This window comes from Pipistrellus kuhlii, unplaced genomic scaffold, assembly GCF_014108245.1.
Source record: "Pipistrellus kuhlii isolate mPipKuh1 unplaced genomic scaffold, mPipKuh1.p scaffold_m20_p_3, whole genome shotgun sequence".
NCBI classification, from domain to species: Eukaryota; Metazoa; Chordata; class Mammalia; order Chiroptera; family Vespertilionidae; genus Pipistrellus; species Pipistrellus kuhlii.
Genome location: NW_023425529.1, coordinates 71,593,896 through 72,747,328, shown reverse-complemented (window position 1 = coordinate 72,747,328; position 1,153,433 = coordinate 71,593,896). Strand labels below are relative to the sequence as shown.

Sequence of the window (1,153,433 nt, the reverse complement as noted above, 5' to 3'; positions counted from 1 at the left end):
TCTGATCTATTTTTTAGGTAGAGAAATAAAAATATTTCATATAATTTTATTTTTTTAAGTACCTCATGTATATGATGTTGAAATTGTTCAATATCTTGACTGTATTGGTGGATAAACATGTGATAAAATTGTATAGAACTTAAACATACACTCAGATACACCAAAATGACAAATAGAATAAATCTAAATAAGATCAGAGTATGGCTTCAATATTAATATCTTGGTTTTGACATTACACTATAGTTTTATAAAATGTTACCATTGGGGAAAATTGAATAAAGTATACAAAGGATATATTTGTATTATTTCTTAAAACTCTATGCATATCTAAAATTACCCAAACAAAATTTCCAATTAAGAAAGGTTTCTATTACTCAATTGTGTTCTTGTTGAATATAACTAAGGAAACATTTTGACATTACATGCATATTCATTCTGCATCACTTTGAAGTTCACTCCAAAGAATTTTGTTTAAATGTATTCAGTTTGCAGAGACTCCAGGCAAATGAATTATTATAAGATATTTATATTTAATATTTGATTATTTAAAACAAGAGGCCCAGTGCATGAATTCATGAATGAGTGGGTCTGGCTGGCTCATCCTGATCCCCATGGGGCCGGGCTGGTGGGGGAGGGGGAACTACTGGTGGTTGGCTGGCTGGCCCCACCCCCAATAGGGATGTCGGGGGGCCATTCGGGGGCAGAGCCGGTTGGCTGCCACAGTGTGCATCATTGCCACCAGTCATTCTGGTCATTCTGGTCGTTCCACTGGCCCTGTCGCTGAGCTTTTATAAATATATAGATAGGGCATGACTGCTATTTATTCTATTTTAGGGAAAAAAGTGAAATGTTCATTTGTCTTTAGCAACCAAGGAATTTATTATATTGCTAATTTGCTTTTTTTTGGGGGGGGGGGAAGAAAAGATAGATATTTTCTTTCATGCATTTTACTTTCAAATCTCTTGCTCTCTTTTCTTTAGTTTACTTCCCAACTTCTATACCTCCATTCCAACCCATTCTCCACAGTAGAGCTAGAGCAGTCTTTTTAAAAAAAAAAAAATTGCAAACTCTTTCACTCTGACTCCATGCAAGTTTATTATCAAGTCTTGTGGCCAGAAGTAGATTTTTCACAAAGCTTAAGCTTCAGGGTATCTCAAATACTTAGTCTCTTCACAAGGCCTTACAGTTATTTTTGGGTTTGCAATTTTCTGTTCTTATCTTAAACAGGGCAAAATATTATACTTGGAGAACTGTGAAGCTGGAAGCCAATGCTGTCTGTGATTTTAATTTTCAGGTGGTTTCTCCCATCTTTGTGTCTCTTTCCATTGCTTGTGGTACGCTCCCATCCCCTTATCCTTTTTTTTTTCTTCCTATATTATGCTAATAGTCAAATGATCCTACCTTCCTAGTTCACATAGGTCAAATCTCATCAAATTTCTAATCCTAACCCTATTATTACCTTATTTGCACCCACAACCATTTCTAATTCCCCTTTCTTAAAATTGGAGAAGCCCCTTTCTGTCCAAAGGGAATGACTTGGATTTTCCCACTTCCTCTCTGCCTTCAACCAACTCAGTTTTTTTTTTCCTCACAAGTGTTAAACTTCTCCTCTAATTTTGACTTTTTTTACATGCATATACTTATCCAGGCTTGTTTTCCTCAAGCACTGCAGCAGCAACACACATGTGAAGGACAAATCAAAGTCCTTGGAATTTCTATTCCTATTCAGCAACTGCTATTTATGTTACAGAGTTTTTCAAGCTAAGCAATGATTAATTTATGTTTCTTGGTTCTCACCTCTTCCATTAATTCTCTGAAACTTACTTCCAATACTATTAATAATCTTTCTGCTGAATCCAGTTTCTCTTAATTAATCCCAGCTTACAGTGGCTTGTGTCATGACTGCTCCCTTTGTTGAACACTCCTGCTGTGGATTCTGGCACTCACCAGGATTCTGGTCTCTTCCAGCTGACCTGGGTTCCTATTGCTAATTCCTGAAATGTGCTCACATTACATTTATTTTTCTTAATTTTCTTTATCTTTAAAGCAGTTTTAGATTTACAACATATTCAAAAGGAAAACACAGAGATTTCTCATATATTCCCTTTCCCTATACAGACATAGCTCTCCCACCCCCATCATCAACATACTTGAAGTATGGCTCAGTTGGTTGGGCGTTATCCCCTGTATGTAAGGATTGCTGGTTCAGTTTCCAGTCAGGACACATGTATGGGTTGTGGGCTCAATCCTCAGTAAGGGGTGTGCAGGAGACATAATATCAATGCTTCACTCACACATTTTATGTCTCTTTCTTCTCTCCCCTTCTCCTTTCCTCTCTAAAAAATAAAAATAAAAAAATTAAGAATTTAAGCTAACAAAAAAAGTAGAGTACATTTTTTACAATTAATGGATGTATGGCAGTTATTACATCTCTATTACCCAATCTTAATTTATTACATTACAGGTTATTCTTGCTGTTATATTTTCTATGAGGTTGAACAGATTTAGAATGACCTATATCCACTATTATATTATTATAATGAATATTTTCACTGCCCTACAGAAATTCTCTGTACTCTGCCTAATCATTGGCCATCACTAATCTTTTTTAGTATCTTCAAAGTTTTGTCTTTTACTAAATGTCATATAGTTAGAATCATACCGTATGTAGTCTTTCAAGAATGGCTTCTCTCGATAATAACGTTTTTTTCATGTTTTAGCAGCTTATTTCTTTTTAGCATTTAAAAATGTTCCATTATCTGGATATATAAGTTTATTTATCCATTCACCAACTGGAAAACATCTGGGTTGCTTATAGGTTTTGAAAATTATGAGTGAAGATGCCATAAACATTTGTGTGCAAGATTTGTGTGGACATATTTTAACTCCTTTAATTACCAAGGAGCATGATTGCTGGATCATATGGTAAGAGTATATTTAATTTTGGAAGAAACCACCAAACTGTCTTTCAATGTTGCCGTAGCATTTTGCATTCTCACCAGCAATTAGTGAGAGTTCCTGTTCCTCTACATTCTCATTAGCATTTGATGTTGTCAGTGTTCTGGATTTTGGCCATTCTAATAAATGTGCTTTCATTTGTATTACTCTGCTGACATATGATATAGAGCACCTATGCTTATTGCGATCTGTATATCTTCTTTGGTGATGTGCCTTTTAAAGTCTTTGGTCCACTTTTTAAATGTGTTTGTTTGTGTTCTTATTGTTGAGTTTTAGGAGTTCTTTGTATAGTCTGGAAAATAGTCCTTTGCCAGCTATGTCTTTTGCAAATATTTTCTGCCAGCCTGTGGAGTATCTTCTCATTTGCTTCACATTATCTTTTGCAGAGCAGAAGTTTTTATTTTATTTTATTTTATATTTTATTTTATTTTATTTTATTTTATTTTATTTTAATTAAGTCCAACTTATGAATTCATTCTTTTATAAATGGTGCATTTGTTATTGTATCACAAAAATCATGACTGAATACAGGTCATTTAGGTTTTCTCTAATGTTATTATCTAGAAGTTTTATAGTTTTACATTTGATATTTAGGTCATGCATGTGGTGTTAATTTTTTGAAAGGTATAAGGTCTATATCTAGATTTATCTATTTTTGTGTGTGGATGTCCATTTGTTCCAGTACCATTTTCTAAAAAGAATATATTTGCTCCATTGCTGGGGAAGATCAGCAGACCCTGAGAGACAGATGAATAGATTAGTCTCATACATGTTTCTGTGAAAGAGAAGCTAAGGGACTACTTGGCTGTCACCATTGGGTAACCACATTCATCTGCCTCCTTACAACAGCATGCACTAAAATTAATCTCTAGATACAATCAGCAGGGTAAGCATCCTTGAGAAAACACCTGCATCTATAGTGTCTTTGAACAAGGACGTTTTGAAGTCTAAACATAAAGATTCTAATAAAACACCAGGGGGTCAGACTTGTTTGGAAAAATCAAGGCAGAGGCTGTGGCCTTTGAAAAGGTCCCCCAGCGGCCTCCGACCTTTCAGCGATTCCTTCTTACAGGCCTTCCAACCAAGTCCCATGCTTTCCCACACTCCATTATATTGCTTTTGCCTTTTTCCCTAAACATCTGTTGACTATATTTGTGTTGGCCATTTGTGAGCTCTTTATTCCTTCCTATTGATCTATTTATTTATTCTCTCACTAGTAGCACACCATCTTGATTTCTGTAGCTTATTATTCTTATTTTACAAGAACTACTTAGTCATTTACCATTAATATATCAAATAGCTTACTTACTTGTTCAGCTATTGTATGTTAAATACTCATTCTATGAAAGGCACTGTGTTTAGTTAGTACTAAGGATAAAATTTTAACAAAAGTAATATGCTTATTAACCTTAATCAAATCACCATACAAGCCCTGGTTGGGTGGCTCAGTTTGTAGGAGCATCAATCAATACACTGGAAGGTCGTGGGTTTGATTGCCTGTCAGCATACATACCTAGGTCATGGGTTCAATCTCTAGTAGGTGTGTATTGGAGACAACCAATTGTCTCTCTCTCACCTCTCCCTCTCTCCCTCTCTACCTCTCTCTCCCTCTCTCACCTCTCTCTCTCTCTCTCTCTCTCTCTCTCTCTCTCTCTCTCTCTCTCTCCCCCTTCTTCTGTTTCTCTAAAAAATAAAATAAAATAACCATACAAGTAAATTGCTAAATACAATGTGTGATCACTGTTATTTAGGAAAAAGGATACTTTCTTCAATGAATGTATAAAAATTACAACTTGTATGTAAAGAGTTTTTTTGAGAACATATATTTGAACTAAGATCAGAAGCAGAAGAAGGAATTAAGTTATTAAAAGGAAGAGAGAATATTGTAGGTAGTGGTGGCAGCAGAATAAGGTCCTAGTAGTTTATAGTTTTCAAAAACATATTGGCCTTTTATCATAAATTTCAAACTCTTTTGTAATAGCACTTCAATTTACTTTTGGAAGATTATCTTTCCTCCACCGTAATGTTTTATGAGTGTTGATCAAGTTTTTCTGTCTTCCCCTTGTCAGGGAATGAATACGTTATACAAATTATGCCAGTCATATGGTCTATCCTTAAAACATATATTTTAAACAAACTTAAAAAAAATAAAAAATAAAATTGGCGCTCATTCATTTCTGTAAAAACACTGGCTAGTCCCTAGATTCCAGAAAAACCCTTTATATTTGTTTGTTCTGTGCCTATTTCTCTGGCCTTTCAGTAAATTCTATGAGCTTTGTTATATAATTCTTAATAATCTCACTTTCTGTTCAAATTAGCCCAATTTAACTTCAGGTTTTTAAGTAGAAAGATTCCTAGTGATATATGTGAATAAGAGCAGAAATTTTTTGAATGTGGTTATTGTAGGTGAAATAAAATAAAGGAAAAATGAAACAACATAAAATAGGAAAAATAGAACATACCTATTTCCAGTCTATTTTAAGGATTATGTCTTTATATTAAATTCACAGAGAATTGTTATTACAAAATGTATATTTATAAAAGTGACCATTGCAACCAAATGGATGACCAAACAGGCTGCATGGGTCAACCAGGCCGGCGGGGGGTGAGGGGGCAATTGGGGGCAACTAGGCTGGCAGGGGGCATAGTGAGGGGCAACCAGGCCAGCAGAGGGGGCGGTGAAGGGTGACCAGGCTGGCAGGGGAGCAGTAAGGGGCAGTTGGAGTGACCAAGCCAGTGGGAGAGAGGGGTAGTTAGGGGCGACCAGGCTGGAGGGAGGCAATTGAAGGTGACTAGTTTGGAAGGATAGCAATGAGAGTGACCAGGCCAGCAGGGGTGGGGGATGCCAGTTACAGGAAATCAGGCAGGCAGACAGGTGAGCAGTTGGGAGCCCATGGTCCCAGAGTGTGAGAGGGATGTCTAACTGCTGGTTTAGGCCTGATCCCCCTGAAGGGTACTGGATTGGAGAGGGTGCAAGCTGGGCTGAGGGGACCAATGAATTTCATGCACTGGGCCTCTAGTTTTTAATAAAAAGAGATTATATAGTCAGATTTATATTCTAACAATATAGCTCTGGATTTAATTAGGAAAATATAATGCAAGCAGAAAGAGTAAATGTAAGACAATTTAAGAAACTACTACATGAGGGAAATAAAAGTTGTGAATAAAAAAGCAGGTGGATTTTAGAAGCATTTAGATAGTAAAACTGACAGAATGATCTCTCATATTAGCATAAAGAAAAGGAGTGTTTGTAGGAGACCTTTGGATTTCTTGAAATCCTAAATGTTAAAAATGTTAGGAAAGTGTTTAAGTCACTTATAGAACTGGGTGCTTAGAAACAATGTTTATAATTTAAACTAGAGGCCCAGTGGACAAATGTTTTGTCTCTCAGCTCAGCCTTCATCCTCTCCAATCTGGGACCCCATTAGGGGAAGTCCAACTGCTGGTTTAGGATGCCCTGTGGAACTGGGTCTAAACCAGCAGTCGGACCTGCCACTCACAATCCAGGACTGCTGGCCCCTAACCACTCACCTGCCTAACAGTCTTATTGCCCCTAACCACTCTGCCAGCCAACCTGATAGCCCCTTAACTGCTCCCCTTCTGGCCTAATTGAAACCTAACTGCTCCCCTGCCAGGATGATTGTCCCAACTGCTTTTCCCTGTTCGGATGAGAGGAATGAGGGTCTCTGGCTGGATGAGGTGGGGCTGAGTTGACTGGGTGCTGATATCTTGTGGCTGTGAGCACTGCTATCTTGTGAGGGTATGGCAGTCAATTAATATATCCCCTTTATTAGATAAGATAAGGAATAACATACAATAATTAGACTTAGGTAAGGGCATATTTCCAGTTAGCAATTGAATTAAATAAACTTACAAGAAAATATTTCCAGTAGAAACTATTTGTGCCTGTTGCCTGGGAAATTTATTTGGGGAGTAAGCCATGTTTAGCTCTGACTTCCTATTTTGCATTTCCAATTGGAGGCCTCCAATGCAAGTCAAACTCTTCGTGTTTAAAAAACTGAACTCTGTCTATACTCCCTTCAAATATACACATTGCTCCTCTTCCATTCATCTGTGAAAAGTTCATTACTATTCACCTATCTGCCATAGCTAATAATCTAGAGTTTGTAATTATTTTTTCTTTCTTCTATAGCCCCCATTTTATTTTTTAATCTTTATTGTTGAAAGTATTACAGATGTTCCCTTTATTTGCCTGTTTGTTTGTTTTTTCCCCATTGACCCCCTCTCTCCTGCACCCACCCTGCCCCGGCTTTTACCACACTATTGTCTATGTCCATGGGCTCTGCAATATGTATATTTCCTGGTTAATCACTGCCCACCTGCCCACCTATCCCTGCATTCCCTCTGGAATCTGTCAGTCTGTTTTATGCTTCTATGTCTCTGGATCTATTTTTTTCATCAGTTTATTTTATTCCTCATTTATCAGTTCATTAGATTCCACATATGAGTGAGATCATGTGATGCATATCTTTCTCCGACTGGCTTATTTCACTTAGCATAATACACTCCAGGTCAATTCATGCTGTTGAAAACGGTAAGAGTTCTTTCTTTTTTATAGCAGTGAAATATTCCATTGTGCAAATGTTCCCCAGCTTTTAAAAAAAATATTTTTATTGATTTCAGAGAAAAAGAGAGAGGGAGAGAGAGAGAGAAATATCAATGGTAAGAAAGAATCAGGGAGAAACCAAGATGGCGGCATAGGGTAGACACCCGAATGCAGCCTACCACAACAAATTTGAATTTAGAACTGAAAAACAGGGGAGGCATTGCCCTGAAGCACCAGACGGCTGGCTGAGAGGAGGCTCTGCCATCTGGGAAGGAGAGAGAAGGCACGTTGAACCTCAGGAACTGTGAAGGTACGGAGAACTGTGTGTGCGAAAAGGCTCTGGCTTAATCCCGTTGCAGAGAGGAAGGGCCGGACCGAGATTGCTGCTGGTTTACTCCCTGCACGCAGAGAGGGTGGGCAAGGCTGAGTTCGCTACTGGCTTACTCCTGGCGCAGAGAGGGCGAACAGCTAACGCGGCTGACTTTCTTGTCCGAGAGGAAAACAGAATCAGCCTATTGCTCTGATAAACGGCCCCAGACAGGGAGAGGCCAGACTGTCAGGCAGTGGGCAGAGACCTCTTGGAGGTGTGTGAAGCCAGAGGCCATTACTGCGGGACTTGGGGAGGAGCCGAAGGGAAAACAAAGTTTGTCTGCACCAACCTGAGACTCCGCCCTACCTGTGGCTGAGCACAGAAGCTCTCCCAGAGGCTGGCTTTCTCTAAGGAGGGACTTGCAGGAATCCAAAGCTTGTCTGCGCCTTTACCAAAGAGGTGCGCGCGCGCTTGCAACCAATCTTCCAAAACTCTCCACGAACAGGACTTTTCTAAGGCGAGACTGACAGGGAACCAAAGATTGTCTGTGCCACCCCGAGACCCTGTCCTATTCAAGCAGAGTACGGAAACCCTCCTAGCTGAGACACTGCTGATCCTCACAGCCAATTGGCTTGGAGATCAACGCTTCCCAGTGATACCAACAATAAGCAAGGCTTAACAACAAGACTGCACACACAGCCCACAAAGGGCTACACCAAGACTGTCCACTACAGGTAACTGGGAAGGCTGTGCTACTGGGCTCTACCAGAACACCTAGCACACAAAGCTATTCCATCAAATCAGGGAAACAACTAAAATGCAGACAAGAAGAAGGACACAAAGGAAGGAGATGGAGGAAAAGAAAAGATTGGACATTGAGTTCAAAACTACAGTTATAAGGTTATTCAACAATATCCTAAAAAAGGCCGATAAAATAAATGAGACCTATGACGATATGAAAAGGGAGCAACTAGAAATAATAAGGGATCAACAAGAAATGAAGAAAACATTGTCTGAAATAAAAGATATTATACAAAGTCCTAAAAACAGACTGGAAGATCGCAAGAATCAAGACAAAGATTTAGAACACAAAGAGCCAGAGGACACTCCTCTGCAGAAGGGAGAAGATAAGAGAATCCAGAAAGTTGAAGATAGTGTAAGAAACCTCTGGGACAATTTCAAGCGAACCAACATCAGAATTATGGGGATTCCAGAAGAGAGAGAGCAAGATACTGAAAGAGTACTAGAAGAAATAGTGACAGAAAACTTCCCCCACCTGGGGAAAGAAATAGACTTACAAGTCCAGGAAGCCAGCAGAACCCCAAACAAAAGGAATCCAAGGAGGACCACACCAAGACATATCATAATTAAAATTCCAAGAGCAAAAGACAAAGAGAGAATATTAAAAACAGCAAGAGAAAAGCAGGTAGTGACCTATAAAGGAGCACCCATAAGATTGTCAGCTAATTTCTCAACAGAAACCATGCAGGCCAGATGGGAATGGCAAGAAATATTCAAGGTGATGAATATCAAGAACCTACAGCCAAAAATAATCTACCCAGCAAAGCTATTACTCAGAATCAAAGGACAGATAAAGAGCTTCACAAATAAAAAAAAGCTAAAAGAGTTCATCACCACCAAACCAGAATTATATGAATTGCTGAAGGAGGTTATTTAGGAAGAGGAAGAAGATATAGATAAAAATTATGTTCAACAAATACGTAGCTATCAACAAGTGAATCTAAAAACCAAGGGAATTTAAAAATCTGATGAACAATATTAACTGGTGAATATAATAGAATCAGAGGTATGAAAGGGGAGTGGACTGACGATTCTCAGGGAAAAGGGGAGTGTGGGTGCGGGAAGAGACTGAACAAAAACTGTGCACCTATGGATGAGGACAATGGGGGATGGGGAAAGGACAGAGGGTGGGGTGGGAACCTGGTGAAGGGGAGCAATTGAGGGGGGGAAGATGATCACATTTGTAATAATCTGAACAATAAAGATTTATTAAAAAAAAAAAAAAAAAGAAAGAATCATTGATTGGCTGCTTCCTGCACACCCCCTATTGGGGACTGAGCCTCCCATATGCCCTGCATATGCCCTGACCAGGAATAGAACCATGACCTACTGGCTTACAGGTCAATGCTCAGCCATTGAGCCACACTAGGTTGTACCACAGTGATGTGCACTTAGGCTGTTTCCAAATCTTAGCTATTGTAATTGTGCTGCTATGAACATAGGGGTGCATATATTCTTTCTAACTGGTATTTCTGGTTTATTAGAATATATTTCCAGAAGTGGGATCACTGAGTCAAAGGGGAGTTCCATGTTTAATTTTTTGAGAAAACTCCATACTATTTTCTACAGTGTCTGTATCAGTCTGTATTCCTGCCAGCAGTGTACTAAGGTTCCCTTTTCTCCACATCCTTGCTTATACAGGAGAGTTTTACCAAATATTCACAGAAGAACTAACACCCATCCTCCTCAAACTACTCCAAAATATTACTTAGTTATTATTAGCAAAGTAAAATGTTTCACCCTAGTTTCCACTTAGTATTTTAAATTTTAAACACTTCCACACTCATTTTATGAGGCCAGTAGTATCCTACTTGTAAAACCAGATAAAAAGAAATACACTAAAAAGAAAGAATTATAGGCCAACATCCCTAATGAGCATAGATGCTAAAATCCTTAAGAAAATATTAATAAATTGGATCCAGCAATACATTAAAAAGATTATATACCATAACCAAGTGGGATTCATTATGGGGAAGCAAGACTGGTAAAATATTTGCAAGTCAATAAATGTGATACATCACAGAAATAGATTGGAGGACCAAAAATCACATGATCACATCTATTGATGCAGAGAAAGCAGTAGAAAAAAATCCAAAACCTCTTTTTGATATAATTACCATTTTGAAAACAATCAACCAGATCTTTTTGCATTTGAATTTGCTCTAAAATTAAGTTTGATTTTTATATACTTATGTCATATCATAATTCTTGCACTTATGCAATTATGAAAATTAAGCATTAGGTTTTATCTAGAAGTTGAATATGGTCTGAAGAGTAATATATGTGTTCTTTTTTATGCCAGTCATTGCTCTTTCTGGTTTGAGTATTGTTATTAGGTTGCTATATTTAAATTTAATGAAGCATTTATTCTCAATCAAGAAGACCATTGAGATGATACAATTCTATGTCTGTCATGTGAAAGCAGAGTAATAAACTTTATTTGGTGTGAGATGAGAAATGATTGAATATGCTTTCTATTCATTAGCTTTATTTTATTTTATTCTTCCTCTATGATATTCATAAATGAAGTAAATAACAAAAAAGGTTATTTTCCAAATCTTTTTTTGTGAACTTAAGAGCTAAAGTGTTGAAGACAAAACTTCCTGGACAAAGACAACTTGTTCCATTTTATAATGCCTAGGATGCAGCAATATAAAGCAGAATTTACTCCTGATATTCCATAGCAGAATCAATCTTCATCACAAGATCTACTTTTCCTAAATATCTGTTTCTTTAAAGAATATTGTAAGAAAGAAATGAGAAATTACCAAATGTTGATTAATAAAGCCTAGATTTTGAATTATTTCAAATGTCAACTTAGAAAAATCATAAATTTTGTAGCCAAATAAGGTAAATTAGTGTGTGATTTATAACATATATATGTAACCAAGATGATATTTGTTCTTTTGGTACTAGATCAACAAAAAGACAAAAACAATAAAAAAAACAAAACAAACAAACAAACAAAACAAAAGCAACTCACTTATCTGTTTTTCAATTTTCTTTAAGCAAACAAAATTGATTCACGTTTTGAAAATTACTCATCCACTGACCTAAACATTTCAAAATATTAACTCAGCATGCATATTGCATGTTTAAACTTCCTTTCACGTATTATATATTTCTTAGATTAAATCCATGGGGCATTAACAAAATACTAACAAAAATAAACCAGTTTTTTGAATCCTGCTTCAAACATATTACAACATAATTTATGCATATGAAGTTTAAGAATGCATTTAAATAGCAATTTTAGTTATACTGCTAGTCTTTAAATTCAGAACTGGTGCTTTGAAGATTCAAAGAATAAAAAAGATTTTTGCTTTGATCATTCAGAAAGTAATTTACCGGTAGATAGCAAGCAACAAGCAAGAAAGGAGATATAAATTTTACATTGCTAAGAAGCAAAAATGATTATGGTAAAAGCATTGCTTTGGATTTGAAATTTAGTGGCCTTTCAAATGAATGGGAGTTTCATGGTGAATGTGATCTTTTCTAAGAGAGAGAGAAAGGCTAATAGAACAAATGCTATTGTCAAATTTTAGGATTCTAGTCCATTTTTTCTTTTGCCTTCCCAATAAGTAGCCTAACAATTTTCATTGCCATAACACAATATTGTAAAAAAGTATTTATTATTATGAAAGATTCTTTTACTTTCAACCTTTTTTTTTATTCTTTTGCATGTATAACTATAGTGTATATTTAAATAGATAAATTTAGAAGGATACATTTATCTCTTGACATGCTGTAGTAAATTTTAACCAACAAAATATTTAAGAAACATCATACAGCATTTTTGTGTCCTCATATGTAGGTAAATCCCCTAGTATATGTTATATCATTCGAATTAAAAATTAAATTGAGAAATAGATAAGAATCTGGTGAGCCTATTTCTTCATTCTGAGAAAAATATAGCTAATTACCTTTCTATAAAATATACTGAAGTATCTACTGGTTTCTGTCTAATTTTGGTAATTATAAATCACTAGAGACCTGGTGAACAAATTCTGCACCAGTGGGGTCCCTCAAGTTGGCCTGTGAGGTAGAGCCAAAGCTGGCTCTCTAATATCCCGCAAAGCGTCCTGGATTTTGAGAGGGTACAGGCAAGGCCAATGACCCCGCCAGTACTCAATTGGAGCCAGGGAGGGATGTGGGAGGTTGGCTAGCTGAGGAGGGACCGCAGGAGGACTCCAAGGCATGTCTGGCCCCTCTCACTCAGTCCTGATTGTTTGGACCCCGGCAGCAAGCTAACCTACCAGTTGGAGCATCTATCCCCTGGTGTCAGTGCACATCATAGCAAGTGGTTGTGAAACCTTTGCATATCATTAGCACAGTGGTCGGCAAACTGTGGCTGGTGAGCCACACGCTGCTTGTGAGCCACAGTTTGTCACTCTGTTGACTAATGAGTTTGCTGACCACTGCGTAAGGCATTACCCTTACCCAGGAATTTTGACTTCAGGTTAAAGACATTAGTACATTATTAAAATGTTTCTTAAGTGTTTTTCCCTAAGGCAGTGGTCAGCAAACTCATCAGTCAACAGAGCGGCAAACTGCGCTTCAAGAGCTGCTTGTGGCTCACCAGCCTCAGTTTGCCAACCAATGCATTAGCATATTTCACTTTGATTGGTTGAATGGATGACCGGACAATTAGCATATTTGGTTCTTATTATATAAGATTTTTTTAAAGTAGTATTTAAGTAGTGTTTCCTTATTAGTACATGACTGTCACTCGTATTATAGATCAAGTATTAGAAAACTATGACCAAAGGGCCCTATCCATTTTGCTGGCTGATTTGTAAATCAGTTTATAAATTTTATTAGAAAGCAGACACATCCATTTGCTTATGTATTGCCTATGGCTGGTTTTTTGATACAACTCTAGTACTGAATAGTTGTCACAAAGACAGTATATTATACAAGCTTTAAAATATTTACTTTTCTTTTTAAAAAAATATATGAATAGTTGTCACAAAGACAGTATATTATACAAGCTTTAAAATATTTACTTTTCTTTTTAAAAAAATATATTTTGTTGATTTTTTTACAGAGAGGAAGAGAGAGGAATAAAGAGTTAGAAACATTGATGAGAGAGAATCATCAATCAGCTTCCTCTTGCACACCCGCCACTGGGGATGTGCCGCAACCAAGGTACATGCCTTTGACCAGAATCGAACCTGGGACCTTTCAGTCTGCAGGCTGATGCTCTATCCACTGAACCAAACCGGTTTTAGCTACTTCTTTATACATACATATATATATATATATATATATATATATATATATACACACACACACACACACACACACACATATATATATATATATATATATATATATATATATATATATATAAAGAAGTATATATATTCCACTTCCACCTCTCTCCTCACTCTGACATAGTTACATATATATTTTTTCTTATTTTAATTTCTTTATTGATTAAGGTATTACATATTTGTTCATATATATATATATATATATATATATATATAAAATTGCCAATGTCTGTGGATTATAGCTAGTGTATTGGACCACTGGAATGAAGTAATTTTTATTTCTTCCCATTATGGCAAGTTTATATTCGGTAATAACTGTGAATTAAACTGAAAATAATGGCTAGGAAACAAATGTAGGCAATTACAATTTTCTTTTATTCTACCTCATTTTTATATTCATCCTAGTTGAAAAATGATTAAGTAAAAATTATCATAATACAAAAAAGGAGAATACTGCTTTACTTCTTTTACATTTAACTAATTTATTTTTAAATAGACAAACATGAACCTATATTCATCACAGTCATCAAACCTGCAATCTAGATTTGTGTCCTGACCCACAACCTTTCTGGTATATGGGATATTTTCCCAACCAACTGAGCAATCTGGCCAGGGCTCATAAATAAAACTGAATGTCTGTGAAACATATATTTTAGACAAATAGCAAAATGTGTTAATGATGCAATGTTTCCTTTCCTTAGTTTTAAAAAACACAATTAAAAAATTACTTAGTTATCTTTAGCAAAGTAAGATTTTGTACCATAGTTTCCACTCAGTACTTTAAATTTTAAACACAAGCAAAAACTCCAAATTGAGTCAGAATAAAAATGAAGCAATGCCAATATTTTTGCTTTGTTGTTATAATCATTATATAATCATTGCTTATTTCTGCTCTACTATTAAAGCACAGGAATATGAAGGACCATAGAAGCAGGCAATACAAACCAATATAAACTGTACCTGATGCAAGACTGAATGGAGTTGAACTATTGTGAATTTATTATTGAATAAGCGTACATATGTTTTTTTGATAAAATACAATGTTTATGAAGCATAAGTAATAAAAATGTGCTATATTTTAAGATAACATATATTTATTTTATTGAATTTATTGATATGACACTGGTTAACAAAATTATTCAGGTTTCAGTTGCACAATTCTACAGGACATCATTTGCACACTGTATTCTATATTCACCACCCCAAGTCAAGCTTCCATCCATTACCATGTATCCCTCTATATCTTCTTCCACTTCTACCTTTCTCCTCACTCTGACATGGTTACATATATATTTTTTCTTATTTTAATTTCTTTATTGATTAAGGTATTACATATTTGTTCTCATCCCCTCTTTCCCATCCCAAGCCTCTCCCCATGCATGCTCCCACCCCCCTGTTGTCTATGACCACTTGTTAGGCTCATATGCATGCACGCAAGACTTTCGATTGATCTCTCCCCCTAAACCTTCACCCTCCCCTACCTTCCCTCTGAGGTTTGACAGTCTGATCAATGCTTCCCTGCCTCCAGGTCTGTTTTTGTTCATCAGTTTATGTTGTTCATTATTTCCCCATAGATGCGTGAGATCATGTGATAGTAGAAATACACTTATAAGAACTCCAAGACCATGTGGATTCCTGCAAAAGAGAGGAATTGACAGGACTGCTCCAGCCATGAAGACAGAAGAGAAATAGTCCAGAGATGGAAGACGCTGACAATGCCTTGCCATACTAGCAGTCAGCAGCTATGCATCGCTTCAGGTTGCCCAGGACCAAACCAGAGAAGGTTGGACCTGCATTACCATTTGCCCACCATCCAGAACTGAAATATCATTGCTGACATGTACACATAAGGAACTGTTTCACATTGAAATTGGATCTCAAAAGAACTATTGGCCCAGAAAGAAACTCACTAAAGACTGATTCATTTGCCTCTTAGCATAACCTTTATTGCTTGTCTCATTTTTGATTATATATATTTTGAAAATGTAACTTCAGAAATTATGTAATAATTATTTTTTAAATTCTTACTCAATGTATCTCCTTATTACTGTACTAGAGGCCTGGCATATGAAAGTTGTGCGGGTTGGGGGGTCCCCTTAGCCCCACCTGCACCTTTTCCAATCCTGGACCCCTCAGGGGATGTCCGACAGCCTGCCTGATTGTCCCTAATTGCCCCCACCCCCCTCCTGCTTGCTTAGTCACCCCCAACCGCCCCTCTGCTGGCCTAGTTGCCCCTAACTGCCCCCCAAGCCAGCCTGGTTGCCCCTAACCTCCCCCCCGCCCCCGACACCAGCCTGGTCACCCATGATTGCCCCTATCTGCTGGCCTGGTCGCCCCACACAGCCAGCTGCTTGGTTGTTTGGTTGCCCCTCACTGATCCCTCACCGGCCTAGTTGCCCCATATAGCCTTTTCAGTCATCCATTCGATTGTGATGGTTGCTTTGGCATATATATATATATATATATATATATATATATATATAATCTCCTATATATAGTTTATATATATATGATGTGAACATCTATTATCCTGTCCTTGTTATACACTGTTTATTGAATCTTTTCAATAATCTCTATTTCTTTACAATTAACCTTGTTAACTAATATTTCTTATTTCTTATTTACCTACAAAATAATTGTATTCATAAATCTTAGTTGTCTTTTCTTTCACTTATAAAATAAATATAGCTTTTTAAACTGGAACCCCCAGTATGTGTCTTTTTATTTATTGGTTTCTTAGAAACTTTTACAAGAAGAACTAGCTTCTCCAACACTTCATTTATACTCTAAACATACTACGGTACATGTCCTGTTAATACTCTCTCTCTCTCTCTCTCTCTCTCTCTCTCTCTCTCTCTCTCTCTCTCTCTCTCTCTCTCTCTTCTTTTCTTTTTTTTACCTTTTTCTCTCTTCCTTTTTTCTCCCCACCTTCGAGGATGAATAATGTGCTATGATCATATGATCTTCACCAAAGCCAATGTAGTACTCAGACCAAAAAAATAGGAAGTAATTTTTTGAGATAAATGAAACCAGCCTGTGAAAGGCTTACAAGTGGATCTTATGGTGGCAATTATATCTTTGTAATTAGCAGTATTGAATCTTTAATGCTATAGCAGTAAAAGTTGCTACATATTTGAAATGATAATGTGCTTATTCAATTCTGTTTCAAGAGTAAAAAAAATGCACACATGCTAAAAAACAAATAAAAGGAGTTTTCTAACTTCTTATTCTAATTCAATACCTTCCATTTTTCTTTCTTTCTTTTTTTTTTTTTTTCTTCACTAGCTGGAGAACTTGTGTAAAGGCTTTTGCCATGGACATTTGTCTTTTGGATTTAGTCTGTTCATTATAGGCTATAATAATAATAATAAAAATAACTATTGTTATTTTTTTCAATATGATATTATTTTTATTTTGTATATATGTGGCTTCATTCATTAAAAATAATTTTACTGAAATAACTTTACATAAATCCTACTTAAGCATTTTATGAGCAAATGGAAATAAATTAATTATTTGGCTACAAAACATTATATAACATTAAAATAGTACAGGTTTGTTACGTCTTAATAGAAACATGGAATAAAATGAAAGCTGATTATGAAAAAATAAAGGAGAAATTCCAGTTATGTATTATCTTAGTAACTTATAATTTACATTATTTTTTTCCGAGACGTAACATTTTGTCAAATTCTCTTTTCTTTTTTTCTTGGTTTTCCGTTATTATCTTTTGAGAACAAAGTGAGATTTTTTTTTTATTTATTTTTTTTTTTTTTTTTTTTTTTTTTTGCTTATATAGTAAATAAGGAAAAAATTAGTGAAATCTCAAGCCCTGGTCTAATTGTGAAAAACATTTTATAATAATGGCTTATGGTTTGGCCTATAATTAATTTTTCTCTTTCTTTAATGTACATCTGTCCTCATCTGAACATCTGAATAATGTCAAAATTAAATAAAAAAGAAACACTGAAAGCAACAAATGAATAAATAAAAAAAAACAAAACAAAACCAAACCAAAAAAAAAAAAAAAACCCTCATGGACACTGACAATAGTATTGTGGTTACTAGAGGGAAATAGGTTGGGAGGTAGTAAAGGGTAAAGGGATTTAAATATGTGGTAACAGAAGAAGATTTGACTTTGGGTTTTGGGCACACAATGAAAAATACAGATGATGTATCATAGAATTGTAAACTTGAAAATCATATAATCTCATTAACCAATGTCACCCCAACAAATTTAATTTAACAAAAACATCTGTCTTTGGATTATGTTAGAATATTAAGGGATTACAAGACTTTGGTGCTCAAAAAATTATATCCTTAAATGGCACCTTGGCATATAGCCTGTATTGAGGAAATTCTGCTTTCCTATTTTCACTTTCAGAACATGGTGGATGATCCAGCAGGCAGAAAATCAGTAAGGACATAGCTGAACTCAACAACACCATCAATTAACTAGATATACATAATTGACATCTACAGACTACTTCATCCATTAACAACATAATACACATTCTCCTCAAGCTCACATAGAAAATCACTATGATAAATCACATTCTAGGACATAAAACACACCTTTACAAACTAAAAACAAAACAAAAAACAAAAAAAAACAAAAAACCATACAATGTTTGCTTGTAGATATTCCCTCAGAGGGAATACTTCTTAAATTCTATGAGGCCAACATTAGCCTAATGTCAAAACCAGACAAAGATATTATAATAAAATAACCTGTAATAATAAAAGCATAATGTGCTAATTAGACTTGATGTCCTTCAGGACGACCTTCTGGATGAAGCCACAGTGGCAGGGGCCAGGGCAGAGGCAGCCATCATGAAGGGTAGAAGCTGAGGCAGAGGCAGCCACCGTGGCAGTGGGGACTGAGCCCCTTGCACAAATTCCATGCATTCTGCCTTTAGTATAAACATTAAGATATCTCATGAACATGAATGTGAGAAGTCCTCAAAAATATTAGCAAATTAAATCCAACAATGTACTACTATAAAGAGAGTTATATACAGTGACCGAGTGTGTTTTATCCCAGATATGTAAGTCTACTTCAAAACTGAAAATAAATTAATGTAATCCACATCAACAGAGTGAAAAATCACACAATAACATAAAAGGATATAGAGAAAGCATGTGATAAAATTATGCATGATAAAAAAATCCCAATAAGGTGGGAATACAAGAAAATTTCCTCAACATGATATGAAATATGTAGAAGATGAACAAACAAACAAGCAGGCAGAAGTATACAACTAACCTTGAAGCTTTTCCTCTAAGATCACATAAAGATGTTCCCTCTCACCACACCTCCCATCATGCTGGAAATTCTTGGTCATGCAATAAGACAAAAAATAAATAAAATAAAATGGATACAGGTGGGGAAAGAAGAAATAAAACTGTCTTTGTCAGAAAATAAAATAATTTTCTATGTGGAAAATTGAGAATGATAAAAAAAAAACCTCCTGAAATTAATAAGCAATTATAGCAAGGTTGCATGATACAAAGTTAATACAAAAGTCAATTTTTTTTTCTGTACATCATCAATGAACAAGTGGAATTTCAAATTAAAAACAGTACCATTTACATTGACACCCCACCAAAATTAAATACTTAGGTATAAATCTAAAAAAAAAAATCTATAAGATCTGTATAAGAAAAACTTCAAAACCCCAATAAATAAATTTAATTTGTAGTAAGATATTTCATATTCATTGGTAGAAAGACTCAATATTGTCAAGATATTAGTTTTTCCCAACTTGATCTAAGATTCAATCCAATCACTGTCAAAATACTGGTGAGTTATTTTGTAGATACCAAGAAGCTGATTCTAAGGTTTATGTAGAGGCAAAAGACTTAGAATAACCAATGAAATATTGAAGGAAAAAACAAACGTTGGAATGCTGACTACCTGATTTTAAGACTTACTATAAAGCAAAAGTAATCAAGACACTGTGGTTCTGACAAAATAATAGACAGTAGATCAATGGAACTAAATAATGAGTCCAAAAACAGACTGACACAAATATAGTCAACTGATCTTTGACAAAGGAACAAAGGAAATTCATAAGGGAAAGGATAGTCTCTTCAATGAATGGAACTAGAATAACTGAATATCCATGTACAAATCTGGACAAAGATCTTAGACCCTCCACAGCAATTAATAATAAATCATAAACCTAAAAGTAAGTTGCAAAACTATGAAGCTCCTGAGATATAACACAAGAGAAAATGTAGAAGATCTTGGAAATAGTGATAGATTTTTTTTACACATCAAAGACATGGTCCATAAAAAAAAAAAAAAAAATTAACTGGACTACATTAAAATTTAAAATAACTTCTGTTCTGCAAAATACAATGTTGAAAGAATGAAGAGACAAGCCATGGACTGGAAGAAAACATTTGCAAAGATAAATCTCATAAAGGACTAAATTATACAAAGAAATTGAAACACAATACATAAGCAAACAATCCCATTAAAATCTGGGTCAAAGACATCAATAGACACCTCACCAAAGAAGATACACAGATGACAAAAAAGCATATAAAATGATGCTCCACATCATATGTCATCATATAAATACAAGTTAAAATAATGAGATATCATCATGCAGCAATTAGAATGGCCCAAATCTGGAACACTGAGGACATGGAGTGGTGAAAGTATGTGGAGCAACAGGAACTCTCACACATTGCTAATAGGAACACAAAATGGTACATTGACTTTGGAAGAGAGTTTTGTGGTTTCTAAACAAATTAAAATTAAAAATATATTCTCACCACACAATCAAGCAATTGTGCTCTTTGTTGTTAATCTAAAGTAGTTGAAAACCCACAGTCTTAATTTCTGTTGCAGTGTTTTTGATTCTTAGCATTTCTTTTTTTTTTTTTTTTTTTTTCCTTTAGGATTTCCATCCCTTGGCTTACACTGGTGGTCAGTGTTTACATGTAATTTTTCCTAGCATATACATTGTTGTTTTAAAATATCATTTCAATAATTTCAATATTCCACCCAGGTCTGGTTTGGATGTTTGCCATGTCTCTTCAGATTGTGGGTTATTGTTGTTGTTGTTTTTTTCCTTCTTAGTACGCCTTCAAGTTTTTTCCTTAATGGTCTGGCATGATGTGCTGTTAAAATTTTCACCTGTTTTTAAGATCGAATAGTGGCTCCTAAACTCCTTACATGTGGAACTGAAAAATGCAAGTCTAATTCCCATTACTTAAGATGTTTGTATTATAATTTAGGAAAAGGAAATTTAGCTGCAATGTATATCAGTTGAAAAGTAATACTATTGTATTTGTTTATTGTTTCTAATAGTATTACTGTGTTTATTTATTGTTTCTAATAATTTTGCCAGAGTCTTTATGGTTCTGTATATAAAGAACAATGTGGGTGGACAATGAAAATATTATTATACTAAATGAAATAAGTCAGTACAAATCGGCTAAGAACCATCTAATTTCACTCATATGTGGGATATAGAACTGAAAATCATGAACACAAACAGCAGTGTGGTGGTTGCCAGAGAGTGTGGGATCCCTTAACACGACCGGCGTGGTTCAGAATCTGGTTTCTGGAGAAGGCCTCACACTAAAATGAAGAGACTGGAAAAGAGTTAATTTTGGAAAATGGGGGCCAGGTGAGAAGTCCATCTCTAGTGGGAAGACTAACTTCTCTCTGGCCTTTTACCATTCCTTTTATTGAGATTCTGCAACAAAGACCTCTCTTAGGCAGGAAGTTCCAACAACAGAAAATCAACAAGAATTTACATATGATTAACAAATTAAAGTTGTCTCAACCACCACTATCTCATCTAGACAATGAGTTAATAGCTCCGATCATTCAAGGTTGGCCAGCTCTTTTTACATTTTATTACCAGTGACAATGTTATATTTCGGTTTCCAGCAAGAGGGAAGGTGGTAGAGGGTGAAGGAGATCATAATGTATGGTGATGGGAGAAGATTTCACTTCTGGGGTGGGCATACAGTGCAATAACAAATCTTGTAACATAGAAACCCACCTATATGATCTGAAACCTATATAATCACATCACCCTTATAAATTTAATTTAAAAATATAAAAAGAATAATTTCATCTGCAAAAGTGACTCATTTACTTCTGCATTTCCAATTTGGATGCCATTACAGTAAAGTGGCAGTATACAAAATCAATGTACAGAAATATACTGCATTGCTACACACTAGCAATGAAATTTCAGGGGGGAAAAACCCCCCAGCACAATCCTTTTATAATTTCAATAAAAAGAATAAAATACCTAGGAATACACTTAAAATGGATATGAAGGACCTATATTCTGAAACTACAAAGCATTATTAAAATAAATTGAAAATTTACACAATGGAATACTATTTGGCCAAAAAAAGGAAACCTTACCCTTTTTGATAGCATGGACAAACATGGAGAGCATTTTGTTAAATGAAATAAGCCAGTCACAGAAAGACAAATACCACATGATTTCATGCATATGTGGAGTCAAATGAACAAAATGAACCAACAAACAAAATAGAGAACTCATAGATAGAGAACAGGTTAACAGCTGTCATTGAGTAAGGCTGGGTGAGGAGGTGTAGAGAAAAAAAAAATTAAAAAATCATGGACATGGACAATAGTATAGGGATGGCTGGGAGAAGGGGGAGGAGGGTATACTATAGAGGGTATAAATGGTAAAGGATGGAGACTTGACTTGGGGTTATGAACAAATAATACACTGTACAGATGATATATTATAGAATTGTGCATCTGTAATCTGTAAAATTTTGTTAAGCAGTGCCACCTCAATATATTAAAAAAGAAATATCTTGAAAAAGACATAATGAAATGGAAAGATCTGTGATTTATAGACTGAAAGAACCAACATAGTTAAAATGTCCATATTACCAAAAGCCATATAAAATGTAATGCAATCCCCATAAAAATTCCAATGAAATTTAAGAAAATTATATTTATTGTTGAAAGTATTCCAGATCCCCCCCACTGAACCCCTTCACCCACTGATTTCCTCCACCCACCCACACATCACCATCCCCCCAGACCTTCACCATACTATTGTCTGTGTCCATGGGTTATGCATGTATGCATATATGTAAGTTCTTTGGTTAATCTCTTCACACCCTATCCCTCCTCTCATACTTTCCCCCCTCATCTCTAACATTCATAAGTCTGTTCCATGCTTCCATGTCTCTGGATCTATTTTATTCATTAGTTTCCACATATAAGTGAGATCATGTGATACTATCTTACTTGTCTTTCTCTGACTGGCTTATTTCACTTAGCATAATACTCTCCAGGTCCATCCATACTGTTGCAAAGGGTAAGAGATCCTTCTTTTTATAGCTGCATAGTATTCCATTGTGTAAATGTACCACATCATGGACACAGACAACGGTATGGTGGTTATGAGAGAAAAAGGGGTTGGAGGAGTAGTACAGTGTAACATGGGTCAACTATATGGACATAGAAATGCACACTGGAAACCTATATAATTTCATTAATGAATGTCACTGCAATAAATTTATTTATTTATTATATTTTTTATTGATTTCAGGGAAGGAAGAAGAGAAAGAGAAAGATAGAAACATCAATGATGAGAAAGAATCATTGATTGGTTACCTCTTGCATGCCCTCTACTAAAGACTGAGCCCACAACCTGGGCATATGCCCTTGACTGGAATTGAACCCAGGATCCTTCAGTCCACAGGCCAATGAGGTATACACTGAGCCAAACTGCCTAAGGCCCTTCAATACTATATAATAAAGAGGTAATGTGCAAATTGACCATCACTCCAACACACAAGATGGCCAATGGGGGAGGGCAGTTGTGGGTGATCAGGCCAGCAGGGGAGGGCAGTTGAGGGGGGACCAGGCCTGTAGGGAGGGCAGTTGGGGGGAATCAGGCCTACAGGGGAGAACAGTTAGGGATGTTCATGCCAGCAGGGGAGGGCAGTTGGGGGTGGCCAGCCTGGCAGGGGAGAGCAGTTAGGGACAATCAGGCCAGCAGGGAAGCAGTTAGGCATTGATCAGGCTGGCAGGGGAGTAGTTGGTGAGTGATCAGGCTGGCAGGCAGAAGTGGTAAGGGGCAATAAGGGAGGCAGGTAGGCAAGCAGTTGAGAGCCAGCAGTCCTGGATTGTGAGAACTATCCCAGATTGAAGAGAGTGCTGACTGGGCTGAGAGCCCTCCCCCCACCTTGCACAAATTTTGTACCCTGGGCCTTTAGTAAATTTAATAAGATATAATCAGAAATAATAACAGCAGTCATTACTTTGTGACACCTATGTTAAACCAGGTACTTTGGTTACTTTGGTAAGTGCTTTAATGGGATTTCCTATCAATAGAAACATTGATATACCAGTTCTGAGATTTCATATGTTTGAGGTAAAAGATACAAACTTAACTTTTAATACATATTTGCAGTATAGTAATATGAAATCATAAAATCCTAATTTTTGGTTCACCCATAAGGGACGAACATTCTCCCTGAGAAAACTGCACATAGTTTTTCTGAAAGTGTAAAACTTGACCCAGATAATTTCATTTAAGGGGTTCAACATGAAAATCTTGATAATTAACTCATGGCAATGCATTTATCTCACCATGTTTTTATTAAAAATATTTTATTAAAAAGACAAATAGTTTATTAAAAAGTCACTTAGATAATATATATCAAAAACAATATTTGCCCTAAATACTTATCACAGTGGGGGGAAGAAAAAAAAGTGAACAGCAAGAAAAAATATCTCCTAGAACAGTGGTGGGCAAACTGTGACTCCCGAGCCACAAGTGTCTCATTGGCCATGGTTTGCCATTCTGATGACTAATGAGTTTGCCAACCACTGTGAACGGTATTACCTTTACCCAGAAGTTTTTACTTCAGGTAAAAACATTAGTACATTATTAAAATGTTTTTAAGTGGTTTTTCCTAAGGCAGTGGTTAGCAAACTCATTAGTCAACAGAGCCACTGTTTGCCGACCACTGTCCTAGAACACTGGTTTTGATCGGGTTTGGTTAAATCCTGTTTAACAACAGTTGTAAACAGTACATGCTGTGGTCAATATATAATGGACATTTCTAAATGAAAATGTTTCATTTCAGTGTCAAACTTAAAATTATATATGTAACTCAAATCACATGCATTCTGTTGATAAAAATGACTACATCTATAGAAGTTGAAAATCATGGGTGAAGGAAATTCACAGTATTTCTATACTTGACTTTTTAAAAAAAAATATTTTTATTGATTTTTAACAGAGAGAAAGGGAGAGAGATAGAGAGCTAGAAATGTCGATGAGAGAGAAACATCAACCAGCTGCCTCTTGCACACCCCCTATCGGGGATGTGCCCGCAACCAAGGTACATGTCCTTGACAGGAATCGAACCTGGGACCTTTCACTCTGCAGACCGATGCTCTACCACTGAGCCAAACCGGCTTTGGCATCTATACTTGACTTCTTTATACAATGATATTTAAGTACATTATGGAGCTTATATACATGGTTTAAATAGGGATATATTATAAAGTTTACAATGTACCTTAGTGGTAATGTGCTATGAAAATAATCTTCTGAAGTCTAAAATGACATTGTTCATAGATGTCCAAAGACAAATGTTTCTTCGTCTTCTACACCTTATTTCATGAGGTATGTTTAATATAATATAACTTTTAAATGTAGTAATATTTTTAATTTAAAAACATTATCTTGCTCTGTGCCATGATGTTATTGCCTCTAGCCACTCAACATTAATGAGGAACACTGCTCAAAATATGTTGGAAAGGAAAATATAAGCATAAATAAAACAGCAATTAACCATTGCTCACCCATCCTCAAAAAACAAAAAAATAAAAACTAGCAATCATCAAAATAAATAAAAATTATGTGTCTTGTTTCTTTACAATTTATTCTTATTAAAGCAACTGGCTAGATTATGAGCTTTTCAGAAGGATCCACAGCGGTACACCTGCAGAACAGGTCTCTCTGTCACCATGACACACATTTACGCACTGATTCTTGTTCGCTTACAGTCTTCTGATATTTTGAAAAATAAATATCTTAGGATTAAATGTTAACACACACACAGACATATATACAACTTTTATTATTCCAAATTTTAATATGACAGATATTTTGACAAAACTATTAATAAAGGACATTTATTTGAAGTAAGTAGTCAATTTAAAAAAAAACAACAACACTGTGCACATTTACATACATAAGCATTTATTTGCACTTTTTGTCCATGTTCATATATGTTATAATTTTTCAGGCCTCGAGTCCCTCTTCCACAATTGAATTTGCAAAAGGGGCGTTCACCTCTCTGTGCCTGGATGCTTTATGCTGATGTCTAGTTTAATGTCTTTTTCATTTCTCACCCTAATCACAATCAAATTCTTTTCTTGTTTCCATGATTGGCTTGAGAACAGTTTGGACTGAAAGCAGATGAACAACACAGATGGTATCTAATATTGCATCTCCATTTTTGGCTTGTCTCTGTGAGCTGCTTACTCAGTGGTGGAGGAGAAGGGGAGAACTGCTGACAGATGACACCATTAGGACCATCACAGCCAAGAGAGACTGGCAGCATTAGAGAGTTCAACAGCCTGCTTCCTATCTTCATGTTTCGAACTACCTGTTATTAGGCAAAGATGTCCTTCACATGTAACGTAACACCTGACACAGAGGCCACATTTGACTCCATAAATGGCTTATTAGGCAGAATGATTTTTAAGTATATCTATTTTGAATGACAGTCTGTATATCATACAGAAAATAATATTAACTTCTATTCATGTATTTACAATATAGTGTACATTTTACTTTACATGTTTGAAGGCAAAAACTCTGCGTTATATTCTATTGTATTCCAAGCAAGTTAAGGGTGTCATATAACATTAACTTAATCATTGACTATTGATTTTTAATAGTTGTGGATTTTGATTAATCATGAATAACATTTTGAGAAAATTATAGGCTTTCCAAATGGGTAATTATTCTTTTCAAGTGATTTATAAGTAGGGTGTATATCTTTTCTGATTATAGGATGAATGTATATTCAATGCAGAGGTTTTTATTTTTAATCAAAAACACAAAGAAAATGCAAATCAAATGTTTTGATCACAGAAATGATTGTTCTGTTTCTTTGCTTATTTCTCAACTAGAGGCCTGGTGTATGAAATTAATGAACTCATGGGGTGGGGGTCCCTCAGCCCAGCCTGTGCCCTCTTGCAGTCTAGGAACCCTCAGGGGGATGTCTGACTGACATCTTTATCGCTGCCCTGTAGGCAGAAGAAGCTCCTGCCACTGCCATAGGGCTTGCCAGCTATGAGCCAACTTCTGGCTGAGTGGTGCTTCCCCTGTGGGAACACACTGACCACCAGGGGCATCTCCTACATTGAGCATCTGCCCCCTGGTGGTCAGTGTGTGTCATGTGACTGGTCGTTCTGCCTTTCAGTTGATTTGCATATTAGCCTTTTATTATATAGGATATTTATGACATATTATGTGTGGTACTTATTTAGAAGTATTATCTATATTTTTATTTGTGAGGTAATTTGGAAGGTGAGAGAAATTGGCTGTGGCGCCCGGCTGGTGTGGCTCAGTGGATGAGAGTTGACACATGAAACAGGAGGTTAAGGTTTCATTCCAGTTAGGGCACATGCCCAGATTGCAGGCTTAACTGTCAATAGGGAGCATTCAGGAGGCAGCATATCAATGAGTCTCTCTCATCATTAATGTTTCTCTCCCTCCCTCTCCCTTTCTCTCTCTGAAATCAATTAAAACAAACATATAAAATATTAAAAAATAAATTGGTTGTGGAAATATAGCAATTTATACATAATATAATTACAACCAGAGTTAAAAGGGCCTAGAAATAAAAGTGTAAAAAGTCAACAGTTGTGTTCATCATTTACTAAACATTTTCTCCATCATATTTGATGTTAATAGGCATCCCTCTGAGATAAGCACCTTATTTTTCATTTTTTTTTATTTCAGAAAAATGTTTTCTAAGAACATAGAGAATTTATCCAAGCTGATGTAACCTGTGATAAATGAAGTCAGAACATGATGCTGGTTTTTCAAATCCAAATACTGTGTTCTTTATATCTTCAGCCAAAGAGAAAGTGAATAAAGCCATGTGAATTCTGAAGAATATATCAGCAAAATGAGCTAATGGGTTAAATGCTGTAGGGAGCGCATTAAAGGGAAAAAAATGTGTCTCTAATTTTGAGTCTGTACAGTTCATTGGAATAACTGAAGGTAATGAGCTTCTTTCTTTTTTTCTGGACACAGCCCAGATTTGATTACATTCTAAGCCACAGAAATTATTCTACAAATTTTCCTACTGCTAAATTTTTATAATAATTTGTAATATTTTCCTGTCTCAGTCAATGAACTATCAGTATAAGTAACTTTAATGACCCATTTTCAAAATGGAAATGATGAAAACTTAGATTGACCAGTTTGCCACAGAAAATTTAGTCTGCTTAAATACTGAGTTTGAATATTTTCTATTAGAAATAGAAATTACATGAAGATTTAATAATATCTCATGTTTTTGATTCAATATATTATGAAGCTTAAAGTTTGATTTTGCTTCCTCATTAACATTTTAATATTATTTTATAGAAATATTTCAAATTAAGTCTTCAGTGACACATGAAATAAAACTCTGTTCTCACACAGAAGTTAATACAAAAATATTAGTCTTTTTAAATAGTGTTTGCATTTACTTATTTCATTTACACTATTTTCACATAATTATAAATTGAATAATGAAACAATTGCGCTTAATAAATAAAATTCCCTTTTTTTCTGAGAACTGTATATATTTTATTTTAAAAAGTAGAATTAGGGAAGTATTTTTTATTAAAGCTATTATCAAAATTTAAATATAATGTTTTATTCTCATTTTTCCCCAGGAAGCCAAAGGAAATAATACATTTTTTAAAACTAAAAAGTAATAAAGAGAAACTCTGGCAAGTTATTTTGTGGATGTTGTCAGAAGTGAAATGCTTATCATTATGCTCATTAGGTAACTGCAAGTTAAAACATCAAAGAGAGACTGTCCAAAGTACATTTTTGCCGTGGTAAAAAATTCTCGCTTGCTTTTCTACAATAAAAATAAATAAATAATCAAAGAGATATGACTACACACCTATTAGAATGTCTAAAATCCAAAACACTAACAGCACCAAACTTTGGTGAAGTTGTGGAGCAATGGGAACTTGCATTCATTTCTGGTGGAAATGCAAAATGGTGTAGCCACTCTGGAAACTGTCTGGCAGTTTCTTATAAGACTAATCCTGCTCTTACCATAAGATTCAGCTGCAGCCTTGCTCTTTGAACAAAAACCTGCACATGGATGTTTATAGTATGCTTAATCATAAGTTCCAAAACCTGGAAGCAATCAAGATGACCTTTAATGGATGAATGGAGAAATAAATGAGGTACATCTATGCAATAGATTATTCAGTGATAAAAAGAAATATGCTATGAAGCCACACACACACACACACACATACGCACACACACACACACACCAAATAAACCATGGAAGAACTTTAAACTTGAAGTAAAAAGCAATTGATCTGAGCCTGGCTGGTATGGTTCACTGGTTGACTGTTGACCTATGACCCAGAGGACATGGTTTGAGTCTCTGTTAGGGCATACATCCAGATTGTGTGCTCAATCCTCAGTAGGAGGAGTGCAGGAGGTAGCCAATCAATGATTCTCATCATTGATGTTTCTTTCTCTTCCTCTCCCTCTCTGAAACAAATAAAAAAATATTTTTAAAAATTGATATAATAAGTTTACATACTGTATGGTTCCAACTCTATGGTATTCTGGGAAAGGCATAAAACCCCTTGGGGGCAGTTTCAAATCAGTGGTTGTGCAGGGCACATGGAAGGGACCGAGGAATAAACAGGTGGAGTACAGGGGATTTTTTAATGCATAAAACTTTCCTATATGATATTATAATTGTAACAAATTATAACAAATATCTATCTAATCCAAGATGTTAATAATATGGGAAAATGTGTGTAGGATTGTGGGTGGGAGAATTATGGAAATCTCTTGTATTTTCTGCTCAATATTTCTATAAACCCCAAATTACAATAAATTCTATAATAAAAGAGAAACATAATTTTAGTTTAGAGCCTGATTATAAATTCTGTGATCTACACATGTTACAAAGTTTCTCTTCACCCTTTATGTCATGTTTTAACTATCATTGAATGTCCCTGCTTTTCTTAATAGGAAAACGCTTAGAGAAAGTTACCAATATTCATAGCTCTATTTTTTAATCTTTTCCCCTTTAATCCATTTTATTTTTAAAACTCAATCAAAGCTATTCTTAATAAAATCTGTGCTAACCTATAATATAGCAAAAACATTGATTAATTTTCAGATCTCATCCAAAATATTTGACAGAGATCATCTCTTCCAATTACTTGAAACATTTTCTTTGCTTGGCTTCCACAACATTCTGCTTTCTTTCCTTCCTTCCTCATTAGGGTGATTTTCTCAGTCCCACTTGCTGGTGCTTCCTCATTTTGTTATTATTTATTATTTATTTATTTATTTATTTATTACCTCTGCACATTAAGAATTTCTTGAAATTCTGCCTTTGGACTGCTTTCCTTCTCTGTCCACATTCATACATTCATTCTATGAGCTTTACATTCCATTATAAGCTAGGGAGTCACAAAGTATAATACTCAGCCCAGATCTCACACCTGAAATATAGATTATTAGTTCAAATGTTTGGTCAACATTTTCAGCTTTACCATACCTCAAATGGAATCATTCTTACACCAAACCCACTTTTCTTCATGTACTACTCATCTCAATAGTTAACTGATATTTTATCAGTTGACTGTACTCAAATTGTAGATACATAAACCCATCCTTTCTTTTTTTATTACCCACCTTCAATGTATAAGCAAATATCAATTCTACATTTAAAATATATGCAAAATATGCTATCTCCATTGTTACCTTCATTCTTATTCCAAGTCCTCATTGCCTTTCAGCCCAGATTAAAGAAGCATCCCCCAAACTGGTCTTGAGCTTCTGAAACTGTGTCATTACAGACTGCTCTCAGTAGGAACCTATCTCATTCAGAGTAGAAGCCACAGTCGTCATAGTCCTGAGCAGTCTGATGGAAATATGTCAACCATATACATTCTAGTAGGTTCAATAAAAAAAAAAGCAAAAGAGAAAAAGATAAAATTAATAAATTTTATTTAACCCATTACATATGAATATTATTTTGAATATAATTGGTATAAAAGCTGCAGAAATATTGACACTTTTTTTTCATTCAAAGTTTTCAAAACTGGTGTCTATTTGACATTAACATAACATCTCTTATAAGACCAGCTGCATTCTAAGAGCTCAATAGTATGTATTGTATTGGCCAGCAGGACCTTCTAAGTTGGTCATGGTACCCATCATACGAAGTCATTACCTCTCTACTCTCAATCTATAATAATAAAAGTATAATATGCAAATAGACCAAATGGCCAAACAGCAGAATGATTATTCAGACGCCTCTGGAAAGGAGATAATTATTTCAGGCTTTGAAGGTCATACGGTCTCTATTGCAAGAAATTGACTCTCTGAGTGTAGTGTGAAAGCACTGTAGACACATGAATGAGGCTGTGTTCCAATAAAAATTAATTTACAAAAATAGGGGCCAATCTACAGGTACTAGTTTTCCAAGCCTTAAAACAACAATCATTAATATCCTTCATGAACCTGTGGGTCAGGTGGGTGACTCTCCTGATGTAGATCAAGCTTGGCTGATATCTGTTAGGTTTTTTTTATGTGTCTGAGGTCAGCTGGCAGGTCAGCTGAGCTATCTAATCTGGCTCCACTCAGATGCCTGGTATTTGACTGCCTGTTGTCTGATGCAGTGTGAGTAACTGGGCCAATAGTCTCTCACTTTCCAACAGGCTAGGCTGTGCAGGTTTGGCTGTGATCCAGCGAAGACTGGAAGCAAGTAAGGCTCTTTGATACTATGTTCTATTGGCCAAAAAAAGTCTAAAAGCAATTAGACTTATTCTCACTGAAGAGTCAAAATTAAAAGAGTTATGGACACTGAGAGGGAAAAAAAAATCATTAATTTTTGCAAGCAATCTACCATTATATAAATTTCATATATTAAGCCAAATAAAATATTCCTGTGAAATTGTTATTTATTAGAAATACTCTGTTAGTGTCAAGTAAATAGCTTTCTCTACTTTAAATGGTTACCATTATCCTATTTAGAGCATTGTTTGAATTTGGTGATGAATTGTTGCCAATACCTGTCTACATCCATATACTGCTTTAATCATACTTGCCCCGATCTGAATGTTGTTTGACTCATCAGAGCCATCTAGACCTGTGCTGACTTTCAATTTGTAATTTTAGATAGAGTCTTAATATTTTTAATTATTTATATTATAACTAGAGGCCTGGTGCTTGACATTCATGTATGGAGGGAGGGGGGGAGGTCCCTCAGCATGGCCTGTACCTTCTCCAATCTGGTACCTCTCTCACAATCTGGAACCACTGGCTCCTAACTGCTCCCCTTCCGGCCTGACCCCTCTAACTGCCTACCTGCTCTCCCCTCCTGGCCTGATCCCACTAACTGTCTAACTGCCATATTCCCCCTTCTGCCTTCTCCCACAGTGCCAGCCTTCCCACTTTCTCTCTTCTGCCTTCTCCCACAATGCCTGCCTTTTCCAGTGGTGCCGGCCTTCTCACTTTCTCCCTTCTTGCAGGCTTTTGGCCTTCTCCCTTCTCCTGAGCCTTCTTTTGCCTTCTCCTGCACCTTCTGATCAGTCGGTCGTTACTGTAATGGCATCATAAATAATTTGCACATTACCCTATTATAAGTATAGATGTATGAAACACATCTTAATCAAGTTCTGAGTTATCTTATTTTGCTTGAGTATACTGAAACTTCAACTCCTGAAAATAAACAATTCTAGATTTTAACCTCTACTATTAAGTATCGCCAGGATGCCTTTTATTATGGTTGTAACCTAAAAGTCATAATTCAGTCAAATGTTTTATTACCTGATTATCTCTCTTTGCTTCACCAGGCTATTTAAAAAATGAAAGCAGATGGAGCTGGCCAGAATGTAGTTTATAAAGACTGTTACTTGCTCATTAAAGTTTGTAACAGATCTAAACAGGCAGTGCAGAATGAACTTGTTTTTATGGTAGCAATTGATTTTTTTTATACACTGCCTTATCTACATAAGAAAAAGAATACTCCCTAAAATGATTTTCAGAGTAATATATTCTTCAGAAATATGTGTAGGACTTTGGCCATGGAAGTCAGAATCCACTAAGGAATATGTAGCAACTCACCTACAGAAAAACAAAATAAGCCGGGACCCCTTTGGCTCAATGGATAGAGCGTTGGCTTGGGGACTGAAAGGTCCCGGGTTTGATTCCCGCGAAGGGCATGTACCTTGGCTGCGGGCATATCCCTGGTAGGGGGTGTGCGAGAGGCAGCTGATCGATGATTCTCTGTCATCTATGTTTCTGACTCTCTATCTCTCTCCCTCTCTGTACAAAATCAATAAAATATATATATATATTTTTTTTAAAAAAAAAAAAGAAAAAGAAAACAAAACAACAGCTTTTGAAATTGATAAAACTGAAATAGGTGTTTTTCTAACAAAGGCTAAGCACAAAGCCATTGTGAATTCCTCTTGTTGTGATTAGAAAGGAAGCACTTTCTATCTATACTCACTCTGTTATTAAAATAGTGTTTTGGACATCTTTCTCCTCTCCTACAATTCAAACCTCTCAAGGTACAGGCAACTGCACACTAAAGCCTTGCATTAGCACCTACGGAGTTCAATTATAAGAAAGCCTCCTCAGAACTGTAGATGCTTGTTTATAAACCAGATACCTATATGTCCTTCTGTGTCTTTCTACAGTATGTATTTTGCTTTTCTAATCTAAAACATGCCAATTTATATATTTTAAATTAATTAATTGATCGATTGATTTTACTGATTTACTAGAGGCCCAGTGCACAAAATTCATGCACAGAAGGGGGTGTCAACTCAGCCCAGCCTGTACCCTTTCCATTCTGGGACCCTTTGGGGGATGTTGGACTAATGTTTTAGGCCCAATCAGGTCTAAACTATCAGTCAGACAACCCTCTCACAATCTTGGACTGCTGGCTCCTAATCGCTCATCTGTCTGCCTGCCTGGTTTCCCCCCCTCCCTGTCCCCCTCCCCCGCCATATTGTGAGGGCATAAGAGTCAATTTGCATATCACATATTTATTATATAGGATTCTGGTGACAGTGGTTCACAAAATCACACAGGTTTCAAGCATATAACTCAACATAACAGCATCTGCACACTGTATCCTGCACCCACTGTCTCAAGCAAAGTCTCTTTCCTTGAAATGTAAAAACATAGTGCTGTATGTTAATAGCAAAATGATTTTTATTCTTTATTTTCTCTGCCTTTTGGAGAGATATCTGTCCTGGATATTTTCATGGGAAATTTAGATTATTCACTATCTGTGTTCTCCAATATTGAATATCACCAGGGAGTATCAATCCTTAGGTTAGCACATTTTGGTAGAGGTTTAGAGGTCACCAATTGCATTGCCCTGTAAAAGTTATATAACCCTGAAATCAATCAAAATGATATTCTATGAAGAGTCTTTGCTTTTTGATACAATTACGGTAAGCTGGCTTTATTATTTTCTAGCAACTTCCCTTAACATCGCACCTTTGTTTGCATATATTCGGTGGAGATGAGGTTATCACTATTATTACCCTTGATTTATCAAAGTTTAATGGAATTCTACAATACTAGGTAATATTAACATATTGATTTTGAAAAGAGACAAAATTAAAATATGCTCTTCATTCTTATAAGCTGATGTCTATTAAGAGATACAAAAAAGCAACTAAGCTATCATATATTAATAAGTAAATGTCATCATGGAAAAAAGAAATATGTATAAAAATAATAAGATATAGGATATATTATAATAAAATTAAATAAATATATAATAATAAATTAAACATAGAAAAATATAAATTATTATTTTTACTTAAAAAAAATTTATTTTATTGATTTTTTACTGAGAGAAAGGGAGACGGACAGAGAACTAGAAACATCAATGAGAGAGGGACATCGACCAGCTGCCTCCTGCACACCCCCTACTGGGGATATGCCCACAACCAAGATACATGCCCTTGACCAGAATAGAACCCGGGACCTTTTCAGTCCACAGGCCGACACTCTATCCACTAAGCCAAACCAGTTTTGGCAAAAATATTAATTATTGTTTTTAAGTGAAAGATACTAAACTAATGAATAGAAAGTTATCTATCCTACATTTATTCAACCCACCTAATGTATTTGAAGAAATTAAATTAAGCTGAAATACAATTAGAAATTAATTATATAAATAATTCAAATTTATCAAGTCATTTTTCTCAATTACCTAAATATTTGAGTGATTTATCTTGAAAATTGTCATATTTCTCCTTTTGATTTTGAGTTAAATCTATATATATTCTTTGCATTGTGAATTGGTACAAATATTGAGGTATACTTTGGTATATAGTCTGAGCATCTTTAACTTGAATGATGAATGATGAATGTTACAGCTATTTGTGGAAATGTTAATTTATTCAGCAAATATTTCTGGTTAAGGAAGCCATTGTAGAGATAGACATATTGATTAGAACTGAATGTGCCAGAAAAATAATTACACAACAGAAATATTTTATGCAAATAAAAAGTTTGTGAATTTTATTCTGAAAGTATATATGGCTTAGAGTATTCTTCAAAATTTACTTTATATGAGGTGCATTAGTAGTAAAAGGAGAAACTTTATATTAGAAAATTTTCTCTAAGAATAAATGGTTAAAAACTTTTGAGAACATAAATTTCCCAATTATTCTTTACTCCGGAATAGTGGCTTCAGCTTCAAAGACTTCAAGCACTTGTAAGGACTCTCTCTTTCTCTCTCACTCTCTCTCACACACACACATTATATCCTCACACACAGACAATAAAACTTGGCTTATATCATACTGATAATTTACTTTCACAGTTTTGAATTTATAATAATAGTGTTCATAAGGTTGCAATTTCAATTCTGGTATTTCTATTTTCTCACCCTATGTAAAATGAAAATATCCTATATAATAAAGAGGCAATATGCAAATTGACCTTCACTCCAACACATAAGATGGCTGCTCCCACGTGGACACAAGATGACCACCACAAGATGGCCTGTAGGGGAGGACAATTGGAGATGACTAGGCTGGCAGAAGAGGGCAGTTAGGGGTTATCAGACTGGCAAGGGAGGGCAGTTAGGGGTGACTGGGCCCACAGGGGAGGGCAGTTAGGGGCAATTGGGCCAGCAGGGGAGCAGTGAGGCATCAATCAGGCTGGCAGGGAAGTGGTTAGGGGGTGATTAGGCTAGCAGGCAGGTGAGTGGTTGGGAGCCAGCAGTCCTGGATTGTGAGAGGGATGTCCTGTATTGGAGAGGGTGCAGGCTGGGCTGAAGGATACCCCCATCCCTGTCCATGAATTTTGTGCACTGGGCCTCTAGTGTCTTTATGAAAATAATTTATTGGTATAAGTTGATGCACAATATTATTGTAAGATGAAAAATATATAATAATAAAATGCTATTTTTAACAATGTTTACTTTCAAGTTTTTTAATTTATTTTATGTAGATTAAAATAAAAAAATAACTTTAATATCTCTCTGTTTATTATTATTTAGTTATTTTATAATTTTACTAGGGCCCAGTGTACAAATTCATGCACAGGTGGGGTCTGGTTGGCTTGCATGAATAGGGGTCAATCAGGGCCAGGCTGGCAGGTGGTGGGAGAAGAGGATGAGAGTTCTTGGCAGCTGGCCCTATCCCAGATTAAGGTGTTGGGGGTGGATCAGGGACTGGGCCAGCTGAGGTGGAGGGGCTAATCAGGGCTTGGAACATGTTGGTTGGCTGCACAGGCACGTCATAGCCACTGGTCATTCTGGTCATTCTGTCATTCTGGTTACTGGACTTTAGATAGATAGATAGATAGATAGATAGATAGATAGATAGATAGATACATACATACATAGATAGATAGATAGATAGATAGATAAATTATGTAGAATTTTATATTATCAAAATTCCTCTTGACTTTGGATAGATGAACTTCACTTAAAACTTTTTACCTTATTTAGCTACTCCCTGACTTAGCAAAACCAAACCAAACCAAACCAAACCAAACCAAACCAAACCAAGCACAACTTAAAAGAAAGAAACAAACAGAAAGAGAAACTTTCCATTCAGGATCTCATTTGTTGCCCCACTGCATCCTTGTAGCAGTGAACCAGATGGGAAGCTTGTGGCTACATATTACTTTTGTTTACCTGTTAGGGTATCTAGGACAATATTTTCCACAAAAGTTCTACATTTTGCTTAATTAAGCAAAAAACCTCCAATTCTGATTGATATTTCTCTATTTTCCCCCCCACTCTGTGTTAACCTTTATTGTTGAAGTATAAAACTGTACAGGTTTTCAGGAACCCCTAGATTATGACCTCTATAAATGATTTGCTTAAAGTGTTCATAACTTTCAATAAAATAGAATTTACTATTAAAAAGTGAAACAAAACTACTAAATAAAGTGGAATAAAATAATCACTCCACATTTAATCAGCCTTTGTATGTTATAAAAATATGGATGCACGATTACACAACTTATAGTATAAGGTGGTTTGAACATTCAGAAACAAATTTTTTTAAAATATCACCATTCTTTTCTCACCATGATTTGTAATAGTTTGCATATCTTTTAAAGCCTATAATCTTAAAAGTTAAGCCCTAACCGGTTTGGCTCAGTGGACAGAGTGTCGGCCTGCAGACTGAAGGGTCCCAGGGGCATATATCTTGGTTTTGGGCAGTTGAACACACACCAGTAGGGGGTATGCAAGAGACAACTGATGAATGTTTCTCTCTCATCGATGTTTCTAACTCTATCCCTCTCCCTTCCTCTCTGTAAAAAATCAATAAAATATATTTTAAAAATCCCCAAAACTTAAAAGTCTATTGCTGTACATGGATGTAGTGTTCAAACATTTGTTTCAGGATATAAGAAAAAAATATTTCTACTTAAGTTATAGGCAAAGTTAGTTATAGAAGAGACAGAGACACCATCAAAGTGAGCAGGAGAAAGCCTTACAGACAAGGATCACAGCAGAAATCTTCTCTTTCATTACTGTATTTCTGAAGTAACCTGCAATAGCAGACACCCTATTGCCATTTATTTATAATTTGCACAGCAGGAAATCATGATGCTTGGAAGGTATTCAGTAAATGCTGAAAGACTGGTGTGCCCTGGATTAGTTATATCCTCCAGGTAAGAAAAGAATAAACACAAAAAAGTACAGAATATGAGGGAGAAAGATGATGTGAATATTAATGTATGTTGCTATATATAATCGTTGACCTTGTTATTTTAAATACATGAGTTATTTTATATACATACATTTTCTATAAATTGGTGATGTGTATGTATCAGGTTATTTTGTTACATGTTATCAAGCCATTTTATTGAATTATAAAGGGTATTTAGAACGAGGATAGTCCATTTGAGAAGATAAGCAATACCATTTTCAGGTTATGATACTATAAAATGTAATCATTATTCTTTTCAGTAAGATATCATTAACCTGACAAAATAGAGCCTGAGGAAATATTTAGCAAAAGAGGAAGGCAGTAGAATAAAAGAAGAAATGAAGAGTGCAGCAGGATTAATTATCTTAAATGGAGATGGAGACAAATAACTATTCTTTGAGCATCATCTTACCTACATAAAAGAAAGAAAAACTAATCAAGACTACCTGTAGTAAACAGACAAATACAGAAAAATAGGGCCAAAAATACCAGGAAAGTCAAGCTTTTCCCTTCACAAAGTGACTGCAACAATTATATAGCTGTCCCTTCCTCCCCCCCTCCCTCCCTCCCTCCCTCCCTCCCTCCCTCCCTCCTTTCCTTCCTTCCTTCCTTCCTTCCTTCCTTCCTTCCTTCCTTCCTTCCTTCCTTCCTTCCTTCCTTCTTTCCTCTTTCTTTCTTTTCTTTCCTTCATGAAGTTTTTAAAAAGAGGTATAATTGTCATATAACATATTGGTTTCAGATATATAACATAATGATTTGATTAATTGTATATATTATTTGGTGATCATCATGATAAATCTAGTTAACACCCATTATCATAGTTATAAAAGCTTATTTTTCTTGTGATAAGGACTTTAAAAATCTACTCTCTTGCCAATTTCAAATATGCAATATAGTTCTTATTAATTATAATCACTGTGATATACATTATATCCCCATGACGTATTTATTTTATAGTTGGAAGATTGTGCCTTTTGCTATCCCTCACCTATCTTGCCCACACACCTCCCCCTAACTCCACCAATCCATTCTCTGTAGCTATGAACACGTTTTTCCTCTTAATTTTACATATAAATGAGACCATACAAAGTTTGTCTTTCTCTGTCTGACTTTATTCAGTAAGCACAATACCTTCAAGGACCATCTATGTTATTGTAAAAGGCAAGATTTCATTATTTTTATGGTGAAATACTATTTTATTATATATATATTTTATATATGGCATATTATATATTTATATATTTGTATTGAATTTCTTTATCCACTCATCATCAGTGGACACTTAAGTTACTTCTATATCTTGGCTATCTATACTAATAAAAGGGTAATATGCTAATTAGACTGAGTTGACCAGACATCTTCCTGTCATCCTGCCTTCCTTCCAGACAAAGCCACAGAGGCAGAGCCCAAGGCAGAAGCCAGTTAAGAGTGATCAGGTCAGCAGGGGAGGGCAGTTAGGGGCAATCAGGCCTGCAGGGGAGGGCAGTTAGGGGTGATCAAGCAGCCAGGCAGAGGGGTTAGGGGCAATCAGGCAGACAGACAGGTGAGCGGTTAGGAGCCAGTGGTCCCAGGTTGCCAGCAGTTGGACATCCCAGATTAGAAAAGGTGCAGGCCAGGGTGAGGGACCCTCCTCCTACCCCATGCATGAATTTTGTGCACTGGGCCTCTAGTTGTATAAATAATACTGCAGTTAACATAGAGGTGTATATATCTTTTCAAATTAGTGTTTTCATATTCTTTGGATAAATGCCCAGAAGTAGTATTGCTGGATTACATGGTGGTTTTATTTATTTATTTATTTATTTATTTATTTATTTATTTTTTAGGTAACTCCATACCAATTTATATTTCCACCCACAGTACAAAAGATTTCCCTTTTCTCCATATTCTCATCAGTACTTGTTTGTTTTTTGTTTTTGTTTTTTTGGTGTGTCTTTTTTTATAATAGTCATTCAGACACAAGTGAACTAATAATTGTTGTAGTTTTGATTTGCATTTTCTGATGATTAGTGATTTCGATCATCTTTTCATACACTTTTTGGCCACCTAAGTATCTTCTTTGAAAGTGAAATATGATGGCAATCATACTTGTGTAAAAACTGCTGTTTAAATTTTAACCCTACTATTCTGACTTTGACTTTCACTTATTTTGTTCATCGCACCATGGGCTTAGAGAGGATGAGTTCAAGTTCTGGGCATGGTTATAGGCAGAACTTTCTTTTTCATTAAAGAGCCAGCCCTATGTACACTTAGTGGTTATCTCGATGCTGGCCTCGAAAACAATGCTGTTCTATCCAATTAAAAAAAAAGTGCACCTGGCATGGTATTGAGATTGTGGGCATATCTGGTCTCTGGCCTGCAAGGTCAGACAGCTAAGTTTATCTTCATCATTCTTCAAACGGGCTAAAGCAAACTAGAAAGGAACATTTTATCTAGGAAGAACAGCAAAAAATTCCAAACAACAGTTTGTTGCAGAATGGGGGTTTTCCTTCTCAGAACTTTTAAAAATAATTACCTGCCCCTAAAGCGGCGTAGTCGTGTAGGGTCCGTCTGCGTGTGGTACTCTTGTGGCTGCCCTGGCCAGATATTTCAATAAATTCTTGCCTGCATTTTTTAAAATAAATCATCACCCTCCGCTGGTCTTATTTTAAACTCAAGGTTCGACTACCACAACAAAAAGAAAGTCTATTTAGATACTCTGCACATTTTTAAACTGGATTGTTTATTATTTTGCTATGGAGTTTTATGGAATTGAGTTCTTTATATATTTTGAATTAACCACTTATTCAACATGCAAATATTTTCTCCCACTCCTCAGGTTACTTTTTTTATTTTTATTTTGGTGATGGTTTCCTTTGCTGAGAAAAAGATTTTTAGTTTGATGGAACCTCACTTGTTTATTTTTGCTTTGGTTGCTTTTTTTTTTTTTTTTTACTTTTAAAAAAATTAAATTCTATTGGGGTGACATTAGTCATCATGGGCATATAGGTTTCATGAATGGCTTACTAATTTACAAAAACTAACATAGGACCATGTGCCCACCACCCAAAGTCAAATATTCTCTTGTCACCTCATATTAAGATCCCATTCTCCCATTTGCCCCCACCCCAACAACCACCACACTGCTGTTTGTGTTCTTTCTTTTTCTTTTCCTGTTCAACTCAATATCTTTCTTTTATTCTCTGTCCTTTTTATTTTTTTAAATATATTTTATTGTTTGTTTTTTTTTTACAGAGAAGAAGGGAGAGAGCTAGAGAGCTAGAAACATTGATGAGAGAGAAATATCGACCAGCTGCCTCTTGCACACCCCCTACCGGGGATGTGCCAGCAACCAATATACATAGCCTTTGTCCGGAATCGAACCTGGGACCTTTCAGTCCGCAGACCGACGCTCTACCACTGAGCCAAACCGGTTTTGGCTCTCTGGACTTTTTAAATCATCTGTGGAGAGCTTCTCTTTTTACTGCCACCATTGAAAAAAATATATAGAATTTACCTTTTTTTCCATCCCCACCTTTAAAGGTGATGAGAATTATTTTAGTGATATAACAGATCCTATTGGGTGAAGGATATAATCTAAATCTAGAGTCTAGATAAATGGCATACCTTATAAAACATTGTCATATCAAGAAACTTGAAAATTTAACATGGTATTGAACTACAGTTTATTTTTTAATTTTTTATAGGTGTTATGCTTCAGTTTTACAACATCTACAAGCATATATATCTATGTTTTCTATTTTTCTGTTGTATATATCTTCAGTCAGATTTTTTATCATTAATTTGTAAAAGCTGTATTACAAAAGTGAGAATCTGAATTTATTTTTTCAACATTATTACAATGATATAAATTTTAGTATTAAAATAATAGAAGTTACTTTTAAAATTCATACAAGTGCTTAATTTATTAAATAAGGAATAAGAAAATATTACTACAATAATTATCATTTTACTATGCCTGCTTAGAACTCTAAAACTCATAAATCATTTCAAATGTGAAATTTTCTACAGTTTTTCTTCCAAAAAAGAAGCTATCCAATTTAATTTTGTTCATAAATCAGCATCTTGTTGATTTTTCTCAACAATAAGAAAACCAGAAGTTGTCCATAGTTGCTTCATATTTAAAGAATTAATGTGATTTCTATTGACGAATCTTTATCATTACTTATTGAGTAAATTGGTGTCATTTATCTTTTTCTAGTTAGTTTGAACACTGATAGCCAAGGAAATAAATTTGTGTGGATTTTGAAGTCAAATGTATAAAGTGACTTCATGAATGTTTAATTAAAACTATATAATGCCTCAGAAGTAAGATTATATTGTGATATGCATATTTTGAAATCTTGCCATTCATTGAAGCAATTCGGTTGAAATAAAATATCTAATTGATAATGACTATTATATTATGATAAATTTAAAATAATGCTAAGAATATTTGTGTTTATTTTATTGTGTCAATATCTTTGTAATTTACTTTCCAAATTCAAAGTCTGGAGCATAAAATGGAAACTCAGCCACTTGTAATTCAGGAAAATTCTGATTATACCAATGAGAATTAAAAGACTACTTTAGATTTAGGTTGCACCCTTTACTTTTCCTTTAATTTTTAATAAAATAGTTTTTAATTGATTTCAGAGAGAGAAAGAGAAAGAGAGAGAGAGATGACTAAATTACACCTAATATTAATGATATTTAAATGTAAACTATAAGAAGATAATAAAACCAATTACTTGGGTCTTAAAATATGCCACACACTAGCCAAACCTGATGTCTTTTTGTTTTTCTTAATCTTTTTTTTCTTTCCTAGGTAAGTTTATCCCCCGAAGCCCACTTAATTGCCAGCATTTGTATTCATCTTTCTGGATTTTCTTCCCTGGAATTAATTGCTTTGTTTTTCTGTTTCTATAAAACCTTGTGCTTAAGCTCTATTTAACAAATTTCACATGGTTTTATAAATATGTTTTTAGGATTTTTGCCTCTCCATAAGACTTTATCTATCTTGAATAGAGTTCTAATACTAACAGATTTGTATCCCTAGAGCAAAACACAGAGCCGGACACACCTCATAACCTAATAGGTATTTGGTGACTGAGTGAATACACAATCAGCTAAGAGAATCTATCAGTCCCAGATTTAAGGCCAGAATGAATGATCCTGCTGTGACCTAGAAAGGTTGTTACGCAAGAACCTGTCAAACCACATGGGACTGTTCTACTGGATGGTTTTTAAAGGGCTGGCCGTGGATGTTGTCTGTGTGAACCAATTGGCCTGTACTGCATATAGAGTTACCACTCTTTGCCCTGGCTTTCTTCTATGAATCACTCTTTTGTGCTGACTAATAAGCATTCAGAAATATCAGGTTTGACACTTTCTCTGAGTTAATGAAGAAGACTCAATGTATAAATAAGATTATGCATTTTATGGTTTTAAATTCACTGATTTAAAATTCAAAATAAGATGTTAGTTAAAACTGCACTTAAATAACATACAGCCATGTGGGTGAGACCATTGGGATAAACTTATCAGAGGAGACTTAGGTAGAAGTTACTTTCTGAGTGTAAGTCTTTCCCTAAGGTGTTTTAACTTACGTTGGGCTCCAGAACAACTCTGATAAAATTAATATTATAGTGATATTAGTGTGTTTGCTATATTCTGACATTCCACCTCTGTTCCCAGCATATCTAAGTTCAAAATATTTCTCTCCTGAAGGCTTCACATGATCTGGATACCACTGTAATTAGTCAAGGACATACCTGAAAAGCCACTTGGATTTAAAATCCCTAGGGTTTATGTTTCTAGCAGTTACTGGGTCCTCATGTAGCGCCAGGTCAGTCATATAACTTCTCTACACCCAGATGAACCTATGTGGGGTGTGTAGTAGAGTATAAAAATGTCTTTGGAGTCACAAATTAAAAGTTTTTACAGAGGAAAACCCTCTTAGGTTATTTACCGGCGAGAGAATTTTAGATCTGACAAGGTCACTGAGGTCAGCTCTTTGTGCTTACCAGCACCCCAAGCCTGCCCTTTGCAGGCGGCCCCTGGCCTGCTTTATGTGTTCTCTTTCAGTTCATGACTTCTACTTCTGTCTCTGATATGACCATGCAACCGATACACAATATAGATTTCCTGGATAAAATAATTAATTCATCACTGATCCACTTATCCAAAAGATATTTATCAAATGGCAAACAGCAGCCCATTGATGTGAGTCCTACATTCTATTAATTCTGAGGTTTACTTTTCTTCCTGTGTCTTAAGAAGTAAATTAGTCATTGGTTTTTCAGCAAATTTTGACAAATACCACACAGGAAAAAACAATGATTTCTCAATAGATAAGCAAATTAATAATAATAAAATAATAACTATGTATGTGTTGATCATTTATTATATATACAATCCCATGGTGAATTACTTAGATGTATAGATAATATTTCTGCACAACATGACTCTTTGAGATATTCACAGATAAAGAAACAGAATAAGAAGAATTAAATAATGAATTAAGTTCATACAATATGTGATGGTGTTAGGATTGGTAAACAGGTAGCCTAAATATAGTTTGTAAGATGCTAATAATCACATTTGGGAGAATATTTCTATTCCTCAAAATTTTGCTAATATTCATTTGTGTATATAGATCACAGCTACTCTCTCCAACTGCTGTTATTTTGTGAGATAATTAGAATATAGTTCAACCTGAGTGGTTATTAGAACAGAACTCTTGGATTAGCCAACCTCTTCAAAGTTTGCCCTTTAGAAAAAAAGACTGCAACTGTAATTAATTGGAGGTAAAAAAAAATTTAAGGTTGGAAAAGGACTTAATAAAGCATTACCAGGTTAAAGTTGAGTAAAGAAATGAGACATTCTAAAAGGTCAGATTAACTACATAGTTTTTTTAGGGACTAGATAAGAATATTTTAATTTCTTAGTAAAATTTTAAATTGAACTTTTCTAAATTCATATCAGATAAAACAGAGAAACTGTGCTTTTCTTCCAGTTGATTAATATAAAGACAGAGTTAAAAACAGCCGGCATGACTGCTGTAGTCCTATAATGAAGGATATCAGTCAGAATAGGCAGTTCATGATACGTTAGTATAATTTCCTCAGGTCCTACAGTTTATAACAATTATGATAGCACAGATTTGTTTCTGGCTCATGCTGTGTCCACTGATGGCCAGCCAGGGACCCTGTTCCCCGCTACCCTAACTGAGGGATGCAGGCGGAGTTAAGCTCTAGCTCTGTGTTTCCATGATTGTGGAGCAGGAGCCAGAGAATGAACCTGCCACACAATTTGGCTTTTAGAGCCTCTTCTGGAGAAGACTGTGTATCATTTCCAATCACATTCTATTGGCCAGAGGAAGATATATTGCTGTTGAAAAATTTTAAAGAATCTGTAATAATAAAAGGGTAATATGCTAATTAGAATGGATGTCTTTGGATGTCCTTTATGATGAAGCCAGGGCCCTAGGGAAGCCAGCCCTGGTCCCGGTGCCTGCGGGCGGCCAGAGGAGGGAAGCCTGGGTTGCAGGGGCCGGAAGGAAGCCGGTGCCAGTAGCCAGGAGAAGGAAGGCCTACTCTTGCAAGGATTTTTGTGCATCGGGCCTGTAGTGTATATAAGAAAAATTTCACTATATTCTTAAAAGACAGAAAGCTGGGGATGTTTGGGGAACAACACACAAGACTACCTCATGGTGCCAGCTCCAAAGAGCCCAAGGGAACAAAGAAATCAAGCAAAAGGAGTTTTTAAAGGTCAACTGAGGAGAAAAGTTCCTTCAGCCAAGACATCTTGGCTGCCAACTGCATTTTATAATTCTTAGAGGATTTGGGATGTTAATTTCTGAAACTTCCCACTCAGAAGTAAAATTTGTGATATAAAACTATTATACTTTCATTTCACAAAATTATCAAAATAGCCATCTGTCACTTTTCACTTTGTTTCAAAATTGTTTCCAAGACCACCCCCACCCCACCTCAGGAGCACACTCCTTCACAAACATGCAAGGTCCATAAAAGAGAAGCAGATGACCTAAGGTGACTTTCAAATTATATACAATTTTTAGGCACTGGTTATCATTTTCATTTGTATTTCACAACTGAGGGTTATACATCGGCTTTTTAAATTGAGATGTAATTGTCATATAACATTACATAGTACATTACTTTCAGGTGTAGAACACAATTATTCAATGTATTGCAAAGTCATTACCTTAATAAATCTAGGTAACGTCTTTCACTGCATATGGTTATATATTTTTTTATTTTTTTTAATATATTTTATTGATTTTTTTTTACAGAGAGGAAAGGAGAGGGATAGAGAGTGAGAAACATCGATGAGAGAGAAACATTTATTAGCTGCCTCCTGCACACCTCCTACTGGGGATGTGCCCACAACAAAGGAACATGCCCTTGACTGGAATAGAATCCGGACCTTTCCAGTCTGCAGGCTGATGCTCTATCCACTGAACCAAACTGATCAGGGCACAATTTTTTTATTTTTGAAATTATTACAGATCTTCTCTCTTTGCTGCTCCCCTTTCTGCCCCTTTCCACCGAGACTCTGCTCTCCCTCCCTCTGACCCTCAGCACATTGTGGTGTTCATGGGCTATGCAATGCATTTCTGTTCCTTGGCTATTTGCTTCCCTTTCTTTCAAACTGTCTGTCCTATCCATGTCCCCTCTGAAGTCTGTCAGTCTGTACCATGAATTCATGTCTCTGTTTCAATTTTGTTTATCGGTTTATTTTGTTAATTAGATATACTTTTTAATAAAAACATTTAATGGTTCTAAACGATTTTTAAATATACAACACAGTGTTATTAACTAGTCATGCTGTACAGTGCATTCCATGATGTAGTTATGTTATCACTGGAAGTTTGTACCTTTTGTTATAACTGGAAGTTTACTTATGTTTACTTCCAGTTTTGTACTTATGATATAACTGGAAGTTTGTACCTTTTGTTATAACTGGAAGTTTACTTATGTTTACTTCCAGTTTTGTACTTACGTTATAACTGGAAGTTTACCTCTTAACTTCTTCCCCCATATTTCCACAGTCACCTCTGGCAACCTCCAATCTGTTCTATGTATCTGTGAGCTCTTTCTTTTAATATCCCATAAAAGTGATATATTTGTCTTTCTTTATCTGACTTATTTTACTTATCATAATGATCTTAAGGTCCATCCATATTGTCACATTGCTGCAAATAGAATGATTTACATATTTTTATGACTGAATACTAGTTCAGTGTTTGTATATATCATATTTTCTTTTTCCAGTCACCCATGATGGATACTTTGGTTGCTTCTATCTTGGCTATTATGAATAGTGCTTTAATGAACATGGGGTTGCAGGTATCTTTTTGAGTTAGTGTTTTTGTTTTCTTTGGATAAATATCCAGAGTAGATTTGCTGAATTTTCAGGAACCTTCATACTGTTTTCCACAGTGGTTGTACCAATTTACATTCTCATCAACAGCGCACAAGAGTACCTTTTTCTCCACATCCTTGCCAGCACTTGTTATTTTTTGTCTTTTTTTATATTGCTGCACTAAGAAGTTTGAAGTGACATCTCATTGTGGTTTTGATTTGCAATCTCCTGATGATTGTACCTGTTGGCTCTCTACTTGTCCTCTTTGGTAAAATGTCTATTCAGTTTCTGTCTATTTTTAAATCAGATTGACTTTCTTTGTGTGAGTTCTTCATGCATTCTATATAGATATCAAACCCTTATGAGATATATGGCTTATAAATATGTCCTCTCATTAAATAAGTTACCTTTTTATTTTGCTGATGGTTCCTTTTGCTGTGCAGAAGCTTTTCCTTTGATGTAGTCCCATTTGTTTATTTATGCTTTGCTGCATTTCATAGATGATGGATGCAAATTGGTGTTTTCTTGCCTAAGAACTGATGCTCCATGAAGATCTCATATACACAACTTTTTTTATTTTGAAAGTAACATTATAAATAAAATTATTTACTGAATTATTTAATCAATATTAAGTTTTTAAAGTTCATGTTTCTGCTATCTAACTATAAGTATGTACTAAAATGGACTTTTGCTTATAAGTTCTTAGTAAATTATGTAAAAACAATTCCACATGAATCTATTCATTTTTATACATTATACATTTTTATCCTTACTTGAGGATATGCCTTTATTGATTTCAGAGAGAGAGAGAGGAAGGAAAAAAAAAAAAGAGAAAAATATTGATGTGAGAAACATCTATCCCATACACACCCTGACAAGGATTTAACCTGAAACCTAGGTATGTGTTCTGACCACGAATCACACTCACAAACTTTTGGTGTATGGGACAACACTCCAACCATTTGACCCATCTGGCCAGGCTAGACATTTTTTATAAAGCAATTTTAGTTTTACAGAAAAATTGAGTGGAAAGTTTTCAGACTCCCTCTGCCATTGCCAAATCTCCCACTATATATATATATATAGTTTCCCTACTATTTGAAGTCTTGCATTGATGTGGCATAATACTGTGTCAACAAACCAACTTTGGTCCATTATTATTATTACCAAAATACCAGTTAACACTACAGTTCATTTGTACAGGTCTGCAGGTTTTGGTATAATTCCATGTACCCATCATTATCATGCTGATATGGATTGGAAGTTTAGGTTCCCTCAAAATTCAGATCTTGAAAACCAGAACCTGTCCTATGTCTTTCAGCTGGCTGCTTATTTGCACCCTTTAAAATATCTTTTGTATCTTGGGTTCTGTGACCCCCTCTGTCATGTTGGGAACCTTGGAACCCTCCAATTTGTAGCCACATTGAGCAGAAGTTGTGGGTAATCTGTGGGTCCACTTCTTGTGATTAGCATCTGAAATAGAGGCTGATCTTATGGAGCTGAGATCTTAACCTGTGAGTTCTATGCTAACTCTAGCATCTGCATTAAATTGTAGAACACCTAGCTGCTGTCAAGAACTAGTTGGCATGGGAAAACATTCCATACATCTGGTCACAGAAGTAGAGGAGAAACATGATATTTTTTTCTCTACAACATGAATAAAAAAACACTAGAGGCTTTGAGTAAGCCAGATCTGCATTAGAATCAAATATTAGCTATAAAACATTATGCACATAAATGAATATCCCTAAATTTCAATCTTTTTAAAATTAGAGTGCATTATGTTGAGAAATATGACTATTATTTCTGGCATATAATAAACATGCAGTAATGAATGCTATCATAATTTTTCACACTCTGTGATATTGAATTTTCACACTCTGATGACACTGAAATAAATTGTCAAGTTATAACAGAAAATCATTGTTAAAACTTTCTTTTTAAGTTACAAAATTTGTAATGGTTTTAGCATATGTCTTCATAAATTATTCTTAGAAATCTATAATATGTGCTTTAAAATATTACTTATTTATGGAGATAGTATACTATTTTTCCTCCCAAGACTGAAGTCAATGACTATATTTAATTGTGTTTAAGTAATTCAGAAAATCTTCAAAGGTTTTATTTCTGCCTAGCATTGTTTTCCTCCACATTAGACAAGTTTCTGTTTTTTTCCTGCAATGTAACAATGAAGTCACAGACCAATTTACAGTGATTTCAGGTTGCATAGTTCACTTCAGTGAATACTCACATGGGTTTTCTGCCCAAACTGCATGGGTACAAATCAGCGAGCATGTCCATATGAACATGGGAATCATGGAGTTTGTGGCTTAATTATAAAAAATATATATATATATATATAGAATTTGAGTCATTCTCTAATTTCTTCTAAAGAAAAGTAACTATAATGGGATTTCAATGAACTGTGTACCAAACGCATGGCGTTAAAAGCAAAAATTGCCCATTCTTTTCTTTCCTCTACAAAAGCAAGGGCATTGATCAGGCCCGAGATTAAATGCACTGTGAAGAATATCTTCTATAAGCATAAGCCTTCATTATATTTCCCTTTGTTTACGCAGAAATCATGTACAATACCAGTATTTTGTGCTAAGTGCTGACATAAAATAAATGTAAATGTGGTCAGCAAATCTGTGTAGGTGAAATGATAAATGTGAAGAGTGTGTGTGTATATTTAAGCCATTTTCATACATGGTTTGATGTCTATTTTGTCTATATCAAGTGAGCAATCTATACTGGATAGAGAATTGAGAAACACTGAGTCATTCATTATTTCATTTACTCAATTATTAGGACCATAGTCTCTCACTTAGAGATGCAGATATAACATGAGATTTGTACACAGGTCCATATTTTTGAAGCTGAATCTTATGGGGGAGGGGGGAGAAGATGGACACCATCAAAGGATCACACACTCAGGGTTGTTTTACAACTGTGGTAAGTGCTTTTAAAAAAGAAAAACATGGGATTGCAGGAAGCTACTAGGATTTGATACAGTGGCAGAAAGTAGGAAATGATTTTCTGAAAACATAACCCTTCAGCTAAAGAAAAAGAGCAGTTCATCAAGTAGGAAGACACGTGTCTACATTTTGGTGATTCCATTGTACTACTTCCCAAGAAAACCACCATTTCAGAGAAGGACAACCACGAGAAAGGGGATTGTTCTTCTACATGGGGTGGTCTTCCTTAAAGTGTCCCTCATTGTCATTTTTCCACCTTTTCTTTCTTCATGCAAGTTTTTGGACAGGTGATTCACTTAAAAGAATATGGGAATAAACTTGTGGAACTCTTAGGAGATGACTGTAATTTAAATCCCCAGGTAACAGTGTGATACTTTGAAATGCTATCCTCAGATGCTTTAGCTTCACCTTGGGCCTCCAAACTCCTGGCCAGGTAGGGATATAAAAAAACCATACATAAAAGATCAATCTTTGTAAAAAATAAATTAAAATAATATTCTCTAACAGAAGACTATAATTAACTAAAAGTCCAGATAAAAAAATCTTCCCTTAAAATTTTCTCAACTGACTTTTGCATAAAATTTGTGAATTCTAGAAATTTAAGAAAATAATTTAAATGAATCTTATGAGCTTCTCTCGCTACTTATATTTCTTCCTAAATGTTGGATTCATACAAAGATAATTCAGATTTATAATTATGCCAAATAACATCTATGAAAGCACAACAATGTCTTTATAATCCTCATAAATTTAGAATTGCCAATTGGGAGAACATTAGGAATAATTAGTACTTATTATATCCTTTCATTAAAAAATACATTGCATGTTCCCATGCATCTCACTCTATGACTACTTTGAATTGATAGGTTCAAAATCATGTCACTATTTTGTAGCTTTCTGTGAATTTGTGTTTACATTAAATATTTTCAAAGATAAACATAATTTTGGAAAGATCTTATAAAGTTAACTGCCTCATTCTTTTAAATTCTAGAGCCCTATGTAAATTTACAATGTGGTCTTCTATTTTATTTAAATTTAATGTGTAACATTTTCTATTTTAGTCTACATAACCCATGTTTTCCTAATCTTACCAGTCCAAATTTTTCTGAATTTATAGAAAAATAGATTGATTTGGTCATTTAACAGTATTCTAAGCATGTCTGGTACTTTACTGAAGGCTGCTCATTTATGACCATGAATAAGCTTATTACTGTTGATTTTTAGTATTTGCCGATGTGAGATATCTGAAGCCACAGGCAGTTTAAGTGCAAAGACATCCTTTCTTTGTTGTATTAGAGATTATCCAAACTGTACTGCTAGTTTCTCATAATTTACAGGGTTGTTAATGAAATAACTTACAAATAATCCTTTAAGGAATATTTGCCAAATATGGACTAGTATGTAATACACAAATGAGTGATAATCAATCTTACAATCAAAATCATCTGTTTTTCTTGGGTTAAGATTTCCTCATTGATTCCTGCTTCCCTGTTGAAATGTCCTTCAAGGAGGCTCTTGGATCCTGCAAGTATTATAAATACACTTCTGGTGAGGTCATCCCCTCAGTTCACTAGATATACCCAACATGTTTGAATTCCAGTCTGATATTTTCACTAAATGCCTACTGCGTCTTAGATATACCATCTGACCTTGAGAATTCAGAAATATGGGAGATAGCTCTTAATCTAAAAGTAGATAAAAATCCAGCTGAAGGTATAGTCACATACATTTTAATATAATGTGAAAGTCAATTACTGTGAGCTATGGGGGCACAGAGAAGCTGATGACTAACTTTTCCATTATTATCTTATTTTCAGGTTTCATTTCTGTTCTTGCTATTGTTTTGTCTAACGTGATTTGCTTCATCTAGAAGCCCACACAATTTTTCAATAATATTTAAGTACTAATTTCTTTGGAGAAAGATAGAAATAAACTGATTTATGCAACAGTAACAAATGTGTGTGAGAATAAAATTATTATCTACCATGTAGAATAATGCCCCTCAAAATCGGTATTCATCCTGATCCTCAGAATGTGATGTTATTTGGAAATGGGGTCTTTATAGTATCAAATAGAACCAGAACACTGTGTAGTAACTAAAGAAGCAAAAACAGCCTTTATGTAGTAACTATTGTAATGGGAAGAAAGAGACTTTAGTCAGAGCTAATTCTGAATATGACAAGGACAAGTGAAGACATTCACTGAGTGGCTAGATTATTATGATCTCTGAACGCATAATAATCTGGCCACTCAGGATATATATTTGAGGCCTGGTGCATAAATTTGTGCATTGGTAGGGTCCGGCCAGCCTGGCCAGGGGGAGGGGACATAGGAGGTTGATCAACCTGCCTGCTAGTCAAACTCCTGGTCGAGGGGACAATTTGTATATTAAATTTGTATTTTAGCCTTTTATTATAAAGGATATACATTGAGTGGTCAGATTTTTATGTGTTCAGAGATCATAATAATCTGGCCACTCAGTGTATAGCCAAGGTAAGGGTGTCAGTGAATGGAAATTGCTGCAAACAGACATCAAAGACAAAGGATTTCTTACTAATCCTTTGTCTTTGATGTCTGTTTGCAGCAATTTCCTAATAATTTCTTAATAATTCTGTTTTACACAGAATTATTGTTCAAAGGAGGCCAAGGTGATCTGATATCAAGGATGGAGATGAGGATATAATGGTAATCACATACCAAGAGTGGGAGTATGACTGGCTAGAACTCTTTGCTAATCCCAGACTGGGTAGGCCAAAGACAGAAGTGGGGCCAAGGTTGCAGCCTCCTCGGAAGAGCTCTCAGAGAAACCTGACTGAAGTTTAGTGGATAGCACATTGTTAGGGGTGAGTGCCTTTGCTTACATCTTTATAACTGCCTGGAACAGATCCTGATGTATCATGAATACATGGAACTGATGAGCATCTTTACTTTTTACTTCTTTTAAAATCTTGTTATTTTGGGTTCTGTATTTGAAGTGACTGCTCATGGGAACTGCACAAATCTGACAATGCACATAGGAAAGGGAAACTTCCAATTTTCACTGTTTCATGTCTGCAACTCCCATCCGGTATCTCATCACCGTGATTAAAAGAAGACAATAAAATACTGGTTCATTTCAACAAGTCTTCTTCATCTTCCCTGCTAATGCACTTTGATTGATACTGCATTGCTTTAAATATTCAATTAAATAGATATGTCCATAAAATTATTTCTAGAATAATTAGACGCTTACGTTATAAAGTAGACATATATGGTTAAGAAAACAGAGCACTGACTAGAAGTCAAGAGCCTATACTGAGAGTTTTCTCTTTGTCAATCTCAATAGTCACATTTTTAATTGGATATCTTATTCAGCACATACTTATCTGGGTTATTATGAAGAGATATAAAATAAATATTTGAACATTTAGCCTTAGAGGAAAAAAAATATACAACTGCATGCTCCATGCAGGCAGGGATTGTTATCTATTTTGTCTAGTGCTGGATCTTAGGCATTTTGAACAATGATTTTGTACATAGGCAATTCAATAAACAGTTGTTGATAAATAAATGAGCGGATATAATAATGGTTGATTTATCTTCCACTAATAATTCCTATTTTTGCCTTTTGCCAAGAGTGTTAGGGCATTTACACAAAAGACATTAACCCAGATTTTCAAACACAGATGGAGTTCTGCACAGTAGCATTCAGGAAAGATCATATTTTCAGAAAATCGAGTTACAGGCTATGATTTACTTGTTATTGTTTATACATGTTTGTTTTTTTATTTAACCCATTAATTTATCTGCCTAGGTGAAATAGGGACAAATTATTATAGTTTGCAAATTTACAATTACCCTTCTTAGTTATTAAGGATGTGCTATTCTATAGAGGCATAATAGCACTGACATAATCTTTCAGTGTCCAGAAGACTATAAAGGCAATCATATTTCTTATTTTCTATTATACATTGTTGCTCTTACAGCTTGGTTATATTTAATACAAACTAATAGGAATGCTGACATATTTAGTAGACCCATGATGCTTTGAAAAGCATTTTTTAAAATTCATAGATGACTATAAATCCTTGTAAAAAAAACTCTCATTTTAAAACATTGTTACTCATATATACAAATATGTATTGAATATGTATATGTATATGTAGATGTAGGTATATTTAGTGAGGTCTCACTGATCACTGGCTGTTAAAAAGAAAGTGAATGTGATATAGTTCATATAATTCTAGATTTTATAACTAGTTAGACACTCTTTTACTAATAGAAAAATTAGAAATATACTAGTAGTTATAGACATTTGGGGGCCACACTTTTAGTCACAATGTCACATTAGAAAATAAATTTCATCTTTACCATCAGCAACATATGCAACATAAATATTATAAAGTCTGGAATGATTTCTGCCATTGCAGAAAAGAAACATTCAAAGGTGACTAGATAACTTTCATTCCAATGGTTTCTGGTTAGAGCTATAATGACAAGTTCATGGGAGATCAAATATTAAAAACAAACAAAAGTACAAGATGCTCATCCTGGATTTTCAAGGAGGATAAATATTCATGAATTACCTGCTGTACCCCCGCATATAGAAGCCTCAACTCAAAGATAACTGTATTGTTTTTGAACTCTTTCCTTTTGACTGGGTAGAAAACTGGCTTATGCACATCATGTGGTAGAGGAGTGTTGCCACATTCTAAGGATGAGAGCCACTTGTTGCTCTTGTCAGTTAACAGTTACTGAATCTAATGTGGTACAGAACACACAATGAGGCATGGTTGCAGACCAGCGTGTTAACAATCTATTTTAAAGGAAAATGTGTAGGCACTAAAACAATTTATTTTCATCTTTGCTAACCTCAAGTAATATTAAATTAGGCTCCCTATGAGAAATACATCTTGTGGAAAGGTTTTAAAGTGACCAGAATTAGATTTCATAGAAGGACCTTAGTCTCCACTATTAAATATCGCTAAAACTAAATTATTACAGTCCCTGAATTAAACTTGTTTGTATGGAAAATAGTACAATAATTGATAAATAATAACACAAGAATAAACTCTGTGTTTTATATACTCACAACTATAAGCTTATTTTTACCTCACTCTGTATATAAATATGTGTACATAAATATTATTTATAAATAAATATACATTTGTTTAAATATATTTATAGATTAATATTTTATGTTAACATATTTCATAATAGTTATTATATATGTATAAATTATATATGTATTTCTGGGAAGAAATATATACATAGAGGTTTAGCTATCATCTATCCATCTATCTGCTTGTTTTCTAGAATAAGCTTCAGTTCATCATACCTTTATAGCTTGTCCATAGGAGGCTAAATGGCCAATACACCTACAAGCTATTGCAGGCAATACCTGGAATTAAATATGATATTAAAACTTGTGCATCATGCAATAATTTGTTTTCTTGGAGTTAGCCTCACATACTCCCTTTGCACTGCCAATAAATCTTAAAAATATATCTAACTTCTTTCCTTTGTGGTCCTAGCTTAAAATTTTACCTCACACATTTTACATTACTTAATACAGAATATGATGTATTAATGCTAGGTATTAGGTTAATTATTTTTAAATTTAGAAATAGAGTAATATAAATAATTTAGTCAATTAAATGGAAGCATGTTTTGTATGCTTCAATAATAATATTTTTTTCTTTCCTATAATTAGTCTTCATTTGGTTCTTCTATTAAATCAAAATTCACTTAAAGATTCTTAATGAGAATTGATATATTTTACTAAGTTCAATTTTGACAAATCCAAATAATTATTTGTAATTGAATACAGTTTTAAGTTTAGCTGTTAATAACATCTATATTTATTTTAAGATTAGTGGTTGAAAATACATGTATAAGATCCATATCAGGAAGAAATAACTATTGTTCAAAAAAGGTCTAAAAAATGAGTGAAGCAATTCAACAGCAGTCATTTCAAGAAAGTGTATTCTTGCAAAATTTAAATAAACATACATAAACACAAAAAAACAAAATCACTTTACTCCAAAGGGTGAAAGTCATTCATTTTAACAAAACATTTCTCACACACCAATATGGGAGGAGGTGAGAAAATCTAAGGTAATAACAGAATATGTTGAAGACCAGATTAAAAGTGACATATAACTTCTCTCCACCATTATACTGTATTTCTCACTTTTAGAATTTAATAAGAAAACTGATGTTCATTGAGAACTTATTTCTTGTCACATGGTGTGCTATATAGTTTCCTTGGGACTCACTAAGATGATTCTCTTTTTTTTTTTTTTAAAGGTGCAGATATACCTGGTAGATATAATACATTTAAGTACTTAATAGATCTCTTTTTCCCTAGACCACATGTGTCAAACACAAGGCCCGCAGGCCAAATCCGTCCCGCCAGGCCTTGCAATGTGGCCCGCACCGCGCTGTCATCACTGCACTCCGCTGCATTTCCATCACAATGACAGTTTATGACTGTTCAGTAAACCATTCGGCCCGCGATTTAGGCTGGATTTTAGATTTTGGCCCCTTCTCTGATTGAGTTCGACACCCCTACCCTAGACAGAAGACTGGGTGAAAGGTAGGATTTCCTGAGGAGAAAACAGGGAACTAAATAAAAAATAAATAAAAGGCATATTCAGACAAATATTGAGCTTGAATGTTACAGATTAAGTGGGTAAGTTACTATTCTCTGTCAAGAAAGATTTCATATGAATATGTATATTATTTTCAGTGGTTTTACTAAAAGGCTAGGTAAGCTTGTAACACTGTTAATTTCTTATTGCATGACAAATATTTCACTCATCATTTTCTTGTATCATTCTTTAAATTATGCACAATTTGTATTTTTACTATCTTGAAACACGTTAAAATATACAAGAATGTTGTGCTGAAATCTTTTCCATAATGTGAGACCTTGCAGATAGAAATATGGAATAAGCAAACTGCAGAATATAGCCTACTTGTGTCAATGGATGCAGAGGGCAGAATAAAGGGTAAAAGTGGTTTCAAAAATTTAAGAAACACCCCAATGGTCTAATTCACATAGGCTATTTTTAGATGTTAAAACAATGAAAGCAAATCAATATAGACTAGCATTGACTGATGGGCAAAGTAAATACTGAGTAACAAATAGGTGTGTTTGAGGTTTCCCTTTTACACAATGGCATTAATTTGTCTTATCCCCTGTACTGTTGAAAGTGGAGTCAAAAGAAGTGTTAATTTGGTGATTCCTTTAAGTCTAAAAATGTGTGTGTATGTTCATATTTTTGTTCTCATACATAATAGATATGTGACCTTGGGCTAATTTTTCAGGCTTTTAAAAAATGAGATTATGCTATATAATAAAATCTAATATGCTAAGTGTTCAGTTGTCTGGTCAGCCATTAAGCCAATCAAAGGGCAATATGCTAATGAAATGCTAAGCTCACTCAACCACTCTCTATGACGTGCACTAACACCAGGGGGCAGACACTCTGACCAATAGCTTAGCTTGCTGCTGGAGTCTGGCCAATTAGGACTGAGTGAAAGATGGACACACCCTCGAGCCCTCCCTTGGTACCTCCCCAGCTAGCAAACATCCCACATCCCTCCCCAGCTCTTATCATGCACCAGTGGGATCCCTTGACTTGGCCTGTGACCTCTCACAATCTAGAACCCCTCAGGAAATGTTGGAGAGCTGGTTTCAGCCTGATCCCACAGACCAGGCCAAATATCCCATTGGGGCCTTTAGTTAATCTATAAAATAGGACATACCACTTAGTGTTTCTATAACAATTATATAAATGCTTATAAAGAATTTAGCATAGTGCATGGATCCTAGGAAAAAAAACATTACATATTACTCATTATTATTAAGTTATATACAGATTGCTTCATTCCCTATAACTTATTTCTATAATTTGACTTAATTTGTAAAACAAAATTTTATTCCAGATCCCTTAATTTCAGGAACATTAAGATCTATGTTAGCTTCATGAGCAGTTTAATTATAACTTGCTCAGTCTCCAAATAACAAGTTTGATTTTTCTTCCTCTTAAAAAAAAAAAAGTCAGTTATTTAAATATTTATGTTAGCAGTAATGGATTTAAAGAGAAGAATGACAACAATAATCAGAAATGTCATTAAATAACCCTTGTCAAACATAACTCCTTAACATTTTATTTTACCTAGTATGAGCAGTTATGCATGTTTCTTCCCTAAAATGAGCCCAAAGATCATTTGGATTATAGTTCAATTTTAGCAAAAACTTTAAAAAATGACACTGTAGAGCTTGGATTATATGGAGCTGTCAGTCTACAGATGCTTTTTCAAAACATTCCTAAGTTTTTATGAGGCACTATCCTCAAAAATTTTTTTGCATTAATATATCATTTGCTAACTAACAACTGACAAGTCATAATATTCAAAACCACTCTTGAGAGAGAAAAACTGAGAGGGAAAGACAATTTATCTGATTCATTCCAGCAAATTGATCAATAAAAAGATCTAATCTCTATGCAAAGACTGGTGGTTAGCCAGGAAACAAAGGAAACATTCTAGCTAGTTATTATGGAAACTGCTTGAAAACTGCAAATCCCCTAAATTTATAGCTTCTGCTGTTTTCTATAGCACTTTACAGTTCCGTGCTCAAGAGAAAATGCTGTTGCTTAATGACAGAGACAGTTTGTTTGGGTTGCATTTTCCTTTGTAAAGCAAAATTAGCATGCTAGGAAATATGAAATTATGTTTGTCTCAAACCGGTAGCTTCAAAAAAGTAGAAAAATATACCAAATTAAGGTACAAAAGAAAGATAACCTGAGAAAAATTACAGAGCTGTAAATAAATAAACCCTCAAAACTGTAAGATTCTACTTAAAAAAAGAAAATATGTTGTTATACCTACAACAATAGGCCTCTTTAACTAACTGTTTTATCACCTCAAGATACTGAGAGCCAAAACTATCAATGCCTTTTAAAGACAAATTTTATTTTCTGAAATACTCATTTCTGCACGCTCATTTTAGTATTCATTTAACCAGTGTGATATTTGTTTATTCTCTGACATCTAAGTAGAAATTTCATTAGCAATGTTATATGTACTTTTCCTCAATGGTCTGTTTTCTTTTTGTCTGTCAACTAGGGGCCCAGTGCACCAATTCATGCACCCTGAAAGGAACCATGGGCCACAAGGCTACTGTAGGCACAGGGGCATCCTCTTGACCCATCCTCTGTGCCCCTGTCCCTCTCACTGCAGCTCCTGGTTCTTTGTCTGCTGGCAGCCCTGCTCCTGCCTCTGCCACTCCCACACACTAATGGCACTGGTCCCACTCGCACCTACTAAAGGTGTGGAGAGATTGGGGCCAGTGCTGTCAATGGTGCAAGCAGCAGCTGCTGCCCTGATTGCCCCTCAGGAGCAGGGGAGGTGGAAAAGCCCTCAGGAACAATTGGGCCAGTAGCAGCTCCTCACACCCACTGATGGCACCAAGTGATCAGGACCAGCGCTGGGCACCAGCAGTGCTGCGGTCAGGACCAGCACTGTGGGTGTGAGAGCCGGCTGCCAGCCCCGATTTTTCCTTAGGAGCAGGGGGAGGTAGAAAAGTACAGAGGGGTGATTGGAGCCAGCAGCCAACACTTGCACCCGCTGATGGCACCGAGAGATTGGGGCTGGGGATGGGCACCCACAACGAGTGAGAGCACTGGGTGGGACCATGACACGTGGGAGCAAATAATTTTCAGTTAACCACCAGGGACTTGACCCGATGACAGAGACCAGTGCCCCCCCTTGGTCTGGCGCTCCCACTCACTTGCTCCACCATCCCACCTCGGCCAATGATCGCCATGTTCCGTACATTCCCCCTGATGGTCAGTGAATATGATAGTGCATGGTTGTTCAGTTGTTCCACCATTCAGTCTATTTGCATATTAGACTTTCATTATATAGGATTTTGAATGAAACTTTTTTCTAAGAGAAATTTAGGTTCGTTTTTTATTGCAGGAAACTTAAAAAAAATGAAGAAAATTAAAATGATAATCAAATTACCACAATATTTACTGTTTTGTTCCTTACATTTCAGAAAATATCAATAGTTTACAGCAGAGGTTGGCAAACATTTTTCTGTAAATAGAAGGTAGTAATATTTTATAATTTGTGCTTCATATGGCTTGTCTTACTACTTAACTTTGCTACAATAGTAGCCATAGATAATATCTGAATAATGGGTGTGACTGTATTAAAAGAGCATTTATAATAATAAAACCTTAATATAATAATCAGAGTGGACATCCTTCTGGACAAACTTCTGGACAACCTTACTGACGAAGCCAGGGTTGTAAGGGAAGCCTGGGTCCAAGATGCCAGAGGGAAGCCAGTGCTGGCAGCCAGGGGAAGGAAGGCTTACTCTTGCATGAATTTAATGCATCAGGCCTCTAGTTTATTTATAAAAACAGACATAATTTTGTCTGATCTATAAAATAAAATATATAGGTATCAAAACCTGTTCCATTATTACATGGGCTATCTACCTCAAATCACTTTTTATGAATAGAAGTAAGTAGGTATACTACAATAGTATATACACCGAGTGGCCAAATTATTATGATCTCTGAATGCATAATAATCTGGCCACTAAGTATATATCCTATATAAAAAAAAGGCTAATATGCAAATTGTCCCCTTGATCAGGAGTTCGACCAGCAGACAGGCTGGCCAATCACCCATGTACCCTACCCATGGCCAGGGTGGCCGGACTGAGTGGCCAGATTATTATGCGTTCAGAGATCATAATAATATGGCCACTCAGTGTATACTGGATAAATGTCATTTATTTTTGTTGCCTGCATCTGAACTCTCTTCCTATTTTCATTATCTTCCACTTCATGAGTATTGGTGGGGGTAACTCTCTACTATAGGAAAGTAAGATCCTCACTTTCTCAGACTTCCTTATAACTAAGACACTAGTGCACACATGTCAAACACAAGGCCCGCGGGCCAAATCCGGCCCGCCAGGCCTTGCAATGTGGCCCGCACTGCGCTGTCATCACTGCACTCCGCTGCGTTCCATCACAATGACGCGCGGTGACATAGGAGGCTTGTGATCTCGCCTGCCGCCTTGGTGGCCGCCGTACTTGCTATCTATTACGCATGTGCATAGATAACAAGTCACGGAGATTCAGGAGGCGTGACCTATAGTCCGGCATCCGATGTGGTTGTGCAGGTGGCAGAGCAGAGGAGAGAGTGAGTGTGCGGGCATAAAAAATACACAGCAGAAGCTGCCAGTTCCTGGCATAAAGTGCAGGCATAAAAATCGCAACAGAATCTGCTATCTGTACCCAGCCAGGCATTTATTGACTGACTTTTTTTTTCTCCACTCCATCTGCCAAATCAAGCTATCCCTGTGCAGTTTTCAACTTTTTCCTTCTAACGCAGATTTCCAATAAACTACATCTTTTACTGCCAATATTGATCCCAAAATGTCCAGGAAAAGAAAAGTTGACGGTGAAGGCAGACAATTTAATGACAAATGGGAAAATGAATACATGTTTGTGCTTAGAGAGGCCAAACCAGTGTGTATATTGTGTTATGAGACAGTGTCAGTGATGAAAGAGTACAATATATGTCGTCATTTTGACACCAAACATAATGTTAAGTATGGCAAATATACTTTGGAAGAAAAGCATAAAATTGTTAAAGAACTAAAAGGCAAACTACAATCACAGCAGCAAATGTTTACAAAGGCTACAGCGAAAAATGATGCTGCAGTAAAAGCAAGCTTTATAGTGGCTGAAGAAATTGCCCGTACTTCAAGGTGTTTTTCAGAGGGTGCCTTTTTGAAGCAATGCATGCTAAAAGTGTGTGAGCAAGTATGCCCAGACCAGATACAGAGTTTTCAAAATGTCAGTTTGTCAAGAAACACCATTGCAGATAGAGTTCAAGAACTCTCAGGAAATCTATCATCACAGCTGGCCGAACAGGCATGCAGTTATCTAGCTTTTTCACTTGCTATCGATGAAAGCACAGACAACACTGATACAGCGCAGCTGTCCATCTTTATACGTGCTACGAAGACCAACCTCTGTCACTGAGGAACTTTTGGATGTAGCTGCCATGCATGGGACGACGACTGGTAGAGATATATTTGAGGCTGTGGAGAAATCTATAAATAATTTTAAATTACCCTGGGAAAAGTTGGTGGGGCTAACTACCGATGGCGCACCTTCAATGTGCGTAGAAAAGAAAGGCTTGGTTGGACTAATGAAGGAAAGAATGCAAAAAAGTCACTGCCACACACCCTTGATTACTTATCATTGCATTATCCACCAAGAGGCTATGTGTGGAAAAGTTCTGGACATGAATGACATAATGACCACAGTCATTAAAACTATTAACTTTATACGGGCACGTGGCCTGAATCATCGCCAGTTCCAGCAGTTTTTACAGGAGGTGGGTGCAGAGCATGGAGGCGTGCCATACCACACAGAAGTAAGATGGCTGAGCAAGAGCGCAGTCCTCAAAAGATTTTTTGAGCTCAGAGAACAAATTGCTCTTTTCATGGAAAGTAAAGGAAAGCCCTTGCCTGAACTGTCGGATCCCGCCTGGCTATGTGATTTTGCTATGATGTGTGACATATGCGAGCATCTCGCCCAACTGAATCTGAAGCTGCAGGGACGCAAACAAGTCATCACGAAGATGTCTGACACGATCACAGCATTCCAGCGTAAACTTCAACTATGGAAGTCCCAACTGGAACAGGACAATCTTGCCCACTTTCCCGTTTGTTTGAGTATCTCAACCACTATTTCTGGTACTTTTCCTTGCAGTCGGCTGGCTACCAAAGTTAGCCGTTTACTACTTGAATTTGAGCGGCACTTCTCTGACTTTAGAACACAGCACTCAGGCTTTGACATCTTTGCCAATCCTTTTACAGTTGATGTCAACAATGTGCCCCATCACATTCAGATGGAGATAATCGAGCTTCAGTCTGACAGTGGCCTGAAATCAAGGTTTCAGGATGTTGAAATTGAGGACTTCTACCCTCTACTGCCCCCTGACTCAATGCCAGAGCTCCGACTTCATGCTGCCCGTATTCTATCCATGTTCGGGAGCACCTATCTTTGTGAACAGATGTTTTCAATAATGAATCTGAACAAAAACAAGCACAGATCACGCATTACCGATGACAACCTCCATGCTGTTTTGCGGGTTGCTACAGCCCAAGAAATAAAACCGAACATTGACACATTGATCCGGGGAAAACGGTGTCAGACATCTAGCCAGAAAACAAAACAATGAGCATTTTAGGTACATTCCAATATTACTGTTTTGCTTGATACCAATATTACTGTTTTGCTTGATAGCATGTGAGTTGGTTAACAGCACTGTTAAGGAAAAGGTTGTTCCACTCATTTTAAATTCACATTTCTGGTTAACATTGTCAGTTTATGACTGTTCAGTAAACCATTCGGCCCGCGATTTAGGCTGGATTTTAGATTTTGGCCCCTTCTCTGATTGAGTTCGACGCCCCTGCACTAGTGTTTAAAATTAGGTATACATGCCTCAAAATGGAATAAAAAGTTAGCAACAAAGAATTAACGTTCAAAAAGAAACCATTCTAGCTAAGGGTTGTAGCAGATACCACAGATACAGTGTTGAGTCTCTAGGTGCATAAATTATTGCAGGATAACAGTTACTTGCAGAAACCAGGGCTGTTATACTCAATGATATAATCTGAAATGTGCATTGTTAACTACTGGAACTATTAATGTATTCATCAGACTGGTTTTTATGCTGAATTGTTGCTTGTTTCTGCTTGTTTTTCAAGTCTCATGTTGTCAGTTTTTCTATCAATAGCCTTTCAGTCTACTACTACTTGTGATAATTATTTGATGGGAGTTCTTGATGCTTGAAACTACCAACTCTTGTGTATACATAAAATTGTACTAGGAAAGGCTGTAGTGACTTGGGAAAAAGTTGGATTAATTAATGAGTTGAAACCCTAAGGTAGTAAAAAAATCATGCTAATAAATTCAGAAATTGTTCACTGGAATCCTAGGAATTTCAAAAATTACTAGTATAATATTAAAATGTTACTTATTTTGACATAAATGAAATGATCAACAAAGAGAAAGTTTATTAAGAACTTGTGACTGCTACTGAAAAAAAAATGAATGTAAGAATAACTTGCATCTGTGTGATGGGGTGGTTATTACTAATAACATTGCACAAACTGAAAAAAGAGAATGACAACTTTGTCTAATATCAAAATTTTATCCCATGGCACAAACTTTCTCTTATATTAAGTAATCTCTATAAATAAAGCAAGATCACCACAGTAACCAAAGAATGAAAGGCTGATTTGGTAGGCTTTCAAATGATAATATTAATAAAACTCACAGCCTCATAAAATATCCAATATGAAATTGGGCCATTAATGGAGAAAGGGTGGGGCTTAGAAAATAAAAATGCAAACTCAGATTTAAATGCATTGAGATCTTGCCAAATGGTAAGTTGTCACATCTCTGTCTATTATGGCAGTTCCTCCTTTCTTAAAACACTGAATGTCATTGTCTAAGGAATTTGTCTTACATGAGGAAGCCAGTGTGCCTATATACACATTGTTGTAGTCTAACTTCTATCTAGAATCAGTTCAGAGCAAGTTCTTGGGGGCATCCAGTTAAAATGTCAAATCTGCAATCCAGCCCTTATGCCAGATTTGGCATTTATTTATGTATTAATTTAATTTATTATTTATTTATTTTTATATGTATGTATGTATGTATATTTTTGGCTTAAAACAACAGAAATGTATTCTTTCACAGTTCTGGAGGCTAGAAGCCTGAAATCAAGGTGTTGGCAAGGTTGATTCCCACTAAACACACTAATCTGTTCCATTGGCATTCTATTTTTGAACATAGTATTTAAAAAATATATATTTATTTCTCATTGAGATAATCACAGATTCTAGACATGTCTCCTCACCTTATTATTGGGCTTGACATTTGACTTGTTTTGGTCAATGGAAAATGGGCAAACCTGTTATACTATATATAAATAAAAGCACTTAATGTGATTGCATGAGTCAACTTTGCGCTTGGCTATCTTCCTCTGCCATAAGAACAGAAGGTCCCAGATAATGACTCCTCCTTCAGCCTGGCCCTGTAGTGAGATTATACATAGAGGAGAGATACAGCTGACCCATAGTCCATAAATGACATGGATACAATTTTTGAATCTGAAGAATAAACAAATGCTTTCGTTGTAAATCACTGACATTTGAGGATTTTTTAATTGAATTTCTTGGGAGGACACAGGCTAATAAAATTATATAGGTTTCAGGTATACAATTCTATAATGCACCATCTGTGAACTGTATGGTGTGTTCACCACCTTAAGTCAAGTCTCCTTCCATTACCTTTTATATCTCCCCTCACCCTCTTTCCTCTTGTAATCCTGGTGCTGTTATCTATGAGAGTTTGTTTGTTTTTTGCTTAATTCCTTCACCTATTCCACCTATCCCCCAAAACTCCCTCCCCTTTGACAGCTGTTATTCTGTTCTCTATAGATGAGTCTGTTTCTACTTTATTGATTAGTTTATATTATTCATTAGATTCCACATATGAGGGAAATCATATGGTACTCACCTTCTCTGACTGGCTTATTTCATTTAGCATAATGCTCTCCAGGTCACAAAAGTAAGACTTACTGGTTTTGTTTTATTTTTGTTTCTTACTGCTGAGCAGTATTCTATTTTATATACCAGAACTTTTTTTATCTACTCATCTACTGATGGGCACTTGAACAGATGTGGGGATTTTTTGTTACTGCAGCAGAATTGATAAAAATATGAGGAAGAGATTTTGGCAACAGTCTAAGGCTATTTCTAAATACAAAGTATATAGTGTTAATTTGGATTGAAATTAAAAATACATGAATTTTTTCTACTTATTCTAGATACAGTATTTTCTAGAAGACCAAGTAATTTGAATTATTAATCTGGTAAACCCATTTAGCTTCTCTTGTCAACTGAATATGTTGTCACACGGTTCCTTCTTTCTTAAAATACTGAATATCCTTGTCTAAGGAATTTGTCTTACATGAGGAAACCAGTGGGCCTAATGCATCCACCTAATCTTAAGTTAATAATATAAGTATTAGCATTTTACTTTAAGAACAACTAGAAAAAGTAGTTAGGCTACTTTAGTCAAGATTGCATTCACCCTATTTTGTATTAATAAGATTATATAGGCTTCAGATATTCAATCCTATAATACATGAATTATATTTATATTTCAGCATATGTTCTTTTCCACTTCAGAGACTGAGGCAGATAGTCTTTTCCAAAGATATGTATGACAATACTCACATACACACATATACATACACCTACATGCATACATTTATAGTATACCAATACATACATAATAGAAACATATATACTCCATCCACCTGTTGTTATAATTTCATATTGAATTCCCTGAAATGAGTAGAATTTGTAACTGCTTTGACCAATATATAGGGTGTCTAAATGAGCTATTAGCTGTTAAAGTGTGTACACATTTTGGGGACACTCTCTATAATGATGAAAGTGAGGCTATGTACTTCTGAGACATTTGTCTGTCTCTGTCTTGGATGTGTTTGAGGAGCCCCAAAATCTGGTTACGTTGAAATTACTACTAGTATACTGAAGAGAGCACGCAAAGAGACTACAGAATGGGAATGAGAGAGCTGTCTGAGAAAATCCAGGTGTTTATATATATAAATATATAAATCTTTTTGTGGTTAAATTTTTAAATATGCATTCTTTTTAAAGAAATATTATTTGGTTTCAATCTCAGAAACAAATTATTTGCTATATGGTTTTGAGTGGTTGAATGATATAAACACTACAGTATAATATTTCTTTTATGCTTAAAATAATGATCTATGTTTTTAACATTTGATATATAGAATATGTACTGGTATACATGTATGCATCTATATTTCTATATTTATTGAGTATTTAAAAGATAAATAATAATGCTTTTCAACTTTTGTACAATATTAGTTTATCACTAAATTAAATAGTGATATAAATCTGATAAGTAGATACTTATTATAAATAGAATTTAAATACTTATTTTAAGCAGAGAATTTTGTGAGCAGTGAAAAAAATCACAGGAATTAAGTATTTTGCTAAATTTACACAGGTGATGAATGCAAAATCCAGTATTTGAACAGTGCTTTAGTATAATACTTATTCATTCACTTATTCAATATATACTTATTGTGATCCTGAATAATACATTTTAAAACATGTAATGAAAACAAGTTAGTATTAAAGCTATATCAAGAAATTGCATAAATTACTAACAAAAGTATAAAGAGTCTAAGAAAAGTAAATGGCATAAATTGATATCTCAACAACAAAACAAAACAAAAAACAAAAAAAGAAAGAAAAGAAAAAAGATAAGGATATAGATATGGCCAATAATTTATAAAGAGATGTTCAACCTCATAGCGTTAAAAAAAAATCATAGCCACAATGGGATTATATTGTATATCCACTTTACTTGAAAAAAAAAAAAATACCACAGTGAAAAATAAATCTGATAATAACTAAATGTTGAGAAGAATATAAATCCACTAGGATCCATTATAGTGGGAGTGAAAATGATAGATCTACTTTGTTAAAGTTTGGTGTTACATTTGAGCATAATTTCATAATTATGAACTTACACATTTTCTTCTCTCTAGCAATGTAATTGAAAATTATCAGCTCCAGGGAAATGACTTTCCAAGTGCAATATTAGAAATGTACAAAGATGTTCATAAGCAAACAGTACTCTCAAAAGCAAACTCCTAGGGAAAAAAAATCAAGAATTGATAAACAAGAAAATAATTAATAACAATAAAAAACAGCTTTATATTCACATAATTATTAAGAATCATTTAAAATGAACAAATATATAGATCTCTAAGCAAGTAAAATGTGATTCTCTAACACACACATATAAATTCTATTTTTTGTGACATTTTTATACTTTCAAAATTTTTAATTAGTCATAATGTCTTTTGGCTGAATCCTGAAATATATTCAAGATATAATTGTAGGAAATGGAGAGTGCATGTATGTGCAGATGTATATGTCAAAACCCTGGCAATATAGCAAAAGAAATTACTACTCATGTTGGCCATTCTATTATTTTAAACAGCCTATCTAATAAAAGAGTAATATGCAAATTAACCATCACTCCGTGACAAAATGGCAGCAAATATAGACAGAAGATGGCAGCACCCAGTCTTCTCAGGCCCAGGGAGGACTGCCGCTGAGAGCAGACAGCATGAGGATCCCACTGTTGGCATGGGAGGCACCTTCGCACCCCTGGCTCTATCTGCTCCCAGCCTTGACCTGGGCAGTGGCCTGGGAGGCAGACAGCACTTTTGGTGCGATCAGCTCCCAGTGGCCACGCACTTCAGGCATGATCAGCTCTCAGCTGAGACCTGGGCAGTAGCCTGGGAAGTGGCCAGGCACCTCAGGCATGATCAGCTCCTAGCCAGGAACCAGGCAGTGGCCTGGGAGGTGGTGCACCCTCCCCACCTCCACTTCCTGTGAAATCAGCCGTGCACTCCTGGCGTGATCAGTATCCAGCTGCAACCTGGGCCATAGGCCTAGGAGGCAGCTGTGCCCCCCCCCCATCCTTTCCATCCTCCTACATCCCACCCTCATGTTCAATCTGCTCCTAGCCTTGGCCTGGGCTGTGGACCTGGAAGGCCCCTACAATCACTATTCCCACCCTCCAACAATTATCTCCCATCCACAGCCAGGAGGAGTAGGCCTGTGAGGCAGCCATGCCCCCAAGATCTATACCTTCCCTTGGGCAGCCTGGGGTGTCAGCCTCCAAAGGACCTGTGCCCCCATGGAGTGATCTCCCCACACACATACCTATAGCCTTGGCATTTCCCTTGCCCCCAGCAGAGTGATTAGAGACAGAAAAGGAATAAGAGGAGAAAAGAAAGGACAAAAGGTGAAACATCAAGAAATGGAAAGAGAATGAAAAAAGGAAGAAACAACCACATGATATCACCTTTCCAAGGTCTCATGAAATTCTTGTTTAACGAGTTTATTTTATGACACTTTTAGTTTGGGTTTACATTTTTACTGGTTTGTTAAGACAATGGCAGGTACACTGTCCAATATGTCTTAAAAAACCCTATTTAATAAAGAGGGAATATGCAGGGGAGGGTATTTGGGGATAACTGGGCTGTCAGGGGAGGGCAGTTGGATACTATTGGGCTAGCAGGGAAATAGATAGGCATCAATCAAGCTGGCAGGGGAGTGGTTAGGGGTTATCAGGCTGGCATGCAGAAGTGGTTAGGGGCATCAGGCAGTTAGGTGAGCAGTTGGGAGCCAGCAGTCCTGGATTGTGAAAGGGTTGTCTGACTGCCAGATTGGAGAGGGTGCAGGTTGGGCTGAGGGACAAGCCCCCCCAGTGTACGAATTTTGTGCACCTGACCTCTAGTATTAAAAAAAAAAAAAAAAATTACTCCTATCCTAAAGAAAATAAATGGATCCATGTAAAAGTAACAACTTTAAAGCATTTTTCCCAATTATTTTTCTTTTTTTTATTCTTTAAGATGGTGGATTTTTATGGAGAAATAGTAGGGGGAAAAATTTAGTTACAAGACATTTCACTTCTACATAATTCACACATGTATTTTGAATACCTTAAATAATCATAGTGCATTTTAATAATGTATAAAACTTGTAATTTATAAGTTAATATCTAGAATATTTTCAAATTTCTCACTAGTATCAAAATGTTTTACCTTCATTTCTTTTACAAATCTGAATCCAAATCAATTTTGCATATTGCATTTGGAATTTATGTCATTTAAGAGTCATTTAATCTAGAAAATGTCCCCTTTATTTTTATGCTTAAGTATAGATAGGACATAATAGAAGTCATAGGATCATTTCAATTGAAACAGAACAATTTATGTCATTTAGTTCAACAGAACTTTATAATGTAAGTTATTAGCACACCAACAATAGGAGAAAAATTCCTCAAAGTGATAAGGTACCTCTGAAAAACCTACTGCTAACATCAGAATTAACCTAGGGCTCAAAAATCATGAAGGTGAAAAACACACAAGAAATTATTTTATTAGAAAACTGAGGCCCGGTGCATGAAAATTCATGCACTGGTAGGGGAGAAGGGTTCCTCAACTTCGCCTGCCCCTTTTCACAGTCTGGGAACCCTCAGGGGCAGAAGATGACCTGGCAATCAGGGGAAGGCAATGCCCCCATCACAACTCTGCTGCTGCCACTGTTGGCAGCACAAGTCCCCACCATCCCTGGTTATCTGAGCCTTGAGAGGTCCTGGGCAGCTGGGCTGCAGTCATCTGAAATTTGCCTATGCCAAGAGCCAGCCCTGGGTGGCTGGGAAGCTGCCTTTCAAAGCATGCCTACATCTCAGGCATCAGCTGGGCCGTCACCATCCCAGGCTTTCCTGCACTTTGGGCTGGCCCTGGGTGGCTGGGGCATTGAGGGGACTAGGTGCTGCCATCTTGTGGCTGTGGGCACCCCTATCTTTGAGGGTGGGGCAATCAATTAGCGTATCCCTTCTTTACTGGTTGTGGGCATCACCCATCTTTAAGGGTGTGACAGTCAATTAGCATATTCTCTCCTATTTGCTGTGGGCTCTTGCCATCTTTGGGATGGCATGAGAGTCAATTAGTATATTCCCTCTTTATTAGGTAGGATAAATATATACAATTATAAAATGGATCAATGATGAAATTACACTTTTTTCCAATGTTGGTTACTAATCTTATTTTGTGTACTCAAAGTGTTAAACCAATTCTTTAAAATGAAAAAAAAACCTGCATATATGTGTATATAGGGCCAGTACTGATCTAGATTTTGGGGATAGAGAGCAGAAAAAAACAAATGTTTATGTCTCTAATGCAACTTAAATTTTGATGGGACAGAGATAGACAATTAGCAAATGGTTCAATGAAATATTATGTATCTATTTATACTGAAAAATTGAGAAAAATTACAGTTGGGTATGAAAGCTAGAATGATATATTTGATGGCTTGAGAGTTATTAGACTATTTTCTAAGTTGGTCAGGCTCTTCAATAAATAAAATTTTAGCAGAGATTTGTATGGAATCAAGAATTACTATGTAAAAATCTTAGGGCATGAGGCAGAAAGAAGTTTGATATTTTAAAAGCACAGCAAGAAATGTAAGATTTGTAGATCATAGTGAGTGATTAGGAGAGAGGTTGGAGAGAAAGTTAATCGGATTAGGCTGCTTTATAAATACATACAGATCATGTAAGTCCCTGTATTCTATTGGATTCAATCTTAAACATAAATATTTGCATTTTATTATGAGGTACAGATAAATCACTAACAAGAACAGTGATAGGTCTGATTTTTATTTTTAAAATATAATTTGGGTTACTTTTTAGACTCATAACAATAGGATTGAAATCAGAGGAATGTTTAGGGAATCACTGAATTAATCTAAGTATAAGTTGTGAGCTAGAAGGTGTTAGCAGGAGAGGTAGTGATTAAAGGTTGTATTGATAAGTCTTTTTAAGGTAGCATCCCTATATCTTACTGATTAAATATGGTAAAAAAAAAGAAAAAAAAAAAGAAAAGAAAAAAGAATAAATGTAGCCCAGCAGGCGTGGCTCAGTGATTAAGTCTTGACTTCAACCAGGGAATCCTGGTTTGATTCCTGGTTAGGGCACATGTCTGATTGCAGCCTCGGATCCCCAGTGTGGAGCATGCAGGAAGCAGCCAGTCAATGATTCTCTCTCATCATTGATGTTTCTATCTCTCTCTCTCTCTCCTTTCCCTCTGAAATCAATAAAAAATATATTTTAAAATGATAAATGGATAAAACAATGACTGTACAGTTTTAGGCTTGAGCAAATGAGTTATTGGGAATGCCATATTGATCTAAGAAAGATAAGGCAGGAAAAAGTTAAAGGGATAGGTAGAAATTACAAGTTTAGCTTGGAATGTGTTAAATTTGAACTGTTTATTAAGCATCTAATAACTTTTATATCAACTAGGTAGCTGGATATATATAACACATTTTATGGGCTGGGCCATTGATGGAAATGTTTATTTAAAATAAATTGGTCCTGGAAATAGCCTAGGAAGCAAGAAAAGAAGAGAGGTCTGAAAAATGGGTTCTTAGACACTCCAACATTTAGAAGTTAGGAAGAGGAGTCAGGGATGGAGAAGGAGAGGGAACAGCAATGAAGAAAAGTAGGGAAAATTTTTGTCCCTGTGACAAACAGAATAAAAGCACAGCAACTCTTTGCAAATTCATATTCTCTAGAATTTGCAGTTGTATACTTAACAAACTGTATTTACACACATTCCACAGCTGTTCTCTCCCTTATTTTTGTTTGTTTCTTGTTGTCCGTGGACGATAATTTTCTCCTCTGCTTTTGTTATCATTTAATTAGATGATTATAATAACAATTTAGCTGGACATAGTGCTATGGAATAGCCAGAAAATTATCTTTTTCTTTTTTGAATTGGGGATGTGAAATGTTGTTGTTTGTATGCATGGCTGAATTCCAAAGTACATTTGAATGTGGAGACTGCAGTGAAAGAAGCATTATGTGATGATATCATTTGAAATAATGCCATTCACACAAAGGCATCCCATAGGAGCTCAGCTTCGGGTGAACATACAAATTGGGTGGTGGCAGGGAGTGGGGAGTCCAATCATTTGGAATGGGCAATATATTCATCTTTATTTAGTCTTTCTTTGTAAAAAAACAACAACAAAAAACATTCAGATATGGCCTGAACTACTTAGAAAAGGGTTAGTTATCATTGTAAATAAAGGGTTTATTTCTATTAATATAACTTTATTTGGTACTTAACTAATGCTTCACATTGAATTAATCATTAGAAAAGCAAACTTTGTAACCTAAATGAGAGACACTATATGCAGAGGAGCAGTGAATTACTGTAGAACTCAGATTAAATTATTTTCTATGATTATCTGGCACAAAACAGAATGTCTGGTTCAGACCTTAGACTGATAGCTAAGAGGATGAAAGAAACACAACATAATAACATTTAGCTTCAATAATGACACTAATTGAATCAATAGACCATTTTTGGTGTTTAGGATATTGAAGCAACTAAGAATTACTTTTATTACGTTATTACTTTCAGTTCTCAAATTCAGCACATTGGGAGTTTCATTTAACCTCAGAAAATAGATTCACAATTATATGCTTCACACTTTATATTTTAATATATAGTATATGTCATATATTATATATATAACACATACAGTATATAACATTTTAAATTATATATTTGATTAGATAATCTATAATATTACATACACATATTTTAATCAAATATTTTACAGATAGCAGAGAAGAATAAAAGAGGTGAGGTTGTGGACTAAATAATAGAATCCAACTTAAAATGCCATTTGGTGTTTGGTTTCTATGGTATAATTAGCCCCATTTTTCTCCTATGAAATAGTATTTGTAATTTATTTTAATTTTAACCAATCTACAAGAGATATTATTGGATGACATAAAATACATACTAATCTACAAAAACAGAGTTCCTGGTGTAGAGTGATTTAAACAGGTATACTCAGATTTGCCTTTCATGGGACAGGACAGGGGATGTAAATGAATTCTCTTCCAAAATGTCTACAGAATTTCTGACCTCACTCACTTATGGAATATAATGGACAACATAAACTGATGAACAAAAACAGATCCAGAGACAGTGAAACATTGGTCAGACCATCAAACTTCAGAGGGAAGGTAGGGGAGGGTGGGAGTACGGGGGAGAGATCAACCAAAGGACTTGTATGCATGCATATAAGCCTAACCAATGGACACAGCGGGGTGAGGGCATGAGTGGGGGGAATGGTGGGGGTTATGGAGGGATAAGGACACATATTTAATAACTTAATCAATAAAGAAATTAAAAACATAATTTCTCAAGGTGGATTTTACCAATATTATACTCGTACTAGCAATTTTAAAGTTCTAGTGGATTTGTTTTTTTCTTGTATCACAGCAAATGAGATGTTAATGTCAATCATCGCATTAACAATATAGCAGAATCAAATTTAAAAATGTAAAATGGGGGCATCCAAGATGGCGATAGGATAGAGGCACCTTATACTCACCTCCTCCCAGGACCAAACTGGAGTTACAGCTAAAATATAGAACAATTAACCTGAATAACCAACTGAAGAGGAGCTGGGCAGAAGCCTTGTAAGGGCTTACTGATGAGCCCACATGGAGACTGGACGGAAAAGCAGAGCCACCTGAAGGGCTGGTCTGGCTCCTACAAGTGGCAGCTGAGATAACTGAGAGATCTCTTAGCTGACAATGTAGCTCCCTGAGGAATGTGGGGTCTCAAACACAAACCAGGCTTCAGAGAGCCAGAACCAGGAAGAAACACTCATACAGTACCTGGCTGTGAAAATCAGCAGGGATTCTGGTCTCCAAGGAAATTCAGGAGCCTTAGAGAGACAGACACAGGCTGACAAGCAAAACCTTGTTCACCACCACTTACCCTGGGCTCCCGCAGAGGGAGGGTGGAGCAGGCTAGAGCTGTGTGAGAACTGACTAGGGCTTGTGACTCTGGAGAGAAAGCTGAAGGTACATACAGCCTCTGCCACACTACAGATGACCACAATCTATATCTACTTTAATCTACAGAGCTTTTTATTACCTGCAAGGCCTATACTTAGCTATCTTTAATTCTTTATCTCTTACTTAACCCTAAAGTAAAACCCACCTAAGTCTATACCTTCATTCATTGTACTGCTCCAATATAGGACTTTCCTTGTGGATCAGTATTCCTGGTCATTTCATAGGAAGTTGACATGCATACTTGTCAGTATTTTATCCTCTCCAAATCAAAACAGGTCCTTACTACCATTTAAAACTGTCCAAACCACAGAACTATACTTGAGTCTTATAAATTTTATTCTTTGGATTGCTCACACCTAACAATAATGAAATTTTAAAAAATGAATCAGTGATATGTAAGGAACAAAGGGAGTTGCGAAACATCTAGTATGTTAAAATATACAGGAAAGTTAAAACATGAACAAAGTAGACATGGAGAAATCAGTAATAAAAGTAAGAATTCAGCAATGTTAGCTATATATTAGATGAGAATTCAGGCCAATTCTCATTAAATTTTAAAGGGCAAAGTGAATTGAACAAGCTCAGGCATCTGGGGAGCATGGAAGGAGCTGACAGCAAAGCTCTGTGATGGCTCCCAGGGATGTTTAATTAATTGTGTGCATGTTAAAATTTTCTGTGTATCGTGTATTTTCAGGTCTTACAGATGATTGCAAACCTCTTTAAATTGGGAAGAAAATAAAACAAATTCTATGATGCAGATACTATTTTGTATGTTTTAGGCATTGGATAAAGGGGTTTACGTATGTTTTGTTGTATGATCATCACAGCAATTCAGCAATTACTCAATTTTCATAATGAGAAAAATGAGTCATATATGGGACATAGAAACAGAGGATAGTCTATCAGAATCGGGGGGAGCTGAAATGTGAATCTCTTTACTACTGAGAGAATTCTGAAGTCAGCAGGTATTTTAAACTACTTTAACTTGTGTTTTTCTCCTTTGTGTGTGTCTGTTTTCTGTTTGCCTAATCCTGGTGACCAGCAGAATGAATCCATTCTGCATACATAAGCTCTTTCTTTTGTTAATATACTAGAGGTCCTGTGCACAAATTCTGCACCAGTGTGGGGTCCCTTGGCCTGGCCTGTGGGATTTGACTGAAACCAGCTCTCCAACATATCCCACCCAAGGGGTCCCAGATTGAGAGAGGGTACAGGCCAACCTGAGGGACACCACCGGTGCATGATCGGGGCCGGAAGAGCCGTGGCAGGTTGGCTAGTCAGACTGGGATCACAGGAGGGCTCTAGGGTATGTCTGGCCCATCTTGCTCAGTCCTGATTGGCCAGACCCCAGCAGCAAGCTAAGCTATTGGTTGGAGCTTCTGCTCCCTGGTGGTCAGTGCACATCATAGCGAGCGGTTGGGCTTATTATTAACATATTACTCTTTGATTGGTTGAATGGATGACTAGACAACTGGACATTTAGCATATTAAGCTTTTATTATATAGGATAATAAGATAAACTAAGTTAATGTAGGTGTATAACACTGAAAATTCATAAATTAAACAGTGTATGTCACATATAGATCATGAAACAAAACATTTCCAGCAATATAGAAATTCCTCCCATGTTCTCTTTGTAGGCACAATCCCCTCAAGGATAGCCACTCTTCTGATTTATAATGCTCTAGCGTTCTAGATATAAATGAGTGAAGGTAGCATCATTTCTTCCTTCCTGTATTCCTGCATTTGATAATATATTTGTGAGATTTGGCCATCTTCTCTGCTAAATTATAGATTGTTCTTTCTTGCTTTATACTGTTCTGTGTGTGAATACTATTTACATAATTTATCTATTCTGAGGTTGGATTGACATGCACTGTTTAGTTTGTGTTTAGTGCCAATTAAAAAATAGTGCTGTTTGAAAAATCTATGTTTTGGGGTGAACACATGCATGATTTTCTGAGAAATAGAATTGCTGGGTTACAGGGTTTGTTTATATTTAGCTTAAGTCAACACTGTTACAGGATTTTTGAAGTGATTTTGACAATATCACAAACCTAATTTATGAGAGTTCTAAATGCTCTGCATCTTCACCAACATTTGCTATTTTTTAAAAAAAAACTTCTTATAAGCCATTTTCAGGGACTTTAATGACTTCAATATCTTTAAGGCTCATAACATGGCTTAACTATTGACAGCTTTCTCTAAATTTCTGCAAAACACATTCAGGTAAGCAGAGCTATTGGCTGGCTTAATATTTGCTATTTTTCTTCCATTTTAATCATTCTGGTGGGTATACTAGTATATTAGTATCTCATGTTTATTTATCTATCAGATGTCCCCTTGTGTGAAATATCCTGTTCTAGTCTTTGACATTCATTCTATTGTGTTATTTATTTGTTTGTTTATAGAAGCTACTTATGGGTACTAGTGACTTTCAGATCCATGTAGTGTGATCTATATTACTGAATTTCACTTCTATTTTCTTAAGGATTCTTGTGTCTATATCACTGGAGTATATTCTCTAATTTCATGTTCTTGTAAGATTCTTTGCTAGTTTTGATATCAAGGTTATATTTATAAAGAGAAAATAGTTTTTTCTATTTTTAAAAACTATGAGTAGTTTTAAAAATGCAATTTTGGTGTTATTTCTCCCATAGATATGTGAAATAATTAATTGGTGAAGCTGAGTATGGAGATTTCTCTGTGGCAAATATTTTAAATAATGACTTCAATTTATCTAATAGACATATGACCAGTAAAATTCTCTACTGTTTTGTCACTTGTATTTTTTCTGAAACCTTGTCCATTTGATCTGAATTGTCACATCCATTGGCATAAGGTTGTTTTTAATATCCTCTTATCTTACTGATGTCTGTAGGATTTATAGTGGGTTCTCCATTACAATCCTGTTACAAATAATTTGTATATTTTAAAATTTATTTTGCTAAATCTTGCTAGGATATTTGATTTTTTATTTTTTATTTTCTCAATTAAAAAGTGTCTTGTTGCCGAAGCCAGTTTGGCTCAGTGGTAGAGCGTCGGTCTTCGGACTGAAAGGTCCCAGGTTCGAATCTGGTCAAAGGCATGTACATTGGTTGTGGGCACATCCCAGGTAGGGGGTGTGCAAGAGGCAGCTGGTCGATGTTTCTCTCTCATCGATGTTTCTAGCTCTCTATCTCTCTCCCTTCCTCTCTGTAAAAAAATCAATAAAATATATTTAAAAAATAAAATAAAAAGTGTCTTGTTAAAATATGTACACAGATAATAATTTAATAAAAAATAAAAAGTGTCTTCTATTTTATTTATTTTTGCTGTATTATTATTAATTTTGTCTACATTTATTAGGCTTAAATTTCTATCTCAGTTCCTGTGTGACAGGAGTCTGGGGAGCATTCTTGTTGCATTTTTAGAATTGCATTGCTGGCTTATACACTATGTGAATTTTCAGCTTTACAAAATAATGCCAAATTAATTTTTAAAGAGGATGTTTTAATTTACATGAACTTTCAAGTAATATACGAGATTTATCTCTCTACAGTCTTTCTAGCACCTAACATTGTCAAACTTTATAATATAAATGTTTTACAATTTAAAATGTTTTAAAATGATATTTAAAATGATAGTTTGCTATGGCCTTTATTGGAGATAATGGAAGTAATTATAATATATTTTTTAACTTAACCAGTGTATTTCCTCCTTTTCTCATCAAGTATTTATAAGTATATATCATGAAACCAGTTTCAGACAAGATCACATTAGTGTTCTTTATATTAAAATGCATTATCAAAGTTCTCTTCCTTGAGCTGGGTTTGAAGTTTCACATTGACTATTTCATGAGTCAAGTGGACAGCATAGAGTACATGACATTACTAAAATGTATACAGATCATGTTAGTTGCTACCCTTACTACATTTCCCACACTTTGTCCAAGAGCAACAAGGAGGGAACTTAATTGATCACAGTATTTTAATAACTTGTCTAAGGTCACAAAATTAGTTTGTAGCAGAAAGATTTGTTCTCAGTAATGGCTAACATCCTGTTTCCTTGGTATTTGACAATAAAATTTTTGTCCTGATCTTTTTAATGATCCTATACAGATTCAAATTTCTTTAAGTATTGTTTTTGTTATTGTTTTTGCTGTTTGTGAAACTGCTTTTTTTCATTTGCCAAAGTGGTACCATGAATGGTCAGGATTGCAGGGCTATTTGGTTTAACTGGAGCAGATAGTCAAAAGTCCAGTAATGACCAATATCAGGAAACCACTTATTAAGTAGAAATTCATTTTGTATTATAAAATAAAATTTAAAAAATTAGGAAAACTTTTGGTAAATGTTAGATTAAAACTTTAAGTCATTAAATAAAAGAATTAAACACTTCAAAATATTAGAGGAGGAAAGATTTTACAAATATTCTTTTTCTGTATATTTTTCTTCATAGAGTGATTAGGTCTAGCTTGAAAGAAATGTGATCTTTGTTCCATGTAAGTCTGCATTAGTATACTGGCTTGAGAGTTTAAGTTCCCTCCCGACACCCCCCCACAACCCTCTTCTTTTCTTGTAATAGATCAATAATTTCTTAGACATGTTGCAAAACGTATTGTCTTATAAAAAGCACATTAATTTGCTTCCCATATTTTATTTCTTATAGTCTTAGGTTAAATAATTATAAATGGAGTGAATTTGATTATTTTAACATTGAGGTCTGTTATAATAGGAATCATTAGAGGACATGAAGTCTTGTTCAAATATGCAATAAAATTCTTGTAGAGACCATTAAAATGGAAACAAAGTATAAAATTGGTTTAACAAAGTTAATTATAGAAATGATATGTCATTTTCATTCAAAATGAAACTGTTTAAATTTTTTTAAGGCATGGGTCATTACACATTTTGTGTGTTTGTCATTTAGAATTCTTTTTCTTCTACATTGAAAATGCAAGAGTTGACATGATGCTGAGTCATTATATTTCATATGTGAATTTTGTTTTAATGTAATCAAGTCCTTTTGTTCAAGATCAAAACTGTAGAACTCATAGCTATTCAATGCAGTTTTTATTGTCACAATGATAAAAATTTTGTCAATCTAATGTACATTATGTCCCCTGAAATGTAGTATATAGGCTGTGACAATTTTATTTCTCTAAAGTACTTAACCAAATAACATTATGAGGGATCTGATTCTTCTGGAAAACCTTTTAGAATATTATATACTGTAAGTAATAGGCAATATAAAATAATAAAATAATTTTGAAATGCTAAATTGCATTGTTATTTAGTATGCCAATGATCTGGAATTTGAGTTTTATATTTAAACTAGATGCCCAGTGAATTAAATCATGCATGGGGTTGGGGCCCTCAGCTTGGCCTGCACCCTTTCGCAGGGATGGGACCTTAACTGGAACTTGAACATCCTTCTCACAACCTAGGACTATTGGCTCCTAACTGCTCACCTGCCAGCCTGCTTGCCTTATCTCCACTAACCACTCTGACTGCCTGCCGCATTGCCCCTAACTGCCTCTGCCTCGGCCCCCACTGCTGTGATTTTGTCCAGAATGATGTCCAGAAGGTCATTTGGCTGTCCATACTAATTAACATATTATGCTTTTATTATTATAGATTCTATCTGCTTTTTGTATTTTCTGTATAGGATATATATTATCAGTTTTGTTTTATGTGGTTTCACCTATCTCCCATCCTTAAGTTTCTTTTGACATTTTTGTATTATATTAAAAAGATATGCTTGCTGTTTATACTGTTGAAGGTGTTAGTCACATGTTTATTCTGACAGCAAAGGTATTTATGAAAAGGGATATGGAAAAATATGATAGTTGAAGTACATATTTTCCAATTTAATATTTGTGTTTTAAAAAATAAACTTTTGACCCTGGTCAGATAGCTCAGTTGTTTAGAATGTTGTCCTGATATCACAAAGTTGTAGGTTCAATCCCCATCAGGGCAGAAACAAGAAATAACCAATGATGGATAATAAGTGTGACAACAAATCAATCTCTTTTTTCCCAAAATCAATCAATAAAATAAAATAAACTTTTTTTATTTTAGAATAGTTTTATATACACAGAAAAAAAATCAAACATAGTACAAAGGTTTATTATTAACATTTATGTGTATGGTACATTTGTTAAAATTAATGAGCCAATAATCACACATTATTACTAACTAAAGTCCATACTCCTTTCAGATTTTTTAGTTTTGATGTAATGTCCTTTATCTGTTTAAAGATTGTATCCAGTATATCCACATATACTAGTCATGTCTCCTTAGACCTCTCTTGGCTGTGACATTTTCTAACTTTCTTTGTTTTAGATGACCTTGCAAATGTTGAGGAGCATTTACCAGGTCTTTTATAGCATGTCCCCAACTGGACTTTGTTTTATACTTTCATCATGATTAGACTGGAGTTAAAGTGTCATTTTCATCTCAAAATGACTTATCAATATTGACCTTAATCACCTGGCTAAGGTAGTTCTTGTCAGTGTCTCTACTGTAGAGTCACTCTTCCTAAACCCATTTCATATCATCATCTTTGTATGGAAGCCACTATGCACAGCACATACTTACAGAGCGAGGAGTGATGTTCCTCTTCTTTGAGGGCATATCGTCTGCACAAATTCTTTGGAATTCTGCACAGAAGAGTTGTCTCTTCTCCATTTTTTATTTTTACTACTTTCTTTATATCTGTATAAACTTGCAGATGTTAATTTTATACTTTAGGTTATAATCCAATAGTATGCTATTCATTTATACTCAAATTGTTGGCCATTGGGAGCTCTTCCATTGACCCTTGACTCCTGTGTCTCTGACATATTCCCATTATTCTGTTACTATTTTTTCCCTTTACTTTTCTTTAGCATTTCTTACATTGGCATTTCAAGATGTTCTAGGCACATCGTCTATACAATCGACCCTAACCATAGAATTAACCAATTTTCCATGGAACCTTGATTTTTTTATTTGAGAACTAGAGGCTTGGTGCACCAAATTCATGCATGGGTAGGGTCCCTAGGTCTGGCCAGTGATCAGGGCTGATCAGGACCTTCTGGCTGCTGGGTGGAACCTTCCTTGTAGCTGCTGGCCAAGGCATGCCTTTCCCTGCTGCCAGCTGCTGGCCAGGGCCTTCCTTCCTGGCTGCCAGCTGCCAGTCTGGGCCTTTCTTTGTTCCACACCACCCCCTGTTAGCCAGCACATGTCATAGTGAGAGATCGATCTCTTGGTCAAACTCCTGTGCCACTGAGGCTTCCTTGTTTCTTAGGCCCTCTCAGCTCTCAGAGAAAGGAAATATGTATGTATATACCAACCACGGTATATATGCATATCTATATATATTTCTATAGTACCTGTATTAAGCTAGATATAATTTAATAGTGATGTTTCTATCTTTAAGCCATTATAGCATGAATCATTTTAGCCTCTTTCTGCAGGAGATCCTTTCTATTATAGGATTGGGACAAGAATTTGAATATCTTATCAGATATCTTTTGGGCTAGAGAGATAAACTGAGTAGTCTAGAATCAGGTATTAATGATCAATAGGCTTCTATTTACTCTTTGCTATAACCTTATTTTGAAGTGTTAAGTTTAAATAGAAACAGTGAAATTTTTTCTTTGATTTCTATATTTGATTTTGTCTATTATTTTGACAGGCTTTCTAATTTTCTATTTGTTTTAGAATCTCTTTTTTATACATTTTTGTACATGAATTTTGAGGATACTTTAAATACATGAATGAGGAAATAAAATACTCTTATAGTTCACTTATAACATAAGAGTTTTGAAAAGATCATGAGCACAAACTGATGAGAACAAAGTGTTGGAATGGTGTGAAATGAACTGCTATCAAATGAAATTGGTATAGGGAGGAAGGAGAGCCACCCTGAGTCCTGGAAGGGAAGCGAAGCATGATGGAGGTTGACGGAAGGTAATGGAGAAAAGAAGGGCATTAGCCAAACATTACCAAGGTGCTTACCACACTCAGGTGCAAGATCACTCAGTGGAAAAATTTTCCCCATCTATTTCAATTTTCCATGTAATTGATCATCAGGCAGCTACAGTATAGTTCCCAAATTCCTTACCAAAGTTGACTTTCTGAATGATTTCCAAAGCCTATTAGTAAGGGTCAAGGAATCAGAAATTAAAATTGGTCCACTCTTAAGCTGTAGATGTTGGCCAAACATGCATAATCTGAATTTAAAAAATATTTTTTGAGTTGTCTTTTTGCTCATTTTAGCTTCTATGTGCATCAGTGGGATTATATCTGACGTCCTCTGTCTAAATATTATAGTTTTGGATAAAGTCCTGAAATTTACAGGTAAAACAGAAGTATTTATGGGTATTCTCAATTTTGTAAAAATCAAGGAGAGAAATTGGGAAAGCTGCTTTAAAGCAAGAGCAATTGATAAATTGTTTTTGCAGAAGAGGAGCTGACTTTACCTTTCACATAATATCTTTGATGAAGTGTGAAGTTATATAGGGAGCTTTGTATACTAAAGCCATAGACAATAACTATGCCTCATTACCTCCAGAACAGGCCACATGCAATGAGTAATTACTTAGTCTATAAATATTGTCACCCACTACTTTGTACATTGCTACATCAAATGATATTTCAAAAGAATGATTTCAGACTAATATTGATAAACACCAATCATTATATTCTATAAGATTTTGGCCAAAATACTTGCATTTAAACTTGAATTTCTATAGTATTTGAATATATTTCTTTATATAGAAATAAAACTCAATGGGAGTATAGGGAGAGACTCAATGTAAATTAATTTTTAAAAGCTTCAAAGTGAGTGTTAAATTTTAGTCACAGAAGTGATAAAGGTTGTGTTCCCTCCTCGGTCTTCTGAAAACTGTATGGACTGTAGCATATAATGTCAGCATTTAAATATGGAGAATTTTGATGTGGTTGTAACATTATAGATATTATCTCATCTTTCTAATTACCCAGGATCCTTCCCAAACTAAATTTTATACACTAGGGAGCAAATGCTCTCTTCTCAAAAGAAAAGAATGTGTTTTTGTTTTAATATTTTAAAATACTTATTGATTTTATACAGAATGAGAGAGAAAAATTGATTTGTTGTCCCAATTTCTTATGCATTTATTGGTTGTGTCTTGTATATAACCTGACCAGGGATCAATTAATTTGACATAAAACTATTAAGTTTAAATCTTCATTAAAAAATGAATGAAATTAATTTGACATAAAACTATTAAGTTTAATAAATCTTATCTAAAAAACCTCCTTTAAGGTTATATACATAGGATGTCACACACACATACAAAGTATATATACAATTTGAATAATGTAAAGGCAGTGTTTATTAAAATACATTTCATTTTCAAAATTGAGCTATCAGCTGTTAAAATCTGTATACATTTTGCAGAACCTTGGCATATCTGGACTATGATCTAACCAGCCGAACAATGGACAGCTGTCTTCTTCTATTTAACCACTCAGATTAATCTTTTAAGAGTTGCTTGATAACAGTATAAAATTCTGTGCATGTGTAGAGACATGCTTTTCATCACTTAAAGAGCAAATTGGGGCTTGGGGTACTAGAATGATTATTAACTATAAATAAATAGTTATGTTTCCTTCTCTAGAAATTTGTTTTATATATAGGGTGTCCCCGCAAAAATGTATACATATTTTAACAGCTGATAGCTCAATTTTGAAAATGAAATGTATTTTAATAAACACTGCCTTTACATTATTCAAATTGTATATATATTTTGTATGTGTGTGTGACAGCATATGTATATAATCTTAAGGAGGTTTTTTAGATAAGATTTAAACTTAATAGTTTTATGTCAAATTAATTTCATTCATTTTTAATGAAGATTTAAACTTACTAATAGTTTTATGTCAAATTAATTTCATTAATTTTTTAATGAATTTAATGAATTTTAATGAATTTTTTTTGTCAAAATGAACTATTTGTTCCTAACACCAAATTGATTATGGGAAAAATGTGAATGCGTGCATAATAATAATCACTATTGTTAAGACCTCGGTGAGAGCCAAGCCCTGGATTTAATATTTTGAATTTATTTTAAAACTTGCAACAATCTTGCATTTTTAGGCACTATTTTATTATTGTATTTTTATAAAAGTAGGAATATAGACATAGGAAGGTTAAGTCATTTCAAGACACATGTTATTTAATGGTAAAAATGAGATCTTAAATTACTCAGTCTAAATTTTATCCATGTAACAACTGATAATTTTTTTTATCTTTCTTAGAAATATGAGAATAGTATATTTGTCATGAATAAAGTAACTGGAAAAAAAAACATCCTGATAGCCAGTTTTCTACTATTGAGTTACTTCCGCCATCATATATTCCATAAAATGGTACAATTATGTATTACAATAATAATCGTGAAGGGATTTCAAATGGTGTAAATTCTAAGCCCATTTCCCTCAACCAACCTAAATTTTTTTCTTATCCTTCTGGATTCCTTTTACAACTCATGGTAATCATATCTACCTAATTAACCCAGAAACAGAGCACTCAATATTATTTCTGGGAGGAAATTTTATACTTCTAAATATTTATTGGTAATTAAAGATGTGCATTAATTCTTTGATATCTTCCCACTGAGAATGTGACTTGAGGGCATCCTCTCTATTTTCTTCAGCCAAAGAGATACAATGTAATGCCAATATCTGGCTTGGACCAGCAGCTTTTTCTTCCTGTTTCTTGCAACACTTGCTCTTGGAGCCTTCTGTCTCTATGTAAAAAAAACTCAACTACATTTCTGCTGAAGTGCCATGACTCCTGGAGACCACATGGAGACAGAGAGCCTCAGGAAAGCACGGCCTTGAAATCACAAGCAAGGAACTAGGAAGATGAGTGAACTCATGCTGGACTTCCAGAACATGCAATGCATTAAGTGAATACCACTGAGTGGTATCATTGAATGCCACACAAAGCAAAATATATATATATATATATATATATATATATATATATATATATATATATATATTCAAGTAAGAATTTCTATAATTCTTAACCTAGGAGTCATGAGCTATAATAAAATAATTATCTTAAACATTAAGTAAGCATGACTTAATTGTTCTGAAGCCAGGCTGCATGTGCTCAACGCTAGTTATGCTTTTAGCTAATTTTTATATGTTATGCCTCTGCTTCCTCATCTTCCAATCACACCTCACACCCAATACATCAATGAATCCTGCACTTAGTAATTCAACTTTCCTTGTTATTTTTATTATTATTTATGTGTTCTAAACCACCACATTTTTTTGGTTTAGGTTATACTAGTGACCTTCCAATTCTTCTACCTGATTCTTTTTTATAAACCTGTGTTATTTAGAGTATTACACGTGTGACTTAAACTCCACTACACATTGAACAGTAAATATGTACTAAATTGTATGTTGGTTAAAATTGTTTTGTTCAGAAACTTTCACTTGTTCCTTGTCTTACTCAGAATGTCATTGAAATTTCTTAGCATAGCTCAGCATCATAGAAAACTGGCCCTTTGCTATTTTCACATCTGATTTTCTTTTGTCCTTTCATTCACTTTCCAGCTATACTGACTTGCTTGGCTCTTCCTTCATTATTCCTGTTTTTTTTTTTGTTTGTTTTTTTACCTTTCAGCTTTTGTCACTTACTCCACCTGGGATAGTTCAATGTGTTGTGTGGCCCACTTACTTGTTTTTAAAAGTATCTGCTCAAAAATTAACAGAGATAACTACTATGTCTTCCTGCCAAGAGATATCAATTGCACACTAGAAATTCTCTATCCACTTACGTTATTTTTTTTCAAGACTCTGTATTACGTATCTTATTTATTTGTTTATTTTTTTCCTCATTTTCACCCAGATGTAAGCTCTATAATATAAAGCACAATATCTATTTTGTTCATTGTCTATAAAGTAAATATTATCTTATGAACAAATGGAGTAAAAACAATAAAGATGCATAAAACATATCTAGATTGACAAAACCACATAACAATTATCTTGTGAAGGAACAAAAGTAATATTATGATATAATATTAAAAGAATTATGAATAACGTTGCCCAAAAGTAATCATATATTAACTAGTAGCCCTGCACTGAAATCCATACACAGTAGCTCTCTGACACCCTCCTGTAGCTCTCTGTGCTCCCTCCCTGTCCCTCCTAATAGCTTGCTGCCCTGTCCCCTTCTGTAGCGTTTCATTGCCTGCTGGTCGCTAGCTGCTCCACCCTCCTGCAGATCCCTGATCTGGTCCTTATGCGGTTGGTCATTATGCCTCAGGATGTAATGGATAATTAGCATATTCTTTTCTTATAATATAGGATGACACTGACCTTATGTACTTTTTATTAGTTTTTCTCACTGACCATAGTGAATTCATAATATTCAGAATTGCACATTTGGAATGTAAACTTGCATAAACCATACTATAAAATAGTTAATACTATAGTTAGAGATGCCAAGTCCTTACAAAATAATGTCAGAGCATTTTGGGAAAATGCCCATTATATTCATATGAAGACATTTTAATACATTTCACAGGTGAATGACATTTTGCAATGTTTTAAAGCACGCATATTAAAAATGGTATTTAAGTGGTGCACAGTATAAATGAAAGCTTTACTCCTTTTGCTATTTTTTAAAATTGATTATGGTCTCACATAATTGTCCTTATTTTCCCATTCCCATCCCAAACCCCTCCCTAGATATGCCCCCCCCCAACCCCCGTTGTCCATGGCCTCTGGCTAGGCCCATATGTATGCACACAAGTCCTTTGGTTGATCTCTTCCCCTTACCCCATCCTCCCTTACTTTCCCTCTGAGGTTTGAGAGTCTGATTGCTGGTTCTCTTTCTCTGGGTCTATTTATGTTGTTCATTATTTCCTCTAGATGTGTGAGATGTGATCCAAGAAATACCCTTGTAAGAACCTACACTGCAACAAGCCATAATGGTTATGCTGAGAGGCAAATGAATCAGTCTGTAGTGAGTTCCTTTCTGGGCCAACAGTTCTTTTGAGTCCCAATTTCAATGCCAGATAGTTCCTTATGTGTACATGTCAGCCATGGTATTTCAGATCTGGTTGGTGGACAAATGGTGGTAAAGCAGATTCGCCTGTCTCTGGTTTGGTCCTGGGTATCCTTCAGCAACCCGCAGCTGCTGTCTGCTGGTATGCTGAGGCGTTGTCAGCATCTTCCATCTCTGAATTGTGTCTCTTCTGTCTTTATGGCTGGAGCACTTCTGTCTATTCCTCTCTGTTACAGGATTCCTGATGGTCTCAGAGTTGTTTTCTGAAAATATACAAACATATTCTTGACCAAAATTTAATAAAAGGATATTTTCTTTAAATTTGATTTGGGATTCTTTTCCATCCTTCCCCCCTCCCCCAATGATTTTCCCATGGCTTGTTTTGTCACCATGTGTGTATTTTCATGGGTATCTTGCTATTAGTGTTTCAAATGAAAGTTAATTTTCTAAAGCACAAATGCTATTTTTAGTGGCGTTAATATTTATTAGTTAGCCTGGCTGGCATGGCTCAGTGTTTGAACATTGACCTATGAACCAGTAAGTTGTGGTTCAATTCCTAGTCAGGGCACATGCCCAGATTGCGGACTCGATCTCCAGTGTGGGGTGTGCAAGAAGTAGCCAATCAATGATTCTCTCTCATCATTGATGTTTCTATCTTTCGTTCTCTCTCTCCTTCCTCTCTGAAATCAATAAAAATATATTTAAACATATTTATTAGTTAATGTAGCCTACATTTTATAGTCTCAAGTGATATATATGAAAAGGCTTTACTTTTTTATTTTTATTTTTTGAAATTTGGAAGTAAAGGACTATAATTGAAAAGTAAAGAAGGCTGGTTAAGGACATTTCACAGATTTGATTAAAACCTTCATTATTGTCAAAACCAGTTTGGCTCAGTGGATAGAGCGTCGGCCTGTGGACTGAAAGGTCCCAGGTTCAATTCCGGTCAAAGGCATGTACTTTGGTTGTGGGCACATCTCCAGTGGGTGGTGTGCAGGAGGCAGCTAATAGATATTTCTCTCTCATCGATGTTTCTAACCCTCTGTCCTTCTCCTTTACTCTCTGTAAAAAAATCAATAAAATATATTTAAAAAAACCTTCAGTATTAATCTGTTTTCCCCATCTTTATAAAATATGCATTAAAAAAGGGCTGCCTTTCTTAGGGTATAACTTTATAAAGATTTTTAGAATTTTATTTGCTGTTCAAATATTGGCACTGTGGAGCAGGGGGAAAATGTTATTGCATAATATAATTAATAGTCTGTCCAGAGATCATGGATCAGAAGGCATGCTAATATTTCAATCATAAATACTGTCTATGAAATATATAGACAGAATTTATAGCCTAAAAAATAAAAATTGTTTATTTTTTTATATCTTTTTTATAAGAAGTTTATGATGTTTCCTTATTAACTTATCAGGTAGTATAAGACCTTATCATGTAAAATATCTGGCAGTACTTTATTTTAAATATACAACTATGGCTCTACAACACATTGTGTCTAGAGAACGAGGGATGGGAATTACATTCATATGCTCAATAGCCTTGTGCAAGAGAAAGTAATTCCTTTTGTTGTATATTTGACCTTTTAATATTTGACTCTCCAGTAAATGAAATCATATAAATGTTGGATGAAACTATAATAGCTGGTATAATAATGCCTTTTTAATCTCAAATTATACAACTTCTAGTGTTCTGCAGGTCAAATTATTGAATTTTTTTCTAAAGGATTAAAATCAATTGGATACTTCATAATGTATCTTCCAAAGCAATTGATTTGACATTATTATAATTGTGAAATTATAATATAAAATTATTGAAAACTCTTAGTTTGTACAATCAACCAAAATATTGTGTCATAAGGCTTTCTTCATTTTGTAAAATCACTATCCTCTGTTAAAAGGGCAGTGGCATTGACCTTTTAAAAGTAGATTTTATAGTTTCTTTTTTTAATTTTCTTAAAATATGGACTAATTTTCACTGATTATTTATAATTTTTGGAATAACAGATCTGGATCTGCTCTCAAATATAACTTTTCTTCACCTCCACTATACCACTCTTCTTAACCCAAAGTGCCCTATCAATCAGATGGCATTTTGTCCAATGTTGCTATATTCCATCTTGCCTTAGGATTTATGTCCTGGCACCAATACTAGTGTGATTTATGATTTTTAAAAGTTAAAACAAACATTTTGGTGAACAAAATTTGAAAGGATGATGGGAAATGCATAGCCTACAACGAGTATTAGACTTGGGAGAATGAAAATAAGGTAAATTTAAAACACATGTTGTAATGAAAGTTGCTAAATGTGCAAAGCAACTTACAGAATTATATGTTATCTTTTGTTTACAGGATAAAAATCCTGTTAACTTATAGTGGAATGTGTTATAACTGACTGTTTTCCTTATATTCCCTTAGTATAACTTCAATTTTTATTTTTTAGGCTATTTATTATTATTTTTTTAATATAGTTTTAAAAATATATTTTATTGATTTTTCACAGAGAGGAAGAGAGAGGGATAGAGAGTTAGAAACATCGATGAGAGAGAATCATCAACCAGCTGCCTCTTGCACACCCCCTACTGGGGATGTGCCCGCAACCAAGGTACATGCCCTTGCCGGAATCCAACCTGGGACCCTTCAGTCTGCAGGCCGACGCTCTATCCACTTGAGCCAAACTGGTCCCGGCTAGGCTATTTATTTTTAATATTTATTTGTTTGGAATGGATGCTTACTGTATATATAATTTTTCTAATGAATCCAGTATTTTTTCATCACCATTTATTCCCCTATGCCCTCTTTTACCTCCACCCATCTTCATGCCCCCACAACGTCACCACACTGCTGTCCATGTCCATGAGTTCTCGCTCTCCCTCTCTTTTTTTTTTCTCTCAACTCCCCCCAACACTTTCTTTTCCATCACCATTTGTACTTCTTTCACCTCCTCCCAAACTTTTATTAATTAGGCTGGAGTTACATAACAAGTAAGTAGTAAAAGTAAAATTATCAAGTGCTATCTATAATAATAAAAGGGTAATATATTAATTAGACTGAATGTCCTTCTGGGCATCATTCTGGATGTCCTTCTGGACTAAGCCAGGTCAGGAGCGAAGTCGCCTGGGTCTCAGGTGCCTGGTGGCTGCAGCCAGAGGGAAGCAGCCCACTGGCTACAGTGAAGCCCAGGTCCTGAGTGCTGGAGGGAAGCTAGTGCTGGCAGCCTGGGGAAGGAGGCCTACTCTTGCACGAATTCTCATGCATCGGGCCTCTAGGTTACACATGAAATAATCAAAGCAAAGGGAAGAAATGTTAGAGCCCCCAAACCTGCTGAAAAGAGTGTTTTTATGGATTTTTGAGAAAAGAAAAGTTACTTGAAACCTGAATAGTCCAATGATAGCACACCAGTGTGAAAAAGCAAAATAGAGACAGACTCATAGATAGAGAGCAGACAGATAGTTCTGATGGGACGGATTGTGGGGAGTTGGGAGGGGTTGAGCAAAAAAGGAAAAAAAAAAGAGAGAACTCATGGACATAGACAATACTGTAGTGATTGTGGGCAGGGAGGCAGGTGGAAGTGGAAGAAGGTAAATAGGGATAAAAGGTGATTGGGAAAAAAAAAAAAGTAGTTAGTAAAACTGTGTGGAATGAAACCAAAACAGATTCCTATATGTTGCATATTGTATTGGATAAGAAGAAATAACTCTTATTTACATTTATGTACTCATGCCACATTCATTTTTCCATGATGAGTTTTTAGCATTCTAAGAGAAATTGCCTCAGTTTAAAAGATTATGTGAAATTGCCCTCCATCAGGTCATTTGCTTAAAATTCCCTTCTATGTCCCCACTTTTCTTCTGTTCTCTATTCTTTCTTCCTGAATACTACATTTTTAGAAGTGTCTTTTATTAAGGCACTTGGCAATAAACTCATTCACTCTTTTTTTAGCATAAAAATATCTGAGTTCCATTTTTGAATGTTGTATTGCATATCAAATTCTAGTGACACATTTATTTGCACTTAGAACTTTGTTATTACATTGTGTTTTGGCTTATGCTTTATGAAAAAATTCATTTATATCTATTTGTCATTGCTTTGTATGCAATTTGACTTGTTCTCTCATTGTTTCAAATCTATTTTTGTAATTAACATTTTGCAATTAAGCCATGGTGGTATTATTCTCAAAAAATACTAAGAAGTGCAATATTTACTCTTACTTTACTAATTTGATTCAGTGGTTTCCACTTAGAATTTTCTAACAACATTGTCTTTATTCTGTGTGCCTAACAATCAGCTGGCCACTCCAAGTGGGCAGTAAATGGCTAAGTAAGACTGTTTTTAACTATGTATTAAGGAACTAAGGGGAAATGAGTGTGTTTTCATAAACTATCCAGTTCTACTGTAAAATGAATTCAGCTCATAACTCTATCCCATCATTTGATCTTATTCTTAATTTTTAAAAATTCTCAGCCAAGGAAATGTTTATTTATTTGAGAGAGAGAGAGGAAGGGAAGGAGAGGGAAGGAAAGAGAGAGAGAGAGAGAGAGAGAGAGAGAGAGAGAGAGAGAGAAGTGAATCATGATCTTTTGCCTCCTTTTGGCACCCCAACTGGGGATCAAACCCAAAATCTAGTTATGTTTCTTGACCAAGAATCTAATCCTAAACCTTTTTGGTGTATGGGACAATTCTCCCAATAACTGAGCCACCTGACTGGGCTTTCTTTCTTTTTCTTTTTGCATTTATGAACTTCCTAAATTTCCTGTCTGCCAGTAGATCACCTAAGGAACGTAATATATGTATAGCCTATGACTTGTGCTTATATTCATAATGTCCTCCATAATATCCCAATGCAAAAGCCAGTTTGTCTCTTAAAGTGCTAAGGTGAAGGTGATTAGTTAAATAATTTGTTTCAAATTTAAAGCTACATGCCTTGAACTACCAGTGTCCCATTGTCTAATGGCAACATATTCGTTATGCCTTCTAATCTAACTCAATTAAGTAAATGATCTCAGATTTATCTTTCTTGAAGAATATAAATACATACAATCTATCTCTCCTCTCTTTCCCCTTTCCTTCCTCTCCTTTTTCTCGCTTCCTTTTTCCTTCCCTCTGCCTCTTTATCTTTCCCTATTTCTTTCTATCTATTATTAAAATATAAACTGAAGCACATTAACATTTTTAAGAATATTTTTAAATTCCCTGGCTGGGTGGCTCAGTTGGTTAGAGCATTGTCCCATACCACAAAGGTTGTGTGTTCAATTCCTGTAAACATAGCTTCAGTGAGAATTTAAAAAAAACACACCAAAAAACAAAAAACTCAAAAAACAAAAAACAAACAAACAAACAAAAAGAATATCCTTTGAATATCTCATCATGTTTCAGCAAGCACAAACAGTAAATATCCCTGGAAGTACTGAACAATCCCAAATTAGACAAATAAGAAGGCAATAGCTGTCCCTGGGAAAGAAACCAATCGTATCCAAAAGCAAATTCACAAGTCACAGCCCAAAAATTTCATTCTACAAATGTTTATTTGCCTGCCAATCTGAAAGAAAGGGAGGGTGTGAGATTTATTATTACTCTCTACCCAGGCAGCACAGCGAGAGGCCTGCAAGAGGTGACAGGGATAACAATTTTTACCCTTTGCTTATTGCCACCAGTTTTCCCAGGATCCAGTTTGCAGGCTCTGGGGCGTGTCAGGTGTCCCAGTGGGTTTCATCCTAGTCACCAGAAACTGTGGAGGAGGAATAATAATATTCCCTGTACCCTTTATAGTGAGTGCTTTGCTGAGACCCCCTTTTCTCTAGGCACCTCATAAATGGATAAGCTTATCCAGGTTTAAAGTTTTCCACTGTAAATCAAGATTATCTTTGGTAAGATTAGCCTGACAGTTTATCTTTAAAACAAAAATGAATGCATCTGATGTCTCACATTGGACCCAGTACTGCTTAAGTCAGACCCAGTCCTACCCTAGAATTAGCCTGGATTCTAAGGACCCAATTTGATTCTGGAACCAGTCTGCTTTCTAATTCAAACGTAGTCCAGACATAGATGTGGTCCCGTTTTTAAGTTGGACCCAATAGGACTCAAGCTGGTTTCCAGACCCCTTCCAGAAAAAGAAGAGGAAATAGAGTATAGAAGCACCTAATGCAAACGCTGTAGTGCTGGGATCCAAGTGGAACTTACAACCTGCTGAGGCAGCGAGGAAACAGCAGCTCAGGGGCTCAACAGATACAACCTCTGGCTGGTCCTTGCTCTTGAGGGTCCTCTTCCATTCTTGATTCTTGCTTTGACACTACTTTCCTTAAAAAAGAAAAGGCCAGGGTCTAGTAGGCAGATGATCTAACTGGTGTTGATCCTGGTGATTCCTGATTGACTGGTTTAAGATTCCACTTCTGAGTCAAAACTATAATTAAATTAAGTCTCTACTTGATGACACAGGGTTTAGCATAAGCCACTCCATTTTGGGTTTGTTGTCATATTTTTAACACTATCCACATATATTCAAGCATTTTTAAGTAGTTATAGCTATAGGTCTTTTATATTATTTTGGTCTAGAATCTATAACAAAAAATGTTTAATTTCCTTTCAGAGCAATTATTAAAAATGCATAAAATAATATCGCTATTTGAGGTAATGATTATGCATAGAGTTCCAATTAATTCTACCTTATCAGTCAATGTCTAATCTAGATCCATCATCTGACTCTAAGACCTGGTCTCAGGGCTCCTTTTTTTTTTATCTGCAGCTGCAATAATGGTAACAAGGTTATGAACTATCTCCAGATGTAAGTATATTCTAAGTGATTACATAATGAAAGTAAAATCCACCACTGTTTTTTATATCCTTCATTTCTTCTTTCATAAACATACTTTGTGCCAGTTTGCTTGATTCTATGTAATCCTAATATTTAAAAACCCAGGGTCCGTAACAACCAAATGGATGACCGGTCTATCCCTCACCCCTCAGGCTCCGTTGATCAGGGGATGGCTAACGAGTTCCCCCGGGAACTCCCTCAGACTCCAATGAATCTGTGGCAGCAGCAACTGGTGAGTGGGTGGAAGGCAGATGGCTTGGTCCCTCCCCCGTCCCACAGGCTCCCATTGATCAGAGGATGGTTAACAGGGAACCGGAGTGAATGGCACGGGCACTGGCGAGCAACTGGAAGGCAGGCCTCTTGGTCCCACCTCCTGGCACTCAGAATCCAATCAATAGGTGGTGGAGGCCAGGCACCAATAGACCAGCACCTCCAGCACAATCCTGACAGAGCTGCTGGCCTCCTGGAACTAGGCCTCAGGCACTGAGGCCACTTCCCCTCCTTAGACTGGCTCCCTTGGTAGTCCTGCAGGTTGCATCTGAAGAGGATAGGTCAGACACTAATGGACCACTGCTGCCGGCATGATGCTGACAGCACTGCTGGCCTCCTAGAACTCAGCGTCGGGCACTGCAGCTGCTTCCCCTTTTTAGACACTCCACAAGGAGAAAAGGATACAGCCAGCAGCACCAGGTGACCAGCGGTGACTGACTGCTTTCCCGGTGCCTCCTCCAGGTCACTTTAGCCGGCCCCCACACACCCCGCTCCAGATGAAGTGTGATCATTGCAAATGGAAGGAATGTAGTAAAAAAAAACAAATACTGATGACCAAGAGAATGCTTCAGTCAACATCTGGAGCCTAGCTCAAGAGAATGGAGAGCAGGGAGAATTCCATAATTTGGCTGATGCCAAGATATTTCTGAGTGACTGCCTGGCATGTGACAGCTGTGTGACCGCAGAGGAGGGAGTCCAAGTTTCTCAGCAGAACACCAATTATTTCTTCCATATTCTGAACCTTAATAAGAAATATGATACCGCACAGCACAAGGTGCTGGCAGTGTTCGTGTGTCCTCAGTCTTTGCCTTATATTTTGCTGCTAAATTCAGCCTCAGTGTCACTGATGCATCCAGAAGGCTCCACGAGGTTGCCAGCTCCAACGGGTACCTGGCACACATCTTCAGGCACATGCTCAAGGAGTTGTTCAATGTGGATGTGGGGGTGCTCACCTATCACACTCCGAGGAACAAAGACTTCCAGGAGGTCACCCTTGGAAGGGACGGAGAGGCTCTGCTATGCTTTGAGGCTGCTTACAGCTTTCGGAACATCCAAAAGTGGTCCTGAAGCTGTAGAGGGGCAAGTTCCCCTGCTTCGTGGAGGTCCTGGCCTGTGCTGGGCATGCCTAAGCGGCAGGGGCCAGGCCAGGTGGACAACGGGCATGCAGACAGGGCACTGCTGCGGCAGATGGAAGTCATCTACGCTGCCATCCCTGTGTGCCCCCCAGAGGCCAGTGCCCATGTAGGAGCTGTACCAGGAGTGGCTGGGAAAGGGGGTTGACTCCCCTTGGGCCCAGGCAGCCCTGCACACTGCCTACCAGGGCCCAGGGCAGGCTGCCAGGACATCAGATGCCTTGCCTGCAGGCCGCCTGAGGAGGGGTGTCAGGCATGTAAAGGAAAGACTTAGCATTTCTGTCATCACTTTGGTTTTCAGAATTCCCTGCTCCCCATCTGTCAGCTCCCTTTCTCTGAGGGGCGCTCTCATTGTCACATGGATGCAAGTGGAATATTGTATCTCCAGAGGATTGCTCCAATGTACGTATCCTTTTATCCAATGATGAAAAAACCCCAAAGAACAAGAATAGAGACAGACTACTGTCCTTTAAGCTTACAAAAACCCTGGAAGTGTCCTGTGAAGAGTTGAGACTTGGTTCTGTCCATGCGCCTCAGAGAGACTGGATGAGGAAATGGCCAGGTTTTGCCCTGACTTTACCCACATATGTTACCCTTGAAGGTGTCTTTGCCACAATGTGAATAAACTGCCATCTTTTGGAATAGGGGCTCATATGAAAGTCTGCATTCCCAACTTTTCTTGAAACAGATCTATGTTCTGCAGCTGTGGCCATCGTCCTGAGATCAGGTCCTGTCACTGGGAAGTTACATGAGGAGAATCTTAAAATAAAATTGCATTATAGCAAGTACAGTTGCAGTGTACTATTTCAAGAAAACCTGTGATATGGAATACAGTAGCTGGCAGATCCAGGTGACAACTACAGGTCCCTCTGGATCTACTACCAAGTTCTTACCAAAGTCACATTCCCTTTGGCTATTTTAGACACTATGCTCAGCATAATTATCTACCATTGGCCCTTCCTGCCAGATTGGATTTCCTGCAATGAGTAAACTTTGCTTATGGACTTCACATTGGTCAGGCTGAGACATCCTTAGAGCTTTTTAAAAACTTCATAAAAAGTTATAGTGTAAATAATTTTCTGGACAATTTTTCATTTGCCTTTTTTTTTTCTTTCTGAAGTATCATATTTATTTTGTGGTTTGAAGATTCTCCATGCTACTCAATTTTCTCTGAATGCATTCTTTATAGGGATTTCCATAAAAAAATGTCTAGCCTATTTATTCCTGTCATGGGTGTCAGCTTGTAGACAACCTAAAATGACACACCTGGTTCTGAAAATGTTTTGAGAAAAGAGATTTTAAGAATCCCTGGTTTATGACCCTGGTGGCCCTGTCCCAAGTGTATGGGCAATGTGATTAATCAGTGCCTCAAGGTGGTGACCCAAATGGCTAACATTTTCATCATTGGGAGTTGAGAGACATCCTGGTGGAATACACTTTGCCAAAGTGATTATTCCAGCATTCTAAGCTTGTGGAGGACTATGATCCCAGAAAAAATGAATTCCTAACAGAGGGATAATGAAATAACTGAGGTAGATTAACAAAAACTTAAAGTGTACATATGCAAAGTTTTTTTTAATGTATCTTTCTAGTTGAAAGTATTATAAATGTCCCCATTCCCCTGTCCCATTAACCCCTCTAGCCCAAACCTGTCCCCTGCCCAAGGCCTTCACCACATTATTGTCTGTGTGCATGGGTTATGCATATATGCATATACATTATTTGGTTACTCTCTTCCCACCCACTCCTGAGATCTCAGAGGCAAATTTTTCAACTTCTATGATAATGACATATTTTTTAATGTTAGCTAAGTTATCAATTGTCTTCTATATAACAAACTGATCAAAATTTACTGAATCACTAATTGTCATTGGACATTTTGGACTCAGCTTAAGTGGAGATTATTTTCCAGCTTGTTTGATGATTGGGTTGGGTTGCCTGTTACAACATTTAAGACTAGTGCCTCTCTACACAAGGTCTGTCATCCTCCAGCTGACTAGTCTGGGCTTTTTCACATGGATGTCACAGAGTCCCAAGTGGACACTTGCAAGGCTTCTTGATATCCAGGCTCAGAACTGACACAGCTATTTACAACAAATTCTATTAAGTTATAAGACTCAGATTCAAGGAATACAACTGACAAAATTTCCTTCTTTCTTGTGGCAATTAATATTATATTCCATGTATATACCGTATTTTCTTTCTAGTTAACACTTCAAATGTTGCCATTACCTTTGGATATATAACCAAAAGGGGGATTGCTGAAACATATGATAGTTCTATTTCTAATTTTAAAAAAAAAACTTCCATATTGTTGTCCATAGTAATTGTTCCAATTTACATTCCTCCTAATAGTGCACAGAGTTTTCTTTTCTCCAAATCCTATTAACCCTATCTTTTTTTTCTAACCATTTTTCCCCCAGATACTATTTCAGAGGAGGTGAGAGAGAGGAAGAGAGAGATAGAAACATCAAATATGAGACAGAATTATTGATTGGTTGCCTCCTGCACTCCCCGCATTGGGATTTGAGCCTGCAACCAAGGCATGTGCCTGATTAGGAATCGAACCATGACCTCCCGGCCCATAGATGGATGTTCAACCAATGAGCCATGCCTGCTGGCCCCATTCCTTTTTCTAAGAATTTTTCCCCTTAGCCATTCTAATAGGTGTGAGATATGTCATCATTTGGATATGCGGTTCCATGGTAATTAGGGATATTAACTCCCTTTTCATGCACCCAATGGCGATGTCTTCTTTGAAAAGGAAGTTTATTTCATTCCTCTGACCATTTCTCAGTTAACTGGTTTTATTTGCTATTTATTTCTATGAGATTTTAATATATCTTGTGTATTATCCCCTTATCAAATATATGATTTGCAAATATTTTCTACCATTTTGTAAGTTGCCTTTTTATTTTGTTGATTGTTTTAAAATAGAAGATGGTGTGAAAATATGTCAAAATGAGTCAGGAATAACATTGTTGAGTGGTTGACACCCAAAGTGGGACTTTAAGGAGTAGATGATGCCACTAGGAAATGGCCAAATAACAAATATTAACACATAACCTTGAGGAGACCTTATTTTTCTTTTCAAATAAGGAACTATATAAGTTTTTCACATTTGTCTTCTATCCAAGGTTTAGCCAATATATAGTCATCATATTTTTTCTATATTTTCTTATGTAAACTAAATCTGATAAAGTAATTATAAAGTTTATTTTGAATATGCAACCTGAGGTAGACAGAAATAAAAAATAAACAGAGAAAAGTTTATATAGCATATGCATGGTTATGGCATTGCTTTGAGATCTCTTAGGATAAAAAAACAGAATGGAACAAAGATAAAGAAAAAAATAAACTGTTTCAACTTTATCTGTAAATTATTGTAGGGGTATTATGGACTTGAGATGAGGGAAGAGTGGTAAAAGTGAGGTTTTGTGTAAGATTAACAGCCTATTAATATGCTATAATTGAGGATCAAGTTGGCACTCAATAAGACAAAAAAAAAAAATAGTTGATATACCAAACTACAGAAATCACTGTCTAGGAGTCAGAGAACCTATATTTTAATTTATACTATACCACCATACCTGTGAGAATTAGATAAATTGTTTAATTTATAAGCTTTGCCTATTAGAGTAAAATATCTTTAAGGCAATAAAAACTGATTGAATATTTGAGGAATTTAATGTATTGTTTTCAAAAATATGATGCACCAAAATCCTCTATCATGTTAATGGGGCCTTATCAGAACTAGTGATTTTTATGCACACATGTTTGATAATGCCTGGTTTGGTGAATTCTGCATTTCACTTCAGTGAGTGTTTGGGAAAATATTCCCAACAGTGGATATGTGTATATTTGCTAACAGATTATTCTCTTTAAGATTAATTTAGAAGAATTTTTTAGTTGTCAAGATGAGTATGTGATGACTGTAAATACTTATCAATGTATTTTGATGGAGTTAAAATAGCATTTAATAATTTTCTTGGCTAGAGTTGGCTGCACATAGTGACTTTAATTTAAAAGATAGCATATGCAAAGTGAAAATATGAGTAATTTTTCAGAGGAGAAATCTAATAAATACTACCTCAGTCAACTGTGAATACAAACAGTGGTAAGTTATATTGACAACATGTGCCCTTATATAAAGATATAAAAATGGTACTTTACTCCTCAGTGTTTTCCTATCCCCTCCAACAACAAAGGAGAGAACACAAACCATGACCCACTAATGGTGCAAAATGTATCAAAGAAATCCTAATTCAGGAACATTCTAGAGATTAGGAGTCTCCAAAATTGTTTAGGTTATTAACACAAATTCTGAAATACTTTCACAGCCTAAAGATACTAAAAAAGACTTATTAATATTAAATAATTATATCCTGTGCATGATTTGGACATGGAAAAAATATTAAATAAAAACCAAGACATATAAATGCATTATGGCCTGTAGTTAATAAGTTGATCAATATTAATATTAGTTTATTAACTATAACAAATGTACCATATTGATGTAAGATGTTATTAATAGGAGAAATGGTGTGGATATATAGGTGGTCTCTGTTCTATTTTTACAACTTTTCTGCAGTTGATCATAACAAAAAGCTGAGAAGAGATCTTAGCAACTTTTCTGCAAATGTAAAACTATTCTTTAAAAATGTTTATTTAAAAAAACATTATGTACTAAATTAATTAAATATATTTCTCTCAAGCTATAGTATAATTAGAACAATGAACTAGCTAGGATATAATAAAGGCATTGTAATCGATTTATGTTAATTTTAAATGAAGTGTAGTTATAAAACTGTATAATGCAAATTCCTTTACATTCAGCAAATTTTCCTAATGAGTCAGAACATGTCTCATATCACAGATAGAAATTATTAAAGGCTGCCTTTATAAACTTCATGTTTATAACTTGTTCATATGCATCTGATATGCCAGAATTTAAACAATAAGATAAAATATTTATGTATAAAGTTTATACTAATTATATTTTCAAACAAGATGTGTATTAGTGATAAAAACATATTTAGCCTTTGGAAAAAAACATTAAATTTTATAAAATAAATTTCAGTTTATTATATCTATTTTTTAAAATTATAATAGCGTCAGGAAACTGTAGCAATATTTAGTCTTCAACTTTTCTAAGATATTACCAGAAGATTAATCACTTGAGTTTTAGTGAGAAAAAAAAATAGGGAAACCATATTAGAAAATAGAAATTACTGAAATATTCAGTTTTTACTTTTGGTGTGTGAACTATTTACAATGGCAGATGTATCCATACTCCAATTGGAAACTCCAAAGATGAGAACTTGTACCTACACATTTCCTCTGAAATAAAGCATATTTTGGAGACATTTAAATATTTCTTTAAGGGTAGTTTATTGAACATGTTTATTACTAAAAATAAATAATAGGTTATCATATTTAGCTTACATTCAACTTGTTTCTTGCTGGCATTTCTGCTACCAAGCAGAGCAAATGATCCATGTCCTCTAGTATGTAATCAACACATAGTTCAATGTTAATAAAGTGAGGGGAAAACATCCTTTCATGTCATTTTAATAAATTATCATTTTATTAAGAGACTGACAATATCTGCTTACCACTGACTTTGAAAGCTTTTTAAAATGATGACTATTACATATATGATCAACACTTAAAAAAATTTATAAGATTATTTTCTTATCAATTATAGTATATTTTGATCTATGTAGATTATTTGTAATAAGTAGTTCAGGTTTGATATGATTTATGACAAAATGACAAAAACATTCATTAGAGGATAATTTAATTAACTAAAACAAACTATGACTGTCAAAATTTTTAAGTATGAGTGACAGGTAAGCAATTTTCTATGCATGACAAGTGATTATTGTTATTAATCAGTGATATAAATACCCTTCATGCTACATAACCTTATTTTTAGCATAACAAAAATCGATTTAGTACTTGTATCAGTCAAGATTGTCCCACTTGTGCTATAATAGCACAAAACTATAAAATTTTAGTGGCTAAAAAATTTCAGAAGTTCATTTCTTACAATGTTAATTTAATCTAATGTCAGCTGGGTCCTTTGCTCCGTTTCATTCTCAGCCTTAGCCTTATAGAATCTCCACTCTTTGGGATGCTGTTACTTACAGCTCAAAGGGAAAGAGACAATGGAGGATCTCACACCAACGCGCTAGCGCTAACACTACAGCCCAGAATGACACAACATAATGTCCAGTGCTAGTTCCGTGGCCCAGTCCAAATGCAAGGGAGAGTGTGTTGGGTTCCCTAAGATTGCTCCCTGCCTTGGGGATTCCTTAGAAGGGTGCACAGAGCTCCATATATAGTTGTGCTCATGACTAAATTTTATTATAGTGAAAGGGTACAAAGCAAAGTCAGCAAAGAGAAAAGCTGCGTGGGATGAAATCCAGGGGAAATCAGGCACACGCTTCTGAGTGCTTTCCCAGTGAATTACACAAGCCATACTCACTTCTTCTAAGCTGTGACAATGCACATGAAGTGCCTGCCAGAGAAATTAACTAGCGCCATGGTCAGCAAACTGCAGCTCGAGAGCTACGTGTGGCTCTTTGGCCCACTGAGTGTGGCCCTTCCACAAAATATCACAGCCTGGGCTAGTCTATTTTGAAGAAGTGGTGTTAGAAGAAGTTTAAGTTAAAAAAAAAAATTGACTCTCAAAAGAAATTTTAATCATTGTACTGTTTTTATTTGATTCTGTTGACTAATGAGTTTGCCGACCACTGAACTAGAGATTTCAGAGTGCAGAAATTTTATTGGGGGTGGTTGGTCACATGAATATCCTCTGCCTAGAAGATAACAAAATTTTAGACTCAAAAAAGTTGGTGTTCAGCATAAATTATACTTTTTTTTTTTTTAAGTCTAAGCACTCATAAACCACCCTTACCATTTTACTATTGATTAGGAACACCCTGAGAGCTAAGCTCCCAGATGCTAACCAAAGTCACACATTGCAAACAAGCCTTTCTAAGCATGGTAGTTCCAGGCCTGCTCTGTTAATTCTTTCCTATACAGGTGCTGAGAGAGTTTAACCTGCACTGCACCCAGAAGAACAAGAGAACAGAATTCAGATAAACATTAAAAACTATCTTCTTCTGTTACTAAGTGTGATACTAGAAAGAAGTCAAGTCTAACTATATAAAGTTACAGTGTTTGGAGTTCTTCCAATATTATCAAGAAAATGTTAAAAATATTTGGCAGCAAAGTATTTTAAAGCATAAAAATTAGCTATTAGTGAAAGTATAAGTTTACAAAGGTAATTTACTTGAATATATCATGCTGTACAAGTAAAAAAAGGGGGAAAAGAATATCAGAAATATGCTCATGTTAAAAAAATCTGTATCAATATTTCTATTTGCAATGCATATACATTTGAATATCTATATCTATATATATATATAAAACCCTAAGTGATCAAATGACCAGATGACCAGCCGGCTGGCTGGCAGCTATGACATGCACTGACCACGAGGGCAGCAGATACTCAATGCAGGAGCTGGTCGTGTGGCGGTCAGTGCACTACCACAGCAGGAGCATTGCTCAGCTGACAAACGGGTACCAGACAGCAGCTTACGGCTGGTGAGCGCAGCTATGATGGTGCAAGCCTCTCCAATGAATACTCCCCTTGCGTGCCTCTCCCCCCTCCCCTGACAAACTGGTGGGTAAGGCCAGCCTGTTGTGGCACAGAGGTTCACTGATCCCCGCAGGCCAGACCAAGGGACCCCATCAGTGCACAAATATGTGCAATAGGCCTTTGGTGTATAGATAATATTTTAGAAAGGATTCATAAGAAGGTGAAAACATTTAATCTTTCAAAAAGAAAGAAAATCAAGGATCTGTAATGACAGAGAAATTACTTGTAAGTATAAGGGGTTGGTAAAAGTAAGCTTACAGCTGTGAGTATGCAAAAAATCATTGCCCTCTCAAACAGATTTATTGGGCTGGGGATCTAGATCCATATTAGAGAAAGGCATGTATTTTCTTACCACCATTTTTCTTACGCCTCCGTCTTCCCTAAGAAGAACCCCCTGAACATGCATGTTTCCCTGCATGTCCAGTTATTTCATTGGATTTCTATGACCAAATGAAAACCTCAGGAGTGAAAATAACACATTTAAAGTGGGTAATCCATTTTAAAATATCATACTTCCACCATTTAAAATAAGCAGAAGTTTTTGAAAATGATACTTTTCAACACTGCCAACCTGCAGTGCAACAGAAGAACCCAGCACATAATCAGGAGGGATAAAATTTGCTAATATTTGTACAAATTAGATTGACAGTCAACACCCAAGAATGTGCATCTCAGGATTCCTAATAAAGAATAACAAACTAAGATTAATTAACAACAGTATTGATTTTTAAATACTTGTTAGGGCATGTTTAGTAAACAATCAAAATAACAAAAAAATTGGAGTATGAGTAAATCAATTATGATATTTAACTTAATTGATGTATATTATATGTGGTAATTAAAATTGTGTTTTCCAGGCTCCTTAATGCAAAAATGATCAAATACAACTTAATTTAAAAAACCAAATGCAAATATTTATACATTCTGATCCCACTTAATTGCAAAACATAAGTATACTAACATTTGTATAATTGGAAATATTGGAGAATAATAGTTATCTGATAGTGATTTCCTTGTTGCTTGGTGATTATGAATGCTTTTTTCTCATTTGTATCTTTTTATATTTTTAAAACTATTTACAATAATGATATATTACTTTCAAAATTGCAAAAGAGAAAAATGATATTTTAAGAAGTATAGAAAAGTCAATAAAGTAGTTAAAGACAAAAGATAAATTATTGTAGCTCAAAATGATAGCTTTTAGAATCTTAAGGAATAAACTTGTTTAGGATAATGATATTTAGAGAAAATACTTCAGAAAATTTGTCCTTCATTGACATTCATAATTTCTATCTACAACAGTGTCTGTACATGATATTTTTATATAAAGTCCTTCTAGTTTTTTTTAATGTTAACTCATTTAGACCCATCTAGTGATTTTCAAAATATAAATTAAAAATGACATTTTTAATTTGTAATTATGACACTGGCTTTCATATAATTAAGGAACTAAATTTTTTAAATGATTTTGCAGAAAATACCCATGTTTGAATATCCCACATACCAAACTCTAATCCCATGAAAATGAAGGCAGTTGAATTATAGCAGCACACCCACCATTTGCAAAGCCTGGAAATACTTAGAAAATTCTTAAAGGACTAAATGTTGTTTGGATTCTACTTCATAATCATTATAAGAAGAATGGATGCAAACATGAAACGTTTTTCCTCATTTATTAAATATTACAAACTTTTAATTTTCTTTGAGAGTCAAATTTTTTTTTTCTTTCTTATAAAGTTTATGGTCATCCCTAAATCTCAGCACATATTAGTCAACTAGAGGCCTGGTGCATGAAATTCGTGCATGGAGGGGGGTAGTCCCTCAGCTCTGCTTGCACCCTCTCCAATCTGGGACCCCTCAAGGGATGTTCGATTGTTCATTTAGGCCTGATCCAGGTAGGATGGGGACTAAATAGGCAGTTGGACATCCCTCTCATAATCCAAGACTGCTGGTTCCCAACTGCTTGCCTGTTTGCCTTCCTGATGGCCCCTAACTGCTTCTGCCTGCCAGCCTGATCACCTCCTAACCACTCCCCTGACAGCATGATTGATGCCTAACTGCTCACCTGCCAGCCTGATTGTCCTAACTGCTTTCCCCTGCAGGCCTAGTCACCCCTAATTGACCTCCACTGAAGGCCTGGTCCCCCTCAACTGCTCTTCCCTGCAGGCACAGTCACCCCAAACTTTCTTCTTCTGCCAGCCTGGTAACCCCTAACTGCCCTCCCTTGAAGGCCTGGTCCTTCCCAACTGCCCTCTCCTGCTGGCCATCTTGTGGTGGCCATCTGTGTCCACATGGGGACAAGATCTTTGAGCACATGGGGGCAACCATCTTGTGTGTTGAAGTGATGACCAGTCTGCACATTACTTTTTTATTAGATAGGATAGAGGCCTGGTGCATGGGTGGAGGCCCTCTGGTTTGCCCTGAAGGATGTCCCTGATCAGGGGGTGGGGGGGTTCCCTTGGGGTGTGGTGCAGTCTGGGTGAGGGGCCTATGGTGGTTTGTAGGCTGGCCATGGTCCCTGGCGACCCAAGCTAAGGCCTTGGTATCTGGGGTTTATTTATCTTCTATAATTGAAAAGATTTAGCCTTGAGCAGAGTCAAGCCTCCTACTCACTCCATGGCTGCAGCCATTTTTGTTGGGATTTATTTATCTTCTGTAATTGAAACTTTGTAGAATTGAGTGGAGTCCATGGCTGGCCAGGGCAGCAGGGAAGCTTGGCTTCCTCCATTGCCTGGGAAACTCAAACATCCTACTTGGTGCAGCTCCATGGCTACAGCCATCTTGGTTGGGTTAATTTGAATACTTGCTCCTGATTGGTTGATGGGCCTGGCTTGTGGGTATAGCAGAAGTATGGTCAATTTGCATATTACTATTTTATTAGATAGGATGGTGAATACAAAGTGACTACAGTAAGGTAAATTAAATTCAACATAACATACCTTATTCTAACTAAATAAAATGTCCTACTTAAAAATTACTTAAAAATTCTCATCTGCTCTTTTTCTCTTCCCCACCCCTAACACCTAAACTCTTTTGTGTGTATTTTAAAACATATATTGAGGGGGAATGTGTGTGTGTGTTTGTGTGTGTGTGTGTGTGTGTGAGAGAGAGAGAGAGAGAGAGAGAGAGAGAGAGAGAGAGAGAGAGAATCTCTGTAATTTCTCAATATTTAAAATAACCTGGTGGCAAACATCAACTATAAGCAATGAAGAGAGGAATAAAAATAAGTTTTATTGTGTTTCATAGCAGGATATTCAGTTTGGCAGAAAGGTTAGTAACCACAGTGTTTAGGCTACTCCATTAAGAAGAGAAAATGATGACACTGAACTCTGAACCTGGACCTGAAATCTTCATAATTGATTTACAGTAATGTCTGTGGAGGAGAAGTTCACCGAGCTGAATGAACAGGTGATGTGGCTCAGAGAGAAGGGCATTGTGTGTACTGTAAGTTCTCATTATTTCAGGAGCATAGACGATTGGACACAAAAACTTGATGTTTTCAGAGAATTATTGCAGTGCTAAAGAGTTCAACATGTTTATTCTTGATACCTAGAAAATAAAGTGCCTCTTGCTCTGAAGTTTCCAAACAGGATTGTGTTTTACTAAAGTTTAATCAGCATTCAGTCAAAACTACTTATGTGGATGCTGAAGGTAGATAACTGAATTTTAAAAGATTACCCTCTTTAGGCCTTTTGTAACAAAGGGAAATGAAAGTAGACTGTTAGAACCAGAAAAACTTAAGTGGTTTCTTCCAAAAATGTTTCTTTCAAGGTGGCAAATATAAATAGCATTCATTGTCCTTTCTAATACCTTCATTATATCAGCAATAGACTGCTAACTTCTCAGACTACTATCAGTCTAGAGGTCTGCACACACACACACACACACACACACACACACACACACACACACACTACATCACACTAAAATTCAAACTAGGGTTTCCTTCCTGAACATGAATAGTCACTTGCAGTTGCAGCTTTCAGTATAAAAATTAAAAGGTAATGAAGAGGCAAATATAATAAAGCAAAAGGAAATATAGAAATGATGGAAAGAGCCCTAGCTGGTTTGGCTAAGTGGATAAAGCGTTGGCCTGCTGACCGAAAAGTCCCAGACTGGATTTCTGGTCCGGGCACATGCCTGGGTTGTGGGCTCAATCCCCAGTGTGGAGCATGCAAGAGGTAGCCAATCAATGAATCTCTCTCATTATTGATGTTTCTGTCTCTCTCTTCTTTCCCTTTCTCTCTGAAATCAATAAAAATATATTAAAAATAAATGATGGAGTTTGCTTTTTTTCCTTTTTATGTTTGTCTTGATATATCTTTCAAAACCATGGGATAATTAATAACACTTTTTTTTCTGTCTTCTTCTTAATACGTTTTTCCTGAGTTAAATTTTATGATTTCTGATTGGCAATAGTCCACAATATCCCTCAACTATTAGATATACATTTTTCTCTCATATAGCAATACATTTTCTTGGTTATATACTGGGTTGTACATATCAACACACATCATTGTTTATTCAATTTGTCATTGGGCCCACTTGCAAATGTATTTGTAAGAAAATTTGCTAGAAGTGTAAAACAGATTAAATGGGTGTAAATGTAGATATTTAAAAGCTTTATACATGTTGTCAAATTGTATTTCATGTTGTAGCAATTATATTTACCTTGTGTATGGGAGATATCTATTATGATTTAATATTAACTTTAAATAATATTTCATTTGCCATTTTTACCATTCAGTTATTTTAAATCACTTACTATTTTATTACTTTATTAAAAATAAACTGCATAGTTTTCATATATGTTTAATTTTTATTTCTATATGTTAATTTATTTATTCATTTTAATTTTAATCATAGATTGTGTAAAACTTATTTTGGTATAAAGTGTCTAAAATCCAGTTCTATTTTTTAAAACATGTTTTTATTGATTTCAGAGAGAGGAAAGGAAAAGGAGAGAGAGCTAGAAACATTAATTATGAGAGAGAATCACCAATTGGTTGTCTCTTGCAAACTCTCTACTGGGGATCCAGCCTACAACACAGACATGTGTCCTGACTGGAATTGAACCATGACCTCCCTGGTTCATAGATCAATGCTCAACCACTGAGCAATACAGGCCAGGCCAATTTTATTTTTTTATATCATATTGTCTCAGAATTATTGATAGATACTATATATTTTTCTCCAAAATTTGAAATGCTGTTCTTATTATATACTATTGTTACTGTCTTGACTTTTGACATCAGGCTTGCCCCAAAGTTCACATGACAGATATGTCATTTTCAAGCACTCACAAAGTCCAATGTCAAGAGAAAAGAATGTTTCTCCTTTGTATTTAGAGTAAAGAAAAATTTTTCAAGAGATCTCATTTTTTTTTCAAGATTCTGCAAGTGGACTAATAAAAATTTGCCTTTTAAAATGGGGAAGTTCTCAGCTTTCACTAAATTTTTCACCAGGCAGCTGAATACCTAAAGGAAATGGGGTTTTTGTTTGTGTTTTTTGTTTTGGAACTTTAGTTTTTTGAGCACTTTTAGGTTCACAGTAAATTGAGAAGAAGGTAGAGATTTCCTATATGCCCCTACATATGCCATAGCCTTCCCCATTATAAGCATTGCCCACCACAGTGGAACATTTGTTATCATTGATGACACATGATAATCATTCAAAGTCCAACTGTTAGTGTTTTACATTCTATAGATTTGGACAAATGTCCAATAACATGTATTATACAGAGTGTTTTCATTGCTCTAAAACCCTTCATGCTCCACATATTCACCCTTGCCTCCTTCATAACCCTGCCAACAACTAATCTGTTTTACTCTCACCTCAGTTTTGACTTTGCTGAGGGCTAATTGCAGCAGGTCATAAATGCAATAAGTTCATCAAAAGGTTGGAGAACCCTGAGGTTTCAGCAGGGCTAAAGATACATATTATTGCCAGCTGCCAGACAGCTGAGGGCATTTCCCCAAACCTGAAAATCTACATGTTATTACCTGCTACTGGCCAAACAGTTGAACAGACAAAGGCAATTTCCCCAACCTAACCAAACCTTACCTTTCACATGTATATCTGCTTTGATATAGAGCAAAATATGGGAATAAAAGGCCCTGGATGCGGGAATTCAGAGAACTTACAATAGTTACTAAAGCTAAGTGTCATCTGGCTTTCCCAAATGCTTTCCAAATTTATATTTCGTGTCTAGTCTCTTTATTAATTTACTTGCAGTCCCTTTTCCAGACTCCTGAACCCTTCTAGATACAGGATAACACCCCACCAGGCTTTTCAATAATATCATGTAGTTGGAATTATATAGAACAGGCACTTTCAGATTGACTGCTTCCATTTAGTAATATGCATTTTGTGAGGTTCTCCCTCCTCCCAACTGGTGGGCGGAGTTATGATATTATTACTGGCATCTATCACAGAGACATCCCCAAATATTGAACCACCAATCAGCACGTGCCAAAGTGCCCTGGAGCCCACCCCTTCCTGTTGCACCCTGGGTCCAACCCTCTCCTGTTCCTCCCCTTAAAAAGACCCCCAGACCAGCCCACATGCTGCTTGTCCTCCATGTTCAGGAGGCAGCCCAGCTGGGTCCCTCTCCCCTCTCCACTCCTTCAATTCTGATTTCTCTACCTTCGTAATGAGTGCCACTCATTACTGGGGAATAAACTTTACTTTAAAATGTTTTGGTGGTCAGTTTCCTGCACCTCAAACCTTACACATTTAATAATTCTACATTCTTTTCATGACTTGATAGTTCATTTCATTTTAGCAGTGCATATCCATTACATTGTATGGACATACCACTATTTATTTATCCATCCAACTACTGTAGAACATCTTGATTGCTTCCAAGTTTTGGTAATTATGAATAAAATTACTAGAATATCTGCACTGGTTTTTGCATGGAAATAAGTTTACAACTCATTGGGGTAAATAACCAGGTGCAGAATGGTTGGATTTTGTGGTAAGAGTATATTTAGTTTTCTAAGAAACTGCCAAATCATCTTCCAAAATGTTTGTACCATTTTCCAATCTGACCAGCAATGAATAAGAGTTTTCATTGTTCCACATCAATGCTAGTATTTTGTGTTATCATTGTTCTGGATTTTTAGCCATTTAATAGAGGTGTATTAATATTTTATTGTTGATTAAATTTGGATTTCCCCATTATAGTTGACTAGTAGCCCATTGCATGATATCGCATGCAGTAGGCTGCCCATCACTCTGCGGGAACCAGTGGGAACTGCAGCGCACTGCCCGGAGCCACACTGCTTCTAAAGAAACTGGGAGGGACCCACACTGCTTCTGTGGGAGGCAGGCCAGCCATCTCCTCTTTGGGCATGTGCTAGGCCTCAGAGGCTGCAGGCCACTCTCACCCCCCATTACTCTGGCGGGGCTGAGAGGATTGGGCACTGCGATCTTGTGGCTATGGGTGCTGCCATATTTGTGACGGAGTGATGGTTAATTTGCATATTACCATTTTATTAGCTAGGATGTGATTCATCAAGTGTTTTTCATATGCTTATTTGGTTTCTATTTTCAAGAAAGAAAAAATAGGTAGGTTAAAGTGAATTATTGGGTCATTCTATCCAAAAATCAACTACCATTTTACTTACTTAAGCCATTCTTATGTAGCCTATTAAGGTTTCTTTGCTTTCTTTGTATAGAGGTTGCACAGTTGTTACCTTTTTCTTCCTAGAAATTAAATATTTTAAGTTATTTTCAATGATGTTTTTCTTCCTATATAGCAAGACACATTTAAAAAAAATAACTCCCCTCTCTAGATATATAGAGATTATATATCAATACTAATAAAAGGGTAATATGCTAATTAGACTGGGTCAATTAGCCATCTTGCAGACGTCCAACTTGCTTCTGGACAAAGCCATGGTGGTGGGGGCTGAGACAGAGGCAATTAGGGGTGATATCAGGCTGGCAGAGGGTTAGAAGAAATCAGGGTGGCAGGGTAGGGAAGTTGGGGGTGACCAGGACTGCAGGGAAGGGTAGTTAGGGGGGACCAGGCCTGCAGGGGAGGGCAGCTTGGTGGGATCAAGCCAGCAGGGGCAGAGAAAGTTGGAGGCATTAGGCAGGCAAGCAGGTGGTTAGGAGATAGTGATTCTAGATTGTGAGAGGGATGTCTGACTGCTGGGCTCAGGGACACCCCTCTCATGCACAAATTTCATGCACTGGGCCTCTAATATATATAATTGGTACACATGTATGTATATATGTGTCTACTAATATGCATTTATATATATATAATGTATATTATATACATTTTAGTGTATCAACTAAATGATTAAGAACACTTTAATTGTCTGTAACACTTTCCATTAATTAAACATGAGTATAGTATCATCTTTGGCACTCTCTACCAACACATTTGATAAAGAGAAACTGATTTTAGAGTTAATCTCTTCTTGCTTTGAATTCTAGCTTCTTAATGCACTAAGCACATGGCATTAGTCAGGCTATTGAGATTCTGTAACTCAGTTTCCTCATGAATAAGATGGGGTGACAATTGTATCAATATCTACCTTATGGAAGATTTGTTAGAAGATGGGATATTTGTTAGGATTAATTCTCACAAGGCTATTTTACAATAATTGTCAAGTAATTTTAATTTTTCTTATTCATTATAATACTAATCCTTTGTCTCACTTTCCTAATAGATTTATATTTTCTCAGTTTTGAGGAACTGTTTTACATAACTAGAATGACTGAGAAAATTTTTAAGTGATATACTCCATATTAGTATAATTTAATGTAACAATTGCTAAAATTGAATATTAGGCAAGTGCTATAGGAGTCCAAAGAAAAATTAGTTTGCTTTTTGGATAGTTCAGGAAATACTAGACTTGTGATATTTTAGCTATTACTTAAAAATAGATTTAAATAAAAACAGTTAAGTTGAAATTTTTTATTTTTTCAATTTCTTTAGCTTAAAGCTACAGTGCAATTTTCTTGTGAAAGATCTGACAGCTGCGACCTGCATGGCTAGGGTTTAGGACTTGGAAAAGAGCCCTGCACAAATGAAGAGACTAGACAAGAAATATGTATTTGGAAATTACAGGGGCAGGCAGAGGGTCTTTCTCAAGAGGAAAGGCTTCACTTGTGCCCATGCCTTGCTAACTTTTTATTCAATTTTAGATACACATCTTGCCCTTAGGCAGGCAATTCTGGTAGCAGACAGACTATCTTAAAGGTCAGTAAATATTAGTAAAGATTCACTTTGAGACTATGAGGTCAGTAAATTGCTTAAGCCACCATTGTCTTGACAGAGTAATTGGTGCATAGCTTTAGCCCTTGCCAAAGCTCCAGGTCCATCAGCCTTCTGGGTTCCTTGTTTGCACTTTTCTGATAGTATAGACAATGGATAGCTACCAGCATTTTCTGAAAAATCTGAACATAAAAAATAAGAAGAAACAATCCACGCTCTCAACTTGTAAATGGATATAAAACTCTTAAAGTTATTATATTTATTTACCTTAAAATATACAATATATATGTTGGAGATTTGATTGCTAAAATTTTAATTTTGAAATGCTTTACAAGCTGAGAGGTATTCATGGTGAAACTGTGCTGAAAAGACCACATTTTCTGCTATCCCTAATGATTGAGTAAAAAGTAAAATAAAATAAACTCATGCTGCATCACAATTTCCTTCTGCTCAGAGCAATTCCTATCTGTCCTTTAGAGCCAGCCTGGCCAGAAGCACTACAGTTGATGCTGGGCTTATGCCCAAAAATTATGGGATATCTTAAAAAGCTTTATTTGTTAGTTTAATAATCTCTAGGCTATATTCCAAGAACACTAACCCTCTAGATAAGTGTCAGTTAGACTATGAGAAATCCTTCCACTTTGTGGAAAATGTTATTTCAAAAGTCCCTGTAAAGAAGGGCAATAGAAACAAAGTACAAAAGCAACATGGGAGGGGGAAAAAAAAAAGAAAGAAAGGATACTGGAAAACCTCTTATTCTTTTTTAAAGAATATCAATTGAAATAGAAACAAAAGGTAGTATCATGACTGTATTTCTCACATTTATAAAATGTTGCTCTTTTTCATGTCTGTGATGCGTGCCAATAATATAAAACAAAAGCCAGAAAAAGATAAGTATCACATGATCCCACTCTTACGTGGAATCTAATGAACAAAATAAACTGATGAACAACATAGTTCCAGAGACATAGAAGCATGGAACAGACTGAGGAACCTCAGAAGGAAGACGGAGGAGGATGGGAAGAGATTAACCAAAGAATTTGTAAGCATATATGCATAACCCATGGACCCAGACAATAGGGAGCTGAAGAGCTGCGGTGTGGTGGGGGCGAGTTAGAAGGGGTCCATGCAGGAAAACAGGGACCTGTGTAATACTTTCAACAATAAAGGTTTAAAAACAAAACAAAACAAAAGGCAAAATAAAAACTTGGGCCTTTTGGAATCCTGAAAAGTTAAAAGATAGAATAAAAACCTGGAAAGAGTCTGAAGGGAAAGTTTTATTAAAAGGCTATAAGTAGGTATCACACAACTTTCACAATTTCTCATGCTATTATATTTCACCAATTTTATCAAATTTTGCAGAAAATATTTAATGTCAACAAATGTATTCATGAGCAGAATCCACTGTTGGATGTGGTACCACCTAATACAAAAGTGCTGAAACAGTGACTCCATGAAAAAAAAAAAAAGATTTTCTAGCAAACAGATGGGAAGAGCTGGGTGTTTTGTAATTCTACTGCTACCAACCAAATGATTTTAGGATGAGTCAACACAAGCCTGAGGGTGCTATTATTTCAGTAAACATGGCCATGCTCTGATCACCAGGGGGTAGATGCTCAATGCAGGAGCTTCCCCCAGTGGTCAGTGCGCTCCCACAGCAGTAGTGCTGCTCAGCCCGAAGGGGCAACAAGCCACGTGGTAAGGAACAAGCTGGTGGGAAGTAAGGAGCAGGCAGGAGGGCGGTTAGAAGTGAGGAGTCCTAGTTGCAAGAGGGCACAGGCTAGGCTGAGGGACACCTCCCAAGCACAAATTTCATGCATTGGGCCTCTAGTATATATATAATGTTCTTATCTCTATTATATATACACATATATTCAGTCATTCTAGACAATCCCTTTAATACCTTCATGAAGCCATTATTTTAAAACTTCTCAATGCTTATTTTTGAATAAAATTACTAGAAAGGGGTCTCTTTTATTAGTTTCTATTTTAACCAAGTTTCTTCTGCTCAGTTGGGTTAGACCCACATGCAGCTTGTGAGCCACATGCAGCTTTTTGGCCCCTTGAGTGTGGTTCTTCCACAAAATGCCAAGGCCTGGGTGAGTCTATTTTGAAGAAGTAGCATTAGAAGAAGTTTAAGAAATATGGCTCTCAAAAGAAATTTCAATCGTTGTACTGTTGATATTTGGCTCTGTTGACTAATGAGTTTGCCAACCACTGAGTTAGACATTAGCATATATGTCATAGTCATTCATCTTTGTGAAATTTTTCTTACTGTAGTATAAACACCTCTTTTTAAGTGACCTTATTTTTCATGTTATCTTCAAGTTTTCCAACAATAATATTAAGATTTTTTGAATTTTTGATAGATTTTTATTATATTTTATTTTGATTACTGGCGCACAAAATTCATGCATGGGAGTGTGCCCCTCAGCCCAGTCTGCACCCTCTCCAATCTGGGACCCCTGGAGGGATGTCTGGCTGCCTGTTTAGTTTTGATCCTGGTAGCTGGACATCCCTCTCACAATCCAGGATTGCTTATCTCCCAACTGCTCACCTGCCTGCCTACCTAATTGTCCCTAACTGTTACCCTGCCAGCCTGATTGCCTTTAACTGCCCTTCCCTGCAGTCCTGGTCACCCCTAACTGCCCTTCCTTGTAGGTCTGATCACCCCCAACTGCTCTCCCCTACAGGCCTGGGTCTCCCCCAACTTCCCTCCTCTGCCAGCCTTATCACCCCCATCTGCCCTCCTTTGTAGACCTGGTCCTTCCCAACTGCCCTTCCTTGTAGGCCTGGTCCCTCTCAACTGCCCTCCCCTGCTAGCCATCTTGTGGTAGCCATCTTGTGTCCACATGGGGCAGCCATTTTGTGTATTGAATTGATGATCAATTTGCATTGATATTATTCTATCTAGATAGGATAGAGGCCTGGTGCACAGGTGGGGGCCAGCTGGTTTGCCCTGAAGTGTGTCCTGAATCAGGGTGGGGGTTCCCTTGGGGCATGGGGGTCTGCCTGGGCAAGGTCCCGTGGTGGTTTGCAGGCCGCGCCCTCCCCTCCCCCGCCCCCCACCGTGACCCAAGCAGAGGCTCTGGGATCTGGGATTTATTTATCTTCTATAATTGAAACTTTGTAGCCTTGATCAGAGGCCTAGGATGGCCAGGGTGTACAGGAAGCTTGGCTTCCTCCATTGCCAGGGATACCCAAGCCTCCTGTTCTCTCCATGGCCACAGCCATTTTGGTTGGGTTAATTTGCATACTCACTTCTGATTGACTGGTGGCTGTGGCTTATGGGGGTAGCAGATGTATGGTAAATTTGCATATTACTCTTTTATTAGATAGGATGGCATAAGTACTAGTCTGGGAAAGGTAAATGTATGGAATAAAGGTAGATCCTAAAATAAATGAAAATGCTATAGTATCATTCGTACCTGACAGAGTTAGTTGATCATCTACAAGAATACCACACATTTCTATAGGGAAAAATAGTCAATAATATTGCAATAACTATGTATGTTTCTGAGTGGGTACATAAAATATAGGAGGCATTCACTTTGTAAAGTATATGATTGTCTAATCACTATTCTGTATATCTAAAACTAATATAAAATAATGTTGAATGTTAACTGTAATTGAAAAAATAGCATTAAAAATATATATTATAACAATAAAGACAAAATAATACCACTCATTTATTTTCTGAAGGAAGTTTGAAGTAATGAACCATTATTATAAGTATTGTAAAGTGTAAAGTTACATTATTCTTCTCAGAAATAAACTGAGGATGGGGGAGTAGAGATTTGGAATCATTATTGTCTCTCAGATACTATGCAAATTTAGGCAAGCACTTTGATATCTTAGGATGTAAAAGAGTTGTAGTTTAAAAGTTGATCTCTGGATAGCTGGACATTACATTTAACCTGTCCTTAAATTTTTGATTACATTGTTTTATAAATCTGAAAGTTTGGCTTTTGTCATTTCACTCTTATCAATTTCCTTTCTAAAATGTTAAATGTATTGTTTTTGACGGATTTGACATTATTTATCTTCACATAATCTTACTTTTTTTCCCCCTCTAAAAAATAGTAGGAAACATGGAAAGGAAAGTATAAGTGTATACTACAAATTATCAAGTTTGTAAATTATATATTGGGTCGGCAGCTAAGTAATTGCGGATTTTTTAAAGAAAATCAAAGACAATTTTTTCATGGAACTAAATAACTTTATTTTGTAATGTATTGCCCATTTTGATCAATGACCTCTTGCCATTTTTCAGGCAGCATCATAATCCCACGTTCAAAAAACTTCTGGTTTTTATTAGCAAAAAACTGAATCAGGTACGATTTGACATCATCATCATTATTGAAATTTTTACCATTCAAGGAGTTTTGTAAAGATCGAAACAAAAAGTAATCAGATGGTGCAAGGTCAGGACTATATGGTGGATGTGGCAAAACATCCCAACCAAGCTCCATTAATTTTTGCCGAGTGGCCAAAGATGTGTGTGGCCTTGCATTGTCATGATGGAATACAACACCTTTTTGATTTGTCAATTCGGGCCGCTTTTCTTCAACTGCATTGTTTAATTTCGTTAGTTGTTCAATGTAGACATCAGAATTGATCGTTCGGTTGGGTGGTAAGAGTTCAAAGTAGACAATTCCTTTGTAATCCCACCAAACTGATAACAAAACCTTCTTTTGATGAATATCAGCTTTTGATGTTGTTTGAGTTGGTTCATCTGGCCTGCTCCACGATCTTTTCTGCTTGATATTGTTGTAAACAACCCATTTTTCATCGCCAGTTATCAGTCGTTTTAAAAATGGACCATTTTCATTACGTTTCTTTAGCAAATCGCAGCTGCTAACGCGTTGCATTAACTCTGATTCTTTCAGTTCGCGAGGAACCCATGTATCGAGTTTTTTAACATAGCCAAGTTGTTTTAAGTGATTTTCAATGCATGTATGTGATACATGAAGCTTCTCTGCAATCTCACGTGTTGTACTGTGACAGTCCGAATTGATTATTGCTTTGATTAGGGCTTCATCAACTTCAACTGGACGACCAGAGCGTTTTTCATCTTTGAGTGAAAAATCACCAGAACGAAATTTGGCAAACCAATTTTGACACTGCCGTTATTTTAAGGCTTCGTCACCATAAACAGCACATAACTTTTTATGAGCTTGCGATGCGTTTTTCCCTTTGTGGAAATAAAAAAGCAAAATATGACGAAAATGTTCCTTTTGATTTTCCATTTTTCAACGAACGCCAAACGAAAACTACAAAACAGATCAAAAAACTTTTTTTACTGATTAACAGCTGAATAGCCAACTATCAAATAACAAAATGTGTTTTACATTTGTACTACGTCTACAAACCTAAAAATTCAACTGAAGCCATATATGTGTGAAACCAGCAATTACTTAGTTGCCGACCCAATATAATATATTTTATATACTAGTACATACTAGAGGTGCATGAAATTAGTGCATGGGGGGTTTCCCTCAGCCTGGCCTGTGCCCTCTCACAATCCAAGACCCCGCTGGGGATGTCTGACTGCCAGTTTTGGCCTGATCCCACAAAGATACCTGTGGGATCGAGCCTAAACCAGCAGATGGACATTCCTCTCGCAATCCAGGACGGCTGGCTCCTAACTGCTCACGTGCCTGCCTTCCTGATCACCTTTAACCACTCACTTACCTGCCTGATCATGCCTAACCCCTCTGCCTGCCTGCCTGATTGCCCATAACTACTCACCTACCTACCTGATCACCCCTAATCATTCTGTCTTCCTGCCTGATCACCCCTAACTGCTCGCCTGCCTGCCTGATTACCCTAACCGCCTCTGCCTCAGCCCCTACTGCCACAGCTTCATCTGGAAGGATATCCGGAATTATGTCCAAAAGGTCATTTGGTTGTCCAGTCTAATTAGCATATTACTCTTTTATTATTATAGATATATTACATGCCTGAAAATAAACACAAACTAGATTCTTTAAAAATGTCAAGTTTCATCTATACCATTTTGAATCAGTAAATGATAATCTCATCTTTCTCTTTTTTTCTGTAATAATTGTTTAAAATATAGCCTAATGATAGTAAATGTATAACTTAATAAGATTTTTAAAAGTATGACTCAAAAATATCAGTTATGAATGTAAATATAATAATATATTCTATAGTTATGAAGCTGACCATAATAATTATAATTTTCCCACTCTACATCATAAAATGTTTTAATTTTGGACAATTCATCACTATTCCCAATATATGTGAAGGATAATCAGAACTGAGATATTTATCAAATTCCACATTTTGAGACTTGACTCTATGCATTCATATCACCAACATCATCATCATCAGACCAAATGTGGTTATGTAATACATAGTACTCATCATATATACTGTATGTATACATTGATAAAGTATGCCGGAATGCTTCCTACTTATTTTATATATTGCTTTCTTTATTCTTCATAACAAGCCTTTGTGTAGATAACGTTTATATCCTCTTCTTAGAGATGAGAACACTGAAGTTCCAAAAGGTTAAATATTTGCTCAAAATGATGCAGCTGTTAAATGGCAGCTATTTATCTTAAGTCTTTACAATTATCACATTTTATCATCATTATTATCATAGAGTTGAAAGCAATGTCACTTAATCTCTATATTCCTACTGGTAAGTCACAAGCCTGCATAGATGTCAGTTTTCTAACCTGAAAATTAGAATTTGGTTCTATATTGTAAAAATTCCTTTTAGCTACTGTAAGTCAACAATTTTAGTGTTTGTTAATGATTTTAAATTCTAGTTAATAATACCTACTTATTAAATCTTGGTTTATTTATCTTTCTCTTTTCTAAGACTAGAATACTCAGTCATTTATCATTCATACACTCACTCATATTTTTATTCACTTATTTATTTAACCTTCACTTCTTTATTAGGTGTTAGGTCCAGGGTCTGCTATTCATTGGAGTATATTGACATAGCATTATCTACTTTGAATTACAATATATGGGAGAGGCAACAATAATGAAATAATCATATCAGTAACTTCACATCTATCAATTACAATATGTGCTATGAAGACATATCGTGCAGAACGCCAAGAGAGCATATAAAGACAGGGGTGCTACTAATGGCTCTGCAAGCCTGGGGCTATGTGATGGGCTGTGCAGTTCCCGTTATGCGAAGAAGCAATACAACATGGAGATGCACTATATAAAAATGTACACATCCTACATATAGAAGCAATTTCTTTCTCTTGTAACCACTTTATTTTGGTATCAAATGCTTAGTAAGTAAGTGTTTAAGACTATCATCAGGCAAGTAGGGCTAGGTTATGCTGTGGTAACAAACAACTCAAATCTTATTGATATATAAGATGACCTTTTATTATTCCTTCACATTAAATGTCCATCAAGGAGTGGGTTGTTGATCTGCATATCCGTGCCATTCAAGGACCCAGGTTCACAGTCTTCTTTTCAATATGTCCATGATTATCATAAGAGGTGAAAGAGAATATGCTTAACAATGCATTAGCTCTCTGAGCATTTGCCTAGATAAAATGCATGCTATTTCCACTCTTGCTTCATTGATTAAAGAACGTTACATGTTCAAATCTATGATCAAATATGGCAAGAAAATGTGATCCTATCCAGAAAGGAAACTTTTATGAATTTCTTAAAAACTATCACAAAGCACAGCCCTGTGAAAAGCTTTGAGGAGGGTGAAGTAAATCAAATGAGGGTTTGAATCACCTGCTAGTGACATTACTGGCATGGACTCTGTTAAGAAGGGTGGTTAAATTAAATAAATGGAACTTAGATGTTTTAAAAAAAATCTCTATATTTTAACATCTAAGTTCCATTTATTTAATAGATACTTTTTATCCACCTGATAAATATTTTATTCATTTTCACTCCCAAAACATGTATCATTTTCTCTGCAAAGTTTCCTCTGACTCCACCAAGTAGTAATCACTTGTTCCTCATGTAACCTCTGTGTTTTTTTGTTTTTTTTGTGTGTGTGTTTATCCTCACCCAAAGCTATTTTTTATTAGAGAGAGAGAGAGAGAGAGAGAGAGAGAGAGAGAGAGAGAGAGAGAGAGAGAGAGAGAGAGAGAGAGAGAGAGAGAGAGAGAGAGAGAGAGAGAGGGGAAAGAGAGAGAAAGAGAGAGAGGGAGAGAGAGAGAGAAAAAGAGAGAGAGATCTTGGATTGCTTCCCATACGGGCCCTAAGTGGGGGTCAAACCTGCAAGGTAGGTATGTGTCCTGACCTGGAATGGAGCCTGAACCTTTTGGTGTACAGGGTAATGCCCCAATCAACTTGGCTACCCTCTTTGTATTTATCATACTTAACTGTTCTTTGTTTATTTATGTATCTACACATGAGTTCCAAACATTTTCCCTTTTTCACTCTGAGCCATAACCATGTGCCACAGTACATAAAACAAAACAAAAAATCCAATTTGGGTTGAACTATATTAATTATATCTTTCAAGCTATGTGTTTAAGAACAAACATTCAATTGGTTGATGAGAAAATATAATTAATGACTGAACAAAGCTTGTGAGTCAGAACAGGATCAAAGCTTGTTCAGGAACTTTCTACAGATGAATTTCAAATGATACTAATGCATTGGTATCAAAAGCATAATAATTAAAAAAAGCAAAATAATTTTTATTGGTGAAGGTATATTGTGTTGGAGGGGAGTATCTAGATTAATATTTAGAAAGCTAACTTTATTTTGTTGTGTTAAGATTGGAAATATTCACTTACTAAAGTAATTTTTCAAAATAGACTGTATATAATAGCATAAAAATAGCATAACTATTATTTTCATCACCTGAACAACACAACTACTTCTAATAAGAATATATATATATATATATATATATATATATATATATATATATATATACTTGAATATATTACAGTGTAAGGTTTCTGAGCTCATCACTTAGATGAATTTTTCATGTCTCTTAATTAATGTTACTTTAAAATTTAAAAAACAATGAGTTTAGTTAACCACAATCACTGATTGTAATATGTAAGTATGAGTTTTAACACATTCAGTGCTATATGTATTGAGCTGAGAATAAAAATAATGAAGCAACTTACTATAATTACTCAGTTGCATCAACAATCTTATTGAAAAGCAAGTTAATTCAATTTTATGTTATATGCCTCTACATTAAAGTAAAAATGGGAAGAAATATAGTTTGTCTGCTTTAAGTTACCGGTAATATAGTGCATACATAAATGTTCTATCACAAATAGTATACAATTTACTTTTTTTTTTTTTTTAAATAAAAACTCTCCTCCTCACCCTGTTTGGGTGGCTCAGTTGGTTGATGCATCATCCTGTGTGCCAAAAAGTTTGTGGGTTCGATTCCCAGTCAGGGTACATATCTGGGTTGCAACTCAATCCCCATTCAGGAAGCATGTGGGAGGCAACTGAGCAGTGTTTCTCTCTCACATTGTTGTTTTTCTCTCTCTTCCTACTTTTCTCTCTAACATTAATAAAAGCATATTCTCAGGATTTAAAAAAAAACAAAAACCTACCTCTTCTTCTTCACTGTAAAGAGCATGCCTTTGGCTCTATTTAAAAAACAACACTTCAGTGTAACATTAAAACAGGTGTAATAAAACTTTATTTTCAAAACACAATAAAAACTAATGGGTTTATTTAGAGCACAATTAAAATGATGTAATTAGGATGTAGACTAGTCTGAAAGAAAGTTATCTAGTCTGGGCTTAGTTATACCACTGAAGTGGTTATAGCTTTAAAATACTGTTTAGAAAATTCTGATAGTAAAATGTAGTCAGGGTAAAATTTATGTTTAAATTCTTTATTCTAGTGTCTTGATAGAGAGAGCTGAAATTCATTTAAATAAAATGAAGTAAAAGCTTTAAAAAAAGCCCACTCTCACTAGATGAAAAATTCTTGAACATTAACTATGCCAAAATAACTCTACCTCTCTGTGATAAGCTTGAGTGAAACTGTTTAGGAGAAAAAGCTAGTGTTTTTTTTCATTAACTTTCATAAAAAAACAGAAACAAATTATGGGTTAGAAATTAAATTACACTTGAACATAGATAAAATGATTTTGTTCAGCCATGTCTGGAAGCAAAAGAATGATGGTTAGAGTGTGAAATAAAACTCATCTGCTTCCTCAGGAACTCTGTTAGGTCCCTGTGGAAGACAGATGCACCAACACAGCACTAAACAAATGCATTAACTTTATCACAAGCTACACTTTGTCCTCAAGCTTCCTTGAAGTTGCCTGAAATGGTGAAGCACAGATACTAATAGGGGTCTCCAATCTATGAGTGAAACCAGAATAAGGTTGAGTGACTTTATTAACCCATTTCTTGTAGGCCCTCACCCTAATTTGACTGTCACAATCTTACAGTTTTGTAAACAAAGGGATGTGGATAAAAAAGACTTCCCAAGGGAAAAGGGAAAAATGTTATCCATGGGGCTTAGGACAGAAGTTATAATAGTTTAAGGAATACTAACTAGGTAGACATATACTATAGTCAGTCTTCTGCATGAGATAAAATAGTCCTTGGATTAAGGTAGGCTCCTATAAAATCCGTATCATGTCAATCATTCCCATTTAATTATTACCAAATTGATTTTTGGTATAAATGTCTTATACATCACTAGAGACCCTATGCATGAAATTTGTGCAAGGGGCTCGACCCTCGCAGCCCCGACTTCATCGGAAGCTTGTCCAGATGATCTTTCTGCAGTTTGTTCTAATTAGCACATTAGTTCTTTATTATATAGCATTGGGGGATATAAGAACAACCTTGTGCTTATTCTAAGCAAATGATTAAAAATATTTCTTAAAATATATTTCTTAAAAGTCAAATAATACTTGTCTCTGCATGGATTATCTCATTTTTTTCTAAAACACACAGCATGTTATAACACATTTAGGTTTAGAATTAATTTTTGTATACCATGGGAGAAAAAGATCTAGCTCTTCTCTGTTTCAGGTAAGGCACAGAGCACACTCTTTTATCTGGGTCAGTTTTGGCCACTGCTGAGTACCTTCTGACTGCAATATCCAAATCCTGTGTATTAAGACACTTTTTTCTTATGGCTTGTCACTATGGAAAAACCTACTCATGACCCTTTGGGAAACTCCTTGACTATTCTTATGCTCTCATTCCCCCGTGTCTTAATAGTAATTAAGTATTATCTCCATATATTTTGCTGTTTTTTACTCTGCTGTAGATGCAAAGTTGACCTTGTAAAGATCTCCAGAGCTATATCTCCTTGAAATTCTCTCATCTCTGGTACTGTGTCCTGCACACTCTAGCTGCCTTGACCTCTCAGGAATCCCAATTCATTCTTGCTCTATATCATAAAGATTGTCTATGAGTATTATATTAGTCGATATTACAGGGCTCAGATAATTTGTTTTTCCTCTGTCAGAGATCACTGACTTTTGTCTAATGACTAAAAACTGTCTTTCATTTATTTTGTATAGGTTTTAATTGTTAAAGAGGTAATGTAAATCTAATACATACTAGTATTACTAAATCCAGGCCAAAAGCTCAAGTTTTGTGTCTTGTTTTTATCTCCATTTTTTCCTGTTTACATTTTAATTTGCATAATTTCAATAAATTTATTTTCAAGTTCCCTATGGTGTGTAATGTTATGATAAACTTTCAAAATGAATTCTTATTTCTAACTTGTCTTTTCACTTGTAGCATTTCCTCTATACTCTTATTTTTTTAGGTTTAATATTTTCTAAATTTACCATATTTTCAGGCACCTTCTCTACATTTTCCACTAGATTCTTTAAAAGGTTATATATGGTATTTTAATCTCTGATTGATATTTCCATCATCTATGTCATTCTAGATTCTGTTTCTATTAACTCTTTATTCTTTGGGTTGTTTCTTTTTCTCCCTGCCTTCTTTTCCAGCACTGCTTTTATGTTGCATACTGATTATGGGGAGAAAACAAAATTTTAGACAGTGATGTAAGTAGAATTTATGCCAATAAATTAGTATGGTTCTTGTTTTCTTCAAAGAAATAATGACAAATGTTTTATCAATAGAGCTCATAGATAAACTACTATAGGACTTATTATTGGCATAGTTATCTATATTGGCATGCATACTTTTAAATCCTTTGGTAGGGGTTGGGGTGCTCCTGCTACCTTGTTCTTTTTTTATATATATAATACTAGAGGCCCAGTGCACAAATTCATGCACCAATGGGGTCCCTGGACCTGGCCTGCACGATCAAGCCAAAACTGGCTCTCCAACATTCCCCAAGGTGTCCTGGATTTTGAAAGGGTGCAGGCCAGTCAGAGGGACCCTACAGGTGCACGATTGGAGCTAGGGAGAAACCAAGTGGCTGGTCAGTCTGAGAGGGACTGCAGGAGGGCTCCATGGTGTGTCTAGCCCATCTTGCTCATTCCCCAGCAGCCAGACCCCAGCAGCAAGATAACCTATGGTCAGAGTATCTGCTCCCTGGTGGTCAGTGCACACCATAGTGAGCAGTTGAGTGGCCTTAACATATCGTTGTTATCATGTTACACTTTGGTTGAAGGGCCGACCTGTTGACCAGACACTTACCATATTAGGCTTTTATTGTATAGGATATTGTTATTGACTTCAGAGAGGAAGGGAGAGAGAGAGAGAGAGAAATACCAATGATGAGAAAGAATTATTGGTCGACTGCCTGGATTGGCCATTCTTCAGGGGTTCCAGATTGGAGAGGGTGCAGTCTGGGCTTAGGGACACAACCTCCCTGTGCACAATTTCATGCACCAGGCCTCTAGTAAACTATAAGAGCATATAATTCAAACATATACAATAGTCATTTGTTAGAAATAGTCATAAAAAACTGTGGTGATAGAATTTATAAAGAGTATTGAAGAATATAATAATTTATGGAATCAATTTATGTCTACTAAGCTTTTTGATTTTTGAATTATCAATGCCCTGTTTACTGATAACTCATAAAAGTTTATTACAACTAATTAAAAGTGTTTTTTAAAAAGTAACTGACTAATAAAATATAATCATATTATAGTACATAACTTAATCCAGATTATTTTAAGTAGGCTTCCTGCAACAATATTACATAAAAATAAAAATAAAAGATTGTATTTTTAAAAGAAAGAACATTATGAGAAATGCAAATATTATCAAAATCTAGAAACAAATAATATAACTGTTTTTTCTAAAAATAGAGAAATTATTATTAACATTTGAACAGTTTATTATCATTTACTATGTGCAAGTCAGAGTCCAGTAAGCATTTAAAGGTTATGAACACAAAGAAAGTTACCCTTTTTATTTTATAGTGATGAGTAGCTGATTTTTATTTTAATATCTTATTAAATTATTGTATCTATTTGCAATGTTTGATTGAAAGTTTAAAACTAATTATTTTGTTTCTCATTTTTTCCCCCTCTAAGAGACAAACAATATATTTAGAAACATAATAATCTCTATTTTTGTAATTAAATATATTTTTGTTTTGTGGTCAACTTAAGGGAAGAAATTTATTTGATCTATTATTAAGTTGGTACCATGTTCTTCAAGATAAAAAGAACATTTTATATCTAGTGAGTCATTTTATATTCACACTAGAGGTCTGGTGAATGAAATTCCCTTAGCCCAGTCTGTACCCACTCCAATCTGGAACTCCTTGGGGGAGGTCCAATTGCCAATTTAGGCCCGATTCCTGTGGGATCATGCCTAAACTGGTGATTGGACCTCCCTTTCACAAGCTGGAACTGCTGGCTCCCAACCGCTTGCCTGCTTGCCTACCTGATCAACCCTAACCATACCTCTGCCAGCCTGATCAAAGCCTAACTGCTCCCCTGCTGGCCCAATTGCCCCTAACTGCCCTCTCCTGCTCCTGGTCATCCCTAACTGCTTTCCCCTACAGGCTTGATTGCCCCCAACTGCCTAAACATTGCATGCCTGGTCCCTTCCAACTACTCTCCCCTGCTGGCCATCTTGTGTCCACATGGGGGTGGCCATCTTTGAGCACATGGGGTGGCCATCTTGTATATTTCAGTGATGGTCAATGTGCATATTACCTCTTTATTATATAGGATGCTCTTTTTAAACATTTAATGCATATCTGAGATTAAAATAAACTAAGGATACCTTAATTAGTGCTGATATTTGTGATGAGTTGTTTATCTGTGATTATATAACAGTGTAGAATTCGAAAACTATTGTTGATGTTTATGATACGTTTATTAAATAACTGTTTGATATCTTAAGCACAAAATTGGGGATCATCTGATAATTTTCTCAAGATAAAACAAGATGTATTTAATGCTTGTTGAAACTGCCTTGAAATTTTTGCAAATGCATAGTAGATGGTTAAAATATAAGCCACCACATCTTCCAAAGATTTTAAGCTTTAAGTAAGAAAGTTATAGTATAAATACCATGATACATTTAGACCATTTCTATCTAATAATATCTATCCAAAGTAAAGTTCTTGAGAAAAATTTTTAAATGAAAATATTATTAATTACATTTTGTTTTATATTATTTGAACATAAATGAACAGATTTTCTTCTGTAAATAAGATATTTTATTTTTTACTAAAGAAATGTACATTTTATTGTTATAAATTCAATAATTTAAATATAAAAATTCTTACATATATGTAAACAAGAATGAGAAAAGAATTATAACAATTAGGAAAAAGGCTGTGTGATAGGATGTCATTGGAGAATGTAAATAAATGCTGTCTAAATCGAAAAATATAATTTTAAAACTACTTCTTTCATTAATGTTTTATATCTTTCATAAAATTATACAAATTACTTAAATGTTAATGTTTATTACAAATAAAACATTCATCCTAAATTCAGCTGTTTGAAATTTCACAGGGTTTTCTCCATAAATTTTACATAAAATTTTATTTAATAATTATATATAGTCCATTTGTAAAGGAAAGCAAAAGCAGGAATAGAGAGAGATTTTTTATGGAATTTGGTAATTTTAATAAGCTCTCCCTCTCCTTGGTATAGGGCTATTTTTTAAATTTATTTTTTATTCCATCTTGCTTTATTTTTAAAGAAATGAACATATCAATTTTTTTTAAAAAAACCTCCAAAAGATTATTATTTTTTAAAGTTTAATTTATTAAGAATTAAGTGATACTCCAAAAATGCAATATGAAAAAATTAATGACAGAAGTCATATATTTTATAATAATTGCATGTAAAAAAAATTAAAAAGTGATATTTTGGATACATATGTCAGGAAAAGAACATTGGGGATTTTGAAAGAAAGAATATGTAACTTTGTCTCACTGGGAGAAATATTTTTTACACAAATAAGAAATTCATTACATGTCTAATTACTCCCTGTGTATCAGCCATATGCAAGGTCCCAAAGATTCAATAGAAAATTAATCCAAAGCAATTGTAATTTAATAGAGCAGACTTCTTCTATTATAGATAAGAGTGAGTAATTTATGGAGAATACAGCTCCTATGAAGAACAACTAGAACAGCCAGCAACAACAACTGTTTGAAGTTATCAGAGGGCTGCTGAATCAACAAGAAGAAAAAGCACCCAAATTCTATGGAGGATAAAGTTACAGAGAAAAACTTCTGCCTTAGATATTTGTCCCTTTGAGGCATAGATCAAAATTGTTTTATACACACACACACACACACACACACACACACACACACACACATATATATATATATATATATATATATATATATATATATTTTTTTTTTTTTCCCCCCTAGAAAAGAAACCTTGCAGGAAGACAAAGAAAGCCATGAGATAAATGAAGATACAAAATTGAAAAATTGAGAAGTGATGGCACAGAATTTTTTTATTTTTTATAAAATATATATTTTTTATTATTGATAGTATTACAGGTATTTCCCATCCCTCCTTTCCCCTCCTGCTTTCAGCCCCTTCCACCACCCCCAGGTCTTCTTTACCCTATTGTTCCTGTCCAGGGGGTATGCATACTAGTATACTATTGGGTCGGCAACTAAGTACTTGCGGATTTTTTAAAGAAAATCAAAGACAATTTTTTCATGGAACTAAATAACTTTATTCTGTAATGTATTGCCCATTTTGATCAATGACCTTTTGCCATCTTTCAGGCAGCATCATAATCCCACGTTCAAAAAACTTCTGGTTTTTATTAGCAAAAAACTGAATCAGGTACGATTTGACATCATCATCATTATTGAAATTTTTACCATTCAAGGAGTTTTGTAAAGATCGAAACAAAAAGTAATCAGATGGTGCAAGGTCAGGACTATATGGTGGATGTGGCAAAACATCCCAACCAAGCTCCATTAATTTTTGCCGAGTGACCAAAGATGTGTGTGGCCTTGCATTGTCATGATGGAATACAACACCTTTTCGATTTGTCAATTCGGGCCGCTTTTCTTCAACTGCATTGTTTAATTTTGTTAGTTGTTCAATGTAGACATCAGAATTGATCGTTCGGTTGGGTGGTAAGAGTTCAAAGTAGACAATTCCTTTGTAATCCCACCAAACTGATAACAAAACCTTCTTTTGATGAATATCAGCTTTTGATGTTGTTTGAGTTGGTTCACCTGGCCTGCTCCACGATCTTTTCCGCTTGATATTGTTGTAAACAACCCATTTTTCATCGCCAGTTATCAGTCGTTTTAAAAATGGATCATTTTCATTACGTTTCTTTAGCAAATCGCAGCTGCTAATGCGTTGCATTAACTGTGATTCTTTCAGTTCGTGAGGAACCCATGTATCGAGTTTTTGAACATAGCCAAGTTGTTTTAAGTGATTTTCAATGCATGTATGTGATACCTGAAGCTTCTCTGCAATCTCACGTGTTGTACTGTGACAGTCCGAATTGATTATTGCTTTGATTAGGGCGTCATCAACTTCAACTGGACGACCAGAGCGTTTTTCATCTTTGAGTGAAAAATCACCAGAACGAAATTTGGCAAACCAATTTTGACACTGCCGTTCTTTTAAGGCTTCGTCGCCATAAACAGCACATAACTTTTTATGAGCTTGCAATGCGTTTTTCCCTTGTGGAAATAAAAAAGCAAAATATGACGAAAATGTTCCTTTTGATTTTCCATTTTTCAACGTACGCCAAACAAAAACTACAAAACAGATCAAAAAACTTTTTTCACTGATTAACAGCTGAATAGCCAACTACCAAATAACAAAATGTGTTTTACATTTGTACTACGTCTGCAAACCTAAAAATTCAACTGAAGCCATATGTGTGTGAACCCGCAATTACTTAGCTGCCGACCCAATAGTAAGTATATAAGTTCTTTGGTTTAGTTCTTCTTGTCCCTCTAGAGTCTAGCCCCACATGGAGGTATGTCCGTCTGTTCCAAGACAAACTGAGAAAGACAAATATCACAAGATCTCACTTATTTGTGGACTCTAATGAACAAGATGAACTGACCAACAAAATAATATCCAAAGCAGGGAGGCATGGAACTTTTTTCTTCTTTGACAACTAATAATCAATTTATAATATACAACCAATTCTTCCCTCAAGACCTATGAATTGTGTAGTTGCCAAGGATATGAGTCTAAAAAGATGAACTTAAACCATGGAAAAGCAAGTAAGGTTTTTTGACACGAGGTTTTGCTAAGGCAAAAGGTTGGGAGTTTAAAGAAAAATCTTTCAGTTGTAAGTTCCGGAGGGTTATATCGGAAGAGCTGGGTAACTCAAGATAGACAGAACCTTAGCAAAATCATGATCCACCACATGCTCAGATAGGTGCTTGGTGGGATTAAAGTTACTAGCCAGACATCATCCTATCTGCCAAGCAGGGCGAAATGATAAGAAATGATAAGCCTTCTTAAATAAAAATAGCTTCAGGTCCAGTGATTTTCAACCAGTGTGCTGCAGCAGGCTCACTGATGTGCCGCAATAATTTTTAAAACATGCAGTACCTGACTAGTTAGTTAGGGACACTGACCTCTTTCCCTTTAGATTGTTAAATAGAAATTGACAACAGCCAGCACAACAATAACCTCCTAGTGTGAATGAATCAAAGCCATACATTATTTTTGTCAGATCAGCAAAGTATAATATATTTCCTGATATATTGCAGAATTTTAGTAATTCATTTATGTATGCCATGAGATGAAAAAGGTTGTGAGTAACTGCTCACTGCATTTTGTAGATAATGTTTGTCATTCAATTAAAAAAGAATTAGTAGGGATACAGAACCATATGCAATGGCTTTGGGAGAATAGAAGAGTATTGAGCATTGAGTTTACTAGTTTCCACATGTAAATATTCCACCCTGAGTGGTTTCACACTATCCATGTAAAGTTATTCAATGCAGGGTTAGGAAGAGATGCTCACTGTCTACCCTCCCAAAGAGGTATGAGCCTGCTCTGGAACATCACTAAATGTGACACATGCTTATACAATCAGACCACAGAAATAGACTGCAGAGTATCCAGACATTGACTCTTCCTGACAAGATATTTAAAATAAAATAGTTAGATGGAACCGGTTTGGCTCAGTGGATAGAGCGTCGGCCTGTGGACTGAAGGGTCCTGGGTTTGATTCCTGTCAAGGGCATGTACCTTGGTTGTGAGCAAATCCCCAGTGGGGGGTGTGCATGAGGCAGCTGATTGATGATTCTCTTTTATTGATGTTTCTAACTCTCTATCCCTCTCCCTTCCTCTCTGTGGAAAATCAATAAAATATATTTAAAATAAAATAAAATAAAATAAAATAAAATAAAATAAAATAAAATAAAATAAAATAGTTAATTGTTTAAAAGAAATAGGAAAATGGGTAAAATGAATAAGATTAAAAGTTTACTAAAACTATTTTAAAAAAGAAGCAAATGACTATTCTAGATCTAAAAAAACCCAAACATAATAAAGTTAAAAAAAATTTGGATTTAGCTGGAAAAAAAATTCCAGGATAAGATTAGAAATATTAAAATCATTTAATAGAAATTATCTGAATTGAAGCACAGATAGAGAAAAAGAAAAACATACAGGGAAAAAAATGTAAGTGAAAAGATCTATCCTTTGTTTATTAAAGTCCCATAAAATTGTGGCAGTAGCAATATTTAAAAAGCTACTAACTATTTATAAAATAATTATAACCAATAGATTCAAAGAGGATTATGACCTCTTGCAAGGTAAAGAAATACAAAGAACAGCACACAATAGCACTTTACAGTAAAACTGTGAGGAAAAACAGAAACAATTCTAAAAGTAGCAAGAGGGAGCAAGGGAGAAATTTTAATCTTCAAAAAATAACAGATAATGACAAATCGTTTTTCAACAAAAACAACAAAATCCATTCATGGGCTATTATTTGCTAATATATATTTAATTTTTCCTTCTATGTTCATCTATGCCCATGTTCTTACTGTCATCTAAACCCTGATGGAAAATGTCTTCTCAGCTAAGATCACATGCTGGGTATCAATATTGCAGTATCCTCTTGGTTGTACCTACAAGCAATTCAATCTTGTTTCCTCTGATCCTAAACTATTGTAGGTTGCCCATTCTCCCAATTTCATTATATATATCCTAGAAACTCAGCCCAGCAATGGGCTGGCAGGGTTGAAGTTGAATTTTGAATGACTTTCTGGTGTCTCTGAAGCTTGGATTTTTAACTTCTAGATAAGTTTGTTATGCTTCAGTTTCCATCATTGCATCTGCTAATCAGATCCTCTTCTTTTCTATCACAACCTTGTTAGCCATATGCGGCACCAAAACATACATAACTCTCCACCACTAGAATGTAAGTCGGTATGTAAACTTGAGGTCTATTGCTCTTGGATTAACATGATATCCCTAGAACTTAGCACAGTACCTGTTGCATTAGTGGTTCTCAGTAAATCTTTAAGGAATGCTTTAATAAATCTTTGCTTCTACATGTATTCTTACAATAAGCTATGGCCAGTAAATGCATACAATTAATCTGGACCTGAGGCTTTCTAACCATGTATTAGTTATCTTCATTTCCCTCCGAATATCATTCTTTCTTTCACACCCAAACCTTTGTCCCTACTCCGATATCTCCTTGAAATGTCTTCTATATCCATTTTCATTTGGCTTAGACTTGTTCATTCTCTTAACCTATTTCGGTGATACTTCTGTTCTTCAAGTCCCAGGTAAGCCGTTCTCTTTTCAATCTGATAAACAGCTCAATGACGACAAGTACCAGCCAATCTCTTCTCCGTCATGAACCATTGCCTATAGGATTGTAAGTATGTTATGGGAGAAACCATTTTAATTATGTGTAGGGTATAAAATTCACATCCAATTAATATTTATTGAATAAAGAAGGTGAATAACAAATCCTGGTTTTGAGTTTAAAAGTTCTTTTTCACTGAACAAAAAATGTTGTTTCAAAGATCAAATGTCCCCATCAATGTTATCTTTTAAAATTTATGTTACTCCTTCAATCATTTATTGAACAGATTAATTAACTCATCTATTCAACATCATATTATTGACTATTTAATATGTGTTATACACCAAGCTCTAGAATCTAAAAGACATTATATAGGTCCTAAGGAAAGAAAAACGGAGAAAGTAATGCCTACTTATCGTATCAGAGGCTGACCTGTAAATAAATATAAGAAGGTATAGTAACAGAAGTATGCATCTGCTACAAGCTAACACTGATTAGGGAATATTCCATTTCACTGGGAGAAAGAGTTAAACAGAGGCTTTTGGGGAGAAGCAAATTAGTTATTTTCTAAATAAGGAAGTGGAGGAAATTATATGCATAGGGATTATATGCTAAAATAGTGAAAGAAAGAAAAAGACTACTGAATTTAGAAAATGTATGTCAATATCATTTCAGTACTGCATATAACGGGGAGAAATTGCTGAGTGAATATGCAGCTAAGCTAAGCAGAGGCTACATCTCCATGTCATGTGTTTTGCGAGGTTAAGAGTTTTGACTTTTGTGTGCAGATAATAAGAAGCCTTTGCTATGTTTAAGTTAGCGATAGCACTGAGGCAGAAAGAACACTCTGTGAACAGTTTATACACTTTGGAGAGCAGAGACTAAATGGAAAGACCAATTTAGAAGTACTTCTGAGGATAATGGAAGAAAGCACTGATGCAAGTGCAGTGAGTATGGAAAGAATGACTTGGATTTGAGAGGAGAAAATAGATAACAGAAGTAAGCAAGATATAGTTGGCTATTACATACAGGCAGCAGAAACACATAAGTGTGGATAACAATGAACTGATTTCTGACTTAGACAGCTAACATCATAATAGTACCATTAATAATAATAGAGGTATAAGGAAGAAATGAAATATGCAAATCTTATTTTTATATAAAGAAATTATCAGTTAGTATTAATGAGTGACCAATTATCAAAATTTCATAATATAGCTTAATGTTGCTTGTTGTAGGTGGTTAGGCTCCTGTGACTAACAAATAAACAAACAAACAAAAACACAAAAACTGCCAAGACCAGTTTGGCTCAGTGAATAGAGCCTTGGCCTGCGGACTGAAAGGTCCCAGGTTCGATTCCGGTCAAGGGCATGTACCTTGGTTGCGGGCACATCACCAGTGGGGGGTGTGCAAGAGACAGCTGATCGATGATTCTCTCTCATTGATGTTTCTAACTCTCTATCCCTCTCTCTTCCTCTCTGTAAAAAATCAATAAAATATATTTTTAAAAAAATACCTTAAAGAGAAAATAAGAATGAAATGACCCATTACTCAATTCTAACAATGCCACTGCTGTTCTTTTTGGGATGCAAGTGGAAATATATAGCTTGGCAGAGGTATCCTGGCAAATGAGTAAGGGTGCTAAAGGGCCAATATTCACACCCTTGTGGTTGTAGATATCTGTTTTTGACTTCCCATTTGAATTTTTCTGTATGAAATTCACTGAAGAGATAGTTCACAAGAATATAGTTGTTTTGCCATAAAATGGCCTCCAAAATAGAGGGGAAGATAGTACTTTCACATTCATTGTGACAGTTTTTTTTTCTCCCTTAAAGAATAATAAAATGGTTGTTTTCATCTTTCTTCTATTATCCCTTCCTTCCTTCCTTCCTTCCTTCCTTCCTTCCTTCCTTCCTTCCTTCCTTCCTTCCTTCCTTTCTTTCTTCTTTCCTTCTTTCCTTCTTTCTTTTTCCCTCCCTCCCTTCCTCTCTTCCCCTTTCTCTCACCGTCTCTTTCCATTTTCTTTTTCAAAGGTTTTATATGTTTTTCTCTTTCTGTGCTTTTATATAAAAGTTAATAAATAAACTGATAACTACAAGTGAAATTAGAAAGCTAACCAAGTTAATATTGTTAATGAATGTTGAAGAGTAATAATACCAAACACTGTTGAAGAATTTAATATCATTATCCTAATCCTTATTCTTTAAGCAATGATGCAAATTTTCTCTTGCATGTAGGTTGCTAAGCAACAGCCTGAAAATGTTTTTGTTGACCATAAATACAGTTATCTGTAGTCCCAAAAGATTAGATATTGTTCTAATCTTTTCTGAGTTATCAGATCATATTATCAAGACATTTACTTAAAATTACATTTATCTGCATAAATAGAAATACTAAGTATAATATGCAAATGATTCATATATTATTCAATTTTTTTCTACTCAATTATATTATGGCAGAATAATTATAGGTAAATATAGAACTGTATTTGGATAACATTAGTAAAAAGCTTATTTTTAATATATGTAGAAAACAATCAGAAATAAATGTTAAAACTACATTTGCACCACAGAGTAATGTGAGAATTACAGTAGTCTTTAATTTGTTAACAAATTAGATGATACAGCATACTATTCGTGTTTATGCTGAAATATTTTGTTTTATTATTTATTGTGTTTAATACATTATAATCTACATCATAATACCAATATGTGAATTACACAAGTAATTCAAAGATGCACACATTCTTTCAAGAGAGATGGAAAAAGAAAATTAAAGTTGTTTATTACATGACAAGATACAAGATCACCAGATCAAAAGTTCAGGGTTACACATGCAGCAGTGGAATCTGGGGAGATCATATAAAAGATAAATTCACAGTTCTATAGATGAACTGTACTTGAGACTCTTGTACTTTCTCAGGGGTAAGAAAAGTGAATCACATATTTTCTATCCTATAATTTGACATCTTGATAACAGGAGTCTAGCCTATGGAAAAATAAGAAATAAAGAAAGAAATTTGTCCTTATTTCACCCACCCTTTCTGGAGTTCAAGTCATGAAATTTGGCTTAAGGATTTAGTCTTATATGTTTTTTCACCAAGGTAGATATTTCTTCTCAGTCCACATTTTGAATATATTATATTACTATTATTATGACATGTTTCTTAAAATCACAAGTTCATGTTTGTTTAAGATTTACTGTAAATAACAGTTTAAAGATTTTTCCGATCCCTAGTAATATGTTTTATGAGTATGATTTATCACTTGTTTAGGGAAATAATACAGCAGTTATATAATACTTAACTGAGGTGAAATATCTAATAGTATATAGATTCTAAGAGGTAATAGTAATAGGATATTTTTAATAAAGTGTAGCCATTCAGCTTTATTTTATATAAATTTTTTCATTGCAAATATGATAGTTTTTTATTTGTTTTTAGTTTTTATAAGAAATGTGGATTATATGATGTGCTTTCAAGCTTCTCTGTCTCTGCCTATATATTCTCTGATGGTGCGCCATCAATAACTGGAGCTCTAGGGTGAGATTTGCATGTGAATTTTTAATTTCCAATTTCTGTGCACTTTCTCTAGTTTTCTGTGTCTTTTTCCCCTTATCTGGATAGTAGGTATAATTATATATTTTATAATATTATGGTGATAATTACAGGACATAAAACCTATGCAAAGGGGCATTAAATCATAATAAATGTTAGCCATTATTTAAAATATTACCTATAATAGTAGACATAGCTAATTATGCTTACTTATTCGGGATCCAAATTTTCAAACAGTAAAAGAAGCTGTGTCAATAAAAATGAGTGCACAGTACTGGAACAAAGCCTTAAACAACAGAGACATTTCATTATTTCACCTAACAAGGAATCTAGATGATAAGTATTTTCAATTTTGATGCAATAACTCGTGGTTAATAATAAAACTCTTACTGGCATTTTAATAAACTGTGTTAACTTTTGGTTTTCAGATTTGTCCCTCATGGCCTAAAGATAGCTGCCAAATCTCTATTGCATCTTCAAAAAACCACATTTAAAAAGAAGAGAAAAAGTATTTCCTTTCTCCCTCTCTTAATTTGAAAATGAGATTTCTCAAAATTCTAATCATAAGACTTCTTACAATTCATGAATCAGAATTAGGTGACACTCTCACTCCTAACCAGTATCTAATAGATGATATAGAATGATTATGCTTCATTTAGACCAATAATAACTAATACCTGGAATTAGTGAATAGGCTTCTATTCATTTAGCATAGTATGGCTCAAACAGTATTTGGGTTTAATGAAGTGAAGAGGACAAATTGTTAGCAGCCAATGAATAGTGTCTGACACCAACAATGCATAATTCTCTACAGTGATTTAACTGGCACTTGTTGGACAGAGAGTAGTAGAGGAACAGTTATTGTTTTCCAATGAGCAAATTCAATAAGAAAATTGAATGCTAATTATTTGGTCATTGTAATATCAACAATATTTTTGTGTAACTTTTATTTGTAGATTGTCAGGTTGAACACATTTATGTCTAATTAAATTTAATATTACATTAACTGTAATCAATGTAGAAAGATAACTTCTAATAACTAATTGGCATTTTAGGTAAATGAAGAGCTAGAACTTTTACAATAAAATAGTGACTTAAAAATCCATAAAATTAAAAAGATTTTTCTCTGGCCAGTGTGGCTCACTTGGTTGGAGAATCATCCTGTACATCAAAAGTTGGCAGGTTTGATTCCTGGTCAGGGCACATACTGGGGTTGTGGTTTCAATCTCTGCTTGTGGTGTGAGGGAGACAACTATACATGCTTCTCTCTTCCTACCTCTATAAAAATTTATTTTAAAAATATACTCCCTCTAAAAAAATATGTTTAAGGTACTGTATACATTTGACATGGAGAAAAAGATTAATCATTTAGAATTGGTTATGCAAATTTCCAAGAAAACAATGTTAATGATGCTAATTCTATGTATGTTATTAGATTAAAGCTTTTAGAGTTTTTGCTGATAGGTGGTAAAAGTATGCCCAAACTCTACCGGTAGCATAAATGCATGTGATCATGTTTAAAACATCCGAAGATGTTGAATACATTAAATATATTAATATGTAATAGGGTAGAGGCACAGAGATGAATGCCTAAGTGCAAGCTAATGGGTTCCTTTTGCTTAGATAAATAGAATTCTTAATGCAGTAGAACCACAATGATTGCAAGAGTAAATTTTACATTTCTGCCTAGATATTAAAAAGTTTTCATAAAATGAAGTTTCTTTCCTGGTTCATATCAATTTGTAAAGGTAGGCAATTTAGTTTGCTACACAAAATATATCCTTATGAAGCATAACAAAATCCAATTTACTAGTAAAATCAATTTAAATTAAAATCAAAGACTAAGCTTCATCTCACCCTTTACTAGTACCATAATGATGAAAAATGAACAGATACCTACAGTGAACACTTATCCTGATTATTGTCTGTTTTATTTTATAGAAATTATCTTCTACAGGGAAAAAGAAGCATGTAGAAAGGTCATAATACTTACTTCTTGTACTTATTAAAGCTATACTAGGAAATAAAAGGCTATTCATATTTTTTTAAAGACATAGAGAATGGAACTGCATAAATAAATATTCTTTAAAATTCAGTCTGGAAAATATAAAAAAAAACATTCCCATTCCAACAAATTTATCCTAAACAACTGTTGAAAGTCACTAAAAGTGACTGAAGATTACATAAAAACTTGATATATAATGGCTATTGATTACATAGTTATAGAATTTGATGATTTTGACCAGAGAAATTATCTAAAATCATGTACAGGGCTGAGACAGGTCCTGGGACACCAGATGGGAGGATTTGGAATAATTTAAAAAGACAGTGGTTTCTTGCCTTGTAACATAAGTGGAGCTGCTAAAAAAAAAAAAAAAAAAAAAAAAAAAAAAAAAAAAAAAAAAAAAAAAAAAAAAAAAAAAAAAATGGTGTTCTGATTGCATTTGAAATTACAAGCAATCAAATTTGCAAATGCATTGAATGTGCAATATAATAAAAGTGAGAAGTAATGGATGTCTCCAAGTATTTTAGCCAAAGCAAAAAGAAGCATGGGAGAAAGAACATTTGAGGCTGCTGACATAGCTCAGAGTTGTCTAGTAGTGTAAAACAAGTTTGTCAACCAGAGTATAATGCTTGGTTACTACATGGGCTGTTGTTTTTGTTGTTGTTGTTGCTTTTTGCATTTTGTTATTTGTAAAATAATTAAATAAAATCCACTTCTTTGAAAGTTATGAGGGTCAGTGAAGATGATTCAGATATTTATAATATAGTTGTAGTATTTTTTTTCCCCTCTGCATTCTTTATCCCATCCTGGGATACCTCAGATATATACATTATCTTGGATTCATTGACACTACTATTTGTACTAAAACTCATGTAGGTTTTGAAAAGTGCCTAGTGCCATGTACCTAGGATTGCATATTCTATTATACATAATAGTTATACCAAGTGGTATTATTCTGGTTATATTTTGTAGCTACAAGCAATGACATTTGTAGCCATGTTGACTGTGCAATATAATAAAAGTAAGAAATAAAGGATGGCTCTAAGTGCTTAGCCTAAGGAGCAGGAAGCATGAGTTTGAGGAATGAGCCCCTGGGTTTGAGGAATCAGACCAGAGGTGTACAATAGTGGAGAGAGGGTACATCATCTGTACATCACCTACTCACCATCCTCCCCTCCACTACCCACAGACTTGGCAGGTACCAATTTTCATGTCTATAGTTTTGCCTCTGCTAGATGTAATACGACTGAAATCATACAGTATTTAGTCTTTTCTAATATGCATTCTTCACTTCACAATGTACATTAATATTTAAAATAATGTCATTTTGTGGATTGATAGCTTATTTCTTTTTACTGCTGAATAATATTCTATTTTATCAGAGTACCACAGTTTATTCACCTATTGAAATGCATGTTGGTTGCTTCCTTTGTTTTGGGGAAATTATGAGTAAAGTTGTCATAAACATTCCTGTGCAGTTTTTTTTTTGTTTGTTTGTTTTGTTTTTGGTTACAATTAAGTTTTCCAAAATAAGTACGTAAATACTTAGAAGTGCAATTGCTAGGTTGTATGGCGGTATTATGTTAACCTTTGCAAGCTATCAAACTATTGTCCAAAGTGCCTGTATCTTTTGGCACTTCAACTAGCAATAAATGATAATTCCTGTTGTTTTAAATTTTTACTAGCAACTGATATTATCAGGTGTGTGTTTTTCCCTGGATTTTAGCCTTTGAATTAGGAATGTAATGGTACTTAAGTGTTGTTTTAATTTGAAATATTTAATTAAAATTATGTATTTCATAAGCTTATTTGACATCTGTATATTTCTTTTAGTGAAATATCCATTTTAATATTTTTTCTCATTTCCAAAAGGGGTTGTTTGTCATCTTTTTATATGTCTGATGGCCATTTGTATGTCTTCTTGGCAGAAGGGTCTGTTCAGGTTCTTTGCCCATTTATTAAATTGGATTGTTTGTTTTGTGTTGAGTTATATGAGTTCTTTATATATTTTGGATATTAGCCCTTGTTGAAGCTGTTGCTTGCAAATAGCTTTTCCCATTCTGTTGGTTGTCTTTCTGCTTTGTTGGTGGTTTCTTTTGCTATACCAAAGCTTTTTAGTTCATACAGTATAGTCCTATTCATTTATTTTTACCTTTGCTTATTTTGCCTTTGGGGTCAATTCATGAAACTTTCTCTAAGATCAATGTCCATAAGTTTAGTATCTATGTTTTCTTCTATGTAATTTATTTCAGGTATATACAGATGATCTATGATGAAATTGTACACTTGAAAACGATATACTTTTATTAACCAAGTAGAGGCGCAATGCAAGAATTTGTGCACCAGTGGGATCCCTCAGTCTCGCCTGCTGATTGAGCTGAAACCAGCTCTCCAACATCCCCCGAGGGGCCCCGGTTTCAGAGAGGGCACAGGCCAGATGGAGGGACCCCATCGGTGCATGTTCAGGGCCAGGGAGGGACATAGGAGATTGGCCAGCAGGGGAGGGACAGTGGGAGGGCTCCAGAGTATGTCTGCCCATCTTGCTCAATCCCGATCTGCAGGACCCAGCAGCAAGCTAACCTACCAGTTGGAGTGTTTGCCCCATGGAGGTCAGTGCACATCATAGTGAGCGGTTGAGCAGCCTTAGCATTAGCATTAGCATATTTTGCTTTGATTGGTTCACTGGATGACCAGACACTTAGCATATTAGGATTTTATTATATAGGATGTCATATCAATAAATTTAATTAATAAGAAAAAAAATACTTAAAAGTACAAGGGAATCACCAGGGCAGGTCAAACAGGGCTAGCCAAATTGATGAATATTCAGTGTGTTGTATGCCTAATGCCTCTGTGTGGGGAGGACTCAGAAAAGGAACAAGGGCTTTTGCCAGCACCTCTCTCTGGGAGAAAGCTGCCCTTCCAGCTCTCACCCGATGTCAGACAATTTATCCTCCAGGTATGTTCCTGGTGCTTTTGAGCTGCTGACCTAGCACTGGAACTGAGTGAGTGCACCCACGTATTATAAGTCTGTGTGTGGGCCCTTTTAGAGGAATGCCTGGAATCCCAGGGGCCTCAGTGTTACTCAGCCACAATCCCTGTTGGTTTTCACAACCGAAATTATAGGGACTTCTCTGGCCAGCACTGGAAACCTGCTGAGGGCCTGATGCAGGACCTGACCCCTAGATCTTCATGGAGGACCTACAATAGTGAGGATATCCCTCCTGATTTTTATCCACCACCCATGGGTGTAAGGACCTGCCTGTTCTGAGTCTCCACCCTTCTTACCAGTCTTGAATGACTTATTCTTTATATTCTTAGTTGTAGGTGTTCTCTTCAGCTAGACTTCAGACAGTTTGGTTGGGGTCACTGTTTAATTAACTATACTAACCAATATAACATTTTTTCCTGACTGAAGAACTTTTGTAAACATTTTTTTGCAAGGCATGCCCAATGAAAGTTTGCAGGGTCTATGAATATAACTATTTAATCTGTGTTTTACAATTAAAATGTTCTAAAACTAGTCAGATGTATAGAAAATAACATTAAAACCATAAAAATTTGAGAGAAATATACCAAATATTAAAACATGAAATATTATACTGAGAGTATATTTAGAAAATTATGGTCTAATGTGACTTATACAATATTGATAGTGTTTGTTAAAAGAACAAACTCCTGAAACATAAAAGTAAAATAAATTGCAGCTTATATAATTTTCAATTCCACACATGCATCATGCCTAGATAATCCCCCACATTCCATAAAGTAATTACTTTTACATTTTTGTTATAGAGCAAAGTTAATTTTGTTATAAAACAAAGTTAATAAGTTATAAAAAATTTAAGAGAAGTATATATAGACTAGAGCACATGTGTCAAACACAAGGCCCGCGGGCCAAATCCGTCCCGCCAGGCCTTGCAATGTGGCCAGCACCACGCTGTCATCACTGCACTCCGCTGCGTTTCCATCACAATGACAGTTTATGACTGTTCAGTAAACCATTTGGCTCGCGATTTAGGCTGGATTTTAGATTTTGGCCCCTTCTCTGATTGAGTTCGACACCCCTAGACTAGAGGCCCAGTGCATGAAATTCATGCATGGGGGGGTGTCCCTAAGTCCGGGCTGCACCCTCTCCAATTTGTGACCCTTTGAGGATCAGGCCTAAACTGGCAGCCGGACATCCCTCTCACAATCCAGGACTGCTGGCTCCTAAACACTCTCCTGCCTGCCTGCCTGATTGCCCCCCTAACTGCTCTCCTGTGGGCCCAATCACCCCCAGCTGCCCTCCCCTGCAGGCCTGGTCAGCCCCAGCTGCCCTCCCTGCTGGCCTGATCACCTATAACTGCCCTCGCCTACAGGCTAACTTGTTACCATTTTGTGGTGGCCATCTTGTGGCAGCCATCTTGTGACCATACAAGGGTGGCCATCTTGTGGTGGCTATCTTGTGATGATGTGGGGGCAGTCATTTTGTGATGACATTGTGTGACTCCACCTAGCCTTTTATTATCTAGGATGATAATAATTTACTTTCTGAAATAATTTTAAGGATGTGACATCTATTATACAGAGCCATATTAAAAAATTTAAACTTCCTACAATAACCTACTATAACAAAAATAAAGGTATGTGCTCATTTCAAATTGTGTGTCTGATAAGGAAATAAAAGAATTAAAATATATTAATTTCCTCAATTTTTATTATAAACTTTATATTCTCTATCATTAAATCTTTACTTTAAAAAATTTTAATATTGTAGGTTAAAAGGCAAATCCTATAAAATAAAAGGCTTATATATAAATTGACCAAATTGCAGAATGACCAGTCGCTATGATGTGTACTGACCACCAAGGGTCAGATGTTGAATGCAGGAGCTGCCTCCTGGTGGTCAGTGCATTCCTACAGTGGGAACACTGTTCAGCTAGAAGCTGGGCTCACTGCTGCCAAGTACAGGGGCAGTGGCAGCCTCTGTGGCAGTTGGACAACCCCTGAGGGCTCTCAGACTGCTAAAGGGCACAGGCTGGGCTGAGAGACTCCTCCCATGTGCACAAATTTTATGCACCCAGCCTCTAGAAATATTTATAAAAAAGATGAATTCTCTGAGCTCTTTTTCCTAACCATGGTTTAAAGCTAATTTTCTAAAATAACTCAAGAGGGAGAAAATTTTTTTCCAAAGTGTTCTGGGGAAACACACTTTGATTAACATGTTAGATCTTATCAAAATGAATAAAAATTTCCTCCTTTATCTATATTGGTTAAGGTCAAGAAAGTTCTTTCTCTGAGGATAGTATTTGCTCCATTACAAAATATATGGTTTATAAATGTATCAGTATACTACTGTCACAAAATGCTGCCTAAAATTCACCCCAAAATTCAGAGACAACATCATTAGGTATGGTTCTTATTTTCATGTTTCAGAATGAAGCGCTAGGTTGGCACATTTAGGCTGGACTCAGCTGTGATGCTCTTCCTCAGGCTGCAGGTCTGTAGAGCTTGTCTTCTTCCCATAAGGTCAGCTAAGGTCTACTTCATGTGTGTTAGTATTACCTGAAGGAGAACCAGTAGGACAAAAAAGAAACCTATTCATGTGAGCATATTTCAACCCCTTACTCCCTATTAGGCAAATCCAATTAGCCAAAGCAAGTCACCTGGTGTTAGATGTTGTTATAGGGAAGAGTTAAGAGTGGCAAAAATAATTAAGTCTATCACAGTTCATTCCCTTGGTCGCTGTTATTTCGGATGCATCCGCACACAAAGTTCACTCATCTGCTACACCCTAGTTACTAGTTGTTGCTTAGGATCTCCTGATCTACATCAGGCATGGTATCTCTTATTTTTACATGGAGACCTATTAAAAAGACAAGTTATTCTCCATCCATATTCCAAACAAATGACTGTGGAATAGGGACAGGATAAGTTCAATAAACACTTTCATTTGAAGCGAGAAGAAATAAGAAACACATTGGAGCCACCAATCCTTCAGAATTCTGAGTTCTTGCCAGGCAGACATTGTCTTGTATTCCTAAACCTGGGATAGGAACATTTTTTACCTGATGTTGGTTCCACTTCCTGGTGCATTTTCTATTTATTCTCTACCTATAGTAAGTGGAGGACCAGAAGTGTGTTTTTTGTTGTTGTTGTTTGCCATTTTGAATAGACACAACATTCTTGCCAATATAGATCTCTCAAAAATGTGTTTATTTTAATATTTTAAATTCCAGTCAACTCTATGTGCCAACAGCCCTACCAAGTTTTTAAAGGGATTATTCTTGTTTTGTGGGACCATGTGCTTTACCTTATTTTGTAGATGATAGGGGTTTAATAGGTGCCAGCATATTCATTTCAGAAGACTTAAACAATGGTAAGGTTGATAAGACTTTGGTTTATTTATTTATATCTATAGGAAGTATTTTCAGGACATAGATTTTTGAGTTCCACCTTAATGCTGTATTTTAACTTCTGAATTATTACTGGTTGAAGAGACTAAAGATTAAAAAAAAGTTTTATTTTCAAATCTGACATTTCAAAGTTTCTACAGTCTTCATTAATTCTTTGTTTTTTAAACTGGCCTGTTCTCTTTTCTCCAAGCCCCTATAAACCTAATATATAAAAAGCCAGAGGCCATCATGACCGAAACAGCTGGATGGATGATGAAACAGCAGGCTGTGTGGGGCAACAAGGCCAGCAGGGAGGTTAGTGAAGGGCGACCAAATGATTGAACAGCAGGTGCGTGGGGTAACCCGGTCGGCTGGTGGGGGGGGCAATTGGGGGCAACCAGGCTGGCAGGGGAAGGCAGTTAGGGGTGACTAGGCTGGCATGGGGGCAGTAAGAGGTGACCAGGCCTGCGGGGGGGGGGGCAGTGAGGGGCAACCAGGTCAGTGGGGAGGGGCAGTTAGAGTGACCAGGTATGCTGAAGGGACAGTTGGGGTGACCAGCCTGGCAGGGGGGGTAGTTAGGGGCAATCAGGCAGGCAGGCAGGCAGGCGAGTGGTTAGGAGCTAGCAGTCCTGGATTGTGAGAGGGATGTATGACTGCCAGTTTAGACATCCTGGCATTTGGACATCCCCAAGGAGTCCCAGATTGGAGAGGGTGCAGGTTGGGCTGAGGGGACATCTCCCGCTTGCCTCCCATGCAAGAATTTTGTGCACTGGGCATGTACTAGTTTTTGTAACTTTTGTTCTCTAGTCACAAAGTCCATGGGCATACCACATGTTTTAGATTAGGGGTGTCGAACTCAATCAGAGAAGGGGCCAAAATCTAAAATCCAGCCTAAATCGCGGGCCGAATGGTTTACTGAACAGTCATAAACTGTCATTGTGATGGAAACGCAGCGGAGTGCAGTGATGACAGCGAGGTGCGGGCCACATTGCAAGGCCTGGCGGGACGGATTTGGCCCGCGGGCCTTGTGTTTGACACATGTGTTTTAGATTATTGGCATAGCAGCACTCCACTACTAGATGGCAATATCTTGATCTGTCAGCTATTGACTCAATAATGCATATTAACAATCTACTCAAAGCTCGGTTACATATAATAGCAATAAGATATAGTCCCATAATCACAGGTCTCCAATTCTCTTGTGAATCAGCTAATCAAGGGTAGAGTTGGTGGACTGGCTTTTTTTCCACACTGTAGGTATGAATGGGCTTAGCTTCTCATTAGGGTTGGGCTCTGCTAGGCCCCTCATGTTTTTATTCTGAGGCTGAGGCTAAAAGGGCTCTTAGATACTTGAGAGAAGTCTTCTCATGGCAATATCAGAAATGCTAGGGCCCCAACCCATTTGCTCAGACAACTAAAAGCTCCTCTTACATTGCATCTATAAATAATTCATACAGTATGCATAATTGAGGACCATATTTTATCCACCACCAAATCATTAAATTTATGGTAAATGTGTGCTTTCATTGCCATAAGTCTGTTTTAATTGCTTTCACTAAAAAATTATGAACTGCCTTGGAAATAATAACATGTAATTTTAAAAATTGTAAATGAGGCCTCAAACACACAGACCTGTTATAATGTAAAGCATCACAAATAAATTGCTTAACAACTTACCAGAAGATATATTATGTTCTCATTTATGTAAACTCTTTAGCCTTTGAACAGTAATTTTAACTCAGTTTGTTTCTAATACATATGCACCAATAGAAGAATCTCTAGTTCAGTGCTGCTTGCAAGGAGACAGACAAAGCACTGATTTTAAAACAATTTACTCAGTTTTAAATCTTAGCTTGGACCCAGTTTCCCCCATGGGCACCTTTTTGAGGAAGGTCAGTAAAGACCTATATTGCCTTATTTCTGCTAACATTCTCTGTTCCATTCACCTTTTTTATATGTATTCTCTCTCTCTCTCTCTATATATATATATATATATATATTTTTTTTTAATTGATTTTTTTACAGAGAGGAGGAGAGAGGGATAGAGAGCTAGAAACGTCGATGAGAGAGAAACATCAACCAGCTGCCTCTTGCACACCCCTTACTGGGGATGTGCCTGCAACCAATGTACATGCCCTTGACCGGAATCAAACCCGGGACCTTTCAGTCCGCAGACCGACGCTCTACCACTGAGCCAAACCAGTTTCGGCTATATGTATTCTCTTACCCTTGTTCAATTGTCTCTTTATCTTGTACCACTTAACTACAAAGTATTTTTTGACTGTTTTTTTTTTTTTTACAGCTCTTTGTATGTGTCATGCAATTGTCTAAGACCTTTATATATATGTTTTTAATTCATATTTGTTTCACGTGTACTGTGTAATGGTAAAACAACTGTATTATTTATAAAGTGATCTCCCTGATAATTCTAGTATCCATGTGACATGATATATAAATAGTTATTATAATATTATTGACTATATTTCCTTACTGTACTTTATATCCTGTGACTATTTTGTAACTTCTTATTCCCTTCACCTTTCAACCTAACCTCCAACACTTTACCCAACACCTATCAATAAATGATTGCATAAAAAGATGTAGTATATAAATACAATACTAGACTATACAAAAAGAATGAAACACTTTCAAAGAGTCATAGCTAATTTTTATTATCTTTACCTACTGCTTTCTCTAACTGTTCAGTGAAGGACTGGTGCTTACAACTGGAAAACAATATAGATAATGTGAAAGAGATATGACCTCGGGCTTCTACATTATTATTTGGTTATACCCTCTTGCTTTTCCAGGGACAAATGGCAGGGCTATTATGGGAGTAGTCATGAAAGTTTACTATCTGTTTCTATCTTCCAGTTTCCACAGAAATATAATGCTCAGTTATCTTCCCAGAAGTTAGAGAAAAATAGAACATTTTCTCTCCATATAGCTGTGTGCACCACACCACCACCATCCACAGATTGGCATAGCACTCATTCTGTTTAATGACCTCTGGTCTTGCTTTTTCTCTTCCACTGCCATAACCAGCTGACAGCTCTGCAGTGGTATTCCATTAAACCTGGTTATCTGAATGGTTTGACCAGCACAGATCTTAGTTTTAACTGGAGTTACAAGTTGATTATGAGTTTTCTGGGAACAAAATAGATTGACCATAAACTAAGTCCTTTCTTGAAATATAGAAATGAATAGCCATCATCATCAACAACAACAAAACAATAAGAATGACATATCTAATGTGATCAACAAATACTGAACTGAGTGACCTATGGTTATAATCCCTGACTAATTCCTAGATTTAGGTCAGTTCAGAGAGCTAGAGCCTCTTCCTTGAGGATATGGCTGACACATAATAGGAAGACCTATTATAACATGTGAATTACATATTTTCCTCTTTATCTCCCATAAGAGAGCTCATGGAGTAATATTAGAATAGGGGAAGTGAAATGCCTGGCCATTTATCGTATTATGGAACTCTGGACCTGAATTATGACAAGCTTCTTTTGAATCAAAGTGCCAAAGGGGAAAACAGTGCTTTACAGGATTAAGTTGATAAGTGGAATTTGACTCAAGTTCACTTCATTGTAAGACTGGATATTTGCTAATTCTCAGCACAGGTTGCAGATCAGGCGTAGCCCAAGCAGAGAGCCTCTGCTGGGGAAAGAGAAGCCAGGAAGGTTTACTCAGTTGACATGCAGTGCTGAAATAACAAAGCAGAAAATTGAGGATGCTGAAACCTTGACCAATTCTTTCCATAGGATATTTTCTAAGTTCTGGGACTATGTGGGAGTCTGAGAGTTAAGAGAAAAAAATTTTGAAAGATAGATTGAAATGTTCTGGAATGTACAATGCTTAAGAAATTAAATCCTGCTGGGGAAGCAGCTGGACTCAGACCCATGGCTGGAATCTCTTAAAGATATTTGGCAGATTTTGTGAGGGAGAATATGAAGTATGACTAGGAAATTCTGAAGACAGAGCTTGAAGTATTATTTTAAAAAACATGTTATCCATTCTTCTCATTGGAAAATATATTAATACTAGAGGCCTGGTGCAAAAAATTTGGGCACTAAGTGGAGGGTGTCCCTCAGCCCAGCCTGCACCTTCTCCAATCTGGGACCCCTAGGGGGCCTAAATAGGCAGCCAGACTTTCACAATCCGGGACTGCTGTCTCCTAACTACTTGCCTACCTGGCTGCCTGATTGCCCCTAACCACTCTGCCTGCCAGCCTGATTGACACATAACCACTCCCCTGCTGGCCCAATCACCTCCAACTGCCCTCCCCTGCCAGACTGATCCCTCGAACTCCCCCCCACCTAACTGCTAGCCATCTTGTGATAATGTGGGAGTGGTCATCATTGGTGATGTGAGGGCATGAGGGTCAATTTGCATATTACCTCTTTATTATATAGGATTTTTAATGTTAATAAAAATAGACTATGAACATTTTTCAAATATTCCCAAATAATTCTGAGACTGTTTTGCACAGAGAAATGGTTTGCTGGAGTATTCATTTTGCATCTGTCTTGGAGGCCACCAGTAAGGCAAATTAGCCACAAAGAGACATAACTATCTGCTTTATGTGAGCAAGACTTAGCTTCCCATTAGGTTCTCAACACCTGCTATTCCCTTAGCCTGGAGTGCTCTGGTCTCTACTTTGATATGCCTTACTCATACTCATTCTTAAAATTTCAGTTTGCTATCATCTTCTCAAAGAAGCTGTTACTTATGAGAGTATCAAAGGCAAATGACCCCTTATTTTCTGCTTATAAATGATTTATTTCCTTGTAATTTCCTAGAACAAATTATCAGTAATATGTATTTTCTAAATTCTAGATTAGTTTTCACTCTCTCTCTACAAAATTTGCTTCATGAAACATAATTTTTGTGTTTTTATCCTTTGCATGTGTCCACAGCCCCTAGCACATATCACCTACATGAAAGTCACTGGATAAATATTAGTTGAATTAAATGGGGGTAAATCAATGAAGTATGTTGTAAAATATATGCTGTGACAGCCATTATACTAATTCCCACTTTATTTTTTTCATACATATCTTAGATGATTCTTGAACCTGTCCAGGTAATAAGTTTTATTACTCTACCCATGGAAGAAGACACCTATTCACAAGCACTATATATTATACAACTTTTAATATTAAACTGTGTTAAATGATGATTCTAGAAATGAGGGGGTCATATCTTGAATACAAGTGGTTATTGAACATAATAACTGTATTGTGGTCTTATTAAATAAGTAAACATTTTTGTTATATGCCATTTAAAATTATTTTTGTTAAGATTAAAAACTTGTATGCCTTAGCCAGTTTTTCTTAGTGGATAGAGCATTAGCCTGTGGACCAAAGGGACACAACCAATCAATGTGTTTCTCTCACATTGATATTTCTCTCTCTTTCCCTTTCTCTTCTACTTGCCCTAAAAACAAATGGAAAAATATCCTCAGGTGAGGATTAAAATAACAAACAACTACAACAACAACAACAAACAAAGACAAAAATAAAACAACCTATATAAGTATTTACTTAATTTCCAATTTTCCATGCTAAGTGGGAGATATTAGTGCATGGAATTTCATTAGTATTATTTATAATTGTTACTTTATAGCTATCTATCTATCTATCTATCTATCTATCTATCTATCTATATAAAAGCCTAATATGCAAATTGTCCCTACGGGAGTTCCACTGGGAGACTAATCGATCACTATGATGTTTGCTGACCACCAAGGGGTGGCGTGAAATGAAAGAAGGCCCTGGCTAGCAGCCAGCAGCCAGAGAAGGGAGGCCCTGTCTGGTAGCCAGAAGTCCCCCATCAGCCCTGATTCCTGATTGCTGGCCAGGCCTAGGATCCTCCCCATGCACAAATTTTGTGCACTGGGCCTCTAGCTCTTTTGATAAAACAGGTCAGTGTTAAGCTTCACTAGGCTAAAAATTTAACATGATTAGTTCTCATTAATGTCAAAGTTAGCTTTTTTTTTTAATAATAGCCACTCTAGCAAAGTTCTTGCAGGACCCAAATATCTGTCATACAGTGATTGTCCTTTCTTGCATCATTAATTTCAGGTCAACTAACAGAATATTAAAGGTAACAAATAAAAAAGCTTAAAATTAAGTATACAAATTTTAAACAAATTTTATGAAATATATATGTATACAAATATGATAATTCATCTATTATATGTATTTAATGATGCATTTTAAAAAGCATCATTTTATTTTTGTTGATAGTAGAAATATTTAATTTAAATTTCACATTTAAAAAAATGTGAAATATGTAAAGGAATAAATGCTAAATTAGTCATCAACAAACCAAAAACCCAGCAAAAATAAACATCACCATGCTTTGTTTTGTTTTGTTTTACCCTTACTCCTGCCATGCCTGAGGATGACCAAGCCTAAATTACAACACTGAGATTCTCATAAGCCTTTGTAGACAGAAAGCCTCCAGGAAGAAGAATATAAAAATGGAAATTTGACATGTTGATCAATTAGCAGCATGAAAAGTCTTAATTTTATAATTATGATGTGAAAGTACTTTATATTTTAATGATGGGAAAACTTTTATAGAATTCTTATCAGCATCAGGTGCCATTTTTATGCTACCTATAATAATAAAAGCATAATATGCTAATTAGACTGTACGTCCTTCCTTTGGGACACCCTTCCTTCTGGACAAAGCCACAGTCGGGGCAGGGGGGGGGGGGGGACTGAGGCAGAGGTGGCAGAGACCACAGGCCACGGTGATGGTGGGCTGGGCCTTGCATGAATTTTGTGAATTGGGCCTCTAGTAACTTAATATGTGAGCACTTGAATTACATTAAATTTGGTAATGTTGATTTTAATTTGTGTTAAATATTTCTCAAATATGCATTACTTTTTGATCATATTTATTCACTTTTTAATTTATGTAGCAACTTTCTCTTTTTTTTCAGTTACAGTTTGCATTCAATAGTATTCTGTATTAGTTTCAGGTTATAGCACAATGGTTAGACAATCATATACTTTACAAAGTGGTCTCCCCCATATTTCAAGTACCTAATTGGCCCCATAAATAGTAATTACAATATTGATGACAGTATTCACTATCCTATAATTTACATCCATGTTATTGACTATTCTGTAACTACCAATTTGTATTTCTTAATTCTTTAACCTTTTTTTATTCAGTTCCTCTGTCAACTGTTAGTCTGTTCTCTTAATCTATTAGTCTGTTCTATTTTTGTTTTGTTTTGTTTTGTTTTTTCTTTGTGTTCCACATATAAGTTAAATCATATGGTTGGTATTTGTCTTTATCTGATATTTCAGTTTGCATAATGCTCTCTAGATACATCCATGCCATTGTAAAACATAATATTTTATTCTTTTCTATAGCCAAGTAATGTTCATATTCATATATATACCACATCTTTTTTTAAAAAATATATATTTTATTGATTTTACACAGAGAGGAATTGAGAGGGACAGAGAGTTAGAAACGTCGATGAGAGAGAAACACCGACCAGCTGCCTCTTGCACACCCCCAACTGGGGATGTGCCCGCAACCAAGGTACATGCCCTTGACCGGAATCGAACCCAGGACCTTTCAGTCGGCAGGCCGAACCGGTCCCGGCATATACCACATCTTTTTTTATCTTCTCATTTGTTGGATGGACACTTGGGTTGCTTTGAAGTGCTATTATAAATAATGTTGCATGAACATGGAACTGCAAATATTCTTTTAGAATTAGTGTTTTGGTTTCCTTGAATACTAGAGGCCTGGTACATAAATCCATGCACAGGTATGGTTCCTAGGCCTGGTCAGTAATCAAAGTACAAGCATTTGGTTTGGAAGGGCAGGTCCCAGCTGACATCTGGGCCCTGGGTAGCACCTGGGTCACTGGGCCCCTCCATCTGAGTCATGATGCCCAAGTCCCCACATGGAGATGCAGTGAGTGTGGCCAGATGTTGTAGGCTGGGGTGCAGCGTGGTCCTCTGGGCTGCTCAGAGGCACTGCACAGAAGCTGGGTGGGCAGTGCACTCTCCCCAGCTTGTCTTAAAGACCAGTTCCTGTGAGAACCCATGGGGATCCTGATCAACTCCTGCAGTTCCAGCAGTTGTGACCCAGCTCACCTGGAAGAGGCCACGTGGGTGTGGGGTGGGCTCTTCACAGGCACCTGGCACCTGATTGTGGGGTCCCCAAGTGCATAAACTCTGGCAACCCGGGGGGGGGGGGGCGGCGAGGAGAGTAGCAGGGAGAGTGAGAGCAAGCTCGGTGGACACCCTGCATTCTCACTGCATCTCCATCTCCATTACCCCCACACCCAGGTAGCAGGCAAGAGGTTGCAGCACATCACTGATGTCTGCCATGTTCTATACCAACCCCTGCTGGTCAGCGCATGTCATAGCGAGTGGTCAAATGACCACCGGAGGGGACAGTTTGCATAGTAGGCTTTTGTTATAGGATATATCCAGAAATTGAATCACTGGGCCATAAGGCAATTCCAGTTTTTAACTTTTGGGAAACCTCTACACTACTTTCCATAGTAGTTATACCAATCTTATTGCAACTTCCTATTGGGGTACAACAACTTTAGCTCCAGAGACTGGGCTTCTTTGCTTCTAAATTGAACTATATTACCTTTTGATTTATAACAGATCATAAAATAACATGCAAAAGATATTCTATAAGTCAAGTAATGGGCATCTCTCTATGAAACAGACATAAAATGAAGTGAGGAATAGAAATGCTAAATAGGAGAAACACAACACCATCTTTCTCTCTCTCTCTTTCCTCTGTCCTTCTCCCCCTTCTTCCCTCCTTTTTGCTCTCTCTGAAAATCAATGGTAAGCATATCCTTGGATGAGGATTTTAAAAAAATGTCAGCTGGTTGGTTCCTTTTGAGGGCCCTGAAGAAGAATATGTCCCCTGCTACTCTCCTAGCTTCAGAGGGTTTGCTGGCAATCTCTTTTGGTCCTTGGGCTGTAGAAGTACAGCTTGATCTCTGCCTTCCACTTCACATGGCATTTTCCCTGGGTGCATGTCTCTATGTCAAAATTTCCCCATCTTATAGGTTTATCAGTCATATTGCATCTGGGCCTTCTGACATCATCTTAAGGAAATACACCTGCAAAAGCCTATTTCAAAATAGGTCATGTTCTAAGTTACTGATAGTTAGAACTTTAACTTAAGGATTTGGGGGCACACAATTCAATCCATGGGGGGAAAATAATGTTATAAGAATGTTATTTGTTATAAACATTTCTAAAATTTTCCATACTAATTTCATAGTTACTATGGTTAAAAATACATGGGTTGGTTCCAGGGCACAAATCACATTTAGTATAGCACTGATTTAAAAAAAAATTTTTTAAAGAGTCTACATTTTAGATGGCGAGGAAGAATAAATTTCACTATATATATAAAATTATATATGTTTCATTTGATATATTCTGAATAGTTCTTTTATTATGGCATATCCCCCCCCCCCCCAGACTGTTGCCTCTAATTTCTGTCAAAAGCAAACGTTGTACCCTGGTGCTCTGAGGATTCCTTCTTCCTACTGAAACCCTGCCTCCAGACTTTCACTTTTCATGCTCAACTAGCCCTAGAGAATTCCTTGCTCCATTACTTTCCGACTTATTTCACTGTTGACTCCAGATGGAAGTCACATATCAGGAAAACATTTCTGTAGTTTTGCTTTTCTGCTTCTAATCTGTCTTCATGTCCCTCTATGAAAAGAGCTGTTCACAGAGGTTTTCTGGATTTATGTGATTTTTCAGTTCTACTTTTTCAAAATCAGCAATATGAGTCACCCTGAAATGCCTTTGAGTCTGGTATGATCTTCACTGTAGCAAAACTTCCTTTAAGTTTATGAAATTTGCATGATGCTTTCTTTTGAAATTTGTTTTCCTGTTAACATTTGAGATATTTTCTTTACTATGAAAATCAGAAAACATGTAAATTAATATCTATACTCATAAGACTTACAAAGGAGTTAATCTCTCAGGATTCAATTTCTACTTTAAAAACACCTTCACATGTAAAATTAATCTATTTTGTGTTTTAGAGCAATATATTTCATATAACTATGGCCTTTCTAAGATGTGATTCAAAATTATTACTTTAAATCTTGGAAGTTCTATTGCAAAAATTATAGTAATAATATTTTCATAATCAGGAGTAAAATGTCATATATAATGTAATGCTTTAATATCAAGAATGTAAAGTACCCTGTAATATCCATATTAAAATGAGAAAATGACTAAAAGAGAATAGTTTCAATTATATCATGAAGTTATATAAGTAGTTACAATGAGTTCTTAATTATAGAGATTTTACAAATACTGTTTTATAATAAAGGCTTAAAATATATTAAAATAGCTACTCTATCATTAGCAAAACCACTGGGACCATAAAATAAAAATCTTGTTATTTTTGTAAAAATTAATAAAACACGTAGTGTTAAATAAATTATTAAGAGAATACAAGTGAGTAAAGTTTCCATAAAATGTCCAACTGTGCATTATACTGTCCTTTTGGCATTGTGTTTGCAGTTTTAAAAATTACTATTGAATTATGTGATGGCATGATAAAAATAATTCAACCATATATTGTTTGTAAATATTTTAAGAAATAATTCTTTTTTTAAAGCAACTATGTTGGAACCTATTATAGACTCCACTAAGGGCATAAAATCTGGAGCCAGATTACCTGGGTTCTGATCCTGACTTCCAATGACTTTGCTTACAGTCTTGGGAAAATTACTTATTGTCTCTGTGTCTCAGCTTACTCAATAACAAATAGGATTATTATAAGAATTAATTAGTTAATATTTGTATTGCTTGCATGCTGACTATCTAAAAGTATGTGATTAACATCTTTATTTTGTGAAGTCAATTCCCCACTATTTATCTCTTTTGAAAACTAGATTTTAATATTCTAATTTATGTGACTTTTTTACTAAGTCATATTGCTTCAGCTGTTGGTTTAAAAATAATGTGATCCAAAACATAAATTATATCTCAATGCATCTGTAATTTCCTGTTCCAACCAAAGTGCCAGCTAGATAATAAACAACTCTTATTTTTGATTTAAATTGAGAGGCTTCTTTAGCATAGAATGGTAGGGCTGTGGGCTGGGAGCAAACACACAAATGATGGGACATCCACTGCTTTGACTTGCCAGTATTCTTTTCCTTCCTTCTACCCATAATTAAGGCAGCATCTTCTTTATATGATACAATCAACCATCTTTCATTCAACAGCTGATATTTGACTATACTCCAATATGAATATAATATATTAGTAGAAAAATTGAAATCATGGTAAGATCATGATTTCCAATGAAAAGATAGTTTATTACTCACAGTTCCCAAGACAAAAGGCATGCCATGCCATGTGGTGAGGGGCAGGGTGCACAGAGCAAAGCACCAGGCTTTTGTCACAAGGCAGATAGAAAGGGAAAACTACGGGAGAATCCAAGATGGCTGCTCAGGTAGACACCTAGCCGCAGCCGCACACAACAATTTCAATAAAATACAACTAAAATATAAAATGGACATTACCCAGAACTACAGGAAAGTCGACTGACTGGAAATTCTACAACGAGAAGCAAGGAGAAAACCAGCAGGAAGCGCGGAGGAGCTGTAAAAGCCTAAGGTACAGAGACACGCTGTGCACGCGGACAGGATGGAGCCAGAGAGGAGGGTGGCTGAGTGCCTGGCTGGCGTTCCCTAGCAGGAAGGAGATAAATGCTCCGACTGTGCTGAACCCCAGATCTGACAGCGCTGAGCCCCAGTTCTAGGCGAGACCCCGGGGACTCAGGCTCACACAGAGGGAGCTGGGCTGCGAGGGGGAACCCCGGGGGGAGCAGCAAAAGGAGGTCCGGGAGGCGCGCACATTGTGCGCAGAGAAGGGTCAGTTGGCTGTGCCGCGGGATTGCCCTGGCGGGAAGGAGACAAAAACTCCGGACTGTTCTGAACGCCACCTCCAACTCCACTTCCAACTGAACTGAACCCCAATACCGGGCTCATTGGGGGAAAGCCTAGACTGTTTGGTAGCAGGCGAAAATTGAGGGCACCTTTCTCTCAGAGGCACTTGCAACGAGTACTGAAGGACCCTGAGACACAGGAGCCTCATAGGGCAGGGCTGACAGAAGCCAAGGCTGTAGGCTCCACCCTGAAACCCCGTCCCATCTGTAGCTGCGAAATGCGACAACAAAATAGATCACAAAAGAAAGAAATGGAGGACAAAAAGTGACTGGATATAGAGTTCAAATCTACGCTTATAAAGTTTTTCAAGAATTTCCTAGAAAAGATCTATAAGACCTATGAGGATATGAAAAGAGATCAACTAGAATTAATAAGGAATCAACAAGAAATGATAAGGGATCAACAAGAAATGATAAGGGATCAACAAGAAATAAAGAATACATTGTCTGAAATAAAAAATATTATACAGAGTCCTAAAGACAGAATGGAAATCGCAAGAATCAAGTCAAAGATTTGGAACATAAATAGCCAGAAGACACTCCTCCACAGAAGCTAGAAGGCAAGAGAATTCAGAAAATTGAAGATAATGTAAGAAACTTCTGGGACAACTTCAAGAGAACCAACATCAGAATTATAGGGATCCCAGAAGATGAGAGAGAGCAAGATATCGAAAACATACTGAAATAGTGACAGAAAACTTACCCCACCTGGTGAAAGAATTAGACTTACAAGTCCAGAAAGCGCACAGAACTTCAAACAAAAGGAATCCAAAGAGGACCACACCAAGAAAAATCATAATTAAAATTCCAAGAGCAAAAGACAAAGAGAGAATATTAAAAGCAGCAAGAGCAAAGAAGGTAGTTACCTATAAAGGAGCACCTATACGATTGTCAGCTGATTTCTCAACAGAAACCATGCAGGCCAGATGGGAATGGCAAGAAATATTCAAGGTGATGAATAGTAAGAACCTATAGCCAAAGATAATCTATCCAGTGCTAATTCAATTATAGCCAATTGGTAGGTCAGTCCCATGTAAAGCATTGTGAATTAGGCAAAGTATATGCAGAAGTACCCCCCTTATCCATGGTTTCAACTTCCATATTTTCAATGACCTATAGTCAAACATGGTCGGAAAATATTAAATGGAAAATTGGACAAATAAGCAATTTATATGATTTAAATTGTGCATTGTTCTGAGTAGCAGGATAGAGTCTCCCACCTTCCTGCTTTGTCATGCCTATTAAGTGAATCATCCATTTGTTCAGCATATCATGCTGTATATACTACCTTCCCATTAGCCAGTTAGCAGCTGTCTCAGTTACCAACCCATTCTCAGAGGAAGAATCAGCGACCACCCTCACATAACTTTTAGTACAGTATATTGTTATAATTGTTTTATTTTATTAGTAGTAACTGTTAATCTCTTACTGTACCTATTTTATAGATTAAACTGTATCATAGGTATGCATGTGTAGGATGAAAGGCATACACAGGATTCAGTGCTATCCACAGTTTTAGACATCCACTTGGTGCCTTGGAAGTATCCCCTGTGGATGAAGGGTTACTATAAATAAGTTAAGACAATGAAATTAAGGAGCAGGAAAAATATAAAATATATTTTCCCCCAAGTTTTGATTCAGGAGTTATTCCCAACATATAGACACATAAAAAACAAACAAACAGTGAATGGCTTTGTGGGTCATAGGCTCACTGTCACAACTATTCAGTTCCACAATTATACAGGCATACCTCAGAGACATTGCCAGTTAAATTCTAGACAGCACAATAATTAAAGTGAGTATATATATATATATATATATATATATATATATACATATATATATATATATATATATAAATGATGACTTGTCTTTATTAATTATTTATAATAATTAAAGTGAGTTTATATATATCAAGACAAGTCATCATTTTTTGTTGGTAGAGGCTTTGCCTTCAATTTGTAAAAAAATAAAAATAAAAATGCGACATCTGTGAAGTGCAATAGTGCAAAGCACAATAAACAAGGCATTCAGGTAGAATTAAAACAGCAATAAATGAATAAGTAGAGGGGGTCTTTCAAATACACTCTATTTTGAAAACAAGTGGTGATTTGGACTCATTAACCTCTGATATAGCTAACTATGTGGCCTTGGACAGGCTCCCAATCTTAATTCACTTCAACTTGAAGCCATGTAAAATATGGAAATGATACCTTTCTGTTACAGTGTCACTGTTCTCAGTTATTGGGTCATGCATCAGAAACCCTGTAACAGATTCCAAAGCTCCCCTGGGCTTACTGGATCAGGAGTTTCAGGGTGGCGCCTGTAGTTCTGTGTTTCTGAAAACCTTCATCCTAGCAGAGTTCTGATGCCGCCATTCCAATCTCAGGCTAACAGCTGACTGAAATGATTCTAAGATATTTTTATGGAACCTGGTAGAGTATGAACACTCAAAGTTTAACACAGCAAGCCTGCTTAAGCTATGAAAAATAGACTAAAGGTTTCCAAGAATAGCTCTGAAGATCAAGTTCAAAAAATGGCCATATTAGGGGGCCAGGGAGACAGAAGGCAAGAATGATGGTTGTTTCTAATTTAGTCAAGCCTTGAAAGTTAAAAGGGCCAATTTAATAAGGGTGCCCCAAGGCACCCTTTAATAGAATTGTTTTCCTTCTCTAACTTTCTCTCTTGAGTGATGCCTCTGTCCTAGAAGCTTGGTGCATAATTCAGACATAAAGACTTCAAATTTTAAAAGTATATTCCTTTTTTTTTTTTTCATTATATCTATGCACAGGGTGCTATCTCTCAAAATTTTCTTTATTCCAATCACACACATTGATTTAGAAAACTTCTGCATACGATTCATGATGTGGTTGAATATTATCCTTGATAGTGATCTTCTGCCATGTGGCCAATCATTTATTGTGGCAATTATCACACTGTGAAAATTATTAGTTTACATGTGCATACTTTGAAAAACCTGTTATGAGATCAGGTACTATATTTCATGTACTGTAATATCCCAAGAATTTCACTCACTAATTGGCACATACTGGATTCTATTTCTCTTTCAAAATATGTTTGAAGAGTGAATGAAAAGTCAATTTTACTATAGAATAGGAACAGGTTATTATAGAGATAAATTCATTATATATATAAAATTTAAGATAGAGAACTATAAAGTGAAGATGAGAAATTAATAAATATAACCATAGCATTGTTAGAGCACAGACTATGGACATGTACACATTTACATGCAGATTTTATATTACATAGGGGACGCAGAGAGAAAAGAGGTGTTCTTCAGCCCTTTAAAATCATGATAATATAAGAAACCACAATGGTCTCCTGCCTCATCCTCTCACTACAATAAGACTATCATAAATACTATAATGACTGCCAGTAATCAATAACACCTATAGGTTCAGTGTTTTTTGTGACCATATTTAAGCTGTACTATTCCTCTGATACTGAAGATAAATTTGCTCATATATTTGATTATCTCCTGCTTTGAGTGTCTACCCTAGGGCTAAGATTTGTAAAGCAACAAGAGTCAGGAGAGAAGTATTGATACTGACTACAACAGGAATTAACCCACAAAATATTATGCTAATTTAAATAATCATTCATAGAAAGCCCACAGGATATAGTTTATAGAGCAGAAAGTATAGTAGTGTCTGCTGAAGAAAGAGAGAGATAAAAAAATGTTCCAAAATTAAATAGAGGTTATGATTGCATACTGAAAATGTTTTTTTACAAAATCCCCTGAATTGTTCATTTTAAAAGAATGAATTCAAATATATATACAATCCGATGTTCATTGCAACATGATTCAGGGTGGCCAAGACATGAAAATAATCAAAGTGTCTTGTGATAAAGAACTGGGTAAGTAAGATATAATACATCCTATAGAATAAAGAGGTGATATGCAAATTGACCATCATACACTCACACATGATGGCCAATACAAGATAGCTGGCAAGGGAGGGTAGTTGGGGGTGGACCACGCTTGCAGGGGAGGTCAGTTAGGGGCAATCAGGCCAACAGGGGAGGACAGTTGAGGGTAACTGGGCTGGCAGGGGAGGGCTGTGGGGGTTATCAGGCCAGCAGAGAAGGGCAGTTGGGGACATTAGGGCTGGCAGGAGAGCAGTTAGGCATCAACCAGGTTGGCAGGGGAATGATTAGGGGGTGATCAGGCTGGTAGGTAGAAGTGATTTCAGGCAATCAGGCAGGTAGGCAGGCAAGTGGTTGGGAACCAGCAGTCCAGGATTGTGAGAGGAATGTTCGACTTTTGATTTAGGCCCAATCCTACCAAGATCGGGCCTAAATCAGCAGTTGGACATTCGTGAAGGGTCCCATATTAGAGAGAGAACAGCTGGACTGAGGGACACCCACCCCCCTCCCATTGCACGGATTATTGTGCACAGGCCTCTAGTACATACATAAAAAGGGTGAAATAGTGCCATTTGCAACAATATGGGTGAACCTTGAGAACATTATGCTAAGTGAAATAAGTCAGAAACAGCTAGGAACTATATGATTTCACTCATAAGTGGGATATAAAACTAAAACTAATGAACACAAACAGCTGTGAGGTGGTTCCCAGAAGGAAAAGGGTGGGGGAGAAGGGTGTTCTAGTATATGGTGACAGCAGAATATTTGACTTTGGGTTGTGGGTACAAGGTAGATCTTGTAACATAGAAACACACACCTGAAACCTATATGTTCATGTTGACCAATGTCACATCAATAAATTTAACAAAAAGTAAAAATAAGAGATAAAATTAAGAATAAATTGTATTATATCTCAAATGAACTCCATCTCAAACCTCTTATAAAAATTAGGGAAATAATTTGATATGCAATCAGACAATAGTACAACACATTAAAATTCATACTTCTTTGAAAAATACATGGCATGTAGCATCCAAAGTTCTTTATGTCTTCTCAGCAGTTTATGGTATCATCTATACTTTAAAGAATTTTTAAAAAGCCAGACTAAAAGACAACATTTCACAGAATAATATGTCAAAAGCTCCATGCTCCTATTATGTTTTAATACATAAAATAAATAAAATATTGTACATAAATGTAAATGCCTTTTTAATCAAAAGTCTGGGTTTGTATTCTTATTTTGCTAGAAATAAAAACTTTAAAAATTATTTTAAGTGATATGCTTAAGTTACTTGATTCTTTCACCTATATTTTTCTGATATTGAGATGGACAGTACAAATGCAAATCAGTCAACAAATATTAATATTAATATTTTGAAATTGCCAGTTAAGAGGCATGCATCACAAATATAAAAATAAAAATTCTGAAGATTAAAACAATACTATTAATCTATATCAGGAAAGGCAATGACAGCTCTAAAAAAACTATTTTGTCACAACAAATAGTTTAGAAAACTGTTGAAATTCTTCAGTAATGTGGCTAATGAGAAATTTGACAATATAAGTGGAAAGATGACAAATATTTAATTTTTCTTTCATTCTATTTCTGTTCTCTTAAAGTGTTATTTTAGAGTGAAAAGGAAAAACCTATAGGGGAAAAAATAGAAGGGTGAATGAACTGAATAACATAAACTAAAATAAATGTTTTATTTTGTTTTGATAGAACAATAGGTTTGAAACAGAAGAGCAAAAACTACAACTTAGTTTCTTAAAACTCAAAATAGCCAATTTTAAACTCATATCTTTTCTGGCTTTTGAGAAACATAATCAATAATTTGGAAATATTTTCTACTGTCTTCAAAGGCTAGAGTCAATCAGAGCATTAGAATTTTAGTAGCTCAGAATAAGCCACTTTATACGGGCTATAGGGGTCTTCATGTACAAACTATATTTTATAAAATAAAAATTAATATCTATTTTGAATATTCACTCTATTACATAACTTTAGGTTCTCAGAGTTCCACAGACAGGCTGGTGTAAAACTTCAAAGGGACAGTTTATGGAAATAAGACACAGGCAATGGTCATTTTATTGTGGAGCATATTATTTAAAACATCATCACTGTCAACATGAATGCTCAGATCTAGCACCTGCCTGAGGCCTCTGTTTCCAGTGGCCACACGGGGACTTTCACAAGACTACTTGTGGTTCTGTCTGGTTTTATAACATGTGGCCTGTCTCTTTAAACCCTTCGGACTCACTGACATTGTGAAACTCCGTCTTCTCCAGGTGACTGCAGGGTATTGTTGCATTTACTTAGCATTCTGAGAAGCATGGTTCAGTTTCTCTTGCTCTCTTGCTCTCTTTTACCCTAAATTCCTGCTTGCTCCCTGGCTTTCTTGTTATACCCAAACCTAGATTGGGTAACCTTCTTCCAACTCAAGGTTGATCCTATGCTTGTTGTTCAAGCTTATGGTGATAGATAAACATCAGATGGTCATAGATGATAGATAATGATAGATGATAGATAGATTATAGATAGATAGATGATTGATAGATAGATATAGATGCATATAAGATATTATTTCTTACTTAGGTACCTCTTCCAAGACACAACTTCTGGCTTTTAGATTAAAAAAAAAAAAGCCAGGAAGAGTAATACATTATTTCTGCTTTCTATCTTTTCACTTACATTTTTGAATTGGAAAAAGAAAAATGCTAATATAATATATTGTTATATGGTATGATATAGATAGGAATAAATAATAAATCAATGTCTCAAAATGTTGTTCACACTAGGCTATATGAATAAAAATAATTCTAACATGTAATAGGCTGTTTTCGATTTTTATAAATAATAATTTCCCAAGAATATTTAAGAAAGTGAATGCATAAGCAAGAGACTTACATGATTAATGAAGGATTTCGGTCTCTAAAGAATGAAAACTCTCTTAATATCCATGATCAGGCTTTAACATTCAGAATTTTTAAATTCACATTGTATGTAATACATGTATAATGTACAAAATATTAACATGTAAGCAATTCAATACAATAAAAATACTTTGATAACCATTTACATTTTTATCATTTTTGGTTAGCTTTAATTTTAAGTTAGATTTAAAAGCCTACTTCAGCAGAAACCGGTTTGGCTCAGTGGATGAGCGTCGGCCTTCGGACTGAAAGGTCCCAGGTTCGATTCTGGTCAAGGGCATGTACCTTGGTTGTGGGCACATCCCCAGTAGGGGTTGTGCAGAAGGCAGCTGGTCGATGTTTCTCTCTCATTGATGTTTCTCTCTATCCCTCTCTCTTCCTCTCTGTAAAAAAAACAATAAAATATATTTAAAAAATAAAATAAAAGCCTACTTCAATGATAGGGCAAATCTTATTTTGACAATTTTGTAAAGATTAATATAAAGTTTTTGATGAGTTCTTAATATATTTCTTTAAATAAAATGTCAAAAAAAAAAAAAATCCAGACTTCTTTCCCTTAAAAAAGTCTGACTTCTTTCCCTTTAAAAAGTCTGGTTTTAGTTAAGAGATATAGAGAGCTAGAGTCACTCTTATCTATACAACACTAAAAAAAAACTATACAAACTTACACTATAATTACTCCCTTGAACCCATCACAGAGCTGAGACTGCATTGAAATTAAGTCACCTGATACCTTGGGAAAGAAAGCCAAGTGCAGCAAGAAACAGGACTGTCTCACTAGAATAGTGGAGTAGACAGTAAGCACAGATTAAATGATTTTAACAACTTGTGAAAGATGGACTGGACGACTGTGGGAAGCCCATTGGGGCTGCAGACATGAGGATTTCACAAACGACCAGGACATGATAGAAAACAATCAGGGAGAATCCAAGAAGTCTCTTCCTCTGATAATGCCTGCGGAAGTAGAAAAGCATGAACTGAAACTTTGCCCAGACCCACCTCCTCCATCTTCCAATTAAAATAAATATTTAATCTGCAGAGATAAAACAATAAAAAAGCACTGGTAAAAACTCATTGCAGCTGATGGGAGGGCAAAAATGATACCAATTCTTAACAATATCTTCCAGAGCTAGAAGAGGAGTAAATAATTCCTACTCACAATTTATAAACCCAAATTTCCTTGAGTCCCAAATCAGAGAGAACCTTCAGAGCAAAAGGAAACTAACTACAGACCCATATGTCTTAGGAAAACAGATAATAAAAATTCTCACCAAAATTTGAGCATTCTGACTCAGCAATATATACAAAGGATAATACATCACCACCAAGAAGAATATATCCCAAGAATACAAAACTGGATTGACATTCAACAATTATTGCAATTTCCATATTAACAGACTAAAGAATAATTGCTATTTGATCAGCTCATTTAAAGCAAAAGAGCATTTGAAAAATTTCATCATTCATTCATGAAAAATATCATTAGCAAACAATGCATAGAATGGAATTACCTTAGCATAATAAAGGGCATTCTTTTATTCCAAAGTTCAGGAACAAGGCAAGAATGTTTTCTCTTACCACTGTTATTTAACATCATATATGCTACAAGTTCAACCCAATGCAATGAGGCAAAAATAATAATAAAACAAATAGATTGTAAAGAAAAACACTGAAATGAATTTATACACAGACTTAGGTTGGAACCACAAATGTATAATAAATCAGTCTAGAGCTGTGCTATCCAAAACAGTAATCAGTATCCACATGTCTATTTAAATTTAAATTAATTAAAATAAAATAATAATTCAGTTTCTTAGATGCATTAGTCAAATTTCTAGTACTCAACAGAGACTCATGTATATTCTATTGGACAAAACAGATATAGGAAATTTCCATCATTGCAAAAATTTCTACTGAGCAGTCTAGGGGGGCATTTGTTAGCAACAATGTGCAGCAACCAAGGAGCAACAGCTAAGAGTGCATAGATTTAAAGGGATATAGAACTGGCATTATGCTTACCTGAGTGGGACCCGAGATTGATGCTAAATACAGAGTGTTTTGCAAAGTCTAATCTATAATAATAAAAGTGTAATATGCTAATTAGACTGGAAGTCCTCCCAATGACCTTCCAGATGAAGCCAGGGCTGTGAGGGAAGCCCGGGTCCCAGCTGATGGAGGGAAGCTGGTGCTGGCAGCCAGAGGAAGGAAGGCCTACTCTTGCACAAATTTCATGCATCAGGCCTCTAGTCTGAATATAAAAAGACAAGAAAAATAGGAAAAAGTTGATACAAAAGCTACACTTGAAGGTAGCTGGGATGGTGATATTAGATGAGGCTAACACAAGAATTAAAATAACTAGAAAGTGATCAGTGAGATAACTTTAAGATTTCACAGGTGGAATCATTCCTAGTGAGGACAAAATGTGGTGGACATGGAATAGATTTTTAGAGTCAAAGAAATATTCTAATGCAGAGATAAACTAATTTGGATGTTGAAATCATATAACAAGATTATAAGTTTGTAAGGTATAACAAAACCTTTTGATAAATGGCAGAAATCAATAATAATAGGAATGATGTAGCCAAGTCACAAGAGATCCCTAAAGAAATAGGAATAAAGAAACATGGGTTTGGAATTTAACTTTAGGTTTATGAACCAACCATATTGGTTATATTTTAGTTTATCACTGTCATATTACTTTTATTTTTCGTACATATGAATGAGAAGATAGCAAAGAAAACCTGGAAAATTGTGTAGGGTCAAGTTAGGTAAATCTGGGCTTTAAATTCCAGAGCTGTACCATTTACCTGGCATTTCATTTGTGGTAACATTATACAACTTTACTAAATTTACATTTGAATTTGAAGTGGGAGTTATAATAATTATCTCCAAGAGAAATTATGTGGATTCAACAAAATGATACAAAGGCTCGCCTTCTACTTACCTCTCTCCTTTCTCCCACTGTGTTCCAGCCACATGCCTGAATTCAGTTCATTGAACACAACAGATTCATTTTTTAACTTAAAGTTGTTGTATTCCTGTATCAGCTAAGGTTCCGTCAGAGAAACAGAATTAGTAGGATATACATAGACATATATCTATACATACAATTTATTGCAAAAATTTTGATATATACTGTGAAGGTTGGCAAACAAATCCCATATCTACAGGGCAGGCCATCAGGAACAGCTGGCTGGGAACTCCTGTGCATGGGCTGCAGCTTTAGTCCACATGTGGAATTTCTTCTTCCTAACAGGAAGAAACCTCAGTTCTGCCTTTTGAACTGCTTGGATTAGTCTTGCCCAGATAATAGATATTTTCCTTTTTCTTAAAGTCAGCCGATTATAGGGATTAAACACGTCTACAAAATAAGTTAACAGCAAGGCCTAGGTTACTGACTGATCAATAACTGATGTTTGATTGAATAGCTTTACTGACACATAAAACTGACCATGGCAACCTGAAATCAATGCCTGAAACACTTTCCCTTGATCTTCATGTTTCTGCACATTGCAGACATAGGTAGATCTTTCCTGACTGCCATATATTATATACCTTGCCCATTTATTATATACTAGTGGCCCAGTGCACTAAATTCGTGCTAAAGAGGGTCCCTAGGCTTGGCCAGCAATCAGGGCTGATCTGTGGGGTGACTGGCAGGGCTATTGGGGGGCCCCACTGGCACCTGCCTTGGCCATCCTGGGGCCTGTGGGCTGGAGGAAGCTCCTGCATTGAATGTCTGCCCCAAAGTGGTCATGTGAATCATAGTGACTGGTCATTCCAGTGGTCATTCCACCATTGGGTCTATTTGCATATTAGGCTTTTATTATATTTCAGAGGCCCAGTGCACAAAATTCATGCCTAGTGTGTGTGTGTGTGGGGTGTCCCTCAGCCCAGCCTGCACCCTCTCCAATCTGGGACCCCTTGAGGTCAGTCAGACATCCATCTCACAATCCAGGACTGCTGGCTCCCAACTGTTTGCCTGCCTGTCTGCCTGCCTGATTGCCCCTAACTGCTTCTGCCTGCCAGCCTGACTACTCCCCTGCCAGCTTAATTGATGCTTAACTGCTCCCCTGCCAGTCTTATTGCCCCTAACTGCCCTTCCCTACTGACCTGGGTCTCCCACAACTGTCCTTCCCTGAAGGCCTGGGTTCCTCACAACTTCCCTCCCCAGCAGGCCTGGTAACCCCTAACTGCACTCCTCTGCCAGCCTGGTCACCCCTAACTGCTCTCTCCTACTGGTCTGGTTCCCCCCAACTGCCCTCCCCTGCAGGCCTGGTCACCCCTAATTGCCCTTCCCTGATGGTCTGGTTGCCCCCAACTGCCCTCTCCCCCTGGGCTGGTCTCCCACAACTGCTCTTCCTGGCTGTCCATCTTGTGGTGGCCATCTTGTGTCAACATGGAAGCAGCCATCTTGTGTGTTGGAGTGATGGTCAATTTGCATATTACTCTTTTATTAGATAGGTCTAGTGGCCTGGTGCACGAAATTCATGCACAAGTGGCGGGGGGGCGGGGAGGGGAGATGTCCCTCAGCCCAGCCTGCACCTTCTCTAATCTGGGTCCCCTCAGGGGATGTTCAATTGTCAGTTTTGGCCCCATCCTACACAACTGCCAGTTGGACAACCCTCTCTCAATCTGAGACACCACCACTCTCATCCCCAACCCCCAAACCACCCACCCATGCATGAATTTCATGCTCCGGGCCTCCAGTGCAGTTTATAATATACAGTGTACATTGTTCATTTTCTATTTTTGCTTATCTTTCCTTTTAGTCTCTTTGCTTTTTCTCTATGAATATTATCACTCTGTCAACTCCTGTTCACTTCTGGAATGTGTTTTTAACATTTCTATTCATGTTTGTACACTTATAATGAAACATATATGGAATCATATTTATAGTGCTTAGTGCTATTTTCTTACTCAATAGACCTTGTATAATAAAATGAATTGACTGTTGAAGTTCTAATTTAATTTTCTTACTTAGCCACATGGAAATATGTGGTACAGTTTTGTCATCGATATTTGAGCATTTTCTATATTTATAGGCATGTCCTGTACTGCCATATTTTAGCCCTACAATCAATTCTTTATACACATCTTAGAAACTTTCACTTGTTTCTATTTTGATGTGACATAACTAGGAGAATGAGTGACAGTCACCAGGTATTGGTTCAAACAAGCTATATCAATTCACATTTTATGAACAATTATCTATGGGAAATTAACTTTAAATTATTGCACAGATAGGTCTTTATGCTCTTTTAATTCTTGTAAGTCTGAAGTAAATTGACCATTTATTTTATTTTGAACATTTGGATATATTTAGCAGTTCTCTTCATATAATATTTCATTATCCAATTAAAAACACAGGAATTCTAACTGTTTTTCACTGAAAAGATGCTTTGAAAACCATATTTTTTAATTTATCTTTAAGAATTATTCATATCTTTTTTTTGAGGGTATGTCTCAGAAATGACTATGATGCTTGAATTTGTCAGGTCCCTGAAAGAGTACCCTGAACCCAAGTTTAACATATGTGTTATATGTGATAAAAAGCTGAATTGTGTCATTTGTTTTTTACCAATATGTCAGCATTAATTTTTATTTATTCCTTTATTTGTTTATTGTTTAAAGTATTGCATATGTCTCTTTTTTCCCCCTCATTGACCTTCCCTGGCGCCTCTCACCCCCAGAACAAGTCCCTACCACCCGCGTGTCCATGTCCATTGGTTATATTAATATGCATGTATACAAGTCCTGTGGTTGATCTCTTATCCCTCACCCCCTTATCCTGCCCTGCCTTGCCTCTGATTCCATGCTTCTATGATTCTGCTTCTATTTTTATTGATCAGTTTATGTTGTTCATTATATTCCACAAATGAGTGAGATCATGTGATATTCATCTTTTTCTGACTGGCTTATTTTGTGTAGCATAATGCTCTCCAGGTCCATCCATGATGTTGTAAATGGTAAGAATTCCTTCTTTTTTACAGCAGCATGGTATCTCATTGTGTAGATGTACCACAGTTTTCTAATCCACTCATCTGCTCATGGTCACTTAGGCTGTTTCAAAATCTTAGCTTTTGTAAACTATGCTGCTATGAACATAGGGGTGCATATGTCCTTTCTGATTGGTGTTTCTGATTTCTTTGTATATATATTCTTAGAAGTGGGATCACTGGGTCAAATGGGAGATCCATTTTTAATTTTTTGAGGAATCTCCATACTGTTCTCCACTAGCCTGCATTCCCACAGCAGTGCAGAGGGTTTTTTTTCTCCACATCCTTGCCACCACTCGTTATTTGTTGATTTGCTAATGATTGCCATTCTGACAGAATTGTCATTTTGATTTGCATCTCTTAGATGATTGCTGACTTTGAGCATATTTTATATATCTCTTGGCCTTCTGTATATCCACTTTGACAAAGAAGGCAAGAGCATAAAATGAAGTAAAGACAGTCTCTTCAATAAATGCTCTTAGAAAAATTGGACAGATACATCCAAAAATAAAAATAAAAGAAATCAAACCACCAACTGACAGCATATTAAAAAAATAAAACTCAAAATGTATAAAGGGTTTAAATGTATTGAATAAGATGGGAAACCATAAAAATCTTAGAAGAATCCACAGGCAGCAAAATCTCAGACATATGTCATAGCAGCATCTTTACCAATACAGCTCCTAGGACAATGGAAGCTAAGGAGAAAATAAACACATGGGAATATATCAAAATAAATAGCTTCTGCACAGAAAAAAAAAATCATCAAGAAAACAATAAGAAAGCCCATTACATGGGAAGAACATATTTGCCAATGCTATATCCAATAAGGGCCTAATCTCCATAATGTATGGGAAACGCATACATCTTAACAAAAGGAAGGAAAAAAAATGAGCAACAGACCTATATAGACACTTTTCAAAAGGCATATTTTTTTTTAAACAAAGAAAATACACAAACAAAGGTCTGACCATTTTCCTCAGTTCTGAATAAAACATTAAGCATCCATTTTATTCGGAAATATTATACTTATAGCTATTCTTGAGTATTAATTCATTCCCTGCACTAAATGATTTTATCTTTGACTACAATTTCAGAAATTATAACTAGTACACCTATAAATATTGAAAAATTATATTTATGGACACTTTTTTTTTACTTAAAATATAAGATCATGCAAAATGTAAATAGTCTTATAATGCTTCTTATTCATAGCATGCACTTTTAAACAATTTTTTAAAAAAATATACTGCACCTAGAATGAAGTAAACTTTTGCTGAATTTTGTACAATGTCTCATTTCACTTACAAATTTCACAATTATTTTATCCACTTTTCTCTTATCGACAATAGCTGCAGTTGGTTTCTAATTGTGTTTAGAAAATATCTCGAGATAATCACACAACAGGTCTGGGCATTTATATTTTACCTGTCTCCAAACGCAGGGCTTACTAATCCTTGTGCAAATTTGCCATAGTTTTTTATCAACTGCAATTAGCCATTAGGGCATGAAAGGTAATGGAGTGGTGGTGGCAATGGATGTGAGATTACGGTGTAGATATAAGGGTGACACAAAGAGAAAGATTATTTAGTTTGGGAGTTTGGGTCTTTTCTGCCTTGAATTCTCAGAACTGAGAACTGTAATGTGACATGATGACTAAACTATAATAAGGGCCACATAATAATACTAGGAAGAATTATATTGCTGAAAGTAATCTTTTGTGTCAAAAATAATTTGCTCACACTATTCTAGACTAATGACTATGGGATAATCATGTCGTCTTGAGACACATTAAATACAAACTACTAATGTTAGAGAATTATATATATATATTTTTTCAGTAGAATAAATTTGGTATAATTATTATCTTGCTGGTTTTAAGGATATAAGTTATACAAAATTATCAGGTATGAACCCTAATTTCAATGAAAAGTAGAATTTGATAAAGACTATATAAAAGATAAACAAGAAAATGCAAAAGGAAAATAAGAAGTAAGGTAACAAAAAAGTCAATGAAAACCTTTTAGTATTTCACTCTTAAAAGCAAAATGTAAAATCAGTTTTTAATAATATACAAAATATATTTAATTATATTTTCTATAAATCTAAAATAAAAATTTATCTGTTTTTTTTCTCTCTATTGAGTGTTATCCTTAGCAAATACCTGTACCATTTGTTATGTGTGGAGCCTTACATGAATATTTATGACATTTGCCCATATTCTGTCTCTTTCAAGATTCTTTTTTTTTGCCATTAAATTATTCTTTTTATAAATGTCACTGCCTTAATGTTTATATTCTCAAACTTGTTAATGTGAGAAATCAATACCCCTCAGTGTGTGTACATTAATAAAATACTTCAGATATAATCTTTCACTGAGAGAGCTCTTCAAAATAAAATCTTATCCAAAGGTGAGAGAAAGGTCTATAATAGAAGACTATCTTTCAGATAGGTGTCTTTCAACCCTTTTCATATCACATTTTGCTCTTCTGGCAAGTTTTAGACATAAAATATTTGACATATAGCCATATAGGCATACATTTACTGCCATGTACATTGATAAGATTGTCTAAAAATGTCTGTGTTAGTTTACCCAGTTCACAATTCCCATATTATATATTCAATGTAGTAATTCGTATTGACCAGGTACACTGTGTTTCCTGTGAGGGTGAAAAAAAAGACATGTAATAAAGCATTTTTGGTGCTAAAATGCTATATCAGGTACCTTAATTTGCCACAAATAAAACTAAATTAGAGTTTAAAATGAGAACATTGCTACCTTGTTCTTCTGATAGCAATGCAGCATCCTAACAGCATGTAAGTCATCACAGGATTTAGAGCTCAACTCAATCAGTGGCAACAAAATTAGAAATAAATGGAGAAGGATCAATACAAAGTGTTGTCTAGAATAATAAAACAGTCCTTGGCTGGAAAAATCTATTTTATTTTTCTTCTTTAGCTAGGTGTTCTGGAAGTTTCTGACCTACCTCAATAAAAACTAAGTCTACTTTGTTTATAAAGACAAAGAAGAGTCAATGGTAAATATGATGCAATATTTATAAATCTAAACACATACAATATGCATATATATGTATATATATATGCATATATATATTTGTGATAAAATTGATCTATCAGCTATAAAAGTGTGTATACATTTAGTATCACCCAAAATGTATACACACTTTTATAGCTGATAGATCAATTTTGAAAATGAAATTTATTTTAGTAAAAACTGCCCTTATAATCATTCCAAGTGTGTGTATATATTGCTTTGGGATGACTGGCAGAAAATAGGATATTTTTATAGTAATAGTTTTTTATTAAAATTATATTTCATTCAAATTCCTAAAATAGTTTTAAATCCATCATTTGACATGTCATTAATCGTACTCACTTTTTCTTAAATGTATTCCTTCAAGTTTGAGTTTATGATATTATTTTTGCAAAGCTACTTACATGAAGAGCTTCTAATGCATTTTTATGCCAGGGTATGTGATATATCTTGGAAAAGGAAAAATAATAACCAAGATGGCTCCTTGCATTCTACAATTCTTGAAGTGCTGGATGCAGCTTAGAAACTAAGGAGCTTTAAGCTGCCTGAAGAAGGAAGTACCGGTTCCTCTGGTCATGTGATCAGGGACCAGGATACACCAGCAATATGACTTCTCAGTCTTTGTCCAGCTTCCCCCTGTTAGGTCAGCATCGGGCTCTTAGGAGAAGAACCAGTCCTTTTATGAAATTATCAGGAGACAGAGTTTAATTCTATGGTTGCAACTATGGAGTGGAGCCATCAAGTGGCTGACTTTACCATATTAGACTTCTTATTTGGAGAAGAAACAAACCATCACACTGATAACTGGTAGGATTGAAGTCTTAGTGTCTAAACCTTGCAATTGACCAGACTGAGTTGAATCATTAGCCTAAGCCAGTTTTCATAACTTTTGAGGTAAGAAAACACCTTTTCTATTAGGCCAGTCAGAAGATGATCAGTCCTAAGAAATTAATTCTTTCCTTTCAATATCTTTGTTATAAATGACTTATAACACACCTGGCTCTTAAATATCAATTAAAATTGGAATTACTTGAATTATTATCTATAATTTAAAGGATATTAAATGGATAGATGAGACTATTCCCTTAAAAATACCCTTTGAAAGCTTATAGTTATAGTATATATACCATGTCCAAGCATAACTTTTAAATTTTATTGGAAATAAAAAGCTTTTAAGTGAAATTTAAAAAAGAGATAAAGTATTTTCAAATAAAGAGTAGTATCACTAATTAATATATATGTCCCCCAGCTTTTTAAGGAACATAAATACCAAATTTCTTTTTCAAGAGTTTATTTTCTTGCAGTTATCAATCCTTTAAAATTATTAGGTATTTTAATCTTATGTTTTTATTTCAATTCGTATATATGTATTAATCATTTTTATTAACCACCCAAAATAGGTTGTCTTTTAAAGTGTAATACACAAGACAAACCAAAACACCCCCCAAAATACATCCTCGTTTCAAAATATTTAAGTGTAAAATATTATCATATTTATAGGGGTGTTTAGAACTCTTTTCAAATGCTTTATTTAAAACTTTGATATTATACTCTTTTTTTAAAAAATATATATTTTATTGATTTTGTACAGAGAGGAAGGGAGAGAGATATAGTTAGAAACATCGATGAGAGAGTCATCAATCAGCTGCCTCTTGCACACCCCCTACTGGGGATATGCCCTCAACCAAGGTACATGCCCTTGACCAGAATCGAACCCGGGGCCCTTCAGTCCCCAAGCCGACGCTCTATCCATTGAGACAAACCGGTTTCAGCTGATATTATACTCTTTTCGATAGATACATAAAAGTGACTGAGTTATGGAAATATAATTTCTTAATTGTTAATATGCTTTATAAACTATGTTATAATATTTTATCTATTTTTCATTACTTTCTTACTGGACTTACATTTAAAAAGTAAAGCTTCAGACACCTTTATTTAATTATTATTGTGTCAAGAGAAATTTTACTAGATTGGCAATTCTTTTAATGCCAATTCATTTTAAGTTGGCATTTATTTATAGTATATAATTTTTTAAAAAAGAGACTCGTAGAAAAAAATTACTGTATTATATTTTCAAGGCTACAGTCTCATTTCTCAATGGTTCTAATATATGCATACAAATCTAAATGAGCATTTAATCTGCCAAACTCAGATGTATGTCATTTCAGAAAATGAACACTGCCACTTTAATAGCTATAAGCAATATAGTCAACAAGCTTGAGTCAATCTTCTCTATACATAGTGGTGTCTATAATAAAGGAAAAAGAATGAACCATCTAATTATGGCTTTAGACTTTGAATAGTGTGGAACCTAACTGCTGGATTCAAAAGTGGGTGATAATGGAAAACAACTGCTTTCCTGTTCTGTACTTTGGGAATTATATCTGTGACATCACCTTTTTGTCAGCTATTCAGACACCACTGCAGTGAAATCACTTTGGCTATTTCATGCAAGAAATTCATTATAAGAACAAAACAGCATTATCCAAAGTTTTTTTAAAGTATGTTTTTATTGGTTTCAAAGAGAGGAAGGGATACAACTTTAATCACATTTTTTTCAAAAACTAAAACAAACTATAATAAAATCAAATAAATAAGCAAATTCATACTTGGATACATATATGTTAAATAGATAACTTTTTAAGGTATGAGATTAAGATATCCACAGTCAACTCATGTATTTGTAGAAAGTAATGGTGAAATAGTCACCCTTTCATTCATCAACAAATTTAATGGAGTAACTACATTTTTTAATAATGATTCCATATGTTTGAATACATATATATCCATGAAGACAACAGAAAAATGTTCCAACTTGCCCTTTATCATCAGTTATTTTAAATCTAAGTGCCAGTTTCTAAATAAGAATTCAAGTGGCAGGGTAAAATAAATATATTTTAAAATTTAAGGAATTTATCAAAGACTAAGAGGGAAAAAATATCATGATATATCAGATAAATAAAAATGTAAACATACACAAAACAAACAAACAAACAAACAAACAAACAAAAAACTGAGAGAAAGGGTAAGTAAAGAGACAATCTTCTCAAGTCAACATGTAATCTTATATATTTATTTCTTATGAATAAAAAGGAATTAGATACCTGTTACTATTGGGCAAAGCAAATTCATTTATTCATATATATGTAAAAGCCTTAAATAAAATATTATAAAACAAAAACCTACAATACTTTAAACGTATTTTGAAATGGTGTTTATTTCAGGATTCATAAAATCTATTAATACATCTATATAGTATGTTAATTTATATTTATGTACAAAAAGTTATCACAAGTTTAGGATCTTCAAACAAAGTACAATTATTATCTCACAGTTTTTATGGCTTAGAAGTTCAAGCACAGACTAACTCTGTCTAGGGTCTCTCGAGGCTACAATCAAAATGTCTCATCTGAGGCCCGGGGTTCTCTCCCAAAATCACATTGTCGTTGGTGTTATTCACTTCCTTGCAGTTGTAGAACTGAGGGTCACAGTTGCAAGAGGCCACCTCTGTCAATTGGTAGTTCATAGCAAGTCTGTTAGCTTCTTCATGGCTAGAAATAAAGCATCTCTCCTGCTTCTGGGCAGAGACTTCTTTCTCTGACCTCTGGACCTTTTTTTAAAAAATGTCTAACCCAGCCATTTTCAACCACGGTGCTATTAGAGGCCCTCTGGTGTGCTGCAAGAATTTTTAAAACATGCAATACCTAACTATTTAGTTAGAAGCATGATATAATTTTCCTTGAATTGTCAAATAAAAAAATGACAACAGTCAAAACAACAATAATTGTCTAGTGTGAATGAATCAAAATTACACCTATATTTTTTTTGTCAGATTGGCAAAAAAGTATATAATATTTGTTGTGTGTGTGTACTGCAGAATTTTACTAATTAGTTTGTGTGCCCTAAGATGAAAAAGTGTGAAAATTGCTGGTCTATACTGATGAGCTCAGACCCACCCAGAATAATTTCCTTTTTAATTAACTTAAAGTAAATTAACCAGGTTTGCTAAAGTAATTGTGGTGATAGAAATGTATTAGTCTCAGAAGCTACTGAGGTGGTTCATTCTATTCTAGTACAGTGTAAAAAATATAAATAAATAAATAAATAAATAAATAAATAAATAAGTAAATTGATTAGTGGCTTTTATTTTATCTGCAAATCCCCTTTTTAAATTTTCATTTAATGTAATTCAATCACTACAGTAATATTCCATCACCTTTTCCATATTTTACATGTTAGAATGAAGTTACAAATCTTGCATACACTTACGTTGGGGAGGACTAAACAAGGATTGAGTCATTGTGGATCATTTTAGAACTTTTCCTTTTGCTGAAGGATTGGGTGGGTGGAATTCCTCCACCACTATGGGACTGGAGTTTTTGCATGATCTTCAGAAAAGGACTTTTCTAAGACTCACATGGGAGAACGAATGGTTTTTAATTTGGTACATCTCTTGGCTTGCAAAGTCCCGTTATCTTTAAACTAGTCCTAGAAAATGCACAGGTGGGAGTTTAGTAGGACTAAATGCAGGGCCAGTTTCCAGAGTTTCCTTTTCCTGGTGATGCTGAGTCCAATGTAGCATTAGGCTAATCGCAGCTCATTAGTCCATTGTCTGGGTCCCGCCTGGCTGAATGCAGGGGAGCATGCCCCCTGCTGCAACAGTCCCAGGAGAGCAAGAAATCTACGAGCCAAGAGAGTTTTATTCTGGAGTTCAGTGTTTCAGACTTTGAACCATTGCAGTGGCCATGCGTATTCTGGCCACTGACTAGCTCCCAGGTGTGACAGGACGAAAAGCATCTTTTCACATTTTCCAGATCTTACTGGGCATACATCCATTGTCCAGTCCCTTTCCACAGTGATTTTTAAGGAATAGACAGAGAGTTAACTGTAGCTCTCTGGCAAAGCTGTATATATAGCATGCCTATGTTATCTAGTCTCACCTCTACTCCTTTCCTGTTAATAATAACCAGGTAATTAATGGTATCATTCCTACAATATATAATAATGGAAATATATTTTAAAAATCCATTTCTAGTTCCATTGAGCCATTAATTTATACATTATTATGGATTGAAAGAAATGAATAAAAATAACATGATTATTTCTGAAGATTCTTAAAAGCCATTTGATAAAATATTACCTCCATTCTTGTTAAGTAGACAATAAGTTATTTGGGATCAATTAATATGCATAATATATTAGAAATTATATATTTCTAAGCTGAAGCTAGTCACTTACTTAATGAAGAAATTCTAAAATCTTTTATACTTTCTCAAAAATAAAAAAAGGATATTATTTATCTTGACCACTACTTAACTTTATGCTGGGGGGAAATTCTCCATGATCTTTCTGTTGGCTGTAGAAATTGTGTTCTTCCACAGGATCTCGAGGAAAACACCCCAAGGAAACATGCACGGGAGAGTGTGGTCAAGCAATAATTATTTGGAAAGGCTGCCCCTGGGTTTTCACTGTCTCATTTCCCTCTGCCCCTCCATAGAGAATATCCTGTCTTACCTTCCTTATCCCCCCGGGGTCATGACCAGAAGCTCTCTCAAAATAACCAATCACTCTCCCATTCTCTCATGTGGGCTTCTGATGGGTCTACCCTCTAGCGGCTAGAGGCGTCTTCAAACTACGGCCCGCGGGCCACATGCGGCCCGCAGAGGAGTCTGATCCGGCCCGCCAGGTTTTTTGGGCAGTGAGCGCAGCCGAGGTGTTACAGTAGGAATTAGTAGTTCATATAGTCCGGCCCTCCAGCTCTCTGAGGGACCATGATCTGGCCCCCACTTTAAAAAGTTTGAGGACCCCTGCCGGTAGCCAATGATCCTGTCCCCAGCGTACAACGACAGGCCTTTATGGTCAAGCATCTCTTCCCGCACCATTTTGACCTCCCTTGCTCTCTGCACAATTGGGTACTGGAGGAGAGAAGGAAGGTGTATTAATCCTTAGAAGGGCAATGCTAGGATCCCCTGGAGTGAATGAAGCAGTAGCTAGCTTCCCAGTGAAGCAAACAGGTTCCGTGTCTGTTTCAGCTCCACAGCCCAATTGGCTCAATTATGTCCAATTCCCTTTGCTTCCTTTAATATCTCACTACCTACAGGAACATTTCTTCAGCTCTTGTAGTAACTTTTATTTCTGAATGGAAAACAGTCAGTTGTGTTTGTATATTATCCAGCCATTGGAATATACACGGACATAGTATCTCCCCAAAGAACAGAGGGAAGATTTGCTTACTAACCAGGAATAGTAAAGATAATGTATGGGACAAAGTTTGAGCAGATTTGCTTGTTTTCCCTTATACGGTGGCAGAGAGGTTTCCTAAATTCCTCAGTTGTGCCAGAAACTCACTGCCTTCACAGCTACTTAGGCTACTCCCCATCTCTCCTGTGGAACTTGGAAACAAAGGGGAACCAAGAGAAAAATGAAACTTATGTTGCCTGTTTTGTTGAAAGTAATAAAATCCTTTGTGTGTGACCCAAGAGTCTCATGTTTTCTGTCAACCTGCCTGGAAATATGCAGTCTATGTGTTTGCAAGTAGAGTAAAATATCAGACCTTTGACAGTTTGTGATGAGTAATTTCAAAGACATTAGCTATTGATATAAGGTAAGAATAAACATTGAATGTGATTAGAATTAGAAAGAAAAACATAATATGTCTAGTGGGATATATCTGAATATACATCTGGGGCTATCCCTCAAAATCAATTATACAATGCAAACAAATATTAAAATGATACTGTAAAATGTATGGTTTTATAATCAACCTACTGAAAACACAAAAATCTTCATTGATTAAAATTAAATACAAAGAAACTTAATAAAAGGGAAACACTGAAAAAGATACTTTGATAGCAAAATAAAATATACTTGTGCATATACTTGATATTGAGGAACCTATACAAATAACTCTAAACTCATTTTTAAAGACAAATTAGAATTAAAAATGAAAAAGAAATATTTTGGCTGGAATGGGTCAGTAGTGGAATCTTGACCTATGAACCAGGAGGTCACAGTTCTATTCCCAGTTAGGGCACATGCCTGGGTTGTGGGTTTGATCCCCAGTGTGGGGCATGTAGGAGGCAGCTGATCAATGATTCTCTTTCATTATTGTTTCTATCTCTCTCTCCTTCTCCATTCCTCTCTGAAATCAATACAAATGTAATTTTTAATGAAAAAATATTATTTATGTGACTAGGAAGACACAAAACCAAAAGTTTAGTTTTTCCTCAATTAATTTATGAATCCTTTAAAATTTCAATTAAGACAGTGTAAAATTTTTGGAGCCAACTCTGAGCCACAAAAGTTGGTTAGAAAGTTTACTTAGAAGAGAAAATAAGTGAGATTATACAGGAAACCCAGGAAAAGAAGAATAAGGAGAAGAGCACACAAACAGAGAGACTAGTAGAAATAGTTCACCATAAATACAATCTCATAAATTAGCAGAAAAAGAGTGCCATTTTAATGTGATGTTGGAAAAAAATAACATTGAATTAATTTCCCCATTATATACCAAGGTTATTTCCAAATTTGTTTTCTTTGAACCAAATGTGTAAATATACTGAATATAGTATAGAACTATGAGGGAAAATGTGGAATTTCTCTTTAAGGAGTAGAGAATTTTCTCCAATCATGACTTGAAATCCAGCATGATTAGAAAAAATATGAATTGAATTTCAATTAAAAAATACTTGGCAAAAAACAACAATAAGAAAAAGTTTAATTTCAAGAATTTCAAGTAAAATGGAAACATTATTTTAAGTGTCTAATAAAATGAAAACACCTGAACAAACTGAAGCTATTAAAGGAGTGTATTTCTCCAGAGTCAAGGTTTAGTGACCTCCCAATTTGTTTACTTTCAATATTAAACAGTATCTTTGTTTTTCACAACTTCCTCTTGATTTTACCTCTCATTTAATTGCATTTAATTGCACTATATTTACCTTTCTTGATTAACAGTCTACATATTCAACATTCACACAATTTATTCATCTTTTAATATTTATTTCTTTTGTTATTTTTGAAATGTTTTATTAATCTTCTGATTCAAGAAAAATGTTCTATAGACAGTATTTCACTTTTCTTTTTTCTCTTTCTTTTTTTTAAACTATATATTTATTGATTTCAGAGAGGAAGGGAAAGGGATAGAGAGATAGAAACATTGATGAGCGAGAAACACTGACCAGTTGCCTCCTGCATGTCTCCATAGGGGATCGAGCCCACAACATGGGCATATGCCTTGACCAGGAATTGAACCATAACCTCCTAGTTTATTGGTCAATGCTCAACCACTGAGCAGCATTCTCTTTCTTTTGTCTGACCTTGAAATTATAGATTAACCTTCTAACTTTTTAAAAATAGATAATAATCAAGTAGCATGTGTTGAATAACTTACCCATAAAATAGTATTACAGCTCTTTAGGGCCAAGTCCTGTATCATTATTCAAATATATACCAGTACAACTACTGTTGGAAAAATAACATTTTTATCTTCCATTAAATTGACATTTTTATACACTTACGTATGTATTTCTCTAAGTAAATGCATAGCATACTGTCATGAATAGGTATATGTAGTCCTATGTTCTATATTAACTGTTCATTTTTATAATGACGGAAGTATAATAATAGAGGTACCATGCCAAACTCCTGGGACAATGACCCAGTATACTGCATGTTGCACTATACAGTGACAACTGGAAAGCTATTTTCTGTTATACCTGCATTCGTACACACACACAAACACACACACACACTTTTTGGGGAGAATTAATATTTAATGGCATGTGTACTTGTTTTTATTTTATTCCTTTTATAACTACTTTTAAAGGTCATGGCCATGCCTCAGAGATTTTTCTTGAATTCTATTTTTTTCTTCACTTTAGTGAAACATTTCTTACATGTTTGTCTTCCTGATATTTTTATTGTTACTTTTCCATTCTTTATGGTCTCCAAGTTGTTCTGTGGAATTCTTTCATTATTTTTTTTACTAGTTTACTTATTTTAAAATGACAGTGCCATAGACCCTTGCTATTATTTTCACCAAGAACATGGTGAAAGCAATGTCAGTATAATAATTTTTACAGTAAGAAAGGTAGTATTCAGTCCTTTTTATTTTATTTTCAAATTGAACATATGTTTATCTTCTGAAATGTCTGGATTATAGTAGGAGATTAAAGAACATAAAACATGCTATTTAATGAAATCGGTTTAAATTTTTTAGACACTTCATTGAAATAAAACAACATTTTTTTATAAAAGGAATTTAATTTTAAGTACATTTTCATCCTGTTAATTCTCTTATTCTATGTCTTTTAACAATACTTAAATACCTTCTCGGGGAAAGTAAAAATTTTTTAACATCATAAATGAAAATAAGTTGGACTTACCCATCATTAAGTCAACATTTTTGAGTGACTAGAATATGCCAGACACTGTCAACAACTGAGGCTAAGGTAGGGATAAAAGTGCCTTTGATCAGTTTGAGTTCAGATAGAAAAAAAAAATTCTGCTTGGTTTATAACAAAAAATAGCATCAGAAACAATACATTTAGTATTCTGGGTGTCAAAATATACCTGATGCTGTGAGTTACTAAGAGGTAGGGACGTGTTTTTTCAGTAGCTGCCAAAGGCAGATTTTACCTGGCAGCAGTAGCATTCCCTTTCTCGTCTTCTGCCCTCTATTTTTGTTTTCCCTGCTTTTGTCCTCTGACAATGGTTTGATGAAGTCGCTTTTGTTTATTCAGAGGGCCTTTGGTTCCCCTTGCCTTCTGTACTCTCTTACCCATGTATCATGCTGTTCAAAAACAATTCTGTCTTATGTTAATCTTTGATGCTCTTATATATCCTTTTCTTAGTTTGTGTATTGTTTAATAACACTATCTTAATCTCTGATTAATAACACTATCTCACTATCTAAACCTCTGACCTCTTTTATTTAAAAATAACTTAGGTTATTTGGACATAAAATTGCAATGCTTAGATTGACTTTTATGGTGCTAGTTTATAACTGCATCTCTACTGACTAATTGCGATACCAACTTTCCTCCTGGTTTCATTGTAATGTTCAGAGTAATTTGGAAATTGGAGATAAGATATGATTTAATTACTCCTTATCTTCTTATAAATGTAGTTTATTTATTTATTCACTATGTGTATTTTCAGCAACTTTGCAATGTTATAGAACTGGATACTTCTGGTAGAAATAACCATTGAACATAATAAAATGATAATCCTTATAAGGTTAAGCTCTCCTTTGTGAGGAAGAGCAAAATTAATGAATTAAACCATAAATGGTATATTACTAAGTATACAATAGTGGTAAGTTAAATATCTTATATAATAAAGAGCTAATATGCTAATTAGACTGAACAGCAAAATGATCTTCTGGATGACCTTCAGAATAAAGCCATGGCTGCAAGGACTGAGCCCTCTGCAAGGATTTCTTGCGTCGGGCTCTAGTTAAATGTATAAGGCAGGATAAAAGGACAGAAAGCAGTGGAAATGAGAACTAGCTAATCTTTCATAATGAATAGTCATGTGATTCCTCTCTAGAGAAGAGCTTGCCCTAAATGGTCAGAGTAAATGTTTTGCAAAGAACTGTATCCAATCAAGTTGAAAAGCATTTCAGCAGAAGGAATAATAAGAAATAAAGACCTGGAGTAGGCATGAGGGCACTTGTTTGTTGTATAAAAAAGAGACTTATGGAATTGAATATATAGTGGTAAGATGAAGCAAAAAAGGACATAGAGTAAGACAGATATTACTACTATTTCCCCCCATTTTAGAGATGTGAATTTTATGTCTTTTCAAACATTGGACAAATGCTATATATTGTAATAGTTGTCATTGATTTTCCTTGGAGAAGCATGGGATAATTTAAGCATAGCAGTTAACATATATTATTCTCTTATGTAGTCATCAAAGTATCTCTGTGATACACTTTAAAAAAAATCTTTATTGTTGAAAGTAATATACATGTCTCCTTTTACCCCATTGACCTCTTCTAACCTGCCCCTGCCCACTGCCCCCTACCTTCACCGTAGCACTGTGATATTAAGAATAAATGTCAGCACATTTTCCAGATGAGAACATAAAGAAGTTATGATTTATCTAACATAAATGAATAAGTGATACATTTGAATTTGTTGGAGACTCTTTGAATAGCCAATTAGCTCTCTTTATCACTGGTTCTACTATTTAGAAATAATGTTCACAGAATCAAATTGTTATCATGATTTAGCTTCATTAATGGTGACTTAGTAACTGAAAAATCCTTACTCCTCATTAAATGTAAGATGTAGAACACAAATTCAAGCTGGGATAAATGAGATTTTCATACTAGAGCCCCAAAATCGATGAATGAAGTTGTGTGTGGGAAAATTTCCTTCTTTATAGTCTTAGAGTTCATCTGACAATATAACCTCATGTGGCATTTCAGTTTTGGCTTGCTAATTCAGTTACCTTCCAAAAAGAGTACTTGAGAAATAATGGCACATTTATACCAAGAGGGTAAATTTTGAGGCCTGAGACTGTCCCAAAAGTGCTGACCACCTGATGGCAAAGAGCAGAAAAGTACTTCCTTCTAACTTCATCTACCCATCCATCCCATAGCAGAAACCATAGAGTTAATGGTCAGAGCCAGGTTCTCATTGCAGTATAATGGCACTGGAAATAATGTAATCCAATGATATTTGACCTTCCCCAATTATATCAACAACTTTTCCACTTCAGAGGAGAAAAGTCACAATGAAAAAGAGATTCAGAGTTATCCTTTTGATAATTCTTCCTTTCAACTGTAAGGGGACAGGAGATTAGAAGTAATGATAATTCCTCTTAACATTACAGATAACACAAATTCTTATTGATACCATCTACTATCGAGATATCTACCCTTTGATAATTGTATCATGTATGTGTAATAAAATTTGACATCCAAATAAAACAATAATTGAAGAAAGTCAGATGTCTGAATGACATAGAAATTAGAGCTACAATCTATAGTAATAATAGAGGAATATGCAAATTATCAAGATTTCATCACATTACCATTGCTCAGCAGGCAGCATGCAAAGCAGGAGCAGGTGGGCGGGGACTGCTATCACCAGGAGGGCCTCCATGCAGCCCCGGCCCTGCACAGCCTAGCCCAAAGGCCATCCTGGTGGAGGCATGCACTGTTCCACTGTGCAACCCAGCCTGGAAGTGGCCCCTAGCTGAGGTGCATGGAGGCCTGCCAAGGCTAATGTGACCCTGCCTCCGTGTATCTCCACCCAGCGCTGACATAATGCTGCCTGCATGAATCCCTAGCCTGGGATATGGCACTGCCTGCATGTGTCCCAGGCCTGGGATGTGACACTGCCTGTGTGCGTCCCCACCCAGTGCTGACCCGATGCTGTAAAGGTGCGGGGCTTGACAGATGTACAGCTGGCCAGGTCTGGGTCTTGTCCAGTGGGAGTGGGCCAGCCAAGTCTGGGTCTCAAGTGATTTCTTGATATTCACAGGCGGGTGGGGACTTGACTCTGGCTTCCTCAGCATGCCCCAGACTCTGACAGGAGGGAGATTTTCATATGCATTTTACTAATTTTCTTTCATCTTTGACACTTCTCTTGTAGAGAAAGGGCAAATAGCAATATTAAAATATTTCCTCTAATTAATTCCCTTTTAATGTGCACACATTTTGTGCACCAGGCCACTAGTATAATGATAATTTAGATTCAGAAGATCAGTTGTATTAGCTATCTATCTCTGCATACCAAATTAACCCAAAACTAGTGTCATAAAACAGCAAGATATATTATCCTAGTTTCTGTTTTTGTAGGAATCTGGGCATGGCTCAGCCAGGTCCTGTGGCTTAGGGTCTCTCATAGACTTCAATCAAAGTGCTAGCTGGGGTGACAGTCATTTTGAATCTTGGCTGGAGGAGAAGCTGCTTCCAAGCTCAGTTACCTGGTTGTTGGCAGGATATATTTCACATGCTGTCACAATAGGCCCCAATTATTTGCTGCCTATTGGCCAGAGATTGCCTTTCGTTTTGTGCCAAGTGGGCCTCTGCACAGGTAGCTCTCAGTATGGTGGCTTGCTTTATCAGGACAAGTCACTAACAAAAGAGAGAGAAAGGAGAATATTTTACCACTTTTCATCTTCCAAAGAACAAAGCTGTTTTAACATGGTATAAGCATGTCAGGGTATACATGTGCAAGCATGTTAAAAGCACAAGATGTTGTGCAAACAGAAATCAGCATTTATGTTGTTGCTGTTAGCAGTAGTATATTTGAAATAATAATCTATTAGTGACATTATTAAAGTAACATTTATGGTATGATATTTGAATAAGACCCTACAAAGCCATATTTTAGAGTAGCAGAAACTAAAGATAAAAACCATAATTTTTTAAAAGAAGTAGGTTTTTAAAAAATATATATATTTTATTGATTTTTTAGAGAGAGGAAGGAAGAGGGATAGAGAGTTAGAAACATTGATCAGCTGCTTCCTGCACACCCCCCACTGGAGATACACCCACAACCAAGGTACATGTCTTTGACTGGAATCAAACCTGGGACCCTTTAGTCTGCAGGCCGATGTTCTATCCATTGAGTCAAACCAGTTAAGGCAATAAGTAGGTTTTTAAGTAAACTATTCAATAGAGTGAAGGAAACATTTCAATTCATAGCTACTTTTGAGCACCTTTGCAGTGCTAATCAAACAAAATGTAGCTCAGTTGTAGATCTAAAGTGAGTTTAATTTTCCTTATGTGTTAGGAATGCATTTGGGGGAAATTAAGTATCCAAAGAGTATTAGAATTAACCTAATGCAGACTTCATGTGTTATAAATGTGGAGAGACGCAGAGTTAAAAGTTTACCTAGATCTTATACAAATGAGCATCAGATTCATCTCTAGACTACTGGACTCTCATATGTAAGCCAATATTTTTTTCAAGAAAGGTACTTGTTTTTACTCCTAGATTTTTTCTCCATTCAATATTTTATTTCTAATAGCAAAAAAAAAAAAAAAAAAAAAAAATTAAATAATTGTACAAGAGCAATACATGAAATGGAATGAACTTTTTATTCTAACACCAAAGACTCAGAAGCTCAGAGGTTTTTTGGGAGGTGTGTGTGTGTGTGTGTGTGTTTATATCTTCTAAAAATGTTTTTATCATCCTATCTAATAAAGAGGGTGTATGCTAATTGACCCTCACACCATCACAAAGATGGTGGTGCCCACAGCCAATAAGGAGGGAATATGCTAACTGACTGCCATGTCCTCAAAGATGGCAGTGCCCACAGCCACAAGATGGCAGTGCCCAGTACCCTTAGCCCCCTAGCCACCCAGGGCCAGCCTAAGGCACAGGCAATTTTAGGATGGTGGCTGCCTAGCTTCCCAGGGCCACGCAAGGCTCTGGTAACCAGGGCCAGCCAAGGCTTGCATTGCCAGCAGTGGCAGCAGCAGAGGTGTGATGGGGCATCATCTTCCCCTGATTGCCAGGTTGCCTCTCGCCCATGGGGGCTCCTGGACTGTGAGAGGAGGCAGGCCGGGCTGAAGGATCCCCCGCAAGGGCATGAATTTTCAGGCAATGGGCCTCTAGTACATAAATAAAACATTGTACTGAAAAGTATTGAAACCTTTGGCATTAAAGCAAAGCATTGTTTGTTATAGATATCACAAGGGAATAATTACATACAATATTTTTCTACTTGCAAAAAAATTTTTCATGATAGCCAAGAACAAAAATATTTATTATTTATAATTGATTTGATAGCATGCATGAATGATTTCCAGGATTATAGTATATATCAGTGTCGGTACTTGAATGTTGGCTTGAAACTGGTTTTCATCATTGTCTTCTTGGTAGAATTCACATAAGGAGCTGTAAATGATTGTGATAATTTGACCTGATACGTGACCAAATAAATTGGAATATCTGGGTTGCATTCAAGGTATCGAGATTTTAAAAACTGTTTAATATTCACCTGAGCTAATTTTTGCCATTGATTTCTAGAGAAACTTGAAGGGAGGGAGGAATAGGAGAGAGAGAGAGAGAGAGAGAGAGAGAGAGAGAGAGAGAGAGACTTCGATGAGTGAGACACATTAGTTGGTTGCCTCCCACAACCAAAGTATGTGTCCTTTCCTGGGAATCAAACCCAAAACCCTTTAGTCTGTAAGCCAATGCTCTAACTATTGAGCTCCTGCCAGGGCTTAACATGTGGTTTTTTTGTTTTGTTTTGTTTTTTTAGGTGATTAGCATAAGGCTAGGGTTAATGATTCTGAAGTTATAATAAAGAAGAAGACATTAATGTGAATTTCAGATTTGGGTGCATACACTGAAATTGCCAAGTTCAAATACTTTAAAAACAAGATGACATCTTTAGTTTTAAGTACTGATATTTACAGTTACTTTCTCTTATAGAGTTATTTTGGATTAATGCTCTTAAAGGTTTTAAGAGTTGCAGCATCAAGTTATCAAATTAATGATGTGTCAACACCTGCTAACATGAAATAGGTGTTATTTTTCTAACAGCTAATGCTAGATTAATGTCATTTTAATCACAAGAAGTTCAAAATCCATTTCAATGTTAATCAGCAATTGAAAGAATAGATTACTAATGCAGTGAATGCCATTACCCTTTCAAGCATTTCTTTTATGTGATGCTCCCTGCTGATGTGAATAAGGTTGTGAGGCTATGATACAATAAAGCAAGGGTATTGGATTAAACAAAAGAAAGAAAACAGATCTTGAAGAAGGAAAAGTTAAAACAGACTAATATATTTATTTTGGCCTCTAATAAATGATCACTTTGCCCTGGCAGAGTAGCTCAGTTTGTTAGAGCATCATCCCATCCTCCCCATATGCCAAGGTTGTGATGCCGTCCCAGGTCAGAATGCATATAAGAAGCAAACAATGAATGCATAAATGGGTGGTACTACAAACTGAGGTTTCTTTCTTTCTCTCTCTCTCTCTCTCTCTCTCTCTCTCTCTCTCTCTCTCAAATCAACCAATTATATATATTATATATATATACATATATATGTATATATGTATGTATGTACATATATATGTATATATTTAAAAGAAAAAAGATCCTGAAGAAGAAAAGTTAAAACAGACTAAATGATTTTTTTTTTTTGCCTATTATACAATAAATTATCACTTCAGCAATAGAATGAATGTTACTTTTTAAATTAAAAATGTGCTTCACACCGAAACCGGTTTGGCTCAGTGGATAGAGCATCAGCCTGCTGACTGAAAGGTTCCAGGTTTGATTCTGGTCAAGGGCATGTACCTTGGTTGCGGGCACATCCCCTTTGGGGGGTGTGCAAGAGGCAGCTGCTCAATGATTCTCTCTCATGGATGTTTCTAATTCTCTATCCCTCTCTCTTCCTTTCTGTAAAAATCAATAAAATATATTAAAAACAAAGAAAAAATGTGCTTCACATTAAAAAATAGACATTGACTTTATGACATTTGAAGATTTTATGCTAAATAATTTTAATTTTAATGTCAATTTCTTAAACTCAAAATTATTTTAACCACTATGACTTGATATACTTTTAGACTAGTATTGCTGTATTAGTATAGTAATCCCATCAATGAAAAAAAGACAGTATCATAATAATATTCCTAAAAAATATGGTCTTTTCCTCTGATTCAAAGGTAATATATAAAGAACTCAAATCATGTTTCCTTTTACTACAGATGTCTTATTCATTTCCTGAGTATGTTTGAAACTGATGTATTCTGTAATTATAGTTATTTTGTTCATGCAAAACACATTTTCTATAGAGAGAAAGTCAGATAAATATGATATTGTTAGTTGAAGAAAGTTATTTAAAAACTTGATTGAGAATAGAATATTTTTTGCATATTTCTCTACTGTAAGAATGTTTAGCAAAAAAATATAAAAATATTTTATTTTAATGTGTTTAATTCACTTAGCATTCTAGCACAAAAGCCATGTATTTTATATATTAATTTTAAGTATAGATTAGAAATTGAATTGCTATCATAAATGATTTGTGTTTCTTAAAGTAAACAAAATACAGGATGTCCCCCAAAAAAACTGTATGCACAGTTTAACAGCTGATAGGTCAATTTTGAAAATGAAATGTTTTTAATAAATACTGCCTTTATAATTACTTAAAGTGAGTGTATACATTTTTGGGACACCCAAAATATCCTCAAAACACTGTACTGTATATTGAGGATATTAGCTGTGTAGATATACAAGTAGATGAAAAGAGCATAGTCCCTCGTTTCAGCAATATATCCTTACTTATTTTAAATCAGAGTTTATTTTATTACTAGTGTTGGGGTCTTGATTAATTTACTTTAATGTGAGAAGGCTAAAAGGCTAATTCCAATGTAGCCCTGATGTTTGAGGGATTAGCAATCTGAATCCTTGCCAGCAAGCCCAGTGTACATTCTTGATAACCTATAATTAAGTCATTGTCCCTTTCCCAGTAAATGATCTTGCAAGACCTGTTAACCTAAATGCTCTCCTTTTACCATAAACCATGACACAGCACCTGGAGGGGGGTTATCAGCACTGGTGCCCGGACAGGCCCTTAGGTATGGGCTCAAGACCCCCAAAACCTGGGGCTTTTTACAAAGCCCCCGAAAGTCCTGCAGCATAATCCATGTTTGGGGGACAAAGACATCAAAAGGAGATAAAAGAGGGGCTTCCACCATATTGGTTCGCTCAGAGTTTGGAGGTGACTCCACTGAGATTGCCAGTATACTAAAGCTGTGTAAATCCATTTCTCCAAGGATCGCTGGGTTTCTTTGGTCTTCTACAACAAATGTGTATCTCTTTTGAACAATGTTTTCTTACTGCTCTTGCTGTGCAAGAGATAAGAGTAAATGAAAATATGATTAACAGGAATTGTCACACATATTTTTAATGCATTCCCAGCTTTATTTATTTATTATTGTTTTTCCTTTTTATTGAACTTATTGGGGATGACATTGGTTAATAAAATTACACCAGTCTCAGGTGCACAATTCGACTATACAATATCTGTACACTGTATTGTGTGTTCATCCTCCCAAGTCAAATCTCTGCCCGTCACACATCATGTGATATCCATGACCTTGTTTTAACCTCTGTAAAAATAAGCTACATTTTATGTCCTGGCCTTTTTTATTAAAAATAAATTCTCATTTTTGTCATTTAATTGTTGGTCAAGTTTCAATTGCCTTTTCCATCCTAGTGCCTGAATATATTGACTTCTTGTATTTGCTTTCATTTTTGGTTGCAAAATGGCAATTTTTTTGCTTCTTTACAAGTTTCTTATATGCCTTGTCAAACACAGCTAACAGCAAAAAAAGAAAAAAAAAAAGCAACTAAAAAACGAATTTTAACCTTTTATCACCTACAACCCTCGATAAATTATAAATGTTCTAAGTCTTCCAGTTTCTTGCTGGTGTATTTGGTACTGAATATTTTTTACCACTAATATGGATGCTGTCCCAATTTGATTTCCTCACTGCCCACTGCATGAGTCCTAAAATAATGCCACATATATTTCATTTCAATTTTTGAGGCAGCATATAAAGTAACCACTCATAGTTAACTAATTTCCATTTCAGACAGGATGAAATAAATAAAGTATGCTGTTTGGGGGGAAAATCACACCATAAAATCTCTATTTTTTATTATTGACTTTACTTTTAGAGAAATTTTAGATTTATAGAAATTTGAACAGAAAATACAGAAAGTTGGAGTTTCTCATTAATATATTCTATTAGTGTTGTACATTCCTTATGAATGATGAACAAATATTAATGTTATTATTAATTAAAATCTATAGTTTTCATTAGGATTTGATTTTTGTTTTGTACAGTTCTGTGGGTTTTGACAAATATATCATGCCATAAATCTGCCATTATAATATCAGACAGAATAGTTTTACTGCCCTAAAAACCCTCTGTGCTCTACTTATTTTTTCTTTCTGTCATTTGTTCAAGCCCCTGGCAATCACTGATCTTTATATATTGTCTCTAAAATTTTGTCTTTTCAAAAGATTATATACTTAGAATCCTATAGTATGCAGCCTTTTCAAATTGGTTTCTTTCATTAGCAAATATGCATTTAAATTTCTTCATGTCTTGTCACAATTTGATAGTTTATTTTCTTGTTGAATATTGTTAAATAATGGTGGTAGCTATATATAGTATTAGAATGCATCTTGCAAGTTTTAGTTTCAGTTTCAGTTTCAAGATTTTATAAAATTAAAGCAGTAAATAAAGCAATGGCAAAAATATTGTCAAACTCTTAAATACGCTGGTGGTTATTACACAAATAACCATATTTCAAGACCCAATTACTCTGAGCCAAGAATATTATATGTCACCAGAGACAATTATGGCAAATTAATTACATAGTAGAATATAATTTTATAATGAAGAATAATTATTGTTTTATTCTTGTGGTCTCTGACTCATCATTAGCTCATGAAGTGGGACTCAAAGTGCAAAAATGATCTTTTGGTTTCTTTAATAATAAAAATCTAGTTTAGAGTAATATCTTATGTATTTTAAACAAGATATATGAAAATGTTTAACACTATTCTGTAACAATAATTGCTTACAGGCATGTTGGTAGGAAATTAATTTTTCATTTAAATGTTTCTTTTGTCCATAGTAAAAGAACAGTATATATGCAATTTAAAAAGATAATTAGTTATTGAAGAATCTCCAAATGAATTTAATAAAAGAAAAAAAACACTATTCTGCTATGAATTACTTTGTACTGTTAATAAATATTTAACACAATTTTGAAATGTAGAAGAGGAAGCTCTCTGAGAAGCTAATTTTTATTTCCTGAAGAAAGAAAAATCTAAGTGATTATCAATTACATTATTCTTATTGTTCTTGCCAAAATATTAAGTATTTATAACAGCACTGCTGGTGAGAAAATCCCAGAAATATGTAGATACACACTTTATTCAAATGATATTCAGCATCCTGCTTCTTTTGTTTAGTGTTTATAAGAGAACTAGAGGCCTGGTGCATGAAATTCATGCACAGGGGCCAGGGTGGTGTCCCTCAGCCCAGCATGCAGCCTCTCCAATCTGGAACCCCTCAAGGGATGTCCGACTGCCTACGTAGGCAGTCGGACATCCCTCTCACAATCCAGGACTGCTGGCTCCCAACTGCTCACCTGCCTGCCTGATTGCCCCTAACCGCTTCTGCCTGCCAGCCCTATCACCCCATAACCACTCCCATGTCAGCCTGATTGATGTCTAACGGCTCCCCTGCAAGCCCATTTGCCCCCAACTTCCCTCCTCTGCTGGCCTGGTCACCCCTAACTGCCCTCCCCTGCAGAATTGATCACCTTCAACTACCCTCCCTTGCAGGCCTGGTCCCTCTCAACTGCCCTCCCCTGTTGGCCATCTTATGGTGGCCATTTTCTGTCCACATGGGGGCAGGGTCTTTCACCACATGGAAGCAGCCATCTTGTGTGTTGGAATGATGGTCAATCTGCATATTACTCTTTTATTGGATAGGATAGAGGACTGGTGCATGGATAAGGCCAGCTGGTTTGCCCTGAAGGATGTCCCAGATCAGGGTGGGGTTCCCTGGGGTCATGGGATGGCCTGTTCTAGGGGCCTGTGGTGGTTTGCAGGCCGGCCACGCCTCTGGTGATCCAAGCAGAGGCCTTGGTATTTGGAATTTACCTTCTACAATTGAAACTTTGTAGCCTGGAACAGAGCCAAGCCTCCTCTCAGTTTGGATTTGTTTACCTTTTTTAGAATTTAAACTTTGTATCTTTGAGTGGAGGCCTGGGTTAGTCAGGGCGTGTGGAAAGCTTGGCTTCCTCCATTGCTGGGGAAACCCAAACCTCCCTCCTGGTAGCCATCTTGGTTGAGCTTGTTTGCATACTTGCTATGATTGGCTAGTGGGCGTGGCTTGTGGGTATAGTGGAGTGATGGTTAATTTGAATATTACTCTTTTATTAGGTAGGATGTTAACTCCAAAGATATTTTGTTTTCCACCAGGGTACACTGAACATTATATATTCTAGCATTTATCCTTTCTTCTCATGGTGTTAGGTGGTGTTATATGTATTAAATGTATTTTACATAATAGAAGGAAAGAGCTTTTATATACCACATTGAAATTTCGGTTGTAATCTCTTCCTCTCACAATCCTCCCCTTTTTATCTTTATGTCTCTGCTGATATTTTGTGGGACATGTGTTCAGATTAGCTTCACAGATGAACAAGCTGACAAGGTATGACTTCCTAATGACAATATTAGATTTTGTAATATTTAGTTACAATAATATTGAAAGGTGAGTAATAAATTTTCAGTGTTAATTCACTGAGCATTTGAATAATTTTATACAACACCTAGCATTATGTACTCAAACCTTATATAACCTCATGTAATGTATGTATTATTGTATATACAGTATAATAGGATATAACTGAGTCAGTTGTTTAAGAGATATAATTGAAATTGAATTTTAATATTATGATATTTTAAGGAAAGTGTAACAAGTGCAAAAAATCTAGTTTTGATAATGTAATGCATTTTTATTTAATACTATAATAAAAATGCATGTTACTTTATAACTAATGTATTACCTATTTTTGTTATAACAGACCTTGAACTCTGATAAAAATTTTCAATATGTGTAACTCACAAATAAACACAGATTGAATTTGCTGGTCTGCTTATATTTTAAATAAAGGACAGATCATTTTAAAATTATATAAAATATTCCCAGCCAGTGTGCCTCAGTTGGTTGGGTGTAGTCCCTTCTACTGAAGGGTTGCTGATTTGATTCCAAGTCAGGGCACATGCCCATCATTGAGGGTTTGTTCCTTAGTAGGAGGCATGCAGGAGGCAGCTGATTGATGTTTCTTTTTCATATAGATGTTTCTCTTTCTGACTTTCTCTCTTCCTGTCTCTTTAAAAATCAATTAAATTTTGTTTAAAAAAATAATTATATAAAATAAACAGTAAATAAAAAAACTTTATCTTATTCCTATAGTTTTAATAAATTAAATAATTATATGCAATTTTAGAAACACTTTTGGTGATATATTTTCAATTTAACACCTCCAATAATGTAGAATTAGCCTGGCTGGTGGAATTCAGTGGTCAAGCATCTTTCCAGGAAACAAGAGGTCGCAAGTTTGTCTCACAATCAGGGCACTTACTCTGGTTGAGGCTCAATCCCCAGTAGGAGGCCTGCAAAAGGTAGCTGATCCATGATCCTTGATATTTTTCTCTCACTAATGTTTCTATCTCTCTAGCCCTCTTCCTTCCTTTCTCTCTAAAAATCAATAAAAACATATTAAAATAATAATGAGGAATTAGAATGTTTGTGTACTTGAATGTTATTTGTATGTAAATATTTACTTACCATAGGTAAGTTTTATTAGCAAATCAAATGTAATTTATACATAGAATACTATTTCTAGAGCCTGAATTTAAGACATTATTTATTTTATGATTTATGGATTTTTATATAATGTGGGTGTTTGCTGTGAGAAATAATAAAGTTCCCATGCATTGTATGTGTAGAAATGAATCAGAGATAGGTGAAAACAATGTTTTTAATGGCAGCAAAAACTCTAGACATTTCATTCATTTGTGTGTGTTTTTCAGTTGACTTTGTAAATGTGATTTTTAGTCACTATACTTCTGCATGTTCCTATCAGTGGAAAAAGTTATACTTTTAATTTTATGATATTACTTTATTTGTAGGAAAAATACCAACAGAGATGTGCATCTACTCCAAGCCAAAATGCTATGATTGTTCAATGAATATTCATTAATGCAGTGTAATCTCTTCAGCTGCATGTAATGTGCCATATGTATAATACTAGAGGCGGGGTGCCCAAAACACTGCATGAGTAGGGTCCCTAGGCCTGGCCACAATCAGGGCTGATCTGTGGGGCAACTGGCTGGGGGATCGGGGACCCCTGCTCACACCCAACTTGGCTGACCTGGTGCTGCCTGCTTGTCGGTCTCGCCTGTCACTGCTGCTGCTGGTAGCCTCCCTCTGTGGGGTGGCGAGTGGGCGATCAGTGTCCCCCCCGTGATACCCACCTTGGCTGGCCTGGGGCCTGCAGGCTAGGGGCAGCTCTTGCATTGCGTGTCTGCCCCCTGATTGGCAGTGCATGTCACAGCAACTGATTGTTCCTCTGGTCCTTCCTCAGTTTGGTTGATTTGGATATTAGACTTTTATTATATATATAGTATTGCTCAATACATGTTATCAATTATAAATGCTATGCATACAATCTTGTTTTTAAAGCTTATGAAAATTAATTAATTATTTCTACTGTCAATTTTGTTGTGAGCAGGCCAAATCATATTTGTGAATTAATTAGGTGGGGAAAGAGACGGAATGTGCTCTAACTTTAAAATAACACTCTCCATGGGGGGGTGGGGGTGAAGGATCAATTATCAGACAATTAGACACGTTACTATCACTAGATGACTCTAAAACTTGATCTCAGGGATTGGTAAAATAAACATTCTTCAAGATTAAATATCAGCCAAAATTATATTTTGTAGAGAAACCATGATGGTGCTGTAAATAAACACTTGTATTCACTGCCTTCCACAACCACATCAAAATTACAACTAAAATACAGAACAATTCAGAGATGTATATAAAAGCTTTTCTTTCACACTTTACTATGGCTATGAAGCCTAATTAGAATATTGTCTCTTTTTCTATTTGAATGTGTCAGTTTTCATATTATGACTTTCACACCTGTACTGGCTAAGATTAAACAGCCATGTCATCTGAGACCACCCGGAAACTAAACTGTGAAAATTAATTTCAATTTCACCTAAGCTCAACCCCATGCTGTTTCCCTTCCCTATTACTCCATGCCAGGATACCTGTGAATTTCACCTACCAATGGCTTATTTATTATTATAGATAATACTCTAAAGAATTGTAGTGACAAATCCTATTTCATATTTCCATACAGCTTTAATAAATACATTTTTTTGATGGAAGGATATTATGACATTATTAATTTTTATTTCTTATTGACAAATATCTAACTGAAAACCTCCTAATGTTAAATATTAAATTCTTAAAAGCATTTATGCCAGCTGGCAATATGCTTGGTAATATCATATAATAAACATGTTAATGACTTATTTATTTGGTATTTTTTTAAAAGTGTTAACATAAAGCAAAATTTGATAAAATTGGAAAAAATAGAAAAATCTACAATCACAGAGATTTAATAATTATATTTTTATTATTGACAGGGAAAAAAAAAAACCCAGACAATGGCATTACAAGGTAACTTTAGCCCAATATAATTACATATATAATCCTCTATATAGTGAATAACAAGTAATTCAGTTATGAATATTTTAAACAAACACTTGACAGAAGTAGATATACTAATAGCCAATATGTACGTGAAAAGAAACTCAATATCACTAGTCATGAGCTTAATTCAAATTAAAACTACAATTAAATAGCACTCTACTCCCACTAGAATACCAAAAATTGAAAAAATGAGGAATATCAAGTGTTGATGAGCATGGGAAGAAACTGGAATCCTTTGGAAAATAGTTGAGAAGTTTCTTTTAACATTAACTATATACTTACCATACAATCTGCTAATCCTACTCCTAGATATTTATTCAGAAGAAAGGAAAACATATGCCCATGAAAATGAGTACATACTAAATAACTCCATTGATACAATAGTCTTAAACTACCAAAACTAATCTGTAGTGATAGAAATGGTATCATTGGTGTCTTGGGCCTAGGGATTTGTAGAGATGGTGTTGAGAAGGGGAGTAGGGTGACTTAGTATGGACCAGAGAGAATTAATTATTCTGTTAATGGAATTATTTTATGTTGGTTTTGGTGCTGGTTACTTGGGTATGTGCATCTGTTGCAATCAAATGTAAATATACCTAATATGGGCTCATTTGGCTCATATAATGTGATATAATATGTATGAAATGCCAAAATAAATCCATATCTCAATGGAAACAGTTTCATAAACCTTAATAAGCAAATTTTCTTATACCAGAAGGGAATGAAAAGACTAAAAGAATGACAAGTAACAGAGAATTTTGTTTGGCAGGTTATTTAAAGAAAATTGTTCTCGTGCTGTAAAACCCCTCCCTACTACCACATCTAAAGAGAGAATGAGTGTGAGGGTTCCTGTCTTTAAACATAAGTGAGATGGACTACTTGGAGAGCTTCATTAGATGTTGTTATGGACTGAATTGTATCATCCAGAAAGATAGGTTGAAGTCCTACTCCTGGGCACTGATAGATGTCACCTTATTTAAAATGAGGTCTTTGCAAATGAGGCCATTAAGATGGATTCTAATTTAATGACTGATGTTCTTATGAGAATGGACATATAGTCCCAGGAGGGGAGAGTGTGATGTGATGACAGAGGCAGAGTTTGTGTTGTGGTTGTAACCCTAGGGACACCAAGAATTGCTGGCAGGCCCCCTGAAGCTAGGAAGAGGCAAGAAAGGATTCTCCCTAATGGTTTCAGAAGGAGCAGAGCCCTGCCAACACCTTGATTTCACAATTTTAGCTTCCAGAGCAGTGAGACGATAATATTGTTCTAAGCTACCCAGTCAAGGTAACTTTCTTAACATCTGCATTCATTTCCTATGGCTGATTTTTCATTAATCAAGATGATGACTAAGAGGAAGCAGAATACATCACCCTAAAATGTGCCACTTGGGCATACCCTGTTTCCCTGAAAATAAGACAGTATCTTATATTAATTTTTGCTCCCAAAGATGCGCTAGGTCTTATTTTCATGGGATGTTTTATTTTTCCATGAAGAAGAATATGGCACACATTTATTGTTAAATGAAAAGAAAGGAAATTTATTACCTGTATACAGTACAGTAGTAAGGTAGTTGTCAACACAAACCAGACAAATGGTGAATCCTACAGTATCAAGGATTTATTCAATGACAATCATGTCATCATCTTCTGGAACATCATCATAACAATCCAATTCCTGAATTTCCTGGTGAATTTCTTGTGACTCTATTTCTTTCAGAGTCAGTGGACCAAATCTCTCATGCTTAGCCTGGGGGGGGGGCTTATTTTCAGGGGGATGCCTTATATTTCACTCAGAAGGAAATCTATAAGTAGATCTTATTTTCGGAGGATATCTTATTTTTGGGGAAACACGGTATTAATTTTGTTAACCTAAAAAGTGATTGAGACCCAGCATATACAGGAAAAGCTTTTAATCTCTCTCTTACCTGCCTAAAAGAATTTAGATAAGAGGCATGTACTAGGAAGAAAAGTATTACCAGAAGTGACTTTTCATATCAGAAAGACTTATTTACATGGCATGGTAAACATTAGTTTGCCAAACATTAGCTCTTCTTATCTTCTTGTGAATTGTTTTCCTTCACCTTTGAAACCCAAAGCCCCAGTCCTTCTTCTTAGCTCTAGATGTTATATAAGCCTCAATTGTCTGACTGCCTTTAAGGTTTCCTGTCCTTGTGAATTTCCCTTACCTATGTGATTAAATGTATTTCTTTTTTTAATAATCTTTTATGCCAATTTGATTATTGGATCAGCAAATGAATCTAAAGGAAAGCTAAAAACATTTTTAACCCTCATACTAGTACAGAGGAAATTGAAAAGGATGACATGTTTGATTAGTTGGCCCAAAGATTAACATAAGGGACAAGTTGATTCTATTTTGTATTTACCTCTACTCATATTTATTCAGGCCAATGATTGTGTTAATGTTTCATGGAGACCACATGTAGTTTATTTGGGTGAAATCCAGGATGGAGGTAACTCCCAACCAAGCCAAGAGAATTGTCTTCAGGGAACACATACAAAATGCATGCAGTGGATTGTTGGAAAGCCAGGATTTGGAAATTAATTGTCAACTGAAGGAACATACAGATGTACCTTCTAATAATGAAGATATTATTATGTAATCAAAGAAAAGACTATAATTTAAAGAGAAACATCAAAAGTGCTTTATTCAAAGCAATGTCCATCCCTAGCTACACATTTCCCCCATCTTTCAGGTAATTTGTGGATACCATCCCAAAAGAACTTTTCTTGTTTTGAGGCAAACCATTCAGAGACCCAATTTTCCACTTCTTCGTATATTTTGAAGTGCTGCTCAGAAATTGCATGTGCCATTGATCAGAACAAGTGGTATTCTGAAGGAGCAAAGTCTGGTGAATACAGCAGATGGGTTAATACTTCCCAGGCAAGATTTTTTAACGTATTTTTAACTGGTTTTGAAGTATGTGGTGGTGTGTCATCATGAAGCAAAATTACTTTGCCACGTCTTCTGGAACTTTATGGTCATTTCATGATCAAAACATGGTTCAAATTGATTATTTGTTGTCGGTAATGATCAGTATTAACAGTTTCACCTGGTTTTAGAAGCTTATACACCACACCTTCCTGATCCCACCAAACACAGAGCATTGTCTTCTTTCTGAAGCTATTTGGCCTTGCAGTCAATGTTGATGGTTGGCTTGGATCAAACCACGGTTTTGTGCACTTGGGATTCTCAAAATAAATCCACTTTTCATCACAAGTCACTATTTGATGCAAAAAAGTACTTTCTATTGTGCTGTCGAAATAACATTTTACTGATGACTTTTCAGTTATTTTATTTGTCTTTCATTTAGTTGATATGGCACCCATTTTCTGGCCTTTAAAATATTTTCCATTGCTTGTAAATGATCAGATATTGTTTGCTGAGCAATGTTTAATCTTTCTGCAAGTTGTTTTGAGTTTGACGTGCATCTTTATCCAATAATGCTTATAATTGATGGTCTTCAAACTTTTTCAGTTGATCTGGACATTCTTTGTCTTTCACATCATCACTTTTGAAGTGTTTAAACCAATGTTCACAAGTATCTTGAGATGGAGCATGTTCACCATAAGCGTCCCGAAGTATACAATAATGGTCAGTAGCACTTTTTTTCAAAATAAAGTAATGAATTAAAGCTTCTCTCAAATGCTCTTTTTTTTTTGGCATGAAATTTGCCATTTTTAAGTGTAAAAATATCTATGATGTTAACACCTTCAGGAAATTTGACATATGAAGTTTTGAAGCTTGCTGTCAATACTACAAAATAGCATACATATCAAATCACATATATATCAACATATGTATAACTTCATCTATTGAAAAAAAAATCCACATTAATAACTGGTAAACCTGGTAAAGGTTAACATCAAATCAATGGAGTTTTATTTTATTTTATTTTTTTAAAATATATTTTATTGATTTTTTACAGAGAGGAAAAGAGAGGGATAGAGAGTTAGAAACATCAATGAGAGAGAATCATTGATCAGCTGCCTCTTGCACACCCCTTACTGGGGATATGCCCGCAACTAAGGTACATGCCCTTGACTGGAATCGAACCCGGGACCTTTCAGTCCGCAGGCCGACGCTCTAACCACTGAGCCAAACCAGTTTTGGCTGGAGTTTTAGTTAATTGACCCAGAATGGGTAGATGAGAGAAGGAGTACACTTTAAATATTTTCCAAGTAAATAATCCATTATTTTATGAGAAAAAATACTAAAGTAGAAATTTTTCTATATCCTCTACCTTTTGAATTTCCCCCCTCTGATTTTATAGAGATCAAAAACAGCAGCTAGTGAGTGGAGAATAAAGACAGCACAAAAAGTCTACAATTATTTGCTCTTCTTAAATGTCTGAGGACCTCCCTCTAACCTGCATGAACTAGTCAAAGGAAGAAAAACAAAAATCTTCCATTTAGATTGAAGTGTTGAATAATAATTGGCATTCATATGAGAATATTTCTAAATCAAGGCTGTGTTTTCTGACATAAGTAATTTAGGATTTTCTATCATTTAAGAGCATCCTGGAAAATCATGAGATTTTCCCATGTTTTGTGCAGGGACAAAGGAGGTACCTACAGAATAATTTTAATGAATATACTAGAATAAAAAGTATAGTTTCTGCTATGGTTACCTCTCATGGGCCTTAATTGTTTAAATACAAGTCTTAGAGACAGAGATCAAAAGTTGAATGAAATTAGACCTTTCTTGCCTGATCATTATATCATAAAATATATTGTGAAAATGACATACTAGATGATGACTTTCAACTCCATCAGATACTTTCTCTGGAGAAATTTAAGCCAGAGGCAAAGCAGGAAACTCAGTGGTATGCTGCCATTGAAGAAATATGTAGAAAAGGCAGTGCAGAAGTCAAAAAAGTAATTGCAGTTCTTAGTAAGCAGAATCTGTGCAGTAAAGAGAGGAGAGTTGGAAATAGTATTTAACATATGTGGAAAGTCTGGAATGGCTCTGTGTCTAAATAGAACAAGTAGCAACACATTTCTTTAAAGTTCTGAATACCTGAATTCCTTTTGGGACAAAGAAATTGTCATTATATTTTAAATAACAATGAACAATAAACACTGTCAGGAGACCCAGGGTGTGTTACGAAGGATACATTTTTGTATTTCTTAACCCTGATATGTTGATATGTTTTCTTAATATCAGCTTTCATTTCTAGGGATAATCTCAAGAGATGGCCTACTTTTTCCTATATTTTGAATACAGAATTTAACCACTTACTGATGACAAATATATAACCAACATGTTTATATTGGTTATCAAAATAATTTGTTCAACTATCTCACTCTGCGCACACACATATGAGTAATATATGTATGTGTACTATATATAGTATTTCTAAACACACATATCTTTATCAATGATAATGGCTGCATAATATCAAAATTTCAATGCACCAGAATTTAATTAACTAGTATTTACATTTTGATTAATATTTAAAATGTTCCCAATTCATGTCATTGTCAACAATTGTTCATACATACTTATGTGTAAATTTTTATGCTTTCACTTTTTAAAATGATGTATTATATATATAGAAATTGTATTACCTCACAAAGATTCTCACAAAAATATTGGATTAATTTTTGCCCACATTAGTAGATTCTTAATCTCTAAGGACTTTTGTGTTTGGACATGACCTGGGTTAGTATTCTCTACTGTGTACTAAAATATATTTGACATGCTCAGTACAGCAATACTTTCATTAGTGTTGGTCCCACAGAAAATATTTTATAGAGAAAACAATAATTTTTCAAATATAAAATGCATAAAAATGGCTTTCAGAGTATCATATATATCCTCCAAGTCTAAAAAGTTACAAAGATAAGTAAACCAGGCAATTATCAAGTATTTGATACTAAAATTCACATAATGTATTATAATTATGTATTTATATATTTACAAACTCACATAAAGTCATGCCACTTAAAATTTCAGACTATTGGAATGAAGTGCTTACAACTAAAAAAATCTAAATGTAATACATTTCTAATAAAAATATAATTTAAAATTTTTTTTAAAGTAAATCAATTATAGCTACAGTAGAAAATTATAACAATACTAGAAGCCTGGTGCATGAAATTCATGCTGGTGGGGGGGTGTCCCTCAGCCCCGCCTGCATCCTCTTACAATCTGGAAACCCTTGGGGGATGTCAGACTGCCAATTTAAGACAGGTCCCACAGGGATCCCTGTGAGACCAGGTGAAACCAGCAGTTGGACAGCCCTTTCACAGTCTGGGACTGCTGGCTCCTAACTGCTCACCTGCCTGCCTGCCTGATTGCCCCTAACCATCTCTGCCTGTTTACCGGATTGCTCAAAGTCTGCTTGCCTGCCTGATTGCCCCTACCCACTCACTTGCCTGCTGCATTGCCCTAACCACCTCTGTCTGCTTACCTGATTGCCCCTAACTGATTGCCTGCCTGCCTACCTGATCACCCCTAACCACCTCTGCCTGTCATCCATAACCACTTCTACTTGCATGTCTGATAACCCCTAATCACTTGCATGCCTGCCTGATCACCCCTAACCTCTTGCCTGCCTGTCTGATAGCCTCTAACCACTCACCTGCCTGCCTGATTGCTCCTAACTGCCTCAGCCACCACTGCCATGGCTTTGTCCAGGAAGACATCCAAAATGATGTCCAGAAGGTCATTAGGCTGTCTGGTTTAATTAGCATATTATGCTTTTATTCTTATAGAATATACAATCAATGTAAGGATAATTCTTGGCCTGAAAATTTCAACTCAGCAATATTTTTAGAAAATAATCTATTTTGTGTACAATTCTAGGTTAATTTTCATATCTCTAATAATAAAAGAGTAATATGCTAATTAGACAGGCCATCCCTCTGGCTGACTTTCCAGACTAAGCCAGGGCTGTGAGTGAAGCCTGGGTCCCAGGTCCCAGAGGGAAGCCAATGCAGGCAGCCTGGGGAAGAAATGGCTACTCTTGCACAAATTTCTCATATCAGGACTCTAGTTTCATAATAACATTTTAAAATATTTAAGTGATTAACTAACTTTTAACACTTGCTTGACAGAAATTACTTAAAAGCAATTATATAGAGTCAGAAATTTATACTCCTGGATAATTTGGATGAAACTTCTTTTAGCTTTCAGGTAGAGAAACTAAACATTAGAAACTCCTGATAATGTATTTTTTGAAAAAAAATATCCTTAAAAGTGTGGCGAGTTAAATGGGTGCCACATATATACACATAAACTATGCAAGACATAGTTGATTAACTCTCTAAAAGTGAACTTTAAAGACTTTATTAGCCCCACTCTCAAACCAAGTTAATCACTTTCTTCTCTATGCTTCATTGCACTTTTATATTCATTTTATTACATTTTAAAATATCTATGATAACCTTTATAAATATGAAATTAACTGAACTGAATTGAATCTATTTGAACAGGGAGTTATTTGCAACTAATGCTAATACATAGAGTTAATTGATGCCATTAAATAGTGGGAGCCCATGTAACCTACAGGAAAGATGTCATATTGAACGCAGCCTTGTTTCTTAAGCTTTGTATAAAATTTGGCCTTTTTTAGTCCATTAAGTGTAGATAGTGATATTTTCATTTGCAAGGTGCTAGTATATGATTCTTCAAAAAGGATACTGTTACTACTATTAAGTCTAAAATGTCTTACCTAAAGACATTTGCATTTTAAATTGGATTTTCAATGGCTTAGCTTAAAAGAATTATCAAATCAAGCATTATGGTTGATTTGGTAACATTTTTTGTCAGAAAAATTTCCTCCCCATCCCTAATCTTAAAATTTCAGTATTCATAATTTTCTTAGGAAAGAGACAATGCTTTATATTATATGGATAGTAAATAAATGACAACTAAGCTTATTGTCAACTTATAAGGAGTTGGTGACTGTGCAGTAAAGTTTTAAAATGAAATATTGCTTGCTCTAGTCTAAAAATACAAGAATAATTTAATTCAGGGAGTTTAAATTTTTTAAACTATTTAGTCTCTGCTAGCCTATACACACCTACCTACTCCTTGGGGAGAGGTGGTGGAGAGCAGTAATAAAAATATAATATCTGTAAGTTTAAATTAGATTTGGGAAAGCTTCATGATTCTCAAGTGTTTATATGATACAATTATTACAGAAACAAAATTGATTGTACCTAATAACATAAAGATTTCTTTGTATAATGTTTCTGCCATTGAAGATATATCACTCTAAAAATTGTTTTTAAACTCATCCAAATAAATTATGTTAGAGAAGATTTAGTAGTTGTTTAATAACTTATAAAATAACCATAAATAAATATCAGCTTACTTACTGAGGATAAAATGCCCTCAACCAAAAATAACATTTAATGGATTATACAGTGTAACCCCATAAAAAATGTAGTGTAATTACATTTAGTGACATGCTAAAATTTAATTTGGGTTAATTAAATTGAACTATTGGCAATATTTGCTCATGTGCCTATTTTTAAAACACACACACTATGATTTAAAGCTTAATTGCAAGATTTATAAGATGATAAAACTGCTTTTCCATCAACTTTTTAAAATATAAATACAGATGGATAATCTTACCACTCTGTAAATAGAATTTGTGGATTTATTATTTAATACCAGGCAGTGGAACATAACTAAAGAGCATGAATAACTTAAAAAAACTATAAATATAACATTTTATTTTCAACTAATGTTTGCTATGTTGGTGTTTCCTTTTATTCAAAGGGATGGTTCTTCTTAAAGCCCAGAAGAGTGATCTCCATCTATGGAGCCTTCCTTCGGAGGTGTTTTATTGGTATCATTCATCATTTGATAGCATTTTATTTGTGCCTATTTTTATTCAGCTTCAGTTAGCTCTTCAGTTCATCAATTTGTTTTATAATTATTTACCTCACTTTCTGAGATCTCAACCAAAATTCTCTAACTTCATTAAGTTCTTTGGATACTATCTTAATTGCTTTATAATTTTCTATGTCTTTAGTGGGAGTGCTTACTCATCACATATTCCTTATTCCACTGCTTGCTTTTCATTACCTCTGAGAAGCATAACCTACCCCCCTTTGTATATCATCAATTTTTCCAAACTTCACTAGTATTCCATTCCAACTAGTAGTATAGCTTAAGAATGGACATTGTAGCCTGGCCCAGGATGCCTGCATTTGAATTGTAGCTCTATTATTTACCAGCTCTATTACATTGGTCAATATATTTAACAACTCTAACCCTTAGCTTCTTCAACTGTAATATGAGAGTAATAGTAATAATATTAAAAAATTCAATAGGATAATGCAACTAGACCACGCTTTCACTCAGGTTAGCGAATATTTGTATTACTGGCTTTGCTCTTTTATAGTTAGTTTCTCAGCCAATTCTGCACACTCATTATTATCATCATCGTCAATATATCAGTTCTATATGCAGAAACACAGGTCAATAACTGAGAACTACCATAATGAATTGGCACCTGAGATTCTGCTCTAGGTAAATGTGTTTTGTGTAGAAGGAGAAAATGTATCTTTGGCCTGAAAGGCATGTCAGATTTTTAAAAAATTATTTTCAGGTATACAGATGCATTTGCTTCTTTGCTTGCTCTATACCCTCCCTCCTACTTGGTGGCAACTTGATCCGAGGAAGCTCCAACTCATTCACCAGAGTGAATGAGACAAGTACACAAGATCAGAGTAGGATTGGAAATCAGGGAGATTGGCTGTCAGCACACTGAATATTAAAGCAATGCTTCTCTTCAACAAAGCCACAGTGAAAGGAAGTAATCCTGTTTGGAGAGACTCAGAAAATCATTGTAATATGAGCTATCTCTGGCCAGACTGGAGATTGAGTATCTTCCAAAAGTGTGGTTTAAAATGAAATAGCCCAGGATTCTGGTAATGTAGAACCTATGCCTTAATTATAATTACTTTTCTTTTATTCATTTTAATATAAATCATATATTCTAGATATTCATTATTTTCTGTCTGTAAGAACAGTAAATATCTTATATAATAAAAGGCTAATATGCAAATTGTCCCCTCGACCTGGAGTTCAACCAAGAGTTCAATCCAGAGTTTGACCAGGGGGTGGGGCCTTCTAGACACCCCTAACACACACACACACACACACATCTGGCCCAGTCCAATCTGCTTTATCAGTGCCTGCCAGACCACACCCAAGCAGGATTTCATGCACTGGGCCTCTAGTATTATAATATATAATCCAACCTCATGTTTTTATTTTTAGCCTATTATCATGTGGCTCTGAATAGGAAACAAATATAGAACTAAATGTTACAGTCCATTTTTCAATAATGATAAAATAAAATCTCATATTTCTTATCCTGGGATTTTGTCTTATGGTCTTTATAAATTAGAGTGTTTTGGTAATATATCAGAAAGACTTGCACTGTGAAAAGATAGTCATTTCATTTTGTATCATCTTTTAATGATGTACTTAAATGTCTAGCATTATGATATGATCTGTCCTAATTCATTTCAATCACTTCTCTTTTACTGTATACTTTACAGATATGAAAACACTACTGAAATAATGATAAACATGGTAATGATACTAAAATGATTCCTTTTACAATGACTTTGATTAGAACTTGTTAAGCTTCTTAAAAACATACCCTTCTTATGTAACTTTAAAATATTCTGAAATAAATTTTATCTGTTTAATAATGTCACTAGTACTAATTGTGCTTTTTTTCTGTGCTATTTTATTAGGAGAGGTGAATAAATTAAAAATTAAAAAAACAAATAATTGATACTGCTTAAAATAAAATGTTCCTCTTCTTAAAAATCCATTTCTCATTTGGGAAAGGACATTATGGTTTAGAATTTTCTCAGTGGCTTATGTGCCTAAATAATTATCCTAATAAAATAATAGTTTAAAATGGAAATTTTTATAAAGTATTTAGATATTTTGGTACAGTTCCCATTTTTAAAATAGCATGAAGTGATTAATATTCACCAAAAGGAAGTGGAAGAGAGGCATCATTTTATTTTCAATTAATAGGAAACACGGCATTGTCTATTTTTAGTCACCTCGCTATTTATCCATTCCCTCTGGAAGGGAACGGCTGCCACACTCCTTGTCTGCTTTCTTGCTGAACGTGCTGCCTGTGCTGCCACGCTCACCACGCAGCTCTCTCTGGCGTTGAAGCACTATCTTCTTAGCCATGCAAGTCTGTGTTTTGTGATAAAGTACAGTTATGGGCAGCCTTGCTGACTTTACTCTGCTGCGGAAAGAACTCTCTCTTATTACAGTATTCCATTTGAAAACTCTCTTCTGATGCTTGACTTTCTTCTGAAATTGTACTTGCAGTCCCAATGGTTTTCTTATTAATATTTTAGCTTATTTTACTTGTTAATATGAACTAGATATCTAATTCTAATATGGACAGCCAGAAAGTTTCTGACTGCTGCAGGAAGTAAGTTTTATAAAGGACAAAGCTCAGTTTATATATTCAATTTAACCCAGCATATATTTTATCAATATGGGAATTCATAGTTTATAAGCTCCAATGGAGGTGATCTGATTTGTGATAGGCTGGTGAAATCATTTCAAAACATACAAGACCTACAGTGATTATTTCAGTGTATGTGATGGCATAGCACTTTATCACTGCAAGTCCTTTCAGCATAGAAATGAATATATTGGTTGTACTATTAACCATAGACATCACATTGGAACATTCATTTCTAGTGTTGTTGCTTGTTTTTCTTTTTTAAAATATTTTTCAGAGAGGAAGGGATAGGGAGAGAGATCTAGAAACATCAATAATGAGAGAGAATCATTGATTGGCTGCCTCCCGCATGCCCCCTTCTGGTGATCAAGCCAGAACCCAGGCATGTGTCCTTGACCAGAATCTAACTCAAGACCATTTAGTCTACAGGCTAATGCTCTACCCACTGAGTCAAACTGGCAAGGGCCATTTCTAATGTTTTTTTTTTAAACATGTGGATACAGCAGTCCTGGTTCAACTGGAGATCAGAATATAAAAATAGAATGTTAACGAACATCTTAAACTCAGAGTAAAGCATCAGAAACAGGAACCAAAAATAAACAATAACTTTTTAGTAAAGTATTAAGCAGTGAAATTCTTATTACGTGAAAAAAGAAAGAACATTATCAAATGAAACAATTCTGTAGAAGTTCCAGAAGAACTGGGAATATATGTGTTGAGGGATGGATGAGAGTAGGATTTGAACTGTATTACATGGGTAAACATATAAAAGGTCATTGACGAAGAGCTCATTATGATATATGAAAAGATGTGAACTTGGTTAATTATCAGGGAAATGCAAATAAACCAAAATAAGATACCACTACTCACCTAAAAATTATATGGAATCATAAAGACTATCAATGGCAAGTATTGGTGAGGTTGTGTAAGTCCATATCTAGACACAAGATATAATAAAGAAGAATAAATTCATTCTTGAATATTATAAAACCTTCAGTAAGGAAGAAAAACCATTAATTTGATAGCAGATTTATTTTTTTATTTTTTTTAAATATATAATATTTTATTGATTTTTCACAGAGAGGAAGAGAGAGGGATAGAGAGTTAGAAACATCGATGAGAGAGAATCATCAACCAGCTGTCTCTTGCACACCCCCTACTGGGGATGCGCCCGCAACCAAGGCACATGCCCCTAACCAGAATTGAACCCGGGACCTTTCAGTCTGCAGGCCAACGCTCTATCCACTGAGCCAAACCGGTCCCGGCTGATAACAGATTTCTTAACAGGAGGAAAGAGAATATAATATATTTTAAAGGATTAAGAGAAAAGTCAGCCTAAAATGTATTCCTACTTAAACTTACTCAGAACTAAAATAAGTACAATCCCAAACAACAATTAACTGCTGAAATTAAAATAGTAGAGTAATAGTAATAATAATAAGTATATTTCAAACAGAAGATAATTAAAACAAATAGTGAAATATTTATTTATATATATATATATATATACATATATATATATATATATATATATGAAAAAGTGCATATGTGTAAGCAGAGGTTGAAAGCGTAAAATAAAAACAGTAAGTAAATTGTAATCTATTGAAACAAGGTACGAGACTTAAGAGATCAAAACTTGCAGACTGAAGAGGTCCTTTAGAGTTATAGAATTCTAAGTTCTTTGTACTTTCCATGATATAACTCTAAATCTTGATTGTTTTAGACATTCTGTTTAACATTAATTAAAAAATGTTAATTATAATGATGAAATAAGGGAGTATAACCAAATCACTATTGTATAACAAATAAACAGGAAAAAAAATAAAGGGACCCAGAACCCTCAATCAAGCCAAAATAAGGGGGAAAAAATAGGAAAATTATATAAAAAACAGGACAAGTTAAAAACAAAATAAATTAATATAAACAAATACATCAGTCATTAATAAATGTAAAACACTAATGGTTTTAATTAAAAGAGAATGTCTAAAGATTTGAATTCCATTTTCAGACTGATAAAACGATTTTGAGGCACAGCATTATCAGGGATAAAGACTACCAATACTTTACTGATAAAAAGTGTCTGAAAGACTTTGCAAAGACATTATACACACTGAATAAACATGTGTATCTATTTTATATTCAAATATTTCAATGCAAAATAAAATGTATAAAATTCTGTGTATAAACATTTTTTTAAATTTACTTATTTTTTTAATTTAATATTTATGGGAAATTATAAGAATCTTGTGTTTTAAATTTGTTGCTTAGGTTATTAATTTATAAATATCTTGTCCTATGAATTTTTAAGTTTGACTTACAAAATTTGTTTTATTATTTTTATATGTAGCATCGACATTTCTAGCTCTCTATCTCTCTTCCTTCTTCTCTGTAAAAAAATCAATAAAATATATTAAAAAAAAGAATTTTCATAAATACAAACTCATCCATTGGTAAATCAAATTTCTTAATAATCTAATACTGTTAACAGAAAAAAACAAATAATCTGAGACATTTTTGCTAAAACTAAAATATCAAATTACCACATTCCCCTAAATAACACAAGCACTTTTATTAAAAATAAAAGAGGTTGATTGTTCTAAACCTAATAAAGGAGTATTGGTGATTTAAAATTGGCTTCCTTCATTATATCTTAATTATCAGTTAACTTACTAATGGGCATGCTGAGGTTGCTTAGTGGAAAATTAAAAAAGCACTGCACTATTTGCTTTAGTAGGTTTGCTGTAATTATTGGTATATTTGTTTATTGTTTATAAATTTGAAATCACTTTAAAATAACTGGTTACATGTCCTGGGTTCCTCTTAGGGCATTGATTAGACTGATAATATCATTTTTTTACTAATAAGTAGGAAATTTAGTGCAGTCCCATTTGTATATATTTTTCTTTTGTTTCCCTTTCCTGAGGAAGTTATATAAGAAAAATATATTGCTATGCAAAATTTCTAAGATTTTATTGCCTATATTTTCTTGTAGGATTTTTATGGTTTTGAATATAACATTTGCATGAATCCATCTTGAGTTTATTCTTGTGTATGGTGAAAAAAGAATGTTTATTTTCATTGTTTTGCACATATATTTTCAATTGTCCAAACATAATTTGACTATCTTTGCTCCATTATATGTTTTTGTCTCCTTTGTCAAATATTAATTGAATATAAAGATGTGGGTTTATTTCTGGTTCTCTCTATTCCGTTCTAGTTATCTATATGTTTGTTTAAATGACAGTACTACAATGTTTTGAATACTATGGCCATGTAGTCTAGTTTGATGTCAGGAAGCATGATTCCTCCCACTTTGTTCTTCTTTTAAAAATTGCTTTGGTAGGCCAGTCAGCATGGCTCAGTGGTTGAGAATCCACCTATGAATCAGGAGATCATAGTTCAATTCCTGGCCAGGGCACACGCCTTGATTTCAGGCTTGATTATCAATAGGGGATGTGCAGGAAACAGTTGATCAATAATTCTCTCTCATCATTGGTATTTCTCTCTCTCTCCCTTACTCTCTGAAATCAATAAAAATATGTATAAAAATATTTCTATGGTTGTGTAGGGTCATTTGTGGTTCCACATAAATTTTTGGAATATTTGTTCTAATTTTGTGAAATATGCCATTGGTATTTTGATAGTAATTGCATTGAATCTTTAATTGCTTTGGGTAGTATGGACATTTTTATGATGTTAATTATCCTTACCCATGAATACAGTAAATGTTTTCATTTATATGGTGATTGTCAAAGAGAAGGGAGTAGAGGTGAGGTAGAAGAAGGTATAGGGGATATGAATGGTTATGGAAGGAGAGTTGACTATGGTGGTAAATACACAATACAATATACAGATGACATATTGTAGAATTGTATGCCTGAAACTTGTATTTTTATTTATTATCATTTTTTTAATTCTCACCCAAGAATATGTGGAGTGTGTGTGTGTATGTGTGTCTGTGTGTCTGTGTGTGTGCTAATTTTAGAAATAGATAAAGGGAGAGAGAGAAACAGACAGAAACATCAATGTGAGGTACATTGACCCATTGCCTCTCTATATCCCATAATCTAGGTATGGGCCCCAACTGGGAATTGAACACATAACCTTTTGGTGCATAAGGTGAGGCTCCAACCAATTGACCAATCTATTCAGGGCTGATACCTATATACTTTTTTTTATATAAAATATATTTTATTGATTTTTTACAGAGAGGAAGAGAGAGGGATAGAGAATTAGAAAATGAGAGAGAATCATCGATCAGCTGCCTCTTGCACACCCCCTACTGGGGATGTGCCCACAACCAAGGTACATGCCCTTGACCAGAATCAAACCTGGGACCGTTCAGTCCGCAGACTGATGCTCTATCCATTGAGCCAAACTGGTTTCAGCTATATACTTTTATTACCAATGTCACTCCAATAAATTCAACTTAGGAAGGAAGGAAGGAAGGAAGGAAGGAAGGAAGGAAGGAAGGAAGGAAGGAAGGAAGGAAGGAAGGAAGGAAGGAAGGGAAGGAAGGGAAGGAAAGGAAAATTATGAATGGCAGAATAGTAGTATTTGTTCCTTTTCTGATTTATTATAGATTGTGTTTCCTTCCTCCCCAATTCAGTGTATTTATTAAATTGGCTTTCAATTCCTCCTCTCATTGGATAACAACAAGTTCAACATGTTACTTATATAGGAAAGGCTAAAGCTAGGCCAGGAGTAGGGAACCTTTTTTCCTGTCCAGGGCCTTTTGGGTATTTATAACACCATTCACTTAATAAATTAATTCAATATAACTTTATGCTGCTATGAAAAAAGCTCATTGAATTTTGAATCCTGCCTGCAGTTGCCTTGGCAGGGCAAGACCCAATGATACAGCCTGCCGGCTGACCGTTTCCTACCCCTGCTTTAGGCCAAAATCAGTGCTCAATTTTAACTGAAATCCTGATGTTATAATAGCCTTGTGGAAAGAATTTGCTTTTTATTATTATATCTAGAGGCTAATCTGAATTTTTTTAGTCACCAACTGTATGAGTTTGAACAAGTTACATAATTTTTAATATCTTTATAGTTTTAATAATTTTATATTTGGGTTAACTAAACATTTCATATGAATTTATTGTGAAAATAAAATCAGTTCACATCTCTAAAGTACATTTTAAAGTGCCTAACCCATAGACAATGGTTATTAAATTGTAGTTAAAATTAATTTATCAAAATAATCTCATACATGATAGAGTAGAGTGATTTATTAATGATATTAAATATAGCTTCTATGATAGAGTTCACTTTTAAGCTCACTAGTGCAAAGAATTTAATTTTAAATCTGCCATCTTTCATATTGATGTCAAGATCTATGAAGGTCTGAGATTTTACCCTACAAGTAAGCTAAAAATACTCTGCCAAAAATTCATGTCTGCCTGCAAAGACTCAAGACTGTTGCATAAGAGATAAAGGGCATTTTATGACTCACAGCAATAAGAGTGGTCAACATTACATCACTTGTACTAGTTTCCCAAGCCATCATAATTCCCACATATCAAGCTCCATGTGATGCCTGCACACACAGTGGGTGGTGTTAGAGGGAAACCCAATCCTCTATAATAAATGCTTAATATGCTAAGTGTCCAGTGGACCGGTCAGCTGTTCAACCAATCAAAGTGTTATATGCTAATGAAATACTCAACCACTCATTATGATTCATGCTAATCACTAGGAGGCAGATGCTCTGACCAGTAGGTTAGCTTGCTTGCTGGGTTCTGGCCAATCAGTACTGATTGAAATGGGTTGGACACACCCTGGAGCCCTCTTGTGGTCCCTTCCCGGACAGTCAACCTCCCGCATCCTTCCCTAGCCCGAATTGTGCACTGGTGGGGTCTCTCAGCCTAGTCTGCACCTTCTCACAATTCAGGACCCCTTGAGAGATGTTGGAGAGCGGGTTTCAGTACAATCTCGCAGGCCACACCCAGGGATCCCACTGGTGCACAAATTAGTGCACCAAAGCTCCAGTGTTTTAAAAAAGCCTGCTAGAAACCTAGATAACAACGTTTACCCTGGAGAGAGACATTGTATCATTTTTAATGTGAACAGCAAACCCGTCTTCTGTTCTGGAAGACACTCTCTAACTTTCAAAACTATTTGCTTTATAGGCAATCTTGAAAGGTAATAATGGAGGAAAAATTGTTAATGCCTCTGCTCAGGAGACAGAGTCAAGAAACTCATAGAGAATTGTCTCCCAACAACAGGTATAATGACAACTTTGGCTTTTTTAGTATAAAAATTAGGAAAATGTTTCATAAACACAATATTAATTTACAGTTGTTTAAAGTGTTCAAATTGCTGAATTCTATCAAAACTATGTGTTTACAGGCATGGTAAGGGATTTCAATTACGTGTAGATGTCTTAATATTGTTTCAGAGAGGGAACAGAATTATGAGGTTTTGAGGATATAGTTTAAGTATATAATTCAATGTGAGGGCTTGATTAAAATTGTTTCATGATATAATAGTTAAGAATTCGTGAACAGGACAAAGCTAAAATTTTAAGTAAAAGTTCCATAAGTAAGTGGTATTTATTAAAAGCTAACAGTTTGATGCTTATTTTGCTGTTGTTGCTGTTAATTCTTTCCTGAGAATATTTTGCCCCATTGATTTTTAGGGAGAGTGGGAAGGAGGGGGAGAGAGAGAAACATCAATATTAGAGAGACACACTGATTGGCTGCCCCCTGCATGCATCCCAACAAGGGCCTAGGATGAGCCTGCAACCGAAGTACCTGGCCTTTATAGGAGTCAAACCCACAATCCTTCATTCCGCAGGTTGATAATCTAACCATTGAATAAAATCTGCTGGGGCCAGTCTGATGTTTATCTTAAAGAGATTTTCAAAAGTCTTGAATGAACAAAATTGTTACTTGCATCTTTTATCTTTCCAGGTATAATTTTCTGGAACAGCAAGAGTAAGTGTAAGATTAGATTAAACATGAAGATTAACCTGTGTGTGTACAAGTGATTTAAGTTCTCCAAATCCAAATGACCTTCAATCAAAACTGGCCATAATTATATATGAGACTGAATTGGTGGTGGTGGTGGTGTGTGTGTGTGTGTGTCTGTTCATTTTTTTTAATAGATTCATTTTATATCTTGAAGAAAATAGTGAGGAAAAGGGGCAAAACACATAATTTACCAAATTAAAAATTGACCACAATCTCAGGAAATAATCAATTTAAGATAAATAAATATATGTAGAGAGAAATAAATTGGGTAGAAATGTTAAATATAGAAATAAAAATGCTAACTGACTAGTAGAATTTGCTAAAAGGATGATCTTAGGATAGAGTCATCTTAATATAAGAAGGAATTCTTTCATTCAGTGCAATAAAGAAAAACAATTCCAATCATAATACTTGATCTTTTAAGTAGATATACATATATAATCTTACTTAGAAAATACTTGAGTAGTGTTTTTTAGAAGATGAATACAAATATTTACAATTTACAGCCAGCTGAGAGTTAATTCATGTCTGTCTAGGTGTTCAATGTTTCTTTTTCTACTTTATCTTTTTGTATAGACCTGATTTTTTTTCAAAGTCAAAAGTTGCATCAACCACTATAAACAAGGGTTGATTAAGAAGCAAAGAGAGTCCTCAAGATTACGATGGAGTATAAGAGAATCAATGAGAGAAAAAGCACTTGAGAAAACAAAAGTAACTTTATGTTCCCATAAGAATTCTCCAAGCTTAATATTCTCAAAAGAGGCTGTCTAGAAGATAAAATATTTTCTTTAAAATAAACTTTCACGTTTAGCTGATTTGCCTCAGTGGATAGAGCCGTGATCTGCAGACTAAAGGGTCCCAGGTTTCATGCCTGCATTGAAGGCTCAATTTCCAGTAGGGGGCAAACAGCAGGCAGCCAATTAATAATTCTCTCTCATCATTGATGTTTCTATCTCTTTCTCCCTCTCCTTTCCTCTCTGAAATCAATAAAAATATATATATAAAAAAATAAAATAACCTTTCAGATTTCAACAATACCTTTGTTGCATAGAACAAAATTAGGGTCCTATAATCAATGTGTTACAGACACCATTTGATCACCAGAGTCAGAGTGTGAGGGATGACCCCAACCTCAATGCCTGTCTTTTCATATCAATGAATTTATAGGAGAGACCTTGCTTGCATTTTGACTAAGCCAATTTTATTAAAGCAATTAAAGCATGTACCTTTATTAAAGAAGCAAGGCAAGCAAATCTATACATCTGGCTTATGAAGCACAGGCAGGCTCTCAACTAATCTGAATTTAGTAGAGATTAATTCTCAAGATCTCTTTTCATTTGCCATGGCCTTCCCAGAACTCATGAGAAGCATCTGGCAGCTTTACCTTGCCAAGCCAGGAGACTGCTGGCTTCTCTGCTTAAGTAGTAAAACTGTTTTTGTTTTTGTTTTTCCCTTTTCCCTCCCCTCCTCCCCTACTTTCCTGCATTCTCTTCTTAGGGAGGCTTTTAACCACTTGCTCTCATACCCTTGGCTGGGGATGATAATGGCTTGTGATTTACAAGCTGGCTGCAAATTGTTCACCTTATTTTAACTTTCTTTATCTCAACTTCCCTATTCCCCCCTGTCCTGGAATCCTGTAGCAAATGGCCTTACACTTTCTAGGGATAGTATTAAAATGTGAGAAAGGGCAGCAATAATAGGTGTAAATTTAAAATGTTCACTTTACTTTAATTCAAACAGAGATGGGCAGCTTTTTAAATAGTTTGGCGGGCTTCTTTTTCTTTCATCCTGGTTTTTATCTCAGTTTTTTTATTGAAGATATGCACTGGCTGTATTACTAGGAAACACATTAATAAAACACACTAAAGCTGCAACCTCTAAAATCACCTATAGTTGTAATAAATATTAACTTAATCTGACTCTTTTACTTACATATTTCTAAATTTGGATATGGTATAAAAATGCAATAGCATCTAACAGAGAATACGTAGATGAAAGAACACACTAGAATGACTATTCCAGAGAAAGAGGAGATCTATTGAAATGTGAGATGGGACCTCTAAAAGCAGCAGATTGAGAGTCAGTGTGACACCAGCAATTGAGGACCAACTATTAGCATATTGTAATAGCTGAATTGAGTTGTCACAGAAGATCTAGACAGGCTTTAGAGTGGATGACTGCACAGATCAATATAAAAACTTTAAAATTATATGTTTCAAAATGAACTCTTATTATTATTATTTAATATAACTTTATTGTTGAAAGTATTATAGATGTCTTCTTCCCTTACCCCCATTTACCTCCTGCATTTCCCCGACTCCTACACCCTCCCCAGGACTTCCTTCTTCTTCCCTCATGAAAAAAAAATGATGATAAATTAATGCAATTTAACTTCAATGGAAAGACACAGCCAAGATGACACATTTAATGTTCCTTAGCTTTAGGTCCACTCTGATAACAGAATCAGAGTCGAGGCTTGTCTGAGGTGAATTTTCTATTTTATTTTATTTTTAAAAATATATTTTTATTTACTTCAGAGAGGAAGGGAGAGGGAGAGAGAGATAGAAACATCGATAATGAGAGAGAATCATTGATCGACTGCCTCCTGCACCTCCCATACTAAGGATCTAGTTCGTAACCTGGGCATGTGCCCTGACCAGGAATTGAACAACCCTGAAGGGAGAGGGAGACAGAGATAGGAATAACAATGAAGCATGACCTTCTGCTACATAGGTCGATGCTCAATCACTGAATCATGCTGGCTGGGCAAGGCTAGTTTATTTTAGGATGTGATCTCTGGTAGAAAGTAGAATTCAGGGTAGGGAGAGTGAAATAGGAAAGGAGGAAAAGCCAATATAAGAATGCATTTTTGAGTTGGAAGCTTTTTGAGCAAGTGTAACCTTTCCCACTAGTACCTTCTGAGAAGCCTTATAAAATGGACCACAGAATTGCCCACCCTAACACATAACAGGAAAATCTTTGTTCAACACTCTTTGTCCTCACTGCTCCAGGGTGGCCCTGTTGACATTAATTCCTTATACTTTCAGGTCACCAAGTCAGCAGGGCTAGCTAATATCCATGTGGATCTCCAGGACAGGAATCACATAATAAAAATCCTCAATTTAATGCAAGGCTCTGTGAGATTGCATATGTAAAAGCTTTTTAGGCTTGCATGGATCTGCTTGCTGCAACCAGATGATTTTTCAAATAGTGTACAATGTATACCCAATAGAAAAGATAGCTATTTAGAACAATGATACTGTATTGAAATCTAGGTTGAGGTTAGCTGTGGTCATATGAAAAGCAATGTGGGAGGGTAATAATTTTAATGATTCAAAAAGCAGCAGCATACTAGTGTATTTGACTCCCAGAATCAATATATTTTTTACTCCTTTTCTTTATATGATGAAATTATTTTTAGGTATAATAATGAAATTAAATAAGAAATAACCATCAGCAAAACAAGAAAGCACATAGTGAATTAAGTAATTCCAAAGTTTTTGTTCCATGGTGGAGTTGGGCTTGGCGCATCTTCAGGCTATTTCCAGCCCATCAGTCCATTATGTGGTGTCCACATGACTCTGAACCCCCTGCAATAAGAGAGCCCCTGCAATAAGAGAGCCAGGAGCCCAGCACACAAAGAAGCAGGACTTCTTTATTTAGGAGCTTAAATATCTCAGATATTGAGCCATTACAGCGGCCATATCTATCTTAGCCAATGACCTGCAGGAGGCAGTCGATCAATGATTCTCTCTCATTATCGATGTTTCTATCTCTCTCTCCCTCTCCCTTCCCAGGAGTGAGTGGCAGCCAAGTATCTTCCCTATGTCATTCACACTTTATTGGGCATGGGCTTATATGTCTTTCCCTTTGCTCCTTTCCAGTTTGTTAATAGCCAGGTTATTACAATGGTATTACTTATGATAATACAAGTACAATTTTTATTTTTTATTTTTATTTTTTTAAATATATTCTATTGATTTTGTCCAGAGAGGAAGGGAGATAGAAAGTTAGAAATATCGATGAGAGAGAGTCATCGATCAGCTGCCTCTTGCACACCCCCTACTGGGGATATGCCCGCAACCAAGGTACATGCCCTTGACCGGAATCGAACCCGGGACCCTTCAGTCCCCAAGCCGACGCTCTATCCATTGAGCCAAACCGGTTTCGGCTACAAGTACAATTTTTAAATATCACAGTAAAAAACAAGGAAAATATAGGTGATGATTAAAACACTTATAAAAAAACACACATTTATTTCTATATATAAAAGGCTAATATGCAAAATGCCTCCTCAGGAGTTCCATCAGGAGACTGAGAGTTCGACCTCTTTTTATGATGTATGCTGACCACCAAGGGTGGTGCCAAACAAAGGAAGGCCCTGGCAAGCAGCTTAAAGTCCTCGATCTGCCCTGATTACCAGTCAGGCCTGGGAACCTTACCTATGCACAAATTTCTTGCACCCAGCCTCTGGTGTGTGTATACATACACACACACACACACACACACACACACACACACACACACTAAAGGAGGCCTGGTGCATGAAATTTGTGCACGGAGGGTGTGTGTGTCCCTCAGCCCAGCCTGCACCCTCTCCAATCTGGGACCACTCAAGGGATGTTCGACTGCCTGTTTAGGCCCAATTCTGGTGGTATCGGGCCTAAACGTGCAGTCAGCCATCATTCTCACATAGAGGACTGCTGGCTCCCAACCACTCCCCTGCCTGCCTGCCTGATTGCCCCTAACTGCTTCTGCCTGCCAGCTTGATAACCCCGTAACCACTCCCCTGCTAGCCTGATTGATGCCTAACAGTTCCCATGCCAACCTGATTGCCCCTACCTGCACTCCCCTGCTGTCCTGGTCACCCCTATCTGTCCTCCCCTCCCTACCTGGTTGCCCCCCCAACTTCCCACCCCTACAGACCTAGTTGGCTTAAACTGCCCTCCCCTTCAGGCCTGGTCCCCCTCAACTGCCTAACCATGTAGGCTTGGTCCTTCCTCCATCTGCCTTCCTCTGCAGGCCTGATACCACCCAAACTACCCTCATTTGCAGCCCTGGTACCCCTAAAACTACCCTCGCTTTCAGGGCTGGTTGCCCCCAACTGCCCTCCCTTGCAGGCCTGGTCCCCCCCACTGCCATACCCTGCTGATCTGGTACCCCCTCAACTGCCCTCCTCTGCCTGCCATCTTGTTGCAGTCATCTTGTGTCCACATGGGGGCAGCCATCTTTGACCTCGTGGGGGTGGCTATCTTGTGTGTTAGAGTGATGATCAATTTGCATATTACTCTTTTATTAGATAGAAATAATACTGTTCTATACTGGTAATAAATGATAGCATTACATTTTAGGGTTGAGCCTTAAGTTCTATAAAGTTCAATGAATTTGTTAAAATCTAGATTTTTCATATATTAATATTTCATAAATAGTATAATCATATTATTCAATTTTTCATTCATAATTGATAAAAATCATTTTATAATTTTTTATTTTCAAAAAGTTTAACTTGATGTGACAATTATTCAAAGGAAAATTTATTAAATATAATAACTAGTTTGGCAGAGATGAATAAGTTAGAAATTTCAAATAAAATCTACATTTCCATAGTTTATTTGTATCTTTATTTCTTCCAGGTTGATTTTAGAATATTTCTAGTATTTCTGTAGTACAAAAAAATCTTCACCAGATAATTCACCATAAATTTCTATTACATTTAATAAAATTACCTTTGACGTTTAATTTTTCAGAGAAAAATCACTAAATGTTAGTGTACATTGATTTCATTTGATCCTGTGTTTTAGAAAAATGTTTTAGTTGTTAGCAACAATTGAGTCATTCAGACAATCTATATGATAATTTCTGATGATGTACCATCCTTATACTTTATCCTTGTGGGCATAATTTTTCTTTTAAATTTAACTTTTTTTTCCTACACTCACGTTCAGTGTTTTTACATGTTAGAGTGAAGTTGATAGTCTTCATTTTCTTCTTTGAGCCAGTCTTCAAAGATTGGTATTTCCCTGTAGATATTTCAAGTTTGATTGTGGCTATTTGTAATATTTGTAACATTTTAATATTCATATCTCAAAGTTTGCCTTCCAATTAAAGACAATATAGGATATATATATATATATATGGCAGAAAATAATATTTGAGCTGATCCTCCTGTGCCCACATTTCCTGTGGATCACCCAGTATCTCATAGGTTAAATTAACTTTAAGATTTTTTAAAATTCCTGTACATCCAGCTTCAAATTAGCACTCCACCTTTTAAGAAAGTCTTTGGTAATTATATCTATATTTTATAACATTTTCCATTGTGATGAGACTGGAAAGGATGGATTTATTTCTTAAATATCCCCCCCAAAAAAATATATCGCTGAGGAAATCTTGCTATAAGAGTGAATTAACTCAAGCTGTAGAGAATATTGTGTTCAAGGAACAAATGAAAATGTAGGATTAATTAAACATTTTGCTTCAATGCTATCATGCATATTAACCAGAATTCTATTGTTGCCATATCTTTGAACATTGTGTAGTTTTTTCAGGCCATTTTTCTGGGAAATAGAGCAAAAGATCAAAATTTATTTCATCTTGACCATCTTCAACATTGATATGTCTAACCAAATTATATAAATAATCAGAGTGCAAAGCTTTGGGAATGCTGTTAAGAATTTCAAGTGACTTTGCATTTTTATTATTTGTAACTATATGTTCTGTGATGTAATTTCCCAGAAGATGAATTCAATTATTTGGATCAGTCTCTCTACAGAAGAAAATAACATAATGATGCTTACAAAATGTTCTTTCAACTTGGGTCATAATTTGAGAGTGATTACTTTGACTTCAACATCATGCCCTTTATTTGCTGATGACATAGTTTTTATGATCAGAGGATAAAAATTTTTGTTTGGATGAAAAAATACTTAAATCTAAATGTAATCTGAATAGTCTCTTTTTTTTTAAATCTATTTATATATAATCACTAGAGGCCTGGTGCACAAAATTCGTGCACAGGGGTACCTCAGTCCAACCTGCATCCTCTCCAATCCAGTAGCTTTCAGGGGATGTCCTACTGATGGCTTAGGCCCACTTCCTGTGGTTCTCTGCACTCTGCAGGGCCTGGGGGCTTTGCTGCAGCCATGGAGACAAAGCCCCCATGCCCTGCTATTTGCTCTCTGTCTGCTGGGCCTGGGAGGCTTTGCCACTGTTGCACAAACGAAGCCCCCAGGCCCTGTTGTCTGGGCTCTGCCTGCCAGGCCTGGGGGCTTCCCCACCACCACATCACTAAGAAAGCCCTCATTTCCTGCTGCCAGGCCATTGCCCTCCCACTCCCTGTAGGGCTGACAGGACTGGAAACTCCCACAGAGCTGAGGGGATTGGGCACCATGACCTTGTGGCTGTGGTTGCCACCATCTTTGTTGGGTTAATATGCATACTCAGCCTGATTGGTTGGTGGGCATCGTGGAGGTATGGCCAATTTGTATATTTCTCTTTAATTGGTGTGGATAGACTAGTTTTTAGATATGTTGCCAAAATCTCTTATTTTTTAAGAAGATAGATATTGTTCAAGATATCTCAACATCAGGGATTTGGGGTATGCTTTTCATCAGACTTAAAGTGATTTATTATGCTGGACAATTCAGATTTTGTCTCATTATCTACAAACAAATAAAATAAACATTTTTTTTTTCATTTCAAACAACTTACATAGACTCTTAACATTTTTCTACCTTATGGATAGTGTATAAAGACTATAAAAATCATAAAGTGGATAAGAGTTGATTTCCTCCTTTGTACTTTTCTCATTCTTACTCAATTGCATAACAAATTTCTTATTATGTGGTTCAATTAACTCCCAATCCCCTGGAACCATTACTGACCAAGTAGTAACATCACAATGCATTAACATTTTATTTATCACACCCCTTCATCAAAGTCTTAGTCTTGATCTTTGCAAGAATATATTATTATTAGGTTGACATTTGATAGTACTTTTTTTCTCTTCAATATTATTAAAGTTTAAAAATTATTCATTTTTATATTTTATCTGTATCATTTAAAATTGTTTAATATATATATATATTTACTGATTTCAGAGAGGAAGGGAGAGAGAGAGGGAGAGAGATAGAAATATCAATGATGAGAGAGGATCATTGGTTGGTTGCTTCCTACATGCCCTCTATTAGGGATTGAATCAACAGCTCGGGCATGTGCCTTTGACCTAAATCAAACCCACGACTCTTCAGCCTGCAAGGTAATGCTCTATTCACTGATCCAAACCTGCTAGAGTTGGATAATTTAAATTTTACCTTCGTTATTTTGTGGGTACTTTGGATATGCAAGCCTAAATTTTCAAGCAAATTTTAAGAACTATATGCAATATTTAATGTATTATACTTCTCAAAGTCTTAATTACTTTCCATATTGCTTTTTTGCTGCTACTGTATTCTAAAATTACATTGTTTTATGTTGATAAGAGTTCCCCACTTCAAAATTTTCTTTAAAACTTAGAGTAATTATGAACAAGCTTTTGGTTTCACAATAATATAGCAAATGAATTCAGGTTCTTCCAAATTCCTGCAGGAAAAATAAATAAATAAATAAAGGCATAACCCTGTAGTCAACAGTTTACTTTCAAGTAAATACCATAAACTGATCCTTAGATTAAAGTCTGATATAATAATTTATTTAAATGATCATACATTAATAAATATATTTTATTATAAGAAAAACAAAAAATGTTTAATTTAAGTAAGTCCTGAATTGCTCCACTGGTGTGACATTTTATTTTTATGATTTGTGTTCTGTTTTAAACAAAACATTAACAAGTAGAATAATAAAACCAAATTTAAATATAATATTAAAATCAGTAAAATATATACATGAACTAATTTGAATTTATCAAACAAAAAATGTACTCTTCTGAGTTCACACATTACTTCATTCTATTGAGTTCTAAGATAAAATCCAAAACTTCCAGGAGATATACAGAATGACAGAGTTAAAATAATTTAATTTCTTCATCTATATATTGTATTTATTGTCCTACTACTGTTCATTTGTGTCACCTTTGCAAATAGTAACATATGATACTTCATTTGTTGGTGACACATACTATATCCAAAGGAAATTCAAATTATTACAAATCATTAGAAACTTAATTTGGAGAAGAATGACTATATCTGAGTTCAGTTGAGTTGAGATTCTACCCTATAACTATAAATTCTCTGAATTAAGTTTATGTATATATATTTGCCTAAGAAACCGATATGACTGAACAACTGGAACCACTGGTCAACCGGTCACTCATATGACACGGTCCTTTCCTCTGGTTGGCTGGCCTACTTCCTGTGGCCACTACCCCTGTTTTGCCAACCTCCTGCAGCCCCTCCCCTTGGTCAGCTGCCTCCCCCCCATTAGCCCCAACTAGGGGACTGTCTGCCAACCTGTCATGATCCCTTCCCCCAGCCATAGGGCCCCCTGACCAGCCTGTCAACCTTCTGGGGTCCCTCTCCCAGGCTGGCCAGCCCCCCAATAGGCCTCAATCACCTGCCAGGCCTAGGGACCCAACCCATGCATAATTCTTGCACAGTATTTAATAAAAGACACATAATATAATATGTCAATTTATATATATATATATATATATATATAGACATATATATAGATATATATTAATATATTTTTAATATATTTTTAATTAATTTTACAGAAAGAAAAAGGGAGAAGGAGAAGGAGAGAAATATAGATTAGCTGATTTCTGCATGGCCCCTACTGGGGATTAAGCCCACAACACAGATGTGTGCCCCCACCAGAAACTGGCCAGAGAAACATATATATGTTTTTTAAATTAGACTACACCCACAAAAACTTTTTAACTTAAACTGACAAAAGATTTCTCAGGGAAAAGTATTTTATTACTCACATTGTTCAAAATTGCTGGACCATGGTGGTAATAAAAACATGGACATCTTTTATTTTGACATTATTTTGTTCTTTTATATTGAAGTTATATAAACTTGCACTCCTTTACTGTCTGCTTTAAGGCAGAATGCTACCTCTGCATTGCCCATCATCTTTATATACAAAACCCTGATATACAAGTAGACTGAAAGGTGGAAAAACTGAACAACTGGTCGCTATGGCGTGCGCTGACCACCAGTGGGCATGAGCAGGACATGGCGGGTGTCAGTAGCAGGCAGCAGAACACAGAACATGGTGGACTTCGGCCATTGCATAATGCTGGAGCAGGTGAGCTAGGGTGCCACATCAGGGCAGAGTGCCAAGTCACTGTCATTGGGGTGAGCCTCTGGTGGTTACTGAAAATTCTATACTCCCACACACTGCAGTCCCACTGGGCACTTTCACCTGCTGCCAGGGCCAGTCCTGTTTGCACCCACTGCTGGCACCATAGCTGCCTCTCACATTTGCTGTTGGCCCCAATCACCCCTCAGGGCCTCTCTACCTCACCTGCTCCTGAGGGGCAATCAGGGTTGGCAGCCACCTCTCGCACCTGCAGCCGGCACTGGAGTCACCACTGGCACCTGCTGTTGGTGCCTTGTGCTGGTCCAAATTGCTTGGTGTCATCAGTGGGTATTCTTGGCAGCTGCCAGCTCAATCATCTCTGAGGGCTCTCCACTTCCCCCTGCTCCTGAAAGACAATCTAGGTAGCAGCCACCATGCACACCTTGTAACTGGAAATTCTCTGGCCCCACTCGCACCAGTTGCTGGCACTGGAACCAATCGCTCCACACTGTCAGCATCAGCAGATATGAGTGGACTGGCACCATCAGTGCATGGGAGTTGCAGTGGCAGGAGCAGGGCTGCCGACAGACAAGGTACCAGCGTCAGTGGTGGGAGGGGCCAAGCTGCAGCATGGAGGATGAGCTAAGACCTGCCCCTTGTGTCCACCACAGCTTCAGGGCCCACAGTTCCTTTTAAGGTGCATGAATATGTGCACTTGGCCCCTAGTACAATATAACTAGAGGCCTAGTGCATGGATTTGTGCACTGGTGGGGTCCCTTAGCCTGGCCTGCATCCTCTTGCAATCTGGGACCCCTAGGGTATGTCAGACTGCTTGTTTCAGCCTGATCCCTGCAGGGCCTGGGTCCTGGCAGTCCAACATCTCCTAAGAGATGTAGTAGTGCTCAAAGCAGTGGTGGACAGGGAGGAGCCCGAGCCCAGTCTAGGTGCCATGCAGCTCCCACTATCCCAGCCCTGCTGTGCCTGCCATCACCAGCCAGGAGCATTGTTACTGAGGCAGGAGAGGCTCACACCACAGCAGTTGCAATCACCAGCTGTGAGCAGGCATCTAGCTCCTAGCTGAGCGGTGCTCCTACTGTGGGAGCTGACCATCATGGGGCAGCTCCTGCATTGAGCATCTGTCAGTGCATGTCAGAGCGACCGGTCAAATGGTTAACTGGTAGAATGGTCAAATGGTCGCTTAGGGTTTTATATATCTATCTATCTATATCTATCTATCTATCTATCTATCTATCTATCTATCTAGATAGATAGATAGATAGATATAGATAGATAGATATAGATAGATAGATATAGATATAGATAGATATAGATATAGATATAGATATAGATATAGATATAGATATAGTTATAGATATAGATATAGATTATTAAAGAGTGCAGTTTTCATTAATAATCAATGCTTTGGCAAACCTAGTACTGATTGACTTATTATCTCTTACTATAAGAAGTCTACAAAACTGACTTCAGGGAAAGTTAGAAAAAACAAGTTTCTGGGTCAGAAAACAATGAGAAAGAGAAAGGACAGCTAGTATTCAGGTCCAGTTGACATTAATAATTTAAGAAGACCAATTTAGGAAGCACTTTTAAGTGTTGTGACATGAGTCATTCTCAAAAGATTAGGAGGTGGTAAAAAAAAAAAAAAAAAAAAAAAAAAAAAAAAAAAAAAAAAAAACCTTTGAAGATTTTTTTTTTATTATTATAGTAAAAAGATATAGAATACCTGAAACCAGTTTGGCTCAGTGGATAGAGCACTGGCCTGTGGACTGAAAGGTCCCAGGTTCAATTCCAGTCAGGAGCACGTACCTTGGTTGCAGGCATATCCCCAGTAGGGGGTGTGCAAGAGGCAGCGGATCTATGTTTCTCTCTCATCGATGTTTCTAGCTCTCTATCCCTCTCTCTTCCACTCTGTAAAAACCCAATAAAATATATAGAATAATATATATGCTATTTTCCTAGAAATTTCAAAATCAATGGAAAATCAATACTTTGAGGTTATATGGCAGAGTTACTGGTAACAAGTATAGTTTCAGGTAAAAATTATCTAGTCTAGTAAACAGAAGTTGGCTTCTGAGCCTATGTGGTTCCATGGTAAGATGTAATGGTGGTAGTCCCCATTTACCTACTTTTAAATGGGCAATTTTGTTATTTTTTTTGAAACTAAGTACATCAAGTGACAATTACCAATTAGAATGCTGACGCTTGATAGATGTTCTAAAATGGTAGCCATTAATGATATTACTATTACTATTATTATTGATTTTCAACAGAATTTTACACTATAACAAAACAGTTAGCTGATTTAATAAGCTTAAGCTCTGGTGCCATATAGATTATAGTCCCTTTTTATTAACTATTGATTCTTTAATGGTATTTCTCATTTTCAAATGTATTGATGCATTGAGCAGAAGTATCTGATCCAATCTTTCTGTCTTTCCCCTTTCTCATTTATCTAGTCCAGTCTACTGGAATGCAATGAGGAACATACTTGATATATTTCTGAATGGAGCCAGCATATTTTTGACACTGTTCACTGAGCTTAAACAGCTCTTCTTGAAATTGAGTTGCGTTTTTTTTATTATTGCCTCTGTTATTAACTACTATACTGCTTCAAAGCCTTCTTACAATTTATGTGTCACTGCCATAAAAAAATAAAAGTTAGGCTATGAATTTGGAGTTTGCCACACTTGCTTATGAGAAAAAGAGAAACAATTCAAAGAGCCATTGCTGGGAAAGAATACTATGAAATGATATAGATTCAGAACCTGGTACAAGATTATAGCTTCCAAATACATATTTAAAGAACACAATGTTCAGAGCATAAATGAATGACTATTTTAAAAATATTGGCAACAATATTGTATTAATAAGCCAAGTAATTCTTCCATTTGTCATGTGTGCCTTTTTCTTTATTCTTCAATTCTTAGGAATTATCTTTGAATCTTAAGAAAATGAAAACATAAAACTGTCCATGATAAACTTATTTAGTTGTAGTATAAGAAAGCATACTTCTGAACTGAATGAATACAAGAATATTTTAATGTCTCTAGCAGTCTGGGCATACAAGGGAAAAAGTTAGCCCTGGGCAGTGTGGCTCACTTGGTTGGGCATGATCCTGTGTGAGGAAAGATTGGCAATTCAGTAAAGTCAGGGCACATATTGGGCTTGATCCCCAGTGGAGGGCATGCAGTAAGTAAGCAGCTGGCTGATATTTATTTTTCTCTCCCTTCCTTTCTCTATAAAAATCAATTCAAATACATTTTTTTAATTTAGATATATTTTTATTGATTTCAGAGAGGAAGAAAGAGCTAGAAACAATAAGGATGAGAGAGAATAATTGAATACCCCATACTGGGGCTGGAGACTGCAACCCAGGCATATTTTTGACACTGGAATTGAACAGTTACCTCCTGTTTCATAGATTGACACTCAACTAGTGAGCCATGCCAAGCAAGCTTTAAAAAAAGTTTAAATAAGCTCAGAGTTAAAGATCCCTACATTGTAGACTTCATGGAGCTTATATTGTCCAATTCACGGACTTGCCCTTTTTTCACTTAGAGTTTTGCATTTGTCATCACCTCAGAGCTATAGTCACTTCTTCCTCACTGTTAGTTTTAAAGTACATTAGAAATTACTTCTTCCTGAAAGTTTTCCAGAGCTGTTAGATTACTGCCTCCTATTTCTTTTTGTTCTTCTATATTACTTTGTACTTTTCTCTATTTGTTCAAATGTGTGTTGTTGTTTTGTCTATTTCACTATTGAGAACTTATAAGTATTATGAAGCCTGGAAACTTGCCTCTTTAAACTGCACTATTTTCCCCACTGATAAGAATAGCATATGATAATAATCTAATAAAAGGGTAATATGCAAATTGACCATCACTCCAACACACAAGATGGCCACCCTGATGTAGTCAAAGATGGCCATCCCTATGTCAACAAAAGATGGCCACCATAAAATGGCTGTCACAAAATGGCCAGCAGGGACTGGCAGTTGGGGGGCACCAGGCCTGCAGGGGAGGGCAGTTAGGGGCAATCAGGCCAGCAGGGGAGCAGTTAGCAATTGATCAGGCTGGCAGGGGAGTGGTTAGGGGGTGATCAGGCTGGCAGGCAGAAGCAGTTAGGGGCAATCTGGCAGGCAGGCAGGCAGGCAGGCGAGTAGTTGGGAGCCAGCAGTCCTGGATTGTGAGAGAGATGCCCAACTGCCCTTGAAGGGGCCCAGATTGGAAATGGTGCAGGCTAGGTTGAGGGACACGGCCCCTATGCACAAATTTTGTACACCAGGCCTTTAGTCCTATCTAATATAAGAGTAATATGCAAATTAACCATCACTACATGACAAAATGGTGGTTCCTTTAGCCACAAGATGGTGGTGCACAGTCCTCTAAGCCTCACTGGAGTCTCAGCAGAATAAACAGTCTGGCAGAATGCTGCCCACAGGCCCTCCTGAACCTTTATAAAAACAAAAACAAATTAACTCCCCACAGAGCAATCCTGTCTCAGCCCCAACCTGGGGTCTCACCCTGGCAGGGTGCTCGGCCCCATGGAGTGATCCTGTTCCAACCCCAGCCTGGAGTCTCAGCCACTAAGTCACACCAGCCAGGCAGATATGGAGGAATCTATCTTAAATGCATATATATATATATATATATATATATATATATATACACACATGTATATATATATATATATATAATATAGAAGAATGGAAAGGGATAGAAAGCTAGAAACACCTATGAGAGAGAAATATTGATCATCTGCCTTCTGTATACTACCAACTGGGTATGTGCCCCTAACCAAGGTACATGGCCTTGACTGGAATTGAACCTGGGACCCTTGAGTCTGCAGGCCATCACTCCATCCACTGAACCAAATCAGTTAGGGCTGTTCAATATGTTGAAGAAAAAACCCTATCTAATAAAGAGGAAATATGCAGGGGACGACATTTGGGGTTGACTGTGCTGTCTGGGGTGGGCAGTTGGGGAGGATCAGGCTGACAGAGGAGCTATTAGGTGTTGATCCAAGCTGACAGGGGGATGGTTAGGGGGTGGTCATACAGGCAGGCCAAAGTGGTTAGGAGCAATCAGGAAGGCAGGCGAGCAGTTGGGGGCCCACAGTCCCAGATTGTGAGAGGGATATCTGGCTGCCTGTTTAGACCCGACAGTTGGACATACTGCAAAGTGTCCCAGATTGGAGAGGATACAGGTTGGGCTGAGGGACACACACCCCCGAGGACAAATTTCATGCACCAGGCCTCTAGTGAGCTATTCCCTGGTGGTTAGTGCACACCCACAGACAACCTCCTGCAGCCCCTCTCTGCAACCAGCCAACCTCCCATGGCCACCCTACCCCAGCCAGCCAGCCAAACTCCCAGGGCCCCTCTCCCAGGCCAGCTGCCCACCCCTTCCCCCCGCAATATGCCTTGATCACCAGCCAGGCCCACCTATGCATGAATTTGTACACTGGGCCTCTAGTGCTTCTATATTTGTTGAATAAGTATTTAAATGAATAAATAAAAAGGGAGTGACCATGTTGAGTATGATGAGAAGGGTAGTAGCATCATGGAGTGCAGAATACAGAGAAAATAAAACTCATAGAACTGATAGTGGCTGTGAGCAAAGCCATGATAAAAAAACAAGTTTTCTTATTTGTAGTCCACAGTACACTTGCCTTAATTAATCATAGCCCTATGGTTATGTAAGTTACGGTAAACTAAAAGTAAAGTAACAAGTGTTTTAATAAACTGTTTCTTTAAAATTCACTTTGGGTTAATATCTACATTCATCTTTATGACTTTTTAAATTCAGGTACATAAAAGTTTCTCCAGAACTGTAACTCATTTGTTCTACTTTACATCTCTAAAGAGCAAGATTTCTACAAATGAATAAGGAATCACAACAACTGGACTTTTACAGCTGAGATATATATAGTCCTATAAATAAATCAATATTTTTATTTGTGTTCTATAGTCAAAGCATTTTTTTCTTTCATAAATTAAGCATTAATGATTTTGTAAGTGATGCTGGACTTCAATGAAAAGTTTATCAGAAAACTAAAAAAGTATTCCTTTGTGGGATATTAAAATAGATAAATAGCAGTGCTACATGGCCTGCATTGAGCAAGATAAGTACCTAGATTTTAAAGACCCAATTTGATCTCACTCTAAGATTATACTTTCAGAAGATTTCAGAGAAGAGTAGAATAACTCATTTTTGTTGTAGATAGACAGTGTGGGTATAAAAGAACAGAGAAATAACATAGCAGCCTTCCAAACAGAAAAAATTAATAACACTTATTCAAGCTAATAAGTATTCCTTTAAATCTCCACCTTCTTTCTTAAAGAGGAAATGAAAAATAATATATATCAAGAGAAAGAGGTCAGAGAGGATATTTTGTATCTTTCCTGCATTCTTCCTTACAAAGACAATCCTATCTAATAAAAAAGTAATATACAAATTACCATCACTCCAACACACAAGATGGCTGCTCCCATGTGGACACAAGATGGCTGCCACAAGATGGCTGGCAGGGGAGGGCAGTTGTGGGTGATTAGGCCATCAAGGAAGGGTAGTTGGGAAGGACCAGGCTTGCAGGGGGCAGTTGGTGGGAACCAGGCCTACAGGGGAGGGAAATTATGGGCTACCTGGCTGGCAGGGGAGGGCAGTTAGGGGTGACCAGGCCAGTAGGGACAATCTGGCTGAGAGGGGAGCAATTAGGCATCAATCAGGCTGACAGGGGAGTGGTTATGGGGTTATAAGGCTGACAAGCAGAAGGGTTTAAGGGCAATCAGGCAGGCAAGTGGTTGGGAGCCAGCAGTCAAAGATTGTGAGGCATGGTTGTTTCTATCTCTCCTCCTTCTCCCTTCCTCTCTGAAATCAATGAAAATCTATTTTAAAAAATAAGAGAATAAGATTGCTTTGCTATAATGCCAAGTAAGTTGTGTCATTCATTGTCCCTGATGAAGCCTGAGCAGCTCAGTTGCTAAGTGACTTTGCTGGGTTCTTATCAAATAAAATCCATGGAGAAGCAACTATGCCCACCATGCATTTAGGCTATAAAGACCAAAAGTTGGGGAGGACAGAGTGCTTCTAGGGTAGGACCCAGTGAGTGTCAGCACTGAGAGGCAGGGAAGATGGGGGAATGCCCATTGCCTGGAAGCACCAGAAGGTCTGGGAGATGCAAATCTGCTGGGGGCCTGGTCAGGCCCCGTGCTTCAAGAGGTCAGGTCCAGAGGGAGGGCAGGCGTGCAGTTCTGGGGATCCCCTTCCTAAAAGTCTCCTCCTCCTCCCCTTAGCCCCCTAACCTGTCCATTTGGATGAAGGGGGTGGGAAGCAGGTACGCAATGCCTGGGCAGGACACCCCTCAATCCCAGATCTCTCCAGGGCAGGGGAGGGGTGTTTGTATTGGTTTATTTGATTCTTCTTACACATTGAAGCGGGTGGCAGGGGAGTGTCTTCCAGACATGATTTCCTTCAGCTTGCTCACTAGAGCTGCCCCATGTGATGCCTTTTCCCTTCCTTCCTGCTGCCCCGAGCTAAAGTGCATGAGATCGCAGGCACAAAACTGGGCCCCCTGTTGTATTGCGTGGAGATTGCTCCACGGTAAACTGCCTAATCCAGGCAGGATTGGGGTCATTCACTGTGGGAAAGGCTTGATTTAAACAAAACTGCCACTTAGATAGGTGTAGGCTGAGCCATTTGTGGAGGGTTTATCATCCCTTCTGGCTGTTTCCTTGGAAACCACAAACTCTAGATAGCACAGCTGGAGGCCACCCCAGTGGCTGGGCGCCTTTGGGCCGAGCTGTGTGGGGGCCACCTCCACCAGGGGGCCACCCTAGTCCAGGTCGTGCGGAGGCCCTCCTGGTAATGGCAGTCCCCACCCAGCCGCTCCTGTTGTGCGTGCCTCCTGCTGAACATTCGTGACGTTATGGCATCCATGCTAATTTGCATATTTCTCTATTATTATATAGGAAGTAATATCAAAATAAATATAACTTTGGATTTTAAATTGTTTGAATCCTGGTTTCCTCTTATCATATGAAACTTTTAATACCCTGTGATAATACCCTCTTATTACTAAAGACAGACACATAACTGATGCTATAGTTTCTGAGTTTAATATACAAAAAAAAAAATTACTCATATAACATGTGTTGAAACGTGACCAAAATAGCCTCAGAAGGCTTTTCCAAATATGACCAATTAAAACTGTTGTGAGTTAAATTCCTGGATACAGTAAAAAATATATATATATATCCAATAGTTCCACAGGGGGTTTGTCCTACCAGATAGAGTGTCAGTCTGAGGACCGAAGAGTCCTGGTTTGATTCCAGAAAAGGGCACATACCTTGGTTTCAGGCCCTGGTTGGGTGTATGCAGGAGGCAATCAACTGATGTGTTTCTCTCATACTGATGTTTCTCTCTGTCTTTGCTTATCTCTTCCACTCTCCCTAAAAATCAATGGGAAAATGTCCTTGGGTGAGAATTAATGACAACAAAAATGTTCAGTAGTTTATAAATTTTATCTGTGTTTTAAAAAGAAGTTTTATATTTGATAATTTTTGATTACCTTGATAATTGTATACACTTTCTTTAATATAATGGAATAATTTTATTCTAATTGCATACATACACACATAGCACACATGCATACCCCTTCCATAAATGTGCTCTCAGTTGAGATATGTTTCCCATTATGTTTGATTATTATTTTTAAAATATACATTTTATTGATTTCAGAGAGGAAGGGAGAGGGAAAGAGAGATAGAAACATCAATGATGAAAGAGAATCATTGATGGGCTGCCTCCTACATACCTCCCACTAGGGATAGAGCCTGCAACCTGGGCATTTGCCTTGACTGGAATCTAACCATGACCTCCTGATTGATAGGTTGATGGTCAACCACTGAGCTATGCTGGCTGGAAATGTTTGATTATTTACAAAGCTATAGTTAGAATCACTAATTTCAATTTTATTATTTGTTTCTTTATCATCATCATCATCATCATCATCATCAACGTCATCATAACATCACTATGCTCCAAGCCAATGTTTTGAATTATTTTACATTATGCCTTCTTAGTCTCTTTTTTATTTAAATATTTCTCAAGTTACTTTTATTATACTATTAATTGCACATTACATTCTATAATATCCCCACCCCCCCCCCCCCCCTTTTTCTTTTTACTTGGTGGCTTAAACCTTTCTAGACTGAAATCAACCATGATGGAGACTATGACATAAAGAATACTGTTGCAAATTTACGCACATGCAGTACTCAGTGTGGTGGGTGGAAAATTATGGGATTCATGATAATATATCTTTTTTTTATTCTGAAATTCTTACTTATTAGCTTTACTACTTCAGAGAAGCCAGTTTATTGATTTCCACAATATTGTGGTAAAGAAAATGTGATAATTGAAATTATAGTGAAACATAAAGTATTTCATAATTCAAGGCTATAAAAATGGAACAGTGATTTCTTTGTGAAACACCTACAAGATCCTCAGAAAGTATTTTCTTCTGATCTGGGAATTGGAATGCAGTGGATGGCTATGTTTGGTAAAAGTCACTTACATTCCTATAATGATGGCCCTTATTAATTGGAAGTTGCCCTGACCTCCAAAAAGTCACATTTTTTTTTTTGAACATTTAGGATATAGTATGCATAGGCTTCTACTTCAAAAGCAGAGAATTGGTTCAGATCTCATCTATCTCATATGCTAATGTGCAAATTGACTGAACAGTGGAACGACTGGTTGCTGTGATGCGCACTGACCATCAGGGGACAGATGCTCAATGCAGGAGCTGCCCCCTCCGTGGTCACTGTGCCGGCTCCCACGGGGGAAGAGGATACCACTCAGCCAGAAGCTGGGCTCAGGTCTGGCAGGCACATCAGCGGTGGTGGGATCCTCTCCCGCCTCAGCAGCAGCACTGAGGATGTGTGACTGCCATATTAGTCGAACATCCGCCAAGGGCTCGTGGAGGGCACAGACAAGGCTGAGGAACTCCCCCTTAGTTCACAAATTTCATCTACTGGACCTCTACTCTATAATAATAAAAGAGTAATATGTTAATCAACCAAACGGCTAAACAGCAGAACAACTGTCCAGATGACCTTCCAGACAACGCCGGGCTGCTGGCCTACTCTTATAGCAATTTCATGCATTGGGCCTCTGGTAGAATATCATGGCAAATGTTTAAGAGTCCAGAATCAGTCTGTCTGATTTTAAATGCTGGTTTTCAATATCAAGCTTTGGAACCTTGGCCAAGTTACTGCATGACTCAGATTATAATACATGATAGCAGGATGTGACATGTTTAGCAATATGTTTAGAGTTTAAACAATATCATAAGAACAGTCAATTAATTTTAGTGTTTGTTTTGTTGTTTCTGTTATTATTATTAAAGGTTTTAAAGACAAAAACAAAACAAAACTGTAGACTTGAAAATGACCTTCTTTAGAACCTTAGGAAGACATATATCTTAGTTCTATAACTTATTAATGAATCAATCAAATTTAATTAATTAAATCCTTTCAAATATAACTGCTTATCTCACTGAATTTCAAAGAGTAGCTTATAACTTGGTACTATATTACTAAATGTGAAACATTTTCCAAATTGCAAGTGGATAATAGAGAAAGACAAGATATTAAGACTGTTTTATAGATCCTTTGGGATTTTATTTGAAGAAATAATTAATTCAATATTCACTTAAATATGTTCAGAACTTAAAATACTTTGATCATTCTTGGTTGTAATGACGGCTTACTTGACTGTATTGCATTCAACTATACTATGAAGTAGAATATCTTTAAATTTCTAATTAGACAATTGTGCAGATAATTACCCCTTAAAAGCTTATATGAATACAGAATATGAATATTTGATCCTATTTTCTAAATATTCAAGTCAAACTTTATTATAGGAAGACTAGTCATTTACAAATAAATTAGACATGGCTCTTTATTTAAATGTTATGTCTTTTTCAGTTGATGATTATTGTGTTTGACACTGCTGTCCTGAAATGAGAATATGTAACTTCATAGCCAAAAGAATATTTTTAGGATGCCATCTTGTTCTTTGTGGAAAGTGCTTTAGTTCTATTTTCATATTAGCAAAGATAATGTTAGCTAAAGGGGATTGAAAATGTTAATCTCATATATAAGTTGAAGTTTAGAATCTTTAATTAACCTTTTATATTTCTTTATTTAAAAATAAGGAGGAAATATGATTTTTATATTATAATCATTCTAGAAAAAAACTTTTCTCCTGGAAACATTTTGCTTTATACTAACTTTGTAAAAATGATCTTAATAGTTTCATATTTGTTAGTGAGAAGTTACTGAGTTTGTACTATGAACAGCCTGCTAAATGAAGAATAAGAGAATGAGATTAAATATCATACCAACTATGTTATACTATCAAGGTCCCTGCATACAGGGCCTACTGAGATTTAAGTTCAAACAGGAGAATTGAGATTTCCTGTCTGTCAGCAATAGCTATCAAATACTGGGGAGGGATCCCCTCCATATAGGGGCTGCTGAAAACAGAGCAGAAATACTGAAAACATTTTTAGGAACCCAGTGCTAACATAAAGCACACAAAAATTCAAGCAATTGTTGAAGGAATTTTAAGCCTCAGGAGTACTGAAGAGCCTAAACTAACACCAAATCCAATTCAATTATTTCCTCAATACCCATAAGAATGTATATAAACAGAAGAGGAAGTATACTGACTTTAGGCATAAATTCTATTTACCTTATATTATACAATATTATAGTAATATGTGGTGAAAAGAAATAAATAAGAATGTGTAAAACCTTTATGGATAAAATTTTAAGACTTCATAATATATTAAAAATATCTTAAATGTAGATATATACTATTTAATTAGATTTAAAAAGCTTAATATTAAAGTAGATTTTAATATTGATATTTAGATTCAATAAAATATTAGAATCATGAATGTATTTTGTAGTATTTGATATGGCAAGTCTAAAATTTTAATATAAATTCAATTGTTTACAGATGGCCAACTGACAGTCAAATAGTGGCTTTATGTGAACTTGATAAGACAGAGATAAAATTGGCAGATTTAGAAAGTCTCATCCTTTTGTTGTGGTTGTTGATGCAAGTATCTGATCAAAAAAGGAATTGAATTCTTACCTCAAAAAATATACAGTTAAAAATTCAAAGAAAATATGTAAATATGTAGTACACTAATGTTCAAAATATAGTATAGGTTCAAAATGTCCTATAATCATTATAAATATTTTTCTTATGCTGTATGAGAAAATGAAACAGAAGCACCCTGGCTGGATGGCTCAGTTGGTTGAGCATCATCCCATGCACCAAAAGGTTGATAGTTCCATTCCCCAGGTCAGGGCACATGCCCATGCTGCAGGCTCAGTTCCCAGTAGAGGGCTGCAGGAGGCAACTGATTTCACATTGCTGTCTCTCTCTCCCTCTCCTTCCTCTCTCCCTAAAGATTAATAAAATAAAATATTTAAAATATTTTATGAAATATTAATAAACTAGAGGCCTGGTATATAAAATTCTTGCACTTGGCAGGGGGTTGTTGTCCCATAGCCCAGCCTGCTCCCTCTCATAGAACAGGAGCCTCCAGGGGGTATCTGTCTAATGGCTTAGGCCAGTGGTCGGCAAACTGTGGCTCCTAAGCCACCTGTGGTTTGCAAGCCATGGTCTGCCTCTCTATTGACTAATGAGTTTGTAGACCACTTCATATGGTATTACCCCTACTCAGAAGTTTTGACTTCAGGTTATAGACATTAGAACATTATTAAAAATTTTTAAGTGTTTTTTCCTAAGGCAAAGGTCAGCAAACTCATTAGTCAACAGAGCGGAAAACCACAGCTTGCAAGCCACAGTTTTTTGTTTTTTTTTTTATTTTAATTTTTTTATTTTTTAATATATTTTATTGATTTTTTTGCCCCCCCCCTCCCTCCCATACATACCCTCCTTCCCCAGAGTTTTATGTCCATTGGTTGTACTTATATGCATGTACACAAGTCCTTCGGTTGATCTATTATAATATCTCCCCCAGATCTTCCTCCCCTCCCCACTGTAATTTGACAGTCTGCCTGTTGGCAAGCCACAGTTTGAGACCACTGGCTTAGACCCACTCCCCAAGCTGGCTCCTGCCACCACTGCTGTGCTCACCAGCTGTTAGCTTGGAGCAGGGTTTCTGGCTGAGTTGTGCTCCCTCTGTGGGAGCACACTCACCATCAGGGGGCAGTTCCTGCTTTGAATGTCTGGCCCCTTGTGGTCAGTGCGCATCACAGCAACTGGTCATTCTACCATTTGGTAGATTTGCATATTAGCCTTTTATTATGTAGTATTATGTAGGCTTATCTAACATTAACAAGTTAAACTTATTAAAAGTCTATAAGGAAGTGGAAAGAAACACTACAAATTCCTGGAATGAATTTAACTGTTGAAAGATTTGTTATCTAATATAAAAATAATATTTAGAAATCAACATGAAAAGAACAAACTAAGAAAAATATTTTCAAAGAAGAGAAAGTAGAAATTGCCTATCATTTTGATAGATAAGTAGAAATAGGTAGGTAGATAAGTAGCTAGATGTGACACAATAGATATATAGGTAATCAGGGTAAAATAGAGTGACACCTAAGCTAAAGGTAGTAACTATCAGTATTTTCTACACATGAAATGAACATCTTTTAGAAAACAAATGTTGGTAATGGCTAGATATGGAGTAGCAAGCATTGCAGGTGGAATATTAATTGGCAAAATTGCTTTAAATAATTGAGCACACCTTAAAACCTGAGTATTCCACTTCTAGGTATCTGACACAGAGAACTTTTATACTTCTGAACCATATACACATCTGAATGTAAATGTCAGCACATATATGTTTGATATAGCTCTCAACTTGTAAGCTCTCTCTTAACCTGGATGGCATTATAAGGCTATTTTCATAAGGCTTTATTTTATTACAGTACATTTCTTTTAAAGCACATTTCTTTTAACAGTACATATGTGTTTCATATATTCTTTATATGTTTGCTACATACTTAAAAATTTTAAATTATATTTTATGGGGGAAAAGGGAGACTTAAGTACTACTATTTGTAATACTTCAAATAATAAAAAAATTACAATTAAATATAATTACATATAAACAAACAAACTAAATTAATAAATAAATAAATTATATTTGGTAATTATTGCATATATAGGATGTCCTGAAAAAATGTACACACTCATTTAAAATAATTATAAAGACAATGTTTATTAAAATATATTTCATTTTCAAAATTGAGCTATCAGTTTTTATATTTATATACATTTTTGGGGACTCCCTATATATTCTTCCTTATATATATATTATTACAAAATATATACATTTATGTTAGCTAAATAAATCATTTATCCTATATAATAAAAGCCTAGGTGGCATTGCCTGACTTTGTCACAAGATGGTTGCCAAAAGATGGCCGGTAGGGAAGGGCAGTTGTGTTCAATCAGGCTAGCAGGGAGGGCAGTTAGGGGTAAACAGGGCAGCAGGGGAGGGCAGTTGGGGACAACCAGGCCAGCAGAGGGAGCAGGTGGGGGCAACCGAGCTGGCAGAAGAGCAGTTGGTGTCAGTGGGGCATTTAGGAGGTGATCAGGCTGGCAGACAGAAGCAGTTAGGGGTGATCAGGCAGGCAGGAAGGCAAGCAGTTAGGAGCTAGCAGTTACAGATTGTGAAAGTGATGCCCAACTGCCAGTTTAGGCCTGATCCCTGCAGGGTCCTAAATTGGAGAGTGTGCAGGCCAGGGTGATGGACAACTCCCTCTCCCATGCATGAATTTTGTCTCTTCTACATATAAATACTAATACTTTAGTTATAAATTCATATATCAATGTTTTAATGAATGTTCAAATATATATTTAGTATGAAATAGTACTTAGTATAAACTATTTATATACAAATAAACTTAATATAAATATGATTTAATATAAAATATTATTTTATATTTAATTTATAGCTATTGAGTGTGCACTAATTTCAGGAGTGTTAGTATATATTTGCATATAGAGACATGGAGTTAAGTGTATAATGCAATTGCAAATACAAAAAATTTTGCCTCAAACTGTAAAAATTAAAATTATTAAGTATATTTAATTAATAGCATCTGAGCAAAGGTACTTTTAACACAAGTTATATTGTAATCATATTAATAATAAAGAGATCCATAATCCATTATTTCTTTAACACATAAAATTATGCCTTTTTATTTTAAGAATTCTTAGAATTTTAATTATATACCGTTATTCATTATATTTTTGGAAATGTGTGATTATTGTTATTCATGTGTTAGTTATAGATAGTGGTATAAAATCCTCTAACATTTATTTTCTTGAGTGCAATAATCTGAAAGATTTAGGTTTAGCTAAAGATGCTCTATAAAAAAATGAATAGGTGAGGGAATAGAAATATGTATTGCAAACACATTACAAGAAATGGACAAAGGATAAATCAGACTTACCCATTGTTTGAGGAAAGGATTATGTGAACTTCCACAAAATCATGTTATGCTGACTTGTATGAAAGAAGTAATCTGGACTTTGTGGGTGAAAGTTGTGAGGTCAGTAGCAAACCAATTTTCAAATTATTATGTTTAATGAATAAAATTATTCCACAAATGCTCATAAATTTTTCCAGATATGATGATGTCACTTTATTATAAAAATTATTGAGCATGAGAATGAATATATACACATACACAGTCCTTCAGTGTTATTTCTTAAGACTGATGCATGGATAATTGTTAGAAAACATATATGCCAAATGTCTGCTGTGCTGTGTGCCATTTCCCTAGCAGAGAAAATAAGACTCTCAACTTCTCCTGGAACTCTTCTGTGTGACTAATTCCTCACACAGCAGTAGCTGGATTGTGCTTACGATATGCATGCATAGTACAGTAATAAGACTTGGGATATTAATTTAGGATTTTGGTATCATTTTCCAGTACTTTATGGTTGTGAACATTTTCCAAATTGCAATAACCAATCTTACCTAATAATAGAGAAACATGTAAAATTGACCGTACCTCTGCTATACCCACAGTCAATCACAGTGAGTAAGCAAATTAACCCAACAAAGATGGTGGTTAATTTGCATACATACCTGGGTTCCGGGAACCTCCTCAGCACCCAGGTCACTCCAGCCAGGCATCAGGCAGAGGTTTTAGGCTTGGGAAAGGGCTAAGCCTGTGATGGGAGGGATGGGAGAGCCCCTTCCAAAGCCTAAAGCCTAGAGTGGAAGCTTTAGGCTTGAGCAGGGCAGAGTCTGGGATTGAAGGGAAGGGGAAACAATCAGCAGAAACATATCCTCGTGAGGATAAAAAAATAAAAAGAAAGAAATGTCTTATCCTATGAAAGACACATTTTGAAAATGTTTAAAGAAAGTTGTCATTTTTTCATGGTGAAGGAACTGGAGTCCATGTTGATGAAAATACCTTGGTGGCTGTGGTGGCTGGCAGTGGCTGCAGCAGCAGGGTGATGGGTCTGGCACCTTCCCCTGATCAGCCCGGTCACCTTCTGCAAAGGAAGGCCAGACTGCGGCTTAGGCCAGCTCCATCAGTAGGACATCCCTTGAGGGCTCCCAGTATGTGAGAGGGGTAGGTTGGGCTGAAGGACCTCTCCCCACTGCACAAATTTTGTGCACCTAGCTCCGAATTCTATATAATAAAAGCATAATATGCAAATCAATCAAATAGCCGAACAGCTATTCGTTGGGAGCCCAGACATTGCCCCATGATTGCCCAGGCATCGCCCCAGGCCACCCACCAGTGGGCAGTAGTGGTGGGCAGACCTTCCTCTATGAGGGAAGCGTGAGTCCCAGGTACCTGCCAGCAGCCAGAGGGAAGTCCAGGTTCCAAGTGCCAGAGGGAAGCTGTTGCCATCATTCAGGGGAAAGAAGGCCTATTCTTTCACAGATTTTATGCATCAAGCCTCTAGTACTATATAATAAAGAGATAATATGCAAAATGACCATCGCTACAACCCATAAGATAGCCATCGCAAGATGACCAGGAGGGGAGGGCAGTTGTGGGCGATCAGGTCAGCAGGGAGGGAAGTTAGGAATGACCAGGCCTGCAGGGAAGGGCATTTGGGAGGGACAGACCTATAGGGGAAGGCAGTTAGGGGCAACCAGGCCTGCAGGGGAGGGCATTTAGGGGCAACTAGGCAGGCAGGGGAGTGAAGTTAGGGGTGACCAGGCTGCCAGGAAAGGGAATTTAGGGGCAAACAGGCTGGCAGGGGAGCAGTTAGGCTTTGATCAGGCTTGCAGGGGAGTGGTTAGGGGTGATCAGGCTGGCAGGCAGAAGCAGTTAGGGGCAACCAGGCAGGTAGGTAGGCAAGCAGTTGGGAATCAGCAGTCCTGGATTGTGTGAGGGATGTCCAAGTGCCTCTTTAGGCCCAATCCCACTGGGGCAGTTGGACATCCCTCGAGGGGTCCCAGATTAGAGAGGGTGCAGGCTGGGGTGAGGGACACCCCCCCATGCATGGATTTCATGCACAGGCCTCTAGTATTTAATAAGGGAATATTTTCAAGAGATGGTACAATTTATTTAAAGAAGCTATTTAACATAACATATCTCTGCTACTCTGTGAATTCTATTTTGTAGCATCCTGCTTTCTACCTCATATGTTTTTCTAAGTTTTTAGAAACTCTGCTAGGAAAAGCAACTCTGTCTGTATAGGTCAAGAGAGCAAAGACAATCTAGCCTTTTCAAATAATTAGGAGGGAGAGAAATGTCTCCGAAAGACAAAAACAAACATAATCACAATGTTTATGAGGGTCCTTCCTACAGCAGGCACTTTAAAAATGGTCGTCAAGTAATTCAAAGGAAGAAAACTTCATAATTTAGAAAGTGTGACAACATGGGATGTAAATACTTGCACCTGAATATATCCTTAAAAATCAATGGACCAAGTCATAAAAGAAACAATATTTATTTTTTAGCAATAGAGGCATACTTGGCAAAATGCACAACAAGCACACAATAGTAAAAATTAATTTGAAATGAAATTTCAATGATTTAAAATATAAGTTAACATACCACCAAAAATTAATATTATATCTATTGAAAAGTTTCTCTCCTAACCTTGCTCTTTAAGTGATAAAAATAATTTTGGTATTAATTTGATGTATATGAGATGTTTTTCACTCACTTAAGTAAATACATTATCTTTAGAATTAAAAAAAATAATCTGGGGATAAGCAATGAACTTTAGGCTAATTCAATAATCAGATCTAAGATCTATCTATCTATCTATCATCTATCTATCTATCTATCTATCTATCTATCTATCTATCTATCTATTATCTATCTATCCCTCTATCTATTATTTATCTATCTATACTAGAGGCCTGATGCACAAAATTCTTGCAAGAGGCTTGTCCCTCACAGCCCCTGCTGCCTAGGCACTCACAGCCCAGGCTTCTTTCAAAAAGTCATCTAGATGGTCATTCTGCTATTCAGTCTAATTAGCATATTAGCTTTTTAATATATAGGATATTAATAAACATATCTATCTATATACACAGATTCCAAAAACAACTGGTAGTTCAACTTTGAAATAAAATTTATTTTAATAAACATTGCCTTTATAATTATTCAAGATGTATGTATACATTTTTGGGATACCATATATATGTGTGTATACACACACACACACATACACACACACACACATATATTTCATATGTACATAAAAATGCACCTCCTGCATGGGCATATATATTATTGATACTCTCTTTTATGCAAGTGACACAAAAGTTTATGTAACAGGAGCTCTTTCTCTGTAAAATCTGCTTACTAGAAATATAGTTTTTTTGGAATGTGACCTTAAAATCTGAAAGAAGTTTCATAATCTGTGGTCTTTGAGATTTTCTTTATATATTTAAAATTATTATCATGTACAAGCAAGCTTGAAACATTCTTATATGTTTTATTAGAGGCCCAGTGCACAAAATCTGTGCTCCAGCCACTGCTGATGCACTCACCAGCTGTGAGCCCAGCTTTTGGCTGAGCAGTGCTCCCACTGTGGGATCAGGCCAAAACCGGCTCTCTGACACCCCCCAAGGGGTTCCAGATTGTGAGAGGGTGCAGGTTATGCTAAGGGACCCCACTGGTGCACACTTGAAGCTTGGGAAAGATGCAGGAGGTTGGCTAGCTGGGGTGGGACCACAGGAGGTCTCCAGGATGTGTGCAAAAGGACTTTCTTAATCCCGATCAGCTGTACCCTAGCAGCAAGCTAACCTACTGGTCAGAGTATATGCCCCCTGGTGGTTAGTGCAAGTCATAGTGACTGGTTGACTGTCTGCCCCATGGTGGTCAGTGCATGTCATAGCATGTGGGTGAGTGACCTTAGCATATCATTAACATATTACACTTTGATTGGTTAAAAGTCTGACTGGTTGACTGGACACTTAGCATATTAGGCTTTTATTATATAGGATTTTAAAACATGTGAAATACATTGATTCTTTTAATAAAAAAACAAATCCTTTTGAGCAGCACATCAAATTTTGAATGAGGATTCTGGAAAAATTATGAAAAAAACCTAATATGCTTTTAAAAATAAATGATATTTTTATGTAAATGTTGCACATTATGCTTAGTGGATTGTCATTAAAACTAGGGCATTCAAAGATGTGATTTGAAAAGTGTTATGAGATCTGAGATGAAAAAACTCTAATATTCAGCCATGAGTGTTGTGCTAATTAAAATGCATAATCAAGTAATGTCAAGAATTTAAAGATTATTATGCAGCTGCTTCAGAATAAGTGTGTAAAATGAGTGGGGATTAGTTACTGTTTATCCTTTTTAACTCCTTTAAAACTTGCATACATTCAAACTGGAGGTGGCATGCAGGAAAATAAGAAATTACTACAGACAAGCCTTTTTTTTCTCCCCACTTGGAAACTCCTCTTTCCAACTCAATCCAGGCTTTTCTGTTGGGTCCTTGTGAATTTTTATTTAGTGTAAATCTATTATTTTATTAATTTGGTTATTGGCAATTACTCCTTAGTTTCAAACTTTTAAAATATGGCTAATTTAATACCCTAGGGCCTAAGCTCTGCACCCCACTTAAGCCCCAGAAGGCCACCAGTAGACTCGCAGTACAAAACTTTTTTGCATATGTACAAAAGCCAGATGTGTGGGATACCATCCAAATATATCACATTCCACTTGCTTTAAATATGACAGTATTTTTTTTTTAAATCATGGTAAATTTCGGTTATATTAACTGATAAATGGTGATGTGAGATAGGAATTTTATTTTAATGATGATGTTTTATTTACTGAGAATATTTTGCCATTATTCTTATTTGTGATTATGGTACAAAATAGCATTAGTATCTTAGAGTATTTTAACAATTATTATGCCCTATGTGGAATATGCTCTGCTATTGCTTGTTGTTGTTGACTGATATTGACTATGCCTTTGTGTAGACTTTAATTTGAAGAGAAGTGTGTAAAATCTGTATGTCTGATAATCCCATCTTCATTTCCTTAAAATGGCCAGATTTTGCATTGTATTTGTTTAGCAATTATGTATAGTATATATGCTGATTACACATGATAGAGAACTAGAATGCACTAGAGAACTAAAAGCATTTTTAAAATTTCCACATCCCATATGTGTTTTGTATAGCCATTTTATTTCTTTCCTTTATTAAGGTATTACATATGTTTCCTTACCCCCCTATTGCCACCCCCCCTCTTGCACCCTCCCTGCTCATTCCCTCACCTGCCTAGTGTCTGTGTCCATTGGTTATGCTTTTATCTGTGCATACATTTCCTTTGGTTGATCTCTCCCACTTAACTCCACCCTCCCCTGCCTTCCCTCTGAGGTTTGATGGCCTGATTAATGCTTCTCTGTCTCTGGATCTTTTTTTGCTCATCAGTTTATGCTGTTCATTAGATTCTACAAATGAGTGAGATCATGTGATATTTCTCTTTCCTGACTCACTTATTTTGCTGAGCATAATGCTCTCCAGGTCCATCCATTTGTTGCAAATGGTAGGCTTTCCTTCCTTTTTTATGGCACCATAGTATTCCATTTTGTAAATGTACCACATTTTTCTAATCCACTCATCTGCTGATGGGCACTTAGGCTGTTAGCTATTGTAAATTGTGATGCTATGAACATAGGGGTGCATATATCCTTTCTGATTGGTGTTTCTATTATTTGGGATATATTCCTAGAAGTGGGATCACTGGGTCAAATGGGAGTTCCATTTTTAGTGTTTTGAGGAGACTCCATAGTGTTATCAACAGTAGCTGCACCAGTCTGCATTCCCACCAGCAGTGAGGAGGGTTCCTTTTTCTCTGCATCCTCTTCAGCACTTGTCATTTATTGATTTGTTGGTGATAACCATTCTGACAATTGTGAGATGGTACCTCATTGTCATTTTGATTTGCATCTCTCAGATGATTAGTGAGTTTTTCCTATGTCTCTTGGCCTTCTGTATGTCCTCTTTCTAAAAGTATTTATTTAGTACTGTTGCCCATTTTTTTATTGGATTGTTTATCTTCCTTTTGTTAAGTTGTATGAGTTCCCTGTAAATGTTGGCCTGATACCGGCACAAGAACAGACATATAGACCAAAGGAAAAGGATAGAAAACCCTGAAATAGACCCAAACTGCAATGCTCAATTAATATTTGACAAAGGAGGCAAGAGCATACAATGGAGTCAAGACAATCTCTTCAATAAAATGGTGTTGGGAAAATTGGACAGATAAATGCACAAAAAAAAAAAATAATGAAACTAGACCACCAACTTACACCATGCACAAAAATAAACTCAAAATGAATAAAGGACTTAAACTTAAGTTGGGAAACCATAAACATCTTAGAGGAACCCACAGGCAGCAAAATCTCAGACATATGCCGAAGCAATTTATTTACTGATACAGCTCCTAGGGCAATGGAAACTAAAGAGAAATAAACAAATAAACAATGGGACTACTTCAAAGTAAAAAGCTTCTGCACAGCAAAAGAAACCACCAACAAAACAAGAAAGCCCACTGCTTATATATTTGAGAACATATTTGCCAATGTTATCTCTGATAAGGGTTTAATCTCCAACATTTACAGGCAACTCATACAATTTGCATGGCTGTGTTTTAAAGAGATTGAATTTGACATTTCCTGGTATACAATATGTCTTCACTCCAGTAGTGCTGAAGAATAGGCCTAACCTTGCTCTTCTAAGTAAGGTAGAGCCAGCTATTATTTGAAGTAATTTTATTTTCTTATAAAATTTGCATCTCCAGAATAGATTTACTGACTACCAAATCCTTGCTTTGAATTCTTAATTGCACTTTGTTTATAACTCTCTTATGTTATATCATGTTTTATATGTGTATATTTTTTCTCTCTCCTTTGATTGATTTTAGCTTTCTTGCTCAATTGCTTTTAAGACTTTGTAGGGATAGTTAGTATTTTTCTTTATTAGTTTAGCACCTGGATTGCCTCGCATTGATTTAATATAATTATTAAAATTTTCATGTAGCTGGTCAGTACTACAATATATAAAGATATTGGTATTTTTAGGCTTTTTCCTACATGAAGGTATAGTATGGTATGTTTCAATCAATATTAAACTAAAACTATTGTTTCTAGATCTGCTATCACTGACTTTGGGGAAGGCAACAAATGAAAAAGTAAAGAAGATTCAAGTACATGATCTCAAAATTCCTTTTATAAATTTAAATATATTCATTTATATATTTTCCATATGAAAAACTGTAAACCTACTTTTGTCCCACTTGGTATTTGTTGTAATTGTGAATTAAGAATTTAAAAGATTATTTACTTTAATATCTTTCACAACTCACTTAAATGTTTACATTTAGTATAAGCCTTATTGATATGTAAACTATTTAAACTACTTTATTTGTACCTAGAAATGTATTAAATATCATAATTACATACATAGCAAATAGCAATTCTGAAATCTGGGGGTAACTCAGAACTGTATTGGAAATTTGGGTTGAAAATTTATTGCCATAATATTCTACATATATTTTTATTGTAATTGAGGATGTATTTATTTTTTATGTGTACTTGCAAGAGGAGTATTATTTCAGCAATGGAGTTTAAGTTATCCCTTAGGTTGTGTTTATCTAGCTTATAAACTTCTTACTTTAATTATCTTTAAGTAATTTAAATATTTAAAAAATAAAACTTTCAAGTAAAATTTATTATTTATAATAACATCAATTATATTAAATCAGATATGTCACTTCTAATAGGATTAGCGATATTTTTTTTTCTTAAGCCATTTATAAATACAACTTTATTTTTATGGAAATCAGTAATAGATAACTGGGCTGGAGCTCTTATGTTTAGGATATTAATATAAGGAATAAGTAAGAAACATTTATTTGGAAGAGCAAAATATAGTTTGCTGATTTTTATGAATTTTTCTTCCAAGTTAAAGGTGTTTAAAAAAACTTTACAGTATTTGATGTATTTATATTTCAATTTTTTAAATACATAAAGTATTTGTATTTGTGCTTTTTAGTTCAATTTACGATGTAGTCCAAGTTTTAAATGTATCACAGAAAATGTTGCATTTTTTTAATATAATTATCAAGACTATTTTACTTTGAGTAAAACCAACCAAAAACAAAAAAAGTAACTATTTTCTAACTTGGTAAAATTATTTTTAATTTATAAATAAACAAAAATAGGAGAAACCAAGATGGCGGCATAGGGTAGACACCCGAATGCAGCCTACCACAACAAATTTGAATTTAGAACTGAAAAACAGGGGAGGCATTGCCCTGAAGCGCCAGATGGCTGGCTGAGAGGAGGCTCTGCCATCTGGGAAGGAGAGAGAAGGCACGCTGAACCTCAGGAACTGTGAAGGTACGGAGAACTGTATGCACGAAAAGGCGCTGGCTTAATCCCGGTGCGGAGAGGAAGGGCTGGACCGAGATTGCTGCTGGCTTACTCCCTGCACGCAGAGAGGGCAGGCCGGGCTGAGTTCGCTACTGTCTTACTCCTGGCGCGGAGAGGGCAAACAGCTAACACGGCTGGCTTTCTTGTCTGAGAGGAAAACAGAATCACCCTATTGCTCTGATAAACGGCCCCAGACAGGGAGAGGCCAGACTGTCAGGCAGTAGGCAGAGATCTCTTGGAGGTGTGTGAAGCCAGAGGCCATTACTGCGGGACTTGGGGAGGAGCCGAAGGGAAAACAAAGTTTGTCTGCACCAACCCGAGACTCCGCCCTACCTGTGGCTGAGCACAGAAGCTCTCCCAGAGGCTGGCTTTCTCTAAGGAGGGACTTGCAGGAATCCAAAGCTTGTCTGCGCCTTTACCAAAGAGGTGCGCGTGAGCCTGCAACCAATCTTCCAAAACTCTCCACGAACAGGACTTTTCTAAGGCGAGACTGACAGGGAACCAAAGATTGTCTGCGCCACCCAGAGATCACGCCCTATTCAAGCAGAGTACAGAATCCCTCCTAGCTGAGACACTGCTGATCCTCACAGCCAATTGGCTTGGAGATCAACGCTTCCCAGTGATACCAACAATAAGCAAGGCTTAACAACAAGACTGCACACACAGCCCACAAAGGGCTACACCAAGACTGTCCACTGCAGGTAACTGAGAAGGCTGTGCTACTGGGCTCTACCAGAACACCTAGCAAACAAAGCTATTCCATCAAATCAGGGAAACAACTAAAATGCAGACAAGAAGAAGGACACAAAGGAAGGAGATAGAGGAAAAGAAAAGATTGGACATTGAGTTCAAAACTACAGTTATAAGGTTATTCAACAATATCCTAAAAAAGGCCGATAAAATAAATGAGACCTATGAGGATATGAAAAGGGAGCAACTAGAAATAATAAGGGATCAACAAGAAATGAAGAAAACATTGTCTGAAATAAAAAATATTATATAGAGTCCTAAAAACAGACTGGAAGATCGCAAGAATCAAGACAAAGATTTAGAACACAAAGAGCCAGAGGACACTCCTCTGCAGAAGGGAGAAGATAAAAGAATCCAGAAAGTTGAAGATAGTGTAAGAAGCCTCTGGGACAATTTCAAGCGAACCAACATCAGAATTATGGGGATTCCAGAAGAGAGAGAGCAAGATACCAAAAGAGTACTAGAAGAAATAGTGACAGAAAACTTCCCCCACCTGGGGAAAGAAATAGACTTACAAGTCCAGGCAGCCCGCAGAACCCCAAACAAAAGGAATCCAAGGAGGACCATACCAAGACATATCATAATTAAAATTCCAAGAGCAAAAGACAAAGAGAGAATATTAAAAGCAGCAAGAGAAAAGCAGGTAGTGACTTATAAAGGAGCACCCATAAGATTGTCAGCTGATTTCTCAACAGAAACCATGCAGGCCAGATGGGAATGGCAAGAAATATTCAAGGTGATGAATAACAAGAACCTACAGCCAAAAATAATCTATCCAGCAAAGCTATCACTCAGAATCAAAGGACAGATAAAGAGCTTTACAAATAAAAAAAAGCTAAAAGAGTTCATCACCACCAAACCAGAATTATATGAATTGCTGAAGGAGGTTATTTAGGAAGAGGAAGAAGATAAAGATAAAAATTATGATCAACAAATACGTAGCTATCAACAAATGAATCTAAAAACCAAGGGAATTTAAAAATCTGATGAACAATATTAACTGGTGAATATAATAGAATCAGAGGTATGGAAGGGGAGTGGACTGACGATTCTCAGGGAAAAGGGGAGTGGGGGTGAGGGAAGAGACTGAATAAAAACTGTGCACCTATGGATGAGGACAATGGGGGATGGGGAAAGGACAGAGGGTGGGGTGGGAACCTGGTGAAGGGGAGCAACTGAGGGGGGGAAGAGGATCACATTTGTAATAATCTGAACAATAAAGATTTATTAAAAAAAACAAAACAAAAAAAATAGTTACTTTTAGGAAATAACTATATAAAATTTCTTTCAAAAATATTTTATTTGTAATATTAATATTAATATCAAGACACATTTGACTTATTTCTGAATATATTGTCATATTTTTTGCAATGATTTTTGAAACATCTTCTACTGAAGTCATCTTATAAATACATTCATTCTCTTTTCCCATCCTTTATTTCAGTTTCCCTTTGCACTTGTTATCTTGATTTATTCCTGCTATAGATCAGCCCTTCCACAGAGTTGGGATGATCTGGTGGGAGGGAGGATCTTAGTGCAGGGCTTCCTGACCTCATTCCTCTCATGCTCACCACCAGAGAAGGCATAAACTGTATTGTTAAAATCCCAGATAAGGACATGATTGGCCTATCTGCAATCAGGTCCTCACCCTTATTAAAATCAACAATAAGAACCAAGACTCAGAGTTGCATCCTTGCCAACACTTTATATTTTCTTTTTCCCAGAGGTAACAAATCTAATGAGATGCTATCTCATTGTGATTTTGCTTTGCATTTCTCTAATAATTAAGAATAGAGAACATCTTCTCTAGAGAAAAGTTTTTCCAAATTGTTTTTTAATTGGATTGTTTTCTTTTTAAATTGGATTGTTTTCTTTTCGGTTGCTGAGTTGTAGGAGTTCTTACCTACTTATCAGATATACTAGAGGCCCAGTGCATGAAATTAATTAATGGATATGGTCCCTAGGCCTGGCTGGCAATCAGGGCAGATCAGGGCCTTCGGCTGCCAACCAGGTCCAACTTCTGGCTGGGGCCTCCCTTCCCTGGCTGCTAGCTGCTGGCCAGGGCCTCCCTTCATTCTGAGTTGTCCCTAGAGACCTGATACACAAAATTCATGCATGGCCCGGGGGGGGGGGGGGGGGGGGGGCAAGGAGGTTTCCTCAACCTAGTCTGAAACGCCTCAAATTCAGGACCCCTCAGGGGATGTCTGACTGTTTTAGGCCGGAACCTGCAGGGCAACCCCTCTCACAATCCAGGACTGCTGGCCCTTAACTGCTCACCTACCTGCCTGCCTGATCTGTCTGCCTGCCTGATCACCCCTAACCACCTCTGCCTGCCTGTCTGATGCCCCTAACTGCTCCCCTGCTGGCCTGATCCTCCCTAACCACTCTCACCTGCCAGCCTGATCACCTAAAACCACCCTTGCCACTGTGGCTTTTTCTAGAAGGATTCCCAGAAGGACGTATGGAAGAAGTCCAGTCTATTCAGTCTAATTAGCATATTACCTTTTTATTAGTATAGATAGATGATTTGATTTTTTTTTTTTATCATTTTGTGAGTTGACTTTTTATTCTGTTAATTTTGTCATTTGATGCACAGAGGTGTTAAATTTTGGTGTAGTCCAATTATGTATATTTTATTTTATTGCAGATGCTTTTGGTATCATATCCAAGAAATTATTGCCTAATCCAATGTCATAAAGCTTTTATTTGTTTCCTTCTAAAAGTTTTACCATTGTAGCTCTTACATCGTATCTTTGATCCATTTTGATTTAATTTTTATATATGGTATAAGTATTCAGTTTCATTCTTTGCATGAGAGCATCTACTTGTGCCAACACTATTGGTTGAAAATACTGTTCTTTTTCTATTTAATGATCTTAGTGTCCTTAACAAAAATCATTTGACCATACATGTAAAGGTTTATTTCTGTAATCTCTCTGTTATTCTATTATTCTATATATTTATCTGTCTTTATGCCAGTAGCACACTCTTTAATAACTGTGGCTCTGTATTTAGTTTTAAAATTAGAAAAAATGAGGCTTCAAATTTTGATTTTTATATTCAAGATTATTTTGCTTATTTTAGATCTTTTGAGTCTCAATTTGAGTTTTAGGATGGACTTTTCTTGTTCTGCAAAAACACCTTTTTTTTTTATAGGGATTATATTGGATCTACAGATTGTTTTGAGTAGGTTGACATTTTAGCAATATTAAGTATTTTAATCCATGTTCATGAGATGTCTTCCCATTAAGTTGTGTTAACTTCTTCAGTAATATTTGTAATTTCAGTGAACAGGTCTTTTATCTCATTGGTTAAGTTTATTTTTAATATAAATATTTATTATATATTTTAAATGTAACTCATTTCTCATTACACAGCACTATCAGCTTAGAAAGATGTGCTGTATAAACTACTTTTTATTGAACCTCTAATAAATACTTTCAATCTACTACACTTACTCCTCTTGTTTATAAGCAGGATGCTGTCTATATTTTATTATTTCTTAATTTTATTTTGTTGCAACCATCTCTCATGCTGCAAGTGACACAGAATGGTAATTTTGTCCACCAGCTCTAGCAGAGCCAAATAATAGATGGAGAAAATTGCAGAGGAATAATATTTACTATTTTATTATAAACTGCAGCATCTGGGGGAAGAGAAAGCCAATGGTCAAAAACTCAGATTCCTTGATAGAAGGTTGTAGGTTACAGATTATATGGGACAAAATCACAAGGCATTGTGGGTCTTGAAGGGAGCTAATTGGGAGGAAGGTGAGAAAAGGATGATGAGTCTTTTCTTTAGGTCTTGAGGACAACTCTAAAATTATTTCCATTGTCCTTCTGTTTGGTTTCATGAGAAAGTAGCCAGGGAGCCATTTCACCTTTTGGCTCAAGAACTGAAACATAACTTAGGTCTAGATGTTGTCATTAGCCTGCCAGAGAATGGGGCCCTGTGACCATTAGGTCTATGTTACTGTCTTTTCCTGCCTTGGGGATTGCTGATTATGGAGGGGAAAGGCAAGGTCTATACATACACACACATAGAGAGAAACGATTTCTAGAACTTAATCAAAGTCATAAGAACTCTGAGTTTCATAAGGTTAGTCACCTTAATAATAACTTTTTAAAATAAATAAGTTATTAAAATAAAAACAGCTTAAATGTTGAGTTTATTTTGTTATAAAATAAGACATGATTTTGAACTGCTAGAGCTATTATAAAATCAAACTCAAAGAAAATGAATTATTAAAAAAATATGGTGGCCAAAAAATAAAAATCCTTTTTTATTATTGCTATTAAAATACACTTTAAATAAGATTAATTTTGTTGTACATTAACTTCTTTAATATTTAAATTAAAATTATAAGTCAGAGAAAATAAAGTCTACAAAAAAAACACACGAATTGAACAAAAAATATTAAAAAAACAATGTCTGTGTAGACCTATATTGGAACTATGCAATGCAAATCAAATACAATTCTTTCCCACACATTTTCATCATGTTAATTGAAGAGAACATGAAAAGTTAATAACAAAGTTTTAAGTTTATTTTTTTTTCTTTTTAAGATAGCAAGGGACTAGAAAGCAGAAGGTTAGAGCAAAACTGAAGAACAAAAAGAAAAAGGATAAATAAATTAAAAAAACAGAAAAATAAATGATGAAAAGAAAAAAATAGATATATAAAGAAATAGAGATATATAAAGTAAAAGAGGAAAATGGAAGGGTATAAATGAAGCTATTAGAAACACACACACACACACACACACACACACCACACATATGACAAGAGGAGAACTAAGCCATACAATATCCACAATAAACTCAAAGACATTGATATGCAGATATATGGAAAAATAAAAAGCTAAATTATTAAGGGAGAGAATAAAACTTAACATGAGGACCTAAGAGAAGAATGCAAAGGAAGGGAGGGAAGGGGATATTCCAAAAGGTAATATATATCTTACTTGAGAATTGACTTCATTGACTTGGTCATGAAACATCACATAAGAGATGAATATTAGTGCAGGGACAAAACTGGCTCTATGTGAGGGAATCAGGATGGTTTCAAAGAGAAAACAATATTTGAAAGGAATATCTCATGATATAAAGGAATGATCTAGTCACATAGTTCTGGTGAAAGACTATAGGTGGAAGAAGGTTTGGAAGTGCAGAGGTTTTAGAACTCAAATCCAATAATGTGATTGATTCCTCTTGTTTTCCTGACAGTGCAGTCTGGTCAGGGTAGTGTCAGTTGAGAAGGCTATGCCGTCACATCTTGCTGTTGGAGGAGGTCAGAGAGGACATAACAGTTGAACTGAGCACTGGACCCAGGCAATCAGAGGCTCTTCACATCCTCCTTGGTCCTTGGAATGTATGTTCTGCCCTCCATTCCCTCAGCCAGTAATTTTCAAGGACAGGCCAGTGAGAATGATATGCTGAGACAGTGCACAAGACTGCACCCCATAAATGCTTCTATCTAAACTTTTCAGTTTCTGGCAGGAGGTGCTCCAGAGACAATCCTAGTGTGTAAGTTCCCTTGCTTATTAACACTGCCACCTACAATAGGGAGTGGCCTGCCCCTTTCTTTAGTTTCTCTTTGCTCTTTGTGTGTAGGGAATAGTTTCAGATTTCACCCCGAAGCTCCCGAGTTTAAAAAAAACAAACAAAAACAACAATTACAGATCATTTTAAAGATTCCATACATTATTCTCAGGTAATGATGAGTAAGTAATTTTTTTCCAAGCAGGAGGGTGATAGGATTATGCATACTTAGAAAGAGAACTGGCAGCTGTGTAATAGGTATTGATGGGGGAAATTACTTGAAACAGGGAGCTTAAATAAAAGATTCTTTCCATGATATTGGCAAGAGATGATGAGGCTGGAAATAAGGCCATGAAAGCTAGAAATAACAAAACATATTTAAATAAGGTAGAATCAATAGATAAGGTGGCTATTACAAGTAAAGGGACAATTCCTAAATAGTATGACTACTAAGTGTCTGCTTCGCTAACAGGGTATGTGGTGATAGGTTTTACCTGACCAGCATGACATGAAGAGTGATCTTTCTAAAATGCAAATTTTAGATGATTCTCCATTTAGGTAACGGTAAAGTTCAAATTCCTTTATGTAGCACAACTAACTATTTCTTTACACCATCTCTTTCCATGCCCTCGATACCTCATTCTTTACTCCAGCCACACTGAACTACTTTTCCTTATCTCAATGTAATATGCATATTTCCCTTGGGGCTTTTTCTTACTGCCTGGAAATATTCATTATCCATTTAACCAAGGCTTACTTGTCTTTTTCTTATATGTTACATCCTACAAGAAACAGTTCCTAAATATTACAAGAATAGTTTAGGTATCACTCATATGTAATTGCATAGGCCCCTGAATTTATCATTGCAGACTAGTGTTAGTAAAATTGGCAGTTTCTAAAACATCTGGGATTTTTAAAGAAAGTATGTATCTTTTCACTACTGAAAGTACCTGTTGAATTAACTGGGATGCTCTGTGCAGATTTGTGCAATGCAGTTGGATATTCAATCAACTGTCAGCTATTATATATGTTAACTTTTATCCCTTTACATTTGCTGTATGTATCTTCAGCACTTAACATCATAGGTATTTTAAATATGGCAATTGAGAACAATAAGTAGTCTCTTCCCTCCCCCCTTTTCCTTTCTTCCTCTTCCTCTCCAGGTCTTTGAAATTGTGCTAGGTCTTTGAAAAGTACCAGGCAAACTATAGTTCCCAACTGGGATGCTGAAGTTACTTTTCTCTGATTCCATTGTGTTTCTTCTCCATCGATACCTACAGTGTTTCCACTTCCCAAAGAGGGAGATGGGCTGGAGGCAGTTGCTGTGATGTTTCATTTTTGTCTCTCCTTTTTCTTCTCCCATCATCTCTCCCGGTAAAGTGATCAGCTCCAGCTACAGGGTGGATGGAGGAAAAACAGAAAATTTGATTTACTTTTTCTCATGGTTCCCAGGTGAGTCTGTTGTCTTTGCTTCCCTCACAACGTGTGCAGGCCAGTTTTGTCATGGTAACAACAGTTTGCACATCAAACCATCAGACATAGAGCAGAATGTCATGTGGAAAGTTATGCAAGGAAAAGCTTGTTTTATTTTTGTAGCCAGTATATATATTTTCCTCCCCCTCAATTATGATGCTTTTAAGTATCCTTCCTGTATAATGTAAAAATTGTTTTATGTAGAAAATCCAAGTGAGGTAGGGCTGAGGGGGCAGGTGTGAGGTGGAAGAGGTTAATAGCGGGGAAGGAAAGGGGACACCTGTAATGTTTTCAACGATAAAGACAAATTTTAAAAAAGAAATGCAAGTGAAATTTTTGATAACCCTTCTATGTTTTGTGTTGCCAGTAACCAAGCAGAGTGCATTCTAAAAGAATTTTCCAATTTAGGGATAAGAACTCATATCACAGTGTATCACTCAATTGAAATAAACAGAATTCAAAAAATGGCATATTGTCATTTAGAAAGGGAATAATTTATGAAGCTTGATTTTATTTGGAACATCATATTTTCTTAAGAGGATATTCAGAATCAATATTTACTTCTTTGGTCATATATTAGGATTCCACATTCCCCCTATTTATTTTTATATATAACTTCTGAATTTTAATTGACATTTAAAAATGGTGCACCTCCATTTGGAACTTCATTACAACAAGTGATTGTTAATAAAATATTGTTACAATATTGGTACTGCAATAAAAATTTTTTTCTAAATATTGGAAAGTGCAATAAAATGGCTTTAAGACCTAAAGTGGAAGTTTTCTATATGTAAACAGTTGTTAAAACTGCAAGAAAGGTTATGATTTAATATGTTAGCTGAAAACTTGAATTGTTTCTCCCAGATAATATATATATATATATATATATATATATATATATAATGATAGTATGGATTCTAGACTGTGGTTTGAAAGAAACCAATAGGGAAAATAAATTTCATGCCACTAGCCACTTTAAAAACTAGATTTAGCAGCCGTCACATTAGCTTAGATAATGGGAGAATTTTTCTTCATTGAAAATGCTCTCTGTCGCTTAGGAAGAACTTACTGAGGCAGTCTGCCATCTAGCTTTTTCACAGAAAAACAGGCTTACAGACTGCAGATGAGAGAGTCTGGAGCAGAGACAATTTTAACTTAGCCATTCCTAATTTATCTCAAGCATTTTCAATTCATCTTCACTGCTCTGTGCACACAGGAACACCAGATTGCCATCCCTGGGGAACAGAATGCAGCCGGGGATCTAGAGAGCTGTCACATTCCAAGAAATATTTAAATTGTGCTGATTTTCTTCTGGTGAACTGAGCCCAGGGAATGAAACTCTTCAAGTCATAGCTTTGCGGGCAATAGATCAGAGGATATTGCCAGTTTTCTAATGGATTACTGTTATCGGGCAGGTTTTCTCTGAAGGTACGTAGTTATTTTCTCAATTCATTACCCTCTCCTATTTATCAGGTAATGATCTAATGAGCTGGGGATCCAAACCAGTAAAACAGAGAAAGATGTTAAGTCCTCCGTATTGCCTAAAGAATGGCATTTTATTGCTGCATGTTTATAGGTGAATAATTTGATCCCTTTTCTAAAGATTAGTAGGGTAGAGTTTCAATTGCCTTGTCAGCAAAATCAGACAAAACCAAAACAAAACCGTGCTGCAGGCTGCATTATCATAAGTTTGTATTAATTCTCTTGAGGGTTTTCTTTTGTAGCTGCAATGTATAGAGAAGAGAAATGCATACTTCTGAAACTCACTTTATTCTATATCTTTTTTTAAAATCTTTTTATTAACCATGATATTTTCTCCAGATATTTTCAAATACAAACTGTGTTTCAAAGGCTGTTATTAATTTTAGTGTCACTGATAGTAATTATATATATATATATACATGTATGAATGATAAATGTATTTAATTTAATGAAACTCCAGTAGGAGTCTTGTTGAGAATATTATGGCACTGTACTTTATTGGCTTTATAGATTTTTATTTTTGAGTTCAGAAGAATCTTATTAACATTAAAGATTTAGTTAAATATACATATTATGATAGTTTATTATTCAACTTTGTTCTGTGAAGCAAGTACCTCAGAATATCCATAGTAGTACAAAAAAAAAAACCCAAAAACTGTTTAGCAAAGTAAAATGTGACAAACTTCTGAATATTATCTAAACTAATAAAAATTGAGAAAGCCTTAGCCTAAAGCGAAAGTTAACTTATTGTACCTAGGATATACTACAACAAGGGGTGGATTCTGTGCCTGCTCTCTGCAAGTTAAATGTGTGTGTGCAGAGGAGTGATCTGTGTCACAGTGAGTGAGTGTAGCACAGAAAACAAACATATTGTAATCAGCATGAGTGTATGAAAACTAAAGAAATATTTTTAAATGAATTAGGGTGCTCGAGGCTGTTAAGTGTTTTATTGTATAAATGGGTTCAGGGAAACTAACCATGGTGTTGATATATTTTCCATGTAAAAATGGTGACTAGAATGGGTAGAATAAGAGGTATGTTTGACCTGGAGAACGGTGTGACTGCTGTCGTGTTTCGACTGGAACATAGAGTTTGTAGAACCATCAGTGGGTTAATCACAGGATTGGGAGTGGAAATGGTAGCTGAGCTCTAGGTGAGCACTTGTTAAATGTGTTCTTTCTTGGGAGCATTTGAGAGACCATTAGCAGAATACAGGGGAGGAAGAAGAAGATCAAGACGCCCAAATAGTAACTTTAAGTGCATTCTCTCGTATCCTCAGAGGGATTGTAAAAAAAAAAAAAAAAAAAAAAAAAAAAAAAAAAAAAGGAAGGATAATAGAGTTTTCTAAAAGTACTTAGAAGCACTTCTTTTTTCATGAATCTTACATGAATTGAGGAACAAAAGCTTAAATTTAGGTTTCCCTATGGATTCATCCATTTGGCAAGCTTTTCTGTCCTTTATGAAACATTTTCCTTCACCACTTAAGAAAAGAAGCCGTGTGCTTGCTCGCAGCCTGGTTTCTCCCCAGTAACTTGCAGCTCTAATTTAAACCTACAGAAGTATGCTCTTGGCGACTGCATGCACTCCCGAGTGTCTCAGAGTTTGACAATTCAATGACTTCTGCATGCCAACATCCATCTATTATTATTATTATTATAATTAGCTCTTTTGAAAATCTCAGACTATGCAAAAGTGGGAGAAAAAAGATGGTAACCTCAGGGAGCATATTTTATATTCTTTCAAAATAAGATGATACCAATAGATAATGAAATACAGGAACTTTATATTTGGACATGGAGACTATATGACAGCTGCTTGCTAATATATATTTTAATGAGAATTTTGAATATTGGAGACATGGAACAAATATCTAAAGTGGGAGGGACAGTGTCAGTTGCCAAATTGCAATAAAAAATGTGTTACTCTGACCCCCTGTTAAACCTTTCGACCACAATCACTCTGCCTCCCTATAGGGTTAATTCACTTATCCAGATTTCTAACTCTGCTCAACTTCCAGGTCTAGTACTAAAACTTGTTTTACTTCTTGTGTTGAGTTCATTGTAAAATATATTACAATAATTTCATTTTATTAGTTGCTGTTAAATATTTAATATTTATTGAGTGCCCATGATATGTTTGGTGCTTCAAAGCAATATGCAGGGAGAAAACATGTAATAGTATTTTTATTAAATTAGCCAGTCTATTAATATTTCAGGACTTCTAATTGGTGCCCACAGAGGAAGGCAATTAAGGCAGCCTCTTTAGTGGCTATTTATGTGCACATGAGGTATGAAATGTCCTATATTTAGCCAATGATTTGCATTTAACTTTACTGAGCTTCCCAGACTGATCATCCAGTGGTTTTTCAAATTGTTCCCTAACTGTGTTCTATATGTCAACGTGTAATAGTAAACATTGGATTAGGAAAAGACAAACCAGGTTTAAATCTGCTAAGAAAGTTTGTGTACATTAACTGATCTGTATATCTCTATCCCATCTGATGTATAATGGTGATAATGGTACCTGTATTTTAAATTTTTGTGAGTAGTAGAGATCATGCACAAAAGTAACAAACACGTAGTTTGTGCACAAAATATGCTCATTAAACAGTGCCTATTTTCATGCATTGTAACATAGTTTCATATACAGAATGTTTCTATTGAAACTACCTTGCTCCTACATTTCTTTAATGATGATGTGTGTGTGAACATGTGTATTATCATATGCTTATTTACTTGTTTGACAGCTTTAGTAATATGAATAATGTATTTATTGTTTGGCACTAAGATAATCTATAGAAATACTAAATCATTACCTATGCACTAATAAAATTGGAAATTTAGATTAGGTTGAGAAGTTAGTTGGCATATTCTCCATGGCTTTCTAATAGCTAAGTTACCCATGGAACTTACCAAGGAAAGCAGATAGAACTATATCTCATTTCCTCACTTTTCCCTCTCTCAAAAGATATGGAAATAGGAGATGAGACCATAAATCCTCTTGCTCATTATACTGTGCCCTTTGCCCCTTTCATTTGCATTTTATTTTGCTACAGTGGCTTGTCTAGTGAGATGTCCTCCAATTTCAATTGCGCATCATAGTTCAGGCATATAAATCCACCCCTAAAGGAAAAAGGGAATATATGTAAACATTTATTAAAATAAAAGACAGCTTTTGCCTTGTAAAAAAATTCTAAACATTTTGTAATGAAAGTGAATCTGTCAAATGTGAATGTTAAATCCAGCCAGATGTTGACCTTAACTGTGAGTTTGAATCTTTAGAGAAATAGTATGCAAATCCAAGCTAGAAGCTGCTGTCTTTAGGTTGCATGACTGCTGAGAAATACTAAGTCTGAATTTCTCAGCTACATCTCATATAGTTAAGCATATACAGAAAAAAATACATTGATATTCTGAGTTATGTGGGGAGGTAAACCATAACAATTCTGTTTTATTTATCTTTGTATTAGAACTTGGAAGTAGATGTATGAAAGCACTCTTTATAAAAAGGCACCATCAAATAATTATTTTGAAAGTGTGTTAGGAAAGTATTTAGTACATAATATTTAGCACATTCTAATTCAACCAAAATGTGGACACATAATGAAGTATCTGCTGAAAAGCCGTTTTTGTCATTCCTTCCCTCCCTCCCTCCCTCCCTCCCTTCTTTCTTTTCTTTTCATTTTTAACTCAGTGTCTCTTGTCAGTGTTGGTCCTATCTAAACTACATACTCACCAATAAGAAAGATTAAGGCATTTGACTTCATTTCTAAAATATCCTTGGAGTTCTTATTCTATTGCTTTTTCCATTTCCAGCTTTGAATTTTGACCCATTTCTTAATGGGGATTGGAATTTATGTTCTAATTGTAACTCAGTTTTCTATCATGACATTGCCATCTCCTGACCTAGCCCTGATATTGGATTTTCTGTTATTCTGTTTGGTTATCAGATCTCCTTTTGGGAGTCCCAGATTTGTGCTCACCTACATTTTTCTTTTGCCTGTGACTTCCTACAGATTCATTTATTAACCCCTACTTCTTTTGGCCAAACCTTAAAAAAGCTTGAAAAACCTTAAAAAACACCACCGATAGATTGGGGTATTTTTCCTTCAGTAAATTCTTAATAGGAAAGGAGATATCTCTAACCTTAGTGCTTCTCTCCTTTATGTCTCAATTTGTGTGTGCTAACAAACAAATAGTAAAGGAGACACAAAGAAAATGCTGGTTCACTTGTCAGCTATAACCTCCACAGGCTTCTAGAAAAGAGGTTGTAACTTTCTGTGAATGTCTTTGTCTCATATTCTTTCTCCTTCTTCTCTCCTCCTTATACACCTTTTAAATATGTAAAACAAAAACAAGCAAACATACAACAACAACTAAAACCCACAAAAACAACAAAAAACAAATGTTCTTAGGGGTCATATCTAACCATGAGTATAATTTAACAATTCTTTTTCGAGAACATAAAAGATCTTGCAAGCCTTCCACCATAGTTTAGGCAAAAGATAGGCCGAGGCCTAACTGTTTTTTTTCAGCAGATAGAACATAAGCCTGCACATTAAAGATTCCTGGGTTCAATTCGGTCAAGGACATATGCCTGGGTTGCTGGCTGGATCCCCACTGTAGGGGTGTGCAGGAGACAGCCAGTCAATATTTCTCACTCATAATTGACATTTCTATCTCTCTCTCTTCTTTTCTCTTCCTCTTTGAAATCAGTAAAAGTATATATATTTTTAAAAAGTCCTAAACTTCCATCTTCTTGATTAAGATAGTCTACAATGCAAATGACACTAGTAGTTTTTAGCTTAAAACTATAGCTTAACCCTTTTCTTCTGAGAAAAATCCTTCCAAATAGCTCAATCTGATGTGGATATCCATTATTTTATATTTACCCTTACTGAACACTTTAAAGTTCTAATATTAATATGGCATCTGAAATAAAATATAGTAATAATAGTAGATTGTATTTTTTGAGTACAGTGGGTGGGCTGAAAACTATACTAAACCCTTAATATTTATTTTCTTACATTAATCCTCTCAACAATTTTGTAAGGTAGCAGCTATTATAATTATTTTATTGATAGGAAAGTCTAGGTATAGAGAGGAAGCAATAACCCATGCTTATTAAGCATAAGTAGCTTAGGTGACTACCCAAGGTTAGATATGGAATCTTTGGCTCAGAGTCTGGCATTTAACCATTATGTTATTGCTCTCAAATCATAGTGGAACTTTAAGTCCACTGTATGAACAGCTGGTAAAATGGTAAAAAAAAAAAATACATACTAATAGCAAATCAGGTGGAAGAGAGGGAAAATGACATAATGCTTATTTAATCCCACATTTTTATGGGAATGTATGATAGTTTTTCAGTTAATTATGTAACTTCTGCTTATCTTTTCTTATAGAGGATGCAATTTAACTTTTTAGAACTTCTTGTTTCTTCAAAATATCATATAGTACTTGAGTTTGGATAAAGAAGTTAGAATTACCCTAAAAAACCTAAAGAACAAACTGGTATAATTTTGAAACTCACAGGAATCTCATATTTAATTTTGCATGTAAATAAGTTAAGGCTTAATTTAATAATTCATCTTATATAGGGGAAATAATAAATAACCAAATTGGCAACTGAGTACAAATATGTTATCATTTCTAGTTGTTTTAACAGTATCAACAAGATTTGAATGTGTTTGTAGAAGGACCTGTTTCAATGAAAACTTTGCCAGGTGGCAATTCTGCTTTAATTCTAAAGAGCATATGTTGTGTGTTGTGTGAATTCCTGGGTTGTCCTGTTTAATTTTATCAATACATCTGATATGCCTTCAGTATTTTTGTAAAGCTGAATCATATTTTCTAGACAGATTTGAATTTAGTATAACATCTTTGAAAAGAAATATAGGCCAGCATTCCCATGTGATGTAAGAACAGTTTACCTACTTCATAAATTATTCTTTTGTCACCTCATTTGCACAATTAAATCCTTGTGATGTTGTCAGATGTCCATATGTAAGTATTATAATAATCATGAAGTGAAAGGTTGTCAATCATCTGCCAAAACTGATCAATGTAAATAAGCAGTCCTAATAGTCCCAGCTCTTAATTATGATATCTTATAAGGAAAATATATGTTTGTGTATACCTAGAACCTTAAGAAAGTACTATTATTGTTTGGGAAGTTATTGTAATGTGCCTTGTTGTGGCTATTTCTATAGGAACAGTCTCTCTAAAAGAGAGTTTTCACTTATCTTTAAGAAGTATGTGAATAGGTTTGAATATTAAACCTTGAAATATATAGGAATTAGAGCATTAAATCCCACGCTGGGTTATCTTGGACCTCGTCCACTCTTTTTTTTTTTTTTTTTTTTTTTTTTTTACTTAGTGTTACTCCTCATGAAGTAATTCAAGCTTTAGAAAATGTTCTGTCAGGGATATTTTTCTCCTCTGAATTATCATTATGGGGTCAAAATTGGGAATATTCTAAGAATAGAAAAATCTCTATGAGATTTGGTAGAATTTACATTAAAGAGTGGAGATAAGCATTGCAAAGGTAATTATTTCTAGGTTGCCAATAGGATATAAGTAGGCTGGATCTTTCAAATAATGTTGGGAACTGAAATATGCCCATCAAAAGTTTCTCTAAAGTGTATGAGTTATTATATATTCTCCTTTGACTCTGAGAACAGTTATATTTGACATAGTTCAAAGTCTTGTTTTTATTTTGTACCCTCATTCTTTCTATCTTCAAACTTTTGGTCAGCATCCACATAGACTATGAGGGTAGAGTATAGACTAAATCCACACTAAAAGAAAAATCTCAATCTGCACATATGTGCACACAGACAGATAGAATCATGGCTGGACAAAGGCATGCCTACAAACCAATACATACCGCCTTATATACTAGTATATGCAATCAGGGAAGGTTGAGAGACAAGCACATGTGGAGTCAGGTTGACAGATAGGAACTGACAATGGGACAGGGGTGTCAGTCCAATGTACAGGGAAAGGCATACTGACAGCCAGAAACATACCACAGAGAGCTATGGAAGAACACACAGACAAATAAGTACAGACAAGCAGGTACAGAGATATTGAGGAATAAACAAGGAGAGACACTGAGGCTCAGACCCAGGTTCTACCAAGGACAGTCAGGTCTGGCCACCAAACAGCAGAACAGCATAGATATAAACATAGACCTATGTCTGTGTACATGCATTATACACTAGACTTAAGCAAAATTCAGTAGTAAACCATTTTTATTGCCTATTAAAGAATCACTTGTAACGTATAGCTATGTATTTTTTCACTATATCATTGCAGTAAAAAGAATCAAGGATATATATTTAAACATGCTTTGTCATTTCCTTTAATTTTATCTAGTGTTTCTGCCTTTGAGTAAGAGAAGCAAATAAAATAGTCAAGTTATTGTGAGGATAGTGTAGAAATTTACCTTAAAGTCTTTTCAGGCTCTGTAAAGTAAGAGACAAGTCAGAATTCAGACAAGAAAACTCTTTTTTTTTTCTTTTCTTGGAGAAACAACAGCAATTATAAAACAAACAAAAGGACCAAACACTTATGCCTGGAAAACATCATTAATGTCAAAACAATTATTGCAGTCCTTAGTTTTGTGCTGTAGGTCACTGAAATAATTTCTAAGTTATAAATGAACTTGATTTTTCTACAATAAAATGAGAAAAGAAGATGAAATATACTGTTTCTGTGGCTAAATTAAAGTTTCACAGCTTAGATGAACATACACTAAACTTTTAAAATTTGATAGAAAGTTTTGATTATTACATATTAAACTGTTGATTTATTTGAAGTAGTTACCAGACATTCAAAATATTTTAAAATGGTAAAAATGTTTAAAGGATGGTAAAGTCTAGTAGTTATTTATGAAGTTGATTTTTAGAGCTTTGGAACAATATATAGACTATATAACTAAATGCTTGTTTTAAATTACTACATACAAATACTTTGTATGTAGTATCTTGCTGATACTTATAACTAACATATATATATATATATATATATATATATATATATGTATATATATATATATATATATGCAAATTAGCTGGGATGTTGTAACATCACAACAGCTCAGGAGGAGGCTGCTTGCGCAGGTAGGCAGGAGTGGACTGCATGTGCAGTGAGGCAAGCCACAGATGGTGCGGGCCTGGAGAACACAGTGCCTGCCAGCCGCCACGGTGGCAAGCAGGTCCGCAGAGAACAGGACCTGCCAGCTTCCACAGCAGCAGGGCAGCAGTCCCACCTCTACTTGTGAGCTGCAGAGGAAACACCTTTTCTGACTGCTCATTGGCTAAGCTCTCCATAGGCCACTCTCAGTGTTCTTGGTAACTTGGGTAATAAGAATCCAAGAAGGTGATCTAGGGTTTTTCAACCTCACTCCTAGAGGAAAAAAATGAATGTCCGCTGCTGGAGGGACTAAGAAATGTCATATCCTGCCCTAGCCAGTTTGGCTCAGTGGATAGAGCTCTGGTCTGCTGACCGCATGGGTTCGATTCTGATCAAGGCCATGTACCTAGGTTTCAGGCTCTTCCCTGGCTGGGGCCCAGGTCAGGGCTCATGCAGGAGGCAACCAATTGAAGTGTCCCTCTCACACTGATGTTTCTCTCTGTCTTTCCCTCTCTCTTCCACACTCTCTAAAAATCAATGTAAAAATAACCTCAGGTGAGGGTAAAAAAAAAAAAGAAAGAAAGAAAGAAATGTCATAGACTATGCAAGATGCATCTTGAAAATGCCTAAAGAAAGCTGTCATTTTTTTGTGGTGAGGGACTGGAGTCTGTGTGGATGAAAACACTTTGGCGGCTGCGGTGTTTTAAAACAAAAATGAAGTAAAGGTAGTAACTAAAGCAAAGGAGAGTTTGTACATGGAAGTGTTAAGGTGATGGATAATCACATATTCTAGCCTGATAAGCTTAGGTTACTTGGTTTAAATATAAGTAAGCTTATTTACTTGCTTTACATGTAAACCATATCTAAAAATAGAAATATTAATGAAAACTATACAGACTAATTAAATCCACTATTATTTTGATTGTTGGATTCCTGATTAAGATTTTTTTTTTAAAGTGCTTGTAAAAGATTTGATATTTTCTGATTGAATACACTATTATCCATATAATAAAAGCCTAAATGGACTCTTACAGTGGAATGACCAGTCATTATGATGCACACTGACCACCAGGGGGCAGATGCCCAATGCAGGTTTCTGAATGATAGAGGGCACAGGCCAGGCTGAGAGACCCCACCCACCAGTGCACAAATTTTGTGCACTGGGCCTCTAGTATAAATATAAAATCTACAGATAATTAGCTTTATTGAAGTTCTTCTTTAGTAAAAGATTTTCTACCAAACATGCATTTTTTCTACATCTAGAAATTTTCTATGCTACTACTATAAAATTACTATGTGGGAGTTTTAATCTTCAGAACTTGCTAACCTAATGAAAACAATATAGGTAGCAATTTTAAATCATATAGTAGAAGACTGAGGATGCCTGTTAGCCTGTTTATTTCTATGGTTCCTATTCTTTTCTAAATTTATGGATATACCAGGTAGCTTGCAAACCTTTTTACAAGGTTTATACTTCACGATCTTTTGCTATTTATTTATGATTAATTGACAGGAGACTCTGACTTCATTCATATTTTTTATTTTAAAATAGGTAACTTGTATATGAAGCAAAATTTAGTTGACTGCAAATGGATTTTTTCTGCCACAAGCAGTGTATTAGAAAATCAAACATGATTTACTGCAATGCTATCTTTCTATTATAAGTATGAGAAATGCACATCTTTCCACTCCTTTTTGTTTTTCTCTTAAGTATAAATTCATTTATATTCTATTATTGTTTTCCTTATTTTCTACTTTTGACCTATATTTGCTCAGTCTGGGTGGTTTAATCTATTGCTACATCTTCACCTTCATCTAATTTACTATAGGTATGACTTATTTCCTTTGATTCTGACCTAGTAGTTAAGTTCAATATCCAGTAGAAACTTTTGTTTGATAAGAAAAACAAAACAAAAACAAAAAGACTACAAAGCATGTATTCAAAATTATACAAGAAAAACAGTGATTGCATTTTTAAGAGAATACAAATATTTTCCCATTTTAGAATTTTTTTATTCATGAACATCATGGATCAGAAACAGGGATCTTTGGATCTAATTGAATGTTGTCTTTCATTATTATTTTCACAGATGCCATAAAACCAACCTAGTCTCTTTCTGTTGCTAACATTGTCTAATTTTTACTTGGTTCAATAGAAATTATTTTGGGAAGGGGTTTCATATGGAAACATTTTTCCAATAAACAGAAAATAAATATAATTTTTAAAAATTTATTACAGTGAAATAGTTTTGTTTTAATTCCATAAATATTATTCAATTTCACCATATTCTATAACTTTAAATGCTTTTCTAAGCCCAGCCTGTGTGGCTCAGTGGTTGAGCATCAACCCATGAACTAAGAGGTCACGGTTCAATTACTGATTAGGGAGTATATATGCCCAGGTTGCCCACTCAATCCCCAGTAGGAGGTGTGCAAGAGGCAGCCAAATGATGATGATTCTCTCTGTCTCTCTTCCTTCCTCTGTCTCTCTAAAAAAAAAAAATCAGTAGAATTATTAAGTACCATATTCTTTCACTGTCTTAGAAATATCATGAATTAGTAACAGAGATGGCTAAAGAATTAATTTAGTTTAGGATTTTCTTCTTTTTGAACTGAAATAGTAATTTTATTAGTCTTAATATTTTAGAAAAAATAAACATCAGCTAAAATTATAAAACTAAAAAGTTAAAATTTTACTATAAATTCGACACAAAACCCCCCACCCCCTTGTTTCAGACTCAGTGGCTGATTCCCAGAAGCAGTCTGGAAGTGCTTATATTACATCAGCCTAAGGAGACACATACATTTTCTCACATGAACTATACCATTCCACCATGTTCCCACCATTCACGCACACTGTTTCTGTGAGAATCTTTTTATAATGATTTTACATATCCATGCATAATAAATGCAATAAATTGGTTTGGGGTAAAATACATTTTTTTTTAGCTTTTCCTAATCAGATATTATTTAAATAAAAAGATTGTGATGGCATCATTAAAGGCATGGACATATTAAGAAAATTTTGAATATAATTTTTCACTGAACTTGAGTAAATAAAATTTCATTGATGCAAAATGGGATTCATAGCTGCAGTAGATTTTGGGGGTTCCTTGATTGCAGCTAATTTTTTTTTAAACCTGATCCTGCCCTGCATCCCATCATATTAGTATGGCACCACTATTGTTTCATGACCTCCACTACAACAATTAGATTCTCTTTCCCTCGAATCTAGAGAACAGATATAAAAACTCTAATTAGTCTTAAATTAAAAGGGGAAGTGGGGTACAGTAGGAATTTGGCAGCCATTACTTGGCTATGTGAAATGGGACAAAGAAAGGAAGTAAGGTATAATGAAGCTCAGGGAAGGAGGGATGAGACACCTGTAGTTACAGAGTAGGGAGACAGATCTATCTACATAAACAGGTAATATGCAAATTAGCCTCCCATGATGACTGGCTCAGGAGAAGCTGTGTGTTTAGAAGGACTGGAGGGGACTGCATGCCACTCCCAGCCCCAGCGGACACAGCTGGCATGGAGGCTGCTCCAAATGGCTGAGGTGCGGCTCCGAGCATGCCCCCAGTGGGTGGCTGCAGAGGCTGGAGCAAAGCGGCCTGTGTCCCAGACGCCTGACAGCAGCTGAAGCATAGCAGCCCAGGTCCTGGTGGGTGGTGGTGGCAGCAGGAGCGAAGCAGCCTGGGTCCTGATGGGTGGTATTGACAGCCAGAACAAAGCAGCCCCATTCCCCCATGCCTGGCAGCAGCTGGAGCGAAGCAGCTCAGATCCTGGGTGCCGGAAGGAAGCTGGTGACGGCAGCCAGGGAGAGAAGGCCTATTCATGCACGAATCTTCATGCATCAGGCCTCTAGTATAGTGATTAACTGAGTAGATTTTTTGAGTCCTTAGCTGCACTCACTGTCTGCTCTGGGATTCTCGGGACTAAACAGTACCATTGGGTCATTTCAATGGACCTGAAGTAGGCTCCTAGTACTTTTTTTTTTTTTTTAATCATACTAACCCTTCATACTACAGTCTATTGCTCTCTCAGAAAATTATTCCAATACTTCATTTTCTTAAGCCATCAACAGCCCTCATTTCACTTGTTTTATGTTTTAATAAGAAGAGAGATTTCCATCTCCTCTACAAATATATAAATACTAGAAGCCTGGTGCATGACATTCATGCACAGGCGGTGTGTGTGTGTCCCTCAGCCCAGACTGCACCCTCTCCAATATAAATAAATTTTCATGGATGCAAAATGGGATTCATAGCTACAGTAGATTTTTGGGGTTTCTTGATTGCATCCATTCCAGTAGGATTAGGCTTAAATGGGCAGTCAGACACCCCTCTCACAATCAAGGTCTGCTGGTTCCCAACTGTTCTCCTGCCTGCCTTCCTGATTGCCCCTAACCACTTCTGCCTGCCAGCCTGATCACCCCCTGCCAGCCTGATTTATACCTAACTGCTCCCCTGCCAGCCTGTTTTGCTCCTAACTGCCCTTCCCAGCAAGCCTAATCACCCCTAACTTCCCTCCTGTGCAGGCCTGGTTCCCCTCCCCACCTATTGCTCTTTTCTGGAGGCCCGGTCACCCCCAACTTTCCTCCTCTGCTGGCCTGGTCACCTCCAAATGTCCTCCCTTGCAGGCCTAGTCCCTCCCAACTCTCCTCCCCTGCAGGCCATCTTGTAGTGGCCATCTTGTGTTCACATGGGAGCAGGATTTTTGTCCACATAGGGGCAGCCATATTGTGTGTTGGAATGATGGTCAATTTGCATATTACTCTTTCATTAGATAGGATAGAGACCTGGTGCATGGGTGAGGGCGAGCTACTTTGCACTGAAGGGTGTCCTGGATCAGGGTGAGCGTTCCCTTGGGGGGTGGGGCCTGTGGTGGTTTGCAGGCTGGCCACACAGCCCCGGTGACCCAAGCAGAGGCCCTGGGATCTGAGCTTTATTTATCTTCTATAATTGAGTCTTTGCAGCCTTGAGCTGAGCCAAGCCTCCCACTTGCTTTGTGGCTGCAGACATTTTTGTTGGGATTCATTTATCTTTGACAACAGAAACTTTGTAGCCAAGGAGGCCAGAGCAATTGGAAAGCGTGGTTTCCTCCATCGCTGGGGAAACCCAAGCTTCCTGCTTGCTCCATGGCTGCAGCCATCTTGTTTGGGTTAATTTGCTTACTCTCTCCTGATTGGTTGGTGGCCTAGTGATGTTAATTTGTGGGTGTAGCCTAGTGATGTTAATTTGCATATTTCTCTTTTATTAGATAGGATGTATTCACCTGCCTCAGCTAATAGACATCTGTTATAACCGTAAAGAGGTCTGTCTATGGAGTTAGTGATGATGAGTATCAAACCCTACTCTATCATTTCCTAGTACTTTATATTTCTTTAAGTATTCTGTTCCTTGATATGTTGTGTTCAGAGATGAAATTAGATATCCTCTACTAATGCGCTTCTTTTACTCCTTGTGTTTCCCATAGACTCGCTTATACCTACTTGACAGGTAGATGTTTATATCTATTTTTTGCATTGTTATTTGTATTGTTTAAGGTTATAAAGAGTCCTGATTTGCTGTTGTTAATTTGATCAGAATTCAACCATTTGTTATTAATATAGGGAACTTTGCTTCTTTGTATTTGAATTAACTATAGCTCTGCACACTTAAAATCAATATCAATCACTTTGCTTTAGGTTTATCTCTTATATACAGTAGAGTTAGTGTACTTTGATATCCATTGTGAAAAACTATCTGTTTAAAAAATGTATTGATTTGAGAAGTGTTTATACTTTCTATCTTTTTTTAATGTTAGCTATTATTAGAAAGGTGAAAATGCACATACTTCCTGCTTTTTGAACTCTTTTCCCTCCAACTTTGGTGTTTATATAATTTCTTCATTAAAACATATACCACATACCTTCCATTTATTTATCCAAAGCTTCACATTTATTTTAATCTCATATACTACCATGTTTCCCCGAAAATAAGACATTCTCTGAAAATAAGACCTAGCGCAACTTTGGGAGAAAAAATTAATATAAGACACTGTCTTATTTTCGGGGAAACAGGGTAGTATACAGGTAAATGTATAAAATGCTTATACAATCTCCCTCTCCCCCAAAATTTTTCTAATAGTTTTTTGTTTGGCTGGTAATAATTTGTTTTCCTGCCTGATTGCAAATATTAGTGATTTTCAACCAGTATGCTGTAAGAATCTTTAAAACGTACATTACCTGATTATTTAGTCAAAGGCATTGACCTTTTTCCCCTTATATTGTCAAATAAAAAATGACAACAGCCAACACAACAATAGCCATCCAGTGTGAAGGAATCACAATTATACCATTTTTTTTTGTCTAATGGGCAAAAAATATATACTTTGGTATGACAAAGTATTTTAGTGATTACTTTATGCATATCATGAGATGAAAAATGTTGAAAATCACTGGCCTAACCAAGTATAGTTTCACAGAATTTTCTGTTAACAACTAGCGGCCTAGTGCATGAAATTTGCACATGGCAGGGTAGGGGGAGTGTGTGTCCCTCAAACCAGCTTTCACCTTCTCCAATCTGGGACCCCTCAGGGGAATCTCTGTGGGATTGGGCTTAAATGAGCAGTCTTACATCCCTCTCACAATCCAGAACTATTGGCTCCCAACTGCTTGCCTGCCTGCCTGCCTGATTGCCCCTAACCACTTCTGCATGCCAGCCTGATCAACACCTAATTGCTCCTCTGCCCACTCTATTGTCCCCAACTGCCCTCCCCTGCTGGCCTGGTCACCCCCAACTGCCCTCCTGTGCCAGCCTGGTCACCCCTAACTGCCCTCTCCTGCAAGGCCTGATTGCCCCAACTGCCCTCCCTTGCAGGTCTTGTCCCTCCCAACTTCCCTCCCCTGCTGGCTTGACTGCCCACAACTGCAGTCCCCTGCTGGCCATCTTGTGGTGGTTATCTTTTGTCCACATGGGGAGGGCCATCTTTGACCACATGGGGAGACCATCCTGTATGCTGGAGTGATAATCAATTTGCATATTACTTCTTTACTATATAGGATGAGTAAATTTACTATAGTACACCAGAGTTGACAATTTGGGATAATTTTTTCCTGGGATATGACACCTCTTTTCAATAAAAATGCTTAATCCCTGTTTTTCATTATAAAATATTAGCTTTATTTCATTATATCAATTTTGTTTAATGGAAATCCACTTAGACAAATATTGGATGTTTATCTGTGTTTTATGTTTACTGTTTTTTTTTCTTTTTTAAAATATATTTTATTGATTTTACACAGAGAGGAATTGAGAGGGATAGAGGGTTAGAAACGTTGATGAGAGAGAAACATCGACCAGCTGCCTCTTGCACACCCCCCACTGGGGATGTGCCTGCAACGAAGGTACGTGCCGTGCCCTGGACCGGAATCGAACCCAGGACCTTTCAGTCCACAGGCTGAGGCTCTATCTACTGAGCCAAACCGGTTTCGGCTTCTACTGTTTTCTTTACAGTCTTTGTTTAGCCTTCAAATAATTTACGCTTCTTTTGCCTATTTTCTATTTTCCTTCTATTTTCTCTTTGTCATTTATTTCTATCATGCTTTCATAATTCTTTTTAACTCCCTTTTTAAGATTTTAAAATTTATTTTGGCCATTTTTTCTCTTGTATATCTCTTTTGATAGGTTGAGCATTTCATTCTACAACTTTTCTAAGCTTTGTATGATAACATTACACCTCCTTCCATTTCTTCCTCAAGATGTTAGCATTCTGATTTCTGTATATACTTCATAGATATCTGTTAATCTTTATAATTCATAGAAAATGTTTATTTACCTATTCTGATGCAGTAATTTTATAGTGGCTTATTTATCTTTTTTTGTTTTGTTTTTCTGAGTCTTTCTTTATTTCCCTTCCTTTTAACCATGTCCCAATTTGTACTTAATCCCTTCACCTTTTTCACCCATCCTTCTACCTCCTCCCATCTGGTAAACACCAATCTGTTCTCCTCTATGAGTCTGTTTCTATATTATTTGTTCATTTTCTATGTTTTTTAAATTTGCCTTTCCCTGTCTGAGTTATTTCATCTAGCATAATGGTATTAACTTATTAACTTTTAAACTGTTGGTTAAATTCTATGGGGTTGTTTTACAGACAAAGAAATTAGGGACAGATAAGTTAGATACTATATGTGGCCGATATAAAATTATTTAATTCAGTATTGTGGCTTTTAAACAGTTGATATATGTCTATCTCTGTCTATGTACATACAACTTATCAATTTAAACAGCCTTCTCTTTTTAGCATTTCCTTTTTGGATTCACTTAGAATAGTGCTTTCTTTTTCTGGGTCTGATTATTTTGTTTTGTTTTATCACATCTCTGTAAAGATCCTACTATCTTTCAAAATGGAAGTCACTGCTATCTCTCTATAAATCATTCCAGATTCATCTCTGTCACATTTGGGGGGTGGTAGGGAGCAGTATTGCTTTCATTCATTTATTTATAGCATGGTATTGCAAAACTGTAACAGTATATCGTGTTCTTATCATACTTCTCTGGACCTAAGATTTCATTATTCCTCCACAATAATGGCATTTCAACTGCATGTTGTCTTTTAAATTTATCCCACATTTCCCCAATTAAGTCATTTTGTCTATGGGTACTCATCATATTTTAGAATGCTTTTTTATCCATCTTACTAAAATGATTCTTGTCAAGTATGTCAGTTTCCATAAAATTTATAGTGTTTCTTTATAACATGAAACTTCACTAAGTTTAATATTTTCCTCCTTTAAAATAGCATCACACTTTTTCTTCATTCTCCCATCCCCCTTCCCCCTGAATCACCATGAATCTTTTTTCCCCCCTCTTTGCTTCATCCTTCTCATCCAGCACCCTACCAACTCCCCTATGACAGTTGTCAGTATGTTCTCTGTATTCATGAGTCTGTTTCCACTTGTTTGTTAATTTATTCTGTTCACTGGATTCCATATATAAGTAAAATAAAAAAGTTCTTATCTTTCTTTGGCTTATTTTGTTTAGCATAATCTCTTCAGGCTCATCCATGTTGTCACAAAGGATAAAATGTCCTTCTTTTCTTGTGGTTGAGTGTATTCCATTGTGTGAATGTACCATAGCTGTTTCACCACTCATCTACTGATATACACTTGGGCTACTTCAAAATGTTGGTCATTGTAGGTAATGCTGCAATGAACATAGGGGTACATATATTCTTTCAAGTCAGTGTTTAGGGTTTCTTGGGTATCTTCCAAGAAGTGGAATTGCTAGGTCACAAGGCAGTTCCATAGGAGAATAAATGGTAATGAAATGGGGTAGTAAACACACAATATGAAAAGCAGATGATGTGTTGTAAAATGTATATCTGAAATCTATATAATTTTATTAACCAATGTCACACCAATGAATTCAATTAAAAAAAGAAAAAAATTAGGATCACATTTTTGTGCCTTTCCTTTGTTAAATATGTCATTTAATTTTTTAAAATATATTTTTATTGATTTCAGAGACAAAGGGAGAGATAGAAACATCAATGATGAGAATCATTGATTGGCTGACTCCTGCATGCCCCCTACTGGGGCCGGAGTTCACAACCCCGGGTTTGTGTCCTTGATCAGAATTGAACGTAGGGCTTTTGGTCTACAGGCCAGCGCCCTATCCACTGAGCCAAACCAGCTCAGGCTGTCATTTAATTTTTTTAAATACTATTTATCTTATCTTCCTTCATCATAAATTTAAATACTATTTATCTTATCTTCCTTCATCATAAGTCCTTTAATTTCTCAAATTATATTACAACCAATCTGTCACAGTGCATTTTCTTCATCAACCCTTTTACAATTTATAATTATGGGTTGTTTTTGTAATTTAGTCTAACTTCCTATTAAATTACTAGGTCTAATTGGCTGGGAAGTATATTTTGCAGAGGAATTTATGCATGCTAAACAATAAACATTTTTATAAAGGTAAATGAAGGAAATTAGCTAACTATATTTAAATATATTTTAGAAGTATGTTTTACCAATATTTATTTATAACTTCTATAGTATCTGGCATACATTAGTTCTCTATATACATTTATGGAATTAAAATTTAAATTAAAATGACAAAAAATAAAATATTATCTACCTTCTCCTGAAATAGAAATTCCATATCCTGCATTCCTACTCTTCTTTGTAATTATTAAACAGGCATCTAAACACATTGTATCAGTTTAACTACTTAGACCAGTGAAAAGGTTTGTCTTTAAAAAAAAAAAAATATATATATATATATATATATATATATATATATATATATATATATATTTAATTTCAGACAGGAAAAGGAGAGAGAGACAGAAACATCAATAATGAGAGAGAATTGTTGATTGGCTGCCTTCTTGAAACTGAGGCATATGCATGACTGGGAATCAAAATATAACTTCCTGATTCATAGATCAATGTGCAACCACTGAACCACACAAGCTGGGAAAAAAGGTTTATCTTACTCCTCTGTTTTCCTTAGTAAGCATGGGATTTCATAACAAAATACCATAAACCAAGAGACTTAAACAAAAAAAAACTTAATTCTCTCAGTTTGGAGCTGGAAGTCTAAGATCAGGATGACAGCATGGTTTAGTTCTGGTGAAAGCTTTTTTACTGTCTTGCAGATGGCTGCCTTCTTAGTGCAGACTTACATGGGGGAGAAAGTCAACAATTTATTTTTATAAAGGGACAAATCACACGATAAGGACACCACCCTCATGACTCAGCTAAACTGAATGTTCTCTGAAGCCCCATCTTCCAATGATATCACACTCAGCTTCAACATATAGATGCTTGCGGGAACAATTCAGTCCACAGAACCTAACTGGCCCCGTTATACAAGATTTAAGAAAGTTAATCAAGGAATCAAAAGGTCTTATGAGTGTATCAGAAGACATTCAATGGCATCTATGTTTCTGTAAGTAGGTTAGAATTCCATTTTAGAAATTAAAAAGAGAAATTATGCCTGTAATGATCTACTAATATTCATAGTAACTACTTATGTACTTACTTATTTCATGTCCGGACATAGAGCAGTTAAAATCTCCCTGGGATAGGGTAGCTTCATCTCTGGTATATCCTGGAGAATCATTAGAGCCTTGCACTATCTCACAGCTATTCCAAGATCCAAGCATATCTGTAATGATTCCACAAAAATTGTTGCTAAAAGAATATAAAAAAAAAATGATTCAAATAAACACAGTTATTAAATACTAAGTTTTGGAAGACTTATAATAGGGCACAGTCCTGTCCTTCTGGAAGTCTATGAGGAGTCAGATACTTCACATAGGAGTGCAGACATATAAATAAGAACATTGGCACAATAGGATCATGGGATAGGAACAAATAAATCAGCCTGTGATGGAGTTAATCAGGGAAGTTTCCTTATGTAAATGATGGCTGAGTTCAGGTGACCTTTCTTTGAAATATCAACTCTACTTCTAAAATTTATCCTAAGGAGATACACACATATGAAAAAAAAATACATGTCCAAGTAGTTTCATTGCTATCTTTAAACAAAATATTTTGGAATCAACCAAAATGTTCATTAGCATAATGGAATTTAAGTAATAAGCCATCATTAAAAGTGATAATATAAGCTTATATTAATTAAAAAACAATAATTTCTAGGATATGGTTGGGGAAAAGCAGATCACAGGACAAATGTGAGCTGCTGTTTATATGAAATTGAATAATAATAAAATGCCTATCTATGATTGCTTTTTACTTCTCTTTTATATTTTCATGGTTTAGATTTTATTCATTTTCTCAAATCCAAAAGAGCTATTTGAAATGTGTAAGAATAGCTTATCTCTTAGAAAATACACTGATAGTATTGTCTAACTCATTTCTGGTAGCTAGAAGTAGTACTTTAAAGACTTTTTAAATCATTGCTAATTATTGCAGGTAAATTCAATGGAAAAAACCTTTCTACAAATATTTTAATATCTCTTAATTTATGTGTAAAAATTCTGTACACACAGAATTTTATTGCCAACTTAAAATAGGAATAGGAATTAACCTTGCCAAAATGAGCTATTACATTAGATATTTAAATAATTAAAAAATCAAATTCTAATATTTTGACTATGAGTAAATGCGTAATTTTACTTTCTCATATTTAAAAATTTACTTAATTCATTTTAAAAATATGAATATCATTCATATCTATTTTAATCTTCCACATAATTTTTTATTTTCCATATCATTAAAAAGTTAATAGTTAATAGATCATAGTATCTTATAGTTTAATACTACTTTAGAAATCACTCCATTAGTGTTAAAATAACTAATATTAAAATGTCCTGAAATTTACCCTGGCCAAGTGCTCAGTTGGTTAAAGCATAATCCTATGCACCATAAGGTTGCAGGTTCAATCCCTGGTCAGAGCACATATGTAAGTTTTGGATCCCAGGTTTGGGCTACTATGAGAGGCAACCAATCAATGCTTCTGAAATCTCTCTCTCTCTCTCTCTCTCTCTCTCTCTCTCTCTCTCTCTCTCTCTCTCTTTCTCTCTCTCTCTATCTCTTTCTCTCTATTCCTCTCTCTTTCTTCTCTCTGTTTCTCACACTCTTTCTCTGCCTATAAAAATCAATAAACTTATCCTTTGGTGAGGATAAAAACCAATGCCTTGCAATTCACTTTGTGATAAATTTTATCAAAGAACATTTAAGGCAAATATAAAGTTAAAATGTAGCTATACTTAAAAGCATTACAAGTTTTATCAATTAAGACATGTAATTTAAAACTTACATATAATTTAGTTAAAGTTGAAATAGGATATTCCTTTTACACTAAGAAATATCAACATAATTCTTAATCTTCTTATTAGTTTTACACCAACTGTATAATCCTCATTTTACGAATAGGAAACAAGTTGTAAAGAGATGGTTGTCTAGTTCTTTGATTTATGTATAAAATAAATTTGTTCCTATTCTGCTAGATTTGGGGTTGTGGTATAAAAAAATGAACAAAATTAGATGATAATCTTGCCACTACTATACAGTAGGACAAAGAAGTGATGTATTTTTTTTATATTAAACTAGAGTCAGACCTTGAAGAATTCAGTTTCTACCTATGATTTTGATGTACTCTTAAAATTTCGTTAGAAGAAGCTCTGATTTAGTCTCTTTATATTTTCTTCTAATTGACTTGGTCAGTGTTGAGTGCCAAAACAGGAACCAAAAGGCCCCTGGTTTGATTCCCACTCAAGGCAAATGCCTGGGTTGCTAGATTGATCTCCAGTAGGTGGTGTGCAGGTGGCACGCTCTATTATTATCCCTTACTCTCTCTCTAAAAAACCAATAAAAACGTATTTAAAAATACTTTCTACTAATTTCTTTTCTAATAGGTGAGCAAAATATGAGAAGGCAAAGAAAAAATATTTCCTCAGGTGACTCTATAGCACATTCCAAATTATCTCAGTATATTCTAATCTTCACAACAAAAAGAGGATCTCAAACAGTGCTTTGTACCTGTGCATGAGTGTGTGTTTTAAATAAATCTTCAAAGAAAATTTTACTTGATTATTATGTTTGTTAAACACTCATTGCTATTAAACATTATTCTCCATATTATAGAACTAAAAAATAATTTACTTATAAATAACTTATTAAATTCCAAGCTTTAAGAGTGAGATTTTTATTGATTTTTATTATGGTTAAATTTTACAGCAAAATACATGAGGTATAGTATTCTAAGTTAGCTCTGAGCAGCCCTGCAAGGTGGTTCACACAAAATGTACTTTTTTATGGTAAAATACAAATTATTATTGCTACCTACTATACGTTGTTTAAAAAAGTACATTAATTGGTACAAGAAAAGTTTTCAAAATTTGTAATAAAGAAATATATTTTGCCCTTCCAGCATAGTTCAGTGGTTGAGTGTTGACCTATGATCCAGGATGTCAGGGTTCAATTCCCGATCAGGGCATATGCCCAGGTTTCAAGTTCCATTCCCAGTGTGGTGCATGTAGGAGGCAGCCAATCAATGATTCTCTCTCATCATTGATGTTTCTCTCTCTCTCTCTCCCTCTCCCTCACTCTCTGAAATCAAGATATATATATATATATATATATATATATATATATATATTTTATGCTGTTTATCTATCTTGGATTTTCCCCAAATATATTTGATCACAATACCATCTATTGATAGCCCAGGACACTAGTATTTTCCATTGGAAATTTTGGGGAAATCTAATATTATGAGTTTAAGAGAAAGAAGAAATTATGTATAATTTGTAGTGTAGTGGTTTTCATGTATTTGGGTTCTTTGAAGCCTAAAAACTATTAAAAATTTGATTGATTATAGCAATGTTTACTACACCTCAGTTTAGAGAAAAACTGCAGTTCATATTATGTCTGCACCACTTATCCAGTTCCAAGGACCTAGACAAGTTGTTTTAGCTGTATTTTTTATTTCCTTTTTTTATTAATAGGAGTTCCTGGTAGTAGTGATAGACTAATATACCGAGATAATAAATATTTGAGGGGTTTTTTTTTGGTGTAAATCCCCTATCTCACTGTTTTGTGAGGCTGAAATACAAATTATCTATTTCCCTCATCTATTAAAAAAGGAAATAATTATTTCAACCTTAGTTTGCTGTTTTCCAAAGCATTTGTACCTTTTTTCATTTGCTCAACAATGTGTGACGTTTTAACTTTGAGTATTCTAGTAGGTTTGTATTTGATTCCAATTGTGGCGTTAATTTGCATTTCCTCCATAAGCATTTATTTATATCATCATTGCTCATTTATATAATTATTTTAGAGAAGTACCTGTTTAAATATTTTCTCTATTTTTAAGAGTGATATTTGAATTTATATTATTATTATTATTATTATTATTATTATTATACTGTAAATGTTAACCATATATTCTAATTTCAAGTCTTTTATCAGTATGTGTTTTGCTAGTATTTTTTTTTCTGTCATATTTTGCCTTTTCCTTCAATGATCACTTAGGTTTTAACTTTTAGATTGTGTCTGAGCTTAATTGAACTCCTTAAGATAATTATTTCACCTGATTCGAGTTTTTGTTCTAGCAATTGCTATAACTTCTGGAAATCCACTTGTTGCTTTTCTTTTGGATATAGTATTTTGTTTTTCTCTTCAGAAGTTTTAAGAATTTTTTTTTTTTATTTGTCAGAGTTTTGTTTTTTTCCTACACACATCCAAATGTATATTTATTTTATGCAGATACATTGTGTTTCTTGAATTTGAGCAATTCTTACATATCCATAATCATCACCTACATTCCAATGGCCTCATACCATCATCTCTTAAACATATTTTGTTAGGACTTCTCATTTTCCATCCCATTATGCTTTTTCACAATTATTTAGTTCACTAATTATCTTTTCAAGCTATGCTAAACTGTGGCTTTACCTGCTTATTAACTTTTTAAATCAGCCTTTTTATTTCCATATAATAAACAGTTGCTTGTTTTGATTTGCTATTTTATAACTTTGTCTATTCATAAAACATATTTTCTATGGTTTTGATGATTATGGTTATTAGCCTTAGGAATTCTATTTCTCTTCTTTCAGGATTTTGAATGTAATTCATGGTAGAAATGTTTTTTTTTTTTTTTTTTTTTTTTTTTTTTTTTTTTTTTGCCTTGTGCAATTTTCTCTAAAAAGTATATTTTCAGTGGCACATTTATCTTCTGTGCAAATTTCATTCAGTCTCAGTTTGGATAATATACCTTCAAAGCATCTGACAGCTGAGTAGTTACAAACTATGGAATGTATGCATCATAGAATACCACTTTGAATAAAAGGGAATGAACTATCCATACATGAAACAACCTGCATGACTCTCTAAGGAACTATACTCTACAAAAAAATCCAACTCTAAAAGACAGTGATCTGTAGGGTTGTATTTAAAGGTTTTGAAATTACAAAATTTGAGAAATGGAGAAGATATTAGTACTTGCCAGTTACTAGATTTGGAAGTGGAATGGAGTGATAAGGTGATTGAAGAATGGCAGGAGGTAAATGGGTATCTATATTAATAAAAGCCTAGGTGGTCCTTGAACCCTCGCAAAACGCCCTCACATCATCACAAGGTGGCCGTCACAAGATGGTCACCACAAGATGGCTGCCACAAGATGGCCATCACAAGATGGCAGGCAGGAGAGGGCAGTTGGAGGTGATCAGGTTGGCAGGGGAGCAGTTAGGCATTAATCAGGCTGGCAGGGGAACAATTAGGTGGCAATCAGACAGGCAGGCAGGCGAGTGGTTAGGAGCCAGCAGTTCCAGATTGTAAGAGGGATGTCCAACTGATGGTTTAGGCTCTATCCCCCAGACATCCCCCAAGGACATCCTGTTTGGAGAGTGTGCAGGCCAGGCTGAGGGACTTCTTCCCATCCCTACCCCCAGTACACAAATTTTGTGCAGAAGGCCTCTATTCTGTATAATAAAAGCCTAAGCAACTATTACAGTGGAACAACCAGAATGACCAGTTGCTATAATGGGCATTGACCACTAGGGGGCAGATGCTCAATGCAGGAGCTGGTCCCTGGTGGCTGACCAGCCAGAAGGCAGGCTCACAGTGGTGGTGGATGGAGTTTCTCCAGCCTTGGCTAAGGAGCTGGAGCCTAGAGATAAGGAGCAGCAAGCAGGCAGGGGGTAAGGAGAGAAGGATCCTGGACATCCCTCAAGGAGTCCTGGACATAGTTTGGGCTGAGGAACCCCCACCCCCCCCAGTGCATGAATTTTGTGTACAAGGCCTCTAGTGTTATTATATAAGACAATAGGAAAGGTTTTCTTGTGATGTCATTGCTCAATATTTTGACAGTGGTAATGGATACAAAAATTTACACATGTGAGAAAATTATATGAAGCTTTAAATACAAACACAAAAGTATATGTAAAATTACAAAATACTAAATAAGACCTGTGGATTATATCAATGTCAATATCTTGGTTGTCTTATACTACAGTTGTACAAAATATTACCATTGTAAGATATTGGGTAAAGTATATATATATATATATATATATATATATATATATGTAGACTTCTCTGTATTTTCTCTTATAATTTAGTGTAAAACTGCAACTATCTTAATAAAAATTTCAATTAGATACAGACTATATAAGGAAAAAAATGTTATCCACAGTCTAGGAAATGATATTTGCAACCCATATAATTAACAAGGAATTGGTGTAGAGAATATAACAAAACCTCTATAAGGTGATAAGAAAAAGGACAAAAATCTAATAGGAAAAAATTCAAGTGTAATAAATTTTACAAAAATGAATTTCATGTACCAGGCCTCTAGTATAAGAATGAGAGCCTAGGGTCAGGAAGGCTTCCTTATCAAGAGAAAATAAGTCCTAATTGTCTGTGCTGAGCTTACCACCTCCCCCTATAGTCCCTCTGGTGGCCAACATATGCACCCTTTCCCGCCAAAAAATGAAACACCTGAACCTTCCTCCCGAGGACAGATATAGTAGTGAGGTGGGCCATGTAATATGTTACATATATGCTTATGTAAAACAAAGAAAAACACATTGAACAGGAAAAGATATCACCACACATGTTCACTGAGTAAGTAAATGGTTCACTTTCTCTTTCTACTCTGGCTTTTGGTATTGACTGTTTTCATTCTCCCTCTTTGTATGTCACAGAAAGAATAGTAATGATCTGCATATAATTATTGCATGATGAAGTTACTTGAATCAAAATTTGAATATAATATAAATAACTGTTTGGGGAATGTCTGTTATGTGTGGTATAGTCTTTCAAAAATATTCATTTATTGACTCTCCTCCATATGAGGAGAATGAAAAGCATCATGCTGATAATTTAAATATAGTAATCTAAGAGAAAAAACAAACTGTGAAATTGAACCCTTATGGGACATATTTACTTCCAATGTAATGTTAAACCATACACCAAAAGTAAATGAAGTATAACAAAATTCAATAAGCAAATCAGGAAATATACTGACACTCTGATTTCCCCAGGTTCTCATTTTGAAAATGACTTTAAACAATAATAATAAAAAAAACTTTAGATATAAATAGTGTTTGCAAACCTCAGTATTGAAAGAATATTCTTTGAAATGCATTTCCCATGTGAATATTGCAGAGGTTTTGCCTAAAAATTTTTGTCATCCCAAACCTGTTCTGTAAACTATTATTCTGTCAGTATTCTTTTAAAGTATTGTTCATTGTGTAGATTCAGCTTTTATAATTTCAAGGAGAACATCTTAAATGAGATAGCAAAACAAAGCTACATAAGAGAGAAACATGTTTCATATTTTGTACTAAGTGATCTTTCCTATGGCTCTTCATGTTTGCTCTTAATGTGGATACATGCACGTGTTAAGGAAGGACCTAATAAAAAATACAATATTTTAAATTTAGTTACTAGCATGACTCTTTTGCTTTACATTATTTCATATTGTGGAGACTCAATAAAACAATCTTTTAAAAACTTTCTATCAAACAACATAAAATACATTTTCCAAATTATTACTAATATTGTAGCATGGGGCAGAGGGACGCAACTTCCCTATAGCCCAAGGATGCTATTGCTTACAAGCTGGGGCAATTAGTTATCTTTCCCCCCCTAGAGCAATGTTTCTTAACACTGACTGATCATTAAAAAATACCCCATAACTGCTTAAAAACTGTGGGTGTCCTGCCCCATTACCAGCAATTGAATAAGTCTGTAGTAGGGTCTTTGAATTGACAAAATATTGGGCTTACCATTATCTTTTTTCCTTTGGAATAGGCTTCCCCACATCATACGCAACTTCTTTCTTTCTGTCACTATTACTAGTGTCAGAACTATCCTTTCAAAATTATAAGACAAAAATGTACGTTTAGTCTATAAATCTTGGTATGTGAATGCAAGCTAAAGGAACATAAAACTCCACATTTTTTTTAAAAAAAGTTGTGTATTTCCTTAGTATATATTTAAAAAAGAAACAAAACCAACGTAAAACAACCTATCTAAACTTAAATCTACTCAACAGCTGTTTTGCTCCAGGCAGCACTGGCTCTCCCTCTTCACCCTGGTGAGAGACTATGTTAGGTCTTAGACTACCTGGGACCTTGATTAATGGGAGAAATGAAAATTCATCAAGGAAATACACTCCAAATGTAATTCTGGTTATTATGTCTGTCTATGATAACATTCATGACATGAATTCACATTTTATTGTTCTTCCATCAGCCAGACCTAGTTTGAATTCTGGCTCAATCCTTCCCTGGTTAATTACTTCAGAGTATCTGGCTAATTTCTTTGTGCCTCAGTTTCCTTATCTTCTGCAAAATAGCACCTCCTATTTTCTGTTATAAACACTTTCTGCACATGTGGTTTGCAGGCAGAGTTCCTATTTTCTGCTCAAAGAATAAATGGCAGTGTAGTATAAAGGTTTTTTGTACACCTCAGAGCCAAACAACTTCTGGCCAAACCCCAGTACTTCCATTTAACATCTGTATGAACATTGTCAAGTAAATTAACTTCTCTTGCAATTCAACTTTCTTATTAACATAATGTGGACAGTAATAGTACATTATGTGTTATTATTTCTTTTGAGGATATGAAAGTTTATTTATTGCAAATTTTAAAAATTCTGTAAGTATCTACTACAAGTGCTCACTGCTATTACTATGACTAGAATACTTCTTATTACTATGCATACAATTTTTTTGTTACAACTGGAGCAATTTAATCAACACATATCATTCTAATACTGTCAGAAATGAGTACTATTCAGTGAAAATCAAGCCAAAACTTAGTATGTTGAAGGATAAGAAATTTCTCATTCCTCAGAATTTCAAGATGGTAGAGTGTCCAGTAGGACTTATGTAGCCATTCTGTGATCACCAGGATGTTAAAGACTGACAACTCATGAAAGAGAAAAGATTCAAAAAAGCTAAAACTACAAATCTTTTTTATAGCATGAAGCCCATTAAACTGCATTTTAAGAAGGTTCTCTTCCAGAACATTGTATGTATTTAAGTCACTAAAGAGCATATTTGCTTAAGCAAATGTGCAGTGGGTTTTCTGTGTGGTGAAAGAGCCCTAAGAATTCCATAGACTGTCCTAAGTGAGATAATCTACATAGTGTTTAGGAGAGACCCTGCCACTTATTCTATATACTTTTCAGCTGTTATTGTAGCAAAATTTGCTATTATTTAACATCAGCAAGAGGTTGGAATACCTGACATATAAATCATGAAAATTAATTTAAATGATAAAAATTAATTTCTTGCTTTATGATGCTTTTATCCTGAGTCTGTCCTACTTGTAGTTCACTCTTAAATTTTAGTTTTTTTGACACATTCATTTCTTGACAGTCACATTTTCAAGGAATTGAAAATATCTTCTTCAAGATCTCTAAGGATCATCTAATTCTGTTTTCTCAATATAAATAGTTGAGTTTGTAGTGGACTCACTACAAAAGCCTGGAAAACTATGTTTTTCAAGAATCCTTTATAACTCAGTTATTTTGTACATTGATTTATGATTTCCTTCAAAAAGAAGTACAGCATTTTATATAAATGATGTCTTCTAATAACATCTGTACTACAATAACTCTTTCACTGGAAAGATCTTTGGAGTTTTATTTGAAAACCGAATGTGTGAAACAAAATACTGTATTCTGACTTTTACCATCCATGTGAAATGTCACCTAATGTAATTCTGTTGGTTTCTGAATAAAGGTACTTCAGTTTTAAGCACCAGAAATCCAGTGTAGCTTACTTAAGAGAAACAAAAGAAATTCATTGAAAGAATTCATGGTAATCCATAGATCAAAGGAAAAGCAAAACAACCACATCTTGCAAAGTACAGGATACAGGGACATTTGCAGGAATAAGAGAGGCATCTGTCTGTGACATTGCAATTGGTGTGTGTCAGCTCCTCCCATGGTCTCTCCTTGTGGCAATGCCTGAGATTCAAATTCCTGACAGAGAGGATCTGGACTGTCCTTAGTGAAAAATCAGTATTTTCAAAAGATAATTCTGGATGTTTTTATACAAAATAAATAAACAAGAACTAAGGTCAATAAAAGCAGTTAAGAGATATAAGATGAACAAAAAGAAGAGATCCTCACTCTAGTACCTAACCTAAACTCTTTACATGGATATGCAAATCTCTCTTCTGTAAAACCCTAATTTATTTCTTTTAAGTCTCCTCTTATTTAATTCATCTGTCCATGACCTATTCTCTAGTCAAACTGCAGAATTTCTTATAAACATATTCCTCACATTTCTAACTTCAGTAGCTGCTACAGGAGTTTCCTCTTCCTTGAATGACCCACATGATCTATTGAATTTTTTCCATCAAGTTTTAGCATAATTCTTTCTTCAGAGTTATTCCCCCATCCTTTCTTAAACATAAATTCCTTAAAGGCAGGATTCATATTTATATAAAAAAGCAAAGTAATGTTGTGACTTGAACAAATGTAATATTGAATTAATATGTGGTCAGTGTTTGAAGAAACAATTGCCACATTCTGGCAAGACCTTCTTTACAATATCTCATATTTTTGTCTTTTATCATTTTCCAGTCCTATGCTATCAGTTCATGTTCTATTATTATTTCTCAATTATTTCCTATTAGTCTCCATGCTCATACATTTTTTTCCACACTAGCCTTTACAAAACATATTAATACCCTTCTCATAATTTTATCTTCCTCTTGCTTATTGATTGAAAATTTATTTTAATCATACAACTTTCTGGAATCCCCTTGCAGCCTGTATTTCTACATCTACTTACTCAGTTGACTAATTCAACAAAGTAGTCATTCATTCATTATTTTCACTCATTTCTTATCCATTTTCTTTAATTAAGCCTACATTTCAGCATAGCAGGGCTGCTTTCTCTCAGCTATTATACATGATTTCCCACATTTTAAAACATACGTTGTCTGGAATAGCTTAGAAATCAGCTTGTTCACATCATACCCATGCGTTTCAAAGCCTTTCTTGAAATTATAATTTATTTGCTTTTTAAGCCAAAATTTAAATATCACTTCAAACTAACACTTAGGAATGCAAAGATGAATAACCTGCAGGCTGTTTCCCAAGTTCAAGAGAGGCAAGAAAGTAGGGAGGCAATTTCAATATGGGATCTTACCCTGATAGAGGTATGTTATTAAAAATTATATATTATCATTGATGAATGATATTTGATGGATATTAGGGGATAAAGAAGGTTTTCAGAAAGAAACCTATATATATTTATAAACTCCTAGGAAAATGTTATATTGTTAGAAGCCAGGATAGTGAAGGCTAAGACAGAAACATGTGCCCAGATGTGGGACATGAGAGAGAAGATCTTTTTGAAAAGCTCATTTCTTAGTAAGCCAGAAGTTTCGATTTGAGGAGAATAATTCTAAGGTGAGTTTATCGTATATATAAAGAGCCAGAGTCCATAATGACCAAGGCTCTACAGCCAGTGCTGGTGCAGTGACTATTTTAGTATCAGAGCAAGGGACTATTGTTATTCATTATCTTGAAATCAATATATTAATTTTATTTTTCCAGCGAATAAAGACAGATATTCATGATAGCTTAGTTTATCATATTTGAATGGTAAATAGTACATGAAATAGCTCTATCATTTAGCTACTGTATTTATAAAATTATTCCTGGCAGCTAATGCTATAATCCATGTAAATAAGAAGGGTATTAAGAACAAATATTTTACCAGTTAATAAACATCCATTCTTCTAATTTTATATCATGCATTGAGGAAATGGCCAGATATGTCTAATTACAAGCATTTAATAACTGTTTTCTCATATCCATCCAAGGCTCCCTATAATCATTTCCATTCCTTTAACAATGTTGAATGAATTATCTTTTTAAAAAATAAATTCTCTAACACTTTAACATATGGGCACAGACACTGAACTTTTCCCTAGGGTTAAAATTAGCAAGTTCCTGTCTCTACTTCCTCTTGCAACCACTCTCTACTGCAGCTAGACTAGCCTTCTTTCAGTCTCTTTTACCCACTGTGACATTCATTCATTCCTTCAATGAAATTTTTTGCCTCTGCCATGGTTGCAATTTCACTGGTATTTGAAAGTACATGAACATTTGTTTTTCTTCCTAGACTGTGAACTTCAAGAAATTGTGCACAGTATCTCTTTTGCTTACCAGTTGTGTGTTCTCTGTGCTGAGCACAATTAAAAGATATATTTTTAAGAATAATGAATGGATGAATAAATACTTTGGGTTCCATGTGCTCTGTGTGATCTCACTCCTAACTGCCCTCTCCTGCAGGCCTGATCTTACCCCCAACTTCCTTCTTCTGCCAGCCAATTTGGCTCTGATTGGTCAGTTTCTATGCCATTGGCTCCTCATAGTTCACCTAGTTTTGGTTCTGATTAGTTGGTTTTTATGCCAATCAGTACCTTTGGGCCTATCAACAGGACTTGATCAGAAAGGTGGGGCTGATCAGCAGCCCTGGTGTACGCTTGGAGAGAAATGGAGGTGTGGCCACTGGCCAGACTGGGAAAGAAAGAGAGAGGCAAGTCCTGATCCAACATTGCCACAAAGTCAATAATCAGTCTCTGCTTCTCTTTGGCCCTGATTTGCAGCCTCCTCAGCAGTCAATTTGGGGCCACTGTCCCTGTAGCTGAAACAGTCAATGCTGGGTTGCCATGGCAGCCCAGTACTGACTGTAGGATTGACTTATGGTTGGTCAAGCCTTGGTTTCTATCAGACATTACGACCCAGGGTTTTTATATATTAGGATTAGAAAGCAGAATAATGTAGTGGGGAAAGCCTCAGTTTTAGAATTAAGCATAAAACTACCTTGAATGTATGATAGCTATGCTGCTCACTTGATGTGTGTTCTCTTAAAACATATATTTTTCTTTATTTTCCCCTTCATACAAAAAGTAACACTTAAAAATTATACACACATATATGTATATATAGAATATATATATATATATATATATATATATATATATATATATATATATATATATATATATATTCAGGCATAATTGTCTTATTACTTATTATTTGTTTAATTTTGTTAGTATTGGTTATGGCTTGTTTTATATTGAGTTGGTTATTTAAACATTTGTTTTTATTTTATTAAAATCAATTTAGGGATTCTTGTTAGAAAAACTAGAATTATTAGTATATCTACCTCTAAGTCATATTATTATAGTTTCATAACGTGCAGAATAATTTAAAAGGTTTTGAAAACATAAAGATAAAATTACATGTTAGGTAGGAAAGACACCTTCTAGAGATCCTGTCCTCAACATTGGTAAATATGTAATTTAAACACAGGGTTAATTCAAATTACACAAGTCTATGCCCTTTTTCTTGTTATTTGTCACTAACTACAATAGCTTAGCAGCAGTGAATATGTTAGTGGCATATATATAAAAATAGGTCATCTTTGCTAATTTTGAATATAGCAAGCACTTCTTTTCTTAAGAATGTGGTTATCAAATTGACCCTGGGGATAATTGTAGGTCTGCCAAGTTTGTTAAATAATGTATTTATAGATGTTTGGCTTTATTTTAATGCCTACATTTTTAGTACTAGAATAGAACAAGCTATTTTCTTAAATTCTTTCAAGTCTCTCTTCCATCAGCTTCCATTCTTCAAGTCAATTTCAAAAAAGAGAAATTCCTCAAGGAGCAAAGTACCTTCATTCTTTAGTGTCTTTTGTAAAATACATGTAACTGAATTTTTTTCTCTGTCCTTATATTCTTTTATTAACTATCTCAGTCTCTCTCTACCCCCACCTCTCTCTCAACACACACACACACACACACACACACACGCACACACCACTTGAGTTAGTGAAGATGGAAAATTAGAAGTACTCTGTGACAATTAAAACATTTGCTATTGATGTTTTACATACAATTTTATTTTCCTTCAACTCTGTTCTGAAAATGGTATTATCCTCAATTTAATATGATAGAAAGGTCATTTGAGGGAGAAGGGGGTTTTGATTATTAAGCTACAGAGCTGGGATTTGAATCTGAGTTCATCTGGATCCACAGACTATACTCATCTTACCTCCATCCTTTAGAAGGAAAAAAAAATAAGAAAAAATATATGTAGATAATTTTATTTAAATATAGTTTTATTGATTTCAGAGAAGAAGGGAGAGGGAAAGATAAAAAACATCAGTTATGAGAGAGAAGCATTGGCTGCCTCCACATGCCCTTCACTGGGGCTACAGCCTACAATCTGAACATGTTCCTTGACCAGAAATTGTACCATGAACTCCTGGCTCATAGATCAATGCTCACTCACTGAGCCATGTCAGTTGGGTATAAAGAAATAATTGCTATAGAGGTTACGTGATAAGTATTATTCAGAATTTAGAGTTCCATGTAGAGAATTAATTTAAAAAATATATAGGAGACTAACATTGCACATGCAACTGTTTTCCTAATTTTATCAGTGGTTCTTTTAGGACTTAAGGTAGTCTTCCTATTCAAATATGCAGAACACATTTGAAAATATACATGTTTTTAAATCTCTGTAAGAGATCAGCAGTATGGAGTCAACTCAAATTTTTGTATTTCCTCCTAGACTGAAAGGCATAGCTTCCTTTACTATATATTTTACTTCTGAAGTTTCTCCATCCCAGATACCTAGCTTTCCAAAACTAACACCCTTTAATATGAGGAAACCTGTGCCAAAGACAACTTGGAACTTTCCCCTCAAGATTCACAGGCTCTGGCTGTCTCTAATTCATTATCTCTTACTTATTCATCAGTGACTTAAGCCAAACACTGACCAGGCCAAAATACTTTTTTAAACATTAAATATATTGGGGTGACATTGGTTAATAAGATCACATAGGTTTTAAGTGTACATTCACATGATCTGTATATTGCATTGTGTGCCCACTACTCAAAGTCAAATAATCTTCTGTTACCATATATTTGGCCTCTTTACCCCTTACTACCACTCTACCCATTTCCTTCTGGTAACTATCATATCGTCTGTGTCTATGAGTTTTAGTTTTGCATACCACATATGAGTGAAATCATATGATTCTTAACTTTCATTGACTGACTTATTTTGCTTAGCATAATATTTTTAAGGTCCATCCATGTTGCTAATGGCAGTATTTTACCTTTTCTTATATTCAGTCCTCTATCACAGGACACTTTGGTTCTCTCCGTGTCTCGGCCACTATGACTAATGCTGCAACGAACATAGGGGTGCATATATATTTGCAAATAAATGTTTTCAGGTTCTTCAGGTATATATCAGAAGTGGGTTATATGTTAGCTCTATTCTTAATATTTTGAGGAACCACCATACTATTTTCCATAGTGGATGTACCAGTCTACATTCCCACCAGCAGTGAATGAGGATTCCTTTTTCTTCACAACCTCTCCAACATTTGTTATTGCTTGTCTTGTTATTAATAGCCATTCTATCAAGGTGGGTTCTCATTGTAGTTTTAATTTGCATTCCCCTAATCACTAGTGAATTTGAGGATCTTTTCATAAATCTATTGGCAATTTGTATGTCTTTTTGGGAGAAGTGTCTGTTCATATCTTTTGACTTATTTTTAATTGGATTATCTGTTTGGCATTGAATTGTATGAATTACTTATATATTTTAGATATTAAGCCCTTGTCGTAGTGATTGTCTACAAATATAATCTCCCATTGGTTCATTTCATTTTTGTTTTATTGTCAGTTCTTTTGCTGTGTAGAAGCTTTTTATTTTGATACAGTACTATTCATTCATTTTTGCCTTTACTTCCCTTGACTTTGGAGTCAAATTCATAAAATGTTCTCTATGACCAAGGTCTATACATTTAATACATATTATTTTTTAATGTAATTTATTATTTCAGGTCTTATATTTAGGTTTTTGATCCATTTTTAATTACTTTTTTCTTTTTTTACATGGGACAAACTGTAATCTGGTTACATTCTTTTGCATGTGGCTTTCCAATTTTCCCAGCATCATTTACTGAAGAAGCTTTCCTTTCTCCATTGGGTGTTTTTGGCTCCTTTGTCAAAAATCATTTGCCCACATACATGTGCTTTTATGCCAAAGCAAGTTGTGAAAGAGGTAATCCAGCCTAATTCTGATAAATTATCTGTGAATAAATTAGATATTCTTTTAGCAAAAAATCATCAATACTGCAACAAAGCAGTGACAGAATTCACAAGCTGTTTAATTATTGGAATGTACCAGAAAGATCGTTTTTATAACCATGGTAAACATACTAAATCAAATTTTCCAGCATTATAAAGCTTATATTTGGATTTAATAAGAATGGCTGGGACACATCACTAAACATTATAGAGCATGTGACTTGGCAATTTGCCATAAACTAATCTTTCTGAAGTAGGCAAGTTAGTCCTCTTAAATTATTTATAAAGGCCTAAACAGGTCATAGGTAAAATTTTAGTTAGCTATGAATTTTAGTTAAGAAGAAATTGTTTTAAATATAATTTCGTGTTATGTAGATAATGGACAGTCAAAATAAATGGAATCTTTTCATAATTGATATTCTTGGATGCCTATTAATTATTATCATTTTAAAATGTGTAACTTGATTTAGGCACATAAGAGGAATAGAAAAGAAATAATCTAATATGTAAAATACTATACTAAGCAAGTTCCACATATTTTAGCTAATTAGTTCTTAAAACAATTATTAAAAATAATATTTATATTGTATAGATAGTAAAACTGAAGCTTATAAATATACATGGTTACCAGTTCACAAGCGAATATTATTCTTTAGTACTTTTAATTTTCTACAAGCTGATATTAGGCTCTGATAAAGATACCAATTTAAATGCTATTTAGAAAAGGCATTTAGTTATTTTGAACAAGTTTACTTTCCCTGTTAAGCTATAATCCACTTGAGTGGTTAGATAACATCTTACATATAACCTGCACAAAGTGAATAAAGGACCTCATACCTGAAAATACTTATCTAAATTTAGTCTCAAAATAAAATAATTTATTATGGGTACACTTATACAACCATAACTTTTAGTAATATTTAATTAATATAATTTTTGTAAATATCCACTTAAATGTAATTGATCCAAAACTGATTTTCAAAAAGTCTCTATTTCTGCCCTGAGAAATCTCCAAAATCTGTCTTATATCCACACTTTCACCTTAACTCAAGTGTTTATTTACACACAATTATTTTTTTAGTGCAACGTTCTAAATTTTTAAGAGTCATAGATAATGATGTATTCAGTCAAATTCTTATGGATTGTTCCTTGAATTGTTTTATATACAACAATCTATTGTGCAATATAATGAGGGTAGAGGAACTCACGCTTGATAAATCTCAGGTAATTGCACTTATACATAGATTTTTAAATATACTCAAAACTTTATGAAGTTGGAAAATAAGAATAAGTGATAAATTACATGATCTAGCAAAGGATAAAAACATATTGTGATTGTGTAACTCAGACATCAGCCTACCATTTTCCTTTCAAAGTTTATTATCTACACATTAAATATTAGTGACTCTATGAGATGTTTTCTAAACTTCTTCAAAAAGGTTAGATTTACCTTCCTATACTACTTTTATAGACCTCTGAAATAGAACCTTTCCTATTTCAGTTTATTTATTTGTTTATATGTCTGACGTCCCAATGAGGCTTTCACATCATAAGGAACTGGGATAATACCTTTAAACATATGATTTTGTAGTAGACACTCAATAAAAATTTTGTGTTAAGTTGATAAATAATTATATTAATTTATGAATACATTTGTATTTAATTTTATTATAGCATTATATATTGCTATATGTAATAGCAATTGCATATATAATACTTATATTTTTATTTGTATTATTTATATACATGAATAAAATAAATGAACATACTTACCTTTATCTACATAGCTTTATGTTTAGCTATAGAATTTTATACTATGTTCAGTAGAATGGTAAGTTTATTCTAATATTTCCTCCTTAAAAAAACAGAGAGGTGACAGAATAGTTTTCTAATCCATAGGAGGAGAATTTGTAGACATGCAAAGACTTTTAGAGTCATTTGCAATGCATTTCATGACTTATTTTCACTAAATAGAAGCATCCATTTACTAAAGGTCTGTTGCCTTTCATAATAAAATGTATAGATTATTAAAAGATAAGGCTTTGACATATTTATAAAAATTAACCACTAAACAATTATTTCTGTATAAGTTTACTCGACATATAGACAATCTATTATATTGACTCTCTTTTTGTGTGTGTGTGTGTGTGTGTGTGTGTGTGAGTGAATAATTCTCTCTTATCTCCCAGTATTGGTTGTCTGTGGGGTGTTACCTTATCACATAATAAAACGCTCAGGAACCCTCATTATAGATCTGACCCTATTTTTAATCATTAAGCAGGGGAGGGCATTTGGGAAGCACCAGGCCTGCAAGGGAGGGCAGTTGGAGGTGACTAGGCTGGCAGAGGAAGGAAATTGGGAGCAAACTGGCTGGCAGGGGAGTAGTTAGGCATCAACCAGGCTGGCATGGGAGTGGATAGGGGGCGATCAGGTTTTCAGGCAAAAGAGGTTAGGGGCAATCAAGAAGGCAGGCAGGTGAGCAGCTGGGAGCCAGCAGTCCTGGATTGGAGAGGGTGCAGGCTGGGCTGAAAGACACCCCCCCCCTCTCCCCCCACCCCCCGCAAAGCCCCATGCACGAATTTTGTGCACCAGGCCTCTAGTCCTGTATAATTTCAGAAGTTTAGGCATCCTCTCTTGATTTTGTCCTGTCTCTACATGACTTAATCTAAATTGGCAGTGTTTTGTCTGGTATATAATTCTCAACCTCTTAGCCTCCTATGCAATTCATAAAGGTCCAAGCCATTAAACAATATAATCTTCTGCAGATCTTTTCTAAAAAAAAAAAACAAAACACATGTTTTTCTGTTTGCATTGTGCTTTTTTATTCAAGGCAAATGCTGAAAGGTGTAAAAATCATGACACAATTTTTTTCTGGTAACTTAATTGATTTTATTTTTTGTTATGTCACCATAAACCTTTGTGTTCTTATTAAATTTCTTGGAGTGATATTGTTTAATAAAATTATATTGGTTTCAAGTGTACAATCCTTTAAAACAACATATTTATATTAGATTGTATACTCACCACCCAAAGTCAAATCTCTGTCACCATATATTTGACCCCCTCTATCTTTTACTACCCTCCCACCCCCTTCCCTCTATAACCACCATACTGTTGTCTATGCTTTTTGTTTGTTTGTTCATTTGTTGCTTTCAGTTATATCTCACATATACATGAAATCATATGGTTCCTAACATTTTCTGTCTGACATTTCATTTTCCCCCCTGGTTTCTGCTGAAATGGTTGAATGCATCCATAAATCTCATGTGCACTATTTTTAGCAAATGGTTACTGAGGCATACACTTTATATTCTCTCCAGAATATGCTTTCTTATTTTTTACAATATGAATTGGCAAATACTTCCAAAATCTTCAAATCCTGGTTCATTTTTGTTTGTTTCTTCTTCAGCTTATCTATCTCCTCTCACATTAAAAAAATATTTATTGTTTAAAGTATTATATGAGTCTCCTTTTCCCCCCATTGACCTCTATCCAGCTGCTCCCATCCCCCAGCACATGCCCTCACCCCCCACACCCTTCTCTCTGTGCCTATTGGTTATGCTCATATACAAGTTCTTTGGTTTATCTCTGATATCTCTTCCCACCCCTCCACTTTCACTCATAGGTTGGACAACAATTTTATGCTTCTGTATCTTTAGCTCTATTTTTGTTCATCAGTTTATGTTGTTCATTATATTCCACAAATGAGTAAGATCAATGGAAACTAAGGAGAAAATAAACAAATGGGACTACATAAAAATAAAAAGCCTCTACACAGTAAAAGAAACCAAGAACAAAACAACAAGAAAGCCCACTGCATGGGAGAACATATTTGCCAATGTTATCTCTGATGAGTATTTAATCTCTAAAATTATAGGGAATTCATACAACTTAACAAAAGGAAAATAAGCAATTCAATTAAAAAAATGGGCAAAGGACCTAAATAGACATTTTTTAAAGAGGACATATAGAAGGCCAAGAGACATATGAAAACATGCTTGAAGTCCTCTCACATTTTATTTTAAGCAGCTAATAGAAACCAGGCTACCCCTTCAACATCATTCAAAGAATTTCCTCTGCTAATACACAAGTTCATTGATTACAAGTTCAACTTTCTAGAAAACAATAGAATACATTTCAGCCAATTTCTCTGCCACCTTTTAACAAGAATCACCTATTCTCCAGCTTCCAATAATGTGGCCCTCATTTTTGTCTGATACTTTAACATTAATTTTTCTATAATATCATTTTCATAATGATATATGTAATCTTAGATAATAGTTTTATCCAAAGCTCTAATCTTTTCTCCCTGAAGCATCACCAAAATTGCCTGTTTTCTAACTCTTCTTTTATTGTTAATACTATTACAGCACCCCCTCTCCCCCCACTTTATCCACTTTATCCTCTTCCACCCAACTTTCCCCTCTTTCTTCTGGCCATCATCTTACTGTGTCTGTGTCTGTGGGTTATATAAATATGTTCTTTGTCTAATCCCTTCACCTTATTTCATCCAACCTCACCTCTACCCTCTGACAGCTGTCAGTCTGTTTCATGTATTCATGCATTTGTTTTTCTTTTGGTCATTAGATTCCACGTATAAGTGAAATCATATAATATTTGTCTTTCTCTGACTGGCTTATTTCACTTAGAATAATAAACTCCTGATCCATAAGAATCCCCCTAAAAACAATCAGAAAGAATAATGCATTGCTACATTCATAGCAGCATTATTTACAATAGCCAAGATCTGAAAGCAGTCCATGTGCCCATTAGCAGATGAGTGGATAAAAAATATGTGGTGCATTTATACAATGGAATACTATTCAGCTGTGAAATAGAAAGCTCTCTTACCAAAATTGCCTTTAATATCCATATTTCCACCAGCATTCTTTTCAAGGCAATCTAAATTTTTCTAGCACATGTCTAAATTCTCTTCCAGCCTCTATTCATTACCCAATTTCAAGCGATGTCGATATTTTTAAACATTTAATACTAATAACCCAGTGCATGAAATTTGTGCACATTAAAGGGGGATTGATTAGAAGAAATAATTTAATATTGCTATTTGCCCTTTCTCTATATAGAAGTGTCAGAGATGAAAGAAAATTAGTAAAATGTATATCTAAACCTTTCTCCTGTCAGAGTCTCAGGCTCACCACAGGACCAGAGTTAAGTCCCTGCATACCCACATGCACCTGAAGATTGTGTGAGGCCCAGACACAGCCAGCACCCACCCCCCAATTGGGGTAGATCCAGACCCAGCCAGTCCCACCCTTGTCAAGCTCTGCCTGGCAGGAGGCCTAGCCTCAGGTCCCCTGGCCTGGTACCAGGATAGGGAGCGTGGCATGAGGTCCTCCAGTCCAGGGCTCAGGGTGTGGCTTGAGGTCTTCCATCAAGCCCTGCCAGGTGGGGGATGTGGCCTGAGATTTCCTGTCAAGCTCCCATGAGGCAGGGGGCGGGCACAGCCTCAGGCTTCCCAGCCCAGCACTGGAGGGGGGCATAGCCTCAGATCCCTCATCAAGCCCCGCTGGGCAGGGGCCCAGCCCAAGCAGTTCTCCTTACCCTGCACCGGGGGTGCACCTTGAGGTCCCCTGTCAGGCCCTGATGGGTGGTGGGGGGGGGGGGGCATGGTCTGAGGTCCCCTGTCAAGCTCAGCCATGCAGGGGGCCACAGTCTCAGGTCCCCTGACCTGGTGTTGGGGAGGGGTCATGGCCCAAGGTCCCCAGTCAAGCCCCACCGGGTGGGGTGTGTGGTTTGAGATCTCCTGGCCTGGTGCCTGGGTGGGGAGCTTGGCCTGAAGTCTCCTATCAAGCTCCACCTGGTGGGATACAACTTGATGTCCCCCGGCCTGGCGCTGGGGTGCGGGGAGCAGCCTGAGGTCCCCTAGCCCAGTACCAGGACAGGAAGTGCACCTCGAGGTCCCCCATCAAGCCCCACCAGATTGGGGAGAGGGACAGCGCAGCTGAGGTCCCCTGTCAAGCCCCACAGGGCCAGGGGAGGGCATAGCCTCAGGTTGCTTATTAAGGCTTCTTATGGGAACTTGGCCTCAGCTGTGGGTGCAGCCATCTTTGTGATGGAATGATGGTCAATGTTCATATTCCCTCTTTATTATACAGGATAGCAACAACCCACTTCTCAATTTTAATTCTGAATTAGTTTGCTATTCTGTTATAACAAGTCACTGCAGACTGTTACGACTTAAATAACACGTTTATTATCTCACAGTTTTAGAGGATAGAAGTCTAAGATGAAGGTGTCAGTGGGGTTGGTTTTTCTGAGTGCTGGAAAGAAGGGATTTGTTCTAGGAACCTCTCCTTGGCTTGCAGATATTTGTCTTCTCCCTATGTCTTTACATTGTCTATTTCTTTAAAAAGTTGAATAGTCAACAAAATTATAAAATAACATTAATTAGTTATGGGTATGTAATAGGTACTCTTTTCCAGAATTATACTAATATTGAGAAATTAAATGTATTATTATAATTATTGTAAATCATACATAATTTCTCAGAAATGTTATATTGATAGAAAGTTGATGTAACAGGTGCATTAATGCAGTTGTTGCTCACTGTCCACACTATTGTTATGACCATAAAACGTATATAATGAAACTTTGCTTTTTTTCTTATTTGCTTATGGAAGACCAATGAGAATTCTATGCAAAATTTCCTTTTTTTTCTTGAATGAGGCTAAATAGATCTCATTAGATCATAAATGTTAACACCAAACTGTAAGTCACACACTGTCTAATAGTATAACAACAATAATGCCATTACTCTTGACTGTGTTCTAAGTATATAAATCTTAAATAAGTCCTCAGTGTGATTATAGTTACCAGTTACACAGCAACTCCTATGGATCTGGCATCTTACAGATTAACCATATACAACACACACACTTCATACACACATTTTATTGAGTACAAGTTGTCATGCCTGTCCCTTTATCAATTACAATTTATGCTTAGATTACAAAATGCTTAAAACTGTGCCAAATAATGTAAATTACATTATTGAAATTCTACAGAATTCGTATAAATTATTTTTATTATTATTGAAATAAGATACGGACACTAGTAAAAACTATGAAACGATTTCTGCCCTTTAGTTTGTAATTTACTTTGGCATGTAATAAAGGTACAAAATATTAATAAACTCCACTAGAACATATTAATTGGATGTCAAATAAGCTCTATATTTAATCACTATAAATTTAGAAATGGTGGTGGTAAAATAAAAAAATACAATTCTGAAAGGAGCAGACTATCGAGTTATTACCATCTCTAGCTTCCAATAAAAACTTGTAAAGGCACAAGTTAATTAAGAATAGTAGAATAGATTAATAATTCTGTTTAAAAGCCAGAGAGATAGATCTTATCTTTGTCTTGTTTCTTCCTTGTCGTTTAAATACAGATCTATGTTTTGAATCACATTTAATATTTTTCTCTTTATAATTTATCTTTGTGGTTTCAGTAAAATCAAACATGAACAAGAGGATGTACTTCATTATACTCTTTAGAACAATAACCAAGCCCTTGATATGCTTATTTTGTTATTCTTTGTTCCCTTCTTCTCAAAATATCAGAAAATTCAATACTTACATTTTGTAATAAAGTGTCTTGAAGAAGCATATATTCCACAGGAAGCAGAAATACATGTTGTAACTCAGTATCTTATTTATGTTTAATACCTGCAGACTAGAATTTTTTTGTTTTGTTTTGTTTGCTTTTCATTTGAAAATGGCAGAAAAGAGCACTCAGCATCATTAATGTGACTTTTTTCATTTGTCTGCTTTGAATCCACTACTGCTTTGTGGCGACCTTTTTCTATTTTGGAAATATGTCCAGTGTTTATTTGTTAACAAGTGCTTGGTGAAGCCTTCAAAAAGGGATAAAATATATTTTAGTATTAAAAGTATTGTATGAAAGGCTTCTGCTTTGTCTTAAAATGTATCATAAAAATACTCAACAGGTTTTACCTACCTTATTTGGGAAAAATGCTGACTAACACAGATGTAAAACACTGACCATTATAATAACAGAAATTTTCTCTTGCTGGTTTTAAAAAGTGAGCTGCATAATACAGATGCACAGTATGTGACTAGATACTGAGGAAGTCCTCTGGCAGATAGAGACTCTAGTAGTTGGCAGCTGGTAAGTAATTCTGCAATCTCAATTTTGCTAACCACTTGAATGAAGTTGGAAGAGAATCTCCATGACTGCAGTATTCTGAGGCCCTAGCACAGGACTTAGCTAATCCATTGTAGTAGACTGAATAACAATTTCCCCCAAATATCCACATCATAATCTTTAGAACCTATGAATATCAACTTAAATGGCAGAGAATTTGCAGATATGATTCAGTTAAGGATCTTAAGAGGCCAGGTTAGCCTGAATTATCTGGGTAGTCACTAGATGCAATCACAAAAGAGAAAGACAAGCAAATCAGGAGAATAGAAGGCAATGTGAAAGTGGAAGCAGAGATTTGGAGTGATACACTCGGAAGGTGGAAGAAGGAGCCACAAGCCAAGGAATGTAGGTGGCCACTTGGAGCTGGAAAAGAACTACATACAATATCTTCCCTGAGAGCATCCAGAAGGAATGATGGGTGCCAACATCTGATACCTCAGTTTTAGTTTAGTAAATTTGATTTCAGATTTCTAACAACCAGAAATACAACAATAAAAATTGTTGTTTCAAGCAACTAAGTGTGTGGTAATTAGAGCAATAATAGGAAACTAATCCACTCATGCCCATGGAAACCACTTTGATCCATGGCAACAGTGAAATAATACATTTGCATTGTTTTTGACAACTAGATTTATGGTAATTGTTATACAACAATAGAAAGCAAGTGTAATGTCTTTATAGATAATTAAAATTGTCCCACAACAATATTTAACCCCAAACTACCTCCATACTTTCTCCTCATCGACCAAAATTAACTAATCATTAAGTCAGAGTAATGAGTTATAGACATCTGAAGACAATATATGACCACTCTACTTGTATCATTCATCAAGTCAAGCATAGCCTTTCATCTTATTTCCTTTTATTAAATACTATCATACAATGAGGATTGCCTTAACAGTTCATAATGCTATAACAAATTACCATAAACTGAGAGGATTAAACAACAAGCATTCACTTCTCACAGTTCTATAGACTGAAGGCCTAAGATTAAGGTTGCCAACATGGTCTCATTTGGGCCAAAGCCCTCTTCCTGGTTTATACGTGGACTTGTGATGGTATCCCCACGTGGAGGAGAGGAACATTGGACTGGCTCTATTCCTCTTCTTATAAGAATGCCAACTCCATCATGGAACTTCATCCTGATAACCCAATTGTCCCCCAAAACCCCACCTTCTAATACCAAATTTATTAGGGGTTAGGTTTTCAAAATAAGAACTTTGAGGGACACAAACATGATGTCTATAATAAACTCCAATCCTAAAACCCAACTTTCCTAAAATGTTATGCCCAAATTAGAATTTTTTATATTGGGATACAATTAAATATAATAAATTACACACACAGTAGTATCCCCTTGTCTTCCCAGTGGATGCCTGAAACACGGATGATACTGAACCCTATAGCATACTACATTAATTGATATACACTGAGTGACCAGATTATTATGATCTCTGAACACATAATAATCTGGCCACTCAGTGTGTGTGTGTGTGTGTGTGTGTGTGTGTGTGTGTGTGTGTAGGCCTGGTGCATGAATTCGTGCATGTGTAGGATCCTGCCAGCCTGGCCAGGGGGAGGGGACTTGTGCTGTTGGCCAGCCTGCTTGCTAGTTGAACTCCTGGTGTAGGGGACAATTTGCACATTAGCAAAATGTTCTCAATTCAGAGAATCTTTGGTGCTCTATCAGGATCCCCTTTTCTTTGCTATGGCATGGACATAATCTAGGTAAGCTAGGGCAGGGTGGGGCTCAGAATTTGTTTCTTGTTTTCAGTGTGCAACTCAGCTTTCTACTTCTTATTTCTCAGAGACCAGTGTCCTTCCTTGCTTGATCCAGTGTCATGAAAACTATGTATCATGTATTATATGTACATTTTTCTTTTCTTTTGGTTGTTTCAGGCCAAAGCCAAAAAGAGTTCTTGTTATTCCATCATGAATATAGATGAAATCCCCAAACTGCTCTGATTCTCATAGAATGTATTACTTGAATTACTTCCTGTACATTTGCCCTTTGCTATTTTGAAAAGAGGCTCACCTTCCAACCAACAAGCCAATAAATGTAAATATGTTTTTATATGTCATTTTAAATCTATCACCAGTACAGTGTTCAGGAAAATTTGGACTGTGGTATGAGAAACATACAGGCAGGGCAAAGGAAGTGAGCTCTTGAGGAAGTTTATGATGCAATCCTTAGACTTAGCAATTTGTTTAAGAAAACATCTACCATTTATAAATTTAAATGATTCATAATTTTTTAAAAAATCTTTTGTACTTGATAATTGCATTCATTTGAATTTGAAAATGTTAATGGTATGTGATATGATTACATGCAGAAATCTTCGAAACCACAGTGCTATTTGAAACTTGATTTTGAATGAATTTTTGAAATGTACTATTCATTATTATTTAACTTATTTTCATAATATATATGTTTTGTTATACAATGGGAAATATTTTACACAGAAATAGTGATATTTTAATAAGGGCATTTTTGTTATGATGTGAACATATAGCCTAAAATTAAGCATGTATTTACATACAAATATAATCTCTCTTTGTGCCTCAGTTTCCTTATCTATAAAGGGGAAAGAAGGTTAATGAATTGTGCTTACCTCACAAAGTTGTCCAACAATTTTATGAGTTAATAAAAAACTAAACAGCCTGGTGGGCATGGCTCAGTGATCGAGCACTGACCTATAAACCAGGAGGTTATGGTTCAATTCCTAGTCAAATCACATGCTAGGGTTTTGGGCTTAATCCCCAGTAGATGGACTCAGAGGCAGCTGATCATTGATTCTCTCTCATCACTAATGTTTCTATCTATATCTCTCTCTCCCTTCCTCTCTGAAATTAATAAAAAATATATATTAAAAATAAATAAATAAAATAAAATAAAAAAGTAAACCATGTACCTAAGAATTGTGCTAAGTAAAAGTTATTTTTTTAAAAAAGCACTTAGAAATTTAAGAAGTATGCTAGCTTTATTTTCTAAGGTTTTGTGGCTTATTAAAATTCCTTTGATTCATATTTATTGAAGTATGTATTTCTATGAAAAGCTGCCAACTTGATCTAGCAAAACCTTTAGTGGCATATGATTGCAAAGTTTTCTAGCAATTTATTTTGTGACACTGATGTAAAGACCAACAGAACCTTGGTTAATTGAAATGCAGTTTGTTGAATTTCAGTGGAAGCTCATGATGTAAGATCTCAATCAAGAGCTCTACCACCTACTATAAGAAAAATGTAAAGTGTCTCATAAACTGTCCTCACTATAAAATGTTCTTTGGACAATTTTGAAAAGAAGCTGTTAGAGCAAGGCATTTTCTGACTTACTTTTTAGCTCACCCTGGGGAGACTGTGTGTGATATCCATTGATTTCATAGTAACTGAATTTAAGAGGTTTTAAAAATGACTGGAAATGACCCATAGAGGACATAAGAATTTCAGCTGTTAAAACTGAGGTGAGGCTACAGTTTTAGATGAATTGGAAAACTGAATCACTACTTACTGTTAGACAGAATAGGTATTTTTAGTGCCTCGAGGTTAAAGTCAGTGGGAAGCAAGAATCTTGGGCTGTAGTATATTATAGGGAGCTGCCTCTTTTGTAGCAGGTATATAGTTCCATTTATGACTATCCCTTACATCTTTAAACAAAAATAGCTATTATAAGAAGATCAATAACACATATATTAAAAACATTATATCTTAGTCAGGTATCATTTAAAAGTGTCATTTTGAAATCATTCTAGCATAAAGAAGCAAAGGGTTCCAATAGCCCGCCTCAGGGAGAAGGGGAAGGAATAGATCAAACTCAGATGCCCTCAGTCACACAGACACACACGTGCGCATGGACACACACACACACACACACACACACACTCATACTACACACATTCACACACAAACTTCCACTCACACTCTCACACACACTCACACCACTTAAATTACACCCACTTTTTCACTTTGATCTACTAGATCTCATTGCAAATATTTATTTAAAAATAATGTTCATATTTAAATTTAGTGTCAGTCTCTGCTTTACATCATTTTCCACCTTAGATGGAAAAAGTATATATATTAGTAGAGTGCAAGGTCCATTTTAAGCTATTTTGTATATACTTCATACAGTGTTTTTGAGAAAAATTCTGATAATAACTTTTAGGTAAACCAACAACATCAATTTTAAAAGCCACTATAGTAAGAAACAAAATAATTTAATTAGATTTTGCAAAGTTGTATTCATAATATATTTTAAATATATATTATGAATACATCCTTCTAAAATTGAAGTGAAGCTAACACATTGGTTCACTGGAATCCTATTTATTACTTAGTTCTTAGAGTATTAACCTTTTGATATTTTGAGGATAAGTCAGTACCAATGCAGGAATAATGGAGTTTTTATGATAGCTGTCCCTATATTCTGTATTTCATACCATTATACAGGTATGAGCAAAAGAAGGTTTAGTTGCAATACAGGTAAATAATGCAATGATTAATAAATGATAATATAAGAATAAACTATTTTGTGTATTCACAATTATAATCCAACTTTTGCCCCACCCTGTTTAATGCTTTTATGGATTTCAATATATTTTGAAATAGTTTGGTGTACAAAATAAGAATCATACGATAAAGTAGAATAAATAGTACTTGTTTCTATAATGACAGTGTTTGAGACTGCAAGTCATTTAGCTTTTTCAGTTTTAGTTTACTAACTTTCTTCCCATGAAAAATAATGATATCCTACTTATTTAGTTTCTTAATATAGTGGCTTTTAAAATCAAATGAATAATATATATGATAATATTTGAAGGAATATAGAATTCCAAAGTCAATAAGTGATTGTGCTTTTATATTTTTTATGAACTTAACTAGTGGCCCTGTGCACAGATTCATGCACATTGAAATAAAGTTAATTAGAAGTTGGGCAGCAGAGCAGAACTGGGTAAGAAGGGCCAGACATGCTTTGGAGCCAACCTCCCATGGTTTCTCCCCGGCATCCATGGAGTGAGTTGGGTCCCTCCGGCAGGTGGGGTCCCTTGGCCTGGCCTGTGGGGATTGGGCTGAAACCAGCTCTCCAACATCCCCCAAGGGGTCCCTGAATTGTTGTCATATAGGATGTGGAATGCAAACGCAAGTGTGCAGTAAACCAGATACTGGCCAACAATGCCTCAGCAACAACATAACCCATGGTCAAAGGTGGAATGACAAGGCCCCGAAAGGAATTGTCTCCCTCTTCTCTGGTTTTGGGGTGTGTCACCTGAGAACCACTGCTGCCAAGTCACTGCTGCTCAGCAGCTTCTGAGTGGAGCATCTGCCCCATGGTGGTCAGTGCATATCATAGCGACCAGTCAGATAGAGGAGGGACACTTAGCATATTAGACTTTTATATATAGACTAGAGGCCCATTGCATGAAGAGATTTGTGCAAGAGGCCTTCCTTCCCTTGGCTTCCAGCACCAGTTTTCCTCTAGTACCTGGGACCCAGGCCTTTGCTCCAGCTGGAGTCTGCTGCCTTTGCTGTAGACTCCAGCAAGAGTCTGCCTTTTTCACCTTTGCTGCAGGCTCCAGCTGGAGTCTACCATCTTTGTTGCAAACTCTAGCTGGAGTCTGCCATCTTTGTCTTTGCTGCAGACTCCAGAGTTTGCAGTCTTTGTCTTCACTGTGGCCAGATTGCTGTTCCTGTAGATCCCTTTGCCCCCTGCCCTCCCTCTCATAGCAGGCATCCTGCCCCACCCATCCACTCCACACCTGGAGCAGCTGGGTGGCTGCCCTCTTTGTCCTTCTAATTTGCATATTTCCTCCTGAATGGCTGGTAGGTGTAGCAGAGTAATGGTTAATTTACGTATTTCTCATTTATTAGTGTAGATTATGTCCTTTCCAAAATTTATATGTTAACGCTCAAAACACTAATATGATGTTATTTAGAGATGGGGCATTAAGGGATAATTCTGTTTAGATGAGGTCTTCTAAGGACATCACCGTTATGATGCTGCCCTTAAAAGAACAGACACCGGAGAGCTTGGCTTTGTTTTGTCTCTGGGTACACATGTTGAAGATAGGCCATTTGAGCATGGATGTATGATGGCATTCCGCAAGCCAAGAAGAGAGTTCTTACCAGGGTCCTAATCAGCTGGCACCTTCATCATGGACTAACTAGCTTTCAGAACTATGAAAAATAATTTTAATAATAACACACCCAATCTAAGATAAGTTATGGCAGCCTGAAAAAAATACATATATTTTGAGATTAGATAAAAATTAGAAAAAACTTATAAAAGAATAAATCTATCTTTAAATATTAGTTATTACCATGAAAAATCTTAAAAGTAATTCATAAAATATTAAAATATATGTTATAAGCATTGGGGCAAAAATAATAGTTCCAAAAATCCTTGATATCAAGAATCTTTCTCATTATAGTAAGATGGTCTAGGTGAAAGGGAGTTTCTGCAAAAAAGCACTAATTTTTAAATACTCTTTATGAAAGTCTACCCTAAAATCTAAATGGATACATCAGGTACATATGACTTAATTCTATTAAATAGTGAAAAATATTGTCCATCTCTTCTTGTTTGCAGTTCTCACCCACCAATGAATACAGTCATGCTCTGCACAATGTCTTTTCAGTCAACAAAGGACCACAAGTATGATGGTGGTCCCATAAGATTGCAATGGAACTGAATTTCCTGTAAGAAATGAAAGGATATGTTGTGGTTCAGGAGTCATTTCTGTTGTTTTGTTGTTATTTTCGCTGATGAGAGCAATATTTGTGAGGCTTGGCAATAGATTATCTCTGACAACACCTGAATTTTGATTGCACTGATTATATCCCAATCTCCTAGACATTGATCCTTTTCAGCACAGAGGATTCTGTTCCCCAGCACTGCACTGTCAGAGGGTGCTCTAGTCCTGCCCTCCCAGATCTAGTCTGATGGTCTTCAAAATCCATATGACATCGTTGTAAAGTCCTTGTTGAAGACCTAATCCTGTATAAAGAAACAAGTCTAGAGGAGTATCTTAACAAATACTAAGTGACAATGTCACTTTAATACTTTAATAACAGCTTTCTGTGGTACTATGAAGGGAGCCTGTTCTTATACATTAGGAATGTTTTCAGGTTGTAATGATGTAAAGCATAGGTAAGTTTTATTTCTTCCATCAAATTAATGACAGAGAGATCCCATAGTGACATAGTTCAATGAAACCAAAAATAAATTTCCAAAGTCAAAATATTGAGTCCTCAGTTCTACACTCTCACCATGTTAAATGTCCTCTTTTTGTATGAATGTCACAGAGTTCCTTCATCTGATCACTGCTCCAATAGGCAATAGCCCAAACCACTTTGCCATGATAATCTCCCATGTGCCTTTATCTCTCCATCTTGATTTTTTATTCCTACTGATTCTTAGGCCACCTTTTACTCACTCCTGGAAGTCACTATTATGGTGATGTATGCTTTACCTAGCCAGTTACTCTCAACATTTTCAATCAATCCAATCCATATCCCTGTTCATGGAGCAGCATTAACAACTTCCATGTTCTATCTCTGAGCCTATTGAATTGAGGCAGGCTTGTGGAATAGTGTTTATGAAGTTCAAAGTAGTATAATGTCCTATGCTTTCATGTTCACTCAACATTCATTCACTGCTCACACAGAGCAACTTTCAGACCTACAACCTCCATTCATGGTAAGTACCCCAAACAGGTGTACCATTTTTATTTTTATACCAATTTTACTGTAATTTAGATGTGTTTAGATACACAAATACCATTGTGTTACAGTTGCCTGCAATATTCAGTATAGTAACATACAGTATCTATATATATAAAAGTCTAAGTGACCATTACAACTGGTGGACTGCTTGACCAGTCAACCATTCACTATGATGATGCACTGACTACCAGGGGGCAAAGGCTCAATGCAGGAGCTGCCCCCTGGTGGTCATTGTGCCCCCACAGCCAACCTCCTGCAGTCCCTCCCCCTGGCATGCTGGCCCCATTTGGCTCTGATCACCAGTCAGGCCAAAGGACTTATCCACACACAAATTCATGCACCAGACCTCTAGTAGTAACAACATATTATACAGGCTGTACCATATAGCCTAAGTGTGTAGTAGTCTATACCATTTAGAATTGTGTAAATACTCTCTGTGATGTTCGCACAATGACAAAAATATCCTAATGACATATTTCTCAGAATGTTTCCTTATCAGTAAGTTACACATGATTGTATAATAATTTGGCTTTGTAAGTAGATTGCTTAAAGGAGAAAATACTTTATTTTTAGGCTCCAATCCATGAGATATTTTTTAATGTACTTTACAAAATTGCCATTCTGATTGTGTATTCATTTTTAAAAACTTTTATTGAAGTATAATTGACATAAAATAAACTACATTTTTAAAGTCTATAATTTGATAGGTTTTGACATATGCATATGCACATAAAATTAACATCACAGTCAAAATAATGAACTAGTATTTCACCCCAGTGGTTTCCTTATGCCCCTCTATAAGCTGCTCCTCCCAGCTCGTGTACCCTGGCAATAACTGATCTGCTGTCTAAAAATGGGTTTGTCTTTTCTAGAGTTTTATCTATTATAAATTACATTATGCAATCTTTATGCATCTAATTTATATTTTTAAGTTCCGTATAATTATTTTTGAGATCCATCTATGTTATTGAATATAACAAGAATCCATTTCAACGTTTTGTTCAGTCATAATTGCATTTTAACAAAATACTGTAACTTTTTATCCATTCTCTAATTGATGGTCATTTCCTGCCTGGCAATATTCAAAATAAAGCTCGGTTAAACATTTATATGCAAGTTTTATATGTAAATAGACTTTTATTTCTCTGAAATAACTTTTTAGAAGTAAAATGACTGGATGATACAGTAGGTTTTTATTTTAGTTATTAAAAATGGTTAAATTAGTTCAAAGCTGCTGTGCCATTTTACACCTTTACCAACAATATATGATAGCTCCAGTTGTTCCCCACTCTCAGCAACAATTGTTTCTTAATCCATTTACAGTACTATAACAGAATACCAAGACTGAGTGGCTTATAAATCAAAGACATTTATATCTCACAGTTCTGGAGGCTGGAAAGTCCGAGATGAAGACACTAGAATATTTGGTGTCTGGTGAGGATCCATTTTCTGGTTCACAGATGGCTGTCTTCTCATTATGTCCTTACTTGACAAAAGGTGAAAATAGTTCTCAAGTGCAGTAATATCATTAATGAGGGCTCTGGTGTCACCCCCCCCCCCCTTTCCTCTGCTTTAATTTACTCATTGACATGACATATTTTTCCCAAAATCATCAATAAACTAAGAAATGTGCATTCAATCTCCCAAGACATCATAATTTATAATCTGTATTTCTGTTAAGAAGCTCAGGAAAAATAATAGTTATCCTAAAGAATGACATAAATAAACACCCAGAAAATAAAAATAAGGCATTTGGAATTGAAAACTATTCTGCTTTCAGATGCTTAAAACCACTCTAGTCTGGCTGGTGTGGCTCAGTAGTTGAGGGTTGCCCTATGAATCACCAAATTGAAAGTTTCTATATATTTTATGTTAAGTAATACAATAAAAAATAAAATTAACATGATAAAAGATCAATAATTTGTTAAAATACTCAAGAAGTTGTATGATATATCGCCTTAAGTTATTTCTATGTAACATTAAGAATTAATAAAGAGCCAATGTATTATTTAGGAACATAGAGGATAAGGAGAGAATATCTAAATATTGAGAAAAGCTGCCATTACAGGATATCTGACTGCTCTTAAAATTACTCTTAATATGTTTGAAGCTGCTTTTACTTGCTAGGTCATCTAAATTGAGAGAAGAATTGGACATGTTTGTTTTTTATGTATAAACCAGATTGCATGAGTACCAGAATGAATTGGAAGAAAGAAAATAAAACAATAATTATTGGTTAGTTAAAAAAATAAATTAATTTAATCAAAGAAGAAAAAGTTGAAGAAAATTAAATAATCAATAATTTTAATTATTAATAAACCAATCTGAACAACTTATACCTTTGTGGCTAAATTGTCTACTGATATCACTGAAAGATATAATCTTCTTAATTTCTTGATTATTCTGGAAGATACAATTTCATAAATGTTTAAAAAATATTCTGACCCCAGTAACACATTAAAATTCACATCTCACACTCCTAGAAGTTTCTATAGATACTCAGTGGTTGATTGTTATTTCCTTTGATATTCTTCTTCTGTTTACATGAAATTATATAATATCATTCTGACCTTAATGATTCCTTCTTCTATTTTGACTTCCAAAAATAGACATTCCCTCTAGTTCTATTCTCAGGCTTCCTCTTTCTGCTTTGTATACTTATTTCTTCATACTTTCATTCGGTCATAGCCTCATCAAGTATTTTCACTCAAATAATTCCCAAATGTTAAAGCCAATTATGCTTAAAGAGATGAGCATGTTAGAAACATGAACCAAAATCTCCAATGACTCGGCCTTCATTGAAAAATATACCATAAATAAAATGGAAATTGAATGTTAAATTCCTAGCTCTTTGTCATCCTTTCAGTTTCTATCATAATAAATTACTGATATTACCTATAGGCCATAAGCCATGTCTAAAGAAATTCCACAGTTAGAATTGTTTGTACATTTCTAACTGCCTATATTATCTGAAAATGAGCTGAATACAATGTCTAGATGAGTGTATCTGCCAATCATTCACTTAGTATTACTGCTTAGCATATTAATAGAATAAAGTTTAACACTCTCTTATAAGCTACAAGAACACATGGTCAAAGTAATTTTCTATATAGTTAACCAAATGCCAATTGTTAAATTGATTAATGAAATAGTAGTGAGTAAAACAGGGCTTGGGTCCTGATTGTTCTTAAATCTGCACAAAACGTAATGCTAATCATATTTTAAAATTGGCCTTAATCATAATAGTTAACTTATATGCTGCAGAGCTTATTATTAAAGATTTCAGAATCTCCCACTTGTGTGGATAGCAGTTTTCCTTAGTCATTTATTACAATGTTTTGTTGCCTTCTTTCTTCCTGTGAGTGACCCAGGACTGTGATCTTTTAAATTGAACATATCAGCCATTTATTTCCAGCTCTATTTTAATTTACTTTACAGCTACCACTGAAAGTAAAAGATTGCTGATGGTTTTTAATTTTACTTTAGACAGCAAATGACACAGCTTTATGATTAAAATGCCAGATATCTCTATTAATGTTATCAATTACATTAATTAAGAGAAAATTGTAGCAAAATTTTCTCTGAGGGAGAAAAATAAATATATTGCCATAAAATTTTTATTAACACACTGGGGGCTAGTGCATGAATTCATGCACTTTGAAAGAAACTGTGGGCCTTGAGGCTGCGGTAGATGCAGGGGTGGGGCCCCTGGTCCCCTGTCTGCTGGCAGCCCTGTTCTAACCACCACTCCCAAGTGTTGATGGTGCTGACCCCACTTGCACCCGCTGATGGCACAGAGTGATCGATTGGGACTGGCACTGGACACTGGCAGTGGGTGAGAGCAGGGCCAATGCCAGCAGCAGGTGTGAGCACCAGGCTGTACTACAGTGCATGGGAGCAAAACATTTTCAGAAAGCACCAGAGAATCACCCCAATCACAATGACTGGCACCCCTACTCACCTGCTCCACCATCCCACCACGGTCAATGCCCATCATGTTCTGCACACACCCCTTGAAGGTCAGTGCAGGTCAAAGCAACTGGTTGTTTGGTTTTCAGTTGTTATGCTGTTCAGTCTATTTGCATATTAGCCTTGTATTATATAGGAGAGCTGTTCCATTTCTTCTAGTTTAGCATATTTTGCCCAATTTTAAAACAAAAAATTTAGAGGACTTGGAAAACATTCATTTTAAGGAGAAATAGTGGTCAATTTGGTACCTGTAAAATCATGGTGAAACTGGTAACATCATGAGTTGCTCCTTTTATGTGAATTAACCTGAACACAAATATAGGCTGATTAAATAGTTGAACTGACTAATTGTTTTTAATATACTGTATGGCTAGTTGGACAGCCATTTAAATTCTCTAACAAGCTCCATAGTCCAGAAACTTTTTAATCCAATTAGGAAAATGAACCTTATGGCTCAATAACATTTCTACTAACATTTAGAAAATTACAGTTGGAATTTAAAATGATTATAGATGAAAATCAGCATTTAAACTCATTTTATGACATTATCTCACTTAATTCTTACTGAAGTCTTGCAGTTTAAAGAGTATCAGTGGATGCTGTGAATGGATAGCCTTTTTCCCATGATCCCACAATGATAATGACATACAGATTCAAAATCAGGTCATCTAGTTTTAAGGTTAGTGCCACCCTCATTAAGTACACAGCATATGCCAATACCTGGTAAATACATCATAGATTGGGAGCAGACACATCATTCTAAAATAAATAGATCAATATTTTTTTTACTTTTTACCTTAGCTTTGAATACAGCAAGTAAGACAAATAATTAGGCTATGTGCTTTTTTTTTTTTTTGTATAAGGTGTCTTGATAAAATTTAGGAAGGAGAAGTAATTCATATTTTGAAGTGGCACAAAAATATCTAAAGTGATATTTGTTGGCCCTATAATTAGTGAGAAACATGGAGATGGTTTTCTTTGAAAAATGAAGATCATGTGAACATAACTGTGAGAAAATATTGTTTATTAAGTGAACTGTGACCAATTGACTCTGATTGAAGTATTTCAGTGAGAAAAGAGATCTCCAATCCTCCCATGGGCATTTAAAGATCTCTGGAGAAGTTTTGTTTTTTTGTTTTTGTTATCGGTTTTAATGTCAAATGAGGAGCAATATTACCAAGATCTAGTGGGTATGAGAAAAGATTTCCTTTCAGGGCTGTCTAGTACAATGGACATTTTTCTCATCCTAATATTTTAATTGCAGTTCCCCAAAAGACACAGATAACAAATTATTGACAGCCTTGTGTAGTATACTGAGACACTGGGCTCTCTCCTGAGTCACTGTTCTAGGCCACTAAAGAGTTTGAAGCAAAGAGTAGACATGGTAAGGTAGTGCTTTAAAAAGGTTCATTGGTTGCTTTGTGGAATGTGAGTTAGAAGGCACGCTGGTGGAAACTAACACTGCCAGTGCACAGGCAAGTGTAAGAAAGCAAGAGAATGTTGGCTAGCTCTGGGATAATTTTACTGCATTGACCCTTCCCACTACAAAATGAGCAGAGTGAAGTGAGCTAGGAAAACAACCCCCAGTAATAGTCTGTGTAGGAGGCTAGCAGGAAAGCCAATCCAAAGAACAGCATGCTCTCTTGCCCAGGAATAGACAGACTAATCTACGATTCTGCTCATTAAAAAGAAGTAAAAGATACTTCACATCTTTGTTGTGTTCAAAAGAAGTCAAATGTGTGTTTCTGCAACTGAAAGGTATTCTGATTGATTTAACTGGGGGTATTCAGTCATAGCTTATCTTGATTCAGACACATTACCGGAGACAGTTTATATTGTATTTTAGTGATTTAGTGAACTTTCATGAAGCCAGATTTATTAATAATTTATTCATTAATTCATCCATGCATGTGGAACCCACCCATTTATTCATCATTATTTGAAAAAAAAATGTATTGCAAACAATCATTAAGCACTGGATAGAAAAAAAAAAAAGTCCATTCTATAATTAAGCATTTAGGCAGATATTTTGGAATTCACATATTTTTCTCCATATTTCCAAGGATGATTGTAGTATTTTGTTATTCATACTTCCTTCGTACTCATTCACACTGTAAAAATTCATACCTATTATATTGTATAGTTTGGACTCTAAAATCAAGCATAGAAATGCAAAGCTTAAATGACATTTATAGAAGCACATGAATATCATATAATTGGTACTTTATTTTTTACCAAATATCTCAATTTTTTCAAATACTTTGATTATACAGAACTAGAAATTTTTTTAATACTCCAGATGCAAACTGCTTCATTTACATTACTTTTTGAATTAGAATATGTATGCCTTCCTATAATTTAGTTATTCAAAGCCTTCTGGGCCGTTTTAAAAGATGGGGTGTCTTCAGTAGGTGGTGAACAGCCTCTTTAAAACATTTTTATTTTACACAGGTGTAACACAGGTGGTACACCCTTTCCTCTCTGCCCCATAGGGCGTGGCTCTAACTGCCCTCTAGGGAAGAGAAGGTTGGGTGAACAGCCTTACTATTTCTCCAACTCAGTAATCACCTGCAAATACATTCTCTTCACTTCCCAGGAGTTGTTAAGGAAAGTGCAGGCTGATGCAAGCAGAACGGGTTGGTATTATGCTTCTTCTGAGTGACTTTACCCCCTCGCTCAAATCTTAGACACACTTGAAACTGATTAACTCCACTTTTTATTGAACTCTAGTCTCTGTCATAAAATGGTGCCTATTCCTATGGAAAGGTCTCGATGTGGTGCCCTGCCATGGCTACTTTGTTCTTAGTGTCACATGTGGAGGGTATTTTACACATAGAATCTCATGTGTAAAATGAGATTCATGTAAAAGCACACCTTCATCTATACTTACAGATTAATAATACTCTGTTTTTGTTATGCTCAGGTTGCCCTGGGTTGAATAATATAACTATTCAAAATAGTAAAAAACTGCCCTAGCCAGTTTGGCTCAGTGGATAGAGCGTTGGCTTGCAAACTAATGGGCCCCAGGTTCCATTCCAGTCAAGGGCACATGCTCAGGTTGCGGGTTCCATCCCTAGTAGGGGGCATGCAGGAGGCAGCTGATCAATGATTCTCTCTCATCATTGATGCTTCTATCTCTCTCTCCCTCTCCCTTTCTTTCTGAAATCAATAAGAATTACACAAGATATAAAAAATAAATAAAATATAAAAATCACATTTTATTTTTCACCTAATTTTTAAGAAATTCTGAGAATTAGCGGGTTATTCACCATCAGTTATTGTTTTAGTCCACTGCACTATTCCATAGAAAGGCAGAATTTAATTTGTATTTTAGATGAACCAAAATGTCCTTTTAATATAGAAAGGATAAAGGAGAGATTTAGAAAGATTCTCTTATTTCTGTCCTTAAACATTGAATATGTGTGTTAGATGCACTCTGCTTATCCCTTCAGGTTTATTTTCATCCTCCACACCCTACTCTGGCACCAGAAGTCCAACTTTAATAAATTTATCAATGGATATCTTATTTTCTCCAGTTTTCTGTTGGATCTGGTTAACTGAAGCCATCAGAAAATAAAAAGGGTATGGTAGAAAGGATGAAGTTCATGTATTTATTCATTTTTATTTTTTCTCTTTATTGATTAAGGTATTGCATATGTGTCCTTATCCCCACATTGCCTCCCCCAACAGTATCTGTGTCCATTGGTTAGGCTTATGCATGCATACAAGTCCTTTGTTTGATCTCTCCTCCTTACCCCCATGCTCCCCTACCTTCCCTCTGAGGTTTGACGGTCTGATCGATGCTTCTCTGTCTCTGGATCTGTTTTTGTTCATCAGTTTATGTTGTTCATTATATTCCACAAATGAGTGAGACATGGGATATTTATCTTTTCTGACTGGCTTATTTCATTTAGCATAATGCTCTCCAGTTCCATCCATGCTGTTGCAAATGGTAAGAATTCCTTCTTTTTTTTTAAAAGCAGAGTAGTATTCCATTGTGTAGATGTACTACAGGTTTTTTTGTTTTTATTTTTTTAATCTACTCATCTGCTGCTGAGCTCTTAGGCTGCTTCCAAATTTTAGCTATGGAACATTGAGAAGTTGATGTATTTAGTTCTGTGGTAGCTTCCTGCTTAGGTATGGATTGTCCCTTTCTGAATTAATCTTCCAAAGTCCACTCTCTTATAGTTGTAGCTATAGAACAGCTTCAGCTCTATATGTTTCATATATTTTCCTCCCCCTTCCTCTTTAAGCTATGTGATGTTGGTAACACCATGTTGTTATTTTGTGTGTGTGTGTGTGTGTGTGTGTGTGTGTGTGTTAACAGTGTACTTCAGCAGACCTTTTTAGATTCCTTTGAGCCTGCTCTCATATATATTTTCATATATATTAACTGTACATGCATTATGCTGACATTCCTACTACTTAATACCAAACAGCTCCTTTATAGAGTAAAAGAAGAGGACTGAATTTAGCTTGGGAAAATACAGGTGAATTCAATCTTAAGCCTGTCAAATTTCTGACTAGTAGTTCTCCAGGAAGAAATTATACATAGGAATCTAGGGTGAATATTTGATTTGGAGATCTAATGAATCATACAAACTTGAAAATATCTGGACTTCATTAAACAATCTGTAAAATTAAAATTAAGGAAACATATTGGTATTTTATCTCTGCCTCCATCCTCGTGAATCTTATTTTACACTATAGAACTAATTAAAAAAGCAGGAACTTAAGGGACCCAGAAATCTATCATAGCCTGAAAACTATGTTAAAGGTGGACTGTCTAATTTTGTGCCAGTGCTTCCCAATCATTAACTTCAAATGTAAAATAATCTCTTCAAGTAAAAGCTCATCTTCCCCTGAGACATATTAACTCTCTAAACATAGACTGCATACACACCATTGATTGTTAAATCATTGAAATATGTACTATGTTAGGCAATGGAGTCATAGGTTTGATTTGTATATAACACATCTCTAATATTAAAATTTAAAAAGTTACACAGCATGGCTATTTTCCTGTTACTTAGTGAAGAATTGCTGATATTAACTTTATAGTACTCATAGCATCTGAATGGAATCTAGAAAGTGATCTAAGAATGACACAAATAAATTTTTAATATATACACATTTTTATCTTTCAGTCAGATAATCTTAAAATATTTTTAATGTTTTATAGTCATAATTTTTGGAATAACTTATCACCTGTGGCTTCTAGTAAGTAAAGATGGAAGACTTTAAGAAATGTTGTTTTTACCATACCTTCTAAAGTGGTATCTGTCTCTCCATATTTACAGTTGTACTAATGCCTCTCTGTGTTGGAGAGTATTAATTTTCTGCTAGAATAATACCGCATAACAAACAACACCTCCTGCCCACAAACATCCATAGCATAAAACAACAATTATTTTATTTAACCTTCAGCAGTTTACAGGCTAGCTAATCTCAACCAGGGATCTCTGAACCAAACTAGAACATCTGATTTTGGTCCATGTGTTTTCATTCTTGTACTCTGGCTAAATAAACCATTCCTTGTGGCATGGCATTCATGCCATATTTCTTTGGAGAGTCAACTCAGAAATGGCACTCTGTCACATTGTCATTGGTTAAATCAAGTCACAGGGGCATGTCTATACTTATAGAAGTATACTCAACAAATATTGAAATTTTTCAGACACTCAGAGGAAAGGAAGAATGTACTGGCAAATAATGCAGCCTGCTATATAGTGCTTGCAAAAAGACATATGGCCGAAACCAGTTTGGCTCAATGGATAGAGCATCGCACTGTGGACTGAAAGGTCAAATAAGGGCATGTACCTTGGTTGCAGGCACATCCCCAGTGGGGGGTGTGCAGGAGGCAGCTGATCAATGATTCTCTCTCATTGATGTTTCTAACTCTCTATCCATCTCTCTTCCTCTCTGTAAGAAATCAATAAAATATATTTTAAAAAAAAGACATGTGATCTCAGTTAATTGAATCAACCAGTATTTATTATGATTTTACAATTCAGAAAACTTATACAAACAAGTGTACAGTTTGAGGTATGTGAATCCTTAGTAATCTTAAGCCTAGAAGCAGACCCAAGTACACAACACAGATAAGAGTAAATTAGAGTAAGTACATGAAATGACTGAGAATCATAGATTAATTGCACTTTATTAGTTATCATGTCTAAATAAATAGATAAAATTACAAAAAATACATATTCAAATATTTAAATATCATTTTTTTAAATAAATGGAATATAAGGGAACTTTTTGGAAAAACCTTATACTGGTTAAATTTTAAATATGTATTTGATGAAAAACTATAAAAATTAAGTCATATCTTATTGTTCATGATTAATTTTCTATTATAGTCAGTAATCTAAAAAGACATTCTACTGAAAAGTAGAATCACAGAGGTAGAAAAACACTAAACTGACATGTGAATCCCAAGCAATTATGTAGGAATTAAAGAGAAATGAAGCATTGTGCACAAGAAAAGCCCTTATTGTGAGAATTAAGTTTCTAAAATCTTTAAGGATACTTTCTTTGCTTGGGTTCAGGTACTGTACCTGGGTAATCATTATGTATTCTGAGTTAAAAGTGAATTTAATTTTCCCCCTTGCCAATGTTATAACACAATGTTCAAGCATTGCTTACTCTTTGGATCTTTTATAATAAATGGAACCAAGTAAAACACATTGCTTTTTCTAGGTGTTAATGTTTCTGAGACATTGTTTAAGATTAAGATAGAAATTTGACAGTTACATTCTTGGGAAACTCACTGCAAAATAATTTTTAAAAATCTATTTAACATTTGTTTTCTTATGTTACTTTTGTAAAAAAAAGTAAGCAAATTATTGAATTAAATGTGTTATTTTTTTCATAAAAAAGGGAATATGTTTTAAAACTTAAAAAAACACAAAATAAGGTCATACAATATTTTCATTCTATCTGTATGTAGAGTAATTAAGGAAAACCTAAAATAAAATAAAATGTTAAATATATTATTTAGCAAATATCACATATTTGATTTTGGAAGCCATTATCTGTGCTCAAGTATGTTGTGAATCCAAATTACATATTCCATGCATGATGTGCCAAAATTACTTGTTCTGAATTAATGTAGTTAAGAATAAAACCAGATTGATATTCCTTTTAAAAGGAAATTGCTCTTTTGAAGGCCATCAAACCTTTAAGAATTTTCTGAAAACTTCTGAATGCTGAGAAGCCAAATTTAGAAATGTTAATAAAACATGTACGGACATTCCATATTACAGACAAATATACTCTGTAAATATACTTTACCCACATAAACTAGGAAATTAGGTGGAAAGAATTAAAATTTCAAAATGTAAAAGTTTTTTATATTTTTTGTTTCTTTCAATTTAATACTATTATAATAAATGGACTTTCTTCCTGGTTAATGAAAGCTTATATGTGGTCCATGTTTCTCAGTGGTTAGAGCAGACCAGGCGCCAAAGGATCTCGGGTTTGATTCCCAGGCAAGTCCACATACCTGGGTTGCATGTTCGATGCCCACCTGGCCGGAACTCATGTGGAAGGCAACCTATCTATGTATCTCTCTTACATCGATGTTTCTATTTCTCTCTCTTTCTTTCCCTCCGTCTTTCTCTCTCTCCCTTTTTCCCTCCCTCCCACTCTTTCTAAAAGGCAATGGGGAAATTATCTTAAGATGAATTGTCTTATTCATCTTAAGGAGAGTAATAAGAAAATAACAAATGAAAGATGAATAACTATAAATGATAGTGACTACCCTAATGATAAGTCTCATTTATTAAATTATTTCTAGACACCAGGTATCTCCCTTAAGTTAGATAATGGATGTGTTAATTAATGTTTGTTTTAGAGCCATCTCATAATGTATTTGCATATAAAATCACCAAATTGTACATTTTAATTGTATTATAATTTTATTTTTAAGTATGCCTCTGTAAAACTGAAAATTTAGAAGAAATAGGAAATTATTTCTATTATAAAAAATCTACCATAGAAATAAAAAAACAACATTAAAATACATAATGAACCCTATACTCATAGTTATGATTATTTTATAGCTTTTGAGTACCAAGAAAGTAGTATTTATTTTCTCAAAGGAAAAATAGATTAAAATTTCCACATGTTCTTATAATAATCTGAAATATAATGAACTTTAATGTCCTCATAAAATAACATAGTTTTCAAATTTTTCTGAAAGAATTTGAAAGGGATTAAAATAATAAAGGGCTCTTACCTAAAATAAAAATAAACATTTTGCTCCAAATATCTTTGTAATTATTGTGACTCAGAAATATTTTGGATTTGGGGATAAAAATGGTGATTCCTGGTTTCCTTAGAAAAGTATTTTAGCTCTGGATATTCCAAAAGGAATATTACATTATAAATACATTGTAAATTTTGAAAATATATAATTATCATAGCAGAATTAAAAATATAAACTTAAAGCATAACTTTAGAAAGTTTCATATATGAAAATATAATTTTAATTGCAAGTGGAATAAGAATATATATTTGAACTTATAAATGTACTCTTTAACCAGAGATAAGATATTTATTTGTAGTTTTACTGCCATAGTCTGAAAAATAGTACAACATACAGGTGTTTGCTTTGTACTTATGTTTATACCATTTATAGGGTTTTTTGTTTGTTTGTTTTCCAAAATATTTTGTTCTCAATAATAACACAGGCTTTATTTTCTTTCTCCACAGAGAGCATAACTAAATTAAAAATCATTCTTATTCATCTTAAGGAGAGTAATAAGAAAATAATAAATTAAAGATGAATAACTATAAATGATAGTGACTACCCTAATTATAAGTCACAATTTATTAAATTATTTCTAGATACCAGGTATCTCCCTTAAGGCAGTAACATTATTGGAAAATTCCTTGTAGGAGTTTAATTAATGCAAACTAAATGTTATACTAAAAATTGATTATAAAATGAAACAAGTGGCATTATTAATTAATTTATTGTACAAATATTTATTAAGCATTTTCTAAGTTTATTGGCTGTGACCCATTAATAAACAAAACAGTCAAAAATCACTGCCTTCATGAAGATAAGAAACATATAAAACATGCCTAATATTAAAGTGGTAAGTGCTAAGAAAGAAATAAAAGAAAGAAAAGGGTATATTACATGAAGGGGATGTGATAAAAATTCTGGTTAGGGTAGGCTAGCATGTTTCACTGAAAATCTATTTTAAAATAAAGTTTTGAAGAAAATGTGGAAGTGTGTGGGGAGAACATTCCAGGAAAAGAACATGAATGGTTTTATAGATCAAACTGAAGATTCTAACATTCACTTTGAGAGGGAAACTGGTGACCAGTTGAGGACTTTTCTGTAAAGGAGTATTGTTATCTTACCTAAATTGCCCCCAGGTCATTCAGGCTTCTCATTTAAAATAGACTTAAAGGAACAAGAAAGAGAAAAGAAGAAGCTGGAAAATAGGTAAAATGTATTGCCAAAATCTAGGCAAGATATGGTGATAGTTTGAACTAGATAAAAGAAAAATTGCTGTAGATTAGATGATGATAGATAGATGATAGATAAATAGATAGATAGATAGATGATAGATAGATGACAGATAGATACTTAAATACTTAGACACTTAGATATATAAACTTTAGATAGAACCCAAATATTTATTTATACATTTGGAGGACAAAGTATTATATGTACACACACAGCAAGGTGTGGCAGGGCTGAAATTGGAGTTTACAGTTCCCCCACAAGTACAGGTATACCATTTCCGTTCCACTGGAGACAATGGCTCTGCTCCTATCTCTCAGATACATTTACAAGACCAGGTGGCAGGTCCTTCTCACTGGATGGCAAGTGAGGGAAGAGGAAAATAAGAGAAAAGATAGAAAACTTAAAATAAAACAATGTGGCCAGATCTCCCATTAGCTCCTAAAGAGTTACTAGCATAAAATTTCTATAGACAATTTTTCCTTTTGTAAAAAGCAAAAACTTTATGCCCAATAACTAACAATTCATATTTTGGAAGAAGTGTGATAAGATTGCTGATGATTGTTGAGGAAAACATTGGGGTGTGTGTGTGTGTGTGTGTGTGTGTGTGTGTGTGTGTTGTGTTTTTAAGTAGGCAAGTGGAAGTATTTGTTTATGTTGGTGAACATAGAGGAGGGGCAGATTTAAGAGAAGATTTAAGGGCTTAGTGTTTGAAAGTTTATTTGCCTAGGTTGAGCAGTTGAATAAATAAATCTGAAGTTTAGAATGAGTTATAAGCTGGAGATAAAAACTTTTAAAAGATATCAAAATTGATAGAGGATTTAGGTCTTTGAAACTGGGTGAAATTGATTAGGAATCAATATAGAGATATGGTTCAAAGACCAAATTTTAGGGCACCTTACTCTTTAGCTGCTTCTTAGATATATATATATATATATGTTTTTAAAAAAACATAGGTTGAGGAATAATAACCAGCAAAGTATAAAGAAAACTAGACCTGTGTGTTATTAGGAAAGAGACCAACTGAAGAAAATATTGTAACTTATAGATAATTATCAATAGTGTCAATTGCTTCTGATAGATCAAAAAAGGGTGAAGACTAAGAATTAACAATCGGACTTTGGAACATATATGTTAATAGTGCAACAAAATCATCAGTTTTGGTGAAGTTGTGTTAAAAATTTGCTGATTGTGTGCTTGAGAGAAAATGTGAAGAAAAATATTCCAATAATGAAGCCTAGGTAGCTATTTCCAGAAATTTTACTTTATAGTTAGAAGAAAAATCTGGTGATAGCTGAAAAGCGAAGTGGGTCAAAATATTTTATGTTTATGAGATAAGCAACATAACTGTATGTTATTTTGATGTTAATGGGTATGATCCAATTAATGAGAAATATTTGATAATTAAAGAAAAAAAAGAAAATTGCTAGAATAATGTCCTTGAGAAAGAAAAGGAAGTGGAATCCAGTGCACTGTGGAAAGACTGTATTTACTTGAAGTGCAGTCTATTTTGGTAACAGAATAGAAGTTAGAAGAGTCAAGCACAAAAATGCAGGATGATAGATGGAAAAGGGCAGATGGTAGAAGAGATTTATCTTTTTATTGCTTTATACTTTTTACTAAAATAGGAAGAATAGTTATAAGATGAGGGTGGAAGAAGAGAATAATTTTGAGATAAAATGACAAAGTATTAAAATAGTCCTATTGTACAGTAAAAAGTGAATGGACTAGGAATGTTAGTGCTCATGAATTTTAATTTAGGGCAGTACAGGTGGTTTAGCGTTTCCTCCTGGCTGGTCCAGGGGAACAGTTGCAGGTGTGCAATAGGTGGAAAATTAAATTTAACCATTGCTGCCTTTTACTAAGAGATGAAACAAATATGACAAGAAGGAAAGGAGTTGAGTGAGAGATTTTATAAGGATTAACAATAAAATTTAACATTGATCATAACAGAAGTGTGGGTATTGGTTGAGGGGTGAGAGAGAAGGAAAAATGGGAAGGGTTTCAATAGCTTCAAACTATTGTTGGGATCAAACAGAGAGAGTGGGTTGAAAAGATAGAAAACTGCAATAAGACATATTCAAAATTGATGTTTGCAGACAGAAGTAGTGACTAGTAACCACAAAGCTGGATATGATCATAGAAGTGAGTTATAGCATTAGGGTGGGAAGCATGACAATTGAAAAAAATGGTCAAGCACGGTACTGGACTTGGGATCTAATACCACAGAAGTAGTAATGGAGATAGGTGCAATGATCCAAGAGCTAACATGATCAAAGAACCAAAGGAAGTGACACCAAAGAACAAACTCAAGAACTAATAGTTCCAAAGAACAAATGGAGGGGGTGGATCTTAGATGACAGCAACAAGGGATGTGTTTTATAGAGGAATAAAATATCAGTACCTGGAATAGGAATGATAGTACAGAGAAAACATACCCATACTTTGAAATCCAGACTTATTGAGTCTCTAGAAGAAGCATCATCTTTAGGAAAGAGGAGATTTAAATTAGAATAAGACAGTAGGGGAGACATTCAAGGGAGACATTGAAGATCCAGTTAATTTTGCCAAATACTGAAATTGAGAGAAAAAGAAAATGTGGATAGTGGATGAATCAACATTCACATTTAGAAGAGATCTTAGAGTAAGAAAAGACTTCAGGGATGGTATAAACTCATTGTTTATATCTGGAAACCTCTTTTCAATATACACCACAACTAATATCATCCAATATTTATTTTTTGTTGTTGTTGTTGTTTTAAATATATTTTATTGATTTTGTACAGAGAGGAAGGGAGAGAGATAGAGAGTCAGAAACATTGATGAGAGAGAGTCATCGATCAGTTGCCTCTTGCACACCCCCTACTGGGAATAAGCCCGCAACCAAGATACATGCCCTTGACCAGAATCAAACCCGGGTCCCTTCAGTCCCCAAGCCAATGCTCTATCCATTGAGCCAAACCGGTTTCGGCTTTATTTGAATATTTTCTGTGACTGGCTCCTTACATGGTAGACATTGCCAAAATGAGGCATTTTCTATGTTCAAAAATAATCCCATTTGCCAGAAATCAAATAAAAAACGTATAGCACCGGTTTCTTATAAGTAGGACTCCCTTGCTTCCTGTTGAGGCTTTCAGATTTTGATCTCCTCTTCCTCTTTTGATCATCAGTAACTTCAATGAGGGGAGTGCCCAATTCATTGATCCCCATTGTCTCACTACCGAACAGCTTTCTTCTACATTCACATTCTTCTTCCACATCCAGCTTCTATTTCTGCGTATGCTGTTTACTATTACTCTTTTTCCCCATCATCAGTTATCCCCTCTATGCCTTCTTCCACATCCACCCACCCCGTGCCCTCATAATCACCACATTGTTGAACATGTTCTTGAGTTCTCTCTCTCTCTCTCTCTCTCTCTCTCTTTTACTCTCTTTTTTGCTCATTAATAAATATTCTAGATATCTTAAGCTCATATACATATGTCAATGCTGAAACTATAGACAAACCCCTCTCTATATCTGTTCCCCAAGAGCTAAACATCAGACCATACACTAGAGGCACTGCACATTCATTTTCACCAAACTCAAGTTGTCTTTCCACAATGCAATAAAGAAACAGTGTTTTTCCAAAAACTTTATCTTTTTTTTCCACAATGAAGTCACATATCATCGACTTTACTTGTATTTTTCTACCACTCCTTTTTCTCTCTACTAATCTCAGTGCATGACTTGAGTTATTATCAGACAGAATACACCAGACCATAGCTACTTGACCATTTTGCTACCATATCTAAAAACCTGCTACCTCCCCTTTCCGTTGCAATGAGAAAAACACTACTGCAATCCAAGTCCAATCCCTTCACATCTGCTCTTCTGCTCCATTGCACTTCTACCCCCTTTGTCTGCTGCATTTTCAACATCTTAGATTCTAGCACACACTCCCTTTGATCAGGAAAACATGTTCTTTGAGGTCACCTCCCTTGATTCTTTGATGATGTTAGCTCCTGGATCACTGTAACTATAATATCTCCAGTACTACTCCTGTGGTGTTAGATTCCAAGTCCAGTACCTAGCTTATTAAATAAAGAAAATAAGCTTTGCTTTGAACTCATACATTCCATAGCAATTATTTTTATGTATTTTTTAAAATTATTTTCCTTTATAACTACCTTTTCAGGACAGTGTGTGCTTTTCAGGAGGCAGGGGGTTCCTAGCTTGTTTGTGTTCTTGCATGCAGGGATACTTTGACATTCTCACCTTTTACTTGATTTCTCATCTTTCATTTTTTAATTTAATTTTATTGTTTAAGGTATTACAAATAGTAGTACATATGTCTCTTCCTCCCCCCCCCCCCCACTGACCTCCCCTGACCTTCCCTACCCTCGGCACTGTGTCTGTTCCTTGTGCTTATTTGCATGGATACAAGCCCTTCCCTTAATCTCTTACCCCTCTCCCCCAAACTCCCCTTCCATTTTTATTTCCACCATTGCCATTCCAGAGCTCTGCTTGCAGGGTCCCCTATTAGTAACTTGTTGCTATAGTCATCATGCTCTTGTCCTACTTTAGTTGTCAGCAGTATTTTACACACATGGCCACAACTTTCCTCCCAAAAGATCTATTCTCTATCTTCACAAAAGATTCAGAATACTTGTTGTATGGATATACCATTGTAATTAGCTAGGTATTGATAATAGAAAAGAAGCGAAAGGGGAGTATTATAAGCATGGCCATTTGGGTATGCTGGGACCGGTTTGGCTCAATGGATAGAGCATCGGCTTGGGGACTGAAGGGTCCCGGATTCGATACCGGTCAAGGGCATGTACCTTGGTTGCGGGCATATCCCCAGTAGGGGGTGTGCAAGAGGCAGCTGATCGATGACTCTCTCTCATCGATGTTTCTAACTCTATCTCTCTCCCTCCCTTCCTCTCTGTACAAAATCAATAAAATAAAAAATAAATAAAAAAATAAAAAGCATGGCCATTTGGGTAGTTTCACCAGGAAACTGAAACTTCATAGTGCCCAGAAAACCACTACCCAAATTGGGGGCTTGGGCTGGACTGAGAGGATTGATGCATACACAAGCAGTCAGGGTGACACAGGGAAAGTGCCTGCCAGTCAAGCCTGGAGAACCATGGAATGGCTAGAGTAGTTAGGGCCATTGTAAGCCTGTAAAAATTTGAGAATACATAATCCTTCCAACAAAGGAAGGAGTTCTTTCTCTTGACTCTTGATTCTCTTGCATAGGCCATGTGGCTCACAGCCATGTGGAGCCAACATGCAATAGACTGATGGGCTGCAACAGGGGGCATAGACTAAGCTAGCCTGATGCTGGACTGGACCCTGCTCCAATAAGGAGGGGATATTCTGACACTGGCTTTGATTTCAACCCTATTGAAACCACATATACACTTCTTCCTTAGTCTGAAAAAGGGAAATAGGATCTGGGAAATTCAAGGGTTTGATTCCACAAGTTTTCTACAATTTTCCATCCTCCCATTTGAGTCTCAGAAAATTCCTTTTCTCAGGATATCACAAGAAGACTACTGCTACTAGAATAGACAACTATTCTCAAGCTTTAAAATTTAAGTGATGGCAAAATGTAATTATTTTTACTTTATATTTTTTGCATAACCAGGGATAGCTTCTAACTGAGTTTCCATTCTGCTTGGTAGCAAAGAAATAAAACGAAATAAACCTAACAATTTTAAATAAAATTAGTTGCTTCAAAGTATTCTCAGAGTCAGATTTTTATTCACTTAGATTAGAATTACCTTCCCCTTTCTTCTTTCTTTCTTTATGGATTAGTTTAATTTCTGAAAAGTTAATATAATATAATAATATAATATAATCCTATCTAATGAAAGAGTAATGTGCAGTCGAAACCAATTTGGCTCAGTAGATAGAGCATCAGCCTGCAGACTCAAGGGTCCCAGGTTCGATTACGGTCAAGGACATATACCTTGGTTGCAGGCACATCCCCAGTACAGGGTGTGCAGGAGGTAGCTGATCGATGATTCTCTCTCATTGATGTTTCTAACTCTCTATCCCTCTCTCTTCCTCTCTGTAAAAAATCAATAAAAAATATATTAAATAAATTTAAAAAAAGAGTAATACGCAGATTGACCCTCACTCCAAACACAAGATGGCTGCCCCCCTGTGGTCAAAGATCCTGCCTCCATGTGGACACCAGATAGCCACCACAAGATGGCCAGAGGGGAGGGCAGTTGGGAGGGACCATGCATGCAAGGGAAGGCAATTGGGGGCAATCAAGCTTACAGGGGAGAAAGTTAGGGCTGACCAAACTGGCAGAGGAGGGAAGTTGGGAGTGACCAGGCCTGCAAGGAAGACAGTTAGGAGGGACCCAGGCCTGCAGGAGAGAGAAATTGGGGGGAGGGGGGTGGTCAGGCCTGTAAGGGGTGGGCAGTTAGGGGCAAACAGCCTGACAGGGAAGCAGTTAGGCATCAATCAGGATGACAAGGGAGTGGTTAGGCAGTGATCAGACTAGCAGACATAAATGGTTAGGGGCAATCAGGAAGGCAGGCAGGCGGGCAGTGGAGCCAGCAGTCCTGGATTGTGAGAGGGATGTCCAACTGCCCGACATTCTTCAAAGGGTCCCAGATTGGAGAGGGTGCAGGCTGGGCTGAGGGACACACCGACCCCCGTGCATGAATTTTGTACACGAGGCCTCTATTAATGTAATAATGTCAGGTGGTGAGGAATCTGGGCGTCAGCCTTTTTTTTGTCCTAGACTGACGTCTGTTCCAATGTACAATCATGTCCCATATACCCACCACATTGGCTTCTGTTGAGGTTTCTATATTTCCACGTGGTTTGTTTACATACATCCTGCACTTCTCTTTGTTATAATTTTTTCTCATTATGACCTCAGAGCCCTCCCCTATATGCCTGCTTTCTCTCTTTCAACCAACTGTCCTGTTTCTAGAGGCAAAAGGAAATGCTTTTTCTTTCTCTAGTAACATAGGTACCACAGGATACTTGTTATGGCTGCCTGTGTCTTCTTCCACATGGGCAGCAAAAAAGACATCTCAAGGTTTTTGCTTCAATTTCTTTGGGTTACTAGGGAATTCTACAGAGATAGCCTATATAATAAAAGCCTAATATGCAGGTTGTCCCCTCAGGCGGCTGTTCGACCAGGAGAGGGGGAACTCTACCACTCGCTATGATGTGGGGCTGCAACCTCTCCCCGGCTACCTGGGAGGTGCAGTGAGAAAGTGGGGTGTCTGTCAAGCTTGTTCTCACTCTCCCTGCTACTCTCCCTCAGGACACCAAGGATTGTGTGCTTGGGAAGCCCCCGTGCTCAGGTGCCAGGCACCTACTTGTAAGGAACCCACTATGCACCCATGTGGTGTCTTCCAGGTGAGCTGAGCCACAGCCACTGGGACCACAGGTGCTGGTCCAGCTCTCTGTGGGTTCACATAGGAGCAGGTCTGTGAGGCTGGCCAGGAGACAGCATGCTACTGGGTGGCCCAGAGGCCCACGCTGTGCAGTGGCCTGTGGTGTTTGGCTGTGCTCTCTGCATCTCCAGGTGCAGGCTTGGATGCCATGACTCAGGCGAAGTGGAGTATGCAGGGGTCCGGGGCACAGGTGCTGCCCAGGGCCTAGAGGTCAGCCAGGACCTGCCCTTCCACACTAAATCCTCATGCTTCGCTATCTGGCCAGACTTAGGGACCACACTCATGCAGGAATTTCATGCACCGGGACTCTTGTTTCTTCATATAATTTAAGATTGGATTGAGGGAAAATTCATCCTTTATATTTGGACCCCCAAACTGTTCTATAGTTCTTTTCAATATCCCTTTTACTTTTCACTATTATATTGTAATTTAACAGTAGAAAGTGAAGGCATAGGACCTCTTTTGAGGTCCCAACAGGGTCTAAATGATTCTATTCAACACATTGCTGAACTTTTCTCTGTACCAGAGGGAGTAATTATTCTTTTTATTCTGAGGGAGGCATGATTTATTTTCTCATTCTTCAAGCTTTTTATTCGTTTTATCAGTAACATAGATTTTATGAGTATAAACACCAAAGATTTAGCATCTCTGCCCGTAGGTCTCTATTTTCACTTCATCCCAGCTGACTGAGTCGGGGATAAAAAAGGACCACATGTTAAAGGTGAATATATATAGTGAAGATTAGAAAAGAGACTTAGATTTCTGCAATATGGTAGCATGAGTAATTTGTCCATCTCTTTGACTGGGAAAAAATTAAAAATGCTGAATAAATTAACATTTAAATGCATTGAAGAGCTAAAAAGAACAAATACTTTGCAGGGGAAAATGGTAAATGGAATGCTGATACTGGCTGCCACCTTGGAAGCAATTAGATTTTCAGTGAATAGAGAACAAGGATGTAAGTTCAATAGTTGCTTAAGTTAGAAAGGCTAAAATACTATAATTTCATCATAAAGCTGAATCCACCAAATTGGCAAGTTCCTCTATGAAAGTGTAAAGTGGATATAACTGTGCACTCACTTAAATTTTACAAGAAGGTGTTCCTATCTGGAAACCTAGTGCTGAACAATGGGGGAAAATAATCCTTCTAGCTAAAATGTAACCCCCATTTTGGGTTGTAGCCTGAATTTATCTTTTTTGTATGAAAAATGTCAATGAAATACTACCATTCACAGTGGTGCTACGTTGGTATAGCTCCCAGTTACTGGAAGTAATAACTGCAAATTTCTCTAGAAAAACCTACCTTCGGCCAAAGTCACAAATAATTCCTGCAAGTAAAATGTCAAGAAATATAAGTTTATTATAAAATTGCCAAAGCATCTAAAAGAAAAAAAAAAAGGCACCAAAAGCTAGAGTCTCCAAAATGAGACAGAATATAAAAACTGAATAAAGTACATATATTTTATAGGTTGCAAAAATAAGTGAAAATGCTGATAAAAATAAAACACCAAGGAAATATTAAAGGGACTAAGAATATTTGACAAAACATTTAAAAAATGATTTGATATTGAAAATATGGTTTTAGGTGAAGTTCCCTAGAATAGATTCTGAGATGTCCAGTTACATGCAGGGAGTTAATTTAGGTGTGTTCTTGGGAAAACAAACAAACAGACAAATCAACATCACCACTAGAGAAGTCAGAAAAACCAGAGTGGGCAGAAGGCAGTTGCAACAGGAGCCTCAGGTTGAACTTATTATGAAATCTGGACTTAATCACTCCTAAAGTTACTAAATCCCAGACATATTTTAGTGTGTTTATTATACAGAACATTAACCATCCTACAAACTGAATGTAATGGGTATATGTAATGGTAAAATGGTAAAATGAGATCATAGGCATAAATGTTCTTTAAGAACTCTAAACATTCTACATAAATGGGTAATTTTTGACTACCCAGAAAATAAAGGTAGAGCAACTGGTGGCATATAATCTCTGTTAGCTTCTGAGTGACAGTGGCTAATGGATCAAAAGGAGATTATTAAGACTCTCCATGCTTCAGTTTTTCATTTATAGAGTAAAATTAATAAGAAAAACCTACTTTGTGAGGGATTGCTGTGGAAGATTGAACAAAATGAACATATCTGAAAAATAAGAATAGTGCTCTCCCGGTTCGGCTCAGTGGATAGAGCTTCGCCCTGCAGACTCAAGAGTCCCAGGTTTGGTTCCAGTCAGGAGCATGTACCTTGGTTGCAGGCATATCCCCAGTGGTGGGTGTGTAGGAGGCAGCTGATCAATATTTCTCTCTCATCGATGTTTCTGGCTTTCTATCTCTCTCCTTTCTTTTCTGTGAAAAATCAATAAAATATATATTTTTAAAAATAAAAGCATAGTACCTAATATAGAACAACAGTATAATAAATATTAACTATTACAGTGAAATTATTTATACAAAGGGAGAGAAGCATCATTATTGCAAACCTAACTTAGCATCTGCCTCACTTTTCCTGTATTTATTTTGATATGATCTACAACCAACTGTCCCTAATGTAGTTTCTGAACATGATACATGCAGAGCCTAATTACCACTCCCAAAGCAAAATACTATTTTACTGATATTTACTTTTACTGGAATATATATATATTTTGCAATAGCAGGAGGTCCTTGATTCTTTCTGTAACTCTTTATATACAGTTTATAGGAGAATAAAATAACCCATTGTACCTTTTTTTTATGCCTGTAATTACATATTTGCATGGTGATGCTATTCCTTGGGCTAAGCATTATAGGATATCTGTAGTTTGATCCCTTTTGTCTTAGTACTATATTAACAAGTATCCTATATAATAAAAGGTTAATATGCAAATTGACCAAACTGCAGAATGACCAGTTACTGTTACATACACTGACCATCAGGGGGCAGATGCTCAATGCAGGATCTTCCCTCTCGTGGCCAGTGAGCTCCCACAGAAGCTGGCGAGTGCAGTGGTGGTGGTGGGAGCCTCTCCCACCTTTGCAGCAGTGCTACAGATGTCTGAATGCTGGCTTAAGGGGAGCAGGCCTAAGCAGGCAGTCGGACATCCCCTGAGGGCTCCTGGACTGTGAGAGGGTGCAGGTTGGGCTGAGGAACCCCACGAGTGCACAAATCTTGTGCACCAGGCCTCTAGTGAATTATAATATTGAGATTTTTATTGGCAGAAAAATTCACTGTTAACCAAATAACATTAAAAATATTTTCATCTATGCCCTAAAGTGACTATATGTAATTTTGTGTGCTGTCTGTTTTCTATCCTTAGAACAAGCCAAGTGAGGTTGTCCCATAAAGAAAATTCCTTTATTCTGACATTTTGAAAGGAACAACATTACTGCTAATTTTTATGGGTCAAAATTTTACTCTACCCAGAAGTTGGAATAAATCTCATGTGAAATCTGATTCCCCAACTTTGTTCCTTTAGAACAATAAGCAAGTGCTTTGTTTTAGTCTTTATGTTTGACCCGGTTTATCCTGTTCTTTAAAGAAAATCTAGGGCAATTTGGCTCCTACAGTAAGCTGTCAAGATGAAAAATCCACACTGTAATGTCAATTTGCAGTGCTTGTGGTCCAAAGGATATTTACGGCAAATGTGGTTTATTTTCAATAACCTAAGATTTAACAAAGAAACTATACTATGATCACTCAAAAAAATTGTGGTAATTTATTTTTACAAATATTGGTTGAATTACAAAAGTATGTCAGTTCTAAAGGTACCATAGGAACAACAATAACACAACAGTTATGAAAGTGTGTATAGAGTGACTATTTTCAAACTTAAAAAAGGCAACACTGGAGGATAAACTAATACAGGTACTCTACTGCCATTTGGGGGAATGGTTTTATGTGTGTGGGAAGATGGAAGTGATGTACAACATCTTGTGAGCACTTTTATTATGAGATTAAGGTTCTATTTTTTTAAATGCTTGTCATTCTTTTGAGTCCTTGTAACATGCGATATGGATTTTGTTTATCTCAATAAAAATCTTGCCAAAAATAAATTAGTTAAAATGAAAATTCAACAATATTGGATTAGCTTCTATGTTTTAAATGCTCTGACTCTTGATTTTGGCAAATGACTTTGAAGTTCTTAGCATCAACTTAGGAAAATCTATTTTAGAATTAATCTGTTAATACCCACTTTTCAGCTGTGCTATATTCAGAACAAAACTTGTTAGACCTGTGTTCTGCTAAGTAAATCCTTGGCTTTTTTACTTACACAATTTTATTTTCTATCATTACAAATTGCACCTGACATAAATTCTCCTAAGGTATTTTGCTTTGTTTTCCTGGAAACTTATTTAGGCTTGTTTTAACTATTAAAACTAACTTAAATGTTAAGTGCAGAATTACTTTATTACCAAAAATTACATGTAAGTTAATCATTCTCATTTTTTTATTATAGGTATATAATCATTAAATAATTGGATGATATGAACTGATATTGAAAGATACTTAAGACAGAGTGTTATGACAAAAAAGTGAGTTAGAAAATACTGTTTTTATAACACGTAGCCATATATATATATATATATAATTAATGTGTAAATACATAAGATAATATAAAAAGTGCAGATACATACACGGAAAAATACTAACATAATATGCAGAAAACTCAATCTCAATCTCAAACTCATTTTTTGAGATTAGAGTCAACATTCATCCCTTATATACATCATATATATATATATATACATATATATGTATATATATAAGGTTAATATATATATAAGGTTAATATATATATAAGGTTAATATATATATATATATATATATATATATATATATATATATATATATATATATATATATATATATGGTTAATATGAAAAGTGTTCCCTCGGGAGTTTGACCAGGAAAATGGGAGTGATCACTCACTATGATGTGTTCTGACCACCAGAGGGCAGCACAGATCATGTTGGGTGATGAGCAGCATCAGTGAGGGGCACTGAGGGAGTGAGGGAAGGAAGAGGCCTGGAGGCAGGGAGGAGGGATTGGAACCATGCTGGTGGCAAGGGAAGGAGAAGGTGGGGAGGTAGGGAGATGGGGAACCAGCCAGGCCTAGGGACCCTATCAGAGCATGAATTTTGTGCATCGTTCCTCTAGTAGCCTATATAATAAATGGCTAATATGCAAATTGACTGATCGGTGGGAAGGACTGGTCACTATGATGTGCACTGAACACCAGGGGAAGGCACTCAACGCATGAGCTGTCCCCTAGTGGTCAGTGTGCTCTCACAGAGGGAGCACTGCTCAGCCAGAAGCCAGGCTCCCAACTCCGTGGCAGTGCTAAAAATGTCTGACAGCCAGCTTAGGCCTACTCCCTATGGGCAGTGGGCCTAAACTGTCAGTTGGACATCCCAGAGGGCTCCTGGACTGTGAAAGGGCACAGGCTGGGCCAAGGGTCCCCTTCTGAGTGCACAGATTTTGTGCACCAGGCCTTAGTATATTATATTCAAAAATATTTTATTTTGTTCCACTTTGACTTGATTTTTGTAATAAAATAAGGAAAAGAACACAAACAAGTAGATCCACATAGTAACAATGATTAACTCCAAGAGATATAATTATAGAGGAAATCTTAATTTTCTCACTCAGCTATATTTACAATATGTGTCAATGAGTAAGAATTAGCAATTTAGGCCATGCAATGTATAATTGCATTAATAGACTGAAATTAAAAACTCCCTCACCACAGCATGCATAAAAATCGTCTCACTTACCATAGGCTTTTATTTTGGAAATTTGATTTTATAAGTATGTTTAACTTTATTTTAATTATATTTATTTATCAATAAACTACCTTGTTTCAGCATTAATTCACCAAACCCAATGTAATAATTCATATGGCTTCACTTTCTCAAAATATTTTCAGCTTCTGAACAGCAAAAGAAACCATCAACAAAATGAAAAGGGAGCCCAGTCCACTGGTATGGCTCAGTGGTTGAGTGTCAACTCATGAACCAGGAGGTTATGGTTCAATTCCCGGTGTGGACACATGCCCATATTGTGGGCTAGATCCACAGTAAGGGGCAAGCAGGAAGCGGCCAATAAATGATTCTCTCTCATCATTGATGTGTCTACCCTCCCTTCCTCCTTGAAATCAATAAAAAATATTTTAAAAAAAGGTTGCCCATCGAATGGCAGAACATATTTGCCAGTGATAAATTTGATAAGGGATTAATATTCAAAATATGTAAGGAACTCATGCAACTTAAAAGGAAAATGAATGATCAATAAAAATTTGGCAAAGAACCTAAATAAATACTTCTTCAAAGGGGACATCTGGATGGCTAAGAAACATGTGAAAAAATTTTCAAAGGTACTGATCATCATAAAGATGCAAATTAAAACAACAATGAAGTATCACATCATACTTGTCAGAATAGTTACCATCAACAAATGACAAGTGTTGATGAGGATGTGGAGAAAAGGGAACCCTAGTACACTGCTGGTGGGTATGCAGATTGGTGCAGCCATTATGGAAAACAGTGTGTACTTTGCTCAAAAAATTAAATATGGAACTGCCATTTGATCCAGTGATCCCACTTCTAGGAATATATTCTAAGAAACCCAAAACAACAATCAGAAAGAATGTATGTGCCCCTATGTTCATAGGAGCACAATTTACAATAGCTAGGAATTGGAAACAGTCCAAGCGCTTTATAAAAATGGATAAAATAGATGTGGGATGTGGTACATTTACACAATGGAATATGATGCAGCAGTTAAAAAGAAGGATCTCTTACCCTTTGAGACAGCATGGGGGGACCTGGAGAGTATTATCCTAAGGAAAATAAGTCAGTCAGAGAAATACAAGAACCACATAATCTCACTCATTTGTGGAATCTAATGAGCAACTGATAAAATAGATCCAGAGATATAAAAGCATGGAACAGACTATAGAATCTTAGAGGAAAGGTGAGGGTAGGTGGGTCAGAAGAGATTAACCAAAGATCTTGTGTGCGTATGTACATAACCCATGGATACAGACAATAGTGTGGTGAAGGCCTGGGGTGGAGGTCAGAGGTGGGCCAGAGGGGTTAATGGGGAAAAGAAGGGATCATATGTAATAATTTCAACAATAAGTTTAAAAAATATATTTCCAGTTGATTACAAGAAATTGGCAATTGAGTAGTGTTTTGGTTTTGGTTTATGTTATGTTTCTTGTGCTTCTTTTATTTTTTTCTGGTGTTTTGCATTTTTATATAGGATCACAGATAATGACAATATATTTCCTTTCATATATAACAGGGAAATACATTTGGAAGATTAGTTTCTATTTATAAGAAACATTAAAACAATAACAATTGAAAAATAACATTCAGTGTGCCCTTGTGTTAGTTTTTTTCCCTTATGGTTTAATGCACTAAATCACTCTTTTCTATGAACCATGTGGACATTTAGATTTCATTAATTTGTTTTAAAATTTTTATATCCTTAAGTGTACATGTTTTATTCCTAATTATCCTCTCAATTTTTCTTACTACTATTGTCAGTATTTGACTTCTGGCTTCCCTTTGCCTCTTCAATCATCTCCAGCAATATTTAAGATCTTCAATAGCTAATGGTAATATCAGAGGACACTTTCTGAATCCATGCCAATCATAATGTCTTTAGGTAATGTTTATATATACCAAGCTTGCCAATTACTTACCAGTGCATAACAGAAGATAAATGTACACCACTCTACCACCAGGGCTTAAGGAAGCCAAGCCATCTGAATGCTAGTGAACTAATTTTCACATAGATGCTTATAATTCTCATCATCATGTTATAGAAATATGATTTATTAATCCTCCTGGCATTTTTCTTCTTGACAGCTTCTCAGCTGCTGTTACAACCTTCTTGAATGGGTAAGTGCTATATACTATCAATAAACTGCTAGTCGATTTAATATGTTGAGACTTTGTTTTAGGCACTTAATCTACTAACATGGAAGAACCTGAATTTACTAGTAACACTATCAAGATAGTCTAAGGTTCAAGATAAGTGAAAATATAAAAATGAATGTAAAGATGTAATTGTAATGAATTAAACTTTTCAATCTTTTAAAATCAGAGAGGGTTAAAATATAACTCACATTGCAGATTTTATAGGCAGGCCATAGCATTTTACTCCAAATGGAAAATATACTTTTAGACCTCTGCAGTCTCATGAATACTCAAGTTTTTCATTAAAGAATATTTGTGCTATATGATTTAGAATTATATGCCCTTTAAACTAGGCTTTTACATTCTTAGAGTTAAATTTTAATAATTCACTGTTTGTTAAAACCACCAACTTAAAGTGGTATTTGTTTCTCCATGTATGTATCTATTATATTTATTTAATTACTTTCAAATTAGATTTAATGTTGCTTACCTATTTTATATATTAAGCACAAACAATAATAACAGAGCAAAACTATTAGACATGCTGTTATATTTGTTTCTTTGTGTATAAAAACACATAGAAAAAAGATGCGAAGCATGCAGATCTACATATTAGCAATGACTAACTCCAGAAGATAAAATTATAGGCAATCTTAACTGTATAACTTCATATATAGGGAGTCTCAAAATTATAAACACTTTGGATAATTATAAAGCCAGTATTTATTAAAATGTTTTCATTTTCAAAATTGAGCTATCAGCTATTAAGGTGTGTATACATTTTTGGGGGGACACCTTATATATATTAAGTAAAAATATTATTATACTTGTGAAAACTCATGCACTGGGGGGAGAGGGGGAAAAGGGGAGTCCCTCAGCCCAGCCTGTCCTCTTACAGTCTGGGAGCCTTCAGGGGATGTCCTACTGATGACTTAGGCCCGCTCTCCAAATGAAACAGGCCTAAGCAGCGGTCTGGCCGCCCTCTGTAAAGACTACCAGCTGATCAGGGGAAGGTGATGCCCCCATCATACCTCTGCTGCTGCCTCTGCTGGCCACAGCAACTGCCTGAGCCTCCACCCTCACAGCCACTGCAGCTTGCCTGAGCCTTGGCCTGGTCCTCTGTGCCTGAGCCTTGGGCCCTCTCAGTGGAGCCACCATCCACAGCCTGCCTGAACCTGAGGCAGCTGCTGCAGCATATCTGGAAGGATGTCCAAAAGGACACCCAGAAGACATCTGCCCTAATTAGCATATAACTCTTTTATTAGTATAGATATACATACTTTGGATAGATATCAAAATTAATAATTTACTACAGCTAACCCCTAAACAAGGTTGTGTTGCTGGAATCTATAGCAAAATAAATCTGAATTCTGTAGTTCTCTGTGTCTAGTAAAAAACAAAAATTAGATAATTTTACTTAGTATGGACACACATAATTCTTCATTAGAGTGAAACCAAAAGCTATTCAAGTGTATAAAATATACTAGGTAAAATCATGTTGTCAATCATAAATTTACAAAGAAATTTTATTCAGATCCTTAATTTATATTTTTTATTTCTATCTTATCTGTTGCCTGAATATTGATGGTCTATCTTTATAGTTTTATGTCTAAAATTAGGGAAATTTTGTGATAGGAAATAAAGATAATTCCAGTTCATATTACTTCCTTCAAAGATCTAATTTGATACATTTCATTGATAATTTTAATAGGAAGGTTTATTGATATCCCAAGTGATATCACTCAAATTTCAGATTTTTCAAACTGTCTTTTGTCAAGTTATAAATAATGTTTTGCCATGATTATGTGAAATTTTGAGATTGAACATCTAAAGGACCACATTCTTTAAAGTTGATTATTAGAAAAGGGTCTATTATCTTTAGACCTTCTTCTGTGAGAGTTTTTGGAGTGTGTTTGTATAGTATTCAGAGGTTTTCTATAATATTTTTTTATAAAAGTAAAACAAAGGGTTCATTTATAAACATGTAAGGCAAATGCAAGCATAATGCAACATAAGATTTATTTCAACCTTGGAAAGCAGCATGTTTGAGATACCAGAATTCTTTTCCATCTTATTAGAAAGTCATAATACTTAACTAAAGTACTTAAACACAGGTGTGGCAATTACACAGTGGTACACAGAATAAGAGAGTGTTGGCGATTTTAATCTCTGTGTCTATCCAAAGTCTTTTATATGATCTAGTATAACTAACATCATTGTTATTTATACCCAACTTGTTTAAGTTCCCTGAGATTCAGAAAACTAAAAAATGGCCATAGGAGAACCAATTAGTTATAATTAATTTTTACATAGCTTTTCATTAATTAAGAAATGCAGAAAATTGGAAAAGTCAGGTATTTTCTAGAGTTTAAGTAGATTATTTAATTTTAATATATAATTTTATAATATGTAATAATCCTAATATATAAAAAGGCAGAGGCCATCATGACCTAAATGACCAAATGGAGCAAACAGGTTGGCAGAGGTGGCAATGAGGGATGACTGAACAGCTGGCCCTGTACCCCAGCCAGGATGCAGCAGCAGAGGGGAGCTCTGGGCTCTGGCAGAACTCTGGGTCACCCGTGATCAGGGATGTGGCCAGCCTTCAAACCGAGGGCCCGGAGCTCCCTGTCACCACCAAGCCACAGCCAGGGCTCAGAGCTCCCTTCCGCTGCCACATCCCATCAGAGGAGGCAGTTAGGGGCGACCAGGTCAGCAGGGAGGACAGTGAGGGGTGACCCGGCTGGCTGGGAGAGAGCAGTTGGGGGCAATCAGGTTGGCAGCAGTGGCAGTTTGGGGTGACCAGGCCAATAGAGGGGGGAAGTTAAGGGTGACCTGGCCAACTGGGAGGGCAGTAAGGGACAACCAGGCTGGTGGTGGGGAGTTAGGAGTAACCAGGCTGGCAGGGGACAGTTGAGGGTGACCAGGCTGGCAGATGGGGCAGTGAGGGGTGACCAGACTGACAGTGGGGTGCAGAGCGGGCTTCCAGGCCAGAAGGGGAACAGTAAGAGGCAACCAGTCTGGAGGGGGTGGCATTGAGGGTGACCAGGCTGGCAGGCAGGTGAGCGGTTAGGAGCTAGTGGTCCAGGATTGTGAGAGATATAGCTGAGGGGTCCCAGATTGGAGAAGGTGCAGGCTGGGCTGAGGGGACCTCCCCATGCATGAACTTCATGCACCCAGCCTTTAGTCTCTCTCTCTCTCTCTCTCTCTCTCTCTCTCTCTCTCTCTCTATATATATATATATATATATATATATATATATATATATATATATATGTTATATACTATATATATATATATATATTATATACTATATATATATATATATATATATATATATATGTAATCCCAGCGACTAGAACAGTGGAACAACCAGAAGGACTGAAATGACCAGAACGACCAGTCGCTATGACGGATTGACCAGTCCCAAGTTATTTCAGAGAGAGAAAGGGAGAAGGAGAGAGAGTGAGAAATATTAATGATGAGAGAGAATCATGGATTGGCTGCCTCCTCCATGCCCACTATAGGGATCAAACCAGCAATCTGGGCATGTGCCCTGATAAAGGATCTAACTATGACATCCTGGTTCATAAATCAATGCTCAACCTCTAGGCAACACTGGACAGGGGTTTGTGAATAAACCAAGTTAGGTATCTGCTCCTGTCCCTATTTTTTCTTCTGAGGTAAGAAAGTAAACCAAAACTGATATATAAATAAAATTAGAGGCCCTATGTCATAGTTTGAGACCCAGAATCTTTTCAGTAATACCTGTCAATATAGTTACTTTTATAAAAGGCATTACTATTTTGAGATTTATTCTTAATAAAGCTATTAAAATATTGACTTGGTGAGATATAATATTTTGGGACTTCTAGGTCATTCTCTGAGGTGGTTTTGAGAGTGCTTGTAAGCTAATCCCAATGTTGTTGTGTGAGCAAGATTTAGACTGTACACAAAATCTGTTAATGCAAATGAAAATGAGGCATTTAGATGCATGTTTTTGCAGTGTGTGTGTGTGTGCGCGCATGAATGTTTAATTTTTAGGAGATAAGATAATTACTAAGATGAGACCCTATAACAAAATTATAAGTTTACATCTTTTGTTGTCATCTATAGAATGCACCTAAGTTTCAGACACTGAACTTTTCTAAGTCACTGGCTCTGTTTTTCACTGTCTTGGGATCCTTGGAGAGGCTGCATGCAGAGTCGTACATGACCTGCAGTGATGCTCAATTTCCCTCTCAGTTCACACCCTGCAGGTATCCTAGTATGCATAGCTAACAGTGCCCTCCGAACACCATCATCCTCATTTCCCTGCTTCTTGAGGTCGCTGATGAGAGAAGAAAACCATTACTAAACTGTGACCACAAAGTTCTAAAGTGCTCACCTAGCCATAAGACGTTTCTACTCACTGTCCTTGATATTTAGACTGATATTTGCTTAATATAGGATGTACACTTTTAACATATATGGTGGTTTAGAAAGACCATGGAAATAACTATTATCCACAGTTCTTTCTTTAATTGAATTACACAAGATTCATAATGGTTGCCAGGTGGGAGAGGAACTGGAGAGAAGGGTGGGAAAGGTGAAGGGATTAAGAGGTGCAAATTGCTAGTTACAGAGTAGTCCTGGGGGTGTAAAGTAAAGCATAGAGAATATAGTCAATAGTATTATATTAATTACATATGGTGTCAGATGAGCACTAGATTTATCTGAATGATGACTTAGTAAACTTAGTAAGTTAATGTCTAATCACTGGGTTGTACACCTGAAACTAATATAATATTGAATGCCTACTGTAATTAAAAACATAAGAAATTATTTTTAAAATGAAGGCATACTGTGACTTCAGATAAAAAACTGTATATGTTCAAGTCTTTCTTGAAATATCTGCTCTGGAAGACCAATTAGCCACCACGTAAAAAGAAACAACAAATAGCAGTGCCGACTGTCCTAGCTCATTGAGTCTCTCCAGGCCAGGTACCAGTTATGCAAGTGATGAAGTCCTCAAGGTAAGCCCTTTCTTGTCACCAGACACTGAGTAAGGACCAAACCAGGTGGAACTGAGTAGCTGAGCCAACTCAAGTGCTGAATTCTTGAACTAAATTAAGGCTATTATTGTTTCAGACTATTATTTTCAGATGTTAAACATCAATAAATAATTAAACCAAGAACTATAAAATATTTAGAGCCTTTTGCCTTAGAAAATACATAAGAAGTGAACCAGTTACAGACTTTATTTGACCATTGTTTAGGTCAGAGTTCCTCAAAGCAGCATTATTGACTTTTGAGGCCAGATAATTTTGTTGTGGGGGCAGGGGGGCTTTCTCTGGGTATTACTGAATGTTTAGCAGCATCCCTGCCCTGTTTCCGTTAAATGCCAATGACACATAATCCCACTAGCTGTCACTACCAGAAATGTATCTAGACATTTCTGGAATATTGTCTGGGGCAAGATCACTTCTGGTTGAGAATTGCTGGTATTACTAAATCTAAGGAAAGAATGCTAGGAGAAAAAAAAATCCTGAAAATGGAAAGAGTAGTTTATAACCTAGAATTTAAATCAAGCCACCTAATAATAAACTATGAAGTGGAGTAACTACTGAAACAAGCATATTTTACAGTCAGATTTTCTCTTTGTGAAACCACCAAAATGTCCATGCAGCCTGTACTTTTGTAGATATATACACCTAAAGGTCTGTTATGTTATGAGGTTATTAAGGTCTACCTTGAGAAATTATTTTTTTGGTTTCTGGGACTTTTGTTTCTTTCATTTCATGCTGAAGCTGCTTTTTGGTTATTTTTTATTATTTCAATAGAAGCACGTTTATAAATTAATAGCTTTTCAAGTGATGAATTTTGTCCTTCAGATAACCTTATAATTTAGCATTTTTGGTTTTTTTGAAAATACTTATCAAGAAATAGTTACTGAAAAAAACCCACAGTTACTAATTGAGACTAATGGAGTATTTTGTGCCTTTCTGACAGCATAATCTACCTCTTCAAGTTGTGATGCTAATAATTGCATGGCAACTTGCAATTCAGAAAGAAAACACTATCAGAAGTTTTAGTTATGAAAAAGGAACAAAGGGGCTATGATTTGACATGCAGAGACATTAAATTTTAATAAGAATCTTGCTTTTCCCCCTGCAGTATGAATATTTTAAACTATTGACATCTGGTTTTTCATTTTTGTTATATAAGCCATTTAAGTAGTTTGTTGTAATTCATTAGATTTGCTTCAAAATTTTCTTTCTGAACTAAGATTATTATGATAACTATAATTACTAGTTTTCTTTTTGCTTTTAAAAATTGTTTAATGCTCCAGAGGGGGTTGGTTGGCCAAGAAGAGAGTGAATAAATTGATTTTTTTTCTCTTCCTAGGGCCAATGAATTTCCTAACAATTCTGTTTAAAATGTTGGTTGTCATTTTAAATGACAGATTAGTGCAAATTCATCTTCACTGTTGTATAGTACAACACTATCACCAGAACAATGAAAATACCGGAGTGTAGTATATATGTCTAGGAGGTAAAAGCATTAACTCACGCTTAATGGCAAGAGGGCCCCCCTTTCTCTCAATACCCATCATAATGTTTGTACTAGTCTGGGTAAGCTAAAGCTTCATAATTTTCTGGACTTAACATTCAAATATACAAGACATTATCTTTTTCTTGGTAATTGGTGTGTCACTATTACAAGGCATGTATTTCTCATCAATTGACAGCTACCACTTATCAGATGAATAAGATATCCATTGCACAAGTATTCAAAAAGATTAAATCCATTTTTCTCCTTTGTATAAACTATACGGAGTGCAATGACATATAAATTGATTTGTAAACTCTTCATAGCTTCTAGATGGTTTACCTCTTTCATTTTTCAGGAAGAAAAGGAATAGTAAAACTGGATAGAACTGACATGCCAGTAAATTTTCCCTTTAGAACTGATTTTTATTTTAATGTTATTTTCTTTTTTGCAAGGGCAAGATGGTAAACGACATCATTTATATTTTGTCACATTTGTTTTCAAAGATTAATGTACTCCAATAAGAGGTATAAAAAAGATATTAGGTATAGCCAACTGATGGAGCAAAGTTGGTAATTTAGTATCTAAAGGCAAAGTTAGATTGTGTGTTGTTTATCAAAATGTTTTAAACTTAATTTTCATGTTTATCTAACTTAATTTGGTGAATATTGTCTTATTTACACTCTCAACTTAATTCCTCTAACAGATTAATAATGGTTTATATGTGTTTTTGGCAATTAGGATGCAGTTTACTTCATATCTTTTAGAAAACCAATAAAGCATTTTTCATAATGGCAACCAACAAAATATATTATACTGACACATTATGTTGTTATCTGCCAAAAATCAATGTCTTAGATTTTAAATGAATAAATTAACTTCAGGTGGATAAGTTGAAACAAAGAACTAAAAACCCAATACTTAGTTCTATTCACCTTTTCTCTACCAAAAGCACATATACTAAACCTACTTGATTTAAAAGCATGTTTTTATTTAAAAAACAGCATTTTCTATTTTAAAATTTTGGTGTCATTACTAGTAAACTGAAAGCATTCATATACCAGAATAATAACCTCAAACTGATGAATTAAAACATCAAATAATTCTAAAAAATATATACTATAGTTCCAAGGCAAAGGAATAAATTTATTGGATTTGTGAACAATAAACATAAATTAGGAAAAAAAATTAACAAGTAATAAAACCTAAAAAACTAAGTGTTGAAATATGGAAGATTTAAGAACAGATCTGCACTTTTATAGTTTTACTAAAGGTATGGTACATGAAATTCATGCTTGGGTAGAGTCCCTAGGCTTGGCTGGTGATCAGGACTGATCAGGGCCTTCCAGCTGCCTGCTGGGACCTCCCTTCCCTGGCTGCAGGCTGTGGGCCAGGGCCTTCCTTCATTCCGCACTGTCCCTGGTCGTCAGCATACATCATATCAAGTGATTGAACTCCAGGTTGGTTAAACTCCTGAGTGGACACTTTGCATATTAAGCTTTTATATAGATAGGTTTGTTGACTAGGATAGGAAACCCCTATGACAGCTAACAAAGTACAATGTTTCTACAGTAATAATTATGATGATGATGTTGAAAATTGCAAGTGCCTACTTTGTGACAGCCAGAGTTACTATAAATGTTGTATAAATAGCAACTCCTTTTAGTGGATAGTATTACTAAACACTGGGCACTTGGCTTCCTTTCCCTAACCCACCCAACTCTGGTGACACTAATGGGAGGTAGACCATGTCTATAAAGAGATAATTTACTTTGATGATGGTGGATAAAGGTCTTGAACCATGAGCTACCCTCATCATAGAATGGTAATGGTAACCCAACACAAAAGGTACCTTTATTTACCTACTATATTTTGCCATCTTAATGGACAATGATTTGTTTTCACTTAGATGAAGAAGTTGAAAGGCAGGCTAGGCAGCCATCTTAGTCTTATCCTCTTCCCTCACCCTCCATCACCACCCCCAAACTCATATAATAACAGAGGACATTTTTTCCCCCAGATTTAAGTCTTTTCTGTTTTTGCTTATAAGATGATCACTTTTTCTCTTCCCTTCAGAATATTGCCATTTTATTCAACACATCCCCCAAGCCTCCTCTCAGCTCAAATCTTGTCCTGGAGCAGATTTAAAGCTGCCTAAGGCCAGGGCACATGGCCAGTAAGAGGTGATGGCTTAAGAAAGGGGTTCCTCTAAATCAGCTGCCAAGAGTGTGAAGGCAGTCCCACTGCCTTTCTCCTCCGCTGGGAGCACCCAGAGCCCCAGGCCTTGGAAAGTTACATTTCCAAAACTACACACTCCCATTCCACCACAACAAGCTTCCTTAGATCTCACAACACAGCACCCCCTTCCCCAATCCTTAGGAAAACAGCACTAGGAGGCCAGCGGCTCCTTCCCAATCGTGCCTCCTGCAACCCCTGGCCAGGATGCCTCAGACCCCCTGGTCCCTTCTGGGCCCCTGAGCACTCTGGTTTGAAAGTGGGAGAATCAGGCAATGGGATGCTGAACCCAGGATAATTTTCAAAAGCCTAGGAGAGTCCAGACTGCTGAACCTCACCCACTCACCACCTAAGTCCTGTAACGCCATAGCCAGGCCGGCCACTGGAAGGGGCTGCAAGTTTCAGTGCTCCCTGCATGAGTCCGTGTTCCCTGCATCAGGATAGCTGGGAACAAAAGGCAACCCCCAGGTCTCTGGCAGCTGTCCCTCCTGAGTTAGGCATACACACCCTGAGATTTCTGTTTCCTGTGCAGAGACAGGGAGAGATGGAAGATGGGAGAGGAGGATCATCAGGGAACAGGGTGTGGTTATTTGTGGAGGAAACGGGTAAGGAGTGGTTAAAGTCACCTCTCTGCAGGGACAGAGCCAGATTTAGGGGCAGAAGGCCTGCCCATTGCTTTGTTGTCAGCATCCTGGTCTCTGGAGTACTTGCTGCATACAAACGCGCCCCCTGACATCATTAAAACCAGCCAAGAGGCCCCTAACAACCCCAAACCCTTGGCAGAAGGAAGAAACTTGTCCACAGGCACTCCGGCACCAGCTGCTGCGGTTTGCCTCTGAAGACCATTTCAAAAGCCATAATAATGATGATCATTAAATAAAAGAATTAACAGTATTTTGTTTTCTTTCAAGTCTTTGGGAAAATGAAATTCAGGTTTTTGACTGATCCACTAACATTTATAGTTGCTTGTGGCAAAGCAGGGTGTGTGGGGGGGTTCGGGGGAGATTGGTCTTCAAGGTGGAGTGCAAGAGGAAGGTACAGAGGCACCTGGGTCCCCAACGCCATTTGCGGGTCTGTGGCACCTACCCACCTGCCTTACCTGTGGATGCAGTTTCCATGGTAACAGGCAGCTGCCAGGCAGGGTTCAAGCTGTTCCCAGAGTGCCATTTCCCTAGCCCCTGTGTCTAGCCCCTGGCCAGACTCCCCCCTTTGGCATCACTGCCTTGTCCTCCCCTTCCTCCTGGTCCCCAAACCACTGAGAACTGGGGCTGACCAGCGTTAGCAGCTCTTCTTAGGTATTGGGTGGCATGGTCATGGCTGGTGATCCCTGTGCTTGGTGACAGCAGCTGGAAGGATGGAGGTGCAGTGGCTGAACCGACCAGGGCTCCCTGCTGCTGCCCTCACCAGGACTCAGGGCTTGGGAGTGTACTTACCACTGCCCCTGCAACTCCAGCAGAGCCCCCAGCTTCAGGTCCTTTTGGGGCCCCATTGGGGGTTGGGCAGGCGGAGGTGGGGGTGCCAATGGGGACCCGGATCAGGCTGGTTGGCTGCCATAGTGCACGTCATAGCCACTGGCTGTTCTGGTCATTCCACTGTAAAGATCATTGGGCATATATATATATATATATATATATATATATATATATATATAGCGGTTCATTTACTTCTCCAATGACTTCATGTTTATACAATACATAGCCCAAAAGAAACAAGTTCAGCTCTTTAAAAGTTTTTATGTTTTGGTTAACTTCTCTGAGTCAATTAAAACTTTGTTATTAATGTTATTATACTTATTTAAAATAGAGAAAGTATTTAGATATTTTTATACCTTTTTTCATATTTTTACATACATGGTTTAACTAATACAATTAGATAAATTTTCATGTGATCTATGGTGGAATTCTTACAAATTCACATTAATTCTTCAAATATGTCCAAGAGTACTAAGCAATCTTTTTTTAATATATTTTTATTGATTTCAGAGAGGAAGAGAGGGAGAGACAGAAAAAGATAGAAACAACAATGATGAGAGAGAATTATTGATCTGCTGCCTCTTGCAGGCCCCACACTGGGAATTGAGCCCTGACTAGGAATCACACCATGATCTCCAGGTTCATAGTTTGATGCTCAACCACTGAGCCAAGCTAGCCAGGCAACTACTAGTATCTTAATACTAATGGCTTTTAAATTTATTTTTACTTGCAGCAATCTTAATATTATTCATATCATATCTGCATTATAACAGATTGCCAAATTATGTATTTATCTCCTTCCTTCGTTTCATCCGTACTTTCAGTCCCATTTCCTTACTTTCTCCTTTTCAATTATTTACTAAGGACTTAACGTATGTAAATATAGAGGTAGATACTGCCAACATAACACCAAGAACTTGGAACATTGGTTTACAAAGCATAATCCTTCCCAACAGAAGCAGAAAACTCATGATAAACAAGAACAATTAAATACTAACGCAGGCTATGGCAAATAAATAAATCACAAAGGAGCAAGCCAAGATTTGTGTTTTCTTTCTGTCTTACTTTATTTCCTACCTTTTCCATAACTAGAATAGATTATATTGTTTCTTTCAATGGATAGCTATCAGGTTTATTTTTCAAATAGAAATTAGTTCCATTACTCAATATTTGAAATGCTTATGATGACCTACATAATACAGTGGTGCCTCACACAACGAACTTAATTCGTTCCAGGAGCAAGTTTGTTATGTGAAAAGTTCGTTATGTGAAACGTGTTTTCCCATAACAATACATGTTAAAAAAAATAATTCGTTCTGTAGCATAAAATATGCTAAGATGACATAAAAAAAGATAATTTTTTGTTATTATTTTTATTTAGATACATCTAAAAACATAATTTTTTTTTTTAAAAAAAACACACATTTTTTTAATTTTAAGACAGACTAAGTAGAGTCTACCGAATCTTGCACATCTTCATCCATTTTCTGCTTTTTGGCCGATGGTTTCATGAAAAACCTGTCCAAAGTCGTTTGTTTTTCTCTTTTCTCCAACATCTGCCGGAAATAACGGACAAGAGTATCGGAGTAAAGATCGTTGATCCTGTTTGCTTCAGCTGAATCCGGATAGTGGGCATTGGTAAACTCCTGAACTGCTTTCCATTTGACCAGGATGTTCTTGATGTCAGCAGTTGGGATTGGTTGATTGTTTGATTGTTGCTCCTCGTTATCAGATGACGCTTCCCTTTGAGCATTGTCCTGTTTTTTAGAAGCCATGATATAAAAAAAAATATTGAGTTTAACTTAAAAGGATGACTGCCGTGATACGTGCGTGATTTAATTCGTAATGAAGAACGATTGCCGCGATACGTGCTTAAGTTAAGCACAGTGACTAACGACTGCCTGCAGTGCCCGCGCGGAAGGATGCAATACATCGGCAGTGATCATGGAAGCTCGGGCGAAGCGGTCGTGGAAGCTCGGGCGACTTCGTTGTGTGAAACGAAGTTCGTTGTATGAATCATGAAATGAAGTTCGTTGTGTGCAGCGTTCTCTGTGCGAGGCGTTCTTTATGCGAGGCACCACTTCAGTGTATACTCACTATGTGTATTTTCCATAATTTGCTTTTCCTATAACTGTCCAAGGTTATTTTGTTTGGCAAAAAAAAAAAAAATCTTTTTGGTTTATATTATTGGGTCGGCAACAAAATCAAAGACAATTTTTTCATGGAACTAAATAACTTTATTCTGTAATGTATTACCCATTTTGATCAATGACCTTTTGCCATCTTTCAGGCAGCATCATAATCCCACGTTCAAAAAACTTCTGGTTTTTATTAGCAAAAAACTGAATCAGGTACGATTTGACATCATCATCATTATTGAAATTTTTACCATTCAAGGAGTTTTGTAAAGATCGAAACAAAAAGTAATCAGATGGTGCAAGGTCAGGACTATATGGTGGATGTGGCAAAACATCCCAACCAAGCTCCATTAATTTTTGCCGAGTGACCAAAGATGTGTGTGGCCTTGCATTGTCATGATGGAATACAACACCTTTTCGATTTGTCAATTCGGGCCGCTTTTCTTCAACTGCATTGTTTAATTTCATTAGTTGTTCAATGTAGACATCAGAATTGATTGTTCGGTTGGGTGGTAAGAGTTCAAAGTAGACAATTCCTTTGTAATCCCACCAAACTGATAACAAAACCTTCTTTTGATGAATATCAGCTTTTGATGTTGTTTGAGTTGGTTCACCTGGCCTGCTCCACGATCTTTTCTGCTTGATATTGTTGTAAACAACCCATTTTTCATCGCCAGTTATCAGTCGTTTTAAAAATGGATCATTTTCATTACGTTTCTTTAGCAAATCGCAGTTGCTAATGCGTTGCGTTAACTGTGATTCTTTCAGTTCGTGAGTTTGTGAACATAGCCAAGTTGTTTTAAGTGATTTTCAATGCACGTATGTGATACATGAAGCTTCTCTGCAATCTCACATGTTGTACTGTGACAGTCCGAATTGATTATTGCTTTGATTAGGGCGTCATCAACTTCAACTGGACGACCAGAGCGTTTTTCATCTTTGAGTGAAAAATCACCAGAATGAAATTTGGCAAACCAATTTTGACACTGCCGTTCTTTTAAGGCTTCGTTACCATAAACAGCACATAACTTTTTATGAGCTTGCGATGCGTTTTTCCCTTTGCGGAAATAAAAAAGCAAAATATGACGAAAATGTTCCTTTTGATTTTCCATTTTCCAACGAACGCCAAACAAAAACTACAAAACAGATCAAAAAACTTTTTTTACTGATTAACAGCTGAATAGCCAACTATCAAATAACAAAATGTGTTTTACATTTGTACTACGTCTGCAAACCTAAAAATTCGACTGAAGCCATATATGTGTGAAACCCGCAATTACTTAGCTGCCGACCCTATTCCCACCTATTTTAGAGATCACAGTTCATCACAATACCTTTAAAAAAGTAGTGCTCACCTGGCTGGAGTGGCTCAGTGGTTGAATATTGACCTATGAACCAGGAGGTCATGGTTCCATTGCTGGTTTGGGGACATGCCTGAGTTGCAGGCTAATCCCCAGTAGGGGCATGCAGGAGGCAGCCAAGCAATAGTTCTCTCTCATCATTGATGTTTCTACCTCTCCTTCCTCTCTTGAAATCAATACAAATATTTTTAAAAGTAGTGCCCAATACCTTAATAAATAATAAAATGAATGAGTAAACATGATTATTAATTGAATGATTGACTGGCTGAATGAATATCATAAGACACATTTTTCCTGGTGTTGTGTTTAACTACAATGTCTTTCTCCTCTTTCTTTATCCATATATATATATCAGGTGTTACTTTCCTGCTATTTCATCCTCTTTTTATCAATTTACTTGGTATCATTTTCCTAATAAGTTTTTGTTCATGTTAAACATCCTGTTGTGAAATTTTAATACATCTCGTGACAGTATTTTCTTGTATTATTTCAATTCCCTCCTAAATCACTAATATATAGATAAAAGTTATAAAAATGTGTGTGTTTTTAAAAATCCTCACTTGAGGATATCTTTTTATTAATTTTTTTTAGAAAGAGGAAGGGAGAAAGAGTAAAAGAAACATCAATGTAAGAGAGAAATATCAATCACTTGCCTCCTGTATGCACTTCAACTGTGATCAAATCCACAACTTAGGCATATGCCTTAACCAGGAATCAAACCCACAACCTTTTCATATATAGGGAGATGCTCCAATCAACTGAGCCACCAGCAAATTTCAAAGAGGAAGGGAGAGGGAGAGAGATAGAAACATCAATGATGAGAGAGTATTATTGATAGGCTGCCTCCTGCATGCCCCATACTGGGGATCAAGTCCACACTCCAGGCATGTGCCCTTAACTGAAATTGAACCCAGGATCCTTCAGTCCGCAGGCTGAGGCTCTATCCACTGAGCCAAACCAGGTAGAGCACAATGTGTAATTTTTAAGTCGGATTCACATAATGAATTCAGAGATATTTTAGTATTAAAAATTATGTTCATTTATTTCAATATACTCATTGATTAAATAATAAAAATGAAATAAATCACTTCAGTAAATGTCAAAAGTATTTGATGAAATTCAATACACATTTTCAAACAAAATTATTGTACTAAATTAGTTTGAGAAATGTATTTCTTAACCTAGTAAAGAGACTCTACCAAAAATAAATGTTACACTTATTGTGAATATACAGTTAGTGTTTTATATATGTAAAAAAGTAAACTAAATTTATATGAACAGACTAAAATATGTTCATGATATATTATGTGAAAAATAAAGTTAAATACTGTAATGTGTATATGTTTTTATGTAATATTTTGCTTTTCACAATTATCTATTTCATATCTTCATATACCTTTTTAGGATATTTTTATAAAACAACCCTTTACTAAAGCCCATAGACATTAATATATTTAGTAGATGTGACTCCCTATAAGCCATTGATCCTAGCAAATGCATTTATTATGATGTGATAATCCAAGAGGATGAATTAAAAGTTTTAGAGAAGAATGATACATTCTCACATGTATTAATTAGGTAGGGTAGGGCCAACCAAATACTTGTTGGTTGAAATGTTGGACAGCTGTTTGAACATATTGTCATTTGGGATGGGAAAAAGAACCAATTCATCAAAATCAACAGTACTCACAGAGGGGGTTGTAACTCTCTTAGCTGCCTTTATATCAAATCTATTAAAAAAGAACACATCATTTAGAACATCTGTTGTACATAAGAAGACATTAGTTAATGACAACACTGTTATGTTAAACAGAAACCAAACTACTAAATGTAATCCATACTGGGCACTGTGTGTGTATGTAAGTGTGTGTGTGTGTGTGTGTGTGTGTGTGTTATATTAGAGTGGAACAATTTTATAGTAATTAAATAAAATTTTGGTCTGTGGGTATTCTTAGAATATTTAGGATGTACAGATTGATTAAACTGTTATATTGCTAACTTTTAACAAAATCTCCTTCCATGAAACAATTTTATCAATGCTCATTATTATCCTTATGTTGGGAGGTACCCTTTCATATTCTGACTTAATGGTTGCAGATAAATTGGGATTGGGTGGCAAAAAATACAGAATTTGTTAAGGAAGGTAATCAAAATAGGAAACTTTTGTCTATTGTTGGCAGCTATATTTCTTTTCAAAATTTAATATGGGCAAGATATTTTATAAATTCGTTATATTCTTTTTCTTTTTAAGGATAATTTATTCATTTTTTAAAAATATATTTTTTTATTGATTTCAGAAAGGAAGGGAGAGAGAGAGAGTTAGAAATATCCATGAGGAGAGAATTATTGATTGGCTGCCTCCTACATAACCTCCACAGGGGATCATGCCCACAACCCAGGCATGTGCTCTGACTGGAAATTGAACACATGACCTCGTGGTTCATAGGTTCAGTGCTCAACCACTGAGCAAAGACAGCTGGGAAGGGATAGTTTATTTTTAAATTAGAATTTACTTTCATTATTATTTTTATTAGAGGCCTGGTGCATGAAATTTCTGCATGGGGAGGGGGTACCTCACAGAAGTGAAACAATTGGTTCACTGTGTGGTAGAGGTCAGTCTGGTGCCAAACACTTATGTCCATCAATTACTTTTTTCCCCTACTACATTGTGTCTCTCTTATAGCTCACCAATTTTTTAAAGTAACTTTCTATTTTTTAAACATCAATCTTAAATTTTTCCAAGAGCTTCTCAGATTTGGTGCATAACACCTATGAAGGTTAATCCTATTTTATATCCTAGTCTGATCATCCCACATTTTTTTCAGATGTATCTTCTTAACTTATTGATGGGTTCTAAATATTCTACATTTGTGTCTTTAATATTAGTTCTCTTAGTTGGAATTACTTTGCCTCTCAATTGATCCTAGACCTTACTCATATTTTGCATAGGTTTCCAATTCTCTTATGAATGCTCCCCTCTCACTCTCTTGTGCTATATGGCAGTTCTTAATAAGATATCTAGCATATAAAGTTTAGCACTTAATTATGTACCGCCATTTGACTAATCCAAATTATTAGTGACAAATCAAATGAAACAATCATTTCTGGATAGTTTATATATATGGACAGAAAGGGGAGTGAGAGAGAGATTAGGTAATTTGCAAAGTCTTGGCAGACTGAAACATCAGTGTTTAAGGTGTATGCTGGTTGTACAATACTTCAAAAACACTGAGATGGAATTAGAAAAGGCAACACTTTTTTTGTATGAGCCCCCAACAAATCCCAGAATCAAACTGAACTCAGAATATAATGTGTTTGCATCTGATTGGTAGGTCTGAAAGACATGCCTGAACTTTTCAGTGAGAAAGGTTTTATATATAACTTTATTTATAATTTGATAAGGTAGGCCAAAACCACAGAAAGTTATCTAAAACATGAGACTGCTTAATGTGAATGAAGGAATACAAAATATGTAAAAATATTCACCCCAGTGATATGGTTTTTATAACATGCATTCTGTTATTTCTAAAAGCATTTTAGTTGTAGAAGTAATAAATTGTGTACCATGCTTCTTCATACAGACCTGGAGTCCTAATTCCTAGAATTAAAAAGTGGTTCCATTAGTATGAGTTTGGGCAAGAAAATTAATTTTACTCTCGCTAGTGAAATTTACTCATCAAATATTTGATAATAAAATTCAATCTCATATAATTATTGTTAGAATTAAAGGAAATAGCTTAAGTGCCTAGTAAAAATATAGTAAAATATTTTCAATATATGTGAACTTGGGCAACCCAAATTGATATATAAATTATATATAAATTTTGGGTAAAAATCTAATTCAAAATAGTGTAAACAGATGAAAAAATATATTTTTTTCTTGAAAGGCATGGCAATAATATAATACTCTTTTGGTGCACTGTACACAATCTAAGTTCTTATAATATTGCACTGTATTGACTTTTTTTAATGTAAGATTCATCATAATTGAAAAGTATCCTATTTAATTTGTAGTAGTGTTGCCCAAAGTATATTATTTAGAATTATGTATTAAATGAATTGAAATAAGCCCCTTGGATTAATTTATCTCCCTCATTTCAATTAAACTGTCCTTCTGTATGGTAATGAGAAGATATAGAATTCCTACTTAATGATGAAGAATGATTAGAATTTTAACATTTCTTTTGGAAAATAAATTAATCCTCTCGTTAGTAAAAATGGAGAAGAATGTGCCTTGTTGCTCTAAAGCACTTAACAGAGAATGCTATGTTGGCCATTAACTATGAGCTTACTGCCTCTTTTTCCTTGCATGTTTTCTAATCAAGGACATCCTTTCTCCCCCGAGGCACGTGGGAGTTTAGCAATTACTTGCAGCTCTAACACTAGGCAATTCTTCTGGGACTGCAATCTGTTAGAGTTCAATTTTCTCAACCACAGACAAAATGATGAGAATGAATTCATTCCTTCAGAATGAAACCAAGTGAATAAACTTAATGTGATTGAAATGAACTTAGGTGTCACTCATACATAAATCAACAGACTGCCCCGCACGTACCCCAAACTCTACATACTGACGGCATGTGTTTCATATTCCAGCAACTTTTAAAAGTATTCGCTGTTCTTTTTATTTTTAATCTTATAAAGAATCTTTATAAAATTCTCATTAAAATTTAATATATAGGTTAAGTTATATGTATAGATAGAGCCATATCACCCTGCAAAGAATTTGTATTACTTTATATGCTCTTCAACAGTATAAGAGTGACACTGTAACCACACAAGTTCACCAAAATTTGGTGCTAACAAACACTGTAAGAAGGAAAGGCAAAATAAAACAAAACCTGAAATAATTTACAGGTATATTAGGACTAGTGGCCCAGTACACAGATTCCTGCACATTGAAAAGAAATTAATTAGAAGAAAGATTTGTGTGGTAATTACATTACCAAAAAAAAATTGCATGTCACAGTAATATATATAATATAATATTATAAAACTCCCGTGAGATTGGCGCCAGTGAGAGCTTTATATGTATCAAGCATGCACAAATCAACATTTATTTTTAAATTGCCAGAGTGTATCATATGTACAGGCCAGTCAAACAGTCAAACGGTCAGGTGGACAGTTGGTCACATAGCCATATATATATATTTATATTTATATTGGTGTCCCTCAGCCCAGCCTGCACCCTCTCCAATCTGGGAGAGGCTTCTGCTTGCCAGCCTGATCACCCCTAATCACTCCCATGCCAGCCTGATTGATGTCTAACTGCTCCCTTGCCAGCCTGTTTGCCCCCAACTTCCTTCCTCTGCCGGCCTGGCCACCCATAACTGCCCTCCCCTGCAAGGTTGATGAAAAGAACAGAAAAACCTTTTGAAAGTTTCTGGAATATGAAACACATGCCATCAATATGTAGAGTTAGGATACGTGCCTGGCAGTCTGTTGATTTATTATATGTATGAGTGACGCCTAAGTTCATTTCAATCACATTTAGTTTATTCACTTCGTTTAGGCCCAGTGGGATTGGGCCTAAGCTGGCAGTTGGATATCCCTCTCACAATCCAGGACTGCTGGCTCCCAACTGTCACCTGCCTGTCTTCCTGATTGTCCCTAACTGCTTCTGCCTACCAGTCTGATCACCTCCTAACCACTCCCATGCCAGCCTGATTGATATTGATCACCTCCAACTGCCCTTCCTTTCAGACCTGGTGCCTCCCAATTGCCTTCCCCTGCTGGCCATCTTGTGATAGCCATCTTGTGTCTTCATGGAAGCAGGATCTTTGATCACATGGGGGCAGCCATATTGTGTGTTGGAGTGATGGTCAATCTGCATATTACTTTTTTATTAGATAGGATAGAGGCCTGGTGCATGGATGGGGGCCAACTGGTTTGCCCTAAAAGGTGTCCTGGGTTAGGGTGGGGGTTCCGTTGGGGTGTGGGGCAGCCTGAGTGAGGGGTCTGTGGTGGTTTGCAAACCAACCATGCCACCTGACAACCCAAGTGGAAGCCCTGGTATCTGGGATATATTTATCTTCTACAATTGAAACTTTGTAGCCTTGAGTGGAGGCCTAGGCCAACAAGGGCAGGCAGAAAGCTTGGCTTCCATTGCCTGGGAAACCCAAGCCTCCCTCCTGCTCTCTGTTGCCATCTTGGTTGGGTTTATTTGCATACTTGCTCTGATTTGCTGGTGGGCGTGGCTGGTGGGTATAACAGAGTGATGATTAATTTTCATATTACTCTTTTATTATGTAGGATAGATGAGTGAAGTTAAATAAGTTTAATGTTTTATGGTTATATTTGTAATTGTTTGGCAATGTATTCATTCCTGTTTTACATTTTTCAAATGAATTGTTTTCCTTTTTTATTTGTAAAATATCATTCCTATTTAAAGAATTGAATATTTTGCACATGTGGTGCAGATTTCCCCCCTAAATTATCTATGGCACAGACATATAATTTGTAGAAAATTATCCAATAAATATAGTGGAAATATTAATAAAGCTATATTTATTGTTGCATTATTGGCAGAAACTAAGGCTAGACTTCACATAAATATGATGAGTAGAGGACCTATGGTATAAATTATGATACATCCTTGCAATACTGAAAAGTGATTTTATATGACAAGTAGAATTTAGGGGCAGGACTGAGAGTTTTATATCTTACTATTCAACCTTTAGTATTAGTTTATCTCCATGAACTTTAATTATATTTATCATCATAATCTTTGTAGTTACCATTGTCATCATAATTATTCAAGAACAGAATTATTATTTTTGCTTTCCAGTTACTCATTTTTATTTGAATATATTGATACTATATCATATGAATTTCCTTTTCCTTAGATTTTGGTTTGGTTTGGTTGGTTTTACAGAGGAGAATATCTGCAATAGCAATTATTTTTAAAGGTAAAGATGAGTGGGATCCACTTTGGATGGTGATGTCTACTTTGGAGGATAAAGACTCTTGGAGGATAAAGACTCATTTTGATTTTTCTATGTGTGACTTTGTCTCTCACTGTGCAAAGCAGGAAATCTAATTTTTACTCCAAAAGTTCCCAATCATACTGTAGCTACAAAATGAGAAGCTTGGACTCTGTAAACTTTAGTTTCCATTTTCTCCAGCTATCTGTGATTCTATGACTTTTTTATTTTAATAACATTATATAGTCAAAGATTGTAGAAACTCAGCATATAGGGATAACAGAGGTAAATTGCACCAAGAGTTTCTGATGAATAAAATAAGCTGATTAACAAAATAGATCCAGAGACATAGATGCATGGGACAGACAGATGAATCTCAGAGGGAAGATGGGGGTGGGGGAGTGGGTGGGTGGAGATTAACATGGAATTTATCTGAATATATGCATAACCCATGGACAGGGATAATAGGATGGTGAAGGCCTGAGCGGGGCTGTAAGAGATTAACAGGGGGAAAAGGAGGACCTACCGTGTTTCCCCAAAAATAAGACATCCTCCGGAAATAAGACCTAGAGTATGGAAAGATAAGACATCCCCTGAAAATAAGACCTAGTGCAACTTTGGGAGAAAAAATTAATATAAGATATTGTCTTATTTTCGGGGAAACAGGGTATGTTATCCTTTCAACAATAAAGATTTCTAAAATAGAAGAGATGGTCATATAAATGGCGCTGGGATGAATATAGTCCTTATGCTGAAGCTTTTGTATCCACTGCCTCCAGGACTGTGTTTTTCAAAGGCCTTTGCCTAGAGCTTATTTAAAAAAAGCACTTGAGAAGATTGTTCTGGATTTTACTTAATCATTCTATATCTAGTATTTTGTTTAACTAGTTTCACTATTTTGATTAACAACATTTTTGGTGCACAAAAGTACACTTAAGAGTTTACATTCTACTAGAATTGGAACATTACAACAACTCTGAAAAATAATTCTGACTTTAAATATAGATTTAAAAGAATTACCTCATTTGATTGATCATCAATCAATGGAAAATTATCAAACCATTTAAACACTGAATGTATAATTTCTACAGGTGTTACAAAAGTAAAATTCATTTACCATTTTCTAATAACTCATTCTAAATATTTTTGTAACTGTAATTACCTCATGTCAAAACAAGCATACTCATTTGAAAATTCTAAACACAAGTTGCGTTAAGGCACCTATAGCTCTAATGGCCTTCATGATGATAGCCTTCCATGTTGTGTCATTAAACATATATGAAATCTACTTTAAATATATATATGAAAAACCATTTATAATTATTACAATAGGAGCAGAAAAAAATTCCTAGCTTGCAAAAAGCAATTCAAGTAGAACTGGTACCTAAGATTATGGCAAAGTAGATTAGAAGATCTGATTTAATATTCACTGAACAAGAGGTGAAAAGTTGGCATATTTTGGGATGCTATGTTCTCTCCCTAAGGAGGATGCAGTGTGTATAAACAGGATTACTGCACTTCTAAAAGAGACCTCAGACAGCTCTCTTCACTTTATAAACAAGGAAGCAGGTTCTTATCAGATGCCGAGTCTACCAGAGCCTCGATCTTGGACTTGCAGCTTAAAGAAGTGTGAGAAATAAATGCCTGCTGTTTATAAGCAACCAAGTCTATGGCAATTTGTTATAGAAGTACAAACTGAGTGATATATCTATTCATTATCTGAGGTTTAATTATGATTTAAACAAATATACTTCCTTAAACTGCATTGAAGACATTTCAAAAGCTCCCTAAAATACAGAGGTGGGCAAAAGTAGGTTAATAATTAATAAAATTAATACATAAATAATAACAAAAGAATAAGCATAGTGTTTTACATACCCACAACTGTAAACCAACTTTTGCCCACTTCCTCTTTAAGGGCTTGAATCTGAGAAAATATCAGACAGATGTTTTGTCCTATTGTGACGATGTTCAGCCTTCATCCTTTCTCTTATTTCTACTTGAGATTCATAGAAGTCTTTTAAGAACTTTGACCTTAGAAAGATATCATTGTGGTAAGTTATCTCTGAAAAATATTTATATTCAAGGTAGTCCACTAGGAACAGGAAATATAAAGAAAAGTAAGAAGTAAGCATTCTCTCACTGAATTAATTATATCTTAGATTCTTTCTTAAGCAAGCTATGTCTACTGTAAACTGCCACCGAGATATTGTTAAGGTTCAATGAAATATTGTATTTCAAATAAAAATAATGTTTCATACCATTTAATAAATGCTTGTTCCTATTGATTGCCAGTTTTTATACATATTTAAATTTAAAATTAACACTTAAATCCACCTATATTATTTGTTCATATCATAAAGGTTTTTGGTGAAGAACTAACAATACATTAGAACTACATTTGCAACTCTTAATATTTTTCATTCTAAGTACACAAGTATAATCCTACATTCTGACTTACCTTGTAAAGTCTTAAATCTGTTTAAAATGGACTAAAGATTATTTTGGGGTGCTCTAATGGATATTTGTGCATGCTCCCCTTACATACATGCTGATTTCCTCTAAAAGAGAAAGAGGTAGAGTAACAGCATTAGTAGGGATTAATCTAAATTTTAAATTATCTTGCTTCAGTAAATTTCTACTTTCCAGGTTCTAGAACTAAGTTGTAAAAACTCAAAGCTTGTTTTTTTACTCCATTCTAAGAGGGAACCATTCTTTCATTGCTTGAGCTTATATTAGTCTCACGATTTTTTTTATATATCAGAGTTTAATATATTAATCTATAATAAAACTATATTTCTTATATGTACCAGAATATTCCTGGGTTCTCAGTAGTTACTAGGTGGATAAAAAAAAAAAACCCTCATTTGATTAATTATTGATTTCTTCATTCTACTATGCTACAGATTTCATTACTATTCATCTTTTTATTCCTAGCAACTAGCATAGTACTCTATAAGCATACACGTGTTTGATAAGTGAGTGAGTGAACTTAAATGATATTATTTTAAACCACTACTCACTTTTAAAAGAAAACCTAACTAATTAAATTGTCAGGGTACAAAATATGTAAGAGTTCCACATAAACATATTGTGCAGAAAAGAAAATCTCATATTCCAACAAGAGTGAAAATGTCATAGCCTGTAAAGTAATTGTCATTAATAATCTGCCTCTATTAAATCAAACTCTATAGTCTGCACCTTTTCTGATATATAGTGTATATATTTGTAATGACATCATTGGAGATCTAGTTAGTCTTGACATGGCTATTACATATAGAAGTTATTACTGCTGAATTCACAATAGGATATAAATTTTAAAAGATATGATGATGGAATATTGCATGGATAATAATTCATACAGTAATCATATATAGAAAAAAACATATGTATCGAATGCTTTCTAATAAAGTATATTTTTAGTAATAAGAAATAGGTATTTTCTCATATTTTATTTAAATAAGTATGCTAAGGAGGCTTTGAAATAAATTACAGACACCCTGGAAACAGAGTGCACAAATATTCTCATGAGCATGATGTATCACACACCAGAAAAAAACAATGCTTACAAATGCATAACAAATAAAGTTGCTCTCTTTTCTCATTTCTTCCTGAAGTCTTGGATTCAAACAACTCTCAATTCACAGCCATAGAAAAGGAAAAATGAAAAGAAACACAAAATAGAATCTTCAAATTCATAAATTACACAGAATGTCTTCCTACCACATTCAGCAATATCAATCTCATTGCAGTTCCAGCGCATGGTTATTAACTTCCCTTCAGCACACCCTTGCAATAAATGCACTTTTATTTTTTTCTATACCAGGATAATTAGATAAGCTAATTGCTATTTTGTCTCTAAGTTATTGTTTATGTAGAGGATAGGTTGTTTGAAAAACTTTCCTTTTTAATATGCAGTGTTGTCTGGGAAACTATGTAACCATATGGCTAGGAATTGCACTTTATATTTCTTTTATACTGCACTGAACACAACGCAGTTAGTCCTGAAGCTTAGCCAGATAGAAGGCACTATAGCGTTAAGAAGACCATCAGAACTGGGCCTCCTCCCTGAACCCAACAACTGACCAGCTGTGGGTCCTACAGAAAGTTTCTGAACTCTCTGAGCCCCATCCTCCACATTTGTGAAGTGAGGATACTTATTGATATATCGATTTGCATTATGATGATCATATTGAATGATAGCCTGTGAAAGTACTTTGCAAAATGCAAGGCATTATACAATTTCCATTTAAAATACATTATACAATTTCCATTTTTAAATAATTACAGTTCAGCCACCTAGGTGCTATTAAAAGTAAGCCACGCGTCACTTAACAACAGGAAGCTCTGAGAAACGTGTTGCGTGATTTTGTCTGTGTGACTATCACAGAGTGCACTGACACCAATCCAGATGATTCAGCTTGCTACACTCAAATCTATGTGGTACAGCCTATTGCCCCTCGGCTACACGTCTGCATTGCATGTTACTGTATTGAATATTGTAGGCAATTGTAACACTATAGTAAGTCTTTATATGGTTAAACATATATGAACAGAAAAGGTACAATACAAATACAGTAAAGAAATTTAAAAAAATGGTGCAGCTGTCTAGGGTACTTACCGTAAATGAAGCTTGCAGGACTGGAAGTTGCTCTGGGTGAGTTAGTGAGTAAGTGGCGAGTGGATGTGAAAGCCTAAGACATTACTGTATACTCCTGTAGACTTTACACACACTATAAATGTAGAGTATGTTGAAGTTATTAAAATTTCTGATTTTCAATAATAAATTAACCTTAGCTTACTGTAAATTTCTTCTTTCTAAACATTATTCTGTGGTGTTTTGTTTTTTTTAAAATTTTCCAACTCAGGTAATAACAGCTTCAAATACAAATGCATTGTATAGTTGTACAAAAAATGTTTTTTCTTTATATTTGTATCCTATAAGCATTTTTATATTTTTAAAATATTTATGTTTTTAACTTTAAAAATATTGTTAAAACCTAAAACCCAAACATAGTACACATTTGCCCAGGCCTACCCAGGGTTAGGATCATCATTATCAGTGTCTCCCACCTCCACGTCTTGTCCCATTTAAAGGTGTAAAGGGAAAATGACATGCATGGAGCTTTCATCTCCTACAATAACAGCATCTTCTTCTGGAACACTTCTTTAAGGACCTTCCTGAAGCTCTTCTGAGAATATGTCACTCTTTTTTTTCTCTCTCTCATTCATGAGGATGAGGTAATGTTAAATTAATCATAGGTAGTCTCTTTGATGCCTCCCCCTCCCCTGCCATTGATGCAGGAGATGTCACTCTTTTCTGAAATATGTTCATGGTGGTTTTCTTCTTTTTTTCATCATAAAGTTGCTGGTAAACAGATAACTCACAGTAAATAATCCTTCCTATTAATGAAAGCCTTCAGTGTTGGGGGTCAATGTTTTTAAACATTTTGAAGAGCTTGTTGATGTCTGCAGAAACTTCTGCTAAACCCTTCACTGTGAGATTTTGGAAACCTTTTTCTTGTCTTATAGTTTCTTCTCTTGCCTCTTCTTAAGCTAGTCATTTATTTTTTTTATATGTTAAAGAAGACTTATTGAAAGTTAACATGGATAAATTAACACCTGCATTGGTATTGTATCTATTCAGTTTAGCATTTTTGCTTTTGACTGACTTATGCATCAGCTATTTAATCACAAGAAAATTAAATTTAGGTAAAACCCATTTACTTTTTATACCATCTATCCTATATAATAAGAAAGGAATATGCTAATTATCCATTACACCCTGAGGCGTAATGAATGACTGCATAATGATTGGATCACAGATTTGGAGGAGGGTGGAGCAGTGAACTACAAGCAGGTGGCAGAGAGCTACAGGAGGGGGCAGGGCAGCAAGCTATGAGGAGGGAGGAGGGCAGGCAGAGAGCTACAGGAGTGTGGGATCGACCTACTGGCGCACAGATTTATACACAGGGCTACTAATATACATATATATATATATATATATATATATATATATATATATATATATATATATATATATATATATGTATATATATGTATATATATGTATATGTATATATATTATAAATCTAAGCGACAGTCTGGCTGTTCGACCATCTGACCAGTAGTTATGACATGTAATGACCACCAGAGAGCAAACACTAAATGCAGGAGTTGGTGAATAACAGTAACTTTGCAGAGTGCCCTCTCGCACTTCAGGACCCCTCGGGGGATGTTGAACTGCTGGTTTGGGGCCATCCCTGCAGGCCAGGCTGAGGGATCCCACCTGCCAGAGGGACCCTGCTCACTCTGCAGATGCCCTTTGAGCCCTAGCGCCACCTCAAGTGCTGCTGTTGGCCAGGGATGGACAACAGGAGGTTGGCTCCAGGGCATGTCCTGTCTTGCTCAGCAGGCCACCTTCTAATTAATTTCCTTTCAATATGCATGAATTCCTGCTTCAAGCCTCTAGTAGTATATATTTTAATAATGTTTATTATTTTTAAATATATTTTATTGATTTTTTTACAGAGAGGAAGGGAGAAAGATAGAGAGCTAGAAACACTGATGAGAGAGAAACATCAACCAGCTGCCTCCTGCACACCCCCTACTGAGGATGTGCCGGCAACCAATGTACATGCCCTTGACTGGAATCGAACCTGGGACCTTTCAGTCAGCAGATCATAGCTCTATCCACTGAGCCAAACCGGTTTCGGCATAATGTTTATTCTTTAATTCTTTTGAATACTGAGAAAATGTATGAAATTTTCAACATTTCTTAATTCTTTGATTACAAAATATATTCATACCTGTAATAAGTTGTGTACATCCAAAGGCTTATATGAACAATTCTTTTTAAAACAGTCCAAAGGGCATTAAATTAGTAGGATTTGACTTCACTTCTGATTCCTTTACTAAACAGAAGAGTAAATCTCACAAGTATGTTGTTGAACAGCCAATGTGTACAAGGTTTTATAGCTATTGATTGGTATTTTACTCTCCAAAAAAAGAAGAATAAGAAATATGCAGTAAGTACTAACTTCCAACTTGGAAATTTGTAATCCAGTGGCCAGTAAGATATTGGTACTGTCATAACAATGGGCATAATTTGAATTTCTATGGCTGGAAATATATGGGTTATTAACATGAAAGATTGATTGAAGTAGGAGTTAACTATTTAATATAACTCATGAAGGTCATTATGAGTGACCACATAGTTTCTCCAATAAAAAAATTATGTAATTAGTGTTGGTTAAAAAACTTTTAACTAGGTACATGTAGAATTTTTTTTAAAGAAAAACATATTCCCATATGCTGTTTATTCCTCAACTCTGTAACCTGGATGCTAACCTCTATCATGTATCTGTGAAAAGCCCCTTCATTACTCTGACATTTGACATTTGTGACTATACACAACCCGAAACAATTTGTCATGTTGTTTTTTCTCTTTAGGTTTCTAGCTATTTTTTCTCCATATTTTTACAGGTACCTATTCCTCCACCTGCCTATTAAAATTTATATTCATGAGAGTTATTTTCTTTAGTCTCGATCTCTAAGTTCACTTTGGAAAACTGTAGATTCACTTGCCCTGTAGACTTGTTACTTCATGTTTATATGTTCTGTCTTGTTCTCTCTCGGGTCCAAGTCCTTTACTTGTACATATAACATATGTTTGGTTGACTGTCTCATGATCAACATGACAAATCAAAATAGAAGTCACCTTTTTTATTCTTCTAATTTATTCTTCTATATTCCATGCCTCAGCAGTTATAAATGTCAAACCCGTCTGCATAGATTCTCTAACAAGATAACTGATTATTGACTATTCTTTATTATGACTTCTAACCTATCAATCTCTAATCAGGATATGTCACTGTTGTTTTCTTAAAAATTATAAATGGCGCTATTGCTAAAGGATAATAATCTTCTAATGTCTCAGTCATGACTGTGGATTATGGATTACTTATGTGTTGGTTTGCATATTGATATTCTTCAGTGTCTTCCTATTGTCTTTATATTAAAAATGTAACATTTTTGGCAGGGTATTTAAGTTCCTCAATAAACTTTCACCAAGCTGATTATTTAAAACTTGACCCTCTAGGCTTTCCTACATTTTTTTTTTCTATCCAGAGTTTAATATTGGACTGCATGCATTAAACCCCCCAAGACATCTAGTTACATCATTTTAACTTTGCAAATATTTTCTTCCTAGTGGAGTGTGTCTTTCCTCTGATCCTTTTCTTTTTCACCTAGATTAACTTTTCAACACTAAACTCTCTTTACTTCCTCCAGGAATCCTTATCTAACTTCCTCCACCAGGTTGGTTTAATTGCACTCAATCTTCATTGTCACAGGAATCTACAATATCTCTATCACATTCATTGCAACTGTCTGTGCACTTGTTAGTTTTTCATATTATCTTTGAATTCCATTAGAATAGAAGTTTTTTTTTTTCATCTCTGCAAATATCAACTACATAACAATAGAAATGAAAAGTTGCAGAAGGAAGGAATAACCTGTTGCAATATTAATGATATAAAATTACATATATGAGGACACTATATATACAATTGCTATATTTATTATTTAGATTTTTGCAACCTAACCTAAAAATTTAGTTAGAGAAACATAGAAGGAAATTGAGAAAAATTAGAGAGAAAATAGTAAGTAGGTTTGATGCTAAGCAGGAAGCCTTTGCAGAGCTATTCAGACCTGCGCACCAGCTTCAAATGATGAAGGGCAAACTATATACATTTGAAGGGTGTAGGGCACATGTGTCAAACACAAGGCCCGCGGGCCAAATCCGTCCCGCCAGGCCTTGCAATGTGGCCCGCACTGCGCTGTCATCACTGCACTCCGCTGCGTTTCCATCACAATGACAGTTTATGACTGTTCAGTAAACCATTCGGCCTGCGATTTAGGCTGGATTTTAGATTTTGGCCCCTTCTCTGATTGAGTTCGACACCCCTAGAGGGTATAGATCATCACTTAGAAACTAATACTTTTAATTGTGAAAATAATATATTTCAGATTTAAAGATGCTTTAGTGATCATCTAATACTATCTTGAACAAATCTTGCTGGAAAATAAAACACTTTGGGATTGTCTTAATAACACCACAGTGATGCTCCATTTTACACCAATAATTATATCAAAATCTCCTAGAGTAGAACCTAGGCACCAATTTTGTTTTAAAAATAAAAATATCCCAAAGGCATTCAAATATGCAATCAGTATTGAGAATCACTGGTCTTGTATAGCAAACTCATTTTACAGTTGAGAAAACTGAGAATCTTTACATGTAATCTTTAAAAGCCTTGGTCATCTGGTTCTCCGACCCAGACTCATTGAGAGGAATTCGAGCATAAGGCTGTTAGACACAGGCAGGTTGATGGCAGATGATGACTGCTGACAGCTTGACAGGCCAGTCAATACCACAGGGCTTGGTAATGGATGCTCAGGACGGAGGCTGTGGAATATCAAAATAAGAGTCAATTCCCCTCAGTGGCCTCTTTTTGAAAAGACAGGAAGAGTTATTAGTTCTCCAGAAGATTTATATCAAGAGGTGATTAAGATAAACATTTCCTTGGGACCCAAAAGGCAATTTTCACTTTGGAATGTTCAATAGGTGAATTCTCCAATGGTGCCAGAAAAAATGGCATCATCAGATTATGATGTAGTGTAATTTAGTACAGGCCATCTTTTGTGTCGTGGGAATAGGCTTGAACTAGAATTTAAAACCTTCATTCAAATTCTAACTCTTCTTGTATTTTCAGCACAATTTTAAAGACATAGCATACACTTCCTTTAAGATGTTTTAAGTCTTTCAAGTTCTCTCACTTAAGGACAGAAAAAAAGCAACAAATATCTAATATTTTATGTTGAAGATATAATAAGTTTTGTATAAATATTTTTATCTGTTCCTATCCTAGAAATGATGTAGGGGAGCTAGAAAAAAATGTGGATTTTAACTATATATCTAGACATATATATATATATATATATATATATATATATATATATATATATATGCATTCTATAGATAATCTACTTGGATTTTTTACTGCACTGAGTTTCTGTGGTTGTTTCAATGTTTGCATGTCAAAATTTGGGTTTTGTATGATGTTAAGCTTGTAAGCATTCATTTTAGAATTTATTTTTATAAGATCATAAAGACAAGGTGATTGAAGGTTTTATACATTAATGGTTATGCTGTCAATTATCACATATACATATTTTACTTTAGTCCCAGCCATTGTGGCTCAGTTGGGTGGAGCATCACCTTGTACACCGAAGGGTCCTGGCTTTAATTCCTGGTTAGGACACAAACCTAGGTTGGGGGTTCAATACCCCATTAAGGCCTGTGTGGTGGCAGCCAATTGATAATTCTCTCTCACATTGACGTTTCACTCCCTATCCTCTCCCTTCTTCTGGCTCTCTCTCTCTAATGAATAGAAGAAAAAAAAAATATCCTCAGGAGGATTAAAACCAACAAACAGAAAATAAAACTTACAACCAGATTGTTGAAATACCTTCCTATAAGAATAGTTCATAAGTATAGAAGTTGGGGAGCAGTTCTTTCTCTTCTTTATGTCTCTCATTGAATTTTCATGTAGAGGGAATAAGAACACTGTGCTAAAATTAGAAATGCACATACAATGTTTAGTTAGAGATTCAAAGTCAGTAAAATAGGGAAAGAATAACCTGTTAATAAAATAATACAACCTCATTTGTAAGCAAACTTTTCAGTATAATTAAATGTAGCTGTTTGATATGAAATCTATTTAATTTAAATGATCATTTAACTATTAATTTAGTGTAAGATATAAGTATTTTTTCTTCTAAACCTTAATGATGAAATATGCAGGTATATTTAAAATATGGTTATTTTTATATTGAACCTACTGTAATATTGAAAGTTGATTCAGGCATGTTAAAGTTCACTTAAAGAAAGTTTCTCTGGATGACCAAATTTATCATGTAAACCAAAAAATATGTGAAGGTGTATGTGTTTGTGTGTTATTTCGCTTACTCATAGGAAGTTTATGAGAATGAGGAAATGATAAAGGAGAAGGTGTTTTCTGATAATAACAAACCAAATGAAAGTAAATGCTTATTCTAAGCATTTTATGTAGGTCAACTCAAAACACCTATATGGAATACCTCCATTTTGTAGATGAATAAACTGAGTCACAGAGTTAAGGTAACTGTCCAAAGTCATACAGATAGAAGTGACAGAACTCTGATCTGTGTCCCAGCAGTCTGTTTCTGCAGTCCATTCCCTTTACCACCGCACACTACCTTGATATGTAAATGTTCTCTTTAAAAACAGATAAGCTAGTTATTATTCTGGCACTAATATTGAAAATTTAAATAACTATCATGTGATAAAGCATACATGTTGCTATATATTTAGGCACTCATTAGATCTCTATTTCATAGGAAAAATACAGCTAATTATTTTTAAATAGTATCCTTCAAGTTTCTAGTTGAGCTTCACAATAGCAGCTGAAGCAAGATGAAAAGAAATAAAAATAATGTTAGGCAAAATCTACCAAATCTATTTAGCTCACTTATTTGTCACTAAAATAAAGTCATAGGCTCCATGTCAGAAAAACCGAATTAGAATACTACAATTGCTGATGCTATTGGTTCTTGGACATGAATCTCAGACTAGAAAATTCAAAACAAAACCCCCAGATTTCTCAGATTCTCAGTGACAGAGAAACCTGCTCCCTTATATGTTTAATTGTCCAGACCAGTATTTCCCAAACTTCTCTCATAATGAGAATCACCTGGTGGAGTTATTGAAATACAGATTCCTGAACCCCAACTAAGAAGTGCTAAACTCCAAGCTTAGAGCACTAGTTAAGAATATAACTTTACCTATATGTTCCCCAAAATTCTAGTTTAGCCCTTCTTAGTTGGGATTCAAGAATCTGTATTTTAATAACTCCACCAGGTGATTCTCATCATGAGAGAAGTTTGGGAAACACTGGTCTAGAGACCATGAGACAGCAAACTATTACCAACAGGTCAAAGCTGGCCTTGTGCCTGTTTTTGTCAAATATGCAAACTATGAAAGAGTTTATATGGTTTTAAATGGCTGAATATATATATTTGTATTGTCTTGGCCAGGTCAATTGTCCTGATGCTTCAAGATTGTGGGTTCTATCCCTGGTCAGGGCACACACACAAACTTACAACCAATGAATACATAAATTAGTGGTACAACAAATTGATGTTTCTCTATCTGTGTGTTTCTCTCTCTCTACTCTCATTTTTCCTCTAAAAAAAACAATAAATACAAATTTAAAAATATCAAATGAAAATTCAATTTTAATGTCTTTAAATAAAATTTTATTGGAACACAGCTATATTCATTTGATTACATATTGCCTATGATTGCATTCCCACTGCAAAGACAGATTTGAGTAATAGTAGCAGAAATTGAATGACCCACAAAACCAAAAATATTTACTATCTGAACTTTTATGGAAAACATTTGCTGACACCTACTTTAAACATTTAAATCTTCTTTTATTAGGTTAAGCTATGATCTGATTTGCTTGTTTATTCAGAAGAGTATGCATTCTTGTGATTTGCAGGATTTGTCAATCTAGGTCTTTGTATTTCTGACAATTTGTTCTACTGGATCAAAATTAAAACCCAAAGATTTACACATTGGCCTGGATTTACTTTGTCTGCTGTGTTGAATCTGCCAAATCCAGCATGTCTGCTCTGTGACAGACACATTCCAGTCTCCAACTCCTACTATAAGCCTTACCTGTGGGTTCAGGTAATTCTGTTCTTAGTTCTTACACCTGATTTTTCTCTTAGTTCATGCACTTTCTTTCCTCTTAATATTTCATTTACATCTTACAACAAAATTCCTATTGTTTGTATTTTATAGGCTATAACCTAAATAACTTGATTTCTTTTGTACTATGGAACCTAATGAAATATAAGAAATAGACATCAGTCAGTGGAATAGATTTCCACATGTCCCATCATCAAAATGCTTTCCAAATGTATACTAGGGGTGGCATATCCCTTTACTATGAAATAACCAATCATTCAGCACAAGCTACTGCTGATTCTGATGACACCTGTGTCTGGTAGGGGAAGTATTGTAGGGCTTTAGCTCTGTGAAATTTTTAGCTCTGAATTTAAATGGAAGTAACATGTTTTTAAGAATTGTTTTAATTTTGTTTTTTACTAATATGATCTGATTAATGTTTATTAGATTGATAAATACTCATCAAATGTCAATTTGCAGCAAAAGCTGCTGCTGCATTGGTTAGGGACATCTAATTCAAAGTGTGTCAGAAAGACTGGTTGGTGTGCTAAACTCATGAAAGCTCAGAGAAAATACTTGAAACCACTTCCTCAGGGGTATTCTTGGGTCACAAAGCTGGCTCTGTGTTCCTAATTGCCAAGACACTTGTAAAGAAGCAAAGATGTTCCTTGTTATGTTTCTTTTAAAAAAAAAATGATATTGTTTGTGAGTGAAGTCAGTGAAGATGAAAACCTATGGAAAATGAAGATAAATAAAGTGATAATTCTCAGTAAACATAGATCCCATTCTTCTGCAATTTTTGTTTAAAAAAAATAAAAAAGCAAGGAATAAAATGCCAGATCTTTAAGGGAAATATTGCAGAAAAATAAAATGCTTTTGTAAGTGTGGCATGACACATGAAAAGCATTTTTAAGGCTGAGTGGATTGCCAACTTGCTTTAGAAGAGGGTTTATATGGTTGCAGATTTAAGGATTTAACAAAGGTCCATTATCAGTTATGAGGCTTTTTGAGAATGAATGTTATTATATTATATTAAGTGTGTTATTTTAATTTAAATGACAATGCTGATCTTAGAGCTGTAAAAAGAATTAGGCTAATGGTGTCAGAGTGCAGGTCTTCAGTAGAATAGCTAAAAATTGGAAGCTGTGATCTGAGGTCTGCTCTAGAGGCCTTCTTTGGTGTACAGTACATTTCTGACACTGTCAGCAAGACCAGAAACACAACGTACAAAATCTGATTGTTTATTTAATTATTTTAATATTTCAATTAAAGTTGTCATCCAATATTATATTAGTTTCAGGTGTAAACCCTAGTGATTAGACATTATATAACTTACTAAGTGATGATCCTGATACATCTCATACTCATCTATCGATACAAAGTCTATAGTTATGATATTATTGACTATTTTCCCTATCTACACTTTCCATCCTATGTCTATTCTGTAGCTACCAATTTGTGCTTACTAATCCCTTCACCATTTTCAGCTGTACCCCCAACCCTCTCCCATCTGGCAACTGTTAAAATGCTCTCTATGATCTGTTTCTGCTTGTTCACTTATTTTGTTTCTTTATATTCAATTGTCCATAAATATGTATTTATTTCCATTTTATTGTTCATATTTTTAATCCTTTCCCCCCCTATTTCTTGTTAAAGAAGTTCTTTTAATATCTAATGTAATACTGGTTTGGTGATGGTGAACTCCTTTAAGCTTTACTTGTCTGGAAAACTCTTTATATGTCCCTCATTTCTAAACAATCGCTCTGCTGGATAGAGTAATCTTGGTTGTAGGTCTAATGATTGCTCCAAAATGGCCTCAGGCTTGTCTAAGAGATGATGGTCATTTTTCAAATTTAACTCATCAAGTAAAAAGAAGTCAACTTTGCATAACATTTTTTTTAATGTTGTTTCCTTGAGTTGGAAGACTGCAAAAGACTAAAGGAAATAACCAGAAATATAAATTATTGTTCTGTTATTTTATTTGCCTTTTGGAACAGCTTCTAATAGTTTGCTTTTTAAAAAATATATATATTTTACTAAAGGCCCGGCACACGTAATTTGTGCATGGTGCTGGGAGGAGTGTCCCTCAGCCCAGCCTGCACCCTCTCCAATCTGGGACCCCTCAGTGAGATTGGGTCTAAACAGGCAGTCATACATCCTTATCACAATCCAGAACTACTTGCCTGCCTGCTTTCTTGATTGCCCCTAACTGCTTCTGCCTGCCAGCCTGATCACCCCCTAACCACTTCCATGTCAGTCTGATTGATGTTTAACTGTTCCCCTGCCAGCCTGTTTGCCCCCAACTTCCCTCCTCTGCCAGCCTGATCACCCCTAACTGCCCTTCCCTGCAGGACTGATCGCCTCCAACTGCCCTTTCTTGCCAGCAACCATTTCTGTTTGGATTTGTTTACCTTTTACAATTGAAACTTTGTAGCCTAGAATGGAGCCAAGCCTCCTGCTCCTTCCATGGCTGCAGCCATTTCTGTTGGAATTTGTTTACCTTCTATAGTTGAAACTTTGTGGACTTGAGTGGAGGCCTAGGCCAATAAGGGCAGGCAGAAAGCTTGGCTTCTTCCATTGCCTGGGTAACCCAAGCCTCCCTCCTGCTCTCTGTGACTGTAGCCATCTTGGTTGAGTTTATTTGTGTACTTGCTCTGATTGGCTGATGAGCATGACTGGTGGGTGTGGCGAAGTGATGGTTAATTTGCATATTACCCTTTTATTAGGTAAGATTGGTTTTTTATAGAGAGGAAGGGAGAGGGATAGAGAGTTAGAAACATAGATGAGAGAGAAACATCAATTCAGCTGCCTCCTGCAGACCCCATACGGAGGATGTGCTCACAACCAAGGTGCATGTCCTTTCCTGGATTGGAACCCAGAACCCTTGAGTCCACAGGCTGATGCTCTATTCACTGAGCCAAACTGGTTAGGGCCTAATAGTTTGCTTTTAAATAAAATGCAAGCACAAATAACTTCAACCTTAGACAATATAATTAATAATCTTCAATTTTGCCTTGGCAAAATGATCAGTTTTTTGAACATCACTCTTTTTGACACTCTCCACTCCCCACCATAATTCCAAATAGAAAATTCAAGCTTGTATAAAATTTCTAACATAATCACTTCTCTATTTGGATGTCAAGTTGTCTAACCATTTTTGCAGTTAGTCAGAAGGAAATTACAGAGTAACAGGGAACTGCTTTTCAAGTCTATTCAAGTTTCATCATCTCACCTGAGGCTGGCATCCCACTGGCTACTGCATTTCAGAGCTCAATTATTATATAGGGTGCTGATCCCCTTGGCTAAATTTACTATTTGACTCTTAATTAAAATAAACAAATTCTTTATGCGAACTTCTTGAAGAAAGTTTATCTAATTTTAAAAAAGTTTAAAGTGAATGCACATCAAGTAGAGCAAAGAGGCTAGATTACTGATAATCATGTTTTGTGGGACTGCAGGCAACTTACATGGCCTTAATGGACATCAAACATAAAATAAGGAATGCCAATATACAATAAGGATGTAATAAATCTGATAAAATATTAGAATATTTGAAATGGTCAGCAATATATGAATAATTAATGTCTGATTTTATTAAAATTAGTTTGTACAAATGTATTTTTTAGTTAGCTAAAATATCAAAAAAGAAACTTGGGATGTTTTAAAAATAGGAATATAGCCAAAACCAGTTTGGCTCAGTGGATAGAGCATCGGTCTGCAGATTGAAAGGTCCCAGGTTCGATTCCAGTCAAGGGCATGTACATGGTTGCGGGCACATCTATAATGGCTACAGCCACAGAGAGCAGATCTATAAGGGTTATAAAATAGAACCTTCTAGTACAGCTGTGAAACACTAAGCCTAATTAAAAGAAACACAGAAACTCAAATAACCAACCCCTCCAAATAATTTTAACTTTATTTTTCCAGATACCCAGGAATTCTTTACCCAAAATCATGTGATTTGAAACAGCAAATAAAGTGGCTTATTTTTAAACTCACTACATGGTTTCACTCAAAACACTAAAGAACCTCTTTTCCTATTTTAGCACTTTAAAATATTACTTATATGTGTAGTGGAAAATAAAAACCCTTTTAGATAGTATTTCTTAAAGCCTCATTTTACCCTTTTCCACATGTGACCATCCCATTTCTGTTCTTGTTTTCCCATTGGTTGTCAATGTAGACAAGAATAGTGTACTAAAAGCCATGGTTAAGGGTCTTGAAAGAAAAATCAATAAGACACAATTTCCAAGTAAAAATCAATAATACTTAAAACAACTTTTCTTACTTTAGAGTCAAATTCTATTGTGGTAAATAACTAAGTTCCATATATGCTATGACCCTGTCTTATCTGATTTCCCAGGTCTCATTTTTATACACATGGTCATCTGACCAATTAATTCTGATCACACTAGTTACTGAATATGAATATATTTATAAGTCCTAACCAGTTTGGCTCAGTGGATAGAGCATTGGCCTGTGGACTGAAAGGTCCCAGGTTCAATCCAGTCTAGGGCATGTACCTTGGTTGTGGACACATCCCCAGAAGGAGGTGTGAGAAGGCAGCTGATCGATGTTTCTCTCTCATTAATGTTTCTAACTCTCTATCCCCCCTTTCCCTTCCTCTCTGTTAACAAAATTCATATATATATATAATTTATCCTGTGTCTTTGGAGCTTTAAAAATAAAATAATACATTTATAAGATACTTGGGTAAACAAATTAGTCAACACAGAAATTAGCTTCAAATATCAGATGTGTATTTTATTGTACATGACTACAACATAATCTGAAGGACAAGTCACTAAAATTTTTAAAAGAGTAGCAGCATTCCATTTTGTCACGCATTAATGAAATTCGTTTGCTGTGGCCTTTTAAAACCTTGCTAGTGATCATGTTAGTTTATGATTGAAAATGAAAGCTTATTCAGAGCAGTGCTTTGTATCTGTAAGAATAACAACAAACATGAGTTGTACTCCCTACTCTCTGCCCTACACTGTGCCAGGTGCTTTGGGTGCACTGCTTTTAATCTTCAAATAGTCCTACGAGTTGCAATCTATCCTCATTTACATATTAAAAGCCTATGGGATCTAAGATATTAGGGGAAACTCTCACAAACTGTAAGAAGCAGAATTAAGATTCAAACCCACAATGCTATAACATCAAAACTCTTTGTTTCAGTCCACATTATAAGTATTCCTCTGATTTATTAAGTCATGGCAAAAGGCTGAGGTAAGAATTGAAATTACACATAGTTCATTCTCTGCTTATAATTTCCATAGGGAAATTATTCTACAAGCTATTCTGAAATAAATATATAATATACAAATAGGAATTTTCCACCATAAGCTATGTTAAGACTACTTGCTAAGTATTTTTTTTAATTCCGTATGTTTTTATTTTTATCTCCCACAAATATAATTCTGTGATTATGCTTTCTGTACACCAGTGATTTATGGTATGAATGAGTAAATCTGTTTATCTAATTCTCTGAATTATTTATTGTCTGGGAGTCTGGTCACTTGCGGAGTGGTCTTCATGTCTCTTTGTCTTACAGGCTAGAGTAAAAGAAAGATCAAATGCTTGCAAGTTAAATTTTTTTAGGATGATGAGTCATATTAGTCCAATGTGGTAAACTGTATACCAGATATCAAGTACAGAATATATTAGTAAGAATTCAAGTCTCTGCCCCTCTTATGTTTTCTTCCTTCATTGCTACCCTGTCAACCTCACTCTGGGAGAGCTAGTTAATGTTACCCAGGGCTGTATATCACCATGCAGATGTCACTCTTGATTTATTAGAATGATGCTTCTTTCTGATAGCTCACATCACTCAGTCATTGAATGAGAAATTATTTGAAAAATCTATTGTCTACAATGTGGATAACTATTAAAGTTTAGGTGCATGAGTCACACATATTATTGTCTATCATAATTCAGAAAAAAGAATGCACATGGAATGTGTCAACTGTTTATAAGCCTCCATGTGCTTCTTAAGGCTTGGCCTCGGAAAATAATAATTGGCACTAAACCTCCTGACAAGAAGCCAAGGGAACAAAGGGAACCTTTAAATACTAATATTCACTAGAATACTTGTCTTGGGCAGCCATCTTTTTTCACTCCTGGCTGATATAATCTAATTCCTATTATTTTACCTAAAAACTTTCTACTGATATTTTTATCAAATATTTGATAATTATTTTTTATAGAAGGTATAAAATCTTTATCCTAGTTTGTATCTCTCTCCTGCACTCCAGAACTTCATATTCAGCTAGAGGCCTGGTGTATGAAAATTCATGCACTGGAGGTGCAGTCCCTCAGCCCGATCTGCCCCCTCTCACAGTCTGGGATCCCTCAGGGGCAGGAGGCAACCTGGCAATCAGGGGAAGGTGACACCCCCCCTCACACCTCTGCTGCTGCCACTGCTGGCAGTGTAAGCCTCAGCTGGCCCTAGTTACATGAGTGAAATCATATGGCATTTCTCTTTCTATGATTAGCTTATTTTACTTAGCATAATACTAGAGAGTATTTGCAAAGGTGAGGTTTCCTTGTTTCACAGTTGATTTTTAAAAATTTTACTAGCTGATTTCCCATTACCCCATTCTTCTGTTATAGTCAATACTTGTGTATACTAAATGTTCCCTGTTCAAACTGCTGTGCAGTTTTTCTCTCCTAATTATGTTCAGGCTTTGTGGATAACTACAAAACATAGGCCTCCAACTTCCCATTATTTTCACTTTGGTTGATTTTCTCCCTACAGCTGAAAATACTAAATTAAGTGATACAATTCAGCAGCCATATTTCTCCTCTGTCTTTTAGGAACGTGTTACTTTAGCTTGAAATGCCCTTCCTCCTTCCATGCTCTTCCATCTGGCTATAATTATCAATGTCCCTAAACTGGGCATTGAGCATTCAGCAATGAAAGAATAAAGTCTCTGCCCTCATGGATCTCATACTCATACCAGAGACTTGGTGCATGAAATTTGTGCACTTGGAGGGGGGTGTCCCTCCACCCAGCATCTTCTCCAATCTGAGATCCCTCAGGGGATGTTGAACTGCCTTCACCTGTAGGACTGGTAGCCCCTAACTTTCCTCCCCTGTCATCCTGGTTGCCCCAAACTGCCCTCCCGTGCTGGCCTGGTCACTCCAACTGCCCTACCCTGCCAGCCCTGTTGCCCACAACTGCCCTTCCCTGACAGCCTAAGTACCCTCTTCTGCTGGCTATCTTGTGGTGGCCATCTTTGACTATATAGGGGTGGCCATCTTGTGCGAGGGCATGAGGGTTATTTTGCATATTACCATTTTATTATATAGGACTAGAGGCCAGGTTAATGAAACTTGTGCACTAGGGGTGTGTCCTTCAGGCCAGTCAGCACTCTCTCTAATCTGTGACCCCTAGAGGGATGTCCAATCAGGCCTAAATGGGCAGTCAGACATCTCTCTCACAATCCAGGACTGCTGGCATCCAACTGTTTACCTGCCTGCCTTCCTGATTGCTTCTAACTGCTTCTTCCTGCCAGCCTGATCATCCCCTAACCACTGTCCTGCCAGTCTGATTGATACCTAACTGCTCTCCTGCTAACCTGATTCCCCTAATTCCCCTCCCTTGCAGGCCTGGTTCCTCCCAACTTCCCTCCTCTGGTGGCCATCTTTTGGTGGCCATCTTGTGTCCACATGGGGGAAGCCATTTTTGACCACCTAGGGGAAGCCATCTTGTGTTTTGGAGTGACAGTCAATTTGTATATTACTTTTTTTTATTAGATAGGGTAGAGGTCTGGTGCATGGATGGGGGTCAGCTGGTTTGCCCTAAAGGGAATCCTGGATCAGGTTGGGGGTTCTCTTGGTGCATGGGGCGGCCTGGGCAAGGGGCCTGTGGTGGTTTAAAGGGCAACCCAAGCAGAGGCACCGGTATCTGGAATTTATTTATCTTCTATTATTGAAACTTTGTAGCCTTGAGCACAGGCCAAGGCAGGCCAAGGAGCTTGGCTTCCTCCATTGCTGGGGAAACCCAAGCCTTCTCCTCTCTCCAGCTCCATGACTGCCACCATTTTTGTTGGGATTTATTTATCTTCTATAATTGAAACTTTGTAGCCTTGAGTGAAGTTTAGGGCCTGTGATGGTTTGAGGGCCAGCCATCCCTCCCAGCAACTCAATCACAAGCCCTGGTATCTGGGATTTATTCATCTTCTATAATTGAAACTTTGTAGCCTTGAGCTGAGTCATGGGCCGGTCAGAGCAGGCAGGAAGCTTGGCTTCCTCCATTGCTGGGTAAATCCAAGCCTACTGCTCACTCCATGGCCTCAGCCATCTTAGTTGGGTGAATTTGCATACTTGTTCCTGATTGGCTGGTGGGCATGGCTTTGGGGCATAGAAGAGTTATGCTCAATTTGCTTGTTTCACTTTTATTAGTGTTGACTCTAAGTCTGATGCATGAAATTCATGTATGAGTAGACTTTCCTTCCCCTGGCTGCTGGCACTGACTTTTCTCTGGCACCCAGGACCCGGGCTTTCCTGGCAGCCCTGGCTTTGTCCTGTAGGTCCTTTGGTATAATTAACATATTATGCTCCTATTATTATAGATTATTACAGAAGATAAAAACAGACCGTAAGCAAATATAGATGTATATGATTATGGGCAAAGTACTTTTTATGAAAAGACAAACAAACAAACAAACAAAAAAACCCTGTTTTGAGTAGATGCACTTGTGGCTTAATGAGATAATTTATACCTGAGACTAGGCTGTGTTATACTGTGATAATGATCGAACCCCAAGTCCTAGAGGTTTGCTACAATACAAGTTTTTATGGCTGATATTACATGTCATTCACAGGTTTAGCATGGCTCTTTTCCATGTGGTCTTTCCTCTGGGGCCAAGGTTGTCAGAGCCTTTTTATGCAGATCATTACAAGCATGCAAATGCGGTGAAATGAAACATGAGCATCAGAATGTGAAGGCACTGGAAGCTCCTGCCTGGAAGAACACATGATCCTTATCTTTTGTATTATTGGACAAGGCTAGTCATATGGCCAAACATAAAGTGAACTCCGCAAGAATGTATATCCTGCCAGGAGAGTGAATCACATTCTAACATAGATGACAAAGAAAACCTTTTATGAGAAAGTGGTACTAAATCAGCCAGAAGTGGAAGAAGTAACAGAGAGGCTGTGAGGCTACCCAGGGGCAGATCATTCCATAATTGGCACATAATGACTACTTTTAATCTTTTTGTTTTAAGTGAAAACACTGTAAGTGCAAAGAAAATTATTCTTTTAGTAGTAATTCTCTTGACAGTAATTGCTGTGATATGTCATGCCAGGTATAGTTAGCATGTGGGAAAAATGAATCAGGCACATTGCCTAATAATGAATATTTTAGCGAATGATGATTCAAATGGACAAGAGGATAGAAGCAACCCTTACTGCTTATCGCTCTTGAAATTTAATGAAAGTTTTGTTTTAAACAAGAAAATCCTAAAAAGTATGTTCTGTGAAACACTTTATAAGATCTATTTGATTTGGCTACCAAGAAAATTTTATTCAAATCCTGATTATTCATTTTATTCTTCTGAAAAATAAATTTTATCTGATTATGTAGAAACACAATTTATTAGTCAATATAAATGGAATTTGATTTAACAACTTATACAAACATTAAATGTAGTATAATACTTAATAAAAATTATTAAACCCCTAACCATAATCTTAACCCTAACCCTAACCCTAACCCTAATCCTAAAATGTATTAAACATATAATATACATCTGAAAAATCTTATGTTTGATATTTTAATTCTGATTTAATTATTTGCATAAATGTAATATCTCATTAATCCATATGATAAATTCCAGGCTTTTAAAAATTATTTTTTATGTTTTTATCTAATGTTTAAAGTAGGCTATATTCTTTATAAAATACTTTATAAAATATTACCTAGACAGTGTTTCCCAAACTTTTGACATATGCACACCCCTTCTATAATTTTTGTAACGCTGAGTACCCCTTGTACTCATGAGAACATAGAATTAGGCTCAGCTAAGCATGGTGCAGTGCATATCCCCACCAAACTCTGGTGCAATGCGTACCCCCACCAAACTCTTCCTGTACCCCCTGGCGGTATGCGTGCCACACTTTGGGAAAAACTGACTTACAGTAATAATGATCTACAAATATGGGGAACCCTATTTATTATGTACTCTTATTTTCTTAAAAATATTGAACATAATATTCTTTTAGTACTGATATTTCACTATACTTCTTTGTTTTGTTTAAGTATTAGAATCCTCCCAAGATTAATGCTTTTGATCTACATATTTCTGGAAATTTATTAGCATTGTTATTCTATCATTCTCATATGTTTAATTGCTCCTATTTAGTTATAACTACTTTTTCCAAAATTCCATAAATTTGTTTTCTCTCTTGTTTAGAATTGTTAGAAGCTTTATCAATTTAATAAATTTTGAAGATAAAAATATTGATTTAGTCATTTTATACCTCTCCAGTTTTCTTAACATCTAATCTCTGCTTTTAAATTTCTTTTTGTTTTCCATTTTCTCTATTCATTTATGTTTTATATCCTCAGATTAAATTCTTGCTACTAAAGGCTCTCAATGCCTGTTTGTTACCTTTCAATTTTCTTTGATACTTTTTTTCTTTTTATATATCTATTGAGGAGATAGCATTTTTCCTATGGTCATGGGGGCATTCCTTTTTATTATCAAGCACTTTAATTTAATAGATATGGCCTTATTGATATATTGCTTCAATTCAGAATTTTATCTTTTTTATTAACTCAGATTTCCTTTTGACTTTTCCAGCTTATTGATTAAATGCTTAGATTCCATCTTCACTTAATCCCTCTCCTCAACCATTTTTGTTTATGAATTCTCAAAATGAGAATAGAGTAGATTAAGTGTTCTAGCTTTCCACTCCTCACTTTTCATGGTTCAAAAATTGGTAGATGGAATTTTTTGAAGTCAGTTTATACACACACACATATTGTGTGTGTGTGTGTGTGTGTGTGTAATTTAAGAATACTAAGATCCATAGAGATTTCTAGTATTATGTGGTTTTAAATTATGTAAAATATAAATTACTGGACATATTTTCAGGTACTGAAATTTAAAAAATTAAAAACAACCATAATTTCAAGAAAATTATATGGAGTTTTCTCAAAAAATTAAAAGTGGAACTTATGCTTGACTCAGAGATCCCACTTCTGGGATATATCCTAAAAACCTAAAACACAAATCAGAAAGAATATATGCACCCCTATGTTCATAGAAGCATTACTTATTACAATAGCTAAGATTTGGAAACAAGTTACCATCAGTAGATGAGTGGGTTAAAAAACAGTGGGACATTTACACTATGGAATACTATACAGCTGTTAAAAAGGGATCTCTTACTCTTTGGGACAGCATGGACCTAGAAAATATTATGCTAAATGAAATAAGACAAATGAAAAAGACAAATACCACATGATTTCACTTATTTGTGATATCTAATAAACAAGGTGAATTGACCAACAAAATAAGTCCTGAAGCAGAGAGGCATGGAACAGCTGACATATCTCAGTGTGAGAATGGGGGGAATGAGAAGAGATAAACCAAAGAGCTTATACACTTATTAGAGGACAGGTGCAATAAATTCATGCATTGGTGGGATGGTGTCCTTCAGCCCAGCCTGCAGCCTCTCCAATCTGAGACCCCTCAGGGGATATCCAACTGTCACTTTAGGCCTAAGCCCTGTGAGATCGGGCCAAAACTGGGAGTTGGACATCCCTTTCACAATCTAAGACTGCTCGCTCCCAGCCACTCACCTGCCTACCTGCCTGATTACCCATACCACTTCTGCCTGCCATCCTGATCACCCCTATCCACTCTCCTGCCAGCCCAATTGTCCTCAACTGCCCTCCCCTGATGACCCAGTTAACCCCCCATCTGCCTCCCCGCTGCCAGCTCAGTCACCCCCAAATGCCCTTCCATATAGGCCTAGTCATCACCAACCGCCCTCCCATGCCAGCCATCTTGTGGCAGCAATTTTGTGACCACATGGGGAAGCCATCTTGTGTGAGGGCAAGACAGTCAATTTGCATATTACCTCTTTATTATATAGGATATGCATAGCCCATGGATATAAGCAATAGGTAATAAAGACCTGGGGGATAAGCATGGGCTGGTAAGAAAGAGGGAGAGAAGGGATGGGCGATATCTATAATACTATCAATAATAAAAATTCATTAAAATAAATAAATCTTGCTTATACAATTTAAAAAATATATAAAAGGCAATATATGATGTTACCCTAAAATGTTTTCTGAAATATTTTTTGCTTAGCTCTGTGCTTGGGCCATGATAGGAATACAAAAATATTTGTTAAATGAATGTTGCATTTCTTTTTAACTAAATGTTGCTTAAAAGCATTTTATATCTCCTTCCTTCCTAATTTTCAGTACATACTGAAGACAGTAGTAATAACCATTTATTTAATGATGTCAGTAAGTATATGTGTGTATAATCAACAATCCTTACAAGTTTGCTAGATTTATATTTCCCCAAATTTTTATACCAAAAAACTATCAGTGATAAGTGAGGTTTTCTGTACCATCCTATATAATAAAAGAGTAATATGCAAATTGACTATTGCTCCAACACATAAGATGGCCACCCCTATGTGGACATAAGATGGCTGCCCCCATGTGGACACAAGATGGCCACCACAAGATGGCCAGCAAGGGAGGGCAGTTGAGGGCAATCAGGCCTGCAGAGGAGGGAAGTTGGGGGCAATTGGGCTGGCAGGGAAGCAATTAGGCCTTGATCAGGCTGACAGGGGAGTGGTTAGAGGGTGTTCAGACTGGCAAGCTGAAATGGTTAGAGGAAATCTGGCAGACAGGCAGGCAAACAGTTGGGAGCCAGCAGTCCTGGATTTTGAGATGAATTCCAGATTGGAGAGGGTGATGCTGGGCTGAGGGACACACTCCCCCCCCCCCCTTCCTTGCACAAATTTTGTGCACTGGGCCTCTAGTACAACTAATAAGAATTAGAGAAAGCATTAAAACTTCACTATATTTGTTGAGTGTTTTCACAGTTCTCTCCTTCTAAAACTTTTCAACTCAAGTACCAGCAATAGTAGAGGACATACTAGGTGTATCGGTTAATAATGTGGATTTTGTAATCAAAGAAAACATGATAATTTCAAGAGAAACATCAAAAGTGCTTTATTTAAAGTAATGTCGATCTCTAGCTACACATTTCCCCCAACTTCAGGTTATTTGTGGATACCGTCCCAATAGAACTTTTCTTGTTTTGGGGCAATCCATTCAGAGACTCAATTTTTCACTTATTTGTATGTTTTTAAATACTGCTCAGAAAGTGCATGTGCCATCGATTGGAACAAGTGGTAATCTGAAGGAGCAAGACTTTCTTTCTTGCCATTGAAGCAACATTTTACTGATGACTTTTCAGTTTTCCATTTTTCTTTTGTTCAGTTGAATGTGGCACTCATTTTCCTTCCTTTAAAATCTTTCCCATTTCTTGTAAATAATCAGAAATTGTTTGCTGAGCAGAGTTTAATTTTTCTGCAAGTTGTTTTTAAATTTGACATGCATCTTCATCGAATAATGCTTATAATTGCTGATCTTCAAACTTTTTCAGTTGACCTGGATGTTGTTTTTCACATCAAAATCATCACTTTTAAAGCATTTAAACTAGCATTCACAGTATCTTGAAACGGAGAATGTTCACCATAAGCTTTCTGAAGTACTCAGCAGCACTTTTCTTCAAAATAAAGTAATGAATTAAAACTTCCCACAAATAGCCCTAACTAGTTTGGCTCAGTGGGTAGAGCATCGGCCTGTGGACTCAAGGGTTAAGGGCATGTACCTTGGTTGCTGGCACGTCCCCTGTGGGAGGTGTGCAGGAGGCGGCTGATCAATGTTTCTCTCTCATCGATGTTTCTAGCTCTCTATCCCTCTCCCTTCCTCTCTGTAAAAAATCAATAAAATATATATTTTTAAAAAAACTTGCATTCCTTATTCAAACAGAAAATTATAGTGTTACATTTTCTTAAGGCCTGCATAATAAGATGGATTAGTATTTAAAATTAATGAAACTTTTTTCATATTTTATTATATTAAACTATATTTCTAAATAATTTTAGGCCTACTAATACTTCTATCTTACCTAGACTCTTTAAACAAGTAAACATTTTCAATTGAGAACTGATAAAATTTCTGGTTTGATTGCTCCTTCCAACATATGATGTCTAAGTATTTTTGTTACACAGGAAAGATAAGTGCAAAGAGATTACAATTGAATATTATTCCTTGGCAGAGATTCTAATTTCTCATCAATTGTTATCTTTCTTCTTTTAATTTTAGCAGGTCCTATGGTTAAAGCTAAAAAACTTACTATGCAATTAGGTATGACCATGTGATGAAACCCCTGCTGTAGGAATGTGAACAGAAGTGGTGTGTGCAACTTCCCTGTGCTTCCCATGAGCATAATCTGCTTGTCATTCATTTCATCCTTCATTCTCTTCTGCTGATTGTCACCTGGAGACCCCAGTAACTGCTACTTTAGACCCAGGATGGGAAACTATATTTTTGGAGGAGAGTAGAAACTACTGTCAAGTTGACTCCCTGGATAAAGACATGAAGTAGAACTGTAATTGATTACTTGTCTACCTGAAAATTGCCTGAAAGATAGTCAAAGTTCTATATCCCTCAAGCCGTGTACCAAAAGGTCCTTGGGTTACATCAGAGATCTGTTCCTGCCCCTTGAGGTAACACGATTTTCACCGTGAGTCATAACCCACCTTCATAAGCACCTATGTCACTCACATGGAGCACATACACAGCAGTGATGAAGTGAAACAGTAAAACAAATTTAAAAGAAAAATAACAATTCCTGGCCTTTACTTGTGGCAAATAAATAATAATAAAAAAAAAACATAAAGCACAGATGTACATATGTTGAAATCACAGAACTTTTTTTTTTATAAATAAATTGGAGATGAAGACGTAACCACAAAACGATGTACAAAGAGTTTGACTTAACTCGAGGACTGCCTGTACATTGAAAACATTATTTCTTTCTAATAAATAGGACTATATTATAAATTACAGTTAAGTGTTATAATACTTTCAGTCTCTAAAATTTTTAGTCTCTAAAGACTAGAGAATTAGTTTTCTTTACACAAGCAAATACTAATGAGCTTCATTTTTTTAAATGTCAAAAGTAAAAGTCTATGTAATCTTTATCTAGAAAAGAATAATTGATTATTAGTACTCAAACATGATATAAACTTAGGTACTATTTTTGTAATGTAGGAATGTAATCATAGATACTTTTACTATAAAATATTTGATACTCATTAAGATAAGTATTAGAAATGTATGAATGTATTAAAACATCAAAATATATTAAGGAATTCACAGTATAGGTGTAAGTTTGCAGTCTCTCCATCTCATTGTGAGGCTATAAATATTTTTATCTCATCTCTTTATATACATTTTGTTCAATTATCCTTTCTGAAAATTTTCTTTATAGACAGTGTTTTATTTTTGTTTTCCAAAATTTTTACTTGAACATTTATTGCGTTAGCCATCATTACCACCAAGAGTGCTAATAATATAAATGCTCTTAACACTAATCTAGACATCTAACTAATTCACTCTCTCTATCAACACTCCAAATTCTAAAAAGAGAAAACAATTGATTTGCTCAGAATGGAATAGGTATTCATTCCTAGTTTTTCAGTTTTCCTCTCCTATTGTCTAAAGATGTATTAGAGGTTGGGAGACAGCAACTGGGACCTCCAGCAACAAACTTAAACAAACAAAAATATGTGGGATATAAACAATTAATTTTAGTTAACTTTTAGATGGTTTGAGGCATAAAATGTGTCTATGAATCTAAGGAGTACACACATGCATACCCAGTCATTATTTAAAATCAGGATTAATTTTCTGTTTCTCCTATATGCATTAACATTGTACTAATTATGATAAATGAAGCTTGAAATAGAATATTTGGAAGAAGTGGTAGTGGCTACTATAAAGTTGAGCATTGAAAATCATTAGCAAGAAAAGTATTAATATTAACTAAGGATATCCAACTATTTGAAATTATTTTAGTAGCAATCATGTGTGTCTTGAAACAGATTGGCCTGCCTTGACCTCTCTGATGAATACGTCCTCAACTATTTTCACTCAATCAGTGAGTCATAATCTCAAAAAATAATATTTTTTAGATCTTTGCTTGATTTACTGTATTGATTTTGTTATAAAACAAAAATAGCCCTAACTAGTTCCATAGTTCTTCTATAAATCTAAGTTACTCAGCTATTATAATATTGTTTCATGCTCTGGCCAGGTGGCTTATTTGGTTGCATCATCATCCTTTATGCCAAAAGGTTGCAGGTTCCATTTCTGGTCAGAGCACACACCTAGGTTTGGGGTTCCATCCCTGGTGTGGGTAAATGTGGGAGAGAGCAACTAGTCAATGTTTTTCTCTCTCTCTCTCTCTCTCTCTCTCTCTCTCTCTCTCTCTCTCTCTCTCTCTCTCTGTGTGTATGTGTGTGTGTGTGTGTGTGTGTGTGTGTGTGTGAGTGTGTGTATGTCTCAAATCAATTTTAAAAACGATGTCCTTGGGCAAGGATTGGGAAAAAAAAACATTTAAATAGCTTTAACACATTTTTATAGTTTCTTTAGCTTTTCTATAAATCTAAATTACTCAGCTGTTATAATATTCTGTCCCATAATTAAATATTCATCTACTCAATGATTGAGATGCTAATCTAAATGAAATCAGTGACTTCATTTACTTCAACTGTCTATTTACCATTTAAGAAAAAGTGAGATTATTAAAAACATAAAGTTGCTAGTTGTTGGGCTGGAAAGGTATATTAATGGGACTGTATTTTACAATATTAGACATCTTGTGGAGAGGAAAGAAATCAAGTAATTTAAGTGTGGGTGGTTTCTTTTTTATTATTCATAGTCATTGTACCTACTTGTAAGTAATAAACAAGTTCATACTTGTCAAAATATTGTAAGTTATTATCTGAATATTTAGCATTAAACAATTCCATGAGGACATTAAGGACTAAACTGTTATAGATGAACTTAAATGGTTGGATTTTTTTGTTTATTTGACTTGCTTTATGTGGGGTTACACATGATGGTTAGCTTTTTGTTGCTACTACATCTACCAGTGATTTTTTTTTTAATAAGCAAGTGTGTAATTACATGGATTCTGAATTCAATTATTCTAACATTTCATTTGGTAAATATATCACGAAGAAGAACTTTGCTTCTCCAGTAGATCATAGTAATGTGGGCGGTCTGAAACTTTTTCCTAAGGTAGGAAGCATACACAATATATTGCCTCTTGACACATCTTAATATTACATATAATTAAAATGGTAAATGCCACCAACTATACTTTATAAATTACAGCCAATGTACCTTTCACCAAAGCATTGCTCACCTGCAGAGGAACCATCATATTTAAGCCTGTTTCCAAGTGTTATGTTCTCAGGGATAAGACAGGCTAAAGTAATGGCACCATTGAAACTGCACATAATCAGCTCCTATAAAAACATCTAGCCCTGCTTCCAATTATGTTAATTCATTGCCGCAGGACTGTAGACTTCAATCACCAAAAGGTTCAGTGCCTTTAGGAAACCCCTTGGCAGCACACAGACAGTCCCCATGAAAGTATTAGGCAAATCCTTTTGTGATACATGAGAGGCTTAACGCAGTAATAAACCAATCTCTTTACATTGATAAATTTCTCCTAAGTCAATGAGGGCTTTTCTATGACTGAAGACTGAGGATTTTTCTTCTCCAGTTCAGTCCAGGGAAGGATCTCTGGTAATGTGTAATAATGCAGACATTCATTTTCAATGTCTGGAGCCACTAAATGACCAGGGGATCATAATTTAAATCTAAGCCACCCTATATCAGTCCCTTAGAAATGCTAGTGGTACTTTTTCTGCAGCATTTTGTATCTGAATGTGTCACTGCTTCATTTTTATTCACTTAATAGAGCACCGAAGATACATTTGTTGTGGTATAAAAAATGGATGTATTGCAATCCTCCCATAATAAAGAGGTTGATTTTTTTTTATATCAGAGTCTTTAGAAAAGAATTCCACTCAAGCAGAAGCACAATTACATGTGGAGACTCAGAAAGAATATATAGAACTATAAGCTTAGTATGAATTTTTAATCCCCTGTCTGATGTAATTCTCTGTTGTGAAGTAAGTGAAGAATATACTTAGAATTTTTTTCTAAACCTGAAACCATTTATTAGTCACTAATATACCCCATGTTGTCAGAGACCTATATTCTGAATGGAGCATCTATTGTAAGATATAGAATGCTGTGAAAAAAAGTGCATTAAAGTTCATAACTCCAGAAGTATGACTTAATTAAGAGTGGTGGTCTGCAGCAGTTACTTAGCAAACCTTGACTTTTTTTAATTTTCTAGATTGCTGGTGCAATGCAGTAGGGAAAGTCTGGCCAGGGTTGTCCTACTGACTTTGAAATTGTTTTATCATTTTAAATGTCTTAAAATGTTTAACATGTTCCAGTAAAAAGTTTATATAGGGCTTTGAAATACATGATCCAAGTATATTAGGCAGAAATTTTGATCTGTATAAATTAACACCACCTCACACAAGTATTATTAATATATTGCTATATTATAAGATCTTTTGCTCAATGTTTTAAAGTAATCTATGAAATAATGGCTGTTAAACTTAAATGAAACCAGGTCTTTCATTAAGTATTACTTCTTCCTTTCATTGTTTACTAGCCTACTATAAGTTTAAAGATATCCAACCTAATGATATATATGCTATATATGTTGTTAGGTAGGTTCAACCAGCATCTACATTCTTGCTCTTCCCTTCTGAAAAGTGATATATAGCATATATCATGTAATTACATATGCTATATACTAGTATCTATGCACACATACATGCTACTGAGTTTTTAAATTCTGTCTTATATTACACAAATACACTGGTTGAGTTCAAAATATTTTTTTACAAATGCACAACACATAAAAGATTTTCTGTTGCAGGAAATGAAATTCTCTATGTTATTCTGCCTCCTTTATCTATCAAGTGGCTTAGACCTATTGAGTCAACAGAATCTATAAATAGATCATTTCAATAGAATATAAAACTCTTGTAATAAAAGTATTCCTGAGGTTTATAGACTCAGAGATGAAGGACACTCAAGCAGTCTGAAGTACAGAAGTGTTCTGGAGAAAGTAACACTTGTTGGCTCTCAAAAAATGCTTAAGCACGAATATTAGGTATGTGAGGAGCATGTAGTTTTTTAGAAAAGGCTATGCAATAGATATTTACTATTGTTATTACAACCATTAAAATTACATGTTTAATTTTATGTATTACTGTAGCGGGTCTTACCATACAAAACCTCAAATCAAATTATAATGGATTAGAATTTTTTAAATCATGCATTGTTCACACACACAAAAAAAATCATTCATTGAAACCAAGGATGTAAAATTTCAGGGTAAGCACAGGAGAAAAATATATATTGGGGCAGAATTTTAAAACAGAAGAATTTGTAACATTTTATTATATGAAAACTTTGTGTGACATTAATTACTAACAAATTTAATTTAAAAGGTATGCAAATGATTTATTTTAGACACCATAATATGATTCATGATTAGTTTAAAATAATAATTAAAAAAGTAACAAGCATATGTATTTTGGGTTTAATATCTTCAGTTCACATTAAGGTGCCTAACAGTGAGTACTTAGTATATATCAAATAAATAATGAGTCATTTATATGGCAAGGTATCTATCTCACAGGTCCTATTGTTATTTTTAAAATAAATTTTATTGATTTTTTTTTACAGAGAGGAAGGTAGAGGGATAGAGAGTTAGAAACATTGATGATAGAGAAATATTGATCAGCTGCCTCCTGCATACCCCCTCCTGGGGATGTGTCCCCAACCAAGGTACATGCCCTTGACCAGAATCGTACCTGGTACCCTTCAGTCTGCAGGCCAACGCTCTATCCACTGAGCCAAACCGGTTAGGGTGGTCCATATGTTATTGATAAACACTCAATTTTCTCTTCCTCTTGCTACCCATACATTTGTATCTAAAGAAAATGATATATTCTTCTCTTTCCTTTAGATGAAAAGGTAAATTTAGATTATTTTTACAATATTCTCAAGATTCCATCTACATTCAATTTCAATATAAATATCAAACCAAATAGATTTTAGAATAAAGAATATATATGTAGATAGACTTTCATCTGAAAGATTTAGAAACTGTAACTGTCATACACACATGGTATTATTTTAAAGAAGTAAAACCTGATAGAAATAAAGAGAATTTGATAAATCTACTCTCAGAGTAGAAAACTTAAATTTATGCTGATAATAAGAAGCTAACATAGGTAAAAATATTAAGAAAGATAAGGAATGTTCACATAGCACAACTAATATGCAATATTACAGAATACTTTTGGAGACTATATCTTTTTATTTTTTAATCCTCGCCTGAGGATACATTGTTATTGATTGTATAGAGAGAAAAACAACAATGTGAGAGAGAAACATTGATCAGTTGCCTCCCTTATGCACCCCCACCAAGGATCAAACCTACAACCGAAGTATGTGTACCGACAGGGAATCAAACCTGCAACCCTCTGTGCACATAATGATGTTCCAACCAATTGAACCACAGCAGCCAGGGTGAGACTATACTTTTTTCACTACCCACGGAACAAAGTGTCCACAAATTTCAAAGAATTAGTATCATGATAGCCACATTCTCTGACCAGAATATTATGTGAAACAACAGTGTTAAAAATACTAACATTGTCAACTGAAATTGATATGAGTCTTGAGTAGTCAAATAACTATCAAAACACAGTATTGAAATGGAAGCAATATTTTCCCCACAAAAACATATAACTTTTATATTTTAGACTAAATCCACATCTCTGTATACAATAAAAAAATATTTGCGAGAAGAACCCTAAAATATAAACTTAATTTGAGCATCCTGTGTTAATTTCACATCTCATGAATCTGAAATTTGGAAATAATTAAATTTACTTTCATAACAAATATATACTTGCCAATGACATTGCTACTATATCCTGAAGTCACAGTATGAACAAGAAATATATGGCCTTTGTCCTTGTGGAACTTATTTTCAATAGAATAAAATAGAAATCAACCAAGTTCATTAAAAAAAAGCAGTTAAATTATTACAGGACCAAACAAATAACTTGGGGACCCAATTTATCATGGTAGATTAAGAAAGACTTCTGAAGAAAAAAAATGACACAAACCCAAACATCCATATATTTTATCATGATGCAGATAAAATTCATTAGATTCAGCTAAATTTTCATTAGTGAATATCTGGTGTTATTGCCATCTAGAATTTATTTAACCTGGATTTAATAAACTATATTTGATTATTCTAGATCACCAAATATAATAGGTGGGGACTGAAACTCAGCTGAAGATTGTAATCCATGACCTAGTCTGATAATAAACAGTGTATTCCATAGTTAATTAGATCCAAGTAGAATTTTCTAGGAGACCTTAATGAAAATTCAATACATATGACAGAATGCAAAACTGAGAAGCGAGAACACAAAGTCTCATTGATGGGTATTTTTTGAAACCTTTTAACATTTAAAATGAACAAATCATAATTGTCTCTAGATTTATGAATTACGTGAAGCAAAAAAAAATCCCTGCTTCATTGAGTAAATTTGATTTGGGTCTGCCTTATTTGAATGGGGGGAAAAAGTCTTACTTGATGATATATGCAGCATTAGAGTGGTCACATCAACTGGTTTTTGCTATACAAAACATTCTAAAATTTTGTGGGTTGAAATAAGAACAATTTTGTTATTACTCATGATTCTTTGTTTAGCTTGACAGTTCTCTGTTCTCACCTGGGCTTACTTATGTCACCTGGTCTTCAGCAAGGGACTTAACTCCAATTGAATAGTTGAGATACTTGGGCCAGTTAGGCTTGTCTTTCCACAGGTCTCTCATATTTCATGAGACTAGTTCATGTTTCATCATATCATACCCAGGGTTCTTAACAAAAAGAGGGGCAATCCTCAATGAGTAAGTGCTTTTAAAGCTTTTGTTCATGTCGAATTCCCTACATCCAAACCAATTTATATAGTCAAGTCCAAATTTGAGAAGTAGAGATATAAACTTCACCTCTTTTGTATTGCAGATGTTGTAAAGTCATGTGGTGAAGAATGAACATAAGGGTATTGAAGAAATGTGTAATCATTTTTGCAATTTACAACAGTGGTTTTTAGAATAATAACATAAACGACAAAGAGAAAATACTTATACACTGTAAAACAGAGTGTGAAATTACAAAAGCAGCACAAAATATGTTATTTGCTAGACTCCTAATTAAATGAAATAAGATGCTTTTATTGACATTTTAGATTTTATTTTCTCAATATCATTTGAAGTCCACTTATACTACCTCAGATTACCTACTAGTCTTCATATCTAATTACAATATAAGACTTTCTAGATTTCTGACATGTTATTAAAAATTACACAATGGTATACTACTCAGCAATAAAAATAAGGAAATCTTACCCTTTGTAACTGAAATTGATGGACATGGAGAGTATTATGCTAAGTGATATAAGCTAGTAAGATACAGACAAGTATCATACGGTTTCTTTGATATGTGGAATCTAATGAACAAAGTAAAGTAACAAACAAAAAGCAATAGACTGATATATACAAAGAACAGAATGACAGGTGTCAAAAGGGAGAAGGCTGGGTGAAAAAGTTGAATGGATTAAGAAAAAAAAAATCCCTCATGAACCACATTATGATGATTACCAGAGGGAAAAGGGGTGGGGAGGTAGGAGAAGGAAAAGGGAGAATAAATGGTGATGGAATGAGACTTGATTTGGATTGGTGAAAACAAAGTGCAATTTACAGATGATGTAATGTAGAATTGTACACCTGAAACCCATATAATTTTATTAACCAATGTCATACCAATAAATTCAATAAAAATCAGTATACTATACTAGAGGCCCAGTGCATAATTCGTGCTTGGGTGGGGTCTGGCGGGCACACCCCCATTGGGCTGTGCCAGTCAGGGGGAGGGCACATGGGAGGTTAGCCCACTGACCTCACCCCCTAGTGTATCTCCTGGTTGAATTCCCAGTCCAGCGGACAATTAGCATATTATCCTTTTATTATATAGGATAATAAAGAGCTAATATATAAAAGTTTGTCACCCCTTGTGCCCTCATATCAAGGCCAGGGGACCTCAGGCCTCACCCCTTGTCTGAAGAAGCTTAATGGGGAACCTCAAGGCATGACCCCGCCCTGGCCCAGGCCAGAATACCTCAGGCTGCACCCAACCCCTTGTTCAGAGGGGCTTGATGGGAGTGGGGCAAGCCAGGACTGTATCTCACCCAATGTGGGTGGGGCCGTCTGGGTCTGGGTCTCACAGGATTTCCAGGGACTTGACTCTGGGTCCCATGGTGTGCCCCAGACTCTGACAGGAGGAAGATTTTCTTATACATTTTACTAATTTTCTTTCACCTCTGACACTTCTATTATAGAAAAAGGGCAAATAGCAATATTAAAATACTTCCTGTAATTAATTTCCTTTAAATGTGCACAAATTTTGTGCACTGGGCCTCTAGTAATATAATAAAAGCAGACACCATTACCCACCCTTTTTCCCGTAACTCTTTATTAATTATCTGGAATATAATACATGTTAATTAATATTTATTGAATAAACTTGGTGAATCTATAAACACTAAGATTTAATCTATTCAGAGGAAAGTCCACTATTCCTGATGTCCAACAACAACCATATCTCATTTTTCTTGTCCATTCTGCTTGGCTTAGAGATTTTGGTTGAATATCGCCTGTCACTTATTTTTTCAAGTAGTAATAGTCTTAATGGCTTTGATGGAATCTCTCCTATTATCCCAATTATGTTTCATGGACTGGATATAACTAACTGTATTAAAAAAAAACAGGGATGTCTTTTTTGGAGGGAATGTTTGTTAATTGCAGAATAGTGACAAGGAACATGTTAAGCATAGGCATTACCTATTTAAGTAGAAAAAACTAACAAGAACCCTACGAAAATGCTGTTTTGAATTTCAAATGTGGCTAGATTTTAATTTTGAAAATAAATATAAAAGGTCACTGCTGTCAAGAAGAATGAAATGTAGAAACTATCTGCCATATAGATTTGACATAGAAGCATAAAATATTGAGTTGTAAAATTTTAAAACATATTTATGAGAGAATTCTTCCATGTAATTCTACTGCCATAAATAGCATAAAAACCTGAGATTTTAAAGTTTCCAAATATAAGAGGGTATAAAGGTAGGAATAGAAATTATTACCAAAAAATTCACTTTATTGCCTGCTGATATTATCCACTGTTTTAAATTGCTTTGAAACAGGTGACTGAATTTTTTTACCATAGAGCATTTTCTCAATGGTGGTGTCTTGCAATTTATACTGAAATGATTTAAACCTTTTAATTCTGAAAACATTAATGAGAAAAGGAATGTGCTTAAAGTTGCTTATATTTTCACATTTTAAAATTATATGAGTAATACATGGCAAAAATATCCTCCGGTGATAATTAACAAAAAAAAACAAACAAACAAAAAGGAAAGGATAAATAGAAAATCCCGATTTTAATATTTACTATTTCAGGAGTAAATAGTGAGATTCCCTTTTTGTATTCTCCATTCTAAGCCAATAGTCAAAAGTAACAATTTTTTCATCCATATAGATATTTCCAAGCTGGGACTAGGGGTCTCAGATTGGAGAAGGTGTATCCTGGGCTGAGGAACACACACAGCCATGCATGAATTTCATGCATCAGACCTCTAGAATGTATACTATATGCATTAACTTATATATTATATATATTAAATAAAATGTAAGAAATCGTGTATCCAACAGGATTATTATTACTTATTCCAGTGACAGCACAGGAAGCCTGTTAGAGGACAAAAGTAAGCAACTAATTTTTATTGTCTGGATGCTGCTAAATTTTGTATTTTAGCATTAGGTAATTTTGAGTTATTTTTTCCAGTCAAAACTAAATTACATATTATTAATTATTAACAGCTATTGGATACCTATTATAAAATATTGTTTAATTTATTTGCCCCAGACATATTGAAAACTTTTATATAAACACTAGAGGCCCAGTGAATGAGACTTGTGCAGGGGTACCCTCAGCCTAGCCTAAGCGTGCCTAAGTCTTTAGTCGGACATCTTTAGTGCTGTTGCGGAGGCAGGAGAGGATCCCCCCTCTGCCACTGTGCTTGCCAGCCGTGAGCCTCCCTTCTGGCTCAGTGGTGCTCCCCCTTGGGGAGCATCTGTCCCTTTGTAGTCAGTGTGCATCATAGTGACTGGTCATTCCACCATTTGGTCAATTTGCATATTACAATTTGCTAAGTGTCCAGTCAGCCATTTGGCTCTTCAACCAAAGAGTAATATGCTAATTATATGCTAAGACTGCTCAAATGCTTGCTATGATGTGCACTGACCACCAGGGGGCAGACGCTCTGACCAGTGAGTTAGCTTGCTGCTGGGGTAATTGGGACTGAGCAAGATGGGCCAGACATGCTCTGAAGCCCTCCGGTGGTCCCTCCCCAGCTGGCCAACCTCCCATGTTCCTTTCTAGCCCCAATTGTGCAACAGTGGGGTCCCTGGGCCTGGCTTGTACCCTCTTGCAATCCAGGACTCCTCGGGGGATGTTAGAGAGCGAGTTTTGGCCCAATGGCAGAATTACATGTCACTATGATCTGCACTGACCACAAGGGGGCAGATCATAAACACAGGAACACTGCTCAACCAGAAGCCAGACTCACAACTGGCAAGTGCAGCAGTGGTGGTGTGAGCCTCTCCCACCTCAGCAGCAGTGCTAAGGATGTCTGATATCCCCCATGGGCTCCTGGATTGTGAGAGGGCACAGGCCAGGCTGAGGAACCCTCTCTGAGTGCATGAATTTTGTGCACTGGGCCTCTACTATCTTACCTAATAATAGAAAAGCATGTAAAATAGTGTACCTCTGTTATGCCAGCCAATCAGGAGTGATGTGCAAATTAACCCAACAAAGATGGAAGTTAATTTGCATACACAGGCACCAAGGGATGGGGGTGGGATGCTTGTATCGCCATGGTGATGAAGCAGGTGTTTTGCCCACTTTGGTCTCTCAGGGCCTCTGGGAAGCATGGGAAGGCAGGGCTGGAGCAGAAAGAGGCGGCTCCTGGAGTTGAAAGAGGTGGCTCTGGGGCCTGAACAGAAAGGGGCTGGGCTAGAGTGGAAAGGCAGTGCTGGCAGCCAGGGAAAGGAAAGCCCATTCTAGCATGAATCTTCATGTATCAGGCTTCTAGTAGGATATAATTTGCAAACATACATTATGAGCAACCTTTATACCAAATGATAATAAAATAATTTCACATAAAAGTCTTAGTCTGTTTGTCTGCTATTTTAAAAACACCATAGCAGAAACCTGTTTGGCTCAGTGGATAGAGCGTCGGCCTGAGGACTGAAAGGTCCTAGGTTCAATTACGGTCAAGGGCATGTACCTTGGTTGCAGGCACATCCCAGTAGGCAGTGTGCAGAAAGCAGCTGATTGATGTTTCTCATCAATGTTTCTAACTCTCTGTCCCTCTCTCTCTCTTCCTCTCTGTAAAAAAAATCAATAAAATATGTTTTTTAAAAATAAAATAAAAAATACCATAGACTGCATGGCTTAAAAAACAAATATGTATGTCTCACAGTTCTGGAGGCTGGGAAGTCTAAAATCTGCTGGTAGGTCAGGTGTCTGTTTGAAAGCCTGTTTCCTGGTCTTCAGATAACCTTTCTTCTGTGCCCTCACATGGAAGTGGGAGAGCACCAGAGATCTTTTATAAGGCCCAAATCTCATTCCTGAGCACTCCACTCTCATGCTCTTAACCTTCCAAATGCCCAGTGTTCTAAGTCATCATGTTAAGGTTTCAACAAATGAATTTTTTTGAGGGACAAATATCTAGGAAAGGATCATTTTTGAGATTCAAAAATGTAGATACTTTTTAAGTTATTTCATTTCATCAAATCAATGTATTATTGATATGGTTCTGTCTACCTCTAGTTGAATTTTTCTAAATCTTTGATCGATTCACTGTATTTTCTTACTTTTTGTTTCATCTAAATTGTCATAATCCACGCAAAATATTTGCTTGCTTTATCCATTAACAATGGCTCCAAAACAATAACAGAAAACATTTCTACAAAATATAGTTATTGATAGATATTTTCAAATTCATCTGCTTTTGTTTTTAATTTTTAAACATTATTTTTATTGATGACACTGTTACGGATGTCACCATCTGCCCCTTGACCCCCACCTCTTTGCCCACCTACACTCAGCTCCTAGCCCCCTTCCTTCTAGCTATCACTACACTGCTGTCTGTGCCTATGAGGTACGCATATACATTCTTTGGCTTTAGATAATCAATTGAGAATCTTGTGATAAATAACATCAGTATTAAAATAAAGAATGAATTACTTGATGGTAAATGTATATTGATACACAGAAACAATAAAATAAGTCTATGTTAATTATATTGAAATGTCTTATATCAGATAAATGTTTATAAGAAATCCAAGTATCATTATATAATATACTGAGTAAATCAAAATAATTTTGGTGGATGATATTGTGCAATAGAGAGCAGAAAAAAGGTTAAAGGAACTAGAATGCAATCGGAGACAAAAAGGCCAAAGTAATTATTGGGGGATTTTTAGGGATCTCAAAGGATTTATCATGAAGATTTGGAAAAAGAAAATCGATAATTGAATCCCACATGATGAGTGTTATAATAGAGGTATGGCTGTAGCATAGAAATAAAGTGGAATATGGGCTTCAGGCCTTAGAGGAAAACACAATTTCATAAAACAAAATATGTCCAAGGAAAAGGTACACTGGTATTAGGGTCTATTATTATTCATGTTCATTTTTAGTTTCTATAGTCAGATTTCTTGGGTGTTAATCAGGACTCACTTATAGAGCTATTACCTAATGTGAATAACTAAACTCTCCATTAATTACCTCATCTGTAAAATGGGAAAAATTTGTTACCTAACTTATAGAATTGTGTATTGCTTTTATTGTCATACTAGAGGCTGAGTGCAAGAAATGTGTGCAGGGGGGGATTGTCCCACAGCCCACCCTGCACCCTCTGCAATCTGGGACCCCTTGAGGAATGTCCGACTGCCTGATGGGATCGGGCATAAATGAGCAGTCGGATGTCCCTCTCACAATCCAGTACTACTGGCTCCCAACTGCTCACCTGCCTGCCTTCCTGATTGCCCTTAACTGCTTCTGTCTACCTACTTGATAACCCCTGAACCACTCCCCTGCCATCCTGATTGACGTCTAACTGCTCCTCTGCCATCCTGTTTGCCCCCCTTTCAGGCAACTTATATCCTGTGCCAGCCTGGCCACCCCTAACTGCCCTCCCCTGCTGGCCATCTTGTGGTGGCCATCTTGTGTCTACATGGGGGCAGGATCTTTGATCACATGGCAGCAGGGATCTTATGTGTTGGGGTGATGGTCAACCTGCATATTACTCTTTTATTAGATAGACTAGAGGCCTGATACACAGTTGGGGGCCAGCTGGTTTGCCCTGAAAGATGTCCCGGATCAGGGTGGGAGTTCCCTAGGGGCATAGGGCGGCCTGGGTGAGGGGCCTGTGGTGGTTTGCAGGCTGGCCACACACCCCAGCGACCCAAGTGGAGGCCCTGGTATTTGGGATTTATTTATCTCCTACAATTGAAACTTTGTAGCCTGGAGGGGAGTAAAGCCTTCTGTGGCAGCCATTTTTGTTGGAATTTATTTATCTTTTATAATTGAAACTTTGTAGCCTTAAGCAGAGGCCAAAGCAGGCCAGGGCTGCAGAGGTTGGCTTCCTCCATCACCAGAGGCAACCCTAGCATCCTGCTCTCTCCAGCTCTGTGGCTGCCACCATTTTTGTTGGGATTTATCTTCTATAATTGAAACTTTGTAACCTTATGTGGAGGCCTGGGCTGGCCAGGGTGTGTAGAAAGCTTGGCTTCCTCCATTGTTGGGGAAACCCAAGCCTCCCTCCTACTCTCTCCATGGCTGCAGTCATCTTGGTTGGGTTAATCTGCATACTTGCTTCTGATTGGCTAGTGGGCGTGGATTGTGGGTGTAGCAGAGGAATGGTTAATTTGCATATTACTAATTTATTAGATAGGGTAAGAAACATTTAGAATAGCTTGGTATCTATGAGCATTTAGTTTATGTTTGATGTTTGTTCTATTTAGCATGGAGCCCCAGTTCCTAAAATGGTGCTTTGCACAAAGCAGTTGTTCAATTAACATCTCTGGACAACACAATAAAATGAATAAATGGCCTGAAATAAAATTTTAAGGTAGAGTATGTTTAATACCTACTTGCCTCTAATTTTAAAAAATCACCCATATTGGTATCATTTTTTTTTTTTTTTTACTTCTAGCACTTCTTAACCACATGCCTCAAATACTCAGAAATTACTGTAACCCCATGATCAAACACTTCATCTATGTGCTTTACCTATCCTAACTAGCTCTAATATAATATCTACCAAAATTTAATTAAAATTTAAAGGATATAAGATTTTGATAGGTTTGTTCAAGTTTTTATTTTCATATTTGTAGATATTCCCTTTTGCAATGAATGTTCTAGAACATGAAAAGCGAATATAACTAAACCCTGAGCTAAGTCACAAAGGAGATGGAACACAGAAATCTAAGTAGTCCTACTGAAGTAAATATATAGGTGTTATCTTAAGTTACAAGAATTAAAGATAACCCTAACTGATACCCAGAAGAATATTAGAGTGATAAAACCCTTTTAGTAGTAAGAAAATGATTAAAATAAGCTCTTCCTTTAAACTGGTAGGCTCAAAGTGAATGCATTCTGTTAATCATAAAAGGAAAGATTAAAACTGTTCCTTGTTTTTTGGGAATGAAAAGGTAATCTTTTAACACCTTTAATAGGAAAGTGGAGGCATATGTGATCTGGTCATTTGGAGAACACAATAAACTTAATATTCAAATTATAATGATGCTGTGGTAGACAGAAGTTTAAAGATGTTCCCTGAGATTCATATCCCCTAGTTTTTCAGTTATCTGAACTGAATCTAGATTGTGATTTGAAGGTATTTATGCAGTGGTGTTTAGGTTATTGACCAGCCTCTTTTAAAATAGGGAGAGTATCCTGGATTACCTAAATAGTCCTCATGTAATCACATGAGCCCTTAAAAGCAGAGGAAGAAAGCAAAAGCAGTCAGACACAGTATAGCAGAAGAGGAAAACAGAGAAGAACAGACAGAAAAGGACAGACATTCAAAGCTTAGGACAAGATCTACCTGCAAGTGTTTACTTTGAAGAGGAAGGTAATGATACTAGAGCCAAGGAATATGGAAAGCCACTAAAGCTAAGAGCATTCCTTGGTTGAAGGCAAGCAAGAAACATAAAATTCATTCCTATGATTGCATAAAATGAAATTCTACCAATAAGCTCAAATATCTAGCATGCCCAGTCTTTCCCAGAACTTCCAGAGAGAAATTCTGCCCTGACAACACCATGATTTTAATCTGGTGAGATTCATATTATTTCGCATACTGTGAGATGATACATGTTTGCTGTTTTACACTGCAAAACTTGTGGTAATCTATTATAGTATTGATGGAGAATTAACACAATAGTACCAATATCAAACTGAAAAACTTGTGGTGAGTCTGAGCAATTATAGAGATAATTTTTTTGCAATGGAGAAGTCTACCTCCTTTTATTGGTGAATAGGATATACCACACATGTGAAACTGGCACTCTCATCCTGCCAAGAGGAGATATTTGAATTTCAGTTTCAAAGAAAAAGTGAGTCTGGAGCAATAACTTCTGTTTTTTATATCATTATTGGTAACTCTCAGTAGGGAATTTTAGTTATACTAAAACTACTGTGGAAAATATAAATAATGCAGAGATCATGGCAATGATCTAAATTCATGCTATAATGGAAGAGCTTATGTAAACCAGTGATTTAAATGGCATCATTGTTATGTCGTTGATTTTTATTTTGTTTTGTTTTTTGGTTTGTTTAATGTGTTTTGGGGGCAACACTCATCTTTGACTTATCCAGAAATAATATGAATCTGGGTTCTCTGCCTCAGCAGTACTGATACTGTAAATTGACTACTTATCTGTTGTGGAGACTATAGAGGGCACTGTATGATGTAAACATCTTGGGCCTCTAACCACTGAATACCAACATACTAAACAATAAAATAAATTTTTAAAAAATGAAAATAAACAAGCTACCTAGAAAAAAATAAAAATAAAGAACAAACAAACAAAAAAACAAATTTATCTAAATAATTGAACTGGTATTTTCAGGAAAATGCTGGAGGAATAAAACAAGAGGTTACTACATGCCCGAAAGCACAGTCCCATTTCCTTCTGTGAGGTATTTTGTGCTATAGTACATGCAGAAATTGCCAGCATTTCATTTTTTTGGTCAGATTTAAATCAAAAGGTAAATGGTTTATACATTAAACTAATCAAATGGTTTTTAAAAAGTGACAGCAAAAATGTTGAACAAAGAGAAGGTAAGTCTGCTTACATGCTCAGACTACATGCTGTCTATCTGCTTATGATTGCTGTGTTCTCTGAGAATAATGTACTAATGGTACACCATTTAGTCATTTAGTCAGAAGAAAAACACACAGAACTAAACACAGTAAGAAGAGATTATCTAAAGTCCTATTATAATGGTACAGACAAGATAGTCTTGTCAGTCCAAGGTTTATGTAGACAATATGGATAAAATATCTCAGTTCCTAAAGAAACAAGTTCCTGCCAGCCAGTGTGGTTCAGTGCTTGAGAGTTGACCCATGAACCAGGAGATCATAGTTTGATTCCTGGTCCAGACACATGCCTGGGTTGTGGGCTCAATCTCCAGTGGGGGGCATGCAAGAGGCAGCTGATCAATGATTCTCTCTTACCTTTGAGATTTCTCTCTCTTTCTCTCCTTTCCTCTCTCTGAAATAAATAAAAGCATACTTTAAAAATAAAAAAAGAAACAAGTGCTAGTGATAGAAATACTTTGGGAAAGTTCTGAGATATTATGATTTATGAGAAGAACATTTATTAAGATTGAAAAATCAATGAACAGGTAATCACAGGAAGTAATATCCTTTGTCATTTTAATTGGATTGGTGACTCTCATCAAGTAATATCTAACACTAGAGGCCTGATGCATGAAATTTATGCAAGGGGCTGGGCCCTTGCAGCCCCTGCTTCATTTGGAAGGTTGTCCAGAAGGATGTCTGGAAGGTCACTTGTCTGTCTGATCTAATTAGCATGTTATGATTTTATTATTATGGATACTTGAATATAAGTATAGAGACTCTGGAAGTTTTAATTTCAGGAATTGTGTTGCTGACTAGACTTGTATGTTAAGTAGAAACATTATAAATTTGTACTAATTATAACATTAAATTTTTGGACCCCTGTACTAGAACTCAAACATTAAAATAGCCTTGGTTATTAGATGAGATATTTTTCTTTTTTAAAAGAAATGAAATCAGAATTGTTTAACCTGGAATCCTAGAATACAATCTAAAAAAAGTATGTAAAAAGTACAAAATTCAGAGGAATTGAAAATATAAAAAAAAATGTAGCCTACATTACAGCTTCTTAGTTTTAGTAACCTAAATAATTTTTTATGCTAAATATACAATTAGGAAAAATGATCTAGATTGTAGATCAGAGGCTAATGCCCATGAGCAATCAAAGGTCTGCAATTAAAGAAAGCTACTTCGCAACTCATTTCTGTACAGAACTCTACTTTTATAATCAATGAGTGGTTGTGACCCCAGAAATATTTTGATATATAATTACTGATATTATATCCAGTATAAACATCAAAAAGAGGACATTTTTGAAGAAGAGATATCCTTAAAAATGACCAATCCTTGATGTATACAAATTACTTAGATGTTAATTATACTGATTATTGTGATTATAGGTATCTATATAATATAATAAAAGGCCAATGGCTATAACGACCAAAATGACCAAGCAGATGGGACACCTCTTGGTCCCTGTCCCACAGCCCACAGGCTCCTATCACAGAAAGGCTGGTGGCTTGTGGGCAGGCAGGGTATCGGGCAGGTGGGTGGGGTGAGGTGGACATGGTGAGAGAGGCAGGGCCAGATCAGCAACTGCAGTGAAGGCTACAGATCAGGCCCAGAGAGAGAGACAGTTGTCAGTGGGGCCATTCTGGATTTCTCAGAAGAGCTAATGGCTGCCTAGGAGGCAGAGCTTTGAATGCTGACTGGCATAGAAACCGAACAATTAGAACCAAATCTGGGTGAACTGCAAAGATAGAACCTAAGATGGGGGGCTAAGGAGGGGTTTTAAGGACAACAGCTATTTGGTGTAAGGTGTAAGAAAGTGGTTCAATTTTTTTTTAATAACCAGTGTCACAATATAGTGCATATGGCTGGATATCAGTCCAGATATAGGGGTTATGTATTTTTGTCTGCCAACAGCTTCTCCTCCTACTGAAAAAGCCCCTCCCCCCCATTTAAGCAATCCTATCCTATATAATCTATCTATACTAATAAAAGGGTAATATGCTAATTAGACCAGGTCAACCGGCCATCTTTTGGATGTCTGACTTCCTTCTAGGCAAAGCCCTAGTGGTAGGAGCTGAGGCAGTGGCTGTTAGGAGCAAGATCAGGCTGGCAAGGGGTTAGGGGTGATCAGGCCAGCAGGGGAAGACAATTGAGGGCATTAGGCAGTGGTTAGGAGCCAGTGGTCCTGGATTGTGAGAGGGATGTCTAACTTCCAGGTTAGGACCAATCCCAGAGGCAGTCAGATATCCCCTGAGGGTTCCCAGATTGAAGATAGTCTAGGAAAGGCTGCCAGACAACACCCACATGCACAAATTTCATATGCTGGGCCTCTAGTAGTATTACAAGACACAATGCATGTGGAATGATTATTCTGATAATATTGACAGAGTAACTGATTTTTGGTATCTTAAAATGATAAACCCTAGTGCTCTCTAAAATACAGAAAAAAATATCCAAGTTACACATAATTAAAGATTTTACACAAATCAGCAGGTAAATTTACTTGTAAAGCAATACTCATTATTCCAAAAAGGTGAGGAAGAGATTATTCAAACAATATGAAACTCTATAAAGAGTGTGAAAAATATAGTTTATTTTCCTGATATTGTTTTGCCCAATTTAATTACTCCATTGAATATTTCATGTAGGTACTGACATTGTAATAAAAAACAGAGTTCTGGATATTAACAGAGTTATAATAATCACTGTGCAATACAAAGAAGAAAAAGAAGATGATGTAATAGGGTGACATTAAGAATTGCTGACCAATATTGGATTTGAGTGACTTAGGAGACTTAATCCAAATTATGAAGGAATCTCAGGGGAAACCATTGAGACTGTCACCTATAGTCCAACCTAGACTAAAATATCTGCTCCAAATGATGCTAGTACTTGTATAGACAAGTTTCTATGCTGATCAGTGTTGGATGTGAATATTCCCAGAGAAAGATGTGTTCCTATTACACATTATAATTGATGTATGTCTGCAATTGCTCTATGCCCTCACTTTGAAAGTGGCCACACAATTTAACCCTCTCTTTCCAATCCACCAGTTAATGAATCTAACTGTTTTTTTGCCTTATGAACATGTAAAATAAACATATAATTCCCAAGTGATGCAAAAATCAGAGAATGACATCACCAGCAGGGAGTGTACAATTTTGTCCTCTGTGCTGTATGGTATCCATCTTTATACAGTTTAGAAAGATAAATCATGGTACCTTTTATCCTATTCAAGACATGTCTTCATTTTTTTTTAAGACTTCTTTAATTTATTTCCCAGTTGGCATCTTTTCATCAGTTGTTCCCCATATAAAAACAGTTTATATGCATAAAGAAGGCCTCAGAGACCTAGAAAAAGAGCAATTCTTTGAGAAAAGAGTATAAGAAAACTTTTAAGGCAGCTGAACATTGAAAGCAACTAAATTAATAAAGCAGAGGCATAGAACAGAACATAGAAAACATTACTAGGTAACAGTATCTGTAGTAACTAAGAACTTGCTTTTGCCAGACAGAATTATAAACCTTTTATCTCTATTAGTTAATTTAATCCACAGGTAGTAGACACATGCTAAGGTGACCACTTCCCAAAGTCTCCTTCCCTTTAAATGGGCAGGACCCCTGACTTCTGCTAACCGGTGGAAATAGCAAAGGATAGTTACTCCTGTGATTATTTTAGCCTAGATGAGATTGTCTTCAGTAGGGTGACAGCAAGAAAAAAAGATCTCAGGCTCACAAACAGATACTGAATTCAGCTAACATTACATGAGCTTTGAAAAGGACATCATACTCCGGAAAGGAATACATTCTGGCCAAAATTTTGGTTGCAACTTTAGGAAATCCTAAATAGAGGGAAGCCTGATGTGCAGACTGCTGACTCTCAGAAACTATAAGCTAATAAACATATATTACTTTAATATACTAAATTTGTGGTAATGTGTTATAAAGCAATAGATCATTGGTACACTCTAAAACAATGCATGGATTTATCACTATTATTTTTATTTCACATCTGAATACTGAAGTATAGATTTATGAAATATTTTCATGAAGTTTACGCAGCTAATAAATGATGGAACTAGGATTTCAACACGGGTAACACCTAATACAAAAATAAGATAAAAATGGCTGTCTATTATCTTAACTTCACATATATACAAATAGAAAATGTACAATTACATACTAGAATTACAGTTAGGCTTATAATCTATTTTGACCTCTAAATGACTATGAATTATTTTCTCAAAAATTCTAATTAGAATGTTTCCTTCATTTATACATACATATTCTTGCAATTAGATTAACCAGACATTGTTTACGTCTGGCCCTCATCCCACTCCATTTCCTAATTCAATGAGTTAGGAACCTCTATGGGCAGATAATTTATGTTTTGCCTGTTGTCCACTAATACAGTAAAAAACACCTTGGGTAAAGTAAAGAAATCCACACATTATCACAAATGGAATTATGGAGGGGAGCAATTTAGTGATTTAAGAATTTTATTTCAACCCTGAACTTTGAATGTAAACTTCTATTATATTAAATAATACAATATTTAATTTTAAAATCTAATATACTGCCGAAACTGGTTTGGTTCAGTAGATAGATCGTCAGCCTGCGGACTGAAAGGTCCCAGGTTTGATTCTGGTCAAGGGCATGTTCCTTGGTTGCGGGCACATCTCTAGTAGGGGGTGTGCAAAAGGCAGCTTATCAATGATTATCTCTCATCAATGTTTCTAACTCTCTATCCCTCTCTCTTCCTCTCTGTAGAAAATCAATAAAATATATTTAAAAAATAAAGTCTAATATACTCATTAGGTTTTAGATAAGGCTAACATATTAAGATGAACAGCATAGGAATGAAATAATATTATTTAAAGTTTAGAGACACTCTTAAAACTTTTTTTAATACAACTAACCCAAACATTATTTTTTAACCACAAAGCTAAAATATTGACAGAGATTTGCACTAATTTGCTGCATCTAGTTACAATTGATATTACTGACATTTTTATTGCAACCTAACAGAGGAAAGTCAAATTAAATTGCATTTGTTCTTAATACTTATTATTTAAAAGCATTATTGTTATAGTAACTTGTTACTTATTCAAAAACTTACCACCAACTTTGAGATTGAGTAGATGTTGAGAGAATAACATTTAAGCATTTATAAAAGTCTAAAAAGAAAAGGCAGTTCTATGGTTAATTTTTAAATCATCTATGTGTGTTAAAATGACTAGAAACAGAGCAAATATAACCTTATTAACTAATATTAGAGTTAGAATATTTTATGGTCATTCATAAGAAGATTTTAAAATAATAACATGGGTGAGAAGAGAAATAATTATTTGGTTCATCACCAAAATTTCATTATGTCTCCAGACCTTTTAGCTGAAAACCTGAAATCATAGATTCTTTTTGAAGCTACTTATTACCTTCTTTTATAGTTATGCATGATAACACATTAGATAATTGCCATCATTAAACATGATCTTTAGTGCCCTATTTCTTCTAGGTTATTAATGAATGTTGAGTATCTATATACATAAAACCCTAATATGCAAATAAACTGAACAGTGAGATAACCAAACAACTAGTAGCTATGATGTGTGCTGACCACCAGGGGGCATTCACAGAACATAGCTGATGTTGGCAGCAAGTTTCAGAGCATAGAACATGGTGGGTGTCAGCCGCAGCGGGATGGTGGAGCAGGTAAGGGGGGGTCATCGGGATGAGACTCTGGTGGTTACTGAAAATTCTTTGCTCCTGTGCGCCATGGTCCCACCCAGTGCTCGTATCTGCTGCCGGTGCCTGGTGCCAGCCCTGATTGCTTGGTGTCATCAGTGGGTGCAAGTGGTGGCTGCCAGCCCTGATCACCCCTCAGGGCTTCTCCACCTGCCCTTGCCCCTGCTCCAATCAGCAGCTACCACTCACACCTACTGCCAGTGACAGCCCCACTCATACCTATTGCCAGTGCCAGAGCCACCACTCGCACCCACTGCTGGCCCTCTCTCGCACCTGCAGCTGGCACCACAGATGCCGTTCGCACCCTCTGTTGGCATTCCACTCCAGTCCTGATCTCTTGACGCTTTCAGTGTGTGTGAACGGCAGCTACCAGCCCCTATTGCCCTTGAGGGTGGTCAGGGCAACAGCTGAGGCTCACCCCTGCTGACAGCACCGGCCCCACTTGCACCTGCTGAGGGCATGTAGCACTTGGACTCAGAGCCAAAATCTGTTGGGAGCAGGGCCAGCACCATCAGTGCATGGGAGCAGTGACAGTGGGTGAGGGGTTGCCAACAGACACAGGACCAGAAGCTGCAGTGGGAGGGACCAGGCTGGGGAGCAAAGGATGGGCCCAGACCCTCCCCTGTACCCATTGCAGTTTTGGGGCCCATAGTTCCTTTTAAGGTGCATGAATTTGTGCATCGGACCCCAATATATGTATAAAATAGGAAAATAAGTTTCCAGCATGCAATCCTATATAATAAAAGCCTAGGTAGTGTCTCATGATGTCATCACAAGATGGCCACCACAAGTTGGCTGCCCCCACATCAATACAAAATGGCCACCACAAGATGGCCAGCAGGGTGGGCAGTAGTGGGTGATCAGGCCTGCAGGGGAGGGCAGTTGGGGGCAATTGGGCCAGAAGGGGAGTAGTTAGGTGTCAATCAGGCTGGCAGGGAAGTGGTTAGGGGGCAATCAGGTAGGCAGTCAAGTGAGTGGTTAGGAGCTAGCAGTCCCATGTTGACCCCAAGGGGTCCCAGATTAGAGAGGGTGCAGACTTGGCTGGGGAACACCTCCCCTCCTCGTACACAAATGTTGTGTACCAGGCCTCTAGTACAGTAATAAACTCCTTTTGTGTGTAAGTACCAGACCACAGACACTAAATCCCCATAGTTATTTTTCTCACATAATTTTCTGTTTTATGACATAAAACTGTTTACTATTCATTTAGTACTATTTCACAAATGCTTTGCTAATTAGTTACTAACTATAATCCTAACAATAATACTGGCACATATCAGAAAGGCTGAATTAAAAACAAGTCCCTGAAGTGTACATTACATATAGAAAGACATAAGAAGACATACCTGTAGAGAGGAAAGATATATTGATTATCACTCTTTGGTATTGGGACTGCCTTTGTGAACAGTGAAACCATGACAAGAGTGATACAGTTAGAAGTGAACTTTGGAGCAAGTACTTTCCCCTATTTACATTGTATGGAATATGCCTATAATAGTAAGCGCAATTGAGAAATAATTAAATTAAGACTTCTTAAACACGCCACTCTGTGCAATGGCATTATCAATAGACCAGGGGCCCAGTGCACAAATCCGTGCACCTTGAAAGGAACTGTGGGCTGCGAGACTGCAGTAGGCCCAGGGGCAGGTCTTGGTCCATCCTCCATACACCCACCCAGCACCTCCCATCCCTGATCCCCTGTCTGCCAGGAGCCATGTTCCTGCCACCTCTCCCACACTCTGGCCCCACTCACACCCTCTGACAGTGTGAAACGAATGGGGCTGGCACCAGCAGCAGGTGCAAGTGGGTCAGGTGCTGTCAGCAAGTGTGAGTGGTGGCTGCTGCCCAATCTCCTCTCAGGAGCAGGGGGAGGTGGAGAAGCCATCAGGGGCCATAGGGTGTGGCAACTGCTGCTTGCACCTGCTGACAGTGCCTAGTGATTGCGACTTATGCTGGGTGCTGGCAGTAGGTGCGAGTGGCTGCTCTGGCGCCAGCTGTGGAATGGACAGCGGCTCTGGAGCCTGCAGCAGGTGCAGTAACCACCAGATGTTTGCCCGATGACAGCACCTGTGCCCACCTTGGTCTGGTGCCCCTGCTCACTGCTCCACCATCCTGCCATGGCCAATGCATGTCATAGTGACCAGTTTGTTCAGCTCTTCTGTTGTCGGTTCTATTTGCATATTAGCCTTTTGTTATATAGGATGATAGAAGTCAGGAGGTAAAAAATAGGTTAAAGGTAAAAAAATCAGTAACGTTACAGGGAAAACAAGATATGAAGATAGAGAGATAATATGTAGCTACTGAGAAGATAGTTAGATTATCTTACACAATTACATAATTGTGTAAGTATAAAGTCCTAAACAGTCTTCAGTTCTATCAGATAACTGACCAAGATTGATGCAGATAAAGGGGAAAAATAAGTAATAATAATTGCCCTCAGAGTTTGCTTGGACCTTGGATTTATTACCAGGTGTTTAGCTAACTAAGCCAATTTATTTCACTGCACAAGGACCCACAGGTGCCTTAAGTAGATTATTAAATACTTTTAATGTGGGCCATTGGTATAGTTATTTAATTAATTAATTTTGTTTGGTTAATTGCTAAAATTATTTCTTCCTGGATTCTGTTTTCTCCAGTAACATGTCACCATTAGTTGAACACAACTATTTATATACTTTTGAGAAGTAAGATTTGTGCAAGTGATCTAGAAGTAAAAGGCTAAAGTCCCTCTAAACATTGATGCCCCTGCCTGAATGGTTTGTAATATCAAATGATGGATAGTGTGTGTATACTCGTGTCTACTTTTCTCTCCCTAGGCTTTGCATGTTCAAAGGTTGTGACAAACATTTCGAGAGAAAACTGTTTTTATTGAACTTGGGTGAAAAAAAGAAGCCCTGTCAAGTTTAATAAAAGTCAGTTCACAAAAACGGCATACAGCATACAAAAATAAATGAGTTTCATGTTCTGTGTAGATCTCATTTTTGTAAAGGGATTGTTTTTGTTTTTAGCATTCCAACAAGATCAAAATTGAAATGCTACATTTTATGGCTATCAAACAGTGACTTTTATCTGCAATAAATTTTGGAAATTTCCACACTATTGTCAAAATCTGTACTTTTCATTCTCCTTGCTCTCACTACAAAGTTTTTAATTCAATGGTTACTTATTTTATCTATTCTTAATTATGTTTATGCTGTTTTAGCTTTTAACAAAAGTTTCAGTATACAAAATGTTCTAATGAATTATGGACTTTTAAAATTGAGAGCACTCTTCTTGCAAAGGACAGAAATATTTTCAGTAATCCCAATTGTAAAGGAAAATGATTAATTTGTTTCAAATATAGCAATGCTCTTAAGACTATTTCTTAAGATTAGGTCTAGAAATTGTAAATCAGGCACCTAAGTCTCCCATGCTGGCAGTGACACACACTGATTCCATACACTAATTGATATCAAATAGTTAACTCTAGTTCCCTGTGAATACAACTTTCAGGTCTAAATCAGCATCTAACATTTTCTGTGCATACATGAAGTGAATAAGGACTATGAGCACAAATAACAGAACTAATCAGTATTTTCTAGACATTTTATAACTTTCTTGCTGAATGCTGGTTTAAAAAGCAAGCTAAATAATGTATTCCAGAGTTATTTTATACTTCTGAAATTGTGCAAAAACCTTTCATTTGTGGGTTTCTTCATTAACTACTTTTTATTACATACTAGAGACTCAGTGTACGAAATTTGTGCGCTGGAGGAGTATCCCTCAGTCCAGTCTACACCCTCTCCAATCTGGGAACCCTCGGGAAATGTCTGACTGCTGGTTTACAATGCCCTGTTGGATTAGGCCTAAACCAGCAGTCATACATCCCTCTCACAATCCGGCACTGCTGGCTCTTAACCACTTGCCTGCCTGCATTCCTGATTGCCCCTAACCGCTTCTGCCTGCCAGCCTAATATCTCCCTAACTGCTCCCCAGCTAGCCTGGTTGATTCCTAACTCTTCCCCTGCCAGCCTGATCACCCCCAATTGCCCTCCTCTGCTGGTCTGATCACCCCCAACTGTCCTCTCCTGCTGGCCTGGTCACTCCACTCTGCCCTGTCATCATGTGGTGGCCATTTTGTGATGACATGGGGGCATGAGGGCCACCTATGCTTTTATTAGTATAGATTGTTTTTAGGTTCATAGGTTGGTGGTTGGACAATTATATACTTTATGTACTATTCCCCTCAATATGTCCAGTACTCCAATTGGCACCATACATATTATTGCAATATTATTAACTAGAATTCCTATGCTGTACTTACTTCCCTTGACTAGTTTGAAACTATCAGTTTGTGCTTCTTTGACTCTTCACCTCTTTCACCCACTGCCCCAGCCTCGCTCTCCTCTGGCAACCACTAGTTCTCTCTCTGTATCTATGAGTCTGTTTTAATTTTATTTTAATTTTGTTCTTTATATTCCACATATTTGTTAACTCATATGTTGTTTGTCTTTCTCTAACTGACTTATTTTACTGCATTTTTCACTCTAGTTTAATCCTTGGTGTCACAAATGAATTTATTTTTATGGCAAAGTATTATTCCATTGTATATACGTGCTACTGCCTTTTTATCCACTTATCTATTGATGGACACTAGGGCTGCTTCCATATGTAGGGTTGCTGCACTAAACATAGAGGTGCATCTATACTTTTGGATTAATGTTCTGGGTTTCTTTGGATAAATTCCCAGAGCTGGATCTTAAGGCAGATCCATTTTTAAGCTTTTGAAGAAACTCTATAATGTTTTCCATAGTTGCTGCACCAGTCTGCATTTCTACCAAAGTGCACTAAGGTTTTCTTTTTCCACATCTTTGCCAACACATCATTTGTGGATTTATTGATGAGAGACATTCTGACATGTTTCAGGTGATATCACATTGTAGTTTTAATTTTCATTTCCCTTATAAATAGTGACGGTGAGTATCTCTTCATATGTCCTGAATTTCCTCATTGGAAAAGTATCTATTCAAGTCCACTGTCCATTTTTTTTTTTAAATTGGATGGTTTGGTGTTTGTTTGTTTTATTAATTTAATTTTTTAAAATTCTTGCATCAAATTAAAATGTTTTACATAGCAAAGGCAACCATAAAAAAAAAAAATGTCTGTCTGTGGACTGAAGGGTCCCAGGTTCAATTCTGGTCAAAGTCATGTGCCTTGCTACAGGCACATCCCCAGTGAGGGGTGTGCAGGAAGCAGCTGATTGACGTTTCTCTCTTATCGATGTTTCTAACTCTCTATAAAAAAAAATAGAGAGAAACATCTTCCTCTCTATAAAAAAATCAATAAAATATATCTTTAAACATAAATAAATAAATAAACCAAAGTGACAAACTACTAAGTAGGAGAAAATATTTACCAATGATACATCTAATAAGGTGCTAATATAAGTCGTGTATTAAGTCTATTAAAGCATTAGCATTCATTCAATTGCACTTAGGCCAATGATGTTTTATTTCTGTTTAAAACAGAGTCAACTTTATTTTTCCCAATTCATTGTGTTAGTTTGTTAAACATTTCTCCAACACTCAAAAACATCAAGCTAGTTTCTTCTTAATAAAATACAAATAGTGGTTTCTCAGGGTAACATGGCAGAAAATGAACAATTGAGTTTGAGTACTATTTTTCCATTGTTAGTTCTTTTTATCACCTCAAGGAAATAATGCAAGATGAAATTAAAGTTTTCAATCTCTATTGAGCATTAGATTTAGTGAAAAGGAATTGGTTATAGGCAATGCCGCATTAGTTCATTATAAACACCTTGCATTAATATTTTGAAAACACTACACCTTTATATATTATGCCGCATTAGTTCATTATAAACACCTTGCATTAATATTTTGAAAACACTACACCTTTATATATTATTACTAAATGTTAATATTTTTTCTACAAAAAACAAACAAACAACAACATAAAAACTTAAGGTGGCAAAACAAGGATGAATTTAAGCTATCTTCTTTTTGTCCTTTTTATTTTCTTTGTATTTTTTTTTTTTTCTTAGAGTCTGCTTACTTAAACAGCTTTACTTTAGGCATGAAAGATGTTGATCCACTCATTGCACAGTGGCCTGTTATAATAACCCACTGAAATTATTGTTGTCAGAATTTAAAATGGGGAAATAGAGCCTGTGATCCAATAATCTTATATATATATCTAACATCACAGACATGATAAATCTTTTACCTAATTATACCTCTTTACATTGTTTATTAGGAAGTTTGAAGCTTAACTTGCAGTTCATTTTTAACAATTGTAGCGCATGTCATGGAATACATTTTGTGTACTAAATTAGCTTGATTGCTAGACAATATTATAGTAATATATTGCTTTGCCCGAATATCTTCATGTTTCACATTATGTAGTATCCATATGTGTTTTACTTTATGTCTAAGCTAAGGGTAAGGTTATAAAAGAAAGTTAAAAAATTATGTTTTAAATTTATTTCTAATTTTGAATATCCTTAGGTTTGTCATTGTTTGACTAAATATCTATAATATTTTAAACTTACCTAATAATGCTCTGTTTTATACACACAGAGAGACACACATACATTAAACTATATGATACCCATGGATTTTAGAATATATCGAATAGAACTTTTTTATTCTATAGAAAATAATGTAAAACATTTTATTGGCTAATATTCTATCAAGCTGCTCTGGTTAAAATATTCCTAGTGTCTCTGAAATATTCTTAGTTAAAATGTGGAGAAAGTTTTTAAGGATGTACTTTAAAAAGTCATATTTCAAGACTATGCTCTTTGACAGCTGTGAAATAACAATGTAATTGCATCATAACTGTGAAATATGACTTCTTCTTGCTTGTAGAAAGTGGATATCCTGCCAATTTTGACATGTATACAAGAGCTTCTGGGCTTCCCTTATTTCCTGACTAATTAAGTCCCACTGCCTTGTCAGATTCATTGCCACCTTATCAAAAAATTCTGAAAAAAAAGATTAAATATATAAAATGCAAGTAGATGGTTTGAAAATTAAAACTTTAATTTATTTTGTAATTGCATGTTAGGAGATACTATATATAGAAAAAATGTATGTGAGGTTATTTTATAATAAGCCATTTTGATAATGAACTACTTTTTTTCTTTTTTCTTTAACAATTGTAGACAGCAGAAATTTCATATGAATTAAAAAAACTTTATTCCCAAATGACTCTTTAAAAAAAATACATTTTTATTGATTTCAGATAAGAAGAGGAAGAGAGAAATAAAAACATCAATAATGAGAGAGAATCATTGACTGGCTGCCTTATGCATGCCTTTTCCTGGGGATTGAACCCTCAATCTGAGCATGTGCCCTTGACAGGAATCAAACCCAGGACATTTCAGTCTGCAGGGCCTATGCTCTATCCACTGAGCTAAATGAACTAGGGCCCCAAATGACTCTTTTAATGTAGATATATAACTATAGAAATTTAAATTATTAACTTGTACATCATTTATAGGGAAGAGATTTATATAATTAATCCTTTTAGAGAAAATGAAATTTAGTGAAAATGAAATTATGCAGTAATAAATTTGGTCATGTTATCATGAATGAAATGCAAATAAATTGATTCATATTTATATGGGAAAGAATATTAGTTGCAATGATATTTGTAGTTACATAAGACATTTTTATAATTTTATAATACAACTAGAGGCCCAGTACACAAAATTCGTGCATGGGGGGGAGGTCTCTCAGTTCGGCCTGTGTCCTCTTGCAATCTGGGACCCCCCAGGAGATGTCAGGCCTAAATACGGCAGTTGGACATCCCTCTCAGAATCTGGGACACTGCATGCACCAGTGACCATACTTTTCATACAGGTGAAAGGCATATTGCTGTTGTATGGACAACTACATTTTTTTGCCCTGATTATAAAAAGTAGTATATAAAATGATCCTTCTGAGGCAGAAGTACCATTTTCCTATCTTATGGGTGGGAAAACTGAAGCAGAGAGAAGTTAAGTAATTGGCTATGTCACACAGTTACAAGTGTCAGAATCAGGGCTCAACACAAAATGTGCAAGCCAGAGTCCATGCATGTCATTTGCTGCATCATCTTGTTTTTTCATGTTAAAGAAGCCTTGCCAGGTTTTAATTTTTTAATCTAAGAGACAGTCCCCAATATATAGGAATGCATGTTCCTCCCCATGTAGAATAAACAGGATGTGCATAGTTTGGAGATTCTCCTGATGAATTAGGATTAAGCAGCCAAAGATCTCTTTTTCAAATATTGCAGAAGCCACCTTCCTTTAACTGTGTGTGAGATGTAGCAGTTTATAGGTTTTGACACAGTCAATCACAATCTGGGACTCCTCGGGGATGTCAGGGTCCAGAGTTGGGAGGTCGATCAGGGGGTGGGGCCAGCTGAGAGGAGAAGAGGAGGTTGGGGGGTGTAGATAGCTGCAGGTGAGCATGGGGAGGGGCGGAGGGAGGTTCGGGAGGAGTTGTGAGCAGAAGACCATGAGAGTGCACTTACGGACTTCATGGCTAGCCACTCATGTTGGTGGCCCACTTTCTGGCTGCTGCTGGTTTTGTGGTCAGGGACACAGGCCAATAGGCGAAGGGAGGTAAGGAGGTTACACAGCCCCGGCAGTGGTTCCTCGGCCAGCCCGTCAGCAGGTCACAGTTCCTGGTACCGATGGGGTCTACTGGCGGCCTAGGGATGCACATGATGCCGGCACTCAAATCCCTGCAACCAGTGGAAAGGGCACTTGCTCCCTACTGCCCCAATCTTACAAATGCTGGGGTTGAACCAGAATATAAAAGTAGAAAGGCCAGTGCAGCTGAGTTGAATAAACTGCAGATTTGTAGCTTCAGTATTTTAATCTCTCCAGCTAATTGTAGTAATAGGGTTAAAGTTTATGGTCCTGCTAATTGGAGGACATACCCTCCTATGGATATTCCCCCATCCTAACATCAGATTGGGCAGCCTCACCCCCGGATCACCTGCCATTGGTCGCCTCCCTCTGGGGGTGGGGCCAGACATTTAATACAGGAGTGGCCCTGAAGTGCATTGAGCATCTGTCCCCTGTTGGTCAGTGCAGTAGTCGTTCTGCCGTTTGGTCAGTTTGCATATTGGGGTTTTATTATATAGGATAGAGATAATGATTTCTGTGAGCAGAATTTGTTTTAAAGTAAAGCTTTTTCTTCTTGATAAAAAGCTTAATTTCTTAATATAAAACATATGCCTTTGATGTATACTTTGTCTTCTTCAGAAAATAAAAATAAATCCTCAAAATTGAGATATAATGCCTTGGTATTACTAGAGGATAAAGTGTGAGATGTGAAATGGTGAAACATGAGGTTGTATGGAGGTCCTAGGAAGAGATGTTCATGGGTTTAAAATGTGCCGAAGTGTTATCATGGTGCCAAAAGTTCCTAAAATTTCAGTCTCCAAGTTGCCAAAGACCTTCAAAAAATACTGAGGTTGTAGAAAAAAGGGAACTCTCACTCACTGCTGTGGAATGTAGACTGGTACAACCACTATGGAAGCAGTCTGGAAATTCCTTAAAAATTAAAAATAGAGCTAACATATGACCCAGAAACATTTCTCCTGGGTATATACCTGAAAAACTAAAAAACATGTATTTCAAAGATATATCTACCCCCATGTTCGTTGTAGCATTGTTAATAGTGGCCAACACATGGAAATAACCAAAATGTCCTGTGATGGAGGGCTAGATAAAGAAGATGTGGTACATATACACCATGGAATACTACTCAGCCATAAGAAAGGATGAAATACTGCCATTTGTGACAACATGGATGGATATTGAGAACATTATGCTAAGTGAAATAAGTCAGTCAGAAACAGCAAAAAGCCATATGATTTCACTGATGTTACGAGATATAAATTTCATGAGCACAAATAGCAGTGAGATGGTTGCCAAAGGGAAAGGGGAGGGAGGTGACAGAAGAAGACTTGACTGTGGGTGGTGGGCACACAGTGCAGTATACAGATCTTGTAGCATAGAAACCCACACCTGAAATCTACATGATCATATTGACCAATGTCACCCCAATAAATTTAATTTAGAAAGAAAAAAAGATACATTTTTCCTCCCAACAACTTTTCACAAAAATTAAAAACATGAAATTAAATTCTTAAAATACATTTAAAATATCCACATATGTATTAGATTATAATGAGACAAAGTACTTAAAATATTGCTTCTGGTCACTGTATAATTAATATGGTGGTTAGCAAACAGTTGGATTCTAAATGGTACAATTTACACATTGAATGCTATAACATAAAATATACCTTTAAAAAAAACTTCATAATTAAAATATAACGATGAATTGTTATGACAGAATTCTGAAAAATGTAATGAAAAGCAATTTCCTGTTTTGAACCATAATTAAATGAGATGAATAGTGGTGACAGTGGAGATGGGAAGAAAAAAGGAAGGTTGAGCCAATCTGTGCATGCATTACTGAAGGTGACATATAGAGAAGTCAGGTGACAAGGGAAAGCTTCAGGCAACTATCAGACCCTGAGGAACTGACACAGTTTCCCTATCATTCTGTTACTGCTACAGAGACTCCAAAACAGAGAGCTTTAAGAAGGCCCATAATGCTTTGGGATGAAAATTACTACAAAATGAAATTTGTTTTTCCACTCAGTTTATATCTGTAACTAGAGGTCCAGTGCATGAATTATGCACTAGTGTAGTCCCTTGGCCTGACCTGTGGATATCAGGCTGAAACCAACTCTCCAACATCCCTGAGGGATCCTGGATGTGAGAGGGCACAGGCCAGGCCAAGGCCAAGGGACTCCATGGGTGCATGAATCCATGCACCAGGCCTGTAGTATGCATATAAGATCTTTGGTCAATCTCTTTCCACCTTCCCTACCCCCTTCCCTCTGAGATTCATCAATATGTTCCATGTTTTCATGCCTGTGGTTTCCACTCCTGCATTGAGTGTCTGCCCCCTGGTGGTCAGTGAATGTCATCGCTACCGGTTGGATGGTCAAACAGTTGGCCAGTTGCTTAAGCTTTTATATAGAGAGATTGTTTTTGTATAGTTTTCTATGTATGAGAGCTATGGAAATGTGCCTTTCAGATCTCTCAACAGAGAATTTATTTCAAAGATAATTTAGCTTACAGCATCCAGAACCTATACCTCAGGATCTACTACCATGTTCACACTTAGAACACACATTTCTAGGGTGTTTCTAGACCAGAGTGAGCACAGCATTGGTACTCCCAGCATCAGCTACATCTGACCCATGTATGGTGCCTCCCATGGGAAATCTTTGAGCCTCTTCATCAGCTACAAGCCTTTCTCAGAGTCGGAGGCTCTTTCCACCCAATCTTCCACCCTTCTCTTCCTCTTCTTCTTCATAGATTTAGACCTGCATTGTGGTCTGAATGTGATGCCCATCTACTCCTGCACCCTCTCGCCTTTATTTTCACAGGGATTCTCTCAACAAATCTGTTGTGCTTTTAATTCTGCCTTGATGTCTGCTTCTGAGAGAATCTGAACTATCACAGTAAGAACATCAGAGAATTTATAAAAGAGCACTTTTCATCATTTGGCTGACATATTGAGGGTAATGTTTAGCATAATATTTGTATGGCCCATACAGTTCTTCAAAGTAAACAGCACCTGCAGTTTGACTGTAAACCTCTTAGAGTTTTAATCAGGTCCATCTTATTCAGTCAGGGTTATATATACACTACTGAATAAGTATGGTTATTACTTGCTCTGTATGCAATTTCAAGAGTTCTTTAGCAACTTTTTAATCAACTTTTTAAATGTTAACACCCCTTTTCAAGAAAAATCTTTTATCCTTAACCACCTTTACAAAATCTTTCAAATGGTTTCTTATTCTATCTCCCTTGAAATACATTATATATATTATGTTTGGGAAATTCTAGAGCTTATTTTTTGAAGTGAATTTTTTTTTTTTAAATCTAAAACTTCTTGTTTGACATCTTCACCTGAGACCATGCTTTGCACAACTAATTGAGAATCATATCCTGATGATTTCAATACCCCCATGGACTACAAATTCATGGGTTGGTTAAAAATGAAATGTTGTATTTGGGGAAAAGACAATCAGATGGATTTTAGGGTTATATTTTAAATCCCTGGCTGAATAATAAGGGGTAAAAATGTTTAGGGCTTGCTTTACAAGATTTTTCTTTATTTTTTATTAAGGGAGCAAGATAAGATTGTGCATAATTAATTTTCAAAAATTCTCCTTTGTCAAACAGGCTTAGAGAATATCAAGACAACTTACACTTTTCCTTTGGCCATTCCTTTGAGTAAATGTATTTTTCAGAATACATGATAAATGAGTGTGGTTTATCATAATATTGTTGGCATAATGACCTGGACAGTATATCCAGGCAGCTCTAGGACATATCGTAACCATACACTTTCTCTTCCTGGCGGATAAACTTACTGGGCAGTACTGCTTCTAAAGTAGTCCTGTCTCAGCTATAATAATAACTAACTAAAATAAATAAATAAATGAATGAATAAATAAATAAATAAATAAATAAGTCTTTAGCAAGTATACCCCTTTTTTATTTCTTTTAATAGGACAGGAAAAAATAGAAGTTTCTTCTCAGAGACTTAATGCAGCTTCCACTATTAGATCAATAATGTGAGCTGTTTTATTCTGCTCAAGCTTCTGTGACACAATACATAGACTGGGTGACTTCAACAATAGCAATATCTTTCTCATGTTTCTGGAAGCTGGGAATCTAAGATCAAGGCGCCAGCGGATTTGGTTCTTACTGATGGTTCTCTTTCTGGCTTGCAGATGGCTGAAATCTCTCTATGTCCACATGACTCCTGTTTGTGTGAGTGGGGAGTGAGCAGGAGGATACCAACAAGAGTGAGAGCATGCTCACTTCACTTTCTGATCTCACTTTTTAAAATTAAGATACTACCCCCTTCACGAAGGTGCCACTCTCAGGTCCTCATGTAAACCTAATGACCTCCCAAAGGCCCTGTCTCCCAAACTGTCACCTTGGGGTTAATATTTTAACATTTGCAGTTTGGGGACATTCCATCCACAACACAAGCATAGTTTGAATCTTGAGTCTCTTGAACTTCTCAGGCTTGCTTTGAAAGACAATTTCTTTACCAATGCATTGCCTTCACCTTTAATTTATCACCTATGCATCAGGTGCCATGGTGCTTACTCTACTTTACTAAGCTTTCATGTCAGGCTGACTTTATAGATTGAGAAGGAGTATCTAAAGATAAGTAAGAATGATAGGTTATGTTAGACAAAACTAACCCCATCTAACTTAAGTTGATTCTCAAAGACTAGACCTATCTCCTTTCATCCTTATATTTTCCCCTGTAAATGGATCATTTACATAAAGAGTACAGATGTTAATAACTTTCATTTAGCATTGCTCAAGGCACCACTATTCACATCGTTTTCTTTGAACATGAAATAATGTTTTGCAAGGAAAAAGCTTTGTGTGGTTAAGAAAAAATGTCTCATGCTAGTGTAAATTCTGTTTCTACATGACATAAAGAGATACAAATACCAAAGTGACTTAAGTGAGATTTATTCTGTACTTTTTAATAAGCCTAAATTTAATTCAATATGTCATATATAGTTTAAAAGGAAATTTTTAAATGACGAGAGACAATACAAATTCAAATATTTACCAGTATTTTGTAACATGTTCCTAGGGCCAAAGATTAGTTAGAAAATAATGATAAATTGTGGTTTAAAAAATATTAGCTGCTAGGAGGTTGGCTAGATAGAGCACAGCGTAGTAAAAATATACCTGCACGATAGTATGAAAATAAGTACATTTTGTTATACATTTGTCCATACTCATAAAATAGACAGCACCACGGGTGAACCTTAATGTAAAGCATAAACTTTGGGTGGTTATGTTGTGTTAGTGTAGGTTTATCACTGGTAAAAACATAAATAAATAAAATGCACCATTTAAGAAAGTGATAGTGATAATGAGGGAGGCTATCCCTGTGGGGGAACAGGATATATGAGAAGCCTCTGTACCTTTCCATTTTGATGTAAACTATTTTATCTTCTCTAAAAATAATAACAGGAAACATGCATAACTTTAGAAGAAAATATAGAAGAATATTATTATAAACTAGTGGTGTAGAAGTTATTCTGAACCAAGCATATCAAGAACATCAATGAAAAGACGAACAGACTTGCCTACATAAAAATTGCAAACTTCAGTTATGGCAGAAATCCATAATGACAAAAAAAACAACAACACTAAATTAAATACTATTGCACAGGTCAAAGGTATAAATAACTTAAAATATGTTCTAAAAGCTAAATATAAATAGTAATATTAAAATAGACCCCTCTATATTCACAATTCAGTTTATTGAAAAGTCTGAATACTTTTAAGGTCCCTCTGTCTCACCCAAACCTATCTACATTACGCCTCTTTAGAGTTACTATTATCCTTTAGCTCTGTATTTCTTGTTATAAAAATGTTAGCAAAATGAATTTTCCTTGAAATATTTTGTTTAATTTATTATTTAAAACAGTTGGATAAAAATCATATGAAAATGTCATTTAAAAAAATAAAATCATATATATATATATATATATATATATATATATATATATATATATATATATATATATATATATTGTGAATGGTAGGGGTTTCAATTTTAGCGCTTGTTAGCTAGCAGTGTGCTGATTGGGGGCAGGAGTGGATGTGAAAGAGAGTATAGGAGGAATAAATGATGATGGGGAAAAGATGAAAAGAAAAGGGAGAAGAAAAAAAGGGAAAAAAAGGGATAACTGGGCCCTGGCTGGCTGGTGCAGTTGGTTGGAGAATCAGTCCTTAGGTATGTGCCCTGACTGGGAATCAATCCGCAACCTTGGATTGATTCCAAGGTTGCGGATTGATTCCCAGTCAGGGCACATACCTAGGCTGTGAGTTTGATCCCAACTGGGGGCAACCATGGAAGCAACAGATCGATATTTCTCTCTCATGTTGAGGTTTCTCTCCTCTCTTCCTTCCTCTCTCTAAATATATCGTCAGGTGAAGGTTAAAAATAAATAAAAGAAACATATTTAAAATAAATATATTAATGAAAGCTAATTGGTATATATTTCTAATAAAAAGAGATAAAAACATGATAATTTTCCTTTTTCTCAATTACTACTTACTCTTTCGAAATTACTTATCTAAATAGACTCAGCATCATTTTAGTTGTAATGCATCATACGCTGCCAATACACAGATGACGAATCTCATTACCTAGGAAAAGTGTCCAAAAATTGAGTGTATTTAATGTTGAAACATGGTATGAATCATTTCAGTATCAGAATGTGAATGGGTAGATTTTAAAATTAAGCTATATCCAAAATCTAGTATGTACACACCCTGTCATTTTATATAGAGGGAATCTGAATAGAAACCATGTTGCAGAATGGTGTTTCTAAGTGTGTAGGGATTCACTGCCAAACGTAATGTGATCTTTTTCCGTTCGAAAATTTGGTAGTTGTTTGCTTTCATCATGTGACACCGAATTCCAATGAGGACTGTTAAAGATGCATCCGTTTGAGATGGGCATTCAGAGGTAGCGTGCACAGCTGTGTTTTCTGAGTGAGTGGACAGGTTGGGAGCTCTGAAATTCTCACTCAGCAGGGAAAGCGGCTTCTGATCTGCTCCTTGTGAAGGGAGCCGCACAAGCCAAAAGCGGCCCCGCATGTCTGGTGCTTTATGTAGTCATTGCTAATTACAGAGGAGTGGTAGAAGGGTATGGGAATCTATGTTTTTTGTTATTTTGGTTTGTATGCCATATGGCATTTAAGATAACATGAAATTAAAATAATGACAACATTACAAATGGAAATATATTTTCTCTATGCCCATATTGCACTGAGTAATGCAAAAGTACAGGAGATAAGTGACATCATACTTTTCAGAGATCATTTTTCTCTAGTGTCTATATTTAGTATACAATTGTGAATGACTGATCTCGGGATTTTATGTAGCCAAAGTGAAAAAAAATCACATGATCCAGGTTGACAATGATTCTTCCTGTTATGCAAGCACTTATTGGAGGAGAAATGGTTCTGAGTTGCACTCAAAAAGGAATTCCTCAAGTGGTCAGAACTTCCAGGTATACTTATCATTGTCCATTTTTTTTTTTTTTTTTTTTTTTTTTTTTTTTTTTTTTTTTTATATAAATGGATAGCCCTACAGTGAGGTTTATATGATGCTCAGAGTGGCACTTTTAACGATAATGAGATGATCCAAACAGAAAATTGAGAGCCAGCTTTGGAACTGGACTTTTCAGATAAACCCAAAGACTAGCGATATTTTTGATTGATCACCAGAAGATTACCATTACTATCAACAATGTTATGAATAGGATACCCTATTCAGTAAATGCCGGGGATCATGTATGCTTATAAAAAATAAATGGGTGAAAAATATTTTCATATTTTTAGAGATGAAAAAAAAAAAGGTTTGGCATATATAGAGAAATCTCATTCCTAAAACTGTCCATGGGTCTGTGTATTAGAGAGAGAGAGAGAGAGAGAGAGAGAGAGAGAGAGAGAGAGAGAGAGAGAGAGAGAGAGAGAGAGAAAGAGAGAGAGAGAGAAAGAAACCAAACCAACTACACCAATATTCAGCATTCTTACTAAGCACATTTACTTCTAATCCTCACCTAAGGATATGTTTTTATTGAATTTACCTCATTGTTTTTTCAATTTGCATCTCTCAGATGATTAGTGATTTTGAGTATGTTTTCATTTGTCTCTAGGCCTTCTGGATGTCTTCTTTCGAAAAGTGTCTATTTAGGTCCTTTGCACATTTTTTAATTGGATTGTTTATCTTCCTTTTGTAAAGTTATATGAGTTCTCCATAAATTTTGGAGATTAAACCCTTATTTGAAATAGCATTGGCAAATATCATCACTCTTAATAGTCTATAAACTTCATTTCCTGTACTATGACTACATATTAATTAGTGGTCTTAGAAAATAATTCTCAAGGGAAGAATACTTCCATTCCAGTCAGCTAGAATAATAGCTGAATAAAGGAGTTGAGAAGGAGAGTAATATATGCTCCCCAAGCTCTTGTGACACTGCAAATACAACCACTGGATTTTTTGTTCTTGTTGTTGAATGGAATAATTTTTCCATTTTGAATAAAGAATATTTTAATGCATTCTCTCTTTTTTACTGTACAATATAGGGAAGGTTTAAATTTTCATTTACAGTTATGCTTAAAGATTTTTAATATTGAGATAGAATTTGAGGACATTTAGTTTTTCTAGTGATTTCCTTTGGGAAAGAAGAGTGCCTGTATAGTAAGATTGGATTGTATTAGGGTGTTGCATTTGTAATAGAGAAAATTAACACAACTTGTTCTTATGTGTGTGTCTATGAGTGTATGTGCATGAGAACAACATCCATATGGCAAAATGTTTGGTGACGCCAAAAGAGTTGAACTGATGTATGGGAATTCCCTATTCCTTGGAAAGGAGCCTAATTTAAAGGCCTAGACCCTCTTTGGTGTCTCATATCTGCAGCCCTAGCTCATTGATCCCATGGAAGACCAAACTTGGACCTTCAGTAGATGTCTCCTCAGAATATTGCACTTAAAATGAAGAGATCTAAAAATGGAGATCATCAGAGTTGAGCTTTGGCAAAGGCACCACTGAAGAGAGACAGTCACCGAATGCCAGCTCCTATAGCTCCTTCAGCTGGCATCATCTCCGCCTTCCAGCCAGAAGGACTTCTTTAGCTGTTCCTGAGATTCCAGGAAGAGCCAACCTATCTTTCCTATAAACTCCCTTTCTCTTAACGTTAGAATCAGTCTCTGTTGCTATGATTACAGCAGTTTTAACTAAATCAACTCATTATAAATGGTAAAATAATACCAAAGAAACATTGATTTTGATTTAGAACTTAAAAGGGGGTTTTTGGAACTAAAAATTTCATTTGGCTGCCTGCAAATATTAGTAGGACATTTGAAAGGGAGACCTGTATTTAGAAGTTCAGAAGATATAAATAATTCCAACAGAATTTGAATAATCTGTGGAGCTGAAAGGTGCCTTAAAGATGTTTAAAAACAAAATATTTACTGGCTTATTAATGATTGCCTAATGTCTGACTGACGCTTTCTCCAAGCCAGGTTTCTGTCCCTAAGCATAAACTGAGGATGTAAAGATGGCAGTGTGTACTTGTATATGATATCCAGTGCTTGGAAGCACATCTCAAAACACTTTGGCCATATTTCTTGTGTGTGTGCTCTAGCACTTTAGGATATCAATTTTCATTCTTGAACAAGAGGCACTACTTTATGGTGAAAATGCTTCCTGTGAAGGATCATAACAGTTACTGATTAAGAATGTGGCTCCAGATGCGGCTGTTGGGGATAAATAGCCCAGTGCCAGACCTTACTAGTTTTGTGACCTTTACCCATTACTTCATATTCTCCCTCAGTATTCGCTTCTGCAAAATGTCTATAATAGCAATGAGGTTTGAGGAGAAATATCTTAGGGAATATTTTAAAAGTGTGAACTTGGTATATAGTGCATCATAAATATTAGTTGTTATTCTTCATTTTACTTATCTATATTACTTATGCCTAGGCTGACAACCCCAGTCTATTTCTAATTGTCCTCAATAATTACTAGAAATCTCTTATCACTCTCAAAAATGTGATTGTTTGGATGATAAATTAAACACTGCCTTTGCTATTTCAATTTAAGTCCTATTCATGCCATGAATCTGTTCTTTTCTATTTGCCCTAATCAATATATAGCATTATCCTCAAATTTTAAAAAATGATAGTCATCGTTTATTTACTCTCTCTTTTCATGCCATATTTAAAGTGTCAATTTTTCCTTCAAATAATAATAATAATAATAATAATTGTTATTATTACTATTTTACCTCTTGTTCTTCATTGTATTTCACCAGTCCCATCCCCAATCTGGGCCAGATAAGAATCTGACACCCAAATAGCTACAAAAACCTCCAAATTGATTTCTCTGCTGACATTATTTCACAACTCAGATAGGTTATCTTGAAAATAATCTTTTATAATGTAAATGAGATCATGTCTTTGCCCTATTTAAAACCTTTAACTAGTCTCCACCAAACTGAAAATAAAATCTAATTTTTTTTTTTTTTTACTTGATCTATCTGCAACACCTCCTACCTACTCACTCAGGCTCCTCCTAGGCCCCTTTCTCTTCATACATGGTGTTCTGATCATGCAAACAGGCTTTCCATTTTTCAAAAGTAGCCCATGTGCATGCCACACAGAGCACTTGTCATAGCTGTGTGTCTTTGTCTGAAATATTCTCCCTGCATGTCTGTCTCTGGCTTCTTCATACCTTAGCTTACAGGTAGCATTTCCTGATCGTCCTCCTTAGATTAAGTCCCACCCACCTCAAATGCATTTTATTTTAATTTTCCTGGCACCTGTTTGCTGCTATCATTGCAATTATAACAGGTGGGATCAATTTATTTTTTTGCTTTATGTTCAATCTCCTGCACTACTCTAAGCTCAGAGAGGAAAGAAAAGCTGTCTGCATTATTCACAGAGGCAGAGGGAGCCAAGTCCACAGAATAGTGTCCAGAGTTTTAAAAGTATTGTATTTTGAATGACAAAATATATTTAGTAGACACTATATGATACTATACATTTTTCTTTATTTCTCTTAAAAATTACCTCCTGATATTTTAATTCTATTTTATAAGACTGTTTAATAATCCTATAGAATAGAAGGCTAAGTGGTGTCACACCCTGGTGCAATGCCCTTTCACAATGTCACCACAAGATGGCCATGCACACAGTGGAGGCAGGGCCCAGTGGTCTCCATGGGCGGTGAGGCCTGGGGGTCCTGTAGCTCCGTGCAGCACGGAGGAGGCAGGACCTGGCGAAGGAGGCAGGTCTTGGTGGAGGAGGCAGGTTGTAGCAACGGAGGGCGGTTGGGAGCAATTAGGCAGATAGGGGAACAGTTAGGAATCAATCAAGCCAGCAGGGGAGCAGTTAGGCTGGCAGGCAGAGGTAGTTATGGGCAATCAGGCAGGCAAGCAGGCGAGCAGTTAGGAGCCAGCAGTCCTGGATTGTGAGAGGGATGTTCGACTGCCCGTTTAGGCCGGATCCCCCAGGGTTAGGGCCTACACTGGTAGGTAGACTTCCCCTGAGGGGTTCCAGATTAGAGAGGGTGCAGGCCAGGTTCAGGAACAACCCCCCCTCCATATATAAATTTTGTGCACTGGGCCTCTAGTGTTCCATAATGGAAAGAACCACTTTCTATGTCTGTGAACTTAGAAATTATTTGTTTTTCCTTTGCCCCAATTTCCTTAGATTTAAAAGGGAAAAATATGCATACCATCAACTCTGCCTTGAACTGAGATATATGACACTAATCTGCACACTTTAAATCATTCTAACAATGTAAGGGCTCACTAATTGACAAATAGCAACAATTAGCAATCATATTTATTTTCCATTTAGCATTATTAATTTGTTTTCTGGCTGACTCAGATTAAGTACAACATCCATGTAATTTAAAGTGTTTCAAAACTTTGATTTAATTTGGATTGGTTTATTATATACGTGTAGACAGATATTTATTTTTGCAAATGTTTGATGTTTCTATTTTAAGTCTAGAATTTAAATTAAGTGTTCACAGGTAGCAAAATGAAAATAGTTGCCATTTTTGAGTACTCATAATGTGCCAAGCACTATGTGAATAAATTTACATACCTTACCTCTTTTAATTTAATCAAACATATTGAGAAATGTATACTTTATGATTTGTATGTAACAGGTGAGGAAATAGGTTTACAGGATCTATGGTTTTTTCACAAGTTTCTAAGGCTGTTATATGTGAGAAATGAATTTCAAAAATAGATACATGGATGGAAATTGATATAACACTTACCCTTTGCTAGTTTTAGTAATTTATTTTTATTTTGTTATTTTATTTCCATTAGGTATTTCTGGTAATTTTGGAGAGAGTTTAACAAAATAAATTTCTTTGACAAGCTTGCATGATAATAATAGCAACATATACATAATTAATTACAATGCAACCTGTTTAGGCTTTATGATACAAAGGAACTTTTGGCTTTTTTTTTTTTTTTGCCTTACTATTACAAAGAATACCTTTTTAAAAAAAAAGTTTTAAAGGCTACATGTGTAAATTTAAAGCACTATAACAATGTAAGGACCCACTATTTGACAAATAGCAACAATTAGCAATCATTTTTGAAAACCTTATAAAATCACAATTTATGGCTAATTCATTAAAGAATACACTTTGTATTTATACTTTTTTTAACATTAGAATAAGTGTAACTATATATTTAATGTGAACACATAGTACATATATGGAAAAGTATTACATGCTTTTAGCCTCCCACCCCCAATATATAAATTACACACTTTAACCATTATTGAAGTACCTATAGAAACCCTGGCCAGTGTGCATGGGCTTCTACACCTGGAGGCAGCCAATTATGTATAAGTTATTTCCATCTCACTAATGACTTCTGGCTGTTTTTAGTTTTTTTTTTTTTTCTTTCTGCTGCTGTTTTCCTTTTTTATTTCTTGATTTTTCATAATTGTATACTTTGATTTTTTTCTCTTTATATTTTGTGTTTCTACAATAGATTTTTTTTTAATTTTCATTACCATGAGGATTAGATGTAATATTTTATAGTTATATTTTAAGCTGATAAAACTTAACTTTAACCACCTATAAAACTTCACCTTGTTACACACCCTTTTTGTGTCTTTGATGTCATTATTTATAGCTTTTCACTGTGTATCCATTAAGAAATGATTATACCTGTAGTTATTTTTATTACAATTGTCTTTCAATGTTTATATTAGAGTGACGTGCTTTATATACTACCATACCATTACAGTGATAGAATATTCTGAATTTGACCATATATGTACCTTTGCCAGTGTGTTTTATACCTTTAGATGTTTTCATGTTACTAATTAACATCACTTAATTTCTGCTTGAATAAAAGATAGATCTAGTGGTAGTATATTCTCTCAGTTTTGTTTGTCTGAGAGAGTTTCTTCTTCATTTTTTATAAAAGCTTTGCAAAGTAAAGATTCCTTGGTTGTCATTTTTTTTTCTTTTAGCCGTTAGAATATATTATTCTGCTTTTTCCAGGCCTGCAAAGGTTTTCTGGAGTAATCTGAAAGCCTTGGGGTATTTTATTGTATAGAATGACTTTTTCCCCCTCTTACTAAATCACAAGAAAAAAGTATGTTTTTCAACAGTTTTAGGCATCTCAGTGAAGTCCACCTTTGGTCAAATTTGTGCGGAGTCCTATGTTTTCATGAACTTGGACATCTATTTCTCCTTCAGCTTTGAGGAGTAGTCAGGTCATTATATCTTTAAATAATTTATCTCCCATTTTAACTGTTTTCTACTCTGGACTCCCATTGTTTCTTGTGAAGTTGTCCTGTAATTCACTTAAGATCTTCTCTCTTTTATTTTTTCTTCTTTTTACTCTCCTTTTCTTTCAGTGGATAAGTTTAAATGTTATTTTTTTCAAGTCCACTGATTCTCTTTACTCCTTAAGATTGTTGTTAATTCTCTATACTGTATATATATATATATTTTTTCATTTCAAAAGTTGTATTCTCCAGGTCCAGAATTTTTTCTATAATTTCAGTCTATTATTATCTGTAAAAGTGAAAAACCATTAATAAGGGAATCTAAAATTATGTGAGAACTCTGATTGTGTGGTATTTTAACCAAGTCCTTTGTCACACTATTTCTTCCAGGCTAATGATATATAGACTTTACTCCAGTCTGTTACAACCAAAAATCACCTCTCCCTCCACCTTACAGTTGGGCTTTCTCCTATGAAAACAGGACATAATAATTTCTCAGGTTTCCCCTGGCTACCTGCTGTTGAGAATAAATTCTGGCTGAGTACAGCTATGAGGTGGGTGCTCCCTATTTCTGACCACTTCATTCTCCTGGGAAAATAGTAGCTCTACCGTGGATGTGGCACTTCTGAGTAAACTGGGCTCCAGTCATCCTTGCCCCAGCTTTTATGGTGGAGGTTTAATGACAAGAGATGCAAACCAAGGAGACCTGTAGCTATTGCTTCTCTCTGTACCAAGATCTCAGATCCAAAGTAAAGGTGTCACTTAGAGAGGCAGACCATTGTCTACACCTCCACCACCCTCAACGTCAGAGGCATGGTTTAGAGATTTTTGTCCCAGGGACATAAACAGGAAGTAGAAAAGAGAATTCAACTTCATACTCAGTAAATCTAAAAACCCTCCATCAAATATGAGCAGAATATACATTCTTTTCAAGAGCACAAGGAATTTTCAATGAGAAAGACCATATTATAGGTCAAAGAAGCACACCTCAATTCTACTTAAAAACAAATTATAAAAAGTCTGTTGTCTGACAACATTGGAATGAAATTACATATCAATTAAAATGGAACCTCTGTTCTCAAACTTAATTCATTTCAGAAACCTGTTCAAGAAGCAATTTGTTAAAAAAAATAATAATAATTTTTCACATGTAAATTGAATTAATTTTTCCAGATTCCCAAATTATTGTTTTAACCTTTCTTCCACACAGTACATATTTAATTTACTGTTTTAACCTATAAATAAACACTTCTTTTCGTAAATGTATTGAAACATCTCCTACTAGCCTTGAACAAATCACCTTCGGCACCTCTTCCAAGGGTGTCTTTCAGGAACTCAGTATGCATCATCTTCACTTTTTCATGTATCATTGCCTTAGAAATGCTGTCAACTGACTGCTTTTCCCTTTATCTAAATCAACAACACTTTTTCTACCTCTTCAGTTGCCTGGTATCATTATTTCGTTCACACCCTTAACAACATTAGCACTTTTGATGGCCTCTTTATGTTTTAAAATTTTGCTAATTGTTAATTTTGCCAGCAACAGAAGCAAAAAACCAAAAATATTCACAGCACAATTTCCTGAGATATTAGCAACAGGAGGTTTAGTGGTAAACTGATGGGAATTCTTTCCTTTGTTTGTGGCCTCAGGTACACTTTTTATTATGCTGATGTAGAGAACCAAAGTCTTGTACAATAATGGAGACATTCTTCTGTAAATGAATTGGTCCAGAACCAAATTGTTTGAGATGAGAGATATTTGAAAATTAAGGTTTGACTGTATTAGAAATAAATTTGCAAAACTTGTCAGAACCAGTTTGGCTCAGAGGATAGAGCATCGGCCTGAAGACTGAAAGGTCCCAGGTTTGATTCAGGTCAAGGGCATGTACCTTGGTTGTGGGCACATCCCCAGTAGGGGGTGTGCAAGAGGTGGCTGTTCCATGATTCTCTCTCATTGATGTTTCTAACTCTCTGTTCCCTCTCTCTTCCTCTCTGTAAAAATTCAACAAAATATATTTTTAAAAAAACCAAAACACAAAACTTACAAGTATGTGGAAATTAAATGATATACTCCCAAATAACAGATGTGTCAAAGAAGAAATCCTAGGGATATTAGAAAATTATTTGAGATGGATGAAAATGAAAACATAACAAGTTTCCATTGATAACGTATGAGAGGCAACTAATGATAAAGCAGTATTTAGAAAGAAATTTGTAGCTCTACATGTCTATGTTAGAAAAGAGGGAGATAATATATCAAAAACCTAGACTTTACTCTATTACACTAGAAAAAAATATATACTAATCTAAAGCTAGTATAAAAAAGGAGAGAATAAAGATTAGAGTGTACTTTTTGAAATAAAAAATAAGTAAATAAAAATTAGTGAAATAAAAAGCTGGTTTTTTGGAGGGGAGATTGGGGGCAGGAAGGAGAATTGACAAACCTATAGTTAGGTTGGCCAAGAAACCAAGGGAGCTACTTAAATCTCTAGAATCAAAAATAGACTCTGAATTTGCTAAAAAGGGGATTATAAAGAATGGCATAGCCTTGACCAGTGCAGCTCAGTGGGGTCATCCGGAACACAAAATGGTACTGGGTTCAATTTATTTCTCCTTCTTTCCTCTCTCCAAAATCTATAAAAAAGAGAATACTACATAAAATTATATGTCAATAAATTACACAACTTCAATGAAATGAAGAAAAAAAATTCCTAGATAATCAAGGTAACCACACATACATACAAACACACACAACACACACACACACACACACACACACACACAAATAGATATTGCAAATTAAAAAAAAAAGATAAGGAAGAAGTTAACTTTACAGTGGAAAGCTTATAGAGTGTCAAAAGTTAATTAAATTATTATATAATTAAAATAATTTAGGTATTATTGATTACTTTGCATTCACAAATTATTTGCTATGCATTTCCTTAGTCACCAATATGTGATATACACAAAAGAATAAGTGTTGATATATCATTCATGGCTTGGCCAAGAGTAGAGAAGCTATTCAACATATTTTAGGTGGAAAGTATTTAGCATTAGAAAAACAACACAAAGTATACAGTCTTTGGAATAATTTGGCGGGTGAAAATTGTGAGATGTCAGAGAAATTTGGGGGAGATAAGAGCAAAGACAGCCTGAAAATTTAAGGCCAGCAGTTCCTGAGAGCCTGTGAATTTCAATTCTGCTCACACATCTGGCTTAATTACTTCTGACTACAGATATAAGGGCACCTTATCTACCTTCCAAATCTGAGGCATGTGCCTTTCACTGACAAATCTCACCAGGAATCTGTAGAAACTAGATTCTGAAAAAAAATAAAATAAAAATAAAAATTTATGAGAGACTTTAGAATGCGTTACTAGTGATGCCTCTTTCCACACTTGATCTTAGCCAAAAGGCCAAGAAGCGATATCCAAAGGAAGACAAAATGATGTAATAGCATTTTTATCTAATGGAACACTTTGGAAAGCATATAATACAATATATTGGGAGGTAAATATAATCTTTATTTCTTAGCTAATAATACTGAGTCTCAATGATTCTAAATGACATGTTCAAAATAATATAGTGAGTAAGCTGAAAAAAAAGTTCAAGTCCTCTAATGAAAGGATGTGAATTATGTTCTATTATATCTCTTTCTATTGTGCTACTGGAATTCCCTATGTTCTATTGTACTTCTTCTAAGGGTGGGACCTGTAGTTAATTTAAGGTTTTCTCCCATCAACATTACTGGTAAAATGAATGTTAGACCTATACTACAAAATTATTTTTGTATTAGTTTTCTTTCCCTAACATATGCTTCCTTCTCTATACAGTGGAATTTCTGCTGTGTCTTTTCCATACTGCTATAAAAAACTATAAAAATAATTTATTTTTTAAAAAATAAGTAAATTTATATATTGAAAGGCTGTTTGATTTAGTCCAGAAGTAAGGTGCTACTAATTTGTTAATGACATTTTCTCTTTCTTATTTTTAACAATAAAGTGGTAAGCACTTAAAAAGGTAAAACTGTAATATATTCATTTTTCATTTAAGAAACAAAGATAAATAAATAATTTGGATTACCAAGAAAATTGAGAAAAGTGAATAGCTAGGTAGCATCCCATGAAAAGTGAAATGAAAATACTGGAGGGTAGAAGTGACACCAAATACCATGCCACAAAAATGTTACCACAAAATGCCATTTGGCCACAAAAAATACTATTCATGTGCCTCATTTAACTTCCAGGGGCTGGATTCATGCTGATCAATTCTCATTTGATCTAACAAAGGTTGTAGTAGGCATAAGCTTCAAACTGCTAAATATATTCTTTGTTTTTAGAATATAGCATACTTTAAATTATTTTGCTAAACTTATAAAACAGGAGTTAAATATTAATAAGAATGATTTGGGAGAATTAAATCACCTCTCTGTCCCTATTTGAAATGATTATGTGCTTTATAAAACTACCAGCACCTTTATCTATATAATATTATATACATAGGAGAAAGGGGTACAAGAGAGAAAATGTGCAACATATTTTACTGGATTGGCTATAAACTCTCTGATGAATTTCCAGGTGCTGAAAAGAGGCTGTCTTGATGCATTTTCAGAATAAATCCTTTGGATCTGATTAAAATGCAGATGAGCATCATAAACTATTGTAATTTGAAAGGACTGAACTCGTGATGCAATCTGCCTCCATCTGCTTTCAGGTGTAAAGCAGGAGGGAGTTTTGCTGAAACTATCACTGAATCCAATTTAGGTAAAAATTCAGGGCATTAAATATGCTAGTCTGATCTCCCCAATTTTTCTGTGTGTCTTCATTTATGTCATTTTGTTGTGTGCCTGTGTAGCTTTAGGCCATCTGCATAATTATATTGCTGTTAATTATGATAAAATATGTTTTAAAAACTTTTCCCCACAAAGATGGTACCATATCCATATGGGGACACACACACACACACACACACACACACACACACACACACAAAATTCAGCTAAAATTGTTGGCAGGGTTTTGAAAGAGCTTTGGAATGAAATTGAGTGCCATAGGCTCATTTCTTCAATAAGTTGTTTGCCTCTTCTAACATTTTTCAGCAAATATGAGAGCAGTGAAATGTAGCCATATGTAGTGAGCAGGAACCAGTTAAATAGCAGAGGCACAGCGGAAAGTTATTGCTCCAGGGGTGAGAGCAGAAAGACAGGAGTTTTGAAAAGATGCACTTAAGTATCAAACCTAAGTCTCTTGCCTAATAATTGTTTGGTTCCGGGGAATTCTTAAATTCCCCTGCGCTTTAGTCTCATCTTAGGTAAGTGTCATGATTAATGTGCTTCCATAGGGTTTATATTATAAGAGGATTATGGCTAGAGAGCACCTAGTGGAGTGTCTGCATATTGCTGGTGTGAAATGTACGCTGTCTGTTTTTGCTTTGGTTTTTATTCACACAGCTATACTGTAGACCTTCGTTAAAGAGAAAGAAGTCCACACAACAATATTCTACAAAATGTTCCCTGGGCTTATTCCTGTGCTGCTAGAAGTTCTCGACAATACTTTTTGCATTTTTATTTTAATTCTAGGGGCACAGTGAGCAAATTCATTCAGCTAAAACAAACTGGGCTGTGAGGCTTGAGTGGGCACAGGCTCTAGTCTTGGCCCACCCTCTGGGCCCCGGGCCTGGCCCCTCCCACCACAGCCCAAGTCCCCTGTCTGCTGGCAGCCTTGCTCCCACTGCTGCCGCTCCCACATGCTGATGGCCCTGGACCCGCTCACATCTGCTGAGGGGAGGGCATGAGGCTATTGGGGCCAATGCCAGCAGCAGGTGTGAGTGCCAGTCAGGATCACAGTATGTGAGAGCAAATAATTTTCAGTAACCACTAGAGGCTTATCCTGATGACAGCGATGGGCGCCTCAGCTCACCTACTCCTCCATTCCACTGTGGCCAATGCCAGCCCTGTTCCAAACTCTGCAGCCTACTGCCTTCTGTATATGCCCCCTGGTGTTCAGCACACAAGCAACCAGTTGTTCCGTTGTTTGGTTGTTCTGCCGTTTGCATATTAGCCTTTTATTATATAGGATACATTATGAAATACAGAACAATATTCTGAATTATTGAATGATGATTCTGGCCAATGTGGCTCAGTTGGTTGGGCATTGTGCGAGTGTGTCACCTGAAAACTGTCCTCTTGCAATCTGGGACCCCTTCAGGGGGTGTTGGAGAGCTGGTTATGGCCCGATCCTGCAGGTCAGACCAAGAGACCTCACCTGCCTAAGGGACACTGCTTACTCCATAGACTCCCTTCAAGCCATGGCACCACCCCACATACGGCTGGCTGGGGAGGGACCATGGGAGGTTGGCTCCAGGGTGTGTCTGACCTGTCTCACTCAGTCCCACCTTGCCTGCCTCCTTCTAATTAGTTTCCTTTCAATGTGCTTGAATCCGTGCACCAGGGCACTAGTCTCAAAATAATACCCATTGAATTTGCAGTCCTATTTCATTTATAAAGTAAAGGAAATATTATATAAAATCTAGCTGCCATATAATTTTAAATGATTTAATATCATTAGGAAATTTAGCAACTTTTTAAAAACTATAATAATATATTAAAATATTTTTTCCATATTGGAGAGCAGTGAACAGTTGTATGCAAATTTAATTTTATTTTCATTCTTGAGATTTTGATCTACATATTCATGAGAGATTATTGAACTCATATTATGTACAGTATATATTTTCACAGAAAGGCTGCTTAAATAAGCTAAAACTGCTTTCAGAGTGAAATAAAAGATTGGTTAAACTTTTTAGTACTGTTTAAGTACAATATTAAACTTGAAAATGATGACAGTTTTTTATTAGCAGATATATTGACCCTGATAAATAGAGTTCCATTATTTGATGACAGATATCACCACTGAAATGAAGAGTCAGGAAAAAGAATGTGCGTGGCTTGAAAGGAGTTTTGATTTTAAATGGGTTACTGTTGCCAATGGTTTTCTTTATTACTTTTGTTATTGAGGGAAAAGTCATTGCATATTTCATACGCTTACTTTTCAGTAGATTTTTTGATAGCCATAATGTCCCTTTATGGGAAACTCATTTCCTCAAAAAATATTTTAAAGTAAATCTAAGGGATTTGAAGTCTCCAGGGGTCTTTTACTTGGTTCTCTAGTTTCTTAGTATTTTCTATAAAATATGTAGTCCTAAAGGCATAGTGCTATTTAAAGCACAAACTTTCTGAAAACTTCTCAGAAAGGAAATATTCTGATTTGATTTTCTTTATGAAAGAGGTCATTGCATCTTTGAAATAGTTTGTGTAAGCCAGAGGCAATATAATAAAAATTTAATGTCCTTTCCCCCCTCTTTTATATTCTTGCCTAGTTTTTGCCATTTTCTTATCTATGGTTACATGCGAAGAGAAGTAGTGTGTTATTATTTATATAACCTTTAACTGCAAAAAAAAAAAGTTCTAAGCTTGAAAATAGATGTGTTTGGTTAATGTAAAAGTGTTTTCTGGTGGGAGGGTAACAAACATTCATTAGTTCTCCTCTTATCAGGTACAATCAGAGAAACATGTGCTCTACATAAGCCCCAGTGTCCTTGGGGATTCATGTCTCCATTCATAAGTTAAGCATAAGTGAATCAGCCCTTTAGGTATCAGGAGGATACTTAAATGATCAGACTGTTCAAGTATCAGATGGTTGCTCTCTCTGTGTATTAAATATACAGATATCAGCAGTTACCTTCTGGAGTAAAACACCTGAGAGAAGTTAATTCACTATACTTTTTATTGCTGTTCATTTTACCAACAAGAAACGTGAAAACAAAATTAAAATGCTCTAAATTCTACATTTCTATCAAATCAAATACAGTAACATTTCTGTTCTCTTCCAACTGCTGTCTATTTGCATTCATGAATTTTACATATTTGTAATCATAGTGTAGGCACAATTGGATTTCACTCAGTCTTGAAGCAAACGCATTGCCCCTAAACAGCTTTGTTCTAACTCTGGAGTCTTAACATAGGCCATAACAAGTTCTCATTGACTCAGCTTTACCTAAGGCTAAAAGAGCTTACTGAAATATTGAATTATTAAAAAGCTCCTCATTTCACATTCAGAGTTACAAAATTCACAAAATGTAGAGTTTCATGAAGACTCCAATGTTTCTATCAGCAAATGTAATATTTATCTCAAATATGAAAATCTGAAAATATTGTATATGACCTTTGTATGTATATTTTAACCTTACAACATGATTCACAATAAGGCCCCCGGGTATCTTTTGGACAAACAAACTTTAATACATATATTGGCTTATGAGAACACCTTAACTAATGTATTATAAATGTCAGAATACAAGCAAAATTTGTTATCATAAATACTGTGGGGAAGAAAATATAACCATGTAGGTTATTTGGCTTACCTAATAGTTAAAATGACATAAGACAGATTAACAGAAGAAAAACATATTTAACTATGTGCATATAGGAGCCACACAAAACATATTTAATTATGAACATACAGGGGCCCCATAAAAATGTGAGACCCAGAGGCAGTTAGGCAATTAAGGCTTCTATGCCATGCTGAACTAGAATGAAATAGGAGCCTGGGGCCTCCAAGGAGAGCAGGGTAATTCACAAAATGGTAAGAACAGATGCTTGTACTGCCATACAGATAGGCCATTAAGATGCAAATTTATCTTGGGTAATAGCTCTTTCTGGGCCAGGCCTCCTATCTAAAACTCTCTAGGAAGTTAAGGGGGAGGTCCTAGTTTCTCTTGAGTCTGCTGTGTCTTGATCGCCTTGAGCTTCAAATAACGCACATGCCAATGTTGTACGTTTTGGGGATTCTTCTCTGAACCCATGCAGTGCTATCCCAGAAAATTTATTAGGGCGCTGAATATATATTTTCCTATTCATAAATGTGGAAGACAGCAGATCTCAGCTTTACTTAACTAGTAATTAAAGATGATTCCTGTGGACATACAATGCTAATTGAGCAGGTGAGCATAGTTTTATGTAGCACAGCACATCCCCATTACGTATTAAACACTTGATTTAATTTGTAGTTGCGTATTTTCAACATCAGAAAAACTCTTTAAGACTGGATAAGAATGTTAGTGACCTTGTGTGGCTTTTCCGTGTAATTTAACAGGCAGCGTTATTTTTCCCCAAAAATATTTATTCGCAGCAGATGTATTTGAAGGAAAATCTCCCGAGGAGCAACCGATCCAAGTGATAGTTCCTTTGGACCCATGCCTGAAGCGAAGACACATTTCTGTAGTCATTATTGTCCTATTGAAGCGGATCAGGACCACTTACAGAAGAGTGTGTTAGCCGTAAGTGGGGAAGTAGCCCTGGGAACCGGGAGGCCCTGTGGTATGTTTGTTAACCTTCAGTTGCAGGAAGCAGAAAGCTGCCCAGGCAATTATTATACTAACAGAAAGAGATTTTATGTGAGAACTTAAATGCCTACCCATCACATAAAGGGCTCCTAGGCCTAACACCCAGAACCACTTCCTGCAGAACTAGCTTGTCAGGACGATGCTCTCTCTGTATGACTATAAGGGAGTACCATGGGGAGGGTGGGGGTGGGGGTGAGATTCAGGCACCAGGAAGCCACACACTTAGTGAGGAGTAGACACAGGCATCTGTTTCTGAGAATCTCTTCTCTGTGCTTCTCTGTAGTAACAGCCAAAACACTCTACTTTCTGCCTTCCAGCTTTCACACTCTGCATGTAACTGGCAAAATGTAATGCATACAGAGAAACTTGTGAAAGGGAGTATTGGGACTCGTTTTTAGCTTTCCAGCTTCTAGAAAAGTTCAAATTATGCAAAGGGCCTACTCATGGTGTCCAGCACACTTGTATACTTTTAATTTTTTTTTAATATCTGAATTTATGTGTGCCTAATAGGTAGGTAAATCATGATATTTGGCTTAAAGGATTAGTTTCATATTCCCTTTAATGCATGTGTATCTATTGTACAATACCGGTATAGGCAGAAAGAAGTAAATGTCACTAACTGGACATGTCTTTTTATTCAACCCTCAACATAAGGCTGTGAAGGAATTTTTAGCATTTTTACCTTAGAGTTATAGGTTTGAATAACATACTAAGTAGCCCTCCATGGTCACATGCTAATAAGAGATAGAATAGGGATGAATTTAAATTTAAGCCTCTAACTTTCAAGGACATGATTCTTGGTTAATTATGCAGCTCTTAACTATAATCAGTTCTGTGCAGATAACTATTGTTTCTGTCAAATATATTATGGACTTGAAGCATTCTATTTTTACACATTATTTATTTATTCTTCAATTCATTCCATGAATATTATTAAGTACTTATTCTGAGCCAAACATTGATCTGTATGTGAAGGATATATTGTTAGGCCAAACAATAATAAAATTGGTACCCATATCAAGCCTAAAACCTAGAGAGAGGGCATATGAAAGAAAAAAAAAGACTAGGTCAAGGGATAAAGAATGATATAAAATGAAATGTGACATGTAGGCATGATAGGGAAAGGTGAGCATGAACAAGTGGAGAGCTATTAAAACTTGGACAGTCAATGATAAAATAAAGTTTCATTTAATACAGTTAATAGGTCAAGTTATCATGCAGATACCTATGTAAGAGCATTTAAGGATCAGAAAAAAAGTAAACTATGGGGCAAAGATGAGTTTAGAGTATGGAGGATAACATGGAGTCCAGTTTAGGTGCCATGAACATAAGTAGGAGGAGAGGAAATAAGACTGTGTGTGTGTGTGTGTGTGTGTGTGTGTGTGTGTGTGTGTGAGACTGAGGGTTGAGAGGAAAATAGCATAACAGCCCTGTGTACCCTAAGTCTTTGGCTTTGAAGTAATATAGGAAATCAGCTTATCAATTTGGTATATTTCACCCAACTATATAAATAGTTATTTTATCATATTGTTAAAAGCATATTATTCAAAGATGAGCTTTAGGAAAAAAACTGGATATTATGCAGGTTAGCTAAATTATTTAATCCCCAAACCCCTCATCAATAACAAAATAACAGAGTAAAAATGTTGTCGCCGAAATCGGTTGGCTTAGTGGATAGTCGGCCTGTGGACTGAAAGGTCCCAGGTTCGATTCCGGTCAAGGGCATCATCAGTCATCATCAATGTTTCTAATTATCTATCCCTTTCTCTTCCTCTCTGTAAAAAAAATCAATAAAATATATATATTTAAAAATGTGTGGCAAATATTCAACTCAGTTACAAACACACTTCACTGGAACATACTAATTGCTCAATCAATGCAAGTCGTTTTTAATAACTTAGAGGAGAAACGATTTTAACCAGGTAAACATCATATATGGTTAATTGCATTCACTCTGCTGTTTATGAATCAAATAAGAAAATTATTAAATCTTATGTGAGATTTAATCATGCATCCATATGTGTACACTTAAACATTTTAACATGAATAATAGAGGAATTCACAGGTTCCAATTATAATGGCCGAAGATATTACTGTATAAGTGATAAGAATAAAGTTTATTCCTAGAATTTGTAATATTCTTCTAGGTAGAAATTGAATAATTTGATTTATAAATTTCATTTTGATCTAAGTATATATACAAATAGTACATAAACTATTTTTAAATGTCTCCCTAACTTTAGTTTAGTGTTATACTTTGTTCAAGTGGTGGAAGCTAATGTAACAATATCCTTCAAGTTAAGAAAGTCTTTTTTATCTATATAGTTTGTGTGAGAAACATGGAAAACTGTCCATTCTTTGCTTATGAATATTTATATTGAATAAAAGGTAAGTTTTGGTTTAAATGGTGTCATAAAATGTCACAAATGATCACTATAAGTTTTTAAAGGAGCATAATTTTAATATTAAAAGTAAAAAAATTCTAAAGATAAAATAAAATTTAAAGTGAGTTACTTCAAACAGGATGAATAGCAAGCATTTAATGTGAACTCTCTTTTAAAAGAACCTTCTGAAAATTCAGATAGAAATATAAGTTCCTAAACTATTTATCATCTCTTTGACCTTAAACTTACATAAGAACATTTAACATTTTGGCAGCAGTGTGGGGATTATCTTTGAGTTTCTTATTCAAATGAAATGAAAGTATTTTATAGTTAACTATTACCTGTGCTTATATAGAATTAAAGCAGATAATACAAATAATACATGTGTGCACATACACATACCATGCATGATGTGTGCTTGCAGGTGCCAAGCATGCGCGAGTGCACACACACACACACACACATATACACACACACACACACACACACACACACACACTGTTACTGTATTCATGAAGAATTTATCACACATTCCTAATCTATTAGGGGTATCTTCAGAGAGTAGAAAAGCAATACTACTGTATCAGTTTCATTACTTTGAAATTCAGTTTTGGCACCTATTCATATACATGTTTTAGGCCTGGTGGATGTGGCTAAACATAGTGCCATGCACCAAAATTACAGGTTTGATTCTTGCTAGAGTATGTGCCTGAGTTGTTGGCTTGATCCCCAGTAGAGGACATTCAGGAGGCAGCTGATGTGTTTCTCTATTACATAGATGATTCTTTCTTTCTTTCTTTCTTTCTTTCTTTCTTTCTTTCTTTCTTTCTTTCTTTCATTCTTTCTTTCTTTTTTCTTTCTTTTTTCTTTCTTTCTTATTTTCCTCTGTCTTCCTCTCTCTCTCAAATCAATAAAACCATATTTAAACATTTTTAAATGCATGTTTTATTACACACATCTTTCTTCCTACTGACAAAATACCTGTATGCCATATATCTCTAATTTTACCTCTGTGGGTAGTACATTTAATTAATTTTCCACCAAAACTAGTTTCCTAAATATACCACAGTAGAAAATATTTTAAAAATAAAATATTTAATTTTAAACCATTGCAAAAATATAACTAGCATATCATACTCCTGAATTGATAAAAACTATTAAAATTAAGCTATAAAAGAGTGATTTAAGTTAAGTAAAATATTAAGTTAGTCACATTGGAGAATTATAAGGATATGGCTCAAACTTAATGAGTTATATGTGGACAACTTTAATAAAACTTGAATTTGAATAAACATTATTAGAAATAAAAATATGCTTTGAGATTTAAAAATATGAAACTATTTTCATCTTCCTGATAAAGCATGTCTATAGTGTGTGAAATGTATATTCTGTGAGTACTCACTTGAAGAGAAATGTATTTTATTTTTTGATCAATAGAAAGTCAGGAGATAAAACTATTATTTATTTATTTTGTCTGGAGAAAATAATGTTTACAACATGGCACCCTAACTCTAAAATCTTTAACATAAAATAATTTTCTGAGAAATACCTAATTAACAGAAGTGACATTTTAGTATTTTGTTAGGATGTTTGTAAATTACTCTAAGAAAAACCATGATTTGAAAAAAATGGCTTAAATAGTTAATGGAATTTTTTTCATATTTAGTCTCTTAAGTTACTGTCTCTACCTTTTCTTCTTCTTTCCCTCTTCTTTTATTTCCATAAGTCTTCCACTAGCTTTCTCTTTGTCTCTCCCTAAAGTTGTTTTCCTTTTAGGAGAATACTTACTATAATAAAACTAATTAAAGATTTGGAAATATGAAGATCTTATTAATGCAACTTACAAATATGTTCTTGAGTAGTTGAACTTTATTATTTTCCTGAAGTTATACACTTTTTTATTCACTGAAATATGTCTATGTATCGATACTTGCACTATGAATAGTTAAGAATTTGTCCATAAAGAGACTTAAAAAAATGGGTTTACTTAAAATTCAAAACTCATGGTAAGCTGAAAAATTATATTCATAAGATATATTAAAGAAAAATGTTAGCCATGATCAATGTGTACTTTATGAGTGTTTATTTTGAAACTTTATGTTATTTGTGTTGGCTAGTAAAATAATTAATAAAAATGCATGTTTGAATGCTATTGAAATACTTAAGCATTCTTTACTACGAAGCTTTGGAAACAATAACTCTCTATGTCTTTAGTCAGATGTATTTTGCTGCCCTGTTTGTAAAGCAAGAATGTACAAGATCAGAAAACAATTTAATATATTTTAGTGAAAAGAGTATGAAATAAGTTCTAGGTCACTGTGTTTGAAATATTTTTTAAAGAAAGACTATAAGTGATATAAATGACTGTTTAGCTTGAAACAATTCTCAAATTCATTTTTGTAATATTATTATTCTATGCTTCCTTTCTTCCTTCATAAAAATTACAATGCATTCTTTGTATTTAACCTCCATCTTTGACTAAGTAATTTGTTTTTAAAACTAGAAATTTAACAATAATAAACCCAGGCTCTTTAAGTGTACAGAAGAGTGAGCCTGATATTTAAAAAAATACCCATACTATAGTTTGAAATGTAATATCTATGATTATTAGATATATCAAGAAAATAACTAAGTGTGAAATATCATTTTTATATATTATTTTCATACGCATTATGTATGTGATAATGGAAGTATATTTTTCAGTAGTTTAAGCACCCCATTTAGATTTATTTATCAAATGTCACATTTATACTTCTATCCAGATTGAAATTATAATCTTTATAATTAATATATTACTTATAAATTAAAATATATATTTTAATAAATACCAAAATAAAATATGGTAAAAAGCAACAATCTTTCTGAAAAATTGTAATTAATGGTAACAAGTTTGTCTACTTGACAGAACTTTATACTAAAAGGAAGACCAGCATCAAATTCAATTACCACAGATAGCATGAGTCAAGTAGATACCAAAACCATTAGAGAGTTAGGTTATGGTTAGCATTTACACTTTGGTCTCAAATCTCTACTTTTTCATCCTAGCCCAGTTGCTCAGTTTATTAGAACATTGTTCTGATACTCCAAAGTTTAGGGTTCAATCCCCAGTCAGGGTACATATGAAAACCAACCAATGAATGCATAAATAAATGGAACATGAAATTGATGTTTCTCTCTTTCTCTCTCTCTTTCTCTCTCTCTCTCTCTCTCTCTCTCTCTCTCTCTCTCTCTCTCTCAAATTAATAAATAAATAAAACATCTTTTTAAAGCCTCCATGCTTTCCAGAGAAATGCACATGGTAAATAAAACCTCTAAAGCACAATAACGCTAATGGGGGCAAAACCTGTGAAATATCACATTCAATTTCATATTTCAAATAATAGGATGAAAAATGGACCATTAATATTCTATTAAAACAAAGGACTTATATGCATGCATATAAGCCTAACCAATGGACATAGACAACAGGGGGGTGAGGGCATGAGTGGGGAGGTTGGAAGGGAAATGAGGGGGATAAGGAGACATATGAAATACCTTAATCAATAAAGAAAAAAATCTACTATGAGCCAGTGAATCAAAGGAAGACCTGAAGAGTTGATAGGCTGAAAACTGGGGCCAAGAAAGACTTAGAAAGAGCAATAGCTGAGTGAAATCTTGAGGATAATTCCAAAATAGAAATAAAACAGTGTAGTGAAGACAGGAACAATGCTTAGAAGACTATTGCTATAATCCAGGTGAGGGAAACAAACAGAACAGCCTGAAGTATCCATAGAGGAAGTTCTATGCTGAAATAGAAAAATTCTATTCTAAGCTGGTTCAATGGTAAGGGGGATAAGAAAGGGAGTAAAGAGTTAGATTGATGGCGTCTAGTAAGCATTGGCTGTAGAGTGTAAGAGAGAAGCAGGGTTGAGATTTACTCCTGGGTTCCCAATTTGGGACAGGATAGAAGTTGGTTCATTGCACCAAGTTATGGAAAAGGAGAAAAGGAAAAGGGGGGAAAAAGGTTTAGGGTAGTGATTTTTGTACCAGATTTTTGACGATATCTGGAGCTACTTTTGGTTATTGTTAACAGAGGCATAATGCTGCTGACATCATAAATGGGGGACAAACGTACTGGTGTTGTTAAACGTCCTACAATGCAGAATACAGTCTTTTTCCTCCAGCCTCACAGTAGAGAGCTATCAGCCCCAAATGTCATTAGGCCTATGAGAAACATTGGTGTATGATTTTTTTTTAAGGATTAAATTTGTGTGTGATGGTGGCAGGTAGAATAATGGTCTCATAAATGTGTATATCCTTATCCCTGGAACTGTGAAAATGTTAGCTTTCATGGCAAAAGGGTCTTTGCAGATGTGATTAAATTAAGAATCCTGAGAATAGGGCAGTTATCTAGCATTATCTATGTTGATCCAATATAATCACAAGGGTTGCTGGAAATAGAGTGTGTGTGTGTGTGTGTGTGTGTGTGTGTGTGTGTGTGTGTGTGTTTATGGACAATCACTTTTAAGGATAACTTTGGGCCATGTTAACAGTCAAAAGAGAAAGCGGTTGAAAAATACGAAAAAGAAATGGATGAGATGAATAATAGGTCCCTGAGGTATGAGTTACATTAAAGGAAAGAGGAAGTTCTATGCTGAAATAGAAAGATTCTACTCTCAGAATCACTTTGGTAAAAATATGCAATCATTTGTTCCAAAGAGCTACTAATAACTGGAGGATATAATTTTGAAGATATAGAGTAAAATAGGATACATTCCTAGTGGAGTCTAAGCTGGTTCAATGGGCATAAAAATAAATGATAGACTACTTATAAACAGAAACTGCTTTACTTATTCAGTGAAATGCTTTACAAGTCTATGTGAAAACTCCTATTATAAAATTTTATCCATAAGGATACTTTTTTTATTACTTAGATACTAGGGTATGTGTAATTTTTAAATATTTAAAATTGAAATGTCTCATATACCTTTTATTGGTCACATGGCCACCCGTTAAAGAAATGGCCCAAGGTCAGTTAGAGGACATTGAATCACATTTCATTAAGCCTGCAACAATTAGAATTAATAGAATTTTCTGAATGGAATAAAGGTTATAACAAGGTTTTGCTGACTGAGCTGCAACTTTATTGCCATGGATTGGATATAAAAATGACCTTAAGTAATCTTCCTGATAACTATGTGCGGGTACACAAGCTTTCAAATGACTTTACAGGAATACTTACCAAGATAATGTGATGATATCTGAAAAAGGAAATGTTTATTATTACAGTGTTCTTTATCACTAAAAAAATATTATGGCTAATATCAAACTAGAGTATGCATTATACTTTTATATACTTTTTATCAACAAATTGCAAAAGAAGCATGTATTCAATTTACTATACAATAGGTACTAAGCAACCCTTGCACAATCAATAGCTTATTTTACAAAACTTTAATTTATAACTCCCTTCATGTCTTTTTATTTTCTTTATACCTCACCCTATTTTAGTTTGAAATCGTCATTCATCATTTAAAGGTCTAACTAGAAGCAATACTAAAGTTTGACAAGATGAGAAACAAGTTTTTTTCAGTAGGGAAATAAAGCATCATTAAACTAAAACTATTACAAATGTACTGTAAATTAGCATATTTTAATTAAAAGGAAAGTCACATTATACTTCTGACCATAAGCCAACAGGTATAACTGATAATTGAAGTAGTCAGATTACTTAATAATTAAATGTATTTTACAGAACTCTAGTAGCATTCATTGATGAGTAACTTTGTATGATTCTTTCTAATGAAACAATGGCAGCCACATAAACTTTTTCATGTTCAAAAAACACCAAAAGGTTTTTTATTTATTTAGAAAAAAAATATTTTATAAATAATATATGATAAGGGCACATAAAGGTAAAAAAAAGTTATTAATAATTTTACCACGCTACTCTTAAAATGTTGCAATATGTTTTAGATACCTTTATAGAATACTCATCAACATCATCATCATTATTTTAAAAAAAAATCATCTGTTTAGAATGTTACTGTGGCCCTGACTGGTTTGGCTCAGTGGATAGAGCGTCGGTCTGTGGACTGAAGGGTTTCAGGTTTGATTCTGGTCAAGGGCATGTACCTTGGTTGTGGGAACATACCCAGTGGGGAGTGTGCAGGAGACAGAGGAGGCAACTGATTGATGTTTCTCTCTCATTGATGTTTCTAACTCTCTGTCCCTCTCCCTTCCTCTCTGTAAAAAATCAATTTCATATATATATATATATATGAAATTGATTTTTTACAATAGATATGTATATATGTATAAAATTGATTTTTTACTATATATATATATATAATTGATTTTTTACAATATATATATATGTATTATATATATATAGATAGATAGATAGATAGATAGATATAGATAGATAGATAGATAGATAGATAGATAGATATACTGTTACTATATACTTGGCCCTCTTTTAAGCACGTTTCATATTGTAACTTATGAAATCCTTACAAGGTAGTATAACTCTAATGCCATTTTCATAAATGAGCTAATTAAGATACAGAGGAGCTAAATAACTTGGAAATGTTACATATGATAGAGCCTCTAATTCTTTTTTATAAGTCTCCTTCTTATCTATACTAATAAAAGGGTAATATGCTAATTAGACTGGATGTCTTCCAGATGTCCTTCCAGATAGAGCCACAGTGGCAGGGGCCGAGGCAGAGGCGATTAGGGACAATCAGGCTGGTAGGGGAGGATAATTAGGGGGTGATCCGGCAGGCAAGCAGGCTAGCAGTGAGGTGATCCCTGTGGGATTGGGCCTAAACTGGCAGTCAGACATTCCCCAAGGAGTCCTAGATTGGAGAGGGTGCAGGCCTATCTGAAGGATCCCCTTCATGCATGAATTTTGTGCACTGGGCCTCTAGTGGTATATATTTTAAAATAGTAAGTAATACACACACACACACACACACACACACACACACACACACATATATATATATATATATTACTTACTTATATATATATATATATATTATTTATAATGTGCTTCACATTATTCTAAATTATTATATTGTTATTCAATTTTCACAAAATATATTAATAGTGTCTATAGTATTTTACAAATAAGAAGATTATGGCTCAACTAGTGTTCAAGTTAAATTGTTCAAAATCTCACACCTAATGATGGAATGAGCTATATTTTGAATTTAACTCAATGTGCATAACTTGTGCTATTAACTAGTAATCTAAACCTTATCTTAAAACTTGGCTGAGATGTTCAGCCAGGTGTCCTTTGTGTTATATTCTCCATATCAGACCATTAAGGCAGGCCACAGTTCATTCCTTGGGCCAGAATCTGCATAATTATTTGGGAGTTTGATAAAGTATTAGTGAATTAGGGGCTACCTAAAATAAATTTTGAAAAAGAATAACTTTAAATCAGCAATCTGTTAGGCTTTCACCTAAGAGAAATAAATTAAAGAAATAGACCCCTTGAGAGATGATCCTGTTGTGGATATCTTGATTCAAGTCTATAAATGTTAATTGAGCACTTTCAACATCCCTGGCATAAAAAATTCCCCGAAGTTCAATAAAAGACAACTTTGCTAGTGTGGAGCTTAAATCTTAGCAGACAAAGAAATCTCTAATTTCTTATTTTTATTTTATTTTACCATCAATTGCATAGATCTTGAGGATACAATTAAAATAGACAGAAGATGATCCTGAACTCAGCCCTTCTAACATGAGATATAGACAACTATAAACTAAACACAGACATGAATGCAGGCATGCATATATGAATATGTGCACATGCCTATATACTAGTCTGAAGATACCAAGAATTAGAAAATAACAGGGAAATAAGGAAACTCACTTAGATGAGATAATGGGAACACACTTATCTCAAAAGTGAAATTTGAAATGATACTTGAAATACAGGAATAAGCTAACTGAAATGTTGGGTAGAAAATTTTTCCAGCAGAGAAACCACTCAGAAACTTTGAAATATATTAGTGTATTCTGAAACATTTAGAAGTACCTCATTTCCTCCACAAACAAGGACCATCATGTAGTGTGTGTGTGTGTGTGTGTGTGTGTGTGTGTGTGTGTGTGTGCACGCGCGCGCGCGCTTAAATTGACTTACTCAAAGAAGACTCGGCAAAACTCAGGATATTTTGACCTCATTGATTGGATTACACCATTTTAATATGGCATTTTGACAGTCATGTATACAGATCATTTAATTGTTCTGAAACAGGAATAAAAGAAAACCAAAAAATAAAAATAAAAACAGGAACAATTAAAAAAGTGTTTTATGATAAGATTATCTAGAATATGTATTCTTTTATTTTATATCTTATGGGAAAATTAATTACACATGAAATTAATCAATATTGAATTGATGGTGACTAAATGCCTTTTATTTATTGAAACACGTTCACATCACCCTTGAACTTAAAAATGAAGAAATAATGCCATGGAAGAATGTACCCAGTTTTCCTCATACCTTTTTTCTAGCATTTATCTTCTTACCATAGAACTTTGATTAGAATTAGACATTGGCTTTGAGGAAGCCATCTTAGTTATTAATAGTTATTATTAGTCTCCATACATTATTTTGGAAGGTTTCCATAACATTTTAGCTTCCAAATATGTATGTATATATATATATATATATATATATATATATAGTCTTCAGGTAAATGTACCTATATGTTTATCCATGTATTTAAGCTTAGAAAAATTAAGTTTTCAAGTATATATACTTTCCACAAAAGGTTAAAAATAAGTATCTAAATTGTTTTTATTGAATTTCTTTTAATTTGCCTCTACTTAAGTTTTAACCTTTAAGTCAAACCCTAGTTTAACTTTAAGCATACTTAGTAAACAAAACATTTTGTAAATTAAAAAATGGTTGGGGAAATATGGTTTCATTTTTCACACCTTGGGAACCAACAGGAAAATTTTATCTTACTAAGTTTCAGAAGTGCTCACTGCCATAGGAAACCTAAAATTTGTTTTCCCCCTATATCCCATATCTATGAGTACTAGATATATGAAATGATATATGCATATTTAATAATGTATACTTTTCCACTAAGGATACAATAATAGAGTAATACAACTATTTAAAAATTTTAGGAAAGTAAAAGGTAAAGAGTTCTTTTAAAGTCAGTGAGGAAGTTGTTTGTTGATTACAGCATAGGGAATATAGTCAATAATATTATAACAACTATGTTATGGGGTTAGGTGGGTACTTGAAACATCAGTGGGACCACTGTATAAAGTACATGATTTTCTTACCTCTATTCTGTACCCCTGAAATTAAGATTTATATATATATATATAGCCAGTGACCAGAATGCTGTAACAATCTAAATGACCAGTTGCTATGTGATCAAGGGCGAGGCAGCCAGCCAACCCCTCTGTGGCCCCTACCCCCAGCCATCCCCTTACCTCAATAGGGGGCAGGGCCAGCCAGCCAACCTCCTGCAGCCCCTCCCCCCCGATGGTTCTGTCCCCAATTGTCCCAACCATCCACAGCCTCTCCCCCTAAATGGCCCCACCCCTAATCAGCCTCCACCATCTTGATCAACCCACAGCCTCTCTCCGCAGTCAGCTCTACCTCTGATCAGCCCCTCCCACTCTGATCAGAGGCAAGGCTGGTGGCTATTGACCATGGCCACTCCCCCTGGCTAACCCCATTCCTGCTCGGCCCTGTCCACACCAATCATAGATGGGGCCAGTCAGCCCACTGCCCACAGCCCCTCTCATGGCCAGCTCCACCCCCAATTGGCCCCCTCACCCCAGTCAGTGATGGGGCCTGCTGGCCAATCACCTATGGCTCCTCCCCCTGGCTGGCCAGGTCCTGAATGGGCCCTAATTGGGGTGGGCCAGCTGACCAACCTTCAACCATCTCCTCCTCTGGACAGACCCAGCCTCAATCCATCCTGATTGGGGCCAGGCCAGCTGGACCCATCTGTGCATGAATTTGTGCACTGGGCCTCTAGTATAGAATAATGTTTATTGTAAACTGCAATTAAAAAATTTAAAGTATACATAATAAAAAATAAAATGCAAGGTCAGCACTAATCGTAAACAAATTTTGAAAGTTAGATACAACAATATAGAATAAGAGAGCAAAATATATAAATAAGTGTCAAATTGACATTCCATTATACATATTTATACTGTTCTGAAATTTTGTACTTCAGGTGTGATCAAAATAAGAATATAACTCTGAATCAAAGAGGTCAGTGCCATGAGCACTGAGATTTATTTTTAAAGTTAATTTCATTGTAGAAAGCATGACACATAACTTAGAGAAGGTCTTTTGACAAGTTTACATTAGGCTTTGAGGGGGGAAAATGAGTGATTTGAAAACTATTGTTTCAAAGGAAGAACTTTAAAGCTTTCAATATTGCTGTAATACACTGACACTTTGATAAAAGTAGCAGAAATTTGCTTTTGCAAAATTCCCACTACCATTATTTTACTTTTCTTGTCAATTGTTAGCTTGAATGGCTATTTGAGTTCATTGCATTGCTGGCTAGTGTTTTGTAGGTCAAAATACTATAACTTATCAAATTGAGATTTAAACATAATTTTACCTCTACTTTCCAGTACTTATGCTTTCAAACAACACCAAAATAAAGGGTTATTTTATTTTATTACATGCAGTAAAAAGCCACACTGTTTCTAAAATCCTAAATAAATATTTGGAAACATCAGACTCTCAAACCTCAGAGAGAAAGTAAGGGGGGATGGGGGTAAGGGGAAGAGATCAACCAAAGGAGTTGTGTGCATACATATGGGCCTAGCCAGTGGCCATGAACAACAAGAGTTGGGGGGGGGGGGCATATCTAGGGAGGGGTTTGAGATGGGAATGGGGGAATAAGGACAATTATGTGAGACCAAAATTAATAATAATTAAAAAAAAGAAATATATGGTAATTGAAAGTCATAATCTGGCATGATAATAACAGCCTGTTTATACAAGAGGATTTTGTGATTTGAATATTACTTGTCATCTAATCTGGCAAGAAGATATAATACCAAATATGCCCTTTATTTAGAAGAGACACAGCCTGTGGTTATGTAAAATTATTAAACCTCTATTGAACTATAGACTAAGTTCGAGTTGAAAGAAATGTTTTGTTATATTGCATCTGCTTGAGGTTATTGGTTACCACTTCATATTAAACATTTTAGAAAAAAATATTACAATATAATTACCAAATTGTTACTGCAACTATTTTAGAAAAATTGATTAATATTTAATGAGTTTTATAAGGCAGTTTTCATGTCAATAAGTTCTATTACTCTCTGAGCAAGTGTATAAATCACCATTTATAAATCAATTCATATTTTAATATGCGAGAAGGAGGCTACTGAAAGAAATACTGTGACAAATTGATTTGTAAATTAAATGATCGCTACCTAATTTATGCCTTTGGATCCAGATAAAGAAATGTTTGTTAATCTTTCTGAGTTCAAAGTATTCTCTAAACCTAGACTTTTTGGAGATTCACTTAAAAGAATTAGAATACTTAAAATTAGATTAAACAAGTAAACAGTGATTATAAAGCAATCACCATTGCATTTTTTAAATTATGCTTATATGGTGAATATAAAAGTAGAAACAGATAATGCAGCTCTGTGAATATAACAGTTACCTGACCACATGATACTATTCACTATGTGCCAATATTCTAGAATACTAGTATACAAGTTATAGGAGATAAGCATTTGTTTTACCTCTTTTTACTGCTATGCTAAGCCTTTTATTTCTTGTGTATAATATGCTGTGCCCTAGCCAGCTTGACTCAGTGGTTGGAGCATCAGTCCAAGAATTGAAAGGTTGGAGTTTTGATTCTGGTCAAGGGCATGTACCTCAGTTGCAGGCTCCAACCCCAGCCCCAGTTAGGATGCTTGTGCTAGGCAACCAATTGATGTGTCTCACTCGCATTGATGTTTCTCTCTCTGTCTCTCCTCCTCTTTTCCACTCTCTAAAACACAATGGAAAAATATCCTCAGATAAGGATTAACAAATCAAAACAAAACAAAAAAGATGTGTGCTGCCCTGGCTGGTGTTGCTTAGCTGGTTGGGCATCGTTCTGTAAAGGAAAGATTGCTGGTTGACTTCTGGTCAGGGCCCATGCCCAGGTTGCTGCTCAATCTCTGGTAGGAAGTGTGCAGGAGGCAGCCCATCATTGCTGTACTCTCATACCAATGTTTCCATCTCTCTTTCCTTTCCTCTCTCTCTCAAAATCAATAAAAATCTTTTTTTAAAAGTCTGTGTCCTGTTCCAAAGAACATTGATTTGACTGGCCAACAAATGCTCTGTTTAATATTCAAACTGCATGCATGTTGTACTTAATTGTAGCAAAAATACATTGTGCACACTGAAGACAAAGTACTAAATGGTTTTCAGTTATACTATTTGCTCAAGTATACTGATTGACCGCTAACAAAGTCTTTATATAGGGAAAGTATTTTAATCAACAGACACCTCTGACTAAAGAATGGCCTCTACTTCTTAATCACTATTTAACTAAAACAAACTTTCAGAAACTTAAGACAGTCTTTATAGAAATAAACTACACAATGTTATAGAAAAATAAATTAAGGGTAAAAATAATTCTACCAGCAACACATATCAACATAATACATTTTATAAATGTTTATTAAAATATGAATGAATAGGTTAAACATTTATATGTCTTATTTATGTCTTAAAACAAATAATGATCAAAACTTTGGGTATCTGTCATGTGAATATTAGATGTCTTCTCCATTATACATACAGAACTATGATTGCATCTTGATTATAGTTCCAGTCAAGCCACCAGGTAATGATAAAGATCACCCACACCAGCCTGGACCTAAAAAATAAGCAACCCATAGAACTGTGGAGAATAGATATTAGTTTTCTTAAGCCATAAGATTTGGGGTAATTTGTTACACTAGAGATAAATAATAGGTTATTATAAACAGGCCCAAGTATAAGTCATATTAAAAATGTCATCTTAGAGAAGTTACTAACATTTTCTGATGGTTCGTTTTCCATTCTATCAAATAAAGAGGCTAAAAATGAACTTAGAAATTTTGTATATAAATTAATGTGATCATGTGGGAAAAATGCTACTACTCCAGGAAGATAGAACATATATTATAATTCCATTAATTTGCTGTAAAAATACAATAAATTGAAAAATCAATAACATGTGTTTTAACATAAAACACCAAATAAAAGAAAAATAAAATTTTATGATCATTTCTATTTTAGCTCTGTTAGAAATGCTTCAAAGCTTAGAAAAGAACAAAAATGTGAAAATGCCAGTGTGTCCCTGTTATAAAAATTATATAAATTAAACATATGTATTAATTATACAATTAATATAATTATTGCACTATTAATACAGCATGTGTATAAAATTTAATTCCATGAAATTTTTCTTTATCATTATATTTCTTTTGCATTGTTCTGGATGTATGTGTGTGGAAAATTTACTCATCAGTTCTTAATTATATAAATATAATCCACTCAGTTGTTTTAATCTAATTGACTAATCCAAAATTTAAGTTAATTTGACTAATCACAGAGTAAAATGTCAGTGGTGACAAGTAGGATTGACAAAAGAAAACATAAATATAATTTATTAATAAAATTAAGAAAAAAATCAATGTGAGGTTATTTTAAGTTCTGGATCACCAAAGACATATTTGAATGTAAATATAAAATTAAATATCTGACAGTTTATTATTTTTTTTATTTAAAAGCAATGTTCAGGCTATAAAAAAGAAAAATTAATTAATTGACCAAAGATTTGTTATATGCTTACTATGTATCTGTTATAATAATGATTCAGAAAAATCCAGTGAAAAGTGAGACAGCCATGATAGAACTTATAGCCAAGCCTTCCTTCACTTTATGTATTTACTAGAGGAGTGGTGCATGAAATTCATGCACTGGGGTGCTCCTCTCAGCCCAGCCTTCACTGATTACTATGCTAACAGGCCTAAACTGGCAGTCAGACATCCCTCTCACAATCCAGGACTGCTGGATTCTAATGCTTGCCTGTCTGCCTACGTGATCGCCCCTAACTGGTCCCCCTGCCAACATGATCACCCCTAACCACCTCTGCCTGCCAAACTGATCACCCCTAATTGCCTCCCTGCTGTTCTGGCTGCCCCCAAATGCCCCCTACTAACCTGGTCACCCCAACTGGCCCCCTGCTGGCCTGGTCACCCCTCACTGCCCCTCTCTGCCAGCCTGATTGCTTCTCACTGTCTCCCCTTTCCCCCCCTCTGTTGGCCTGGTGGGCCCACACAGCCTGCTGCTCAGTCATTTGTTAGTCCCTCACTAACCTCCCTGCTGGCCTGGTCGCCCCCTGCAATCTGTTTAGTCATTCATTCAGTTGTTTCACATGTGATGGCCCCTCGCAATTATGTCTACAACATGTCAGTCACTAATATAGTTTCTGGACATTCAACAGGAGAAAAAAGCAAAAACAAAAACATGTAAATTGCTCTCAAAAATATGAGAGGAACAGTGTATATTAAATAATAAAACACATAAAAAATGAATGTCACATGTATTAAGTATTGTGAAAGAGAACACAGATAATAAAATGGCCAAAACAACAAAAATGTGGTAAGGAAAGGCAGCTTTATGAGGACCCAAGGAAAGAGCATTGAACATATTTTGGAGTGTGAGGGGGAAAATTTATGTTCAAAAAAGGGTAACTACTAGGAGTAGAAATTGAGGCATCTTATGAAATATGCCTACAGGAAAAATCAGCTTAATGTTAAAAAACTAAAATTTAATTAATATTAAATCATTTCATTGTACACAGAGAGCTTAGTCATTACTTTAAGAAATATTTTTTCACAGTGTTGAAGCTGTTGAATAGATTAGATTTACCTTTAGTCTTACTACCACATTCTTGCACTGTGAGAAAGTTACAGTATTAATTCAGCATTAGCTGTTCCTGCTCCCAAATCAACACAAACAAAAACTCCCATCACCAGGGTCTGTTACGCCCAGAATTATTGGCATCACTTTCCAGCCTGGAATGCATGGCTATAGCACACTGTGTGCTGGCAATTCCCACTCTGAATGCTTAGAGCAGTAAGAAAGGTAATTTTAGGAGAGCTCTGAGGATATTATTTGGCTGACTCATAAGGCAGTATCTACTTTGTAGAAGAGTGAATACCTCCTTTGTTTTTTGTTTGATTTCAGTTAAAGTAACAGATTCTATATTTCTGAATTAAGAGGTAGTGGAGCTGAGCCTGAACCCCTTCCCACGTATTCCTGAAAGCAATATGTCACTTTTCTCAACAAGCAGTGTCATTTTGATTGTATTTGTCAGTACAACTTTATCTAGATTCTGATTGGTTTTCAAAATTTAGCATGCCTCCCCTCACATGAAAAGCTTATTAAAAGAAAGATTACCCAGCCCCACACACAGAGTTTTAGGTTCTCTATATCTCAGGGAAGGCCCAACAGTTTACATTTGTAACTGGTTCCCAAGTAATGCTGGTGCAGTTTGTCCTCATCTACATCATTGGAACTTATTCAGTATGAATTTGGATAGTCTATAAAGTATTATTACCAGACACACACTTGAACCAGAAGTGAGCATAGAAATAACATTTGAGAGAAAGGCCCATACTGATTTGTCTATTTAGAGCTAAAGATGGCATATAGTTGGAGTGAAAATCTGTTTGGGGAATAAATCAAACTTGAGAACATTGTTGAAATATATTTTACCTCTAGTAGTATTATATAAAAACTAGAGGCTTGATGCATAAAATTTGTGCAAGAGTAACCCTTCCTTCCCTGGCTGCCAGCATTGGCTTCCCTCCAGCCTCTGGCAGGCACCCGGATCCCAGGCTTCCCTGGCAGCCCCAGCTTCATAGGCAAGGTCACCAGTTTAATTAGCATATTATGTTTTTATTATTATAGAAAACTTTAAAAGACAATCATTAAGTTACTACCACTTATAATATCTGTATATAAATGACATATAGCTTAAGATACAATTTGACTTCTAAAATTATGTAAATGTAAACTTTCATTGGGTTTATAATAACTCTCTTGTTAGTAAAACCAAGACTTCTTAAGCAACCAATCAAAGAAATTTTTTTGAGCTGCTTATTTTAAAAGTTCCAAATACAGCAGTGTTTACATACACACTACTTCAGATTAAATCAATAGCAATAAGGTCAATGCCTTTCTTTGGGAAATTATTCTTAACTTTTTAATCAATTTTGAACTCTTATATAATCTCCCACCTAGTGTTTACCAATCATAAATAGGTCCAATGGATTGCAGTACACAAATCACGTAATCCTCTGAATTGTAGTTGACATTTAGTCTGGTTTTATATGAACTAATTTTAAAATTCAAAGCATATTTACGCCAGCTAAAATGCAGTGTATATGTTTCAATTGGAAACATATTTGGAAGCATTTTTCCATTTGCTATATTGATTTTCTCCATATTAAAAATAAAATGAAGGATCTAAAATGTTTAGTATCTTTATCTTATTTTCAATATCTCTGTCAATCTTTTCTTATATTTTGGCTTCTTTAACTTATATCTTTTGTGGTATTATAGATAGTTTCAATGCTAGCCTTTCTGTTTCAATCTGGAAAGTGTGATGAATATAAATATGATAAATAAAATATGATCATTTAAATACTTTATATTTATAAAATCCTACATATGCATTTTATGCCAAGTGTAAATTATGATTAATGCTGTTTTATAATGGATTTATTGGTTTCACTATCATTTTGGGCATTGTGTTGAAAACAGATTGTATTGAATAATATTATCTTTTGCTATCTAATTACCTAAAAACTAAGTCTCTTTAAAGAATAACAAATATTTTTCATTTCAGTTTCTTGGGGTCACAAATGCAAGGATAGTTTATCTAAGTAATTCTAAATCAGAATTTCTTGTGAAGGTTTAGTCAAGTTGTTGGCCATGGTTGCAGTCATATGAAGACTTACATTGGGCTGGTGTATCTGTTTCCAACATGGCTCATTTACTTGTCTGGCAAGGTAGTGCTGCTTGTTGGCAGGAAACCTCAGATCCTTTCCTTAGGACAGCTGGCTTACTTCAGAGTGGATCATCCAACACAAGCAACAGAGAAATAAGCAATGGCTTTTGAAGACCTAGATTCAGAAGTCAGACTCTGTTATTTCTAGAATACCCTATTTGTGACACAGATCAGTTCTATTCATGTAGGGGAGTACTACACAAGGAAATTAATATCAGGAGGCAAAAAGGACCATGAACCTCTTGGGAACCACATATTACAAACAAAACCCAAGGTAGTTCTCCTATTCCAATTTTGTGAGCAAAGGCTAAGGTATTATAAAATCATAGAATCTCATGGGCTTTACTTAATTCTGTTTAGAATGGAGATAGCTTTTTATTTTTATTATTTATTTATTTTAAATATATTTTATTGATTTTCCACAGAGAGGAAGAGAGAGCGACAGAGAGCCAGAAACATCGATGAGAGAGAATCACCGATCAGCTGCCTCCTGCACATCCCCTACTGGGGATGTGCCTCCAACCAAGGTACATGCCCCTGACCAGAATAGAAACTGGGACCCTGCAGTCTACAGGCCAGGCTGACCAGAATAGAAACTGGGACCCTGCAGTCTACAGGCCAGGCTGACACTCCATCCACTGAACCAAACTGACTGCGGTGGAGATAGATTTTTAAATTTATGCTTACCTTTTGCTCTTCCCTAAATAGCTTATCCTATGATTAGTATGTACATCTAAATTTTACTTATTTCATGTTTTTCTCCTTTCAAGACTATGTTTTATGTTAAATAATATTTTATTAGGCAAAATATTAATTTGTGGTCATAGGTTTATAAATTTTAATACAAACACAAGCATTTTGGGGCAAATAATTTTCAGTGTGAATATTTCAGTGTATGAAAGATGGAGAAGGGAGACATCTGGTACCAACAGAGATTCAATGATCCATAAATATCATCACCTCAGTAATAATTTGACTTAACTCAATTGGGTGGATTTATATGGGCTACCAAATCCATGGGGGACTTCAAGATTCCATATTTTCCCTTTAAAAGTTCCTTCTTCTTAAGACTAATAATTATATTTTTTTCTCCTAAATAAATTTAATCCACTACAAGGGGTTGAACTATCTTCTGAATGCACTATTGACTCATGATTTATATTTCTTGGCCAGAACTGTCTCTTGAGCTTCCAACCCTATTTTCAACTGCCATTTGGACAGCATGAGGTACTGAAAATAGAATGCAGTTTGGAGTCAGACAGACATGCATCTAAATACTGACTCCATAACTATTAGCTTTGTGGCACTAGGCACATTACCTCATAATTCTGAATCATTTGTATAATGACAATAATATTATCTTCCTAGCAAATCTAAGAATTAAAGATGACAATGTAGTTATGACAGTGGTTATCAACAGGGGATAATATTTCATCTAGGGGACAATTAGAAAACATTTTTTTTTGTTTTGTTTTGTTACCACAACTAAGATAGAGCAGTGCTACTGGTATCTAGTGCTGAGAGGCTAAGGATATTTTTAAACATCCTCCAGTGCACAAAACAATATGATGATTAATATACATGAACTTGACTGAGCAAATGGGTGCTCAAGTATTTGGTAAAAGGTATTTGTTGAGGTGTTTCTTTGAGGGAGCTTTAGGATAACATTAATATTTAAATTGGTAAACTAAGTGAAATAGATTGCCTTTCCAAAAGTGGGTGGGCTTATAGAATCAGTTTAAGGCCTGAATAGAACAAAAACGGCTGACTCCTTTAAATAAGAGAGAATTTCTTTGAGATGACTGCTTTCAAACTGGGACACCTTTTTTCTGCCTTTGGACTCAAGCAAATAATTGGCTTTTTCTGGATCTCATTCTGGTGACCTTTGGGCTGAAACTACACAATTACCTCTCCCGGGTCTCATCTTGCTGACTCATCCTGCAGACTTTGTTAAAACCTATCTATATCTATATTTATAATCCAAGAGAGGATACATTTATTGTAATGAATTGGCTCATGCAATTATAATGACTAATCCCAAGATATATGTATATATACACATACATCCTGTTGGTTCTGTTTCTCTGGAGAATTCTGGCTAATACACACAACGAAGACTTATCTAGACCCAAATTTCTATAGTATCCAATAAACTTACATATGCATCTAGTACATTACCTTATAAATGGAAGACAATAGCCGAAACCGGTTTGGCTCAGTGGTAGAGCATCGGTCTGTGGACAGAAGGGTGCCAGGTTCGATTCCGGTCAGAGGCATGTACCTGGGTTGCGGCACATCCCCAGTGGGGGGTGTGCAAGAGGCAGCTGGTCAATGTTTTTCTCTCATCGATGTTTTTAACTCTCTATCCCTCTCCCTTCCTCTCTGTAAAAAATCAATAAAATATATTAAAATAAATGGAAGATAATAAATGTTCCATGAATAAAAGTAACTGTAGTCTTCTGAACTATTAAATTAATTGCATAAATAAAAGCAGTATTATTTCACAAGGGGTCATTCACTCAAGTGTTTATTAAATGTTGACTATGTACCAAACATTGTGCTTGGACAGTGGAAATCCAGTTTGATATGACCCAAGACAATTTTTGAAATACTAAATATAAATTAAGTACCATTATTACTGCCCATTTAGTTTTTTTTAATTTATATTTTATTGAGTTTTTTTTGCCCCCTTCCCTTCCTCCCATACATACCCTCCCTCCCCAGAGTTTTATGTCCATTGGTTGTACTTATATGCATGTACACAAGTCCTTCAGTTGATCTATTATCTCCCCCAGATCTTCCTCCCCTCCCCACTGTAATTTGACAGTCTGTCTGTTGCTTTACTGTCTCTATATCTGTCTCTTGGTTCATCAATTTATAATGTTCTTTATCATCCACAAATGAGTGAGGTCATGTGGTGTTTCTCTTTAATTGATTGGCTTATTTCACTCAGCATGATGTTCTCCAATTCCATCTAATTGAGAAAATATATGGTTGCTAATCTTCCAATAATTATTATAAATACTAGAAGCCTGGTGCACAAAATGTATGCACGGGGGAGGGGGTGTCCCTCAGCCCAACCTGCACCTTCTCCAATCTGGGACCCCTCAAAGGATGTCTGACTGCCCATTTAGGATTGGGCCTAAATGGGCCATCAGACAGCCCTCTCACAATCTAGGACTTCTAGCTCCCGACTGCTTGCCTGCATGCCGTCCTGATTGCCTCTAATCGCTTCTGCCTGCCAGCCTGATTAATGCCTGTTTCCCTGCCAGTGTGATTGCCTCTAACTGTTCTCCCTTGCCAACCTGGTCGACCCCAATTGCTCTCCCCTGCAGGCCTGGTTACCCCCAACTCCTCTCTCCTACCGAACTGGTCACCCCTAACTGCCCTCCCCTGCCAGCCTCATTGCCCCTAACTGCTCTCCTCTGCTGGTCTAGTCCACCCCCCTCCTAACTGCCCTCCCTTACAGGCCTGTGTTCCACCCAAACTGCCCTCCCCTGCTGATCTGGTCCCCCCAACTGCCCTCCCCTACAGGCCTGAGTCCCTCCCAACTGCCCTTCCCTGCAGGCCTGGTTTCCCCACTGTCCTTCCTTGCAGGCCTGGTCCCTCCCAACTACCCTCCCCTGCTGGCCATCTTGTGGTAGCCATCTTGTGTCCACATGGGGGCAGCCATTTTGTGTTGGAGTAATGGTCAATTTGCATATTATTATTTTATTAGATAGGATAGAGGCCTGATGCATGGGTGGGGACAGGTTGGTTTGCCCTGAAGGGTGTCCCAGATCAGGGTGGAGGTTCCCATGAAACAGCATGGGCAAGGAGCCTGTGGTGGTTTGTAGGCCAGCCACGCTCCCTGGCGACCCAAACATAGGCTGGAAGCAGATATCTGGGATTTATTTATCTTCTATAATTGAAACTTTATAGCCTTGATCTTAGGCCAGGGAAGGCCAGGGCAGCAGGAAGCTTGGCTTCCTCCATCACCGGAGCAACGCAACCCTCCTTCTTGCTTTAGATTATTAGCTGCTGATATCTTGGTTGGGTTAATTTGCATATTCTCTACTGATTGGCTGGTAGGTGTGGTTTATGGGCAGAGCAGAGGTAAGGTCCATTTCCATGTTTCTCTTTTATTAGATAAGATAATATGTATCATTTAATATTAAAAACATTTATTTTTATGACTATGTTAGAAAAATATTAAGAAAGCCTTAACTATTGATTCTCTTCTGTCCTGCATTCATTATCTTTGAGTTTTTTATTTATATTTTATGCTAAAAAATATGGGAATATTGATTGATGCCATATTTCCTATAAATTTGACTGTGACTAGCAACCTTGCTGGGTAGAAAATTATGTTTTGCTTGAAACTCTGGGGATTGTCCCGTTATTCTCAACTAGATTTTTTGTTTCTCTATTGATAACCTGTGTTTCACTGCTTCAATGTTTAAAAGTTTTATTGATTTATTTATAATCTTCAGTATGCATAGCTCATCACTTAATTTTGTTAATATACAATGACAATATTTAAATAAAGACTCACTTCTGGTTGAATAATTTTTAATGTTATAGTACTTATAGAAGATTATTTTATGTTTTTCTTTTGAAATATGCATTAAGAACCTATGAGCAGGTCACTATGCTTGCACTAATGTTCCAAGTTTTAATAGAAGGATATGATTCTTGTACCTCCAAATGTTAGATCCAAGTCCTTTATGAATGTAGAAATTCATATTATGAATATAATGAATATTGATGTATGTTGTAATATCCAGAAATGTATGTTTACTTTTTCTTTGCCTAACAATTTCTTCAATGAAAGGCACCATTGAGAGTATAGAAAGATTATTCTTAACATGGTGAATAAATCATAGGACCGAAAAAAGTAGATATGGTCATTTTCATCAGATTATGTATAATTAATCTGGTCTTTGAATGTAACCACAGAATTTTTTCACATTAAGAACATTGTACTCATTATTGTGTTTTAGTGTTCGAATATTTATTTGTAGCTAAACATAAAAAAATTCCTTTTTTTATTAAGAATATGACCTTTGCTGAAACCGATTTGGCTCATGGATAGAGCTTTGGCCTATCTGAAAGGTCGGTGGTTTGATTCCAGTCAAGGGCATGTACCTAGGTTGCAGGGGGCGGGGCTGTGCAGGAGGCAGCTGGTCAATGTTTCTCTCTCATCAATGTTTCTAGCTCTCTATCTATCTCCCTTCCTCTCCATAAAAAATTATTAAAATATATTTTTTAAAAAAGAATATGTCTTCATAGGTATTTACAAAAGGAAAAGCCCAAGAAGATTAAGAAAGCACTAAAAACAAACAAAATAAATAAACAAAACACTTAATGGAAATATCTAAAGTAACTGTGTATCTATTTTTAACATATTTAATATGATTTTATTTTACACACCATTTTTTAATCTAATTTTTTCTTAAATAAAGACTTAAGGGAAGGCAGTTAATTACTAATGTAGCTAAGTGTTCTTACTGATAAGAAAAAAATGTGGTAACACAAAATTTGAATTCACAAAGGAATAATTTATGCATTATTTGCTTTTCCTGGTGCTTTAATAAAGATTTTAATAGAATTATTCAAAAAAGATTAATTTCTCGAGTTTGCACATGTTCTTTATTTATCATCATTAAAAGGCTTGTTGAAGGAAGATTTTTATGGTGTATCATACTCAAATTCCCTTTTTGGCAAGCTGACAAAATCTTAATGTTATGCTGTCTAATTACATGACTTGAATCTAACAATTACTTCCAATTTATTGGGGTAGCAATATGAGGATGGAGAAGCTTAGTGAATTAGCTGTTACATTTTATTGCATGAAATCTAGAAGTATAAGTAGTGAACAAAGGATTTTTAAATTGTATAATATGTTGATGCTTGTGCTGAAAATCAGACATGAATTGCATTACCATTTTCTGAAGGAAGAATTTGAAAAGGAAATTATGAACATATACAATCCCTTTAGCTAAACTAAGTTTTAGTTAAGAATTACAAAATAGCTGAAACCACATTGGCTCAGTGGTAGAGTGTGGGTCTGTGGACTGAAAGGTCCCAGGTTCCATTCCGGTCAAGGGCATGTACATTGGTTGTGGGAACATCCCTGGTAGGGAGTGTGCAAGAGGCAGCTGGTCAATGTTTCTCTCTCATCGATGTTTCTAGCTCTCTATCCCTTTCTCCTCCTCTCTGTAAAAAACAATAAAATATATATAAAAAAGAATTACAAAATAACAATTGAAATTAATATTTCTTAAACTTTTACAATGTTGTATGTTGCTTTTACTGAAGTCAAATTGGTCATTCATTTTCTTCATAAAATACACAGATGATTGCAAATGATTAATTTGACATTTGACTGGGACATGAGGTTTAATAAGCATTTAAAAATGTTTACGAAGTAATTTAATTACTATGATTACTAATTACACTGAAAATATTTCCCCTCTAAATTATGTGTTCAAAATATTTCTTTATTTGCTATTAGCTTTGTTTTTATAAATGTCCTTCTAAGTTCACTATAAATCTATCATATTTGGAATTTATTCTGCATAAACCTTTCCCTAATTATTCCCTCAATATGACTTTTATTTCTAAAGTTAAGAAAAGGAAGGAAATCAATTAACTGAAGAAATTATTTGAATGGTAATATTGCAATCTAGGATTCAGGGAGACTTATTTGCAAACACAAAGCTGAATAGAAAGCCATATGGATAGAGCAAGGAAAATATTTGAGTTTCTAAAATTAGGACTAAGTCATGCACAGAATAAGCAGAAGTGGAAAATAAAGGACACTTATAATTACACCTATTATGAATAGACATTCGGTAAATTGTAAACTTGTAAGCATGATCTCTGGGGCAAATGGAATTGGTATCAGTAAGTATTTTCTGACCTCTCCCACATATTTGTCCTGTAACCATTAGGAAATCATTCAACTTCTCTTAGCTTTCTTAAATTAAATTATAAAATCTACCTCCCTCAATTAGGGTTAGGCTTAAAGGCAATATACACTGAGTGGCCAGATTATTACAATCTCTGAACACATAATAATCTGGCCACTCAGTGCATGTGTGTGTGTGTGTGGGGGGGGGGGGGGTGCGGCCTTGTAAATGATTTTGTGCACGGGTGGAGTCCAGCCAGCTTGACCAGGGGGAGGGGACATTGGCAGTTGCCTGGCCTGCCTGCTGGTCGAACACCTGTTCAAGTGGACAATTTGCACATTAGCCTTTTATTATATAGGATATACACTGAGTGGCCAGATTATTATGTGTTCAGAGATCCTAATAATCTGGCAATTCAGTGTATATTTTAAAAATGTGTATCTACTTTATTATATGCATTCAATGAATGTTAGGAGAACTTACTGCTAGGAAACTTCTTTAGGGTCAGGTACAGGTTGACCAAAAAGTACATTATGATAAATAACTTTCAAATAGTGCAAACAACTATTATTTTTTTGTTTTTGTTTTTTGTTTTTCATAGAATGGGCTGCAATTTAGCTAGTGAAGCCTTCATTAGAAAGTTGTTTGCAACAGAGTTTGGTGAAATTGTGTTGATATTACAGAGAAGGTTAATTTGACATTTGACTGGGACATGTTCAAGTTCTTCTCTAATTCTAAAATTGAGTCATTTGAGAAAATATTAGACTACTTTGCAGATAATCATTTATCCTAACAGAAATAAGTATTAGAAAGCAATGTTTAAAAGCTGGTGCTCTGGAATCCAAACTGATGTGTTTATACTCTGACATAGTTCCTTCATGATTATATACACTTGGAAAAATTATATGAACCTCTTACTTTCAATTTAAAAAAAAAAATGTATTTTTTTTATTAATTTCAGAGAGGAAGATAGAGGGAGAAAGAGACAGAAACATCAATGATGAGAAATAATAATTGATTGACTGCCTCTTGCATGTCCCACAACTGGGGATCTAATTCACAACCTGGGCATGGGCTCTGACTGGGAATCGAACCAGTGACCTCCAGATTTATAGGATAATGCTCAACCACTGAGCCATGCTGGCCAAGCTGACTTTAAATCTTCTAATCTAATACATGGTGATAATTTCTATTTCAAATGGTTGATATTTTATCTAATAAAAGAGTAATATGAAAATTGACTGTCTCTCCAACATACAAGATAGATGCCCCCATGTGGACACAAGATGGATGCCATAAGATGGCCGGCAGAGGAGGGCAGTTGGGAGGGACCAGATCTACAAGGGAGGGTAGTTGTGGGCTATCACACCAGCAGGGGAGGGCAGTTGAGGGTGACTAGGCTTGCAGGGGAAGGAAGTTAGGGGTGACCAGGCTGGCAGAGGAGGAAAATTAGGGGCAACTAGGCCTGCAGAGAAGGGCAGTTGGGGAAGACCCAGATCTGCAGGGGAGGGCAGTTAGGGGCAATGAGGCTGGCAGGGGAGGGCAGTTAGGGACAATCAGGAAGGCAGGCAGGCGAGCAGTTGGGAGCCAGCAGTCTTGGATTGTGAGAGGGACGTCCGACTTTCCATTTAGGCCTAATCCCAGGAGTTCAGGCCCAGTGCACTCTAATTAATAATAAAATATTAACTTAAATATTTAATTTCAAAAGCAATTAGAACAAAAGATTGAATGTGAATATAATAAAGAGCATTTTCTATTTTGATATGTGAAGGGAGAAACCTGTTAAAAAAAAATTTAAAAAAGCTTCTATCCTGATTTCTCTAAGTTCATAACTGAGTTGCTAAAAGTCTAAGAGAAAGGTGTGTTCAATGTAAAATTCTCGAACTTGAGAAGATTGAAATTTAAAACTGCAATTGGTTGTCCTCATTGTCTTGACTGTGAAGGAAGAAAAGGGCAATCAGTAAACAGTGAAGCCCTTTACCAAATATGGCACTAATGGCCACAGGTGATACCTAGCCTCACACTGGGAAGTAAATTGGTAGTCAGTGGAGACTGCAGTGCATTGGTGTGATATTCCCTGAGGCTAAAACCAATCAACCACCAGGCTATTCTCTACCCCAGGAAGCCTGAAAGTGGTTTCCAAGGGTAACCTCTTTGAGAGAGCATTTGAATAATCTAATTTGGAGCTTTAAAAGGGGGGAAAATGAGGGACACATCACAAGCTAACTGGCACCATTCCTTAAAATTGCAATAGAAGGACATAGTTTATGATGCACATTTAAACAAACCAATGTCGCATAAGCTATTTAATATAGTGCCAATATAAAATTCAATTTCAATGCTCAGCTCTTTTATCTAAATATGAGTTTAGTTCTTGAAAGGTCACTCTTTCTTTCTGAAAATAATGGAGGGCTCTATTAGTGTCCTTAATGGCATCAGACTTTAAAAGGTTGAACATTTATAAATCCTTGTGTGTTAATTATATATAGAAGCTGGCTATTTTTATTTGTGTAAGAAATATTTATAGAACACATAATAGGTGATACATATTATGATTACTAGACATGGTCTTATCCCTCAAAGAGTGCATATTACTTTCTTTTAGAGTATTGTAGGTGGCAGGAAAAGGCACCAGGTATCTGACTGATGGGGACATACTGGACCCTGGTTTAGTAACTTTGGTACTTGGGTTCTGACTAGAAAAGAATTCAGAGCCAAGATCCAAATTATCAGAAAACATTTATTTGGTATATCACAGATGTAGAAGTGCTAACCATGAGGAGGTGAAGAGACCCCGGTTCTTATATTCTTGAGGGAAATATTTTTTTAATATATTTTATTGATTTTTTACAGAGAGGAAGAGAGAGGGATAGAGAGTTGGAAACAACAGTGAGAGAGAAACATTAATCAGCTGCCTCTTGCACACCTCCACTGGGGATGTGCCTGCAACAAAGGTACATGCCCTTGACTGGAATCAAACTTGGGCCCTTTCAGTCCGCAGGCCAGCACTCTATCCACTGAGCCAAACTGGTTTTGGCTTGAGGGAAATATTTAAATGTAGAAAAACAAGCAAGAATTTATTGACCAAAGGAAAAGTATACGTAGGAGGGTGAAACAGAAGAGATTAGGTTGGGCTGCCCTGGCTCACTGGAAAGAGAGAACAAAGGAAAAATAAGGGCTCATCATTAATTGTATAAGAACTTGGTCAATGGCATATCTGATGTGTTAAAATAGGGGAGAGGGCGTTATCTCCCCAGTTGCTAGCGGGAGTAGAAGACTTTGGATATCCCAAGAAAAGGGATTTTCAGAAACTCCCATGGGAGGATGTGGTACGGTAGAATGCTTTATTTCCATGGAATTACACTTCTGGATTTCCACATCCCATTTCCCTTAGTTCAATCAGAAGTGTAGCTGGGCTTCAGTAGAGCTAAAATCAGAGCCACTGTCCAGAGTTTTTTATTCATAGAAAAGCAATGTTCAGTCTAGCACCAGGCTAGCTTAGCTTGTGTTTCCCACTGAAGTCTACTGGCCCATTGTATGTGGAGGCTGCAGGGCTACATGGTTTAGAAGAAGCATGGGAAGGAGCAAAACCAAAGAGTCCCACAGCCAAGAATCAAGTGCCATAAGAGACAGAATTTCTTCATTTAGGGGATTATGTATTCCCTAACTTTTGTGTGCCAATTCTGGCCAATGGTAGCTGTTCTTAGGTGTGATTAGCAAAAAAAAAAAAGTATCTTCTTTATATCACTTAAACTTTACTGGGGCAAGCATATATCTTCTCTTTGTTGAATCCCTTCCCCTAGTGTTTTACAGGGAATATATGGTGGTTTACTGGGGAATGCAAAGTTGCATCTTCCAGGTGAATCTGTCCAACTTACATACCTATCTATGTCTGACTTGCCCCTTTGCTCCTTTCCTATCTATACTAATAAAAGCCTAGATGGTTCTCATGCCCTCACAGTATTACAAGATGGGCACCCCCACATCATCACAAGGTGGCATCCACAACATGGTCACCATAAGTTGACCACCAAAAGATGGCTGGCAGGGGAGGGCAGATGGAGCAACTAGGCTGGCCAGGGAAGGTAGTCGGGGGCAAGATCAGGCCAGCATGAGAGGGTATTTGGTGGTAATTGGCCCAGTATGGGAGGAAAGTTGGGGGCAACCATGCCTGCAGGGGAGGACAGTTGGACATGACCGGACTGGCAGGGGAGGGTAGTTGAGGGCAATCAGGCTGGCAGGGGAGCAGTTAGGTGTCAATCAGGCTGAAAAGGAATTGGTTAGGGGTGATCAGGGTGATAGGCAGAAGCGGTTCAGGGCAATCATGAAGGCAGGCAGGCAAGTGGTTAGGAGCCAGCAGTCCCAGATTGTGAGAGAGATGTCTGACTGCCAGTTTAGGCCTTATGTGATTGGGCCTAAACTGGCAGTTAGACATCCCCCAAAGGGTAGCAGATTGGAAAGAGTGCAGGCTGGGCTGAGGGACACCCCTCCAGTGCATGAATTTTGTGCACTGGGCCTCTAGTCCTATCTAATAAAAGAGTAATATGTAAATTAGCCATCACTCTGCTACACCCACAAGCCATGCCCATCAGCCATACCCACCAACCAATCAGAGCGACCATGCAAATTAATCCTGAATAAGATGGCTGTGGCCACTGAGCAAGCAGGAGGGAGGCTTGGGTTTCCCTGGTGATGGAGGAAGTCAAGGTTTCCACACACCCTGGCAGGCCCAGGCCTCCACTCAAGGGTATAAAGTTTCAATTATAGAAGGTAAATAAATTCCAACAGAAATGGTGGCAGCCATGGAGTGAGCAGGAGTCTTAGCTCCACTCTAGACTACAAAGTTTCAATTGTTGAAGATGAATAAACCCCAGATACCAGGGTCTCTATTTGGGTCCCCAAGGACATGGCCAGCCTTCAAACCACGACAGGCCCCTTGCCCAGGCTGTCCCAAGCCCCAAGAGAACCCCTACCCTGATCCAGGATATCCTTTAGGGCAAACCAGCTGGCCCCCACCCATGCACCAGGCCTCTATTCTATCTAATAAAAGAATAATTTGTAGATTGACCCTCACTCCAAGGCACAAGCTGGCTGCCCCCATGTGGTCAAAAATCCTGCCCCCATGTGGACACAAGATACCTACCACAAGATGGCCAGCAGAGGAGGGCAGTTGAGAGGGACCAGTTCTGCAAGGGAGGGCAGTTGGTGGTGATCAGGCTAATAGGGGAGGGCAGTTGGGGGTGATCAAGCCTGCAGGAAAGGGCAGTTAGGGGTGACCAGGCTGGCACAGGAGACAAATTGGAGGTGACTAGGCCTGCAGGGAGGGGAAGTTGGGGGTGAGGGGGAACCAGACCTGCAGGGGAGAGCACTTGGGGGGACCTGGCCTATAGGGGAGGGCAGTTAGGGGCAAACAGGCTGGCTTGGGAGCAGTTAGGCATTAATCAGGCTGGCAGGGAAGTGGTTTGGGGGTGATCAGGTTGGCAGGCAGAAGTGGTTAGGGGCAATCAGGAAGGCAGGCAGGCAAGCAGTTGGGAGCCAACAGTCCTGGATTGTGAAAGGGATGTCTGACTAAATGGGCAGTTGGACATTCCCCCTAGGCATCCCAGATTGGAGAGGGTGCAGGCTGGGCTGATGGACACCTGCCTCCCCCTGTGCACAAATTTCATGCACAGGGCCTTTAGTTATTAATAGCTAGCTAATTATAATGGTGTGAGTGGAACAGAAATAAAAGGCAAAGCAGATCCAAAGACTTGTGAGAGGCTATCTTCGTAGGGTAGGCTGAAATATTTATTCAGATTAACTTTTGAATTAAAATGGAGAAAAATAGAATTCTACAGAGAAATCTAAATTATTAGATAAAAGTGAGAATTGACAGTGGTGCCTCACACAACGAACTTAATTCGTTTCAGGAGCAAGTTTGTTATGCGAAAAGTTCGTTATGTGAAACATGTTTTCCCATAACAATACATGTTAAAAAAAATAATTCGTTCTGTAGCATAAAATATGCTAAGATGACATAAAAAAGATAAATTTTTTATTATTTTTATTTAGATACATCATGATATAAAAAAAATATTGAGTTTAACTTAAAAGGACAACTGCCGTGATACATGCGTGATTTAATTCGTAATGAAGAACGATTGCCGAGATACGTGCTTAAGTTAAGCGCAGTGACTAACGACTGCCTATTAGATAAAAGTGAGAATTGACTGCTAATACCAAGGATTAAAAGGCCTTAGGTTTAAGGACAGGTCTCGGGTTATGAGAAATAATGGAAATAGCACAGCAATGACCAGTTCTAAAGGAAAGGGTGAATTTCAATGGCAACTTTATAATTGAATGTTCCAAAAACAATGCTGGACATCATATACAAAGAGGAAAAGCTAACACAATTATCTATTTGGAAGTCTCTACCTTGGAAAGATACAAAACAAAAAAAAAAGACCAAGTTACTAGACCTAGGAGGTAAGGTGTTGGAATGATCACAGACAACAATACAAATAATTGGAATTAAGACTGAAGTGTCATTTAAGTTAAGGTTTAACAGTACAGCTGATTTGATACTGAGGTGATAAATAATTGGCCCAAAGTCCTTAATTCTTCTCATAAAGGATTAAGAAATTGGAGCAAGTCTGAGTATCTGGAAATATGCAATAGATAGGCAAGGAACTAATTGCCAAAGAGTGCAAGATTACATAAAATGTTCCTGGAGGGAAAGAAGAATGCTGCTCAAACTGGTGCTCACTTGTTTCTCTAATAAATGTATGGTCTTCACGTGTAGCAGATTGTTTTCTATGTAGAAATAACAATGACATTTATTCCCAAATTAGGCTTTATTCAACTGCACACAAACTGCATGAGTGAGGACATTTCTCAGCAGGCACACATCTAGAACTGAATAAGGTATTTTATGGAGCTAAGTGCAAGTTGGTATATTTAATACACTGTCTCTTTGGATCACTATCAAGGGTGGCCTACTAAAGGAAGAGGGTGAGGGAAACAATTTGTTTGCTACCCTAACACCCCATCTGCTTGTCCCTATTAAACTGGTGGGAAGTTTTACCACATTGCTTTGATGTGATAGCTTCCATTATCAACTGTCAATGTTATCAGGATCACAAGCCAGTAAAGAGTTAAAGAGTAGTGAAAGGAAAATAAATAGATGAATAAAAGAGCTGAAGAAGTACCAAAATTTTAAACCACTGATAATATCTTAGAGATCAGGAGTGGATGATTTAATATTCTATTTTCCTAAGAATGACAAACTTAATTCCCACAGTAATACTTGTATTTTAATTTTTGTATGAGTTTAAATTATTGATGAAATTTAATTTCTACCACTCATTAGCAAAATGAAAAACAATTTAATAACAACAGGATGCACTACAAACTAATTATATTTGCAACAAACTTTCCAAGCTAAAGAGAAATTACATTTTAATATTGTGTATTCTTATTTGGTATAATTACCTAGAAAGAAACAGAAGATAAATGTTTAAATTTGTATATTGAGCATTTATATTTCCTAGAAAGGCAAATGTTACATATAATAGGATTATCAAATACTTAAATATATAAAATTTCCTATTTTTGAATATCTATTTTAAAATGTCAGTACAATGAAGCCACCTTTGTTTCAAATTAGTGACCATTTTGTTAGTCATGCAATCTTCAGGCTGACACTATAACCTCATTCTATATAATAACCTTGTTTTACTTTTTATTTTATAAAAAAATATATAAATTATTCTGAGAATTGAGCCTGCAATCTGAGCATGTGCCATGACCAAGAATCAAACTGTGACCTCCTGGTTCATAGGTCAATGCTCAACCACTGAGCCATGTCGTTCTGGCACATACAAACTTTTTAAATAAATATTTTATTAAGTTTTAACCAATTCAAATACCTGGGCAATTACCACAATGTAGTTATCCACCTATTTGCAGTTATTCCTTATTGTTTTTCTTTTCTAAAATGTGGTATAAACTAGAATCACTCATTATGTACTCTATTATGACTGATTTATTATGAGCAGTATAATATTTTTTTTATTCATACATTTTGTTGTGTGCATCAATAGTTTTATTTTTATTGCTGAGTAGTATTCCATTGCAGTTTTCAGTATATGTCTCTTGCTAATTTATGTAATTAATGTATGTATACAATCATTAGTTTTTTTATATTATTTTTTTGATATTATTTAGATGAAGTTATTTTTCTAATTTTACTTTTTGGATTGTTTTGTTTGTGTTTTGTTAGTGTATATAAATACAATTAATTTCTACAAACTTATATGTTGCTAGCTTGCTGAACTTGCTTGTGAGTTCTTATAATTTTTTTGTGCATTCCATGGGATATTTTATAATCTTCACCCAAGGGTATGTCTATTGATTGTGTGTGTGTGTGTGTGTGTGTGTGTGTGTGTGTGTGTGTGAGAGAGAGAGAGAAAGAGAGAGAGAGAGAGAGGAGAAACATTGATCGGTTGACTTCCGTATGTGCCCCAACCAGGGTCAGATCCCATCACCCAGGTATGTATCCTCAGTAGGAATAGAACCTGAGATCTTTCAATGTATGGGATGATGCTCCAACCATCTGATCTACACGGGTTAGGACTCCGTAAGATTTTATATTTACAAGATCATATTTTCTAGAAATAGATATAATTTTATTTCTTTCTTCCATTCTTGTTGCATTTTTTTTCTAGCTTAATGGCTCTAGCTAGAATTTTTAGTACAATGTTCAATAAATGGTGTAATTTATGACATCTCAGTCTTGTTTATTTTCTTGGATGGAAAGATTTCAGTAATGTAATATTAAATATGATATAATCTATGGATTTTTTTTGTAATCAGCCTTTATGATGCTGAAGAAGTTTCTTTCTGTGGGAGGCAGAAAAATTGCCTCCTAAGATGTCTACACTCTAATCCCCAATCCTGTGAATATGTGAATGTGCTTTATCTTGTTTCATTTCTTCCAGAAAGGACTCCTTTACACATTTTGTAGTGCAGGTCTGCTAGCATTGTATTCTGTTTTTATTTAACTTTTAAATGTTTAATTTTTCTGTCACATTTGAAAGATAGTTTTGCAGAAGTAGAATTCTTGGACCACTGCAGTATCTTTCAGTGCTGTGAATATATTATTTTACTGCTTTTGGGTTGCTTTCAGTTTATGATGAAATGTAAGATTTTAATCTTATAAAATGTGATAGGCAGAATAGTGAGCATTAAAGATGCTCACTTCCTAATATAGGAATCCATGAAGATGGATTATATGGGAAATGGTTATCTATAAAATTATACAGGGAAGGAATTATAAGGAAATGGAATGTGGCTTTATAAAAAGGGGGGGGTCAGATATGCAGATGGAATTAAGCTTGATATCAGCTGATCTTGAGATGGTAGATTGTCCATCTTTATTAGGATGGGTCCAATGTACTTATAAAGATCTTCAACGTAGGAGAAGAAGGCAGGAGACAGATGCAGAGAAGCATGGGAAGGATTTGTACGGAGTTTCTGGCTTTGAAGATGGAGTCCTGGTGTCAGGAACCAAGGAATGCAGGTGGCCTCTTAAGAGCTAAAAACAGCAAGGATACATATTCCCCACTAGAACCACTGGGAGAGACTCAGGCCTGTTGACAGACTGATTTTAGAAAGTGCAATAAATTTAAGATTTATGATTTCTATAAATATAAGTCAATATATTTGTGTTATTTGAAGTCACTGAGGTTAACAGTTTTTGTATATAACAGCAATAGGAAAAGAATACATTGTGGGTCCCTTTATGCAATGAGTTCCCTCTCTTTCTTTAAAAACTTTAAATACAATGAGTTTAGTTATAGGTTTTCTTGAGTTTATCTGACAGAAGTTTGGTGGTTATTTAATTGTGTAGATTAATTTTTTTAAATAATATTTGGGAAGATTTCAGCCATCATATCTTCAATTTTCCTTTTGACCCTTTCTCTAGTCTTCTGGGACTTCCACGATGCATACATTGATAGATTGTATAGCATACCTCAAGTTGCCCAAATTCTTTATTTTTATTATTTGGTCTATTTCCCAGTTGGATAATCTCAACTAATTTACCTTCCAGTTCACTGATGCTTTTTTTCTTCTGACACTTTAAATATGTGCTTGAGCTCTTCTAAAATTATTTTTTAAAATTCTTGTTATACTTTTAAAAGCCACACTTCTTACTGAGCCTTTTTAATATTGTATCTCTATATTGGTGTGTGTGTGTGTGTGTGTGTGTGTGTGTGTGTGTGTGTTTTAATTTGGTGAGATTTAAAAAAAAAATCTTTGTTGAAAGTATTACAATTTGTTGAGGTATTATCCCCATACTTTCTTTTAGGACTTTATACATTATTTCCTTTAGTTATTTGAACTAATTTAAAATAGCTCTTACAGTATGTCTAACATCTGTTTTCCTCAAGAATAGTTTCTATTGACTTGTTTTTTCATGTGTATGTGCCATACTTTCTTTTTTCTTTGCATATCTCATAAGATTTTATTAAAAACTAGACTTTTAAAATAATATAATGTGGAAATTAAATTTCTTCTCCCAAGGTTTTGTTATCATTGATATTTTTGCTGTTGCTGCTGTTTATAGTGACTTAGTTGAACTGTTTGTTAAGTCTATATTTTTTGATCATGTATGTCTATACAATTATCTGTTCAGTTAGCAGAGTGGTCATATAATAATTAGAGAAGTTCCTTTAAATGCCTTAAACTATTAGTTCCTTCAGCCTTTACAATATGGTGCATGCCTTCAACACTCAATCAGGCAGTTGACAACTCTGGCTTAGGCTTTACTTCTTGATTGCACTTTCTGCTAATGCTAGTTCTTTAAGTGTTTGGTTTTTTGGAAACATTAAACCCTTTATGCTCCTCCAGTGACTGCCAGCCTGCTTGTTTGCACAGCTGCTCTGAATGTAATGCTCGTTTTTGATGCTACTTTGGAGCTGGAAAGACAGATGAAAATATAAAATATTAAAATGTCATGGAGCTCCTCTTTCTTACCAATATTCTGCTATTTTTCTTGAGTAAACACCCCAAGAATCTGGTTTGTGTTTAAATTTCTAAAAATATATATTTTTTCAGTATTATTGTTTTTATGAAGGAGAAGCTATTTGGTGATCTTTACCATCTGTTCCAATACCACTCTAAATTCATTTGTTTTCTCCATATATTTATTCAGTTGTCCTGGTACAATTAAAAAAAAACAAAAAAACATAACGACAAACCAGCAGTTTTTTATTTTATTTTTTTTAATTGATTATGGTCTCACATAATTGTCCTTATTCCCCCATTCCCATCCCAAACCCCTCCCTAGATATGCCCTCCCAAACCCCCATTGTCCATGGCCACTGGCTAGGCCCATATGCATGCACACAAGTCCTTTGGTTGATCTCTTCCCCTTACCCCATCCTCCCTTACTTTCCCTCTGAGGTTTGAGAGTTTGATCGCTGGTTCTCTTCCTCTGGGACTGTTTGTGTTGTTCATTATTTCCTCTAGATGTGTGAGATCATGTGATCCAAGAAATGCCCTTGTAAGAACCTAAACTGCAACAAGCCATAATGGTTATGCTGAGAGGCAAATGAACTGACGATGCCTCAGCATACCAGCAGATAGCAGCCGCCGGTTGCTGAAGGATGCCTAGGACCAAACCAGAGATAGGCCGACCTGCATTTCCACCATTTGTCCACCAACCAGATTTGAAATATCATGGCTGGCATGTACACATAAGGAACTATCTGGCATTGAAATTGGGACTCAAAAGAACTGTTGGCCCGGAAGGGAACTCACTACAGACTAATTCATTTGCCAGCAGTTTTTATTATTACTCAGCCCATTGAATGAAAATATATTTATTTTATATGAGTACCTTTATATCTGGATTCTATTCTGTTCTATGAATCTACACTGAGTGGCCAGATTATTATGATCTCTGAACGCCTAATAATCTGGCCACTCAGTGTATATCCTATATAATAAAAAGGGTAAAATGCAAATTGTCCCCTCAACCCGGAGTTTGAGCAGCAGGCAGGCCTGCCAACCACCCATGTGCCCTCTCCCTGGCCAGGCTGGCCCGACCCCACCCATGCATGAATTTATGCACCAGCCCTCTAATATACAATGAGTAGCCAGATTATTATGGTCTCTGAATGCATAATAATCTGGCCATTCAGTGTATATCTTAATGGCAACAGCACATGGAACCAGTTGTCCTATGTTTTCTGCCAACATAAATGAAACAGACATTCTAACTTGATTGTTAACAAGTACAGAAAAAGAGCAGTCTATTCTTATTTCTTGGCATGAAGTAGTTATTCTGAGCAGATCCTCTGTGTGTCTTTCTTGAAAAAGACCTACTATTTCCTTTATATTTAGCCCAAATTTATATCATATAATATTAAAACAGTGGTAACTACTTGCTGCTACTTGCCATCTTTGAAATCTAGATGCATTCAAATGTAAATAGTTGCTATTTTATGTCTTGGTTTTATAAGTTTTATTTTATAAGTATTATAGTCTTAAGGAATTATTGAAGATTGGGTGACATGGATATTCATTATATCACTTTAATTGGCCTCTACAAGTTAATATTTTGTTAAGAATAAACAAGAATCACTAGCACAGAGAGCACTATATGAGAAATATATACAAAGTTCAGCATTCCCAGACAGGTAACCCAATTTTCAAGAAGTATTGTTTTAGTTGTTTTTTCCCAATAAGAATCAATCATTTATTGTCAAAATAATACTGCAAATCCCCTGACCTAAACATTTCATGACTCTCAAACGTAAACATTTATTTTTGCTCATTCACTTGTGAGTTTGGATCTGGCTTACCCAGCCTGGACCTGGCTGGTTGGCACTAAACAATGGACACAGGTCTGCTTTCTCTGCCTCTGATCTTCTTTGGACAAGTGACAAACAATAAATACTCTTTTAATTGTAAATGATAAAAAACAATAGAACAAGACTAACTACTCATCTCATTCCAAGACTAAGGTCACTTCTCATCCACTAGATACCCATTGGGCAAAGCAAGGCAATTGTCCAAGCTTCAATACAAGAGCACAGCAAAGTATACTTTAGCAATCATAGAGTAATAAATAAATAAATAAATAAATAAATAAATAAATAAAAATTCATATGACAAAGCTCCATGTTTATGGTCTGGAAAACCCTCTTTCCATGGACTTGTATGTGTGTGTGGCATGGTGTCGGGAAGTAGATATTAGCTAAACAATAATATGCTAACCCTAATCTAAGTAGCAGAATTTTAACTGTGCTTATCAGAGGAGGTTTACTGGAGGCTTTTTTCTGTCAAAACCTACCAAGATTATCTTAAATTTTAGTCCTTCATAAAAACAAAAACATTTCATTGTAAATGAGTTCCTTTAGTTCACTATAAGAGTAACTTTAGAAGTATATTTGTAATGTGACAATGTATATCAGCCACCTGGCATCCAGACTCACTTTCCTTTGTCTTCCTCTGATATCCAGTCTCTCGATTTTCTTTTTTGCTAGGGTGTATATATTGTTCTGACCAATGAAAATTTAACTGACCCACTTAAAAACAATAACTTAAAATACAAATAAGGAAACTTTGCCCTTTTTTCTTAGCTATGCCCTTCTTTCTGCTTTTACCTAACTCAAATGTCATGCTTGAGAAATCAAGAATCATCTTTCATTCAACCAGGAAGTTCAAAGCTGCAGGCCAGAGATAATTGAGCTAAAATAAAAGAAGTCTGAATATTAATGACATTTTAGTGTTATTAGACTACCTAATTCTGGACTTCTTGATATACAAGAATCACATAAATCTATGTGGTTAAGCCACTGAATGTTGGACTGTTACCTGCATCCTAATAAAGTTATATGTAATAAACTTCAGATGAAATTTAGAATTTCATGATAAATGTCTACTGATCTTCAATAAGTAATTGGTGTGAGGGTGTTTGTAGTAATATCTACTTTCTTTGCCAATATATTTTTGTAAAATGCTCTAATTTTTAAAATTAATTTCCAATGATCCTGGTCTGAGTTTCACAATACATTATTTACTTCAGTCAGATTACCTTCAAGACATTCTCAATATCTGCCAATAATTGCTTGTTGTTGTTTTTTAAAATACCAATATTTATGTACACTTTAAAAAATAGCAAAACAACTTACCTATTTTCCTGTATGGTCATCTTTCTATCTTTATCTAGTATCTAGTACCCTCATCTTCACAGGAAGACTGACTCCATTTGAAGTCTGATTTAAAAAATTGACTCACTGTATTACACCCCTAGGCAGGTAACCTAGTTTTCAAAGAGTATTGTTTTAGTTGTTTTTCCTAACAAGAATCAATTATTGTAAATTGGTTAGTATGCTAGGATTGGAGTAAATAACAGATGCTATTATTCTGCACAATCTATTTGTCTTTTTTCTTCTAACATAATAATTTTCTGATCTTTTGCTATATATGTGGCTATCAAGATTTCAGATTATATTTACCAAGTTTCTTCAAAGTTAGGTATCACTACATGACTAACTTCTAAACAGTGTCCAGAGGCACATGATGGATCAAGCATCCTGGATAAGTCATTGGCAGGAAGTGATAGGATTATATGACATTTTATTTTTCATTTTTCTGCCTTCCTTTGCTTGGAATCTGGATTCATGCTCCAAACCCCACCTTAAATTATTTATACAAGGCTTTCTCCCAGGGATAATAAAAGAGAAAATTGGAAGGAGCCTGAGTCTGAAAAGACTTAAACTGATTTAGCCTAAATCATGTCTATGCATTTTTTTTTCTTTAGTTAATCCTCACTTGAGGACATTTTTCTATTCATTGTTAGGGAGAGTAAAGAGAGAGGGAAAGACAGAGACACATCAGTGTGAGAGAAACACATCTATTGGTTGCCTCCTGCAGGAGCCCTGACCAGGGTGGGGGCCTTGGAGGAGCCTGCAACCAAGGTGTGTGCCCTTGACCGGAATAGAATCTGGGACTCTTGCTCTGCAGGCTGACTCTCTATCTACTGACCAAACCAGCTAAGGCTATGTAAAAAAAATTTTAAAAATATATTTTATTTATTTTTTTACAGAGAGGAAGGGAGAGAGATAGAGAGTTAGAAACTTCCATCAGAGAGAGTCATCGGCCAGCTGCCTCCTGCACACCCCCTACTGTGGATGTGCCCGAAACCAAGGTACATGCCCTTGACCGGAATGGAACCCGGGACCCTTCAGTCCGCAGGCTGACGCTCTATCCACTGAGCCAAACCAGTTTTGGCAGGGCTATGTAAAATTTAACATGATAAATAAATAAAATTTTCTTGCATAATCCAATTATATCTCTAATACATTTATAGAAACCTATATTATAGTTAAGACAAAGACCTTCACCCACCTTTCTTAAAATTATGAAATGTATTAACTTCAATATCTACACAATTTATGAGGTATTCTTAATAACTTAATATCCTTTAGTTTATGATTTTAGATCACTTTATAGACCTTTACTGGGGAGAAATAAATTATTTAAGAAAAGAGTAGTGGTGATCCAGAAAACATGGCATTTGTTCTGGCTCTGGTTTATATAAAAATAAAATGTCAGGTTTGCCTGAGAATACTTCTTACTTAAATTGGCATATGCTAATCACATTTGAAAATGGGACATTGGATTCAGACTGGTCTATGGAGTGTTAGAGCTTTGACATCTAGATTGACAAAAGTACTAGTAATGGGTGTGAGAAAAGCTATAGTGCCTACAAAGTATTTTACATAATTTTTATGACCTTTATCTATTTGCATCAGGAGAAGGCAAACATCTGACAAGATTTCTTTTTTCTTCAAGCAATTGACAATAGCCATAAAGGCATAAATATTCTTTGAGAAGAACCCATATTTAATTTTTCTAATGATTTGACATAATCCCTATTCCAATCAAGCATTATCAGTAGCAGATAATGAAAATGTTGAGGCTGAGGGAGCCATGTATTATATTGGGTGGGAGTGTGCATTCCACTCTTCTGTGGCACCATGTATGTACAGATAAGACATTGTATCCTTGAACTAATTAATGAAAATCAGATTATTTCTCTATGTAGTTACTGTTCTATGAATTTACACTCCTTACCATAGGATGAAGCAATGCATCCTGATGATTAATGAATACTGGCTTCCCCACTTAATAGCCTAGTGAAAGGAGTTCACCATTCTTATACTTCAGTATTCTTACAACAAAACAGGGACAAATTTTCACCACTTTTAGGATTGTTGTGAAGATTAAGTTAGTTTATAAAATTTAATAAAATAATCATTACAGCAAGCACTGCATGTATTGCCCATATAATTAGTATTTTCAACATCATTATTTCATTTCCTTTTTATCATTATTTTATCACTTGTTATTTCATTTCCTTTTTATCATGATTTTATCACTTATTTATACTAAGTCATAGTTTGGAAGTGACAGTAAACCCAACTTAAGTTGACTTGATTGATTAATTAACTCATTTATTTATTTAGTTTATATTTATTGAAGGCCAAATATACACTTCTCACTCTTTAGGAAGCTGGGGTATAGCAGTGAACAAAGTGATATAAAATATACCAAGAAGTAGTAAGAATTATGAACAAATTAAACAAATAAGAAGACATACATTTAGAGTGGGAGACTTTTAAATTGAATTGTTCTGAAAGTCCACTATGAGTTGGCAACATGTAAATAGAAGCTTAAAATAAACAAGGAAGAACATTCAAAAGAAGGAACATTAGCCGAAACCAGTTTGGCTCAGTGGATAGAGCGTCGGCCTGCAGACTGAAAGGTCCCGGGTTCGATTCCAGTCAAGGGCATGTACATTGGTTGCGGGCACATCCCCAGTAAGGGGGTGTGCAGGAGGCAGTTGGTCAATGTATCTCTCTCATCGATGTTTCTAGCTCTCTATCCCTCTTCCTTCCTCTCTGTGAAAAATCAATAATATATATATATATATATATATATATATATATATATATATATATATATTTTTTTTTTTTTAAAGGAGGAACATTAAATACTAGTACTAGGGCTCTGAGACAGGAGTGTGCTGAGTTACAAAAATAGCAATTGAAGCACTGGTGGCTGGAATAGATTGTGCAAAAGGATAAAGGAGAGGAATCCTGAAGCTGCGGAGCCTTGTAAGGAATTGAAATGAATTGATATTTTATTGGAAACTTTTGAGCAAAAGAACAATCTGATCTTAATTTGTTCTGTTTCACACAATATAAATTTTATTAAGTTTATATACATTCAGTAAATAGCTTATTTACTCTTCATTAGTGCATAAAATATACCATCATGTGATTATACTCAATTTTATGTATGCATTCTATTGTAGATGGACATTTAAGTTGATTCCAGTTTTAAACTATTAAAAATAGTGTTGATATATGTATTCTTGCAGATTTCTTTTGGTACACATTTGTACCCAATCCTTTTGGTTATATATGCAGGTATGTAAATTCTGGATAATAGGGTAATGGTATTCAATTTCAGCAGATAATGACAGTGTTCAAACATACCAACAAGTATGAGAGTGACAGTTACTCTATATCTTACTAGGAATTTTCAGGTTTTTAATTTTAGCTATTCTGACAACTCTTTGTGAATTAAATTTGATTGACTTAATAGATAATGAATTCTAATATCTTCTTCATATATTTTGGCCATTTGAAGTACCATTTCACACTTCCTTATTTTGAACTGCATTGTTTATACTTCTCTTATTAATTTGTAGGAGTGTTTATAATACTAATTCTTTGTTAGATATGTACATTCCCAATAATTTTCATTCTGAGGATTTTTTTAAATAATAAACTTTATTTTTTAGAGCAGATTTAGTTTTACATAAAAGTTAAGCACAACCTACAGAGAGTTCCCATTATCCTCCATCCTGCACCAAACAGAGTTTTTCCTGTGAACCAACTAATATCTTGCATCACTTGTTCCAATTGATGAGCCAATATTGATGCACATATACTATTAACTGCAATAATATATGTGTACCAATATATTAAATCATACTCTACATTGAGTTACACTCTTTGTGTTTTATATGTGTCTGTCAGTACAGTACAATCTCACTGCTCTAAATGTCCCATGTTCTAACTATTGATCCTTCCTTTTCTCCACAAAGTTTCTATCAATCACTAATATTTTCACTCTGCAATTTGTCTTTTTCCACATGTCCACAGAGAAACATACAGTATATAGCCTTTTAAAAGTGTGACTTACTTCACTTAGCAATAGATTCAATTGTATTTCCTGTGTTAGTGAAGCCAGCATGTTTGTATGTGATAAGATTATATAATATGTTATATATTATATGTTATAACATATACCAGAGGCCTGGTGCACAAAATTTGTGCACTGGGGGTCAGGGGTCCCTCAGCCTGGTCTGCACCCTCTTGCAGTCTAGAACCCCTCAAGGGACATCCCTTTCGCAGTCCAGTACCCCTTGCTCCTTACTGTCTACCTGCTCACTGCTCCTTACCTCTCAGCTCACTGCTCCTTAGCAACGCCATGGAGGAGGGAGAGGCTCTCCTCCAAGGCTCACCAGCCATGAGCTGGGCTTCTGGGTAAGCGGTGCTCCCCTGTGGGAGTGCACTAATCACCAGGAGGCAGCTCCTGAATTAAGCATCTGCCCCCTGATGGTCAGTGCGCATCACAGTGATTGGTTGTTCTGGTCATTCCACCACAATGGTTGCTATGTTTTTATTATATAGATATCACTATAATTATATATATATAGTTACCTCACAATTTCACACACACACAGAGATATCCATGTTTAGATTGGTTGTCTATCCTAAGGCAATCATTATAACCACAGACTATTTTTTTAAGTCTTAACCAAAACACACACAAAAAGAAAAAGAGAAAATACATCCTCCCAAGAAAATTATGATGGCATTATACTAAGAAAAAGGAAATCATGCAACAAAACAGACAACTACAAACTACTAGTATAACGATAAATATTATGTTCATAAGCAAAGGTTGGAGAAAAGATTATTCAAACTCAGAAAATAATTTGATATTTATATCCTTGGAATTTTATGGAAAATAAATAAACATGGTTAGGTGAGAGGGTCAGTTTTCTGAGGTAGAGAATTCATACAGGAGGACTACAGGGGTTGGAAGTGAAAAATGAACACCCTCATGCTAATTAGGAATAGTAGCACACATTCATAAACCTTCATAAACCTTTGTAAAAAGGCTTTTGTAGAAAGGACAAGCACTTTCACAGAAAAAACATTATAACCTGAATAATATGTAACCTGGAAGCTCAATACTGATAAGTTATCTGACATTCTGAGAATGGCCCCAGCTTCCACTAGGTGTATCCTGAAACTTTGATATGCCATATAGCTTCTAATTTAACTGACTAGAGATAAAGGTGTTCAAAATGGTTAAGAGTACAGGATCAGAATTCATTCCTAGTCAATAGGGATTTGATTAGGTCTCTCAATGCTAGCATTAAATATTACAAATTTATGTACCAATGAGAATAAACATTACCATTTACTTCTTTTTAACATTATTATTCAGTTCTATGGTGTAAAACATTGATAAAGGCATATTTTACATGCAATTTCTCTTCTCCTGGTCAAAGCATTAAAGATGCTGCATTAATTTTAAAATTACATGGTTCATAGGTATATAGTCCTAAGAGGCTAATTAATCAATGCTTAATTTTTTGACTATTTTTTTAGTGGCAACTTGGTTTTATTAATGACAAAAATAATGCTGGAAGGAATCAAGTAATTTGAAATCAATTATAAGAAAGTGCACATTTTGAATTCAAAATACTGGTAATTAACTGAATCCTCAGCTATTATAGCCATCTAAATTTTATCAGAAACACTTAAATTTTTATAATATCCAATATTTAAAAAGCTGTGTGATGTGTTTAAAATGTGAATGCCTTTTACCTTTAATTAGAGACTAAGTAGAGGAGATAACATTTAATTATCTTTTTCTTCTGAGAATAAAAATACTGATACCTACCATTAAATTAGATCTGTTTGCTAGGGTTATTTTAAAAGCTTCATCAATATAACTTTATGAGAGACCCACACAGTAGTAGGTACTTTTTTAGCATGAACTTCAGTGTCTACAAAAATTCTCAGAGCAATTACATAATTCATGAAATGTTTAAAAGCATTCAATGATGAATATTTTCAAATGGCTAAATGGTGACCTCTATTATACTGAGCCAAGTACCTAAAGAAATATTTTTCCATAAAACCTTTTTTTTTTCATTTTTACCTTTTTTAAAATTTTTATTAAGGTATTATATGTGTACATATCTTACCACTGACCTCCCACTACCCCACTCCCATATATTCCCTCACCCCACAGTTTTGAGTCCATTGGTTATGCTTATAGTGTTTATCTTTAAATAAAACCTCAGCCCTAACTGGTTTGGCTCAGTGGATAGAGCATTGGTCTGAGGACTGAAGGGTTCCAGATTCAATTCCGGTCAAGAGCATGTACCTTGGTTGCAAGCACATCCCCAATAAGGGTGTGCAGGAGGCAGCTGATCAATGTTTCTCTCTCACCAATGATTCTAACTCTCTATTCCTCTCCCTTCCTCTCTGTGAAAAATCAATAAAGTATATTAAAAAATAAATAGAACTTCATGTACATGTAAATATTTATTGTATGATTTTCAATGCAATCAGGTCTGTTAACATTTTTTAAATCTGTAGCTTCCATTTCTTGAAAACAATATATTTTATTGAATAAAAAACAAAAACACATTTATTTTATTTTCATATATATTTAAAAGCCCATAAAAATGTTATTAAGCCGAAACCGGTTTGGCTCAGTGGCAGAGCGTCAGTCTTCGGACTGAAGGGTCCTGGGTTCGATTCAGGTCAGGGGCATGTACGTTGGTTGGGGGCACATCTCTGGTAGGGGGTGTGCAAGGGGCAGCTGGTCGATGTTTCTCTCTCATCGACGTTTCTAGCTCTCTAGCTCTCTCCCTTCCTCTTTGTAAAAAATCAATAAAATATATTTTTTTTAAATGTTATTAAGTCACCACATAATTTTAGCTATTGCCATTCATGTTTCTGTATTTTGTACTTTATTCCTAAAAAAAAATTGAGAAAGTGAATCTCAATATTTTATGCAACCATTATTTTTTTCTTTTAGTTATAGTGCTAGCAATCAATCTTATTATACTTATTATAAATATCAATTTATTGAGTGGTTTCAGTGAGATAATTATGAGACAAGTTCTATTAAGTATGACAAATTGCATTAAAAAAAATGGGCTTGGATATCTGAGAGATCAAGCCATCAAAATTATCATCTTGTTCATAAGGTGCTTAACAAAAGAGTACGTATTTTTTTCACTATTATCTTTTATGATTTGTGCTTTTTTGTACATGATTTATAGAATACCTTTTTATCCTGATTCCAAAATTTTCTAAAATATTTTGCTAACAGTCTAATTTTTAAAATTATAATTGTTATTTTGATTTAATATTGTGTAATAATTCAGTTTAGTAAAACTAGATATTTTGTGATGGCAGGTAAAGGAAGAAATAGAACTGAAAAACTATAATAGAAACAAATCAACACCTAAAACAATATTAATTTTTATAATAAATATTTGAATTTTATCTTGGATTTCAATTATGTGGGTAAAAAATTGCTGGAGGGTGATATTGGGACAGACAAAAACTTTTATTTGTTTTACTTTTAAATAAGTAAATAAGTAAATATTTATTTATTTTTAAATATCTTTTTATTGATTTCAGAAAGGAAGGGAGAAGGAGAGAGAGATAGAAACATCAATGATGAGAAGCAATCATTGATCAGCTGCCTCCTGCATGCCCTGACTGGTGATCTAACCCACCACCCAAACATGTACCCCTGACCAGATTGGAGCTTGGGCCCCTTCAGTCCACAGGCCAATGCTCTATCCACTGAGCCAAACCAGGTAGGGCTTACATTTATTTTTACTGTTGAGATTATTACAGATGTCCCCCACTGTCTCCTCTTTGCCCCACCCCTGTTTGGTTCTTGCCTCACCCCAGGCCTTCACTTCACTGTGTCCATGGGCAATGCATATATGCATATAACTTATTTGGTTAATCTCTTTCCATCCCAACTCCCGACTTCACTCTGAGATGTCAGTCTGTTGCAGACTTCCATGTCTCTGGACATATTTTCTCCATCAATTTATTTTGTTCATTAGATTCAACATATAAGTGATATATATGATATTTGTCTTTCTCTGTCTGGCTCATTTCATTTGGCATAATACTCTCCAGGTCCCTACAGGCTATCTTAAAGGGTAAAAGATCCTTCTTTTGTGTGTTCCATGACACAAACAACACAGCTTACTAAACAAAAATGCATAAACTGTACTTCATAAAAAAATAACTTTTTTATCTTTAGAAGATAGTTAATAAAAAAAATGTGAGTCTTTGACAGAAAATATGCCCGACTGAGACAAAGGCACTTATTAGATGAATGAAATGTTTTAGATCTTTATTATGGTAGCAGTTGCATGGCTGTATAAAATACCCAAATGGGTCAATTGTACATTTACCATGAGTAAATTTTATTGTATACCAACATAACTCAATAAAGTAGAATCAAAACAAACAAACATTGTTTGTAGCCAAAACAAAGTTATTTCCATATGTATAGATGCTGCTGTATTCCAAATATATATTTATAGTATTCTGTTGTTAAAATATGAATTTTTTAGAGGTTTAATATCTTTAAAATATTAAAATCATTTAATACATTTAATGCAATACAATTATTTTATTAATTTGGAATAGTTTATGAAGAGTATTTTAAAGTATCACTAATTTACTCTACTATTTACAACAGCTAGTATAACTACATTACTGTGGTGTGGTGGACATTGATATCTCTTAATGTTAAAAAGGTCTCTCAAATTTGCAAGAAATGTGGAAGTAATGCTGTTGTTGAGAATATTATTTAAATGAGAAATGCTATGGTTCCTCAAGGATTTTAGAACTGTGATTCCAATTAGGAGAAAAACCAAAGGTCTGGAGACTAAACTATGCAAGCCATGCCATTGAAAATGAAATGTTTAAAAGTTGGGATATGTAAAATTTGTTTACCTATTGGATAATTCAAGAGAGAAAAAGGAATCTAGGATTTTGTAGGAGTCTTCGTTAGGTGAATTGCTCAATGATGTTTATATATATAGTTTTAAATTTACCAATAATTTTATATAGTTAATTTAACCTTTCTTAATGTGTAGTTTATGAGTTATAGTTAGAGTAGGCATTATAATAGTTTCAATTCAGAGTTTATTCCTGATTTCACTAGCATTCAAATAACTTTAACATTCAAAATATATTTGTTTATTTTGCTATAAAGCTCATGATTTTAGACAAGTTTTTTATGCTTATGTAAACAGACTAATATATGTACACATATATACATATATCATAAACATATGAAGACTTAAAAATATATTAATAGAAAAGTAGAGAAGTTTGCCTTAGTTAAAGAATCTTAAATGGCACTTTTCATCTAGAGTAATATTTAAAATAATACAGAAAACTTAATTTCTTTTATTTGTAATTTCAAATGCCCTAATAATTATATTTCCTTAAAATATAACATTTTAGATGTTTATTAAAACTTAACCCGTGGTAGTTATAAATTAGAAAAACTTCACTCACTTTTTATCCATATATTAACTTACTCAGCTTTAGAACTCTTAGAGGAGTGTGATTATAAACATCAAAATTCAGAAATAAATTGTTTGGTAAATTTGGTAAGTTTGTGACAGCAAAAGTAAATCCCCACTCCAAAAATTAAGGTAAGAAATACAGATCACCGTTCTATATTCACACCATCTACAGGATTAAGTTAGGTGTCCCAAGTCACCTTTTTTGGGGGAGATGAATAAGGCTTACATAGATACATTCAAAAGAAGAATACATGTATCAGAATGGAGAGCTGGGAAAAAAACAGGAATTGTGTGTCATACTGAATGATTCACTATGTAGGAACAAAACTGTTCTAGGCCCTAGATAAGAGCTTTCTTTCACAGAGAAGACTGAAACCTTTATACACTGGAACCAACCACATGACATCATTGCTTTTCCAGAAATCGTCATCTTATTATTCTTTAGGGAGAATGAGGCTTGGGCGTGACACAGGCATTCCAATCTGTCTGTCATACTTCTCTTTATAAATGAAAATATGATTTGGAAGTTCAGTTTAAACACAAGACTCGTGTGAGCATTTAATGTCTATCAGTTCTCCCTCTGAGAGATGTGCCTGTTTTAAACATTAAGGCAAAACTGTTTCGCTGAGTCCACAAATTTAAAAATTGATTAATTCATCAGCATTCAAATTTCTTGACAAGAATTCCCAGTGTTTACCTGCTGGGCTCAACTAAAAGCATAACTGACATTATTTTACATTTATAAATAAAGGCCTAGTGCACAAAATTCATGCATGGGGGGTGGTCCCCCTCAGCTCAGCCTGCACCATCTCCAATCTAGGACCCCTTGGGGGATATATGCCTGCTAGTCGTACATCTCTCACATTCTGGGGGAGTCACATTCTGGGACTGCTGGCTCCTAACCACTAGCCTGTCTGCCTGATTGCTCCTAACTGCCCACCCCCCTACCAGCCTGGTCACTCCTAACTGCCTCTGCCTGCCTAGATGATCGCCCCCAAAACCTCCTGCATGCCTGGTCACCCCTAACTGCCCCCCCTGCCAACCTGGTTGCCCCATGGAACCTGCCCATTAGTCGTTTGGTCATCCCTCACTAACACCCTCCTGGCCTTTGTGCCCCTCACAGCCTGGCAGCCTTTTGTTCAGGTGTTACTATTACAGTGTTGGCATCCCTGACAATTTGTATATTCTTCTATTATTAGTATAGATATTAGAGGTCATGACCTCAGTTTCTGGATAGTTTATTAGATTTCCAAATTTGAATAATATCATAGGGTACAGAATAAGGATTTACTCTAAGTAATGTTTATTATTTTTTTAAATCAGGCAGACAGTTAATGATTGACAGAATACCTGTGAGTTTTCATTATTCCCATTATAAATGAGCAAATTGAAGTATCTGCTTATTCTCTGACTTTCATTCTTATATCTGGCATAGGTCTTCTGACTCCAATGTACATTAATTTTTTGTCACCAAGTTTCTTTGTTATTGTGGATTTTTTTTTATATATATTTTATTGATTTTTTACAGAGAGGAAGGGAGAGATATAGAGAGCCAGAAACGTCGATGAGAGAGAAACATCAACCAGCTGCCTCTTGCACACCCCCCACAGGGGACGTGCCCGCAACCAATGTACATGCCCTGACCGGAATTGAACCTGGGACCTTTCAGTCAGCAGACCGATGCTCTACTACTGAGCCAAACCGGTTTCGGCTGTTATTGTGGATTTTTATCTTGGAGCCCACAAACCTATGCTAACTTGTATACAGTTGTGCTTTAGATATATATTCTTTTAATTTTGATCTCTGTGAAGTCCAAATTTTAAAAAAGAGGGCAATAGTATGATGATTATTACAATTAATAATCTACATTATCAAATAAATACAGTATTTTAAATTGATAACTATTATTTCAGTTAAAATTTAAAACAATAGTTGACAATGTGCAGTTCTATTATGAATTAAAAATATTTTAGTGCTTTAAATCTGTTAAAAACTTACCAAATTTTGATATGATTGTGTTATACCAGAGATCTTGTTGCTAATATATGGACCTAGTTAAGGGAATCTTATTTTCCGAATCAGAATAGAAAGGAATATTCTCAATTATGGACTCTTGGACACTACTTAAGAGCTTCAAATAATAACTCTTGTATTTAATGTTTAAATAAATAATGTTTTTAAATATAATTTATTGTTTTGTGTGTTTTTGTTGTTTTTTTTACAGAGAGGAAGGGAAAGGGATAGAGAGCTAGAAACATTGATGAGAGAGAAACATCAGTCTCTGCCTCCTGCACACCTCTGACTGAAGACGTGCCTGCAACCCAGGTACATGCCCTTGACTGAATCAAACCTGGGACTCTTCAGTCTGCAGGCTAATGCTCTATCCACTGAGCCAAACCAGTTAGGGCTAAAGAAATAATGTTTTAAGAAAATTCCAAACAATGGGTCTTCGATTACTATGTTAATAATTCACCTTTTCTTCAGATATTATATTATAAACTATCAGACATGTACATTTACAGGTATGTAAAATATCTACTAAATTTTAAGTTGCCAGTAGGTAGCACATTGTCTGCCACATCCAAGGTCCCTATTGTAAGTATTTGCTGAATGAATGAATGAGTAAATGAGTAAGTGAATTTAATATGCATAAATTTCAGAGTAACATGACAGATTTAAACTAGGTCATTTGTTCTTTAATATATTTTGGTCATTCATGGTTCTATCCTTGTCTTTGCTGAATAAAAGGAGAAATTTGCTCCTGTACAATAAATAGTGCCATTTAAACTGTTCTGTATAATGTTGGAGGTATTTTGAAAAGGTCTGGCTAGATAGAATGCTTGTATAAGGAAATAAAGTTAATGAAAAAGAGTGAAGACAATGTTCTAGGCAGATGACTTTATAAGCTAAGGTTCCATGAAAGAAGAAAATATGGGTAAAGAAACAAAACCTGTCAGCATGGCTAATATTTTGTAAGTAACCCCTCTGTCTCGTTAATTCCATATCTAATGCTATCACAAAAAACTTCCCATAATTACATAAATTTCATCATTTGTCCCTTTATTCATTTATCCACCATTTATTTAGACTCTACTATCTAGAAACAGTATAAATTACTGGAAAGTGCAATGCCAGTCAAGACAAAAATCTTCAGTCTTATCTGGAAAACAGAGAAGTAAATGTCCCATTAAAATGTTAAAGTTTGCCTTTGAAGAAAGTATTGTGATAATATGAGTAAATGAATTGTAATTGTTCTTGAACAAGAAAAAAAGTTTAGAAAAAATTTTTTTTAGAAGAAATAGAATTTTAGCCAAATCTTGAAAGAAGAATGAATAGAGCAGGAAAATGAATTGGAAAGGAAAAGTGTCTAACTGTTGCAAACAGCTCTTTTAAAGAATATTTATTGATATATGATGTGCTTATGAAACCATGGTAACTGGTTTGTTTATAAGCAAAGAGCACAGAGCAGTGAGAGATGAGCTGAGAACAGATGGACCACACACAGTTGATTTTCTTCTGAATACAGGAAAAGGCTATTTTGAATTTTACACAAAGAAATGAATGGACTAGATTTACATTTTATCAAGATCACTCTGATGATACCATGGAGAATGGCTGGAAAAGCATGGATGAGCAAGACAAATAAATACACGTAGAAAAATTATAGTCTCTGCCATAGGTTAAATTTCTTAAAATAAGGAATTTCCATAGGAGAATGGAGAAGTGGATTAATTCAGAAAATAATAGAAAGAATCATTCTCTAAACTGTGAATGAGTGCCTTTGTCTAATGAATAAAGTGGTGTTTGTCTTTACCCTTACAGTCAAAACCCTATATCTTCTCAGTATATCTTTTAAGAAAAACTGTACTTTTAACAATATTTGGGCCTCATAATATCATTACATTTTCCACTCAAAAATCTTGATTTACTATAGAATATGAACAACACTTGTTAATCAAATGATATTTTAGCAGTTAATATTTTTTAGAATAAAATCCACTTTATGAAATGATAGCATCTATGAAAAGGCCATATTCTATTTTTCTACTTACTCATAATAAACAGAACACCTTAAACTTTTATGTATCAATATATGTGTGAATATTGGGATTTGAACCAGTTTCTTTTGAAATTTCTAAATCAGTATAATTAAGAGTCAAAAAAGGCATTAAAATGTACATGCTTTAGTAAATAATCATTTATGACTACAATTTCTACATTAATCCCTGTCATACTTTGCAATTTTATTAGTAAAAATATATTGACTTTAAGAAGTGAAGGAAATTAGTTCTGAAAATCTGGTTCCTTTTATATAAGAGAATACTCTGAAAATTCTCTATTGTAAAAAAGACATATTTTTTGTCATTGCTTTGTTAAGAATTAAAAAGTTCTAAATTCTTTTGAACAAATATATAAATCAAGAAGGCAGGAAATGAAAATTACTAATATAGTCATGTAAACCCAAAGACTTTGATTATTTCATCATTTCTTATGAGATTATGTTTATCCCAGGAGTTTATTTGTAATTAAAATGAAGATGCATCTACTTTGTCAAGTCGAATATTATAGAAAATGTTACAACTCTTACTATCTGCTGAGAGTTAAATACTGAATGGATAGACGATTTTAGATTGTCTTTTCAAAGGGTTCTTTGATTAAAATCTAATACCACCTCTACACTTTCTTATTCAAGTACAGTTATAGACTGCTATTTTTATGTAGCTGGTTAAATTTTTAAATAAAGTCAAAATAGCATTGTCTACTGCTTACATGCAGGAGTAGAAATATGTTTACCCAATCTGGTAATTCCTTAGGAATACTTACAGAGCAAAACTGCAACTTATATTGATTTATTTTGTTTCCTAAAAGAGAAGGGCATATGTTATTGTTCCTCTGTATGTGTGCAGGAGCAGTCAATCAATGTTCCATTTTCACATAGATGTTTCCCTTTTTCTCTCCCTTTCTCTTCCTCTAAAAATTAATAAATATTTTTTTAAAGTTAGTGTGACATATTATATATATGTATATATGTATACATATATAATAAAATACTATTCAGACTTTTTAAAAAAGAAAATTCTACAGTATGTAACAATATGAATGTACCTTCACCATACTGTACTAAGTGAAATAATCCAGTTACAAAAAAGACAAATATTGCATGATTCCACATATATGAATGAGTTACCTAAAATAGTAACATTTATAGAAACAAAATGTGGAAGAGTAGTTATAAGGAACTGAGGAGAGAGAGAAATAGGGATAAAGTTTCAGTCAAGCAAGTTGAATTAGTTCTAGAGACCTATACAGCATTTCTCCTAAAATGAACAGTATTGTATTAAACTCTTAAAACTGTGCTGAGAGTAGATCTCATGTTGTGTTCTTGCCACAATTAAAAAAAAAAAAGTTTAAAAATACAATTGTTTTCCTTGAAACTATATATTCTTTAGGAAATAAGATGAAGATACAGCTTATATAATCTTGAACTTGATGTATTGTGAAGAGGCAGTTCTATTTATCTACTTTCTCAAAATAAAGTTAATCAAGAGCATTACTTACAATAGATAGTAAGCCACCTGAATCAAGAGCACATTTCTTCACCTGGAATACACACTATTCTCCTATCTTTGAGAAATGTAGGACCCTTGACAACTATATATACATACATACATACAAAATGAAAACTGGACTGCATTTTTAATGATTAAAGACCCTACATGTTTTAAACCTAGGGGAATAGTGTGCATTTTAGAGGAAAATACACACAGAAACAAAATAAATAGATATTTCTTTAAATTGCAAAGGTATGATTTCCCAACCTTGGGACTATATTCTAAAAGCTAGATATATTTCCCTTGTTTGTTTGTTTGTTTTCTCTCAAAGCATCAAATTTGATTTGTAAAATTACTTATACATTAAGGAGAATTTAAATGATCTCAAATGACAAGAATTGCTTTATAATGCAATGTTTTCTTAGTGCTTTTTTCAGAATCTTCTTTCATCTAAAATAAAAATCAAATATGATTGTGAGTCTCTTCTGAATTATGTCTATAAATTAGATAAGCATTGATTTTAATTTTATTATAAATCTAACTGCTTAGTTCCATAAGCAAGACATTCATCTAGTGTATTATGTATCAATCTAAAATTGACCAACTGGTAAATTAACTTAAATTCTATTTCCAAAGTTAATGATATAATAAATAAGTGTTAAAAGCATTGTGATGTTCATACAGGATAGTCTCTAATGTATGACCACTTTTCTATTCTTTCTTTTTCTGCAACTTGCATTTCTAGGATACTTTCTTACAGTCCATTTCACTTTGATGAGATTTAATCATACCTTCTATTGCAGGTAGACACAGGTAAATTTTGAAGCAGAGAGTCACAAATGCTATCTCATGAAGTCATTTCTCTTACCCAGGGTACCATAAATTGCGTGAGAATTACTGATGACAAGTGCCATAGATATTCTGTATCACTGTAATCATTCACTAATATTTTCTTTTATCGTTTAAATAAATATTTGTGATTGCCCAAGATATTTTAAGTATAGAAAAAATAACTAATATAGCATGTGACCTTGTAGAAGATAATCATATTTATGTGAATCTACTTAGAATTTTGATGCTATAACTTATCTAAATTGCAACATGAAGTTATACACATCCAGACATAACACCACATACACCACCAGCCATGGTCTTTCTGATAGAATATTCTGATTATATTTTAAAGCATAAGAATACTTTAAAATTATGTTAAAATTCTTTACTTGCTCTACTCTTTCTTTGTGACATTTATTAATTTCTCATACACTATAAACTATACTTATTTATGTTTACTTTTTTAAATTTTATTCTTTTTTTAAAATATATTTATTGATTTTTTTTTTACAGAGAGGAAGAGAGAGGGATAGAGAGTTAGAAACATCGATGAGAAAGAATCTTTGATCGGCTGCCTCCTGCATACCCTCACTGGGGATGTGCCCACAACAAAGATACGTGCCCTTGACCAGAATCTCTATTCACTGAGCCAAACCAGCTTCAGCCAATTCAATTATTTTTAAGTGATCATTCTGCATTCAATTAGTAATGATTTAGGAAGTGCATACCGTACTATTTCTTGAGACTTATGATAAGCACTTCTGTTTAATTTATTTTATTTAATCAGTTAAACAAAACTTTGTTAGTAAATATTTTATTTCCATTTTTCAAATGAGGAAGCTAAGTTTTAACATATTTAAGAATTTATTAGCCCTAGCCAGTTTGGCTCAGTGGCTAATGCATTGGCCTGCAGACTGAAGGGTCCTGGGTTCAATTCTGATCAAGGGCACACATCTTGGTTGCAGGCTTGATCTCAGGCACTGATCAGGGTACATGAGAAAGGCAACCAAATTAATACATCTCTCTGACATCAATATTTCTCTCTCTCTCCCTTTTTTCCACTCAAAAATCAATGGGAAAAGAACATTGGGTGAAGATTAACAAAATAAATACACAATAAATAAATAAATAATAAATAAAGTATTATTTTTAAAATAGTTTATTAAAGGTTACCCAGAAACCAGGTAGGATTATAGGTATTTAAAATAAAACAAACATTCTGACTTTCAGTTTATGTTTTTCATTTCCATTACACTATCCCTGTTATACAGTTTATTATTTTAAAATACAATTAGAAGCTGGATTTCTAACTGAATATATATATATATATATATATATATATATATATATATATTCTTTTAGGATTTTTGATCAGTTATCATGTGTTTGTACATATAATTTTCATGCATACATTCTAATTATTAACTTTTTAGAAAATAAAGACCCTCAATTTATTTTACTTTCCACAGTATGTGTGTGTGTATATATATATTGTGTATGTATATATATATATATATATATATATATATATATATATATCTGAATAGCCAGAGTATGAATTTTCTTCATAAAACAAAGAGCTTCTGTCATTTATGCAGTTTACAAAACCAGCTTAACCTCTGTAGACATGTCTGTGTATTTATAATTTATATACTTAATTACTTCAAGTCAAGAGGGAGGCTTAAACATTTCTATCCCTGATTTCTGTTTGCTAAAGAAAGAAATCTCATTATTATAATCTATCCTGGAGAGACTTGCAAGAGGATCAGAAGGGGTTATGGAATTGTATAGCAGCAAAGGGATAAAAAAAACAAGCAAACAAAAACTATGATACAATCTTGCTTTTCAATTTACCCATTGATAGAAATTTATGGTTTCTCTTGCACAGTAGAGGTTACTATGCAAATTCCCCATAGTCTTAAACAGATTTGGTGACCCCTTATGCTTCAAGTATATTTGGTCTGGAAAGAACCATTATCATATCTAAAATGTCTAGCATTTCCTTTCATTTGTACATTTGTAATTACTTGTTAAAGGCACACTTTATTTATTAAACCAGAAAGGATTGAGTATGACTCTATCTTATGGAAACAAATTTAGAAAGTCTTAATCATAATTTTAATAATAGAATGTAGTGAGCAGAATTTCTAATCTTTAAAAAATATTAAGCACTACCCTGTTATTTTAATAAATCATCCTAACACTGCTTCACACAATTTCTAAGTGCTCTTAAAACCAGTAGATGGAAGATTCTTAAACTTCTTATTACAAATTTTGTCTCATGTAATAGGTTTGAGATTTTTTTTCTTGTTTGTAACATTGTTTCTCCATCATTCTCCAAGCATTTCAATATAGCTATTAGGGAATAAGTACCAGTAATACATGTTCTAATACAGGTATACATGATTAGAAGATCTATATCTGAAATTGTAATAGTTTTTTTCTGTTTTTACAGATTATTTTTATTTTTGAGTAAATATAATTTTCCCATTGCTCCCCCCTACACACACACACACACAAGGATATAAAACAAAAACGCTGAACCTACATCTGCCATTTTGCACTCCCAGAATTCTTTCTGTAAAAACATATCAGAAGGAAAACTTCATGTGTAAGAAACGTCTACAGTATTCTGGAAAACTTTTAAAATAGAGGCAAGAGGATTTTATGACAGACTGGAAGTTCAGTATGAGGGAAAGGAAGATCAAAGAATCTAAATATTTCAGCCTCTTGGACAATATAATGATAAGAATAGAGTGTTGATTAGCAGTCATAGGCAAAGCTATGCTTGTAGCAGGTTTTATGGGTGGGTGTAGGAATTCAGGAGTTTAGTTTGGGATGTGTTTAGTATTAGGTGCCAAGATGACAGTAGAGTATATGTATTTTGAGAGAAGAAAATTAATTTTGGCTGGGTGTACACTTTTGAGATGTGCCACTATAAAGACAGAAAATAGAAGTAAGTACAGCTTGGGACTAGAAGAGGCACAAGAGCAGAATACAGATCATTTCAACATTACAAATGATGTAGAGAAAGGTATTAGCTAATTTATATTAATGACAAACTAAGATATTTTTTACTTAACTCAAATTAATGTGATCTTTTCCAATCTACTATTAAAATGATTTTGGCTTAAGGGCTATGATACATTTGGATTTCTCTGAATTAATAAAGTCTATTTTCCTTTTTCTCAAATGCTACAAAGAAGCTTGGAAACATTATTTAAGCTGGTAGTAGAAAAGATATTTCTCAATTGAACATAGAGCTATTTTCAGTATCACTCACTCATTAAGTGATCTATCTAATAATTGGCATCATTTTTTACAAAACATATTTAAATTATATATAAATTATACATTAAAATTATAATATATTAAAATAAACTTCTGATTACCTCTATTTGTTATTATGTGTGTGTAGCATTTAAAATACAGACTCTGAATGCAATTGCAAATACCCAAATATAACGTTGACATGAAAGAGACAAGTTTATTTCACTATCATATCACAGTGTGAATGTGCACAGTGTAAAAGTCTTCCCAAAGATGAATGTGATGCTACTCTAGCGTGTCCTGGTCTTAGGCTCTTTAAATGTGTCACTTTGCTATCCTCAACACAGAAGGTCTTTCTCTGGTCTAAGTTAAATGTTCTGACTCCAGCAAACACGTGCTCACTAAACCTTTGGGGAGGAGAAAGATAGAAAAAGTGTTTTTGTTTTTTTATTTTAAGGACATAAGTGGAAAGTTGAACATATTGCTTCCATTTGCCTTTCACTGGCCCTAAGATAGGTACTGGTATTTGTCATGTGGGGCTTCAGGGAATGATGGGAAATATAGTCTGTGGCTTCCTAAGGGGAATCACCAGTTCTTTGTATCAGTTTATAAGGCATTAGTCATAGCAAAGCCATGTTTTCTTCATAAGTAAATAAATTATGCTAAAATATTGATTCTTTGTTTTAAATATAGCAAGTTCACATAAATATCTGCAGATTATTGGAAATTATGCATCTTGGAAATTTATAGATATTATGTAAGTTTAAAAATATTTGGCATCATAGAGAAATAAAAATACTTTTCAGTCAAAACTGTAGAGGCCACTGATACAGAAGACCCAGAGTTTGGTCCTTGAGCTCTTTTATTAGGTATTTGACATATGGTAAATCCTAATTGCTGTGTATCTCAGTTTTGTTACCTGCAATGTAGAGTTGATAGTAATTCTACTACCTATCCCCCTGTTGCTAGATGATCTAACAAAATATTGTAGATACCAAGCATTTAATATAATAAATCGTATCATGTGCATAAAATGAATTATTCATATCTGAGTAGTAAGCTGATTCTTATATCAAAGTCATAAATTTGTTTGCTAAAAGTAAATGAAATAATATAAGTATTGAGTAAATAATTCATTTTCTTTAAATAAAAGAGAATACTATATGAGAATGTTGGTTCAGTATGGATATTTTTATAAATATTTTCTCTTTGCAGAGAATTGGGTTGAATAAATAAATAAGTAATTACTTGGAAAAACTGAATATATTTAAATACGCTTATTTTACTCATACATTTTGAAGGATCACATCTTGGGGAGCTTAGTTTTATAAAAATGTCTCTAAGAACATCTGCAGATATTTGAATATACAATCATCAAAGTAAACTTTAGTGCAGATGAATTAGGTATAGTTGAGAACTTATATAGTTATTTGCAAGACTGATGGGAGAATCAAATATAAGCAGGTGCACGTTTGAATGATCATGACTTCCATATTCAATGATTTCAATATGAAATCATTTTAGAAGTGCAGTTGCAATTTTCTCTATTCCCACCTCTTATTTTTTCTTACTTAAACACAGTAAAATGATTCTTTAATGTTTTCGGTAAACATTTCGCCTCTAACTTCAGCAAGTGTCATTAGAGAAGCAGAAGACTGAGCAGCAGCCCGAAGTGATATTCCATGTGGTTAAACTGTCCATATTCTCCAAATCACTTAGTAAACTTTGCTTGACATCATCAGTGAGGCTTCCAGGAAAAAGTAATGTAAAATTACTTTCCAAGTCATATTGTCTTACAGTTGGCAACACCTGGGAAGAAACTAGATGATGAATCAAACATAAAAAGTGTCCAGAGACAAGGCTGGCTAAATTAAAAACTCATTAACTCTATGGTACTGCTTTCTTAAGTAACAATAGTATTTCTAAAATAGCATGACGAAATGGATCTAACTATCTATCACAAGAAATATTATTGTATTATAATGTGTTGATTTAGATAAAGAATTTAAATGTTAGGTTTTGCATATATTTCTACCTATTAATGCCTGTAGACCATATCCTCACTAGATACAGATACAATAAAGGGAGTATTTTTCTTAACAGAAGAGGGAAAGTATGTAATGGATTTTTAAAATATATTCATTCATCATCTAATTATTATGTTTGAAGAAATGAAAACAAACTAAAGAGAATAGTCTTAAAAGAAAATTAAAAGTTCAAAATTAAGATATTCTCAGTGAATCTAAACTTATGAATAGGTCAGGGAAGATAAGCCTGAAAAATTGGTAAGTCAAATCCTGATGGATAAATAGGAGCTTGCAAAGAGAAAATCCAAAAAGGATATTAGAGATGGAGTGTGTTCGGCAAGGCCAATAGCACACAGAAAAGCTTAGTAGCGAAGGAAATTCCAGATGCATGCTAGGGATTGTAGAGAACTTAAAATAACTTGCTAATAGCATAAAATTCTTCAGGGATATGGGATGAATCATCTACTTTTGGGCAAGATAAGATACCAAGCAAAATACTAAGATTAATATACAGTTTCATTTATATGAAAAGGTTTTCTTAAATGTCAAATATATGGTGACAGATTTGACTTAGGATGGTAAACATACAATGTAACATACAGATGATGTATTTAATTAATTTATAATAAATTTAATTAAAAATAAAAATGGCTCATTGTATTTTTTAAAAAGTATATTATTTTGTAATTATTTTTATGAAAAATATATAATAAATGTTTGGATATTTTTAATATATTTTTATTGATTTCAGAGAGAAAGAGAGAGATAGAACATCAGTGATGAGAGAGAATCATTGATCAGCTGCCTCTTGTGTGCCCCGAACTGGGGATCGTGCCCACAACCAGGGCATGTGCCCTGACTGGAATCAAACCTGGGACCTTTCAGTCTGTAAGTCAACACTCTATTCACTGAGCCAAACTGGCTAGGTCAATAAATATATGAATATCAAGTTAACTCCTTGTTAGTTGTCCATGCCTACAAAAAAGAGCGGAGTATCTCAGTTGGGCTCCAGACCTAACAGTGTTGGCTCTATTGCCATCTTGCTGTAACTATCAGAAGCTGAAGTCTGCTTCCCTAAGGGTATGAAAATACCATAGAACCAGTCATTGAAGATAGAGGTTCTCCAAGTGATCCATATTTTGTCAGTGTTTTTTAATCTCCACCTTCTTCACCACATCTGAACCTACTTTGAAGGCAGGGATCATGTCTTATTTATCATATAAGCAGCTCAATACTAAATGTGGTGCCTGAAAAAAACAGGTGCTTGGTAAATATTTGCTAAATGAAATGCTATATATATTTTTTTTAATTTCCATGAGTAAATTCCACAGTTGTAGTTCCTTGTGCAGGAGTACAATTGCTAAAGACACAGTAGGTTTAATATAATCCAGAAAAGTCACAAGCTCATTTTATAGTGAACTAAACTTCTGTTAAATCAAGAATTGCATGAAAAATCAGTTATTTTAAAGCCTACATTAGCTTAAACTGAGTCTTTCACCATCTGTTTCAACTCTTAACCAGGAATGCAAAAAATACACATTTCCCTATTACCTTTGTAAAATGTAATATATAAATTATTTAAATATATTTACGCGCTCATAAAGTCATGCTGCATGCAGCTGGTGTGGGGCTCACTTCTGCTACAAGCAGAAATAAGGAAAGAGAAAGCCTGCTTATTCCTGACACAGAGTTTCATGCTGTATAAATGTTTGTAATGGCACTGGAAGGTCAAGTCTTTACCACAGCACAAAATTCATTTTTCTCAGCAATGAATTTCATTTAAAAACTATAATTTATCCTATCTATGTCCTATTAAACTGTCTACTCATTGAGCTCATTTTAATTTCTCTAAGAAATGCCCAAAATTCTGTGAAGTCTCTCAAAAATGGACATTTGTGTCCCTATTGGAATTCAGAGTGCTCTTTGTGAGTCTCTGTTCATTTTACCTTGGATTGTTTGCATTGAGGCATAAAATATAACCAAAAGTATTGTTTACTGAGGTTGATTAAAGTACGATCATTGTCAAAAAGATATTTTTAATGTTACAAACATGCTTTATTTGACCTACTTACAGTGGGAACTTACTACAAAAATAATCAACAAGAAAAATAAATGAGCACTTTAGTGCTTTTGTCATATCTATATCCAGTCACCATAATAAACCTGCAAATAACTCTGAGAACTATAATTTTCCAAAGAACTATATTCATGGAAAGTAAATGAAGCATAATAAATATTTATGTTTTATATTTTAAGAAGTATAAAAATAAGAATTGGCAAGAAAATGTGCCAACATTTTAAAACTTGTTGCATTGTGTTAGCATAACATGTTTTCCCTCACCCCCTGAATAGAATGACATATAATTGTCATTGAAAATTTATGCTATTTTTGCCATGACCTAGTTTACAACTGACATTTAGTGATAATATTTTTTTAGATGGCAAGGGAAATAAGTTAACAGTTTAATTTCTATAAATTGGATTAATGGCTCTTAAACTATCTATTTAAAAAATACAGTCCTCAGGGAAGACAAACATAACAAGTTATTTTTTTATTAAGTTAGCTCCTAAGTTAGCTTTAGCTTTATAGAGTATCTTTAAATATAAGACCAGAAGAAATAGTTCAGGAGAGGTGAATATGGTGGCCAGAGGACAGCAGTGAGGAAAAGAGGGTGAGAGAGTGAGGGATCAAAAGGAGAATGTGTGGACATGGGTGGTATGTGTGCGTGCGTGTGTGTGTGTGTGTGTGTGTGTGTGTGTGTGTGTGTGTGAAAGAGAGAGAGAGAGAGAGAGAGAGAGAGAGAGAGAGAGAGAGAGGGAGAGAGAGAAAGAGAGAGGTGAGAGTGAGGGACAGTTGTATAATGCAAGACTTTCAGGGGCAGGCAGACAAGGCTCTTTTAGACAGGGAGCCTCCACTACTTCTGCAAGCACTATTGGGCTGCCAGTGCTGGCACAGAAACCATTCCACCTTGAAGGACCGAGATATTGTGACTCGGATCCCAGCCTGACTGACCTCACCACCAGACTGACCTCAGATAAAAACAGAGACCCTACAGCCACTCTGGACAATGACCTGCTACCACAGCTGCATACTCATGGACACTGACTCCAGCTATCCTGGCTACAGGCTCCTGTGAATCTGGAGTGGGTTCCCTTCCAGCCTACCTGCCCTGCGGCACAGATCCCACTCATCCCAAGCTGCCCTTGACTGTCAGAGTGGGTGGCAGTTGCTTCTCCTAGTCATTCAACTCAGTCCCTGACTGCCAATGCACATGTGGCTCTAGCTGGCCATGTCTTCTAGGCACTCAACCTAGCCCCTGACTGTTAGCATGTGGGGCTCTAGCTGGCCATGTATCCTGGGCACCCCACCCAGCCTCTGATTCTCAGCATACAAGGCCACCCCTGGCCATACATCCTAGGCACCCAAGCTGGCCATTGACTGTCAGTGCAAAGCCTGCTGGTACAGCTCAGCACCTGGACTCTTCAGTGACAGCAAAAAATTGGGAGATGACAAAGCAACCCCCAAAGGAAAGCTCCCAGCACCCCACCCCCCAAAAAACTAAATGAAACAGAGGCATGCAATATGTCAGAATAAATAATGTCATACAGTTAAAAAACTATATTGATGATAAAATCAACAACCTATGTTAGAATCTAGAAGAAATAAAAAAAATATATACATACAATAAAGCATTCTATGGAAGGTTTCAAAAGTAATCTAATAGAAGTGGAGGACCAAATTAGTGAGCTAGAAGATAGGTCAGAGAAACAAGCCCAATCTGAACAGCAACTGGGGAAATATTTAGAAAGCAGGAGGAGAGCATAAGAGAACTTTGGGACAACATAAATGAGTAACATATGGATAATAGGGGTGCCAGAAGGTCAAGAAGAACAGCAAGGATTAGAGAACCTATTTAAAGAAATAACGACAGAAAACTTTTCTGATATGAGGAAGAAAAAAATCACATAAGCACAGGGTCCCAAACAAGAGAAACACAAAAGACTCACCTCAAGACACATCAAATCACAATGGAAAATGTTAACAATAAAGAAAGAATCTAAAGGCTGCAAGAGAGAGTCAGAGAGTTACCTACAAAGGATCTTCCTTTAGATTATCAAATGTTTTCACAACAGAAACACATCAGACCAGAAGGGAATGGAATGAAGTATATAAACTAATGCAAAGCAAGAGACTGGATTCAAGAATACTCTAACCAGCAAGGCAATCATTCAAAATTGAAGGGGAAATCAGACTGTTACAAAAATTCAAGAGGAATGCACACTTCCAAGCACTTTTTATGAAGCTAGCCTTACCCCAATCCCAAAACCAGATAAAGACACTACAAAGAAAGAGAATTACAGGCCAATATCCCTGATGAACATAGATGCAAAAATCCCCAACAAAATTATAGGAAATCAGATCCAGCATTACATTAGAAAGATCATACACCATGACCACCTGGTTTTTATTCCAAAGATTCAAGGCTGGCACAATATCCATCATATAAATGGAATGAATCCATTTATTCCAGGGATTCATGGCTGGCACAATTATACATCATATAAATTGAGAGACGAAAATCACATAAGCGTATCAACTGATGCAGAAAATTCATTGAACAAAATCCAACACCCTTCCCTGATAAAAACTTTCAGCAAAGTGGGTATAGTGGGTATATCTCAACATAATAAAAGCTTTATATGACAAACATATAGCCAACATCATACTCAATGGGCAAAAACTAAAACAATTTCCCCTAAAAACAGGAGTAAGACAGGGATGCTCACTTTAACACTCCTTTTTGATATACTACTCTGTTTCCCTGAAAATAAGACAGTGTCTTATATTAATTTTTGCTCCCAAAGATGCACTAGGTCTTATTTTCAGAGGATGTCTTATTTTTCCATGAAGAAGAATATGGTACACATTTATTGTTAAATGAAAATAAAGGAAATTTATTACCTGTATACAGTACGGTAGTATGGTAGTAGTCAACACAAACCAGACAAACTGTGAATCCTACAGTAACAAGAATTTACTCATTTATTCAATGACAATTGTGTCATCATCTTCTGGAACATCATCATAACAATTCAATTCCTGAATTACACTGGTGAATTTCTTGTGACTCCATTTCTTTCAGAATCAGTGGACCAAATCTCTCATGTTTAGCAATAGCATTCTGAGACAGAGCCTGGGGATGGGGGTGCTTATTTTTGGGGGAATGCCTTATATTTCACTCATAAGGAAACCAGTAAGTAGGTCTTATTTTCTGAGGATGTCTTATTTTCAGGGAAACACGGTAGTAATACTTACTGGACGTGCTAGCTCTAACAATCAGACAAAAAGAAGAAATAAAGGCATCCAGCCGAAACCAGTTTGGCTCAATGGATAGAGCTTTGGCTTGGGGACTGAAAGGTGCCGGGTTCAGTTCTGGTCAAGGGCATGTACCTTGGTTGCAGGCATATCCCCAGTAGGGGATGTGCAAGAGGCAGCTGATTGATGACTCTCTCTCATCGATGTTTCTAACTCTCTATCTCTCTCCCAAAATCAATAAAATATATTATAAAAAAAAAGAAAGAAAGACATCTAAATCAGAAAAGAAGTAAAATTGTCATTATTTCAGATGACATATTGTACATTGAAAACCCTAAAGACTCCATAAAAAAATTGTTAGAATCAATAAATTTGTTCAGCAATGTAGCAGAATACAAAATGAATTCCCACAAATCTATAGCATTTTTATATACCAACTAGAGGCCCGGTGTATGAATTTATGCACCAGTGAGGTCCCTGGGCCTGGCCTGAGGGGTTGGATCAAAAATGCCTCTCCATCATCCCCAGAGAGACCCTGGATTGAGAGAGCACACAGGATACATCAAGAGACTTCACTGATGCATGATCAGGGTCAGGGAGAGATGTAGGAGGTTGGCTAACCTTGGAAGGGACTGTAGGAGTGATCCAGGGTGTCTCTGATCTGTCTCCCTCAGTCCCAATTGGCCAGACCCCAGCAGTAAGCTACCCTACAAGTTGGAGCCTCTACCCCCTGGTGGTCAGTGCACATCACAAAGAGCACTTGAGCAGTCTTAGAATATCATCAGCATATTACGCTCTGATTGGTTGAATGGACGACCAGATGACTGGATACTTAGTATATTAGGTTTTATTTTAGAGGATAATGAACTCACAGAAAGAGAATCTAAAGAAAACAATCCCATTTACCATGGCAATAACAACAACAAAAATTAGACACCTAAAAATAAATTTAACCAAGAATGTAAAGGAACTGTACTCAGAAATTACAGAATGCTGAAAAAAGAGATAGAGGAAGACATGAACAAATGGAAGAATATATCATGTTCATGGATTGGTAGAATCAACATCATTAAAATGTCCATACTACCCAAAGCAATCTATAGATTTAATGCCTTCCCCAATAAAATACCAAAGGCATACTTCAAAGACCTAGAACAAATTCTCCAAAATTAATCTGGAATAAAAAAGACTGAATAGCTGCAGCCATCTTGAGAGAGAAGAGCAAGTTGGAGGGATCACAATACCAGATACTAAGCTATACTACAAAGCCACTGTTCTCAAAATTGCCTGGTACTGGCGCAAGAACAGGCATATAGACCAACGGAACAGAACAGAGAATACAGAAATCAACCCCACCCAAATTAAAATTTGACAAAAGAGGCCAGAACGTACAATGGAGTCAAGAAGTCGCTTTAATAAATGGTTTTGATAAAATTTGACAAATACATGCAAAAAACTGAAACTAGATCACCAATACACAAAAGTTCAAAAGGGATAAAGGACTTAAATATAAGATGGGAAACCATAAAAATCTTAGAAGAGGCCATATGCAGCAAAATAACAGACATCTGTCTTAGTATCATCCTTACCAATATAGCACCTATGGCAATGGAAACTAGAGAGAAAATAAACAAATGGGACTACTTCAAAATAAAAAGCTTCTGCACAGCAAAAGAAACCATCAATAAAACAACAAGAAATTGCACTGCATGAGAGAAGGTATTTGCCAATGTTATCTCTGATAAGGGTTTAATCTCCAAAATTTATAGGGAACTCATACAACTTAACAAAAGGAAAATAAACATCCAATCAAAAAATGGGCAAAGCACCTAAATAGACACTTTTAGAAAGAGGACATACAGAAGGCCAAGAGACATATGAAAACATGCTCAAAGTCACTAATCATCTGAGAGATGCAAATCAAAACAACAATGAGGTACCATCTCACCCCTGTCAAAATGACTATCCTCAACAAACCAATAAGTGATAAGTGCTGGCAAGGATTCGGAGAAAAAGGAACCCTCATGAACTGCTGGTGGGAATGAAAACTGGTGTAGCCACTGTGAAGAACAGTATGGCCTTCCTCAAAACATTAAATTGAGCTTCCATTTGATCCAGTAACCCCACTTCTAGGAATATATCCCAAGAAATCAGAAACACCAAAAAGAAAATATATATGCACCCCTATTTTCATAGCAGCACAATTTACCATAGCAAAGATTTGGAAACAGCATAAGCACCCATCAGCAGATGAGTGGATTAGAAAACTATGGTACATCTACACGAGGAATATTATACTGCTGTAACAAAGAAGGAACTCATACCATTTGCAACAGATGGAACTGGATAGCATTATGCTAAGCAAAATAAGCCAGTCAGAGAAAAAGAAATATTACATGATGTCACTATTTTGTTGAATATTGAACAACATAATCTGATGAACAAAAATAGAACAGAATCATAGAAGCATTGAAAAGATTGTCAAACCTATGAGGTAAGGTGGAGGGTGAGAGGGTAAGAGATCAACCAAAGGACTTGTATGCATGCATAGGAGCATAACCAATGGACTCTGATGGCGGTGGGGGGTGTGAGGGCATGTGCTGGGAGGTGGAAGCAGTTGGAAAGAGGTCAATGGGGGATAAAAGGAGACTTATGTAATACTTTAAGCAATAAAGAATACAAAAAAAGAATATGGAGCTGAATTACATACAACCTTATTAACTAATTAAAATCTTTTTGTGGTCAAAATGAAAAAAAAAATAGTTCAGAATAAGGCCATAGAAATTTTATCAGAACTGCTAATTATTAAGTGTAAATGTTGTATTTGTAAGGTATATTCTTTAGTTATAAACATAACAATTTCACTACCTACTACACTGTTGGTATATTTTTGCTTTTTTTCATTTTCCACAATCATAACCTAAATGTCATTAATTGAGTTAGTTAACATAGACTCAAAATAAAATGGGACAGATTTTTTTTTCTAGTCATCTGCTGTGACTCTTATCCAATAGTTTCAATTATTTAGAGACCAGGTGTATTTCATAAAAACCCAGGTGCTTTATCACTCAAGATGTTTCTAGGATTGAAGAACTTGAAGTGCAGGTCTTTAAAATCAGCATAATGCCAATATCTCACTAAATAAATATATCTTAAAACCTTAAATATAAGGAATAAACATTTTAAAATAGAAATAATAGACTCTTTATAATAATACAATATTTGATGTTATGTGTTTCTTTTTTAGATAAATTATTAATCTCTCTAAATCTTAGTTTTATTTCTATCCTTGGAAGATAGTTGAGGGGAAGAACAAAGAAAGAAGTTTCATTTCTATGGGTAACGTATTGGATGCTTCTCTTTAACTCAAACTAGATTTACTCAGATGCAAGAACCATATGATATGGATGATAGGTAGGTAGGTAAGTAGATAGATAGATGATAGATAGATGATAGATAGATGAATCTATGCTCAGCTGTTGCCAGACTGACATAATGGTATCAAGGTGTGATTCTGATCTAGGGGTGGGGGGCTGATCTTTTTAGAACATAACTGATGATTGGCATATTTTATTCCCTTAAGACTCTATAAATGAGGTCCTCCCCTTCTTGCCAGCTATTGGCCAGAGAATGTTCTAAAAAATGAGAAGTTCCCTGATGCTCCTTCCATAGGCAGTTTATAACATGGTTATTTGCTTTCTCCAGATAACCAGGAGGGAGTCTCTACACTACACATTAAAGGATCATCTGATTAAACCAGGCCAACCAGGATAAGCTCCCTTTTGGTTAACTCAAAGTCATCTGATTTATAACATAATCATGGGAAACAATTTCCACCATAGTCACAGAATTGCACACATTCTATGGAAGGGGATAGTTTAGCATGTCACATCAGATTCAAGAATATTGGGGGCCATTTTAAAAACCTGCCTGTCACACTAATAATAGTATAAAGCCATCAAAGTGTCCTTCTCACATTAGTGTTTCTCTCTATCTCTTCCTCCCTCTTCCACAATCTCTAAAAATCAATGGAAACAGATCCTCAGGTGAGGATAAAAAAAAATAAAAGAAAGAAATGTCATAATCTATGAAAGACACATCTTGAAAATGTCTAAAGAACATTGTCATTTTTTTTGTGGTGAAGGGACTGGAATCCATGTTGATGAAAACACCTTGGCGGCTGAAACAGCCAACAGAGGCAGCAGCAGGAGGGTGATGGGGGCAGCACCTTCCCCTAATCATCTTGGTTGCCTCCTGCAGACAGAAGCCAGACTGTGGCTTAAGACATCCCCTGAGGGTTCTCAAATTGGCAGAGGATGAAAACTGGACTAAGGGACTCACCCCCCATGCACTAATTTCATGCAGCAGACCTCTAGTCTTATCTAATAATAGACAAACATGTAAATTGATAGTATATCCATTACACCCACAGCCAATCAGCAGTTAGTATGCAAATGAACCCAACAAAGATGGAATGTTAATTTGCATATGTAGGTGTGGAGCTACTGGCTGGGGCAGGATGCCTGCCAGGAGAGGGAGGAAGGGAAGGGGAGGGAGCTACAGGAGCGAGAACTTGGCAGCTCCCAGGTGGCCTAAGAGTGGGGACTTGGCAGCTCCTGTGAGGCCAGAAGCAAAGCCAGGGGAAAGGAAGGCCTATTCTTGCATGAATATTGTGCAACATTCTCTAATACATACATATATATATATATATATATATATATATATATATATAGAGAGAGAGAGAGAGAGAGAGAGAGAGAGAGAAAGACACACGGTCAAACAAGTCATCTTGTTATTAGTGCATAATATATTTTTGTATGTTCAAGTGCAATGCTTTCATTTACAATGTGTAAATGTCTATTCTAGGCACTTCACATTACCTTAATGTCTCCTCACAATCAATCACGGAGTTGAATATTAACATCTCCATTTCATATATGAGGCAAAAGAGGCATAGCAACAATATTCAAGTTGCATATATTTACATGAATTTAACTGTTTCTGTATCACTATGATATCCACATTTTCTGTCACTACTGATCATATATATGTTATACATGTTAGAATAACGTGTTATCTGATTAATGCTAAATCCTGATGGCAGTTTATTTGAATCATATATGAATAGTAGATGATATAGAAAACTGTACTTAGAATTCATAATAGTAATGTGACTGTAAAAGCAATAAGAAAATATTAATAATAATATATTACTTTATTATTTTTCTTTTAAGACATGTTTTCATAAATTTGCATGCAAAAAAAAAAAAGGCAAGTTGATTTTTCTAAGTCAGAATCTCCAGAATGAATACAAATAACATCTGGCTATAATGGCATAGTTTTTTGAGAAAACAAAAGCGTTATTTACCTTGAAAATGTCATCTGGACAAACCTTCCTGTATAAGTAATTATTATATTCAAAAGCTCCTTTGCTGCTGGAGCATTTTACCTTTATCTGTGTGATTTGTTTTCATTAACAAGACAGATGAACTATTGTCTTAGCCATACATTGTCACAAACATTTTAAATTCTGCCCTAAAGAATATATATCACAATGATATCATTATTTTTGTACTTTTAGGTAAAAAGTTTGATTGAGGCATATATATTCAGAAAAGTGCAAATTCATAAGTTAATAACTCAGTGACTTTTTAGAGTAAGCATATTTCTTTAATTAAGTTAATTTAATTAATAGAAAAATATTATCTATTTTCAAAAAATTATTTTGTACCTCTCTCTAGTCAGAAAATTTACATTGATTGCTGTAAATTAGTTTTGATCATTTTTGAAGCCAACATAAATTGAATCATATAGGATATACTCTTTATGTGTTACATCTTTTTCAACACTCTCCTTAAGACATTAACCCATGTCATTGTGTATGACTATATATCAATTTTCACTGATGTACTGTATTATGTAAATATTTCAAAACATATTTATTCATTTTACTGCTTAGACATTTAGATAACTTTTAGTTTGGGCTATTGCAAAGAGAACTCATGTAAATAATCTAACACCCACTTTTTGATGGCATATGCATGTACTTTTTTAATACAAAATAAGGAGTGTAGTTGTTGGGTCATAGAGTAAGTACATTTTCAAATTTAGTAGGTAATGTCAGTTCTTCAAAGTGCATGTGCCAATTTGCCAACCTTTAAGCAGTATATGCATTCCACTTGCTATACATTCTCCCAAAATCTGGGAAAAAAATGTTTTATACATTTTACTCAATATAATGAGCATATATTTTTCTGATGAGAAATAAGAGTGAGCACTCATGTGGTATTGTCTACTTGAATATCCTCCTTTGTGAAGTGCCTGTACAAATATTTTTGCCATTATATATTAGATTGTTATTATCTTATTAATTTTAACAGTAAATTTAATTTTTATTATAAATGTTACTACAGCATATTTTATATAAATTGAATTATGCATATTTAAAGTGTGCAGCTTTATTATATTTGACATATGTATACACTCGTAAAGCCATCAAGACAATCAAGATAATGAACTTACCTTTTATTCACAAAAGTTTTCTTATGACCCTTGATATTCCAATCCCAGTTCTACTACCTCTCTTTTCTAGTCTTCAGGTGGCAACTGATCTATTTTCTGTCACTACAAATTAGTTTGCATTTTTAGAATTTTGTTTGAATGAAATCATACAGTACATACTCATTTGTTTAGCATAATTCCATAGAGATTCATCTATATCAATGAACACATCAACAGTTCACTGTTATAAGGGAGTTATATAGCTGGTATAGATTTTCAGTTTTGCAAGATGAATATATTCTGGAGATAATTGCACAATAATGTGAATATACTTACACTAAATAACTGTACAATTAGAAATGGTTGACATGATAAATTTTGTTATGCATTTTAACACAAAACTAAAAAAATAAATTAAAATTGTGTGTTTGTGTGTGTGTGTGTTTGTGTGTGTTTAGCTCAGACAATTGATGAATTTTACTAAAAAAAAAAAAAATAGCAGACTGAATAAAGGTGAGATTTGTGAGGACCTGGCAGAATCAATTGTTCTCTTTTGGTCATGTTTGCATTTTAAAATACCTTTTGGAGAGTCAAGAATTGAGATCAGTAAACAGACAGAGACACACCAGAGGTCAGGTTGCAGATGTTCATTTGGTAGTCAAAAAGGTATCAATAATGTACAAAACCATGGACCTAATTGAGAATAGCTAAAGGGAAAGTGTCCATTGATAAGAGAAAGGACTTGAGGACATGTCAAGGAATATTTCAAACATATTATTCAGGCACAGGAGGAGGGGCCAGCAAATGAACCCCAGACTGAAAGGCTTACAAGTTATGGGAAACATCATAAGAATGTGACAACATTAACGCCAAGAGAAAATGTTACAGAAAGAAATTACTCATTTGAGTTCAGACGCTACTGGGAGATAAGGGAAGATGAGATATATTTTAATGGCTTGATGGGTATGGAGGCTCTGTAAGTGCTAATTGAGAAGGAATTGGAAGGTGAGAAAGTAAAACTTTTGATACTTTCCAATGAAGAAATATGGTGACAATAGGAAAAATGAGGTGATGGGAAATTTTATTGTTTTAAATAGGGACTTATTAAAGCAAAAATTTTAACTGATGAGAATGATTCAGTGCAGGAGTAACTGACTGAATGAGGGGAATCAGCATGAGATCAGAGGGGTGGGGGTCCCCTTCCCAAGCCTAAAACCTGGAATGCAGGCTTTAGACTTGGGAAGGGGCTGAGCCTGTGATTGGCTCTGCGGGTGGGGAACTCCTTCCCAAGCCTAAAACCTGGGGCGGAGGCTTTTGGCCTGGGAAGGGGCTGAACTTGGGATTGGAGGAAAGGGGAAAATATCAATGGAAACGTATTCTCAGGTGACGATAAAAAGGAAAATAAAGAAAGAAATGTCATATCTGCCCTAATGGTTTGGCTCATAGAATAGAGCATCGGCCTGCGGACTCAAGGGTCCCAGGTTCGATTCTGGTCAAGGGCATGTACCTTGGTTACCAGCACATCCCCAGTAGAGAGTGTGCAGGAGGCAGCTAATCAATGTTTCTATCTCATTGATGTTTCTAACTCCCTATTCCTCTCCCTTCTTCTGTAAAAAATCAATTATATATATATATATATATATATATATATATATATATATATATATATATTTCTTTTCTTTTTTTTAAGAAATGTCATATCCTATAAAAGACACATCTTGAAAATGTTTAAAGAAAGTTGTCATTTTTTCATGGTAAAGGGACTGGAGTCCATGTTGATGAAAATACCTTGAAGGCTGTGGTGACTGGCAGTGGCTACAGCAGTGGAGTGATTGGGCTGATATTTTTTCCTGATCAGCCTGGTCACCTCAAGCAAAGGGAGGCCAGACTCCAGCTTAGGTCCACCCTGAATGGGGAATGGGCTTAAGCCATCCATAGGACATCCCGTGAGGGCTCCCAGTATGTGAGAGGGGGCAGGCTGGACTGAGAGACCTCTCCCTAGTGCACGAATTCGGGGCCCCTAATATATATATATATATATATATATATATATATATATATATATATATATATATATATATATATATATATATATCCATAGTATTCTCAAATACAATCAAAATCTTTAAATGGGACTGAGATCCACAAATAAACTTGGCATGTTCAGTATTCAAGGCTTTAGGTTGTTTTTTAAAAAAACATTTGCATTGATTCCTGAGAAGAAAGGAGAGGGAGGGATAGAAACATCAATAATGAAAGAGAATCATTGATTGGCTGCCTCCTGCACATCCCACACTGGGGATCTAGGCCACTTCCAGGACATGTGCCCTTACAAGAATCAAACCCTGACTTTCTGGTTCATAGGTTGATACTCAACCACTAAGCTATGCCAGCCAGGTGGTTCTAGGTTATTTTAATGTAATTAAAATATTTTTTAAAGGGTTCAGTAGTATAGAGAAGTTTTATACTTTGTTGAATATTTAAATTCGTACTTCTTCCAGGAGATATATCTCATAAGTTTTCATGATTTGCAATATTCAAGATTTATAGACCCATAATTTATATAGTCATAAATTATTTTATTATACTTTTAACTTGTATAATGAAAAAATAAATATCATTAAAAATGAAACACACACACACACACACACACACACACACACACACACACACACATATATACACACACACACAAACGTCCATGCATTTAATATTTCCAAACAGTATCACTGCTTATAGCTACTCATCAGGCTTTATACACATGGGGAACAGGCAAAGATTACACATAGTTCTAAGATCGATGTACTGCTCAGATCATTATAAGAAGTTATACAATTTGAGACTCTTTTTCACTGAGGCTTATTTTTTGATCTAGTGTTCTTGGTAACAGGAATATGCCACTCATAGTTAAAATCAGTTACTGCTCCCATAAAAATTGAATGTTTAAAAATAAGAAAAAAGCCCAGCCTATGTGACCCTTTCATTGCTCCCATAAAAATTAAAAGATGTGATTGTGTTTGAACCCTTTTGAAGGTTTGGGCAAGGGAACAGTGGAATATTTAACGAGACTAAGAAATCCGGCACAGTTGGTCTCAGACTCTAGGGTATGTGTAGGCATTATTGATGTGGCTTCTGCACAGATATGTGCAATGTTCACTTGACTTTTATCAAATAGTGAATAAAAGAGACCTAATCGAGATAATTATTAGCCTATAAGTAATGGAATTAATGTTGTTAAATTTTAAAATAAAGATATACAGGTGTCAAGTAAATGTATTTATCAATGTTGTCTTGACTTAAAATGCTTTTGTTGTTGTTTTTTGTTGTTTTTCTTGAATCACACATTCAGAACCCAAGAACTAAACATAGGAGTAGAGCTGGAACTCACAAATATTTTTTAACAATATTAATTTCAGCATTAAATAGAAAAACCAAGCAAACAGTAAGCAATGAAAGTAGAAATGTAAAACTGGTCTGTTTGGAAAAGTGTACTAGGGTAACAGTGACTAGATTAAACATGCAAGGGCCATCATGATGAATGTTTACAACACTTTTTTGAGAGCCAATTATACTGTGTTTTTTTGTGTGCAGGGACTGGAGATCAGCCAGATCAGTTGTATGCACAAAGCTGCTTTGGTTTTCCCTTTTTAAACAAGAACTGCAGAAAACATTAGAACAAGGTTGAAGCTTTATTCCTCTCTGGTAAGCAAAGCTTTCTTTTTCTTTGCAATGGTGAGAGTTTGATTTTAAAAAATCCTTTTAAACCATAATGTGGTCAGAGACCAGAGAAGCTGTTCTATGTTACAAGTTATAAACTGTTTTCTTTTCTTTTGAACTATTTTTTAAACAATTCTTTTGGGTGTGTGTTATATAGAAAAATAAAAGTGAAGCAGTAAGTCATATTGCACATATTAAATCTGTATGGGAGGTAGGGGAGTTTGAAACTACACTTCTGTTGAATGAAATGTGGTGTTATTTTATATTTTACACTTAGAATTCCTGGTCAGGACACAAGGAAAAAGTCAGTACTCTGATCTATGGCTGAGAGTGAGTCCATATGTTTAAGTTTTCCCCTGACCAATGCCCAGTAGCTTATCTCTATAAAGCTTCAAGAACCCCACCTATTTTTGCCATTGGGTTTACTTGTAGACATTTTTGACTACTCTAAACTCTTTTTTATTCTAAACATTGGTAAAGAGACAATCTGGAAATAATAATTCTGTGTGTTTGTCTGCATATGGCTTTTGTCACTTTAGCTTTATGTAATGTAACAGGACATACATATTCAAAATATGAGATTTTGTTTTTTGCATAAATTTCTTCAACCTGTAATGTGCTTCAATATTCAATATTACCACAAAAATATCTACCTGTTATACAAGCTACCTAAATTTATGCATGTCTAAAATAGCAAGAAAATATTTATACACATGTATGAATATATACAAATATTTGACTGTATAAAATTAATTTTAAGTAATGGCAGAATTACATATTACTGTACTGCAATTCTTATAGAAACATCATTTTTAGTTTGCATTTATGTAACTTCATTTTCTTCATAAGCATTTGTTCAGAAATCAGTGATGTAAATATCAAAATACTTTGCAACTAATCAGCTTCACTTAAAGCTAAAGCTATTTTTTAAAGCAAACTTGTCATTAGATTTCTTTTTTCAGTAGCTCAGTCACCTGGGTGATTAAATATTTATGTTCACTCTCTATCTATCTCTATCTCTATCTCTATCTCTATCTCTATCTATCATCTCTATCTCTATCTCTATCTCTATCTCTATCTCTATTTCTATCTCTATCTATCTCTATCTCTATCTATCTCTCTTTATCTTTATCATTCTCTCCATGAGACTTGAACATAAATATGTTTAGGGAATTACTCCAGAAAAGTACTCCCAGCTTCAAAGATATAAGCAACTTGCAATGACAGTTTGATAAGTCATTAATGATTTGATAGGTCACTAATGATTTGACAGGTTACTAATGATTCATATCCATTTCAGTAATGTTTACTGACTATCGACCTTGCTAATTATTTTCAAGAAGAGGAAGTATGTCACTAACAAAAGAGATAAACTGTATGATATCTGTACAGATTTAATGATGGTTTAACAAATACTTTTGAAAATAAATAATTTATATTGAGATTTTTGGCTAAGGACATATAGATAAGAGTATTTTACAGGGTCAGGAAGTCAGAACAAAAATAAATGTAATAAGAATATTTTGTTAGATTTTAAAATCACTCTACCTTGTTATTCATGAGGCTGAAAAATTGTAAAATGGAATATTTTTCCTTTAACCCTTCTTTAAATTATATGTGCATTAATACAACACATTTTAAAGTTTCAACTATGAACAGCGCACTGAAATAACCATAAAGACAGCCCAACGCTAAAAAAGATTCTGGTCTAAAGGTGAGGTAAGAAAAAATGTTTTTAAAAGTTGATATTATGTAGTTTCTGCTCTCTTAAAAAGTGTGTGTTGCCCTTAGGCACATACAGCAGGCAACAATAGCAAAATGCTCCAATTTCCTTAGGTTCTAACTTTCAAAATTTTGAAGTGAATCTCAGATGAATAAAACATATGCACACACACACACACACATGTGCTCAGGCACACAAGGTGAGGCTAAAGTAGATTTACAGTTATTCATATGGAAAATGATACAATAATTAATAATACAAGAATAAACTGTGTGATGCATAATCACAATTGTAAATCCACTTTTGCTCCATCCTGTATATATATTCATTTTTACCTTGTAAAAACTATGAGTGTTTCCACACATACAGTTATACACAAGCGTGCGCACACAAACACACACACACACACACACACACACACACACAATTTGAGAAGGTAGAAAAAAAGAGCAAATAGGACATCTCCTACCCACAGTGAATGTGACACAGTGGGATATCTCACACGTTTTTACTTTCAAGCCTTTTTTTATTTATTTGTTTTTTCCTATCTGTGCTAAGAACACTGCTTTTCCTATTGTCTCGTGTCCAGGTTCTAGCTGTTCTGTATGGCTCAGAGTAAAGGCCCCTTTATATTGAGATATCTTCCCAGAAACCTCATGCTCACCCAGGACAAAATGTTTATATTACACCATGGAGCAATCTTCTCACTTTATTTATACCATAAAAGGCCTGAGGTCCTGAAGCCATAATGGTGTCACGACCAAACAACCGGTCACCCGTAACCAGGAGGTGCGGGGAGCACCTCTCTTGGGCCCGGACTTGTGGCTGGTTCAGTGAGGCGGGCTCACACAGGGTTTGCGGGGCTGGCGCGGCAGGGGTTGGGCTCATGGCTTGCAAGGTGAAGACACGGCATGGACGGCATAGTAACCAAACCATCAGGAGGTGCATGGGGCACCTGTTGTGGGCTGGGACTCGTGGCTCGCATGGTGAGGAGGGGCTCACTCAGGACTGGTGGAGGGGGCTGCATGGCTAAGAGGGCGTGGGGAATGGGCACCCAGCAGGCAGGGGTGGGGAGCATGGTGCAGGTCCCCAAGTGGCAAACAGAGGTGCTCCCACTGAGGAGGGAGGGGCGAGGGTGCACAGGGGAAGGGCACGAGCTAGGAGCCTCACAGGGTGCCAGCAGTATCCATGGAGCATGCGAGGCATCACAGGGCGATGGATATGACCTTGATGGCAGGGTAGGCCCAGGGAACCCTACACAAGCACGATTTAATTGTGCGCTAGGCCTCTAGTTTTTGTATGAAAGGACTAAAATGTAAAATGATATATCTTTGGCAAAAGTTTTTCCTTCCAGAGAATAGTGTGGTGAATAGTGTGGTGAAGCCCCTATGTTGGAGAATAGTGTGGTGAAGCCCCTATGTTGGGGCTGGGTAGATGAGGACAAAAGGGAGAAGGAGTAAGGTGTATCTGTAATACCATCAAAAATAAAAAAAATGGCTATAATAAACCAAAGTCCTTAGGTGAAAAAAATCAGAGGTCAATATGAATATGTTGGCCAGAATGAAATTAATTTTTCATTCCTGTAATAATCACATGTGCAGTGAAAAAACTGTTTATACACATATGCTATAAATATTTTCCAGGGTTTCCTTTACATCTAAAGTGCTTTTGAAGTACAAAGTATAAGAAAATTAAAAATTTTATTTTATAAGAATTACATATGTAGTTATATCAATCTAATTCAATATATGTTTTGTTTTATTTGGAGAAGTATTTTTTGATCTGGTAAATAGGACTTTCCTAACTTTGGTCAACAACTCTGGATTGATAGTGTCATTTTGTGATTTTTCTTTTAACAAGCCATTTTGAATTTATGTTGGTAAACTTTTGAGGTAAAAAACAATATATTTCCAAAGATTTATTATTTTCTCATAAACACATATCTCTGTATATGGAATATATTTTTCCTCCTAGATGTTAATTAGAGAATAAAAATTAATTGAGAAACTACCCTTTAGAAAAGTTAATACAGTTTTAAATGACAGAATAATTTGTAAGATAGCCCATGCATGCAAAGAGTTGAATACTTGATTTTATATAATTTTTAACAGAATTAATCTAAGCCTTTTTCTTTCCCCGCCCCCAGCAAAGTGATATTTATCTTTATTTATAAAAGCCTAATTTGCAAATTGTCCCCTTGGGAGTTTGACCAGAAGACCAGGAGTTTGACCCCTCACTATGACATGCACTGACCATCAGGGGGTGGTATAGAATGAAGAAAGGCCCTGGCCAGCAGCTGGCAACAGGGGAAGGGAGACCCAGGTGGGCAGCTGGAGGAAGGCCCCAGCTAGCAGTTGGAAGACCCCGATCGACTCTGATCGCTGGCCAGACCTAGGGACCATACCCGTGCACAAATTCTGTGCACCGGGCTTCTAGTTCTAATATATCGATATAACCAATTTATTTATGTTTCTTAAACATAAAGGTTTTCATACTGTGATTTTTGTCTTCTTATTTACCTTCTTTTTACTTATTTTGCTTAAATTTAGATTAAGAGTTCTAGTTTATATTATTATACATTATAGAGGGTAGAGGAAATAAGCTATTTTAAATATTAACTTTTATCTCTACGTAACCAATTTATTGATTACAAAATAAAACTCATCAAATATACACACTCACTGACATTTCATTGGAGAATATATAAAGTACAGATTTGTCAAGATTTGCTTTCAAGTTGTCTAAATTCCAAAATTATCATCTAAATATATTCTGCTTAAACAAAGACATTATTATATATTTATACATTGGTGCTAAGTTAAAATGCAAAGCTTTAAGCAAATAGCTTTGGAAAATATGTTCAAAGTGTTTTTGGATAGAAACAAGGAAGGCTTTTATATTTATAAAAGACCTTGAGGGAGTTTTGTATCAGAGAATGGAAATGCTAGCTATGAGATAAAGAGAATCTGCTATAGAATAAAAATGAATGGTGTCAGAGCCTCTATAAAAATCGGACAGTGACACCCTGAAGTCTATAAGATGAAATGAAGTGGCACTGGTGTATGGGATATTATTTTTACAATGCATGCAGTTTGAAGTTGCCTGGGTGAAAGCAACTTTAGAAAAGAGGCATTCCTCTGTTGTGCATGTATATGTGTGTGTGTGTGAGTGTGTGTGTGTTTCTCCCCAAATACCTAAATAGTATTGGCATAAATAATTTTGGATTTCTTAATTGGTTGTTTTGGATGAGAACATTTTATAAATATTTGACACTTAGGATGAAATGCATATTCATAAATGTTTAGGGGTGATGATCACATTAAAAAAAACAGATTTTTGTAAATGTGATTGTAGTAGAATCCAAGTAGAATCCTAAACTCCATGGAATACAGTTTGAAACCCATGTAACACTGGTATGCAAGAGAGATGAAGTGTTTCCATGACAAAATAAATGTAGGAAAGAAGCATTCAAAAGGACAACTGGAGGTCAGGCTGTAGGCAGCACTCTGTAAAAGCTGAAACTGGAGGTCCTGCTGAGAGTCACTTTGGACACTGAAGTAAATAAAGACAGAAAGGATGCTGCCTGAGTCAGAGGATCTTAGGGATAGAGATGGGAAGCCCGCTTTTATACTAGGTCACGTCTTTCACTCTGACTGTTCTTGTAATTTTGATAAAGATATTAAAACTTACTGGATCTCCACTTATTAAAATGAAAAAAATATGAAGAATAATTATTTCCTCACAAATTATGCCAAATATTGATACTGTACAAGGTCTTATAGTATCACAAAGACTTTGTATAGTGGTTCAAATGTTAATAGAATCTCAAGTGAAACTATATGGAAAGACAAAGAGATTATGTTTGTACATATTTGGAATTTATTAGCAAAGGAATTAAGACTTTTTCTTTCAAGTTGATAGTTAAGTCTTGAATTCTGTTGAATACTAAGTTCATCAGGCAATTTCTTCAAACAAGTATGACCTGAAAACCACACATAAAGGTAAGAGTTAGGGTTGGAGATAACCAACAAAAGTTAGTACAAAATGAATTACATCTTAAAAAAGCTAGATAGTTGCATATAGGTTTTTAATTTCTATGTACTATTTAGTTTTCTATAATAGATTTTTTTTTTAAAATACTAAACTTAGCCTGGTCATGAGTTAAATCATCTGTTCTATTGATTATATGAGAAAAATATTGTATGTCAAATATGTTTTTTTTTTAATTTACTTTATTGTTGTCTGCTACTTTTAAAAAATATATATTTTATTGATTTTTTACAGAGAGGAAGGGAGAGAGATAGAGAGCTAGAAATGTCGATGAGAGAGAAACATCGACCAGCTGCCTCATGCACACCCCCTACCGGGGACGTGCCTGCAACCAATGTACATGCCTCTGACCGGGATCGAACCCAGGACCCTTCAGTCCGCAGACCGACGCTCTACCACTGAGCCAAACCGGTTTCGGCTGTCTGCTACTTTTTAACTTTTGAAATAAAATGTACCAATTATTTAGTGGCATATCTTTCTATAAATAGATTTATACATAGATTATAGATAGATAATAGATAATCTCAGATTAGATATACCTTAATTATATATATTATAATTAAGGGTGAGGGAGAGAGCTATAGAAACATCAATGATGAAAAAGAATCCTGCATGCCACACACTACGGATTAAGCCTACAACCAGGGCATTTAGCTTGACCAGGAATTGAACCCTGACCTCTTGGTTCATAGGTTGACTTTCAACCACTGAGCTATTAGATATACTTTAGATAAAAAGTCACTGATTTCATACCCTGAAATATGGATGACTAAATAAACATTACTGTTGCTCAGATTAGATTAAATGGTAAATAAAAATATTCCAAAGAAAAAATTAGTATACATTTTGATGCTTTTTCCCCCCACTATATTATACTAACAGGATTTTCCAGCACACTTTTGTGAATGAGCCAGAGATGGAATTCAAACCTGCTCTTCAGAGAATATTTTTTAATGCTCCCAGCCCTGCACTCTGTAATTCATAGTTAAAAATAAGTACATTAAAATCAGACAGTCTTAGTTCAAATCCTAATTTCATTATTCACCAGTTATAGAATTTAAGAATTAACCTAAACTTTGTATAACTGCATTTCTTTATCTCTAACATAGAAATAGTAACTTCCATTTTATAGGATTAAATAAGATTATATAAATTAAAAATTATGTCATTCATTACATATAATGCACACTTTTCTATTTCTATCATCTGATATAAAATAATTGAGATAGCCATTTTATATTATATTAGAGACTCAGTGCACAAAATTTGTGCACTCGGTGGGTGGCGGGGTAGGTTCCTCAGCCTGGCCTTTGCTCTTTCACAGTGCAGGAGCCCTATGATGGATCACCCCAAAGAGGTAGGCCCTGCCCATCAGGCTGGGGCTCTGCAATGGATTGCCCCAAAGAGTGAGTCCCCACCCACATGCTGCAACTTGCCAGTTGTTGGCCTGGGCCTCCCTCTGAAGGGCAATCATAGGGCAATGGCCAGGCCCTTGACCAATTGCATTGTACCCATTTAGACGGGTGTGGCACCAGTGGGTGTCATAGCATTGTCATCCTAATGGTTGTTCCATTGTTTGAACATTCAGTTGATTTGCATAATATGCTTTTATTATGATTATGTTTTAAATATTCTATGTAAGTGAAAAGGTAAATTTTTGTGATATTTTAGAAAGTATGGCTATCATATATTTTACATTCACTCATGTAAGTGGGACATAATTTTTTATTATTGAACAATAAAAATATGACTACTAAGGTTTTAAAAGTTTTATTTTTAGAATTTGTGGAAAGGTCTGCACATGTGCAAGTGTGTGTGTGTTTGTGTGTGTATATGAGAGAGAGAGAAAGAGAGAGAGAGAGAGAGAGAACTGAGAGACGAAAAATTAAATAATATTATCAAAAAGAATGCCTCCATTGGCCAAGTACAGGTTCTATAATATTAGAAACTTTTCCCTTTGAAGGGATAGAAAGTGCAAAACAGAAAATATGTCATAATGCGATAAAATATCTATAACTATAATAATATACACAGAGTAGCCAGAATATTATAATCTCTGAAAGCATAATAATCTGACTACTCAGTGTATATCTTATGTAATATGCAAATTGTCCCCTAGACCAGGAGTTCAACCAGCAGGCAGGCCGGCCAACTGCCCATGTCCCCTCCCTCTGGCCAGGCTGACTGGACCCCACACATGCACAAATTCATGTGCCAGGCCTCAAATATATATACATATATATTTAGTGGCCAGATTATTATACATTCAGAGATCATAATAATCTGGCCACTCAGTGTATATATCACTCCCTGTCTCCAGCAAGTGAGTTGTCACAGTCATGACTATAAGTAGGAAGTACATGACCATCTGTGGTCCAAATATTTCCATGAAGAAATGTAGAATGTGAGCATCAGAAGTTGGTCCCTCCTTAAGAAACAACCCTTTTCTTTAATAGAAATACATAGAGCAATACTTCGAGTATGTACAAAAGCTGTGATTGCCTTTTTCCCCCAATGCCTTCTGCCCCTTCCAGCTGACATTGATAAGGAATGGGCCCATTACATATGTGAAGTGTTTGCATATCAATTGTACCTCAATAATGCTGTTCAAAAAAAATAAGGCATGGGTACTTGAATAGGACAATGATGTAAGATAGTGAAGCATACTTAGGTGAGTTTCTCTTTGTAACTTACAACTGTACATGTGTGTCCTTTAGCAATATAGGAAATATGAATTAAGGAGAGAGGCTTAGTTCCAGAACCATTTTGGCCATACGCTAGCTGAATAATCCTGAACAAGTTGCCTGACAAGCAATTTTGTGTCCTTATCTGTAGATGGTCAATAATACTTATTAACCCTAAAAATGATTTTCATACCTAATACTAAAAGCCTGATGCATGAAATTCATGCAAGGGCCTTGGCCCTCCGCCGCTGCTGTAGCTGCCTCTGCTTTGCCTCCCAACTTCTGTGGCTTTGTCCAAAAGGAAGAATGTCCAATCTAATTAGCATATTATGCTTTTATTATTGTAGATGTGAAAATTAACTAAGATTACGTATTTTTTAAAATGGTGCCTGGTTCCTTAGAAATGATGAATAAATTGTAATTACTACAATTTTACAATTATGATATATTATGATATTTCCTCTTCTACTCTTCTCAATAACAAATACTAAGACAGCAGACTTTCATCTAAATGGTGAGGAAAAGGCAATATAAGATTCTCTATTTTCTTGAGATAAAAACATACAGTAATTTTCCAAGGACATTGGTATAGAAAATTAAGTAACTGTCTATGATGGACCACATGCATTGCTTATGTGAATGAGTAGCATACATGGTGTCCCTCTAATACAGAGCATATAGGTTTAAAATAAAACTATTAGTTATTTAAATATGTGTTTTGCATTTATATATATTGCTTCTACTAAGGAAAGACTAAAAGGTTTTAAGATATTTAAAATTTATTGATATAAAAAATTATGATTACACCATGGGATAGAGTATATTGCTGTGATATAGGTGTAGATTATTACTATTACTAATTTTATTTACACATTTTAAATTATTCAGAGACAGAAAGTCATTTGTAAATTCCCCCTGTAATCAGAAGGAAACTTTGAATACAGATGCAGTTTAATACTCATCCAATCACTTTGAAAAACCCTTAGGTATTAGTAAAGTTAAATGTATCAATACTTCAATATTCCTATTGGGAAAGGCCTCATCTCTTTGATGGTTGGTGCCAGACAGTCTAGATCATTGGTTCTCAACCTTTCTAATGTCATGATCCTTTAATACAGTTCCTCATGTTGTGGTGAACCCCAACTTTAAAATTATTTTCATTGCTACTTCATAACTATAATTTTGCTATTGTTACGAATGGTAATGTAAATATCTGTGTTTTCTGATGGTCTTAGGCTCTACAGCAGCGATTCTCAACCTGTGGGTCACTAGCAGGGTCGCCTAAGACCATCAGAAAACACATATATTTACATTACCATTCATAACAGTAGCAAAATTATAGTTATGAAATAGCAAAAAAAATAATTTTATGGTTGGGGGTCACCACAACATGAGGAACTGTATTAAAAGGTTGCAGCATTAGAAAGGTTGAGAACCACTGGTCTAGATATTGGAGCAGAAGGTTTCAAAGAATGGATTCAGTGCTATCTACAATTTGCCTTTGTCAGGATCCACATCATCAAATCAGGTTATAATATGTACAACAGCTTTAAAAATATTCCACCAGTGTATTTCTCATTTTTCCTAAATCATGAAAGTTTGCATAGTGTAATATATAGACAGAGAGATCTGGAGCCACTGCATTGCTGTCTGAGCTTGAATTCAAGTTCTATCATTTAATGGTTGTGTGGCAATGAGTAAGCTATCTTACCTGTGTGTGCCTCAGACTCATCATGTATAAAATGGATAAAATAATGTTATCTATTTCATTGAGTTGTTGAAATAATTAAGATATTCAATACATATGTTCTTAGAATAGTACCTGGCATAAGTAGTTAAGCTCTATATAAGTTTTGTAATGATGATAATGATGATCTTGCTCAGTCATACTAACTCTGAATCAATAGTTTTCCATGTTGTAAAAGACTGAGCAGACATTGCCTAGAACCCACACTCATTTCTCAGTCTGACTGTCAAATTTGGTAAGTCAATTGGAGAAAAAATAAGCTTGAACACTAATCATTGAGTATAACAACAAAACTATAGCCCCAAAATCTACATATCAAAACAAAAGTGCTGAGTTTTACACAAGCTAAAAAGAGAACACTGCCAGACCCCAGAAGCAAGCTAACCTACTAGTCACAGAGTCTGCCACCTGGTGGTCAGTGCTACTGGTCGATTGGTCAACTGTCTGTCCCATCATAGTGCACCTCTTAGTGAGCAGTTGAGTGGCCTTAGCATATCATTAATATATTATTGCTTTGGCTGGTTGAACAGACGACCAGACACTTAGCATATTAGGCTTTTATTATCTAGAACTAGAAGCCTGGTGGATAAAATTCATGCAAATTGGGGGAGAACCTCAGCTCAGCCTGCATCCTCTCAGAATCTGGGACCCCTCAGTTATCTCTCTTGCAATCTGGGACCACTGGCTCCTAACTGCTTGCCTGCATGCCTGATCACCCCTAACCACTCTGTCTGCCTGCCTAATTGCCCCTAACTTCTCGCCTGCCTGCCTGATCTCCCCTAACTGCCTCTGCCTCAGCCCCTACCATGGCAGCTTTATCCGGAAGGACGTCTGGAATGATGTCCAGAAAGTTGTTTGGCTGTCTGGTCTAATTATCATATTATGCTTTTATTATTATAGATTGTTATAGATATGCATAGACCATGGACAAAGATAAGCTTATGGTGAAGGCCTGGGAGGGGTGGGTATGAGGTGGAGAGGGTCGAGGGGGAAAGATGGGGGCATCTGTAATACTTTCAACAATAAAGATAAATTTGAAAAAGAGAGAGAGAGAATATGATATACAACAAAAGAGAAGTTGTAATGATCTGGAAAAATCATAGTATACTTCCAGTGGTTGCTGGAGAAAAAGGTGAATGAGGATCTTAAGAGAATGGTTAAACTTCCTAACAATCATAAAAAGTATAATAATAATAGTCCCCTGTCTTAGATAACAAATAAGGGGTTAATTATGTTAATACATAGAAGACATGGTTCTGGAACAGAGATTATTCTGACTTGAACCCACTGTTCCTAAGACTTATTTTTTTCTTTTATATGTTTTGTTTTACTACATATCAATTAACCAAGAATTCTAAGTTCTCAAAAAAACAAAACAAAAAAACTCATTTTAATATTTTATTTCTGACATGCAAACATAAATATTCAAGTAAATTTTCATGATTTGATCATCTAAATAACTTTAATTTCCATATAATTTTAGTAAAAGTATAATAGAAAATCTATATTCAAAAAACTTAGATTCCTTTATTTTTATATTTATTTTACCTACATCTTTGACTCTTTTTTTTCTACATATCTACCTTGTATGGTTTATGAGCCTAAATAGACACATATTTACAATGGGAAGATTCTCACTTGGAATTTCCTTTTATCAAGAGTGAAAAGAATAATGCTAATAATTTTCAATATAATAGGGATGCATATTTAAACACACCACAATTTGTATTTTTCTGGTTTTCACATTCTCTTCTATTGGAAGGCACTTGCAGAGTTATTGAACTTGTATTTACATTAAAATGTAATTTCATTATAACATACTCCTATACATACAGACATGCACAGATTTATGAATATATATATATGCCTATATCAATTCACATGTATTCAACAGAGAAAGATATACTAGTGAATAGCTAAATTCTTGGTTATTACATTATATAAAATACTATTTTTGTTGGTAGAAATAAAACAAATACAGTTGCCATATGTTTTCTTAAACTTCCCAAAGACAATTTCTTCTTTAACTAGAATATTTATAGACTAAAATAATATTAACATTCTGCTTAAACTCTTTTATTTCAGGTTAAGTGGTAGTTATAATAATATTACTTTAAAGCTTTCAGAAGATTTTATATTTAATATTATTTTATTCACTTCACCCTGACTATATAGCACAGGAAAAACATATAACATTTTGACACATATAGAAAACATTTTTGCAGTCTTAAAACATTCATAAACTAGTGCAATGAAGTTATGAATAATTTGCATTCAAGTAAGCAGTACAGCAAAGAGAGGTTGCAAAAGAAGGCTCATAAAACACAGATGATTTTCTAATTATTCTTGTAACTGTGCTCAAAGAGCTCATTTTATTCAAGCTTACTTTCGGCCCACTGTCCACCTTTCTCCCTACACTGCACAACAAAATGAATAGGAGATAGCTCTCAGCATTTGACACTTGTATGAAAGATTAGCAGCAGTGTTGACTTTGACAAATCAGATATATTAAACCTTTGCTGGAGGGTTTCACTGCAGAATAGTTGGTTTGTTATTGTAACCAGAAGACTTTCTAATTTTTTTTTCATAACATGAAAAAAAAAAGTAAACAAAACACTTTTCAGAATAGTGTACTGAAATGGAACCTAATTGCCTGCATATATTTTATTTGCTGAATCCTTGTTGAATTTTGTGGCTCTAGTCAAAATACTGACCCATATCATTTTATAAAGAGAAAATACAGATTTTTATGTTTCATTTTAAAATGGAAGTTATGATGGGCATAAAATTGATTTTAAAATACTACCTTTTGACACAGAAGTTGCTTGTTGGCTAGAAGATTTAGGCTCCATTGCGCCCTTACAACCAGAATATTGGCATGCTTGTATTTTTACATGTTATAGCAATTTTTATGATTGTCAAAAGTTGAAAAATGATATTTTTCCAAATGCATGACTCTCTCAGAGATATCAATGTTCTTTTAGTTGATCTGTGAGTAAGTTTTGAAAAGAAATTGGTTTCTCTTAAATTCTATTTTTAATGGTTAAGGCAGATTCCTGGGGCTTCACAGTTCCAAGGCTATGAGCATTCACTACATACTGGCAGGTAGAAGTTTGTACTTCAGCTAACTGTGTTTAAGCCAGCATAGAAGTGGGAGAAAGGATGGAGAGAGATGGTGCAAAAGGAGATTTTGAGCAGAAGAGTGTTTGGTAGGTAGAATATTTATTATCAAATATCTTAATTTATCATAGGGTCTTGGACTGCTGTACTGTCATTTTGTATCATCCCATCTCTGAGAGAAACACAAATTATAAACCTTGATCCAAGAAAAATTATATTTTGTACAAAGACTTAGTAAGTTAGTTTTTCATTATTCTAATGTTGTCTATTTGCTAAATTCATTGACTCATGAAGGAGTTACAGATTAAAGCTCATGACTTCTGCTCATGCTTCATATTTATGTATTTCCTTGACTCTATATATGTAACATTAGGGATGTTGTATAGGATTGATGTTTTTCTCTTTAAATTTTAGATTTGAGCCTGGTGTCCTTTAAAGAAAATAAGGCTTCTTGACAAATTGTGAAATACAAGTTTTTGGTATAATATCATTCTGTAAGGCTATTCAGGGTATATATTCTGAATAGATAGATAGATAGATAGATTGATAGATGATGATAGATAGATAGATAGATAGATAGACAGATATAGATATATATAAAAAGCCAGGGTCATAACATCAAAAACAACTGAAGGCTCAACTAAACACCAGGCTGCATGAGCAGCAGGTGAGTGTGGTTGAACTGCTGACCTCTCAGAGCCAAAGAAAGAGGTGGGGCTGATCAGCAGTGGCAGCAGCTGCTGACGAAGCCGGACAGAGAAGCAGGGTGATCAGACTCTGCTTATCTCTCTGGGCCTTGCCAGCAACCAAGCCTCTTTCTCTCACCCAGAAGTCAGCAGTTCAGCCTGCTCTCCAGCAGCCTAGGGTGGCTGCTGATCAGCCCCACCTTTGTGATCTGGCCTGGAGGTAGGCCCAGAGATGCTGACTGGCATAGAAACCAACCAATCAGAACCAAATCTGGGTGAAGTGCAAGGAGCCAATGGCTGCCTAGGAGGTGGAGCTTTTGATACTGACTGGCATAGAAATTAACCAATGAGAACCTAAGCTGGGTGAACTGTGAAGGCAGAACCTAAGGTGGAGGCTGAGGAGGGATTTTAAGGGCAAGAACTACAGTGTAAGGTGTAAGAAAGTGGTCCAATTCTTTTTTTTTTTTTTTTTTAATGACCTTCAATATAGTGTATATGACTGGCTATCAGTCCAGATATAGGGATTATGTATTTTTGTCGGCTAAGAGCATCTCCTCCAGATGAAAAAGGCTTCCCCCCACCATTTAAGCAACCTTATCCTATATAATCTATCCATTCCAATAAAAGGGTAGTATGCTAATTAGACATGGAGACCTTTCAGGAGATCTTCTTCTGGACAAAGCCATGGTGGCAGGGCCAAGGTAGAGGAGGTTAGAGGCCTAGAGGGGAGGGCAGTTGGGGGTGATCAGGCTGGTGTGGGGGCCATTGTGGGTGATTGGGCCAGTGGGGGGGGGGTAGTTGGGAGTGAGAAGACCAGCAGGGGTCAGTTGGAGGAGAGCAGGCCATCAGTGGGGGTCAGTTGGGATTGGTCAGCAAAGCAGGGGTGTAGTTTGCAGTGAGCAGGCCAGCAGGGGGCAGTTGGAGGCAAGCAGGTCAATGGGGAGGGGAGGTGGGAGCGAGCAGGCCAGGAGGGGGAATAGTTGGGGGCGAGTACACTGGCAGGGGGTGGGGGTAATCAGGCTATCAAGGGCAGGGAAGAAGAGGTAGGGGCCATTAGGGGTGATCAGGCCAGCAAGAGAGGGCAGTTGGGGGCAAGATCAGGGCAGGGAAGTTAGGAGTGATCAGGGCAGGGAAGTTAGGAGTGATCAGACAGGCAGGCAGAAGAGTTAGGGGCAATCAGGCAGGCAGGCAGGTGGGCAGTTAGAAGCCATCAGTCCCAGATTATAAGAGGGATGTCTGATCCTGTTTAGAGATTGGGCCTAAAGTGGTGGTCCAAGGGTTCCCCAATTAGAGAGGGTGCAGGCTGGATTGAAGGAATTTCATGCACCAGGCCCCTGGTATATACATACAGCTATTCAGAGTATATAGAGCAGGTACATCTTGAAAGACAAATATTTTATCATTTAAAAAAAATTCTTTATTATTTAAATATTACATAAGTCTCCTTCCCCCCACTGACTTCTTAAGAGTAATAAGTCTTGGTTGAATTCAACATTTAAAGCCTAATAATAGATTTGATAACTGTATTAAGGGCCCAATTTCTAGAAATCTAAATGTTACAGTCACTGTTTCATGAAGGATAATAGCAATATTAGATATAGATATATACTAAATGTTTTTTAGTATAATTGAGGATATGGTCATTAATAGAATTACATAAAAATAGTTTGTCTTATTTCTTCCAAACAAATAAATACACATTTGATTGAAATACACTATTTTGTAGGTGAAATATTTTTAAATTTTTTTTTTTTTTTTTTTTTTTACTGTTCTCTACTATAAGCCTTTTTGAAATAACCATAATAACTTCCAAAACTAGAGAAAGTTTTGAAAATTGTTTTTTGGGAAAAAACACAGGATTTCTCTAGAAACTCATTTCAGCAGAATATTTTACCTCAACCTTTCACCAGTATTATTTCACAAAGTCATGAATGACTTCACAAGAATACCCAATCAACTCTTTTCAGTTTTCTTTCTTTCCCAAGTTATATTTGCAATCTTTGTATTACTTTCTTCTTCTTTATCTTGCCTAAGAAGTTACTTTTTTAATTTTCTTTCTTCTTACTAGCTCTTTTTTTTAGTTATTTTTATTTCAGTTATTTCCAGTATTATTAAAACATTAACTCATTCATTTTTTTTCAAAAAAATGAATAACTATTCATTTAATATTTTGTGTTAAATACACAATTCATAACCCACTCTGGCATAACCCAGACTTATGTCTATATGTTTGACTCACAAGTTATAATCTATGTCCATTCACTTTATTCCAACTATAGAAATGAGAATATTAAGATTTGTATACTTTATGTAATTTAAAACCCTTGAAATGGCTTTGGTTTTTTAGAAAAATACACGAAAAAGTTATGGCAATGGATTTCTATTCTTTTGAATACATAATTGTGAAATTTACTCAAGCAGTAGAGTGATTAATAATAAAATTTGGGAATGTGAATGGATTATATCACTGTTTCCACCACTTCTTAATTATATAATCTTGGGCAAAACTCTTAAGCATAATTTTTTGGTTACATTTTGTAAAGCCAGCAAAATAATTGCAGGTATTTCATAGTTTTGTTTGCTTAATTTTTTGTGTGAGAAATAAATATGAAAGTTCCTGTAAAGTCTGTGATATAGTAAATATTACTTAAAGTTGAGGCCTGAACTATCATCATTATTGTCATCCTTATTAGACATACAAAAATAAACTATATATCTTTCTCCATACACTAAACATATTTCAAAGTGGCAATAAAATTCTCAATTGAAAATACTGCCTATAAATGTCCCATGCAAATAATATGTAGGTACAAATAATTAATAGTTTTTCAGAATCAAACTTGAACTAGTTAAAAAGTATGTATAGGTACTCACATTTCAAGTCAGAATGAATGTTCAATTGCAATATATTTTTTAATTTATACAAATTTTAATTTAATTGAATAGTGGTGTTTTTTTAATATATTTTATTGATTTTACACAGAGAGGAAGAGAGAGGGATAGAGAGTTAGAAACATGGACGAGAGAGAGTCATCAATCAGCTGCCTCTTGCACAGCCCCCACTGGGGATGTGCCCGCAACCAAGGTACATGCCCTTGACCGGAATCGAACCCGGGACCTTTCAGTCCTCAGGCCGACATTCTATCCACTGAGCCAAACCGGTTTTGGCTAATTGAATAGTGTTATGTGAAAGCAGGTAAATAGAATTCCTAGTTATATGGTCTTTGGTGGGGTAGAAAATGGAAATAAATCATATCCATCAATAGATTTTGCAATATTTAATTCTATAATATGCATACATTTATATTTTACTTTATTTTACAAAATATACATTAGCCTAAATAATTCATTGAAAAGTTAGGCTCTTTATTTTTTATACATTTTCTTCTGATTTTTTAAAAATTAAATTTATTCAGTAAGGTTAAATAGGTTTCAAAAGTGCATTTTTATGATTTATCATCTGTATTTTACATTGTAAAGTTGTGACCCAAAGTGAAATTTTCTATCATCACCACATATTAGACCCCTTTTCCTTTTACCCTCTTCTACCCCACCACACTTTTTCCTTCTAGTAACCACCATACTGTTGCCTGTCTCTGAGTTTTTGTTTGGTTTCTTATGTCTGAGTAATATATATATATATATATATATATATATATATACACACACATCAGTGTTTCCATGTCTTGGCCACTGTAAGTAATGATGTAATAAATATGGAGGTACATATCTCTTTGCAAATCAATGTTTTCAAAAATTTTTGGATAGGTACCCAGAAAAGGAATTGCTGGATCATATGGTAACTAACTTTTTGAGGATACTCTATACTGTTTTCCATAGTCCCTGTACCAGTTTACATTACCACCAGCAGTGAGTGTGGGTTCCTTTTTCTCCACAACCTCTCCAACACTTACTATTTCTTGTTTTATTGATAATAGCCATTCTAGCAGGTGTAAGATGTCATCTTAGTATTGTTTGGATTTGCATTTCCATTGTAGTTGTAAAGTTGTACATTTTAGAATTTTTCAAGTATTCATAATATTTCCATTGTTTAAACTTCAGTTAAAGCAAACAAAATGACTGAGTTATCTTCTGTAATTCAGATTTGCTGATGTAGCAATGTAATTTTCTTCTGTATGAAGAATAAACAAGTCATTTGCTATCCAGGTGTCACCGTTCTTCTCACCCATTCCTTTCTCTCCCCAACATTTTCTGATTGTTTACAAGTCTGTTAGAGCTCTGGGATCACAGTGCAAAGTAAAGAAAGGAAAAATTTCTACATCAGCATTTGAAAGTCAAGATTTATCTTGCCATAGATTATGGTTATAGATTCTTATGTGATGCAGTACAAATTAGGGCTCAATTACATTATTGGTTAGATTTGCTTTGCAGGAAGAAAGAACATTTGGTCTATAAAAAAAACAATCATTTATATCATGGATTGCAGCAGATTCAAATAGTCACTTCTTTTACTAATGAAATTAGGGTAAAAAAGTCAGTTTAGGAAAGGTGCTTGAATTAATAAGTATTTTCCCCATTTCCTTTAAATTAACAAGTAGAATTATAGCATCTAATCTCCTATAGAGCAATCAACCATTAAGGTGCATAGTTAGAAAAATCAGAAAAGACATAAAGATTAAGATTATAGATCTTCAACATAAACTAAATTTATGTTGGCTCACCAAAATGTAACTAATAATTGTTTTAAAACATATACAATTAAGAACATCTTGTTATAGCTCTAAAAAATGTGATTTTTCTGACAACTCATATATTGTCTAAATCAATAAAATGTAGCTAATGTGTGTCTAGCATTTTATAAAGGAGGCTCTTGGGTTTGAAATTATTCTTATGAGAATAGAATTAAATTGCTTCATTTTGCTGAACAAGTATAATATTGTAAACACTGTATTCATAATGGAAATAATGAAAAAATAAGAATCTATTTTTCTGTACAGATATTGATTGCTGCATATGATTTCATTGCCTGAGAATTTATTTAACACTAATTAAACTACATTCTTAAAATCTTCAGGTATATTTCCCACCATCCTCAATTTAGTTCAAGGTCTTAAAGTTAATTTAGAAAAATGGAAAATGTCAAATTATTCATTCTACCTATTTCTATGTTTCTTCTCAATATTTTGTTTAAATTGTTTCTTACAAACTTTCAAAGACCACTAAAGAACAAATAAACAAACAAAAATCTCTGAGTTTACTTGAGCATATTCTTTGAAAAGCTTTTTCCTTGAAATGCCTTTTTGGTCTAGATCACATGTGTCAAACACAAGGCCCACGGGCCAAATCCGTCCTGCCAGGCCTTGCAATGTGGCCCGCACCGCTCTGTCATCACTGCACTCCACTGCGTTTCCATCACAATGACAGTTTATGACTGTTCAGTAAACCATTCGGCCGGCGATTTAGGCTGGATTTTAGATTTTGGCCCCTTCTCTGATTGAGTTCGACACCCCTAGTCTAGATAGTCAGAATCTACTATTAACTATCTACACTAATAAAAGAGAAAGATGTTAATTGACCTTACCTCCACTACACCCACCAGCCAATCAAGAGTGATATGCAAATTAACCCAGCAAAGATGGTGGGCAAATTTGTATATGCAGGTGGGGTAGGTAGTGCCAGATCCCGCCCAAGGGTACTGGGACCCAATTGGGGATCCAGCAGGCGAGGCAGACAGTGCCAAAGATCTACCTTCTTTGCCTTGGGCAGCATGCTTTGGGCTTGGACAGTGTGCACAAGTGCAGAGCAGTGGGTGGGCAGCACGCTTTAGGCCAATGGGCAGTGTGCACAGGCATCCCATCCTGCCCACCCAGGCTCCTCCAGGCCTGTAGCCAGCACACATGTGGAGAGCCTCTGGGTGGGGGAGTCCGGCTGGAGGAGGGCAGTCTGTACTCCCCACATAGTGGAGGAGGCAGCTGTGAGTGCGCCAAGTGGAGCCTGTGGGCCCAGCTGAATTAGCGCCTGCCATCAGCGATGAGGAGTGGCTGCACAAGTCCCACCTCCTGGCCCAGAAGGTGCACAATCACAGGGACAGTCACCTTGGTGGGCCAGATTGACATCCTCCTGGCAGGGCCACAGGGGCTTGTGGATCTGTGCAGCTGCAGGCCTCCCTTGTGAGCATCCTTTCCTCCCTGCCTGGCATGCAAATGTCCCCCAGTGCTCTGTCATCCACACACACCTGCAACAGTCCTGGACTATGGTGTGGGTAAGTTCCCCCTCGCCCTGGCCCCTCCACTGCAATCCCATGCCTACATCTCCCACAGGACATGTGCATGGCCCCTCCTGTATGCTTACATCTTTTGGAGAGTGTCTGGGTGTTCTGCGTGCTGAGGATGGGCACCTGTGAGATGACAGTGAGAGGGCAGAGTGGTGAAGCCCTGTTCCATGAGAGGCCAGTGTAGCAAGGAGATCACCTCCGTGGGGCTAATGCAGGTGCAGACACACCTGGTAAGTGTGGGCGGCCCTCACTGAGGTGCCTTCAGTCAACGTTCAAGATCGGGACCCAGAGGAGGCAAGGAGTTCTGTCCTTTCAGTGAAATGGTGGGATAGTCGGGGCCACTGCAGAGGAGGAATGTGCACTTTGGGTGCCAGCACCCATGAGCGAAGGCTGCCCTGACCGAGCCTCACTTGCTTGGAGCCTAGCGCACTCCTGCAGGGAAGCTTGGTGAGAGGTTGTGCTTTTCCGAGTTAATAAGAGAAAACATTGATTCTCTGGCTGCCCATGAAGGTGGAAAGTGCAGTGGGGAAACATTCAGGAGTGAGCAAGGTTCCCTATCTAGGGTTCCAAATCTGCTGTTGGCTCCTTTCACCACTGACTAAAGATATAGAGGTGTCCCCTCAAAAAATGTATACACGTTTTGAATACCTACTAATTCCAGTGGGTTTAAGCATGAAAAGAAAGGAACAACAATGGTGCTGTCATCTGTTAAAAGTGCAGGCACAAATCAGCAGACAGACATTCCCTGAAGTGTCCCAGATTAGAGAGGGTGCAGACCCCTCTGAGGGATACTCCTCCCCACCCCCTAACCCCCCCCCCCGCGCACAAATTTTGTGCACCAGGCCTCTAGTCTTACCTAACAATAGACAAACATGTAACTTGACAGTTCCTCTGCTATGCCCACAGCCAATCAGAGTGATTATGCAAATTAGAAGGCCAAAGATGGCGGCTGTCCAGCTGCTCCAGGTGTAGAGTGGCCAGGTGGGGCAGGATGCATGCTATGAGAGGGAGGGCTGGAGGCAAAGGGATCTACAGGACTGGAGTGCTGCAGGGAAGACAAGACATCTGCAGACAAGACTGCAGATTTTGGAGTCTACAGCAAAGACAAAGATGGCAGACTCTAGTATATTATAAGCAGCCAATTCTGGTTAGTAACAAGTTACTAAATTGTCTTCTCTTCCTCCTTCTCTACCTTCTCTCCTTCCCTTGGCCCTCTTCCTCTTCCATGCCTCCCTTCTTCATGTTTATACCTGCAATGCTGAAGGTGGCAGAAGAAAACTATATGCCATTACTGGCTGGTTTCTTGGTCAGTTCGTGAGCACTAATTTAAGTGAGCCTCGTGGTGCAACATCACAGTCCTCCTGCACTTCTCTTGAACAGTTATCTTTGTGAAACTTTTATAACATCTCTGCTCTATTCACATTTCCCCTGTCTCCTCACTTTTAGCTGCCTCTTCTTTTTCTACATCACTGATAAATTCTCAGAAGATAATTTTCACATCATCTAGAACTACCATCCATACCTCTGCAGCAATAGATCTAATTTTTTTCCCCACAGACTTAAAACATAATCCCACTAATTTGTCACTTACAAACTTACATTTCTGCCTATGTATACTTTTCTGCATATCAAATTTTTGTGTTCAATTTAATAGGCATCTTTTCTTCAGGCTCAACATTTCATTTCATTAACTTTCCTCTGAACAATCTTCTTTGCCTCTTATTATTACCTTTTTGACTTAATGTTTTAACCACAACCTAAAAGAGTAAAGTTATCCTTTGCTCTTTACTCTTCCTCAACAATACCTTCCACATAATTTTAGTTCTATTTATGAAATGTCTACAGTTAATTCACAATCTCTCTACTCTCATTACAATTACTTTTTAAAAATTATATTTTATAGATTTTTTACAGAGAGGAAGGGAGAGGGATGGAGAGTTCGAATCATCAATGAGAGAGATACATTGATCAGCTGCCTCCTGCCCACCTCCACCTGGGGATGTACCCACAAGCAAGGACATGCCCTTGATCAGAATGGAACCTGGGACCCTTTATTCCAGAGGTAGTCCCTTTTATCCACTGAGCCAAACCGGTTAGGGTTAAAAGTACTTTTTAAAATATTCAAACTTATCTTACATTTATTTAAATAGCTCCATGGCTGATGTTCTTACCTCTATTCTAGATTTTGCACATCATTATAGATAGTTATCAATCTAGAGACAAATAAAAACAGGCAAATTTAATGATTATGCCAATGCATTTTTAATTTATTGCCTAATAGGATGTAATCTGAAGTAAAGTATCTTAAACTTAAATAACAGCTTTGCCACCCTAAAATTTTGCTTAAAATTTAAAAACTGTGCTACCCAGTTTTCTTGTCTATAAATTAGAAATAATAATAGCAACTTAAAAAAAGATTGTTTTAATGATAAAATAATATGATGTATATAAAATCTTAAGTGCTCATCCAGAACACAATATGATTCTAGAAATGCAAATTTGCAGTATCATAATTATCCTCTTGACTTTGGATTCTTTAGGTAATTCTATCATGGCATGTGATGGTTATTGTTCTAGCTGCTATAATTATAAATATTTCTAGTACCTAACCTAATGCTTAGAACATAGTATTTCTCAGATAAAAATCGGTTTGCTCAACAATAAACTTATAGTTACTTTTCATTAATGTTTAAATTAATTTATTTCCAGCTATAAAGTAACCTGATGAAATGAATACTCTGAGATTTAAAGTTTATTACAGAGCAGTAAAGAAATGGAATATTTTGCTCTTTCTAAACCCACTTGCTTCCTTATATGTTTACTGTATCTGTTCATTAGCTTAGTCTTGCATCCCCTGTTATACCGCTACAACCTAACCAGCAAACACAACTGAGGTCATAAAAGGAAAACACATCAAAATGGAAATGTCTGGAATATTTTTCTAGTCCTTGCAAATGTCATTGAACAATTGAATCTAGATAACCACAAACTATTCTGGGGAAAGTTAAACTAGGTTCTATTTAGAAGACAGAAAAATGATCAAGGAAATAGATGGACATTTGATTCTAAAAAAGATGGGGATAAAAGTTATGTCATTTTTAATAACAAAGTAAATAGTGAGATCATCACTGTTTATTTAAACAGGTAAAAAAATAGAGAAAATAATTGAGTAAGTTTGGTTTGTTGAAGGACAAATATTATAAAATATATTTTTGATATGTTCTGTTTACCAAAAATTTTATAATTCGTCTTCCAATAATACCCTATATACCCTATGTGAACTTCAAAGAGGCAATCTAATTATTATAAACCAATTATGAAAGCAAAAATATATACACATAAAATTAAATAAGTTAAAAAATTAAATCTCCAGTATACAAGAACCGTGGTCGGCAAACTGAGGCTCTTGAGCCACATGAGATTGTTTGGCCCCTTGAGTGTGGCTCTTCCACAAAATATCACAGCCTGGGTGAGTTTATTTTGAAGAACTGGCATTAGAAGAAGTTTAAGTTTAAAAAAGTTGGCTCTTAAAAGAAATTTCAATCATTGTACTGTTGATATTTGTCTATGTTGACTAATGAGTTTGCCGACCACTGTACAAGAAGATATGTATATAATAATGCATAGTTCTATTTAGGTTATTCCAGTGATATGACTAAGAATATGTTTTTCTAGTTAGCATTTGCTTGGAAAAAAAAAAAAACCTTCTCAAACAATGGTATAAATCCCTTAAAAACACTTAATCCATTGCATAAAATAAATGGCTTTCTTCATATGTATTGTGAGTAACTGAAAGTCTGTGATAGGTCATATTTTTATTAAAGATTTACACCAAGAAGCATGCATTTTACAAAACAGAATTTCCTGTTGATGTCACCCATTTGTGCTTTCAAATACATTTTATGGTGACACTATTTTTTAAAACACAAGATCTTTGGTCATTCCTTCAAATATAGGTGTGTTCTGATGGCATCAAATTACTGGAAACATTTGTAATCTCTCTTGGGAGGTTGCCTGGCAACAACATTAGAGTAAGCTGTTTTGTATGGTGCAATACATGCATGTTTATATAGCTATTTATCTTTATTATAACTAAGTAATTTAAGTTGTCAACTCTCTTGTGACTATTGGATATCTGTTAACTATATATTTAATGCTCGACTAGACAGTGCTTGCACAAAGAAAAAAAAGCAGCTATAAGTTTCTGTGTTGGATTTAAACCTTATGGCACACATAAGGCTACAATATGTCTTCATTTTATTGGCAAAACATTGTCTTTCTACCAAGTGTGTACTAAATGGACCTTACAGAGTAGTGAGCGGTGTGATATATCCGCAAATTTATACAAGATAAACAGTTTTATGGCACTGAATCAAATTGCACCCAAGGGGATTGTTGAACCAAATGGCAAACTAATTAAACTTTAAAAAAAATGTAATATCCAACTCTTGTTACTTACAGTTTAAAGTGACACTAATTCTTACTGAACCACAACAGCGTATACATTTTTAAGCAAATAAAAATTCACCCAAACTTTTTTCTCTTCCTTACAAATATTGAAATCTGCATACTCAATATTATCTCTCTCTTTTTTTTAGAATAAATAAAAGTGATCAAATGTGTAATAATTATTTTCTCTCTATACCTTTTTGTTACATTATAACCTCATGGATGATGTTAAGTGGCATCTTTCATTATAAATTTTGGTATAAAAATTATAATAGTGAGAAAAGATGCTCTATTATATACCTTATAAAATATTTTAATAAATAAATATATTAACTACCATATATTTGAAAGCACAAACTAAAGTTCTTCATTTATAAGTAACATATTTTAGAGATAACATAATTATTAGAACATATAAGAATAATCTACACTAATAAAAGAGTAAGATGCTAATTGACTGTACATTGGTGACACCTACCAGCCAATCAGGAGTGAGTATGCAAATTAAACCAACAGAGATGGTAGGTTAATTTGCGTACACAGACAATGAGCAGCTGGGGTCAGACAGGACCCTTGTGTCATTGCCATGGTGACGTATACATTCCACACCACCCCACCTGCTCTGGGCAGGATGGGGATGTGGAAAGGTAGCTCTGGCCCAGAGCAGTAAGGTAGCTCTGAGCAGAGTGCAAAGGCATCCCTGGGCTGGAGCAAAGGCAGTGCTGGCAGCCAGGGGAAGGATCTTTGTGGTTTGGGCCTCTACTCTAGATAATAAAATTGAAGTCCTGCTTTTAACAATGCTATGGGAGCAGTTGTTTGCAAATATCTTCTCTTGTTTAGTTAATTGTTTTGTTTCAATTGATGGTTTTATTTACTGTGATGAAACGTTTTAGCTTAATGTATTCCTATTAACTTGTATGATTTTTTTATTTTCTTTTTGCTTTTACTTTCCTTGCCTTTGTGTTCAAGTTGATAAAAATTTCTCTGGTACCAAGCCACTATGGAAAAACAATATGGAGATTCTTCAAAAAGTTAAGGATTGATCTACCATATTACCCAGCAAATCTCTCCTGGGTACCTACCCAAAACATGAAAATGTTCATTCTTAAAGATATATGTACCCCTCAGAGATTTCTTTTTAACTCTGACAACTAATATGTTCTCATTTCCATAATTTTGTCATTTCAATAATTTTATATCAATACAAATGAAATAGAATTACTTTTAACTTAGCTTTTTTTAAATTAAGTCTTGAACAGTTTGGAGAGTCAATGAGACTGTTTCATGCATCAATAATTCATTCCTTTTTAAAATCTCCTTATCTTCTGTTCCTTTTTGAAAATTCTTTATTGTTTAACATATTATATATATTTCCTTTATTCCCCATTGATCTCTCCCTGGTGATTCCCACATCCCACCCCCAGCACATGCCTTCATCCCCCTACTGTCTGTGTCATGGTCATACTTATATGCATGCATATAAGTCCTTTGGTTGATCTCTCACTCCCCCACTCACCCCACCTTTTCTCTGAGGTTGGATGGTCTGTTCAATGCTTCTATGACTCTGGATCTATTTTACTTCATCAGTTTATGTTGTTCATAATTGTTTGATAAAACTCCGTACTGTCTTCAACAGTGGCTGCACCAGTCTGCATTCCCACCAGCAATGCACCAGGGTTCCTTTTTCTCCACATCCTTGCCAGCATTTGTCTTTTGTTGATTTGTTGATAGGCATTCTGACAGGTATGAGATAGTATTTTATTGCCATTTTGACTTGCATCTTAGATGATTAGTGACTTTGAGCATGTTTATATATGTCTCTTGGCCTTCCTTATGTCCTCTTTCTAAAAGTGTCTATTTAGGCCTTTTGCTCATTTTTTGATTGGGTTGTTTATATACCTTTTGTTAAGTTGTATGAGTTTCCTATAAATTTTGGAGATTAAGCCCTTATCAGATATAACATTGGCAAATGTTCTCTCACATAGTGGGCTCTCTTGTTGTTTTATTGAAGGTTTGTGGAAAATACTTTATGTTCCTAACAGGTCAGAAAGAACTGAGCTGAATTGTTAAGATTAGGTTATATATTTCAAAACTATATTTAAGAAAAACTCTTTCAGTAAATTTGTGTGTTTTTATACCTAGACAACCAAAGTATTTGTTTGTTTGTTTGTGTGTTTTTTTGTAGCACTGAGCTTTTGTGCAGTGGACTATTGGATTTACAATCCAGGGCACAGTGACTATAATATCAGACTGAGTTTTTGGCTTTTCTTTTTCTCTTGAGGTGTACATCTGCTTTGTGCATGTGCTTATCGGTAATGATATATTATATCACTTGTGAAGCATTTCTAACTTATTTTTCTGGAATTAAGCATTTCTTATCTATCTTTACTTTTAAAAGCAATCCAGGCGATTCTCATATACTACAAATTGAGGATCTATGACCAAAAATCTATTCATTTATATAATAAATGCTTGGAAAATAACAGGTTCCACACATCTTGAAAGACTGCTTTCCCAGCATGCCAGTTGCATTTGACCACTAGCAGGAAATTAACTCTAATCGCAATTATCTGGAAGGCCATCCACCATCTGGAAACTTATATTTCTACCAGAAAAAAAAAATATGTTTCGAGCATCTTCTCTTTATTTATATATATATATAAAAGTAAGGTGTGTGTTTAGGAGGGGAAGTGGAGTAGAATGTAAAAAAAAAGGTGATGGTAGATGGGCACAGGAAGACAAAGATAAAGTTGATGTGATACATATTTTACTTTTATATGTTTAAATTATTCTTTAAAATAAATGAAACTAGAATTTTCAGCATTCATGACAAAATTAAAGTGTATCTACTAGTATAAAGATTTATACCAGCCTAATGTCATAATAAAAATGGCTCTGTAACAACCTATTTCATGGTTTTACAATAATATTTTTGCCTGTTAATTTTGTGTAATTTCTGAATAGTTTTCTCATTTTTTAAAAACAAAGATGTTTTTTAACTGATGATTGTTAACCACTTCTAGAGAAACATTTTACAAAGCCCAGTTTGAAGATCTCTTGTAACAAAACTACCGAAATCTACACATTTCACAGCCGCATATAGACATAGTAAGAATCCTCAAGAACTGATGGCTGTATTTATTATTATTATATTGATTATTATACTCCATTTCTATTATTTTTAACTTTATTGTTCAATTACTTGTAATACACTATTTGTCTTAACCATATCCAAGGTCTCACTATTATTTCTCTTTTACTCAGTATAGCACTTGACATAATCTATTGGAATTTCAAAATACAGAGGAATTATTTTTCTCTATTAAAATCTCTATGATACTTGGCACATTGTATATATTAACATATATGTGGAATAAAGGAATGATATAATAAAACACTCATCATCATCCCTATTTATACTCAAAAGATAACTTAGTGTCTTTGCCTCCAAAATCCTGCTTAAAACTATCTTGTTCTTCACTGCTTTCCCCAGCTTAATATGCTTTTGTTTAAATCCACATCTCTCTTGGTTTTTCCCCTGGAATGATAAGTTACTGATTACAGGCTCAAAAACATCCTTTTTAAAATTTCTGTTGTAAATCATATCTATCAGCAAAAATAAGTAAATGAATAAATAAATACAAATAAATAAATTAAAGCAGTCCCTATTTGCATACAGTGTGATTATCTGTGTAGATAAAAATATTTAAATCTAGCCGAAATCGGTTTGGCTTAGTGGATAGAGCGTTGACCTGCGGACTGAAGGGTCCTGGGTTCGATTCTGGTCAAGGGCATGTACCTTGGTTGTGGGCACATCCCCAGTAAGGGGTGTGCAAGAGGCAGCTGATCAATGATTCTCTCTCATTGATGTTTCTAACTCTCTATTCCTCTCTCTTCCTCTCTGTAAAAAATCAATAAAATATATTTTAAAATATATATTTAAATCTACAAAATAATTTTAGAACTAAAAGTTAATCCACAGTATCAATATAATACAAGATAAACGTACAGAAATCAATTGGATTTCTACATACTAGCAATGAACATATGGATGCTAAGATGAAAATGCAGAACCACTGATAATAGGGGAGGCTAGGCATATGGGTGCGGTAGGTATATGATAAATCTTTGTACCTTTCATCCAACTTTTTTATGAATATTAAAATTGTCTAAAAAATAATTAAATACAAAAAACATCACCACTTGTAAGTGATCAAAAATATTTATATTTAATTGTAAGTATAACAAGGCATGCACAGAATTTGTATGATAATAACCAAATACTTATTGAAAAAAATACATAAAGTGAGGAGACTTGTGCTTATAGCTTGATTGACTCAGCATAGAAAGATGAAAATTATCCCACATGGTATACAGGTTTAATGTAATTTTTATTAAAATGTCTAAACTTAAAATGGAAAGGCAAAAGATCCAGAATGCCTAAAACAATTTTGAAAAATAATGCTTATTTAGGCAAAACCAGTCTACTAAGTTCAAGTTTTAATATCTATCTACAGTAATCAAGCTGTAGTACTGGCAGAGGGAGAGAATACTGAGCCCAGAAATTATGCTCACAGATACATTCATCTGATTTTTGACAAAGTTGCAAGAACAATTCAATAGAGGAAATATTTATTTTCCAAATAGTGCTGGAACAATTGGACATACATAGACAATAAAATTTTAACTTTAAATCTCACATCTTAAACACAATTAACTCTAAAGGGATTATGGACTTAAATGCAAAATATAAAACTATAAAAACTTAACAAAATCTAAATGTAAAGTGAAATAAAATACTTAAACCCATATATCTAACACAGGGTTAGTATCTAAAATACATAAAATCTCCCATGTAAAAATAAAAAAGCAAGCGATCCAATTAGAACATGAGCCAAAGACATAAAGAGCCATGTCACTGGAGATTATATACAAATTGCAAATGAGCACTTGAAAATACGCTTAACATCATTAGCAATTAGATAAATGCAAATTAAATTACTACATATCTATCAGAATGACTGAAATAAAAATAAAAAATAGTGACAGAACTGTCACTGCTGAGAATAGAGTAAAAGTAGTATTTATACATTATTGGTGAAAATATAAAATGGTAAAGACACTCCAAATATCAATTTGATAGTTTCTTTGAAAAGTACATGTTCAACTGCAATACAACCCAGTGATTGAACTTTTAGGCATTTACTCAAATAAATAACACCTCTTTTTGCCAAAATTTTGTGGAAGTGTTTATATCAACTTTGATCATAATAGTTTAGCCTGATGTCAATAAATGAATGAATACTTAAACTGTGGAATACTGCTAAGCAATAAAAAAAGGAATGACTTCCGTTTTTAATATTTTCCCATTTAACCCAGTAATTTCACTTCTGGGAATATATCCTAAGAAATCAGAAACACCAATTAGAAAGGATACATGCACCCCTATGTTCACAGCAGCACAATTCACCATAGCTAAGATTTGCAAACAGCCTAAGTGCCCATAGCAGATGAGTGGATTAAAAAACAAACAAACAAATAAACAGAAAAAGGGGTACATCTACGCAATGGAATACTACACTGCTACAAAAAAAGAAGGAATTCCTACCATTTGCAACATCATGGATGGACTGGAGAACATTATGCTAAGGGGAAAGATAAATATCATATGATCTCACTCATTTGTGGAATCTAATGAACATCATAAACTGATAAACAAAAATAGATCCAGGAACAGAAGCATCAAATAGACCCTCCAACTTCAGAGGGAAGACAGGGGGTGGGGGAGTGGCAAGAGATCAACTAAAGGACGTGTATGCATGCATTTAAGCATAACCCATGGATACAGACACTAGGGGTGTAGGGCATGTGCTGGGAGGTGGGAATGGCGGGAAGAGGTCAATGAGGGGAAAAGGAGACAAATTTAATACTTTAAACAATAAAGATTTAAAAATAAAAATAAAATCATGATTTTAAGATATGCATTGGTTTCACTGTTAAAACATGTTCCCTTATGAATATTTAAGCAGATTAGAAGGATAAGTAAACCATGAGCAGTATTAGAGTAATAAAAAAATCTTATTTAAAAAAAAGCTCAGCCTGTGTATAATACAAAGGATGATCTCTTCTTTTCTTGTTCCAAAATTTAGCTACATTTTCCCAATACATGGGAAACTGGTTAAACTCAAATTATAAATCTTTATTTTCTAAATTAGTTGAATTGCCTCTATTTTGGAAGTTGTTGATTATGTTGCAGTTCTTTTTTAATCTTACATGAAATTATTTAAGGTATCTATCATTCAAAGACCAGTTTTTTAAGGTCTTAGATATATATTTTCTTGGTAAGAGAACATTACTAAAAGTAAAGAGAGTACCTATGAATGTACTCTGGAATTTCCAATGACCAAACTTACCTAAGATATGTTTTATTGATTTTTTACAGAGAGGAAGAGAGAGGGAATAGAGAGTTAGAAACATCGATGAGAGAGAATCATCAATCAGCTGCCTCTTGCACAACCAAAGTACATGCCCTTGATCGGAATTGAACCTGGGACCTTTCAGTCTGCAGACTGATGCTCTATCCACTGAGCCAAACAGATTTTGGCAATATCTATTTTTTTTTTTTTTTTTTTTAGTTAGCCTACCTTAAAGAGCAAATGACAGAGACCCTGATGGACAGTATTTAACCTAGGTGGCTATGTATTGTTTGTTAATTGAGAAAATATAGTGGTATGCATTCCCTGAGTTGACTCAGTGACTTTTCATTCCTTGTCTGCCATCCTTTGCTTTCTTGATCATGTTAGTGACCTCCACATCTTATAGAGGTTGCTGGTTTTAACTACCATATTCTGTGAGGACAATGCACACAGCAATAAGGAAGACTACAAGAGCAAAGATGAGCTCATTTCATAAGACCTCCTCTTTATACCAGGGATAAAAAAAATGCTAAAGTCTACAACATAATTTATTTTATGTATCATTTGGCCCAAAATGGGTAACATGCCCATCCGTGCACTCTTATTCCTAGAACCGTGGGGAAAGATTACATGATTAGTTGAGCTAGTATTTCCAATTGGCAACATTGGCATTTTGCAGTTATTTATAGTGTAGAACCATCTCATGATTCCTAAGCACTAAATGCCTGTGGCTAATCAAAATGATGACCAACATCACTTCATACTGCCTGGAGGAGCCATATTGCCATCTGTAATTAGGACATCCATGAAATATCCCAGGCTGGATATGTTGCCAAGAGAATACATTCATTTTTTATTTAACATGGGAAAGGGAGTGATCAACTGTGTCTGCCATACCTCTGGAAGGCAAGTAAATAGTTTCATTTTGCTTACTCATCAATTTCCTTTGTTACAGACAAGGTGTTGTGTTTGTTTGTTTTTTGTCCCAACTGCTGTTTGCTAATTGTGTTTTATCAGCAAATTATTTTAACTCTTCAAACTTCAATTTTCTTATTTCTGAAATTATAGTTTTATACTGCATGATCTTTTGCATTTATCACAATATTAAAGATCCTCAGATATATATTTCAGGTATTGTGGATTGAATATACTATAATTGCGAAGTGATGCATGTAATAATTTAGAATTTTTTAAAATTATTGACACCCTACAGCTTTCCATAAAAGGATACTTGGAAAAGCAATCTCTGAAGAGATGTTTATTTATCCATTTATACCAAACAACTTTGGTAAACAACATGTAATTGTAAGCTTAAGAAAAGTAAGGTTAAACATGTAATTGTTAGCATAAGAAAAGTAAGCTTAAATATGTGTTTTATGTTTTCTTTATTTTTATTGTTGATACTATTGCAGATGTCCCCATTCCCACTCCTTTGCCTGTCTACACCCAGCACCCCCCTTCACTCTGGTCATCACCACACTGTTGTCCTCTGTGTCTATGCGGTATGCATATATGTTCTTTGGTTAATCCCTTCACCTTCTTTCATCCAGTTGCCCCTCCCCCACTTTCTTCTAGGTATTCATCCCTATTCATCAGTTTATTTTATTCATTAGATTCTACCTATAAGTGAGATCATATGGTGTTTATCTTTCTCTGACTAAAGAGTGTCCTCCCTATATTCCAAGGTTACAAGTTCTGGTCAGAGCACATACAAAAGTCAACTAAATTATTATAGGAAAATGGGACATCAGATAAAAATAATAGACAGTTCAAAAAATATATGTGCTTTAGCATCAATCCCTGTAGTGGGCATGCAAGAGCAGCTGGTTAATAATTTTTTTTGTCTTTTATCTCTCTCTCTCTCTCTCTCTCTCTCTCTCTCTCTCTATATATATATATATATATATATATATATATATATATATATATATATATATATATGTGTGTGTGTGTGTGTGTGTGTGTGTGTGTGTGTGTAATATGTAATTGAGCTATTTTATTTTAGTAGCTTTTTGAAATATACAGCAATGTTGTTTTTCAATTAAGCATACCTTCTGTTTAGAGCATTATGGTTATTGAGAAGATCAAAATATGTTTTTACTGGAATATTGGCATATTATTTTTTCAGCTAATGAGTGAGGAACCTGATGCTATTAATTTTTGGAGGAGCTTCCTACCTTTTTCCGTAGTGCCTGTACCAGTTTACATTCCCACCAGCAGTGAATGAGGTTTCCTTTTCCTCCACAACTTTTCCAATACTTGTTACTATAAGCATTGTTCCTTGTCTTATTGGAATACATCTTTTTAAAAACCAATATCCTAAAAATCTGAAAAGACAATAATACTTTGACTGGGAAAATTGATCTTCCAAGCTATGTTAAATTCATGTATTTGTGTGTATGTGAATATACTTGAACCTTTTTGAAATAAGCAAGTATTTTTCAAATAAGCAAATTAATTACATATTGAATTCTTCACAACAGGGAACAGTTTAAATATTTAATTTATTTTTCAAATTCTGGTAATAAGATTATTAATGATATGATTGTTTACTAGTATATTATACAAATTGTATTCCCCAAAAGGATAATTTGCTTCCAACAATTATTATAAGAAAAAGAAATTTTGTCGGCAGGTAAAACATCCCTGCAATTATTCGCTCACATATTTATCAAACATTTACTGAATACTTAATGCATATGGCAAAGCCTGAACAATTTAGTTTCCCAATATCCACTGTTTTGTACGTCTAACTCCTATACATCCATCAACATTCAGGTAAAATATCACTTGCTTTAAAAGCTTTCCTTCACCGTCTTGTCTTGATGAAATATCCTCTTTTGTGGTTTTCATTGCATTCTATGCTTTTCAGGGCACATAACCACTACTGCAGTTACCTGATTACTTGCTCTTCCTCCACAGTCCATACCTTCAATCTTGGTGTCTCCAGTCTTGAGCACTGTTCCTTAATCACGGTAAAAGTTTCCCAGTAATTCTAAAAATAAAATTACATTGTAGAGATATTAATTATCACCACATTCCTAGATGACAGGCTATTATTGTCCTCATTTTATTGGTAAGAAAACCAGGATACGAAGGGGATATAATGACTTACAATATCCTGCTAATAAGTAGCAGAACTTAGAGTAGAAACAAATCAACTTGGCTCCTCGGAAATTTTATAAATGACACCTTTTTTATTGAACAATTTAAGCTGCCAACTTGCTCAGTGAATATTACCACTGGACCTTATCAGTCATCACACAATTTCCTTTCATCCAGAAAGCAATATTATTTTTCCTCTCTACAGAGGCTAGTATATTTATACATGCGTTTGTCCTTTATTACTATATGTATTCACTACCATTTTACATTCTAATTAGTCTCTTACTGTGAAAGCAGCAAAACACCCTTGGCATAATTGTTGTCCTGAGTTCCATGCTCAGTGCCAATAAGATAAGCAGCAATAGTTTATTCTAAGAATCAAAGTTTACTAGAGGTTTCTCTTACATTGAAATGATTTCTTCAGAGGGAGGTATTTTCAGACTCTAGTTATTTCACGCTCTTCAGTTGTCTTTCTGTTAACCAGAAATGCTTGTTAATAAAGTTTCTGAAAACTCAAGACCATCTATCCTGATAGGAGCCCAATTGTAAAGTATGATATAAAGAAAAAGTAATTTGAGTATCCTTTCACAAGAAATGAAAGAGAAAAAAAAACATTGTTAAGTCGTTCAGTAAACCCACATTCTGTAACATTTGAAATTATTTCTGAAAAAATAAGTGTGTTTACTTATTGAAAAATAGTTCCATAACCATGTTAAACTTGCCACCGGTGGGCTGTAAGCCTGCCCCGCCTAGAGTTTGACATGCTGGGTGGGGTCAAGGAATCAGAAGCATCAGGTTCAATTCTTGGTTCTACCATGTGAAAATTCTGTTTCTTTGGGTCTGATGTCAACTTTCCTGAGCTTCAATTTCTCATATGAAGTTCTAATCCCTTTTTGTAGAACTATTTTTTGTTACTACTAAAATTGTAAAGGTGCAAAAACACATATAAGATAATGTTGTGAACTTTGTTAGGTACTGAGTCAAATTTGGGATTAGAAACTGACATTCCAAAATGTTTGCTATTTCTGTATAGATGTGATTTTTTAAAAAATATATTTTATTAATTTTTCACAGAGAGGAAGAGAGAGGGAGTTAGAAACATCGATGAGAGAGAATCATCGATCAGCTGCCTCTTGCACACCCCCTACTGGGGATGTGCCTGCAACCAAGGTACATGCCCTTGCCCGGAATCGAACCCGGGGCCTTTCAGTCCTCAGGCCAACGCTCTATTCACTGAGCCAAACGGGTCCTGGCTAGATGTGATCTTAAGTGTGTTTTCAAATGCATTACCTTTTATAGACTGAATTGATGAGATAAATGTAAGGTATGTTATCTTATTTAGAAGTGTTAAATTTTATACACTATACTATGTACTTTTGCTACTATTAGTTATTTCTCATAAATATGTGTCCATAGTATACTATAATTACTAACTCACTACCCAACATAAAATATAAAATATTAGACCTTAAACATATGAATTTAATCTAGTTTTAAAATAAATTTGCTTCTTAACTATATAGCACTTAGGAAAAGATAATAGTTTTTTAGCAATGATACTCCAGAAGAACATATGTGTATATGTGATACAATAACGCTACAAGAGATTTTATAAAGAAAAATAATTTTAATATGTTTTCCCATAATATGAGAAAGAAGAAAAAATGGTAAGTGATTCAGTAACCCCACATTCTGTAACCTTAGAAATTCTTTCTGGAAAATAAGAGTGTTTATTTATTTAAAAAATAGTTCCAGGTGGTTAATGCAAATAAGCATTTTCAACTCTGGTTTACAACAAAACTCAAAAACGATGAGACAACTGTGGAATTCTTCTGGAATCAGTTTATTTACTACATTTCAGGCTGTGATTCAACTGAAAATGGTCCCAGGATCTCAGTTCTATCCAGGTCTGCTTCATGAGTTTCATATCTAGAGCCAGGCTGAATGAAGGCTATGTTTTCTCACAGAAGATTCCAGGAAGACATAAGCCAAATTAAACTGTTCACTCACATTTAACACTTCTATAGCATCATATTCTTTCATGGGCCAAAACAAGTCATTTGGGCGTACCCAGAGTTGTTATTATGGGAAAGTGTACTATACCTTAAGAAAGATAAGAGAAAAAGTAAACATTAGCAAAACAGTCTATTTATCACATACAACATTCATATGGAAATAATAGAAACGTTTGACAGCCATATTTAAGAGCAAAAACCCCTCAGCATTACATATAACAACTTATGAAAGAGTAATTTGATATTTAGACTCAGTAGTTTCAGTAAAGTTCATCTTATAACTTAAAAGTTCTTCCCATATACAATAAGAAAAACATTTAAATATTAAATGTTAGGAAGAAGGTCAAGGAGTTTATTAATCATTACATTTAAAATGCTATTGAATTTATTAGGGTGGTATTGGCTAATAAAATTATATAGGTTTCAGGTGTACAATTCTATAATACGTTATCTGTATATTGTATTGTGTGTTCGCTGCCCCAAATCTAGTCTCCTTCTATCTCCACTTATACCCTCTTTACCCTGCTCCTGTACCTCCTGCCAACCCCTTTCCTTCTGGTAGTCAGCATACTATTGTCTGGGTCTATGAGGTTTTTGTTTTTGTTTTGCTGAGTCCAGTCACCTTTTATTAGTCATTACATTGATAGGTAGTGTATTCAATAGAATCTCTATTAACTATTAGCCAGTTTTTAATTAATTGCTATTATCTTCTTCTTTGATAAATCTAGGTGGCCCATGTTAAAAGCAAGCTTCATGATTTGATATCTAAGGGCTGCTTTAAAAATTATGTTCTTGCTTTAAAATATTCTTCATTGCCATCCTATATTATGTTATGTTTCATATGAAAAAGAAAGCAGTCCTAATGACCTAACTTATCATACCAAATCTTTATATATATATATATATATATATATATATATATATATACAAAATGAAGTTATTGTTCTCATATCAGAAATTATAGTGCATTTCCTTTTCTAGAAGAATGACAAAATTCAAAATTATACAGTAGGTATTGGTTTCTTTATCACATTTATATTTTCTCTTCAAAATATATATTCAAATCTAATTAAGTACAAACTCATAAATAACATTGTGAATGCTTTTGACTTTTTCATGTCTTCCTAATAGATTGAGAACCCTAATATTTTAATAATATATTATCATTACAGTGTTCCTACTATAAAAATGCTTTGCAGGAATCATTTAAGGTAGATGGCTTGAATATTTATATCACTGAAGGAAAAAGAAATTTCAGCAGCCATGTCTGAATTATAAGCATCTATTCTGTCTTTCATGTGGCGTCTGAGCATTAATATCTTGGAACTACACTCTTACTGAATTTCATAATACTAGTTCATGTTCCTGCTTTGTGAAACAATAGGGTATTTTGTCATAATGCCATTATGATATAAGCATTCATCAAATTATGATTAGCTAAGGTCAAGCTTGCAGCTACAAATACATCTACAGTATTTGATAAATAATGCAATAAAATATCATTAACTGCTCACTGTAATGGATGATCCACTTTTCCCCTCTTCTGTTGCTCAGCTGTAATCTTTAGGGCTGCAGAAGTCACACTACAGCTCAAGTAATAATGGGTTTGTTATTGAATCCATTAACTTCATATTTTTTCCATTTTATTGCACATTGTAGATAAAATAACCAATTGACAACATTAATAAATAATGTAATTGAACATTCATTAAATAAGTTTTATTATTATGATTTCTCCCTCAGTTTTTCTTTATGTGGAGTTCATGGGTTTATTCATAAATATAAGTAATTATAAATGTACAATATAAATACATAAATTAAATAATCTTAACAAATATTTACACAGTTCCTTGAATTGAAAAGTCAACATGATGTGTTTATAAATATTATATATTCATTTCTAGGTAGATAATTATAGTATAGTTATTATACATATATGGACTATATATGTAGAAATAGTCACATAGAGATTGCAATAATAGTATGAAGAAGGTGGATGCCCTGAACATTAACTTATGTAAATTTTGAAATCAGAAGTGAAAAATCATTATCTTTGGGGATATTAATCCTAGGAAGTAAATAGGTAGTAAAAATTTCTATGCTATGGTCTCACAACCATTTGGAAATTTATCAAAATATAAAATAATTATTTTTTTATAATATTTACATTTTATATTTGAAGAGTCTGTTAGAAAGAGAAAAACTTATTATAATACCTGAAGTATTGACATTAGAGATGTAATATTAATACAATTGTATCAATACTTAAGCCAATTTATATAAAATGAGGAATAACTGTGACAAATTATATCCTTGAAACTTGATGAAAATTCTATTCATTTGGTAGCTTAGACTTCTGAGAGGAAAATTGTTTAAAGTAATATGTCCCATTTGTCCGTATTCAAACACAATGGCTAAATTGAGCATTGTATGAATATACTTGTACTATGTATAATAGTTAATGAACCAATTAGAAAGAGGGGCAATTCTTATCAACACTTTAGATATACAATGATAAATTTAATTTTAGTAATATTTTACTAAAGTCTACTGAGATCTCTTAATCATTATTAACTTTATTCCCTATAACTATTTTTCCATTGAAAATGATAGTCCAAAATATCAAGTTGCTTGAATTTAAGCATTTTCTTTTAATTTCTTGCCTTTCATCAGCACATGGAGCAAACTTTGAAATAAACAGATACAATGTAATTGCAAAAGAGACAAGTTAAGTTATGCGTGTATAATTGTTTCACAATGTGCACCCAAAGTATTCTTTCTAAATAACTTGTTTTCCTGTGATGATGAAGCCCTAAGAGTGAACAGAGACCTTCCCACATGGGACCAGAGAAGCTGATGCATCAGTGAGTACTATTATGTGCTAGTGACTGAGAACATAGGGATCAAAGACAGGGGTCCCATTTCTTCAGGAGTTTACTCACTGCATAATGGAAGGAAGTAGGTGAATGCAGTACTGTGCCAGCTAGACTCTGTGTTCTGTGAAGACAGGCACTGTGACCATCTGTTTTGTTTACCACTATACCCCTTTCTTTCCCTGGAACTAGCACAGTGCCTAATACATAGTTGATTCTCCAAAATAAGTATCCTAATTAATAAAGAGTGAATATGCTAATTGATGATCAAACCCTCACAAAGATGATCAAACCCTCTCAAATAAGGAGGGGGTATGCTAATTGACTGCCACACTCTTAAAGATGGTGGCACACAAAGCCACAAGATGGTAGCACCCAGTTACCTCATCCCCCAGCCACCAAGGCCGGCCCAAGGTGCAGGCAAGCCTTGGATGTCAGCTGCCCAGCCTGAGGGATGACTAAACAACTGAACAGCAGACTGCATGGGGTGACCATGTCGGCAGGGCAGCTGGAGGGGGGGGGGGGGGCGCGGTTGGGAGCAAGAAGACTGGTGGAGGGCAGTTGAGGGTGACCAGGCCAGCAGGGGGGGCAGTTAGAGGGGTGCAGGTTGGCAGGCAAAGACAGTTAGGGGTGATCAGGCTGGCAGGCAGAGGCAGTTAGGAGTCAGCGGATCCAGATTATGATCCCAAGGATCAGGCCTAAGCAGGCAGTCAGACATCCCATGAGGGGTCCTGGATTGGAGAGGGTACAATAAGATGACCAGACGTCCCGCTTTTAGCGAGACAGTTCCGATTTTTAACAATTTTTGCGACTTTTTTATAAAACGCCTTGGGATGCAGGACAAATTGTTAAAAATCGGTACTGTCCCTCCAAAAGCGGGATGTCTGGTCACCTTACGGTACAGGCTGGGCTGAGGAGACTTCATCCCCCGCATGCAAGAATTTTGTGCACTGGGCCTCTAGTATTTATAATAATAGGAACTACTTTATTTTGTTCTCATAAGACTTAAATGAGATAATGCTTTTATTATTGGCTTAGCGCAGTGACTGTTTCAATTCTTAGATTTAATCTCATCATTATTTTATCTATTTAATATTTTAGGTGCTAAGAGACAGCCTGATTAAAACAAACAAAAAAAATGTTTTCATAAAGTTTACCTTCCACTAAATGAAATAATCAGAATTATTACCTCATTTTAGCATTAGTAATGTTTATCATCTCTGACATCCTGGCAATATTTAATGTATACAGAATGATTGCTTAGGCAATAATGCTTAAAAACAGAAAAATTCTATTCTTTCTTTTGAGAATTGTTGAAAGCAAGTTGTTTTTATTTTTAACTTAGAGAAAGGAAAACTAGACATAAGAGCATTTCAGATAATTAGTGAATTTCTTCCATTTTTTCAAAATGTTAGCCAACATCAGTGAAAACCTTCTGTATTGGCTCTATTTCTTAACATTTTCTGCTTTATAGAAATAATGTGCATTTTTATGTGGATCAATAATTATTAACTAAAATAAACTTAAACATATTCCAGAGGTATAGTACATTAGCCCACAGTATCACTAAAAAAGGAAGGAAAATGAATCATGTAAGAAATAATTGTACTAGAGCTACCCGCTTCTAGTTTTTGGCCCATTCAATAATATCTGAGACACCATCACAATCAGAAGTCATTGCATGAAAGGTTAGAGTAATACTTGATTGTACTAGACCTTCTTACACCATGCCCACAAATATTCTATGGAATGAATCACTCATTTTTTTATGAATTTGCTTTGGGATGTTAAAGTAGTATGTTTAATAAGAACCCCTCATGCAAATTTAAGGAGATAAATGGAGTTCTGAATTAGAGAATGGCAGAAAGGGAAAAAAGATACAATAACAGGAATGAGATTATAGAAAATTATAATAGGAAGAAGCAAAATTTAAATCATGATGGTTCAAAGTATAGTGTTAACTAATTTTTACCTATTTTAAACTAAGAGGAGCCCATTATTTCTATTGAGAGCTCCTAGAAACTGCCAACCTCTATCTCTATATTCATGTGTATATATGGTATTCCAAAATGTACATAGACTTTGTTTTTTGTTTTATTTTTTAAATAATTATTTATTGTTGAAATTATTACAAATGTTCACTTTTTCCCTGCTTTGATTCCCTCCTGCTCACTCCTCCCCAAACCTTCAGCATTCCACTGTGTCCATTGGTTATGCACATTTGCATACAAGGTCTTTGGTTGATTACCTCCCACCCACTCACCCTCCCCTGCCTTACCTCTGAGATTCCACACACTGTTCCATGCCTCCATGTTTCTGGATCCATTCTGTTCATCAGTTTAATTTGTTATTTAGCTTCAACATATGAGTAAGATTGTGTAATACTTGTCTTTCTCTGACTGACTTACTTCATTTGGTATGATACGCTCCAGATCCCTACATGGTGTCTCAAAGGGTAAGGCAGTCTTATTTTTTATTGCTGCCTAGTATTCCATGGCATAAATGTAGCACAGCTTTTTTATCCACTCATCTGTGTCCAGATCTTAGCCATTGTGAATTGTGCTGCTATGAACATAGGGGTGCATAAATTCTTTCTGATTGGCGTTTCTGCTTTCTTAGGATATATTCCTAGAAGTGGGATCACTGGGTCAAATGGCAGTTCCATATTTAATTTTCTGAGGAAACTCCATTCTGTCTTCCATAATGGCTGCATCATCTGCTTTCTCACCAGCAATGTACTAAGGTTTCCTTTTATCCACAATCTCGCCAGCACATGCCATTTGTTTACTTCTTGATGGTAGCCATCTGACAAGGTATGAGGTGATACCTCATTGCCACTTATTTATTTTTATTTTTATTTTTTATTATTTTTTTCTTTATTGATTAAGGTATTACATATGTTTTTTTTCCCCCTCATTGCCCTCCCATGCCTCTACTCATGCCCTCAACCCCCTGATGTCTGTACTCATTGGTTAGGCTTATATGAATGCAGGCAAATTCTTTGGAAGATCTCTCCCCTTTATCCTTTCCCTTCCCCTACCTTCCCTCTAAGGTTTGACAGTAGGATCAATGCTTCTCTGTCTCTTGATCTGTTTTTGTTCATCAGTTTACGTTGTTCATTATATTTCATAAAAAGTGAGATCATATGATAGTTATCTTTCTTTGACTGGCTTATTTTGCTGCACATAATGCTCTCCAGTTCCATTCATGCTGTTACAAATGGTAAGAATTTCTTCTTTTGTTCAGCAGCATAGTATTCCATTGTGTAGATGTACCACTGTTTTTTAATCTACTCATCTGCTGATGGGCACTTAGGCTGTTTCCAAATCTTAGCTATTGGGGTGCATATATCCGTTCTGATTGGTGTTTCTAGTTTCTTGGGATATACTGTATTCCTAGAAGTAGGATCACTGGGTCAAATGGGAGTTCCATTTTTAGTTTTGTGTGTGTGTGTGTGTGTGTGTGTGTGTGTGTGTTTTGTTTTTTGTTTTTGAGGAAACTTCATACCATTTTCCACAGTGGCTGCACAGTCTGCATTCCCACCAGCAGTGCCCAAGGGTTCCTTTTTCTCTGCATCCTTGCCAGCACTTGTTTGTTGATTTGTTGATGATAGCCGTTTTGACAGGTGTGAGATGGAACCGCAATGTCATTTTAATGTGCATCTCTTGGGTGATTAGTTACTTCAGGATGTTTTCATGTCTCTTGGCTTTATTAATGTCTTCTTTGGAGAAGTGTCTAGTGGGGTCCTTTGCCAATTTTTTATTGGATTGTTTGTCTTCCTTTTGTTAAATTGTATTGATATGAGTCCCTTATATATTTTAGATATTAACCCTTTACAGATATATGATTGCCAAATATGTTCTCGTATACAGTGGGTTCTCTTTTCATTTTGTTGATGGTTGCTTTTGTTGTTTAGAGCTTTTTATTATGATGCAGTCCCATTTATTTACTTTCTCCTTAGTTTCCTTTGCCTTAGATGTATCTGTAAATATATTGCTATGAGAGATGTCTGAAATTTTGCTTCCTAGATTTTCTGAAATAGTTTGAGAAGTATAGATGTTAGTTCTTTGAATGTTTGGCATAGCTCCCTTGTGAAGCCATTCAAGCCACGGCTTTTGTTTGCTGGCAATTATTATTGTTATTATTATTATTATTATTATTATTATTATTGCTGTTTTATTTCATCAGTTAATATTGTCCTATTCAGTTTTTTCTAATTCTTTCTGATTCAGTTTGCTATTTCTTCTAAGATTTTTATGATTTCACAACTTCCATTTAAGTTTTTTGTCCATTTTTAGTTTATTCTTGTATTATATATGCTATAATTTGTAGGTCTAGTTTATTTTCTTGCATGTATCTGTCCAATTTTCCCAATACCATTTGTTGAAGAGATTCTTTTGACTCCATTATATGTTCTTGCCTTCTTTGTGAAATATTAATTGAGCATAAAACCAGCTCTTCGTTTCATTGATATTTTGTTTTGTTGCTTGTTTTTTTGTTTGTTTGTTTTTTAGTTTCTATGTTATTTATTTCTGATCTAATCTTTATTATCTCCTTCCTTCTACTTATTCTGGACTTTTCTTTTCTCTTTCTAGTTCATTAAGTTGTAAGGCTAAATAGTTTATTGTTGATTTTTTTTTGTTTTTTTGAGGTATGCCTATAGTGCTATAAACTTCCTGCTTAGGACTGCCTTTGCTGTGTCCCAGATAATTTGGGTTGTTTTGTGTTTATTTTCATTTGTTTCCAGAAAGTTTTGATTTTTTTTCTTTATCTCATTGGTAAGCTATTCATTGTTTAATGACATGCTAGTTAGTCTCCATGTGTTTGAATCTTTAGGGATGTTTTTACAGGAGTTGATTTCTAATCTCATTTCTCTGTGATCTGAGAAGATGCTTCATATGATTTCAATCTTCTTAAACGTGTGGAGACTTGTTTTGTTTCCTAACATGTAGTCTATCTTTGTGAATAACCATGAAAACTGGAGAAGAATGCATATATAATGCTACTTTGAGATGAAAAGTTCTATAAATGTCAATTAAATCCATCTGATCCAGTATGTCTTTTAGAGTCACTGTTTCTTTGTTGAGTTTTTGACTCTTATAATGGCCTTCATTTTGAAGTATATTTTGTCAGATATGTGTATTGCTATGTCAGCTTTTTTTTTTCTTTTCCATTTGCATGGAAATTTTTTTCCATCCCTTCACTTTCATCCTTTGTGTGTCTTTTGTTCTGAGGTGGTCTTTTGTAGACAGCATATTGTTGGATCAATTAAAATCACCAAAGGCAGAACAGAGTGGAAGACCAACATAGGAATAAAGTCAAGAATAAAAAATAGAAAAAAGTAATAAATATGGTAATATTAATTTAACAATATCAATAATCACTTTAATCTGTGACCTAAATGCACTAATTAAAATATAAAAATTGCCAGAGTGGATCAAATAATAATACCTAATTATATAATATATTATCAATAAGAAATCTACTTTAAATATAAAGATATATAGATTAAAAGTAAATGCAGCTGAAAACAGTTTGGCTCAAAGGATAGAGCGCTGGCTTGGGGACTGAAGGGTCCTGGGTTCGATTCTGGTCAAGGGCATGTACCTTGGTTGCTGGCATATCCCCAGTGGAGGATGTGCAAGAAACAGCTGATCGATGACTCTCTCTCATCGATGTTTCTAACTCTCTGTCTCTCTCCCTTCCTTTCTGTACAAAATCAATTAAAAAAAAAGTAAATGCATAAATGAAAGTATACCTTCCTAACATAGTCAAAGGAAAGGAGAGATAGCTGTATTAATTTCAAACAGAACAGACTTTAAAGATAAGCAAGATATAAGGGGTAAAGAGGAAATTACATAGCAATAAAGGGATCAATTCTCCAAGAACACATAGATTAAGAACACATAGATTACCCTTAATCTATGTGTTCTTGGAGAATTGACCTCTTTATTCTTAATCTATGTGGGCCTAACAACAAGGCATCTAACCATGTGAGGATAAGCCTATACAATTGGAAAGAGAAATAGACAAATAGACACATCATGCCAGCAGAAAAGCAATGAAGACATTGTTAAATCCAACAACAAGATGTCCTTCAGTAGATGAATGAATAAATAAACTGTGATATATTCAGACAGTGGAATATTATTCAACACTAAAAAGAAATGAAATATCAAACCACAGGAAGTCTTTATTACATGTTACTAAGAAGAATAACAAATATATATTACTAAGTAGAATAAACAAATCTGAAAAGACTATATACTGTACTAAGCCTTCAATAGTACACCATTAGATAGAAAACTTCTCCACAATATCTGAAGGTATGATTTTTGTCTTTTTTTTTTACAGACAGATGCATAATAAAAAGAAGCTGTAGAGCCAGAAATTCCTCATTTCTAATCTCTGCTTGGCAATTTTCCTAACTGAAGTCAATACCCTTATTTATAAAAATATATTTAATAGCATTTTGCTTGATAATAGTAAATATTTAATAAATTATAACATCTGTTGTTGCTGTTATTACTTAAATTCATCAAGAAATATAACCCCCTGTAAGTGATTGTAAAATCTCTTCTTTTTTATATCACTGTGACTAGCACCTATTGCATATTATTCTTACCACAGTATCACTTTCTGTACGCTATTTTTGGAGATCAAGATTTTGCAAATATCAGCTGTAGATTAAATTCAAATTTTTTGCATGAAATATAAACACCCTGTAACCTGGTTTCCACAAACTGCTAATTGCCACCTTACCTGCTGAAACCTACAGTATGGCCAAATGATTCTCTCCTTTTTTCACATATATTTTGTGCTGTAACCTTTCTACCTTTTCCACAGAAAAACAATTAGATATGCAGGGAAAAAAATCTTGAAATAGGACCTCAATACAAAGATTCTTGAGTTTTTATTTTTTTATGCCATAAAAAAGCTCACACAATTTTTGAAATCTATTAAACAATAAAACTACAATTGTTGAATAAAAGTTACAATTATATATTAATATACCAGTAGTAAAACTTCAGTGAAAAAATTAATAACAAGGTGTTTAAAAACAAGTCAGTGGGAGTGGGGCAGAAGGGAAGCAGAAAAAAGAACTTTAACAGCTTTGATCTTCAATCCTTGTTAACCCACTAAATAAGCTCATTTCCTGTCTTATCGATATTATAAAAACTCCCACACGATGAGTTTCTCAAATCCACTCTTTGTTGTTGTTGTTGTTGTTGTTCCTTTTTTGTATTTTTTTAGTTGATTAAGGTATTACATAAATGTCCTTATGCCTCCATTACTCCCTCCCTCCCCCGAAATACCTCACCTCCCTTGTGTCTGTGTCCACTTGGCTATGATTATATGCATACATACAAGTCCTTTGGTTGATCTCCCCCACTTACCCCCACTCTTCCCTACCTTCCGTCTGAGATTTGACAGTCTGATCCATGCTTCTCTGTCTCTGTTCAATCCACTATTTTACATTTAATTAAACACACAACAGATAGCTATTACTTTAAAAATACTATTTTCTTTTGTGATGATAGTGTTTTTTTACAGCCCATATTTAGTCTAAAGGCACACAGAAATACAATATTACACATTTCTCCTTTGATCTGCTCTAACATACAATTTATCTACATATTCTAAGTTTAAACAATTTATATATATATATATATATATATATATATATATATATATATATATAATCTTACTATCTTATATATATATGAAAATGAAGAGCTCTGAAATTCAATATGAGGTGGACAATAATAAGAATGGTATGGATGGAGCCTGCTCTGCTACATTCGCAAGGTCTATAGCACCATGCATCCCATGGGGTCAGCCCCAGACTGATGTTTGAATCATTAAAGCTGGAACAGTTTTATTAAAGTTTAAAGGGATGAACACATTTAGTTTAGAAATGTTACAGGGAAAATAAAAATGGGTTTGAAATCACACACATTGCAGATTTCTTTCCCCTTCAATCTTAGTACTACCAGTTACTAACATGAACAATGTTTTTAATATTATTTGGCCTCAGACTTCTCATCATTTGTAAGGGTTTGAACTTAGTTTTACTGTGAAAAGTAAACAACATATGAAAAAACTCTTAAGATTAGATGTTATGTAAATATTTTTGCTTTTTCTTGCCTTTCATTATACTTTTATGATGATTAGTCATTAATATTATATATGTGTGTGTTGTGTATGTATTTACTTTATTTTATAAGTAAATTTCTTTCAAAGTTAAATTTCATTGTTGAGCATCAAAATATGTAAATTAATATATTGGGTGTGATAAATCTAGTGACAAAGGAAAATCTCAGAACTAAACACAGGACAGAGAGAAAATATATAATAAGAAATTATAGTCGATGAAAGCTATTGTAATTTGACAGAACATTGTCTGAAATATGTGGCAAGTAACAATTTATTCAATATATTTAATTATATGTCACGCTCTGTTATCTAATTCTTTTGTTTCATATTGCCACTATGTAAAGAAACACCAGACCTAAATATATTATACTTCACAAAGACTTGGACAGTCTATAGCCAAGCATAAAAGCTTTTAAAGCAGAAATACTACTGATTCTTTCAGAAGATGAACTGCATAATGTATTTCTCTAACAATGACCTAACAAGAACCTGCCATTCTTTTCCATTTGTTCCCTGAATGAAATATGAAAAAGTAGAATGATGTGATTTTAAAGTATTAGTTTTGTTTGAGATTAATTGCTTTTTTCCCCTTTAAATAAGAAGTAGAAGACATATTATAGGATTAGGTACTCCAGGGTGTGTTTTATTGATCCACTAATACATGATTTGGGTGGTTAAAACACTTAGTCTTTAGGTTTGTAGTTCATAATGTACCTTAGGCATGAATAAATGGAATAATAAAATGTACCCTGGAGTGTCTTTGATGTCATATTAAAAATAATAAAATACATGAATAGGTATATTCTGAATTCAAATAAAGAAAAGGTTAGCTATGCAAACATTAAGTACTTTGAATTCAATTAAATTGACACTTTGTAAAAGTATAATGATATGTTCTATACATAAAACTTTATTCTGCTCTGTATATTTTGTTAATTCCAAAAAAAATCATTAAATTACTTTAAAAATCCTTAATTAGCTTTGAAGGGCTAAAATGCAAATGTTGAATACTAAAATACAGAAGTATTCTTAACATCTACTTTTCAAAGGAATGTTTCTATCATGATTTATTATATTATTTATCTTCTAGGTCTTGTTCTCAACTCTGGGGTAATTTATTATTATTTAATTCACTTTACAATGTGTAGCATACTTTCAACATGACAAGGACAGTGCCAGTAACTGTGCCAAGTATGAGGATTCCAAGATTAATAAAAATACATTTCCCACATTTAATTATTAAGTCTAGAAAAGAAAACAACATATAAGCAATGTCATATAAGGGGAAAAGCAATATAATTCAGATTCCTCTCTGTTTCTGCCTTGGAGACAGAGAGGGGCTGTACAAACAAAGACACATTTTAAAGAAAATAAAAGAGTTTGTGAATCAGGAAAAAGGCAGCAGGAAAGCTGATGAGGTGATCACTTCTCATAGTGAGGGTGTTCTATGACATGCTGAGCGGTGGACTTCTCCCTGAAGGCACTAGGAGACTACCAAATGCCTTTGTTGTTGTTTTATTATTTTTTTAAGCAAGAGGATCATAAGAGCAAATTTATCTTTTGGAAAGATCCCTCTAGCAGCAGTATGGAAGATTGATTGTCCTCGAGTGAGGTAATTACCAAAGTTTAAGTGAGAGTTGGTGAGAGACTAGAGACACTGGGAAGGAAATGAAGAGCAGAATTTAAGGGGAAATGGCTGAGTTAAAGCTTTCCCCCTTCACAAGGCACACTTGAGGACAGCAATTCTTAGTCACTGAAAAGATGGAGGGTGTTTGGCGGAAGGGCAGGAAGAAAAGGAAGAGGACTTTTGGAATATTTAGTTTTCTAGCTGGAGCAATAACTAATACTAGCTCAAGGTCAATAAGCACCTCTTGTGACTTTATTAATCTTGCAAGTCCCAGTGTAAACTTTATTTCCAACTGTAAATATTTCTTAAATCATATATGTATGGACTTAGAGAAGATAGTGAACTTAGAGAAGGCAGAAATGTTGTCTTATTTGTCACAGATATTTCTGAGGCTGAACACAATGTGAGACATAATACCTAGTCAATACTACTGAAGTAAAATGTACCTGGGGAATTGTGCATGCATATTGACTCAGAAAACTTCGGAAAATGAACAGACAAAAAAAAAAGTCAAGCAGAAAGACAAGAACTTAGAAGCAATAGAGCTACTTAACTGAAGGATGAGTATCCTTCAGAGACATTTTCCTCAGTATTCTATACTGTTCCTCTATTGTAAGATTTCCCTGCCACTCTTGTCTGAGTGAAATGTGCTGTCTTTTGCTCACATAATGTATCTTTAGTCTAATATCTAGTTTACTAACTATATGATTAACCCCTCATTTTTATAAATTAAATTAGTTATTATTTAAAGTATTGCATATGTCTCATCCTCCCCTCCCCCCATTGGCCTCTCTCAGGCTGCTCCCACCTCCTAGCACATAGTCTCACCCCCTTACTATCTGTATCTATTGGTTATGCTTATATGCATGCAAACAAGTCTTTTGGTTGATCTCTTACCACTCACCGCCGTGCCTTCCCTCTAAGGTTGGACAGTCTATACTAGGGGTGTAGAACTCAATCAGAGAAGGGGCCAAAATCTAAAATCCAGCCTAAATCGCGGGCCGAATGGTTTACTGAACAGTCATAAACTGTCATTGTGATGGAAACTCAGCAGAGTGCAGTGATGACAGCACGGTGCAGGCCACATTGCAAGGCCTGGCGGGACGGATTTGGCCCGCGGGCCTTGTGTTTGACACATGTGGTCTATACTATGCTTCTATGTCTCTGGATCTATTTTAATACACCAGTTTATATTGTTCATTATATTTGACAAATATTTATCTTTCTCTGACAGGCTTATTCACTAAGCAGAATGCTTTCCAGGTCCATCTATGTTGTTGCAAATAGCAAGAGTTCCTTCTTTTTTAAAGCAGTGTAGTATTCCATTGCGTAGATGCACCACTCTTTCTTAATCTACTCATCTGCCGATGGGCACTTAGGTTGTTTTCAAATCTTAGCTATTGTAAATTGTGCTGCTATGAACATAAGGGTGCATATATCCTTTCTGATTGGTGTTTCTTGTTTCTTGGGATATAGTCCTAGAAGTGGGATTACTGGGTCAAATGGAAGTTCCATTTTAACTTTTTGAGGATACTTCATACTGTCTTCCACAGTGACTTCACAGTCTGAATACCCACCAGCAGTATATGAGGGTTTCCTTTCCTCCACATCCTTGCCAGCACTTGTCTTTTGTTGATTTGTTGATGATAGCCATTCTGACAGGTGTGAGATGGTATTTCATTATCATTTTTGTTTGCATCTCTTGGATGATTAGTGACTTTCAGCATATTTTCATATATCTCTTGGCCATCTGTATGTTCTTTTTGGAGAAGTGTCTATTTAGGTCCTTTGCCCAATTTTTTATTGGGTTGTTTATCTTCCTTTTGTTAAGTTGTATGACTTCCTTATACATTTTCAATATTAAACCCTTCTCAGAGATAAGTCTTGTTGTTTTATTTTCTACCTAAAACATAAATAATACCTTGGCCCAGTGTATCCATGCTGTGTTTGCTACCACCTATTATAAATTGTCAAAACAAACAGAGCTTGTAGTCAAGTAACCCTTATTTTCCTTAATGATGGCCCAAAGCCTAGTAATGTTGACAAGTTGGGTATGCCAAAAAGTAGCCAGAGTGGTTTCTTTAAGTGAAAAGGTGAGTACAGTACAAGGTATCTTGAGAGACTACATTTTATTACAGTATCTATGATAATAAAAGCTTAACATGCTAATTAGACTGGTTGTCCTTTTGAACAATCTTCTGGATGAAGCTGGGACTGCAAGGGAAGCCCAGGTCCCGGGTGCCAGAGGAAAGGAAGGCCTATTCTTGCATCATTGGGCCACTATTATTATTATAATTGTTCTATTTCATTATTAGTTATGGTTTTTAATTTCATTGTGCTTAACTTGTACATTAAATTATCATGGGTGTATATGAACAGGAAAAATATGTAAAGAATATTTTAAAATAGTAGAGGTTGGTACTATGTGCAGTTTCAGCCATCAACTAGGGTCTTATAATGTATATCCTGTGGATAAAGTGGGGACTACCATAAACCATAAATCTGATAAGGGATGAATATAAAAATATGTAAAGAACTCATATACTCAATAGCAATAAACAAATGACCCAAGTTAAAACAAGCAAAGGACCTTAATTTTAATTTTTCCAAAGAAGATATACTAACATCCAACAGATATATGAAAAGATGTTTACCATCCCTAATCTTTAGGGAAATACAAATTAAATCACAGTGAGATATAACATCACATTTGTTAGGATGACTGTTATAAAAATATTGAAAGATAAAAACTGTTGGCAAGAAATTAGAAATAAAGCTACCATATGATCCAGAAATTCTACTTCTGGGTATACATCCAAAAAACACAAAATCATTATTTTGAAAAGATACCTGTACTCCCATATTTATTGCAGCATTACTCAAAGTGTCCAATATATGCAAACAAGGTATGTGTCCATCGAGGAATGGATAGCTAAAGGAAATACGATATGATATATACATACACATATAATATAATGAGAAATGTTATACAAGCAAATATTATTTAGCCAAATAAAAAAAAAGAGGAGGATCTGTCACTTGTGACAATGTAGATAAACCTGGAGGACATTTTGCTGAGTTAAATAGGCTATACACAGAAAGACAAATAGGGCATGATCTCACTTATATGGGAAACCTAAAAAAAAACCATCATTGAAAGTAGAAAATAAAATGGTGGTTGCCAGGTGGGTGGAGGAAATAGTGAGAAAGTAAGAAAATGGTATAGGTTTTCTGTTATAGAGCATAAGTTCTAGAGAGCTAGTGTATGGAATGGTGGGCACAGGTAATAAATGCTGTATTATACATCTAAAATTTGCTAAGAGAGCAGATCTTAACTGTCTCACCACAAAAATATAATGTAATTATGTGAATGTGCTAAATAATTTAATTGTGATAATCAGTTCACAATGTATATATCAAAACATAACATAGTAGGAATTAAATATATAGTTTATATTTAACAACTAGAGGCCTGGTGCACAAAATTCATGCACTGGGGAGGGTGTCCCTCAGCCTAGCCTGTACCTTCTTCATTCTTGGACCACTGGTCACTAACTGCTCACCTGCCTGTCTGATTTCCCCCTAACTGCTCCTCTGCCGGCCTTATTGCCCCCAACTATTCTCCCCTGCTGGCCTGATCACCCCATAGATATGACCTTTCACAGAAAATTTTACTAGTCCTGCTTTACAATAAGGGATTGACAATTGAATCATTGGGACCAGGCACCAAGATTTCCTTTCTTTGAAAAGTGGAGGGAATAATTATCTTGTCTTTATGTTGTCCAGAAATTACAAGGAGATAATGACTTAAAAAAGTATGAAAGCACCATATAAAGACAACTGTCTTTTTCATGTACTGAAAAGACAAGACATTAAAGTGATAAAATGAAAAACTATTTTTTATTCTCCCCCTTCCTTCCTTTACAAATTTATTTAAACTTTGAAATTTATAAAAATTTCACTCCAATTTTCACTTCTTTGCATTCAATATTATTTTGTATCGGCTTCAGATTTTATATTAGTTACAGAATAGTGGTTAAACAATCATATACTTTACAAAGTATTCCCCAATATTTGCAGTACCCACCTAGCATCATACCATCATTACAACACATTGACTATATTCCCTATGTAAGTGACAATGGGTTTATAGGTTCCTTCTAGTCTTTCTTTTGTGTTGTTCGCCTTTCCACTTCTTTCTCACTTCTTTCCTCATTTTCCTTATATAAGTATCTCAATTGGCCAATCAAAGCTCAGTGAAGGCACTGGGACACCCTTCATCCATTTTACAGACCAGGACACTGAGGCCAATTCCAGTTGGCCTATGGGACTTGACTCAGTGCACAGGGAGCCCTCAGAGCCATGCTCTCTGCCCTTCCTAAGGGGCAGCCACCGGGCAAACAGAACAAACCTTCCTGTCAGGCTTCCGAGCCTCTTTCTCAAGCACCTCTTCATCGCAGATGCTCCACGTTCTTTCCTCTCCCGCTCCCCTGCCCCCATTCTTTACTGCCCACCCACTTCTCCGGAGCAGGTGGAAGGCTTTGTACTCACTGCCAAGGCATGCTCTGCTGTGGGGCAGGGCGGCATGAGCTCGCTTTGGGGTCAAGGTGGGAGCAGGAGTTGCTGCCTCTGAAGTGTGAAGGCCGCCTGGGGGCAAGGCCAGTTAGCACTGGGAGCTTCTCTGAATCAAGTCAGTCAGTCCAGTACCCTGAAGTGCAACACCCCTCCACTGAGGTGGCACCACCCCTCAACCCCTGCCTCAGAGCTTTGGGTCTTTGCCCCTCCCCTCGGGCTTTCTTCCATGCCTTTGATGTTCCCAGGGCCCAGAGGCATCTCCCTGGCAGTGATGTTCCCTGAGCCCCAAGGGAGTGCCTACGTGGCTGGCAGCAACTTCCCAGTGCATTGTTGTTTCAGGGGCCTCACCCAAGAGGCTAGGCTAGCTGGAGATGCCTCCCCGGGGCCCCAAGGGAGTGGCTAGGCCTGCCAGCCATGCCTCCCCAGGACTGTGATGTTCGCAGAGCCCATGAGAGTGATTAATCAGGTCCAGCTGCTCCTCCCTGAGGCTGTGATGTTCCCAGGGCCCCGCAGGCATGGCTAGGCAGGCTGCTGCCCCTCCCAGAGCCTGTGATGAACCCAGACCTTTCAGGTGGTATCTGGTGCTGCCCACTCCCCATCCCCATCCCCAGCCTGATGGACTGGTATCTTATGGGCAGTGCCTGGCACCGGCCTTCCTCACCCAGATGGACTGGAACCCCCAGGAGTTGGCCATGGTGATTCCCACCCCACTGTATGCAAATTAACCTCCATCTTTGTTGGATTAATTTGCATACTCACTCTGATTGGCTGTGGGCATAGTGAAGGTATGGTCAATTTACATGTTTCTCTATTATTAGGCAAGATGATACCTCAATAAAGCTGTCGGGGAGTGGGGGGAGCTATGTGAACATATTCAACAGAAAAAATGAACCTAAGGTTATGCTGCTTAAGTATTGGAATATTTCTTCAATGATTTTTATCAGCATTCTCCTGAGGACTTTTTATAGAACATTTGCTAGCTAAAAAAAATGTATGCAGCCCTGGCTAGTATGATTCAGTGGCTGGAGCACCTTCCTGTTCACTGAAGGGTCTCAGATTCAATTCCTGGTCTGGGCCTGTACCCATGCTCCAGTTTTATCCCTGATCAGGTGCAGGCACGAGGTAACTGATATTTCTCTCTCCCTCTCTCTCTCCCTTCCTCTTTCTCTAGATTCTAGACAACATACAATAGATAAACGTGGAGAACATTTTACTGAGTGAGAATTAATGAGTCTAGAATCAATGAATAGCATGTCCTGGTGTTAGGATTTTTTATAAAGTGTATTCATTGTAAATAGTTGTCCCAAATAGTCACAAACTAAAATAGAAGCAAACTGTTATTTGATATCCAATGATGTCACATAATTAATCCCTAGGACAGCAGTCTCTTCTTGGCAAATCTTATTTTTGATCCTAACAGATGTCATCCTGCTATCCCTCCTTATAGAGATACCCACAAACTATATAGAGAGAACTGTGTACTGTTAGGTACTTAACACTTAAAAAGAAGTGACCTTCTGTGCTGGCCAGTTTTCTCAGTGGATAGAACACTGGCCTGCAGACTGAAGGGTCCCAGATTCCATTCCAATTGGGGCATACACACACCCTGTGGGCTGGATCCTCAGTGTGGGGCTGCAGCAGGCAGCCAATCAATAATTCCCTCTCCCTCTCCCTTTCAGAAATCAATAAAAATATATTTAACAACAACAAAAAAGGAAGTGACCTTTTTCTCAAAGTGTTTTCTACTTACATGACAGATACTTGAGGATGTGAAAGAAAAAGTGCACCAGATGAAGTTAAACGTACATGGGTAACTTTATTCAAGGCTATTTCAAAGCGGGGAGACATTAAATTGAATTCTGTTGAAATACAAGGTGGAATATTTTTAAGAGTAAAATGAGTTTGTGTAAAAATACTAGTGGATATTAGGTAAGAGGTTGATTAATGTGATTAGGTAATCTGTGTTTGTTAGCAAGGCTTATTTTTTTAAAGTTAATTTTTTGTAATTTATGTATTTATATTTTAGAGATATTTAAATATATTAAATATATATAAAGCATAATTATTTGGACACTATCTGATACTTCTAAAGCATAAATCTTCAATAGTAGAGAAAGGTAATTTAATTATATTTAACTGTAGTTCTTAACCATATATGGCAAAAAATTTTAAAGTATAATTTTTCAATATCCCCCCCCCCCCACAAGTAAGCTTTCTCCTTGAAATACATAATAGCAATGCAATAAAGAAATAGTCTATTTTGTTCTTCAGGGCCTTGCCTAATCGATTGAAAACAAATTCTCTTTTGAGAGAAGAGTCCCTAAAATAAGTTTAAATGTAAGGACACAAATATCATTTCATTTTACATTACATTTAATGCTGATATGTTGGACAGAACATCTTTGTCTCAAGTTTATTAAGAATATCTGTATCCTGCTTAGGCAGTTGTTTCCTTGGCATTTCCATTCCATCTATTTGATTTTTATAAAGAGATTGCCTTTGAAATTCAAATATCAGGCTATCTTCTGGGAGAGACGGGATATAGGATAAACTTAAGAGTGCAATTCTCATTTCATTCTGGTAGATAATTCTGTTTCCAGCTTAGAATAAGGAATAGGAAATTTTAGCGAAGAGGCAGATTGACAAAAATAGGAAAGAAAAGAAAATGGTAGGGCTGCCAAACTTCTCCCAATTCAGGTCATCCCTATATGGATTCATTGTGTGGTATGAAAAGAACAGGCAAAGCCGCAAGCATTCACTCATCGTAAGCGCACAGACACATACAAAACACATTCACAAAGCAAGGAAAAACTGCCTTCCTGCTGCTGTGGCTTACCTTCAGTAGTTCGTAATACTAATAATTAGCTAAAGGAAGCTTCCTAAGAATTTGAATTGAAAAGAGGATAGCCAGGGATTGGACACAGATAAAATATTGAAGTCTCATTACGCTGCTGCTGGGGATATTGTTGAAATAGAGAGTAGTCTTGCAGCTACGTGTGCACATCTGGAATGCACTTGGTGTTTGTCTTTGTGTTGCCATTATATGTTTTACAGTTCTTGCTATTTTCAACCATGAGTCCAGTTTGAATCCTGAGCTCCTTTTATTTAGTATTTTGTGGCAGGAAGTTTAAAGGAAAGTATGTAATAGAAATTATTTTGCCAAGACTTGTTGCCTAATGTTTAGTGAAAATGAAGACACAGTTTTATGATGCAAAATGCTCAAAAAAGTTAAAATGGGTATTTTTCATAAAAGTAAAAATGTTCCTATTTCTCCCATTTTGCCTATTAATAGATTACTATATTGTTTAAGGTGGCAAAAGAATTATCTAAATAATCTAAATAGGCATGTTTCAACTTCAGTTTTGAAGGTTGTTTCCAATAACATGTAAGCTGTCGCTATAGCCCAGTGTCTATGAGAGCCTTTTAAAGAGCCTAGTACACCAGCATACGTGTCTTTTTGCCCTTCTTATTTTCTGCTTCCTGAAACTTAGAAAGGCTGTAACTAAAGTAACAACCCATATATTGTAATAAAAGGCTAATATGTAAATTGTCCCTGCAGTAGTTTGACTGACCGTGAGTTCAACCTCTCACTATGAAGTGTGCTGACCACCAGGGGGTAGCGCGGAATGAACAAATGCCCTGGCCAGCAGCTGGCAACAGGGGAAGGAAGGCCCAGCTGGTAGCCCACAGCTAGAAGGCTTTGATCAGCCTTGATTGCCAGTCAGGTCTAGGGACCCTAGGATGGATGAATTTCATGCACCAGGCCTCTAGTATTCCATGAACTGTCAAGGTGGAAGCCATGGACTAAGCATGGAAAATTAAAAAAGATCTTGGGTCTTTGATGACTACAAAGCTACCAAAAAAGCCCTGGATTTATATATCAATCTCACATGAGTCGTTGTATCAATCTATATCTATGTATCTCTCTATCCACATACTTATTTATTTATTTATCTATCATCCATCTATTCACTTCATTTTACTTATTATTATTTTGTGTTATTTACATTTGAACCTCATTTAACTTTTGGAAACAGTCATGATGATAAGAATAACATAAAACATAGCACACTGTCTTTGTAACAACCTTTCTTTAGTAATTTTGATACAAATTTTTTAAATGCCTGTCCCTATGAATTAACTACTCCCAGTGCATGGTGTCCTGCCAAGTCACACAACATTTATTCATCAAATAATTACCGAGTCTGACATTGTTTTACATGCTGAGAATAATAGCAGAGGAATATGATAAAATAAATATTAGCTCTTTCTCTTATGATTACTGTCATATTATATATACTGGAGATGACAGCCATACAACTGATTTTCTTGATTCAACAAAACTCCTCTTATAAAACATATTAATTTTAGTGCCCACAGGATATCTACTATATTGTATATTATTTAAACAAGAATGCTTTAATACATGGAAATCTAGGCTATTAAAAATTACAATCATGAAACGGTAAACAGGGTTTCTTTCCCTCTTATTAGGCCATGCTGTATAAACCCATTGCATCTACACACATTGACTGCAGATATTTACTCAATTTTAGCTACCACTACCTGTTCTCTGGCTTAGATTATAGATTCAACTCTTAACTTTCAAAATCTCCTAATTTTATTCAGCATGCTATTTCAAAATGTGAACTTGGTAATATTTTTTCATTTTAAAAATGCTTCAAAAGTTTCTCTTTTCATCAAACTCTTCATCATGACTCTCATGACCTAGAGTATAGAGTATGTACATCATCATCAAAAATTGCTTTCTATTTCCTCTTCATCTTCCTCCTCTTCCTCTTCCTCTTCTTCTTTTTATTCCTCCTCCTCCTCTTCCTCTTCTTCTTCTTCCTCCTCCTCCTCCTGGATCTCCTCATTCTCCCCCTCCTTCTCCTCCTTCTCCACCTTCTTCTCCTCCTCTTCCTCTTCCTCTTCTTCCTTCTTCTTCTTCTCCTTCAATTATTTTTTATATTCCAAGATTTATGATGAATATTATATGTGGAATTTCCTCTCCATTATCACCAAACCTCATTAGGTTATTTTCATTTACCCATGTATGCAATTGGGAGGTTAAGAGGGGTTAGACTACTTGATAATATCATACAATTGTAAGATATAGGGTTAGATTTTAAAGCCTGATAGTGTGATTACCAGAGCTCTTGGCATTGAATCTTGTTATATTGCCTCCATTAAAAAAGTGATTAAAGGCAAAAGGAATAACTACATGACTGAATAAGCACCTTTTATTATCTTGCTCCTGTTACATTTCACTCTATTTTTTTTTGGTCACTCACATACATCACGGTATAGAATCCAACCATTGTTGTCTGACTTTTCTTTGCACTGGAATGCTGATTTTACCTTTAGACTTTCACAAATGCCAGACCATCTTCCTGGAGCATTCTCACTGTTCAAATTTACCTGCATGATATATTATGATCTATTAAGTGACAGATTCAATGACACTTAATCTACTACTAAAGATCCAATGCACGAAATTCATGCAAGAGTAGGCCTTCCTTCCCCCAGCTGCCAGCATCGGCTTCCCTCTGGCACCTGGGTCCCAGGCTTCACTCTGGCTGCCAGAAGGCACCATGGACATGTGCTTTCCTCACAGCCCCAGCTTCATCCCAAAGGATGGAAGGCCATCTGGTCTAATTAGTATGTTATGCTTTTATTATTATAGATATTTTTCATCATCTAGTCTACTTTTATTAAGTGTGCCATTCTGTTCTTGCAATCAGGGCATTGATCACATTCTATTTTAAATGTTGATTTACAGGTCTTAGTATCCCACTAGATTGCAAGTACTCTACAGGCAACTACAGTGAAAGCCACTACCTTCTCTACCAGTGAATTACTAGTGTTCTGACACTTGATAGACACTTGAGAATATGAAAGAAAAAGTGCACCAGATGGAGTTACACAGACACGGGAAATTTTATTCAAGGCTTTTGCAAAAGGGGAGATATATAATATTTTATTTAATTCTGCTGAAATACAAGGTGGAAAATTTTTAAGAAAAAGAGGAGTTTATGTAAAAATAGTAGCAAAGCCTGCCCACAAAATTCAAATACTAGAGGATATTAGGAGAGCTATTGATTAATATGGTTAGGTCATCTGTTTGTTAATAATGCTTATTGTTTTTGTGTGATTTTTTTATTGGAGCAACATTGGTTAGTAAAATTAAATAGGTATCAGGGATATAACTTTATAATACATAATATATATTTTGTATTATGTGTTCACCGCCCCACATCAAGTTTCTTTCCATCATTGTTTATTACCCCTTTATCCTCTCTTATCCTACCCCCCGACCCCCATTTCTCTTTGCCTCTGATAGTCACCTTAATGTTATCTATGAGGTGTTTTTAATCCCTTCACCATTTTTACTCTGCCCTCTTCCTCCCATCCCTCTGACAGCTGTTAATCTGTTCTCTGCATTTAAGAGTAATATTGTTTATTGTTAACATAGAGAGGGGAATCTAGAGGCACCATCTTTCTTGATTATACTTCAAAGGAATCACTCCCAGATTCTGGAGAAAGACATTCTTGGTTGTAAAACTGGCACGCAGTTTGGAGAAGATTTACATCTTAAAGAGAAAGAAAAAATATATAGTTTCAAGTTTAAAGTAAATGCTTAAAAAAAAAAAAAAAAAAAAAAAAAGAGGCCAGGAAGTAAAGTCCAGAAGAAATCTGTCTTAAGTTTGTTTAATCAAGCTGAAGGGACTTTAAGGCCATCCTAGTCAAGATCTATTTGTTGAATCAGTGAATAACTAATAAGAAAATTTGAACACTTTATTGTACAGTAAACAAATCATGACATATAGTGATTAAGTATTATTCCATGACTCTATATTTATATGGTTTATATAAAGTGTTGAATACACATATGATATTTGACATTTTAAATTTTAAAACTAATTGTTCTGATTGTATGTTGTAGTTTGTAATGCCTAGAAAATAAATTAGCCTTAATATTGTGATACACAAGTAAAGGTAAATATTTTATTGAACATTTTAATTCTTTATTTACTAAAACTTCAAAGAAATTACTGATGATGTTAAAGTGCATTGTATCTTAATAAACAAAAAATATATACAGCAGAAATAACAATTTTAATACCTGCTAACTGAAGTTCTTGCACATTTTAAAAGATGTTTAATAATTCTTAAATGATTGTGGCTGTAAAGGACATCTAGCCAATCTAATTACTAATTACTAATAAATTTGTGCAATTTCAAAGAAGTTAAATTTAGTAGCTATATTTATATTCCCCAAATTATCATTGAAGATAGTATTGGTAATATTTTCAAAGTAGTTTGTTTACATTTATTTACACATTTAGAATACTATGAATAACCTCATATATAGCACAGCAGTTAATGTAGCTAAATCTATCATATTGTACATTCTCAAAATTGTTTTTTCTTTTCCTTCCCAGCATCACCCTTACCTCTTCCAATTCTAGATGTCCAACAGTTAACTCATGTTTATGGAAGCTAATCCCAAACCTACATTTCATTAACTGACCATAGTCATAGTTGAGTTTTTTCAGTAATTAGTTGATTGAGCAGGAATTTTGCAAGCATATGGGAATAGGAGAAGGACCAAATTCACAAATCAGTACTCTTTATGCATTTTTTTTTTGTCTCCTTGACTAACTGGGAGTTTTTTTGCATGCATTCTTAGAGACAATGTCAAGAAAAACTAAGATTCTTGTCATTTTGGTTTAAAACAGAATCACCAAGAAAGCACAGACCTGATTTTGGAGGAGAGAGACTATTAACTGACCCTAAAACGTGAGTCCTGTTCTTTTGTGCTATTGAATTCTATTGTAACTGACCTAGAGGTATGCCTTGCCCTCTATTAAGGTATATAATGAAAGCCTTGGTGAAGTGTAATTGTACACTATAAGAAATGCAGAAAGTGAGAACTGATATGTCTGTTTTGTCCAGTTTAAAATGATTCTAGTAATTTATAGAAACTTAATGTTGAAGAAGATAATATATACATTTGTGCTATTCATTGATAGTTCAAAAACATATAATTGTATATAGTTTTGGTATTCTAATGTATTTATGATTGACAGTATACATAAATAAGATCCCTTACAAGTAAACATTTCCCTGTTATCTTGTACATAATTCATGGTTAATCTTATTTATAACCAATATTCCATATATTTAGTGTTTCAATTTTTTCATTGTTTGTTTTTTTCAAGTGGGATGAGGTGTCTATTAAGGATAAAAGCTTAGTGCACCTTAATTCCTTGGTCTGTCACAGATCTGCTTTTCAGTTACTTACTAATTGTTGGCACTCTTCTCCCTGTTTGGCCTCTGCTAAATTATCTTCCATAACCTGCTGTTTTGTTCTTGAACTTTGCCATGGCTGCAGCCCTGGTGTATCACAACTGTCAATTTTAAAAGTAAGAGATCAAGAGGCGTGGAGCTTATGAAAGTTAGAGAAGACATAAGGCTTGGTATGAACTGATGAATTTTCCACTGACAGATAATTTGTACTTTATCCTATTTCCTGTCACAATGCCTGAAATAATAAGGGTTTTCTTTCCCCCCAATGATGGATGGTGGGGGTTGTTTCCTGTGTGAGAATCTGCCAAGGCAACATGCCATGTGGCTTTATCTTTGAAAGCGAGGGTGAAACAAGCATGCCTGGCTGCAGATAAGCGACTTAGAAGGAATTCTATTCAGATGTACCTGTCAGGAGTCTATCTGGAGGTTTTGTGATTCATACCTACTGTTCTGTGTGCAGTGAAGCATTAAATGGTTTTCCTCTGGGAGAAGGTCATATTCAGGGATCCCCAGATCTATGCTGTGGGATGGCATCTTCTTGAGTCATATAGCCTCCTGCTACTAAATTTATATTAAAAGAGTGGTAACGTGAACATGTGTTAGATGATCTCTGGGAACGTTTTAACAACAAAGGAAAAGACAAAAATGTAACTATTAATATATAAGTGTTTGTAACAAAAATTAATCAACCTTTCTGCTGTTAGCACAGTCATTTATTCTAATAATTAAATAGTCATAGGTATGTATTCCAATAATGGCCTAGCGCTTGATGAATCTTGATGAAGGCATTTTTGTAGCTTTTTAACTTATTAAAACAAAATATACTCACTTAGATGCTGAAAATATGCAGAGCTTATTTTTCTAAAGTAAAAGCTTTAGGATATAAAATTTTCCCATTTGTAATATAGTTTTCTGCTGTAGAAATTTCACTTTATTACTGTAAATAACATAAAAAAATGGAGTACCTTGGACAATGAGACATATTTGTTCAAATTTTAAAAGATCATTGAAAAGATGAGATGCTTATTTTTGTCTAAAAATGTGCGGAGAGGCTTTAGTATAGATCTTTAGATTCCTTTTTTTGGTTTTAGATATTTAGTAAATGCAAAAATACCTTCTTCATTAATTATATTCATGATGGGGTATATAAACTCTCACCTAATATCTTCCCTTGGTTTTTAAGTGTGCTCTATTTTGTGTTAAAATTAGCCAATATATGCAAAGAGGTAGTTAAATAAAAATAATCAGTGAAATATTTCTAAAGCTGTTTTAACATAAATGACAGCAGTCTTAACTCTGAATAAATTAGTAATAAAACTGATATGTTTCCCTAGCTGTTTTGGCTCAGTGGATAGAGCATCGGCCTGCTGACTGAAGGGTCCCAGGTTTGATTATTTTATTTTGTACATCAGTAAGTTCCCACCTTTCAGAATCCACCTAATTAGCTAAAATATCACTTCTTCAAAAAGGCTTTTCTAGCTGTCTAATCTAGCCATTATCTCCACAGATATTTTTTGCTTCATTGTATTTACCATAATTTTAAGCATTTTATCTACTTTTTTATATATATATATATATATATATATATATATGCATATATAGAGAGAGAATTAGTTACCTATTTATTTTGTGTCACTTCTACAAAGCTTAAGCATGACAAAGTGCCTGAAAAAAATGTGTCGAGTGAATGAAATCAGATCATGAAAACAAAGTAATTCCTTAACTGATCATAAGAAACATATTATATATTTAAATAATTAGTACCAAACATTACAAAATCACCAATTTATTTAATGAAATAATTACTAATACACATTGTATGTGTATATAGAGAAGTCATCAAGTTTCAAGCATCAGTAGTTTCTTCACACTGAAAATCTAATGAAATTTATTAGATATTTAACTCCATGAAACATATAACTAGTATTTCCTCAATAATTAATTTTTTTCCTGTCGATATCTTTTCAATAAAGAAAAAAATATACAATTATTAGAAATATCTGTTTATTTTATAACCATTTATTGAGGATCGATTATGTGTAAAACGGTGTGCAAAATTCCATAAGGGATTTACTATTTTAAATTGTTTTAATTCTCACTTGATTAAATCAATATAGTAAGGAAATTTAATATCCACTTTAAAAATACAGTAGAGTTTTACCTATAAAGCAGAAGTTGAAAATGTTAATGTTATTCAGAAGAACACAAATTCATTTCCAATGTGAGAAATAGCAATAGGACATGCTGAAAGTAATTTGACACTAAGTCCTTTTTTATTTTACTTTTTTATTGTAGCTTTTCTTTTTTTGTTTAAATTATTACAAATAATAGTACATATGCCTCCTTTTCCCCCCACTGACTTCCCCCCAGCTTCCCTCGCCCTCCTCCACATGCACTCAATTCCCTAATGCCTGTGTCCATTGTTTGTGCTTATATGCATGCATATAAGTCCTTTGGATGATCACTTACCCCCAACCTTCCCCTGCCTTCCCGCTGAAGTTTGACATCTACACAATGGAATACTATGCTGCTTTGAAAAAGAAGACATTTTTATTATTTGCAGCAGCATGGATGGAACTGGAAAGCATTAATCTAAACGAAATAAGCCAGTCAGAGAAAGATAAATATCACATGATTTCACTCATTTGTGGAATATAATGAACATCATAAAATGAACAAAAATAGATACAGAGACAAAGAAGCATCAGACAGATTGACACTAAGCTTTGAAGGAAGCTGAAGGAATTTTTAGCACAGAGAATGGCATAAGAAAAGGCATGCAGAAGTTGTTTAGTAAGAATTAGTAGCTTATTTCAACAGGTGAATTAACTAAGTGTAGGAATATATAGTATGTAGGCAGCTGCTTCAGATAGAAGTTTTATTTTATAGAACATAGGATAATACTGTGCAAGATTTAACCCTTGTTAAAGAATTGATATTCTGTTGGCATGTAGCATAGCCCCTGTATGTTTACAATCTTCTTCTTTTAGGAGCATAAAAAATAAGAATGTTATTATTTTAAATAATAATCCAGAAAAATCTGGTATATAGTACTATTGAATTTTCCTTTTGTATGTGCTATATATGTGCATATATACTTATATTGTACATACATGCACTCCAAAAACACATATGTGCATAAGTGTATGAGTATCACTTAATCTGGCATTATTTTATAATACAAAATAACTTAGAGAAGAATCAATGTGAATTTTTATAGAAACCATTAATTTTCCACCATTATTTTTGCAGCTGTAAAATTTGTAATGATTCATAATAAAACATATAACATAGTGTTTCCTTCTATTTTGGGCAAAAAAAAGAAAAATGTTTCCATTTTGAGTCCACTACCATTGATAAAATATTCTCCAGAGTGTATATGAGAGCCTTGCCAGTGTTGTTCAGTGGTTGAGCATCGACCTGTGAACCCAGAAGTTACGGTTCGGTTCCAGGTCAAGGCACATTCCCCAGATTGCAGTCTTGATCCACAATAGGGTGTGTGCAGGAGGCAACCGATCAATGATTCCCATCATTGATATTTCTAACTCTTTCTCTCCCTCTTCCTTCTGCTCTGAAATAAATTATATATATATTTAAAAAGAAGTATATGAGAAAGTGTTTACTAATATATAATAGAAAGGTTAGAAGTACCACCCTGTTTCCCCAAAAATAAGACAGCGTCTTATATTAATTTTTGCTCCCAAAGATGTGCTAGGTCTTATTTTCAGGGGATGTCTTATTTTTCCATGAAGAAGAATACAGTACATATTTATTGTTAAATGAAAAGAAAGGAAATTTATTACCTGTATAGGGTACTGTAGTAAGGTAGTTGTCAACACAAGCCAGACAAACTGTGAATCCTACATTATCAAGAATTTACTCATTTATTCAATGACAATCATGTCATCATCTTCTGGAACATCATCATAACAATCCAATTCCTGAGTTTCCTGGTGAATTTCTTGTGACTCCATTTCTTTCAGAATCAGTGGACCAAATCTCTCATGTTTAGCCTACGGGGGCCTTATTTTCTGGGGATGCCTTATATTTCACTCAGAAGGAAACCTGTAAGTAGGTCTTATTTTCGGAGGATGTCTTATTTTCGGGGAAACACAGTAGTAAATAGCCTGAGTAAATACTATGCATAGTAAAATAAATACCAATTTTGTGGAAACAATAGACAACTGTTTAGCTCACATACCTATGTTAGTATGTGTACTCCAAATGTGATTATACTTACCTTGAATAACTTTGAATATGACTCCTGTACCCTTTAATTATTTTAAAAGTACATGTCAATATATTCATCATATTAATTGTTTTAATGGAACTAGCTAAGGGTTAATTAATTGTGAATACATAGACAAAGAAATGCCAGGGACAGTTTCTTGGTGAAAAGTCATTAATCTGAAATGTCATTTTTAACAGTGCATTAGAATGTGACAGTTAAGCCCTTTAAAAATATGAGCTCTTAGTAATTTTGTTTTCTAACAAAAAGACAAAGCACTTAGTACCCAAATATAAATATGTTTTTAACATTCTGAAAACCAAGACATTTAAAAAAAATTACATGTGTTGCTAATTCCTTTTGTTGACTGTATTTTCCATGATGACATATTTAAATCACTGAGAGATGCTCACTGGAATGAAAGGTCATATCAGTTTGTTAAAAGCTTTGTCAAGACTAACCTTAGTGTCTTAATGGAATGTCAAGAATCAGTTTGTGATTTCAGTGTTTCTAACACAGTTATGTATCTTAAGGTCAGTAAAAGAGAGATTCTTCTTTTGACATTTGTTTGTCATGTATCCATCATGAATTGAGTACTTTCATGCTTCTATCATCTAGAGTGCATTGATTACAAATATTATTCTTTACCTAAATAAACCTAAAAGTCAACATACTATTTGGCAGGTAAAGTAGTAAACTCATGCCTTTATATCTAGTTTACATATCTATTGTGAATATGTAGTGTTCTTATTTACAGAAGTCATGGTGAACTCAATAATGTTAAGAATCAGTGACTTTTCCTTTTGAGGAACCATCATGACAATTATTCTGCCTCACTTCTTTCATTCTGAGCTCTAAATATTGTGAAAAAAGGAGGCTTGAGTTGGAGTGGTAAATACACAATACCATACACAGATGATATATTGTATAATTGTATACATGAAACCTATGCAATTTTATTAAACAGTATTACCCCAATAAATTCAATACAAAATAAAAAACAAGTAATAAATAAATAAATAAATAATAAATAATAAAAAGCTGGATGGACTATTTCAGGATTCTCTCATCACCATGCTATCTTGTCCTTCCATATTTACGCATGCATTGTTATTATAATATATTTACCTGGAGCCATCCTTCTCCATTCCCTGTTATTGTTGTATTACTTAGTTTTAATTTTTTAATGACTCTACTTACAAGTTCTATTTTCTTGGAGACTTTTCCCTGAACTACTGAGTCATGGCTAAACTTCCTCCTGGTTGTACCCACAGCACCTTGAGATGTTTTTTCTACTAGAACACATTTCAGACTTTGCACAATGCCCAGTTACATGTCTCTTCCTAAAAGATTACATGTTCAATTGAGAGTATTGCAACTGGTATGTAGTAGATGCTTATAGCCCTCTATTAAAGATAAGCATATTTTACACATCTTGAATCTCATTGCAGAAATTTTGACTCTTGTCCTTCTTTTTTGTGCTGATAAATATGATAGTATTGTGTAAATACCGTGGACATCTAAAAGGTCACATTTCAGGTAAAGATGGCAAACAGAACACTTACCTCTGCCTTCCACCACTGTCAAACACTACAAAACTGACACTGAAGAGGTTTTTTGTTTGTTTTTAAACACACACCTTCAAATTAGGGGAGAATGAGAGTTGAGAACAAAGCAACAATATTTTGCAAACTGAGAGGTCTCTGAACTACATAAAGATAAAACACATGAGAAAATTAACTCTAAGCCATCAGTGGAGAAAGATAAGTAATAATATAAGTGACATCATGCTGCAGAATTCCCTAAATTTATTTGCAGCACAAGATACCTCTAGTCTTGGGATAAATGATGGGATAGCATGGATGCAAAAAATAGACATTGGTTAAAATTGAAGACTATTAGTTCTCTGGATATTTTGTGTTTTAAAAATAGCATCCAGTTTTTGGTGGCAATATCTTTACATATACCTAAGCATATTATGTTAGTGGTGTGTGTTTTTTTTTGTTTGTTTGTTTTTTAATTTTTACTTCTTTTTTATTCCATTTTATTTAATTTGTTTTCATATTTTTAAAATCAACCAAACTCAAGAGGCTTCACTCAGTATTAAATTTAGTTAGATTTAAGAAAATATACATATCAGAGAACATTAAGCACAGTTAGAACTAAGGTGAAACAATTGAGGCACTCCAATTAATTCAGCAATATAAGTAAATTGCATTTGAATACAATATTGTTTTAAATATATTTTTATTGATTTCAGAGAGGAAGTAGAGAGGGAGAAAGATGAAATGTCAATGATGAGAGTGAATCATTGATTGGCTGCCTCCTGCACACCCCACTGGATATCGAGCCCACAGGGCATGTGCCCTGACCTGGAAGTAAAATGTGACTTCCTGGTTCATAACCAGGAAGTTCAGAACCAGGTTCATAACCTGGTTCATAACCTGGATCATAACTCAACCACTGAGCCCCACCTGTCAGGACAGTGCAATATTTTAAAAATAAAAATCAATGCATATATAAAATGAATAAAGCAATAATTGTTAAAATAAAGACAACATTATTTTGTCTCAGCTCCAATATAGTTTAGCATAGAACTGGAATATAATTTTGAAATGTAAATGAGAAAAATTCCCAAGAAGGAGAGCAAAAATATAAAGAGATTAAAAAAAAAAAAAAAAGAGTAAAGAAAAGAAAATTGATAGATTCATCAGGAGTTTCACTATTTGAATTATGGAATTTCAAAAACTAGATTTAAAATGTATGGGGAAATCATTAGTAAAATAATTCAATAGTTTTTAATTGCAAAAAATATATTGCAGATTGCAACATCCACTAAGTACTCATTACAATAAATGGAAAACCAAAATGAAGCTTGTCACTGTAAATTTTCAGAAATATTGATGCTTCTGCAAGCTTTCATGGATAAGAGCACTTGTTTTCTACCAAATTCACAGGCCACAATTTTTAAAGGCAAATATATTTATATAAATTTTTATGGTAAATATTAAAGGAAAGAACTGAACAAAATGATAAGTAAGATCTAAGAAAGGCCGAGATCATTAAAAATCAATATGTTATATGATTCCAAAGGTTAATATGTGTTGGGTTAAATATTTTAACAAAGCATGATTACTCAAAAACTTTTGAGAGGAAATTACTTCCACTCTAGACTTCTACATATAGAGACAGTTCTTTAAAAAGTGTCAATCAAATGTAGGCATAGATTAAATACCACTGTGAATATTCAAGGCATTAGAGCATTAATTTCCAGTATTCTTTCTTAAGGAACACACTAAAGTATCTTATCCACCAAAACAAGGATAAACAGAAAAAATATGAACACATACACAAATAAAATGAGAAGCTTCAATGAGAGGCAGCAGACATCCACAGGATAACAGCTGTGTGCCAGAAAGAGAGAGGACCGACTGTGAGCAGCAGAAAACTCTGTTAGAACTTTCTTCTGAAAAAGGAAATTGATAAAATACCCACTGTGTCTGATCAGTTTTCGAAAAAATTGAGGCAGCTAGTAAGAACTTAAGATGGCTAAATAATAACAACAACAAAATAACAGCAGGACAAGCTCAAGCAAAGTGACTACCAAACACACACACACACACACACACACACACACAAAAAAAAAAAAAAAAAAAAAACAACAACAAGGGTTACTTAAATAAGAAAATGAATTACCATTGACTATATAAGTGTGATGTAAATGTCATTGGCATGGTCAAAATTTGTATTTAGATTTCATTTATACCACAATAAAGATAGGAGGAAAGAGTTGTAGGAAGGTTGTGTGTGTATAATTAGGGAGGAGGAAGAAAATGCTTCTAGTGAAGAGTTTAATTGGGACAATCAATAGATGCTGCCTAAAATTGAAAATAAAATAAAGCAAGAAGTAGCAATTGTACAGAAAGCAGTTGTACAAGTTGAAAGTGTTTCCAGAACTAGGGTGAAGAAAATGAGGAAAGAGAGGTGACCGCTGTTTTTATAAGTAGAAGAAATGGACAAACTCTTTCAAAGTCAATGCACAAGAAATGATTCTTATTACTGCTGTAATTCCCTTTAATTGGAACAATTTTAATACCTTATTTAGATATACCTTACAAAGTCACACACATAAATAGAAAGCATACACAAATTCTTACACAGTTGTAGATATAATTAAGTTTAATTACAAAGTTGACCGAGTATTATATAACCAGTGATATTTATTTTAGCTAAATATATATATATATACATATACATATACATGTATTCATGTGTGGAGATAGAAATAGAGATATTGATCTGGAAATAGTGGTAAGAATGAAGAATAATATACAGAGAAATACAATTATATAATGTGTATTAAAAGCAACAATTAAACATTGTATTGTTATATTATATATTGAGGCACCATTTGTTGATGATGATAATAATAATAGTCAGTATTCATGTGCCAAAGTTCTCTTATATGGATTATCTCATTTAATCCTCACAATAACTCTTGAGTGTGCATGATTATTTTTCCTTATTTAAAAAAGAAACATAATTACTCTCATCTGTTATATTATGTCTGCCCAGACATAAGCTTTTTAAATAAATATTATCTGCTTAGTCCCCATCTCATCTTACACAGTTTCTGTCAACAGCATGAAAGATATGAAATCTGTCTTAGAAAAAAAAAGTGAAACTAAGCAAGTGGCCTGCATGTCATAAGAAAGGCTTTCAAATAAATGGATCTTTTCAAATGTGTAATTAATTGTGTGTGATGTGTTGTTACATAACTGTCTTTCAAGTCACTGGTATAGAATAATTAGCTTTGTCATCTGAGGATATATTTAAAAGTGCATCATTACGATATTGAAATATGCAGGTATGACTGCTCATTTAAAATATATGTAAATGTCTGCCGAAACCAGTTTGGCTCATTGAATAGAGCATAGGCCTGCAGACTCAAGGGTCCTGGGTTCCATTCTGGTCAAGGGCATGTACCTGGGTTGTGGGCACATCCCAAGTAGGAGGTGTGCAAGAGGCAGCTGGTCGAGGTTACTCTCTCATCGATGTTTCTAACTTTCTATTCCTCTTCTTTCCTCGCTGTAAAAAATCAATAAAATATATATTTAAAAAAAATAATAATATATATATATATATATGTATATATATATATATATATATATATATGTATGTATGTATGTAAATGTGCATTCACCCACATTTTCTCCCAAGTTGCAGAGAAATATTAGAAACACTGTTATATCATAAAATTGTACCTAGAAATTTCTCAGTAAATCTTCAGAAATATCTTCAGAGAAAGTCAAGACCTTTTAGTACTTCCCTAATGAATAAGGCTTCAACTCCAACTTGGGACCCTTAGTTCTACAGTCTGATGCTCTAACCACTGAGCCAAACCAGCTAGGGGTCCTTCCATAATCTTTTACACCCCATTTATTATCTCTTCTCCAGCTTCTTTCAACCCCCCTTTGCCTCTGGTAATCACTATACTATTGTTTCTCCATGAGGTTTTTGTTTTGTTTTTTCACTTAATACCTTCAACTTTTGCAGCTGAAACCGGTTTGGCTCAATGAATAGAGCATCGGCCTGCGGACTGAAGGGTCCCAGGTTCCATTCTAGTCTAGGGCATGTACCTGGGTTGCGGGCACATCCCCAATAGTGGGAGTGCATGAGGCTGCTGATTGATGATTCTCTCTCATCGATATTTCCAACTCTCTATCCCTCTCTCTTCCTCTCTGTAAAAAATCAATAAAATGTATTTTTTTAAAAGTACCTTCAACTTTTGCAACGACAGCCCTCATTCCCCCTCTCCTCTGATAGCTCTCAGTCTGTTCTCTATATCTATGAGTCTCTTCTTATTTTTTTTTATCAGTTTACTTTGTTCATTAGATTCCACATATAAGTGAAATCACATGGTATTTTGCCTTCTCTGACTGACATCACTCTCCTTGCCTACCCTTCTACCTTATTGGTGTTGCTCTTGTTTAAGGAGGAGTGAAGTAAGGACTTTTAGAGTGACTTTTTTTCAGTTAAAATATTTTTGCTTTAATTGTTAACAGCTTTTACTACTATAATAATTGTTCATATTCTGTTGAATATTTTTGTTTGGACAAGAAAAGCTGGTACAATATTAGCACACTACCAGAGATGAGGAAGTGCAAGTGTTTTTGTTTGTTTAGTTTTCTTTTGTGTGTGTGTGGTTTTGTTTTTTTGTTTGTTGTAAATGACTAGATGTGTTGTTGGTTCTACAAACATAATTTTGTTTCAATGACATACAATATTATACATGTGTATTTACAAATTAAAAGTTTCTTACCCTTTAGTATTCCATATACATTTTCCATTATACAAATTTTATCAAGTTTTTACCAAAAACCTAATAGACTTAAGGCTTTATGATACTTATTTTCATCTTAGTGGCTGGATAGGAAATAAAATTAATATTTATTGGTGACTTACTACAAAGAGGATTAGGTTTAGTCATATAAAAACATATGAAAAGAAAACATGGTTAGTGGTTTTTATTTTATTTTATTGATTTCACAGAGAGAAAAACATTGATTTGTTTTTTCACTTATTTATGTATGCATTGGTTGATTCTTCTATGTGTCTGATAAGGGATTGAACCCCCAACTTGGGGGCAATGCTCTAACCAACTGAGTTATCTGACCAGAGCTGATGTTCATATTTATAAATAATAAGCAGATTCATATAATTAGCGTAATTTACTCAAAACACAGCCAGTTACCAGAGTCAAGATGCTCTTTCTAACTTCAGAGATCATGTAATGCTTATCCCAACATTCTGACATTAAGAATGCAATTCTGCCCTTAAGCAGTTTAGCTCAGTGACTAGAGTGTTGGCTGGAGGACTGAGAGATGCTAGGTTCCATTCTAGTCAAGGGAATGTATCTTGGTTGCAGGTTCAATCCCTGGCCCCTGGGAGGCAAACAATCCAATGTGTCTCTCTCACATTAATGTTTCTTTCTCTTGCTCTTTCTCTCTCTCCAAATCTTCTACTCTCTCTAAAATCCATAGAAAAAATATCCTTAGGTGATATTTTTATATCAACAAACAAACAAAACAAAAAAGGTTTCTTTCTTGATGGTAATGAAATTAAAAGGACCACATAGAGAGGCCTAAGTCAGGAACTAATTGTATTGTTTTTAGTAAAATACCTCCTTTAGATCCTTTTATTTTGCTCATTTTACAGGTAAATAAACTGAGCTATAGAGAGTTTAGATTTGTCTCAATCCAGTCAACATAGTAAAGTCAAGACTGAACCACAGTCTTTCTAATTGTACCATTAGAACTGAAACCCTTTGCCAGTAGTATATTGTGTATTTATTTGTGAATTTAGTTAAGAGTTTTCTTACACCCTAAATCACAAAGCTATAAGTTCTAAATAAATAATAATTGATTTGTATGTTCCAAGTATGTAATGATTAACAAGAACTGCTTATGGAAAGACATGAAAGAGGTTTAATTCATGACTAAATGGAAGGAAAAACAACCTTTTATAATCCTCAGTATCGGCAATTACTGTGAACTAAATTGTGTTAGAAATAACGAAATCTACACCCACAAAATAAATGTCTGCGTTTGAATGTCTACCTACTGCAAATAAACGGGCATGATATTGATCTGGCAGCTTCCAATGTTATCCGTGCTGTGTAAAGCATCAGTGAACTAGGCAACATTTATATTAAAATAACTGATTTACTTCCATATACCTACTATGGGTCAGAATATTGGACATTTATTTTATAATAGTTATTACAATAGCTGAAATAATTTTAAAACTCTCATTTAAAACTGAACATGTCATTTTAATACTGCATGGTTGATTAAAAATCATTAGAGAGCAGTTCTTTGGGAAAAACAATTGTCATTAGATTACTAAGATTTCTATCCAACTGCTTTAATAAGCCATATCTCTTGAGAATAGTACAAACCAAGTAAACATTCAGACATAAATCTGGGGCAGAGAGCAAATGTTTCTCGAAAAGATATATTGACTGTTTTCCTAATTTGCTTTACACAAGTAGGAAAACAAAAACAAATTTAAAAAATCCTTGTTTCTTTATAGATGTGTTACCAAACTACTTATATTCATACTACTTTGCCTTCTAATACAGAATTAAAATATTTGAAATGGTACAATACTTATGTTTTTTAAAATATAATTTTCCCTTTAGAATTCACACTTAATGAAGTGTCACATTTGAAATGTGTTATAATTAATTTTGAGTTAAAATCACATGTTTACCAGTAATATCTATAGCTGAAAGTCATCCAAACAAAAAGGAAATAAATATATACAAATCAAATATAATAAATGCAAAAATTTTTCATCAATAAGTAACTAGAACTTAAAAAAAAGGATAAAAGAAATGTAAAGCTATGGAAATATGTATTAGAAACAACATCATATCTGGCCAGTGTGTCTCAGTGGCTGAGTGTTGGCCCAATGAATCAGGAGATGAGGGTTCGATTCCTGGTCTGGGCACAAACACAGTGTAGGAGACAGCCCATCAATGATTCTCTCTCATCATGGATGTTTCTATCTCTCTATCCCTTTCCCTTCTTCTCTGAAATCAATATATATTATATATGTATAAACAATATTATTATGGAACTAAGCACACTTATGGTTCTTAATACAATATGAGTTTTCTTCATATGCAGACATATCACATGAAAAATCAACCACTCCTTAGCTTCCCAGGGGGACCTGCAGAAATTTGTGAGATAGGTAACTAAAATAAAGGAGCCATGTGAAACCAATCTTAAAAGAGAAAACTGTATTTTGTTTTTAACAATAGAAGTTTAACTTACTAGTTAAGAGAAGATCATTGAGTTTCTGACTTAGTATACATTACTACATTAAGTTAAAAGAAATTATGCTTCCACTGATAAATTAACTAGAGAATAAAACTAGTTGAAGATTTATTTCCAGTTTATTTTGTTTACACAACATATTTAGTCTCATCTGCATCCAAATATAATATTGTGTCTTGTGCTGATTTCTACGTTTTATAACCTTGAATGATTCTTGGGAATAAAATTATGTTGATTTATTAGGCTAGTATGTAAGATTTAGTAGCTTTTTGTGATCTTTGATTTCAATTATCAACTTGGTATGAAAGGGATTGTGGAAAGCATTAAAATTTTATTGGAAAATTACTTAGTTAGAAAGCATGAAGCATGAATATGTATTGTTAGATGATTTTAATACATAATATAGAAGAAGAAAATAGTGTGAATTAGGTTTTTTTTAATACTAATTTAGTTATGCTGTTTTCATTGCTGTGAAATTCCTTTAAGTAATGACTTACCATAACATTTATAAAGAAAATATGATACTTTTGTAAAAGTATATTAACTATATTATCATTATTTTACACATTTAATCTTTTATTTGCTTATTGCATATTAAAAACTGCCTTAATAATTTTGTGAGCTTAAAATACTATTGGTTCTTTTCATATTGTAATTTATTTAATCTTATTTTGGAAAATAAACATGGAATATATTAAAAATGTACCAAATTAACCAATAAACCACTAATAGATGAACAAATATCAAGTATAGAATATGAAAATGTACTCTAAATTCATATAACTTCAGAGTGAAAGGCAAGTTGTGCTATCTTATATGTTACTAGAGGCCCAGTGCACAGATTCATGCACATTGAAAGGAAATTAGAAGGTGGCGGGAAGGGCAGGACTGGGAGAGACGAAGCTGGACACACCCTGGAGCCAACCTCCCAATGTCCCTCTCTGGTCAGACCCAGCTGGGGTGGTGCTTGAGCATCTGCCCCATGTTGGTCAGTGTGTGCAATAGCTACAGGCCAGTTACTTAGCCATATATATATATATATATATATATATATATATATATATATATATATATATATATATATATATATATATATATAGATATATAGATATATATATATATATATAACTAGTGGCATGGTGCATGAAACTCTGCACATTTAAAAGGAATTAGAGGAAATATTTTAATATTGCTATTTTCCCTTTCTCTATAATAGAAGTGTCAGAGATGAAAGAAAATTAGTAAAATGTATATGAAAGTCTTCCTCCTGTCAGAGTCTGGGGTGCACCACAGGACCTAGAGTCAAGTCCCCACCTACCCTTGTGCACCTCAAATTCATGCAAGATCCAGACCCGGCCATCCCCACCCCCATCAAGCCCCATCAGTGGGGGCACAGCCTCAGGTCCCCCATCAATCCATGCCGTGTGAGGGGTGCAGCCTCAGATCCCTTGGCATACACTGGGCAGGGGACACAGCCTCAGGTACCACAGCATACCCTCAGGTTCCCCAGGCAAGCCCTGCTGGGCAGGGAGCACAGCCTCTGGTTCTCTGCCCCTGCATGGCACCAGGCAGCCTTAGATCCCTGGTGACCATTCATTACAGCTTGTTACAGGAACCCCGTCACTGCTGTGGGCACAGGCAACTTGTGTTATAAAACCCCTCCTTTGCTGTGGGGGCAGCCATCTTGTGAAGGCGTGAGGGTCACTTTGCAATATTACCTCTTTATTATACAGGGCTAGAGACCCAGTGAACAAATCCCTGCATGGGGTGAGGGGTCCCAGCCTGCCAAGCCCCATTCTGCAGATATGTGCGGGCCTGTTGAGAGTAGGAGATGGCAGGAGGTTGGCCGGTGGGCCCACCCCAATTGGGGCCCAAAAAGGGTCAGATTGGCTGGGAAGAGGGGCTGCAGGAGGTTGGCCAGCTGACCCTACCACCTGATCAGGCCAGTTTTCTGGACGCAGTGGGTCATAGCAAATGGTCATTCCTGATCACAGAGGACCCCGATTGATCACCCCACCAACCAGTGGCCTGGGCCTCCCTCTGTGGGGCTAAGGTAGGCTGATGGTGGGGCTCCCACGACCAATCACATCACACCCACCTTGGCTGGCCTTGCACCACTGCGTGTCATGGTGTGGTCATCCAATGGCTGATTTCGAGTTTGGCTATTTGATAGATTTGTATATTATGGTTTTATTATTATAGACTAGAGGGCCATCACGCAACATTGCATGAGACCCAGACCTATCACACTGGCAGGACCCCAGATCCACTGTGCTCTCACCTTGAGCCCCTCCACACCCCATGAGCCACGAGATCTGCTAGCCCCACAATGCCACATGAGTCCCATGGCACTGTGTGATCAGCGAGCCCCACCTCACTGCTACAAGCAGCTCGCAGGCTGGCAGGAGGTACTGAGAGGTGATCCATGCAACTCCTGTTGACCCATCATTTGTTCATTCCGGCCTTACAGCACTATGGCCACTGGCCTTTTATAATATAAACTAGAGGCCTGGTGCACAAAATTCATGCAGAGGCAGGTCCACTCAGCCCAGCCTCCACCTTCCCTAATCCAGGACCCCTCAGGGGATGTCCGACTCTCACACAGCCTGCTGCTCAGTCGTTTGGTCACCCCTTACTAACCCCCTGCCACCCAGACCACCCTACGAAGCCTGCTGCTCGGTCATTTGGTTGCTCCTCAATAAGATACATTTTCTTATTGTTATTTTATATAGTTGCTAGGGATGTTTTCAAATTGATGAAACATCTGGTATTTTAAAATGTATTTCAGAGCTCAACCAGAATGGCTCAATAGGTTGGGCATCAACCTGTGCACCAAAAGTTTGAAGGTTTCATTCTTGATTGAGGATTGTACAGAGAGGGCAGATGATCAATGTTTCTTTTTCTCATCATCACCATCATGATCATCATCATCTCTCTCTCTTTTCCTCTCTTTATGCATGTTTTCTGGTGAGGATTAAAAATTAGATATATATTTCAGAGAAGTTGAAATAACAATGTACTATTTTGTAAATGAACTAGTATTCTCAACTATTATATTCACAAATCATATCTAAAAGTATGGTAGCTCAGTTGGCTAGAGCTTTGTCCTAATACCCAAGGTTGTGGTTCTATCCACAGACAGGGCACATACAAAAGTCAATTAATGAATGCACTGTCATGGAGGTGGGAGAGGCTCCTGCCACCTCTGCAGCACTCTCCAGCCATGAACCTGGCTCCTATTATACATTGATCATCTGCCCCCTAGTGGTCAGTGCATCTCATAGCAACCAGTTGTTCTACCTTCAGTCAATTTGCATATTAACCTTTTATTATATAGGATAATTATGAATTTTTAGCACATAGTTGTGGTTTAATTAATATTTTTGTAACATGTGCGTAGAGATTAAATTTAGGCTCCACATAAACTTTCTCTCTCTCTCTCTCTCTCTCTCTCTCTCTCTCTCTCTCTCTGTGTGTGTGTATATATATATATATATATATATATATACTCTCTCTATATATATGTATATGTATATATATACATACAATATATACTCTCTCTCTCTCTCTCTCTCTCTCTCTATATATATATATATATATATATATATGTGTGTGTGTGTGTGTGTGTGTGTGTGTGCCCGTGTTGTATTAAACTAAATTTGTTCTAATTTTATAGCAGCTAAAGAAACTAATATATATTCTATATACAGGTTTCCATCTGTCTTAATTTAAAAAAATATTTTCTATTACTCTTTATATTCAATATTATTTTGTATTTTTTCAGATATACAATATGTTGTTTACACAAGCATATACTTTGTGAAGTGTTCCTTTGATATTTCAAATACCCAAGTGGCACCAAATGTACTTATTACAGTATTCTGACTATATTTCCTATGCTGTATTTTATATGCTAGCATGTGCATAAAATAAATACAGAAATTTTTCAAAATTAGACTGAATTTTTTACCTAGAAATCTTGGTATAAAGATTATGTTAAATCTATTACTTAAGACCATGAAATAATTTATTTTCCATTCTCACCATTGCTTGATTTTGATAATCATTTTTAGTTAGCATTCCTGGTATCCATGGTTATCACAGTAGGTTGAATAATGATCCTCAAAGATATGCAAGTTATACCCCTGAATTCTGGTTAGTTTATACAACAGATTGGATTAAGTAGATGAGATTAGATTAAGCATCTTGAAATGGATGAGTATCCTGGATTATTTGAATAGGCCTAAAATTTAATCCCAAGAGTCCTTATAAAAGGAAAATTGATAGAAGGTAATGTGAAGACTGAAGTAAAAAGTAGACTTAGAAGGTGTCATCAAGCCAAGGAATGCAAGGACTGTGGCTCTAGAAGCTGGAAAAGGCAATGAAACAGATTTTCCCCTAGAAGTACCAGAAGGAACACCACCCTGCTGACCATTGATTTCAACCTAGTGAATATATGTTAGATTTTTAGCATTTGAATCTTGATTGTAATATGTCTGTGTTATATTCAACTAAATTTGTTCTAATTTTAATTTTACAGCAGCTATAGAAACCAATAGATATTCCATACATAGGTTTCCATCTATCTTTATTTTAAATGATATTTAATTTTTGTAAGTTTATATTCAGTATTATTATAATGTTTCTTTATCGCCCCATTGTCCCCCCCCCCCCCCCACTCCACTCATGCTCTCACCCCCCTGGTGTCTGTGTCCCTTGGTTACGCTTGTATGCATGCATACAATTCCTTTGGTTGCTCTCTCCCCCTTACCCCCACCTTTCCCTACCTTCCCTCTGAGGTTTGATGGTCTGATCGATGCTTCTCTGTCTCTAGATCTGTTTTTGTTCATTGGTTTATGTTGTTTATTATATTCCACAAATGAGTGAGATCATGTGATATTTACCTTTCTCTGAGTGGCTTATTTCGCTTAGCATAAATATCATGAGTTTTCCATTGATCACAAAGAAAGGACGATGCAGTGTTTCAAAAATGTTAGTAAGGGTTTTATACATAAGTTTGTTGAAGGAAAAGATATAGCTCAATTATAAAACTATTGTTTTTTGGGGAGGCTATAGAATGTTAAGGTTTTTGAATAATACATATTAAAATTTGAGTCCCAGCCCCACCACCAAACAACAGTGAGAAGTTAAGCATGCTCTCTACCTTCTTTTAAAGCCCATTTTTCTATCTGTAAATCTGGGATAAAAGTTATTTCCTGTAGTTCTGCTGTACAGGCAAAATAAGATATGTTGGGAAAGCAGTTTTGTGCATGCAAAGTTCCAAATAAATTTTGTTTATTATTTTTATTATTATTATTGCCATGAAAACATTAACTATTAATAAGTTAATGGTATTAAAAGGAAACATCTCTTAGTAAAATTTTTGGCTAATCTAGGTCAACTTTATGCAAATAATCTTTCTATGTGGTATAATCAGAGGAGATGAAAGGTAACATCTCTCCTTACTAGGAACTTTTTTACCAAAATTTTGAGTAATATACTCATTTCTTTGGGTTAATGGTTGTTTTATAAAAATAGAAACCTCTGAAAAAGATGAACTAAGGCATTAATCAACATTTTTGTTCAAATAAAACTATCAGATTAGTTTCTCTAGCAAGCATCAGGCGAGGGAAAGAGGGCCCTGCACATGTGAGGAGATTAAGAAGAAGTTGTGATTAAAGAGATCTAGCAGTGGCAGGAGAGTGGGCTGGGTCAGAGGTTCCCAGCACAGAGCTGCAAGGTTAGAGTGTTCTATGGTCAAAAGAGAATAACACAGACTATGCAGCAGATTTTCCAAAAGCTAACTTCACTCATATTGTGATTTTAATATTCTTGCTCCTTTCTAGAAATTGAAATGTTATTTTTTAAATTAGATAGTTTTGTTTGAAATTTATTACTCACTGATTATAGAATATTGAGCATTTTAAGAGACGTGACCACTGAGTCTCTTCTCATTTTCTGGTACTTGATGCAAATCAAATGTGTACAAGATGTTGACACAATAGTGAGCTTCCTAGGAAACTAATAAAACATTCATTCACTTACTAAATAAACATTTATTCATTCACTCACTTAAACACACACACGCACACACACACACACACACACAGTTCATTAGGTGTTAGTAATAGAGCAGAAAGCAAGAAAAAAAAATCCCTATCATTAAATACATTTTATAATGGAAGAAGTTAAAATAGCAAAAAGCCTTACGATTGCAATTGCAACTGTGCTAAGAGATTAAATGAATAGCTAAGGGACATGAGCTATGGGAAAAGCCATTTTATAGAGGAGTCAATAAACACTTCTCTAAAGAAATAACGTTTGAGCTTAGATCTAAATAAGACGAAAGAATCATCATCCACTGTCTCTCTGATAGACTAAGTGGAAAATGTTGGCAGGTTAATGTGTGAATATGAGAGTTTAGAATTATTTGCAATATTAAGAAATTCAATAGTGATGGAAGGAGACTTGACTTGGGTTGTAAACACAGAATATAGTGTACAGATGATGAGTTGTAAAACTTTTCACCAGAAACCTGCATAATTTTGTTAACTAGTATCACCCCTATAAATTCAATTAAAAGGGAAAAAATTAATTTACTAACAGCTAAATATCAGGCTGATGACTATAGGAAATAAATCAATAATAGCATCATACCCCATGCTAAATGGGCTAAATCTTTTTATTTTATATTAAAAGCAATGGGAAGACATTATGAAGCAGAAATGTGTAATCCAAATGTGGTGAGTGATTTGGTATTTGGATGAGATGGAAGGCCATACAGGGGTCTATTGTAATAAGTTCTTCCTTGCTAATATCTGTGTGAGCTTCAGTGGGAACACAAACAGTAGTAAGTTTATGTCTGTGGTGGATAAATAATGCTTTCTTATAGAAAACATTTAACCTGAGTTTCATAAAAATAGTAGGATTTGTTACATCATGAAAAATGGGTCAGGTGATAGAAGTTGAAATCTCAGGCAAAATGGGAAAAGTATATAGAGAATATGTCTTTATCACTAACTAACTCTTTATGACTAAGGTGTAAGACCACAGGGGTAAATGTCAGAGGTAAAACTGGCAGTCTCATTTCTTGAGAGAGATAAACAACAGCATAAGTACCATTTATAACAGGAACCTGGAGTGATTCTAAATAATGAATGTAAAGTGGCAGTTTTCAGCACTTATGAGGATGTGCTATCAGGATGTTTGTGGGTGCTAAGGGGATTTGTATGGTTTTATATCCTAAAATATAAAAGCCAGGGGCCATCACAACCTAAATGACTGAATGGACAACAAACAGGAGGCTGCATGGGGTGACCAGGCTGGCACGGGGCGGGGGGGGGGGGGGGGGGGGGAGTGAGGGATGATCAAATAACTGGGCCCTGGGCCCCGGCCAGTGCTTGGCAGTGGAAGGGAGCTCTGGGCCCCAGCCCAGGTGTGATGGAACTCTGGGTTTCCCACAATTGGGGTCATGGCCAGCCTTCAAACCCAGGACACAGCTCCCTGTCACTGCTGTGCCCCAGCTGGGGCTCAAAGCTCCCTTTAGCTGCTGTGACCCAGTGGAGGGGGGGGGGGGGATAGTTAGGGGTGACCAGGTTGTCAGGGGGGCAGTTGGAAATGACCAGGCCAGAAGCGGGGTGGGCAGTAAGGAGCAAACAGGCCAGCAGAAGTGCAATGAGGGGAGACCAAGATGGCAGGGTGGGGCAGGGAGGGGTGATCAGGCCAGCAGATAGGAGAGTAGTTAGGAGCCAGTGATCCAGGATTGTGAGAGGGATGTCTAACTGCTGGGTTAGGCCCGGGATCAGACCTAAACCAACAGTCAGACATCCCTCAGGGGGTCCTAGATTGGAAAGGGTGCAAGTTGAGCTGAGGAGACCCCCTCATACACAAATTTTATACACTGGGCCTCTAGTATAATACAATAGTCAGTGATTTTTTTGTTGGTGGTGGTGATGGTATTAAATCTAGAAATTATTTCCTAATCCAAGTATATAGTAAATACCATAAATGTGAAAAGGAATTTATACACATAATTCACATACTGGACTCAATATGAAGAAGCATGTTTCCACAATTATAGTGGTGAAGAATAAAATGGGTTGGCACCACCCCTTCCAGAGAGCCACCATGCATTCCAGATGTTGTTAGACATCAGAGGAAGTCATGGGTCACCCAGCTGTACTATGCCTGCTCCCTCAAGCCTAGGCAGTGCTGTTTAGTACTATTATTCCACTTCTGTAAAAAGTGTTGGGGGGAAATTTTAGGCTAACCAGAAAGAATCAACTGTATCTATTTCTCTGAGGTATAAATTTGAACTGAGTATGAATGACAAGAAAATCCTCATAAAATACATTATGTATCTTATGTTATCCAGAAAAAACTAAACTAAATAAATCTATTCTCACAGAACCAATTTCTCCTTCCTAACTTGTTTATTTATGTCTAGCTTCTTTTTCCTTTGATTTCTTGGATTTTTCAGCTACACTATCTACAGAGAAATTCAATATAAGGCTTTATTTTGCCTTAAGTTAGATTTGTTTTATTTCAAAAAGCTGAAGTGATTTTAACATAATATGTACATGGAGAAGGAAGAAAAGAATTGTAAGATCTCTCATGACAAAATGAACTTAAACATTATTATTTTAAAATAATTTAGCCTTGCAAAGACCGGTTTGGCTCAGTGGATAGAGCGTCAGCCTTCGGAATGAAAGGTCCCAAGTTCAATTCCGGTCAGGGGCATGTATTTTGGTTGAGGGCACATCCCCAGTAGCGGGGGTGCAAGAGGTAGCTGATCGATGATTCCCTCTCATTGATGTTTCTAACTCTCTATCCCTCTCTGTTCCTCTCTGTAAAAAATCAATAAAAAACATTAAAAAATAAATAAATAAAATAAAATAATTTAGTCTTGGCATCTAATAACAATTATTTGAAAATCTTTCTGGTGAAAGCATATTAAACCAGAGAATTTCAAACTTGGCAAAGCATTATTTTTTATTCTTCTTCCTTTCTATGAAATGATAGATGGCTGGATGTTATCCCATAGGTCAATGTATATTGTTTTATTTTAACTATTTTTTTCAACTGGGATCATTTCAATTTTTAGGTATTTTTGTGCACTTATTTTCTCATATCCAGTATCAAATTGTATTTGAAAGCCATCTGGTTAATACAATTTATAGAATGTTATATGTCTTATTCTTGTCATTTTGCGCTCTGGCTCTAATAACGGATTATTTTTTTCTGTTTTGAATCATATTTTCCTGATTCTTTAAATTACATGCTTGCTTGATATACATTGTGAATCTCTGCCTTTTGTTTTCCTTTTAAAAGTTGTTGAAATTTGTTTTGTCAGACAGTTATTTCTAAATCATAATTAAGGCTTATTTTTAATAATTGCTAGTTATACTATAGCCTTTATTTTAAAACTAGTGTGTTCCTTTTTTTAAGGTTTAATCTTTCTGATATCTGTATTGAATGTTCTCATAATCAGGAAATCTTTCTCTCAGGGTTGTTTACAGGCCATGCCTCTCCCAGTCCTGTGTCAAGAGAGGTATCCCGTTTATTGCCCTAGTTGTAACTCTTTCTGCAATAGTCATACTTTACCTCTTCTTGTGACGTCATACCCTGAGCTTCTGCCACTCTGTACTTATGCAGACTCAACTGCACATTTCTTCCTTGCACTCTTTAACTGTATTGATCTTTTTTATATGATTATCTATCTTTAGCTTTTCTGAATTCTAATTTCCATTTGCTCAGATTAGCATGGCTCTTATACTTCACTTTTGACCTCTTTTCCTTATGTTCAATCTTTGCTTGATGTCCAGGCAGAAATCCTCAACATGCATTGGAGTCAGCTAATTTGTTTCTCATTCTCGAGGGATCACAGTCATGAATGTCTTTTGTCGAACAGCTCATTCCTTATTGCTTAGTAATATTTGATTGCATGGGCATAGTGCATTTTGATCATCTATTCTCCTCTTGGTGGAGACTGGGGTTATTTGAAGTTATTGGCTATCCTATCTAATTAAAGTCTAATATGCAAATTGACCATCATTCCAACACAAGATGGTTGCCCCCATGTGGTCAAAGATGGCTGACCCCACGTGGACACAAGATGGCCACCACAAGATGGCCTGCAAGGGAGGGCAGTTGGGGGAGACCAGGCTAGCAAGGAGGGCAGTTGTGAGGCACCAGGCTGGCAGGAGAGGGAAGTTAGGGGTGACTGGGCCAACAAGAGAGGGCAGTTGGGGATGATCATGGCTGTAGGGGAGCATCCAGGAATTGATCAAACTGGTATGGGAGTGGTTAGGGGGTGATCATGCTGGCAGACAGAAGTGGTTAAGGGCAATCAGGTAGGCAGGCAGGCAAGCAGTTGGGAGCCAGCAGTCCTGGATTATGAGAGAGATGTCTGACTGCCCGTTTAGGCCCAATCCCAGTAGGACTGGGCCTAAGCTGGCAATTGAACATCCCTTGAGGGGTCCCAGAATGGAGAGGGTGCAGGCTGGGCTGAGGGACACCCCCCCATGTACAATTTGTGCACTGGGCCTCTAGTTTTAAATAAAGATATATACATTGATGTACCTCTATTTGTACAGATATATAATTTAATTTCTCTTACATAAATTTCTAGGAATTGAATGGCTGGATTAAAAAACAGGTATAGTTTTAAATTTTTAAGAAACTTCAGAGTAGTTGTACAAACTGTTTAGCTCTTACACTTTCTCCACATCCTCGTCAGAAACCTGGGATGGTCTTCCTTTACTTTTCGTTTCCATTTTTATTTCTGTGTGATTAAAAAACACATATGATGACATGGACCCCTGTAACAGATTTTTAAGTTAATGATACAGTATTGTAAACTATAAGCACAATGTCATACAGCAGTCTTTCAATATGGTCTTTCTTTTTCAAATTTAGATGTTTGAATAACTATGAAATTGCTGTGTTCCTTCAAAATTCATATGTTGAAAGCCTAACCTCCAATGTGTGTTATTTGGAAAATAATTAGTATTAGATGAACTTCCTGTTGGCATTTTACCAGAGAGCTTTACTCATTTTTTTTTTTTTTTTTTTTCCCTTCACTGTGAGAACACAGAAAAGAGGTAGCCTTCTACAAGCTAGAATTCCCACATGGAGACAACCATACTAGCACCTTGATATTGAACTTCTTGTCTCCATAAAGGTGAAAAAATAAATTTATATTGGTTAAACCACCTATTCCAAGGTATTTTGTTATGAAAGTCCAAGCTGACTAATATAGAAATGGTACCTTATTGTGGTTTTAATTTGCATTTCTTTAACTTTTATATCATATTTTCATGTTCAGTGAAATGATTGTAGTGGAAACCCCTTTCATGTCCCATATGGTTCAGGGTTCCAGTCCATGGTTCAGGTTCTGAAGAAGGCCACACACAAATGAAAAGAGAATAGAAAAGTATTAATTTGGGAAGATTGGGGGCCAGGTGGGAGCCCACCTCTAGTCAGAGAACTACTATACTGCTCTGGCCTAGCTATTCCTTTTGTTGAGACTATGGGGTACATTCTTAGCCTTTGGGCATGAAACTCCAAAAACAGAAATTTACATAAGACAACAGAGGTGGAGACTGCTTCAGCTAAAATGTTTCAACTAAGCATTGAGCGAACTACCTCTGACCTTTCAGAGCAATAGAGGTTGTTGACAATGATCAGTTTCTGGCAATTGTATTTGATTGGAATTGCATTGACTCTATAAATCCAATTCAGATGAATAGACATCTTTGTAAATTGTCTTTCTAATCATGTGAAAATGGGATTTTAAAATCTGTACTTAGATATTTTATAATTCTTTTCAGTAATATTTAATAATCATCTGCACACAAGTTTTACCTCTCTTTGTTAATTCATGAAAACTTTATAACTTTATTGTTGCTATTGCAAATGGAGTATGATAAATGGTGTCATAATTTTTAAATTTTATTTTATTTATTTTGAGAGAGAGTGAGAGAGGAAAGGAAAGTGAAATATTGACTTGTTGTTCCACTTATTTATGCATTAACTGCTTGCTTTTTGTATGTGCTATAACCTGAGGTGGAACCTTCAACCTTGGTGTGTCAGGATGACTCTCTGAGTTACCCAGCCAGGTTAAACTTTTTAAAATATATATTTTAATGCCAACGCAAAAATGTTTATGAGTTTCTAGTCCTCATTTATTGCTTTTTAAGAAGTTCTGTCAATAACTGTCATGCTTAGCCCCAGTTTGTTTGGCTCAGTGGATTGAGGGTGCACCTGCGGACTCACGGGTCCTAGGCTCTGTTCTGGTCTAGAGCTCATGTGCAGGTTTGATCCCCAGTGGTGTGCAGGAGGCAGCTAGGTAATGATTCTCCCGCATCACTGAGGTTTCTGTATCCCTCTCCCTTTCTATCTGAAATTAATAAAAAATATATTTAAAAAATAATTATCATGCTTACATTTTTTATTGGGATGTTTAAAATTGCCTTCTTAAATATGATTTTTAAGCTGCCTCTTTTTAACTAGAATGGATTCTAGAAGACACACTTTATCTTTTCAAACATCTCAAAGTAAATCTCATCATACCTCTGTTGAATATTTACTTTATAATTCCCAAAGATATCACACATCATTATCGGATAACACATGTTACAGATGGGAGAAAAGAGAGCAAAGAAAGAAAAAAAAAACTTTTTGTTAAGGATTTGATTAATCATCTCTACCAAAGCCCTGAACAGGAAGTAAAATAACTATGCTTTTTCTTATTTTTTGAATCAAACAGATCTTAGAAGATTTTGTGAATTCAAACACAATGGGCTTCACATAATAGAGATCAAATAATTTTTAGATTCAATATTTTTCATTGATTCCACCTGTAATTTTCAATGGTATTTCTTACTCTATTTCTTATCTCCCTCTCTCTATCTTCCTATTTTTACCTGCTCCATTCTATGCTGGTAAAACATCCTACAAACTTTATTCTATAGTGCTAAGCTTTTAATGAGCTATATAAGATGGTGTAGAGTGAATGGGACCAAAAGATAGAAAATATGTAAGAAAGCTGAGGGTGAGTTTATTGCTGAAATAATAATGGAAATATTTGCCATTTCCATTGAACAGAGAATAAAAGAATATAGGTCTAAATTAGAGCAAATGTGGTTCGGTTTAATTCATTGAAGCAGAAGCGATTCATTTAGTTATTTCAACCTGAATTAATTCCAACTACTACTTTGGTGCCTACAATTTAAACAACGATTTAAACTTGTTTCACATTTGTGCATTTCATTTCACGGTGTTAACTCTCTTTCCATAGATACTGTAGATCATTTGGAAAATGTTTTTATAAATTTATAAACTTTTACCATTTATTTCTAGTTTTTCACCAACCAAATAATTATTTCTAATAATTTTGATAATCAAAACCTAGTTATCTTTATCATATTAATTTCGTTGCTAAAATGTAATTTAGTAAATGTAGTCATAGGCAAATACTGACTATATTAAAGCCATTTTGACCATCTTTTCAAATTAAGCTCTGATCTCTATTTATTGCATAGTTTTTCAGAAGTTTATGAGAAACTAATTAAAAGTTTTCTCTTGGCTTTTCTTGTTTATAAGACTGTGATTTGTTCTGCTTTTAGTTAGCTACTTTAGAGGTCTTTTGGTGTCTATACTTTGTCTATAATTTCAATGGGTGAATAGACTGCATTGCACTTATCAACTGACTTACAAGGTATCTCTTAGTAAATAGAATAGGTGTTATTTAATTCTAAGATGCTGATTTCATGATCTTAAAAGAAGTATCACAGAATTTTATACAAGTACAATTAGTCTCTGCACAAATCGATTTTTTTACAACTCTGACCTAAGTTGTAAATTTCTATTATTATAATGCCAAACAAATTAGTTGCTGCATCTATCAATACCCTCCATAATTTTTCATAGTCAATGTAAAGGAACATAATAAGCAATAAATTCCAACCTTATTTGGAATTTTATTTTATTCTATTTTAAACTGTGTAATTTCTCAAATATTTTAACACATATTAGAAGTGAAAAAAATATCCAGTTTCATATTTTTGCTAATTGTGCATCGTAACAGATATTAGTCACTACTCATACTATTAAAGAGCCACACCCTCCTCTATCAAAGCAATTAAGAATATTTTTTCAATATCTAAGAAAAAAATACTTGGCATATGAAAGACTGGACACTTTGCTTGGGGCACAAGGGTTCCAAAGCCATTGAATTAACTTTAAAATTGCCAATCAAAAGCATCATTGCGATATATATATAGTAAGAGTTGGTAGGTACATCCAGAATCAGTGGACACAGCCTTAGAAACACTGTTTAATGACTTCTGGTTATTTCAACTATAATTATGGATTCTTTGTATTTTCTATTTGTTGATATTAGAGAGAGAGAAAAGAAGACAAAGAGAAAGAGAGACAAAAACATTGATTTATTGTGCCAGTTATTTATGCATCCATTGGTGGATTCTTGCATGTGTCCTGACAAGGAATCAAACCCACAACCTTGATATATTGGGATGATGCTCTAACCAACTGAGCTAACTAGCCAGGGCTTAGTTTGTGTGTTTTTTTCTTGTGTTTTTTTTTGTTTGTTTGTTTGTTTTTGTTTTTTGTGGGGTTTTTTATGCAAAATGAGTTTGCCCTGTATGCATTGAAATATTAAAATTATAAAGTATTTTAAATTGTAGATGTATGTTTTTATGAGTGTGTCTCTATGGTAAGCATTATATTATGTATTTGTTTCATGTTACACCATTTAACCTGAACGACTCTGCAGGTCCCTTGTTACAATTGTTTTATAGAAGAGGGAAATTGGCTGAGAAGCCTTACGTAACTTGCCTAAGGCCCCCTTTTAGCAAGTGGCAGAAATGGAATTTGAATGAGGTTTTTCTGAGTACTTCACCACTCTACCTTAGACACACTGTTTATGTGAATTCACTAAAGTGAGTTAGCAGATGTGGTTATAAACAAATGTGAAAGCTATTATGCAAGCATTTGCTTTTCACACTTTCAGAACTGGAGCACAGAGTAACACCAGCTTCTCAAAGAAAATCCTCCCATCTCTCTTAATTGACCTTTGGAAACTCACAGCTCTCCCTGGACTTTTAGTTTGATATTGAGGACTTTGGGCAGAGGAGAAGAGGAGTGTGGGTGCAAGGGACAGTGTGGCTCAGCAGAAATAAAGGTGCTCTGGAAGAAGCTTTTAGCCTAGTATAAAAAAAAAAAACAAAAAACACTGGGATTTGATGTTCAAACGGTACAAGAAAAAGCTCTATTTTTCTTCTTCTGTGGTCTCTGCTTAATTGTCATGGTGCTTTTCATTTTTATTTCATGTTATGCTCCGCGAGCATAGGAGTACCATCAGGTTGAGCACAGTGAGTGTGTCAGTGTGTCACAAGTGCCTGGGCCGGCCCCGGACTACGCCCCTGTGGTCCACACACCTCATCCTGTGCCTGTGCCTGTGCCTGTGCCTGTGCCTGTGTGTGTGCCTGTGCCTGTGCCAGGATGGGGCATGCCAGCCAGGGGCCCCATGTGGCGAGTGTGGGGATGCTGGGAGACGGCCAGCAGGATGGTATGTATGCAAGGGCCCTAAGTCCCCTGCTCAGGATCAATTGATCTCTCAAACTTCACTTACAAAGCACATGTTCAAATATAAAACTATTAATGATTGTAAGACAGCAGCCACAGGAAGTCAGCTAAACGCCAGGACTCCGGAGTGCGGGGCCCTCTCACCTCTGGTGAACCCAGAGCTGTGAAGCCAGCCCTTCAGGCAGGGCATTGCCTTGGAAACCGGCTATCGTTGTCTGGCTCCCTAGGTTCACATGTGTGGTCCTAGATAATAGATGACAAGTGAGCTAGAGTTGGACACTGTGAAGCTCCCATTAAAAAATGACCGTAGACCAAATAAAAATAATAAACACTTTTAAAAGGAATTGATAGAAGCAGAAAACAGGTGAGAACAGAGGTGCCTTCTAGATCACGCATAGAAAGTACGCACTAAACTCACAGATAGGAAAGTCATCAAGCAAAGAACGCGGCCAGCATCGGGATCCACTGGGCCTTTAGAATAGGTAAGTGTAAAGGTAGGAACACTATTTCTCTTCCCCTTCATCTTTTAATTGTAACCTATAATCAGGTGCCCCCTGGGCCAAAGCCACAGCCTGCAGCTATGGCAGCGACAAGGGGTGATGAGAGTAGTCACGGAGGTTTAATTATTTTTAAATAAATTGTCAATATTTCATATTTATTATAAAATTTGAATTTCAGCTTTTGTTTAAAAATCAGGTGTTTTGTTTTCAACATTGGCCAGAGCTGAATAGTGCCTGAGTCTCCTCCTCTTCCAGTGCCAGCATGAGGACAGGTTGGCCACATCATTCCCTGAGCTAAAGTTGAACTTGATCTGCTTCTATTTATTAAGAGAAATGTTTACCTTCATTTATCTATTGAATATGGCAGAAAGAAGTTATAAAAAGAAAATGATGTTCTTTTTTATTGTGTTCTTTTTGTGTTGTGTGTGTGTGTGTGTGTGTGTGTGTGTGTATTTACTGCACTCCCATTTACATATGTACATTACAGAAAATTAAATTTGAGACACTGGCTTGGTACCGTGTTTCCCCGAAAATATAATAAGACATCCTCCAAAAATAAAACTTACTTACAGGTTTTCTTCTGAGTGAAATATAAGGCATCCCCCCCCGAAAATAAGGCCCCCCTAGGCTAAACATGAGAGATTTTGTCCACTGATTCTGAAAGAAATGGAGTCACAAGAAATTCACCAGGAAACTCAGGAATTGGATTGTTATGATGATGTTCCAGAAGACGATGACATGATTGTCATTGAATAAATGAGTAAATTCTTGATAATGTAGGATTCACAGTTTGTCTGGTTTGTGTTTACAACTACCGTACTACCGTACCGTATACAGGTAATAAATTTCCTTTATTTTCATTTAACAATAAATGTGTACCATATTCTTCTTCATGGAAAAATAAGACATCCCCTGAAAATAAGACCTAGCGCATCTTTGGGAGCAAACATTAATATAAGACACTGTCTTATTTTCGGGGAAACAGGGTACTATACTCACTTCATTTGATCCTTAGCTCATTGGTTTCTCTATTTTATATTGCCCTTTCTTTCTTTCTTGGTTTCTTTCTTTCTTTTTTTCTGTCTTTCTTTCTTTCTTCTTTCTTTTTTCCTGCTCTTTTCCCATTATATTTACTTTTTTCTCATTGAGCTTTCTGCTTCCTCTTTCTGCCCATTTATCTTTCTCCCATTTTCCTTCTGGTTTCCCCAACTCCTCTTCCCTGAGGATCTTATATTTCTATATATGTATTGTAGATGTAAGCCATGTGAGAAAAAGCATGAGAAAGGGTAAAATTATTTTAAAATTTGAATCGGGTCAATTTAATGAAGATCAATAAAATCATCAAAAAGAAAAGAACACCATTATTTCTTACTATTTTTGCCCCTAGGTTTTATTGTTTTAGAGGAAGTTTCAAATACCAGAGCCACCAATTTAGAAAATGCCGCTGTTCTTTCACTAACTTGCATGTAGAGGTTGAGTTGCTGAAAGGAGTGAACAGTATGAGAGTTCTTGGCTGGGTCCAAGGTGTTGTCTAGTTCTGTACCCATTATGAGACCCAGGCCATGTAGAGATTTATAAGTAAATCAAAATTCTTAATTAGCTTTGATGTTGTATTAGCAGACAATTTAAAGATTTCAGGATTGAGATAGTGTGGTAGATGTCTAGATATTGTGCTAGCAGCTGACTAAATGGTAACTCATTGATAGAGCCAGGTAAAATAATAATATGGGAGCACAATTGGTTTTAGTAAAGCATAGCTGTTGTTTTTTTATTATTAAAACATATACCAACAGCAAACAGTCCCTGAAATGAATAGAATAGTCTTGTTAGGGATGATCAGTTCAAAATTGTACTCAGATTTTAGTTATGTTCTTTCCCCTTGAAGGTCTCTATAAATGATATTTTTTTTAATACAACAATCTAATATTATAAACTTATTATCAAATAAGGTATTTACTATAACAAAAAACTTGGTGCATCTATAGTATCAGGTGCATACTAAACATTAAAATAAAATAAAAAAGTCACTATTTATCAAGGGGTTCCATATTTGAATGAGGCAGGAAACACTTTTTTCTGTGTTTATCTCTCAGATTTTTATTTTTATTTTACCATTCTTCTTCTTTATTCCTAATGGTCTATTTACAGAAATCACTACCATCATTTTGGCTTTTTTATGACCAAGCAAGCAATTTTAATCTTCTCTTAAAACAATATATATTTGCTAAGTTCTTATGTTATTTCTTTTTGCCAAGCAATGTTTTTTCTCTCCAGAATTCTTTTAAGTGAAAGTAAATTTGATGTTGGTCTCTTAGCTTTTAGAGATATATATAAATTCAAAGTTTTCAGTAATTACATTTGGAGAAATTAGATATGAAAACTCTACACACACTACGATTGATATTTTATTTATATATTTTTCTTTAATATGTTGGGACTGGTTCAAAATAGGCATATCGAAATTTTTTAAATTATTCACATAGACATAACAAAAGGTATCATTAAAAAAAAGATATTATTCTAGTAAGATATATATTTCCAAGGCCTGAATATGCATTGTGTGTGTGTGTGTGTGTGTGTGTGTGTACATTCACATATTTTATTTTTAAATACCTTTATAAGTATCACACGTTTTTAAAAAGATCAAAAACATTTAAACAATTAGCTAAAAATATGGCCTTTAAAATATCTCAAAACAAGTGTAGGCAAGATTATCCTGCACAAAAAAGAAAACTATGCTTTCTTTATATACTGTATATGTTTTTCTGAAAAGCATCTGACCAGCTATAGGCATCATTCTCCATCCCTATTTGCATCTGGGTAGAAAATGTTTAACTAGTTCTAGCTGACATCTAGATAGCAATCATTGTTATTATCATTTTTAATAGAATGCATTTATTCAATCTCTTCTTATTCAAATATTTATTAAAAATCCACTATATACATATATCTTTGCAAATAAATGTTTTCAAATTTTTCAGGTACATACTCAAGAGGGATGGCTGGATCGTATGCTAACTCTATTCTTAATATTTTGAGGAACCCCATTTTGTTTTCTAGAGTGGCTGTACTAGATTACATTCCAATCAGGCATGTTTGAGGATTCCTCTTCTGCACAACACTTAAAAACTTGTAATTCCTCGTCTTGTTAATAATAACCATTCCAACAAGTATGAGGTGGTATCTCACTGTGGTTTAGATTTGCACTTTCCCAATAACTAGTGGAGTTTAGTATCTTTTCATATATCCATTGGCTAATTGTATGTCTTCTTGGGAAAAATGTCTGTTCCGGTCATCTGCCAGTTTTTAATTGGATTATTTGTGTGTTTTTGTTGTTGTTGTTGTTGACTTGTATGAGTTATTTATATATTTTGCATATTAACCTCTTCTCAGAGCTGTTGTTTGCAAATATCTTCTCCCATTCAGTACATTGCTTTGTTGTTATTGTTGACAGTTTCTTTTGCATTTTAGTTGGATTTACTCCCATTCATTTATTTTTGCATCTTACCTCCCTTGCCTTTAAAGTAAAATTCACAAAATCCTCTGTAAGACCAAGGTAAAAAACTCTGTAAGACCAAGGTACCTATGTTTTTTTGTTTGTTTTTTTCCCCCCAAATCTTATACCATATTTTCCGGCGTATAAGACGACCCGCTAATTTTACAGTTAAAACATAGGTTTAGGCCTATATTCGCTGTATAAGACTACCCCCCACTTCCGAGGCAACACCAGTTCTTTTTTTAATAGACTGCCTCTCTGACTCTGGCCAATCTGAGCAGGCTTTTTACTAGAACACAGTGTAGCTTCGGGTACAGAACATGTACATTGTGTTCTAGTAAAAAGCCTGCTCAGATTGGCAGAGTCAGAGAGGCGGTCTATTTAAAAAAACTGGTGTTGCCTCGGAAGTGGGGGGTAGTCTTATACAGCGAATATAGGCCTAAACCTATGTTTTAGCTGTAAAATTAGGGGTCATCTTATACGCAGGAAAATACGGTATATTTAGGTCTTTTATCATTTTTTAGTTAATTTTTGTATATGGGGACAAACAGCAGTCTAGTTTCTTTCTTTTGCATGTTCCAATTTTCCCAGCACCATTTGTTGCAGAATTATTCATGGTGACATGGAAACAACCGAAGTGTCCCTCAATAGATAACTAGATACATATATGAAATGAAATACTACTCAGCCATAAAAAAGATGAGACACTACCTTTTTTGATAATATGGATGAATCTTCAGAATATCTTGCTAAATGATGTCAGTCAGACATAAAAAGTAGAAACCATGTGATTTCACTCAGATGTGAATTATAAAACTAAAATTAACAAATGAAGGAATAGAACAAGCAAACAAACAAAAATTCATAAACACAGACAACAGTATGGTGGTTATCAGATTAGAAAGCTGGAGGCGGGTGGTAGTAAATGATAAAAGGGCTCAAAAACATGGTGATGAAAGGAGATTTGACTTTAGGTGATAAACACACAATGCAACATACAGATTACATATTATAGAAATGTATACTTGAAACCTATATGACATTATTAACAATTATCACCCCAATAAGTTTAATTACAAAAAAAAATTAAGGAAAAAAATTAAAGTGGGAGGTGGGGGGGCAGTGGTCTGTTCACTGGAAAAATACCACTAAATACTTTAATGTTTGTATTTTTGAAGCAATATTTTGTAAGGACAAAATAAGTCACATTATCTCTCAGACCCATTTTCAACCACCTAATTTTGCTTTATAAACATCTATATTAAAATATAATCCAAATAAAAAACACACTATATAACTAGTATAGTAAATACAATTATGGTGTTACCAAGGTGGGATCCCTCAGGGGAATCAGGCCCAAATCACAGTCCCAAGTCACCTGCCACTCCTGCCTGCTGCTTTCTCTTATCCCAGCCCTGCTGCACCTGCCAAGGGCTTGCGCCCAGTCTTAATCTGGAGAGGCTCATGCTGCAGCAATGGTGTTTGCCAGCTGTGAGACCTGTATCTGTTGCCCCATCCTGAGGAAATTGGAGAGGCTGGGAGGTGATCAGCCCTCCAGGCAGGTGGTGGGACACCCTTGCCAGCCCAGAATCTGAATCCATCTTGCTGACGTTTGTTCTGGTGGCTGCTTTGATGTTATTTCCTCCTTGGGGAGCATCTAGGGAAAAGAAGCAGCCAAGGTGCCTGAAGCCTACTTCCAGGAGGCTTGTGGTACTGTTGGGATGGTGCCAGTGGTTCCTCGACGCGTCTCCAGAGATCAGACCTAACGGACTATTGAGGGAGTGAGTGACTGCCACCCAGCTGGTGGGCTGCCATGATGGGTCGGTTAGCAGAGCAGCACTCCCACTGTGGGAGCACACTGACCACCAGGAGGCAATTCCTGCATTGATCATCTGCCCCCTGGTAGTCAGTACCTGTCATAGTGACTGGCTGACTGGTCGTTTGGTTCTTGAGTCTCTTAGGCATATGTATACTAGAGGGCCAGTGCACAAAATTCGTGCACGGGGGAGGGTGTTCCTCAGCCCAGCCTGCACCCTCTCCAATTTGGGACCCCTTAGGGCACATGTGTCAAACACAAGGCCCGAGGGCCAAATCTGTCCCACCAGGCCTTGCAATGTGGCCCGCACCGCGCTGTCATCACTGCACTCCGCTGCGTTTCCATCACAATGACAGTTTATGACTGTTCAGTAAACCATTCGGCCCATGATTTAGGCTGGATTTTAGATTTTGGCCCCTTCTCTGATTGAGTTCGACACCCCTACCTTAGGGGATGTCTAACTGCCAGTTTAGACCCAATCCCACAGGGGATCACCTAAACCAACAGTCAGACAACCCTCTCACAATCTGGGACTACTGGTTCTGATCAGCTCCCCTGTCTGCCTGCCTGATTGCCCCTAACCACTCCCCTGCAAGACTGATCACTCACAACTGCCCTCCGCTGCTGCGACCCAACTCTTCCACAGGGATCCACCTCCTCCAAACAAGGCAGCAGAGACATTGGGACTGGCCTCCTTTGCGCTGTGCAGAGTCACGGCACCCCGAGGCCTCACTGCAGAGGGCCACTGGGTCCTGCCTTCACTGTGTGTGTGTGGGGGGGGGGGGCAATCTTGTGGTGACCATCTTGTGTTGGCCATCTTATGAGAATGTCACAGGATCACCTGGACTTTAATTAGTATACATAGATTAGCCTATTGTAAAATTGTTTTCATTATATGTTGTTTTACTTAAAGTTGAAGTTTCCAAGAATCTAGCCATAATGATGAGTGAGGACTGACTCTTCTTAAATTCCATGAGGAAATAGAACTATTACCTTGTGTCATTTGAAGACATTTACCTATCAGTAACCCACATTTTATTTGCAATACCTACTCTCTATTTTTGTAGGTACCAGTAGAAGAAACATGACTGAGAGAGAGATGTAGAAAGTAAGAGTGAGGTATCTTTCACTCATATAGCAAAGTAAAACACTGCAAAATTCTCAAATTTAATCCTTTGAAAATTAATACAAAAATAAAAGGATATAGTAATTAAGCTAAAATCTTAGATAGCATTATAAATCTAAGACTGTATTTGTATGTTCTATAGAAAGAAGGTAATAATGTAATAACTTCTGTTACAATATGCAGAAATTGAGGGGTGCAGTTATCCAAGGCTACATAGCTATATGAGGTTAGAGAACAGAATTGTATTCATTTCTTAAAACTCTGGCATTTAGTAATTTTATTTATCTTTTAAAAATATCTTAATTTAACAATTCTATGGGGTTTAATCTATAAAGCTTTGTTTTAAGTTCCTGCTGTTTAAGAGACTGATTCAAAGTAGAAAGAAATATTAGAAACATCTTCAAATGCTTTCATAGGTTGCTGGTTTATCTATTCCCTATGGGCACAGTGTAGGCAATGGTCTCACTTCAAGATAAGTGTTGCATAAGTAATTCTGTTAGGTCCTAAATCTTGTATTTTAATTAGAAAATTCAAAGAAGCTAGCATAGTTTGGAGGCTGAAAAGGCAGAATATAGACATAATAAATAGAAAACAGTTTAAAAGATTCACCTAAAAGTAATAGGTATGTAAGGTAAATCAAATTACAAATTTACCTGCTTTCATTATTTATTAAGACAATATAACTGAAATTAGCTCTACAAAAGAAAGGGATTAAAATGTTAGGAGTTACAATGAGAGTGCTAGAAAAAGATGTGAGAAAGAAATGAAAGTAAAATTAATATTAGAAAAAGGAAAATTAATATTTGAAGCTCTGCTCTATGACCTGATGGTAAAACCTTGCATTTCCACAAATTGTGAAGAGAGAGTTGAATCCTTAGTTCCTTTTCTCAGGATAAAACTTGTCACTACTTCTTCAAATCTTGGTCCATTAGCTTTCATTTCTCATCATTCAAGGTAGCAAAAGTGTGTCAACTTTTGAAATCCCTGGCTGGCTTGTAGTCCCAGTTTTTTTATCTTCTTAAGTGAAGAAAATGGACCAGTTTAGAGAAATAAATAAAAAGCTAAAAACACAAATAAAAGAGACTGCAGCTGTTGATTTATCTCATTGTCAATTTCCTACAGAATATAGATCCTTATACACCAGAGGCAATTAAATTCTCCTAAGGTTTATTTACAACTTGACCTTTTCTGTTCTTCCCCTTTTCAACTGTTCATTCAATCAAAATTCAAAGCTTAAATTTATTTGAAAGATTTCAGAAAATATTCATATATACAGTTATTTCTATTACTGGAAGTTTGAATCTGTGTGTGTTTACACATTGGGACATGACATTGATTTAGTAAAGAATAAATTCAATAACTGAATATTAATGCTACATTGTGATTGAGACAGAAATATCTTATTTAGTTGTGGATTTATTCTAATGCTTCATAAATGACAAAAATAGATTAATAAAATATTATAATAATACAGAGCACAAATCATTTTCTCTTTAGGAGGTGATAGGAGTTGGTATTTATTTCTAACCTAACAATAAATAGGTAACTATTATGTTTTTATGATATATCTTATCAATTCTGAGAGTCAATCAATCAGGAGGTATATGATAATCTTCTGAAAAAGAATAAACACCGATTCACTTTAAAATGGCATCTTAGCTGCCATCCAGAGAACCTGACCTGCACTTCTTATACCTCAAACCTTTAAAACTGGACAGAATAGCTCTGGTCCTGGCCTAACGCAGCATTTTGTTCAAAACAACTGTTTACAAAGATAAGGAAACAGCAAACATTATGACTACTAGACTTAAAATTAAAAATATTCTTTAGAATTACCATCACTATATTAGCTTACTGAGTCTATAGAAATTTACTTCCTAGCTTATAAACATCTGTAGAAATTCCTTTCTTCTATTCCTGTAATCATTCCCCTTCTTTTTCTCATAATACTCATTGTATTTACCTCCTACTGGGAAGGCTATCTGGGTTTTTGTTTGAATCAGTTCTTCACTTATAATCATTCTTTTGTATCTCAAATAAACACTGTGGCTTCTCACTTTAGCCATTTTTTTAAAAAAATTTAACCTTGATTGTCCTTTTTATGTGGAAATTTGCATCAAATTGGTATAGTCACAATAAAAAACAGTAAGGAAGTTCCTCAAAAATTTAAGAATAGAACTACTATATTACCTCAATCCCTCTTCTGGGTATCTACCCCAAATTTTTATTTATTTATTTATTTTTTACCCCAAATTTTTAAAAACACTTATTTATAGAGATTTGTGTACCTCTATGTTTATTGCTGCAATATTCACAGTAGCCAAATATGAAAACAAGCTAAATGCCTTTTGATGGATGATTGGATAAAGAAGATGTGGTACACATATACAATTAGAATACTACTGAGATATTAGAAAATATAAAATACTGACATTTGCAACAACATGGATGGATCTTGAGATTATCATACTAAGTGAAATATTTACATAATATGGGGAAAAAAAGAACAATATAATTTCACTCATACTAGTATATGGGATATAAAGCAGAAAGCAACAAACAAAACAAGCAAATAGCAAAACAAACAAAAACAACAACAAAGGCACAGACAATAGTATGATGATTACCAAGGAGGAAAGGAGACTGAAGGAGTAGAAGAAAATAAAAGGGGACAAATATATGGTGATGGAAGGAGATTTGACTCTGGGTGGTGAACACACAATGTACTATAGAATTGTTCATTGAAATTTACATAATTTTATAGCAAATGTCACCCAAATAAATTTAATAAAATAAAAACAAATAGAGTCAATGTCTCTCAATATACCTCGTGCTTCACCAAATTAGATTTAGTGTCTCTCCTCTAAGTGCTGATATCACACAGCAAATATTTATTTAGAGCAATTGGCACACTGTTTTGAATTGATTGTTCTTAGATCTCATTCCTTAGGCTGTAATATATAATGTTAAGATCATATCTAACATACTATTTATTTAAAAAAAATAGTAACTGTCTAGAATATTGTAGGTGTTAAAATGTGTTGAAATGACTTAAATGTTATTTTGAATTCTTTAAGACAGGATGCATACTTAAGGTGAATTTTGGGTGATTTTGGCAAAAAATAAAGAAAAGTGACTTTCACTTGTAGTTAATAATCATACTAGTTAATACTGACATTAAAAAATAAAATTTTGGAAAAATTAATAAAGAATAATAGTATTTTTAAATGTCATTTTTTATATATTTGAAAGAGAACATCAACTTTCTATCATTAAAACCATATATATGTTTGAAAGGACTACAAAATTTGTGTCAACTAAATTGATGTCTTTCTCACATGGAAACAGATAATAGCGCTATTTCATCCTGCACATGAAGAGAAGTGATTTCCTCTGCATCCTGTAAATAGATCCCCCTGGCTAAAATTTCCAGCATTTGCCTAGAGGGACCTCAGATATCATTTGTTTCAAGGTTTTACTGAGACCTCAATGCTATGGATGGAGACACAGAATCTCCCACTTGACTTGATTTTATGGTGTTACGCAGGGCAACTTTATTTCCTACTCAGTCCATGAAATGCAAGTGAAACTGAGTTTTCACAGACATTCAGAGAGAGAGAGAGGGCTGTTACTACATCGCAGCTTATACTCAATAAAACTGTAAAAATCAAGCTAATGCTTTTCAATGACAGAATGTTGACAAGCTGATTCCGTGTGGAATTTGGAGTTGCTCAGTAGTGCTATTACTTCTGGGATAAAACAATCACTTCAAATCTGTTCTTGTCAGAAGAGAACCATTCTTCTCTGTCTCTCTCACTCCATTTCCAAATACATTCTCTATACATATGCAGGCTTCTGGTTAACAGGTTTGAATAGCTATGTTCAATTTTATTATTTTAATTTAAGAGATGATGGAATTTCTGAAATAAGTATAGAATCTCAGGACCATGACTTGATGGTCTGGAGCAGACAACTAGTTTCTGCTATAATTTACTTTTTAATAGAAAAAGGATGTTTTATTTCTGTGATAGGTATTCTTGATGACTTGCATCAGTGTGAAGCTCCTGTGTGAATTCCTAACTCACAACAAAGGAACAGAATAGAAAAAAAAAAAAATGCACAGGGAATAAAATGCCATTTCACACTGGGTGCTTTATAAATGTAAGCCAACTCACACAAATCCTTTAGGCATCAGTAGAAATGGAGCTGAGCCATAGGAGAAGAAAACATGTCCAAACAGAGAAAGTTTGCTCAGCAAATTGAAATTCAAGCCTGAAATTGAAAAGTTCGAGTGAAATCTACTGCAAAGGGCACATTTAATCCTTTTAGAAAAAAATCTAAAAATGCAGTTTATTAAATATTGATTTTTATTGCAGATTATTTGCATATTTCCAGTCTCTCCTTCAACTTAATCTCTTGACATAGTAATTATCACTCAGTAAATGAGAATAAAAACTCAATGTTAAACAATTTCTTCTGTTTGCTCACAGAAGAAGTAAAATATACTCTATTATGTCATTATAACTCAATAGGAAAAATATAATTGACATTATTGTCTCAAAGCAAATACCTTTTATGTTATTGTATAATATGTTTAATAAGATATAATTGAGCTATAAATTGGAATTGTTTCTTTTTCAGTTAAATGTTTTAGGGCACATGTGTCAAACACAAGGCCTGCGGGCCAAATCCGTCCTGCCAGGCCTTGCAATGTGGCCCGCACCGCGCTGTCGTCACTGCACTCCGCTGCGTTTCCATCACAGTGACAGTTTATGACTGTTCAGTAAACCATTCGGCCCGCGATTTAGGCTGGATTTTAGATTTTGGCCCCTTCTCTGATTGAGTTCGACACCCCTATTTTAGGGTGACAGTGTTTAATAAGGCTATATGAAGTTTCAACTGTACAAGTCTTTGATACATCATTTATATATTGCCTTCTATATTGTGTGCCCACCACCCAAGGCCAAAGCTTCTTCCAAAAATGTCAAATTAGCCGGGGCCATTTTGATTCAGTGAGTAGAGCATCAGCCTGTGGACTGAAGGTCCCAGGTTTGATTCTGGTGAAAGGCATATACCTTGGTTGCTGGCATGTACGCAGTGTGGGGTGTAGAGGAGGTAGCTGATCGATGTTTCTCCCTCATCGATTTTCTAACTATCCCTCTCCCTTCCTCTCTTTAAAAAATCAATAAAATATTTTTTTAAATGTTGAATTAAATATGATGTAAAATCTTCATTTGAGCTGAGTATCAACCTTATGATTGTAAAAGTATCTTGTAATTTAAAATAAAATTTAATATAGGAGGGATAAAATTTAATTGACAAAATCAAAAGAAAAACTAAAGTTAATAATATATAAACCTTACAAAACGTTCCAACAGACATATATTTTTAAACTATTTATGTTATGACTATAAGAACAATATACACCCATTTTATAAATTACAAAAAAGTTTAAGAAAATCAAATAAATTAGTTAAATTAAAGTTTATTCTCTTAACAACTATTTATTGAGTGCCTAGTATGTAATAAGTACTGGACTTAGAGATAAGCATTCAGAGGTAAATAAAGTATAGTATTTTCATGTCTTGCCAGCAAAGATACTATATATTGACTACTATATATATATAACTAGAGGCCCATTGCATGAAGAGATTCATCCAATAGATCTTCCCTTCCTTGGATTCCAGCACCAGTTTTCCTATGGCGCCTGGGACCCAGGCCTTCAGTCCAGCCAGAGTCTTTCCACCTTCATCTTCACTGTAGACTCAGGCCAGAGTCTGCCATCTTTGTCTTGGCTGCGGCCTGAGTGCTGCTCCTGTAGATCCCTTCACACACATCCCCCTCCCCCCCATCCCCTACCATCCCTCTCATAGCAGACATCCTGCCCCACCCAGCCGCTCTACACCTGGAGAAGCTGGGGTGGCCGCCATCTTTGGCCTTCTAATTTTCATATTCCCTCCTTATTGGCTGGTGTGCATGGTTTGGTGTAATAAAGTGATGGTTCATTTGCATGTTTCTCTTTTATTGGTGTAGATATTTATTTATTTTATTTCTTTTTAATGCAGTAGAATTTCCTATTATGCTTTTTTTCCCATACTAATATAAGAATTATTGTAATTCATTTACATTTCTCCACTACATAATTTTTTTATGGCTGCATTTGATACAGAAAAGCAGGTCTAATTAAGCAAGTTTATTCTATATCTATTAAAGGCTAGGTTGACTCAGACATGGCACCAATCACATGTGTGTTTTGATCTGTCATTGTTGACTGTGAATTTGGTTGACACTTCTATTATAGAGAAAGGGTGAATAATGATATCAAAATATTTCTTCTAATTAATTTCCTTTCAATGTGCATGAATCCATGCACCAGGACACTAGTTATATATATCACAATGCATTGTGTGTATATAGATATACTATTGAAAAGAAGAGGAGCAGATGAAAAGGTGTAACTCCTATTCCTAGGGCTAGAAAGATTAGATGAAATTTCCCAGTTCAATCATGAGCCAAGAAAACATGGGTCAAGTTAGTTCTTTTTCATTCTTTTGATCTCCTCAGGCCCTCAAATTATTTAATTCTGCATATATTGGGGAGGAGCATCTCTTTTACAGAATCATTAATTAAAATGCTTATCTTATCTGGAAATACTCTCAGAGACCCACCCAATGACAATCTTTAATGTGGACCACTCTGGCAAGTCAAAATGACACATAAGGTTAACTATCACACTTATAAACATTTAAAAACTTTTGATGTAGTGCACAATGCCAAATTGATTTTCAGAAAGATTCCAGCAAATATATATGACTTCTAATGTTATATGCAAGTTTTCATTCATCAAAAGTCTCCAAATATATAACACTAGAGGCTCAATGCATGAAACTCTTGCATGGGGTGTAGGGGAGTCAGGGGGAAGAGTCACTCAGCCCAGCTTGCATCCTCTCCAATCTTGGACCCTTCTCACAATACAGGACTGCTGGCTCCCAACCACACCCCTGCCTGCCTGCTTGATTGCCCCTAATCACTTCTGCCTGCCAACCTGATTACCACCTAACCACTCCCCTGCCAGCATGATTGACGCCTAAATGCTCCTCCCTCTGCTGGACTAATTGCCCCTAACTGCTCTCCCCTGCTGGCCAGATCACCCCTCACTGCCCTCTAGTCACCCCTAATTACCCTCCCCTGATGGCCTGGGCCCCCCAACTCCCCTTCCCTGCAGGCCTGCCCCCATCCCCCAAATTGTCCTCCTCTGCTGGCCTGGTCACCCCTGACTTCCCTGCTCTGCAGACCTGATCACCTCCCTCACAGGCCTGGTCCCTCCCAACTCCTGACCTGATCCCCTACAACTGCCCTCCCCTGCTGGCCATGTTGTGGTAGTCACCTTGTGTCCACATGGGGGCGGTCATAGTGTTTGTTGGAGTGATGCTCAATTTGCATATTACCTCTTCATTATATAGGATTATCCTATATATATAATAATAAAAGCAAAATATGCTAATGATGTCCTTCCAGATGAAGCAGCAGTGGCAGGGGCTGAGGCAGAGGTGGTTTGGTGCAATTGGGCAGGCAGCAAGCAGTTAGGGTTGATCAGGCAGGCAGGTAGAATGGTTAGGGGCAATCAGGCAAGTAGGCAAGTGAGTTGTTAGGAGCCAGTGGTCCCGGATTGTGAGAGAAATGTCTGACTGCCAGTTTAGGATGCTCCCACAGGATTGAACCTAACAGGCCATTTGACATCTCCTGAGGAGTCCCAGATTGTAAGAGGGTGCATAATAGGCTTAGGGACCCCAACCTCCATGCACAAATTTCATGCGCCAGGCCTCTAGTTTTATAATATTTGATGCTATAATAGACTTATTATTTTTGACTAAATAGAATATTTTATTGTTATTAACCTTATTGTTTAGACTTCTAGTACTGTGACTTCTACTCCTGTCTATGACTGAAAATAAGACATATCATACTGATTTTAGACAGCATTTTGAAACCAAATCTAGAATGCAAGAGGATTTTCGTTTTTTCAGATCCTCACAATTTTTTTATTCTATTAAACTTTTAAACTATTTTTTTAATAATTAGCAGTGAGTTTGCCCTCTAAGTTATTTCTGTGTTTTTATTTGATAGCCTTTGTCTACTTATTGGTTTTGCCTTCTCCACTGAATTATTTGAGATAGTCTAATATTCTAAATATTAGATGGCTGCCAGTCTTTTTGTTGCAAATATCTTTTTATATATTTTTGTCTCTCTTTGAATAGAAATTATTGTCTTAATTTAGTTAAGCCTACTTAATTGTTTGCTTGTTTCTAACTTATTGGAATAATACTGGTCAATAGCATCATATTGGTTTCAAGTGTTTTGTTTTTTTTCTTTAATTTTTTTTTTTTTATTCTTTTGGGCTTTATAAAGTCTTTTTCTAAACCAGGACCTTGAATATATTGCTTCATATTCTCTTCCACAAGTTGTATTTATGCATGTATTTATTTACTATATAGCACTTACATCATTTTTTAAATCTGCATAAACTCCTGCTTTTTCTTTTTTACAAGGATATCTCTCCAGGACATAGTCATCATCTTTGTTACATATTCACAAGCTAATGTCATCATTCATGCATATTGATAATTCAGAGCTTTTGTGAAGTATTTAAAAGCCCAGGTCACCTTGTAAAATGGTGAAAATACAGTATTACTTTATCTCCCTGTGGATGACTTTCTTATTCATTTCATTTGGGTTAAATTTTCTAAAATGTTTTTCACTATAGGAGTAAGATTTCTTTTGTTTACTTGAGAAATGTTTTCTTTCACAAAGAAAATGGAAATCTACAATTTTATTTTGTCTCTTCATCTGGTTCCTTTAAAATAAAATATTTTTATCCCTGATTGTTACTCTTATGAAATGGTGCAAAATAAAAGTTATCAAAAATGTTTTAATGATTTTAGAAATTTAGTTTTTAAGAATAGTAAAATTAAAATAAATATCCATATATAGTAGTGAAATTTATATATAATAAATTATTTATTCATCTATTATAAATAATATAAATAGATATAGATATAGATATAGGTATAGGTATATGTATAGATATAGATATAGATATAGATATAGATATAGATATAGATATAGATATAGATATAGATATAGATTTAAATAAATAATTTATTTTTCAGGGAACTATAATATGTTTCAGGGAACCTTAATAGGGTTAGATCTTTGAAATCAAAGACTAGAGTGACAAGTAGATAAAAGCATGCATAGGAAATAAAGGATTTTAAGCAAAGTTATAAAATCATACTTTGTTTTTTACGGGGCCTTGTTCTTAAAACATGGTGATTTGGTTGGAAGTGAACAAGAAAAATTGAGAACTTTTGAAATGCCTGAAGAAATGTGACAAGTATTGCAATGATTGTAAGAGTGACCGGTAGGTGAAGATATCTAGAAAGATTATTGATAGCACTTATAGTTGATGTGCTGGGAGGGATGAATAAGACAAAGTCGGAGTAACGAACTAATGTTTGTGGCTTAGGCAGAAAAGTGCTTTGAGAGCTATGATCTAAGTCAGGGAAGAGGAAAAGCTGCAGTTTTAGGGGGTAAGACGGTGCACTCAGTTTCCAACTGTTGGCGTTCATCTAAATAATACCCAAATGAGACAGCCACAAAGCAGCTGTAAATACTGTGTTTCACTGAAAATAAGACATCCTCTGAAAATAAGACCTAGCGCATGGAAAGATAAGACATTCCCTGAAAATAACACCTAGTGCAACTTTGGGAGAAAAAAATTAATATAAGACACTGTCTTATTTTCGGGGAAACAGGGTAGGAGCGAGGAAGTATGTCTAGCAAAAGCTAGAATAGTTGGAAGTAAAATCACCATTATTTCTCTTGTTTTTTACCTAGAAATTAGAATTCTAAAAAAAAAACAACAACAACAAAAACCTTCCCAATGATCTAATCCTTGTCTAGACCTCTGACATCATTTCATACTTTTCTTACTTTTTGGCTTACTAATACTCCAGAGTTTTCTCCATCTTAGAATAAACCAAACTTTTATCTTGGTGTTTTTGCCCTAGCTGCTCCTTCAATATTGATTATCCTTAGAGAATATAATTTTGCTTCCCTTCCTATGCATTTAATTACCTATATTTACAATAGTTTGTTCATTCTATATCACTGGTTATTAAAACAGCACCAAGACTCAATAGCTATTTGTTGAATGAAAAAAAAATCTATGTCTGGATATAAGAAAGAACAAGATAATCAGGGAGTGCTGAGAGAGGAAAGAAAAGGGCCTGTGATAACACTGTCTCTAGGTGGGTAAGCAGAAAGAAAATCTATAAAGATTGAAAAAAGAACCGTAAATGTAGGAGAAAACCCATGAATAAGAAAGGGAAAATCCATTTGAGAGAATGGAAGTGAGGAAATGGTGACATTGAGTATATATTTATCTTGCACTAATTTATCATATGAGAGTGGGTAAAAGATGAAAATGTGATATCTGAGGAGAAGTTTTTGTTTTTATTACTTATTTTTGTTTCTAATACAGTACAGGATAAGTTTATTAAAATCCTGCCAAGAATGAACTGGAAGACTAGGAGAGGATAAAACACATCTCTAAGTATAGATATAACATTTTGCCTTAGTCATCCTATACAATAAAGGGGTAATATGCAAATTCACCCTCATAACCTCATGGCCATCCCTATGCTATCACAAGATAGCTGTACCCACTTTGTCACAAGATGGCCACCCCACATCATCACAAGATGGCTGCCCTCATGTCGTTCAAGATGGCCACACCTATGTTAACACCAGATGGCCGGCAAAGGAGCAGTTGGGGGGGGGACCAGGCCTGCAGGGGAGGGCAGTTGAGGTGCCAGGCCTACAGGTGAGGGTAGTTGGGGCAATCAGGCTGACAGCAGAGCAGTTAGGTGTCAATCAGGCTGGCAGGCAAGTAGTTAGGATCCAGTAGTCCCAGATTTTGAGAGGGATGTCCCAAAGGAATTGGGCCTAAATCTCCAGTCAGACATCCCCCGAGGAGTCCCAGATTGGAGAGGATGTAGGCTGGGCTGAGGGACCACCCACCCCGCTCAGTGCACGAATTTCATTCACCAGGCCTCTAGTGAGGAAATAATTTTATATGTTCCATCCTATCTAATAAAGAGGGAATATGCTAATTGACCATCACATCCTCACAAAGATGGAAGCGCCCACAGCCCCAAGATGGCAGTGCCCAGTCCCTGTGGCCCCACTGAGGCAGCAGGCATGCAGCACAGCTGGACCCACCCCTCAGTAGATCTGAACACTACGTGTATCTGCCTCCAGAGTCCCCCAGTTCTCTCAGTCCCCCAGCTGCCCAGGGCCACCCAAGCCTCAGGTAACATGACCGGCTGAGGCTTGAGCTGCCGGCAGTGGCAGCAGCAGAGGTGTGATAAGGGCGTTGACTTCCCCTGATTGCAGAAACACCTCCTGCCCCTGGGGGCTCCCAGACTGTGAAAGGGGGCAGGCCTCGCTGAGGGGCCCCACCCCCCTGGGCCTCTATTTGTAATATAAAAGGCAGATAAAAGAATGAGATTAGATGCAGGTGAATTTGCAATTTTTGATGTGATAAGTTACAAGACTTCTTGTAAATACATATTGTTTGTCTGTAAAATGGAAATTAAAATGATTGTTTATACTGAGTCAAGAGGTGAAAGAGTTGTAGGACTGAGAAAAGTGGGAAAAGAAAGTATTGGCCATTTATTTTATATGGTTAGCTATAACCCAGAGATAAAATTTCCCTAAAGATTTCCCTTTGTTTTACAAAGAATAATAGATCAGATTTCACATTGTCCTTCTGAAGTCATTTTTTGTACAAAAAGCTACTTATATCAATTTTCAGAGATTGGGACTGTCTTCAGGTTTTGCTTTCAGCCTGAAATAGGACCTATTTCTCAGTTATCCCTAATCAAACAGAAATATTTCAAGTAGAAATTTGAGAATTTATAATCTTGTCCAATACAGTAAAGAAATGAATGAGTTAAAACACTTCTGAGTCTGGGAAACAATTAACATAATGGTGTAAATAAGTGTGAGGGGAATACTATATCTATGTTTTAGAAATGTGTCATCTAAAGAAAGGAAAGTTCGCTTAGAAATTAGGAACATGGATCTGGAGTTCCAATGAGAGAACAGGAATAATGATAAATGTTTACAGTATAGCTAATTGGAATCAGAGTAATCAGAATAATTGGTGAACTCTTGAGAGCAAGAATATAAATGACAAGTGTAATAACAAAAGACCAAAACAGTGCTTTTTGAGATCAAAGTGAAATGGAGGAAAGAAGAGGACCTTGAAAAAAAAAAAAAAAGTTAAGAGAATGGTAATGAATTGAATTGTCAACATAAAAATGTCCAAACCTGTAGAGAATTTTTATATATATAAAAAAAAAAAACTAGGGTCCCAGTACACAAATTTATGCACCTTGAAAGGAACTGTGGGCTGTGGGGCTGCAGTGGGCACAGGGATAGGTCTTGGTTCATCTTCCATGCCTCTACTTGGTCCCTCCTGCCACAGTTCCTGGTCCCCTGTATGCTGGCAGCCATACTTCCACCACTGCTCCCATGTGCTGATGGTGCTGGCTCCACTCGCAAACACTGATGGTGCATAGTGATCGGGACCTATGCCAGGCGCCAGCAGTGGGTGCAAGAGGCAGCTCCAGCACTGTAAGAGGGGCAAGCAGGGCTGTTGCTGACAATAGGTGTGAACAATGGCTGCTGGCACCGATCGCCCCTCAGGAGTAGGGGGAGGTAGAGAATCCCTAGGGGCAATTGAGGCTGGCAGCCACCACTCACACTGGCTGACAGCGCCAAGCGATAGGGGTTCTAGATGCCAGTGAGCAGGTGTGAGTGGAGGCTTCAGAGCCAGCAGTAGTTGCAAGCTGGAACAGTGCCACCAGTAGGTGTGAGCTCCAGGCAGGACCATGATACACAGAAGCAAAGAAATTTCAGTAACCACCAGAGGCTTGCCCAAATGACAGCGACCAGTGTCCTGCCTCAGTCTGGCACTTCCATATACCTGCTCCACCATACCACTGTGGCTGATGCCCACCTTGTTCTGTGCTCTGCTGCCTGCTGTGGATTCCCACTATGTTCCGAGTGCATCCCCTGGTTGGCAGTGCATGTCATAGCAACCAATTGTTCAGTTGTTCCACTGTTTGGTCTATTTGCATATTAGGGATATATATATATATATATATATATATATATATATACACACACACACACACACACACACACACACACACACACACATACACACACACACTAGAGACCAAGTCCACACGAAATCATGCTCGGTTATGGTCCCTAGGCCTAGCCTGTCCTCCATTGCTGGCCTCTGCCACCCTGTGACACTATGTGAAGTTCCCCACCCTGGGATGCTCTGTGGCCCCTCGACTGCTCTATGAAGCTTCCTCTGCCTCTTGACTGCTCACCACCCCCCTCCCCGCTCCATGACTGCTCTGCAAAACTTGCTGCCACCCAATGACTGCTCCACTAAGCTCGCTGTCACCCTGTGAAGCAGCCCACCACTGCTGCCACAACTGCTCAACAGCCCCCAGTCCCATTCACCCACAACCACCCCTCAGGTCAAGCAGCTCAGAGGTAGAGGGCTAGGGGAGGGACAGATTGTCATTTGGTCACAATGGTACCTACCTCTTTTATATTTTAGGATAGATTATTTGAGCCAAACAGAGGATACGCCTGGAAAAAGATATCTCAAAAGATTGGGAAAAAAATGCTTTGGGGAACAACAATTTGTATTTCTTTTATGCATTTGAAATTAAGGAGGAAATGTAATGAAGATTATGTGAAGGGGAAAGAAAGTAAGAAGGGGGGTTGAAAGGTAGTTGATGATTAGAAGGAGAGGTCTGAAATGGGGCAATTTAAGGTGTGCTAACCAAGATGCATAGACATTATGGAAAGGTTTTCTTTTTTAAGATAAAGATAAACCTTTATTAAAGAAGTTATAATCCAAGGCCATGACTACCCACCATACCCTTCCAGGTAGGAATTTATGATAAGATCACTCTATGAGATTACTTTCTATAGGATTTTTCCCCCCACAGGATAGAGTGGATTTCAATAAGTAGGTGAGGATTAAGAAAACAGCAAATAGAATAGTAGGAGCTCTTAAAAATAATACAGAAATGAAAAAGAACATACAAATAGGCAATAGACCTATGAAAAGATACTCAACATCACTAATCATCAGATAAATTTAAATTAAAACCACAATCAAATATTAGCCCACACTGTCAGAATGGCTATCATTAATGAGTCAACAAACAGCAAGTATTAGAGAGGATGTGGAGAAAGGGGAATCCTAATTCACTGTTGGTGGAAATGCAGACTGGTGTAGCCACTGTGGAAAGCGGTATGGAGTTACCTCACAAAATTCAAAATGGAACTGCTTTATGACCCAGTGATTTCAAATAATATATCCAAAGAAACTGGAAACACTCTTTTGAATGAATATATTGTTGTTACCCTTGTTTATTGCAGCACTATTTACAATAGCCAATATTTTGGAGCAGCCCAAGTGTCCATCAATATATGAGCGAATAAAAAAAGCTGTGAGATAGCATAGATGGATTTGGAGATTATTATGCTAAAAGAATTAACCCAGTCAGAGAAAAACAAATACCATATAATTTCAAGTATAATTGGAAACTAATGAATGAAATTAACCAACAAACAAAATAGAAATAGACTCATAGTTATAGAGAACAGACTGATAGCTGTCAAAGTTGAGAGGTTTGAGGGACTGGGTTAAAAAGGTGAAGGGGTTAAGGGAAAAAAAAATGTGGGGGTTCTTGTCCTAGCATTAAGAAGGGTTCAGCAATCAGGAAAAAGGCTGTGTGTAGATTCAATAAGGAGTCCAAAGACTAAAGATAATTTTGAAAGGAATTGGTGGCTAGAAGAGCTTTAGCTAAAGGAGCTAAAGACTCCTCCTAGTCTCTGGATCCTTGCTTCTTATTAACACAATTAGCCCTAAGCAAGGTGGAGATAATACACTTCAAAGGGTAAGATTTACAGAAGCACTATCAGATTGGGGAATAGCCTACAGTTGTTCAGGTATTTGGCCAATAGGAGACAATAACATGTAGATTTATATGCCCTGAGCCTGTGGTCCGCAAACTGCAGCTCAGGGGCCATAAGCAGCTCTTTGGCCCCTTGAGTGTGGCTCTTTCACAAAATACCACCGCCTGGGTGAGTTTATTTTGAAGAACCAACTTTAGAAGAAGTTTAAAAATTTGGAGCTCAAAAAAAAATTTCAGTCATTGTACTGTTGATATTTGGCTCTGTTGACTAATGAGTTTGCCAAACACTGCCCTGAGCTGTCTAGCAGCAGACAATAGTCCTATTCAAGTTTGGGGGAAGTGCCCTTTAGCCACTCCAACAGGTAATTATATATGCATCTCAGCACTTGTTGAGCTCCCAAGTTTCATCAAATATTTGATAAAACTCTTGTAATTATGGCATGCTGGAAATAGCCAGTGGCAAACACAAATCTCATAGGCATAGAAAACAGTATGCTGATTACCAGAGGGAAAGGGATGTGAGGGGGGTAGAAGAGGGTAAATGAGAGATAAATGGTGATGGAAGGAGACTTGACTTGGAATATTGTATTGTATTGAACATACAATACAATATACAGATGATGTTTTATAGAATTGAACACCTGAAACATATATAATTTTATTAACCAATGTCACTCCAATAAATTCAATTTACAAAAATAGTAAATGACAATGAAATTTTATAATTAGGAAATCACTGGACACTGAGAGGGCAATTTCATTTGTGTGATTGGCTTTGTAGTCAGTTTATATAAATTTATATGGTTAAGAAAGTGGTAGACTTAACATGAGTATGGTATGGTTGTGAATTAGTCATTGTAAAGGTTTTGCAGCAATGCACAAAGGAGAAAAACAGATTGGAACTAAATATGATAGAGTTAAGTGCTTTTAGTTCCTTTTTTGTTTGCTTTTAATTTTCACTGACTTCAGAAAGAAAGAGAGAGAGACAGAAACACAATGATGAGAAAGAACCATCCATCAGCTGCCCCCTGTATGCCACTCACTGAGACTGAGCCCACTATCCAGGCATATGCCCTGACCAGGAATTGAACCTCAATCTACCAGTACATATGTTAATGCTAAATAACCAGCCTGACTTGTTTTGTTTTTCAGAGTAGTCAAGCTCTTTGTTTATTTGCAGGCCTGTAGAACGAATGCAATTGAAGAGGCAAGTGGTGCTAGACAGGAAGAAAATAAATTTGGTAGCAAAGTTCTGGAATGAGAATGTGATAAAAAGGATTTGGTAAGAACAAGCAGCTTTAAGGAGTGTGAATAACACATTTCCCCAGTATGTTAAAGAAAAAGATAGGAGAGTAGAGATAAAGCTAAGTAGACTTGAATTAGAGGTAAACCAAATGAGGGGTAAATGTTTGAATTAGAGGTAAGCCAAATGAGAGGTAATGATTTGACTTGCTGATAGTTAGCTAAGTACAAGAGCTTCCAGAAAAGTCTCAGATACAGTTAGACAGCTTATTTTTTATTATTTTAACTACAAAGTGTCAAAAGCCCAAGCACCGTCCTTGGTCCTACAGTGTCTGTCATGGTCTCAGTCTGTTTGGGGGGAGTTAACTCTATGATAACTGGAACCATGAGCCTAGGTGTTTTCCCAGGGTCATGTCTCTCAATACAGAAGAATGAGCTCCATGGACCAGAAGATTTAAGCAAAAGTGTGAGAAATTCATTATAAGCAGATTTAAACTTCCCTCATGGGGTAGAGGACCCAACAATGGGCTGCCCCTCCCAAACCTTGTAGACCAGGGGTATATATTTGGTACAAGCCTGCTTCTATATCTATCAGTGCCATCTGATAGTGTTACCTTGATTGTTCTTGCCCAGCAAAGGACCTGAACTTCCATTTCTGTGTTCTTTCTCTGTTCCCATGCTGAACTTTCTGTTTCTATGCATTCGTACAGCTTGTTGCTATAGGCCCTCCCTTGTTTTTCCATGCCTCTCGCTCTGAGTCTTTTATTATTTCTCCTTGGTTGGTTCTTATGGTCAGGCTGGGTCAAATTGGCCAAGTCTGCCCCTACTTATGTTCCATCTGTCTTTGTTTCCACTGGACCCCTGCTCTATCTACCTGCATTTCAAGTTAACCCTCTCTACTGCATGATGGGAAATGTAGTTTCCTGGAATTAGAACAGAAGAATTAAAGAAAAATTAGACCATATTGGAGGTATGAATTACTAAATCTTTTATGCACCAAACTACAAATAAATCACAAACAAAAGAACGTAATGGTTAAATATTTTGTTTAGAGAGTAAGACTGTTTCTCAATTAAAAATAAACAAAGAATAGAAAATGCTACCCCAGAACCGAAAATTCAGAATTTATCAGAGATGATAAACAGTCTTTGATCACCAAAGAAAATTAAAATCTTGAGTCCCTAGAATTTTTATAATTGAAATAAATGTTTTCTTATTATTATTGAAGAAAGAGGGAAAAGGATCATACCAAACAATGGTTTTGAAGGTGAGAGGCACAATGTGCTTTTTTTTTTTTGAGGGGGGGGGGGAAGTGGAGGGGGGGTGAAATAACAGCTTATATCTCATAATAACTAAACAATATTAAATTAGAAATATCTATCCATTTTCTTTCCAGCATCCAACCCCACATACTCCATACATTGAACAACCCATTCAAATTAGTGAGAATGGAAGTAGTCACATTTATAACCAAGATCATTTTCAGTCATAAAAATCTTGTTTATTAGGTTTTGCACTAATATTTAATGCATTTTCAAACACACACTTCTTTTTTAATTATTGTGTATATCTCTAACCTGTATCCAACTAATTTTCTCATTTTTTCCTTCATGTTAAATTATACATCATCTAGCTTTCATTAATTGTTTACAGGTTAGCACAAACACTTTAAAACTATTAATAAATTGGCATTTGTGATCTAGAAATCTCAAAGTCTCAAGTTAAAATAACAAGCAGTCACTTTTTTTTAGCTTTCTGTCTTCCCTCTAATAATAGATAACTCACAGCAGCTATTTTATTTTCCTGTGTCAGGAAAGCTGTTCCTACATGATTAAAATGGAACTCCAAGCTCTGTTATCAATTATACCAATTAAGGTCAAATAGAATGGAACAGCAGTCTTTGTGGAAAACAATCTGTGCAATATAAATTGTTATTAACTTGAAGTCATCATATGTACCTATGACAGCTTCTTCAGAAGTTATTAATTATTTCTAGACAATCCCTACATGACAAAAAGTCATCTTATTGTGGGAAGAATCAGCCCCTCTTGCCAAATAAAATAGCACTCCTGATATCTTCTCTGAGAAGGTAGTAATAGGAGTTGTTCAAGTTCCTATTAAATAATAGATTTTGAAAAATGGTGAATGTTAATGTTTTAGCAAAAACAAAGTTATCAAGGTTCAACTTCTTCATAATAATAGTTATGTTAACATAAGGACATTCAAACCTGTAAAGAATTTTTGTGAGTTCATTTCAGCCAAACTGTCTACAATGTTGAGGAAGCAGAATCTCAACTGCTTGGGATAATTCTCAAGAATGGCAGTTTTTCACCTTGTTTTATGCATTATAATTAAAGGAGGAGACTTAAGTGGGTTACCTGAAATCCATTGTTGATTGATAGATTAGGGAGGCAGGAGAAAGCAAAGTGGAGAAACATCTGGGATTGGATAAAAAGTAAAATGATAGACACATACTTCCTTTATTTACCGTGTTTCCCTGAAAATAATCCGAAAATAAGACCTAGCACAACTTTGGGAGAAAAAATTAATATAAGACACTGTCTTATTTTCAGGGAAACAGGGTAGGTAGGTACAGCAGAGTTAACAGTCAAAAATTAACATGATAACAGCAACAATGAAGGATTTTATGGTCTCTGCCCTGGTGCCCAGGTGCATTTGGTTGTGCCCTGAGGGGTCTGGAAAAAGGGAAGTCACAAGTTACCCTGGCATTTCATAGGATGCTTATTATCTTAGATGCAAAAAGATAATAGGCTTAGTTAAGGTAAAGAGTTACCTTTATTAGGGAAGATATTGGCCTAGGACATGACTATACTATAAACTGTTTTCAGTTAAAGTGTTAATTTCAGACCATCCTTTATGGTTACTTTAGGTTTTTGAATTTGCAAAATTTCCATGTAGGCCTTCCTGAGCTAGTCAGGTTAGCATGTGGCTTATTTTTTTTTTTTTTTAAATTTTGTCCATAGTTAAAATGCTTAAATTTATATATCTAAAACATATATTTGTGTATCTAAAATATACTATGTATCTTTCTTTAAAATAATACTTATAAGCAGCTCCATGTTTAATTTTTTTAGGAAACTCCATATTGGTTTTCATAATGGCTGCACCAGTCTGCATTCCCACCAGCAGAGTACTAGGGTTCGCTTTTCTCCACATCCTCACTAGTACTTTCCATTTGTTGATTTATTGATGATAGCTATTCTGATAGGTGTGAGGTTATGATCAGTGACTGGGCATATTTTCATGTGTCTCTTGGCCATCTGTATGACCACTTTGGAGAAGTGTCTATTTAGGTCTTTTGCCCATTTTTTAATTGGATTGTCTTTCTTTTGTTAAGTTGTATGAGTTTCATATATATTTTTTGGATAGTAACCCTTCATCAGATGTATCATTAGCAAATATGTTCTCCAATACAGTGGATTCCCTTTTTATTTTGCTGATGGTTTCTTTGCTGTGCAGAACTTTTTATTTTGATGTAGTTCCATTTGTTTATTTTCTCCTTAATTTCCCTTATCCTAGGAGACATATCAACAAACATATTGCTATGTCAGATATCTATGATTTTGCTGTCTATGCTTTCTCCTATGATTTTTATGGTTTCAAGACTTACATTTAAGTTCTTTATCTATTTTGAGTTTATTTTTGTGTATGGTATAAGTTGGTGGTCTAGTTTCATTTTTTTGCATGTATCTGTCCAATTTTTTCAACACTATTATTAATCCTTATCCAAGGACATTTGTCCCCCCTTGATTTTCAGAGCATTGAATGGAAAGGCAGAGACAAACTAATCCATGTGAGAGAGACACAACAATTGGTTGGCTCCTACATGTGCTCCAACCAAGCAGGAATTGAGCCTGCAACTGAGGTACATATCCTTGACTGGAATCGCATCCAGGACCCTTCAGTCATCAGGCTGAGGCTCTATCCACTCAGCCTAACTGGCTAGAACCACAAAACCATTTATAAAAGAGACTGTCCTTACTCTATTGTATGTTCTTGCCCCCCTTTGTCAAATATTAATTGAACATAATAGCTTGGGTGAATTTCTGGGTTCTCCATTCTGATCAACTGATCTCTATGCCTACTAGAGGCCTGGTGCATGAAATTCATGCACAGGTAGGTTCCTTTGGCCTGGCGGGCGATCAGAGCCAATCTGTAGAGTGACCGATGGGGTGACTGGGGCACCTGCTTGGCAGGCTTTTGTTCCCCACTTACTGGCCTTGCCCCCCACTACTGCTGCCAGTCACTTCCCTCTGTGGGGCAACCGACAGGGTAATCAGGGGGTCCCCTGATTGCACCCACCTTGGAGGTGACCAGCAGGATGATTGGGGGGCCCTTGCTGGCACTCGCCTTGGCTGGCCTGAGGCATACAGGCTGTTGGCAGCTCCTGAGCATCTACCCCCTGGTGGTCAGTGGACATCATAGCAATTGGTCATTCCACTGGTCATTCCACTCTTCAGTCGATTTGCATGTTAGGCTTTAATTATATAGGATTATTGTGCTAGTACCAGTTTTGTTTTGATTACAGTGGTTTTGTTAGTTTACTAGTAACTTGATATATCTTATTGTGATCCATCCGACTTTGTTTTTCTTTCTCAAGATTGCTGTAGCTATTTGTAGTCTTTTTTTTTGGTTCCATATAGATTTTTGAAGTATTTGTTTTAGATATCAGAAATATGCTATTGGTATTTTAATAGGGATTTCATTGAATTTATAGACTGCTTTGGGTAGTACAGACATTTTAATGATGTTAATTCTACCAATCTATGAACATGGTATAATCTTCCACTTGTTTATATCTTTATCTCCTTTTTCAACTTCCTTTAGTTTTCTAAATACAAGTCTTTTACTTCCTTGGTTAAATTTATTCCTAGCCATTTGACCCAGTAATTCCCTTCTAGGATTACATCCTAAGAAACCTGGAATACCAATCAGAAAGAATATATGCAACCTTATGTTCATAGCAGGTCCATTACAGTAGTTAAGGTCTGAAATCAGCCCAATTGCCCATCAGTAGATAAGTAAAATGAGAAGCTGTGGTACATAATGGATTACTATGCAGCAGCAAAAAAGAAGGATCACTTACCATTTGAGACAGGCAGGCGTCTTCAAACTATAGCCCGCAGGCCACACGCGGCCCGCAGAGGAGTCTGATCCGGCCCGCCAGGTGTTTTGGGCAGTGAGCACAGCCGAGGTGTTACAGTAGGAATTAGTAGTTCATATAGTCCGGCCTTCCAGCTCTCTGAGGGACCGTGATCTGGCCCCCACTTTAAAAAGTTTGAGGACCCCTGAGGGATCTGAAGAGTATTATGCTAAGCAAAGTAAGCCAATCAGAGAAAGACAAGTATCACATGACTCACTCATATGTGAAATCTAAAAAACAAAATAAACTGATGAACAAAATATATCCAGTGACATAGAAGCTTGAGACATACTATCAAGACTCAGAGGGAAAGCAGGCATGGGTGGGTGGGTGGGTGGGAAGGGGTAAACCAAAGAACTTGTATGCATATATACATAACCAAAGGACACAGACAATAGTGTGGTTAAAACCCAGGGAGTTGGGCAGGTGCAGGCTAGAAGGGGTCAATGGTAGGGAGTGGGGGGGGGGGGTTTGAGGACTGATAATACAGAAAGTATTATCTGTAATATTTTTAATAATAAGGATAAAAAATATAGTCTGGGTTAATGCTAATTCCTACAGCAGCAACAACAGAAATCTCCATACCTTACCTTAAATACAATTAAATGTTTGCTGTCGCTCATCCCTTTCTTTGTAGTTTGCCACTAAGCAATTCTCAGGCTTGTACCATCCTCTAATGCCTCCAGAGAAGAATCAGGCAGGAGACCTTATAGATAAAAATTAGTTATACTTTCTTTTAAAGTAATTTAAATGGGGCTGAAAAGTACAGTATTAGCTATGCATCCAGGAGGAAATGTAAATGGTTTGATAATTATACGATAGTATCGTTTTTACAGTCTACCTTTCTGGTCATCAAATAGTCCTTTCACATAGACTGCCATATTCTCAACTTCTTAGAATGAACAGCTTAAAATTCCATCCAGTCATAGCATCTGGTTTCTGTTCTTGGATCTTTGGTCAATGACAATTGTCTTCATCAGGTACTGGTAGGGAACTATATTCATAAATCTGAAAACTAAAAATCATTTTTTCTGTCCCTTGATCCTCTATATATACATACTAACTGACCGACACAGAATAATATCAACAGCAAGTCTTCTTTGGAAAATGGGAAAATAGAAGGCATACAGAAGTCTTGGCATTTATAGAATAAGACACTTATAGAATACAGCTAGGCAGATATTATAAAGCCTTATTTTCTAAAGAAAAAAAAAGAAAGATATTCAATTAGGCTTTATTATTTTCCTTGGATACATTTTCTTTGTTAAGAAAATCAAATTCACAGAAGTGGTTCTTACCCTCGATGGTCACATCTAAAGTACTTATTGAAGGGCATGTCTTTCTTGGCTACCCAACCTACAAAACCTGTCTTATGCTCATGAAAATATGGGTATCCAAAAGTTGTTTTAAAAATAGAAAAGTCAAATGCTTTGTAATGGACATGTGGCTTTATTTCAGTATAATTATTTTAAAAACTTAGCAAACTATTTGCTTGCCCTCAGTTCTAGCACAAGTAGCCACAAATACCAGACTTTGTTCTCAAATGTGTTTCAGTTATTTGCTACCTTGCTGTCAAGCCTCTCTCTATCTCTGCTTACAGTCAGATAATTTTGAGGCTGTCAAGCGTGAGTTGGCAGTATGTTCTTCTTTTGATCTATGGCACAAATCTAAGTTACCCTGTGCAGCTGAGAAATCTCACTGGTTCTTGTTCAAAGTCTTCCAAATACCCTCTCCAGTTTTTTATTTTTAAAAACTTATCTGATCCTTTTCAATTTTACTTTAACTTGGCAATTATTTGTTGAGCTTATCTTTTTCTTATAAGACTTTGCTAAAATCATCAATTAAAATACCTATGACTAATAATTATTCTCCAAGCCTTTCTAGAGCTATAAACTTGGTCATCTCTGGACTGCCTCCCAAGCTACCACAGGTGACAGATTGTAAGTGTCTTTTCATGGCAATGACCAACTGACCAACATGCTTTATCCGTGTTTTTACCATCTGTTGCCCTACTACTAAAATAATGTCACATATTGTATTTCTTGTTATGTCAGCATCTCACTTCAAGGTACTGGTTTTGTATTAATCAGTGTCATTAGGCTAGATCTGGTAATAAAGAATCCCAAAGCCTTTGTGCTTTTCTCACTCATGAACAGTCCAGTGTAGCTGTTTCTCATTGCACAGCTTTCCTGAGAAGTTCTTAAACAAAACAAAACAAACAAACAAAAAAATGATTAAGAGATTCTACATTCTTGCATCTCATAATCTTATCATCTTTAAATATAACCTATAATGATTCTATGGAGAAAAGCAAGAATGAAGGAATTGCTACAAAGTATTTATAAGTGAGCCATGGAAACCTGCATTTCATTTCCCCATCATATGTTCTCAATGTAAATACAAAGGAGACTATAAAAAACAGGTTAGCTATTAACCAAGGAGAAGAAGTGCCTTAACAGTAAATAACTCAAATAAAAAAACACACATAATAATGCAAAGTGAAACTTTAATAACCCAGTGGAAATGTGTGTTTTTTTATTTTATTTTATTATAATTTTACTTTCTTTGAAAAAATTCATTTTCCACTTGGAAACTATTGTCAAACTATCATGAATAGTCAATTTGTAAAGTTGTTCATGCCTAATAAATATTTAGTTTATTGCCACATTTTAAAATGTAAATGCTTGTCAGAGTAAAGAATATTAGCCCATCCATTAGTTGAATTATTTTCTACATCCCAGTTCCTATTTCCCAAATCTGTACAAATACGTGCCAATTTTGAAACACATTTTCGTGGAAAACTTAATGTGGAAATATTGCACAGCCACTTACTTCTAGAGATGGAGGTTTAATTAGGGCATCTCTAATGTTCTTTTTGCTGCTAACATTTTATCAAATGTGACACCCTCGAATTTAAGCAAAAGTCATGCTAGGCTAGCACTTTAATGTGTACAAAACTTCATACCCTTTCTCCAACTCACTAAGTATCATAATCAAGATTAGTTTTCTCATGATATTTTGAAAGAACAAAAAATTGATATAAAAATTAAAATTAAAAAGGCTTTCAGGTAATTTCTGTCCTGATTTGTAAATAAGATGCTCATTTTAGAAGAAATGAGAATTAAAAGAACAAAAAAAGGGAAAAAATTCTCCAAAGGCCATATCACTTCAAAATAGATAATCTGTTTTCTATTTTGTTATTTCTTTGTGTATATGAATGCTTTATAATTAATGTGATTTTTCAAATATACAGTTTTCCATGTCTATTGTTTTCATGTTATTAGTCTAGGAATATGTTATTTAAATGCCTGCATAATATTTAATCATACAGATGTCACAATATTTACTTCATCAATCTACTAGATATTTTGACAATTTGGAATTTTTTACTGACATGAATATATTTGTAAAAAATATCTTGATATATAAGTGTGTGTGTGTGTGTGTGTGTGTCTGAAGAATGTTTTTGAGGCTTTTGAAGCACAAACTATAAAATTGTGTCCTGAGTCAACGAATCAATTTACACGTTTCCAACAATGTACAAGTGTGCTTATTCCGTCATTTTGTTTCAATACTTATTATTTTATAAATATTATCAATTTTATTTTGGATACGTCTTAAAATGGTTATCTGATTATCTATGATGATGGATATTTTTCTAAGCTAACTTCATTCTTTCTGTGTGTCTGTGTTATAAATGGCTTGAACATGGCTTTTCTTCATTAAGCATAGTTAATTTTCTTCTAGTTACAATGCACAGTGCTACACACTGGAGATGCAGTGGCAAACAAAAACAGGGAAGATCCCTGCCCCTATAAAGCTTACAATTAACAGGATAAGTTACATTGAGTCTGCGTCATAGAAACTCCCTTAACATACCTCCACATAAACGAATCTCCAACTTAATCAAGGACCCTGGGTGGTGAGGGGAACCGGGTTGCTGGTGGGGGCAGCGGAGCAGAACTAGGGACTGGCAGGCAGGCGGAAAAATGGGACTGAATGCCGGCTAGGCCTAGGGACCCTACCCATGAATAACTATGTGTGCTGGGCCTCTAGTATATATATAAAGAGTTAGGTGGCCTCACGACCAAATGGGCGAGCAGCCACAATGAAGTGGAGCACCTCCTGGCCCTCCCTCTCCCTCAGCCCCAGAGCTGCTCACCACGAGGGGGGGCTGGCAGTGGGGTGGGACTCAGTAATGTTGAGCTGTGGTGGCAGGCTGCTATGTGGGGTGACCATGAGCTTAGTGGTGCAGTCACCCAGGTGGCAGCAAGTTTCATGAAGCAGTCAGGGGACGGGGGGATTTTGCAGAGCAGTTGCAGGGTTGGGGAGCCTCCTGGAGCAGTGCAGGGCGGGGAGATTTTTGCAGAGCAACCAGCAGCAAGCTTCACTGGGCAGCAGCAAGCTTCATGGAGCATTGGAGGGGTCGGGCCTCTTGGAGCAGTTGAGGGGCCGTGAGTATCATGGAGCTTCCAAGGGTGGGGAGCTTCATGTAGCATTGCAGGGCGGCAGAGGCCAGGCTAGGCCTAGGGACCCTAACCACACAAGATTTCATGCACGCTGGGCCTCTAGTAGATATATAAGTCTATTACACATATGATCAAACATCTACATGATTCAAAATATGAAAACTAAACTAATTGGCATATTCATTTTTTAACTATTATTATTTAAGTGTTCCTCTTTAATCTATATTTGAAGAATCTATACTGATAAAAGAATAATATGCAAATTGGATGAGGAGACCTTACGAAAGAGACCTTCTGGACATTCTTTCAGACACAGCCATGGTGGTGGGGCCAAGGCAGAGGTGGTTAGGGGCGATCAGGTCAGGAGGGGAGGGCAATTGGGGGGATCAGGCCAGTGGGAGGGAGAAGTTGGGGGTGAGCAAGCCAGTGAGGGTGATCAGGCCAGCAAGGGGAGGCAGTTGGGTGTGAGAAGGCCAGCATGGGGGGCAGATGGGGGAAAGCAGGCTGGCAGGGGAAAGCAGTTGGGGGTGAACAGGTCAGCTTGGTGGGGGCAGTTGGGGGCAATCAGGCCAGCAGAGGGGCAGTTAGGGTTGATCAGGCTGTTGGGGATGTCTGTTAGGGGTGAGAAGGCTGGTGGGGTGCAGTTGGGGCCAATCAGGCCAGCAGGCAGAATGGTTAAGGGCTATAGGCAAACAGGCAGGTGGGGAGTTAGGAGCCAGGGGTCCCTGATTGGGAGAGGATGTCCCAGATTGGCGAGGGTGCAGGAAGTGCTGAGGGACACCCCCCCCCATGCACAAATTTTGTGCACTGGGACACTAGTTGTTTTATAAAGAGCAATCTATTACATAATTAATTATTGATTCATTTCCCAACCCTGGATAATGTATGTGTGTAAATATGTTATATTTTTCTTTATTCACATAAACATATTTTTAACTTTTTAATCATGCATTTTGCTTAGATAATACTACACTTATGTTGAGCCCACTTAAGTCTTCTGAAAACTTTGCATTTACCTTTCATTCAGCCATACAGTTTATGCAATATGAAATGTTGAGTATAGAAAATTCAACAGGTGCAGAAATCAAATTATAAACATTTTGAAGTAGCATTTCCTTAGCACAGTGATTTTTAATTAGTGTGTTGCAGCAAGCACACTGGTCTGATGGAAGAATTTTTAAAACATGCAATACCTGAATATTTAGTGAAGGGCACTGTCTGCTTTTCCCATTGATTTATTTTTAAAAAAAATGACAACAGCCAATACAACAATAGCCCTTCAGTGTAAATTAATCAAAATTATACTTATTTTTGTCAGGTTGGCAAAAATATATTTTTGGGTGCCAACAGAAATTTAGTAATTAATTTATGTGTGCCATGAGATAAAAAGGTTGAATATCACTGCCTTAGCACAAAGTGTTGAACATGCTTTGGATTCTGTATAGTGATATACTGTATCTCTATAGAACTGTCAAAGTGAAGAAAAGGAGTGTTGCAACAGTTGTAAACATATCACATACAGACATTTATTCAGACAAATAGAGATGTAGCTAGGTGTCACTTTAAAGCTTAATTATTTATGCTCTTGGCATATAGTTGAAAACACCATGCATTTGTAACTCAGAATATCAAAACTGTAAAAACAATAATCAAACAGTACATTGCCAATGGCCAGTATATCAGGATTAGCACAAGCATGTGAAATACTAATAGTTACTATTCTTTAATTTCACATTAATAATCATTAATAAAAGAAAAAATCAATAAAAAGAAATTAAGCTTATTCCAAGGTTTTAAAATATTTTTGTTCTCCCATTTCCTGTTTTATTCTTATGGAAAATATAATCATTGTTTCAGGTGCTGTAAAATTCATACAATATTTCAGAGAAGAAAGATAAATCTCTAAAAAAGATAATGTTTTCTTTTATGGACAGAAATATAGATATTTCTGTCCATAAAAGAAAAGCTATTGGATAGCTCTCCCACTGTGAGAGCAGCTAAAACAAATGAAGCAACAGTGTTCAGAATTTGAAAAAAGACAGCTTAAGACCCTGAAAAATATAAGATATGAACCTCAAAATTGCATCTGTTTTCTGCCTACAAGTACTTTCCTGATTATGGCAGAGGACAGAGAGAGGAAGTTCAAGTGAAGCATGGTGGTTTCACGATGCTGCAGAAGCAGAAACAAGAGCTTGATGATGATGAAGGGGTTGAAACTGGCCGTGCAGGGCACAGAAGGGAAAACCTCCAGAGCTTCCAGCAGTGGTCCTTTCATGTCTTTTGCTAAACAAAAGAGCTGCACATGCTCTGGGTGGCATTCCGCAAGGTGTTGCCTAGGAAAATCACTGAGCAGCTAGAAGTCACACCAGGTATAACAAACTAGATTTCATTTGAACACCCTAGTCATTTTATTGTGTAATTTCAGAAAAGACACACAATTCAGAAAAGCCTCTGTAGAAAGGCTTCTAAAGTCCTAGAATAAAGATTACTCTACAACCACAATGAAAAAAAAAAGCTGAAGACAAGACTGGAGATAACCAAGATGATGTGTGTATAGGTGAATTGCTTGCTAGAAAAAAAGACAAACAAATAAAACAACTCAGTACTTTAAAGGAACAGAAAAATTCAGACAATTAATAATATAATATCTACAATGTATCATATACAATAAATACTAACATCTGGAGAAATAGAAAAATATGATTTTTAAACAAAAGAAGAAAAATCATTAGAAACAACATGGAGATAACATCTCAGAATTACCTGCTTCAATATCTTCATTTGCTATTATGAATGAGAATGTGGTGAAAATTTTACATGTAATGCATCAATAGAAGGGAAATCTCAGTAGAGAAATGCTAACTATAAAGATACTAAATAAAAATTCTAGAACTGAAAACTTCCATAAATCCAAAGTGAAAAATAAATAAATAATTAAAGGACGGTATGGGCTTAACAGAAAACAAGACATTGTAAAATATATTATCAGTCATCTTAAATATAGGAAAATGGAAATCATTGAAATCAATGCACACAGAAAACAAGTAAAAGAAAATTAAAAGACACCCAAGGTTCAGGGATCTGTGGAATAAAACCAAGCAGTCTAATACATATGCATCTTTGGAACCCCAGAAGGGAAAGAAAATGTATGGGCAAATAGATAAATAGTGCTGAGCCTGTTTTTTAAGTTGTGAAAAAATATCAACCTGTAGATTAAAGAAGCACATCAAACCCAATCAAGATAAAGTAAAAAATAAATAAATAAAAAAGTCACATGTAAGCACAACATAAGCAAACTGCTGAAAGCCAAATATAAAGAACATTTTAAGAGCAGAAAGTCAGGCATAACATATCATCTGCATGAGACACAATGATAACTATGTTCTCATGCTCTTCACACATAGAGCCCACAAATAATGAAGTAGATTCATTAAAGACTAAAGGAAAAAAATAATAAAATAGAATTTAAAGACCATAAATAAGGAGCTTACAAGTATCATTCAAAACAAGAAAAATATTTTCTTACGAACAAAAGCTCAGAGAATCTATTACCAGTAGTAGTGCACTATATGATTGTTGAAGCAGGTTAGCAGGGCTAACTGGTAAAATAATGGGTGGGAGGTAGAATCTATAAAAAATGAAGACGGTTGAATATGGTAAATATGTGTTTATAAAATAAAACCTTGATGCATCTGTTTGACAGATCTGGAACAGTTGCTGTCTGTGGCTAATGTTTCGGTGCAGATGCAACAAAAAGGTGTCCTCATATTTTAGGTGTGTCTGATTGTGGCGGCCAAGATTGAATGGGGGAACACAAGAAATAAATCATAATTTGAATTTATTCCAAAGACAATGTATTGTATTAAATAATGTATTCTTAGAGAGAGAGAAAAATACGTGTGTGTGTAGGGGGATGGTGGTGGTGGAGAATTATATGACAACAGTTGCATAAAGAACTAGAAGGAAAATGGAAATAAACCAATGTAAGTTCCTTAATTTTTGCATGGAATAGTCCTGAAGACTGACTACTGTGATAAAGAGAGATGCGTATTCATGCAATTTCTTATAGAAATCACTAAAAACAAGGAAGGACATAATAAAAACAACAACATAAATGGAATAATAAAGTGTTTCAAACCAAAAAGAAGAAAAAAAATAAGTAGTAACTGAATATACAACTATGTCAATAAGTACCAATAATAATAAAAGTGTAATATGCTAATTAGACTGGAAAGCCAATTAACTAACTACCTTCTGGGTGAAGCTGGGGATGTGAGAGCCTAAGCAAGCCACTGTGGCTTCGAGGGCCAAGCCCCTTTGCACTGATTTCGTGCATCAGGCCTCTAGTGTTAAATATAAATAGACTATATGTAGTCTAATTAAAAGACAAATATTCCCAATGGTTAAACAAAGAATGACCTAACCATATGCTGTCCACACTAACTGTAACAGAATAGAAAGACTAAAAGTAGTAAGATGGAAAAAGACATTTTTTAAATCACAAACTATAACAAAACTGAAGTGGCCCTAATAATGTAGACAAGGTCTACTCAAGTATGAGAGTATTAACAAAGATTTTACAATATAATTTCACAATGATAAAGGATCAATTTATCAAAAAGCTTCAGAAATCCCAAATGTTTAAACCAGTAACGAAGATTTAAAATATAAGTAGCAATGATAACAAAATAAGAGCGAGAGAAAACAACAAAATTCAAAAGCCATAGATTAGGGGGGGAAAAAAAAGGTCTAAATATTCACATGGGAATATCTTTTGAAAGGATACACAAAAATCTGTTAGCAAAATTATTGCTGGAATAGCAGGCTATGGGTCCTGAATGGAAAGGAGAATTTAACTTTTACTGCATTTTAAAATATTTTACCATGTACAGGTCTCATTTCATAATATAAAGATAGTTAAAAGTAAAAATAATTTATTCCCCTAAAAAATAGATCCCTCATCTTATGTAGCACTGACCATGTTGTTTGTTCATCTTTTTTTTTTCAACAAAATATCAACTAACATTTATTATGGAATTATTGTGTGCTAGTATATTACGTCCTATTGTTGTTATATCGAATTACCACAAACTTAGTGACTGAAATCAAGACAAATCTGTTTGTCAGAAGCTGAGATGGGTCAGTTCAGCTGTGTTCCTTCTGGAGATTCTCTGCGAGAATCCTCGCTTTTCCAGATTCTAGAGGCTGCCTGCAGGGCCTGGCCTCTGAGTCTGTCTTGGCTCTTCTTTCCTGATCCCGACCCTTCTGCATCCCTCTTCTCAGCACCTTGTCATTCCACTGGGCCCACCAAAATAACCCAGAATACGTAATCTCTTCATTTCAAGTGCATTCATTTGGCCACATTTGTAAAATTGTTTTTGCCAAGTAAGATAACAGTCACAGGTTCCAGAGATTAGAGTATATATATTTTTGGGTGCCATTATCTGAATATGTATTGTGCCAGTTGCTTTTCATTCAGTATTCTATTTAATCGTCATAAAATTTTAATGAGCTGGGCTCTATTCAATAGAGGAAACACGTTTAGAGAGATGAGAACTTTCATGGCTTTGCACAGAGATTGAGTTGTGAAACTAGGAAAGTTTAACTGAATGACTATAGAATCTTTACTTTTAATTACTATACTGCATGCTCTCATTAGTATTAATACATACCTTTCAGGCATAGATAAATTTGTGATATTACATATTTGACTGTTATTTCAATTCTTTAAAAATGTTTTTAATGATATCTTTATTGTTTATTGAAAGTATTACATATGGCCCTCTTTACCCCCCATCCCCATTAACCACTTCTAGCCTGCCCCTGTCCCTGACCCCAGGTCTTCACCACCCTATTGTCTGTGACTATGAGTTATGCATATCTGCATACACGTTCTTTGGTTGATCTGTCCCCACACACCCACCCACCCACCCACTTCTGCCTTTTAAAGTGAAACATTTGCTTGTTCTGAATAGTACATAGGCATCATATTAAATTAAATCAATATGGATGAACTATTGACTATAGGTTAGCATTGTTTTTCTTGAACAACCTTATCAACTCCTTGAAACAGCTTCAGTTATCCAAGATTCAAATGGCCATATCAAAATGTCTATGCATCGCCTACCACCTTAGGATACACTTTAGCCAATCTTTGCTATTTGATGACCTGAGGGTTTTGTGTGTGTATGTGTGTGTGTGTGTGTATGTGTATGTATGTGTGTGTGTGTGTATGTGTATGTGTGTGTGTGTGTGTGTGTGTGTGTGTGTGTATAATTCTGTAACTGTTCACTATTTTCACATTCTCCTTTTCACAGAATGATCCTAACTCAGGCAAAAATTGATTTTCAAGCTCACTCATATTCTGCCCTGGCAAGTTTGGAGGCAATCAACTTACCCCAATGCCACAAGTAGATTGTATTCCTCAGTGAGACTAGCAGTAGAAAAACAGTACAACAGCCCTACTTAGTGTGGATCAGTTGGTTGGAGCATCATTCTGTGCATTGGAAGCTCATGGGTTTGAGACCCAGTAGGAGCACATGCTAAGTTGTAGGTTTGATCCCTGTTGGGGTGAGTACAGGAGGCAATGAATCAATGTATTTTCCTCACATTGATGTCTCTGTCTCTCTCTCTCTCATCTCCTTCTCTAAATTCAATACAAAACAATGCAACACATTTTTAGTCATGTGTCTATTTTTAGCATCTTCTTAATGGATTCTGAACTCAGAATGGTAGAGAGATGGAAACACCTTTATTCTAACCTACAGGCAGCTCTGGTATTTTATTTGTCAGAGCCAAAAGCAGATGGACTAGGAGCAGGAAATATTTCTTGCAAAAAATAAAACATAAATAAATAAAACACAAAAAATTTTGTTATCTCCTATATTTTTGCATTGTCCACTTAGTGATTTTTTAAAAAAAAATGATTTAACCTGGAAAGAACTAGTATCTTTTCCAGGTTTATAATTTCAAAGGTGGACTGATAGAAATTATAGATAAATATGGCAGTTACATCAGTGGCTTATGTCACACCTACTTGTCATTTATCTTGATGAGACACAATGTTCCTATATTGTTTATACCTTTAGTGAGTTCATGGATCAAATTGAATAAGCTCCTAGCTCTAACTGGTTTTGCTCAGTGGATAGAGCATCAGCCTGCAGACTAAAAGGCCACAGGTTTGATTCTGGTCAAGGGCATGTATCTTGATTCAGGGACATCCCCAGTAGGAGGTGTGCAGGAGGCAGCTGATCAATGTTTCTCTCTCATCGATGTTTCTAACTCTTTATCCCTCTCTCTTCCTCATGTAAAAAATCAATAAAATATATTTTTAAAAATAGTAATAAGCTCCTACACAACGATTAACCGATATCTGGTCAAAAGTCATTAATTCATATTGCCTCTTTGGAGTGTCCGAAGCAACAGCTGTAATTTAAGCAAAAAAAAAAAAAAAAAAAAAAGACTAGAAAGAAAACCAAGCATTTACTTTGATAGTTACATGATAGTAGGCATACATTATTACTGAAAGATGCAGTTGCTAATATCAGATAATAGTAAAAATGTACATGAATTCAAAAGAGGTTATTAAAGTGTGACAAAACAAGTTTAAAGAAAGTTATTCTACTCCTACATTGCTGAAGACAAGGAAGCCATGGAAAAAGGCTGAAATAATGTCATACTCAAGTGAGTGATGGCATTTCAAAGGGAAGTGAAGAGGGGTGGGAGGGAAGAGACTGACAAAAGAACTTATATGCATACCAGAGGCCTGATGCACAAAATTAATGCAAGGGGTTTGGCTCTCGGAGCCCCAAGGTCATCTGGAAGGATGTCCAGAAAAATATTTTAGCTGTTCGGTTTCATTAGTGTATTATGCTTTTATTATTATAGACGAGGGGCCCAGTGCCCACATTAGTGCACCTTGAAAGGAACTTTGGGCCGCGAGGCTGCAGTGGGCACAGGGGTGGGTCTCGCCCATCCTTTGCATCCCACCTGGCTCCTCCTGCCGCAGCCCCCAGTCCCCTGTCTGCAGGCAGCCCTGCTCCCACTCCCACCACCATCACTCCCATGCACTGACAGCACCAGCTCCCCTTGCACCCACTGACAACAGTGATTGGGGCTGGCATTGTCAGCAGGTACAAGCAGTGTCTGCTTTCCAGATAGCCCAAGAGCAGGGAGAAGTGGAGAAGCCCTCATTGGCAATCAGGGCTGGCAGCAGCTGCTCGCACCCCCTGATGGCACAGAGTGATTGGGACAAGCGCTGGGTGCTGGCAGTGGGTGAGAGCTGGGGTGGTGCCTGCAGCCAGTACAAGTGCCAGACAGGATCATGGCATTTGAGAGAAAGAATTTTCAGTCACCACCAAAGGCTCACCCCAATGACAGAGACCAGGGCCCCGCCTTTGTCTGGTGCTGCCACTCACCTGCTCCACCATCCCACCGCAGCCTACGCCTGCCATATTCCACATTCTGCCTCCTGCTGCCAAGGCCTGCCATGTTCCATATACATACCCTGGTGGTCAGTGTATGTCATAGTGACTGGTTGTTCAGTTGTTTGGTTGTTCTGCCATTTGGTCTATTTGCATATCAGAGTTTTATATATATAGATATGTATAACCCATGGACACAGACACTAGTGTGGTCAAGGCCTGGGGTGGGGGGTATGGGAATAGGTCAAAAGGACATCTGTAATACTTTCAACAATAAAGATAAATTTAAAAAAAAAGAAAGAAAAACAATGGCTTCTGATAGGTCATCATGGAATAAAGATAAGGCACACAATGTTAAAATATGTATATTGTAATAACTTCAAGAGAAAGGAAAAAGAAACTGATTATATATGTTACAGGTGTAGTACTAAAGTAGACTTTTAAATCAATTAGAATTGTTTAGCATATCTCTAAGTAGTTTCCTACTAATTGTAAAAAATTATTTAAAACTTTTTTATTGTACTTATATAATTATTAACACAGAGATAAATGAATGCAGATTATTATAGTAATGATAACAAAGGATTGTATTCTCACTTATATCTTCACAAAAGCATTGTAACCCAGCTTCATCACAAATGATGATTAATGATTAATTCTGAAGATATGAGTTCTGCTATACATTTGAGCAAGTACAATTAAAATAATTGGTATCTCAGGCAAAAAATTTGGTTTATGTATATAATTATATGAAGTCATAGTGATCTATACAAAATTAGTCTATTATTTCTGCCTTAGGGTTGTTTTTTTATAGCATATATAACCAACTGAATACAGACTCTGGGTCCTTTCTATCATACACAGCTACCATCCACTTAGTAGCTTTCTCTGAGTTGGGGGGCTTGTTTGCATCCTGGATCTTTGAAACAGAGTATAGATATAGGGCCTTTCGGGTGAGGTTCTGTATTGCCTTGTGACAAGAAGGGGATTTGCTTTTGCCAGAGTATGTGCAGCAGAAATCTTTTATCACAAGTGGCCCTATATATAGGTGCTGTCTTAGCAGATCAAAATATTCAAGAGCTTGCTGGGACCGGTTTGGCTCAATGGATAGAGCGTCGGCTTGGGGACTGAAGGGTCCCTGGTTCGAATCTGGTCAAGGGCATGAACCTTGGTTGCGGGCATATCCCCAGTAGGGGGTGTGCAAGAGGCAGCTGATTGATGACTCTCTCTCATCGATATTTCTATCTCTCTCCCTTCCTCTCTGTACAAAATCAATAAAATATATTTTAAAAAAATATTCAAGAGCTAGCACCCAATGTGGCTGGCAATCTCTAATTACTGAAGGCTGCTCTTCACATGGTTCCCCTAGTTTTACTCTCTGTCTTCCTCAGCCCCCACGGGTCATGCTCCATCACACTTTCATTCTTAGACTTATCAGGCAGGTGATGTTCATCATTTTTCCTTGGTGATGCCAAGTAATCTGCATTTTCCTTTGTTCATCTTCTACTTTCTCTTTCAAAATAAAGGTAGATGTATGTAACAGAGGAAATAGGATAAGAAACAGCAGCCAGGAGCAAACAGTTTCCAAAGTAGTGTTTGACATACAAAGTATGTTCTGCTTTGTTGACAGACTTCAGATTTTTTTGTTGAACACTTTTTACTTGTTTCAGTGAAATTGATGATGTTCATTAAAACCTTTATCTCACATATCCAAAGGTTTTGGCAGTGACTTGTAAGCCTGGCTACACAATCACTTTGGGAGGAATGTGCCACCAGGTTCCCCCTCACCTCCTCTCTCCACCCCATATTCAGAGATGCTCATGCAAGTAGTTTGATTGATGTCTATCTGAGTTTGTTTGGGCTGCTATAACAAAAACACCATAAACTAATAAACAACAGAATTTTTTATCATAGTTCTGGAGGCTAGAAAGTCCAAGATCAAGACACCCACTAATTTAGTGTCTACTGACAAGAGCAAACTTCCTGTTTCACAGACAACTATGTTTTCATTGTAACCTCACCTGGTGGAAGAGGCTTGGTAGTTCTCTGGGGGTCTCTCTCATTATAAGGACACTAAGAGTAATCCCAAAGGGCCTACCTCCTAATATCAACTCATTGGTCATTAGCATATGAATCAGAGAGGGATGGCACAAAAAGATTTATTCTATAGCAGGAATCTATATGCTAGCATTTCCCCATAGAGATAAAAATAAGTAGCTATAATTTAAAATCACTAGCTTATAGTGTAAATGTAAGAGCCCTTTTGAAAGTCTTAACATTGACCTATCTTGGAGGCCTGTTGAAAAAAAAAAAAAAAAAAAGAAAAAAGAAAAGAAAAGAAAAGAAAGAGAAAAAAAAAAATAGCCTGGTTGGCATGGTTCAATTATTGAGTATTGGTCTATGAACCAGAATGTCACAGTTTGATTCCTGGTCAGGACACATGTCCAGTTTGTCAGCTTAATTCCCTGTGTGAGGTATGCAGGAGGCAGCCAATCAGTGATTCTCTCTCATCATTGATGCTTCTATTTCTTTCTCTCTCTCCTTTTTCCTTCCCTTCTCTAAAATAAAAAAATATATATACATTGATTATCTAAATTAATTAATTAATTTAGATAATCAATGTAAAATGTTTAGTCCGAGGCCTAAAACAAAATAAACCCTCAGACCAGTGAGGTGATAATGATATATTTTTCATTTACTATTATAATAATCCTAATTCTCCTTGTGATAATATGGATTTTTCTGAATGATTTGAAGAGTCTTCAGCTACAAAGTTATAGCACCATGGTAAGTACTATGTAATGACTAATAATCTGTTTATCTATTTTTCATATGTAAATACCATATGTGTAAAGCAGTATTTTGAGTATAATAGGTTTTACATAAATGACATCTTTATCTTGTCAAATATACAGTGGTTGTGTTCAAATGTTTCTCAACAGAACTAAATTCAATTCTAAGTTTCTATGAAATTAATGTTGTTCCATATTTGTCAAGATAGAGATGGTAGCCCTTGATTTGATCTAATTAGTATCGACATGTCACAAAAGGCAAAGAAATTGAGGTGAAAATTAATAAGTCAGGCCCTACCCAGTTTGGCTGAGTGGATAGAGCATTGGCCTACGGACTGAAAAGTCCCGGGTTCAATTCTGGTCAAGAACACATACCCAGGTTGCGAGCTCCATCCCCAGTAGCGGGTGTGCAGGAGGCAGCCAATTAGTGATTCTCATCATTGATGTTTCTCTCTCTCTCACCCTCTGCATTCCTCTCTGAAATCAATAAAAGAATAAAATAAAATAAGTCACCAGTGAAGTAAAACTTTATATCAGGCACAAATCAAAATATTTGTATGAAAAAGCAAGTGAAGTACCCTTAATTTAGGATTTAGTTTAAAAATAGAAAATATAGCTGTTCAGAGAACATGGTGAAAAACAAATTAATTTGTCCACTGACTTTTAGGTCTCTTATAGAAATTAATCATGATGTTCAAAGGGAACCTTTTAGAGTATATATTAAATTAAGATATTGTCCATAATAAACTAATGTTTTTCCATGTGCAGTTAAAAACAGCATGCTGAATCCCTAAAATGTCATGAGGTTTTCTTTTTTTGTTTGTTTATTTGTTTTTACTTTCATGTCTGAGAACTTATACTTCTTTAACATACAATAGGAGAGACATTTAATCACCCTATTTAATCATTTTATTCTTTCTCTAGAATAAAAATTACTGACACTTAAACCTAGTTTGGTTATTCCTGGAATTTAGTGGATGGAAAATATAACTCTCAGCTATCTCTTAGTCACAATTATTTTGAACGCTGTTTGTATTTAAAAAAAAAAAAAAGCAATATAAAAGTCTTTATGAAACAAAATAAAACAATTTCTTATAAATAAATGAACCTTTATGCTAGGTTGAGGATGAAGCTTTTGAACACTGTGTTGAGATGATTTTAAGATTATTTAAATAATTTCTGCTTTTCAACAGGATTTAATAAATACACTTAACCACTTAATCTTCTTAATCAGCAAAGGTACCCAATGTGAGCATTCACACATGTAAGTTTCTTATATACTATATATATCATATCTATTTAAATAATACTAGAAGGATAAAATAGTGTATAAGAGTTAGTGGCCACATAAACAGAGCTGCCATCTTGTGGATAGCTCAACAATGGACCAGCTATTGATGCTGTAAGTATAGCAAAATGCTATATTCTACTATTCTAACTCCCTATATTTAAGTAATAATATTCAGAGTTTAAAACCTGTTTAAATTCCTAAATCCTGTCTATTAAGTTACTACCTGAAATGCATGTTCATTTCCTCTGAAGTTAATAAATAAATATAGCATTTAATTCATACCATAACTTAACGTATTGGTGTGTACTTTTGGAAACATTCGAGGCCATTTTCACTAGTTTATTTAGCTTTAGTGCTGATTCATTTTGACGATATTAATAGTTTAACCAAAAATTTATGGAATAGAATAATTGTCCAGTTCTGAAAACAATGGCAGCCAAATAGGGTAAATGTGTCCTGCGCCTTGTCCTAGAACAGATGGAAGGAGCACCCAAATCACATAACATCCACCCAGAACTGGAGAATTAGATACAGCTGGTGAGGCAATGCACAGCTGGGAAGGGCACAGGATGCCTAGAGAATGATAGGATCAGGGACCTGGGCTGGAGAGAGATACGCAGCCACTGGGCTGAGAGGGTCAGGAGAAAGTGGCACTGCACCAAGTCTGTGTCCCTTGGGCATGGGCATAACATGTGATTGTGGAAAGGAAGTCCACAGGGCTGCTGCAGGCTGGGAAATCTAGATTTAAGTCCACGGCCATGAGAGGCTGCTCCCAGAAAAGCATTCTGAAGAGTTGCCTGAGACTGGCCATCCTGGCGGAAGAGAAACTCACAGTCATGTGGTTGTTTTGCCTGTTTTGTCTTTGCTTTTATTCGCTAAACCCAGTTCATAGGACCTTTTCAATTACAAACACCCACTTGAGGCTATGGTGGAGATAGAGGCGAAGATTTGTGAAGTGTAGGAAGATGCTGTGGAGGGGGGCAGACTGGGGAGAGGTGGCCAGAAACCCAGCACTGAGACATTCCTACCCTCCAAACCTAAACAGCCATTTTTTCCTGAAGAGCCAATTTCTCCCAGTAGCCCCAAGGCAGCTAATACAGCCAAACCCAGTCTACACCTAGAGCTTTTCAAAGGAAACAGACTGTATAGCCCCAACGAGCCCACAGGGACTGGATTGAAGAGGAGCAGTTCAGTCCCAACAAGTGATACAGCACCACCCTCACCTAAAGCCTTGTCAGAAACAGACTATTGAGTGATTGGGATTGACAGCAGGCAGACAGGCAAAGCAGGCAGATTGATCCTGCCTGCTTGCAGCCAAAGCTGTGGAGACAGACACAAACAGAGGAGTGGGGGATCACTTGGTACTTCAACACAATCCTGACTACCTAACAGAAAACTGAGACCTGACAGACAGAACAGAAGAGTGAGGTCTTAAATCAGCCCCATGAGACATTAAAACTCAGTTGAAGCGGAGGACACTTGTCTTTTAATTTTTTAATCTTTTTTTTTTCAGTTTTTCTTTTTTTCCACCCTTTTCTTCCTCACTTCTCTTTTTAATCCTGTTTTCTCTTCTTCTAACTCTGCTTTAGTTTTTCTCTTTTCTTTCCTACTACCCCTTGTTAATTATTGATCTTCTTTTCTGCTTTATTAACATGTTATTATTATTGTCATCTCTGTTGGCTTACTTATATATTCCTCTTTCCTGCTGTAAGTCCATGAACCCTCCTCCTTCTTTGCTAGTCAATTTTTTTATGCTTTTGTTTTTCATCTCTCCTGCTCTCTTCTCCTCCTGTTTAATTAGTTTCACGCACTAAACTCAAGCCTATCTGCTCTCTCTGCTGTTCTTCTTTATAAAAAACAATGAATAAAAGAATAGATACATTTAAGATTTTTTGTTTTATCTTTTTACCTAATATTTATTGTTTTTCTTTTTTTCTTATGCACTAATTATCTTTCTACATCCTCTATACTATTCATTCAATTCTTTAACTTTACTTTCTGTATAAAAGTTCTGCCTCTACAGATTCTGTCTAACACCCCTTTTTTTTTTCTGGGTGTCTATTGTTTGCATTTTTTTGTTTGTTTATTTGTTTGTTTGGTGGTGTTTTATCCCCATTTGTATTTTTTCTTCTTTTTCTTTTCTCTCTTACCTTTTTTTTTTATATTATTTTTGCTCTCTTTCTCCTAATTCTCCATTCTCTGGTGGTCACTTATATTGGGTTTATTGGTGCCATGATGGCATAACAGTTTGATCTAATATAATCACAAAGGACCACAGATATGAGGAGACAAAGAAACAACCTCCAAATGAAATAAAAGGAGGAGTGACCAGAAAAGAATATAAACAAAATAGAGCAATCAATTTGTCAAAGAAAGAATTCAAAGCAAAGGTTATAAGGACAATAGAAAGGATTAAAAACAAATTCAACAAGAAGTGTAAGAATCAAGAGAAAATGAAGAAGAATCAAGAGGGAATGAAGAATGACATAGCTTTAATAAAAATACAATAGAAAGTTTTAACAGTGGACTAGAAGAAGCTGAGAACCACATCAGCATGTTAGAAGACAAGGTAGAAAAAAACCCAAGCAGAGCAGCCACTGGAGAAGAAGAAAAAAAAAAGCAGGAGAAGAGCTTAAGGGAACCTTGGGAAAACAGGAAATGAAAAAAAAAATACACTTAATAGGGGTACCAGTACAGTAGAAAGCTGAGCAAGGAATAGAAAACCTGTTTTAAAATAATGACAGAAAACTTATCTGATTTTGGGAAAAAAGCCACGCAATTCCAAGAAGCACACAGAGTCCCAAACAAGATGAAACCACAAAGACTGACACCAAGACACATAATTAAATTGGCAGCCATCAATGACAAAGTAAGAAACTTAAAGGCTTCCAGAGAGACACGGAAAGTTACCTATAAGGGATCTCCTATTATACTATCAATTGATTTCTCAACAGAAATATATCAGGACAGAAGGGAAGAGAATGAAGTATACAAAGTGATGCAAAACAAGGGACTGAATCCAAAAATACTATACCCAGCAAGGCTACCATTCAAAGTTGAAGGTAAAATCAGGAACTTAACATGCCCTAGCTGGTTTGGCTCAGTGGATATAATGTTGGTCGGCCTGTGGACTCAAGGGTCCTGGATTAGATTTTGGTCAAGGGGTGGTGGGCTTGATCCCCAGTAAGGGGATATGCAGTAGACAGCCAATCAATGATTCTTTCTCATCATTGATGTTTCTATCTTTCTCTCCTCCTCTCTAAAATCAATAAAAATACCGTATTTTCTGGTGTATAAGACGACCCCCTAATTTTACAGTTAAAACATAGGTTTAGGCCTATATTCGCTGTATAAGACTATCCCCCACTTCCGAGGCAACACCAGTTCTTTTTTTAATAGACCACCTCTCTGACTCTGGCCAATCTGAGCAGGCTTTTTACTAGAACACAGTGTACATGTTCTGTACCCGAAGCTACACTGTTTTCTAGTAAAATTGCTGTGTACTTGGATTGAACTACAAAATAACTTTTCCTTGATTAGTCAAAAATATTTTTATAGAATCAATATTCTTCATATCGGAATACTTGCACTAATATAAATTTTCTCAGAATAAAGTCTAAATTAACTCATGTAGGTGTTTTTTTTTTCTCTCCCTCTCTTATTGTGGCTGTTAGAGTTAACATATTTGTCGGTTTCTGGAACTCACAAGTGTTTTCTGGCCATTTTAGCTGAAAGAAAGTAAAAAATAATGAGACAATGTTGACAAAATAATGATGTTCCTGACCTTTAATATAGCTTTTCCTTAAAAAAAAGAAAAAAAGAAAAAAAACTACCAAAAATATCATTGGTTTCAGATTATTACTGCCCATATAAGGAAATACAACATTTCTGTGGTTATGTGCAAAGTAATAGAGTAATCACATTGTTACTTTGTATATTATATGCTACTAGAGGCCTGTTGCACATTATTTGTGCAAGAATAGACCTTCCTTTCCCTGGCTTTGCTCCTGGCCATCTAGGAGTTGCTAAGTCCTTGGTCCCTTGTAGTTCCCTCTGCACCCATCTCTTTCCCCCTCATAGCAGGTGTTCCGCTCCAGCCGGTAACTCCTGGCCTGAATATGCAAATTAACCCACCATCTTTGTTGGGTTAATTTGTATACTCACTCCTAATTGGCTATGGGTGTAGACGAGGTATGATCAATTTACAAGTTTGTCTATTATTAGATAAGATATTTATCAGACACTTTCTTGAGTGTATAGGTTTAAAAATATTTAAAACTAAAACATAAATTCTGTAAATACAACTTATATATATACAAATTATTTCTAATACATTATAATAAAATTAAAAATTGACAATGTCTGGGGTAAAGATTCATTTATCATTATAAGCCAGAATTATTTAGATGTTTTTCTACTATATTTCCTTTTTCCCCTATTCATTTTCCAAAAATTAAATCATATTTTATTAACTTGCCTATTTTGTACGCAATTCAAACATTTGTTTTCATATTTTGTAAGAAAACTCTTAAAAATTTTACTGCTGCCTTTATTAGAATTGACTTTTACACTATTTAAGCATTAAAACATGTCTTCTTAAAAACTCTTATTTACGTAGTATTAATAACCCAGAACTGGGATCCTTTGTCAAGGTATTCACTTTTAATGGATTCTGTGAAGGGTGTGGACATTTGCTCTAGTCTGCCTGCAGAGCACTAGGATATTTATATTTTCCAATTTTCATCACGTGTTATGTCTATGTGACTGGGTACTAGCCAAATACAAAACAAGATAATGAATTTTAAAATCTGTTTATATTAAAAATTAACTGAATGGGGACATGGCCAAGGTAGTTCAGTTGGTTAGTGTCCTCCCTATGCACCAAATTTTGAGTTTGATCCCCAGTCAGGGTATATACAAAAATTTAAAAATCAACTAAGAATGCAAAAATAAGAGAAACAACAATTTGTTCTCTCTTTCTTTCTCTCTTCTCCCATATCTTCCTTATCCTCTCTCTCTAAAATCAATAAAAACAATTAACTAAATGGCATATACATCAGCATGCATTCTATATGCAACAAGATAAAATGTAATTTTTCTAGTTATCTGTCTCTGCCATTAAATATTTATACCATTAAATTTTTATATACTGTATGACATAAAGGTGCATATTTTACATTATAAATAATTATTTTCTCATGACTTATCTTTTTAGCAATTACAATATCTTAGCTTTAAAATTTGTCTATCAGGCATACAGTTGACATTCTCATTGTCCAAATTAATCTTTTCTGATCTGTAATTCAATTTTATGTCATTTTGCAAGGCAATGAATCTTTTTTAATATACATTTCATCTAAATCCCCATGTTTTTAGACAGAAATAAATGAACAGTGTCTTTTACATTGGCCCAAAGTACATTTTGACAAATAGTCCTTTTGAATCTAGATTTTTGCACTTGACTAATATGATTAAGTCACAAATAATACTGGGAGGGACAACTACTTCAAAAAAAAGACCACTAAATTAGTCAATTTTATAAGTTAATTTGCAGCATCATTTTGTATTGAAATTTTAAGACTTTAGGATACTATTTTGTTCTTTAACATTTTGAAGACACTGGATTGACTCTTCCTTTTAGATTATTCAAATGCTTTAAAAATGAACTCATTTGATCTTTTGCAAAACAATAATATTAACCATCTTATATATTTATAATACTTTTTATTTCGCATATGTGATACATTATCTCATCACATTTAATCCCTATATCAACTTTTTTTCTGTAGGTAGCATTCTCATTCTATATATGAAAATTAATTTTCCAAAGTTTTTACAGATAGTAGGTGGTACAGTGAAAATTAGAAATCGGATGTTTTGAATGCAAATCTAGAAATCTTGCTACTAAGAGTAATCAAATAATCAAATCCATGTTCATGAAAGTCAAACCTTGGAAGGAAATTTTGAACATACGGAATATGAAAGTATATTTTTCATATATTTTCAAATTTTAGAACTCTGAGCAGTGCAATAATAATAATTTTCTGTCACTGGAAATGTGGAGGTATTATAACAACTATTTGCCCTGAATCCATTATTCAGAAGGATACACAAGGGCACTGTTGGTGACCTCCTTCCCTAAAGGTGGGATGGATGAAGCGAATTTCTCTCCCTCTCTCCAGGTGGTTATGCTGTTCGCACGCTGAGCTGCTCAGCTTTGAAAAGGCTTGCCCTGGGATATGACTGGGCTGGATTTAGAAGAGGCTGGTCATTGAATAGCTCTGCTAATTTTTGCACCTCACAGTTATGCAGCTGACAGCTCCTTTTGGTGGGGAAAACTTGGATATATTTCAAGGTGATAGCAGTTTTGTCCCTCTGGCAGCAAGCTGCTGCAACCAGCTTAGTCCATTATCTTCCTCTCCCACTGGATTTAATCCTGAGCAGAAGTCTTAGGCTTTTGTCAGAATAGAGGGTAAGGGATGAATAATTATTTCTCATTTGTGCTCAAAGAAAACAGAACTATACTGCATAGTAGTCTTCAATTACTGAACTGGGATTGTCTATAGTTCCAGTGACTTATAAATTACTCTTTGTAAAAAACACTGTTTAACATTATCATTTTAGTAATTTTATTCTTTTAATATATCATACTTTAAGCTTTATGATACAAAATGTGGGCCATACTATTTAATAATCAGAGAGTAAAATGCAATTTTATATTTAAAAAATTGTATTAAAAGATTTAAAAATATAGCTGGCTGCTCTGACCAAAGTGATTGAAGCACCACTGTACAACTGTGTACACGATAATTTTTCTCAACTTGACTTTCTTAATCTCATGGGGTGGTTCTGTAAAATCAATGAAAAGTAATTAGAAATTTAACATTCTGGATGTTGTAATTACATTAATCTTTACTATTTGCTCTGTGGAATAGCTCTTATAAACACTGGTACTTAATAAGCATATTTGAGAAATAAAATTCCCACAGACCTTAATTAATTAATTATGCAAAATTGTCTTAGCATATTTGGGAGCAGCATTTCCAGCTTGCTTTCCTCCAGGAGCTCAACATCACTTTCACTTCCTTCCCAGCCCAAAAATGCTAGTCAGAGATGAGCATTTCAGTTTGCAGCTGCCAGTTTAGGGTTAAGATGTGATTCCAGGTAACAGAAGCCAATGAGAGTACACCCAGTGATGTTTGTGACATCATCCTCCAGCCGGAGTACACAGAACAGCTGAGGTAGCGTTCAGTTTCAGCTCCAGTGCCATGATGATGGATGTTTACATCTCTTCACTGAGAGCCAATTATCTCGCTTTTGTGTGAGGCCCAAGGATCACTCATGCTGCCAGGCTGCACAGAGCACTGTTGGATCTAGCTGAATGAATTGTTTTCCCTGCCTCTGGTAAGAGCCTCTTCTGTTTTACCTTCTCTTTAAAATTAAAGGTAGATGTATGTAACAGAGGAAACAGGATGAGAAACTGCTGTCAGGGGTAAACAAGATTACTATCCACTCAGATTTGAATCAGAGAAATGTGTAGCGTTATTAAAAGGAAGTAGGGATTTAGCAGAATGAATTGAAGAAGAGCATGCTATCGTGTAACCTGGCAAACTAATTTGCAGTAGAAAATGAATGGCAGGCAAAATAGCTTTTCTTGAGAGAAAGGAAAGTAACTGCTGTTACAGGATTGCTTTTTGAAGGTGTTTGCAAAATTCTATATGGCTGTGTAAACCAGCTCATTAATTTCTTTTTGTTTTGCTGTTAGTAGCAAAGGGTAGCAGTAGAAATGGTCAGCAGAGTAGTTATTGCTATAAATTTAAAATGAGTCAAACTTTGTAATTGTTAAGGGATAGTTCTTTGGGACAGTTTTCCAAAGTTACATCTACACAGGAAAACAAAATTTACCAAGTGAGCAAAGGCTTGAGCTTCTGAAGTAAAGTTGTAGTACTTTGTGTTTGTATTTCTTATTTTTAAATGATATTAGTAAATAGGTTTAAGGAAGGGTGTGGAAGTTTTTCCCCCCTACAATGAAGAGATGTTAGAATCATGTATTGCACTGAATGCTTTTAAATACTTAACAAAATACTGTGTTTTATGTATCTGCTGATTATGTAAACCCCGAAAAAAGAGCTTTCAATTATCTAATCATTTATAAGAAATAATATTTACATCTGAGGATCCTTACAGTATTGTAGCCAAACAAATATATTTACAGTTGTTGAATTGCTATGACTATAGGTGACTGAACTTGTCAGGGATCCTGAAAAATCAAATACAATAAAAGCTTTTACTTGGCAGGAGTTTTACATGCTCCCAGATGAAGAACTCAAAAACACTTTTAACTCCTCAGCTATTGTTTATCATCACAACAAATTAGCAGACAGTTGTCACTTTAAAGTTGCATGCAATGGTGTATTAGATGAAGACACAGAGCATTGTCAGTAGCTGTTATTTAATGTAACATGTTCTCTTACTAGCATCTCCATCTTTTATGGGGTAATAAAACTTTTGAATAATGATGACTTGTCTATCAGGCTTCAGTATGCTCATGCTTTTCAGATTTATTTTTACTCTACTTTACCATTCGGTATCGCTGCCTGTGCAAACCAGTAATTTGGATAGTTAGAAATCAGGGCTTGGGGAGGTGCTGAAGTTGAACTTGCAGACAACAGGCGTTTCTCAGCGGTGCCACACTGCTCCACAGCCTGCTAGCCCAGTCCTGTTGGGCAGCGCTTGACAGAACTGTGGTTCGATTTGTTTCCTCAGTCAATTCAGATCTGCACAAAACTGAGTGTATAGAAAGTGTCAGGTATGTATTAATGAAATCTAAAGAATGGAGCTTTGTTGTCTCAGGCAAGACAGCACACAATCCACTAAATCTCCAAAGCTTACAAATGTGTATCTGGAGTTAATTTTTTTTTTTTTTTTAATGTGGGTTGTTCTGTGAATTTCAAAAATCTGAACGTGAGAATTCAAAAGTTTGATAATGTGAACTTGAAAGAATGAGTCACTGCTTTGAAATGATTTTTCCCCCTTAAGTACTTTAAAGTGGAGTTGAATAATCCAAAGGTATTGACTCTTGTCCTTTTCACAGGTGATCAATCTTGACCAAGGGAAAGCATTTGTTTTCTAACAATTAATTCTTTAAAGACCTATTTCTATCATTCTGTCAGCAAGGAAAAAAATTATTCTCAGGCAATGAACATCTAGGCATTTGAAGTTGCATGTTCTGCAGTGTATGAATGCTTCTCTCAGTATTAGTCTCTAATCATACACATACACTGCTCTGAGAGTGATTGCAGCGGCAGAATTGCTTATCTCCTTGTTTTCCTTTGAGAAAGTTTGTACAACAGGATTTGCATGATATGATCTACCTGGATGGGAGGCTTCATTGACACAAAGTTTTTACTTTTTATTTCATATTTTTGAAGGGACCACATCCATGGGATCACAGCAATTTCTCATGCTGCCCACTCCCAGGGAATGATTTGTAGGCAGGAAGCCATAGGTAAAAGACCCCTGGTGCTACATGTATTTTTGTGTTTCATGCCTCCTTTCTACCACATAGTCCTTTGTCTGAATTATGTGATCATCATTTTCTTCTTTTGCATTTTTCTCCTCTGCATTGCTGAGTTCTCTGTATGTGGTACACCAAGCTAAATGTTACCAAGTGACAGGTTTTATAGGTCTTAAGAAGAGGTGGTGAAAGTGCACAGTGATAAAAATATATATATTAACCCTTTTAAAGTCCTCTTCATTTTCCAGAGGCTGAAGATAATATATTATTTTATTTTGAAAATTGTTTCTCAAATTATATCATCACTTATTCCAAAATAACATTTTTCCCCTTTAGTATGCCTTAATCCTCTCCTAGCACTTTATTTAGCTAAGCACCTTCATTAGCTTCTTTTAATTATTAAATTCATAATACCATTTAGTTTTGTACTTTCTCTTTTGAAGTATTTGGTTGTATCTTTAATTCTATGCTTGTCTTAACAGTGTGAAATTCTGGACTTCCGTGGCCAACATTTTAGTTAAGTCAAGAATATAGTAGCTATGATGTCATCTTAGCAATTTTATGTGAATGCATAAATATTTATTTAGATGCCTAGCTTATGTGCATTAAACATAATATTTATATTTACTTTAAAATTTAAAAGGTGATCACAGACATAATACCTGTTATTCTAACTAACTGGTCTGTGATAAAGTAATTGATATTATGTAGCTAATGAAGCAAAGACTAATAGTTATTAACTTGTTGCCAATGATGGCCTGATCAGTAAATCAGTAAATGAGGAAGTCAGAATTCAGACACAGCCTTTCAAATTTCAATGCCCCCAGTTAATCAATGAATCAATCAATCATGCACTCTCTCTTCTTTCTCTTCTTCCTCCCATCTTCCTTCATATATGTGGCTATTTAACTAGTTATTAATATTTTTTTATTATCCACTCTATGCCAAGCACTCATCTCGGTGCTTGAATTTATTTGTAACTGAACAATATAAAAGATCCTTACTTTTTTTTTTCTCTATCTGTCATGCTCTTATTTTTAAATTATGAACAAAATAGAATGTATTTCAAGGTGTAATTTAATAAAACAATAAACTTGCTAGGAAATGGGAAACAGGTTCAAAAATGGGCTTACTTGTATTTCTTGTGTTTATATGTATCAAGTTTATGTATGTTCTAACCTAAAATAGATTTGTAAGTACTTTACACTTAAGTATTGTGAAAAATATCTATCAATTAATTATAACTCATATTTTGTTCAGAATGTAATCACTGTAAGTTTATAAAAATAAAGTGCTTAAATTACAATGTATTCCAAAAAACAGTTTTGGACAAAACAATTTTGTATTTGTAGGGTACATTCAAACAATCTTGGCATATAATTTATTCTACTTTATAAAAAAGTCATTGATAGTCATGAAACAATTTTACAGTTGTTTGGCTTTAGATGGGGTTTGGGTAGTATAAATGGGAGATTAAGAAATAGATGAATTTTATGTTTTCTTTTCAAATAATTAAAAATATCTTCCAAATGATAGTTTGTATTTGAAAGAAGCAAGCAAATAATCTAAAGTTTAACATTCCCCTCCCCAGTAGTTTGACATATATTTATAGTAGTGCTAGGAGAGTTGAACTGAATATGATATTTACTACCCATTGAATTTATTTACAGATGTACAGTGATTTTTTAAAAAGAGCCTGAAATCTAACCTCCTCAGAGAAAAATCAATCTGTACATAGAACCTATCGGTTGAAGATAAACCATTTTAGATGGTATCATTTAATTAGCTACTAACGAATCAATCTAGTGACCTACATATAAATTATAAAACAATTCAAAGTTGCCTGCACATAGTTAATTTAGCACAAATTTTCTCTTATAATAGTATATAAAATTATATCCCTGGCATTGAAAAATAATATTATATTCCTGAATTTATACCTTTTACTAATATGCATTTGAAATGTGCAGAATTGAGGACTGGAATTAGAATACAATAATAAAATGTCTGAATTAGCTAAATTCAAGGAATATAAAGCCATGGTTGTTTAGAAAAAGAAAAAAAAAAAGGTTTACAAGACACTAGGCCTTGAATTTAGCTACTTTTACATTATTCCAGAATTATTTTTGGTAATATTTGTGATTAATAAAATATAAACTGACATCACATGTTATTTTCAAGTACAAAATTTGCTCAAAGCAGAGAATTAGTTGTTCGGCAATTCTGATTTTAAGTGCAAGGAACTGAGCACAGTATAAAGACTATCATGGTCACAGTTTTCATTCCGAAGTGATTCTACCATTTTGCCATCTCACACTATAAAACTCTCAGGGTGAACCATAGCTTTTGAATCAATGTGAAAATTTTACTTTTTCTAAACCAGAGTGTACATATTGGTATTGCAGACAGTCCGATGAGATATTGAGCTGGATGAGATTTATAATGTGGGGCAGAGCATGATAAAATCTGTTGGATTGATAGGTATAGTGCAAAGTTAAGTCCCAGTAACTTTTCTCAGTTTTAATTTAAGTACATCCAGATGATGATTGGATGAACAAACAGTCCTGTTCAGCAGAGCAATAAATAGCAGATGCTCTCAAAGATGTTTTTTGCTCGTTTCTCTGCATGAACTGTGGTAAAAATATTGTTTCTGGGAACAGACTACCTAAATGTGATTTCCGGCCACACCCCATTCCAATCTTATTTATTCATATGAAAACTGGGGGGAATGAAAGTGGTACCTACCTCACAGGGTTGTTGGGAAGTTCTGTGAGCTCACCTTATCAGCACTGAGAGCAGTGCCTGACATACACTATGAGCTTAACCAGTGCTGCCTCCTTCGAATGTTTTCACCATACTGACTTAGTACCCTGTGCAAGTTTTAGTTAATTTAGGTGTTTCATTAAAAATCAATATTTGCAAACACAAAACCTCTGGTATACAGCAAACACAAAACAGTTGGGCAATTAATTATACAATTATTAAAGCTTGCTATTGATTTCTGGAGTTTTTAGTACTATTCATAGACCTATCAGTTGCTACAAATAAAATTTTTGATATATCTTAGATTTCACATTTTAAATATGAAAAATTGATTAAGTAAAAAATGGATTTAATAACTTTTAGGAGCATTTCCCAGATTTTAAATCATATAAATGTCAATAATATAAATGGAAAATCCTATAGTTTTCTCCTTTATTTTTTATTTTTTCTATTTTACACTATTTGCCTTTATCTTTTACTAGAGTAGGGGTGTCGAACTCAATCAGAGAAGGGGCCAAAATCTAAAATCCAGCCTAAATCGCGGGCCGAATGGTTTACTGAACAGTCATAAACTGTCATTGTGATGGAAACGCAGCGGAGTGCAGTGATGACAGCGCGGTGCAGGCCACATTGCAAGGCCTGGCGGGACGGATTTGGCCCGCGGGCCTTGTGTTTGACACATGTGTACTAGAGGCTCAGTGCATTCTTGCACTGGGGGAGGTGGGTGGGGGGAGGGGGCAGTCCCTCAGCCTGGCTTGCACATTCTCACAGTCTGGACCCTTCCAGGATGCCCACCCCATCCCAAGCCAGAAGTCAGACATCCCTCTCACAGTTTGGGGCTCTTGCAGTCTGAGACCCCTCACTCCTTACCACGTGCCTACAGCAGAGGTGGGAGAGGCTTCCCCCACCACTGCTGCACTTACCAGCCCTGAGCCCGGTTTCTGGCTGAGCAGTGCTCCCCCTGTGGTAAGGCACTGTCCACCAGGGAGCAGCTTCTGTGTTGGGCTTCTGCCCCGTGGTGGTCAGGACATGTCATAGCTACCAGTTGTTCTGCTGCTTGGTCGTTTTGCATATTAGGGTTTAATTAGGATACCATTATTTTTTTATCAGTTGATGAGAGCTTGAAATGTGTAGCTATAAAAGGTTTTACAGAAACCAACACTCCTGCTTTCCAACAACAACTCATTGTCTCTCATAGGTGATGAAATGGTGATAGAATTAGGCTAGAAGCCTTTCTCTAACTCATACTGTTCTGTATCCCTAACATACTCTGAAAGGCAAAGTAAGAGTGTTTTGATTTTTAAAATCTGTTTTTTCTTATTTCAGTGAAGTGCCTAACATGTCCTTAATATTAACATCAAGAGAGATGCAAAAGAAAAGTAGAAAAAAACCACCAAAAAACAAAAACCCTCTAACCAACAGTTTATAATCTTGTAAAATCAAGGTGTTAATTTACATGTAAATCATAAAATAAAAAGCTTATAATTTCACTAACTTATTTTGTCTTCACTTCTAAACTTTCTAAGTCATTCCATAAATTATTTAAACTGCAGGCACACAATTATTGAGCACCTATGACATGACCACAATGAACAAGTCACCACTGCTGCCCTCAAAGGCCCATGACCTAGAGGCCAACACAAAGTCAAACATAAATAATCATAATGTGTTGTGATAAGTTTCATATTACAGACATGGACAGAATTCTGAGGGGCTTATTCTTACCTATAAAACAAAACAAAACAAAAAACAAAACAAAAAACATCCCTCCCCCCCCCAAATAATCTGTCATTTAGTAGAGTTTTTAAAATAAATAGATATTTCAAGACAGGACCAGAAATGGATATTTCAGGCACTGGGGCCTTCCTTACCATCCAAGTCCAAATGGGAGGAAAAAAAACAGTGCCTTCAGGTAAGTGCTCTGCCTGGAGGCAGGGATGAAGGGGGACTAAAAATTAGCCCCAAAGTATCAGAAAAGATGCTGGCTGTAAAAAACCAGTAGGTACAACCTGATCATAACTATAAGTCTTGGCTGGAAGGTTCAATTGAGTTCTTCTAAATTAAAATACTTTGGAAAGTGTGTGGTGAGACAGCTTTGTGGAGTTGAGTAAATATGGAATGCTTCCTAAACGAAACAAAAGAAGATGAACCAAGACGATGTAAAGCAGTCTGACACATTAGAGGATTAAACGGCCCAGAGAACCTACTTCATCAGATTTCAAAAGGCATCACTAGATTCCCCATTCTGCTAATTTATTTTAAATAATGAGTAATATTCAATGGAATAACTCATTTAGTAAGAATACAGAGAAGGGAAACACATGACAGAATTGAGAATATTAGAGTTTGCGAAAGAGTCCTTGAGTCGACTGTTTTTTACTCTTGATCATGATCAGACATTAGCCAAGGAGAGAAAATGTCTGATCTTGAATGACCCAACATTTCAATATAGGGCTAATCTCAGGTGGAAGGTCCAGGGGAATGAATTCCCTTCTTATCACACAGCTCAGTTCATTGTAGCTATTCTTAAAATTAATTGAATAGCATAATCTAAAATATATTTATTAAAAATGTATCTTAAGGGAAAAAATAAGTATCATCCTACACTTTTATTATGATTTAGGTGGCATGTGACTTATGGTAAACACAAGTTACTATTGAGGGAAAAGAGAAAGAAGTCCTAAGCATTAGTGAATAGCATAAACTAATTATTTTCACAGTTATTTCTGAAGTCTGTCCCCAAGACGGTTACTATAATGTATTCCTTTATACACTAATGAGTCTCCAATATGAAGAGAAAGATGGCATCGAATGAGGACATAATTAATTAGGCTTATCTGCAGGCTCCCATATCTACAATGCTATGGGCACTCTGCCAGGTGGTGGAGATACAGAGATAAGTGGGGTGTTGATGCTACATCAAAAATAAGGGTGTCATGGCAAGGCAGCAGAGACAATAGGACAGGTCATCCCAAGAGAGAAAACACAGTTGCCTGCCTGGTTCTAGTAGAACAAATTCCTGCTTGTCTTGGTTTGTAGTATTAACTCTCAGAGCACTGTCACAGGTGGGATGCTAGTGAATCCTTCAGGGAAGATAAATGATCTTGATGGTAAGAAGTAGGAACTGTGAGGAATTAAAGATGTGGATATTACCATCAGGAAAGTAAACATTTTAGGGAAAGGGAAAAAAAACATATAATCAAAAACGTATTAGAACACAGGATTGTGCTAGTTAAGCATAGGGAATATGATAACTAATTATAGAGAACTAGAGGCCTGGTGCATAAAATTCATGCACTGGGGTTGGGGGTAGTCCCTCTGCCCAGCCTGCCCCCTCTCACAATCTGGGAGCCCTCAAAGGATGTCCTACTTACAGCTTAGGCCCGCTCTCTTAGTCTGGCCTCCCTCTGCGGGAGGTGACCTAGCTGATCAGGAGAAGACGCCACCCCCACCACCCCACTACCGCTGTCACTGCCGGCCACCACAGCTGCCAAGGTGTTTTCATCAACATGGACTCCAGTCCTTTCACCATGAAAAAAATGACAGCTTTCTTTAGGCATTTTCAAGATGTGTCTTTCATAGGACCTTTTCTTCCTTCCTTCCTTCCTTCCTTCCTTCCTTCCTTCCTTCCTTCCTTCCTTTCTTTCTTTCTTTCTTTCTTTCTTTCTTTCTTTCTTTCTTTCTTCTTTCTTTCTTTTTTCTTTATTATCACTTGAGGATATTTTTCCATTGATTTTTAGAGTGTGGAAGAGAGAGGGAAAGACAGAAAGAAACATCAGTGTGAGAGGAACACTTCCATTGGTTGCCTCCTGCATGAGCCCTGGGAGGAGCTTGCAACCTAGGTACATGCCCTTGATCAAGAATCAAACCCATACCCTGGGATCAGCAGGCCAAGGCTCTATCCACTGAGCAAAACCAGCTAGAGCAGGATATGACATTTCTTAGCTCCTCCAGCAGAGGATCATTTTTTCCCCTCCAGGAGTGAGGTGGAAAAACTCTAGATCACCTTCTTGGATTCTTATTACCCAAGTTACCAAGAACAGAGAGTGGCGAACAGGAAGCTTAGCCAATGAGCAGTCAGAAAAGGTGTTTCCTCTGCAGCTCACATGCAGAGACCCCGCTTTGGGTGTCCGCTGGAGGCTTGCTCCCCAAGCCGCACTGCAGCCACTGGGAGCAGGTCTCCACCGCTGTGTATGTCTGCTGGAATGGAGGCGTGTTCTGAACTGAGCTGGTCCTGATTATTAAGGCTTGGAGCTGGTTGCGACTGTTAAAGTGCCTGGAGAAAATTGCATATTACCTCTTTATACATAGAGATATTTTATTCCCTTAAAGTCCAGGACTCTGCTTAATTTTTATTTGAAAAGCCATTGCCTGGAAAAGGACTCAGCAGATGTTTGTTAAATGAATGCTTGGCTGCCTAAGGAAGAAAGGATAAAAACACTTTCTTTCCCTTGCAAAGTTGACTCAGCAGATAGAACATTGACCTGTGAACTGAAGGGTCACATGTTCTATTCCACTCAAGGACACGTAATTCAGGAACAGGCTGCATGTGGGAGGCAATCAATTGATGTTTCTTTTTCTGTGTTCGTCCTCCTCCCTTCCACTCTCTCTAAAAATCAAAGTATCCTCGGGTGAGAATTAAAAAACAAACAATCAAAAACTGGTTTTCTTTATTTGTATATATATATATACATTGGATATGCTAGTTGAGATGCCCATTAAAGACCAAAGGAGATATACTTTGTAGCTATTGGATATACAATACTGGAGTTGAGGCACTTAATAACCAACTTCATATGATTGACTGAAAAAACAATCTCACTGAAGAATATCAACTAGAGAAAAAGCTATAGGGAGTTCCATTATTTAAAGGTTATGAAGAGGAGCTCCAACAAGCAAAGGATACTAAGAATGTGAGGCCTTTGATTCAGGAGGAGAACTAAAAAGAAATCCTATCTTTAGATCAAGGAGTACAAGGCATTGTGGAGGGGAGGAAATCCATTCGAACTTTACATGCTGGAAAAGCAAACCTGAACATGGCATTTCTTTTCCTCTTTCTCATAGCCTCTTTGCATACTCTTGTCATTAAAACTCTTCAATAGTTTTCTATTCCTTACAGGACAATGACAAAACTATTATGGTTTGCAAGGTGCAAAATAGTGTGTGAATTCTAGCAACATTTGCATCTTTCTTCCAATGTCTTCTCTGTCCCACCACTGAACTCAACTCATGCTATTCCACTAGCAGGGTAGCAGGTTTCTCTCAATATTCTTCACAGTATATACTAGTAACTCCTACTCATCATTCAAATCGCAGTAAAAAAAGTGCATCCTTAAGGAAGTCCTCCATGACCTCCTTGACCAGATCAAATCTTCCAATTACAGTTTCTCAAAATAATAGTTTACACTTGCAAGAGTTGCAGCTTGATTAAATTTCAATTTCAATCTTCACCACTTGCCTTTAAACTTATTTAAAATAATGGCAGAGTCTGGTTTGAGTTAACCATTGAATCCCCAGCAACTAACAAAACACAGAGAGTAAAAATAGTAGCTAAATAAATGGTATAGGCACACAGAAACTGGCAAAAAAAAAAAAAAGTATTTGCACCAGAAAAAAACAAAAGCATTTTTAATTATAGAAAAAAAAATTGAATGAACTTTTCTAGAGTATTAAATGCTTCTTCATCTCAATAGCCACCTTGTCACTAATATGTGTATGACACCATTACTAATTATAGTTCATAGAGGCCCAGTGCACAAAATTCATGCAGGGGTGGAGGGGATGGTGGTATCCCTCAGCCCAGCCTGCACCCTTTCAAATCTGGGACATCCCTCTAACAATCCAGGACTGCTGGCTCCCAATTGCTCACCTGCCTGCCTTTCTGATTGCCCCTAACCGCTTCTGCCTGCCAGCCTGATCACCCCCTAACTACTTCCATGCTGGCCTGATTGATGTCTAACTGCTCCCCTGCCAGCCTATTTGCCCCCAACTTCCCTCCTCTGCCAGCCTAGTCACCCCTAACTGCCCTCCCCTGCAGGGTTGATCATCCCAAACTGTCCTCTCTTACAGGCCTGGTCCCTCCCAACTGCCCTCCCCTGCTGGCCATCTTGTGGTGGCTATCTTGTGTCCACATGGGGGCAGGATCTTTGACCACATGGGGACAGCTATCTTGATGTGTTGGAGTGATGTTCAATCTGCATATTACTCTTTTATTAGGTAGGATTAGTATATCAAATAACATTATAGTTTGTGCATGTTAAGTTACATGCCAAACAACAAAAAAATACTGTCAATATCTATAGTTAACTTTTTATATAAATATAACAAGGGCCTTTTGGAACATAAGAATAGTTGATAAATATGGAGAGGTATAGACCCAGCAAGGGGAATAGCAACTGAGTAAATCTATTTAATAAAAGCCTAAGTGACCATTATAAGAGAACCAGAATAACCTGTCACTATGATGCACACTGACCACCAGGGGGAGACACTCAATGCAGGAGCTGCCCCTTGGTGGTCAGTGCACTCCCACATGGAGAGCACTGCTCAGCCAGAAGCCAAGTTCATGGCTGGTGAGCACAGTGGCTATAGCAGGAGTCTTTCTCACCTCCATGGCAATGCTAAGGAGCAGCGAGCAGGTGGGCGATAAGGAGAGAGCGGGGTCCCAGACTACAAGAGGGCACAGACTGACTAAGGGAAACCCCCCTCCCCCCAGTGCACAAATTTTGCACCTGGCCTCTAGTATAATCTATAACTTGGAGGAGGCAGCATAGATGTTTCTGAACTAAGAAGAGTGTAATTGAGAATGTGGTGGCCAAACATATGAAAAACAACAGAAAGGCTCAAAGTACAGGAACAAATAAAACTATACTTTCAATTGAAGGTAAGGTCATTGGTTGCTTAAAGAAAGGAGTTTGAGATGCTAGGCTGCAAGTACACTGGCAGGAAATTGATTGCTAAGAATTGAAGTCATGTCCAAGCAATTCAGAACTGAGAAAAAATAAAGACCTACTGGAAAGAACTGTCAAATGTTGACTCCTTCATAAATGGGAAAACTTTACTTGATGGATAGATGTGTTAAATATTAGGTATTATTTATCCTTTCAATTGATCTTCATAACTTGTACCAACTGCACTTATAATAAATAACTAGATGTTAAGTATATAGTTATTATATGTAAAATAGCAACATGGTGAAATGAAAAGAACAGCAATATATGAAAAATGCAGAAAATTGTGGGGATTATTTATTCACCAGTTAATTTATTCTCATAAAAAAAAAAGATTCAGTTTCAATTTTTCACGTATAAGTATCTTTATAGACAACTAGAGGCCCAGTGCACAAAATTCCTGCATGGGTACAGTCTTTAGGCTTGGTCTAAGATCAGGGCCATCTTCTCAGGCTGCCCACAGCTGGCCCCGCCCCCTGCAGCCATACATCCCTGGTTCCCCTTTCACCATTGAGAGATCAGTGCCTGACAGCCAGGGGAAGGGACTGAGAGGTTGGCTGTTCCCGTCCACTCACTGTCCCTGCCTCTGCCTCTGGTCACCCTTTTTGTGTGGGGCCACTGGTGGGCAGGAGCCTTGGCCTGGTGCCACCTGCACCCCCCACCATCCACTCCTGATTCCCCATTCACTATCAGGCGATCAGAGCCAGCCAGCAAGGGTAAGGGACCAAGAGGTGCTCAGTGTGTCTCATAGTGACTGGTCCAGCAGTCTTTCTGGTCATTCAACCTTTAGGGTCAATTTGCATATTACTCTTTTATTATATAGGAATAGAGTCCTGGTGCACAAGTAGGGACCTGCTGGCCTGCCCTGATGGGGGCCCTGAATTTGGGTAGGAGCTCCCCACTGGAGGACATGGCCAGCTGGGGCGAGGGACTGGGGACAGTTTGCAGGCTAGCCACGCCACCTGGGGTTTGAAGGCTGGCCACACCCTTGATCAGGATATCTGCTAGGGGCTGGGCTGGCCTGGATGAGGGGCCATGGTGTTCTGGTCTCTGGTTGTTCTGGACCTGAAAGTGTAATGGTCACTAGTTTTATTTATATATATATATATATATATATATATATATATATATATATATATATATGATGTTTATGTATTACAAAGATAGGATGTTTATTTATGTATATAGGATATATATATATATATATATATATATATATGATGTTTATGTATTACAAAGATAGGATGTTTATTTATGTATATAGGAGATATATATATATATATATATATATATATATATATGCAATGCTTGCTTTGTAATAAATAAATAAACATCCTATCTTTGTAACTAGGATCCTTCAAAAGAACACACACTATTCTAAGGAAGCAATGCTGTGGCCAGCTGCTAAATAGAAGAGTTCCCATACATTAAGGGGTTGGTGGAATTAAGTGAAATCCAGAGAGAAAGGTATGCATCAGGTACAGGCTAAAAATCAGTATGATTGGAGAACATACTACACTATCATATTCAAATATAAAAGCAGAATAAATCTATATACATATAAAATAGATGGATATTTGCATATATAAAAGTATACATGTAGTGGTAGAAAATTTTGTTTTCAAAATTGTCTGCAAAGAGCTATTTATTTTGGTAACTACAATGATTATAGAATTATTCTTAAGAATAGATTTATCATTTGCCGATGAAAAACACTAATTGCTTTATTTGTTCTTGTGGGCAAGAAGGGCAAGACATCTTTAAGTAGCCCAGTGAAGAGGGAAATTACACCCCTCTCTTTTCAAAATAGTCTGAAAAACAAGGCAACAGAGTTTGATCACTAATTGTAGCAACTGACCCAGAAGGAGGATTGTGATGCACTATGGATTCAGAGAACAGTGAGATCAAAGAGAGCTTTGATAATTGGAAAAGTTGTCCCACAGTACTCTGTCTTAGGAAAATTATGGCCATCTCCATGAGACTTTGTTTGATTTTCTCTCAGCAATGGTTTGTAGTCAGGCCATTCTAGACCCCAGAGAAAGACAGAGGCACAGGGTACCCAAAACTATCTAAGGATGCTCATGGAGCCAAGATAGGAAGAAGGCCTAAACAGAAAGCAAAGCATGATGGCTGAGGTCTGAGATGAAGGATCTAGGCAAGGGGACTGGATGCAGAAGGAAGATTCTAGCTTCCAGGAACTCTAGTCAGGCAATGTCTCATTGTAAAAACCTGGTCTTACTGGGCCCCAGTTATTAGCAAGAACTCAGGAATTGGACAGAAATTCTGAGAGCAAACACTTTTCAGAATCTAGAGTGGACTAGACCTTTGGGTCAAGTTGTTGACTCTATTGGTGAAGGGTAGAGTCCTGACTCAAAGTTGCACTATGTGGTTTAGTCTGACGTAGACAAGGGGGTCTCTGGCTGGAGATAATCTCTGGACAGAGACAGTACCTTACACCCCAGTTCTTTTCTTGCTTTTAGGAATAAATTCAAACACGAGACAGCAAACAGTAACAAAAGAAGGTGAGGGTTTATTTATAGGAAGCAATGTGCTCAGAGAGGACCTGAGTGGGCAACTCTTGGCTGAGACCGAACTAAGTGCTCCAATATTTGGGAGTTTAGAGACTTTATACCTCCAGGCTGGAATGCCCCTTGACAAAGAGCAAGTCACCCCTCCCTCATATCTCAAAAACAACAACAACAAAATACAAAACAAACAAACAAACAAAAAAACATATATCTTTAAGCTACAAGTATCCTTAATCCAGGTGTTATGCTGTCAGTTAGACCCCATTCTAGAGGGGCTCTGAATCTTTCCTGCTCAATGGATAGGGACCACCATTGTCTATTTTCAGTTTGTCATTTCTCACACTTACTTTCTCCAAGCCTCAGCTGCCTCTCCCAGTTCATACTTTTCTATGTGCCTACTCTAAGAGTGTATTCATTGCGTTATGGAGTGTGGCATGGAAGGAGATGTTGAGAGAGTGGGCCCTGGAGCCAGTCAATTGGACATTAATTCCTGGCATCAGCACTTACCAGTGGTAAGTCACTTAATCTCTCTGTGTCTCAGTTGCCTCACCTGAAGGATGCTTTGAAGATCAAATTAGATGATACATACCATCTTCTTTGCACAGCACTGCCACCCAGTACATGCTGGATACTTGCTGAAGCTTGTTATGACTAACCTACAAACTCTATGCTTACACACTGCTTCTCAAACTCACCTCTGGGTGCCAGTACCTGTTCCCTCAGTGTTATCAATCCCTTTTCCTCTTTCACATGTCAGTTCAGATGCATTACTGTTGGGGTCTGGGGCTTTCATCCTAAGGGTAAAGTGTTCAGAAAGCACCTGCACTTTTCTTATCCTGCATTTTAATTGTCCTTTCCCTCTCTGCATCTCCCATTAGACTCAAAGCTCTCTGTGTTTGGATTTCATATCCACTGCTGCATCAGCAATGCTTGCAAGGACTAGACGCTCTTTAAATGTTGATTTAATGAGTATATGGCGAGAGACCTCAAAAGTAGATCCCTTTGGAGAGCCATAATCTGAAAGGATTTCTCTGTTACAGTTTAATTTGGGTCTGGTAATTGGACAGCCAGAACTAGAAAATCTGACGTCTCGTTCAGAAGGCGGCAATGGAATTCACTCCTGTGTTAATTCCTGTCTACCTCCTGGTAGAACATCTTTCACGTGGAGGGTCTGCTGTACCGCTGCTATGGCATTACCGTCTTCTGCAGTCTAGCTGGAGTGAACATGGCTGGAGAATGCTCAGTGAATATCAGTAGGCACACCATTCTAGGAAGGACCGTGTGCGCATTTGTGTGTATGCATGTGAGCATGGCTATGCAAGACACTGTTTCTGAGTATTCAGAAGCTCTTCTCTTACTTTTCATTTGTTTACATTTTTGTCTTTGTGAGAAAAAACAATGTATAAACTCTAACCACTATCTCCTGGAATCCAGTTGGGCCCTTTAAGACTGCAGGGACCTGGAAAGTTGGACTTGAAAGTCACAGGGGCTAGGCTAGAACGTGGCCCCTCTTTTTCCTTCAGGCCCATCTCACTGCTTGGAGAATGTGGAAGTCTGCTCCAAGCATGTGCTGTGAAAATTTACCACAAACTTAGATACCTAAAGCAATAGACATTATCTCCCAGTTTCAAAGGGTCAGTGATACAGGAATAGCTTACATAGATTTTTTTTTGCTCAGGTTCTCAAGAGGCTGCAATAAAGGTGTTTTTTTTTTTTTTTTGTTTGGTTTTTTTTTTTTTTTTTTTTTTGGCTTTGTTTCTTTCTGGAGTCCAGGTTCTCTGGCAGGCCCAGGTGGTTATGGACAGAATTCTGTTTCTTGTGGATGTAGGACTGAGATCCCTGCTTTCTTGCTGGCTGTCAATTGGATGCTGTTCTCAGCTCCTACTTCTGTCTTGGTTTCTTTCCAGGAGGCTCCCTCTCTCCCAGGTCTTTTCTCAACATGACAGCTTACTTCTTCAAAGCCACCAGGAGGCTCTTGGCTTGAATCTGATAACATGGAGCCTTATATAGCATAACAATCATGGGAGTGGCATCCCATCACTTTTGCCATATTCTGTTTGTTGTAAGTCACAAGTTCTGCCCATACTGGAGGGGAGGAAATCATATAAGAATCTGACTCACTTTCCGTGTGTCTACCCCAGGGAACAATCATAGAATATTCTGAAACCTCTAATACCACTGCTTAACCACTTGTGGAACTTTCTACAAATTTTTTCAAGCTTACAAGTGGCAGAGATCATTTTGAATGAGAAAAATGAATCAGTAACCAAGAGAAAGTGGTTATTGGAGTCAGAAAAATGGCCAGCTATCTTTCCCTAACCTCTCAACCAGAAACAAATAAGCAAATAACAGAAACTGGAGCCATATGTGCTTATTGTGGGCTTGGAGAGCTGGAGCAAGGTTTGGTGGTGATTGACCCTCCTTAGACATTTGGGTTAGGAACCCCTATTTTCAAGTCACAGTCAAGAGGAGTGCTATTGACAGTCACTTTGCTGATATTATACTTGGATCACCATTGCTATTAGTCTGTTCAACAAGGAAAAATATCCAAAAGACCTCAGCTAGATCCAGTTCCTGTTCCCCTGATTTCTCGGTATTGTGAGGGGCTAGCAGAGACAGTAAGGACCTGGAACATGTGTGTATGTGTGGAGGTGACAAGTGGGGGTTAATGCCTTTTATGGCCCATTGCTGAGGGGCTGTGAAAAGATGGGTTTGGGTAACATGGCTAGTCTTTCAGCAGCCCCCTTCCCAGCCTTTCTCCTTTTATCCTATTACTTCAAAAGACCCTCATGTTTTATTGTAAAGTGATTTCCCAGAAAACCAAACCAAATTAGTAAAAGTTATTGAAACTTTTAGAGCAAAATTCAAGTGTTCTGATATAAGAAATGAGAAAAGAGGTCAGTACATGTGGAATAGTTAGTGGGAGAAATAGCAAAAAAGAGAGTTGTGTGAGGTCCATGCCCAATCACATGGGGACAAAGCATTACCACTTGGGAATCTGAGAGGACTATCTGTGCACCACTCAGTCATTGAAATACCAGAAATGATGCAATTTCAAGTGAAAAATTGAATCTGTGGCAGCATCAGGGTTTGGCAAATCAGCTTTCTGGCCAGTGGCTGTATCTCTTTGCATTCATCTCGCAGGATCCTACAACTGAAGAGTTCTTGCCACATATCCTTTTGAGTTGGACTGAATAGCACATCACTCTGACCAATTTGGGCTTGTTCACAGCATAAAGTGGAGCTTGGTGTATTTGATGCTGAGGCCCTGCCTGGGAAAACTCAAATGTTATTAAGTGGCCCTTCAATGTTCTTCCCTGTGTCTCAGGAAAACTGTGTAAAAGGTGCAGACCAAGAAAGACACTTGACTGTTTGTTTAAAAATTCTTTTAAATTCACTATTATTGTGCAATAGTTTCATATATTTATGGCACAGTGGTTAGTTAGCAAAGTGTTCTCCCCGAGATTCCCAGTACCCAGCAGGAACCATACATACTTATTACAATATTATTGGCTACATTTCTTATGCTGTACTTTATATCCCCATGATATATTTTGTAACTCCCAATCCTATACTTTTCAATCCCTTCACATTTGTCATCCAGGGTGGTTTGACGGGATTAGTAAAAAAGGGTAGACCGTGGAGTGGGCATAACTTCTGAGACATAGGGATGCTACAGTAGGTAAGACAAATGATATCTCCCTGAATCATGGGTGCTGTTGAGGGTTGGACTAGTCAAGCAGGTTCAGTTGAGGCTCAGGAAGAGTGGTTTAGTGGAATGAAGCCAGACATTAGACTGAAGTAAAAGGCTTGTCAGCGTTGCTGACCAGACTGTTTTGAAATGCCTTTCCTACCTGCAGTTAGTGGCCTTTGAGTGTCACTCTTTGAAGTTTTCACATATATAGCAGTCAAATAGGTCTAGGATCTGGGACAGCCCAGGATCAGCTATCACTGAAGCCCTCATTGCTGAATGTGGCTGCCTTTCCCTCTTGGGCAGGGCAGCTCTGACCTGAGCTTGACCCAATCTGGGAAAATGTGAGGACCAAAAGAATTAAGCACAGGAATGAATTATAAGCTATTGAACAAAATAAAAAAGTTAAATGAGCTAATAAATAAAGGTAGGAAATTTATGCTTCTTTTTTTTATATGAGAATGTAGAAGAAAAATAAAGAGATATAAACCTTCATAAATGAACTTCTGAAGACTTTCACTGGCTCTCTGGAATTTTTATGTCATTTGGCATTTTACAGAAAATGTATTATGTTCCTTTCTTCACAAGCTTTCATGAAAGCAAATTTTCATGTTATCCAAGCCAGATTTATTGAGACGTGCAATGTGTGATGACTTGGGACAATTACCTTGCAGTTAGTTACTCCACTGAGATTGAATGAAAATTTGCCATGGTTTCAGAAAACTGTTTTGGAACATGTCCAGTTTTAATAATGCAGTTGCCAAGGAACATTTACTAAAGGGAAAAGAAGACAGGAACATCAGCAGAATGCAACTATTTAATAAAAAGTTAAAAGATCATGTGTAGAAAGGATGCTAAGGGTCAACCTTTAAGATCACAAAAGCAGTAATTCCAAGTTGGAAGTTGAAACCTGGGTCTTAGAGTTTCCCAGGTACCATATATTTCTGTTTGTATTGAAAAATGTTTAATGTTATTCTGCTAATCCCAATTCTGCTGGCATTGAACATTTTAGATTCTTACTATTAATGCTCTGTTTGCATAATACTTCATCTTTTTTTCAGAGGCTTTCACATTTATGATCTCATTTGAGGGCTTCTGTGGCTTGTTCAATGGCCTTTTCATTAAATCACATCACCTCTCCACTAACTTTTTCATTCCTCTTGTGCCTGAAAAGTATACCTCAATTGTTACCATAAATAATTCTAAGTTTTATTATTGTGCTGGATGGAATATTGATTATTGAGTAAAAAGGCTTAACCATTTGAAGATGGCATACAATACAAACTTAGCTCTACTTTCTACAAATTTATGTCTGTGTGGTCCAGGGTTTTTTTTTTGTTTGTTTGTTTGTTTTTTGTTTTTTGTGTTTTGTTTTGTTTTTTGTTTTTTTTTTTTAGCATATTAGAGTTGTCCCTTCGGCAATTGCTTTATGCTTGCTGACCCTGAAACCATGTAAGCTTAATTCAAATAAACTCTATAACAGTTTATTTGAATTAACAGAGCTCACATTTACACTTCTTTTTTATGTTTTGATAAACATGAAGACTGTAATAAAAAAAACATCAAATGTTGTAACATAATAAATAAGAACACTATGAAAATGTATAAAATAGAACAAGGTAACATGCAAGAGAACTAAATTTGAGAACCATTTTTTCAATATATCAATAGATCATTCTTTGCAGACAGCTCAAAGAATAGTGTATGTGTTCAGACTTTTGTATTTTTTGACTATGCAATGTATTGGCAGAAGATGAGCTCTGCTAATCCTAATATTTAGGACATGCAGATCCCTTAATTGGGAATGTAATTGGGGAGGAAAAGCCACTAATGCATTTTAATAATAATGTTCTAATTTTATCATGGGTTTACATAGCTTTCTAAAAAAGTAAAAAGAAATGACTAAACTGCATGTCAGTCATATATTATTATTGTCTAAGTATTGTTTTTATAATAAACTAGTGGCCCAGTGCATGGAATTTGTGCACATTAAAAGGGAATTAATTAGAGAGGAAATATTTTAATATTCCTATTTGCCTTTTCTCTATAATAGAAGTGTCAGAGATGTAAGAAAATAATATAATATAATATAATATAATATAATATAATATAATTAATATAAATGTGTGTGTGTGTGTATATATTGTATATATATATGAAAATCTTCCTCCTGCCAGAGTCTGGGGCATGAAGTGGGACCCAGAGTTAAGTCCCCACCCACCTATGTGTGCTTTGAAATTGTGCAAGATCCAAGATCCATTGGGCAAGATACAGACCCGGCTGGCCCACCCCTATCAAGCTCCACTGGGTGGGGGGTGCATCCTCAGGTCCCCCATCAAGACCCTCCAGGTTTTGGGGTACAGCCTCAGGACCCCTGTCAAGCCCCACCCAGCAGGAGGGCACAGCCTCAAGTTCCCTGGTGTATGCCAGGCAGGGAGTGTGGCTTGAGGTTCTCCATCTAGCCCTGCAGGGAGGGTGTGGGGAGCAGCCTCAGGTCCCTGCTGATTGCTCATTATGGTTCATTGAGGGAACCCTGCCTCTGTTGTGGGCGCAGCTGTCTTGTGTTATGGGAACCAGCCTCCTCTGTGCGTGCCACCATCTTGTGATGATGTTATGGTGTGAGGGTCAATGTGCATATTACCTCTTTATTATATAGGATGCTACCCAAGAAAAACCTCAATTTTGCAAAATAATTCTGTATATTTCAAATTGAAACCAAAATGTGGGTTTTGAGTCCCAGTTTGTTGGCTCACAAAATTGAAGAATGAAGTCATGAACAAAAACAGCAGAACCAAGTTTATTAAGAGAAGCCAGTCCTGGAAAAGGTGCAGCTGGGTTCCTGGAGCAGGCCAGTGTCCAAAGCTTAAAGTCTACTAGTCCATGTGTAAAATCCCATGTGGCTTATGCATAGCTCCTGTGCAAAGGGGAGTGGGGGGGAGGGAGGAAGCGCATGTGTTTTTTTTGTATATTCTAGTATGCTTGTTAGTTCCTGATTAGTCTTTTCAAATAATTTTGCCTAAACTACATGTTTGGGTTTGGTTTATATGCCTTACTACCCTGTGATTGGTCATCTGCAAGCTGCCTGCCTATGGAATATCTATACATTGTAAAGTTCTTGGCCCATGTCTCTTCAAAATGTCTCTACAACCCCCAAATTTTAAACTCTCTTATACAAGATGCCAAGCCAACAGAACACAGAGGAAGAAAACGGTAGGCTATGGAGCAAACTTTCCTTTAGAGGAAATGAAAAGTTACAGAAGTGTCAATTTTGGTCATAAGATAAAACATTGATGTTGTAGCAACTTAATGTTGTAAAGTAGGTTGGCCTTATAAAATATGAAAATACAAATGCCTTGACTCAGGACAGCAGCATCAACTTATTTATGGATTAACTGTTACAGTTGTTAAAAAACAAAATTCAACTAAGTAAATTTGAAAACCTAATTGGCTTTATGAAGCAATTAATGAATTGGGCAGCATCCCATCTCCATTGCAGAAAGATGCTCAGATGAGTTGTACAAAATAGGTTACTATAGGAAGCAGGGTAAGGAGCTATTAGCAAATGAAAAGAAAGGGTTATTTTTAGATGAGGACTTCTTTGGGGGGAAGAGAATAACCAGGGTATTGTTGTTGTTTTATCATGCAAATTATTTCTTTTGATGGGATATAGACAGGGCCCTTTGGCAGATGGCCTCTTTGGTTTTGAACAGAAAATCCCAAACTGGTTGATTAAGATTTTATCTCTGGGAGAGATTGAAACAGCAATTAGATCAGGTATTAAATACAGGTTTTGTATCATGGGTTTTATCCCAAGTGGTTCCATTTGGGGATTATAGTTTTCTCTTTACCATTTAATTTTGTGATGTCACTCTCCAATGTGATCTTATAGTTTTCTTGTTTTCTATATTTCCTAATATTGTATCCCCTGATTTATATTTTTATGAAACTTTATTATAAATGGATCATGAACCTCAGAAAACGTAAATCAAAATTAATTTTTCTCCTTATGTATGTATAGCTTCCTGCATGATGTTATGTCTTTAATTTAATTTCCACAGAGATATAACTAAGGGGAAGAAAATGAACCTACAGTAACAGTGGTTTTGATTTACATATAAAGACTGAATTAAAATAAAAGTGTTAATCAATAAATAGTTTAATGAAAAAGAAACATTATTATGCATTTTACTCAGGCTTAATATTTTAAATAATGTTTACAATATTTACAATATTGTTATTTAAAATTATATTCAATATTATTATTTATAATACTACTTTAATAAATTCTTAAGTTTGTTACTTCTATAGCTAATATTTATGGCATTTATAATGTGCTAAGCATTATGTTAAGCACTTACAGGTATTTTTACCTTAAACTAGCAACAGTCCTAAGAATTGCAAATGATTTATTACCACAATTTTATTGATAGGAGTACCTAGAATTAGTTAGGAAGGTCACATAGCTAGTGAGTGATAAAACTGGGAAACAAAGTAAAAGTTGGTCATCCATCTCCAGAACTTTTACCACACTGTTTTATTAAATGATAAGTTGTCATTTTGTCCCTACATGTGTATATGTGTGTGTATGGTGTGTGTATTTTCTATATCATTATCATGTTTATATTAAACTACCTATTCACAAAATTCGTACTCTCTTTTTCTCAACTTACATAATTTAAAAACAAAACAAAAAAACAATAGGCTAATGGGACATGTAGCATCTTATTTAAGATATAGCCTATCCCAGATATACAAATTCAGCCAAAATTCAGCCACAATAATCACAATGAATGAATGCTTTTCAGAATATTTTTCCTCATATTAAAGTGTCCAATTCTGTAATCTCTTTTTTCAAGTTGATCTTGAAATGAATCTCAAATCATTTAGCCAGTGTCTCTGGTTAAAATTATAATATTTTAACCGACCCTGTATGAGCTCTCAGCCCTATTTCCATTTATGATGCTTATATATTTGTGTAGTAAAGAGCCATCCTACATATGGCATTGATGTTAGAAGTGAAACAGTGGTAACTTTGTTGACCTTTGGTTTTGTATTGGTCATGGTGGTTGATTCCTTGAAATTTTTTTCTACTTCCCCATTATTGTATCTTTGTAACCCCTTTCTATGTTGCCAGGGATTTAGAAACACAGACTCGGGACCTAATCTTTGCCTACAAGGTGTGAGTGGAAGTCTGCTGGGATGAGAGTAGAGTTGTTGAGATTTCTTCTATTCCTAAAATGGACGCAGAGATTATGAAATCCCTTTTGTGGAACTGCGGCAGATGTCTTGCCAAATTTACATAACCAAAGAGCCACATCAATTAGCACTGGAGGCTCAAGAGCAGGGAAGAATTCAGGGCTTTGAATCAGGTCTTCTAAACAATCCTGAAAACTCCCTACATTTAGACTATTAGGTGAGACTGGCCCCATTATTTTTTTTTTGCATTTTCTTGTGTTTCTTGCATTTCATTATTCCCTGCATTGTACATAAGCATTGAAAGCATATGATTCTGTGATGTCAGTAACACATCTGCACTCTGCACTCACATCTTGAATGGCCATAAATTAGAGCTTTCAGACTGCTGCAAAGATAAGATCAATTTCTATCTAGAACTCTGACATCATACTAGATTAGCCCAAGATTATATTTTAATATATGATGATTTTTTTTTGGTGGCATAATGTGGACTCGGGTTTTTGTAGTAGTTGTTAATGGTGGTTGTTTTTAACTTGCACTGCAAATATATATTTAACAGCAATCTTATTCAAGGCCCTCTAAGGAAAAAGACAATAAATATGACCCAACACCATCCTTCAGTCACACTTTAGGGAAGGAAGCAAGTACTTACTTAGGAGTAAGTATAAGACACTGTGAGATTCATAATAAGGTGATTAATCTAGCCTATAACATCAGGGGGAAGATTGCCAAAAGGAGTGTCTTCTAAACATAGATTGAATGAAAAACAAACACTGAGCAGAACATAGCCAAGTAAAATGACATGGTGTTTCAAATTGCATACACAAACACTCATTGATCAAACCATATTGATCAATATACAAAAAAGTCAGTATGACAAAAGTATACTAGTACAGTTTGTTGAGTGACAGAAGCTGGAAACAAGATGGCAAGGGGGAAGATAAGACTAGAGAAGTTGGTAAGAGGAGAGGAAATATTACAAAAGGAACTTGTAAAGCTGTAGTATGAAGTTCCTATTGTTACCTATGAAGGAGGAAGTCAGTGGAGAATTTTATTCAAGAAGTGACATGCATATATCTCTGTGTTGTTTTTTTGTGTGTGTGTTTTGAGGGTGGGAGACAAAACCAAAAAACCCTTTTGCTTTTCTGTGGATGGAATGGGAATAGACAACTTATTTTTTTATTGTTGACATATTACAGATTCCTATTCATCCCTTTTCCCCTTTACTGATCTGGTGTAGACAACTTTAGAACAGAGGTGTCAGTCAAGTGTTCAGAGTTATTAGGAAAGAAATGATGTAACCTGAACAGAGATTGTGGCATGGGGAAGAAGAAAAGTAGATGAATTTGAGCAGGATAAAAAATATATATAATTATTATGCAACTAAACTGGAGTTCATTAGAATTAGTTGCCTGATGAATCATAAAAATATAAATTAACCTATGGGAATGGATGAAATATCTCAGCACTGTAATATATATATATATATATATATATATATATATATATATATTAATACACACACACACATATATATATATATTTAATAGAAAAGAACTAAGGGCATGTCTTTGAAAAATATCAACATTTAGAAAGGGCAGAAGTAAATAAAGACAGCATAAATAAGCAAACAAAAAAACAAGAGAAAAGTAGTGAGCTTAGAGAAAACAATATTTCATGAAAGTGGGAGGAGGCAAGAGTGTGAAATGCAGTACTAGCTAATAGAGGGGATGGGGCAAAACTGGGAAGTGTTCAATGGTTTTGGCAAAAATGAGGTCATTGGTGACCCTGGGGAATAGTAGTTTCAGTGGAGTAGTGTGGGAAGAATATGGATTAGTGTAGGGTCTAGGAATGAATTAGAGGTAAATAAAGAAAGACAAAACTCAAGCTATAATGTGAAGAGGAAAATAGAAGGCATTAGGTAGAAGGGATATCTAGTGTCGACCTAACAAGAGCTCTCTCTGCACTGATGTATGAGTCATCAAGAATTCTGACTATGTACCCAAGAACTGTCACTGTGAACTGGGACTTATGCTTACATATACTGCTTACCAGACACAGATTGGTACCTATTTTGCATTTAGAATGATACTTAAACCACAACAGCATGCTGACTCAGCAGACTGATTCATACTTGATGGAGAGTTTCTCTCAAGTATGCATGGAAAGTGCAGTGTTAGGCTTACAGCCACTCTTCAGTAAACATCCACATGATGTGGTTAAAGGACTGGGTCCATCAATCTTCGGTTGCTTATCATTTTGTGAAAATCAATTCAAATCTTTATTTTTCTTTGCTTATAATCCCCTCTCCCCCTAATACTGGTCCTATATTAGTGTAAGATGAGGTTATATCACTTTTGATTAGAAATAATTATCTTTGAATGTTCTCTAGACTATATTATTAGAGAAATACATATATATTTTTATGACAATCCAAATCAGATGGCTTTTGAAACTATATTGAATGTATTAGTAAGAAATTTTCAACTTAGCACAATTTCATGCCTTTGATTATTATTTCTATTGCCACCATGTTAATATTGATTATTTTAATATAGAAAATAAATATTATCAAGTATCAAGTGAGAGTAGAATGTCCAGTTTCAAATAAAAGCACTTATTCAATTACAAAATACATATTTCATAAACATATATAGTATAAAATAAATTTTAAAAATATTGAAACCATAATGAAATAAAAAACACATAATTGAGTTGTTCTCTAACTGATTTTAATAGTAAGAAAAGTTAGAAATGTAATGTATTCATATACTTACTAAGTTTTATTTTATAGGGAAAACATATTATGATGTTTTTTAATGAACATATTATTCAAAAACATACATAGCTCAAAGGGAATAATTCTTTTAATACACAAAATTTATGAATCTCATTGGATGCCAACACTATATATATATTTAGGAACAAAATTTCTAATCATAATAAAAAATAAACTATGAAATTGAATGTTTCTGCTTTGTTGTTATTAAGGACACTTAACTCACCCTTCTGTTCAGTCTTAGAAAGAAAACGTCCTGGAATTCACCAATAAATTATTAAGACCCTGGTGCAACTTAACAATTCAGAAGGAGATTAAAACTTCCACTCACTGAAACACAGCAAGCCTGTCACCTATCAAAGGTTGCATCTTCGGAGTCTTCCTAATAAAGGTCTTCGGACTAATCTAATGTGTCATTAACATCAAAGTGTCTGCAGCCTACAATATTGCTTTTGCTTTAAACATGTTGAGTAGCAACCAGCTGGCTTGCTTCCAGATTCTTAGTTGCTTGTGAGATAAGCACTGAAACTATTATAGTTCTTTGAAAACAGACTTACATATAAGTGGCTTGTAGAGAAAATTGTTTCTTGCAAAATATTACCTTTTTGTTTTTTTTCTAAAACGTATTTTATTCATTTTGAACAGCAAGGGCATTGGTTGTGAAAAATTCCTAAAGTTATGTTATCTGTGGAAGTGGGATATTCCTTTCCCCACTGAGTCCTTATAATATCTCAAGACTAAGAATTTTCTGAAACTCACATGGGAGGATGAGTAAGTTTCCCTTGTGTGAAGTTACACCTCTGTGTTTCCAAAGTCCCGTTTCTTTAATCCAGTCCTGAAAGAAGTTCAGTTAGGAATTCAGTAGAGCTAAAGCAAAGCCAGTGTGCAGAGTTTCCTTTCCGTGGTGGATTCAGAACAGCATCAAGCTAGCTGCAGTCCATTAGTCCATTGTGTGGGGTCCACATGGTCATGAACCACGTGGTTGAATTCAGGAACATGACAGTCAGGAGTCAACCAAGAGGAACCAAGAGTGCAAGAGCACAAGAGAGAGAGCACCTTTGTTTAGGGGATTACATATTCCAAGTCTTCCCATGCTTGCAGGGACTATTCTGGCCAATGACCTATTCTCAGTTGTGACTGACAAGCAAGTATCTTCCCTATTTCATCCAGACTTTGCTGGGCTTGTGTCTATCCTCCCCCTGTCCAGTCCCTTCCCCTAAGTGATAATGTGGGGAATAGACCTGGGGAGTGTTAAACTGCAGCTTCTTGGCAAAGCTGCACAAATTGCATGCCTACTATATGTGGCCTTCCCTATATTTCTTTCTAGTTATTCATATCTAGGTTAATTACAATGGTATCAGTTACACCACATAATACAAGGAAGTAAATCTAAATTTAAAAATCTGGAATAGAATACCCTAGGTTTCTCAGTCACTACCTGCATTACTTAGTCCCTTACTTTATTGCTGATAATTGAAGTTGTGATTTTTTCCCCCTACAACCCTACAGTTTGTTATATCTTTTTTATTTAACATGTAGGTAATAGCATGCATTTATTTCTGTATAGGATCAGAGAGAGGTTCTCCATATAACATCAAATTACATTCCACATGGGCCAATGGTAGATGTTCTATATTAGTGAATTGTGTCATTACCCTCCAAAATTCTCACCTCTCACTTGGGAGCCTCATTTTTTCCTATTATCTAGTCTATCCAATTATTTCTTTTGCTTTCCTCTTTGGTATGAATAAAAACGTATATACTTATTCACTGTCTCAATACCAAATGGGCAGGGGAGCACTCTTTATTCTGCATATCAAATAGGTAGGCACTCTTCTAAAGTCTGTGCATATTTTACTTCATTCATCCACACAAGTCTTCTTATGTGGGTGTACTTTTTTCCCCACCTAAACATATAAAAGCCTGAGTGACCATTATGACGGGATGATCAGATGACCAGATGACTGGATGACCAGCCAGTAGCTATGATGCACACTGACCACCAGGGGACAGACACTCAATGCAGAAGTTGCTCTCTGGTTGTCAGTGTGCTCCCACAGCCAACCTCCCACTTCTGGCCATCCTCCTGTGGTCCCTTGCCCCAGCCAGCTGGCCCCAATCAGCTCTGATCTCCAACTGGGACTGGGCAAGATAGCCCTGATAGGCCCTAATTGCTGAGGGACCCCACACATGCATGAATTCGTACACAGGGCCTCTAGTGTTCATATATTTTTTTAAAACCCTGAAGAATAAAAAGAAAAATATCCAAGAACAAAATTATAGGGTGGGACAAAACTTAATTTATTCTTGTGTTTTTGTTTATTAATTATTATATTGTTTTCCATATGAACAGCTGTAAATCTACTTTTGCTCCATGATATATATGCTCAGTAGCCTATTTAGGGTTGAAATTAAGACATACTGGACTCATATATTTTGCACTAAAATACTCTGCTTTACCACTTCCCCTTCCAAATCTGACCACACTTGGAATACTTGGTGATATGATTTATGTTAATTTATTTGAGAAGAAATTCCTGTTGAGACATTTTGTGAGTTTTTAATGAATCAACAACAACAAAGTCCAATGTATTGAATTGAAATTATATTGATTTGTTAAATAAATGTGGAATTTTAAAATTGGTTCCACAAATAATCAGAGAAGTGGGATATATTATGGAACCAGCAAACTTTAGCAAGTTACTTAAATGCTTTGAGCTTTGACTTGAATTTGAACACTTTTAACATCTAATATTTGCCTTTGTTAGATAGAATAAATACAATTATTGTCAACTATAAACTTCTATAGAAATGCAAAAGAGTGTTATTGTAAATGTTACCAAAATGAAAATTAGAATTTTGCAGTCTCTATGAATAGGGTAACTCTAATAGAACTTCAAATAAGAAATATGTACAAAAACCATTTAAATTACTTATCACACGTTCATAAGAAGTCAAATATATAGATTCTGAGGTTTTTAGATTTACTTAGTAGCACAAAACATTATTTATTAGCACTTAGATTAAAATGATTATTGTACATATCTGGTTTCTAGAACTATATTATTCTTTGCTTAATTAAACATTCTGCTTCACAATAACCCAGTTTCCTTTTATTTTTATTTTATTTTTAAAAAATATATATTTTATTGATTTTTTACAGAGAGGAAGTGAGAGAGATAGAGAGTTAGAAACATCGATGACAAAGAAACATCAGCTAGCTGCCTCTTGCACACTCCCCACCAGAGATGTGCCCCCAATCAACGGTACATGCCCTTGACCGAAATTGAACCCAGGACCTTTCAGTCCGCAGACCAATGCTCTACCACTGAGCCAAACCGGTTTCGGCCCAGTTTCCTTTTAAATGTTACATGGGTAATTAGACAGGCAGAAGATGAGAAAGGCAGAACATAACCCACAAATTAGGTACACATATATAATAAAGCAGGAGTTTTGCATATACCCTAAGTGTATGAGAATTTATACACAAAAAAAGGAAACAAAAATATGTTTGAAGTGTCTTGCCTAAGGATAAATCATCGCTTTTAGCATAGAAATTGGTGCCAGAAACAGTCTCTTTTTAACTACATGGCAAATGTCATCTGGGCTACTTAGCAAATAATTTGCTAAAAGGAGAATTTTAGAAAGACTATATTAGGGGAAACATCTGATTTATACTTTTTATAGATTTCTAACACATTATATCTGATTACTAGACCCATCAATGAGACTAAAACTTCAGACATATGTTTGTAGTAGGCTTTTATTTCAATTTGACCAGACTCTTCTAAACTGCAGTAGGCACCCATTATGGCTCATGATTGTTGACCCTGAAAAAAATGCAGTATGGGAGGGGATGACCAGTTCATAATGTAATGGAAATTCCTTTTCTCATTTGGCACATAAATTAGGAGAAAAGGAAAAAATTGGGGGGAGGCAGTGTTTGAAGTATACAGTTATCTGTTAAAGGTCAAATTTCCAGAGACATCTTTACTACAAATCTGAGGAAATAAATATTCAAAATCCTTTCCTGCATTTTGCATAGGCACAAGTGATACTCCTGTGTCTCTCAGGATTTTTTCCTTTAGGAATGTTCCCACATAAGCACATGAAAGTACAACGCATTGTTGTATTTTCAGTTCCTTTTCCTGATCAAAATAACAATATGTTGGCATCTTCAGCTTCTTTATAACAAATTCTGATTTTCTACTACATAATTAAATAACATACACAGGACACATTTTGTTTTCTCCCGAAGATAACCGGTAGTTGAACTGAAGTTCATTTACACAAGAGTTATAGTTTAACTTCTAATAACATCTTTGAGTTAAAGGATGAATGAAATTGAAAAGGTCAAAACCTATTTGACTTCCTTTAAATTTCTGATAACTTGTTTACTTGAATTTATTCTATTCAAAATGCCAAGATATTTGCCCTTTTCATGTAGATTGTAGGGCTGTTCATTAATATTTTTTCTGACATCCATTCATTCCAAAGCAGTACAGTTATGCGTTTATAAAAGTCAAATAATAGATAGGTCCTACCTTCAATTAGCACACAGTCTGGAGCAACTTAAAAACACGTAATAGGCCTTTTCATTCATTCAATGCACATTTATTTATAAGGCACTTTTATTCTATACTAAGCATGTTCTTGGCACTCATCAGTACATAAAACTTCTAAACTCCCTGCCCACTATCCAAAGTGAAATGTATACAATGCAATATACAGATGATATATTACAAGGTTTACACTTAAAAACTATATAATTTTATTAATCAATGTCACCCAATAAAATTAACATTGGGGGAAAAAACTTCCCATTATGGGGAACTTTCATGCTAATGAAAAATAATTATAATGTTTTAGATTTTAATCAATACTATTACATATTTTCTCCCCATAGGATTTTACCATGACATAGGTGGGTGGTGATGGAGGTTAGGAAATATGGTCTCCTATCTACAATAAGGACAATATTTTGTGATATTAATATTAAAAAGACTTTCATGTAATCACATTATGCTTTTAATACTGTTTTTGCTATAAATTATATATATATGGTAATATATAGTATTTCCTACTGTATAAACCAAATTATTTTTCACCACTTTCATCATAAATCTTTTCCCTGTCTCTGACAGAGGCTATTCACTCTATCCTTAAAAACTCGTAAACTTTTAAATAAACTCTCTTGTAAGATGCTCATTTTGTTTCTATTAATAATTATATACTTCCTTATACAATTACTATATTTCAAGCTACTTATAGGTAGAAACTATATAGTAGTCATGATTCCATTAACTCTGGACTTAACATAGTTCATGGCTCATACCAAATAAATATTTACTGTATTAAGTATAAATCTAATCAATCTAATTTAAACATTAGAATAAAGCATACACACACACACACACACACACACACACACACACACTATTCTTTATTCATTGTCTCTAACCCCCAATTTGAATTTCAGTGTAATTTGAAATGCCATGCATCTGTATCAACATAAATATCTAAATATTCCTCATAACTCTCCAATATATTAGACACAAAACTATAGTTTCTGATTTCTAAAACTGAACTATTTTTCAAAAAGGGAAGGGAAAAATCAAATTAAACTATGTTTATTGTATTGATGTAAATATGTTTTAAACATCATTCTTACAATTTGTTTTAAAAATATGCATTTCTAAAGTCATCTATATTTATGAATATATGCTACCCTGTTTCCCTGAAAATAAGACAATGTCTTATACTTATTTTTGCTTCCAAAGACACACTAGGTCTTATTTTCAGGGGATGTCTTATTTTTCCGTGAAGAAGAATTTGGTACATATTAATTGTTAAATGGAAATAAAGGAAATTTATTATCTGTATACGGTACAGTAGTACGGTAGTTGTCAACACAAACCAAACTGAATCCTACAGTATCAAGAATTTACTCATTCATTCAATGACTATCATGTCATCATCTTCTGGAACATCATCATAACAATCCAATTCCTGAATTTCCTGGTGAATTTCTTGTGACTCCATTTCTTTCAGAAGTAGTGGACCAAATCTCTCATGTTTAGCAATAGCACTGTCTTTAAATAAGTACTTCTTGTCAAGGTAGCCTGCTCGCAGTGCATTTGCAATGCAACTGTCAGTGATTTTCTCCCATGAATTCTTCACCCAAGTCACAACTTCTTGCAGTTTAGGTTTCACAAAGTTTCCATGCTGATTTCTCTCCATTCTATTTTCAATGTAGTCAATAATTTCCATGCACAAATTGTCTTTGAATGGCTTGTTTATTGCAATATCAAGAGTCTGGAGATAGGCCTTATTTTCGGGGAGATGCCTTATATTTCACTCAGAAGGAAACCTGTAAGTAGGTCTTATTTTCGGAGGATGTCTTATTTTCGGGGAAACACGGTAGTATACCAAAATTATTGTATAGGAAAATACAACTCTCGTATATTTAATTATTATTTATGATTTCATCATTCATTTGCTTTCCAATATATTTAAACTTATATAGATTTTGATATTCAGGTTGTTCATTAATACACAGGTAATACCAGTTATTGTATGTGAAGCAAAATTAGAAAAAGCATCAAGCTAATTATTTTTCTCTTTTCAATCTAGATACATTTCATAATTCCATTAGACATAAGCAGCCCTAAATTTACATTTTCTGAACAATGGCTTTGTTAATCCCGAAGAACATTCCCCAGCTAGTGTATATTATTTCCCTGAGGCAATCAGTTGACAGGCTCTGTCTGTTTAGTTTGACTTTGCTAATTGTAATAAGAATTAATTCTCCTAGCTGTGTGGTGAATATATAAGTATTGTAATGGCATACATCTAATTGTTCCTTGCTGTCTAAATGTTTTGTTGTTGTTTTAAACAAGAGTCTTACATACATAAAAAGAAACCCTTAGAATTTATTGGCATAAGAAATCTGTTTCAAAAATGCAAATCTTTATTCCTTCTGTTTCAATGAAAAAAATGGAGAATAATAGAGTGTTCGGTCTATTAGTGTGCAAGCCCTGTGAATGTAATATTAAATTTGTTTTTTTTTTCTCTTCCCCAAAATTGATTGTAAATGCCCCCCCCCCCAGTTAGTTGACAGCTCTAGAAACTCTTTTAGTGTTTAATGCTCTATTAATTTAAGCCAAAGATATTTATTGCATTGGTTTATAGAAATATTTTTACAAAATCATTTATTGCATGCATTTTAGAATTGACATACAAATAAGTGTAAAAAGGCATCTTAAGTGAAAATTATCTATAAAAAGATGTAAAGGCAGGACACTCAGGTACAATTTTAGACTATTGATCAATTTTAGACTATTTGATCTTCCCGTTTCTGTTCACATGAGTTTCCCTGAGGAAAATTTAATTGATTCCCTTTGGTTTCATCTTCCTTTTCTATTAGATTTATTTTTTCTTGTCTGAAAAATAGTCAGTAGATGGAAGTGATGGATGTGAATGTGCAGTTTTCAGAGGAAACTGGAGCCATGTGGCTCAGATAAGGGTCCATGCGTTATTCATCCTTTGTACTCCTAACATCCAACACAGTGGTTGACGCGTAGTGTAGTTCAATAAATATTTGTTGAACTGAACAAGCTCTAGAAGGAGGTCATAGGCAAGATCTGCTGAAACAACATGTTATTGTACTTGAAGAGAGAGGCACATGAGGAATATTAGATTCTTAGAGTCATGAGTGAGAAACTTGGACGTGAGTCTAATAGTAAGATGGGTAGTGCTTCTGGCTCCTGTCCTTGATATACTTCTACATCATTTAATTTCATTGCAAAACAACAAAGTCCAAATTTTTATTATATTGCCCCTTGCTCTCACCATACAAGCAAAATAATGTTTTCAAATCAGGAGAGAGAATTCTTTGGATCAGACCTTTAATTTGGCACTGAATCCTTTCAAATAGATATACTGAGCTTTTAAAATTATAAACATTATATTCAGATGCAGACCTTGAAAAATGCTAATTATGTAATGTTAAGTAAAAGCAATCAGGATAATATAGTGTGATCATAACTATATTTAGTAAATTGTTCACTTTGAAAGTCTTTTCCATACACATGTTAAAATATTAGAATCTGATTCTTGATAATATAACCTGCCATACTGGACCTATCAAAAATCCATTTACATGAGGGACTAAGTCATTTTTAATGTCAATTACTCTATTTTGAAGAAACTGTGCCTCCAAGATTCTATACAGGAGTATCTTTCAAATCTTCTGATAAGACCTCGGGAACACATGCTAATGTTTAGGAGAGTGTGGCAGCAGTGATGACGACCAGGACATTACATATCCATAGAGAGTTGCTATTGTGCAAATGGATTATTCCTTGGAGAGGTGTATTTAGAAGACATCTTAGCAGCATCTCAGCTCTACTAGTGCCTGAGGCAGGCTTCAGATGACATGTAAATAAAAAATTAATAAATAAATATATAAATAAAACATGGCATGGCAGTCTCAGATGGTATCAAAACTATGAGCCAATAGTAGTAAGAAAGAAAATATAGACACCAAATGGAAGCAAGACTGTTTCATAAATCCAATTGAGACATTTCTTGGATGAAAAAAAGAAAAAGAAAACCAAGATGGAAAGTGATTGGAGGGGACTTGAGGTCCTAACACAAGTAGGCAAGGGTGATCCAGAGAAAAGCATTTAGATATCTTATTCTGACATTTGCATGATAATAGGAAACATAAGTTATATGTTTCTATTACTTTGTTTTTTATTGAATCTATTGGGGTAACATTGGTTCAGAAAACCCTATAGGTGTTAAGTATACAACTCAGTAAAATGACATCTGCAGACTGCATCATGTGCTCTATTTTACCTTTCTATGCTGAATATATACACAAACACTGTTACAATTGCCTATAGTCTTCAGTAAGATAACTAGCTGTACAGGTTTGTTACTCAGGAGCAATAGGCTATATCATCTAAGCTAGTAAAAGTGCACTCTATGATATTTACAGAATATGAAATTGCCCAATGATTAATTTCTCAGAACATATCCCAATTTTGCACATGACTGTATGCCTTTGATTGCAGTAAGAACATAATTTCCTTCTTTGAACTTTTGCTCCTTGCATATTAGTGGTAACCCTGTTTGGGTCCATGGTAGTGGATATAGTTTTTAATATTTATATTGAGTTTTCTCTCTCCTTTTTAAATTTTTAAATGTAAAGTCTTAAATAATTTGACTTGTTTTAAAATCCCTGAAGGTAAGCAACTGACTCTTTCTAGTAAGACAAAGGAAGCAAAGCATGTCCGGTGAAAGCAAGGATGCAGGAGATTTAATAAGAGTGCTTAAACCTTGTCATCAAATGATTCAGAATATTTTCAGACATTTACATTGTGTGTACATTTATAGTGAGGGTTGGGATTGTGTGTGCACATGGGGAGAAGGATGAGGATTTAAGGAAGTAGGTATTGAAGAAGTTATGTTTTATGCCTGAAACACTTTACCATCAGTAATATGTTTATTTCAGAAATTGAAAGGTCTCATTGGCTATTCCTGCTGAAGTTGAAGGGAAACTCATACTAACAAATGAAAATAGGCAAATCTAACATAGTCACTAAGAAATATCTATACAATTTTGAATACGTGATTAGAATTCCAACACACTAAAGTCAACAGTGTGCAATATTGTCTCAGTCTCAGTTTTATTGTCCTTTATTCTTACCTCTTTTGAAGAACCAAATCACTTTTTTCTCCCCTCCATTCCATTTTGTGAGACTTTGATGATAACTTAGTAAGAGTTTTTCAGTAGCAACTCTCTTCTAGTCAGAGAGAGTTCTAACCTCTGGAGATATGGCAGAAAACACAACAAAATCTGCTCTTGTGATGCTTTGCATTCTAGTGAACATAGGTAAAAAATAACAAACAAATAATTACATTAGATTATGACATGTGTTGGAAAGAAAATAAAGCAGGGTAAGGGGAGAGAATGCCTATTTTAGGAAATATGTTATATCAAGATCTCTCCGATATGGTGACTTTTGTTCAGAGAAGTGAAAGAAGTGATATCCAAATACCTAGGTGAGAAGTCTAAAGAGAGCAAATTCCTAGAGGTAGACAATCCTGAAACAGAAGAAGACCATAAAGGGTGTAGTGAAAAGAGCAAGTGAAAGTAAATAGATCAGGTAGTATGGACTAAAATTGTAAAAATGGAGGGTTGTTTAGCACTTGAATTCTGGAATGTTGTGTAGATACAGATTCTAGTTGAAGATTCATACTGGCTACTCCATTATTTGGAGCTTGGACATTAAGGAAGAAGTTGAAAAGAAAATTAAGGACAAGTATTCATTGAGAGAGGAAGAGAGAGAAGAAAAAAAAGCTGAGATATTTAATACTGAATAAGGAAAATAAGGAGACAGTGGTTAAATGTATTCAATTTCAATTAAAGTTATCAGAAATTTAGAAAAATATGTTTTTATAATTATAAAGTAGAGATCATAAAAATACCACTTTATTTTCAGATCTTTAAAATCTTAAGCATTTTTTCCTGCTTAATGGATTTTACACACAGCAGTAGTATCTTAGCAATTGTTTCTGAATGCAACTCCAATTATGATATATTAAATTTTCTCAATTGAATTTTCTTCAGAGTGCTGTTACTATGAAAGCACTGAACTACAGAGCAATTAAAAATACGTACCAACTAAAATAAAAGTTGGGTCTATCAAAACTGGAAAAGTAAAAACAAACAACCTCCCAAAACATTGGATTTGATGACATTCAGGCAAGCAGTAGCTTTGACAGGAGTATATTCATGGTGTAAGGGGAACAAAGCTTATTTAGAGGAAGTTTAAAAACAGTGGGAAAAGACAAAGTTAAATAATGAATATATTCCACTCTTTGCATGTGTGTTGTGTGTGGTGTGGTGTGGTGTGTGTGTGTGTGTGTGTGTGTGTGTGTGTGTTTCTATAAATGGAAGAAGAGAAATAGAGCACTAGTTGGAGTGAATTGTGAAGTCAACAGAGGTTCTTTGTTGAAGGGGAGACATTACATAATATCTATGCTTTGATGTGATCATTGCAGAAGAGAGGAAAAAGAATCACCAATAAATACTAAAGAGAGAGGGAAACCAGTGGCAAAATATATGCCAAAGACTATGTGTAAGGGGATAAAACCCAGAACATAAAGCAGAAGAGTTGATCTTAGACACATTATCACTTCACTTTAACAGGAAGAAGGCAAGTATGTTGTTGAGCATATAGGTAACTTGTTAAGTTAGACGATTTGAGTAGAGATGGGGTGCAGTGATATAAAAGTTCCCATGTTTTATATTTTTCAGTGAAATAACAAACAAGGAAATAAAGATTGAGAAAGTAAGACATATAAGAAGCTTAAGGAGATAAAGATATAACTTTAACCAGAATTTAGTTATTTCCAGATATTAGGAAAGAGGAAAATAAGCAAAAGGAGTTTCTCACCAGTAAATACAAATTCCCAGGAACCCCTCTTCATAAACTGCATTCCAGCCATTTTTTTTTCTTACTTTTCAAATATATTTTATAACTGAGGTATTTGAAATTGTTGTTTTTATATTAGAACGTTTTTCAGTCCTTCTAAAATGTAGCTTTATTGTTGAAAATAGTACAGATGTTCCTCCATTCACCACCCCATTGACACCCTCCACCCCATTCCTGCCCCCTCCCCTGGCATTCACCTCACTATTGTCTATGTCCATGAGCCATGCAAATATGCATATAAATTCTTTGGTTAATCTCTTCCCATCTTCCCTTTCCCTCTGTTGTATGCTTCAGTATCTTTGGGTATATTTTGTTTATAGAACTATATAACTTTTAATAATTTTCTGAAAGTCAATTTAAACTCCAGGAAGGCTTTTTTTGTACAAACCCTAAATTTGCTACTAACATAGTACTTATTATTCTATCTAATGAAATTGTAATATAAAAATTGACTGAACCTCCACTACACCCACAAAACATGCCCACAAGCCAATCAGGAGCAAGTATGCAAATTAACCAAACCAAGATGGCTGCTGCCACAGAGAGAATTGGAGGCTTGGGATTCCTCAGCAATGGACTGGCCCTGGACTTAAGGTTACAAACTTTCATATATATATATATATATATATATATATATATATATATATATATATATAATTGATTTTTTACAGAGAGGAAGGGAAAGGGATAGAAAGCTAGAAACATCAATGAGATGAGAGATAAACATCGATCAGCTGCCTCCTGCACACCCCCTACTGGGAATATGCCCACAACCAAGGTACATGCCCTTGACTGGAATTGAACCTGGATCTTTTCAGTCTGCAAGCAGATGCTCTATCCACTGAACCAAACTGGTTTTGGCTACAAAGTTACAATTGTAAAAGATAAATAAATCCCAACAAAAAGCAGCAGGAACCATGGAGCTGGAGAGAGCAAAAGACTTGTGTTGCCCCCAGTGATGGAGGAAGCCAAGCTTCCCGCCTGCCCTGGCAGGCCCTGGCCTCTGTTCAAGGCTACAAAATTTAAATTATAGGAGATAAATAAATTCCAGATACCAAGGCCTCTGCGTGGGTTGCCAGACAGCGTGGCCAGCCTGAAAACCATCACAGGCCCTTCGCCTAGGCCTCCCCACACCCCAAAGGAACCCCCACCCTGATTTGGGACACCCTTCAGGGCAAACCAGCTGGCTCCCACCCATGCACCAGGCCTCTGTCCTATCTAATAAAAGAGTAATATGCAAATTGACCATCACTCTAACAAGATGGCTATCCCCATGTGGTCAAAGATGGTTGCCACCATGTGGACATAAGATGGCTGCCACTAGATGGCTAGCAGAAGAGGGAAGTTGGGGGTGACCAGGCCTTCAGGAAAGGGCAGTTAGGGATGACCAGGCATTCAGGGGAGGGGAATTAGGGACAATCAAGTTAGCAGGGGAGTGGTTAGGGTGTGATTAGGCTGGCAGGCATAAGTGGTTAGGCGCAATCAGGAAGGCAGGCAGGTGAACAGTTGGGAGCCAGGAATCCTGGATTGTGAGATGAATGTCCTAAACGGGCAGTTGGACATCCCTTGAGTGGTCCCAGATTGGAGAGGGTGCAGGCTGCCTGAAGGACACAGAACCCTGTGCACAAATTTAGTGCACCGGGCCTCTAGTATTGTATATAATTTTTTTTCATTTCTGCCAACAGACTATGTATTCCTGACATAATACTGATATATCTATATTAGCTGTGGGTAAACTATTGTATATTATAAAATAACACAGATCCATTGTTATATGCTGGTGATTCTGTTTTGTTTTATTTTCTCTCTCCAACCAAAATTTAATTCAATGAATATTTAATTAGTAAATGACAACACATTTGCATAGTAAATTTGTTCTTAAAATTGTATATTGTATTTTGAATTAGAAATAATTACAAGTACTTTTATTTAATTTTCCTTTTAACATCTGCACAAAGGATAGTGCAAGTTCAAAATGTAAGTCTCCACTGTCTTATGTATGTATTTTAGGATGAACAAAACAAAATGAAACAAAATCTAGAAACTAACAAAGGAATAATAATGATAATAAAATTCCAGAATCTTAAAAGTTTATTTAGAAATTATTTCTGATGAGATTAAAATTAAGCACAATTCATCTTGCAGAAGTGTGTGTGTTTTTTTAAATGGTGTTTCATAATTAACTCAGATATACTATTCTAACTTTGACTTCCATTCAAATAGGAAGGTATAATTTAGATGGATAGAAACAGGCTTTGCAATAAAACAATGTGACAATAGAGACTTTTTTTTATCTTATTCCATTCAATGACAGGAAAATGGAAAAATCTGTCACTTTTGATGGAGAACAGAATATAATAAAATTTAGTCTTACTTGAGTCCTTTGTTTCAATTTGATTTTCAGTTAACCAAGGATCATTGTTTAGTTTAAAAGCTAATAAATTTGGTTTTCTTACTGCACAAAGGGATGCACTTAAAGTACCACACCTGATTTTTAAATATACTTTTGGTTCTATATAACCTACAATATAGGCTTTATTAAATTACAACTGATGCTCTTTTACAGAGGAGACATGTATTTTGATGTTTTTCTTATCTCAGGAGCATTTTGTTTTGTCTTGTTTTATGCTGTGGATTATGCCAGTGTGATATATACTAGAAGAGAGTTTCTGTGAGAATTCCTATTCCTAACATATATAATTAATAAAAAATGTATATAGAACAACATCTTTTGAACTATCTTTATTATGGATACTATTCCTAGGTATACGAATATATATGTATGTATATACTGTTTAGGATGGTGAATTATGCAAATATCTCAGTTTTTATTGAAGGAACTTGTATTTTTTTTATTAGAATCAGATAATTGGGTCCAATGAAATAAACTTACATTTATCATTCAGCAAATATTCATTTTGCATTTACTGTGTTTCAAGAATTATTCTAGACAAAAGAAATAAAGCAACGAATAAGACAGAAAGATTTCTACTTTGATAAAACTTTCAAGAGTTGGTATAGATAGACTATACATAAAAATCAGAAAGTGACAGATATTCTGAAGAAAATAAAACAGGATGAAGCAATCTGAATTGATTAGTATTGGTGACGTAATGAAGGCTTCTGGGGAAGGTATCTCTGTTGATTTGACCTGTTGAGAGAATGACAAACATAGTCCAGAAGGAAAAGGAGCTATGCAGAGGGTATAAAACAAACAAAGACACAGAAACCAGAGTAAGTTTAGAGAGTTATAGAAACAGATAAATTCAGTATATTTGGATTATAGCAAGCAGTTTTAATAGTGGTCAGAAAAGCGATCAAAGAGCTGATACCAAAAAAAATGTTATAGAGCTTAGAGCCCATAGAAAAGGTGGTAATCCATGGAATACAATGGAAACTCAAAGAAGTGTGCAACATAACCTTAACTCATTTTTACAAAGATCACGCAGATCCTCAGGTGGAGAATGGATTACATAGGCAGCTAATGGAAGCAGGAAGACCACTTCCAATAGACTGGTAGAGGGTGATGGGGACTTGAATGCACCCAGAAACAGAGATAAATTTAAAATTTGATCTAAAATTTATCTTTCTCTATCTCCACATAACTTTATTTTTTCTCATTTTCAAACTGCATAAATGGGTCTTGTTTACTTTTAACTTTGACTTGAATGTGCAAAAGCCCTTTTGGGGCATGTAACCTATGATCCTCCAACATGAATATGAAATATACACTGAGTGGCCAGATTATTATGATTTCTGAACGCATAATAAACTGACCACTCAGTGTATATCCTATATAATAAAAGGCTAATATGCAAATTGTCCCCTCTACCAGGATTTAGTTTGACCAGAAGGCAGGCTGGCCAACCACCCATATCACCTCTCCCTGGCCAGGCTGGTCGGACCCTGCACTGGGGCCTCTCCAATATGTGTGTGTGTGTGTGTGTGTGTGTGTGTGTGTGTGTGTGTGAATATATATATTTTCACACACACACACACACACACACACACACACTGACTGGCCAGATTATTATGCATTCAGAGATCATATAATCTGGCCATTCAGTGTATGATATTGTTATATATAACTTGAATTAATAATGCCTAGTGTCTCAATGCATTTTGTATTTTCAAATTGATTCTGTAGGTGTTTTTTTTTTAATTAATTTGTGCTACAGATCCATTACCTATAAACTCTTATGATAGTTGTCCTTTAAAGTTTGTCCTGTAAGTAATGGCATAACTAATACTTATAACAGTGAAATAACAGAGTGTGATATCTATCACTCACTATTCTTTTCACTGTGTGGTTAGAACTATTTTATTAATTGCTGAAGAGGTATCTTTTTACTTGACTTGCCATATGGTACCACCATGACTTTATAACTGTGCAGTCATTTTGCCCCATATGTGTGAATCAATCAATATACTGCAGTGTGGTCCCCAGGCAGGGGAGGAATGGATGGAGAGGGACTTGAATAGGACTAACAACAGTGGTTTTAAGGAATAAGCTATTAGGTCTCAAACTCACTTTTGGAAAGAACTGACAAGTGCATGTTTCTGTCCCCAATTGATCTGTTAATTTAGATCACTGATGCCAAAAACCAGAAAGGCAAGTTATCAGGAAATCTCAAGTAAATTAAAAAGATTTCCTCCAGCCACAAATTCTCTCATCCTTCAGCACACAAAGCTAATGTTCCAGTAGTTTAGCTATTTAGCTGGTAAAGGAGATGTCACATCCTGAAGTCCTTGGGGAACCATGTCAAACTGAATCAACAGAACACTGTTTCATCCTTATTTTTAAAGGCACAGTCCATGAAAGGAACTTTTGCTGCAACTTATAAAACAGTAATCTCACTAATAACCAATGAGTCTTTCTTTACCTTTCTTTTTTATAACTATTTAAAATTTTATATAAGTATATGTAATATAAATTCATATTAAAATATCAATTAGGTGGTGAAAGTAAAATTCAATAAATGAATACAGTTTTTCAAGTGTCTTCTTTGTCCATTAATTTAACTTCGCTTCTGGCATAATAATGTCACAGTGATTTATTTTTATACTATCAGAGCATGGTTGTATTTCACTGATTCTATTTTGTTCAAACACATATAATCAATAACCAAAAACTATAATAATAAAATAAGTACTTTATAAAAAAATTAATATAACTAAATTAGGATGTTAGATTTTTTCATTGATAGTTTTTTGAAGTTCTATTTAGTAAGAGGAAAATCTATACTTGCTTTAAAAAGGATAGTTTCACCCTAAATGGTTTTGCTCATGTGTAGAGCATTGGCCTGCAGACTGAAGGATCCTGGGATCAATTCCAGTCAGGGGTACATGCCTGGGTTGTGGGATCTATCCCACAGTAGGAGGTATGCAGCAGGCATTGGATCAATGATTCTCTCTCATCATTGATGCTCTCTCTCTCTCTCTCTCTCTCTCTCTCTCTCTCTCTCTCTCTCTCTTTCTCTCTGAAATAAATTTAAACATATTTTTTAAAAGGATAGTTTAGTGAATATGCAAATTATTTTTTCTTTTATTTTCTCACCTACAATATCCATAAAGGAATAAGAATTCTGGGCCTATAAGCTTTGCATTTAGAAAGACAATGAGTCTCTTTCTTTGATGAAAATGATGGGAAATAACATCAGATTTTTTTTTCTCTTTTAAGATGGCCAAAGCTCTGGAAATATACAGGACAATTATTAACGCCTAAATTTTGACACCGCAGTTTAAAATTTCAGAGACTAAACATAGATCTGGGTATAGTTTCTGAAAGGACTCTATTAACAAAGAAAATGGCTGAGATCACATCAACTGGACTCACTTTTCAACAGGAACAAAAAAAAAAGGGTAAAGTTAAGGAGGAAGAGAAGAAACACTTGTCTGGGTTGGCTCTTCTGTAGGTAGGGTATGATCAGCAAAAGAAACTAGTAAAGGAATGGGAAAAACTTTGGAGAAGCAAGCAATTAAAGACAAGAAAAACATGTTGAAAATGAAAAAAAGAACTACAGGTATTTTTCTCAAAAAAGACAAATAGAAGTAAAGAAGAATATTGCCAATCTCTGCTCATTCTGAGATAGCTCTCTGTTCTCTATGTTCTAGTAGAATTATACTAGAATTTTGTTGACATACTTATCACTTTGTGGCATAGTTGTTGGCTTATCCCTTTTTTCCAATCAAATTAGGAACAGACTGAAAGCAACATGAAGTCTGCTATTTCTTTAGCCCCAGTGTCCATTACAAGATCTGGAATATATCAAATGTTCTTCAACTTTCTGTCAATTGAACGAGTCAGATTTAACAGTACATTACCCCAAGAGGAACAAAATAATGAAATAAACATCTAAAACCAAAATAAGTATTAATCTAGAATAGTATTGAAGATAAAATGGAAATATATATAATTGATATAATTCTAATAAACTGCAAAGACAGTTGACACTATTTTGCCTATAGGTAAATTATACTTTAAGGATAAGTGATAGTTGTGCATTAGGTATTTTGCAATATTGAAAATAGTTTATTAATGCTTCTAGGTAACTTAATTGATTTCTAGTGGGCTAGAATTTAATAAATTCATGAGGATTGTGTCTGGAGTATTCCTGAACCTGGACTAAAGCTGCACTTCTGGGTGAATGTAAGATGATGCCAGCCTCTGCAAAGAAAGCTGCCAACGAGGGAAATAAGAGGCTGACATCTCACATCACAGTTCTTTATAGTCAACTGATTTATTTCTCACAGTTCAGTTTAATACAGCTCTTCACATTGTTGTCAGAGAGTTGCTGAACATCGCACCTTCAAGTCAGTTTATGCCCCAAAATAAATCCAGACATTTAACAGGGATTCATATTGAAGATAAAGATTAATATTACAACTTGATTAGGATATATTTATTTAATAAAAACAGAGACTCCTATACTATACCAATTATCTACTATACTTACTAGTATCTTGAGTGTATTTACCTGCATATAAAATCCTTGATTCAAATAGAATATTCTGAAATTGATAGGACAATAGGGGATTAATGGGCTAGAATCAGGCGTCTTCAAACTACGGCCTGTGGGCCACATGCGGCCCGCAGAGGAGTCTGATCCGGCCCGCCAGGTTTTTTGGTCAGTGAGTGCAGCCGAGGTGTTACAGTAGGAATTAGTAGTTCATATAGTCCGGCCCTCCAGCTCTCTGAGGGACCGTGATCTGGCCCCCACTTTAAAAAGTTTGAGGACGCCTGGATAGATAATGTGGGGAGCACAAGGGTTTCAAGGAAAAGAAAAGTGAAAGTTGAGCCTAAATTTCCAGGCTTTGTCTTTGAGAAAATCACAGTCACTACCTGTATAATTATTAAGAGACAAGCTGGGAGACAGATAAGTGAAAGTATTTTGAACTTCTTTCTGAAACACAGAAGTGATATTCCAAAACTCTTACCCGAGAGGATGTATTTGTTGTTGTTTATAGAGTAATAAAAACCTTTATCATATTCATCTTTGGTGACGGTGAAATAGAGGGCTGAGATCTTGTGGGAATTGTGGACTGTAAAGAAGAACAGTCACCACATTTGTGCCCAGCAAGATTCCTTATTCTCATGCTGCTCTTTTTTGCTAATGCCCGGCCATACTTTTGAATCCCTGTCTACAGGTAGATGGAAAATCCTACTAAAGGTCATTTTTTTGTTACAATCAAGTTGAGAAATAAAGATTGATTTGTTTATGATTATTTAAATTAGTTAAACATGGGATTGGGAAACATTTCATGTGTCTTAAAACTGATGCTAAACATTAACAATGTTGAAATTTGCCTAAATTATTTCAATTTAGAAGTAAATATAAGACTCATATGAAAAATAACTGTCAAAAGTTGTGATGTTCTTGGCTTTGTCAGTGTAGCTCAGTTGGGTAAGCACCATCCCAGCACCTAAAGATAGCCTATTTGATTCCCAGTAAGGGCATCTACCAAGGTTGTGGCCTCACTCCCAAGACACAGTCAGACACAATCCTTGCTTCTCTCCTCTCTTTCTCTTCACTTTCTCTCTCCCTCTCCCTTCCTTTTCAATAAAGTTGTGATATTCTTCTGTTCCTATTTTACTTAGAAGAAAATAAAATTTCTTCTAAAATATATATTTATTGAATATTTTTTATTTTAATGTATTTCTTAAAATACAGGGGGTCCCAAAAATGTGTGTGTGTGTGTGTGTGTGTGTATACACAAAATTGTTAATTCCAATAAGTTAAATCTGAAAAGAAATATCAATTGAGCCATCAGCTGTTAAAGTGTGTATACGTTTTTTGGGGGCACACCCTATGTATTTAAAAAAAAATACATTTTATTGATTTTTCACAGAGAGGAAGGGAGAGGGATAGAGAGCTAGAAACATAAACCAGCTGCCTTTTGCACACCCCCTACTGGATGTGCCTGCAATCAAGGAACATGCCCTTGACTGGAATCAAACCTGGGACCCTCCAGTCCACAGGCTGACACTCTATCCACTGAGCCAAACCGGTTTCAGCCACCCTGTCTATTTTTGTTGAGAAAAATGCTATCATGCCTTAATCCTTTAAATTAAATGTTTTCTTTGTCTTTATGATTTTAAGGTCTTTGCTAGTCTAAAGCAACTATAATACATTAAGAAACTGATTTATATGTATTAATTTTTCAGTGGTCAGTATCCTTGAAAAGAAGGAAAATATAAAAGCAAGAGCTCTATTTAACCTGGCATTTGCCTGGGGACATTTTATTCATTTATATAGAGAGCAATTTTGAGGCAGAAATCAGGGTTTTGAGATGTTGAAGCAACTAGAATTTCATCAGAGTGAAAGAAGGGTATGGGTATCATCTGCGAAAAAAGGGCTCTAGAATTCTTCCTAGAAGCTTTTGAGGTTCTTCACCTGAGAGCTGGGTTTCAAGTATTTACAGTGACTCTCTGCTAGATGTATGAGATATTAGCTTCTACTTTCTTAGATCTGAATGGAAATACCAGATGTCATTCAGCATTGCATTTACTGAAGTCCCAGTCTAGCCTTGGAAATGCATTTGAGAACCCATATAGTTCTTATTGTAATGAGAATATCACTTTTTAATTAGCACATCACCCTTGAATTAAGGAAACAACTGAAATTGACCCAGAGTAATTAAGAATAAAGTTAAGCATAACATTATGGATATATTTATGGCATAAACTGTGGTGGTGGCTTTATGTATGCATGTGTGTTTATCTCTAAGTTCATCAAGTTCAAATATGTACAGGTTTTAGTGTGTTAATCATAACATCAAGAGGATCTGTCAGAAATTGTACTGCCTTTCTGAGCAAAAATCAGAGCCATTTGAAGAGAAAAACTACAATCTCCACTCAAAGTAAAATTGATAATATACAGCATCTTTAAAAAAATGTCCTAGCTATTCGGGAACACAGGAACATGTTTGCATAATTAATAGTAAAAGGAGTCAGTAAAATAGGTTGCTAGATGAGATAGTTTGAATTAGCAAAATTTATTGTAATATAGCTATTAGCATATGTTTAAAAAGTTAAAAATATATATGGACATATTAGGGAATGGCTGGTGAAATGGCAAAGAAATGGAAATTATAAAAATCAAATGGAAATACTAAAAAAAAGTTAAATATGTAGAAAAATTATTAGATGAGCTAAAAAGAATTTTAGACACTGGAAAAATACTACAATTAATGACAGATTAATGAAAATTATTTAAATTTAAGATTCAGGTGAAAAAAATAATGTTAAGTGGAGATTCAATAATTTGGGAAAATATCAAGTAACATAACTGAGTATTGGTGGATCCAGGCAGGACAGGAAAAAAAATAATAAGACAGAGGAATAATCAAGGATATAATGACTCAAAATTTGCTTTGTTTTACAAAATACATCAACCTGTGTGTCTAGAAATGTATTGAAGTACAAGTAAAAGTAAAAAAAATATCCTGAACAAAATGTTAGCATTGTGAATCCAGAAATAAATAACTATAATTCATCATGACCAATTGGATCTTATCCATGGAATACAGGGCTCGTATAAAATTTAAAAAGCTATTAATCTAAATTACACCACTAAAAAGAAATATATGACTACATCCTTCAATGATCTCTAACACACAGTCATGTTGATAACTCACAATAAAGTGAAAATAGATTAAAGATTCCTTAATCATATGAAGCCTATTTCTGGAAAACCAACAACTAACATCATAGATACTGACAAAATAAATATTGATGCATTCCCTTTATGATTAGGAACAAGAATGTGAGCTTTAATTATTTTATGTAACATGACACTCAAGGTTGTGCCAGTGTGATTAGGTAAGAAAATGAGGGGAAGATTTAATATAATGAATGAAAGAAAAAGGATAAGACATTCTTTATTCACACATGACATAATCTGATCTATAAAAAGTCCTGAGAAATGTGTGAAAATATAATAAGTGTTCAATTATCAAAATTCATAATATACACAGCTAATATGTAAGAATGAATATAATGGCAAAAAGCAATTGAAATATTAAATTAAAATACAATACAATTATAATAGCATCCTTTATAATAAAAGAAAGATATGCAAATTGACCATACTTCCACTATACCCACAACTACACCCACTAGCCAATCATGAGCGAATATGCAAATAGATACAACCAAAATGGCTTTGGCTACAGAGAGCAGGAGGGAGGCTTGGGTTTCCCTGGCAATGGAGGAAGCCAAGCTTTCCAATTGCCCTTGCTGGCCTAGGCCTCCACTCAAGACTACAAAGTTTCAATTATAGAAGGTAAACAAATCCAAACAGAAATGGCAGCAGCTATGGAGCTGGAAAGAGCAAGAGAATATGGTTTCTCCCAGTGATGGAGGAAGCCAAGCTTCTGTATCCCTGGCCTGCCTTGGCCTCTGCTCCAGGGTACAAAGTTTCAATTGTAGCAGATACATAAATTCCAACAGAAATGGCTGCCACCATGGAGCAAGCAGGAGGCTTGGCTCCACTCCAGGCTACAAAGTTTCAATTGTAGAAGATAAATAAATCCCAGATCCCAAGGCCTCCACTTGGGTCGCCAGGGGGCATGGTCAGCCTTCAAACCACCACAGGCTCCTTGCCCAGGCTGCCCCATGCCCCAAGTGAACCTCCACCCTGATCTGGGACACCCTTCAGTGCAAATCAGCTGGCCCACACCCATGCACCAGGCCTCTATCCTATCTAATAAAAGAGTAATATGCAAATTGACCATCACTCTAACACACAAGATGGCTGTCCCCAGGTGGTCAAAGATCCTGCCCTCATGTGGACACAAGTTGGCCACCACAAGATTGCCAGCAGGAAAGAGTAGTTGGGGGTACCCAGGCCAGCAGTGAAGAACAGTTGGGGGGACCAGGTTTGCAGGGGAGGGAAGTTAGGGGTGACCAGGCCTGCAGTGGACAGCAGTTAGGGGCAATCAGGCTGGCAGGAGAGCACTTAGGCATCAATCAGGCTGGCAGAAGAGTAGTTAGGGAGTGATCAGGCTGGCAGGCAGAAACAGAAAAAATCAGGAAGGCATGTAGGTGAGCAGTTGGGAACCAGCAGTACTGGATTGCGAAAGGGATTCCAGATTGGAAAGGGTGCAGGCTAGGCTGAGGGATAGCTCCCTCACCTCTGTGCACGAATTTATATAATAATATTTTATAAATAAACTAATTGTAAAACATGCAATATGTTTTAAGAACTGAAAACAAAAACATTTTTTGTATACATTTTTATTTATTTCAGAGAGGAAGGGAGAGGAAAAGAGAGAAATAGAAACATCAATGATGAGAGAGAATCATTGATCAGCTGCCTCCCGCACACCCCCCACCAAGGACCAGCCTGTCACAGGGCCATGTGCCCTGACCTGAAATCTAACCATGACCTCCTGGTTTTGAGGTTGATGGTCAACCCCTGAGCCATCCTGGCTGGCCCAAAAACATTTCTAAGGAAAATTAATAGCAAAATAAATTATGTTTGTGTCTTGGAAGGTTCAGTATCATTAAAATGTTTTCTTACGTTATTCAAAAATTTCAAAGCACCCATACAAAAATCATTAATGAATTCTCAAATTACTTCAGAGTTGGGAAGGACCTAGCATAGTCAGAACAATAGTAAAACCAAGCATGAATTTAGAGGACATTTGCAGTATAATTTCAAGAATCATTTTATACCTTCATTAATCAAAATATTGTGTTATTGATATAGGAATAGATAAAAAACAATGGAATAAAGTCTATACATAGTAGGCTATAGTTAATATACACATATACAATAGATAACTAGTAAGATATCGATAGGTGTCAAGATAGTTCAATGGAAAACATAAAATAGGATATTTATCAAAGTTATTTTCAGATTAATTATATATAAATGTAAACCTTTTATAATCATAAAATTTCTATGAGAAAACAGAGGAAAATAACTTAATATTCTTGAAAACACAAACCACAGCCTGAGAGAAAATATTAGTTATGCATCTCTTTGACAAAGAAAATATTAGTTATGCATCTCTTTGATTGTATTTAAAATGCATAATGAAATATCAAAGGTGGGGGGGATGGGTAGTAAAGTCTACATGAATGTCTAATAATATGGAAATGTATTAAATAATATTAGTCACCAGGAAATTACAAATTTAAACTGCAATGAATTATAGTCTAAAATTAAAATGAAAAGTCAAAATTATCAACATAAACTCCCTCATACTACACCCGCCTATAAAATTTTCAACCATTTTGGAAAAATATCTGATAGTATTTAATAAAGTGAATCATATACCCACACCATGCTGTAGCTAGATATTTAGTAAAGAAAAATGAAAAAATGTCCATAAAATTAATTGCATAGAATTTTTAGAGAACTTGTAATTAATAACGTAAAATTGTAAACTATCAAATGTCCATTAACAGGAAAATGGATAAATTATAATAGATTTGTTAAATTTAATACTGTAGTACATTCATCAATGAATTATAGATAATTCAACATAGATGAATCTGAATAATATCCCAGTGAACGTAAGAAGCCTGATACAAAGGAGTACGTACCATATGATGCCAATTTTATGAGGTTTAGGAAAAGGGCAGATTTTTCTATGAGATAGAAATAAAATCATAGATTGCTTATGCAGAATAGAGTTTGTTAGAAAGCAGTCATAAAGTCCCTGGTGACTATGGAACTTTTCTATCTCTTGATTTGGTTATTAGTTGCATAGTATATATCAGTGATTTTCAACCTTTTTTATCTTCTTGCACACAAAAACTAATTACTAAATTTATGTAGCACAACATAAAAATATTTTTTGATGATCTGACCAAAACAAGGAATACTTTTGATTGGTTTACCAATGAAAATAAGATACTTGTTGTACTTATCTACTCTTTTTGCTTCAGAGTGACTGTTAATAAAAGCTGGTGCTTATACTTGTATACAGTATAAAGATTTATGGTATCATGAATTAACCAATCAGACACAACCTTATTATGCTAGGTAACCAATAAGATACAATTCTATTATATGACCAATAAATTTATGGCTCCAAACAGGGCATTCACACCTGATGGTTACTGTGTTGGCTGTTTGTCATTATTTAATTTGAAATTCTAAGGGAAAAGAGGCCAGGTATTGCATGTTTCAAAATGTATTGCAGAATACCAGTTGAAAATCACTGGTATATACATGCACCAAAACTCATCATAATAAACTCTTAAGAGCTGTAATTTTTACTGTATGTAATTTTTAACCTCAATTTACAAACATTTTTTGAAATACAAAATGGTAAATTTTAGCAGGTGGTTTTCTATTTGAGTTTTTCATTTTCTGATATAGCACCAATGCTATGCATTCTCCAAAAGTAATGTTACATTTATTTAGAGATTGATATTTACATATTTTGCAACTTGTATATTTTGCATGCAGGATAACAGTGCTTATGACAACTGTAAGCTATTTCATAAAATACCAATTTTATAACTGGGAATGCAAACTTTATGAAGGAAGGCATTTTAAAACATATTTTATTTATACAATATATCTCCAATGACCTACAACAGATACAGATATACGATAAATACATTAAACTGATAATGAATGACAGGATGATGAAATTAAATGTGACTTGGAAAAAAATTTTAATACAAAATTATGTAGCATCATTGCTAAATTCAGAACACACAGCTTGTTTAGGAAAAAAAGTATCTTCCTTTCCTAAATTATGCCTTAAAATTTATCATCTCTATTACAATCCTGCAATCTTCTGGCTCCTCCTCTTTTTCTTTCTGCTTCAACCTTCTGCTGCCTCTCTCTGCTTCAACTCCCTTCTGCCATCAAGTCCTAAGCCTTTAAGGTCCAGCTGCTTTTCATTGCTCCCCTATTGCTAAAGTTCTCACAAGCATTTTTCCTCCTCTGTTAATATATTTCCTATTGGCATATCAAAAGTAATAGCCACATGAAGAAGAAAAATCTGGAGACACAGTAGCAGCAGTCTATCAGGAAGTTTTAATCCTGAATAACTTTTGAAAGAGATCAGTTTGGTATGATAAAGATATAAGCATTATGAGCAAGGCTATTAAATTTTCAATAATGTATTTCACACGGATGGCATTTGTTCTTTGAAAATCTCAGTGAAGTAAAATGAGCAGATTCTGGCACAGAATGAGCATTTTCTGCACATCTTTGTCTATTGTTGAGCCATGTGTGATACCCAAACTTACAAAAGTCCAATATTCATGGTGGCATGCTATGTACTGTATCTTTGGTGCCTTAGAAACAGGAAATTTCAACCTGAGACTGAACTGAACATGTGCTGGTGTGCTGAACATGTATTACGAGGAAACAAGTGGGTGATGTTAAAGCTAACACTCAGAGGAGATACTCTTAAATCATGACTGTGTCATAAAAACAGCCCATTCTGAACCACCATTCCTAATCAAAGTATAAGTTCTACCCACTAGAAAGTCTCAACTGATAAAAGTTTATAAACTATTACTCAAGCTGACTCAACAATACCCCAGTAAAATGAATAGAACTGATGGAATAGAGATAAATTTCCATGTAAATGAACAATTAAAACATGAGAATGATATATCACTCAAATCCATCAAAATAAGTTTCCTAATACACTCATATAAAAAGAAATAAGGCTTAATAACTATAAATAATGCTATTTTTTTTTAAAGAAAAAGACAAACCAGAAACTCAAATCCCATGGTCATGGAAAACAGAAAAAAAGATTAGAATGATATTTATTTGATGTTTTGTAATAAAGTTGATATTATTTAAAAAGAAAGTGACTCAATGGCATTTACATATTACTAATAAATAGAAGCAATTTTCTTTGCAAGATTTTGTGATGTATTATGTATTTATACATCAACTTAGACTGTACAATCTAGTTAAATGCTTATTGGTTGGCTACTAATGTATAATATTACAGTGACAACATATTAAATACTTTATGTTTTAAAATATTTTATTAAACATAAATGCATTAGCCAGTGTTCTGAATATCCCTTACTTAAAATGAAATTTCTCATAAAATCCTAATCTTATTTAAATGAAACATATGAAGCTTCACAGTTTCCATTTACTGAGTTGTTTTATTCTAACAACTAGATGTCTGGTGCACAGATTCTAAAAACTAGAGACACCAGTGGGGTGCCTCAATCCGGCCTGCACCTTCTCCCAATCTAGGACCCCTTAAGGGTCATAGTAGTGCATGAATTGGCAGGCAGTCGGGGAGGAGCCTGAGCTTGGGCAGGTGCTGTGCCACTCCTGCTCACTACCTGCCACTGCTGCTGCTGGTAGTGTGCTGCTGCAGAAGCAGGAGATGCTTGTGCTGCCAGCTGCAGCTGTGCTAACCAGCTGTGAGCCCAGCGTCTGGAATTTGTCAGTCAGCTGAGCTGTGCTCCCTCTGTGGGATTGCACTGACCACCAAGGGACAGCTCCTGCATTGAGCGTCTGCCCCCTGGTGGTCAATGCACATCATAGCGACTGGTCATTTGGTCTCTTAGGCTTATAGATGATATATATAGATATATAGATATATAGATATATAGATAGATATAGATATAGATATAGATATAGATATAGATATAGATATAGATATATATTGTAGATATTTTAATTTACCTATTTTTGTTTTTTTCTATTTAATTGTCAATCAATAAAATATATATTTCTCAAACAATGTAACATTTTAATGTTTATCAGATTTCACTCTTATCCTTATACATTTCAATTGATACTGCAAGGTGTGTTGCCTATGCTTAATGGTAATTCAATTAAGAATTCACCATCTACTTTTTCAGTTAAAATAGACTATAGTACTCCCACCTAAAAATAGTATCACTTATCTATATGATCATCTCTACTTAAAAATAGGGAAGAACTATACCCTTCAAAATATATTTCATAATTATATAAGACTTATGAAAACATACAAATTACATATACTTGATAAAGAAAACTTTTGCAAGATTAAGAGTTGTAAATTAAATAACACATACTGTATAACTTTACTTATGTAATATAAACATACTTGTGCAAATAAAAATATAGATTTTTATTTAATGTGTGCGTGTGCTTAATATATGGAAAATATATATTTTAGAATCATTTAGCTGATGTCATATAAAATTTTATTATCAGTAAAGATTATTGTGTGAATGTTGGTGAAAAACATAAATTACAACCTTAAAACATAGAAAAAAAAAGTTCTCTTAAACGTAAGTGTCACTATCTTTGGTTCTAGATTATACTGACAATAGAATTAAGCACATTGATTTTCTCCTTCCTAGATTTTTATTATCAGTTCATAATTGTTTGAATGATAACTGCTTGCTTAACTGACAATTTCCTTAATTTGAGCAAAATTGATTAAAACTACTTTATTGTGTTTTGATTAGATAATTTAATCAAATCATTTTACTATTTTGCTTAATGATAATCATTTATATGGACCAAGTGCTAAAGTTTGGACATCTTGAGTCATTATATTAAAAATCAAGTGAAATGTTTAATGAACTGAATTAATTAGAAACAATTAATAGAACAAATAATTCATTAGAAACAGTTCATAATCTGTCAGACAACTTGTTTAATAAAATAATTAATAGACTTTATCACAGTATTTTTTATTGAGTTATTTGTCACTTAATCAATATTTCACCTTCAGATTTTTTCCAATTCCTGTGTTAGACAAAATCATGATCAATAAACACATATGATCAGATATGCATGCCAAACTCACACATGAAAACTCTTGAAACTATATTGGGATCTTTCTTCTTTAAAGCCTACATATCTGAAAATATTATATAGTTCCAAATATTTTCTCATAATCTTCTTTTATCTTTTGCCCTATGCATATGGAATGTTTTAGTTCACAGTACAGCTAACAATGGAATCAGTTATGCAGTATAAAATGAAGCTGCTTGGTGATACATGTAAAATAAATGTACAACCGAAAAACATGAAGTACAGGCACTGAAAAAAAATTTCCTCACATTAAGTAGGTAATCTGGAATCAAGAGAATGAAAATAAATAGGTGATATTAATTTGAGGAATCCTTATAAAATGCTTCTTTTTTTTAACATTGTTGCAAGCAACTGCTTCTTCTTTATCCTTTTTATGATTTTTGTTGGTTGGCATATATGTGTGTATTTGTGTGTGTAGCTGATATACACACATACATATGCTATTGATATATATGTGCATTTTGTGTATGTGCACATGTACTTAGACATATATATAGAAAAAGAGAACTGTAGGAGACAGGTTGAAAAGCAAAAATATTTGATACTATCTATTGTAATGCACAGTTCAATCTAATGCATGGTTTCAGATATTTGCTTTCTGTTATAATTGTCAGTTCTCATATATTGATAACTATAGTTAGCTATATTTGTGTATGATAAATTAGATGTCTTTCAGAAGACATAACCAGTAAATCTTAAATATTTTAATATTTTCACTATCAAAAATACCTGTTATAAAAATCTGAAGTTATTATTGTGCTAAGACCTTAAAGATATTAACTCAGAAAATTAATTTAAATTTTTTTATATTTTTAGAATGCCCAGATGCATTAAATATTTTATTTTATTAATATCCTAATGCAATTATTATAATCTAATAAAAATTAACAGGAGAACAAACAGATCATGAAAGCAAATATAAAACCTGTTTTTATTTAAATACCTTTTACATTTTTGGAGAACTACTCTGATAGCCAGCAGTTTAAGAACCAAGATCCCAAAGAGAAGGGAACTGTGCTGAGCAGAGACCACGTTCTGTGCCAAGTTTCCCTTACTGAGTTGTGCAGAGAGGGAAGTACTAAGAACTTGGTAGAGCTTTGGCATTCTCTTGGGACTAGAAAAGTGAAAATCAGGATTGACATCTACCAGGGCAGCCACAACTTGAGGTGCCAAGAGCTATAAAGAAAGAGGAATGCAGAACAGGGAGTCTAATAATACTTGGCAAGTTCCTAAGCATTCGCTGATTTTTAAACTTCAGCCAAAATGCTAAAAAGCTGAAGGGAGCTTTTGCCAATTTCATGGGCAGGGGAGACAAACATTTAGTTCAGGACCTGCCAAAGAAGATGCTCTGGTAACTTCTGTAGGCTTCAACTGGAGTAGAGCAAACCCAAATAATCCTCTTACACAGGCAAAAAAAAGCAGCTCTAATCAGTTCTACCCCAGCCTGATTAAATGAATCTGCCCCTAATCTAAGGCCTGCCAGACATTAAGAAACAAAAACAAACAAACAAAAAAGCCTTTCTGGTTGAAAACAATGGCATTCAAAAAACTTGAAATTATCTTTAAAATTTTTCACACAGTGTGTTCAACATTCTATCAAAAATTAGCTGATTTATAGAAAATGGGACTAAATTATTTTTTAAAGAGATTAAAACACAATCCTTATTTGAATTATCATATGTGGATTTTTAAATATCAGTGATTTCCCCCCTGGTGTCTGTAATCATTTGTTGGAGGAGGGATGGAGGGAGGACAATGAGGAAATAAGGTCACATATGTAATGCCATAATCAATAAAGAAAAAAAGGAAAACATAATAAAATAAATAAATAAATATCAATAATTAATATGCACAAGCACATGTAAAATAATGTCAGCAGAAAATCAAAATATGTAAAAGTTTTAGAATATATAATATCATGTCATAATAGTAAGAGCATAACTTAAGTTTTAGCTAGAGTAAGGGTTAGTAAATAAAAAGAAAGGTCATTAGAAAGTAGAATGAGCCACAGAAAGAAGAATATACAGAAAGCACAAGAGCATTTTAGAATCACATGTGATGAGAGATGCTAGTATATCTTCTAGATAGCAGAATGAAAGGACAGAGAGGAATCAAAAGAGAGAAGGGAAGAAAGGTGATTTCAGGTGACATGAGGCAATCTGAGGGAACAAAAGAAACAAAACAGAAGCAGTAAGTAACAACCACGGCTGTGGACTTTCCCAAATGACAGGATGACAAGAAGTATGTACAAATGAAACATCAAATTTCTAAAAGCAAAGACAGAAAGAGTATCTCAGTTTTTAAGAGATGCTCTTTTTCAAAGAACCAATAATGTCACTTACAGTGGACTTTATAGCAAACAGGAGAAGCTAGAAGACAATAGTGTTACTAAACAGCAGAAAAGATTACTGCCAACATAGAATTGTCTAACCACTAAAATTTTTCTTTAAGAATTGACGATATTATACATATATACATATATGCAGTATCCCAAAAATGTGTACATGCACTTTGCATAGTTATAAAGTCAGTGTTTAGTAAAATGCATTTCATTTTCAACATTGAATTATCAGCTATTAAAGTGTGTATTAATTTTGGGGGGACAATCTGTATAGAAGACATGTTTATTGATTTGTTTTGTTTGTTTTTAGGGAGAGGGGAAGGGAGGGTGAGAGAAAGAGAGAGAGAGAGAGAGAGAGAGAGAGAGAGAGAGAGAGAGAGAGAGAGAGAGAGAGAGACATCACTAGAGAAAGAAGAGAATCATTGATCAGTTGACTCCCACCATACACACACTGACTGTGATCAAACTTGAAACCTAGGTGTGTGCACTGACTGGGAATCGAACCTGTGACCTTTTGGTGCATGGAATGGTGCCCCACAACTGAGCCACACTGGCCAGGGCTGTAATAAAAATATGTATTTTTTTTAATGAGAAGAAAATTTATTATTAGCTATTTCAAATAAAGCGAGTTTTTCTTATAATTTGAAATAATTATAGCTAGAAGCACAAATAAAGGAATGAACATTGATGAGAAGGGTACATATAGAGAGAATTAAAATGCATTACAATATATCACTGAAGCTATGAAGGTAGAAGGAAATGGAAAGGGTGAGTAGTATGGGTCAGTAGAGATAGGGGTTCTAAGGTGCTTATGTTATTCAAGATGGTAAAATCACCAATTTTTATTAAATATGTTAAGTCAAGAAAGTATGTTCTATTTTCTAGGCTAGGAGTGAATGCCCTTAAACCACAGAAAAATAATGAAGACTTAAAATGGTGGAAAGATGTGCCTTTCCTTTCAATAATCTCTGAGATAACAACAATGTGAATATTAATCTTATAGGATTTTTAGAATTTTTTTAAAAAAATATATTTTATTGATTTTACACAGAGAGGAATTGAGAGGGATAGAGAGTTAGAAACATCGATGAGAGAGAAACACCGACCAGCTGCCTCTTGCACACACCCCACTGGGGATGTGCCCGCAACCAAGGTACATGCCCTTAACCGGAATCGAACCCGGGACCTTTCAGTCCGCAGGCCGACGCTCTATCCACTGAGCCAAACCGGTCCTGGCAGATTTTTAGAATTTTTGTTCCTATTTCTGCATTTCTCCCCAAATAGAATGAAAACTAAATAGAATTAACCAACTGATAAACTGCAATTTGGACATGAACAGTAAAGGTGCCATTAAATGTCCTTCAGAATCAGAGTTACGACCAAATGAAATCCTATGAGAATCAAGCATTTAGTTTTTCTTTTTAATTTCTTAAAATCTATCTTTACTATGGAAAGTATTACTGAAATGTGTTAAGCATGTAAAAGATCATGGATTGCATAGATGCAAGTTATGGAGAAGAAGAAGCTGAAATTCTTTTGAAGATCACTGCATGGCACTGTCAGAAGGAGCACAGGTTGGCTGCCCGAATGCACTATCTTTCCCTGAACACAAAGAATGGCTTTGGGGAAAATACAAAAGGACTTAGAAAGCAAGCTACAAATGCTTTCCCACAGCTAACTACTCTATTTGGTTCTTCATTTTCAAAGAAAAGAATTGGATGTATTATTTCAAATGTGGGATTTGCATAGGAAGGTGTTTTCAAGTGTTATATTTTTTAAGAAAAAAATATTCAGTGGACTTTCATTTTCTACTTACTCTAAGAATGTTAAGGCGGTTAAGGCAATCCTTAAATTAGAAAATATATTGCAAGATGTTTTAGTGTCTTTTGATTATTTACTTTTCCAAGTATTCCTTGTTCTCACTCTCACAACACTAATTTTCCTTTGTGTGTTTTTACAGCTTATTACATTTTTTCAGGTGGCAGGCTACTGTCATTTGTTATTGCACAGGAAGGACTACAGTTTGGAAATAAATATATCACACCCTTAGGAATTTCAGTGACTTTAATACATTATTTATATTTAAAATCATTTTTGATATTTCAATATTGACAAAATATGAAAAAATAATTTTATAAGAAACCGAAACAATTTTGTCATACCAAATTGCTCTGCAATGGGTTGAGAAATTGAAGTTGAGTGACGATGTGGGAAGTCTGGCCTTCTTTATGGAGCATTATTCCCAAATATAAAAGACAGCTAAAATCACCCCTACCTATAGACATAGAGAAGCATTAGTCTTAATTGAAAAAGGAAAATACTGAAATCATTATCAGACTCAAGTTTTGTTTCCACATAAAACCTACTAGGTCCTATTCAGTCACCCAAACCTAACTTTTAAAAACATTATATTCTTTACAATTTATTTAAAAGTCATTTACTTATAAACGTACATGTATAATTTATACTTTAATGATTGTTTTAATATTCGTTAAATAATTTCATTATAAGGAAGTTTTAGTGACTTTTTTCCTTTCAGTATCTGTAAGTGGATGAAAAATCTTGTGTCCTTTGCTCTTTTATCTGGCAGTGGGATTTTAAAATTATTTTAGTTAATGAATAACCTATAGAGCAATGTATTGAAATGCACAAATCATGTTTCAAATGTCCCAAATGTTGTATCTGAAACAGAGTATAGAAAAAAAAAAATGATTTTTCTTCTTAGTAGAATTGGAGGTTATACAATTTATTTCTTGGAACGTTCAGATTCCCCGGGGGTATTCCTATAATACATGCTTATGCATTCTAAGTCGATCTCCAGCTTGTGGAGAATGGAAGTAGTGCCTGACAGTCTATAGACCAAATCAGCACCACAGAGACCGACGGGGCCTGACCCTCCTGTGGGGCCCTTTCCCCTCTTCTGTGTGTGTGTTCCATGGCTGCGCCCCGCTTGCCCACCGGCAAGGGAGATAGAATGTTTATACTCCTGAGGGAATTTTAAGTGCTGTTACAAAAATATATATATTTTGTATTCACCAAATATCACAAGGTACACAACTTCCAGACTTATTTACCCCAGTAGAACATCTTCTGTATGTCTGAGTGGACAACTTAAATTCCATTCTCAGAAAATCACTGACATTTCCAATAATTGTTATTTTGTTTAGTTGTTTCATACACCTTTTTGGGAAACAAACAAACAACAAACAAACAAAAAACCGCTTATCCATTGTAACTTGAACAGAAAAGAGAAATCCAATCTTTTGCTTATCCATAGAAATGAACTTCAATATGGGGAGGTCCAAGAGATTCTTATCTCAGCAGGCTGTATGTCTCATCTTCCATCACAGGATCCTTGGCGGTGGAATGCTTTGATTACCTCATTTTGGGACCATCAGAAAAAATTTATTTTGATATGGCAAATATGTTTCCTCCTAATTTAATAATATGCTTTAGATTTCTGGAGGTCTTTCTTAAGTTGTATGAAATATTCTTAAGGGCGTGCAACTTAGACAAATAACATCCTTTTAATATTTTCAAACCTAGAATCCTAAAAAAAAAAAAATGACACTTAATTTGCAGGAAAATACAATGTCTAGGGTCAAAGTTGCAATACTCTGTCTCAATACAACAATTTTTTGGTGCCCATAATAGGTTATCTTAAGAAAAAAAGGTATTATATAGCATTCTAGAAAAGACAAATCTATAGGAATGATAATCATATCAGTGGTTCTCAGGACATAGAGGGTATTAGAAAAGGACTAAAATAGGTAATAAAACATCCTTTTGAACAATGGAACTATTCTTTATTTTGATTGTGGAGGTTGTTATACCACTGAAAATATTTGTCAAATTCACTGAATTATATATCTAAAAAGGATAGATTTTTGCTATATATAAATATTACCTCATTGCCCTGGCTTGGTGGCGTAGTTGGTTGGAATAGCATGCCACACACCAAAAGGCTGGAGAAGGACCGCAGAGGGGCTCCAGGGCATGTTCGGCTCATCTCGCTCTGTCCCAAGCGTCCAGACCCCAACAGCATGCTCACCTACTGGTTGAAGTGTATGCCCCCTGGTGGTCAGTGTGAGTCATGGAGACTGGTCAAATGGTCAAACAGTCTAACATTTAGCATTGGCTTTTATTATATAAAAACACATCTATATCTATATCTATATCATCTATATTTATATCTATATCTATATCTAATCATCTATATCTATATATCTATGTATCTGGATATATACTTTATGAAGTTAAAATAGTACCATATTAGGGAAATATTCAGGCTAAGTTTAATTATATGAATTAGGCTGGCATATGGATTAAAATTTTTCAACATGAAATTCCTTGTGGTACAGTTAATTATGAAGAGTGTCATTCCCACTTTTAATGATATTCAAACAGTGGTTGTTAAACTCTAAAAGTGTATGATCTAAGCTAGTGATACATAAGATCATTGATATTAGAGAATATAGGAATATAATTAGAATGTTGAAAATGGTTTAAAATGTCTCTTTCAATGGAAAAATAATTCATAACACATCAGAATTAATTAAACATATTAAATGCTGAAAAAAGATACATTGCTTTTATTTGATACACATAAAAAAGTAGAGCAAATTTTAAAAACAGCTTTGTTACTAAGATTTCTGCCACAATCTATTGTTCAGTTTGTCATAGTTTAGCTAATTATAGCGTTCATGATAAAAGTGATATTAGTCATGATATAATTTTTATTAATTTTAAATTTGGATGATATTGGTTAATAAAATTGCCCTGGCTGGTGTTGGCTCAGGTGGTTGGAATGTCATCCCATGCAACAAAAGGTCGCAGGTTCAATCCCAAGTCAGGGCACATACTTAGGTTGTAGGTTTGATCCTTGGTCAGGGCAGCTAGAGTAAGCAACCAACCCAGGTTTCTCTCTCTCAAAATAATAACAATAACAATAATCATAATAATACTGGTTTCTGATGTACAATTCTACAATATACCAACTGTACATTATATGGTATGTAAAGTACCCCAGGTCAAGTCTCCTTCTTAGCAATCAGATGTAGAATTGTTTAGATCAATTGTTAAAATTTGCATTACATAGGTGAATATATGTAGGACTCAGAAAGCATGCATTATCTAATAAAGTCCATGAAAAATTTGTACATATTAACTAATATGATTATTTATCTATGATATAGTTTAATGTGTTAATTGACTTTTTTCCTGTTGAATTTTGTTCAAGTGTTGCCATTTTCTTATCTCAAAGTTAGTACCATAACTCCAGTCTCCTCCAAACCTTATATTGATATCTGTATCAAGCCAGAATTGGGTAGCTATTTCTGGTGAGGCAAGGTAGGTTTTCAGTTACTGTCAAAACAGCCTTCAACCTAGAAAAATATATTCTGGGGATGTGAAAGGTACAGTATTTGAAAAATAAGGAAACAGTTTGGGTTTAAGGATCCAGAAGAAAACCAGAGCAGTATGATGGCAGAGGTGGGATCATAAAGGCCAGAGCAGATTAAGGGTTTGGTCAAGAAGACAGGACCCTATGAGTTTGTTAAGCTAGGCACTGTTGAGAGTCATTCTGGCTCACAAAAATGAAACAGTTTGGAACATCAATAGCAACGTAATGACAAGCTAGTCTTAATGTTAATTCAAGCATCTTAATATGAATTTAATGGTTTTACAACAAGAGTTTTACATGTTTTTCTCTCTGGGCCCAAATCTAATGACAGGCCACCATCTGCTTAAGTAATCCCCACCAGGGGAGTGGAGCAGGCATTTCTGATGAAGGGAGAGCAGTCTGAGAGGGGAATTTCTGCTAAAGTCGCTTAGCTATAAATGAAAACAGTAACATTAAAAAATGTGATGAATAAACAAAATGTGGTAGAGCAAGAAATGTTAGTTTAATCTTCTGAGGATAGTAAAAGCAAGAAGGAGGGAAAAGTCAACATTCTGCTCTTAATCAAATTCTCAGCATAACTGTGAATACATATGCCCTCAACCAAGGACTGCAGAGATTGCAAATGTTCTCCCTAGCCAACATGCTCTATGCAAATTGTCAATTTAATCTTCTTCCCCCTAATGTATTTACTGTGCTTACACTTTATTTTCATATTCTCAAATCAATTTAAGTAGATATGAAATTCTTAATCAATGATAAATATAAGCAAAGTTCCTTCTACATTATTAGTAGCAAATGAATATATTTTTAAAAATGGTTTCTCTTAATAGGCTTGAATTATTGTTTAATATTAAATAATAAATCTCAGTCTAGTGTGATTATTATAAGAATGTGTCCTTATAGGCATGAGAATTAAAGGCAAAAATATAGATATAAATGGTTATTAGAAAGAGACATATCCCAAACTATATTATAATAGGGACAGAAATAATATGCTTTTGCAAATCTTTTTGCATCGTTTTAATTATTTAAAGACTATATTTTTCCAAATAAATATTTTTTCATGTTATCTATAATAATAAAAAGCTAATATACAAATGATTAGCACACCCTCACACCGTAATGACTGATCAGCAGAAGGCTGCATCCCAGCCTGGGACCAGCCATAAATGTGACTGATGCTGTCCCGGTGAGGTGATTGAGGCTGTGTTCCCACCTGACACCATCCAGGGACATGATGCACTGCTGGTGGGGCTTGATGGGGATGGTGCTGGCCAGGTCTGGGTTTTGCCCAATGGGGGTGGGGCCAGCCAGGCCTGGGTCTTGTGTGATTTTGAGGCATGCAACAGATGGGTAGACACTTGACTCTGGGTCCCATGGCAAGCTCCAGACTCAGGAGGGAGGAGGAAGCAGGATACACACATCCAGGATCCTCACAGCAGAGTGGTGGCAATTAGGGACAATCAGGCCAGCAGGGGAGAGCAGTTAGGGGCAATCAGGCTATCAGGGGAGCAGTTAGAGGCATTAGGCCTTCAGGCAGAAGCAGTTAAGGGTTATCAGGCAGGCAGACAGGCGAGCAATAAGGAGCCAGCAATCCTAGATTGCAAGAAGATTATCCAACTGCTGGTTTAGGCCCAATCCCACAGGGGTCCCAAATTGGAGAGGATGCAGGCTGGGCTGAGGAACTGCCCCCTACCCCCAAAGCACAAATTTGATGCACAAGGCCTCTAGTAATAAATATTAGGATGCTACCGACATAATGAAGAAATATTTTACTTTTATGAATTCTAAATGCCTAAAGAGTTTATGTCCAATCACTATTTTGGTGGTTTGAGGGAAACCTAATATTCATTAGATTAAGTCTGTTCCAATTTGTAGGTGTACTTGAATTTCTCTGCATGCATAAAATAGTTCCTTTTCAACATGTTTTTTAATGTACACATTGGTTTGTCTTTTATTATTTTGTTAAAGGTATATGTTTCTATTTCCAATAAAAAAAATAAAGTATCATGGGTTAGCCCCGGCCACTGTGGCTCAGTTGGTTAAGTGTTATCTCATGCCCAAAAAGGTCATCAATTGCAGTCTTGGTCAAGGCACATGCCCAGTTTACAGGTTCAATGGGAAGCAGCTAATCAATGTATCTCTCTCACATGGATGTTTCTCTCACTCCCTCTACCTTTCCTTCTATAATCAATAAAAATATATTTTAAAAGATCATGGACTACTTATACAGTATTTTTAAATTTCTAAAAATGTTTTTATTGATTTCATAAAATAGCACGGTTTGTTCTTACAGGGTTTTTTAAGTTTTAAAGTTTTTTTTTGGTTTTAGAGAGAAAGGGAGAGGGAGAAAGAGATAAACACAACTATCGGCCCTAGATGATGTTGCTCAGGTGGTTGAGCATCATCCTGTGCACCAAGCGGTTGACAATTATTTCCCGGTCAGGGCACATGCCCAGGTTGTGGGCTTAATCCCCAGTGAGGAGCATGCAGGAGGCAGTTGATCAAGGTTTCTCTCTCCCCTTCCCCTCTCTCTTTAAAAATCAGACAAACAAAAAACCCTCCATCTACATGCCCCCCAGTGGGATTGATCCTGAAACCCTGGCATGAGTCCCGACCGAAATTGGACAAGTGGCCTCTTGGTCCATGGGATGATGCTCAGCCAGCTGAACCACAACTAGAACACTTGTACACTGTTTCTGAGAACATAAATTTAGTAAAGCCATTATAGAAAATGGTATGGATTTCCTCAAAAAATTCAAAATAGAACTACCATATGATTCAGCAATACCACTTTTGGATATACAGTATATATGAAAGAAATAAAATCTGAATATCATAGTGATATTTGTGCATCCATGTTCATGCAGCATTATTCACAATATCCAAAACATGGAAACCATGTAAGTGTATATCACTGGATGAATGGATAAAGCAAGTGTTATTGTACACAAGCATAAAGGTTACTATGTGAGGTGATGTATGTGTTAAATAGCTTAATTGTGGCAATCACTTCACAATGTCTACATATATCAAATCATCATATATTACATCTTAAGTATATACAAATTTTATCTGGCAATTATACCTCAATAAAACTAGGGAAAATATATAATGGGACTATCCAGTGGAATTAATCTCATTGTGATATCTACCACCATACTGAATATTATGGTTGCTATTTCTAATTAGGCTGCCCAATTATGTCTCCTATCTTCCACCAACTTTTTCCATTCTGTTGGTGAGAATTCTTCAATACAGGCATCTTCTTGCTGGAACCTATACTTGACAAAGGTATCTTAGAAGAGCTGTAGGTTGTTTTTATTGAATGGTAAACTGGTATGCTTACCCAAATTTAACCAACCACACTACATGGGATGGAGCAGAAATTATGGAATAGTAAATGGATCAGACATACTATATGCTGTAATAAGAAATGGATCAGACATACTATGTGCTGCATCTGTGCTTGTAAAATCACAGCAAGGCTTGTGTCACATTTTAAGTTCTCAATGCATATCCCTTAATTTAATGTAATAATGAACAGTTAATATAAACATTATTTCTCTTACTACTTCAGTACACACTAAGAAAAATAAAAAGAGCAAAAATATTTTACCGCAAAAAAAGGATTATATAGGATCTAATATATAATTTAACAAGTACTTAGTCATTGTTAAAATTCAGACACACAAGAATGCATCCTTATTTATAAAAAATAAGAATAGCTTTAAAAGAGAAAACTACCAAGAATACTATTAATGAATAGACATACTTTCACTTACTTTTTAATATTATTTTTCAATGACTGGCATATTCATTTTCTTACTTTATGGTAAATATTTGTAGAGCTGAAATGTCAGACACATTTCTGAATATACAAAGAAATAATGTGAGGAACTCATAAGAATAGTATGAAAATCAGAAAAAAAAAATGCTAGTTACAGTTTGGTAGGTATAATAAAAAGTCAGGCACAGGTACTGTCTAACCTATAAATTAAAAAAAATAGTTTGGGAATGCTTTCAAACTAAAACTATGTTTGAATTAACACTGGAATATGAGCATTAGTAAGCCAGTAGACAAGGTTGCAGAACAATAGAGTAGTAAAATAAAGAATGTTTCAGAAAACATGGATATATGACAGTTTATGCAAATACAGAAGAGATTACAGTATTTAAGCCTTCATAGAAATAGATAAATTTAAAAATATGAGGGATCAGTTTTGAAAAAGAAGTACATGAAGTCATAGACAACATTTTAGGTCACATTAAAGCAGTAGTTCTCAAAGTATGGTGCCAAGATCAGTATCACCTGGAAATTTGGTAGAAAGACCAATTGTCAAGGCCCACTTAAAAATGCTGATTAGAAACTCTGAGATAGGGTCCTGGGAAGCTTTTAATTTATTTTAATTTTATTTTTAAACAGGCTCTTTAGATCCTAATGGCACATTAAAGTTTGAGAACTTATCAGACATTATGGTATTTATCAGACATTAAGAAGCCAGGCATCTACAAAGCTCAGAGAAAAGCCTGAATAGTCTTTTAAAATAATTTACTGGCAGATTCTTTGGAAAGAGACATGAATAAAAACAAGAAGATGGATTTAATAACATGCTAGAGAAACCTGATGAGGTTCTCAACATACTAAATATGGTGATATAAAGTGTGGTTCAAATTTAAGAGACATTTGGTGTGTAAAATTGAGATATGAACAAAAGGATATTGAAGCATAAAGATAAAAGGCTGAATCTTGATTGATTTTGAGTTTTCTAGCTTTGTGTACTAAGTAAAGCAATCATATTCGACAAAGTACTTAATATGCTGCCAAGTGCTATTTGTATGTATTATTATTTTATTTGACTTATTTATGAGGTCTTTATTTTAAAATATAATTATACTAAATTTTGCATATTCTTTATTTGGTTTAAGCCAAATATATCTACAATAATTAAAGTGAAAACTGGGTTTCCTATTTATAATTAGGGAATTACAATATGTAGAGTAAATCGTACTTACCAGGTGATATATCTTGGAATCATTTTTTGAAATATTAAATTTATTGCTTATATACAACTAATTTAAATTACCAAGTAGTTAAGTTGTTAATATTCTTTTTAAGTTAGTGTAATAACATGAATTCCAAGCTTATTACAGAAAATAAGAATGAGAATCAGACAATGCATTTTCTTTTTCTTTTATATCTTATTTCTAAAATAGCAAATTCATTCTCATTTTTCTATGTTTTAATATCAATGATAGCATTTTTATTCTAAGATAGAGTTATATAAAGCTTGTTTCAATACCTTTCATCAGGAATGTTCAGGTTAGTTTACAAGAATTACTAACACTTGCACAGTATGTAAAGCCACATTCTTGAGCCATAGAACTAGAAGAAATGAAGAGCAGAAACGTGTGTGTGTGTGTGTGGGCGTGTGTGCAGGCACGTGAGCATGTTTGAGTTTTTAAATTTATCTTTATTGCTAAAAGTATTAGAGATGTCCTCCTTTTTCCCCATTGACCTTTTCTAGCCCACCCCTTCTCTCCTCCCCAGGCCTTTGCCATACTATTGTCTGTGTGCACAGGTTGCATATATGCATTCAAGTTCTTCAGTTAATCTCTTCAAACTCAGCCGCCCATTTCCACCTTTCCATCCCATTCAGCAGACAAGCATCACATGATCTTACTCACATGTGGACTCTAAAGAACAAAATAAATTGATAAACAAAATAGACCCAGAATCATAGAAGGAACAAAATCTTAAGGACAGTTTGGTTTTAACAATGGGGGGAGAAGCACAAGTCAAAGGTGATATATATCTAGTGACATCTCACTAATCACTGTAAGAATGCCATACATTATCTTATTTAAACTTACAATTAAGTATGCATTAGGAGGCAGTAATTATTGTTTAGATTTTTAGATGACAAAAATTTAAGATTTAAGTAACTTATTCAGTTCACTGAATTAGTAAGATAAAATAGCACCAGAACTGATATCCAGAAGTGTCTCTTTCTGGGTTCTGAACTTTTCTTTTTTTAAAAATATATGTATTTATAGATTTCAGAGAGGAAAGGAGAAAGATAGAAACATCATTCTGCAAACCCCGTACTGGGAATACAACCAGCAACCCTGGCATATGCCCTGACTGGAAATCCTGGTTCATAGGACAACACTCAACCACTGAGGAACACTGCCTGGGCTTTTTTTTTCTTCTTTTTTTTCCTGTTTATTTATTTAATTTTTTTAATATTTACTAATTTGTAAAGAAAAATAAGACGAAAAAGAAATGGCAAATATATAAAGAATAAGGCAAATCCAGTAATAATGAAACAAAAGATACAGAAATATCCAAAATGAAAATGAACTTACTAAGTTAGTTTGTTTGTTTGTTTGTTTGTTTGTTTTTGTTTGTTTTTTGTTGTTTGTTTTTTTTTTGTGTGTGTGTGTGTGTGTGTTGATGAGAATAGCAAACTTTGATTTTTATTATTAAAAAAGGTCATGGCATTTGGGGTGTCCATTAAATATTATACAACTGGCTATTTTCTTTTTTGTATATGAATGTGACAATGTAGCTCTAGCTAGAAACACACTTAAGTAATTGTTTATTGGAGACAAAAAGTTATACCACAGTACAAGCAAACAAAATCACAAAGAAGGGAAAAGACCAATTTAATATCAAAGATTATACATATAGTGCAAAAATAAAATGTAGAGAAGTCATAAATAGAAAAACAGCACAGATAAGAAATATTAATGAAACCCCCCCTTGTATATGTTTTCAATTTCCCAGGGTATCTGTGAGAAATATTTATCCAATTATATACATCATTCCATATTTATATAAAATAATACAAAACATATATTAACATATTCCTTTCAAATTACTAGTAAAATATTCTACCATATAGAAGTAGCACTGTGAAACGTCAAACAAAATATTGGATTGCTATGTTGTGCAAAAATGTACTGTTAGAAGTGAAATGAGATATACTTATAATTGTGTAAAATATTGTAGCTCACTGTGAACAATTTCTATTTCTTTTTCATGTTACTTTTTAAAGTAACAACATTTTTTAATAAAAATAAGTAGCTAATTGGAATAGTTTTAGATAATTATTCTATTTTGGGCATTACTGCTTGAGGTATATATGATAATAATCATAAAACTTACATCAGCATTCCTAAAAATATATTCTGCTAATGTAGTAAATTGATGAGAAAGTCAATCATTTCGTTTTAGTGATATTCAGAATACATAAAAGTTCACATATAATAAATTTCGTTACCCAATATAAAAGTTGCTGATACAGAGTTACACTAAGTGTTCATAGTAATAAAAATCACTATTAGGCAAGGAGTAACAGTAAGCTCTTCTAGGAAATATATGAATTCCTGTTTAGGTTATTCATTCCCTTATATTAAGGAATTTACTACCATGATCGCAATTTATCCTAACCTAAACCGGAAATATCTTGCAGAACATTAATGTAGATTTTGTAGCCACCATTTTTCTCTGTGACAGTTTCATGTTCAAAATTGTATGCATGATCCTCTCTGCATATCATTTTATGATTATATTTTAAAATTTAATGACTCCATAATTTTGTACCTGAAAAAGTCATCAAAATAAAGCTCTAATTATTTTAATAAACTGAATCATTAGTATTAATTATTGAAAAGCTATTTAGATTACATTGAACCAGAACACCTGGGTTTGGGACTATGAACATCATTGCAGGTGATCTCATTTTTATTTGCTTTATCACCACTAAGATAAGAGAAAATCAAATATTTCCAAAAATCAAATAATTCCTAATCATTAAAAAAAAATGTGATCTATAGTATATATGGGGGAGGTCTTTTTGCTCTAAGCTTTATAGCTTTGCAGGATGGTTATTTCTATTTATAAAACAATTTGGTTCCTATGTGAATCTACTCTCATTGCTGGATGTGGAGTACATCAAGAACTAGGGTTGAGAAATACTCTAGAAATTCAGATTCATTCATTAGCAAACATTTATGAAATTTCAACAATATTAGACTGAGATATGCAGATCAAAATGATTACTGAAATTCATCTTCCTAAGAGAAATTTCTATATTATGATTATTGCCCATTGTGAGTGTTTGAAGCAGCACAATAAAGACTAGTCTGCAAGAAAAAGGGTCCTGGATTCTAACCCCTAGCTACAATATCAATAATTGGACAGGCATTTAGTTTATCTTTACCTCAGATTCATTTTTTTTTTTAGTTAAGTTTATTGGAGTAACATTGGTTAATAAGATTAGATAGGTTTCAAGTGTAAAATTTTATGATGCCCATCTTATAATGTTTTGTGTGCCCATTACTCAAAATCAAATCTTTCATCACCAAATATTTGATACCTTTTACCCTTTACTATCTATACCCCCCACCAATTCCTTCTGCTATGTTTTTATTTATTTATTATTTTTTTTTTTAAAGAGAGAAAGAGACAGAAACAATGATGTGAAAGCGAATCATCTATTCATATGCTACCTCCTGCATACCCCATGCCAGGGATCAATCCTGTAATCTGGGCATGTGCCCTGCTTGAACCAGAAAAAAAAAAAAAAAAACCCTCTAAATTCACTGGTGCACAGGACAATGCCCAACCAACTGAGCCACCACGGCTGTTTGATTTTTTATTTGTTTGCTGCTTTCAGTTTTATATTCCATGTATGAGTGAAATCATATGGTTCTTAACTTATTCTGTCTGATTTATTTCACTTAGCATTTTAGTATGAAGATTAATTCCTGTTGTTGCAAATGACAGTCTTTTCCTATGTTTGAGTAGATATGCAACAAATTGTATATATGCAACAAATCTTCCTTATTCAATCATCTCATGAAGGTCACTCACTCATTTCCATGCCTTAGCCACCATGAATAATGCAGCAATGATCAGATTTTGATCTTTTAAATAGATTATAAATTTCTGTTATGCTTGCTTTAATGAGCTATGAAGATAGTTAAAATGATGGGCTGTATACAGCAGGTGTTCTGCAAACTTTTAGTAATGTCTTAACTATTGATTTACATTTAACTCCCATGATAATAAACTTAAAAACAGTGTTTTATATATTTTGAAAAGTCTCGCAATATCCAGAAAAATGCCTTGTACTTTAATGATTTTCCACAAATGATCAACAAAAGCAAGCTCTAACATAGGTAAACATTCTGCTTAAATCATTCAATAACTGCCAGCCTGGGCATATGGCTTATTTTTTTAAAATTTTATATTGTTCAGCTAAAAATAATAAGATCAGTGATTACTTCATCGTTTTTTTTTTATTTGATAAATTAAGGCTTTTATTTGTAAGAGTTTGTCCTCTAATTTTTTTATACACATTTCTAAAAAGCAAATGAATAGCAGTCCCTTTCCTAGAATTGGATTTAATTTAACTTTAATAGCTAATTTTGTAATCTCTTCTTAAGTAATGTTTTGGCTTTGGAAAACACTTTAGAAATGAGATATTGAGACATTGAAATGTTTGCAAACCAGTATCACATAATAAGTGCATTATAGTTGTTATACATAGTGAAAAGATATTCATTAAGCATTAATTTATTAACATACTAGAGGCCCAGTGCATCACATTTGTGCACGGGAAAGAGTGTGTCCCTCAGTCCCGCCTTTACCCTCTCCAATCTGGGACTTGGTGGAATAGGACCTAAACAGGCAGTTAGACATCCTCTCGCAATCCAGGACTGCTGGCTCTCAACCACTAGCCTGCCTGCCTGCCTGATTGCCCCTAACACTTCTGCCTGCCAGCCTAATCACCCCCTAACCACTCCCCTGCTAGCCTGATCAATGCCTAACTGCTCCCCTGCTGACCTGATTGCCCTTAACTGCCCTCCCCTGCAGGCCTGGTCACCCCTAGCTGCCCTTTCCTGCTGGCCTGGTTGCCCTTAATTGTCCTTCCATGCAGGCCTGGTTGCCACAAACTGCCTTCCCTTGCTGGTCCAGTCACCCCTAACTTCCCTTTCTTGCCAGCCTGGTTGCCCCCAGCTGCCATCTCCTGCAGGCCTGGTCACCTCTAACTGTCCTCCCTTGCTAGCCTGGTCTCCCCTAACTGCCCTCCCCTGCTGGCCTGGTCACTCCTAACTATCCCCTCTTGCTGGCCTGGTTTTCCTCAACTGCCCTTCCATGCAGGGCTAGTTAGTTTCCCCCAACTGCCCTCCCCTGCAAGGCTGGTTTCCCTAGACGCTCTCCCTTGCAGGCCTGGTCCCTCTCAACTGCCCAATCCTGCTGGCCAGATAGACCAGATGTCATTCTGGACAAAGCCATGGTGGCAGGGGGTGAGGCAGAAGTTGTTAGGGGCTATCAGGCGGGCAGGTAGGTGAGAGGTTAGGAGCCATCAGTATTAAATTGTGAAAGGGATCTCCCCAGGGGGTACTGGATTTTGAGAGGGTGCAGGCCAGGCTGAAGACCCCTCCCCATGCATAAATTTCATGCCCCAGGCCTCTAGTTGGTGAATAAACTGATATAGATTTCACATTATAATTCACCATACATTTGACCACCTTTACCTTTTACTACACCCACCTCCCTTCTCCCTGATAACCACCACACTATTGTCTGTTTTTTGTTTTCATTTGTTTTTCTTTTTTTTAAAGTTATCTTTATTATTGAAAGTATTACAGATGTCTCCTTTGTTGCTATTTTTCCTCCATTAACCCTCTCTACCTCACAACCATCCTTCCCAGGACTTCACCAAAATATGGTCTGTGCCCATGTATGCCACCCATTTATTTATTTAATGGTTCATTTAGCATCCATTATGTGCCTGGCTCTTTATTAGGTGTAGGTATAGAAATAAAACAATAAAATTATCTGACCAATGAGAATACCAATAGGTAAACAAAGAAAGATAGAATAAATTGTTAAGCTACAGTCAGGTTGTAGAGGAAAATGAATAAGAAAGGATTTACTTGGAGTAAAGCTTGAGCTTGAGTGAGAAAATGAATGCTGTTTAATCAGAAGAGGTTTGTGGAGTACAAATTCTCATCCCTAGTCAGAGAAAATCATGTAGGCAAAATATAATATTTCCAGTGTGTTCAGGGAAATGCAAGTGGTTCAGAACAACAGAGATTCAGATAAGGGGAATGTTAATGCCCAATCAGAAGTCAGGCTAGAAATTAGTCATGGGCAAGACTATGAATACCCAAGACATTGAAAACTTTACTTTTCCCCCTGTTTTTAGCTTCACTGTGCTTATCTGCTTATGGTCTTCAAGTTTAACATTTTGAAAAGAAATAACAGAAGAAAGTGATGCATTCTGTTTTCTATCACCACTAAAAATCAGTGAGGATGAGACTCAGGTAGTAGAAAATAGTAAAAATTGCTGGTGATTGAATTTATCCTTTGAATAACATATGAGTATTTCCAAAATATGACCTGCATTATAAAATTCATTTAAAAACAAAATAATACAAAATAAACAACAAAAAGTTCTGCCAAACACCCTACAATGGGAGGTTCCTGATGCTACTTAGATCCTACAAGCAAGATTGCACACAGTAAAGAATGATAGAATAGAGAAGGAAGCCAGAGTGATAGAGAGTCTGGAGGCATCAAAAATAAAAAGCTTACAAAAAGAGGATATTACATTAAACAATGCAATTCAGGATATCTATACTTACCACCTCCACACATGATGTCATCTCTTTTGTGATCCAAGCGGAAGAAATAGTAGAAAGCACTTAATCGCATTACAACTTTAAATATCAGGAAATTAAGACTTTTACAACATTGTTATCTAATCTCCAGACTTTATTAATACCTTCCATTGTCTCAATAATGTTCATTATTGCAAAATAAATTCCAGAATCATGTCCTGCATTCATTTGTTATATTTATAATCTGGTACACTTTCTATGCCTATTTATTTGTCTTTTTCTTAGGAAGGGGTGGATTCACATAGTTAAATTTTTGGAGAGTTCAGAGTTATTTTGTAAAATATCACTCAATTAGGCTTTACATCACAATTAATTTTTTTGACAGAAATACTACATAAGGATTTTGTATGTTATATAGGAAGGTACATCTATTTATTTATTTCATTACTGGTGATAATTGCTAAAAAAGAATTCATTAAATCAGCAAAATAATTTACATTATAAATGTATGACTGGGAAGCTTAAACTTTAGAGTTAATAAGGATAAATTTGGGTTAATTTTTGTTGTTTTGTATACACAATGAAAAGAAGAGCAACTTATAGGGATTTGTACTTCAACAAAAATGCATTTAGAACCATGAAGCAGCAGTAGAATTATGTTGAATGTTTCTTTAATAAATTTGAAATTCATTGCTATAAATGCTATTTGATAAAGTGTCCACTGAGTTTTGACTATTTAAATCCAGTTACAGTTTTATTATAAATATAAATAGCAATCTTAGTTTTGATAAAAATTCTTGTGTAATTTTTATCAAAATACTTAGCATATTTATAATAGATTGCAAGCTCATAAAGGGCAAGCAATATACTTTACTTTTGATCAACGTCTACCTCACAGATATCCTATATAATAAAAGGCTAACTTGCAAATTGTCCCTTCGACCAGGTGTTCAGCCTGAAGTTTGACCAGGAGTTCCACCATGGGGCAGGGCCAGATGACCAATCTCCCATGTCCCCTTCTCCCAGCCACACCCCCTCCCTTGGTCCCATCAGGGTGGACTGGCTTGATCCCACCCATGCACAAATTCATGCACGGGGCCTCTAGTTTCTAAATAAATGCTTTAGTAGAATTTAGTTATAGTTTAAAAAGATAATCTTGCATTCCAAATGCTCACTACTTCAGATTAAGCATTATTCCATTAGTTTTGAGTACTGAGTTTTCATTGTTTTGACTAACTCACTAAATAGTTATTAACCACCATCTACATCAGTGCTTCTTGAAATACTCATGATAAACACTATGGACATGATCTCTGACCTCAAATAATGTACAGTTTTGTATGGATTTAATCCTCATGATTATTGTATCATTTTATTGGTGAACATAATTTATAATTCTAATTTTAATATCCCTTAATGGAAATGTGCTTTTCAACACCATACTTGCCATTGAATATTTATTTAAAGTATGGGTTTTGATGTTAGAATAAAATGTCTAGTTAGTTTGTGGATCTATGACTTTTTAGAAATGTTACTCTAAACACTTCATATGAACACATAAAATTTGATTCCTTAATAGACATTATTGTTATGAAGACTAATGTAAATGAGATAAGATACCAAATGTAAGGTATACAATTTTAATTCAAAATGGGCAAATGAAGTGAAATTTGTATTTGCCAAAAATGTGTTTAGTATTTCAAGTTAACTGGCTTTTATTTTGTATTTTTAATTAATATGAGCATTGTTTTTCTTTTCCTCAGTTATTCTCTTAAATGTTTATTTCAATTTTATTTCTTGGAGTATTTTTAGTGTATTTCATATAATATACTGCTGCTATAATATAGAAGGGTGGAAAGTAGGGGTTATCTACATTCCCAAATATTCATACACTGTTTATTAAGAACCTAACAGTAGTTTACCACTACTTAGATAAATTTTATTTTAAATACTGAGAGGGATTCTTTTTTTCCTTCAAAACTATAATTCATCCTAGAAAATGCCATATCGTGTTTGAAACCAGTAATAGCTTAGGATTTAAGTTGCATTTTATTACTCTAATAATTTTCTAAATGGTTTGCAGCCTGTCAAAAGATATACTTATCTTCAGATGAGCACCTAATCCATTATAGTTGACTGTAATTCTGTGTCTATGTGCCCTTGCTTCTCAACCTCTAATACATTTAGACAATTTTGGCTGTGGTACAAAGGTAATAAAAATAAAGAAGTTGAAGATAGCAAAGCAGCATATAGATCCTGTAAGCATATTATTTTTTCTTGCATGCATAATGAACCTGAAATTTTAAGTGCATGATTTAAATACTACTTTATTTTTAAATTTGCTAATTTTGATATATACAATTATCTGTAAACATTTAACTGAATAGTTTCAAACCCTGATATTGATGAGGTCAGGAACAACTCCATTAAAGCCAATAAATTTCCATTTATACTATAGTATCAGATACTTTAAAAATAGATAAAGCAGCTATCTATTATATTAATTAAATAATGGATGATTTGTTTTTCATTTTATTTTGTAATTATAGCACTTTTATAACAAATTTAGTTAAAAATATATTAAAATGATTAAATATATCTGGTTTGTATTATAAGCTTAATTTGATTCCAATTAAAATCCTACAGGAGGCTTTAGTATTTGGTAATGTAATTATAAAATGGTAAAAGTGATTCAAATAATGCACCAGCTTAAGAAAACAAAATATTTTGAGACAGAGGAATAATGAAATTCCACTAATACATACTTCAAAACATTGTTAAGCTTCAATTAAACAGTTCACTTTGTGAGTTAAGGCACACCTGGAAATACTTTTGAAGGAGAAAAATGTTTGGTTCTTTGGTATATACTGCCTTTGGTATTCAGTCAATTTGGTATTCATTTGCTGTTTAATAATATGTTAACAAAGATATGTGGAAAGTATGGAATGTTATAAAGTTACTAGAGGCCTAGTGCACAAAATTAGTGCACAGGGGAGGGGGTGTCCCTCAGCCCAACCTGCACCCTCTCCAATCTGGGACCCCTCTCACAATCCAGGACTTCTGGCTCCCAACTACTCACCTGCCTGCCTTCCTAATTGCTCCTAACCACTTCTGCCTGCCAGCCTGATATCTCCCTAACCACTCCATGCCAGCCTGATTGATATCTTACTGCTCCCCTGCCAGCATGTTTCCCCCAACTTCTCTCCTCTGCTGAGCTGGCCACCCTTAACTGCCCTCCTCTACAGGGTTGATTGCCTCCAACTGCACTCCCTTGTACACCTGGTCCCTCTCAACTGCCCTTCTCTGTTGGCCATCTTGTGGTGGCCATCTTGTATCCACATGGGGGCAGGATCTTTGACCACAAGGGGGTATTCATCTTGTGTGTTGGAGTGATGGTCAATCTGCATATTACTCTTTTATTAGATAAGATTCTTACATGTAATATAAAAAGCAAACAAAAAACAAACAAAAAATAAAACAAAACAGAAAAATTCCAGACACCACAATTCTCTTCAAGACTGGTACCATGAAAATGTCCTAAGCAGCTTACTTATCTTAGCTCCCTCTCCAGATAGATGGCTTGTCTAAAACTCTTCCTCTCAGCTAGACTAGAAATATTTGAAATTCCCAGATGTGTTCCTGGCATTTTAGGAGCACTGTGCATGTTCTTTCTTCTGCCTATAATGCCCTCTTCCCAAGCCCATACTCTCACTTCAGCTTAAAGTCACTTATTCAGCAAAAACATCCCTGCAAACCTAATATGTGTTCATAGAACACCATTTCATTTCCCACAGACATCATCATAGTTTCAGGTTTATAGTTTTTGTAGCTATTTGATTCTTGCATTGGAATTTAAGCTTTGTTGTGTGTGTGTTTTTGCCCAGCATTGTATTCTTATTACTCAGCAGAGTATATCGCGTGGGATAGGTGCTCATTGATTAGATATATGATGAAACAGCAAGAGGCATGCATTGTGATATTCCAAAGTATTATTTTATTTTCTGTTTTAAAGACATTGGAGAGAAAGGTGAGGAGGGACACTGGTGCCCTTGGGTTTGTGGAGCTGGTCATCAGAATGTCCTTTCCCAGGGCGCATCTGAAATAACCCAGTGTCCCTTCTCGTTCTGCACATCTCCAGGTGCTATGGTGTGAGAACTTCGGAAGTATTGAGAGGCCCAGTATCCTTTCAGAAATCACAACACTTCAAAAAACAAAACAAAAAATAAACTCAACCAAATCTTACTGTTGACAAAGATACCACCTTGCCTGCTTCAGCAAGAGAAATTGACTTTGGGATTAAAGGAGAAATCTCATAAGAATGATAAAGTTTTGATGGTGTTGGAAAAGGAGATTCAGGTCCTTGTGCGGGCATGTGGTGCTCAAAACAAAAGCCTCCGGGATCTGGAAGATGGGCTGGAGAAGATGGAAGCAGAGCTCAGTGTTGCGGTCGGGGTGGGGGATAGGGGGCAACTCTGCCTGTAATGCTACACTGCAAAAGCAGCTTACTGACTCCACAAGGACTAACAGGCTACTACAGGCTATGTTTTCTCAAGCTGGTAACTAGATGAATTCTAAGCCTTGAGTTAATGAAACTTAGAGGAAAAAAAATGAGAAACTAAAATGAGAAGTATGATGGCTAAATAACAAGGCATGGAGATTAAACTGCAGGTCGCCCAGAAGAATCTCAGAAAGTCTCAGGGGAAGTAGCACAGCTTGTGGGGAAACTTGTTTCCATAGAGAAATAATAGATTGACAAAAAATCTGACGCAGATAGACTCTTGGAATACATTGAAGAAATAAGTTGTAGCTCAGATCAAAGTAGAAAAATCCAGTCTAGACATTGCCCAGTTAGAAGAAAATTTAAAAGAGAAGAATCATGAAGTTTTAAGCCTTAAGCAGTCTCTTAGGAAAATCATTGATACATTGTCTACGCAAGTAAAAGATCTGATGGCTGAAGGTCAGCCGCCAAAAAGAAAAAGAAGAGCTCATCAACAGGGACAGAGAAGTGGATGAAAGTCTACATTCTGTTATGCAAACCTCAAAAAAAGAAGTTTATTCTTGAAAACCAAGAATCCTAAAAGCTACAATAAAAAAAATTACAAATTGATTTACTTCTGAAACAAAAGAAGGAATTATCTTCTGTTCTTCAGCAGAAGCTATGTTCTTTCAAGAGGAAATGATAAAAGGAATCTCTTTGAGGAAGAACTAAACAAGCTCTGGATGAGCTAAAATCAGTGGTCAGCAAACTCATTCGTCATCAGAGCCAAATATCAGCAGTACAACAATTAAAATTTCTTTTGAGAGCCAAATTTTTTAAACTTAATCTTCTTCTAACACCACTTCTTCAAAATAGACTCGCCCAGGCCATGGTATTTTGTGGAAGAGCCACACTCAAGGGGCCAAAGAGCCTCATGTGGCTTGCGAGCAGCAGTTTGCAGACCATGGAGCTAGATAAAACACAGAGAAAGGAGGGACAAGCTGAAAAGCATGCCAAACAATTGGGAGAAGAAAGAAAACTTAGGGCTGAAGAACTGAAACTTCTAGAAGAAAATATGAAGGTGAAAGAACCTGAACACTAGAAAATTAATGCTGCTCACACTTGGGCCACCTGCTATGCAGAAAAAGGTTTAACAGTAAGGTGCAAAACCTTGGAAATGTCACTGCTCCATTTGAAAGCTATAAAGCATTAACAGCTAGAGAGAGACAATATCTTAATCTGGATAACTTATCACTTAGGGAAAAAGTGACCTAGCCAAGAAAAGAGCAGAGCATGTTTAGCATCAAATATTGGAAACTGAGAGGTCAATTCAAGAACTATGCAAAAGTGCTTCTAGATCTGCAGGCCAGATTATCTCTTAAAAAAGCATGAATTAAACAAATCACAGCTTCTGGTCTCCAAAAAATAACTTGATTTGGAGAACCAACTCAAGCAGCAAGGTGAAGACTTTAAGAAGGAACTGGAAGAGAAAAAAAGCAAGAAAAGCTGAAGAAAATGCAATGGCAGAATTAACTGAGGAAATGAATAAGGGTTCTTTATGAAGAACTATATAATAAAGCCTTTTTAGCTACACCTGGATCCATTTGGACCAAAAAAAAAAAAAAAAAAAAAATCTTTGTTGAATAAACATGGTGAAAATCAGGTATAGCTAAATAACCTAATAGATTCATATGATGAATTATTGGGTCATCAGAATATAAAACAAAAAATCAAGCATGTTGTGAAATTAAAAGAAGAAAATAGCCAACTCAAATTGGAGGTGCCAAAACCTCGCTCTACGCTTGCTATAAAAAAAAAAAAAAAAAAAAAAAATAGCAAAAGAAAACTTCAGGAGATATTGAATAAAGTTCTGGGTATCAAACACTTTGAACTTTCAAAGGCTTTTCTTTATGAAAGTAAAGAAAGTTTTGTTCTCAAACCTCATTAAAAGAAGGCAATACAAACTGCTGTTGGGCTCCTGTGGTGTTTCAAGAATCATATGTGTAAACATCTGAAAAACCACCTGAAGATTATTTTATTATTCTTTTTATTATTGTTGTTGCTGTTATTATTATTATGTTTATATTATGTTTGTAATGAATAGTTTTAAATTTATTTAATATTAACTTCCTATTTTTAGGTATCTGAAAGCAAGTTCAAAATTTTTACCAATATGTCTTGTGACATTCTATTTTCCACTAGAGGCCTGGTACATGAAATTCGTGTACTGGGGAGGGGGCTGTCTCTCAGCCCAGCCTGCAACCTCTCCAATCTGGGACCCCTTGAGGGATGTCCAACTGCCCATTTAGGCCTGATCCTGGCGGGCCTAAATAGGCAGTCAGACATCCCTCTCACAATCCAAGACTGCTGGCTCCCAACCGCTCACCTGGTTGCTTGCCTGATTTCCCCTAACCGCTTCTGCCTGTGAGCCTGATCACCCCCTAACTACTCCTCTACCAGCCTGATCAATGCCAAAGTGCTACCCTGCTTGCCCGATTGCCCCTAACTGTCCTCCCCTATTGGCCTGCCCCCCCAATTGCCCTCCCCTGCAGGCCTGATTGCCCCCAACTGCCCTTCCCTGATGGCCTGATCTGCCACAGCTGCCCTCCCCTGCCAGCCATCTTGTAGCAGTCATCTTGTGTCCACATGGTGGTGGCCATCTTGTGTGTTGGAGTGATGGCTAATTTGCATATTATGACATAGGATTATATAGGATTGTCAGTACCTCCTCCCTGGTGCTCATTTCATCACTTCATTCTAAACCTTGTTTTTGGCTTTTCTGCTTTACAAATTGGCCCATCATTCAGCATTCTTTTAAAAATCACTCATATTATTATTCTCCCATTCTAAAACCTTAGATGGTTTTAAGATTCTAATCCAAAGTTTTTAGCTTGATTCTAGAAGGCTTTTCTAATCTGAACCTCTTAAACAAAACACCTTGGTTTGTTCTTGCCTCTATTTTGATTTTCCTAAGAATGTCCAGTCTGTTTTACTCATCATCCATTTATGCCATTCAAGGAAGAAGTAAGAGCATGCTAAATGCTATAGTAACTAGTAATCTCTATCTCATACCAGAGATAATTTGCTGGTCAACAATTTGCATATTTCTAGACTATCCCAATCCAACTAAATTTAAATCTGAGTTTTGGCCTGAAAATATGCATTTTAAACAAACACTGCAGTTAATTATTAGATAAATCAAAAATGTGAGAAACAGTGCCCTTAACTAAATCTAGAGAATTTTACTTATACTGCTTGGCATTGTCCTGACTACTGGGAATTTGATTTGTACTTCTGTAATGTGAAATAAAAATTCCACATTAAGTCATTAACCCAATTATTCAACTTGTATTATATGAAATTACCTTAATGTTTCTACTTAAGGTTTATTTATTATCTGTACCTTCCCATCTTCTCCAGAATGACAAATGATAGTATACTATTTAGGGAATGGTAATTCTCCATCTAAAATTTCTGATTTACATAGTTAGTGTGTTTTAAGCCACTTTTAAAAATAATACTTCTCTATTGATGAGAAATCATTAGGTAACAGAGATTATTACAATCAGAATAGTTTTTTTTCATAAAAATATTTTATTAAATCTTAAAAAGATAAAATAAGCTCTGCTGGCATGGCTTAGTGGTTGAGCATGGACCTATGAGCAGGAGGTCATGGTTGGATTCTGGTCAGAGTACATGACCCAGTTGCAGGCTCAGGTTATGGGCTGGATTCCCAGGAGGGGGTGTTCAGGATGCACTCTACCAATGAATCTTTCTCATCAATGATGTTTTTATCTCTCTCCCTCCCCCTTTGTCTTTGAAATTAATAAAAATATACTAGTATATTTTTAAAAAGATAAAAAATGAAGATATTGGTATCTCCTAATTCATACTACTTTGCTATCCAGATATCTTTTTAAAAATATATATTTTATTGACTTTTTTACAGAGAGAAAGAGAGAGGGATAGAGAGTTAGAAACATTGATGAGAGAGAATCATTGATCAGCTGCCTCTTGCACAGCCCCAACTGGGGATGTGCCCACAACCAAGGTACATGCCCTTGACCAGAATTGAACCCGGGACCTTTCAGTCCACAGGCCGATGCTCTATCCACTGAGCCAGACCGGTTTGGGCTATCCAGATATCTTTACTAGAATCATCAAGTTAACCCAGAGCTACAGGATAAAGTTCAAATCTTTTATCTTGGTAAACATAGTCTTTTAAAACACAGCTACCCTTCAAAACTTATTTCATATGCATTATTCTGTATAAACCTTCTGCTCCTGCCAAATTGATTTACTCTTTATTTCCCAAAGGCATCCCATATTCTTCTATTTCAACAAGTATATAGCCCCCCCCCCTTTTTTTTTTTCATGTATTTGCTTACTTAATTCTTAACTATGCTTTAAAATCTACTCAGCTCTTTTCAGCTCTAGAAAGCTTTACTCGATGGGCATGCTAATTGTCTTCTTATGTATATACAGCATATAATTAAGAATTTGCTGCTTACAGTCACTCATAATTTTATATGTTTATGTATGTATATGTCTTTATAATTAGATTTTAAAGTAACATTTGAGCAAAAGTCATATTTTATATAAAGTAATATGACTAATAAGAATTTCCAAAAGAAACCTCAAATATTATTAATTGATTGAGGCAGGAAAGTTAACAAAAGAACTTACATACATATACGCTTAATACATAGGCACAGAAAATAGTGTGGTGAAGGCCTGAAGAGGTTGAGGAGGGGTAGGGACACACTGGTCAAGGAAGAATAAAGGGGGTCATCCTATGCAATAAAAGGTTAATATGCAAATTAACCATCACTCAGCTATACCCACCAGCCATGCCCACCAATCACATCTACCAGCCAATCAGAGCAAGTATGCAAATAAACTCAACCAAGATGGCTATGGCCACAAAGAACAGGAGTGTGACTTGAGTTTCCCAGGCAACAGAAGTAACCACGCTTTCTGCCTGCCCTAGCTGGCCTAAGCCTCCACTCAAGGCTATAAAGTTTCAATTATAGAAGGTAAACAAATTCTAACAGGAATGGCGGTAGCCACTGAGCAAGCATGGAGCTTGGCTCTGCTCCAGGCTACAAAATTTCAATTGTAGAAGGTAAATAAATTCCAGATACCAGGGCCTCTGCCTGTGTCACCAGAGGGCTTGGCTGGCCTGCAAACCACCACAGATCCCTTGCCCAGGCCTCCCCACACTCAAAGGAACCCCACCCTGATCTGGGACACCTTTCAGGACAAACCAGCTGGCTCCCACCTGTGCACCAGGCCTCTATCCTATCTAAAAAAATAATACTATGCAGATTGACCATCACTCCTACTCACAAGATCAAGATAGCTGCTTTCATGTGGTCAAAGATCCTTCCCCTATGCAGACACAAGATGACCACCACAATTTGTCCAGCAGGGGAGGGCAGTTGGGAGGCACCAGGCCTTCAAGGGAGGGCAGTTGGGGTGATCAACCCTGCAGGGGAGAGCAGTTAGGGGTAATCAGGCTGGCAGAGGAGGGAAGTTGGGGGCAAACAGGCTGACAGGGGAGCAGTTAGACATCAATCAGGCTGGCATGGGAGTGGTTAGGGGGTGATCAGGCTGGCAGGCAGAAGCAGTTAGGGACAATCAGGAAGGCAGGCAGGCGAGCAGTTGGGAGGCAGCAGTCCTGGATTGTGAGAGGGGTCCTAGATTGGAAAGGGTCCAAGCTGGGCTAAGGACACTACCTTTCCCTCCCCCACCCTTCCGTGCATGAATTTCATTCACTGGGCCAATAGTCTGTAATACTTCCAACTGTAAAGATAAAACAAAGAAAGGAACACAAAAACAAAACAAAAAACAACCATTATTAATATATTGAAGTTAAGGAGCTAAGAATTGATTTTAAGAAATTAAGAAATATTTTCTTGGTACCAATGTGAGTTCTGTGGCTTTATATGATGTCTTAATCTAGCTAATAAAAAATAATATTTCACAATTTTGTTACAATTTTTGAAAGTGTTAATTTTTCTGATTGGTAGCCATTAAACATACTTATGCAGAGAGTGTTCTGATTAAAAATGACTTTCCAGGATTAAAATCCAATGATAACATGGATTTATTTAATAACCCAATAATTAAATTTGTTATGTTTCAGACAAAGATTCAATAGTGAGGATTTAGAAGCTTGTGAGAGTGACAAGTTCTCTAAGAATGGATAGTCTTAAAGGTAATTAATTACTTTTTAGAATGTCCTGGGGAAAGGCTGTATGCAGAAATTCTGATAAAAGTTGATAATTATTACACTAAAATAAAATTATATGATTTAAACTATGGGATGGAGATGAAAAAGTATTACAAAGGAAGATTGGCAGGATTTAAGCACTAATTGCAGAGATTTTATTCACAGAGGGTTTCACACCATATCTGATTCAAATTTTCATGAACTGCTTATTGAAATGTAGATTTCTAGGGCCTATCTTGGGTTTTACTGAACCAGAATTTCTATGGGCAGAGAGCAGACATGAATCAATTTAAGATAGCTGTAACATTTTAAACTGAGGATTAGGAACATAGTATTTAAAGATAAGAATTTTGGTTTCCACATTTGTGGGGAATCTGAGTAAAAGATCTCACAGATTATTGGAAATGTAGGATAATTATTTTTAGTGTGACAAGTTATTTAAACAAATAATTCATTTAGGCTATTTGTAATTTCAATTTATTTTTTACAAATAATTACTTTCTTGGTTCATAGCATTTACATGATTGACTGTCCAATAATATTCATTGAGGTAGCATCATATTTAAAGGTTTTATTATCTTCACTTACATTTTTGTAGATGATTGTAATAAATGTCAAATATTTAATATTCTTTAATTATATAGTTACACATTGCATTCATTGTTTTCCTAAAATTTTCTAATTTAGATTATTTATAATTTATTTAATTGTTTACAGTTCTCTTAAATGTGTGTAAAGGATTATAGAGCCTCAGAATACGTTTTAATGTTGCTGATTATTTTAAAATAAAATATTTGCTCTCAGATAAAGTTACCTAATTATCCAATATTACTATTTATTGTGAACATTTACTTTTATTAAAAAATATATTTTTATTGATTTTCCACAGAGAGGAAGGGAGAAGGCTCGAGAGCTAGAAACGTCGATGAAAGAGAAACATTGACCAGCTGCCTCCTGCACACTTCCTTCCGGGGATGTGCCTGCAACCAATGTACATCCCTTTGACCAGAATCGAATCTGGGAACTTTCAGTCCGCAGACTGACCCTCTATCCACTGAGCCAAACCGGTTTCGACTGAACATTTACTTTTTAAAATATTTTCAATAATTACATTTCAATATTTTATTCCTAGTTTAGAACAAATTCCAACATTAACTTGCCTTATTTTTCTGATAAAGATTGTTTCAAAAATCAATTAGTGGGTATCTCTAGCAGTTAAAAATGGTCAAAGTTCTAATTTTATACTATTATGAGTTTTATATTTTTAGGGTTCCAATAAGGCTTAGAAGAAGGGGTCATGATATAAGAGACATACACATTAAATTAATGCATTAATATATATGTATTAGGGCTCACCATGTGTTCTGGAAATGTAGTCAAAATGTTTAAGATCCCTGATTTCAAGCAGTTATAGTTTATTAGGAGATGTGTATGCAAGGTCAGTGATCTAGCATCTATCTTAAGTGTATCTTTAGCAATGAAACATGTACATTTTAAACTCTTATTTGGACAATATAATGTCTTCATTATTTTTTTTCCAATCACCTTTAACTATTGCTTGCCCTTCAAGAAAATAGGGAATTATATACTTGATTTTTATTCATGAGATTGAGTTCACATTCAATATTTAAATTACAAAATCAATCATTTTTATGTTTTTGAAGTAATTTAGATATCACAGATTTTGCTCAAAACATATTGCGATCATCTCAATGTGGGTCATTATCCTATATTTTTCTAGTTAATATTCTTTTTGTGGTTGTTGTTAATCCTCACCCAAGAATATTTTTTTCCCCATTGGTTGTTAAACAGAGTGGAAAGGAAGGGTAGAAGCAGAGAGAGAGAAACATCGATGTGAGAGACACATTTTTGGTTGCCTTCCGCATGTGCCTGGACCAGGGCTAGGAAACCAGTCTGCAACCAAAGTACCTGCCCTTGACCATAATCAAATATGGTACTTTTCAGTCTGTAGGCTGACATTCCAACCACTGAGTCAAACTGGCTAGGGCTCTAGTTAATATTTTTTGTCACTGAATTATAGAAATCATATAAGTGGACTCATCATTTTTCTAATATTTTTAGTCTATTTTGTCTACCTGCATAACAAAAATATGCATATTAAAGAGTGGGATAACTAAGAAAGCAATAATGACATCTATTTAATTTGAATTACATTATATGCTTTATACTTCACCTTTAATCTCATTGTGATTTTCTTTTTCATTTGAAGAAGTAATACTTTAAAATTACCATATTTTAAATTCTATATGGATATGATTATAATTTTAAGCTTAGGATTAAACAATGATCAGTATACATATTATTATAATTAGTAAAGGCCAAGTGCACAAATTTCTTACACTCATGGGGGGAGGTCCCTCAGCCCTGGCTGCAACTCTTGCAGTGGGCCTAAGCCAGCAGTCAGACATCCTTAGCACTGCCACAGAGGCAGGAGAGGCTCCCACCACCACCAATGTGCTCACCAGCCATGAGCCCAGCTTCTGGCTGAGTGGCACTCCACCTGCATTGAGCACCTGCCTCCTGGTGGTCAGTGCATGTCATAGTGACTGGTCGTTCTGCAGTTGGGCAAAAACTGGCTCTCCAACATCCCTCAAGGGGTCCCAAGTTGCAAAAGGGTGCAGACCAGGCCGAAGGACTCCACAGGTGCATGATCGGGGCCCAGGAAGGACATAGGAGATTGGCCAGCTGTGGGGGGGGGGAGCTGTGGGAGAACTCCAGGGTATATATATATATGCTCACACACAATATATTTTTGTTTTACCAAGTTGATATTTCCAGTTGGTTTCCTAGTAGTGTTATCAGAAACAAACATGTGCACTTAATCTGTTCATTTTTGGTTTTCCATATTAGCAAATAAATCTATTGTCTCATCATATGTTCAAACCTCAAATCTGGGTGTTGTCAATCCTTTGATTATTCCATTTCCCATATACCCACATACTGCCACCATTATGTCTATGCTTAAAGACTCTTTCACTGCTGCTTCTCCACAGTACCATCATCTCTCACCTAACTGTTCACCATTGCTTCCAACCTTAAGTTCTTACCAGTATCATTCATTTTCCACACGTACCAGTAAACCATCCAATGACTACTAATTACACTTAGATACACAAGCATTACTCTACCTACAGGTTCTATGAATATGGCTCTGGACAAATTTGTCAAGTTTATCTCATACAACTTTCAGCTGTGCACAAAACATATTTCAGCCACTTTGATCTTTCTGTTTCTGAATTATCCAAGTTCTTCTCCTTCTTGACCATATTTTACCCTTTTGCATAATGCTCATTTCAGGATCATCTTCTTATATTTTTGCTTACCTATCACCCGTTACTAGAAGCACTCATTGACTATTCCATTTTAATTAGCACTCTCCCATTATTCTTTATTTTGTCATCTTTTATTTTCTTCAAAACACAACATTTATAGCTTTTTTTTTGTTTTTTTACTAGCTGGTCTTATTTCTACTGAAACATAATGTCCATGAGAACAGTTTTGTTATTTGTGTGATTCAGCACAGTGCCCTCATTCAGAAAAGATGCAGGTGCATGGTAAGTACTCAACATAGATTTGTAGAAAGAATGAATGAGTGACACACATGAAGTGCTAAATAAGTTAACCTCTCATCTCAGTAAAAGTGAGTTTCTAGCAGAAAATGGATCACATTTTCAATTACCATTTGTATTAACAGAATTTGGAATTTACTCAAGAGATGTTCAACATGAAATAAGTACTGCTTCATGGTACTCAATATCAAGAATTTTGTATAAATATGGATCCCTTTAACTTTCATTTTTCCTTTTCAACATGCTTTAATTGATAATTATTCTATACAATCATATCATAGCCATTCTGACAGGTGTAAGGTGATATATCCTATTGTCATTTTAATTTGCATCTCTGTGATGATCAGTGACTTTGAGCATTTATTCATGTCTCTTGGCCATCTATAGTCTATATTCTATTTGGAGAAGTGTCTATTTAGTCCTTTGTTTTTTTAATTGGATTTTTTATCTTCCCTTTGTTAGGTTGTATTAGTACCTTATATATTTTGGATATTACCCCTTCATCAGATGTATCAGAGCCAAGTATGTTCTCCCATACAGTGGGCTCCCTTTTCTTATGTTGATGGTTTCTTTTGCAGTGCAGAAGCTTTTTATTTTGATGTAATCCCACTTGTGTTTTTCTCCTGTGCCCTAGTAGATATATCTGTAAACGTATTGCTGTGAGAGATGTCTGAGATTGTACTGTCTATGGTTTCTTCTAAGATTTTTATGGTTTCACAACTTACACTTAAGTATTTTATCCATTTTGACTATATTCTGTGTATGGTGTAAATTGGTGGTCTAATTTCTTTCCTTCTTTTTTTTTTTTTCATGAATCTGTCCATGTAGTGTTTAGGATTTTACTTCCATGATTTACCTCATAGACAAGCTATTAAATGTTTTATTTTGTTATATTTGCTGCGTGTGTGTTGATATTAATGTGAGGATAGGTATTTTTCTCTAGTAGCCTGAATAACCATGAGTTCAGAAGATTCATTCCAGGAGCAGAAGAACTGAAGGTCATGTACTTGTTGGATTTACAGCTGTTTGTATTGCGCGAAGGCAGGCCCTTTTTTATTCTTTGTTTTTAATGTGAGAGAGGCTATGACCCTATGGCATTCTCCACCACATTTTAGGGCATGGGGAGGTGAAAAGTATTAGTTTTACAATCAGTGGTGAAGATGAGAATCTGTCGAGTGGAAAATATAACAGTTTGTACTTTCAGGATCAGTGTGTAATATACTTAGTGGGATTGAAAAGTGATCGGAGCAGGATTGAACACATTAACAAAGCACTAAAAGACCCAGGGGAAACTATAAAGGGAAAGAAGAATGATAAGAAGGGCCTACATTGAAAGTCAGCGCTACATTCTGATCTTACTTTTGCTTATTAAGGAAAAGTCTGGGACTTTATATATGTGTATATGTTAATAAAAATGCATATATCGACATGGACACTCAATTGCTTGAGCTACATGTCCCCATATTTCTTGGCACTAGAACACTGCCTAGTATTTATTAATCACTCGCTAAATCCCTAAATACTTATTGAATGCATGTTATATAAGAGATACATTTCTCTCTGAACACAGTAGCCCTGTGAGAGCTACCATGTGAGAAGAATCCTTATAAAGATTGGAAAACATAGTTTACTCACCATTGTAAGGAAAACGCTTCAGAGAGAAGTTTAGGGAATTGAAAAAAGCCTTTTTTCATGGCAGGAGATCAAAGTATGGAAGTTAAAGTGGCAGTTTAGAAAGGCAGACTCAGGGAGTCCTCAAGCAGTGCATCAGTATGCTGGCAGGATCGCTGACCTTGATGGCAGGATCGCTGACCTTGATAGGTAAAACATCATGGTAGGTGTGAACCTAATCATGCAGGCTGGTCCATGTTAGTCAGGACCCAGAGCCAGGAACTCTGGCCAGGGCTCTAGAATTTTAAAGCCAGAAAGTGGGGAAAACAAGGTTGTGGCAGGATGTAGGTGAGGCTCCATTTAAGGAGTCAGTCATGAAGGTGTAAACCAGGGCATTACCTACCAAATCAGTCATGCCTAGCATAGCGTGAGGCACCTGATTAGAAAATTGCTCAGTTAATCAGAAAAGCAGCTTAAAACACGATGTTACTTTTAAAAGTTATAGTTATTTAGCAAGATTTTTTAAAAATAAAAATAATTAGATATATTCATTCACCAGTATTTTCATATTCTCTGAGTGCTGGTCAACTGATTTGAATTCCATTTTATATTTCAGGGCAAGAAAGAATAAACTCAGCAGGTTTGGTTTGCTCAAACCCTGAATATTACAAAGAATGCTTTATCTTCAGTATTGGCCTTAGGATGGCTCTTGGGAAATAACTGTGAGCTCTTGAAATAGTATACTTAATACCAGTATTTTTACATGCCCTGGGCCTTAGGCCGCTCTGTATTTAAAGTGAAGGCCTGTGCCAGCTTGACCAGATAAGTGTAAGCCAGCAGTGTGATTTACGGTGAATGTCTGCTCTTGCTCTGACGGAGGCTGGAATCTGAGTAGTAGGTGCAGTCCTGTACTCAGTGCAAGCCTGTGTTACTGAACTCCAAGAGAGCCTATGAGTGCCAGTGTTCAGGTGATTTTCCATGGTTGGTAGGTAGCACTTTGCACATGTTGTCATATATTATTGATGATAGAATTAGTGTTTCCATGTGCCTGTACTGGGAGGGGACACCTGGAGGTACCATCTGATTTCTCCTGGGATTTGTCCTTTTCACTTTATTATTTTTAATTTGTATTTTTTCTCAGTAATAAATATAACTATGAGTGTGACAACTTTTTAGTCCCATGAGCTATTCTAATGAAGTCTTGAGCCTGAGGGTTGTCTTGGGATCCTCTGACAATTTCCTATATGACATATCCATACAATATTTTCTGAAGTGTTTGTTTTCCTTTTTCCTTTTTAAGAAACTGGCGGAATTTAGAGTCTGATTGTAGATTTATTCTAAATTTTATAATTTTTGAATTAAAAAGTTCAGCTTACAAATCATCTATGAGAATTAATGCATTGAATTTTAGTGGGAATATAAGAAAACTACAAGGAGTTGACATTCAGGGATACTTATTCATGAATAATTAACAGTTATGGACCATATATTATTTGCCAGGCCTGGTTATATGTGTTTTTGTTTGTTAGTTTTTATTGAACTCAATTCATCTTTAATTATATCACTCATGAGGTATTTAAATTAGTGCAGTGAAATGATACCTGTTAGTAAACTAATGTGACTTAAGGAAGAAAGCTTGAGTTATCAACTCAGCATATTATCTAAATATTTTTATCAAATGCTCTGTAATTTATGGAAGGTTTAAATCTCTATTTTACTGGTAGCTATGATAGTTCTTCATAATTTTATTTTTGGAGACAAAATTTGACACTGACATTCCAAATAATTACAAGTCATGGATGGAGGCAATGTAATGTAACCTGAGATAATGTTCAAAAACTATGGTCTAGGATATCTTTCCACAAGGAGTTCCTAATTTAGATAGTTACTTTGTAGTTTTCTTTCCCAGTACAAGTTTGAAAAAGAAATTGAAATTTTGTGCACTATAATCTTTTATAGATGGCAATGTAAAACGTGACAGACATTGTATGAAAAGTTCAGGGAAGAACTTTTAGATCATTGCAATCTGTTTTAAGTAAAACCTTTGACAACTAACTCACTTCAAAAGGCATATAAGAAAATGACTTTGTAATTTAAATATTGAATGTAAATTCAATCATATAAGTAAAAATGAAGTGTATAATTTTCCTATTTTTTATGATCTTAAAAGGACACATGCATAACACATTCATCTTCTTTATTATTATGATTTTAAAAGGAGAATTTGAGAAAACATCAAGTTTTCAGAAGAAAATGCAATTAAATATATGAATAGCAATTATTTTAATATGAAATACTAAAATATTATTTTGGAGTGCTTAATACATTTAAACATTTTTATTAACTTAAATCTTTAAGATTTTTCTCATAATTTATTTAACATCAAGAATCTATAGAGAGAGAGAGAGAGATGAGACCCGTCCACTCATATACCATATCACAGTTAATTTTTTATTTTCCTTTCTATAATTGTTCATAAAATGAAAAGGGAAGGGGAGCTCAGCAGTGCTTGAGGAGAGATATAAAAATCAAACATTAATTTTATTCAGATGAGATGATTTGTATGCATGCTGATCAGGCGACAAGCTTATCTCATTACAAGCTCAAGGCTGTGAGTGTTTCATCATTTCTCAGATGCCATTAAGTTTAATAATATGACTGCCTGCATTGTGCATTAAAAATGTGTGTCTGTTCTGTGATCTTGTATAATGATGAAGTGTTTGTGAATATTTATCACTTCAGTCTTTAGTGCTCTCAACTTTCCACTAAATAGCAAAGTTAATTGCCTATACTGCTCTAATTGCATTGTTTAGAGAATTCTCTCTTCTCTTCCTTGTCAGTTGAAGCAGTAATATGCAGTAATATGCAGATTTTTTGAAGTGCAATAATTGGCATGTGAAAACTTGCACAGACATATAATTGCACCCCAAATTGAAACGCAGTGGGCATACTTAGTCTCTGGCAGGGTCAATTAACTCCATGCCATTCTCTCTGGGAATGTAAGTGGTCAGTCCTGCTGCTTTAAACAGTAACAGAGGCACTGACTTGCATATATAATTTGTTTCAAAAAATTTTGATAAGAGCATAATTTTTAAATATGAAAAAATATACACAATAAGTCTTTAAAAACTTACTTTTAATTTGTAATTTATTTTATTTTTCTTTTTAGAATTGGTAGTTCCATATGAAATACTTCAAACTAAATTTTGTTGACATTGTTTATATTCTTTTGGTTCTTCAAATATTTATTTATTTTGTTTTGCTCTCACTGGAACCCTGTGAATAATATGTTGGATATAAAGCTCTGAAATCCAGAGGCTTGAGATTTAATCATAGTTTTATCTCTCAAATATTGTCATAGAGAGACCACTTTATTTTTCTGTGAGCTCCTAAATGGTCCAACTTAAGGACATTCCTAAATACATTCCTGTATACATATATTACAATCCACAGATCTTTCTTCATAGTCACTCATTTTAGTGCAATAAAAAATTATTTGCACTAGTGGTTTAAGTCCTGATGTATGAAAAATTTCACTCAATATGATCTGTATTGTTTTCCCTTCTCTAATGATTTACCATGATTTAGTAATTTCTCTCGCTTTGAAAGAGGAGACCCAAATTCTTTTCTGTAAACATCTTTGATTCCCCACTCAAATGAGGCTTACCCTTGATCCAGGCATTTGCTATTGAGAAGGAAAGACTATGCTAAATAATAATTGTATTAAGTAAAAATTTTATTATTATTATATATTTTTTTGCTTTCTTCTTTTCTTTACCCCCACCTCATCCAGTCTCAGACACTTCAATAATTAGATTGACTTTTCTCTGGATCCAAGGCATATATGCACTTCAGGTTAAAAACAAATAAGCAAAACATTATACACAGACACACAAACTAAATAATTTCCAACAGAACAAATATTTTACTTGGTATTATAAAGACAAGATTTTTAGATGGGCCAATGGTTTGGTCTGTCTGCTGACTGATGTGTGGTAAGGAAGGACTTTATAATTTTTTAAATGTAGATCAAGTTTAAGATAATTAGTATATTTACAAGTATTGGAATAACAGGACAAAGGCAAATGATTATAAAACTGCATGATATAATCTAAAAAAAATGAGACTAGTATGTAAAAAGGAAGTATCAAGAAAGGTAGGTGTTGTCAAATTTAAAGGGTCTAAATCTTAATGACGTTGACATTTAATTTATGCTGATAACCTTTGAAAAACTATCAAATTTTTAACCAATTAATAAAATCGTGTGTGGAATGGATGGAAAGAGAAGCTTTTGAGAAATAGGAAATGTTTCCAATCTAGGATGAGTATTCAGGAGGGACCAGTAGGATGCATAACTTACAAGTTATTTGAGAGATTTAAATACGATAAAAGAGCACAGAACAGATTTCAAAAAATAATATGCTGCTTAATATGCTTATAAAATTAGCTTAAATAAATAAACACACACATAGATAACTTCTAATTGTCAACCCAGAAGCATGAATGTGAGGTATAGAGATCAGGAGGGCTAATGTAAAAAAAGGTATATTATTTTCTTAGAAAAAAAAGTGCATATCCCTAGCTAATTGAACAAATTAATATACATTGAAATGACAACTAGGACAGGACAGGTAGATTTCTCCGAGCAAACATGGGTGTTCATTTTACCTGTGGTCTTCTGCACAGAACAACCTGTCAGTCACAGTACTAGTTAGAATATGGGCCTATAAGAATAGATGGATAGCCGAAACTGGTTTGGCTTAGTGGGTAGAGTGTCAGCCTGTGGACTGAAGGTTCCCAGGTTCGATTCTGGTCGAGGGCATGTACTTTGGTTGCGGGCACATCCCCAATGGGGGGGGGGGTGGGAGTGCAAGAGGCAGCTGATAGATGTTTCTCTCTCATCAATGTTTCTAGCTCTTTATCCCTCTCTCTTCCTCTCTATAAAAACTCAATAAAATAGAGAAAACAAAAACCAAAAACAATAGATGGATAGTATTATGACTGGCTGGTAGTAGAACTTACAGACACAACCTCAGGTTCTCAGGCCATAGGAAATAGAGTGAGGAAGTATTTATGCAGATATTGCTAAGTTATTAAAATTTCAAGAATATTATTTATGTTTCTAATTAAAAAAAAAAGATATGCACATTTCCTATGTCCCGAAGGGTTGGTTGTCATTGTTTTGTTATTAATAGATAGAGGCCCAATGCATGAAATTCATGCAAAAGTAGGCCTTCCCTTTCCTGGGTGTCAACACTGACTTCCCTCCTTCACCCAAGATCAGGGCTTCCCTTCACAGCCCTGTCTTCATCTGTAAGGTCATCCAGAAGGACGTCTGGAAGGATATTCGGTCTAATTAGCATATTATCCTTTTATTATTATAGATTATAATGAAATACTTAATGTGCTAAAATATTTTTTATATAAATATTTTCCATGTTCCACCTGATAGTACAAACCTATTATCAAGGCGGTGGCTAGCACTGTGCTATAGCAATGATCCTCTGGGATCCAATATTGGACAGAAGTCCTGTATTATGGTAGAAGACACTTAGTGAAGCTGTATTTTTGTCCTGAGCATCTCTCTCTGTTCTTAAAATAGTTTCCATATTGTTGTATATCAGTGCTTTAAAAAGTGATCAAATAATATGTGTAAAGTACAATAGATAAATTACTACCAAGTTAGTATACATTTTACCACACTAATTTTTCTATGCTTATTAGGTTATCCCCAAATATGAACATATTTAATATACTAGCATGATATAATCCAGTATGAAACACAACTTCTATAATCTCAGGAAAATGGATGTTTTCACAACATTAAGACATAACTAGGTCTAGCGTTGGCCAAATTCAGGAGGATTTGAGAATCTGCTATCTCATAATTAATGTCTAATTGCTTATAATTATGTTGTTTAGTTTTGTGCACAATCCAATTTACTTTTCTTTGCCCCAGGGCACATGCCAATTATACTCTGGCTACAACTGTCAAGGCTATCAACAAATCAAACACTGGTTGCCAGGGATGCATGATAATGGACTTCTACCAATTTGTATAGACTAACTAGGCTCTTAAGCTGGATAAAGCAAGTTTGTAGAATGTTGAATCTCTACTATCACTTCTAATTATCCATTAATTGGTAGCCAGGCCAGAATTTAACTCAAAAGACAAAGGTGAATGACCTATAAGTTATAGACATCTATTTATTATCATGTTTAAAGTATTTAGACACTGCCCTAGCTGGTTTGGCTCAAGGGATAGATCATCGGCCTGTGGACCAAAGGGGCCCTCCTTGGATTCTAGTCAGGGGCACATCCTCAGGTTGCAGTCTCAGTCCCCATTGGGGGGCGTGCAGAAGGCAATCGATCAATGAGGAATCTCTCTCATCATTGATGTTACTCTCTCTCTCTCTCTCTCTCTCTCTCTCTCTCTCTCTCTCTCTCTCTCTCTCTCTCTCTCTCTATCTCTGTGAAATCAATAAAAATATATTAAAAATAAAATAAAACATTTAAATGTTGTATGGTCTGACAGAAAACTTAGCAAGATTTCTGCTTTTAAACAGCTTTCTCTCTCTGCAGTTACTTAAGGTTTATTCTAGTGAAGCAAATTTGAGCCTTTAATATTTTTCTTCCTTTATTTCGTTTTCCTATAAAACAACCACTTGGCATGGCACAAGCTGAAACAATGTAAAATGAAGAGCACACACGGAAAGTTTTTACTGTCTTATTGATGAAATAGTTTTTCTCATAAAAGGAACTCTTAAAATTGAAAATAATTTAAAATCCCTAAGGAATGGTTTTACAACATAACTTATGGGCATTTTTAAAATTCTTATTACAGAAACAACTTCTATAACTTTGAACATAGGAATTAAAACACAAAATCTCTCTTAAAATCTTCCTATCATGATAATCTACTTTAGCCTATAGTATATCATTAAAATATGTCGCTGAAAATATGTTCACATTACAGTGATTATGTATAATACTGAGATCCCTGATAAAATGAATCCTTAGAGTGAAGGTATTTGGGGTTATAATTCATGGAAACAATAGCTTTTAGTGCTCCACAGTACATCACAAGAGTGACAACTCAGTGATGAAATGCAATGCATAAGCCCCTCAGTCACACACACCAATCTTTTATAACCTGAAGAATATTTTGTCTCCATTTTAGTAATAGTGCCATGATTCTTAGCATCATAGAATAAGTAGATATAAGACCTGCACTTGAGGGTATAACCAGCAGAGTAGTTTCAATTAGAGGAAGTTATCAGCATTTTCACTGCATATAGCTTTCCTGGTAATAGAAATATTTCACTTGCTGAAGTAGAAGAACATTTATTAACATGACCTACAGTGATTATATATTAAAGCTGAAATGAAAAATATGAATTCTAAGGCATAATATTGACCAGGACATCCAGTATTAAGCACAAAGACTAAAATACATGTAAGATTTCTCCTCTATCTATATTTTCTCTAATAGTCTCACCTGGATGCCCAGTGCACCTTGGGGATTCCTTCTTCAACAAACCTCAAATTTGGATATTATCAGACCTGTTATTTTTGTCATTGGAATTTATTGAACACATATTATGTGCAAGGCACTATCTTAGGGGCTGAAATCACAAAAGAGAAGTCAAATTGGTTCCCATCCTGTGGAAGGGAAATCATGGGAGCCAGTCACATAAATCATTTGCTATAGCAATGAGGTCTTAGTGTATGATCTTTTTATGTCTCTACTCTTCTTTCCTTAGTTCCTGCTGCCTCCATGTGCTGGGCTCAGTAATACCTACAATATAATATACTACCATGTTTCCCCAAAAATAAGACATCCTCTGAAAATAAGACCTACTTACAGGTTTCCTTCTGAGTAAAATATAAGGCATCCCCCAAAAATAAGGCCTCCCTAGGCTAAACATGAGAGATTTGGTCCACTGATTCTGAAAGAAATGGAGTCACAAAAAATTCACCAGGAAATTCAGGAATTGGATTGTTATGATGATGTTTCAGAAGATGATGACATGATTGTCATTGAATAAATGAGTAAATTCTTTATACTGTAGGATTCACAGTTTGTCTGGTTTGTGTTGACAACTACCTTACTACCATACTCTCTACAGGTAATAAATTTCCTTTATTTTCACTTAACAATAAATGTGTACCATATTCTTCTTCATGGAAAAATAAGACATCCCCTGAAAATAAGACCTAGCACATCTTTGGGAGCAAAAATTAATATAAGACACTGTCTTATTTTCTGGGAAACAAGGTAGTATGTTTAGTAAATAAAATTTCCGATAAAGACACTTTTTTAAAGGTTTTTAAATTGATTTTTTAGAGAGTGGAAAGGAGAGGGAGGGAGAAAGAGAGAAACATCAATGTGAGAGTCAAACATCAATTGGCTGCCTTCTGCATGCTTCTTACTGGGGAACTGAGCCTGCAACCTGGGCAGGTGCCCATCAGTACATAGGATGACACTCAACCAATTGAGCACACTGTCCCGGGCAAAAAGACACTTTTTAAATTTTCTATTTTCTTCTACCCACATTATCAGAAATACACTTTTCATTGGATTACATTTATTTATTCTTTAATTCATCTCTCATGCAAATTATTGGTGATACTTTTTTTTAAAATCTCACAAAATAGCAAATAATTTAAATGCCTACAACTTATACTTTTCAGGCAAGAAATATTAAGTTTTTCCCAAATGAAAAACACTGTTAAGTATAAAATATCCATTTATTTCTAATTACTTATTTTTTTTTCTCCTATTGAAAGTTATCTATACCTCTATTGGAGTGCTCATTACATTGTTATGGTTTGTTGTTTATGAGTTACCTTCTCTTTCTGCATGGCAATACCCTCCAGGTTGGAAAGTCAAACATGATTCTGGTTAGTAATATATTAAATGAAAATTGATTTTGTCCTAAGAATAATGTGTTCTTCAGAATGCCATGGAAGCAGAGTGCATTTTATGAATGATATATATCCCAGAGGAGATGTTCCATTAACTATAGCAACTCAAAAGTTGCTCTGTTATTCAGGTTCAATATAAATTTGGGGACTATTGGGTATAAATAGCCCCCTTCATGCATGGGAATTGTTAAGTTTTTGTAGTCATCAGTTTGGGCTGCCATAACAATGTACCATAGAGTGAGGAGTTTTAAAAAAAGATAATATTCTCACAATTCTGAAAGTTGGAAAGTCTATGATCAAAGGAACAGGAATTTGGATTCTGTTGAAAGAGCTTTCTTCCTGGCTTACAGATGCCACCTTCTTTTTTCTGTCCTCACATGGCCTTCCATGAGTGGGTGAGTGGAGAGAGAGAGAGAGAGAGAGAGAGAGAGAGAGAGAGAGAGAGAGAGAGAGAGAGAGAGAGATCACTGCTTGGTGTCTCTTTTTGTAAAAACACTAATTCTATTGAATTATTACCCTGCCCTTGACCTCCTAATAGCTCCTGTCTCCATGACTACCTTCTGCTAGGCCCACTCTCTATACTCACATTGGGGGTTAGGATTTTAACATTTGATTTTGGGAAGGAACACTTTATCTTTTGGTTATAAAACAAAGAGAATAATAAACAGACAAATAGCAGAAAATAAACACAGTCTCAACAACCCCTTGCCTCTACAAAAATATGGAGTGCACTGCAGTGCCTCTCTCAATCTCTACCAACATAGTTATAGCCAGCAATATATATGTACAACTTTCTACATACATTCGCCTAAAAAGGTTAGATTTTGCACATAGAACTTCAGCTTAGAGAAAAGAGAAAGAAGAACAGGAATATCCACTGGAATCTCCTAGCATCCAGTTGTTGAGATTACAGATATTTGAGTTTGATATGAACTATCTCATTTGATTACAGCTAAATATGACAGGCAAACTGGTGAATCAGTATGTGTCTTTTCTACTTTTCATCACATGAAAATAAATACGTGTGCATAAGCATCTTGTCATAGGACAGAAACAAACTAAAAATAAATCATTTGTACCCAGACAGAAAGCTCCATCTTCCATCTCTGCATGCCTGCTATATTGGCTTGATTTTCTTTTCTGTGCATGACCTCTCTTTCCATCTTCAGCATCTGCATGGCTGTGGGAAGTGCTCAGTGGTATGCCACCTGACTTCTAAGAATATAAGGTAAATCTAATTATTGAACCTGAATTCCAACTCTCATTTTTCAGAGGGAGAATCACCCTGACTTCAGTCAGATGTTGCAGATGTTGGTCTCTAGTAGGGTTGACTATAGGCAAGGAAAGTTTGATGAGGTTCTTCAGAATCTCTGCTTCTGCATGTAAATAATGTGTAAAACCCAGCACAAGACCATCACCAATGACTCTCTTTAAAAAGGAGAAAAATTCTGGCATCAGCCTTATATGGTGATGAAATTGACAGTCTACTTTTTTCTAGTTTCACCCTATGAGTTTAGAGATACTACCAGATTATGGAAGCTACTTTAATTGGGAATAGACTTACCAGATTTGTTTTTCATTTCAGTTTTTGCTATATGCATAACTTAAACTATATGCTTTTAGTTATTGTATATTCACTACCTCTGAAACTTAATTGGCTTTTTTTACCCTCTATGACTAAAAATCTAAACTTGAACATTAAGTACAGCAAGTAATTGGTTAAAAGTATTTTATGTCCCAGCTTTGAAAAGTATGGGCCATTACAAAAAATAAAAAGACCATCAAGCCCTTTCTGTGCAGCTAATGGAAAATGTTCAGTTTAAAGCTGGCCCTTAAAATGTTATGAAAATTGTCAGTTATAGTTCATAATGGCCAAAAGTCCTTATTGTTTTATGCTCAGACACATTAAAGAATTTATGTGGTAAAAGAATAATAATCACAGTTTAATATAAAATACTACTCAACTCAAATTTCTCAATATTTACATTTTATTCTCATCTAAGTTATTTTGAAGAACATGGTTGTGAGCAGCTACTTATATTGAAACTTACTATAGGTACATTTTATTGTATTGATAGTTAATTGAGTTGTGTTCCTTCAAGAACTGCATCTCTTTTGAATATTCACCGACTATGCTTATAATTACCCACCAAATCTCACTGGCTTATGAAAAGAAGCATTTATATCTCAATTTCTGAATCAGATGATGTTTACCTGATCTTCACTAACCCCTGTTTGGCCTCCTGTGACTGCCTCCCTTATTTTTCAGGCACCAGCAAACCAACTAAAACATATTCTTCTTGTGGTGATGGAGGAAAGCAAGATGTTATGCCTAAAAGGACAAGCAAATTCCAAATTTCAGTTTTCATCTTTTCTCCTACTATCTTTGACAAAAGCTAACATCAATAACATCAATATCAATGGCACAGAAAATATACCCCTCACTTTGATGTTGGGGGAATTGGGAGTATAGCGACGATATGAATATTTACTAAATCGTAATCCACCAGTTCTGAAATAGAAATGAATATAAAGTATCATATGTGCATGTGTGTGTGTGGGGGGGGGGATTTGTCATTCCCATTCAACATATATAATGAGCATTTACTATTAGTTAAGCAGTTACCAGTTACTCAAAATATTGAGTAACTGGCAATACAGCCCAGAAACTATAATTGACCTCATTTGTATATAAAGTTTATTAGTAAGCACATTGAAAAATGCATACAACATTTCTTAATTTGTGTGATAAATGCTGTATTTAGAAAACACAATGTACTATTATGACAGCTAATAAGGGAGTCTAATAAATTCCAAGAAGTAAAAGAAAAAAAAACTTATTTGAGGTAGTGGCATTTAACTTATGATTAAAGTAGCAAATTTACTCAGGAAAAGAGGTAGAAAAAGAATTCCAGGAAAAAAAGTTTATAGTGTACAAAGGTCTTGGGCAGAAAAGAGAAACCAAAGGCCAATGTGAAGATAGCAGGCAAGGAACGTGTTATAAAATATTAAATGAAGGAAAGATCATAATCTTTTGGCAATGCTAAAATTTTGGAATTCTAGGATCAGTGAGAAATTGTTAAAAGATTTTAAGTAGGGTTTAGGTGACTTAATCAGATTTGCATTTGTAAAAGGTCATGGTAGCTGCTGAATGAGCAATGGATTAAACCAGACTATCAAGTCTTGAAGGAACGGTATAGCAGCTGAATTGCTCATACACTGTTGAATGAATATACATTTGCTGTAAATGCTTTAAAATTTATTTGAAATTGTCTATCTAGTAAGTCTGAAGACTATGTTCTTAAAAATATACTGTTTCTACTTTTATTTTATTTTTTTCCTAGTAGACTTTTTGTTTATTTCTTCTATTACCATTTATCCTCCTATACCTTCTTTCACTTCTACCCTCCCTCTGTGTGCCCACAATACTATCCCACAAGTTATGTGTCCACAAGTTCTGTGTCCACAAGTTCCTTCTCTCTCTCTCTTTTTTTTTTTAATCAATCTCTTCACCTCTCCACTCACTTTAAACACAGGAAAAATATGCAATATATTGTAGAGAAACACATTAATTAAGTTCTAAAGACAGTAAGAAAATAGTGTTAAAACTAAAAGTGAGCATAATGGTTATATCTGAGTGAAGACAAAATCAAATAGAATCAGGGAAAGCATACAAGGGATTTCTTAAACTACCTAATGGATATTTTGTAATTACAAAATATTTAGCAAATTATTGTAAAATAGGTCATAGCAAGCTCAATGTGTATGAAGACCATTTTAAGAGTTATTAGAATAATTCAGAGAAACCTGAATTGCTGGAAGGTGAGTCCAAAATGAGGAGTAGTCATCAGACATATGAGGAGGATGTTGTGAGTGACTCTGAAGGACTAAGAATTTTCCACTGTATTCTGTGCATATACTTTCAACTCTTCCCACCCATGTCCTCTTACACATAATGTTATCATTTATTAAGTTTCTCTATACTCTTGATACAAACTAGATGCTCCAATGCTTGCTAATCCAAGTAAAATTTTTGAAGGACTTTTATGAAAGTGAATTGTATGTTTTTGTTGCTAATCCTCACCTGAGTATATTTTTTTCCATTGAGTTTTAGAGAGAGGGGAAAGAAAAGAGGCTGGGGGAGAGTGAGAGAAAGAGAAACATTGAGGTGAGGATGTAACATTCAACCTGGGACTTTGCCCTTGACTGGGAATCGAAGCTGAGGCCATTTGTGGGAGGGCCAATGTTCAAAGAAATGCTTGCCTAGACTGAAACCTATTATTTTAAAACAGATTTTTCTGCTAACAATTTTGTGGTTGATTTTATACTACAATGTGATCACCTGGTATATGAATTGGAAATTGAGATAGATTAAGATTTCATTCTAGATGTTTTGAGTTGGAGTTATCTGTGAGAAATCAAGTGGTAATATTGAGGAGAGTGTTAGACTTTTTTGAAGACTAGAGAAAAGTGGGGGGAAATTGATTATAACATTAGCCATAGGAATAAATGAGTTTGCCTGGTGAAAGGGTATATATAGAGTACAATGAGAAAAGTGTCTGAGATTGACTGCTGAGGAACTCAAGCATTTATATGTAGGATGGAGAAGGAGAAGTTGGCGATAGAGAGCAATGAAGAGGAACCAGAATGTATGAGGGAAAATAGGTCATGTCTTCAGAAGTAGACCCTGAGATAATGATTTATGCTCTTGTGATTTTTTTTAAAAGAAGTGTTCCTAGAGAAACTGATGAGGGAGCAGGGAGGAAACTAAAGAAAGGATGTGATTTCAGGCAAAGTCTAAGCTGTAGTCTGAGACATCTAAAGGATAAATTTCTCTTCAAAAAGTTTCCCCACTCAATGCAAATGAGCTGAACTTTTATACTCCAGCTCAGAAATGCTAAAAAGTGTCAGAGGGAATTTTGCTTGGAACATAAAAAATGACTCAATTCTTTTTAAATACAGGGATGCAGTTAATAAAGCATTGACATATGCAATAGGCTTACGGGTGATTACTTTATGGACTATATTTTTTGCCATTTTAAACAATACTGTTTGCAGAATCAAATTCCCTTTTTATGTTAAAAAATTATTTTAAACACTAAGCCAAAATTGATTCTCCAATCATGATACAAATTCTTGAATTCCTCTAAAGAAGCCAGAATGACAATTTTAGTCTCAAAAAACAAAATGGATTTTTTATAGTCTTTCCATAAAGTTAGACTTTATTTCTAAGCAAAGTAAGTCACAATAAGAATTTGCTTGGTAATTATTTTTTTGTCCAGATTCAACAATATTCTTAATTTAATAATGATGCATTTGGGATTAGTGTATTGATATAGCATCTCATTCTGAAATGCATATACTATGTTCAGGTAAATTAGTATATTTCTACATGATATCAGGCACTAAAAACATTATATAACAGCCAAATTCTAATCAGTCTGACTATGAGGTATATAGCTGAGAGCACTATGTAAATACTACTCTGTACTTTCATAATTATTTCATACAAACAAAAATAGATCTGAAGGATGTTCAGTGCCCATGTATAGTTCATAACTTTATTTTTATCTAAGCAGTATTACTATTAAAGTAATAGTATCTCAATTTTTCCTTGGGTAATTACACCTATCAGCCTGTGCATGCAACCTTATAATAAGGTCATGTGGCTATTTCTCTCCAAAACTTAAATTTTGAACTGAAAAAATAAGTGCAAAAAAATGTTGTAAGCTAATTCTTACTAATAGTGATATACCGTCCATTAGTTCCTCTTACCATGATTCCAGAAACTTCTTTGTATCCTATTCTCCCTGATCTTTAGTGTTCTCAGGCATTTGGGGAGCTACTCCATATCCTTAGAATAAGCTCATGTTAGTGTTTTATTGACCTAGAGCTCTTTTCCTTTACTTATAGTCAAAGAACAGCAACAAATGAAGAAGCCCTACTTATTATTATTTTTTTCTGTCCACAATTTGAGAAATGTGTGTATGTATATATATATATATATATATATATATATATATATATAAAATCTGGTAAGAGATTAGAAATAAAATAGTGTAGCTTCATGACATTACTTAAGATCCTATACCTCTATCAAGAACTTGAGATTGATAATATGCTTTAAAAATATGCAATTACCCCAACATGTCCAACAGAATTGTCCTTGGTGATTTGAGATACCATGAATGATAACATTACATGTAATAAAAGATTTTTTTAAATACTGCTGAAATATCTCTTTGTAGGCAAGCCTGCTATTAGAGCTTTATATTTGACAAACGGCTTTCTCTTAGCCACTCTTTCCCTCCTCACTGTCCATCATCTCAGCCTTGGAGATCAGCACTCTTCTCTTTTGAATGCATTAGTCATTCAGGAGTAATGACATAAAAGCTTAGCAATGTTCTGTAAAGGGAGCCTTTTATTATACTTTTCTAACAACCATTAATATCTATAACACTCAGTGGTTTTCTAATTTTCTCTTATAAAAGGATGAACTATAACTACATGACAAAATGGCATGGGGTCCAAAATTATTACCATTTCATTTGTGAGGGTAAGAAAGGGAAAATGTAGAAAAATAAGCTGTACTACTATCAGACACAAGAAACCTTTTATTAAAAAAATATAAAACTTTGTTGTGGGGCAGGGGAGTCACCGAATTTATTATAAACCTTAATTACAACAAAAAACAAAATAACAAAAATGATTTATTCTTCCTTCCAAGTGAAAGAGAATCATAATTAAACCCCCAAATGGTCAAAATAATGTATTATATAGAGTTATATATAATATAACTAGGGTTATTTTATCTAATAGCTGTTGCTTTCTCTTCTTGAATTTAAGCAAATAAAATATTCAAACACAGCATTTAAACTTCTTTTGGTTTCCTTAAGTATTTAATAAAATCTACATTTAGACGCTAAATTGCATATCACTAAATTCTTCACAGAATATGATATTTTACTTTGTTTTTCTTTTTTCCTGATTGGATATATGTACATAACTTCCAAAATAGTTGTGTCAACACCATCAATAAACCTAGTTCTGATGTTTTCTACTTAGAAAGATTTCATCCTTTTTGCTTACTTGAATGTTTATTAAAGAAGATGTATTAAAACCAATGCTGTTGTTTTTTTTCTTTTTTTTTTTTTTTTTTTTTTGGTTACTAGCTTTTTTTTTTGGTTCTTTACATAAAAGGATTTTAAATTCATTTTCAAGGGGAGAAGGTAATATAGGTAGTTACAGGCTAACCTGCAATATAATATGCAAAGTAAATCAGTGTAATAAACACTAAGTAATTCTATTTATGGCTATTGGAGCAGCCCTATATTTAGAGGAGGTAAGGGCATATAAGGAAAAGAAGTTTTCCATCTGAACTGTTGCACTTTTCCAATTACGAGAAGAACTTTCCATGCTCTATTACATAAAATAATTTGTTTGCAAATGTTTCCAAAAGTTTAAATATAATAAAGCCTTCATTTACAAATAAGTGGGCTAGAAGTTTAAGAAGCAACTTCATTTTGATGAATGACAGACATCTATAATGTTTACATAACCACAATCTCTGTTCTAAACTCTTTCAGATTCAAATGAAGAGCAATCTAATCAGATAAAAATGAGAAAATCAATGTACACTTCTAAGTACCTATTTTATTATATGCTATTTTTTAAATATATGATACTGTAAAAGAAATGAACTTTAGAGTGTGTTTGTATCAGAATCTATTGGAGGTGTGGTTTATTACTGGCAGCATGATATGGAGATGCAAAACCGAAGATTCTGCTACTTTCCATAGGAAAACAAAGAATAGAGCACACACAGTGTCTAGAGGTTAACTAGTAGGTTAACTGATTGAAATATGTGCATTCCTTTATACGTGTGTAATAATTACCATAATACCCATATGCTTACGTAAGATTTTAATTTTTATGCCAAATTATCCTATAGCCCCATGGTCTGCAAAGTGCAGCTCTTTGGACCCTTGAGTGTGGCTCTTCCACAAAATACCACCATTTGGGCGATTCTATTTTGAAGAAGTGGCATTAGAAGAAGTTTAAGTTTAAAAAATGTGGCTCTCAAAAGAAATTTCAAGCGTTGTACTATTGATATTTAGCTCTGTTGACTAATGAGTTTGCCAATCACTACATAGCCCAAGAGTTAAAATGAAATTTCTATGCTAATATTTTAAAAAAGCAGTAATCATTATGAACTTCATGGTTAACAATTATTTTCTGAGAAATTAAAAACAAAAAACAAAAACAGTCACTCAGTTGAATACTTTCAAGTTCTGCTGGCTTTTTGGTAGCCATTAAAGAGGACATGATGATGATAACAAAAGTAGAGTGTATAGTTTTTGCAGGAGATGATTTGTCTGTCCTGCCCTCAACTTCTCCGTCCCTTGCTTGTGTGCTATTCTCATCTCCAGAGCACACACAGTTATTCCTTTCCCAAACATTCTGGAGGTTCTAATAACCATCACAGCACTTTGAATTCTCAAAACCTTATATTAATAAAGTATCTGCTCCTGGGATTTCATCAAAGTGCATTATTTTCAGTTGCTTTATGTATTTTCTTTTTCTCAGAGACGAGTTGCATTAAGCAGTGTACAGCCCTCTATGATCTATATATGCAAGACTTCATTACTGTCATACATGCACTGTCCTCTTGGGCCTTACCCCAATTTTCTCTTGCACTTCTCATTAATAAGAATCCACCTAAAGTAGTTGGCATATATGTTGGATTTTTAGGAATCTTGCATATATTTTCCTTAGCAAAGATCAATAGTATTATGTTATAATCTCATTTTCTTTTTTATTCCATATTTTACCAGCCTTACTGAGGTATAATTTACAAACTATAGAATCCACCTTTTTTCATTGTGCAGTCCAATAAATTGTAGCATATTTACACAGCTGTACAACCATTACTACAATATAATTTTAGAACGCTGTCAGCCCTAAAGGAAATTAGGTGCCCATTGATAGTCTCTATTTTCACTTCCAGCCCAAGGCAACCACTAATATAATATCTGTCTCTCAATATTTGTATTTTGGGGGAATTTTATGTAAACAAATCTGCAACATGTTTTTCTGGAACAATTTTGCTATATAGCATGCATCCATATACAACATTTACCAGTTCCCTTTTCTATGGGCACATTAGGCTACCTCTCTCCCAGTGCCTTGCTACCAAAAGCAATGCTGTATCCACATCTCTTCAGGAGCCTAAGCTCAAGCATCTTTGAAGAAGATAGAGCAGGTTTCTTAGTCATGGGGTTTATGTATACATAATTTAAGGATGACCAAATTTTCTATAAGAAAATTATATTAATACACATATGTGCAATAGTTTATAAAGCTAATAGTTCTAAACACCACCACATTTTTCTAATATTGGGTTTTTTAAAATTTTTAGTACTTTGAATATTATAACTCCATTATCATTTTAATACTCAGTTTCATTATTATTGAGCTGAATATATCTTGTATTCTGATTAATAATTCAGGTGCATCCTTTAGTGGATTTTCTATTAACACTCCTACTTAGCTATTGCATTTCCTCTTCATAAATTTTATTGTATTTGTTTTATTTTGCAAGAGTAACTTATATATTCTTAGTATTGATTCATGTTGTGTCAAATAGTTTCTACCAAGTTATCACTATTAATATTTTCCACCATAACTTTGATTGAACAGAAATCAACTCATATTTATATCTTTCTCTACATCTTTTAATCAAAATAGTATAAACATAGCTATGGAGCAACAAAGATATTATTAACAAAGATACTTCTTTCACATGCCTAGAAAATAATTGAATCTCAAATAGTCAGCAAATGATTTCCCAGCAAATAATTGAGAATAGGTCTCACTGTGTTCCAGACTAAAAAAGTATGAAGACTCCACCAAGAAACTGAGTCTATCAAGATTATTTAAAAAAGTGAACAGTGCCACATTTAGAGGTAAATATTTATTTTGACTAAATTTCACATATCAATTTGTAATCCTTTGAAAGAAGAAATAGTAACATTTAGCACTGTCAATTTTCATTTGTGTTTTAGTTATAAATAAGTTTAAACAAATATTGTGATATTTAAAACATATTTCATTAGATAGTAGAAGAACTTTGGCATAACTGTCTTGCTTTACAGTAAATCATCATTAAAGTATTAGAGTATTCACACACACACACACACACACACACACACACACACACACAGTATTAGGAGTCTGGGAAGATAAACATCAAAATCTGACTAGTGACATAAAGCCAGTAAAAGTTCACTAAACTCTTTCAGAGCTTTTTTCTGGAGAATATTAAAAGTGATTTCTGTTGAATTAATTTATGTATAACAAAAGAATGAGTGGTAAATTGATTATAATTTTGAATTTTGCAAAATGTTTACTTTTAATGGATATATATATCACATTAGCTATTTTTCAGACTCTTCACTTCTAAAAATATATAATTAACCCAAATAAAGCCTAAATGTGGGTATATAAAATTATGAAAAACATGGAAAACTCACCACATCAAAAACATCTTGAAACATGGATAGAAAGATAAGGTTCAACTGCCTGGGGAACAAAAAAAAATTTGTATTTATTGATTTGCAAGCATCTTACATACATGTAAATTGACCATACCTCCGTTATGCCCATAGCCAATCAGGAGTGAGTATTTAAATTAACCCTACAAAGATGGAGGTGGTACACATGCTTTTAGGGAATGGAGGGAACTACAGGAGCAGTACTCTGGTTGGGAGCAAGGACTTGATGGCTCCTGGGTGGTCAGACATCCCTCAAGGGGTCCCAGATTAGAGAGGGTGCAGGCTGGGCTGAGGGACACTTCACCCCCAGTGCACAAATTTCATGCACCAGGTCTCTAGTATACAGATATTAAGATACATTTTAATATTAAATAATCCATGCATTTTTATAAACTCAGTATCTATTTAAAATAAAAATAAAGAACATTACTTCTAATTTAATGATTTCCTTATATTTACCCTTTTTTATGAATTCCTATCAGTGTTATTAGTAAAGGCTAAGGCCATGCTAGAGAATTTTCTTATTTGGATACCAACTATTTATATAAAGAGCCAGGGTCCTACCAAACAAATGGGCAGGGACTGGCATGTGGGCTGAAATCCGTGAGGTTCCTGGTGGCCAAGGGTGCAGAGCGGGAGTGAGGGCGTATGGGTGTGTGCATGACCTAAGCAACACACACTTACATGTCACACCCACACAGGGTCCTCGGCAGCACCACCTGCACCTCCCTGGACTTCACCCTCCAGCCCGGATCCTCCAGGTCCCGAGCTCTGGGGTCGCTCAAGGTCAGCAAGAGTTTACAATTTGCCCAAGGTGCATTGAACAGTTTTCTCTTAACCCATTTGTGGGAGTGTAATCTGATTTAAAACCAATGGACTAAACAAACAGAAGCACTTTCCAGAAAGTTGATTTAGAAATGTGAATCAAAATCCAAGTGAATTAGCTTTGGGCCAGGAGTTCCATGTCTGTGAATGTGTCCTAAGTAAACAGTCAAATAAGCAATTAAGTTTACTATCGTTGTTGATGCCAGGGGAAACCGGAAACAACCTGCCCCACAATAAAGGGTTAGCGAAGTAAACCATAACAATGTCTAACAGTCAGGGATAACAGGTAGCCATTAAAAATTATGTCTGCACATCCAGTTCCTTGACATGAAAAGAAGGCCGTAGCCACATATTAAGTGGAGGCCTGGGGAAGGTCAGAAGGGGGCATGTATATTTATATGTATGTATATTTTATATGTCAGGGAAATAATAGTTTTAAAACAGTGATTCTTCATGAGCTCTGCAATTGTGAGTGTTAGCAAATTGTGTTTCTGGTGTGACAGGTGGCCGCTGGTGTCCCACACACACAGACACCCTTGCCTGTGGGACATTGCCACACCTGCGCCTCTCTGCTGTGGCAACAGTCAAGTCAGACATTCCCTTTTATTGGGCTGGTTTCCTTTTCTTCTTTGCCCATATCATGCCTTTCCAACAAAAGAATATTAACCAAGCAATCCTAACAAGTATTGTTGCCAACTGCAACTTATGCCCTTTTATGCAAATGTTGTTGCTTTCAAGCCTACCAGGTTGTATTTCAAAACTTGTATTTTTCTGCAAATTGCCATTTATTTATTTGCTTAAAATATTCTGGAGTATTTTAAATACATATAGAAAAGTAGAGAATAATAGGAAAAATACTTATCTATACTAATAAAAGGGTAATATGGCTAATTAGACCAGACACCTTCTGGACATCCTTCCAAACATCCTTCCAAAAAAAGCCATGGTGATGGGGGCCAAGTCAGAGGCATCTGGGGGCCAGCAGGCCAGCAGGAGCAGGAAATTGAGGGCAACCAGGCAGGCAGATAGGTGAATGGTTAGGAGCCAACAGACCCAGATTATGAGAGGGCTGTCTGACTGCTGGTGTAGGCCCGACCTCAACCAGCAGTCGGACATCCCCTAAGGAGTCCCAGAATGAAGAGGGTGCAGGCTGAGCTGAGGGACCCCTCCCCCGTGCACAAATTTCATGCACCAGGCCTCTAGTGTTCAAATAAGCCATTTGTATTGAATGATTGAGTGAGGAATGCATTGACATATATTTCCCATTTTTAAAAATATATTTTTATTGCCAGAACCGGTTTGACTCTGTATGGAGCGTTGGCCTGTGGACTGAAAGATCCCAGGTTTGATTCCTATCAAGGACATGTACCTTGGTTGCAGGCACATCCCCAGTAGGGGGTGTGCAAGAGGCAGCTGATTGATGATTCTCCCTTATCAATGTTTTTAACTCTCTATCCCTCTCTCTTCCTCTCTCCATATATAATATATTTTATTGATTTTTTTTTTTACAGAGAGGAAGAGAGAACCAGTTTCGGCATGTATTTCCCATTTTTATAACATAGATGTATTATTTTTCTGTGATATAATTATTCCAATAAGTACAGATTTCCAAATATTTGGATATAAGTAGTGTTTTATTCTTGTAAAATTTTATTTAAGCCATTTTAGTATATTTCACCTAAAATGATCATTATCACATACTTTATATTTCATATCACCATAGATTTCTGTAAGGGTTTGTTGTTGTTATAACAATCTGTAACATTTACTGCCCAGAACTAAAAAACATTTTCAAGAAAAGTTATATGGAAGATAAATGCTGTGTTTGATGATAAGTGTTCATTAAGTAAACGTCCAAGCTGGGAAGTCAGCCATCCCCTGGGCTATAGGAAATATGTGCAGTGGTCTTTCTGCTTTTGTCATTATGGCAATTGATTGAAGTTACTAAGTGACTTTAACAAATATAACATGCATTACCAACTTTTATAACCCTTCAGTATAAATATCTCTTTTCTAAGAGTACTCAATTCCAGAGTGCTCGAACACTTCAATATAGCACCTGTGCTTTCATTTTTACTAGTGGACTCTAGCATTCTTGCACCAATCAATGCCTCCTATTCTACTGATGGAAGCAACCCTCTCATAACCCACTGCATGACAAGGCAGAAATACTTGTAGGAAACTCCTGGAACCTAACTGGAGGAACACTTTCTCTCTCCAGAGGATGTGAAGTGTAGTCGTGAGGTATGAAATTGCTGTGGCCATTTAACTGGAATTGCAGATGTCTTCAATGATGCGACAGGCACTATAAATGGAGTGATGGTGACAAAATGCTGATCAGCAGAAAAGATGAAGAAAAAAACCCCAGTAGAAATATGTCAGTTTTCTTTCCAAAATATCTAACATATTTTAGTTAATTATTTTGAATTTCCTAGTTTAACAAACATATCATATTCCAATAGTAATTGTGGCTTCTTGCATGTTTCTTAAACCACATTGCTTTTGTCATAACTTTCATACAAATGTTAAATTTAGTGTTATATGGAACATTTGATCTAGTCCCTGGAATTAAAGTGGATGCTTTTATTTCAGTATTTTTTTTAATTCCTTAATATATTAGTTTTTCAGATTCGTGTTCTTTATCACACTAAGAAAGAATTATGATGTCCTAGCTTATTGAGTTTTTATTGGTAATATTGAATTTAATTTCATCTGTCTTTGCAGTTTTTAAACTTTTTTTATATGAAGAAAAATGTATAAGAGAAATATTAGGAAGTGCTATTTTATACAGAGTGACAAGAAATATGAGTATATGGAACAAGAACATTCAAGACATAAAAATGTCTAAAAAAAACAAGGACCATGCTTGTTCTAATAGTGAAACAAAAATGAGAGCAGAGTTATTGTAGCCTATGGAGCAAAAGACAGACAGGAGGAGAGGATGGGAGATGGAGAGGAACAATGATACAGACCTCAGAGGTCCTTGTGAGCTACCAGGGGCTTTTATTTGAGATGAGAACAGTTAAAACTGATGACTGACAACCTAATGTGTATTTAAAAGATTATTGTGAAAATTGTACAGGATTTGGAAACAAGGCATGAAGAATGAGAGCCAGTTAATACAGAATAATCCAGGTGAAATATGGAAGTATATTGGAGCAGAGTGAAACTAAAGGGTTGTGAGAAATAATCAGAATTCATATGTATATATTGGAAGTAGACATTACATTTGATAGATGTAAGATGTGAGAGAACTAGAGGAGTCAAAGATGACTACTGTCATTTTTGCTTGAGCAGTGGATGAAATGATTAACCTGCGAATAAAGGAAAAACTTTAAGAAGGAGCAGATATTGGGAGAAAAATAACAGTTTAGTTAAGAGTATCATTAGTTTAAGATGCCATTTAGAATTCTAAGATAAGTTCATAATTAAGCATTTACATGTATGAAACAAAAATATCCCTGAAATAAATTTCACTTGCTCATTGCATATGATTATTTTACTTAGTTCCTTATTCAGTGTAGTAGTATTTAATTTAGAATTTCAAATTTTGTATTTCTAAATACATATTATTTTTCTGTATTTTGTTAGCCCATATATTGTTTCTTCTTTGCTCATTATTTAGAGTATGCCAAATACCTGTAACAAATCTAAATCCAAATATGTATTAGCCAAACATCAGAAGAGGGTTTTGAAGGTTAACTGGGTATTGAAGTCAATAATTGGGTGACTGTTCTATGTTCACTCAGTGTCCCAAGCTCCTTCTATCTTGTGTTTGCACAGGTGATTATTTGGTCCTCATCAAACTTTGCATTCAGATGAGGAAAGGAAAAACAAAGGGAAGAGACCCACAAATAGTTTAATGGGCCATCCTATAGTTAGCACATATAACTTCTGTTTCCATTACAATAGGCAGAACTTAATCCCATGGCCACTAACACCAAGATAGCATGATAATAATATTTTATATTTTTAATGTTCAGAAGTAAAAAAAAAAAAAAAATCTTAGCTCATTCTTGTGGTTTCATAACTAATAAAAAAATCTTTGTAAACTAGTAGACTTCTGACCAACTTGCTTTCGATTAGTTAAATATGTAATGACCTCATTCAGCCTTCTTTGCATTATTTTCTTATGTGTTCTGTATATATTCTGTTTTAATCTTTCAAGGACTCATCCGTTGTGAACTAGAGTTCATTATAATTGCTTTGGTTTATTTTTTTAAGTATTATAAAAATGTTGTGCCTTATTGTTTTATCAGTTGTTATAGTTTCCATGTAAAATTTCTTTATTGAAAATGTAAAATGTTTTACTTTATTTACTTTTTGCTTACTAATTTGTTTTCTATATTAAATATTAATACTGTGTTAGATAAGGGATTTAATTTTTTAAAATATATTTTTATTAAATCAAAGAGGAATGGAGAAGGATCAAGAGATAGAAATATGAGTGTTGAGAGAGAACCACTGGTCTACTGTCTCTTTCACTCCCCACACTGGGGAACTAGCCCGAAACCTGAGCATGTGCCCTGACTGGAAATCCAAACAGTGACCTCCTGGTTCTTAGGTCAGTACTGAACCACTGACCCACACTGGATGGGCAGATATGGGATTTTTAGTAGGATTTGTTTAACTTTAATTTGTAAACATATTTAATTTTGTCTCCAATAAGTATCTCTAGTTAAATTTAGTTTTGCGATCCAATCCAGAATTCTTCATCTTTTGTCAGATTCTTGAATAGCCATAATTAATAGACCCAATCTTCAGTCTTATTTAATACTTTCTATGTTCAGCTTTTTTTCTTATTCTTTCCCCCCAATAATTATATATATATTTATATCTTTAATGAACTATCGATAACTAATATATGAACAATATTTTTTTCTGATTTTTAGTAGAAAATTTCAGGCTCATATTAACATTTTTTAACCTGTAGTTTTCTTTTTAAAAACATATTAAAGCAGTTTAGCCAATTTTATTTTTATGTAAGAATTTTTTAAATTTATTTTATTTTTATCATTATTATTATTATTTTGTTGTTAATCTTCACCAAGAATATTTTCCATTGATTTTTAGGGTTAGTGGAAAAGAGAGGAAAAGACAGAGAAACATCCGTCTGAGAAAAGCACAACAATTGGTTGCCTCCTGTAGGAGCCCTGATCAGGGCCCAGGCTGGGGAGGAGCCTGCAACCAAGGTAAGTGCCCTTGAACAAAATCAAAACCAGGACCCTTTGGTCTGCAGGCCAATGCTCTATCCACTGAGCAAACAAGCTCGGGCTATTTTAAGATTCTAGCTTATCAAACATAATTTGCTATAAGTTTCTTAGTATACTGTCCTCTCCAGTGATATTTTCAAAGTTAGTTGTTTTAGAAAATGCCTTTCTTGTAAAATAAAAGTGCATTTGTGTTGAAACAAGTTATGCAACATTTGATGCTGTCTGAATACTACCTTCTGCTAATGTTGCCTGTTCCTTGCAATAATTCTATTTTATAATATATATATATATATATATATATATATATATATTTTTTTTTTTTTTCTCCTTCCACAGATTTGTCCCTTTGTTTTTCAATACACAGTAAGTGTGCCCTGTTTGCTTGTCTTTCTCTGTTCCTTATTCTTTTCCATGTCTGCTCAGTAATCAAATGTATTAGCATGTTCTGCAATATGCTATATGGGTAGACAAAGGAAAAGTGAGAATGGTTATTTTACTTGGTTGAACCTCATCAATTCAGAAATGCAGCAACATGAGAATGAGTGAGATCCAAAGGCACCACAAACAGGGAGTTTTTACTTTTTGCTACAAAAATCATTCCCTGGGTAACATGTGGCACCTAGAACTACCCCAGGCAAAAATGATTTTTGTCTTTTGACAGGTGCATTTGTCTGTGTCTACTGTACATATGCATAATCCTGCTTGGCATAATTTCCAATAGCTGATATGTTTTCCAGAGATGCTCATGAGGTTCAAATTTGCCATCCAACACCTTGCACTTTTGCCATCCAAACCCACTCATATACACTAAGAACACTGTTTACCCAACTTTCATTCTTCCAAGTAAGGTTGCTTAGTTTAGTTATAATTTGGCTCACTTTACCAATAAGAACGATTTTTATATACAAAAAGGGAATTGTGGTATAAGTCCATTTGTCATTCTAATAGGTACATTCTCTTTTGTAAAAATTTCTTCAAGTCTATAAATTATAGATATAATCTTTTCCCAGTTTTTAGAGCTAATACAATTTTTACACAACTAAAAGATAATAAAAATGGTCCCAGAGGATGCCCTCAATCCCAAAGAGAATTTTGTTTCACCATGTCTTCTCCGAGTCTAGTAAAGACATTGCACTAGGAATGACACACCAGACTTGCTATATGACCCTGTCTCTATGCCAGCTGGGAACTGCAAGTCTTTCGAAATTCCATTTTAGTGCTTAAAGTAACCTCTTCCAGCTTTCTGTTTTCAAAAGGTAATGAGCAAAGTGATGCACAGCCCAAATTTTATGAGCCACATCTGTTACCCTTATTGTTAGGCTCCCCCTGCAAATTAGGATTCTATGTGAGCATTGCCAGAATAGGATTTATTTCTTAGTGATGCTGTTGCTTCATGAGATGGGAAATTATTTTTAAGTAGAGGCCTGTTGCACAAAAATTTCTTCCCTCCGAGGCAGGGGCGTTCTTCAGCCCAGCCTGTGCCCTCTCACTGTCCGGGACCCCTGAGGGATGTCCAACTGCCAACTTAGGTCCAACCCCACCCTTAGGGGATGTTCAACTAAGTGATTAGTCAGATGTCCTTAGAGCTGCTGCAGAGACAGGACAGGCTCCCATCTCCACTGCTGCACTGGACAGGCATGACCCGGCTTCTGGCTGAGTGACGCTCCCCCTGTGGAAACGCATTGATCACCAGGGAGCAGCTCCTGCACTGAGTATCTGCCCCCTGTTGGTCAGTGCGCATCACAGCTGTCGTTTCCAGTTGTTCCACAGTTAGGGTCAATTTACATATTACCCTTTTATTATACAAGATACCTTATATACTAAGGAATCTTATATAATAAATTGTTACATTATTTTTTCTTCTATTAAAGTTACAATTTCTAGAATACGATATATACCTTTCATTAATTTACAATACTCTTATGGCTTTTACATTATTCTTTATTTTGTTGACTTTTTCTGCACTTAGCACAGCACTTGACATTTATTAAGTAGTAAAAATACTAATAAATAATGGTTATAAATGTTTTTACATTTATGACTAAAGTGTGCATCATAGGCTAATGTGATATTAAGAATACAAATCTGTATTTAAGAACAGCAGATGCTTATGGCACTGTAGGAAGTACAATAAGATTAAAGACAATCCAGAGGTTATATTTTTAAATTTTACGACTTCAATGTGTGTGTAGTCAAATTATACTTGAACATTTTTTAAATCACCCTCAGACCTCTAGAACATGAAGAAAGGCTTACGTTCAATTGCTTTTGGTTAATTTTACTGTGGCTCTGACCTTTCTAACTATGGGGTTATAGAAAACAGGTTTTGGGAGTGATTCAAAATAGAAACAGAGGCATGGATACATGGAGCAGACTGATAGCATCAGAGGGAGAAAGTTTGGGGAGCTGGATGTCAAAGATGAAGGGATTAAGAAAAATATATATACATATACACTCAGATAGACACAGACAACAGTGTGATATGCAGGAGTACAGAAGGAAAGAGGGGTGATGGGCAAGTGGAGGCTGGCAAAGGGGGGGGGGAATAAGAACGCAGAGATTTTGCTTGGGGTGATGGGTGCACAATGCAGTGTGCTAATTTTGTTGAGTTGGACCCTTGAAACCTATATAGTTTTGTGAACCAATGTCAATTCAATAAAATCAAAACCAATTAAATAAAAAATAGTAGACATACAAGAAAAAAATTTAAACAAAGTAGAATTTAAAGCTACTACTGGGACTTTAATTTTATCTCAGTTTATTGGATTGAATAAGCAAACTGCACACATAAAAGGACTTCCTAGTAACTTTGTAATATATGACTATACTTTCCTGCATTTTTTCAAACTGATTGAGGCATATCAAAGATTTAACAAGATAACAAAGATAAGATAATTTAACAAATAATTAATGTGGGAGTACATACTTTGCCTTTGTTCAGTATTTACTAGTATAATGGCTAGTATAGAGCTGAAGTTGTCATTAAATGTTTGTAGGAGGAACTGCCCAATCATGCTGTAATACTGACTTCCCAAGATATAATAATCAACAGCAGTGAGATCTTACTGGACAGCTTTCCAAAAAATATATTTTAATGCAGCTATGAAGTCATTATGAATTTCACTTTCTTTTTGCAATTAGTTCTAAATGTATAAAGTAAAAATTAATTTGTGTTGACACAAATTATGAAACTTTTGATGTATCTGAATACTACCTTCTGCTGGTTTGGTCTGTAAGTCTCACAAATACCATGTTTTGTTTCAACCTTGACAGAGTGATAACATAAAATAAACAAGGGTCTAGTTGAAGCCATTGTTTCATTTCTCTTTCCACATTTCAAGGTCATGCCAGAGTACTTTGCTATCACTTTAGATACTTTGAGATATCACTGTTAAAAATCAGTCTTTTCTCATTATTAAATATCACTAAAATTTATTGACACAGAGCGACTGATAGAGGGTGCTAAGGATAATATACCCTTGGGTATGCATTGTCATGTGAGATTTACTAAGTTAAAGATAGACATTTTTTTTTCAGTGTTGATTTGCCTATGTCCTGCTCAAGATTGACATACTAAGTGACTTATATTTTATTTATTATTGTCATTTTTAATCCTCACCCAAGGATATGTTAATTGATTTTTAGAGAGAGAATGGGAGAGACAGAGAGAGGGAGAGACAGAAACATTGACGCCGGAGAGAAACCTGTGAGTTGCCTCTTCTATTATATGTGCTCCACTGGCAGATGGAACCTGCAACCTAGGTATGTGCCTGTCTGGGAATCAAATCCACAACCCATTTGGCGTACAGGAGGACATTCCAGCCACTGAACCACCCGACTGGGGCAAAGACCAACTTTTTTAGTAATTAAACACATTTAACTGTTTTACTGCTTTAGTTACGATTAAATATTTTCAAATGAAAGTACTATTATTTTGTGGATATTTACACACACAAAGGCACAAATGCACACACACACACAAAGAACTTTCAGCTATTTGTCTTTATTCCTGTTTATGGATTTGTTATTCCTCTTTTACACACGTATAGTATTTTCTAGCAGATTAATTGGAAACGTATTGGAATTTCTTCCATCTGACTAGATCATCATTCTGTGTTTACATTTCTGTGGTATAATGTTTACTTTCTAAATTTTTATAATTAACTTGGGTTAATGCTTGCACATCACTTCAGAGATGTTATGGATTAATTACTTATTTAATTAGTTATAACTCACATAAGATGAAATGTGCCATATAAATGTAAACATTTCAGTTAAAACTGCTTGCATAGCTGTAATTGTAAAAAAAAAAAAAATGGTATAAGAAAATTATGATGTGGCCAAAACTGGTTTGGCTCAGTGGATAGAGCATTGGTCTGTGGACTGAAGGGTCTCAGGATCAATTCCAGTCAAGGGGATGTTCACTTCGGTAGGGAGTGTGCAGGAGGCAGCTGGTTGATGTTTCTCTCTCATCTATGTTTCTAGCTCTCTATCCCTCTTCTTTCCTCTCTGTAAAAAAAAATCAATAAAATATATATTTTTTAAATTATGTTCTCACAAAAATATTATGAAAAATAGAAAAAATAATAACAATAACATAAATTTCATATCTCAAAATGTTGAAAGAAAAAAATAGCAACTACAGTTACTATATTTCTATACAACCTGATTAAGTTCCTGTTTGTATATTTACATGAAAAATCAGTAATATGTATTTTTGCTTAAAAAAGGCATTTATTTTAAAAAAGAAATGCATTTAGTTAAGTCTTCATGATTCATAACTTATAAGATTGAGTTTCCAAATTATTACAATTCTATTGTCTTTAGGAGACATAATATTGATTTTCCAGTGACATGATTCCTCAACATCTTATAATAGCAACTATATTTTAAAGATATAGCTATTTTGTTCATATTTTAATTATTTTAAGCAATTTAAATAAAATTAGCCAACACAGAGCTGAAAAATAATACATGTATATTAGTCCTTGTGCCTCAATGCATTATTATTTGCTTTTAAACAGGATGTTTATAATCACAAGTGTGAAATATTATTGAAATTAATAATTTGTATGCCCTTGGGGGAAAGTTCTGTTCCAAAGTTATAGAAGGCTTCATTAAGTGAGATTAATTGTTTGTATGCACAAAGGAGATTTAAATGTGACCCACTTTTCAAAAATACTTTTTTTCTTACAAATATGTAGTCTATTATTTTTAACTACTTTTTAATGTAAAAATAACATAATTAACTGTGTATCCTTTGAAATAGAGCTTGTATTGATTATTTGCATGAGGGCTCCAGACTGCCAAAGGTGCAGGCTGGACTTAGGGACCTCCCCCCAAGTGCATGAATTTTCATGCATCAGGCCTCTAGTGTATATGTAAAATGACCCCAAAAAAGTTCCAAAAGATCTAAATAATTTGTTTGTTTCAATGCACAGCTACATTAGGAAATGGCACTAGGTCCCTTTGTGAGATGATTGGGAAAATACTGATCACATATACTGGTGATAGTATTTCAGCCTTTTCTTCAATTAATAGGTTCTACATATCTGAACTTATTAGATCTAGACACTGGTGAAGAATTGCAACTTTCTATTTTGGTGGCTGAAGTTTGCCTTTAGCTTGGCAGTCTGTGATATTTTCTAGTTAAACAAGTCAAAATCACTATAGACAGCGATTCATCTCTCTCACAACTAGCAATATTATGACCAATTAGCCATCACCACAGACTTGTAGTTCAAGGATGTTAATTGCCATTCAGACCCTGATGCCCATTATGGTGATTTAGTGCACCTGATCTCTGATAGGTGGCATCACATGATCACGGTCACTCTGATATTCTATAAAACCTATTGATACCAGCTAAAGATATTTTTAGCCCAAGTTTCTAAAATACAGACATTCTGAGCTTCTCAAGGATGCCAACATTCTCATCACTAGTACATTCCTTATTGTTATGCTGAAAGGAGTTTTCTATACCCCCTTTAGGACATACTCAGTGATAATTCTCCAATCCTATATACAATAATAAAGAGCTAATGTGCTACTAGACCAGACAGCGAAATGACCTTATATACAGACCTTCTAGAATTATCAGTGGGCAGGGTGGTGGGGCCATGGGGCAGTGGGGAAGCCAGGGCTGCAAGGACCAAGCCTCTTGCACGAATTTTATGCATCAGGCCTCTAGTTTCCTACAACGAATAACAAGCTAATGTCCCTACATTAGTATGTCACACTACATCTACATTCTTTCTCTATCTATCCTTAGAATTTTCTTAGAAACCATGATGCCATTGTTGAAGGAATTAATACAACCTCACTTATTATCAGCAATGGGGTCCATATTAGTGCCTGGACACTGAGTAATTCAGCTCCAGAATCCATTCTGAGGCTTAGTTTTCTATGCCACATCCAGTACAAATATATCTCAACCTGTGTTTCTTTTCTCTCTATCCACCACCACTGAAAAGCAAGTGTCGTGGACCACTAATGTATATAAAAATTGACCCAAGGGAACATGAGGGAACTATAATGAACAAAATAGAGGAGGAAAAGCCAATATAAGGGAACACCATTAAGTTGGATGCCACACTAGGTAAGGGGTTGGTAAAACAGGGACCTTCTGATGAGGTGAATAGAATGCAATCATAAAAGGCAGTCAAAATTGGCATTTTAGTTTCTACTTTTATGCCTCAGAGAAAAATTAATTGTTCAAAATACTGCCTGTTGTTATATATAGGATACCCTATTTTTCTATTGTGTGTGATAAAGAGACTTCACTGTGGTCATAATACATGGTTTTATTATCATTGCTCTAAGCAGTGCCATCCACACTTAAATCTCAAGTACCAATAAAACTATAGGAGAAGCAAAGATGGCTGCAGTGTAACAAGAGACTGAGGGCCCTTGCTCCCAGTCATAGATGGGACTTACAGCTGTGCAGTCATTTTGAAAAAAATAAGAGAAGTATCACTGATTGGACATATTTTGTCTAAGGAACACTAAAGAAACAATGTAGAGACTGGTAGGAGAAGGGAGTCAGGAAAGAGGGAGTCCCCTAGAACCAGTGCTCAGCTGAAAGACCTGAGGGATAGTTGTTTCAGAGCTCCCTCCCCTTAGGAGCGTGGCCTGGCATCCAAAGGCAGGCCTCTCAAACCCTGAGCAGTGGATAGGGGAAGGAGAGCCTGTGTGGGGTGGAGGGATTCAAGGGAATAGTCTGCCTGGGAGGTGGAAGAGGGGTCCATACCTTCCCAGTGAAAAGAACACAATATCAGCAGCCCTGGCAGGAGAGATTCACTCCAGACTCCGACTGCTGGGAAGGCTGTGCCTTGGTGTGTGGCCCAGAACAGCAAAAGGCCTGGGCCTTCACCCAACAGTCACCTAAAGGGACCTTTTGCTTTCCAGAAAGGCATACTACAGAGCCCCAGAAAGCATCTAAACTGTGGACTGTCCCACCTCAGAGAGAGAGTGAAGTTGCCTTCAAAGTAGGTTTTGTGCTTGTTTCTTCATATGTTTTGGATTTTTGGACGCCACCCAATGGCATGCACTGGGAAGGCTTACATGAGGGAGACAGGTCAGCGTGAGCTGGGCTTTGTGTCTGTGTTGTGGAGAAGCTGACCAGCAGGCCCTGTGAGTTGAGCCAACCAGTACTGGGAAAGGAAGGGTGGAGTACAACTATCTCTCCTGCAATCTAGGAGCAACTTCCCCAACAGAAAAGAGGCTGTATCAGATCTTTAAAGCCCCAGATACTTATGTTTAAAAAAAAAATACAATCCCATTTACCAGTGCAACAAAAAATTACAATAATTTAGAAATAAATTTAACAAAGGAGGTAAGAGACCTGTACTCAGAAAACTACAGGACTATGCAAAAAGAGATAGAAGGAAATATAAATAAGTGGAAGAATATACTGTGTTCATGGATTGGCAGAATTAACATTATTAAAATGTTCATACTATACAAAGCAATCTGTAGATTTAATGCAATCCCTGTTAAAATACCAACATCATATTTCACAGCCGTAGAACAAACTCTCCAAAAATTCATATGGAAACAAAAGAAGACCCTAAATAGCCCCACAGCAATCCTGAGAAAGAAGTACAAAGTTGGAGGGATCACAATACCAGGTAGCAAGCTATATTACAAAGCCACTATACTCAAAACAGTGTGGTACTGGCAACAAGAACAGGCATATACAATAGATCAATTAAACTGAATAAAGAGCCCAGAAACCAACCCAAGCCATTATGCTCAATTAATATTTGACAAAAGAAGCAAGAGTATGCAATGGAGTAAAGACAGTTATTCAATTATCTGTGTTGGGAAACTTAGACAGGTACATGCAAAAAAATAAAGCTACACCACCAACTTACATCACACACAAGAATAAACTAAAAATGAATAAAGGACTTCAATGTAACAGTGACATCATTAAAATTCTAGAAAAAAATGTAGGCAGCAAAATATCAGACATCAGAATATTCATTAATACAATTCCCAGGGCAAGACAAACATAGGAAAAAGACAAACAAACAGGACTACATCAAACCAAACATTTTGTACAGCAAAATAAACCAGCATCAAAATGAAAAGATAATCCACTGTATGGGAGAACATATTTGCAATGATACATCTGATAAAAGGTTAATTTCTAAAATATATAATGTGCTCATATAACTAAACAACTCAATTTAAAAAATGAGCATAGCATCTAAATAGACACTTCTTCAAAGAGGCCATACAAATGGCCAAGAGACATATATGAAAAAATGTTCAGTGTCACTATCAGAGAAATGCAAATAAAAAATGACAATGAGGTACCATCTCACACCTGTCAGAATGGCTATTATCAATAAGAAAAAAGAAAACAGAAAAAAAAAGAAAACAAGTGCTGGTGAGGATTTGAAGAAAATGAAACCCTAGTACACTGCTGGTGGGAGTGCATACTGGTATAAAAGCTATGGAAAACAGTATGGAGTTTCCTCAAAATATTAGAAATGGAACTGCCATTTGACCCAGTGATCCTACTTCTAGGAATATATCATAAGAAACCCGAAACACCAATCAGAAAGAATGGATACACCCCTATGTTCATAGAAGTGCAATTTACAGTAGCTAAAGTCTGTAAACAGCCAAAGTGCCCATCAGTAGATGGGTGTATTAAAAATGGCAGTATACTTACACGATGGAATACTATGCAGCTGTAAAAAAGAAAGATATCTTCTCCTTCTAGAATTCATGGAGAAACCTAGAGAGTATTACCCTAAGCAAAATAAGTTAATCAGAGAAAGATGAGTATCACATTGCCTCACTTATATGTGGAATCTAATAAAAAAGTTAAACTGATGAACAAATTAGATCCAGAGACATTGCAATATGAAACAGAGGGATATATTTCAGCAAGGAGTTGGGATGGATGGGAAGAGATTAACCAAAAAAAATTATATGCATATATGCATAGCCCATGGACAAACACTAGATCAGGGGAGGCAGAAGAGGGGTTGGGAATAGGTGGAGGTGGTCATCTGTGGGAAAAGATAGTTCAACTGTAATACTTTCAATAGTAAAGACAAACTTTTTTTAAAAGAAAGAAAAAAAAAAAGAAAAAGAAAAGATACCACTGGACCATGGAGAAATCAGAAAATTCCAGTTCTTATTTTTCAACTTCTCTAGACATTGACAAATGGATGATATTGACAACCAATGTCTTGGGAATCTTTGTTTATTTGAAGAGCTTTTATTCTATCTGCCAAGTTGGACAAATTGTTACCTTATGTCTGTTGTTGAAAGACTAGTTGTTTTATTTGCATTTTGTGACTTTATTGCCTGTTTTATTTTTAAAAGAAAAAAAAATGAAGCAAAGCAAAGATCAACATTTCAGGGTCTCTGAGACTCTCTAAACATAGCATAATCAGTGTGTCTTACATATTCTAAGTGTGTGTGATCAGATCCTACTAATAAAAGAGTAATATGCAAATTGACCATTATCTGCTATACCACCAGCCATGCCCACCAGCCATGTCCACCAGCCAATCAGAGCTAGTATGCAAATTAACCCCAACCAAGATAGCCACAGAGAGCAAGAGAGAGGCTTGGTTTTCCTGGCAATAGAGGAAGCCAAGCTTCTGCAGCCCTGACCAGCATAGGCCTCTACTCAAGGCTACAAAGTTTCAATTATAGAAGGTAAACCAATATTAAAGGTATGCAAAAGGTCCACCCTTCCATCATTACCTAACCAAAAGTGCATTTACTGTTATGTCTTCCTTTTATTAAATCCGTTAAAAAAAAAAAAGTGACTGATCAGAAAAAGAGGGAAGGAGAGAGAGTAAGGGAAGGAGGGAGAGAGAGAGAGAGAGAGAGAGAGAGAGAGAGAGAGAGAGAGAGAGAGAGAGAGAGAGAGAGAGAGAGAGAGAGGAGAGAGAGAGATAGAGAGAGAGAGAGAGAGAGTGAGCACACTTATGGACATTGAAAACAATGTGGTGATTACAGGGTGGGGAGCGGTGTGGATGAAAGTGGAAGAGGGCATACATAGAGGGAATAAATGGTAATGGGAAAAAGTAAAATGAAAAAAAAAAGGTAACATTCTACCCTCGAGCCACAATTAATCTTGGTTCTTTAATTAATAGTACCAGATGAAAGTTTTAATAGTAATTAAAGTGAGATCATGACCTCTAGAGCTCAGATTTCTCAACAAGTAATTTGCCATCAATATTTTGAGAAACAAAGCAACTTCCCTTATACTTAAATGAAATGCACATTTACATACTCAATAATGGTTTAATTAAATCTGTTTCCACAATATATTTTAGAAATTAAAAATTTGATCTGAAATCCAATTGCATTGATGATACTTATCCATTAGAATTTGTTCCCCAAAGCACTAATATCAATAGTTTGCGATGGTTAAATCATAATAAATGTTTATAGTTATAAGCCTGTAAGTCCTTGCTGTTATTATCCATAGAATGATTTATTTCAATCATACAGCCCTAAAATGGAAAAGGATTACACGTCATCTAATATCCCACCTTGCTCAACTTGCCCAATTCAGATGACAGATCCCAATTTCCCCATAAAACAACCTATTGTCATTTCAAAAATTCTAGTTGAAATAAATTTCCTAAACTGACATTAAATCTACTTTTGTACAATTTGTAAACACTTATATCCTTATTAAGTTTTCTGTATTAACCCAGCTTGACATTTCTGTCTCCAATTTGAAAGCTGAGGCAAAACTGAATGACTATTTTTATTTTTAATTCTTTCTTTTTCTTCTCACATAACATTTATTCTATTTTATGCCTCATTGACTATACCTCCAAAAAAAAAAAATTCAAGTGTGAAATCTGACCAGTGCTAACCAAGTTTACAGCTGCCTAGTTCAACATAGCAGTTTCTTTTATCTGGACTAATTACTGAAGCAACTTCTAAAAGAGCTTGCTCTTTCTGTTATTCTATGCTTTATTGTTCACAGAAAAGCCAAAGGGCCCATTATTGCTCAATTCAGATTACATTCTGCTTCTATTCCTACATTTGCTTTCTATTGTAAAGTGAAATGAAAACTTTTTGCCATACCTTCTAAGGCCGTATGTGATTCAGCTCTTGATGACCAATTCAATCTCATTACCTGCCATAATTTCTGCTATGCTCCCATAATAGCAGTCTTCTGTGTTAAGCAAATTATAAGCACTGTTCTTAGTTGAAGAAATAATGTTATCCCATTCCTTATATGGCTACCATTATGGGCTTATATGTGCATACCCAAAATTCACATGTTAAAGTCTAGCACCTCAAAATGTGACTGTATGAATATAGGACCTTTAAAGAAGTATTTAAGTATAAATGAGTATACAGTTAGACATAAGCCAATATTACTGATTCTCTTATAAAAAGAGGAGATAAGACACAGACACACACACAGAGAAAATCATGTGAAGACACATAGAGAACGCAGCCATATATGAGCCAAGGAGGGAGGTAACAGAAAAAATTAACTCTGCTAAAACTTTAATCTTGGACTTCTATCTTCCAGACCTGTGAAGAAATAGAATTTTATTGTTTAAGTGACCGAGACTTTGGTGCTTTGTTATAGCAACCCAAGAAAACTATTCAGTTGTCATTATTAAAACTGCCTTGTTATTTTATTTGCTTATTTTTTCAGATATGCCTCAACTTTTAATAAGATGCCCTAAACACACATTTGTTACTAAAAACTGAAATAGCACAACCTTTTTTTTTTTTGCATGTATCTGTCCAATTCTTTCAACCCTATTTATTGAATAGATTGTCTTTACCCATTGTATGTCCTTGTTTTCTTTGTCAAAGATTAATTGAACATATAGGAATGGTTTATCTCTGTGTTCTATATATTTTTATGCCCACAACAAGGTGTTTTGATAACTATAGTCTTATAGTATAGTTTGATATCATGTATCGTAACACTGCAAATTTTGTTCTTTCTCAGTTTCCTATAGATATTTGGGGTCTTTTGTGATTTAATATAATTTTTTTGTATTATTTGTTCTAGTTTTGTAAAATAAATGCCATTGTTGTTTTTTTTTAATATGAATTGGATTGAATCTTTAGATTGCTATGGGCATTGTGGACATTGTAATGATGTCCCCTGAGCACAGTATATGGTTTTATTTATTTGTGTCTTCTTCAGTATCTTTCTGCTGAGTCTTATAGTTTTCTGACTGCAGGTCTTTTACTTCCTTGGTTAAATGTATTCCTAGGTATTTGATTTTATCTTTTATTCGTTTTTTTTTTTTCTTTAACTACTTTTTCTTTAACTATCTTTGAAATTTGACAGATGCTCTGCTTTTCTTTATCTACTGGTATCCAAAAAAAAAATGTCATCAATCCCCCAAATCTTTAAGATAATTGCCATGTAGATTTCTCCTATTTTTTTCTGGTTTTATTATTTTACCCATAAAATAGTCATGTTAGCAAACAGTATAATGGATAAACTCTATGAAGTATTCACTGGAGTGTGCCCAAAGATGATTAATAACATCTGGTTATTCTCAAGGACCTTCATAAATCTCAGTAACTTTCTTGTCACCAAAATCACCATATTTCCTTAGAGTAAATAATATACTCCATGACATCTACTAGTGTCTTACACCCTTGATAAGGAAGGGGAGGATGGAAGAGTGGTGGGATTCTGAGACAAGTAGAAGAGTAGGCGTTTAGAGTCAGAAAAATGGGGCTTCAAATCTCAGTTCTGTGTAATGACAGCTCTTTTGTCTTGACCAGCTCAGAAAACCACTCTAAAATTTATCTGTTTCTCTATTTCAAACATAGCATAAATAAAACAAACTGGAAAATATAGTCAATATGCTTGAATTTTTAAACATTGAAAGCTGATAAATGTCTAATACATGGTAATTGTTATGTTTTTACTTAGAATAAAATCAAGTGGTTCTATATTGGACAGATCAGATAATATTTTTGCCTGCTATAACTGCAGTTTTCCCATAAGGCTCATGTTTCATGCCAATGATCACAAATCTCTGTTGAAGAGTTTGCACATTTTGGTTTTCATGCTCTGGAGGACACAGCCTCTCCAAGCTGGCCAAAATAAGAAGAATTGACACTCATAAGCTGACCCATTGATCTGTGAGATCTACTACAATCCCACAATGGTACTTTATAGTGAATCATGATGACTACCCAAACCAGTCAGCTCTTTTTTAGAGTCTTTATAGTACAGAATACCAAAAGAATCAGAGGATGTATTAAAGGACAGAGAAGGGGGAGGCACAGAAGGAGATATTAGCAAAATATAAATCATAAATTGATTCAATAATGAGAGTAGTAGATATAATTAAGCAGTTTCTAGTTCTCCAATTAGAAAAAAACATTTGGAGAGTTTAGTTGCTAATCAGAAGCAAAGGAAAAAATAGGTAGACCCAGATGCAGACAGGGAGACTCTAAGTCACAAGCTTAGCAACCCACTATGTTTGATTGTCAGCAGAATGCTTTAGATTACTGAAAGGCCTGTTGTATTTTGAGTGATGCGGTGATGTTTCACTTTTTCATGAGACTCAGTTATGTGTCTGCTGAGATTTTCATGTCTCTGTTACTTCCCTGAACATTTATTTCCAATTTATTATCCAAACCAACATGGATGCATTTCTATGTCTTGTAGATGATAAGTCTTTATGAAAACAGGATAATTAGAAATCAATTAATAATAGTATATGTAATTTATACATTCTTTAAAAATTAAATACTATTGTATTTTTAAAATCAACTACTTTAGGCTTCTTAGTTTTCTGAAGGGTAGTTGCTTTTACCCCTGCTCGCCCAGCTAGACCGTACACAGACACTGATAGACCTGATATCTGTTCTAGGTCAGGGCTTTCTCTGCCTATCTTCATGCCTCCTTCTTACCTTCAGGATGCAAAGAGTTTCCAAACTTAAGTAAAAATTTTACTGCTCTCTTGACTTCTATTTTCTGCTTCTTATTTTACATTTTGCCTTTGATGTATTAGTATTTTTTATTCTGTAATATTTCTTTCACCTTATTTAAGGACTTCCATTCTCAAATGTAAATTTTAGCATACAAATCTCCTCTATCCAAAAGAACAATTTGCTCTTGTGACTAATAATCACAATCCTTATACTTATGACTAGCAATCAACTCAGGCAGCAAATCAAACAGTGCACTGCAACTAGAGTCTGTACCCTGTACATCACTTAGAAAAATTGAAAATTTTAAGGTATTTTTTAAAAAAATGTCTCCTATAATCTCATGGATTTATTTTTCTCATCTGCATCTGAATCTAAATAAAGTTTTTAAAACTCATTTATCTTGCTTAGGAATACCTACAGAGCATTTCTTAGCAGCCAATCAGGAATATGTATTTCCCATACTTTAGCAATTACTATGAATTCTAACCGAGGCCAGGATTTCATTGTATCATATCCAGATAGTACTGATTTTTTTGTTTTTGTTTCCAACCTTACCCTATCCAATCATATTTTCTTTTATACTTATAGATGAAATTATTAAATGATGTAATGTGTTTCCATTGACACCTGATTTTCTCTCAAATTCCTCTCTTTTTCAAGTCCTGTCATAATCATTCCTATTCTTATCTGTCTCCATATTTCCCACCCTATGATGCTCCCCAACATATGCTTTGTTTCAAAAAGGCTGATGACCATTCCTTTCTTAAACCACTATTCGGTTTTCTCCTATTTGAGGAGAACTACCTAATTCACAAATTATATATATATATATTTTTAAATATATATATATATATATATATATATATATATTAATAATTTGTAATTATTTGTAAATAATAGAAGAATATGCAAATTAGCCAGGATCCCGCATGGCGCCTGGCCAGGGCAAGGGACCTCAGACCATGCCTCCCGCCCCATGGGGCTTGACCTGGAACCTCAGGCTATGCTCCCTGCCCCAGTGCTGGGCTGGGAGATCTCAGGCCATGTCCCCCACCCTGGTGCCATGCCAGAGGACCTCAGGTTACGCCCCTTGCCTGGTGGGGATTGACAGGGGACCTCAGGCCACACTCCCTTTCCCAGTGCAAGGCTGGGAGACCCGTGTCTGCACCCCCTATCTGGCACCAGGCTGAGCTACCTGAGGCTGTACCCTCCCCCCCACCCAGAAGGCTTGACAGGGGTGGGGATGATTGGGTCTGGTTTCAATTATAGAAGATAAATAAATCACAGATACCTGCTTGCAGCTTGAGCAGAAGGCACTTGGGCGGGGGCACTGAAGAAAAAAAGGAGTGGCTTAGAGCCAGGGAGCATGGCCAGCCTGAAAACAGCTATTAGCCCATCACCCAAGCTTGCCAGGCACCCCAGTAGGGATCCCCACCCTGAAGGGGGTATGGAGAGATTAAAAACAGCCCTCAGACCCTCACCCAGGCTGGCCACACACCCATGGAGTGAGGGTCTCCACTGGGGGGCTTGACCAGCCTGAAAACAGCTCTCAGCCCCTCACTCAGACTGCCCCATTCCCCAAGGGCACCCCCATCCTGATCCATGACACCTTTCAGGGTAAACCACCTCCCAGTCCCCACCCATGCATCAGGCCTCTATCTACACTTATAGGGGTAATATGCTAATTAAACTGGGAGACCTTCCAGGAGACCTTCCACACATTCTTCTGGATAAAGCCATGGTGGAGGGGCCAGGCAGAGGCAGTTAGAGGCCAAGAGGGGAGGGCAGTTTTGGGTGATCAGGCCAGGATGGGACAGCAGTAGTGAGTGGTCAGGCTGGTGGGGGCAAGGCCATTGGGGGTAAGCAGACAAGTAAGAGGGCTAGTTTGGGGCATGAAGGATGTCAGTTGGGGTCAGTTGGAGGTGATCATTATAGTGAGAGGGAGAAGGTGATCAGGATAGCAGGGGTCAGTTTGGAGTGAGCAGCCAGCAGGGGGGCAGTTGAGGGCAAGCAGGCCAGTGGGGAGGGAAGGTGGAGGCGAGCAGGCCAGCAGGGGGGAAAGTTGTGGGTGATCAGGCCAGAATGGGATGGCAGTTGTGAGTGGTCAGGCTGGTGGGGGAGCGGGGCCATTGGGGATAAGCAGACCAGCAGTGGACCCAATTGGGGGCAAGCAGGACATTAGTGGGGGTCAGTTGAATGTGATCAGGTTAGCGGGTGGGAAGAGAGGGGAGCAGTTTGGAGTGAGCAGGCCAGCAGGAACTAGTTAGGGGCGAGCAGGCAAGTGGGAAGGGAAGATGAGGGTGAGCTGGCCAGCAAGGAGGGCAGTTTGGGGTGAGCACACTAGCACAGGGGGTAGTTGGGGGTGATCAGGCTGGTGAGGGGGGGCATTTGGGAGTGAGCAGGCCTGTGGCGGGGGCAGTAGGGGGCAAGCAGGCTCACAGGCCGAGTGGTTAGGGGCAATCAGGCAAGTGAGTGGTTAGGAGCCAGCAGTCCCAGATTGTGAGAGGGATGCCTGACTACTGATTGAGGCCTGATCCCCAGTAAACTGGCAGTCAGACTTCCTTTGAGGAGGAGTCCCAGATTGGAGAGGGTGCAGGCTGAGCTGAGGGACACCCCTTTTCATGCACAATTGCAACTTGACATGTGCCCTGACTAGGAAGCAAGTCATGACCTCCTGGTTCATAGGTTGAGTTTCAACACCAGAGCCACACTAGCAGGGCCACAAATTATTTAACTACTAAATATCACATTCATCTCCCTAATTGTCAAACACTTGTTGTCTTTATCATTTTTATGACCTAGCTAAATCCTTTCTTAGTCTTTATTTCATGTATATTCATTTGCAACAAACTAATAGTATATGGCAGAAACTACGTAATATAAGCTATTTTTTGTATTGCCTTCAGTGGTCAGAACAATTGAAGGCATTAATAGACATTTAATAAATTGTTTCAGGCTAACTAATTGATTTCAAACTTCCTTGCAAATGTGAATAAGGAAGGTGGTAACACTCTATCATTCTTGATCTTTTACAAGATGCCCATGGTATTTTTCACCTTTCTCTATGGGAAAAGATGAGTTCCACAAGGACATTAAATACATCTACAGCTTTAAATATAACAAAAAAAATCTGGGAGTTAGGAAGAAAGGTGAAAGAAGAAAAATTTCATAGCACCACTTAGGGAATATCAAAATGTCATCTTCCCTTTCAAGGTGATAGAGATTTTAGCTAGAGAACTAAATTTGCCATAAACTTGAAGGTCACTGCTCTATTACCCTTGATTATTAGGTTTTCCAAGCATGAATGATATGTAAATAATTATCAGTTATTCTAAGTGAATCAAGCAACAATGATGTTGCTTGAAAGAGATAAGGAGTTTTTATCTCTTCCCTTATATTTACACAATATTAATGTGTCCTTGAAAGTTTGGATTATACTTATATGTTTATATATATAATTATATTGTATGTGTATAGTTGGTATTTTGTGTCAATGGCATTTTTCAGTAGTAATGTGTGTTTTTTTTTAAATAATCGCATTACTAAAATGACTGGTAATACATTTTCAGCCCCAGGTGGGTCTCTTTCCCATTCAGAAGTGATTACAGAAAGATTGAAAACATACTTTGCATCCCATTTGTGGTTGGCTTTTATTGGACTTGGTTAGTGTGACATGCTTCTGTGATTTTAGGTTTTTGGAGTCAGTGTGGTCCCCTCGGAAGTGTTTGCAGGTAAGTGTGAGTGAAAAGCATGTAGCCACTCACGTTAAGCTTTCATAAAGTGCTTTGAGAAAATGTTTGAAATTGAAGCTTAGTTTATAGTCTTACTTTAATGTGCATACATAACTCCCAATAGTCTTAAAGGGAGTTATGTATGCACATTAAAATATGCCAATATATAGAGGGAAGAGTAATTCTTTTGTTTCAAAGATTTTTTAAAAACCCTTTTTTCTAAATAAATACTACACTCTTAAAAGTTGTTTTCATCTTTCTGAAAAATCTAGAAATTAAATTTGACTTTATAAAACTTCAAATGTAAAGAAACAAATTTTGTTTCACAGTTCTATATTACATATACAGATGAACAATGATATTATTTTGCAAATGCATTAAAAGTAATATTTAACTTTATTTGCAAAGCCACAAATAGCAACCTTTTTTACATGATTGCAGAATTCTGACAACTTTGATAACTATAAAAATTTCTGTCCTCATTTTCTTTAGTCCTAATACCATTCACCTTTAGATTAATTTACTTTTATATTTATGTGCCTTTTCATACCTGTTCAATAAAACTTCTTATATAAACATTACTGCTTTTCATATATAATTAGAAAATTAATCTTCTTAAAATGCCAGAAACTTTCTACAATTTAAAAATAACAGTTACTTGCACCTTGGCCAGTTGGCTCAGTTAGGTGGTTGGACATTGTCTGGTACACTGAAAGGTTGATGATTTGATTCCTGATCAAGGCATGTGCCCAGGTTGTAGGTTTGATCCCCAGTAGATGGTGTGCAGGAGGCAGCCAATAGATGTTTTACTCACATATCAGTATTTCTCTATCTCCCTCTTGCTTCCTCTTTCTGTAAAAAAAATATATATTTAAAAATCTCAAAAAAAATTACTTTGACATTCTATCAAATGTATAGAATGAATTTGTATTTCTTAAAACAAAGTGCTGTACTGCCTGTATATTTTAAAAAATATTTTACTCATTTCAGAGGGGGAGGAGGAGAAACATCAATTATGAGAGTGAATCAATGATTGGCCACCTCCTGCATGCCTCCTCCTGGGGATCGAGTCTGCAACCCTGAACCCTTTAGTCACTCTTCCCACTGAACCAAACCAGCTAGGCTACTGCTTATATTTTCAAGGTAAATGAAATAATGCACTTCAAATATATGAAAAATAAGTATCTTAAGCATCTTTCAGTTTTAAAGAGGATGTGAACTAAGAAAAAGAACAATAACCCTTACTCCTTCTACATTTCTGAAATACATAGTAGGCCAGTGTAATAATGATTCTTAGCCCTCAGCTGAGTCCTGTAATTCTATTAAGAAAGGTTTGATTTCAAGGTGACTAGATTTTTTAAATCTTCTATAACTATACTTTTTCTTAAAAATATATGGTTATGTAATATGTACTTTTTTTATAAATGTTTTATTACAACTAAGAAAATAGACTATAAAGTTTAGGAATTATGTTGTAGAAAGTGTTTGTTTAATGTCCTAAAAATTGTTTAAAAATTACTTAATATGTGTTTAGAAGGCTGAGTTTTTGCATTCAAATATAGATATAATATAAGAGTTAAGGTGTCATAATATATTATGCTTTAGTTTTCTCTTTTAAAAAAAGATTTCTCAAAATTTTATTTTCAGAGTCTTTGCCAATTACATTTTAACTCCTTGACAATATAGAGGTTGTGCTTATTTTTAAAAATATATATTTTAAATGATTTTTAGAGAGAGAGGAAGGGAGAAGGAAATAGAAAGAGAAACATCTATGTGAGAGTAGAGCATCAATTCGTTGTCTCCATATCCCCAACAAGGATGTAGCCCACAACACAGGCGTATGCCCCGACCAGGAATCAGACCGGCAACCTTTTGGTACATGTGATGACACCCAACCAACTGAGCCACACTCGCCATGGCTCTGATTACTTTTTATATAGGTGCATCCATAATGGCACTGTGGTCATCTGACCTTTCTGGTCTCAATTTTTTTTTTAATTATTACTGTTATTGGGCCTTTTCACATGATTTTTCTTCTATCTTGAACACTCTTGTTTCATACTTCTTCATCTGGCAGACTTCTATTCATTCCACAGTTTAGCACTCCTCCTACAAAAGCCTTGGCAATATTCTAGGCTTAGTTAGTTCATCCTGATCACCACTTAGAGTACCCTATAACTACCCCTAGTATTATTCAATAATTTTGTAATTAATTAACTCTTTGTAACCATATTTTTTCTCATATGCATCTTCCAGTAGCCTAAAATCTCCATATCATAAAACATATATACAGAGACATTTTGCTCACTGTTTCTATTCATTTTTTGCAATGACGGGGCACACATTAGACATGTAATAAATACTTTTGGAACTAAAAGGATAAATGAATATAATATACATTCTGCTTTGTTCTAGTTAAAATTATACTATGATTTCATGATTTTTTTCATATTTAGAAACAATATTCTTCACTTTATTATGGATGAAAACAATAATAACAATAATAATGCCAGAAGCGGTTTGGCTCAGTGGATAGAGCATCGGCCTGTGGACTGAAAGGTTCCAGGTTCAATTCAGGTCAAAAGCATATACCTTGGTTGCAGGCACATCTCCAGTAGGAAGTGTGCAAGAGGCAGCTGATCGATGTTTCTATCCCATCAATGTTTCTGACTCAATATTCCTCTCACTTCTTCTCTGTAAAAAATTAATAAAATATATTAAAAAAAACAATACTAATACTGATGTATCATTATTTTCTAAGTCAATCTGCTATCTATATATATAAAAGCCTAAGCAACTGTCTGACCATTCGACCATCTGACCAATAGCTGTAACATGCAATGACCACCAGGGGGAAGACACTCAATACATGAACTGCTGAGCTGTGGTGACTTGTCAGCTATGGCTCTTGGGCGATGCACTCAGAACCAAAGAGGAGGGATCCTGATTCCAGGGTGTATAACTCAAGATCTATCCTTTTGCAATGAGACCCCTCAGAGGATGTTAAAGAACTTGTTTTGGTCCTATCTCTACAGGCCACACTAAGGGATCCCACTGGTGCATGACTCCATGCACTGGGCCTCTAGTATAATAAATAATTCAAGTTAATGAAATATTTCAATTTATAGATAACACTAATATGAATATCTTTATGTATATAGCTGTTTTGTTCTGTTTAAATGTTTAAGAAGAGTTTTCAGAAATAATAGCTAGTATAAGAAATTACATTTTTATGTCACAAATTATTTGGTGAAATGATTGCATTAATTTACAATATCATATGCCAAGTTCCCTAGTAATAAGCTCACCACAAATGGATTAAACTTTTTATTGCTAAAATTTTGTTTTGGAAGACAAGATAGAAGAAGATACTAACAAAAAAAATTTGATGTGTCTAATGACTAGTGTTTTCTTTAAGAATATTTGATAGGAAACATATATGCTTTAAGGCCATTTATCAGCAGTGGTGCCTGAAGCGCTTGTAGATTTGTGGGCCCTGCAGGCTCTCTGCTCTTCTTCGGGAATCACACAACTCTGCCCAGTCACGTGCGGTTCCATGCTCTTCATCTGAGATGCATAAGTTGCCCAGTAGTCAAACTTTTAAAATTTGCACACCGAGTAATCAGCTGATTACTCTTTAGTTTTACCAAACTTTATATTTGGCTTGCCCTAGAATACATTTATTGAATAGAGTTCAATCGTCATAGTGTTTCCTTAATTATATCTAAGAAAATTCAAAAATGCAAAGAAGGGGTATTGTACAATTTTAATAATGCATAACATTTTAATCAGGTAAAATAAGTGTTTCTCAATTAATCCATTTATTGAAAATTTCCTAGCATTCAACTTGCATTAATGACTTCATCAAGAAATCTGTCATCAATTGGTTTTGCCAAGAATAAGAAATGATCATTCATTTTTCAAGAGCAATAGCAGGAAAATTTCAGGTAATTTATCAAAATCAGTAACAATAATAACTAACAAACCAGAAATACATGATATATAATTCAATACTTTGTTTTCCAAGCAGAGGAGTTACTGGTTACCAAGCCTTTAAAAGAAACATTTTTACATTATCATCTTTTGTATCATCTGTTCTAAAAATGTAACTATTAAAGTATAAATATTATATTTTGTTCTATCATATTTGGTTTTCACAAAATAACAAAGTTGATTTCTATTTGTTCTATAATGCTCATTCTTTAAAACTAAAATAAATAAATAAATAAATAAATAAATAAATAAATAAAATGACAGAATATGTTCAGAGATTCTACTGCAGAAAAAAATCCTTTATATGAATTTTAAAATTTCCCCCCATTTAGCAATGCTTATGACTAAAATTTTTGAAATGCAAGGCTTTTTATTGATAATTACAACATTTAATTTGCAATATGTGAATATGTGAACAAAATTACCAAGTCCTGTAAAATTCTCAATTTTGAACCACACTTACTGAAGTAAAATCTTGAAGAATAAGAACATTTCTAAAAGCATTTTTTAACCAAAGCAAAGCATGCATGCTTCAGGTTAAATGTCCACAAAAGGCAGTTGTTATGGCTCAGTGGTCCTGACAGAAAGTGTTCATCTATGTGGTGACTCAGCCTCCCAGCTGGAGGAGTTAAGAGCTGTGTCCCTTTCTAAAACTCTCTGGAGTGTTGATTTTCATTGCATTTTCACCGTGGAAAACAGTGATTATTCCAGATCTACTTCAAAAGCAAAATCAGGCATGATTTTACTCAGGAGAAGTTTTGTCACTTCTTCACAATCAGTGGAAGAAATTGGACTCAACATCAGACATGGAAATGACAGTAAATCGTCCTGAGATACCATCACACCCATTGAAAGAAATAAACATATCTAAACATACTGGAGAAAGAATTAGCATAAGATTTTAAATCACTCAGAGAAAAGCATGATCTACCATTAACACAATCAAAGAAAAAGAATGCTGCTTCAAAACAGAGAAATCAATGCTTAAAAGTGAAATGAAATATTAAACAATATCAATTTAAAAAGATGAAAACTAAAACTATAATTAACATCATCCAGTTTGCTAAATCTGAGAAAAATATATATCACCAATGGAATTTAAAACAATTTGGAAAGCATGCTGAACATGATATACAATAGCATTATGCACAAAATAAGTTCATTATGTGAACAGGAATTTGTGGGGTTTTGTAATAAAACTAGAGATACATTTTCTAAAAATGATATTAGAGATTGTGGCTACCATTTACCATTAGGTTTAATACTGTACGAAAGAGGTTTATTTAGGTTTATCATTCCCCAAGTTCACTACATTATATGCACTCAATAAATAATCATAAAGTTAATTACAAAAATATTTATAAACTTAAGTGCACAAAATCATAGTAGTGTACTGTTTCAGGTAGGATTCCATTGAAAGAATGTGCTACCATATTTTACTTTTCTGCCAACCCTGCTCCTAGCACATACTAGTGTGTTACTTTATATAGTAAATATTTAATAAAACTCAATTACTTAATAATAAGTAAATAATCACAATTATGGAAGATGTTTCCCTTTCTTTTCTTTGTATTAATAGGAGATATAGTTAGGAATATGTTTGTTTTCTAATATATCTCTTGCTTGTATTTCTCACAATTCTCTTCTTTTATCCTTCCTTTATAGCAAATACCAGATATGTGTATCCTAGTATGTGTAATTAATTACTGTATGTTACTTAAAATAGAAAACATTGCTCATACGATTTAATGTTTTGATAATATCTATACACTTCCAATAATGAAATCTACATGGGAAGTTGAAAATCATACATACAATTCTCTTTCCTATAATATTATGTACTGAACATAATGTTGGAAGCTTCTTGTTGTTTTTGTTTTGTTGTTAGGGTTGCTTTATTTTTTAAAACATTCTCTGCTAGTAAATCAGATAATGCCAGAGTTTATGAAGATAACTATTACTGGAAGAAGGAAAATTATTCCCTAATCCAAAATATGATTCATCAAATCTATAAAACAATCTGCTCTATATCAATAATGGAAAGCTTGTAAAAATATAGATCTTAGAAATAAAATTATCCAGTCAGTATAAACTTCCCATCTTTCTTTTTTTTTTTAAATAAATTTTTATTGTTCATATTATTACAAATGTTCCTTTTTCCCCCCCATCATTGCTCTCCTGACCAGGTTCCCACCCCACCCTCTGCCCTTTCCCCACTCCCCATTGTCCTCATCCATAGGTGCACAGTTTATGTTCAGTCTCTTCCCACATCCCCCTCTCCCCTTTTCCCCAAGAATCGTCAGTTCACTCCCCTTTCATACCTCTGATTCTATTATATTCAACAGTTAATATTGTTCATCAGATTTTTTTTTTAATTTCCTTGGTTTTTAGATTCACTTGTTGATAGTTACCTATTTGTTGTTCATAATTTTTATCTTTATTTACTTTCTCTTCTGAAAGAACCCCCTTCAGCAATTCATATAATTCTGGTTTGGTGGTGATGAACTCCTTTAGCTTTTTTTTATTAGTGAAGCTCTTTATCTGACCTTCGATTCTGAGTGATAGCTTTGCTGGATAGATTATCTTTGGCTGTAGGTTCTTACTATTCATCACCTTGAATATTTCTTGCCATTCCCGTCTGGCCTGCATGGTTTCTGTTGAGAAGTCAGCTGACAATCGTGTAGGTGCTCCTTTATAGGTAACTACCTTCTTTGCTCTTGCTGCTTTTAATATTCTCTCTTTGTCTTTTGCTTTTGGAATTTTAATTATGATGTGTCTTGGTGTGATCCTCTTTGGATTTCTTTTGTTTGGAGTTCTGGGAACTTCCTGGACTTGTAAGTCTAATTCTTTCACCAGGTGGGGGAAGTTTTCTGTCACTATTTCTTTCAGTATGTTTTGATATCTTGCTCTCTCTCATCTTCTGGGACCCCCATAATTCTGATGTTGGTTCGCTTGAAGTTGTCCCAGAGGTTTCTTACATTATCTTCAATTTTCTGGATTCTCTTGCCTTCTAGCTTCTGTGGAGGAGTGTCTTCTGGCTTTGGAACATTCAAAGATATTCCAAATCTTTGACTTGATTCTTGCGATCTTCCATTCTGTTTTTAGGACGCTGTATAATATTTTTTATTTCAGACAATGTATTCTTTATTTCTTGTTGATCCCTTATCATTTCTTGTTGATTCCTTATTAATTCTAGTTGATCTCTTTTCATATCCTCATAGGTCTTATCGATCTTTTCTAGGAAATTCTTGAAAAACCTTATAAGGGTAGATTTGAACTCTATGTCCAGTCGCTTTTTGTCCTCCATTTCTTTCGTTTGTGATCTATTTTGTTGTCGCATTTCGCAGCTACAGATGGGACGGGGTTTTAGGGTGGAGCCTACAGCCTTGGCTTCCGTCAGCCCCGCCCTATGCGGTTCCTGGGTCTCAGGGTCCTTCAGTATTCATTGCAAGTGCCTCTGAGAGAAAGGTGCCCTCGATTTTCACCTGCTGCCAAACAGTCTATGCTCTCCCCCAATGAGCCTGTATTGGGGTTCAGTTCAGTTGGAAGTAGGGTTGGAGGTGGCGTTCAGAGCAGTCTGGAGCCCCTGTCTCCTTCCCACCAGGGCAATTCCGTGGCACAGCCAACCTTCCCTTCTCTGCGTGCAATGTATGCGCCACCGGGACCTCCTTTTGCTGCTTCCCCGGGATTCCACCTTACAGCCCAGCTCCCTATGGCTGAGCCTGGGTCCTAGGGGTCTGGCCTAGAACTGGGGTTCAGAGCAGTCAGAAGTGGGGCCCAACACAGTTGGAGTGTTTATCTCCTTCCCGCTAGGGAACGCCAGCCAGGCACTCAGCCGCCCCTCCTCTCCGGCTCCGTCTTCTCCATGCGCACCGTGTGTCTCTGTACCTTAGGCTTTTACAGCTCCTCCGCGCTTCCTTCTGGTTTTCTCCTTGCTTCTCGTAGAATTTCCAGTCAGTTGACTTTCCTGTAGTTCTGGGTAATGTCCATTTTATATTTTAGTTGTATTTTATTGTTGTGTGAGGCTGCGGCTAGGTGTTTACCTGGGCACAGCCATCTTGGATTCCCCAACTTACCATCTTTCAAGTTTGGTGTGATTTATCATTTTCTTAAATATAACTTATTCAGGAGAGCACATTTTATTTGGACTTACATAGAATTTTTTTTATTATAAGAAAATGTGAATTAAAATAACATAATGAGACCTTTGTAATCAAATACATCTTGATAACGAAATTATTATTTCATCTCTCAATAGTAAATTAAGAGGCAGTATGGATCAGGTGAAGAGATATATCACTGTCTAACTCTTAATCTTGTTAGAGCTAATTAAGTGTAGATCTGTAAGAAATCTCAGGTAGTCCATGTAATTTTTAATTTAACACATTATCTGTATGTTTTAGTAACCAATGTCCATATTTATAAAACAAAAATATCTGCATATTATTTTAATTCAGAAAACATACTTCATTTTCATATGACTTCTCATTCACCCAACTGTTACTCTTTTCAATTTTTGATAAAATGCAATTTAATATTTCAAAGATGTAAGCATATGTAAGTTTGAGAGGATTGAAAAACTAAACACTAGAGGTTCCAAGGTTGATAACAAATGTCAACTTTGTCTTTAGCTTGATATTTTTTTTACTTCTTTTATGTACTGCTCTCTGTCATTTTATGATTAGTTAAGCAGCTTGACAACACATAGTTTGAGTTACAAACATTCTTTTCAAAAGTATTGTTTGATTTAAGAAATTGAGTAAGAGGTTTTCCATTTGGGGACTTAAGAGGCTGATTCCTTTAAATTTAGTGCAGAAGACAAACTTAAAGGGTCCCTGAAGCCTTTGAAGCTGCGTGAACACACATTCTCATTAAGTTAGTCATTTGGTAGAGTGGCAGGAGTCCCTTTGATTTGCCCTAGAATTTAGACTAAATCACATCTCTGTCACACCCCTCTCTCACCAGCAACACCCCAAAATACCGTATTTTCCTGCTATAAGACGACACTGTGTTCTAGTAAAAAGTCTGCTCAGATTGGCCAGAGTCAGAGGTGGTCATTAAAAAAAGAACTGGTGTTGCCTCAGAAGTGGGGGGTAGTCTTATACAGCGAATATAGGACCAAACCTATGTTTTAACTGTAAAATTAGGGGGTCGTCTTATACGCCGGAAAATATGGTAAATACAGCTTTTATTATACTGCATTTTTTTCTACCTAAATAGATGGTTTTAAAGTACACACTGTGATTTATCTTGACTAGAGCACTCCAAGTTGACTCGATATATCTCAAAGGAGAACTATGCAGAGTTTGCTATACCTAGATTTAGAATGATATCACTTTAAAAAAATAATTTTATAAGGGAAATTATGAAAATGTCTGTCTCTGAGCTATTTTCTATCTCTTTACATTCGCTATGTCAACTCATCCACATAGAAAGACATTCTGTCCTCCAGTGTCTTATTTCAAGTACAGCCTAGATTTGCTTCCAACACTCTTATCTATAATAATAAAATTGTAATATGCAAATTACACCAGACATCCTTTCCAGTGTCCTTCCTTCCAGACAAAACTGCAGTGGGCAGTGGCCGAGGCAGAGGAAGAGGCAGCAGAGGCCCCTGGTGGCAGCCGCGGAAGGCAGGGGCCAGGGCCAAGGGCCCTGCACAAATTCAATGCATAGGGCCTCCAGTTCTCTGTTAGGGGGATGGACTTGCCCTCTTTGGAGGAATAGTCTACACAGAGGAAGACTATCCCACTAATAGTCTTCCTCTGTGTAGCTAACAGTGTGACAGTAAGTTATCTATGTTCATATGTGTTTTTTATTAGTGTTCTTAACTATTCTTAAGCCCTTGTTTATTAATTTTTCATAGCCTTATTATCATCTCACTAACTAAAGACTAAGCATATTGAAGGTAGCAACCATGTCTTGCAAAGTAATGCTAAATGTAGCAGATACTCATTATAATGAATCGCTGAAGGAAGAAAAAATGTATCTTAGTAAAGAAAAAAATTAATATACAATATCTTTCTACTTTACACTTGACAGGTGAATGAAAAAAATAACACACTTCCATTTCAGTAGTTATCATTATTTTAACAACAAAAAATTTTCATCCAGTAGTTTTCAGTTTAATACAAAATTTTAGGTACTATGTTATAATTCTACTAGTAGCCCTGAGCACGAATCTGTGTGCCAGTAACTCGCCAGAAGCTCACTGCCACCCTCCAGTAGCTCTCCACCTTCTGCCTCACCCTCCCGCTGCTCCCCCTGAACCCTCCTCATAGCTTGCTACCCTGCCCCCTTCTGTAGCTCGCCACCGCCTGCTTGTAGCTCACTGCCCCACTCTCCTGCTGACACGTGATGCGGACATTAAGCTTCAGGGCATAAAGACCATTTGCATATTGCATCTTTGCTGTATAGGATAAGCCAAAAATATTTAAAAGTATGTAGTCTCTATTCCCCACTCCCTCTTCACCACTAAGTATTGTGCTGGGCCTGTTTATTAATACTTAAATCAGAAAAAAAGAAAATGAAAAAAAGCAAATTTTATTTGACAGAGTTTGCCTGGAGGTGATAGATTTATTTCTTACTTTACTTAGAATTGGTGCCTTGAGATTAAAAAAAAAAAAAAAGAATCTAATTATAAAAAAATCACATTTGAGTTTATTGATTATGAATAATACACATTCCACAAAGGAATAGGGGAGAGGAGCAGTAAAAGTAGTGAATCCCTGGTTTATGTTAAAGCAATTTTGGTGACATTATATTGTAAAAATTAATAAAACTTACAGGTGATTGCAACATGGGAATGACTGGCAGGCATTAGGGAGCAATAGGGAGCAGGCATTGGGGACTTTCTGTATTCTGTGGAAACTATCCATATACAGAATAATGTGGACTGTTCATGAAAAATCTATCTAAAATTTAATAAGTTTAAGTGCATCTACTCAATGGAATACTACTCTGCTGTAAAAAAGAAGGAACTCTTACCATTGGCAACAGCATGGATGGACCTGGAGAGCATTATGATAAGCAAAGTAAGCCAGTCAGAGATAAATAAGTATCACATGATCTCACTCATTTGTGAAATATAGTGAATCATATAAACTGATGAACAAAAATAGAGCCAGAGACAGAGAAGCATCGAACAGACTGTCCAGGGAAGGTTGGGGAGAGAGGGAAGGTCATGTATTTGTACATATAAGCATAACAATGGACACAGACACTAGGGGAGTGGGGGCATGTGCTGGGGGATGGGGGTGGCCAATGGGGGAAAAAGGAGACATATGTAATACTTTAAACAATAAATAATTAAAATAATAATAATTTAATGGCAACTTTCAGAAAAATAAAAAATATGTATTTATATAAATTCTAAATTACTCAAGTTAAAGTAAATGGTGCTTCAAAACTCCCAATCAATGCAATAAAATTAGAAAATAAAAAAATAAATAACAGAAAGCAAGATTACATTGCTAAATCCAGTATCTCTTTACCAGCAGTTTCTTATATTATACCTTTTATTACATGAGATTTTATTATATTTTTATTATAGTTTTCATTCCCTTTACTTTTCTTCTATAGGTCACTTTATAGCATTTATTTTTTCAGAAACCGTGAAAACCAGAATTTATCTATATTCAAATTTATTACTACATAAGGTTAAAAACAGCAAAAAGTTAGAGTACTGTGCATATTATACACATATGTGTGCATTGCATAAATGCATATATAATTTTTATTTATAGTATCTATATTGCCATATATTCAAACACATTTAGGAAAAGTACTAGGAGGATTAGCTATAGAGAGATTATTGATCAGGCAGAGGAAGTGAAGGAGAATTGAGTAATTCATATGTCACCTAAAACTGTGCTAGAAACAGTGGGAGTACAAAAAGCATCTCATATATAATTTCTGCCTTCCGGCCATTCTCTCAGTATGATGGCAAGGCAAGCCTAGATGAAACAACGCACAAAATGGAGACAATATATGGCAGTGCCAGAACCCGTCCCATTGGTACTCAATCACACACTCCTCAACAGTTCCAGCTTAATGGGAACTTCCAGCTAGTCGCATCAAAGCTTTTCTCATGGCATGGACCCAAATCATTTGGGACAGTTTCACAACTGATAGCAAGGAAGGAACAAAGTAATAAGTTACTTTGAAAATGCAACATTATGGGATTCATGTCCCAGTATTAAAATTTAGAAAAGGAGAGAAATGATGAAGGACCATAAGAAGGGGGACTGGAAGACAAATAAGTGACAAAATAATTTTAACTTTTTATTATAGTATAATTGTTCTTTGTAAATATTTTCATCTCTTAATAGCCATTATACATTACAGTTTATGTATCACATACACTGTTACTTAAGTACAAAAAATGCACCATATAGACTTCAAGGGATATTTAGGCTCACCTTAAAGTTTCCTCTGGTGTGGCTCTAAAATCTATGATTTTCTAAACACAGTCATTTTTAAGAGTCTCATGCTCTACCGACTGAGCTAGCTGGGCACTTCCAAAACACAGTCATTTTTAAAAGTGTAGAAAAAGAGCCTATTAACTGACACTAAATGAAATTTGGGCAGGTGTTTTTTCCATTAACATGTGTCAAGTGGCAGGTTGCTGCCCTCTATTTTACTAAAATTCTAATTAGAATTATCTTGGAAATGAAACATTAATTGGTTGAAAAGCAAAAAGGTCTTTTCAGGGAAGATGCAGTAATAGCATATAATGTAAGCTATTTGAGGTAGAGAATAATTCTTTAGTAATAGAATAATACCTGAAGTTTTCCATTATTATAGAAACTAGTTTGAATAAAAATCCTCATGAAATTACCATTAATAATGAAAATAATAGGTTAATTGTGTTCATTTATTTATAAACTAGAGCTCCTATGCACGAAAATTCATGCAAGAATAGGCCTACCCTTTGGTACCAGCTTCCCTCTGGCACCTGAGACCACAACTGGCTTCCCTCTGGCCCTGGTTTGTCAGAAAGGACATCAGAAATGATGTCCAGTCTAATTAGCATATTACCTATGTATTATTATAGATTATAATAGATAGGTTTATTTTTCCAATTACAGTTGACATACCATATTTTATTCGTTTCAGGTGTACAACGTAATGACTACACATTTGTATAGCTTATGAAATGATCATCCTCTGACACCATAGTTATTACAGTGTTATTGATTATTGACTATATTCTCTGTGCTGTACTTTACAGACCTGTGGCAATTTTTATAACTGACAATTAATACTTCTTAATTCCTTTCATCATTGTCACCCCTTCCCCAATTAGATGGCCATCAATTTGTTCTCTGTGTCTTTGAGTTTGTTTATTCATTTATTTTACTTTTTAAATTCTACATATGAGTGAAATTATATGATACTTGTCTTTCTCTGTCTGACTTATTTCCTCTAGCATAATGACTTCGGGTCCATCTATGTTGTCACAAATGGCAGGATTTCATTATTTTTTATGCTAGGTGAAATGCCCATTTCTTAATTAAATTATTATTATTATTATTATTATTATTATTATGGTGTTGAGTACTATAAATTCCTAATGAATTTTGAAAATTAAGTCCTTTTCAGGCATAGAAGAAAATATGTTTTCCTATTCAGTGGGTTGTCTTTTCGTTTTGTTGATGGTTTTATTTGCAGTGTGAAAACTTTTTAGTTTCATATAGTCCCATTTGTAATTTTTTAAATTTTGTTTCACTTGCCAGATGTGCTACATTAGAAACAAAACATTGCTATAGAAAATGTCCAAGATATTACTGCCTATGTTTTCTTCTAGGATTTTTATATTTTTTGAGTAAAACATTTAAGTTTTTAGTCCATTTTGAGTTTATGCTTGTGTGTGGTGTAAAAAGATAGTCACATATCTGTCCATTTCTGCAACACCATTGATTGAAAAGACTGTCATTACCTCACTGTAAGATTTTTTTTCTTCTTTGTCAAACATTAATTGACTATAAAGACTTGGGTAATAATCCATTCAGAGAAGACAAGTGACATAGGATTTAACTTTTGTATGGAATCTAGTGAACAAAATAAATGAACAGACAGAGTGGAGACAGACTTGTGGATACAGAGAAAAAGCTGACAGCTCTCAGAGGGGAGAGAATTGGGGACTGGCTGAGAAAGGTGAAGGGATTAAGCAAAGAAAAAAAATAATTTAAAAATAAGTTAAATATTCAGATAAAAAAGCTACAACACTTTTTATAGTAAGGAACTATTTGAATCAGGATTTACTTGGTGGCAAAACCATTTAAATTATGAAATTGTAAGATTAACATGTCAACTGGAGATAATGAAATATTTGATGTGCTAGTATTACAAGGACTGGTACATGGATATATAATTTGAATAGCATAAGATTAGAAAAGTAAAGACAAGCCAAAGATTGCTTAAACCACAAATGAAGATCCTAGGAAGGCAGAGAATGCTTCAGAGACATGATTCTGGGTGCTGGCATTTGTTAGAAGCGTCCACTCTATAAAGGAACGGGGGTCTTTCAATTCTATCTTAGTCAAGTCCCTTATAAGGCTTTAGAAGCCACCGCCCTCCTGCCCAAAGAAGTAATTAAAAGTAAATTTGTCATAAAAAAACATCAGTATAGTATATAGATACCACCTGGACAAAATAAGACCATTCCTAAATAATGTAATTACTTTTACATAAAATTATAAAAATAGGTGTCAATGAAATAAAATAGATTTGAAGGATTAAAATAACATATAAGATTTTAAAACCAGGTAAATGTTGTACATTATTGTTTTAAAAAGCATTCTGTCGAAATCAAAAGTAGAATGCAAAAATTAACTTAAATGTATATTTAGAGCCACACCAGAGGAAACTTTAAGGTGAGTCTAAATATCCCTTGGAATCCATCACAAAGAGCTAGTGTTTCCCTCAAACTCTTTAAAGTAGACACTTGTTCTCTTGTTCTAAAGATTTCTGCTGGAACTCAAGCAGAAATTTTATTTTATTAATAAAAGAGCATGTGCTAGCAATTAAATCTCTTTTCAAACTTTTCCTAAAACTGCACCCAACAACTTGCATTTATATCTCCTTTGTCAGAACTTTGACATGTGTCATTTCTATTAGTATGGTATGCAAATCCAGAAAATAATTGTTCTTACACCTGAGCAGATTTTCATTTGCTTCCCAAATTGGAGTTCTAAGGTTTAGGAAAAGGGGTAGAATGAATACTGGGGGTGTTTCTGATATCATTTTCCACCACAATTTTTGTTGAGTAAGTGCTGTGAGCAGAGGACATGGGCTTCTCTGGCCTCTGTGAAGAGAAAGGGCTGGTTTTCTAATTCTTAATCTACAGCTTAATAAGCAAAAAAATGCAAAGGGATTCAGAGGCACTGAGCTGTCTGAATCTATAAGAACAAAATCCTGTCATTCTTCACAGGAACAAAGTGAATAATATTTTAACAAATAAATTACAACAAATTTCAAAGTTCCTTACTCAAAAAATAAATAAATATAAAATAAAGAAAGGAGAAAGACAGATCATTATAAATAATCACAGTTAAGAAAATGTTATTGTAAAATTCAGCAAAGCAGGTAGCTTTGTAACAATCGCATTTAAAAAAAATAAATAAATGGAATGAAAAGGATTGGAATACCTACCAACGCATTAAGTGATTTGCTTAGTTTAAAAATAATATATTTTCTTACTTTTAAAAATAGCATTTGAAATTTTAGCAATATATAACATATATATATGTGTGTGTGTGTGTGTATGAATACATATTCACATTTACCTATACTGTCACATATATTATACTTGGTATGTAAAGAGATACAGCACAGTCATAGTCAAGTTTATTTAGTTTTGACTAAAAAAAAAATTATCCTGCATACTAATTTTCCTTCCATCCAATTTATAGCATTTAAAAGTAATTTATGTAGTGATATTTGTCAATTTCTTGGATCACAAAACACTATACTGATATAGTTCATTTTGTTGGCTAATATTTAATATTCTCTCACCAGTCTAATTTTATAATTTTATTTCTTCTTTATTATTTTCCCATATTATATTGACCAGTTTAATTTGTTCACTCACACATTATTTTGTGTGTGACCTTTCACCAATACCAACAAATTACCTTTTTCCCTTTCTCATTTTTTCATTGAAAATTTTCACACAACTTTTTAAAAGTATGTACCTTATTCACACTGCAATTTGAAATTATGTTTTTGGAAAGCAAATAAAACTTCACTATGAGTTAAACATAAAAGTAAAATGATAATTTTAGTGTATCCAAGAAATGTGAAATTCACAGAATACTAAAGAATGAGAAAAATATAAACATCTTCTAAGGAATTCAAGAGAATTATATTTAAGATGGTGACATAGTGTTCAGAAAGCACGAGTAGATATTACTTAGATAAATAAGATGGATTGACAAGGGCATTTCATGGAAAGAGAAGCTGAAACATAAATTTAGAAACTTATGTAAAGGCATGGTGGTTTTGGAGAAGCCTGGTAATGGGCCATCACAAGCAATGAAACTAGAAGGGAATACTAGGGCCAAATTTAGAAGGGCTTTAAGTGCTAGTTTGGACTTACATTGATATGTAAGCAACAGAGTAGAATCAGAAATGTTTAAGAAGACTAGCAAGAGAGAGAGAGAGTGAATTGATCAATTGGAAATTTACTATAAAATAATTTTAAAACCACTCTGCAATAATAGTTTGTTACTTAGATTATCAGAGATCAAAAGTGTGCTCTCTTGCTGTATCCATGAGAATGTGAAGAAATAGTTATTTTCAATCATTGCTGTTGTGATTTTGGAATGGAAAAATCTCTAGGTAGGACATATTGATGTTTTTTTACTCAGATTTCACCTGCAAATATTCTTTGATCCAATTCTACTATAAGAATTTACCTGATAGAGATCCAAGATGGCTGCGCCCAGGTAAACACCTAGCCGCAGCCGCGCACAACAATTTGAATAAAATACAACTAAAATATAAAATGGACATTACCCAGAACTACAGGAAAGTCGACTGACTGGAAATTCTACAATGAGAAGCAAGGAGAAAACCAGAAGGAAGCGCAGAGGAGCTGTAAAAGCCCAAGGTACGGAGACACGCGGCTCGCGGAGAGGATGGAGCCAGAGAGGAGGGAGACTGAGTGCCTGGCTGGCGTTCCCTAGAGGGAAGGAGATAAAACTCCGACTGTGTTGGGCCCCAGTTGTGACTGCTCTGAACCCCAGTTCTAGGCCAGACCCCAGGGACCCAGGCTCATCCATAGGGAGCTGGGTTGTAAGGCGGAACCCCGGGGGAGCAGCGAAAGGAGGTCCCGGCAGCACGCACATTGCGTGCAGAGAAGGGATGGTAGGCTGTGCCCTGGCCGGAAGGAGACTGGGGCTCCAGTCTGCTCTGAACGCCACCTCCAAATTCACTTCCAACTGAACTAAACCCCAATACTGGGCTCATTGGGGGAGAGCATAGACTGTTTGGCAGCAGGTGAAAATCGAGGGCACCTTTCTCTCAGAGGCGCTTGCAACGAGTACTAAAGGACCCTGAGACTCAGGAGCCGCATAGGGCGGGGCTGATGGAAGCCAAAGCTGTAGGCTCCATCCTGAAACCCCGCCCCATCAGGGAAGCTGCGAAAATGCCAAGACAAAATAGATCACAAATGAAAGAAATGGAGGACAAAAAGCTACTGGATATAGAGTTCAAATCTACGCTTATAAAGTTTTTCAAGAATTTCCTAGAAAAGATCGATAAGACCTATAAGGATATGAAAAGGGATCAACTATAATTAATAAGGAGTTATCAAGAAATGATAAGGGATCAACAAGAAATAAAGAATACATTGTCTGAAATAAATAATATTATACAGAGTCCTAAAAACAGAATGGAAGATCGCAAGAATCAAGTCAAAGATTTGGAATATCTTAGAACCAGAAGACACTCCTCCACAGAAGCTAGAAGGCAAGAGAATCCAGAAAATTGAAGATAATGTAAGAAACCTCTGGGACAACTTCAAGCGAACCAACATCAGAATTATGGGGGTCCCAGAAAATGAGAGAGAGCAAGATATCGAAAACATACTGAAAGAAATAGTGACAGAAAACTTCCCCCACCTGGTGAAAGAATTAGACATACAAGTCCAGGAAGCACACAGAACTCCAAACAAAAGGAATCCAAAGAGGACCACACCAAGACATATCATAATTAAAATTCCTAGAGCAAAAGACAAAGAAAGAATATTAAAAGCAGCAAGAGCAAAGAAGGTAGTTACCTATAAAGAAGCACCTATATGATTGTCAGCTGACTTCTCAACAGAAACCATGCAGGCCAGAAGGGAATGGCAAGAAATATTCAAGGTGATGAATAGCAAGAATCTACAGCCAAAGATAATCTATCCAGCAAAGCTATCACTCAGAATCGAAGGTCAGATAAAGAGCTTCACTAATAAAAAAAAGCTAAAGGAGTTCATCACCACCAAACCAGAATTATATGAAGTGCTGAAGGGGGTTCTTTCAGAAGAGAAAGTAAATAAAGATAAAAATTATGAACAACAAATACATAACTATCAACAAGAGAATCTAAACCAAGGAAATTTAAAAAATCTGATGAACAATATTAACTGTTGAATATAATAGAATCAGAGGTATGGAAGGGGAGTGAACTGACGATTCTTAGGGAAAAGGGGAGAGGGGGATGTGGGAAGAGACTAAACATAAACTGTGCACCTATGGATGAGGACAATGGGGAGTGGGGAAAGGGCAGAGGGTGGGGTGGGAACCTGGTGGAGGAGAGCAATGGGGGGGCGGGGGCGCGGGAAGGAACTTTTGTAATAATATGAACAATAAAAACTTATTAAAAAAAAAATTTACCTGATAATATATTTACAGAATTAATGTGTAAGATTATTTGTCACAACATTATAATAATAATAAAACCTCACCTAAGGGTTTATCAGCAGCTTAATAGTTAAATAAAATGTGGTGCATTCATATAACCCTATATTATAAAGTGCTAATATGTTAATTAGATCTAACAGCTGAATGACCATCTAGACAAACTTCCGGACAACCATTCTATGAGCTTTTGGACAAAGCCAGGACTGCAAGGGCCTAAGCAGCTAGGGCTGTGAAGGCCGAGGTAGCTGGAGCTGTGAGGGCCGAGCCCTTTGAGCCCCTTGCACAAATTTTGTGCATAGGGCCTCTATTGAAATTATATGCATTTAAAAAAAATGAAGAAATTCCTTTGTGGATTGATAAGACAAACTCCAGGATGCACTTAGTGAAAGAAAAATGGAATAAGAATGTATATAGCATACTACTTATTTTTTACAATAAAAGCTAAGAAAAAATAATGAGTACTTATTTGCTACTATAATAAGTATTGTATAAAACAATTTTAGAAATAAGAGTGCTTGCATTTTAGAAAGAAATTGGGTAGCTAGGAGAAAATAATGAAAGGAATTTTTTTCCAATATGCCTTTTGAATTTTGAATCATGTGAATGGATAACCTATCAGCATATATATATATATATATATATATATATATATATATATATATATTTTTTTTTTTTTTTTTTCTTTTTAAATAGAAATGTCACATTTTTTCAGGTGATAAATATGGGAGCCTGAATACGGGAAGTTAATAGTAATAAGCCTGGAACAACATGTCACATTTGTGATTTTTATGCAGGATCAGGTCCACTTTGGGATATAACGTATTATAGGATATCTTAATAGAGTTGCAAAAATCTTATGTGAGATCATGCTAGAGATATGGATACTGGACATCGTGATATAGAAACCATTGATATTTAGTTGCTATTTCATGCAGCATATAGATGGTATCACTGCAGAAGCAGATCAGAAAATAAGCTCTAGAAGCTTTCACACGCCAAAATGTAAAGCGGTGAGGATAGAGAGAACCTAGTGAAATCAACTAGAATAGGGTAATAATATTGGAGTATCAAGAAAAGAGTATCATTCTGAATTTTTAGAGAAATAAATTAAGGAAGTAAAGGTGCTCAGTTTCATCCAATGTTACCAGTAATGTGTGCTCAATAAAATAAGTGCCTTAAACCAAGAATCATTTACACTACAATATGCACAATGCCACTTCTTGGATATTCCCCACAGACTGTAATTCTCTTGCTTTTATAAGTTGTGTATCATTCGAAGTATATAGCAAAGCGATTTTATAAATTCTAAATAAACAATGAATGAGTAATGAGAATTTTAAATAGATCTTAGTGTTCTCTATGCAGTCATCTCTAACAAATGCATTAAAGAGATACAAAGAATGGGTACTGAGAAAGCATTGTTTTTAGTCTGGAGCCAGTCACTGAGGAAAGAGGATGGTGGCAACATGTTGTCAAAGGATTAAATGGAGTGCTGGGTGAAGAGAGAAAGTGCTACTTATGAAGATTCAAAAAAGTCAAAGGAAAACTTATGAACATGAGAAATGTAGTTATGCTATGCTGTAAAGAGCAAGGATAAAGAGACATACTGACAAGAAATTAAAGACATTTACTAGTAGAAAAAGTGAAGTTTTGAAGGAAAGCCCAAGAATGCTTAGGGTTAGCTTTCAAAGAAAGATGTCTATTTTTTTTTCTGACATTATACAGTATAGTGCACTAGAGGCCCAGTCCACTGTTTAGGGCACATGTGTCAAACACAAGGCCCGCGGGCCAAATCCGTCCCGCCAGGCCTTGCAATATGGCCTGCACCGCGCTGTCATCACTGCACTCCGCTGCGTTTCCATCACAATGACAGTTTATGACTGTTCAGTAAACCATTCGGCCCGCGATTTAGGCTGGATTTTAGATTTTGGCCCCTTCTCTGATTGAGTTCAACACCCCTAGTTTAGGGTCTCTAGTGGCTACCAGCTGCCAGCCAGGTACTCCCTCCCTTCCTCCCAGCTGGCCCTGCCCCCTGGGTAAACTCTCAGACAACTCCTGGTTTAGAGGACAATTTGGATACTATGATTTATTATATAGGACTAGTGGCCCAGTGCATGAAATTTGTGCATGGGGGGAGGGGGTTCCCCTCAGCCCAGTCTGCACCCTCTCCAATTGGGGACCCCTTGGAGGATGTCTGACTGCCAGTTTAGACCCCATCTCCCAATCCCAGATAATCAGACATCCCTCTGAGCCTAAACCAACATTTAGACATCCCTCTCACAATCTGGTTCCGCTGGCTCCTAACCACTCACCTGCTTCCCTGCCTGACCACCCCTAACCTCTCTGCCTGCCTGCCTGATCACCCCTAACTGCCCTTCCCTGCCAGCCTGATCTCCCCAGGTCTCTGTTTCTGTTTTTCTCAGCAGTCCTCCAGGCCTTCCTGCCTCCCTGTGTCCCTCTTCCTCTTTCCAGGCTGGGAGGGGGCAGGGCCAATGGGGGCCGCTCTACCCTCCGCCAGCTCACCCTTCCATCCAGGCCTCTTCAGGCCCAGTCTGTTTTGTTTCCTCATTCTGACAGAGGCTCTGAGAGCGAGCTCGGAGGGAGGGAAAGAAAGGAGAAAGGGCTGTGAGCTGGTGGGTGCTGTGTGTGTCTGTGCATGTGTGCAATTTTAAATGTGAGTGCCAGCCCCACTTTCCCCCATCCCTGTTTCTGCTGCCATAAATCCCCACCCACCAGAGCCTGCTGTGCTGCAGCCTGGACAAATGGTCCAGTCTCTGGTTGTTACAGATGTGACAGACCAAGGGTTTTTAAATATAAGTATGAGAGCATAGATGGACACAAAATTGTGATGGAGTTGAGAGAGATAGGAGGGGATAGTATATATGTTAAGGAGCAATCATATGTTCTTAGATGGTATTTTTAATACAGTTTTTTTTTAATATCTATATACTATAGGCACTTAAGATTCAGTTAAATTAAATATAATGGTAAAGAGAAGATGGGTCTAGAAACTTGAAGAAAATGGTAGTAGGGAAGTACACTAGGAATTCAAAAATAAATGAAAAACTTAGTTAACTGAGAACTTATTTAAACTGAATCTATATGAATTAGTGCTAATATTTTTTCTAGGTTGCACATATTCTACACATACAAATCCCCAATTTTAATAACATATATATTTTAAGTATTTTTATCACTAATTATGACAGTGGTCTTATAAATTTAAATCACATAAACTCTCTGGGCCTTAGGTTTTTTTTAAAATATACTTGTATTGATTGCAAGGAGAGAGAGAGAGAGAGAGAGAGAGAGAGAGAGAGAGAGAGAGAGAGAGAGAGAGAGAGAGAGAAACATCAGTGATGAGAATCATTGATCAGCTTCCTCCTGCATGATCCTTACTGAGGATTGAGCCCTCATGTGCCTTAACTGCAAATAGAACAGTGACTTCCTGGTTCATAAGTTAAAGCTCAACCACTGAGTTATACCAGTCAAGCTGCCTCAGTTTTAATATAATAACAGAATAAGGTAATGATAACTTATGTCCATTCATCTTTCAGCTCTTCTATTTCTAAGCTATTTGAGTATTATTAGATGTTGATAATGGAGTGTGCAGTAGCATGATATTTGCACATCAAAAGGTATTTTTAAATCATTTTTGTAGCCTATGATCATTTTTTATTTTTTTATGTGAACATGAGGTGATCACATAGTTATTTGAGAGAATTATGATCTTCAATGAAAATAAAACACACAAAGGTCCCCTTTAATTTGTGTTTTCCCATCATATCATGTCTCAGATGAGATAAATGGTCAAGTGTTTTTGTAGGGCAACAAGAATAACTATAGTTATTTTTTGCTGTAGAAAATGGAGTTAAAAAGGAAACAAAAGATAATATTTAGTTTATCCTGTGATGCTGGTGAGCACCACTGTGGGATTCTCTCTAGGGTGCTGTTATTAGATAAGGGGAAGGATAGCTTCCCTCTTGTAATGTCTTTGTGTGTCTGGTGAATGCCAGCGGTAGGAATTTGCAGGTTTTGTGAGACTTCTGTGGTAGCAAAAAGATAATACACACTTCACGGGCTCTCCACCGGGTTATGAGGTACACAGAAACATGCCTTTGTGTCAAGAAATTATTTTCTGTATTTCTATATTTGTTACTTTACAGTGGAATCACATAAAATCTGAGGAATTGTTAAACGATTAGTTTCAAGCTCTCTTTACTTCTCTGAGTTTAGTATTTATTATTTGCTTAAGACTTTCAGCCATTTCAAGACAAGGTCTACTAGGCTCTATATACTGTCATTTACACTTAAATTTCTCCTGCCTGATTAGCCATTTTATACCCTGCTTTCTTTTGCATTTGGCTAGTGATATCAAAGTGCATTAATGCTTCATATAAAACAAAATATCCTGTGGAATCTCATAGTAGTGTTAATATTTGGAACCAGTCGATGAAAATGGTTAACTGCCCATCACTGTATTCATTTTAAGAAATTCCAACAATTATACATCAAGGTTTTGTGTTTCTGCCTCAATTCATTAGAAGTAGCTTTTATTTAAAGCTATTGCTTTTGTTCTTTTCTTCAGACTTAATATTTTTTAAAAACTCTACAGCAACATTTTCTTTCTTTTTCTAATAAAATGTTCTTATTTACAAACAAAAGAATGATAATCTTTTAAAAATATTTTATTGTTTGTTGAGCTTGGTACTTTATGTCATGTTTTAAGGGAAAAAGAAAAGGGGGAGGATACATTTTTAATTTTTTAGATAGGTCATTGCAATAACTAAACTGAATTATTCTCCTAGAAATTTTTGTTCTCCATTGGTAAGTTAAATAGTAATTTGTGGCTACTGGAATCAGAAAAATGTAATTTAGAAAGGATCTAGGAAGGCAGCCCAAGCACATGCTAATTATTTCTTCTTTTGTCCCCCTGGACCTGGAAGAAGAATCAAAACACATTTGTGACTTTGGGGTTTAGGAAAGACATTACATTGTGTTGTTTAAAGATTTCTAAGAGCATTAAGAACTTAGCCTTGAAATACACAATATCTTCTGGGGAGATAAGGGAATCTGCTATAGAATTCTCATACAAATATTGAAATCTAACAAAAAGTAACGAATATTTGCAGACATTTGACAAGAATACACTATAAAATTATGTTTGTGATCCATGAGTCCGCACAACATGACATTCAAGAAATCAAAGGACATCACTCAGGAGACTTCTCTGTGGCAACTACTTGAAGATCTGTTCTCCTCAAGTAAAAAATTAAACAAGGATATTGTGTGTGAGATATAATAATGATTAGTGAATATATTAGTGAATATATTTAAAAATGTATTGAAAATACAGATTTGCTAGAGCAGTGATTGGTAAATTGCAGCTCACAAGCCACATGTGGCTCTTTGGCCCCTTGAGAGTGACTCTTCCACAAAATATCGCAGTCTGGGCAAGTCTATTTTGAAGAAGTGGCCTTAGAAGAAGTTTAAGTTAAAAAAAAAATAATGACTCTCAAAAGAAACTTCAATCATTCTACTGTTGATATTTGGCTCTGTTGACTAATGAGTTTGCCAACATCTGTGCTAGAGTATACTTTTTTAAATGAAAATGCAATAAAATAAGAAATACATTTCATGAATTTTTTCACAGTTCCTCAGACTCAAAAGAAAAGACATGAGCTGAAACCGGTTTGGTTCAGTGGATAGAGTCAACCTACGGACTGAAGAGTCCCAGGTTTGATTCCAGTCAAGGGCATGTACCTTGGTTATGGGCACGTCCATGGTAGGGGATGTGCAGGAGGCAGCTGGTCGATGTTTCTCTCTCATCGATGTTTCTAACTCTCTATCCCTCTCTCTTCCTCTCTGTAAAAAACCAATAATATATATATATTTTTTTAAAAAAAAAAGACATGAGTTTAAATATATTTTGTATCATTTAAAATAGTTTGCTACTTATGTGAGGCTTTCTGTTTGAGAATTGTGTACTGAAACATAATTTACAACTTTTAGGGTGTTTTCCCCCTTTTTTTCTCTGAAGTGAATATGCCTAAACTGTGGTTCATATATTTTAGTACTGAATTTCTAACATAATCAAGAGATTTCATTAGAAATCATCAGAAAACATTAATTGGCAAACATCTGAAGTGTTCCTCGATAAAACTAAAAATAAGACAAAGATACTCACAATAGCTACAAATGCCATCCACAAAGGGCTACAACCTCACGACCCAATCATTTTCCAAAATCCCCGTCTTCCAATATCATTGTGTTAGGCTTTAGGTTTTATCATATAAATTTTTAGGGGATACAAACTTCAGTCTATGTTAAATTAGACTGAAAAAAAAAGTAGGAGAGTAAAATCAATAAGGCATTTGGAATTATTTTGCTGTTGGAATTAACTTGGGGTTTATGAATAACTTCCTTTTTCCAGTTAGTCAAAAGAATCATCTGATTTTAGAAGACAATATTTTAAAGTTAGTTTAGTCCAAAGTCCTAATTTTGCAGAAGAGGAAATTGAGGCCAACCTAAGATTAGATTAATGGTTTAATGGCATTTGCATAAGCACACATGTGTTTTTCAGGTTCTTAGTCAAGTGCTCTTCTGTGATCCACTTCATGACACCTCTAAAAGAGGGTTCTCATTAAACATGTATGCATGATTCAGAGCATTTTAAGTATTTTAAGAAATACTTAACCTACAGAAAAATTTCTGACAAGTATTCTGGTACTAAGAGTTCCCACTGGGCAATGAGTCCCTAGACAGTACCCTGTACCAACTGTAATGAGCTATATAATGTCTCCAATCTCTAATGACATGTAGGCTTCACAATGTAGACTTTTTAAAAGTAAAAAAATGTAAACAAGGGTTTCATTTCTCTACCCTTCTATACCATGTCCCATGAAACAGAGCCTAGAGCCTGTCACATTCAGCAATGCTGTTTTAGGACAATTGGGGAGATATGTTTCAAAATAGTTGGCCCATTGTTTTTCTTTTACTGTTAGAGATAGGCATGATCTCTCTCTGGCCCTTCCTATAACTGAGCAATTGAGCAAGGTCTCAATGTAAAAGTTGCAATTACAGAAATAGTGAAAATGTCACTGAGATGTCACTCCTAGAGTTCATTCAATTCCTATGACAAATATTCTCCATTCTGCATTGCTGACATTGTCTGCTTGTCTTACCAGTTATGCTAGATGAACACTACCTTTTAAATATTACAAAAAGCTGGATTTATAATGCACTTGTAACTTTGTATGAAGAAAAAATTAGCTACCAAAATAAATGTCAAACCATAATAAGTAGCATGTATAGAAAATTAAAATGAGGTCCCTCATTTCTGTACAGTGAACACACATCACTCATTTTGATGACAGACTCTCAGATTTAAATCACTGATTGTGCTGGCTCCTCATTTCAAACAGTCGCCATGGCAACAAATCAATGAAATTGAAAAACAATTTATTATTGTTTTTTTTTTTAATTTCTATAAGTTTCTAGGATGTGTTTTTGGAATATAATTCATCATCTAGGGAATTTTCAAATGTTCTTATATATATATTTTACTATTATTGCTTTCTTAGTCACAATAACCACATATATTTTCTCTGATATAGAGTACCAAAACTATATTACATACATCACATACTTTCTGTCCATATTCTCTTGAATAACAGAGGAACAATGGTGATTTTTTTTTATCACTTACACTTCACTTCTTTAAAATTTTTAAGATGAATACCTAGAAAACAGCAAATGCACTGTTTATAGCCTTGATTTAATAAAATTTTTATTGTTTAAAGTATTACATATATCTCCTTTTTTCCCAATTGACCCAGCCACTTCCACCCGAAAGGACAAGCCCCCAACACCCCAATGTCTGTGTCCATTGATGATGCTAATGTGCATGCATACAAGTCCTTTGGTTGATCTTTACCACACCCTCCCTCCCGTGCCTTCTCACTGAACTTATCTGTTCAGTGCTACCATGTCTCTGGATCCATTTTTTTCATCAGTTTATGTTGATCATTATATCCCACATAAGAGTGAAATAATGTGATATCTCTCTCTTACTGGCTTATTTCCCTTAGCATAATGCTCTCCAGTTCCATCCATGCTGTTGCAAATGGTCAAAGTTCCTTCTTTTTTAGAGCAGCACTAGAGTCCGGAAAATTTGTGCAAGAGTAGCCTTCCTTTTCGTGGCTACTGGCACTGGCTTCCCTCTGGTACCTGGAACCGGGCTTCTTTACTCCTCTGGCCACCAGCAGGAACCCAGGCCCCGGCTGCTTCCCTCCAGCCCTGGTTTCATCAAGAAGGACGTATGGAATGTCATCCAGATGATGTCCAGTCTAATTAGCATATTACCCTTTTATTATTATAGATAGTATTCCATTGTATATACATGTACCACAGTTTTTTACTCCATTCATCTGCTGATGGGAACTTAGGCTCTTTCCAAATCTTAGCTATTTTAAATTAAGCTGCTATGAACATAGGGGTGTATATATCCTTTCTGACTGGTGTTTCTGGTTTCTTGGGATATAGTCCTAGAAGTAGGATTACTGGGTCAAAAGGCAGTTCCATTTTTAAATTTTTGAGGCAACTCTATACTGTTTTCCACAGTGGCTGCACCAGTCTGCATTCCCAGCAGGAGTGCACAAGGATTCCTTTTTCAGCACGTCCTCACCAGCACCTGTTTGTTGATTTATTGATGATAGCCATTCCAATAGGTGGGGGATGGTACCACACTGTTGTTTTACTTTGCATCTCATGGATGATTACTGACTTTGAGCATGTTTTCATATGTTTCTTGGCTTTCTGTATGTCCTCTTTCAAAAAGTGTCTATTTAGATCATTTGCCCATTTTTTGATTGGATTGTTTATCTTCCTTTTGTTAAGTCATATGAGTTACCTCTAAATTTTGGAGATTAAACCCTTATCTGAGATAGCACTGAAAAATATATTCTCCCATGCAGTGGACTTTCTTGTTGTTTTGTTGGTGGTTTCTTTTGCTGTGCAGAAGCTTCTTATTTTGATGCAATCCCATTTGTTTATTTTCTCCTTAGTTTCCATTGACCTAAGAGCTATATTGGTAAAGGTACTGCTATGACATATGTCTGATATTTTGCTGCTTATGGAGTCTTCTAACATTTTTATGGTTTCCTATAAAAAGGACTTACATTTCATCATTTAACCATTTTGAGCTTGTTTTTGTGTATGCTGTAAGTTGATTATTTTGTTTCATTTTTTTGCATGTATCCGGCCAAATTTCCCAGCACAAGTTATTAAAGAGACTGTCTTGACGTCATTGTATGCTCTTGCCTCCTTTGTCAAATATTAATTGACTATCATGGCGTAGGTGTTTTCAGAGTTCTCTATTCTTGTGCCAATACAAGGCAGTTTTGAGAAGTGTGAATTTTTAATATAGTTTAATATCTGGTATTGTGATTCCGCCAACTTTGTTCTTCTTTCTCAGGATTGCTGCAGCTATTTGGGATCTTATTTTCTTCCAGATGAATTTTTGGAGAGTTTGTTCTAAGTCTGTGAAATATGCCCTTGGTATTTTAATGGGGTTTGACTTGAGTTTATAAATTATTTTGGATAGTGTGGATATTTTAATGATGTTGATTCTACCAATCCATGTGCATGATATGTTTATGTCTTACTCTATTTCTTTTTTCAATGTCTTCCTGTAGTTTCTGAGTATAGGCCTTTTACCTCCTTAATTAAGTTAATTCTTAGATATCTTAATTTTTGTGATGCAATGGTAAATGGGATTTTTTTTTTTTTTTTTTAGTTTCTCTTTCTGTGAGTTCATTATTGGTTTATAAAAAAGCCATAGACTTCTGGGTGTTAATTTGGTATCCTGCTACATTGCTGAATTCATTTATTAAGTCTAGTAGTTTTGTGATGGAGTGTTTGAGGTTTTCTATTTACAGTATCATGTCATGTGTAAATAAGGACAGTTTTACTTATTTTCCAATTTGGATGCCTTTTATTTCTTCTTCTTGTCTCATAGCTATGTCTAGTATTCAAGTACCATGTTGAACAGTACTATGGGGTGAGAGTGAGCATACCAATCTGGTTTTTGTTCTTAGGGGAAATAGATTTAGTTTTTGCCCATTGAATATTATGTTTACTGTAGATTTTTATTTTTCTAAGAATATGTCCATTTTATTATGTTGGGGTATGATGTATTCCCCACTTTACTGAGAGCTTTTATCAAGAAAGGGTATTGGATTTTGTCAAATGCTTTTACTGCATCGATTGATATGATTTTGTGATTTTTGTCTCTCAATTTGTTTATGTGTTGTTATCACATTTATTTATTTATTTGCAGATATTGCACTATCCTTGTATCACTGGAATAATTCCCACGTGGTCATGGTGTATGATCTTTCTAATGTAATGCTGACCCGATTTGCTCAAATTTGTTGAGGATTTTAGCATCTGTGTTCATCAAGGTTATTGCCCTGTAGTTCTCTTTCTTTGTGGTGTCTTTATCTAGTTTTGGAATTATAGTGATGCTGGCTTCATAGAAAGAGCTAGGAAGTCTGCCTTCCTCTTGAATATTTTTAAATAGTCTGAGGAGGATAGATTTTAGTTCTTTGAATGCTTGGTAGAACGTCTCTATAAAGCCATCCAGACCAGGGCTTTTGATTGCTGGAAGATTTTTTATTACTGCTTCAATTTATTTGATAGTTATCAGCTTATTCAGGTTTTTTTTTTTATTCTTCCTGATTGAGTGTTAAAAGCTTTTATTTTTTTAATAATATGTTCATTTTGTCTAAGTTGTCCAGTTTGTTGGAATAGAGTTGTTCATAGTATTTTTTCATAATCCTTTGTATTTCTGTGGGGTCAGTTGTTACTTCAGCTCTTTCATTTCTGATTTTGTTTATTTGGGTCCTCTTTCTTTGCTTCTTGGTGATCCTGGCTAGAGGTTCATTAATTTTGTTTATGCTTTCAAAGATAAGGTTTTATTGAATTTCTATAGTTTTGTGGGGGTGTTTTTGTCACTATGTCATTTATTTTTGCTCTGATCTTTATTATTTCTTTCATTCTACTTACTCTGGACTTTTCTTATTGCTCTCTTTATAATTCTTTGAGTTGTTGAGTTAGATAATTTATTACCATTTTTTTTCCTAGGCCTGTAGAGCTATGAACTTCCCTTTCAAGTCTGCTTTCATTGTGTTCCATAGATTTTGTATTATTTTGTTTTCATTGTCACTTGTTAGCAGGATGCCTTTTATTTCTTATTTGATCTCTTTGATAACTCAATAGTTATTTAATGGCATGCTATTTAGCCTCCAAGTATTTGATAATTTTATTACTTTTATTGTAGTGATTTCTAATTTTATGTGATTGTGATCTAAAAAGATGCTTGATATGATTTCTATCTTTTTGAGTCTGAAGAGACATTGCCTGTGTCCTAATATGTATTCTATATTTGAAACTGTCCCATGTGCACTTGAGAAGAATGTATATTATGTTCTTTGGGGTGAAATGTTTTGAAGGTGACAATTTAGTCAATCTGACTTAGTGAGTCATTTAGGATTGATGTTTCTTTGCTGATTTTTTACTTAGAGGATGTATCCAGTGGTGTCAATGGGTTGTTAAAGTCCCCTACTATGACTGTATTGCTGCCTGTCACTCCCTTGATATCTTCCATAAGTTTGTGTTTGTTTTTTTTTAATATATATATATATATTTGGGTGCTCCTGAATTGAGGGCATATATGTTTACCAGAGTTATATATGCTCTTATTGAATTGCTCCTTTTAATATTATGAAGTGATCTTCTTTATGTCTTGTTATGGCCTTCAATTTGAGGTCTAATTTGTGAGATATATGTATTTCTATCCCAGTTTTTTTTTTTGTTTTTAATTTATATTTGCCTGAAATTTGTTTCTAAGACTTCATTATCAGTCTGTATGGGTTCTTTGTTTTGAAGTGTGTCTCTTGTAGAGAGCATATATATGGGTCATGTTTTCTTATTCATTCAGGCACTCAATTTATTTTGATTGGAGCATTTAATCAATTTATATGGGTTGGGAATTATGATGGCCCTGCCCAGAGAGTAGAGGTACCTGACGGGCAGGGACAGGAACCACAGGCCTCCAGGAACCAAGAGTCGGCAAGGAGAGGAGAGGGCCTACGTAGGGAGAGGAGGTGAAGCTAGCAGACATCAGCCCAGATTCCAGCCCTTTCCCTCCAGAGGCAGCAAGACCTAACCCCAGAACCCCAGCCTGAATCAGAAGAGCCCTAGGGAGGCTTCAGGAAGCTCTAAGCAGAGCTGCACATTGAGAACAAGAGACTTTGTGAGCCTCTGACTGAGACCACACTGCCACTGGCACAACTGGAGATGGAGCACACAGAGGCAGGAGTGCTTTGCAGAGAGGCCGATCCTCCTGGGGCTGGAGAGATTTGAGCAGGGCGCTGGATCACAAGGCCGCTGAGCTGGAAGAGGAGCTGAAGGGCCTATTCAACCTCCAGGATGACATCCACGCCTCAAGTACAAGAATGAGCCCCTGATCTGCCTCATCAGCAACCTGTCTAAGTGACCCCAGAGGACTTGCCCCTTCACCCGTATTCATACAGCTGCTTCTGCCACACACACCCCTTCCCCTGAATGAACGCGAGTCTCTGCCAGGGAGTCTCTGAGAAGCCATAACCTCCCCTCGGGACCTCCAAGCAGGACCAGGAAAGAACTGAGGAATAGGAAGTGCCTGGACCAGTAGCCTGGACCAGAGTGGCCACCCAGAAGTCCCTTTTCACATGTGCGGCCACCGGTCACCCTTCCCACCTCTGAGCAGGGATCTGAGAATGTACCAAGCATCCCACCAGCCTGGTGGTGGGTGGGCCTGTATATAGGGTCCATGTGCAATAGGGAGGGACATGTTCTATTTGTTGTTGACCTCTCCCCGACGCTGTCTGGGGCAGGAGGAGAAGGTAGTTTTGAGACATAGCACAGGCACCACAAATAAAAGTTGTGAAGTTGCCTCCCCCCCCCCCCCCCCCGAAAAACAAAGAATGGGCCGACTGGCCAATGCCCCTCCTTTTCCTACCCCATCAGCCTCACCCTCTATCAGCCTGCCCCACCACAAAAGGCATGCAGCTCCTCCCCAAGGCTGGCTGCCTGACCCTGATGGCACCCTTCCCACCCCAATAAGGGGGGTGGGGCAAGCCAGAGAATCTCCCGCAGTCCCTCCCCCTGCCCGGCCCCACCTCAGATTGCCCCCCCACCCCATTTGGGGATGTGGCCAGCCAACCCACTGACCATAGCCCCTCCCAATGACCAGCCTCACCTCCAATTGGCCCCCTACCCTCAATCAGGCCAGCAGGGGCAGCATTTGGGGGTGATCAGGCAGTCATGCAAAGTGGTTAGGAACAATCAGGCAGGCAGGCAGGCAGGTGAGCAGTTAGGATCCAGTGGTCCCAAATTGTGAGAGGCATGTCTGACTGCGGGATTAGGCCTAAACTGGCAGCCTGACATCCCCCGAGGGGTCCTGGATTGGAGAGGGTGCAGAACAGGCTGAGGAACCACCCCCTCATGCATGAATTTTGTGTACTGGGCCTCTAGTGTGTGTATATATATAATTTTCCTCTTTTTTTAATCTATCTCTCTATATATTCATCTATTTTTGGTAAAGGAGAATAGAGTAGAGAGCAGATAGGCCTGAGTTTGGTGAGTGAAATTGATTAAGCTATTAGTAGAAGAAGAGAACAAGCAAGGAAAGGAAAAGCAAAATCATAAAATAAAAAATAAAAACTAAACAAAGAACAAGAAAAAAATTGACTAGCAAAGAAAGAGAAATGAGAAGTGTGCATAGATTTGGAGCTGGGGAGGGGAAATTAGGTACATGAGTAAGTCAACAGAGACTAATATAATAGTAATGCATCAATAAAGCAGATAAAGATCAATTTTTAGCAAGGAGTAAAAAGAAAGGAGAGAGAAAAACTAAAGCAGGAACAGGAGAAGAGAAAGATGAAAAAGGGAGAACTGAGGAAGAAAAGGTTGGCATAAAAGAAAAAAAAAATAGAGTAAAATAATGATAAAAAATAAAAACAGAATGTAGAACACTAATCCAAAAAATAATTTTTAAAAATTATAATTAAAAAAGAAAGGTTAAAAATAATACTAGTAGTAGTAGTAAAAAATGAAAATAATAAAAAATAAAATAAAGAATGTCATTATTTTCATCTGTTTCTTCTATCTGCTCCATGAGAAGTCACCTATTCAGCGACCATTTTGTCTGCCCGTGGACAAACTTTTGAGAAGCCTGAGGCTGGGCAGGCTAAAATCTCGGTGTTCATGGGTTTACAGCCAAGGCAGCTGGTCCATGGCTGGTGTGGCTGTAGGGTCCCAGGTGGTGTCTGAGTTGGAGGTGAGGCTGTGCTCCCAGACACAGACGCTTTCCCCTTCAATATGGCAGTCTCTGCAGCAGAGCCGGCCACCCCAGGAGAGACTGCAGCAGGAATAGAGGCTTCCCAGCTAGGGGATCCTGGTCCGCCAGTCCCCAGCAGGCCTGTGGTATATAACTGTCCTCACACACATACACACACACACCCCACATGTCCATGCAGTCCACTTTCACACTCACTCACTCACACTCTCTTCCTCACAGCTGTTCTGTTGGACACCATCTCGGATCCTAATAACTTCTTTTAAAAAGAAATAGTTTCATGCTGAAAGCATATATCTATTCTCAAAATTAAATAAATTAATTGTGTTAGCCAAAAAAAAAATTACAATAATGAAGTCATAATTATGTTTTTAATCAGACTCACAATAGGAGTTAGAAAATAATTTAATTTTAATATGTCTTCCCTCCAGGTGATAAACCTATTTCTTTTTACCCACACCTATTAATTTGGAGTAGAACATATCCTAGTAACTTTAATCAGCTATCATTGTTACAGCAGTAGACATGAAACTCTAGTGGTAAGTCTTAGTTTCAACTGAATTCATGGTACATTTGAAGTGTGTATACTAGCAAATTTTAATAACCAGATTAAAAAATCAGATGGGTGTAGTAGTCTTTTAATTTTTTTCCTGCTGATTCTTTAATAACACTTCATATATTTCTGATGGCATTTAAGTATTATATTTTATAATAAAGAACATAAATATATGTTGACTCTTTTTCATAGCAATCAAAATGAAAGTAAAAAGTAAGTAATTTAAGGAAAATTCAAAAAATAAGTGTGTGATAAAAGCTTGACTCAACTACTAGAGAGTAAATTAGTTATAATAGTGATTAAAACTTCTTTCCCAGAAAAATATACATATATATGTATATATATTGGATTGGGCAAGACAGAGCAGTAACTTTATTTTTTTTAATTTTTTTAATGTTTTAATTAAATTATTATCTTTGTACATATACCATTGTGCCACCCCCCTCCCATATATGCCCTTCCTCCCAAGAGTTTTGTGTCCATTGGTTGTACTTATATGCATGTATATAAGTCCTTAGGTTGATCTCTTATCTCCCCCAGATCTCCCTAACCTCCCTGCTGTAATTTGACAGTCTGCTTGTTGCTTTACTGTCTCTATATCTATCTTTTGGTTCTTCAGTTTATAATGTTCTTTATCATCCATAAATAAGTGAGGTCATGTGGTGTTTCTCTTTCATTGACTGGCTTGTTTCACTCAGCATGATGTTCTCCAATTCCATCCAAGTTGCTGCAAATGATGAGAATTTCTTCTTTTTTATAGCAGCATAATATTCCATTGTGTAGATGTTCCATATTTTTTTTTATCCAGTCATCAGCTGATGGTCACCTAGGCTGTTTTCAAATCCTAGCTATTGTAAATTGTGCTGCTATGAACATAGGGGTGCATATATCCTTTCTGATTGATGTTTCTAGCTTCTTGGGATATATTCCTAGGAGTGGATTACTGGGTCAAATGGGAGTTCCATTTTCAGTTTTTTGAGGAAGCTCCATACTATTCTCCACAGTGGTTGCACCAGTCTGCATTCCCACCAGCAGTGCACGAGGGTTCCTTTTTCTCTGCAACCTTGCCAACACTTGTCATTTGTTGATTTGTTAATGTTGGCCATTCTGACAGGTGTGAGATGGTAGCACATTGTTGTTTTGATTTGCATCTCTTGGACAATAAGTGACTTTGAGCATGTTTTCATGTGCCTCTTGGCCTTCCTTCTGTCTTCTTTTGAGAAGATTCTATTTAGATCCATTGCCCATTTTTTAATTGGGTCATTTATCTTCCTTTTATTAAGTTGTATAAGCTGTCTGTAGATGTTGGAGATTAAACCTTTATCAGTGATAATATTTGCAAATATGTTGTCCCATACAGTGGGCTTTCTTGTTGTTTTGTTGATGGTTTCTTTTGCTGTAAAAAAAGCTTTTTATTTTGATGTATTCCCATTTGTTTATTTTCTCTTTGGCTTCCATTGCTCTAGGGGCAGTATCAGTGAAGAAGTTCTTTTGGCATATGTCTGAGATTTTGCTGCCTGTGGATGCCTCTAGTATTTTTATGGTTTCCCGCCTTATGTTTAAGTCCTGTATCCATTTTGAGTTTATTTTTGTGTATGGTGTAAGTTGGTGGTCTAGTTTCATTCTTTCGCATGTATCTGTCCAATTTTCCCAACACCATTTAAGAGACTGTCTTGACCCCATTGTATGTTCATGCCTTCTTTGTCAAATATTGACTGAGCATAGTGATTTGGGTTGATATCTGGGTTCTCAATTCTATTCCATTGATCTATATGTCTGTTCTTGTGTCAGTACCAGGCTGTTTTGAGAACAGTGGCTCTGTAATACAGCTTGAAATATGGTATTGAGATCCCTCCTACTTTACTCTTCTTTCTCAGGATTGCTGTGGTTATTTGGGGTCTTTGGTTGTTCCAAATGAACTTTTAAAGAGTTTTTTCTAGATCAGGGAAATATGCCGTTGGTATTTTAATGGGGAATGCATTGAACCTATAGATTGCTTTAGGAAGTATGGACATTTTGATTATGTTGATTCTACCAATCCATGAACATGGTATGTTCTTCCATCTGTTTACATCTTCCTCTATCTCTTTTTTCAGTGTTGTGTAGTTTTCCGCGTATAGGTCTTTTACCTCCTTAGTTAAGTTTATTTCAAGGTATCTTAATATTTTTGGTGCGATTGTAAATGGGATTGCCTTTTTAGTCCCTGTTTCTGAAAGTTCACTATTGGTGTATAGAAATGCCATAGATTTCTTGGCATTAATTTTGTATCCTGCTATATAGCCAAATTCATTTATTAAGTCAATTAGTGTTTTGATGGAGTCTTTGGGTTTTTTATGTATAATATCATATCATCTGCAAATAAGGATAACTTTACTTCTTCTTTTCCAATTTGAATGCCTTTTATTTCCTCTTCTTATCTAATTGCAATGGCTAGTACTTTCAGTACTATGTCAAACAGGAGTGGTGAGAGTGGGCATCCCTGTCTTGTTCCTGTTCTTAGAGGGAATGGTTTCAGTTTTTGCCCATTGAGTATGATGTTCAGAGCAGCAACTTTAGCTAAAGCCAGAATATATTTTGATATAACAGGTAGCAAAAAGGCCATTTTTTTTTTTTTCCAGACAGGAAGATTAGAGAATAGAGAACTAAAAATATAGTTCACAATTTGGTCAGGAAAACAGCATCTGCCAAAACAGGAGTCAAAAAGTAGCATGATAGTGTGGCAACAAACATGTGAATCACTCCTGATAAACAAGCAACTATCAAGTAGGTTACAAGAGTAGTCTTAGCCAAAGCCCCAGGCATGGAAGGTCTTAGCTATGGCCACTCAGTATAACAGAACTAATAACATGACAGGAAGAGTTTTGAAGCATATTTATTTATTTATTTATTTATTTATTTAAAAATATATTTTATTGATTTTCCACAGAGAGGAAGGGCAAGGGATAGAGTTAGAAATGTCATGAGAGAGAAACATCGACCAGCTGCCTCTTGCACACCCCCTACTGGGAATGTGCCTGCAACCAAGGTACATGCCCTTGACCGGAATCAAACCTGGGACCTTACAGTCCACAGGCCGACGCTCTATCCACTGAGCCAAACCAGTTTCAGCTCATGTCTTTTCTTTTGAGTCTGAGTAACTGTGAAATGTCATTATTTTCATATTACACCTCTTCTATACTCTTCTATATTGTGGAATCTTCATTCTGAGACTGATCTTCCATAGGACTAATATAAAAAAGGAGCAGTTTATTTAAAATATTAATAAAATGAGTTAGCATTGTATATTAAAACCACCTTCTATACTTAAAAGTAGAAATAAACTAAAGATAATATGCATATCAGTAATATTTAATAAGATATAGTTCTCCACTGATTTCCACTTAGGAATATGAGTTGGAAGTTTGAAGTGAGTAGATTTATACATTATTTTCAGAAAGTGCAATAATCAATATACCTCTTCTCTTCATGGTTTTAGAGAGGATGTGTAAGAGGAATAGAGCTCTGGATTATCTATTTAAATTTTAATTTGAGCAATTATTTTATTCTAATAACCAGAGTCCCAGTACACAGATTCGTACACTGGTGGGGTCCCTCAGCCTGGCCTGTGTCCTTTTGCAATCCAGAACCCTTCTGGGATGTAATAATGTGCCAAGTGGCAGATGGCCAGGGAGGATCCTGAGCCTGGGCCCCGGGCTGGTCGTAGCTCTTACTCATCCCAGCTCAACTGTGTCTGCCACTGCCACTGCAGCAGTGCTTGCCAGCTGTGAGCCTGGCATCTGGCGCCCATCCATCAGCTGAGTGGCATTTCCAAAAGGCAGATCATACAGTAAGCATCTTCCCCCAGTGGTTAGTGCATGTCATAGTGACCAGTTGATGGGTTGGTTCACTCATTAAGTGGCTTAGGCTTTTATATATATAGATAGAATGCACACTTCTCAAAGCATTAAGTAATTGTCTAAAAATATATTTCTTAATCTACTAGGATCACTCTCATAATATCTCAAGAACTTTGTTTGCAAAAATATGTATTAAAATTACTTATTTTCCATTTCCATTACTGAATAGCATGCCATAATTAATAAACACTTGGAGCTTGTATTTTGTGGGCTAATCTACACTTTTTATATAAGAAGCCAGCAATGCAGTTGAGTATGAAAACTCTGTGGTTTTCTTAAGATTCTTCTGACTCCTTAAAAACTGAATTACTGAATAATTTTTAAATATTTTTATATAGACTTCTTTTGAAGTATGCATTACAAAAACGAATGAAAATGTAACTCCTACTCATCTCTGACAGTCCAATACCATAATATTATTAATGCTAAGAATCTTCAAATAAAGGTCAAGAAGTCTTAGATACATTTTTTTTTCTCTAAAAAAGAAAAGTACCTGAGTAAACCTAATAAGCTATATCATTCTCCTAAATCCATTATGTTGAGAAAAGAAGGTGGTGAGTATATGGGCATAGAAAGTGAACTTTCATTTTCAAATCAATTTTAATTCACTTCATTTTCTATATTTCTTGTATTCAGTTTGCTAATATATGTAACTCCCTCTCTTCTTATGTATGTATTTCTTGCTCTCTCCCTTTCAACCTATCTACCTATCTACTATTGTATTTTTACCCATCTATTCAATCCATCTCTCTATCCATCTATCCAAACAGCCTTCCATGCGTCCTTGCTTTATGTGAGGTGAGAAATATAAGGTGAAATGAGAAAAGAATGCCTGGATACAAATGTGTGTGGCATCTATTTATCACTCATAGATATAGATATTATAGTCACATTTTATACACTCACATTTTTAGGTATTTTGTTATTATTTTCAATTATATCATTTTTTCCTAACAAAAGCATTGATCTGACCAGGGATTTTTAAAAATATGGTAGAGAAAAAAGATAATAAGAGGAATTCAGGAATTTCTAAAAATCTGTATTTGCTTCAGGAACTCTTTTATGAATATTAATTTACTGAACATGAGTGTTCTTTGGTTGTTGCAATAGAACTAAGAGCGTGTGGCCAAGTATTTAAGTGTGGGGAAAATGCCATTTACCACCTCTATAACTTTGGGCAAATCACTTAATCCTCTTGTCCTCAGTTCTATCATCTGTAGAAAAGGGATAATTGAGCGTGTTAAGTTTATAAAGAGCTTTAAACAGTGGTTAACACACAATAAACACCCTATGCATTAGCTCTTATTGTCTAAAAAGACTTACAGAAATGAAAGCGCATGAGAGCAAGACATATGCTTTTATGTTAATTACTGATGCCTAGCACTGAGAATAGTGCCCAAAACTATTCAATGACAAGGTATTCAATGTCATATTTGGAAGAGGCAGTATAATATCCTAGTTAAAAACAATAATCATGAAGACAGACTCCCTGCATTAAAATCCAAGTTTCACTACATTAGCTATTTAACTTATGCAAGTTAGTTAACTCTGTTCTTTAGTCCTCACATAATGTAAAATGGGGATTAGTGAATTGTACTAGTATGTGTCAGCTTGACAGGATCACAGAGTGCCCAGGCATTTGGCTAAATTTTACTCCAGGTAATGTTGTGAAGGTGTTTTCAGATTAAATTAGTATTTAAATTGGTAGGATACGTAAAGCAGATTGCCCTCACCAATAAGGGTGGGTCTCATCTAAGTCATTGAGGTTCAGAATGCGACCAAAAGTTGGAGAAAGGTAGAATGGGTTAGAACCATAGGAGTTAAATACAAATAAGAAATCATAGTAGCTTGAACTAAGGTGACAGCTGTAGTTTTAGTGAGGCATGGTTATACTATGAATATATATTGAATGGGGCCACCAGGATTTTCTGATGAATTATATATGGACCATACATACACTTTAATTATTTTTTTAATTTGGAAGGCTGCTATTGACCTATTCAGTTATTCTGATGGATTAAGTATTTGAGACGTATATCTATATTATCTCAACTTTGATTTGAATTAATATATTTGATAGTAGGGTTGCCCTAATCAAGAGAAAGAGAAGAGTTTTGTGGGAAGAACCTATTAAAAGGATATTTGAGAATAAGTCAGATAAGCTACAAAGTCATATTTTTAAGTCCTCAGAGAAGTAGACACAAAATTAAATGACCAGATTCCAGAAAAGGATGAACTTTCCCTGAATAAAAGATCTCATAACTCTTTTTATTCCTAAGGGCACTGCAATGAAAAAGACTTACTGCTTTAGACAGTAACAAGGAGAAACCAGCATAATTTTGTTGGAGTGGCAAATTAGAATTCCAAAGAGTCTCCACCACAAAGCCATTCTGTAACATTAACCAATTATTTAACAGAGGGGCTTTACCACATTACAAGGCCATGGCCCTGGAGGAAGGGAGGAGAGCTAAGAGAGTTCACCCCTAGGCCTATAGGCTGTTATCTATTGCACTGCTACAGCTATCTGGGACAGGGCAGAGGAGTGCAAAGAAACCCTCAGAAGCATGGAAAGCTGGGTTAGTAAGCAGATATTTCACAAAACCCAGACAAATAGCTTAACTACAGATTAGATTGGCTCATGCTATCACATAGCCAAACTGACAGAGTAAGGAGCATATATTTACTATATATATATATATATATATATATATATATATATATATATATATAGTAAATATGTATATGTCTATAATAGTAAATATATCCTATCTAATAAAAGAGTAATATGCAAATTGACTATAACTCCAACACACAAGGTGGCTGCTCACATGTGGTCAAATATTGCTTCCCCATTTGGACACAAGATGGCCAGTAGGGGAGGGACCAGGCCTGCAAGGGAGGAGAGTTGTGGGTGATCAGGCCAGAGGGGAAGGACAATTGGGAGGGACTAGACTGGCAGAGGAGGGAAGTTGGGGCAACTGGGCCTGCAGGGAAGAACTGTTGGAGGGGACCAAGCTTGCAGGAGAGGTCAGTTTGGGGGGACCCAGGCCTGCAGGGGAGGGCAGTTGTGGGGGACCAGACCAGCAAGGGAGAGCAGTTAGGTATTATGAGGCTGGCAGGAGAGGGCAGTTCAGGGCAATAAGTCTGGCAAGGGAGCATTAAGCATTAAACAGTATGGCAGGGGAGTGGTTACGGGGTGCTTAGGCTGGCAGGCAGAAGCGGTTAGGGGCAATCAAGAAAGCAGGCAGGTGAGCAGTTGAGAGCCATCAGTCCTGGATTGTGAGAGGGATGTTAAATTGCCCATTCAGGCCGGATCCCAGCAGGATCGGGGCTAAATGGGTAGTCAGCCATCCCTTGGGGGTCCCAGATTGGACAGGGTGCAGGCTGGGCTGAGGGAAACCCCCCTTCCCCCCGCCCCCGCACTGAATGGCAGATTATTATGACCTCTGAACACATAATAATCTGGCCAATCAATATATATATATATATCTTTGGAATTAAAAAGTGCATATTGAAAATTAGGATAAAAAGCAAAAGCTTCATTAGAAACTTAAATTAATGCTTAAACTATATCAATAAGTAAAAAACAAACTAATTAATTAATGCAAACAAGCAAAATTGCTCCTCTAGGAAACTAACTGTAAAGAGAAGGGATATTTAGAGAGAGGAATTATGATATTTAAAAACAGATGGAGTCATGAGCCATACCCTAAGAGTAGAATACCTCCAAAAAAAATAAAATCATTTTTTTCAATAAAGAAAAAGCAAAGAATAACTTGTTCAAAAAGCTACACTCTTTCTCCTAGTAAGGAAATATATGAAATGCCATCAGTAGCATAGTCTGGTCTGAGAAACTTCAAAGTCTTAAGGGGGGGGGGGGGGGGGGAATCAGAGGAAATTTAATGAAGTGGATTGCCACAGTCTTTCTGCAGCTAGGGTGCAGGAATCTGGAGAAGGGCTATGACACAAATGAATTGAGAGACTAGACAAGAAATATAAATTTGGGAGGCATGGGGGAAACAGCTTCATTTTCTAGTGAAGTGGGCTCCCAAATGTCCAGATCCAGGGCTTTTTATTCCTTTTTTTTTTTTTTTTTCCCCCTTTTGCAAAGCAGATATACATATCAAAGGTTTGGTAAACAATAAAGGATTATCAGGTTATGGGAATTGCCTTTGGCTGTTCCAGCAGCAGGTAATAATATGCAGATTTTCAGCCCTGCTGAATACCTCCATTCAATCTTTTGGGGACTTCTCCCATCTATTATGACTTGCTAAACTTAGCCTCCAGCAGTGGATGTTAAATTTGAAGTTTTAGAGGCAAACTGAATTTGATATTTGATAGATGCCCAAAAGGTCCAAGGAATCCTGAATAATTAGTAAGTACATGTGCAGCTGAGTGGATTTGTGTACTCAAGATCTACATCCAATGTTAACCAGCAAGCACTTTCATTTCTGCTTCTGCTTTTGCCTGAATAGCAACAAAATTCACTCCTGTTTTTGCTTCTGATTTTCAAGCTGAACCAGCAGGACTCATAATCTATTACATGCCTTCTTTCAATGTAACAAAAGGCCCAGAACATATGTTTAAAAATAGAGTCCAGGTTTTATATCCCACATATGAGTGAAATCATAGGGTTCTTGGCTTTTTCTGTCTGATATTTTGCAGAAACATTTAGCATAAAATTAAACTTAGTAAATGAACAAACAAAACAAACAAACAAAACTTACAGATACAGACAATGGTATGGTAGTTATCATAGGAAAGGGGGGTAGTGGTAGTAAAGGGCAAAATATATGGTAACAAAAAAATTTGACTGTGGATGGTGGGCACACTATGCAATATACAGATGATATATCAGATAATTATACACTTTAAACATATAATATATTATTAACCAACTAGACACCCGGTGCATGAAGATTTGTGAAGAATGGGCCTTCTTACCCTGGCTGCTGGCAAAGCCTTTGCTCTGGCCCAGAACCACCTTCCCTTCTTCCCACGATGCCCAGGGCCCCAGAGTGCTGGGACAGTGTGAAACACCTGCATCATAACCATAGCAATGACAAAACATACTTCCCTGGGTGCCTGTGTATGCAAATTAACCCACCATCTTTGTGGTGTCAATTTGCATACTCATGATCAGCTGGTGGGCATCATGAAGGTGTGGTCAATTTTCATCTTTCTATTTTATTAGTGTAAATATCACCACAATAGATTTAATGTTTTAAAATATGGAGTCTAGGGGGACAAATATTATTAGGATAGAGTTTCAATTTTAAAGCTAACAAAATAAGTAAAATTATTTGAATAAATTATTTTCAATTTATTGTAGTCCTTAGGTTGGTGAGTATTGTATTATGATCTGATTAATTAGCCAACTATGACATCCTATATAATAAAGAAGTAATATGCAAATTGACCATCACTCCATCACAAGATTGGCTGCCTATGACCAGGCCAGCAGAAAGCCTAGTGAGGAAAAACCAAATGACTGAACAAGCAGGCTGCATAGGCAAATCAGGCTGTCAGGGGGGTTACTGAGGGATGACCAAACGACTGAACAAGCAGGCTGTGTGGGGTGACCAGGCCAGAGGGGGGTGGGCAGTTGGAGGTGACCAGGCTGGCAGGGGGGGGCAGTTTGGGGTGATCAGGCCAGCAGAGGGGAGAAGTAAGAGGCAATCAGGCCAATCGGGGAGGGGGGGTAGTTAGGGGTGATTAGGTTGGCAGGAGGGCAGTGAGGGCAACTAGGCTGGTGGAGGCTTCAGTTGGGGATGATCAGGCTGGTACATGGAGGCAGTGAGGAGTTATAAGGCTGGCAGGGGAGAGCAGTTAGGGGCAACCAAGGCTGGCAGACAGGTGAGCGATTAGGAGCCAGCAGTCCAGGATTGTGAGAGGGATGTCCGACTGCCGGTTTAGGCCCAATCCTCCCAGGATTGGGCCTAAACCGGCAGTCGGACATTCCCTAAGGGGTTCTGATTGCAGAGGGTGCAGGCTGGGCTGAGGGAAACAAATTTCATGCACCAGGCCTCAGTAAACTATAATATACATTTTACATGACTAATTAAATGTTTTAAACTTTATAGGCTATTTCTTCCCTAAATCTTTATTAGACAATTGTAAAAGTTTCCTGAACTTTACCTAGAACATTTTTATTGATTAACAAAAAAAAAAAAAAAAAAAAAAAAAAAAAAAAAAAAAAAAAAAAAAAAAGGCATGGAGCCTCTGGGAAAATGCTGTAAGGGAAAAAAATTATTCTTTGGGTAAAATAACCATATATAAGAGGTTAGTTAATTTGTCTAGAGGCTTCCCTCTGGGTACCAAAAATCTGATTAGAGACATTGAGCTGCAAATAGGTCTGCCATAGCCAGAGATTTCTACTTATTTTGGAAAAAACTAGATCTGTATGCCTCATTTTAGAGGCATTTAATAATAAAATTATTAAATTAGCCATATTTTTATGTTTTCCTCTTCACTTCCAAGAAATTGGGAACAAAGAAACCTTCAAAGACAGTGTTTTGTGTTCATTCTCTTGCTTCCTGATCTCTATTTGTTCCATACCTCTGTCTCCCATTTTTCTGATCATTTTCAGTGTGCTGATTTGCATCTTAAGGTAGATACTGTGTGGTGATAACTTACTCTACAAGGGTTAGTCCTGTTTAGGGCTGCTGCTCTGATGCCCTTAAAAAGAGAGATGGTCAGGTGAGAGGAGCAAGAACCAAAGAGACAGACCCTTCTCATTTTAGTTCACTGTAATCAGTGCAAATTGAATGTCTGCATAGTGGTTTTATATCAAAAAAAGTAAACACATATGCTACCACCACCTAGGTAGAGTAGATTTTATCAGCTCTACAGTTCTCATCATCCGGGAGGGAGGGGTGAAGGAGGATTGGACTAGTGCATCTCACAGAGAACAGAGGAGACAAATGTTTCCAACCAGATGAATGGAAACTGGAAACATTGGTCTCAGCACAGCTACACAAAATAATTATGATTCCTTTAGAGGGAAAGCTAAAGCAACAAAGTGATGAAGAAATACAAAGAAAAGTGATGAATAGACCATGAAAAAGAACCAATGAGAACATTAAGAAAAGATGCTCAGTCTTCCAGGAAAATTGGATTGCTTTGGCATATGAAAATATAAAATGAATAAAATTGTTAGCATAATATGTTACATTATTCAAATCCAATGATATTTCTAGAAAATTGTATATATATATATATATATATATATATATATATATATATATATCTTTGTAAATGTTTTGTATAAACTTGACTATCCATTGATGAAATTGAAATTGGAAAGAATCTGAGGGGAAAATTTGAAAGTAGGATGATTTTTATATATAAAAGTAATTAAAATATTAAATTAGATGTCTAAGCATGTTTTGTGAGCGCCAAAGGAAATCTTACATTTTTATTAAAATCATGGAGAGACTATGTAATATAAGTCAGATAGATATTTCTCTATGTGATATATACTGAATTAATTTTAATTCAAATCACGAAAATACATTTTATATTTGCCTTAGGAAAATTTTTAAATCTCTTGTGGGCCGAAATTGGTTTGGCTCAGTGGATAGAACATAGACCTGCAGACTGAAAGGTCCCAGGTTCGATTCCGGTCAAGGGCATGTACCTTAGTTTCAGGCACATCCCCAGTAGGGAGTGTGCAGGAGGCAGCTGATCAATTATTCTCTCTCACTGATGTTTTCTGACTCTCTATCCCTCTCTCTTCCTCTCTGTAAAAAAATCAATAAAATATATCTTTAAAAAAAATCTCTTGTGGCCTCACTTTTCTAATATGAAAGTTATGATAATATCAAAGTCCTCAAGCTTGCTTCATAGGATTGTTTTAAGAATCTCAGACAATAATATATTATAGATTTAACTGCTAAATCTATAATAATCTATTATTTAAAACACTGTAAATTTTAAAGGACAATTAAATTATCTTATTAATTATTATGTAAACTACAGGGGAACATATTTCTCACTATTAGTAAACTATTGAGTTTAGTTTTCTGGCTGAAAGATATCATTAAAATAGTTTAAACATTTTACTTAACATGACATAAATATTTTTATAATTTTGAGGGGATTTTTACTATTTACACAAACTAATCAAATGAATAGTCAGAAAGAGAGCCGTGACTTTTCTGATGGGGCTTTTTAGTTTGTACTATTTTTCCAGCATATTTATTATATGTGGTTGTTATTGTAAAGGAAGAATATAATTTTCTGGATAATTTAGGCCCCAACTTTCTATTATTATCTAAAATATATAGATATAAAAATGCATAGTTGTTTAAATGTAGATTTTTATTATAGCCTTTTTATTGTCATAAAAATACCTAGCAAAAGTTTAATTAATAACTAAGCAGATAAGTGAAATAAAGTAAGTTAAAATCTAGATTTGAAAAGCCCTTATACTTAAGTAAATCTATAATAATCTATTATTTAAGAGATCCAGAAATAACTGCTAAATCAAAAATACTTTCTCAAATTGCAATTCATAGTATTCAAATTCTGTCTTCTAGTGACATCTTTTTGCATTAATGAATTTCCCCCAGAAAGCTCTAATTCATGAGAAAGTGTCATAATAACTCATTTAACAATTATTTAATATCTATTGTATTTCAAACACAAAGGTGACATGAAATGGTTTCTGCCCTTGAATTTATGGCACTGGGAAGATATAGATTTTCACAGAAAGATTTCAATTAAGAAGTGTGATAGTTAGCCCTCTAATTATAATCCCAAGAAGAGTTTGGCCAAATTGCTGCCGGGGTTACACATCTTCTAACAGAGGTGACACTTGACCAGGGTTTTGTCTAAGAAAATGGAATATCCCTTCAAAAGCACTGAAGCTTGAAAGTTCACATGAACTGTGTTTGAATGATGGCAGGTAGTTCAGTGTGTGAAAGATTATTTCAGGAAGTAAAATATATGGCTAACAGCCCTGGCTGGTTTGCTCAGTGGGTAGAACTTAGGCCTGCTGACTGAATGGTCGCAAGTCCTATTCCTGTCAAGGGCATGTACCTTGGGATTTGCATGTGGCAAATCCCCAGTGGGGTGTGCAGGAGGCAGCTGCTCAGTGTTTCTCTCTCATATCTCATAAATGTTTCTATCATGTTTCCCCCGAAAATAAGACATCCTCCGAAAATAAGACCTAGCACAACTTTGGGAGAAAAAATTAATATAAGACACTGTCTTATTTTCGGGGAAACAGGATAACTCTATTCCTCTTTCTTCCTCTCTGAAAAAAATAAATATATTTAAAAAATATATAAGGCAAATAAATGTATTTAACCAAACAGACAATGAGAAACCAATAGAAGGATCAGAATCAAGGACATTATTTTGTCAGCAGAGTTACCTGATTCACTTATTTGTTGGCTGGGAGGGACCATAGGCATTGTTTAGTTAGGGATGTGCTGAAATGTCAAAAGGGTAGCTGCTGTGTGAAAAGAACCATTTAAAGCTTGAGTAATTTGGAAAAGAGAGCTCTCAAAAGTTATGAGTTGGGTTGTTTTCCTGAGTAGAATGGAAGGGTGATTTCTTTCACAGATTCTTGTCCTGATGGATTTGAAGAATGAAGCCATGGGCAAAAAGTGGAAGATGAAAAGGGTGGGCATTTATTGGAAGCAAATACAAACACCCACATAGGGAGGGGGTCCCAGGGAGTAACCCACTAAGCCTGTTTTTCTAAGGTTTATAAAGGCTGCAGCCGAAACCGGTTTGTTCAGTGGATAGAGAGCCAGCCTGGAACCCAACTTAAGGGTTCCAGGTTCGATTCTGGTCAAGGGCATGTACCTGGGTTGTGGGCACATCCCCAGTAGGAGGTGTGCAGGAGGCAGCTGATTGATCTTTCTCTCTCATCGATGTCTCTAACTTTCTATCTCTCTCCCTTCCTCTGCAAAAAATCAATAATATATATATATATATATATACATACATATATATATATATATATAAAAGGCTGCAATTCTGTGTTTCTTTATACTCCCTTTTTATTGGTAACTTTTTTGTAGAATATCAGGTTCAAAGTCCAAACCCCACCTGGTGGCCCCTTCTCCTCCCTCCCTCCATTCAGTGGTGGGATTCTCTATCTCCTGTGAAAATGTGGTTTTCTTTTTCTCCCATTTGTTGGCATTTCTCTATCCTCTGTGAAAGTTTGTTTCCTTTTCTCCCCATTCCCTGTGGCTTTTCCCTCTCTTCTGTGAGTGGATGCCCTCTTCTCCCTTCTCCTGAGTCACCTCTTTTTTCTTGTCTGTGGATGCATGCCTTTTGGTAGCTCCAAGCCCTCCCCCATGCCTTCCTCCCCCATGGGCCCTCTTTGTTCCTAAAACTCCCTAAACCTGCCTGTTTTATCCTTAAAACTCCTTTCTGCTATATGCATAGCTCATGGACACAAACAATAGGGTAGTGAAGACCTGGGGGGGGGGGGGGCAAACAGAAGATCATAAAGAGGGGAAAATGGGAGACATCTGTAATAATGTCAACAATACAAAAATTAAGAGACATAGAAGGTAAAAAAAAAAAAGTCATTGTGAGAAATATCTTCCTTAATTCTTATCCTTTCCACAATGTGACTAAAGAGTAGCTAGACAATGGAATACTATGCTGCCATAAAAAAGAAGGAATTCTCATCATTTGCAGCAACCTGGATGGAATTGGAGAACATCATGCTGAGTGAAAAAAGCCAGTCAATGAAAGAGAAACACCACATGACCTCACTCATTTATGGATAATAAAGAACATTATAAACTGATGAACCAAAAGATAGATATAGAGACAGTAAAGCAACAAGCAGACTGTCAAATTACAGCAGGGAGGGTAGGGAGATCTGGGGGAGATAACAGATCAACCGAAGGACTTGTATACATGCATATAAGTACAACCAATGGACACAAAACTCTGGGGAGGGAGGGTATGTATGGGAGGAGGGGGGGCAATGTTAAAATTTATACACAAATAGTAATTTAATAAAAAAATGTGAAAAGAAAAAAAAAAGAGTAGCTACAGGTGTTACTATCCCTTACTCCAGCCCAGATTCACCGGTGAATTCCTTACCTCATTCCTGGGCATGACTCTAGGATTCCTCTCTTCAATTTGTGATTTTAACATTCCCAATTTTTCAGTAGAAATTGAATGATTGTGAAAGTAATTTTTACACAAATTTTAAAGGCTTTTGCCTGATAGACAAAAAAAAAAAAAGTCATAAGTGTTGTATACCTAGCCAAACCCGTTTTCATACTTCAATTTAACTTTTAAAAAAATTCCTTTGGTTTTTGAAAAACATGTAATTATTAAGTGCATTAAAAAATTTTTAAATGAGGCCAAAACCGGTTTGGCTCAGTCGATAGAGCGTCAGACTGGGGACTGAAGGGTTCCGGGTTTGATTTCGGTCAGGGGCATGTACCTTGGTTGCGGGCACATCCCCAGTGTGTGTGTGTGTGTGTGTGGGGGGGGGGGGGGGTGTGTGCAAGAGGCAGCTGGTCCATGTTTCTCTCTCATCAATGTTTCTAACTCTGTATCCCTTTCAATTCCTCTTGTGTAAAATCGATAAAGTATATTTTTTAAAAAATTAATGAATAAATAAGAACAGATTTAATAAAAATAGTAATAAACATTTTAAATAATTTTAAAATTTGCATAAATGTAATTTTAAACATCAATAAATAATTCATATGAATAGTGTCTATGCAAAAAATTCAAGAAAAATGAATTAATAAGCACAGAAACAAATAGTAATGAAAACTATTCTGTTATTTAGTAAATTATAACTCTAAAAAATGCATTATTGCAAGTGATAGAGATGATAAAGGAGAAAAAGAGAATAGGTTCAAACACTAAATACAGATCATTGATGTTTTAAACAAAAGAAGATAAGATTGTGGGGATTACAAATGGGTTATATCTATATAAAGACCATCAAATAATCTTCATGAAAATAACAAAAAAAAAAGTGAAATAGTTCACATAGTTTCAGAGACATATTACTATGCAATCATCAAATTCAGAGATTTGCATAATCTAGATAATATAAAGGACATTCTATTTTTAAATAAAATGATACAAATTTAGTTAGTTTTATATTAGATTTAAGAAAAACTTTTTTTTTTTTTAAGTGAAAGACATTGGTACATTTTTCTCAATTAGCATGTTGTATTAACTTATTGAACTTCTCATGTTTATGTTATTGCTTTAAATAGATTATTTAACACACTGCACACATTTTTGGTTAAAATAATACCATTTTCACTAATTGACATCAAATTTAACTAAGAATACATATAACCTAATAGAGCTAAAGAATTACTAACAAACTGTAAGGTTTGAGGCTCAGGAAATTGACCACCAAGATATATTAAAGTAAACTTTATTTTCCAGTAATGAGTGGGACTCATTACAGAGGTAGAGAAATCAGAATTGAAGGAGTGGGGAGAGGAGAAAGGACCCAGCTGGGCTGCCTCCAGATGGACATGGAGAAAAGCAACACATGGCAGGTCTGGGGGACTTGATAAGGGGAGGAACAGGAAAGGGTTGGACCCAGGGAAGAACAGGAAGGGGTGGGCTCCAGGGCACTTTGGCACACGCTGATTGGTGGTTCAATGTCTTAGGGATGTCTCTGTGGCAGATGCCAGTAATGTTATAACTCCACCCAATCTCACACAAACAAAGACTTAAATGATTTTTAAAGAAGAAGAAGAAAAAAAAAACTTATTTGTTGAAACAAGTGTCCTAGCAAGTCCATGATTGGTAACAACTCGCTACCATGTAAGTTAGCTAGAGAGTACCTACTAATGGCTGCATTGTTGTAAACATGACTACCTGTTCCACTCCCCTCTGTATTGTCTGGATGAGGATACTGAGGGGTTGGACAAACAAATTGGGCAATGGGGAAATATAAAAACGACTAAAGTTTAGAGAAGAGATAGTAATGACATAAAAAATACTTACAGCCGAAACCGGTTTCTCTCAATGGATCGAGCATCGGCTTGGGTTCTGAAAGGTCCCAGGTTCGATTCCGGTCAAGGGCATATACTTTGGTTGTGGGCATATCCCCAGTAGGGGGTGTGAAAGAGGCAGCTGGTCTATGTTTCTCTCTCATGGGTGTTTCTCCTAGCTCTCTATCCCTCTCCCTTCCTCTCTGTATAAAATCAATAAAATATATTTAAAAAAAATACTTACATTGCCGAAACTGGTTTGGCTCAGTGGATAGAGCGTCGGCCTGTGGACTGAAGGGTCCCTGGTTCAATTCTGGTCAAGGGCATGTACCTTTGTTGGGGGCACATCCCCGGGAGGGGGTGTGCAGGAGGCAGCTGGTCTATGTTTCTCTCTCATGGGTGTTTCTCCTAGCTCTCTAGCCCTCTCCCTTCCTCTCTATAAAAAATCAATAAAATATATTTAAAAAAAAATACATCACTAGTAAAGACCAAATGAAACAAAGATATTATTATCCCTCCACCCACACACATGTTAAGTTGTCAAAGATTTAAGTTTTAAGTCACTCAGCTACCAGCTAGTGTGTGAGAAAAGGTACATTCTCATAAGGTTCTGGTAATATTATATTAGCATGGGTATCAAATGTTGACCCTTTGTAATAAAAATCTTAAATAGACAAATTAGTAAAAAATTATATAGACAAATTATTGAGTGAGCAAGGTTCTGATGATTCCTATAGTATAGACATTGCTGGTATTATCCTTCCAGTCACTCTAAGCTGTATCATTCTTAATATCACTAATATTTGTGATTTATATTCTTTTGATTCCAATGTATTTACTCAGGTACCTTTATCAGAATGTCCTTTCATTTGAGTGTCTAACACCTATGTACAATTACAACTAATATTTTCTTTTGTCACTTAATATTTCTTTTTGTATAACTTTTACACATATACTTATTCCCTAAACTTAATGCTTAACTCTTTGAGGCCCAGAAACCAGTCTTAGACATTGTAGTATCATCCCCTTTATAACAGTGCTTTATGTAAATGTATGATCAGTAGCTCTAGCTTGAATAAATCATCACTCTTACTACAAACATTATCATGTGAAACATTCTGTTAGACGGAAATCTTTAAACATGCAAACCTTTTTAAATTAAATCTTTATTATTAAAAGTACCACATATTTTCCCTTTTTGCCTCCATTTACCCTATCTAGCCCTCTTCCCCCACACACACACCTGACCTTCACCACCCTATTGTCTGTATCCATGGGATATGCACATATGCATCCACTCTTCTGCTGATGGGCACTTGGGGTGTTTCCAGTCTTAGCTATTGCAAATTGTGTTGCTATGAACATAGGGGTGCGTGCATTCTTTCTGATTGATTCTTTGAATATATTAAGATATATTCCTATAAGTGGGATCACTGGATCAAATGATAATTCCAGTTTTGTTTTTTTGAGGAAACTCTATAGTATTTTCCATAATGGCTGCACCAGTCTGCATTCCCACCAGCAGTGTACTAGGATTCCCTTTTCTCCACATCCTCGCCAGCACTTGTCATTTGCTGAGTTGTTGATGGTAGCCATTCTGACAGGTGTGAGGTGATACCTCAATGTCATTTAAAAAAAAATATGCAAACCTTTTAACAAAAAATATTGAACAAGCTACTGCTTACCAACAGTGTACAAGACTGTGGATACAATTGTGTACCAAAATGAACAGGGCCCAGTTTATGATGAGAGAGATGTTAATTATACTAGTCAATATACAATCAAAGTTAAAATAAGAGCTCTGAAGAAAAGAAACAATTGTTTTATATAGTTTTGAATTCTATATTCTCTAGCAAAGACAAATACTTGCTTAAATCCAGGATGATTTTTCTGATGATACACAAATACATTTCTCCCAAAATTATATTTTCAATCTGCGGTCTTAGGTAGAGCTAAGAAATAGATGTGCAATGTCTTTTTTTACTGTGTAAAAAGGGTCTCTTGGACCTTCTTTTTCTGTTTCACTTTTCTGTGAGGAAATACTGCCCTGGGAATACTCAGCTCCAGCGTCAGAGGTGAGAGCCTACGTGACATCCTTAGTTCAGTTAAAGGAAGCCACACTCAACCAAGGGCAAGTCATCCAGCCTCTTCACTTTGAAGTGTTCAACGATCAGTCATTTGCCTTTTTGTCAATCTCATCTATAGTGAAGAAACGTTTCAAGGGTGAGCTAATGACTTTCCAATTTTGTAGGCAGCAAACGGCCTTGTAAATGTTTAAGTTTAAAAAGGTCAGGGCCGCTAATCATCTCATTCTGAAGTCAGATTCACAAGTGTAGACCAAAGCGTATTGGCAAAGAACTGACACTCCTCCTCGTTCCCCAAAGATCTCTCACTTAGCCGGCTGACTCAGCACCTCCCGGAAAGTGCACGGAGGCTCCAGTAAAGGAAATAAAGCGAACGCTTTGCCTCTTCTTCCCTTTGCTGCCCTTTGCATTTTGCCACTCATCTTGCTGAGTTGAAATCTATTCCTTGGCAGGCAGGGCTTGCACAAATGAAAGATACATTTTTTTCTCCTAGATAGGACAGATCAGTGAGACTCATCAAATATTAATGATGAAAGCTTGGGGAATTAGATATACCCCATCATAGGTTTCTCTTGACAGTGATGCAGAGTCAGTTTAACCTGTTTTTTTTTCCCTGTAAGATTTTCATTAAGAATGATATGAAGAAGGGGAAAAAATGCATGATTTAAGATTCAGATGGGCATAAGATTGTTTTTGGGAAAGGTAATTTCTCTATCTTTCATTTTCTGTCATGCTTTATGTTCCTTTTTTATTTTAATTACATTTATTTTAATTACATTTATTGTGACATTGATTAATAATAATATAGATTTCAAGTGTGCATTTCTATGATGCATAATCTGCATATTTCATTGTATACCAACCACTCAAAGTCAAATCTTCTTCTGTCACCATATATTTGCCCACTTTATACTTGGCTACTCCCATCCCACTTTCTTCTGGGAACCACCATATGGTTGTCTGTGTTTATGAGTTTCAGTTTTATATCTCACATATAAGTGAAATTATATGGTACTTAGCTTTTTCTGTCTGACTTATTTCCTTTTGTGTCTTTATTTCCTTTTATTGAACTTAGCATAATATTGTCAAGGTCCATTCATGTTGTCGCAAATGATAGTATTTCATTTTTTCTTGTGGCTGAATAGTATTCCATGATATATATGTACCACAACTTCTTTATCCATATATCAACCATAAAGACACTGAGTAATGTATATTGTAGATTTGTTTCTTGAATCTCTTCGTATGCTCATAAAGGAAATTGCTTGGAAAAAATACAGAGTATACATTTCTTATTACATAGGGTAAGGGGGTGGAGGACATACATTCACAGAGAATAAAGAAAACTCACAGGACACTGGGAAGATGGAAACATTTTCACAGGGGATAGAGGAATGAGAGAAAGAGGGGAGCAACACGTGGTCTTTGGACTTTGATACTATGTAGCAGAATGACCAATGAGGAAAGGTGGGGATGCGGGGGTCCTAAATTAATGAAGGTCAAATTAGAAAGGGTCGTGCTCAGACAAAGAGTTATATTGTAGCATATACAAACTGGAGACAAAGGGACATGAGACAGATTTTTTAGATTGATTTTTTTCTTCAGAGAAAGAGAGAGAAAATAGACTTTTTCCTTTTAATGGATCCCTCCTCAGCGGGTCCCATTTGGGAACACCTCTACCCAGAGTTTGTATAGGCTTCCAATAAACTTCCACATTTTATCAAATACGTTTTTTAGTCCATGAGTTTATTCTTCAAACTTCATACGTCAAGGTCTCACAGAAGAAAAGTCTGCACCTCAAACCTCACATTTCATTTCATTTAACATACAATAGAATAATAGTTCACATTTCTGTCATGGAAACACTTCATTTACCTAAAATGAAGGGATATATTGAATGTGTATCCAAACATCATTCACAAAGAAGTATGTATTCTTCCTAAAGTCAATGTAGTTATTTTTTACTTGCTAGGATTTTGTTATCTTGAATGTCCTTCCACACTATTAAAAACTTATAATTACATTTAGGTTTACCTTCTCTTTATAGAATTCTTAGTCAATTACCATTGCCCTAAGATTTTTTCCTAACATATGTTTTTATTTTATATAGAAACAAAATTTATAAGGTTTAAAGATGATAGAAATTTATCACTTATTATAACTTGAGTAATTATATATTTATTTATAAGTATTTGTATATTATATTAAAAATATATAACATTAAATATCTAAATACTGAAGTTTGAATATTAGAAATTTGTTCAAAATTATAAAATGATTCAATTACACTTTAATTTTTAAAAAAATTTATACTAACAATTATTTGTAGTATAATATAAAATATTTTTATCATGCTAAAGGACAAAAGTATATAAAATTAACCATTGTTCATAAAAATACTTCAGAAAGATGATCACCCAAAATTAAAGTAAATATAACTAAATATTATCTATTAGAATTTGTCACATTGAAAGTGCCACCTAATATGCTGTGTTAATAATCAAAAAAGTTAAAATCCTTTTTTATTTATACTCTTTATTTTTTTATTTTATGTCCTAACAAGACAAAAATCATATAATAATAATTTTATTTTATATCAAAATAATATTTATAAAAATAAATTTTATGACAATACAGATATGTTTATCTTTGCATAATTGTTCTTTACATAATTGAATATCTTGATTCCTATATCTTTTCTTAGGAACACCCTATGATTTTTTTCCTCAGTATACATGCGCAATTATGAAGCAAATATAATCTGGCAAGCCACTAATGGATTCCAAAAAACTTGTGATTACAGTGTGTGATTAGGTTTCCAGTTGGTGATATGCATACATGGTTAAATCAGCAAATTTCATTTTGTTAATCAGTCTTTCAGGAATTCATCTACACTATGGTAAAAAATCAGATGTGTTGTTAAGATATAGCTTAAAGTGCATTTAAATTCACAACACTAGTAAGTGGAAAGACTCAGAAGACACCTGGTCTTAAAGGATGTTATAACATTTTCAAAGTTATAACATTTTCTTTCATGATTGCCTAATCATCTTATTACCTTCTCTAATTTCTCAACTCCCTTCATTAATGTGTTTGTCCATCAGTTTGAAGACTTAGGCTGCACAGGCCATGCCCTGCTGTGGTCAAATATCAAGCTTTCCTAGAATTTGTCACATTGCTGCTGCAGCCTTCTGTATGCAATTTTTTTTTTTTTAATTTATAGTTAAGCCTACAGAAGTTCTACCTCCTTTCTGCTCAACCCCAATGATTAGCTCTGGTTGTAGGCCCTGGCCCCTCTGTGTTGAATATAACAAAATTAGTGATGCTGAAACTGTTTGGCTCAGTGGATAGAGTGTTAGCCTGAGGACTGAAAGGTCCCAGGTTTGATTCCAGTCAGGGGCATGTACCTTGGTTGTGGGCACATCCCTGGTGGGGGGTGTGCAGGAAGCAAGTGGTCAATGTTACTCTCTCATTGATGTTTCTGGCTCTCTATCCCTCTCCTTTCCTCTGTAAAAAATCAATAAAATATATATATTTTTAAATTAGTTGTAATGATACTAGCTCCATATTGAGAGATTCATTTATTCACAATGAGGGTTCCAAATGACCACTGCCATTTTAAAATATCAATCTCCAATTTCAGCTATTATTTATTTTCATTTTATTGAACTTGTCAGGGTGGCACTGGTTAATAAGATTACATGGGTTCCAGGTGCACATGTTCATAACTCATCTGAACACTGTATTGTTTATTCACCATCCCAATTCAAGTCTCTGTCCATCACCATTATCTATCCTTTACCATCCTCCATCAATCACCACACTTTTTTTCATGTCCATGAGTTATTTCTTTTTTCCTTTTTTGCTCAGTTCCTCCCCTTGTGCACTGTTGGTGGGAATGAAGATTGTTGCAGCCACTGTGGAAAGCAATATGGAGTTGCCTCCAAAAATGAAAAATGGAACTGCCTTATAACCCAGCAAGTCCACATCTGGGAATTTATCCAAAGAAATCAGAAACACTAATTTGAAAGAATCTATGCAGTCCTATGTTCATTGTAGCGTTATTTGCAATAGCCAAGAGTTGGAAGCAGCCCAAGTGCACATCAGTACATAAAAAATAGGCGGTACATTTACACTATCAAATACTAGTAGGCTGTAGAAAAGTAGAAAATCTTATCCTTTGCAACATAATGGATAGATCTGGAGAGTATTATGCTAAGTGAAATAAGCCAGAGAAGGCCAAGTACCATATGATTTCACTCAGATGTGGAATCTAATGCACAAAATTCACTAACAAGCAAAATAGAGACAGACTCAATTTCAACTATATTTTCTGTATGCAGAAGCTACAGAAGAAAATAGAAGGAACATATGACATCTCTGTGAAGATGCTGTTGATCACAAAAGTTGTTGACAGTCCATAATAGGATGAAAAATGGTGATGAAAATGTCAGGAGCGCAAAGACACATGTGCCTCAAGAACATATGGATTTTCACAATTAGCCATTGTCTAAAGAATAAATGTTTACATAACATCAAACTTCAGAAAACAGAGCTGCTAGTTCTTAAGAGGTAACTAAATAGCCCAGAGTAACACTGAAATTCTAAAAATATAACTAGGACTTTTAAGTATCATGGCGAAAATAATGCAAAATGAAAACATATTTATTCCTCAAACTCCTTTTCTTTAATGGATACACACATGATTCTAAAGACATTATCTTCAGCGACTTTTCTTCAGGTATCCATTGTGTTACAACTGCATATAAAGGTTTCTTTTTAACACCTTTGTTAACACAGCCTGGCAGATATTCAATAGCAAATTGTGTTCCAGGCAGTGAATTTTAATACTGTAGCAGAAACAATCTCTTGAATGTTGTAAGCCTATATATATATATATATATATATGTGTGTGTGTGTGTGTGTGTGTGTGTGTGTGTGTGTATAAAAATTAATAACATGGATAAACATGTAGCAAAGCTAGGTAATGTGGGCAGAAGTAACTCCCTAAGGGCAAAAATCTATAAGTGAAATATGATAAAGTTCATCAAATATATTTACTAGCACAAATAAGTGACAATGTTGAAAGAAAATAATAAATATATATTTATATTACATAACATATACCTCAAAATTCAGAGAGACCAATTTTATAAATAGACTATTTTTAAGAATAATTTAACTTAATACAAATGTATATTCTATGATATAACTATATAAAATAAATTATATTAAAATATTTATTCTGTATTTTTAGTTGACTTAGGAAAACTCTAATAAATATCTGCATAATGCAATTGCATTAAAATAACTATTTTTTATTTCAGTTTTATTTTACTTTTTATTTCACTTTTATCAGTAATAGAGCAGAGAATTGATTAGTAACAATAGATTTTCTTTTTTCAACATTTTCTGTACAAGACAGATTATGACAGCTTCTTTCTTAAGATGATATTGGATGTCATTCACAGTAGAATTCTTAGGGGCTCTAATTATTTTTATGTATTATCAAAGATATTCCATAAGTCAAATGATCTTAGGATAGGTGTACATGCCTAAATTGCGGGCATTTGCTCATTAGTTTTACAGACACAAATTCTTTTATTCTACAGTACTCCTTTCACAGTAAACTCTAGAGGATGTTTATTGCAAATTTCTGAGTTTATCAACGCATGTAATTTGATATTTTTATTAAAACTTGGATATGTACTGATTCTAGAAGACATAACAAGTCATAGAACAAAAATAAAATATACCAATACAACTAATATAATTAAAATATCTCTCAGAATAAATGTACACACACACACACACACACACACACACACACACACACACACGTTATCTTTAATTTTCCCCTAAAATATAAGTATATTAGATTTTTAAAATTCTCATAAGCCATCCAGACTTTTGTGTTAATATTGTGGGTATAGTTGCTCTATTATTCTAAGATTTAGAAATTATTACTGTTGCTCAATTTTCATATTACCTCTTTATTATATAGGCTATTTTATTTCATTGATTCACATATTTACAAATGTTTTGCCATTCCTTCTTATCAGAATGCCCACCTTACCTACATGATTAATGTATATTCTCTAGACTTTCCCTTAGTGAAGACTTCTTAGTTTTTCTTTGTCTGAAAGTATTTTTATTTTGCTCTTGTTCTTAAAAATTATTTCCCTGGAATGTGAGTCTAGATATCAGTTATTTTTCTGACACCATTAAAAATTTATTCTGTTGTTTCCTGCATTTCATTTATTAAGGAAAAACCAATGGTCTGTAATAGTGGCTATAGCTGTGCTGTAATTTGTTATTTCTCTTTGGCTGCTTTGAAAATCTTTTCTTGATCCTCAGTGTTCTGAAGTTGCTTACCATGTGTCTCTATATTGTCTTTGTGTATTGTACTTTGTTGATCTTTCTGAATCCGAAGACAGATATATTTCAGCAATTCTGGAATTTCTTATTCATCATTCATCTTCTTTAATGTGACTTCCTACATTTTTATCTGTTACGTTTCTTTTTCTTTTTTTCCTATTAATTTCTTAGTTTCTTTTTGTTGTTGTTAATCTTCACCAAATGCTATTTTCCCATTAATTTTTAGAGTGTGGAAGGGTAGGGGAGAGACAGCGAAAGAGAGAGAGAGAGAGAGAGAGAGAGAGAGAGAGAGAGAGAGAGAGAGAGATCAAATGATTGCCTCCTGCACTCACCAAGGTAGAGCCTGCAAAAGAGGTATGTGCCCCTGAGAGGAATTGAACCCGAGACCCTTTAGTCCTCAGACCACTGCTCTATCCACTGAGCCAAACCTGGTAGGGCCATTTCATAGTTTCTTAAAGCCTCATTCTTTGAATCTACAACAAGTTGACTGATTTGGTTTGCATTTGGGACTTACTTTAAATAAATCTCTTTTTATTATTTTAATTTTTATATTAAGAAATTCCATTTATGTATTTTATAAATTTAATAATCTCTTCTTTGTTGTTCTTATATTCAATCTCAACCTCTATTTTCATTTTGTGGTTATGATTGTACTCTTTATTGTTTCTCCTTATTTTCACTCATTAAATCATTTTCCTTGTGTGGTTTTGTTTTTTACTATGACATCACATATCTGGAATGTTATTGGTTATATTTTTGACAAAACAAACAGCATCAATTCAATTTTCAGATCTGTGATAAGGACCAAGTTGTTTTATGATCTTTTTTTCTTCAGCAAGCATTAAGAACAAGACTATACATATATTTAGTCTGCCAGCTATCAAACATAGGGATTTGAGAGGTAAAAGAGGTGGAACTAGATGAAAGAAGGTGATGAGATTAACCAAAGGACATATATGCGTAAAATCTACACATAGACAACAGTTAGGTGATGGCCAGAGGGAAGTGGGTGAGAGCTGGATAGAGACGGGCAAAGGAGGGGAAAATGGGAACAACTGTAATAGTGTCAACAATGAAAGTAAAGTTTAACAAAAGTAAAAAAAGTGAATGAAAGATTATATATAAATTTTTAAACCCCTTGTCCCTATGCACTCTATTTCTCACTTTACGGGAGAGGTGTTCTTTTATACTTTTACTCTGTTCCTCATGAGACAGTCAGTCAATAGGAAAGCTTAAGGCTTCCAAGGATCACTAGAAATCTTAGTGCTGAAAGCTGACTTTGGTGATTCCATACCTCTTATGTTCCCATTTTTCTTTGATCTTAGGCTTTGCAGAGGTTTTTTTTTTTTATGTCATGTGTGTATATACATAATTTTATTTATTCATTTAAAAATGTTTTAATTTATTACTAGTGATTTTTTTAAAGAGAGAGAGGAAGGGAGGAGAAAGAAACATTGATGTGAGAGTATAACATGGATCAGCTGCCTCTTACTGGCCCCCTAGTGGTGATTGAACCCAAAACTCAGGCATGTGTACTGACCGGGAATAGATCCAGCAACCTCTTGGTGGAAGATCTATGCCCAAACAATTGAGCCACACCAGTCATGTTGGCATTTTCTGGCATAGATATATCAAAGATATCTGGTTACTACCTTTGGAGTATGGAATTTTCACATTAGTTTAAATTATCAAGATTTATTTGTATAAATTAGTATTTATATTGTTCATTGCTCTGTTTTGTTTTCATATATTTTTCTTTAAATTCAGTGCATGCTATATTCTTGTTTTGTTTAAAAAAAATAATGTGGAAATGCCATTATGAAAACATTTAAATAATAAAAGCCTAAGAGACTGCTATGGCAGAACGACCAGAATGACTGGTCACTATGATGTTCACTGACCACCAGGGCACCAGGGGGCGGATTCTCAATGCAGGAGCTGCCCTCTGATGGTCAGTGCGCTCCCACAGGGGAAGTACCACTCAGCCAGAAGCCGAGCTCATGGCTGGCAGTGCAATGATGGTGGCAGTAGCCTCTCCCATCTCTGAAGCAGTGCTAAGGAGCAGTGAGCTGAGCAGTAAGGAGCAGCGAGCAGGAGGGTGGAAAGGATCAAGAGGTCTCAAACTGTGAGAGGGATGTCTGACTGCAGTCTTAGGCCCACATGAAACAGGGCCCAGACTGTGAGAGGGTGCAGGCTGGGCTGATGCACACCCCCTGCTGTGCACAAATTTTGTGCATTGGACTTCTAGTTTAATTTATAAAAAGGCTGTGTCTTACCCTCTGCCCTTTCCTCACCTCCCATTGTCCTCATTCATAGATGGGGTGGGAACCTGGTTGAGGGGAGCAAAAGAGGGGGGTGTGGAATGAGGAACATTTGTAGTAATTTGAACAATAAAGATTTATTAAAAAAAAAAAAGGCTATGTCTTAAAGGAGAAAGAAGGGGATTTTCAAAATGAAATTTTAATCCATCAGTACTGAGCTAATTTTTGTAAGCTGTTTTATTTTTTTTTAAATTTTATTTTTCAGTAGTGTTTAGTAACAATTAGAATTCACAGTAATTTATTCTTTTTAAATATATTTTATTGATTTTTTACAGAGAGGAAGGGAGAGGGATAAAGAGTTAAAAACATCTATGAGAGAAACATCAACCAGCTGCCTCCTGCACACCCCCTACCGGGGATGTGCCTGCAACCAAGGTACAGGCCCTTGACTGGAATCGAACCTGGGACCTTGCAGTCCTCAGACCAACACTCTATCCACTGAGCCAAACTGGTTTCAGCCACAGTAATTTCTGTTTGTCCAAATATTATAGTTCATGTGATTTATTTCTTTTAATCCATTGAGGGGTAGCATTCTTTAATTATATTGTGTTCTTTCTTGCATTTCTACTCTTGCAGCTATCAAATGTTAAGCCAAAGAGTTAATACCAAAGTACTAACCACAGAAAATAATTTTATTTAAATATAGTTGAACTTGTCAACTTTGTGGAGATATTTTAGTGGGCAATTGTGCATTGTAGTATTCAATGTTAGCCCACAGAAAAACGTAACTCTTCATAACCCTTTTATCACAATAGACATGTGATCCCATATTATCTGTCTGCTATTTTTTATAAATATGGACTCTTTAGGTACTGAGTTGTCAATTTTTCACTTTTTGTCTCATAGAATTAAAGTAGTAGGCATTTTAAGTTCAACATGTCAGTTTTGATCTTAATATAATAAGATTTATGAGCAATTAACTTCCCCAAAGCATCATTATCTCAATTATAGTGGGATTGTTCAACCTTTAACCTCAAACAAAATTTGGCAAAACCTTGAATGGATGCTTTTTTAATTAAAATAATCAGCTTCTATGTTTCTGTTACATGAAAATTATTGCTTGTATAAAACTGGCAAATAAATATTGGCTTACAAATTAGATAAATCAATATTGATAAATAATAAAAATTTCTGCATGTTTTAGAAAAAGAATGTCTTATTTATTAAGTATAAAATAATAAGGCAGAGAGTGACTCAATATTACTCATGAAAGGAAAGTATATACACTGTCTATAAATTTTAAGTCTTTGTATTTCATAGTATGTATTAGAGGAACTGTGACATGTAGCAAGCACAAAGTATAGTGACTTTTACTTGAACCGCTGCTATTATCATAATGAAGAAATGCTGCAGAAATAAAATAAAACAGTGTAGTGGTTCTCAGACTTTTTGTTATCCTTTCCTTTCTTAAAAATTATTGAGGACTCCAAAAAGTTTTCATTATGTGCATTTCATATCAATATTTACTGTATTAGAAACTAAAATATAAATTTTAAATGATTTATTATTTCCTTTGACATTAACAGAAAATAATTACTTATAAATAATACTTTTATAATAAAAATAACTGGATTTTCTAAACAAGAAAATTTTAGTGAAAAGGGTAGCATCATTTTACATTTTTCCAAATATCTTTCATGCACGGCACAATGGGAAGACTGCTGGATTCTCATGTCTGTTTCTGTATTCACCATTTTAATATCAAACATTATTTAGCCTTTGGAAAACTCCACTGCATACCCTTGACAGAATGAAAGTAAAAGACAAAATAATATCAATATAATTATGAGAGTAGTTTTGATATTGCAGTTCTTCAGATAAAGGTGACCCCAGACACCCTTTGAAAACTGGTGACTTAGTGGTTTAAAAGGAGAATCTTTTTCCCTGGATCTACAGGTCCCCTGGGCTATTCTACCAACCTGAATTTAGGTTGACTAAGCTCACTTGGCTTACGCCAGTATTTGCAGTCATTACTGGGTTGTCTGGAAGTTGGCTGCTCTGGGCTGGCCTTGGCTGAGAGGATGAGCCCTTCTCCACCTGGCCTCTGTGCCCACAGCAAGCCTGCCTGGTCTCATTCCATGGCAGCGAGATGTCAGGAGGGCAAGTGAAGCATGAAATGCCTCTTGAGTTCCAGGCTTAGCAATGCACACCATTGGTTCTATAGCATTCTTTTGGCCAAAATATATTAAAGAGATAACTTACATTCAATCATGGGAAACAGACTGCTCCTCTTGATAGGAGTTATAGCAAAGTGGTATTGGCACATTCAAAAGGGGTATATAAATAAAAGATGAGGATTTTGAACATTTTATGTCAGTTAACCATAGAATCCTAGATTTCCAACAAAAATAGAAATTTAAACAAATTCTTTGCATCATTTTCAATTGATTTAACTCCATTGTATACATTGTAAAAATCTATAAGAGTAAATTTAGAAGTAATAGTATCATCTAAAATGTATTAGTTTTGTCCCTACACTGTATATGCTCAGATATAACCAGGGCCTTAGATATAATCAGGTTAGGAGAGATGTACTCATGTTAAATAAAAATACATTGACATGGGTAATAACTTTGCTAATTGCTTAGTTTATAATAACTGTAAATAGTATTCAAGATGAAAATATGTGTATTTGTATAATTAGCAAATCTCTCACTGTAGCCAAGTAATATTAGGCAAACTATGAAACTGCTATTGAATATTCATTTTAACAGAGACCGGAAAAAGTAAAAATACATAATTTAAGCAATTTAATTTTTTAGAAAATAAATATAGAAATCAGGATGTTTTTCTTTTATTATCAAAATATTCATAGGAGGTCAGATGAGCAAAGATCTAATTACACCTAGCTAAGAGAACCACATGTAATTATAAGTTTGCTTTGTTTTTTTTTCCTTTCTAACAGGATGGAAAATTCTTTAAATATGTACACTGCATCTCTTTCCACTCCAAGGATAACCACACCAGTAAGGGACAAAATACCCAAATTACCCTTTCTAGACCAAAAGTTATACACTCAATTATGTGTCTAGAATCACATAAATATCTAAATTTATTTTGAAAATTTTACTACTGAACTGCTTCACTCATCTTTAATAAAGCAGTTCAGTAGTAAAATATAAGGAAATTAGATGGCGGGAAGATTTGTAGGAAACTAGAGAGAAACTTCCCCATCTACATAGAACTAGGTTCACACACTTATTGCAATATAAGAATGAAAGCCCATTAGTACTTTGCACTCTAATTTCAAAAGAAATTTAGATATTTATCTGAAATTCTTTTTTTATACATTGCACAGATCAAGCCAATCTTGTTAGAATCTAGATTATCCCTTAGGTGGCTACTGTGAAACAGACATTATTTGAACATTGCCGATGTTGTTATAAATGTCCCACTTTTTAGACCTTGCTTCAGTTGACATATTGTCTTGTTATTAATGTTCATATATTTTTATATTGATGTATTAATATTTATATATTTATAATTTAATCTTTTTTCTCAAAATTATGCAAACTTGTGCTCTCATCGTTAAAGTGTAGGAACATCTTAAGCAAACTTAATTCAAATGAATAAAACTTTAAAAGGTCACACAAAAAATAATGCAGAGAAAAAGAGAACGGGAGAAAAACAGAAATAATATATATAAATTTGCAAGCCCCTCTCCCCTCCATTTAACTTATATACCCAGTGTGAACCTGAGAATGGAATGGGAGATGTACGTGTGTTCTTCCCTCAGATATTATCCATTCCTATGTGTGAACATCTTATTCACCAAACATGATTCCAGTGCTTAAGGTGCATGCATTTCACACACAGTGCCTAAATCCAATTAGATGACATTTGGCACTCAGTAGAAAAAGCACACTCATTTAATATGTGGGGGAAACCGCTATCGGTGAATTCTATTTTAGGTAGAATATCAGTCTTATGCTTGGCATAAAAGTTCTATTTCTCTCATTTTTGATTATAGGTGTTTTATGCTTTAGTTGTTTAATTCATAAAACAATGAATTAAGTGGCTACATGACACACTATGATGTTAGACTGTAAAGACGATATTGAATCCTTTCAAATGTACTACATTGACTGTCAGAAACCTCAGGCTTGGCTTTGTCCTTTCAATAACAAGTTAAACCAGTCTGTCGGACTCTCTAACATTGATTTTCTCCCCTCCCCCATAAAGTTGCGGTTGTACTAATGAACTTCCCATTTCTTTGTAGCTTGAATATTATATGATTATCTGTTTGACTTTCAGGTGGTTTATTTAGTAATTTAATGAAAAATGAAAAGTGCTTTGAACTGCTGAGTAAATGATAAACAATTCCTCCAGATAACAATGTAAGTGAAATTCTATTAGAAAGCAACATATAAATACTATTTGCATCTAATTAATTTTTAGTCTTGCCTTTTCAGCATTCTTTTAAAAAGAAACAATGCAATGCTTTGTGCATGGTCGATTTCTCAACAAGTGTTTTTTTTTTTTTCATGTTTCATGTGTTTTATCCCACATAGTGCCATGTACTAGTATACAGGTAGTCACACTCACTAATATTATGACCTATTATAGGTTTCATCTCTTACATGCATAGCCAAGTGAACATCTGCAGTGTAGGCTATTATCCTTTTATTCCACAATCATACCAATTTCAACTCAAATATCAATGTGTAGACACAACGTCTTAGCGTGTCTGGACAGCTAACAAAATACCACAGGCTGAATAGCTTATAAACAACAGACAAGTGCCAACATGAGCAGGTAAGGATCCTTTTGTGGTTGCAAACTTCTGGTCATACCCTTACATGGCAGAAAGGACAGGTAAGCTTTCTGAGACCTCTCTTCCATTACTCTATCCCACACAGGAAGCCTCTGCTCTCATGGCCTAATCAGCTCTCCAAGTCCCTCCGCTTACCACCATCACCACTTTGGGTATTAGGTTTTCAACATCTGAATTTTTAGTGTGGACAAAGAATGAGACCATAGCGTACAAATCAACTGCTCACAGGCAGGTTTTTCACCAGTTAGATGGGATTTTAAATGGACAAACTAATTATGAATTTTTATTCTGTAATTTAATAGCTATCAATATTTGAATACGGGCAAGCTAATTCTATCTCATAGCCTCCTTTGTTTTTCCTGTAAAAGGGCACATGACTTAAACTTATTGTTATCTCTTTCCCTCGCTCCTTTACAAATGGTATGATGAAAAATATTTCTAACATAAGAAAAAAATAAACTCAGATAACCAAAGTGTTCTTTTTAATAGGATTGTAGGCTCACACAGAAAATTTCCCCAAATAACTGCTACTTGTCCCTCCTAAAAGTCTCAACATGGCTTCTTGTTTATAGCCTTGCTTTTAGGAGTCTTCTTCAGCTGGATTTCAGGTGTTCGGAATGATGTTTCTTCTGAAGTTTCTTTGTAATTTTGATGTGATTGAGGGAGAATGCAGGTACCAGTCTTACCTATGCCTTCATCTTGACTGGAAGCCTGATAGACTTTTTGAGTGTGTGCCAAGTTCTAGTTGCTTTGTTATCTCATTAAATCAAATAACTCTGCAAGTCAGGTATTGATGTGCCAACCTTAAAATGAAGAACCTGAACTATGTTGAATATCTGAAACTAATATATTGTATGCAGACTATACTTAAACCAAGTAAATAAATAAATGAATAAATAAATTAAGTAAATTAAATCAAATTAAGAACCTGAGAATTAAGACTGCTTAAAATCATGCTTTATGCCCCTAGCCAGTTTGTTCAGTGGTTAGAGCATCAGCCTGTAGACTGAAGGGGCACATGCAGGAGGCAACCAATCAATGTGTCTCTCTCACATCCATGTTTCTCTCTGTGTGTCTCTCTCCCTCATTTCCAATCTCTTTAAAAAAACAATGGAAAAAATATCCCTGGGTAAGGATTAACAACAATAAAACAAACAAACAAACAAACAAAAATACATCCAGTAAATAGAAAATGCTAATTAATATTTATCTATCTTCTACATTATTTTAATAAAGCATATGTAGAATGAGATTTGGAGTTGAGTTTTAAAGATGAATTAGAGCTAATTAAACAGCCAAAGAATAAGTAATTCTAGGCACAGGAATCAATAGCAACAAAGGTACATCTGATGAAGGGAATGACTTAACTTGGAAAGTGAGTAGTCCCTCAAAGCTATAATATTGATCTTTCAAATGAAATACCTGACTGGAAATGTAGGTTGTAGCCAAGATGTAATATGCCTAACATGGAGCTAATAACAATATGCAAGATGAACTTTAGTAATAAATGGTTTATGGCAGGGAAAATAAGTAAAACCCTATAGCTATGAACATGGGCTACTGAGTTTAAACACCTTATCATACCAATCAATTCTAGAGTAATTTTCAACACTATATACAATTTTTTTTATAATTTGCATACCCTGGCAAATAACTACTCTCCAAAAATGTTAATTGTTATTTTGGAAAAAGAAATCAATTTGTTCATTTAATAAACACTTGTTGAGGACTTGGATACTACAGTGAACAAAACAGATAAATTTCATGCTCTCAAGGGGATTAAATTCTAGAAAAGCAGGGAAATCAGATAGAAAAAAAAAAAGATTAGCAAAAACGATTAGGAGGAAAATGTCACAGATCTGTTTGATATATAACTGATAGAACTAAATTACATTCTATATGCGGGATGGTGTTTGCCATAAGTTGGGGGATCACAGAAAGAGGTAGAAATGAAGCTGAGATTTCTGGTGACTTCTATAATAGCATCAGCACAAGGCATTGCGTTATTATTAGCCAAAATACGGAAAGAGACCCAAGAACACATGTGGGCAGAGCTGAGGAGAGGAGCAGAAAGTGAATCTGATTTAGAAGGTGTCAAATTACAAGTGTTGTACATCCCAGTAGAGATAGTGGGATCTGGAAATTGGTTACTGTAGATGGTAGGCTATGGTAGGACAGAAAAAAAAATATTTTCTTGGTTACACATCTGTCTCCAACCTCCAGCAGAATGGTGGAGCACACTGAACATGTGCTTCACAAGTTTGTTGTCGAATCTAATGAATTTATATTTTGTAGAAAATACTGTCTAACTTTGTGACTGACTTGCAATGAGATTCTGTTAAAGAAACTCCCTTCTGCTTTCCATCTTTGCTGTTATCACCTCTCAGATAGATGCAAGAAGCAAAACTTAGTCATTTGGCTAACTGGCTGGGTTTATAGGTCCCCTTTCTAATTATGTTCTGCTAAACAGAGGTACTTATCAAGCAAAGTGTAAGCTGTTATTTAATTATAATTTAAAGACTCTCCATTAAGAGACTCAAAGTGTGGCAGAGGGATCTGAAAGAAGCAATATATTCTTTAGAGACAGCAGTGGATGAAAGAGTTTTAACAGCATGTGTCTGATATTTTCTGGACTAAGATATCCTTAACTTTCAAAGGATGAAAAATTAAATACCTTGGATCAATAGAGAATGTAAAAAACTCAAACCTATTGATCATAAGTCATTGACAATAATATATATTTTATATTGCTGAATTATTACTGTACCTATAACATATTACCGTATAGTCCTGCACAAATGTACACTATAGTCTAACCTGTTATTTTACTGGTAAAGATGAGCTTAGCAAACTAATGTGAACTTTAGAATTAGTCAAATCTCTGAAAAATGATGGCAAAAGCTATAGTGATTCTGAACATTTTTATAAACCATGACATATTGTGTTTAACATATTTTCAGTGTTAAATGTATTCCCATAAATTCCAAAACTTTCATTAAGAGTAGAAATGGATTCCATTAACCAGAATGTTTTACTACTAGGCAAAAATTTTTAACTGCATAGAAAATTGTTAAAATGTGCAGATTATAATATTCTATATTCTCAATTAATGTTTTTATCACATAAATTTTATGAAAATGATGTAAGTTGCAAAATTCTGCTTAAGAAATATATTTTATACTATTAATATGACATTTTATCTGCATAATTAAATATTAAATATTGTATTAGCCAATGAAACACACATGAGAAACCAATAATTTTGAAATAATACATATCAAAATAAAAATTGATAAAAAAGAAAATCATTGAAAAATGTAAAAAAACATATAAATTGACCATATCTCTGCTATGCCCACAGCCAATCAGGAGTGAGTATGCAAATTAACTAAACAAATATGGTGGGTTAATTTGCAAACTCAGGCTCAGAGAGGCTGGGCAGTGTGGGACACTTGCTATTTTTTGGGGGGAGAGGGGGCGCACTGGTACAACGGGAGCTACAGAAGCTGTGCTCTAGCCAGGAGCAGAAACTTGCCAGCTCCCGGGCAGCTGGGAGTGACGCCAAGGGAAGGAAGGCCTATTCTTGAAGGAATATTGTGCAACGGGCTTCTAGTCATTAAATAATACTTGATAAGCTATTTCACCTAGTTACTGGCATTTTGATTTTTGTTTTTTTAATATATTTTTATTGATTTTGGAAAGGAAGGGAGAGGGAGAGAGAGACGGAAACATCAATGATGAGAGAGAATCATTGATTGGCTACTTTCTGTACAACCTCACTGGGGATCAAGCCCGCAACCCTGGTATGTGCCCTTGACTGGAATAGTACCTGGGACCCTTGAGTCTGCAGGTAGATGCTGTATCCACTGAGCTAAACCAGCTAGGGCAACTGACCGTTGTTTTTGAGGATACATAAAGGATAGGGAAATTCCTCCTCTAATGCTTCATTTAAAATATGCATCAGAAAAACATCCATGGGTTCCCTTGCAGCCCCTTTCACCTCGTTATCTACTATATTTAATTTGTTTAGAAGATGAGATGTAGCGTTAAAGTTAAAAAATGTTCTGTTTCTTGATTGTTTCCTAATAATGGTTAATTATAGCTTTGTCTTATTACTATTTTTCTTTTAAGAATGTGGACACATTTATTAAAAATATACCAAGAACTAGCCAAAACCGTTTTAGCTCAGTGGATAGAGAGTCAGCCTGCAGAGTGAAAGGACCTGGGTTCAGTTCTGGTCAAGGGCATGTACCTTGGTTGTGGGCCCATCCCCAGTAGGGGGTGTGCAAGAGGCAGCTGATCAATGAGTCTCTTTTATCAATATTTCTATCTCTCTATTCCTCTCTCTTCCTCTCTGTAAAAAATCAATAAAAATATGTTTTTTTTTTAAAAGAAAATATACCAAGAATTTGCTAATAATGATTTTAGAAACCAAATCCAATGCAAACCAAAACGTGCACATTTCTGTTGAGATTAGCTCCTATTTATCGATAGTAAGAGGTGCTATATAAAATGCATTGCTATTGCTACTTTAATTAGAAAGGGCCCGTTTCCACAATGACTCTGGCTCTGGAGGAATTATAAACACACGAGTTGGAAGCACTAAGAAAGCTTATTCTACTAAACTGTCAACAGTAATCTCTCAGATCTGTTTAAATTTATTTGAGAGGCCGAAAGATCTCATTGAAATTCTGACAATAAACACAGAACAAGTGCTAATAGTGCTACATTCAATACACAGAAATATATTAAGGATGTAGGGAGTTGGCAGTAGCTATCATAAATGTGCCTACTCTTTAACCCAGCAAATTCATTTATGGGATTATATCCAAAAATTATGCACCAAGATATATTGTAAGAATTTTCACTGTGTGTTTGTTTTGTTTTTTAATAGATAATATTTGAAAACAACCTACAATATATATATATATATATATATATATATATATATATATATATATATATATATATATATATATATATTTGTAAGAATAGGGTCAAATAAATGTTTCAGCTAGAAAATTCAGGAATTTATTTATTTATTGAGTCCTCACCCAAGGATATTTTCCCAATGATTTTTCGAGTGTGGAAAAGAAGGGGATAAGAGAAGATAGAAGAGGGAGAGAGAGAGAGAGAGGGAGAGGGAGAGGGAGAGGGAGAGGGAGAGGGAGAGGGAGAGGGAGAGGGAGAGGGAGAGGGAGAGGGAGAGGGAGAGGGAGAGGGAGAGGGAGAGGGAGAGGGAGAGGGAGAGGGAGAGGGAGGGGAGAGGGGGGAGGGGAGAGGGGAGAGGGGAGAGGGGAGAGGGAGAGGAGAGGGGAGAGGGAGAGGGAGAGGGAGAGGGGAGAGGGGAGAGGGGAGAGGGGAGAGGGGAGAGGGGAGAGGGAGAGGGAGGGAGGTAAGAGAGACACAACAATTGGTTGCCACCTGCATGCGCACAACCAAGGTCCATACTTGGATACTTGGGAAGAGTCTGCAACCAAGTTACATCTGCAACCAAGTTACATGCCCTTGACCAGAATCCCACCCTGGACCCTTTACTCCTCAGGCCAATGCTCTACCCACTGAGTAAAACTGGCTAAGGCAAGAGAATTCAGCTGTTTAAAAGAATAAAGTGCTCTATTTGTACTGACACAAAGTTATATATACATAATTTATCTTTTTTGTTAAAAATATTACAGATGTCTTCTTTCCCCTCCTATTAAGCTCTTCTAGCCTTTCCCCATGCATATAATGCAGTGAAGTCAATGTTGATTTTTAGCAGGTGTGTGTGTTGTGTGTGGTGTGTGTGTGTGTGTGTAGAATAGGTCCTGGAAAATTAAATTGTGGGGGAAACTAGTTATCTCTAGTATGATTTTAGGAATGGGGCATATGAATATATGTACTGCTTCTATTTTTTCCATATTCGTATTTTACTTGTATAATTAATAGCTGAAGTAATACAATTTCTCTGTCCTTCCTCACTTCTTATGAATATAATTTGCATATGCCTTTGTGTATTACAGCATTTTTAATTTTTTAAATATATAGTTTTATTGATTTTTTACAGAAAGGAGGGGAGAAAGATAGAGAGTTAGAAACATCAATGAGAGAAAAAAAATCGATCAGGGATCTCCTGCACACCTCCTAATGGGGATGTGCCCGCAACCAAGGTACATGCTCTTGACAGGAATTGAACCTGGGACCTTTCAGTCCACAGGCTGATGCTCTATCCACTGAGCCAAACCAGTTAGGGTCATTTTTATTTTTAAACTTCACAAAAATATGAGTTTTCAGAACTGGTGGGTGACATCATAACTGGATAATATACCTATGGTAATATAAGCAGTATTCCTCCTAATTTACTGTGCATTTACCAGTATGGGGCAGTTGGACAGGCTCATACTAAATACAATTTATATATATATATAAATTGTATTTACATGTGTATATATAAAAGAAGACTAAGTAGTAGAACTTAGTTGGTTATTAATTTGTTTTAGTATATAAAAAGAGACAAAAAAGTATAATGTTTAACAGAATAGTATGCAAAGTTGGGTAGATCTTTGTTTGGAATATCAATACTATAAGACCTTGGACAAGATTGTTAAATGTTCCAGAAAGCCTCATTTTTTCTTAATTAAAAAATACATAATAACTACTTATTGGAATTCTGGGAGGATTAAAATAGATCATGCAAATGAAAAGCCTTGTAGCACAGTGCTTACCATGTAATAAGTTCCCTAACACTTAGAATGCATTGTGCTTTTTCATAGTTTATATTAACATTTTGTTTTCCTCAATAAATTTTATAATTTCTGAAACAACATATGGAAATATTATTCTATTAATTTTAACCACTGAATATATTTGCAAAACTGTATAATTTTCCAATAACATATTTAGCTTTTGCAATAGAAATATAGCAATTTTAGTATGAGTGAGCTGGAAGTTAGCCTAAGAAAAACGTATTTTGTGTAATTCTCTCATTTTAATTGATTATCTGCACAGTGCCATAAATCAGTGATGTTTGGAGTATACATGGGAAATAATGGAAAATAAATTATAAAAATGAACATAGGAAAATTGGTTTTCACTGTTAAAATTATTCATTTCTTTCTGAAATGAGTCTTTCTTTAGAGATTTTCATTGTGCACTTAGACCATAGCTTCCTGATCAATAAAGTAATTCATACTATGGGAGATTAAAAAAGAAAATAGACTGAAAGTTTGATATAAAAATTATGTTTAAGGAAATGGTAATGAATCTTGGTTAGCATGTCTATTTTAAAATCCATTTGTTTCTGTTTTAAAACCACTTGACAATCTATTGTATTTTAAGAAATCAACTGGGCTGAAATCGGTTTGGCTCAGTGGTAGAGCACTGGTCTGTGGACTGAAAGGTCCCAGGTTTGATTCCGGTCAAGAGCATGTACCTGAGTTGTGGGCACATCCCCAGTAGGGGGTGTGCAAGAGGCATCTGGTAAATGGTTCTCTCTCATCAACATTTCTAGCTCTCTATATCTCTCTTTTCCTCTCTGTAAAAAATCAATAAAATATATTAAAAAAAGAAAGAAATCAACTGGGGTGTGAGGGGAGTGGTGAAAAGACAAAGAAAAGGCCTGTGAACTAAAATTGTCACACAGCTGTGAATATTACTAGCTAAATATTAAACTTAAGTCTGGGAATTGAAAAAAAAAAATTAAACTGATATATTAGAAAAAATTTAAGATTTCTGATAATAAGATGAATAAAGAAAATGAAAACTTTAAAATTCATTTTTAAAATGTCAATTATGACATTGCTGTGAGTATTCTTAATATATAGATGTTTATAGGCTTCCCATAGGAACATTTAACTATGGAAAGGACTGGCTTACTTTTATCAATGGAGGTCCTAGAATATTTGTGTTTTTATATCTGAACTAGAGGCCCAGTGCATAAGATTTGTGCAAAGGGGCAGGGAGGGTTGTCCCTTAGCCCAGGCTGAACCCTCTCCAATCGGGATCCCTCTCACAATCCAGGACTGCTGGCTCCCAACTGCTCACCTGCCTGCCTTCCCGATTGCCCCTAACCACTTCTGCCTGCCAGCCTGATCACCCCCTAACCACTCCCATGCCAGCCTGATTGATGTCTAACTGCTCCCTTGCCAGCCTGTTTGCCCCCAACTTCCCTCCTCTGCTGGCCTAGTGCCTTCCAACTGTTCTTCCCTGCTGGCCATATTGTGGTGCCATCTTGTCTCCACATGGGGGCAGGATCTTTGACCACATGGGGCAGCCATATTGTGTTGGAGTGATGGTCAATCTGCATATTACTCTTTTATTAGATAGGATAGAGGCCTGGTGCATGGGTGGTGGCCAGCTGGTTTGCCCTGAAGGCTGTCCTGGATCAGGGTGGGAGTTTCCTTGGGGCATGGGGTCAGCCTGAGTGAGGGGCCTGTGGTGGCTTTCAAGTCGGCCACGCACCTCAGTGACCCAAGTGGAGGCCCTGCTATCTGGGATATGTTTACTTTCTAAAATTGAAACTTTGTAGCCTGGAGCAGAGCTAAGCATCCTGCTTGCTCCGTGGTGGCAGCCATTTCTGTTTGGATTTGTTCACCTTCTATAATTGAAACTTTGTAGCCTTGAGTGGAGGGTTAGGCCATCCAGGGCAGGTGGAAAGCTTGGCTCCGTTGCCAGGGAAACACCTTCTTCTTGCTCTCTGTGGCTGTAGCCATCTTGGTTGGGTTTATTTGCATACTTGCTCTGATTGGCTGGTGTGTGTGTGTGTGTGTGTGTGTGTGTGTGTGTGTGTGTGGCTGGTGGGCGTGGCTTGTAGAATGGAGTGATGGTTAATTTGCATATCACTCTTTTATTAGGTAGGATTGGCACCTCTAGTCAACCTGAAATTATTTATCAATCAAAACCTAGAATGTACATTTTATGGCCTAAGTTGTCCAGTTAGATATTGGAGTACATTCAGTTATAAAAGTGTTTTTAGAAATAAAAAATTATGTTTCACAGAAAATTAATATATGAGTGAAATTTTATATTAAAATATTAAAAGAAAAAAAAAGAATTGTAACAGGCTCAAAATAAATTTTATACCCTGATAACAAATCCCTGATAGTGCTTTGCTTCACCCATTTTGCATAATTTTGAAAATATATGTCTAATTTTAGGTCTTTGTTGACAAATATGTAGTTTCAAATATGTTATATTACTACCGAAGAAAACAAGAAAATAGATAATTATATCAAGAAAAGTAGCCATTCATACTTGTATTAAACACATACAACCAATATTAATGTCATTGTCGTTTTTAACCTTTTCTCTATGCATTTTTACATAGTTAAACTTTTGTGTATATTTAGAAGTAGTAAATATATAAGAACATTTACAGCCTTATACGCAAGATAATATCCAGAGATAATTTAATAGCAAATGCTATTGAGTATTTTCATTTAGGAAGAGTTTTAATGATATAGAAAAAAATATATTCTCAAGTTTTTTTGACCTGTAAATTACCCAACTCAGCTCTACCTTTTAATGGGAATAAACAAAAAAACAACATCTGTTGACAATTATCCTTGTAAACTTCAAACTATATAAATGTTATAGCATTGTAAGCAATTTCTGAATAGAAGAAATCCAGTTATGCTTCAAGTGGTTATAAATAATGGATAATATATTCTATTTGATATACTTTTATTATCATGCTAGTGACTGGATGCACAAAAATTCCTGCAATCTTCCTTTCCCTGGATGCTGGCACCGGCTTCCCTCAAGCACTGGGGACCTGGGCTTCTTCCTCTAGCTGCTGGCAGGCACCCAGGACCCAGGCTGCTTCGCTCCTTCAGCCTCCTACAGTCACCAGGGACCCGGGTTGTCTTCCCTCCAGCCCTGGCTTCATTAGGAAAGACATCTGGAATGACATCGAAAAGACATCTGGTCTAATTAGCATATTACCTTTTTATTATTAAAGATTTCTTGATTACCAAAAATTTGAAGCTACAAAAGGAGAACTGAACTTTGTAGTATATAATACAAAGTCCAGCTTCACTATTCAGATTAAAATCTACATGAGAATGATTAAGTCTTATTGGTTTCTTGAATTTGGAATCAAAAGTAAATGAAAGAACTGCAGTCCTTTACACCAAATTTCTCCATTCTTGGTTCTTAATTCATCTCTAAAATGACTTAGTGGAACATCTTAAAGTATTTTTTTGGGGGAGGGGGATTGTTTGTTTCCTAAGACTTTATATATCAGAATAACATGTTATTTTTGCCCCTGTCCTAGCCAGTTTGGCTCAGTGGATAGAGCATTGGTCCACAGACTGAAGGATACCAGATTTGATTCCTTTGGTCAAGGGCATGTATCTGAATTGCAGGCTCCATCCTTGGTTCTGCATCAGGACCCTGCTGAAGGCAACCAATCAATGTATCTCTCTCACATAGATGCTTCTCTCTCTTTATCTTTCCCCCTTCCTTCCCCTCTCTCTAAAAATCAATGGGGAGATATCCTCTGATTATATTTGCCCCTGAAAAATAAAGATAACTTCTGTGAATTGCAGTTATGGAACAATAACTTTTCCCTTCAAAAGTCTCAAGAAATTTTGTCATTACTTCCCTTTTAAAAGTATCATGAAGTAGAAGTCTGAAACAAGTCAGTTCATTTTGTTTGTCAAGATCCTTGAAGTATATTAATTTGAACTCTTTCTGGTTAGTTGAAATATTTACAAGAAAACACAAGTTCCTAGAGCAGAGATGTTACATTATACCCTCCATCTGGAATCTCACCACCTTTACCCACTTCCTGTCTGCCATCCCCTCCTTTATGGAATATTTCCTGAAGACATCTACTCCAGGGTGGATGGGATAGATCCTTCTTTCTCTGTTTTGTGTTCTGTTGTAATATGTGCACATTCTAAAGCCATACCAGTCACACTTTAGGATCTAGGTTTGGCACATTTACCTTCTATTTACCTTGCACTAAAGGATAGGGCAAGAACATGTATTTATTAACCTTTCATTTCTACCACAATGTCATCTGTATAGTTAAGTTTCAATAAATGCTAAAAGAACAAATCAATATTTAATATCTAGGGCAACACAGATCAAACAATCAATGATGTTTCTAAAAATTATTAATAGTAGCTATCAGGAAAGTATTTCTAACCACAGCATATGTTTTCATTGTACTTGCTTTGTTAGTTTTTTTTTTCTGTTCTAGTTAAGATGAATATGACATTTTAGTCATTGTGCCTAGCACAAATACATGGTAATGTATCTTATACAATAAAAGCATATTATGCAAATTGTCCCCTCAACTGGTAGTCCTTCTGGGAGTTTGACCAGGGGGAAGGGCCAGCTAGTGAAAGGGAGGGACAGCCAGTAGCTGCTATGGACCCTACTAGTGCATGAATTTCATGCACTGTGCCTCTAGTTATCTATAACAGATTTATATATTCTGACTTTAAAATTTAATAACAAGCTCAAGTAAAAATACTTAAAGAGGTAAACAATTGCTATTCTGACTGAGTATATTGCATGAATGATGAGATATATTTACACATATACCATATTTGTCAATATATTGCTGTACACCAATATATTGCTGTACAAAAATGTGTGGCAATTTTATTGAGACAATCTATTATCTCTTCATATTAATGATATACATATTATTACTAATGTGTTTCAATATTATTGTTGTAATCAAGTAAAATTTTATTTGGAGCCACCTAATTTTTATACCTCTTTGATAAACTGAGTAGACAGGAATGCATAAAAAGTTGGATTTATTTAATGACCTGTCATTTATCATAACTTTATAGCATACTAATAGTATGAACTTTGCCTGGTCACTTAATGTAACATTAATCTATCCAATCTTTAGTTTCCTTATTGGTAATTTGACAATAACCAAATGTATATACTGTATGAGTTTCATGGAAGATTTAGCAAAATGTACTATACAGTCCTCTGAATGAGGTAGTTATCATCAGCATCATTATTCCTTTCTCACCCACCACATCTCAAAACAGCTTCAGGACTATAACTTTCCTTAGCATTAACTCCTGTCTTCTTACTAACGTAATTTAATATCTGCTATTATTGGTTCCACTCCAGTCTGGCCTGTTCCAGATCACTGAAAAGAAACTAAAAATCTGTAAGAGAATATAAAGCACATCTCTTGCTTCAGTTTCAAAAACATTGCAGTTTCTTCCAATTCTCACTTCCAGTTTTACTATTTTTACGGTCACTGGCAGGAAACCTCTAGCCTGTCAACACTACACATGTCCTATCTGTGTTGAATCTCAGCGTGAACCAGAAAATAAATCTTGCTGGTCATCACTGTGAACACTACTGAGCAGTCTAGCCTCTATAACTTTCCACTTGGTTATTACTGATAGCTGCAAATGGAAAGTACAACTTAGGGCTGCAAACATATATATATTAAATGGGAAAAAAATTGCATCTGCTCCTATCAATACCTGAGCCTTTTGTACAAAATGTAATGATAACCAAGTTTTATAAAACCCTTTTCAATTCTGTGGCTTCCTGAAGCTTTTGCTATGTCAGCAACATTCTTTCTGTTCATCAGAAAGTATTGCAGACTGCCCTGAGGGCATGTGCAGTCCTCTGCTAAGCAAAGTAGAAAAACAAATTGAGCAAGAATTTTAAAAAGCAAGCTAAGCAAGTCAGGTGCACATATTGATAGAAGTCAGACAGATGAACAGTTGACTGCGAGACTTCTCTCATGTTTTCACTGATGTGAGATTAAGTGTTGAATACAAGCCCCTAAGTTTGGAAGAATATAATTTCCTTTTGCATTATAACTATCGATTTAAAAATAGACTTTTAAATAAAATATGTTATAATTTAGTGCCTTTGGGGAAATTAATGCAGCCACATTCATTCTGCTAAATAGGTATATGTTTTGTGCTTTTTTTTCTTTCTATTTTTCCATCCACTTATGTGGCATGGTATACTTAGCATTGGGAAACTGTGATTTTTACCCTAAAAAGCTGGAGGGAGAAAACTAAACTCATTACATTTGGTGGTTTGTTGCAAATAATCTAAGTAACATTACATAAACATGATGAATTTGTGAATATGCTAAGGCATATGCACTTTAAGCAAGCAGCTCTGCAGAGTAATAATTCACTTGTCACTTTATATCAGCATCAATTCTTTAACACATGAGAATTTTCCTTGAGTTGATGAAGACTAGTACATAAATTTTCAGTGTCTTCCCAAGAAGAAATGTAAGAGTATTTGTACATCTAATACTTTATCTGCCTCCATAAGCAACACTTTGAAATAAAAATGCATGTTCACAGTTTTACAATGATAGAACCATTATCTCTACACATATGCATGCAAATATATGAGGCAGTAAAGATAAGTAAATGGCCCAATAGATCCAAAGAATATCTGTCTGCAAATCTTGTGCCTGTGAATATCTTGCCCCATATTTGAATTCTGATATTTGACAGATAGATTATATCTGTCTGAGACTTCCCCGGCATAAATTAATTCCTCTATTTTGCTACTGGTCTTTTAAGTGTGCATAGTGTCAACTGTAATTTTTTGTGCTGCATTTTTAAACATCCTAAGATATTTCCAGATATATCAGTTATGAGCTATTTCAATCCCTCAAAATTCAAAATAAAAAAGTTGAATTATCCTTACTTCTCACTAAATAAAATCATATTATTTTTTTAAAAAGGTTTTATAGTGGATTAATAAGGGATACAGTTAAGTTTGATATGCTCATATTCATGCTTTCAGCCAAAGAGCCTAGGATTACATTGTTTGTTTGGGTCATGACTTTAAAGCTCTTAGGAAAGATTCAAGAGTGCAACAAGAAAGAAATACAAACATTTCGGGTAGTTTTCTCACAGCTCCAAGTTCAAGATTTCAAAGTTTCTGCACTGTGAAAATCCCCACCCCCCTCTCTCTCTCTCCTCTACACACACACACACACACACACACACACACGACCAGGGAATAGTTGTTTATTTTCTTCTTTAAAAACAATTCACTAAGTACTCAAGTGATATAAGTTTTTTAAAAAACTATTCTACATATAAGAAGTTCAGAATCCAAAGGGAAATAAGACAAATACATTTAATATCAAAAAGTAGAAAGTATTAAGTTAAGAAATTATAGATAAAATGATATTAAAAAGTAAAAAACAATTTTTGACTGAAAATAAATTCAGAAAAATCTTCAGCAAGAAGATAGAATTTCTGTGACATAAAAATTCTAATCCAAAATTCCAGAATTGGTAATAAAACAGAGGAAATTCATGGAAATCAAATGTCAGTCAACTGTTGACAACTTTGATTACAGTACTTATCTTTAAAAAAAAACGTTTTTCTTTATTGATTAAGATATTACATATGTGTCCTTATCAACCCATGTTAAACTTAGCACAAGGACAGAAGGAATTATGTATGAAAGCATGCCCAAGCATAAAATAATCTATAGTTAGGCCTTTGAGAAATAAAATAAATGGTGTTGCACCAAATGACATCTTTTTTTTTTTTTCTTTAGGTGCTTCTAAATAGTTCAATTACTAAATTTCTCTAATCCAGGGTAGGGATTACAGAACTATTATATATGCAGATTAGTTGTGACTTCCATGTTACTCAGTTTTACAACTAATACAGGCCAGCTTCTGAGTCCAAAGGAGGGTCCAGCAGAGCTTTCATGGAAAGCTTCTGCCTTTCTCCAGGAGCTGTCTCCACATCTAGGGATGCTGCTGTTGGTGTCTGGAAATGGCATAGTTCCCTGGAGCTATCCCATTTGCATACAGTGTTAGTTACCATTGGACCTGCCCTCAACCAGAGGTTTTGCCAAATAAATCCAAGTCCTGCCAATACCAGGCCATCTTTTCATGATTTAAGAATATTTAAAAAAAAAATCTTCATGGTTTTGAAATAGGTGATGTCAACTTTGTAACACAACTTGGTGATGCAGGAGCACCTGCATATAGCTAGGATAGAGAATTCCAATGAACTATATGACTTTTGTTTATAAAATTAGGAACATTTTTAAAGGTTTATGACAAGTGATCCCCTTATCCATGGTTTTCCTTACCTTGGTCAACCACATTCTGAAAATATAAAATGAAATATTCCAAAAATAAAGAGTTTATATGTTGTAATAAAAAAGTAATGAATTTAAAGAAATAAAAAAAGGCATTTTCCAACTTGACTGGCTATTCTGCAATCAATTGTTTGTGGGTGGCAACCAGCTCATCAAAGATTTGGACCCAATTGCAGAAAATATTATTTTTAAGTTTTTCTTGATCCTTTCTATTCACCTCTTTATCCTCCAACCAAGCCTAATTCTTTAGCTACTTTTTCTGGATTCTCTGAAAAATTGTAAACCATTCCACTGACACTCAATGTGGAAATAATTGCAATAATTTAAGGGCTGCATGTCTGAGCAAGGAATGTAGCCCATTTCTGTGGAGTTGTGTCCCTACAACCACTCACACTTTTATGTGTTCAAAACACAGAGATGGTCAATCTCGCCAAATGTCCAAGCAACAAAGTTAGTGAAGCAATGATCTTTGGATTTTAAAATATGTGGAATTGTATACAAGTAAAACGTTAGGAGACAGCACTTTAAGGACAACAAAGGTCTGAGGGAGATTTGGAGAGAGCGGCTCACATCTACCACGTTCCCATTCGGAAAGTTTCTGAATGAAGCTGCTAAGAGTTCATCTTCCTTCCTTCACTTAACTGCAGCTGTTACCAAAGTTCCTCCCGCAAGCAATATAAGCTTTATTGTGGCAACTTTGCCAAGTTTTTCTCAGTTAGGTGACTTTGGGCAAAGACACACCTGTTTCAGAGTTCTCAAACAGAAGATGCCAGGCCTCTGCCTTCCATCCGCCAGGAAAGGTGATGCTGGCCTCGGACGGATTCTCTGCTGTGCCTGTGGCTCCTCTTCGAAGCCCAGCGGGTCATCTTGGCTGAGGAGCTTGTAGGGAGACAGCAGAGGGACAGAGTGCCGGAAGCAATGGGGCTCCCATTGCAGGGAGCTCTGCTTTTTGAGTGTTTATTTGCTTGTTTTTACACGGTAGCGAGTTTTTTGGTTGTTGTTTTGGTTTAATTAAGGTGACCAGACATCCTGCTTTTGGCGGGACAGTCCCGATTTTTCACAATTTGTCCCGCGTCCCTCGGCGTTTTTAAAAAAGTTCCGATTTAAACTTTTCAAAAATCGGATCTTTTTTAAAACGCCGAGGGACGCGGGACAAATTGTTAAAAATCGGGACTGTCCCGCCAGAAGCGGGATGTGGGGTCACCTTAGTTTAATGTAATATAAAACTGTACCCATTGTGACAGAACAAGCTTCGGTTGGTTTACCTCAGCAGTTTGAAGCAGAAGTCGGACACAGGATGAAGAGATTGTAGTTTTGCCTGGCCGACATGTTCAATTCCTACTCAGGGCATATGCCCCTGGTTGCAGGCTCAGTCCCCAGTGGGGGGCGTGCAGGAGGCAGCCCATCAATGATTCTCCCTCATCATTGATGTTTCTATCTCTCACTCCCTCTCCCTTCCTCTCTGAAATCAATAAAAATATACTTTTAAAATACTGTAGTTTTGATTCAGACTTGTTCAGGAGTTCTGGGGCCTCTACCTGCCCACATACTGCTCAGTTCTCATCCAAGTATCACTTTGTCATGAATTGCATAATACAAATAAATTCACAGCTAATTCCAGAACTTGAAAAACAAATAAAATACTTTTGAAGAGGCCCTTCCTTCATTTCCCCCCAGTTTTGTAAAGAGCAAGACTGAAACAGACCAAACGGATTTGGCTTCTGTACAGTATTCACTGCATGCATCTCAGGGTCTGGATAGTGTAGTGGTGGGGGGGGCGGGAAATCTGGGTCTGCATGGACCTGCTCCCCAGCTCTGCAGGGCGCGCTCTGGTTCCTGCCCTGTGGTTTACTGTGGCGCATTGTTTACATGTGATGACAGATCGCTTGCAGGAAGCGTTCTTCCTTTCTGTCCTGCGCATAGCAAGGCTTTGTTCCTCTTTCCCTGCTAACCTCTGCAGCCAGGCGCCTTCTGGTCCTTCCTGGGCTGGAACACAGCGTGACCACAGCATGACCTAGTCTGGGTCTTCCCACTTCTGGTTTAGGAAGCAAATTTCCAAAGCAGATTCCCCCTTCTGGTTTAGGAGACGATGCTTCACACACACACACACACACACACACACACACACACACACACACTCACACACGATAAACAGTGAACAGGTAGGAAAAAGCCATCAGTAATCCATCGCTATTGTCATGTAGGACCTGGACTCTGATGATGGCCAGGGGAGACTGTGGCCAATGAGAGACTGAGGGAGGACTGAGCCATCTTGTGGTGGCCGTCTTGTGTCCACATGGGGGCAGCCATCTTGTGTGTTGGAGTGATGGTCAATCTGCATATTACTCTTTTATTAGATAGGATACCTTTGAAGTTTGGTAATAGTTTCATGTATATATATGAACATTCAGCTTCTGAGTCTTCCAGAGATAATGTGATCCTGCCTTAAAAAACAAAACAAAACAAAACAAAACAAAAAAAACACAACTGGTTAAGTCTTATTGAACCAGATGGGCCAACTCTGCATATATTTGGGGCAGAGGAATAGAGTTATTATGTATCCTTGTCACATAACTGTATTCACAAGTGTGCTGTATTTTCAACTTGTGACAGAAATTGTATTTGAAAATGCACTAAAACTACTAAACAAAGCATGTTCAGTATTTTCCATTACACTTGGAAGAGATAAAGTGTATTGTAGCATGTTGTTAGCAAATGAATCTCTAGTGACATTTAAGGTGTACAAAGATGATAAATCAACCTGAGAAAATAATTCACTCAAACCATGAAAATATGACTTACCATTTTTTTCTAAATGAACCAAATCTGTAACAATCAACCCATGACCATTGAAAAATACATTTTACACTTTCTAAAATTATTCCAGACACAGTGGGAAATTTCTAACAAATAAGACATTACTGAATGTGGAACCACAATTCTGCTCAAGTAATTTGCCCTCATTTCTGTGACTGATATTTCCAAGCAAGAGCATGCTTTATGGAAATTTTAGTAGAATGTGCCCTTCCGTTTAAACATTTGAAACCACATTTTTACTTGCTTTTAATACTTCCAGTTTGTACAGGGTGATGAGCTTGTGTTTGCCATGTTTAATTTAGTGGTTTTCAATAAATAATCAGTTTTATTAGTTACCTTTTTAACATGTTTTCTTTTTACACAGGGGCCCTGAGAGATTAATGTTTTTACAGAGTATCTATGTACTAAAAATCTAAGTATATATGGCTCCTGGTAACTCTTATCTTGATACCTAGGAGTTACTTTGCTTTTAAATCTCTCTACTTCTCTCCAACCCTTTTCTAGCATTTTCTACCATACTATTCTATGCCATTAGCATCTCTTTCCTGGTATGTGGTTCTCTCCCTTTCTATTGGATTATTTTGAATCACATTGGTTTATAGTCACAAAGCAAACATTTCTCAAAATCCCTTGCTATCATAAATACTTTGTTAATAAAACACATAAAATATTAAGAAGTAACTTGGGATTATTTAGACTCCCTGCCTTACTTTTTTTTTTTTTTTTTTTTTTTTTTTTACTATTTGAACTATCAAACTCTGAGAGGAGAATATTATATTAATATCCTTCACTCTGTTGGTGGACCCATAAGTGTGTGCTGATGCTTTCAAGAGTATTTGATTTATATATTTTTATGCTATAATATTTGATAATTTTGGACACTTGATATGACTTGGACTGTGAGTATTACTGATGCCAAGCATTAAGTGTTTTGACTTCATGAATTTCTGTTGGTTCTGAATTAGGGGATTGTTTACTGTGTTATTTAGCCATAGATATTTGGTTGAGAATCATAGCATTTAGCATTATAAAGTGGACTTAGTTATATATTTTTATCTTTTCATAGCCTACATTTATCCACATTTTATATTAAGATTGTGAATTATGATATTTTATTGTTTGTACTTGCCTAAAACACTTTGCCCATTCTTTTACTATTATTCTTTATGGATCCCTTTTTTAATTTTATATTTCATTTATACAGTTTAAAGTTAAGGTTCATATGTGCATTTTCATGTGAACACATGCACATACACCAAATAGAGAATCTTTTTCTTTTAAAAAATTATTTAAGACATTTGCATTTATTGATACTGCCAAGGTGTTTGGTCTCTAGTGTTGTAAGGTATTATGAAATATTTAATATATCTCTCTGTGATTAATTTTGCAGATATATTTCTATATTTTCTTTTCATATTTAAGAATTTTTGTATTTCTGTTTTGAGTAGTCACCTTTCACTAGTATCTTTAATTATGCCTTTAGTCCCATTTCCTTACTTTTGTTTCTGATATTTTTGTTGTCAAATTTAAATCATAGTCTTTGACACACACATATTATCTACACTGCATAGATATAAATAAAATTATTATATTTCCCTCTTTCTCTCTATCATAACATTTTTATCTCATAAATACCGGTCTTAGAAATCATTATTTTTTACTAGAGGCCCAGTGCATGAAATTTATTCAGGGGAGATGGTGTGTGTCCCTCAGCCCAGCCTGCACCCTCTCCAATCTGGGACCATTTGGGGGATGTGTGATTGCCAGTTTAGGCCTCATCCCTGCAGACATCCCTCTCACAGGTACATCATACAGATATGCAAAAATATATTTTTTGTATACTTATTCTATAAGCTTTTTTGTATTACTTTTTAAACTCCTTTTGTAAAAAACTAAAACACAATACACCTTAGCTTAGGCCTTCACAGGTTCTGGATCATCAATATCAATATCATCTACTTTCATATCTTATCCAGTGGAAGTTATCAGGGGCAATGTTGGATTAATAACCAAAATATATAAAGTACTCATAAAACTCTGCAATCTGATTATCCAGGATTTCAAAAAATCCCTTTGCTGCTTCCACATCAGCACCATCAATCTCACCACTCACTTTCACATTCTTGAATTTTTACAGAACCCAAAGCTATCAGTAAATTCAAAGACATAGTAAGTGCCAGCCTTTTTTCAACATGACAAAAAACTTTTTCTTTAGTCATGACCTTCATACTGTTGAGTGGGATACACTTCTGTGTCTGGTTTTTCATCCAGGTCATTGGAAGTTTCTCTATGTCTGATATAGGTCCTTGATTTTTTGGTAGTCTTGTTGCCTTCAGTGAATAAGATACTTTAACAGTTACCATTTAGTTCTTGTTCTTGAAGATTATAGCAATAGCGGGATGGGATGTCCCTGACTAGTGAACAATAACCATCACTGATTTTTCACCTTCATCATATTTAATCACTTTTAATTTCATTTCCAAGTCAATCACTCAATGTGGCCTTCTACTGACAACATTAGCAGTGGGGCCATGATCATCAAAAATCATGAAATTAAATCAAAAACAAGATAAAATGGTGCAATCAAGAGATGCAATAAACAAAGATGTGTGAGGCTATTTCCAACATAACCCTGCACACTAGTTTACAGAAGATCAGAAGATAGGTTTTATATATATATATATATATGTAAATACAATAGATTGTAAAATAATGATAAATATTATGGTATAGTAGAATCATAAAAAAGTAACAGCTTTTCATTATTATTAACAAGTATTATGGACTGTATATAATTGTACCAGTTACACTTTTATGTAATTTAGCACAGTAGGTTTATTTACACAATCATCACCACAAACACAAGAATAATGCATTGCCCTACGCAATCACAATAGCCATAACTTCACTAGGCAATAGGAATTTTCAGTTCCATTGTAATTTAATGGGACCACCCGCATATATGTAGCTCTTCATTGACTGAAATTTTAAGCTACTCATGACCTGACCGTACATCAAACTTAAAAGCTTTTGCATAAGCATGCAAATAAAATAATCAAGAAAATAAAATGGTAATCTACAAACTAGGAATAAATATTTGCAAACTATATTTTAGATAAGGGATTAATAACCAAAATATAAAAACTACTTATAAAACTATTATTTTATTTTGTAAAACAAACAATCCAATTGAAATAGAAGGGGACATTTGTAATACTTTCAACAGTAAATATTTAATTAAAAAATAAAATATAACAAAATGGGCATAGAAACTAAATAGACACTTTTCCAAAGAAGGCATATACATGGGCAACAGGTACATGCAAAGATGCTCAAATCACTAATCATCAGGGAACAACAGAGAAAGGCAAATCAACACACAATAAGATATTACTTCACACTTGTTAGAATGACTATCATCAAGAAGAAAAGAGAGAGCAAGTAGTGAGAGAATGTAGAGAAAAGTGTATTCCTGAACAATAATGATAGGAATGAAAATTGATACAATTACTATGAAAAACAATAAGGACGCTCTCCCAAGTTAAGACAAACAAACAAATAAAAAAGTCACTGTTAATGTTTGATATATTATCAAGGTTCTTTGAAACCAATTAAGTTTTTTTTAATTTTTTATTTTAAAGCAATTTTAACTATTTTAGGGTTTTATTTTGATATTCATATTTTTGTAGAAATCTAGAAAGTAAAGAGAATAATACTTTATTATTATTTGAGTGGCATAAAGTTCATTATAATTTACATTTATCATATGAGCTATTGGATCTTTTTATAAATCATAAGATATACTAACAGCTTTATCTTTACTATATTTTGAAATATTTTGCTATTCCACTTTCTTAGGGAGTATTTAATAATTACACATAATTTGTCCCAACCATTCAAAAATATATTAAAATACTTAGAAAATGTGAAAAAATGGTGACTTCACCTAGTAGTTTTACTGTGGTCAGTTTAAAAACTGACATATTTTTATATTTTTTTCTGATCTTTTGTTTACTCTGATTTGGCCTCCTTAGCCAATTCTGTTTGTCCTGGGCTTGGTTATTTCACTTACATGTAAACTTAAGCTTGCGCTATTATCTTTCTCCTGTTTGTTCTAAGGATATACACAATGAAAAGCTATTGTTTTCTGATTGATCTGAATGCGTTTTGGAGAATTATATCATGAAGGTTAGATATTAGAATTTGGGTGGGCACCATAATGCTCTAAGGACTTCTGCATTTCTTTCTTTGTCAACTTTTGAAATTACCTCCTGGGATTTTGTTCTATTCTGAGTTATGCTGAGTGTACTGCAATATGCCTCTAAAGCACTATTTTTACACCTCTCCTAATATTTGAAATACCATATATCACCTGCCTCCTCATGTTATATATTTATGTGTATATTAGGTTAAGTAGATTTAATAAAAAATGTTTTCTCCAAAAATAATTTATATCTAACATGTAATTTCTATTGTATTCAGCAGTTTAGTGCCACAAATTACTATACCACATAGGTTGGATAGTGTATTGACAATAATATATTTAAAATATAAAATCTAATTAAATGGTTTATAAATAGTGGCCTAATTGAGCAGACTCTGTTCTAAGACTCAATTAGAACTTCATGAGTTCATGTCAAAACTGGTTTGGCTCAGTGGATAGAGCATCGGCCTGTGGACTGAAAGGTCCCAGGTTCGATTCTGGTCAAGGGCATGTAACTTGGTTGTGGGCACATCCCCAGTTGGGGGTGTGCAGGAGACAGCTGATCAATGTTTCTCTCTCAATGATGTTTCTAGCTCTCTGTTCCTCTCCCTTCCTCTTTGTAAAAACTCAATAAAATATATTTTTTTAAAAAGAACTTAGTGAGTTTTAAGATTTAAAAGCAACTGGAATTATCCCTCATAGAGATATCACAAGAAAGCCTTATTTTCTTTCCATTTGTAAAATTTATCTCGCATTACTATTGAAGTCTTTTTTGAAGATCCAAGCTATCTATGCAAAGTGTATATTTTCCAACACTTGAAAGGTATTAAATAGAAGTTAATAATTATCCTTATTATCTTCATGTACAATTGAACTATGCAGATGTATTTGACCATTTATATTTTCTCTATCTCAAAGGAATAGAATTAGAATGTACTTCATGACATAAAATTTACATTGAACTTATATCATTTAACTTTCAGAGCATCTACAGACATACCATGAAGCATTGTGTATTTTTAATATTATTTTCTTGAAAATTTTGCTATGCTTATGCTTTTGTGTCCACAAAATAAAAGGCAATTTTCTTTCCTAACAAATGAAAAAGTATTTTAAATATTCAAAGTAACTTTTTAAATACTACTGAAGTAATGTTTTTTTAAATATAGAAAGTTTAAAAAGTACAAATAATAAAGTTTTCTTATAATTCTATTACACTGAAATAACAACTCCTAATATCATACATTGTTTCCAATTTATTTTATAAACATCAGTGTCTTATAGCAACATTGAATCATCCATCTTATATAAAAACTGCTGTTTGAAATTTTAACCCTGCTATTTGGCTTCTGTAAATGCTTGCTTGCTTAGATAATAAGGAAAATAAGACCAGTCCCACTTTTTTGTGTACATAAATACTTTATTCTAGAGATGAATCCAGAGAAACCCAGCACACAACTCAAAGTGGCACAATTTCTAGAATATGTTTAGTTTTAGACCAAATGATACAACTAGTGTTTTTTTTAAATCTTTTTATCATGTTTAGACTTTTTAAAAAATGATCATTAATCTAAATGCATCTGTGGTTAGAAGGTAGAAGAGTGAAATAGAAGACATACAAGAGTGAAATGAAAAAAAATATTAGGTCTCTACTAATTTTGTTAACTTTAATTTTGTCTTTTTGGAGCTTATAAATTATTATAAACAGTGAAACTTCTAGTTAAAATTAGATCAAGTGTGGCAATGCAAATGTAATACTCTAGGATCTACTCTGATTTAACAAAAAATTATTGGAAAAGTAAAAAAAAAAAAATGTAACTCAGAAGTTCTCAAATATATGTTTGGACTTGTGCCCGAAACTTAACCTCCATTGTCACTTCTCTTTTCTTTCTCCAGATTTACACCCAATTGCTCTTTTCAGTGCATCATCAATGCATCTGAGATGAGAATTAGGCTCATAATTTTCTGGTTTCTTTAATTTTTATTACATTATATTGGAGGGAGAGGGATATTACTTTAATGTTATACTCACTAATGAAAGTTGACATGTCTGTTTTCCTCTTTTGTGTTCTACTTCTCATTAAAAACTTGTTTTTTTCTTAAAATATTGTTACCAACATTCATTTGTTCAGAAATAACTGAGATTTTATTTTCATTTTTATTTGCTCCATATTGACATAAACCTGTTTATTGACTTTATGCAATGTAATAAGAATATGCCAATCTTATGTATAAAAGGGTGATATTTTATAAAGGTCTGGCTCTTGATATATATGGTAAAGAAATATTTTCAAACAAATTAACGGTTAGTAATTATGTACCTCTTTTCTATAGGAGAGAATGTTTAAATTTCATCAAGTGAAACATATTTTTGAAATACTGGATAAAATGAGATGCCTGAGAAAACGTTCTACAGTGTCATTCTTGGGAGTTCTTGTAATTTTTCTTCTATTTATGAATTTGTACATTGAAGATAGCTATGTTCTGGTAAGTTTTAGAGGTTGTTTGTTTGTTTGTTTAAAACAATGCCTAGCCGGGACCGGTTTGGCTCAATGGATAGAGCGTCGGCTTGGGGACTGAAGGATCCCGGGTTTGATTCTGGTCAAGGGCATGTACCTTGGTTGCGGACACATCCCCAGTAGGGGGTGTGCAAGAGGCAGCTGATCGATGACTCTCTCTCATCGATGTTTCTAACTCTCTATCTCTCTCCCTTCCTCTCTGTATAAAATCAATAAAATATGTTAAAAAAAAACAAACAAAAAAAAACAAAAAACAATGCCTAAATCAACTAGACTTAGTTCATTAGTAAACTAACTTCAATTCCAAACTGTTAGAATAGCCTTATAACATCTATTATGTACTTGTTTATATTTTGTATTAACTTTATATTATCAACTTTATAATTATTTTATGTTGCAGTGCTTTCTTTAGTGCTATATATATAGTGATTCAAAAATGTATATATAATTACAAATTAGTTAGCTATTATCACTGTGCTGAATTAATTTTATGTAAAACCATCTCTGTATTGGCACTTTAATTTGAAATATATACAACAAACAAAATTTGATTAATGACATTACACCTTATTCCACTTTTTCTGTATTGTTCAAATTAAAAAATCTCTTTTAACGATATTAATTATACTATGTTGCTAAGAAGTAATATTAGATTATAATACTAGAGGCCCAATGCATGAAATTCATGCACAGGCGTCCCTCAGCCCAACCTGCACCCTCTACAATCCAGGAGCTCTCAGGGGATGTCCTACTGATGGTTTAGGCCCACTTTCCGTGGTTTTCTGCTCTCTGCAGGGCCTAGGGGTTTCGCTGCAGCCATGGAGATGGGAGATGAAGCCCCCATGCCCTGCTGTCCCCTCTCTGCCTGCCACCGCCATGCGCCATGTGAAGGAAGCCCCAATGCCCTGCAGTGTGCTCTGTCTGCCAGGCCTAGGTGCTTCACCAACACTGACACACTAAGGAAGCCCCCATGCCCTGCTGTCCTGGCTGTGTCTGTGGGCCTGGGGGTGTTCCCACCACCACCTTGCTAAGGAAGCCTCCAAGCCCTGCTGTCTGGGCTCTGTCTGCTGGTCTTGAGGCTTCCCTGCTGCAGCAGCACTAAGGAAGCCCCCTAACCCTGCTGCCCATGCTCTGTCTGCCTTGTTTGGGGGTGGATCCAGCCCAGCCGTTTGGTCCCCACAAACCCCCTTGGGGTTGATGGGCCCAGATGCTCAGGACCAGTGGAGTGGGAAGGCAGAATCCACCCCCTCCAGAAAACAGGCCTGGACATTCTAGCAGCAGGGCTAAGAGGACTGGGTGCTGCCATCTTGTGGCTATGGGGGCTGCCATTTTGTCACAGAGTGATTGCTAATTTGCATATCATTCTTTTATTAGGATGTGACACCTCATTTAGATTTTATAAAAAGTTAGTGTTCTATATATATTTATATACACTAAAGAGTAATATAGAACCTCAAAAACTAAAAGTAGGCCGGGACCGGTTTGGCTCAGTGGATAGAGCGTCGGCCTGCGGACTGAAAGGTCCCGGGTTCGATTCCGGGCAAGGGCATGTACCTTGGTTGCGGGCACATCCCCGGTGGAGGGTGTGCAAGAGGCAGCTGATCGATGATTCTCTCTCATCGATGTTTCTAACTCTCTATCTCTCTCTCTTCCTCTCTGTGAAAAATCAATAAAATATATTTATTAAAAAAAACACAAAAAACAAAACTAAAAGTATTGATGTTAAGATATTCAGTAGTTTATAAAAGATAAATTAATACATAATATATAAATTAATTTTAAGTGTATTATGGAAATATTGAAAATGATTGCTTCTGCCTAATAGTGAGAATTTAAATTGTTACTATAATTATCACATCACATCATGTGTGATGAGAATAACATGGACATTATTGCTGATTCACATTTTCTTTCTGAGTTAAGATATCTAGAAAAATCTTAATTTTTATGTTATTATTCCTATTCACAAATTTCAGAGAATAAGGGAGAGAGAGAGAGGGAGAGAGAGGGAGAGAGAGGGAGAGAGAGAGAGAGAGAGAGAGAGAGAGAGAGAGAGAGAGAGAGAGAGATCAATAATGATAGAAAATCATTCATTGGTTACTTCCCGCATGCCCCCTACTGAGGATCAAGCCCACAACCTGAGCATGTGCCTTCACTGGAATTAAACCTGGGACCACAGACCAGCGCTCTATTCCCTGAGCCAAACCATCTAGGTGTTTACATATTTTAGAAAATCAAAACCTTTGGACGTACAGAGGACTGAAAGTACATTGAAAAGTACCTCATGCAAGCACACTGAAAGATTGAATTAATCCTTAGCAAGAGATAATCTGAAAATATCCACAAAGAGTGTGTCCCAATAAAATGTTTTATTTCATCAAATAAACATGATTTATTAATTATCTACTATATACTATTCAATATCCTATGAATCAACCGTATGACCTTGGTATCGGATCTTCTGTAAAGTATTTTTGCTTCAATGTTTTATTTCATCAAATAAACATGATTTATTAACTATCTACTATCTACTATTCAATATCCTATGAGTCAACCATATGACCTTGGTATCGGATCTTCTGTAAAGTATTTTTGCTTCATTTTTGCCTTTAATGGCGAAATTCTGCCAGATTTCAATTTCTTGGCTCTACTAGGCCTTTTTCCTTGAAGTATAGGTCTTGATCTCTTGGACCCTTCATCCTATCATTCACAGTCAGTTCACAATGGCTAAAATCACCACACACTAATACTAAAACTAAGCCTGATTTAGGTAAACTGAACACTGGAGAAACTTCTAATGGTTATTATTTTGGATTTTTTTAAAAACCTGATTATTAGGTTTATGAGATTTAAGGACAATAGAACAAGATTCATGTGATCCAGCATTTTTAACTAAAATTAAAGATTATAAATTAACCAGAGGAGCCCTTGATGAATTATTTAATTCTGTAATAAAAAGTTATTTATTGAATCTTTGTCTACAGGTAGAAGGGAATCACATCTTGTAAATCAAACACATGGTATTGGCAGGAGGCTTGTAGCCAATGATTTGCTGCATTTATGAGACACATTCAAGTGCAGTTTTAATGTTTCACTTTAAAAAGACAAAAGGTCATTGTGTACATTTTTATAACATCTTTATATCTTTTTGGAATAAAACTTCTATAAATTCATAAAATTTAAATGCATAAGGAGTAATAGACTATATATCCATAAGAAGATCAAATACTCAACCCTGTTTTGTAAATGTTCATATCTAAACATAGGTCCTAGCCACCTAAGGTAAAGGTCTGATTTTAGGATGTAGCTCTTGAAGATCACTTTCTCAATGGATTTTTCTCTAGCTATATTAAGCCTAAAGCTATATAGTCAAGTTAGCAAATTAGCCAACATAGAGAAGAAATTACTTTTTATCTTTAAAACCTGAAATTATTCTTAACTATTAACTTGGAAAGGAAATTAAAATGATTTTTAAGTACAAAATCCCCCAAATATTGAAAGTTCAATGAAAGCATTTTTATTAGTTTCATTTTTCACTATTTACTAGGTGATATTCTCTTCCTAATTTATATTTTGAGCTACACTTTATCTCAGTTCTTAACATGTATACATATTTTAAACACTTTCAAATCATTAATGTGAAATTATGTTAAAATTATTCTTCCAAAGATAATATCCTTAGAAAACTAGTCCTCTACTATAATATAATGCAGCTGTTTTTGTATGTGTTTTTTCACAGTTCTCCCTTTTGAACCTTTTATATGTGCTTATTTCATTTTCATAAAATTATCCGACTTGATTTTCTTGACTCCAAAATGCCACAATGTGTGTGATTTTCTAAGCTTAGGCATGAGTTAGTCTTCCTGCCTTTCTTATTTCAGGGAAAATAATAGTTATAATTAGGAGAAATTAGACAATTAGAAGTAGTAAGGTCTCTGGAGTTACTTAGCAACTTATACTCAGCTCTTTTTGCTGGAAAATGCATTGGTGGCCTGAAATGCTGGGCATATAACAGTTTGGTGTTTCACTCACATATTAGGGCTATAAGTGCCTTTCAGCAGGAAAGGAAGCCACGCTCAGTATATGAGAGCCAAACAGTATAACAAGGCAAACTAAGTAGAAGAGACACAACATGCCCAATCAACCCCGCTTCTGGGCTGTGATCATCTTCAAAGCAGCCAATAGGATACATACGAGTATTTAGCCTGTAGCTAGTCCACTGAATTCCATTCCCATCCAGAAAATTATTGTCATAAAGTTTTGTCTTATTCCTGAGAAATACACTATAGCTCAGTAGCTACAGAAAGAAGGTATCTAGGGAGATTCTTGCTGTTCAGGTATATGCCTCTAGAAAGGAGGCAACAAGGCTGACTCAGGTGAAAGTTGCATTATTTATTTATGCTGAAAAGTGCAAAGCTTAGTCTTAAGAATTTAATAAAGTTATTTTATATACATTCCATTTTTATTTCATGTTATGTCCTTCCACCAGGATGAATGTATTTTATCTTATCACAGAAAAAAAAACCTGAATTTTTACATATTGAAGATAGAATTCTTAAAGAGATATTCAGTATCCTGCTCTTCCTTTAGAATGTGGCATCACCTAAGAGCAGACTGGTACAATGAATTTAGTATTGTCACTACTGTAAGTTTCATAGCTATATCTTCTAGATCTTATTGACTATGGATACCATTACATTACTATTAAAGAAGTTGATGCTAAATTGAGTTCCAGTTTCTTTTTGGCAATTCAAATTTTTTTTTTTTTTTTTTTAATTTTAATGATGTTCTATAACAGGAGTGGGGAACTTTTTTTTTCTGCCAAGGTCCATATGGGTGCTTATAACTTCGTTCGTGGGCCATACAAAATTATCAACTTAAACATCAACCTGCTGTATTTGGTCAAATATTTAATTAACTCACACTTGATGCCTTGGCAGGGCCAGACCAAATAATTTTTGAGCTGCATACGACCCATGGATCATAGGTTCTCACATCTATTTTATATGTTTTATAAGACAAAGATGGAAATATTTAAATGTAAAGAATTTTAAATCAAATTCAATGGAATTTTAATTAGTATATTTATAAGAAATTTATTATCAAGCTTTAATTTTATATATTTTTAAAGTATAACTTTATAATGGCAAACACATTATAAATTTTGTAATAGACTGAAGTATTTTTCTTTGTCAAAATTGTCAAGGCAATATAAAATATAGAAAGATAGTGTTAAACACCAAATATCAATTCATAAACAGAACTGAATATACAGAAAATATCATCTGAATGAATCTTGGTTTAGCAAGAATCAAATTGAAAGCTCTTTCCTTGTCATTGTATAAGATTCTCAACTTTAATTTAAAAAAAAATTCCAATCTGGCCATAGATTTAAAAGTTTGGTGGGTCACCTTTGCTATTGACACTTGATTTTTATACAAAATAGTAAATGATCTAATAAAGGTAAAATTTGTATTTTAACTCTTACTAATCTTTTAAAACAAAGTTTTAATGAATGTTTTTTTTTTTTTACCACAGCCAAATAATAGGAAAATTAAATTTATTTAATGCCTTCACTTTCTTTTTTATGACTTGCACATACCTGACGTTTTTTCTAATTAGGTTGCCCCCAAACATATTCCATGTGCTGTAAACTACATAGAAAAGCCAAGCAAGCTGTGATTTTGCTAATAATGTACTAGTATAGCCAATAGTCTTGATCAAGTGATGATTACATAAAGTGAAATATATAATTGAACTTAAAGAAAAGAGAAAAAAGGAAGCTATCAATGGTAACAGGGTGTGTATTTTAGCCAAATAGGAATATATTTTCTTACTTTAGATTGTTTGGCTCAGAATATAGAAGGTTAATATGATTCAAATGGGGAATTTAGTGGCAAGTTGTTTTGCATGAAACTGTAAAATTTATTAAACTCAAATTTTAAGATCCTGAAATCATTGTAAAGAATTTGAATTTTAACATGAAGGAAGTGAGAGTTTTCATGTAGGTATTTTTATCAAGATAGGGCCATTATTAATGCATGTTATAGAAAAGAAAAATGTAACTATAGTATAACTAGTAGAATAGGGTAGAGAGAGCCTGGAGCAGAGACTCTAGGTAGGAATTCAGGTGAGAAATCATAAGCTACAGAGGTGCCAGTAATTGAGATTTATATGGTATGCATATTATGCATCGGGAGAAACCTTTTTAACCCATGACCATCTATTATTCATTTATCTCCTCTGCCTCTTTCTTGGCATTCAGGAAGGAGACAAACAGCTTATAAGGGAAACATCCACACATCAACTGAATTCAGAACGCTATGTGCATACTTTCAAAGATTTATCCAATTTCTCAGGGGCCATCAATGTCACCTATCGCTACTTAGCTTCGACTCCTTTGCAAAGAAAGCGTAAGTATCCATACACTTTTAAATCAAGAATACATAAAATATTTTGTTTAAAAAAATGATGATTTGCTTCATTTGTATGGTGATGCAAGTCTATAGAATTTACTAACATAATACATTTTGGGGAAATTGTTCAAATTTTTTCTTAGAAATTACAATTACTCACTGATCCAATTCTATTACTTTAAAAAAAAAATAGCGCCTTACTGTAGAACCATGTAGAGAGACAAGGAAAAATCAAGCTATTTTATTTTACTTACTTACTTATTTATTTATTTATTTTACACCTTTTAATTTTTATTGTTAGTTTTCTGTTGAATTTATTGGGGTGGCATTGGTTCACAAAATCATACAGAATTCAAGGGTACAACTCAACAAAACACTGCACACTGCATCATGTGCCCAACACCCCAAGCAAAGTCTTTATATTAAATTTTAAACACTGTTTTCAAGAAATAACTTTTTCCATATTGATATTCCCATATGTTAAATTTAATGGTTTGATTTTGGTAACTTGCCACTAGTTTTGAATTAGTGAAAATCATTGTATCTGTTTCCTAAGGAACTATCTAATAAATTACTACAAAGTCAATGATTTAAATAAAACAACAAAAATTTATTATCTCACAATTCTGGAGGCTTATGGTAGCATAAACCCAATCCCTGCATTTACCTTCTGCTGGCCTTTTGACTCTCTACAGCCTCTGCTCTCCTTATAAGAACACTAGTCATTGAATTTAGAGACCACTCTAAATCTAATTTAAGTTCATCACAAGATCCTTAACTAATTACATTTGCAAAGATTCTACTTCCAAATATGGTCACACTCTGAGTTTTCATGTGGACATGAATTTTTGGAGGAAACTATTCAACTTACTAATGGCAACTTGAATCCATGAAGTAATGTACTACATTTCACTGATTTCAAGATATCATGGATTACAGAAAGTATCATGGTCTAATCACTGTATCACTAAGAAAATATAAGTTTCTGTTTTAATTGAAAGATGCTGCCCAGCAAGTGTGGCTCAGTGCTTGAGCATCGACCTATGAACCAGAAAATCATAGTTCAAGTCCAGGCAGGATACAGGCCTAGGTTGCAGAGGGGATCCTCAGGGTGGGGCATGCAGGAGCCAGCCAATCAATGACTTTCCCTCACCATTGATATTTCTTTTTTATTTTCTTCTTCTTCTTTTTTTTTAATCTTTATTTTTCAGATTATTACAGTTGTTCCTCTTTTTCCCCCCATAGCTCCCCTCCACCTGGTTCCCAACCCACCCCATGCCCTTACCCTCTCCACCCCTCATCCTGTCCTCATCCATAAGTATATGATTTTTGTCCAGTTGCTTCCCACACCCCCCACACGCCTTTCCCCCCCAAAATTGATAGATCACTCCCTTTCTATACCCCTGATTCTATTATATTCACCAGATTATTCTGTTCATCAGATTTTTTATTCACTTGATTTTTAGATTCACTTGTTGATAGATATGTATTTGTTGTTCATACTTTTTATCTTTATCTTTTCTTCTTCCTCTTCTTAGAGAATACCTATCAGCATTTCATATAATACTTGTTTGGCAGAAATGAACTCCTTTACCTTTTTCTTATCTATGAAGCTCTTGTCTGACCTTCAATTCAGATTGATAACTTTGCTGGGAAGAGTAATCTTGATTGTAGGTTCTTGCTATTCATCACTTTGAATATTTATTGCCACTCCCTTCTGGCCTGCATAGTTTCTGTTGAGAAATCAGCTGACAGTTGTATGGGTGCTCCCTTATAGATAACTGTTTTTTCTTGCTGCTTTTAATATTCTCTCTTTGTCTTTTCCTCTTGGCATTTTAATTATGTATCTTGGTGTGGTCCTCTTTGGATTCCTTTTGTTTGGGGTTCTCGGTGCTTCCTGGACTTATAAGTCTATTTCTTTCAAAGAACCAGCCATTCATATGCAAAAGCCTCTGGATACAGTGTGGATGGGGTGGAGTCTCAGGGCAGAGCAAACAGCAGTGGTTTCCTGTCAGCCTTGCCCAAAGAGGTCCTTGGGTCTCAGTGTCCCTCGGTAATCACTTCAAGCATCCGTGAGAGAAAGCTGCCCTCAAATTCTGCCCGATGCCAGATAGTCCAGTTTCTCCTTGTTTGAGTCTGGGTCCCCAGTCTCACCCGGAACTGGAGTTCAGAGCAGTTGGGATCTTGTGTCCTCCTGCAGCTTAAAAAAGCCAGCTGTGTACTCAGTTGCCAGCCTTCTCAACGTGTGCTTGCGCCTCTGTACCTCTGCAGCTCCTCTGAGTCTCAGTGTGCTTTTCTCTTCCCTTTTAGTTGTAGAATTTCCACTCAGCTAGCCTTCTAGTGGTTCTGGATGATGTCCCTTTTGTCTTTTAGTTGTAGTTTTAAAGTGGTTGTGTGAGGTGGCAAGTTCAGGTGTTTATGCCGCCATCTTGGTTTCTCACCATTGATGTTTCTATTTCATTATCCCTCTCCCTTTTCTCTTAAATCAATAAAAATATATTTTAAAAAATAATAAAAGAATTGTAAGATGTCATCAATCATAACATGAAACCAGATTTTAAAGTATTTTTGTATGAAAAATGTGAATTTTAGATTAAATGAAATACAGTGATATCATGAACTTCTTAATAAGTTGTGTGGAGACCACAAAAATGTAGTCCCCTGTTCAGAAGTCTTTATACAAGTGAATTTGTGATCACTGGGTGATGAAATTGTAACTAAGATTTCTTTAGGTCTTTTGTTCATTCTACTATTTCAAATATCTACTGATCTTACGTTTCTGTCTAATTGCATAAGACTTCCACTATTTGTGACCCACTATTTGTGACCTAATATTTGTTCAAATATTACTCATTTCCTTTTATCCATGCTAATTTTACTAATGTATGTTGATACACATGTCAAATGCCTTATACTAAGGAGGCAATATAAAACAGAGAAATAAGGGCAAAACAGTTTGAATCAGTCCACTTACTAGGCATTCCACTCTACAAAGTTATCTAATCTTACTGTGATTTAGTTTTTTCATCTATAAAGCAGGAATGATATACACAAAGCTATCCCAAAAGACTGTTAGGAATATTAAGATGCATATTTCTAGTAAAATACATAGACTTCTGTCTTTTATGTACATGTTTTATAAGTATTGTCAATATTGAGCATTACTAAAGGCTGGTAGTTTTAATTTAATTGTACAGTTAACATTGGATTTTCAGAAGTCAGGGTTATAAGTCAGGTATTTAAACAAAATGTATAAATCTCTCCCTCTCTGACAAATGAGCAAGAAAGATTTTTCTGAGAAGGGCTTTTTTCAATATTGTGTAAATTGCATTATGTAGGTGTCTGCATTAAAACAGTGATCTTGGTGAATGTAAACATTTTCTTATTTTCCAAGGGGCAATTCTGAAATTCTATTCAGTTCTCAATCATGGTGAAAATGAAAACTTCAAAAATAAAAATATTTCAATAGAAAGATAGATACCACTTCTCAGAGGCAAAACGCCACTTCACCAGGTTTTGTTTTATTCCTTAAAAATATCCAATTACTAATTTTAGATTTAATTATCTGGATAAAAATTTTTCCAGATAAAGTTAACATAAAATGTGTTTCAAAACAGTAATATTCATGTCTTAGAACAATGTGCCTTACATTTGAACTATAATGCAATTTTTCAAAATTAGCTTATACTATTGTCTGCATTTTAATTAACTCACTAGATAAATTGCAAATGAAAGTTTTGAAGTCCAATTATGAATTCTTCTGATGTAAGATAATTCTGTGATCAAAGAAAAATGAAAATGTGTCCCATGAAAAATTTAAGACAAAAGAATGAGTTACTCTTAATTTTCTTTTTTCATAATTTGAGATTAGTTTGTCACACTTAACTATGAGTTTCCTTCTTTTGTGTTTGTGCTATTTTTTAATAGTATAGGATATTACCTAAATATCTATATTCTCTTAGGGGTATAATGAAAACATTAAGCTACAAAACACTTTAAACCATATTTTTCATTTCATAAACAAATGTTTACAGCAATAGGACTCATCATTGTGCTTAAGATGCAATTTTCCATAGAAAATATCAATTGTGTGTAAACTACTATAGTTTTTTGTGTTTAGCATAATATTTTAATTAAAAAAATGTTCTATACATAATCATTTACTAGGTTTACTTAATATAGGAGCAGGCCTAACAGGGAAATAACATTTTGTTTCTTTTTATATGTTACTCAAAACCTATTTTACATTTAATTTGTCATCCTTCTGCATTCTTTGCTTAGGGTTTCTTACAATTGGACTTTCATCAGTGAAACGAAAGAAAGGAAACTATTTACTTGAAACAATCAAGTCAATTTTCGAGCAGTCCAGCTATGAAGAGCTGAAGGAAATCTCAGTGGTGGTTCATCTGGCAGACTTTAATTCATCCTGGCGTGAGGTCATGGTCCAGGATATTACACAAAAATTTGCCCACCATATTATTGCAGGGAGATTAATAGTGATACATGCTCCAGAGGAATATTACCCGATCCTGGATGGCCTTAAAAGAAATTATAATGATCCGGAAGATAGAGTCAGATTTCGTTCCAAGCAAAATGTAGATTATGCTTTTCTGCTTAATTTTTGTGCCAATACATCAGACTACTATGTAATGCTTGAAGATGACGTCCGATGTTCAAAAAATTTCTTAACTGCCATCAAGAAAGTAATTACATCCCTAGAAGGAACCTACTGGGTAACTCTTGAGTTTTCGAAGCTTGGTTACATTGGAAAACTTTATCATTCTCACGACCTCCCACGTTTGGCACATTTTTTATTAATGTTTTATCAAGAAATGCCTTGTGATTGGCTATTGACTCATTTTCGGGGTTTGCTGGCTCAGAAAAACGTGATCCGTTTCAAGCCATCTCTCTTTCAGCACATGGGTTATTATTCATCCTACAAAGGGACTGAGAACAAGCTGAAGGACGACGATTTTGAAGAGGACTCATTTGACATCCCCGATAACCCTCCTGCGAGTCTGTACACCAATATGAATGTTTTCGAAAATTATGACGCCAGCAAGGCCTATAGCAGTGTCGATGAGTACTTTTGGGGGAAACCACCTTCCACAGGAGACACATTTGTGATTGTTTTTGAAAATCCAATTGTAATTAAAAAAATTAAAGTGAATACTGGAACAGAAGATCGGCAGAATGACATCTTACATCACGGAGCCCTAGATGTTGGGGAGAATGTCATACTTCTCAAGCAAAGTAGACAATGTGATACTTACATAAGACTAGGGGAATTCAAAAATGGAAACTTTGAAATGTCAGATGTGAATAAAAAAATCCCATTTGATATAAAGTGTATAAGGATATATATTACCAAAACACAGAAAGAATGGCTGATTATTAGGAGTATTAGCATTTGGACTTCTTAGTCAATTAAGTCAACATGTCCAGTAACTGAAACAGGTCTTCCTGTTTCCTTTTCTTGTTACCTTCCTCTTTTGCTACCTTTGCTACATGGAGGGAAAGCAACAGATGGGATATTTTAAAAGAAAGGTCAGTCATCTTGGCAGTTGTGATTTACATATCATCATCATCATCATTTTACTTAAATATCCACTTGTATTTATTTCAACTTCTGAAGTTGAAATGCTTTCACTTACATTTTTAATGTTATTATGTTAATTTCAAAATTTCAACTGAATGTCAAAAAAGGTGGCATGAAGGGTATAAAAAGAGAAAATGTGGTTTACTGGATGATAAGTCTTGGAAAATAGTTGCGAACTGTGTACATTTCCTCAAAATTTTATAATTTATTATATCTATCAGATAGCTTTTATTAAGAATCTCTGTGAATATGCAGTTGGTTAGAATGATAATCTGTCCTTTTTTCTTGTATATTTGCTTTCATAGACTCTTGTGCATCTATGATGAATACCTCCTCATAAAAAATGATGTCTTTACAGAGAATTTTGTGTGTAAATGGGGCAATAGAAAGAAAAAAGAAAACTACAAATTTATCTCCTGATTATACAAAAGGGAACATTGGTCATTGTATAAAAACACTTATAGAGCACCTATTATCAGTAAATTTTCTAGTTTCCCTTTTGAAAAAAATAAATAAATACTTATGCCCAATATTTTCAAGTTACATTGGGTTTCTGCACTTAGTAGAAGAAATTTTAGAAGGCCTATAGTTAGTTCATTCCTATAAACGTTTTCAGTATATACAGAAAATTTTCAAAATTGATTTTATATGTTTTATATTAAAAGTTGTACAATTGGAATCATATGCTTTTGGGGTGTTTAAATAAACATCTTATAAAGAAGAAAAGTAAGAAACATAGAAATCAGTTGCCTTTTCTACACTCAGAGTGAGTTCATAGCAAAGCCAGAGTGAGAGATTAGATATTCTGACATCCAGACAATGTCCTTCCCCTCATGTGGAGATTGGTCCTAACACAATGTATGCTTTCTGTTCTCTGGTATACGTATATGTTATGCTATCTGGAAAAGTTGGTATTATTTTTCCATAAGTCCTATTACCGTTCTGTGGAGTAATCGTAAAGTGTCCTAAATGATACCATGTACCCAAATGGTAAGCAAACGACTGAATTTTGTTATAAGGATAATTGTGAGTACACCATTTGTCCATTAAAGCAATTCAGGACACCTTAGTGCATCTTAAAACATTGTTGTTGTTGTTTTTATAATATACTGAACTTGTCTCCTCCTTTCTATTTTTGACAAACAGCAATTGATAAAAATAAATGAAGAGTACTTTGTGTGTGGATATGTGTTTATGTGTGTGTGTGTATGTCTGTATGTGTGTGTGTATGTGCGATTAGACTTGTGATACTGAGAATGAAAGAGAAATTCTCCTTCTTCCTTTCATTCTGAAACAAATTCCTTAGGACTCACTGGCATGCTAACAGTAAAATAATTAGGAATTATTTAGTCTATCTAAATTTAGTCTATCTAAATTGATTAAATGAGAAACTCAGATAAATTATTGGAAAATATTTTTCTTTAGTTGATAAAATAGATGTTTATATTTTGCACCAATTTGCTATAGTGTTAAAAAAAATGAGCCTGTAAATATTAATGTCTTATAACATATCTAAGTCATAAAATCATAGAAAAGAAGAACACGGCCATAAGCTATTCAATATTATCTTTATATTGATTTGGAGAATACTTGCCACATAAAAGTACTCTGTTTTCTTGGCTTGTCTTACCTGCTTTTATTAGCTTGTCTTACCTGCTTGTCTTGGATAGTTGTATAGTATTCTACAAATATATCAGAAATTATAAGAAGAACTGTGTACTGCACTTTCAGTGATAAAAGGTATATGACCAAGGCAGGTAATACCAAGATGCAGGCAGACTCCATGAAGTGAGTTGCAAACATTTAAATTTCCTTCTGAGAGTGATTTAAAAGACCAGTCATCTATACCACCTTTAGAAAGTGCTTCAACAAAGATTGCTGAGGGTAACAGTGAAATTGGATTTTTGCTAGAGAATTATAAATGCAAATGTAATCCAAAGAGGTTGCGTTTAATCTTAAGTTTGATCCTTTTATTACTGAATCAGGTTTGAATTATCTGGTCAATCGCTAAAGATTGTCTCTATGTTTCTTTATAGGTCAACTGTAGGTCAGCGTTCTAAGGGAAAGCCTGACAAAGAAAGTTTCTCCATTAAAAATCAGGGGGGGCAAATAACCTTTCTCTTTCAAAGAGAAAATCTGAGCCAACATTTTTTACATAATTTAATATTTTATTTTCTATGTTTAAAAATTCTGAATGTGTCTCAGGCATAGAGCAACAAGACAGTTATTAGGTTTAATTATATTCAACACGCTTTTAAGTAAGCATTACGTGATCTCTCTCTTTGAAATAAGATTTTAAAAAATACATTATTTTCTCTTTTATAAATATCCAATGAAAAGGACTAGAAACTGACATGAATAGTTATTTAATTGCTATGAAAATAAGATACAGGTTTCAGGAACAAATATAGTATATAATTCACATAATTTCTCAATTTGTACATTTAAAACTGACTAAAAGGCTTACTTACATTTAAAACTCTTCTCTTTAAGGGAAACATTTCAGCATTTATGGTCATCAAAGAAAAGCATCTAATAAAAGCATAATTAAAAAAATGGACATATATATTTTTGGAAAATACTCATTTTATCAGCAAGAACAGGTATGGATATAAAAAGCGTTAATGCAAGCACTCCTGCATTCTCATTAAAAAAAAAGCCATCACTGTGCAATTTATAAATTAGATATTTTCCAGGTATAAAAATATAATTTGAAAATCTATGTGTCATTTAGAATCATCTCTGCATTACAGCCACACTTGTAAGACTAGGACATTTCACTTCTTACTGAGCCAGTATTCTCTGGGAATTTTTATAAAGCTCTCATGGGAAAATTATGCCATACAATAATGGTATATATAAAAAACAAACATGTCACTCAACATTTGTCAGTTTGTCAACATGTGTTTAGAGCATGGCACCCACGATTAAAATTGAAAACATTATTCTTGCCGAAACCGATTTGGCTCAGTGGTAGAGCATCTGTCTGCAGACTGAAAGGTCAAGGGCATGTACCTGGGTTGCGGGCACATCCCCAGTAGGGGGTGTGCAAGAGGCAGCTGGTCGATGTTTCTCTCTCATCGATGTTTCTAGCTCTCTATCTCTCTCCCTTCCTCTCTGTAAACAAATCAATAAAATATATTTTAAAAAAAGAAAACATTATTCTCAATGTCTTCTACCAATTAAAAATAAAAGTCTAATTATCTTCTTTTATCTTATCTATATATTAACTTAATGAAGTCTAAAATTACATTTATTTTAATCACCATACTACTAATAAAACCCATGCCAAACATTATGATATTAGTTAGTTATATGATCTATGTATACATGTTTGATTTTCGAAGGTTTCCTTTAATACTTACCATTAATTTTAAGAGAATTTCATCTTGTTTCTCCTGACTCACGATCCCCATTTTTCAGCTCTTGATTCTGTCATTCACTATTTTAACATAGCTCCCCAGTTTCATGTGACCACAGCTTTGGTATCGTATACCTTTGTCTTCATAGGAGATACAATGGAAGGAATAGTTAGACCGGAGTTTGAAGCACAGGTCCTCAATTACTAGCCTCCAGATATAACAAAGGTTATTTAGCCACTTGGAAACTCAATTCCCTCATCTGTGAAACTGGAATAATTTTACCTGTGTAGGCTTTTAGGGCTAGACATGAGGTATGCTCTACATCAATGCTATGTTATGTATACATAAAAAGATATTGCTTTTAAAATACAATCAGAGACCTCTATCCTGATAGAAAAAGTCATAAACTTTACTACCCATTGGAAATGTAATCCAGCCAATGTCTCCTCTTTTGTTCAAAAGAATGTCATGTAGCCTAGCCAGGAACTTAGGCTGATGCTCAGTAGATGTGAGAGAAACACATCTCTTGTTTGCCTCCTGCAGGAGCCCCGACCAGTCTGATTCATGGATCAGAGAACATGCCCTGGTTGTGGGCTTGATCCTCATTGTGAGGTGGGAAAGAGGCAGCCAATCAATGATTCTCACTCAACATTGATATTTTTATCTCCCTTCCTCTCAAAAATCAATAAAAATATATTGTTAAAAAGAATGTAATGTAGAATTATGGAAATGCCTTTCTAAATTAGAATATATTTTATTATTTGCATTTTATTACTCCAGAAATATTACCATTATAAATATGAATGATATATATATATACATTATTGAATATATGAGAGAAAACCTTATCATTACTATTTTAATATATATATATATATATATATATATATATATATATATATATTATTGATTTTTTACAGAGAGAAAGGGAGAGGGAGAGGGAGTTAGAAACATCGATCAGCTGCCTCCTGCATGCCCCCTACTGGAGGTGTGCCCACAACCAAGTTACATGCCCTTGACCTTAATCGAACCTGGGACCCTTCAGTCTGCAGGTCGACACTCTATCCACTGAGCCTAACCGGTTTCAGCAGCATTACTATTTTATCTTCTACACTTCAACTTATTCTTGCCTTTAGCTTTCTGGTTGTGTTCCTCTCTTGGTTACACGTACTTGCTCAAATAGGTGACATCCTCTGAAAATCGTATTTCATTAGGAAATCATATCTCTATTAAGTTCTTTAAATCCCTTAAAAGCTTACATGTGAGATAAAGGATCTCCTCTCTGAAAAGAGGATTTCCCATTTTAGAATTTTAGGTTTATATTTATTTTATTTGAATCCTTAACATTTTGGTTAAAACATGAGTTGCACAGCATTTTTAGCCCTAAAGATATTAAGATAACAAAGTCACTCTTCCCAAAATTCTAGTCCCTTCAACTTCATCATTCTGTTGATGTTTACACTGATTTAAATACAGAGCAGAACTCACTTTATTTACCCCTAAACTAGGCTGTTTTAATGTTCTATTTTGAACATTGAAATTGAAATGCAGGCTTGAGGCCCTAGCTGGTTTGGCTCAGTGGATAGAGCTTCGGCCTGTGGACAAAGGGGCCTGAGTTCCATTCTGGTCAAGAGCATTTATCTTAGTTGCAGGCTCCTTCCTGGCCCAGGCCCTGGTCAGGGCTCCTACAGGAGGCAACCAGGAGATGTGTTTCTCTCACACTGATGTTTCTCTTTGACTCTCCTCCAAGCTCTCTAAAAAATCAATGGGAAGATATTCTAAGGTGAGGATTCACAAAACAAAAAAAAGAAGGGAAGAAAGAAAGAAATGCAGATTTGAGGCCATTTTAAAAATAATTATATCTGAACATTATTCTGAAAAAATACATATGTGAGACCAGAGTAGTATTTTTTATTTTTTAAAATGCTTCAGATTCTGATTTTACTCTGTCTAAATAGTCTTTGTAAAGATTTACCCAAAAGTTAAATTCATTATGAGAGAGAATATGTAAATTGTATATGCTCATAGAAATATAATCACATTAAGAATATAACATGTTCAAATTTTATGTCTTAAAAGAGGAAAAACAATATCTTAGCTATCTCTTCAAAATAGATGAATTAAAGACACAGTAATACGATTCTTAATATTTCTGTCAGAAATCGATATTTCTATGAGGCATATACTCATTAAATTTAATATGCAGTATAGTATCACCTTATTTAATGGTTGTTTAAGGGTGAACAATGACAGTGAATAAACTAAATTCAGAAACTTAGTCTATACTTTCAATATAGCTTAAATTACAAAAGCCAATATAACCTATAATCATTCTGCTTAGTTCCAGATAAATACAATTTTATACAACATATGAAAGTCATCAAAAATCAATATATAATCAAAACAATGGAGGCTGTTAGCACTTAAAATGGAAACCTATTTTTTAAAGATTTAAAATATTTAATTTATGGTCAAAGGTCTGGAAGAGATGCAGGGAATTTTTCTCTCCTATCTTCTTTCTCATTTCATTGGTCCAATAAAATACCTGCACTTCTTCTCAGAAATATATAATAATCCCATTTTTAATCTCCCAGGTTTTAAACTCTATTGCTAGCCAGACATTTAAAAATACTTTATTATAATTCATCTGAGGCAATTTTCTTATTGAATAATCTATTTGTTTTTTCTATGGTATGTCTCATGTCGCAACTATTTGAAAAAAAGCTCTTGATATACAAAGCTCTTGATATATATTACATGTATCTACTTCCTCATGAGACAGTTCACCTTTGTTTAACTATTTAACATGTGTTATTTTCTCATTATTATAGTTTTAAATATATTTTTTACACTTAAAAACATTATTTCACATTGTTTACTCTATCAGTAAGAGAGACTATATTTTCATCTAAAAAGTTAAAATAATGATCTTGATTTCTTTACCATTATCTTTTAAAGTAATCTGTTTTTTACTCTAGGTTAATTTATAATCAAACAATTGAGTGCTATTGGTCATTATAAGACAAATGAGATGGTAATAACTGTGGGTAGAAGTTATTAACTACTATAAACTTCAGCTCACACTTTAACAATTAGTGCTTTTGAAAGGTATTGAGGGTTTACACCTTTCTGACTATTTATATCACAGCGGGTCTAATTTTTAATTATAATTACTTATCTAAATAATTATTCTAAGTAAAGGGAAAAAGTATAAGAATAGTTTCCTAGAAAGTCATGTCCTTGATATGTAAATTAGCCTAAGAGTTATTTTAAAGAAAGCAAACTGATCTCAGCTAGTAAAATAAACAATATTTTCTCCCTAAGTAAACATGTTTACAACCTTAACCTTATATAAAATTAAAATAAAGAAGTATTCTCATTTGAAGTAAATATTGAAATTTAAAAAAAAAGAATTCTATTAATACAGTTTTAACTTATATTTGCAACATTTCTGAAGTTCTCAATTATATGTAACTGGGCACAAAATGTTTTTTGTGTATGTGTGATATTTCCATCCACCATAAATTGGTCATCAATCACGACCTTCTTAATATTCTTAAAAATTAATTTGAAGAACCAATTACATTGAGAAAATATTTGAAAAATATTTTACTAATAATCCAGATTTTTGAAACTTAAGTGTGTATTTTAAATATTTATAATTTAATGGTTGGCGATATACTTAGTTAAATCCATAAACCAAAGTATTTATACTCTTTAACTTCCTGCTAATTTACAGAGTAAGCAAGAAATACTCAGAAAATCCCTTTTAACATCAAAATATCTGTCAAATGAATGATAATAACAACTTACTATTAATTTAATATGAACTACTGATGAGGTACTTCTTTTAAATATTGTAGTAGGAGAGTTGGTTGAGCATTTAGGGAGTGCAAGAATCACAACAGGATAAATGGTACATACATGAGCTGCTAGATTTCAAAAGACAAGCTTATTTCAAACTTTGCCTAATACAAGTTGTTATCCTCCATTTCAGCATTACACATTAATATGGATCAACTTGTTTGTCTATAATACTCCTCAAAATTTTTTTCTAATCAAAAATTTATTCTTGTGTCAAAAGACAATTTAGGTGAGGATCTAGAGCTTCTACTTACTTGCCCAAGTAGATTAATCTTATTCTTAAGGGAATCAGAATTCCTGATAAGTCCTGAAGCTCTATTTTGCTATGTCATTTTATTAAATGGATAAACTATTTTCTGCCATGGTGAGCTACAAGATGTCTGAAATAATTTGGGAAATGATGAATCTGTGTTATCCATAGCCTATAAAACCAATAAAAATGTAAGTGCCCTTCTAGGTAAAGTAACCTAAACCTATTATCTTTGAAAGGTAAAAATATCATTTTAAAATATTTTTTACATATTTCTCAATTTGGCAATTCAATTTAATGGAGATAATTTTATATATTATTCATCAGCATATTACCAAATAAGAAGGTGCTTAATAAGTTGTGATCTGATACACCTCTAAAATAGCTGTCAAAATACTATTCATAGTGTCACTCTAATATTCAGTGTTTCATTTTATAAGAAGAAAGTTATGTTTTAAAATTATTTTGATAATACATATTTTATTATTATAGAAACTTTTATATTACTATTAATATAAATAATTTAATATATTATAAATATATATTTTTCACCATTTTTCTGATTTTCATAAGTGAATTAAAAAATCATTGCAATGAAATTTACATATTGCTTTCACAATATAAGATTTTACAAGGTACAATTTTACTTAAAACAAACAATTCCCGAGCCACTGCTTTCTTTTGTTTTAATTGCATAATTTATGTGATTGATTTAATTTTTTTTAATATATTTTATTGATTTTTTACAGAGAGGAAGGGAGAGGGATAGATAGTTAGAAACATCGATGAGAGAGAATCATCGATCAGCTGCCTCTTGCACACCCCCTACTGGGGATATGCCCTCAACCAAGGTACATGCCCTTGACTGGAATCGAACCCGGGACCTTTCAGTCTGCAGGCCGACACTCTATCCACTGAGCCAAACCGGTCCCGGCAAGATTGATTTAATTTTTAGTCACTAATGTTTTAGGAGTCATAGAGATAGACCTTGTATTTAACATTTTTACTAAGTTAACAAACCAGTTCAATATGCTATGTCAACATTCTTGATTAATTGATTTATTGATCTGACCATATAAAATACAATGTAAAATATATATACTTTAAAATATATTTTTATTGATTTCAGAAAGGAAGGGAGAAGGGAGAGAGAGATAGCAACATCAATGATGAGAAAGAATCATTGACCTGCTGCCTTCTGCATGCTTCCTACTGTAGATTGAGCCCATAACCCTGGGCATGTACCCTTCACAGGCTGATGCTCTTTCCACAAAGCCAAACTGACTATTGCACAATGTAAAATATTCATCCATCTTATTTCAAAACAATATAATAGCTGGATAACAAAAATACTAAGAATTTGGAATAGTCTAAGCACATTACATTTAATTAATTACATTACTGTTTTTTCATAATAGTGTATTTAGGACAAAAAATTATTCAAATGAATGTGCATAAGGAAGTCAGTTATATCCAGGTCGACTTTAAAATAAAAAGAAATATAATGTGGTGGAATAGCTAGATTATGCTGACTAATAGTTCACAGATTTTAAAGTAGTCTAGCCAAAACCGGTTTGGCTCAGTGGATAGAGCATCAGCCTGCTGACTGAAGGGTCCCAAGTTCGATTGTGATCAAGAGTAGGTACCTTGGTTGTGGGCACATCCCCAATAGAAAGTGTGCAGGAGGCAGCAGGTAGATGTTCCTCTCTCATCGATGTTTCTAGCACTCTATTCCTCTCCCTTCCTCTCTGTAAAAAAATCAATAAAATGTATTTTTTAAAAATAAAATAAAGTAGTCTAGAAGGATTTTTAATTAATGTGTCTATGTTAATGATCATTTTAATGTCTTCCACTGACTTATACTTCCAAGAAATTATAAAAGAAATCTAATTTTGTCGAGTTTCTTTTTTATACAGTTGATTATGTTAGTGAGTCTACCAGGTGTTTCAAAACTTACCTTGATTTAATCCTTAATGAAATTGATTATCAACCTATTGAGGAGAAATAAAAATCAGACATTGGTCATTATACAAGCAAAGCCCCTAGAGGGATTATTGAACTTTATCTCATTTAATGATTTATTAGCATGAGTGATCTAGGAAAAAATATTCAGTTCCATCTATTGACACAATTAATGTTAATGAATTAATGATATTCCCTTAGAAATTATTTAAATAATATTAATAATTCATACTTAAAGGAGGATAAGAGAGGAGACCACAGAATGAGACTAAGTTATCTGGTTCCAAAGAAAAGGCATCTGAGCTGATAAGAAATGGAAACAAAACTAGCAAGCCTTCACAAACTTACAGATCTGTTAGTTAGGCCTGGCATCCAGAACAGGGCTTAAGTGTAAATAGCATCTTCTGAGCAACTATGAAACGCAATGCCAAGACTTAGTGTTTATTTTATTATCTTATTTAATAAGTGAAGCAATATTATGAAATAAGAATATGATTAAACCTAACAGCATATGAGAAAATTTGGATTTAGTAACTCACCTAAGGTCATATCTATACTAATAAAAGTGTATTATGCTAATTAGACCAGACATCCGTCCTTCTGGACATCCTTTCAGATGAAGCCGCAGTGGCAGGGGCCAAATCAGAGCCCCTTGCATGAAATTAGCGCATTGGGCCTCTACTAAACTAATTAGCTATTCAGAGTGGTTTCTGTCTCAGGTCCGTGTAATTCAAAAGTCCATAACCCTAACCACTATTGCATATCACTTCCCAATTATAATAAGTTCCCTGACAATGCATTTGTCTATAAATTATTTATCTAAATGATGTAACGATATTTTCTGGATAAATAAGATATTATTATATCAAAAATAATGTTAAAAGTCTAAAATAATTCATATAACCAGAAGTTCCCTCATGTAAATACTTTTTAAAAAATTAGTAAATATAAACATCTAAGACACTCAATCTTACCATTCATTTCACTAAACTAATTACAACCTGAAAGTCTAAGGTATATTTTCCTAATTTTTAGATATTTAAGAAATAAAACTCCTAGATTCTGGGTACATTAAATAGGATTCCAAAAGTTATAAATTTGAATTAATGCATTATATTACAACTCCAGCCTCAAATCTGCCAAATTGGTAGTTTGGCAATATGTGCAAAATATGTATTTTGGTTGATTATTTGAATTTTTACAAATTTTCAGCTAATGCAGTGGTAAAATAACAACAAACTTTAAAGTTACATTTATCAGTTTATAGATTACATATACTGAGTGCTTAGTATGTACTAGGTATTCTCCTAAAAGCTACTTCCAGTACCCATAAAAATAGTGGTTAACACATTCAAAATGTAAAAGCATCATGTGGATAATTTACTGAATTCAGATTACTGGATTCTTTTTTCTGTTATTATGTTAATCCTCACCTGAGGATAGTTTTTCATTGATTTTTAGGGAGAGTGAGAGAGGGAAAGACAGAGATAAATATCAATGTGAGAGAAAAACATAGATTGCTTGCCTCCTGGGCTGGGGAGGAGCCTACAACCAAGGAACTTGTCCTTGGTCCCTTGAATGGAAAGGAACCTGGGGCCCTTTGGTCTGCAGACTGATACTCCCTCCACTGAGCCAAACCGGTTAGAGCAAGACTACTGGATTCTTACCAATAGTTTGGGGATGGGTCTAGAAATTGGAATTGTTTATGTATTCCAGTTGACATTCATGCAGGTGGTTCATGAACTCCTTCTTAAAACACTAAATTCTTACAACTCTCAAGTAGTCATGACTATTTTTCTTCACAGATGAGATATCTCAGGGTTAAAGTTAAATAGTTTGCTCAAGGTCACACAGTAGAGATGGGTCAAAACTCTAACTTTGTTAATGAAATTCTAAGTTCCTCTGAACATTATCATTCTTTACTCAAATATACTTAAATTAGTAGTTTTTTTTATTTTTTATTTTTTTAACTCTGCTTATTAACATCACCAGAGAAGCATTTACCATTCCTGAGCTCCATTCTCAGAGTCTAGCATAAGTGCTCTGGAATTTCCAGGAATCAGTATTTAATTTTTTCCCCCGTGATTCCAGTGTGCAACAGACTGGGAAATACTGTGCATTTGAGAATTATTGTACAACAGTGAAATTCCACTTCTGATTTATCCAAGTTGCAAAGGCCACAGATTAGGAGACAAGATGGAGGATGTAGAGTTTTCTTTGCTGTTCCTTGTACTTTGTATATATTATATATATAATATATATAATAGTATTTCAATACTATTAATCATTTTTGTTTGTTAAAAATACAAGAATGTAAATAGCAATAGTTTTCAACCCACTGCTGCCATGAGCTGAATTACCCTATTTGCTCTATAAAGTTAAGAAAACTTATTTAAGATAAAGTAAGAAAAATTAAACTTTGTTTCAACTTTTCCATAATAGGTTTTTTTAAAAAAAAATTATCTAAATGTCAATATATATGTATTTCATCATGCAGTTATAGTCCAAATTATTTAAATCTCTAGTGTTCTTGCTTTAGTTTTTTTGCTCCAGAAACTGGATACTTTAAAGTGTATTTGTCAAGTTTTCAAAATTTGGTTAACAGACAGAGAACACACTGAGTTGCTCTGAGTGCTTAGAGAGTTTGAAGTTAAACGATGTACAGAAATTGCAGTGTTTATTTGCATAACTATAAAGTGTCAGAAATCTTAGTGATGAGTATTTGAGTCAAAAAGAGCAAAGGCAATAAACACAATAAATTATGTTCATCTACATGCAGACATATGCTAGCATATAAATTCACACATTGTTCTAAAGAGTCCCCTCCATCAAGTCCAACTAAGAAAAACATGTTTACCTAATTTAATTCATTAAAAGATAAAATAAAAACTGATCATGCTGTAGTTGGGTGACTAAGATGGTTGAAGCATCTTCCCGTAAAAGAGCACATACCTAGGATATGGGTCCAATCATCTGTTGGGGAATTTATCTATCTATCTATCTATCTATCTATCTATCTATCTATCTATCTTTCTGTCATCTATCATCATATCTCCTCCCTTTCCTCACTCTCTAAAAATTGAACTGGTTACTTAATTTTTATGAGATCTATTCACAAATTGATCTTTTGTCTTATTCCAATATGTAATTTCTTCTGTACAGAGTCTCTAGCTAAAATTAAGTATTTTTTCTTTACATATGCAATGACATCATAAATAATATTTTTAGGTCAATTTTTATGTTGGACTCACATGATTTTTAGATTTGATATACATAAAAGTTTTAGGAATACTAATTTATATTATTTGCAACTTGCAAACATTACTGAAAATGTATGATATTAAGCTTGAATTTATAAATTTTATATATTTCTCATAGTTATTTGATTTCTTGTAGATTTCCTATAGTTATTTATTAGTCTCAACATAGCCAATTTTATTTCTAAATGTTTTATTGGTTAATATAAAAGCAATTACATTTTCTTCTAAGATGAAATAAAACTTGTTATTTTCAAACAAAATTTAAATCAAAGGATGTAGCCCTAGCCAGTTTGGCTCAGTGGATGAGTGTCAGCCTGCAGACTGAAGGGTCCCAGGTTCAATTCTGGTCAAGGGACCATGCCGGGGCTGTGGACTTGATCCACAGTGGGGGATGAGTCCCCTCTCCCTTCCTCCCTGAAATTAATACAAATATATTTTTAAAAGACAATAAAAATAAATCAAAGGATTTATTGTTGAATACCTCAGTTCAATGGATTATGAACCTGAAATGCCAGAAGGTTTAATCAATGTTTTCAAAATTTTGTTACTAGTTAATATTAAAGAAAAAAAACACATAAATCAATGTTTCTTTAGGATCTATTGCTCTACATTCATTAAGTTTGCAAATTCAAGAATATTATTCATTTAAAGAAGTAAAATTAGAAATGACTATGTTTGGTTATGTGGTTAAGGTGCACAGTAGAATTAAAAAGTTGGGTTTAATGGTTTCAGTAACAAATAATAAAAATAGTATTTTTATTAAGTAGTCTTTTGTACTTATGCAATCCCAGAAGTTTCAAACTAGGTATATGTTAAGTGATAGTTAATGATAGATGATGATGAAGGTAAGTAATAGACAAGATAATAGATAGATAGATAGATGATAGATAGATAGATAGGTAGGTAGGTAGATAGATAGATGAAAGTCAGTTTGAAAAAGAAAACTGCAGTTCCATCTGCAAACTTAGAAAAAAAACAAAACAAACAAACAAAAAAAACAGAAAATGAGAGAATGTGACCAAATTATAGAGGAGAAAAATAAGAGTGGATGGATATTTAGAAATAGTTTTCAAATTAACAATTAAATTTTAAGATATATTTTTTATTCTACCATGATATTATAGTTGTTTCAATTTTTTGATAATATAAAAATAAATGTCTTATAATTTTGGATGAAATCATCTACACTAATAAAAGAGAAAGATGCAAATTGATTATACCTCCGCTCTGGGCCTATAGGAGTCGGAGAAGTTGGGTGCCAGCGCCTGAGACTGGCTGTGGCCAGGGAGACCAAGAAGCCACCCATGACGCAGTCCCAGGCACCAGTTCCTGCAGCTGGCTGTGGCCCGGGAAACAGAAAAGCCGCCCACCCCGAGGTCCCAGGTGCCAGCACTTGCAGCTACAGCCCAGGTGAAGCCACCTACCCACCACCCCCTGCAGCTGCAGCCGGCCCAGGTGACAATGGCTGACCAGAGGGAGGGAAACCCAGATCCCGGGTGCCTGTGGTCAACTGAAGGAGGGAATCCTGGGTTCCGGGTGTGGGGCCGAGGCACCGGTGGTTAGGGGCAATCAAGCCAGAAGGGGAGCAGTTAGAGACAATCAAGCTGCCAGGCAGAAGCAGTTAGGGGAAATCAGGGAGGCAGGCAAGCAGTTAGGAGCCAGCAGATCTGGATTGTGAGAGGGATATCTGACTTCCCATTATCCCCAGAGGGGTCCCAGATTGGAGAGGGTACAGGCCAGGCTGAGGGACACCCTTTTTCACTCCCTATGCATACATTTTGTGCACCGGGCCACTAGTAGATAATAAAAGCATAACACACAAATTTTTGATAATAGGGAAATTGTGCACTGATATTTTCAATTGTTCTATACAATTAAATGTTATTAATTTGCCACTGTTTAGTGAATGCCCTCTGTGTTTTAGGCATGTCCCTTTCTTACCATAGCCTTATAAGTAAGTTTTATCCACCTTTATGAAATATAGATATTATATTTAAAAATCTGTCTATTTTAAAAGGCAGGAAAAATTCAGATAATTTAAAAGGTGATTAATTTAATACTCTTAAATCTGTATATTTTCCATTAATCATAGGTCAAACTACCAGACAAAATTTGTCAATTTTAAGTGAATTTAAGTTAAGACATAGCTGAACATTTTAATTGTTCAGAATATAGGACAAGCACTGTTTCAAATGTAAGCTTTCACTTCATGAAAGTCACATTTGTTCACAATTCCTTCTCTGGATTTCAGTATGGTTCTAGTCCACCTATTCAGTCTCCTCTTCCCAAGTTTGTGATTCTTATAATAGTAAAAAGGGAAAAACGAATTTAAAAGCAATATGATTAATTTGGCAAAGTTGAACGAAGAGGAAGGCAGGGGGAAATGTAGGTAGACAAAATGGTCTCCTGCAATAATGTCAACGTTAGAAGAAGTTAATAAAGCCCTATCAGGTTTTGCTCAGCGGATAGAGTGTCAGCCTGTGGACCTAACAGTCCCAAGTTCGATTCTGGGCAAGGGCATGCACCTCAGTTTCAGGCTCCTCCCTGGTCCACCAATCAATGTGTTTCTCTCACATCAATGTTTCTCTCTCTGTCTTTTCCTCTTTCTTCCACTCTAAAAATCAATGAAAAAATGTCCTCTTGTAAGGATTAACAAAAAAATAAAAATAAAATAAAAAGTTAATAAAGAAATAATTAACTTTGAAATATAAATAAAAACAATATAAAAATCATTTCTCAACATTCATCAACTTTTTAAAAAAATCTATTTTTTATTGATTTCATAGAAGAAGGGAGAGGAAGAGGAAGATAGAAACATCAATGATGAGAGAGAATCATTGGTCACCTGCCTCCTGCATTCCTCCCTCCTGAGGATCAAGCCCACAACCTGGGCCTGTGCCCTGGACAGAAATGGAACCTGGGGACCTTCAGTCCGCAGGCCAACGCTCTATTCACTGAGCCAAACCAGCTGGGGAAACGTCTCTTTTTATTGAAAGAAAATATGTCTACAAGGTTAATGCACATTTCATGAGCTTTCTCCCTAAATACCAGGAAGGATTCATAACCTGCACATTTGACAGAGAATAAAAGTGCAAGCTCTACATAATAATTCAAATATGATCAGTAATAATTTATTTTCATTTCTCAAGGGCTGTCTGTAGTTTCACTCTCTTACCCAAAAAAGCAAATATAATAATAGGCATTTCAGGCATCAACCCTAAGATGGGTTATCAATTGGAGGATGGATGACTTTTCAAAACATACATTACCTACATGGCAACTAATTCTCCTTATTCACCTAACTGATCTGTAGGTGGGAAAAATTATTGCTTCTGATAATTGTTCTCATTTACCATAGAAGTGTCAGAGGAAACAGCAGGAGAAAGCTTAAAACTGAGCTATGATATGGGGGGGAAATTGTAGTTTTAGAAGAACTGCGGTTTTTCTGTTCCCGTTTTTCAGATAAGAATATATTACCTTTCATAAATAGTTAAAGTTTTTATCAGTAAATATATTTTCCCTAATCTAGTCAGTTGCCTTCACCTAGATTCCTTTGTGGTTAAAGTATAATTTATTCATTTATTCAGGATAACTGTCTAGTCTTTATTTATTTATTTTGTTCATTTTACTATTTGTATGATTTAACACATTTTTATTTCATATTTTCCTCCCAGTACCCACTTACATATAAAAGCAAAGTTTTCCCTGTCATTTTAACGACATGATCTGAATTGCATTATCTATAACATTAAACAACTTTAGACCTTGGTAATAGACTTATTATATATATATATTGTATATATATGATAGCTATTATATATATAGTGTAATACGCTAATTAGACCAGATGTCCTTCTGGACAACCTTCCAGATGAAGCTGAGGCTGTGAGGGAAGGCAGGGTCCCAGGTGCCAGAGGGAACCCTGGGTCCTAGGTGCCAGCAGGAAGCTGGTGCCAGCAGCCTGAGGAAGAAAGGTCTACTCCTCCAGAATTTTAAGCATCAGGCCTATATATATTTGATTTCAGAGAGGACGGAAGTGGGAGAAAGAGATAGAAACATCAATGATAAGAGAGAATCATTGATCAGCTGCCTCCTGCATTCCCCACAATGGAGATCAAGCCCACAACCCAAGCATGTTCCTGACTGGGGATCAAACCATGACCTCCTGTTTTATAGATAAACTAGAGGCCTGGTGCATAGATTCTTGCACTAGGGGGTGTCCCTCAGGCTGGTCTGAGGGGATTGGGCTGAAACCAGCTCTCTAATATCCCTTGAGGGTGGTCTCAGGTTGTGAGAGGTTGCAGGCCAGGCCAAGGGACCTCACCAGTGCACAATTGGGGCCAGGGAGTGACTGCAGAAGGGCTCCAGAGAGTGTCTGGCTTATCTCACCCAGTCTTGATCGGCAGGACTCCAGTAGCAAGCTAACCTTCTGTTGGAGTGTCTGCCCTCTGGTGTTCAGTGCACATCATACCTACTGATCCAATGGTTGCTTAGGCTTTTATATATATAGATAGATGCTCAATCACTGAGTCACAAAGGCCAAGCAATTCAAATTTTTTTGATGGACATTGTTTTATTGCTAAATAGATTCTGAAAGCATATCAGCAAGCAAGTATTTGTTCAGAATCAAATTTTTGAGGTCTTTGACTTGATGCTATGATTCAAGATAAAGCCAAGCATAGTCTTATATGGATCTTTAAAGTTCTTAAACTTATAACAAACTTCATGTGTGCATGTGTGTGGGCATGTGTGGTGTGTGTGTGTGTGTGTGTGTGTGTGTGTGTGCTTATGTTTTTCTGAATAGAATGTCTGTGCTTTCATCACATTATCAGAAGTTTCAGGACTCCAAAATGGTTAAGAACCACAAGTATACATGAGTCATGCTACAAGAATATTTTCTTACACAAACATGTATTTATTCCATATACAAAAACCATGGAACAATCTGTAATTTTCAAACAACTATGAGAAATCAAAAATCTAATCTTACAATTCTTCCACTTTAAAATTTTAGAATTTAATTTTGGAACAACCTCCAAAAACTGTTTGAAAGCACATAAATAATTACATTAATAAAAGTTGTCCATACCCAAGAAAGCAAAACTATTTCTAGTGGCAATACAAAATAAAAATTATGTTAATTTCTTTTTCTTTCTTTCTTCCTTCCTTCCTTCCTTCCTTCCTTCCTTCCTTCCTTCCTTCCTTCCTTCCTTTCTTTCTTTCTTTCTTTCTTTCTTTCTTTCTTTCTTTCTTTCTTTCTTTCTTATCTTTACCAAAGAATATTTTTCTATTAATTTTTAAAGAGTGATAGGGAGAGGGGGAGACAGAGAAACATTAACATCAGTCTGAGAGAGACACATCCATTGGTTGCTTCCCCCACTCGCCGTGACCCGCGACTAGGATGGAGCCTGTAACCAAGGTACATGCCCTTGATCAGAAATGAACCTGGGACCCTTCATTCCAAGAACAAACATTCTACCCACTTAGCTAAACTGGCTAGGGCAATACCTGGCTTTTATGCAAGGTTTCTGTGAACAAATAAGTTAAAAAATAAAAAGCTTACTTAACAAATACCCTACAATGTTAGCATAGCAGCTAAATATTTTGATTTAATTATTTGGATAATTGCAGGTAATATATTTTTAGTCAATTGAGGGAAAATAAAGGTTTTTTATAATGGATTAAATTATTTCATTTTTATAAAGAAATAAAATATGTTGCAATTAATATATTAATCAAATTTTACCCTATGTAAAATACAGTTGATGGCTCAGGCATATGAATGAGTCACAAGTGCAACTTATAACTTATCACAATCTAATATCTTTCACTACACTTCTGCTTTTTTTTTTTAATGTTTTTATTAATTTCAGAGAGGAAGTAAAAGGGGGAGAGAGACAGAAACATCAATGATGAGAGAGAAGCATTGGTAGGCTGCCTCCTGCACGCTCCCACTGGGAATAGAGCCTGCAACCTGAGCCAGAATCTAGCCTAGGACTCTTCAGTTTGCAGGTCTCTGTTCTGTCCTCTGAGCCAAACCGGCCAGGGCAATACTTCTTTTATTTAATCACTTAATCTGGTCATTATTTATTTGACAAACGTAATTTGTAAAATAGGTTTAATAGTACACAATGTTGAATTTTTGTAAGCTTAAGAAAAGAAATAGTCAATATTTAATTATTGTGATTAAATCATTACCTAAACAATAACATAATGCAATTTTACTTCATTGAACTTTGAAAATTGTTTAGATTATTTAAACCATTGGTTTAAAAATGACACATTTTAATTAAAATAGTCAAAGCTGTGCTATCTTAAGTTCAGATGCTGATTTTGTTCTGCAGATCTCAAAAACAAAAGTTATGGTGGGTATATAGACCAGGAAATGTATGATGCTACTACAGGTAGGAAAGTATTTGACACTTGTCTTTGAACAGGCTACATTACTATACTAACTACAAAACATCTTCAACATTCTCTTTGATACACACCAGCTGGGCCATATCAAGCTCATTGATTTTAAAACTTAATCTTTCCCAAATAACTCTATTTTTGGAGGACTTTTATAAATTATAGTTTTAAAAGTTTCTAAGGGAACTGTAAATATATCCAACTGTTGTGTTTTCCATATATCTCATTCAAGTATACAAAAAGAGTGAATAAAAGGAGACATAGCTCGCAGTCTTACTACTCTGTTTTGGTGATGGGAATGCTTTTGACAGGAGGTAATCAATTCTTAGCTCATGAGCTCTATCATTTCAAAATAATTTTAAGATCCTAATGAACTCATGGGACTTCAAATTATATTTAATAATTCTAATCCAAGCCTCCCAATTGCATTAAACTACTTTTTTAGAGTCAATGGAAAGTATATATCAATTTGTCAATATTTAATATGAAGTGGAAATTCTCACATAAGCAAGTCAGGCAAAAAACAAAAAACAAAAACAAAAAAAAGGAAATAGGAAAACATGTTTTGTTGTTTTCTTTAATTGTTCATATTTTAATCTGGCATAGAAATTTCCTTAGGATAAAGTTTGTATGGAGACAAGCATATAAAATATTCTTGAGATATTAAGATATAAAATAAAATAACATGGAAGAAATTGTTTATTATAAAATATAAAATAAAATAAAAATATATAGCTATAGGTTTGGCTCAGTGGCTAGAGCATCGGCCTGCAGACTCAAAGGTCCCAGGTTCATCTCCAATCAAGGGCATGTACCTTGCACATCCCCAGTACTGAGTGTGCAGGAGGCAGCTGATTGATGTTCCTCTCTCGTAGATGTTTCTAACTCTCTATCCCTTTCCTTTCCTCTCCGTAAAAAATCAGTAAAGTATATTTTTAAAATATATTTTTTCACCTGATATATAATTGAAGTCATACAGTTCGATAATTCCATTGTTCACTAGTACTACCCCTAGACCCCATTGTTTCTTAACTTTCCTCACTTTCTGAGGTGGAACTAACAAAAAATGATGTCCAAATATTCATGATAGACATTATTTTCTGAGCTCATAAATGTTTTCTTTATCATTGAATTGTCTCTTCTCTGTAATAAAACAGTAAAAATATCAGTGTTTTGAGCCTGATAAACAATGCCCATACAAATTGATAGTCTCAAGAACTATCATAAAACAGAGTTAGATGATATAGGTCACACTTTGTAAATCTGACTGCAAAACTAGAATACTAATGAAAGTTAACAACCATTTTCTTACCTGCTGTCCATTTGTAATTGTTGCCCTGGTGGCTCATATATTACAGAATAAATCTTGTTTTCTAATTCATAATCAGGAAGTCACTAAGAGTGACTGTGTGTCGCCAGACAGCAACATCAAATAACTGAAGCTGAATCTTCTAACATTAGACTCCAATCAATGTAGTAAATGCAGTGATTTTCATGGATACTGTGTCATTGTTCTTAAAGCAATTTTGCACTTAACATCACAATAAAACTATAAGATAAAGAGAGAAGGATATTATTTTTATAATTTTACAGAGTAGTGAAATATTGTCCCTGAAAAAGAAGGGTTCAGAGGTGAATTTTACTCCTGTAATAAGCATAAGACATAATAAAATTAATAAACCAATAGTGATACTTAAAAGTAATTTCTTGAAATCACAAAGCTAAAATTGTTTCCGTTAACCTTAAAGAGAGTTAACCAAGAAGACAATAAATATTGATTTCAAAATCACCAATTAAAAAACATAAAAGTCAAGAAACTATGAAAAAATAATTAAGACTAGTGAGGGACAGGCAGAGGATGCTCTATGAAACTACAGCACAACTTAAAGTATTTACACAAATGTCAATGTCAGGTTTAAAAATGTTTTCAATGAAACATTTCAACAGTTTTCTCTATTTCTTTAAAATAGTAAAAATAATTTCAGAATAAAGCTGCTGATGTATTTTTCTCTTCAAGATGTGGAATTATAGAGCTCATGAGAATAAATGACAAAAAATAAATAGGGAAAGAGAAGGGAGAATGAAATTGTGATAAAGGGACAGGGAGACAAAGATAGTCAGAAAGGACAGAGTGAGAGACAGACAGGAGAGAAATCTGTAAATTATGGCCTGAAAAACAAAGATCTTAAAACCATAAATTCCATAGCTCTTCTATTATTATCATAGCTAAAGAAATTAAGATAATTTCTTGAATGTGTAAATCTCCTAGGTCTTATGATATTTTCTAGCTTTTCTGACTATAGATATTTTTAGTTGCTTAAGAATTACCATTGCTTGGCTATGTATCATGTGATTTTAATTAAGTTATAGAGAAGTTTCTCTTTATTATACCAAATCATCAGGAAGAACTTGAAGAATAACAATATAGTTTGGATATGAGTCTACATATATTGTATTAAATGGTTAGTAGAGATTTAATGACATTGCAAAAGTAACTGAACCTTCTCCTAGGTCCAATTCACTTACACTTTTTTTCCAAAATGTTAGAATGATAGATGTATACTGAAACATAGATTTTGTAAGATTTTTCAATTTGACAATCTGAAACTGAGTTAGCTAAATTGAATATTCATGCCACTGCTACTTGTTTTGAACCTCAAAAATATAGTTACTCTTTGAAGGAGGCTCAATTTAGTAATAAGTCAAGATAAAATTGCTAATTCTAAATAATTTTTTCAAAGACTAATTAGTACTGGCCAACACTCACTGGACAAGAAAATAGAATTATCCTTATTTATTAAATAAACTAGAGGTCCTGTGCACAAAATTCATGCACAGGTAGGGTCCCTGGGCCTGGTCAGCAATCAGGGCTGATTTAGGACCTTCCCACTGCCAGCCAGGACCTTCTTGCCCTGGCTGCCAGCTGCAGGCCAGGGACACTTTGCATATTAGTCTTTTATATAGATAGATAGATAACATGGTGTTTTCCAGTTAGTTTTAAAAAGCAAGTAATTACCGTATTTTTCAGACCATAAGACGCACTTTTTTCCCCCCAGAAGTGGGGGGAAAAAGTCCCTGCATCTTATGGTCCAAATATAGCCTAAACATATACTTTAAAAAAAAAGTTTTTTTACTTGCCTGGCTCTGTGTGGTCTCTGTGTGCTTGCCCGGCTCTAAAATGGTTCTAAATGCTGCTGTTTACTTTACAGGGTTGATTACATGTGTTTATGACTGTGATGTTGGGTTTTAATGCACATAAAATATTTTAGGACACTATTTGTTTCAGAATCTTTTTTTCTTCATTTCCCTTCTCTAAAAACTGATGCGTCTTATGGTCCGGAGCGTCTTATGGTCCGAAAAATACGTTATTCCTCACATATTATTTTGTTCTTCAAAAAATATAGTCAGCCTTGCTGGTTTGGCTCACTGGTTGAGTTTCAACCAGGAGGTCACAGTTTGATTCCCAGTCAGGGCAAATTCCCAGGTTGTGGGCTTAGTCCCCAGTGGGGGACATGCAGGAAGCAGCTTACCTTCAATCTTTCTCTCTCTCCCTTTGTCTCTGAAATCAATATATATATTTTATCAATATGTATATATGAATTTTTATGCACTGGACCTCTACTATAGAAAATTCATACACTAGAGGTGATGTCCCTCAGCCCAGCCTGCACCACCCCCCCCCCGCCCCAGTCCGGGAGTCCTCAGGGGTGGGAGGCAACTCGGCGATCAGGAGAAGGCAATGCCCCCATCACACCTCTGCTGCTGCCACTGCCGGCAGCACAAGCCATGGCTGGCACTGGTTACCTGAGCCTCATGCAGCACTGGGCAGCTAGGTAGCCACCATTTGAGGACAACTGGGGGCTGAGGGGACTAGGAGACTCCAGAGGCAGATGCATGGAGCAGCTGGGCCCGCCTGGGTACAGGCCCAACCATGCCGAATGCCTGCCACCCCAGCAGGGCTGAGGGGACAGGGTGCCACCATCTTTGAAGGTGTGGCAGTCAATTAGCATATTACCTTCTTATTGGCTGTGGATGCTGACACTTTGTGACCGTGTGAGGGTTAATTAGCATATTCCCTCTTTATTAGATAGGATATATAATATATTGTCAGCTATAGAAACTCAGTATGTGGTATTATGATAATTTTTTATCTCTGAGGAAATTATAAAATTCATCCATAGAGAAGGTAAATAAATTTGAGACATGAGTATATTTGATATTATCTCATATGATATAAAACATCCCTAAATTGAACACTTATTCAGTCTCATATTTGGAAGAAGGGAGAATGGTGGATTTTGCTGTATGTTAATGGCAGGTCCCTGACTTGACTAAACATAATCAAATAAAATAATTGGGGAGTAGTAAGTTCCAAATTTATATAGGAAAAGAAAGCAACAGAAGCCAATAAACAACAGTGGTTCCCACAACCCATGGCATATTTTATTTATTTTAAATATGTTTTTAGCCCAGCTGGTGTGGCTCGGTGTTTGACCATAGATCTATGAACCAGAAGTTCATGGTTTGATTCCTGGTCAGAGTACATGCCTGGGTTTTGGGCTCAGTCAGTTCTCTGTGAGGAGCATGCAGGAGACAGCAGATCCATGATTTTTTTCTCACCGATACCTCAATCTCTTGCTCCCTCTCCCTTCCTCTCTCTGAAATCAAACTGCTGATCTCCTGGTGCATGCGAGGACATTCAGCCAACTGAGCTACCCCCACTGGAGATCCAGGGCATACTTTAGCATCTTAAACTATCTTGAAAGACCTTGTACATCATCTGAACTCCCCTGAACTGATTAAATATTTAGCTTAAAGATTCCAGTTTCTATCTTTACCATGTGATCTATGTGGATTCACTCTTTTCATGACTGATATGCTTTTTGCTTTCTCGTTCAGCTTTGCAATAAAAGGGAAATTTATGGTTATCTTTGACACAACTGAGCTATCTTCAGCTATATTTAGAGGAAGGATACTAGGATAAAAGTCAATTTTCTTCTGTCTCTGTAGCTAACTGATATTTTGGGGATACTTCAAAGTATCTCTTAGTGCTGTTGATCAACCTCCAAAACTCTTATTTTTCTTCTAACTGCTACTGTAATTCATGTGTGTGGTGAGAAGAAATCTGGAAGAACAATTCTGCGCATATACCTCTGGCTCATGCCTTTAAAAAGACCTATGTATAATACATTTCTAGAATTTTTGCAATAAATAAAGTAGCATGCCCTCATTACAGAAAGATCTGCAAAATCCTAGACCTTGCCCTTGACATATAAGAATAATTCAATTATAAATGAAATGAACAAACAAACAAAAAGAATCATCATAAACATGACTCAGAAAAAATAAAAATAAAAGCATAAACATAGCTCACGTCCCTGCCTCAAAGCAGGTAGGATGTTATTACTATCTCTTTGATGAATGAATTCTGAATAATAGTCTTTAAGTGATCTGTTATGAAAAAATACACATGGCAACAAAATAATAGCTTATGTGTTTTCAGCTTTGACAATGGCAAAGGGCTTTCACCTACATTTTCATCATTTTTCTTGACTGGCCCATGATTCCGCATGTGCTTGAAAGACATGTAACCAGGAAATCAGCTTTCATGATAGGAAAGCCTATTTAAAATTCATAGAACCCATGAGACTCAAGGAGAAGTATTAAACAATAGTTAAACCTTTCCTCTTAGTCAGCTATTCTTTTAAAATTTCCGTGTCTGAAAATTCCCTAGTCATCCAGATCTAAAAATGTCAAGCCAGCATTGACTCAGCTGAGCAACTTGTAACTTATTTCAAAATTGACTTTAGTTTTTTGTTATGGGTATATATACTTTTTGTGTCAAGTCATCAAAGCTTCATAACCAAGATTATTCAAAACACAGATGCTTGGTGAATGAAATTCATGGGTCCCTAGGCCTGGCTGGTGAACAGGGTCAATTGGGAACTTCCAGCTGCTGGTTGGAGCCTTCCTTTGTTCTGTGCCACCCCCTGGTGGTCAGTGCCTGTCATAGCAAGCGATCAAACTCCTAGTCTCCTGGTTGAACTCCTGAGGGGACACTTTGCATATTAGCCTTTTATACAATTATATAGATAAGTTGGGCAATGATAAAAGAAATATAAAATCTTGTTACTTCGTATTCTTTTTCGATCTTATGTTTGAAACATAAATTATATGTTTCTCTATGACAATTTCATATTTGCATGAATAGCATTGGCTGATGATAGAACTAGGCCTCATGCTTCATTCTCGAATCATGCAAATTTACCCCCTGTGGTTTGAATTAAATCTTACCCAATAAACTGAAAACTGAAAAGTTGAATTACACTTTTGTTTCTCTACATTTTATCAAGTATTGCTATTTGATAAAATTGTATCTTTTCTAAAGACAAATGTAATCCAAAGAGTGTTATGTGAATTTTCTCTAATCTTTAAATTATATTTTAGAAAGTTTATTGCTATTTCCACTGTTCTTCTCTAAAAACTTGAAGATTATATTCAAGTAGGAAAAAATTTAAATTCATTGGAATTGACTACTATTTAAATCTATCATTTATCATTTGGAGATTTTAGTTGTGGTTTGATTTTCTTTTTCGTGAACCTGGTTTTGTGAAAATCAGACTTCTATTAAGCTGGTTGAAAATATTTACTTTTCACTATATGTGTTCATGTATTTAATCTCATAGAAAATAGTAATATGCATTGTGCCCCAAAGAGTTTCATTGAACTGATCTCATTGTCAGCTGATAGAAATGTATACATATATAAAACATGTAAAAACTAACAATCTAGATTTTTTTTTTTTGGATAGCTCAAATAGTTATTGTAACTCTTGGTTCTGTAACTTTTAAAGTCTGTAACATAGTGAAATGGTATGCTTGATCTTTTTAAGCCTGTGCTTTTAATTTATAATTCATTTGAAGGATCAAATTGAGATTTGTTCAAAACTGTGAAGACAAAACAGCATAACAGCATTGTGTATATATATTTTTTATAAATACTTGTTTTTGAAACTTGTATTTGCCCCCAAATGAAAAATAAAAATAAAAAAATAAAAGTAACAACTCTCATTTGTCTAAAGCATAACTTTAAAGTGAACAATAAGAATTGAAATGAGGAGATTATATCTGTTCTTTCAATTATTTTATTTAATATCATGTAAGCATATAAATCCAAACATTTTTATATGAGAGTAAAATGGATGAAAAATATAACCAGAAATGGTTAATATACTGAATTAAATGTTTTATAAAATAAAAAGGAAAAGTTGACTCAAAATAATAAAATGACTGAACTTTCAAAAACTATGGGATTATTTTGTGAGGACTCTTACTTGGATTAGTTGCACCATCTAGTGGTGCACACATTCCAAATAGGTGCATCAAAGGCCCTTACACTGGTGTTCTAATTTGAATATATATTTAGTTTATCATTTCAGAAGTTCTGAATTTCTAAAAGTCTCTGAAACATATTTAAACCCTACAACTACATATCTGTTTAAAAATGAAAAGCATAAATGTTTAATCTAACAATTGCATCAAATAACAAAGATTTTGTTCTGTTCCTTCCCTATTTTTACTATTTTAGTATTAATAATTAAAAAAAAACACAGAAAGATAAAGAAGAGTACAACCTGAAAATAATATCACAATAAGTACAACAGTTTTTCTTTAAATGAAAATATTAAAATTTGATATCATCACAACTATTTATTCAACTTCATAAAAAGTAAATGTATTTATTGGAATAAGCTGACCCATAAAGAATTTTTCTCTAGATAATAATAATATTAAGTAATCTTACTTAAAATACATAATTACACTTATTTTAAATCATGGACCAAGTGACTCAACAAACCATTTATCAATCATTTGTGAAGCTATGAATGTTTTTGTTGGAATTGAAATAGCCCTGAGTAATTATAGGGGCACACAAAATTGAATCTGAAATTTTAACAGTACTTTAAAATTTTAACTTGGTGGTTAAAATACATCAATAATATTCCAAAATAAGTAACTATCCATATGGTTTTTAACTAAGAAATTTCCATTAAGAAATTCCAATCATTTATTCTTATATGAAGTGTTTAGAGAATGATCAACTTAACTCTCTCTTAAATGATTTTTCCCCCACTTTGTTTCTTAGCATGCTCCAAAAAGAAATGGCCCAATGATTCAGATCCTACTAACTTAAATATTAGGCATATCTAGTCCTATTCTTCCCACAGTGTCTTCAGTCTACAACTCATTAATTAGGGCTCAGAGTGATATTTTCCTCCAGCGAAAGAAGCCAATCAGAAAAAATAGGAAAGGATTTAGGGCCCCTTGCACTTCTTAAACATCTGAGGCTACCAACAGCTGCAGTTGCTTCAGGAAGATAGCAAACTGGTTGTGAGAAAGACAAAAGGAAGCAAACCCCTCTCCTTCTCTCTGAGATATATTATAAAAGCTTATATTTTAGACCATCTCTCTCTACCTTGTTCCCTGGAATCAACATTTCTTCCCTCCCTTACCTTGAGATTCTATCTTGTCTTCTTTTTATTACAGCTCACAAGTGACATTTAACTATAGTAGTTTCAACAATAAGTAAACAACAACAATGAAACATACTACCTTAAAAAAGTAATATGCAAATTAACCATCACTCCACTCAAGCCACACCACCACCCAATAAGAGTGAGTATGTAAATTAACCAAGATGGCTGCAGCCACAGAGAGCAGTTGAGAGAGGCTAGGATTTCCCCAGCAATGGAAGCCAAGCTTTCCACACACCCTGGCTGGTCTAGGACTCCACTCAAGGCTCCAAACTTTCAATTATAGAAGATACATAAAACCAAATAGAAATGGTGGCAGCTAGAGTGAGCAGGGGGCTTGGCTCTGCTCCAGGCTACAAAGTTTCAGTTATAGAAGATAAATAAATCCCAGATACCAGGGCCTTGGCTTGGGTTGCCGGGGGGGCGTGACCAGCCTTAAAACCACCATAGACTCCTCTCTCAGGCTGCCCCATGCCCCAAGGGAACACCCACTTTGATCTAGGACACCTTTCAGGGAAAACCAGCTGGCCCCACCTATGTACCAGGCATCTATCCTATCTAATAAAAGAGTATTATGCAGATTGACCATCACTTCAACACACAAGATTGCTGCCTCCATGTGGTCAAAGATCCTGCCCCCATGTGGACACAAGATGGCCAGCAGGGGAGGGCAGTTGGGAGGTACCAGGCCTGCAAGGGAGGTCAGTTGGAGGTGATCAACCCTGAAGGGGAGGGCAGTTAGGGGTGGCCAGGCCAGCAGAGGGGGAAAGTTGGGGGCAAACAGGCTGGCAGGGGAGCAGTAGTTAGGGATTGATCAGGCTGGCAGGCAGAAGCAGTTAGGGGCAATCAGGAAGGCAGGCAGGCGAGCAGTTGGGAGCCAGCAGTCCTGGATTGTGAGAGGGATGCCCGATCCACCAGAATTGGGTCTAAAGGGGCAATTTAACATCTCTCGAAGTGTCCTAGATTGGAGAGGGTGCAGGCTGGGCTGAGGGACACCCCTCTATCTCATGTACAAATTTCATGCACTGAGCCTCTAGTCAATATATAACAGCCTAAGTGACCTAACGACCATTCAAACATTCAACCATTTGACCAGTAGATATGACGTGCACTGACCACCAGGGGTCATACGTTCAATGCACAGGCATGGAAAGATGGAACAGACTTACAAATCTCAGAGGGAAGGGGGGATGGAGAAGGCAGGAAGAGATTAACCAAAGGTTTTATATGCACACTAGAGGCCTGGTGCATGGATTCGTACAGTGGTGGGGTCCCTCAGCCTGGCCTGTGAGAACCAGGCTGAAACTGCCCCAGTGCAGGAATTGAGAAACTGGCAGTCTGGCATTCCCAAGAGGTCCTGGATTGCAAGAAGTGCAGGCCAGGCCGAGTGACCCCACTGGTGCATGAATGGATTCATACACCAGGCCTCTAGTAAAAATATAAATATTCATGATTTCAAAGACCATACATGATATTCAACTATATATGTCTCATTAGTGATGGTCTAAATGTACTGGTAGATGCTAAAATATAAGCGTTTATATTTCAGAATAAAATTGTCTACTCAACAATTTTGCAGGATTAAAAAGGATTACTAGTGGTTGAGCAAGTGACTTAATGAACTATCAACAAAGTCAAAAATACATTTAGACTAGGGGAAATTACACTACTGTGCAGAAACTATAAATCTTACTGTTTAGTTCAATGTAACACTAGATAATAGTTAACACAGTTTAAAAAAAGTAATTTGCATATGAGCTCAAATGTATTCAGGAAGATGTCATTGGGAAGCCATTGCTAGGATAAATATACATATGGTTTTCCCAGAATAGTACTGAATTTCTCAGTTTAAGATCTGAACCAGCCTTCCTTCCTCCCTCTCTTAGTCTTTATATTTTTTTCATAAATAAGAAATGATAAAGTAAAGCTACCACTGGTAATGAAAGAAAATATTAATCAAATTTAAACTTTCATATCTCAATCCAACTAGGCTTAAAAGCACATTTGTATTTCCCTTCAGATATTTGTGGTATGCTTTTATTGTATGCTTTTTGGTTGGTGCACATCCAACCAAAATATGACAAATAAACAAGCTCAGCTATGTGTGCATTCTCACATACTTAATATAAAAAAATTCTTTTTAGAAATAAGGTTATTATTAATCCCAAAGATAAATTTAATGTTAAGGTAAGTAAAACAATATTTTTAACATTAAGATGGCCATATTTTCTCACAATTTTCTCTAGAAAAATCATTCAAAGTTTAGCTCTAATAAGAATGTACCTTATTAACAATGCCAACAAGATTTGTGTTATTATGCAACTGTACAATAATTTAGGGAAGTCCAATGCAAATAGTCCAATGGGTTGCTTTTTTTTTTTTTTTTTTTTTTTTGTCATTGTTGTTTGCCAGAAATAAGGCTTTCCCGGAGTTAAACTACAAAGCACTGAAACATCACCATGTTTAAAAGTTCTATTCAGTCTCTGCAGGCCAGCCTGCATCTGGCCATGTTTCCAAGCAATGGAAGCCAATTCTGAATAAACACTAAGCACTGAGCACAAATACAGAACCAGTAAATATGAAATACTTGATTGACTGAATGGGATCCTAGCTTGTAGCTCTTTGTATTTAGCCTAAGGGTTTCTTCCTCTTTCCAGTCTTTGAATGATTTTTAGATTCTAGGCTTAAAATAAAATTATGAATTATATTCCTATCTCTTATAGAAAATTATATCTCTGGTTATGTACTGGCTCTCTGATACCAAGTTGCTACTATAATATACTTTTGTTTTTAATACCTGTTTAACCACTAGATGGCAATGTAATGAAAATTATAAACAAGGGAAAAAGTGAAGGGACTAGTTTTACTTGAATTGTTTCTCTAGCATTCATTTCCTCAAATGAATATATGTATAGACACACAAATATAGATTATAGATGATGATAGATAGATAGATAGATAAAATTTTATGTGTTTGACTCGTAAATGAAATCTGTTATTTATATTCATCATCTTTACGTAAAGCCTATAGGTTATTACGTTACAAAAATTGTCTTGTATACATACAAGTACTTCTTTTCTAGTTACTTTACCACATCAGGAATCTACTAATTATAATTTTTAATTTCAATATCAAATGCTGTAATCCAAAGAATAATTGAAATGTGTATTGTCTAATCATAAATACATACGTAATACTCTTTTCTATAATAAGAAAGCTAATTTTGATTGTATTACTATTTGCAGTGTATTTTTCAAAGAATTAAAAGACAATTATGTTGTTGATTTTTTCATCTTTCTGGTTTATGAACTGTATGACCCTTATTCTGAATATCTTTTTCTTAGAGCCTACTAAATTGGATTTCATTTTTGCTAATTCAAAGGTACTTGTTATGATACAGCACTCTGAGAATGTTGGGTTTGGATCTCAGGATGGACAATGAGTCAGGCTGCAGCCTAAGAAGAGAGTTTTTATATTCCTATCTCTTATAGAAAATTATATCTTTGGTTATGTACTGGCTCTCTGATACCAAGTTGCTACTATAATATACTTTTGTTTGTCATTGTTGTTTGCCAGAAATAAGGCTTTCACGGAGTTAAACTATTAATACAAAGCTCCGTGAAGATGCTCGTTCCATCAATCCCACTGCCACCCATCCCAGACATCAATGTTTGGACAATCTTCCTGGTTTCCCCATGCATTTGTAAAAGTACTAGTATATCTATGCTATTTACTTTCCTCTTCAAAAGATCCCTGAATGTTTATTTTAACCTTATTTCACTGATTGAAGAGTATTCAAAAAAATGAAGGGACACATCCAGGGTAAATTACCAGTAGCTGCACACATTTCAATGGTCCTTCTCAAGTCATGCTAGTAAACATAACTGATTTTAGACAACAGAACCAGAGAAAGCAAAAGCAGAGATTCACATTTGAAAGGGTAAGTGATGCATTCCTATTTACTGTGTCCTATATATCTTTGTAATTCTGTTCCAATTCTTGACTTTAAATTAATAGCTTATTCATTCCTACTTGGCAAGAATGTTTTGTGACTAGCATCTACAATGTTCACATAATATTTTCTAACATTTAAACAAATGATATATTATTTTTGCAAATGGCTTTAAGTTGTTTATCCATAAGTAAATAATAACAATGTACATAGTCATAAGTAAATATGTTTCTGATATGCCTTTTCCAACAACCCTGTGATCCACAGCCTTCCCTGACTTCTAACCTTTTCCCCAACCCCAAAGCATCACTCCTGTGGACTTTATGCACCCTGGGTCCTGTCCTGCTCTCTGTGTCTGCACTCTGACTTGACCTCCCCAAGTGAACCCACAAGCTATGCCAGGTTCTTCCTCCAGAACCTGTGAAAAATAAACTCTATCTGTGTCAGTGAGCTCTATTTGTGGCGCCCTGTGCTTCACATAACAAGTGCTAATTTGACAAATCTTAACACCTTCTAATCACAACCTCACCCTTTCCCTAGAAGTTTTCATTTGCTGGCTGAAAGGTTGTTTGAAGTTATGTACTCTGCAAATGTAAATTCTAAGATTTCTAAATTTTTTAATTTAGGACTTACTACTGATTAATGTTTGTATGATATCTATAAGTCCCATGCATTGGTACTGATTTAAGGACACCTAAATGCCATTACCAAAGGTCTGTTAATTCATACCTACTGAAATTAACACAAGTTGAAAAAATTTTACTAGCCGTGACTTATTATCATTGATAGCACATTTTAGCAACTTATCAAAGATGATTTTGAGGTAATTCGATTTATTTGTAAAATTTAAGTATGCTTGATAAGCAATATACTAGTTAGTAGTTTCAGGTATCCAATATAGTGATTTGACATTTTTAAGCCTTACAATGTGACACCAAGCAAGTGAAACAAAAGCAAAAATAAACAAAGAGGACTTCATCAAACCAATAAGCTCATGCACAGCAAAGGAAACCATCAACAAAACTATGGAGAATATATTTGGAAATGGCGTATCTGGTAATGGATTAATATTGAAAATATTTAAGGGACTTGTTCAACTTAATAACAATAAAAAATACAATATGATAAAAAATGGACAGAGGATACAAAAAGACATCTCTCCAAAGAAGATATACAAATGGCCAATGGACATATGAAAAGATGCTCAATGTCAGTAATCAGGGAAACACAATTCAAAACCACAATGAGATACCACCTCACTGCTGTCAGTATAGTTATTAGAAAAAAGTCAACAAATAACACTTGTTGGTAAGGATGTGGAGAAAAGGAAACCCCTGTGCACTATCGGGAGTGCAAATTGTTGTTGTCATTATGGAAAACAGAATGGAGGATCCTCAAAAAAACTAAACATAAATATCTCAAATATAATTTTTAATATCTTTTTAACAGATTATGGCTGAGTTTCTTAGTGTCATTTATTATTTTCTTGAACATATACAGCACATATATTTTAAACTCTCTGTGATGGCTTCCACATCAGAATTTGTGGTGGATCTGTTCTTAGAGTCTCTGATTTTCTTAGTTATTATTTGGGTCTCTCCTTTTTTTTATGAATTTGAGTTTGTAAAACATAACTTAATTACTTAGTAGAAAAAAAAATACCTGAAACTGTATTTGTACAAGGACTTACTTCTGGTAAAGATGATAACACGATGGCCCAGGAAAATGCAACTCTGGCAGAAACTGGTTTGGCTCAGTGGATAGAGCTTAGGCCTGTGGACTCAGGATCCCAGGTTCAATTCTGCTGGTCAATGATTCTCTCTCATTGATGTTTCTGACTCTCTATCCCTCTCTCTTCCTCTCTGTAAAAAATCAATAAAATATATTTTTAAAAAATGCAACTCTACTGACATGACTGTCAAAATTTAATATTTGGATATTTACATATATAGAAATGCTTTAGTTATGTTCTAACAGTAACACAAAGCTCTATTGTAAACTGAGTGCTCTATTGTAAAGCTGTAAAAACATTGGAGAAAGGTACTGTATGTTTTACTATCTGATTTCAAAATTATCTACTTTGTACAACAACATTGGTCTTATTTAATATTGCAAAGTTTTAACAACATTAATACTATTCCATGTTAATTTTTCTGAATTGATACTTATATTTTCAAAGTAGAGAGACTGGATAACTATCCTTTGTTACAATAACCTCATGATACATCAAAAGAGAAACTTAATTTTTTTAAAAAAATAAGGAAATATGACCAATTAACTGTTCTATTCCTGCATTTTAAAACCATGTTTGCATAGTATAAAATATTTACATGTGATACTGAAACTTAATGGCAAGCTATTTATGTCAGAAACCACAGACTGACTAATTTATTTTTTAATATATTTTTTATTGATTTCAGAGAGGAAGTGAGAGGGAAAGAGAGATAGAAACATCAATGATGAAAGAGAATTATTGATCAGTTGCTTCCTGCACACCCCCTATTGGGGATTGAGCCCGAAACCTAGGCATGTGCCCTTGACTGGAATTGAACTCAGAACCCTTCAGTCTGCAGGCCAATGTTCTATCCACTGAGCCAGACCAGCTAAGGCCAGACTAACTAACTTAAATAGTATATTAAAAATTAGGACAAAAATGCCAGGCTGGTGTGGCTTCGTTGATTGAGCATTGTCCCTTGCACAAAGAGGTCACTGTTCAATTCCTATTCAGGATACATGCCCTCATGAGGGGCGTGCAGGAAGCAGCCTGTTGATGATTCTCTTTCATCAATGTTTCTCTCTCTCCTTCTACCTTCCTTTAGCTGAAATCAATAAAAAAAAATATTTTTAAAATATGCCTAATTAATAAAATCACTAAGCTTACACACACACACTATAAATAAATAAATGTAAATACATACATACATCAGCCATTCAACCAATCAAAGCATAATACGCTAATGATATGCTAAGGAGGCTCAACTGCTTGCTATGACACACACTGACCACCAGGGGACAGACAGTTGACTCGTCGACCAGCGCTATGACATGCACTGACCACCAGGGGAGAGATGCTCCAAGTGGTAGGTTAGCTTGCTGCTGGGGTCCAGCTGATTGGGATTAAGCAAGACAGGCCAGTCACACCTTGGAGACCTCCCATAGTCCCTCTCTGGTTAGCCAACCTCCCACATCCCTCCCTGGCCCCAAATGTGCACCAGTGGTGTCCTTCAGCTTGGCTTGCACCCTCTTACAATCTGGGACCCCTCAGGGGATGTCAAAGAGCCAGTTTTGGCCTGATGGTGGAACTACCAATCACTATGATGCATACTGACCACCAGGGGGCAGACGCTTAACATAGGAGCTGTCCCCTGGTGGTCAGTATGTTCTCATGGGGGGACCGGGGTGGGGGTGGGGGGGGCGCGCACCACTCAAGCAGAAGCCAGGCTCATGGTTGGTGAGTGCTAGGCTGAGGGACCCCCCTGAGTGCACAAATTACATGCATCTGGCCTCTACTAAATACAAAAATAAATAAACTTCCAAAATAAATGAGAGGTTCAGAGATCTTTTAGTACATTTTTAAAAAAAAAATCAGGAATATCAATTACTGGGCAAAAACATTTATACTTTTCTAACTGTTACTTAATGTAGATTCCTCATATCTGCTTATTTCTCATTCATTTTATTTCTTCCTTTAAAATTCTTACTTTATTTAGAATTTTCAATTTTCAATAAATTAGAGGATAATTATTCTAAGCCCAAAAGAACTTCAAAAGAAATTGCAGAAATATATGAAAATATATATATTAAAAAAAAACAATAACTTAGGTAAATTAACTTTGATGAAATGAAAAAAAGAGTAAGAATTGAACAAAATATACTAAATGTAAATGCTCACAATCTATTAGTTGCAGTTTTGAAATTTGATTAAAAGATTGATGTTAATAACTATCAATGTTATTACCTCTACGATCATTTAATTTGCTAACTGACAAAAAACAAACAAACAAACCAAAAAATTGCTCTCTAAATAAATATGCATGGCTCTCTACTTCAGCCACATGGACTGTGGTAGACTGAATAATGGCTCTCAAATATACCCGCATGCTATTCCCCAGAACCTGTGAAAGTTGCATAGCAAAAGGGACACAACATATGGGAATAAGTTAAAGACTGTGTGATAGATTATCCTGCCTTATTCGTCTGGACCCAACATAATAACAACAATCCTCATAAGGAGGCTGGAGGAGTAAGAGGCAGAGGGGCAGGTGATGTGATGACTGGTGCAGTAATGCGAGTGATGAGCTTTGGAGTTAGCAAAAAGGGCTACCAGGCTGCATGCAAGGAGCATAGACAATCACTGGAAACTGAAAAGACAAAGAAATAGATTCCCTCTGCAGAGCCAGAAGGAACCGACCTGCCGACAGACACCTTGGCTTAGCTTACCAAAACTGATTTAATTCTTTTGGCCCTCAGAAAAGTGAAAGATAGATTTGTATTATTTTAAGCTACTAAATTTGTGGTAATTTGCTGCAGCAGCAGTAGATAGCAAATGCTTTGCTACATATCATGAGCTCACAATTTGTAGAGCAACACTGTTTTCATGACAGGCAAAGTAACCCTGCAGTTTCAGTGAAGTCTTTGTTCTGAATTGACTTTGCAACTTTAGCATAATAAGCAAAGGTTATTTAATAAGAGACATACTCTTATTATATACTAGAGTATATAGTATTTGTAAAGAAACTAATATTCATGATTGTGGTGTAAGCTTGTCTTTAGTTAAATAATAAGAGTAGAAAATGAGCCACATATACTACCAGTGAGCAGGTCCTGAATCATTTCCCTCCTTACCTTCTAGGGGCCTAGTGTTCACCTCTGTAAGCAAATGGGGAGGAAGGGGGAAGCAAACATTAAAATATATGCAAGAAGCAAGAAGGATCATGAGATGGAGTTTTAATTATCTTCTGAAGAGTGATGGCATGCTCGAAAGGCTAATGGTGAGGTTAAAGAAAGATTTGTGAGGGATACTTGGGATGAGTTTTGGAAAAGAAAGAAAATAAAAAGAACAAGGGAATATTCAGATACATGGTCCCTTTCTGAAAGCTTAATCAGTAACAAACCTAATCTCTCCTATCCTCTACTATACAGGCGTATGGAGCAGAAGAATATATGTTGTCTAAATAAGAGGACAACTTCTATGCAGTTTTTTAGTGCTCACATTAATCCTTTTTTAAAGGATGTATGTCTCTAGCAGAGTTCAGGGTGTAGGACAGACTCAGGGCTCCCTTGCCTGGGAAACCTAAAACCCCATTCTCTGAGGGCAATGAGGAAAGATGTATCTGAAAACTTTGGTTAAGGCCAATTCTAGTTAAAAATACCAAGCTCAATAACATGTAAATGACAAGATATTATTTTAAATGCTAGGTCCGAAGGAGGTTAAAAGTAAAAGAGAGAGAGAGAGAGAGAGAGAGAGAGAGAGAGAGAGAGAGAGAGAGAGCGAGAGAGAGACAGTTAACCACAATGATTAATCAAGCTTTAATTCTAATGATAAGCTCTCTAACAAGAAAGCTTAAGTTTATCTGACAATCTATTTTATTCTTTCCAAAACAAGAAAGATTTCACAGCAATTCGTGATCTTTCAGCAAATTGAGTTTTTAGAAGAATTATGAAAGTTTAAAGCTTAGATGTGGTATCACCATGCATGCGAGCTCCTCTGATCCCTTTCTCCAGCCCCTTCCTGGGGCTAGGATTCTGAGGATACAGTTTTATAACACGAAATTAAGAGTTGAGTACATAATAACATATTCATAAATATGTGTGAGGCCTAAAATGGAGTCTTTTCCAACCAATCTCCAAATATATAACATATCTTAATATGTCCAAAAAGAATATGGACATTATATTTATATCTTGACTTTTCATTATTTATTGACTGTGGTGAAACTTCCTGACATCAAAATGTAAAAATTTTGCTTTTCATTTCACTGGTAACCATTAGGTGGCAGTATAATGCCAACAATAAAAAGTAGTTTAAAAAGAAATTTCTAGATTTGCTTTCCTCACAAATAGTCCTATGCCTGTTTAAAATTTAAAGTCAAGAATTAAATCCTATAATCTATGCACCCATTTTTTTTATTTTTTCTCCTACCAAGTTCTTAAAATTATGAATTGTGTAAGAGAAACCATCTGCCTTAAACACCTGACTAGGAAATTACTCCTAGATACAGTCACAGCAGAAAGTTATAATAATGATGACTTTAAAATAAAACACATGAAAATGTAAAAAAAAAAAAAATACTAGAACATTGAAACATATATAGAGTCTGTATTCCAGAAAGACAAAGAAATAACATTTGTTTTTTGTTTTGTTTTTAAAAGTGTAAACACATAACACTCTTTTCCAAAATAATTAAGAGCTCTAAATACAGTCTCTTCCTTAACTCATATTTAATTATTTTAAAGGAGTATCTTGAAGACCCACCAGAATACTCATGAATTGGGCCCCAAAAGTCATAAAAACTTAAAGCAGCAGTCAACTGAGGAGCATAGATAAACTCCAAGGTCAGGAAGTCCAAACTTCAGGCTGACTGACATTAAGCCTCTAACCTAGAAGGTAAATAACCAATAGTTTAGATAACCTATTACACTTCTACCAACATTCCTCAAACTGTCTTTAATTATTATATCTTTAAATTTTTCCAGGAATATTAATTTTAACCCATTTTCACTACTATAACAATATTGGAGAAGATGAAGATACATTCAGGGTAAATTGTTTTGATTCCACAATATTATTGCAGATGATATGACCTTATATATACAAACCTTAATGATTGCTCATTGAGAAAACTTTTAGGACTAATCAACAAGTTTAGCAAAAAGGCAGGATACAAAATCAACACACAAAAATCAGTGTGTCTATTAACTAACAATAAATAATCCAAAAATGAAATTAAAAAAATAATTATATTTACAATAACATGAAGAAATACTTAAGAATGAATCAAGGAGGTGAAAGTTGATAATAAAACAACAAAATATTGCAGAAATAAGTTAAATAAGACATAAATAAGTGGAAAATATTCATGTACTGAAAGACTTAATACTATTAAATGACAATATCTGACAACAATCTACAAATTTAATCTAATCTCTACCAAAATCTCAAAAAAGATTTCGGCAGAAATAGAAAAATGCTTCCTAAAATTCATGTGGAATTTCAAGGGGGCCTGAATAGACAAAACAATTCTGATAAAGAACAAAGTTGGAGGACCAGACACTTCATTTCTAAATTGACTTTAACATTGCAATAATCAAAATGGGGTGATACTGGCATAAAGACAGACAGATTGACCAATGGAATAGGAGATGAGTTGCTTATCAGGTTGCTACCAAGTTAAAGAAATAATGACAGTGTGACATTGCTTCAAGAAGATAAAATTGATCTGTGGAACTAAATAGAGATTCTAGACTATAACCCAAGAATAAAGGAAACTCATCCTCTCTCCACATTTATTCAAAAATCACTTACCAGTGAATTTGGATCTCAACAGGAAAGGTAAAATATAAGAAAATTACAAAATAATTCACAAGAAAGTAAATGAGTTCTTAAACACAAGAATTAATTATTTACAAATATGACTATAATAGAGTTATAAATTATTATTACTTAAGAAACACCATTATGAGAATGCAAGACACCACAGATTACATTAACCTTGGTCAGTGTAGCTAAGTTGGTTGGAGCATAGTCCTGTACCTGGAATGGTTGCTGTTTCCATCAGGTTGGTGTGCACAGGAAGTCAGGGAAGACAATTAATTGATGTTTCTCTCTCACATCAATGTCTCTCTCAGTCTCTCTCTCTCTCTCCAAAATCAATAAGCATGTCCTCAGGTGAAGATTTAAAAAAATATATTTACAATACCGTGCAATAGACTACATTACATATCTTATTATGTTTTAAAAACATTTTATCTTATTCTTCATTTCTAAGTAATAAATGTTAAAATGAAGATATTTAAATGGCCAGAAAAGATATGAAAGAGCTTTCAACTTCATTGGTCATCAGGGAAGTGTAAATTAAAAACGAAACTCAATACCACTGTATATGAGAAAGGCTAAGGTTAAAAATACTGATAATAAAAAGTGTTGGTGAGAATGTAGAAGACTTTTCATACATTGCTTGTGGGCTTAGAAATTCGTATAACTTGTTTGGAAACCAGTTTGATTTTCAATAGAAAATTGAAGAAATGCATAATCTGAGAGCCCGTAATTTCACTCATAGGTATATGCTCTGGTCTAGGTGACTATAATTGTGTGCACCAAAAAATACATGCCAAAATGTTCATAGCAGCATTACTTGTAGTAACAAAAATAAATAAATAAAATAAAACAACCCACCCAGGCCTGGATGGCTCAGTTGGTTGGGCATTGTCCCCTGCACTGAAAGGCTGCTGATTCAATTTCCAGTTAGGGCACATGCCTAGGATGCAGGAACCCTGGCAGCTCATTGATATTCTGCTCATTGATATTTCTCTCTTTTTCCCTGTCCCTTCCTTCCTCTCTAAAAATCAATAAAGATATTTTCAACAGGTCATGGGGCAGGAGGTGGTATCAATTGGGGAAAAATGAGACATATGTAAAACTTTAAACAATAAAAAAAAAGAAAACCTAACTTCAGATGAAATGCAAAAAAAATCTTTAAGTAATAAAACACATATCCATTAATATTTAGAATATAACACTAACATAATAAATATTCCAAATGTCCATGAAGGAATAGCTGACATATATATATATATATATATGTGTGTGTGTGTGTGTGTGTGTGTGTGTGTATATATATAACATTATGTAGTGAATTCTATTTAGCAATGCAAATAAATGGACTAGAGTCATGTACAACAACATGAATGACTCTCACAAATAAACATCAAGAAAAAGTAGCCAAACACACTGTATATAATTACATGTATAGGCAGGTAGAACTAAGATATAGCTGGGATTTAGCAAAACATATTTTGGTGGCAAAAAGCATAACAAAAAGATGACAATGATTACCAGACAAGTAAAGGCAGTTAATATCCTTAGCAAAATACCTTAGCTAGGGATTGGAGGTTGTGCCAATATTCTCTTTTTTTTTCAGTGAGGAGGTGATTATACAAGTTCTGCTTTATAATTCATATAGCTATTATTTTATATCTTACACATGCTTATGTGTCATATTTCACAGTAAGTATTTTTGTTTGTTGGTTTATTAGATCGATCCAACACAGAACCTTTTTTGTTTATTTGTTTTTTTCTTTCATTATTTTACTTCCTATTATGATAGATAGATAGTCAATATTATTTTATTTTACATTACTTTCAGGTATACAAGCATCATTTTATTTTATTTTCCCATATTTTTAAATTAAAGTTTACTTTCAATATTATTTGTCATGTTTTTAGGTGTACAGCATAGAAGTTAGACAATCATATACTTTAAAAGTGTTTCCCCTGGTATTTGTAGCACCCATCTGGCACCATACATCTTTAAACTGGCACGTAAATGCCCATGCTCCTTTAATAAAATTGCAGAGACTGTTTTCCTTTACATATTTATGGCAACCTTTCTGACCCATGGGCCAGCGCATTCGGGAAATGCATAGTTCTCTCCCTTTCCATCAGGTAACGAGTGTGCCCTTGTTGCAGATGCAGAATGCCCTTCGGAGTTGTTTCTCTAGCTTTTAGCACAGATAATGGAGACAACCGGAGGTTTTTGCATCATTACTGAAAGGCACTCTACATTAAGGCAGCATGCTGCTTGCTTTAATAGGAGCTACAGTGAATAGTCCTCAGAAATCACCTATTGCCAAGCAAGCAAATGGATGACCTAGGTGGAAGGATAGCCCACCACAAAAAGATGAAGGGATTTCTGTCAAAGGTGTAGTCAGTTATGTACTATACCTGGTACTTTTCATCTTTGCCCCTTGTGGAAGGATCCAAATAGAGCTGTGCACTTATTTCAAAGACTGGGTTCCTGGGCAGAGGGCAAAATAAGATTCACTATACACTCTTTGATTCAATCATAAATTGTTTGAAGTTGTCATGCTTCTTTGTAGATCATATAAATGTCCAAAATACATGTTGATACTTTGTCTATAAATACATAGAGATTCTGACTCTGGTCTTGGCATGTTTATTTATTTCATTATTCCTCAAAGTGGGATTGAAAAACTGAACAAAAATTGGAAAGGTCAGCAGAAGCTGGTAGAAAACAAAATTAGTTTGGAATATCTCTAGCAATTCACCAAACTAAAGTTTCTTGTTAAATTTCCATTCAGAATACCTTCGTTTCAAATCTTCACTTCTATAACTCTAACCCCATCTCACATAAATGAGTACAAAATGTAGGAAATAAAATTTTAAATTGATTGTTATGAAATGAGAGAGAAAATGACAATATAATTGGTGAAGTTCAGCATATCTTAACGTTCTATTTTGTTTTGAAAGATAATGTGTTTTCTTTAATTAACGATTTTCATGTTTCTGTCTTCAGACAGTACTTTCTACATATTTTTACGGATAGTTAAATAATTATATTATGAAAGAATGTGATTCTAGTTATATTTCTTTAATAATGGTCAGTGTGCTGTTTAGTCCTCCTTTTTCATTATTTTTTAATTAACATCAGCATTGCATATGCAATCAATTACTATCTATAAATTATGATTCTTAATTTTATAATGTTTTGTCTCCAGCTTGATCTTGCCTTTAAGCTCTGTCTCCTATATTTGACCACTTACCTGACAATTTACATTTGAAAATATCAAAGAGTTTCTCAAACATATATAGAACCCAACAGGAGCTCATGTCAGCTCTAAACTGTGACTTTCCTATTTGTGTCCCTGCAATGATCATACCTAATCGGAGTGAGGTATTTTTCCTATTGCGTCTCATAATGTCACAGTGTAAAAAGTACTACCAATAATATGTGGGCAGAGTGCTTGTGAGAATCCAGAGAAAGTGCACCTCATTTAGCACTGTGATGACAATGAAGGACTCTGGGGATGGTGGAATCTCACCTGAATTATTAAGAGTAACATGTAAGTGTCAGATGAGGGAAAAGGGCATGTGATACAGGACACCTTTAATAGAATTAGAGGCATAGTGAATCTGATCCATAAATGTAATTGCATTAAGTATTATGAAAATATTAGGATCAGATAATATATATGAAAGGGCTAATTTGCGATTTGCTAAGTATTTTTTAGCTTTACTTCTTTACATTAATTAAGCAATATTTAAAAAATTTGAACATAGAATTGGCTTTTAGGGATATCTCAATTCAAAAATACAAAGAAACAATTAGATGGAAGTGTCACCAAAAACAAGGCAAACAGAAGTTGCTTAGCAGTGACAAATTAAAAGGGAATAACAAAAATACAGTGACAGTAGGATGGAGAAGAGAGAAAAAAAAAAGCAAGAAAAGTTATGTGAGAAAAGGTACAGGATTTACAAAGATGGTGATGTAAATAACCCAGTACTCACCTCCTTCCACCCCACATCAAAATTACAATTAAACTACAATTATAAAAACCATAATTTAGAACTACCTAAAATCTTATTGGATGGAAGTCTTACAACTACGAAATTAAAGAATTAGCCATCAAGACTGGGAGGAGGGGTGAAGACTCCGAGCAGAGTCATAGAACAGGGTGGACCCAGACCCACGTGTGGCAATTTAACATGAGGAGGGATATCTTGGCTGTGGAGGATTCCGATGCCAGGAATAGAAGTTCCTATATCTTCTGGCTGTAAAAACCAGTAGGGATTGTGGTTGAGTGAAATAGAGGCTGCTTGAATCCCAGGTAGTTCCTCTTAAAGGGTCCACACACTGACTTCTCAGACTTATAACAGCAGCTTGAAAGGCACCAGGGTTATTCGGGGAGAAACTAACTTGTCTGGAATCAGGGCAGGAACTGGAGGGGCATCTTTCTCCCAGACATAAATGCTGGCAGAGAGCGTTGTTCCATTGCTGAGATTCCACTGAGCCAACAGGTAGGCATCGTATCTGAATTTTCCATCAACCTGTCTCACACCTCTCCCCCGCCACCCTGGTCCTGGTGATTCCCTTAGACCCCACCACTCCCTACTTGGAGGCTCATCCAAGCCTTTTCCAATGGCTTTTCCATACAACTGGCCTCTCTTGTCTCATGATTTCAACTTTCTTCAAATCTCTCAAACAAGCAGCAGCTGCAATCAGTGTGCCCCTACCTCTGAATAAGTGGCCCCAGGCCGGGCACTAGTGGCAGCCAGCCTTGGCTCACAGCTTGGCCTCTCCAGGGCACCTCCGAATCCAACAGAAGTAGCAGCCATCTACAGAAAAGTAGCTTGTGCCAGGTGGCCCCAGGCAGGGCACAGGCAGTGGCTGACTTTGCACCTCCTGGAAGCCCCCAGAGCCAGTGCACCAGGCCAGATCAAAACCTGCCACTTTCACGAATGCCACATTCAAGGGGCCCAACCAGTGAGCAACCAAGTCCCACTGAAGCAAGTCCTGTTTTGCAGGCTCGCTCCTGCACAGCAGCTCTTCCACTGTATTCACAGCTGGTCCTCACAGCCAGTTGGCCTGAGGGTAAATCCCTCCCAGTAAAGCCATCATTAAAGCCCAAAACAGTATCTGTGTTCCAGGAGGCAGGTTGGAGGAAAGATCAAACATAAGGTAAAAAGAATTTGCTTCAGTTGTCTGTACAAGGACATATTAGGAAATTGCCCTGTTAACACTTTTTCTCTTAATGCAGCGGCCAAACTTCAGTCACATAGACAGCAAGTGGTTTGGAAAGATATTTGTACTCAGTAAGGTATGTCTTTAACTTGGTCTCCCCAGGAGTAGGCGCAGTGCCTCAAAGAGTATGTACTCAAGAAATAACTGTTATTTAAAAGGCTTAATTAGTTTAGAAAGCGAAACTGCATTCTACCTTGATAAAATACAAATCAGAGTTTTTTAAAAAAACATTTCTGATAATGAAACAAAATTCTAAGACTTTAAACCCCAAAGAATGATGTTCTCAGAAAGCTAATGTGGCATTTGTACAAACTTTGTGACTGTTTCCCAGAGATTTCATAAAAATATTTTGGCAACTCTCAGTCCGTGTCATTTTGGCACATTTTAGATAACGGGAAGAAATAAATTTCACATTCCTAAACTGCCTTGTCTGTGGGCAGCTTTGTCTTGATTAAAAATTGGTTAAGAACAGCAAGTGAGTCAGATTGCTTCTCGAATACTATTAAGCAGCGGGCTTCTATCTGCTAGAGGAGTGGTAAATTCTTAAGTGAGCAGGGATTAGTTTTACAAGCACTACACTGAGGTCATTTTTACAGCTATTTAATTTAAAGCCAGGAACATGAAACCTTTTCTTGTAAATATCAGCTGCCTTGGCTTTCATTACGCTGTGCTATGGTAAATGCAGCCTCCTATTATATTACTTCACACCTCCTTTTAAAATGTACCAATAATAAGATTGTAAAAAAAAAAATGGCTTACTTTCTTTTCTTTTATTTTTCCCAGGACCTCACTGAGTACACTCACAAACTCTTATTTAGGTTTATTTGCACAGATTTCCAACTGACAATATCTCAGTATTTATTGGAATGCTTCTCCTAAAGTGAAAATCCATATAGTCAATGCCCGAAAGTGTCTGAAGTAATTCAAATCGGAATGAGATGAAAATCAGGTGCCATCATTGGCAACATGCCTGGAAGCTCTGAAAGGTTTTCTGTCACAGGACACCTAACTGCATTTAGGCTGTTGTTCTTCATCAGAGAAAAACTGGTTTGTGTTTGTCAGTCTTGGTCGACAATGCCCAGTGGAGGCAATTCTCAGGCAGCATGGCCATAGAGTGCCCCCCAAATGGAGTGCCATCAGCATCTTAATGAGCCGGTGGCTCCAGAGGTTATCCAGCTCAGTGTGTGATCAGGAGCACATACACAGCAAAGTCCTTCTCAGAGAGATTAGCCCTGGCTGTGAGATACCTACCCAGGAAGCATGCAAAGTGTAATGTCTTTTTATAAAGCCCAGCAGCATGCTTGGAAGCCCTGGAAGATTTTCTGTCACAGGAAGCCTGGCTGCATTTAGGCTGTTCTTCATCAGAGAAAAACTGGTTAGTGTTATCCTTGGTCCACAATGCGCAGTGGAGGGAATTGGTTTGCTGACCAGGGTAGCTGGGCTCTATAAAAAGACATTAAGCTTTAGATGCTTCTTGGGTAGATATCACACAACTGAGAATGACTTTGGTGTGTGTGCTCCTGATCACACACTGAGCTAGCTAACTAAATCCCTGGAGCCACTGGCTAGCTCATTAAGATGCTGATGGCACTCATTTGCAGGGAGCTCCTTGGCCATTCTGCAATAGGATGTGAGGGTTGCCAGAGGTAGAATCCCTGTATATGGGGGTCTTAGAGTTGGATCTTCAAAGGCATGGATCTGGCTCTTTCTAGAGGGCTACTTTCTACCGGGTTATCCACAAAGGATCAGGGTGAGAGTGAGAGGCTGCAACCATTGTCTGCCGGAGCTAAGCAGTCATCTATTCATTAAGCAAACACTTTCATGAGTGTGTACTATGTGCCCAGAACTGTGAAGGGATGCAGAGATGAACAAGGCATAATAACCAGCTGAAAGGATTTTGAAATATTTTCAGAAATTATATAACTTAAATGTGTACCACGTGATGAATGTGCTAGCAGGGACATATGAAATGTATCACAGCAGTGCAAAGAAAAGAAACGGGGAGACCTAATGGAACTTTGGATGCCAAGCTGGTAGGTTAGAAAATGCTTCCAAAAAGTGGCATTTGTGTTAGTTTCAAAAAGACTGGGACACAATCAATTGGATGAAGATAGAAGTGATTTTTGAAGTAAAAGAAATGACATGACAAAAGTTGTGGAACAGAAAGCACAAGAAAACCATCAGTGTAAGTGCACAGGGAAAGGAAGGCAAGGTGCAGGCAGAGCGGCAGTCCACACCCAGGTGTGTGTGTGTTCCATGCTAGAGGCTGTGGGGCCTGCTCAGCTATTTTATATTTAAAAGAATTGAGGCAAGTTCAGACTCATTTTTACTAGTTTTAAAAGGTAAGGAAGAGTATAAAATTTTAAAAAACCTTTTTAATATATTTTAAATTAAGTGAAAGATTAAAACATGCTTACAGTATAAGGCTAATTGTTGTATTTCACAAATAATTAAACGATTGGTAAAAAGGTCAGTTTAATTTCTATATTACTTTTAGCATAATTAAAAGTGCTTACATTTGGAAGAAATAGATGACTTTTCAAGATCCTTGTTTTTTGGCAATAAATAAAAAGCTGAATTATGTTTTCATATGTAATTAAGTGAGAATGGATAATAACTAACCTTTTCATTTGTTTTAAAGATAAAAAGTATCCGTACTTGTTATAGTACTAGTAAAAATATTAAATATAATTTTGCTGACATTTTATTGTGGCCATTTAATGATAATATTTTGCACACAAAAAATTCAGAAACTTATTCAGGAGAAAACAGAAATAGATATATTTATGAATAATTTAACAAACATATTTGTAAAGGAAATATTCTAAATAGTCTTCAAACAATTCTTCATTCAACTAATATATATATATATATATATATATATATATATATATATATTATGACATATATATGACATCTATATAACTTTGGAGTTAAACACTTGAGTTTGAATCCTGATTCTGTCACTTACTTTCACTTCAACATTGGGCAAGTCATTTAATCTCCCCTAAAACTCAGTTTCCTCATCTGTAAAACAGGATTAATAATGTCTAACTTTAAATAATATTTCTCTTCATATAATGTTGTACTCTTTGTATATTTTAAATATATACTTACAATAATAGAACATATAAATAAAATCCCAGAAACATAATTGAATTTCTCTTTTTAAAAATTATATTGTAAATATTATTATTGCTTCTAAGGTGGGTATTTGAAACGGAAATTTCCATACAATATAGCCATTTTCAATATAATTTGCATCAAAGTCTTCACTTGATTAGCATTCAGACTCCGAAGGGATGAGGACTGGAAGCATAAGGACTGAATTTACATTTTTTTCAGCTTTGATGATATAAAATGGACAAAATTCAAGATAATATACACAATAATATATATAAAGTGTCAGTTCATGTTAGTTCTCCCTCTTTGTTTTACAAATCCATTTCCCCCCATTTCACGTAGGCATTTGTTTAAAAAATAATTTTATTGTTGATAGTATTACAGATCTCACCCATTTCCCTACCCCTTACCTCCTCCCAGCCTCTACCCACCTTCCCAGGTTTTCAGTACCCTATTGCTCATGTCCATGGGCTATGCATATCCTATCTAATAAAGAGGAAATATGCCAATTGACCCACATGCTGTCGCAAAGATGGTGATACTCACAACCAATAAGGAGGGAATATACTAATTGACTGTCATGCCCTCAAAAATGGTGGCACCCAGAGCCACAAGATTGGGGTATCCATTCTCCTCAGCCCTCCTGGGGAAGCAGGCATGCAGCAAGGCCAGGCCCACCCCCAGGCCGGACCGGCTGCTCCATGAACCTGCCTCCATACACTCAGGGCAAACTAGAAGCTCAGGCAAGCCTCAGATGGCAGCTACCCAGCTGCCCAGGGCTGCCTGAAGCTCAGGTAACCAGGGCTGGCCAATGCTTGTGCTGTTGGCAGTGGCAGCAGCAGAGGTGTGATGGGGCATTGCTTTTCCCCAATCGCTGGGTCACCTCCTGCCCATGAGGGCTCCTGGACTGTGAGAGGGGGCAGACCAGGCTGAGGAAACCCCACTCCAGTGCATGAATTTTTATACACTGGGCCTCTAGTAAGTATATAAATTCCTTGATTTACCTCTTCTCTTCTCCTCAACCTCACATCGAGTTATGTCAGTCTGTTCCATGCCTCTATGCTTTGGGTCTTATTTTGTTGGTCAATTCATTTTGTTCATTAGACTCCACAAATGAGATCATGTAATATTTGTCTTTCTCGGTTTGGCTTATTTCACTTAGCATAGTATTTTCCAGGTCTAATTCTGCTGCATAGTATTCCATAGTGTAAATGTCCCACAGCTTTTTTTATCCATTCATCTACTGATGGGACTTGGGCTGTTTCCAAATCTTAGCTATTGTAATAATGCTTCTATGAACATTGGGGTGCATATACTCTTTCTGATTGGTGTTTTGGGATTTTTAGAAGTGGGATTGCTGGGTCATACAGAAATTAGAAATTCCATTTTTTGATTTTTGAGGAAACTCCATACTGTTTTCCATAGTGGTGCACCAACCTGTGTTCCCACCAGCAGCAAACCACATCCTCATCAGCACTTGTTTGTAAATTTTTTTTTTTATGATAGTCATTCTGACAGGTATGAGGTGATGCCTCATTATGGTTTTAATTTGCATTTCTCTGATGATTAGTGACTTTGAGCATTTTTTCTACAATATGTCTTTTGGCCATTTATATGTCCTCTTTGGAGAAGTGTCTATTCAGGTCCTCTGCCCACTTCTTAATTGGATTGTTTCTTTTCCTTTTGTTGAGTGAAATATGGTAGCAACCATACTTGGGTAAAAACTGCTGTTTGAATTTTAACCCTGCTATTCTGGCTTCTGCACTTGCTTAAACATAGGGTAGTTACCTCAGCTTCCAGGTGGAGACCTGGAGGCTAAGGCAATTTTCCTGTGCCTGGGACCAGAGATACAGGAGATTGATTCCCACTGACTCAGTAGCTTGAGGAGTAGAAACTGTAGATAACCTTTAGAGATTGACCACTGAGCTCTGCTTTTGTACTATCTGCTATGGCAAAATAGGGCCACATTCCAATGTCCAGCAGGATGTGACTGGGAACGACCCTGCTGGATGTTCCCAGCCTTATTTAGAATTTAGAAAAAGGAAAATTCCTGTGGTTTGGACCTTTTAAAGGACTGCTTACACCTGAAACAGTGCGGTCCTGAGTGTGGCCACCTGCATGTGGTGTTCTTGAGGCCTTCCTGGCCAGTTCAATAAATCCTTGCCTGCTTTTTTAAATCAATCATCAGCCTCCGGTGGTCTTATTTTGCATCCAGGGTTCAACCCCACAACATTAAGTTGTATGAATACTTCCTATGTCACTTAGGCACTTTTTTTTGTTTTCATCTCATAGAGGTTCTAAGGAACAAAAAATGAAGGATAATCTCCAGGCTGCCAGTGGGAGGTGAATTTCAACATATCAGATTCTGTGTGGATTCACATAGGACCAGGGACTTCTTCTAGACATATGAGCTCATACCGAAACATGGGAAATGTAATCTCTGAGTTGGGGCTTAAAGATCTGTAGAAAGTATGTCTAGTACATTTTATTATAAGAGAATGAGTCCTCTGCTGCTAATTTATTTATTCATGAAACAAATCCTTTTGACACTTAACCAGGTCTTCTGCTAAACCATGGGAATACAGTGATGAATAAGAAAGACAAAATTCCTGTCCTCACAAAATGTGCACATTCTATTGGGGAGTGACAGACTATACACATGCAAATAATCAATGATGACACCATTTCAAGAGAGCCATGCCAATGCCCACCAGGGACACATTCACACAAAGTGGGATTTACTGGTACTGGATATACTTTGTGGGGAATTGTGGGGTTGGCCTCTCAATAATAGGAGGCAAGTAGAGGTTTCATAGAGATCCAGGCTTGTGTTCAATGACTTGGAGATTATTCCAGAAGTGTGGCTTTGCTCTAGCTTGGATGCATTACTGATACATGAGGTGGAAAAATAAAGCAGAAGTAAAGTGGTGGCAAAGAAGCAGCAGTCACTTACATTATGTGGGAAAGGGGACATGGGATCATTTCTATGGTTTGCAGTGTTCTTGTTCTTGTTTTTGCTCAGACATGATTGCAAAGTGGTTTTGTTTATTGTTTTTTGCCATCCTCCATAGAGTGACCTGTCTGAAGTTTAAGTTCTATAAAACTGTTTACATTTAACAGGAGAACACCACAACCTCATTGTTCCTGCCAGGGCACTATCAGATGAAGGCTTGTCAGTGGTTGCTTTAAAAAAATGAAGAAAAACAAAGCAAATTAAATGGAGATATTGACTCAGGGATAAATATATATTTTTTAAAGACAGAGTGTTAAGAAAAGGCTTCATTATGCATGCACGCATACATGTGCAGAAATCTAAATGATATGAAGAAATAAGCCATGAAAAGGCCTGAAAAACATCATAACAATTAAAATAATGGTTGATATGTTGTATTAATGAGACTGAAAATTGAAGTGTCTTAAATTAGACATTCATTTCTCTTTCAACAGTCTGGTTGGTCCAGCATGGTGAGACAGCTTTGTAGCACAAAGTAGGCAAAGGCCTTGGGCTCTATTGATCAGAGTCATCCTCAAGAGAATGGTATCCATTTGTGTGGTTAAAATAAATTCACATTTAGGAAAAAAACAATTAGGAAAAAGCAAAATTCAGGGGATGAGGGTTCTCTTTAAGTTATAAAAGAGCCACATGTTGTACACATTTTTTCCCACTGAATATTTGATTGGCTCCAGCAGTCATTCCTAGTGATGAGTGGGGGTGGGGACTGGGAATGCATCTCTAAGTGGATGTCCTATGTGGTCAGCAAAGAGGGCTTTTCTGACAGAGAGCTTTCCAGGGAAGAGGTGTCAGCAGCTGCGAAGGTTAAAACACGGAGAAACGAGCTGGATGTGTTAGAGGAATAACAAGAAGCCAGTGTGACTGGAGGAGAATGAGTGGAGTTGGATAGAGAAGCAGGCAAATGCCAGATCATTTAAGGCCTTCTAGGACAGACTTTGGGTTTTATTCAAAATGTAATGGAAAAACATTGTGGGATACTGAGGAGCAGTGTGTGGCATTATCTAATTGTGAACATTTATTCAGCCATATGAATGTAGATGGATAACAATAATAAAATGTAGAGAAGCTAGGAAGAAATTGCCATAGTCCCACGGTGAGAACTCATGGCTAGGGCAGTAGTGGTGCATGTGGCAAGAAGTAGGTGGCCTTAAGATGTATTTTGAATGAAAACCCAACAAAAGTCCTAAAGGGAGAAATGGTAAGTGTGTGTTAAAGGGAAGAGTTAAGAATGACTACTAGGTTTTCAGCCTGAGCAGGGTGTGGGACAATTTACGGAAATGAGGGTGCTAAGGAGTGAACCTCAGAAGAGAATATAGACTAATTCTCTATTGAAATGAATGGTTCCTCCATTGAAATGGGAGAGTGAGGGTAAATGCAGAGTGGTGTTACATTTGGTGGTAAGGAAAATATGCAATTTTCTTTTTATTGCTTTTAATCTTTAGTGAACTAATTAGAACATCATCTGATGTGAGGAGACTAATGAATGTTGCGATTGGAAATAGGAAAAAAGGTATAAAACAAACTTCAGTGATAATTATAGGCAAAATTCATTAGGCAGATGTAGTAGGAGTTCAAGGTAACAGTAAAAACTTGAGATTTGTGATCAGAAAATTTAAGTGTAATTTTTCAACAGCACTGAGTGTTTTTTTTGTTTGTTTGTTTTTTGTGTGTGTGTGTGTTTTGCTTTTTCCAGCTGTGTTCAGCTTCTCAGGTGAGGCCAGAATTGGGGGAGATTTCAGTTTAATAGCATTTTCACAAGCTTATCTAATGCAGCACAGACAGTTGAGGGACGTAGGGGAATGATTTTAATGTGGACTATAGAATCTGGATCAAGTAACTAGCAAAGTGTGGGCATAAGTAGAAAGTGACCAGTGAAAAAAAGTGGAGACAATGGGTTAAATGGGATCATAAATGTTGGAGTGAGTGTCAAGTTATATGAACTGGAGACAAAATAAGATATTTACAGAGTAGAGTGCTTAAAATTGAAACTTTAGGGAGGCCGAATTTATTGATAGTGAAAAGTTCTGTGATATAACCGTGGAAGTGATTGGGTGAGATGAAATGGATAAAGTGTTTATTATCAGAAGAGGAGATGTAAGAGACTGGGGAGGAAAATTATTGAATAGATCTTCTACAAGTATGTGGAGGTCCTCAAGAATAATGAATGAAACAAATAATTAATTAGGAGATAAGCAGGTTTGGTGTTTTTTTAAACATAGAAGGTTAATATGTAAAATTATATTATGCTCTATAGTTTTGTGAGGGAAAAGAAAAAAAAATGGCATGAACGTGGCCAGAAAAACTGTTACATTTAGCTATTAATATGCCCTGGGCAACTTTTTCAGCATTTTACATATATTGGACTACTTTGTATCATTCTCCACTACTCATTTACTTTCCACATTTTGCAGCTGAATTAACAAGTTATGTAAATTGCCCGAGGTTACTAGTGAATGGTGAAGCTGGATCTGGGCATTCTGACTTCAGAGTATACAGTCTAGTCACTACAAAACACTTTCCCTCCTTAGGATCAATGTTTCGGCACTTTTCAATGTTGAAGTTTATGAGATGGTTAAGATGGTGGGGTGGTGTTTGTGAGAAGGCATGATTTTAACAGGAAAGCCCTGAGATGGGTGGGCTGTTCTTAAGTAATAGTGAGTGGGGTTTAGGCTGGGGAAGGAACAATCTCATCAAAGGTCATGGAGTCCTCAGTGTATCTTAATTCCAGAACAATTTACTCCCTGGTACCTTTCACAGATGGACCAGGCTGCAGGCCTCTGAGGAGTGTTCTTCCTAGGCCCTGTAAGACTGAGAGTCTAGGATGTCCCTACTAATGGTGAAAGGTAAGGACCATGATGGTTTATGAGACTCACCATAAATGTGGTCTCAAACAAAACTTATGAGGATTCATTTCCAGTATTCCTTTTGCCTCAAAAATTCCCTCCCAATTAGGAAAAATAATAATAATAATAATAACCCACGCATATTTATTGATGATGTTAAACATGTAGTTATTATTTACTAAATCATAGTGGGGGGAGCCTATAAATTATAATCCTTCTAATAGAAGTTAATCTTCAGCCTGCACGATGTGGCGAGGTGGTTGAGCATTGACCCACGAATCAAGAGGTCACTGATGGATTCCTGGACAGGGCACATGCCCAGGTTTCGAGCTTGATCCCCAGTAGAGGGCATGCAGGAGGCAGCCAATTGATGTTTCTATCTCCCTCTAAATTCAATAAAAAACATATTTATAAAAAATGTATCAGAAAAACGTGTGTTACCTATGGCTTATTTTCTCTTTATTTGCTAATTAGTTCATTTAACAGGAAAACAAATTCAGTTGCAAATCATTTATTAAGATAGGCATAATGGTCAATAGTTCATGGATTATTCTTTTAAGATGATCCTATTTTATCACTATTACCTCCCATAACTGAACGATTCAGGCATTGAATATTGGGGGGGAAATGTATATCTCTCAAAAACATTCAGTCAAATAATAAAAGCAGTACTGTTACTTTTGGGGAGTTAATGATACTTAGGATAGACTTTTCTGTAGGACACTATTATAATCTCTCACAATTTGGTTTAAAATGTCAAACATTTTGACTACCCATTAAGTGCTTTTCCAAATTAGAAAATATTATATATATGACTTAATTAATATCTACTTCAGCTATACACAACATATCATGCTCAAGATGTAGATTTATTTGAACACATTTAGTCCAATTTCTATTAATCAGAAAAGTCACATCTAATAAACCACAACTGTAGAAGAAACATTTGCACACAGATGTAATTTGATATTTAATTAAGGAATGATAAGTCATGTTCACATGGAAGTAATATATCTAACTTCTCAATAGTAGTAAGAATCTCTTTTGAGGATGTAGGGTCTTCTGGGTTTATTCTTATATAATTGCCGTTTTAGAATGTAAGGAATTTTTCTCTTTATAACTTCTTCCTTTTCATTTTTGTCATTTCCATTATCAAGAGCATCTTCCTGAATCACCTGCAAGATAGACAGAAATGAATGAAACTTACATGCATGAAATATTCCATCTCAGAGTGTTTTTTTAATATCTTCTCTAATTTATGATTCAGACAGTAAGACATATGTGAATGAGGTTAAAAACAATATGTTTTGTCCAAGAAGAGGTGGCTATCAGGTGGCTGAGAAAGAGTGAGAACACAACATTTCAGTATTCTTTCTAGTTCATCAAGATCACACAGTAATAGATGTGCTCCAGTTGAAGGAGCACATCTAATAGAACTTTGAGTATTTTTCAGGCCTCAATTTAGACTAAAATGTTATTGAAATATATCATAAATCATAACGAATAGTTTTTAGTCTAGTAAAATAAGTTTGGCTTGAAAGATCTACATGATTTTATGTTCAATTAAGTTATGTACTGGCTTGACTAGCAAACCATTCCAAATATTAATTTCTCAATCATAGAGAGAATACAAACTAACATACTTAGTCACAGAAGCTAACATATATGGAAGTTCTGTTTAAATGGTAATGATCTCTTTAGATTGTGATGCTTAATAATGATTTAGCTGCTAAGGATGCCTAAAATCCACACATTCAATTGAAATAGGTATATATATATACCTATCACTCTGGTCTTATTTGCCTAATCTATTCAAATGCTAATGAAACTTTTTGTGTTTTGTGTTTGTTTATAGATAAACACACATGACTTAGATCTTCTAAGAAAACATTTTGAGTTGCCTAAATTAGTTAGGCAGTGCTACCACAACCACTACCAAAACTTGCCTAAACCTGCCATCCATTTGTTTAGACTAAATCTGCCTTAATATATACCCTCCTTTTAGGATTAAAGGAAAAATGTTTTTCTCAACTCCAAATATTGGAAGGATCTGGGGGAATGTTAATTTCAACACATGATTTATTCTTTTTTTTTTTAAAGATTTTTATTGATTTCAGAGAGTAAGGGAGAGGAAGGGGTGGGTAGAAACATCAATTATGAAAGAGAACCATTGATTGGCTACCTCCTGCATGCCCCCTACTGGGGTTGAGCCAGTAATCCGGGCATGTACCCTTGACTGGAATCAAACCAGGTCCCTTCAGTCTGCAGGCCGGTGCTCAATCTACTGAGCCAAACCAGTTAGGATGATTTATTCTGTTTTTTATATTAACGTCTTCCTGTTATGATAATGATCAGCATTTTTTTAAATTGCTACAAATGAGAGATAACTTAATTATATCCCATGTAATAAATGGCTAATATACAAATTGGCCGAATGGTGGAACAACCAGTTGCTGTGATGCGCACTGACCACCAGTGGACAACACTCAACACAGGAACTGTCTACAGAAGGAGCAGCCACTCAGTGAGAAGCCGGGCTCACGCTGGTGAGCAAAGTGGCAGCAACTTCTCCTGCCTCTGCAGCAGCACTAAGGATATCCAACTGCTGTGCTCCCCATGGGGAGTGGGCCCAAGCTGGCAATCCAATATGCCCCAAGGGCTCCCAGACTGCAAGAGGGCGCAGGCCAAGCTGAGGGGATCTCCCCCCACCCACCAAGTGCACGAATTTTGTGCATCAGGCCTCTAAGTACATATATATTGTGTTTTGTTTTACCTCCCAGTGTTGAAAGGCCCTGCTGTGACAGATATTTCGGATCTGGTATATTGTCAGCATTGCTTCCAAGCTAAAGTCATCTACGGCAATGGGAAATTTCCTTCTTGTAACAAGGTCCTCTCCATGAAACTCTCCTGTTTCCTCAGCTTGTCCATCCAAGTTATTTATAAGGCTGCAAAGACTGAGCAGAGTCATTTTCCAAGAGGGAATACTTGCCCTACTGACCTGAAATATAAAAGATAGATATTGCATTTAAAACTTATATGAATAAGAAATAAATTTGTAGTGTGTTAAGTTACTACATTTTAGAGTCTAAATGTTACTTTAGTCTAATAAATACACTGTCATTAATTTTATCACTTCATATCACAAAGTTGAATAGGGCCGATATTCTCTATTCTCATACTCTCTATTTTAAAAATTGCAATAAGTAATACACACACATGCACACATACATGAGCAATGAAAGAAAGAATAAAAGAAATGACAGTAAGTAGAAATATATAAATATATATGTATATCATATCACAGGTGAAGACATTAAATATACCATTTCTTCTTAATTACACTTCAGTTTAGAGTCTAATGGAACAGGAACTAAGGTGTTATTATTAGATTTGGAAAATTAGAGAGGTGAGAGACCACTAATCTATTTCACACACTGAGATGTCATAGGCAACATCACAGCTCACCAATTTATTAGAAAATTATAATATTCTCTATATCTTGTCTTTTAACATTATGACCGTAATCAACCACTATCCCGTGTGCCAACTATAATCAATGATAAAACATAAGGACAAAGTAGAACCTAAATGTGACATAATAGTAAAAATTAAGAAATATTTCAAACAGCATAGATGAAAGAAAGCACAATTTTTTTTTTTCCTAAATGACATAAAAATGGAATGACTACTAAGCTGTGATGGAAAGACTCAATAAAAATAGTTTCGGGTGTCAATTCTCTCTGAATTATTCTCCAACTGTAATCCAACTGAAAATCAAAGTTCCAATATGAAAAATATGGGGAGGCTGGAAATTAGAGAGGCTATTTGTCAAAATAATTATAAAGTTAATTGGGAAGTATGAATGTGTGAGTATAACTACAAGGATTTAGAAAAATAGAAAGGTAATGAGGAGGAACTTACTTTATCAGATATTGAAAACTATTTTTAAAACTTCAGGACTTAAAGGAGTGAGTTAATAGAGCACGAATAAAAATAAAACTCAACAGAAGAGAATATAATGTTCAATAATAGATCAAAATATATATGAGGGTGTAGCATAGAGCACAGTTTTCATTCGAAATCCTTGGGACAGTTTGGCTATGAGGAAATTTGATTTAGAGCTAATAATATTTTTTCTTGACATATTATAATCTAAATATACAGATGGATTAGATATAAATAAAATAATGTTTAAACATATACAATTCATTTTACAAACTTGGAAAGGTTTTATTAAACAAATATCCAAACCAAAATCCATAAACAAGAAGATAATTTAAATAGATAAATGTGTAAGTTATCTTTCTGGAAAATTAACATCCTGAGCTAAATAAAGAACAAGCTATCATGTAAAAGTTGACACAATGTGTTAATATTCTTAACAAAAGTATAGCTTTTCAAAAAGAAAATGCTGAATATCACAATTTTAAAAAGTAAATTTTAACATTGAATAAGTAATGTGAGCAAACAAGTCACAGAATCACACATGAAATAAATGTGTGGAATGAAGTTCATCTTGGCTACCATTAGGTCAGACTTTAAAAAGCACAAGTATGCTCAATAGTGTACTATGGAGACCTTTCTTAATAAAAGTATGCCAAACTAGCAAACATAATTGTATGTACACAGTAAGGATCATTGTAGCTAAAACGTGCTCATCCATTTAGAGAAGAGAAACTTGAGGTGACAAGACCTAAATTGGAGCTTTGCTTCAGAAATTAGACAGGAGCTTTCTTATCATCACGTCCCAGTGTTATAACAGTGACTGATCAGGTGAGGCTTCCCCTCAGCATTTGATTTTCTTTAAAAACATCTTTTGGAGGGAGCCCTGTTCTCTGACTCTACAGGCAGATGCCTACTGGGTATATCCACACAGTGTGGTAGCACATAAACAGGTCTATTCTAATTGAGTTTTATTCCTGGGCACAGGTTACCAATAGGAACCTTGTTTTCAAGACCCAAGGAGAGGAATAATAGGGTTCAGTATACAAAGTTTTACTTAATTCAATAAAAACAATGAGCGGGTACAGATAACACTTCTGTTATAGGAAGAACTTAAATCCAGGCATGAATTTAATGTTAATGTCTAGGAGGTCATAGCTCCAACCACAGCATTTAAAAATAAAAGATAAATGAAAGCAACCAGTGGTAACTACCCACTTCCTTAGGAGCAAATAGTTCATAAGTCATAGTTGCAGTATTAAATCTCAAGGCTTCTGTTTGCCACTCTGTTGCTCTTTACACTCTACCACATGCCTTTCATGGATTGTCATGAGCTTTCATTTTTAATTTAGGAACTCCATTTTACTTTCCCTGATATAATAAAAAAAGGCAAAATGTCACTGAGTTCTCATTTATACATTTAACTTGAGGCCAATATACCTTTCACCACATAAAATTTGGTAGGAATGGAAACAGTATTCCTTTAAACACATGTACCCATCCACATAAATAATATGTGACTATTTAATTAAAGTTACAATATACTGATTGATAGCCACTATTATTTCTTTCCCTGTCACATCAACACCCTTAACTCCTTTGAACTCAAGGAAAAGTTTCCCGAAAAAGGAAATGCCTCCCAATGAACATTTCAGCCTTTACGGGAAGTTATTACTATGGGAAAGGGACACCAGTTTATAATGAGAGTCCCTATGTTTCCCAATCCATAGTTAAAAAAAAAAAAGCTTACCCTTGATGTGTGCACATTGGTCAATAAATCTGCTTCGAATGCTTTCATTTCCTCTTCAGAGTCTGAGTGAAATCAAAACCACATGTTTACTATATAATCACATATCATATAATTATATTGTAACCTGCAGATTTTAGATTTATTTTTTAAAAATTACTCTTAGATGCAAGCTCTTTCCTATGTATGCATTCTGCTTAAAATAGTAATCACAAATATTTTGTAGGGTTTTTTTTTTTTAGGCTAAGAGGCAGTCGGAGTAATAGAAGCACTTGTAAGAAAATGAGCTCATGATTATATGGCAAAGGGGCTATTGATGATTTGGAGTTATTTAGTCTCTAAATATCAAAGTTAAAAAAAATCAACTGATTATATCGTATAATAGAAATGTCATCATATATGATGGTCCATTTTCACCAGCAATAGTTTACATATACAGAATATATGCACACTGATATTTCTAAAAGCAGCATCATGAAAAGGTGTATGCAGACTTTTAAGACAAAAACAAACAGAAGAGAATTGCTTACTGATAATTTTAGAATAAATAAGACATTCAGATTTACTTAAGATGCTGCTTTATAAAACACACTTAGAAACATGTGTTTGTCTACTTAAAAAAAATCCAAGCATATGTACTTATCAACTTTATAACAGTCCATTAAGAAAATTGCTTAAATAAAATGCATGTCCATAAAAACATGTATGATAGCATTAAAAATGGATTTCTGATTTTTTAAAAGACTATCATTTTCAGTTTCCACTAATGAATATTCTACACACACATAAGACTGTAAGGTAATAAAAAAAAAGTTAAAGAACACTACAATAAAATGACTGAATCAAACACACTGACATGCATCTCATAAAGCAAAGCAGAAATTAAAGAGGCTCTATCTTCTTTGCACCACCCACTCTCACTAAGAAGAAGTGTGGCCCTGGGAGAAACCACTTGCTAAATTGTATCTACAACTAAATTATACCAGAGATCATTTTCTCCTATTATTTTAGGGGCACAATCTATTTTTCAAAAGAAATAAAAATCACTTTAGGCATTCATGAAAATTTTTTCCTGGAATCACCATAAAGTTTAGCTTATCGCAGAAAGAACTTCAAATGTTTATGGATGAAATATTTAATCAATAATCAAGTTTTACTCACATGCTCTAAGTGTACCCCTCACCTCTTGCAATTATTAGGTAAAAACAGAACTTTAGAAAATGTGGTATTTATCTCATTTAAAAATTTGCAAAGTTACGAGTTCAAGGTATTTTAAAGATAAAAAAATAAAATTTTTGATAAGATTTATATCTTCTGCTAGTATAAATTTCATAATTTAAGTGAAATCACAGAAGTTTAAATTAAACATTTCAATGTCATTTCTATCAGGTAAAAAGTATAAAACAGGTTAAATTATTTTTCCAGCATTTAGTCTCTGTTTTCTTTTTCATTTTGATGTGATCATTTAATTATTTTAAAAATTAATTTAAGTATATTGCAGTCAGTATAGTTTTGATACTCTTCTAGATTTAAATCTCGTTTTTAAGATGAATTATTGATAATTACTCAGAAATATATGGCTTCTCCTTAATTATCACATTCAAAACTAGGTAAATACTTTTAATTAATATAAGACTGTCAATTTTCCAAGTATATTTGTATCAATTTAATCGGCATGCAATAAAAGGTTGACTATTATTTGTCACATAAAAATACTATGTGAAGTATATTCTCAAAAAGGAATATTTTTGTATTTTTCTAGAAATAATTATTTACAAATAATGCTTCATTTATTTATTAATTAATCATCAATTGCCACATTGTTTCTTGGCATATACACACACAGATCAATCATTTGGAGAGGGAGAAGCCCCTGCCTTCTAAGAGAATGACTGGGATTGAGACAAAGCAGTTGAATGGCATGGGTTTTCAGGAAGGCTTCCCACTTTGACAGGCACTGCATCTGTACTTCTCATTAGATAGTGACCAGCCTAGATTAAGTTTCAGATGTCATTTTATTTTCTCTAGTAATTACGTTCCAAAGAAGGGCCTGAAGTGTTTCATTAAAATCCCTCTTATTGCAGGGCAGATTTAAAAACAGCAATCTGTTCGTTCTTATAATCATGAAGACAGAGAAAGAAAATATCCAGCTTCTATCACTAAAAAGCAATTCCAGAATAAGGGAGAAACTATCCTCCCTGGATACATTAATGTAAGCAGCAACACGCTACAAAATGGGAGAAAGAAATCACTTCAGGCAGCTATGAGATGCAGCTGAGCTTACCTGAGCACAGACTCCAGGAGGTGAAAGACAGGAGCATCATGCAGACCAGCTGGATTTTCATTCCTGCCATCCTCTCCTTGAGATTCCTAGGAAGCCAAGTTCATAAACGTCAGACAGGCTGAAGGGGAGTCTCTGGTGCTTCCTCTTGCCTTCAGCTGATTCTGAGAGTGACTGAAGTATGAGGGTTGCTTTGACCATTACCTATATATATACGTGCATGCAGGAGGATGATGTCATGAGAGCATACAGGGATTATCCTTTCAGGATGTGCCCTCCCTTCATCTCCATTCCTCCCCCACTTCCTCCTCTTCTTTTTCTCCTTGGCCCCCCTCCTCTGAAAGTGACATCTTCCCTAATTGCAGCTGCTACTCCAGATTTCCGACACTCAGAAGGAGTCATTCCAAAGCAATTCCAAAGAGAACATGCTAGCAAAGAACTTTCAGTACAATTGCTTCCCCATTTCCTCTCATTCCTTGACTCAAAGAAGTTGTCATTTTCATTTTGTGAAGCAGGAGATCTGTCATTTCTAATACCAGGAACATCCTGAGGATGAATGTCTGACATGAGTGATTCTTTAGCTTTGAAGTTCTTAAAGAGTTAGGGTTCTTTTCTGATAACTCATTCTGATAAAACTTTTCAATGTTCTGTGGTTTCAAAACTAATATAGGTCTTAGATAACACCTGCTAAAACAAGGAAAATGGTAAAAGATCAGCAGAGAATAAGTTGTAATATTGCGGCTAAGCAAAGTAATTTAGATAAAGGAAATAATCAGTTAAAAATACTAGTAACCCTAAGGAATGGGATATCATTTCCTAACAAATTGAAACGTTTGTTTATAATAAGTAACTGGGAGAATAACTTAGTTACAGTATGTATGCTGACTTTTGATTATTTTTCTTAGGAAAACTATTTCATGGTTTTAAAATCCAACTATAAATTATGTGTTAACAGGTGGGAAAATGCATTATTGTTTCACTGATTGCTGTTTTGTGATATTTTCCTCCTTTTCTGTCATCTTTGATTCTATATCCTATTCGTTGTGTAATGTCCTTCTCACTGGTTTTCACCATTACATTATATTTCTTTCCCTTAAGTCATAAAAATGAGACTGAACTTCAGGAAATGAGACAATCCTAAATAGCCACTGTTCACCAAAGGCACATTTCTAAGAGAGTGCCTTCATGTGCTTCATTGTTACAAAAAAATTGCTCCAAAGGCCTTTTGGAGTGAAGCAGTCCTCTTGCATTAAGTATTTCAGGAACATGGAGTCATCTGCTGTCCGGAATGTGAATATTTGAAGGTAAAGGTGTCAGGCTTGTTCACTCTTTAAATATATCAATCATATGGTAACAAGCAAGAAAAAAATCTGAATTTATTTCAACAAAGATTTTATATATGTGGCATATGTCTGTGAGATTAGCTTCTCCGTTTTGCCTTAAACTTAAGGAAAGGAATTAATTTGAATAATTTAATAATTTATTCTTATAATGTAATGTTTAGAAATTTAACAATAGCTGATGCTTTTGCTACTTTTATTTTTCTTTACAAACTTGCATACAACACAATATTGAACATGACTCACTTGAGCAAAGTTTTATATAAAAGCTATTAATAATTAACTGGCAAACTAAAATATATACATCTGCAATTTTATCTATTGCCACTAGGGGGAGAAATAGAAGTTTAAAAGGCTTTATTTTTAAGTAACTGATCACAGAATTATGAGTATTTTGCTTAATTTCTTCTCACTATCTGAGCATTTTCTTGATAGAAATCTTTTAAAGCTACTTTTAAAGAAGTTATATATTCTTCTCATGGCATGTAAATGTGCTGTTTTGTCTTCTTTGGAATTGCAAATACAAAGAATAATGTTTTAGGATGTATGCAAGAGGCCTAGTAGTAAAAAGGAAATGTGATTCCTATTTTCAAGTGATTTCTCTAATATGAAGCTAAGGAAAATGTTGACAAATTTTATTCCTAATTAATTAGAAAAAAAGGGACAGAATGAATAAGAAAATTAATTTTGTTTTAAATATATCACTTCAATATTACTTGTCAATGTGAGAATTATTTTAAATAAAGAACATATTTGGGGGAAAATGGGGAAATGTCAAATGACTCAAAATCAAATAGATGCTATGTACTGTTTTTCTTTTGGGGGGAAAAAATATGTGTAACTTTTTGTGGCCTCTAATTGGTATTTTTAAAAAATCTGTTATTCTTTTCCTTTTCAACATCAATGCCTTTGAGCTATAGAAAAAAATTAAATAATTTGTTTTAGAAGGTTAGGTTACCTGTAGATATTTGCCTTTCAAAAAGTATTCTAGGGCCCCACCGTGTGACTAGTGGTTAATTGTGGTTGACCCATGCTCTAGGTCCTAGAGTCTAGGAAGTCACTGGTTGAATTCCTGGTCAGCGCACATTCAGGCTTAATCCCCAATAGGGGGCATGCAGGAGGCAGAGGTTGATGATGTTTCTCTCTCATCCATGTTCCTATCACTCTCCCTTTCTCTAAAAATCAATAAAAACACACACAAAAGTATTCTAGGAAGCACCCAAATTACTATGTCATTAATGCAGGATTTTAGGAACCTATCTATGGAGATGAGTAAACTACTTTTATTTTAAAGACTTTGCCTAAAATCCTTCTATCTTTTATTTAATTCTTTAAATAACTCATAAAGAGCTTGAACATTACCCTTGGATAATCTTCATGTATTGGCCTTCAGTCAGAGGTCACTTATGGGGCGGCTAATTCTAGGTTTTATTTGTATTTAGGTAAATAGGTTTAACTGGATGCATATACAATAGATTGCAGCATCTCTACCATATGTAGATATGAGAGCTTCTACTGTGACTTAATTAGGCATGTATTAGCTAGTGACTTAAAATGATCAGCAGAGGTACCTAAAGTATTGACAATTGAAAAGAGTGACCTGTAAATTTCTTTAATTTGGGGAAGGAAAAGTCCAACAATTACTTGATAAATAGTGGTTCTTTGGTTCCCGGTGATTCCTTCCTATTCCTTTGGAGCAGTAATTCTCAACCTTTCTAATGCCACAACGACCCTTTAATACAGTTCCTCATGTTGTGGTGACCCCCAACCATAAAATTATTGTTGTTGCTACTTCATAACTGTAATTTTGCTACTGTTATGAACAGTAATGTAAATATCTGTGTTTTTCGATAGTCTTAGGTGACCCTGACCCACAAGTTGAGAACTGCTGCTGTAGAGCTGAAGACCAGATGAAAACACAGATATTTACATTACGGTTCATAACAGTAGCAAAATTACAGTTATGAAGTAGCAACAACAATAATTTTATGGTTGGGGGTCACCACAACATGAGGAACTGTATTAAAGGGTCGTTGTGGCATTAGAAAGGTTGAGAACCAATGCTTTAGAGGCTTCATCACCCCATTAACAGATTTCAGTCTCTCCAGCCTCTTTATAGCCTAACTAGAGGCTCTGTGCATGAAATTTGTGCACAGGGTGGAGGGGGTGTCCCTCAACCCAGCCTGTACCCTCTCCAATCTGGGACCCCTCGAGGGATGTTAAACTGCCCGTTTAGACCCGATTCCACCGGACATCCCTCTCACAATCCAGGACTGTTGGCTCCCAACTGCTCACCTGCCTGCCTTCCTGATTGCCCCTAACCACTTCTGCCTGTCATCCTGATCACCCCTAACCACTCCCCCGCCAGCCTGATTGATGTCTAACTGCTCCCCTGCCAGCCTGTTTGCCCCCAACTTCTCTCCTCTGCCGGCCTGGTCACTCTTAACTGTCCTCCCCTGTACTGTTGATTGCCTCAAACTGCCCTTCCTTGCAGGCCTGGTCCCTCTCAACTGCCCTCCCTTACAGGCCTGGTGCCTCCCGTCTGCCCTCCCTGCTGGCCATTTTGTGGTGGCCACCTTATGTTCACATGGGGGCAGGATCTTTGACCACATGGGGGTAGCCAGCTTGTGTATTGGAGTAATGGTCAATCTGCATATTACTCTTTTATTAGATAGGACAGAGGCCTGGTGGATGGGTGGGGGCCAGTTGGTTTGCCCTGACGGGTGTCCCGGATCAGGGTAGGGGTTCCCTTGGGGCAAGGGGCGGCCTGGACTAGGGGCCTGTGTTGGTTTGCAGGCCAGCCACGCCCCCAGTGACCCAAGCGGAGGCCCTGATATCTGGAATTTATTTACCTTCAACAATTGAAACTTTGTAGCCTGGAGTGGAGACCTAGGCCAGCCAGGGCAGGTAGAAAGCTTGGCTTCCTCTGTTGCCAGGGGCTCTCTCCAGCTCTGTGGCTGCCACCATTTTTCTTGGGATTTATCTTCTTGAGCAGAGTGATCGTTAATTTGCATATTACTCTTTTATTAGATAGGATACCTGAAATGGAAGCGATCAGTGGGGTTTTACCATTTGAAATCGGCCCTCCATCATCCCCTTGACTTCCTTGCCTCTTGCTTCCTGACCTTCTCTCACATTTCCATTTTATGGCCTAACCTAAGTATACTTTTCTAAGTTTGAATCCTGAGAATCATCTCATCTACTTCTTCTATTCCCAGTGTCTGCTATATGCTCATTCATTTCTGGTAAATTGTGAAAATAAACAGAACCTGCCACCCCAAAATATGCCTCTTGGGCATATTGAATATCTTGGGTTAGTTACTTTTAAGAAACAGCAAACACAAAAGTCTGAAAACATATAAGGAATGTTTACATTAATTAAGCATTTCTAACTTTGTAAGGGTGTCTTCCTCTCTGTACTTAAAAGAAAAGGATGACTACATATCTGGAGACTCTTATCAGGGGAGAAGGCAAATCTGAATTATAACCTCAATCTTGTTTCGTGTGCTTTTCTTGGTAACCTCCCATAACTGGCTTTCTCCCACCCCTCAACATTTTCTTTTGTCCTTAGCTGGAGATGGTATTGAAGGGAGTGGTTTAGGCTATTTGGGGGAGTTACTCAGTTTTTCTGGGTACCCCTCAGTACAGGAGGCATACTTTCTATTTGTTTTTTTCTCTTGTTAATCTGTCTTTTTATGACAGAGGGGTCTCAAACAAGAACCTAGAAAGGTAGAAAGAAAGTTATTTTTCCTCCCCTACAACTGTAAACTTCTGGAAGAGAATGACTGTCACTCATCAGTGTATATCTTCTTCTACCAAGACTTACAATCCTTAAATGCCCAATATGTATTTACTAAATTGAATCAAAATACTGATTATTTTAAATTTCTAACATATTTTCCCATGTTTCTATTTGCAACATTTTTTTAGCCACACCTCTAATTTCAGTGATTTAAAACTCTTTCTTTTATCATTAATCTTAATATTTGATGTGAGCCTTTAACTGTCAGTTTTCTCTGCCCTTTCTCCAGTCATTCTTCTCCCCCCTGACTGGGAAAGTCAAGCTTGTTAAGAACAGAGCCCAGGGATTATGTGCATTCATCTGCTGAGTGCTTAGGATAAACTGTGGGTTTACACCATTCCTCTAAATGCATCTCTGGTTTGGAACCATAACCCTGATTCATCTGAACAAACAATGATCTTAATCTCTTTGTAAACTCAATTGGCTTTTCTGTTCAATTAAAGTCCATTTTCTAGACATACAGATAGTTTTATGCATGCACACATCACACCCATATATATTCTCTCCCACACAAAATATGACCCAGACCTTGGAGATTTAGGTAAATATAAACCAAATATCCAATTTCCCAATCTATATGTAATCGTGCTTTGCCCATAATCTCTATAAATAACACGATCATTTCCCTTTGGCTCTTCCTGTCTCTGCTTTTGCATCTTTATAGGCAATTAACTTGGAAAAATTGATAATAGATTTCTGTAGTTAAAACATTTTGCTACTTAAACTCCAATTATAATAAAAGCTTTGGCTGGGATTCACATGGCAACAAGTTGCCATTATTTAAGGAAAAATGTTCCATGTTGTAGTTACTGCTGATCTCACTTATAATCTTGTTTCTCTCTAAAAAAAAAAAAACAAAAAAGAACACACAAAACAAAACAAAAAACATTATGTCCAATAAATTACTACCCACTATGTGTAATGCTCAAGTAATTTTCCATGTAAATCTCATTTTTATAAGACTGAAATAAAAGCATCATGAAAACAAAACAAAACAAAATAAAAACCCACGTTCCTAACAGTTTTCTCTTCTTTTCTCAGTTTTACAAATTAAAATGCAATAATACAATAAGGTGAATTTTTATTGAAAGAACCCCCCCCTTTATTTATGTTACAATATCTACGAAAATATCTCTAGCATCTTTACTACTCAAATCAAATAGATGCACTTTAGCTAGTGGGAGCAGATTCAGAGAAACACCCTCCTTTATCTTAAGAAGATATTAAATATTAAATTCAAATCACAGTAATTTATATTATTTGTATTTTGTGGTTTTATCATGTGTGTTTTTTCCTCGACTTAGATTATTTCCCTGTTGATCCTGATAAGTCCCGTGACTTTGAATTTTATCTATTCCCTGGTCACCTCACAATTTGTATCTCTGACTTCCCAATCACATGCTTAGCTGCTGGACTTGAAGGATCATTAGGCAAACTTATTGCCTAAAATAAATCTTTGATTCCTCCAACACCTTTCTAAAAATACCTCTAATCTAGTGTTCTTCATCTCAGCAATTAAAACCATTATTTACTGAGTGGCACAAATCCAAAAACTAGAAGCCATTTACTTATTTTTTTTTTCCCCTTACCCACCACTTCTAAGTTTGAAAACCCTCAGATGTTCAGGTCTGCCACTAACATATATTCCAAATCTAAGAATTTTCTCATTACATTAACATCACCCGGTACAAGCCATCATTGTTCCCTGAGCTACAGCAAGAGCCACTTGGACATGTCCCTACCAATAGTCTTGATCCATTTTGATGCAGTCACCATGAGAAGGCTAACCCCTATTTGGTAAAACTACTGTTTGGAATTCTCTGCTGTTTTTCTTAGATGGTCTCTTATTCTAAAATAAATAAATAAATAAATAAATAAATAAATAAATAAATAAATAAATAAATAAATAACTTTGCTTTCTAGCCTGCTTTAGCCTGCTTGACTAATGAGGAAAATAAACCTAGCTGTCTGACCTTGTAGGTCAGAGTCTGGATATGCCCATACTCTCAATGCCATGCTAGGTACATTTTTTTTTTAACTGGATAAAACTGTGTTGTTTTGAAGGCCAGCAGCGAGATAACCACTAAGTGCACATAGGGCTGGCTCTTTAGTGAAAAAGGGAAGTTCTGCTGGTAGCTTGGCTTAGAATTTGAATTCATTTTCTCTAAGCCCATGGTGGTGAATAAAGTGTGACTCCAAACTCTCTGAGCATTGCTTGATCTATTCCAGTTCTCTGTAACAACCACACAATAGAAAGAAGTATTTTTTTTTAAATGTAAATCTATGCTTAATACTCTCTGCTTAAAATCCTCTAAAAAGGTTTCCTATTATATTTAGAGCAAATTCCTGACTGTGGCCTATATTATCCTGAGTGGATCTTGGCTCCCTCTGTGCAGTCATATCCCACCATTCTCTCTTTTCTGTATATTTCAAATACACTGGGCTTCAGGCTTTTTTCTAAAACATGTCATCCCTTGTTCTCAGAGGTCTTCAGTAAAGACTTAGTTACTAGTAGATTACTGTGCAGCAAACACTCATTCCCTGCCTCCTCCAGAGTGGGTGAAATACACTTTTCCACATTTTGACCATGACTTTGGTCGTGAGGCTTGCTTTAGCCAATATGATGTTAGCAAACATATGGGAAACAAAGACTTGCAAGGTGTTTGCTGCATGAGACTTGCCTTTTTTCTCTTCTTCCACTGCCCAAGACCTTTTCCTGGATGGTCTCCAAATGAGGTAAAACATGAATCAGAGCCAAACTAGCTATCTTGCAAAACTGCAGGTAAAACAGGGTCACCCTGGCTAACTCACAGACTAGGGAGAGGATTAAATGATTAGTTTTAAGTAACTGGGTTTTAGAGAAGTACAGCATTTTTGTGGTCACAGCTGACTGATACAACCATTATTTAAAAACACATCCCACTTTTACCCATTTCAATCCCCAAAGTTTTTTACTTGTGTGTGTGTGTGTGTGTGTGTATGTATGTTTTATAAGTAAAAGCAGATATCTTTTTTCTTTGTCTTCTTTTTTTATAATAATAATAATAATAATAATAATAATAATAATAAAATGATGCTGCTCCATAGTAGGCACTCAGTAGATATTGTTAAATGGATGAATTAAGGAACTAATGATACTCCAGCATCCCTTCTTGATGGTTTTAGGGTGGCTATATCTCACTCACTCTCACAAGAACATTTTTATTCTCCAATCTGTGAACTGTAAAAGTCAGGAAGCTAATCTCTTTTGGAGAGATTCCTAGTCAAATGGTATGAGACAATGCCTTCCAGGAAGTATTGAACATTGTTTTGAATTAAAATTGACATTTTATGTTGCCAGGAAGAAAAACTGGAAGTACAGTGGTCCTAAAGGCACATGTTGGCCTTTCCAATTTGGTGAGCTGATCTATGCAGAAAGAATAGGTAGGCACAAGTTGTTAGAGGCAGAGGACTAGAGTGAACAATAGAGTATTCTGGGTCCAGACATAGCCACCATAACTAATACCACAGGCCTCGGAGTAATCTAAGATTAAACTTGAAATTCATTTACTGAAAACTTACTCTATTACAGGCACCACGCCAGGTTAATTTTATTTCATGTAACATAGCACACTGTGAAGTAGGGTTCACAGAATGATATTTTCCCATTGTGTAGGTTTAAAAAATAGTTTTAGAAAGTTTAAGGTTAAGGGGACTTATTAGGTAGAGCTTGAATAGCACTGAACAATGCTTTCATTTCTAAAGCAACAGCTAACCTTTGTAATATTAATGCCAGATCCAATAACAAGTCCAAGGAAATCTTGCATTAACATGCTGTGAAAAATATTATAGCAAATAAAGGACAGGCAAATGCTCTTAACCTAAAAGTACACTTAGTAAAAGGCAGGTTGGGTTCTATTCTCAAATTGTTTCCAGCTCATCACTTTAATCTTGCTTGTTTTTATTGTCTATTTGTTTGTTTGCTTCTCTTTCCAGGCTTGGGTGTATTGCACATATTAAACAAATAAACAGACTGTTTATCTCAGAATCTGTCTTCTTGTTGTGTGGCACTTAAATGGGATCTGCATTCATTGAATTACTTTAACTGTGGCGGATATGAAAGAAGAACCATAAATAAACTGAGGTTGCAGCCCAAGGGAGTCAGTGCAAGGCCTGGGAAAAAGAACAGTTCCCGTGTCGTCCTCTAGGTGGAAGCACTAGTATGTATAGAATGAAAATAGAAAAGCACTCCTGGGGTACTAGGCCACATTTTAATATGATCATAATCCATTAAGCCAAAGAATTTGAAGATGAAAAGGGTTGTGTGGAACACTAGTCTTATACTTTAATTTTACGGAGAAGGACAGACAGACATAGATACTCTAAGTGAGTTATAAATTTCCTCTATTTTCTAGTTCTTAATCACATGGGTCTTAACTGCTCCAAGTCCAACCTCATTTCTTATCCCAGAGAACGTTTATTCTCTAATGTCAGTCAAGCTATTTTGAGAAATCAATTTACCTTCTATGAGTTGTGTGTGTGTTCTTTAATTAGTATAGCAACTCCACCAGTTGGAAAACATCCAAAGGGTATTAGTTACTCTAAAATGGACTTTTCCTTTTGGACAGGACTCTCTTTTTGGTACTTCAGTCTTCTTTGTGAGGTTTCTTCCTTATGCTGCAGTTTGAAAAGTGCCCAGTCAGAAAATCAGGGTGAATGTGGGACTCAGCTCATAAGTTTTCCTTTATTCAGGAACTATAGTTATAGGCTGTGCTTTCCCCAAAGCCTAAAAGTTGTTTAACATATTTTATCCTATTTTGTTGACTTTTAAAGCAGGAAGGTAAACCTGATAGCCATTACTCTGTTGGCCAGAACTGGAATTCTATATGCATTATTATTGCAACTCCTTACCCTCAACTGAATGAAAGATATTCTCTCAAATAGTTAGTTTTGTTTTTTGTTTTTGTTTTTTCCTTCCAATTCTCATTTACCACTCTCCAGTTCCTGCTCTGATTGTAAACTACCAGCAAAGTATTTAATACTTTGAATTCAATTAAGCGAGACCATCAATGAATCAGAAATAACTCTTCAAGTAACACTTAGTTGAAACAAGGTAAATGGCAACAAGCAACCTGATATATTTTTTTAATCTGTTTTGGGTTTATTCATTCATTTTTAATTCATTCATTCTATTTATATTTATGGAACACTTACATTTTGGGAGCTAAGAACTAAAGATGGAGGTTGGACAGTGAATAAGAGAGACATCATTCTTTTATTATGGTTTGGAGAAATAAAGTCTGAAAGAAAAATTTCAGTGTGAAAAAAAGAACATTCCAAAGCCTAGATGCCAACTCTTCTCTCTGGTTGGCATTTATTTTGATGAATTCAGCATTGTTCAGGATCCAGAAAACTGATCATCTTTTAGTACTAGATATAATAAAATCTTTGTCAACTAATTCATGATAACTGAAAATTCCAGAAAGTAATGTACTTTAAAAATTTTTAATTGATTTTAGAGAAAGAGAAAGGGCAAGGGAGCCACTGAAACAGTGATGAGAGGGAAATATCAACTTTGATTGGCTGCCTCCAGCATATCCCCTACTGGAGATCCAGTCCAAACCCCAGGCATATGCCCTGAACAGGAATCAAACCAGTGACCTCATGGTTCATGGGTCGATTCTGAACCACTGAGCCATATTGGCTGGGCAAGAGTAAAGTACTTTAATCAGATTATAAATTTCTTAATTTATGTTCACACCTTTAACTACCATAGTGTCTGCTCTCACCCCCTTGGGCCAAGACATTCTTTCATTATAATATCTATTATAATTAGGAATTGTTTTTGTGAGAATGACATCAACACAAAGACTCTTAAGTGATAACAATGGTTCCTGGCACCAGGCTCGGAATTGCTTCATCTTCACAGCATGGTTTCTAAGCCACTACTTTCTCACTGAATTACAATGTCTTACCCTACAGTTTTAATCTGTATTTTACAAATAGAAACACTGAGGCACAGAGAGCTTGAGTAACTACTAGTAAGTGGTAGAGCTGGAATTCAAACACATAAAGCCTCATTCAAGAATTCAAGTTCTCAACCATTTTGTTATAGGGCTATGCAGAGTCCAGACAGCAAAATCTGATATATTAATTCATGGGATGTTAGTATATGCATTGAACTGGCCTCAACATTGTCACTTATTTCTATTTTTTTATGTTTTAGCAGCTGCCAAATGTCACATTAACTAATATATTATTTCTTTAGATATGATAATGAATTCAACCATATTTCAGTGAAGTTTGTTAGGTGACTTTGAATAACTCTTTTCAACCCACTACCCTATCTAATAAAGAGTAATATGCAAATTGACCCTCACTCCAACACATAGGATGGCTATCCCCATGTAGACATAAAATGACAGCCACAAGATGGTCGGCAGGGGAGGGAAGTTGGGGGCCACCAGGCCTACAGGTAGGATAGTTGGGGGGACCCAAGCTTGCTGGAGAGGGTAGTTAGAGGTGACCAGGTTGGCAATGGAGGGAAGTTATAGCTGAACAGGCTGGCAGGGGAGGGCACTAAGAGGTGACCAGGCCAGCAGGGGAGGAGTTAGGTGTCAATCAGGCTGGTAGGAGAATGGTTAGGGGATGATCAGGCTGGCAGGCAGAAGCAGTTAGGGGCAATCAGGCAGGCAGGTGAGTGGTTGGGAGCCAGCAGTCCTGGATTGTGAGAGGGATGTCCAACTGCCTATTTAGGCTTGATCCCACTGGGATTTGTTATATTTGAGAGACCTGCGCATAATAAATGTAACTCCATCTCACTAGTATTGCTTTGTTCTTTGATTTTCTGTAACAAAATGAGCCTATTCTATAGACTCTTTTAAGGATTAAGGAAGTACTGATGAATAATGTGTTTTTTCACTATTGTACAAAATGATACAAAGTTCACCTTTTTGGATATTTATACATACTCCTTTAGTTGAAATTTTTTTGTGAAGTACAGCCACTGAGTTAGATATGTGTATTAAACATTTATAGATAGTATATTGGAAAATTATTCCATAGAGTGTTTCAATTAAGTACTCATCAATAATGTATGCCCTGATAAATATCAGGAATTACCTTTTAAAATTTGACCAATCTATCATTTAAGAATTGTCAAGGTTTTTTGTTGTTGTTATTGTTTGTTTGTTTGTTGTTTGTTTTGTTTGCATTTCTCTGATATCTAGTGAGTTGAATTGTGATAGTTTTTTTTTTAACTCTGTATGATATTGTGATTTATAATAAGAAATACATACTTGGACTTCATTCCCTTTTGTGGCACAGAGGTCCAAAACCCTTGGAATTTCCTAAGTGAGAGAGTAATAAAAGTGTCTTTTGTTATGAATGAGGTAGATTTGGAACCCTACCTAAGGATGTGGGTTGGCTATCAGGAACCAACTGTGTGATTAGAGATTCCATCTCCCAGCCCTCATCTCCAGCGAGGGGAGAGGAACTGAAGGCTGAATTCACTCACCAATGATGAATGATTGAATTAGTCACACCCATGTGATCCAGGCTCCATAAAACCCCCAAAGGACAGGATTAAGAGAGCTTCTGGGTTGGTGAACACGTGGAGATGTGGGGAGAGTGGTGCGTTCTGAGAAGGCTGGGAGCTCTGCCCCTTTTCCCCCAACCCTTGCCCAATGCATCTCTCCCATTTGGTGTTCATGAGTTACATCCATTTTATAGTGTAACAGGGATCTAGTAAGTTAAATGTTTCTCTGAGCCACTCTAACAAATTAATTGAACCCAAGAAGGGGGTCATGGGAACTTCTGATTTATAGTCATTCAGTCAGAAGTACAGGTACCAACCTGGACTTATTAATGGAAACTAAAACTGGGGGTGTAGGAGGTGGCAGTCTTGTATGAAGGAACCCTTCACCCATGGGATCTGGTGCTACTTCCATGTAGATAGTGTCAGAATTGAGCTGAATTGTTAGTATACCCAGGGGAGTCTGGAGCACTGCTTTTCCTTTACCCAAAAGTTTGGAACTGTAATTATGATACAAACACTTTATGTAATAATTTACCCCAAAACTTAACAGTTAAAACCATTTATTAACTCAGGCAAGAATCTGGGAGCAGCTTTGCTGGGTGGTTTTGTCTCAAGGTCTCTAATGCTCGAGCTTTCAGCCAATCTGTTGGCAGGAATGCAGTGCTGAAGGGGCTGAGTGTCTGCTTCTATGGTCATACCATGTGGCCATTGGCAATAGGCTTCACTTCCTCACCATGTGGACTCTCCATAGATTGCTCACAACATGACTTTCCCCAGAGAGGGACAGAGCTAGAGTATTTTTATAATCTAACTAGAGGCTTGTGCATGAAATTTGTGCACTCGAGACGGGGGGTCCCTCAGCCTGGCCTGTGCCCTGTCCCAGTCTAGGAGCCCCCAGGGGATGTCTGACTGATGGCTTAGGCCTGGAAAGCGGGCCTTAGCAGACAGTCAGACATCCTTATCACTGCTGTGGAGGAGAGAGAGTCTCCCATCACTGCTGTTGTGCTGCTGGGCTTGCCAGCCCTGAGCTCAGCTTCTGGCTGAGCAGTACTCCCCCTGTGGGAGCTCCTGTGTCGAACATCTGCCCCTGGTGGTCAGTGACTGTTTGATTTGCATATTAGCTTTTTATTATATAGGATATTAAAAAAGAACATCATAACTTCTGCCATTATTTGTTATAAACAAGCCACTAAGTCTACCCTACTGCTATTCATTAGAAGTGTGTCACAAAGACCTGTCTACACTCTAGGAGAAGGAATTATGCTTTACCTATTGAAGGGAGGAGCATAGAAGAATCTGTGGACACAGTTTTAACACATTAGCACTGAGCTTCTTTAATGCCACTGTGGACTTCCTGTTCACAAGCATGACCTTTTCAATAGTAATTTTTAGGACTTTACTACATATGAAAATCTACAAGATGTAAGCCACTATATTGAGTGACAATATAGCCACATTTTTTATGTTTCTACCATCAATCACTTGATTAAATGCCTATATCCTCCAGTGAATACCTGAAATGAGGATAGTGCTAAATCTTATATACACTTTTTTATTTCCTTATACATACATACCACTTCTCTTGGGCAAATCCAAACTGCCAGCATCACTACTCTTGTGCTTCAGGATCATTATTAAGTCAAATAAATGTTACTTGAACATGAGCCTTGTGATTCTATGACAGTCAATATGATGACAGAGATGGTGACTGAGTGACTGAGGGTGGTGGTGTATACCGTGAGGATACTCTGGACAAAGGGATGATTCACGTCCCAGGCAGGATGGATCAGGACGGTATGACATTTCATTACTTTACTTAGAAAGGCACCGATTTAAAACATATAAATTGATTATTTCCAGAATTTCCCATTTAATGTTTTAGACCATTATTGATGATGGGTATGAAACATCAGAAAATAAAGCAATGAATAAGGGGGGACTACAGCATTCATTAGAAAATTTAATATTACCTCTCCCTCTCCTTTATTTTCCTCTTTATTTATAAAACAAATCAGTCCTGCTTACAGAGAATATGGGAAGAAAATTTTTAAAAAGTGAAATGTTTACTTGCAGTTGTAGCTTTTAAATTTTGTTTTAAGAATAGTTTAATGGGTTTTTGAGAGAGAGGAAGGGAGATGGAGAGAGAGAAACATCAATGATGTGAGTATGAAAAATACATTGGCTGCCTCCTGCACACTCCCTACCAGGGATCAAACCCACAACCTGGGCAAGTGCCCTTGACCAGGAATTGAACCAGCAACCTCCTGGTGCCTGAGACGAGTGCCCAAACAACTGAGTCACACTGTTCAGGGCTGCAGTTATAGCTTTTTAGCTGCCCTTGTTCCTATTGCTCTCACAGGTTCCAATCTGAAAATATGGATTTGTAAAATCAGGTCTGTGCCCACTTATCTAACAAACTTAGATCCCTGCAAGTGCAGAAATGGCAGTATTGAGGGTCACGCATTTCTTTCTGACCTACACTAACAAACTTAGCAAGAATTTGGAAATTTATGGTGGCTGCATCTTGAAAATTTCCAAGAATGAGTCATATCTCATACGGTTACGTTTGACTATAGAGCCCTAGTGAGGAAGGTGCAACTGCAATCTGTAAACTTGCTTACAGTTGGATTCAAATCACCCTTTGCAACCCTGGTTTCCTTTCAATCCAGAATGACACTTTTAGTCACTGAGAACTTCTGTAACATTGAATCTCAAAGGGAAGGTGTGAACTGAGATCCATGAACTTCCCGGGAGGCTCCCAATCCAGGTGCAAATCCACCCGCCAGTTCTCTCAGAACACAAAGGTATTAAAGAAGGTAGTGTTTTTCCCAAAGAGCAAAAGGTGCTGTGATGCTCTTCTTCAAGAAAAATTAGTTCAAGTTCATATGTTTCATATTATTGCTGTATTAGTCAACTCAGGCTATCATTAAAAAAAATACCACAGGTTGGGTATCTTAAGCAACAGAAATTCATTTTCTCAAAGTTCTTGGGGGCTGGAAGTCATTCATCAACATGCTGGTAAGTTCAGTTAACGGTGAGAACCCCCATTCTGGCTTGTGTAAACTGTTGCCCTCTCTGTAGTCACATGGTCCTCGGGGAGAGACAGCTCTGCTACCTCCTCCTCTTCTTATGAGGAGACCAGTGCTAAGGGATCAGGGACCTGCCCTTATGACCTCCTTTACCCTCAATTAAACAACTCCCTAAATGCCCTCCAATACAGCAACATTGGGGGTCAGAGCTACAATACATTAATTTTGGTGGGACTGCTTAGTTCATAACAATTGGTATTAGTGCTTTGATAAATATGAGACTAATCTGTTCTTTGTATTCTAAGGAAAGATGGCTGGTGGTGGGGTGAACTAAAATTGCATTCACTAAATCGTTAATAATATTAAAAAAGGAAACAATTCTAAAGCTATTTAATTATCAGTTAAAAGCCATGTTTGTAACTGCGTTATAATTCTGAACCATTATTGTTGTTAATATCTGTAAATAATAGTAGCAATAATAACAGCTACTTTTCAATTATTATAATTTTCCTCAATTGAGGAATAAGTCAATAAGTCAATTTAATTGATTTTCTCCCCAAATTACCACTCTATGCATAACTATATTATAATTGTTTTTCCAATTCAATTCAAGCTCTTTGAAAGCCAGTACTGTGCCATTCAGTCTTTGAATAGTAGGCTTTTAATTCAGTACCTGAAAACTCTAGCATTTAAAAAAATGCTTATTGTGTCAAAGTACTAATGAGCTTCAAATCAATGTTTGTTAAACAAGAACCAAACATAAATGGTAGAGAATAAGATTAGCAAATTTATTAAGGTTACATTTGTATTTTTTAACGTTAATAATTTAACTATTTTAATCTTTATTAAAAATCAACATTTGGGAAGATCCAAGATGGCTGCACAGGTAAACACCTAGCTGCAGCCACACACAACAATTTCAATAAAATACAACTAAAATATAAAATGGACATTACCTAGAACTACAGGAAAGTCGACTGACTAGAAATTCTACAATGAGAAGCAAGGAGAAAGCCAGAAGGAAGGGCAGAGGAGCTGTAAAAGTCTGAGGTACGGAGACTTACAACTCGTGCGGACAGGATGGAGCCGGAGAAGAGGGGGCAGCTGAGTGCCTGGCTGGCGTTCCCTAGTGGGAAGGAGATAAAAGCTCCAGACTGTGCTGAACCCCAGACCCAAAGGCCAGATAAAGAGCTTCATCAATAAAAAAAAAAGCTAAAGGAGTTCATCACCACCAAACCAGAATCATATGAATTGCTGAAGGGGGTTCTTTTGGAAGAGAAAGTAAATAAAGATAAAAACTATGAACAACAAATATGTAACTATCAACAAGTGAATCTAAAAACCAAGGAAATTAAAAAAAAATTGATAAACAATATTAACTGTTGAATATAATAGAATCAGAGGTATGGAAGGGGAGTGAACTGACGATTCTCGGGGAAAAGGGGAGAGGGTGTATGGGAAGAGACTGAACATAAACTGTGCAACTATGGATGAGGACAATGAGGGGTGGGGAAAGGGCAGAGGGTGCAGTGGGAACCTGGTGGAGGGGAGCAATGGAGGGGGGGAAAAAGAAGAACATCTGTAATAATATGAACAGATTTATTAGATTTATTAAAGATTTATTTAAAAAAATTCACTAGAGCTCTGTCTCCAAAACCATGAAAAATAAATAAATAAATAAATAAATAAAAATCAACATTTGATATTATTACTACAGATTAATTTGAATCACTCCCATAAGGCACTTCAGAGGTAAAAGACAAATTTAATGCTCTTATTTTTAGTATTAATAATATTTGAGGTAAACCGCAAAGTCTTAAACCAATACATGATTGGTTTTTAACATTTTTAAAAGCTCTGAATTGAGTGATATTCTGTTTCTTTTTTTGCTGTACAGATGTAGACTCTGTTTTAATATTTATTGATAATATTTATAACCTAGTCAGAGCCAAAGACTAACCGTCAACTTGTAATAATTCTAGCACTTTCATGTGTGAGTAGTTAAGGAGGTAGGGAAAAAAGAGGTGTCCTAATTCTTCTAGAAACAATCCATTCCAGCAAAATAATTTTTCATACATAGCCCCACAGAGTCAGGAAATGCTGGGAAATGGAGCTAACATTTATTGATTACATATTATGTACTTGGAATGTTGTATATGTTTCCTACTATAATTTTCAAAAACCATCATATTAGGTATGAATTCTATCATTGGAGGTTAGTTAGAAAATTAAGGGTCAGAGAGTTTAAAGAACTCAATGTCCCAATGTCACACAGTTAGTAAATAACAGAGGCCAAACTCAAATTCAGATATGTTAGATTCCAAAATTCATAGTCTAGGTCAGTAGCAGTATATTACATGGCAGTAGTTCAGAATAAGGTCTTTTTCTAAGGGGAGAAAATGTTGACAGAGAGTTTTCTATTACCAGTGTGTGTGTGTGTGTGTGTGTGTGTGTGTGTGTGTGTAATTTACATTACTCATAAGACGTATTAAACGGCTTTCCTTTTACTCAGCCTTTCTCCCTTGGCAATATTATTACATCCCTGACTTTTTTTTTCCCTCCATTTATTTTATACACAGAAAATGTGTCTTCTATCTCTGAACTCTTCCAGGTATCTATATATTGGCAAACTAGGTAATGTCAAATTGTATATGACTTAATTCTTTTCAAGTCCATGTACTTCTGTATTTTCCACCATGCCAATAAGTTTAGAAGCCTACAAACTCTTTGTCAAGCTAGTAGCTTAAGTACCAACTTTCTCTTAAGTTCTAACATTGAGGAATATGGGCAAAAGTTTTGAAAGTGGGAGGACCGGAGGGATTTACAAATACTGACCCAGCAGCATTGGAGTGCACACTGCAGGGTTTTGCCAGGAGCAGCCCTGAAGTTTTAACAGCTGTGGTTGGTCAGAGAAGTTTCTCCCGCAGCTGAGAAGCTGTTGCTGGTTCATGGCTTCCAGGATGGTAGCAGCTTCCTGTATTCTGCTTTTGTCTCTCTATTCCTTTTAACACCTTTGTAAACAACTCTCTGCACCAAACCTTGTTTGGCTTGAACTACCTAAAGTGGTGTTTAATGCCAAGACTAGAAACATATGATGTCAGCTATTCTTTGCTTATCTATTCCATATTAGTTAAAGGAGTCTGCCACATTTTAAAATTACTATTAGTGTTTGGCACATTAAAACTTAAAGAGCAAATTTCTAGTAATCACACATCACATATCTTTATAAAACTATTTTAAAAAATTTGCTACTGCTACTGCTTCATGAGTGCATGAAAATTCTTGTCACTCTATTAAAACTACTTTTTAAAAATAATTGTGTAAAATATTACATATAGTATTATTATGTCTCCTTTATCCCCCAATGACTTCTCCCCAGCCACCCTCCCCACACATGCCCTCGTGCCCCTCATGTCTGTGTCCATTGGTTATGCTTATATGCATGCATAAACCTCCTTTGGTTGATCTCTCACCCTACCCCAACCCTGCCTTTTCTCTGAAATTTGATGGTCTGTTCGATGTTTCTCTTTCTCTGAATCTATTTTTGCTCATCAGTTTATGTTGTTTATTACATTCCGTAAAGGAGTGAGATCACGTGATACTTATCTTTCTCTGACTGGCTTAGTTCACTTAGCATAACGCTCTCCAATTCCATCCATGCTGTTGTGACTGGTAAGAGTTCTTTCTTTTCTTACAGCAGCGTAATATTCCACTGTGTAGATGCACTACAGTTTTCTAATCCAGGATCCGCTGATGGGCACGTAGGCTGTTTCCAAATCTTAGCTTTTGTAAATTGTGCTGAAATGAATATGGAGGTGCATATGTCCTTTAAATTGAAGTTTTGAATTTCTTGGGATATATTCCTAGAAGTGGGAATACTGGGTCAAATGGGAGTTCATTTTTAATGTTTTGAGGAAACTCCATACTGTTTTCCACAGTGGCTGCACCAGTCTGCATTCCCACCAACTATTTTCTTTATTTGTAAACTATAAAATACATGTCATTTTGGTCTGTGAGATTAAACCCAAGTCATTTAAATGCTTGCAAATAGAATGAGCATATATATTTATATAATTTAAAAATAATACTGAATTGGGAGAATTGTGTTTCAAGCCTACTACTGTGTGGTTTGGCAAGTAATTTATTCTCTGATGTCCTTAGCAGGAAAGTGAGTCCTTGCATGGTCTGTTTAAGTCCCTAGGTTTTTATGTTCTATTTTACAAGTTACCTAAAAAGCTATATGTGAGTTATTAACATCGTTGACAAAGTCTGTTCTCCTCTATGCTGACACATGCCCTTGAGCAAGTGCATTTATCTCTGAGTCTTGTGTTCTTCGTTTATATAAAGAGGTTTTACACAGAGAGTATCTATGTAAAATAGATACCCTACTCTATTATTTTACCTACTCTATTATTATCTTTCATTCCTGTTTGATTTCATTGTTTTGAGTAACAGTTAAATCATCACATAACTCTTAATGACAACTTTTTAATTGATAAAATTGAAGTAATACCTTTCTTTTAAAAAAAAAAATGTTTTTATTGATTTTAGAGACAGAGGAAGAGAGAGGGAGAGAGAGAAACACCCATTGGTTACCTCCTGCATACCAAAAGATGAAGCCTAGGAATTAAGCCTGCAACCAAACAAGCAATATTTTTAAAAGATATTTTTATTGATTTCAGAGAGGAAAGGAGAAGGAATGAGGGATAGAAACATCAATGATGAGAGGCAATCACTGGCCAGCTACCTCCTTCACTCCCCACACTGGGGATCAAGCCTGAAACCTGGGCATATTCCCTGACCAGGAATTGAACTGTGAACTCCTCCTTCATGTCAATGCTCAACTACTGAACTAAGCCAGCTAGGCAAACAGGCAACTTTGTGGTGCATGGGACCACACCCAGTCAATTAAGCCACAGCAGGCAGTGCTGAAATATTTTCTTTTCTGCTAGCAATATTGGGATCAAACAAGATATCAGATATAAAAATACCTTGTGTAAAACATTATTATATAATAACATGATTCTATTATTTAGTACAGTAGATGATGTCTAATTGACAGTGTTTAATCATATGCACACATTTAATTTTATTAAAGTATCTGTGTTTCACAACACTTCTTTTAAAGTTGAGTGATTTATAGTAGTAGTCACCCTTGTAAGAATTTGCCAATTTACCTCTTTATATTTAATAAACTTCATTGCTATGAAGTGAAGAAATTGGAACTTCTGTTTAGGACACAGGTATCTAGCTAACACTCAACTCTCAGCTATTCAAATATTGGTTAATTAGTTAAAAGCCTATTGAAGCCCTTTCCCAAGCCTAAATCTGAGGCGAAGGCTTTTGGCTTGGAAAGGGGCTGAGCTTGGGGTTGTAGGGAAGGGTAAAATATCAATGGAAATATATCCTCAAGTGAGGATAAAAAGAAAAATAAAGAATATCCTATGAAAGACACATCTTGAAAATGCCTAAGGAAATTTGTCATTTTTTCTTGGTGAAGGGACTAAAGTCCGTGTTGATGCAAACACCTTGGTGGCTGCAGTGTCTGGCAGTGGCTGCAGCAGTGGGGTGAGGAGCTGGTGCCTTCCCCTGATCAGCCTGGTCACTTCCTGCAAAGGGAGACCAGACTGTGGCTTAGGTCTGTTTCCAACAGGGAGTGGGCCTAAGCCATCAGTAGGACATTCCTTGAGGGTTCCCAGTATGTGAGAGGGGGCAGGCTGAGTGGAGGGACCTCTCCCCAGTGCATGAATTTCATGTACTGGGCCCCTAGTAGTAATAATAATAGCAACTCTGGAATTCAGTCTAACTTTTTATACTCCACTAACTTTCTTGTGGTTTTCTACCTTCTTCTACAAACAGCTCAGTTCTGCATGGTGTCATTTTGCTAAATCGTGAAGGTCCAAAAATTCTCATTTAAGTTTTGATCCCGCTTTTCTATCTAGTGTTAATTATTTATGAGTTCTCTATTGTCCAAATAAGACAGATTCTGTATGTTGCTATTATTTTCCTTAACTAAGCATGGACTTTGGAGTAAATCAAATAAACGGATTATCATAACAAGCTGTGTAGTATGTTATTCCCTCACAAATTACCATATAAGTGGTAATAGAATAGTTCAGAATCAAGCAACTATGTGCAATCAAAGATCTAGAACCTCAGATCTGCTATTCTTTTGATGCAGGCCCTGGGGAAAACTGGCTCTTACCAGTACAGACATGTTTGATAATTATACCACTAAGCCACTTTTATCATTAATATGTGAACAGTAAATTTCTAGTAATAAGAAAAACACCTCTGTATAAGACACTATTTTTAAAAAAAAAAAAAAATCCCCTTTAACTTACTTTTGATGGAAAATAAGAATGCATTTTTATTAGTTCTTTCATTTTGCAGGTCAGAAAACTCAGACAGATTAAGGTTTTATTCAAGATCTCTACTAGGAAGTGGCAGAGCTATGGCATGCATCCAGTCTATGTCATAGACTTCGAAATGAATGCTCCTAACTCCTGTATTATAGGGATGGAGTCTTACATCTCTCATCCCTCGCAGAGCAGAGAGTGCCACGTGGGCTCCCTGGCCACGCCCTGACCTACCGATCCAGGTTTTCTATGTTATTGTTGGGAAAGACAATAAAAGGCAGAAAGATCCCAGAATGTTTAGACCATTTAAAAGTTGGAACAGAAGCTGGGATGGGTGGGCAGCTGAAGATCATGTCCTCGGTAACCCCGATGCACATCGAAGATTATCACATAGATTGGCAAGAAAAGCTGCAGCTCGCACGACCACAAAAAGAAAGGGGAAGGGCTGCCGGTTACCTGATGTCAATTCTGTCATTAAAAGCCTCCCCATAGAAGGAAAAGATAGCAGTGATGGGAACTCCATAGGCATTTCCTCTGGGACAGCAGTGAAGAAAAGGATGAAGCAATGCATGGGGAAAGTGACATGGAAGAAATGACTGACGTGAAGGAAGAACTGGAGCTGCACAGAGGGAGACGGGAGAAGGGACCAGGACTATAGACATCCCTGAAGTCCTGAGGAAGCTGGAGGACGGTTGTTGTCATATCCACAGGAGCAAAGAGTTAGTGAAACTTCTGTGCCAAAGCAACACCTCAGCTGTATTGGAATCCAAACTGGAGCGTTTTGCTATTAGTGCACCTTTTCAGCTGATGAGAGGCTTCATGTCAGCAGGCTGCCACAAGCCAACACGAATGTTCATTATACCCAAGCAGAAAAGAACGCTCGCCTTTGTGAGGAGATGGTGGGTGGATTAAGGATAACCTTTGATTATACTCTTCCACTGGCTTTGCCATAGCCATATGAACAAGGTCAGTATATATAAAGGTAGCATCCACATTTTTCCTTCTGATTAAGGAAAGTGCCACAAACACTAATAAGAAAAAGGATGAGAGATCTACAAAAGGACTTGTATGCATGCATATAAGCTTAACCAATGGACACAGACAACAGGGGGATGGGGGCATGAGTGGGGGGATGGGAGATAATGAGGGAATAAGGACACATATGTAACACCATAATCAATAAAGAAATTTACCAAAAAAAAGAAAAGAAAGAAAGAAACAGGATGAGCTCTCTCCCAGCCCACCTTTGTTGAATTCATCTGCGCCTGCGGCAGGACATGTCCACCATCACATCCTGCGCCTAGAAAAGAAGACACCTGTGCATAGCAGATCGTCCCCACCTGTACCCATGACCCCAAACAAGGAAGGGAGTGTGGTGTGTGCCACCTTTGACGTTATAAGAGGTAATGAAATAAACAAGCTCCTCTCCCTGGAACTTGTACCTGACAGGTAGCCTCCAGGTGACCTGAGGCCTCCACTTCTTACATTTGTGGGGCACAACTCTTGCAGTTGAGTGTTCCAAACATCCTTGGAAAGATGTCCTTTTCTGCAGAGAATCTGAAGGCTTTCCTGGAGCACTTTGATTTCTTTCAGACGCCCCCCGCCCTCCCTCCCTCTCAGAGTCCCAGAGTCCGCCTGTGTCGCTGCCTGGGGGCACACTACAGCACCAAGAGCCCCATGGTAATTTACTAAAGTTCCCGTGGCTCTGGAAGGCAGCCTCTCTGCCCAGTTTGGCACTCCAGGCTCCCAGTGGGGAACTGGGGAGAGAGTGAGAGATGTGATACCCATTGGGGGGGGGGGGGTGAGTTGGGAGTTGGGGCTCTAGCAGAGGGCCAGTTATTTGAATTATTAGATACCATGGTTACTTCTGTTAAGGCATACCTCCTTGGTGCTTGAACAGCCTCCGACATCTGACCTTAGCCACTGTACACATCACCTGTGACAGTGGGAAAGGAGTGTTACGCCCAGACTTTGTGATCCCCAAGGACCACAAGGGAGCCGAGTCCGATGCAATAAACAAAAGAGCCTTTACCATGCTAGCATGGGCTCCCCCACGCACGCCGGCAGCATGGTGGAAGAGCGCGAATTTCTCCCAATCCAGGGGTTTTACTCCGGTCGGTAGTGATGTCACTGCCTCGGCTAACCCTGATTGGTTGGGTGAGGGCTAGGGATAACTCCGCCCTGCGGGGCAGAGTCAGGAGCTCATCCTCGCCCCGCCCTGCCCTCTCATTCCCCCCTTGTCTACTGTGCCTAGTCAAATCATTGACTCAGCCTACTTCCTTTCAGCATAAACAACAAATACAGTTACCAAGACCCTTAGTACTACAGTTCCCATAGCATTGTCCTCACTGAAGTCCAGTTCCCCTCCTGCAGGCATCAGTTCTCCTCCTGGCCTGTAGTTGCCAGGATCCAGGCCATGCAAGAGCTGGGAGTCATGTAGTCAGGTCTGGGTGCCATCTACTTCAACAGCAGTGGGCGTGCTCAGGATAACAGTGCAGCATCCCTTTGAGTCCTTGGGCAGCGAATTTCTTTACCCACATTGAGTTCCGGGGCTACAGGATCTGCGGTGAGCACTGGCAGTGCATCTGGTACAAGCAAACTGCAGAGCCTGTAATGACTTGAGCAAGGAAATGGTTACCATACATGATCCCCTCCCAAAAAAGGGGGAAACTTGTCCCAGTAAGGGGTACACCTAGCCCTCAAGAGGGCAAAGGACAGGGGGTTGGTCCAATTTTCACCAATTCTAAGATACATTTAGTTAAACCCCCTTTTCAAGAATCTCACTTACCTGTCCTAAGGCTAGAGCTATTCTCTGAGATACCTTAGCTACCAAGGTGGGGTATACCTCAACCTAATCTGAAGTGTCTATAAAAACTAGACCTTAATGCTGGTGGTTTAATCTCTGAAATCCACCTACCAATGCTCTCCTGGGGAGGTTCCCTGGGACCTGAATTCCCAGGGGGGATCCCCTTACCTTGCTTAGCATTTACCTGTGCACAGACAGTACTTCTAGCAACTTTGCCTCACAGAAGTTCAGAAGTCTTGGTGACACTTAACCTGGTGTCACCGGGCAACTCTGACGTAGAGCCTCTGGGACCAACAGTCTTGTCATCTGGAGGGTCCATCAACCATCTGGTCCTTCAGTGGCTTGCTTCTGTTCAGCCAATTCCTTCTGGCTGCAGTTGGTAACCCTCTTTCCTCTGTGGATGGCACAGTGTCTCCATCAAAGGGCCTGGATTAAGGTCAAAAGTTCTGGAACTGTGCCCAAATGGTGTGGTCCAAGGTGACTACCACTGCCCTTGCATATCAAGTCCCATCCTGAACGTAACTGCTCCCATCCGTGAACAGTACCTTGTCATCTGTTACCTCTGTGCAGTCATGAATGGGTTCCATCATCATCATCTGGAAGCAGGCTGGCAGGGTTGATGGCCTTATGAATCCGGACACAGGGCTGGTCCAGGAGAAAAGCCTGACCCATCCAGGTTAGCTCCTGGTCCAGAGTCCGCTTATCTGCCTCCTTCACCAGCAATGCTGTGGTGGCTACTGCCTGGAAGCACGCTGACTACCCAGCTACCACAGGGTCCAATCTCTTAGACAGATAGGCAACAGGTCTCTTCCAGGGACCTAGAGTCTGAGTGAGAACCTCTTTGGCAATGCCCCTTACCTCACTCATGTAGAGGTGGAAGGGCTTCGCGATGTCTGGCGAGGCTAGGGCAGGTGCTGAGATGAGAGTCTTCTTTAGCTCCTCAAAGGCCCATTGTCCAGTTCAGCGGCTGCGTTCCTTCAGTACATGTTCATTCTGAGGTCCACAGTCCTTCTTCGATGTCCAAGGATGCTCTCTGCTTTCTACAATAAACATACTAATTCCTTCCTATTAGTTGCTGGCCTTTTAACTTTTAACTTTCAAATTAATTTCTAAACTTTTCTTTCTATATAACTATGCCTCAAATTTTAAAGAAAAGGCAAGGGAGGAGGGAGCAGGTCCAGTACTGTTCCCAGGTCTCCAGACGCTTGAAATTTAAAATGCCATATTTTTCCTACAGATATAGATTTATCTGCATTTCTAAGCCCCTTTACTCCCCCCCTACCCCCCCCCCCCCCCCACACACACACACACAGAACATCGGTGAAAATTGTCCAAGCAGTCGCGGGAGGTTAAATCATACAAATAATTGTTTTCACATTGTTTTAACACAATTCTAAATTATAAACCTTTGTGATGAAGTCTACTTAAATCTATAAAGTAGATACACATGACTGAAACCAAAAATGATTCCCAAAGTTTAAACAAAATACAAGATACAGGTACAAGCCAAATTCAACAACAATGGCATATGAGAAAAGCAAAACAAACAAATCAAATATAAAAGTTTCATATGTTACATTAAACATTACTTTAGAAAAACTGACTTAAAAAATACTGCATCACTGACTTAAAATAATTTTTTAAGTGTAAGCATTACATACTTTTTCATCTGACAAAAGAGAATAAATCAACCCTTGATATCTTTGATCATTACTGCTTATTCTTAACACATAATACAGTTTAGCCTGTCATATTCTAGGCATCTAGTTACTGCAATTAACTTTTCCTAATTCAATTTATACTTTGAACTTTTAAAGCTGGCAAGTCAAATAAATTTGGCATTTCTTAGATTAATAACATTACATTTTTAATACATCCTGCTTACTTAGGGTAAAGTTTCAGCAACACATTTTTTTTTTCAGCATTCACATGCAAATGAACACATTCTTTAGCTGAAGACTCCCTGCCATTCACCACCATTCACTTAAACTTGTTACCATTACCACCTAGTTTCCGCCCCATGGCGGGGAATTTCAAAAGCTGCTTACAATGTCTTGGGAAACTAGTTTAATTTATCTCCCAGTTTTAAAGCTCATTCTGTACACAGAAAAGCGTTTTAAGCACAGCCCAAACTATGCGCACTCATTTTGAACTGGCCTTTTCACTTTACTGAGCACAGAGATTCGCCCTTGAGCTCTTCTTCCTTACTGGATGTTGCCACGGACCCGAGGCCTCCACTCCGGCCCAGGTTCCCGGAGCCAGGCTGCTTCGGCCACCCCAGCCACCCTACTCAGGCAGCCCCCAAGGAGAAAGTTTGGGTCTCCCCAGCGGCTTCCCAGCTCCACTTCCCCTTCTCCAGGCAGCCAGCAAATTAACCCAAGTGCCTGCTCCCCGAGCAAGGCCACCACTGCCCAGCCGTGCTCCAACGTGCAGACTGAGCCACGCGGGAGCCCCCACTCAGACACAACGCCTCCAGGGGGCCCCGCACCACCACGCTGGCCACACTTCGCTGGCTCCATCCTGGCGCACCATGTCGCCCACAGATACCAAACTCAGTCCTGGGAAAGGCTCACTTTCCGCAGGTGAGGTAACGGCTTACGCCACTCACCTCGTCCTGAAGAGGATTCATTCCTCTCCCCATGAGGGTCCCTCTAGGGAGGTCAGAACGTCTTCTGATCCTCCTGCCCGTGGCCTTCATGGTGCGTTCACCAGGCGTCTTTGGGCACCAATTCCATGAGGGGTTTTACATCCCTCCAGAGCGTGCACACACCTACCGCAACCAGTCAGGCTCTCCGGATAGGGGTTTCCCTCATGATCCTGACTGAGGATCCCGGACGAATTCCCCCATATGTTACGCCCAGACTTCGTGATCCCCAAGGACCACCAGGGAGCCGAGTCCCATGCAATAAACAAAAGAGCCTTTTCCATGCTAGCAAGGGCTCCTCCCACTCACGCCGGCGGCATGGCGGAAGAGCGCGGATTTCTCCCAGTCCAGGGGTTTTACTCCGGTCGGTGGTGATGTCACTGCCTCGGCTAACCCTGATTGGTTGGGTGAGGGCTAGGGATAACTCTGCCTTGTGGGGCGGAGTTGGGAGCTCATCCTCACCCCACCCTGCCCTCTCAGGAGCAGCTATGTTCCCAGTGAAACATTTATGAACACATACATAGGTTAGGCTGTTTTAGTACAGGTTGGGGTTGTTAGCAATAACCACCGTTTTTAGTTACTTGTTATTACTAGTAAAATTGTTTTTGCAAAGTGTTTTCATTCTTATGATGACACTGAGCAGCTCTAACAATTTTTAGTTTTCCTTGGAAACTATAAAGTAGTCCAAAATTATTTTAGAGGGAATTGATATTGAAGGCAAAAGAAAATTTGCAGTTATAACTTTATTTTTGATAATCTAAATAAAAGCATTGCTTGAGTTGTTTCAGATTTTATAGCTGTACTTTATTGTATAATGTTATTTATAATTTTTTATGTTCTGAATAAAGCATAGACCTCCTCCTAAGAAACAAAAAGGGTTTTCTATCAGAATACATGTTTTAATGTTTTAACCTTGTTTGGCTTTTGAGATAAACTCGAGCATAGATTAAGTACATTTCATTTGGTTGTGAAAAATCTTCATTCACTTTTTTTTTCATATCAAGTGTAATGTACCATTTTCATGTTGATTTTTCATGATAATTTAAATGTACACATTTTCTATATATTTTGGTTGAGCTTCATACTCATAGGTGAATAAAAGGACACTTTGTGTTCTACCATCAAAACTTATTTTACACATTTTATCTTTTAAGAAAGGTGGAGATTGTATGGAATCTTTCTTCTACGAAGATTTCCTGTTGATTCAAAAAAGAATACATTCTGAATGTTTTAATGTATAAGTTTTAAAAATCTGGAATGTATGAATCTCATACAAATGTATAGTAGGCAAGTATCAAAGATTGGCTAAATTTATTAATGAGGGATGCAGCAGAAGTATAAAGCTGTCCAAAAGAGGATAGAAAAGAGTGCTTTCCTATATGATAAAAGGGTAATATGCAAATTGACCAAATGGTGGAACAACCAGTCGCTATGATGCACACTGACCACCAGGGGGAAGATGCTCAACGCAGGCCCTGATCACCTAATGTCCAACAGGAAACCAGGGGTGGGTGGCAGCAGATTTGGGCAGTGCCAGATTTGGGCAGTGCCCTTGCCCTCGCCTGTGGCCCCACACAGAGGGTGACAGGCATTGGGAGAAAGGGCTAGTGAACAAGCAGGAACAGCCAACCTCTCGGTCCCTCCCACTCCCCCCTCCACCATCTTCACCCCTGGCCAGCAAGCTCTGATCAATTGGAGATATTCTACAGGGCAATAAAACCATAACTTTTTGAGTAATATTTCTACTAGACAAAAATAATTTGTATGACATCAAATAAAAGATAATTTGCAACTCACTCTTGTTTTTCAATTTAACATCTAATTTTTCAGAGTATGGGCCTAACTAATAGTAAAAGTAAGTTTTAAAAAATGCCTTCTTCTAAAGAAGTGAAACATCTTTGGGAGGAACTAATCAATGCTCCAAGATATCACTGCAAAGTCATGCAGCCAGAGTCGGCCTATAATCCCTGTTTAAAAATAAATATATATATATGTGTGTATATATATAGATGTAATATATATATATATTACTTTGTCTAATACTCTGTGTCAACTCTTATATGCAATATTTTACTTAATTCTCAAATGAATATCAATGAATATAGGCCTTTATATGAAACTCTGATTATTTCCTTATGAGAATCAACTTGGATAAAAGAGTTTAAATATTTTGAAGGTTATTGATGTACATAGCCAGATTCATTTTTATCAGGGATATTATCAATCTCTACTACTCAGGTAGTTAGTATACTCTGACCATCATACTGACAGACTTGAGCATTATCATTTTAAAAATCAGGCAACTTGATAGATGCAAAATGAAATATCTTTTCCAGTTACCTACAATATCTGGTTACTAGTAAAGTTGATTTAAAAAAAACAACAACAACAAGGTTTTGTTCTTCTCTTTTAAAATTGTTATTTGCTTATTTTCCTATTTAGATGTGAGTACCCATGTTGTGAGTCCTTTTAGCTTTTAATATCTGAGGGACTTTAACCCTGTGTTTTAATTCTTACACATCAAAGAGCTTGCATGAACAGCATTAATAGAATATTTTATATGAGGAATAACAACATCATAAATGACACTCATTTGAGCTTACTTGAAACTTAACATAAGATTATACTAATAAAGATGTAATGTTTCCTCTTGTTCCATTAAAACTCCTTTATTGAAAAACGTTTTATATGAAAACTCTCTGTACAAATAATCTTAATAAGGGTGGAGAACCGAAACTACAGGAAACAGGCATTTGTAAATACAAAATTCTTTGCAAATTGACAGCAGGCATTATATTAATAGATAAACAGTATACCTTTAGGTGATGGTGTTTAGAACAATTTAGAATAACTAGATGATCATCCACAATAGTTTAAATCAAAATTTTTTTTGTGATGTGCTTGTAAAAAAAATCAAGAACTGAAACTGATATATATCCAAGATGGATATATATATCTTATATACAAGTACATTATAAATAAATAACACATTTTATAATATGTAAATTGCATATATGTATACATAGATATAGAACTATGCAATATAGTGTACTAGAGAAGAATTATGATGGTAGATATGATAGCTATTGAAGGAAAATTTTTAGCTCTGTAGAATCCTTAATAAATCCGTTCATATAAAAGGATAATCAATTTTGGTCACTTTTTTGTTGTTTGATGTTGGTGGGGATGAGTCTAGAGTCCCAAAGAAAGTGTGAACCACCATGCTCTCTGCCAGGGTCAGAGACCCACAAGCCTAAAGTGTGATTCCCAATGAATCTACAGTCCTTTGACTTCTTTCCCTGGCTCCCTTTGCTGAGGAAGCCAATGATTAGATGCTTTGTGCCAGGAGTGGGAGGAGGGCAGGAGGGAGGGGACTGGGGAGAGGAAATCCTAGAAAAAAATATCTTGGGAAAACTCAGCAGGCCTCACCTCCGCGAAGGGGAAGCTCAGGGGGCAAGCGCTGGCTGCCCAGGTCCTGGGTTCGAGCAGCTTGGGACCCGGGGATGCCTGCCCACCCCTCGCCCTCCACTGCGCACCTGGAGTTCCCTGCGCGTCTTGTCACTTTGCTGGTTGAGTGAGGGGCTGAGGGGCGGGAACAAACATTTGTCTCTTCCTTCGAACTCCCAGACCCCGGAAGGCCCAGTAAAAGCCCAAGATGAGGCAAGGGCTGGCATGAACCCCTGGGAAGTCGGACTCCAAATCCCGACTGGTCTCCAGGCCAGTGCTGAGCTCAGGGGTCCTTTGGTCCTTCACCTTCGGGAAGATGAATGAGGAGCGTGGAGGAGTGGCGTCCGGGGCGGCTCTGAGAGCCCTGAACTGGGGGCCTGGGGTCCCGGGGAGGAGCCTGTGACCACCCGCGCTCCGGCTCCAGCTGCGCTCCTCCTCCGTGTACCTCCCTGCACAGGCACCCCAGGGGCAGGGGTTTTCCTGTGGAATCCGCGGGCAGAGTTCTGGGCCCTCACCCCTCACTCCAACTTGCCAGATCAGATGCTATTCCCGACTGGAGCTGCGGGGAGGTGGGGGAATTTACTTCTAATCCTTTTAGGTGTGTGCTCAGCTCACCCTGTGTGGCTGGGTGTGGAGAGGAGGGAGGGGGTTTCCAAGCCCAGCGGAGTTCTCATTCCATGGGTATGAACCTGCCCGCGTGGTTGGCAGTGCTCAGAGTTTAGCAAGTCTGCAAATAAGCACAGAACACAATAGAGTCCCCCTCCCTTCCTCTCTCCTTTTTTTCTTTCTTTCTTTTTTTTTTTTTTTTTTTCTTTTCCTGCTTCCAAATGCTTTCTTTGAGGCTGAGGCTGGGCAGGTCTCCAAAGGTGCAGCAGCCACAACAATCCCGCAGTTCAAAGTTAGGCAGCAGTTGCACAACTCCCAGCAGCGCTCTCAGCCTGCTGCTGCTAATGAGCTGAAAGCCAGGGGCATCGCAGGAGGTGAGCAGGAAGCTGCCGGGCCGCCTCCCTTCATCCCAGGAACCCAGGCGCTCCTACCTCCCATCCTCAGATAACTTGGGCATAAGCTCTTGCTGTGCACTTGCCTGGCGACCATGGCTCCCTTTGGAAGAAACTTGCTCAAGACGCGGCATAAAAATAGGTAAAGTCCAGCGGATGTGTGCTCCGGAGTCTGTGTGAAAGTATGCGAGTTATTGCGGTTGGGTTCTGGTGAAAATTGTTCCCTGGAGACAGAGCCCTAGGGAGTGCGGGCTTGCATTTGTGCTTAACTGGTGAGGAGATGGCTTCAGAACCAGTGACTGCGGTGGCCAGGGCAGGGATCCGCTGAAAATGATTGTTTTAAAACTCATTTTTCTCCCCATTGGCGAGTCATTGTACCATAATATAGTAACCCACATTTCTCTTGGTGTTGCCTTACATATTTGAGAGTAGTAGGCTAGCAAGTTTCATTTTGTTTTAGACAAAATTTTAGTGTGTTATATGAAGAGTTAAATGTTTATGAATATATAGGTAAAATTAATTAACCACTAATGAGAACGAAAAGCACAGTTGCTGATAAAATCCTGAAACAATGCTTTGGCTGTCCTTAAAGTAGGGCAGACCTGAAACTTGGAAAGTTCCTGAAATGAAAATACTCTTTTAGAAAAACTTTTCATGGACTGGTTCTTTGGGAAATGTTTGAGAAAGTTAGGTGGTTTCAGGAGAATTCAAACAGCTGTCCTCCTTAATCCTTATTATTAATATCTTACTTTGATTTGATTTTCTTTGCATTTTCAAGCCTGAAATGCCCATAGTGTAAATAATTTATCTTACTCCCTCTCTCTCTCTTTCTCTCTCTCTCTCTCTCTCTCTCTCTCTCTCTCTCTCTCTCTCACACACACACACACACACACACACACACACACACACAAAGATTTTTTTGAGTCAATATGTGTGTTTCATTTCTATTCAATGTTTTATTAACACCTTCAATGTTACATCTCTATGCCAGAAATGTGAAGATAATTTTATACATGGGCTGTACTTTTTTATATATTTATTTGGGCCTAAAGCCTTTCCTCAGCTCTTCTCTCAGTCATGCCTGTTTGTACTTGTAATTTATTTGTAAATTTAAAAGCATACAATTAGATGGTAGGAAATGATACAATTATTTTAGAGTGTATGCATAACAATATGGGAGTGATACAACTTTAAAGTAAATCTTCATAGTTTAACTTGCATATGAATGTCTATTTGAAACATTCTGTTTTTAACTCATTCCAAATGTATTCATGATTTAGTTGACTAAGTTTGCTTAAGAAACTAAAACAGCAATAATTTATACTATAAAATTTTCTGAACCAGTTTTATTTGCTAATAACTTACAATAGACCACAAATATGATATATCTGGTAACTGGTAAAACTATGTTAAAATAAATAAATGTGTTTGGGTATTATTAAAAAAATATGTTAGTGATGGTTATCAAAAATAGGTTTGTATCTTAGTACATGCAAAATACTCTAAAATACTCCCCTTTTCAAAATAAAATCCTTACTACTTCTTAAATGATTATTCAGTAGTATTATTTATAAGTATGTTATTTTTTTTAATGCTGTCAAAATATATTGAAATTTATTTGGGAAAGTTGATGGTTTTATAAGACAAATTATATTTCTGCCATACTGATTTTTTTTAATACTCCCCAGGTAGTTAAGGATTGTTGTGCGCATGTGTGTGTTTGTCTTTTGTTTTTTTATTACAAATTCAAGAATTCTGTCATTGCTATGCCAAATAACAGTGCAACAAGGCTTTGCACACACCCCTGTGAGTTTCCCTCAGGGGAGTACGTGTCCACTTTCATTACCTCCATTTTGCTACTGCTCCATCTACTCTGCCCATAAAACTAATTTTTGTTCAAGGAGGTGAGTACAGAAATAATTTTAATATAACATTTTCAATGTAAAATTATGAAAAAATGGAAAGAATAATAAAAAATGAAGAGTCTCTAGTATTTCAAGTTTCTCTGAGCAAATGGAATGGTGCTCCAAAAGATGATGCTCTATTATGAATGTGTTTTCACAAAGGTGGTAAGTAATGATACTTTCCTCTTATAATTGAGAGCTTCTGTTTACAGGTTTGTATTTTTCTAACCTTAAGACAAATTTAAACCACAGTGATAGTCCAGTCTGTAAAAATAAGAGTATTTTAAACTAAGCAGTAAATAATTTATATAATGGATTGAAATATAATTAATTTACTTTTTTCAGTATTTATTATTGCTATTGATGATACATTTTTGTTTTCTTCTGTTTTATTTTTCCACCTGTTTCTTTCTTCCTCCTCCACCCCTTCTCCCTTCCACTCTCTCTAAAAATCGATGGAGAAAATATCCCTGGGTGAGGATTAATAAAAAAAAAAAATTCTGGTTGATATTTGATATAATGCAAACCCAGGGAAATAGACAAATATGTAATTGGATTTGGACACCAAGTTAATCCTACCCTACTAGATCATCTTCTAAATTAAAAATTTTCAGTTCTAAGTTTCATATAAATAAAAGAAATGGAGCCAATCTAAAATGTGTTTAAAATCAGAATTAACTTTTAAATTTCTCTAACTTATTAGTATTTAATAGCAAGAGTAATTTACAGAAGAGCTTTTACTCTCAGAAGATGGGTCATTTATTTTGGTTCCAGAATAATAGAATGTTCTATGACTGAATCCTAAAGATCCATGAAGACCTTATCCAACTTCTTATTCAACATGAAGAATAAAAATGTTGGAGATTCTAGATATTTCTTTTCAATAAACTATTTAAAATTCTGAAAGTGTTTTTTGAAAGTCACTAGATAGACATTGTTTCTCATATAAAACACAAAGAAGCAAATTGTGAAGCCCAACTTGACTTGGCATTCATACGGACATTCAGGAATGGGATTTAGATTGTTAGCCTTTTCAGATATTCACATAGGTTCCATTTGTGGTCCTGATCATCTTCTTATTAGATTTGATTGTCAAAATAACACTATTTTGAAAACTATTGCTACTAAATAGCAACCAACAACTTTTTTAAAAATTCAGAAAAGTAGAATGCTACTGTAAAGCTTTTAGGGATACTTGGTTATGAGTTGTGATTCCTTGGATTTTTCATTATAAATTTGAGGTCAGAGAATTGCTTAGACCTTTTACTAAACTTTGCTAGAAGCAGAAAATTGTCATAGGAAAACAGTATCCCATATCTTCATTTGAAATTTAAAATAGTATAATTTATTTAGGTGATTTGTAAAAGGAAATTAATAGTGATTATGATAGGATCTAATCTGGTTAACATGGCCTTATAATTATGGTTAAGCACTATTTAGTCCACTCTTGACTTTTCTATGGATTGATGTCTATTACAGGTGACAAGAAATATTGTCATAATATCAACTTGAAATTAAAAGTCTCCAAAAAAATGTTCTTGTAATAAATATATTAGAAATAAAATGCAGCTCTCTTGTTTATAGTTAATACATAAAATCTGCATTTAAATTTGCTTTTGAATCAATTAGAACACATCTGCCAAGCTTTTTAAACTATCGATAGATGTTTCATATTGCTCCCATAAGTACATCATGCCATAAATGCTTCATCAGAAGGAAGAATTAAGTTTTGCTGGCAGGATAGATATTTTCTCTGTAATTAGAAGTATGGTAATATATAAATTCTGCAGAATGGGGAGTTATTATGTAATGTTTTGTTTAACTTTCAATGAATATTTAAAATGCCCCCAAAACTGGATTGAGAAATGCCAGATATTTGAGTATTAACATCTTCTTAGTTCCCAGGAGTTCCTGAAAAAATTTGCCCTTAAGAATACCTGGTAACTTAAGTAGTTACTAGTTGGCAGCAGACAGCCCATTCAGAACAATGAATGGAATGCTCTATTCCTGGCAAAAATATCCTGAGAACTGTAGCAGTGGTGAAATTGAGCTCTAGGTTAAATCTTGAATTGTTACTCAGACAACTATAAGCTGACTTAAAATCACTACATAAGATGTGTTATAATGCCCTGTACTAATTCATGAGACATTAAACTATAAAGTTCTTAAATGGATTTTTTTAAAAGTTTTAAAAAGTCTGCAGCTGGTTAACAATTTTATTTACAAGGAAATTTGATAGTAGCTTTAAGTAATTCACAAAATGTGGCTCTCTTTTTATTTTAGTTCTAAAGGTGGATGAACGTTGAAGTGGGGCATGAGTTTACCTCTTTAGGTGCATGTGGATTCCGGTTATGTAAGAGCAATCTCTTTGTCTCTAGCACATTAGTTTTCTAAAGTGAGGCAATAATCAGCACCAGGTACTTGTGGAAGACAAAAGTTCATCATACTTCCTCTTTCTAATTTTTTTTTTTTTTTTTTTTTTTTACGTATGTTTGCTTAGGAGTTTTTAAAGACCTCTTTTTGGCTAAATAAATATACACAATACATATACTATTGGTTTCTCAAGAATCAATTATTTAAAATATATTTTGATTCCATTCCTGTAGAGCCTGTTGTAATACTACTTTTTAGAGGAAGTTTGCATAGTTGTTGATTATAATGTAAAGCAATTGCTAATGTGAATAATCACCCAGGGGTAAAATTATTAATTTATGTGAATTGAATAGAGCCTTGGAAAGATGCTTAGCACTGGCAAGATATTTTAAGGATAAGAATAATCAATGATAATTAAATATGCTGACAAAGAAAGTTATCCCGAAAGGCTTATATCTGCAGACTCTAAAGCCCTCTTGGTTTGAATAAATGGAGTTAATATATACTCTCTAAATACAGCTGATCACTGTACAGAACTTGGATCACAGGAATAGAGCAGTATCCTTGATGCATGGGTAACTTAAAGAATGAATCCAGAAATTCAAGGTTGACACTTTTTTTGCCTTTGAATAAATAGTAGTTCAAAATATGTAACTATTTAAATTTTTTACATAATGTTACTTTTTAATTTGTCCTTGTTAAAAGTATTGTAGATATCCCTTCCCCCTTTTTTCCCCATTGACCCTATCCATCCACCACCCACCCCTCCCAGGCCTAATCACCCCTCAGGGCTTCTCCAACTCCCCCGGCTCCTGAGGGGCAATGGGGGCTTGCAGCCACTGCTCCCTCCTGCTGCTGACTCTGGCCCAAATTGCTCTGCTCTGTCAGCAGGTGCAAGTGGGGCCAGAACCATAAGCACATGGGAGTGGCAGCGGGAACAGGGCTGCAAGCAGACAGGGGACCAGGAGCCACAATGAGAGGGGACAGATAGGGGTGCGGAAGATGGGCCAAGACCTGCCCCTGTGCCAATCCCAGCCTCATGGCCCACAGCTCCTTTCATGTTGCACAAATTTGTGCACTGGGCCCCTAATATGCATATAAATTTTTTGGTTGATCTCTCCCTACCCACTCTTCCACATCCAGTCTTCCTTCTGATATTCCACAGTCCGTTCAATGCTTCTATGTCTCTGGATCTATATTGTTTATCAATTTATTTTGTTCATTAGGTTCACCTCTTTATATCTCTGATCCTAGGCTCAACACCTCCTTTCCGTCAAATGGTGAAGGGCTATATCTGACAAAAATTCTGTAAAAGGTATTTTAGAAATATTGCTGGCTTTTGGTAGCAAACAAACCAAGGTAACACATTCTTCACGAGGGATACTCCTATTCAACTTCATCTCCTTGAACACAATGGAGTATGTATGAGTGAGGTTTGGCAAACGATGGTGGACAGCTACTCTACACACCACTGCTGAATGTGAGCATTTTCTCTTTCTTTTTAGGTAAGAGGGAAATATGATTGTGAAACATTTATTTTCTCACATGAAATGAGAAGTTATGATCTTTTATGAGATAATCACAGTTATGAGACAAAGGGAAAATGTTAGGAAGAAAAATATCTTGATTAAGAATTCCAGCTCTTTATTTACATAGACCTTAGGTCATATCTCAGATATGCCATTACTAATTGTATGCCCTGTAGCAAGTGCTTAATCTTTCTCATACAACAACAACAACGTGCAAAGGTAAATCCAAGTTTGAAAATCAGAGGATGTACTCTTTAAGTAAATAATACACCATTACGAATAAAAATATTGCTAAGGTCATTCTGGGGTCTTGGAAGGCCGCTTTGCAAATAAGGCAGCCCTTATGGTTAAGTTTCATTAGTTTCAGGGCAAATCCACCTCTGTGCCAAGCACTGCTTTAAATAATTTACATAATACTTAAAATAATGCTGTGAAGAAGGAGCTATTATTTTCTCTATTCTACATTTGAGGCAATAAGGACGCAGAGGAGTGCAACAAGTAAGTAGCAGAGGCAGGATTTAAATTCATGTTTTTTAACCATTGTGGTGTAGGGCCTATTTCGGACTAAAATTTGTCATCTCTAAAATAGACTTAATCCTAAACCATTAAGAAATCTGATTTTATATTAAAGACAATGCACTACTAGGACATAAAAGCTTCTATAAATACTTACTTCTTGTTCAATCCTGTTGGATTAAAATGCTATTTAAGCCCTAGTCAGTTTGGCTCAGTAGACAGAGCATCAGCCTGCATACTGAAGGGTCCCATGTGTAGTTCTGGTCAAGGGCACAGGCCTGGGTTGTGGGCTTGGTCCTCAGTAGAGAGCCTGCAAGAGGCAGCCTATCAGTGATTCTCTCTCATCATTGATATTTCTATCTCTCTCTCCCTATTCCTTCCTCTCTGAAATCAATAAAAATATATTTTAATAAAATGCTATTTAATACTTATGTGGTATGATATTTTGGGTTTTGAAATGTCAATCTTGACACTCTAAAACTTCTGCATCGCCACTGATCTCTTTTTCTCCTTGGATATAGAGAAGTCGATTATAAATCAGTGAATAAAATTAGAAATAAATCTATAAATATTTTATAAAACTATCTCTGAATCCTGATGAAATTACGAATTCTGACATCTTTTAGGTTTAATCCTCATATTTTTTTGAGCCAATTATAAGACCATTAATGATTTTGCAATGCATAAAGTTGTTAAGAGATATTTCCTTAATGTCTTTGTGAAGTTTTGATAAAAAGAAGGGATATATAATTTATATATATTTAACCTTACCTTTAATAAAATAATATTTAAGGTCCCTTTAATGCCTATAATTCTAAAGTACCCTCTGCAAATTAGAGTTTGATTCTCTTGTCCCACTTGTTTACCTTTTCAAGATAACTTTGGAAAATAGAATAAGAAAAAGAAATTTACTTTAGTGTGGTTTCATTTTACCTAAGACCTGATGATGCATTGTCACACAGCCTCCACCGTGAAAGGCAGCATTATGGTAAAAGTCAAATGTGTTCATTTCTACTTACAATCACATGTGGTTAGTTTATAAATTATATTTTTGTCTAAAATATCTAATAATTATTGAGTATTTGCTATTGGCTAACCATAATTTTAAATTTAGTAATACAAATATATGAATGTTATGAGTAGATATCTTTTTTAAAATTCTTTAGGGTAGTTATTTTTTTTTTATTACATTACTTTGAACCAGTAAACTCTGGATTTGGTATTGTACCAGACATGCAAAGACACACCTCCATTCCTAAGAGATTAAACTCCTAATTGAGAAAACAGCATTATAGTTCAATATCTCATGAATGAACTTATTTTTAATTCACTATTTCATGGGAGACTACCTTTGACAGGGTAGGTAAAAGCACAATCTTTATCACACAGTTAAGAAAATGAAAGCCTGGTGTCTTGGGGTTGGAGAGGGCTGTTTCTCTGTAGAGGCAGTGCTCAATAAATGTTTTTGAAGTGGAAGTATATAAAGAGAAGTAAATCGAGGTAAAGAAAAACAAAAGGAGCATCATCACAATTAGCATTTATTAAACTCCCACAGTGAGGTGACAGGCTTGGACAAGAGAAGGGAACACAATAAGATGTATAAAAGTATGTAGGAGGGGGCTGAATCACCCAAAGCTAAGACTGACTCAGATAGGATAACCAAAAAAGAGGAATCAGGAAGCAGGGAGAAATATGTTTGGCGACAATCCATAATCTTGGTTATGTTAATAGAAAACAACATTTTACAGTTGAGGAAGTATATAGAAAAATGTTAAAGATGTGTTTATGACAAACTTAGACTTACAGTCAACTGTAGTTAATTGCTATTCATTCTAATAATCATATTAAATTGGTCAGATTATCCGTTCATAGAATTGAGTTATTTTACTATTTTGTTGATCTCTTGGATTTGAATTCCGTTAATGCATTCAGTGGTCTAACTTCAGCAAATGATAGGAGTTTTGTATCTGAGGCTTACTGGTATACTGCACAGGGCATGCTTGTTTTCTCAACCAATGATTAGGACATTGATAGTCACCTCAGATGCCTTTGGTTACTCTAACGCTCCTCCTTTACTCTGACTTTTTTCAATCCTCCTGGAATTCCCTGAAGTATGGATAACTGAGGGTACTCATGATCTAGTAGCAGGGTATTAATTTGGGGAGACCACAGTCTGTCATAGTAGAGTCTGAGGATACCTATTTTCAGCTCTGCACATAAGACCTTACATTTGCCTGGAAGTTCGAGAGATGCTATTAAAACCATGTCTGTTTCCACCAGTTAGACATATAATAACTATAATCTCATATGAAGAAAAGAGCTTTACACAATTAGAAAAAGCCCTTTCTGTGTAAAGCTGTGGTGAGCCTTTGGGATTCCACCTTTTTTTTACCAGTGCAGGCAGGTAGGCACTTTGCAGCAATGGGATCATGCTTGTCTACTCTAGAATTGAAAGTCAAAGAATTTATTCCTAGGACTACTAAAATAGGCACTACTAAAAACTTAGACCAAGATACTTTTTAAAAAAATGCTGATTACTTTCAGTGTTTCTACTTTTTTGCTGTAATCACAGTTTAGAGGATTAAGTAAAATGGCAGTTTGTACTATGTAATACTTTATGAAGTCTGGGTAGACTTTTGTACTGCTTTCTTATCTGTCGCAGCACCTAAAAACAAAACATTTATGAACTATTCCACTCTGTCATATTTGCCATCTACTTGTATATATCTGGCCTATTGTGACACAAAATGATGGTTATTTGATGACTTCTAAAAATACAGAAATATTAAATGAACCCCGCACCTTGGTGGGCATTATGAGAGAGTAAAGATGAATCAGATATAGATTGTACTTTGGAAGAATTTGGTGATAAGTGAACACACATACATACATAAATAATTAAAATTCAAGGCAGGCATTTTAAAGTATCATAATAAAATTTATGTATTCAACAATACATATTTACTCCCTAATATGTGCCATATGTTATTTTAGGTAGTGGGAATAAAATAATGGGAAATAATAATGAGATATACAGTAAGGACTTTTTTAAATTGTATAATAAAATAATGAGATAGTCTACTCTCACTGGATTTATAGTGCAGTGTTAAACAGGTAGACAATAAACAAACAATAAATGAAACAATTTATTGTCTCAAATTCTGTTTGAAACAAGACATTTTAGATAGTGGTTATTATCAGGGGTCACTAGGGAGACAGAATTTATGGGAATTCAAAATTGTGTTGTTAAGGGCCTTAGAAAATGTCCGAATAGGAAAAAAAGTCACTGATAATAATAATTTTGGGACTGAGTAACTGGAACATAGTGGGGCATCATGAGGGACAGAAAAAATGGCAAGCTTAGTTTGTGGAGGGAAGAACATCACGGCGAAGAGTGAAAAAATGCAAGGTATCTTTTGAATGTTTCCAAATATTCCTCCTCCAAACATCTGGTGTTTAGACATGCTGCACCTGAGATGGGACTGTGAAAGCAGCCTTTCATCCAGCCTACTTTGATACCTCCTGATATCCATGTGGGGCTGATTAATGTGGAACATACTGCACCTGGAATGGGGCTTTAAGGACAAAACACACTGGTTTCCAGTGAGGGCTTTCAAGCTGACTAACCCTAGATTAAACCCACCCAATTTCCATGGAACACTTAGTAACCATCCCGTTAGTGATCCTTTAGTCATTACCTTTGGTTGAAATTACTTCTAAACAGGGGCATCACTTTTATGGGATTGGAAATTTTTTTTTCTGTTTAATATCTTTTTTATCCCTTAGACACTCAGATACAGAATCATAGTGTGTATACTGGACTCCAAAGAATGTTTTCATATTTAAATAAATAAAAATCTAGATTTTTGTTGCAGGGAAGGGATCTAGGTTAGAAGTTGTCAATTTTTTTTGTGTGTGTGTGTGTGTGTGTGTGTAAAAGGCCACATACTAAATTTATTTCAGTTTTGAGGGGACATAATCTTACCCTCTCAGCTACTCAACTTTCAACCTAGTGTGAAAACACCTATAGACAATAGATAATTAAACGTGCATGACTGGGTTCCAAGAAAACTGTATTTAAAACAGTTGTAACCACCAGGCTCTAGTTGACTGAGAAATTCCCTTCATTTGTCTCCTACCCCAATTATAATCCCTTCTACCACCCACCCTACTCCAAAAATTTATAACATTTATAACATCTACAATGTTAGACACTTAGACTTCAAAAATGAAAGACTCAGGCCAGGACCTGACTGAAAAACTATCAAAAAATAAAAGGTAGAGATGCTATTATTTAAAGTCACTGGGTTCTGTAGAAGCATTAAGAATGCAAACTCATTTCAGTTTGAGGTGGTGGAGGGTAGGGTATTCAGAGAAAGTAAGGGTATTTTTCTAGAGGAAGCAGTATTTGAAGTAGAGTAAGAGTTAATCCAATGGAGAAGGAGCTAGAAGGGTTTTGCAAACAAAGAGAACAAATTGTAGAAAAGCCCAGAATGAAAACAAAAATATGGCAGATATAGTCCAATTCTCTGGTATATTTGAAAGTCAGGTTGCCTTCATGTTAGACCTGTCAGATATCAGCAAGAAGTTAGGAATTGCTAGATTAATGTGCTTGGTTATGAGTTGGGGGAAACAGATCATAGAAGAAATCCTAGGAGCAGGCAGGAGAGAAAGGCCGAATGGTTTGGATGAGAGAGAGAGGAGAAAGCGTTAAACGGAGAGGAAGAGAGGTAAAAAGATTAAAAATAAAAAACCTGGAAGCCATTTAAATTTTTAATCAAGGGAGATACACAATTAGATTGCAATTTAAAAGGGAAGTCTGGCAATATTATGATGCACAAATGTGAAGTGGGCAAGAGTTTATAAAATAATTTGTAATAGCTTACTACAGTCATCTATTGTAAAATAGAGTTGTCTGAATTGTAGTAGTAATCATAGAAACAAGGGCACACATTTGTGACATTTGGGAGGAAGAATAATATTATTGGGGATGAGAGAGAGAGAGAAAAGAATTGAGGAAGAGGTCCAGTTTTCAAACTTGAAAAAGGGGCACTGGAATAATGATTACATCTAGTAAAATGGGAAATCAGGAGATGGAATAGTTTGAGATATGATAGGATTGGATGATGAATTAGTTTTGATGGGTCAAATTTGAAGTGCCTTGGGCTATACAAATGTAAGTATCAAATAAATGTGCAAAAAAAGGAAGATGGGAACATGGGTCTGGAATTTTAGGGCAAAATAATTGGATTCGGAAACTATTATCATATACTTGGTTGATAAATGTGTGGGCGATATGACAGTCCCTCATAAAATGTGTATAGTGAAACAAGAAATGAGTCATGGAAACCTGGGGGATGCCAATTATATCAGTTATCACTGCATAATCAAACATCCTAATAATTAGTAGCTGAAAACAAAAATGTATTATTTGTCAAGATTTTGTTGATAATCTGGGGTGGTATTTCTGGTTTCACCTGGCTCTCTCATGAGCAGTGGGCTGGCTGAGGACTAGATTCAGATGGGACGACAGATGGTTGGGTCTCTCTTCATATAGTCTTTCATCTCAGGCTTTTTCATCCAACAACAGCCTCAGTTCGGCTGCAAAGGATCTGTGGCCATTTCTGCATGGCACTTACATCTGTAGAATGTGCAGAGGAAGTGAGACCCTTGTAGGGACTGAGAAGGAGGAGCTAGAAAGGTAAAGGAAGAACCATGGAGAGTGCAGTCAAGAAGTCAGGCAATAGATTCAGACCAGTGGCAAAAAATGACTATTGGGTTTGACAGTTAGGAGAGCTCTGATAAACAAGAAGACTTGTGTTGGTTGGGGGTGGGGAAGAGAGGAGGTCATTTTATCATGGTGGGTTGGACTTCTGTAAAGTGATGAATTAGAGAAAGTACTGTGGGCTTCTATTTGTGTTTGTGAAAGAAAAATAACTGAGTGGAATATTAAGTCATATTCAGGATATGTGACAGGTAGTAGAAAGGACCAGAGGGAAAGGGAGAAGATAAAAAACAGATTAAGAAGGACTAAACCATAAAGTAAAAGTCCTTGAAGAGGTGGAGGCAGTGAAATTCAGAGCATATTAAAGATTTAAATTTTAAAAAATGTTGGGAAGTAAATGGACATAGATACTTTTGATATAGATAACTAGTGTTTTTATCTTATAAATGATGGTTTCAAGTATCTCCTTTTCCTTAACAAAATTATATGACAGTTCCTCGTACATTCTTGTTTCTACAAGTTATTAATTTATTGTTTCCCTTTAGGTAATTTATTTATGATTAATGTGAAGAGCTAATTATCTTAGATAAGTTTCCAATTGGAGGTCATATTCATTACAGTTTATTACAAAGTATGCTTAGAAAATCGGGACAAAGAAGCTTATCTGGTCCCTCCAGCTATCCTACTGTATAATTTAAATTCATAGATATTCCTAGTGCCATTCAAATATGCCAACAGAGCTCAGAATACATTTAGAGAGGAAAGAGCAGGTGGCTGCAGGCAGATACAAGCTGAGAATCACCCTCACTAGGGAATATGTTTCACTGAGAACCAGAACCAATTGTGGACTTAGCTGTCAAAAGGAAAACAAATGCTAATCATTGATATAGCTACAGCAACCATTAAACTAAGTACTCAGGCTAGGGAATTTTCCTTTAATAAATATACTTACGCTATTTTTGTTAAGAAATATTTCTCTCCAAAGTACAAATCAGTAAGGGAATTTTAGGTGTTTGCTAGTACAGGTAACACTGGGAAGTAAGCACTAGAATTTCGAACGAGATTAAATATTTTCTCAGCATTTCATTTGGCAAATACTACATGTTAAATATTTGCATTTTGATTACAATCAATTTCCGGAATCTGAACCGTGAGCCTAGTTTACTTAACCCTCAGTAGTCTCCAATACACATTCTTTGCACATTCCCTCCCCTTTTCTCTGGGAATGGGAATTATGTACTAGAGCCACCCTGCAGTTGTGGAATGTCCAGGGTTTTCCTCACCCTCCATGACTGTCATATATTATTAATACTTTCTGGAGAATTAAGCTGCCATTAATAGAGCATATAATAGTGAATTTATATATATATATATATATATATATATATATATATATATATATAAAGTTTTAATTTTTACTATTGCAGTGATGTATAGAATATGTTATAAAGGACCCCAATTTGAAAACTATTACAATAAAAGTTAATGGTTTGTGTTTAGTGAAAACTATTTGATAGAACTACTTTTCATGCTTCATTTATTAACACAGTGATTCAAATTTTTTTAGTGACCTAAGAAAGACACATTCTTTATGGTTCAAAGGTTGTGTGATTTTTTTCTTCCACAGACTGCAGCACTGTGGTCCCCAAAATGTTACTTCAGACACCATTTGGCAAATAACCAGAGTGAGCTTGTGGCCCAGAACTTCCTCACTACTTGCCTGCTTTATTAATTTTAATTTGCTTAAACTTTAGTGTGTGTGTGTGTGTGTGTGTGTGTGTATGCACACACTCACACACACTTTATCAAAAGACAATCAAATGGTCATTTAACATTCCCTTTTCAATTTTATGTGCAGTGGAGAAAAACAATTCTTCAACCTTCTTGTGGTCCCTGGTGGATAGGTCTGAAAATTAAACTGAAATAAAATAACAGGAAAAGAGCATACATTTATTGTAAGTTTTTCATGACTTGGGAGGCTTTCTAAAGAAACGAAAAACAAAAAATAAAATGGTTGAACCTGCATATTTTTATGCTAGGTTTGATAAAGAGTGAACAGGTAATGTAGTAAATGGAGGAAACTTAGAAACTCGTGATGTTGGATTCTTCTTGTTCCTCTGTCTTCAGAGATAACAGTATTCATTTCCTCCAGATATAGGGAGGGCACTTCTCCATAAGGATGTTATGACCTGCTTCATGAAAGAGGCGTGTGTGGAAAGTCTGAAGGAACTTCCTGCTTCTCCCATTTTCTCACTCTGTCAGCTAAAAATACTCAGCATATCAAGGTGCCATATCTAGGGCTATTGTGTCCTGAATCCCACTAGTAGTATATTTACTTTACTCCAAATGCCTTCACTTTTCCTGAGGTAACCAATTTTTAAGTACAGAAAATAGCCAAAACAAACTTCAAATAGATTTTAAAAGTCAACATAAGTTTTAAAGGCTGAAAGAATGGAAAACACACAATACCTTAGACAAAAAATAAATAAATTCATGAATAATTCTCTGAAACTTAAAGAAACTTGAAACTCTCTCTTAGGTTGTTATTCAACATCTATTCTTTCAAAAATTATAATTTTTATATAAGATAATCCATCACTACACATACACACACACACACACACACACACACTGAGTGGCCAGATTATTATGATCTCTGAATACATATTAATCTGGCCACTCAGTATGTATATATATTAGAGGTCCTTTTCATGAATGGGGTCCGGCCAGCTTGGCCAGAGGGAGGAGACATGGATGGTTGGCTGACTTTCCTGCTGGTCATACTCATGCATATTAGCCTTTTATTATACAGGATATACACTGAGTGGCCAGATTATTATGCATTCAGAGATCATAATAATCTGGCCACTCAATATATATATATATATATATATATATATATATATATATATATAGAGAGAGAGAGAGAGAGAGAGAGAGAGAGAGAGAGAGAGAGAGAGAGAGAGGCCAGAATATATATTCATGCTTTGGTTACATGAGAGAATTTTTAAAAATATTTTTATTAAATACTGGTGGCTTGTGAGAAAAATGACATCTTATTTCATATAGTAAAGAAAATCGCTGAATTTGTGCATTGCAAATGTTTCCTGTAAATCATGAATATTTTGAGATGTCATGCCAAGAATGTTAACTAAGTTAAGCCTGTTTTCTTAATAGGTTCATATATCGGACTCATATTTCCTATCTTGTTTTCAAAGGGAAAACAATGAAATATGTTGATCATTATATTGATATTAGACTTAATAGAGAGTTGATCAATGACCTGATTCAATTCTTATTTATCCATATTATTCTTATTTTTTTGTTTTCTTTATTTCCCCCCACTTATTACCTGAGGGTAGTTTTGAACAAGTACTTAATCTTTTGTTCCTCAGTTGCCTAATCTGTAAAATGAGTTTGACAATAGGACCTATCTGATAGAGTTGTGATGAAAATGAAATGAGTTGATATGTATAACAGTGTTTGGTAAGTACTGAGCACTCAGTAAATGTTTGTTATCCAGGGATCCTTTTCACACACTCCACTGTTCTTTGCCTGTTTATGTTTCTGACCTCTCGTCACTTTATTAGTTTTTAAGTACCTGTTCCTTAACTACCAGGCCCACCCATAATCATATTAAATCACAATACCAAAGGATCTTCTTACAGACAGGTTCCAAAATCTCTTGAGGCTCATTAATGTAATCAGACATTATACAAAGGATTATGGGAATTCAGAATTAACTGAAGACATTGAAATCAACTTCTATGTCATTTTTTTATTATGTATTCAATACTACTCAACTTTTGTTATTGCCATTACTTTCATTTTTTGAAATTTTATAACACATTTGTACAGAGTATATCTCATGATTTTAAAAAGTTTTTAACATGGTCTTAAAATTTTAAAATCTCTCTCTGAGATATCTGTCCTCCCTCCTAGCTGTATGACAAATTCCTGAGCATAAGGATAATCTTACCTTCCAAATAATTTTATCCTCAGCATTTATTTACATTTGCTAAAATTATGGTTCCTTTGACAAATGAATGGTAAAGCAATTCATAAAAATTCACATACCATAATTCAAAATGGGTAATTTATTTGGGATTAAAATCTGTGTCCAACTGTATCAGAATATCTGTGCAAGAACAATTTTTCACTATTTTTCTATTACATTTATCAAAATACAGGACACATAAACAACATCTGTTTAATTCTGGCTGTGTTTTTTCATATTGCTTTGGATTGCATAGTGATGTGATTTTAGGGTAAAATAAACTTTTATCTTTTGAGGAATATAATGTGTTTTGAGGTTTACTAAAAATATGAAGGGCATTACTTGTATTATGTGTTAGAAAATATTAGGGACACAATTCTCATTTCCTTATGAAATGAGAAGTTTGACTGAGGAGCATTCATTTACTTTCAACTGCATGGAAAAAATATGACAATATCTTTATTTGACAAAAAAACTGATAAAATCTAAAATACTAGTAGGCCTTGCTTTGTACTCAGCAATGAGAAAGTACAAATAACCAGATTTTTTTTTATATCTTGGTCATGTCAATTCATTTGAATAATAGTGACTTCAGGGCATATTACAGTGCAGATTGTTATATTCAGTGTTGTTTTTCTTTATTGATTAAGGTATTACATGTGTCCTTAATCCAACTCCCACCCCCCCATTGTCTTTCCTAAGATTTTTTTTAAACACTGTTTCTGACTTACCTAGGCATAGCTTCCATGCTTGCAATGCCCCTAACCCTTATGAGGTGATAGCAGTGATTTTCCTCCCCTCTCATTTCCCAGTTGTCTCTGGGACCTTCTCTTCCAGTAAAGAAGGCAGTTGTTATCTTGTCTTCTTCTAGAATCTTCCATTCCTTTGTCCCCTTTGTTCATGGACTGCAAAGGAGGAGTAAGAGAATACAATGAAAATCCCTTCTGCTGACTCCCAACTTCCTATCCCCTCCACTATCTCCTTGACCATTCCCATCATTTTATTCTAAGTACACTTTTTTTACACCCCCCTTCCCAACGTTGGCAGCCAGATTTTCAAATATTATTACTTAATGAAGAAGAGAGATTTACTAACTAGTCTGTGAATGTAAGTTTTTTCCTGTTCTAAAATTAACCTTATTCTGAAGAGGGTTTGTGTTTCTACCACATCTAAATGCAAATATTAGTATTCCTTAGGACCAGCTCTGGGATCAAAGGAGGGAAGTCCAGTTGTGCAAGATTAATAACAAACATAACAATTGGCCATGGGCTGAAAGGAGAAAAAAAAAACAGTTCCATTTTATTCCATTAAGTAGAATGCCAACTTTCACCCTTTATTTTAGACTTGAGATTAGAGATGTCTCTCTTTTAAATTGGCTTCCATATATTTTACTATTAGTTCCTCAAGATGGAAGAAAAAAAAAGAGTTAAGGTGAAGCTGCAATGCAAGTATATTTTGTTGTAAATCTGGAACAGGATTGTTCAACAGCATGACTACTGACATTTTAGGCTGGATAGTTCTTTGCTGTGAGGATACTGCTTTATGCATGGTGGGATGTTTATGTTCCTGGCCTCTACCCACTAGATGCTAGTAGCACCCCAGACTCTAATCTGAAAAACAAAAATGTCTCTGCATTTCAAAAAGGCCCCTGCCAGGGTAGGGCAAAATCATCCTTGGTAGAGAATCATTGGTTTAGAAAAAGAGAATCTTCAGTTTAAAGAATGAGTAGTGGTAATCTAAAGGAAACTGGAGTCTTTGGATGGTGGACCAGGACTCAAGAATTCCCTCCAATGCTTCATAGTTCTTTACCCTTTAACCTGATGTATGCTCCCATTAAATCAGAAGTGTGGCTCTGCAGAATTAAGCAATAAAAGCTCCTATACATGGCAGCTAGATTGTGTCAGTATCATACTTTCTGGATTGTAAATAATTGTATTATAAGTTCTGTGAAAAAATGCATTCTAACATCCAAATATTTTCTATAAATGTTTGTAAACTAGAGGCCTGGTGCACAAATTCATGCATGGATGGGGTCTGGCTGGCCTGGCCTATTCAGGGCCAATTAGGCTGGCCAGGAGGAGGAGCCATGGGTGGTTGGTGGGCAGGTCTCACCCTTGATTGAACTCCTGATTAAACTCCTGGTTGAAATCATGGTCGAGGGGACAATTTTTATATTAGCCTTTTATTATAGACTTTTATTATATAGGATTGCATTATCACATAGGTTCTAAAGATAAAAATGCATACAGATGTCCATGTATTTCTATAAGTATCTATAGTTTGCATTCTGATATTCATATACTGGCATTTCTTATAATGTAATTAATTTTAATAATTTTTTATTTTAATGATTCTTCTATTTTTAAAAGTAGAGTTATTATGAAATATTTGTTCTGATAAATTTATACATCAATTTTCAATAATGTAATGATACTCTTTGATTTAATCTCCTACTTTACAACTTCAGTGCCTTTTTCCTCTCAACATGTAAATTAACATGGACAGATATTGCCCATCTATCTCTGTCATTTCAAGGAATCCTTTTTCTATAAATAGACATTGTATGGGATCTTCAAATTTGCATTGAAATATCATATTCAGTTTTTTATATTATTAGCTTTAAATATAGATTTAAATAGCTTACTTATTCCCTAAAGCTTTGTGCATAATAGTTACTCAATAGAAGTTGGTTGAAGAAATACTTTTATGAATGTTGCATTTGTATTTATAAGCCAGATTATATAATTTTGTGTAATTATATTTGATTTATTAAAATTATTTATCAGCCAAAACCTGCTGGCTCAGTGGATAGAGCATCGGCCTGTGGACTGAAAGATCCCAGGTTTGATTCCGGTCAAGGGCATGTACCTTTGTTGCGGGCACATCCCCAGTGGGGGGTGTGCAAGAGGCAGCTGATCGATGATTCTCTATCATCAATGTTTCTAACTCTATCCTTCTCTCTTCCTTTCTGTAAAAAATCAATAAAATATATTTAAAAATTATTTATCAATGGGGATATTTTTAAGTTTCTGGTAGATAATAGAGTAAACAAAAGTCTCATCTACACTAATAAAAAAGAAAAATGTGAATTGACTACATCTTCTCTATGCCCATAGCCAATCAGAGCGAGTATGCAAATTAAACCAACAAAGATGGTGGTGAATTTGCATACACTGAGGGAGGGATGAGTGAAGACTGAAGTCAGCATAGAAGGAAGAGGGAGGGAAAGCGGAAAGCGAGCAGGTGGTGCATGGCTTTGACAGGCGGCAGCAGCAGAAGGGAAAGCACAGGGGGTGGTGGGTAGGGGGAAAGTAGGGGGTGGAAAAATGCAGTACAGGAGATCTGGCTCTCCAACATTCCTTGAGGGGTCCCTCTGCAAAGTACAAGAGGGCACTCTGCTGTGGCAATGGTGGGAGGGAAGCCCTCCAGAAGCCCTGTTCTTGTAGGAATCTCCCTGCATTGGGCCTCTAGTATTTAATATTCACTATTAGTTCAGAGTGAATATAGAAAAGTATCTGTAAGTGAGGGTAATACATGTTATAAAAGTGTTTTATTTAGCATATAAATATTCTTAACTTTATATATACATATATAAAAAGTTGAATATAGGTGTTTCTTTTTTTTGGTATGATAAGCTCCATTAGGGCAATCTTAACCAAGATTAGAGTTATATATATATATATAGCCTTAATATATATATATATATATATATATATATATATATATATATATATATTAGCCATATATATATATATATATTAGCCATATATATATATATATATATATATATATATATATATATATATATAAAAGGCTAATATACAAAGTGTCCCCACGGAAGTTTGACCAGGAGACCGGAAGTTCTGTCACTCACTATGACATGAGCTGACCACCAGGGGCAACATGAAATGAAAGAAGGCCCCAATTGGCCCACATTGCTGGCCAGGGCCTCTAGTAGATTAGAGTAAGAATAAAAGCGTTCTCAGCTTATCTGGGATCCAAAGATTATATTAATGATGTTTTTGAAATGTCTCCTATTAGCCCAACAGTTTTGATATATATACTAGAAGTGTAAATACAAAAATATTGAATAGTTGAAACAGGTGAAAAAATTTTGTGGGATAGGATGGAAAGTATTTGTATAAAAATATTGTTAATTATTGTAGCAAGTTCAATATAGTAACTGAATAGCAATGCTAAAAACACTACACTCTGTTCTGCCTTAGATAACATTAATTTTATTATTAGTGTTAATAACCTATATTTACCCAGGTCCTGTTTTATATATAATTTTCAAAGCACTTTTACTTTTTTTTCTCTTATTTGATATTTGCAGCAACCTTGTGAGAAATGTCTTAATATGTAAATTGCAGTGTTACAGTGAAGGGTAGAGAGGATAAGAAAAAAATGATTTATCAGAATTCAAAATGACTATTAGTGATAGATAAGATGATATTATAAATTTAAAATTTCAGTACATTTGTTCCCACTGTATTCTTTTGAAAATCTTCACAAACAAATCTTATTAATGTTTCAAAGGGAAAAAAATAATTAAAGTATTTGATAAAAATGGATACTGTAGCATGATGATTTTTTAAAAAATTTTTCTTCTGTATATATAAATAATTTTCAAACACTTTGTGATTACAAACTTTAAAATAAATAGAAGTGTGCTAAGCCTATATATATATTGTATATATATATATATATATATATATATATATATATATATACACACACACACACTAGAGGACGGTAGCAGTATAGGTCACATGTTCTCAAGGTGTTTATAATCATGAGATTTCTCCTTGTTCCTGAAACAAGGTAGACAGAAATCAACATGGGTAAAAGTTTAATATCAAATGAGATTAACCTAAAGTTATGAATGTTTTTAAGGTTTTATATGACTTCTTAAAGTTTAATAAAAGTAATCTTACCATTTTGACTGCACAGCCATATTTTGAATATGACATTATTATCTAATCTATTATTTCTATTTTCAACTATGTGGAAAGATGATAATCTTTTGTTTGTGTGACTGGAAACAAAAGACTAGAATTTGGTTTATTTCTGTCTAAGAACATCTGGATGAGAAGCAGCAATATGAAGTACAAAAAAGGACTAGTTGATGATATAGTTGTTTCATTTATCTCCCCATCCTTCTTACTCTCTTTTTGTATATATTCATCATGGTCATAAATAATTTAAGGCTTGTAAAGAAAAGCAGCATCCTTTTCCCACACCATTTCTAACCTCCTGTCTTATTCCCTGAGGCAAATACTCTGAAATATCCATGCTTACAGCTTCCATATTTTTAAATGATATGCCTATACTCAAAATTGCTTGATTCATTCATTTTAGGCATTACATACTGATTATGGTAATTAAAGAGATTTAGCTCCTATATCACCATCTCTCTCCCTTCTTTACTATTCTCTTATACTTCTAATAGAGACCTAGTGCATGGATTTGTGCACAATGAAAGGAAATTAATTAGAAAGTGGCCAGCGGGGCCAGACTGGATGAGATGGACAGGACACACCTGGAGCCATCCTCCCGTGGTCCCTCCCCGGCCAGCGACACCTGGGGTGGCGCCACAGCTTAAAGGTTGTCTGTAGAGTGAGTGAGGTCCCTCTGGTGGGGGGGGTCCCTTGGCCTGGCCTCTGGGGATTGGGTCAAAACTGGCTCTCTAACATCCCCCGAGGGCTGCCTCTGCAAAGTGCAAGAGGGCACTCTGCAAAGTTGCTGTCATACAGGGTGTGGGACACAAATGCAAATGTGCAGTAAACCAGATTCCAGGCTGACATTGCCCCAGCAACAACATAACATGGCAGCTCCTGTGTTAAGCGTCTGCCTCCTGATGGTCATATGGTCATACAGTCACTTAGCCTTTTATATATATATAATAGATATAGATATAGATACAGATACATATATAGATATATCAATAGATATCTATGTATATATATTAAATATATATACATATGGATATATAGATATATATATAGATAGCTATATATATATAGATATAGATTATAGATATAGATATATATATATTTATATTTTTATTGATTTCAGAGAGGAAGAGAGAAAGAGAGAGAGATAGGAACATCAGTGATGAGAAAGAATCACTGATTGGCTGCCTCCTGCATGCCCCACAAGGGGATCTAACCTGCAACCCAGTCAGTCATATGCCCTGACCAGAAATAGAACAATGACCTCCTGGTTCATATGTAGATGCTCAACCACTAGACCATGCTGACTGGGAGCAAAACAGTATTTTTAATGGAACCTTAGGATATATTCAATATTATAAAATTTAATAAAGTATTAAATTTATTAAAATTTAATAAAGTATTAAATTTATCAATATATTTATCAATATATATATAATTTTTAAAAACATGTATTATACATGAGATATGTCATAAATCTATTATACATGCTTATATATGTAGTATAAAACATACATAGACTGTATAGTAAAATATGTTAAATAATATTTCAAATTACCTTTAATAGTTTCCAATGAGTCAAACATAGTAAGAGATGATTGTGTAAAACAGTTATGTATTAATCTCTCTCTCTCTCTTCCTCTCTGACATAGCAAAAGATGATTGGGTAAAACAGTCATATTTTGCCTAGTAAGAGCATTTTTTCATTTCATATGAACCATTCTTAAAATAGACAAAGTAGTTCAAATAAAGTCAAAACACAATCATAACTTACTCATCTTTCAACACATATTTCATTGGAAAATTCTTTGTTTTACCAATTTTTCTTTTAATCAGAAGCAAAATTTGAGAAACCATACTTATGTAAGGTATTTAGAAATGTTTTTTCACTTATTCATTGTTTTTCCTCCCTAAAGTAGACACCTTAAAGTAAATAATCTTACTATATGTTTGTGATATAGAGAACCAATTTAAATCTCCCTGGCCATGTAATTTATTCAAGAAATGTTGCTGATAATAAGATACTAGGAATGATAGGTACTATACTTTGAAGCCATAATATAACTAAATTCTAGCTTATAAAATTTTATATCTACTTGTAAATTGTATGAATGAACATTTATCAAATTTACTTGATTCCAAATTTAAACTGCTATTAATTAAATGTGAGTATAGAAGTTACTTTATTCTTATTAATCTATAATTTTTAGTACTTCTACTCTATAGTAACAAATTATAAATCCTATATTTCAAGCAATTCTCATTTTATAGCCAGTTAAATTGTAATTAATCTATAGCTGAAAATAGCTGTGGTATTTCTATATCCCATCAGGAAGTCCACTGTTTAGTTATCCATTCCCAGAGTATCTAGAGAGTGTCACTCTTGCAACCACCATCCACATTAACCTTAACATCTGCTGTCATTCTCTTTGTTCCTACTGCCTTAATATTATGGAATCAGAAACATAGGAATCCCTCAGTACTTGCCTTTATACTTGACTGGAGGCCCAGTGCATGAATTTGTGCAGGGGAGTCCAGCTGGCCCACCCCTATGGGGGCCCATTGGGCAGGGCTGGTGGAGGGACCACAGGTGGTTGGCTGGCCAGCCCGCCCAGATCAGGTGTTGGAGGCAGATTGGAGGTGGGGTCAGGTGGCAGGGGAGGGCCGTGGGTGGATGGTGGCTGGCCTCACCCCTGGTCAGGGTGTTGGGAGCCAACCAGAGACCAGGCCAGCCAGATGGGGGCAACTGGGGCCCAGATCAGGCTGGTTGGTTGACACAGTGTGTGTCATAGCCACCAGTTGTTCTGGTCGTACTGGTTGTTCTGCCATTCCATTCACTCACTGGGCATATATATATGTCTAAATAAAAGTGGAGGAAGGCAAATTTATAATTGAACCAGAAACTTGGTTGTAGTTAAGTAACTTAGCTGAGTTGGAAATAGTAAACATCAAGAAACTTCTTCATTATACAGAAAAAAAAAATTATTGCACTATTAAGTAATATCAAATGAGCAAGGGCAGAGTATGAGGAACTAAAATGAAAAAGAAAAGAATTAATGATATTAATCAAATTGACAATGAGGAATGGAACTAAAATACTGGGATAAAAATAGAAATGAATGACTGAGATAAAATTTTATAAATTAAGTTCTATGATTTTTCAGTTTTTATATGGTTATAGTACATTCTCTGTGAAGTTTAAGATCCAGTAAAATTTTTATCACTTCTCCCCAACAAACATACAGTAAAACAAAGCAAAAACAATACTTTTAGGCCTACAGTGTCTGTATTTATTTTTATTTTGCTGCATTATAATTGAAAGTTATATGTCTTAACTACTAGATTTGAATCATTAGGTAAGAACTGTTTGTTACATTATATTACATGACAAACCAATTTATGTAATCTACGTTTGTATTTTTAACCTTTGTTATGTATGTGTTTATAGATGTCATTATTTATACTAGATAATACATTTTCATTGGTTTGGAAGGAAACATTACTTTTAGTACCAGTTCTAGTGTTAAATTCTTTATTTATATCAGATAACTAGATTTGCATGGGTCTATGGACAAATGAAAACAATTATTTCTAATATATTGTGATTAAGATTAAAAAACTGGTTTAATTTTGATGAATATTTTTTATTTGAAAGTGTTTTTTTATATCATGCTGAGGGTTATCAGTCTAGTTTCTGGGAAGCACTGATGGAATAAGAAACTTAGCTCTAGAATTGACACTGAAGTCTTCTCTGTCTAACTCTAGCAATCTTTCCCACAATAGGCCAGAGACAATGTCTTATAAATAGTATTGTCCTTATACAATCCACATTTCCGTAACAGTGCCAGACACAGAGGAAGTGCTCAGCAAATATTTATAAAATGAATGAATAGGAACTCCATCAGACCCATACTATAAAATAAATATAGTTTTCCCAAATCCTAAGCCTGTTAACAAAGCAGAATTTTAAAATGATAAAGCTTATGCTAGATATGAAAGATTTATTCCCTAAATTCAATAATAAGCAGTCATTGCTTTTAAATATGTTCAGTTAAGTGGCATAATTTTTGAAATTTTTTTGGTTTAAATGATGGTTGTAAAAATTTCACAAAACATTTTGAATTAACAGTCCCAAGAAAATATAAGGATGTTTGGGGCAGACTTGTTGGAAATGATTGTGAGGTTATTAATAAAGACACTAACTTTCTTATATGTTATATAGAAATAAAAATATCTTTCTTGATTGTGAATAATACCCATCAGTGTTATATTATCCACATGAGCTGAACACTAGAATATCTCAGTCTAGGGAAATACATAATATACTAGTACAAGAACCTGAACCTTCCAAACAAGAAGAATTTCAATTGGAATAGGGGTCATTAAAGTATTGGAGAGTTGTCATTTAAGTGGTTACTATTATTCTAAAGAATCTACTCACCTCTGCTTCTCAATCCTCTTCACAGATATAGTGTAGGGTAGAGTTTATAGGTCATGTATCATCCTTAGCTACAGACCCAGAACTTATGTTTCCCAGCCAGAAAGTAGAACAAGACATAGGAACTACTCCAAGGGGACAACAGTAACTGCTATTATATGTATGAGAGTTTTGTCAGCTAAGGGAGGCACCAGGCCATTCAGAAACCCCTTTTACTAAATCAGAATAAGAATAAGATTAACAAGAAAAAGGCACAGAAGATGACACCTACCCACACACTTTTTCCAAGGTTGGCCATTGGGGAACATCCTACCTTGACCATTGGAGTGCTCCAATAGGGCACTACAGTTCCAATTGCCATCAAAGAATACTTTATGTGATAGAGCTTCTCCTAAAAATACAGTCTATTTTATGATTTTTTTTCAATTTAATCTGCATATCTAATTCATCAAGTTTATAAGCTTGTTTTTCTTGTGTAATGATTAGAACTGCATTCTGGAGTCAGCTTTCTTGCTTAAGTTTGAATACTCACTGCACCACTAACTGTGTGACCTTAAGACAGTCACTACACCCCTCTGTGCTTCAGTTTCTTTATCTGTAAAACTAGAGGCTCGGCACATGAAATTCATGCGCAGGTAGGGTCCCTAGGCTGGCCTGTGATCAGAGCCAATCTCCCCTGGCTGCAGGCAGCCAGCCCTGCCACCTGCTGCCCATGTCTACAGCCACCCACCCCAGGTTCCCTGTTTCCAATCGGGCAGTCAGAGCCTGCCACCCGGGGGGAGTAACCAAGAGGTTGGCCGTTCCTATCTGCTCACTGGCCCTGCCCCCTGCCACCAGTCACCCTCTGTATGTGAGATGACCAGCCAGGCAATTGGTCTCAGCTCATTCACACCTGCCTTGGTCTGGCACCACCCACCCCCAGTTCCCAATTCCCCGTAGGGGAATTGGTCAATTGGAGACTGCTGGCCAGAGGCAGCTCCTGCACTGAGCCTCTGCCACCTAGTGGTCAGTGCACATCATAACGACTGGTCGTTCTGCTGTCCATCTGTTTGCACATTACACTTTTATATATTTACTAGGTGTACTGGTTAATAATGGCGGATTTTGTAATCCAAGAAAATATAGTAATTTCAAGAGAAACATCAAAAGTGTTTTTTACTCAACCCTAAATGGTTTGGCTCAAGAGTGTCAGCCTGCAAACTGAAAGGTCCCAGGTTCGATTCCAGTCAAGGGCATGTACTTTGGTTGCGGGCACATCCCCAGTAGGGGGTGTGCAGGAGGCAGAGTATCAATGTTTCTCTCTTCCATGTTTCTAACTCTCTATCTCTCTCCTTTCTGTAAAAAAATCAATAAAATATATATATTAAAAAGTGCTTAATTCAAGGTAATGTCAATTGCTAGCTACGCATTTCCGCCATCTTTCAGGTAATTTGTGGATAGTGTTCCAATAGAACTTTTCTTGTTTTGAGGCAAACCAATTTTTCACTTCTTCATATATTTTGAAGTGCTGCTCAGAAAGTGCATGTGCCATCGATCAGAACAAGTGGTAATCTGAAGGACCAAGGTCTGCTCAATACAGCGGTGATTTAATACTTCCCAGGCAAGATCTTTTAAGGTGTCATTAACTGGTTTTGAAGTGTGTGATGGTGTGTAATCATGAAGCAAAATTACTTTGCCAAGTCTTCTGGCACATTCTGATTGTTTCACGATCAAAGCATGACTCAAATTGATTATTTGTTGTCAGTAGTGATCAGTATTAATGGTTTCACCTGATTTTATTGATAGAAGCTCATAATACACCACACCTTCCTGATCCCATCAAATGCAGAGCATTGTCTTCTTTCTGAAGCAATTTGGCCTTGCAATCGATGTTGATGGTTGACCTGGATGAACCCATGATTTTGTGCATTTGGGATTCTCAAAATAAATCCACTTTTCATCTCCAGTCACAATTCAATGCAAAAAAGACTTTCTTGCTGAAACCGGTTTGGCTCAGTGGCCTGCGGACTGAAAGGTCCCGGGTTCCACTGCGGTCAAGGGCATGTACCTTGGTTGCGGGCACATTCCCAGTAAAGGCTATGCAAGAGGCAGCTAATGGATGATTCTCTCTCGTCGATGTTTCTAACTCTCTATTCCTCTCTCTGCTTCTCTATAAAAAAAAAAATCAATAAAATATATATTTTTAAAAATAAAAAAGAAAAGACTTTCTTTCATGCCGTTGACGATGAAGCAACATTTCACTGATGACTTTTTGGTTTTCCATTTGTCTTTGGTTCAGTGATGTGACACCCATTTTCTTTCAAATCTTTCCCATTGCTTGTAAATGATTGGAAATTGTTTGCTGAGCAACATTTAATCTTTCTGTAAGTTGTTTTTGAGTTTGACACACATCTTTATTCAATAATGCTTGTAATTTTTGGTCTTTAAACTTTTTGGTTGACCTGGACCTTCTTTGTCTTTTACATTGAAATCATCACTTTTAAAGTGTTTAAACCCAGCATACACAAGTATCTTGAGATGAAGTATGTTCACCATAAGCTTCCCAAAGTATACAATAACTTTTTCTTCAAAATTAAGTGATGAATTAAAACTTTCCTCAAATGCTCTTTTTTTTTTTGGCATGAAATTTGACCTTTTTAAGTGTAAAAATATCTATGATGTTAACACCTTCAGCAAATTTGACATATAAAGTTTTGAAGCTTGTTGTGAATACAACAAAATAGCATACGAACCAAGTTGCATATTTATCAACATATGTATAACTCCATCTATTGAAAAAAATTCACATTATTAACTGGTATGCCTAGTAGATAATATTTGCCTACCTTATAAACATTTTACCTTAGAATTGTGAAGACTAAATCACTGATATAAGTAAGCACTTTGAACAGTGCTTGGCATTTATTAAAAGTTTAAAATTGATTTTTATAATCTTTTGCTGCTTTTTTTTTTGAAAGAACAAGAAGAAGGGGGAGACATCAGTTGGGTACAGGCCCGCATGGGGGATCCAACCTGCAGCCTAGGTATGTGCCCTGACTGGGAATAGAATCTGCCACCTTTTGGTGTCTACGACAATGCTCCAACAAGCTGAGCCACACCAGCTGGGGCTGCTGCTCATTGTTCTTAACAGGATTTATTTTAGAGTTTAACCCTAAAGACTCTATATATCAATATATAAAAGCCTGAGCAGCAGTTGATCAAAGGACTGAACAACCAGTGGACAGTAGCTATGACGGCCGCACTCACCACCAGCAGGTAGATGCTCAATGCAAGAGCTGCCCCCTGGCGATCAGTGTACTCTCACTGCTAGCCTCTCATGGCTGGCCAACCTCTCATGGTTCCTTCCCCTCCACACCCCACCGGTTGGCCCTGATCACCAGGCAGGCCAAGGAACCCCACCCATGCATGGTCCTCTAGTATAAAATAAAGATGTCCTTAGCCGAAACCAGTTTGGCTCAGTAGATAGAGCGTCGGCTTGGGGACTGAAAGGTCCCAGGTTCGATTCCGATCAAGGGCATGTACCTTGGTTGCAGGCATATCCCCAGTAGGGGGTGTGCAAGAGGCAGCTGATTGATGACTCTCTCTCATCGGTGTTTCTAACTCTCTATCTCTCTCCCTTTCTCTCTGTACAAAATCAATAAAAATATATTAAAGATGTTCTTAGTTATAACATCATAGCTATTGCCATTATCTTATGAGATGAATAATTATGACAATAATTATGACTCTATTTTATTATTTTTTTTAAATCAATCTTTATTGTTCATATTGTTACAAAGGTTCCTCATCTCTTCCCCCCTCCACCAGGTTCCCACTCCACCCTCCGCCCCCTCCCCATCCCCCATTGTCCTCAACCATAGGTGCAGTTTATGTTCAGTCTCTTCCTCCCTCCCTTTCCCGATAGTAAATCCCTTTTCAGATAGTAAATCAGTTACTTAGCATTTTCTCATATCAATAATACCACCACATGCCCAATGATACATTTCACACAAAAGACATTTCCAAATAGGTCAACCAGCCTCATCCAGGCCCCACCCAAGGCACTCACAGATCAACACCCCAGCCCTATACTAACTCAATACATCCAGATCTAAGCCTTCATCACTTGATTCAGCAGACCCTCAAGTTCCCACAAAAGTTTCCAGCCATGTCTGAGAGGCAGCCGTGGGGCAGGGGCAGGCAAAGAGAGAGCTGTTCCGGGCCTGGCCTCCGTTGCTCTGGTTCGTTCCACAACCAGCTGCTCTGGGTCTGGTCACCTCTGCTCCCGACCTAGTTGCCCTGGACCTGGCTGCTGCTGCTCCGGGCCTGGCCGCTCCCAGCCTGGCAGCCGCTGCTCTGGGCCTGGCCGCTTCCAGCCTGGCAGCCGCTGTTCCGGGCCTGGCCGCATCAGACCCACCTGCTCCGGGCCTGGCCGCTCCCAGCCTGGTGGCCGCTGCTCCGGGCCTGGCCGCTCCCAGCCTGGTGGCCGCTGCTCCGGGCCTGGCCGCACCAGACCCTGCTGCTCTGGGACCGGCTGCCCCGGGCCCGGCCGCTCCGAGTCTGGCCGCTCCCAGCCTGGATGCTCCGGGCTTGGCTACTGCTGTTCTGGACCTGGCTGCTCCCAACCTGGCTGCTCTGGGCCCGGCTTCTCCGGCCTGGCCACTCCGGGTCTGGATGTTCCTGGACTGGCCTCCCTGGGCTTGGCTGCCTCCGCCTCAGGCCTGGCTGCCACTACCCCAGGTCTGGCTGCTCCAGTGCTGGCTGTTGTTGCTCTGGTTCTGGCTGCTGCTGCTCTGGGCCCGGTTGCCATTGCTTTGTGCCTGGGCACTCTAGGCCTGGCCGCCGCTGTTTCAACATTCTGTCCTTTTTTTTTTTTTTTTTTTTTTTTTTTTAACGCATTTATGTTGCAATGTTGGCTGGTGAGTTGTGTTCTGACTTAGTCTTTGAATTTTCAAGATCTTCTTTGTATTCTTTCTTAATTTTACTATCTTTTGCTCTCACTTGATGTCTTCACATTGAGAACTTTGGTTTCTTCCTCATGTCCTGGGAGCTCAGCAGGTTGGCCTGTGGCACTCCTTTGTTCTCCGTGGGCTCCCGCGCTGCTCCAGCCTGTTGCCGGGGTCGGCGCCGCCCAGGAAGCAGCCCCCGGCCTTGACTCCGTTGCCTGCGCTCAGAGGTCCATGGCTCAGGGGCACCTCCCACCCCTGGGGGCCCCGTCACCCGGCTCCCTGCCGGCGCCCGGCTGGCTGGTGTCTGGCAGGGGCTCCTGCTCCCTGTCGCATTCCTCCAGTCTGGAGCTTTTTTTTTTTCTCCTTCCCGCTAGGGGAGTCCAGGATCAGAGTCAACAGACTGTCCTCTGCGCGCAGTGCGCGCGACTCTGGGGGCTCCGCTTTTCGCCACTCCCCTGGGATTTCGCCTCACAGCCCTGTCTCCCCCTGCCCAAGCCTGGGTCCCCAGGGTCTGGTCCAGGACTGGGGTTCAGAGCAGTCCGGGCTGAGGCTCAGCGCCGCCGGAGGCTTTGTTTCTTCACATTAGGGTAATCCAGCATCAAAGTCAACATTCAGTCCTCCGCACACAATGTGCGCGTGACTCCGGGGGCCCTGCTTTTCGCTGCTCCTCTGGGATTCTGCCTCACAGCCCCATCTCCCCCTGCCCAAGCCTGGGTCCCCAGGGTCTGGCTCATAATTGGGGCTCAGCGCTGCCGGTTCGGGGGGTTAGCCCAGGCTGGGGGTTTTATTTCCTTCCTGCTAGGGAACGCCAGGCAGCACCCAGCCCTCTCCTCCTCTCCGGCTGCGACCTCTCCGTGCGCAGCATGTCTCCGTACCTTAGGCTTTTTTTCAGCTCCTCTGATTTTCCTTCTGGTTTTCTCTTTCCTTCTTGTTGTAGAATTTTCAGTCAGTCTACTACCTGTAGCTCTGGGTGATGTCCACTCTACATTTTAGTTGTATTCCATTGAAATTGTTGTGTGCTGCTGCGGTTAGGTGTCTACCCGAGCAGCCATCTTGGATCCTCCCTCTATTTTATTATTTTAACATCACTTATAAAAATTCATATGGAAGTTAGTTATAATTTAACATATAGTATGTACATTGAATTTGTACTTCTTTTCAAATTATCCAAGTTAGTTAGTAAACTACTAACTACATAGTGTACAAAAATGTTTATATTAAATTCAAATATTTTATATACATGCTTAAGACATATCAAGGTAAGGATTAATTTAGAGGTAATTTGTCCAGTATAGTCAGTCATAAAGCAGATTGTTGTTAATTACTTGGAGAGCATATTTGTTTTGCTTAGAGTGTATTTATATATTAGTTTTATAGTAATCGAAATATTAAAGTAGTTTTTTATCTTAATTTCTAACCTATTTTTATGCTGGTTAGAATTATTAAATGTTGTGTCATAAATATCAGACATCACATTAATCTATACTGTCATTAAATGTAAAATGTTTCATAAGAGAGAAATTACAACTCAGAATGACTTTTTGAACAATTATTGATAAAATTTTGTTAGTACACTGAACTAGATCCAATCTTTATGTTATTTGGTATCACCAATTTATTCTTTCTTCTGTAGTAGTTGCTTTATTATCTCAAGAGAGTCAATAACCAAAGTATAATAATCAGTCATTTAAAATAAAGATGACAATATATGATCAATCACTCTTACTACTATAACATAAACACTATAAATTAAATTCTTAGTATTAAATGATTCTAGAAACCAGAGAAAATTTTGTCAGTATGTGCTTCCTGGAGTAATATGCTTTGAGGCGCTACATAAATAAAATGATAAATGACTAACTTTCATAGCAAGTCAATTACTACTCAAAAATCATGTCTTCATAAATCACATGGATTATAATTCATTTCATTATTTGTTTTTAGCACTTTTTAAAGAGCTATTATGAAAGACAGCTTTTTTATTTATAATCAGAATAGAAAAGTGTTTGTAAAACTTTGCCAAAAGGTATAGCCTAGATTTACGGCCCGCGGGCCACATGCGGCCCGCAGAGGAGTCTGATCCGGCCCGCCAGGTTTTTTGGGCAGTGAGCGCAGCCGAGGTGTTACAGTAGGAATTAGTAGTTCATATAGTCCGGCCCTCCAGCTCTCTGAGGGACCGTGATCTGGCCCCCACTTTAAAAAGTTTGAGGACCCCTGGCCTAGAAGTTATGCAACTATCTTGATTCTTTCACTACCTAAGTCTTTTTTTCTTCAGAAAACTCTTCGCCTCCTCCCATGCTCCTCTGTATCATAAAGGAAATTACTATCAAGTTTTAACTTGTTATGTATGTCCCAACTTGAACCACTTCCTATTATCTCTACTGTTAAAACTTCAGCCCAGGTAATCCTCATCCCTTTCTTAGCCCTCTCCACTAGATTTTCCACTGAGACTTCCCTGCCTTTGTTGCCCTTTTTATAGTCTATTCCATAAGCAGAAGCCATATAAACTTAAAGCATAAATTAGATTATATTCCTCTTCTGCTTAAAACTTTCTCTTGGCTTCTCTTTAAAACTGAAACAAAATCCAAATACTTTACCATGGCCTGCAAGGCTACTCCCATCTTCTAGACCTCATCCCCCGTCATTTTCCCCTCTGTCCCACCAGCAACAAACCCGACTCCACTATCCTCAGCTTCAAACTGCATTCACATATTTTTTCCTGTCCCTGGAACATATTTCACAGTCCCTGCACATCTGTTTACTCTTTTTGGAATTCTTCCCTTAAGCCTCTCATTGCCTTCTCATAACTTACTTTCCTATTCAAATATTGCCTTCTTAAAGAAGTCTTAAGTCTTAAACACACTAAATAGACTTCTTTCAAGACACTGTATCCCTTTATCCATTTAATATTTTGTCTAGCATTTACCACTGTCTGATTTAATATTAAGTACACAGTTGCGTCTGTGCCCTCATTTCCTCTGTTTATTATAGGATCTTCAACATTTTCAGAAATATCTGGCAGATGGTCATACAATAAACATTTTTTTGAATGAAAGAATGACAATTTTTAAAATGGACTGTTTTCAACTCTATCACTTTAATATCATTTCACCATTTCTACCTTTGCTTCCATGGTCTTTTCCTAGTCCTAAGGTTCTATTATGACTGTAAATAAAATTGACTGTCATAATATATCTTTAAAGCAATGCTAAGAAACAAATGAAATGGATTATACTCCAGATTATGAGGATGAGGATGAGGATTGCCTGGACTAGAGTTTTAACAGTAGAGACAATAGGAAGTGGTTCAAGTTGGGATACATATCAAGTAAAAACTTGATAGTAATTTCCTTTATGATATAAAGGAGCATGGGAGGAGGCGAAGAGTTTTCTGAAGAAGAAAAAAAAGACATAGGTTGTGAAAGAACCAAGAAGACATACAATTTCTGAGTAGTAATTGGCTTATTGTAGAAGTTAGTCATTTATCACTTTATGTAGCACCCTCAAGGCATTTGACTCCAGGAAGCATATACCAAAAAAGTTTTCCCTGAAAAACTTCTTTCTCCTCTGATTCACCTTCACTTTGATAATTGTCTTGCTTGTCTTAATCTAGCAGTTTGAACTTAGTTATATTGCGGTTGACTTCTAAAAATAAAATAGCCTCAGTTGTTTTTGATAAGAATTTGCACTTCCTGAGACCACTAAGAAAGAAAATTAAGAAATTTTCCGCGGTTTTAAGATTTTTTTTTTTCATACACTAAAACTTCTGATTCTAATGCAATCTCAATCACAAAATGTGTGTCTTCTTAAGGGTATTAAAGATAAACCAGTTTCTTTCTGACTTTACACAGGTGATGACAGGAATATAATGTGCTTTGTTTTTCTTTCAGATCTCCAACTAAAGACATGGATTCGGAAGAGAAGGAAATTGTGGTTTGGGTTTGCCAAGAAGAGAAGATTGTCTGTGGTTTAACTAAACGTACCACCTCGGCTGATGTCATTCAGGCTTTGCTTGAAGAACACGAGACTACATTTGGGGAGAAACGATTCCTCCTGGGGAAGCCCAATGATTATTGCATCATAGAAAAGTGGAGGGGTTCCGAACGGGTTCTCCCTCCACTAACTAGGATCCTGAAGCTCTGGAAGGCGTGGGGAGAGGAGCAGCCCAATATGCAATTCGTTTTGGTGAAAGCCGATGCTTTTCTACCAGTTCCCTTGTGGCGGACAGCTGAAGCCAAATTAGTACAAAACACGGAAAAACTGTGGGAGCTCAGCCCTGCAAACTACATGAAGACATTGCCACCAGATAAGCAAAAGAGAATAGTCAGAAAAACCTTCCGGAAACTGGCTAAAATTAATAAGCAGGACACAGTTTCCCATGATCGAGATAGTATGGAGACCTTAGTTCATTTGATTATTTCCCAGGACCATACTATCCATCAGCAAGTCAAGAGAATGAAAGAACTGGATCTGGAAATTGAGAAGTGTGAAGCTAAGTTCCACCTTGAGCGGGTGGAAAGTAATGGAGAAAACTATGTCCAGGATGCCTATTTAGTGCCCAGTTTCAGTGACGTGGAACAAAAGCTAGACTTGCAGCATGGTGAGAGCCAGATTCTGGAGGACCTGAGCAAAAGTGATGGAATCCTGCAGCTGGAGGAGCAGCTAGTATATTACAGAATGCTGATCGATAAGCTCTCCGCTGAAATTGAAAAAGAGGTGAAAAGGGTTTGCTCTGAGATCTATGAAGACGTGGGAGGGGCAGCTGCGAGTGAACTTGAAAGCCTAAACTTAGAAAGTGTTAAGTGTGATTTGGAGAAAAGCATGAAAGCTGGCTTGAAAATCCACTCTCACTTGAGTGGCATCCAGAAAGAGATTAAGTACAGTGACTCATTGCTTCAAATGAAAGCAAAAGAGTATGAGCTCCTGGCCAAGGAGTTCAGTTCAGTTCATATGAGCAGCACAGATGGAAACCAGCTGAAGGAAAGCAGAGGGAAGGAGCCCGAGGCCCCCAGCAGTGGCGGGGAGGGTCCGCCCTCCACTCAGAGACTATTGAACGTGTACACGAACGACACAGACTCGGACACTGGCATCAGCTCCAATCACAGTCAGGACTCGGAAACAGCCGTGGCTGATGTGGTGCTGCTGTCAACATAATGGGAATGTCTTCTTTCTGACCTACTTTAGTGTTGTTCATGCTTGTTTTATTTACCAGGGAACCTTATTTTAAATATTACATGCTGGGGGGAAAAATGTAAGTCCTGTTAAAACACTCACTAGTTAATAAAAGCTAGAGAAATGTGTAAACTTGTTTTTGATTAAGATATCCAAGGTGACCTAACTATTACTAGCTCAAATGATGAACTGTTGATTAGGAATGCAGCACAAATAGATTACTGAGAAATAATTTTATGGGAGTTATAACCTTCCATAACTTCTATGAGAAATGCTTTATCCATACTTAAAACAAATTCTTAATATTAGGCAGTCAGTATATTCAAGCAACACTCATGAACAGTTAAAATGCTATAATAGGTTTTTTTGATGCTATATTATTAAAATTGTTATATCTGTAAAATGTGTGATAGGCACTCTACTGTAACTATATTAATTCAAATCTTGATTCATCTCATTGATAATTATACATTATCTTTGTCACTTCCTGAACCCCTCTACCCTTTAAGACTTAATCAATAGGAAGTGGGAAGGGCTGCTGGTGGGACCTGTACAAGGACCAGCAGTGGATCAGATGGGGATAAAGATGAGGAAGGGTCAAGGACTGCATGCAACAGCAATTTTTATTTTTTTATTTTTATTTTTGTAAAGAAGCCTGAAGTGATCAAGACATAAGCATATGCTTTCTCTAGCTGGCAATACCAGTCTTCTGATTACACCAATGGTCTGTGCAGCTTCATTCTTTGAAGGAGGTATGGTGTGGGTTACAGAGAAAATCACATGGTCTTAGTCCTGTTTGTTTACTTCTTGCTAAAGTTGAAGGGATGCAACTCAGTCCTTTTGAATGGGTACAATAGAGTCTATTTTATCTGTGAACATGCGGAGTGCAGAGGAACTCACATGGACAAAAAAACACATTTATTCTGCTGTACTGTAATTAGATCATCTTCGTTGTACTTCACCTAAGGTGCAACCTAAAAAAAAAGTACTAGCTCAGATCCCTACCCCGAAGCATGCTAGTAAATATGGAACAAATAAAATGATTTTTTTTTTACATCCTGCCTTGACTAACAATCATTATAGTTCCAGTCTATACTTGTTTTTTAGTTTAAAAGTTCCTGCTTTCTCCTGTTCTCTCTCTTTCTTCTCTCGCTCCCTTGTTTCTGGCCAATGAACATGATAAATCATATTGAAACAATTTTATTGTACTGTTAAATGAATACTGCCACCGTTTATTTTTCTTTAGCTGACTTCTCTTATATGCCACTACACATGTAAGTAGAAATGTTATTTTACTTACATATGAAAAACTAATAGATGAATATTAGTTAAGGTTCCCAGAATTTTTCATTTCTTCTCTTTTGTTTTTATGCTTACTGAAGTGCATATTTTAATTGTTTTTTAGTGTATTTTTTTATTCACCCATCCCCCAGACCTTTCACCAATCTTTGGGAAAATATTTAAAATTTCACTTTGAGGAGGAATCTATGTTATCGATTCTTGCACCAATATATTACTAAATGCTTTATTTGAAGCTGACTGGCAAGAAAAGTAGGAATTTTTTGTTTCAGAACAAATACAGTGATAAAGAGTAAGTAATAATGCTAACATGGGTTCATTTTATTTTATTTTTTAATGAGAAGGGATTGAATAGTCATTTAAAAAGGGGTAGTTTATCTATGTAATAAATTATTTAGCAAAATGGTAAGCTATTGAGATAGTGTTATTTTTTCTGGGAATCAAGTTTGGATCATCATCAATGACAAATTGTAATGCTTTTTCTAAAGTGAAAGTAATCTCTTTGTATTACACTTCAGTGAAAAAAATAATCTAAAAAAACTTTATCTGCTATAAATTTGCTTACTTATCTGAACTAAAAATATATTCTGATATAGAAGCAGGACCAGACAGATCATTTTATTTGAGAAACTTTGATTTAACTTTTGCTTTTGCACAGTGAAGCACGATGATGCATTCTAAGGACCAATTCTTCTGCATTTTTACAATAAGTAATGGTAAAAACTTATCTGAATGCAGTACAGTTTGTATTTAAATTCATTCTAGATTTTTTCATTTTTTTTTTTTTAGTTGTGCAAATATATTTCTACTTTTGGTTTATTATAATTTTAAATCCCCAGTTAGCATGGTGAGTTTCTAATTTAGAGTAGTATACTACAATAGTACAAATAAAAATAATAAAATGCAATGCACTCATCTCTGGAAACTTAACCATTCTTTATTAAACTAACAGAATTTAAATTATGAGTATAGAACTTGATAGAAAGGTTCTTTTAATTCATTATAAAAGTTTTATTTTTTTTAATATATTTTATTGATTTTTTTACAGAGAGGAAGGGAAAGGGATAGATAGCTAGAAACGTTGATGAGAGAGAAACATCGAGCAGCTGCCTCTTGCACACCACTTACCGGGGATGTGCCTGCAACCAATGTACATGCCCTTGATCGGAATCGAACCTGGGACCTTTCAGTCTGCAGACCGACGCTCTACCACTGAGCAAAACCGGTTTCGGCTCATTATAAAAGTTTTAAAAAAAAGTGTTTATAAATTATTAAAAGGTTAACTATGCAATTGCTTTATGTAACTAGAATCAGCAAACAAAGCTGACTAGTCTTCCTTCCTCTAACAAAAATTAGATTTTCACCTACTGTGCTTTGTCTGTCATTCCACTTAGAATGACTCTTTCCCTCCATCTGCCATGTACTGAAATCCTACCTGTCCTCAGTCAATAATGCTATCTCTTCTAGGAAAGATTTATTACATTCAACCAGTTCAAATGTTTTTTCTCTCTCTGAATTTATAAACATTTTAGGTGTACTATTTAGAGAGGAACATTCATATTGTGGCTTAGCTTATATTTACTTATGAATTTATCTAACTTCCTTCCCTCAATGTATTCTTGATTGTCTGTTACTTTGTCTTTTATCTTGTTAACCTACTCCCTCCAGTCAACCTCTTCACCCCTACTTCCCCTACTTAGTTTTTGAACTGAATTTTGAAATTTTAGATTTTAAAATTGCTAAATTGTAACTTTAAAAAAAATTACACATAGCAAATGATACTTGTGCATTTTAAATATGCATTTTAACAGAATATTAGCAGTAATTCTACTTGTAAGTTCTTTGTGGGAGGTACTAAATCTTCATGTTGTTATGAAAAAATTTAATGTGGTATTAGTTGTTATTTTATTTTATTTCTAATTAGCAGTTTACTGGTTTATAGCAATGCAAATAATGTCTTTTTAAAAGCCCCTTAGTTAATTATGGCATTTTTCTCTGCATAATATGCATACAAAAATATATATTTTATATATAATTGATTTTGAAATGGTAGAACACAAAATAATTTTGAAATATCCTAAATGAAATAACCTATTTTCTCCTTTTAATAAAAAATAAAGGTCCAGTGTGAGAAATCACGTGAGAGGCCCCATGCCCAAAGTGCCTCATGAGGCACCTCGCTTCCCAGCATGTCATTAGAGTCCTGCTCGCGGGCAAGGGGTGGGGAAAATGAGAGGTGCCCCATGCACCTCCTAGTGGCCGGTCATTTGGATGTTTTGGTTGTGACACCCCTGGCCTTCTATTATTATGATTATTGTCCCCCTCATTAATGCATAGAAGCCATTTTAATTCAGTAAAAATTATTTTTATATTTATTTAAACATTTACTATATCTAACATTTGATAATTTTCAAAGTAGAATTATAGTTTTATTTAAAATGTATTTTTCTAGTGGCAAAGTAGTTTCTTATCCATATCTGGATTTTTTTTAATTGCCTATTTATTTTCATAAATCTGATTGATATAATAAACCTGTCAGGACAAATATAAAAATATATATAATTTCTTCCTGTGTAATTAATTTAGAATAATAAAAGAAATAGTGTACCCTTTTATATGGTATTGTTTGTCTTTTTGGGTGTAATACTTGGCTATATTAAAAATAAACTTTTAGCCCTAGCCAGTTTGGTTCAGTGGATAGATCATTGGCCTGTGGACTAAAAGGTCCTGGGTTTGATTCTGGTCAAGGGCACATGTCCAGGTTGTGGGCCCAATTCCTAGTATGGGGTGTGCAGGAGGCAGCTGATCAATGAGTCTCTCTCACCATTGATGTTTATTTCTCTCTCTTCCTCTTCCTTGCTCTCTGAAATTATATATATATAAATTTTTATATCAGTTGGATTTATATAATTGCTCATCTAACTCACACAATCTAAGATCAGATATTATTTTCTGACAATAAAAATGCATAGCAAATAAGATCTAACAAAACTTTTTATTAGGTTTCATACATATTTGTTTCAATCTACCATTAAAAAGTATTCTCACTTTTGTACAGTTACTCCCCCTTATCCATTGAGGATATGTTGAAAGACCTCAAATATATGCCTAAAACTGTGGATAGTACCAAACCATTTATGCCATGTTTTTTTTAAAAGCATAAATACCTATGATAAAGTTTAATTTATAAATTAAGCACAATAAGAGATGAAAAATAACTAATAATAAAATAGAAATTATGACAATACTAAAGACCTGGTGCATGAATTTGTGCATGGGTGGAGTCTGGCCAGCCTGCCCCCTCAGGGCCTATAGGGCCAGGCTAGCCTCGGGGAGGGGCTGTGGATAGTTGGTGGGCTGGGCCCGCTCCCTATTGGGGTGTGAGGGTGCAATCAGGGGCAGGACTGGCCAGGGGGAGGGACTGCAGGTGGTTGGCAGGCCCCATCATCTGGTTAAACTCCTGGTGGAGGGGACAATTTGCATAGTAGCCTTTTATTATATAGGATACTATAATAACAGTTATGTGAATGGCATTAATTAAGTAAAATAAGGGTTTCTTGTCCGTAAACCCTGCAATATGAACAATCAATCAGATAACTGAGATAGTTATTAAGTGACTACCAGGTGGGTAGTGTATGCAGCATGGATACCCTGGCTAAAGGCATGATTCCCATCCTGGGTAGGAAGAAGCAGGATGGTGAGAGGTTTCATCACACTACTCAGAACTGATTATCTTAAAATGTATACAATATTTATTTCTAGAATTTTTCATTTAACATTTGACTATGGGTAGCTGAGACTGCAGAAAGCAAAACCGTGGATAAGGGGGACTGCTGTACTAAGTGGCCAGGTTTATGGCCTGGTATCTTGCTTCCTAAAACAAACTCCAGCCCTAGCCATTTTGGCTCAGTGGATAGAGGATCCCGGGTCCAATTCCCATCAAGGACTGGTACCTCGGTTTTTAGATTCCTCCTGCTCATGCAGGAGGCAACCAATCGATATGTTTCTTTCACTTCAATGTTTCTCTCTGTCTTTTCCTCTGTCTTCCACTCTCTCTAAAAATCAATGGGAAAAATATCAGGTGAAGATTAAATAATAAAATAAAATAAACTCCATTTCAATATAAAATATTTAAGTATAAATTTTTCCTTCTATCATTCAATTTGTCACTATCCTTATTTCTCAAAATAAGTCTTTAGTTTTGTCTGTGTTTAATAACTAAATCATTTGAAAAATAAGAAAACTTATTTGCTTGTTCTATAAATCATTATAAAATGACTATTAAAAGTGTCTATAATGTTCAGTAACAACACTTAGAAGAAGTAAGTTAACACTATTTTCTTAACCCATGTATCTCAATAGTGAGAGAAAACACCCAATGATTATTCTGATGATCTAGAATTAACTTGTCTCCAACAGCTGGTATAATTCAGAATTGTAATTTTTAAATTAAAAATTAATAGTTTTATATCAGAAAGTGGAAATATAATGATTCTGCCTTGTATCAGGGTTTCAGGTATTTAGTTCCCATGCTTTTTGATGTTATCAGGGTTTGTGCTGATACCATGTGCCAGCCCCACCATTCGGGTTACTGAACTTCCCATTTTGAATGTAGAGCAAAGAAAATGGCCTTCCCTGAGAGTCACCTAGGTTTACTTATGATATAACACATTGGGGAGTACTTTGGAATTAGTGTTGGTATCTACCAACAACCTCAGTTACTCACAGCTTTCAGTCAGTATTCCCATCATTCATAATAAATGGCAACAAAATATTCCAGGACTTGTGAAAACCCATAAGCATTTAGGAATTCATCATCGTTTTGTATGAAATATCAAATTGAAAGCCCAATAATGGCAAAAGTATTAGGTAAGTTCTGAGATATTATTTGTGTGAGAAACTTGTCAAAGAAATACTAATATTAATAAGATCATACAACAGCAAAATCTAGTTGAAAATAAATGAATGAAAGAAATGTATTTAGACCAACTATACTCAAGATATAAGAAAGCGGGTATACCAAAATGCATACAGGAACATGGAAATTAATAGTTTTATTGATGTTTTTATTAAAATGAAAAGTGGGGCATAATGTATTTCTTTTCACCATATACATTTTAAAATACAGAATATAATTGAAACACATTCATTATATCCTCATATGTGGTGTTCCTCTCACTTTCTTATTTCTTTGCTGTGGTTCTTTAAAGACTTTCCTGAATATCAGACTAGAGAGTGATGTGTAGGAACAAGATACACTAACTGAGAACTGAGCCTGAAGGCTGTAAGCAAACCATTTGCATCCAAGGATGGCAGATTTCTACTGATGAAATAATTTTTTTCAGAAAAGAAAAAAATAAAATAAATAAATTAGATAATTCTTAAGGTCCTTTCAACTTTGTTAAATTATGTAAGCTAATGCATTCAATAGGTTTGATACATGCACAATGAAATTAGAGAATTTTGTTTCTATTCTCTTCATTTTATCTTTGGTAGAGCCTACACAAGATTAAAATAAAGTAGTGCAAAAACTCTCAAAAAAGTGAGTGAAACTCGAAACTCTGACTCTGTCAACATTGGTATTCTTATCTCTTCTTTTTTTCCAAATTAGTTAGGGCAGGGCTATAGAGGGGGTAGTATGAGCCTTGACAGACAAATGAGTCATGGTTATGATAGTTAATAATATATGGCCAGGAAAAAAGAATATTATTGTGTTTCCAGAACAGAAAAACTATGCTGGAAATAGAGGTAGGGAGAAAAGTGACCTGTATTTATTATTTTTATACCTCTCTACTGTATAAATGAGATTTGCATCTAGTATATGCCAAAAACACACATATTAATAGCTATGTAATGAAAGAGCTAGCAGAGTTTCCAGAATATGAGTTGTTCTGTGAATATAAAAGATAGAAAAGTGAAACTTCTGTTCAACAGTAAACTATGTTTATATACTATATGCAAAATAAACAATACCTCTTCCTCTTCTACTCTCCTATAATTATTTCGTTGTTATAATTTAAGTAGCTTGGAAAGTATATACCATCATCTATCACTCAGCACAAATATACTGGTACTCATAAAGATACACATTCAAGATAAGGTTTTCCATTCCAAATCCTATTTTTAAAGTGGGGTGGGAGTGTTTTTTCCACTCTTGGTAGCATTTGTCATACCCAGATAAGAGAGAACAGAAAATTTTATACCTTTTTAGAAGCAAAACTAAGATTTTGAAATGTTTCTTAGCATTACATTTAGGTATGAGGATTTTTAATGAACCATTCTCCTATTGTAAGGGCAGACGTTTGACCTAGTGATTGTTAGTACTTTTTCTGCTTTTCAAGTATAAATCATTGACCAAAATTTAAATTACCCAAAGGGGTAAAGTTTAAAGAGAGAGATATCTGTTTTTTTTTTCAGCATCAGTCCACATGATCCATTTCTAAGGCCATCTTCCAAATGATTATAAAATGCACAAATGTCAAATACTGAGAAGAACGACAGTTTTATTAAGGATGGGAGTATGGTACTGCTAACTAGGATTGGTAATTCAAAAGCAGGACAGCCTAGACAGGAAAATGCCTATGGGGTGGAGATTTAACTTTTAGGCCATCTTGAGTTTTAAGCCTTTCTGCAGTAATTACCAAACCAGTCTCCACAACAGAATCATCACAAAGAGTACTTGTTAAAATGCAGATTCCTGAAATTTGCCCTGGGGAATTTGATTGAAGAATTCTGGACTGTGGCCCCAACTTTTGTGCTCTAAATAGCTTCCCAAATGTTTTTAAAGCTATGGCAATCAAGTGTGGTTTGCTGAGTCTAGCAGAGTTGGGGAGTAACTGAAGACATTACTAAGCAAACATTAAAAAGCATGAAAAGCAAGCATTCTCAAGATGACCAAGAGCAGTCATTTGCTTTGAAAAGACATAAACAGTTCTAGGATACAAAGCCAATGGCAGTCTGAAAAGAGAAACTTATTAAAAAGCAGCTCTACAGACTGCAGACTTCTGCCCAAGGACAGAGGCTCATTGTTCTATTTCTAGATAGTGCTTAATTTGAGCTAAAAATGATGGAAGAAATTAGGCAATTGAGGGACTACTGTGACCAAATGTGTGCTCTAAATATTTTTGATGTTATACTCCTTCAAGTGTGCCAGAGATGTGCTTGCATATTAAGAATAATAAACTGCCCCAAAGTGTTGTGTTTTCTTGGCTCCAATTAAATGTGATTCCTTCTGCAATATATATAGCTAAGGCAGTTCTCATGAAAGAAGCCAGACAGATTTAGTTCAAATTTGGATTCTAGCCTTTATTACCTCTATGACTTTAGTCAAATTACTTATCCATCTTGTGCCTGAGTTTCCCCACTTAGAAAATTGAGATAATAGTATCTGACTCTTTGAAATGTTTTAAGGTTAAGAGATGTAGCTTGAAAAGTAAACTAACATTGCACCTGGCATAGAGTAAGGATTTATTATAATGGAAATAATTATTGCTATAATACTTTGATTATTTTATTACTTTTTAAGATGTTAATGATAATAAAAGAAACATAGATTATTCTATTTACATAAAAAAATTTTAAATGCTTACCAGGTTGAAAAGTTATTGTTTATTGTCAGTGCTGTGGAATTATTTATATTAATAGAATGTCAGTTTATGTGTCCTATTGCCATTTCAGCTGGAATTTTATATAATTTGTACTATATCATGAAAACTCTCTTAACATTGTTTTTTTTTTTATCACAATCCAACATTAAGTGAAAAATGTGTGTATAGGAAAAAAGAGGATATAAATAGAGCTTTGAAATGAGGTATTTAATATAAGTTTTACAAGCAATACATGTATCCTTCCTTGGAGGATGATTGTGTATTTATATTGAATTTGAGGTAACAACAAAAAAGATTTGTTGGGATTTATTTATCTTCTATAAATGAAACTTTGCAGCCTCGAGTGGATGCCAGGACCAGCCAGGGTGGTGCAGGAAGCTTGGCTTCCTCCATCACCAGGGGAAATCCATGCCTCCTGCTCTCTACAGCTCCATGGTGGCCTCTACTTTTGTTGGGCTAATTTGCATACTCGCTCCTGATTGACTGGTGGGCATGGGCTGTGGGTATAGCAGATGTATGGTCAATTTGCATGTTTCTCTTTTATTAGATAGGATAACAGATAACATCTAGTATGACAAAAGCAAGTCCCAATTTCCAAAAGAATCAAGAGATTGTTTATTTTAATTTTACTTCACTGTAGTTTAGCCAGAGAGGAAACTGAACTTGTTATATAAAAAAGTACATGATGGTTATGATACAGTTGGGAAGATATCATACCTGACATTTATCCTAATGATTTGTTTTTAGTTTGTTTTTGCAACTAATGAATTGGAGATATAAGCAATAATAATAATACCAGAAGGGGGAAATTTTACATACTAAATATCAGTTCTAAGGATTGAGAATGAAGAATTCCCAAATTACTACAAAAAGATGAAATCATCTGCTTATTTTTATCTTAAATTTAAAAAAATTATATATTATTTATGTTTAAAAAATAAATAAGCAGTTTTCCATGCATAGTGAAGTTGGAGTATGTGATATGAATTCACTACTTGAAGTCTGATGTAGTGATGTGTCATTCCAAACAGACTGCTTCTGCAGGCAGCCTCCATCGCCATGGAAGCCAGCTGAAACTGGCTCTGTGAGTCTCTGTCTCCACCTTATTGCATGTGATACCACCATTAGTGAGGATCATGGTTGGGCACCAACTCATGCTTTACCCACTACCTTACAATCATAATTAGAGCCCTTGCTTAGCATTCATCATTCCTTGTACACACACATTAAATGAGGCTTGAAGTGTGTGTGCTTTCTCTATGCTAAGTGAGTAATGAACTATTATGCATAATGCCAGAGGAATTTTTCCAGATGGTTAGAACTAGAATACACAAGTCAGGGAAAGAGGGGGAAAAAAAAAATAGGTTATACTTTCCCAGGTAATCAGTACTCAATTGTAGAATACATGACTCACTCTGACTGGTGCTTTCTCCTTGTGTTGCCTGAATTTTGAGGCAGTTACCAGTTCATTAACTTCTCTAAAACTTACCTGGACATCAGTGATCCAAACTGAAATACTTAGAATCTCCTTAGACCACTCATATCAAATCACCATATGCAGTGTCCTCAAGTCCCATTGCTTTTGCCATCCACGTATGTTTCAAAGTTTCATTTTTCTCTTATCAATGTCTTATTGCAGCTGGAGTCAGAAAGGAATCAAAGAGTTTGTGTAGTCCAAATATGTCTTTTTACCAAAGAATAGTGATTCATACACAGCTGGAGTTTTATAGATAGGTAATGGAAGAAATAGGTCAGATATTCAGGCCTTTGAACTCTTAATAGAAAAGTGGATTCCCCAGAGTCTCTGTGTGAACCTAACACTTGCTGTTCTAATTCTGATATTCAAATTAAGCTGCAGTTTTCCTTTGTGTCATTTCCCTGTTTGGAAAAAAAAAAAAACACACAGCAGAATTGATAGGAAAGTACCTTGTTCCAGAAGAGCTGGAGACTATCTTCAAATCTTTCTGTACCTCCCCCTTTCCATTCTTAGAAGTAGCAAATTGACAGGTATGGTATCTCGTTTATCTTTTTGTCCTAATCATGAAAAAAAAGAAATGCCTACAACTGACAAGTATCCAATGAATATTGGCTGAGTTCAAATTGCATCAGTCATCTGACAACCCGTTGCACAATTATAAAGGCATGAACCTCCTCACCTACTGCAGCAAGCAGTTCATATTTTCCCATGTATTGACTACAGGAAAATGAGCCGCCATTTCCAAAAGCGCAGAGAGAGGCTAATTCTGAATGTCATAAATATCTGACAATCGGTAAGGAAATGTTATTTTATAGTTAGCATTTATTTTTAAATGTTACATTATATGTTGCTTTATTGCAATATATTTTGAACATATTTTATAGAACACTTGAGAGATATGTCTCTCATCTAAGTACAGCTTCCTTAATTAGGAGTTTGCACTACTACAGTCTTTCCTTCTTGAATTCCTTAGTTTACTCCAAGCTTGTGAAGGAAGTGAAAGAAGAGTACTCTACTGAAGACCCTAAGTGACCCTCTCATGCAGTCTTTTACTCAACCAATGTTTATTGCTAAAAGCCCTCAGTTTTGTTGGTCTTTTTATCCTTGAGAGGGGAATGACAAGGAACATTCAGGAATTATCTGTGAACTTATCCCCTGGAATCTCAGTCACTGTGCCTGTTTTTCTCACCCTTTCTGCCACTCCCAAGGACTAACATGGGAGAGATCACTCAAGGACTCCAAACCAATTTGTTTATCCAGGCTCTCCCAGGCATCCATTATCATAGATAGTCAAGAGTTTACTACAGTGTAATTACAATAAAAAGTTCTTGGATGTTATCTTGAAACTTAATGTACACCACCCTAGGATGGATAGAGAAGCTGAATTTGAATAGGTCTAAACTTCAGTTAGCACAATTGGCAACAGAGGCAGGGGAGTAAGAATAGATCAGATGTATGTATAGTGAATGCCATGTAAACACAAAATCATGACTAATAAGAAATTATAAGAATAAAGCAAACATCCTATATCTGTGAAGAAACACACTTATACAATATCTATAGTATATGCAATTATGATCTTTATATATGTAGCCCTTTGAAACTATAAAAAAAACCATCAAATATTCCCATATATGGTATTGTCTTACCATCAAAACTCATATGGATGAGGTTAAATGTGCATTTACCTACGTTTTAGCGATGTTGAAACATCAGATCAGAGTATTTGCCTCCAGCATTACCATATAATTAACATTGTAGGCAGGGAATAAAACTAGTTTTCTGGCTCACTTGTATCAGTATCTAACCTTAATCTGTATATGCATTTTATTTTCAACAATAAGATTTCAATTTATCTTTTTTACTTCCTCTTTCTTTCTTTTGTGTTTTCTTTTAACTAAGATGTACATGGTTTTTTAAATCTATACTTTAGGAGTTCCTGAGAAATTTTTCATAATTAAAACTTTCAAGAGCTTGATTTGTACTTCAATAGGAAATGTCATAATTTACTTAGCAAAATCCATTCAAGAAAGTTTCATGATGTCAATCATGAATATAATACAGAGTAAGTACTGTGGTGAACATATAATAAATATGATTCAAGGTAGAGGTGTAGTCTGGTCTACATGGGACAGAAAATCAGCTAGGAAAAGAACCTAATATTTTTGAGAACATATATTTAGCTAGGGAATTTACAATGATTAATTTATTTCAGTTTTACAACTCTGAGAGATGTTATCATCTCCACCAAGCATATATTAAAAACAGACAAAAAGAGGGGAGCAAAGTTCCCATGATAATACAGTGAGATCTGAAATTAAATGCATGATGTCAAAGATCTTATTTTGGACTATGAAGAACTTGGAAAGTTATAAGTAGAGAGAGAAAAAATCATCATAAGCAAAGGAATAAAATGATAATTGAATAAGCAAAAGACATTATAACTGAAGTCTGGCTAAAGGAAATAGACAAGAAAATTGATAAAAGTTTTGGGGGGGATGGGAGCAGGCTGGAAGAGGTTAATAAGGAAAAAAGAAAGATCTATGAAATGTTTTCAACAGTGAAGATTTAGAAAAAGAAAGATGATAAAAAATGTTGCATTTGATTGTTTTGAATTTGAATAGTCAATAAATGATCAATAACATGAGCAAAAATTTTTGGAGAACATTATTTTGGAAGAATATATGAAGAGATGTTATTACAACAGCATAGGCAAGAGGCAATAAAGCACAAAAGGGAGACTAACTGGGATTATAGAGGAAAAGAAGAAAATATGTTTAACAATATTATTTGTAGAGAAGTATTTTAAAATTTGGGTTGTGAATTGAGGAAGGAGACAAACTATGTATATAAAACTATTAATTGATTGGGACTTAGTAATAATCAAGAACAGATAATAGTAAAGATTCTGATTCACTGATTTTGAGATATTGTTAGAATTTAAAAATTAGTTGCTGTAACTGATAGAAAATCCAGTGCCTTAACTTGGCTATTTGTTGTAATGACTTTTAGAAGATTACAAAGATCCCAATATGCAGGGATTAAATAATAATAACTGGGGGTGCATTTAGACTCCAATCATTTTTAAATATTTCCATGTGCAGCCAAGGTTGAGAAGCACCACCATAGAGAGTGAGATTTGAAGTTGTGAATATAGATGAGAACACCACATGGTGAGTAAACACTCACTCAGGAGAATGTTGAGTCAGCAAATGATTCAGAAGAGGCCACAGGTAGGACAAAGCAGATAGTGCAAGAACCCAAAGGCCAAATAATGAAGTCACATAAGAAGAGATAACCAACATGCCAACTGTTCAGACACAATTAGAAAGAGGACTGAAAAAAGATCTCAGGTTTATGATAAGATAGTTACCTCCTGATTGAAGAATCAGTCTCAGGATTGTAGTAAATGTCATATTACAACTGACAGAAAGAATAGGTGTTGAAAAATTAACACTTTGAAAAAAAAAGTAGTTTAAGAGCTGAGTTAGAGAAAGAAATGAATTAAAGAAATTTGATAAATTATATTATGATAGACATATGAATATTTTAAGCTGAATGAAAAGAAGTAGGATTGTGAGACAAATTGTAGATTTATATAAAACACTGAGAAATTGGGTTTAGGAGAAAGTAAGAAATAATGAGATGCAAAATATATGCAGAAGATTAGTCCTAGTGATGGGAAACTCAAGAATTTAAAAATGAATGATAGGGAACTCAGGAAGTTAACATTTTTTTTAGCTTTAGATATATAATTAATGGGCTTGGTAATTAATACACGTAGAAAGCTATTGTTCTGAGGATTGAAATGTATGACTGGAGAGACAAGCAAGCAATTTGACCCTTGTGCTCCAGGAGGACTGCAAGCAACCAAGACTGTATTTGAGCCACTATACTCCAGGGAGATACTGTCTGCTGCTCAGGATGCAGATTTAAAATCATGGGTCAGAAGACAAAGGGATGCTCAGAAAATCACGGCACTGCAGCTTTTATTTGATTAATTTCTTTTTTTTTCCTTTTGAATTCCAAACCCTTTACCTATACTTTTCTTTGCCATGTAAAAAAGGGTGGGGGGCATCTTGGGATGAGGTGTAAGACTGTCTTTTTAGGGTACATAATCCACAGTCTTCTTAGATCACTGAATAAAGCACCCAAAGATTCAATCCTTGTATCTCTATATCGGTTCTAGTAGTGACAGGTAGTTCAAACACTGTCTATTCTGGTTTCTCTATCAAATAGGAAAGTTTTATTTTTTAGAAAATGATATGAAATAGGAAGAATGATTTGGGATTCTCTAAAAATGTAGAGACAAGACCATTTTCTGGGTGTTTTAAGGTCTGATAGGCACCTTCAGGACTGACAAGAAGGCATGGGGTATGTGCAAACCTTGATAATTTTATCAATAAGTCACACACACACACACACACACACACACACACACACAACATTCAGTGTAGCAGTGGAGGCTCAATGAAGATGCATAATAGAAATTTGTGGTAAATCTTATTAGCATAGTCGAGACAAGTTTCAATAAAGCTCTGTACTTAGAGAAGTTTATGGGTGATTATGAAATGTTTGCTATTGATATGACTCACACATGATTAGAAATTGATAAGGATAGATAAATAGGTCAACAGATTCTGAGGGATTTTACAATAGAAAGCATGTTATAAAAATGATTGAGCCTGGAGTTCCAATTGGTTTCATTGTGGAGGGAAAAGAAAGAGGTTCATTGAAATACTGTGATGTCTAGTGGTTGGGAATTTGTTCAGTACAGTTAAGAAGTAGGATAGGCTGTTTCCAAATCTTAGCTATGGTGAATTGTGCCTCTATGATTATACAGGTGCATATATCCTTTCTGATTGGTGTTTCCAGTTTCTAAGTGTCCATCAGCAAATGAGTGGATTAAAAAACCATGGTACATCTACACAATGGAATACTACACTGCAGTAAAAAAGAAGGACTTCTTATCATTTGCAACAGCCTGGATGGACCTGGAGATCATTATGCTAAGTGAAATAAGCCAGTGAGAGAAATATAAATATCACATGATTTCACTCATTTATGAAATATAATGAACAACATAAACTAGTGAACAAAAACAGATCCAGAGACAGAGAAGCATCAATCAGACTCTCAAACCTCAGAGGACAGGTAGGGGAGAGTGGGGGTAAGGGAAAGAGATCAACCAAAGGACTTGTATGCATGCAGATAAGCCTGACCAACAGACACAGATACCGGGAGGGGGGAAGGGGGGGGTGAGGGCATGAGTCGGGGGTTGGGGACAATGTGGGGATAAGGACACATATGTAATACCTTAATCAATAAAGAAAAAATATTTTTTAAAAATCATGAGAATTAACTCCTCTCTGAAAAAAATAAACCATATGAACTGGAAAAAAAAAAGGAAGTAGGATAAGAGAAGTGGTTAAAAAGAAGTATTTCAAGAGTTTAAACTGTAGAAATTTAAGTCAAAATGCCTTGGGGACTAAAGAGTCAGAAGACGAAAAGTCACTAAATTTAGAGAGTTTAAAGGATATGATGCTATAACTCATATAAAAAATTTTGCATAAGACTTATAGTCTACAAAAAAATTTAAAAAAATAGCAGACTAAGCATTCAAGGAAAATAGCTTCTGATATTTTTACAAAAGCATTTTTCAGAATTGCTCATTGAAATGCTAGTCAGATCTTTTCAAAGGTATAAAAGAGTTCCAAGAGCAAAAATGTTGGGGAATACTATATAGTACTTTATATTATGAATATTTATAATGAATATTAATGTATTAAAAGCTCTGAGAATATCTGTGTTAAGAAGAGACAGAAAATACACAATAGTAAGTAACAAAGAATCTGCTTTACTTATGTATGTCCAAATTTGTTTGTTAAACTTTTTTTTTCTGTTACATCTAAAAAGATTCATTAAAAAACCATTTTATGAAGCATTTTGGAAAACCTTGGCCAATCAATTTAAAATGTAGTTTTATTTTTTAATTTTTATTATTATTTTAAATCATGCTAGGGTGATAGCCTACATGAACATGTAGGCTACATGTGTGAATTACTAATCTACAAAATCTATAGTTTCAGCAATGATTTTTTTCCACAATAATTGAGAAGTAATTAAATTTGTCTGGATGGATTTTTTTCCAGTTTAACTTTATTTATTGAATTGAGTAGCTCACTAATTTTATTTTTCCTTTAACTCAGTAGACAAAGATTCATTTTCATTACATTTAATTTCCATGAGTTGTAGTACACATTTGTATATTAGTGTTAAAGAAATATACACACACTCATAGTTTTTTAAAAGTATGAGAATTATTAATAGATTAGTGTTTGCATTCTAATGTTGATAGATGCTGCCCTGGTGGTGTGGCTCAGTTGGTTGGGCATCTTTCTGTATTCCAAAAGGTTATAGTTATATTCCTGGTCAGGGCACATGTCCAAGTTGTAGGTTCCATCCTCAGTATGGGGTATTCAGGAGGCAGCCAATCAATGTATTACTCTCACATCCATGTTTCTCTCTCTGTCTCTCCCTTTCTCTTCCCCTCGCTCTAAAATCAACAATAATATTTTAAAGTGTTTTTAGATAAAGTATTATAGACATAATACACTAACAAAAATTCAGAAAAGGGATGTTAATAGGTAAATTAATCATACATTTTTTCTATGCAACCACACACAAATAATTATATATTTTAAAGTTTTCTACCATTAGTATATACTACATCTGCAATAAAATTATAAAATCAATTTGACCACATGTTCCATTGATCACAAGAAAAGTTCAGTCCTAGCTTTAAAAGGGTAATTTTTGTTTCACAGCAAATTACCATCTGAAACACAAATCTGAAAAAAAAAAAAAAAAACTATGCCAACTACAGATCCACACCTGGGTCAAGAGGTAATCTAGTTGGTGTTATTTGTAATAATTGTGTTTTCTCTGGTCTGAACATATACTGAAAATACGGTTATGATTGAGGTTGGGAAAAATAAAATCTTTTCATATGAAAATGTATTTAAATGTATTAAAAATGAGTTGGGAAACAAATATTCCTTTCAAGGCAACAATAACCCAAAGGTAGGTTAATGTTTCTTAAAAGAGTAATTGGAAATATACTATCCTGATTTTTTAAGCAATATAAAACTTTCTTTATAGTCAATTTATTAACTATAAGTTCTTTCATGGAGTGTTTCTATTATATTTTTGTGGCACAAATGTGCTAAGGTGGTTTCCTTCAAGTATAATTACTGCTATTAAACCATTTTCACTTAAGAAATCTGCAATTTGAATGGGCTCAAACTAACACTTGAACTTGCAGGAAATCAGGATGTTAATAGTTTACAATGGAATGTATCTGCTGAACCAAGGACTAGTTCCTGTGTAGAAAATAACTTGAAACAAGAAAATATATGCTTTTGATGTTCTGGATTGAAAAGTCATGCTGCTGTTTTATCTTTCTTATTTTCTTATATCTGAAGGTAAAGATTTCTGAGAACAAATAATTAATAGTTTGGGTTGCATGATAATTATATTGTAGACACATAATTAAACTCCATGTTGTATTATAAAAATAAACATAAGTGATGGGGATAAAGAAATACAGTAGTTTTTGTTTTGTTTCAATAATATAATGAGACAAAGGTTTGGGCCAACTTACAGTAAACAATTGCATAAAGATGTAATGCAACTCAGTGATAGGAGAAAAGGGCACAGTAATTCTAGGGTAAAACTATTTAAAAATAATAAGACTGTCTCTGTTTCAATCCTCACCTGTTGAAACCATACTTTACTTGATGGGATGATTCTCTTCATAGACAAGTTATTAACCATCCACTTCCTTCGTGGAGTTTTTACTATTATATTTTTGTAGCACAAATGTGCTAAGGTGATTTCCTTCAAGTATAATTGTAACTCCTAAAGCCTTGCTGGTCTCTTTTTATTTGTTTGTTTGTTTGTTTTGTTTTGTTTTGAAATACAATGTCTTAATTACTTAAAGAAAAAGAAGAAAAATTAATATATCGCTGTGAGAGAAAAAAAATGACAGTAAACCAAATAAAAACAATAGTGAGTGACAAAGAAAAAAAGTGGTCATAAAGTTAGGTGAGAGATTATGTGGGCAAAGAATAATTTCAGGGATGAGCCGAGCAGTAGGGAGCAGCAAGCAGATGGGCAGTAAGGAGTTTGGAGTCCCAGACTGCAAGAGGGCACAGGCTGGGCAGAGAGACACCCCCCACACACACTTCCAGTGCATGAATTTCATGCACCGGGCTTCTAGTATAGTCAATAATATTGTAATAACTATGTGTGGTGTCAGATAGGCACTTGACTCATCATGTTGATGACTTAAGTTATATAAATGTATAATTACTATGTTGTACACCGGAAGCTAATATAATATTATAACAAAAAATAAAGTGTTTTGCACATATCCAGCAAATTAAACATCAAGCAATACTTTGAGTTAGAATTTTATTTCTTATTTCTGTTTTTGAAAAGGTCAGTACAAAAAGGCAGCTATTTTAACTGATTTGTCAAAAGTTCTAATGGTAGTTAGTGGTGAAGCTGAGGTTTGAATCCAGGTTGCTTTCTCTAAACCTATTTGTCTAAACACTATGGGATATTTCATCTCTTGAGGCAGAAATGTAATGCCAGTGGGTTTCTGTAGGATGAAGAAGCTGTGCAGAGGGTGCCCTGTGGCTTTCATACATTTAAAATGTTTATTTTGAGGTGAAGCAATTAATATTACTCAACCTGCTGCATTTATTTCTGACAGGCTCTCAGCTAGGAGAGAAGATAACATTTAAATTTACTCTTACAAGAAATTAACTATTTGGTCATAAACTTCCTACTTCAGATCATTTTTATTATACATCTTCAGTTTAACCCACTGGCAAGCAGTTGTGTTTGAGTAAACCTTAATTACTGAAATTATGAGAACAGTTTCCTACGCATGATACACACAATGGCACTGCATTATGTTAATATTCATTTAAAATATGTACAGTCAATGAAATATTGAAAGATGAAGCATTTATACTACCCAGATTATGTTATGGGAGAAATGAGGTTATTGGTATATTTTATTTGTTTATTTTTGCAACAGAGAGATTATCTATTGTGGCAACTGTGTTTATTATATATACAAATGCTGTTTTCAAAACCAGTCTGACCCAAAGATAAGTGGGTCAAATCAATACACTGTGTGTATAGAGGCAGTCCAGCTTTTTGCTTTCCTTTTCCTGTTGTTTTGTGATGATGACTGGGAATCTTTAAAAGTCAGTTAAACCTGTTTTGTCACTATATTGATACATTTAAACACACAACAGATTGGACATATTTTAATGACATGGCTGAATTAAGCAATCAGTACTTTTAAATTAGGCTGTGTGGTCACTGAGAAGATGTCTACTCAAGAAGGGCTTCAGGTGGCTCACTGGGCTCACATTTTTAAAAGACAGAGCTTAGCAGCCATTGTTACACAGGAGTCTCTCATGCAAACTACTTCAGGGAGAACTGGGCATTGAACTGCCTGCCTCTTCACCAAACTGCCTGCCTGCACTGTTTCTGTCATCTGACCTAGCCCTTTAAAGGAGATCTTGGAATCCCATTTCAACCACAGGGCTGAGGCTCTTCGCATCCAGTCCAACTGTGCAGCCATAGCTCCCATCAATGTTTTCACCAACCAATCAGAAGAGTTCCATTCTGACCAAAGAGAACAGTGCCTTTTGGATCAATCAAACTGTGAAGATTTGGAGTCCTGATTTGCATGAGGACAGAGCAATCAGGGACCAGGGGTGGAGACTTAGATCTATGTAAGTCAGCTTCCCTCATGCTGGAGGAGCACACTTACCCGGGCTAAGCTGAAACACCAAAGATGTCTCGCAGGAACAGAGCAGGCCAGTGAGGAGCAGAGTAGAACAGTCTTCCTGGAGTGGGGCCTGGCTATAGGGCCACCTGGGTCCAGGGCTGTCTCACAGCCATGCTGTTCTCACAGCCCTGCCAAGCTATATCACAATTGAGCTCTTCCGCATCAAATAAAGTTTTGTGCTTCATCAGACCCCAAATTGGGGGTTCCTGTTGGCTTTGAATTGGTGCCAATGACCATTGGTTGACAGCTATTAGTTATTATCTATGCGTTACGGAATAACTGTTATACAAGAAAGCCCAATGTACTTCAGTTGAGCATATTTTATGATGAATAGCATTACTTTAATATAGCATTAAAAAGAGCAAATTTCAAAAATGAATGTGATTCAGCTCTAATACATTTTCAGGATTATGTGTGGTTTCCAACTGATAGAATTATTGATATTATTTTTCATGTAATATATTTTAAAGATAACATAGATATCAAATGAGCTAGAGGCCCAGTGCATGAAATTTGTGCATAGGAGTTTGTGTCCCCCAGCTCAGCCTGCACCTTCTCCAATCTGGGGCCCCTCGAGGGATGTCCCACTGCTAGTTTAGGCCCTGACCTACTGGGATCAAGCCTAAACGGGCAGTTGGACATCCCTTTCACAATCGAGGACTGCTGGCTCCCAATTGCTCAACTGCCTGCCTTCCTGATTGCCCCTACCCACTTCTGCCACCAGCCTGATCATCCCTACCTGTTCCCCTGCCAGCCTGATTGATGCCTAACTGCTCCCTTGCCTGCCTGTTTGCACCTAAATAACCTCCCTTGCAGGCCTGGTCCCTCTCAACTGCCCTCCCCTGCTGACCATCTTGTGGTGGCCATTTTGTGTCCACATGGGGGCAGCCATCTTGTGTTCTGGAGTGATGGTCAATTTGCATAATACTCTTTTATTAGATAGGATAGAGGCCTAGTGCACTGGTGGGGGCCAGCTAATTTTCCCTAAAGGGTGTCCCAGGTCAGGGTGGGGGTTCCCTTGGGGCATGGGGTGGCCTAGGCAAGGGTCCTGTGGTGGTTTTCAGGTTGGCCATGCCCTCCGGCAACCCAAGTGCAAGCCCTGGTATCTGAGATTTATCTTCTATAATTGAAACTTTGAAGCCTTGAATGGAAGCCAGGGCAGGGCAGGGCTGTAGAAAGTTTGGCTTTCTCCATTGCGGAGGCAACTCAAGCCTCCTGCTCTCTCCAGCTCCATGGGTTAATTTGCATATTTGTTCCTGATTGGCTGGTGGGCATAGCTTGTGTGCATAGCAAAAGTATGGTCAATTTGCATGTTTCTCTTTTATTAGATAGGATTAGCATTAAATTGGTAAATTAATTCATTCTTTTAACTATTGTATTACATTATATATTAGAGGCTCAGAGCATGAATTTTGTGCATGGGAAGGGTGTGGAGTGGGGGCATCCCTCAGCCCAGCCTATATCTTTTCCAATCTGGAATTGCTCTCACAATCCAGACCCACTGGCTCTTAACCACTTACCTGCCTGCTTGCCTGCCTGATACCCCTTACTGATCTCCTACCAACCTGATGACCCTACTACTCTCCCCTGCCAGCTTTATCCTCCTAACTGCTCTCCCCTCCTGGCCTGATCCCCCTAACTGCCTATTTGCTCTTCCTTCTTCTCCATGCCTTGTAGACCCCTGGATCAGGTATGGTAAGAGCTCTCTGCAGCGGCCCTGCCCCTGCGCTGATTGGTCCTTACGTGATGGCTTTCCAGCCAATTTGCATATTCCTCTATTATTAGTATAGATATATTCATCAGCTATTACTGTGTGAATTGGAGAAACCTTTCAAATTGTGCTTTCTTTTGTGGGAAACCTAAAGAATGGCAGAAATCAGCCAAAATCAGTTTGGCTCAGTGGATAGAGTGTCAGTCTGCAGATTGAAAGATCCCAGGCTTGACTTTGGTCAAGGGCATGTACATTGGTTGTGGGGACATCCCTGGTAGGGAGTGTGCAGGAGGCAGCTGATCAATGATTCTTTCTCATCGATGTTTCTAGCTCTCTATCCCTCTCCCTTCCTCTCGGTAATTCTTGACCAGAATTGAACCAGAGATCTTTCAGTCCATGGGCTGATGTTCTCACCACTGAGCCAAACTGGCTAGGGCCTATTTCTCTTCTTGCTTAGTCAAAACAGAGTAATCATCTAGACCCAGATAGTGTTCCTACACATGTATCATAGTTGAAAAATTTATTTTACACATATTCTGTATGCATGTTGGAAAGGTTCTACAAAGTCAAGGCCCATTTCACCTTTGTGTTACCAGCATCTAGCACAGCATTTCACCTTTGTGTCACCAACATCTAGCACAGCATTTCACCTTTGTATCACCAGCATCTAGCACAGCATTTCACCTTTGTATCACCAGCATCTAGCACAGCATCCATCTAACATTAAATATACAGTTGTGAAATGAATAAGATAAAATAATTTCCAAGATTCTCTCGTTTCCTTTATCCTATGAGTAACATTTTCACCAATTTTACTTCTGAATCTCATCATCTTTCTTTCATAAACAAGAAATGTTATCCATTTTATACTTCAATGTAGTGAGGAAAGAAGTTGGAAATTACTTCATGAGAAGAAAAAAAATATATTTTACTGTCATCCTGAAAAATGGGAATAAAAATATTGGCAAAAATGTCTTACTAATTATTTTTATACAATAAAAGTTTTAGTGAAATAAAAATTTCAATAATGACTTTTTGTTTTAAAAAAATATATTTTCAAGAGCTAAAATAGATACTTTAAAATTAAATTATCTGATCTGTAATTAAGATGCTTTTACTAAATCATTCTTAGTCATACTTATCTTTTGAAAGACTTATGATATATTTAATTAAATAATCAAAGGTAAAAAAGGTGTCCTAACTTAGTAAAGGTGGATATTAAGACCTATAACTCATCGGCCTGTGGAACAAGGGGTCATGGGTTCGATTCTGGTCAAGAGGAAGTAGCTCAACTGCAGGCTCCTCCCTGGCTCAGGCCCTGGTTGGGGCACGTACAGGAGGCAATCAATCAATGTTTCTCTCTGTCTTTCTCTTTCACTCTCTAAAAATCAATGGAAAAAATATCATTGGGTAAGGATTAACAACAATGACAAAAAAAAGAAGAAACATCATTTTCCTGGCCTGTGTGTGTCTGTGGTTGAGCATCGACCTCTGAACAAGAGGTCTCTGGTTCAACTCCAGGTCAGGGCACATGCCTGGGTTTCAGGCTGTAACCCCTGTAGAGGGCATGGAGGAGGCAGCTGGTTAATGTGTCTCTCTCATCCATGTTTCTATCTCCCTTTCTCTTTTGCTCTTACCAAAATCAATAAAAATATATTTAAAAACTAAAAATAAGAGCTTTAATTTTTTGGGATAGTGGTTAAATTTTTGGGTTTTACTTTAATTTTGCAAAGAATGAAAGCACCACTCTAAGTTAGTCAAGCATTTCAGAGAACCATTATCATATTACATGCAGCAATGAGAAACAATAGCTCTTTCATCATATTGTAATGAAAAAGTGATTCATTTTTATTAAGAAAGTATTTTATGTAATTTAGCAATTTAGAATTTTAAGAACTCTTGAAAATAAATATTAAGATAAAATTAATTTTCATTCACCATAAGGTAAATATACTATTCTAACTTGATAAATTTAAAAGTCTATAATAAAGTATTTAATAATACAGTTGTCTTTTCCAAATTAGCATACATTAGATGCTTAAGAAATAAATCTAGTAAATAAATGTATTATTACCACTTCTGAATTTATTTTCAAGAAAACAAAAAATGGATTATATATATTTCTTACAGATTTCTTAATATCCATGAATATAAAAATGCTATATAAATACAAAGTACAATTAAAAAAAAAACACACATCAATAACTTGTTTTTTTCTCCAATGGAATTTATTATTGTTTAAATAAAAAAATCAAATGATTTTTTTTCATTATACTCTTTATATTTATGGTGATTTTTTTTATTGGACCATCATTCATTTAAAAGTATGTCACTTAAAAGATTGGATTATTGGAGAATCCAAGATGGCTGCACAGGTAAACACCTAGCCACAGCCACACACAACAATTTCAATAAAATACAACTAAAATATAAAATGGACATTACCCAGAATTACAGGAAAGTCAACTGAATGGGAATTCTACAAGAAGCAAGGAGATAACCAGAAGGAAGAGTGGAGGAGCTGTAAAAGTCTAAGGTACAGAGACACACGGTGCGCATGGAGAAGACGGAGCCGGAGAGGAGGGGCGGCTGAGTGCCTGGCTGGCGTTCCCTAGCAGGAAGGAGATAAAAGCTCCGACTGTGCTGGGCCCCAGTTCCGACTGCTCTGAACCCCAGTTCTAGGCCAGATCCCGGGGATCAAGGCTCATCAATAGGGAGCTGGGCTGTAAGGCGGAACCCCTGGGGAGCGGCGAAAGGAGATCCTGGAGGCGCGCACATTGCTCGCAGAGAAGGGACTGTTGGCTGTGCCACGGATTGCCCTGGTGGGAAGGAGACAAAAGCTCCGGACTGCTCTGAACACCACCTCCAACTCCACTTCCAACTGAACTGAACCCCAGTTCCGGGCTCATTGGGGAAGAGCCTAGACTGTTTGGTAGCAGGTGAAAATCGAGGGCACCTTTCTCTCAGAGTACTGAAGGACCTTGGGGATTACTGAAACTCAGGAACCGCATAGGTCATGGCTGACGGAAGCCAAGGCTGTAGGCTCCACCCTGAAATCCCACCCCATCAGGGAAGCTGCAAAAATGCCAAGAAAACAAAATATATCACAAATGAAAGAAATGGAGGACAAAAAGCGACTGGATGTAGAATTCAAATCTACGCTTATAAGGTTTTTCAAGAATTTCCTAGAAAAGATCGATAAGACCTATGAGGATATGAAAAGAGATCAACTAGAATTAATAAGGAATCAACAAGAAATGATAAGGGATCAACAAGAAATAAAGAATACATTGTCTGAAATTAAAAAATATACAGAGTCCTAAAAACAGAATGGAAGATCGCAAAAATCAAGTCAAAGATTTGGAACATAAAGAACCAGAAGACACTCCTCCGCAGAAGCAAGAAGGCAAGAAAATCCAGAAAATTGAAGATAATGTAAGAAACCTCTGGGACAACTTCAAGCGAACCAACATCAGAATTATGGGGGTCCCAGAAGATGAGAAAGAGCAAGATATCGAAAACATACTGAAAGAAATAGTGACAGAAAACTTCCCCCACCTGCTGAAAGAATTAGACTTACAAGTCCAGGAAGCACACAGAACTCCAAACAAAAGGAATCCAAAGAGGACCACACCAAGACAAATCATAATTAAAATTCCAAGAGCTAAAGACAAAGAGAGAATATTAAAAGCAACAAGAGCAAAGCAGGTAGTTACCTATAAAGGACCACCTATATGATTGTTAGCTGATTTCTCAACAGAAACCATGCAGGCCAGAAGGGAATTGCAAGAAATATTCAAGGTGATGAATAGTAAAAACCTATAGCCAAAGATAATCTACCCAGCAAAGCTCTCACTCAGAATTGAAAGCCAGATAAAGAGCTTCACTAATGAAAAAAAGCTAAAGGAGTTCATCACCACCAAACCAGAATTATATGAATTGCTGAAGGAGGTTCTTTCGGAAGAGAAAGTAAATAAAGATAAAAATTATGAACAAGTACGTAACTATTAACAGGTGAATCTAAAAACCAAGGAAATTAAAAAAAAATCTGATGAACAATATTAAATGTTGAATATAATAGAATCAGAGGTATGGAAGGGGAGTGAACTGATGATTCTTGGGGAAAAGAGGAGAGGGGGATGTTGGAAGAGACTGAACATAAACTGTGCACCTATGGATGAGGACAATGGGAGATGGGTAAAGGGCACAGGGTGGGGTGGGAACCTGGTGGAGGAGAGCAATGGAGGGGGGGCAAGGAACATTTGTAATAATATGAACAATAAAAATTTATTAAAAAAAAAGAAGTATGTCACTTAAAATAAGGACTTTACAGCTTTTTATTGACGTATCCAAACTGCCAGTAGCATTATTCTTGTGCTTTGAGATCATTATTAAATGAAATAAAATTTGTTCGACCACAAACACTGTGATACCGGAACAGTCCATCTGATAACTAAAATGGCTACTAAGTAAGAATGAGCATGTGATATGTAGAACAATGCACTGGACAAATGGATGATTCATGTCCTGGTGGGATAAAGTGGGGTAGCCTAAAATTACATCACCTTACTGAGAAATCTGCAATTTAACACTTATTTCTGAAACTTTTTTGTTCAATATTTTTGAACTGCAGTTCACTGGGGGAACTAAAACTTCAGAGTGAAGCTGAGGTGCAGGAGGGGGAACTATTGTACACTATTAGCACAGTCAGGATAACCCTCATGCTCTTATCCATGCAAAAGTCTATTTATGCTCCATTATAACCCTTCCCTCCTGCTCCTGTCCATAACATCTCCCTACCCCACTGTCAGGCAACTAATGGCCTGCTTTTTGTCACTATTGATTAATTTACATTGCCTACAATTTTGTGTAAATGAAATAAAATAAAAATCATATGGTATGTACTCTTTTGAAGCTGGTTTCTTTCAATCAGTATATTTTAGGATTCAATAATATTTTGGCGTATCAATCATTTATTTTTCTTCAAATAATATCCATTGTATGAGTATAATAAAATTGCTTTACCTGCTGAAAGACATTTCATGGTTTTCAGGTTTGGGTATTATAGATAAAGCTGCTTTGAGAATTTGTTCCTAAGCTTTGTAAAAACATATTTTCATATTTGTGAAATTAGGTGCATATTTAATGTTTTAAGGGTTTCCACTCTACCTAATATAAAAACCTTAAGATAGTGTAATTTGATTCATCTATTTCCTGGGCTTTGTCTACTAGTTGGCATGTGGTATAAAAGCCACACTACACTGAACTGTGAAAGCCAAGAAGCTGAGGTAAAAACAAAACAAAACAACAACAACAAAAAAAAACAAACCCATTTTATTGATTTTACCATATTTTAACTCAAAAGGAGAACCCTGCATGTGTGCATGTGAGGTGGTAGTAGACCTGCCTTAGAGCACACCATTTTGGCCCTACTTGGTCAATCACGGTCATTTGGTAAGATCTTTGAAATGGTTTATAATTTTTATTTCTTTTAATTTTTCTAAAATGTAAAATATAATGTAACAAATGCAGCTAGCACCATATAATAGCTTTAAGTACAGTTAACTGAGAAAGTATCACATATTCTTTTAGCTACTCTTAAATTCACTTTTTCAGGATTAAACAACAGGAGACAATAAATGGCCTTTGATAAATACTTATTAGGCAGTGGTTTTCAAGATCCCCAAATGCACCTTCTGTACATTAGACCTTATGCTAAGAGTTTTTGAGATGTGTTGGTTTTATTTGAACCTTAAAATAAACTATAAAAGCAAGCACTATTATTCCTGTGTTTGAAGATGAGAAAGCTGAAGTCCTGAGAGAGAACATGTAACTTGTCATATCTCCTAAACCAGTTTTGTTGGCTAGTGGAGATCAAAGTTTTGACTACTTTTGTTTCATTAGTGATGGCTTTAAGGGGAGGAAGCCAGGGAGCATCATTCAGAGGATGTTTCTGTTATGTTCTGGGCTCTTGTGACAACCTGTTGATTGGGCAGCCCTTTATATGCAAGGTTTTCTATGGAAGGTACATAAAATCTCCCAAGAATATAGAGTCAGGAGCCAGAAATACAACTTAACATTCTTTTTAATCATCATCTGAGGATTTTTTTAAAATGTATTTTTAGAGAAAGAGGGGAAGGGAGGAAGAGAGGGAGAAACAATGATGAGAGAAAGGAACATCAGAGATAAGCATCAATAGGCTGTATGCACCTGGACCCAGGATGGAACCGCAACCTAGAGATGTGCACTGACTGGGAATCAAACCAGCAGCATTATGGTTTACAGAGCAGCACTCCAACCAACGCAGCCACCACTCCAGGGCTAGAAATACAATTTAAAACACAGATTTGAAGTGATCAGTTAGCCCTAGAAATAAGGAGAGCATAAATAAGCCTGGGCAGAAAAATAGCTATTTGCACAGAAAGAAATATAGCTACAGGGATAAAAATAGTAGGTCATGGAGGGCTCAGTCAACATGGAGTCATGCAAAAGATGAAAAGAATAAAGTGAAATGATGCATTAAAAGAGAGAAACTGAGGAAGTGAGCAGCAAATTTAAATTATAGAATAAATGGATATTGATTAAATTGCAAAGGGATTCTATAAGACTTCTGAAATTTACCTAATAAAACTAAAGATTAAAAAAAATAGATTTCTCAGATTAATGAACTATTACCATTGATTTGAACTGACATATAATCAAACAACCCAAGTAAACTATCATTTATGTGTATAATTGTTTTATTTATTTGTAAGTTTTGTTATTTTCCCTGCCTCAGGCACATTGTTCTCAAATTCTTAAAGAGTCTGTTTTGGAAACAAAGACTCTTTTGTAGAAAGCAGCTCCCAGATCCAGGTGAGACCATCCTGAGGAGCCTGTGCTGGGGTAGTTTCCCATAGGCCTCTGCCCATGAGAGCTCATGAAGAAAAAACTCCAAGGAGGAGGCCACATGGAGAAAAAGCTTCGCAGAGACACCTTGTAGCATAGATATACGTGCAAACATAAATGGGAATACATTATGTTTCTCAGAATACTTTCCAATTTTATTCCCCTAATTTGTTCATATTTTATTCAAGGACAGTGAGGACGTTAAGTACTCTGATAGAAATACATTATAAATCAAAATTAACGAAGTTTGAAGTGGTTTTTAAAGCTCTCTTATTCAGAAACTCACCGTGCCATATTGATGGCCCTTGAATAAATTAATTATGCACTGTATAAGTTCCTTAAAACTGCATTTTGAAGACATTAACTAAAGAGCTTCTTTAGATGTAATGGAATAAAGTATGAAAGAAATAGTTCAATACTTGATAACATTACACTATATAGTAGTCTATGAATAATTAATTATATAATCTAAAGAAAATATTCATGTGGGGGAGTTAGAATACAATCTGAAAAAAACAAAGCATGATTTTAATCAAATTTATCTGTCCCAATATGTTTGAAAAAAGTATGTCTATCTATAAACTTAAAATAGGTAGGTATTACTTTAGTAATAAGCAAACAAAGAGTTCTGTAATATATAATAGGTGTAAAATATACTGCGTATATAATGTAATGAAATTAAAAAACACATACTCAGAGCTAAGTCTTTCATTTTCAAACTAGAGTCCTGGTGTATGAATTCATGCATGGGTGGGATCCCTTGGCATGGCCAGGGATCTGGGCCAATCAAGGCCAACTCACCCAGTCCCCATTGGAAGGATTGGGGCTGAGAGGTTGGCCAATCAAGGCCAACTCACCCAGTCCCCATTGGATGGATTGGGGCTGAAAGGTTGGCCAGATGGGGGAAAGGACCACATGAGGTTGGCTGTCTGTGGAACATTGGCTGTGGGAGAAAAGTGACCACCATGGGGCAGCTCCTGCATTGAGCATCATCCATTCATGACAGTTATTTAGGCTTTTATATATATAAAATGAGGATTAGAGACCTGGTGCACAAAATTCATGCATGGGGCAGGGAGTGTCCCTCAGCCCAGCCTGCACCTTCTCCAATCTGAGACCCCCTCGAGGGAAGTCCGACTGCCTGTTTATGATTAAAAACTTTTGTTAGAAGGAGATTGAGCCACATTATACTGTCATTTATATCTCATAAATAGCATTTTTGTTTCCATGGCATGAGGAGGACAAAAACTGTCCAGAATAGAGTTCTTTAATGAACACTTTAATAATTGCATTTCAGCAATTTGTATTTGTTGATACTATTCTCAGAACTTTCTGGAACTCCCTTGGGTAGAATGCCTCAGTAAATCCTGGGGTTCACAGCTGCAGTTTCCTCTTTTCAATTTTAAGAATCAATCCAATCTAATTGGCAATCTTTGATTTAAAAAAAAAAATTTCTGTTCATAGGACTTTTTCTGTTCTCCAATAATATAATGGCCATAAACTTTATTGTATTAAGTTTTTTATTGATTATTCTGCATCAACTAGTTTACTGCACAATAATCAATATTCTTCCCATTATTTGCCATTGATACAGGCATTCCAGGGGTCTGAAGACTGGAAGTTCTGAGACCAACTGTGGATTCATGGCTTACTGCAGGAAATAATTCAAATACAAGCCAGCATAGAGTTTAAAGTGAAAGAGAGTTTATTGGTGAAGCAGTGAGACAGAGCATGGTTACTCTGTAGACACAGCAGCTCCTCCCTAGAGGGATTTACTTCTTCTTGTGAGGCTCATTTAATTGAGGGTTAATTTATTTAATAAGGGAGAGGAATATTCAGGATTTATCCAGGGTAGAGGTGGAAAGTTCTTGGAAGAGCACTGTAGATCATGCTGTGTCTTCATATGGGCTTTCCACTTCTGATCATGGGAGCTTTGGGTCTGCCGTTTAGTATGCTAATGTATTACAAAGAGCATATAATGAGGTTCGGGTTACTGAAAGGTGAAATTAGTTGCCATATTGGATTGATAGTCTTCTACCAGTTCTAACCCATAAATCTGTTGGGGATTGATCTTAACCAGGCGTCTTCAAACTACGGCCCGCGGGCCACATGCAGCCCGCAGAGGAGTCTGATCTGGCCTGCCAGGTTTTTTGGGCAGTGAGAGCAGCCGAGGTGTCACAGTAGGAATTAGTAGTTCATATAGTCCGGCCCTCCAGCTCTCTGAGGGACCGTGATCTGGCCCCCACTTTAAAAAGTTTGAGGACCCCTGATTAACTCTCTCCATGATGGTCCTTGGAGCCCTTATCAGTTATAGTACTTTTGCCAATATCCTATCTCACCACTTTGGTGAGATAGGGTATTGGCAAAATTTTGTCTCAAGGCTATCAAGATCCCACTCAGTAGAAAACTTTACCTCTGTTTTACAAATTTTTAATTGGGGTACTTGCCCATAATAACCATAATAAGAGTTATTATCAGAAGTAACTTTTTTTTATGACCTATCTATAAGGCAGGGGAAGCACTAATTACTGAACATCTGCTCTTTCTATCATCTTGCAAATAAATTTCCCTCTTTCCCTCTAAAATCTCCGGTGCCTTACCTCATTCCTCTTTTCAGGGTGTCATATACCTCATTTGACTTTCTCAGAACCGTTCCTGTTTGTGGGATTCCCATATATGTGTGTAATTAAATTTGGTTATTTTCTCTTGTTAAACTGTCTCACGTTAATTTAATCTGTTAGACTAGCCAAAATGTAGATTAACATGTTGTCTCCCTGAAACTATTTAACATGTTCAATAAATATTTAATAAATCAAGCTAATCAGTGATGCTCTATTTTAGAGTTAAAGGATGATTTATAAATGTATAGAAAGAATAAAAATTAAAGGTCCCCAAAATAAATCTTCTATATTATCCTCTTGCCTCTGAAGAGATTTATATGAACCACACTCTTTTCTAAGAAGTAACATGTACTCAGAAAGACAATTACAAAGTACTAATCTAACTCTTTTAGGGTCTTTAATTTTTAAAAAAGTTCTCCGTGGGAATTATTAAGAACTGCTGTCACCAAAGGCCCTATGTATCCTGAGATTTAGCATGAGATTCCAAGAGTAAAGTGTTCTTCCTGCGTCATTAAGTTATAGAAAGATTTTATCGTAAGAAGTTAAAAGTTTCCTTCTTCCCCATTTTGTGAATGTGCATCTCCATTGTCTGAAAATGTTCACATCCATAGCAGAAAGTATGCTCATTTTTACATTTTACTTAATATAATAGAAACTCAAATGATCTGTCAGCAACCTGATCTACTGACTATGTCTACTAGTTATCTTTCAAGTCACTATGTTCATGCCAAAATTTGAATCTGTTTTACATTAATTTCAATGTTAATATGCACTTCTGTGATTCTAACTTTAAACTCAAGGGGAAAAACTTTGTAGAAAAGATGATTTAGAAGGATAAAATAATTCAAGACCTTTTATGTTTTTAAACATAAAAAATTGGGCATAGACCAGAAATTTGAGATAGTGTCTGCCCTCTTTCCTCTTTTATAAAGAGAGATAGAAATAAAAGCAAAAAAACACAACTTCAAATAAATTCAACATTTTTAGTCAAAGCTATTAACATGGTGTAGATGTTTTAGTGTTATATTTAAAAAGTAAAAGTTGACAGTATTTTGTTATGCAAAATGTTAATTTGAAACCATTATCTATCTTCTAGCTAAAAATTAAGAGTACTTTCCCCCCAATTTCTTCCTTCCTTACTATTATTTATAATTTCTTTAAGTAGATACTTTCTACAGGAAACATTAATAAAATGATGCAGGCCTCATTCACTACAATTATCAGGAACACTATGCTATCAAAGCAATAAGCTTAAGCTTAATTTGCCCAATGGCTAACAGTAACAAATATAATAATATCACTACGATAAAAATTGGGAATAATAGATAAAATATATAAATGTAATTCATACATAATACTAATATTAGCTATCATTTTTACTTAAGCTAGGTAGCATCATTCCTTTAAAAATCACTTTATATCTAACAATTCTATTTAGTGCATTATATATATATATATATATATATATATATATATATTATTGATTTTTCACAGAGTTTAATTTTTTTATATTTTTTTATTGATTTTTCACAGAGTGCATTATTATTTTAATACTGGCTCAGAACACACCTTTTGTAAGAAGGTATTAAATAAAAAATAAATCTGAAATATTAAAGTTAAAATAATCTTATCTGGAAAACAAATCTGCTCTTCTGCTAAGTGCTAATTCTCTTTTAAGCCATCTGTGTTCAACTACTTATTTTGTAATGTCAATATCTGCTTATAAGAAAATATATGCTTGCATATATTAAAGACTGGCTATCTATACAAGAATGTGAACATTCTTTATGGCAATCCACATGTAATTCTTTTAAAAATATTTTTGTTTTCTCCTGGGCAATGAAAATTAAAATAGTAGAACATCAGAAAAGCAAAGGCATTTGCAAATCTATGTGACACCCGTGAGACAAGGATACAAAGAATTAAATTTAAGTCATTTTTATGCATTTCTTTGTATATAGATTTAAGTCTTATGTAAGTAGTCTGGAAATGTCAGAGATAATTGAATATAAGATTATGTTCACAACTCAGGTACATCCATAACTCAATAAAATTTCTTATTTGAATGGTAAAGCCCAGCTTACATATTTTATTTGCTGAATTACCTTTATTTCTTTTTTGCTATCAAGTAAATGTTGAATCTCACTACAAAAACCAAATCAAATATTATATAAACTAAGAATAATTTTCCAACATCCCCACATAAATTAATCTTGTTTATACTACTGCCATACACTTTGTAATTGCATTTTTCTTCATTTTATTGGACATTAATTTTTATTTCTGTTAATAATATAAATGCACATAGTTGAGAAATCAAATAAAACTAAATGACTTTTTAAAATTCTTTATTGTTAAAAGTATTACACACTTTTCCTTTTTCCCCAATTGACCTCTCCTGAGCCATCCCCACCCCCCAGCACATGCCCTCTTCCCCCTCTCCCCCCGAATCTATGTCCATTGGTTATGCTCATATGCATGCATACAAGACTGTTGGTTGATTTCTTACCCCCTCATTCCCCACCTTCCCTCATAGGTTGGACTTTGAGTGAGATCATGTGATATTTCTCTTTTCGAAATTACTTTTAATGAAAACTAAGAGCATAGTCATATTTTCAAATAACCTAGACCTTCTTCCCAGAGACAACCATTTACAAACATTCATTTTATTCTATTGATAGGCATTTAAAAATAATATTTTAAAAATATAGTCTTAAAGTTTTATTTCCTAACATCAAATTTAGACATCACCCATTTATTTATTGTTATCATAGGTGATGGTTTAGCTCTCTTATGTCAAGCACCTTTCCCCATCACACATTAACCGAATTTAGTTATGTCATAAGTATGACTTAAATTAATACACAGTGCTTATTTTATTTGGATATATAAATATGGCTTATTATCAATCCAAGAAATGCATTACATTTATTTTTATCTTTATATAAAATAGTGTGTTTTTTCCTGGCATTATAATTACATTTTTTCAGTTGTTTAGTTTCTTATGAATCTACTACTATTTTTTTTTCCTTTTCTAAATATACTAGATTGGTCAAACATGGGAATAGTGACCTCAAGTGATCCCATATATATAATGTAATTGCACTATTATTTTTTCATATTGCTCCTTCAGAATAAGTTACCTATTGCAATTGATGCTTAGATTTGATGGAGTTGTTTTTTTCTTTTTCTTTTTTTTCTTTTCCTGCAGTGATGGAGTGATGCTCTGGAGCAAATGCCAACTCTCCAGAAATTTCATATTACGTTTTTGTTGGGTTACTTCTTATTGTGTTTGAAGATCACATTTCAATCACTTCCTAACTGCTTAAGAATTTAAAAATGAAAGACCTCTATCATGTCAGGAAAAAAATGTCATAGACTTCAAAATGGACAAAAAAAATTACTGAGTGTACTTCCGGTGGAAGATATAAGGCTTCTGATTTGCTAGAAATCAGTGAAATGATGCCTTCAAAATTCCAAAAGAATTCACAAGACTATTATCAGAAAATCCTCAGGGACTGCCTGAACTGTAGGAGTGTGATTCTTTGATAATCGCCTTTGGCCAAACTATTTTATGATAGTGTGGGGGTATAAGTCAAGGTGTTGAAACTGATACTCATTCAAAGGAACTTCCTCATAGTAATGCAAATAAGTTTTGTCTAGCAGGTAGAGATATAATTGATTTAGCCTTATAGAAAAAAAATTGTCCCAAACATTAATTTCCATAGAAATTAACAATTTTCATAATTTTAAATTAATTTTTGTTTTTATTTTAAATACATATTTAAATTTCCTCCCTTTGAACTTGTTTTAATTGGGTGAAATAAAATACTTGACTCATTTAATATATTTATAAAAATAATATATGTATTTCCTTAAAAAATCAACATAAATTTGAAAATGACTTTGTTTTAGTCTCCCACTAAATTAAAAGTTAGACTGTTGCAAATCATTTTCTTTTGGAATTTTGAAGGCATCATTTCACTGATTTCTAGCAGATCAGAAGCCTTATATCTTTCCTATTCACACTTTGTAAATCACCTTTTTTATTCTTCTCTCTTGAGCTTTCAGTTTACTGAGTACTCAGTAGTTTCTTTTACCTTGGAAATCCAAGTTTTTGTGGACAATGTTTCTTTGAGGCAACATACAGTAGTATTTATATGTATAAGCAATGGTATTAGGCTATTGTTATTTAACAATTTCTGTGATCATATCCTTAATTTGCAAGAATTATTTCTTTTTACCCAATTTCCCTTTTTCATGGTTTAGTTCTTTTATGATATAAATACACTATCTCCAGTTGTGAGTAGGAAGGCAACTGGGTCAAAAAAGAGAGAGGAAAAAAGAGAGAGAAAGAAAATGAGAAGAGAAAATTTTTAAAAAAATGAATAGGTACAAAGATTCAGCAACAAGAGAGTTTGCAGTTTGCAAGACATGTAAAAATGCTCATTTTGACGAGTATCAAATGGGGGTGAAGAGATAAGAGTGGTCACATATTCTATGAGTTCTTCCCTCTTATATTACTATCTTCTAATTCTTCTCAGATGGCTTATCATCTACTGTGTCTGTAGCATAAACAAAATTCTCCTCATCTGTTTTTCCTTTCTTAAAGCTTAATATGATGTTTTTTCTTCTTCCCCAAACTCAATTTTTTCCCCTGTTGTATTTATTCTATTCTCTAATTTCTTTTTTATGTTTTTTTCTTTTTTTTCTTTTTGAAAGCAAACTTAATTTATTAAAGCCTTGTTGCATATATGTTATTAAAGTATAAAGTTTTTTTTTTTACTCTGAAATTAAATTTATTTTTGTAATATCTTCCAAATGTTACCTGGACTTACATGAAAGTTTTCAACTTGTATATATTTATCTTCTGTCTAAGATCTACTCAACATCATTATAAATTCAAATGTTTTTAGTTATTTTAATGAATCTAACAGAATATAATTTTACAAATACTGATATCTTTTAACACCTAGTTTTTCACAGTTGCTTTTCTTTGTTTTTTGTTTGTTTAGTTTTGATTTTACAATCAAAAATTGATCTTATCTTAACTTTGATCAAATAATTTTCAGGTCTATTGAGAGTCAGTTTAAAATGTGGTATATTAAAAATAAAATAAAATGTGGAATATTAATGATCTTGACTGGGAATCAAACCCATGGCCCTTTGATGCTCAGGCTGGTACTCACTGAGCACACTAGCCAGGGCTATAAGATTGTTATATGTGAGATATTTATGGCTCTGTGAGGTTTTACAGGCTTTTATCTCTGTCTGGATTTTATTTTTCTTCCTTTTTTTTTAATTTCACCCAAATTATGAAGTACTCTTCAAATGGCAGTTCCTGTCTGTGATTTTTGCCAAACTCTCTTAGGAATATTTTCCCTTTTTAGTTTGCTGCATGATATAGTCTTCTGAACTATATCTATCTCTCTATATGACTATGTCCATCTAGCTATCTTTCATTGAAAATTATATTACATTTGCAATTTTTATTTTTCTAGTCTATTTTATTTTAGAAAATGACTCAAACATCCAATGATTCTTCAATTGGAATAATGACAAGCTTTAATTTAAACTTTAAGACCAAGTTCAGTTCATATTTCAAACATAATTATAGTTATTTGACTTTAGTGTGTGGGATGAATTGGAATCAGAAGACAGGAACAGTAGGAAGATCAGTTAGAAATCTAAAAGATAAGCCTAGATAGGAGTTAAGAAAAGTTAATCCAAGTGCTGGCAAAGAAAATGGAAAAGGTGAGAGGAATGTCCTAAAGTTAAGGTAAATGACACTGTGACAAACTGACTTTGAGAGGAAATGGGCAGGGAAGAGTAGGAGTTAAATCAAGAATGTTTTATGCTCAGGTAACCTCATCTACACTAATAAAATAGAAATATGCAAATTGACCATACTTCCACTATGACCAACTCTCAATCAGGAGTGGGTATGCAAATTAATCCAAAAAAGAAGGCAGGCTAATTTGCATACACAGGCGCAAGAGTGAAGACAGAAGGCTCTGGTCCAAGAGAAGACTTAAGACTGAAGACGACTGAAGACTAAAGACTGAAGTTGACTTGGCTTCTCTACTGAAGCCAGAGAAAAGACCTGGGTCCCAGGTGCCAGAGGAAAATCGGTGCTGGCAGCCAGGGGAAGGAAGGCTTACTACATAAATCTTCATGCAACGGCCCTCTAATCTATATTAATAATATAATAGGCCTATGGCCCTAATGCCATAACAAACACAGGACTAGTCACCTGGAGGTGCATTGATGGGTCTCATGGCACAATGGATCTGGGGTCCTGCCTCTTGCAGTGGGTTTGGGGTCTGAAGTCTCACTTCATGCATCAGGTTTGGGGCCTAGGGTCCCGCCTCGAATGGTGGGTCTGGGGTCTTGTATGATTTCAGCTCATGCGGCACGGCCCACAGGCTCTGATCACAGCAAGGCTGCAGCTAGGCAGGTGGTAGGCGAGTGGGCATGGCAAGGCGCACACAGTAGAGCAGGGCCACATGATTTCATATACTGGGCTTCTAGTGTATTTATAAATGCTCTTCCTTTTAACATGGGAGCTCGGTCTTTTCCTGTACCCTTTTTGCTGCAAACTAATAAACTTCAAATTCATTTTCCCTCCCATCTAAGATCACCCTGATTAAGTTTAGAAACATCTTCTGACTCTTTAGATTATTTTCCTGCTAGACATATATGCAGTGGTTTAGCATACTTTTCACAGCATTACCAGAGGATTTACATGTAGTGTTACTATGAGAGAAGTTAGGTTCAGAGACAGGCATTTTGAGGAACCTTTCTTTCAGATTCTGCATCGATAGTTTCCTACTTTATAAGATACAAGTCTTGCCTTGATTTTTAGTTATCTATTGTCTTAGTGCGTGATATGCATAACAGAATGGTGAATTAGAAACATTGAGTGATGCACCAAGTTATAAGAGACCCCAGATGTCAGGTTACAAGTCAGAACAAGATGCACATTTGCAAAGGGAAGGCCAGGGATTTCCGTCTCTACTCTTGATCTTTCATCCACATCAAAAATAGCAACAAAAGGTCTTGTAATGAGAACTGGGACAAGACCTGGGAGGAGGAATTCTTTGGAGATATCTGTGCTGTGACTCCTGTCACCTTGCACTGAGGGACTGTTTGGGGAAGTGCTTACCTCTTTACATCATGTCAAGAGAGCAGATTTGAATGTTAGAGTGCTTGATACATTTATCTTGTACTTGGGAAGACAGAGTGAACTTCTGTGTAGCTCATGCCTGAAAAAATCCAGGAAGCAGAAATGGACTGTGGCATTTTGGTAGGGCTTACTCACAGAGGGGAGGCTGAAAAGAATGAATGTTTTCCTTTGGCCAAAAGTGACTCTGTGAGAGAGCAGTGTTCTAGTCCTTTGAAATTCTACTCAAGATGACCATTTGGGGGATAATATCACCCAGGAAGTAAGTAAAACTCTTGTGATGATGTAGAGCATCCAAAAAGAAGAAAATTCACCACTCCACAGAAAACACACTGAATTGTTCTGAGTCACAGAACAAAGTCGTCAAGGAAATTAATCATAGTCTAGAACAGTTATTGAAACACACAGATTATTTAGGGCTGAAGAAGTAATAGTTAAAACTTTTTAGTTGCCTAATTTACAGATACATTTTCTAGACATGGGAAAAAGAATGAAAGAATAGGAATAAATTCAAGCACTTCTAAGTTAGTAAGAGATGAAGTTGACTGTCCAAAAAAAATTAAGTAGAAAAAATCACTTTTGGAAAAACAAAGAGTTTATACATGAGCTATCCATTAAGGAATATATACAATTACATTAATTTATTTTAAATAAAATAATGAGAGGGAAAAGGAAGTATCCCAAAATGAATCATTTTAGAACATAAAGCCATTTTACAAATAATGTTAGTAGAGTAAGAACTTTTATTCTCATGCTTTTTATTTTTTTAACTTCTTATTTCTTTATTTATTAAAAGAACATTTTTTAAAATTTCACTGAGCAGTTACAATAGATGCTTTAAAGTCCTGTTTGATAATTTCATCATCTGGGCCAAGTCATGACTGATTTCTCAGAGAAGCATCAATCAAATATTCTCCTCCTTTTTAGAAAAAGGATTAAAGCTTAAATTATGGGGAGAAAAAAGCACCTAATCTTCCTTCCATGAACAGAAGCTCCTTTTGGGCAAGAGAGAAGTTTTAATATCATAGCAAGTTTCACATTTGCACTGTTACATGGGACTGAGCACTTGAATTACTGAACCAAGGCCATGTTACTAGTTAAAGTAAGAGTATGACTTTTGTTATTTAAGAATAAAAGGAAATTACCCTACTTTTTCTCCAGGGCAAGGGAAAAAAGATCCCTGATTGGTAGACCCAAAGGGACTGTGAGATTTAAAATTTACTTTGTGTGTTTTTTTTTTAATAATTCACCCAATGAATACTATGAGTTTATCATATGTGCATGTGTGTATGTATATACACATTCCATTGCAATGACATACCTTAACTTTATTTTACACTAGTAGAGTTTTCACTAGTATCAATTCACAAACTCTATGATCACATTATGTAAAAGGAAGCTCTAGTATCATGGAATTAGCAAATTTTCTTTAATTTAAAATAATGTTTAAAATACTATATTCTTTGCTTTTTATTAAAAGCTAACTTATTATCCTACTGTAACTTGAAGCTTCATTGTATTAGTTCACCTAATATAAGCACTAATTTAAAACATTTATTTCAGATTTTATTAAAAGCTCTTGACATATTGGTGAAAGAGATCAACAGAACTAAAAATACCTTGAAGATATTAGATTAAATTTAAGTTTTGTAGAAGGTGTAAGCCATTAGAAACTATAAGAAATAAACTTTAGCCAAAACTGGTTTGGCTCAATGGATAGAGTGTCGGCTTGGGAACTGAAGGGACCCGGGTTTGGTTCCGGTCAAGGGCATGTACCTTGGTTGAGGGCATATCCCCAGGGGGGGTGTGCAAGAGGCAGCTGATTGATGACTCTCTCTCATTGATGTTTCTAGCTCTCTATCTCTCCCTTCCTTTCTGTACAAAATCAATAAAATATATTTAAAAAAAAAGAAAAAAGAAATAAACTTTAAAGGTATAAAAGGAGCAAAAATTATTGGAATACAGTTAAGTATGATTATTATAGTTGCAGCAGTATAAATTAAGTTGGAAATTAATGTGAGAGAAGAAATACATGATAGCTTCTCCCACTGTAAAAATTTTTTTGAGAAAAAGATGTTTGTCAGTAGCAATTGTGTTATGTAATGTCTTTCAGTTCAAATACTAATTTTGAAGCATTTTCAAGATTACAATGCTTAGTTCTACTTCATATTTTTACTAAAATTATATAGCTGTCACAAAATCATGGTCTATAAACTTTAGTTACATGTGTAGTAAGAGAACATTGTCATTTTCTTGCAGTTAGCAATCATATGATGGCTGTTATATATAAGTAACATTAATTTATTCAAGACTTTAAAATTTTATAGGCTATCTGAGAAGACTTACATGATAGTAATAATTCCAATGCCCACCCAAAGACTTGATTTTTTTATGATCCATCTTAAAGCATTAACTACTATACATATATACATACTTTAATACGTGTGTGTGTATACAGATATATATATATATATATATATATATATATATATATATAAAATCATTATTTCTGGCTATTTTTTTAAATTCCCCAATATAACAAGTCATAGACATTCCAATAACCTTCAATTGTTCATCACTACATATGTTTCTTATAGCCATCTCTTCTTCATTATTCTTATAGATTACTGAAAAGGTCTCCTTATTGGTTATCCATGTTTGTTCTCATTCTGAAGGGGCTTGGCTATTCCTACTCCCTAAACTGATTTGTGCTTTTAATAGATAATCATTGGAATACACGATTTTTGTTTTAAATATTCACTATAGTGAAATCTTTGAAATAAATTTTCAGGGACAATCAGGAATTTAAACAGAGTTTAAATTACATTTCTGCTAAAACCAGTTTGGCTCAGTGGATACAGCATCCGCCTGTGGACTGAAAGGTCCCAGGTTCGACTGTGGTTAAGGACATGTACCTTGGTTGCGGACACATCCCCAGTGGGGGGTGTGCAGGAGGCAGCTGATAGATGTTTCTCTCTCATCCACGTTTCCAACTCTCTATCCCTCTTCTTTCCTCTCTGTAAAAATCAATAAAATATATTTAAAATAAATAAATTACATTTCCCCATATAATTCAATTGAGGACAATTGGATGAATATATCTATTCAGTACTGTTCTCTTCCAATTTATCTGCATGTGTGCAAGCACACACACACACACACACACACACACACACACACACGATGGCTATGACAACAATGAGACCATCACCATTGTCTTTTTAGCCTATAGAAAAACAGGTGTCATTATACTCTGATTCCAATTTCAAAATATTTTAAATTTTAAAGTAGTGGCTTTAGAAATTAAACAAATAAGATTCCTTATTGTTAATTAAAGTCAAATCATTTTAAATGAAAATTTTGTTGAAGTAATTTTGTACATGTTCTTAGAAAAAAACTACATGATTTAAAACAAAAATATAATTTGTATTTAGTATTAATATATGTTTATACAAAATGACATATATTTCTACTGCAAGAGAAGCATACATGATTTACAAAATAAAATGAGCCATCAAAAGTTATACAATTTTACTTGAAATTATATAATAATAAAATGAATAAATTAGCAACTCAATTTAAGTAGAAATTAAAACCTATTAAAGTAATTATTCTGATTCATTTAGTTTTGGGGAAATTAAAACTAGTTTTGGAATCATTTTGACAAATTGACACAAGATTTGCTTATCTCCAAAATGTTTCTCTGCTGTTTTTTATAATATTGTTAGAAGTAATCTAATGTGTGTTTTTTCTAATTTTTTTCTTTATTGATGAACCTCCACATTGCTTTTCTTAATAATATTGACAGTTAGTATAGCATCAACCTTATAATTACATTTTTTCAAGATATACTGGCAAATGAAAGAATGATTAGTTATTTAAACTAATTAAAATATATACTTGCAAGGTTATTAATGGTTATAATTTTGGCATAAGCATTATTGACACATTTAACATATGGGAAAGATGTAAAACTATTGTGAGTCATAAAATCTATTCATATATGCTTTGGAGATGAATGTATATATACCTATGAATACATAAATAATGAATTTAGTGTTATATGATCTTAAAATCCATATATATGAAAGCATATTATGCAAATTGACCAGATGGTGGAATGACCAGTCGACTATAATACACACTGACCACCAGGGGGCAGAAGCTCAGCACAGGAGCTGCTCCCAGCCTACAGACCCTGATCACCAGATGGGAGCCTGCAGGCCAACTGATTGGTCCCTCTCCCCACGGCCGGCAGGGTCCTATTGCCCAATGGGGTACTAGGAACCAGGGTGGGTGGCAGCAGACACTTGCAGCACTGGGGCCCAGTCACCCCACTGATGGCCCCACACACAGGGGGTGACCAGTGGCACCTGCAGTTGGGGGTGGGGCTGACTGCTGGCAGGGAAGTTTGGCTCTGATCGCAGGACCAGGCCTAGGGATCCTACCTAAGCATGAATTTCATGCACCAGACCTTTATTCTATAATAATCTATAATAACAAAAGTGTAATATGCTAATTACACAGACAGCAGAAGGACCTTAGGGATGTCCTACTGGATAATCTTCTGGATGAAGCCAGGGCTTCGAGGGATGGGCCCCTTGCACAGACTTTATGCATCAGGCCTCTAGTGTACTATAAATAACAGTTAATCTTGTCAAACTAGAGTCTAATTCTAGGCTAAATAAATTTTTAAAATGATCATGTAACTGTCTCAAAAGGGGGGGGAAAAAGGTCTGACATATGTTATAAATAATTATTTAAATTTTATCTTAAGTAAAAGCATCACAACAAATGTTCTGTTAGTCACAGTTTACTATTTTGTACTATTTAGTTTACTATCTTTTTGTAGTTTCTAATATGCAGAACACCCAGAAGTGAGATTAATTTGAGGAAAGAAAACATAATATAGTTAAAAAACATTTTCCACACCATTGAAGAGGAACTGTTGCACTAATGTGAATAATTTGGTGAGTGATGATTTCAGTTATCTTTAGACACTGTATGAGTTTTAGCAAAAGTGATATAAGCAGCATTTAAACATTGATATTCTCTCTTGTGAATATTCTGTCACAGTAAGAAGAATAGGCCTGGCAAGCAAACTATTGCAGAAAAAGGAAAAAGATAAAAAAAGCCAAACTCAATGTGTGTCAGTCTATCTCCAGAGGCATACATTTGATTGCCTGAGATTAACACAGCCTTCCAGTTAAATCCAGCCAAATCAGATTACCTTCTGTTGACCCCAGACTATGAGAAAATAAAGTGTAATTTAACTCATTGAGTTTTTGTGTGGTTTCTTCAGTAGCATTTTATGTATTTATGAATAGCATTATAAACTAGTGGGCTTAGTAGAACATTCCAACAAAGAAAATCAAATATATATCCTTCACAATTAAATATGAAACATTCTCTAGTATACTAGTAGATTATATAAAACAGGTATCAATAAATTTAAGAAGGTTAAAATTATATAAAGTATACAACCATAATAAAATAATGTTAGAAATCAATAACAGAAGAAAATTTGGGAAAGTCACAAATATATGGAAATTAGACAACAGACTTTTAAATAACCAATAAGTCAAGAAAAAAATCACCAAGAAAATTAGAAAATATTGAGATGATTGAAAATGAAGTAAATATACCAAAACATATAAGACGCTACTAACGCAGTGCTTATTGGAAAAATTACATCTGAAAAGCCTATATTTAAAAGAAGAAAATCAATGCTATTCTTAAGAAAAGTAAGACTATGGTGTCAGAGGAAATAAGTGGAAGAGTAAAGGGAGAGGCCATTAAGAGATGGGTGAGGTCATAGATTGGAGGAGCTGTAAGAAATTTAAATTTCTTGTAAAAGAAGCCCCTATAGTGTTTAAAGTAGACCAATGGCAACGATATATGATCAGATCATATTTTGTGAGATATGATCAATTTATATGATTTTAAAACTACTCTGGAGTGTGAGTGGACACAAGAAGAAAAGTTAAAACAAATAAATTAGTAGTGAAGTTATTGTGTTAGACTAGATGAGAAATGATAGCATTTGGACTAGGTAAATGGCAAAAATCATGAATCTTTAGTATCAGCCTACTTGAAAGAAGGCACTGTGAATGTTTAATTTTTCTAAGTTTTGTGTCCAATATAGAACATATAAAATAGCTAGTTTCAACAAGTCAATGTTGAATAATTAATGCAAGGGTATAAATCCATGTTCTTATGATTGCCAAATGAAGAGCTTTTTTTGGATGATTTTTTGTGTTCAATGCCATGCAGTCAAAATGCTTTCTGATAGATAACCTTTTTCCTGCATTGAAACATACTTTAATCTGGTTTTGTAAAAATAAGAAATTTTCAGTTTGTAAATAGGAGATCAGGGTATTCATACTCAAAGACCAGAAGCATCATAGCTGACACTTAAACATTTTGTTTCCTTCTTGCTAGTGTCTATTAAGAGTAATTGACCCCCACAGACTTTGAAGTGTAATGATCATCTGAATATTTCCCTTTCATGTTCCCAGGAGATATGATGCATAGAATATTCAGATTCATACTTACAGAAATAATAATAAAATAGTGATTTCTGCCCCAACATCATGTGTAATGAACATTAACAAAAAGAATGGTAAAATATCTAAAGGCAATCTAATTCTAAGAGATAAAAACTTTTTAAAAAGTAGAATATGTATTAAGAATAAGGAAGTTCACTTGAGGTTGCAGTTTTCTTTTGCTTTTTGAGACATAGTGTGATTGGAAAATTCTTTTCAATTTGTTTAGCACATTGTTTTGGTCTTTAAATAAAAGCTGTGAAGGAAACCTCAAGTCAAGTCTAATTTTCCCAGAATAATCAGATACCATTCATTGCCTGAAAAATAATACCCATGTAAAACATCCACAAAACTGATGCTGAAGTAACTATTATTTTTGCTACCTTTTTAAGTGTTTGCTGAGACAAGTGGTATAGGTTATCAGAGCAGAACCCCTGGGAAAGAAAAACTTGGAACAAATAGGCATTTCTTATCTCAAAACTTCTGTAATAGAGACAAACATTCCTATTTTGTTAAGGTACATACCACCAAGTAAATATTGCTACACTGAACTCATGCAATCAAATTTCAACTGAATTATTTTTGTCCTTCAGCTGGGTAACAGCTCACATTTATATTTTACTGTGTGCCACATTGTAGCATTTAATCCACAATCCTTGATTGTTGAATACTGTTATCTCCATTTCACAGATGTAGATGATGAAGTCAGAGAGGTTTAATATCCTGCACATAACCACTCAGTTAGTGAGATAAGGCCAGAATTCCTACGCAGGTCTGTCTGACTGAAAACATTACCTGACAGTATCTTAAAATATTGTTAACTTTGGTTAATGGCTTATCATGTTAGCCCCAGCAGTTGTCCAAAATTCATCTACACTTCTCAACACTCAAACTCGCTCTAGGTTCAGACCAAGATCAAATTGTCTTCTCAACTTCCCTTTGTGTTGCCTCAAATTACCTGCCATCTCCAAGCACTCTCTCACTTCCGTTTTCTTATACCCAGCTACTCTGACACTCACCTGCAAAGGCTGTCCCTGAAGTCAGCAACGACTTCTTATGGCTATGGCTTATATCTCTTATCATTTGTCATATTCTGCTTTCATTTGGGTTTTTCCAGAAAAAGATCCTGTAGCAGATTTGAGTTTAAGAACAAAAAAAAAAAGTTTATTTCTTTTGTAAGTGATTCCAGAAAACACTATTAGGGCACAATTGAAGAAAGAGGAGGAGAAGAAGAAGAAAAAGGAGGAAGAAAAGGAGGAGGAGAAGGAGGAAGAGGAGGAGGAGGAGGAAGAGGAGGGGAGCAAATGAAGTTTTGTTATCAGGCAAGTTTCTCCTATAAATAACTTAAAAGTTAAGCACTGGGAAACTGGCGTAGCCACTGAGATGTGCCTCAGGACTCTCCTGCTGTAGGTGCCAGGGGGCTAGAGAACTTATTCTCTACATCACAGCAATTGGTTTGGGGCTGCTGGGGTCGGGGGATATTCTCTAACACTATTAGCTTGTGGTGTGAGCAAGGGGGTTCTGTTGACCAGAGCAGCTCTCAGGTAAAGTAATGCAGGTACTTGGAACTGAAATGTGGGCAGCCATGCACCGATCTGATGACTGTGTGGGAATATGGGTTTGGTGCTGACAGTATATATTATATGCTATCTAACAATATTTGGCATGTTTGCATTTTTTTATAAGAACTCTTTGTTTCCCTTTGTACTTCTCTACTCGTTTTATGTTCTTTTCCTATTCCCACCATTTGAACATAAAGATTTCCTAAGAACCTGTCCATGATTCATATCATTTCACCTATTACACTTGGCAATCTCATGGTCTCTATTATATCAGTGCAGATAATTGCCACATCTATAACTCAGTTCCAATCCCCATTTTCTGTGTCAAGATGTAGTCCTTTAGTTTAAACCATGACTGAGGGCCCTCTCTCTGCATTAAGCACCTCAGGGTGTCCAATGTTGACCTTATAATCTTCCTTTAAAAACTTCGTATTTGAAAAATTACTACTGTATTCTTTCAAGTTGAATTGTCTGTCAGAAAATAACAAATCATCTTTAACACATCCATTTTCTTTCCCAAAATATTTAATTGGTTACCCTGTCCTGTCAATTCTCTCTCCATAATATCTCTTTTCTATCTTTTACTTTTCAATTTCTAGCTACCATTTTATTCAGATACTGGCATTTTCTTATCTTTGACTTGTCTACCTCAATAGTCTCCAGAATTTCTTTGTAAAAAATATCCATGTAAACTATTGCTACATTGATTTTCTTAAGGCACAATTCTGATCATGTCATTTTCCACTCAAAGTCCAAGAGATTCCTTATTGCTTATAGAACATTGCTATAATATTAAGAACATGACAGTTACATCAAACAGAACTGTTCTAAATTTTGCCCTATGACTTAACCAAATGTGTGCATGGATCAAAGTATTACAGTTTATGAGCTTCAATTTCTTCATCTATTAACTATTCATAATGATACTGTGTTACAAAAAAAATCATTTATAACATGACCTGTAAACCACCCACCACTATGTCAGATGTGCTGTGGGCATTCAGTAAACTGATAACCTAACAATTGTTAGACTATTTTCCTTCTTTTTCCAAGATTAAGTAGCCTAGCACTAAAGCCTTCATAATTTACAACCAGAATATAAAAATTACTGTATATGTTAGAAACAAAAAGATTAAAAAATACACATTTTTGTGTGTTTATTTTTTAAATTATGGGAAAAAAATTACTAGACATAGAAACAAATGCAGATACAACAGCAATCAATTAATGGTTTGGAGTACATGCATTTTAAACGAAAGCTGTATATAAAAAAATGTAACAGAAACAAATGAGATTTTAAAAAAATATAGTAATATATATATATATATATATATATATATATATATATATACACATACTGTATAATATATAGATAGCAGTTAAAAGTTAAATGGCTTCTATATGAAAGGATCTGATGAATTAATAAGAAAATATAGCCAAAACTGGTTTGGCTTAATGGATAGAGCATTGGCTTGGGGACTGAAGGGTCACGGGTCGATTCCGGTCAAGGGTATGTACCTTGGTTGCGGGCATATCCCCAGTGGGGGGTGTGTAAGAGGCAGCTGATCGATGACTCTCTCTCATCAATGTTTCTAACTCTCTATCTCTCTCCCTTCCTCTCTGTACAAAATCAATAAAATATATTTTAAAAAAGAAAATATAAACACTACAAAAGTAAAATTTATGAAGAACATAATCTGATAATTAATAATATAAGATAATATATGATCAATTGATATTAAACTATGTAGGTTCAGTAACAAATGAAGTACTAAGAATTAAAATACCATGTTAGTAAGCACTAATTATTTAAATTATTCTGTTCTGTTATAATCTTTCTCATGTAACCTTCACTCATGTTCCTAATTCAGTCTCTGAGTCTGCATAGAAAAGACAATACCTGCAGAAACCAGTTTGGCTCAGTGGATAGAGCATCAGACTGCGGACTGAAAGGTTCAGGGTTCGATTCTGGTCAAGGGCACGTACCTTGGTTGTGGGCAAATCTCCAGTTGGGGGTCTCCTTGCTATTAATTGATGAAATGTATGACTTTTCCCCTATAAACTCTTTACCTAAGAATGACCACTTTCTTTAATGAAAACTTGCATTACTTTATTTGAAGTCCAGAAGTGCTACAAACTTTCAGAAAATGTTTGATTATAGTACTGAGGTTTGAAAAAAAATATCCTTGGTATAATATAGGCAGAATACGACAGGCATATTTAAATCAGTGGTTCTCAACTGGGGTCAATTTGTCCCCATAATATTTCGCAATGTCAGGAAATACATTTGATTGTCACAATTAGAGTAAGACCATTTGCTATGAGGGACCTAGAGATGCTGGTAAACATTTTGTAATGTATAGGGATTCCCCCTCCATCCTCCAACCCAGTTATTTATCCCAAGATGGCAATAATGCTGTGGTCGAGTAAACCTGATTTGGATGATGATCTTAGTAATATTGTGTCCAAAGAAAAGAATCACATTTTTATATTTTTAATTCTTGGTAACTTTTTGAGGAAGAGGACCTCTATACTTATGGATATTATCAGGCTTTGAAAAAGATTACTCTCAGAATAGCTAAATGGTCATTAAGAAATTTTCCTCAGGAAAAGTTCTGGCCTCAGCTATGATTTCCTGGTGCAAATTTTACTCTCTTCATGAATACATTTGCATTTAGTTAGAGAATTTGTCATTTTCTTTATGATCTTGCATCTGGCATTATTTTCTACTTATGTTTCCAGAGAGTTATGCAGACTTTAAAAGAAAATTGATTTTAATCCAAGGGATCAACAAAGCAACAATTTGTAGTTTATTAGACTTAAATGGTAGAGTTCTTACCAAATATTCTCATAAAATTTATCCTACCTGAAAACTACCTGAATTATTTGACTGTGAGGAAAGGATATAATGTAAGATGATGGAAAATACACATACCCACACCTCTGAGTGCAATCTACACAAAGCATCAGAGTCATAGCATTAGTTTAACGTTTCATGGTTCTATTGTATTTCCCTGGCTTTAAACAAGAACTCATAATAATATGGAAAATATGTGTTAGTATTTTTTTCCCAAAGAAAACCTAGCAAGAACAAAGCTTTAAACCAATGGTCTCCTTCCTAAATGACCAATGTGAAAAAGCTTCCTGTTGTCTTCATTCTGAAGGAATGGACACTGCGAGTCACAGGAGCAGTGCTTGTGGAAAGCAGGAAGACAGTGGGTCAGAGAAACCCACAGGACAGTAATGGTACCCTGGCTTCTTTTTCACAATGGAGAATGGGCACTTTTTTTCTTTAACACACCAGCTCACCATAAGGCAAGGTAACAATCAACTGGAAAGATACCAGAAGCAATGAGTTTCAAGAAACTCATGATAAAACATGAACTACTTGTGTTCTTTTAGGAACAGAGGGAAGTTTTGATGATGGATAACCTGGAGTTCCAATAATGATGTTGTCAATTATCAGCTGCACTCTGACCTCTTTAAGACCAGCAGAGAAGTAAAGAAAGATACTCCTATGTACTTATGAAATTACAGTATGTCCTTAGGTTACATCGGAGATCCTTTCCTACAGCACAACGTAACATGATTTTCACCATAAGTCAGAACCCACTTACATAAGCACCTACATCATTGCACATACACAGTAGTAATGAAGTGAAACAGTAAAAAAAATTAAGATTTTGTCTTTGCAAAAAATGTATTCTAAACATTTGCCATCACCATTTGTGTATCCTGACCTGCACTTGTGGTAAATAAATAATAAAAAACATAAAGCACATACATACATACGTCAAAATGATAGAACTATTTTTTTATAAATAAATGGGAGATAGCAACATAACCATGAAACGATGTATGTTGTGTCTGATGTAACCCAAGGAAAGCCTGTACTAGAAGCCCAGTGCACAAAATCGCACTGCCCTGCCCACCTGCATGCACCCAATCCACCTGCATGCACAGCCCTGCCCACCCATGCATGCCTTGCCTCACCCACCTTGCCCCACAGGCCAGCCACCAGCCTTGCTGAAATCGGAGCATATGGGTCATGCTGTGTGAGCCAAAATCACATAAGACCTCTGACCCACTGTGCAAGGCAGGTCCCTATACCTGCAGCACCGGCAAGACCCATCAATGCACCTCCTGGTGACCAGTTGTTTGGTTGTTATGGCATGATCGCCACAGGTTTTTATATATATAGATCATCAGATGAGTTATCCTATCTAATAAAAGAGTAATATGCAAATTGACCATCACTCTAACACACAAGATGGCTTCCCCCATGTGCTCAAAGATGGCTGCCCTCATGTGGATACAAGATGGCTGCCACAAGATGGCCAGCAGGGGAGAGCAGTTGGGAGGGACCAGGCCTGCAAGGGAGGGCAGTTTGGGGTGATCAAGCCTCCAGGGGAGAGTAGTTATGGGTGACTAGGCCAGCAGAGGAGAGAAGTTGGGGGGGACCCAGGCCTTCAGGGAGAGCAGTTGGGGGGGACCAGGCCTGCAGGGGAGGGAACTTAGGGGTTGCCAGGTCTGTAGGGAGGGCAGTTAGGGGTGATCAGACCATAGGAGAGGATAATTAGGGGCAAATAGGCTGGCAGGGGATCCGTTAGGCATCAATCAGGCTGGCAGGGGAGTGGTTAGGGTGTGATCAGGCTGGCAGGCAGAAGTGGTTAGGGGCAATCATGAAGGCAGGCAGGTAAGAAGTTGGGAGCCAGCAGTCCTGAATTGTGAGAGGGATGTCCAACTGCCTGATTAAGCCCAATCCTACTAGGATCATGCCTAAACAGTCAGTTGGACATCCCTTAAGGGGTCCCAGATTGGAGAGGGTGCAGCCTGGGCTGAGGGACACACACCCCCGTGCATGAATTTCATGTACCAGGCCTTTAGTTAAATAAATAAAGTGATTGAAGTTGACATTTGAATTGGGATATTTAAACATTCATAGATTTATTTAAGCTTTAAGTATATTTAACATAACTTGCACATGTTGAGGGAAAGCCCCAAAAGTCTAAATTCAGGATCTAATCTGAAGAATTGACACATTGCCTTATTCAAATCTATAAGAGCTTTCATAGGAGAAACTTACATACATAGGCAAAGCGGTTGCTCCAGTGTTGGCCAGGCAGGGAAAAATCCAAAGCTCTCCCAGGACAGGATGCCTTTTTAAAGGGGGCTAATAGTAAAACCATATGGTGGGTAGTCATGTAGAACACAAAATGAACAATGCCTTTCTAAGTTAACAGATAACATCCGGCAGTGACCCACACTCTATACATTGATTGATCTCCTTCCTGGGGCAGGGCATTTATCTTGCGCAGCACTCTGGTTTCTGGGTAGTCAGCCTAACCTGAGGCTACAGAGAGTTAAACAGTCACAGAGAATTACACAGAGTCCAACATTTCCCAGTCACCTTTGCTATTGGAACAGTGTTACATCTAAACTAACTAAGTCCCCCTACAGCATAATACTCAATATAGATAACTGAAAAACTGATGTTTGTTATGGACTGAATTGTGCCCCAATCAAAATTTGTGTGTTAAAGCCTAACTTTCAATATCTCATAATGTGACTGTATTTGCAGGAAGGGTATTTAAAGAGGTAATTTTGTTAAAATGAGGGGGCTATAATCCAATATGACTAGTGGCCTTAAAAGAAGAAGAGCCTTGGACACACAAATGTCCAGAGAGATGATGGTGTAAAGATACAGGGAGAAAGTAACTATTTATGTCAATGAGAAGACTCACAATAGGCAACCCTGCAGACACCTTGATCTCAGACTTCTAACCTCCAGAATTATGGGGGGAGAGGGGGGAAATTATGTCATTTAAGTTACCCAGTCCATGGTACTTTGTTAAGGCAGCACCATATCACTAATACAATATTCCAACAAAATCTCTCTTCCAAATGGTGAATTCTTGAATGTGTCATAGTTTTTATATTTCAGAGGCCAAGTTTATAGTTTTAAATTAAGGTATAATTCACCTATAGTAAATTTTATTTTTTCAGTTTATGGTTCTGGGACTTGTGGCAAATGTGTAGTTGTGAGGCCTCACACAGTTCTGTCATCCTCCCATAGCCCTTGTGTCTTTTTGGAGTCAACTCAACCCACTCCTCTCCTGCTTCTGTTGACTTCTACAATGTTATCTCCTTCCTAGAGGCCCAGTGTATGAAATTCATGAATGAGGGGGTGTTCCTCAGGCCAGCCTGCACCCTCTCCAATCTGATATCCCTACAGGGATGTCTGACTGCCAGTTTAGGCCCAATACCAATGGGCCTAAAAGGGGAAGTCAAAAATCCCTCTCACAATCCAAGACTGCTGGCTCCCAACTGCTCACCTGCCTGCCTGATCTATGCTTAACTGCTCCCCTGGCAGCCCGATTGCCCCTAACTGCCCTCCCTTGCTGGCCTGGTCACCCCTAACTGTCCTCCTCTTGCAAGTCTGGTCCTCCCAACTACCTTCCGCTGCAGGCTTGGACCCCCCAAACTGCCCTCCCCTACAGGCCTGATCACTCCAACTGCTCTCTTTTGCCAACCATCTTGTGGAGGCCATCTTTGAACACATGGGGCAACCATCTTGTATTAGAGTGACAGTCAATTTGCATATTACTCTTTTATTATATAGGATAATTTGCCCTTTCCAGAATGTCATATAAATGGAATCATGTAGTATATAGTCTTTGAAGACTGGGTTATTTTACTTAGCATGATGCATTTGTGATTTGCCCAAATTAAAAGTATCAGTAACCTGCTTTTTTTTTTTTTCTTGTGAAGTACTATTGTCACAGTTGATTTTTTACTCCATTTAAGTGATATCTGGATTATTTACAGTTCATAGTCACTATAAATATTTATATGCCTGAGTTTTTGTAAATATAGATTTACTTTTCACTTGGGTAAATATCTATGACTGAGATTACTGAGTCATATGCTAAGCTTTTGCTAACTTTACAAAAATTTTAGCAAATGGTTTTTGTTAATGGCTGTTGAATTTTACATTCATACCAGCAATATTTGAGAATTCCAGGAGAGCTTTTCATCCTCTTCAGCATTTACTATGTCAATTAAAAAAATTCTTAGCTATTCTAATAGTTATATAGTAGTTTCTCATTGTGTTTAATTTGTATTTATCTAATCACTAATGATGTTGAACTTTTTTGCAAGTGCTTGTTACCCACATATTTTATTTGATAAATTTTTTATATATTTGCCCATTTTATTATCAGATTGATATGTCTCAATTGTTATATGTTTTTTATATAGATATTTATCCATGTGATTTGAAATATTTTTCCCCATACAGTGGCTTGTATTTTTATTCTAAGTCCTTCAAATATTAGAAGTTCTTAATTTTGATAAAATTTATTTCATTATCACTTCTTTTATGGACCCTGCTTTAGTTGCTTTATCGAAGAAATATTTGCCCAACTCAAGGTCACAATAATATCCTATAATTTCTTCTACTTTTATAGTTTTAGGTTTTCATTTCTATCTGCCATCTATTTTTATTTAATATTTGTATAAAGTTCAAAGTATGATAAAGGTTCCTTTTTTGCACATGGTTGTCTGATTTTATATCTATTAATGATTTAAAAACTTTTAGGAAACTAGAAATAGAAAGGAACTAACTCAATCTAAAAAAAAAAAAAAAGTAGCATCTACAAAAATATATAAAACCAACATCTTATTTTACAGTTAAAGACTAAAAGCTTTCTTCCAAGATCAGGAACAAGATACCATTTTTATGCAAGATCATACTAAAGATCCTAGCCAGTTAAATAAGGTGAGAAAAAGAAAATAAAAATATAAAAAATAATGACAGGAAAGAAAAAAAATGATTCATATTTTTCAATGGTGTGATTATTTATATAGAAAATCTCAGTGAATCTATGAAATGCTATTAGATCTAATAAATGATCATTTGAAATTATATTAGAGTCTGGATACAGCACAATCTCCCCTTTGATAACTGGTTCTGTATATGAACCTTGGCTCAACTCTGGAAACCAGGCAAGGGATTGCTACTTTTTAATTGGGATAGTTGCCTTCTGTCTTCTGAGCATCCAGGATGATTTCTTTGGGTTTATACACTAAATTCCATATTTGTTAAACTCACTGCTCTTGGTACCATTGTGTTCTGTTTACTACCTAACAGAACAGTAGGTTAGACCCCTTTGATTTACTACTTGCTGATGATAATGTAATTGCATCCACTTTGCTTCTGACAATTGAAAGCTGTCCCTGATTCTATTAATTTAAGTTCCTATCATTTTCCTTGTTATCAAGGAACCTAATACTACTATCAGTCCTGGCTTCAACAGGAGAACCCCACCCAGTGATGAAGGTAATCCCCTTGCCAATGCATTCCTTATTATTGCTTTGGTTAAGGGGTCTCCTACCAGTTCTCCCCTGGAAAATGGGTGGCTCCTGTGGGTTCTGGCCTCCTACCATGCTCACTTCTGTGATCTTTTTCATTCTACCTTTCACTATCTGCTCTAGAAGTTCTGTTAAGTAGAACTTACTGAATGTGAGCCATTAACTTTCCTTTTTTTTTTTTCTTTTTTTTTTTTTCTTTTTCCTAAGAGTCACATGAGGTATTGCAACAGCCAAGGGCAATCCATTCTACATGCATCTTATCCCAGCTTGTCATCAGTAAAAAAAAATAAAAATAAAAAAATTAGCAATTGCACCAGGATAGCGTGCTAGGAGCTGTCAGTTATCTATCATCAGGGATGGTGTCCTCATTTCCAGCTGGTGCTCTCTCTTCAAAATTCCGTTTTTGTGCCTGCCTTTTAGGAGCATTTCGGGTACAAGTTATCTTAGGCGGGGTTTCCAAGAACTCAGGTTCTGAGATGGCTACTCGTGTGCAGAAGGTTTGTGAATAGTTCTGTCAGAAGCACTCTGCAAAGTGAGGGGAATGGATTAAGTAGAGGAAAAAGTTGAAGCACAATGTCGTTACATCAGAGGCCTCCTATCATACCATACCATGAGGAGTTCTGAGCTGAGGTGACACTGCAATAAATATATATTGATTTCAGAGAGGAATGGAGAGGAAGATAGAAATTGATTTCAGAAAGAAAGGAAGGGGAGAGACAGATAAAAACACCAATGAGTGAGAATCATTGATCATCTATCTCCTGCACGCCCCACACAGGGGACCCAGCCCTCAACTCAAGCATATGCCCTGACTAGGAATTGAACCCTGACCTCCTGGTTCATAGGTTGACACTCAACCACTGATCTAGGCTGCCAAGGCCAGTGATGTTTTGAATTAAGGAAAGGATTCCAAGCCCTTGTATTACAGCATCAATAAGTTATTGGATATAGGTTATCTCCAAGAGGGGGGATAAGCTTAGATAAGGCAGCTCTTTTTACTGAAGATAAGTTCTGAAAAGGGTTACAACTTTTGAGCCATGTGCACGAACACTGTTCCGATGAGGATATCAGTTCCTGTGAAGTGAGCAATGATGTGGGCAGCTCATCAGAACATCCATCTGCTATATTGCTTAAATGTAAAATGACGCGAGCAGTCATCTCAGAATCCCTAAAGCTTGCAGGGAAATAGAATACAGTTGTGTCTTTTAATATACTTGATGCAAATGTGGCCATTCATCATTTGCTTACTAATTTCTATGCCAGATACTACAAATGTTTTTGCTTTGATTTGATAATTAAATTTAGTGTAGTGATTCATGTTCACAAAATTGAAAGTAATTAAGATGAGTCATTGTTATTTTCTAGAAGAGAACAAAAGTTAATATTAATAATTAGATACAGAAATTATTTAATAGTTTAAAACCTTTGCTGCTCAAAAATATCCAAATTTTAATTTTATTAACTATGAATATAAATGTTACAAACCTTTTATAAACATTGGTTTAAACATTACAGCATAATAAAAATCTAACAAAGCAAAGGCTTCTTTTAAGATTAGAGATTTGATTTTGATCTTAAAGGATGATTTAACCAAAGGTCCCAAATGATTACATACCTTTTGAAATGTTGCACAGCTAATTAATAATGAATCAAATATTTTGGATCTATAAGAATAAAATACATCTTCCCTAAAGTGTTATTGAATTAATTATTAGTTGACTAACAAGTATTCAGATTTGTTTTGTGTGGACACCCCTGAATAATAGTCAAGGGAAATTTAGTAAGTATATTTCTATTAACATAAACCCCACAGAAAATCATTTCATACTTGCATAAGTAGCTCATTGTTTTCCAGGAAAAGCAATCTGACTATTTTAGGGCAAAATGCAGTTTGCTTTCCATTTTCTATGTCTCAGCATTTTGGGTTTTAAAGATTTATTAATATCCTGCTTTGAGGAAGAAGCCTCCCAACTGCTAGCAAATGTCCAATGCATATATCTTGTGAGATATAGGAGAAAAAAATTCTCAAAACATTTATAGCAATATAAATATTCTATATAAATTTATTTTGCTCTTGGTAATATTTTATACCTTTTAAAGAACATAATTGATATAATTCATAGTAACATTTGCTTCCCCATAATTCAATAAAAAAGTAAACAAACATATCTTTAAAGATTCACCAAAATATTTATTCATATATTTTTTCAAAGACTCTCTATTCATTCAATGAACAGTTATTGAGCATTACTACACATTTTATCTTGTCTTTAATAGTGAGCTCATCCTAAACACCAGTACTTATCAGCATTGGAAACTTGACCAAATTACTATCTTGGAGCACATTACATTTATTTTTATGAAATTGAAACAACATATTTACCTTATAGAATTGTGAAGGATAAATGAGAACACACACAAATAACTTAGAACAGTAAAAGCCATTACTTACTAAAGTAAGCACAAAGAGAAAAATTTCAGAAATGTTTGCTGCCACACACCAACAGTTGTACTAAATGCTAGAGTGGGCAAATGTGTTCTAGGAAGAGGAAGATTGTGGTGTCTGCCCTCAGGGAATGTGTGGGGTAAAGGAGTGGTCGGAAAATGAACAGTGACAAGTACTCTGACAGAGATGCCCAGGAAGCATAGAGGGATATGTGATTCTGGATTTGAGGAAATATCTGAGTGAGACACATAAATTTAAGAATTGTTTAGGCTAGTGCCATTTCCAAAATAGTATAGCATACTGAGAACTCAAGATTAGCTCTGTCAATAGCTATTCATTATGAAAAAATATCTAACCTTTACTTCTAAACTAACCTTTTCCATAAAAGGTTATTGTTTTGTTTGTAAATTTTTGACATTCTATTCTCTATTCTCTGAGATTTTGTGTTTTGGTATTGGTATTGTATCTAAAAATGTTTATTATCTAACTGAATTTTGTCTTGAATATTTAATGGTTCAATTTGTTGGCTGGTTATTATAATTATTAGCTTTTATATTTATAAGGCCTTACATATATCCTGAATTTCCAAAACACTTATAATAGTAATTATGAAACTATGGTTCATGAAATCTTATGGTTTCTAGAAAAATTTTCCAAGGATCTATGGAGTCAAAGCTATTTATCTGACACTATTAAGACACTGTTTGTCTTTTTCACTCTATAGACACTTGCACTGATAGTACAAAAGCAATGGTAGACTGGTACCCTAATAGGAACAAGGCACAAAATCACACTCATAGTCATTGAACTCTTCAATGCCAGGTACCCATAGGGAGTCTAGTGTCACTTAATAATATCCCTGATGGAAGTATAATTTAATTTTATTGGAGTTTTACCCTTTTTGCCTTTGTGATAATTTAAAAAAATATAAATCTATAAAATATATGTTATGTTCACTGGTGATAAGCCTAAAGGAGAAAACTGAAGTAGGAAAGGGATACAGTAGAGGTGGGGAGGAATTAATTAGGCTGTTTGACTGGGTTGCTAGAAAAGCATCACTGAAAAGATAGCAGTTAAGACCTGAAGAAGGGACGAGAGTGAGCCAAACATATACATTTGTTTCATCTGAGAAACAGCAGGTACATAGGCTCTGCTGTGGGAGAGTGTAGGCCATTTTCAAGGAACAGCGAGAGGTGTCAGTGTGGGAAGAGGAGAGGAAACCAGGCAGAAAGCCCAAAGTCATAGGAGAAGAGATCAAAGAAGTCACACAGGGCTCATCAATCTTATGGAAACTTTAACATTTAATGAGTTGAAATGCCAATGGAAGATTTCCGTGGAGCTCTAATAGTGATTTAAAAGAATAACTCCAATTTCAGTGGGGAAAACAGACAAGGAAAGAAGTATAGGCACAATGAGGAAAATTGCACAACCCATGGGTCAGGGTGTAAGTGTATGGGTACACTTTGAAGCAGACAAGGTGTTCTGTGAGAGGAAGGAATGACAGAGTTTCTATAAACTGAAAAGGGACAATAGGTAGAGCAGGTTGACGGTGGAGGGAGGGGGGCATGTGGGTAAAAGAGATGGGGTGGAAGGAGGATATTTAGGGGGAGGAATACAAAGAAATACAGAAAGAAAAAAACTAGGGACTCAGTTTTCAGCTGTTAAATCTCAGATGCATATTAGACATTCAAGAGCAGGTGTAGAATAAGCAATTGGATGCATATATTTGCAGTTTAGGGGAGAGTTATGAGATGGAAATAAAATTTTGGGGGAAAAATATATCTATCTATCTATCTATCTATCATCTATCTATATTAGTAGGCTATGAGACTAGATGAGATTACATAGGGACTAAATGTAAATTGAAAGTGTGAATATAAGAAGATATCCAAGGATTGAGCCCTGAGGCGTTTCACTACATAAAGGTTAGAGAAGTGGGGGGATGTAAAGAATACACTACGTAAGATAGAGCTGCCAGAAAGTTAAGTGGAAAACCAAGGGAGGGTAGTGCCTTGAAAGAAAAGGTGGGGGGAAGTATTTTTTTTTTAAGTATTAAAAACTGCTGTAAGTCAAAAAGTATGATGACTAAGAATTAAACCCTAAATTGAGCAATACAAAAGTCAGTGGTGATGCTGGGAATTACAGTCTTGATGGAGCAGTGGGGGTGAAGATCTGAAGTGGGTTCAAAAATAAATGGAAGAAGATAGATTGATGATAATAAGTAGATAAAGATGCTTTACAGGAGTTTTACTGTAAAGACCACTAGGAGAATGGAGCAACATTTTGAAAGGGAAATGGGTCTAATAAACATTTTTTAAAATCTTTGATTGAGAAGAGATATGATAACATTTTTGTAAGTTGATATGCAAGATCAAATACGGAAGGAAAAACTCATAAGCAAGGGATTGGTGATGATGATTCACTGTGGAATTTAAGCCTAATAAAAAGGAGATGAGGACACGGAATGTGTGGAAATCCCTCCACACCTATCAGGATAGACTACTAGTTAAGGAGAAAGTAGAGGAACCAGACCATCTGGTTTGAATTCCAGTTCTGCCACTTAACCTGCAATGTGACTTAGGTAAATTTTTAACGTCTCTGTGGTTCACTTTCTTCTCCTCTAAAATAATTAAACCTTCCTTAGAAAATTGGTATGAGAACTAAATCTATTAACATTTGAAAAGGGCTTAGAGGGGAAGCTATATTATGTTTGCTAAATATAAACACACACACATGCCCACAGAAATATTATACATTCATAAATACAAATGTAAATACATTCCTAGTGATATTCTTTTTAAAAAATTCATTTTGTTTCTTGAGTCCAAAACATACTACTAACCATTTGTCTTCCATATCAGCAATTCTTTGGTAACAAAAATGTAAACTAAATTCCTGAACGAGAAAGCAACAGTTAAAATGCAGCCCTGCTACTGACCAGTTTCATGCTTGATTTAATTATAAATCAAAATCTTCAGCTATATGCAACAGTAAAAACATTTTTACTTATAATGGCTTTTGAGTAAGAAATGAATCTGGTATTTAAAGGACCTGGCCTAGTATCTGTAACCTGGCATATAATCAGTTACCCTGACTACTAACATAGTTAATGTTACATAGATTTTGGCACCTAGACTGTCATTGATATTCTATGGGAAAGAGAGTGAAATCCATTAAGATTAAACTTCCTTCTTATGCCAGCCTCTCCCATTCTTCTTATCTATATATATGGAAAGGTAAAACTTCAAATATGTGGTATTGGCCAAAGAATGAAAGGATTTACATAATAATGAGAACAATAGATTTCTTAATCCAAAAATGATCATTATCAAAGATGGATCCCATAACATTTCTGGTTCTGACAAGCAGGTTGCTGTGCCATCAAAAACATTTATTGGTAATGAAACCGCATTACATGTTTGAAGATTTTTGTGTGTTTATGTGGAGCAGTTTATATTTGTTGAAGTCAACCATGTATAGATGACTCATAACATTGAAAGATTAAGATTGAATTGACAAGTACATATGTGTGGAAAAGATGCATTACAAACAAAAATAAATGCAATGGGCTAAGTGTTTATATTGGAGTCCTAATCTCCAATGTGATGGTATTAGGAGATAAGGAAGGATTAGGTCCTGAGGTGAGTCCTCTACTAGAACCATTTTAGTGCTCTTATAAAAGAGACTTTAGAGAAATCTCTTTCTTCTTCCACCATGTGAGGATACAAGGGAGGAAAAAAGGATTTTAAATCTAAATCCTGTCTAGGAACCAGGAAGTGGCTCTCATCAGAACACTGCATCTACTGGCTTCTTGATCTTAGACTTTCCCGCCTCCAGAATTATAAGAAATAAGTGCTTGTTATTTAAGCCACCTAATCAATGGTATTTTTGTTGAAGTAGTTGAAAATAGCTAAGACAATTTGGGTACATACAGAGGTTACAAGTAGCAGGAAAATAAGTCCTCAATGAAAAACTATTCAAATATGTTTATACAAATAAATACTAAGAGTCAGCATAGCCGAAAATGTAGGGACCAACTGAGTAGTGTTCTTAAGATATTCTGGTTGCCCACTACCAGAAACAAAAATAGCTGGTAATTTTTAAGTAAGGTTATCTCATTTGGGAATTGACCATAATATAAAACAACATTTTATAAAACTAATTCAGATTATGGTTCAGTAAACAATAGTGGATAGAATTATGATTCTTGATTGATTTCTATGAGCTTTGGTTATATAAAAGAGTTAGACCTGTGAACAATATACTAAAAAAAAAGCAAAACAATGAACTCTATCTTCATAAACATTTATATTTATCTTAACCAAAATATTAAAAACACTTTGAAATATGTTATTTTACATATTTCATCTGGATTTTAACACTATCTAGGAGTTCACAACATGTGGCACTCTAAACACAAATAGAGAGAATGCTATTTGAGTTTAGAGTGCCACATGTTGTGAAAAGATGCCATCTTGTGACATTTATAGTTTTCTACTTTATCTGAATATAAACTGGATATTTCAGAAAAATTATATCAAATGACATTTTTTTATATTTGCTTTATGCGTTTTTATAAGTTTCTTCACCAATTTTTTTAAAGTTGATTTTCATAATTTATAATCAAGGCATTGGAAAACCCTAACCCAGGAGAAGAAATTCTAAATTGGCTGGGCCATAACTGAGAAGTAAAAAGAAACTGACTATATAAACATTTCCAAGGAAAACATTTGTCATAATTGTTCTGATTTGATAATAGATATACATTATTAACACAAAAAATTGTATTTAAAGCATTGGATACAATGTTAAAGAGAACAATACAAACATTTACTTTCATTGTCATCACTGAATATTTGATGTCTCAGCCATCATTATTTATAGATAATCTATTCAACATATAAAACCAAATATATAAATGATAGGATATTAGAATTAATGAATTAGTTAAGTAAACAGATTAGATATAAAGTCATCATACAAAAATCAATAGATTTTTTAAAAAGTGATCTTTATTTTTGAAAGTATTATAGATATCCCTTTTGTTTGTGGGTATTGTTTTTTTGTTCCCCATTGACCCCCTTCATTCCATATCCATCCTTCCTAGGCCTTCACCACTTTATCATCTGTGTCCATGGGTTATACATAATACACATATTAGTTCCCCAGTTAATTACTCCCCCTAACCCCTGCCTCCCCACTGAATTTCATCAGCCTGTTCCATGCTTCTATGTCACTGGCCATTGTGTAAATGTCCACCACTTCTTTATCTATTCAGTTGCTGATGGGCACTTGGGCTGTTTCCAAATCTTAGCTATTGTAAATTGTGCTGCTATGAATATAGGAGTGCATATATTCTTTCTGATTGGTGTTTCTGGTTTCTTAGGATATATTCCTAGAAGTGGGATCACTGGTTTAAATGGGAGTTCCATTTTTAATTATTTGAGAAAATGCTATACTGTTTTCCACAGTGATTGCACCAGTCCACGTTGTCACCAGTAGTGTACTTGGATTCCCTTTTCTCTACATTAGGGGTGTCGAACTCAATCAGAGAAGGGGCCAAAATCTAAAATCCAGCCTAAATCGCAGGCCGAATGGTTTACTGAACAGTCATAAACTGTCATTGTGATGGAAACGCAGAGGAGTGCAGTGATGACAGCGCGGTGCGGGCCACATTGCAAGGCCTGGCGGGATGGATTTGGCCCGCGGGCCTTGTGTTTGACACATGTGCTCTACATCATCATCAACACTTGTTTTTTTTGTTGTTGTTGTTGATGAGCCTGGTACTGGCACAAGAACAGGCATATAGACCAATGAAACAAAATAGAGAACCCAGAAATCAACTCAAGCAATTTTACTCAATTAATATTTGACAAGGAGGCAAGAGCATACATGGAATCAAGATAGTCTCTTCAAGAAATGGTGTTGAGAAAATTGGACAGTTATATGAAAAAAAAAAATCGAAACTAGACTATGAACTTAGGCAATACACAAGAATAAACTCAAAATGGATAAAATACTGAAATGTAAATCATGAAACCATAAAAATCTTAGGAAAAAAAAACATAGACAGCAAAATCTCAGACATCTCTCATCTCCCAGGGCAAAGGAAACTAAGGAGAAAATAAACAAATGGGACTACATCAAAGTAAAAAGCTTTTGCACAGTAAAAGAAACTATCAACAAAATGAAAAGAAAGCCCACTACATGGGAGAACATATTTTCTAATGGCACATCTGATAAGGGGTTAATTTCCAAAATGTGTTGGGAATTCATAAAACCTAACAAAAGGGAGACAAATAATCCAATTTAAAAAATGGGCAAAGGACCTAACTAGACACTTTTACAAAGTGGGCATACAGAGACATATGAAAAATCAATAGATATTTTAATGAACAGAATAACCCATCTATATATTTATAAAAGCCTAAGCAACAGAATGACTGAATGACTGAACGACAGAGTGACCAATTGACCAATCACTATGATGCACACTGACCACAAGGGGACAGATGCTCAATGCAGGAACTGCCCCCTGGTGGTCAGTGCACTCCTACAGCAGGAGTGCTGCTCAACTAACTGACCTGTTCCAGGGGCCTACCAACCGGGTGGCAGCCACTCACTCCCTCAGTAGTCCTGCAGGTCCAGTCTCCACGGATCAGGCCAAGCACCAACAAACCAGTGCTTCTGGCACAATTCCAATAACACTGCCAGCCTCCTAGAAGTTGGCCTCTGGCACCATGGCCGCTTACCCTCCCTAGACGCTCCACAAGTAAGAAATGATATAAAAGCAGCTGCTAGGACTACAACCAGCACGAATATCAGTGGGGTGAATACGGATCCTTGGCCAGCAAAGGCATCTCATTGCCGGCCTGGAGGGCCAATTGCATCCCAGCCCCCTCACACCCTCCTCCAGATGCAGGGCTCATGGCTGGAAAATGCTGAGGTAGCAGCATGAGCCTCTCCCAATCAGCACTAACTAGAGTGTGAGCCTGTGGCAGGCACAGCAGTGTCAGGATGAGTAGGAGCTGCAGGCAGGAGTGGCAGGTGATGTTGTACTGATGGTTTCTGCTCAATCCCTGCAGGCGATGCTGAGGGAACCCACCCATGCACAAATTCGTGCACTGGACCTCTAGTTGGAAAATAAGATAGTATAAAGATCCCAGGGAGGCAAGGACAAAGGATAAGGAAAACAAAGTGCTGGGATGGTGGTGGGGAGGTGTCCTTGCATTTGTTGCCATATAATCTTGATGACTTTAGTTTATTTTCATCTTTATTTTATTTTCAACACCTTGATCATTTTTTCAGATTTTGAGAACCCTGAGTTTATATTGACTTGGGGTTCTTGAAGGCATAGTATTGCTAACCACTACCGAGAAAAAATAGTTTATTTTAAATATTTTTACTGGTGGTAGTGGAATGTGAGGGGAATGGGACAAATGTGAAATGAAAAGAAACATCTCTGCTGGAGGCAGGAATTCTTGGTTCAAGGGATGTAGAACAAAATTCTGAGGCAGATCTCTTTGGAGTAAAAATAGTAGAAAGGGTTAAAGAAATGTTGGGCTCAAAATGGTTAAACAAATATTGATATCTATATATATAAAAAAACAAAGATTATACATTTGGCTTGAGATTTTCTGTAATAAATTTGGGTTATCTAGCTCACAATAGAATGGATGCATTCTTATATTCAACAATGCAATTATTAAAAGTTAGCTGATGCTCAAGAATAGGAATGTCCTCTGCATTTCTTCAATCTTGTAACAGTACATAGTTTATTTCTATCTCTCTGTTCATACGCATTTCTTTACAGTCACGGATAACTATAATATGATCAAAAGGGAAAATAGTGATACTCATAGTGATTCATACTTTGGGTCCAGAATTCTAAAGACATTGGGATTTCAACATGGCTTTTTGTGAGACTGTCTCCTGAAGGCATGGATGCTGGGGGAAATGATATGGAGGGAAGAGCACAGGCTCTGGAGTCCAGATGGACTCAGCTAAAATACCAACTCAGCTACTTCCTAATGGTATGACTTTGGGAAAGTTACTAAAACTATCTCTGACTCAGTTTTCTAATCTGTACAATGAAGATGACAACATTACATCCTCCTAGCTTGTTGTGATGATTAAATAAAGCAACACATAGAGTTCTTGAAGCAATATTTAACACTTAATAAATTCAAGCTATTTTTTGTTTACTATAAAATATTCAGATGGACTTAATAGCCAGATCCCAACATCCCAACATGAAATTTTGTTTCAAGTTCAAATATATAGCAATAATTAGAATTATATATATGAAATAGAATTTATATATATATATATATATATATATATATATATATATATATATATATATATAAATGTTATTTGAAAGTTATTGATGAGCCGAAACCGGTTTGGGTCAGTGGATAGAGTGTCGGCCTGTGGACTGAAGGGTCCCAGGTTTGATTCTGGTCAAGGGCATGTACCTTGGTTGCGGGCACATCCCCAGTAGGGGGTGTGCAAGAGGCAGCTGATCAATGATTCTCTCTCATCAATGTTTCTAACTCTCTATCCCTCTCTCTTCCTCTCTGTAAAAATTCAATAAAATATATTTTTTAAAAAGAAAGTTATTGCCGGGACCGGTTTGGCTCAGTGGTAGAGCGTTGGCTTGGGGACTGAAGGGTCCCGGGTTCGATTCCGGTCAAGGGCATGTACCTTGGTTGCGGGCATATCCCCAGTAGGGGGTGTGCAAGAGGCAGCTGATCGATGACTCTCTCTCATCGATGTTTCTAACTCTCTATCTCTCTCCCTTCCTCTCTGTACAAAATCAATAAAATATATTAAAAAAAAAAAAGGAAAGTTATTGATGAGAAAACACTGGAAATCATGGTGATATCCAGAATTAGAGGGCTTGACCACAAGATAACCTTACTTGATTAAAAATTCCCAGGGGGGGGGGGGAAATCTGAAAAGGTAAAATTTAAAATAGAATTAAAGTCCAATACTAAAGTATAAAAGCAAATTATTAAAAAAAAAACTTTACAAGTCCAATATTAAAAAGGTGCATCAAAATAAAAATACATGTAGAAAAATATATATGTAAATTTGAATACATGACATAGTGAATGTACCAACAAAACTAACTGATTAGCATAGATATAGTGTTAAGAACAGGGAAGGGAAGGATTCTCCTTAGTCTGTGCTTATTAGAACACATCTAAAATAATACATACAGTTCTTAAAGAAGGAATACATTTGGAAACCATAGCATATAAGATATTCCCTTAAAAGTTAATGAAGTGCAGCCTTGTAAAAAGAAACTTCAGGGTAAAATTATATTTGCCTAACCTAAAGAAGTCTAAATGCAATAAACATTAGACTTATTTCATGTAGAAAACATATTTTATATGTGGCTAATGGATGAGAATTAGAGGAAAATATTTTCTGTCTCAATGTGTTCATTCTTGCCATCTAAAATGCCCCACAGATTCTAAGCCTGTCTTGTTTAAATTAGAGAGTGCATTAAGAATTTCTGCTTGGATGGTGAGTGCACTTGAGAATAGTACGCTTACAATTTTCTATTAAATATTTGGAATGCTTGGGATGAGCTCTGGGTACTTTCATAGCCCCGGGTAGTTTGCTGGGCATCCAGCATCTGTTCTTGATCCCTCTTTTGGTAACAGTGTCTTGAACCACTTTTTTTTTATTATTGATTAAGATATTACATATGTGTCCATATTTCCCTTTGCCCCCCATCCTCCCACTCATGCCCTCAATCCCCCTACTGTCTCTGTCCATTGGTTATACTTATATGCATACATACAAGTCTTTTGGTTGATCTGTCCCCCTTACCTCCTCCCTTCCCTACCTTCTCTCTGAGGTTTGAGCATCTGATCAATGTTTCTCTGTCTCTGGATTTGTGAATTACCTCTCCCACAGTCTCAATTCACTGTGCTTTTTTTTACGGAATTGACAACACACTCTATGGGCACTGTAGTTGCCTTAAGGATGTTCATATGTTCCAATTTTATCCAGTGACATTTAGACACAGGATTTTTGCTTGAACACCACTCCATTCCTGCCAAACAAAACACACATGACCACAAATTGTACTTGACTTCGAGAAATATTGTTTTTGCATTAAATCTGTGATGGAAGCACCACAAAACAGAGCAGATTTAAGACATATATTTAGAATGGGTCCTAGTAATGTAATTTGAAAACCTGCTACTTGTTTAACCTTGGGTATTTAACTTGTGTAAGCACAAAATTTTTGCTTTTATATTGATATAATAATAGGTTCACACAAATTTGTAGAAATTGTACAGAGAGATTCCTGGTACCTATCACCCAGCTTTCCCCAAAGGTGACATCTTACATAGTGCTTTATCAAAACTGGGAAGTTTATTGGTCTAGTATAATTAACTAGATTACAGACCTTATTCTAGTTTTATATTTTGCATGCACTCACTTTTGTGCCATTGTATATAAGTCTTTTGTGCCATTGTATATAAGTCTACAACATTTTTTCATATGTATAGAACCACCATTAATATCAAGATAAAGCATTATTATTATATCCTTACAAAGTAACTCTCTTGTGGTCATAAACCTCTTTCATTTCCTTAACCCTCAGCAACTAGTTACTCAATGTTTTTCTCTAGAATTTTGCCAAATTGAGAATAGTGTAAAAATGGAATTATACAATATGGAACTTTTTGAGATTGGTTCCCCTTTCTATTAAAGCCAGTTTAGATTTTATATCACCTTCTCCTGTGATCCAATTGACACAATCACAAAAAATACAGAGTTTTGTCTTAACCTCAGTTGTGTTTGTTATTCACTATAATTGAGATTCCCATTATGTCTCTTTAATTAGCTTCAGTCTGCCATAGAGAATGAAATCTCACCTCAAAACCCAGCTGTGTGTCTGAGATCCTTATGGTTTCCTTGATTCTTGCCTTCTACCTCCTCCTCAGGTGCTAGGGCTCCCAAACATCCAAACAATGTGCAGAGTACTTCTAGAAAGTGGCTGCTAACTGTAACCTCAGCACCATCATGTTTCAAACCTATTTTAGCAGTGATCAGGAAAATGGAATCTTGGAATAGACTGCTTTTACAGAAAACACAAAAACACTTAATAGAATAGCCCTATACCTATCAAAGAAAATGAATTCACACATAAAAACTTTACCAAAAGGAAAAGTTCAGCCGAAACTGGTTTGGCTCAATGGATAGAGTGCCGGCTTGGGGACTGAGAGGTCCCGGGTTCGATTCCTGTCAAGGGCATGTACCTTGGTTGCGGGCATATCCCCGGTAGGGGGTGGGCAAGAGGCAGCTGATCGATGACTCTCTCTCTCATCGATATTTCTAGCTCTCTATCTCTCTCCCTTCTTCTCTGTACAAAATCAATAAAAATATATTTTAAAAAAAAAGGAAAAGTTCAGGGTCATATGCCATTCCTGGTAAATACTATTAAACAGGTAAGTAAGATATAAGAAGAGGTAATATTTTCCAACATGTCTGTGACACCAGCAAACTTGATAAATTCTGACAAGGACATTATATAAAATACCATTACAGAGTCACATTCCTTGTGAATACAGATGTAAAAATATCTAACTAAATATCAGGAAATTTAATACAGCCATTTCTATTTACAAACATAAGAACATATCATGAGATATGTTCCATCAATATTAAGTTGGTTTAATACCTGAAAGTCAATCAAATTAACTGTCTACATGAATATAACCAAGTTAAAATATTATACATGAGCATCTCCAATACATACAGAAGAAGCATTAGAAAATATTGAACTGCCATTCATGACAAATATAGCCATCATACAAGAAAGAGAAAGATTTTATAAAAGCCAAATATTTTATAAAAGCTAATTCATTTAATATTAAAAAATGAAATATATCACCAAAACCTGTTTGGCTCAGTGGATAGAGCTTCGGCCTGCGGACTGAAAGGTCCCAGGTTCAATTCCCGTCAGGGGCATGTACATTGGTTGCAGGCACATCCCTGGTAGGAGCTGTGCAGGAGGCAGCTGATCAATGTTTCTCTCTCATCAATGCTTCTAGCTTACTATCCCTCTCCCTTCCTGTAAAAAAATCATTAAAAACATTTTTTTAAATGAAATATATCTATTTTAAAATTGAGAGACATGCTAAATACATTCACTTTTGTTCTATTTAACATTGAACTAGAAACTTACCAGTGTAAGGTAAGGAAAAGGAAAAAGATATTTTAATTGTAACAAAAGAAGGAAAATCGTCTTTATTTACAGATGGCATTATGTTTATATAGAAAACACCAAGGAATCTTCAAAGAAAACTCACTAGATCTAAACAGTAAATTTAGCAAGGTAAATATACAAATTTAATGTGTTTCTTTGTATTAACAACAGAAAAGTAGAAAAATCAAAATTTAAAAATACCATTCAAGACATAAAATATATAATGAAATACATTCACATCTTTATACTATAAAACGTTGTTTAGAAGAAAAGAGAAGACTTAAGTAAATGGTGAGATATATAATGTTCATGTATATGATTTGGCAAAAGTAAGTTTACACTTGTTTATGGAAAATAATACAATTTATAAATAATAATGCAAGAATAAACTGTGTTTCACATACTCACAACTGTAAACCTATTGTCCCCACCTGTTTTATTTATTTATATATTTTTTAAATATATTTTATTGATTTTGTACAGAGGAAGGGAGAGAGATAGAAAGCTAGAAACATCGATGAGAGAGAGTCATCAATCTGCTGCCTCTTGCACACCCCCTACTGGGGATATGCCCGCAACCAAGGTACATGCCCTTGACCGGAATCGAACCCGGGTCCCCTCAGTCCCCAAGCCAACGCTCTATCCATTGAGCCAAACCAGTCTCGGCTGTCCCCACCTGTTTTAGAAGACAAGTTATTAAGCAATCAGTTCTTCACAATGTGTTTATAGAGTTCATGCAATTTTTATCAAAATATACTTAATATTTTGATAAAAATTAAAGCACAGCTTTAGAACTTATAGGAAAATACAAGATCTTAGAAGAGCCAAAACAATCTGAAAAAGAACAAAATTAGTTGATGTTCACTTCTTGATTTCAACTTACCTTAAAGCAACAGTAGTCAAGACTGTATGGTATTAAAATAAAGATAGATATTTTTTGCAATGAAACATAATAAAGTCTAAAAATATAGTGATAACATATATAATTAATTTTAATGAATGTGACAATTTAATTAAACAGAAAAAAGAAAATGTCCTAAACAACTGGATATCCCTATGGAAAAACAAAAGCAAAACATTGGATTTTCCCCACCTTACAAATATATTTAACTCAAAAGGATTATAGACCTAAATGTTAAAGCTAAAACTTATATCTTGAAAATGTATCAAGATATAAGATAAATTTTTTAAAAGTTGGGTAGGCAAAGATTTCTTTACATAAGAACTAGGAAGCATGAATCACATAAAAATATTTATAAATTAAGGCCCAATGTATGAAGATTCATGCAAGAATGGGCCTTCATTCTCTTGGTTTCAGGCACCACCTTTGCTCCTGCCAGAGTTACCTTTCAGCCTTCCCAAGCTGCCCAGAGGCCCAAAGTGGCTGGGCAAAGCGGAAGACATATGTTGTAGCCATGGCGATGATGCAAGCTTCCCATCCCTCCCCTGGCTGCTTGGTGCCTGCATATGCAAATTAACCCACTATATTTTTTGGATTAATTTGCATACTCACTTCTGATTGGCTGATGGGAATCACAAAGGTATGATCAATTTGCATCTTACTCTTTTATTAATATAGTTTGTGCTTTACCAATATAAATTTTTCTTCTCATTAAAAAATGGTTAAATAAATGAAAAGGCAAGCCACAAACTGGAAGAAAATATTGTAATACACATATATCTGATCAAAGACATATCTGGTACATATAAGAATATATGACTATAAAGATATATATGTAATAAATAATACAGAAAACACTCCTAAAACTCAATACTAAATAAACAATGCAAACATGGACAAAGATTTAAACATAAAACAAACATGCAAATTGCTAATAAGCGCTAGAAAAAGTGTCAATCTTCTGGATCATTGAGAAAATTCTAATCAAAACTGTCATGAGAATTGCTAAGATTAAGGAATTTGTAAGGGTATGGAAAAATCTGAATTCTCAGTTAATATTGGGAGAATAAACTGGGAACCAATTTTTAAAAAGTCATCTACTTCCTTATAAAGTTAAAATATTCTTGCAATTGTATTTCTAAAATTTACCCCAAAGAAACAAAATCTTATACTCATAAAAAGTCAAAGCCAGAACCGGTTTGACTCAGTGGATAGAGTGTCGGCCTGCAGACTGAGGGGTCCCAGGTTCGATTCCGGTCAAGGGCATGTACCTTGATTGTGGGCACATCCCCAGTAGGGGATATGCAGGTGGCAGCTGATCGATATTTCTCTCTCATCGATGATTCATACTCTATCCCTCTCTCTTCCTCTCTGTGAAAAATCAATTATATATATATATATATATATATATATATATATATTAAAAAAACACTTGTACAAGAATTCTCATAGCAGCTTTATTCATAATAAAAATAACAAAACAAAACTGAAGACATTCCAAATACTCATCAACTGGAAAATGTATCTATAATAATAAAAGCCTAATATGCTAATTAGACTGGAAGTCTTCTGGATGAAGCCAGGGCTGCAACCCTGAGATTGAGGAAGCCATTGTGGCTGTGAGGGAGGAATCCAGGATGCCACCCTTGGCTGTGAAGGCCTATTTTTGCACTAATTTCATGCATGGGGCCTCTAGTATACTTATATAACCAATGGGGACAACTGAATAATAATAATGACTGAACTGGTGATATATGCAACAATATGAATAAATCACACAAACATAATCTACACTAATAAAATAGAAAGATGCAAATTGACCATACCTTTTGTGAAACCCACCAGCCAATCAGGAGTGGGTATGCAAATTAACCTAACAAAGATGGTGGGTTAATCTGCATTTGCAGGTGCCCAGTGACCAGGGAGGACAGGATGCTTGTATCATTGCCATGGAGACATTGCAGGTGTTCTGCACTGCCCCAGCAGCTCTGGGCTTCTGGGCAGTGTGGGAAGGCAGAAAGGCAGCTCTGGCCAGAGCAAAGGCAGTGCCAGCAGCCAGGGGAAAGAAGGCCCATTTTTTCATGAATCTTCATGCATCGGGCCTCTAGTTTTGAATAAAAAAAACCAATCACAGTCCTAGCCAATTGGCTCAGTAGATAGACCGTTGGCCTGCAGATCAAAGGGTCCCAGGTTAGATTCAGGTTAAGGGCATGTTCCTTGTTTTCAGAGTCCTCTCCCACCTGGGCCCTGTTTAAGGCTGGTGCAGGACACAGCCAGTTTTGATGTGTTTCTCACTGTCTTTTTCTCAACATGATGTTTCTCTCTGTCTTTCCTATCTTCCACTCTCTCTAAAAATCCATGGATAAAATATCTTCTGGCACTGATTAACAAAAAACAAACAACAACAACAACAAAAAACCAGCAACAAAACAAACTTAGTCACAGAAGAACACATTCTCCATAACTGCATGGCTATACTCTTCAAAAATAAGCAAGACCCTTCTGTGGTAAGAATAAACAAACAAACAATTAAATATGGCAGTCTCGGGGTGAGAGTAGAGAAGCCTGATTGGAAAGAAGCACAAGGAAATTTTTTATATCTTGATTAGGTTATATGAATTTATCAAAACTAGTTTAATCTAAGATATATGCTTATTACTGTTATTTAATTTATATCTGAATCTAAAATTTAAATTGAACAAATTTTTTCTTAAATATTGAAAACTTTCCAAATTAGCCAATATTCAATAAATATCTTCAGATATACTTGTGATTTGACTTATTGCCTGTCTATCATGAATGTGGTTCTTCCTCCCATCAAAATCAGTTTCCCAAGGCATTGTACCTTTGAATTCCAATTTTTCCTTTTTTCTATTTGGCCAGCTGTTGAGGTCTCACAATGACTCAACAATAGTCTTCTTTACATTATTTAAATAAGGACTCATTTGTAATAACTAAAAATATAGAAATTCATTTGCCAATGTGAAGAGCTCCTGACCACATGTATATTCAAAAAAATTTAGATGGTCATTTATTCACTGACTGTTTTGTAATAGCTGTCATTTATTACTGAAGTAGGCATTTAATTGTATGGCTCCAACAAGTTGTGAATTAATAACTTGCAGCTGAATTTTTTAAAAATTCATCTTCTTTTCCTGGTATTTCTTAGCTGCTATATGACTGTACTTATGTATGACATGAGAATAAAACCATAGGACAGGATTTCAATCATGGTCATTTTTTTCAGTCAGCAATTCCTTTAAATAGACTAATTTATTGTAATTCACATCACTTTCTGAGACAAGAAAAATGAATGTCTCATATGTTTTTATTACATACTGGCATAATGCATTATTTATATATTTTGTATAAAATAAAATTTATTGACAAAAATGTATCAATGTCTATAATGCAAACTCTTCACTTTAGGTTATATATTATAAGGACAGTTACTTTTGATGAAATTAATCAGAATATTTTAATTTAAAAATGCAAATATCATTGAAAAACAAAATTATTAAAATTTACAATATAATATTCAGGCCTCATTTTAAAATTAAGAATTATATTTCTTTGGCTATATACATACTATATACATATAATCTATACCTGGCTTGAAATAAAATAAATCATTAAAATATAAATTTTTATTAACACTAATAAAACTAATAACACTATTAACACTAAGCTATTGTTAAAATAATCAATTGATAAGTTCTATAATAAAAAATGCATTGTTAACCTATTTAAATAATTAAAGCTGTCAAATTATCAAACCAGTAAGCAAAAACTTTGTTTCCATGTCTACCAATTTATTACTAAATAATATTAATTCAAAACTTTGGTTTCAATTGCAACAATTCAGATATATACAATTTTTCACTGAATTTTGCTTTTTTACATTGATACTTTGTATACTATCAAATGTCTTCTTATAAGAATTAAAATACCAGCTAAAGAATTCTGTTTGCCAAATTCTGAGTAAAAGATAAAAGTGTTACTTAGAAACATGTAAGTTTACAAACTTTAATGTAATTTATACTTTACATTAAATGGAAATAATGCTCTTATATTCATTTTAAGTCTAGTTGTTTATCAGTATTGCTAGTACATTGTGATTCAGCATGCAGTGTTTCCCAAAGTATGAGTACCCACGGGTATGGGAATAGTTTGGTAGGGATATGCACTGCACCATGCTTAGCTGCGCCTAATTCTATATTCTCATGAGTATGGAGGGTACTCAGCATTACGAAAATTATAGAAGGGGTACACATATGTCAAAGGTTTGGGAAACACTGGTTTAGGAGAATATTTGTAATTTTTTTAAATTTTAGACATTTCTATTTAATAAATAACTTCAGTAAATAGCACTATAAAAAGTGAACTGTTAAAATTAAAAGGTTCTTAAAGTAAGAATGTTACTATATAAAACAAAATGAGCAACTCAAACAGAGTGGAGTAAGAATACAGTGGTCTGTCATGTAGCACTAACTGGCATAGTGATAGCTGTGGCATAGGCCGCAATACAACTTCCCATGCTCATGAAAAAGGCAAATTTACAGCTAAAATATTAAAATTCTGATTTTAAAAAGTCTTACCATTGGGTGGTGGGCATATACAGATTTTATAACATAAAAACCCACACCTGAAATCTATATGTTTATGTTGACCAATGTCATCTCATTAATTTAATTTAAAAAAAAACACACACAAAATTGTAAATACAGTAAATGATTAGGAGTGGTAATAAAAACTATTAATTCACAGCTAAATCTTAGGGGTAATACATTATAAACAATATTCATAAATTAAATTCATGTTTTAGTTTTTTATCTAATTTATTCTCATGGATAAAAGTGTCTAACATTTCTTAAAATATTTAAGCTTCCATTTTAGGATTTTTTTTTTTTTGTCAGTGATGAAATTAAGCATGGTTGTTTTATTTCCATTAAAATGTGTTTTTTTCTATTTTTTCCTATAAAAATTATTTTTATTACATAACGTTTTGATCTAATTTCATAAAAATTGAGTCAAGCATTTACCTGTTCAGTCAGTTCAATATTGGTGAGCAAAAGTACCTACTCAAGTTCCTATCTAAATGTAAGGTACAATGTGACAAAGCTACAATCATGGCAAATCTGTGAAAAAAAGTGTACAAAGTCACTAGCTTATATTATTTACTATTTGGGTAAACATTAAACTGTAAGTAGACTTGGTTCGTTTTAATTTCAGTAAAGAACATTATTTTTGTTGTGTCCAAGGTAACATTCCGAAGTCGAATTAAAAATAAAGACATTTCATAATACAACTAAGCCACACCTCATTCAATTTCAGACTTTCTTTTGAATAAAAGAGTACTAAGTCAATATTTTTGTAGGGGGAAGTCATAAATTAGATGTAAATACTCTTTCAGTTTATTATAATTTTAACATTCTAACAATTAATAAATTGAACATCCAATATCAGATTTTTAAAAATTTTAACTGGAAAGCCAGGCATTCAATCTTTTTCTCCAGGAAACAAATTAAGAAAACACTGACTTTGTTTTTTAAACTGAGTGAGTTACATTATGATTATGTTGTGGCATGAATCTTGCTGTTTGTGCTCTGCCTGACATTATCATTCAGAAACTACCATTAGCAGAACATATCTCTTCAGCACAGTACAAAAAGCCTTTCACATATAATTAAGTTGATTTTAATGTGGTTTACTAACTAGACTGTGTACAGATATGTAGATTGTAAAATGATTTACTTTTAAAATTATTTGATTTATGATTGTGTGGTTTTCTAGTGTTATGCAAAAGTCTTAGAAAGGCAACATGACCATGTTTCAAATCAGTCATATAGAAAGAAATATATGTCAATGGATAGGAAACAGTGGTTGCAATAAATAAAATTATGAATTGGTTCAAATAAATAGAGCATATTTTGAGGTATAGTCCTGAGTGATGAAAACTTCAAGATTTTAAAATTAAAAATAAAAATATATAGTTATAAAAATCTAATGTAAATTATAAGGCATGATGATTTTTTTGTTAACAATGGATTGATTTTCATATATTTTTATGACAGGAAATATATCAGTGACTATCTGTTGAAATGATTATGAATTACTACCAAGGGATTTAATTAATTTGGCCCAATTCTATACAGTATATTCTACAATAATTAATTGAAGAGTTATTTTTCTCTTCAGACCTTGGGAAGTCGGCTTCTCACTAGCCTCCTAATGGAAGACTCAGCAAATGAAGATATCTTTACAAAACAATAAATACAGGCCTATAGTAGGGATGTGCATATACTTGGCAAGAGGATTATTATCTTACAGAGATTATAGAGAATAATGAGTCTTGGCTTTGTTTTTCAGCTGCAACTGTAAGTCCATGTTCTCATCCTAGGACTTGTACTTCCTGACCTGCAGGGAATGTGAAGATATCCTGGCTGTAACACCTGTCCTACACTGCTTGCCATTGCTTGTCTGGCTGGCAGGCAGATGGCCCTTAATTCACCACATGGATACTCAGCAAAAGATGATCTTCCCCTCCTCTACCTAATGGTGCTGCGTTCTTTCCACTCTCCACACTTTCTTTTCTCATTCTTTATTTGATTTGTTGTTTATTGTGGCTACTATGTGCTAAGTAATAGATAAAATAATATAATCATGAAAAAGAGACTGAGAGACTAAAAGAAAACCCAAAATTACAATCTATACTAATAAAAGGGTAAAATGCTAATTAGACCATCTTCTGAATGTCTGACTTCCTTCTGGTGGCCCCAAACAACCCCCCTCCAGGCCTGGTCACCCCCAATTGCCCTCCCCTGCAGTTCTGATCATCCTTAACTGCCCTCCCCTGCAGTATTGGTTCCCCCCAACTGCCCTCTCCTGCTGGCCTGATCACCCACAACTACCCTCCCCTGAAAGCCACCTTTGTGACCACTTTGGGGCAGCCATTTTGTGGGAGGGCATGAGGGTCAATTTGCATATTACTTCTTTATTATATAAGATTGTTGTACTGGAATTTAAGTCTCTAATTTTTGAATCCTGTATATAAGTATTTATTTTCCTAGAAAGTTGTTTAGGCATTAACTGATTAATAAGTTGTTCTAAAAAGGTATATACACACTTTAAATAGTTATAAAGAAAGTGTTTATTAAAACACAGTTCATTTTCAAAATTAAACTATCAGCTGTTAAAATGTGTATACATGTTTTGGGATGCACTATATTTTCCTTTTTCTATACCTTTAAAACTTTTTACCTAACTCATAAATTATTATATTATTCAAAGGGAAGGAAGAATAAAATAAAGTAAGTTTCAGAAAAACATGCAGAGTTTGAAACACTTAGCTCATTTATATATAGCCAATGATGAGACATATTCAGCCAGAGACTTTTTTTTTTTTTAAATATATTTTATTGATTTTTTTACAGAGAGGAAGGGAGAGAGATGGAGAGCTGGAAACGTCGATGAGAGAGAAACATCGATCAGCTGCCTCTTGCACACCCCCTATCGGGGATGTGCCCGCAACCAATGTACATGCCCTTGACCGGAATCGAACCTGGGACCTTTCAGTCCGCAGACCTACGCTCTACCACTGAGCCAAACTGGTCTCAGCCAGAGACTTTTATATGTTAAGTACATTTATCTCTTATTTGTTCAGCTCTCAAAATATTACGAATTTTAAATTAGTCACTCAGTGAGGTCTAGAATCATATTTTGAAACTACTGAGATCTAATTGTAAACTGCTTTTATGCTCTTATCATTTTTACTAAGTTTTATAGAATGTGAGAGGTAATTTATGCAGCTATATATTCTTAAATTAAAACAATTAGCATATTTTAGAGTCTTTTATGTTTATTGCTGAACTTGCCCAAACATTTAATTTTCCAACGATGAGTTAACTCTTTGATCAATAAAGTGTTTTAAGAGAGAGAATGTAGTTTATATAAATAAAGCACAAACATAAATTTCAACTCAGGGTGAATAAACACAAGCACAAAGGGCAGGACACATAAGCAGGCAAAGAATGTTGGCTGACAGAAGAATTAAATGCATAATACCTGTGGATGGCCTCCAATGGCTGTTCAAAGAAGAACAGAAGAAAGCCAGACTGAGCTCTTTATCAGTTTTTATCAAAAAGCCTTTGTTTGCAATTGGCATAGCATTTTCAATTATTCCTTTAGAAAAGATATCAGTAGAGACTGAGCTCAATCTTATTCTATTCTAGCAGAATTTTATTCTAATAGCAAGCTCTTTTACTTCCAAAAGTATTTTTGACTTAAATATACTAAATTAATTTAATATTTTAAGTGATTTATTTTGGGGAAGTTAGGGAAAAATACTTGGGATAAGATCTTAACCAGAGAAAGCAAAATTTAAATGTAAAAGCTATTACTATTTCAAGACAATCTGTTTTTTCAGTTTATATTGTATATCCAGACACAATGGTTATGGTACAAAAGTAAAGTTTTCATTTTAATGTCTATTAAATAACAGTGACATTTTTCAGTATTCTAATTATTTTATTCAATTGTCGTTTGATATAATTGAATTATTTAAATCAAAATTATTTAGTATTGCTTTCTACATACTCTAAAACCAACATATTCTGCCCTTTAATGATTTTTGTTTAATACAGTTATAATCTAGAGTAAAGATATATAACACAATCAAATTAACATCTATGTAATTTTTCAGAGAATAAAGACCTTTACATTTAATGTATTGATAAGCACATTGGGGGGCAGGAAGGGGGGGAGGGAAAGGGGGAGGTTGGAACTGGGACAATGTCTTAAGGGGCTTCTAAAATTGGTTGCCACTTTGTGTGAGTCCTACTTCATAATTGGATTATCTATGAAAATGAATGTCACACTGACCTTTTAAAAATATATGCAGAAAGGCCCACATTCATGCTATCACTTTGCTTTATCCAATTCAAGTACTACAAACTGTTCAAAATCTGTATATAAATCCATTTTGCATCTAATTAAACACACACACACACATTTGTTGCAGTAAACCACAAACTTAAGCTGTTACTACCTTTTCCACAAGATAAAAGCAAAAATTATCCTGGAAGAGCAATTTCCAGAAACAACATTATCACATCAATCAGAGCACCTGATTACCATCTCCCATCATGAATACATAGGAAATCAACTCCCAGCATATTTTGTGCAATACTCATGTACAAAAAAATAAATGAATCTTTCTAAATTAAATTATAATATTAAGCCTAATTATGGACCGGTTGTTCACTGAGGATGGAAAAATGATAATTAGAGGGATGCATTGAGGTAAATTATGGGAAAGGCAAATAAAAGTTTTATTTATCACTCAGAAAACTTCTTAGGTGTGAGAATTCAGCAAGTAGAAAGGATTTGGCAAGGCTAGTAAAGTGAAAGTGTAATGACTTTAATTTAGACTGATTCCTGTAGTGATTCCCCACCTTCAAGAGTGAAGTGACCGAAACAGAATGATAAATGTACCTCTTTCTGAAACCAGGCTGGTCAGTTTCTTTCAAAATGCAGTGAAAGAGCAGCCCAGGTAACTGAGCAATTAATGTAAGCACTACAGATTCAACTGCTCAGAGCATTGCAGTACTACGAGTTTGCCTTTTAGGCTGTCACCCAAGAAAGCTATATGCCTTAGAAACAAGTTTCTCCAAAAATGAACAGATAATACTCTTCAAACATTTCAATTGTGGTGATCTTAGTGAATTCATTTTAAAAGCAAAAATTAACTTTGGAGTTTGGTACCTGTAAAAAGCATTTCTAACATCCATGACCTTGATTATCATTGACTTCCCTCATTTAAAAAGCAAACATCTGTCCTAGTTATATGTATAAATGTGTATTTTCAAAAGGATTGACTCAGTTCCAAGAGAGTAAAAATGCAAGAGAAGAAAAATCCGTAAGGCATTAAAGTGCAGATTTCTACAAGAAAATAAATACAGAAGTTTTTATATTTCAACTAAATATTTCAATAATGAAAAGGAAATTGGAAGCACATTATTATCAATTTGACTACTTTATATACACTGAGTGGCCAGATTATTATGACCACCCCATCAGTAATTTGTTGGGCCACCTTTTGCCTTCAATACTGTGGCGATTCTTCTTGGCATTGACTCCACAATATGTTGAAAGGTGATGCGAGGAATCTGACACCATGCCTGATGAATAGCTCTATCAAGTTCTGTGAGGTTTGATGGTTATGGAACCAGCTGCCATGGCTCTTTTAATTTCGTCCCACAATGCTCAATGGGATTGAGATCTGGTGATTGGGGGGGCCACCTAAGCAAGGTAAAGTCTCCCTCATGCTCTTGAAACAACTCCTGCACAATATGAGCACCATGGCATAAGGTGCATTGTCTTGTTGGAAGAAGCCATCCCCACTGGAATACACCCTCAACATGGGGATGAACTTGATCAGCAATAGGATGAATGATACTTATCCTGTGCTATTCAGATGTTGTTCCACACAAATTAAAGGGCCCAAATCATGACAGGAAAACATGCCCCCAAACCATAACACTACCCCCACCAGCTTGAAGGGTTGTTCTCATGCATGTGGGATGCATGCTTTCATGCTGTTTCATTGAAATTCTCACTCTGCCATCTGCATGATGAAACTGGAAACATGATTCATCAGACCACATGACTTTTTTTCCAGTGCTAGACTGTCCAATCCTTGTGTTCCTGTGTGAATTGAAGAAGTTTTATCTTCGTTATTGCAGATAGCAAAGGTGTTGGAACAGGCCTCCAGCTCCCATATCTCATGTGATGCAGTGTACAGCTAATTTGTCTATAAACGTCAGGAGGTCATAATAATCTGGCCACTCAGTGTAAATGGCCTCTGTATGTCTTAGAAGGCTCCTGGAACAAACAAGTTAAAATAAAAAATTTTGTGGCAACACATGATTAAAAATAAATATGCTAAAGAAAGTGCTACTTTAAATTGTTAAAGGGTAATCTATATTGCTAATAGGTATAAACACATTTTGTTAATATAACCAATATCTAAATAAGGTGGTATCTTTGGTTAATATAGCCAATATCTAGATAAGGTGATACCTTCCTGCTTACCTACATAACATACTAACTAGTATTCCCATTAAAGAGATAGTCACGTTTTGTACATATAACTAAGGATACAATTGAGGTTACTGATTTTATTTGGATGTTTTATATAGCATGTTGCATTGGACTCTATATTTAAGTTAAATTTATGTTTGTTTTATTTTGCTTTTGGTTTTGTGTGCAGATTAGTAATTTTATTGATGATTATATATTTGCAAGATAATCTTAGTCAAATTTCATTTATAGTTTTAATCCCCACTTAACCTAATGATTATTTTTCCTCCTTAGAGGAAATGAAATAAATAAATTGTGAAAGTGGGTCGATCAAGATGGTGACATAGGAGGCTCCTGAGCTCCTTCCTCTCTTCCCGTGGACATGCCAAATACACAATTATTTCTGAAAGAAATCCAGAAACCAGTTGACTGACTCACACACATTGGGCAAATGAGAACACACCTACATTGAAAACGACAGGAAAGGCTGAGACATATTCTCATCATAATCCCCACTAAAGCAGTGCCATATAATCTGGAGAGAAATCCCAACTCTCAGCTACTCCCTGAGGAATGAATGGTTTGCAACCCACATTTAGTACCCCAATCTTTTAGACTCCCAGCCAAGGAACAAAACTCTGAAACACCTAGCTATGAAAGCCAATTAGGCTTGTGTTCATGAAATACCCAGACCAAGCATGTCAAAATTGCGGCCCGTGGGCTGCATTTGACCCACATCGAAGATGTTTGTAGCTCAGTCAATATAATGGTTTACAAGAAACCTTTCAATTTTTTTTCTTAATTTTTACAATATCTTGTTATACATAATTATTAATAGGAACTACAAAGTCCATTAATGACTGATTGCTATAATCGTGTTGCATTCAATTGTCTCATATGCCTCATCCACAGGCACACCATTTCTTTCCACTAATACTAGCAGCGAATATTTTAGCAGCCGATGGCCACATCATTAGTCTTGGACTGTTTGGTTTGGTTTGTGCAACAGGAAATATTTCGCTTTTGGAGAACAAGAAAAATAGGTTTATTTGCATTACACTCGTTAATTTGAGCAATTATTCAGTGTCTGGTAAGTTAATGTTCAAGAGACAAAATAGACAAAAAGGCACATTCCCCACTCTTTCCCTGAGGGAGGCCCAACAGCATACTTTGAATCTGCTGCCTGAGAATCAGGCTTCGAATTTAGCCCACAACTAGGGGTTGGCTGTGATGCTCCCTGAAGACTATGAAAACCAACTGGTAGACATCTCCCTAGCTGTCTGTCTAGCGTGAACCAGTATCACCCTACAAGGAGCTTGCACATATGTCTCTGCTCTAGTTTTCACACTGCTGCCTAAGAGACAGATCCTAGATCACATGGCTCTGATAGCCAAAGGTGCTTTTATTCATGAGTCACAGAGGACTGTAGCAAACAAAGCAGCAGTTTCTTTTAAATTTATCTTTATTGTTAAAAATATTACAGATGTCCCCCCCCCCCTGCATTTGTCCCCTCCACCCTGCTCTTACTACTACTTTCCAAGGCCCCCGCTACATTGTCTGCGCCCATGGGTTCTGCATATATGCATGTAAGTTAACACTGAAATAGTGGCACCCTAATCAATGGTGAAAATATGACATTTATTCTTCTAAAAATAAAACAAAACAAAACAAGAATGCTCCCTCTCACCCCTTGTTTTCAGCATAAAACCAGACATCCCAACCAGAGCAATTAGTTAAGAAAAATAAAAATAAAAGTCAACCAAATCAGAAAAGAAGTAAAATTCCTCTATTTGCAGATGTCAAGATAGTAAACACTCCATCAAAAACAGTAACAACAGCAAAACTATTGGAAGGAAGGAAGGAAGGAAGGAAGGAAGGAAGGAAGGAAGGAAGGAAGGAAGGAAGGAAGGGAAAGAAGAAAGAAAAGATAAAGAAAGAAAGAGAGAGAGAGAGAGAGAGAGAGAGAGAGAGAGAGAGAGAGAGAGAGAGAAAGAAAATTTTCAGTAAAGTTGGAGAATAAAAACATCAATATTTAAAATAAGATGGATTTCTATACACTAGCAACAAATTATCAGAAAGAGAAATTAAGCCCTAGCTGGTTTGGCTCAGTGGATAGAGCATAGGCCTACAGACTGAAGAGTCATGGGTTCAATTCTAGTCAAGGGCATAAGCCTGGATTGTGGGCTCAATCCCCAGTAGGGGGCGTGCAGGAAGCAGCCGATCAATGACTCTCATCATTGAAGTTTCTCTCTCTCCCTCTCCCTTCCTTTCTGAAATCAATAAAAATATTGATTAAAAATTAAGAAACAACCTCCTCTATAATAGCATCAGAAAGAATTAATTACTTAGAAATAAGTTAATCAAGGAAGTGAAAGAGCTACACAGCAGAAATAATTAGGCTGTGATAAAATAAACTAAAAAAGCAAACATATGAAGTTATATACTCTATGCTCATGAATTAGAAGAATTGCTATTGTTAAAAGATCAATACTTCCCAAAGACATACATAGATTCCATGTAATTAGAATTGCATTTTTTACAGAATTAGAACAAGTAATCTGAAAATTCATATAGAACCACAAAAGACCTCGAATAGCCAAAGCAATCTTAAGAAAAAGAACAAAATTAGAGGCATACATTTCATTTCCTAGTTCCAAACTTTATTACAAAGCTGTAATAATCAAAACAATATGGTATTAGCAAAAAAAGAGACATACAGCTCAATGGAACAGAATACAGAGCCTAGATATAAAACCATTTATAGATGATCAATTAATTCTTAACAAAGGAGCCAGGAATATACATTGGGGAAACTATAGTTTCTTGGAAATATGGTTTTGGGAAAATTGAACATCAATATATAAAAGAATGAAATTTGATCTTTATGTTACATGATACACAAAAATTAACTCAAAATATATTAAAGATTTGAACATGAGACCTGGAACCATAAAACTCCTAGAAGAAAGCATAGTGGGTAAGCCTATTGACATTGGTCTTGGCAATGACTTTTTGAATATGACATCAAAAGCAAAGGAAACAAGCCAAAACAGGTTTGACTCAGTGGATAGAGCATCGGTCTGCAGACTGAAAGGTCCCAGGTTTGATTCCAGTCAAGTGCACGTATATTGGTTGCAGGCATATCCCCAGTGGGGGGTGTGCAGGAGGCAGCTAGTCGATGATTCTCTCTCATCGATTTTTCTAGCTCTCTATCCCTCTCCCTTGCTCTCTATGAGAAAATCAATAAAATATATTTTTTAAAAAGCAAACAAAACAAAAACTAAAATAAATAAGTAGACTATATCAAACTAAAAATCTTCTACATAATAGAAGAAACTGCCAACAAAATGGAAAGAGAACCTGTGGAATGGGAGAAAATGTTTGCAAACCACATATTCAGGAAAGGGTTAATATAAAACATATGAAAATAAATCATGCAACTCAACAGCAAAAACTAAACAAATAATCTAGTTGGAAAATGGGCAAAGTACCTGAATAGATATTTTCCAAAGAAGAGATACAAATGAGCAGCAGGTACATGGAAAGGTGCTCAGCATCACTAACCATCATGGAAATGCCAGTCAAAACCACCATATCATCTCACAATTGTCAGCATAGCTATTATAAAAAAGCTAAAAAGATTTAGTGGAGGGTGAAAAAGGTGAAAGGGATTAAAGTGCAAATTGCCATTTATAAAAATCATCAGAGGGATGTTAGGTACAGTATAGAGGATATAGTCAATAATATTGTAATACCTCTGCATGATGCCAAATGGATACTAATTGGGGTGATCACTTTGTAATGTATATAAATATTGAAAACTAATGTATTATATGTCAACTATACATGAAAAATAATTTTTTAAAAGTTAAGAAATAGCAAATGCTGGTGAGGATGTGGGGTGGGGGAGGAAGGAACCCTTATGCACTGTTGATGGAAATGGAATTTGACACAATCATTAAGAAAAGATTAATAAAAGTTTCTCAAGAAATGAAAAATAAAACTTCTACTACCTCACCCCTATCCGCTCCCCCAGGATGCCCTACGGTAGGAAATTATTATTCCTACTCATTACTAGTGTGTTTTTTTTTTTATAATGTAAAGGTAACACAGGATGTGCGTAAATGTCAATAAGATACCATTTGCCTTATAGGGACACATACATATTTTCATTCTAGTTATTCTGATTTAAGCATCCCTTAAATTATGTTCTTGGTGGTTTGCCTACATTCTACCTCATGGGAACCACACATGTAATGGAACAACCATATAATTTTTTTGTGGCAAATGTTACTTAACTAGATTACAACATTCTACTTTAAGATTTAAAAACATCCTTAAATTATGGTAGATAATTATTTTAGTTGCCTGAGGTAAAGAATTCTTGCCAGAACTCTAAGACACGTGGTTGGATGAACTTCTTTTCTTTAGACATTATTAGTTCACTGTTTCCATAGAGCAAAAATGTTGTTTTGTTTTGTTTTGTTTTTCATGAATGCTATTTCTGAAAATACAAAACAAGCGAAACCACCAAACCAGTATTGGATCTATAGCAAATTTTATTCTATATTGTTTTTTAAATCTTATACTATGGAAATCCTAAAATAGATTTATTTTGCTTTTTTTGAGTTCACTGTAAGTGTTAACATAAAAATTGGGGAGGAGATAATTTTCTAAAATAAATGCCTTAGGCTCTAGCTGGTTTAGCTCAGTGGATAGAGCATCAGCCTGTTGACTGTAGGATCCCAGGTTCAATTCCAGCCAAAGGCACATGCTCAGGTTGCAGGCTTGATCCCCAGTGTAGGGCATGCAGGAGGCAGCTGACCAGTGATTATTTCTCATCATTGATGTTTCTATCTCTCCCTCTTCCTTGCTCTCTGAAATCAATAAAAATATATTTTTAAAAAGTATAAAAATAAATAAAATAAAGGTCTTGGTGTGTTTTTTCTCATGGTTATTTGGTTCTTGCTCTAAACTTAATGTGTTTAATTAATATCAGTAATTTTTTGTTGCTTGCATACAACTATTAATGCATTGTATTTTATTAAAAGTAGAAAAGGAAATCTTTATAAAATATATTTTCACAATTTTAAAATAAACTTCAAGGTACCAACTAAATGGTTTATGATTTTTAAGAATGTAAACCCAAGAACATTGTTATTGTAACATTATTAAATTATTCTAATTTTATAATGATTGTGACAATAAAATATTTGTTTTTTCAGACCAAATTTAGGTAGTTATTACAGCCTTCAAATGAAATAATTGCAGTTGTTAGATATAAGAAATATAACATTTTCTGTAAGTTGATTAGTTTCTATTTAGAAGAGACCATCTTTTTATTCTTAACATGCTTACATTTTTATAATTATGATCTGTCTATTTTCTAACAATCAATCAATAAATGGGTTACTAATGAAGGTATTATAGTTTATTAAATTGAATTAGTTTTTCTGTGGGCCCTTCTGCTTTCCTGGTTTTAGCACATAAAACTCCACTTACCATTTCTCCATTGGATTTCCCTCTTTTCCTTGGATCATTCCTATATCTTGCTCTGCATAGAGATTTAGTTGTTAGACTTCTGATTCTTAGGTTTAACTTTCCACTGTGCTTTGTTCTCTGCGCTAGGAATTTCATCTTTATTTCCTCATAAGTTTTTCTTTAGTCAGACTCTGCTTTTATTTTCTTCTTAGTCAGTTTGTCATCTTTACAATTTGGCGACAGAAAAATATCAATAATGCTGTTTCTACTGTAGAACTTGTGTTACACAGGAAGTTCACAAAGCTGATTTCTGCCCACAGCTTCCTGGAAACTCTGGTAGGAAGACTTATACTTGCTCAGGGACTCAGCATTCTCCCTGTTAAATGGAGGATCTAAAATAGGTTGTCTTTAGCCAAAATCGGTTTGGCTCAATGGATAGAGCATGGGCTTGGGGACTGAAAGGTCCCGGGTTCGATTCCAGTCAAGGGCATGTACCTTGGTTGCGGGCATATCCCCAGTAGGGGGTGTGCAAGAGGCAGCTCATCGATGACTCTCATCGATGTTTTTAACTCTCTTATCTCTCTCCCTTCCTCTCTGTACAAAATCAATAAAATATATTAATAAATAAAATAGGTTGTCTTTAAAATTTTTGCAACTGTAAATATACTCAATCCACTAATGGTAATAGACTTCAATATATTCCCACTTCTTCAAACTGAGTGTAATGGCAGAAGAATGGTTTATTCTTTGGACTATGGCACTGTTACATGAGTTCATTAGAAAGTCCTCTAAATAGGGCTTGAGAACTGCTCCAGCACCCATATTGACCTATATTTTCCTTCTACTATGCATATATTTGGCTATTATTTAAAAAAAATATTCCTTCTAAACTGTGCCAATGTCACTGGACTCTAGGTGAAAGTTGTTTAAAGTCAGTAAACCCATTGTTTAAAGTGTTTTTGCTTCAAATATATATGTTGCCATAGACACTTGGGGAGAAGTTTAGCCTTTGTACCTATTATAGATTAAGCAAAAGGAAATGTACCTAGATTTCATGAGGAACCACAATTTCTATCACAGTGCAATAATTATAAGCACACCAACACTTCGTCTTTTTGCTGAAATAATCAATTGGTATTTTTCACAACATTTTTTAAAAAATAAGTTGTGGCAAATCCTTTGATCTATGCCCCAAAGCTGAAGAATGCCAGCTTTAAGTTAAGAAGCTAACTTACTTTTAAATTTTATTTAAAAACCTTTTTTTCAGTAAAGATAGTGTTATCATCAAACTAGAGGCCTGGTGCATGAAATTCATTCATGGGGGGGTGGGGGACGGGGGCGGGGGTCTCTCAGCCCAGCCTGTGCCCTCTCACAGTCCAGGACTCCTCAGGGGATATCCGCCTGCCAGCTTGTGGCTGGATGTCCTTCTACTGCTGCACAGCCTGCTGCTTGAGCTTCAGCAGCTGCTGCATGATCATGGCTGGGCCACCATGGTCTGTCTTGTGAACACAATCAAGTGGGTGAGTCAAGTGCAGAGGCATGCTCACCCTGAGTTTCCTGTGCTTCCCTGAGTCACTGAGTTGTTCAGACTGCCTTCCTTCTATAGAGAACGGCACCGGGGATCAGGCCTAAACTGGAAGTCAGACATTCCCCAAGGGATGTAGCAGCGCACCAAGTGGCAAGTGGCCAGGAAGGAGCCTGAATCAGGGCTGACACCATGCAGCTCCCGCTCATCCTGGTCCTCTGTGCCTGCTGCCGCCACTTGGTAGTGCTGCCGCAGAGTCAAGAGATGGTCCTGCCATGGCAGCTGCATGTGCCAGCTGTGAGCCCAGCCTCCTACATTAAGCCTCTGTTCCCAGTGGTCAGTGTGCACCATCGTGACCATTGTCCAGTTGTTCTGCCCTAATGGTCGCTTAGGCTTTTATTATATAGACTAGAGGCCTGATGCACGAAAATCATGCAAGAGTATGCCTTCCTCCCCTGGCTGCAGGCACCAGCTTCCCTCTGGCACCCAGGACCCAGGCTTCCCCCCAGCTGCCAGCAGGCATCCAGGACCCGGGCTTCCCTCACCCAGCTTCGTCCAGAAGGTTGTCCGGAAGGACATCTGGTCTAATTAACATATTATGCTTTTGTTATTATAGATAGGGTTACTTTTCTGATTTTGCTTGGAACTATAGGATGTCTTCTAAAATTGTATACTTATAATGTGAATACTTATAAGGTAGTATTTATTAAAATACACTTCATTTTTCGAGTTGAGGTATCAGCTGATGAAATGTGTATGCAATTATGGGACACCTTGTATTAAATAAAACTCTCTACACCCCAGTGAATCTGTTATTACTTTAGCTGATTGCCTTACTTCAGTAATTACTACTTCTTTTACAGTTTACTAAATGACATAAAGTCCTCCCTCTCTAAATTGTGAAGAATTGCATTTTCTGGATTCAAAAATTTGGCAGAATTTCTCCCTTTTCACAATGCTACATTTAACGCAACACAGTACAGGTGTCACACATTGTTATTGCACTTAGACCTTTAGACTTCTCAATTTCAATGTATAAAACCCAAGTTACTTTCATATATAAAACATGTAACAGAAAATTTTAATTGTTACTTATTTCCCATTGCCTTTTATATAGTTTATCTTAATTGGATGGTGGTACAAAGACTGAAATTTAACTTCAGCATTAAAAATTAGATATAGAATGAGTTAGTCCAAGTTACATCCTGATATAGTGAGTATTCTAATTAAAAATCTGCACCCATGGGTGATGGGTTAGTGTTATATCAGAAATATCTTAATCTATAAATTATTCAGGTTTTAATCCTAAATTATCAATATATTGATGTAAACCAGATGCATTAATAATTAGAATAAATGATAGCAATAGTTTAATAGCATGATGCATGTTAGAAATCACTTCCGATTGGTGAAATTAAAAGTATTCAAGTTCTGTGAGTTTGCTAGAGACACTTTTTTTTCCTTTTCATGAACAGTCTATAAGACTCCAGCCAGGTCTATAGCATGTGGGAACAGAGCCCTAGATTTGATTTTCCAAATGATACTATAGTCTGGTTGCCTGATGAAAACTAGGCTAATTCTGAATCTAGAATAGTGTCAAGTAAGCATGCCATGGAGATAGCCCCCAGAAAGACAGTACTATCCAAAATCTTGCCAGTCTGTATGAAAGCTTTATTTCTCCTTACTAATGAATTATTATCTAGGAAATAGCTGTATATATGAAAGATCTTATCTTTCATTAAAAGCTAGTAGTGATGTCACACAGCAGACTAAAGTCAAATCACCAGAGACTTTGAGGGCTCCGAAGGAAGACCTAAGAGATGTTGACTTTTTTATCTTGGGTTGGTTTGCAAGAGTCTCCTTTGGTGATCACCTTGAAAGCATGGGTGCAATTTTAGATGTAGAAACAGGAACATCTGAATTGTTCTGCAAAAAAAAGGAGGAAGCATCTGAGATTGGGGGTGTTTGGGAAAAAGAAACAGGGACAAGAGAGCTGGAAGCTATGTGGAACAAAGCAGTGAGTCTCCACTGCTACAGAGGAGGAAGAGAGAGTTCAGCAGACCTGTATGATGAGGAATTTTAGAGCATTTACTAGGCAAGATGTAATATAAACTTCCTCTTCCTCTTCTGCTATGAAATCATTAGGAAAATACACATCGCTCACTCATGCTTTTGGAGATGGCCACTTTTTTTTTCTGAAAAGTATTACAAAGGTACTGATTTCTGCCTTTTTTTTTTTTTTTTTTTTTTTGTATCAAGGGGCAATATTAAAGGCCACACCAGGGCAGTTTACATTTAGGATCCAAATATATTTAATGTAGACTCTTAGAGATTAATGTCATTTTCCAACCACACTGTATAAAAGTTGTATATATTTGAACAGATATACATAATACTACACTACATACAAAAGAGGGCCAACATAAATATAATCACATATTTTTATTTAGAATTCTTACTTAATTCCATGCCTGATACGTCTGTTCAGTAAGCTATAACTGCATATTGTAACATGAGAAGAACAATTGTTCAGCTGAATAAATGTTTCCAAAAAGTAGTGATATTTTTACATGCATACATATTTTCTCTAGTGTAAGGAAAAAAACAAGTTTGAAGCAAACATTCTCTGTTTTCCTAGTGGAAATAACCTGTAACATAATTCAATTTGCTAATGGGCTGCCCAGGAATAAAAATATCCATATAATCTAGAAGACAATAGCACTGTCAGCCTGAATTAAAATGCCATCAGCGGATCCAGTGTGTTGAAAATAAGAAGAAAAGGTAAATATAAGGATCAGAACCACTTGGGAGCATACTGAAATTTCACTTCTCTGGGCCACTTTCTTCATGTCTATCAGCCTTTGTAGTAGGAAACAACTTTTAAATCTAAAGCATACTCACTAAGAGACATGCCATGACTGACTTTTTTTCTTAATTGAAATACTTTCTCATTCAATTCGGTTCTTAAAAACTGTAATATAAAATTTTAGCCATAACAATTTAGGATTCAAGCTACTTGTGTGTTGAGCACATATTTAGAATCAGAAAGAAAAGTTAACTGTATTTGTGAAAATATGATATGCCTAATAAGATATGTATTGAAAACAGGTTAATAAATTATTCTATCTTTTCTTATTGTCATATTAAATTAAAAAAAAACTTACTGTCACAGCATTCTAAAGCTTTCATGATTTAGTTAGTATATAAATACCTAGGGGCATATAAGACAATTTACCAAATTGTGGTACTACAATTTAGTTGTTTATCAAATATCCAGGATGCAAAATCTAATTTGTGTCTGACTGTAATCAGACTAAATGATTATTGAAATTGGAAAGATTAGGGTATAATAAAAGACCATAATAAAAGCAACCTAAAACAAAAATGCTTTTGGTGAGCCAGGGAAGTTGTAATTAATTATATTGGAGAAAATCACAATGGTAACACTTGAGTAGTATGTTAATGAAGAAGTAAATTCTACTTGACTTTAAAAAAACTTTTTGAAGTGTAATGGCTTACAGAAGTTTGCACTGCTTCAGAGATGTAAATAGCTAAAACTTTCAAGAGAGTACCATTTTGTTTCTTCTAAATAATATCACCCCTGGGGGGGGGGGGGAAGTTTCTCAAGATTCAGCAACATATTCATGAAGCAGCATGTGTTTCTTTCAAAGTCTGAGCTTCCTGAGAAATCCGGGCCCTACCCTGTTTTGTTTGTGGCGGGTACTAATATCCCAAATGGAAAAGAAGTGTTCTTTTAATTTTAACTGTGCTCTGTCTCTATTTGGTGAATTAAGTTTCATGCTCTGAGAGTCTCGCTTCATGAACAAGCTCACCTTTTGGTCATCCAAGCAATTTAGCTGCAGAGCAACCCGCATAGCAATGGTAGTGCCTGAGTCTGTTGATGCCCGAGGAAAGAAGGAGAGTGAGATGCTATCTAATTTGAATGGGACATGGGACGTGGGTGGTGGGCAGGCGTGCTAGGGTGAAAGGATGGGGCTTAAGTGAGTGCTCATAAAAATTTCAGGTACACAACAGGAGTCTTAGTAAGAGATTTATTTGAGAAGGGTGGGGATTGAACTGGAAGGAGAGGCCAAACTGCCAGGGCCAGAGTAAGCCTATCTCCTGGTAGTAATCTTTCTTCATGGACAAAATGATCTCCCAGGAAAGCCCTTTTGGGTAAGTTTTACAATATTGGTGATCCCTGAATGACCTAGGCACCTGGGTCCCCAATACAGGCTTGAATCAGTGAGACAGTTTCAATTGGATAGAAACGCAAAGAAAAGGATGATCTCTACCCTGGTGGTTGTCCATGCAGTCCCATTTGTTTAAAAGACCTTTAAAGTTCATTGATATCATAAAACACCAAAGGCAAATTTACTTAGTTCGTTTTCAACTTGAAAAGAAAGATGGGGGCAGGGGGAGAGATAGTTTGAGTACCTTCGTCTCAATGGGGAGTTGTAAATCAGCCTACTACACAAAACATAAAAGGAACTTATTTCACTCAGAATGTCTCTTAATTTTGTAGTTCTGTAGATGAAAGGCTTTTCTATAGAAACTGAAAAGGATATTGTAATAGAGCCGCTAGTATAAAACCATATAAATTTAATTCTTTCATATGGCATTTTTAATGTACCTATAAAATTGAGTAGCTTATAACTAACTCCCTGGTAAGCAGCAGAGTTCCAAATGGGGCTAATTTAAAGGTTTTCATTAACCAGTCCTCATGATTCTTAAGGGTAATAAAATAAGTAGGTTTCAGTGAACCAGTACAGTGAATTTATTTACAACAAACCACCTAAATAATAAGCCAGACTTGAAAAAGACAATAAACATGATGGGACTGCATGGATGGCAAAGGATTCTTAGCAAGATGTAACAGGGCAGAATTAATGTTGGAGCAATTATTTTGGCAGTATGCTCCTTTTCTTTGAGTCATTTATAGTCTTAATCATTAATAAGCAAACTCAATAATTGAGGCAATGCTCTAGCTTTTTAGACTTAGTAACATTGGCAGTTAGTATTAGCACGGTGGATGAAAATCCTTTACACATGACTTCTTTCTCCACAAAGGAAGTTCCTATAGATTTTGTTTTTTATTAATCTTTGATTTTTCAACTCAACAAAAGGAAAGAGATCTGGCTTTTGAAAATAAGCCCTTGGAAAGGAGCCATAGACAGGTGTTAACAAGCCCCGGCCTGCTTTTCATCCAGAAAGCAATGGATTTATTTTCTTTTCCTTTGTGCTAAACAATGCATGTGGGAAATTAGACCCCAGGTTCCTGTGAAATGGAGACTAAACTGGATTGCTAATCAGCATTCTGAGTTGTGGCCAAGAATGTCCTTACTGTTTTAGGCTGAGCCTGAGTACACAGCAAAAACATATAAGAATTGGTTGATTAATATGGGAGTGGAAGGCGGTTTCATGTTGGTGGGCCAAGATTGGTCTGATGAAATACTTCATTGAAGTGTTTGCCTCAAAAGAACATATAGTGAAGAACCTTCCATAAAAAGCTAGATAAACATCATTAACTTGAGAAGACTATAAATTTTTTTTTAGAGTTAGATTCCAGCTGGCATGTGCTTCAAATCCATATTCTCATGCTATTTTTTATTTATACCTCTTATAATGTAGTAACATATATGTAAATATCTATTTCTATTATTAGATTGTGAGTTCCTTAAGGATAAGAAGTACATTTTATTTACCTTCATATACCTTTGTATATGCCTGGTACAATATACTATTTAACAAAAAGTGATCTTAATAGGTAGGCTATAGTTAGTACTGTTTATTGAATAGATAAATTGAGTCTTGAGAGAAGAAATATATTTCTTGCCGAAACTGGTTTGCCTCAGTGGATAGATAGAGCATCGGCCTGCAGACTGAAAGGTCCCAGGTTCAATTCCAGTCAAGGGCATGTACCTTGGTTGCAGGCACATCCCCAGTAGGGGGTGTGCAAGAGGCAGCTGATCAATGATTCTCTCTCATTGATGCTTCTATCTCTCTATCCCTCTCTCTTCCTCTCTGTAAAAAAAAAAAAAATATATATATATATATATATATATATATATATATATATATATATATAAATATATATATTTCTTGTCTTAGGCAATTTATAAGTTAGGCACCAGTTTCTGTTATTATCCCAAATCTTCCACAGTCTCTCCACTTAGAAATAATCTAAGAACTTCTATTAAAATATTCAATTAAAATTATTGTCTCAATTAAAAATAACTGACCAAAGATTGAGTTGTAAAGGTGAGGAGGATGGTGAAAATATGAGAACAAAAGCCTTCAGGATGAATTTTAAAAAGTTTAGGTACTGTAAGGCACTAATTGAGCTACCTGAACATTTTTATGATATGCTTTTAGATAATACATAAATGTTGAAAAGATGGCAGATGGTATGTAAGTGAACAGACTACTACATGGACAGATGTCAAGTTGATATTATGTTGTGCCACAGGCTCTATCTTTGTGTCTTCGAACTTAAAATTAATATTTGTGATTACTTATAAAAAAAACATCAAAATTTTTGAAGACAGAACATTGGGAAGGTAAACCAGTACAGTGAATTTATGCTGCCAAATAACATTAACAGTCTGATCCAATCTAACTATATTTTATTGGCACACACATATATGATGCATTTTGGGGGGAAAAAATTGGGCTTTATTGGAAGTTACTTCAATTTAAGTAAACAGCATAATATCAAATGAGCTAATTGAGCTAATTCACATTCCCCTGCATTTTCATTCATTCACTGGAGGTATCTCAGTCTTTGTTTAGCCTAGAACCTACCTTGTATACTATGTATTTGTGCATACCACACCAAGAAGGAGGTTGAAAATGCCAAAAGTTGTTTAAAAGAGGTCTTGTATAAAAAGAAACAATGTATGAGGGTATTTTGTAGAGAAAGGTGTTAATAAAGGCAAACACTATGCACTAGGTCAGCGTTTTTCATCTGTTTTCATTTCATGGCACACATAAACTAATGACTAAATTTCTGTGACACACCAAAAATACATTTTTTCTTCTTCAAAATATAAAAATATTTTTTTAGTCACTTTCTCATATCGATGAAATTTTTTGGCATTCAAATCAATATTTTTTTCTATCCCATGTTTTATTGATCAATCACAGCAACTTCAAAGTTTGAAAAATCTATTTGTAGATCTAACTTCATAGATTTTTACTGCTTTAAACTTAGTTAACTTCAGTTAAATTCCATTTCTGTCTTTCATATCAAAGATTTCACTCAAAACCTTCTTATTACAAAAACCATGTGTCTCTGAACATTCGAGTTCTGTCGTGCCATCATTTGCAGAACCTGTTCTTTGACCTCAGAGAACCCTATTGCTTGGGCCTTATTCTAATAAATATTCTCAACCTCTTGATATTAGAGAAAAGTCTTAGAATTGCTTAGATTTGAGTCATCATAAATTAATGAATGTTATTTTAGCTGAACTACAGGAATGTTTAACCATTCTTTTATTTTTCTTGGTCAGTTACTTTTTCTTTCTTGTTCAGCATTTCTTTCATTTTAGACTTTCTTCAGAAAGCCCTCCCTCATTCACTTAACAACTTTATGTACATTTTAAAAATAGAATTGGGATTATGACTCTGTTATCCTTTGGATAAAATAATTTATGTCTGTGCATGCTTATATTTTTTTCTCCCAGGATCAGACTGGGAGGATGTCTTCATATTCTGAGATAAGTTAAGCAACTTATCATTACTCATTATCTTCTCTCTCTTCTAGGATCTTTGTCAAGTGTATTTTCTATCTCCTATATATTTAACTTCAAATTTCTACTGGTTCTTTGCCCTCAGTCTACATACATATGCTCAAGTTTTCAGTCCTAAGTCTTTTTTCAAAGACTCAATCGACACCAGTCTATCTCTTCAGAGTGTCTCAGTGGCCTCTTTTTAAAATATATTTTTTATTAATTTCAGAGAGGAACAGAGCGGGAAAGAGAGATAGAAACATCAGTGATGAGATAGAACCAATGATTGGCTTCCTTCTGCACATCCCCTACTGGTGATGGAACCCACAATTCAGGCATGTGCCCTTAACCAGAATGGAACCTGGGACCCCTCAGATACTCTCTATCCACTGAGCCAAACTGGCTAGGGCTCAGCGGTCTCTTAATTCATCCTTCCTAGTCTCCCTTTTAGCTCTGCATCAGATTTCTATCCTTGAACTATTTATATTTTCTTTTCATGCACACAGCCTTTTTGGCAATATCATCACTCATGATTTTAACACAAACCTGTAAGTTCAAAAGCTACAAATGGGTATTTCCAGGTTAGACCCTGAACCTACCTGCCAGAATAGTTAGCAGTCTCTTAAATACAACATGATCAATGCAAATTTTATATAATCTTCTGATTCCCAGGCCTGTTATTCATGTACAAAATCTCAGTTAAGGAAATCTCAGATGTTGAGTCCTGACACCTGTTAGTCAACTTAGACCTGCTTTCTCCCTCACACTCAGTTTATCATATCCTGCAGATTATGCTTTCAATTATGTCTCCTTTCTTTTCTTATATCAACTGACCTAGTACTAAGCTCTCATAAGTTGTATTTATTACTTGAATTATTGAGTTAGCCATTTAATTGGGCTCCTTAACTTTCATTCTTATGTGACTTTAATCTACTTTTGATTATATTACATTGCTAAATGACAGAATGTGAAAGCATGTGCTTCATATAAACAAAGTCTAATTTAGTATATTTGAAAGTAGCTTGTAGAAGCAACTAACTACATTTCTATACTTGGTGAGTATTCTGGCATGTCATTTATCATGTCACCATGTATAGAATAACATTAGTCTGTTAAAATAATAATTCATCATCCCCATAGCTACTCTTCCTCAAGCTACTTCCTAGGAAATGCAGCTCTGTGAAAATGATCCTTCTGACTTTAAGTTGAACAGTGTTTTTCTGAACTATATTTTAAAGTATTATCATTCTCTATTTGGGTCAGGTATGAATATAATGGCCTATACCCACCCACTACCACCAGCCTGATAAGTGGAACCACTCCTAGCTTTCATCAGGGTATAAGTGATCCATTGACATGCACTGTGAGAGAAAATCTGTTTGAACTCCCATTCTACTCCCACTCTTGGCTCCTTTGACAGCAAAAAAATTTACCCTGGCCCAAGAACTACAGAACTATAATAAAATAGCTTCTGAATGTGGATGTTAAGGAAAAAATAGAATGAGTTTCTGATTTTAGGAATTGGAAATAAAGTTTAATTTAATCTGAGTATTGGGCCTGTAGTTTAAATCAGATCATGAATTCTTAGTGGTTAGAGAAACAGCAAACAGAAGGTATAGCTTTGACTTAAAAAGTTTGAACTCAGAAAAGCCACAGAATGAGAATTTCCTAAAATAATTCCCTCCTAACTTGAATGATTCCTGTACCTAGTTAAATCCTGAACCAGTTTTTTTGCCCATCAAAAGTTTATACCCATAAAACATTAATCGCACTGTTGAATAAAAAAATTCTATAAATTGCAATAGGCTCTAATCCTGATAAGAAATATTATAAAAGATTAAATATCAAGGTCACAATTCAAAACTAGATACACATTCAGGAAAAAATTGACCTAATTAGCACAGAGTCCTAAATACCCTTTTGCTGGACCTCCTAGGTTTTATCTGATTGTATAAGTGTGTGTGGCTTTAAGTGGCTTTCTATTCACTAGGACATTTTACATACCTATAAAAGTAGAAGATAATTTATTTAATAAATGATAGCAATGAAAATAAATATGGCCTAAAGAAAAGCTATATGATTTCTGCCTTGTAGGAAAGATAACACCAAATATTACCTGTATGAAAATCAAGCAGTTTTTAATCTATTAACAAATTAATTTAAACATTTCTGAAGTCCTAATTCTCCTTTGAATGGTTATATCTTACCAGTTCCATCATTAATTAATGAGTTAAATGAAAACTTTATACATGTTTATTTTATAAGAGAATTGTAATTTTCAAAGGTAAGTCCTATCAATAAATTCAAAACCCTCTGATAGAAAGCTACAAAGGTTTTGTCACACAGCCAAAGAATAGTGTTCGACTGACTTATTTCCCACAGATAGCTACACATCAAATAGTTGAGGTAGGAAAATCTTGCCAAACAAAATGATTTTACACTTCTGCTATCTAGAGGTGCAGTATTTCTAAACATAGAAAACTTTAATTTAGATTTTGCCTAAAGGCAGCAGGTGCTGGATGTTTCTTATGATTTAGTTTCTATGTGAATGTTTCTTGCCATTTTTAACTAGAGGGGTGAAATTTGCGTAGAAGATTTTTATGATGAAGACTAATGTTGATTGGAGTTCGCATCTCTAAATTTAAATTGCTTGGACCTCTTAATGAATATATATCATCACAAAACAACAAAAAGAAATAAATAAATAAATATGCCTCTTCTTTCCCCAAAATAAGTGTCCTGTCATTATATTTCAAGTGCAACTTGATTCTACAAAAAAAATATTATTGATTCTGGTGAATAAGTCAATCAATATATTAGATTATCTCAGTTCTAAATTAAATGGATAAGCATTTACAAAGGAGCTCCAATCAAGTAGGACACATGAAATATAGAAGTAGAAGGCAAGATAGCATATAATAATCTTAATATGCCTGTCATTTATAAATGAGTCACATGCTTTGTGAAATAATGTAGGGATGGGATTTATTCCTTTCCTTAAAATGTGCATTCTGATTAGCATAAAAATAAGTGACCCTCCCCCAAAACCAACATCAGTACTTTCTAGGAACCCATTTCAGGTCACAGTTAATAAAGGGAGCTAGAAAACTAGACCTTTCCAGAGAAGACTGAATTCAAATGTTTGTTAATGTAGTCAGTTAATTTAGAGTTATCCCAAATGACATTTTTCTTTTCATTTGTTTTTAATTTAGATTAAAAAACACACATTCATTTTAAAAGAAGGCCTCAATGGTAATTGTTAGAAGCCATCACCACAAAGGAAAAATGGGGCCCACTGGACCGAAAACAAACAAGAATGTATTGCTGCTAAGGAAAATATAATCAGAGCAACACGTGACATTGCAGGATAATTTGAGAAAGTGCTAAATCTGAAATATTCTTGAGCATGAATGACAGAGATTTGGATATAAGACATTTTATAAAGGAGAAGCAGGGTAATAAATTCATGGCTATTGACTAATGCCATATTAAGTTTCACTATTCTCTGTAAATGTTTCTGTTAAATAGGTTGATATATTAGGAAAACAACATAAAGTATTGTTCTCTTATTTGTCTGCCATTTAAAAAATTTTGTGAAAATTCAACATATGTTTTAAAATCGCATTTCAGTTTTCAAGAATGTCTTTTATATAAAAACTAAGAAGGGATCACAATAGATAGACAAACTAAGTTCAGTGAGAAGAAAAAAAAAGAAAGGTGAAACTGCCTGGAAAGGCTTCATAGCCTTGCCTACGGTTCAAAAGGTAGAGATGAGAGTGAAGGGCATTCAAGAAGGAGCTTTCTGAAACAATATGGGTTTTATCAGAAAATGCCAACTCAATCAATAATTTTGTTTGTTTTACTAGTGAAGGATATGTGAAGGAACTTACTAAATGAGGGTTAAGACCTGATTGTAAAGAACATCAAATGTCATGTCAAATTGTTAAAACTTTACTCTCAGAACCACAGAGAATACTTTAAATTTATCGAGTGGTGATAGGATATGATCAGAACTATGCTTTTTACAATTTTTTATAAAAATATACTTTTTATTGTTGATAGTATTACAATTCCCCTTGCCCTTTACACATATCCTCCCAGCCCCTGCCCACCCCACTCACCCCCATGTCTTCACTACCCTATTGCTGATGTCCATGTCCATGAACTATGCCTATAAGCATATAAGTTCTTTGGTTTATCTATTCTCATCCCCCTAACCTCACGTCTATGCTTTAGGTGGAGAAGATTGACCACATTTTCAAAGAAGTCATTATGATAGGGGAAGATGGAAGTTGGAAGAAGCCGTTAGCAGGCTTTTCAAAATATAAGAAAAGATAAGGAATATTGCTCTAAAAATAGTTTTTGTAGGAATGAAATAGACTTGTTTCTGAATTTATATCGATAGATGACAGTATTTTTGTCTTTCATAATGAAATATAATTGGTTAGTTTTTACTTGTAGACATTGTTCCAGAGTAAACTATTGCTTTTTGTTCTTATTTTTAACTTGAGCCTAATTCAATTTATAACTGAGTTTATCATGTATGATTCTAAATAACTGTACTGATTTTTATAATGGCCTTCTGAAATTTCTTAATTGCAGATATGGTTAATTAATAAACATACCATTTGAGCATGATAATGCTTCCCTCCTACCATTTCATAAATCTGAAAATTAGTGAAAAAATGAGTGCCTAGAGAAAGATTTTATCTCATTAGAACTCTAAAAATGTTCTCAATTATATATTTTTATTAGTAATACTACTTTTCCCACTCTTCTGTATATAAATTCTAGTGAATGCGATGAAAGTACAGAACCTATAGTTGTTGGGAAAGATAGTTGAATGGGAAAGTGGCATACAGAGGTTGCAGGCAAAGGATGGATTTCCTCAAGAGAATGATACTTGAGCTTAGTCAGACAAAGATAAAGGGATTTTCTTCAGAAAGTGCAGAGATTTCAGTCATTTCAGAAAGCAGTAGAAGCAAACTAAATGTGGAATAATACAGTAGCTTCTGGGAACTTTATGAACAACTCCAGAGACTGGGTTATGAGGAGCCTGGTATCAATCATTAAACCTGGAAAATGGAGGAGTCCAAAGTCTTGAGACCTATTCTAAGGGGTTTTAGCTTTATCACAAAAACCTTGGAAAGGCTCAGAGCAGGGATTTATATAATGAGATTGACAATGCCTCTTACCAGTAAGAGATTGCTATGTAAGTGGGGAGGCATGCAATAAAGATTGGAAAATTCTATGAATTATAATGTAGCAACAACATGAATGCTTGATTTAATGTGCTTCACACTGTGTACATCAGTGCTTGAGAAAATGCATAGAAAGGACTGATTATTCCTAGCTGGTTTGACTCAGTGGATAGAACGTCGGACTGTGGACTAAAGGTTCCCAGGTTCGATTCCAGTCAAGGGCACATGCCCCAGTAGCCAATCAATGATTTTCTCACATCGCTGATATTTCTATCTCTCTTTATCTCCTCCTTCCTCTCTGAAATTAATAAAAATATATTTTTTAAAAAAGAAAGGACTGATTAAAGTCAGGTATGGTTAATAAGGAAAGGATTCCTAGGAGAGGTTTGTTTGGAGCCTAGGTTTTATGTGAGACACCTGGAGAGATAAAATAAAGATAGAAAGAAGCATCATAAGCAGAAACAATGAAACCAAGAAGCAAGAAGGAACAAGTTGTATTGGAAACAAAGAGTAGAGTTGTTAAAATATGAGGATGAAAGATAAAATTAGTTTCTATTCTTTAATTGATTTGAGAATTATGGGGAGGGGGGAAACACATTTGTTGTTATTTCAACAAAGAAACAGAAATGTTTTCAGAGAGATCTTAATCAATCTTATAATCACAATACTTATCAGTTAGCCCCTTGAGAAAAATCTCACTTATGATGCATATGTAAACATATTTACAGAAACTTGGTAAGCAATTTCAGTTCTTTGTGAGACATAAAATGATTAAAGCTGATTTTGATTTTAAATGAGTTAAGGAGATAAGCTTACCACACATCGAGGTATATAACAACATAGGCTGACGCAAGTATATATTTACATTGACATGTGCAAATACATAGAAAGTGCAAATAGATCCAGAGAAAGCAGTGTTGTTCCCAGGGGAAAAGATGCATAGTAAGCACTGATGGTTTTCTTCTGAAGCTTATGGAGTTGGCCATATAAGCATTCCACATAGGTAAATAGAAAAGGAATTCTTATCTGAGATAAAGAGAAATCTGCCAAGACCTACAGAAAGCTCAAGCTGCATCCTTCTGCTGAGTCATGAGAAAATGAGTGACACCTCAAGAGGGAACATGAATTATATCTATAGTTACTTTGAAGACTTAGGTTGAAGTCTGGGGATTTGGAACAGAAAAGTTAGATTTTTACAGATGGACAGACCTCTTTGTCTAATTGAAAAATGCCTTTTGGAGACACAGAATCATTTGGATTTGAGTCCAGGCAGATGATGTTGAAAAATTAGCATTTCTGAGCTACAGCTCCTCATTTCAGAATGATGGTGTCAGAGAAGGAAAAGAGAACATCTCAGGAGAAAATAAAAATGATTTAAAGCTAAGGCTTTATCCATATGCTGCTTTCCATTCATTCTTGCCATCTTTACCATTTTAGATTAATTTTTATTTAGATGAAAATAGAGGTTGCACATCTGAAAATATCACAAACATAAAGATGAAGGCGTTTCTGGACTATGGATTTCATTGTATTGTTGTTTGAAATGAAGTGCCAATAGGATCAAATGCAAGAGGTATTAATGTAAATTCTTACACCTAGGAGCAGAAATTAGTTGCACAAGTACAGGATGATAGAAAACTGGGTTAAGTGCATTTTCAGTTTATAAAAAAGAGAGAGAGAGAGAGAGAGAGAGAGAGAGAGAGAGAGAGAGAGAGAGAGAGAAAAGAAAGAAAGAAAAAAAAATCCACCTGGGTGGATAAAGTTAGTTTTACAATTTTATACAAGCCAACTGTATGATGTGGCAGCCAAAAACATCTAATGAATCCTCAAACAGCATTAACAAAATTATAGTGGCTAGGAAAAGCAAACTAATAATTCTCTGGCGCTTTGCTTTGCCCAGACCACATCTGGAGCTATGTGTTAATTTCTAGACCCCATTGACAGTTAATTATAGTACAGCACTAGGAATATAATCAGTTGTTAAGTACAATGGAAACCATGGGATATGAGGGAACAGTTGGGGAAAAATTATTGTGCTTATCCTGGGAAAAAAGACAGGCTTAAAAAGCTGCCTTATAGTCTTTGAATGACTGTCATATGGCAAAGAGTGGCTACTTATGACATGTAGCTTTTGTATTGCGATTAGTGACACTTCAGGGGTAAAATTAGGTTGAGTTAAGAAAAGAGAGATTAAAAAAAATGTTTTTATAGACTTTAGAAAGAGAGGAAAGAGGAGGGTGAGAGAGAGAAAGAAACATTGATGGGTTGCTTCCTATACACACCCTGACAGGGGAAACCCAAAACCTGGTTATGAGCCCTGGTTAGAATTGAACTGGCAACCTTTCAGTGCCTGAGACAACACTCAACCAACTGAACCACACTGGCCAGGGCAAAAGGGAGATCTCTTTAAAACTTAAACTGTCATCGAAACCGGTTTGGCTCAGTGGTAGAGCGTTGGTCTGCGGACTGAAAGGTCCCAGGTTCAATTCCGGTCAAGGGCATGTACATTGGTTGCAGGCACATCCCTGGTAAGGGGTGTGCAAGAGGCAGCTGGTTGATGTTTCTCTCTCGTCGATGTTTCTAGCTCTCTATCCCTCTCTCCTCCTCTCTGTAAAAAATTAATAAAATATATTTTAAAAAACAAACAAACAACAACAACAACAACAAAAAACTTGAACTATCAATACATGGGCCACTTCATGAAGTAGTTGCAGGTCACTAAATATATTCTAGGTCAGACAGCTGAGTTTTTGTAACATGTGCTTGACTCAGCTATTATCAGTTTATGAAAGCTGATTGCTAAATATTTAGGAATTTTGCCAGCTGGTTTGGTAGCCTGAAATCAGCAAGCTGTGGAAATATTTACACTAGAGAAATTGGCAAACACTGTCACTCAACTGGATTGTTATAGATGATGTTAGTGCAATGGATGAGTTTTCATCCATCCAAATCTAAAAGCCTATGGCTGTATTAGTGTGTAGCAAAATATAAACTGAGTTTAAAACAAACAAACACAGAATAAAGTAATATGGATAATAAAGCCAGAGATATTTGTTTAAAAAAAAAAAAAGCTTGGAAGCAAAATGGTAAGAATAAAAATGAATAAATAATAGAAAAGTAGATTATATTCTGTGGGAACAGAGAACAGAATTAGGGAGAACTTTCTAAATATTTTTATTTAAGGCATTCGTGAGATTTGTTTTCTTGTTGGGAGGAAAATATAATATCTAAAGACTATCTCTTGTTTTCCTTTTAAAGACATAGATTAAGGAACAAAGTAATAAAATTATATCCAAAATTTACCAAATGCATTAATTATAAATTTGGAATCTAAGAAATTAGATTTTCCTTTAAAATACAAATAAATTTTCAGGGTGTTTTTCATAGTTAAATGCAAACATGAGATCACTGCTTCTGTAATGCGAATTTATGTTCTTCATTCTGTAATTTAGGGATGGGTTAATTATTCCTACATTTAATCATAAACATAAATTATCTTAATTCCGGGGGTATTTAAGATTCTTTTCATATGGGTGGCCTTTTTGATATATACTTAATTAATGTCTGACTTAGATGTTTTTGCTGAAATAACCATATTACAATGTACAGTGAAAACAAAGCTCTTGTAATACTTCATGTTAAAGAAATTTAAACATCCCACATTTCAAAGTGCAAGAGTTTTGAAATTTAAAAAAAGATAATGCTTTCAAAATGTCTTCAATTGCTGTATGAAAATTTAATGAACTTTAATAGATATTTCAATTCAAAGTAGAAGGGAAGCTTTTCCAATTGGGGAATTTTCCTTTCTACTTTCCATCACAACAGCACAGAAAGGAAATGCAACACAAAACTCCATGTTTATCTTCTTTCTTTGAGTGTCTATCAAATACACTGGTTTCTGGTATGATGATAATTATATTACAGCAAAAATCTTATACTTGTTTTGAATTAAATAACATTTTACTATTTATTAGATCCTTAAGAGCAATGCTTATGTCTCATTCTTTTTTGTACATGCACAAAATATGCAAGCAGTACATATTAAAGAAATATTTTTTAATGACTAAGGTCAGTCTTTTTCTTCTGTTAAATAACATAACAAACATACTGTTTTATGGAAATGACATCAGCCAAGTCCTCTATTACTTCCCCATAATCTGATGTTACAAAAAAGTAGCACCTCAAGCAGACTTTATTCAATGCTGATTTAACATTTATAAATACAAGCTAAGCCTTGATTTTTATGTAGAATAGGATTTTGAAAGAATGAGTATTATGTTTAATATGATGCAAAATAAATACATTTGAAATCATTCTACCAATAAATACATGTATGTACAAATACACACATATATATATATTGGTGTGTGTGTGTGCGCTTGGTGCATGAATTTTTATGCCCCCTCTCTCAGTCTGGGAGCCCTCAGGGGCAGGAGGTGACCCAGCCATCAGGGGAAGGTGACGCCCCATCACACCTCTGCTTGTTGCCACTGCAGCAGCACAAGCCTCAGCAGGCCCTGGTTACCTGAGCCTCGGGTGGCCCTGGGTGGCTGGGCAGCTGACATCTGAGGCTTGCATGCACCTTGGGCCGGCCCTGGGTGGCTGGGGGTCTGGGGGGACTAGGAGACTCCAGAGGCAGGTGCACAGAACAGTTGGACCCCCTGAGGGTGGGCCTGGCAGATCTGGGCACCACCATCTTTGAGGACGTAGCAGTCAATCAGCATATTCCCTTCTTATTGGATGAGGGTGCAACCATCTTTATGAGAGTGTGTTGGTCACATAGCATATTCCCTCTTTATTAGAAACAACATATACATATATGCAAAATATATGATATATACATACATATAGATGTAAAAATATAGATCACTATCTATCTATCTATCATCTATCTATCTATCTATCTATCTATCTATCTATCTATCTATCTATCTACCTATGTGTGTGTGTGTGTGTGTGTGTGTGTGTTATACCAAGCATTCGTTCATTCAACAAATATTTAATAAGTGCCTATTGCTCACCAGGTATTATTTTAAGTACCTTAATTAGTGTCTAATACATCAGTAAACAAAAAAGGAAAAGTGATGCCTACCCTAGTGAATCTTACATTGAAGTTGAGAGGTGGCCACTGAACCAAATATATAATTTTTTTTAAAAGTGATGTTCATTATAAGAGAAAAAATCAGTAAAGGGGCAAGGTACAAATAGGAATACCAATTTGAGGACTATTTTAGATGGTAGTTTGGACCAATGAAATGGATCAGATTCCATAAATAGTTTTAGAGTTTGAGTCATCAAGATTCCTGACAATAATGTGAGGTGTGAGAAAGAGAAAGAAGTCATGAACAATGCCAAGATTTTTGTCCAGAACAACTATAAAGTATTACTCAACTGAGTTGTGAAAAACTGTGCATGTATTAAGTTTGGGAAGGTAGTGCATCAAGAGCAGGAACTAGGAAATTCCAAAAGACTGATCAAAGATAAGCCTGTTACACAGGTGAAATTCAGACCACAGGTGAATGTGAGCAAGAGCTAACAGACTGTGTTGCAATGAATTGGGAAAGTAATGGTAGTATTCTCCTAAGTTATCAAAAATTGGCAATTAACAGACTTTATATTAATTAACATAGATTATAGGATGTCAGACAATATTTTTCTCTGTATCTTTCTTAAAAATGTCACACATGCATTTAAGAAATTTTCAGAAATTTCTTAATTAAATTTTCAGAATATAGCAGAAAACCCCAAGGGGAAGGCATTCTTTGAAGGATTGAATTTGCCGTGGTGTCGAAGTTAAGGCTTTATTGTGTCCATCACTTAACTGTGTTCCTTCCAACTTCCACTGATTTATCTAGTTGGCAAGAGCTGTGACTATCCTCCTCTGGATAGTAACATGCCATTAGTTTTCATTTTTATTGAGTAGAATTTATTACTTTATTGACTGAAATTGGAATTCAGCTGACCTTTACATTGCCAGTATAAAATGATGTGGTGAGCAAATTAATCCCACACAAAGAACAAATAATATTTTCTATCTTGGAAATGAAACAAATGTTTCCAAGTACATTACACAGTACACAGCTACACACAGGTAAAAATGTTCCTTGTTCTAAGCAGTACAGGGATACAAAACATAAACACACCATGATTCTAAGCCCCAGGTGCTCAGTCAGAGGGGATAAGATAGTCAAGGGGAAACCTAAGGAAGACTGTGCCAACTAAGAAGTTTTAGGGAGAAATTAATGCAATAGAAGGTCTTCCTTTCCCCAGCTGCCAGCACCGGCTTCCCTCTGGCACCTGGGACCGAGCTTCCCTCGCAGCCCCAACTTCATCCAGAAGGTTGTCTAGAAGGATGTCCAGGAGGACATCCAGCCTAATTAGCATATTATGTTTTTATTATTATAGATAACCTTACTCTGACCACGTGATTGGGATAGAGAGGCTAGCCCAGATAAGCTGGGCTTAGTTGTGACAGTCAGCTTTCTTTATGAAAATTATATCTCTGCTAGGCATTCATTCTTCTTTGACTTCCTTTATTACTGATAAAGCCAATTTATTAAACCAGTTAGACTAGGTTGGGCACAGGTAGAATGCCGCTGTATTCTTTTTCACCTATACCTTTTAAATTTTATCTAACGGTTTGTTATTGTTATTCTTTCCTTGTGTTAGACAAAGTTGGGCCAACTACATAGTTTTTATAAAACTTTCAAATTTTTTATCAAACACAAAACAAAAACACAGATCATTTATACAAGTTAGAACTACTCTCGCAGGCTGCACTGCTGGCTTCTTTGTCTTTTTTTTCTTTTTTTTTAAATATATTTTATTGATTTTTTACAGAGAGAGAGAGAGAGAGAGAGAGAGAGAGAGAGAGAGAGAGAGAGAGAGAGAGTTAGAAACATCGATGAGAAAGAATCATCGATCAGCTGCCTCTTGCACATCCTCTACGGGGGATGTGCCCACAACCAAGGTACATGCCCTTGACCAGAGTAGAACCTGGGACCTTTCACTCCACAGGCTGATGCTCTATCCACTGAGTCAAACCGGTTTGGTTGGCTTCTTTTTCTTTCTTTCTTTTTTTTTTTTTTTTCCTTCCATTTGATATACTTTTGACCTTCTCTCTGGTATTCCTTACCTCACAGTTCTATTCTCTGCAGTGTCAGGTATAGGGGAGTAGAGAATCGGTATAAGGGGCAAAAAAGACCTTACATGATGGGATCAGTTTTAACTTGATGTTGGGTCTTTGTGTTGAATGCTGGCCTTTCTTTTGTTGTGGGATGCTTTTGTGGTTTCCTCTGTAGCCTTCCATGACAAAACTTTAAATGTAAAAGGCAATGCTTGCTTTAGGAATGCAGCTTGCTCCTAGGGCTCATAAAAGCTGATGGCATAAATTCCCAATTGCGTTTAGGAACTTCATGGTGGCACCTTGAAATCCATCGTGGCAGGAGTATTTAGATAATGGAAATTTGCAAATGCTACAAATCATGTCTTTTTTCCCAAGGGGGAAGGGCTGACTGTGGTTACATTTATTATATACCAGCAGACCAGACGGGTTTTTAGGCCTTTTTTCCTGGCCTTCTGTTTCAGAGAGCTATTTGGGAGTGATGTCATTGTCCCTTAACTTCAAGAACATAATATAAACTTTCAGAGTTCTTTTCTTCAAGAGTCCCTTACTTAGAGGGAGTGAGATAGGAAGTAAAATATACACATAATGACAAATCTTTTCACAAAATTCCTCCCTACCAGAATACAATGTCCAACAACATTTCTTAGGCATTTCTTATATAATAGACTGCTGTCTTCTGATCTCCCTAGTACCTCCTTTGTACTTGTCTTAGACTGGTCTGTAAATGACTTATTTACAATGTCATACATTGGAGAAATATAGTAGTTGCTATTTTCTTTAGTTGTGGCTAATCATACTGTTTCTGGAGGCAAACAGTACCACAATAATAATGACTATTATTGTGACATTTATTATTATTATTATTATTATTATTATTATTATTATCATACTTAAATAGCTTCCATTAGTGGACTAATGGAAGGGCTGCCTTAAAAGCTTTATATACATGACAGATTTTCACTCATTTAATCCTCACAGTACTCATAACAGACAGGTACTGTTATTATCCTCACTTTATAGATTAAAATAACAACAACACAAATCTGAGGCACAAAAGTGCTAAGTAGCTTGCCCTAAATCAGCCCAGACCATGTTATGTATATTCTATATCAGCTTTCCCAGGCCTCAGAGGAACTTAAAAAAAAAATATTCAATAGTTCTCTTTGAATACATTCTGTCTCCGTGTGGTGGTATTATATAAGTAATAGGACAATATGGAAGCCATATGAAAACTTCTGAGTTAGGTATCTCCATTCTGTTTCACAGAGTCAAACTCTACCTGTGAAATGACATCAATAAAAAAAATTAGAAAGAAATGAGTCTCGTACTTAAATGAGTTCTCTATCACTTCAAAATTTACATTTCACAATTCACCATGGTGTTTAGGCAGGAACTGACTATGTCTTTTTATCCTCTTCATAGAATTCCATTCTAGATCCTCAGTACATTATATAAAAAAATAATTACTTAATATTAAAAAATAGAACATTTGAAAATTTTACATGCAAATTATAAAATACAACTAAAATAAAGAACAGAGTATATAATTTAACATCCTAAAAATTGAGAAATAATACCAAACTTTCATTGAGTGCTTATGGTACTCCCAGCACTGTTTTAAATTCATGCTAGCTCATTTATAAAATATTCAAATACAGAATTTCAAAGGCTTTCTAGATTATTATTTGTAAACTTCAGAACTGACTATTTGCTTAATAACTATTTAAAGTTCTTACTTCTTTTTTCCTCTCCCCTGCTGAGTTCCTCTCCATCATAAACTCCACTCTGATAGAATATATGATGGTTACTTGTATGTGTCAGCTTGACTGCACATGGGATGCTCAGGTGTTTGGTGAAACATTGTTTTGGTATTTCTATGGGGATGTTCTTGAATGAGATTATCATTTATATCGGTAACTGAGTAAAGCAGACTTATTTCCCTAAAATGGGTCAGCCTCACCCACCCAGTTGAAGGCCGGAATAGAATGAACCTCTTGAGTAGAGGAATTTCCTCCTGTTTGACTGCTTTCAAACTGGGATATTTGTGTTTTTCTGTCTCCAGATTTGAACTGAGAATCTGGGTCTTAAATGCTACCTTTAGACTGGAAATACAGCATAGGCTCTCCAGGGCCTTGAGCTTGCTAATTCACTCTGAATATCTTAAGATTTGTCATTTCTATAATTGTGTGAGCTAATTTTTTATTTATAAATATATTTATACTAGAGGCCTGATGCACGAAATTCATGCAAGAGTAGGCCTTCCTGGCACTGGCTTTCCTCTGGCACCCAGAACCTGGGCTTCCCTTGCAGGCCTGGCTTCACCTGGAAGATCATCTGGAAGGACATCCAGTCTAATTAGCATATTATACTCTTATTATTAAAGATATGTGTATATACAAATAGATATGTACATATAGGTGGATGGATATCCTTTTGATTCTGTTTTTCTAGAGAATACCAATATAGAATCCAATATAGTTTTAGAACAATTGATATGACTATGTTATTAATGTTTCCTGGGAAAGTCTAGCTGCTAAGATAGAACTTGGAGAAAAAAGAGGATAACCCATTGTGTACATAGATTTTCTTTTCCTCTTATTTTTATTTCAAATTCCAACAATCTACTCCTTGAATACTACATCATTTTATATAACAAAAGCCTGATATGCTAAGTGTCTGGCCATCCATTCAACTAATCAAAGCATAATATGCTAATGATATGCTAAGACTGCTCAACTGCTTGCTATGATGTGCACTGACCACCCGGGGGCAGATGCTCTGACTGGTAGATTAGCTTGCTGCTGGTGTCTGGCCAATTGAGGCTGAGTAAGATGGGCCAGACACACCCTAGAGCCCTCCCATAGTCTCTCCCCAGCTGGCTAACCTCCCATGTCCCTCCCTGGCCCCAAATGTGCACCAGTGGGGTCCCTCGACCTGGCCTGTGCCCTCTTGTAATCGGGGACCCCTCAGAAGATGTCAGAGAGCCAGTTTCGGCCTGATCCACTCAGTGCAGGAGCTTCCCCCTGGTGGCCAGTGCACTCCCACAGGAGGAGCACCTCTCAGCCAGAAGCCAAGCTCACAGCTGGCAAGCGCAGGGGTGGTGTCAGGAGCCTCTCAGTTGGACATCACCCAAGGGCTCCCAGACTGTGAGAGGGCACAGGCCATGGGATGCCTCCCCCCTCCCACCAAGTGCATAACTTTCATGTACTGGATCTCTAGTTATTACATAAAACATATGATGAGAGGCAAGAGACTATAAAATATCCCCTTATTTCTTTTCAGCCTACATGGATTTATGCATTCTATCAGCAATTAATGAGTGATTAGAGGCTCATTGCAGGAAGATTGCTGCAATAGGGCTTCCTGCTGCAGTCACTGCCCCACCTGCTTTCCTATCTTCTCACCACACCACCTGCTTACCTTCCTTCTCCTCTACCCCACTTCCTTGCTTCTCTGTAGCTTTGCTCAGATATTGGCTTCTTTCTATGCTGTCTTCTATCTTTGCTCTGGCCTGGATATGCAAATAAACTGCTGTCTTGTTTGGGCTAATTTGCATACTCACCCTGATTGGCTGGTGGGTGGGGCTTGTGGGTATAGTGAAAGTGTGGTCAATTTTCATGTTTCTTTTTTATTAGGTAGGATTATTCTAAATCTGACATTGTGCTACATCTTTTGAAGGATAAAATATGCCCTTAGGCAGAGCTGAAAACCCAATCAGGAAGTTTTTCAGTCAAAAATTATATTTTCATAGATGCTGAATTTACTCAAAATTTAAGTCATTAAGGGCTTTAATATATATATCATATATAATAAAATCCTAATATGCAAGTCAACTGGACTGCGGAATGCTGACTCACTATAATATGCACTGACCACCAAGGGGCAGGTGCTCAATGAAGAAGCTGCCCCCTGGTGGTCAGTGTGCTACCACAGAGATAGCACCTTTCAGCCAGAAGTTGGGCTGACAGCTGGAGAGTGCAGCAGCAGTAGTGGGAACTTCTCCCACCTCTGCAGCAGCACTAAGGACCCCTCAGTGGATGTCCCTTGAGGAATCCTGGACTGTGAGAGGGTGAAGGTATGGCTGAGGGACTCCTTTCCAGTGCGTGAATGTCCTGCACTGGGCCTCTAGCCTTTTAAAATAATGCACAGTATCAAACCATGACTATTATTAAATTGGCAATTACCTCAAAATTCCATAGGTAATTATTCAGCCTGTCCTACAAGTTCCTAAATGTCACTTGCTTTAACAAAGGAGGTCACAGATAATTATTATGCTAATTACCTATTTTTGGAGTTGGGGGCAACAGAACAACACTAAGGAAATGTCAAAAAATAGAAATCTTCATAAATGAAAAACAAATCATTATTCCAAAAATATTGATAAAATTTATATAAAGAGAATGGATCATTTAAGTTCTAAGTAATTAAGAATAGCTCCTGAAGAGCTAATGAATAGAAGTAAAACAAAGAATATTATTTTTAGGAAGTCTTTACACTATTTCCCATAGTATTTTATCTTACTTCACTCATTGCCTGGAATAACTGTTTTTGTGGGCTCTACTTCCAACCTCCGAAAAGGGGTGAACCAAGATTTGCATGGGACAACGTAACTTCCAGAAAGTTTCTGTGGAATGGTTGGAGTAGAGGAGGAAAAAAACTCAGATGTGGTTAGACACTGTCAACAGGTGCAGACCTTGTCTTCATGAATTTCATTATGGACAGAAATAGAAGAAAGTGAAATATTCCTAAAACATGACGACATTTCTCCAAGGGTTGCATTTGTTTATTTTAAATATAAAGGGAAGCTAGCTTTTTGAAAAGCTGCTGAAAAGTCGGTGAAATGGAAGAAACTGAAATACTTGAAAAGGAAAAGAGAATTATAAAGCAAGAGCCCTTGGAGATAATCAAGTCAAAGAACAGGTGACCTGCTCAGTTGAGTCAGTGATGAGCATGGAAGTGCTGAGACATAGAGTAAGGTCACGTGAGAATAAACATAGTTGGCTGCATAGAACAGCGGAAAAGGGGGTGGACCCTGGAGCCAAACAGCCTGGGTCTGAAGCCGAGCTCTCCCAGTTTTTAATGATGTTGCCCTTGAACAATAGTTTTCACTTCTTGGTGCCTCCATCAGAGAAAACAGGACTAATATTAATATCTCCAGCATAGATCATCAGTGTGACAATTAAATGTGTTAATAAATATAAAGCCATTCAGAATAATGCTTGATACATGACAAACATTAAATGTTAAAATATCATTTGCTGCACTGAAGGTAGAAGAAGGGAAATTGGAATTTTTAAAGAGAGAGAAAAGTCTGCAGTCACTGCTCTGCAGTGTTCTCGTAGTAAATCCTATCAGCAAATAACACTGAAAGGAACACTGAGTAACCAGCAGAGTGCTTGCTGTCCCAGTGCTTTATGCTCACTCACTGCTTCCCCACCACACTCTGTGCGTCACGTACCATAATTACTCCCATTTGCAGAGGAAGAAGCATATAGATTAAGTAAAATGGGCATAGGAGTATCAATTGAGCTACAGAAGATTATTCTGCCTAAAGTAAAATGAACTCTATAGCCTCTGTAAGCTGTTCCAAATCACATGCATATATTAGGATGCTTAGTGAAAACTGTGAGCAAATGAGAGCATTAGCCATATACTACAGAGGTAAACTACTTATTAATAACTTTGTATAATTGGTATAGAACAGCAGTTTTCAACCAGTGTGCCACAATAATTTTTAAAACATGCAATTCCTGATTATTTAGTCAGGGGGACTGACCTCTTCTGTTAGATTGTCAAATAAAACAAGACAAAAGCCCACACAACAACAGTCATCGGTGTAGAAATGAATCAAAATTATATCTTTTATTTTGTCACATTGGCAAAAAAATATAGTACTTGTTTTGGTGTGCCACAGAATTTTCAGTAATTAGTTTATGTGTGTCATGCAATTACTAGTAAAACACTAGTATAGGCAAATGATAAGCTGGGGGAAGGGGGAAACCACTGGGGACAGCAGAGAAGAAAGAGCGAGGCTGAGGAGTAAGGGCGTGCAGAGGGGAGCCACCTACTCAGTGTGGTGTTGAGTTACTCTCCATGGAACACGGGAGGAGCCTCACCTGCCTGATTACAGAACTCTGTGTCCGTGCTGCACTCTCCTGATACTGTACACAGTATGCAGCCCCGAATTATCAAACACATTTATTCTTTCCTCAGGGAAGAGTAGCAGGCACATTCCACCTGTCTCGTTAACCTTTCTTTTTTAAATTTTTATTAAGATTTTTATTTCCCGTTCACCTTTTCTTTCCTTATCGCTCAAGATCATTCAATCTCCATAGGCATTGCTGAAATTTGCAAGTTTTCCCAGAGCTGCAATCACAGTTGGTGTATCACCAGCTTCCCCCCTCTCCCCTTATCTATGATATGCAAGTCACCGTCTGCTGTTTAAAATTGCTTTGCTGCCAGTATAAACTGTTAGAGGGATGTTAGGAAGACTCAAATCTGTTCCTATCCTGAAGAGAATAAAACCTGCTTTAAATATTCCTAAAGGTTACTTACTATCAAAGGCTTGACTTATTTCAATTTGAGAAAATTGAAAAAGGACTAGGATTGGAAAGCACTGATAATACACCTATAGGCCTCCAGCCTACTGATAAGTACCTCAGGGGAAAACGTATTTTATGGTTTGTGTATAGCTGTGAGGCTCTACAATAGAAGAAAGTCTGTGATTTTAGTTTTGTTATTTCTTTGTGAGCTCTAGTCAAAGCAGTCCTTCATGATTATTTCATATAACAACTTTTACTATTATTATTATTATTATTATTATTATTAATTATTATTATTTCAGAGAGGAAAAGAGAGGAAAAGAGATAGAAACATCAGTGATGAGAGAGAATCATTGATTGGCTGCCCCCCTGAATGGCCCTACAGGGGAGATCAAGCCAGCAAACCCGGCATGCGCCCTTGACCAGAATCAAACCTGGGACACTTTGGTCTGCAGGCTGATGCTCTAACCACTGGGCCAAACCAGTTAGGGTTCATGTAACACTTATTGCATTTTATGTGTTAGGTCCATTATTATCTCTCTAGGGCAGCTTTTACCTTATAACCTTTCTCAATAGCTAGAGACAGAAAACCAGCTGGCCTAATAAGTAATTTGAATTTGGAATATTTAAGAAGATGCTGTTCTCCTGACAAATCTTTCAGGTCTCTGAATGGATGGGCTACTCGCATTGAGTTGATGTGAAAACTGGACTGCCATTGAACAGAAAGCCTCTCATAGGAACTTGAAATATGTCAGATCATTCTTGTGTCACAGGTACTGCACATCATCTATCAATCGAGGATAGAGTACAAAAGTGATCATTATAGTTTTTTGTTTTTTTTTTACAAAGATCAGTTTAGGACCCAGATTACTTGTTGCCAAAGATTAATAGTGATTTCCATTTTTTAAAAAAACATTTTGGGAGAAATCCATCAATTTGAGAAGCAGAAAGGAAAAGAGTGCCCATCTGTCTGTCTGCTGAAAAATTATTTGGCAAAGTCATTCTTCCGGAAGCAGCATTCCAATGCCCAAAGTCAGCATTCCTTTCCCTAGACTAGCCACTGAAAGGTTTTTGGTGATTATTAAAAAAAAAAAAAAAGTAATAAGAGATAAGGGAGGCCATAATCACAAGGGAATTTTCTGGAGTCTACATCCTCCAGGTATTTGAAAATTGGGGGGAAAAATGTTACATAAAATAAAACACTAAATGTCTAGAAGCCAATTAGCACTTAAGCATTCTGTCTCAGAGGCTGGGACAGTGATGAAGATGGAATTGGTTTTAAAAGTCTGTGCATTGGGAAGGTTTGCAGGTTTGAAGTCTGTGTGATTACAAACATTTAGTATGGGGCCCAGACTTAAAGTGTGGCTGCTGGGCCAAGCCCAGGGCAGCCCTGCACAACAGAGTGCACTCACCTGTCAAGATAGGCTGAGTCTGTTCTAAGTGTCTATGTTTCCATCTACTCTGATAAACAGTATGTTGGGCACAAGACTTACTCATCAGTGCAGTCTTGCTGACAATGTACCAAGATTCATCCAGCTAACCTCCCTTGGAGCATTTAACAGTTTACTCCCAGGGCAGAAGGAAAGAAAAATGTGATTCTGAGACTCTCCATTGGCACCTAGTAAGTGCTCATAATTTTTTGTGGAAAGAACAATTAAACGGATAAATATGCCCCGGGTGTAAAGATCTGTTTGGAAGGACAGATGGAGATGAAAGCCTTATTGCAGTGAGTTAAAGAAAGAATAAAAATAACAATAGGGGAGAAAACAAAGGAGGCAACAATGCCAAAGATTTTTTGGTGTGAAAGGGATGAAAAATAGAATAGGGGTTTCAAATGAAAGTAGGTTGAACTTGATTTTATTGAAATAATTGTCTTTTTAGGATACATTTGTGTTTTGATAAAATGATCCAGTAGAGAGGGGGAGATTGAGTGGGAGAGAGAGAGGGAGAAGTTACAGGAGCAACATCCTTCAGTGGGTGAGAAGAGAGAGAGGCTGGTCTTAGGTCAGAGCACTGCCTTCCCTTCATCCTTTGGTCCCAGGAAACTATTTGGAGGGAGCTATATCAGTGTATGAAAGCAGTAGAGGCTGGAGTGTAAAATAGCACTCTCTTGATTCCTTCCATTTTCTAAATGGAAAAGTAATCAGCACCAGCACAGAATAAAAGGCAGGAAGTATTTCAGATTTAAGAAAAGAAAAGAGAGTATGAAATAGCCCCTAGGAGGAATAGGAGATTGAATGGGCCATAGAACTATACTAAAATTGCTAGGCAGCACTAACAAAATTCTTGGATTCTTCTTTAAAATTATTCCTACCCTCTATGTTTATATAGAACTTGAAAACTAGATTTATAATAAAAATTTTTACTCTTTAAGAAAAAAAATCATAACAATTTTTAACTGGTAGTGTTTAGAAATTATGCATTTTGGGGAGGCAGAGTCACTATAGCCTCATATTTAATTATTTCTACTTATAACTGAATCTGTACATATAGTCATACTTAGTGCTACTGTTCCTATACAAGAGTAGCTGTTCTCAGACCAGGGCTTCAGATTACATAAATTATGAAAAAGTATGCACACCTTAATTAAGTTCAATTACATCACCTTTGAGTAATATCACATTGCAATATACTATCAATGTGCAATTTGGGAAACTTAGGATAGTCTATATTTTGATTTCAGTATATTTTTTGTGAATGTGAAAGATAAAGGTTTAAAAAATAATAACAAGAAAAACAAAATATGAAAACAGTGAATGTTTGCATGTCTTGGGCTTCTAGGAGTAAATGGACTAATTTTACTAAAGATGTTTTCATCAAAGTAGTATTGGTCCACTCCTCTTTATAATCTGAGAAACTGAATGGGGGAAAAATTGTGAAGAATATGACTAAGAAATTTTTTGTATAGGCAAATTTTCCTGTACAGTGATTTATTTTCAATTGTTACATAAAATATACACTATAAAGTTATTACTCTCTGGACAGAATTTTATGAAAATTTGGGGAACTGTGAAAAGGTAAACATAGTAAATACTTTTTTAAGTTTATTTTTATTATTTACAGTATTACAAATGTCCCCTGTCACTGTGTTGGAGGCTGGGCCATTATTTTAAATGTCTGTGCATTGAGATTGTTTGAAGGTTTGAAGTCTGTGTAATAGAAAATATTTAGTATAGGCCTCCCCGACTTCCTCCCTTCACCAAGCCCCCACCCCACCCCAGGCCTACACCACATTATTGTCTGTGCCCATAAGCTATGCATATATGCATATAAATTCTTTGGTTATAATTACAAAGCCATTGTAATCAAAACAGCCTGGGACTGACATAAGAACAGGCATATAGATCAATGGAACAGAACAAAGACACCAGAAATTGACCCAAGCTATTGTTGTCAATTAATTTTTTACAACAAAGGAGGTAAGAGCATACAATGGAGTATAAAGACAGTCTCTTCAATAAATGTGTTAGGAAAATTTGACAGATACATGCAAAAATAATGAAACTAGACCACCACCAACTTTTCACCCGACACAAGAATAAACTCAAAATGGATAAAATATTTAAATGTAAGTGACAAAACCATAAAAATCCTAGAAGAAAACTTAGGCAGTAAAATCTCAGACATCTCACATAGTAGAATTTCTGCTAATACATCTAGGGCAAGAGAAACAAAGGACAATACAAAAAAGTAGTATTACATCAAACTAAAAAGCTTCTGCACAGCAAAAGAAACCCTCTTCAAAACAAAAAGGGAACCCACTGTATGGTAAATTACATTTTACAGGAAAAGAATCTCATGCCTCACGAAAACACGTTTCAGTCCATGTATCCTGGCTAAGTTTACTAATCTTTCTTCAGACTGAAATTGTGTGGAGAGCTGACCTGAAAACAGGGGACTTTTTCCTCAGAGCTGCCCTGAAAGCAGGGGTCTCTTGGTGGACACAGCTCTGGTAGGACAAAAGTCATAGCTCTCATGAGAACGTGCTGTAAGCTTGTTTTGCAGCTTGTTAATGTAAAAATACTACTGACCTTTGTAAAGAATAACATGTACTGTTTAACCTGCTGCTTACGTATAGATTAGGAAACAATTCTCTGCTTACGTGCAGAAACAAAGATGTGGTGCTGGGTAAATACTTATCTGCTGACCTGTATCTTTTACCTCCCTGCTTTTGCTGTATAAAAACGAGCTAAGAAATAAACTCGGGACTGCACACTTCAGTCTCAGTCCTCCCGACCCCATCTTTTCTTGTCTTTCTTGTTCCTCATCCTCACTCCCTCAATCAGGTACTGTTCGTTGCCAGCAGGTTCCGGCAAAATTGTCTTCAGTAGTTTCTAACTACAAGAATGGCAATTCCTTGAGATTCTGTATGGAAGAAACCTTAATAAAGAAGGTACATAATTATTATTTTCACTACCATGTGGAATGCACACAGTATTATAATAAACTTTCATATATTCAAGGTCATTATTATTTTTGGTTATGTATAATTTATTCTTTCAGGAATGTTAATGCCTCATTTTAGGAAACTGAGGCATAAAACATGTTCAGGCAGTGAGTGGCAAAGAAAATAGTGAATAACAGCTTACTTTTGAAATCTTGATCTCAGAGAAAACTAATTTATGAGACTTATTTTATCTCTACGAATCCTTTATCTTTTATTCATGATCTTTTTCTAAAGGATTGAGATATTTTAGAAAGGATTCTTAGTCTCTGGATACATGCTAAGATTGTCCTATAAATACCTATGAGCATTCTTGTCTCAGTACAACCTGACAAATATCAGTCAGGCAAATGACAGGATGACATGTGCCAAACATGAAATGAGCCACAGAGTGTATTTAAGTGTATAGTTCAAGGGAGAGACTGAGCATCATATGCTTTTGTGTCATTGTCACCCAGGAGTTACTTTTTCTCCTTGACAACAATGGCAATGGCCCAATAAGGACTTCCCACTGATTACCATCTTATACAAGTAGGAGCCATGGCCATTTTCTCCCTTGAGGAGAAATTAGGAATTAGAGGTACAGGGAGGCAGGGAGAACCAACAACGTGAACTTTAAAAGAGAAGTTCAGTTGGGCTGGTGTGGCCCAGTGGTTGAGGGTCTACCTATGAATCAGGAGGTCAGGGCACATGCCCAGGTTGCAGGCTTGATCCCCAATAGGGGTTGTGTAGGAAGTAACCAGTCAATGATTCTTTCTTAATATTGAGGTTTCAATCTCTCTCTCCCTTTCCTTTCCTCTCTGGAATAAAATTTTTTTAAAGAAAGGGGACGTTCAAGGGAGCTTCATGTTGCATAGTGCAAAGAAGGTCATATAGTCCAGGGAAATACCAAATGATATCATGTGTGGTTGCTTATGAAGCAGAATAAGGCAAAGCACAAGGCAGTTAGAAATATGCATACATTAGGTTACATATTTGAATGAGGAGGTGTATTAGAAAAGGAAATCCCCTGTAGGGATATTTTATTTGATCGGGTTGATAACTTTTATGCTGGGAAAACATAAAGGTAAGCATTGATTATATAGCCCAATAAAATGACTTTGATATGTGTAATGGAATGTGATTAATAAGATGTATCTGTTCAGGCATTTCAACTTGACATGTGGTTATTAATGATAACTTGGTTATCAAATTCCAAAGTAAACATGCTTGGTATTACTAGAAGTTCAAAAATATCTATTATATGATGGACATGATGTTTGAGGGCCGTTCTCCCAGAGCATTCCTTGTCTAAAAGAAAAATGAGGAAGAAACATAAAACATGTTAGTACCTCTGTTATGGATTGAGTTGTCTCCTTTCGAAATGCACATCCTGAAGCACTAACCCAGAGTATTTTGGAATATGGCTGTGTTTTGAGATAGGGCCTTTGAGAGGTATTTAAGTTAAAGTGTGGTTGCTAGGGTGAACCTTAATATAATATGACTTCCTAATAAAAAGAGGAAATTACGACACAGACAAGGGACCACTGCATGAAGATGCAGTGAAGAGGTGGCCATCTGCAAGCCAAGGAGAGAGGCCTCAGAAGAAAACTAACATGCTGACACCTTCATCTTAGACTTCTAGCCTCTGGAACTGTGAGAAATGCATTTTTGCTGCTTTAAACCACCAGACTGTGTATCTTGTTATGGTAGCTCTAGCAAACCAATGTAGTTTTCTTAGAGTACATTTTAATTGTTCCTAATATTGCCAAATAACTAAATATTTAGATGAAAAGGGGAGAATTAAAAAAGGCCCTGAATAGCCACAGCAATCCTGAGAAAAAGAACAAAGTTGGAGAGATTACAATATCAGATATCAAGCTTTATTACAAAGCCACTGTTCCCCAAACTGCCTGGTATTGGCACAAGAACAGACATACAGACCAATGGAACAAAACAGAGAACCCAGAAATTGACACAAGCCTTTATGCCCAATTAATATTTGACAACGAAGGCACCACACTATCTTCAATAAATGGTATTAGGAAAACTGGACACATGCATGCAAAAAAATGAAACTGGATCACCAACTCACAACATACACAAAAATAAACACAACATGGATAAAGATAGGAAACATAAGATAGGAAACCATAATTCTTAGAAGAATTGATAGGCAGCAAAATATCAGACATATGTCACAGAAATATCTTTACTGGTTCAGCTCCTAGGGCAATGGAAACTAAAGTGAAAATAAAGAAATGGGATTATATCAAAATAAAAAGCTTCTGCACAGCAAAAGAAACCACGAACAAAACAACAAGAAAGCCCATTCAATGTATGAGAGAAAATATTTCCCAATGTTATGTCCAATAAGGATTTAATCGCCAATATTTACAGGGAACACAACAAAAGGAAGATACACAATCATTTGGAAGATAAACTTAAACAAAAGGAAAATAGACAATCCAACAAAAAAAAAAATGGACAGAGGACCTAAATAGACACTTTTTAAAAGAGAACATACAAAGGCCTAGAGACATATGAAACCATGCTCAAAGTCATTAATCATCCAAGAGATGCAAATCAAAACAACAATGAGGCAGCATCTCACACCTGTCAGAATGGCTATCATCAGCAAATCAAGAAAAAAGTGCTGGTGATGATGCAGAGAAAAAGGAGGTCTCTTGCTCTGCTGTGGCAATGCAGACTGGTGCAACCACTGTGGAGTTTCCTCAAAAAAATAAAAATAAAAATGGAACTCCCATTTGACCAAATAATCCCACTTCTAGGAATATATCCCAATAAATTAGAAATATTATACCAATCAGAAAGGACATGTGCACCCCTATGTTCATAGCAGCACAATTTATAATGGCTAAGATTTGGAAACAGCAGCCTAAGTGCCCATCAGCAGATGAGTGGGCTAGGAAACTGGAGTACACCTACAAAATGGAATAATATGCTGCTATGAAAAAGAAGAAACTCTTACCATTTGCAACAGCTTGGATGGAACTGGAGAGCATCAGACTAAGTTTAATAAGCCAGTGGGAGAAAGTTAAATATCACATGATCTTACTTATTTGTGGAATATAATGAACAATATAAGCTGATGAACAAAATTAGAGCCAGAGAAAAAGTATTTTAGAATATAATAGAAGTAATCATGTTACTTGCAGATTTTTAATATTTACCACAACTTTTGTTATATCATACTATTTTAGTACAGTTTTGGTAATTTATTATACTTAAAATCATTTTTTCTTGAAATATTAATGTTTACTGAATGTGACATTATTATATTTAAAATTGTTTCTCTTAAAAAAATAAATAAAAAGAAAAAATTAAAAAATATATCTTTGGCCATCCCACTAAATTAAATAAAGATATTTAACATTTGTGAACCTCAATTTCTATGTTTATTTTTTAAAGATAATAAATAGTTCACAACTTAAATAAATAAAATTCTATATTCAATTTCTCATTCATCTGTTTCTCATTAAAACATGGAGATGAAATTATTCAAAACTATTTTTTTAGTGTTTTAAAGGGGAATATCCATCTCATTTTTTTGCATTGGAAAGTCACTCTTTAGTTTGAAAAGGTAATGTGAAAAAAATGTTTGATTTTCAGAATTCTCTTTTATTATTTATTTATTGTTAAAAGGTGTATCCTCAACAACTCTCAGCTGGTCTGGAAAGGGAACAGATGTTTCCTTTCATGCGTTTCCTCTCAGTCTTTAGTGTTTGACAGGCTGAAATTGGAGTATTTATTGTTGCTGGTGTTGTGGTAGTAATTGCTATTTATTAAATTCACCAAAAATATATTTTAAAGATATCTACCATATTTTAGATTAGTACTATCTAATTTGACTGTCATGACAATTTATAGTCAAAATATCAAATAGGTGTATTGAATGAACTCTTACTTTCCACAACACACATATGCTCAAATTAACTCTATAGACTAATTTGAACTTTCAATGTTTAAAGTGTCTTACAACATAGAGAATTTAAAGCAGTTTATAAATATACATAAAAACAATAATAAGACATAAGCAAAAATAAAGATATTTTAAAATAAAATCTTTAAATTTGAAAAAGCATCCAATACTATACTAATATTATTATACTAGCAGCCCAGTGCATGAAATTTGTGCATGGGGTGAGGGGGATGGAGGGGTAAAGATCCATCAGCCCGGTCTGCACCCTCTCCAATCTGGGACACCTCAGGGGATGTCAGACTGCCCTGTGGGATCAGGCATAAACTGGCAGTTAAACATCCCTCTCACAATCCTGGACTGATGGCTCCTAACCACACACAACTGCCTGCCTGCCTGATTGCCCCTAACCACTCTGCTTGCCAGCCTGCTTGATCTTAACTGCCTCCCCCACCAACCTACTTACTCCCAACTACCCTTTGCCAGCTTGTTTACCCTCAACTGCCCCTCTTCAGGTCTGCTTGCCCCCAACTGCCCTCCCCACCGGTCTGCTCACCCCCAAGTGACCCCCCCACAGGCCTGATCATCCTCAATGGCTCCCCCACCAGCCTCATCACCCACAACTGACATCCCATCCTGGCCTGATTACCCACAACTACCCTCCTCTCTTGATCCCTAACCACCTCTACCTCTGCTCTGTCACCATGGCTTTGTCCAGAAGAACATCCAGATGATCTCTTGGAGGATCTCCCAGTCTAATTAGCATTTTACTTTTTTATTGGTGTAGATAGAAGCCTGGTGCACAGGTGGGGGCCAGCTGGTTTCCCCTGAAGGGTGTCCTGGTTCAGGGTATAGGTTCTCTTAGGGGTGAGGGCAGCCTGGGTGAGGGGCTGTGGTAGTTTTCAGGTCTGTCACGCCCCCATGGGATGAGTGTCCCCACTGGGTGTGACTGGCCAGCCTGGGTAAGAGGCTGAGGGCCATTTTTCAGGCTGGCCACACTGTCTTCAGGGTAGGGGTCCCCGCTGGGGTGCCTGGCCAGCCTAACTGAGCGGCTGATGGCTGTTTGCAGGCTGGCCACACCCAGGGACCCTTACCCCGATGGTGGCATGGCCAGCCTGAATGAGGGGCTGAGAGCCATTTGCAGGGTCCTCCCTTGGTGGCCAGCCCAGGCAACCCAGGCCTCCCACTCTCTCAGGCTGGCTCCATGGCTGCCACCATCTTTGTCC

At 35.6% G+C, this 1,153,433-nt stretch overlaps 3 protein-coding genes, 1 long non-coding RNA gene, 2 other non-coding genes and 2 pseudogenes across 6 annotated transcripts; 5 read left to right on the top strand and 3 right to left on the bottom strand.

Moving 5' to 3' along the window:
* Nucleotides 1–77,474: 77,474 nt before the first annotated feature.
* LOC118731078 lies at nucleotides 77,475–77,604 on the bottom strand. Its single transcript, XR_004991777.1, has one exon. It is a non-coding gene; the product is annotated as a small nucleolar RNA SNORA33 (small nucleolar RNA).
* Nucleotides 77,605–177,442: 99,838 nt separating this feature from the next.
* Nucleotides 177,443–177,578, top strand: LOC118731033. The gene has a single exon (XR_004991735.1). It is a non-coding gene; the product is annotated as a small nucleolar RNA SNORA66 (small nucleolar RNA).
* Nucleotides 177,579–259,382: 81,804 nt separating this feature from the next.
* Nucleotides 259,383–900,839, top strand: MGAT4C (MGAT4 family member C). Its single transcript, XM_045588310.1, has 6 exons — nucleotides 259,383–259,692; nucleotides 519,621–519,731; nucleotides 580,951–581,011; nucleotides 887,457–887,609; nucleotides 893,907–894,054; nucleotides 898,339–900,839. Exons 4-6 carry the CDS (start codon nucleotides 887,463–887,465, stop codon nucleotides 899,478–899,480), a joined length of 1,437 nt encoding a protein of 478 aa, XP_045444266.1. The 5' UTR covers nucleotides 259,383–259,692; nucleotides 519,621–519,731; nucleotides 580,951–581,011; nucleotides 887,457–887,462; the 3' UTR covers nucleotides 899,481–900,839.
* Nucleotides 741,401–742,110, top strand: LOC118729986 (annotated as a pseudogene).
* Nucleotides 804,414–828,010, bottom strand: LOC118729988. The gene is made up of 3 exons (XR_004991331.2): nucleotides 827,897–828,010; nucleotides 819,592–819,593; nucleotides 804,414–804,425 (listed from the first exon to the last, which is right to left on the bottom strand). It is a non-coding gene; the product is annotated as an uncharacterized LOC118729988 (long non-coding RNA).
* Nucleotides 900,840–953,839: 53,000 nt separating the features above from the next.
* Nucleotides 953,840–961,159, bottom strand: NTS (neurotensin). Its single transcript, XM_036458549.2, has 4 exons — nucleotides 960,965–961,159; nucleotides 958,684–958,745; nucleotides 955,765–955,989; nucleotides 953,840–954,166 (listed from the first exon to the last, which is right to left on the bottom strand). Exons 1-4 carry the CDS (start codon nucleotides 961,032–961,034, stop codon nucleotides 954,014–954,016), a joined length of 510 nt encoding a protein of 169 aa, XP_036314442.1. The 5' UTR covers nucleotides 961,035–961,159; the 3' UTR covers nucleotides 953,840–954,013.
* A 21,733-nt stretch (nucleotides 961,160–982,892) lies between these two features.
* LOC118729540 lies at nucleotides 982,893–992,958 on the top strand (annotated as a pseudogene).
* RASSF9 (Ras association domain family member 9) lies at nucleotides 992,724–1,030,063 on the top strand. The gene is made up of 2 exons (XM_036457503.2): nucleotides 992,724–993,044; nucleotides 1,027,157–1,030,063. Exons 1-2 carry the CDS (start codon nucleotides 992,998–993,000, stop codon nucleotides 1,028,418–1,028,420), a joined length of 1,311 nt encoding a protein of 436 aa, XP_036313396.1. The 5' UTR covers nucleotides 992,724–992,997; the 3' UTR covers nucleotides 1,028,421–1,030,063.
* Nucleotides 1,030,064–1,153,433: the final 123,370 nt, after the last annotated feature.

What these genes read in the sequence shown, in the direction of transcription:
- RASSF9 (XM_036457503.2), top strand. Translation starts at nt 992,998, where the DNA reads ATGGCTCCCTTTGGAAGAAACTTGCTCAAGACGCGGCATAAAAATAG. An exon ending in AAGACGCGGCATAAAAATAG is followed by an intron (nt 993,045 to 1,027,156) that starts GTAAAGTCCAGC and finishes TTTTTCTTTCAG; the next exon opens with ATCTCCAACTAAAGACATGG.
- MGAT4C (XM_045588310.1), top strand. Translation starts at nt 887,463, where the DNA reads ATGTTTAAATTTCATCAAGTGAAACATATTTTTGAAATACTGGATAAA. An exon ending in TTGAAGATAGCTATGTTCTG is followed by an intron (nt 887,610 to 893,906) that starts GTAAGTTTTAGA and finishes CTTGGCATTCAG; the next exon opens with GAAGGAGACAAACAGCTTAT. An exon ending in GACTCCTTTGCAAAGAAAGC is followed by an intron (nt 894,055 to 898,338) that starts GTAAGTATCCAT and finishes TTCTTTGCTTAG; the next exon opens with GGTTTCTTACAATTGGACTT.
- NTS (XM_036458549.2), bottom strand. Translation starts at nt 961,034, where the DNA reads ATGGCAGGAATGAAAATCCAGCTGGTCTGCATGATGCTCCTGTCTTTC. An exon ending in CCAATGTGCACACATCAAGG is followed by an intron (nt 955,990 to 958,683) that starts GTAAGCTTTTTT and finishes TTTATATTTCAG; the next exon opens with GTCAGTAGGGCAAGTATTCC. An exon ending in GGGCCTTTCAACACTGGGAG is followed by an intron (nt 954,167 to 955,764) that starts GTAAAACAAAAC and finishes TCTATCTTGCAG; the next exon opens with GTGATTCAGGAAGATGCTCT.